Consider the following 1110418-nt stretch of genomic DNA (forward strand, 5'->3'; position numbering starts at 1 on the left):
TCTATTCAGTTTCCCACCGTGTGGAAATACTCCATAGAATACCATTGCTTTAGTCCTTTTCCCCAAAAGAACACCCTCTTGCAAAGGATGCTGTCAAGATGGTTTGTGCCTGGCTATTTGTGCAGAGCTTTCACTAAATCAACAGATCACTCCTACATCATTGCCATGTGTCATTTGCAAGGGTTCAGGGTGCTTGCACTGCATGACTTTCTCCTTACCTTGCCCAGTGGACCCAGATGAAAAATCACACCAGCTGCTTTCTTCGTAAATACTCCCCGAATTATGGAGCTGAATATCAAACTTGCTCAAGATTATTATCTAAATATGTTCTAGCCTATATGCCCAAAGGTGACCTAATGAGTTTCTGTTATTTAGAAAGAATCCAGGAGTGGAGTGAGTAGCAAAATACCCTTCTGGAGCTCTCCTCATTTCTATTGAGGTGGCAACTGGGGGAAGAAAGACAAATAGAGCTCTTTGACTAACCTGATTACTCATTCTGTCAGTAAGTCACTCATTCAAGTTTCTAGTGTTCTCATATATTGTGGACATGGGTGAACTGTGTTCATTACTTTAGTAAGTCCAACTTGGTTGTAGCTAGAATATCTATAATGTGTAAGTCTTATTTCCTATTATTTTCAGTTTTGAGGCACCAGTCAAATTCCAAGGTACCATAAAATATCCTACTTAAAACCAGAAAATCAGTACAACAAAATGGTTAATATTATACACTCCTGTGCCAACCAACTGGAGGCAAAAAGTCGAGCTCCATTGTTACTAGCCATATGTGACCTTGGTCAAGTTAATCAACCTGTCTGTGCCTTAGTTTGCGCATTAGAAACACAGGGATAGCAATAACAGCAACTTTCTAGAGTATCTACTAACCTCTTAGAAATTAAGAGGATTAGGTGAATTTACTATTTACCATATAGTAAAGGAATTTGCCATATATAAATCGGTAAATTTATATTTATTACATAAATTGCTATTTGCTGTGTGCTATATCATGTTAGTTATTTTCATCATCTGTCCCATTTGCCATTACTTTTCCTAAGTCACATTGGCCCTTCATCAATTTTTATTGAATGGATATCTTCACCAGTGTAATGCACAACTTAATCAAATGATACCACTAATGAAATAAAATGTTTTTTGGTTTTTTTGGTTTTTTTAAATTTTTTTTTAAATTTACGACCAAGTTAGCATATAGTGCAATGATGATTTCAGAAGTAGAATCCAGTGACATCTGTTTTGTATCTTAAATTCCACATATGAGTGAAGTTATATTTGTCTTTCTCTAACTTCATTTAGCAAATTACACTCTAGTTACGTCCACGTTGTTGCAATAGCAAGATTTCGTTCTTTTTGCTTGCCAAGTAATACTCCACTGTGTGTGTGTGTGCGCGCGCGCATGTGTGTGCGTGCGCTATTGTCTATAGTGTTGCTATAAAACATTTGGGTAATTGTGCCCATACGAATCAGCACCTGTCCTTTAGGATAAATACTTAGTAGTGCAATTGCTGGGTCATAGGGCAGTTCTATTTTTAATTTTCTGTGGAAACTCCATACTGTTTTCCAGAATGGCTGTATTTGTTTACATTTCCACCAGCAGACCAAAAGGATTCCTCTTCACATCCTCACCAACATCCATCATTGCCTGAGTTGTTAATTTTTGCTATTCTTACTGGTGTGAGGTGGCATCTCATTGTGGTTTTTTGTTGTATTTCCCTGATGATGAGTGATGTTGAGCATTTTTTCATGTGTCTGGTAGCCATCTGGATGTCTTCTTTGGAAAAGTTTCTATTCATGGCTTTTGCCCATTTCTTCACTGGATTATTTGTTTTTCGGCTGTTGAGTTTGATAAGTTCTTTATAGATTTTGCATACTAACCCTTTATCTGATATGTCACTGGCAAATATCTTCTTCCATTCTGTTGGTTGACCTTTAGTTTTGCTGATTGTCTACTGTGCAGAAGTTTTTTTTTATCTTGATGAGGTCCCAATAGTTCATTTTTGCTTTTGTTTCCCATGCCTTCAGAGAAGTGTTGAATATGAAGTTGCTGCAGCCGAGGTCAAAGAGGCTTTTGCCTGCTTTCTCCTCGAGGATTTTGATGGCTTCCTGTCTTACATTTAGGTCTTTCATCCATTTTGACTTTATTTCTGTGTATGGTGTAAGAAAGTGGTCCAGGTTCATTTTTCTGCATGTTGCTGTCCAGTTTTCCAAAGACTATTTGCTGAAAGGACTGTGTTTATTCCATTGGATATTATTTCCTGCTTAGTCAAAGATTAGTTGGATATATGTTTGTGGGTCCATTTCTGGGTTCTCTATTCTGTTCGATTGATCTAAGTGTCCGTTATTGTGCCAGTACCATACTGTCTTGATGATTACAGCTTTGTAATACAGCTTAAAGTCCAAAATTGTGATGCCTCCAGCTCTGGTCTTCTTTTTCAGGATTGCTTTGGTTATTCAGTGTCTTCTCTGGTTGCATACAAATTTTTAGGATTATTTGTGCTAGCTCTGTGAAGAACACTGGTGTTATTTTGATAGGGATTGCATTGAATAGTAGATTGCTTTGGGTAGTATCAACATTTTAGCACTATTTGTTCTTCCAATCCATGAGCATGGAATATTTTTCCTTTTTTTTTTTTTATGTCTTCTTCAATTTTCTTCATAAACTTTCTATACTTTTCAGTGTACAGATTTTTCGCCTTCTTTGGTTAGGTTTAGTCCTAGGTATTTTATGGTTTTTGGTGCAATTGTAAATGGGGTCAATTCCTTGATTTCTCTTCCTGCTGCTTCATTATCGGTGTATAGAAATGCAGCTGATTTCTGTGCATTGATTTTTATATCCTTGACTTTACTGAATTCATAGATCAGTTCTAGCAGTTTTTTGGTGAAATCTTTTGGGTTTTCCATATAGAGTATCATGTTGTCTGTGAAGAGTGAAAGTTTGACTTCCTCCTTGCCAATTTGGATGCCTTTTATTCTTTTGTGTTGTCTGATTGCTCAGGTTAGGACTTGCAATACTATGTTGAATAACGGTGAGAGTGGACATGCCTGTCGTATTCCTGACTTTAGGGGGATAGCTTTCAGTTTTTCCCCCTTGAGGATGATATTAGCAGTGGATCTTTCATATATGGCTTTTATGAACTTGAGATATGATCCTTCTATCCCTACTTCCCTGGGTTTTTTTATACCAAGAAAGGATGCTGTCTTTTGTCAAATGCTTTCTCTGCATCTATTGAGAGGATCATGTGGTTCTTGTCCTTCTTTTATCAGATTGACTGACTTGAGGCTATTGAACCAGCCCTGAATTGCAGGTATAAATCCCACTTGATCATGGTGAATAATTCTTTTAATGTATTGCTGGATCCAGTTGGCTAGTATCTTGTTGAGAATTTTTGCATCCATGTTCTTCAGGGAAATCTGACTATAGTTTTCCTCTTTAGTGGAGTCTTTGTCTGGTTTTGGCATGAAGGTAATGCTGGCTTCATAGAATGAGTTTGGAAGTTTTCCTTCCATTTCTATTTTTTGGAACAGCTTCAAGAGAATAGGTGTTAACTCTTCTTTGAATATTTGGTAGAATTCCCCTGGAAAGCCATCCGGCCCTGGACTCTTTTTGGGGGGGGGAGATTTTTGATTACTAATTTGATTTCTTTACTGGTTATGGATATGTTCAAAATTTCTATTTCTTCTTGTTTCAGTTTTGGTACTTTATATGTATCTACGAACGTATCCATTTCTTCCAGATTGCCCAGTTTACTGGCATATAAATGCTTATAATATTCTCTTATGATTTGTATTTCCACACTGTTGGATTTCATCTCTCCTCTTACATTCTTGATTTTATTTGGGTCCTTCCCTTTTACTTTTTGATAAAACTGGCTAGGGGTTTATCAGTTGTTTTTTGTTTTTGTTTTTTTTTTGTTTGTTTTTTTTTTTTAACGTTTATTTATTTTTGAAACAGAGAGAGACAGAGCATGAACGGGGGAGGGGCAGAGAGAGAGGGAGACACAGAACCGGAAACAGTCTCCAGGCTCCGAGCCATCAGCCCAGAGCCCGATGCGGGGCTCGAACTCACAGACCGTGAGATCGTGACCTGAGCTGAAGTCGGATGCTTAACGGGCTGAGCCACCCAGGCGCCCCAATCAGTTTTTTAATTCTTTCAAAGAACCAGCTCCTGGTTTCCTTGCTACTTTTTTTTTTTTTTTCAGTAGTATTGATTTCTGCTCTAATCTTTATTATTTCCCATCTTCTGCTGTTTTGGGGTTTTATTGCTGTCCTTTTTCTGGCTCTCAATGTGTAAAGTTAGGTTGTACATCTGAAACCTTCTTCCTTCTTTAGGAAGGCCTGGATTACTGTATACTTCCCTCTTGTGACCGCCTTCACTGCATCCCAGAGGTTTTGGGCTCTTGTATTTTCTTTTTCATTGGCTTCCAGGTACTTAATCTCTTCTTTAACTTCTTGGTTAACCTGTTCATTCTTTAGTAGGATGTTCTTAAGTCTCCAAGTATTTGTTGTCTTTCCAAATTTTTTCTTGTGGTTAATATTAGTTTCATAGTGCTGTGGTCTGAAAATAGGCACAGTATGATCTCGATCTTTTTGTACTTGTTGAGGCCTGATTTGTGTTCCAGTATGTGATCTGTTCTGGAGAATGTTCCATGTGCACTCGAGAAGAATATGTATTTTGTTGCTTTAGGGTGAAATGTTCTGAATATATCTGTTTGGTCCAACCAGTCCAGTGTGTTACTCAAAGTCCTTGTTTCCTTATTGATTTTCTGCTTACATTAATCTGTCTATTGCTATAAGTGGGGTGTTGAAGTCCCCTAATGTTATGGTATTATTATCAATGAGTTTCTGTATGTTTGTGATTAATTGATTTACATATTTGGGTGCTCTCACGTTTGGAGCATAAATGTTTTTTTTTTTTTAATTTTTTTTTCAACGTTTATTTATTTTTGGGACAGAGAGAGACAGAGCATGAACGGGGGAGGGGCAGAGAGAGAGGGAGACACATAATCGAAAACAGGCTCCAGGCTCTGAGCCATCAGCCCAGAGCCTGACGCGGGGCTCGAACTCCTGGACCGCGAGATCGTGACCTGACTGAAGTCCGACGCTTAACCGACTGCGCCACCCAGGTGCCCCAGGAGCATAAATGTTAACAATTGTTAGATCTTCTTGGTGGATAGACCCCTTTATTTATGATATAATGCCCTTCTTCATCTCTTGTTACAATCTTTATTTTAAAATTTAGATTATCTGATATAAGTATGGCTACTCCAGCTTCCTTTTGGTGGCCATTAGCATGATAGATGGTTCTCCATCCCCTTACTTTCAGTCTGAAGGTGTCTTTAGGTCTACAGCAGGTCTCTTGTTAACAGCATATAGACGGATCTTGTTTTGTTATCCATTCTGTTACCCTGTATCTTTTGATTGGAGCATTTGGTCCATTGACATTGAGAGTGACTACTGAAAGATAGGAATTTATTGCCATTGTGTTGCCTATAGAGGTGGAGTTTCTGGTGGTGTTCTCTGGTACTTTCTAGTCTTTGTTGCTTTTGGCCTTTTTGTTTTGTCTTTTCTCTCCTTAGAGATCCCTTAAAATTTCTTGCAGGGCTGGTTTACTGGTCACAAACTCTTTATCTCTCCTTCTATTTTGAACAACAGCCTTGCTGAATAAAGAATTCTTGGCTGCATATTTTTCTGATGCAGCACGTTGAATATATCCTGCCACTCCTTTCTAGCCTGCCAAGCTTCTGTGGATAGGTCTGCGAACCTGATCTGTCTTCCTTTATAGGTTAAGGACTTTCTTTCCTTTCCTACTTTCATGATTCTGTCCTTGTCTGTGTATTTTGTATATTTGACTATTATATGCCTTGGTGATGGTCGTTTTTTTGTTGAATCTAATGGGAGTTCTCTGTGCTTCCTGGATTTTGATGTCTGTGTCTTTCCCCAGGTTAGGAAAGTTTTCCGCTATGATTTGCTCACATAAACTTTCTATCCCTTTTTCTCTCCCTTTGTCTTTTGGGACGCCTATGATTCAGATGTTATTCCTTGTTAATGAGTCACTGAATTCTCTAATTCTTATATCATGCTTTTTTTGCCCTAGTTTTCTTCTTTTTTTTAATGTTTTATTTTTCTCCATAATTTTGTCTTCTGTATCATTGGTTCACTGCTGTTTCATCCTTACCTCCATGCCATCCATTCAAGATTGCATCTCAGTTTCATTTTTAGTTTCATCGTGACTAGATTTTACTTCTTTTATCTCCACAGAAAGGGATTTTATGCTTTTTTCAACCCCAGATAGTATTCTTACTATCATGATCCTAAATTCTAGTTCAGACATCTTGCTTATATCTGTGTTAAGTCTGTGGCAGCCATCTCTTCCTGTTGTTCCTTTTAGGGTGAATCCTTTCATTTCATCATTTTGGAGGAATAAAGAGAATTAATAAAATAAAAAATTAAAATTAAAAAATTAAAAACATCACAAAAATCAAAGGAAGCTATATCCTAGGTGTGTTTGGTCTGGTTATTGAAAGAAAAAAGGGAAATAAATGAAAAGTAACAAAACATTCAAAAATTTATATATATAAATATATATATATATTTACACACACACAATAAAATAGAATAAAATGAAATAAAGAAAATAACATAGAATTTAAAATTTTACCAAAAAATTAAAAATATGGTAAAAATTTTTAAAAATTTTATAAAAATGAAAAATAAAAATAATTTTTCTCTTTATGTACCCAAGAATAAGAAAAGTGAAAAGATGGACCAGTAAACAAAATAAAATCTAAATGAAATTACATCCAGTTTCCCCTAGACTTCAAACTACGAAGCACTTTACAGTCAGTCACTAAGCAGGCGAAGAGACTTGTGGTGGTCCTTTAGGGTTTGGTTGGCGCAGTTGGACAGGGCTTGGTGTAATGGCTTCGTTGACCACTAGGTGTCACTGCTTAGCTTACTCGGGTGGATCAGTATATGTGCAAGTGCGGGGGAGGTGAAAATGGTGTCCCCCAGCTTCCTAGTCTCTAGCACCAGAACTCTGTGCTTTCACCCACCTGCAGTCAAGCACCTTTAACTTTGTCTCTGGCTTCCGTCCACTCCCTGCTTCTACACTGTCCACATCCAATCCGACAGTCTGCTGGGCTGTTGCTGTTCTCCAGGGTCTGCTGGGATCTTTGCTCTGGGGAAGCCATATGGCGTCTTCCAAATGCCCTCCTAACAGGGGAGCTGTTTCTCCCCCTGTGGCCCGTGGACCCCTTGGATCTTGTTGCCTGCTCCTGGGGATTCATGCTTCCCACCAGAGCTCCACCAGGTATTGGGCTGCAGAATTTCCCACTCCCCTGTTACAGAGTCCTAATGGTTTGGAAACCCTCTCCTTTCTCCATTTCTTATTCAGTTACTTGTGGTTGTTTCCACTCTCTGTCCAGCTACTTTCTGGGGAAGAGCTTCTCCTGAGCTTTACTCCCTTTCTCTGTCTTCTCTCCACAAAAACAGCTCCCTACCCTCCAGGACTTCTCTCTCCCCTAATTCACCTCTCTACACCACATAACTGCTGAGTTGTGTGGCTCAAGTTATGCAGATTGTTGTGTTCTCAGATTAATTTTCTATGTGTGCAAAATGGTTTGGTGCTGATCTAGCTGCATTTCAGTGACAAGAGAAGCAGAGAACTTCCATGCTGCTCTGCCATCTTGGCCCCTCCTCTTCAAAATAAAATATGTTTTACAAGTTAGACATATAGAGGGCATCTGGGTAGCTCAGTTGGTTAGGTGTCCAACTTTGGCTTAGGACATGATCTTGCCATTCATGGATTCGAACGCCACATCAGGCTCTGTGCTGACAGCTCAGAGCCTGGAGCTTGCTTTAGATTCTGCGTCTTCCTGTCTCTCTCTGCCCCTCCCCTGTTCATATGTGCACATGTGTGCGTGCTCTCTCTCTCACTCAAAAAATGAATAAACATTAAAAAAAAGAAGATATACAGAACCAACTAAATTGCATCTAAGTTATACCAATAATGTGTTAGAAAATGAGAAATAATATGGAGGTTTAAAGTTCTGACACATAACAGTGTGCAACCAAATCACATCACTTCAAGAATTTCAAGGTTACAAATGAAGAAGTTTGAGCCAAATATAGTAAGTTCTTTGCAAGATGGGTAAATCCAAAAGGAAGTGTGAAAAGATGACAGGTATACATATGCAGTTGGTTCATGGGTATTACAATGCACAGAAATTAATGAAAAAATTGATTTTACATTAGCCTCCTTCAGTAATGGGCCATCACTTTCTAAAATCATTTTTTACATTATAGACAGGGTTGTTATACCGTCCCCACAAGTTTTCCACTCCTGAACTTTGTTCTGAGAAGACTAATGTTTATTCTGATTAGTAAGAGCTCATACCATTAAGGTTATTGAATAGTTGAATATTTTTTATATTACTCTCTTATTATAAGGATATATATGAGATATTCAATCAAATTTATTTTACTAAAAGTGTGAAATGTTAATACATCTATCTGAAAAATATATACCTCTTTATTTTAAAATTCTATCTTGAAAAATTGCCAAAGTTTTCAATTTATCCCATGGAAATCAAATTATATTAAGTTTTTTGTTTTTTTAATGTCCTAGAAAGTTGGGCTTAACACTTATCTTTATAACCAAATACAAATATATGCATGTTTCCCATTTAATCAGAGACTCATGAGGTAATGTTTTAGAAAGTACTAAATCTCTTTTAATTGCATTTCAAAATCAGTTTAGTTTTTAGAAAGTATTAAAATAGTTTTTTATAGATAATATTAACAAAACCTGGATGATACACAGATTAATTTTTACAATAAAACACAAAATGAGAATAATGATGTGTAGACTACATTTAATTGGTTTCCTCTTTAAAACATAATTAGCATTCCATAGATAACATGAGTAATACCATCCAAAGAAGTTGCTTTAACAAGCAAAACAATATAGAACAGCGGGGCAGCCAGTTCATGAGAGCTGCCATTCAAAAAAAAAAAAAAAAAAAAATTTCACAGTTCACATTTAAATGCATTTTAATCTATTTTCAGACCTCCGAAAATGGAGTGCTATTGTTCTGTTAGATAACGTTTATATTAAAGCAACCAACATTTTATATAAAATTTTATTAAAATCCTATAAGCTTTTTTCGATATTATTTTATAATATCATGTTATTTGAGGGGGAAAGAATGGTCCACACATAAAAGAGTCCTGAACAAGAGAAATTAACTTCTCAACTATAGGCCTAAAATCAAGCTTAAATATAAAAACAAATTGTTATTAATCAAGTCCTATCAGAAATATGTATTTCTTTTAGTAATAAGTAGCTAAGGTAGAAGTGAATAGAACAAAGTTGTAAATATCTCTGTGAGGGTCATCATAGATAGATATACCACCTAAAGAAGCTATTCATGTATTCTAAACTAGTCATGTAACTAAACATCATCACCCGTTCCTAGCATATCTAACTTTATACAGTTCTAAAAGGAAGTGTTTTATGTGTATATAACTAACTTCTATTTGGAATTATGCTCTGACAGCACCCAAACCTAGGAAATTCCTCTTTAATGGTCCATGCTACTAATTCTAATAATGTCATTAGACCACACCTAACTTTGGTAGAGTGAAGGATTTATTTAGTCTACTATGATCCATTTTGTTACAAAGTTCTTTCACGTAAATGTGCACTGCACTTTTAAATCTTTTTAAAGAGTGAGATTAGAGAGAGAGAGAACAAAGATTTTTTTTTTTTTACACTTAGTATAATATGTTATTTAATAGAATTAGAACCTAAGACAGTTTTTATGTTACTGGAGAAAATATACACTTCAAAAATATTCTGGTTTCAAATATTTAACATTAGTCTGACTCCCCCTTAATATAAAAATTACCAAAAGCTTAGTGTAAATTGTGGAAAGAATCTGAAATATGTAACAATATATCCTGATAAGGAAGGATAGAGGACCTAAGGATAGACAAGTAGGGAAAAGAATGAACAAGACTTCTACATGAACATGTGTAATTATTTGAGAAAAGTTTTACTCTATAAAATTCATGGTCTAAAAAACAAGTGGACCATTTTGTAAGCTTTGAAATCATGATTGAAAGAACAGCAGTTATCCAGAAACTACCATTCTGTAGTTGTCTAGACGGGAAATAGCAGACTCAAGAAGTAAAATATTGGCCCTTCATTAAATGATAAATTCTAGAGAGAGTTCAAAAATTTTATCTTTAGGAATTTTCAATTGCATAAATGTGTTTGGACAAAGAATTGGTGTCAAAGCTTTATCGATTGATCAAAATGTCTGCTTTTAAGAGTAAGAGGATCAAAAATGAATTTATCACCTCTATTGAAAAATTTTGATTTAGGTGCTCAGAATAGGTAACTATACTAAATATGGTGATGTTTCATAGAAGTAGTGGAATTAAATAAACACCACAAGTCACTATTTGCACAAAGAAGAAATGGAACTGTAACCCTTTACTACCTGCTTCCAAAAAAAAAAAAAATTCATTTGCTGCTTGGAAATAAGCTAAATTATTTTGTAACTGCTGAATGCAATGGAAAGGATTCACCTCTAGGAAACATGTATTTCAGATTTATCTCTTTAATTATTATCTGTTTCTTTGGGTAAATCACTCAAACTCTCTGAGTCACTTTTTTGCTATCTTAAAAAAGATTGCTAAGTGATGCAGTGTTTATGAAATCTCTTGAATGCAGTGCTTGATCTAAGTGTAAGGAATTGGTTTTATTTCTACACTAATTTCACCAGAATAGGATTTGTAGTGGATCCAGATGAGGAGATCTATTAGATTCTTGCTACTCAAATGTGACCCATTAGCCAGCAGAATCAGCATCACCTGAAAACTTGTTGGGAATGCAGAATCTCAGGCCCCACTGTAGACCATATGTTTTATAAAGATCTCCAGCTGATTCATGTGTACAGAATGTTTGAGTTGCACTGTTTTAGCACAATCATGATGTTATTGCTAAGACCAGTTCTTTTATATCATTTATATTCAAAGCAGTATTTTAGGTGCTGTCATTTACCTATTGACATAGAATTAAATTGCTTTAATACAGGCATTCTTTTATATGTAATCAGGTCATCTGATACATTAGTTGTGTTAATTAATTGGCATCATGCACGTGACTTTTTGGAGCACTGAGTTAGTTATACCAATTCCTAAGTAACAGACCATAGTAAGATTTAACTCTAATGAGAATGTATTAGAAAACAAGCACAGTACTAAGTGAGGCAATGTACATTTTTCAATGAAAAATTCATACCTTTCCAAGTAAGATGAGTGGAAAGTCAAGATACAATAGTAAGGACCTCCCCCCTCCCCCCCCAAAAAAATCTAGAAGCCAAAAGTAAAAAATAAGAGAATTATTTAAAATGTCTAGCTTTGGGGGCTCCTGGCTGTCTCACTTGGTTGGGCCTCTGACTCTTGGTTTTGGCTCAGGTCATAATCTCAAGTTTCATGGGTTCAAGCCCTGCGTCAGGCTCTGCATGGCGGCATGGGGCCTGTTTGGCATTCTCTCCGTCCCTCTCTGCCCCTCCCCTGCTTGTACGTATGCTTGCTCTCTCTCTCTCTCTCCCTCAAATAAATGGATAAACTTTTTAAAAAATCTAATAAAATGTCTAGCTTTAGTCATTAGTATAGTAGTAATTAAGCTTACAAATTTCTTTAATTTTTAGTCTACTTTGGATGAGATTATTATTTTATATCTGGGTAAAAATTATACATTTTAGTTTGTGAGAAAAAAATAAAATTCTCACATCTTTGCATAATTTGAGGAAAATTATTTTTCTAATTTGTAAGTTGGTTTGAATGGAGGATAATAAATTATACATATTTCATAAGGATTTACTACGATTCTAAACTATGCTTTTCCTGTCTCCTATTGTGATGTGTTTATTGTCCAAACTATTTATTTATATATTTATTTATGTAAGATTTTATGCTACTAGATTGACTTACTTACCTTGTGTTACCTCATAAACTCTTTTTGAAGTAAGTAAATCATTGTAGTAGAGAAGATCATAGAAGTCTAGGATTTCTTTTCTACTCATCTTACTCTTTCTCCTTACCTCCCTTTTTGCTTTTTTTTTTTTTTTTATTTTTAAAGGCTACATTATTCTATTTAAAGTTTATTCATTTTGAGAGAGAGTGAGGCAGGGCAGAGAGAGAGAATCTCAAGCAGGCTCTGCTGCCAGGGACTCAAACACATGAACCATCAGATCATGACCTGAGTCAAAATTAGACATTTAAACAACTGACTCCCCCAGGCACCCCTAAAGGCTATTTTAAACAAATTATGATTTGTCCTGAAGAAATCAGAGCTAGAGACCAAATTGTAAAGAGATTTTTGCCAAATGTCTTTGATAAATCTACTCTATTCCTTGGGTAAAACGGGTGGTTTTCTTGAAGAGAGTGAATATTTGAGACAAAACAATAAATAAATTGGTAGCAAATGAATTATATGGAATTGTGGAGGGGTTAAGATTAAAAGGATACCACTAATTCCAAGAGGCAGTTGTGTAATTTTTTTCATATAATTATATACTTCTGTTATTACCTTGTACAATGATCAAAGCAAAAATTAAGAAAGAAGTTAAAGAATGCTTTTGGCTGTATTTCCACAACATTGATCTCATCCTCAAACAAATTTGCTGCTAGATTTATTAGTAAGATTTCCTGAATTGTTTCTTCATATGACAGGATGACCTGTTGGAACTTCTAACATTGCTTTCTTTGCTATTTCATACACAGAAAATTATCAGGAAATTAGACTGAAGTAAAAACCAAATTATTTTACTAATTTTGGATGATACTACAAATTAAAATCATGAAGAATATGAGTGATTTCTTAGATTGTTAAATGGTGCAAGATATTAAAATCCACACATATTAATAATGAAATGTAATCTCCACATGGGCTTGAATTTTGTTTTATCTGCCCTTGAACTTCTGTACAGAGAGCTTCAAATAAAAATTCTGTTTAGGGCAGGAATTACAAAATGAACTTTTAATATATTTTTGTTAATGATGAGCACATCCTGCCTATATAAAAAAATATAGTACAGCAGTCAGTATAATGTCTAAGAAAGTCAAGAGATCAAACAACTAAACAAAGTTTAAATAAAGACTGGATTAACACTCTTCTCAGTTGTCGAAGTCACTAAAATAGCAATAGCTTTTAAAAAAGGAAAAATCGAATCATATCCCTAAATATAAATGAGACAGTCACTTCTCCACAAGCTACATGATTCATAATGTTTAACTATACAAATTAACTTGAGAGTTTACATAGTCAAAAATTGATGACTTAACAGATTGAAGTAAAAAATCAATTTGAGAAAACAAAAAGCAATTTCTAATTGAAACTATTTTCAGAACTTGACTGCTATGTAGTTTGTTCAGTAAATACTTGCTGTAGGTTTGATGAATGAATTAAAGACTGAGAGGATGAAGGAAGTCAAACAAAAACATGAGAATTCTTTGCTTATCTTAGAGAAACTTAAACAGACCAACCACATCTATATAAGTTGTATTACATTTTTTTCTACATTCTAATAATCAAAAACTAAATCACAATTAAACATGAGTTAGCTAGGAATTGAAAATATGCACAGTAAATTCTAAAAATGTAGTGACCTCAAGTATAGCTTTTATGAGCTATACATAAAATTAAATTGAAAACATTGATCTGCCCTTTGAAAATGGTACATTTACACTGTCTTGTATAAATTTTCTCTAGAAAATATGGGCTTTTGAGTGGCCAATATGTCAAAAAGGATTAATATTAATAATTTTCATAATGACTAACACTAGAAACTGAGTAGAGCTTTGGACTTTTAAATGTTTCATTATACTGTACTCTGGTTTTAAAAATAAAGTATTTAGAAATGCAAAGTTTTTATTTGGCTTACGATATTTACATTGTACTTTTTGTCCTTTCCATGTATCTGCTTTATTTGATTACATTGATAGGTGGACATCATTAGTAACTGTTTGCATATTGTTCTTCCAAGCTTGTCCACAAAGCTACAAATGAAAGCAAATTAAAAAATAAACAAAGAAAATTAAAGTCAAATTTTTCATAATTGTTTAATTTTTAATGTAATTATTTTAATCAGGTAAAATACCATTCCTGTAAAAAAAAATAATGATACAATACTTGTTACATACTCAGCAAATATGGAATAGATTGAACATAATTTTATGAGATGTGTTCAACTTCTTTTCAACACTAACTTTGCCAGAAAAGTTATTGTGATTTAAGTTAAAAGATACTTTTCTTACACCTTTTATTTTATAGAAATAAGAAAAGCTATACTTATACTAAGAAAATAGCTTATAAAGAGAGTAAATTTAAATCAATAATAGATCTAAATAAAGGTCTGTAATAAAGTCTCACATGATTAACTTTATCACTTATAAATCTTGCATGTTACATATATTGCTGTTGGCTTTTTGCCAGTTTACAAAATACAGCACTTCTAAAAAGCTCTTCACTTTCTAAGTGAGTAAAATTTTCAAAAGTATGGAAAATGGAAGTTGGATTCCATTGTAACACTATGAAAATACTCCTAAGAATACTTTTGCATAAAGAAACTATAACTACATATATAAAACATAAACGCATGCGTGCACACACACACACACATCATATAAGTCAAATGATGACTTAAATGGTTACGAGAAAGAAACCGTTCCATCAGGATCCTAAGTGTAACATAAAAAAGCTAACTTAAACCCTATACAGTTTACTACTAATTTTCTGCTTTTTCAGCAATTGGGATAATAAGGAAAAGTACCTAATGTTAAAAAAAAAAAAAAAAAGTGGCACTGAAAACATTCTAAAGAATCTTTATATTACATTTGATGCTCAAAATGCCTTGATAGTTTAGAAGTATATTTCTTTAATTTTCTATCAAAACACACAATTTTTTTTGATTGTGGATTTTTTTTTCAAAATTGTGGAAAACAAATCCTCTAACTCTAGTAATTGGGTCTACCATATAGCTTATCATTCATAATGATATTACTGCATAATAACATTATGCATAGCCTAATAACAACATATCTCTGAATAAAAACGGGTTGTTTTGAGTGGTTATATTTTTCGTGTGCTACAATATGCATTAAGACTGGTAAGGTAAAACAACATGGTATTCTTCATAAAACAGTGTTAACTTTCTGTAGACACATGACACCATATATTTTCCTTGGTTTTTAAAAAATGTATTCCATGGAATACAGTTTGTTATTGTATCTACATTTTACTTCAGAATCTCTTAGTATACCCCATCATAAGGTATATCCCATAAGGTCACTTTTTTTTTTTTTTTAAGTTATTTATTTCAAAAGAGCGATAGAGCATGAGTGGGGGAGGGGCAGAGAGAGAATCCCGATTAGGCTCCATGCTAACAGTGCGGAGCCCCATGCTGGAGTCAAACTGACAAAACTGGGAGATCATGACCTGAGCTGAAACCAAAAGTCAGATGTTCAGCCCATTAAGCCATCCAGGCACCCCCATTAGGTCACTTTATGAATATAGGAGTGTGTAGAAATATTTCAGTTAAAAAATTTATGACTCTACTTCCTATAAAAAAAATTAAGATGTGACTTTTTTTTAACATCTTTCACTTACCTTCACTTTTTACCCTTTTGGAGGGTAAAAACTATCCTCCAAACGGACTTATTTTTCTTCAGATGTGTGTTCTGTACTGATAGAACCAAAACTTTGCAACTGTTCCATTCATATTTCTTTTTCTTAATTTTTTTAATGTTTATAATTCTTGAAGAGAAAGCACGCAAGCTGGGGAAGGGCAGAGAGAGACACATATATAGAATCTGAGGCAGGCTCCAGGCTCTGAGCTGTCATCCCAGCTCATCCCAGCACCCCAGGTGCAGGGCTCAAACTCACTGACCTTGAGATTTTGACCTGGGCCAAAGTCACATGCTTAACCAACTCAGCCACCCAGGTGCCCCTCCTTTCCTATTTCTGGAAGCAAACTTTAATTTAGTTTCTACTCTTAATCCAGAACGTTGGAAGAGTTATAGGTAATAATATCATTGAGGGGAAAAAAAGGTGATACTAATGTATTGAAAAGACACTAGTAGTTCAAGTTTAAAACAAGTTTAGAAGGTCTTTATTGAACCAATGTTCTTTCCTTTAATAAAAATATAAATCTTTAGTATACTGTTTGGTCGGGTACTCCCCTCCTCCTTTTATGTGTGTTTAAATGCACACACGTATGTGTTAGTTTCCTATCTCATACTGACATGATTTTTTTCCCCCATACATATCTTTTCTGGGATGCTTGTGTGGCTCAGTCTGCCTAGTCTTGTTAAACAAAATCCTCTCATGTCAGGTTGACTTTCAAACATTTCAGTGAATATATTTATTAAATTAATACAGCTTATTAATGAGTATGGAATCAAAAGGAAGGAAGGAAGGGAAGGAGGAGGAAAGGAAGGAAAGAGGGAAGAAGGAAGGAAGGAAGGGTCAACATTTAGAAGATCTGCAAATTGCAGTGAGTCAAATGTTTTCCAATAAAATCCAGTAACATTGTAAGATAGGCCAGTGGATTTTCATGTAACAAAATATGAAATATTTATTGATAGTTTCAGTTTTTTTTTTACTACCAACTAGGCAACAGAAATTTAGCTACATTACAACTAACATTTTAGAAACTCTTTGTAGAGTTATTTTCTTGTATCATGAAAAGAATATCCACCATTACCTAAAAGGTTAATAAGGTGTCTTACCTCTTCCAACTGTGAATCTGTGTAAGGCCAGTTTTCTTCAAATGAGACCTATCACTTTCTTAAAATTGTTTGGAAATACAAGTTTTTAGCGCATTATTTCTGTTCATTTTTAATCCATTATTTATGTTCATATTTAATCAGTTTATTGTAATTTCAGATGAATTAATATAAAGTTTTGTCAGCTTTAAATATGTCAACAGTTATCCACATAAATAAAATTCTGGAGTGTTTAGACATTTTTAGCACTACAAGCAGGTCTTGAGAGTAAAATATTCCTGAACTTCTGATTTGAAGGAGAAAAAAACAGTAGGTAGCATTAAGCTATACCATGTGGAATTTGTATTTATATGACAGCCACACATTAAGCATTCCACATTTGCTTTCTCAGTTTAAGAATACAAATACCTGCAAGGTTAACATAATTATCTCCCTTGAGAAATGAAGATTTTAAAGTTCTATGTATAACACTATACAATAGAAAAGCAGTTATATCTTGTTTAGAACTGCGTTTCAAAATCTTGGGGAAGAAAGAATACTTGTGTTCCATTTTTTTTTTTCTGTCTGTAAATAAACTAAATATAGATGACTATTGTAAACATTTTTTTATACTTTGAAATTCTTACAGTATAAAATTGGAAGCTATTTCTTACACATCAGTAAACTCTAAAATGGGCATTGCCATATTAAAAAAATAAAAATTAAAAACATCATATTTTCCATTATAAAAATTATGGCAGCTCATCTAAATAAGGCAGTGAACAGATACAGCTTCCCTTACCCTAGAGTTTGTGACCACAGAGCCATGGAAGTTATTAGGGAGCTTTGCTTTTTCAGGCATTTATTTTATTTCTCAGACCTATACTTTAGAAGGGGATAGAGATCATCATATATTATTATTTAAAAATATCTTACCCTAATTAAAAGAGGGACATACTCATTTTCATGTTCTATGCCACCATAAAAGATTAACAGACTATACTATTAGAGAATTCTACTTCAATTTGTTGAAAATACCAAAACCTTTCTTTGGGGTGGGGAGGGGGAAGAGGGATTGATCTATCCTGTGTTTCACAAAATAAACCGGAAAAAAATTATTCTTTAATTTGAAATATATTATTTTTACAATGAAAATTTTTTATAAAGAGAATAAATTTTTCATATATATGTCATAACTATGCAGTATAATGTATTCACCATTTACCTAGATTGCTTAATACCAGTTAGAAAGACTATATATAGTAAGTTTGACCTCTCACATTTTGTGATCCCAACAAAGTTTGAATTGAAATTTCAGCAGCATGATGGTTCTTCGATTGATTTGAATTCTAGCTTTACCAGGGTAATTCAATACTATTAATTTAATAAACTCAGAAACTTGCCTTCATGGGTATATATATTTTTATGGACAAAATTCTTCTATGTTATCAACTATATACATCATCTCTTTTGAAAACAAAAAATGCATTACTTAGAATTTGTAGTACAAATAACAAATCAGATTATTAAGTCTCAGTGGCATGCAAATATAACTGTACAACTTCTGAAGACCTAATACAAAGATTATCCCTTTTTTAAATATTTATATTTTGAGAGAGAGAGAGAGAGAGAGCATGCAAGTTGGGGAGGGGCAGAGAGAGAGGGCGAGAGAGAATCCCAAGCAGGTTCCATGCTGGCAGCACAGAGCCTGACATGGGACTCAGTCTCACAAACTGTGAGATCATGACCTGAACTGAAATCAAGTGCTAAACACTTAACCGACTGAGCCACATGTACCCCAATGTGAAGGTTATCTTAACATTAGAGAGACTAGAGCCCAAAGTTTAGCTACTCTTCTATAGTTTCTTAATGTTCTGTGGTACTCCCGTGAGGTCCGTAAAATTGAAGTTTTTAGGAAATGATAAAAACACACGATGCTTGCTCTCAAGGTGCTTACAATTTAGCAAAACCCAAGTGATAGAAGAAACCATGATAATGAAGATGGGGGATAGTGTCCCAGTAAGCTTTACAAATGTTTATAAAAATTCTGGTACATAATAAAGAATATGTATTGGGAAGGGAATTAGGAAAAAAAAAAAAAACTTCAGAGCTTTCTATGTATTCTAGATTTTTAAAGTGTCTCTGATGTTTAGTGACTGTCCTTGCTTTTCCATATATATATATTGTCAGAATCCATCTACCTATTTTTTTAAAAATGTCATGGCAAAGATAATCCCTGCAGTTCATATTAATTTCTTTAGATGAAATTTCATATTGTGCATACAGACATTGTAAATAGGCCAATAAATAGTTGTCTGTGTAAAACCTGGTCATCCCAACAGATATTGTTAGAGACCCTTCTCCACTCTCAAGCTACCCCTCCCAATGTGATTTAAAACACAGGACTAGTAGTTGCATGGACACTTCATAGAATAAGGTAATGATAAGAATGATTCCACAAATAGAGCAGAAGCTTTCAGATGTTAGGGTATTTTAAACCTGGGGTGGGATGACATGGGGATAACATTTGTCATAACAGATACCAAGTAGCTCAGGTAAAAGGCAACGTTGAAAATCCTATCTGTTTCATAACCAAAAGAAGGTAAAACTACACCAAAAACCTACAAATAAAAATTTTAGCTACTGATATTTGAAGTTTGCAGTGGAAGAGAGCAAAGACAATCTTTGACTGAAAAGGAATGCATGAGATTGAGAGAACTACAAACAAAAAATATCACCAATAGGAGCATATAATTATATGTATTTTTTTTTCAGGGAGATGGATACAATTTTCATTTGGGAAGTTTCACTCAAAGATTGTTTCTTTCTTTGTATTTTTAAATATTTTAAGTGTTAATTGTGTTTATTTTTTTCCTCTCATTGGACTATAGAATTATTGAATATAGGGTTTCAGTAATACTTTTTTCTTACTTTATCCTATGTCAAATAAAAATTCCCATCCCTGTCCTTATTTCTCAAAATGAAGAAGAATTTAAAAAGGCCAACTGCAAATACATTTTACCACAACACATCCTTAGAAATGTTTTAAAGTGGAAACAGACTTTTGAAAGGAGAAATGTCTTCATCCCGTTTATTGCTTTTTATTGTCTACAACCTGGCAAGAGTTCATTGGATATGAAAACTCATGTTACTAGGCAGAGATTGTTTGGGTAAACATGCTTTTACTTACTTAAACTTTATTTAACCTAAAGAATCTATTATATGTCTCCAGAGGACATAAAATATAGAACACAAGAATCTAGAATGTAATTGTTGGTATGCTGTTGAAAATCTCTTAATCGTGAATCTCAAAGCAAAAGGAAAAAAATCCTTTTACCAGTCGTCCCAATATTTTTTCTACGTATGAAAGTGTGCCATAAATTTTTAATTATATGAATCAAGAACCAATCATGTTTCAGCAAAATGTTTTATCCCCGAGTCTAACTCCTACAGATAACATGGTTATTGTCAAGTTGTGTCAGGTTAAATTAGAATGTTATTTTGATTCATGATAAAATCCTCAGTATACAAATTGATCAAATATATACCTTCATTTAGTTTTTACTGCATTCAAGATATTGTGCTAGTGTTCTGGAGAGTAGAAGCATAAGATACAGTTCTTATCCTCAAAGGGTTTTTAGATCTAGGGGACGCACAGAAACATAAGAAAAAATTACTATAAAATCAGCTAATTCTAATAGGCCCTAAAATAAAAGTGTTAATAAAAACCTTCAGAATTAAGAGGACTAGCAAAACAGTGATGATTAAAAATTGCTTCCGTCAGCAGCAAAGTTTAAATAAAGTGACAAATGAAGATCATTCCTCATATTTTCTTTGCATTATAAATCTTCTTTGGGCTTTGTTACAACATAAAATGAATGCATGTGTTTGTATTCTCCCAGTTAGTCTAGGTTCCTTAAAACTTGTCTGGAAAGGTTATTATTTTATTTGTAGTATTACAGAGGCATGATATCATAGGTTATTTAATTTGAATTTTTTTAAGAAGTTGATTTCATTATTATTTGCAGTCAATATGATACTTTACCCATCTGGATGTAGAATTTTTAAGTCTTGAAATTTACTTTTAGCTTTTTTTCTTACCAATTCTTCCCTGCAGAATCAAATTTTGGCTTCTATCAAATAAAAGAATCTACAGAGCAATGTTTCTTGATTTCTCTTGTTTATCTCATACATTATTTGTACTATCTAAATCATGATGTTTTTAAGCGAGTGAGTCTTACATGGTCTGTGTACAAAATAACGTCAGCACTACAGTCATGCTATTCTGTTTTGTGTTTATTTTATTATTACTAAATACACAGATGTGATCATATCATCTGAATTCTGACATGATTTTAAAATCCATTTTGGTGTATAAAATTAAATATTTTGGCAAAAAACATGGAATGTGTCCTTTGAAAAATTAGTGTGGCCAGTTTGGAGAGGAGGCTGCAGAGAGAGAGAGAGAGAGAGAGAGAGAGAGAGAGAGAGAGAGAGAGAGAGAGAGAGAGAGAAATAAAGATAACTAACCAGATAGGCCCAAGAAAATTGTTAAATTTGCCTTAAATATTCCTTAATTTCACTCCATGCTGTCTTCCCAGTTGTGTCCCTGTTGCCCTTCAAACTAATGGCCTATTCATATCCTATCCTGTTCCTAATATTAAGAAGAATATTTTAACCCAGCAGCAGGAGCCAAATTCCTGGGAATAATCCCAGACTCATCTCTCTCTCCCACCTTCTATACCCAGTCACGTGAATCATACGGTCAGGTGAATTCTGCTTTCTAAACAACTCTCCTATCTGCCAACTCTGCTCCATAACCAGGGCCTACCCTATCCAGGGCACTAACATCTCTCACTTGAATTACAACTCTCATTTGAAATCATTAGAAAATGACTATACCGTCTGCTCCAAGCTTGTCCCCACTCCAAGTTACGTCAAGATTACAAGATGCCAATCTGATTTTACCGTTCCTTTCAATGGCTTCCATTGCTCTTAGGTAAGATTTAAACTAGGCAAAATGGCTTTCAAAACTATACCCCACTGTCTCTCTGTCTTCCACCATCCTCTGGAACCTACCATTTCTTCCATTGGACTGCTTTCTCTCTGTTAATTCTAGGATCTTGTATAAACTCTTCCTTCATCCAACCAGCACTATCCTATCACCCTTACATTTGCTTAGCTCCAATTCCATTTCAAAGTTTCTTCTTTGTTATAGATGTCTCATTTTCCCAGGGCACTGGTGCCCAAAAAGTGATTCTTCATCAGTATTTTAGAGTTACACTGGAAATCATAGTGTGCCTATCTTGCAGAAAATCTACATCATGTCTATACACACTCCCTAGAATAATAGTTCTCAGTGCTGGGAGTTTAGACCTCAGAGGACATTCTGAAAATGTATGGAGTTATCTTACGGTTTCACAATTATTAAGCGGAACCAATGCTAGGAATATTAGGCATCCTGCAGAATGTGAATAGTCTAAAATGCCTAAAAATGGTCCCTTTTTTTTTTTTTGCTACTTTTGACAGTCCTGTAATAATCCATCTAGATGAAAGGCCTGTTTATAATTATTAAAGACTAGAATATAACTCCATTATATATAAACACATTATCATGTATAATATGATCACAATTTAGGAAAAAATTGAAATTAACAAATTTGATAATATTTTACAAAGGAATTTGTTTTCCATTTTGGAAAATTTTGCCACAGTTTGTAACCGAGTTGACATTATGACACATAATTATATAATTGTAGCTGCACAGTGATATTATCTATATCTGACTACCTCATTATGTCTTCTAGTATAATAATGACTGAGGATTTAAATAATCAGTACACATTATAACAAATTCCTTTGATTCTTCCTTTAGAGAATAATTAGAGCATGATGTTGACCTTTTTATGCTATGAGAGTAGGTAGGCTATTTTATCTAGGATCTTCATTTGGGGATGTTAAAAGGGATATTATAAATATGTATTTCAAGAGAATTTGTAGTCTGCCAAAGAATTCTCTGGAATTTACATTCATGTAGCTGATACAGACCTTGGGAAAACAGAATCTACTGTACCTCTGTGTAGACTTGTTATGATTGTCCCCTGGACCTTGACTCTTCAAACTCAATCCTATTCCTGCCAAGGTTCTGGTGACTTCCTCTTCTTCCTGGGCTTATTAACAACCAGCCGGTCATATGGACACTCTGATCATACTCAAACAAATTGCTAGGGGCAAGTCTCATGGTTAATAGTGATACACAAGCATCAATGCATCATGTTATTAGTATCCTTTAGTACTGAAACGTTTAAGGAACTATGGGAGTACATTAATCCTTCCAGAAAGATCAAAGTTCAAAACTCAACTATTCAAGCTGAGTTTAAAGGATTATTTGGAGTTCTTAATGTATGCATTGGCTGATTTATTCTCTGTCACATTCCAACAAAGTATTTGTCTTGGAAAATTGTAGCAGTCATGAAGATGTGCTCTTCATTTGCTCTTTAAAAGACAACTTGCCAATCATTTGCTTTCAGTACCCACCACAGCATTTTTGCTTAGGTTATGCTTCTCCTGGAAATTCATGGTATGCAGCCAATAACAAAACATGGTGGGGATGTCAGGGCCTGACCATTTATGCCCAATGTGGTACTCTACATAAGGTAAACTTGATGTAAGAGTTCTTCTCTGAGGTGCCTAAGACTTATTCATAGTTGTGCTATACCCAGTCCTCCTTCCTCTTCTTTGACTAAAGGAGATCAGACCTGCATTCCAGTCTGAAGGCTTTCTTTGTTCACTTCTCCCTATGCCATTTATCTTTCATAGGCATTATCCCCAATAAATATAATATACTTCCAACTTCCATCTTATCATCTGCCTTCAAGAGGATCCAGCTAGTACAATAATGACGACTGAGGATCCTCCAGTCAAAATAGCATAGATAGCCGCATAGAAGCTTAAAGAAACAAGGTTTGTAAGAAGCTTCTGGAAGTTCAGTTTGGTTAAAACATAAGTATAGTTTTATAAAAGATACCAAAAATGAGACTGAAGAGTTAGGGGGAAACTGTTCTTAAAGCAACATATCAAATGGATATGATTTTATTCAGAAATATGTGGTGTACTATTTACAAATTTAATGTACTATAAATAAATAATAAGAATTGGGTTTTAGGGGTGCCTGGGTGGGTCAGTCGATTAAGCATCCGACTTTGGCTCAGGTCATGATCTCACGGTTTGTGAGTTTGAGTTCCATACCAGGCTCTGTACTGACAGCTCAGAGCCTAGAGCCTGCTTGTGATTCTCTATTTCGCTCTCTCTGCCCCTCCCCTACAGCTCTGTCTGTCTGTCTGTCTCTCTCTCTCTCTCTCTCTCTCTCTCTCAAAACTAAATAAACATTAAAAAAAATAATTATGTTTTAAATAAAACAAATTTGTTTAAAGGCAGTGGCATTTAGAGGTTGAATTATAGTGTTATGAAATAATCAAAAGAGATTGGTTAGGAGTATATAATGTGGATGAATTGATGCATGAACCAAGACATGGCCTGCAAATAATTGGTTGAGAAACCAAAATCATTACAGTGAGAATCAATTAGTTCACAAAGGAGGGAGTTGATGTGGCACAGGGAAGCTTAATGAGTACAAATTGGTACATTAGCGTCTGATGTTGCTGGTCACTGAGATTTGGATATGCAGGGAGAAGCTGAGTAGGTGTCTGTTCATTAAGCACTCTAACACATGATATGGAGCTCTAGAAAGAAGAATGGATCAAGAATAATAATTTATTGGGAAAATTATCAACTTATTTTTGAGGTTGGTAACTGACAAAGTAATCTGAAAGGGAATATAGAAATATGTTTATTCAAGGGAGAGTAATATAAGTATTTTCTGTGGGCCATTTTCAAGTTGTTCGCTGTAGTAATTTGCAAGATTCAGAGCAAGATGAAATGTGGGGCTTTTGTTCCAAATGTATGATAAGTTTTAATATGGTGACAGCAGATCGTTAAATTAAGGGTAGGGGCCTTCTAAGCATAAGATTCTGTGTAAATGTATAGGTATCATGTCCATGAAGCTAGCTCTGGACACATGTATTCCCCTGTACTCAAAGATTTTCATACGCTATAGAACAGTGGTTTTCAACCCTACTAGACCCTTCTATAAGACAGACACTACATAATTTTTCTTAATTAATGAAATTATAGATAAAAATGATTATATACTCTTGTACATAATTTGAAAACAATTGTCACAGTGCCTCAAATAAAATATAAGGGAAACTAAAAAGAAAGAAATTACAAACATGAATTACAAATATGTATTTAAATATATAAATGTTTGGTTGCAAGTACCTTAGAAGATATAATGAAGTAATCAGATCCTTACACTCATTTAAAATAAGAAACTTTTGGGGTGTTGGGTGGCTCAGTCAGTTAAACGTTCAACTCGATTTCAGCTCATGTCGTGATCTCACAGTTAGTGGGTACAAGCCCCATGTTCAAGCTTGGGATTCTCTCTCCCTCTCTCTGTCCTCTGCTCGCTCTCTCTCTCTCTCTGTCTGTCAAAATAAGTAAACTAAAAAAAAAAAGAAGAAGAAGAAATAAGTTTAGATTTATGAGAAGTAAGAGAAAGCCATTCCATAGAAAAGGTGTAGATAGCTAAAAGAGCTATATTCTTAATTGGGGGGGGGGCACTAGAGTTAGAACAAGTGATAAGTTAAAACCAGACTTAATTATGTATGGAAGATAAAAATGATTTTAGTTGAAATAGGTATATCACATCAATACAAATTTCCAGCTGTCAAAGAGGCAATAAAATAAACACTATTCTTCCAAACAAGATCTAACTTAGAAGTGTAGTGTCTAGGCACCTGGGTGGTTCAGTCAGTTAAGTGTCCAACTCTTGATTTCTGCTCAGGTCATAATCTATGATTCGTGACAGCGTGGAGCCTGCTTGGGACTCTCTGTCTCCTCTGCCACTCTCTTGCCTTCTCTCTCTCTCTCTCTCTCTCTCTCTCAATAAACCTAAAAAGTGTAGAGTCAAAAAAATTTCTTAGGACATTTGATAGGATGGACTAATCCTATATTGAGAATATTCCTATGTATGCCTCATTCCAAAACGCAAATTTTACCCCTGGTGCCTAAAAATACCTTGAATATTTTATACTTCATAGATAACTTGAAATAATGAATGGATTAGAAAAAATATAGTACTATAGGATAGGTATGACATAACTCCAGGGATAATATCAGAATACTGCTTAAAAAACTGCAGGTGATAGAAACATAAATATATTTTCAATAGAGACATTTATTCAACATAGATTTGCAATCATTGTACAACAAAAATACTGTTATTTAATAGTATAAAATATTTCTATGGGGCGCCTGGGTGGCGCAGTCGGTTAAGCGTCCGACTTCAGCCAGGTCACGATCTCGATGTCCGTGAGTTCGAGCCTGGAGCCTGTTTCTGATTCTGTGTCTCCCTCTCTCTCTGCCCCTCCCCCGTTCATGCTCTGTCTCTCTCTGTCCCAAAAATAAATAAACGTTGAAAAAATAAAAAAAAATAGTATAAAATATTTCTAAATTATTTTTATTAACAAAATTCTAGGAGATACTGAACTTAGTGTATCTTTTTTATTTAATAATTTTGATTTAATTTGATTTAATTGATTTAATAATTTTCCCTAAGTCTGATGAAGGTTCGTTCAGGTCTCCTCTGTTACGCATTTGTTGTAGATTATATTGATTTTGCAGTGACTGTCCTCCATTATTGGATCTTCTTTTTTCCCTCTGAAGGATATTAAGCATCCCTGGATCTGAGTCTAACAGCTCAAATTATTACACTTCCAACTCCCAATCTCTGTTCAAGCATTTTGCTTCTAAGAAATTCCAGAGTGCCTCTTAAAGGGCCCAATCTGAAAGGACATGTGTGCCACAGTTTCATGATTCATAATCCATGGTGTGGGTTTTCTCTATATCCGAGATGTTTAGCTTGGAAAAAGCTTAAAAAACAGTGTTGTGGAATGTCAAAACAGAGGCGTGGTATCCATGAATATTAAAGGATCAAATAGAAGTAGATCCCTTGAATTAAGGAAGAATAGCCAAAGCGTTAGTAAGCATAAAATGGAATAGTGTTTTACTATTTCAGGGATTCTTTTGCACTTTAATATGAAACTGAAAAGTCTTAATAGAAGGAAATAAATTAATTAATTTGTCATTGTGGTAGACTGGAAGAGATAGAAAAAATCATTTTGAGACCTAGAGCTTCTTTTGCCTATGTGGATGATTTCCAAATTATGATTGTAATTATTTTAATAATTTGAAATAGGCTTGGTCAAGATCTCCTGAGTACACATATAGGAACCCAGATCTTGAATTCTTTTAATTTAAAAATTTATCAATAGACTACTACAAATATGCAATGATTGGAATTATACAGATACAATATTGAAATAAATTGGAGATTATACACCACAAACTCTCATCTAAAGGTACTGTCACTATAAAATCATGTTATATATCATATGCAGTATTTTAAATTCATCTGTCTAGGATATTTTAACTTGATAAATAACTGATATTCATCATAATTATATTTAATGTTTACCCCAAAATAGTTTATTTTCAATCATCTAGAATATCATAGAGATCAAGTAAATTTATTTAAGCTACGGAAACGTGTGTGTGTGTGTGTGTGTGTGTGTGTGTGTGTGTGTGTGTGTCTGTTAGGTTAAGGTAAATCTTCAAAGATAAAGAACAGAACAAACAGGGCTAATTCATCTAAGATCAAAGCTAGAATCTTTATAACTGTTTTAGGGACTCTGAGTTTACATAAGCTAAATCTTACCAGGGAAAGTGAAAGAAATGATCATTTCCTAAAGCCAACATTTCCCTCTTTAAAAATTTTTTTAATGTTTATTTATTTTTGAAGGAGAGACAAAGTGTGAGTGGGGGAGGGGCAGAGAGAGAGGGAGACACAGAATCGGAAGCAGGCTCCGGGCTCTGAGCTGTCAGCACAGAGCTCGATGTGGGGCTCGAACCCACGAACTGTGAGATCATGACCTGAGCCGAAGTCAGACTCTCAACCAACTGAGCCACCCAGGCGCCCAACATTTCCCTCTTTAAAAATTAGCATGCCTATCTCCACTCCTATCATCACATGGAAAGGAAGGATTTCCAGAAAAAAGTTGACGTGAAAAGTTGAAAATATGGCCAACAACTAATAGGCCCACAGTGAGGTCTAGTAGTTTAAAAACGGTAAGAAGGGGCGCCTGGGTGGCTCAGTCGGTTAAGCGGCCGACTTCGGCTCAGGTCGTGATCTCGCGGTCCGTGAGTTCGAGCCCCGCGTTGGGCTCTGTGCTGACAGCTCAGAGCCTGGAGCCTGTTTCCGATTCTGTGTCTCCCTCTCTCTGACCCTCCCCTGTTCATGCTCTGTCTCTTTCTGTCTCAAAAATAAATAAACATTAAAAACAATTTAAAAAAATAAATAAATAAAAATAAAAAAAATAAAAACGGAAAGAAATATAATTGTCTGCTAAATACACATTTTAAAAATAGTAGAAGAATGGACCAATATCAGATTAGGACTACCTGGGGAAAAAAAGGCTCATCACATTTTCAGAGAATGAGTTAAGAATGATAACTTATAGATTAATTGGAAGAATTTGCCATTAAAACCATCTCAACATAGCAGTACAAACATGGCTTAATGTAATACATGTAAATATACATCCTGAAGTCAAGATTAAAAGTGAAGACAAAGGAGTATAGGATTATGAGTCAACACTAAAAGACTGAAGGAAAAATCTGAGCTGGCATCTGTTCCTTGCAAAAAAAAAAGGGGGGGGGGGACTATAATTAATTTTCAATGTTTGCTATAGGGTCTGGTAGGAAGCAATGATGGTAGCATGCTGTGCTTCTGTTACTACTGATTTTTAAAGCACAGGATATCTAAAACTCAGCTCAACAGTGAACAATGAAAAAAAATGTAAAAACCCAAACATACAAGCACAAGGAAGAACAATTAAAACAAATTATTTTTTTTATTTTTTATTTTTTTCTATTTAACAGAAATAATTTTAACCACAAGGACTGTGAAACTTAACAGTCTGATAAGACCCACTAAATAAAATCTTGGTTTTTATTAATAAAAATATAACTCGAGTATATTCACTTGTTTCATTTGCACATCAGCCATCTCATTGTGTGCTTCATATTTGAAGAAAAGAGAAACAGACTGTCATAAATATCCTTTGTGAAATCTATTTTTCCCTGGGAAAGGTTATTCACTGGTATGTTTATACTGGAAAGGTGAAGACTTGGAGGCCCCAAATGGCTACCTTCAGCATTATGGAGCAGAGGGTGAGATGATTTCGTGTAGTTAGAGGGTTAGAACTAGGGATAATGGATGAAAGTTAAGAATTGAGTTGGAATTTCTTAATTCATTATACAATTATTGAGAAACTTCTATATGTGAGGACAGAATATTTGATGAATACAACAGGTCAGTTATTCAAAAATAACATTAAATTCTTTGGGAGAAGTGAGGTTCCTGCCCCATTTAATGATCATCAAATGACCTCTTTCAGGGAATTTCTCTACCGAATGGAAGTTAACTTTTAAGATCACTTTCCAGCCTACAATTCACTTATTTTAAAGCTCTATTTTAACTAAATAGTAATGCTCATTATTTGAATATAAAGACAATATATATTATGTAAATGAATGTATAGATATAGATATATATTCATGATAAATGTGTTTAAGATACTAATATTTTAGATGTTCCAAAATAAAATATGTATATCTATCTACATGTATAGATATAGATAGATATAGATATATGTATGAAAGGGCTTTTAATTTCATCTATAATCATTTTACAAAATCTCCCTGGTGTTGCAGATCTGACATCCCTAAATTCTTATGTTTATGTGAAATATTTGACCTTACTTTAAATGGATTCTATATATCATATCCATAGCAGACATATTCTCTTGGCTTTATTTCCAAAAACACAGTGAAGAATGAGATGGATCTAACATAACGAAAAACTACTTGAAAAATAACTACTTTATAGTTTCTGGAAAAAAAAAAAAAAAAACTATTCTTCTAGGGTTTACTGTCCAAGAACAGATGTGGAGACCAAAACTTAAGACAGCTCCACATAATAAATATCTGGGTAGTCCAGGCAAAAGTGATTGTGGATATATTTGGGAGTGTTTGATCTAAAACACCATCTCAATCTGCTTCCTAACTTAGTCAAAATGGAGTTTGAGGATTATCTCCATGATGCCAGGCTACTTTTCAGATAGCAGTTATAAACTTCAATGAAATATGTATGCCAAACTGGTGGTTTGGCTCAGTTTAACCCACATTGAAATAAAATGATTAGTTCGATTCTGTGATAAAAAAAAGAGCAATTTTTGTTAATAGAAACATCACTGAAGTAAGATTCCATCAGCATTAAAATTGTATATTTAAATTCATTTATACTATTTTAACTAATCTTGAAAGTCAATTAGACATCTTAAACCAAAACAATCAGGAAGATTAATCTTTGCAGTCTAATTATAAATTGAACATATAATGTGCAAATTCCAAACTTAGATTGAAATTCATTTTTGTACAATTTAATCAGTAATGAGTTTATCTGTATCTTTATTAATCACACTATGTTAGACAATAGAAATAAATATAGCAATAAGTCATATTCCTGTCTTTGAGGAATTCATGATTTTACAGAGTTGTTAATCTGGTAAAAGTTATTTTACATAAAAGTGATCCGCTGAACATAATTTTTATGATCTTTCATTTTTTAATTTTGATCTCACTATCAACACCACTACCTGCAAAAGGATCCAGAATTATTAAGTCATGGTTTATCTCTCCCTTGAGTTTTAGTTTCTCGGCTTTACTACATCCATGAGCTCTCCACAAGCGTTACATATAACACTTGTTATTTTCTATAGTTCAGAGGTTGGTAAGTGAAATGGAACAAGTCGTATGTACATATTTTTCTACTGAGTTCACATAAAGACAGAGTAGGCGATATGCAGATTTACAAGTTGTGTGGAGCATGATTGCCAAGGAACAGCATCCTCTCTCAACCCATGGGAATTACACACTAAGGTAGAAACACGGGTTCCAGATAAACTGTAATCCATCTCTACTGCAAGAGCCAATACAGAAAATGTTGGTATGTATTATGTTCACAGCATTAATCTTTTAACAGTTTTTTTTTAGAAGGCAAATTGCAAAGCTGACAGAGGACTGAAAGAGCATTAGCTAACAGTTTAAACCAACCAAGACAGTGTCTTTGCAGATAATTATCTAATGTTCTATAATACTTCCAAGTTCACTTGGTGACTTTTTAAAGACTTAACATTTTTATTTAACTTAATCCTTAAGCAGCATTAATTTTATACTTTAAATGCACTCCTTGCCTATCATTTACTAACCTCTATGTTTCTAAAAATTGTATCTATATACAGACCCTGAGACATTCATTTCTTTGCTGCCTTCCATTTTATCCTCTTTATATTGAGTGTGCACAATTCCTTAATAACTACTTGGCTGATAGTCATAAAATAACACTGACTATAATACACAGTTTCCAATATGTTAGGAAAGTAATTTCATCTTGCTTTATTTCATTTTCCTCATTTGTAAAAGGAAGATGGTAATAACTGACTTTCATAATCATAGAGGATATTGAGTAAGATAAAAGAGAGATGAAACACTTCGTGTAGATAAAAAAAAAAATCTCTCATAAAAATTATTTCAAAGTGTTTTTTTAAATCTGTTTCCAAATTTGAAGCCCTTTGGAGCTTGGGATCACAAAATGACTCCTCCTTGAAGCCTTCAGTCATTTTTCCAGATCTCACTGAACAGTCTCACCTGTGCCCTCTGCCACCATCCAATACTTATTAGTACCTACTTTCAAGGAGACAAATGATTTGATTTTTCAAAAGACAATATATGAAACTGCAAAGTCTTTAAAAATACATGGCTTTAAAGGCTAGTAACTATAATTATGTTAAATTATATTAGAATTAGAAAAATGAATCTAAAGATCCCCTAATTAGAGAACTGAAAATTACACCAGAGGACCAGTCATCATTGCCTATAAGCAAGCTTTTCATAAAGCAAGAAACTGGTTATCTCGGCACTGTGTTAAAGGTTTTCAAAGTTAATGGTATGGCAGTGTACCATGATTGCCTGTACTAGTGTCAACTTACTCTTAAAGCAGACAATTTTTCCTAACATACATCATATGTGGTAGATTGTTTAATTTGCTTGGTGCTCTTCATTTCCTTCTTTATTGCCATACTGCTCTATAGATAAATCGTAGTTGGTTGAATAATGGTTCTCAAAGATATCCACTCCTATTCTCGTAGACCTTTAGAGTTAACTTATTTGGGGGAAAACATGGTCTTTGAAGATGTGATTGAATTAAGGATCTTGAGATGGGGAGATTATCCTGGATTATCTGTACTGGCTCTACGTGTCACACTTATAAGAGGGAGGCTTGCATTCAGAAGAGGAGTCAGTGTAAAGACTGAGGCAAAGATTTAGAGTGATATGGCCACAAGTGAAGAAATACTGGAAGTCATTAAATACTGGAAGAACAAGGAATAGATTATCCCCCAGGGCCTCTGAGTGCCCTCAGGAGTGCCACCTGATGAGCATTTTTATTTTTGTCCAGTGACACTGACTTCAGGTTTCTGGCATCCAGAATTTGAAAGAATAGATTTTTGATTCAAGCAACTAATTTGTGGTAATTTGTTACAGCAGCCAAAAAAAAAAAAACAAAAAAAAAAAAAAAACAAAAAAAAAACCTAATACATAAACTATATTTCTCTGCTTCACTGATTTTATACTTTGCCATGTAACTTGGCCAAAGGAATATGAGCAGGCGTTATAGATGTCATGTTCAAACAGAAGATTTAAATGCATGCTCCTGTCCTCTTGCTCATGTCATCCTTCCTTATAACATATCCCAGATAGAAACTGCTCCTTCAGCCTAGGTTCCAGAAGAAACATATAGACTCAAGTCAAGCAAAGCATGGTCAAACACAGCCAAGCCTGACCAAGTCATGCCAAACTTAAACTGAGCCCGGCAGAACTGCTTCCGACCTGTGGTGCTCACAAAATGTGAGCAAGGAATAAATGTCACAAACCATTGACATTTTAGGGTTATTTTTGAATAATAACATACATAATGAGCCAAAAGTAAATGGTAATGCACGTAATAAACCTCTGAATATTTTACCCACTCTCACCTTTTTCATTTGATTTTTTCATGATTATTGTTTCTTTAAACTACAGAAATGTGTTTCTTCTAATTAAATACTGCTTTTCTGTTTAAGGTCTCTAGGGAGATGAATACTCAGCATTCTCAGGATAACAAGTCCTTACATGAATGAAGTGGATTAATAATGGTTCCCTAGTCTTCCCTTTATAACAACTGATGGCAACATTTTAAATATTTCCTAATTCCAGCAATGTTCTATTATTTTGATACTACCAAAAGCTAATATCCTTTCAGAGATATGAAAACTGTTTTATCACACTCTTGACCATAATCAAGACAGTTTAGTTTATGTTCAAGGATATCTTAAAGACATTAGATAAGGCATTTCTTCACCATAGTATTTACTTTCTCCCTTCATTTTTTTTTGTGCAGTCTCCATTTTCCTCTTTCAGATCCCCACAAGCAACATTCTGCTTCTTTCTAATATGTATTTGCTTCTCTATTCTAAGTATGATGCACTCAATTATATTTTTATTTTTAAATTTACATGGTAAAACCATTTATCTTTTGTTGGTGAATATGCCTTGTGAAATATATGCAAGCAATTCTTACTTTTGTTTAAATAATTTTCCATTGCTTATATACGTATGTTGATGTCTTTAACAGAGAAATCATTGGTAAATGAGGGCAGTTATTTTAAAAATTATCTCAAAGGTTTATTGATTGCTTATAGATTGCTATTTGAGGAAGACCAGTTTTAGAGACCTAGACAAGGAATCAGAGCTCCACACAGGATTGTGTAGGAGTCTCCTATACAAGACCACCTAGCCCAAAAAGAAGGTGATAGCTGAAATTCAGCCAGCCAGCCACTTATGAAGCCCTAAAACTTTACCATGAGGTCACAGCGACATGGTGGGAGGAGGGGTATAATTTTCTGTTTTGCACTAAGTTTCCATACAGTCACCAAGATGTGCCTTTGTGTTTCGCATCTGTCTGGAAGAGGTGCCAGAGAGAACTGTTAAGTAAGTCTCTGTAGCCATGTCAGACAAACTTGCCTCTGGCTCCATAATTTGAAATGTACAAAATCCACACTGTTGAACTGGTTGGTTGACTCAGAGTGACTGATATCTGACTTGTTCTTTACATTTCCTGCCAGGTGTAAGTATTCTATGCTCACAGGTACTCATTATAGAGTGACTTCATTTAGAAGCCTTTTGTTGAGTCTTGCTTCAGACTGAGGCAGAAATGGTAATTCTAGGATAATCCCTTGAGTTTCCTAAATGTATATGTGAATGAGGGTATAGATGGAACAGATTCATGGAACACATGAAATCATATAACAGGTTATAGCAGTGAGTATTTCTTATAGATAAAGAAAACTTGTGACCTTACTCTCTAAGGCCAATATCAGCTCATGATTGCAACCTTCTTATTCTCTCTTTGTTGGTATATAACAAACTGATGGTTTTGCTTGGGTAAAACAATGAAGAAAATGTCTGGATTTCAGTCTCTGCTGTTCACTATCACCACCATTTTTCTTCATGGTCATCTAATCAATCATTGTTATGCTGCTTCGAGATTCCCTTATAGTGTCCCTCTTCACTGACTGCAAGGTTGGCCTAAAGAATCACTAGCTAAATGTCCATAGCTAAAGCTCTCAGAGACGACCCTGCACAGGGCACTCCTGAGCACTTTCAGGGGCCCACACTCTTTCTTCATGAATAGCTGAATTAAAGCACAGCCATCTCAGTAACCACCAAGGATCAGGTTAGTCTCTTCCCTTTCTGAGGTCTGATGGCCTCCAACCCCTGTAGGCTTTATCCAACATTACAGCCTCAAAAGCTTAGACCTTCCAAACTAAAAACCTGGGAAGGGTATCTTCATGGGGCTAATTGTCTGTTTATCCACAAACACAAATAATTTCCACCTGAGACAGGAAAGCCCAGAACACGGGTACATGGAGTTGGGTGGAACAATCATATTTTCATTTTCTTTGCTAATAAGAAAAAAGTCAATTGTACTCCCTACATTAATAGTAATAATAACAGCATTATACTCTATTAAATGGAGTATAAACAAAACTGCTAAAGAGTAGAATAAAATACCATTTGAAATAGGTTTTTCTTGCAATGCATGTGTGGGTGTGTGTTTTGGGGTTTGGAAAACACTATGTCTGTAATTGGGATTTTGAATCTTTTGAGAGTCTGCCAGACCAGTAAGTCCAGTTCTATGATACAACTCAGCATAAGCTCCATATTAAATTTAAAAGCAAGAATGTGAGGGGCGCCTGGGTGGCGCAGTCGGTTGAGCGTCCGACTTCAGCCAGGTCACGATCTCGCGGTCCGTGAGTTCGAGCCCCGCGTCAGGCTCTGGGCTGATGGCTCGGAGCCTGGAGCCTGTTTCCGATTCTGTGTCTCCCTCTCTCTCTGCCCCTCCCCCGTTCATGCTCTGTCTCTCTCTGTCCCAAAAATAAATTAAAAAAAAAAAGTTGAAAAAAAAAAAATTTAAAAAAAAAAGCAAGAATGTGAGGGACACCTGGGTGCCTCGGTTGGTTAAGTGTCTAAGTCTTTGTTTCAGCTCAGGTCATGATCTCATGGTTTGTGAGTTCAAGCCCTACGTCACGCTCTATGCTGACAGCACAGAGCCTGCTTGGGATTCTCTCTCTCCTCCTCCTCCTCCTCCTCCTCCTCCTCCTCCTCCTCCTCCTCCTCCTCCTCCTCTCTATGCCCCTCCCCTGCTCACACACACTCTCTCTTTCAAAATAAATAAATAAACTTAAAAAAATAAAAGCAAGAATGTGAGAATATACAAGGCCTATTAATCAAAATGGTAAAGTTCTTTTATTTTTTTAAAAAAATTTTTTTTTAACGTTTATTTATTTTTTTTTTTTTGGGACAGAGAGAGACAGAGCATGAACGGGGGAGGGGCAGAGAGAGAGGGAGACACAGAATCAGAAACAGGCTCCAGGCTCTGAGCCATCAGCCCAGAGCCCGACGCAGGGCTCGAACTCACGGACCGCGAGATCGTGACCTGGCTGAAGTCGGACGCTTAACCGACTGCGCCACCCAGGCGCCCCTCAAAATGGTAAAGTTCTTTTAAATTCTTTTGCAATACTAAGCCGTGGCAATTTCTTTAGCAATTTCCAGTTTTGCACTGTGGAAGTTTAAAGTATGTTAATAAGTTATCTAAAAATAGAGTGGTTGAAGTGAAGAAATTTTACATACTGTACCTGTGTTGAATTTCACTTGAATATGTGTTAGATTTATCACTGGTTTTTGCTTAATTCAATAATGCGTTCACTGAGTAAAACCAGTGCCAGAACCTTGAGTCAGTGAGGTAGCCAGACTGGAAGTGGCCAGCTGCTGGATATTGTTAGATCTCTTGGAAGATGATGGTGGCTACAAGTGGTCAGGACAGGTTTCAACAGCAGCAAGTGCAAGGAACTCCAACAAGAAAAGCATGTTCTGTCAGAGAGACCCATACCTTAGTGATAGACAGGATCTTGGAGGATGGGACAAAGGTAACAGATGGAAATCTCAGATGGTACAATGCTTTTAGCAAGCAATTTCAGAAACCTAGGCAAAATGCTCCTATGACTAACAGAAAATAAAAAGAGTAATAATTTCTCTTCAATGTGCAAGGCATTCTGAAATTATTAAAAGCCATTGAAGTTGGTATGATTATTACCATATTATAGATGAGGAAATAGAGGCTCAGACAAGTAAGCAACTTGCTTAACGCACACAAATATCAATGAATGGACTTCTACTTTAATCTGATTGTTTGGAAGACAGTGGGTGTAAGACTCAAAAGGACTAGGATAGCAGGCACGAAGTCAACTGAAGGATTCAAGTATAAAGATATAAGGTAGGGATGTGAAAAATACAAAGAGGAGGGGGGAAATGTCATAAATTCTAAAGCCCTCTCTGCTAAGCATCTTTTAGGTTAATTTTCCAGCCAAGTAGCTTCATCGGTCCTTTTCTCCCTGACATCAGGTTTCAGACACTGTTACATAAAGTTGACATCTTTCCTCATCCATGCACTCATTCATTGCAAATAGGCATAAGTCTGACTCATCTTCTGCTTTTAAGGAGGTAATTTTCTGGCAGGGTACCCCAGGCTAAGTAGAGAGAAATTCTCCTCAGCTCTCCTGTCTTCCATTCCTCCAAAGTCTCTGTTACTTTTAATCATGCATACAACTCCCTTCCATTTTACAGTCTTACTGTAAGATAAACAGATGGAAGAACAATCATGACCAAGTTACATATCCTGTGGAGTTCTTAAAGTCTGTATATTTCCTGAATGTGTTTTAATAAGGTATGTGTGAGCATCCTACACTTGTTTTTACTCTTGAGTGGGATGTTTCAAACATCTCCTGTCTTTCTGAGCTAACTTCTAGTAAGGACTATGGCAGCCTCTCCTCATTTCCTGGACATTGACATCACTGAGGACCTCCAGCCCAGAACTAGTGGGAATTAATCTCCACAAGCCTTTGCACCCCATCAAGTCCCCATAAAATGACTCTATGCACATTTCCTTACTCCGGTGGAAGGGACCAGCAGAAAGCCTGCCTTCATGCTGAGGCCTGAATCTGCCCTCATTTGTTTTTCCAGTTTGAAATGGCCTGAGGTGGGACTGAATCTGCAGGTGGAATTCAAGTCCCTCTAGATGTGGAGGCCGGAGGACTGGAGGAGCAGGAACCTATGCTGGCCATTATGTTTATGATCCTACATGTAGTTTTCCAGTGTAAACCCTAAAATTGCTAAGGATTTCCTTCCAAATTAATGTATAGAGAAATTTTTTCAATGATGATTTTCTTGTAACAATTTATACATTTAAATAAAATAGGGGTGCCTGGGTGGCTCAATCAGTTAAGTGTCCTACTTGACTTCGGCTCAGAGTACTATCTCACAATTCGTGGGTTCGAGCCCCGTGTCAAGCTGTATGCTGAAAGCTCAGAGCCTGGAGCCTGCTTCAGATTCTGTGTTCCCCTCTCTTTCTGCTTCTCTCTCTCTCTTTCTCTCTCTCTCTCAAAAATAAAAACATAAAAATTTTTAATTAAAAAGTAAATTGTTAATAAAATATTTTACAGAAAAGACATTTTAGGAAACTTTTAAGGTTCCTGTCTTACTTGACCCTTAATAACAGTAGGAGTGCAATGACAGTGTAATTTTATCCTCTTTTTCTCAAGCTTTTCAAAGAGACAGTTTCCTTTGTTTCTGTCCATTTGACTAATCTCTTCAGGTGTTGTCTGTCGTTTGAACACCTACTTTTATTTGTCATATTCTCATAGACCAGAAGATTGTTTTTCTTCATGTTTGAAAAAGTACTTAGTCATTTTGAAACTTCTCAGAATAAGCATTTTTAAATGCAGATTGATGAGATTGATTAATGTTTTGAATAGTTTAAGAAAAAAAATTCCTGAAAATCTTGCATTCTAATGGCATTGTGGACCTCAAACTCCCAAAACATTCTTTTGTAGTCTGGCTTGCGCTTTGCCTCTGGATAAGTAGCAAAAAAGACTGACATTTGGGTATGCTTATTTGTGCTACCTCATTTGTTGCATTTTTAGATTAGAATTAATGAGAATTTTCAGAACGTGCTGGCATCATATAGTAGACCAGTGGCAAAAAGTGAAAAGACTTATTTTCTTTAAATATTCAATTTATTTAGGGGCGCCTGGATGGCTCAGTCAGTTAAGTGTCCGACTTAGGCTCAGGTCATGCACTCACAGCTCATGAGTTTGAGCCTCGCCTCGGGCTCTGTGCTGACAGCTCAGAGCCTGCAGCCTGCTTCAGATTCTGTGTGTGTTTCTCTCTCTGCCCCTCCTCTGCTCACACTCTGTTGCTCTCTCCTTCAAAAATAAATAAGCATTAAAAAATACTCAATTTATTTAACTTATTTCATTCACACATATTTTATATCATTTAAGCCTCAAAACCACTGAGCTTCAACTAGGTTAAATGATTTATACAAGGATTTATAGTTAGCAAATATCACAACTGGAGTTCAAAAGCAGGTCTTCTCAGTCTGGGCCCTTTATTCATTTCAGCTTAAGCATTTTAAAAGCCACATACTTATAATAGCATGGATACAAAATGACCTAACATGGGGCTCAAGTAAAGCAGAAAGGAGTGAGGATGTAGGAGAGAACAGGCATCCCATGGGATGGACACCTTAATCAGTGTTTCCTGGTGATGCTTTGAAGGTATCAAAGAGTACTTTCTGCTTCTCAGACTGGGGTAAGTCCTCTTCCTTAACTATTACACAATGTGCCAAGAATGCCATAGGATACAAGTTAGTAAAGGACATAAACAGGCAATTTATCAAAAAAAAAAAAAAAAAAATACAATGGCTTTTAAATGTATCAAAAGCTTTTCAAATGTACCCTTACAGATTATAGCAATAATGAAGTGTCATTGTTCACCTGCCAGATTTAGAAAGCTAAAAAGTTTTTAATGTAGTATTGGCAATATTATAAGGAAACTGTGAGTGTAACTTGATACAACATCTTTGAAAAAATTGCCAGTATTTATCAGAACATTAAGAGCACTTCCTATTTGAATTGTACTTCTGGGAATTTATCCCATAAAATATGAACACATGCAAAATGACATAAATAATGAAAATATTTACAATAAAAAAGAATAAATATGTTTCTGTCAATACAGGAGTAGATGAATAATTTATGGTGTATCTGCAATGGAATAATACTATAAGTATATGTAAGTAAATATGTACATTTACAAATATGTGGTAGATACATGTATACTGCTAATGATACATCTTGGAGATACATCATAAGTGAAAAATCAAAGCAATGTGTTTTAGCACATAGATGCATAGAATGCTATGGAAGCTTACATAAAAATCTGAAATATTGTTGTCAACAAACAGGGAAGGAGACCAAAAGCAGTGGTGATAGACATATTTTTGTTACAGACACGTTTGTCTTCTTTCACCTTTTTTACATTTACATGTATTTTAATAAAAAACAATAGCCAATGCAAAAAAAAAAAATCAGAATGACCCAATATTTATTGCTGTGGTAGCTAGGATTCTAAAGTTGCCTCCAAAATACATGACTTCTGGTATACATGACTCCTGCCTCCTGGTATACATGACCTGTAAAGTCCTCAACCCTGAGTACAAGTGGAGCCTATCAACATGATGGATTTCACTCCTGTGATTACAATATTATTAGATTAGATTACGTTAAAGGTGAAGGGGCTTTGCAGATGTAATCATAGCCCCTACTCAGTTAACTTTAAGTTAATCAAAGTGAGATCTCCTGGGTGAGCTTGACATAATCAAGTTTAAAAGAGGGTTTACAGGAAGGTTTACGCGTCATAAAGATATTCCTGTTGGCCTTGAAAAAGTAAGCTGCCATGTTGTGAGGGGGCCTCTGTCACAGGAATTTGAGGCGAGCCTTTATTAGCGAAGAGCCATCTCGGTGACAGCTTGGTTGCACCCTTGTGAGGCTTTGAGCAGGGTACCCAGTTAGCTATGCTTGACTCTTGGCCCATGAAAATGGAGATAAAATACATTTGTGTTGTTTTCAGTTGCTAAGTCTCTGGTAATTTTTTATGCATCTATAAAAAAATGAATACAACTGAATTCTCACTATTCACCAAACAAATAGGCTTACGCACAACATGGCAAAGAAAATTTTCTCTTTGGCAAGTAAGGAGAATTGAATCCCATAAACTAAATCCTTACAGTGTAGCCACAATATGTGGGGATATAGCAACCATCACCTCATCTGCCAAAATAGAAAGTGGGTAGTGAGAGAGCAGCTTTGCCCTGCATACTTCAGTATGGACTGGTGAATTTAACCTCCCAGAGAGCACTTGTATTTATACTGTCTGCTTAACCAGGACTGCACAGAACACCTCCCATAAAGGGCATGTCTTGATGGACAGGCAGCAGAAGGGACAGGTGTAAGTCTTCCTCTAACAATAGTCATGGACTGAGAAAATAAATAAGGATCAGGGTAAGTGATAGCAGCTGTGAAAAAGTAAAAGCATGTATGAATGAAGCCACAGAATCATGGTTTTAGACTTACGTCTTCATTCCTTAACACGCTTTAAAAAACATAGTTTCCTCAGCTTGAAACAAACTCAATCAGTGTAACTGAAAAGGTCTAGGATGAGGCACAGCAGCTAGAATTTTTAACAGGAGTGTCAGAAGATTTTGATGCAGGGGTAGAGGGACACAATTTGAGCAGCACTCTAGCTGAGCTGTGAGTCTCATCCACTGGTGGAGTCCTATTAATGCAACATTGTGCCCAGACAGAGTGAGATAGAAAGAGAACTGATGTGAGAAAAGGTTGTACACCTAAGATGCTTGGGGAAAGGAGGCTCCAGGGAGATTAATACTTTGGGTAAATGTATTATCCTTTCTATAACTAAGGGAATATTACTGGACCAATGTACATAAAAACACTGCTCTTCCTACTTTGAAGGTATCATGAAAACAATGTAATTATGTGTATGAAGAGCTTTGGAGGGCAAAGCTTTGTTTTTTTTTATATTAGTGTAAGATGTTAGAGTCAATTTCAAAATTATGTAGTATTATCAATACTATCTTGAAATGTGATTTTTCCCCCCTATGGCTTTGGTGTTTGATGGCTAAATACCACTTTAAAGCTCATCGAACCATCATTTATCTTCATTTACAAGAATATTCCCTTATTATTTATATGAGGCCTGTCTTGGAAACATATGAGCCTAAATAAACTAGTTAGTTTAAACAGTTACCCATCTTCTCATGCTTTGTTCATATACAGATAGTAAGAACGTGTTATGTGCCAAGTACACAGAGATGTCTTGGATTTGTCAGCAAAGTATTTCAATGCTACCTGATAAGTACATGTAGAAACTATATGTATAAACTTTAATGACACAAAAAAGTTGAATTCTAAGGGGGTAGGAATTAAGGAAAGTCTTCACAGATGAAGTGAATATTAGGAAAAGTGAACTATGTATCAGTAAAGACATGCCTCTTAAGAACCATGAGAATTTGTATCAATCCCGATGCTTTTAATGGTAAAGAACAGAAGGCACATCTAGAATTCACTCAAATAATATGAAAATTGACATCTCTTATAGCAAGATTGGAGATAGATAACGTCCAGCGTTAACGCAATAGTTTGTGGACATCAAGTTTCTTTTCTCTGAGAACAGAAAGAGAAAGTTAGCTTTTGTCCTTGAGTTCTTCTCCTCAAAGTATTTACAGTATCGCAGCCTCCCAGTATATCAACCAATAGTAGGAACAAGGGGAAATTCTGCTCTTTTCTCCTTGCTTTAAGAGAGGAATTTAGGGCCCCTGGGTAGCTCAGTAGGTTAAGCATCCGATTCTTGGTTTCAGCTTAGGTCATAATCTCATCGTTGGTGAGTTCAAGCCACACGTCGGGCTCTGTACTGACAGTGCCGAGTCTGCTTGGGATTCTGTCTCTCCCTGCCTCTCTGCCCCTCCCCTGCTCGTTCTCTTTCTCTCAGAATAAATAAATAAAGTTAAAAAATTGTTTTTAAAAAGTGAGAGGATGGGGCGCCTGGGTGGCGCAGTTGGTTAAGCGTCCGACTTCAGCCAGGTCACGATCTCGCGGTCCGTGGGTTCGAGCCCCGCGTCGGGCTCTGGGCTGATGGCTCAGAGCCTGGAGCCTGTTTCCGATTCTGTGTCTCCCTCTCTCTCTGCCCCTCCCCCGTTCATGCTCTGTCTCTCTCTGTCCCAGAAATAAATAGGACCGTTGAAAAAAAAATTAAAAAAAAAAAAATAAAAAGTGAGAGGAACTTTACTAGAGCCTTGGCTCACATGCTTATACTAAAAGTGATCTCTGGCTAGAGGAAAGTTTAGGAGAGCGAGAAACACCATGGTGGGCTTAGAGTAATCACGATTCATCCATGGGAGAGCTGTAGAGGGGCCCAGTGCCCCCACTCAACCCCAAGTATGTGCCTGCTATATAGAGGAAGCAAAAAATTTAGTTGTTGTTTTTGTTTGTTTGTTTTGTAAGGGGAAAGTGAATGGGGATCACCATTACAGGCAAACAAATTTTAGATATTGTTTGAGTGAATGGAACCATTAGCAAATACATACATATGGGAGACTGCAACAATTCAATATAACTGGGTCATAGAGACCAAGTCAAGCTTGACAGAACATGGATCACGGAGAGTCTCACATTTGTCCTATGGAGAACAAGGACGTAGGAAATTACTTAGTGAAACTTGTGTTCTAGAAAGATCATTATGAAAAGATGACCGATTTTGTAGGCAAGCCAGCTAATAGGATTATGAAGTTCAAGTGAAGGATTATGCCTTAAAGTACTGGCAGTATATGTAGACACAAAAATGTCTGGTTCCAGAGATACTTCAGAGATAATATTAGAAGGATTTAGTTACCAGTTACTTGGTGGGAGGGATGAGGGTTAAGTCAAGATCAATATCAAGTAATATTCAGTTCCCTTCATTTTGTACATTAAAAATGCACAATAGGAGCTAAAAACAGAATTCTCTTATGTAGAACTGAGAAAATACCAATTTAATTGAGATAGTTTCAAAGATGATACTGGATAGATGCATTTAAAGTTTGTGGCGTAGTAAGTCACAAATTTCTAAAATTTCTCACATATGGATATAATTTCAAAATATTCTTCTAAAACTATTAATTGATTTTTTGTTACACATCCTAACTTTAATGTCTTGGACCAGAAATATTTTATTCTCATCCCTAAAAAATTTAGTCCACTTTATAAAAAACGCAACTTTAAAAATACCCTAGTTAAAAATTTGGACACTAGTGTTTCAAGGTTAATTTTCATTCATAACAATTATTTTTTTTCAGAAAACACTCAAATAAGATTGAAGCCATTTTCTTTGTGATTGGTTGTTTTTACATTTTAGCAGAAATTATTTGGTGCGGAAGAGGATTTATGTGTTGTTCACTGGGAGACCCATCGGGTCTTTAGAGAGCCAGGTCCCTCTTGTGGGAATAGCCTCACACTTGGAGCTCAGCTGGCACTGGCAGGAATAAGGCTGTAATCTGTGTCTGTTACAGAGCTTTCTCTGTGTGAAGCAAAGTGATCTGTTCAAGTATTGAACTCATGACCTTTTATTCACTGGCAGCAAACTCCAACCAACTAGCGTAACAGCTGAGAGCAGAATGGAAGAATTCCCCCATAAATGTCTGCTTTAGAGCTTGATCTAATGGAAAATACTCTCTGGCCTCCTCAGCTGGAACACACTCCCTGTGAGAGATCAATTAAGTCACAAGAACTGTCTTTTGTAAAAATCTGCCTTTCTAAGTCTCAGAAACAAAAATCCTTTCCACAGTCAAACAAGGCAGCCAAACAAGACCTACAAGTGGAAATCCAGTCATTTATCAGACCAATTATCTAAAGCTGATTTCTTACAACATTGCCATGGCCTTTTTTCTCCTCTTGAACTATTAAAGGGGAGAACCCACTTCTATTCATTATTTGCTGAATTTATCTAAAAAGTTTAGTTACTATGTAAGCATCACAGGGAACTATTTAGATTACTCAAAACATATTTCCATATCAGATTCACTGATTCAGTACTCTGAAATTATTGAAAAGAACTATTTTGCAAGGAAGGCAAACTTCATTAACAACTCTACTGTTTGTACAGAGTTCTCACCACTCCCCACATTCAGCTGCACATTTTTAAATCAGTCTATGGATCAGAACCTAATTGTTTCTTGAGACTTCATCTATCTAAAAGAAGCTAATTAAGAAAGCAAAACCTTAGATAACAGCTAAAAGTTCAGAAATAGACAACAAAATATTTGTATTAAATACTGAAATGTAACTGCTTCCGTATTTCGATCTCCAAGTTTGCTGTAAAGTGAATCCTAGAGACCAAGACAATAGTCATTTGTTATCTCGTGTGTTTATAGTTACCATGTGCAACATTGTGTATCTAATAGCTCTTAAATTTGCTGAGAAGGTAACCTGACAAAAGAGAATCAATTATGCCTTTATCTTTAAAAATATTTTTAAAGGATTTTTTTTTCCCTGAAATAGAGGTCTAAATTTTGTCAACTTATTGGCAGCATCCCATGTTCTACATTCATTATTTTGACTTTTCCAGCCCAGCTTAACCCATCTCCCACCTTTGGATTAATATGTGTCTGGCCAGTATGCTAATAGTAATAATACCCATCTATGTTAATCTTAAATTTTACCCGCCAATATGCAGCAGAGCAATATTTAGCAAATATGATGGAAGTCCTCATTTCCATGGCTTTGCTATTTCTTTGTGCTCTAATAAGGGAAATCCTTTTTTCTAGGATTATAAAAAAGAAACACGGAAGTCTCCATTATCGCATAACCAATTTATATAATACAATTTCATATTTTATAACTATATAAATAGTTGACAAATTACAAAAATGTATAAACATCACCTGGGATCTATAATATTTTAATTTTTCTTTTCCAAGTTACACTATGTCTAGAGTAATTCCATTTTGCTAGCATTAGTCTTTAGCTTTTTACAGTTCACTAAATTGTTTCTTCTCTAAATTTGATTCTAGTTTCAGAGGAACTGGTTTTGCGTGTAAATCCAGATATGAAGATGCACAGAATCTATGATATGCTTTTAAATATATACAATTTCTATACTCCCAATAAAATACAAAGAAAAATGGCAATTGCAGCCATGGTTTGGTGTCAGATGGAGTTTGAAATTAGGCTCTGTTGTTTACTTCATTGGGAGAGATTATTTAAGTTCTGTGAGCTTTGTTTCTCTTTCTATAAATGGGGAAAATAATTCTTACATCAAAATCTCATAGGTGTGCAAAAGGAATGGAAAGAGTTTTATACAAAATAATGATTATAGGGGTGCCTGTGTGGCTCAGTCAGTTAAGCATCCGACTTCGGCTCAGGTCATAAACTCACAGTTCATGAGTTCAGTTTGAGCCCCTCATAGGGCTCCACACTGACAGTGGGGAACCTGCTTGCGATTGTTTTTTTCTGTCCCTCCCCCACTCTCTCTCTCAAAATAAATAAACTTTTAAAAAAAATAATTATATAAGGTATATCAGGGTACTTGGCATGTATTAAAAACTGGTAACTGTGTTTGTGTACGCCACTCTCCACATAGGAAATCTTTGAAAGCTCAAACCTATCCAGATGTAATGTTTAGATAGTTGGATATTCACAAGGACAATTATGTGTTCTCTAATCTTTAAACAGGACTGTAAATCTAGGGATTAGAAAAGCAATCTTATTCACAACTACTTTTACACAAAAGTTAAGAGGATCCGAAACACCTAGATTTATAGACATCTCTTGTCCTTTGCCTTAATTGCCACGTCCAAATGATACAAATATGGACAGAAACCCTCCACTTCGGGGAACTAGAAATTCACAGAAGGCTTGAAGTTACAGGGAATCACTGTTTTCAGAGAAGATGGTGGTCACCTGGGAGAATAAGCTTTCAGTTCAGTTTTCAAAAGATAAGAACATTGATGTTTGGGGGAAAGTTAAGTCAGGAAAGTAATTCTATTCCCTTAAGGAAGTTCTTAACAATATTTATAGCTAATAGACAATAGAACTGCGGGAAGACATTTTGCTAAAAACATCGAAACCAATTTGGCAACTATACTTGCCTTTCTGATGCTGACCTCACTTCTCTGGAACAGGAGAGCTTAGTAGCAAAATATATTTTATTTTTGGAAAAGAATTAGTTATTGTCACTTTCAAGAACATGGCTTCATGTCACAAACATAATATTGTGTGAAAGAAGCCAGACAAAAAAAGTATAGAACATACAGTGCCACTCACATGAAGTCAAGAACCAATGAAACTAATCTCATACTGATTGAAGTCATAAGAGTGGTTATCTTTGTGGAGAGGGATTTATTGAGTGGGAGGACTACAAGGGAGCCTTCTGGGGACTGGAAATGTGGCAGTTACAGAGTGTGTACATAAGTGAAAACTCATCAAGCTATAAACTTAAGATCTATGCATTTTAGTATTGTGTATGTTATACACTAAAAACTTTAAAAATATATATCACAGTGTTTGGAGCGTCTTCTAAAATACAATATGGTTTCTACTTTTACATAATGACTACAGAATGATTTTACTCAAAATTGCATTTTCTGAGCCTATAAATTTTCTTCATGGAGTCTCAAGAAAAATAATTGATGTTCTTGATAAAATTAACACATAGCACTGTAAAAATAGTATATAGTTTACTAATGAGATATTTTCTTATAAAGGTAGATTTTGTACCCCTTTTCATTATCTGTTCTATGGCTAGGTTTTTTTCTGCCTAAAGGATTCATTTATTAACTAGAGTATCTTATTCTGTAACCACGAAAACAAATAGAAAAGCAATCAATATTTGTATTGCATTCTAGAGCAGTGCTGCCCAATGAAACTTACTGTGATGATAGAAATACTCTATGTTCTTGCTGTCTAATATAGTAGTCACTATCCACATGTAACTATTAGTACTTAAAATGTGGTTACTGTGAGTAGGGAACTTACTTTTTTTTTTTTTTATGTTTGTTTTTGAGAGAGAGACAGCATGAGCAGGGAACGACAGAGAGAGAGGGAGACACAGAATCTGAAGCAGCCTCCAGGCCCTGAACTGTCAGCACAGAGCCCAGCGTGGGGCTCGAACCCACAAACTGTGAGATCATGACCTGAGCTGAAGTCAAAAGCTTAACCAACTGAGTCACACAGGTGCCCGGGAACTTAATTTTACATGTATTTAAATTTAATTAATTTAAGTTAAATAGCCACATACGGCTAGAAGCTATCATGTTGGACAATACAATTCTAGAGCTTAAAAGATAATTTAATACATTTTTCATGTTTTAGAACAACCCTGCACATAATATTTCCAGTTTACAAATATTAAAGCTAAAGCTGAGAGGGACAAAGGGATTTTAGCAACATCCACTTGGAGCTTGTAATTGCACAACTGTAATTATAATTCTTTTATAACACACTTCACAGCTTCTCTGGATGTCCCGTAGTCTCTATTGTCTACTTTCCTGTCACTTAGTTACTCTCAGAAAAGTGCTTTAAAAATCAGCAAAATTCTCTTTTCCACTCGAGACTTTCATCAATATTGCTAATTTCTTGACATCAGGAAATACATTTCTGTTATTTAACCTTCATGTATATAGTACATTAGGATATATGGACAATTGTCCTGTGGTGAGTCTAAATATGAATTATTTTCTGAGATTAGCTGTGGTGAATCAAACATGAGTTATCCTATAGGCATAACACTACATCTACTAAAAAGGCCAATATTTAATTAAAAATCACTCGTAAACATTCTGACCCACCTGTAGTACCTGTGGTTTATGTGTGAAGACTCTTCGTAAAGGCCTGTTCATGATATCTTTTCTGATTCTCTAGCAAAAGTGATCTTTCTCAAGTTCCTTTTTATACTTCTTTCAAAATTATCTCATTCTACTTTATATAATTTTCTATTTTAAATATTTTTTTTTCCTCTTTGAAATTGTGTGCTATTTTATGGTAGGAAGAGAATCTTTATTATTTTTTTTGTGTGTTTCTTTATTTTTGAGAGAGCAAGAGAATGAGCAGGGGAAGGGCAGAGAGAGATAGAGACACAGAATCTGAATGAAGCAGGCTCCAGGCTCCAAGCTGTCAGCACAGAGCCCGATGCGGGGCTCAAACTCAGGGACCGCAAGATCATGACCTGAGCTGAAGTCGGACGCTTAACTGACTGAGCCATCCAGGAGCCCCATGTAGGAAGAAAATCTTATTTATTTTTTGTATTTCTCTTCAAAGTCCCTAACATAATGCATTGTATACAGAGGAATTCAGGATATATTTGTGGAAATTAATCACTGGGTTTTTGTAATGCATATCTTAGTGAAGTTATACATGATTAAAGAAAAATATTTATGATGTATAACTTCTTAAAAGTAGCAACATGAAAGTGTAGAAAAGCCATTTAAACTTTCCCAGCAAATTTATCTCTAAATAAATTAAAAATTCTCACCTCTTTAAGCCTTGCCTCCGTAATTATCTGTTATCTCCATTCTTAGTACCATGCTGTCTTGTAAAGGTATTATTTTGCATTAAAGATATTCTTTGGCAGTTATATCCTGCAACTTTAATTTATTTTGACTTCTATAGTAATTAAAAGGACAAATTTTCCAGACTTAATTTATTTTTCATTAAAATTATACTGTCTTCAATCTTCACATCTTTCTTAATTTTACTAACTGAAAGTCATTGCATTCTGTAAAAAAAATCCTGTGATCAAGTACTTTTGAAATAAGACAAATTCACATGCCATAAGGATGATATTGATTCCATTTTAATTTCACCTACACTGTAAATTAAATGTGGTTGCTATACAGAAGGGATGGAACTGGAGGGTATTATGCTAAGTGAAATAAGTCAGTCAGAGGAAGGCAGATATGATGTTTTCACTCATGTGGAACTTGAGAAACTTAACAGGAGACCATGGGGGAAGGGAAGGGGAAAAATAGTTTCAGAGAGGAAGGCAAACCCATAAGAGACTCTTAAATACAGAGAACAAACTGAAGGTTGATGGGGGGGGGGAAAGGGGGAAAAGGGAAAATGGGTGATGGCATTGAGGCGGACACTTGTTGGGATGAGCGCTGGGTGTTGTATGTAAGTGATGAATCACGGGAATCTACCGCCAAAACCAAGAGCACATTGTATACGCTGTATATTAGCCAACTTGACAAAAAATTATATTTTTACATGTGATTGCTATAAAATATATAACACATTTTAATGGTAGTTGAAAACAGGAGATTCCATGGAAGAAAAAAGACAATAATTTGTCATCCCCAAACTTCAAATACTTTAATGGCTCTTAGAATTAATCTTAAATCTCTCCACTGACTCACAAGCCTGATATCATCCGAACCACTCATTTCTAGTGTAACACCTCCTTATTTTCAGTTGAACCTTGTGACTATCTAATTGTTCCTTATGCTTCCTGGAAGGGTCTGCTCTCAGGGCATCTCATGGCTGACTATCTTCAGAAAGTTAGTTCTTGAAGCACCTGGGTGGCTCAGTTGGTTGAGCCTTTGACTCTTGGTTTCAGCTCAGGTCATGATCCCATGATTTGTGCGTTCGAGCCCCATATCGGGCTCTGCTCTGACAGCTTGGAGCCTGCTGAGGATTCTCTCTCTCTCCCTCTCTCTGCACCTCTCCTTTTCACTCTGTCTCTCTGTCTCAAAATAAGTAAACATTAAAAAAAAATGTACATTCTTAACCAGCCAGTTTGAAGCAGAATTTATGCTCTCCTTGTTCTCCTTTTCACTCCTTTTCTAATACATCAGATGTGTCTCCAGTTTTACTTAAAGTGTTTTCAGATGAGTAAAAGAAATTTGGAATTATAGTGACTTAAATAAGTGTGATCACTGGCTTAGGTGGCTGGATAGCAAAGAGGCCATTTTTTCCTCTTTCTCTTAAAAGGGAGGTAATTTCTTTTTTTTCACAGTGGGTCAGCACAGTCTTCCTCTCATGTTTAATTGGCTATAATTATTTACATTACCATCTTAAACCAGCATTTAAGATCAGGTGAACTAAAAAACTGTTTTAATTAGCTTTGAGTTGCTCAACAAATTGCTTGCAAAGAAGCAGAATTCCTTTTTGAACAATCGTGTTCATACCTGCTCCTAGGGGAGACATCAGATTTTCAAAGGTCTATGAGCTATATGGGGAAAGAATAAATTGCCAAACATCAGAGCAAATCAATGCTGTGGATGCAAACAATAAGTGCACTACAACCCAATTTTAGTTCTCATAGCACTGCTGCCACCCAAAATTGTTTACGTATAGGTTGTTAAGTTGATTTTCTTTGTTTCCCCAAACACAATGCAAGCCCATGAGAATAGGGATCTGGTATGTTTGGTCCACTGCTGCGTCCTCAGAGACTAAGTTTGACACATGGCATAGTAATAAATTTCTGCTGTCAAAATAAAGGTCACTGTGCCACTCCACTTGTGCTTTTTCCTAGTGAAATTCCACTCATTCTTTTGGTCTTGACCTACACACATCACTTTCTCTACTGAAATGTACTTACCTGACAAATTTAGTATCGTACAACAACACAGAATAATTTTGTATTTAATAATCTCTACCACATAACCATAAACTCCAAGATGTTGATATCTCTTTCTAACTTGGTCACTGTTGTACTGACAATGTTGATATCATTTCTACAACACGGAAGTATTCTCCATATATTTGTAACCAAAGGAATAAATGAAGAAAACAGTCCATACAGGTTCTGTTTTAAAGTGTTTTTTCTTTCAGCTAATGTTGCCCTTAGGGGAGAAAAAGTATTGGAATTATCAGTTTAGTGTTTCCATATGGCAACCCTATAATAACAATTTAAGGTGGCAAAAGCCTACAGTTACTGTAAGTAATACATACAAATTAAGAAATGTAGCAGGCAAGCAGATGGATGCCAGCACTGGTGTCTACAGAAAGTCTGCTGACTTGATTGGGCCTTACCAAGCAAAACATTGATCTAAGGATCTGGCCCCATGCCTCAAAAAAAAAAAAAAAAAAAAAACAGCTTTCAGTGCTCAGGAATAAAGAGTTCTTCAGAGAACTGACACAAGTATCAGAATTTATTAATTTATGATGAGAAATAACTGTGACATGAACCAGATTAATTGAAATCCAAATTATCAGAGCATTATTTCCCTGGGTCATGCAACATGGGAAGTCAAACATCAGAAGTGTGCTTTAGTAGTTGTAAATTTAAAAAACAAACCATAAAACCTGTCTGTCTGTCTGTCTGCCTGCCTGCCTGCCTGTCTGTGTGTGTATCTATCTATCTATCTATCTATCTATCTATCTATCTATCTATCTATCTCATCTATCTGTTATAGTTAAGAAATGTTAAAGTTCTTTCTCACTGTGTAAATAACTTTGCCAATTGTAGGAATATAAAAGTCAGTTGATCAAGACATTTTTAGCCAAAATAATGGGAAAACTGCTTACTATAAAAAGAGCTTTGCTAATTCAACCAGAATATTGAAATAGCCAGTAATTATAAAATTCTGTTTTAATATCCTCATGATTTTTTTTATTCTTATCCTGATGATCCTGAGCTTCTATTTCACTTTATACTATTATATATATATATATATATATATATATATATATATATATATATATATATATATATATATATACCCTTTTTTTAATGTTATAGCAGTTTTTGGTTTTGTTTTGGGGCTTTTTTGGTTTTGTTTTGTTTTTTGTTTTTGGTAATAGCCTTAATTACCAATGAAGCTTGCCAGTTCCTACAACAGCTTCCTTGATTAGAGACATTATTGTCGTCACATTCAATTTTTTTATTTAGCTTAGTACTTCAGGGCAAGCTAAGTGTGAATTGTGTGGTTAAAACTTCTAGGTAAACTTCAAAATATATACTTAATTCAAGCCCAAAAGAAGAAATAGTATGATGTTCTATTTCATTTTCTATATTCCTTTGTCAGGATTCTACTCAAGTTTGGAATTCCATAAAACTTTTGATGTCAACTCATATTACCAACCACTTTTTCTTTTGCTTTATTCAGCTGGGCTCCTTGTCGACTAAAGCTTCTGACAACTGTGAAAACACTTTTTTAGATTCTTTGAGTAAACTCGAAAGAGATGGGTTAACTTTGCTTTGTAGTCCTTGGTATTATAAGTCATCCTCAGTATATCATTGCTCTTATTATTTCTGATAGACACATGTTTTCCTTTTTATATTTTCTTTTCTATGGTCATCTTGATGTACGTAATGTGAGAGATGAACTTTATTTCTGAAAAATTCAATGGCATGATATAAACAAGACACAATGCCCTCTGGGCATTGACTGCACAGAGGGATTATTGACATCCTTGTCTTAGCAAGAATCATGGATGTGTTTGTCATTTGAACATGTTTCATGGAAACTTAAGATGTTTATAAGATATTTGTATTTTATGTGGGGTAGAAGTATATTATTATTTTAAATAAGGTAATGTCTTCTCAAATCTAAAAAAATTGGTAAACGTTTCCGAGTTTATTTTTTTGGAAAAAAAAAAAAAAAAAAGACAAGGAATGGCATGACTAGAGCATATGATGGTTGGTACCAAAATGTAATAATTGGAGGGGGGGGGGTTCCTTCCTTTCTTAGGCTTTCTATGAATGAATGAGGATGATTTTTTTTTCCATATGTTTACTATGTATTTTAGAGAGAGAGTACAAGCAGGAGAGGGGCCGAGAGAGAGACAGACAGACAGAAGCAGGTCTCAGGCTCTGAAGCAGGCCCCAGGCTCTGTGCTGCCAGCACAGAGCCTGACGTGGGGCTCGAACTCACAAACTGCAGCATCATGACCTGAGCTGAGGTTGGACGCTTAACTGACTGAGCCACCCAGATGCCCCATGAGATTGATCTTCTACACTATGGAAGGATTATTCAGAACAATTTCCTATCCATGCTAGTTAAGTGGCAATCACCTGAGTAAAGAAGACTTATAAATTGAAATCAGAACCTAGTACATACACACACACACACACACACACACACCCCAAGACTCAGGTCCTACGTGATTATTTTTATAAACAATATATTACCGCATGACAGAGAAGCAAGTCAGTAGCACCCCTTAAGATTTATTGTTGGGGCATCTGGGTGGCTCAGTCAGTTGAGCTGCTGAACTTGGCTCAGGTCATGATCTCACTGTTTGTGAGTTCGAGCCCCACGTCAGGCTCTGTGCTGACAGCTCAGAGCCTGGAGCCTGCTTTGGATTCTGTGCCTCCCTCTCTCTCTGCCCCTTCCCTGCTCACACTCTGTCTCTCTCTGTCTTTCAATAATAAATAAACGTTAAAAAAATTTTTTTAATTAAAAAAAATTTGTTGTTAAAAGTACATGTTCTTACCGGTGTATGCTGCATCAGCATACCACTGAAGAATGAATGAACAGCTGCTGCTCCTCCTGCTGCCACATGAACCCACCACTGCTGAGACTGTCACCTCTCACCACTGTGTGCCATCTTTCTTAGCCTTCCTGCAACCATTGTTGCCTCTACTAAAAGTTGAATGAAGGGTGAAATCATACTAGTCTGTATCCATCAAAGACAGGGAATGCATATCAGGAGGGTGATAAAAGGGAAGAAAATCAGTGAAGAAAGTCAAATGTAACCTAATAACCTAGCCAAACATGGCTGTGGGTACAAACTGAAGTCACAGTGACATTATTATCCAAAATTTACTATTTTGTCTTCCATGGTTAAATGATCTCACTACCTCCTTTCCATGTGTTCTCGCTGTGTGTCATGTTCTTCCATCTGTAGTCCTGAGTTGTAAAACACATGAGGAAGACACTTCACTATTGTCATGATAACAGTACCTTCTAGAAGAGTGATTGCCATGCCTAGGCTTTATTCTGCTGGTGTCCTAAAAGCTGCAAATCACTGGAGGAGACTGTGGCCAATCATTATGTCTTTAGTTTCCTACACTGCTAACAAAGCCTAGATACCAGATTGGCTACTTGAGACAGCTTTGAACATGGTACTGAGGAAAGTATGTTGAACCCCCTCCCCCATCTTTTGCCTTAGAATTAGACACCTACCAACTTTATGTTCAGAATAGCCAGTTCAATTTACTTTGCATCTCCTCCATCTCTGGGGAATTTACATATGTGTCTCTGTTAGATCCTTCTCCTTAATGATGAAGAATGAAGCCTTACTATCTTTGAAAATCATACTCTTCTCTCCTTCTAGAGGCTTAATGATGTGAAGGGCCAATAGACTGGTTATCATCTCAACATCTGGACTGGGATACCTATTTTTGCCCCAAGGCCTCCATTACACAGTAAATGCCAGCTATTCACATTCATCACCACCCTTAAAACTATTTGTTGTATTTGGCAAAAGACATGTTCTCTCCTCAGACAGTTTCCCATTGCTTCTGCTTGTCTATTATTTCTCTCAGTTGCACTGTGAAACACCACACATGTAGCAGCCAGGTCAGCATCTAAGATTTCTTGATAATTATCCCTCTATGAACAGCAATAAAAGTTGGGTAAATCCAAGATTTTACTGTTCATATCCAGTCTCATACTTTGTTCCTTGGCTGGTGTGTGTTTTAGTTCAACAAGAAGAGAAGAAGGGGAAAGTCCCACTTGGCTCCACATTCTCCAATTCAGATTTACCCCTGCTAAAGTTTATATGTTGGTTCTTACCATACTCCTGTAGCAATTTCTCAATTGGTTTAAAATCTAACTGGTAGAAAAAAGTGAGAAATAAGTTTCTCCAAATTGTAACACATTACTTTTGTAAAACTGTCTTCTCTTCTCCCTCCATTCTTTCTCCTCTCCTCTATGAGGCCTCCATCCCATTCTTACTCATTTTCTAAGCAGTGTAGTTTGATCTCTCTTTTTGTCCTATCCCAAACCATGCTATTTGAGTCTCATTTTACATTATAAATAGTTTATCCATTTATTTTGCTAAACAAAGTAAAGCTCTTCTGTAGAAAAATATTGACAGCTTTTCATTCTCTGCTTGAGAGTTTTACGTGTACATTCTAGAAGGAAAACAAATGAACAAGTAAACCAGAAATAAAAACAAAATGAAACAGTTGTTCACCTCTTCACATTTCTGCCTTAGCTCATAAATCTGGAAAGTGTTAGTAGTAGATAAGTATCTGCCCTTGCCCCCACGTTTTATTATCCCTCATTACCTCTTTCACATGGAGGGAGAAATGACTTCTTTAATCTGAAAAACCAGGAAGAGTTTCTGGGTAGACATGTCTGAGCCAGCCTGAGATTCTCTTACCCACTGGCCCACTAGTTCTTGTCTATACTACTTCTGTGATATAATCTCATCAAGACAGCACTGCCCTTGTTGTGGGATGTCACCATTGTCCAGCTCCTAAACCTAAGACTACGTGGTTGACGTCCATTCAGGCGAGAAAAAAGCAGCAAATTCAATCTGGCTCTAAATTCAATCTGGCAATCCAACCCTACCTCCAACTAACTCCTGTAGCTATTTTTAAATTACTACAGAACCTATGTGGGAGAACTGATAAGAAATAAGACTATTCCTTCCGGTGCCTGGGTGGCTCAGTTGGTTAAGCATTTCACTCTTGATTTCAGTTCAGGTCACTTTTTCACAGTTCGTGAGATTGAGCCCTGTGTCAGGCTCTGTACTGAGATTCTCTTTCTCCCTCTCTCTCTGCCCCTCCCCCACTCACTCGCACATGTACTCTCTCTCTCTCTTTCTCTAAATAAATAACATTATAAATAAATTGTAACATAAAATTTCATAAATAAACATTAAAAAAATAAATAAGACCATTCCAAACTGTAACACATTCTTTCATTCTTTTAGTAGTGTTGCTATCCTTTCCATTTGGGATCATGAAAGAGATATTTAAACTCATTTGTGTTGACTGAACTCTTTGTCTTATTAGACAAAGAGCTGAAAATTGATAACTAAGGCAATATCCTTGCCTGGAAGTTGTTACTAGAAGAGACCAAGAGTTCACTTGGCAATAATTTCAGTTTAGTCATATAGACTTAATTGTGTCCCCTTCAATCCATGTGTTGACTCTAACTCCCTATGTTAAAGCCCTAACTCCCAATGTGATGGTATTTTGAATGGGGCCTTTGGGAGGTAGTTAAGTGTATATGAGGTCCTGAGGGTAGGGCTGTCATCATGGGATTAGTGCCCTTATAAAATGAGACATCAGAGAGCTTGCTCTTGCTCTCTATCTGCCATGTGAGGACACAGTAGGAGGGTAGCCCACAAGCCAGGAAGAGAGACTCACCAGAACCCAACCATGCTGACATCTCGGTCTTGGGCTTCCAGCCTCCAGACTGTGAGAAAATAAATGTCATTTGTTTAAGCCACCCAGTGTATGGCATTTTGTTACAGCAACCCAAGATAAGACATTTAGTTATTCAAACTACATCAGCAGAACTTTCTAGCTGCTTGATAGGGGGCAAGGAACTTTAGGCTTTTGAGTTTTTGAGATTGTATGGAGTGGAGTGAGAGGTTTATTTTATGCCTGCTGAAGAAATCTGAATTTTTGCTCATGTACCACAAAGAACCTATAGATGTTTTCCAGGAGTGAAGGATGTGTTTTGGATATGTTTTAAAGGAAGGTAATTGATGGTAATGTGAAGAACAAAGAAGAATATGGAAAGGGTAGACAGACATTTGAAAGACATAGCTGTTGGGGCGCCTGGGTGGCGCAGTCGGTTAAGCATCCGACTTCAGCCAGGTCACGATCTCGCGGTCCGTGAGTTCGAGCCCCACGTCAGGCTCTGGGCTGATGGCTCAGAGCCTGGAGCCTGTTTCCGATTCTGTGTCTCCCTCTCTCTCTGCCCCTCCCCCGTTCATGCTCTGTCTCTCTCTGTCCCAAAAATAAATAAAAACGTTGAAAAAAAAAAATTAAAAAAAAAAAAAAAAAAAGTTAAAAAAAAAAAAAAAAAGAAAGACATAGCTGAATAAGTGACTGTTTCATTGGTTAGGTGGGGGTAAGGTACATCAAATAAAGTGGAGATAGAGAAAAAAAATCAGGTCCTAAAGTCTTTGCTGATGTGGTATCAATAGAATTTATTTACAATTGAATGCATATCATTAATCTGAATTAAAAATAGTCCAAGAAAAAGAGGCAAACAGGACCATGGATGGTCTCTGTCTTTATTGGCTAGAAGGCACTAGAGGTGGCTAGAGTAGGATTATGTTTCCTATAATTGATCATTTTTTTTTTTTAATTTTTTTTTCAACATTTATTTATTTTTTGGGACATAGAGAGACAGAGCATGAACGGGTGAGGGGCAGAGAGAGAGGGAGACACAGAATCGGAAACAGGCTCCAGGCTCTGAGCCATCAGCCCAGAGCCCGACGCGGGGCTCGAACTCACGGACCGCGAGATCGTGACCTGGCTGAAGTCGGACGCTTAACCGACTGCGCCACCCAGGCGCCCCAATTGATCATTCTTATGACACATGTATTTTCTTAATGTGATATGTTTTCTATGTTCTGTATCATATAATTGAGAAAAGATCTCCTTACTTCTCTTCCATTATTTTTTTCTCCCTGCTTTCTAACATCATGATATTCATATCTAACTGTAAAAATCTGTAAGTCATAATGTAACTTTAAGTAGAGTTGTAGCTGGACATAAGAAGAAGAGAAAAACACCAAATAGGAGTCAAGACACTTTAGCTAAATTCCAGTTTCATTCACTTGCTGTGTAATTGTAGAACAGCCATAATGTTAGAGTGTCGTACTAGCCTGAGAGTGAAATCTTTAAGGAATTCTCATCTGCCCCTCAATTTTCAGGCCTTTCCCCACCTCAGTCTAGGAAAATTAGAAGCTACAGTATTAAATGTAAAATGTTCAAATCCTGTTTTATGAATGAGTATGGCATGCTAAGTGCTGTGTTATATTTATTACATATAATATCACATTTAATCCTTATGTGATTATTTCTAATTTGCCTATTTATCCTCAGGATGTAGCCTGGGGCTAAGCATGTGACAGATGTTTAACATTATTTCTTGAACTGAAAACTTCAACCTTTCTGATTTTGGATTCCTCATTTGTGAAATAAGAGTGTTGGAACACTCGATTTCTAAGATCATCCAAGCTCTGGAAATTCCATAACTAAGCACAGGGTGTGGTTGATTAGTCCTGGTCTCATCTCAGGAGGACAAAATTTAACACATAATCATTATAAAAGAGAGATCATGGAAAAGAAAGATTAATGTGAGTACAAGTTGAACATATAAATGACTCATGAAATTATTCTATACAGTTTCATCAAGAGATAGTGCCGATATCAAGAGTAGGAAAGATCTTCAAAACTTTCTTTTTAACAAAATAGATAACATTTAATAGTGCATATGTGCCTAGATCATAAATGCCAGAGATAATATATTTATATTGATTATAAATCCACAATCCTCGGTAAGCATAAATTCTACATAATCATGTAGGCTCTTAAGATTCACTCCCTGCTTTTAAAACATACAATCTAGTTAGGGAGATGGAGCATAAATACATGGATAGTTTCAGTACATCTAAAAAATTATATTATTGGGTACTAGGGTAAAGAGATAAGAGCTGCTCTAGGAATAGACTAGCCCACGGACCGTAGCAAAACCCGGGGTTGAGGAGCCCACTTCTAGGCATACCTGCAACCCATTTGCAACCAGCTAGGATAGTGGGCACAGATTAGGAGGTTCTCTGGAACAAAAGCCTTTTCTGGGTGTACAGATATTGTAAAATGAATTTAATTAAAATTTAAAACTTGGGTACTGTAGGCTAGAATAGTTCCTAGAGCTAAACCTCCATTTGCCCCTTCAAATGATACACAATGTAACTTAAATTTTCTATGCATAAATTTTCAAGAGTTTTATTATATCCCCATTGCCATCCAACAGCTTACTGTACTTTTTGTAAAACTTAAAAATACTGTATTTAAAATAAAGAACACTATTACATTTTCTTATTTACATCAGGCACACTAAAGTAAATGCAATCCACGAGTGCATTAAAAGCATGTGTAAAATTATAGAAAAGTTCTGCTGGTATCATTACCAAGACTTGTGTGACCTGGTTGGAAAAAAATTTTTGCAATGTAAACAACTGTTTTCAAAGTCAGTAGGTTTTTATATTTTTGGTTTAATTGAGGAAAATTGAGGACAGTTTTTTACATAGTGTTTTATGGATGTGCACTCTTTATAATGCATTATGGTCAGTTTGTGTATGTGTATATGTATAATCACATTTTATACTTATGACAATAATTTGTGAGGTAGATATTGTTATTTCTATATAAAAGCCTAAGTATTTTTAAATATATATTCTCTTCTTCTTCTTCACTAGAAAATTATCTTGTTTTGAGTGGCCATGAACCTAGATTAAAGAGCTGGGATCCTCAGATTCCTTTGCAGCTGGGACTGGATATGTATTATTTTAGCTAAACAGATTTACTTGCAAGTCCTTGGGTAGAAAAGTATATTACAGGAGAGGATAGCTGGTACATAACTCTTAAGCTGATTGCTTTTCTTTATTTTTTTCCTTTGAGAAGACTGAAGTTTAGAAGTGCTCAGTAATACTTTTAGCTCCCATAAATATAAAGTCATGTTTTTAATTATACCTCAGTCTACTGGGCTTCAAAGCCCGTGTTTTAAACTCTCATGATCCAATGGAAGAATAAAATAAAGGGTTCTTACTGTAATTGTGATTCAGTTGAGTTCTATAAGTATGTGCCTTGTGAAGATCTGTTGGGTATCCAGAATTTGTGCTGGCTTTACTACTTCTATCAGAAGACCCATTCTTCTTATAAAATTCAGAAATACTATTGCTTATATGATAAATATATATTAAAAAATTTTAAGATTTTGTTAAATTTAACATTTGTCAATTAGAGCCCTGAGGTGTTGGATAGTGAGGCATGGTTCAAAAAAAGACCACAAGAAAAATTGAAACAGAGCAGTGTATTAATCACTAAGCCTGGAGGAAGTATGTAGCATGTCTCAAGGAGCAACACAGGGAGTTCAAGGCAGAGTGCCGGCAGAGAGAGAGAGACAGGATCTGGGAGTGTGCCTTCATAAGAATCTATGGATGGAGTGCTTTGGAGTTCCCAGTCTAAGGCCACATTGATCAATTAAAACCAAAAATGGGGTTTGGCAAGTTCCACAGGGGTCTTATCTAAGGGAATGCCGTGGGAGGCAAGGAAGATTATTTATCATAAGGGCTGTTAGAGAAGTGAGATCAGGAACTTCTATTTGTTTGTGACTCTGCAGGCTGCTTGCTATCTGTAGCATGCTTACATGAGGGCCCAGTGTCAGTTCAGTGTCCCTGCAGGACACTTGGCCATATGAAATGGATGCCACAGCAGTAATACCATAATGTGGCTTAACTAAACTCTCAACACCAGCCATGTGTGTGTGTGTGTGTGTGTGTGTGTGTGTGTGTGTGTGTGTGTGTGTGAATATATAAAATAACATGCAAAGAAATTCTGTTTATAAATCTCTTTAGAAGAATGAAACTACATCTAGTTTTACCTTGGTTTTTAGAAAAGAAAAAGTAAATATTTCAATAGTTACCTTTAAATTATTTTTTATTAAAACTATACAATTACCTAACTTGCATAAAAGTGAATAGTAACCTTGTGAGTTAATCTCAGCGATAAGTTACATTGAAAGAAATAGTGTCCTACAAAAATTAAACTTTGAGATCAACTTATTTGCCTGAACTTCTCAAGAATGCACTGCTGGTAGAGTACGGTTTTAACTCACAGTAAACCTTTTGAAATTTTTTTCCTTTTTCATCTCAGTGTCTCAACCTATATGATAGTAGTGCCTCTCCCTCACTTCCTCCCCACCAATTTCTTAAATTCTCAATACTCACCTTATAAATTTCTTAACAAGCTCTTTCTTCCCATACCCTTCCCATTTTGTTCTTGGATCTATCCTCTGCTTTCTTCTGTGTCTTGCTCTCCACTGTTTTCAATGTAGAAATTCTCCTAGACTCCCATTTTATTTTATTTTTTATTATTATTTTTAGCAATTCATCACTTACATATAATACCCAGTGCTCATCCCAATAAGTTTCCTCCTTAATGCCCATCACCCATTTAGCCCATCCTCCCACCCAATACCCCTCCATCAACCCTCAGTTCTGTATATTTAAGATTCTCTTGTGGTTTCCCTCACTCTCTGTTTTTTATCTTATTTTTCCTTCCCTTCTCCTATGTTCATCTGTTTTGTTTCTTAAGTTACACATATGAGTGGAATCATATGCTATTTATCTTTCTCTGACTTATTAGCCTAATACATTCTAGTTCCATCCACATTGTTGCAAATGGCAAGATTTCATTCTTTTTGGTCACTGAGTAATACTCCATTGTATACATATACCACATTCATCAATCAATGGACATTTGGGCTCTTTCCACAATTTGGCTATTGTAGATAGCACTGCTGCTAATATTGGGGTGCATGTGCCCCTTTGATTCAGCATTTTTGTATCCTTTGGATAAATACCTAGTAGTGCAATTGCTGAGTTGTAAGGTAGTTGTATTTTTAATTTTTTGAGGAACCTCCATACTGATTTCCAGAGTAGCTGCACCAGTTTGCATTCCCACTACAGTGCAAAAGTGTTCCCCTTTTCTCCATCCTCGCCAACATCTGTTGTTTCATGAGTTGTTCATGTTAGCCATTCTTACAGGTGTGAGGTGGTATCTCATTGTGGTTTTGATTTGTATTTCCCTGATGATGAGTGGCGTGTGTGTCCTAGACTCCCTTTTCAATGACTGCCAGCCACTTCCATTTTCTAAAGTACCCAAAAAGGCCAAGATTCAGGGGAAGGGAGAAAGCCTATTTTGTGGGATGGATTTCCTTTGGTTTCATGGGTATAGGACTGAGTCTGTGAATACTTGACAACTTTTTTTCTAGTTAAAGTGAAACCGTAAATATAATGTTATATATAGGTATATATAGTATGTATATATATATACATACTATATATATGTATATATATATACACACACATGTATACATGTATACACATGTATACATGTATACATATATACATATATATACATACTATATATATACATCTGTGTTCTTCTGGAATTAATTTTTTAATTTAATATTAAATATTTATGAGATAAATATTTCATATCTATATTATTAGTTTTAATAACTGCATATTATTTGTGGCTGTCCCAAAATTTGTTTATCCCTTGCTGTAAGGCTGGGGTTTTTTTCCCAAATTTTAACTGATAAACACCTATTAATATCCATATCTTAGTAGTCTCAGGTTCCTAGACGTGGAACTTCAGCTGGAAAGATACAATCATGTTTTATCTTTACACGTATAATTTCCCCTGTACAGTGTAACCAGTTTTTGATCCCTATAACAACATTGAACAAAATTATTTTTTCCTACAATAATAGGTATCAGTGATAAATCTATTTTTTTCTTTTCATTGCATTTATTTAGTTATTTGCTAGAATGATAGGATTAAACATGATCTCCCACTTAAATTTACGTTATTTTTGACAATTACCTGTTAATTACTTTTACTATTACATTTTAAATACATGATTCTCATAAAAGCCTCAGTTAGTTGCTCTTTAATCCTGGTTCCCATATTTCTGAAATATTTCCTAGAAATTCTATTAATATTATATGATTCTACCCTCAGTATTTGGTATGTTTATGTTAACAGGTTGGTTGGATTTCATGTTGTTTGTTTTTAAAAATAAAATGATTATATGTAATCAGTGTGATGCTGCTCTGAGAGATCACAAACTTAGCTGTGTTGAAGCTTAAAACCTCATGGAAGGCTTTTCTCCCAAAACAGGATTTGGAGGAGTGTTCTGCATTCTTCAACTTGTTACAGTGAAAGCTAGCACGGGAAGTTCAAGTACAAGCAGAAACCTTGTACAGATAAAGCTGATTATGCAAAATACTAAACAATTAGCAGATGAAAGCATTTCCATATTGGCTTATTGCTTAAGAACAGCTCCCATGCTGCAGCATGACATGCACGCAATAATTATTGCACTGAATTATATAGAAGGGCACTTTATAAAAGAGATGAAGTCCAGAACTCCTATGGCAGGAGATAGAATCCCTCAGCACAACCTCCACTTTAAAACATAAAAATCCTCATTGAATTGTTTTGGGTTTCATGGGTGTGTGTTTTCTTTCTTTCCTTTTTTTTTTTTTTTTTTAACTTTGTTGTGGATGATTCTCAAAGCTCTATCTCTTGTTCCCATCTCCCTCCTAAATTTCCACATGTGCCCCAAACATTCTTAGCTGGTTGTTATCCTTTTGCCCTAATTTATCACGCCTGAAAACAAACCCACAATTCCTGCCCTCCACCTCTGATCCACACCACCCCCAGATTCGCTGTTTCTGTTCAACATTGTTGTCCCTTTTATTCTACTTCAAAAACCTCTTCATTTCTCCCACTTACAATCTGATTTCTATGTTCTTCTGAGTTTTTTTGTTGCAGTGGTTTGCCAGGATTTTCCCCTCTAGCCTTTTATATCCATCTCAATGATAATTACCCTAATATTGACTATCATTACCTTACTCCTTACAATCAAGGGTAGGAAAGGAAAGGGGAGGAGAGAAGAGGGAAGAGAAGGGAGAAGAGAAGAAAGACACAATTTTTTTTTGTTTAATTGGTCTCCTTTTCCCTAGTACATAACCTGCCAATTCTTTTCAAGTAGCTGCTTGGTTGATCTTCTTAAAACAAAGCTATTTTCATATTACCCACTTAGAAAGATTGGAGGAGGGAAATTTATTAGTGTCTCTCTTGGCAATGATTGAACCTACAAAGTAAAGTACAGATCTATGTAGCTTGACATTCAAACCCCACATAATCTATCACCACATTAGCTTTCCATATGGCTGTCCTCTACAAACATGCATCTAGATTAAACCAATCTGAAGCACTCCAAATCTTGAATGGTCTATGTGTTATCCAGTCTTTTACCCTTTAAACATACCATTTTCCCTGACTGTAATAGCTTCCCCATAACCATCCATACCATTGTTTTTCATATTTGGAAGCTAAATTCAACATAAATGTCATGTAAAATGATAGGTACTATCACTGGGCAACATGGGGTCATTATTACAGTGACCTCTCCGGTAACCATATTTATCTATTTAGCCACCTACTGACTTTCTGCCCTGTCTTAAGACATAAGTATATCATATATGCCTTCAAGCAAGGAATATTTGGATTCCTATGAAAGTAAGCATTATTTATACAATTTTAGGACCACAGGCCCATGCTCTAGTATGCCAGTCTTTCTAAGATTCCTATCTTTGTTATTATTTCTGCAAGAGCAGGTAACAAAAAGGGTATTAGAACAAGTTGTCTTTAAATACATCTTCCACTTAAGAAATTCTGAAGAGTAAATGTTTAATTTAAATGTATCCTACTTTTTTATGTATGTATAAGTAAAAAAATAAATCAATTTTTTGAAAAGATTTACTGGTAAACGGTAACTGTTTATCAGATAGCCAGAAGTGTTTGGAGTTCTAGAAATTCTGAGAGCTGGAGGAAATCAGCAATATAACCTAATGTTTCAAGTTCACTCAGGTATATACAATATATAAATTCTTACTAGTTTTTTTTTTTTCAGAAGAAAAAGACATTTTGCAACCAAGCTGTTTCTTTATAGAGAACCTTGTTATATTTTACTGTTGTCCAGATTTAACAAGAAATCCCAAAATAGAAAAAATGTTGAGAGGAAGTACAAATTTAACTAAGTAGGACTACCTAGCCACAGCTAACAAATTAAAATTTTCAATATTCCACACAAAATCTTAGGAAAAGTTTAAAAAGCATGAAAAGCAAAAATGTTTGCACTCAACATTGCTAGATCAATTAAACATTTCTAGGCACAACATTAGTAGTATTAGATACTTAAGTAAATAGAACTCATAACTACAATAAATAGAAAATTTAACTACAGTGTTGATGTGATAACTTTATTTGCTTATATTCTTTGGTAGTATGCTTTTAGGGCCCGATTACATTAGTAATTATCTCATGAAGTTCAAATGGCAGGATTCCACATAAAAATAATATTGGATTATAATTTCTAGTTGTCTTTATGTTTGACAGTGGAACAAATAGACTATAAGTTTATGGCACACAGATTTTCTTAGATAACAAGAAGCAGTCAAATACTAAGTTTCCCTATTATCCTCACACAGAATCAGGTAAAACTTGAATTTTTATACCAATAGTACTTAAAAATACATTAACAGCAACACATGCAACATTGATGCACCATATGACATAAAATTTCTCAGTCTTAGAATGATACCCTAAAACTTTGTGGGTTTAGCCACAAAATTATGACTAACCAAGATGTGAATATCCTATCTTGAAATAACGTATGAGGTAGCTCTCAGGCTTTTGATATGAAAGAATTCCAATGGAAAAATCGAAACTTTACGTAACTATACAGGAGTAAAAAACAGATCTGTCCTGTGTCTTCCTCAAACCCTTGCCCTGTTGTCCAGGAGTAAAACACAACTTACCTGAGGTTGACAAAACAATGACCTAGGCAATTCACTGCCTTGCTACTGGTAGGACATATCTTTGGGGTAAATTTGATTTGAGTATTGACAGGAAGGTTCTTTTTCTACAAAATACAATTTTGATATTATCATTATAGGTACATGACTTATCATCCAATGGTTTCTTCTTTATCAACACTAACATCACATATATAGGTATTTTTCCTAATTAAGCAGTTAGTGTTAGTTTAGTAGATCTTTGGGATACTGTAACCAAGAGGCTATCACTGGGTTACACTGACAAACTAAAAAGAGTAAAAACAAAGCTGCCAGAGCTCTATCCAAACTCTTCCTTCCACCTTACATCTTAGATAAGTACATCCCAACCCCTGATAGAGGCAAGCTAGTTCTTTTTTTAAAAAAAAATTTTTTTCAACGTTTATTTATTTTTGGGACAGAGAGAGACAGAGCATGAACGGGGGAGGGTCAGAGAGAGAGGGAGACACAGAATCAGAAACAGGCTCCAGGCTCTGAGCCATCAGCCCAGAGCCCGACGCGGGGCTCAAACTCACGGACCGCGAGATCGTGACCTGGCTGAAGTCGGTTGCTTAACCGACTGCGCCACCCAGGCACCCCAAGGCAAGCTAGTTCTAAAGCTAGTTCTAAACCTTCCCCTACAGGAAGGAAGGAAGGAAGGAAGGAAGGAAGGAAGGAAGGAAGGAAGGAAGGAAGGAAGGAAGGAAGGAAGGAAGGAAGGAAGGAAGGAAGGAAGGAGGGAGGGAGGGAGGGAGGGAGGGAGGGAGGGAGGGAGGGAGGGAGGGAGGGAGGGAGGAAGGAAGGAAGAAGGAAGAAGGAAGAGAAAATTTTGGTAGGCAGTTATTCAGAGGCATCAGTTGAAGACATGATATCAGACAATTTTGTCAAAAGAAAAATAAGGAAACTTAGAAGAGACCCTTGGAAAGTATCTGTATTTAGGAGTTAGGAGAAGTGTAAGTGTCAGCAAATAAAACAGAAAAAAAGTGAAAGGACAATAATAAAAAATATAAAGCATTATAAAGCTGGAAAAGAAGGGGCCTATTTCAAAGCTATCAAAATGTTGAAAATAAATCAGAGAAAAAGGACTGCAAAGAAGACCATTTAGAGACAACAGATGATTTTCAAGAAAATTTCAGAAAAGTGGTAGGATAGAAGCAGGAGTGTGAAGTTAAGGAATTGCTGGGTGATGAGTACATGAAAAAAATTTTCCAGACATGGACATTACTAAGAAATTAAGAGGTAACAGCAAGGCAAGAGATAGGACAGTAGTTTAATACAGAGAGGTTGTTTTTTTTTTTTTTTTTTTTTTTTTGTTTTATTTTGCTTTGCTTTGTTTTATTTTCTCCTGTACTTGTTTTATGCAGAGGAAAACAAGTGGAAAGGGTAAGCCTGCCAATGCAAGTGTAATAAAATATAATTGATAGTGGAAGACATGGCAAAAAGTGCCATTAGAGGGACATTACTCATCTTTAAATTCCTACCTCCTAGCATAATTTCTGGCTCAGAACAGAAGTGGATAAAAAGGTTTTTGAATTAATGAGCACAATAGTCTCGAGGGGTTAGACCAAAAAAGGAGAAAACCCCTTCTGAAGGCACAGAAAATAACAAAAGCATGGGCAAACTTATGAAAACAGTCTGGAAAGCAAGAAGGGATAGAGAATATAAAATAACTTCATAAAATAGAAAATTTCAGCAAAGTAGGAGGCAGGCTATTTTGTGAGCATGAATAATGGAATAAGGGTGGGAGAGTGATTGGAGCAGAACATTTTTGACATGAACCCTGTGGAGAACTAAACAGTCCTGGAAGAGCCAATTCTAAGAAGCACTGGCTGTTCCAAATGAAATACAAAACTTCAGTCAATAAAATTCAGAGTAAACTGCCTATGTTTTTGACAGATCTTTAGGATAACATTTTTTCAAAATCACTCTGAGTTCAATTATTAATATTTCATATTATTTATGTTCTTTTGAAGAAATATTTCTATCACTCAAGACGCATTATACCTGCCAAATAACTTCTAGAATCTGGAAAGTTAATGCCAAATTTTCTGTTCCTCTTGTAATATAATACCTTTCTGTTCCTAGAAAGCCAAGACAATTAATAAATAATATTCCATTTATAGACAATGTTATTAAGTTATCCTTTTAAATTACATTGTATCTAAACAAAATGGAACAGAATAATTCTATTTCCATGTCTTATTTTGGATCAGCTTTTAGTTGAATAGAAATAAGACTAGTTTCCTTATTGCCAGCACTAGATTGGACCTAACAATGACAGATCAAAGCTATTAGCCAGTCCAGAAGATCAGTTAAAGTGGGAAGTCTCTCATCATAATCCTTGTAACAGCTGTCATTAAATTCCTGCTGCTGAGCCAAAGGCTGGAGCAGCTGGAAATGGAGAAAGGCAGTTAGGAAAACAACTGGGTTTTGATCAAAAGTGTTTCCTTACCTTTGTCTACTGTCTTTTGACAAGGAGTACTGCTGTGCACCCACTGTGTCTAGACCACGAGTTGTCGACACTTCCTTCTCAATGTTTGTTCTTTGATATTGAATGGATATGAAGTGAGGAAGAAGACAGGTCTGATCTGAATTTGAGCACACTAACATTCAGCTGTGGGGATAAAAAAAAAAAGCCCTCTTCACTCTTCTCCACCTGGACCGTGAAAAACCAAATTACACTTGGCAATACTTTGAGATAGTGTGATGGAGTTGATAAAGAATGCACTATGGATGAAAGGGAAATATTCTTTTATTCTTTTGTCTTAACTGCTATCTTAACTGTGTTACCTGAAGAGAAGTATTTAATCTGATGTCTTAATTCATCATCTTTCAGATTCAGGTAATAGTAGGCACATAGGGTTGGGAGAAGGATGGATATAATGCAAACAAATCACCTAACTCAGTATCTGACATACCATTGGCGCTTAATAGATGTCTGTCTCCAGTTGCTTCCTTTCATTCATGTGTAGAAGAAGGAATCAGACCAACTTTGTTAGATATCAGTTTTTCTGGGTCTTCTGGTGTGCTTATTTCGTAGCATAGAGTGTTTAAAAAGGAAAATGGTGTTGGTTTTCTTTGATGAATGAAAAGAAATGCCCATCAAATCTCTTTTTTGGTGTAATAATTCATTTCAAACTCTTTCAATTAGTTTAAAAAAAAGTCTTTCAAAATCCTCATCTTCTTTGGGGAAAAATACTATCTTTTAATTTCAAATTCATCACAAAAGTAAATAGTTTACATCTTATAGTTTCTGAATCCCAGAGGATTGAGACAATTTAAAACCTGCTTTAGGAAAGAATGCATGAATTTTGCCTTTTTTTTTTTATTTTATTTTTTTTTCAACGTTTATTTATTTTTGGGACAGAGAGAGACAGAGCATGAACGGGGGAGGGTCAGAGAGAGAGGGAGACACAGAATCGGAAACAGGCTCCAGGCTCTGAGCCATCAGCCCAGAGCCCGACGCGGGGCTCGAACTCCCCAGACCGCGAGATCGTGACCTGGCTGAAGTCGGACACTTAACCGACTGCGCCACCCAGGCGCCCCAGCCTTCTAAGAGAAGTATACTCTGCAAAACAAATTTTATTTCATTCAATAAGGAAATAATTATCTTCAAATAATTTTAATTACCTTAAATCTAGTATTCATATAAATCAGATTCTTTTATAATTCCACAAGATGAATTACTAGGAAATATTGTACTGAATTTTTATAATATCAAAATGAGTAAGTGAATGTGTCTTTAATTAGGCTTCAATGAATAGACCATGCTATTTTTTTAGAGGCAGTTTGAAAAGAATTACAAACACATTCTTCAAATGTGTTTTCTTAAGGCCAGATACGTTTTAGGAAAATGTAATCTTTATTATTAAATCACTTATTTTGAACCCATTAATTTTTATATCCAAATTTATCATTTTTTACTTCCAGAAATTCAGCTGTGTGTTTAAGCATCGTATAAACAAAAATTATTGTCACAATTTGTCAAGAAAGATTTCAGTTTATTTTACCACTAATCTTGAAGGTTAATCATATCAATTATCTTTCACCTTTATCATCAGCTTTTCCTAATGACTAACATGTTACAACTCTCATGAGATTTTTTTATTTATCCTAGTTATTATCTTTTCAGTTCTAAAGTTTCTACTTTTTCTGCTTTGTATGTTTTCTTTCTTTGTGCTGAGACATTCTATTTTTTCATTTTGTTTATAATCCATAAAAGCTTGTTGAAGCATTTTTGAGATGGCTGCTTAAAAATCTTTGTCCGGTAATCCTGACATCTTTGTCATCTTGGGTTAGCATGCGTTGATTGACTGGACATTCATTTGCAGAGGAGGAGGAATTAATCTACCGTGACTGCTTTCTGTTACTAGATGGCAGTGAGGCAATTCTGGGCACGGGATATCTTTTTCTATTAGGTGGGGGTGGAGCAGCGTGATCATAAGCCACCCTGCCACTATATTCTTCTTCTAGTTCTGAGGTCTCTAATGATACTGTCTTCCTCATTAAATTTCAAAATTTCTCTTTTTCCTTTCAGAATTTTTCTTTGTTTGCCTCTTGTGTTATTTCCAGAGGTATAGTTGTAGTTAATGTAGAGAAATGGATTTATTTCATCTTTTCTGGCCTGGAAGCCTTCAATTTGCCTTTTAAAACAATGAGCATTTGTTCTTTTATAAGTTAAAAACACTTTGAAAAATTAACATATAATACAAAAATCACATTTACTTGCTTATTTTGTAATGTAGATTTTATTTAGTATGTATCACAGTGAGACAGAACTCTGATCACTTTTGTTAAGAGTATTGTCCTAAATGGGTAAAGATGAAAATGTAGTGACTGTTCACCTAGAGTAGTTTAAAAACGCTTAAATCTAAGAAAACTATTTTTTTGTAGTAATAGGAAAAATTTGTCTAAAAATTAAAGCAATAAAAAAATAAAAAAGCATAACAAATTAAGATACAATAAGCTGTCATTCCAGAATCTGCTTCTCATTTTTATTGCATAATCATTGTACATTTCAGTTTGCCTCCATTTCTGCTTTCTTGATCATGGAGTTCGTACCATGGCATCACAAAGCAAATTTTAAAGTAGAAAATCAGGGAATGGTCTATGATGTGGCTGATTTACTGAAAAGTGTTAGGAATGAGATGGAGTGATTTTGATAAAAGAAATAGTGTATTCATTTTTATTGAGGGATTTTTAAGTTTAAAGCAAAGAGTTGATTTAATAAATACAAGAATTAAAAATCTAAATAATTCTTTCTCTCCTCTACTTCCTGATCTCTGTGATCACTTTGTGTTATGTGGAAATCACCTTAAGAATATGTTGTGGAAAGTTGACTTTAGTATACTAACATATTGCAATATATTAATTTACAGTCTTGTAACCTAATGCATTTTAAATATTCTCCTGGAAGTAAGAGACTATTTTAGAGAAATAGATTTAGAAAATCTTGAGGATCGCAGTACTCTTCAAAACAGACCTGATTGTACATCATTTCAATAACTTGCTTAAACTTGAATTTCTGACAAATGCTCGAATTGAATGTGTTTTGTTCAAACTTGAAGAATATACCTAATAAAACAGCAACAATAAAATTTCTTGTTCTAAAACTTAACACTACTTATGAGATAAGTTGCTAAGCTTTTCCATATGCTTGTATTATAAACAGAATGTCATATTTATTATGATACACATAACGTACCCTAATTACAGTTCATTATATCACAAATAAAACAAAGAGTAAAACAGTGAGTCTTTCTAGTTAAACTTTGACTTTTGGCAAACCTTGGTGGGTAGAACAATTTTGCTTAATAAAATACCTATTAAACCGAACATTTGCCCATGTGAAAATATACAATCAGAGGACCATGGCTTTTGTCAAAAGATATTTTAAGAGACAAATTGTATTTAGACTACCAAATAGTTGCAATGAACCCTTACCTTTCAACTAAAGGGAAAAGGAAGTCCATCATTAAACAATCTGTTGGGCAATGCCATGTTTAACTATTGACATTGTTTGATTTTAATTACATGTTTGTATCAGGAAACTGATTTACATCCTATGAATGCCATCTAAAATTATAGCCTAAAATCTAAGTATATTTGTTGTTAAGCACTAGGTACCACGTAGGGAAAAAAAGCGGAAGTGCCTGCCTACAAGTATCTTTGTCATTGCTTTAAAGAGCCTTTTACTTTTTCATATGAAGGGTTTCAAATGAAAATGTAAGGTTATCAGCTTTAGTTGCAGTCATAAAGGTTTACCTGTCCCAGTGACCACTGTTCCAATAGCCATATGTGGCTAGTGGCTACAATACTTGATACTTTAGAGAACACTTTCATTATTGCAAAAAGTTCTATTGGACAGTATTATATAGCAAAACAGAATAAATCTGTTATAGTTATTAATTGCCTTTCTAACATGACAATGCTTTGTCATTTTGTTTGTTTTTGAGTGGTCAGATTTAAAATAACTTTAGGGGCGCCTGGGTGGCGCAGTCGGTTAAGCGTCCGACTTCAGCCAGGTCACGATCTCGCGGTCTGTGAGTTCGAGCCCCGCGTCGGGCTCTGGGCTGATGGCTCAGAGCCTGGAGCCTGTTTCCGATTCTGTGTCTGCCTCTCTCTCTGCCCCTTCCCTGTTCATGCTCTGTCTCTCTCTGTCCCAAAAATAAATAAACGTTGAAAAAAAAATTTAAAATAACTTTAATCAATTAAAAATGTCAACATAACAATCTATTTTAAGAATTTAGGGTACATTAGTGAACAGAACAAAGATTCTTGTCCCCATGGAGCTTTCATTTTAGCAGAGAGATCTAGCCAAAAACAAACCAAACAAAACAATGGCTGTAATAAACAAGTAAAATACATAGTTATAAACATTGATAAGTCTCATGGAAACAAGAAACACAGGGTAAGGAGACTGGGATGTGGGCACAGGGCTGGTTTGTAATTTGAATAGAATAGATCAGTAGGCTTCATTGAGGTGATGTTTGAGCAAGGACTTGAAACACGTAAGGGACTTAGCCATGTGACTATTTAGGAGAAGAGTGTTCCAGGTAGAAAGAACAACCTGGGCAAAGGGCACTGCAAAGCAGCCAGTGTGACTGGAGCAGAGTGAGCAAGGAAGAATGTAGCAGCAGACAAGGAGATCAGGACGGTGAGGGAGAGAGTTGTACACAGCTTTGTAGACCCTTGTAAGTACTCTGTGGAGCCACTGTAGAGTGAGAAAAGTGAAATTTTCTGGCATTTTTAAAAACTAAATTCCACTGAAGTGTTGAGAATAGACTCAGCAGGGGATGGAATAAATTGTAGGGTCAAAGCATGGAGTTATATTTATTATTTTGCATGGTTTATAAAATTATTTCCTGACCCTTATCATCCTAAATTTCCATTGTATCCTCTACTTGGCATGATCCTGTTTATAAGTGTCCCTCTTAAAATGTGGCTTCAGAAATAGAATACAATATCCCCGTTGATACAATGAGAAGCACATGAAACAGTTATTTCTCATGAGATGAATACTGTTATTCTAATGCTACACTTAAAGATTTTGTGAGATGTTTTTAATTGGTCACATCTTTTGCAGGTTTTGATCAAATTCAATCCCCTGAAAATTTTACTAGATTTGTTAACAGAAGTTTCCTTTATGAAGTTTGTTATTTTGAAATTAAACACAAATCTTCTATTTCTCCTTCTAAATGTTACCCTAGTGTTTTTTTGCTCAGTATTTCATATTAACCATTATCTGGCTTTACTTACACTTTAAATGTAATACATATTAATCTTATGCTTTCATTCAAGTTTTGAAGACATTTTTTTTTTTTTTATATAAAACAGGGACAAGAACAGAGCACTGGGGGATTCCATTTTCTGGAAATTCTATTATATAGAAAGATGATAACTTGGGTGAAAGAATAAAGCATTGCTCATTTTCCAACTTAATACTGAAACATTAATTTTCATTGAGTACAATTCATTTTTAAAACCACTATCTTTACTATGAATAACATTGAGAGAATTTTTCAAAACCTTTTAAATACCTATATCCGTACCCAATCTGCTTTCAAGCATTACATCTCTGGTCATATCTCTTATTATTCATCCCTTTTTCTTTCTGTCATTGACACTCAGGACTTCTTCATAGTTCCTCATACATGCCAGGAATGCTTTCTCCTTAGAACACTTGTATATCTTCTGTTCATAATGCTGTTCCCTGACCAGATAACCAAACAAATTGTCCCAAAACTTACCTTAAATATTTCCTGAAATTCCATCTGTTACAAAGATCACTCTCTATAATGTATGACATTTTAATATGCCTCAATATTTTCTGTCCATTTGCCTACTTTTTTCTTCATATTAATTTACATTTTCTAACACAATATATTATATTTTATCTAGTCCATATGTTACCACTTGATCATATGATCTATAATAGAGGGGATTTAGCTTATTTCTATATTTCCAGTACTTATAATTGTGCTTTGTGCATAATAGGCAATCAGTAAATATTTGTTGAATGGATAAATGAATAAATTATCCTATCTCCTGGGACTATTCCCTTAAGTAATTTGACTTTGATGTTTACCTGTGGAAATCCAAAAAGCAAAATCAGTGAAGAAAATTACTGAATCTCATACCATTTCAGATGAAGTCAAAGAATATCCTTGGTTCCAAGGATATTGACTTATGATCCAGGTAATTGACTTATGATCACCAAAATCCACCTTTCTCCATATTATATGTTTGTTTCTCAATATTATAAATATTTGTCATGAAGACAATGAAAGATGAACTTCTAAATTTGACTGTAGATGTTAATATTGTTTACCTGAAAATATTTTATCAGATATTAACAGGAATTGAATACATTTATTTTAATATTTTTTTCTTATTTCTCTTGTATACTTTATTCTCTGGGATACTAAAGAGTACAGAACTAGAGCCTGAAAAATATAAAAATTGAAAAATCATTTGGTGTATAATTTAAGCTAAACCATACTGAGAAAAGAAGTTTTAAAGAAAGTAATTTGATAGTCGTCGTCAATCTGACTGGAGCGTGGTGGTAAAAGGGTGTGGTGATGGAGAGACTCATCAAATACTAGGCCAAATATTTCAATAAATAATAGATAAACTTTTTAGATAAATACCCACAACCTTTGTCTTTGGAGAGTTAAGTAGTTTCTTCCAAGAAAAATACATCAATCCCATGAATTCCAATACAGTATATTTGGAATCATGAATTCTAAATACAGTATACAGATGATTTGGACAGAAACATATGATTTGTGATACAAGTTAACCCATCCTCTTTTGAACTTCAGACACTGGAAACTAAAAGCTATTGTTCAATAATTTCTGTCTTCTTATGACCAATGCAAATTTTTTAACTTCAATCTGTTATTGATATTGGGTGGCTGTCTTCTTTTTTATCACATTTTAATTTAATTCCAGTATAGTTAGCATATAGAGTTATATTACTTTCAGGTGTATAAAACAGTAATTAAATAATGTTATACATCAGCCAGTGTTCCTCACAAGTTCACTCCTTAGTCCCCGTCACCTACTTAACCCATTTCCCTACCCACCTCCCTTCCTCTCTGATAACCATCAGTTTTTTCTCTACAGTTAAGAGCCTGTTTCTTGGTCTCTCTCTCTCTCTCTCTCTCTCTCTCTCTCTCTCTTTCCTTTGCTTGTTTGGTTTGTTTCTTAAATTCCACATATAAGTGAAGTCATATGGTATTTATTATTCTGACTGACTTATTTCACTTAGCTTTATACTCTCTAGGTCCATCCATGTTTTGCAAATGGCTGAGTAATAGTCCCTTGTATATATACACCACATTTCCTTTATCCATTCATGTATCAAAAGACACTTGGGCTGGTTCCACAATTTGGCTGTTATAAATAATGTTCCAGCAAGCATAGGGGTGCATGTATCCTTTTATTTTTTTTTAAGTTTATTTATTTATTTAGAGAAAGGGAGACGGGGAGAGAATCCCAAGCAGGCTCTGCACTGTCAGCAAGGAAGCTAATATGGGACTCAAACTCATGAACTATGAGATCATGACCTGAGCTGAAGTCAAGAGACAGATGATTAACTGACTGAGCCGCCCAGGCACCCCATATTTATCCTTTGAATTATTGTGTTTGTATTTTTTGGGTAAATACCCAGTAGTATGATTACTGGATCATAGGGTACTTCTATTTTTTAACTCTTTGAGGAACCTCCATACTGTTTTCCATAGTGGCTGCGACTCTTTGCCACCGACAGTGCATGAGGGTTTCTTTTTCTCTATATCCTCACCAACATTTGTTTTTGAGTTTTTGAATTTAGTCATTCTAACAGGTGTTAGGTGATATCTCATTGTAGTTTTGACTTGCATTTCCCCTGCTATGAGGGATGTTGAGTATTTGTTTTATATGTCTGTTGGACATCTGATGTTTTCTTTGGAGAAATGTCTGTTCATGTGTTCTGCCCATTTTTTAATTGGATTATTTTTTGTGTGTTGAGTTATAGAAATTCTTTATATATTTTGGACACAAACCCTTTGTTGGATATGTCATTTGCAAATATATTCTCCCATTCAGTAGGTTAGTATTATTTCCTTCATTGTGCAAAAGCTTTTTATTTTGATGTAGTCCCAATAGTTTATTTTTGCTTTTATTCACCTAACCTCAGGAGATATGTCTAGAAAAATGTTACTACAACTGATGTCAGAGAAATTACCACCTGTGCCCTCTTCCATGATTTTTATAGTTTCACGTCTCATATTTATGTCTTTAACCCATTTTGAATTTATTTTTTGTGTATGGCGTAAGAAAGTTGTCCAATTTTATTATGTTGCTTGTAGCTGTCCAGTTTTACCAACACCATTTGTTAAAGAGAATGTCATTTTCCCATTTAATCTTCTTTCCTCCTTTGTCGAAGATGAATTAACCATATAATTGTAGGTGTATTTCTGGGTTTTCTCTTTTGTTCTACTGATCTTTGTGTCTATTTTTATACCATTACCATACTGTTTTGATTACTACAGCTTTATACTATAATTTGAAGCCTGGAATTGTGATACCTCCATCTTTGCTTTACTTTTTCAAGATTTCTTTGGCTAGTCAGGGTCCTTTGTAGTTCAACACAAATTCTAGGATTGTTTGTTCTAGTTCTGTGAAAATGCTGTTGGTATTTTGATAGGGAATGCATTAAATCTGTAGATTGCTTTGGGTGGTATAGACATTTTAACAGTATTTGTTCCTCCAATCCATGAACATGAAATGTCTTTCCATTTCTTGTGTCATTTTCAATTTCTTTCATCTGTGTTTTAGAGTTTTTCAGAGAACGCGGATTTCATTCCCTTAGTTAAATTTATTTCTAGGTATCTTATTATTTGGGGTGCAATTGAAAATGGGATTGTTTTCTTAATTTCTTTCTGCTGCTTTGCTATTAGTGTGGAGAAATACAACATTATTCTGCACATTGATTTTGTATTCTTCAACTTTACCGAATTCACTTATCAGTTCTAGTTGTTTTTTGGTGGAGTCCCTAGGGTTTTCCATATATGGCATCATGTCATTGGCACATAGCTTTCTTCTTCCTTACCAATTTGTATGCCTTTTTTATTTCTTTTTGTTGTCTCACTCCTGTGGCTAGGACTTCCCAGTCCTATGTTGAATAAAAATGGTGACAGTGAATATCCTTATCTTGTTCCTAGCCTTCGGGGAAAACCTCTGTTTTTCCCCATTGAGAATGATGTTCACTCTGGATTTTTAATATAAGACTTTTACTATGTTGAAGAATGTTCCCTCTAATCTACTTTGTTGAAGGTTTTTATCATGATTGGAAGTTATACTTTGTTAAATGCATTTTCTGCATCTTTTAAAATGATCATGTGATTTTTTTCCCTTTCTCTTATGATGATGCATCACATTGATTGATTTGTGACTATTGAACCATGCTGACAACCCAGCAATAAATCCCACTTGATTGTAGTGAATTAAGTAAAACTGTATTGTTGAATTCAGTTTGCTATTATTTTGCTGAGAATTTTTGCATCTTTGTTCATCAGAGATATTGGCTTTTTTGTATGTGTGGTTGTCTTTATCTGGTTTTGGTATCAGGGCAATGCTGGAGTCATAGAATGAATTTGGAAATTTTCCTTCCTCTTCTATTTTTTGGAAGAGTTCTAGAAGAATAAGTATTAACTCTTTTTAATGTTTGGTAGAACTCAGCTGTGAAGTTGTCTAGCTCTAGATTTTTGTTTTTTGGGGGAGTTTTTTGATTACTCATTCAATTTAATTCCTGGATTCAAACCTTCTATTTTTCCCTGCTTCCTGTCTTCAGTTATATGTTTCTAGGAATTTATCCATTTCTTGTCAGTTCTATTTGTTGTCATGTCACTTTTCGTAATATTCTCTTATAATTGTATTTCTGTGATGTTGCTTGTTATTTCATTTGTGATTTTGTGTATTTGAGTCCTTTATTTTTTTATGAGTCTGGCTAGAGTTTATCAACTTTGTTAATCTTTTCAAAGAAATGGCTCCTGGTTTTATTGATCTGTTTTGTCTTTTTAGTTTCTATGTCATTTATTTCTGCTCTGTTCTTTATTATTTCCTTCTTTCTGCTGGTTTGGGATTTTGTTTGTTGTTCTTTTCTGGCTCCTTTAGGTGTAAGTTTAGGTGGTTTATTTGAGATTTTTTTCTTGCTTCTTGATTTAGACCTGTATTGCTATAAACTTCCCTCTTAGAAGTGCTTTTGCTATATCACAAAGATTTTCGGACCATTTTGTTTTTATTTCTGTTTGTTTCCACATAGTTTTTAATTTACTCTTTGATTTCCTGGGTGGGGGGGGCATTCATTTTTTATTAGCATTTTATTTAACCTACATGTATTTGTAGTCTTTCCAGAACCTTTAGAATTTTGGATGTTGATTTCTAACTTAATAGCATTGTGGTCAGAAAAAAAATGCATGGCATGACTGATCTTTCTGAATTTGTTGAAACTTGTTTTATGGCCTCATTTGTAATCTATTCTGAAAGTTCCATGTGCACTTGAAAAGAATGTGTATTGTGCTGTTCTAGGATGGAATGTTCTGAATCTGTTGAGTCCGTGTGGTTCAGTGTGTCATTCAAAGCCATTGTTTCCTTGTTGAATTTCTGTCTGGATGATCTGTCGATTGATGTAAATGGCATGCTGAAGTCCCTTACTATTATTGTGTTACTATCAGTTCCTTTATGTTTGTTGTTAACTATTTTATGTATTTGGGTTCCTCTATGTTGGGTGCATAAATATTTACAATTGTTATATTTTCTTGTTGGACTTTTTCCTTTATTATTATATAGTATCTTTCTCTGTCTCTTGTTACAGTCTTTGTTTTAAAGACTATTTTGCCCAACATAAGTATTATTACTCTGACTTTCTTTTGACATCCATTTGCATGTAAAATGTTTCTCCATCTTCTCACTTTCAACTGAAGGTGTCTTTAGGTCTGAAATGAGTCTCTTCTAGGCAGCACATAGGTCTTGGGTTTTTATTTTATTTTATTTATTTTTTGATTTTTAATCCACTCTGCTACTCTGTCTCTTTTTATTGGAGCATTCAGTCCATTTACATTCAAAGTAATTATTAATATACCTATATTTATTGCCATTTATTTTACTTGTTTTGTAGTTGTTTTTATAGTTTTTCTCTGATCCTTTCTTCTCTTGCTCTCTTCTAAGGTTTGCTGGCTTTATTTAGTGATGTACTTGGATTTCTTTCTCTTTATTCTGCATATCTATTAGTGGTTTTTGATTTGTGGTAATCATTAGGTTTGTTCATAACATCTTTTGCATATAGAAATCTATATTAAGTTGATGGTCATTAAGTTTAAACCCATGGGTGGATATGTTCTGTATCCATTTATTAAGATTACTTATATTCCATATTTTGTTAATCTAGAAATGTAAATAGGTATGTCTAATTTTTAGGAAGTTATTAATAAAGGTTACAATATTGGCATGGGGATTATTTTCTTAGTTGGGTCTTTGTTTGCACTTGAGAACTTAAATGGTAATTACTCCTCAGTAGAAAGAAAGGTAGAAAGGAATGAGAATGATATGAATGAGCACAAAGAATTTGTGAATTTAATTACATATTTTTTTTCTTTTTATTCATGTGGGATTGGCAAAAAACTTTTAAATAAACTAAGGTAATATTTTAATTTATAAATATAAACTTTTGACCTATATTTGATACAAATAAGCATATAATATGCATATAACACATGTTGATGAATTGAGGATTAGGTTAGTATAATGTATAGGTCTTATTCTATATTTTTAAATATACATTAATAGAATCCAGGTCAAAGTATTTTAGTTGATTGAAATCTTATGATTGAACTACATTGAAAGGAACTCTTCAAATGCTAATTTTAGTGATATGTCCCACATCTACATTACTGCAAACTTTAAAATGTATTCTTAAAAAACTGATAATAAATTTAGGGTTGATGGTGGGTGGGAGGGAGGGGAAAGTGGATGATGGGCATTGAGGAGGGCATCTGTTGGGATGAGCCCTGTGTGTTGTATGGAAACCAATTTGACGATAAGTTTCATATTAAAAAAAATAAATAAAATGTATTCTTATTTTCCACATAGTAATGTTTTCATATTTTAACTATGGAAGGTTAAGCACATTAATCTAATGAGTTGCATTCAGACATATCAATCTTGTATGAAAGAAAGAAAAATAAATTTCATCACAAATCTGGATGTTTGATGTGAATAACATCTGGATATTTTAAAATAAGCGGATAATTTCATTTTCTGTTTTAGTCAAATGTTTGGCATAAATAAAACTATTGATATTCTGGATTTTACACAATTTGAGTTGTGTGAAACAAAACTCATTGTTTTATGATATAAATTATGCAATTACTTGGGAATTTACTTAAATGTATAATATATTGGGTATGGGTTTTATTACTTATTACTGGAAGCTACTCTTACTGAATAGTAGATTCCACTTACTGTGATCTGGCTTTTGAAGTCCTCACAACATAATAAAATATTTATATGATTAAATAGCATAATTTGACATAAATAATCAAATATTTCTCTCTTATTGGCTCTATTTTCTAAAAAATCTCCCAAATTATTTCTCAAAAATGCTATACCAATTCCCACTAGAAATGTAGAAGAGGTACAGTTGATCCACATTCTTGCTGATACTTGGCATTATCACTTTTAATTTTAGTCATTCTAATGCATGTGTAGAGAGGTATTTTACTGTAGTTTTGATTTGCATTCCTCTAGTACTAATGATGTTGAACATCTTTTCACATGCTTATTTGCAATCCATATTTTCTTAGGCCAAATGTCTTCAGTGTTTGCCTATGTTCTAATTAGGCTATCTGCCTTCTTGATATTGAATTGGAAGAAGTGTTTGTTGGTTTGTTGATTTGTTTCATAAATTCGGTATACAGGTCCTTTATCAGAACCACTTTTAAAACTATTTTCTCTCAGTCTGTGCCTTCTCATTTCATCTTCTTAAAAGTTTCTTTTGAACATCAAATATTTTTATTATTGACAAAAACCAAATTATCAAATTTTATTTTATAGCTTGTGGGGCTTCTTTGTTCTTTTAAAAAATTGTCTAACTAAAGGTCACTAAGATTTTCTCCTATGTTTTTGTCTAGACATTTTATAGCTTCAGCTTTCAAATTTAGTCCTGTGACCAATTTCTAGACATTTTTTGTTAAAAATGATGTGAGAGAAAGGAAGGTTTAAGTTTATATCCAATTGTTCTAGTGTCATTTGTTGAAAAGATGATCCTTTCCCATTGAATTGTCTTGAAAACGTGGCCAAAATTCAACAGACCATCTGTGTGTATGTATCCTATTTCATTAGTCATTTTTTGTTTTTTGTTTTTTTTTGTTAGTCCCTTTTGGTTAGGTTTATCATCATGCAAATATAACACATATTGATTACTATAGCTTTACATAAAAGAGACTTGAAGTCAAGTAGTTAAGATCCTTAAAATGTGCTCTGTAATTGATTTTCTTTTCTTGACTATACCCTGTAACCTTGCTCAACTCAGTTATTAGCTCTAGTTAACCTTTGTAATTCCTTAGGATTTTCTATGTGGATGATTATGTTGTCTGCAAATAAAAACAATGTCTCTTTTTTTAATCTCTTTGCCTTTATTTTTTTCTTGCTATATTGCGCTTGCTAAATCTCCAGTACAAGATACCATAGAAGAGATAAGAAAACGTATCCTCATCTTCTTCCCAACATAAAGGGAAAACACCCCATTTTTCACTTTTAAATATAATATTAGCCTTAAAATTGTCTTATATGTTCTTAATCTAGATGCCTTATATCGAGGGTCTATTCATATCTCATTTGGTAAGAGTTTTTTATTAGGAGTATTGAGTTTTGTCAAATATATTTTTCTTGCATTTATTGAGTTCATCTTCTGGTTTATTCATTTTACTAGTATGAGCAATAACATGATACCAGGATAGTATAACCTTGCATACATCTTTCTATGTAGTCATCTATTGCATTCAATCTCTTTAGGCAGCAGTCTTCAGTTTGGGGTGAATGCTACTACTTTTAACTTTTATGATATAAAAAATGTGTGTCATATATATTATGCAGAGTAGTGATCAGTTAATCATGGTGTAAATATGTAAAGTTGCTTTATCTTAAATTTATTCAGTACAGGGCATTCGTGTGGCTTAGTTGGTTGAGTGTCCAACTCTTGATATCCGTTCAGGTCATGATCTCAGGGTTATGGGATTGAGCTCTGTCAGACTCTTCACTGAGCATGTAGCCTGCTTAAGATTCTCACTCTCCTTCCCTTTGCCTCTCTCCCCAACTTGTGCTCTCTCTCAAAAAAAATTATTCAGTACATTTAAAACACATTTTGTTTTACTTTAACGGATTTTTTTTATTATCAAAACACCCAAAAGAATAAACAAAATTGTTCAGTGATTCTCATATGGCCATCAGCCACATTTAACAATCATTAAAATTGTGACCACTTATATATTCTATTCGTTTTCATCTTTTTTCTTGGCCCTTGCTGAATTATTTCAAGGCAAATTTAAACATCTTTCATTTCAAACTTATGCAGTTGAGTATCCACATATAATCACATAAAACAACGCTTTTAATGTGGATAATTTCTTATATAGTTAGAATAAAATTATCACATCCAAGAAAGTTAAAATTTACTCCCTAATATAATGCCTTGCTTTTCAAAGCATTGTCTGCAAACCAGAAACAGAAGAATTTGGTAGTTTGTTGGAAATGCAGTATCTCACCACCTCACGCTGGTCAGAGTGGCTAAAATGAACACATCAGGAGACTATAGATGCTGGCAAAGATGTGGAGAAATGAGAATCCTCTTGTACTGCTGGTGGGAATGCAAACTGGTGCAGCCACTCTGGAAAACAGTGTGGAGTTTCCTGAAAAAATTAAAAATAGAACTACCCTATGACCCAGCAATCGCAATGCTAGGAAATTACCCAAGGGATACAGGAGTGCTGATGCATAGGGGCACTTGTACCCCAATGTTTACAGCAGCACTTTCAACAATAGCAAAATTATGGAAAGAGCCTAAATATCGATCAACTGACAAATGGATAAAGAAGATGTGGATATATACAGCGGAATACTAGTTGGCAATGAGAAAGAATGAAATCTGGCCATTTGCAGCAACATGGATGGAACTGGAGGATATTACGCTAAGTGAGATAAGTCAGGCAGAGAAAGACAGATACCATATATTTTCACTCATATGTGGATCTTGAGAAACTTAAGACTATGGCAGGGGGAGGAGGGGAGGAATGTTACAGAGAGGGAGGGAGACAAACCATAAGAGACTCTTAAGGACTGAGAACAAACTGAGGGTTGATGGGGAATGGTGGAGAGGGGAAAGTGGGTGATGGGCATGGACGAGGGCATTTGTTGGGATGAACACTGGGTGTTATATGGAAACCAATTTGACAATAAATTATATTTAAAAAAAAATAAGCAAACTTAAAAGGAAATGCAGTATCTCAGCTTCACTGAGAACTATTGAATCAGATTCTTCAGGGTTTTTTTTTCAATTTTTTAATGTTTATTTATTATTTTTGAGAGAGACAGAACGCGAGTGGGGAAGGGGCAGAGAGAGGAGACACAGAGTCTAAAGCAGACTCCAAGCTCTGAGTGGTCAGCCCAGAGCCCAATGCAGGGCTCAAACCCACAAACTGAGATCGTGACCTGAGCTGAAGTCAGGCACTCAACAGACTGAACCACCCAGGTGTCCCAGAATCTTTAGTTTTAAAAAGATTCCAAAATGCTTAATACACATCTGAGTATTTGAAATTTAATACTCAGGTATGTAATCATATTTTTTCCGTTGTTTCAAAAATATATTTTATAACTGCTTTGAATAAGTCTTCAAACAATATTCACATGTGATATTTATTTTGTATGCCCCTTAAATTTATTTTATATAAAGCTCCTCTGTCTCCATTTATATTCTACCTTTTGCTTATTGAAAAAATAGGGGTAGTTTGTTTAAAAGAATGTCTCTGGATTCTCTGTTTGCATCTTTTGTTGTCACTTAAGTTGTTCTCCTGGCCTCTATTTCTTATAAACTTAAAAAAGTTTCAGTGGCTTGATTACAGGTTCAACTTAAATAAAATATAAATGATTCTTTGTGCTTCCTATTATGTCACATCAGAAAGCCCATGATGTGTTGTTCTACCATTTTTAGTGATGCCAACATTGATTGTGGGTTTATGTAGAAATTGCACAATGCTTCTGTTGTTAAAAATTGCATCAATTTTTTACATCTTTGTTCATCCATTGTTAGTGCCAAAATCACTTATTTCATTAGGGGTACCAATATGGTGATTTTTTAAAAAATTAATTATCATTTTCTTAATTGTAATTAAGAAATGTAATTTCTTATTTAAATTATAATTTAAAATTTAATATTTTTGTAAATAATAATTCTCTCCCTCATCATTCAAGGTTATTTGGATAGTATGCATTAAAATTCATACAGACATTTAGAGTAAATGAGTGATTCTCTCATTTTAGCTGCTGATTTTAAGAATAAGGAATTGGTTTAAGTTACTTCTAGTGGTGTTCAATAGGTCTCTTTACCCTTCAATCTTTCTCTCTTTTTTTCTCTTTTTAGTTCTCTTTCACACACTCTCTCAAACTGAGAATACAGCTTTAATGTGCTTTATATAATCATCATTAATCATTCTCTTTGGTGTTCAAATTATTTAATATTTGGACAACCTGATCTCTTTTATGTTGATTTCCATGTCCTTTTACACAAAATAACAGGATTGTTAAATGCTTGATTGCTGGCCCACTAAAATTCTCCAGATCCATTGTATATTTTCTGTCACATGGCTGTAATCAGTATTGTTTAAAAAAGTATTGTTCCCCTATTACAAGGGGATCACATTTCAAGTTCATATCATGGATAAGTATAGTTTATTCTTATTGGGTTGTCTTGTATAGGCATTTTCAGTGAAGAGATCTTGGAAATAAAAGTAATAGTTATATAATTATATATTATACTATATTCTATTGCTTAGTTTTAAAATTAAAATATTTATTTTGAGATAATATTCACATATAATTAAACAACATTTAGTTAAATACACATGTAGAAATTCTATTTCAGATATTATGGCTCGGTACCCATGCTGAACCACTGTAAAACAGCACATAAAAATCTTAAATGCATCCATGGTCTGGCAAAGTAAATAAAGACTCATATTTATAAAACACTACTAAATCTGGCTTTCCCTGAATGATTTTTCTGAACTTGATGAACCTGAGCATCAGGTTTTACAAATGTACAGAACTTGGGACAAGAATTCAACTCCAGAGCCTAAACTGATTGGTATAATTGAAGACTGCTATAAAGCTGGTATCTCACCGAAAGGTTTCACCTGATTTTTTTTTTTAATTTTATTTTTTTAATTTATGTCCAAGTTAGTTAGCATATAGTGCAACAGTGATTTCAGGAGTAGATTCCTTAATGCCCCTTACCCTTTTAACCCATCCCCCCCCCCCCATGGACCTCAACAAAACAAAAAGCTGCACAGCGAAAGAAACAATCAGCAAAACTAACAGGCAACCATCAGAATGGGAGAAGATATTTGGAAATGACATATCAGATAAAGGGTTAGTATCCAAAATCTATAAAGAACTTACCTGATTTTTAAGAATGTGCTAGAAAAATACCCTTTAATGAAACTAGGTACTGTTAGGTAAGTGACTCTTTTGAAACTTGGCACAAAAGATGTTTAAAATATCACTCCTGAGAATGATTTGTAACTAGAAGTTTGCTATTATATAGTTTGACAGCCTGAATTTACATTATAAGGTGGTCCAAAAAACCCTCAAGCCAAGAATTTAGCTTAAAATACCCTAAAGTCGGGGCGCCTGGGTGGCGCAGGTGGTTAAGCGTCCGACTTCAGCCAGGTCATGATCTCGCGGTCCCCGAGTTCGAGCCCCGCGTCAGGCTCTGGGCTGATGGCTCAGAGCCTGGAGCCTGTTTCCTATTCTGTGTCTCCCTCTCTCTCTGCCCCTCCCCCGTTCATGCTCTGTCTCTCTCTGTCCCAAAAATAAATAAACGTTGAAAAAAAAATTTTTTTAAAAATAAAAATAAAAAAATAAAATACCCTAAAGTCAGTGCTCTCAGATGACTGACAGAAGTAAATACAAACTCTCTCTGAAAGAGCCCAACTGTATCCCAGACTAAATGTATTTCCATAGATATAGTTGTAATGGACAGATTGTATTCAAAAGTCACAAGTATACAAAGATAATGCATCATGAACAAGAACCAGTAGAAAAAAATATATACAGTTGAATTATACTAATGTGTACATATAGATATAATTTACAATACTATAAAAAATATAACTAAACAAAATATGTGCACAGTATTTTGTGGGAGCATCATATAAAGCTATAGTAAAGTATTTGGCCTAAATAAATGGAAAGGCATATTATGTTTGTGTACTGGAAGATTCAATGTTATAAAGATGTCGTTTTCTTTAGTTTGATCTTTAAATTCAATGCACTCCCAATAGATCAAAAAAAATATTTTGGGTGGAATTTAGATGTAAATTCTGAAATGTATATGTAAATTTAAAAGTCAAGAAAAGTCAAGACACTTCTGTAACAGAAGGAAACTGGCTGGTCTTGTCTTATAAGATATCAAAACTTAATTTGAAACTCTAATAATTAAGACAGTGAACAGTATAAACAGTAAAATGGGCACTGTGATCAAAAACACACAGACACAAATGTAGAAACTTGATTTTTGACAGAGCTGAAGTTGCAGATCATTACAGATAGGCTTTTCAGTAAATGCACTTTGGGCCATCTATTTAGTAAGATTTTTGGCAGTGAGCTTTCTTTAATAAATGTGTATTTTTATTGCATATTCAGTTCACCTGCAATACACATGGGAGATGAAAGCAATGATAATATCCAAAAACTAAAAAAAATACATGATGAAATTTTCAGAAGGTAGAACATTTTAGATATAAACAAAACTTAAGTGAAATAAATGTTTGTCTCTGCCCAGTTGAAAATAATAAACAGTTATAATTGAAGTTTACCCTAAATGAAGGGAAAGAGTAGGATCAAATCAAATACATTGAATTGAAAATCAGAGACTTTATATAACAATCCCTTCATTTAAGAACAAATAAAGGCCAGAAATTGTCTTACCCAACCCAAATCACACAGTAATGAGACAACAAGGACTAGATTTTGAGTTTTCTAATTCTTATGTAGATTCTCTCCATCACAATACAACATCCATAGGAGGTTAAACAGTAGAATGACAGAGATATATGACAGTTTGGTAGATTGGAAAGGTTCAAATTAATGGTATAGGCAACATACAGAAGTTGATATAAAAATAGATTTAATTCCATGGAAAACTTGAAGAGTGTGTTTAAGCTATGTAAAATAATGATTTAACTAAGTAATACCAAGTTATAAACAAGGATGAGTAAGAAATGTAATTATGGAGTCATAGTTTTACTCTGTCATGAGTATGTAAGTCACTAGTGAGTCAGCAACATCCACATATACAAACCATAATAGTAAGCAAGTTGTTATGTCTGGAAATGTAATTCTTTCTCTACCCCGACTCTCCAAATCATTGCTATTTATAGATTTAGTGGTTTTATTTGAGATACATTTATGAATTTCTACAATGAATTTCCAAGAAAGCTTTCATTGTCTCTAAAATACATAGGAATTTGTGGCCAACATTTAATTTTCAGAGTATTAATAGGTATATTCTTTATAATAAAAATGTTATAGCAATACAAAATTTAATATACTGGGTATTTTTGAGTATTAAAATGTTTACTCCACAGTTTCAAAATAATATGTCTCTCATTGAAAATACTTTATGAAACCAAGTTGTTAAAAAGTTGGACACTGTTTTTTTTTTTTTTTTTAGGAAATTATAGACTTGATGCATAAAATAGAAGCCTAGATGAGTTTCTTCCTACCCTTGAAAGAATCTGGTTATTGTCCTGTCCATCTCTATATTTGATTCAGTGGTTTGGTTAGCATTTCACACAATATTAGACCTTTGATTTTTAAAATTCATGACAAAATATAATTGTAGCTGAAAGTTATTTACAGGATTTAAAAGCATTTCAGTAAGTTCCTTTCCACTGTCCTAATCATTTTGGCAATATCCAACTAGTTATTATATTAATATCCCTTGGCAGAATAAAACTGAAACAGTCTATCTGAGCCTCATGATCCCTTACATCTCAACTTCTGGAACTCTGTTGTTGCCATTGGAGCTTTTACTGTTCACCTAACTACAGCACAACCCTACTTCTTACCTTTGCTCTAGTTGGAAAACTAGTGCTTAATATTTCAGGTCTCCCATGTATTGCAAAGTAAATTCCTGTATACGGCAATCAGCATGTTCTTCCTACTTTAAATACTAAGTGACTACATAGTGATATGTGGGGGTCCTTTTTGCCATTTTGTATTCAAATATGATCTATTCTCAGATTCTCAGAAACAGATTTCTTTCCATTTCAATATTTTTAGAAGTAAGGATAACCATTCCATTATAATATAATCCTTTGGGTTGGCTATTTAAAGGATTTCAAACATATTATAGCAAAAATACTTTCCTGATTTTTTAATGTTTTTTTTTTTTTTATTAAAGTTTATGTAGTGCTTGTTAAATCACTCAGATTCTGACACTCAAAACAATATGTAACTCTTGACCTATCAAAACCAACTTACTGGGAATTCCCCAAAGCTATAATAGAGTAGCTTTGGCTGACTAACACAAGGGTTGAGAACAACTGGAACAGACAGATAATATTACAAAGGGGGAGGGAATTTGTATGGAGTCATTGAAGACTTGCTGAGGCTATCAGGACTTGAGGGGCCAAGATCTCAAACAGAAGTGAACACAGAAGAAAGCTAACATTCTGTGAACCACTTTAATTATCAGAGAATTTGCTGATTCTTGGAATGGGGATAGAGAAGGTCAAGCCAGGCAGAAGAAATAGCTGAGAGACAAGAAAGAAGTTCTGATTAACACATGACATAAGGGAAAATATGGTAAGATTGAGAGGAACATTGGAGTGAGACATCCAGAATTTAAGAAGCAAAATCTAAGAATGAGAAAGGCAAAGATAATTGGCTTTACTTACACTTAGCAGTATTCCTCCTTGAAGCATTTTTTTCAATTCTATGCACAGAGAAAAGGTCTTAAAAAAAAGAAAAGAAAAGACAAAAGAAAACTAAGCAGCAAGCAGAAAGCATTTAAAAGCTGAGATGAGTGTTTGCCAAGGAAATAAGTATTGAAACTAAGAAACTGTTAAAGAGCAAAGACCCTAGTAAATACCCTAGACTCTAAGTTAGTGCCACAAAGAATAACAACCTAGGAGCAGTGGATAAAACAAAGGTAAACTGAGCCACACAAATATTGCAATTCAGCTACATAAACTAAGTCCTGATTTATCATGATCTTCCCTCCAAATCAGAGTCTCCGCCAGAAGATAGAGTAAACCCTTTCTGAAGATAAAAACATGACCAAGAATTGCTAACAATATTTTCATTAAAGAGCTTCAGCTCTCAATCAGAAACAACTCACAGAATACCCTGTTATTCACCTTGGCAGCCACAGATTGTATTAATATGTAAAAAAAAAAAAAAATGCAAATATACTTCTGTAAATGGAATATCTTAGAAAATAATCAAATAGTAATGTCTAGAATTTAAAAACGCAATAATTAAAATTAAGAACTTGATGTTGATTTTAACATCCTGTTAGACTAAAATGTAGTAAAAAAGAGGATTAGTAAACTGAAATGCAGATCTTTAGAAAATATTCAAGCTGAAGCAAAGAAGAAGGAGAAGAGAAGGAAGAGGAAAGGGGAGACGAAGGAGAAGAAGAGGAGAAAGGGAGGAAGAAGAGATACGGAAAGAAAAGAACATTGGAAAAATATGGGACATTGTAAAAAGAAAAAAATAAATACCATATGTTTGCTGTCCCAAAAGCAGAGGAGAGAACAAAAGGCAAAACAATATTTGAAAAGCTGATGTCTAAATCAAAAGTAATTAACCCAATATCCAAGCACAATATAGACCTCAACCAAGAACAATGCAATAATAAAGAGGAAAAATCAAAGGATAATATTAAGAGATGCAGAAAAAAATATTCTGATAAAAAATAATAAAATCTAAGAAAACAATAACTGGAGCAGAACTTTTTTTTTTAATATTTAAATATTTATTTATTTTTGAGAGAGCGACAGAGCATGAGCCGGGGAGGGACAGAGAGAGAGGGAGACACAGAATTTGAAGCAGGCTCCAGGCTCTGAGCTGTCAGCACAGAGCCCGATGTGGGGTTCGAACTCGTAAACTGTGAGATCATGACCTGAGCCCAAGTCAGATACTTAACCCACTGAGCCACCCAGGTGCCTCTAAAATGATACAACTGAGATACAATCCCAAATGGATGCCATGGTGACAAGGATAGATGAAGAAGAGCAGTGAATCAGCGATATAGAAAACAAATTATAGAGAATAATGAAGCTGGAAAAAGAGGGAAACTAAGGCAAAAGAGCACAATAAAAGAATTAGAGAACTCCATGACTTATTAAGAAAGAATAACATCTGAATCATAGGAGTCTCAGAAGATGAAGAGAGAGAAAAAGGGGCAGAAGGTTTATGTGAACAAATTATGGTAGAAAACTTTCCTAATCTGGGAAAAGACACAGACATCAAAATCCAAGAAGCACAGAGAACTCCTATTAGATTCAACAAAAACCAACCATCACCATGGCATATCACAGTCAAATTCACAAAATACACAGACAAGGAAAGAATTATAAAATCAGCAAGAGGAAAAGGCCTTACCCTGTAAGTGAAGACAGATCAGGTTCATAGAGACCTATCCACAGAAACTTGGCAGGCCAGAAAGGAGTGGCAGGATATATTCAGTGTGCTGAATCAGAAAAAAAAAAAAAATGCAGCCAAGAATTCTTTATCCACCAAGGCTGTCATTCAAAATACAAGGAGAGAAGAAGAGTTTCCCAGACAAACAAAAACTAAAGGGGTTTGTGACCACTAAACCAGCCCTGCAAGCAATATTAAGGGGGACTTTTTGGAAAAAAGACAAAACAAAACCAAAAAGACCAAAAGCAACAAAGACTAGGGGCGCCTGGGTGGCTCAGTCGGTTAAGCACCGGACTTCGGCTCAGATCATGATCTCACAGTTCGTGGGTTCGAGCCCCTCATCGGCTCTGTGCTGACAGCTCAGAGCCTGGAGCCTGCTTCAGTTTCTGTGTCTCCTTCTCTCTGCCCCTCCTCCACTTGCTCTCTGTCTCTCTCTGTCTCTCAAAAATAAATAAAAGTTTAAAAAAATTAAAGCAACAAAGACTAGAAAGGGCCAGAGAACATCACCAGAAATACCAACTCTACAGGCAACACAGTGGCACTAAATTGATATCTTTCAGTACTAACTCTAAATGTCAGTGGACTAAACACTCCAATCAAAAGACATAGGGTAACACAATGGATAAGAAAACAAGATCCATCTGTATGCTGTTTGCAAGAGACTCCTTGTAGACCTAAAGACACCTTCATATTGAAAGTAAGGAGATGGAGAATCATCTTTCATGCTAATGGTCATCAAAAGAAAGTTGGAATAGCCATGTTATTATCATACAAATTAGATTTTAAAATAAAGACTGTAATAAGAGATGAAGAAGGGCAGAATATTATAATTAAGGGGTCTGTCCACCAAGAATATGTAATCATTATAAATATTTATACCCCCCCCAATGTGGACAACCAAATACATAAATCAATCACAAACATGAACTCATTGATAATAATGCCATAATAGTAGGGGACTTCAACACTACACTTACAACAATGGACAGATCATGTAAGCAGAAAATCAACAAGGAAACAATGGCATTAAATGATACACTGGACCAGATGGACTTAACAGATAAATTCAGAATATTTCATCCTAAAGAGGCAGAATACATGTTCTTCTTGAGTGCACATGGAACATTCTCCAAAATAGATCACATACTGGGTCACAAATCAGCCTTCAACAAGTACAAAAAGATCAAGATCATGCCTTGCATATTTTCAGATCACAATGCTATAAAACTCAAAATCAGCCACAAGAAAAAATTTGGAAAAACCATGAATACTTGCAGATTAAAGAACATCGTACTAAAGATGGAATGGGTTAACCAAGAAATTAAAGAAGAAATTAAAAAGTACAGGGAAGCCAATGAAGATGAAAACACAGCAGCCCAAAACCTCTGGGGTGCCACAAAGGCAGTCATAAGAGGGAAGTGTACAGCAATCAAGGCCTTCCTAAAGAAGGAAGAAAGGTCTCAAACACACAAGCTAACCTTATACCTTAAAGGGCTGAAAAAAGGATAGCAAATAAAACCCAAAACCAACAGAAGATGGAAAACAATAAAGATTAGAGAAGAAATCAATTATTAAAAAAAAAAAAAAGTAGAACAGATCATTGAAACCAGGAGCTGATTCTTTGAAAGAATTAACGAAATTGATAAACCCCTAGCCAGACTGAAAAAAAAAAGGACCCAAATAAATTAAATCACAAATGAAAGAGGAGAGATCACAACCAACAATGCAGAAATGCAAACAATAATAACAATATTATGAGCAATGAGCAATTATATGCCAACAAATTGGTAATCTGGAATAAATGGACAAATTCCTAGACACATAAACTATCAAAACTGAAACAGGAAGAAGTAGAAAATTGGAACAGACCTGTAACCAATAATGAAATTGAATCAGTAATCAAAAATCTCCCAACACGCAAGAGTCCAAGACTAGATGGCTTTCCAGGAGAATTCTACTGAACATTTAAAGAAGAGTTAACACTCTTGAAGCTGTTCCAAAAAATTGAAATAGAAACCAAACTTCCAGACTTACTCAATAAGGCCAGCATTACCTTGATTCCAAAACCAAAGACCCCACTTAAAAGGAGAACTACAGACCAATTTCCCTGCTGAACACAGATGCAAAAATTCTCAACAAGATACTAGCCAACTGGATCCAGCAATACATTAAAAGAATTATTCACCATGATCAAGTGGGATTTATTCCTGGGATGCACGTATAATTCAATACCTGCAAATCAATCAATGTAATGCATCACATCAATAGAAGAAAGGATAAAACCACATGATCCTCTCAACAGACACAGAGAAAGAATTTGACAAAATACAGCATCCTTTCTTGATAAAAACCTTCAAGAAAGTAGGGATAGAAGTATCATACCTCAAGATCATAAAGGCCATATATTAAAGACCAACAGCTAGTATCCTCAATGGGGAAAAACTGAGAGCTTCCCCTCTATGGGCAGGAACACAACAAGGATGTCCACTCCCATTGGTGTTACTCAACATAGTGTTGGAAGTCCTACCCTCAGCAATCAGACAACACAAAGAAATAAAATGTATCCATACCAGCAAGGAAGAAGTCAAACTCTCACTCTTCACAAACAACATGATACTCCATGTGGAAAACCCAAAAGACTCCACCAAAAAACTGCTAGAACTGATACATGAATTCAGTAAAGTTGCATGATATAAAATCAATGCACAAAAATCAGTTACATTTCTATATACCAATAATGAAGCAGCAAAAAGAGAAATCAAGGAATCAATCCCATTTATAAGTGCACCAAAAAGCATAAAATACCTAGGAATAAACCTAACCAAAGAGCTGAAAAATCTATGTAGTGTAAACTATAGAAAGCTTATGAAAGAAATTGAAGAAGACTCAAAAAAAATGGAAAATCATTACATGCTCATGAATTGGAACAACAAATAGTGTTAAAATATCAATACTACCCAAAGCAAAATATTCATTTTAAATTCATATTCAATTAAATACCTATCAAAATAACACCAGCATTCTTCACAGAGCTAGAAAAATAATTCTAAAATTTGTGTGGAACCATAAAAGAGCCCAAATAGCCAAAGCAATCCTGAAAAAGAAAACCAAAGCTGGAGGTATCACAATTCTGGACTTCAAGCTGTATTTCAAAGCTGTAATCATCAAGACAGTAGGGTATTGGCACAAAAACACCACTTAGATCAATGGAACAGAATAGAGAACCCAGATAGGGCCAACTAATCTTTGACTAAGCAGGAAAGAATATCCAGTGGAATAAAGAAACTGTCTTCAGCAAATGGTGCTGGGAAAACTGGACAGTGATATGCAAAAGAATGAATCTGGACCAATTGATTACACCATACACAAAAATAAACTCAAAATTGATGAAAGACTCAAATGTAAGACAGGAAACCATCAAAATCCTAGAGGAGAAAACAGGCAACAACCTCTTTGACCTCAGCCACAGAAACTTCTTACTTGACAGGTCTGTGGACGGCAAGGGAAACAAAAGCAAAAATGAACTATTGGGACTTCATGAAGATAAAAAGTCTTCACACAGCAAAGAAAACAATCAGCAAAACTAAAAGGCAACGATTGGAATGGGAGAAGATATTTGCAAGTGACATAGCAGATGAAGGGTTAGTATCCAAAATCTGTAAAGAAGTTATCAAAATCAATACCCAAAAACAAACCATCCAGTGAAGAGACTTTTCCAAAGAAGACATCCAGATGGCTACCAGACACGTGAAAAAAAAAAAAATGCTTGACATCACTCATCATCAGGGAAATACAAATCAAAACCACAATGAGATACCTCTTCACACCTGTCAGAATGGCTAAAATTAACAACTCAGGCAACAACAGATGTTGGCGAGGATACCGAGAAAGAAGACCCCTTTTGCACTGTTGGTGGGAATGCAAACTGGTGCAGTCACTCCAGAAAACAGTATGGAGGTGCCTCAAAAAATTAAAAATAGAACTACCCTATGACCCAGCAAGTGCACTAGTCGGTATTTATCCAAAAGATACAGGAGTGCTGATTCAAAGGGCACATGCACCTCAATGTTTATAGCAGCACTATCGACCGTAGCCAAAGTATGGAAAGAGCCCAAATGTCCATCAACGGATGAATGGATAAATAAGATATGGTATACATACAATTGAATATTACTCAGTGATCAAAAAGAATGAAATCCTGCCATTTGCAACAATGTAGATGGAACTAGAGTGTATTATGCTAAACAAAATTTAGAGAAAGACAAATATATGATTTCACTCATATGTGGAATTTAAGAAACAAAACAGAAGAGTATAAGGTAATGGAAGCAAAAATAATGTAAAATCATAATAAACTCTTAAGTTCAGAGGACAAACTGAGGATCGCTCTCTTGGTGTTGGAGGGGGGATGGTCTAAATGGGCAAGGGAATTAAGGAGGACCTTTTTTGGGATGAACACAGGGTGTTATATGGAAGTGATGAATCACTAAATTCTATTCCTGAAATCATTATTACACTGTATGTTAACTAACCTGGATTTAAATTAAAAAAAAAAAAGGAAGAGCAATATGAAATTCTGGTGAATTTCAAGTATTTTCTTCAGAATCCATTGGATTATTTAAAAGAGTGATAGTTTAAATGTAAATTTTTATCATAGACCAGAAACAATATTCTTTGTAACTATTTTAAAACATGATAAAAATGTTACATGTAAACTTAATGTGTGAAGGGGTTCATAAAATAGTAACAATACTAACATTGTTATAATTTGTATATAATAGAATGTAAAAAATTCTAAATTATCCACAGGACAAAAATTAGGACTAACAAATGTAACAAAGTATATTGACATTGCCAATATATAAAAATTAACATATATATATATATATATATATATATATATTTACAACAATAGAGAATGAAATTTGAGAAAAGTATCATTTGTGATAGAATATAAAATTAAATAGGGTGGCTCATTCGGTTGAGTGTCCAACTTCAGCTCAGGTCATGGTCTTGCGGTTTGTGAGTTTGGGCCCCGTTTTGGGCTCTGTGCTAACAAACAGCTCAGAGCCTGGAGCCTCCTTTGGATTCTGTGTCTCTCTCCCCCCCCGCCCCCCACCTCCCCTGCTCATGCTCTGCCTCTCTCTGTCTCAAAAATAAATAAATGTTAAAAAAAAATTTAAATAAAAAAGGAATATAAAATTAAACAACTTAGAATAAGTTAATGCTAGATATATAAGAATCAAAACAGAAAACTGAAAAATAGCACTGGTAAACTAATAGAAAGCTTAAACAAGAGAACGTATATACCATGCATTTCAGAGACTCAATGTTGTAAAAATATTTATTCTTCCAAAATTGAAAAAAAAATCAACCTCAAAACCCCAAAAGATTATTTTTATATGTATAGATGTATGGAAATTGACAACATTATTCTATAATATACATGAAAACTTAGAGGCAAGAGTAGTCATTCTATTCTTAAGAATAGAATAAGTTCAATGATGCACACTACTGGCTATCTAGACTTATTTTAAATGTAGCATATTATTGGTCCAAGCAAGATAAATAGAATAGAGAATTCAGAAACAGACTTACAGAAACAGATTTGGTTGAAAATGGTGACACTTGCAATTCAGTGGAATTGCAATTCAGGGTGCGCCTGGGGGGCTCAGTTGGTTAAGCATCCAGCTTTGGCTCAGGTCATGATCTCACAGTTCATGAGTTCGAGCCCCACGTCAGGCTCTGTGCTGACAGCTTGGGGCCTGGAGCCTGTTTCCAATTCTGTGACTCCCTCTCTCTCTGCTCCTCCCCTGCTCACATGCTCTCTCTCTCTCAAAAATAAATAAAGATAAAAAAAGGGGGGGGGGTCTTTTCCTTATAAATGGTATTTATACAGATGGATACTTATGTGGAAAACTAAATAAACTAAGTATCTAGCTTACACTATATATAAAAATCAGTGCCAAATGGATTACAAATCTAAATGTAGAGGATAAAGAATAAATTTTCTGAAAAATTAAATAGAATTGCTTCTTGACTTTGAAAGAAGCAAATATTTCTTAAACAGGACATTTTACATAAAGTTCAAAAATGGGCGAAAATAATTTTATATAGATAGAATAGTGTTTCTCTTTCATGTGGGCAATAATGATTGGGAAGTGTTGGTAGTTACATATGTATATTCATTTTGTAATAGTTCATTAGAGTACATAATTATGATCTATGTACTTTTCTGTGTCTATGTTACATTTCAGTAAGTTTAGAGGATCCTGCATAATCTTTTTAACATCAATTTCTGCTAGAAGTATAAGCAACTTAAGAGCTTTATGTGGCAATTCTTATATCTTGTTAAATAAGCACATTAATATATTTAAAATAGCATTTATAAATGAAAATTGAGAGATGTATAAAAATCTTTGCACTTTTGTCATGACATATTTGAGTTTTAGCTGAATATTTAAAGTTAATTTTTGCTTTTCATTCTCACAGTGACTTCAAATGGATTTAGGAGGACAAATTATGATTCAAGTATTATGAAAATTTAAAATGAATGGGGTGCCTGAGTGGCTCAGTCAGTTGAGCATCCGACTTTGGCTTAAGTAATGAGCTCACAGTTTATGAGTTCAAGCCCCGCGTCAAGCTCTGTGCTGACAGCTTGAAGCCTGGGCCTGCTTTGGATTCTGTGTCTCCTTCTCTCTCTGCCCTCCCCCGCTCACTCTCTCTCTGTCTCTCTCAAAAATAAATAAACATTATTTTTTTAAATAAAATGAAAAACACTTATGAAAGAAATTCAAGAGTAATGTAAACTATAACTAAAATTAAAATGGGAACTTCAGAAACTGTGGAGAAAAAAAGAAGCCTGATATTCACACGGTTATTTCCGAAGAGGAAATTTACAGCTTCCTTATTTAACTTACTGTAGCCAGTACTTTATTATTCAAAGCTACCATCTTGGTTTTATCAGAAAAACTGGTTATGATATGGTTTCACGTATATGCATAGCATAATAATTTTCAGAATTTCAGTCATCCTGTTTCCTTAATGGTGATCTTTCATTTATTCTTTCATTCAAAAATATTTATCAAGCACCTCTGTGTGTCATGTCCAGTACTAGCCACTGAGCAGATAGACAGCTGCGAAGAATACAGACGTGGTCATGACTTTTGCAGCACTATAAATCTAGGGAAGAGGATACACAATAAGTAGTAATCACACAAATAAATAGATAATTGCAAACTGAAATTTAAAGATCTGTAACTGAAATGAATATACTGTAAAAGAGACAATCAGATCCAATTTAAACTGGACAGTCAAGGAAGTTCTTTCTGAGGAAGTGAATTTGATATCTGAAGGATGAGAAAGTAAAGAATGGGAGTTCAAGATTTTTCTGACAAAGGATTAGCATAGTCCTTAATGAAGTCCTTATAGTAGGAAATTGACAGAGAAGCATTCTGGCTTGATCATGGTAACTGTAGGTCAAGTGGAGACATGGGTTTGGAGGGGTCATTTGATTCTTTATGCTGTGTGGTTATTTGCTTGAAAGGCACGGGGAAGCTATTGAAAGGTTTTAAGCTTGAAAATCTATTAAATGTAAAATTTAACATTAAGTAATACACTGCTCCTAAACAACATGAAAGGTTGGTTAGAGGAAGAGATGGTGGATTTGGTGCCTCTAAGTAAGAAGGTCCATTGAGTAGTCCAGGTAAGCAGTGAGATTGGCCTGGATGAGAGTGTTAACAATAAAATGTAGGAAAAAATCAATGGGATTACTGGCACACTCGGAAAAGTTAGATGCTTTGAACTTCACCTTCCTCCACAGGAAAAGAGAAAAAGAAAATAGTATATAATCCATAGGCTATTATAGATATAAAAGGAAATCATTGTAACTGTTATTTTAAGAAGGAATAAACTGTTATTCAACTGGGGGAAAAAAAGACAGACATGTACCATCCTAAACTGTCCAAAAAAATGACTGATCTTTTTGTCAGTAACAAAAAGGCCTTGCTGCCCCTGGTTCTTCAGAACTCAAGGTAGTCTTGGTGCAATATAGTAGAAATCGGTCTGCACTTCTGGACAATAGTTTTACCTTGATTGTCTGTGAAATGGTGTCACAGTTTATACATCTATTCATTATGGGTTCACAATATGGATTACCTATTCATATAAAGGGTATATCAAGGCTTTATGAAGCCTTTACTATGTACCAGGCACTATCCCAGATATTTCATATATTTAATATTATTTTCCCCACTGTCTGGATGAATTGAAGATTAAGTATGTTAATGTGCTGAAAGCCACAGACAAGATTAAATTCCAGACCATCTGATTCTAATGCTCATGCTCTTTTCACAATATCTACCAATTTTTATGTTTAGATTTTCCCTTTACCAAGATTGCTACAGAAACTGGGCTTTATGTTAGCTCTGGTAGCCTGGTTTTTGCCTCGTAATCTTAAATAGTAGTTGAATCACCTACTCTTGCATCCAGTCTCCCAGCTTCCTGGTACCAATTACCCATCCATTTCTGATTGTCACCTTCAATTCCATCAGTATTAAATACAGTATATTAAATATTTAAATATTGGCTAATATGGCTAACAAAATTTCTGTACTATCTGTACTATTCTTTGGGAGTCATCTAGTCCCAGATTTATACTTTGTATTCTAATATCCATGAATCTGTCACCAGAGCAGTGAACTGCTATCTTGTTTCTCTGTGTCTAGGATGTGCCTTCTCTTATCTTACAGGAGGAGGAAAATCCTAAAATCATCTCTTTTCCAGCCACTGAATGTCTACTAGGACACTTCCTTTGAAGCCTAAACTATTGTTGTATAAATTGTCAAATTGTCAATTGTATTAAACTTATATACTAGCTTCACTATTTTACTTCTTTTAATTTTTTAAAGTTTTTTTTTTTTTTTTTAATTTATTTATTTTGAGAGTGCGAGACAGAGAGCAGGGCAGGGGCAGAGAGAGAGGGAGAGAAAATTTTAAGGAGTCTCTGCTATCTAAGCACAGATCTTGATGCAGGGCTCAAACCCACAAACCCTGAGATCATGACCCAATATGAAATCAAGAGCCGGATACTCAACCTACTGAGCCACCCAGGTGCCCCTAGCTTCACTATTTTAAAATCATTTAAAAATTAAATGGTTTAGTTCAGTTCACTAACTGCTTACTGAGCATCCATAGGTAAAAGACATTCTAATGCAAAGAAATGGGAAGTGAACACAATTCCTTCTCACTGATACTTGACCCTGTCTCCTCTAAAACTGCCTCTCCATATTTGTTCAACAAATTGAATTGATTTTATGCCATGGAGAAGGAATTTTATCTTTGTACATTCTAATTTTTAAAAGAGGGATAAAACTTCATAATAAAAGAAATGAAAGAAAAAAACTAGTTTAAAAAATAGTATTTGGCTGATTAAACTAGTCAAAACTCCTAAAACAATCTGAAATTGGAAAAGATACCCAGTTATTATTAATGTATTTTTTGAACCAGAGAGTAACACTCGTAGTTACTTATCTATACTTAAATGTGTTATGCTAGTGTTTTAAACTAAATCCCAAGTCCTTAGATTTGATTAGAAACATCAGGCTACCGTAAGTGAGAAGTGTGAATACATTCTCTGCTGAAAAATGAAAGGAGTGGCTCCAGTCCTGGGTAGGTCAGCCAAGGGCTAAAGGGAAGAGAAAGAATGGAAGAATCAAAAGTTATTAAACCATATTGTATGCATTTAAAGAGCATATTTTATGTTATTTCTTCCAGGTAGAAAGAAGAAAAATCTGGTAACAATTTACTCTGATGTTTAGACACCTATCTCTAAGGGTGTTAGTTAATTTGGAGTAATAATACATAATAATACTTTTATACATTTAATTTTTTACTATTTTATAAAATTTTATGAATGTAATTTTTAATTTTCAATGGTGACATGGGCCTCAGTTTCTTGATCCTGTGGAACATTGGTTCAGGCCTAACCATCCAGCCTCTGTAGATATAGTGTGTTTACATTAATACACAAATGTCCATGTTTCAAGAGGCACCTTGCTTGCCTGTAAGAATACTGGTGCCCATGAATCACTTTGAATTGTAATTTGCCCCTAGACAGCAGAACTGGGATTGGGTGGGCCAAGTCCAATGCAGATCCAGAGATAAAGTGCTTCTCTAAGGTCAACCCCAAGATGATGTTGAATGTTGGTCAATCTTGGGTACCACTTTCTGCCTTCTCTTTCCGGTCTTACAAAATAAAAATGATCATCCACATTATGATCATTTAAGACACCTAACAAAAGCTTGTTTAAGACAAAATATATTACAGGATTTCTTTTTTAAGTTTATTTATTTATTTTGAGAGAGAGAGAGAGAGAGAGAGAGAGAGAGCGACATGAGCAGGGGAAGGGCAGAGAGAGAGGGAGAGAAAATCCCAAGCCCAACACAGGACTCTATCTCATTAACTGTGTGATCGCAACCTGAGCTGAAATCAAGAGTCAGATGCTTAACTGACTGAGCCACCCAATCACCCCTATTATAAGAATTATTAAAACTGTTCTTTCAGTGGTTGCTTGGAAAGGTGAGACAGAACTGTACATCCAGCCCAGTTTTACAAACTGCAATGTTCATGTGCCCCTTCTGAGGCCATTACTATCACCTTTAGAAGCTGATGAAGTTAGAAATGTGTCACTCCAGAGTGGATTTGGAAAACTACTACCTTTGGACCTTGAAGAAGATAAGCAATATTTCTGCCCTAATTCCATAAGAAAACAACCTCCTATGTAACACTCAACTTGGTAAATAGATAGCATACTAACCAAACTTGCTTCTATTTCAACTGAGCAGATTGTTCAAGTATTCAGAGAACCTCTGTGTTTTACCATTGAAATATGATGCCAAGGCACCTGGGTTAGAATTAGCATATCTCATGAACCTATACTTGGACTTCCTTTGCTCTGCCAGCCATTACTGTGTCTGCATCTGGCTCACCATCTTGATTCCTTCCTGTGGTTGAGTTTTCTCTAGGAAGCCCTTTTCTTGCTCCAGGCAATCTGGACTCCACAGATGTAAAACCAGTCCTTGAAAATATTTTAATATGTTTATGTCATAGTAATTACATAAGCTCAAGTTAATTATACAGGAGGATCATCACTCCCAGCATAAATTAGTGGATATAAATAACTAAAAGCAGGAATGGTATCTTACTAAGTTTCATTCATTGGAGGACATTGATATGAGTATGGTCAGGAGGATTGACGAGGTATACTTGGAATACTAGGAGTAGATAATAAGAAATCACAGAAGCTGTGGGGCGCCTGGGTGGCGCAGTCGGTTAAGCGTCCGACTTCAGCCAGGTCACAATCTCGCGGTCCGTGAGTTCGAGCCCCGCGTCAGGCTCTGGGCTGATGGCTCAGAGCCTGGAGCCTGTTTCCGATTCTGTGTCTCCCTCTCTCTCTGCCCCTCCCCCCTTCATGCTCTGTCTCTCTCTGTCCCAAAAATAAATAAACGTTGAAAAAAAAAAAATTAAAAAAAAAAAAAAAGAAATCACAGAAGCTGAATAATAAAGAAGGCAACATATTCAAGTGTGTGGCAGCCAAGAAAAAGATGTTTTGGTAAGGAAGCAAATAGAGACAATATAGGAGGAAATTTTATTATCTCTTGTGGAGAATATAGAATTTTGCAATTATAGACTGTGTAAACATAGGAACTGTTTTGATCACTTTACCAAGAAGTGTAGTTTAACAAAAATTGTTGGTTTTCTTAAACTGTAATTTTACAGATACTAACTTTCAGAAGATGTCTTTTGGTAAATTTTTGTTGTGTTTATGTTCCCTTCATTTTCAGAAAAAAAAAAAAGGTTAATATATTATTTGAAAGAAACAATAGCTTTCTCAAAGTAAGAGAAGATCAGCTTAGAGCAAGAAGTTGATGTCACATTCTGGAATATTCAAGAGAAAAAATGTTATCTTTAGAGTATTCAGACCCATTTGAATCATTCACTGGTATACTTTTTGTTTTATAATATTTCCTTGCCATGCATATGTCACGTTTTAGTAGTTATGCTTCATTTCATTTACACTTGTTACATTAACTAAAATGCACTTGTGTTTACTAGCTTAAGGAGATATCTGGATATGTAAACAAAGAAACTGAATTCTTTCCAGAAATTAGTAATAATAATAGCTAGAAATTACTCAGTGCTTTCTATGTTGAGTACCTGCACTAAGTTGAGTTACATGAAATTGCATTTCTGTAGGTCAGAAAATGGGAAATATTAATAATTTCCTAAGGTTCCACCTTAATATAAGCGATCTCATTTAATTCTTATAATAAATCTGTGTGTTCATTGTTAATTCCATTTTACAGATTAGGAAACTAAGACTCAGGTTAGGTATTTCCCAACATAACACAGTCAGAGAAAGTGATGGAGGTGGTGTTTGAATCTAGGTGGTCTCTCCTTACTATTAAATATCTCCTACAGTAAATTGGTACCAGTAAGTTGATGTTCATAATATATAGGCACTGTGAAATTACTCTCCATTACTAATGCTTTCCAGAAAGCCATTTGTTCTTTAAATAAGTAAGTTTAAAATATGCTTTGCTTCCCTATAATGTGTTTTCATAACAGCTTCATCAGAGCTATTATAATAGAATCCAAATAATAATATAATCTAATGTTCAAATGTATATCTTATTTGTGAATTACATAAAGTTTATTCAAAGAAGAGTTGTTCATATTAATAAAACAATTAATATTGCAACTATTGATAATCACAGTATGTATTACACTTTCACTATATACTACCCACTGTTCTGAATTTTAAGAGACCTTAATCTCACTTCGTTCTCTCGGATATAGGCCATATTTTTATCTTTGATTAGTAACCAAGACTTAGAGAAGGCAAATAACTTTTCTAGCCTTCATATAAGTGAAAGATTTGGAATTGAAACCCAAATGTTCTTAGACACTATGTTAAATTCAGCATCTTTTCAATAAACTAATTAGTCCTTAATATTAGACCATGGCAAAGAATATATATAGCTACACCTACCAGAAAGAAAGTAAAAACTGTGTTATTTTTTGTGATAATAATTTAATTAAACATAACCAGGGAATTATTAATTTTGAATTCCTATGTTAAAATAGAGGCAATTATTCAAAATTCTTCAGGTCAAAGTATTTGTCATATAATGAGAAAAATAAAAACCAGTGTTTGAATTGTTAAAGTGTTGAATACAGTGGATAATTATTTATATGTAAAAGATATGTGTAAAAATAGTCCCCATATTTGTTTGCCCATTGCACAAAATAGAGTTAAGTAGAGTAACTATGAGATTTTGAATCAATGTCTTCAATTTGAATGTAGACTCTATGTTACTTTGGTGAGTAAATTAATTTCTCTGTGTGATTACTGAAATGGAGATAATAGTACATAACTTATAATAATAGTGATAACTTATATAGCGCTCATGGTACATTAGGCACAGTTCTACGGACTCTGTATCTACTAATACATGAAAATACAAGAGCCCTGTGAGGTTGCTTATTTAACCAAAATCCCACAAGTAATAAGTAGTGTACTAGGACTAAACAGAGGCAGTCTGACTTCAAGTCCGTGCTGGTAAATAACATACTCAAGGACCCCATTGGGTATTTTCCCAGGCAAATGAATTAATGTACGTAAGATGCTGATATATTGTATACAATAAAAGCCTAAAAATGTTAGTCATTGTTAAATGTGTATAGTAAAGCATTTATCTAAATTTTTGGCCTTTTGAAAACTTAGCACTGTAGCAGCTTTTGGCCTTATTTTCTAGTAAACATTGCTAAAGCTATAAACCCAGTCAGTACTCTGTTCTGCATGTTAAACTGATTGTGTTTAATAAGTATGATAAATTGCAAAAATAGCCACAAATTATTCCCCTCTTTGTATCCACTTTGCCTTTCCCTGTAATTCTGAGTACTCATCTACTCGGATTCTGGGTTTAACCATGTGACTTGTTTTGGTCAATGAGGCAATACCAAACATGACAAGTAGAGAATTAGAAGATGCTTGTGCATTGGGGCTTGTCCTTTTCTTGAAGCTTATGAAACTCTGCAACCACCATGTAAGTGATCCCAGGCTAGCCTGCTGGATGGAGAGAGATCTGTGACCCAGTCACCCCTATTGCCCTAGCCATCTGCCAGCCATCCACCAAGACTATGAGTGAGGTCATTCTCACTAACCAGCCCCAGTCAGTTCCCAGGTGAGTCCTGATGCGTAAGTGAGATTAGCTAAGGCCTGTGGGAAAGCTGCCCACTAAGTTCAACCCGTATTACAGCCTGACAAATTGTGAGCAAATTCAATAGCTGTTGTTTCAAGCTACTAAGTTTCATGGTGACATATTACTTACCAAAAATAACAATAAGAAAATGAAATTTCAGTGAATGTTTCTTGATGCTATGGTATGACTGGGGTAGAAGGAATTACGTAGAAATTTGGCCATTACTGGATTAATATGATGACATGGATTGAGGAACTCAGATCTGTATTACCTATTTTGGCACTACATAGGAGCCTGTCAAATTAATAATGCAGAGGTGACTGATAATTCTTAGAGTTACTTAAGGTCATCTGGCTTTGTACGCGGTCTCATTTTTGAAGCTGGCATAGCTAGAGGTTAATGTAAATTAGCAACTGAAAACTATTAGCTTCCAAGTCCCAGCAAGATTTTATCTGGCAAAACTTCTCAGTCCTATTCTCAGAGTGAATGAGAAAAAGAAATACATAGGAAATGCTGCCAGTATGGGGGAATGGATCCTTTTCAGTGTGACAGTCTCAACCCTGTGTGTAGTGCAGATCACCTTCCTTTGTACATTTTCAGCAGGGTGGTTATAGACTCCAAAATGTGAGTTCGATGTAATAGCAAAATCAAAGTCAGAAAGATTTTTGTATTGAGCTAGCCAGCACTCCCAACATTCCTAATCTGTTGCATATTTGAAGACCGGAAAGTGACATTTTTTGTAGGTGAACAGGTGATCTTTTTACTAATGTTAAATTAAAGACTTCTATCCATGTAACATAGCAATATCAAAACAAAACGGATTACCTTTCATTTTAAATGATGTAATTCATACCAATCTGAAGAAACTCTGGACCAAGTAATTTTTTTTTTCTAAAACACCAAGTACACACAGCGAAAGCCTGATATAAAAATTACCTCTTACGACAGTTTTAATCATCTCTCTAATTCATTTCCATGTAACTTGGCAAAACAATTTTGGATGATTTTCTGTATCAGTTTCCACTGTGGGAAAATATTTTTTCGAAACGCTAAAGATGTTAACTGAGTCTCCTATAATACTTAAAAACATTCCAGAGTAAAGTAGCACAGTATGCATGATCAAATAGATTTTTCAGTGTCCTAAATTTTTAAACAATTATTTCATTATACATATGAAGTACTCTGGTAGCTCAAGACATTAGTTCACTAAATATAATTAGTGTATTTGCCAAGCATAGTATAGAATGAAGTCTATTTGACCTGGGAACTGTATGACATAGGAACCGTTTGGCCATGGGAATTGCAATTGTCAGTTGGTGAGAATATATTTACCATCTGTCATCTACCGTGTTTCTGCTTGGCACTGCCCACTGGAACATTCGGAGTGGCTTTTAGCATTAAAATTCTCTCCCATTTGTGATCTCCTCAAGTCACTGTTTTTCCAGCCATTACAGTGTGTATCTGTTAAATCCATTATTCCTACTACCATAGCTTTGTCTGACAGGAGGCAAAACACCTTGGATAGCATGATTTTTACAGAGCAGAAAATGTGTCACCCACAGATATATTGGTGGGGCCGTTGTTGCTGGTATGTTTAAATTGGTAAAATTGGTAGAAGATTTTTATTTAATGTTTGGGGAAAAGCAGCAGTTTGGGACCAGCTTTCCGTTCACTGAACTATGAAGTAATGGATATGTAGTGATAATAGCGGCCACATTTTTAATCAATAAAATTAATATAAATGTTCCATGAATTAAGTTGTCTGTGTTTATATATTTGCTCATCACCATGGATACTTTCATTAAAAGAATGTTGATATTTAGTTGTTAACTTTGCCCAAGGGAAGAATTCCAAGAAGCATCCAGAAACACTGTCAGAAATTATTTGTAGTACATTATGAGCCATCTTCTGTGGGCTGTACCATAGGCTGATTCCATTTTTAATATTCTCTTTTAAGATTTCCTCTAATACTACTTTAATTATCTTTTAAAAATAATTCCTTAGTTAATATTTAGAACCGAATAAAATGTAAACAGATTCTAAAAATTGTTTCTTTTCTCACCCAGAGAGCATCATAAGTAGATTCGGCTGATGTAAAGTTAGAAATGATATAAATTCATAGATTATCATTTATTCACTTAAAGTGAAGATGACCCTTTCATTTAGCTGCCTCAGTAATTGACACCAACTATCATAGCTAACTTTATTATTTTATGATGCCAGATGATACCAACAACTGCAAGAATAATGGAAATCATTGTGTTGTTTATGCTCTTTCATAGCTATTTCTGACACAGACATTTGAATTAGCACAAAATAAAGAATAAAAAATATTTTATTACTATAGTATTTTGTTTTATTGTTTTTCAACTAAGAAAACCAAATTATCTACACTAAGTGAAAAAAGTGACTATTTGAGGGGCAGCTGGGTGGCTAGTCATTTAAGCATTCGACTTCGGCTCAGCTCATGATCTCACAGTTCATGGGTTCAAGCCCTGCATCGGGCTCTGTGCTGACAGCTCAGCTCCTGGAGCCTACCTCAGACTCTGTCTCCTTCTAATTTTGCCCCTTCCCCACTCGTACTCTGTCTCTGTCTCGCTCTCTCTCCCACCCTCCCTCAAAAATAAACATTTAAAAACATTTTTTAAATAAATTAAAAGGTGATTACTTGAATAATTCAAATATTAAAGTACATGTACATGTTTTCCCCATGTCTAAGTTTCCCAAATGACATTAAAATTGGAAATGCATTAGAGGACATATGTATCTGATTAATATCATATATTCTATAGAAAGTTTCTGGATTCAAATCTTAGCACTAACATTTGTTGATTTTGTGACCTTGGGAAAGTTTTCTACTTTTTGGCCTTTACCTTCTCATATGTAAAATAGAGGTAATGTTACAACTTACGTCGAGGAGTCTTGAGATGGTTAAATGTAAAGTGCTTAGCAGAATGCATGGAGCATCCATTTTCTATGGTCTGTAAACTGCAAATATTTACAACACGGAATGCGTAGCAATGTATTAAGTTTAGCTATAAATCCCACTTTGATACTTTTCTCATTTGTTTGTTCTGATTCACTAAATAATTTCAAGGGTATTTTCCACTGGTATTACCTATTTACCTCAGCATGCTTTTTCGTCTCCTGCAGTGCTTTTTCCCAGTATCTTTATATGCTCTCTCCTCTTGATTCAGAGAGGTCAGTCCATGACCAAATTGTATTAAATAACCACATCATGCCTATACTATGCTCTATCCTGTGGTTCTACTGAGTTTTCAACATAGTATCTAAGTATTAACATTATTTGTTATTTATCTATTAATTTATTTATCGTTTGTTTCCCACATATTATTCACCACTGTGTTCCCCTAGTCTAGCATAGCACCTGCCATAGAGTTGGTGGTCAATGAATATTTGTAAAATAACTGAACGAATACATGTTCCTGTCCCCTTTATGCTTCCTAAGCCCCAACTCCTATGTACTCACTCCTATTTACATCTTTACCATGTTTTCATCCTGTATGGACATTTGAATTGGATGGATGGAAATTTCAGATTCTTCTGTATAGCATTGCTTCATCACCAGTTTTCCCAAATGAACGAGATCTCATATTGTAGTATATTACATTATATTAGATATGTATTTTTATATATGCAGTCCTTTATCTTGATTTCCTTATATAATACATTTCTGGTATCTTACTTAAGTGTAATTTGTCCTTTATCTTGATTTCCTTATATAACAAATTTCAAGTATCTTACTTAAGTGTAATTTGGGATTCAGAATTTAAGTATCTTCTCTAGGGTGGGCTGAGTCACCCAGGAGTATTTGCACTATTTATTATTCTTGGAAGTTTGTTTTATACATGGATTTTAAGTAAAGTTTTTGGAGAGACATATAAATACATAATAGGATTTACTCATTCAAAATTACTTATTAAGAATCTAGCATGTTATATTAATGCTGCAGACTGAGGCCTTTGCTACCCAAATTCAGAGAATCCAGTGTCCGCAGTGCCTTCTGGACTTGTGCAGGTGTAGCCCTGCTAAGGAACACCATGCTATATAAACATACAAAGTTTATTCCCTTATAAATAGTTTAGAGGGGGAAGACAGACCAACAAGTAATAAAAATGAAATTACTAGGTACCATAACAGAAATATAGAGAACTATCGTGGTGGGGGGAAAAAAAAGAAAGAAAGAAATATAGGGAGCTATGAGAACAGAACAGAACAGAAAGAACAGAAAGATAGGTGTCCTAACCCATTCTGAAAGTCAGGAAATGCTTCCTGGGGAAGCAATGTTATCCTCAAGGATAGGTAGGAGTAGCCTGAATGTTTCTTACTTGTGCCCACTGGTAAGTCTGACATACAAAAACTAAAGGGAGCTGCATTCAGGAGGGGCTCCAGGCACTAATTGTGCTGCTTTGGGGCACAAAGGACAAGGCACAAGAGAAAGAGACATCATTCCCATATGATAACTCTGGAGCCTAACAATATCCTTTTTAAAAATCCTGGGAAATTGCCACTGACTAGGTGCCTCCCCTTGGGACATTGCCTGGCAGTATCCATTAACTAGAAAGCTGGAATAAAAGAAACAACTTCTGAGGCAGCACTTGAGGACTCCCAGAAATAACTGGCCAAGATTTGCAAACATTGCACACTGGGAGGGAGAATGATATCTTGCCATTAAGAGAGAGCCTGTGGAATTCATTAATATTAATGAATCCTTATCTGAACCCACAGGCTGGCAAGACCTGCAGACATTATGGGTAACTTGCTGTAGTAAAGATGTATTCCTATGACACTTTCACTTGGGAAAGCTCTGCCTACAAAATTAAATGAACACACCTGATTTGGGGGATGCTTTTGAACATCTAGATTTCTTTATGGCTCCTAACTCTAATCCCTCAAGGAGATTGTTTCATTTTATCTAGGCTGTCTTCATTTTATCTAGGCTGTAGCTCTCTAACCTTCTCTCTCCCAACCTTCTCATGTTTCCTGAAGAGAGGCACACAGACCACTCTGAAAAGTTTTCAATTCAGGAACCCAGGTAACATTTCACAATTGCTAAGTTACATGGATTGTGAGCCCAAGAGTATGAGACCCTTCACGAGAGAGCTCTGTACTGCTGTTTTTTCCCTCCTTATCCACTACAGCCCCAGGCCAGGTAAAGAAAAACACCTAAGGCTCTGCCAGTCTTTATTGTACACAGATTGATTTCGCTGAAGTATTACAATTTTACTTCCAGATGAATTGCTAATCAATGTCACCAGGGTATGATTGTAATAATATGTTTATAAAGTAGGGTCTAAAAACGTGTGTGCCTTTGGTTTCACCTCTCTTGGGTTATCTGTGTACCACGTTTATTCTTTAAAAAGGCATATCAGAGTTTCCCTGTCATGCTAACATGAGACTGGTTGTCATACATACAACAAAGACTGTTTGTCATAATTGGCAGCATGGACTGCACTCTTGAATGGATTCAGTTCACTTAATTAATATTTATCAAGAGCCCAGACGGAGCCTGGCAGTCTGTGAAGTGCCAGCCACTCCCACCCTTACTGCCTTTTTGCCATCTGCTGCACATGAGAATGGTAGGCAACCAGCCACCTCAGGATGAGAAAATGTGTTCGTAGGTCGTCTCTCTTATGCTTCCAATTCCTTGGCTCTCTCTAATTTTTCACATGTCTTGAGCTTACATATGAATGATATTCAAAGTTATAATCAAAATTCTAAATACGCTCATTTACAGGATAGTTTCGTTTTAGGGCTTTCTCTCTTTCCTTTGGAGCCTACTGAATCCTACTAGATTTACTATCTGCGAGTTTGCATGTTTCTCATGATTTATGGAAACAACTATGAAATAGCTTTCTCAAACAATCATAGTATTCAGGAAATTCAGGTATCATTGCTCAGGTTTGGTTCCCTTTCCATCCTTCTCTCGGTATTCCACGGGTTTCCCCAATACAGAAAGAAACAGGATACATGCGGCTTGTAGCACCCAAGCATTGAGAAGCTCACCCCCTCAAATGAGCATTATAGGGTTGACTAAAGCCAGGCATTGTCATTACAGGAATAATGGCCTTCCACCTCTGGTTTTCTCTCACTTGTCATGCTTTAGCTACTGAATGGTGCTTTAAACTCTAGTGTGTTCCAAGTCCAGAATCCCGTAGAGCTGTCTCTGCTACAGCAGTGGCTTTTCAGCCATCATTCCTAATGTTCACCCACAGTCCTGCTGCACTCATTAGGACTATCTCCTGCCAAAGGACTGTGATTCTGCCTCTTCCAGTATTAATCTCCTCCCCATTGCCAGACATACTTTGTTCTATTGTTTTATGGGGGTGCTCTTCAATACTGTCCCACTTTGGCCATCCTGGTCCTGTTGCCATTACTTTTCCAAGGCATGTTCCTGTATTTTTTTGATGAATCATGAGTGATTGTTCTTTTTCCCCCTTTTTTTCAGAGGAGAGGGTCTGAATAAAATGAGTACTAAACAGTCACCATGGGATATATCTGACTCTCTATGCTCCAAAACGGGAGGGGTTTCTCTGGTCATGTGGGTGAAAGGTTGAATGTAATACAGTGTCCCATTTTCACTCTTAGACTCACCCTCATCCTCTCTTATGACTTGTTGATTTGATCATGGCACTGAGAAGGTGAAGAATGGCTTTGCTCAGGCTTCTTGGAACCTTACTTGTAAATGATTCGACATCACCTCATTTCTTTCCCTGGCCTCTTCCTCAGGAGTCAGGCTTTTTAGTTGCATGAAATAGAAGTTTTCACTAAAACTTGATTGTCATGTTTTAATTCATTGGTTAATATTGTGACTAATAACATTTATTTCACTATTGTGGCCAACACAGTGTTAATCTCTGTGAATAATTCTTCATAGTGAATTAATATGGGATAGAAAGGGTTAGTTGCTTATTCATTGGCACTTACAGTGAAAACAAAATGTTTAAAGGTAAAACTAAAGTTGTCATTTAACTTCTGTAAATATTTTGAGAGATACAAGGGAATTGTGATGCTTATCATATAATCTTATAACTAATCTAAATGTCTAAATGATTACAGGATGGATTATACAGGTCTTATTCAGTCGAAAAGTACAAAAATCAACTAATATATATTTTGAGATTAGAATAAAATAACTCTATCCTACAAATTTTCTCAAAACTATTACAAACATGCAAACTATGATGAGATATACTAAAAATGGCAAGTTAAATAGTATTTTTCCCTTATTTTTTCAATATAATTGTCTCATAAAATGATACTTTTCACATACAAGAGAAAAATAATCCTGTATAATCAGTATGAACAAAGAGGAGTTTTAACCATCATATGGCTCATTGGAAGAGATGAGTGTTTCTCATCCAAGGTGATTTTGCTCAACAGGGGACATTTGGGAACTTTAGGAGACACATTTCATTGTCACCCTGGAGAGGAACTTTTTACTTTTAGCTTCTAGATGTCAGGAATACTGCTAAGCATACTAAAATGCACAGGACCAAGGTTGAAAAGTCCTATAATAGATAAATTTTAGATTGCATGTAAGACTTATATAAACAGATTCTTACATAAATGACCAGTTTAGGTAACATCTAAAGTATTTTAATGTAATTAATCACTAGATAGACATTGTCTGTGCTGGACCAGTTCATTTGGAATCAATAGAACAATTCATGGTCTTAAATTAAATACAGGTGTCTCATCTTGAGAACAATGTTAAGAATATGAAATAATACAATTTTCTCTTGGTGGCAAAAAATCATTATCGAGTTATATTGAATTTTTTCATATGTCTTTGAGCCATTTCATTCCTTTCCTTTTAAGAAAAATGAAAGTTAAATAATGAAATAATGATAAAATAATTTGAAAAAATTTGGTACTGAAGAAAGGTACAATAACAATGTTGTACATAAAAAGTAAGAAGAATAAAATTTTTTAATAATTCTTCTTCCAGCATTTCCAAGGAAGGGGATATATATTCACACATATAAACACAAACACTCAGACATATCACACAAACATATTTAATCAGGGCACACACACAAACATTTAGGTTTCTCTGAGTTTTTTCCTCTTTATTTAAAACTGAATTTAGTGTAGATTTTAGGAATTAAATTTTAAAATTAAAAATATTTATTAATAGAAATATTTGTGGGGTGCCTGGGTAGCTCCATCTGTTGAGCGTCCGACTTATGATACATTAATACATTAGGCTCAGGTCATGATCTCACTGCTCATGAGTTCGAGCCCTGTATTGGGCTCTGTGGTGACAGCTCGGAGCCTGGAACCTGTTTCTGATTCTGTGTCTCCCTCACTCTCTTCCTCTCTCACGCTCGTGGTCTGTCTCTCTCCCAAAAAGAAATAAACATTTAAAAAATGAAAAAATTATAAAATATTTGTTTTACTGAGTGCAAATTTAATTATGATTCTTACAAGTTAAACAAACAAAAGCAAAGATAAAAATGTGTGTAACATGAGTTAGGTGTACAAAAGAAATTGGGAGCAGGAAATGGAGAAACACTACTTAATGTACTTTTAGTTTGTCATGAGTTACACACATAAACCTAAAATAAATGTTTCTTCTTACTACTTTTGTGAATACTCCCAACTGTTGCGTTGATCTTAAATTCCTATGCTCACTGCTCAAAAGAACTACTTAAAGAGGAGGTGGATTGAGAGCCAAGTCTCCAAAATCTGAAAGTATAAAACCACTTAAGTTGCCTTAAATATGCAAAACATAAGGTTAACAGAAATAATTCAGATATCTGAGGTATCTGAGATTTAAAAATAATGAGCTTACCCTTTGCATTAAGGATTTATACCTACTTGGGGTGCTTGAGTGGCTCAGTCAGTTAAGTGTCTGACTAAGGCTCAGGTCATGATCTCGCCGTTCCTGAGTTTGAGCCCTACATCAGGCTCTCTGCTGTCAGCACGGAGTCCCTCTGCCCCCCTCTGTGTCTTCCCCTCCCTTGCTCAGGCTCTCTGTCTCAAAAATAAATAAAATACTTAAAAAAACAAATTTTAAAAATTTATAACTACTTGAGGTTATAAAAATTATGATACATTAATTATTGCAATAATAAAAATGGACTATTAATAAATAACATCAATTCAGCTCTATAAGTCTTATTCTGAATGCAATTTATCTGCAGGTGAAAATTATATATGATCACATAATTAGTGTTTTAAGTTATTCTTTTTCAAAAAAAAAAGGTGATATTTATTCATGAGACAAGATAGTAATTGATAAGACCAGATAATAATTGAATGGGGCCATTACCGTTTTTAGTAGTTAATTTATACCCATAGAGGCAATACATTCTCATAATTTATGTAATTTTAAAATCTCTTACATTTCGCAGTATTGCACTTTCAAAGGATCATTAGCAATAACAACGTATTTTGGTAGAGTATATTCCAATACATATATCTAATAAAATAGTTTTTACTTATTTCCTAACTCAATTAAGAACCTAAAAATTGGATTTTTTTTGAGAGAGAGAGTGTGCACAGGATGGGGGAGGGACAGAAAGAGAGAGAGAGAGAGAATTTTAGGCAAGAGCCGGTTGCCTAAGTGTTTGAGCCACCTAGGTGCCCTAAATATTAGATCTTATGAGATAAAATAAACATAGGGCATTTCTGTTACTGTTTTTATTTGTTGGTTTTATACAACCATTAATAATAGCTCAAAACAGATGTATTCTGCATTTTATTGATTATTTGGCAATTTTTACTTTTCCTCTCACTGAACCATTATATTTGTTGGGTTTTACATTTCTATGGGCTCATAAACCCCTGAAGAATCAGTTTATAAAGCAATCTATACCCCGCCCAGTGAAGGAATTTTTTAATATCATGGCTTTAAAGTGCTTAATGTTTGACTTTGTCATCACTTCTTATTGTTGATATATAAAATTTAGTATGTTATTATTTTTAAGAGCTATAAGGAGCCATACAGAATAATGAATGAACTTTGATATCTCAACATCCTCGAGAAAATGTACCTGTTGTCTTAATAATTTTTTTTCTTCCCTCACCCTCAAAAGCATGCCAAGGCTAACCTTAGTGAATCATAGAATATCCAATGTGGTAACTGAAAATGAGCTAGCAATGATGGTAATTGAAATATAGTTGAAAGAAAATAGTATTTAAATAACTATATGTGTATGAAAAAAAGTGTAATTGCCCTGACGTCCCTTTTTCATATACAATTAGAAAAATTGGACCCATAAAGGGAAAAAACAAGAAAGATACTTCAGGGAATATTATAAAGATTCAATCTCCAAATTATGTCGGCAGTAAAACAAATGGATTCATTGTCCCCTACTACTTGCGTGGGATAAGAGTAGAGCTTGTAATGGATAATAGCTATTTCCAAAGTTAACTAGTGAGAAGGGAATCATGCATTTATTTGTTTGTTCTAGTTCCCCCTCCCTTCAAGTAGGCTTGTTCCTTAAATTAAACTCTAAAATTTAATGTTCATTAAAAAGAGAGAGAGGGATGGGGCGCCTGGGTGGCGCAGTCGGTTGAGCGTCCGACTTCAGCCAGGTCACGATCTCGCGGTCCGTGAGTTCGAGCCCCGCGTCAGGCTCTGGGCTGATGGCTCAGAGCCTGGAGCCTGTTTCCGATTCTGTGTCTCCCTCTCTCTCTGCCCCTCCCCCGTTCATGCTCTGTCTCTCTCTCTCTATCCCAAAAATAAATAAACGTTGAAAAAAAAAATTTAAAAAAAAAGAGGGAGACTACAGAGAATGTGTAGAATTTCTCAGAATTCGATTTCTGAGAAACTAGAATCTAAATGCCTTTTTAGATCTTTATGGCAAGATCAAAAGCAATTTATAGGCATGTGTGTATGTGATTTTAAAGTCTCTTCAAAAAAAAAAAAAAAACTCGTAGAATACTTTTTTTTTTTTTTTTTGAGGGAAAAGAGTAGCAGAGGGAGAGAGAGAAACTTAAGAAGGCTCCCCACGCAGCACAGAGCCTGAGGGAGAGGCTCGATCTCAGGACTGTGAGATCCTGACCTGAACCGAAATCAAGACTTGGATGCTTAACCAACAGAGCAACCGAGGTGACCCATGGAGTATTAATAAATAGCAATGGGATAGTAACAGTGTGTTTCAAAGGACATTGTGTATTTGTGTGCATTATCCTTCAGATATTTTTAATATATTTTAAGCATGTTTAATAATAATATATGCACTTAATATCATTTTTTACTTAGAATTCAAAGTATTTTAATATTCTTACATAAGCATGAGGAAACCATTTTTAATGGCTGCATAATATTCCATTTTGTAAATGTTTAATATCAAAATATTATGATATTATTAGACATTTGCATCATCACTTATATTTTGCTATTAGAAACACTACTGCAATAACCATTTTATGCCATACAGCTTCCCCCCAGTTCTGTATTTTAAGGTATTTTGTTATAGATTAGCTTCTGAGAAAAAGCATTTTGTATCAAAGGGCATGTACATATTTGGTGCTATTGATATCATAACGACTGTGAGGATTCAGTGAATCCTCATAGGGAAAAGTGTTATGGACAGGAAAGGAATTGGCTTGAATTAACTGAACACAAAATTCAAAATGTAATGTTCACATTACATACTTTTGAAATAATGCATGGTTCTCAGAATAATTTGTTTTTAAATAATAGCAACAGTTGAAAAATTTTTAATGTAAGATTCCCCAATTTTTCTTTGATGGCAAGTGTCAGTTGTGACATATATTTGGAACTTGGACCTGGATTCTAAAAGTTTAACTCTTAGCTCTTGGATTCTTGATAGAGTGATTATCAGTTGATTAGTGATGGACATTTTAGTAATTAGTGATGGACCTTTCACATAGATGTGAAATAACTCATCATTAGGATTTTAATGTTGCAATTAAAGAGGGACCTCTGATCCTGCAAAGCTAACCCAGCTGTCTGTCATCTCACTCTGGCATGTTGTCCTGCAATTATCCCCAATTTGTCTGACTTCATAAATTTCTATATCATGATTGGATCATTCCCAATACATAGAAACACCTTAAAATTATCACTTTAGAAATGAAGTATTATCTTTGACAGAAATCACCCTACAACTTCTCCAAAGGGTTACGTATTCTTATTTTAGTACCTTCACTTTATAACCTTCCATTTTATTTTCTACTCACTCCGATCATGCTTTTGTTCCCCTACTTCACTATCATGACTCAGATCAAGGCTGTTTAATATCTCCATATTGAGATAAATTGTAATTTCTCTTGTCTCATCTTTTTCAAACTTTCAGTAGAATTGACAAATCGAAAACAAAAACAAAAAAAATGCTATGCTGAGAATTCTAAAATCCCTACCTACTACCAAGCTCTTGTCCATGCCTCATTTTACTTCACACAGCAGATAGTGATCTTTTAAATGTGTAAATAAAACAATATTGATCACTTGCTTTAAAAAAAAATAACAATGGGTTGATTTTGAAATTAGAATGAAATCCTAAAACTTTGTCTTCAAAGTTCCAACCAGTGGTTTGCAGCATCATTTCCTAATTCCTCTGGCCAATTCACCCTCCCCTTGGGGTTAATAGTCTGGTTTCTTTATGACCTCTACCTATGGCAGAAACCACTGCAACTACACTGCCTAGCGCTCACCCAACCACACACACAAAATGTCTGGTACTACCAGCAGTTGCCTACCTAGGAAGATAAGGGAGGTAAAATCCCACATGGAAAACTTTGACTTTTGACCAGTGAGAGATAGAATATGAAAAGAGCTTAGAGATAGATTTTGTCTTCTTCTATCTTCCCTTATAGACTGTAATGAGATTCCATATGGTCCCTATAGCACTGTGTTTCCTGACCTTGCAACAGTTTATAGTTAGCTTAGTAAAGCTCTCCTTGTATTGCTATATACTCCTTCCCTGCCTAATTTCCTTTCTCCCCTCACATTTCCTACCCTTAGAGTATACTCCTCCTAGTATACTGTTAGTATCTAAGCTTGCCTCAGGCTCTGTTTTCTAAGGAAATCACGCTATGACAGAGTGTAAGGCCAACATAATTGACCACAGCCTACCTACCCTGTTTTATTCTCCACCAATAGGCCTGATCCATTTTATTCTAACTGCACTGGCTAATTTGTGTTCTAGAATTGTTTCTTAATCTCCTACCACTCTTCTCCTGTGTCTTCATCAGCTGCCTTCTGTTTGGCATTTATGTCTCAGCTCAAATAAGAGCTCCTCAAAGAGGTTTTGCCTTCCCATCCAGCCTAAATAAGCACCTTCCTCCCATTCTGGAACTTCTTATATCCTGTTTTATTTTCATTGCCCTTGATTGATTTTAAGAAGGGGCTATCAAAATCTCCTTCTGCAAATAGTAGGACATATTACCCTCAGGTCCCACCAAATGATTCTTATGTGTCTTCTAGTCAGGACTTACTCTCATTCCTTGCTTTGTTTGAAATAGTCTTAGCAACCTTTTCTTCTCTCTTTGCTACATAGATCCAGTCATGGAATATTTTCTTATATTTATTAAGTTACATTTATACAAGGTATTTTATATACAAGAATTTTATTAAAAATCAGGAGTAGAGGTCTAAGAGTATGGTAAAGTGGTTACTTTAAAAAGAAATTTTTTTTTTAACGTTTATTTAGTTTTGAGACAGAGAGAGACAGAGCATGAGCAGGGGAGGGGCAGAGAGAGAGGGAGACACAGAATCCGAAGCAGGCTCCAGGCTCAGAGCTGTCAGCACAGAGCCTGACGCGGGGCTCGAACCCACGGACCGGGAGATCATGACCTGAGCTGAAGTCGGACGCTTAACCGACCAAGCCACCCAGGCACCCCAAGTGGTTACTTTTAAATGCACAAAGCATAGCACACAACTATCTACCACACTTACACTAGAAATTGGACATGTGTGTCCTAAATATTTGTGCCACATCCATAGCTGTGACTATCTCACAGCTCACTCTTTTTCTTAGGCCCCACCTCCCTACCATGTTGCTGGACCTTCCACTTACCTGTGCTTCTCACCAATTCCAACTACTTCAGGTCCCCAGGCAATGTCATTCTCTTTATGAGCAGCTTTGGGAAATCATGAATTATTACACCTTTATTATGGAGAGATATTTAGTGGTTTGTTTGTTCATTTGTATGTTTTAATCAATCTTAACACACATCACCCTTGTAAGAGGCCCAAAGTCTGTATTTGCCTAACAGGGCTCATGGAAGTAGTACTCAGGAAGAGACAGATCCTTCCTTAAATAATTATGTCACTCTTCCTCAAACTGATTATTTTTCATGGCTACAACCACAAGCATCCTTTTTTTTTTTTTTTTTTTTTTTTTAATGAGCAGGGGAGGAGGGGGAGAGGGAGAGGGAGGAAGAAAATTTTAAGCAGGCTCCACGCCCAGCTCAGAGACCAATGTGGGGCTTGATCATAAGACATTGAGATCATGACCTGACCCAAATCAAGACTCCGACACTTAACCAACTGAGCCACCCAGACATAAGCATCTTTTTTGTTACTGATATTTATAAGATAAAAAATTGGTTCAAATAAATGATGATGCAAAAATGCCCTTGTAGAATAAGCACTGTGTTCTGAAAGAAAAGACTGTTTACAGAATTTAGAGTCAATCTGTTTTCTCAGGTCACATCACCACAAAAGCATAAGTTATCCAAAAAAGCTAATGTTTGCAACTGACCCAAAGATGCATTTATTCCATCCTCTACCTCTGCCTCCCTTCCCCTAGATGGTGGTTAGACATAAAAGAGCCTTTCAGTGCTTCTTGGGTTGAAATTGTGCTGGCAGTTTTTGTTCCTTGCCGTGGTTAAAAATTCATCTCACTTGTTTATTTTTTTTCTTATTTATCATGCTTGTATGTGTAACAAGTTCCAGACCTCGGATCTGGCAGAAGTTTCTAAAACAACATTCAGGAGTGATATTATGATGAGACACTCTTCGATTTAGACTCTATGGAATGTGTGGTTTGTCTTTTAATCTAGGTGTGTACTCTGAGTAATTCTGCACCATTATGAATCCCTGAGGGGAAGCGGTTTTAGAATTTAAAGTTGGAAAAATGTATTTAGGTATGTATTTATGTAATTTTAAATAAATGGGTATCCATTGGTCTTGATGATATATTACTATACAAACATAATTCTTGTCTTAATGCTGAATAAGCACTATAGGAAAAAATGAAGGGGAATAAGACACTGTTCTGAGGACAAGATAATTCCAAGGGAAATTGGGAATGTTCATACAAATCCTCAACATTTTTTTTCTATTCTTTAGTTTCCTGTTAGTGTGTTAGGTTTCAACTATTTAATCTTGATGATTAAATTCACCTCTAGCCAACTATATTGCAATTTTTGTTCAGTCTCATTTGGTCAATTACAATATGTTCTCCATAATAAGTTTACAGTCAATATTGGTATAAAGTCATTTCTTGTAAAATAGCATATTTAAAGAAAACCAGGTTGAGTTGTTTACTTTATAATGTGGTGAAGTGAATTGAAATGAGAACAAGTAGACTCTGGTCGCCTGTGACTGGTCCTGTGTCTTACGGTATCTAGCTATTTCAACCTGAGAAAATTTGTGTAAACTAACTGGTCTCATTTTAAATTACATATAAATTGACAAAGTTAGATGAAATGATCTCTCTTTATGTTTAGTTGAAGTAACGAAGGGATTACATTTAAGGACAGAATTATGCTATCTTTTTTTTTTTTTTTAATTGAGGTTTGACTGACATATTAGTTTCAGGTGTACAACATAATAATTTGATATTTGTATATATTGTGAAGTGATCACCCTAAGTTAATACCCATCACCACATATAGTTAAAATTTTGTTTCTTGTGATAAGAACATTCAAGATCTACTCTTTAATTTTTATTATTTTAATTCCAGTATAGTTAACATACAGTTTATAAAGTGTACAATGTACAATATACTGATTCAATAGTTCCACACATCACCTAGTGTTCATCAAGATAAGTATACTCTTAATCCCCCTTACCTATTTCACCATCTCTTCACCCACCTCCCCTCTGGTAACCAACTGTTTGTTCTCTATAGTTAAGAGTCTGTTTCTTGGTTTGTCCCTCTTTTTTTTTTTTACTTTGTTTTGCTTCTTAAATGCTGCATATGAGTGAAATCCTATGGCTTTTATCATTTATTTCCATCCATGTTGTTGCAGATTGTAAGATTTCATTCTTTTTATAGCTGAATAATATGTGTGTATACACACACACACACATACAGACACATATATAGTATATTATTACATATACTTAGGTTATTATATATAATAAAATTATATACAAATACTATATATATTATAAATAGTATACATATATGTGTGTGTGTGTAATATATACTCTTTATAGGGGCATCTGGATGGCTCAGTCATTTTGGCATCCAACTTTGGCTCAGGTCACGATCTTGTGGTTCAGGCTTTGTGATGATAGCTTGGAGCCTAGAGCCCACTTTGGATTCTGTGTCTCCTTCTCTCCCTCCCCTTCCCCTGCTCGCTCGCTCTCTCTCTCTCTAAAAAAAAAAAAATTAAAAAATTAAAGAAAATTAAAATATATATATATATTTTTAAATGTTATATATGTTTAAATATATATATTTATATGTTTATATTTATATGTTAAATTTATGTTAAACATATATATATGTTTAAATATATATATGTTAAAATATATATTTTAAATGTTATATATATACATATATATATATATACATATATATATATATATATATATATATATATATATATATATCCATCCATTCATTCATCTATCAATAGACATTTGGGCTGCTCCCATAATTTGGCTGTTGCAAATAATGATGCAATAAACAAAGGAGTGAATGTATCCCTTTGAATTCATGTTTTTGTAAATACCCAGTAGTGCAATTGCTGGATAGTAGGGTAGTTCTATTTTTACCTTTTTGAGGAACCTCCATATTCTATTTCATAGTGGCTGCACCAGTTTGCATTCCCACCGACAGTGCATGAGTGTTCCATTTTTCTCTACATCCTTGCCAAAACTGTTGTTTCTTGCATTTTTGATTTTAGCCGTTCAGACAGGTGTGAGGTGGTATCTCCTTGTGGTTTTTATTTGCATTTCCCTGATGATTAGTGATGCTGAGCATCTTTTCATGTGTTTGTTGGCCATATGTATGCCTTCTTTGGAGGAAGGTCTGTTCATACAAGATCTACTCTTTTAGCAACTTTCAAATTTAGAATTAGGCTACCTTTGACTTTTTTCAGTCTCTCTCCCAATTTTTCAGTATCCCATTTCTCCTCTCTCTGCTTCTAATTGTTCATCCTTTGCTTTCCTCTTGGTCTAGGCATACAATACCTCCCTTCCAACCTTCTATAAAACTAAAACCTTTACTTTGCAAGATTTCTTCCTAAGATCTTATCTGTGGTCCTGTTTTTCTAACTCATATTTTATTTACATTAGCTAAAAGGAGTAATAATGACTCATAAAGGCATAAATAATTATACAGAAACTTTTCCAGGCTATTTCAATGTAAAATAAATCTTAAAGAAGTGAATCACTAATAGAGATTTTTAAACAACTTGGTGAAACAGAGTTCAGAGGGATTCCTCTGAATCCTTCCCAGGATTCCTTAAAATTTCAGACAAATTTTTGTCTAATGATGGCAAATCATGTACCCTTTCATATTTTTTTCCTTCAGGTGGAATACAGACAAGTGTTATAAAATTATTCAAATTGAAACTAACATGCTAATCTTTATACTAAGAAGTTAAAATTACATTTATTTGGAAATAACTTCATCTTTTTCATTTATAGAAACTCCTGATAAAAAGTATTTTATGAAATTTTATAAAAGCTATGTAAAATTGTATATAGAATTATATAAAAGAATGCTCTGTCTCAGAAGCAAATATTATAGTGCATTGTCAAATATTTGGAAAAAGCAATTAGATACATTCATCTATGTCACTCTTTAAAGTTAAATAGCAAAGTTTTCTACATAGTATTTACTGGTATCTTATGTAATTATGCTTAAAGTGATTATATAATAAAATATTTATTGGACTTATTCCATAATGACTGGAGATTCAAAATACTTCAATTATCCCTATTACTAGAAATCAAGAATGAGAGGAGTCTATTTAACAATTTCAGTCAGGGGTACCTGGGTGACTCAGTTCAGTGTGTAACTCTTGATTTCAGCTCAGGTCATGATGTCACCGTTTGTGAGACTGAGTGCCAAGTTGGGCTCTGTGCTGATGGCACGGAGCCTGATTAGGATTCTCTCTCTCTCTCTCTCTCTCTCTCTCTCTCTCTCTCCCTCTCCCTCTCCCTCTCCCTCTCCCTCTCCCTCTCCCTCTCTCTTCCTCTCTCTTCCTCTCTCTTCCTCTCTCTTCTGCGTATGCTTTCTCTCTCCCTTGAATTAAATAAATAAACTTTAAAAAATTATTTTTAGTCAAAAATTTTGATGGCCAAAAACTTAAATATGGTAAAATGTTGAAATAAAAAGTTACTTTTTTTTACCTAGGATTGCTACTCATTTCAGTTTCATAAATGTATGAATAAAGAAGCCTGGCATATTTTAAAAAATGGTATATATTAAGGTACTAAAAATTTTACAGTAAACCTTATCATTAGTCATTGAATAAAATTAAAATTCAAAGTCTGGTGCACCACATGTCGTTATATTCCTCAAAATCTGTTGAGTGAATGGCCTTACTTTAGTGATTCCCCAAATTACCCTCAGCAGATTTTATTTTCCAAACAAAATCCTACAAGGAAAAACAATGATGAATAAAATGAGACATAAAAAAAAGAGACTGGCTTTTTGAAACGGCAATAGAAAGATGAGCTTCTCTACTGGCCTAACTTCTCTATCATTGTTTGCAACTACCTGGGACCCAGTGTGTCTCCAAGGAATACAGTTCCAAAAACTCACCTGTCATTTTCGATAATATCTAATGGCTTAGATAGAACTAACTCTTCTGCAAATAGCACTTAGAAATCACAGGAAACTGACACAAACCAGGCAGAAACTGGAGAGAAGTTGACCCTTGAAAAAAAGAATTTTACTAGGTGAGTTCTATGCTTATATATTTTTGTTACTGTTGTTGTTGTTGTCATTGTTGTGTTTTTCTTGAGCCTTACATAGGCCACAACGTTGAGGAAAACTTTAGAGATCAAACAGAAAGCTGCAGTGTTATTGGGTTGAGGTATAGTGTCAGAGGCATAGAGTTTGGGGTTACCAGATCGCTGAAAATTGAGATTAATTCAGGAAAGGAGAAAGACATAAACATAGAAACCTGTAAATTTGCATATAACTCCCTTATATCCTTGGCTGAACTTTTAACTGCGTGACTAGGAGAGACTACAAGAAATCATGCAGGGAACAAAAGCTGTAAAGCAGAAAATGTTGAGTAGAACTTCGAAGGCTGGTCACTATACGGGAGTTAGATTTTGAAATTTGAAATGTACTAGTTTAGTGGATTCTGTTAAAACCTAGGAAGGCCCACACCCTCACATAGTTCTATGCCTTAGAACTAAGAATTTTCCTTAAGGCAAAACACAAACTGACCCTTTCTAACAAAATGTAAAATCAAGGCATCAGTCAGTAATTTAACCCCACGCCAGGAGATTAATTACCAGTTTTCACAGGAATATAACAGTATCCACTATCTGTACAATATGTCACCCACAATGTTCAGTGTACAGTAAGAAAGATTTGTGCAAAGAAACAGAAAAACAAGTGACCCACAATTAGGATAAAAGCCATTCAATAGATCCAGACCATGAGATCACTAAGAATTAGCAGACCTGGACTTTAAAACAGCTAATAAATATGTTCAGTGACTAGCTTAAAGAAAATTATCATATGAAATGCACCAGAGAGGAATCTCAGAGGATAAATTGGAACTGGTTTAAAAAGACTCAAATTAGAAATTCTAGAACTAAAAATTACAGTATCTGAAATTTAAAAATCCATTGTGTGGTCTTGGGATTATATTGGAGAGAACAGAATGGAAGGGCAGTAAACAGGAAGAGAAAATCAATAGCAACTGTCTAATATGAAGAAGAGAGGGGGAAAAGTGTTTACAAAATGAACAAATAGAGAAACTGTGATCTATGAGACAATATCATTTTTTTCAAATATTTTTCTTTCCCAGTCTCTCTACACTCTTTTTTGAACTTCAAGTACATTAGACAAATTGATCTGTTTGTTAGACTGGATTCAAAAGTGAGAACTAATATTCAAAAAAGAAATAAATAAAAAAAAACAATACTCAATTACATTTGTCTGTAAAAGATGTACCTGAAATATGAATAACAGAGAGAATGAATGTAAAATGATAGAAGGGTTCATTCTTTACAAAAATAAAGCAAAATATGACAGAACTAAAGGTAGACCATGACTAACCCAAAATCATATTTAGAGCTTTTAACAACCATCTGAGTAAATGATTGTACAATAACTAATTACCTAACTAAACAGACTATGTTGATACTACTATCAATCACTTTGACCATATACTCCTCAAGTTGTGGAATAAACATTCTTTTAAGTGCACATGAAATGTTCTCTACAATAGGCAATATGTTCAGCTATAAAATGTATCAATGAGTTAAAAAGATTTAAGTCTCTTCTGTCACAAAATTTAATCAGTCACAATAGGATACATACAAAGTAACATAAGTGATTTTTAAAATAATAACTCTTTCAATAGAAACATTTTAATACAAATGAAATAAGAGTTTTCAATTTAATTTATTTGAGGAATGGGATTAATGATTTTCAAAACTAGATAAATATTCAGTATTTATATTTTGTGAGGAAAATAAAATATAGAATTTCCTTAAATGATGTTTTGTCATTCTGATTTTGAATATTTTGAGTGAAATATTTTCTTTAGATAAAGTAACTGGATATTTGAAAATAAAAATTTAGTAAATGGTTTTGATTTTCCATTCAACCGCCTGATTGCATAGATTTTACTGCTGAACCAAGTGCATTTAGTTTACTTGTGCTATTTAATACGGTCAGATTCTCAAAGTCGGGAACCATTCTCTTCTGATCCTTAGGAGTTAATTTTGTGACTTAAAGGTATTCAATAAGTATTTGTTGAATAGATGAATATATATTTGGTTCAGGAAATGACAAACATTTGTCAAAGGAAAATGAAACAGTAACACAGGAAGAAATTTAGAGCTAATATAGCATAAGATGTAAAGTATAAGTTAAAATGCATTAGCTAGAATAGAGAAAGCTTTTGACATACAACCTTATAATAAGTGAGATAATAGGTTTTACTGAGCTTCTTCATCCTATTTGAAGTCCCAGTCCACAGTATTTTGGATGGTATTAGAAAAAAGTTTATGATAAAAATGAGAATATTCGTTTTACTTATATTTTAGGATTTAAATTTATAATATGAAGTCACTTTTAGACATTATCTATGAAATTATATTTTTAGCATTCACATCTTGATTTTCTTTGTACAGTGAGACTCAAAGAATAATATTTTGTCTTTCCTGAATTGGATGAGAATTGAAGACAAATAGCCACATACGAAAGTAATTCTCTTTGTAAGTAGAAAACAAGGATTGTAACATAAGCCCTAGGACTTCGAAATTCTCCAACACACTCTATTATTCTTTATTCTTCCTTTACCTCTTCTCCACCAAGTATCTGGCTCAATCATACTTAGTCACTGTGTAGCCCAATGCTGTTACTCTTAAATTATACACCAGGAAACTTCTATTTAAAACCTTTTCCTCTTACCACTTTGTCTTCACAACAACAACTCTTTTGTGCTTTTATCCATCTGCATCCCACTGAGATGAGGTGGAGAACAAAGGCAGAGTTATTAGTATGGAAACAGAAGCACAAAGAACAAAGCAATTTATCAAGAGCATGTACAGTATCAGTAATAATGGAAATAAATCCTAGATATCAATCCTTAGATTCTCATGGTCTTATGCTGAAAGTTGGAAATTACATTAGAAACAAAATGAGTCTTTTAGGGATGTCAAATAAACTGGGTATTCTAAAAAAGATATATTTAATATGGATGTCTTCATTTGGGGCTAAAAATATGTTTAGACCCAAGTAAATAAAGTGCATTTAAAACAGAATTACATAGCATGATTTTTAATTAACTAAAATTATTTTGACTATCCCAGGAGTTCAAGTTTTGTTATTTCATGGCAATAGCATTAAATGGGAACACAGAAATCTAAACTAAAATACTGGATAACAGCCAATTAAAACACTGTTTGACCTTGGGGAAGTAATTTCAGTTTCCTGAGATTCAATTTCCTTATTCATATAATAAAACTTTAAACCACTTTTATGTATAAAATTTTGAATCTTTAACTCTCTAGATAGCAGCTAAGTGACTTAGATTGGAAATATAAGCTTGGGTTTCCAGTCTGCACTTAAAGAGAGGAAACAAAGGAAACATATTTTATGTTTTGGTAGATGCATAAGCAGAGCCCAAGTTCATTTTTGTTGTCATTTCCACTATTGTTCTCTTGTGTTATTTTGACATATTTGTACCTAATACAGAACAAACTCTTTACTTTTCTGGATCCGTCCAAATGAGAGATCCAAATCATTATGAACAAGGAAAAATAGTGAAGCTACATTACTGCTGATGATTTCTACTAATTCAAGGGAAACTTTTTGAAATTTTTAGTGGGAAATTTTAGTTACTTGCATCCCTATAATAGTTGCTGAATGTTGATTCTTTTCTAACTAGGAACATCATTATCCCCTACTAGTTATCTAGATTTTTCAGGAGAGCAAACTGATTTGTAAAGGGAAGTGGATGGCTATAGAAATACAGAATAATGATAGCTCTTAACCCAGAATAATGATAGCTCTTAACCCACATATGTACAAACCCAAATGTGGCTTTGTACCAACTACTAAGTACTTCTACTCTATTCTAAGTATACATTCAGGAACTGGGCAATAACCATTAGTTGGGTTGTATCATCCCCATTGCCATTAGAGAGCCTAGTTCTTTAATGGCTTTTCTTTCTGTCATCTCTGGGTTACAGAGCCATCAATGAACCCATCTTTTGCTAAAAGTACATCATCTGTCTCTTCCCATAGTGGGTTTTCTTTACCCCAGCATAACCACTTCTCTGAGTCTAGCAGGTTTCTCAACGTCAGCACTATTGACTCTCTTTTTATATTTTAGTTGGTTAATATATGGTGCAATTTTAGTTTCAGAAGTAGAATTCAATGATTCATCACTTACCTACAACACCCAGTGCTCATCACAAGTACCCTTCTTAATACCTATCACCCATCTAGCCCATCTTCCCACTCCCACCACCTTCTTCATCAACCCTCAGTTTGCTTCCTATCATTAAGAGTGTCTTGTAGTTTATTTTCCTTTTGTCTCTTTTCTCCCCCATATGGTCATCTGTTTTGTTTCTTAAATTCCACATGTGAATGAAATCGTAGGATATTTTTCTTTCTCTGACTGACTTATTTCACTTAGCATAATACATTCTAGCTCTATCCACGTCATTGCAAATGCCAAGATTTCATTTTTTTTGATGGCTGAGTAATATTCCCTTGCATATATATACCACATCTTGTTTATCCATTCATTAGTGGGTGGACATTTGGGTTTTCTCCATAGTTTGGCTCTTGTTGATAATGCTGCTATAAACACCGGGGTGTATGTATCCCTATGAATGTGCATTTTTGTATCCTCTGGGTAAATACCTAGTAGTGCAATTGCTGGGCCATAGGGCAGTTCTATTTGTAGTTTTTTGAGGAATCTCCATACTGTTCTCCAGAGTGTCTGCACCAGTTTGCATTCCCACCAGCAAGCACTATTGATATTTTGGCCAGATAATTTTGTGTGTTTGTGTTGAAGCTGCCATGTGTATTATAGGACGTTTAACAGCATCCCTGACCTCTACTTACTTGATGCTACTAACACCTACCTCTCTAGTTGTGACAACCCAAAGTATCTCATCAATCCTGGGGAAGAAAGTAGTAGCAGAATTATCCTCAGTTAAGAACTACGATGCTATGGCAATTCCATCATTGCAAGCTGACATATCATGGGCCATAACTTCATGCTTACTTCTACAAATATTCAGTTTCAAGTTTGCACCATACTAGTAAAGCTGGAGAAATGTGGGAGGAACTTGATCCTGAGGGTGCTGGAATGAATATGGAAGATTCTAATTTTAAGTTGGACTGAATTTATTGGTATCAGTGCCCTTAAGGGTTGTGATTCAGAGTGCTAACATATAGAATTGGGACTGATTTAAATTGTTTGCCTACTTGGTTAACTGAAAGCAGAATCCAATGGGGGCTATTTCAAATAAATCTGAAATGCCAAACTCATGAGGCTCAGAGCAAGAGAAAGCTCTCCATGGGATCCAGTCTGAAGTTTAAGTAACTTTATTTCTCGTGCTTATGAACTAGTATATTCAAATGGATTTAAAACATATAAAGTGTGTTGGGATCCTCACAATGGACAGAACTTTGTGCAGTGCACCTGATCATCTACTTTGTGTGAAACAAGAAGTGGCTTTAGATTAGAATATACATGAAATCATGGACAGGGACAATGGTTTGCCTGGCTAGTCAGGGGCCTAGAAAGAAAAAGAGCAGTGTCAGAGACAAGAAATTCTGGAATAGAGATGTATTGAATGTACATATAGAAATGGGAATCAAGTATGAAGATCCGTGTATCACACCCTCATACCTACAGGGAGTATCCACCAGAGAAGAAGTACAAAACAACTCAGCAGACAAAATAATTTGTCCATTTGTAGTTAAGCCTTTCATTCCACCTGACTGTAATGTGTCCATTGAGATAGAGATGAAACTTATGCATAGTCCCCAGAAAGAGAAACTAATAATGTTGGGTTCCTTATTTAGGGTAATCCCTCAAGGGTTGTATAACAGGATAGTGAGAGTCAAGATGACCACATTGGACCTCTTCTGCCCTGAAGGGAACAACCAGAAATTCTCTCTGATGGGAAGAAACAGGAACTCTGGTATGTTCTTTTCTGTCTTGCCTACAGGATTTACTTGCCCAAGGCCCCACATGAATATGACATCAGAGAAGGGAACACATTTTAGAGCAAAGAAGATGCCAGAGTGGAACCAGGAGTGAGGACTGTATTACATTCTACACCATCCAAAATCTACTGACCTGACAGAACAGAACAGCTTCTTAAAGTCATAGCTAAAGTGGCAGTTTGAAGATGACACATTATGAAAATGGGGCACCATCCTCTAGGATGCAATAAAGAAGTATACACTTTACATCAAAGACCTTTATGTGACACTCTACTCCCAATAGAAAGAATAGATGAATCCAACAACAACAAAATGACTTATCGTTACTTCCAGTGACCCACTTGGGAGTCTGTGCTACCTGGGCTTGCAGTTCTGCCCATCACAGGCTTAGAAGTCCTGGTTCCCAAAGGGTATAATGGGACACAGCAAGAATCCCATTGAGTTATAAAAAAATGATAATAATAACCACAAATTTAAAACATTTTTCTCAAGCACCTATTATATGTCAGGCACTGCCTCAGTTTTGACACTTCTTAGGCAACCATATCCAGTGACAGAATAATGCAAGGGTATAAAGGACCAACTATCTCAGCCCAACCTGGGATTGATTCTAACTCCATTTTGATACACTGGGTGAGATTTCAAAACAACGTGTTGAATTGACTTGAATAGAGACATTCAGTTATCAAAATCAACAAATAGATTGCCTTTTAGCTCCAAATCCACATTTTATTACCTGTTCTGCAAAAATGTAGATGAACCCTTTAAAGATTCTACTTTTAACAAGATTCTACTTGTATTGATGTTAAGCTTTGTCAGTAAAGGGGGCTGGAAAGATATTGCTGGATTAGTTTTCCATTGTGCTCTCTTGGAAGACTTTATAAATGCACAGCTCCTCTAATACCTGGTTACTACAGCGAGGGCAGCCTCTCCATCGTCTGCTGCTGACAGTGCAGAAAGCTTCCCTAATGCACACCTTCTGCAGTGGGGGTTGTATATTAACCATTCTTTTATTTTCTATTCTGATGCTTTGACACACTGGGGCCTTGCTGACACTGGAGGGATTGCCCTTCCCAGTGTTAGCTTATGTCTATAGAAAGCAAACAACTTGCCTGCAAGAGCTTCTTTCATAAGCATACTGACCAATCCAGAGCCTAATCCCTAAGGATTTCCCTTTACCGAGTTCTCATACTCTGAGTCACTCTCCTCTTGCCCCAGTCGTCCCTGAGTCAGTACCAGACTACTAGAGACAGTTCCTATGCCCAGAAGCTACTGAAATTATTCAAACTAACCAATCATAAGCCTGCTTACACTGAATTGCCTTTTTCTTCCCTCCGAAACAATAAAGTTTCTTGCCACATTTTCATCTCACTCTCTTTGCCTCTCAGCTGACACTGGTGCTTCCCCCGATGGCATGCCCCCTCCTCTTGGGATGTGTGAATGTAACTGTCTTTTCAATAGCAATCATCTCCTGATCCATTGACCTCACCATACCTGAATAATAAAACCTACATTTGAAAATAGGTAGCTTCAGGGCTCCTGGGTGGATCAGTCAGTTGAGTGTCCGACTTCAGCTCAGATCATGATCTTGCTATTTCCAAGTTGGAGCCCCGCATTGGGCACTGTGCTGACAGCTCAAAGCCTGGAACCTGTTTTGTATTCTCTTTCTCTCTCTCTCTCTCTCTTTCTCTCTCTGCCCCTCCCCTGCTCAGACTCTGTCTCTCTCTCCCAAAAACAAACACTAAAATAAATAAATAAGTAGCTTCTTCAGCACTAGGCTTCTGCAGTGCAGTAATCAGTACCACTCAGGTATCAAAAGCTTCCCCACCGTACCCCTGGGTGGTTTCATAAGACAGTGCCTCTGATGACACAGCTCTCCAAGAATAGCTTTTCCTAGATAATCACCAAAAGAGTGAGTGTTGGCAAGTTCTGAAGGACAGATTTCCTGCAAGTTCCACCATAACAACTACCCTTTCAGTGAGTCAGTATTATTTTCTCTCCAACAGACTCTGGATCTCAGGCTTTGGGGAAGGGAGACTCTTCTGTGGATACCTTATCTCAGCTCTAGGGTGCTGACTGTTCCTTGTATGTTCCATTTCCAGATTTGTTAGAGTTCCCCTTAATTCTTAGTAGGCAACCCCTTGTTTTTTCCAATCCCCTGTTATATCTAATAATTCTTTATATTAAACTCTTCCTGCTCAAATTACTATATGGTTTTATTTCCTGATTGGATTCAGATTTATAAAGTATTAAAATACATACAATTATGAAGAGATAACTGAGTTTCACAGCCAATAGGAATTATACATTTTTTTTAGCATTAGTGTTATTATTAATTGTTCAGCAAATGCTTGGAAAACACAGTCCCATTCCTAATACTTAGCATACTGGTCTGCCCTACAGTAGTTACTTGACTAGTTGGCACAAGAGCAATAACAATAGTCTGTGTGAATAAAGAACCAAATCTTCATTTTTAACTTTTATATAACTATTTATTTTTTTAAAAAATTATTCCAGATCAAGGAAAATTTCAAAATCAAAGTGTGCATATGGGTAAGGGGCTTAAGGAATCTGCTCTTGAAATCACTGTTGCACCATGTGCTAACTAACTTGGATGTAAATTATAAAAATAAATTACAGAAAGTAAAAAAAAAAATCAAACTTGGGAAAGAAACAACATAAAATCTTCTTTAGCTGCATGAGGGTGTGGGATATCTGAATGAAAGTCATGGTGCTCCCAATAATGGAAGATAAGCAATACATTTTACCAATGAAAGACCTAATTGTTCACATTATCTTTGATGTACCTCCTAGTTACCCTTACACTTCAATGACCTGCAGTTTCTATCGATTAACTGAGTTTGGCTTCCAAACAATTCATTCTACAAACAGATTAAGAGGTCACACCATGTGCCAGGCACCCTGTGGAAGATAAATTTTAGTAGAGTCATGCTGATAAAGCCTAAATCAAAAGAATAATAATGTAGACTTTCCATTTTATGGCCTGGTTATAAAGTCATTGTCTGATGTTTTCTGTAAATGTTCTTCCAACAAGTGAGCAATTGGGAAACCCCAGGGTCTATGAGTAATTTCTGTAGAAAATTATCAGTTCTTAAATTTTCCTCTCTCTCATTTTTCTGGAAGATTCACAATTAATATCTGTTTAGAATTACTATTAAATTCTATAAAGAAGTTACAAGATAACGATCAGGGATCACACATCATGAGTTTTATTAATTTCCCACATTATTTCTGCTATTGACATTCTGTTTCCCTATGGCTAATTAGCAGTAAAATCCTTCACTCAAAAAGGAGAATAAAGGAGTTTATGTAAGCCAGATATATCCGAATCTGGAAAAACAGGTGTTAGATGACCTCAAGATGGTTTCTCCATGTGTGAAACACCAAACTGTTAAATGCTTTGTTCAACACAAGGTTTTTCCCCTCCTTACCACTAACCCCACAGCTACAAGATTTCTTTGTCATAACTCAGAAACAGTCCACTTGGCCCTCATATATGATTAAAAAAAAATACACTATAAAAGGAAAAACCTAACAGATGGTAATGGGGAAATAAGTAGGCTCTGAAAAATAAAACCCCTCAGTTCTGATTGAGGGGTTTTATTTTTGCTTCTCACTTACTACACTACTTAATTTCACTTCCCTACATTGTGAAATAAGAAATATTATAAGGTCATATTATGAGGACATGAAAAGAATACCTTTAAAAGATATTTTCTGATAATGTAAAAAAGAACTTACCAGTAGAAATGCTTTTCTGATAATTCCAAATACATGTTGTCTTAGTCTATTTGGGCTGCTGGAATAGAATACCATAGACTGGATGGCTTATAAGCAACAGATACTCATTTCTAATTGTTCTGGAGGCTGGAAAGTCCAACATCAAGGCACCAGCACATTTGGTGTCTAGTAAGAGCTTGTTTTCTGGTTCACACAGACAGCAGTGTTCTCCCTGTGTTCTCACATGGTAGAATGGGAATGGGGACCGAAGCTCTCTGGGGTCTCATTTATAAGGGCACTAATCCCATTTATGAGGGCTCTGCCCTCTTGACCTAATTACTATACAAAGGCCCCACCTCCAAATACCATCACAGTGGGAGTTAGGATTTAACATACCAATTTGGGGAGGATACAAGCATTCAGTCTATAGCACAGATGATAACTCCTTTCAACTACCTACATCTCAAGGTCTGGTTGTTGAGTATTTGTTACAGGCATAAACTGCATTCACTCTACCCAGCCTTAAAAAATAAAACAAAATATTTCAGATCACAGATTCCTATTTTCCCTCCGTCCTTTAACGTATTTTATTTACAAATTATGGTGATTTTTTTGTTTTCAATAATATTTCATCGTAATAGCACATCATCTTTAGGACTATGGTATGGTATTATGGATAGCTCATAGTTACTAAAATCCCTGCCTTCTGATACATTTTATTCCTTTATACAAGGACCACCCACTGAGGTAATTACGCAGTTGTTTTCCAGCTCATTCCTTCTTCCTGACTTAAGTGAACATCTCAGTTTACTCTCTGAATCCTGGGAATACAGAGAAAAAACAGGAATTCTTTAAGATGTTTACTAAGGTAGCAAAGAAGAAAACAAGTGGGGAAAAAAGTAAAGTGGTTTAGAGGTTTTATGAGGAAAGCAAAGAATTCATATGATTTGATACATTTAAATCAGACTGGGCAAAACACTTAAGGAAAAATGATAGGAAACAAATTTGTTCTGGTCTCAAGGGAAGAGGAAAAGTGCTTAAGGTGGTCTTTTCCATTTCTTATTTATGTGATTAGACAACTTGATCTCTGACCTTTTTACTGACTTTGCTAAAGAAAAAACCAATTGGTAGCAATTAGGATGTTGGCTTACTATATAGACACCTGCTCTAATAGCTAAGGCGAGAGTTGATTAATTTCAAATATGTCAGCAGCTGTCAGGTGGTAACAATTTCAAGTCATTTCTAACCTCAGCTGGGAGCAAACCAGGAGCACACGGGTAAAGTTGCTTAGGAATCCTTGGATACATCAAATTCCTATTACATAAACATTTTGGTCACTTCTTCAGTTCCACTGTTTTAATTTAAAAACATTGGGTCGGGGCACCTGGGTGGCTCAGTCGGTTGAGTGTCCAACTTTCGGCTCAGGTCATGATCTCTTGGTTCGTGAGTTCAAGCCCCGCATTGGGCTCTGTGCTGCCAGCTCAGGGCCTGGAGCCTGCTTCAGATTCTGTGTCTCCCTCTCTCTCTGCTCCTCCCCTGCTCACACTATGTCTCTCTCTCAAAAAATAAAGATTAAAAAAATAAAAACATTGGGTCATTCCTAGTCTTTATGGATTATTTATAAGAGGACTCTAGTTGCCATTTAATCAGACATCATATAGTCTCCAAATGTCAGCACATAGAATATGCTTTTGAATTATAACTTAAAGTGCTTTATATAAACAAAATAGCATAGCATTTAATGGGCCTCTTAACAATTCCCAAGGGTTTACTCTTATTGTCTGTGCTTTAAACCTGCAAATTATATCTTCTTAATCACCAATTAGTATTAAGTCTTGTCCTGCATATATCATTCCCCCAGATTAAAGCCTCTCTGGCTTCCCTGTGCTCTTAAGGTAATAAGAAATCTCATTATGTGGGCTTAACACAAGTCTGGTAGTTGCCTCCAGCTTTATCTCTCCAGCTTCATCTTCCATTACATTTCCCTTACTTTTTCCTTCACATTTGCCTTCTCTTTTTCAGTCACTCTGCTCTTCTTTCATGTTCTGAACCAGCATGTTCCCTTCTACTGCAAGATCTTTAACCGTGCTGTTCCCACTGCTAGAATACTCCTCCGTCCCCTCTTTGAGTTCGTGCAAGATCACTCCTTCAAGAAAAGTTCCCAGAGTTTTCTCCCTAGGTCAGTGCCCTATTGTAGGCTGATACAGTGCTTTTTTATCCCTTGTCATATTCGCTTGGGCTATTGCAGATTAGTGCCTTTCTGCCCCACTAGAAGGTACACTCGGGGAGACTAGGGGACTCGCTCTCCTTTGTTCACCATTATGTCATTAGCACCCAGAACAATGCACAATACATACTTGTTAAACAAATGAATTACAGGGAAGTAAGTAATTGAACATTGTTAGGGCAAGCAAATGGTATGTGTCAGTAAATTACAAGGTCATCATTTTTAGATAAGTTTTAGCCAATATGACCAGCTTCAGTTTCTCTCACATCATCTAGCTAATGCCCTGCTATTGCTGTTTATGGACAACTGTATGTCCTATATCATGAAATGAAAATACAATAAGTTTATGAGGTGCCTGGGTGGCTCAGCCGGCTAAGCATCTGACTCTTGATTTTACTTAGGTCATGATCTCATGGTTTGTGGGTTCAAGCCCCTGCTTGGGATTCTCTCTCCCTCTCCCTCCCTTTCTACCCCACCCCCTGCTGTCTCTCTCTGTCTCTCTCTCTCTCTCTCTCAATAAACATTTAAAAAATATTTTAAAAAATAGAAGAAGCTTGAAAAGAAACAGGGAAGCAAAATTAACAAAGCAAAAGTTACTTCTCAGGTGAAATCACCACACCCTTCAAAAGAACAAATAAAATAATTAAAGTAAAATAAAATAGGGGCGCCTGGGTGGCTCAGTCGGTTGGGTGTCCGACTTCGGCTCAGGTCACGATCTCGCGGTATGTGAGTTCGAGCCCCGCATCGGGCTCTGTGCTGACTGCTCAGAGCCTGGAGCATGTTTCAGATTCTGTGTCTCCCTCTCTCTCTGACCCTCCCCCATTCATGCTCTGTCTCTCTCTGTCTCAAAAATGAATAAACGTTAAAAAAAAAATTTTTTTAAATAAAATAAAATAATAAAATAAATGGAAAACAAAATATTATCACAATGACATGATAATTCCTTATTACTATCAAGAATAGTAAAATTCTGGGGGCACCTGGGTGGCTCAGTCAGTTAAGCTTCCGACTTAGTCTGAGGTCATGATGTTGCCATCTGTGAGTTCAAGCCCCACATCCAGCTCTGTGCTGACAGCTCAGAGCCTGGAGCCTGCTTCAGATTCTGTATCTCCCTCTCCCTCTGCCCTTGGCCTGCTTGTGCTCTGTCTCTCTAGCTCTCAAAAATGAATAAATGTTAAAATGTTTTTAAAGAATAGGAAAATTCTGTTAAAATGAGGAAGGATAGGTCTTTCTAAATCTTAAGCAAACTCATGAATTTTTAAATAACAAGAAAGGATAGTTGAAACAGTAAGGAGACTGGCATATATAGAGTAGTGGGGTTTACACTAGGAATGAGCGGATTAGATTGAAAAGCTGTGTGTATGTGCATTGTATGTTGTGAATTTCATGCTGAATTGTTTGGAACTTATCATGGAAGAAATGTGGAATCCTTGTAGTATTTTTCGATAAAAGGTTTGACAATATAAAATCATTTTCACGATTAATCTGGAGAAAAGAGGCAGAATTTTTAGAAGCACAGAGACCGTATTTTGCAGTAATGCACACAGATAGCCGGGACTATATGGCTTACAAGGAGAATGAACATAGGGGACAGATACATGACATGTTGAAAGAGTAATTGCAGAGGCTGATAATTTACACAGTTAAAGGAGAGGAAAAAGAACAAAATGGTACATATTCAAGGCTTGTTGAAAGGCTAATTTCTTTACAAACACATTCAAAAGAGAGATACTATTAGTCTTGACCAACATACTTATTTTCATACCTGTATAATACTTTTGTATTTGAGAATGGTTGACACACAATGTTACATTAGTTTTAGGTGTACAACATAATTATGTGACTCCTCTATATATTGTGCTATATTCACAAGTGTAGCTACCATCTGTCACCATACAATGCTATTACAGTATCATTGCCTCTCTTCCCTATGCTGTGTCTTTTACTCCTTTAACTTATTCATTCCATAACTGGAAGTCTGTGTCTCCCACTCCCTTTCAATTATTTTGCCCATCTTGTTATCCCTTTCCCTCTGGCAACCATCAGTTTGTTCTTTGTATTCATAGGTGTGATTCTGCATTTTATTTGTTTATTTATTCATTTGTTATGTTGTTAGATTCCACATATGGGTGGAATTATATGGTATTTGTTTTTCTCAATCTGAATTACTTCATTTAGCATATATCCACTGGGTCCATCCATGTTTTCACAAATGGCAATATCTCATTCTTTTTGTGGCTGGGTGATATCCCATTGTGTATATACCACATATCCCTTCTCCATTTGTTTATCCGTGGACACTTAGGTTGCTTCCATACTTTAGCTATTGTGACTTATAACGCAGTAAGCATAGAGGTACATACAGCTCTTTGAATTAGTGTTTTTGTTTTCTTTGGATAAATACCCAGTAGTGGAATTATTGGATCATATGGTGTTTCGATTTTTAAATTTTTGAGGAACCTCCACGCTGCTTTCTACAGTGGCTTCACCAATTTGCCTTTCCACCAGAAGTGCACAGCGTTTCTTTTTTGCCACATCCTCACCAACACTTGTTATTTCTTGTGTTTTTTATCTTAGCCATTCCGACAAGTGTAAGAAATGCTTTTACCTTTTGACTGTACTAAATCTCCATTTACATTCTTGGTGCCCACATACACACAGGAATGCAAACATTTTTAGGAAAGAAGGAAGGCATTTTTGCATTGGTGTTACCACTTTGGCCTCGGAATGAGTTTTAATCCCCATAGTGGTTGGTCGTGTAAATCCAGATTATTCCAGATTTTCCTGATAAAAATTAAACAATATAGCATGAAAGTATCAAACCTAAAATATTGTACTTCTTTTTATATGTGTTCTCCATTCAAAGTCTGACAGAGGATAAGCAAAATACATCTGTCAAAATATCTGCCAACAACAAACCAATGCAGCCACAACTTTAATAGCCAATAGTAATTTTAAAATTTGTAGCATCACACATTGATTCATGTTTTAGAATCAATGTTTAATTGTTTTCAAAATGTAAACAAGTCCTGTGGTGGTGTTTGGGAGGCTCTATAACCAATTACTTATAATTAAAAAAAATTTTAATATATTTTAACTCTTTAAAAGTTATGATGAGAGACAACATCCATAGCAAATATATTTTGTATTAAGTTGCAACCCTTCAGAATCACTAACACATCAATGTGTTCTTCAGGGTTAACTCATCGTGTGCAGCTATTAAAGCATTTCCAGCGATTTCTGTGCATGTACTTGAATTTCTTGTAAATCTTACCATGAATTAAGAAAGTACAGTTCAATACAGTGTTTCCCCATTAAAAAAAAATTTAGGCCTCTGAGCCTATTCATTATTGTAAATCAGTATAAGTGAGTGTATTATTCAACCAAATGTACCTGTTATCAAGCCCCATTAGTGAGGCTCAGATGCATTTTCTCAGTAGTTCCACATGTCAGAATAAAAGTGCAAATGGATAAATAACAAATGAACAACACTTTATTGTAGAGTATTACCACTTTTGGGTTTTCTTTTCCTCATTTTATATTTATGATAACAGTGCTTCAACTTCAATATTTCCCACCATCTACTTATCCACCAGGCCTTGAAAGATTATCCTGAAATTGCAAGGTGACGTCTGGGAAAAAAGTTATCTTTGCAACTACAAATCTGTGTCAATCAAGATGATCCGCATATGGTACAATCAAACCAAAATAGAGCAATAAGAGATATTACCTACAACTGTATTTTCAAGCCCTTGATTTCAATTTTTAACATCTTTAAGACAACAAAATTACTCTCATTGACACACATTAAATAAGTAAAAGCTTTACATGTGCATTGAGGTTCACCCTGTGATTTACTTTGGAGTTTTAGCTGGAAAAAAAAAGGATAACTTAAAAACAAAATATGTGCAAGGGTTACAGTCAAACACTCCTGCTTTTAGAGTTTTATATTAGAAGATGGATATGTGCAGAGAGACTGGAAGATGGCAGCATAGGAGGATGCTGGGCTCGCCTCGTCCTGCTGATCACTTAGATTCCACCCACACCTGCCTAAATAACCCAGAAAACCGCCAGAAGACTAGCAGGACAGACTCTCTGGAGCCAAGCATAGACAAGAGGCCCACAGAATAGGGTAGGAAGGGCAGAGAAGGGGTGCATGCTACACGGACTGGCAGAAGGGAGCTAGGGTGGTGGAGGAGCAGCCCACCCAGCAAGGCAGAGCCCCCGAGTCTGGCTTGCAAAAGCAGAGGGGCCGGACAGAGTGTGTGTTGACAGCCAGCGGTACTTAACATCTGGAATGTTATAAGTCAACAGCTCTGCTCAGAGAGCAGGAGGGTGAGAGGACACCAGGAGGGAGAGGTGTTGAGCCCCAGAAGACAGAGATCAGCTAGGCGGGGAACAAAGACACTGGCCAGCACCATCTCCCTCTCCTATCCCCCAGCCGAAATCCCAAAGGGAACCAGTTCCCGTCAGGGAACTTGCTTGCACCGTGCAAACACCCAACGCTGTGCTTCTGTGGATCCATCCCTCCAAGGGGTCGGCCTCCCTCCCAGTGCTGCAGGGCCCCTCCCGCAGGGGACCACCAACGGCAAAGCAAGCTGAGCCTGCCCCTCCCGCCCCTGTGCACCTTGCAGATCCACCCCGGCTAATATGCCAGATCCCATCAAAGCAGCACCACAAGCCTGGCAGTGTGCAAGTAGCCCAGACAGGGGCCACACCACTCTACAGTGAGTCCTGCCCCTGGGAGAGAGGAAGAGAAGGTACACACACCAGTCTGACTGTGGCCCCAGTGGTGGGCTGGGGGCAGACATCAGGTGTGACTGCGGTCCTGCCCACCAACACAAGTTACTCCAGACCGCACAGGGGAAGAGCCCTGCTGTTCCGCACCACTCCAGGGACTATCGAAAATGATGAAATGGAAGAATTCTCCTCAAAAGAAACTCCAGGAAGTAGCAACAGCTAACGAATTGATCAAAAACGGTTTAAGCAATATAACAAAACAAGAATTTAGAATAATAGTCATAAAATTAATCACTGGCTTGAAAAAAGTATAGAGGACAGCAGAGAATCTATTGCTACAGAGATCAGGGGACTAAGAAATAGTCATGAGGAGCCAAAAAATGCTATAAGTGAGGTGCAAAATAAAATGGAGGTGACCACAGCACGAGTTGAAGAGGCAGAGAAGAGAATACGTGAATTAGAAGAGAAAATTATGGAAGAAGAGGAAGATGAGAAAAAGAAAGATAAAAAATCCAGGAGTATGAGGGGAGAATTAGAGAACTCAGTAATGCAATCAAACTGAACACTATCCATATAGTAGGAATTCCAGAAGAGGAAGAGAGAGAGAAAGGGGCTTAAGGTGTACTTGAACAAATCATAGCTGAGAACTTCCCTGATCTGGGGAAGGAAAAAGGCATTGAAATCCAAGAGGCACAGAGAACTCCCTTCAGACGTAATTTGAATTGATCTTCTGTGTGACATATCACAGTGAAACTGGCAAAATACAAGGATAAAGAGAAAATTCTGAAAGCAGCTAGGGATAAACAGGCTCTAATCTACAAAGGGAGACCCATAAGACTAGTGGCAGACCTATCTACGGAAACTTGGAAGGCCAGAAAGGAATTGCAGGATATCTTCAATGTGATGAACAGAAAACATATGCAGCTGAGAATTCTTTATTCAGCAAGTGTGTAATTTAGAATAGAAGGAGAGATAAAGGTCTTCCCAAACAAACAAAAACTGAAGGAATTCATCACCACTAAACCAGCCCTACAAGAGGTCCTAAGGGGGATTCTGTGAGTGAACTGTTGCAAGGACCACAAAGTACCAGAGACATCACTACAAGCATGAAACCTACAGACATCACAATGACTCCAAACCCATATCTTTCAATAATAACGCTGAATGCAAATGGACTAAATGCTCCAACCAAAAGACATTGTGTATCAGAATGGATAAAAAAAAAAAAAACAAGACCCATCTATTTGCTGTCTACAAGAGACTCGTTTTAGACCTGAGGAAACCTTCAGATTGAAAGTGAGGAGATGGAGAACTATCTATCATGCTACTGGAAGTCAAAAGAAAGCTGGAGTAGCCATACTTATATCAGACGAACTAGGCTTCAAATTAAAAGCTGTAACAGGAGATGAAGAAGGCCATTATATAATAATCACAGGGTCTATCCATCAGGAAGAACTAACAATTATGTCTATGTGCCAAATACGGGAGCCCCCAAATATATAAAACAAATACAAACATAAGCAACCTTATTGATAAGAATGTGGTAATTGCAGGGGACTTTAATACTCCACTTACAACAATGGATAGATCATCTAGACACGGGATCAATAAAGAAACAAGGGCTCTGAATAATACATTGGATCAGATGGACTTGACATATATATTTAGAACTCTGCATCCCAAAGCAACAGAATATACTTTCTTCTCGAGTGCACATGGAACATTCTTCAAGATAGATGACATACTGGGTCACAAAACAGCCCTTCATAAGTATAAAAGAATTGAGATCATACCATGCACCCTTTCAGACCACAATGCTTATGAAATTTGAAATCAACTACAGGAAAAAGTCTGGAAAACCTCCAAAAGCATGGAGGTTAAAGAACACCCTACCAAATAATGAATGGGTCAACAAGGCAATTAGAGAAGAAATTAAAAAATATATGGAAACAAATGAAAATGAAAATACAACAATTCAAATGCTTTGGGATGCAGCAAAGGCAGTCCCAAGAGGAAAATACATTGCAATCCAGGCCTATCTCAAGAAACAAGAAAAATCCCAAATACAAAATCTAACAGCACACCTAAAGGAAATAGAAGCAGAACAGCAAAGACACCCCAAACCCAGCCGAAGAGAAATAATAAAGATCAGAGCAGAAATGAACAATATAGAATCTAAAAAATCTGTAGAGCATATCAATGAAACCAAGAGTTGGTTTTTTGAAAAAAATAAACAAAATTGATAAACCTCTAGCCAGGGTTCTCAAAAAAAAAGGGAGATGACCCAAATAGATAAAATCATGAATGAAAATGGAATTATTACACCCATCCCTCAGAAATGCAAGCAATTATCAGGGAATACTATGAAAAATTATATGCCAGCAAACTGGACAACCTGGAAGAAATGGACAAATTCTTAAGCACCCACACACTTCCAAAACTCAAATAGGAAGAAATAGAAAACTTGAACAGACCCATAACCAGCGAAGAAATTGAATCAGTTATCAAAAATCTCCCAACAAATAAGAGTCCAGGACCAGATGGCTTCCCTGGGGAATTCTACCAGACATTTAAAGCAGAGATAATACCTATCCTTCTCAAGCTATTCCAAAAAATAGAAAAGGAAAGGAAAACTTCCAGACTCATTCTATGAAGCCAGCGTTACTTTGATTCCTAAACCAGACAGAGACCCAGCAAAAAAAAAAAAAAAAAAAAAAAAAAAAAAAAAACTACAGGCCAATATCCCTGATGAATATGGATGCAAAAATTCTCAATAAGATATTAGCATATCGAATTCAACAGCATATAAAGAGAATTATTCACCATGATCAAGTGGGATTCATTCCTGGGATGCAGGGCTGGTTCAACATTCACAAATCAATCAATGTGATTTGTAATAGAAAAGATTAATAAATTAATAAAGATTTAATAAAAGAAAAGAAATTAATAAAAGAAAAGATAAGAACCATGTGATCCTGTCAATTGATGCAGAGAAAGCATTTGACAAAATTCAGCATCCTTTCTTAATAAAAACCCTCAAGAAAGTCGGGATAGAAGGAACATACTTAAACATCATAAAAGCCATTTATTAAAAGCCCACAGCTAATATCATCCTCAATGGGGAGAAACTGAGAGCTTTCCCCCTGAGATCAGGAACACGACAGGGATGTCCACTCTCACCGTTGTTGTTTAACATAGTGTTGGAAGTGCTAGCATCAGCAATCAGACAACAAAAGGAAATCAGAGGCATCAAAATTGGCAAAGATGAAGTTAAGCTTTCACTTTTTGCAGATGACATGATATTATACATGGAAAACCCGATAGACTCCACTGAAAGTCTACTAGAACAGATACATGAATTCAGCAAAGGTGCAGGATACAAAATCAATGTACAGAAATCAGTTGCATCCTTATACACTAATAATGAAGCAACAGAAAGACAAATAAACTGATCCCATTCACAACTGCACCAAGAAGCATAAAATACCTAGGAATAAACCTAACCAAACATGTAAAAGATCTGTATGCTGAAAACTGTAGAAAGTTTATGAAGGAAATTGAAGAAGATATAAAGAAATGGAAAAACATTCCATGCTCATGGATTGGAAGAATAAATATTTTTAAAATGTCAAAACTACCCAAAGCTATCTACACATTCAATGCAATCCCAATCAAAATGGCACCAGCATTCTTCTTGAAGCTAGAACAAGCAATCCTAAAATTTGTATGGAACCACAAAAGACCCCAAGTAGCCAAAGTAATTTTGAAGAAGAAAACCAAAGCAGGAGGCATCACAATCCCAGACTTTAGCCTCTACTACAAAGCTGTAATCATCAACACAGCCTGGTATTGGCACAAAAACAGACACATAGACCAATGGAATAGAACAGAGACTCCAGAATTGGACCCATAAAAGTATTGCCAACTAATCTTTGACAAAGCAGGAAAGAATATCCAACAGAAAAAAGACAGTCTCTTTAACAAATGGTGCTGGGAGAACTGGACAGCAACATGCAGAAGGATGAAACTAGACCACTTTCTTACACCATTCACAAAAATAAACTCAAAATGGATAAAGGACCTGAATGTGAGACAGGAAACCATCAAAACCCTAGAGGAGAAAGCAGGAAAACACCTCTCTGACCTCAGCCGCAGCAATTTCTTACTTGACACATCCCCAAAGACAAGGGAATTAAAAGCAAAAATGAACTATTGGGACCACATGAAGATAAAAAGCTTCTGCACAGCAAAGGAAACAACCAGCAAAACTAAAAGGCAACCAACGGAATGGGAGAGGATATTTGCAAAGGACATATTGGACTAAGGGCTAGTATTCAAAACCTATAAAGAACTAACCAAACTCCACACCCGAAAAACAAAGAATCCAGTGAAGAAATGGGCAGAAAACATGAATAGACACTTCTCCAAAGAAGACATCCGGATGCCCAACAGGCACATGAAAAGATGCTCAATGTTACTCCTCATCAGAGAAACACGTATCAAAACCACACAGATACCACCTCATGCCAGTCAGAGTGGCTAAAGTGAACAAATCAGGAGACTATAGATGCTGATGAGGATATGGAGAAACGGGAACCCTCTCGCACTGTTGGTGGGAATGCAAACTGGTGTAGCCGCTCTGGAAAACAGTGTGGAGGTTCCTCAAAAAATTAAAAATACATCTACCCTATGACCCAGCAATAGCACTCTAGGAATTCACCCAAGGAATACAGGAGTGCTGATGCATATGGGCACTTGTACCCCAATGTTTATAGCAGCACTTTGAACAATAGCCAAATTATGGAAAGAGCCTAAATGTCCATCAACTGATGAATGGATACAGAAATTGTGGTTTATATACACAATGGAATACTACGTGGCAATGAGAAAGAATGAAATCTGGCCTTTGGTTGCAACGTGGATGGAACTGGAGAGTGTGATGCTAAGTGAAATAAGTCATACCGAGAATGACAGATACCACATGTTTTCACTCTTATGTGGATCCTGAGAAACTTAACAGAAGACCATGGGGGAGGGGAAGGGAAAAAAAAAAAGTTAGAGAGGGAGGGAGCCAAAGCATAAGAAATTCTTAAAAACAGAACAAACTGGTTGATGGGGGGTGGGAGGGTGGGGAGGGTGGGTGATGGGTATTGAGGGCACCTGTTGGGATGAGCACTGGGTGTTGTATAAAAACCAATTTGTCAATAAATTTCATATTAAAAAAATAAAGACACATTAACAAAAGATGTTTATGCTCCATAAAACTATTTTTTATAAGTATAAATGTAAATATGAAACCATATGCTATTTTCAGCAAAGGGTATGGAATTCTACATTTACAGAAAGATGAGTAAGATCCACAGTGAAACTAGAAGCTGCATTAATCCATGGCCTATATAATGAGTTAACCAGCCAGAATAGCTTAATTCCTTGATTGTTCTCGTCTGTATCAACTTATATTATAAGTCACCAGAGGGTGAAAAGCATAGATTATGGACCTAAGCTGCCTGGGTTCAAAATTCCGGTTCCAGCACCTGATCCCTGCCTGGTCATAGGCAAGTACCCACACATCTCAGTGCCTTGGTTTCCTCTTCTGTAATTCAAGTTGAATGAGACCAACAAGAAGTATTATCCATAGAATGCTTAGAATAGCACCAGACACTTAGCAATTGGTAAATAAAAGTTATCTTTTAGCAGTTTTTCAAAAGGTTAAAACTATGTAGTAAGAAATAATATTATACTCTCGGGTTTGTAGAAATACTAGAATGCCTCAGTAGATATCATTGTTTTCCTTTTGCAACGATTGATTGAACCCGACTTTTATCAAAATTATTTTTGGATATCAGTGATAACTATGTGATTCTCAAAGAACAAACATGATTTTATATACCCTCCCAATCATTATTTACATGAGCTTCAGATTTCACTCCCTGACTAGTTTATGATAGACAGGTACGTTGGTAGACATACTGACATATTCTGAAATCTAATGTTCCACATCTGACTTCAGATTAAAAAAACCTTTCACTACAAATAAACAACAACCCAAAATATTGGAAAACCACTGAATCTAGTGTAATTGTCAGTTTGCAGAAGTAAAAGAGGTTTAAAAACATACAGTGTCATACCTGAGGTCATAAAGCTATGAGAAGACACACAAATTTCCTGATCCCCACATCTTTGGTTTTGCCAGTGTGTTATGTTACCTTTAAAAACACTTGGCTCATCTCTCTTTTGTAAATTAATTAATTGATAGATTTTTATTGAAGTGTGATTAAAATATAGTGTTATATTACTTTCATATGTAGAATATTTAATTCCACATTTATATACATTTCTCAGTGCTCATCATGATAAGTGTACTCTTAACCTTTATCTATTTTACCTATCCCTCCACCCACCTCCCTTCTGGCAACCACCAGTTTGCTTTCTGTATTTAAGAGTCTGATTTTTTGTTTGTCTTCTTTTTTATTTATTTGTTTTGTTTCTTAAACTTCACATATGAGTGAAATTATATGGTATTTGTCTTTCCCTGATTGACTTACTTCACTTAGCACTATGCCCTCTAGTTTCATCCATGTTGTTGTAAATGGCAAGATTCCATTCCTTTCTATGACTAATATTCCATTTTATATATATATACATATATATGTAACGTATAAATATGTATATATAAAGTATATTATATATTTATATTTATATTTATATTTACATATAAATATATATTTATATTATATATATAAAGTATATTATACACCCACACATACATAAATATACTATATGTATATGTACTACTACTTCTCTATCCATCTATGAATGGGAACTTAAATTCTTCCATATCTTGGCAGTTGTAAGTAATGTTGCAGTAAACAAAGGGGTGCATATGTCTTTTCAATTAATGTTTTGTTTTATTCACTAGTGGAATTACTGAATCATATGGTATTTCTATTTTTAATTTTTTAAGGAACCTCCATACTGTTTTCCACATTGGCTGTGCCAATTCCTGCCAACAGTGCATGACAGTTCCTTTTTCTCTGTATTTTTGCCAGCACTTATAATTGCTTGTATTTTTTATTTTAGCCATCTGACAGGCATAAAGTGATATCTCGCTGGGTTTTAACTTGCATTTCTCTGATGATTACTGATGTTGAGCATCTTTTCATATGTCTGTTGGCCATCTGTATGTTTTCTTTGGAGAAATGTCTGTTCATGTTTTCTGCCCATTTTTAAATTGGATTGTTTGGGTTTTGTGTGTTGAGTTGTATAAGTTCTTTATATATTTTGGGTATTAACTCCTTATCAGATATATAATAAAATAAATAAATAAATAAATAAATAAATAAATAATCAGAAATGAAAGAGGAGAAATGACAACTCACATCACACAAATGCAAAAATTATAAGAGAATTATGAAAAGTTACATGCGAACAAATTGGACAACCGAGAAGAAATGGATGCATATTTGGAAACATATAACTTTCCAAAGTTAATCAAGAGGAAATTAAAAATATGAACAGACCTTTTACTAGCAACAAAAGTGAATCAGTAATTTAAAAACTCCCAACGAACAAGTCTAAGACATGAAGGCTTCACACGTGAATTCTACCAAGTATTAAAGAAAAGTTACTACCTATTCTTTTCAAATTATTCCATAAAATAGAAGAGGAGGTAAAGCTTCCAAATTTATTCTATGAAACCAGCATTACCCTGATACCAAAACTAGATAAAGACACCACAAACAAACAAACAAACAAACTATAGGCCAAGATCTCTGATGAACATAAAAGCAAAAATTCTCAACAAAATATTAGCAAACCTAACCTAACAGTACATTAAAAAAGCATTCACCACTTTCAAGTAGTAATTATTCCAGGGATGAAAGGGTGGATCAATATTTGCAATTCAATCAGTATGACACATCCCATTAACAAGAGAAAGGATAAGAACCATATGATCACCTCAAAAAATGCAGAATAAGCATCTGACAAAAAATAACATTCATTCATGATAAATACTGTCAACAAAGTAGGTTCAGAGGGAATGTATCTTAGAATAATAAAGGCCATCATATGCAAAACCCACAAGTAACGTAATGCTCAATGGTGAAAAACGGAGAGATTTTTCTGTAAGATCAGGAAAAAGAAAAAGATATTCACTGTCATCACTTTAATTCAACGTAGTCCTGGAAGCCCTAGCTACAGCAATTAGACAAGAAAAAGGAATAAAAGGCATCCATATTGGTAAGGAAGAAGTAAAACTTTCACTATTTGCAGATGATATCATACTCTACATAGAAAACCCTAAAGATTTACCAAAAGAAAAAAAAAAAAACTAGAGTTGATAAATGAATTCAATGACGTCACAAAATATAAAATTAATATACAGAAATCTGTTGCATCCCTATACAGTAATAATGAAATAGGAGAAACAAATTAATCCCTTTGACAGTTGTACCATAAATGATAAAATGCCTATGAACAAACTTAACCAAGGAGGTGAAAGACCTTACTTCAAATACTGTAAAACAGTGATGAAAGAATTAGAAGATGACACAAACAAATGGAAAGATACCCCATGATCATTGGAATTGGAAGAAAGAATATTATTGAAATGTCCATGCTTGGGATGCCTGGATGGCTCAGTCAGTTCAGTGTCCAACTCTTGATTTTGGCTCATGTCATGATCCCAGGGCTGAAGGATTGAGCCTCATGTCAGTCTCTGCACTGAGAATAGAGTCTGCTTAAGATTCTCTTTCTCTCTCTCTCTCTCTCTCTCTCTCTCTGTCTCTCTCTCTCTCTGCTTTCTCCTCTCTCTCTCAAATAATAAAAAAAAAAAAAAATTAAAGTGTCCATAGTACTCAAAGCAATCTACAGATTTAACACTATCCATATCAAAATAGCACCAGCATTTATTCATAGAACTAGAACAAATAATCCTAAAATTTATATGGAAACACAAAAAAACTGAATAGCCAAAGCAATTTTGAGCAAGAACAAAACTGGATATATCACAATACCAGATTTCAAGATATGCTACAAAGCTGTAATCATCAAACCAGTATGGTACTGGCACAAAAATAAACACATAGGTCAATGGAACAGAATAAAAATTCCAGAAATAAATTTCCTTATATGGTCAATTAATCGATGGCAAAGAAAGCAAGAATATACCATCGCGAAAAGACAGTCTCTTCAACAAATGATGTTGGGAAAACTGTACAGCTAGATGCAGAAGAATGAAACTGGACCACTTTCTAACACAAGCGTAAAATTAAACTCAAAATGGATCAAGGATGTAAATGTGAGATCTGAAACCATAAAATTCCTAGAAAACATAGGCAATAATTCCTTTGACATCAGCTGTGGAAACATTTTCCTAGAAATGTCTCCTCAGGCAAGGGAAACAAAAGCAAAATCAAACTATTGGGACTACACCAAAATAAAAAGCTTATACACAGAGAAACAAACTACAAAAAACAAACAAAAAAACAAAAAACACCAAAAAGGCAACCTATTAAATGGGAAAAGATATTTGCAAATGGTATATCTGATAAGGGGTTAATATCAATTTATCTCCTTTTTTAAAAAAATACTTGTCTATTTTTGAGAGAGAAAGCATGAGCAGGGGAATGGCAAAGAGAGAGGGAGACACAGAATCCGGAGCAGCCTCCAGGCTCTGAGCTGTCAGCACAGGGACCAACACGGGGCTCGAACTCACAGATCCATGATATCATGACCTGAGCCAAAGTCAGATGCTTGACCGACTAGGCCACCCAGGCACCCCAATATCAACATTATCTCTTAATGTTGCTATAAGTTGTAAATTTCTAGGGGGCTATCTGTGAAAATGACATCATTTTTGAAGTCTTCGCAAAACAGGTTTTCAGTTGTGGAGATGTTTAAAAAACTAAAACTGTATTCATTGTATCCCAGTTTTTCAGCTTTTGACCTATATTATGGAGATAAAAATACAATAAAAAAATCAATTGTATCATATTCTGTAGAACATGATATATTGGTAACAGTGGATTTGGTAACTACTAGCTATGGTCCCAGGGAATAGGGGAATACTGTTTCAGAGCCCTTACTTCACATATTCTCTAATAGTGTCATCCAAAGGGTGATTCCAAAGCTTCATGTACATTTTCTAAAGGCCTGTAAAATTTCTCATATTATCTGAAATGTCTTGTCAACAGCCATTCTTTTTGAACGTGTAACGCTGTCAGGCACATGATTGTGAAGATACCAGTTCAAATTGGTCAATTAACTTTCTAACCTATCAATTTAACTTATGTATTATGTTTCTCTCACAGGGCAGTTAGTACTTGAAGATTTCATTAAACAGTTCAGACACAGGTTAATTTATTACATTTTAAAGACAGTATGATATTTATTTTTTGATTTCATATTGGATACCACTGAATAGTTTCCCAAAACGGTCATCAGTGTATTTTCAAGCCATATGTTGTGTTTTGCTACCAAGTCCTGCGAAAAGGAAATATCTTATTTTTTTATATTTTGTATTTTCTACTTTGGATTTATAGTAAACAACTTTTTCCCCCTCAGACTTACATAGCATTTTAATTTGCTTTTATTATAGTCTTTGGAATTTTATGACTCATGTCACCTTCTGACCAATTATTTCCTGGAAGTCGTTTTTACATGGTTTGAGGAAAAAGAATAGGTTTTACAAAAATCCCTGTTATGCCCAACTTGTTTTCCCATCTGTAGCTATTTTTTTAAAATCTCTAATTTCTCCAGAGAGTTTGCACCAGTATTCACTCATATCTTGAGAAACTTAACAGAAGTCCATGGGGGAAGGAAAGGAGAAAAAAATAGTTAACAAACAGAGAGGGAGGGAGGCAAACCACAAGAGACTTAAAAACAGAGAAGAAGCTGAGGGTGGATGGGGGCAGGGGAGAGGGGAGAAGGGGTGATGGGCATTGAGGATGGCACTTGTTGGGAGGAGCACTGGGTGTTGTATGTAAGTGAATTTGACAATAAATTATATTAAATAAATAAAATATCTAATTTTTTACTAATAAGGCAACTTGACGTACATAAATACATTATTTTAAAAGAATGTCTTATCATAGACTTCAATTTTAATGCATTTTTTAAATAGCATGTATTTTCAATTTGGCACTTTACCTTATAGCATATTATATATATATAATATATATATAATATATATATATATAATATATATATTATATATATATATATAATTTTAAGGCATTAGAGTTTCTATTGTTTTCCAATAAAATGATACCTATTAATACTTTTAGAAATATGAAATATAGGTGACAATACCTAAATTCTTCAAAAGTAAAAAGAATCAGGCTATTTGCAACAAATTACACAATAGAAAAACATTATTTTAAGTAAGAATGATATACTGTGTTCATACTACATATAGAATTAGACATATTACTTAAAAAATAAATGACTCTACCCTTACAGCGTGCATAATTTAATAGAAACCATCTATTAGCCAATATTTTGTCAGTAGACTCTAAAAGTTAAATATTACAATAAATATTTTAGTTAAAACTGGCTACAAATAATAAGCAAAATGTTAAGTGATCAAAATAGTATTGTTTTGGATAGTCAAAGAAAATACCCTCTGGATGGTTTATCAGAGAACCAGTGGGAAGGAAGAAGCAAAGAAAGCCATATGTTTAGAATAAAAGATGATGATCGATGAAGAATTGCAAGCAAAATTATACAGATAAGATCACAGGATGGAACAAGATGTCGAGGAGTGCAAAATTCTTGCATTGCCCCAGTGTACCATGCGCTCTTTCTCCTCTGTTGTGCATTTGCACATTTTATTTGTTCATATTTACACCCCTTCCCTACTTATTCTTTTCCCCATGATTCCTTGGCATACTTTTCACCTTTAAATATCAAGAAAGACCTCTTCTTTGAAGACCTTCCTGACCCATCTGGAGACTTGGGAATTTATTTCTCCAAATTCTAATTGGTTTCAATTGGAACTGCTGTTCTAACCCACTGGTTCTCAATCTTCGCTACACATGGAGACCATCTAGAAAATTTTAAATATATTAATGCTTCAACCTCACCCTCAGAAACTCATATTTAAGTAGTATAGGAGTACCATGGGCATTGAAATAAAAAAAAAAAACTCTCCAATCTCAAGTAATTATAAAGTTCACTGGTTTGCAGAAGAACATTCTAAAATAAAATTTTAAATAAATTATAAATATTATTTGGTCTTATTTTACATATGAGGAAATTGTCATGCAGAGAGGTCAAATAATTTGCCCTAGAAACCTGCTGAAGCTCACAAATTAGGTTAAGAGGTTTGAAACCCGTTAGTGTAATTTCTGACCCTGTGATTGTTACCACTATAACTTAGAAAGGATAAAACTATTTAAAAATACATATTCTTGTTAATCATATGTCATATGTGACATATGAGTGTTGGAAACAAATTATTTTAGAGGTTTAGAAGGGAAGAATTATTTATGACCAAGAGCTCAAGAGAGGGTTTGTGGAGGAAGTGAAATTTGAGCTATATTCCCGGACTGTTTCCAATATTATGCATGGAAATTCATGCACATACACAAAACACCTTATTTAAGCTTTGCATAATAGCTACTCTAGAGTTGAAGTGCTTTAAGTGAGATGTAGCATTTCTTGGAAGTATATAAGAAGCAACAATTGAATAAGAATGAATGCACCTATATTTAGGGTCATGAAGTACCGGTGGATAACTCTGTCATTAAAGAGCATAGGATGTGAGTCTATGCTAGAATGAACATTTTAACCTTGAGCATAAACACAGATTGTTACATGATTCGAAAGGAAGTGTTCTATTTCGATGAGAATATCATTTTCCTTAAATCACATGTGGAGAATTATTCACCAAACACTTATAAATTACTTTCCTTTACAATTAGGACAACGGCAAGGATGTCCACTGTTACCAGGACTGTAATATTACATTAGAAGTTCTAGAAAATACAATAGGATAAAAAGCAAAACAAAACAGTAAGAGATTTAGAGAAGGATAATCTACATTTGTGTTATTTGTGGTTATACAGAAAACCCAAAAGAATCAGCTTTATATCTTATAGAATGAAAACTAGAGTTTGATAAACTGAAGAAAGCTAAATAAATAAATAGCCAAACTTGACCTGTTTAAATGGTAATTAGGGAAGACTACATTTGTGATAGCCTCTCTGTATGGTATTAGAAATAAGTAAGAAGTGTATAGAACATACAGGAAAAAATATTTACATCAAAGAAAGAGAAACGTGCTATGTCATTGAATGAAAAGTCTGATTCTGGGGGCAGCTGGGTGGCTCAGTTGGTTAAGCATCTAACTCCTGCTTTCAGTTCAGGTCATCATCTCCTGATTCTGGGCTAGCAGCATGGAGCCTGCCTGAGATTCGCACTGCCCTCTCTATCTGCTCCTCCCCCACCTGCATGCACATATGCACTCTCTCTCAAAATAAATAAACTTGAAAAGAAAAGGCTGATTTTGTAACACAATTCATTTTCTTCATGATTGTATAGATTTAATGCTCTTCAAGTCACTATCTCAATGGACTGTTTTTGGTAACTTGACAAAATAGTTTCAAAATGTACATTAAAAACAAGGAAAATGTGAAATAGAGAATGAGTTTAGCTATGCAAGTTGAGTATGAAATTACAAGAATTAAAAACATCCCAAGGGGTTGTTATAAAAAAACAGCATATAGATTAGAAGATTATTATGAGTAGCCCTGAAATAGATCTTGTAACATATGGGAACATAACACTTAATAAAAGATGCCTTGGAATTGATAATGAGGGCATTTATCTTTATTGAGTCTTTGTGCTATATGTCAAATTAAATTATATGTATTTAAATAATTAAATTTATAATTATGCCATAAAAGAACAAGAAGAAATATAGGTAAAGATTTAATTTATATTAGTAAGTTGGACCATTTTCTTGTGACAATTCTGTTATTCTAGGCCCAGATTGATTTGAAAATTAAGTGAATGATGGTTACGAAGCCTCCCTCTGGGGGAAGAAAGGGAAATATATATATGCACATATAGAAAATCCTGCATATAATTACAGATAATTCATAAATATTGGAGAGGAAATATATGGGTAGAGGATAAAGAGAAGCAGTAAATCATGTATGACTACTGTCATTCCATCCCTCAAAAATCAATTTTCTTTTAGGTAGTCCCACTGGATTCCTGAATTAAATTGAATCCTGCTTAAGTTTTGGGATAAGAGAAGATAAGATTATGATTATAAGGTGGTATGGGGGAGGAGAGTTTCAGGTGTCAGTGTATTCTCTTTACTTCCCTTGACAAATAAACACTATTGGTGGGAATGCAAACTGGTGCAGCCACTCTGGAAAACTGTATAGAGGTTTTTCAGAAAGTTAAAAATAGAACTACCTGATGATCCAGCAATTGCACTACTAGGTATTTACACAAAGGATACAAAAATACTAATTCAAAGGGATATATGCACCCCAATGTTTATAGCAGCATTATCAACAATAGCCAAATTATGGAAAAAACTCAAATGTACATTGACAGATGAATAAATAAAGAATATGTGGTATGAATAATATAAATAAATATAAATATAAATGTACAATGGAATATTACTCAGCCATCAAAAGAATGAAATCTTACCATTTACAACAACATGGATGGAGCTAGAGAGTATTATGCAAAGCAAAATAAATCAGTCAGAGAAAGACAAATACCATATGATTTCACTCATAGGTGGAATTTAAGAAAAAGCTGATGAACAAAGGTGGAAAAAAGACAGAGGCAAGCCATAAAACAGACTCTTAACTATAGAGAATAAACTAAGGGTTACTGGAGGGCAGGTTGGTGGAGGGATGGGCTAAATGTGTGATGGGATTAAGAAGAACACTTGTGATGAGCACTGGGTGTTAAATGTAAGTGATGAGTCTCTAAATTATACTTCTGAAACTAATATTACACTATATGTTAACTAACTGAAATTTAAATAAAAACTTGAAACTATTAAAAAAGAAAAAAAAAGTGTTGCTACAGACTGAATATTTGTGTCTTCCCAGAACTCAGCGAAATACTAAGCAAAGTGTGATGGTATGAGAAGGTGGGGCCTTTAGGAGATAATTATATGATGAGGTTGGAGCCTTTATGAATAAGATTAGTGTCCTTATAAAAGAGACCTTAGAGAGCTCCCTTCCCCCTTCTGCCATGTGAGGACACAGCAAGAAAATCTGTCTGTGAACCAGGAGCAGACCCTTAGCAGACAGCAAATCTGTCTGTGCCTTGATCTTAGCCTTTTCAGACTCCAGAACTGTGACAAATGTTTGTTGTTCATAAACCATCTAGTCTATGGTATTTTGTTATAGCAGCTTAAACAGACTAAGACAGTGGTAAGAGGACAACTGCATAGCATACGATGAAAAATAGAGATTCCTGTAGCCTAGTGATACTGCTCCCCTTTTTTTGCTTAAGTCTTTTGATTCCCTCTATCTTGAGCAGAAACATCCCTTTCTTTGAAAAGCATCCTCTGACTTCCCAAAATTATAAGTCCTATGTTCTTGGTTCCCAGTTTACTTTGTGCTTCTTAAAAACACTTAAAATGTTCATATAATTATTCCCTAATACCTCTTTTCTCCCTAACACTGCATAGTTCCCTGAGAACAAGAAATGTGCGTCTTAAAAAATCACTGGTCCCTAGAGTTTATTCAGTACCAAACACATTCTAGTTACTTGAACGATAGATACTTGAATAAATAAGGTGGCATAAATAATAAATCATTACTTTCATAACTTTTTACAGTTTTGCTTCATCACTCAAAATTAGTTCAGCTACTATGCAAGGCACTTGCTCTTGGACCTTAAAATAGAATTTAATCTCAAAAATTGAGAAAATTTTAAAATCATGAAATGTCTAGAGTATAGAAATAACACCCATTTTGTCATTGAAATAAGTTCAGCAAATTCTCCTGGATAATGATATATAGCTTTGCTCTGTTTTATGATTCTTTATGCCATGTCATATAAACTAAGTGCCAAACTGTGGGGCCTTCTGTTCTATCCTGGGAGCATCATCTGGACAGGCATTGGATTAGTAGATCTACAAAATCAAAGAGGGTTTTGTGATGTGATAGACCCTTTGGAATTTGAGGATCAAGTTCCAAAAGCTTCATGCATGCTCTGGCAATTCTTGGCAATGATGCACCATACTCAGAATAGGAAAGGCAGAACCACTTATACTGGAGACTTAGGAGGATAACAGTACCAGAGTTCTGATGATCTGTATTATCAAACCATCTCTGTCTTCCCTTTTAGCTGTTCTAAGAGAGATTCTCCGCAAAGTCCTCTAAAAATATTTCTATACAAATACCTTTTAGTAAATGACATTTTTATTAAATAGTTCATTATCAGTTACAACTATTGGACTTAACACTATTTCTGTGAGAACTTATTTTAGCATTTTCAGTGTTATAAATGGAGTAGTAATTAAAGAATGATAAATTAATTTGCACCTCTACACTAGCCACGAGTGAATATTTAGATCTCCAATAATTAATAAATCATTAGTTAATTACCCAGGCCAAACACAACCAGGCAAAAACTTCTAGCAATTAATTTATGAGCACTTGCTTTTATAATTATTTTCTGGAATTTGACCCTCATTATATGTATTGAAATGTAAAGTGTTCTATTTCAAATTCCATAAAATGTAGAGTTAACAGTAGTGTCCAGATAATTGAGCAAAAAGCCTATTACTGTATATTTTTACTCCTACTAAAGAAAGTTACTTATTGGCTAAAACCATTAAAAAAGCAAAAGGGATTCCATTATGTTTTCAGGTACATAATAGGAGACAGAATTCAAATGAAATAAATGCTAGAGGAATTCAGAGAATAATATTTTAAAAATAGAAAAATTATTAAAAAATTATACCATATACATGTATTATGTCAATACATGGTTGTAATCTTTTTACTGGTTTTGTGGGTTCGGGTTTAATATATTTTATGAATGTTTGATAGAATTTATCTTTACATCATTCAGAGACTGTGACTAAATATTGTGCAAAGACTGAGTAAGAATGACCCTAAAATGACAGCACAGTAATAAACCAGGTAACATTTTCTTGGAGCTCTAGGCAAAAATTAGGTTTTTAGGTGTGGGATTGGTAAAGCTCTTTAAAACAACAAGGAAACCATCCTGAGTTGAAGTGCAGATATTCTTACATCATAGACAATTTCAAGCTACCAACAGTTTACCAACTGGCTATCACAATTCCTGAATATTTAACAACCATGTTCTTCTGGGCATAACCTGCCTCTGCCCTGAACTCACTAGTTTGTCTTACAGAAAGGAGAGAAGAGGAGGGGAGGAGACGGGAGGGGAGGAGAGGGGAGGGGAGGGGAGGGGAGGGGAGGAGAGGAGAGGAGAGGAGAGGAAAGAGGAAAGAGGAAAGGAAAGGAAAGGAAAGGAAAGGAAAGGAAAGGAAAGGAAAGGAAAGGAAAGGAAAGGAAAGGAAAGGAAAGGAAAGGAAAGGAAAGGGAAAAGAAAAAAAAGAAAAAAGAAAACACACACCTACACACAGAGAGACAGAGACAGAAAGCAATTATTTAAATTACCATATTTTGACATTAAATGTATTTGAAGAAGTCTAGCAGAGTCCTTATGCATAATGTTTACTTAACATTTCCTTATGTTCTTATGTGTCTGACTCTATGCTAACTCAAGTAGTATCCTGGGTAACGTTTAAGAACCAGTTTGGTGAGAGGACACATTTCTGTAGCATATACTTCTATCATGGCTGATTTAAAATTACTAACCTGCTGTCAATGAGCAGAGTTAAAAAGTGAAGTGTGGTAATAGTAATACACCATTAGATAGTATTTTTACCATAGAAAGACAATACATTTAAATAGCCTCGAAGCATTAACAATAGAAGTATGTAGTAAGATAATTATGAAATCATACGTTCTAGATGGTTATTACATTTGTTTTTAATATAATTAAGTTGTAAAAGTATATAATTAAAATTTTAATACTGACTATGTTGGAGAATTGGCTTCCCAAACTCCTGAAAATATAATAATCCGTTCTACAAGGCCAATACAAGCCTACTCGGGATGCAACTACCTCTTACCACCCACCTGCCTCCCTGACAATCATGTAAAAATAATGGAAAGACTTGGAGCCTCCCACCAAACTGAGACCTCTACACAGAAAGAAGCCAAAGTATCACTGCATGAATCTGCCAAAACTTGTACCCAAGGTCACTACCAGGATATCCTATGATAGTTTCCTATCCCTTTCTATAAACAACAGCAACAAAGCCGTGATCATCTGTCATTTTAGGCCCAGAGATGTCATCAAGTTTAAATCCAAAAGTAATGTACTGGGTATAGGAATAGGGAGGTAGCCAAGACCAGTCACATCAGATACATTCTGCTCTCTTTTGTCTCTCCTTTTCCTGAAAACACCTGCTGACAAATGCTAGTTAGTCCTGTGAACAGAGCCTGAGATTCAGAATGCTAAATGCTCTAATGATTGCCTGCAGCTAACTGAGAGCAGATTAATATCTTCTCAGCAAAGATTTTCCTCTGCTCCAAGTGCTCCAAGCACTATGATAAACTTCGTAAAATAGATGTTCTCATTTAATCTCATTGCTTATTTTTAATTTTTTTAAATGTTTGTTTATTTTTGAGAGAGAGAGAGACAGAGCACGAGTGGGGACGGGGAGAGAGAGGGAGACAGAATCTGAAGCAGGCTTTAGGCTCTGAGCTGTCAGTACAGAGACGGATGCAGGGCTCGAACCCACAAGCCTTGAGATCATGACCTGAGCTGAAGTTGGATACTTAACTGACTGAGCCACCCAGGCGCCCCAGATCTCATTACTTTTTTAATAGAAGTCTTATATTTCCATTTTTAATAAGAAGAAACTAGGCTTGGAGAAATTATATAACTTTCAGGACCCACAGGTAATAAATGACAGAGTAAGATCTGAACTTAGGCTTCAGAAACTGTGCTTCTAACAATTCCACTGTCCTGCATAAGGTAATCATGATGATGTTTATGATAATAATGACTGACATTTTTTGAGTATACTTAGTATTATACTAAGTTCTGTTCTGAGCACTTAATTTGTACTGACTCATCTAGTCCTCGTGACAACTGTGCATTAGTTAGCACATTGCCTCAATTCTAAGATATTATTGACTGTAGACACACTATTGGCCTGACACCACCATTCAAGGAGAAATAGTAGCATGACATGTACTATGTTAAATGTCACGTAGATTGAAGATATATAGAGACTGAAGATAGATTTAAGATACACATCTTAATTTAATAAATATTTTAAAACATAGAGGTTATGGTAGAGGACCAAAGAAATACAGTACATTAATGCCTGTATTAACAAGAACACCAAAGGAAGAAAGTCTGTATCAGGAAGTGCAAGCTGTAAGGGAGAATGAGAAACTGAAATTCTAAATTACTTGAAGACCATGCAGTTTCTCTAAATTTCTGCATACACTGGTATTCACTACTCTGACATCCTTTTCTGCCTTCCTCTTCCATAATGAAGGATACTGTGATTACATTGAGCTTAACTGGATATTCAGGATAGTCTCTCTATTTTAAAGTCAAATACTAGCAACCTTTACTCCACGTGCAGCCTTAGTTTCCCTTTGCAAGGTAACCTCACGTATTCACAGGCTCCGTGTATTAGGACATGGACATCTCTTGGGGGCCATTATTCTGCCTACCCCAAGGACCAAATTGTAGAAACACTATAGCTGTCCTTCATTTCAATTTTTAAAAAAAAATTAAAACTCTAGAGAAGAGTTCCACTCAGTCTGGCAAAAGCCACCTGCCCATTTTTGTGGCAAGGATGGGATTGGGAGCCAGACAATATATCATAATTGGCAGTCCCAAATAGAGTCCTGTATTTTTTAGTGACATGAGCAAGACATGATTGAAAAGAAAAGACGGCTTTTCTCAGAAGGAAGGAAAGGTGCTAGGCAGATCAAACAGTGGCTGGCCCAGTGTGCAGCCTTTTCATCCTGACCTTCTGCTACTTCTTTAAGGCACAGTGTTCTAGGCATACCATTATACTAGCTGGTTCTTCCAACTGCCTTTCATTTTCCTACAGCTCTTCATATCTTCTCTCAGATGGTACAGTCTTCCTGTCATTCTCTGCCTATGGCAATCTTCATTCTTCTAATTACACTTCAGATACTAGTTTAGAAGAGAAGTGGATTTCTGGAACCGCTTAGTTCTCAAATATTCAAACCATCTAATACCATATGAAAGGTTTAACAATAATATTGCCATTATTCTGAAAGCAAATATTATCCTTTCTCATTGCTTGAATGTTTCAGAAACCCTCTTAACTCTTAACTTGGAAAAATTCATTTGTATTTGTCTGCCTGTCCTTGTATTGTCCTCTGCTTTAAGAGTTATTGCAAATGCTTTCCAAAAGTCCAGGATATTTGATTTTGCTTTTGAGTGATTTATGAGTGCCAAGTTTACTTGCTAGTTCAAATCTCTTTTCCTACAGCTCTAATAGAAAATAATGACAATGCCACACCTCCAGGCCATTTGACTTGTTTGTGCAAAGGGAGATTTAATACTCAAAGGGTATGTTTTGTTTCAGAAAAGAAGTCATTGAATCAAATTAGATTTTACTAGGAATTACTTTATAAAATAATGATTAAATTCTGACATAAAAATCTAAAAAAATAGTGTCTTGGCATATGCTTCATCATATCTCATTTTTGTATAAAATGAAATTTGTCTTAAGCATATTCATGAACATCAGTTCACTGCTCTAACAGGGAGTTCTAAGACCAACACATTACTGTGTTCTCAGAAAAAGGTTCTGAGAAAAAGGTTTTGTTCTCATTATGGGGAAGCAAATTAAAAAGCCAACTCTTGGGCGCCAGGTTGGCTCAGTCAGCTAAGCATCTGGCTCTTGATTTCAGCTTAGGTCATGATCTCATGGTTTGTGAGTTGAAGGCCTGCATCAGGCTCTGTGCTCACAGTGCAGAGCCTGCTTGGAATTCTCTCCCTCCCTCTCTTTCTGCTCCTCACCTACTCTCTCTCTCTTTCACAATAAATAAATAAACTTAATTTTTTTTTTTTTTTTTTTTTTTTTAGAAAGCCAACTCTTACTTTTAGGTAAATGAGATGATGTATGATGTCAGTATTTGGTAAAACAATATCAATTAAATTCTCTAAATGCAATAAAGAATGTGAAAATTGTGACAAATAGCACAGAGGTTTGATTTTTTAGCCCAGAGATTTTATCCATGGGATAAATCCAAGGCTAACTTTTTACACTTTTTAACTCTTCTAATAATTGTGGGCACTTCTGATTATATTATTTTTCTAATAACATAATGCTAATATTCACCTGAATAATTCACTTGGGGAAAAGTTTGGGGGCTTCTCTTCAGAAAAAAAAAATTATAATACAATGCCACCCATCCATGTTAGATTTTATAGTATTTGGACCAATATTATTTTTACATCTATTAGATTTCTACTAACAGTTTTTCTTCTTAAGTTACTTAATTTTAACTTGAATTACTTGTATGTGAAACAAAACTTTTTGTTGGACCTTGACAAAATTCACTTTGGTAAATCTTGTAAAATTAGTTTATCTTATTAAATCGCTAGCTTGCTAATAGCTGGTAAAGTATTTCACACACACTTTCGGTCTGATTAACTGACACTCCTTCTTTATTAAAACACTTTAAAATGCTGAAGCTCCTTATGGCTCTCTCCTAAGCTTTCTTCCTTTACCACGCTGCACTTTTTACTTGGACTTTATTATCGTCAATTACCCTCTGTGTGTGGGAGATTTTAAGATAGAAATCTGAATCCTGTAACTGTCGTCTGAGCATCACACTAATGTAGTAATCATTTGCCTACTAGACAGCTCCACCCAGGTGTACTATAACTACCTCATATTCAGTGTATCACATTCAGGGAACACATGATTTTCTCATGGCCAGCTGCCTCCTCCTGTGTTCCATTGTCAAAAAGTGACTTTAAAATCCACTTAGTTGCTTAAGCCAGAAAGCAGATAATCATCTTTGATACCTCCCTCTTTCTTAAATTTTCTGTCCAATCTAGCATCAAGTCCTGTCATTTTATATCAAATCTATTTCAAATATTTTCAATTTTCATACACTAACTGGATCCACACATCTACATTATCCACTTCCAAGCTATAATTCCTCAGCCAGAAAATCTCATGAGATAAATATTCTATTTTTTTTCCTCTTAAAGGAAAGAGAAAAGGCCTAGTCTTTGCTTTTATAACCCTACCATACTAAAGAGTTTACCTTTAATCTTCTAGGAAACTATGTGCCACCCAAGATTCAACATGGAAGTGGATTATGCAGATTTATTTTTTTAAAGCAACATTATTGATATTTTGAAGCATGGACAAAAAAGATGAATGACTACATTTACTGGAGCAAATAGATTTTATCTTTGTTTGCCCATTCCTGTAAATCACAAGCACTTAGATACATGTCTCAAGTGAAATTTCTGCAGAAAATGTTGTTGATCCAACAGCAATGTCTACCATCTGTGGGGAAAGGGTGTGGCTCGTGAATACAGGAACATCAACACACTGGGTAGAGGGTGACGTTCCTGAGGGAGCAGTGCCAATAGCACTGAGACTTTTGCAATGGGAACCAAATGGAGTGTTGGAACTGAAGAGATATTTTAGAAGTTGACAGCAGCATGGCATCTCAAAAAAGATAATTAAGAAACAGGGATAGGAAGCAGTTTTCTGGAGTCTAAAAGAAAGTTTGTCCATTCCTGTACTTAGGTTTTGGCACAGATGGAACTACTAATAAAGTAGGGATGAAAAGAAGAGAGGCTTCTGCAATCTCTACGTCTGATGTCTCCAACATATTTTTGTTGTATTATATTAAGTTTTTGTTTGTTTGTTTTCAGATGACTATCTTTCTAGATTTGCAGGAGCTATTTTCTTTTGGAGGCTCTCTTGGGACAAAACTAGAATATTGGTGGAAAGGAAAGAGTATAGCATTCATAGAACCTAACTAATATACTTCATATATGAATCACAATGTTATTTAAAAGCAGCAAATGTTTGTTCAGTAAATCTTTTGAATCATCTTGTTTAATTATTAAAATCAGTAAACATTTGTTCACTGACTCTGTATTACCTGAGTACATACTCATTAATCCAGGGGGAATAAAAAGGAAAAAAAAAGTAGCATAGTCCCTCCCTATGGAAGGGGTTAACGTTTTCCATATTTTCAGAGTAAAATTAACTACTTAGAAACTATCCCTCTCCTAGAGCCCTCCAAACCAACCTATTAACCACTGTGTGTTCATAGGAAGGAAGTGGTTCCATCTAGGGCTAACAGCCAAAAATCTTGCATACCATTCCATTCATTGCTTCTGTTACTGATTTATTGAGTAATATTAAGTAACAATTCTGTAAACTTTCTCTTTGTCCTTGTGAGTGGGCAATGCACTGGAAATTCCACTAATGTGGGCATGGCTTGGGGCATGACAAATAAATAGGTGGGGACCAGAAGTACATCTCTGGCACGTCTCAGGAATGTCCCTAGAGATGGCTCATTACTGAGTAGCTGAGCAGAGACATGACTCAGCCAGAATTTCTGCAGTGGGCTGTCTGGGGCAGCTATGAAAGTCTGGCAAGGGCTATGGATCAGCCGGTGTTTCCTGGATGTAGAAGAGAAAACTGAGCCTTCTATTTAGAATCAGCATTCCTAAATCACAATCTGATTATACAAAGGAAGTTTTTTTCAGCACTGCAATATTAAGACGTCTGCTATCTCCTTACCATAACTTTTTCAAATATTATTAATGTATTTGAAGCACATTGAAAACAATTATTATTTAATCAGCAGACATTAGAACTTATCTTTGGAATGGATTTGTTAGTAAAATATGTTGTTTTTACAGCTGAAAAGTGAAGAAAGTCTCTGTTGGCAAGGAAATAACCAAGCAATCTATAAACTTGTTTCTTAAGAAATAAACACTAAATTGGAAATGGAAGAAAGGGGAGAGGAAAGAGAAGAGAGAGAAGAAAGGTGACCAAACAACAGAACAGAAAGGATAAAAGATTCTGTTGAACAGGAGTGTTGAAAAAATAGTACTTACATAAATTTTTCTTGTAAGTGATATGATATCCATACAGAAATGTATTTTGCATTGGGGTTTTATGGCTTGATATTTGTTTTGGGGATTGTGTTCAGTCTCTGATAAGAAGAAATTTAAGAATTTCTCTTTATATTATGTATCGCTGTGTTTTCCAGTGCTTAATTTTTTATGACAGAAACTGGGCAATTAAGACTAAGTGCAATCATTCTGTTGAACTTATTGGGCAATAGTTGCATGATCCTCATTTGTAGGAATTTGTTTGTCCAGGCTCATGTGACAATTTCTTTATGGCACAGAAAGAAGACTGTAATTGTCTTTGCTGTGTCCTTCCTGCCTGTCCTTGGTGTATTGCTTATAACAATGAGTTTGTATTTGTGAATCAGAAGATGACTAGCTTCTAACTACAAAATTAATCCCCTACCCCTGAAGGTACCAGCTGTCCCCAGGTTAGATAATTGCCATTATTCTCAGACCAAAAAGTCCAGTTCTATCTAAGACAGAGCCTTGAAATGGGAGCCCCTCAAGAGGCCACTTTTGATTCAGCAATCTTTTATGAGAGTATCAATGAATTCTCACACAGTTTCTTTCTTTCTTTTCTTTTCTTTTCTTTTCTTTTCTTTTCTTTTCTTTTCTTTTCTTTTCTTCTTCTTCTTCTTCTTCTTCTTCTTCTTCTTCTTCTTCTTCTTCTTCTTCTTTTTTTTTTTTTTTGTAGTAAAGACCAAAGATTCCCAAAGGAGGCTATCCCAAACCCATTACTCAAATCTGGCTTACATGTTACTGCTTTATTAGCCAGGACCTAGTAGAGTGGTCAAAGAACAGAACACAGGGAGCAGATGGTAAATTTTATGGTAGAGTTGATTCAACATCTGAGAAATATGTAGTGGGCAGTGTAGGGGCTCTTCACAGATCCATTTGGATTCTCTTTACCATTCTGGTGTGGGGGTTCTGGGCTGTTAATGGTTTGATGTGTATTCAGCAATCTCTCTCCTACCTCTCAACAATGACGGAAGACTGTCAGATGCTGTGAAAACAGCTCTCTTGCCTCCAATCGGGGTGCCTCTAAGACATAATGTATACTTCAGAGCTCCCTGCAGGCTGAAGACTTAGGCTTGAGTCTACATCTGCACTGTTGCTTGGCTTCCTTCCCTTCTCTCTCCCCCGCTTCCTCCAACTCCCTAACCAGTATCCCCTGGGGGCACTTCCTTAATAAATCACTTACACATATGTCCTTGGCTCAGGGTCTGCTTCTTTGGAACCTGACCAAGACAAAAGGAGAGGTAAGTGAAAAAGAGAAAAAGGGAAAATAGGAATCTCCAAGTGTGAGATAAGAGAATAGATTACCAGAAGGCAGAATGGAAGAGAGCAAGATAATCTGGAAAAAAAGGAGTAGAAGTAAGGTGAAGCAGGGGACAGAAAAGCAAGTTACTGTAGTCTGGGGCCACAGTATGTTGGTCCTTCATTTAGGGGTTCTGAAACATGATTAAACATGATCCTTGAGCTCATATTGATTGGGGATAAAATTCCAACTTCGCCACTTCATAACTGTGTAACCTTTGGCAAGGTGTTTTACTCTCTAAGCTTCTATTTTTCCATCTATAAAATGAATCTGAATGTTAACCCTTGGAAATACTTTTACATATGGAAAGAAGCTTTATACCTAAAGGTATTTATTGCAGCATGATTTAGAGATGTGGTTCCCAACTGGAGGTTGGCACATTTGGCCATATTTGGGGGGATTTTTTTTCACAACTTGGGGATGGGGAAGTTACCAGTTTCTAGTGGGTAAAGGCTCAAGATGCTATACATCTTACAATGCAAGAGACAGCATTCCACTTCCATCCCCAGTAAGGAAATATTTGGACCAAAATTCCAATAGTGCCAAGATTGAGAAACTTTAATTTAGAGCAATAAGAAGTTAAAAGCAAACTAAATATTTAAAACAATGAAAAATAGAGAATTATTAAGTAAATTATAACACATCTTCTCGATGATGTGCTATAAGTGAAAATAAATTATTTTGTTAAAGATATTCATTGATTCCTATGATGAGATTATAATAACATAAAAAGTGCTAAGAGTCTGTAATCGTGCAATTCATTCAGTCAAGTCATAATTTTTGAGAGCTACTTCATGCCAGGCATTGGACTAGGGACATTATAGTTGTTAAAGAGATACATGTATTGCTATCATGAATTTACATTCTAGTGAGGAGAAAGAGCCATGGGAAGATGATAGATAGATAGATAGATAGATAGATAGATAGATAGATAGATACATAGATACATAGATACATAGATACATAGATACATAGATACATAGATACATAGATACATAGATTGATAAAAAGAAGTTATGGAAAATTTACTCCCTAAAAATAAGAATAAAAAGTAAATGCCTGCATAATTAAAATAATGAATAACTAAAATATAAACAAATAAATGAACAAGGATTCTCTGAAGAGCTGACATTTCTACTTAGATCTTAAATACTAGAAGTTGTGAACCATGCAAGGAGGAAGAGAGAGCATTCCCAGGCAAAAGACCCCAAAGTGAGACCGAGTTTGGCACTTTTGAAGAACATAAAGGTGAGGATCTCAAGAAAAGTACTGTTAACAATATAGACTGTGGGAAAAATAGACTTGAAGTGGAATTCCTGCTCCGTGAGATACAAAGTGAGATGTTCATGCGCTCAAAGACTGTTTTGTCAGCATTGCTTCCTCATCTGTAACTGGGGACAAGAAAACTTCTCAGGGTCATTATGAGAATTAAATCAGATAATATATGTAAAGTGCTATATGCTTTTTATGTAGTAAGTACTCAATAAATAGTTTTAATTGAATAAAAAATCAAGATTTAAACATATGCATAGGATATAAACTGAATACAAAAATATGCATATATTAAGCCTATACAATATTAAACATGATACACATTATAAGGGTACAGAAGGTATAAGCATAATAGATTGAATGACCTCTAAGATCTTATCTGTTGATACCAGGACTCTGGATTCCTGTACAACAGTAAATGACAAATTTCTGGAGGTAGTAAATGAACTGATTTCCTGAGAACCAACTTCTCCAAACCCATGAAGAATGAATATCTAGTTTACTGAGGTATGAGAATATGGTGAACACAAGGTGACAACAGAAAGAGGTCTGGACTGGTAACTAACAGGTATTGATTCTATCTTAGGCTTTAATGCATATTAGTTTTATTATTCTAACTATTCACCAACCAACTCAAGCATCATTTTCTATAGGTATTAAGAATGAATTAGGCAACATGATTTCAAAGATTCCTTCTAATTCTAGGATAATAGTATTACAGATAATTTAGGAATAAAAGGCAGCTTGACCAGATTTTAATCTAATCAAGTATAAAACTAGTTTTTAGATAAAAATACTATTCCCAAAACAAAAACTAAAGGAATATTCTATATTAAGGAAAGTGTGTATTAATAACTTGTATAAAGTTATATTAATTTTTTAATGTTTATTTTTGTGAGAGAGAAAGAAACAGTGAACAAGGGAGGACAGAGAGAGAGGGAGACACAGAATCTGAAGTGGACTCCAAGCTCTGAGTTGTCAGCACAGAGCCCACGTGGGTCTCAAACTCATGAATGGTGAAATCATGACCTGTGCCAAAACTGGATGCTCAGCTGACTGAGCCACCGAGGTGCCCCTCCATAAAATTATATTAATTATCACAACCAAAATATAGTGGTTATAAACTTTTTGTTTTAATGCATTTGCTTTTAATTTAACTTTAACTTCATATACAGAAGTGAAAAAGGCCAGGTTTTTACAATAAGTAGTTTAAAGAGACGAGGCAGGCACATAAGGAAATTCTATAAATACCTGCAGTGGAGAAACACAAGTTGGCCTAGATATCATTGTAATGGCCGTACATTAAACAGAGTCCATTTCTGACACTGGAAATGGCATCACATGGAATGTTTAACCCAGATGCACAAATCCAAAATTGGTGCATCAATATTCCTTTTATACCATAATTAAAAATAACTTTATCACTAATTTATCATATCAGTAAAATGATTTACAAATATTGGTTCATCACATAACAAAAGAAATTAATGACAAGTGAGGAAGGTACTGGCTTTGTTCCACATAAGTTCACTGAATAAAGAACATGGGTCTAGTGGTTTACAGAAAGCCACATTCAAATAAGATAAGGTCAGGGTCAGGATCCACTTAAAATCCATTAAAATGTCATTGAAGTCACTGTTCCACCACACATCAGAAGGCAATTTTACTGTCTGGTGATAAAAATATCCTTATAAGGAGATGCAGAGACTTGCAAAGTCTTTAAGACTAGTGAATACATAAACAATTTTACATGAATATGTTTAGTACATATATTTTTACTTATTTAATATATATATATTAATTTATTAAATTAGAAGAGATATTATCTAATGAGTAGATGGAGCATTTGTATTTATATCTTTCCCAGTTAACTTTGTGGTAAAGGGATATTAAAGGAAATGTAACAACCAGGTGAGCAGAATGGGCCTATTCATGAGATTTTGACATATTTCTAGAAGATGGAAAGCATATCATAAAGTGATACTATTGAAAAAAGATAGAGAAGCACTTGGGTGGCTCAGTCAGTTAAGCATTCAACACTTGATTCTGCTCAGGTCATGATCTCATGGTTTGTGGGTTCGAACCCCACATTGGGCTCTGCCCTAACAGGGAGCCTAACAGGGATTCTCTTTCCCTCTCTCTTGACCCGTCCCCCGCTTCTGCTCCTTCTTTCTCTCACTCAAAATAAATGAAAGAAGGAAGGAAGGAAGGAAGGAAGGAAGGAAGGAAGGAAGGAAGGAAAGAAAGAAAGAAAGAAAGAAAGAAAGAAAGAAAGAAAGAAAGAAAGAAAGAAAGAAAGAAAGAAAAGAGCAAGAAAGCAAGCAAGCAAGAAAGAAAAAGAATGTGTGACCTAGAGAATATGGGAGAAGGCAGCAGTTGGTGAGGAAAGAATCAGTATGTGCTACAAAACTACAGGAAGGTTAAGAACTGGGGGTAGCAGTAACCATAAAAGATGGAAGATTAATTTAAAAGTTGTAGTTGGAATAATTGGCCTACTCTGTTTATTGCAACTCAATGTAGAACACTTGGCAGGCAGCTTTTTAACTCTAAGATCAAAAATGAACCTTTAAGAGTTGTTGTATGTCTGGAAATAGTCATCGTAAGACCAGCTATCATAAGACCACCTATATTTTGATAGTTAGGGATCCAAGTACATAGCAATCCAATTTCCTGACCTCATTCCAAGCAGTCTGGCAATCAGCAAATACCTCACACACATAAAGACTGATAACCATGAGTCCACATAAATGGAAGACCGAAGTTCACAGGAAAGTTTAGAAGAGTATGAAACATGAAAAAGCCAAAGTGAACAAACCAAAAATGACCCTAGGGGAACAGATAATTCATAAAAGAGAATAAAACATAAAAAATATAATAGGCTCATCAGGCTTTTCTAAAGAATATACCGTACCCATCATATAAGAATAGGATTCTATAATAAAGGAATAATCAGAGAACAAAAGTGATCTCCTAGCAATTAACAATTTATTGCCTGCAATTAATTCACTAAGAAGTTTAGAATATAAAGTCAAAGAAATTTCTCAAGAAGTTAAAAAAGATAGAAGATCAGTCCTGGGGACATAGGTCAAACTAATAAAAATTTCTAGGAAGCATGAAGAGAGAAAATACAAGGAAGAGAATTAAAAATAAATGAATAGACTATCACTTCTGAAACTTAAAGGCATAAGTTTACAGATTAAAAGGGCTGAGTACTGGGGTGCCTGGGTGACTCAGTTTGTGAGTTTGAACTCTGCATTGGGCTGTCTGCTGTCAGCACAGAGTCTGTTTCAGATCTTCTGTCCCCCTCTCTTCACCCCTCCTCAACTCTCTCTCTCTCTCAAAAATAAATAGATGTTAAAAAAAAAAAGTTAAAGATAAAAAAGAGCTGAGTACTTAGGGAAGGATGTGAAAAAGATATACATTTAGTAAAATATCATAAAATTTCAGTATGGCAAAGAAAAAGATGAAACTGGTTAACTACAAAGGAATAATAATCAAACTGGTATGAGACTTCTTAACAAAATTGAATCCTGGAAGAAAGTGGTATAGTGCCCTCAGAGTTGACCAGTCTTCATACTGGAACATATGAAGAGAACGGTGGATGGAAAAGTCATCTCCACACAATTAAGGTGTGAGAATATTACTTTCCACATAGTCTTTTTAATTTTTTTTAAGTTTTATTTATTTTTGAGACAGAGAGAGTGCGAGAGACAGCGCAAGTTGGGGAGGGGCAGAGAGGGAGACACAAAATCTGAACCTGACTCCAGGCTCTGAGCTGTCAACACAGAGCTGGATGCAGGTTCAAACCCATGAACCATGAGTTCATGACCTGAGCTGAAGTCGGATGCTTAACCTACTGAGCCACCCAGGTGCCCCTCCACATAGTCTTTTTAAAGGGAGTTCCTTAAGTATAAGTTGCAGAAAAATTAAAGTGTAAATGGGCAAACTAGCCCCAAAAGAGGAAGATGAACACAATGGAATGTAGAAAAAAAAGAATCGAAACCTTGAGAGAGTCATACAGATATGTACCAGAGTATTTTATAGAGTAATCAGCCTCGACTGCAGCAGGACAATGAACGGTGGAGAAGGGAGTTATTTCATAAGGAAGAAAAGAGAATTTCATAGGTTTGTTACTTTGAGAACTTTGAAGAGCATAAAATATGATAAAGACTACAAAATAAAAAGTTCACCTTAGCGACTCAGTCAATTGAACATCAGACTCTTGATTTCGGCTCAGGTCATGATCTCAGGGTCGTGGGATTAAGCCCCATGTCGGGGTCTGTGCTGAAGGCAGAGCCTGCTTAAGATTCTTTCTCTCTGCCCCTCTCCCTGTTCTCACTTTCTATCTGTGTCTCTAAAAAAAAAAAAAAAAAAAAAAAAGTCACCTTAAACTTTAAACTCCAGGATAGATATAAATAATGGAATAAATGACTAAAACTATAGAATAGAAAATGCCATCACAGGTTCCATGGCAATACTATTTAGGTGGGTATGAATAAGAAAGGCCTCATACTGCCCTTCAATTTTAAAAAGTAAGCTAGGGACGCCTGAGTGGCTCAATCTGTTAAGTGTCAGACTTTTGCTAAGGTCATAATCTCACGGTTCATGAGTTCCAGCCCTGCATCAGCCTCTATGCTGACAGTGCAAGGCCTGCTTCATATCCTCTGTCCCCCTCTTTTTACCCCTCCCCCTCATGCAAGCACATACTTGCTCACTCTCTCTCTCACAAAAATGAATAAACATTAAAAAAAAAGTAATCTATACATGAAGATCAGAAGTGTTATTTATTATTTAGAACAGACTAAAAATGTAACCAACCTTAACAACATGTAAGAAAATGCTCACATGACTGAAGAGAAGACATTGAGGAAGAATTGAAGAAAAAGTTTTGGGTGGTAATAACATACAGATTTTACGAAATGAGGTTTTGAGAGACACTGGCAAGTGTTAATGGAATAATGAATAAAAGTGTAAGAATATAATTTACAACAGAAACAAAAGTGAAAGTAACAATAATCATAATCTCACTCTTACAGGAAGAGAAAATTGAAAACAAATCATATATTTTATGAATTCTCTGCTTCCACCTATCATTCCACGGACACAAAAGATCACCTCTGAAATTGAGTAAGAAATGTTAATATACCTTTACACATGTTTAAAATTAGAGTGTGGGACTGGAGGAAAACAGGAATTAGCCAGAGAACTGCTATTTTTTATTATTAAGTCCATCTCTACGATTTGCTTTTTAAAATTGGCACTACTTTAAAAAAATCTTTCTCTTTTGTAATATTTTAGATTTAGAGAAAAGTGGCAAAGATAGTATAGAGTTCTCATATACCTTCATTCAATTCCTTCCAGTGTTAACATTTTACATTACTGTGGTACATTTATCAGAACTAAGAAACTGGGATGCCTGAGTGGCTCAGTCAGTGAAGCCTCAGACTTCGGCTCAGTCCATGATCTCATGGTTCATTCATGGGTTAGAGCCCTGCATTGGACTCTGGGCTGACAGTGTGGAGTCTGCTTGGGATTCTGTCCCTCCCTCTCTCTCTGCCCCTCCCCTACTTGCACTTTTTTTGTCTCTCAAAATAAATAAACTTTAAAAAATTAGCTAAAAAAAAAGAAAGAAAGAACTAAGAAACTGACATTGATTCATTACTATTAACTGATTTCGACTTTATCTGGATTTCACCAAGTTTTTCATAATGTCCTCCATGTTCCAGATCTAGAATCCAGGGTCATATTTTGCACATAGTTTTCAGGCCTCCCTAGTCTTCTTTGATCTGTGGCAGTTTCTCTGTCTTTCTTTGTTTTTCATGACCTTGACAATCCTGAGGAGTACTGGACAGGTATTCCGCATAATGCCTTCTAATTTTGCTTTGTTGGTTGTTTTCTCAGTATTACACCATGGTCATGGATTTTGGAAAGAATACAACCGGTGAAGTGCCCTTCTCTTCACGTTATCAGAAGTACATGCTATCTAAATTATATCACTCATGATATTAATCTTAATTACTTGGTTATGTTAGTGTTTTCTGTGGTTCTCCACGATATAGTGGCTATTTCCCCTTGTGTAGCTCTATTCTTTGGAAGTGAGTCATTAAGTCTAGGCCACAAGCATGTATGGAGACAGAAATTAATCTTCACCTGCTGTAGGGGGTAGTGACTACACCTCTTATGTGGAATTCTTCTGGGGAGAAACATTTGTCTTTTCTCCTTCAATTAGTTATTCATTTTGTCATTTACATCAGTATGGACTCAAGTATACTTATTTTATACTTTAGTTAAACCTAGTACTATGTTACTTATTTTGTTGCTGAAATTGTTCCAAATTTGCCCTTGAGAACTCTTTTTGTGTTTCTTTGAAGTGTTTCATTTTTAACAGTTCTTTGCTTTTTGGAAATACAAGACAATCCAGACTCTTTGTTATTTAATTTTTTTAAACGTTTATTTATTTTTTGAAAGACGGAGAGAAACAGAACGAGAGCGGGGGGAGAGGTAGAGAGAGAGACACACACACACAGAATCTGAAGCAGGCTCCAGGCTCTGAGCTGTCAGCACAGAGTCCGACATGGGGCTTGAACCCATGAACTATGAGATCATGCCCTGAGCTGACATCAGTTGCTTAACTGACTGAGCCACCCAGGTGCACCTATTTATTTATTTTTGCCCTGGTCCGAGAACTAGCCATTTCTCCAAAGCGCCCTGATTCCTTTTAATTGGAGAATGGTATTCAGAGACCAAGGTCTAGCTAGGGATTGGCTGTGCTTGTTGTGATGGTGTCATTGCTTCTAGGATTTCTCAGTGTATACTGCTAGGTATTATATGCATGTATGCTAATCCATGTATACATACTATATTAAGGTTCTCCAGAAGAAAAGAACCAGTAGAATATGTGCATTATAGAAAGAGATTTATGTTAAGGAATTGGTTCATGTGGTTATGTAGGCTGGTAAGTATCAAATCTTCAGGATGGGCTAGCAAGTAGGAGATCCAAAGAAGAGCCAATGTTTCAGTTTAGATTTGAAGGACATCTGTTGCAGAATTCCTCTGTGCTCAAGAGAGGTCAGTCTTTTTCTATTCAGACTTTCAACTGATTGACTGAGGCTCACCCTCATTATAGTGGGTAATGTACTTTACTTAAAGGCCACTTATTTAAATGTTAATTCCATCCAAAAAGATTCTCACAGAAATAACCAGAATAATGTTTGACCAAATATCTGAACACTGTGGCCCAGCCACGCAGACACATAAAATTAATCATCTATATCTATCATCTATATCTACATACATATCTATATCATCTATATCTACATACATATCTATAACTTCTAGTGAAACAGGGAAATGATCAATGATTCCCGATACATGTCAGATATTTTATATTGTTACTTGGTTTAAGCTACACGGTTGTGGGAAGGAAACATCATTGGTCAAGTCAAGATTCTGAAGCTGAAAGAGAATAGAGAACTTGTCCAAGTTCTCACAGAATGTTAATTTGCAGCAAATAGTATGATCCAGAGAAAAGAAGATAGCACAGTGCAGGCAGCAGGAGCAGAAAATAAACTAGTATTAGTTAAGTTCCTATTGCTGCCATGAAAAATGCCACAAACTGGGTGGCTTAAAACAACAGAAATTTATTCTCTTACAGTTCTGTGGTTAGAAGTCCAAACTCAGTGGTATCAGCAGTGCCATGCTTCCTTTGAGCCCTCTGTGACAATCCTTCCTTGTCTCTTCCAGCTTCTGGTAACCCTCAGATATTCCTTAGCTTGTGGCAACGTAACTCAAATCTCTACCACCATATTCACAAGGCCTTCTTCTTTTAACTTTCTTATTATTTTTTAAATATTTGTTTAATTGTTTTGTGAGAGAGCGTGTGTGCAAGTGGGGGAGGGGCAGAGAGAGAGGGAGAGAGAAAATCCCAAGCAGGCTCTGCACTGTCAGTGCAGAGCCCTATACTAGGCTCAAACCCATGACCTGTGAGATCATGACCTGAGCTAAAATCAAGATTCTGACACTTAAGTGACTGAACTACCCAGACACCTCAATGCCTTCTTCTTTGAAAGATTGGATTAAGGGCCTACTCTAATGACCTCCTAATTTGGTTATCTGCAAGGACTGTTTCCAAAAGGTCACATTCACAGGCACAGGGGGTTAGGACTTCAACATATATTTTTGAGAAACACAATTGAACCCATAATTCCTCCTGAGTAACGCTGATATAATTCAGAAAGCTGAGGAAATTGTAGTCGAGACAATGTAGTCATGGCCTACATGGAGGGAGAGCATTCCAGGGGATGTAGCAGGGCTAAATGGTGATGACCCAAAAAAAGTAGGAAGAGATGGAGATTCTGAGTACAGCATTCTGTCTTTCCTATGTTTCACTCAGACTTATGTCCTTACCTTTCATTGTTTTCAAATCTTGGTTGAGGTGTAGAAGATAGGACATGCTAAAAATATAAGCTGTAAATGCTAACAGAGTTGTTCCTTGCAAAATTCCTTAAGACGGTAGGATGCAAACTCAATTGTTAGAAAGTATAAGAAATGGGAAATAAAGTATTTCCCTCCACTTCCAACTTTCTTTGGAATTGTAGAAAGCAAAACTTTGATTCCCTAAACGCTTCCATATTTCAGCAGCAGGCATGGGCTTTTTGACTCAGAGATGACAGTGAGGAGTTGACAGTACAAGAGAAAAGGGACAGTGGTTGTAGGTACCAGGGTGGCTTACTGTACTGATTTGTAACACCATGTAAGAAACATTTCAAAAAATTCTAAAAGAGTGTACATTATTTGGGTTAAACTATTGTGTAAACTGGCATGTTAATAAAATATGGATCATCAGTATGATTTGGTTAGTCACCAGGTTATGATGCCGAGAAAAGGAGATTCATATTTGAGCTTATGTCAGCCTGTAAAATCTTAGCTTAAAAATGATGAAACTGCACAGTGAATAGATGATCTCTTTCAAGTCTAAATATGGGGAAGATGTTAAACTTTAAAAGCAAAGGACACGTGTTTGCCTTTCCAAACCAGAGAAAATTAAACACGGCACATTCAAAACTTCACTGAGTGTTAAGCAGTGCATTGTTTAATGACTCATTGTTTCAAGGTTACTTCCTCCATTAAAAGTAATTTCTTGTGTTTAATTTGTAGATATTCCCACCATATTTTGCTTTCATTCAAATCATTATCCCAAATAAATTTTTTAAAAGGCTGATAAGGGAGGGAGTGCAAAAAAGAATAAAAACAACAGGTGATTATAGGTTTAGAGAGCCTTAAAATGGAAAACAAAATGAATCAAATATGCATATCTTGTATAAATGTGTCATATAATCAAATTGTACCTCAGGAGATACATAAGGTAAGGTATGTAAAGAAGATAAATCCCATGGAGAAACAATATATTATTACCAAAGAGCTTATAACACACTCAAGAGATTTAAATTAAGTGGAACTCAAATAATGAAGTATTTCCTAATATTAGACTGTTGCACTATAGAAACCTTTTCAATTTGGTCTCTGTACACACACATAGACAGTAACAACATTGATAAATGGATGCACAGAACTAATTTGTACTGGAAAAACTGAGGTTATGTCTTCAGTATACCTATGTTATAATAGAATTACAGTATATTTTAGTGTTTGTTCTTAAACACTGCAGACCCAGGGTCGGAATATTCCTAAAACATTTTAATAGGACACTTTTTCAAAATATATGCATGTGTGTTAGAAGTGAGGGGGTAGGCTTTTTAAAATCAGGAAGACAGATTGTTCATATTGAAAAGAAAAGTTGTCTAGATAAAATCTCACCCAGTGATTTTCTGGAGTTATAGGTGCACATTTATGTTTTCTAAGGTATCAAGGAGAAAAATATCCAGTAATAACACTTGATTCCCTGGTCACAGCTCCATGCTTCTCAATAAAGTTTACTTTTATAAAATTTTCAAAGCTTCTATAATTGTGAGGTACAAATGCTTGTTTTTCCTAGTTAATATGGATTTACTGTAGATAAATACAGAGCATACCATATATTCCTGAAATAATATGCTAATAATTACAAAAGTTTTGCATTAATTTCCTCATTGTATCTTAAAACTGAATATTTAGTATTATTGATGACATGTATTGTAACTATTTCAATCATAGCTATTTTTGAAAACCAACGCATGTATGTATATTTTTAACTTGGATATATTAGGGGAATGTGCTGATTAAAGGAATCTTTTGGATAAACTACAGAATCTTTTGGTAAAGTAAGTTTTTAAACACCATGCTATTATTAATGCATTAGATAACTCCGGATGTTTAATATCTGAGATTATTGTAAATGATATATACCTTAAAAATAAAGAAAGAAGTGGAGATGGAAATCTAAAAGTTGATAGATTAAAATATGAAAATAAAATTAGAAAATTGATTTCTTAAAAGATTATATTCTTGGGGCGCCTGGGTGGCTCAGTCGGTTAGGCGGCCGACTTCGGCTCAGGTCACGATCTCACACTCCGTGAGTTCGAGCCCCGCGTCGGGCTCTGTGCTGACCGCTCAGAGCCTGGAGCCTGTTTCAGATTCTGTGTCTCCCTCTCTCTGACCCTCCCCCATTCATGCTCTGTCTCAAAAATAAATAAACGTTAAAAAAAAAATTTAAAAAAAAAAAAAAAAAAAAAAAAAAAAAAGATTATATTCTTGTTGCTTCAGATTAAGACCTTGGTAGAAGAAAGCTGGAATAAAACATAAAAAGAAACAAAATCACATCCAATTTCTGGAAACAGATATTTTTTCTCTTTCTATGCCAAGAATTTCTGCTACTAGTTTCTTTTTAATCTGCTCTTATTTTTATGTTTAATGCAACAAGATTTTCAGAGAATCTTGTTTTAAATTTTACACAGAGAACTCAAAACATATTTTCCAAGTTTTAATTTTGAAACTTAAATGGAAAAAGAATTTAAGATTAATTCATACCACCTGTTCCTATAGTAGTTGATGATCAAGAATCAGCCAGTTCAAATGTTCCCACAGTTTTTACAAACTCAAATTAAAATTCAAATATGGCCTAAAGGGAAAAATACAACATAATTACCATTGAGAGTAAAGTTATGAACCTTGGAAAATGGTTACTTAAGAAGCCTGTAAGAAATTGCACGTGTTTGAATGCAACACCAACAGTGACAATAAAATATTTTATTTAGACTTTTTAAGGTCCACAGAACATCACTGAAAGAAAAGTTTGGTTTAATTAATTGGATGGCCATTTATCCAACAAGACTTGGCTTTGCCGCTGGCTGAAAAATATCTAAGATTCCTATGTCCTGTTCTGTAGCAGTTGGGCATCAATGGAGAAAATGTTCATGCAACTGTAACATTAAGTGATACAGCAGAGGAATAAACAAATTTATGGGAATACAGAAATGAGAGAGAAGGTGTTAACACACATTATACTATCCAATTAACCAATCAACCCAACGGTAGTTGTAATTCTCATTTTGCAAATAACAAAACTAACACTGGCAAGCAAGCAGAACTCACAGTTAGGTATCAGAGATGTAAATAAAAATTTATTTGACATCAAAACTGATAAGGTTACCAATCGATACATAACATCCAGGACTTGATGACTGCTTTTGCCTAGAATTATAGAAAAAGGAATTTTCTACAGAGAGGATTTATTTGAGGTGAGTTTCAATTAATAAGAGAATTTTCTAGGTGGATGAGATGGAGAAAAATAGGGGAAATAGCATGTGCAAAGCCACAGAAGTGTGATGAGGCACGGTGTGATCAAAGAATTGTAAGGTATGGCATTTGATACATATGTAGTTTAAAGTGACAGAGGAAGGAATGGGTACGAGGGAGTGAGGGATTAATGTCAACAAAGGAGTGAAAGGGAATGTAAGAGCTACTAAAATAAACTGGAGCCTTATCCTTCAGTAAATGAACAAAAGATTTTTTGGTAACCCTTGTGACAGTTGGCATAACAGGTAATCTGTGACTTGTAATTTTATTTTATTTATTTTATTTTATTTTTATTTTGAGAGAGAGAAAGAGAGAGTAAGTGCATGCACATGCACTGGAAAGCAAGGGAGGAGAAGAGGGAGAGAGAGGGAGAGAATCTTAAGCAGGCTCCATGCTCAGCACAGAATAGAACAGACATGGTTTTCTCATGATGGAAGAACAAATATTGTTTAAAAATCTATTCTACCCAAAGCAATTTATAGATATAATGCAATCTCTGTCAAAATACCAACAGTATTTTTCACAGAGCCAGAATAAACAATCCTAAAATTTGTATAGAATCAAAAAAGACCCTGAATAGCCAAAGCAATCTTGAAAAAGAAAAATAAAGCTGGAGATATCATATTCCAGATTTCTTTTTTTTTTTTTAATTTTTTTTTCAACGTTTATTTATTTTTGGGACAGAGAGAGACAGAGCATGAACGGGGGAGGGGCAGAGAGAGAGGGAGACACAGAATCCGAAACAGGCTCCAGGCTCTGAGCCATCAGCCCAGAGCCCGACGCGGGGCTCGAACTCACGGACCACGAGATCGTGACCTGGCTGAAGTCGGATGCTTAACCGACTGCGCCACCCAGGCGCCCCATCATATTCCAGATTTCAAGTTATACTACAAAGCTGTAGTAATCAAAAGAGTATTTTTAAAAAAAGCAGTATGGTACTAGCACAAAAATAGACATGTCCATCAATGGAACGGGATTGAAAACCCAGAAAGAAACCCACTATATAGTCAATTACTCTTCAACAAAGGGGGTAAGAATATGCAATGGGGAAAAGACAGTCTCTAACACATGGTGCTGTGAAAACTACATGTGAAAGAATAAAACTGGATTGCTTTCTTACACCATACACAAAAATACACTCAAAATGGATTAAATATCAGGGAGCCTGGGTGGCTCAGTTGGTTGAGTGTCTGACTCTTGATTTCGGCTCAGGTCATGATCCCAGAGTCTTGGGATCAAGCCCCACATCAGGCTCCACACTGAGTGGACATATGGACACTGAATGGACAATATGACATTGGCCATAACAACATTTTTCTAGATATGTCTCCTGAGGCAAGGGAAACAAAAGCAAAAATAAACTATTGGGACTTCATCAAAATAAAAAGTTTCTTCACAGCAAAGGAAAAAAATAAAACTAAAAAGCAACCAACTGAATGAGAGAAGATATTTGCAAATGACATATCCAATAAAGGTTAGTATCCAAAATACACAAAGAACTTATACAACTCAACACCCAAAAAACAAATAAACCAATTAAAAAATAGGTAGAAGGCATGAACAGATATTTCTCCAAAGAAGACATACAAATGGCCAATTGACATATAAGAAGGTATTCAACATCATTCATCATCAGGAAAATGCAAATCAAAATCACAGTGGCCATGAGATCATGACCTGACCTGAAATCAAGAGTCTGACGCTTAACCGACTGAGCCACCCAGGTGCCCCTGTGACCCGTAATTTTAAAATCAGACTTGATCTTCCCTGATATTGATTAGTTTCATGTTACTTAGGCTTGAATACACTGTGTAAATTTGTTTCTGAGTTAACATTTACTAAATTTACATGATTTACAAACTAAATATTTGAAAGGAATAAAGCCAATTTATATAATTTTATAAAGGTACTTGGATGGATGATGAAAGAATTTGCGTGAATTTTTGTTTTGTAACTGGGTGGTCCATTACCTAGCCAATTGTTATTGGTTGCCTCTTCTCCCCCCGTATTCCCTGAAATCCTCCTCTGTCTACATGTCAAGTTGTTCATTAATCACTACAGTTCTAACTGTTCTAAGAGATGTACAGGAAGATTAGACAGTGATTCTGCTCTGAAGCTGTGGGTTCATGATGAAGATAGGATGTCTGCATTTATAATACAAATCTATGGGATGAAATATTTAGTATCCAACAAGAGCATAAAATCTTCTTCAGAACCTAAATAGCCTACGAAGAGAGGTGAGGGTCTCCACTCCCTTTTTCCTATTTATTGGACTATTAGATTGATGCACCAATAGCAGTGAAAAACAGGAAGTATATGGACTCTGGAACAGGCAGATCTGAATTTATTGCCTCGGGGTGGGGCCCAGGTAGGGGAAGGGTACCTCAAATTTCTGAATAGGCTTTCTTGTGTGCACAATGGAGATACTTCCATCTTCTCTTTGGAGACTAAAAGAAGTACTCTTTGTAAAATATTTAGTAAATAATACATGCTCTTTCAAGCATAACCCCCTCTGGTACACTTGTGGTCTAAAGTTCAATGAGCCCATTGCAATGGATACAATCCATCAACAAGAAGTCTTTCACTGAAATGTACCCTTAGAGTTGCATATTTTAACTTAAGCCTGTTTGTTAAAAAATAAAAATTATATATCCTTCTTTAAAGTTATTAAATGTCCCTTGAAATTTCAAAGCATTAAGTATCATGACAAAAAATAAGGAAGGAAAATAAGGAGTTGATGCTTTTTTAAGTTTACTCTATGCCCCTCTCCATCTTCTGGAAGTCACTGGTAATAGAGGACAACTTGAGTTCAGCATATGATTTTCATCATGAGAATGCCTCTACTAGGTTGTGAAAGTTGTTTACACAATTCGATTCTCTACTTTCTAGTCAACCAGTTAAAATCCATAAAGAGTAGAAAAATGGTGAAATCTGAAGATTACATGGAAAAGGCCTCTGACCATGTTAAAGGGCTGTAGATTGGAGTCAATTAGCCGTAACTAACAGTCCTGAATTCATTACTCCAGCTGGTTATTATTTTTGAGCCTCATTACACACATCTGACAATCAGAGGCACTTACGCAACCCTCTCCTGGCTCTCCCATGAGAATAAATATGGAAAGGGTTTTGTACTCCCAGGTGAAGAGAAAGAGAGCTTTAGATACAATAGGTCTATAAAAACAGTTTGCCTTACTTCAAAGAAATATGATTGTGGATGCATGTATATATGTATATTCAACTAATGAGCATTATCTTTGAAATAATGGTGGATTGCTTTGCAATGGCAGTTGTATCAAATTCATCTTAAAGTCATGTAGTCCCCTCACAGAGATTTTACATGAAATATTAGAATAAAGACAAAACAGAGTTTCCATTTCACCCCTGTGATACAAGTGTGAATGATCACAACACTCTTACAACTTTGTCAGGTGCAAGTACTAAAAAAGCAAAGTCACCAGCAGACTCTTTTACTGAAATTCTTTAATATTCTACTTTTACATTTGAAATATTGTAATTTGTAGACATTAGAGACAATGTGCTCTTATTTTGGTTGAGTTGGAAAATATGGTACTTTATTATGTTTGAGATGTTGAAAGATATTTAACAAATGGTGAAGAATTAAACTCTGAATTTTGTTAAGAGTTTGTACATTTACCTGGCTTAAAATTACAAAGGTAAAAAGAAGAAAACAGTGAAAATTCCCTTTCTGGCCAGTTTTCCTCTCCAGAACAAACCACTGTAACTGTTTTGTTTGTTTAATGCCAGTGGCCCTACAGTTTGAGAAGCCTAGAATGTAGGCTGACCTGAAATCAAGAGTCTGACACTTAACCAACTAAGGAAGAGATCAAGGGTCAGGGATATACATTAGCAATGTGTTAAGAATGAAAGTAGAGGTACACTCATCTTATTGAAAAATAAAGAATGGTTTTAATGAAGGAAATACTAAAGCCTATCAACTGTACAGAGAGTAATTGCACACACAGATTTCTAGACCAGACCTGTTTGACCGGCTTGGTCTCAGAGCAGCTAATGTACCTAAGGAGAAGAAAGGCTGATGTAAACAAAGTAAATAACCATTTGAGGCAGAGACTTTCCAAAGATAAAGCTCAGGAAATTTAAAGTGCTAGTATCTGGAAGTTGAGAAGAGGAAGAAGATAGAGAAGAGAAGGAAGGAGAATAATTCTTGCTCAGGTTCATATTCAAGATCTCAAGGCAGTGAGTCAGTCACGCTTAAGTAACTCTATTCCAATATTTACTATCTGTGTGTGACTTTGGACAAAGCTTCAGTGTTCTCTTTTGGAGATAGTAACGTCATTAAAGAATGCTATTCATATAATACACAAAGTGCTTGGAAAAATGTAGTCTCTAATCTCCTGAGACAAATATTACTTAACGACAATAAGAAGACAACTTTCCATCTCTGGAGGATTGAGATTCTTTTGTTAGATAAAGTTGATTCATATAGCTCATCTATATGATGGAGAAAAATCTGAAAACAGTCTACGTTCTGTAAATTTGAAACGAGAATTCACAGCTGCACAACTGATAAACAAAAGACGGGTACATCACTCAAAATCAGTCCAACAGTTAAATGGCTTCTTTCAGGACCATCAAAAATATAAAATATTAAAAATAAGGCCACTACAGCAGAGAAACTTCAGTGTATAAGACACCACACCATTTCTTTAACATCTTAATGAGACTGATTCTAAATATGTTAACTTGGATGTTTTTTCCCAAGATACTTTGATGAGGGCAAACTTTGTGGCCTCTAAATTGAATTGTGTCATTACTCCTATGGATCTATTCAGTGTCCTCCTTTCCCAAACTAGCTCACTGAATTAGCTCATATTGTTTCCCATGTCTAGGGAAAGACCCAGCCTAGGCAAGTGGCACTGGCCACCAATATTTCTTATATAAAGGTCCTGTTTTATTAAGGTGTTTTAGGTTTCTGAGTAGTTTGGAGAAATGGGGGCAGAGAGAAATCTTATTAGGGGCACCTATTGCCACTCTTAAAATTTCACTGTATGGCCCAAGTTTCAGGCAGGCATGAGCACTAATTAAATGTGCCTTGACTTAATGCCTATCAATAATTTCATGACTTATTTTGAGGTGAGGCCAATGGTAAATATCTCAGTACTAAGCAAATACTATTAAATGTCTCAGTATTAAACAAAATGCATTCAATTAAGTACATTGAAAAGAAGTTTATTTACACAAGACAGAATCACAACACAAATTGCATCGTCTGCGACTAAACCTAAGCTATTTGTCATCGTTTCCAAAGCCTTGTGAATATGTGTGAAACATGGAGTTAATTCTTTGGATTTTTGTAAACTGAGATAGGTAGTAAACTTCCTTGTAAAAACAGCATTTGACATGCATTCCACTTTGCATTTCTTTATCTTGGTTCCCTGGAACTTAAAGATAAAGTGTATAAATATATTCTACCTTACATCGATTTACAAATTAATCAGTGTCTTGTGGCTACACATTTCCAAATTAACAAATATATACTTTGTGTGAAGGTTCACAGCAATCTTCTCTAATGATTTCTTCTTCTCCTTCCTTAATTTATGACTCAGACATCACTGGCAAGATAATAGCGCTCGGTATATGGTGTCTTAATCAGTTTTAGAAGTACTTCAGATAAATGCGCTTGGCGCTTATTCATGTTTGCATCTGCCTTTTAAAACTGTCAGATGTTTGGTGGATGAAATTCATTACTAAAACTTATGTTAAGGAGCTGCTCATATTTTTATTGCACTAATCATCACAAAAACAGTTCAACTGTGTTAAACTTTTAAACACCCCATCCATTGAATCAGTAATTTCCTTCATAAACATAGACATTTGATAATATTTGCCCTGGAATATAATTTTGAACTTCTAAACTTACATTCTTTTGAACTCTTAGAATTGCATTTGATGTCATCCCTTCATAGCTCATCTATACAGAGTTAGGCATGTTTATGTCGACAGGACATGACAGGTGGTGCTTAGACACACGGAAGAAACGCCTTAATCACCTGTTCACTTCCTCTTACCTGAGATTTAATTCGACTGTCCCACACCAGCAATGATTTTTCACCCCCAGAAGTATTTTCTGTGATACAATTTTTAAGAATTTAGTGATCTGCTTTATTTCATAAATGAAAAAATATATATATAAAGAATAAGTTGGAGAAATCCTATTCCATATTTTCTACATACAGTGACATCTGTGGGCTGCTGTAGCCCAAAGTGGTTTTTAAACAAGTACCTGCTCATTTTATGGGGGTCAAAGCTCATTTCTACCGCTGTTCAACTATGTAGTCCGTTGTGGTCCGTAGAAATAATTTTCACTTACACATTGAAGCCAGTTCCAGACTGTAGCCAGTTTTCCTGAAAGTAGTGCTGGAAATATACCTTTGAGTTTGTAAACTATTCTCTTGGCATGGTTCAGAACAGCCTTCTTCCACAAAATTGTTAAGGAATTTCTTGTAATTATGTTTTGAGGGAACATCTATCCAGGAGGGAAGAGTACTGGTCAGGAGTCAATGTGGAGAGGTCAACAGAATTACTGCCTTAGGGATATTAAGGAAACGCAATGGGAAACAATACCCATTAAAAGGATAAACTGCGACGAGATAGTTGGTTTATCTCTACCGGTTTTAGAAAATCTTCAGCAGGAAAAGGATAACACCCGTGCCCTTTTAAAAACGCATCTCTTTGCCTTAAAAGGATGCCGTGATCCTTTTCTGGCAAGAAAGCTGCTTTGCACTTTGGTATTTATGGCTGAGCAAATCCTGTATGCCTTCCAAGAGCTGCCAGTAACAAACCAAAGCTTTAGAGCGCACCCTGTGAGCTGCTCACTCCGCCGCGGACCGCGAGAGGAGCGGACTCGGGCAGCTGGACCTCTAGCCTGCAGCGACGCATTCCTGCGTCTCCCGGCAGCGGGTCCCGGGCTGGGCCCCGCCCCGCCCTGCCGGCCGCTCGCCCGCCGACCGCCCTCGCGGCTCCCTGCCACCCTCTCGCGGGCGCGCTCTGGGTGGGGCCTCGCGGCGGCGGAGATGCGGCGGGTGTGCTGGGCGGGTGAGGCTAGCCGGCTGGGCGGCGCGCCCGGGCAGCCCGAGCCGCGCGCCGCGTCGCTGTAATCGGACACCCGAGCGCTCGCCCCCGGTGCCCGGCCACTTTCCATTCACTCCGAGGTGCTTGATTGAGCGACGCGGAGTCGAGCTCCCGGTGCCGCGGCACTGCTACGCTGAGGATTCCTTTACAAAGAAACTCAGACGACCGGGAAGAAAGAATTTCACCGCTGGGACGCTCTAGAAATTAAGGTCTTCTGGGAAAAAGACTAGAGAGGCACTCGCGGAGTCACACCGGTAGCAAATTGATGTCTTTTCCGTGCTGATCTCTTCCCATCTCGGTAAGCTGGGTTCCTTATTTTCAGCATTACACATTTAGCAAAATACCAAACATAACTTTTGGTTCTGCGTATCGACTTTTTACACATCGGTGTGCTTGAGTCTGGACATTTTCTAAAGAGCACATGCAGTTTGTCAGGGAAGTGTTTCCCTTGCTGAGAGCCCTGCTTGAGTTTTCTTTAGATTATGACACCTGCGGAGAGTTTAAAGTGGAGTATTTCCGTGCCTTCTGATGTAGAACTGCTCGAGAGGACATAAAAGATTCCTTTTCTTACATGTTGTTAGTGTTCCATCAGAAGTGAAAACAACAAACAGCATGTCTAAGTGAGTTAAAGGGAAGTTATATGGGGGGAGGGGGGACGGGCACGTGTAAGACACTTGGCTTTCAGTCACTTCTCATCCCTAGGTAGACTTGAAATCACATTGCTCTGTATACTTACTTCATTTGACCTGTCATTTCATCTCCACTATTATTATTCTCAATTTTTAGCACATGTCGCTTTTGGTGAGACATGTCAGATAAGACACTGATAATAGCAATACGTAAAAATGTGTAATTATCTGCCTGCTTAATGAAGTGAGGAAGGTTAGGCATATTTATAGCTTTTTTTTTTTTTTTTTTTGGTTTAATTATAAAGTCAACAAAACCAGGGAGCAAATCATTAAGGGAAAGTTATCCTATAAAATCAGTTTTCTTCTAAGTTAATTTAGGGATGACAAGGTGAAGAGGTTGTGGAAGCAGGAAGAAACTGTTTCGTTTGAAAATTACCAGTACAAACATCTCTAAGGTTTCCTCCCATCTGTGTGGCAAAAGAGGCAGACAGTTTTGTTTCTAAGTCTTATGACATATGTACCACCTAGGAAATCCACTGTTTAAAATGTTTCAATTGTTCAACATGGCGTGTTCAGTTTAATTGTTTAATTAATATAATACTTTTTTTTCTTCTGTATTAGTGAAGTAGTCTTTTCAATTTTTAGTGGCATTTCTTTCTTAAATAAAATAGTGTTAAGATTTTAATGTAAATAACCATATAATACTGAAGATTAGCATTGTTGTAACCTGTAAAACATTTCTAGATTAAACTCTGTCATTTTATTGTATAGTTATATTAGACTCAAAATGACAGGATTTCTTTCATGGTCCTGAGTTTGTTTTGCATATTGTGGCCACTAGAGCTGCTGTAGATAGATCTCTAGTTACCCATTACCTGATCTTCCTTAGTATTCAGACATTAGTTAATAGCATGTGTCAGTTTTATAGCTACAGTTTCAAAAAGTAATGCTTCTGTCTCTGATTTATCTTTTGGAATTTTGACAGCTTGCTTTCTGGTTGATTTATTTTAAATATGCATTGAGGGATACATGGTTCAGTGGATTGCTCACCACTAAGTCATTGGTTTGAACTTGGCACTAGTCCATGGTTACCTCATCTGCATCATTTAACAGCTGCATGGTCATCTGTATAAATTGGCAGATAACTAATTTGAGTGATTTCAGTGGTCAGGGATTAAACACACATAGATTTATGTGTAGAAACATTTCAGAGATATTACTCCAAAAGAGCTAATGAGGGTGGAAGCAAGTGGGTATACATGATTTTTCATGTGACTTTTTCTTGCTACTACAATATTTATGGTAGAAAGACAAGTTTTCATCTGATATCCACTGGTACCATTCTCAAGTCTTTTCAATGTTATGTGATTATTAGATCAAGTTTAAATATGGAGTTTCCTTTGGGAATCAATACCTTTTCCTAGCTGCTTTGTTCTGCTTTAAGATTAGCATTATTTCCTGGAAAGTCTTTTTGCAAAGACTTCCAGACATAAATGAATTAAATCCAACTTTTCACATCGAAGCAACAAAGTCAGAGCACCTCCTACTGTTTGCATGACTGTAAAAGTTCAGATATATCTTTTGTGAATAAGGTGCTCTGTCTAGATCACTAGTTATGTGTGTGTGTGTGCGTGTGTGTGTGTGTGCACGCACACACACACACACACGCACACACACGTACGTGTATGCTCCTAAAATGTGAAATGAAATATAACAAACTTGTTACCTCTCTTTTAAAGGTATTTTCTCTTGGATATTAATTTGCAAATCTGAAGAAATGGCAGTCCAGGCAATTTTCGTGTTGGTTGGAGTATTTGTTTGTTCTATCAGTGTAAAAGGATCGTCTCAGCCCCAAGCAAGAGTTTATTTAACATTTGATGGTAAGATAAATACTCTGGAAAAATGTTATTTGAAGTCTTTTTAAAAATTTCACAACCAGATTCAAACATTAATAATAAAACACAGTAAAATATTATTGAATGTTGATTAATTTTAAAAATATTTACTGGGCTGCTTTTTGGAGGACATGGCTATTTTAAATTATGTGTTCATAGGCAAAAGCTCTCTACTACATGTGTTTATGAAAATGCTTGAAGTATATTCTACCCTTTTTGAAGTTTCTTCTTAATAGTCACCTGGTGTTTGAGAAACACCCTCAGTGTGCTAATGCTCATCAGCAGAGAAGTCTATGCAAGTTTAATTAAAATTTTTCTTCATAAGTTTTGGTCTTGGCCTCCAAACTTGTTTCTCCATGTTTGTTGTTCTAATGGTTTTTTTTTTTTTCCATTTCCAAAAGGCATTCCTGAGGTTGGCAAAATCTCCTAATTAATTGAAAAGGATCTAAAAGAATAGTTGGAAATATGTTTTTGACTGCTGTTGTGTACAAATGTTTTCTTCAGAAGTTTGGGAAAATTGGCGTGATTTCAAATTTGCACAAATGTAAAAGGTGTAAGATCCTCTGAGGAAATGGTTTGCCAAATGTATCCATGAGCTTTGATGTATATAGTTCAAACAACTTACAGATGGATGATTTTGGTCAGTCACATAACCCATACTAATTGGACGTATGGGATAAGAAATAGATCAGGAAGATCATCTCGCCAATAAGGGTTATTTATATTTTTATTACTTCTTTCAACTTAAGTTCCTCATAAGCATTGGTGTCATTGAGCATATTTTATTTTACTTGAGAAACAGTATACTCTCAGAACTTTCTATAGCAGTGTCTTTGAAACACTCTATTTCTTGAATTTCAAACAGCAGTATGACTGACACTTATCAGTCACATGGATATCTTATTTTTTTTCTTTCCTTCTTAAGTCACTAAGGGCTTTCCTCAAGGTTATGATAAGCACTGAAAGAGCTTTATTTAGAACTTAGAGTGTGTGACCTTCTAATTGCTTCTTTAGCTTCTAAGCCAGTCATTCCACTAAAAACCCATGGCTGTCCAGTTAAGTTATGAAGAAAGGGAAAACAGACCCTTTGAAGTGTCTTTTTTTTTTTTTTGATTACTGTAACATCTTATAGTCTACTTATACCTTTTCTTCCAAATTGAGAACTATGAAATATCTAATCAAATGAAAAATAAAGGCATTAGGGTGTAGTGCAATTTCTCTTTTCTATATTGTCTCCCAATATGTAGAAAGATGGAGTGGTCTCACAGGTTAGTTATCTGAACCTGTTCTCTCTAATACATCAAAACTGACCAAACTTTTTTTTTTAACCCAAACTTAACCCAAAATTTGTAAACTGTAAAAGCATGTGTATCACCAGAGATAATCCATCAAGTTCATATTTGAAAGACTTTACAGTTTATCTTTTACAGAAGAAATTAATTAGTATAATCTTTTAAAACCAAACTAATACTAAGTAGGACAGTAACTACTATATATAAAGTGACTAGAAGTTGTGATGGGATTTTTAAAATACTCCGTGTCTAATATTTTAAATGCTCTCAAAGTCAAAACAGATTCTTGCAGAATGAGACTTACCTTAATTTATAGCATATGTAGAGTACAACATGATGAGATAAGCTTTTGATCTGAGATTTCTACCAATTCCTGATATTTTGTTTTTCTGAAGAGTCATGCTAGGAAATGATCAGAGATACAGAGTATCACTTTATTTGTATTAAAGATATATATCAACGGGGAGAACAAATAATGAAACTCCATAATTTCTAAATTAATACAAAAAACTCCTGAAGTGAACTATATTTTAGACATATTATCATAGGAAAAATACCTTGGACAAAAAAAATGGTTAAAAGGCATAAATTGTAATCAGCTCATCATCCTCTTCTTAATAGATTAGACAGTGTACCTGTTTCAGTGTACCTTTTCCAAATTTCTTATTATTTAAAGTTTCCCATTTTATTACAACTTTTCTGTATATTACAATAAGTTGCTAAATTTCTTCCAAAATGGTTTACTCTTTACATCAAAATATAGAACTTTGTAAGGGTTGACACATATATGAACATATATTAATTAAAATACATATGGTGTATGCTTTTATTTATTTCAAAATTTCTATCACTATTTTTCAGCCAAATATTATGAATTGGAAAATGATTCTGAGGAAATTCAAATAACATCAGATTATATCATCTGTGTCTTTATATTCTCAGAATTTCCTTGCCTCCTGACTCTTTTGTCTTGAATTATTTTCCTTCACCATTACTTGGTCTTCTGCCAGTCTCTTTCTGGATGGAACTTTAGAAGAATCCTCTCAGTCTTGCCTTACAGTCCAATTAACAAAGTCAATTTTAAAATGTGTGAAATGAGATCTCTTCTTACATCCAAGTTTTATCCCTTCTTGTAGTAGAATGATGCAGTGATAACATTTGGGAAACATTGATTTACACATTTGCCTTCCCTATTGATCTAGTGTAAGGTCAACCAGATGGTCATCAGTCCTGTGGGAGAATGTATTTCAGATGTTATTAATTAGTTACATTTGTACAAACTAAATCTTGCATGTTAAAAAAACTGTGGTTCCTATTAGATATTACATTTTATAATTGTTATCATTCTAATTTTATGCCAAATAGCTTTTCAAATAAATATAAAGTTCATGAAATACCTTTTGATTAAGTTGAATTTTTGTTTAAAAAAATCTGGTGGTTTAACAGATTCACATTTCATAGCATTATTGTCATTGTAATTTTTTTCTCAGAAAATCTTTGGAATCTATAAGGGTCATAAGATAAGTCAAGGCTACATATATTCAATAGACAAATTTGTTTTGCTTGTTAATATAAAAGGGAAAGCATTGTTGAAATGGTTCTGCCTTTATCCAGTAGAGACTTTAGCATGTAGTATTTTACATAGCCAGGAATTGATACTATAGTTTGACAAAAAGCATCAGTTACATGTCATTTTACAAAAAAGTCTAAGGTTGAGAAAAATGGACATATTGTCTATATTTGAATTGATATAAAACATGATTACTGAGTTAAATATGTTAAGCATTGTTTCTGTTTAAAAATGAGGTAGATTCAAAATAAGATTATTTTTCACCTAGTAATTAGGTTGTGAATCTAAAATGTTAAATTTGTTGACATAAAGTCATCTATAATATTACCTTATTATCCTCACTGTGCCTGTAGGATCTGTAGTAATGTCTTTTTCTTCATTTCTGATATTATTAATTTACATCTACTTCCTTTATGTTCGGACTGCTGTAGAAATCATTTTTTTCTTTTTATTGATCTCTTTAGATAATCAGCTTTTGGATTTGTTGTGTTTTTTTTCTTATTGTTTTTCTGTTGAATATTTCCTTGGTTTATGCTCTAAAATGAAACTATCTTATTCTTGTCTTGTGTTTAATTTACTCTTCTTTTTGGAAATTCTTAACATGGAAACTTAGATCACTGATTTGAGAACTTTTTCCTAATGTAAGCAGTTGTGCTGTAAATTTCCCTTGAAACACTGTTTAGCAGGGCTCCACATATTTTGATAAAATTTGTTTTGATTTGTAGTCAGTTCAAAATGTCTTCTAATTGTTCCTCTTACTTTTTCTTTACTCACAAATTACTCAGAAATATGTTGTATAATTTGAAGATATTTGTGTATTTCTTATATATCTTTCTGTTGTAGATCTTTGATTCAGTTTCTTGTTGTCAAAGAACATACATAATATGCTTCTGATTTTCTAAAAAACTATTAAAAATGATTTTATGACACTGAATGTAGCCTACATAGAAAAGAATCTGTATTCTGCTTTTATTGCATGAATGTTTTATTAATGCCAGTTAGATTCAGTCAGTTGATGGTTTGTTATGTTTTCTATATCCCTACTGATTTTCTGTCTACTTATTCTTTGAATTACTTACAGAAGAAGTTGAACTTTCCAACTATAATTATGGATTTGTCTATTTCTCTTTTCAGGTCTATCAGTTTTTATTTCATGTTTTTGAATTTCTGTTTTTAATACTGACCTATTTAAGAGTGTTATGCCTCCTGATGAACTGACCTCTTTTCCATTACAAAATATCACCAATTATTTTTGGTAATAATTATTGTTCTGAAATGAATTTTGTACATAAAACTTCTGTCTTTTTTGTATAAGGAAAAATACCGACAAAATTTTAGTTACAATTAAGTAGGGAAAATGTTTGTCATGATTCCAGTGACCTCTGGGAAGTTTTTGTTAAAATATTAGGAAACATGTCTAAACATATATTTTTTGATGTATGTAAAAGTATGGACATTTGATTGGCAGTGCAGTATAGTGAGAACAGCATTTATGTGGAAAAAATAACAGAGTTTTCAAACTTTGGTTCCTCAGCAATTAATTCTGAAACTTTGTCAGGACCTCAGTTCTCCCAACCAGTTAAAAATTTGGGGGCTAACTAAACTCTAAGACTCTTTATTGCCCTAAATTTTTATGATGTTTAAGCTTAGTTTTTTTTTTGTTTTTTTTTTTTTGTTTTTTTTTAATAATATCATCTTCTTTAAGGAAGGCTTCTATAGTAATTCCTCTCATTGCTTTCAAGAACATTTTGTATGAAGGACTTGGGCAAGGGACAGAACAAAACTAAACAATTTATAAAAGTTCACAGATTTTGAAGTCCTACAGAGCTGATTTTAAATCATAGTTGCTTGCTACTTTCTGGGGAATGCTACATTGGGGTAGTTACTTAATCTCCCTAATCCAGAATTTTATCATCTGTAAAATGGGAATGACACACACTTCATAGAACTGTTTTGAAAATGAAATGAATTAAATTTGTAAAATGTATTGTGTGGTTATAGTGTGCATCTTGTTAAAATACACAAAGAATGACTTTAATTGAGTTAACATTTATAAATTCCTTTAGCGTACAAATACGGTCTTCTTTTGTACTATAAATAGTCCCCCCCAATTAGCATAGAGACTGCCATTTGTTATTGTTCAATAAATGTTGAATTAACATAAATTTTGATACTTCTTAACCACTGTACCTCCCCAACCAGTAGAGCCTTGGTACACTATAAACATGCTTCAGTGAATCTTAGTTAATTTAAAATAATGATAGAGACTAGGTAGAACACAAAATTTCTTCATCATAGCATTAAGGTAAAAGCATCATGGGAGAAAAATTTTGGTTAATTTGTGGATGAATAACTTTAGACTCATATCCTGGTACATTGCTGATGGTCAAATATTTTCCATCTAGTTACAACCTTTTCCTACATTGTACATTATACAGAGATTCAATGTTGTCTGGGAATTCAACGTTTATATTTACCCTTTCCAGTTAATTCTCAAATCTCCTAATTATTGTATTTTCTTCCCTAATAGACCTTCTTCTCTATAGATTTTAGATATTTTCTTCCAGAAAGTTGTTGAGTGTGTGTGTTTAAAGTTTATTTATTTTTGAGAGAGAGAGCACAAGTAGCAGGCCTAGAAAGAATCCCCAGCAGACTCCACACTATCAGTGAGGAGCCGAGAAGGAGCTTGAACTCACCAACCATGAGATCATGACCTGAGCTGAAATCAAGAGTCAGACGCTTAACTGACTGAGCCACCCAGGTGCCCCTGAGTTTTTTTGTGTGTGTTTTGATTGGAAGCATAGTGTTTTATATAAAAAGGAAGAGATCTCATATATACACAGCCTTCCAAAGGGCCTTGATCGGTGGCCTGTCAGGGATGTTGCCTTAAATCTTAATACTGTTGGCATATATATAAGCTAGTATGCCTAGCATGTCTAGATATGTCTAGACTTTTAAAGTAATGACAAATGCATTATTTTTTTTAAGATTCGGTTTTTTTGAAAGTCCAATTTTTCATGATAAGCTTGAACTTAATAAGAACTCCATCTACTTAGTTTACTTCTTATGATTGTCATGGCATAGTGGATGGCTTGAAATTGCATTTAACTATTTGCCACTCTTGGGACATTTAAGAGTACCATAAAGGGGCGCCTGGGTGGCTCAGTCGGTTAACCGTCCGACTTCAGCTCAGGTCACGATCTCACGGTCCGTGAGTTTGAGCCCCGCGTTGGGCTCTGGGCTGATAGCTCAGAGCCTGGAGCCTGCTTCCCATTCTGTGTCTCCCTCTCTCTCTGCCCTGCCCCTGTTCATGCTTTGTCTCTCTCTGTCTCAAAAATAAATAAATGTTAAAAATAAATAAATAAATAAATAAATAAATAAATAAATATGCAAGCTTTAAAAAAAAAAAAAAAAGAGTACCATAAAGCCTCAGGAAGGCAGGGAGTCATGATAATTAAATCGGGATAATTTCTGATCCACTTCTGTACCTTGATATGAAATATATCTGTATAAATACACCCATAAAATAAAATACAAATGTAAATATATCCATATAAATACCAAGTATAGGTTATATACATGCTCCTAAAGTAATGGCTGTTAAATAATATATTTTATTTTTTACCCTTTTTCTTTTGATGAATAAATTGAAAATTATTCAGGAATATTTGCTCTTTGGAATACTTTCTATGTGAACAAATTAACAGAACCTGAATTCACTATTTTATTATTTAATTTTTTTAAGGTTATTTATTTATCTTAAAAGAGAGAGAGCCGGGGAGGGGCAGAGAGAAAGAAAGAGAAAGAGAATCCCAAGCAGGCTCTGCACTGTCAGTTTGGAATCAGATTTGGGGCTGGAACTCACAAACCACAAGATCATGACGACCTGAGCTGAAGTCAAGAGTCAGACACTTAACCAACTGAGCCACCCAGGCACCGCAAAATTCACTACTTCAGTTGAGAATTATTTACTGAATTAGTTTATCTTATATTATCTAATGAGTATTTATATTATTAAGTTACTGAAATAGCAAAATTTCTTGTTTGTTTATAAGATTGGGTATCAACTGCAATTCAGGAGTTACCCAAAATTACACATTTCCACCTCTGTTGCCATAAAGGCAATAATTCAGTCATGTGCATGTTTTGTCTCTCTACTACAAATGTCTAAGATATCAGACATTTTTAAGTAATCCTAATGAATATTAGATTATGATTTTTATTTGCATGCTTTTAGATCTAGAAACATAATATCCAGAAATAAAGAAGTAGTATATCCCCACATCACTCATCACTTTGCTCTGAAATAAAGAAGCCTGGGACACACACACACACACACACACACACACACACACACACACACTCAAAACACAATATAAAGAAGTAGGATGCACTCAATATTCCACAGGCTTCAAAAAACCTGAATATCATTTTATTGAATAGACAGCAGTCTGGCTCTACTTCAGGTTTTCTCTTGGCTTGAAACTCTTATGAGTTATCAAGATGCCCATGGAGATATTTAAGGCAGTGAAAACTCAAAAATAAATTGACTGATAAATACATGGCAAAAAAGTCGATTATTTGTGACTGCTATTAATTCTTTGCTGGTGTTCACTAAAACAGTAAAGATCCCCTACTACTAAACTGCTTTCCACCCCATTGAAGCCTATGACTCATGGCTTTAAACTGAAAAGGAAAATGATAATTAAAAAATTAAAGATTCTACCATTTGGATACATTTTTCCTTAGCTAATATTGGCCAGTTTTTCAGCTCAAGGTTGACTTTTACATTTACATGTGCACAACAGGGTTTTAAAAACGTAAAAATGTCAGTGTGAGTTATACTGGGAAACAAGTCTATTAAGTGTAGGGACTTAGCTTGCATAGGATTATAAGTTCTTTCAGTTATTTACTTTGATGCTTTTTTGCCTTCTTTCAGTGCTGAAATTTTCATTAATATAATTGTCAAAGTCTCCAGATCATCGATAGTATATAAATGAAAGATGACGAAATTTTACAAAACATCTTTTATCTTTTAATACCTGCCTCATTTGACAAGAAGCATAATAATTAAACAACAAATAAAAGGACCCCTGGGAACTAGTGAGCCAAATGAATTGTTGTTGGACAATAAACTCAAAATAATAAATTGTGTCTTTATGAACTCTGGTAGCATTAACATTACAAGGCACATTTGTTGAAAACAGTTTATCTATGGTTGCCCAAGAGATAAAAATAAAGCCAATTGTTCTTGATTTTTCCATTAATCTTGGAGAACGCTCCTTCTGATTGTATTGAATCTTCTGAAATATTTAGTTCTTGGGAAAACTTGTGTTAATACAGTTTGTTTTAATTCCCCTTCTGACATTTTCAGTTAAATGCCAATTAAACATCTTTAATAACATAAACTATTTATGTTTTAATAAACTCAGACTCAACAAGGAATGCTCTGTGAATAAAACTCTGCATTTTTCCCCTGTGAGAGTGTCTTTAAAATCAGGAAGGGATTAATAAATACAATTATGAGCGGGACATTACCTAAATCATAAAGAGTCTTAAGTAGAGCAGCACTAAATTTATGATACGAGAGCAAGTTAAAACTGTTATAAACACATTGAGAACATAAGATGAGAAGAAATTGCTGAGAAATTTCATGTCTGTTTTTCCCTGTAATATATATTGATTCAGGACTCTTAGTAGTCAAAATAAAATGAAATATCTTTTACAGCTTTGAATTGGGGAAGTTTTAAGTAGTGCAAAGAATGTCCCTTGAGAAGTATTAGGATAGAAATATGTTACAATGATGTCTTCTTTTAAAGATTCTTAGAAAAAAGTTGGAAACTCCTATTTTCCTGGCATAAAAAAGTAATTCTTATTCTGGGTGAGTTTTGTCACATTCTAATAAGCTTAAATCTGTTGCCAAAAGATGATGCTGTGATATTAAGCCATTTAAAAACGTACAAGGGTCCTGAAATTGAGAACAAAGCTGAGATGCTCCAATGACCTGAAATTAAGAGTGAGTGTTTTGTGCTATGTTTATTCAGTCATCTGATCAAAACAATTCCATGAGAAAATGTGTCGTAGTCCATGATTATCCATAGATACGTGGAAACAATTATGACTGAACTCTTGAGCTATCAAGAGATGCTAGGTGGTTTAACTAATTAATGTTATTGAAATATAATTGATATACAATGTTATATTAATTTCAGATGTGTGACATAATGATTCAGTAATTCTATACATTACTCAGTGCTCACCATGGTAAATGTAGTGAACGGTTGTCACCACAAAACATTATTACACTGTTATTTATGATATTATTCCCTATGCTATACTTTTCATCTCTGTAACTTGTTTATTTTATAACCGGAAGTTTGCACCTCTTAATCTCTTTCACCTGTTTTGCCCATCCCCCCACCCTCCTCTCTGGAGGAGAGTTCTCTGTATTTATGAGTCTGTCTCTTTTTTTGTTTGTTGGTTCATTTGTTTTGTTTTATACATTCTGTGTATAAGTGAAGTAATACAGAATTTGTCTTTTTCTGTCTGACTTATTTCACTTAGCATAATGCCCTCTAAGTCTATTTATGTTGTTGCAAATGGTAAGATTTCATTCCTTTTTATGGCTAAGTAATATTCCAGTGTGTGTGTGTGTGTGTGTGTGTGTGTGTGTGTGTGTGTGTGTGTCTATACCACATCTTCTTTATCCATTCATTTATTGATGGGGCACTTAGGTAGTTTCCATATTTTGGCTATTGTGCATAATGTTGCAATAAACATAGGGGTACCTGTATCTTTTCGAATTAGTGTTTTTGTTTTCTTTGGGTAAATACCCAGAAATGGAATTACTGGGTCATATGGTATTTTTATTTTTAATTTTTTGAGGAACCCTTCTACTGTTTTCCCTAACGGCTGCACCAATTTACATTCCTTTCAGCACTGCACAACACTTCTATCTTGTCTTTTTAATGCTAGCCATTCTGGTTGTTATGAGGTAATAGCTCATTGTAACTTTGGTTGGTATTTCCCTGATGATTAGTAATGTCAAGCATATTTTCATGTGTTTGTTGGCCATCTGTATGTCTTTGGAGAAATGTCTATCTAGATCCTCTCTGCTCACTTTTTATTGGATTTTTTATTTGGTGTTGAGTTGTGTAAGTTCTTTATATATTTTGGATATTAATCTCTAATTGGACATGTCATTTGCAAATATATTCTCCCGTCTGGTAGACTGCTTTTTCATTTTGTTGAAAGTTTCCTTTGTTGTGCAAAATCTTTTGAGTTTGATTTGATCCTATTTATTTTTGCTTTTGTTTCCCTTGGTTGTGGAGAAAGATCCAGAAAAATATTGCTAAGACTGATTACTGCCCATATTTTCTTCTAGGAGTTTTATGGTTTCAGGTCTCACATTTAGGTCCCTAATCCATTTTGAATTTATTTTTGTTTATGGTATAAGATAGTAGTCCAGTGTCATTCTTTTGCATGTGTCATCTAGTTTTCCTAACACCATATATTGAAGAGATTGTCTTTTCCCCATTGTATTCTTGTTTTCTTTCTGACCATATAAGTATGGGTTTATTTCTGCATTGTCTATCTTGTCCCATTGATCTTTGTATCTGTTGTTTGCCAGTACCATACTATTTTGATTAGTATGGCTTTGTAGTATATCTTGAAATCTGGGATTGTGATAATTCCAGTTTCCTTCTTCTTTTTCAGAATTGCTCTGGTTATCTGGGGTCTTTTGTGGTTTCATACAAATTTTAGGATTTGTTGCTGTAGTTCTGTGAAAAATACTACTGGTATCTTGATAAAGAAAAAATACTGTTAGTATTTTGATAGGGATTACATTGAATCTATAGATTGCTTATCTTAGATAGCCTGGTTTATACTCATTCACATGTTGATTAAATATTTTGATGTTACTCACATATGTAGATTGAAAGTGTATGTCACATACCTTTCTTTGTAATTTGATTTAGAAGAATACTTAGAAATAAAGATATGCATTTTTCCATTCTTCATGGATATTATCTTATGTTTTTACAAAATAATTTTGGTTATGTATTTGCATTTATATAATAATCACTAACATTAATATCGCCTTTGTGCCAGGCATTATTTTTAATTTTCTTAACAACACTGTGAGTTAGGTGCTATTTTTATCCTCATAAAATGGAGATTCCGCAAGAGTAACTTGCCTGAGGTCACAGGGATGGAAAAGGACACAATTAAAACACAAGCAGTCAGACGCCAGAGCCAGAGCCATTTTGGTAGATGTTGCTAGAATTAGTTTTAAGATTCACAAAATCACAATTAAAAGAACATTTTTCTCAGGCATTCTGTAAACTCACTTTGTCATGTTAAAGGTGTCACAGTAGACTTCTGCTTTTCTTTTAGAACATCCATCCTTCCTGAAAATAAAGGAGATAAAATTCATTCTCTACACTGTCCCTAACCGCCCCTTTAATTTCAGATTCACCCAGGTGAGGATAAGGGAATTACAACTGTGGAACATGCTTATTTCGTTGCTGTGGGTAAGGTCTTCTTTTGTGGCTGTGGAAACAAGTTTGAGCTCAGACAAAGGATAACTGTAGAAAAATTTATTATTCATTCCCTTCACCTCACTGTGCAAATTAATCAGAGTAGTCTCCATAAGTTCAACATAGCCTACACTTTCTCTTAAAGAAAAGAAAATGATTGGTTCTTTGTTACAGATACCACTGTAGCATCAACTAACTATAACACCAAGATATGTTCAATTTTTCCATTTCCTAAATATCTTTTATATAACAAGGTATGAAAAACTATCATTTTGGTTTTAGTTCCATTACTGTCAAAAGTAAAACTATTGAGAAAGAGCTCATATGTAAGCTTTGGGCAAATTCCAGCACTTCTTTGCCTTCTGCATTTTCATTTCTATGTTCCTGAGGACCACTGTTGTTAATGAAAACAAATTTAAAGCAAGGAACAGAAAAGTTTGACGTTTTCTAATGCAGAGTGTGAGTTGGCAAGAAGGGCACATAAAAGGGAGAGCTCAATGCTGAGCCATGTGCTATTTTAGGGTAGCGCCAGCCCTGGAACAATGTGCTGAGCTGTAAAAGATGGCAAGTTCATTCTACATTTTCAAGGTGCATGCTTTTCAAAAACAATCTTTTCAGCCTTCCCTCCTTATTCAGTGGGAATTAACTGCCTTTGAGAACTCAACAGTGGTAGGTTACTGTTGCAGACTGCTTTTAACTTTTTGGAGATTTTCCACTTGTTATGTCTTTTATTCCAGAATGCCTATGAAGTAGTTAGGCAGGAAGGCCCAGACAGGCTAACTGTTTTGGCTAACAGACACAGCCTGATGGTGCAGAGATAATACTAGAGAAAATGGTATATGGAGAGAAAAATTAACTATAGCTGTCCTTTTAGCAATAATTTATGGATTATTATATCAAACTTTAACACTATATTAGAAATGTTTCTCAATTATCTTTGGAAAGGTTGAGGCAATAAATATCAAAAATTCGTATTTTATTTGTCTCTTATTATATAAATGAATGAACAGGATGTGTCTTGCCTTTCCCAAGTTGCAACGCCCATAATCAAGAGTTTTGTTGTGCTATATACATGAGGATACCATTTTCCTCTTTGTCAATCCTTAGAATATTCTATTCTGCTTATTTATATATTGCCTTAGGAGGAAAACAGTCTTTAAAATAATTTTTTTAATGTTTATTTACTTTTGAAGGAAATAGAGACAGAGCATGAGCGAGGGAGGGACAGAGAGAAAGGGAGACACAGCTTGAAGCAGGCTCCAGGCTTTGAGCTGTCAGCACAGAGCCCAGTGTGGGGCTCGAACTCACCAACCAGGAGATCATGACCTGAACTGAAGTCGGACACCCAACCGACTGAGCCACCCAGGCGCCCCAATCATTAAAATAACCTTATGTACTCTTTTGAAGTGATGTCAGTGAACATGCCTAATATTCTTGCCTTTCTCAATATTAATACCTGCTAGCATTTAAGATACTTTATTAAAAAGTATGAAATATTCCACCTAATTAATTCTTAAATTACTTCCTCACTGAAACTATTTTCTTATAAATAATGAGCAGATACCAGACTTTGAATATAAGATTGCTCATATTTTTTAAATTTCTTTTAATGTTTATTTTTGAGAGAGAGAGAGAGAGCGAGTGAGCATGAGTGGGGGGCGGGTGGGCAGAGAGAGAGGGAGGCACAGAATCTGAAGCAGGCTCCAGGCTCTGAGCTGTTTGCACAGAGCCCGATGTGGGGCTTGAACCCACAAACTGTGAGATCATGACCTGAGCTGAAGTCAGACACTGACTAAGCCACTCAGGCACCCCTAACTAAGATTGCTCACCTTTAATCTTATATGTAATGTAATGGCTAATATCAAGTCTCTAGTCTCAGTGGAATTGATAGACCAAAGGAGTCAAAGCAATATAATTTTACAAACAATAATTGCTACTCTTCTAAGAAGAGGGTCAGACAGCTGATATCATAAAATGAAAACCTTGATTCTCTGCAGGAGTGATAGCACCAGAGAAACAGTTGCTAAATTCTTTCAAGAAAAACATCTTATTTCCTTGGTATGGAGTTACACTTTCTAAAAATAGAATCAGTTATGGAGAGGGGATGTATATCTGAGTAAAAAATAAATGTCCTCTCTATACACACACCCACACACATACCTACAAACACATACCCCGTGAGTAAATATTTGTTGTGTTTCACACAACAAATTAGGTCTTTCCTAAGTGTATACTGTCCTGTAAATGCACAGAACAAAAATTGAGAAGTCAGGAAAAAAAAAAAAGCTATTATATTCCTGGTATCGTTTTTAATATATTATTTATATGTTTTCTTACTTTAAAGGTTCAAATACCACAACTTTATATTTACATAATAATTGGGCGATTAGCTCGGCAAACACTTTAGTACTTATCATATTACTGCAACACAGGTGTGCAGTAACAGCTTGGTGCAAGTGAGCTGAGGGGCAGAGCAAGAAACTCTAGTGACTTCTGTATTTGAGCCTTGCCTCCTTCCCATCACTGATGGCGAGGAATGGCGAGAACTAAAGGACTTGCTGAATAACAACCTGCCAGAAGGAGGTAATCCATCTTTACTACAGCTAATAGGAACATAAAGGGAATGAATGGGGCAAATCATATGTAAAGACACCATCAATGCATGAATTTGTTCACTAGGCTTGCTGCTTTGACAGCTAGTGAAGTCTTACAACCCAGGTTGCTAGTGTTACTTACTGTAGTTAGCATCAATTGCCAAGGAGTTAGCAGATTTCCAATTATAGCATGTGAAACATAATCTTTCATTCCGTGTTTCATTTTCTAAAGTCTTCATTTCACAAAATTAGATTAGAAACGACCTCTTTTCTTTTGCAAATAGACATAATTTTGTACAAACTGTGTGAAGTGCACCAGGCTGGCTCTTCATTCATTACTGAAACTTGATAATGGACACGAGTCTGAAGATTTTAAGACCACACTAACAAAATTAGAAACTGAGAGTAAAGGGAGTCAAATACCCTAGTATTCCTGACCTTGCTTATTTGGGTCGGGTAGAAGTGGTGTAGGTGGCCACAGTTTCTCTCAAGTGTTGGAGACCATTACATGTAAAAGCGCAATTCCAACAGAATTGTAATTCTTAGTACAGGGACCTCTTCATTCTTGTTTAATGAATAAATGAATAGCAGCAAAGTGATAACAAAATTGGCTTCTATAAAATAAAAGTTGTGTTGAATTTCATTATGAAATTAGAGTTCTGTCTCTATGTATACAAACCATTCAATAGACTAGATTGAAAAACTTTCAATAAAGAAACTTAAGATGATGACCAGGCATGTAGAAGTTTTGATAATACGATGCAGTGAATATGTTGGAGCTCTTTTTATAATTTTCCAACCTCTTAAATACACACTAGTTGTTATAATTCAAACAAAACCAAAACCTCATGACTTAAATTTATCCCTTGATTTGAAAAGACTTATTGGATAATTTATCTTGTGTCAGTTGCCAGTAAGAGCCTTAAACATTCTCTAAACCTAATCAACCTGGCTCTGTATTTACACATGCATGTTATTAAGCAATAATGATGCAAACAGTGTGAAGTAATTAGAATCTCATTGGTATTATATACAAATCTGGATTTAAATAGAAGCAGTCTTTCTTGGCATCAAAAACTTCCAACTTTTGCTGCTCCATCCACCTATCGTTACTACATAAATTCAGACCCATGAGCGTTTCTTCTTTTCTTTTCTTTTCTTTTCTTTTCTTTTCTTTTCTTTTCTTTTCTTTTCTTTTCTTTTCTTTTCTTTTCTTTTCTTTTTTTTCTTTTCTTTTCTTTTCTTTTCTTTTCTTTTCTTTTTTCTTCTCTTCTCTTCTCTTTTCTCTTTTCTTTTCTTTTCTTTTCTTTTCTTTTCTTTTCTTTTCTTTTCTTTTCTTTTCTTTTGTTTTCTCTCTCCTCTACTCTCCTCTCCTCTCCTCCCTCTCCTCTCCTCTCCTCTCCTCTCCTCTCCTCTCCTCTCCTCTCCTCTCCTCTCCTTTCCTTTCCTTTCCCCTGAACAGTAATACTCAGAACATTCCAAGAGAACAGAACTTTAAGCTGGAATAAAACAATGAGTGTATTATCATCACCAAAATGAACACTTTGAATTTTATTAGAAGAAACCAATTAAGATGTTATTTTCAAGCAAAGGGCTTGGCATGGCTTCAGGAAGTTACTTTCCTGAGTCGGGCAGGGGGTTAGCTGGCACAGAGAGAAGATCTTTAGCTTAACGTCTTGACAGCTTTAATGCTCATGCAACTGGGAATTTTTTCTTTAAGCTGATTCTCTTAAAAGCATGTTTCCTGCCACTGTTCAACATAATTGTATCAATTCCATTTTTCATTAGTACTCAAAACCTGCTGATATGACTGGAGTTTTAAAACCATTGTGTGAAAATCTAATTATGCACAATTTTTTTCCAGAGGATCTTATAATGTGTGTGTGATATGCAGGTTTTTTTTCATATCTTAAGTAGGATAAACAAGGAGATCTTTATGCCAGTATTATATTCTTTGGTTTTTCATTTAATTGTATCAACTGTAGTGCTATAAGCTATTTCCTATTACAGGAGGAGAACATTCAATAGGCTATATTTTGTTGAAGAAAAAAGGAGTACATATTGCTTTGCTACAGAAAAATAAAACATTCTGATTTTAGGTGAAAGGAAAGGATTGCTTCTCACTTCATTGTGCGTATATTAGCTATGTCTCTTTTGTAGTTGGTTTATTTTCAGCAGTTTTTCTTTATAGAATCTTGAATGATCCTCTGCACTATTTACTTCTCCTCCTATCTAATTTTCTGATATGTATTTGACACTTTTCTATACATATAGCTATGTGTAGACGTATCAGATGTTACATTAGAAATTTAAAGCATAAAATAGACTCATCCAGCAGTTTATAATCTTGTGTTTATTTTCCTCATGTCCCCTCTTTGGTTTTTCTTCTTTTTTAATTGAAGTGAGAAAAAGATTATCAAGCTTAGCCTGAAATTATTCACGAAATGGTGAAAGCCTCAGAGCTCAGGTGCTGATGGAATGTGTAACAGGAACTGATTTAAAGGTGGCCTAGAGTTAAGATGTGTCATTTATGTATGCTTTGGAAGTGAAATTCGGTGTCCTGAGCACTTAGGTGAAATTATCTTTACAACAAATAACCATATTTGCTTTCCAAATTTTCTAATAAATATTTGATAATAAAACAGAATTTTAAAACCTTTTCTAAAACTGCTTCTGGGTAGATTATAGATTATATATTAGATTTTTATAACTAAAGATAAGTTTGCTGAGGTCCATTAATAGCATAGATATTTTTAAATGTTTATTTATTTATTTTTGAGAAGGGGTGGGGCAGGTGCAAAGAGAGAGGGAGACAGAATCCCAAACCAACTCCATGCTGTCAGCCCAGACCCCATGAGGGGCTCGAACTCAGGAAACATGAGATAATAACCTGAGCTGAAATCTAGAGTTGGACACTTACCCTAGTGAGCCACCCAGCCCCCCCTCATAGATATTTTTCAAGGTATACAAGTATCTGTATTACGTGCCAACACTACAAATTATGTTCACCTTGAAGAGAAAGCTGGGAAATATGGTTAGGGTTGATTATTGGCAAATTATGGGTCAGTATGAAAAAAAGGTTTTAGACTTTTATAAACAATGTTGTGTCTATCTGTCTCTTATTCCTTTGCCTCCCACTCATCCTCCCTACTTTAGATAGATTCCGTTAATACATTATTTAAATTAAAAAAAAAAAGACCCAAAGAATTCTATTGAATTCCCGGAATATTTTAGGGTGCCCATCCTGTGCAATGTTGTGTGTTACATCTTTCAATACAAATAGAAGTGTAGCATGAATCCTCTCCTCAGTGACCACCTGTTCTTGTCAGCAACATAAGCCAACTTCATAAAGAACTGGTATACCAGGCACACCAGGCCATAAAAGAGGCACAGACAACAAGAAGAGGTCAGTTTTGAAATAAAAACATTATCTTAAAATTGGTTTAGAATATTGGCTTTAAACCCATTGTTGGCATTAATTATTCTGCTAGAAGGGATTACAGTTTTTATCATGGTTATAAACTAGATTGAGAGCAGAGTTCAGTTGGAATGCCAAGGAAGAGATATTTGCATTTAACCAAAGGTCTCCAAGCCTCTGAGGGAAGGCACTTCTGCAGGATTTGTTTTGTTATTTACCTCCAAATTCCCAGTAGTGCCTGCAACTGCAGAATCAGTATCACTGCCTGACTGATCAGTTGACAAACAGCTTGACTCCAGTTTGCCAAATTGTCTTTAAATGCCCAGCATTAAAAATCCAAAACTGTTTATAGTGGTTGGTGGTAGAGATGGGGGACTGCTTTTATCCTTTCCATTTCTTGATTTCCAAATCTCTCTTGTTAGCTCTGGTGCTCACATGATCTCTCTTTCTCTCCTTCCCCGCCCCCCCCCCCCCGCCCCCATCTTGGCCATATTTGAGGGATAGAGCAAAGGCATGAAGGAGCCTGTCTTAAATACCAGAAGTTCAAAATAATCAGGTCTTCAGAAACGTCTTCCATGCCCCCAAATAAATTCTATACTAGAGTTCATGCTTTCTCTGGGCTTTCATTCCCATCAGCAGTTTGTCCCTACATCATAAGGGTATAAGACAGAAGAAATTAAACCAGAAATAAAATAAATCAGTAATTCTGAGTTTTGGGAATGAGTGAATGGGTTCAACCTAAGACCTTTAAGAACAGTGATTCTCAACATTGGCTACACGTAAGAGTCATCTGGGAGCTTTAAAAATCCTGATGCCAAGACCACACCCAGAGTTTTTAAGTCAGTATGTCTAGGCATGGGGTGTAGAATCTAGTGTTTTGAAACTACTCCAGGCAATTCCAGTCTGCAGTTACGTTAGGAATTGCTGTCCCCAAATCCCTGAAGTTCACTTTCTACTAAAGAACATGAGATCTACAAGGATTTTTTAACAATGAAAGAGAACTGTATTCAATCTGTTGCTCTAATGGTTTCCAGCATAGTGATAAACTGTAAATTTTCGCTCCTTTAGTCAATAATTAAGATTTGCAATGCCAGAGAAATAATCAATATAGTCATGCAGCATAATGGGTTGACAACCCATTGAAAGTAAACAGATACCCTTCCTTTCTGTGTGAAATGTGAAGATCCATTGCAAAGCCATGACCTAGAAAATTATGTTTTATTTTCTATTTACTTTATATTTTGAAATGTAGTGACATCTCAGTGAGGTTCCTGACAACCTAAGCTAGGTCTTCATTTATGTTACATTACCAGACATAGAGTCTCTTGCTAAGAAGATTAAATAAGTTTCATGCAATGGATACTCTCTCGTGCATAATTTCATTTATATGTATTTTGTGCCTAATTGTTGGATAACAGACTCTCTAGAAAGTTACAAGATTATAGGTAGTAGTGGTGGGAAGTACAGGAAGTGTGGGAAGTATAGGTGGGAAGAATGGGAGTAGGTATAAGATAGGGAAGATTTCTTCTCAGAAAAAAATATGTCACATATGGAAATGAGAAGTTCTGTTCTTTTTTCCTATATCATGCTTTTCTAGCCTCTTTTATGAGCATGATAAACGCCTTAAATTAATAAACGCCTAAAAATCAAAGAACAAATGAATTATATCTGAATCAGCAATTTAGAGTATTAGGAGCAGAAGTAGGTCAGAAAGCACAAAAGTAGTGAATCAAACTCTGTCTAGCTCTAAGTTCCAGGATCATGAAGTGCCAATAATTCAGAGATACCTTTCTTAAAACACTTTTAACCTTCTTAGAAAATTACCTTGATTTAGGTCTCTGGGCTTTGTACTGTGATCCTACTATTGTTACGTAGGCAGGAAAGACATGGCTTTTGTTAGCTTACGAAATATGTCTGCATACTTGCAAATCAAAAGATGTCTGGAGTAAAATACCATGTGTAAGAGTTATGAGATAGAAATAAACAAAGCAATATTATGAGCAGGTCTATAAACAAAACACACATCAATTACTTTGGGCCTTTGAAGAGTCAGTGTTGACCAAAAATGATATGTCATATTTACTTGTTTACATTAAAACAGCATGAATTAAAAACTTGGCCATTGTCAAGAGCTTTATGGTGTATGTTTCAGTGCACCAATATGACGTCTTTCATTGGAGAAAAAAGAGGGGAAAAAACTTTGTTTTTGTGGAAGTTATGTTTAACACCTTGAAATGTACAATATATATAAAATGAGCAAACACCAGAAAACACGTTTTACTCATTGGATGCAGTTTAGGAAGAATAAAATTAGTCAGCTACTTATTAAATGAAACAGCAAATGGTATTCTAGAACATTGTGTGTTTTTAGGATTCCAGTCACGTCAAACTCAGGTATCATTTTTTCTAAGCTTCCACCTAAAACTTTATTGATTGATCTTTAATGGAAAGATACATATTTACCTTTAAAAGAAATGATTAGATTTAGTGTGCTTCTATTATTTAGGACCTGTTAGCAGGTCCTGCAAAGTATATAAACAAAACAAAGCAAACTGACAACTAAGAAATAAATGAATAAAATAGTTCTGGGAATAAAATACCAATCTCTGGCCTAGTAGACTTTAAGAATACAACTCTATGTGTGTTAAAATGCAGATTTCACAACTGTACTTCCTTCAGTGGTACAAAAATAATTGCTATGCTAAATGGAAATCGCTTTTGTAAAATACTAAAATAGCCACATTCGTAAATTTTACGGTCATGAGTCAAAGGTAGTTTTGGTTCCCCCCCCCCCCCCCCACGGAGTATTTCACTTATTTGTTTTAGAGTATCACTGATAAAAGTCATATCATCATTTAATTCTAACATGACAAATGGAAAAATTGCCTGACTTTTCTGATATTATTCAGGTGGAATTTATACACCAAAATAAAGTGCGGTAATTCCTTGTACCACCCACTTTAGCAGGCAAAACTGTGACTCAGTTTCCCCACCCAATTATACCAGGGTGTTCAGTACAATGTGCGAAATGAGGTGTTGTAGTGCAATATTCCCCAATTTATTTTTAAGCCATTTAGTCCAACATCTCTTTCAGGGAACACATACTAAAATACAAATTATACATTTCATTCTTGTTTCTGTGTTATCTCAGTAGTAAAGAGGAAAAAAGTGAGGGAGTATTTATATGATTGTGCTATGAACTAGTCATAAAGGAACTATGTTTTATAAATTCACATATTAGGTAAAAGGTTTTATTTACTTAAATTTAATGGATAATTTACAGGATAGTAGTGAATAGGCCCTCCTACCTATTATCTTTGCCTGGTTTAAACCATGGAACAACTGTTTCTGTTTTGCACAAGCTGTGGCTAAGGCAAATAGGTCAGGCTTAGGAGCTGATTGCCTGGGTTTGAAATATTTCTCCAACATTTAGGAGCCATGTAATTCATGGCAATTTCCTCAACTTCCATTGGCTTTTTTTTTTTTACTAGGCTATCAACTAAAGATGAATTAGTTGCTACCTCATATTTTCCTTATGAATTTTAAATGTGGTAATGTATGTAAAACATTTAGCAAATATGACACAGAGTAAAAATCTACTACATGTTAGGCATTATTTTTATAATTTTGTATGAAGCTAAGGGAATTAAAAGATGACTAAGATATACTCCATGCCTCTTAAGAATATATTGTCTACAGGAGCCTGGGTGGCTCAGTTGGTTTGGCAGCTGACTCTTGGTAGGCTCAGGTCATGACTTCATGGGTTCAGAATCTCCCTTGTCCTTGGGCTCCTTGCTGTCAGGGTGGAACCTGCTTGGGATTCTTTTGCCTTCTCTCTCTACCCCTCCCCTGCTCGCACTCGAACTTATACGTGCACTGTCTCTCTCAAAATAGATAAATAAACTTTTTTTTAAAAGTCAGATTTCAGTTGATGCTGTATCTTTCTCATTGGTCTTAAAAAGTCAGAGGATTAGGAAGGATAGAGGGGGGCTGAGTAGGGCTATCCCCTTCTAGCCTGGTTTTCCTTACTCATTTATGCTCATCTGTCTAAACCTCACTAATATGGAGTTTTCTACTCTTGACACAATAACGGATTAAAAAATCATTTCTAGCTAAAGCAAAAGCTCTTTTAAGAATGCTTGATGGCACTGGGCATAAAAGAAAAATAGAACTCTTCTTTCAAGAATATATAATTAGAAAAGGAAGTAAGCATAATAAAACAAGGTTTGTATCATAGCTTTCTAAAATATATACATATATCATGTTCATGATATTGAACATGAATTGACCCAAATTGAACAAAATAATACATTTACTTTTGTCTTTGTTTCTGAAAATATTAGTTACAAAAAAGTATGTTGTGAAAGGGCATTTAAGAAATGTTTATCTAGTGAAGGGAATTAACAACAGCATAGCTGATTTTTTTCATAAATATGTAGGTATATGCATATGTTAAGGTTTGGACAAAGGCACAAATTGTCTATAAAATCATATAGGCTATGTTGACAGATTCTGGAATAGAATATATCAAGGCACTATAATTAGTAGAAGTTAGAGAACTTATGGGTAGGCTGGAGTTAATGTTGTGATAATATAGGCCATTATTTCATATCTAAAAAAGTTCATAAAATTTTTTATTCAATCATTTAAAACATAGCACCAGATATCCTAGCTTCATACATATTTATTTAAATAAAGATAGCCTTGGGGCGCCTGGGTGGCACAGTCGGTTTAGCGTCCGACTTCAGCCAGGTCACGATCTCGCGGTCCGTTGAGTTCGAGCCCCGCGTCAGGCTCTGGGCTGATGGCTCAGAGCCTGGAGCCTGTTTCCGATTCTGTGTCTCCCTCTCTCTCTGCCCCTCCCCCATTCATGCTCTGTCTCTCTCTGTCCCAAAAATAAATAAATGTTGAAAAAAAAATTTTTTTAAATAAATAAAGATAGCCTTAAAAAAATTTTTTTAATGTTTATTTATTTTTGAGAGAGACAGAGACAGAGCATGAGCAGGGAAGAGACAAAGAGAGAGGGAGACACAGAATCTGAAGCAGGCTCCAGGCTCTCAGCTGGCAGCACAGGGGCGTGGGGCTCAAACTCACAAATTGTGAGATCGTGATCTGAGCCGAAGTCAACAGTTAACTAACTGAGCCACCCAGGTGCCCCTAACGAAAGAGATATCTTATGTAAGTGTTCTGATATGCAACACAGTGTTATTATGGAAGTCTGATCCCCTGGTACTGTGAGCAGCAGGACTGATATGATTTGGTTCTGCCCATATTTTGCTAAACATTGGCAGACAAAAATCATTACCTGGAGCATATATATACTGATAATATAATTCATTTTTATTATTATTATGATACATATCTCTATCTTTGTTTCTATTATTCTTATGCATGGAACTCAATGTTACTCATCTTTAATAAGAATTATTTCAGATTTAGTCTTTGGGTTTACATATTTTTCATTTTTTAAATCTGCAAAATTTTTTAAGAAAAACAAATATGGAAATGGTCTACATAAACTACATGTAAATTCTCTCGTTATTTTTTATGATAGTTCATAAAGAATTTAGAATTTTTCATTATGTATTAATTTCAACATAACTATGATCCATTGTTCTGTACAATCTGACTATATCAGTTAATAAAGATACTGCATAACAAAGTAAGAAACTCTTAATTTAAAAGTTATAGTTAAACCAAGTAGCATAGTTGCTTTAATCTTTAAACTGTAAATGCAACCTTCTTAATATTCTTAGCTTGAATTTCCATTCAATTCTTTGTTTTCCCTAGTATCTAATCTTTCACCTAGTTAGATAGCTTCGGACTATTTTCTGAATTTTTTCCTCAGCCAGTTACCTTTCTGTTGAACTTCAGTTTCTTGATTCTCATTCTTTCCTCTTCTGTATGTCTGAACCCTCTTTTCTGTCCGTGTGCCCTGCCTTGCACACCTCATCTTGTTTTCACTTACCCTACCCTTCAAAGGGAGGCCAGAATTGACCTGAGCAGAGGAGCGGTTTGAAAACTGTGGTCTTCCCTACTCAGTCTTTTTATGCCTTTTTTTTTTTTTTTTTTTTTTTTTTTTTTTTTTTACTATATTTACTGCTTACAGTCCCCAGTGTTAAAAGAAGACATTTCTTCACTCCAGAGATCTACTTATCCAATAAGGAACAAAAATAAAAGAATATTGCTTTTTGTTGTTCTGTGTTTTGATGGCAATTCCCAAATTTAATATTTCTAATCACTGCCCTACAACCCCATACACTGCCCCATAGGCTACTAGTGTTTTCCAGCTAAGGTTCCATGTCACTGTTACAGACTGGTCTAGGTGGCTACCTACATACATGGCTTTTTGCTTCCCTTTCTATCCTTGTTTTTTGTTGTTGTTGTTTGTTTGTTTGTTTTCCTTTACTCTAGACACTTTTACAAAAGGTAACCTGAGATGTACCTGTTCTTGAAAACGGGCATATGATTGAGGCCTAGTTAATTGACAGTATCAGGAGATAGTAACATTAGAAAGAACTCCCATAATTGGAATGACTAATGGGTAGATGACAAGAGTTTTTACTGTTACCTTGAGTTGATGCAAATGATAATATATGATAATATCAATGGGTACTGTGAGTAATTACTTTAAGATGCTGATTTCATTGTGGTTTGAAGCATTTTCACATTCTCTACAATTGCATTGTTATTATAGATTAATTTGTTATTACAGATTAATAAGTGAGTCTAATGTTTGTGCTTGTAGGGCTATTTAAAAGCCACTTTAAAAATCACATAATAGGGCCGCCTGGGTGGCTCAGTTGGTCAAGCGTCTGACTTCGGCTCAGGTCATGATCTCACGGTCTGTGGGTTCAAGCCCCGCGTCGGGCTCTGTGCTGACAGCTCAGAGCCTGGAGCCTGCTTCCAATCCTGTGTCTCCCTCTCTCTCTGCTCCTCCCCCACTCTCAATTTGTCTTACTCTGTCTCTCAAAAATAAATAAATGTAAAAATCACATAATAATGTGAATAACAGTATTGTGATTGTGCTAAAAATTGTGTGAGAATACTATGATTGATAGGAAAAACTAAACATAAATCTTACATTTAAAATGCTGTGCTCTCTGTATTTTCTCTTTTCATTTCATTGCATTTTAAAAAAAATATTATGAAAAACATTAATGAGGGAGTACTTACAAATTTTATTCATTTACTAGTATCACATGCCTAAATATCAGACAGTCAATGTTAAGGGTGAATTGTGGGGGAAAAAAAATAAGAACACTTGACATAATTAATTTATGTAGGATGAGCTTTGCTTAGATAGCCCTAAATTGAATCATCACCTTGATTTTAGCAGATCACAGAGATATTTTAGAAAATGAGGTAACTGGATGTTTCATAAGAGATTTTTTCTCCTCTGTGTATTTTTAAAGCTAATCATTGTTTCTACCTAGATAATTAATAGATTGCATATATTACTAAGACCCTTTTATATTTAAACCTATAAATCTCTGCCATATTCTAATCACTCTATGCTAATATATACTTTGATGTACATAGTAGGAAATGAATTTATTTATCAAGCATTAGAATTTCCTCACATTTTCATTTAATATGTTCATGAAATTTTGCCACTTTGTTAAACATCATCAAGAAATATATTTTTAAAAATAAAAGATTACTCTATCTCAACATTGGATTCAGGGAACACTGCCCTGCATTGTCAGTTTACATAGGGAAAACTAATGAGGCTATAAAGAAATACTATCTGTTTTATTAGAATTTCTTTTACTAGTGAAACAGCTGGAAAAACAGAGTTAGTCGGCTGGCTTCCATTTTCCATTGCTTTCTGCCCTTTAAATTCAGATTTCCTCTTGTTCGTGACCACATGCTCACCACACACAGACTCCTTGGTTTGTTACTTTAAGCCACATAGAGATTAAGCACCATTAGTAAAGACTAGTTTAGGAAAAGTTTTAACTAAAATAAATGGCACTTTCAGAGTGTGGATTTATGGACAGTGTGTGTATGTGAGAGAGAGGGGGTGGGTGGAATAAATCAATTAGGAAGAAATCAGGTCATGTGGTTGGGTTGGGTGCCATTAGTGATTGAGACATGTTTTATGTTGCAGTCTTATTTCTAACAGTCTAACTGAAGTAAAATGCTATGTGGCATTCTGATGGCCAGAAAGAATATGCATACTTTCCTATATTTAGAATCAGAATTTTATTGCTGAAAGAAAAATTAGAGGTCATTTAATCTGGCCCTTTTATATTACAGCTAAAGCCTAAGAGATTGAATATCTTCGACACTAGGCAAATAACTACAACTTGAGTATATTTGTTACTTGTCCACGGCATTCCCACACCATCCTCCCTCTCTTCTCTACCTATCCATGTAAGGGGTATATAGCAAAACTGCAAATGCAGTGGGAAGGATAAGAGAGAGGGAAAGAATGGATCTAATCAAGCTTTAAAAAGATATAATCATAAAAGATAAATTGAGAACTGTGAACTAGGAGAGTCTTTGAACCAAAAGCAAATAAACATGTGTTGATGTTTTATACCTACTGTTTACAGTTAGCATCTCAAAGAGAAAAAAAAGAAAGCATTTATAGTCCTCTGCCTCCCAAACCCATAAAGTGCTAATTAGCCAGTATCAGAGCAGGTCCAAATCCCTCTAACTTTGGAAACATGTTCTTTGGAGAAATATATGAATTTTGTTTAAAAAAAATTCTGTTGGGAGAAACATGCATCCATGATCTCTGTATTTCTAAAGAACTCCTATAATCCTTCTGGTGAAAAATGTGAAAAAAATGAATCTAGTAAAGGTTAATTCTAATAAACATTCTACTAAAATGATAATGAAATAAGTATACTAGATATGAAGAATTCCACTTTATTAGGGAGGCACATGAGGTTTATTTTTTAAAGTTTATTTATTTATTTTGAGGGAGAGAGAGAACGTGCACGTGAGCAGGGGAAGGGGCAGAGGGAGCGGGAGAAAGAGAATCCCAAGCAGGCTCTGTGCTCATAGCACAGAGCCTGATGTGGGGCTATATCTTATGAATTGTGAGGTCATGAACTGAGAGGAAATCAAGAGTCAGACATTTAACTGACTGAACCACCGAGGTACCCCAGGGAGGCACAAGTTTAAATTGCACATATACAAATCTAATTCAGTATTTTTAGACTCTTTATCAATAGAGGCCCCCATATTTCAATGTGAAAAAAGTAGTATATTCTAATACACTCTCTTATGCAACTGCCACAGTTAAAACTTTAGTTCACAATATTCAGGAACTATTTTGACATATTTGTATTGTCTACCAAGGGAAGAATTATCTTGTTGCGCTATAAACTGGATATTTATTTCATAACAATGGTAAAAGGACTTTGGGAGGTGGGATTAGTTTTCTCATCATTCATGTATGACAAAAGTTAACACTCAAGTGAGTTATAGCAACATAGCCAAAGTAGAGAGATGTCTTCAGTTACCTTTCAGTCATGACACAGCATTAAAATCCTTGTAACTTTTTAAGGTTTGTTTGTGTTTTTAAAATCCTTATCTGTTTCATAATGGCTGAAGGGAAATTTAAGTTAATTTTTTTGATAAATCCAGGTCTTTTGTTTTCAGGAATTATTTGATATACCTTGGAAATATCCTTAATGTAATTCCCTGAATTATTCATGTAATCTCAGAGCTAGAATCTACATAAACACTGGATGACAACTAATGCAAAATACACAATGCCCTATATCAATATGATACCTCCATCAAGCCTTTCAAGATATTTTCTGATTTAAAAACTTCTGATTGAGAACCTACCACATTTAAGGCATCATTTCCTGTATTAAGCAGAATATCCGTAAATGATGGATTCCTTGCTTTCCAAGAATATACAATCCCATTAAGGAGAAGAAGAAAATAATAACCATACAGTAGGTGACACTGTTAATGATTAGTATTGAAGGCTAAAGAGATAAAAAAACAATAACAACAACAATAAAAGAGGTGGTGTAAAATCTGAGTTTTACCTGAAGAAAGTGTACAGTTTAAGAACATGCAGCCATGAAAAAAGGTGGGGAGTGTATCTAATAGAACAATGGTATAGACATCAATTTCCCAACTTGTTCTGTTTGAGTCTCAGCCATCATGTGATGGATTTGAACGATGTTGATTTATAGGGATTAGGATGAAATTGGATTGGAGAAACTAACCTGGCTAATGTGTTTCCCAAATGTTCAGATAAGTTGATTGGCATGGCCAGTCGGTTGGAGTTCAAGGTACAACATTAAGAAAAAGGGAGAGCTAGACAAGGAGACAAATGTAAATAAACTAGTGAAAGGGGATGATTGTTATTTAAAAGTAAGCAGAAACTGTGAGCATCACATTTTCTGCCTTTTTTCCATTAATCATCTTCTGATGAAAGAGTTTAGGGACAAGAGGTTGAAGTCAACTTTGATTATCTAATACAGCATTGTTGCTGACTTCCATTCTTTTCTGAAAAATAGGGCGATACTCTAAGAATAGTCAATGTTCTATATTGTTTTAGAATAAGTTCACAAGAGACAAAATATTTTCATGCTAGAGCAATGGAAAACAGAGGGGAAAAAAGATCATAATAAAACCACACATGCCTAATTTTAACAGGGGAGTCACTTATTCAGAGTGGAAGTTTGGTTAGGAACTTGAGTAGATCCAGAACAAAATACTTACACCTGAATTTTTAAAAATTACTTTAAAAATGAATGCTAGAGACCATGTTTTTGAAGAATCTGTATTTGTGAAAAATGATCTAGTGGCTTATATTCTTCAACTCAAAACATATTGGAATGTCTTAGTGTCTGTTATCTATAGGAAGCTCTGTCTCTCTCTTTTTCCCTTTGGTTTCAACACTTCTTAGGGCATCATTTTCCTACAATGTCTGGGACCTCCTCCTGTCTCCTTTTTTAGGCAATATACATATGGAACTTAATCACAGGTCTATAATAAAGTAGAAAGTCCTATGAAAATAAGTAAATACCATGACCATCTTTGAAATATTGTATGTAAAAGAATCTATATAACTCTGCAGGATATAGATGACCTTGATATTATATATATTTTTAAAGACCCCATTAAGTGTTAAAGTGGAGAATGGTCTCTCTAAATACATTTCAATAATCTGTGCTAAATCTCCCATTAAAACGTTGGAATGTACTCAACATTTAACTGTGAAAGATTACAAAGAACTGCAAGATGAATCAAATGTCAAAGTAATCTTTGTCAGTTTGTAAAGCAGTAGTTTATTGTCTCCTGTAAATAGACTATCTATACAAGCCAATAATTTTGTATGTGATCCTAAGATTTTAACATTATGCAAAGAGTAATTACAAAGTTGTATTTCTAAATGAAGCAGCCTGTAACTAACAGAAAAATAAATGGAGGAAAAAAAAATATATGTGTGTGTGTGTGTGTGTGTGTGTGTATTTAAAAATTTTTAATGTTAATTTATTATTGAAAGAGAGAGGCAGAGTGTGAGTGGGGGTGGGTCAGAGAGAGAGGAAGACACAGAATCCAAAGCAGGCTCCAGGCTCTAAGCTGTCAGCACAGAGCCCGAGGTGGGGCTCAAATGCACAAACCATAAGATCATGACCTGAGCGAAGGTCGGACGCTTAACCAACTGAGCCACTCAGGTGCCCCGGAATATATCTTTTTTAAGAAGATATTTACTATTTCAAACTTTTGCAGTTATTATCTTAAACACATGGTAGGCACTTTTAGAAGAATCAGAGGGAAAAAAATACATAATTATTCTTATTTGAATTCCACCATTTCAAATAGTTTTTTTTAATGTCTTATTTATTTATATTTTAAGAGACAGAGAGAGAGAGAACGTGAGTGGCAGAGGGACAAAGATAGAGAGAGGGAGACAGAGAATCCAAAGCAGGCTTGAGGCTATGAGCTGTCAGCTGAGAGCCGGATGCTGGGCCCGGACTCACGAACTGTGAGCTCATGACGTGCTCTGAAGATGGCCGCTTAACCAACTGAGCCACCCAGGTGCCCCTGAATTCCACCATTCCAAATGCTTTTTCCATCCAAGAGTAAATGCCATAGTAATACAATTTTCTAGTTAGTGTGGGGGAAATAATCATGATTTAGGCAAAGTATAATAGTTCAGTTGTCTGGATAATATATTTCAGTTAAGCAGGTGAAATTTCTAGTCCCAGTACCTTTGTAGTTTCTAGTTTGATTTTGACTATTATAGTCAGCAGAAAAGGTAGAAAATTTTTCCCCAGGACTCAAAAAAATAATTTGCATATTTTTGTTTGTTCTTTAAAAAAATTAGATATTTCCCCTTAGGAAAAAAAAATAATCAATTGATCATCAATGTATTTTACCATTAAAACCAGAAAAAAGAGTATGAAAAAGAAACATAATTATGTCTCTTTGCTTTCCATTGCTTTTAAGTTCTCTTTCCTCATTCTCATAGATGGAACCCAAATTATTGGAAGAATTTTTTGTGTGTATGTAATGCGATGGATAAAGTCCATTTGTCAGAATTTAAAGGGGGGTTGGAGCTGATAAACTGGCCTTCTGGCTATTTCTAGTACACACAGTAGAGGTATCATAGGGAGGGAGGATAGGGATGGAGGGACATTGGACTCACTGCGGTACATTGTGCATGGTGAGGAGGGACACATATCAGGAGTTTGGGCTCAGGAAGGAGTGTAGAGGAAAGATGACAAAAGAGCTTTAATGACTAATGAGATACTCCCGTCTCACTCATGGGCCATCTGTAAATTTGCTAAGCATCACAAAATGCTGAGCGTGTCTGAAATTTCTGTGGAAATCAGCAGGAAAGTGGAACATCCAAACACTATCTCACATGGGTTAGAAGTATATGTAGACTGCTCTGAACCAAGAAGTAAAACAGAAGTACAAGACTTTTGATTGTAGTAGGCCAAGAAATTTGGGTTTGAAGCAAGATTCACTAAATTTTGTTAGCTTAGGGAGGCATTAGGTAACATACAGACTACATGTGCATATGCTTCATAAAGAAATACACTAAAAGGGGTGCCTGGGTGGCTCAGCCGGTTAGTGTCCAACTTCAGCTCAGGTTATGATCTCATGGTTCATGAGTTTGAGCCCCGCATCTGACTCTGTGCTGACAGCTTAGAGCCTGGAGCCTGCTTCAGATTCTGTGTCTCCCTCTTTTTCTCTGACTTTCTCACAGAAATAAAAATAAACATTAAAAAAAAAGAAATACACTAACATACAATACTGGAAAGGTCATAAAATGATAGCATTGTACCTAGATAGTGCATTTATTTGATACATACACAGGAGATTTGACTGTTTTTGGGGGTTTCGGAGGAAGTGATAATATGCTAGTAATATCACATGATCCAGGACAGTATTTAAAAAACAAAACAAAACAAACAAACAAAACTTAGCTAGAATCTACATTTTCTCTGTAGAGATACTACTGAGCTCTTGGTTCTTCTTTGGTTATTTTTGGAACTCCATGAACTGTATAGTTAGTTCATTATGTGCCAAGCTAGTTGGGGAAAGTTCAGTCACCACTGAACATATGTGTTTCAGCCTTCAGACCAACAGATTTAAAAAGTAGCAAGTATATATAATAAAAAAACTCAGCCAAACCTCAAGTGAAAAGCAACTTTGGCCATTTTTGAGCCTGTAGGTTATTTAGAAGTGGTTTCTAAAGTTTATTTTACCAAGTACCCTTTCAAGATTGTAAGTTTTCTGAACTTACTTTCATATTTCTTTGTACACTTTTAACCTTGTCATTAATCTTTTCATTGAGTTTTATGGTCGATGTTGAAAAGGGTGTGGCAAGTAAAGGGTACCTTTGGAACCTTGGAAGACCCTCAGCTTCCTTCAGGAAACATTTGCCCGTATCAGCCACTGAGGAGATCAAAACTAAAAATAAGCTTTCTTTTTTCTTTCCCTTGATTGAGCCATGGTAAAATTTTATCCGAAAGTGACAGCAATAAATGTTAATGATTTACATATTGAAAATGTGCTAGATTAAATTGGACAAGTGCCCAGACTGTCAAAGACAACAGACTTTTTAGCCACAATGTCAATGCCTTCAATATGTTAGATTTCTGAAAACAAATGGTTTCTCTTAACACACATCTAATCTGATTCATTTCTACACATTTTAATTAGTTTTTCCAATTATGAGAACAATAGACTGCATTTGAGAAGATCAAACATCTAAAAACTGAATAATATGGTTGCTAAATTTGCTTAAAGGTGCAAAGATAAAATTTGAATGATTATTTTCCCTCTCCCAAACCCATGGTTGTCTTGACTAAATTAGTTAATTGTGACTTGTGGTATTAAAAATTGTCATAGATACAAAAATATTTTATTATTGGATACTATTTAGGAAGGTGCTACACAAATGAATCCTTTTTCCTTTTTATAATGTACAATGTCTCATCGTTTCTATCATCACATTTATGCTTAGAATAACTACTTTTGCAATATTGTACTGTATTTGGAAATGTATACTATTGTGTTGTTATTTTTATGTAAATAATATACATTTTAAAAATAAATAAATATAATATACATTTTACTAATAATGCACACTAAATTTATAAACATATCCCTTTGAGAAGAATATATTTAAAAAATTTTTTTTTCAACGTTTATTTATTTTTGGGACAGAGAGAGAGACAGAGCATGAACGGGGGAGGGTCAGAGAGAGAGGGAGACACAGAATCGGAAACAGGCTCCAGGCTCTGAGCCATTAACCCAGAGCCTGACGCGGGGCTCGAACTCACGGACCACGAGATCGTGACCTGGCTGAAGTCGGACGCTTAACCGACTGCGCCACCCAGGCGCCCCAAGAGAAGAATATATTTTAAAGGTTAAACTGAATTATAATTTAGAAATTATATGACAGGTATTTTAAGTCAGTCACAGGGATGGGTGATAATATAAGAAAGAAGAAAATGACACTTTTTCTATATTAAAAGGTAATTATACATGATAAGTAATTACTTGCAGATTTATCCATAATATAAAAAGGAGATTGTATGTATGTGATTATATGTAACACAAAGTGTACAAGATTAGGAATACTGAGGCCTAGATTCTAGTTTTAATTTTACTTCCTATTCCTTTAAACTTCACAATCTTTCCTTTTCTCTTATCTAAATGAAAATAATAATAACTTTTCTTTCTCAACGGGATTATTTTGAGATCAAATAGAAAAATAGACATTTATTTTTGTGATATACAATTCAAGACATATTTCAAATATACAATCAAATCAAAGACATTGTAGCATTAAACTATGAGACAAAATACAGCATATTGTATCTCCTTAATTGGACTTAGTGTATTTCTGTAATTGTTGTGGTTATAGATATATAAAATGTTTACTATGTCCAGGCATAATCAGAACCATTTCAAAGATCTTTACACCTTTGCGACATGAAACAGAAGTAGTGGGAAAGACAAAAATTCAGTTACTTAAGAATAACAGATCTTTTGAATTCTTTGTCATTTACTATATAAATAGATGTCCAGTGTGTATCACCTTCCTTTCAGATGTCTCTTCACTACATTAGTACTGTAAACTTAGTGTTCATGTCAATAATTTCCTATCAAGTACAAAATATTTCTTTTTAAATTTCCTAGAGGCCATCTCAGGAATATCTCTGACTTTAAGTGGTATAAGGGAAGAAAATGCCAGGGGACATCTTTCTAAAATGTTTCATTTTATTTTGTTTAAATCTGTAATCTTTAAAACATGCAAAGAGACTTCTTAGACATTAATCTATATTCCCATTCTTTTTTCTTTATATAGACTATTTATTATATTGTTTACATAGACTATTTACTGGTGTCAAACTAAAATAAAAATTATACTCTTTGGGATGTCTAACATAACATAAAAAATCAATAGAAAGCCTCTATACTCGATCATGTTGACTATTTGAATATTGCTTTAAAGACATAAATTTGAAGTCTTTTAAGATTCTCTTGCATGATACACAACTGCAGGTTGGTATCCAGGCTCATTTACTCTTTATTCTCAGGTAGGCAGTGCTTTCAATTCCTGGAACAGGTCTGTGTTATAATGAACTCTAAGAACCATAAAGCCTATAACCAGCATCTCAAAACTGGTTTGGCAGATTGAAGGTAATACCCTTTAACTTTTGCCTTGAGGCTACTGTATTTCTTAATACTATAATTTGTTAGACATGCTACCAATGCTTTGAATTGGGAATTTGAATCATCCACTTTTATGTTGGTTTGGGGAGGTAAATCATCAATTTAATCTTTCTGCTTTACTCTAAATTCAGCCTTTACTGAAGAGAAAAATCTTAGTGACAGGCATTCAGTGGGTCACTCTTTTCTATTTATTGACGTTTGTTTTCTCAACCTATTTCTGGCAAACCAAATTGAAATAATTGTTTTGGATGCTATCTATAAATTGGCAAGGTCAATCTTTTTAAACATTTAGTAACTCGTTTCATTTAAAATTTCATCAATAGTTAAATAAGGATTCCATGTGAGAACATGTAAATTTATTTGACCCATGCCTTAAACTTTGGATCTGATCTCTAAAATTACATCGCTACATTAAAATAGAAATCTTTTCATGGGATAATTTATCTAGTGTGTATGTATCTAGATAATTTATCTAGTTTGTGTAAGCTAAGCCCTGAGAGGCTGTAAATATATGCCACAGGTTAATTAACATAACCTATTCGTGACTTTACATCTACATGCACACATTTAAAGATCTTAGTAGTCAGTGTTAGAATGAGAGAAAAATTGATCAATATTTGTTGCCTAGAAATATCCTAATTCCTTTCTCATTGGTCTTTTTTTAAGAAAATAATTGACTTAGTGAGATTTTTTAATGTTTATATAAATTCAACCATATTATTCAGCGTTAAGGACAAACGCTGGTTTATCTAACCAGTCTAAATGCTGGCTACTTTTTAGCACAAAGCTTAACAAATTTTAAGATATTATGTTTTACTCATAGAATTTCGAATCCTTGATCGCCAAGCCACTTCACATAGTCACTTGCCATGGGTGACCTTGTGAAAGCAAGTGATCCTTAAGAAGTTTAGTTTCTGAATGTACATACATGCTCAGCTAAGCCTTTTTTCATAAATACATGGACATAGGAATACATACTGCATATACAGCATACGCTTATTGCACAAATACCAACTGAGAAGCACTTTACCAGAGGTTAAAAATAAACTCAGGAGAGTGAAAAGAAATGACGTGATATGTGCAAAGCTGGAATTAATTAATTTGCTGATTGGTCTTTACTGTGAGCATCTTCAACAGGAGATGCATTCACCAGTGATCAACTATCCCTCCGTTTGAATTGCTTTGAATGGATAATGTGAGTATGCTGTCGGCTCAGTGGAATCTTACGAAAAAACACAGCTGCTCTGAAGTCTCAAGGGAGACAACTGAAACTTAAAAAATCAATATGTCACCAGCAGGTTTGTTGTAATAGATGCTTAGCACAGCAGGTTTGTATAAACTAATGGCTCACTAGGCAGTCACAGGACAGTTAGATTACAGGACTGCAGAGGCAGAATCACCAGGGCGGCAAGGCATGCAAATATACAAATGTGGTATTTGGAGCGCTGTTGGGGGGCAGTGAGGCTAGAATTCATAGGTGCCTTGGCTGGGATATAGTACTGAAAAGAGAGAGATTTTTGAACTTAACAAATATACATGGGTGTAACAATCACTTCGAATTGACTCTTGTATTTAAAACTCATTATCAAAGAGCTGTTACATTTTTTACTTTATTGGAATTTTAGATGAAGTCACCAGTGTAAAGACTCTTTTTTTTTAATTAATATTTATTTTTGGAAGAGCACAAGCTGGGGGGGTGGGGCAGAGAGACAAGGACAGGGGATCTGAAGTGGGCTCTGTGCTGACAGGCTGACAGTAGTGAGCCCGATGCAAGGCTCGAACTCACAAACCAACCAGGAGATGACGACCTAAGCCAAAGTCCAACGCTCAACCGAATGAGCCATCCATGTGCCCCCGGATTTTTTTTTTTTTTTTAAGTAAAAAGTTTCCTTACACAATTGACCTAGGGATTAGAGAGAAAAATGAGAAGAGCTATGTTCCCAATGTCTGAAAACATAAAAAGCAACTATATTTACATTTCAGACATTAGGTAATACTCTGCTTAAGGAATAAAATATAGGGGAAAATTTTAAGTTGCAAAATATTAAACAAATGTTAGAATTATCTTCCTTGTCTCGTTCTAAAGAGAAGTGTTGTCACAAAACTATAATCTTATGGAAGTTTGCAACTGCAATGACTTCATAAAAAGAATGACTTCAACTCAACAATAAAATATTTTACTTATACCTTTGAGAACCAAAGATTTCCTTAGAATCCTTTTTTTTTAAAAGGACATCTAATGCATGTGTTTTTTAAATTCATACACTGGCCTTAATGTTTATTATTCTTCAGGTCTTTACACAGTTTTCCTCAACAGTCAACATATTATTACAACCTGGTTTGTGATGTGTCATCACAATCTTGTGACCTTTAAGCAGAAATTTATGATGTACATCAAAGCAGTAATAAACACATGAAGAAATTCTTCTACAAAGAAACAAGTCACTTCAGTATTTCTGCCGAACATGTGGCAACAGCTTACATCTTGGTTGCCTTGCACCAGCTTCCATGGAAAACAATGCCACAGTTTGTAGGAGCATGGATGGCTTATGTTCTCACATCAGCTTTCCCTCTGAGTCTGAAGTTTCTCTCTGCCTGGCCTTTCTGTTTAGACTGCTGGAAGGTATTTGCTACTCTTCTTCGCTATAGAATTGCCCGTATAATAGTCTGTAAAACACAAGTTTCATTCATTTCTTTGCCATATTGGAACATAGTGGCATTTTTTTTTTATTTTTTTAACGTTTATTTATTTTTGAGACAGAGAGAGACAGAGCATGAACAGGGGAGGTCAGAGAGAGGGAGACACAGAATCTGAAACAGGCTCCAGGCTCTGAGCTGTCAGCACAGAGCCCGACGCGGGGCTCGAACTCACGGACCGCGAGATCATGACCTGAGCCGAAGTCGGAGGTCCAACCGACTGAGCCACCCAGGCGCCCCATGACCAATAGTGGCATTTTTAAGAACAGATATTCTTACAGCCTATCTCATGTTTGACAAGTGAGTTAATGGGCCTCAAAGTTTTGTAGCAATTAGAAAGAGGTTAATTACATAATTAAAAGTCTTCTGTGGTGGAGTCAAAAAACTACCTTGATTCTTTCCTGAATAACCTTTTGATTGTGGACCAGTCTCAACTTTGTTACCTGTAAATGGTAGAAATTCAAATGGATCCTTAGATCCAAAATGTTTTCTTAACATTTAAGGGAAATGGGTTTATTGAATATATGACATTTTTTGAGATATATTCATATATAAAATTAGGGATAAATTTCTTTTGTTTATAATTTTTTATGAGTATAAAGCAAAAATACACTTACTTCAATTGAAGAGGGCAGTTTAACATAGCAAATGTTGTTTTTCACTGACATGAAATTTCTGCTCACAAAGTGGCCGTGATGCTGACTTTAACCCACACTAGGTTATAGCCTCTTGCCTTTACGGCAGTGCCTCGCACTCAGAGTGGACTCTAGAAACATTTCTTGTAGGAAATAATGACTACCAAGTGAAAATGAAAGATAAGTGATGAGCCTCGCAAATTATGGTTAATTGATGGTATGAGTTCATTGTAATGACATCTTTGGTCTTTTCCTCCTAATTTAAGTGTATGCTTTGATACCATGAAGGACCACAGAAAAGCTGCTTCTGAAGCGTGTCTTAGGGCAAACTGTGAGCCTTTGTGTCCAGGGCAGGAGGAACACCGGGAAGCATGTTTGAGTCATAGGACAAAAAGACAAAATGTCACTCCAAGGAGAGGGTGAGAGCCTTATGTCTGAGTGTGCAAAAACAGTTGTGGAAGTGAGCAGCCATTCTCAGAAGCTCATGTAATGGGAGTAAGACCAAAATTTTTCCCCAGAAGTTTATGCTATGGAATTATACGATTACTTTTACTTGATATCCCAAACGACTTGCCTCTGATTCAGTTTGAAACTATCCCCGATCAGGCAGTCCAAACACAGAACTGCCTGTACCCCATTCTGCTCCTAGTGATTTGGAGCAAGGGGGCCATGATGCTGAGGTGTGTGCTTCCACCCTCTGAGATTTGGAACCAAGTCTAAATTCCAATTGTGCTGTGATGTGCTTAGGCAGAATCAACTTTTCTAAGCCCCTGTCTTTAAGTTTGGGAAGGAAGCTGTTGTGTTAGATTTAACATTTCTTAATTTTCTACATTTTATGCTGATTGCTAAATGTGAAAAGCATTACATGTAGTGTGGGTTGTGGCATATTAACAAACATATGAGAGAAAAATGTAGAGAATTATAATCGGAAAATAGGAAAGAAGTCATTTCAGCTAATCTACCTGTTGGAAGAGAACTTGTTTTCTCAGGGAGTCTGGTGTCATGGAATGAGATGCCGTGGAATCCTCGTAATTTTAATCCATTCCTTCTGCTTCTTCTGCTTTATACCTGAGTTTAGGTGAATGTCACTTTCTAATAGAAGTCTCCTCTTCAGGACCTTTCCTTTTTTTTAAATGTTCATACGTGCACATCCCTTTTTATGTGGAAGCTGTCCAAATTAAACATTTGTGTGTAAAGATTTTCCAGATAACTCTCAGAGACTTCTATTGGATGCCCTTACTGTAATATAGGGCTTATACCAAAAAAAGGAAAAAATAATATATCCAATTCAAACAAGGAAAGAACTCTTGAACTCAGCCATGCATACAAGAAAAATAAATTGTTTGAAGTGAGACATGAGGTCATCGTGGCTCCTCAAGGGGGAGGCCAGTACTAATCTGGCACTAATGTGCCTGTTGGAGATGAAATGTTTCATTGACATTAGTGCTTAACAAGTTACCAAGTGTTCAGTGAATGCCTACTATGAGTCAGGAGTTCTATTACGTGGCTTTTTTATATGACTGCATTGTAGCAAATAGGCAAATTAAATGAGGCATAGTTGACAGTGTAAAATAGAAAAAAAATGTGTTTTCTAAAAATTCCAGATTGTCTTTTGAGGTTTCACTCCATGCTCTACAGTGATTCAAAGGTCTTGCAACCGTCCAGCCTCAGAAAATAAGAATGCCGGAAGGAGTATTGAATTTCAGGCCAATAAAGTACCTCCCAGGAAATAGGGACTGTGTTCATGGACATGATTAACACATCCCATTTTATAAATTGAGATCATTTGAGTTGGGGTGGATAGCATTTTAGTGGTCTAGTCCATACAATATTGAATCATAGCATTTTGGGAACTGGGTGTTGTAATCTATAGTATCAGTTTTAATGACTAGAGTCTACTCTGATTCTTTTTTGTATGATCATGGTAAATTTCATACTGCATACGTGACACTTAACCTTCTTGTGTGCCTAAATGTTCCTTTATGCTACTGTTTTTCCTCTTACTGATATATTTATGCTTTATTTAAATATAATACATGCTAAAATATTTATTATTAGATTAAATCAACAGAATCATGAGTACTGTATTTCATGATTTTTCCCCCAATACATGATATTTGTGTCCATATACAGATGAACTTCCTCAGCCTTTTATGCTTTTCAGCAAGCTTTCTTTGTCACTACAAACTTTTTGTGGCTTAACATTTTCCCCTTACACTGTCATCATGTTAATGCCCTGACTGATTAGAGGTTTACAGCCCCAGTCATTGGTTATCTGCACAAGGAGTAGTATGAATCTAATTCTCTAACCTTATTTCAACCCATTGCTGCTGCTGCTGCTGCTGTGAAGCCAATTGTAAATGCAGATAATAGTTTCCACGATTACTAAGATAAACACCACATGTAGAAGAGGTTTGATTTTTCCATATTACAAAAGATAAGCTCTGGGAGAATGTAGCAATTGTAGCATTCAGTTTCCTAATCAATTGCATATGCAAAACCCTTTCAATGATGCCAAAACTTGTCTATTATTTCTTATAAGTACTGTATAAAACTCAGAGTGTGCTTAGAGGAAGTATCAACCTATTTTCTTGGAAGCTGGTGCTGCTATGTTTCTGGTGGGGAAAAAAAAAGGACTTCATCGTAAAGCACAGCATAAATTATATCTTAGAGGTTCTTTTTGAATATAAAAACGTTACAAAATTAGCTAAGAAACTATAGATAGAGCAATATTTAAGTTTCCTTTGGAAGATTAATCATGTTATTGTTGACTTCTTGGGTAAAAGGATTGATATGCTTGAGTGTGTGTGTGGGGGTGGCAACAAGGATAACACTCAGGTATGAAATTTTTGGTAGAAGATCATTCTTTATCAGAAACACCATTGTACATCCTAGCAATTAATTTTAGCTGTTTGTCGTCAAAGTTACAATTCCATAAGAATGACTGTTATTGAATATTTACAATGCAAGGGACTTAGCTAAAGGACATGCTGATTTATTTCATGCTCTAGTATGATCTGCTTTTGGATAAGAGCATTGTTTATGAGCACGGGTAAGAGCGAACGTTTCAATTGTATTTCTCCCTCCGATACACAAACGGATACAGATCTTTGGAAAGATTTCTGTAAATTATGTAACATGTATTTCCAAGATAAGCAACCATTATGATTTTTAAACATGATAAATCACAACATCATTCAAATTCAGCTATTCATGTAACAAATACTTATTATTTAGCTCTTATTATGTGCCAAAGACTATTGTAAGTGCTCAGAATATCATTGAAAAGAACAAATGCCTCTACCACAGTGGACCTTATATTCTTGTGGAAGAAGACATAAATAAACACTAAACATGAAAAATAAATAAATGATCAGTGTCCTAGACCATGATAAGTATTATGGAAACGGAGACATGGAGTAGGATAATGGCGCCCTAGAGGGCTTAGGGCAAGTGAGGCTGCAATATTAAAGTGGCAACCAGTGTAGACCTTCTTGAGACTGAGAGTAAGCAGAGACTTGATTGAGATGAGGGATAATCAACGGGTATCTATGGGAAGAGCATTCCAGACAGAGGAAGGAGCCAGAGCAAAGGCCCAAAGGTGTGAGGGAGCATTCCTGGCAGATTCCAGAAAGAAGACCAGTGTGGCTGAAGCAAAGTGAGGGAGTAGGAGAGGATAAAGTAAAAAAAGGTTCTGGTTTGAAGGGGGGGGGGGGGCGGTTGGTGCACATCTCATTAGGGCAGTACCGTGATGAGCCCCCCACAAAGAGAATAGCTGGGTGTTCTGTAAACTGGATAGAGAAGCCTTACAGACCTTTGGCTCAAAGTCATCCTGAATTAGGTTTGGCTATGTGTCCAAAGTCATTTTAGATACCAGCTAACCTCTTTGTGGTTTGCCTCCTGTGATTCTGACTCCGTGTTGGTATTTTGCCCTATGGCTTTAGCTCAAAATAGAAAAAAGAAAGACAGAAAAAGAAAACTGTATATACAAAGAGAAGAGTCCATAGCATAAGCCAAGGTAAGGAGTAGCTAAAATTACACACGTAACTTAATGCATGGCCTGAGAAGTATTTTCACAGTGTTATTTGTGTTTGGGATTCATGCTTCTTTGCCTCCGCTTCCTGGTGCAGCATCTTGAGAGCACAGTTAAGTGCCTGCAATCTTACTGCATCTGCGTCTCTCTCTGCTTCTTGCTCTGAGGACTGAAAAGAACCAAGTGTCCCTCTTTCTGATTCCCCGTGCTCTGGATTTCTTTACCCTTCGTCTGTGAAGGGACTTTTTTCCATCACTTACTGTCCGTGGCCTGTATCTCCAACAAGTCCGGCTTATATGACCATTTCCATTAATTCACGGTCAGATGTATCCTATCATTAAAAAAAATCCCTTTCTACGTCAGGTTTTTAGCACTGTCTGTCTATGTGCCTTCTCTTGTTCAGTACCAGGCTCTTTGGTACCAGGCTAATTGCATGCTCTCTCCTCCCTGTTAGGCTTCGGGTCTCTGCAGTTGGAATTCTTCCCAATTACCTCACTGAAGGGTCACGGTCTCTTTACTGCTACATGAGGCCCCTTTTCACTCCTTGTATCTGATCTGATCTCCTTATACCATCTGACACTTTGGGCCACTTTTCTTCTTGGAAATATTTTTTTAATGACAATGTTCTTTCAAGTCATTTCCCACCTCTATGGTAATTTCTCTCTGATCATTTCAAATTCCTCCTATTGCACCTACTTTGTAAACACCAGTGTCCCTAAGTTCACAGTCCACAGTCTTGGCAGTCTCATTCCCCCACAAGGCTTCCTGTCAGCATCTTCATGCTACGACCCTGTCCAGATGTATCTCCAGTTGAGGTCTCCCCTGAAGCCAGTGCTCTTACATACAGCTGTGTACCAGACACCTGTGTGAACATCCACATCCCATAGTTGCCCTTAAACTCAACATGTCTAATTCTGAACACCCACTCCTTCCCCTAAATTCCTCTCTCTTACTTCCATACCTACTTCTGCGCCTAGTAAATGACAACCCTGTATATCCCAGTGTCCAAGCTAGGAACCCAAGTGCCATTATTATTATTATTATTATTATTATTATTATTGTTATTGTTATTGTTATTGTTATTAGAGCAGTTTTAGATTCACAACAAATTTGAGAGGAAGATACAGGTTTCCCCATAAACCTTCTGCTCTGACACATGCATAGCCTTCTCCATTATCAACATCCTCCACTAGAGTGATCGATTTGTACAATTGACAAACCTACAAGTGGCACATCATAATCACCCAAACTATACAGTTTATGTTAAGGTTCACTGTTGATATTGTAATTCTGTGAGTTTGTACAAATATATAGTACAAATATATAGTTTGTGTCATACAGAACATTTTCCCTGATGGGCACCATTTTTTACTCCTTTTTCACTCCCTCCACTCCTCTCATGTAATCAATTACCTTGTCCTTTACAGCTTACAACATAAGACTTCCTAAATTACCTCAGTGTTTCAATGTCCAGTTTTGTGAAATTATATTCATTTTGATTCTATAGAACTTGAAGGAAATACAATAATTTCCATTGTGAAAATAAAATTCACATTAATGGGAGAGGCTTCTAATCATAAAAAGTTATTAAATTTGAATGAAGATTATAAATTTTAAACTTGTCATTACAGACTCTACCCAAAAGTGTGCTTTAGGTTGAAAGAAATAATTTTAACCTGAGTGGGAATTCAATACATAGGTTCTATTGAGAGGAATTTTGCCTTCTTTCAGTCAGATTGCTTCCAACTACACTACATCTAATCTCACACATCATAAATTATCTGTTACATTTCAAAGTTTGCAGAAGAGTTAGTTTGGGGAAAATTTTTAAAATACGTAGTACTTCATTACAATCAATTTTCTTATCCATACAGAACAAACGACTAGATAGGAAAAAATATATTTAAATTATATATTTGCTAAAACTACATGAAGATGGAATTTAATTTTAAGAACAGAGGAAAACATAGAGTGAATATAATTTCTTTAGTTCCATCTGTCAACTAATAAGTATATTTAAGGATAAATGCAGTTAAAATACTGTTTGAAGTATCAGTGGCCATTATCATCAAATGGCATGAAAACATTGAGACAAGATTAGGTGATGGAGTATATGATAATTAAAATAACACTTTAGATTAATCTTTCCAAGGATTTAAAAAAAAATAATCTTTCAGTATGATGGAAAGTGTTCTGTTGAAGTTAAAGAACTTCAGCCTATATAGAGCTTGACAATTGGAGGAGAATGAGGCAGTACATTCCAAATTTGAAGAATTCAGTAGGGTATGACTAACAAATATCAAATCTGGAAACACATAATAAATTAAGACACTTGTTAAAAGTATATGGTAACCGCTGTAAAGAAAGTTTGTGGTGTAATGAAGAGTGACCTATGTGTGTTTCTTATGATATTGTGCTATGTAAATTTTGTAACTATGTATTTTCAATATATACTCACAATCGTGCTATGATCTTTTTCCAAAATAACTCTAATTGCTTCAGACTTTACAAGGTTGGCTCAGAAGCAAACTCTAGCATGTCAGAATAGTAATCTTTATCACTTATAGCTAGCCTAGTGGCCATCTAACGTGACAGATGGCGCCCTGCCCGTCCTCAGCAGCTTGTGGGACAAAGCTGAATGTCAACACCACTGGGATGTAATTACTGCAATCTCTTGGGCCTAGTTTGGCGTGACCCTGAAAGCAATTCCCCAGGAACTGCTGGGAGCAATGCAATGATGGAAAGAGCAAAGAAATGAGCGCTTTTGGAAACCAGCAGCGTTTTCATTTTACTGACAAGTGTTTTCACGCTGCTTAAGAAGAAGTATTTTGTGTGTGACAAATCACATTGACAAAGAAATTGAAAAATTTATGGGACTTTCAGTGTGGCCTGTTTTAAAAATTATCAAATGGCTTTCCTTTGTATTGCAGAAGGAGTTATTTAATGATCAAAACAATTTTGAGGAATATTTTTTAACAGTGAAAAAGCAGTCTCATTACACTTCAGTTGTTTACTAAAGTATTTTAATAATGCTTTTATGTTTTGAGACAAAAATTGTAAATTACCACCAGAACTCATTTAATCTAAAACAACCCTTCAGTTTAGATATTGTTATTAGCCCCAATTTATGGATGGGGTGATTGAGGCACAAAGAGGTTAGTTATGACAGAAAACCGGTGGTAGATCCAGGACCCAAGCCAAGCCATCTGGTTCCAGAGTCGTTGTTCTTAGTCATCTCCCTTTTTCTATGCTGCCTTATATATTTCTTTATAACACTCAACCCACCTGTGTAGTGTGGTAGCACCTATAAAGATTGTGGAGCTTGATACTGGATTCAGTATGAGAAAATTTGAAATTCCAAAGTTACTAAAAAATTAAATCATTAGAGAAATTATTAATATGTAAATTGACTAGTCATAAATTTCTCCACAGAAAGGTATCTTTTAAATAATGTATTATTATATATGTAGTAATATATAGTAACATATATTAAGCAATTAAGTAATGTATGTAACATAAGATGTAAAGTATATTATAATAATATATTATTAAGTATTACATATATTCTGAGGGTGCTGAAAATATTTTTTAGTAACAAACAATATCATGAAAGAAAGTATTCTTCTATATGCCATTTAGTGGGGAGGACTTTATAAAACTGTCACAAAGTTATTTTTCTGAATTATGAATAGCACAGACATTTCTCTTATATATGAGAACAAGCATCTGAAAGTCATGCTGCTAATGATAAGAACTGAGCATGGTGTGTGTATTATCTCATTAATTCTTCATAACAGCCCATGAGGGAGGTGCTATATATTATAGCTTCATTTTACAGATGGGGAACCTAAAATAGAAGTTAAATAACTTGCCCACAACCTTTTAAATAATACACAGAACAAGGGAGTACCTGTAGTGTAAAAGCAGGTGCTTATAATGTAGATATAATTGTGGTCATTTCTCAAAGGCCTGCCTATCCAGATCAGTCAACCGCTGAACAAGAGATACTGAGAGCCTAGACGGCATGAGGAAAGCACCTCAGGAATTGTAAATGCTGGAAACAGCACTGCTAGTTGTTGTGATTTTTTTTTGTTGTTGTTGCCTTGGTAGGAGCAGTCGGTTCCAGATATTAGAAGTAGAGAGATAAGTTCAGGCCCTCAAGGGATTTTACAGGCTAATTGCTAAGAATGTTCTTATTGTGAAAAGATCAAAAACCACGGATGATAATTTCAGAGTATAAACAAGGAGCACCTTAGGAGCCTCAGGGGGTGATTGTGGTCTGGGGATACCCTCCACCCACATCTCCACTCTGAGGAGGTGGCTTTGAGGTGGATCTTGAAGGAAGAAAAGGCAAGGTGAGGTGCAAGTGGGAGGAAGGACATTCTTGTTGGGAAAGGCAGGAGCAAAGACAAAGGTTGTGTTGCGCTTGAGGGCTGGAGGAGGTGCAGGCGGGCATTTCAACAGGAGTTTCTACTTTTGCCCCTGCAGTCTGTTTTCCACAGAACAACTGGTTGTATCTTAAAAACATAAATGAGATGGGGCCCCTGGGCGGCTTAGTCACTTAAGCATCTGACTCTTGATTTTGGCTCAGGTCATGATCTCCCAGTTTGTGAGATCGAGCCCCACATTGGGCTCTGTGCTGACGGCATGGCGCCTGCTTGGGATTCTCCCTTTCTCTCTCTGTCTCTGCCCCTCCCATGCTGGTGCTGACTCTCTCTGTCTCTCAAAATAAATAAATAACATTTTAAAATGTAAAAACAATACAATAAAAACATAAATGAGAGTATGTTACATACCATAATTCGAGGATTTCCCATCTCACTTGGAATTAAAAGCCAATTGTTACAAAGTCTCTTCTTAGAGGTCTCACACATACAACATGTCTCTGGCATGCAGAAGATGACCTTAATAAGTGGTGCAGGCCTGGCTGAAGCAGAGAGGGCTTCACCTTTGAGGAAGCAGTAAGGAGTGGTCAGGACTATGGCTCCCTCTAATGCAATGGGGTGGTACTTAGCTCCAGATGCCCCACGCGGAAGTAGCCCTGCTATTGCCTTGTGTTCTGGTCTATTTAAGAGAGCCCAGAAATCCAGATTTTTATGTGAAATTCCTTTTGAAAACATTTGTCTCAGTATCAATAGTAAAAAAAAAAAAAACAAAAACAAAAACAAAAAAAACCCACTACATCTGTAAGACAGATGTCCAGATCCACAAGCTGCTGGTTTATGACCTCTGCCCTGTCAGTCTGGCTCTGCCTTGCTCTGAACCACAGTTCGTGGTACTCTTTCCCCCTGCTCACCACATTCTCACCACAGTAGCCTCCTCTCAGGTTCTCAGATTTTTTTTTAGCTCTTCCACACTCTGGGTCCTGTGTGTGTGTTGTTTTCCATGCAGACTGTTGTTTTGGGTCCTTCTCATTCTTCAGACCTCAGTTCAGCATTCACTTCCTCAGAGTGGTATTTCCAGATCCCTATCTAAAATTACTACCCCACTCCTTGCCCTTTGTTTCCTTCCCTTACACCAGTGGGTCTCAAAGTGTGGTCTGGGGACCCCTGCAGGCCCCCAACATCCACCAGGAGGATCCATAAGGTCAAAATTAGTTTTATTACAGAATGAGATGTAGCTTTCTTTTTTTCATTCTTATTATTTCATGCCTGTATAATGAAGTTTTCTAGAAGTTACAGGACAGGTGGTATTGCAGATTGAATGCAGAAGAAGATATAAAAATTCAACTTTCTTACATTAAGCCAGATATTAGAAAGATCTTAAAAAATGTAAACGATGCCAGTCTTCTCTAATTTTTTCCTTTGAAAATATTGCTATTGTCATAAAATCATATTACTTGTGTTTTTATGGTTATTAATATGTTAATTAATATTTAAACTTTTCCTCCATTTTCACTTCTATTATGGTAAATGTCAATAAACACAAAGCCAAAACAAGTTCTTTGAGGTACATAATAATTTGTAAGTGTGCAAAGGGGTCTTGAGATCAAAATTTTTGAGAGTTGTTTTTAAGATATATATCGAATGCTGACATTACCTCCTATTTACTTGTTTATTTTACTGAAATATAAGCACCATGTGGGCAAGGACTTTATTATATTCACCACTTTAACATCCTTCAGCACCTAGAATAGTTCGTGATGATTGTACACACTCAGTAAACTTGAGAACAAGTGAATTAATATATGAACAAAGACATCTGAAAGGGAGTTACATTTAGGCTAGGTTTGAGCCAGCTCTGTTAGATGCTTTGCATACAAGCAGCATTGTGAAACTGATCATGCAGCTAATGCAGAAAAAAATTAAAGTTTCCAAATAGAAGTAACAGGAAAAAAGCTCGGTACTAGAAAAATCATTTCATAGTGAAAGTTAAATGAAATAAAACCATTTTTAAATTTGTCTTCCTGTTACGTTACATCTTTACCATCTCTTCAACTGAATCCCCCCCCCCCTTAGCTTTTTGAGGGGTAGGGGTTTTTGAAACCCTTGTATATTTCTTACAGCTATAAATATATTTGTGCTAACGAATGAGGTCACATCAATTTAAATGGAACACTGAACAGAAAACACAATTTAGTTCGTTAGTAAGGTCTGACAAATTTACAGCCAGAAATTCATGTTAACTTTTATAGAGCAACATAAATTAAAGGTGGCCAGTATTAACGTCTGAACTCTCTCAGGGAAAAATACACATATTCCTCCAAGGCAGGCCGTTAATATAACGCAAGGAGGTGTGGTGTCTGTGGTGTGGTTTGAGGGGCTCCAGGGGAGGTCTTTCTCTCTCCCACCCAGGGGCACAAGTGTCTAAACTCTACCATTAAAGAGACATTCTCTAAAGTGTCTCTTTCTGCTGTGCTCTTTTAAGCTACAAATCCCATAGAGAACATTACGATTGGCGCTCTGGTACCAAACCCCTGTTATTTAATTCTGGCTCCATGTTATATTCACTGAATGATCTAATGCAACAAGTTGAACATCTCTTTGCTTCAGTTTATGCATTTGTAAAATAGAGACTTCTATAGAGTTGTTGTGAAAATTAAATAACACGTGTAAAAAGAATTAGAACAGCCCCTGACACATAGTACATTCTCTGGCAGTGTTAGTGTTTATTGTTATGGCATGTGGGCAGCATAGCAGGCTGAGTGTCCAGGAGGACTAGCCTTACAACTAGATGGCCACGAAACTGATTAGGTCATTTCACATGTCTAAGCTTTGATTTCCTTACTAAAAATAAAAAGAGAAAAGAAGTCTTGCTTTAGTTCAACTAAAAGGGAGAGAATCTATTTAACAAATGCATGTGCTGAGTGAAAGGAATACATACCTTTTAAAAATGAATAAGATCCACAGTCTCAGTCAGTTTTCAGTCTAATGGGAAAAAGAAAATACAAACTCTTCGAGAGCTTTACTGCAGGCATCAATAAGGTGGTATGGAATAATGGAGAGGAAGATGACAGTTTTGGTTAGTGGCATGAAACAAGACATGGGAGGGAAAGGAGCTTTTTGGATGGACATTGGGCACATTAGAAGGGTGTCGTCATGCTATTCAGCATGACAGCATGACATGAAAAGAAGGCCCTGATTGAGGCTGTTTCCAGAATGAAGAGTGTACTGTGCTTAGCACACAGTAAGAGGTGGTGTAGTAGTAACGTTAATCTGGGAGAAACAGCATGGAGGACACAGAACTGTATCAAGTATAGGCTGGGCCTTTACAAGAAAGAGAGGAGGCTGGAAATTTTGAGGAGGGGAGTTTTTGATCATCTGTCATCTGTTCTGTTAAGGAAATAAGCTTTGATGGCAAGGTAAAGGAGGAATTGGTGCAAGGAGAAAGTAGCCAGGAAGGGAAGGAACCTGAAGTTGGAATTAAAAATGCGAAGATCCCAGGATTAGAACCCACTGGACACAAGGCCCTTGTTCATTTGAGGAATGGGGGAGTAAGAGTCAAGAACGATATGGAGATCTGAATCCCAGAAACCAGAAAAAGGCTATTAAGTGTATAGTGTTTTAAGGAAAAGGAGATACTGGTTTGGGGAAGAAAATAATACATCTAGCAATAAATTCTATGCTTTTAAATACCAACAGAAGGAAAACATATTGATCAAAAACATATTTCAGGTGCTCAGGACTCCTCTGATTCACTTTGCTCCTGCCACAGTGCCTGGCATAGAGAACATCAATAAATACAAATCCAACCTGTGGAAGGGTTCTGGTGTGGGGTCTGGAAAGACCAAGGAGAAAAATGTAGAAATGGGAACGAGAAATAGCTGTGTAGAAAAACTTCACCTACTGTACATTTTTACTTCTTCTCTGTGACTTTTTTTAAAATTATCTTTAAATTTTATTTATTTTTTTAATATATGAAATTTATTGTCAAATTGGTTTCCATACAACACCCAGTGCTCATCCCAAAAGATGCCCTCTTCAATGCCCATCACCTACCCTACCCTCCCTCCCACCCCCCATCAACCCTCAGTGTGTTCTCAGTTTTTAAGAGTCTCTTATGCTTTGGCTCTCTCCCACTCTAACCTCTTTTCTGTGACTTTTTATGGGGCTGTAAATGCCAAAAGTTACACAGAAAATTTGTGTTTTTAACATTTAAGAACTAATCTATGAACAACTGGATTTATACATCAAACAATCTATGCTTGTCTTTTATGAGATGCTGATTTTCTTTGCTGCTAAAAAACATACTTTCATTAACATTTTGCTAGCTAATTATAGTTAATTATGAACATTAAATTCATATGTGATTACTCACAGCATTGCCAAATCTGTGCCTTAGAGGGGGAGGGGGTCATTCTGGTTCATTCATCTAAGTTACTAAAAATTGCACTGAGCTGTAATACCAGGATTTTATATAGAAAATACCCTTTTGAAAAATCTCCACTACCCTAATTGTAGTTAGAATTGTAGTTACTCATAATTTATTCCACTGAAATTATGCAGGGCAATTTATGCTCTTAAATATATAATTAACTCAGGTTGGGGGAATACTAAATCTCTTTCCTAACTTTAAACATGTATTTTAGTGTTATAATGTAGCCTTTGCTTTGACAAAGCAAGCTTGTTATGCATTTAAAATGGGTAATTCCCAATTTACTGATAAATTGTTTTCCAGAAAGTTGTTGGTTGTTTGCTGCTGTTGCTTTAATGACACCTGGTACGGCCACAATAGCAGGCTATACAACCACCCAGACATCAGCTGAAGTTGCCTGCAATCTCCTTGCTACTTGTGGAATTTCTCTAGACTGCAATGACCTCTCCTCCCTCTAACCCAAATAACAAATTTTGACATTGTCATGTAAGTTTCACAAATATTAGTCTTTGCCTCCAGAGAAAGGAAAGTATATAGCCATCATCTGGTTACAAATACATGACTAATGGATACTTATATTAATAATCAGTGTCCTACTTTAAAATATAAGGGAGGGTGCTACAAAGGGAAGGCGTGTTTGCTTTGTTCCTGGTGTTGCCTCAAGTCTGCCATTTGTTTTGTTAGTCTTCACTGGAAGAGAAAAGTACAGCCCCCCCCTTTTTTTAAGTTTATTTATTTATTTTGAGAGAGAGAGAGAGAGAGAGAGAGAGAGAGAGGCAGAGCATGAGTGAGGGAGGGGCATAGAGGGAGGGAGAGAGAGGATCCCAAGCAGGATCCGTGCTGTCAGCACAGAGCCTGATGCAGGACTCCATCTCATGAACTGTGAGATCAAGGCCTGATTTGAGATCAAGAGTCAGATACTCAACCCACTGAGCCACCCAGGTGCCCCAAAGTACAGCACTTTCTATTTTAGAAGTCTCAAATTGCTGCCTACAGGCCAGATTGACCCACAGGTATGTATAGCTTGACCTATATAGACAGTGTTAAAGAAAATAGATTAGTTGCCAATGTTGTTCAATTGCAAGATTTCATAATAAAAACTAAATTTTCTGTTTCTCTTGCAAAATTAGAAAATCTGGCAGTACACAGACTATAGTAGCTATGAAATAGCAATCCCCTTTAGACAGGGCACAGACTTTTCTATTTCTACTGCTCTTATCATGTCTTACTATTTACCTTAGCGCTGGGACCAAGGCTCACTTCCTATTGATCATCAGTTTATAATATCTCCTGGCTTGCTCGACTCATTTGCCTTATATACTTAGTCTCTAAAGGTATGGAGTACTTGCTTCTCGTGATGTCTTCCACAGGGAGAAGGTTGGCATGTGTGTGTTTATATATATGGATATATAAAAAATGATAAATATGCTCCCATTATAATGTTGCTCTGCACCCTCATTTCCCTCCCTAGTTTCAGTATTGCCACATGACCCCTACCTGTACCAGGAATACACAAAATTTCACAAAAGTACCTGTGACAAGACAGGGAAACATGGGGAGTTCAACTGACCTAATGTTAGACAAAAGTGAGAACAGGGTTAAAGTCGCAAAATCATTTTTTAATTTTTTTAAAAGTTTACCATTTATTTTTGTTGAAAGAGAGAGAAAGCACATGTGGGAGAGGGGCAGAGAGAGACGGAGAGAGCTCCACACTGTCAGCCCAGAGCCCGATGCAGGGCTCGATCTCAGGAACTGTGACATCGTGACCTGGGCCGAAATCAAGAGTTAGATGCTCGACTGACTGAGCCACCCAGGCGCCCCTTCACAAAGTCATTTTTATTAGTGATTTTCATACTGTGGTACTTTGAAATATTGCCACTTTTATTAGGAGGTGGGTCCTAATATATAAGCATTTTCTTCTGTACATCTTCTCTTTCTTTGAAAAGATATATTTTAATTATTTCAAAACATTATCCCACAACCACTAATTAGAAGGTATTATTACAAATTCCTATAATGATATGTTAAATTGGTAATTTGTTGTTTATTTCAGGTATTAACAAGTAAATGCTTTCCAAATAGGCATTCCTCCAATAGGCATTCCGACAGGACCTCTTCCCTGGAATTCTCTCTCACTTTTTTCTGCTTATCTAAAACTTGCTCTAGTTTGTCGGTTCACAAGCTTCATTGTTCCACAATTTGAGCCTTGCATTGCTTTCTGCATTCTCTCTAAGCATATCTAGCTGGCTAATGTGTCAGCTTTTAAGCTATGTAGGCATAAGAACTTACTTCTGTGCAAAGTTTATGTTCTTGTTTAATATTTGTACCTTACAATATTATCTTAGAAATGCAGTGTCTATAAATGCAAATGAATGTTGCATATATTTTATAATGCTTCATATTTTGAGTGATTATTTCAATCAATTAAAATTACTACTGAGTTGTAAGAAGCTCTAACAATGAGCTTCTTCAACACTAAGTTAATATTTATTTCTTCAGAATGCACAGACAATTTTCAGTAAAAACAAACCCCTTCTCCAGCTGCCCTGGCACTTTGCATGAGTGTTGATTGTAATTATGCACAAACATCATCATGGAATTCAGTGATACACAAGGCTTTAATCAGGTGACATGACTACTTCTTGAAGAACTGTGAAAAATGCAGAATAAAAATAATTGTGTTAGATTTAATTCCAGATGTTTTTTAAACCAAGAAGCTTCTTAGAGTGTGGTTTTCATTGTGCAAATAAACTTCTTTTAGTTTTAATTTTGATCATAATATCGTAGGAAAAACATGGAACTCAGAAGACAGTCTTTCTTTTAATCTTGGGCCTGAGTATCACCATCTAGCTATAGAATCTTAACAGATTACTTAATTTGCCTGAGAATTTCCTTATATGCAGATTGAATCTATGACTATGTCATAGAATATATGATCTACATCACAGAGTTTTTTGCAAATTTTTGAGGAAATATATCTGAAAGCACTTTGGAATCTTTAACCTGTTATAATAATGTAAATTACGTTATTCCAATTGTTAGGTAAATGTTATTAAAAAGATTATTTACTTAGTACGTACTATATGCAAAACACTAAATTAGCTACTACAAAGGATAAAAGGGAAGCAGAATATAGTACCTCCTCTTAATACATTTATAGTTGGGAACTATAATGTATGAAATTATCTCCTTACAAATCAAGCAAGGTAGAAACAGTGTAAACTAAGCACTGTGGATATTGAAAAGAGAGAGATCAGAAAAATCTAGATGTTTGATACGCATTCTTAATGATAGAAAAATGAACTTTGGGAAAGAATGTTCTAAGTAATAGAGAGAACAAAAGCCAAGACAGGGAGATAGAATGATTGGAATATGCTTGTAGCATATTAAGTAAACCAATAGGCCAGAGTGGAAGATATGTTTAGAGGTGTCATGGATGAAATGGCCAGACAGGCTAATTAAGTATTACGGGGTCTAAGTTTACATGTAGCCTATGTGGAAATGAGGCCTTTAAAAAAATTTTTTTAAACATATCTTTTAAATATGTCTCTGTCTCTTTCAGATACCATTTAATTTCACACATTAGTTTTCAGAGAGCTTATGTGACCTGTTTAAGATCACAAAGCTAATTAATAAAATATTTCTAGAAATGCGATGTTAAGAAGATTCTTATTTCCCCAGAACATATGTAAATACTACAAATGATTAAGATAGTAAAATACATTTAAGAAATCATCTCAATAGGGGCATCTGGGTGGCTCAGTCGGTTAAGCATCTGACTTCGGTTCAGGTCATGATCTCGTGGTTTGTGAGTTCGAGCCCCGCATCAGGCTCTGTGCTGACAGCTCTGAGCCTGGCGTCTGCTTCAGATTCTGTGTCTCCCTTTTCCTCTGCCCCTCCCCTGCTCACTCTCTGATTCTATCTGTCTTTCAATAATAAATACACGTTAAAAAAAAGAAAAGAAAAATCATTTCAATATTCAGATGATGAAAAAACACTTAATATATAATGTTAGGTGGCATCAAATCCAATAGAAAGGATGCAGTGAGAGCTGGGGAAACATTAAGAGAAAATGAAAGATGTCCCGGAAAGTGTCCAGGAGAATCACAGCACTTTTCACAGCAGAAAGTAGACAAGGCAAAGGCTGGTTTGAAGGTAAGATAATGAGTTCCGATCAACACATGCCATGGAATTATATTTACAAAAGTCAGGAAGAGAGATTTAATAGACATTTGGTTGCATTTTTGCAAGCCCAGGAGAGAAGTAGAATCTAGACTGATAGACTTAACTGTCTATATCTATGTGGATCTGGGGAATAAACCTATTTTATCTGATAATATTTTGGAGGCTCTATGGTGGGTTTTTTGGTGTGTTTCTTTTTTATATATTTTCTTTTTTATATTTTCTTTAATATACAATGCAATGTTGATTTCAGAAGTAGAATTCAGTGATTTCATCACTTATATACAACACCCAGTGCTCATCACAAGTCCCCTTCTTAGTACCCATCACCCATCTGGCCCATCCCCCCCACCTCCCTCCATCAACCCTCAGTTTGTTCTCTATCATGTAGAGTCTCTTGTGGTTTGTTTCGTTTTCTTCCCCCCCCCCCCCACACCCTTCCCATATGTTCATCTGTTTTGTTTCTTGGTGTGTTTTTCTTGATTATTATTATTTATTAATCTACATTATATCCAATCTTTCTTGATATTTTTCTCTAATCATTGGGCAATTGAACATTACTTTAGTGACAACATAATAACCCTGCAACAGTGAGTTAAACATTGAATAAAAACTCTATGAAGAGAGAGACATGGTGTTTTAATTAAACATTATATTCTTCGAGCCTAGTGATTGGCAAAAGATGTATACTGAAGAATACTTTTGAAAGAGTGAATGTAGTTTTTTCAAAAATAGTTATATGTTTTGAACTTTGAGATAATCTTTATAAAGGCTTTAACCTTTTAAATTTACAGCTGTTTAATTTGTAAGAACGGAGCTAGATTCTGGCTTGATATATATTTGACTTGATATATTGCCACAGCTACTTCTTGTAAAGTGTGATGTAGCCATAAAATGAAGTAACTTATAAAATTTAGGTATTTTATTGGATATTCAAAGCAGGCCTATAATATTGAAAACCATTGCAAGTAAATATTTTACATCATACTATTTAGTGATGAGTTTAACTGCAAATTAAACTTATTACATTATTACAAATGATGACTAGATAATTTCTAATGTGTTTATAATAAGGTTTCTGAAGTAACTGATCTAGAAGCAACGCCCTTTGGAAATACTTTTTTTTTTCTTTTTAAAGAGAGACTTTTCTATGGTTTAAGAATGGATGGATAAATATATTTAAAAGTCAAAGTTTTGTTGAATATAGGAGAAAAAGAACTTTTTATATGCCCTGTATTCAAAATCTGTGTTGTAGTATTGTCAGGGGAAAAAAATGGCAAAAGTATTTTCTTATTGCTATGTTCCCATTATTTTGTATTTGGTCAACTGGATAAAGATCTTTGTTAATTAAGTGAAAATCCATATTATTTCATCCCGTGTGCCTTTGATTTAAAGTCACATATAAAGCTATGTCAACATTAGTGACACTAAATAAACAAAATATAATTAAAGAAGAAATGCCAAAGCATGCTTCGGAGGTACCTATGGAAGAAAAAGCACTCACCAAGCAGCGGTCTCCCCAAACAGAATCTTTCAAGCCCCACAGCACCTGTCTTCATGGTATTCTATGAAAAGAACCAAGCAAACAACAAAGGTTTGTGTGGGTGGCCTCCTACTCACTGTTCATCCCCTTTGACTAAATGCACTTGCCAGTGTTGTTTCTGCCACTGCTGGAAGAATAATGGCTCTGGGCCCTTGACCTCTGCAGTCTTGGATTTCAAACCTCCACTGTGGGTTTCTGCCAATTAAACTTAGATCATGCTTTCTGATTGAGATTATTTAAGACTATCAAATGGAAACAGGAAAATGTCTCTGTAACAATCAGGTTGTTGGACAGAGCTCAGGCTGTATTTAGGTTTTACCATATTGAGTCAGTTTTCTCTTCCATGTTGTAGCAATGTTTTAAGGGACATAGTTGGACCTATCATATGCCCAGAGTCTCATGTTAACAGAAGTATGATGGTTCTCCATCTGAAGGGTAGCTATAATCAAGATGGTGAAGAATCTTGGGAAAGTAATAGCAGTGTCCATATATTCCCCAAATCCAGAAAATAGTTGGCCATCAGGGAAGATTCATAATCTTTCTTAAAAAACTTATTTTTATAATTATAAACTTAAGCTGCTGGATTATAGTTATAGTTTACTATATTCGGTTAACACCAGACAATAGTTAATTTCCCCTAGGAAATAATATTATTGCTGAGTGGTGAGTGGGATGAAAATACTGGCTTATATGCATTTGCTGGACACGCATTTAAACACTAGGATTATTAACAGAAGAATTAAGACTTATTTGAATAAAAGCTAAGTGGGTATCATATAGCCTTTTATATTTTATACCTAAGTAAAATGTTGTTTCCCAAGTTTACATATGAGTCTGTAGCCCAACAGAAGAGACATTCTTAAGAATAGATTATTTAAAGCATAAATTATGTTTGGCCGACTTACAAAAGGGACTCCTAAACCAAAGCATATGTGGAAGGTGATGGAGATTTCTAAATTTCAGTTCAGCTCAAAAACATTTTCGGTGCCAGCCACTGAGCTGGAGGCTGAGCTATCATCACCAAATAAGGCCTTGTGCCTTGTCTTACACAGGAGCTTGCCATCCAGTGAACCCACAAAACACCCAAACAGAGGCTGTCAACATACGGTGGCAATAGTTTCAGTTTCAAAATTTGTGCCCCTGAACAATCGTTAACATAGAAAACACACACTCCAAAAATTATATCAGCTGTATATTTGATTTAAATCTCCCATTTGGTTGTCTTCAACATATGGAATTCAGTTTGTGCAGTCCTATAGCCATGATCGGGAGGCCTAGTTGCTACCCTGACGAAAGCTTTTCTAAGCATTTGTGAGCTTACTGGATCCACCTGAGGCTTGATGTAAATCTTTAGGATGAATTTGGAAATCAAAGATCAGATATCCCTTCTGTGGATGTGCTGGATACTTTTCCAAAGCAACCGAAAACTCTTAAGACAGGTGTGCCAAAACTTAGCGATGTGTTTGTTAAAAACAGCAATGGAAGTGATTTCTAGACCCACAAACATTAAGGGGAAAAATTATCTATATATGTATGTCTGAGCATGTAACTAGGGTAAAGCATTATAATGCCTCATTTATATATTTAAAATACATGGTTTTCACATACAAAAAAATGGGGAATTATCTTTAGTTTTTACTATTGCTCATTTCCCTTGGATTTATGGTCTCAGAACTAAAGTATAATGAATGTCTGTTTTAGGAGGGAGTTTCAGACAAACGTTTCATATGATGAAGGTTTCAAATTATAAAAGGTAAAAGAAACAAAAATAAGCCTAAAAAACCAAAAGCTCTTATACAAGTCTGAGTGTTGCAGTGAAGGGGACAAATAATGTGACTCTAAGGAAGGAGTACAAACTTCATTCTTTTTAGATACCACTCAGTTCTAGCATGTCTAGGGTTCAGTTATATTCCAATTTAAGTTGGAGCAAAAGATTTATTTCCTCCTTAAACTATGATTCCTATATTAAATGGAAGAGGAAATTGTAGAATTATCTCTACTTCAAGGCTGGAGCCCATATAGGCTAAAATGCATTTGACCTAATTAAACATCCTAGGACTGGGGCACCTGGGTGTCTCAGTCAGTTAAGTGTCCAACTTTTGGTTTTGGCTAAGGTCATGATATCACGGTTCATGAGTTCAAGCCCTGCGTCGGGCTCTGCACTGACAGTGGGGAGCCTGCTTGAAATTCTCTATCTTCCCCTCCCCTGCTGTCTCTCTCAAAACAAACAAACAAACAAACAAACTTAAAAAAAAATCCCAGGGCTGTGTGGGATGATATAACAAGAATGGTCTCTGATCTGTATCTAGCAGCTTTATGAACTTGGATGGCTCAACCTGATGTAACTCAAGCTTCTTGTTTCTATTGATCTTGGTAGGCATTTAAAAAATATCCTGTTCATTTTTTGCACTCTTATTTGAGTATATGTGATTTGTAAACACAGATATTTGATGCCATGACTTACTTTATTTAGTGGTTTCCTCATCTATAAAAATAAGGACTAAAATTCCTCCTCAAAAGCTCTGTGGTTTTATGAATTTACAACATAAAACTCTAATTTCAAACTATCCTATGAACAGTACTCTGGTTTGCTGTACATTATTCACACAGGTTTTTCAGTTTAGAGTATATCTGGATATCTAGATAACCAAACATTGTCTTCTGAGGTCTAATGTCAGGCCATCAATTAAACTAGATGGAAGGCCTACAGGCAAACATCTTTGTTCTATCATAGTATAGATCAGTAGATCTCAAACCTGCTTGAGATTCAGTATTGTCAGGAAGATTTATTTAAAGTATGCATTGTTGAGCCCTACCCAAAGGAATTGCGATCCAGTGGTTTACAGTGGGGCCTGGGTTACTTATTCTTATAAGACTCTCCTGAAAGCCTTCCTCTTATACAGAAGGATTTAGTAGTCTACACTATCTAGAGTAGCAAATGCCTAGTGATACTTTCAACGTGTCAATGCTTTAAGTGTGGTTGAGTCCTTTAGACATATTAAAAATAAGGTGAAATTACAACAATATCTTAGATAACCACATATCAGGGTCCAATATCCAAACACTATGGAAGTTTCAGGGGAGGAGAAAAAATTATCAGCCTGACAGATTCCATTTCCTACTTTGTGAATATAGAATATCCTTGGCCACATTTAGAGACATCACATTTAATAACAAGATATTAATAAACTTGTCTTGCAACTAAGACACTAGTAAATGCTTAGCTGTTAAAAGTCTGTGAGCTGGTAAAAATTCTTAGTTTGCTTAGTTAGCAAAGAGCTTTTAGTTCCTTTATATAGTCTTCATGCTAAGTCTGATCAAACTTACTGGTCATTACTGGTCTGATCAAAATCTTCCCTCAATATTACTGTCAAGCAGTAGAAGGTCTGTAGAAAGGGAGGAGCTGCTGGTCATACTATCGAGAAAATTTTTGATACATTTAAGTGTTCATAATTATGTGATTTAATTTTTTTTATGATATATTTGTGGATAGAGAAAAAACCATATCAAGTTATGGCTACTAATTTTTAAAAAAAATTTAATACACCTTAAGACAAAAATTAATATTTTAATATTTTATCTAGTAATAAGCAATTCTGAGATGTCCTGTCTGGGGAATGAATTATGTAATTTAAACTTTTTGGGGGTCTCTTCTAGCTTTTTCCTTCCTTTTTACACGGCTGAACATGTGCGAAATTATTATTTTATTGCATAATTTGTTGAGTTTAAGAATATATGTCATGTGGACACGTTCTGAAAGTTCTAATTCCCTTTAATAAAGGACCCCATGTCACTGCTGCCAAAGCCAGCATCACTTGAAGCATTGCTGTTCTCTTCTTGGAAGTCAGGAATTGGACTCTAATTTAAAGAACACAGATAGATACATGAGAAGACAAAAAGAAATGAAAATGAATTAAACTCAGGAATTAATTTAATGAAAGGTATAGTTGGAGGTGAAGAGAGGTGTTTTTCACTAACATACATTGATGACGAAATTTGTGAGGTTAGGGCCTCAGTGACTGCTCCTCCTGATCCCATTATCCAGTGGCATGTGGTTGTTAGAATGAAATAAGAGGGAGGAAGAAGGGAGGAAAGGGAGGATAGGGCTAATGTTGATTTTTGCTTCAAGCTCAACCCCAGGGGCTGTAATTTTCATTCCAAAGCCTAGGGGAGGCAAATGGAGTGACCATTTAAGTTGATAACCCGCTTGAATTTCTGCCATACTTGTTGGGGGTGCGGTTCCTCTTGGTTCACACCAAGGGCCATAGGCCCAGATAAAGGATCAGGTCCATTTTCTTTTCAGTTCCAGCTTCTTCAGCCTTGGAGACATGTAAATGAATGAGTGTTACCCAGTAACAGAAGTCAATAAGATAATAAGACATCATTTATAACATATTTTTCTAGAAAAGAATTTATATGCACAATACTTCTTTGTTTATTAATCCTTAAACTCTAAGCCTAAAGTACACAGTTTTTATCGGCACAAATTCCTCTTCTGACCTACTTTCTCCATCAGGATTATGTGTCCTTTGAAAATCTCTGGTGGGGGCGTCACCATTATTTGAATGCAGTGCAGCATGGCAGTGCCACTCTCTCCCTGCCTTTGCTAATCCTTGTTCCTTCCAGGTTATCAAATTGTTAGTTCGCTGTAAATTCATATTCATGGTTGTTTTTCGTTGTTGTTGCTTGAGTGTTGATGTTTTATTGTGTCTCACAAGCAGGCACACTTCATCTGTTCTGTGTAGGAGAAAATGGACAGAAAAGAGCAATTGTCTTAATATGCAGCCTCAAAGGGTCAGTTTTTAAACTCAGATTATCTATCAAATCCATTGTTATCCCGACACCTTTATGAAATTGGAAGAAAGGTGAATTTTTACCTGCATATTCATGGAGAGCCCTTCCACAAATAATAATAATTTTAAACCTCTAAAAAATTTGGTGACAATATTTAAGAATTCCTTTGCTAATTTATGAAAGACTATTCAAAACTGTATTATCCAAATACATTTAATCCAAGTATCTCCTCACACACAGCCCCTTTTTAAGAAGCAACTAATAAATTCATAAAGGCTTATCTTTTCTATAAATACATGATAATGAGATTGCTAAATACATGCCAAGTCTAGTTAAAACAACATGAGTGATTGAGAAAAGTTTATTTTTTTAAAGAACTTCATGGTGAACAGAAATTTAAACACAAGCAAAACTAGTAATCTCCCCAGCTCAAACTGGTGTTAACAACTGAATATCAGTGAAGGTAAATTGTTAACATTATAATCTCTTTTTATTGCTCTCGGTTCCCTTGCGTTTACATCATGTGTATTCTACTGCAGTCTTTCAGGCTTGTGATTAAGGTCAAGGACTCTGGGGTCAGACTTCTCAGGGAGTCAGGCCTGATTCTGTCACTTAATAGATGCTGTGAATGTGGGCATGCTTTGAAACATCTGCACCACGGTTTCCTCACCTGTGTAAGGATAAAAATAGTTCTCATACATATGGTAGCCATCCATCTCAGTTTGCCACGGATAGTCCCGTTTATACCAGTTGTCCTGAAGGAATTATTACTAGTTCCCCTTTCACATTCAAAACTGTCCCATTTTAAATGATAAAATATAAAGTCTCTTTTCTTATATGGCTACTGTAAAGAATAAATAAGCTGATCCATAATTATATAAAGCACTTATAGAAATGTTTCTTATTAATACAAGATTATTATATTTCTTATCTATTTTAATTCCATGTAAAGGGACACAATTGACAAGGGAAATCCAAAAGAGCTGTCCATGCCCTTGCATAGTAACATAATGGAAAATGGAGAAGCATGACATCCTCAACACTCTGAAAATACTATTTTCAAAAGATCTGGTTGTGTCTTTTCTTACATCTAAGTATCCTAACAATATATTCTGTCAGTGGGTCCACAATTTAATAATTTAAAATCACTAGAATAATAAAATGCAAAAATAGAAAATAATGTTATTGGTACAAAACATATATGGAAGTTAGTGTTGAGCTTTCAAGCAGCTGTTATTTTAGGCCCATAAGAGGTTATGTATTAGCCATAATATAACTGGATTTAGTTGCTGGGTAAATATCCTCTCCATAAAGGTATAAAAGCACAGATGGCCAACCATTAATACAACGGATGCAGGCCTGATGTTCAGCTGATAAACATCAACTTGCCTGTACTGATATTAAAATATTGAAAAACCCCAGGTGACTTTTTCCCACTTTGCTCACATGAGCTCTACCCCACCACCTTGGTCTCACCCAGGATCCAACAACTAAAAGGTTCCTTTCTGGCCCACCAGCAGGTCCCCAGTATTGGGTTCCAGCTTTAGTTTGTGACCTTTCTAATGGGAATTCCTTTGCTGTTCCTTTAATAATCCCAAATGGATGGCAGGGAAAATTATCCCAAAGCATGAGCAAGTAAAGAAGAGTAAGTCTCCTCTTCCCATGTAGATTCATAAGCTGCCTTCTTGTGCAGTTCATGTGGAGTCTTCTCTAAAGTTCACTTCAAAGAAAACTGATGGGAACCCTTGGAAGGGCTTTCTATCATTTTCTTTGACAGCTTTTTTTAGTGGAGCATATGATTTTCCAGAATTATAAGAATAACCTCAGCAACCTCACTTAAAGCACATAACCTATTTTTCTGGATCATTCTGATGTCTAAATTTGTAATCATACTGTATTAGAGAAAAGTTTTGTTTTTTTTTTTAAATGCATAATGACCTGAGTTTTCACTGTGGAGAGTAAGATAGTGAAATTATTTCATTTTCTTTGAAAGGATGTCAAAAAAGAATATCCTTTTCTTTTGAAGAGCTTTATGAATAACAAGTGACACCAGCTATAGTTCCAAGGGGACACACATGCATTTTGTACCAGTGACATTGATAAGGTCAGGGATTAAGCTTCGTATGTAACAATAATTCAATAGTAATGCGGGAGTCGACATATGGGAGTTTCTTGACTCTCCACGGGGTTGCTTGCAGAGACCTGACTAGGGAATGTAATAAACAGTTTCTTCTGCTTCCAAGAAATTGTGCCTGAGTCTCGCTAAAGTGCCAGGGTGCTGGTGAAATGCTCCATCCCTAACAGCACTCTGTGTTTGTACTAGCAGCTTAAGTAACTCTGCGTAAGAATAATAAACTCAGGCATTTAGAGATGACAGAGGGTTTCCGAAGTGTGGAAAAAAACCCCAACCAAACAAAAGTGGTCAAGGATCTTCCCCTTTTGATCATGTTTTTGACATGCTAAAATGAACGTTTTCACTGGTGTCAGTTTTGATGTGTGAATGCAGTGAACACTGGTTTTAGTAGTGGATTATACTAAACTTTTTTTTTCCCTTTAATGCTTGGCATCCCCTGTGGCCGTTTTGGACTATAACTTCCTGTTCTTTACATGTTCTGATACCATTATCCATAAAAAATGCAGCTCTTCCATCCTGATCCACCAGAATGTCTCAGCTGATGCCAGCACTGGGTTGTTTACCTATCCTCTGAACTCAGAGATAGTGATTTCTGTCAATGGCACTACATATAGGCTAACCAACGGGCTCCCTGAAAGATAGCTACATCCTAATCCCCAGACCCTATAAACGTGACTTTAGATGGCAAAATTGACTTCACTGATGTGAACAAATTTAAACTCTTGAGATCTGGAGATTATCCTGGGTAATATCCAGGTGAGACTTCAGTACAATTACATGTTTGCTTATCAGATAGTGATAGAGAAATTTGAAATCGAAGAGGAAGAGAAGGAAATGGGACCACAGAGGGAGAGACTGAAGTGAGGTGGTTTCAAAGCCGGGGAATGTCAGTAGCCCCAGAATCTGAAAGAGACAAAGAACAAGTCTCTTCTAGAGCATGCAGAGGGGATGTGAGTTGCCAACGGCTCAGTTTCAGCCTGGTGATACTGATTTTGGAGTTCTGGCCTCCAAAACTGAGAAAATACATTTCTGTTGTCTTTAACCACAAAGCTCATAGTAATTTGCAACAGCAACACAAAAACTAACCCACCCTGATTCAGAAACTACACATGTATAGATTTAAATACCTCTTCTTTTTTACAATACAATTTTCAACAAATCAAACACAGGTACAGGGGCACCTCAGTGGCTCTGTTGGTGGAGTGTCTGACTTGATTTTGGCTCAAGTCATGATCCCATGGGTCGTGGGATCCAGCCCTGCGTGAGGCTCTGCTCTCTTTCTCAAAATAAACAAACTTAAAAAAAAATAGGTACAGGAAAAGTGCAAAAATATTCTGTACCAATGAGTTATCATGTGACTTGACACAAAGAAACCATACTTTAATCCAGACTGAAAAATCTGTGTCCTCCTTTGTCCCTCTCAATTCTTATTATCCTTGAATGTAACCAGTGCCCTAACTTCTAACAGCATTGTTCAGTTTTGCCTGATTTTGAGCTTTTTATAATTGAACTATATAGTATATTTTACTTTTGTCTGACTTATTTTTTTTGAGTCATTGACATTATGAGTAGAAGTAGTTCAGTCTTTTTTATTTTTTTTTTAATGTTTACTTATTTTTGAGAGACAGACAGACAGACAGAGTGTGAGTGGAGAGGGGCAGAGAGAGAGGGAGACACAGAATCCAAAGCAGGCTCCAGGCTCCTAGCTGTCAGCACAGAGCTCGACGCAGGGCTCAAACCCACAAACTGTGAGATCATGACCTGAGCCGAAGTTGGATGCCCAACTGACTGAGCCACCCAGGTGCCCCAGTTCAGTCATTTTTTTTTTTTTTATTGCTGAGTACCACGCCTTATAGGAAAATATCATACTGTATTTATCCATTTTCCTGTTCATAGACATTTATGTCATTTCTGGATTGGGGCTACTGTGAATAAAGCTGCTATGAACATTCATATACATGTGTTCTGGCACATACATAGGAATTGAGTAAGTGGATCATATAGTATGCATATGTTCAAATGAAGCAGATAGAGCCAAATTATTTTCCAAAGTGGTTATTACAAATTTATATTCCTTCCAGGAGAATATGAAAATTCCATTTGTTTTATATCCTTGCCAAATTTTGGAATTACTGTCTTAATTTTTTTTTATTAAAACAAAAGATTTAGCTATTCTGGTATACTGTGGTATCTCATTATAGTTTTAATTTTTATCCTCTGGATAAATAATGATTTTGGATACCTTTTCAAATGTTTCTTGTTCATTTGGATATGTTATAGGGCAATTATTTCAAGACATTGCACATTTTATTATAGTTTATGTTTTTCTTCCTGATTTCCTGGAGTTCTTTATCCATTCTGGATATCAGCACTATGTGGGTTATAAGAGTTAAATATTTTTCCATTAGGCTTTCTTTTTAGCACATTCGATGTTGCATAAATGGAGGTTCCAACTTTTAATGTATTCCAATTCATTATTCTTTTCTGTTGGGGTGTGTGTGTGTGTGTGTGTGTGTGTGTGTATATATATGTGTGTATATATATATATATATATATACACATATATATATATACATATATATATGTATGTATTTAACAAATTTCTACCTATTCAAAGCCCATGAAGATAGTCTCTTATATTATCCTCTCAGGGGTTGTTGTCTAACTTTTCAATCTATAATAGACCTGCCTTCCAGAAGCAATATACACATTTATATTTGTACCTATTGAAGTTGAGAGTATCTGTTACTCTATACCCTCATCTATAGTGTCTCTTTTCTTTTTCTTTGAAAAAATATTATGCAAAGGTACATTATTATCCACTATATTCAGTAACATCTCCCTTTAAAAAAATGCATACAGTTTTTTGTTATACATGGAGTAGAGGCCTTGATAAAAAGTAACATATAGTCTATCAGTTTAAAAAATATATTAAGACTTTAAAATCAGGGAAAAGTATTTTTTCAGCAATGGTAATTTTTCTTTTTACATATCTATTCAGCAAAAGCATCAATAGTTCTTTAATTGCCACCATTAGTAAAATTTAGTCTTGCTACTTCTAGATCTGGTTTGAAATTTTAGGTGGAAAGGCTGTTTATGAGTGATATAAAATAAAGGCTAAATAACTATTCTTATATTATTTTTCATGCATTACAGTAACTGTAGGAGATTACGCATCATCTGTTCATGGTGGAATTAGATAGACATACTTAAGGCTAAATTTAGAAACTTATCTGCAAAATGATGTTTTGTCTGACATTCATATACTGGGTTAAAGAGGCAGCAAAAGCTCTTAGATTAAGAAACATGGGTTTCTGTAAAACGTGGTAAGGGAAAGGTGCCGAAGTGGATTTATGAGTGATCTTATCATCTATTCTGCAAGGGATTGTGTTCAGTTTCAAGAGAGGGATTCCAGAGCCAGAAAAAGAATTCCTTGATCTAGATTCCACAATAAAATCATCATGAGTAGATCCATCTTAGATTAAAACGTGAAAAGAAAACATGGGATGCAAATGACTATTTTCTGTAAACTGCATAAGCTGGATAAATGATATGTTAGAAAGAAACACTAAATTAAAATAAGATAAAGGGAAAGATGACAAGAAAGAATGCTTGACTTGAAGAAAAATTTGGACTTGGAGTATTTTGCCTGTTTTTAAAAATATACTTAACAGAGGAATTGAGAGAATAGAAATCCTTTGATGAATAAAACATCAATAACTGTAAAAAGGTTGGGACTCAGAAGTTGTTTTAGACTTATCTAATGGAGGCTTTCTTTTTTCTCTTCCAAATGTATTAAGAGAAGGAACTTTTGACAGTGACCTATGACCTGACCTTGAATGTTATTCTATGTGCAGGGTATGGAGACAAGAAGGCAGTAAAGTTATCATCTAATAAATAACAATTTTTAAATTGATTGTATGCACTAGTGTGTACTAGATAGGCAGAGGGATCTCTTTATAGATGGAGGATTTTAGTCAAGAGAATATATGGCTTCCTAAAAACAAACGAAAAAAAAAAAAAAAACAAGAAAAAAAAAAACAGAGAATACATGACTTCCTAAATCAAAAATTAGAGCTTCAAGTAAGTTATGAGATTAAACAGGGGGCATAGTTCTAGCCTAAATCCAAAAGGAAACATTACTTGAAATGTTTTTTATTTATTTTCACAAACTTAAGTTATTTATGTTTTTCTTCTGAGTATCGTATCAGAGGAAACTAGAGATATACAAATTGAAATTTAGTTAAGTACACATGTCTAACCATTGTTCAGAAATTATGTAACTGCTTCTGAGACACTAGGATTAGGTGCATGTGTAGCAATGGAAATAATATCAGGAAAGAAGAAAAAGCATTTTCTACATAAAACTGGAAAGAATTCCATCTATGTTGAGATAGGGGTTAAGAGTAGTTTTAAAAAATCTTAGAAAACACCAATGCTAGAAAGGATCTTATTAATTGGTTCAATTCTGTTATTTACAGATGCAAAAACTAAGGCTGAATTAGATATGTATAAGAGTAAAAGTCTGGTTTTAAGAACAAGATTGTTGTTTGCTACTGATTCTCTTTCTTTTTTTTTTTTTAAATGTTTATTTCTGAGAGAGAGAGAGAGAGAGAGAATGAGCACAAGCAGGGGAGGGGCAGAGAGACAGAGGGAGACACAGAATCTGAAGCAGGCTCCAGGCTCTGAGCTGTCAGTGCAGAGCCCGATGCGGGGCTTGAACTCACCAACTGTGAGATCATGACCTGAGTTGAAGTCGGATGCTTAACCGACTGAGCCACCCAGGCGCCCCTGATTCTCTTTCTAATAAATGCCTCTGCCACCTGGCTGTTTGTAACCGTGGCTCTGCTGCCTGCTCCCTCAGTAAGCCCTGTGTAAATTGCTCAGTATTGGTAGCCTTGTTGACTAATCATGCTGTTGATTCACTCATTGTTTGTCCTAATTGTGGCACAAGCAAAATGAGAATGCCAAGTGAATTTGCTTCTATTACTTTTGTAAAAGGAAAAACAAACAAACAAACAAACAAAAACCCAACTTGTTTGTACCAGCATTATTCAAGTGTGATCCTCCATAACTGGAGAGAATGCCAACAGTTGTTACCAGTCCACAACGTGGTAAATACAGAAAATCCTAGTACAGACATTGACATCTACCGAATCTAATGTTAAGAAATCTGGGCTTTTATTTTGTATGGCTGAGTTGCTGCTGTTAATTTTCATGTGCCCAGATATTTACTTTTATTATGTTACAAAAATTAAAACAAAACAAAACAAAAAACACTTGTTCTTCACCACTGATCATTTGAAAAGGATTAGGCTATAACACTGTCTCAAATTCCCTCCCTGATAAATGACAAATACTTTAAGTCAGGCAACATCACCTGCTGGGACATATAATCCTTTCTTTCTCTTCTCCCTCCCCCTCCCAAATTGGGTTGAAAATTAAAGGACTTTTACAGATCCATTTAAACAATTTTCATTGAATAGATATAGTTTTCCAGTCTCTTTAAGGCATTCTGGAAGTTTCTAAAATAAATAATAAAATTTTTAAGAAGTGCCTAGATTGGGGGAAAATGAGTCTGGGTAGGTCTAATATGTGTAAGAATGAATGTGTACTCAAAGTGTTAAAGTGTAAAAAACTTTAGAGTCAAGCTTTCCTGGATTCTGGATTCCAATCCCAATTTTACTACTCCTTAGCTATAGTGGATCAGCCCCTATTTGACTCCTCTAACAATAGTTTCTTTATAAGACATAAAGTATTATATACAAATCTCATAGTGCAAGGATTAAATATATGTAATTAAAACACATCTTCGTGCCAGAAAAAAATAGTATGTTATTAATAAAGGTAAGTCATTCTCATTTCTCACAGCAGAAAGTGAGAATTGGGAAAGACTTCATAGAAATTATAGTGTTAGTTAAGCCTTAAAAATATGGAAAAGTTAGCCAGGCAAGTAAGACAAAGAAGACTAGTGTGAACATAGCTGATAAGCATGACATAGTAAGATGTTTTTCAGACATTACAGGTAGCTCTACTGCAGAAACAAAAAAGATCAAGGAGAAAATACCAGGTGTTAGGGCTGAGGCGCTAAGAGAGTGGGTCAAGTCATGAAAAACCTTGCTTTACAAACTTGTAGGCATGGGATTTTCCCTTTAGATAGGACATTTATAACCTGGGTACATGGACCACCTCCTCCCCACCCTCCCACCCCCGCCGCCCTCATTGAACATCGAGTGATACCTGAATGAATTCCAGGGTATCAGTGACATCCTGAAGTGTGCAGCATTTTATGACTAATCGCATAGGAAATTTCTGAGGAAAAGAAAGGCTGTAAGACTTGCTAGATTCTTAAAGTGCCCCCACAGCTTCTGACATGCTCAGAATAATCAGTTTAGAAATAGGAAGTCACTGAATAGACTTAAAGTAGGACAGGAGTGCTGTGTAAAAGCCATCATCATGCTTAACTTTTAGATGGTAGTTAACTCAGGTGGAAACATGAAGCTGATGTGAGAATTCCACTTGATTTGTAGGGTAGGGTCACAGTTGTTGTATCTGTAGCATCCAGAACACAGACTGCCTCATAGTGCCCATGTTTTCCCAACATTCAGTAAATATTTGAACAAAGGATAAGACTGATGGCAGGCAGAGAAATTATTTATTTCATGCAATTATCCAGTCAGAGATGACACTACAAGTGTCTAGAATTAAAGAGTGGTAATTGGAATAGAGAAGAAAGGATAGATTCAAGAGACATTTTAGAGGTAAATCAGCAACACTCAGCAACTGATTGATTGGCTGTGAGGGAGGAATTGAGAATGATATCCTGGTTTATAGGTTGGATGATGGATTCCTGTGCCATTCTGTGCCTGTTTTTAAAGATAGTTATCTTCTACTGCCTTGTATATTACTACAGCAAAATAATGAGCCTGTAATTGTTCTAACTACTTTAATTTATTAACTTAATTAATGCTAACAAACCAATGAGATATATGATTTCATCATCCCCATTTTATAGATGAGTAAACTTAGGCTCCAAAGAATTAAGTAATTTTGCAAGACACAAAAGATGTGGCAATGAGAGTGTTTACCCTGACACCCTGACCAGACTGTACATGACAGAACTTATAGGACTATAATGAAGATAAATGATTATTTATGGAAAATCTTAGAAAATATTATTGGACAAACATTTGCTTCATTATCATTATTAGTAATAACATGATAATTAGGCAGATGGGCTTTTGCAAGGGAAAACTGTGAACTTTAGTACAGTTTATAACAGTCATTTCTTTTAAGGGAAAATTAGTTTTGAATCTAAAATAATTAGCTTGAAGATTTGTATTGTATTTATATATCAGTTGGGGATCTTCAGTACCAAAACTTAGGGAGAAAGCTTTTCTGCACAGATGATATAGTTGTGCATGGCCCTTCAGTGCCTCTCACTTGTGTCTATCTCATGCATTTTTGAGACCCTCCAAATTCTTTGTAGAAACAGGAGAATTGAGCCAAAGTATAAATTATCTCTAATCTTCACACAAAGCTTTGTGAAGAAAAACAGTCTCATCTTTTGGAACACCTTAAATTCTTTGTCAAATTATTTTTGTTTTTTAAGTCATTGTCTTTGTCAAAAATTCACACATAAATGCATAGACTCCAAAAACCATTCTGCTAGTCACATACTGATACTAATTCTCTCCCAAACAGCATAATTTTTAGAATAAATTTGAGACTTAAGGCCAGAAACAATATTAAGGACTTGAAGATAATACATTTTTATTTTCTATTTTCTATGACATAGAAAATAAAATGGGAGGACATTGTTTAAAAAAATTTTTTTTCAACGTTTATTTATTTTTGGGACAGAGAGAGACAGAGCATGAACGGGGGAGGGGCAGAGAGAGAGGGAGACACAGAATCGGAAACAGGCTCCAGGCTCTGAGCCATCAGCCCAGAGCCCGACGCGGGGCTTGAACTCATGGACCGCGAGATGGTGACCTGGCTGAAGTCGCACACTTAACCGACTGCGCCACAAGGAGGCGCCCCAAGGAGGACATTGTTTAGATAAAGCGAACAGGGATATTCCTCAGATTAGGTGCCAGTTAAGATCTGAATCATAAGAAGGAGGCAAGCTTGGGAAGATCTTAGTTAATTTCCTTGGCAATCACCCTGGTACTGCAATTTTCCACAATTTTGATGTGTTCAACAGATCTCTGAATAAGTATTTCTGGAAGGAACTATTTTTATCCCTATGAATTTTTATTTTTAATAAGCAATTCACATATATCTTCTGTATATTAAAATTTGAAAACCACTTCTTTACTAAGAGAAAAGTGAAGGAGACCAAGTCCTCCAGCTGAATGTGTTCTCATCTTCCATGAGGGCCTGTGGACTATGGAATTTGAGTCACACAGACTTACATCCAAAACTTGGGAAAGTTACCCAAGATTCATCCACAATTTTTTCATATATTTATGCAGAAAACAGTAGGACCTGGTTAGTAGGATTGCTGTGGAGATTAAATAAGGCAGTGCAAACTTTTTTAGTAAGTTGATAGGTACTTCATATATTCTCAGTAGGTAGTAGCTAGCATGAGTAGTAAGTTAGGAGAGACAGACTAGAAAAAGATGAAGAAAAGTATTTTTTAAAAAATCATTTGGGGCTCCTGGGTGACTCAGTCAGTTAAGCATCTGACTCTTGATTTCAGCTCAGGTCATGATCTCCCAGTTTGTGGGTTCAAACCCCACGTTGGGCTCTGCACTTACACGGAGCCTGCTTGCAATACTCTGTTTCTCTCTCTACCTCTCCCTTGCTCTCTCAACCTTGCTCTCCTTGAAAATAAGCAAATAACAAACAAAAAAATCGTTTGCTTTTTGGGGCATCTGGGTGGCTTAGTCAGTTGAGCATCTGACTCTTGATTTTTGGCTAGGTCATGATCCCAGGGTCATGCCCCATGTTGGGCTCCATGCTAAGTGTGGAGCCTGTTAAGAGTCTCTCTCTCTCTCTCTCTCTCTCTCTCTCTCTCCCCCTTGCCCATCCCTCACTTGTGTGTGTGTGCATGCGCACTCTCACCCTCTGTCAAAAAAAAAGAATCATTTGCTTTTGCACTGAAATTTGAGAATTATTTTTGCTAGAATTTGGAAGCATTATAACTTTTTATTGGTATACAAATTTTACTTCAATATAAATTAGACATTAATTCACAGACTTTATTTAGCAAGATCAGCTCAGAAAACAACTGCAGAGTAATGCCCGAAAGCTATGACAGTGCACAAATAACTTGTTTAAAATGGAGACTTTCATCTTGGAATAGAGACTACCACTGATGAATGATAGCTACTATGCTTCAGGTGCTTCACACGTTTTTCCTATTAGCATAATTGTTCCACAGGATAGGTATTATTTCCATCATTCAGGTGGGAGCACTTAGGCACCAATAATTTAAATAACTTGCCTAAAGCCACATAGCTAGTCAGATGCAGTGCCAAGACTTGAGCATATATCTGTCTTCAGACATCAGACTTTATTCCAGAAATGTATTTGGTTAAAAAGGCACAAAAACAGAACATAAAAAGAGTTTCATTTAATTATCTGTATGTCTTAGGTTAATATGATTTTTGGACGTGAATTGTACTAACTTGAATTAATTGTCCACTAGGACGTTAAAAGACAATCTTAGTTATTCTTACATTCATTATTTATGAGTAATAAAACTTGCAAAGCTTTAAAATTATGGAGGTACAACTTGTATTTTTCTTTGATGAAGAGAAACCAAGGTCAAATGCCTAACTAGAAACCTGTTTATCCACTTTCTGGTTTTAGGGCATAAAGTGGCTTGTTTTACTTAATCTTGCTAAGTCACTTGAACTGTGTGATGTGAAATCCCTCAAATAACACCATCCCAACTCCCTACACCTGTCGTTTTGCCTAGTAAACTATGTTTTGCTTTTTGAGACTCAGGAGAAAAACTGGCTATAAATTAGTGGAATGAAACTTCCCTCCCCGTTAAAAAGACGACTGTGAGCTGTTAATACTCAGGTCAAACTTTTGGTTTCCCATAGCCTGTCAGTTCCTCTTTTAAGTGTGCCTTATTTCCACAAAAAGATTTTACTTGTACTCTGAAAATTAAAGAGACAGTTTTGGCTCATGGATGCAATAGCATTTTGTAAAATAAATATGCTTTGAGTCCATATTCTGCTATTCTCCTTGAAGTGCCTCCAGGAATGATAAATATTTTGTTTCCAGAGCAAAAGCAGAAAAGTGCAACAATAATCTTCTCTTTTGAAAGACTGAATGATGCTGCATCCACTCCATCTCAAAATACCAACGTGTGAAATTTGGAATCAAAACGGTTTCCCAATCTAGGATGAAGAAAAGAGAAATTGTATAGACAATGTATATGCAAGCCATTGTATACATGATGAGTCTTAGGCTTTTCAAAGCTGCAGGAAACGTGGTCAGATCCTTTGTGTTTTCTCTTGAAAAGAATCAAAGGGGAGCTCTATTACTTTGTAGAGGCACACTCCCGAGGACTCCCTTCAAGTCTCTTCTCCAGCAGCTGAGCACTGAGAGTCACTGACCTTGTATTTTAGACAGTGTCAGGGGAGAGAGATAAAGAAGAAAGGAGAAAAGAAGTTTTCTGCACTGAATGACTGGCAAATGTGTTTAAAGTGAAATGAACATGTCTCTACTGTCCTCTACATTTTTCCAACTTGTTTCTTTGTTTTGAAGCCAAATGCAGTAATTTGGCTAAACAGTGAGTCACACTGAATGAAATAATGTTTAGATAAAATAGCTGTCTTTTTAGGAAAACATCTCTGTATTTCTTTGTTCATGAAGCCTGGTTCTTTAGATTTGAGATTTTATTGTATACAGTTTATGATATTTTTCTGTGTGCAAATGAAAATGGGTTTAAGAATGCATCAAGTGAAAGCAGAGTTCAAGAATTTTGGTTGGTGGGAGAGCTGGGTTATTAAAGTCCAAATAGTCTGTCTTACTAAAAGTTGTGGGTGGTCTTCCATCATCCTGAAAGAATCTAGGGATCAAAAAAATTTGGCAATACAGAGCTGTTTCCCAGCTAGTGATAACTGGTATTCCTTTCTTTGTGTAGTTCAACATTTAGTTAGGTGTGGTACAACCAGACTCCTGGATGAGAATATTTTTAAATCATAAAGGTCTGTGGAGAAAGTTTGCACTGCCTGATTCCCGATTAGAGAGTAATTATAATTCTTCAAACTGACAGAAGCTTAAATTGAGCCACCAGTATTAACAGACTCTTATTTTTAACTGAGCACATCATGAAGAAGACTGTTAACCCAGTTGAGCATTTTCCAAGACTTTTGTCTATGCATATTCATTTCTATGCAGATACCTTATAGTTTAGTTATACAAATATTTTATTCTACTTTATTCACTCACTATCATATCAGAAGATAATCTTGCTCTGAGAACCCCTTAGTAGCAGAAATATCTTCCTACCACAGACTTCTAAGTGATCACGTCTTGCACTTTCTCAGACTTTTTTTCCACTGGCACCTTACGCAGCTTAGGAAAAATCAGCCACTTTGGTTTGATACACAAGGAGTTTGCATCCCTGCATGTTGCTCGTGTGACATTCAAGAAGTTTGCTTTTTGGCATGTTGGTTGACTCCTTGCTTCTGCTTAACAAAGTTCACCCAAATCCTCTTCTTTATCACCTCCAAAAACTTCCTATTATCCTTGGATCTCCCATCTCAGGACTTCTATTCAAACTCTTTCCATTCCCTGGAAAATGTTTATTTATTAACATATTTATTCCTTGGGCCATGGCTTATATGACACTTCCCTACAGCGGCTTTTTCTGACTCCTGATGTGTGGCAGCCACCCTTGCCTTATACGCTTATCCTGTCTTCTACCATACTTTGTTGGTGTTTGGTAAATGTTAGCATTTATCACTGTGATTATTCGTTTAATAGATAAAGTGGCTCAACTAATATTTGTTGAATGAAGAAACAACGTCAAGCATTTCCTTCTGTTTAAGATTTCCTTGTTATTTCCAGGAAGCCTTGACCTTCCTTCTTTAGTGCTCCCTTGATTTCCTGAGTCATCTTCTTGTACTCATAGCTGTTTGTATCCCTCCCATTCTGCACTATCCACTTTGAGGAGAGAGACCAAGAATGTTTATCTTTTTACCTAGCCCTGGCTTATCTACTGTCTACTGAATGACTGAAAAAAATATATACCTCAAAAATATTTTAATTTTGTGTAGAGCTAATATACTATATTATATAAAAGGTAAGCTTTGTGTCATAGAGAATTGTGGCACGAAGGTTTAGAAAACTTTGTGGGGGGTGAGATGTGACAAGAGACCTCACTCAGCATATGGAATCTTTACTACTCTTGCTACAACCAAGGGTACTGACTAGAAGTTCCCACTGGAAGGCCACAATGTATCCAAAGGACGTTTTGTTGGAAGTGTGGAAAACCAATAAATAGTTCAAATTTCAGGATAGACAAGTATTCAATACTACCATAAGGATCTTTCCATATGATGGATCTGGTGTAGTCCCTTGGGGGATTGTCGTGGAGTAGTGGGGTCTGTTGTATTCTGTGTGCTCTGAGATTTTGCTGGTGTAATATACCATGTCATCTCTTCACCCCTGCCCTTTACACACGCGTTGGTTTGAGGTATTGTCTTCTTGTCTTTAAACTTTTACGTCTCACCATCCAAAGACCTTTAGCGCTAATATTTTAAAATTGTTCTTCCTAGTCTTGTTTTCATATTGAATATAGCCTGCTTTCGAAACTTAACAGCATGAAAAAATGCTTTCTATATCTCCAAAGCTCTACTTAAACAATTGTAATGAAAGTATAATATCATATTTGGTAGAGACGCACTCATTTACACCATTCTCCAACTGTTATTATATCCCTTTCCTTTTTTTTTTTTTTTTTTTTTTTGTGGCTTTCTCTTGTGTTTCTGCTTTTGTTTTGCTAACTACCTTGCATCTTCTGCTTTTGAACACCTTGCCCCAAGGCAGTTTTTCCACAAGTGTCAAGAGTTCTAGGAAGGAGGTGTCAGATCAAGTGTTTCCTCCTCCACAAGTTTATCTCCCTTGTTTACATCTCAAGTGGACACTCCGAAGCTGAGGCCCTCCTGGCAGTAGGAACACCTATGATAATGATGACCCAGCACATCCTTGCACCAGCTCCACAGTGGCCTCAGATTTGGTTCTGTTTTCCACAAGTTCCTCCCAGTTCAGACAATCTCAAGACTTTTTAGCTATTTCCCAACTGTACATTCTTCATACTCTGAGGTAGAATCTAGCTGCCCCTTTCCATACAAGGAGCCAGAGATTGACACCTAACATCCTTGAAAAGTGCTTTCATGTCTCCCAAGTGAGCTTGCAGGAAGGGAAGTCAGAATGTATAATTCTCCAGTTGATTGAACTGTGTAACACAAACAGAGTGTGCTTTAGGAAGGGGAAAGAAAAGCCTTAGTTAGGTTTTGGTTTAGTTTCATTTTTTCCAGAAGAGATACAGTTTTATTTCTGTGGTCATATTTCTAAGATAGGATTTTAAACATATCCTTTCTTCCTGTCAGATTTATAGTAATGTGAAAGATTACATTAGCTTTACAGATATTGTACAACAGTAGATAATACTTGTAAACAGTGGAAAAGGAATTATTTTCATGGACATTTTTATTGCTGCAGGGAACATTAGAGATTATTCTCCTTAATAAATAATCTCATTCTTCTTTTATTTTGTAGATTTAAGACCTAAAGTCAGGGTGGGTAGAAGGGAGAGATTGGGGGGAGGGGGAAAAATCAAGCCCCTTATCAGCAAATGGTAAAGCTGTTACTTCAGCTCTGGTTGGCTAATTCCAAAACTGATCCTCCCCTCTTGCCTCCGTAAGCCTTACCTTTTAATAGGAATAGATTATAATCATGTAAACCCAAATATTTGAAATTTGATAGCACTTTTTCTCATTTTATTGGCTCATGCTCAAATTTTTTAATTCACCAAGATTAAAAGATCATAAGACTCAAAATAGCAGAAAAAGGGTAGAATGTGAATGGACAAAGAACTTTGTCTTGGATTCAGAGGCAGTTTTAGCTGTACAGTCTAGTCCCACACCCTCCAATCCATGGTGTTTCAGAATGTTTCAAGTGATCTTCCAGGCAGTCTTTAAGAGAAAACCACTGAGGGAAATTGAGCAAATATCAACAGACTGGAGAGCTGACCTCATCTAGGGGATCAAGGCAGCCTTTATGAAGCATCCAATTTCAGTTACATTGAAACTGCTGCTTGAGTTATGAGTGGAGGTTAAAAAAAAAAAGGCAGGAGGAATCCTTTCAGCAGGAGGAAGAACATGCACAAAGGCCCGGAGGCAGAAAGGAGGAAAAGGAGGAAGGCATGTTTAAAAATATGAAAATAAGGCCAGAAGGGTGAGAACACAATGAAAATAGGCAAATAGTGATGATTGAGGTTTTCTAGTGAGCTAATCTCAAACCAGATCATGGTAAGGACACGAAAAACATCAGATGTTGTTCTGAAAGTAATGGAAAACCATGCCAGACAAGAAGAGGGAGCTTAAAAGTGGACTGACCATATAATTTAACATCCAAACTATGACTCCTTTGAGAGTGCAGAAGAGGTACTATAGATGATTTTGCTGGAAAAAAACTGGACTGTCTGGAGCAAACTAGAATAACTTTCCTTCTTAAAGTCTCCTGTATATTGGCTGATTTTCCCTCTGACAACAACTCCTGGGAGATATTCTGTCTCTACTGTTGTCCTTCCCTGGTCAGGCTCACTGAAAAGAACTGTTTCCCATATTCCTACTTTCATCCATTTGGCATTTTGCTAGAACTTTTTACCTTTATGTGAAGTGATGTTTGACTCTGATCTCATTTTCATGTAGCCTTTCTCAGACTTGCTATGCTGGTTTCGTAAGAACACCATCCCTGAGAAGTTTTGATCATTCTCAAGTTGTTTGGAGTGTGGTCACCCCATCCCCTCCCCCTCTGCCATGCTTCTCAGATTAGCAAAGAAAATTTGAGAGGCAGAAGCATTTCTTATACTACATTTGATATTGCACAGATTCATGGTGTATGAATGTAATATAAGAAGTATACCACATAATAGAAGCCCAACAAATAGAGTTGAAGTCTGTCTGATTTGAAAAACAAGAGGATATTCAATTGAATTCATGGATTAAGGGACTCCCCTTGCTTTGAATACTGGCTCTAGCCTCTTTTACTCACTACTGTGTGACGTTGGTTAGATTGCTCAAATTCTCTGAAATTTGGTTTCTTTATGTGTGGAACAGGAATAATATTAAGGCCTAACACAAAGGCTTTGAATGCAAATTAAATGAAATACATTTATAAAGCACATAGAACCATTATTCCTAATGGTAAACCCACATGTGGTGGCTATTTGGGGCTATTATTTTTGAGCAAATGTGGTTTTAACAACATGCCTTCTAGCCTCTCTTTGCTACAGGAATTAGGAGCTGTCTTTTCAGTCTGGTGAAGTTTCACTGCTCTTTTCTTTATCTGCCTGTTTGTCCTAAAGGGACAGGTGAAGTTCAGTTTCTAACCCAGTTTCAGAATAGTGAGCCTCGGGGAGAGGATGGGTCATTTAAGCCCACTCTACTTAAAATTCTTCTGAGATAAGACATTCTGGAGAGGAAATTATCCTGTCAGTAGCAATACCTCTGAAGTAAAAGATATCCTAAGGCTTTACTTTGAAATCTGTAGATGTGCATTTTGCCTGGGGGAGAGCTAAGGTTTATGTTGAGAAGGTCATGGTGGGCTAGCCAAACAGAATAACAGAATGTTAAGATAAGTTTTGCAATTGTTGTAAGGGCATGGTATCTTCATATTTGTGTCCTCTTATTTGAGCAGTGTCTAGTCAGCTGTGATAAGGGCTTGACACATATATTGATACATAAATTAATAACACATCCTGAACTTTAAATCTAATTAACAAGTAACTACTGCTTACGTTTCTAATAGAGGGACCCCTGGGAATTGATTTTCAATCAAGTAAACTTCTGTCTACCTGTAATGTATAAAAGGCCAAAGATAATGTAGTATTCTGAGTGAATGAGTTCCCCTACTTAATAGCTTAACAAATATGTATTGTTCATGAAAGAGAAAGACTCTCCATCCTCCTCCACCAAGATCACATTTCTGAGCACTTGAATGAGTTTTTATTGACTTGGTCACCACAGAAATGTTAAGATCTCTGACTAGCTCAGCAGAGAACAAAAGTTAGCTCTTACGTGGTTAGAAATAGAGTGTTATTTATAGACAGAATATATTACAGTATATTAAATTATGTTGTAATTGCTACAGCAATATATTGACTATATTCAAGTGAACCCAGAAGCTTTCATTGCTAGGGTTTGTATTCTGGGGGAATGTATTGTTCTCCTAGCCTTGGTTAAATTCTCAAGGCTAACAGTAGTTTCAACTATATGAAGAAAAATCCGTGTCAATACATGAATTTCAGGTAAGCATATTGTGCTGCAAATTTTCCCTCCGGGAGCGTTGGCATGAAAGGCATTACAGTAATTTTCCATCATAGAACTCTACAGTAATACAGATTTCAGGATAGAAGCATGCAATACATTTTTTTTTTTCTTTTTTTAATACTATTTCCCAGGAGATTTTCCCAGGGACTTAGAGACCTGCACTGCCCTTCGTGGGGCCACTGTGTTTTTTAATACTACATATTCTCAGCCAACGTTCCTTCTCAATCAGTTGAGCATGTTCTGAAAAACAGCACAACTAGTTCTACCTCCAGTGCTATAAAAAGGTTGACATCATTGTTAAGATTTAAAGAAATATAGGACAGTGCTACTCTTTGACTTGTTTAGATGAAAGGCCAGTAATTGTGCTTCTCTTCTCTCACCAGCCAAATCATGAAATCAGTCATGTTCTCTATCTGTGACCAAATCATTCAATCATTCCTTTATGTTGGATCTGCATTAAACCAAAATTATGAATTCTTCAGTCATTCTTGTTATAGATAAAAGTCCTCAATGCATTGCACTCATCTCTTTCTTCTAAAAAAGAGTTTTGTTTTGTTTTGTTTTGTTTTGTTTTGTTTTGTTTTGTTTTGTTTTGTTTTGTTTTGTTTCCCAAGCTCCAGAGTTCAATTATGGCTAAGTAACAGCAATTGAAATAGCATTTAAACAAAATAGGCTTGGCTTCTAGGTTTCCAACAGGGCACTTCTTAAGTAAATCTTCCTTGGTTAACAGCTGTCAACTGTCAATGGGCGGCAGGTAATTAAATTGGAAGATAGCTTTATGGCTCAGAAAAATAGATAAAATCCTTGGACCAGAAAGGTCTTAAGTTAATGCAATTATTGCTCCCTCTGGTATTTGAATTAATGAAAGAAATTGATTATTTTCTGATGAAACAGATGAAGAGGAAAACTGCCATTGTTTGTCTCTTGCAAATAAAATTCAGTTGAGGCTGTTTTCCCAGCTAAGATCACACTCTTAGTTTTATTTCAATATAGATTTAGAAGAGAAGGGAAAAAGAAAAATAAAAAGGAATATTTTGAGAAAGTACTGGCACTAAACAAACTATGATAGAAAGGGTGAGAAGGTGGTAGGTAAGGGCTATGAATACCTGGAAGATATGTGAGCCAGTAAGAATTTCAACAACAGGAAATGAAAATGTATGGATTTTTTTTTAACTTATATAACAGAAGTAATCCAGTGATTGAGTAGCTCCAGGGTTGGTTCAGAGATCAAATCGTTTCTTCATCCAGGTTTTTTTTTTTTCCTTTTGAAAAAATTTTTGCTTGCCATTCTCAGCTGGCAATCTTCTTGGTAAGCTGTAACTGCTGCGGATATCATATCCTTACATACCAATGTCCAGATGCAGAAAAGAAATCACCTCTTATTTTATGCCAGTCTTTAAAACTGAAGGAACCTCTTCCAGGACCCTTGCAGAAGGCTTCCCTTTAAATCTCATTGACCAGAACTAGTCACATGTCACATATAGACCACTCACTGGCTGGGGGGTGGTGGGACAACTGTGGTCGGCATAGACCAACTCTGCCTACAGGGAAGAAGGGGAAAATTATCTCTTAGATGGAAGGTCAACAGTGTCTCCTGTTAAAAGAACACGCACTGATCCTCTACTGTGTGCTGGTGAAACATCTTGTGAACTATGTATTAATATAACTAATTTATAGATGAGGAAATCAAAACTGGGCAAAGTGAGGTAGTTTTCTTAAAATAACATACTTAATAAGTGAAGAAGCTAGGATTTCAATTCAGAACTGTCTGACCCCAGTTGTATACCCCACCACAGTATCACGCTGCTGCCGATACATCATGATGCACCTTCAGTTTCAATTACAGAGCTTCTCTTTTTGGATGAAACAGTCAATGCATCTCTGTGTTTTGCTTTTCACTTTAGACTTACTCCCCTCAGAGTGTCTTCTCAGGGCTTCTTCAGAGCTGTCTACTCTCAGAGACTCACATCATCCATGAGAAGAATTGAAAAATTCTACCTTCAGATTAGATATTTCTAATGGCAAGTTAATATTCTAATTTTACATGTTCATGGGACATATCTGCTTTGATTTGAATTTAAGCTATCAACACTCAAGTAATCTCTGTACCAAAGAAATTTCCCTTTCACATCTCCCAAAAGTAGTAAAGGCACGTTCATTTCTCCTGTTCTCAGTTTACAGCTTCCCTTTACCCCAAGACCAGCTTCATATAAAATTATTCCAAATCCTTTTTTTTTAAAGTGTTCTGTACATCAATTCTTCCTTTCCATTCTTAGCATATCAGGTCTTCAGCAGCATCGTATCTGGACTAATCAGCATCTGTTAGGTTTCCAGACTCACATACTTCAAAATTATCCTGCCCCTCAAGCAAACTATTTTCCTTAAAAATGACTTATTATTTTATACTCCTGTTCACATAATCTGAGTACATTCTCCATGTGAAAAAAATGAAGTATTAAATATATGAATAAATAAAAGTCAGGCAATCTGGTCCTCTATATTTTCTGCATGTGTAAGGAATTATTCTTCTTACTTTTCTGGCTGACACTTGATGTCTTTTCCCAAGTCATAATAATGTAACCCATGTCCCTATAGGACAGACACTCTGTTAAGCACTTGATGTATATCAGCATCATATATGCTTGAACCTCACAACACCCTATGAGGTAGGTACTATTATTATTCTGACCTTACCCGTGAAGACACTAGAGTACAGAGGGAAAAAGGCACCTGCCAAGTATATATAGAAATGGCAGAGCTAGGATTCAGACTCTAGCAGTTGGGCCCCAGAGGCCATGAACTCAGTCACATTTTACTTCTTAGTCTATGTATTTCACTGGAGTGTTATTTACTGCTACATGTTGAACATCTATTCTTCACCCCAAGCTATAACCTTCTCCTGATATTTTTAATAAAAAATGTACAGCCATGAATCTCCTCCATATGATGAAAGGCAAGCTTTATGTCTCCTGAATTTTAGGCAAAATCAAGGCCGTCTTTGTTTTTGCAACTTTTGAGAGACGTTTGTTGGGATTCCTTATTCTCTCTCATATTCTGAGGTCTTTCATTTTTCCCCCCTATGTCACCAAGAATCTCTGACCTAGCAGGGGCTGACTTTTGTTTTGTTTTGTTTTGTTTTGAGAAAATACAGATAATTTTTTTATTTTTTTTCAATATATGAAGTTTATTGTCAAATTGGTTTCCATACAACACTCAGTGCTCATCCCAAAAGGTGCCCTCCTCAATACCCATCACCCACCTTCCCCCCCCCCCCCACCCCCCATCAACCCTCAGTTTGTTCTTAGTTTTTAAGACTCTCTTATGCTTTGGCTCTCTCCCACTCTAACCTCTTTTTTTTTTTTTTTCCTTCCCCTCCCCCATGGGTTTCTGTTAAGTTTCTCAGGATCCACATAAGAGTGAAACCATATGGTATCTGTCTTTGTATGGCTTATTTCACTTAGCATAACACTCTCCAGTTCCATCCATGTTGCTACAAAGGGCCATATTTCATTCTTTCTCATTGCCATGTAGTACTCCATTGTGTATATAAACCACAATTTTTTTATCCATTCATCAGTGGATGGACATTTAGGCTCTTTCCATAATTTGGCTATTGTTGAGAGTGCTGCTATAAACATTGGGGTACAAGTGCCCCTATGAATCAGTACTCCTGGATCCCTTGGGTAAATTCCTAGCAGTGCTACTGCTGGGTCATAGGGTAGGTCTATTTTTAATTTTTTTGAGGAACCTCCACACTGTTTTCCAGAGTGGCTACACCAATTTGCATTCCCACCAACAGTGCAAGAGGGTTCCCGTTTCTCCACATCCTCTCCAGCATCTATAGTCTCCTGATTTGTTCATTTTGGCCACTCTGAGGGGCTGACTTTTTTCCTGAATGACATCCCTCTACTCTTCCTTGCTCTCCTCATGAAAGAAGTTGTTCCAGTTTCTGGGCCAGCGGCACCACTGCTGCCAACAGCATCACCTGTCTGTCTTTGAGACCTACTGAGGCTCAGTAACTTAGAATTGTAACTAGGTTAGCACGCCACACAGCGCTCAGCATCTCAAATCTCCTGTTTCCAGATCTGTCATCTAGTCTCTTGTTTAAATCATCTTTCAATGTCTTTTGTTCTTATCTTCTCTCATGATTTACTTCTCAATACTCTTCTGAAGTATTTTTATAACTTCTTAATGGTTTTTCTCCACATAGAAAAAAAATCTACACTTTACTCTCAATGTATGGACGCAGCATCAGAGACTATGTTTTGTGATCATATGTTAGTAATTTTAGGGGTCTAGTTCCTTAAATTAAAAGAAAAAGAGAAAAATAGAAAAACGTGTACCTATTTGTTCTAATTCCATACATCTTTTTGATAGCGATTCAAATTGATAATACTATACTAATACTGACAGTAATAATATTAGAATTTATTGACTACTTTCTCTTCATTAAATTCAAACATTTACATGTAATAATTCAGTTGATTTTCTTGGGAACTCTTATTAGAAGGTGCTATTGGGAATTTCTAGAAGTGTATTTGTGATTCAATGTCTAAAATTTAGAAATAGTACATCATTGAAAGAGTAAAATGTGCAAGCAAACTGCTTTCTAGAGTTGTCACTCTCTTATGATCATAATCCCAAGAAAAAATCAATCCTGAATCGTTTGGATGGTTCAAATTTATCAACAATTTAAAACTGAAAAAATGAATGGGAAAGTCTTAAATTGTACAATGAAGCATTTTGACTGGAAGAAAATTGATTCTGCTATAATGACTATTGATTTTTAAATTTTCATGGTACATCCATAGTCTTCAAAGTTCACCTATACAGGCACATATTTTACCCATAATGTAAAAGAAGTTAAATGAGCATGAATGAGTCAGTGATCACTGAGGTAAAAAATCTAAATATTCAGATCATCTGAATATTTGTAATTTTCTTTTTGATATAGGCATAGGCATACTCTCATTTAAACAGCATTGCCTTCTGAATGAGGTATGGCTTGTTTTCACATAATTTATAGAAAAAAATATCAAACTAGTTAGAATTATGTTGAGTAAGCAGGAAATACCAATCCTAAAATGATAAATGTATTGAGTACAACCATAAAACATCAAGAGAAGCTAAGAAGACATCACATTGTCAATGCTTTTGCTTTTGTTTTTTGGTTTTTTGCTCAGTCTGCTCACTTACTATATTTTTTTGTTTGATCTCTTTTACTTTTGAGCTGATGATAGCCAGTAATAAAACTGAGTTGGGATTCTTGCAAAATGTGAATAATTTTGCAATAAAATAGTATTACCATAAAATTTGGCATTGCATTTATTGCTTTATTTATGTTTTACTTCAGCAAAGAGGCAAAAAATAAAAATATCCACTAACACAATTCTATTTTAAAATTAATATATTATTGTAGGGAGGAAAATAGATCTTAACTTTCTTAGTAAATATTTATATAAAATAATTTCCATTAAAATAATAGAATCGTAGAACCAGGATACTCTATTTCCACTGTGCTGTTCACTATTTCAGAGCTTCGAGAAACCAAGACCTCTGAACACTTCAGCCTGTCCCACCATCCTTTAGACTACAGGATATTATTAATGGATGAAGATCAGGACCGGATATATGTGGGCAGCAAAGATCACATTCTTTCCTTGAATATTAACAATATAAGTCAAGAACCTTTGAGTGTAAGTTAATTATTTTCATTAGGGCCATGTCGACTTTGTTTTATTTAAAAATTTCACATACAATGAAAAAATTGTGTATTTCATTAGAACTATAGAAAATACTGGCCACATGTCAATAAATAATTGGATGTTAGTGCTTCTTTCATGGACTGAAAATATAATCAAGTCAGTTCTGTCTGTCTAGCTTCATAGATTTTAACACTCTAAAAACTGAAGCTAAATGAAGAAATACTTCCTGTGTGTATTTGTGTGTGTGTGTGTGTGTGTGTGGAGAGAGAGAGAGAGAGAGAGAGAGAGAGAGAGAGAGAGAGAAACATGCAGTATAGCCTGACAAAATGATCAGACTAAAGGAAGATCTACCTTGTCATCTGTATGTAATCCAACAAGGCTTAAAGGAATTAAAAGGAATATAGTTATTAAGGATACTGTTCTTTGAACAAGTGTGACCTATATTTATCATTCTATTTCACAATAAGGAAATAAATTTATCTTTATTGGAGTAAAAAAAATAAAAAAATAATTTTTTAAAAATTTGTCACAAGATTTCTGAATTTATTATTTTAGCAAGGGTCAATGAGCTGGAAATTCAAAACAAAACAAAACAAAACAAAACAATAATCATCACCATCAGAGACTTGACCCAAGGGTACAGTTACTGAGAACACTAGCAGAGTATTTTAGAGAGGGAATCTCTTGGATGCAGTCCAAGTTATTTCAGTTATTGAAGTACCTAGAGACCTGTTTTAAGTAAATCTACTGCTGTGGCTGTGTGGTTTACCAATAACAATATTAAACCAAAATAGCAATATAAGTGTAAATTCATTGTGATATAAACAGTTGAGAAAAGTGTACTATAGAAGGAAGGAAATACACCTTTTATTGTATACATTAGTGACCTTATTTTAATATATATCATTAGGAAATGGGCATATACTATTGAAAGGCATTTGTTAAAGGAAAATTGGTGGGAGTCATAAAATCTTTAGGAATTTGAGTTCATAAACTGGAAGAAAGATCTTGAAATATAAATATAGAAATGCCTAAAAGAAATGTGTTAGGATAAAGTAAATGATGACTGTCATATATACAAGTGAGATTATGCAACCTTTATTTTCCTTTCTGAGCAGGTTTTCTGGCCAGCATCTACAATCAAAGTCGAAGAGTGCAAAATGGCTGGCAAAGATCCCACAGTGAGTGCCTAAAAAAAACCCAAAACTTAAATATTTGGTCTTTGAATCCATGTACCTTGAGTGCAGCCAAGAGTAAGACAAAGGGTGTTGGTGTTTTAAATCTTCTGCTGGACGCATGGCAAAAAATGTAAATGTAAAGAAGTTGGAACTCTTAAACACTGTAACTTAGGAATTCCTGACCGGGTAAAAATTTTTTGCATTGCTTCCATTATTGCATTCTGACACTTTTCATGATGGATTTCAGCAATAACCTCTGTTCCAGTGGATCCAACCTGCAGAATTCTCAGCAGGCCGCTGAAATAATGATAATGCAAGTGTCTGGAGAAGCTCCCAGATACCATGTGGGCTTTTCCAAAGAAAGATCTCAGCAAAAGGGTACTGGTGAGCTGGCACATTCCAGAGGCGTAAATCACCAATGATTAGTGGTATCTTTGTTAGTTAAAAATAACCACAGAAACAAAAACCAAGGCAGATATGAACATCAATTAAATGTTCAGTATGCAACATTTGTACAAATTGTATACCTTTAAGTGGAATTCCATGTAAAGAGTTAAGAAATAAATCTGTATGGATTTCTACAAACAATCTGCTGAAACTGACATACTAACTGATTCTTGAATATTATAAATACATGGAGCAGATCTATAATGTATATGTTATTTAATTTTATAAAGAAACATGTATGTCATCTTATCTTCTTGTCTCAAATCACAGAAAATATCATAATGGAACCATATATCAGAATTACCCACTCTTTTACAAGTAATTTGGTAGAGAAGTTTTTTATGCATTTATTCACTCTTTCACTCATTCATTCAACCAATATTGATTGAGCCCGTATTATGTGTCTGGCATAGTATTAATTGCTACAGACATAATTTGTGCCACAATAGGCACAATCTGACTCTTCTCAACTTTATTATCATATTGGAGAAGTCAACGTTAATCAAATGAGCATAGAGATATGTGCTTATGCAGGTATGCAATTTAAATATGGCAGTTGGAAAAAATAAATAAATAAATAAATAAATAAATAAATAAATATGGCAGTTGGATAGAAAAACTAGTACTTGTACACACACATACACACAATGAAATCTGACATCTAAAGAAATATGACCTTAAGGGGTGCCTGGGTGGCTCAGTTGGTTGAGTGACTGAGTTTGGCTCAGGTCATGATCTCACTCACGGTCTGTGAGTTCAAGCCCCATGTTGGGCTCTGTGCTGACAGCTCAGACGGAGCCTGAAGCCTGCTTCAGATTCTGTGTCTCCCTCTCTCTCTGCCCCTCCCCTGTTCATGCTCTCTCTCTCTCTCTCTCTCAAAGAATAAATAAACATTAAAAAAAATTTAAAAAGAAAGAAATATGACCTTGAGCTAGTGTGAAAAATGTTGACTAAGCACTTATTGTAAGTGTAGAGATAAGAAATGCTGATTTCAGCGGCTCAGTCTATGCACTGAGCCTTGAGAGTGAGGGTTTCAGAGATTCATCATGGTGGCTCAAGGAAAAAACTAATTCTTGTGGGAAAAGGAAGCATGGGAATTAAAATTTTATCTTAACTGACTCTCAACAGTCCCGGTATGAGGTTCGGAAAACTTCTGGTGCGAGACAGAGTCAGGGAAGACTCTGACATGTAGTATCTCTGGGTCTCACTGGAGGGTGTTGTTGAGAGAACTCACTGGGAGTGACTTAGCTCTGGGTCTCGCTTTTTCGGTTTTATAACTGATCTTTTAAGGGAAATTTAAAAATGGGCTGAAGGAGTTGCATAGGCATATTTGCTACCCACGAGATCTGCTGGGCCATAGTCTACAGGAAAAAATCCGGAGAAATGTGTATACTTGTCTTCTAGGGAACCAGTAGTAGAGTGAAGTATAATGTTGTGGAGAAGTCTTTTTTTTTTTTTTTTTTTGGTCTCATGAAGCTATTATTTCTATAATTATGCATGAATTTAAATATTTTTTTATTCTCTAACATTTTAATCTCCCTAAAATAAAGTTTTTAGCCATTCTTATGGATCCTATCATGTCTTGCCCTTTGCCATAGTAATATCCTGTGGCTGTAATTACTGAATTTAATTGTCCTCTTTGTTCAAAAAGATTTTCATTTCCCATTCAAACGAACTGTCAAAGACAGGATATGTTGGATTTAGATACCATTGCAAATTCTCTTTCCAAAGATTGCTGTTGCTTTTGTGAAGAATCTCAGCCAAATCATTTGATGTCTTTCTCCCTTTGGCAAAATAAAAATGCTCTGTCATTTGCTTTCTTATAATTAAGAGTCATTAGATGAAATCTTCAATACATGCTTACATTTTCCCATAGTTTACTCATGTTGTAATATCGTTCATGGATATCTTTAAATTCTGCTATACTGCAAAGTAGTATACATAACAGAAGTAACTGGTGAAGAATTCTCTTCCAGTACAGCCAACATTGTTGGGTCCTGAGAAATAATCAGCCTAACTCTATCAAATACATGTTTTGTCTGTGCAGGAGAAGAGAATCTAACTCATTTCATACATGTGAAATACTTATAGAGAAGTGTCTTTTAATCAGGCCACAAAAAAAAGACCAGTGGTAGAAAAGTGATGCTAAATCAGTCTTTACAATTCTAGAGCATGACATTTTTATTACATTCTTTAATAAAACTAAATATTTAAGAATTAATATTAATTCTGTTACAATAAATACCTAATAATATTTTATTTAAAAACAGAGGAATTGAATATTTTATTTTGTAGAAATCAGTTAGCCATTGTGAAGAAACCAAAGTAGAGCATCTACCTTTAGGTGTGTTTACAATATACTAGAGATGATGAAACATATATGCAATAACTATCAAATAATAGTAGCCAACATTTAATAGAGTGAGCCAGGCACTGTTCTAAGGCTTTCTTTTAATCCTCACAACAATGCTACAAGATGGACATTATTGTCACCGTTCACATTTTTAAGATCAAGAGACCTCACTAAGAGAGTGAGGAACTTACCAAACCTGCCCTGCTAGCAAGTGGGAAGGAGGCCACTGCCTGGCTCAGGCACATTTTGGCTCTGGATCCTGAACTCTTATCTGATAATGCATGCCATTTCACCAGGAAGAGTTCGCTAAATGCTAAGTATACACACAAAATACAAAGAAAAAACACACTAAAGTTGGGATATTTGGGGAAGATTTGATAGACTCGATGGCAACTGTGTTGGGTCTATGTTAACCTTTGTCTTTATTTTATTTTAGTGATACTGAAATTCAAATAAGTTATACCCTTTTCCTCTTTCCGCCTTTGGCACAAATCACATGTGACTCTCTCCTTGTTCAATTATCTTCCCATCTTTTTAGCCTGGAAATCATCTGTTCCTCCTCTCAAGTGACAGTGCAGATGTCAGTTCTCTGGGAAGTCTTCTCTGCCCACCCAGGACTGGGCTAGCTGTTATTGTGTGTATGCCTGAAACACTGTCATATATTTCACTGCATTTTTAACTATAACCCTCCACTCACTGATTGGAAATACTGTGTAGTGTCATTATTCTCTGTGCTCAGATCTTTATCTAGACACTTAATAAAATTTAAACAAGATCTGAAAAAGTGGAGATAGAAACAAGCAAGCCTGGGAATTTGTTTTAAGTGATTGTCGGGAGTTAGAAGTAGGACATGGTGGATGATGAGTGCATTTGTGCCCTTCAATTAATAATGTTTGTAATAAATTCATTATGCACTTATTTTAGAAGTTCATTTTGGTTAAATTAAAATATTTTTATTTTAAATATTATAGTAATCATCTACTAGGCAAAACTTAAACTAGTTGACAATTAAAAGCCATACTGCTTTAGCAACTGAAAGAAAATATACACCATGGAATCAAGTATCACTTATTCCTTTAGATTTTTTAACATACCAAATTTTAATTAAAGCTAGAAAAAATAACACTTAATTATTAGACAATAATTCAAGAGAAGCTAAAGTTTGATCCCAGAAATAAAATATCATAATATTATAATAAACTAAGGTTTATAAAGAAAATACATTGTCCTAGTGGGAATAGAACTAATTTTCTGCCTAGCTAAAAGACTATAACCTGCCTCCCATTTCCCTCTGGGCCTATATGTATTCACTCCTACATGCTCCATTTATTTCTAAATGTTAATAATTTATTCATACTCTAAATAAATTGAGCTTAAACAGTAGCACGTGCTGTCAGACATATCCAATGAGATAGGGCATAATGAATGCACTAAGTAAATACTGTAAGAGATTGTTAAAAATTTAAGCAGGATTACATATATTTAGACATATGTGAGTTACATGCACACAATGTCAAACTTTTTTTATTAATTGTAGAGTGTCAGTTTCCATATTTATGTGACCAAAGGATCCCGAACTACTGGAAAATCTATTTTCTTTAGAAATATATTTATCAGGGCACTTGGGTGGCTCAGTTAGTTAAGTGCCGACTTCAGTTCAGGTCATGATCTCACAGTTCATGGGTTTGAACCCCACGTCGGTCTCTGTGCTGACAGCTCAGAGCCTGGAGCCTGCGTCTCCCTCTCTCTGCCCCCTCCCCCACTCACGCTCTGTCTCTGTCTCTCTCAAAAATAAATAAACATTAAAAATTTTTAAAGAAATACATTTATCATATATCTTGATTTATTGTCTAGACCAAAGAAGTGTAGGCCAAGAAGAAAAGAATAAGAGGGATTTTTTTCCTCCATTGCATAGTATGGGCCATGAAGAGTCAATATTTTTAAAGTCCACGTCTGTGTTCCAGGATACGTTTTCAAAAACATTTATGCTAAAAATATTATAACAAATATATGTTCAATGCAGAAATGTTTGAAGGCCTAGAAAAGCATGTAAACAGCAACAGAAAACCATCTCTTCTTATCTCTTTGACCCTGTAGACTTAACCTCACTGTGCCTCAGTTTTCTTGTCTGCATAATGGGCATTCTTATAGTACCTATGAGTTGTTATTATGATGTTTAATGAGTTAATATTTGAAGAGAGCTTAGAATAGTATATAGAGCATAGTAAGTGGTATATTACTAGTACATAAATTAAAAAATTCCACTATCAAAATGTAACAACTTAAAAATTGGGTGTAGGGGTGCCTGAGTTGCATGGTCGGATAAGTGGTTAACTCTTGGTTTCAGCTCAGGTCATGATCTCACAATCTAGGAGATCAAGCCCCTTGTGGGGCTCTGCGTTGACAGCCTAGGAGCCTACTTGGGATTCTCTGTCTCCCTGTCCCTCTGCCCTTCCCAGACTCATGTGTGTGCTTATGCTCTCTCTCTCTCTCTCTCTCAAAAATAAATAAACATTTTTAAGAGATTCGGGGTATACTTTTTCAGCATTTTATTGTTTGAAATATATAGGTATATAAATAAAATGGTATTATGTTCTACATAATGTTAACACCGTTATACTTCATACAGCATTGTACCAGGAAATAGTTTTGAAAAGGAATTTTTTAAAAAAGCATCCACGGTATTGAACTGCACTGAAGGCTCATTCTCTAAACCTTTCATAGATGTCTGCTACGATCAGAACCTATACTAAGCTCTGTGCAGGACAAATGCCCTGTCCACTTCACCGGATTTGTCCTAACAACTGAAATAAAAAATACATATGAAAGAGTCCAATATCTGACACTGTGCATATTTATTATGTGCCAGACACTATTCCACGAGCTTATTAGTATATTGCTGACAACAAATGTAATCATCACCATTTACAGATAAAAAGACTGAAACACAGAGAAGCTAAGTAAATGTCTCAAGTTCAAACAGCCACTGAAAGGTAAAGCTGAAGTTTGACCTAGGTCAGTTAGCTCTGAACTTTATACACTTGAATCCACTGTCTACTTCCCATCTGAAGACTGTGGTATGATGACAGGCCAAGTCTAATTGCCTCTCTGGTTTCATCACACAGTAATTCACTATCCCCTCTAGGCACCACTTTCAAAGTAAATCCTGCTCTGTCATGCCTCCATTATTTTGTTTATGCTCTACTTTCTTTTGGAATGCTCTTTCCTTATGCTTTGGCCTATCAAAATCTCTGCTTATTCTTCAAGTTCCAGCTAAAATGACACCCCCTTCTCAAACCCTTTACATCCAGGTCAGCATTACTCATTCTCTCGGATTCTTTCCTCCTATAGCACATTTTTAAAAAGTGTAACTCTGCTATAGTATCTACTAAGCCTGATGTATCATGGCTTCCTTCGTCTGAAAGGATGAATCTATTCATTTCAGTGTCCTTGACACGATATGCAAATTATAGAATGAGTTCAGTAAGTATTTGCTGGATAAGAATGATATGGTTGCTATGGTCTAAATCAGAAATAACGTGGACAGAAACTATGGAAATGGAAAGTAACTAGAAAATGATTTTCAGTAATTAACTTGCTTTTTTTTTTTTCCTTTGTGTTTATCTCTCTGGGGAACGTTGGTGGGGCACACTGAGCATCATCAGGTAGTCTGAAAATCTGTCTCATGGTTAATCAACCCCTTTCTTTAATTTTTTTTTATATTTATTTATTCATTTTGAGAGAGAGAGAGAGAGAGAAAGAGAGAGCACAAGCAGGGGTGGGGCAGAGAGAGAGAGACAGAGAATCCCAGGCAGGCTCCCTGCTGTCAGTGCAGAGCCTGACATGGGGCTCTATCTCGTGAACCATGAGATCATGACCTGAACTGAAATCAAGAGCCAGATGCTTAACCGACTGAGCCACCCAGGTACCCCTCAACCCCTTTCTTTTCTTTTCTTTTCTTTTCTTTTTTTTTTAATCGTTATTTATTTTTGAGAGAGAGAGAGCGTGTGAGCAGGGAAGGAGCAGAGAGAGAGAGAGAGAGAGGGAGTCACAGAATCTGAAGCAGGCTCCAAGCTCTGAGCTGTCAGCACAGAGCCCGACGCGGGGCTTGAATCCACGAACCGTGAGATCATGACCTGAGCCAAAGTCGGACACTCAACCGACTGAGCCACCCAGGCATCCCTCAACCCCTTTCTTTAGAAAAGCTGGATGTTGGAGGCTAGCCATGGTTCAAGACACAGCTCAGTCACTTAATAAAACTTAGAGCACTTCATTTAACCTTTTTGGGACTCAATTTCCTTATCAATAAAATGGAACTAATACTTTAATTGGAACATTGCTTTGAGGATTAAAAAACAATTAATATCAAAGGCTTAAGAGCTCTGTAAATATCAATAACTTGTAAAAACTCCACTCTACCAAGTGTGGATTCCTCACCCAAAGACAAAATACAAAGTGATTAAAAGTACAAGATTTTTTTAAAGATTCTTCTAAATATGTAAATTTTTAATTTACTTTTGAGAGAGAGAGAGAGAGAGAGAGAAAGAGATAGAGTTCAAGTGGGGGAGGGGCACAGAGAGAGGGAGACACAGAATCCAAAGCAGGCTCCAGGCTCTGAGCTGTCAGCACAGAACCCAATGCGGGGCTCGAACTCATGAGCCACAAGATCATGACCTGAGCTGAAGTTGGATGCTTAACTGACTGAGCCACCCAGGCACCCCCAAAAGTACAAGATTTAATGTTAGACATATTTGTGTTTGAAAATCTGTTTTACTTGTTTCTAGATCAATGGCATTAAGCAAGTTAACTAAAAAAGCTCTAAGCTTCATTTTTCTAAAAGGACTTGTACAAATTCAATGAATGTTAAATGCCCAAGTGGCATAAAGTACTCTCAATAAATATGAGCTATAAAGGTAAAAATAAAATGTCCTGGGAAGTAAAAACAGGTTAAATATATAAAATGATCATTCCAATGTCTAGAACATAATAAATTATCAACAGATATCGGCTATAATAAGTAAGTATAATATGTATATAGAAATATACATGAAACAAGTATAATCTGTACTTGAAATATAAAACATATTAGTGTCATCCTTCTTTTTTATCAATACCAATCATTCATGATAGTAAACTGTCTACAAAACTCAAGAGGACATATAATCTGTTATTAATAGAATTGAATTGGATTCATGTCTTATGGGAAAATAGTATATACAGAATCCTAGAATAACTAAACTTGGATGTGAAAAAAGTAAACACAAGGCTCATTGCTCACTGATATCCCCAATGTAGACATGTTATATACACACCATACTTCATCTATTCTTTTTCTACAGAGAAACACATTATCATCTGCAGTTACATAGTCAATTTCCAAGTAGCTCTATAAACAGGTGTCAAGATACAGTGATACTATCTATGTAACAAAAATTCTTAATGTCTTAAAATAAAAATAGGTGTATAGTCTGGTCTTTAAGGATTAATTTCTTTGGCAACTGAGTTAATGATTGATTATTTCATAATAAGATCCATAATAGAAACATATGTATAAAATTACTACATAAAAATTAAGCATATATAAAGGCTGGCAAGTACTTATATAAAAGGAGAAAATTTTGAGAAAATGTAAAATAATATTGACTTTAAATTTAACTTCTAAAATCTTTAACTTCTACTTTAACAGAATTTTTTTTTTTTTTTTTACTTTTCAAATAATAGATGTGCATTAAAAAAATTAATAATATGGTACCTGGAAGAGAAAAAAGAAATATATGTTGTCTGACCACCCATGGGAAAACCAGTGTTAACTTTTAATATATTTATAAAAAAATTTTATAATCTATAACATTTTTAATGGTGTTCTTTGTGAAAAAAATGCAAAGAAAACAAAATTCAGTTTCAGGCTTGATTAATTTGTAGTCAGCAAAGTCTAGTGAACATAGCAATATAGACATGCAATGATTACTTCAGTCACAGGGATCTGCCTTTGGTGCAGACTGTGTTTATATACTTGTGCAAGGTCATAGTCAACTTATAATTACAATAATTATTTTGCATTTCATTGAGTGAATCAATGACAACATTTCCAATGGTTGGAGTAGGAGCAGGTGAGAAAGAAGACTAGGGAAGAAGGTATTTTAGGGAATGAAGGGCAGAGAGGTAATAATCGCATCACGGTGCTGGCATTTTGTTTATGGCTTGTTTCATTCACCACCTCTAAAAGCTAATAGTGTTTGCCATTGTGTACTCACGATGATATGGACCTTGTATAAGCACAATTTCATTAAAAACATGTTTATGATATGTGTGTGTGTGTATAACATATTGATGAAAATTTGAGGAAACAATTTGGTGTACTTTTCAATTTCTCAATTTTTTCAGGTAAAGAGTAAGCTCATAAAGTTTCAGAACATAAAAACTTACACAGTATATAAACTATTGGAATATGAGACAGATATGCCATTTTACTCATTAAGTTGAACTACCTTCTTGCTGAAGTAAACCAATAAAATAAACCATGTTGTTCTCTTGTTATCTCCTAACAACAACAAAAAAGTTAGAGCAGAAAGGAAAATATATAGCAAAGTATGACAGGACTACTTAGAAATAGCAATAAAAGTCCTTTATTACTAACTGCTTATTCACCTACTCTTTTAGCATGGCTGTGGGAACTTCGTCCGTGTAATTCAAGCTTTCAACCGCACTCACTTGTACGTTTGTGGCAGTGGGGCTTTCAGCCCAGTGTGTACTTATTTGAATAGAGGGAGAAGATCAGAGGTAAGTGTAAAAGTTTTTCATGTTTAGTTATGGTGTGAGTTTCAAAGATTTCTTAAAACTGTATTTGAGAGTAAAAACTTGGAATTATCATCAATAGCCATTAAAAACCTTCAAGCCCTTTTAACGCTAAATATATTCCATTTGGTTACTGTCCCCCAAGGTACTTAGAGTGTAGCTGTTTTATATAACTTCTGAATAAAAATCTGCAAGAGACAAAGGAAATAAAAGTGATGTAATTTTATAATTATTTAGAAAGGAAGGTATCAAAAATGCTTATTCCAAATTATAGAAATATTGTAGTATAAACTCACTTTCTTAAACCTATTTTAAGTAATTTTTTATTTAACTTTCAAACTTGGTAAACTTTTATGAGATACCTGTAAGAGATATATAAAGCAGGATGCCAGGTGCCTTTGCTGAAAAGAAGTTTCTATAATTAATAGGTCATACTTTGATTTTAGACAAACATTAGTCTACACTAGGCTTTTCTATCCTTTTTCCTACATTAGTTAAAATGACTTGGGGTTCTTTGAACAAAAACATTTGCTAAACACTAAATGTATACCTAATGTATAGATAAATACAAGCTGGTTGAACTTCACCTATGAGATTTAAACCGTGTTTGTCCCAGTTTAAAATTATTGACTTAAGAAAAGTATGCATTAGACCAAAGAGTTTTTTCTTCTTCTTTTAGTCAAACATGTTGTTTTAACAAATGTAAGCATTTAAAAAACTTAATTATTTCAAATTATCTTGCTTTGTTTCCATTATGCAACTTAATCTAGAATGTCCAGTTCTTATATATTAATTCAATTTTAGAGATTAGAACTGTTAAAAAAATTAAATGTTGCTACTGCTATATCTTATTAAGTTTATTCTCCCTTAACAAAGATTAATCTACTTTAGTACAAATATAATTGAATAATGATTCTCTTTATATTACTTTATTATTAAATTTTTTTCGGACATGTAATTTATACATACATATCTTTTGGTAAATAAAAAGTCATTTAAACATAACTGAGTGGTTACAAGTTGACCCCCAAATGAGGCATTTCCAAGTGGTTCAAGATGATACGAAATATTACAATTCTTAAAGAAAAGTAGAACTATGCCTCTTGGAAAAGTACGTTGGCTACATTGAACTTGTCATTAGAACCACATGCCTGTGATCAATTGATTAAATAAACTACTGCCCCAGACGTCTGCCATCTGTCAGACACGCCACTGAAGGCTGTGCACTCACTGTACTCGCCAACAATAGCATAGCAGTTTTCAGAGCACAGATTTCAAATAAAATCATTTTCCCATGTACAAATTGCCCACTATGCACTTCAAGGCTTAATTGGAAAGTCGGTCCAAAAAATAATCTCCTTTGGAAAACCAGCATGGAATAAAATTTAATCACTTTACTAAATATATGAACTACTTTAGTCTCACTTCAAAAGATATATTTCAAGGGGGAAGCATTTCCATTAATTAATCTCTTAAAACAATATGTGAACATCTTAAGTGCCAATGTAAGTATGAAAAGAGTTATGAATTTTAAGCTTTGTATGCAGTCAGTTCAAGTCAAAGGGTTTTACCATAACATCATTTTTATGTATCTATAGTATGTAAACAGTAACAGAAATATAGACTATGTAGTTTATCAAACATCTCCTGTATTTATTTTCTTTAGTTTAGGATAAAAGATCCCCTAGTGTAAAATGAAGACATGATACAGAGAGGTTGTATTTTGAGAGAATTTTCCTTCTTATGCATCACTATCATTGCATTTTATAATGACCAGAGATAGTACTTACTAGTAACACCATGTGCTGATACTGAGATATGGTATTTTTCCTGTATTTACAACCAGTTTGACAGTGAACCAAATTAGGGTCACATAATCATTACTTATTCAGTTTCATTTCTTAGATACTATCGACCACCTTCTATCTATCTGTCAAATAGTCATTCATTTTTTTCTTAGAGAGCATTTTCTGAGCCTACTCCACATTTGGAACATCACACACTTTCATTATATCCTATGAGTCTCCCATTATTCTGTGAGACTGATTCAGAGCTTTCCTAGAACATTTCAGTGATGCCCATCCAAAATGCCTGCAGTCCTTGCTACACCAATTCCTAACCACGGTTCTTCTCTTCTGTCCGCCGTCTTCATCCCCTGTCTTCTGTTCCTGGAAAAAGATAAAGCAACACAAGTAAATAATGACTTGAAATAATGAATAAAACATTAACAAAAATAAATAGTGGGTTAATTTCACTACACATTCATGGACTATTCCTACATCTCATTTTTCGTTGATTTTATAAGATGTCTCCATACATTGGTTCCAGCAGTTGAATACCATTTAAGCCTCTGACTCTGCCAGTCATTAAGCAGATAACCTTACCTTTGAGTGACCAAGCATAACACAGGCATTCAAATCATTCCCTGTGCCATTTGAAGCAAATTAGTCACCAAACTTTTCTGCTTATGTGTCTTTTTGTAGCTTTCCTTTTGTCAGAAAAAAGTTGTCCATTTTCCTTCTCAATAAAGTGCTTTTATCAATAACCTTTATTACTGTTTTATATCTTCATTTCCTTTCTCTTGCATTTACTTTTTTTCCTGTTTAAAAATAGGATCATGTTTCTTTTCCTTAAATCATTATCTTGGGTCTGTGACTTTTTTCAACTTCTTTTTTCCCTCTTTTACTGATCACAAAACTTCTCAGACTAGTAGGCTATATTTTCTGTTTTACATTTCTGTTTTTCATATCATTATTAAACCTTTCTGATCTAACATTCATTACTACCTATAAACTAAAACTATTTTCTAGTGGCCAAGAGTCCTCAGTGATCAAATTAATTCCCTTAATCTGCATCCTTTTTCCTTGACTGATCTATAACATGTTGGCCATTCCCCCTATTTTTCAATGCCTTTATTAACATCTATAACCATGAAACATTTTCCCATGCCTTCTTTCCTAATTTTTCACCACTTACTCTCTTTCTGGTCCTATTTATTTCTCTTTTATTGATTCAATCTACAAATAAGTATTTATTTAATGATAATGACTGACACAAAATTATATTCGAACTTGTAAGCTACCTTTAAGATATTGATCTTTATCTTGTGTCAAAGGAGAAGCAGCTGGAATGATCTTAAGCAGAAAATGGCAAGGAAAGCATTGTGTTGTCACTGTGTATTGTATTATAAATGATTGAGGGTAGGGAGGGGTTGACAGGGCTGTGGTGAGATCAGTTAGAGAATGGATATAATAGGCCAAGAAAGAAATTATTATACTCAGGGGAGGGGCAATAAAGACAGAAAGATAAGCACAAAGTGTAAGATGGTGTAGTTGACAGTGGTGGATTTGGCTATATAAAAGGAAATTTACAATGATACAGGTATTGACATTTTTGTTGTTTGTTTTTCATTTTTGGTTTTTGGCTTCTTTAGTTATATAGTTGTCATGAACTGAGATGAGAGAGAACAAAGAAAATCATGTTTGAGGTTAAGGTTTTAAGCCTGGGTTGGGTTCTCTTGAGTCTGAGTTGCTGTTGAAAGATCCAAGTAGAAATGTCAAGTAGGCAGTTGAATATAAACTTGGCTATATAAATGTTTGAGTTGTTGTTTTATTAGAATAACTGAAGCCCAGGAAATGCAAGGGTTTAATCATGCAGAGTACTGTGTGAAAAAAGAAGAGTGATTATGCTTGAGACTTGAGGGTTTCTTAATTTAAGGGCAAGATGTGGCAAGATGGGGGACCTTCAAACATGACTAAGAAGAAACAGTCAGAGAAGTAGAGAGGTGGGAACAAGAATGTGCTAATGCATGTATTAGTGTATGTGTATTTATGTGTTTGGTAGTAAGAAGTTAAAGACATCTCATTTAAAGGCTTCACTTAATCTGTAATTATATGATCAATCAATAGTTAATAGATTTGTCTATAGTGATAGTGGTTTGAAATAATTAATGGAACAATCAATTGATATTAGTGCCCTTGAAAGTTTGCTGAGCTGTATAAGGATCCATTTTGTGTTGGTGAGCAAAAAATCATTATTTTTGTTGAATTTACCTTTTTGGACTACCTTCTGCAAAATACTTAGATATATGGAAACAAGTATGGAGAATGTACAGGTAGACATGCCCTTCCAGGCTGTGGTTTCAATGAAAAAAATCACAGATTCAAGGAACTTAATATTTCTGCAAAAAACATATTGAAAATAAATACCATTGAATCTATACGGGTTAACAAAAAAGTCAGGAAGACAGAGGCTGATGAACTGAGAAAAAATGGAAAGGAGATAAAATTGAAGATTCGTTGCTATGTGCTTGAGTTAGTGATTATTCTGGTGGACGATACTCTTTCTGGTGATGACAAGATCTAGACTATAACTGTGTGAGAATGAGGACGCTGTACAATAAAGAAATCGTTCAGTGGAGAGCAAGTGGTACCTAAGCAATTTCATCAACTCCTGCAATGCCAACTCTCACTTTTTTAGTATAATATATGTACATCTCTGGCTAACTGATCATAGCTGGCTTTACTAAACTTCATTGCTTTTCCTCAATTATTTGTTAAGTAAGGTTATTGTATAAATACTGACTTTTTGGAAAATAGACATAGTGAGGAGTCAGGAGACTGAATTTTAACTTTAATTTTGTCATAATTTAGCTACATGATCTTGTGCAAGTTATATTTTCCTCATCTGTAGAGTTAATTCATTGAAGAAAATCATTCTGTAAGACTTTTCCAGGATAGAGGACTGTGATTTTTTTTAAGTTCTATGATTCCCCCATCATGTCAGTGATATTATGACAACACATCAAACTCAATGTAACAAAAATGAACTAGTTTTATTTTCTTTAAGGGTCAAAACTTCAGAATCATCTTTGTTTTCTTCCTCTTCCTTGAACCACATCCAGTTGGTAATTGATTGCCGAGCTGTGTTGATTTTTACTTTACAAATTCTCTTGCATCTTTACTCCTCTCACCATGATCACTGAGATCCTGGCATGTCAGAGTATTATTATCTAATTCCTGGACTACTGCACTTGAAAACAAATCTATTTTCTTTAATCCAGTGTCTGTTTTTATTAAGTGCCTTTCTCAATCTTCTTAAAACACCAAGGTAAGACCCAATCTTCTTAACCAGTGTTTTGATTCTTTCATTTCCATACTCAAAAATATTGAAACTGAATTTCTTTCAGGAAAATTTTGAAAAACCTTAGCTTGATAATTAAGATCCTCCATAATCTCATGCAACCTACAAAAGTGAAAACTTTGGTCTTTGAATTTTAGTAGTAGCTTTTACTGACTTTATTTAAGAATAAGATAAATATACAAGCAAAATATTCCCTCTCTGTAAGGCTACGCTGACCATTATATTTCAAATTGAATTATTACCTCTCATCCCTGGGTTTCGCTAGTTCCATTTTCTGCTTAATTTTTGTCCTGCCCACTGAGCAGCATGTAACATATTCTATGTTTTGTGTAGTATTCTTTTTGTATTCATATTTTCCATCATTATATTATAAATTACTTGAGGAAGAAGATTTTTGTCTGGTTTACTGTATTCCTCATGTTTTGTTGGTGTCTAGCATATAGTAAATGCTTAATAAGCTGGCCCTGAAGCAACTAATGATGGCTGAAGAGTGCATGGCAGACTTTTGATGTTCATTTAATATGTGTTGAGTCAAAAACATGCTCAATAAATTTTTGTTAAATGAGTGAAAAACAGTTTTTATCTAAATTATGAATTATTTTGTTGAACCGAGTATAATGCTTATGTAACAAAATTAAGTGGTGATAAAAATTTTGTATTTTATAAATGTCTTGATTATTTTGGAACTATTATAATCCTTGTATACATTATTCCTCTATGGACAATTTTCTTCTTTTGGCCAGTGTTCAAGCTATCTAGTTCAGGTTTACAATGATCCTTGATTCCCAGGTGGTTTTTGCTGATACAGATCTGAAAACTTATTGAATCAGCTTCACGGGGATTATAGTAGAATGAAAACTTTTACCTACTGAAGTTTTCTTATAATTTATAATTTCTTCATATAGGCCAAGAAAGTCTTAACAAAGTAAATTGAGAAAACATAGGCAAACCAATAAAAAGCATATTATTTATGATGATGCTTTGTTTATTAAAGAACAATCTGGTTAACTAAATATAAAGCTACTTATTATTGCTACATTTGTACTTTGTCTATAATAAAGGACCAAGTTTTCGTGATTGACTCCAAGTGTGAATCTGGAAAAGGACGCTGCTCCTTCAACCCCAATGTGAACACGGTGTCTGTTATGATCAGTAAGTCAAAAATAAAAGAAGGAGGGGGAAATATCAAATAAAAAGGATTAAAAAAAATAAATTCATGACATGGTATGCCCATTGGGAAGGTAGCATGAATGATAGACCTGAGTGAGGTAACAGAAAGTTGTAAAGTGAGAAATTGTAGTTTCTCATTTTCAAGAATTCATGATTAAATGATAAACAATTATTTTTTCACTTACTATGTTGCTGATGTCGTTTCTAGAGCATGTCAACATTTACAAAACATGTGTATTTGTATACATGTAATGAAATATAAAGTAATTCTCAGTGTTTTCTGTAGTTGTTTTTGTAGTATTCAGTATACCCATTTTTCCTCATAAATTTTAGCAATATTTTACAGATAATTAAAATGGCAGTTCTTTCGGAGCACTTGGGTGGCTCAGGGGGTCAAGCATCTGACTCTTGGCCTCAGCTCAGGCCATGATCTCATGGTTTGTGAGATCAAGCCTCACGTCGGTCTCTGAGCTGGCAGTGTAGAGCATGCTTGAGACACTCTCTCCCTCTCTCTCTGTCCCTCCCCTGTTCATGTACTCACGCTCTCTCTCCCCCACAAAATAAACTTTAAAAAAAATGGTATTTCTTTCAAATGAAAGAATAACAAAGTGCATGTCTTAGCCAAATACATTCTCTATCAATTGTCCAGAAGGTACTATACTAAAAAGAGGTGGTAGCAAAGTGACTCCCCCCCTCATTTTCTATAAAATGTATCAGTTAAAAAGCATGCCCAGTCGCTTGGTGCTATAAATATTAACAAATCAGTATCTTTGAATCTCAATCATTGGATGCCTTTCTGTAATTCACTTAAAAGGCATTCTCTTCTGGTTAATTAAGACACTTCCAGAATATGCCTGACTTAACATGTGCTGCCTGTGGGGACAAATCTGGGATTTCAGTGTGTTGAATGGACAGTAGATGCTTTTACCCTTTGCTTTCTTATGTGTTGCTGGTGATAAATTGCATTACTTGACAATGGAACAGGTGGAAAGGTGATTATTGTTTTCAGAACACCTTGCTTTTATTCATTTAATGTAGCAACTCATCTTTCTCATATTTGGAAACTAAATTAAGACAGCTACATCTAGCACTGACTAAAATGTAAACTTGGAGGTTATCCAGTGAATTCTTTCCTATGATTATTCAGATTGGGCAGGGAGGAGATGAAAGTCTATCAGTGGGACCAAGAAGTATAAAGCTTTGAAGTCACAACATACCCAATTATGTCTGATGCAGGGACTTTTCAGATAAGCTTCTAAATATTATTTAATAGAGTCAGTGCATGGAAAGTCTTTTCATTAGGAAGAAAATTGTATTCACCTATCAAAATGGTATGCTACGTAATACTAGATAAATATGTAGAGTTTTTACTTACTTCAAGTTAAATGCTATGAAAATAAAATTCAAAGTTGTGTTAACAATTATACTCATCAAATATCATTTGGAACAAAAAAGGCTTAAAACTGGGCACTATAAATATTCCTGTTAAACTTGTTAAGTCATTTAATAGTTTTGTCCTTAGAGAATTGGATTTGTTTACAAAATTAGTTATTGACTTTCATATACTAAGGATCCAAGACTTCAATTCCTATGCTTATGTTCCTTTACTACCTTTCAATATTTTGATTAACATTAGAACTTGAACTATCCAAGAGTCATTAAACTATTTGCTTACCTTAAAAACTGAAACTAAAAGGGGAAAGAAGTTTTATTAGCTTGCATTTGTCATTTTACTTGTTCTATTGATTATCCCTCTAACATTCTCTCCAATATTATCTCCAGTATTACACAGTCAATTTGCGTAGTCATCTCATTTTGGCATTTGGGGCTTTATCATGTCTGTTGGATTGCAAGGTACTAAATAACACAGAATGTTTAAAGTGTTTCTATCTGTTAAAGTGCCAAGAAGCATCAAGAATTGGAGAATTCCAAATTTCATAACATAGTTGTGGCATCTAACCCAGTGTGCGAGTTTAGTGCTTTTTGCTATTTTCTCATGCCATCGTTGTATCACAATAAGAAGTCAGATGACATTTCTTAAAGAACCTATGAAGACCCTATTGAGGTTTTTCTGGTCAGTGGAAGTAAAATTCGAAAGCAAAGTATTTTCGGATTAACGTTAGAAAGCACAAGTTTATCTTTGCATAAATCCTCCACAAACATTCTGAAAAAAAAATCTCTATTCAGAATTCTTTTTAAAGTGGCATTGATTATTTCTTATACAAAATAAAGCAGAAACTTCATTATTCCTGATTTGCTGTTGAAATTACTGAGAATTTAAGACAGGTTATGAAGCCAATTAGACTGGTAAGCTTTTGTAATAGCTAAGACAGAATTAATAAGTGGTATGCAATAAGATTAGACTCAGCCCTCTCTGCCATACATCATCCTCTGAGTGTCCTTTTTCCTTTTCTTCCTGGAAGCAGATCCGATAATTGACAGCTGTGTTAATCAATCCACTGAATAGCAGAAATTTATAACCTACCATTTGGGGGTATCAGGTATAAAAAGAATGTGAAATAATTAATTGCAAAATTATTTTAATTGTCACAACCATTGTATCTACAGAATACTTGTGTAGATGCTTCACAAATGTTCGCAGAATTTTGAAGCTAAATTGCTCAAAATGCTTTCATGGACATTTTTGTTATCTCCCTATAATCTGTTCCCACGGACCTCAGACCCCTACTAGGAAGCAGAACTGGGCAACATAATGCCTGCCATACCCACTCGCTCACTGGTAGGGGTCCAGTTCATGACCTGATGAGATCATATTGGAGATTAAAAACATTTCATTCTCCATTCTGTCCTCGGTTAGCTGGTACTGCTTATTACTAAGGAGTGAGACTGGAGTGCTTCAAAATGCTACAGTCCTGCCAAAAGGACCATGATCTGAAGGTAGCCAGACTGATTCTAGAACATCAGTCAAAGAAAAAAACTGCATGGTTTTTCCCTGGATCAGACCTGATAACTTTTATTCTTTTTTAAATAGACATTTAACTACTATTTTTTACTCTAGGGTCGCACATACCAGTTCAATGCTTACTCTCCTTAATAGGCAAAAATTAATATGGACCTTAACAAATAAGCTCAATGTCTCATGTTGTGCAAATATAGATTAAAATATCTGATTTTTTTCCATTAATGATGGTAATTTAATTTTAAAATATATTTTTTTATCTCTGTATTCTATTTTTTACGGTTTCATATGTCAAACCATATGTGTGTTATTAACATAATATTATATTTTTAGCATAATGTTAATAAATTGTGTGTTACAATTGAAAAAGTAGCACTTTATTTACCTTATAGAAACCTTATAGCATAAAAATTAAAACATATACTTTTAATCGTAAGATAATTTTACCATTAATAATATTTTGACAATAAAAACTAATATCTTCAATCTGTTTGGTGAAATCATGGAATTCTTAATATGGTGAAAACTTTTGAAATCATAAGCCAATTCCTGTATTTTACAGATGACAAGATAGAGATTCAGGTGTTAAATGACTTAGCCCTAATTCCCACTTGGTTAATTACTGCCAAAATTAGAAACTGAGTTCTCTCTTATAGTAGTTTTTATTTATTTATTAAATGAAAGTAATAATTAAGCTATTTTATTATCTTTAACACATATATTATTTCCACCATTTTTGATACATACTATATAAACATATGTATTTAGTATAATTAAGTGCAGGCAGAAGAATTTTTATTTCTATAACAAATAAAGTTGTTTTAGTAAACTCACAGGCAATAATGACATCAGATTACATTTTATCCAATGTTTTTAGGTGATGGACAATGAAAAACGACAATTATAAACACTATAATTTGTGTGATCATCTAATAATCAAGTTCTTGATTTCTAAAAAAGATTTAAAATTGTGTTGACATTTTCTTCGTCATAGATGAGGAGCTTTTCTCTGGAATGTATATAGATTTCATGGGCACAGATGCTGCTATTTTTCGAAGTTTAACGAAGAGGAATGCAGTCAGAACTGATCAACACAATTCCAAATGGCTCAGTGGTAAGAAACATTTTGTGCATTTTTTAGAATCATCCTTTAAACTATTTTATTCTCTAATGAAGAAAGGTTAAAATTGTTTAGAAAGCCATGATGTAAGTCACAATTCTGTACTTTATTATTTTTAATATTTAGGATAAATAAATAATCGAAGTAGTCCATAGTTCATATTCTAACGTTTTATTAACCATCATACAATTGTCATAAGATGTATTAATAAATACAAATGACAGAGATACTTATCATACAGGCTCACATTTAAGAATCTTCTCCAATTATATATCACATAAATATGCTATTTTACTCATATAGTCTGCTTGAATATTTTATTTTATTATTTGTTTAATGTTTATTTATTCTTAAGAGAGAGAGAGAGAGAGAGCATGAGTGCGGGAGGAGCAGAGAGAGAGAGAGACACGGAATCCAGAGCAGGCTCCAGACTCTGAGCTGGCAGCACAGAGCCCAGTGCAGGGCTCGAACCCATGAACTGCGAGATCATGCTTGAATATTTTAATGTCAAATCTAAAAAATTTCCTAAACTTATGATAGATATAATGATTAAAATATTTTCAATAACTCCTCCTATTTGTTTTATATTTAGATTATTAACTTATAAAACTGGTATATATATTTTTTATACTTTATTTAGTACTTAATAGAAATCATAGGTATGATAACTTTATGATTATAAGCATTCAGTTGTTTCCAATTTTGGGGGTGTCACATGAATTTCACATCATGAAAGATATTCATTTGACATTTGAAATGTACAATTTCAGTCAGTTGCTGTTGTTTAGAGGAGGCAGAAACCACTAAGAACTTTGTCATTTCTCCCTGGGGAAGATTTCTAGCTGACCCTAAATTTGGCAATCCACTTAACATTGCATAGCAAAGCATGAATGACCACACTTAAGCATCTTATTTCACTGATGGACAGGCACAAGAAAGCATTGATTGTCCATTTACTTCTTCAATTTATGACACTAGTACATCTGGAAATAGAGTATTCTAAAACTTCTTTTGTTCTTGAAATAAGGAATCCCTCTATGTCTTCAAATGACTGCATTTTTTCCTTGAAAAATTTCCCCTTCATTTCATATGCTGTATTTTAAGAAAAAAAAAAATGTGTTTTTCAGATCTTGGACTCCCTACTCATTCTGCTTCAGTGAATTTGAGTTTATATTATATGCACTAGATTGAAAACTATACTTTGAAAAACAAACTTTTTTTCCGTAAAATGGCCATTATATTCCATGGGAAATAACTGGTAGAAACGTTTTTAGTTTTTTAGAACTCATCATTGCCCAAAGAATTTTTGCATTTATTGAACTTCTAGAATGTATTGTGGATAGGGAAAAATAGGTTTTTTTTTAAATGCTTATTTCTATTTGAGGGAGAGAGAGACAGAGAGAAAAAGCATCAGGGGGGAGGGGCAGAGAGACAGGGAAACTATTCGAAGCAGGCTCCAGGCTCTGAATTGTCAGCAAAGAGCCTCATGCAGGGTCTGAACCCACGAACTGGAGATCATGAGCTGAGCTGAAGTCTGACACTCAATCGAGTGAGCCACCCAGCGCCCCCCAGGAAAAGTAGTTGAAGCTGTTATATTATAGATATATTTTGTGGCACTTGACATTCCAAATACAATATGTTGTGTGAATACAATTACTGCTCATAGACTTTGTGCCTATGAACACTGAATTGTTCTTCTGTACCAAGGATGGAGAAGGCATGTGCCTGTGGTTTACTTGGGTGGACGGTAGATAGATTTCCATCATGAGTATATATATATATAGTCTTTGTTTTTTTTTTTTTTCCAGAACCTATGTTTGTGGATGCACATGTCATCCCAGATGGCACAGATCCAAATGATGCTAAGGTGTACTTCTTCTTCAAAGAGAAACTGACCGACAATAGCAGAAGCACAAAACAGATTCATTCCATGATTGCTAGAATATGTCCTGTAAGTATTAATCCTGTCCTAATTTGAACAAAGACTCACAAATTCAAATTGTATAAATGTATTTTCTTTTGCTAATAGTTTATTTTCCTACTTTCATCTACTGTTACAAATTAACTCAATATTGAGAGGAGACACTTTAAAGATTTTTTTTTAATGTTTATTTATTTATTTTGAGAGAGAGAGAGAGAGAGAGAGAGAGACAGCATGCACAAGTGGAGGAAGGACAGAGAGAGAGGAAAGAGAGAATTTTAAGCAGGCTCCAGGATGTCAGCACAGAGCCTCACATGGGGCTCAATCCCACGAACTGTGAGATTATGACCTGAGCTGAAATTAAGTCAGACACTTAACTGACTGAATCACCCCAGTGCCCTGAGAGAAGACATTTTAATTTAATGTTTATTCACATCGGTCATATGAGATAAATAAAAAAGCTTAATTCAAAGAAATATTTTGGTCATGGTCTTATACAAATGAGAAGTTTCATTTAATTTTTGCTTTTCCACTTAATGCATTAATCCATTTAATACATTTGTATTAAAAACAAATAGCTAAACTATACATCACAGAAACAGAATAATTCTTGTGAATAAAATACAGCAAAACCTCAGTAAGGACAATTGTTGGGGAACTATTTACAACAGTGAAAATTAAGAAATGCATTAATAAAATACAGTTCTAGTTAAAAGCAGTGAACAAAATGGTCTTGTGTATAAACAGCAAGTGTACGGAGCAACTCAAAAAAAGCTCATGATGCCCTCTCGTATAAGATTTTTACAGGTTTTCCTTGACTGATTTATGATTAGCATATTTTGTGCAAAAGTGTTTCTTCAAGTGTTTAGTATTTAAAATCATTATTTTTAGATATTACAGTGTTCCACTGATTGTGGAGGTCATCTGCTCCTCAGGCAGTAAAGGCAGCAGAAGGGATGAAAGGCTTCTGGACATACAGAAAACAATCAGTAGAGGCTGTATGTGAATGATCCAAACACCACTTTTCGTGCCCTCGCCAGAGAAATGTGTATACTAAAGCATTTGATTGGAAATACTGAGGACTAAATGCTGACACAGAGAAGTGAAGGAGAGAAAATAGACTATTGGAGACCATTTGGTAGAAGTATAAACATACTTTCCTGACCACAGTAGCATCTATAATCTTCACTGCATACAATAATTTATGTTCATATTGAAGACAATGAGTTATCAAGAAAAGGCAAATTAAATTATATGTTCTCCATAACATTTCAAAGGTATTTCATCATACATTGTTAAATTTAGAAAGCTTTAGGGCATATATTTATTAAACTCCTCTTTGAAACATTTTCAGTTGATACCATATTGGAGAAAATTCATTGCATAGCTATAGCTATTTTATAAAGCACTATAAATCTTAAATATTCCTCTTTTTTTGATATGCAGATATAGTTAACATTTGCATGCTTCGGATTATAACAACTCCCCAAGATATACAAATCTAAGATGAATTTTTAATACACTTTAGTATTTATTTAAGCCATCTGAAATGTGTTTTCAAAATGGTTTCAGAATGACACTGGAGGTCTGCGTAGCCTTGTCAACAAGTGGACGACCTTCTTAAAAGCGAGGCTGGTGTGCTCTGTAACCGATGAAGATGGCCCGGAAACATACTTTGATGAATTAGGTACATGGATTTGAGATTGAAAAATGTTTTTGAAAAAGAGTTTGTAAAGTTTATATATTTTAATAACCTCTCAGCAGAGGATGTATATTCCGTGAATGTTCTCAGCATAAATCATGTGCCAATTTGAATGAATGATCTGTTTACTGTTCATAAATTTCTTTAAGTACTTTTTAAATCTGTTTTGCCCCTGAGTGCACTACTGAACATTTACTTCACTGAATTACCCAAGATATGTGAATGAGCGTGTGTGTCTGTGTATGACAGAGACAGAAAGAGAGGTGCTTGTGTAATTGACAAATGAGTAATGATATATTTGTGCTTTTCTAAATTTTTTTTTAATGTTTTTATTTTTGAGAGAGAGGTAGACAGACAGAGTGTGAGCCAGGGAGGGGCAGAGAGAGAGGGAGACAGAATCCGAAGTAGGCTCCAGGCTCTGAGCTGCCAGCACAGAGCCTGATGCGGGGCTCGAACCCACAAGCCGCGAGATCATGACCCGGGCCAAAGTTGGACGCTCAACCAACTGAGCCACCCAGGCGCCCCTATTTGTGTTTTTCTAAAAGAATGTGTATTTCATGTGCATTTAAATTCTAATATTCTAATTTGAAATCAGTTTGTATGCAAATACAGCTAAATATTTTTACTATTAATAGCTAATTAGCAAAATCAAGGTTGGATGGGAAACTTTCAGGGTGGAAATTAAATTTGTACTCTAATCAACCCTTCTTGGATGACCCTGAGATGAATGACTTTCAGGATGTGTGACATAAGTAGATTTATACCAGGTCAAATAAGAACTAATGATCTGATTCCTTTCTACCAAGAAACAGTTCTCTTTTTAATCAGAATAACTTGATACACATCATAGTGTGTACTAAGTTTACTTAGTACCATTTGTTTACTAAGTGTTTACTAAGTGCCATTTGTTTACTAAGTGTTTACTAAGTGCCATTTGTTTACCATTTGTTTACTAAGTGTTTACTAAGCGCCATTTAGAAATGACATTTATTTTGCTTTAACCCATTAAAATGTAAACTACTGGCTATTCTCAGATTTTTTTTTACCTCATCATCTGAGAGGTAAGCAATAAAAATGGGTTACATCTTTTTTTCTGTATTTCCCAGCAAGAATCTTATTTGCAAAAAATGTTACTAAATTCAGACCTTTCTTGTAATTGTGACAATTGATTATTCACTGAGGTTTCCTATCAGAAATCTACTTCCAGGTTCTGTTCTGTGGTACTGAGCCTTACTATCTGTACCTTTGTCTTTGCCTTAATATACTTCAAACTTTTTGTTATTAGGCAAATTATCAATTAAGTAAAAATGTCACTAGCAATTTTAATCATAAGCGAAAACAGTCTTCTTTTATATTAGGAAAAAAGTCGCTTTGAGTTTTCTTCCACATTCCAGCTTCCAACCCTATGTCAAAAAGAAACTGTGAACGTAATACTTTTTTAAATTTAAAAAACTATTATGTTATCTTTAAAGGATATTTAGAAAATGCATACAAAAGAAGATAGGAAAATATAGCTCTGCTAACCAGAAATACTCACTGGTAATCTTATTGTAATCTGTTATATAGTTGTACGATTTTCACATGATTCTAGTCTAGATTACATACTACTATACCTTTTCCACTTAATATTACTTCACTAGCATGGTTTCCATAAGGTTGCAGTCTATATACATCCCTATAGTGTTTGTATGATATTTCGTTTAATTCACTTTACCACGTGCCTATCATTGGATTCACTTAGTTGTTTCTAGATTATAATGATACTGCCAGAATATGCTTCTCGATAGTATTTTTCATAGTTGAAATTATTTTCTTGGGGTAAATTTTTTTAAATATGGTTAATATTTGGTAACTTTAAAAGAATGATATTTTGTTTTTATAGAGGATGTGTTTCTGCTGGAAACTGATAACCCAAGGACAACACTAGTGTATGGCATTTTTACAACATCAAGGTAATTATTAAACAATTACAGCTTATGTGTTAAACAATAAACTTCACTAAATGACAGTAATTATTACAAAACATTGTTTTCAGTTTTTAATTTTACAAAGCATTCAGGATATAACCATCCCGTTTTATTACTTTTGCCTGGTGACCAAAATATATTCAAGCTGAACTAATACTTTCAAAATGGTTTTGTACAGAGTATTTATAATGATTATATGCTATTTTTCTCAAAGAAAAGAAAATATGAATTATAATGTAGGAATAAAGTATATAAGATATTTTGTTTTAAGGAAGTAGTTTGAAGATCCATGATTCACCTAAAACTTTTGGTATTTCTACTAAAATAAGTTTTACTTCCGGAGCAATCTAAAATGATGACTGGAAACTAATAAAATAGTGCACTAGTTTCCATGTCCCATATGGCAGTATTTCATATACTGGAAAATAGGTTTAATGTCTTCTAACTTCTCTGGGATGTCCAATTCTAATTTTCATATATTTCAAGACAACTTGCCGTCTTCTCACCTTTTCCTAGATATATTTGTGTTTAATTATTTTACACTGAGAATGTTACTCAGAAGGCAGCACAGTACCCGAGCGATAGCAGGGCCAATGCAGAATGTAATCTGTGCCTTTTATTAGAAAACCAACCAAAAAACAAAAATTTGAAGATTTTAGCATTCTTCTTTAGCAGGGCAAGCACAGCATAATTGTAAACTGTAATGGCCCATTCAAGGAAAAATAAAATCACAAAGATATTGATTATATGTCATATTTACATTTGCCCTATAAAATATGTAAAAATATGTCCTACAGGATGAACAGTTTAACTCGTGTTCTAAAAGAGAAAGTGGTCTTGAGTTAACTCAGAAATAAGTGAACAAAGTGAAAAGAACCAAATTCTTCAGAAGAAAGTGTTTGTTTCAAAAAAATATTTCTACAGTTTTTGTTTTCCCCAACACCAATAGTCTTTTGAAAAATTCATAATTGTCATTTCTGAGCAGCAGTGCTAATGATTAATAACATATCTTGTTTTTTTCAATGGGCATCTAAGTTTTCCCTTAGGCATCTAATTTAAGAGATATATGTAAGTCAGAGAAATGTTTTTTTCAGTCAATCTGCCTTAGTGACAACAGAAATAGTTTTTAGTAAGGATCCAAACACATTCTCTGAGATTATATTGGCGTTAATGTAACGAACTTTTTTTGGACTTTACTGTTTTTGTTTTTCTTTTTTTTTGTCATTAACAAGGAAAATACATAAATTATGACAACTTAGACTTCTCTGACTACTCTTTAGGATAAATGTGAGAACATTCTCACGTTAAAATAATCTTAAGACCAAGAAATACAGTTTTCTCTTAATGAGATTTATTTCTTTCAGTTAAATTATGATAGATTTTATTGATAGTGACTTAGAATTCAAATTCATATTTTTGAATAAATCATGAATTTATTTTTTGTTGTTAAGATAAACTAGTTAGAAACTCTTTGACTTGTCCTATATTTTGGAAACATTGAGAACTCTTCTATAACTTATTATTGTCTACTGCCTCCATGAAATGGATTAAATGTTTTAATGCTTTGTGTACCAATGGCTTATTTCAAAATAGGAGAGAAGATTTTTTAGCTTTACAGTGTGTACTGTAATGTTCAACTTTTCCATGAATTATCAACTCTTCATCACAAACCTTGCCATCTGTTTTTTTAAATTGTATTTAGAAGTTAAAAAAAATAAGAAAATGGATCTCTTTCTGTTTCTTTTTTTAGCTCAGTTTTTAAAGGATCAGCAGTGTGTGTGTATCATTTATCTGATATACAGACTGTGTTTAATGGGCCTTTTGCCCATAAAGAAGGGCCCAATCATCAGCTGATCTCCTATCAGGGTAGAATTCCGTATCCTCGCCCTGGAACTGTAAGTATCTAGGAAAATTTCTTTGTTATTTTGCTTTTTAAAAAACATATATATATATAACTTACCAGGATATGATCTCATGTTGATGTTTATTAAATATAATCGAAGGGAGCCTGGGTGGCTCAGTCAGTTGAGCGTCCGACTTCAGCTCAGGTCATGATCCCACAGTTCGTGGGTTCAAGCACTGCATCGGGCTCTGTGCTGACAGCTCAGAGCCTGGAGCCTGTGTCAGATTCTTTGTCTCCTCTCTCTCTGACCCTCTCCAGCTCATGCTCTGTCTCTCAAAAATAAATACACATTAAATATATATATATATGTATATATTGCATATATATACATATATACACACATATATATGTGTATATATGTATATATATGCAATATATATATGTAAATATATATATGCAATATATATATATTTACTGACTTACTGATTCACTTATTGTAATTTTTCAGGTTATGGGTTCTCAGATTTGGTATTTTACAAATATGGTATAGTATAGCACTCTCCACAAATTTTTCTAAGTACTATTGCTAATAAAATCTCTTTTAGATTTGAAGGCAACTGGATATGTTAGACATGGCAGAAATATGTTCCTAATTTTATTGTCATAAAGCCATAGTTTGGAAATTATTAACATTTTGGCGGCATCCTGAAAGAATTTTAATGCTTTTCACACAGCCCTTCCTAATATTAAGGAATGTTACCTATTTTAATAAAGGAATAACCATATGAGAATTAAGTTACAGATAAATCATATGTAGATCTTTCCATTGTAAGGGATATATTTAAAAATTATATGTTGTATATTTCTCAAAGAAAGAAATAGTATGTATAAATAAACACGATGAAAGTGATATTCTAGTTCAGTAAAATATTTGTAAACTCTACAGTTTTGAGGTATACAGGTATATCCATGTTTTGTAATACCAGAAGTATTAAGGAGTACGTTGAAAACTAACCTTTCCAGCTGCAGACAGTGCACTGACCAAATGGAATTGAACTTTCTCCAGCACTACAACGATCACAGTCCTACTATTTATTTTTCATTTGGCACATTATAATGCTTTATTGAATTCTAGAATATTGATTAGTTTTTGTTTCTATAAAATGTCATATGGTACACTGAGAGGAAACAATCAAGAGGAATATGATTTTCAATGGACTTTCATAGGGAATATAATTTTCTTATATTTTCAGTTTCATAGTATGGTTATAATTATAAAATAGGGTGGATGTGAGTAGAGAAGAATGATTTTATGGAAAATAATCAAAAGATGGTTGTTAGAATATTATTTTCTTAAAATGTTTCTTTTTCCTTTTTCCTTAGTTATGAAGTTCCTTCTGCCAATATGCTTTTAGATATTCATCCCACATAACTATTTGTTAATTGATAATTTATTTTTTGTGTTATTCTTAGAGTTTATTTGCAATGTATTATTCAGTCCTTTATTTTTTCATCATCTTATATGTGTGGTTGATAGGAATAATTAACTTTTAATTAAAAGATTATCATCATTGCTCCTTACCTGTGAAACAATTAAATTTTGAAGAGCCACACTTAATCATGGCTGGGGATGAAGTCCTATTATACAATTCACAATCTATCCCCTTTTAAATGATCTCTCTTTGATGCCCATAGCTCAACAGAAAGTGGAAAAAGTACTTAATGATTTTGTATAACACAAGGAAAATATCAACAGATGTATCAATCTCAGGGTATCTCAACTTGAGGTGGGTTGGGTAAGGAGCAGAGATTATACAACAGAAGGGGGCGCTGAACCACTTTCAAATTCCATTATAACTCATGGCTCTCATTATTTCATTCAGTGCCCTTCATTCATTTCCAGGGGACTCGCTGATAACCTATTCAGAGATAAATGTTAGTTTTGAGGATTACTTGCTATTTGAAGTTGACCAAGTCGTTGCTTCATCTTAATACAGAAAATTAACAGGAGGTTGTGATAGAATATGCTTCCATTAATTATTCTTTTTTGCAACACACATGTGGGATTAGTCAAGGAACGGGTGGTTTGTGAACTCAAAAAATTCTACTTTCCTCCAAGTATATCCTTAAGAGACATTTCTCAGATAAACCAATAAGATTGATAAAAGAGAGCCATGCTAATTGAATCAGGTCTGAGGCCCCAGAGCTTCAATGAGTTTGGGTCAGAGCTACTCTATATCCAGTTTACAGAACAGATTGTGTACACCTTGCCTCGTCTCAAGTAGGGATTCCCAGTAGTAACTTGAGATTAGCATGGTGAGAGTAGTTACAGTATGGAAATTGATGACTATTACAAGTGAGGGTTTTGTTTTGTTTTTCCTGAAGAAAAGCCACCTCTGTTCCCAACCCTTGTCAGACTTCACCGGAATGGCAGCTCAAAAGGACTCTCAGGAATCATAGTGAGAAAACCATTCATGTTGAATAGCGATTATTCTACATAAAATGTGGGAATAGATAAACCCTTTTATTGAAACAAAGTAAGCCAATGCTAAATTAGAAAATTCTGCTAACAGTCCCACTTTTCACTCTTTCCAAGCTGCTAAGAATAAGCATGTTTTTTTCTGTTGTAAAGCAGTGTGGTATAAGCCAGGGCTTAGTAACACACATCTGGAGCTGACTCCGTGAAATAAAGGGAGTAGTCGGTACTTGAGACATATTTCTATAATGTGGTTTCTTACATCTGGTGTTGAGACCAGAGCAGCTCCCTTAAATAAAAAAATTGTCAGATGAGTGATCCTTAGGGAGTAAAAGAGGCAGGGTGGAGGAAGACCTCTGGAACTCCTTCTGGAAAAGCAAACCTCCCAGATTTAGTCGCTCCACCCTTCACTGAACAACACACCATGAAGTCTCAGCTGTGTGACTCAGAGTGGCCAGTGTCTGTCTCTTCCCTGGGCTTCCAGGGTTTAATATCCCACTGATGTAGCCAGAAGACCTACAGCCAAGTGACCCAAAGCATTCCCTCTTCTCTCGGGTTAAAAATGTTGCTTCTGAAGACCTCCCAATGAAGAATCAACTGTCATTGCTGTATTTAATTTTCCTACACAGTAGTTCAGTTGCCAGGTCAACCTCATAAATACATGACTGAATTCTTAAAGAAATGACAGGGGCAGAAATTGTATACCCTCATTCTAATGTTCCTTGTAGGTGATTCTTTTAAAGCAGGGTGGATAGCTATGTTAGCAAACTGCCCCAACTAGCAAGCACAAGTCAGTGGGAAGAATCCTGCCAATTGTGTCATAATGTTTTTCCATAAGTGATTCAAGTTTGTGGAAGAAACAAGACACCTTTGGTATGTTGCAAAGGGCAGCCAAAGACTGCAGATTCTCTCTGTGGCTGAGCTAACATATTACATTATTCTGTTGCAACGTGTATAAAGCTTCTGTAGAAAATTGTTTTTGCTTATACTATCTTGTTAAGCAGAACCTAATAAAAGTGTTCTGTTTTAATATCTGTTTATAAGTGGACCAGAACCATCTGCTTTAATCATTATGCTTTACAGGTCTGGTACCTGGTGCAGCAAAAGAACACAGAAACTTCATGACCCACCTAGTTAGTGTTGGCAAGAAAAAAGAACTTTATTGCTGGCACTTGTGTTGATTCCATGCATCTTTTCATGGTTCTTACATTAGAAATATTTCTATTCTTCAAGGATGTTTAAAACACTGTGAAGAAAGTTTACAATAAAATACATAAGGCATATAGACATGAAAAATTCATTATATGTTGTTTCATATCATTATTCAAGACACATGAATAAAATAGACAATAAATATTATTGAAGTCCAGAAGACAGAAAGACTGCCATGGGACAGCCTTCTCTAGAGAAGGCATATAAACAATAAGAGACTGAGCTGGCCCTGAAGGCAGTTGGATTTGGATAATTTGGGTTAGGAAGGAAGGATGTTTCAGCTTACATTATAAGGCAAAGATAGAAATTAATAAGTCCTTCTAGAAGCTCTGTATGAGCTAATAGGACTGGAGCAGAGCAGTCTTGTCGGCAATGGAGGATAAATGCAAATAGAATGAGGACCAACTGGTGCATAAAAGTACAAGTCTTCAACTATGTAATTCTTTAGGCTTCAAATACAGGGCCTTGACTACCAAGGGTTTCAGCAAGGGGATCACCTTCTCTCAGAATACAAGTTTCAGAGATCAATGCCAGAAACTAACCCAGATTCTGGAATGCCAAATGTCCATGTATTTATCCATATATCACTCATCTTTCAAGTGTTAGGTCAAGTTCCTCTTGACCATGTCAGTCTCTCCTTCTCTGACTAGTTTTGCTTTTATTTTCCAGTCTTTAATCTCAACTCCTACCTCCTTCTTCTACTTTGTGCTCTATGACCCAGCAGTGCCTCAGGAATTATAGTTCCTTAAATATTCCAACATTTTTATCCTATCTTTAAACCTTTCACCAACCCTGAAACCCTTAAGTTCTCTAGTATTCTGAATTCATTTAAAAAATATTTGCTCTTAAACATATATGACAACTGATCACAAACCAACATTTGTTATTTATTTTGTTTGTCTTAAATTATTATTATAAGACTTAATTGTTATTTTGCTTTGAATATACCCATCTTCCTTACTAGAATACTTCTTTCTAGAAGATAATGGTAGCTTCTTATTCTTATGTCTCCTACTGGGCACATCAAAATGCTTTTTGAATAAAAAGTGAATAAAATTAGTCGGTTAAGTGTTGGACTCTTGATTTTGGCTCAGGTCATGATCTCTCAGTTCATGAGATTGAGCCCCGTGTCGGGCTCCATGCTTATAGTGCAGAACCTGCTTGGGATTCCCTCTCTCCCTCTCCGTTTATGCCCCTCCCCCCCCCAATTAAAAATTTAAAGAATGTGTTCAAAGAATGGATATTCTATTCAATATATTAATATTGAAAACTAGGATCATGGGTGTGCTTTGTGAGGAGCATCAGAGGATGGAAGACATCAAGAATACCTAAAAATAGGAAACAAATTAGGTGAGGACGACAATTGCTGATACGTCCTTAACATGGCATTGTTATTGTTCCCAGCATTTCACCCAGCACTTTAGTAATCAAAATACTTAAAATGTCTTTACTCAAAAAAGGAGTGCCTGTCACTGCTTGATAAACAGAATGCTAGAACTGGAGAAAAACAACTTGAAGTTTAACCCAAACTACTTAATGAAAATTTGCAGAGCTAAATCAGCTTTCTAAAGAGGGGGACACCAGCCTCATTTGTGGACAGAGGCTTTGTTTTATGGTAGTACGTGGATGTTATATTTATCTTGAGATTTTAGTACATATGCTTTCTCATATCACAAAGCAAGGGATAAGTTAGTTGCATCTTATTTGTATTTGGTAATGTTACACTGAGCAAACTTGCAAGTCCAGATACAGAATCTGCAAAGGGTCATCCATTTTTGTTCTTGTCACCATTGTTCTCACTCACCCTGTGTCTTATCTGTAAAGTTTGTGCCACGAATCAATGAAAAAATTAATTATTGTCAAAAAGAATTCTTTGGTAATTTCGAAAATAAAAGTCTACCAGGAAACACTTGTTTCTAAGCAAGAAGTTCATTGTGACTATAAAACAAAAGTCCCAGATAGGGGACATTTGAATGAATATAAAATAACTGATTAGAGTTGTGAGTTGATTTATTTGGGTTACTACAGTTTTGAGCACCTGAAACATAATTTTAACCTAATTTCAATTAAGTAAGGCCAAGAAACCAGACACTTCTAATTTAATCACCTTATCACACATGAAAATTGTTAACTGGAAATTATATAAATTGCTCAGTAATATATGCCAACTTTGGATCTTTCTGGAACCTACAAATGAGAATGTTTGCAAATATTTAAAGAGACATCTCAGCTTAGCAAACCATAATTAGTGGTGTTTTATGAGGAACTGGAACTATTTGAATTGCCCGTGCATTTGGTCTTTCCATTTTTTCATTCAGTGAGCAATGTATTTCCCTTTTTCCACTTTGTGTGTGGAATGAGGGTAGAAAACACCCATAATTCTATGCTTTTCAGAAGTATGGAACATACACATCAGTTTAGAATACCCTCAAATGAAATTCTTTGTCCTCATTTGGTCTTTTTTGTGGGCAATTTATAAACATGTATATTTAAATATAATGCTTTCTCCTAAAAGAAAAGCACATGAGCCCCAGATGAAAGTCTACTTAATGGGATTATGAATGGGGAGGCTTAGTTTTATTATTTGCCTCATTATCTCTCCTTACTGAAGTCATTTAATTGCTCCTTGTGCCTTTCTATAAAAAAAGAGCTGTATTTACTGGTCCTGTAAAAAGTTCTAGTAACGTTAACTGGTCAAAGTGAGTCAAAAAATTGCATTCAGTATGATAGAGTCTAAATGAGTGAGGCAACATTATAATTTGCTGAGAGTTATTTGCAAATGTGAGTCTGCCCAAGGATGCTGGTCCAGAGGCACTAACATTGTGGGAAAGTTGTTGCAAGGGTTTAACCTAGAGATCACCATGTTTTGGGAGACCCCTAAAGTTATTTTTTCTCTTTTTATATTGAATTAACATTAAAATTTTGGCAGATTTCACATAAAATTCCACATTTCTATCTTCTGTTGAAATCTGGCCACACCAGGATGTATTCCTGCAATCAGCTAGAAATGAGTGTTCATTGCCACTCTTGAAAAGGTATAACTTGGGGCACCTGGGTGGCTCAGTCAGTTAAGCCTCCGACTTCGGCTCAGGTCATGATCTCACAGTCCGTGAGTTCGAGCCCTGCATCGAGCTCTGTGCTGACAGCTCAGAGCCTGGAACCCACTTCAGATTCTGTGTCTCCCCTCTCTGTGCCCCTCCCCTGCTCATGCTCTGTCTCTCTCTGTCCCAAAAATAAATAAAAACATTAAATAAAAAAAAATTAAAAAAAAAGAAAAGGTATAACTTTCCAGTATGTTACTGACCCATTCCATCCTACTGTTTGCCATAGATTTGCTATTGATCAGAAAGTTTGCTTTGTTGATTTCTTTTTACCTTGTACCTCTCTAAAGGGAATAAATGAAAACTAGAAAAGAAATGGTCTTTTTCAAGAAAATATGACTAAATATTTTTTTGTTTCTAAAAGTAGAAATATTGACAGGTATTTATTTAATAGGGTTACACAAATAATGTTTGTATGTGTTAAAGATTATACCAACAGCTTTGCTTGTATAACTTAACACTTGGATCCTATTAGTGGATAAGTTTGAGTTCCAAGCTTCAGAAGCTCCCAGCCTGCCCCTGAGCTTGGCCTCAGATACCCTATAAATGGAATCTTCTCCCCAGAAGCCCTTGTCATGCGCTCTTTCCAGAACTGCTAAAGCTGTCCAGCAGTCCCTTTTCAGTTATTATTGCTGTCTAGCTGCCTCTTTGACCTTGATGCTCTGAATCTTTCCTCTCCTGGCCAGAACCGAAGCTCTTGTTTCATACAGCCCCTGCACCAAAATTGAATGCCAGATGTAATAGAGTAATTCTCTCAATAAACTGCTCTTTGTTGAATATCTACTCTTTATCAGCTGTGTTGTAGCTCTGAGAGTGAAAAATGAACAAAATATACCCAGTTCAGGTCAATACATACCTTACATTCCAGAGGGAGAAACAAACAATAGACATACAAACAACAAATATATAATATACAGTTTGGTAAGTAGAGCTGTGAAGAAAAATAAAGCTGGTTAAGGAGATAGAAAGTAGAGATGGAGATGGGGAACTATTTGTATATGTGTTACCTTTAAAGAAGTAACTTTTGAACTGAGAACTGAATGAGGTTCAGAATGGAGTTATAGGGAGAAAAGCGTTCCAAATGGGTATAGCCAGTGTCAAAGTTCTGGAGTGGGAGCGTGCTTGAGACTGAAGAAGAGCAAGAGGTACTTTGGGAATGGTAGATGAAAGCCAGACATATAGGAGCTTAGAGACCATGCTAAGGGATTGGAATTTTATTCAAAGATTAATGGAAGTCATAGCAATCTTTTCTAGAAGGGAATTATCAGTTCTCATTTTCCACATCCAATCCAAGTTCTGACTTCAGAGATCCCTCTTTGGGGAGGAAAGAATCATATGGAATAAAACTCTTGTATTGAATTCAATTCTGATTCAATCTGATAATGATAACCTGTTTTAGCCAGTGATAGTACTAGATTATATCCACAAGTGTGCCCCCCCCCACCCCTAACAACACTGTCACTGGCAAGAATAGGAATAGAAAAGTGACAGATGGGAAGGTAAAAAGTTATATATAAAACGGCATCAACTGCTCTCCAAAAACAAATGGAGTAGGATAAGTGGACTTAGCCTTGTTCAAGTGGTCAAATTGTACACTTTTTTAATTCATTTGCTATAGATAGTTGTATATATAGTCATGTTGTTTTCTCCTCAATGAGTGGCAAATATGATGGTTCATCTTATGGTTTTTTGACTTTACAATGATGCAGAAACAATACAAATTCAGCAGAAGCTGTAATTTGAATACTTAATTTTGACCTTTTCCCAGGCTAGTGATTTCTCCTCTCTGGATGCTGGGTAGGGCAGCGAGCCGCAACCCCCAGTCTTGTGATCACAAAGGTCAACAACCCATACACTTACAGCCATTTTGTGTTTCACTCTTAGTTCAGTCAAAAAATTACATGAGCTATTCAACACTTTAGTATAAACAAGCTTTGTGTTACATGATTTTCTCTAATTGCATGGTAATGTATGTGTTCTGAGCACGTTTAAGGTGAGTTCAGCTAAGCTATGACGTTTGGTAGGTTAAGTGTATCAAATGCATTTTTAAATTACAGTATTTTCAATTTATGATGGGTTTATCAGAATTTAAACCCATAATTGTAAGTCAAGGAGGATCTGTGCATACAACAACTTGAGCTTCTAAATATTTTGAAAAGTGGAGGTCTTTTGGTTATTACTAAAAGGAAGTAACTATTTACTAATTTGGTTCTTTTTAAAATATTTTATTAGTGCCCAGGAGGAGCATTTACGCCCAATATGCGAACCACTAAGGAGTTCCCAGATGACGTTGTCACTTTTATTCGGAACCATCCTCTCATGTACAATTCTATCTACCCAATCCACAGAAGACCTCTGATTGTTCGTATAGGCACTGACTATAAGTACACAAAGATAGCTGTGGATCGAGTGAATGCTGCTGATGGTAGATACCACGTCCTGTTTCTCGGAACAGGTAAGTATTTGAGCTCAAACTATACTATAATGTGTAGTCAAAGAGCATAATAGGTCAGGACCATAATATTGGAATCAGAGAGACTCCAGTAGTATTTCTGTCTGATTCTCACTGAGGTATTTAATGTCTCAATGCCTCTTACCACATCTGTAAAATGGAGTTAATAAAACAAATTACTGTATAGGGTTATTATGAGTAACTAGTGGAATAATATATGCAAAGCACCTAGAAGAGTCCCTGGCACATACTATAGTGAAATATAATAATTATGAGCTGAATGAAAGTATGGGTAGACTTTTAACCATGGGTTAGTGTTTCTCTCAACTGAACCAAATTCTGCAACTTTTAAAAATTTTTTTTAATTTATTTATTTTGAGAGAGAGAGAGAGCACAACTGGAGGAGGAGAAGAAAGAGAGAGAGAGAGAGAGAGAGAGAGAGAGAGAGAGAGAGAGAAAGTCCCAAGCAGGCTCCACACTACCAGTGCAGAGCCCACTGGGGACTCGAACCCATGAACTGCAAGACCACAACCTGGGCCAAAGTTAGATGCTTAACCAGCAGAGCCACCCAGGCGCCCCTGCAACTTTTTAATAAATACACAGAGTCATTTTCCAGTGATAATGATAATGGTAGATGGTTCTAGATAACATTTAAAAGTGAATTTAATAACAAATATAGTTTTTTTAAAATGGTAGTATTTTAATATGTATTTTAATGGTAGTATTTTAATACATTCACAATTGTAGTTTGCCAATTTACTTTAATTGACTAGTTGAGTGAAAAATACTCTTGTTTGTAGACCTACACGAATGTGGAATGGCTGACCTTGTAGCAGGAGTTCTCAAAATGTGGTCCGCAGACCAACAAAATCAGTATAACCCAAGAACTTGTTAGAAATACAATTTCAGGCTCTAGTCCAAGAACTCTAGGGATAAGTCCCAGCGTCTGTATTTTAACAGGCCCTCCAGGTAACTTGATATACACTAAACTTTGAGAACCACTACTCTAGAGAAAAAAAAACTAGTTTGACAGGCAGTAATTAACATCTTTCAAACATTCCTGACTACCTTGCAGGAAGTGATGAAATCTCTTTACCTATAATATCAGAGCTACTTCATGAAATTAGGTAATTTCTCTACTAGTTTCAGAAATAGATCTCAAATGTGTCTGTAAACCTGATTTATAATATGTGCTGTGGTGCGGGGGTGCCTGGGTAGCTCAGTCTGTTAAGTATACAACTGTTGATTTTAGCTCAGGTCATGACTCACGGTTTGTCAATTTAAGCCCTGTGTCAGACTCTGTGCTGACAGCATGGAGTCTGCTTGGGATTCTCTGTCTCTCCCTTTCTCTCTGCCCCTCCTCTGCTCTCTTTCTCTCTCTTTCTCAAAAATAAATAACTAAACATTTTTTTTAAAAAACAGATATGCAGTTGTGCAATATGTATTCTGAGCTTTCAGGCTTCAATCAGTTTAAAATGTGGATATTTTTTCTTGGCTAAATAATACTTTCAAAGTGTGCCTTTCTTATGAAGTTCTTATTTTGTTCTTACACTTAAAACCCAGATCTGAATCTTTTAGTCTCATGTAATTTCAGTTTGTATTGGTCTGAGGGCAAGAATCTGCTGACATGTACTATTTGCATCCTGCTTCACACCTGGACGTATCTGTGTTTTTACTGATCCTCGCTTTGCTTGCCCTAAGAAATAATCCTTCCTTCTCAGATGAATCATTCTTCAGTGTTCTCAATTTTATCCTTTCCTGCTATCTCCAGGACCTTTCTTTATCACTTATTTTCTTATTCGCTTTATTTGTTCATTTCATTCTCTACTATATCTTTGGCATGGAAACCTTACACCAGGATACAAAACTAGACAACACCTCCACCTGTTGCCATCCCTGCTGTTCTGCCGATTTTGCCGAGGTGTTCAGTGTCCTCATAAGAAAATCCAATGACCTTAAACCAATGAAGTGCTTCCCTTTTCTCTTCGCATCACGTGGTATTGCAGAATCTCTCTTTACCTGCTGCTTCGGCCACAAGTAATATACCTCCCCTCTTTCCCTGGCAGTTCTGTTTCCTTCATTAGCCTAGCTTCCTCCGGCTGGTGAGCATAGGTATTCCCGAAGGCTCTGTCCACAGTCCTCTTCTTTTTACATATTCTTTGGCCATCTCATTTATTCATGTGATTTTAATTTTCCATTATGTACAAACAAATCCCAAATGTATATCTCTAGTCATTGCCATTTCCAGAGCTCAATATTTGCATTTACATCTTTTTAAAAAAATTTTTTTAATGTTTTATTTATTTTTGAGACAGAGAGAGACAAAGCATTAACGGGGGAGGGTCAGAGAGAGAGGGAGACACAGAATCTGAAGCAGGCTCCAGGCTCTGAGCTGTCAGCACAGAGCCCGAAGTGGGGCTCGAACTCACGGACCGTGAGATCATGACCTGAGCCGAAGTCAGATGCTTAACCGACTGAGCCACCCAGGCACCCCATCTTATTTTTTTTTTGTATTTTATTTTATTATTATTTTTTAATTTTTTTAAAGTCTTTAATTCCAGTTAGTTAACATGGAGTGTTAAAGTTTCAGGTGTACAATATAGGGATTCAGTACCTCCATTCATCACCCTGTGCTCATCACAGCAAGTGCACTCATTAAGCCCAATCACCTATTTCACCCATCCCCTCGCTCACCTCCCCTCTGGTAACCATAAGATAGTTTTCTATAATTAAAATTCTGTTTCTTACTTTGACTCTGTCTCTAGTTTTCTTTGCTTTTTTGTTTTGTTTCTTAAAGTCCACATATGAGTGAAGTCATATGGTATTCATCTTTCTCGGTCTGACTTATTTTGTTTAGCATCATACTCTCTAGCTCACATTGTTGCAAATAGCAAAGTGTCATTCTTTTTTATAGCTGAGTAATATTCCATTGTATGTGTGTGTGTGTGTGTGTGTGTGTGTGTGTGTGTGTGTGTATGTGTGTGTGTATATATATATGCAAATCCATTCATCACTTGATAGACACTTGGGCTGCTTCCATATCTTGGCTATTGCAAATAATGCTGCTATAAACATAGGGGTGCATGTATCCTTTTGAATTAGTGTTTTTGTATTCCTTAGGTAAATATCCTGTAGTGCAATTGCTGGTTCATAGGGTAGTTCTATTTTCAAATTTTTGAGGAAACTCCACACCGTTTTCTGCCAGTTTACATTCTCACCAATAGTACATCGCATGTTCCTTTATTTCCACATCCCCACCAACACCTGTGTTGTTGATTTACATCTTACTTTTAGAGAACACAGATTGTATAACTCCTTAACATTTCAAACATCATGCTTCAAACTCAACTTATCCACTCCTAAGACTCTCAAACTCTCAGACTCTTAATCAAGTCTCCCATATTTGTATTCTTACCACACATTCCTTTCAAGGTTCTGTTTGTCCTTGATATGTAATCTCTCTAGGCATATCACAGTGCCTGGTAAGCTCAATAAATATTTGTCAAGATGAATTGAATATCATGACTATATACATTGCTACTCATATAATGAAGTGAATTCATAACTATTTGCAAAAGTTATTCTTCATTTGCATATAAGCTGTGTTCTCCAAAGATGTAACCTCCATGTGGAGGACTTTGAAGAGTTGCTTTTAGCCTTGGCTCAATCATCTAACATGGAGTTTGCATTTAAAAAAAAATTCCTGAGTGAAGTGGTAAATTTTAGAGTCCTTCTTCTCCCTAATATCTTATATCACTCATAAAAAATGTTTTCTTTTTTTTTTTTTTCTTTTGGAACTTGTGTTAAAAGTGGACTCTGATGTCACAGTTGGGTTGTTTTCTCATGAAAGTCTGCATAAAATATGTAGATTTAATGGATGGAATTTTCAAGTCTTTATAAACCGTGTAGCAGTTTATTCAGATCGAAGGCAGTAAAAAACATACTTTTGCACAAGTTCTTTGGCTTTCCTTACTACATAAGTATCTGGCACTTTTACATAGACTTTTTATGTCAGTATTTAAACATTTGTGTCATTTTGAAAAACAGTGTTTAGGGATATGTTTTTAATTGTACTGAGACGCTTCCCTAATGATTCCTTACAAAGCCACATGAGTCTCTGAAAGACTCTCCTCCAACAGGAGAGTACATGCTATGACAGTACCTCTGCCAACAGCATCTTTCTGAAGAGATGATAACTCACTTAACCATTGGATCTTGTCCCCATGGTCCTATCAATCTGCACTGTAATTTAGAAGCAGTGATTCCAATTTACCTGAAACTCTAACAGCCAGTATATTGGTATAGAAATATTTGTTGCCCAGGTAGTTTTTAGATCGCTGGCAAAACTTCTTCAAAAGAGTCCTCAGTGCTTGTTTGCTATTAAAAGTGAACAGAATAACCTTTTCTGAAATGGAATTTGGGAGAATTACAGGTCACTGCTCCCAAGGATTTCTTACCTTGTGTATCTAAATATCTTAGGAAGGAGATAAGATGTCATGGTGTTGCCAAATCCCTAATTACCAGAGAGCTTTTCAGCTGTTATAAGTAAATAATAATGTTGCAAATACTGCCAGAGGCAAGCTTCTCTCGTGGCTTCGTTTTCTCTTTACCGTTATGGAAAATTCAGAGGAATTCAATGAAGACATTAGCTGTCAAAGAAGATGCCATAAAAAAAAAAAAAAAAAAAAAACTTAAAACTTACATGACAGTTAATTGAAATGAAAATAGGATATTATGTAACTGTATTCACTTTGAATATTGTGAATGATTTTGTAACTCCCAGAATCTCCATGGTAGTTATGTGGGTCCAATGCCTGGTAAGAGTTACAATTAGCCCCTTATAGTGTACTATACTGGCTGAGTTTGAGAGGCTGATAATCTTACTCTCCACTCGCCTGGAACTACTTCATTATATTTTGTGTATTGTCAGATTCAAAGACAGACAGACAGATAGATAAAATAATAACTGAAAGAAACAGAGGGAGGGAGGCAAAAAGAGAAGGAAGGAAGGAAGGAAGGAAGGAAGGAAGGAAGGAAGGAAGGAAGGAAGGAGAGAGGAGGAAGGAAAGAGGGAGGGAGGGAGGGAGGGAGGGAGGGAGGGAGGGAGGGAGAGAGGGAGGAAAGGAAGGAAGGAAAGAAGGAAGGAAGGGAGGGAGGGAGGGGAGGAGGGAGAGAGGGAGGGAAGGAAGGAAGGACGGGAAGGAAGGAAGGAAGGAAGGAGGGAAGGAAGGGAAGGAGGGAGGGAGGGAGGGGGAGGGAGAAAGAAAGAAAGAAAGAAAGAAAGAAAGAAAGAAAGAAAGAAAGAAAGAAAGAAAGAAAGAATTTGAGCTTTGTCTACTCATCTTTTATTTCTTACAGTTTGCATTGTCAATGTCTAGTCTAGGGTTCAGCAAACTACAACCTAGACCAAATCTGACCCACGGCATGTATGGTACATAAGCTAAGAATGTTGTTTTACATTTTTAAATGTTTGAAACAAAATAAGAAGAATATTTCATGGGCACTGAAAATGACAAAATTTGTAGATTACCACGTACATGAATAAAGTTTTATTAGAATACGGCCACAGTCATTCCTTTACATTTTGTCTGTGGCTGCTTTTGTGCTACAATGGCAGAGTTGAGTAGTTGCCACAGAGACTGTTTAGCTCACAGAGCCTAAAATATTTGTTATTTGGCCTTTTAGAGAACAAGTTTGCTGACCTTGTTTTGTCTGATAGTTGGATAATTTTAGAAAAATTAAGACTTCTTAAAGGAGCTATTTTCTAATATGTAGATATAATACAGGAATTCATAAAGTTGCCCAAAATAAATATTTCTCCTTTTATCTTGAGTAAAAAATATGCTGCTGTTCTATTAAAACTTAAACTAGAAACTAAGTTTCCTTTTGTTCCCATTCATTCCTGCTGCTACTCCTCTAAAAAAGATCTCATGTTGAAAAAAATGTATCTTAAAATCACATTTTGTTTTATTTGGTGGTATTTGTTGGTGTTTCGTAGCATCTTTGTTTTGTTCTGGTTTGTTGTTTTGTTTTGTTTTGTTTTGTGCTGTGTATTAGTTCTTAGTATTAGTGATGTGGGTATTTTTATGATCTTTACCCGCTCCCACCCCCCCCCCCACCCCCGCCACCTTTTTCTTAATCTTTACGAAAGGCTGTAAAACAGCCGGCAAGGGCTCTCATAGGATTAACATTTCTATTTTAACTTTGCCACCTACTGCTTACATCCAGGCCATTTGTTCAAAGCTGACTATGTTGCACAAGTGAAGACATTTTTGCCTGTTTTCTTTTTGGAGTTATGAAAATATCTAAATGTCTGGGTCAAGTTCAGATACGTTCGATCAAATTTGTATTTTTAGCACTATATATGAATCAGAATGACATGCGGTTTCTGATGAAAGCACGATAGTTTCTTGTGAATGGATGTTAGTAGTTTAGGATGATTTAATGCCATTATGATTTTTAAATGTAAGGTCGATACATGTGGTGTGCTGCCAAAATTCTTATATACTGTGTACTGTTTCATGCTTCTTATTAGCTTCCGTTTCACTGGATGAGTACTAAGTTGGAATGTTGGCTCCAGCAAGTCCTTTGAAAGTGTGGAGTTTTGAAGTGTGTGCCACATATGTGACTAAAGTCTTAATACGTTTGCCTTGCAGCATTACAAGATAACTACCTTCATAGGAATGAACCGGTTTTGGCAGTCCTGTCTCTTGGAATGGCACACTTAATGAACCACAGAGCCAGACATTTTGATTTTTAAAGAACTCCCTAAAATACTCCATGTAAAATTTGATAGCTAGAGCTGTGCTTTTGAGCTCAGAAAAGACTCCCATCAGTTGGAAGCTGGGCACGAATGTCACTCTGAGGATAATGTCTAGACTTCCCCTTTGCTTAGGAGTGAGGAACAAATCCCTTTATAAGTCACTGGATTTTAATAACATTGTGGTTCACTGCTTTCCAAAGCAGAACCTGGAAACTTCTGAGAATTTACCAAGGATTCTACTGGGATTTTCACAGCAGGAAAAACTAATGGAACACAGTGGAATGATGGCTGAATTGACAGGAGAAGATGATAAATCGCGGTGTGATGATTGCTTGATCATGTAGAAGAGTAGCAAAAAGGGAATATGTAAAGAGAGGGAAGAAAAAAAGGAAGGTAGCCCATACAGTGATTGCTAATCCAGAAATAAATGTTCTCATTTAAATGATACCTCCAAAAGACAGCTTCTTGAAAACATATATGGCTAATTGCTGAAAAACTTTTATTGCAAAAAGCAGAAATTTTTTTCTTCAAGACACTCTTCAAGATATATTTTTTTAAGACAGCATACAATCTCACATAGTGATTATATAAATTTTAGTGTTCTTAATTTGCCTGAATAACCCATTTATTTATTTAGTGTTCCACTTATTATGCAAATAAGTATACTTTTTTCTGAAATCTTTTATTACTATTATAATGATGCTAATTAAATTTATTCATAATACATACCTTTTGTTTAGAATCTCATCCAGCCCTTATCACTACTCTGTGAGAAAATGTGAGAATGCAGACGCCATGGGGGGCAAGGATATTTGTCTGATTTATTCATTGTTGTATCTTCAGTACTTAGAATGGTGCATCACTCAAAGTTGCCCCTCAATAGATATAAATGAATGAATGAATGAATGAATGAATGAATGAGCTGTACTTATCCTCCATCATGTTTGGATGGAAGCTCAGGTGAGTTAACATCACATAGATATTTGGTATATGATACAACTAAAATATAAACTCTTGCTGGCTGATTTCATATCCTGAGCATTTATTCTCTTCAAGTTACTACCTCGTTTGCCAACACCATTTTATATTATTTATGTTTTACTTATGAAGTTCAGGTAATTTAACTTATTCTTTCTCATTTTACAATGAATTTAATATTTCATCCACAAATGTCAAGATGATACTATTCATGAGCTGACATGTAGCATTAGCATCAGCATTGTTTTGTTTGTGCACATCACTCACTTTTGCCTATCCACATATTGTCACTGAGTCTTACATGTGAACAAGACACATTTTAAAAGGTGACAGAAGACTTGGAACAGACCAGAATTGTGTGTGAATTAACTCAGCTGGAATTTAAACTGTGAATCTGAATCACTTCTTGGCCTTTTGGCTAAGATCAAGCGTAAACTGTGAATCTGATATATTTTTATGTAAGTAACCATATATTTAAGAATGAAGGAGGTTATATTTTGGGGGGGAGAGGAGAGGTTGCAAAAATGGAGTAGGTCTTCACCTTAATTTTTGATGTATCACTAAAATCTTTGCTCATTTCAGTTTTTTTAAGTGGGGCTTATATCTGTCTTCAGTATGTCTTACATACTCACCAAAACACATGTAGATCTCTTTGCCATGCTTCTGTTACTTAATTAAAATGGGTTGTGCATACTCAATTGATATATTTGGAGAATTTCAGAATATCACACACGGAGACAGTGTCTCTCAGCAGGAAAGATGCTGATGGTTTGCCCTGTAACATTGACTCTTTTACCATTTAGTCACTGATGTTTTCCTAGGTGACTTGAAAACCACTACAGCCAAATCTCTTCCCTGTATGTTGCCTTCATTTAACTCTTTACTCATATATGAATGTAAGTCCATTTTCTAGCCTAAAGACGATCTAAAATCTTTCATCTGTGTGTTAAGAAGAGATAACCACACAACGTTTTTGTTCTTGATGTGCTGCCAAGTTTCTCTGAGGCAGCTTTAGCAGCTTTTGTCCCTGGGAGAAGAATTCACAGCCTTACACTCAGCATGGCCAAGCCTTCTCTATGTGATTACCCAAAGGAGGTCTATAGCTAGCTCTGAGTTGTGGGGTGGTTTCTGTAGAAAGTCAGCTTTTAAAGTTGTTGTTGTTGTTGTTGTTGTTGTTTATTGAACAACAAATTCAAATTTTGTAGAAAATGGAAGGAAGTGTTTCATTTTAGAATATGAAATATAGTGTAAACTGGAACAAAAAGATGTGAAACTTGATTTTCTGAGGTGAATCTGTGGTATTAAAGTCAAATTTGTTTTACTTAGTTGTATGCTTATTTTTCTCTTTCACTGATGTGTCAGGTAGACTAATAGCCCCCCAAAGGTTACATCGTAGTATCTGGAATGTGTGCATATGTTACCTTACGTGGCAGAAGAGACTTTGCAGATAGGATTAATGTTTCAGACCTTGAGATGAAGAGATTTTCCTGAATTGTCTGGGTGTACTCCATCTAATCACATGACTTCACAAAAGTAGAGGACCTTTCCTGGCTATCATTAGTGGGGGAGATATGACAAAGGAAGACGTGTTAGAGAGATGTGATCCTGCTGGCCTTGAAGGTGGAGGAAGGGGGTCCATGTGCCAAGGAATTTGGATGAGCCCTAGAAGCTGAAAATGCAAGAAAGTGGATTATCCTTAGACTATCCAGAGAGGCATGCAATTTTCCTGACACCTTGATGTTAGCCCAGTGAGACCCATGTTAGACTTCTAGTCTACAGAGCTATAAGGTAATAGATATAGTGTTGTTTTAAGATCAGAATTGGTGCTAATTAGTTATAGCAGCAACAGGAAACTACTATAACTTGGTTTTGAATTCTAGCTTTGTTGAAAGACTCCAATAAAACTATTTGAGGGGCCCCTGGGTTTCTCAGTCTGTTGAGTGTCCCACTCTTCTTGATTTCAGCTCAGGTCATGATCTCAGGGTTGTGGGATTGAGCCCCGCATTGGGCTCCACGCTGAGCATGGAGCCTGCTTATGCTTCTCTCTCTCACCCTCTGCCCCTCTCCCCAATTCACTCTCTCAAATAATAAATAAATAAATAAATAAATAAAATCTATTTGATGTTTCCCTTAAGAATTCCTGAAAAAAATAATCAATCTGATGTTTTAAAACTCTGTCCAAGCCTTTGCTGATTAATGCAAAATGATAATATGTTTTGTTCTATAGCTCCTTTTCAACCAGTACAGAACAACATAGTAATACATCACAAGGATATTATTTATTCACTCATTAGAATTTATTGAGTCTATTGCATGCCAAGGCTTATGACATATAAGGAAAAAGAGCAATAACACTTACCTTGAAGGAGCTCGGGCCAGTGGAGGAGACAATTCAATCCAATTCAGTAAATATTATTGGACACCTATTATGTGGCAGGCACTCTCACAGGTGCTTGTTATGTACCAGTGAACCAAAGAGGCTAAGATCTCTGCCCTTGTGGAGCTTACATTCTACTGGAAATAAAATTAACCACAATAAACAAATTATATAACCTGTTTAAAGTTGATCATTGCTATGAAACACACACACACACACACACACACACACACACACACACACACACCTGGGGAAAGGAGATTCGTGGTCTGAGTTTGTCTCATTGAGAGGTTAGAGTTGAGTAAAGACTTGAAAAAAATAAGAGAATTAGCCAAAGGAACATCTAGGGAAAAAGCACTGTAAACTCTTCATAGACAGCATTGTGTTAAGATCTATAATGTAAGGATCTGTAGAGTTCAGGAAGGAAGTGGCTGCCTGATACAAGCCTGATACATTTGAGAAAGTTTTCTATTGCTGCATATCAAATCATCACAAGATTACTGGCTTAAAACTACACACGTTTGTTATTTCAGTTTTTGTAGATGAATCCTTAGCTGGACTCTCTGCTCAAGGTCTCACAAAGCTGCAAAGCGTAAGCCAGGCTGCATCACTTTCTGGAGTTCAAGGTGTCTTCCCAACTCACATGAGGTTTGAAAAAATTAAGTTCTTTAATTTTGATACAGAAATGAGGCCACACTGCCACATGGATCTTTTTATCGGTCATTCAAGTCATGGTTATTTGCTGCTTCAAAATTAACAAAGTCTCTGCCTTCATTTGGCCAAAATGGGGTTCCATATACTGTGGCATAGTCATGGAATTGGCATGCTATCAACTTAGCATTATTCTGTCAGTTAGAAGCAAGTCACACATTCCATCTGTACTCCGCGGGAGAGGATACACAAAGGCATGACTCCTCAGAGGTCACCTTGGAGTGGTTCAGCCACTGCCTATATACATTTTAGATAGATCACTTCGGCAATGATGTGGAGCATACATTACAGGCAGAAAAAGAAAGCCAGTTAGGAGACTTTTGTTTAGTATAGGAAAGAAAGGATGAGAGCCTAAATTAAGACAGATGTCAGAAGTTGGAAGTTGAGAGGGATTACTGGGTTCAAGAGATATTTTGGAAGAGGTAAGGGCTTTATGATAACAAATTGATTTGGGAAAGGTGGAAGGGTGAACACTGTGTTTAGAATGTTTTGTAGATTTGTAGCTTGGCAATAGGTGGAAAGAAGTCTCACTCACTGTTCAAGGGAATATAGAGTCAGCAAGCAGATTTGGAGAGTAATGAATTCCTTTTTGAATGGCACACATACACTTTCCTATGACCGGGTTATGTATCAGAGACTGAGTTTATCACCAAAATACATTATCTTAACAGAATCTCATAGTGATCCTATGAGTTAGAATCAGTATCCTCATTTTGCAGTTGTGTAAACTGAAGCTTTGAGAGGTTAAATGGCTTTCTTAGGTTGTGAAGCTATTAGGAGCAGTAATTAAATTCAAAAACATGCTTGCTCCACATTGAGTTAAACATTTGGGGGACCATCCAGATGAATAAGTCAGAGAGTGTTGTAGATGCACTTCAGCAGAGAGGGCTGTGCTAGAGATATAGATACGGGAGTCAATAGTGATGTAGGTGTTAGCTGAATCCATGACAATCCTTGAGGCCACCCTAGGAGACAGTGCAGATAAAAATTTAACTCTGGGGTGCTCATTGAAGGGTACGAAAATAAAGAATATTTACCAAAGAAATGGAGAAGGAGCAATTATGAAAGTAACAGAAGAGGAGGAAGTAACATCATGGTCTCCTGGATCAAAGACAGCAACAGGTGGGAAAGAAGCAGTGGTCAAGAGCATCAGATGTGGCACAGCTGTGTCTGAGTGACCTTGTAATATGCTCCTTTCCTCATTACCCTGTCTCCTTTTGTACCAGCAAGATTTGAGAGGGGGATTGCCATTCCAGTGAAAAGAATGAGATGTGAACAGGAGGAAGTAGGAGGAGGTCAACAAGGGCAAGTAAATGCTAGGTTGAGAGATGACCAAATAAAGAAGGGAAAGCTCTTCTCTGTACCCAAGCACCCAGAAACATAGGTAGATGCTCCAGGCCATGGAGCATCCAATATGCACTTTAAACTCTGACAACGAATACCCAACAGCCTATCTTATGATAAAAATGGTACAGGAAAACAAGTTAATTAGTGACCATAAAATTTATTAATCGCAGATGAGTGATTCTTTCCCCGGATGTTGGAAGGTTAAATAGAAAGAGTTAGCCCCAATTTCGAATCTTTGCAAATTTAGTTGTTGCATACTGTGTGGGATTAGTTACACCCTACAGAGAATGTACACCTGCATTATTCAAAGTAAGTTTATTTATTTTAAATTAAATTGAAATAATTATTCATTATATAATGCAATAATGATACTAAAATATGATCTATATGTTTTAGTAGTTTACAACACCCTAAAACATTAATTTTAGTGATTTCTGAGGCCCTATTTGAGTGCTCTTTAGTTGTATCACTAGGAAACTGTAATAATGCATATGTGGATGGATTATCACATAGTCTCATGCTAAATTAATTTTTTTCTAATCCTCACAGAGAAAATTAGCTTCTAGAACCAGAACAAACAAGCATATTATGTTGTAAACTATTATAAAATTTATAAATTTCATTATTTCTTATAGAATTGCTGATTTAATAAAATTGTTGGCATTAAGATTTCTCGTTCAACTTTTCTCCAGAAGACTACTTTTTAACTAACTTATCTAAATAAAAAACTCTTGAGTTTTGACACAGCAGTAATGGATATAAGTACGTGGGTGCTTACCTGTGATATTCTAGATCTACATATGGCAACGTGAAATGGCAAATTAAAATTTCCAGAGATCTTCATCATAATGGCCAATTCTAATTTTGGTTGGGATTTTTCCAAAACCTTGTTAAATATAGACCAGCTTGTTAGAATAAGTATAATAAGTTATCCTTGGATGAATTCTAGACTAAGAATTAGAGAACATAACTTTGACTTCAGAGGACATAGGTTTAAATCCTGCCCTCTATTACTTGTCAGTATTATGACCTTTGCAAATTATGTAACACCTCTAAGCTTTACTTTCTTAGTTATACCTACTTTATGAACTTATTTCAAAGATTGAATGAGATGTTTTGTGTAAAACCCTGAATGTACTCCCTAGATGTTAGTAAGTATTCAGCAGGTACATGTATACTTGTATCTACATAATATATATTTGTTAAAAATCAATCATATATATCTAAAAATATAAATACATATAAGTATGTATGTACATACATAAATATTCTGAATTCCTGTCATGAATCCTGATACTACTGTTCTACTCACTGGGCATAGCAGTGAACAAAATACACAAATGCCTCTTGTTTTATCGAGTAAATATCCTTGTGGGAGGAAACAGGAAATCAGTAATGTCTGTATAATTATTTTCAGTATTACTTAAATTTGTGTACCCTATATTAGAAAAAGAGGAGAGAGAAACTGCAGATGTTGGGTGAATCGGCTGGCAGTGTAGGAGGCATTTATTTCTTTTGTCTGGAAATAATAGATAAAAATAAAACATTGATATATAAGAATAGTAAATAATATTATGTAACAAAGAGTGGGAATAAAGAAGGAAAATTTCAGGGGCGCCTGGGTGGCACAGTCGGTTAAGCGTCCGACTTCAGCCAGGTCACGATCTTGTGGTCCGGGAGTTCGAGCCCCGCGTCGGGCTCTGGGCTGATGGCTCAGAGCCTGGAGCCTGTTTCCGATTCTTTGTCTCCCTCTCTCTCTGCCCCTCCCCCGTTCATGCTCTGTCTCTCTCTGTCCCAAAAATAAATAAACGTTGAAAAAAAAAAAAGAAGGAAAATTTCAGACCACAGAGAGTAAAATTGGTTATATTCTCCATTATATATAAAAGGGGTTATATTCACCCCTTGTCAGGGGTGTAAGGTCTGTCCACATTTTACAGAGAGAGTTTATCCCAATTGGAAGTGTAAAACCAGAATGGATACAGTGAATATAGAGGACACTATTGTAGGTTAGAGGATGTAGGTGTATTTTCTTTTTCAGGAGTGGTGTAGGAACCGCCATTAACTAGGCTGTTAAGAACAATGTTTACCTACTGGTGAGATCTAACTGCGAAAAGAACCATCAGAGAGCATAATGGCTCAGAGAGACTCAGTGGTCAGCCTGTGAGGGAACAGCGCTAATTGGTTGTATCCCTTCCAGTGTAAATGCTATTAGGTGATCTCAGTAGCAGTGTCCTGAATTAGAGTAGCTCCAGTAGGTCTGCTTTTGAATATTTACATTCTACTATATCATTTTAGTAATAACTGGAACATAACTTCAGTCTATAGCTTTACTTAACTATAGCTTTTAAATTATTTTTCAATTGCTCAATTTTCACATGCTTATTTTTTAATCAAGTTGATGAATAAAAAAGGAAAAAAGAAAGAACAAGCCATCCTCATTTATATTTCCTATTTGAAACCAAATATATTTTGGCCTTCAGAAGTATTTGAATAGAAAAAGGTGAGGAGGTGCCTGGGTGGCTCAGTCAGTTAAGCATCCGATTCTTGGTTTTGGCTCAGGTCATGATCTCACAGTTAGTGAGTTTGAGCCCCACATCAGGCTCTGTGCTGCCAGTGCAGAATCCCTGCTTGGGATTCTCTCTCCCCTATTCATTCTTTCTCTCTTCTCTCTCTCTCTCTCCCCCCCCAAAAACAAAATAAACTTTAAGAAAAAAAGGTGATTGTGTATATATTTTAGGTAAAATGGCTTGCAGAACCTTGGACCACACCCCATAAAGTACATAGTACTATTTCTGCATTGAGACATAGAAATCTTGAAACCCAATGCAATAAATAAATAAAAAAACATAAATAGCCGGAAGTAAAAGTGCAGGTCAGGTTTTGTGATCAAATTAGTTCAAATCAGCACAGATTTTACCACCAAAGGAATTTAAAACAAAACAAAACAAAACAAAAACTTTTGAAAATTAGACTTGCAGAAAAAAGATAACGGGCCTACCTTTGTAGCAACGTGGATGGAATAAGCCATACAGAGAAAGACAGATACCATATGTTTTCACTCTTATGTGGATCCTGAGAAACTTAACAGAAACCCATGGGGGAGGGGAAGGAAAAAAAAAAAAAAAGAGGTTAGAGTGGGAGAGAGCCAAAGCATAAAAGACTCTTAAAAACTGAGAACAAACTGAGGGTTGATGGGGGGTGGGAGGGAGGGGAGTGTGGGTGATGGGTATTGAGGAGGGCACCTTTTGGGATGAGCACTGGGTGTTGTATGGAAACCAATTTGACAATAAATTTCATATATTGAAAAAAGAAGGATAGAACTGAAAAAAAAAAAGATAACGGGCCTACATTAAAAATGGAGTGTAATCTACTGATATAGAAGTATTATACTATAAATGCTGATTATATTTTCACTCTGTAAGATATCACAAATGGCCCTGCTTGGCTCTTTTGGGGGGAAGGGGAGATTTTATTTTACTGGCACTTGAGATTCTAAGAAATCCTGCTTGCTTTTTTAGTAAAGATTTATTGGTTCACAAATCTGAAAAACAATGGTAGAATGGCTTTAGATGTGGTTTCACTAGGGCTCTAGCTTCTTTCTTTGGAGTTTTGGGCTCTGTTCTCCTTAGCAGGGAGCAGGAATCAGCTTTGTCCTTATGTCAACCATTGTCTTACTTACAAATGGCTGCAGAAGTTTGCAAAGATATTTGCAACTCAATCAGCTCTGATAGAAAGAAGGTCATATCTGGTTCTCTTTGTTCTTCCTGTAAACCCGAGTTCCCATTTTGTATTATTTCCCTTTTGACTAAAACACATTCTTCAGCATCTCTTCACAAGTGCAGGAGATCTGCAGGCAACAGCTTTTCCCAGATTTTATTTATCAAAAGAATGATCGAGTTCATCTTCATTTTTAAAGAATATTTTCACTGGATATAGAATTCTGCGTTAACTTTTTTTTTTCACCATTTAAAAAAGTCATCCCATTATCTTCTGGCCTCCATTATTTCTAATAAAATGTCATCAATAACGATATCCCTTGTTCTCATGACATGATGTCTTTCTTCTGTTTTTCTTTTTTTTTCCTCCAAGTTTTTTTCTATAGCTTTTGATGTCAACAGTTTAAATATAATGTGCCTAGGGGTGGCTCTATTCAACTTGGGCTGTATTCAGCTTGAGTCTCACTGCATTTCTAGATGTACAACATAATATTTTTCATCAAATTTGGAAAGTTTTCAGCCATTATTTCTTCACATATTTTTTCTTCCCAATCTCTCCCTACTGTCTGTTCAGAGCTCTAATTGTACGTATATTAGAAGGTTTAATATGTCACATATGCCCAAAAGACTGTTCACTTTTTTCACTCATTTTTTTTTCTGTGTTCTTGCAAGTGGATAATTTCTACTGATATGGCTTCAAGTCATTGACTCTTCCTTCCTTTTTTTTTTAAGTTTATTTATTTTGAGAGAGACAGAGAGCGCAAGTGGGGGAGGGGCAGAGAGGGGGACACAGTATCTCAAGCAGGCTCTGTTTTGACAGCACAGAGCCTCATGTGGATCTCAAACTCAAGAACCATGAGATCATGACCTGAGCTAAAGTTAGATGCTTAACCCACTGAGCCACCCAGGTGCCCCTCTTTATTCTTTCAACTCCAGTCTGCTACCAAGTCTATGGAGTTAGACTATAAATTTAGCAAGTGACACCTGGATTTGCTAAGTTTGCTAAGTTTAACACCTGGATAATTTTAATTTATTTTTCTTCTTGCCTGTTGACCACACATTTCTCCGCTAAACACACACACTCTCTCTCTCTCTCTTTCTCTCTCTATCTCCATGTATAATCATTCTCATTGTTGTTGAATACTGGACATTACAGGTAATATTTTGGCCTTAGGTTCTGTCTTCAGGGGAAAAGTATTAATTCTTGTTCTGGCAGACAGTCAGCTAGAATGGGTTTAAACTTGTTTTACTCTTTGTTAACTATCTTGTGCTCAAGGTAAGTCACTCTAATTTAGCAGGGCTCAAATTCCAAACCATCTCCCTTATATGTCTTATCAGGTCTTGGTTACAAGTTTTGTTTGGATAGCCCTAAACTTAGGTCTTACTCTAAAATGTGGCACTTACTCTCATAGGCTCAGGCTTTTCATGTTAGTTGGATGCCAGCAGTTTTAAGAAGGTGTTAGTGAGATCTGTGTACTCTGGTAGGGCCAGAGCTCCCACTTCACCTAGGATTGCTCCTCCCAGAATTCCTGAAACTATAGTTTATCTGTTCTGTTGTCTGCATAGCAGCTGCAAACTGTTAAGCCCTGGGAGGTCCTATCCTGCAAACATATATCCCAGGTATCAGCAAAAAAATCATAGGGAATTTCCACATGGACTTCTGGAACCCCATTTCTGCACAGCTTTGTCTGTCTGATACCACGTGCCACAGAATTACTTTGCTTCTGTTGCCCCAATTTCTTACATCCTGCCTCCTCCTATCAGTGGGACCACCATGCACTACTACCTGGACAGCAGCTCTTTGAATCTCTGTTGGGAAATTTTTCCTAGGCAGAAAGTGAGGTGACGATTATTATCTTGTGAAGATTATCTTGTGAGTTTTTCTTCTTTTAGTCATGTGCTATCTACTATCCATTACTTAGAAAGAATTACCTCATTTAGTTTGTCAGTTTCATAGTTGTTTACTGCAGGAAGGCTATTCCAGTATAGGTTACTTCATCATGGCCAGCTGCCATATTGCCCTCCAGAAAGATGTTCTGGAATGTATTTCTACCAAGTGTTTGAAACAGCTATTTTCTTATATCCATGCCAACCCTAGGTTTTATCATTATTTTAAGATTTGCAGATTAAGTGGGTATTTTTGTAATTTCATATATACAAACTTTAAAAAATATATGTACTTTTTCATATATATACTTTATATACAAATTACATATATCTTCATAAGTATATAATATAATTTTCAAAATGTCTGAAACTTTTTATTATAATTTGCTTGGAGACTCTCCCAAAGTATTTTAGTACATTCCAATTCCGTAATTAATTTTATTTATTAGTAGAAAATATGTTTTTAAGCTAAACTGAAGCAGAAAGAAAATCAAAAATTAACATATGTATAAAAAACTAATTTAGTAGTCTCTTTTTTTGACAAATACAACTGGCAAGAAACAAAATAGCGTACAAGGAATTGTACTGTTCATATTCTGTGATTTGCAAATGTTTGAGCAGATATGTATTTCTTCTGTAAAGTTTGTTTAAAATTAACACTTCTAAAAATTATAATAAGTCTGTGATCTGACATAGGAAACAACACCCAAATTTTCTAGGAGACTCCCTAGGTGATTTTGAGTGAGATAGTTTGAACACCACATTTTGAGAACTATTTGTTCAACAGAATATGGTCTCTAAACCTGAATGGTGGTTTCTTAGGAGTGAGATGACATTAATGGTGTCAGCAAATACTCTTGAAAGTCACTGAATTCTGTATTTTCTTTACACTGCAGAAAAATATTTTAACAGTTCTGAAAGGTTCTTCAGCAAACAGCAAAGAAACCTCTTTAACTTAGGTTAACCCAGTACTATCCAAATTTACTTTACCCTACAAACTTTTTACACTATTGCACTTTAGGAGATGCTGAATAGATAGCATTTGTTGATACTGCCTTTCCAAGGGCCTCCCCTCAAATAGAGACATTAAGATGCCTTTGATGACCCAGTGGGATTCTAACTGCCCTAAGGACTGTTGCTGAAGGTTGTCAATATCACAGCACTTAAATTACCTTTTCACATTGGGTGTGAAAAGCTCTGCTAAGTGTGAGAAATTGTGCTAAATGACCTAGTTCAGAAGTTTCTTTCCTTTTTCCCTTTTTCTTTTCTTTTCTTTTCTTTTCTTTTCTTTTCTTTTCTTTTCTTTTCCTTTTCTTTTCATAAGAGGAGAATATTCATGAATAGAATTGCTACTTTTTAAAAGTATATTTGATAAAACCATTAAAAGAATGTAGCAGTTTGATAACATAACAGAAAAAATCTATTATGAATACATATTCCAACTAACATGAAAGAAATCAACCAACTGGTAAGATCTAATTATAGAAACTTACAAGGTAGGATGTCTAGTCATTTGCCCTCATTTATATATAAAGCTTTCATTTGTCACACACAGTTATTGCAGGTTTGGGGGAGCTTCAGTTGTTTCTTTATTTTAATAAACAAATGCTTCAAAAATTATGATAAAGGAAGAATTGCCATTTAACAAATATACTATTTTATCTTTTATAATACTAATTTTAATAGTAAATACTACCACTGATTTACTTGCAATAATTGGCTCTGAAATCATATGTAGGGCTGCTTGGGCCGACATCTAGAGGCACCACGGTGAATATAGAGGAAAAAGAAGAAAGTCTTGAGTATATGCCTTCGGAATTTGTGTGTTTCTTAACTAAATTGAATAAGGCCACTCCTTAGCAGGTACATTAATTACCAAAACCTAGAATCAGATTGGCTATATAATTTGCAGAGCCTGGTGTAAATTGAAGAATCAGAGTCACTTGTTTAAAATCATTAAGAAGTTCAAGGAGGTGACAGCAAAGCATTAAACCAAGTACAGGTCTCTGACTGCAAGACTTTGAGGGACTGAACAGGTCTTACAGCCAGGAAGCCAGCCCTGACTAGATTATTTTGACAGATTAGCAACTGGGGGAAGGGGTCTGACTAGCTCTGATTAAGGAGGCAGTGTTCTCCCAGATCCCCAGGTGACCAGTGGCAAGCAGACAGTTTGGCACGGCCATTTCCAGTGAAACACCCTCAGGATTATATTTTAAATGAGACTCTGCTGATAGATAGACAAAGGACTATTCAAATGACCTGCTGGGTGATGAGCTATGTTTGATCACTTGTTTGAGACAGCCAACGTTTACTGTGCTATAAATGCAAGCTGTTCTTTTGTCTGCAGACAGTGGAAAGGTTTAGGAATAATATTGCTATGATTCCTTGTATTAGAAAGAAAAAAAAATCCTAGATGGTATAAAATGTATATATAGCAGGAAAGAAGCTTGTCTGGGGAATTTTCTTTAAGGATTCAGTGAAACAAAAGAAAATTAAAATTACTAATGTGGATTGGTGAGTCTACTATGTTATCTTTGTATATAGGTTTATATCATGCAAATCACTTATAAAACTTGTCCTGCTTGATTCACATCACAATGCTTCAATATATTCAAGGTATGACTATTATCTGTATCTCACAGATGAGATATGGGGCTTAGAAAAAAAATGTTGACTCCAATAATGTCAAAAATTTAGTAAGTGATTGAACTATAAATAAAAAATAACTTGTACTTATTGAGGGCATACTATGTAGCAGACATCATGCTAAGCAATTTCCATGTATTATTCATTTAGTTTTTATTAGTCAGAACTCTTTTAACTGAAAGTGACCTTATATCTTTCTTAATCTAGTTTAAAACATTAATGTGTTGTATGTGTGTTTGTGTCTGTGTGCGTGTGTATGTTCAACTGAGAAGTGCAGAAGGCAGCCTCAGACATAACTGAATTTGTGCTTAAATGATGTTTTCAGGAATTTATCTCACCCTCTTTCAATTCTACTTTCCTCTGTATTGTTCGTTCTCACATGGAGTCCCTGCATGTGGTCAGAAGGATGGCCCTGCTCCTCCAGATTTACAAGTCTTTAATAGCCCTGATCTCACAAAGAAGGAGGCTCACAAATCTCTAATTCCCAGGGAAGTCTGGGCCCTGACTTGTTTCTGTGCCCACTCCTTCATGAATCACCAGGGTAAAGGAATACTCTTATTGGACAGGCCTAAGTCATGGCATCTCCCTGGAGCTGGACGAGAGATACACACACCATTCCTTAACTGTATAGATTGAGAATGAGAGACGTGTTTTCAAAAGATGTTTCAGGGTGTTATTATCAAAAGAAAGGGAAGTGGTTGAGGGTAGGCCTTAGATATCCATTACAAAGGTATATTATTATTCATAATTACACACAAGCAAACTGAGGCTTAAGGGAAAAAGTATACTCGGCTTCACTGTAAATGTATGATAGGTATGGAGCTTACCCCAAGGAAATAAAAGCAATACCTCAAATTCTACAAAACAATAGAAAGGATTTATGTTTTGAGTATATTCAAGGAATGCCATTCTCACTACCCTCAGAAAGCAGACATTTGATAACTATATTATCATCTTCAAACTAAAAGGTACAGAGATGTCTTTATGTAGACATAAGTAATCGGAAGTTTTATGGAAATTCTGGAATGTGTATCTTTCAATGACTAACATTTTAATGGGAACACACTTACTACTTAAAAAACCATAAATTCTAGACCATAAACTGTTGAGTGCTCTATTTATTTTTGCATCCATACTGGATATGGCGCCTGACACGCTGAAGGCACTCAGTAATTTTGTGTTAAATCAGTGAGTGAAAATGGGTGGCGGATAACCCAAGTCAACTTAGTTATTGACCTCAAAAAGTGTTTTCTATATGGGAAACTGAAGGATTTGTATGTCTTGAAAAAAAAAGCTATAGACATCTACCATGACTGCATTTTGAGAGTAACTATCCCATTAACATGGGTCTACTTAGGGAGTAGCCGTTGGCAATTACCTGTGTATTGGCTCTTCTCTGGTGTCAAAACTGAATGAAAGGATACTTAAGCGTTGACAACTGATCGGTCTCTAAATACTAGTATATGTTGTGCCTTAGTCGAGATTAAATTGGACCAAATTAGACGTATGTCTTCAGAATCTGAACTAGAGACAGTGGGAATCAGGCAGTTTGTAATGAAGGCAGAAATATAAAGATATCCAGAGTAGAACCTTGTAAATAGTGTAGAGTTAGGATATTTTTTCCCCTGGCCGCAAGTACTAGAGATCCTGACCAATCATCTAAGTTGTTGATCAACTACTAGAACTGTGTGTGTGTGTGTGTGTGTGTGTGTGTGTGTGTGTGTGTATGTGCGCGCACGCGTGTGTGTGTGTGTGTGCGTGTGTGCATCTAATGTTTATTTTGAGAGAGAGAGCATGAACAGGGGAGAGGCAGAGAGAGGGGGAGACACAATCCTAGGCAGGCTCAGTGCTGTCAGCACAGAGCCCCATATGGGGCTCTACCACATGATCTGTGAGATCATGACCTTCAAAAATCAAGAGTCAGATGCTTAACTGACTGAGTCATCCATGTGTCCCTACTGCTGTGTCTTTTAAGTAGTCCAGTTTCAGTGAGGTGTGGCATTTGGTAAAATAACTACATAATCAGGTAAAATTCTGAGCACCACATTTTAAATAGGATAATGCCAATCGCACAGTGCCCAGAGAAAGACAAGCAATAAGATTTGGATTTGAATTTGGATAGGTATACCAGAAGTGAGTGCTCATGCTTAGACCAGAAGAAGAAATTATAAAGATAAATGTGGAGGGATGTAAAAAAGAGATTGAATGCATTCTTGGTAGCCGTAGAATAAAGGCTAATCAATAAAAGAAACAGAGCAGTAGATTTAACTGAAGAAGAAAATTTTCAACCTTTTGCTGACTTGTGGAAGATGATCTTGGACAATAAAATTCTACTGATAAGATATTATAGGTTAGATTTCATTAGATAGAGATTCTTCAATGTAAGGAATGCATTGTCCAATTTTATGGACAATTTTCTTTTTTTTTTTTTAGAAAGCTAAACTAATTATTAGAGGCGGACTTAGCATAAAATTTAGAGTTCCTCTTTGTAATTGTTTGGGGGAAGACACAAACAACTCTTTTTGTATTTTTATATTATTTTAAAAGAAGGCTTCCCAAATTACATAACTTTAAGGTCTCATGAAACCTAAATTAATAATGATGATTCATAACACCACAAAGATTTAAAGCTATTCTATTCATATTTGAATCCACATATTTGAATGACTATTCTAATTTATGAATATAAAACTTTAATATATGGAATTCTAGTAAGAACTGATATATTCATTTGTGATGTACTGATGAAAGTTGAACCAGTGTAATGAAGAACGCTGCAGAAATACTAGCTCATAAGTACCAGTACATGCCTAAAGGTGGAAAAGTAAAGGAACTAAAATGGATGTTTATTTTCTTCAATGTCAGAATTAAATAATATATTTTTATCATAGAGCCAGACACATAGTGGGCATCCAATAAATATGTGTTTCTCTCTGGGGATCTTGCATTTCTATGATTTTGTTTGAACTTGATTTTCAAATATAAATGTTACCAATTTTTGAATTTGCTTATTTTTTTGCAAGAATTTCAGACAAGTTAACAGTCAGTTTTATTTGTTAGAAAAATGTATTTTTATCTTCATGGCCTTAAAATAAAAGGGAATCTACTCATCATTACCAGCACAACAAAAAAATAACTAAAATAGAAAGACAAGCAATAAATAAAAGTGATGTTCGGGGCGCCTGGGTGGCGCAGTCGGTTAAGCGTCCGACTTCAGCCAGGTCATGATCTCGCGGTCCGTGAGTTCGAGCCCCGCGTCAGGCTCTGGGCTGATGGCTCGGAGCTTGGAGCCTGTTTCCGATGCTGTATCTCCCTCTCTCTCTGCCCCTCCCCCTTTCATGCTCTGTTTCTCTCTGTCCCAAAAATAAAATAAAAAACGTTGAAAAAAATAAAAGTGATGTTCTAGCTTATATTGCAAAGGAGTCAAAAGCATGTATTGCTTTATCTTTTTATTAAACCATTTTTATAGCCACTCTTTGGGTAATATTTTATAAATGGCATGAATAAAGTGTGTGCGTATTTGTTGTGGATTCTTTCAAAAGTAATGATGATTTGTGTGAAATATGGCTCACATAGTAAGTTAAAACGTTACATTAAAAACAGGAGCCAGTTGTCTCATTTGAGAATACTTACTTCTTTTCAGAGCTGATAGTTTTATCTTTGGGAATCCCTGTAATCAAGATTCTTTTTCATGAAGTTTTATTTGAGAGTATGGTTACACAGTTTCTGCTCTGTCTCTGCTCAAGAAAGAGGTCATTGCTGTCATGAAGAATGGCTACAAGCTGCAGCAAGGAACCATAAACCTCTGTTGTGACCTCTTTAAAAAAAAAGAAAAGAAAATATAATGCCTATGATAACATGATTTAAAACAAAGATGGTTTTACACTCTCATTCTTCATACACGCACATACACGTGCTCACACACAGTACTACACAAATCCTGACCTAGCTGTTACAATTTCAAAGTTTTTATTTTAGGGTTTTTGGTACATCCTATTCCCTTAGAAGTTTCCAAGGCTCTTGGTGATGAATTGTTAATAGAAACTGGGGAACACCTGCAACCATACTCATCCATTTTAATTGTGACCTGTCTCTGCACAGCATCGCCCAATGTTTTTCACTTCAAATTTATACACACATTTACCGATCTTCCAAGAAAAATAGTACCAATTGCTATCAAATTTAGAGTTTGGAACTTCTAAAATCAGGTGCTCATACTTTGTATCCTCACAGGGCACAGGGATTGGTCTGGCAAAATCTCTAGGTCTTGTTCTTCTGTACAAACATTTTTATTATACTTAATAGGTTTTAATTTTTTAGTTGGTAACATTTTATTTAAATTTTTTTTTAATCTTTATTTACTTCTGAGACAGAGCATGAGTGGGGGAGGGGCAGAGAGAGAGAGGGAGACACAGAATCAGAAGCAGGCTCCAGGCTCTGAGCTATCAGCACAGAGCCCGACGCAGGGCTCGAACTCACAAACTGTGAGATCATGGCCTGAGCCAAAGTCAGTCACTCAACCCACTGAGCCACCCAGGCGCCCCTTAATTGGTAACATTTTAAAGTAGAGTTTATTTTTTACTAAGAATTGTTTGAGGGGCACCTGGCTGGCTCAGTCAATAGAGCATTTGACTCTTGATCTTGGGGTCATGAGTTTGAGCCCCACATTGGGTGTAGAGATTACTTTTAAAAAAGTAAGAATTATTTTGAATCTTTCAATTTAGGTTGATAAGATAGAAACTATCAATGTGAAATGTGATCTTTTATGTCAGAGATACTCTTGCCTGTGGAATACAGACCACTTTGAGATGTGAGATTTAGGAATTATGGGATTCATCACTAAATGATTAAAGTCCTGTACAACTCAATTTTTAAATATTCCAGTATCTGTTGACCATAATATATCTTTACAAATCATACACCCACAGTTACATGTTCATACTTAAAACTAATGACTTGATGCTTATGATACAGCTCATTAATTATTGTAATATTGTAATATTTTGTATTGTATTGTAATATTGTAATATTTTGGTGAGGAAATACATTTTTACTATATCATTCATTCACAAATTTGCTTTAACCCCACGTTGCCGAATCTCAACTAATTTCTTTTAAACCTAAAATGTATGTGATTGGTAGAGTGGCAAAATTATATGTCTATAAAATGCTTATGTGACATATGAAACTATTTAACTAAGAATATTGGCATAAATAACATTTTCTGTATGTATTACATTTATTTGGGTGTCACTCAGTAAATTGAGTGACAATTTATTGAGTGACAAATAAATGAGATTGGGGCAATCTCATTGGAAATATGAGTAAATTTTTTTTTTTTGCTTCAGTTTATTTGGACCATCTAATTTCATATTTTCCCCTGGATTTTAAGAATATCCAAAAAATTCTCTCAAATGTGTGTATATGTGTGTGAAAACAGTAGAATTATTCTGTAAATAGGTGTCCACATCTGAGATGATAACACATTTATGTTTCTGCTTTTAAAATTATTTTGAATTGCGAGTTAAACATTTTATTGTGTCTGAAATCTCTCGTGGCCACAGATCAAATGTAAGTTTCTAGTGCTCGTGCTTATAGTACAATTATAAAAATTCATTTGTGAATTCATCTTTTTTCTCAGATAATCAAATCATTATGTATCAGTGTTAATGAAAACCTGGGAGTGTCTTTATAACGTTGGTTTGGAGGTTTAACTAATATTCTTAAGGGCCAAACTTACAATAATGTATTAATATTTAAAGAATACACACTTGGTTCAGAAACAGAACTTTTGACTTTATAAGACATTCAGACATTCTCTTCTCTCATAGTTCTGACTACCAAATAGGTACAAAATATAAGATGTTCTTATTAGTTCAGTCTGAATTATATATTACCTCAATTTAAACATACGAAGTTTGAAAAAATATAAAATAAAATAAACATGAAATTTGGAATAAAATTAGAATGCGGCAAATGGTAATAGTTGAATATACATGGTGTTTTCTTGATGACTAATTAATTACATAAATAATATTCTAAATTCTAAGCCAGTGGGTTTGTGTTTAAATGTCTTTCTTTCCTACATCGCATTGAGGTGTTTTTTTTTTTTCTTTTTTCTTTGATTCAGATCGAGGCACTGTGCAGAAGGTGGTGGTTCTTCCTGCTAATAGCTCTTCCAGGGGTGAGCTCATTCTGGAGGAGTTAGAAGTCTTTAAGGTTTGAACATCTCTTTTGTTAATCTCAGAACATGCATGATGGATGGAATTATTTCATCTTAGGGCCACTTGGGAGGAAAAAATACTTGATAAAAGATCAAATAAATGTCATAAATTTTTGAGGGTAGGAAACGCTAGATAAAGTGAGAAATATAGAGCAAATATTTTACTGAAGTGTTTTTTTTTTATACATTTGAAGTTAACATTAAAAGATTAGTTTTTTTCAGCAATTATCACGACTCCAAGAATTTTGGTCATCATTATTTTTATAAATGGGCTTTTGTGGTCAAGGTCTAAAAAATTTGCCGTGAAAGGGCTTTTATCATTTGCTTCACAAGCCGCTGAAACTTAAATGCTTTACATTATTGATTGTTAGATAAACTTTCTCATAATTTTTTATCCAGGAATTTTAAGAAAAACTGCTTTGCTTTCTCTTGTTTTATTGCTTTCAATTCAAATGTCACTCTGGTTACATAAAACAAATGTTGTCTCTTTACCACTCAAAACTCATGTTCTGCTGAACTTGAGATTTCATTATTGTTCTCTTTGTTCTTAAATGTGGGCTTAAAAAAAAAGGAAGAAAGAAAAACAGTATACCACAACAATAAAAAGGCACACAGAAGGAAGTTCATTCCTGAAAGACATAACCTGCTCAGAAAAAGGTGCCTGTTCTTTATGTATCTGTGATCCTGGAGAGCAGATTTGTGGTGTTCTGCACACCCTTCCTTCCTTAAGATGAAAGTCATTGAAGTTCGAGTGGTTTATCTGATAAATACTTGGAAAAATGGATAAAACACAGCCAGAGGATCTGTTAGGACTACGAAGATACTTTACCATGGAATCAATCCTATTGCAGACTACTATTTCCAAATTAATCAATTAAGGGAGAAAAAAAAAGCCCATGGATATCAAAAGACCAGAGTCAGCCTTTATTTTTTTTTTTAATATTTATTTATTTTTGAGACAGAGAGAGACAGAGCATGAACGGGGGAGGGTCAGAGAGAGGGAGACACAGAATCCGAAGCAGGCTCCAGGCTCTGAGCTGTCAGCACAGAGCCCGATGCGGGGCTCGAACTCACGGACCGTGAGATCATTACCTGAGCTGAAGTCGGACGCTCAACCAACTGAGCCACCCAGGCGCCCCCAGAGTCAGCCTTTAACAGTACAATTAGCACTGTAGGACTCCCATGAGCAGGCTATTGCTTGGTCAGTTAAGTTGCTTTGCTTAGTTCAGCAGACTCAGAATATATTAACTTATTAATATATGGGAACATATATTACTGAATTTATAAGCATGTAAGTGATCAAGATGCATTTTTTGGGGTTATGCTAATAAATTTTAAATTTAAAGGAAAACATTTTTTTTAAATAATCAAATGAAATCTGAGGAACTCTGGCAATTTTTCCAGTATGTTATTAAATTTACAATTTTTAATGCTAGACTCACTTTGGCATAAGGTTCTTCATAATTAGCGCATTAATGTTGTGCTTACCAAATGTTAACTATGTACCTTCAAGTGCTTTTTCTACGCCTTGCTTTATAAAAGAATTGATCGGTTCACTAGATTAACCAAAATTGCATTATAGATAAAATATGTTTTCCTCATTCGATTCAATAAGGACAACTTGGCTTGGCCAAAATAGCAAAGTACTTTATTCTGGAATTTTCCTGAAGTTAGCAAAAATTATTATTATTGCAGAGCTTCATTTTTAATTCTGAAATATCAGTTTTTAATAAGCAGAAAACTTTAACTGAGTTTGACACAAACCCAAACATATAAGTTATGGAAAGCTCTTAAAGAAATGTGAGTCATTCTGATCATGTGCTAACTACTTATGGTCTGTTATATAAGTTATGCTGGTGTTATCATCATGAAGAATAAACTCTCAGTGGAAAAATAGAGTCAGTCAAGACTAAAAAAAGTTGAGCTTTCTTATGGAACCCTATGCCAGTGATTGATATGCCTAAACAGAGACACAGTTACCAAATACAAGTTACTTACTGTCTTCAACATGGTATTTGTGTCATATTTTCTGATGTGAGGTAAAAATAACTGGGTGTGTATGATATACTGTGATTAGCACGTGAGGAAATAATGCATTTGAACTGAAACAAACTCCTTAGCTAAGTGTCACCCTGATATATTGCAGAAAACACAATGTAACTTTTAAAAACCAGACCCTTTGTTTATTTTATAGAGTGCAGAACCATAATTTCTTCTTTTAATCCTCTGTCCAGAATATTTCCTGAAAATACATCCAGCTTCCTCAAACTTAACTTATATAAATTGCAATATGTTTTGTATGTGTGTGTGTGTGTGTGTGTTTCTAAACAATGATCAAAACCTGTGGCAAATGAAGTTTAGATACATTACCATTTTCTCTTTTGAACATGTGTAAGAACACATACCTCTAGAAACGAAATAATTGTAGGTACCGTTAATTTTGAGTGCTTGCTCTGACTGGAGCTATTCAAATGAACCTTCACAGATATTTATCAGGTTATCGCAAGTCTAATTTTGAAAGGAAGTATATTTTGTTTAAGAATAAAGTTTATGAATAGAGTGACTTTCAAAAAGGATTACTATTTCAGAAAATTCTTAGGTACTTTCACTAATTCACATTTATCAAGAGGACATTTTCTAACAATATTTCTTTGTTTGCAACAGAAGAATTAATAAGCATAATTCGTTCTAATACATCCTTCCAAAGCAACCTCTGGCAGGTGCAAGGTAGTATCTTATGCAGGTAGTGCTTCTGCTGTGGAGGAATAACATGGGGTACCATTCCACAGCATCTTACCCACCCCATTCAAGCCTAAGTTTTATTCATTGGGTTCAATATTCCAAGATGTAATTTTTTCAATTCTTTCAAATTTCTCAAATTTTTATTCCTTTTCTAATGACTGTGTTGATCATGTGTTATAATTGCTACTTTTTTTTTTAGTTTAAGCATAGATATGTGTCACAACCCATCTTTATCACCAGCAAAGGAAATGTAGTTTATAGACAAGTGTTGCTAAACTTTGAAAGTATACATGCATATATAGAGAAATGATGATTTCTTGAATTTTAACGGAAAAGAGAACATTTTAATGTAAATATTTTTAAAGAATTATTTTAACAGCTGACCCCCTTTTTTTTAATTTTCAGAATCATGCTCCTATAACAACACTGAAAATTTCATCCAAAAAGGTAAAAACAACCCCGTTTTTATTTTATTTGCATGTTATAAACCTTTACTATGATGAAAAATATATTCTGTAAAATATTAATTTTAGTGTTAAAAAATAACTAATACGATTTACAGGATACCACAGAATCACCTTTAATTTTTGTACATCATTTACAAGCCATTAATGGAAGACAAAATAGGTCTATTTTGTATAAAAGCCCATCAGAGGAGAACATATAAATATATACAGCAAGATATTCCAACATTTTGTATATCCTATATTCTCAAATATTACAGTGTGTGAAGCCAACCAAAATAAAAGTAATCTTTTTGTAGGAAGATCTCGGCATAATGTTTGGGCTACTATAACATCACAGACATTCTCAGGGGCTTGGAATGAGTAATCAATCCTCTTTTGAGTCACTGCTGCTATCACATGTTTGAAATGTGCAGTGCATTCTTTTATGCTTATTTCTAAGGAAGTGCTATTTTTTTTTAGAGTTTATACATATCATTAAAAAATCTGAATGTCTCAAATCTAAACCATATAAGGATTCAGGTTTAGAGGAAGAAATGTTTGACTGTGATTGTCGGGAATGTTTAATCTTCTAATTCGTGCCTGCACATGCAAATGCACAATGACCATGAAAAGGAAAAGCCCTATCCCAATCTCTACGTGTGTGACTCATGTACTTCTCCAGGCACAGGTGTTCTCTCTGAAGAAAGTTCTAAGGGGCAGAGTCATATAGTCAAAAGTGGAATAGGCTTCAGAGTGGGACTGACATGCATTTGAATACTAACTTGTCCATAAATTATGGACAGATCATTAAACTTCACTGACCCAAGTTTCTGCCTCTACAAGGTAATGCTTTTCTCACAAATGAGTTAATTTATATAAATTGCCTAAAGTAAAGCAGGTCTTGGTAACTGTTTAAAGAGTCTGAGATCTATTTTTCTTGGAATATGGAATAAAGATTTTAAGTGTTAGCAGAAATGATGACATAACGTTACTGTTCTTTACCTTATTTGGTCTGATACAGATGAAGAAGTATTCCACAGTCAGTCTTGTACTCTTTTCACTTGACTCAGTTTTATGAAGAAAAATAAATAGGGTACAATGGAGCTAAAGATCTCATCTGTAAAAATGTTTGTGTGGTGCATAACAAACATTTTCCCAAGTAACAAGAAGCCATTCGTCATTTTCCCCAATGTCCTAGGGAGCTGATCCCAAGTCAGAATTGTCTTTGAAGTCAGCAGGGAAGCCCTTTGTTTACAGTAGCTAAATGAAAAGAGAACGTGTCAGAATAAAATTCAAAAAGGACACAGAGCCATTTGTGTGGCAGAGTAGTTCAGTATACAATTACAGTAATACAAGTTACAATACAACTTGAAATTCAGCTGGTACCTCATAGTTCACAATACGTTCCGTTAAATTGCAGTATGCAACACACGTATGCACACAGGAGAGACTGAGTATTACATCTGTCTTCAACATCTTATATTACAGATAATTAAAAATGTTTCTTTCAATCATTAGATTTAGGATATGGTAATTATTTGAGTTTTGGGGAACTCATTTGCACAACTGAATACTACATTAAATTTTCAGTGAGAAAGAAGTACAGATCATCGATGGTATTTCATATACATTTAAATACCATGAATTTAGTACCTTCCCTAGTGCTCAGATTATATTATTTTCTATTTTATGCTTCCTTATTCCCTAGTTTATTCTTGCATTCCATATATCACAAAATAGTTGGATTAATACAAATGATAATTTCTAGAATAAAACTACCCATATTATTTCCTGAAATAAACCAGTTTCCTTAAAATATTTTGATGCAGCTGATATATTCACTATATCTGTACTCAATCAATTCTTATTTGAAATGTTCTTAGAGAAATTATTACGGTCAAAATATGCTATTGTTTTCCTATAGTTTGATTGTCTCAAGTAGGGATCAATCATTTTCAGCCCATTTTCTAAAAAATTAATTGATCTGAATAAAATATTTTTTATTGAACAGTACACTGAGATTTTATTCAAATTATTAATTAGAATTAAAAAATTGTAAGATGATAGTTAACTGGCAGTTTATTCTACTATGTTATTTAACACTCGTTGAGAGATCAGGAGTCAGACCCTATTCTAAGGATTTTATATGGAGTTAGCCCTTACATTTAGTTCTTTAAAAAAACTGTGTGGTATAGGTACTGTATTATCCCGGCTTTATCAAAGAGGAAGCTGAGATTCAGAAAAGTTTCACAGTGTATTTGTGGTTGCACTGGGATTTGAATCCCAGAAGTGTGGCTCCAGAACCTAGTGGATCAGTGGTGCCCCTGTTAATTTAAATTTTAAATTTTAAGTTGTATATGTGAAATATGTATAGATGTCTGTGTGTGTGTGTGTACATGTGCATATATGTACATATTTAAGTTCCAGCTTAGAGATTCTCTAGCTTGAATTATACGATATCACTTCTTTATAAAATAAGTGTCAGTTAGAAACTTAATCTTTCAACTCCTGAGAACTAATTTATGCATTGATAAAAGAATTGGAGCAGCATCGTAAGAAGCTCTTGACATCGTACAAATGAAGGAGAGTGAAATCTTTATTTATGACTTAGGGTGCTGCAGATCACTGGGTCATACAGAAAAGTTAAGACATATCTAAATATAAATGCTGGTATTCTTCTAAATAATTTAAAATTCCTCTAATGAGTAATATGTTATTTTCAAAGGCATGTGAAACATGTTTTTCTTCAATTTTATCTAATACTGTGTACTCTTTTCCTTAAACTTAAAAATACCCTTTATTTTAGACTTGACTTTTTCAAATTTACAAGGTGATGGGTTCCCATATTTGAAGAAAAAGAAAGCTGCCTGTGCACTCAAAAAAGAAAGCAAACATCATAATTTAAATCTGTAATATATTAGCTCACATCTGAGAGAACAATAAATCCCAATGTCTAAAATGTATTACCGTTCTACATAGGGCTCTGAGCTTTTTTTTTTTTTTTTTAAACAGGAAAGTGGTAATGTTCTAAGCATATTAACATAGGAGAATTCTATTTATTTTGGCTTTCTACCCTCTGTACTTCGCTTCTTATTTTTAGCCTATTTTAAAATGAATCTAAGTTGGTATAGACACATATTATAACGTGTTCCTGCTAAAAGTCCTCTTTAATGTCCACATCTGAAATAAATCATAATCTTTCCTCTAATAGCAACAGTTGTATGTGAGCTCCAATGAAGGGGTTTCCCAAGTGTCTCTGCATCGCTGCCACATCTATGGTACAGCCTGTGCTGACTGCTGCCTGGCCAGGGACCCTTACTGTGCCTGGGATGGCCATTCTTGCTCAAGATTCTACCCAACTGGGAAGCGGTGAGTCCCAAACATTCAGCTGAGAATCAAAAGCGATGTTCCCAGACAACTGAGTCATGCTCCACACGTATTCTTTTCAATGGCGTTAGAAATAGTAGCTATTGGGGCGCCTGGGTGGTGCAGTCGGTTAAGAGTCCGACTTCAGCCAGGTCACGATCTCGCGGTCCGTGAGTTCGAGCCCTGCGTCAGGCTCTGGGCTGATGGCTCGGAGCCTGGAGCCTGTTTCCGATTCTGTGTCTCCCTCTCTCTCTACCCCTCCCCCGTTCATGCTCTGTCTCTCTCTGTCCCAAAAATAAATAAACGTTGAAAAAAAAAAAAAAAGAAATAGTAGCTATGTTCAGCATCATGTGTAGTCAATGAATGAAGTAAATGCCTATGCTTTATAACTTGAGATTTTCACAGATATGTGAGGATACAGTCCTTTGGCTTTTTGTGGGGGGTTTTGGTTTTTATTTTATTTTATTTTTAATATAATTTATTGTCGAGTTAGCTAACATACAGTGTATACAGTGTGCTGTTAGCTTCAGGGTAGCTTCCCATGATTCATCGCTTACATATAACACCCAGGACTCATCCCAAGACATGCCCTCCTCAATACCCATCACCCATTTTCTCCTCTCTCCCCCTCCCCCTGACCCATCAACCCTCAGTTTGTTCTCTTTATTTAAAAATCTCTCTGGAAAAATTTATTTCTCCTCTTAAAGCTCCTGTAGCTACACAATCCTGTGGACCATCAAAAAGTTCAAACAGCATGTAACATTTTTGCATTACCTGAGTTTTTATGTGCTTCAGTATATGATTAAACTCCACCTTCCTAGGGTTTCCTGTGGCACTTAATATTTCTATAATCAAACGTTTTCTTAGTTTTGGCAACAGGAACATTGCTCCAACATGGTTACCCTGAATTGCTTTCAGAACCTTGATGCCCATGCTGTTTACCTCTTAGAGGGGTAAGTGCATGGATGCTGGTCAGATTGACAGAGTTAGGCAATGTGAGGCTAAGTGCCATTTATCCAAGCAAAAGCTCAGATAGGAAACTCTGAACCAACTTGCACTAAGTTGGAAGGGACCACCAGTAGTGACACTGATTATAGAACAAAGAATATGCATAATTTAGGGTCAGCCAAGGTCATAGCTATTTTCAGTCATCTCTTGATGTGGGTCATGATGGGTGGCAAGGCCAAAACCTAACAAAATTAGGGTCAGCAGGAGAGAGCAAATAGGACCAGCCTTAAGCACTAATGATTTTCAAGTAAAATCATTGGGGTGAAGGTGTTTTATAGCTTCTTTACTCTCTGTTATACATATAGGCCCTTAAAGACAGAAGTATTGTGCCTGTCAAGATTGTACTGATACTTTTACCTATTAGTTCAACAAATTTGTATCATGGGACAGTTATTTGCCAGGCAATGTTCTAGAGCTAGGCATACAACGTGAAAAACAAGAACAATAAAAAGATGAAAATTCCTGCCTTGAGGGATAATAAATTCTAGAGGGGGAAGACAGAAAATAAATAAATAAGGAAGCCCTCTAGTGTATCAAATAATGATAAGGTCCATGATTTTTTAAAATTTTTAATTGTTTTTTTAGGTCTATGAATTTTAAAAGGGCAAAGAAGGGAGACAGAGGATGTGGGAAGCAGGGAGTTGCAATATTAAGTGGATGGTCCCACTGAAGGTGTGATGTTTGAAGATGGACTTACGTGAGGAGGAATGGCACAAAGGCATTATCTGGGAGAATAGCATTCCAGGGAGAGGAACCACATATCCTTAAAGCTGGAGTGCACCGAGATTGTTCAAGAAACAGCACTGAAACTAATGGGGCTATGTTGGAATGAGAAAAAGGAAGGGTAGGAAGAAACGAGGCCAGAATGCACGATGACTTAGGACTTAGTAAGTTATTGAAGGCTTTTGTTTAGAGTGAAACAGAAAGCTACTGAGGGCTTTTGAGCACATGAATGATATTATTTTGACTTTTGGTTTGAAAAGATCATCTGGTTGGGTTTGGCTGGATTATAGCCCTGGGATAGGAAGTGGATGGGGAGAGAGGAGACAGAAGCTGCAAGGTAGTTAGGGCACCGTGAGGATCCAGGTAAGATAGAATGGTGGCTCGCACAGGGATGATAGAGGTGGAGGTGGCAAAGTGGTCTGATTCTGGATAGAGCTCACAGCATCTGCTGATGTATTATATGTAGGATGTTAGAGAAAGAGAGGACTGAAGAATGAACCAAGTCCTCAGAACTGAGCATATGCAGTTGTAGTTTCCTGAGAAAGAGAAGACTATGGAAGGAGCAGGTATGTGGAGAGAAAGATGATGTTAGCAGTGCCTATGAGATGTTCAATCTCATATAATATGAATTTGGAGTACACAGGCATGGCCTGGGATGGAAAATTTGAAAGACTTTTGTATTTAAAGGCATGAAATGTGAAGAGAACACCCTTTCTTTAAACCAATACTTTTTTAAAAAATTTTTTTAACGTTTATTTATTTTTGAGACAGAGAGAGAGACAGAGCATGAATGGGGGAGGGTCAGAGAGAGGGAGACACAGAATCCAAAACAGGCTCCAGGCTCTGAGCTGTCAGCACAGAGCCCGACACGGGGCTCGAACTCACGGACCGCGAGATCATGACCTGAGCTGAAGTCGACCGCTTAACCGACTGAGCCACCCAGGCACCCCAAACCAATACTTTTTAGTATCTGTGTTCAAAGACCCATGTTCTTCTGTGTCATTTTAAGATTTAGGCAGGAAGTCTATGGTGTCTTTTGATTTCTACATAGAAGTTTAGAACCTCAGTACCCTGAGATCTTCTGCTGGCACTGGACTAGAGATCTAAACCTGAACACATAGTATGAGGAAAGCAAACTCCACATGTAATCTCAAATCAATTATATTTGTAGTCATTGCTGGTATTCTTTTTTACCAAACTTGTTTTGCACTCCCAATTACGATAGCAGTGATATTTAAAAATTATTACCATAATGGTTTGTAGGACAATACATTTTCTTGACAAAGAGTTCCAAAAATTGGCATGTCTAACCCCTAGAATACAATCATCTATCTATTAAACAGATTTAGTGCTAAAGGAAGCTGAAGCAACACACTTTCTTTATTATTATTATTATTATTATTATTATTATTTTATTTCTTTTAAGAGATAGAGAACGAGTGGGAGAGGGGCAGAGGGAGATAGAGAGAATCCCAAGCAGACTCCATGCCATCAGCGCAGAGCCCAGTGCAGGACTCAAACTCACAAACCACAAGATCATGGCCTGAGCCGAAACCAAGAATTGGATGCTCAAACAACTGAGTCACCCAAGTGTCCCAGAAGCAACACACTTCCTAAGAATGAAAGTGATGTGAGGATTACAAAGTGATTCTTACCATAGTCCTTGAGGCATACCAGCCTCTCAGCTCTAATGTGGAACTGGAGATTACACTCCTTCCCTGCATAATTTCCAGACCTTGGCTTTGGTGAACAAGCATTTTTATTTAACAAACAAAGAATAGTTCTCAAGTAAAATTCCATCCTATGTATAGATTATCATTACATATTTGTGATTTTTTCTCATATTCTCCCTCTAATTACAACCCCAGTTATCTTTTCTAAGATGTATGTTTAAAGGTAGATTTCATATTGTCATCCTAATACCACAAATCATGATCTTAATCATTTCCTTCTAATGAAGAAAGAGCTGAAACTACCTTGCAATTTTTTAATGTTAAAATATCATGCCTGATATGAAACCATGTATCATAGGTTTGCTGTTAGAACTAATAAATGAATTCAGTAAAATTGAAGGGTACAAAATCAACACTCAAAAACCTGTTGCATTTCTATACATTAATAATGAGCTATCCGAAAGAGAATAAGAAAACATTCCCATTTACAATTGTGTTAAAAGAATAAAATACCTAGGAATAAATTTAACCAAGGAGGTGAAAGACCTGTATGCTGGAACTACAAGACATTGATGAAAGAAACTGAAGACACAAACAAATGGAAAGATAATTCATGTTCATGGATTGGTAGAATAAATATTATTAAAACCGCCATTCTACCCAAAGAAATCTGCAGATTCAGTATAATCCTATCAAAATTCCAATGGCATTTTCCACTGGATTAGAATGAATAATCCTAAAATTTGTATGCAATCTCAAAAGACCCAAATAGCCAAAGCAATATTGAGGAAGAAGAACAAAGCTGGGGGCGCCTGGGTGGCGCAGTCGGTTAAGCGTCCGACTTCAGCCAGGTCACGATCTCGCGGTCCGTGAGTTCGAGCCCCGCGTCAGGCTCTGGGCTGATGGCTCAGAGCCTGGAGCCTGTTTCCGATTCTGTGTCTCCCTCTCTCTCTGCCCCTCCCCCGTTCATGCTCTGTCTCTCTCTGTCCCAAAAATAAATAAACATTGAAAAAAAAAATTTTTTTTAAAAATAAAAAAAAAAAAAAAAAAAAAGAAGAACAAAGCTGGACGCATCATGTTTCTTGACTTCAAACTAGATTACAAAGCTATAATAATCAAAACAATATGCTATTGTCATAAAAAAGAGACACATAGAGACACATAGAGCAGAATAGAGAGCCCAGAAATAAATCCATACATATATGGTTAATTAATTTACAACAAAAAAGGGAAGAATATGCAATGGGGAAAGACGGTCTCTTCAATAAATGGTGTTGGGAAAACTGAGCGGCTACATACAAAAGAATGAAACTAGAATACTATATTACACTATAGACAAAATTTAACTCAAAATCATTTAAAGACTTGAATATAAGACCTAAAACCACAAAACTCCTAGAAGAAAACATAGGCATTAATCTCCTTGATATAAGTCTTACGGATGAGTTTTTAGATATGACTCCAAAGCAAAGAGAACAAAAGAAAAAATAAACCAGTGGGACTGTATCAAAGTAAAAAACTTCTACACAGAAAGGACTTCATCACCAAAAGAAAAGGCAACCTACTGAATGGGAGAAAATATTCGCAAGCCATAGACCAGATAAGGGTTAATATCCAAATACATAAAGGATTCATCCAACTTCATAGCAAAAAAATGAAATAAAATAAAATAAAATAATTTAAAAAAACAATTTAATTAAAAAAGTGGACAGATCTGAATAGGCATTTTTCCAAAGAAGACATACAGATTGCCAACATGTCATGAAAAGGTGCTCAGTGTCACTAATCATCCAGGAAATGCAAATGAAAACCACAAGGAGATATCAACTCACTCACTCCTGTTAGAATGGCTATTATCAAAAAGACAATAAATAACAAGTGTTGGAGAGGATGTGGAAGAAAATTTTGTTGGGAATGTAAACTAGTGTAGCCACTATGGAAAATGGTATGGAGGTTCCTCAAAAAATTAAATCTAGAACTACCATATGATCCAGCAATTCCACTTCTGGGTATTTATCTGAAGATAAAACTCCACTAATTCAAAAAGATATGTGCACCCCATCACATGGAAACAACCAAAGTGTTCCTCAATGGATGAGTGAGTAAAGATGTGGTGCACACCTGCACACACACACACACACACATGCACACACACACACCCTACTGGAATACTATTCAGCCATGAAATATAATGAAATCTTGGCAATTTATGACATGGATGGACCTTCAGGGCATATGCTAAGTGAAATAAGTCAGACAGAGAAAGACAAATACTGTATGATCTCACTTGTATGTGGAATTTTAAAAACAACACACCAAGTTCATGGACATAGATAATAGATTGGTGGTTGCCAACGGTGGGGTAGGAGATGGGAGAAATGAACAAAGGGGTTCAAAAGGCACAAACTTCCAATAATAGAATAATTAAGTTATGGGGATGTAATGTACAGCATGGGATTATAGTTAATAATTCTGTATTGCCTATTTGAAAGTTGATAGAGTATATCTTAAAAATTTGCATTGCAAAAAAATTTTGTGACTGTGTATGGTGACAGATGTTATCTAGATTTATTGTGGACATTGCATGTACTCACAGCCAATCATTATATTGTACACCTGCAACTAATATAATATATGTCAATTATTTCTCAATTTAAAAAAAATACAAGGAAAGGGGGAAAACATGTATTATGGGTTGAAAGAGGAAGTAGTAATCCTTTAAAGAGCTGAATCTCTAGCAGTGTCTTAATTCTGTCACAAAAAGCTGAAAAAGTTTGATCTCTGTCATCTAACTACCTATTATCTATCTATCTATCTATCTATCTATCTATCTATCTATCTATCTATATCTATCTTATTCTTTGACATATTCATACCCATCTTTGGCTAGCACACTGAAAGTTTTATTAAAAATATCCATATTATTGAAGTTCTCCAAATTATTTTAAAACTTAGTTAAGCATATATCATACTGAATGCAAACCATGTTTGCCGAATCAAGTATTTCCTAAATTCTCATCTATTTTTAGTGATTAATAGTAATAATAAAAATGATCACTTGTATTTTCCATATTCATTTTCTTTAATAGTGTTAACTTACCTGGTTTTATTGCAATTTTTTGTCTATCTATCTGGTACACAAACATACCATGGAGAAATTCATAGGAATGAAAATCAAAAACGTGTCTTTTGTATGGAAACAAGTACAGTGATACTTAGAAATCAGTGTTTATACTTTGATATAATAAAGTTATTAACCATTATTGGCTCAGTAGTTTCTTTTTTTTTAATTTTTTTTTCAACGTTTTATTTATTTTTGGGACAGAGAGAGACAGAGCATGAACGGGGGAGGGGCAGAGAGAGAGGGAGACACAGAATCGGAAACAGGCTCCAGGCTCCGAGCCATCCGCCCAGAGCCTGACGCGGGGCTCGAACTCACGGACCGCGAGATCGTGACCTGGCTGAAGTCGGACGCTTAACCGACTGCGCCACCCAGGCGCCCCCATTCTCAAGTATTTTAAATATTTGTGCATTTGTATCAAATATTGCAATTTAATCCCATATGTTATTTATTCTGGATTCAGACATGCAAGTAAGAAATTTTATTCTAAGACAAGATAATCAGTTCAGCCTTCAAGTAAATTATCTGTTTTATATACAAGAACAAAATGATTTCATTGTTTATCCAAAGGATTAGACTCTAAGGGAGAAAACATGGATAACTTGAGCCTAAATCCCAAATCCTACATGCAGTATAATATTACTCTGCCTACCAGCATGCTTTTGCAATGCTGTATGAATGCCCTGAAGGGAATCTACAAATACAAAAAAATCTCAGATAGCTGTCTTGCTGATCTCATCATTTAAGCCAAGACATAATAATGCTTTTCTGTATTGGAATGTCTGGAAGCTATGTGATACCATAAATTCAGGTTGTCCAGCTATGTAAACCATAACATAGTGCTAGTCACAGGACAATCATTTTAACCATTGTGAATGATATTGCTTCTCTAGATGGCTGAAAATCACTTTTTCAGCAATAAGAACTCTCACATGGTGCTCATATAATATAGTGCACTCACAAGTAAAAATGCAGTGAGTTAAAAATATAGCAAATGCAATGCAATAAAAAGCTGATATAGGAGCTATTCCAGAGTACAGCATTAATTGTATTTGCTGAGACAAGAGTGACTTTTACTAGTTTGTGTGTATGTGGTTGTATTAGAAATGTAAAATTAAATAAGGATTATGACTTTTTTAGAAAAAGAATGCATAAATGACACAAAATGTTATAGCTATATATCCATAAATAGATGTATATAATCCATTAAATCTACAAGCTACGATTTGCTGTAACCTTAAAATGATTTTTTTCACTATCAATGACTTTGAGATTAGTCTCACTTTGTGAATTTGATAATCCCTGTGTGATTTTAATATTTCTGCTCTTTAGCTGAATATTTAATTTACCTTTAAGGTTAAAAATGTTAAGAGAGACTTAACAGCTAACCCATTTAAGTAATATGCTTGTTTATATATATTTCTCAGCCTTGATAGTAAACAATCAGTTTATCCCTGTGTTCCTAATATTTAAAGAGAGGTTCCTTTCCTACTCTCTTATAGCAATCTTCATCCCATGATTTATTGCTAAGAGAATATCAGTTGCTCTATTTTGGTTTGTTTCACTATGTGATACAATTGGAATTATATGTGGATAGATAGATTTATTAAATTTTTATTAAATATAATTTTATTAAAAATATATAATTTATAGACTCAGGAAATTAATTAGTATTGAAATAATTTAAAACTTTGCTTTAAATAACCAGCTTAGAAAGAATGTACCTAAATTTGGAAATGCTTAAACTGATGATACATAACAACTAAAATGCAATGAGTGAACTTTGGATCATGAATAAAAAAAATCCATAAGGGGTACTTTGGAGACAATTAGGGAAATTTTACTATAAAATGTATATTGTATGATATTATCGAGTAATGTACTGTTGTTATAAGTGATTATTTATAAGATGCATGCCAAAGTATTTAAGAGTGAAGTATTATCATGTGTGCAAACTTATTTTCTAAAGGTTTTCATATATGTGCATAAATAATATACACACAATACACAACACAGTACTTGCATATGATAGAAAAAAATAAATGTGGCAAAGTATAACTATTCATGTCTCTATCAGTGTTCATTGTACTCACCACTTTCCTGTTGACTTGACATTTTTCAAAGTGAAAATTTGAAGGAAAATTCTTATTCTAGTAAATGAACAATTTTGCTTAATTTTACACTAAATGTGCCTGTTCTCTCTATCACTTATTTCAGAAAAGTTTTAAAATATCTTAAAAGTATTAGAAAGTGTTGACTCGTCTAAGAAAGCTATGTTCATTTAAGAAAAAAATTACAAGAAAGAAGATGCCAGTGAATTTATACATTAGAAGTTTCATCTTAGAAAATTTTGGCTGAATGTCCCTAAATTAAAATTTACACTATTAATTTGGAATCTAACATTTACCCAGGAAATGCAAATAATAAGGGTTTCATAGCCATCTTATCACTCTTCCTAGATGGGGAGGGACAGAATTAATTCCGAATGAAAAAAGGGTTAAGTACTCATCCTGTCATGGAAGTGTTGAACAAGAAATGTGAAGTAGCTCTATTAGATAATCAGACCAGTTTTCTTTATGAAAGCTTAGGCAATTAAAATATTGTGAAATTAAACATGCAATCTTTTAAGTGTGGTGTAATCAGCAATGTTAATTCTAAGTCCGTTTTATTTATGTCTCTGCACTTACAGGAGGAGCCGAAGACAAGATGTGAGACATGGAAATCCATTGACTCAATGCAGAGGATTTAATCTAAAAGGTATTAAAAGTGAGCAATGGTCAATTTTGGTAAAGAGTAGCAAAACTCTGTATCACATTTCAGTGAGGGAACCTTCATAATAAATTCAGATCTCACATTTTAAGGAAAGATTCACTATGAAGATTCTTGGTGTTCAGATACGGAAATTAAAAATCAAATGTCATTTGTATGTATAGTAAAAAAGACAAATGTCCATGGACACAGACACCTTGGGTATGTATGTTAGTTGGTAGGTCTTTCACAAAGATATCAGTTACAGATTTTCCTAGCTATTATTTTCTGAAGAAACAAAGCTGTTACCTTCTTTCTTAAGAAAAAAAAATTGCTCTAAAAAATTTACCACTGAAAACAAATAGAATAGTACCCTGTTTGTTTGTTATTGTGGTAAATAGAAACAACATAAAATTTACCATTTTAACTATTTTAAAATGTACAGATCTGTGGTATCAAGTACATTCACATTGTTGTACAACCAGCTCATCTCTAGAACTTTTTCATCTTTCCCAAGTGAAACTCTATACCCGTTAAATACTAACTCCCTATTCCCCCTGCCCCAGCCTCTGGAAGCTACCATGCTATTTTCTGTCTTTATGAATTTGACTATTCTAGATACCCCTTATAAGTGGGATCACAAAATATTCTTCGTTTTGTAACTGGCTTATTTCAGTTCTTCAGGGTTCATTCATGTTGTTGACATGTGTCAGAATTTCTTTCTGTTGGAAATGGAAAAGTATTCTATTGTATGCATATATCACATTTTGTTTATTCATTCATCTATCGCTAGACACTTGGATTGCTTCCACTTTGGGCTATGTGAATATCCTGCTGTTTTCATGGGTATACTACAGTGCCTTGGTTTTACAGTTTATAACCATTCCAGTACTTTTGACGGTCCTGTCTTATGTCTTACAAGCAATCTAACCCGTTTTTCTCTGATCCTCACATGTAGATCCCATATTATTATACTTTCCCCAGTATACTTTCTCCCAGCTCCACATCAATCCCTTGAGTGAAGTATCTTCAGACAGAGCTCTTCTTAGCTCATGCAGGTGCTGCAGACACACTCTTGCTAACAATTAACACCAAGATTCCTATTGCTAATATTTTTGAGTGTGGGCCTTTCTTTAGTAAAAAAATGACGTTACTAACTCCACTAAGTATAAGGAGAAAATTATGACACATTTTGCTTGGTTGTTCCATACATCTAAGGGAATACATCCAAGTTATCATTTCTCTGTGTACTATTTTATAAATACTTGTGCCAGTTGTACTAATAGTATTCGCTCTAGTGTTAGAACTGTCTGTCACTAGGGGTCACGATGAACGAACATCTATGTTGGCTTTGTGTCAGAACTTGAGTTAAGTGCTTTTTAATGGACTATCTCACTTAATGCTTATGAAACTGTACTACAGTTTCTATAATTATAATTACACTATAATTATCCCTGTTTTATGAATAAAGATTCTGTTTATGTCTAAGCTACCACATGATTATACTAAATGGTCTTCCTAAATTAAGAATTTCAGTAAAGAACCTATTTGAAAACATAATCCATGTTTTAGAGCCAAGTAAAGCTGAGGCACAGAAATGTCAAGTAACTTGTGTAAGGTTACACACCCAGCATCGTTGAAGTCAGAATTTTGCTTCCAATACATCTGAATACAGAGATTGTGTCTTTAATCACCACTTCCCATTGTAGACACTCTTTGCTTTCTGACTTTTCCTGAAGCTTCTGAATTTCATCTATACTACATTGAGTATGTATGAAACTGGCTTTAATAATGCCTGGCACTTACTAACTCTTTAAGTAAGATGTGTTTCCTAATAATTCACAGCTTCAGTTTTCTCAGCTATGAAAAACTGAGAAAACTGAATTCATAAGTATATTGTAATAATTAAAAGTTCAAAGTGATATGAAGGACATTCCTTGGTATCAAGTAATTCTTGAATAAACATCAATTCCCCCATGTCTTTTTGTCCTTCCTTTTAGGTTAAACACAGCAGGTAAACAATGTATAATAGTCTGCTTGTTCAATGATTAAAAATTGCCTTTTGGTGGTTTCTATAGATGATCACAATTGTATAGAGAAATAAACTTTCATATAGGAGAATATGCTCTGAATTCTATTCCCTGTCTTTCTCCTTTCATTTTTGCTTTTCAGCATATAGAAATGCAGCTGAAATTGTTCAGTATGGAGTAAAAAATAACACCACTTTCCTTGAGTGTGCCCCTAAGTCTCCACAGGCATCTATCAAGTGGCTGTTACAGAAAGACAAAGACAGGAGGAAAGAGGTGAGTAAGGCAGCACTACAGCAATCAGTCAGGGCTTTGGAAAGACATTAAATCACCACCCCTTAGTGTTCAGATCAAATGAAAAAGAAAAGGCATATGAACATCCTTTTATGTCCTCAGGATGACAAGTGCCACTTCCTTTAAAATCCTTTGTCTGTAGAGTTGATGAATTAATTAGAAATCCTTGCTGCCTGCGCTCAAGACGGGGGTAGTGATAGGAGGAAGCATTTGTAAAAGAAACATGATGTGTGCAAAACCAGAAGCCAAGTTCTCACTCAGCAGCACCTTTGTGTGATTCACAAGATAAAAGGGAGCTTTTAAAAAATTCAATTTTCCTCAGCAAGAAATTTCACTGAACTATAACTTTTATGTAAGAAGCATTTTTCTGCCGTGCAGTAATCTATTTCCTTTGCTTTATTATCCATAACTCTATGATTTTGGTTAGGTAATGTATGGAACCATTGTTTATGGGAGCACTGCCTTTATTTGGTGATATGGAAAAAGCAGTTTTTTCAAATAAAAGGACACTGACATTAACTTTTCAGTGATCTTAAAGAGCTGTTTTAGAAGGGAAACATTGTAAAACAGCATAGGGTGAAATATTATAAATAATGAAGTCCATAATACTCATGTCATGTTGTACTGACAAATAGGAGGAAGAAGAAGAAAAAAAATATGTATATATAAAGCCTTTGGGTAGTCTAAAATGTCATGTTTTTAGCAGTGTTCATAAAGTCTGATGGAGCAAAGGGGAAAATGGAGCCTTCCCCATTTGGGTGTATTCTATTGTGGACAGTTTAAGTACTACATATTAAGTTAATTAGGACTATGTAGAAGGGACACAATCCAAAGCTATAGAACCAGGCACTGCATCAGAGTTACTGAAATAGATGTTGGCTTCATATGGAGAATACTTTACAACTCATGCCTGCCTGTCCAAAGACAGTAGGAGCTGTTTAGTCATTGTGCATCCATGTCTGTGGGATATTAAACCACAGGCTGATGAGCACTTGCATAAGAAGAGATTTAACTGAGACATATGGATGGCTCGGTTGGTTGAGCATCCAACTCTTGATTTGGGCTCCGGTCATGATCTCACAGTCCTGAGGCTGAGCCCCTTGTTGGGCCCTGTGCTGGGTATGGAGACTACTTATGATTCTCTCTCCCTCTCCTGCTGCCTCTGCCCCCACTCAGGAGCGAGCTCTCTCTCTCTCAAAAAAAAAAAAAAAAAAAAAAAAGATTATTTTTTTTAGCCATCTGGAGGAAAGAGGAGCTAGATGAACGTTAAGACCTCTTCTTGCCCCAGAATTCTATGATACTAAAAAAATCTTTTGAGACATCATTATTAATAAAAATATTGTTTAAGATCTGTTTACTTTGCTACAAAAATCTGTCATCAAAAAGGACTTGAAATTTCTACAGACTAGTTAATTTTAAATTCTTTTGAGTGGATATAGGTGATAATAATTGTCTTACAACATAAGCTGAGATAGAAGTCATAATGTGTGGTGATGATTATTGTACAGAAATGAAGTTCTTAGGCTAAAGCATGGCATGTATTCATGGACAGTCCTTCTTGAGAAGGTCTGTGTGTATATATGTGAATTGGAAATCTACAACTCAAACAGGGATTACCTTACATGAATAAAATGTTTTTCTTTAATTCACTAAAAAGTTAAATAGAGGGACATCTAGGTGGCTCAGTTGATTAAGCATCCAGCTTTTGATTTCGGCTCAGGTCATGATCTCACGGTTTGGGTCATGGGATTGAGCCCCACATCAGGCTCATGCTGAGCACAGAACCTCCTTGGTATTCTTTCTCTCCCTCTCTCTCTGCCCCTTCCCAATTTGAACATACGTGTGCTCTCTCTCTCTCAAAAATAATTAAACTTAAAAAATATTAAAAAGTTAAATAGTATCATATACAATCAGTGAATATAATTTGTATTATTTAAAGAAAACAAGTACATACAAGCTTGAATACATGCCACAGAAATAATGAAGCAATTAATAATGGATTGAGTTATAGATTTAATGATTGAATCTCTTTTGTGATATTTCTGATATTTTATTTCAGAATGCCCAAGAATGTAGGCACTCAGTTATTACTATCTTGCTTTTTCTTCAAATCTCAAAAGCATAAGATTGCTGTAAGACTAGGAAAACATTAACTATAATATAATTATGCAAATCTATTTTATCTAGAATTTATAGAGCACAATTCTACTCCTTACTTTGGCTAAGCAAACTATTACTGTCTTATTAAATTTATCCTAATTCTTTCTTAGTAGTTTAGGCAAAAAGGTGCTTATTTCTCATGTTAATATGTAAATATTGAATTTTTTAAAAATAATGTAGACGGGGGCATCTGGGTGGCTCAGTTGTTTAAGCGTCCAGCTTCAGTCTAGGTCATGATCTTGCTGTTCCTGAGTTCGAGCCCCACATTGGGCTTTGTGTTGACAGCTCAGAGCTTGGAGCCTGTTTCAGATTCTGTGTCTCCCTCTCTTTCTCTGCCCCTCCCCAACTCACACTCTGTATCTCTCTCTCTCTCAAAAATAAACATTTAAAGAATTTTTTTAAATGTAAGACAAATGATAAAAGCTCATGGAGAAAATGTACATAGTTCATACTGAATAGCATAAAATGATCACTAAAAGTCCTCTTCCCCTTCACTTCAATATTTATTCACACTTCCCCAAAGTATAAAGCTACTAGGAATTATATATTCAATCATAATGTATTCCTCCAAATATTCCCCAATAATTTTCCTATTTTTATCGTTCTCTTTGTCTCTCTCTCTCTCTCTCTCTGATGTACACTCACCCACTTTAATATCAGTAAGTACATATGCAGCTAACTTATTTTTCCTAGCCACATAGTGTTCCACTATATGAATATATCTTAAGGTTTTTTTAAAGCCATCTACTGCTTAGCTTATTGTTTTTCTTCTTATCAAACATCATTTACATGAATACTTGCATACTTGTGACTGTATCTTCTGGAATAAATTCCTAGAAAAGAAGTTTCTGCATCACATTTATATACGTTATATGATTTTATCAAATTGGCATCCACAATTTTTCCTAATTTTGCACAAACATAAAAGGCTTTCTCTCCTTTTTTTTTTAATGCATTTCTACATGATTGAAACTATTTTGGGGACACACTTAAACTTTAAAAATTAAATTAACATCAAAACTTCAGTTTATATATTTCAGTCCTTCTTCCTGATCTCCCTCTTCTAGGTCTGTTCTATTATCTGTATTTCAATTGTATACTTTGCCTTTTTGTGCTTTTGTGTGAAGCTTACTTTTTATCTAAAACAATCTATGTTTGATTTTTATTTCATTGATAATAAAATACCTATTTACACAGAAATTTACCATTTAAAAAAGCATTGTACATGCATTCCTTTATTTTTATTTTGGTCAGGGGTGTTTTTTTTGTTTTTGTTTTTGTTTTTTCTCTCAGTGAAAGAACATTCTCGAGTATGCATGTTAAAGAACTTCTTACCACTTAAGTTTTTAGTCTGTTGGCAATACTATAGCTAGAACTTTAAGAAAGATGATTTCATGCATTTAACTAATATCCAGAAAATAATAGTTTTTCTAGGACAAGCCTATAATTAAATATTACCTCATAGCTTTGTATTATCTTTCCTTGGCAAGTAAAACTACTTAGAAGACTTAGAAGATGATGGCATTTCATCTTATTTTTAGTCATTCTTTAGTTTGGGATAATTGGAAAAAGCCTCGATAGTATTCAAAACTCAGTCTCTGCTTACATGATTTTTTTTTTTTTTTGAGTCATCTTACTGCTTTAATAAAGTAATGAATTGTTTCAGTTTTTACTTAGGAGAATATTCATTCATTCATTAAAAAATGATAAAAATTCAACCATTTAACTGTGGCTTAATGATTTTACTAATAACAGAGTATTTTGTTGCAATTAAAGACAGGAATTCCAGGATGAAATAGATATTTTAAATTATCTGTGAATTTTGTGTATATAGGTTGACTGTGATTCATATTCCCAAAGCAACCAAAACTCTGTGCTTATTGGTGGAGAAACTACTTCCATCCAAAGGGAATGAACTTTAAGCTATTTTTGGCAATGTGGGTGATAACTTCATCCTGTCTTTAATAGATTTTAATAGATTCAGTGCTCTTAAGACAACATCTCCTGGGCAAAACAGGCAGTGGAACTGACCAAAACTTTATGTTCACTAAGAAGGAAGCTGATCAGTACTAGATGCTTTTGCCAAATTTGGAAGTTCAGTGATACTCTGTATATGTTGATCATATCTTTTTAGAAGACACAGAGTTGGGTTTGGATCTTTGATGAATCTCTCTTTTAGGTCAAGCTGAATGAACGAATCATAGCCACTTCACAAGGACTTCTAATCCGCTCTGTTCAGGATTCTGACCAAGGACTATATCACTGCATTGCAACAGAAAACAGCTTCAAGCAGACAATAGCCAAGATCAACTTCAAAGTTTTAGATTCTGAAATGGTGGCTGTTGTGACAGACAAATGGTCCCCATGGACCTGGGCCAGCTCTGTGAGAGCTTTACCCTTCCACCCAAAGGACATCATGGGGGCATTCAGCCACTCAGAAATGCAGATGATTAATCAGTACTGCAAAGACACTCGGCAGCAACATCAACATGGAGAAGAATCCCAGAAGATAAGAGGGGACTATGGCAAGTTAAAAGCTCTCATCAATAGCCGGAAAAGTAGAAACAGGAGGAATCAGTTGCCAGAGTCATAATGTTCTCTTACTTGGGGCTTATGCTTCCAGTAAAGAATGGTCTGTCTTCAATGATCAAATTTTGAGCAAAGAACCTTGTGTTTTAACCCATGGGAAATTCCTGATAAATGTGGTTACTCACTACCAAAGTAAATATTACATGAACTGAAATGAGCATGCATTTTCTTGTATGATATTGACTAGCACTAGACATGTCATGGTCCTCATGGTGCATATAAATATTTAAGTTAACCTAGATTTTATTTATATCTTTATTTACTTTTTCTTCAAAATCGATATGGCGGCTATAAAACTAAAATTCTTACATCCCTTAATTGAATGAGGGCCATAACCCTGTGATTTTCCTTCCTTGCATTAACGGTTTAGATTTGGAATTGTCACTGATTTTAAATGGCACAAATGCCACATTTAAAACTTTTACATTGTAAAAGTGGTATAAATACATGTGATAGAGTAGCTCTCAAAAGAAATATTGAATAGATACAAGTCAAGGAAGAAAGCATCTAAAAATTGTATAAAACGTGAGTGATTCATAAATAAAACAATGAACAGTTTATTTTTTTCCAGTGAAATATATTAATTTTTTTTTATTATTGTGAAAATGGTCAGTTGCTGATACCTGTTATTGATCTTTGGGTTTTTTTTGTTTGTTTGTTTTAGGAAGATAAAATAAATGACCCTCACCATAAACATCTTTGATTGGAGTTATGTCAGTGAAGCATTTAAGTTTATATTCTTACGCTATTACCTTCCAAACGAAAGCACTTTTTTTGGAAGTTATTTAAGTTATTTTAGACTCAGAGAATATAATCTCACACTGTTTAATTAATTACTGTATTTGTTCTAACTTTCTAGTCTGCATGGCAAAGTAAACAATATAAGAAGAAGAAATGAAATATCAAACTTGTATATGAGAGGTGAAACTAAAATGGGGAAAAATAAAGTAAGGAATGCAATTTTATTAAGAGCTGTTGATAAAAAATATAACTAATTTTTAACATGAGTGATTAATTTCAATAATTAACTCTCACATTTTTTTGGTTTGCCAATCTCAGATATCATACAGATTTTAAGTCACCAATTCATTTTCTTTTTAAATGATATTTAATGTGTGCTGAAGAGGTGCTCATTTTGTGGAGAAATGAAAAAAATTCAAATATGAACAAAAATAGACATACTTTCTTTTAAAAGAATGCTGGTACTTATGCACACTGGTATATAAATACAAATATGATAAGTTCTATAATGAGTAAAATAACTTTCTTCTATTTGTAAGTTTGGATCCTTTCATTAGAATAATTTATTTTTGAACGTTTTACTCCAAATAGCAATTAAATGGGAGAAATATGAGAAATGTCTTTCTATTGTTATATTTCCTTTAAAAACACAACTTTTGCTTTTTTATTTTATTTACTTTTCAAGAAATGGTCATGTTTCCAGGTGGAAATAGAAATTGCATCATATATCTTTTCAAAATCTAGTACAAAATTATAGGTATAGTTTATAGTCCACAAAGAAGTTAAGGTAGATGTATTACCTTTTTAAACGCCACAGTATAAAAGCTTGAGCTAAATCATTGTCCAAATGAATGTGATCATTGATCAGAATCTAAGAAGATTTAAGATTTCTGATTTCTTATTTAAGATTTCTGATTTCTTATTTAAGTGGTGGTAAGTTATGATATTATAAGAGGAGGCCCCAGTGAGGGCAAACACTGCAGTTAAAATACACAACATAAATAATGTTCATTCAAAAATAAGCTAATAAACAAAAGCTATTTTCCAAATGTGTATGATTCTAAAGTACTCACTAAAGCAGTTTATTATACAGATATTTTGCCTGCTTAAAGAATATAACTAAACTTCTTTATTTCTTCTCTATGTGCAAAAATAGAAATGCACATCAGTGGAAAGCCAAATCCATCTTCAATGTTTATGACCATTCTATTCTATGTACAGAGTTAAAGTAAAATTGTTTTAGAGTCAGAAGATAGGGTAACTACACAGGTCCCCTTGCTTAGTGTAAAACCAGAATGATAGACAATAAGGGTGTTTAGTTTTGTAATATTATTTGTGCTATTTAATACCTTCTCCTTTGAACATTATTCAATTGTATATACTTTTATTACTTTTAAAATTATAGAAAATTTTGAACATAACTGCCAAATGTAAAGAAAACTTTCTCAAAAAATATTGTCAACATATACTGAATATTGTGGTTAATTAGTATTATTTTGTGTAGTTTGACATTTCAGTGATTTAATATGTTTTCCATTTGTATTGTACATAAAATTTCCTAGGAATGCACTTTTTTCAAAGTGTAGGTTTGTGAATAGATTTTAGCATGATGAAACTGTCATTACGGTGAATGTTCACTCTGTGAGAAAACAAATGAAATGTAGTTAGTACCTTAATATTTAATTGGATATTGAAGAAATCATTTGCCTGGCAAAATAAAACATGTTGAATTCCCCAAGAATGTCTTCAACTTTTCTTTCTTTTTATTATTATTATTTTTTTTGTTTTGAATTTATATCCAAGTTAGTGAGCATATAGTGCTATAATGATTTCAGGGGTAGATTCCAGTGATTTATCCCGTACGTATAACACCCAGTGCTCATCCCAATGAGTGTCCTTCCTTATGCCCCTTAGCCATTTAGCCAATCCCCTTACACAACCCCTCCAACAATCTTCAATTTATTCTCTGTAGTTAAGAGTCTCTTGTCTTTTGTCTCCCTCCTTGTTTTTGTATTATTTTTGCTTCCCTTCCCTTATGTTTATCTGTTTTGTCTTAAATTCCTCCTATGAGTGAAGTCATATGATATTTGTCTTTCTCTGACTGGTTAATTTCACTTAGCATAATATCTTCCAGCTCCCTCCACATGTAGCACATGGCAAGATCTCATTCTTTTCAATTGCCAAGTAATACTCCGTTGTGTGTATGTGTGTGTGTGTGTGTGTGTGTAGGTGTATATATATATATATACACATACATATATATCCATATATATATATACACATACATATATATATAAATATATATATATATATATATATGTATATATATATATCAATACACCACATCTTTATCCATTCATCCATTGATGAATATTTGAACTTTTCCATACTTTGGCTATTGTCGATAGTGCTTCTATAATCATTGGGGTGCATGTGGCCCTTCGAAATAGCACACCTGTATCCCTTGGATAAATATCTAGTAGTGCAGTTGCTGGGTTGTAGGGTAGTTCTATTTTTAATTTTTTGATGAACCTCCATACTGTTTTCCAGAGTGGAAAACCACTAGTTTGTATTCCTACCAGCAGTGCAAAAGAGATCTCTTTCTTCACATCCTTGCCACCATGTTGTTGCCTGAGTTGTTAGTTTTAGCCATTCTGACTGGTGTAATGTGGTATCTCATTGTGGTTTTAATTTGTATTTCCTTGGTGATGAGTGATATTGGGCATTTTTTCATGTGTCTTTAGCCATAGAATGTCTTCTTTGTAGAAGTGTCTATTCATGGCTTTTGCCCATTTCTTCACTAGATTATTTGTTTTTGGGTATTGAGTTTAATAAGTTCTTTATAGATTTTGGATACTAACCCTTTATTTGATATGTCATTTGCAAATATATATCTTATTCCGTCAGTTGCCTTTTAGTTTTTGCTGATTGTTTCCTTCACTGTGCAGAAGCTTTTTATCTTGATGAGGTCCCAATAGTTGATTTTTGCTTTTGTTTCCCTTGCCTCCAGAGAAATGTTGAGTAAGAAGTTGCTGCGGCCAAGGTCAAAGAGGTTTTTGCCTGTTTTCTTCTCTATAATTTTGATGGCTTCTTGTCTAGTGTTTAGGTCTTTCATCCATTTTGAGTTCCTTTTTGGGTATGGTGTAAAAAAGTGGTCCAGGTTCATTTTTCTGCATGTTGCTGTCCAGGTTTCCCAGCACCATTTGCTGAAAAGACTGACTTTATTCCATTGGATATTCTTTCCTGCTTTGCCAAAGATTACATGGCCATACGTGTGTGGGTCCATTTCTGGGTTCTCTATTCTTTTCCATTGATCTGAGTGTTTTTGTGCCATACTGCCTTAATGATTACAGCTTTGTAATACAGCTTGAAGTCTGGGAGTGTGATGCTTCCAGCCTTGTTCTTTTTTTTTTTTTTTTTTTTTTTTTTCCCAGGATTGCTTTGGCTATTCAGGATCTTTCCTGGTCCCATACAAATTTTAGGATTGTTTTCTCCAGCTCTGTGAAGAATGCTGGTGTTTTGATAGGGATTGCATTGAATATGTAGATTGCTTTGGGTAGTATTGACATTCTGACAATATTTGTTCTTGCAATGCAATCCATGGAATATTTTTCCTTCTTTTTGTGTCTTCTTCAATTTCTTTCATAAGCTTTCTATAGTTTTCAGTGTATAGATTTTTCACCTTTTTGGTTAGGTTTATTCCTAGGTATTTTATGGATTTTGGTGCAATTATAAATGGGATCAATTCCTTGATTTCTCTTTCTGTTGCTTTATTATTCGTGTATAGGCATGCAACCGATTTCTGTGCATTGATACTATATCCTGTGAATTTGCTGAATTTATGGGTCAGTTCTAGAAGTTTTTTGGTGCAATCTTTTGGGTTTTCCACATAGAGTATCATGTCGTCTGTGAAGAGTGAAAGTTTGACTTCCTCCTTGTTTTGGATGCTTTTTATTCCTTTGTGTTATCTGATTGCTCAGGCTAGGATTTCCAATACTATGTTGAATAACAGTGGCAAGAGTGGACATCCCTGCCCTATTCCTGACCTTAGGAGGAAAGCTCTCAGTTTTTCCCCATTGAGGATGAGAGTAGCTGTGGGTCTTTCATATATGGCTTTTATGATTTGAGGTACGATCCTTCTATCCCTATGTTTTTGAGGGTTTTATCAAGAAAGGATGCTATCTTTTGTCAAATGCTTTCTCTGCATCTATTGAGAGGATCACGTGGTTCTTGTCCTTTCTTTAATTGATGTGATGTATCACACTGATTGTTTTGCGGATATTGAACCAGCCCTGCATCCCAGGTATAAATCCCACTTGGTTGTGATGAATAATTCTTTTAATGTATTGTAGGATCTGGTTTGCTAGTATCTTGTTGAGGATTTTTGCATCCATGTTCATCAGGGAAATTGGTCTGTAGTTCTCCTTTTTAATGAGGTCTTTTTCTGGTTTTGGAATCAAGGTAATGCTGGCTTCAGAGAATGAGTTTGGAAGTTTTCCTTCCATTTACAATTTTTTGGAACAGCTTCAAAAGTATAGGTGTTAACTCTTCTTTGAATGTTTGATAGAATTCCCCTGGAAAGCCATCCGGCTCTGGACTCATTTTTTGGGAGATGTTTGATTACTAATTTGATTTCTTTACTGGTTATGGGTATGTTCAAATTTTCTCTATTTCTCCCCATTTCAGTTTTGGTAGTTTATATGTTTCTAGGAATTTGTCCATTTCTTCAAGATATCCCATTTTATTGGCGTATAACTGCTCATAATATTCTCTTATTATTGTTTATATTTCTGCTGTGTTGGTTGTGATCTCTCCTCTTTCATTCTTGATTTCATTTATTTGGTTCTTTTTCTTTTTGATCAAACTGGCTAGGGATTTATCAATTTTGTTCTTTCAAAGAACCAGCTCCTGGTTTCATTGATCCATTCTGTTTTTGTTTGTTTGTTTGTTTTGGTTTTGATAGCATTGTTTTCTGCTCTAATCTTTCTTATTTCATGTGTTCTGCTGGCTTGGGGTTTTATTTGGTGTTCTTTTTCCAGTTCTTTAAGGTGTAAGGTTAGGTTGTGTATCTGAGACCCTTCTTCATTCTTTTGGAAGGCCTGGATTGCTATGTACTTGCCTGTTATGACCGTGTTTTGCTGTGTCCCATAGGTTTGGGGCTGTGGTATTATCATTTTCATTGGCTTCCATGTGCTTTTTAATTTTCTCTTTAACTTCTTGGTTAGTCCATTCATTCTTTAGTAGGATGTTATTTAGTCTCCAAGTATTTGTTATCTTTCCACATTTTTCCTTGTGGCTGATTTCGAGTTTCATAGTGTTGTGATCTGAAAATATGCATCGTATGATCTTGATCTTTTTGTTCTTGTTGAGGGCTTATTTGTGTCCCAGTATGTGATCTATTCTGGAGAATGTTCCATGTGCACTTGAGAAGTATGTGTTCTGTTGCTTTAAGGTGAAATGTTCTGAATATATGTGGTAAGTCCATCTGGTCCATTGTGTCATTCAAAGCCATTGTTCCCTTGTTGATTTTGTGTTTAGATGATCTTTCCATTGTTGTAAGTGGGGTGTTGAAGTTCCCTACTATTATGGTATTATTATCAATGAGTTTCTGTATTTTTGTGATTACTTGATTTATGTATTTGGGTGCTATCACATTTGGAGCATAAATGTTACAATTGTTAGATCTTCTTGGTGAATAGACCCCTTAATTATGATGTAATGCCCTTCATCTCTTGTTAGAATCTTTATTTTAAAGTCTAGATGGTCTGATATAAGTATGGCTACTCTGGCTTTCTTTTGGTGACTATTAGCATGATAGATGGAGAGCCATCTGTTTAATTTCAATCTGAAGGTGTCCTTAGGTCTACAATGGGTTTCTTATAACACCACATAGATCTTGTTTTCTTATCCATTGTGTTACCCTATGTCTTTTGATTGGAGCATTTAGTCCACTGACATTTTAGAGTAAGTACTGAAAGATATGAATGTATTGCCATTATGTTCCCTGTAGAGTTGGAGTTTCTGGTGTTATTCTCTGGTCCTTTCTAGTCTTTGTTGCTTTTGGTGTTTTTTGTTTGTTTGTTTGTTTGTTTTTTTATTCCATCTTTTCTCCCCTCAGAGTATTCCCCTTAAAATTTCTTGCAGGGCTGGTTTAGTGGTCACAAACTCTAATTTTTGTTTTGGAAAATTTTATCTCTCCTTCTATTTTGAATGACAGTCTTACTGGATGAAGATTTCTTGGCTGCATATTTTTTCTGATTCAGTGTATTGAATATATTCTGCCACTCCTTTCTGGCTTGCCAATTTTCTGTGGCTAGGTCTGCAGCAAATCTGATCTGTCTTCCCTTATAAGTTAAGGACTTTTTTCCCCTTACTGGTTTCATGATTCTTTCCTTGCTTGAGTATTTTGTGAATTTGACTATGATATGCCTTGTTGATGGTCGATTTCTGTTGAATCTAATGGGGGTTCTCTGTGCTTCCTGGATTTTGATGTCTGTGTCTCTCTCCATGTTAGGAGAGTTTTCCACTATGATTTACTCACGTAAAACTTTTATCCCCTTTTCTCTCTCTTCAACTTCTGGGAACCCTATAATTCAGATGTTATTCCTTTATAATGAGTCACTGTGTTCTCTAATTCTTATATCATACTGTTTTGCCTTAGTTTCCCTTTTTTCTGCTTCATTACTCTCCAAATATTTGTCCTCTATATCACTGATTTGCTGCTCTATTTCATCCCTCTTTGCCACTGTGGCATCCATTCATATTGCTGCTCAGTTATAGAATTTTTAATTTCATCCTGACTAGATTTTACTTCTTTTATCTCTGCAGAGAGGGATTCTATGCTTTTTTGAACCACAGTTAGTATTCTTATTATTGTGATTCTAAATTCTGGTTCAGACAACTTGCTTGTATGTGTGTTAAGTCCCTGGTTGTCATTTCTTCCTGTTCTTTCTTTTGAGGTGAATTCCTTCATTTTGCCATTTTGAAGGAAGAAAAAGCATTAATAAAATTAAAAAAAAATAAAAATTACAAAATTAAAAACAACACCAAAAAAATCAAATAAAGGGTGCTAACTCCTAGGTGTGGTTTGGTCTGGTTGTTGAAAGAAGCTGTATAGAATAGAAAAAAAAAAGGGGGGGGGGAAGGAAACAAAGGGGAAAAAATAGGAAAAAAAGAAAAAACAAAAAAAGGAAAGCATCGAAAATTTCAAAAAATGAAAAAATTAAAGAGAATAAAATGAAATAATGAAAGTATAATAGAAGTTTGAAAATTTACACAAAGTATAAATATAATAGAAAAAAAGAAATATCTTTTTTATAAAAACGGAAAACAAAATTTTTTCTTTCTGTATTCAAGAATAAGAAAAGAAAAAGAAAAAAAAAATTGAACGGATGGACCAGTGAAAAGAATGAAATAAGATTGAAATTACATCCGGCTTCCCCTAGAAGTCAAACTATGAAGCCCTTTATAGTCCACAAACTAATCAGGGAGAGAGATTTGTGCTCTTGCAGAGCATGGTGGCCCAGTTGGGTGGGATTTAGTGTAGCCACCACATTTTCCACTAGATGGCGCTACTTAATTTGCTGGGGTGGGTCACTGTGGTGCGTGTAGGCGTGTATGCGCATGCGTATGAGGCGTCAAAATGGTGTCACACAGCTACCCTTCTCTGGTATCAGTACTCTGTGCTCTTGCTGACTGGCAATCAAGCACACCCCTCCTGTGTCTCTGGCTTCCGCCTCCTCCCCGCTTCTGCACTGTGACCAAGTTGTTCAGCCTGCCAGGTGGTACGTGCATCCTGAGTTTTATCTCAGTCGGGCCGCGTCTCCAAACCCCTCCCTTCTGAGCACCCTGCAGCTTTGACCCGCTCAGAGCCTCTGGTGGAAGGTCTCGCCAGTAATGGCTGGGTGCCGGCCCACCCCCTAGAACGTTGGCAGGACTGTGTTGCTGTAGATGCTCAGAGACTGCGGCCGGGTGCCAGCCCGCCCCAGAGAAGGTTCGCGCAATCGTGTAGCAGCTGTGGTTCAGCGATTATGGTAAATCACAACACCCACCTGGCACCAGGCTTCAGTGAACTGTTAACGTCTTTTTTCCAATACCAGCGAATGTGGCTGTTCTCTGCACAGGACCAGACGTCCTCCAGCCTAAAGACCCCTCTGCTCTTGCTGTCTGCTCCTGGGCTTTCGCCCTTCCCACCAGAACACCACCAGGTATTGAGCTGTGGAGTTTCAGGCTCTTCACTCCCCTGTTTATAGTGTACTCATGGAATTTAAGCCCTCTCCTTTCTCCTTTTTCCCTTTTTTTCCAGTCCCTTGCAGTTCCTTTCTCCTTTCTCTCTTTTTTGTTCAGTCTACTCTTTGTCTTTCTTTCTCTCCAGCTGCTTTCAGGATGGGATGGGGGGGCGGGGAGAAGAGATTGCTTTTCCTGTACCCCCCTCCCCCCCCATCCTCTTCTGCAAGCAATGAGTTCCCTCCCTATTCTAGGTAGCTTCTCTCCCCCAGTTCACCTCTCCGTGCCTCGTACCTACCTGCCAAGTTCTGTGGTTCAAGTTGTGCAGATTGTTGTGTTTATCCTCAAACCAGTTTTCTAGATGTGCAAGATGGTTTGGAGTTGCTCTAGCTGCATTTCAGGGCCGAGGGAAGCAAAAAAAAAATTCCATGCTGCTCCACCATCTTGGCCCCTCTCTCAACTTTTCTTTTTAATGTTGGACTTATAATTGCTTGTTGACATGATAGAATCTACTGAATCTTATACTTGTTTTTCTCTTTTTAAGTTTTACTTATTGATCCATTTTTGTGAAAATAATGCATCTAGATATTTCAAAATTCAAAACTTCCAGACGAATATACATGGAAAATTCTCCTTGTACCATTTTCCCTCATTTATTTAAGTCCTAACCCCAGAAGAAGCCAATATTGTCAGTTTCTGTGTAAATTTCTATATTTTACATATATGCAAGAAAATTCCCATTTGTTTTCTCTTTAAAAGGCATTGTTCATCCATTTACACCTATCAGTTTTGCAGATTATGTTGTTTCTAACAGTGGGGGAAAAATGTATAGTTTAGGAATACTTGGTGTTTGGAGCCAGACTGCCTGGATTTGAATCCAAGCTCACTATCTTGGAAAAGTTACTGAATTTCTCTTTGCCTTAGTTGTCTGCCCAAGTTCATACCAGCAAAGTATTAGAACAGAACATATGATATACTAAGTGTTCAATAATATTTAATATTTTCTTTACTTAGAAAGTGACATATTGTTAGAGCAGAAAGGAATCTTCATCATGTTCTTTTTTAAGTTACATGCCAGTGACCCAGGTTGGGGAGCCTGCAGTCAGCAGGTCAGATAACATCTTACCAAGTAAAATGAGCCTTTATAAAATTGAGGGGAAGGTAGCCACAAGTTAACTCATAATTCTGCTAACGCATTTGAAAGACAGAAGTATTAGAGATTTTTTCTATTTCTAGGCCGTAACTCTGTAATAACGTAAGTGGAGAAAAAGTGAACAAAAATATTAAAAATTATCTCAACAAATATTCCAACCTCATGATTCAACAATACTCCCTAATTGCATCATTATTTTTCAGAATCTCCCTTGCTTATAATTCATCTTAACCTTAGTTTAAAATAATTGTAATATATTTCATATCATTTAAATGTGCTTTTGAGGCTTTATGCCTCCTACCTAAGGGAAAAAGAATTTAAGAAAAAAGATGATGTAGGGGTGCCTGGGTGGCTCAGTCAGTTGAGCATCTGACTCTTGATTTCGGCTCAGGTCATGATCTCATGGTTTTGGATAGAGCCCCGTATCCAGCCTTGTGCTGACAGTGTGAATGAAGCCTGCTTGGCATTCTGTCTCAGTCAATCTCTGCCCCTCCCCAACTCCCTCCCTCCCTCTCTCTCTCTCTCAAAATAAACTTAAAAAAATTAAAAAGAAAAAGATGATGTTTTCCTATACCTATTCTTGTAGCTAAAGTCAAGAAAGACATTGCACCTTTGTATTACAGCATAGTTAAGCCTGTAAAACTTAGACAAGTCTAAGACAAGGAAATAGACAAGGAAATAATCAGACTCAGTAAAAATTTTTACTTACCTAGAGGCATTGAGAATTTCATTGAACTTTATGCATGATGAGAAACCTTTGGGAGACTGAATTTTTATTGTTTTTCCTTTAGATTTTAACCCCCTATCCTTTTATCCATCATCTTTTGCACAAGAATACCAGCCTCTCTGCAAAATCAAATCATTTGCTATACATTCTATGTGTGTGCCATTCAGTGAATCCCATTGTCAATAAATTGTTTTTCCTAAGGGGTTTCTGATATATATATGTATATATTTCATTTTTTGTAGTTTCATAACAATATTACTTTCATAGCACATAGATATTGAGAATTGGGAGAACTAGCTTCAAGATAAGAAAATGCCATCCTCAGTCTAGTGACTAATGTGTCTGTCTATTCACCTCATAAAATAATACTTCAACCCAGTTTGAATTGTGTATTTCTCAGGGCTATTATGCTACCATGCTTGAGTGTTACTTACATAAAATGCTATTAAAGAATGACATTATAACAAACACATTAAGACTGTTTATTCTATGTCAGGTTACCTCTGTGTTCCCCAAGAACAAAAGCATGGTGAAGTCTATTCCTTAAGAGTTTCTCTGAGTTATTTATATAAAAATGTCATTCAAGCATTTTATGACTCCAAAAACAATGATATCTGCATGGCAGAATGGATGTATGATAAAATTATTATGAAACTAAAAGCCATTACTATTGTTTCTCTGGATATTTTTCTTTTTTTTTTAATTTTTTAAAAATGTTTTATTTATTTTTGAGACAGAGAGAGACAGAGCATGAGCAGGGGAGGGACAGAGAGAGAGGGAGACACAGAATCTGAAGCAGGCTCCAGGCTCCCAGCTGTCAGCACAGAGCCTGACGCGGGGCTCGAACTCATAAACCATGAGATCATGACCTGAGCCAAAGTCGGACGCTTAACCGACTGAGCCACCCAGGCACCCCTCTCTGGATATTTTTCAATATACATGTGATCCTTGGCTCATGAAGGGGGTGCAATGACATAAAAGGAGTTTCCTGTTTTGTCTTTCAAAATGGTATTTCTACATTTCTATATAGGAAAAAGGAGTTGAAGCTTTCTGTTTTCTTTTTTCTTTTACTTACTTGTGCTTTCATGTTGGATATGGGAGGTTGTAATACTTTCTTTCTCTGCTACATCATGGCTTTCCAGAGAAGCTGGACCTTCAAAGTATCTTCTTTTGAGTTGATGTGATTTGGCATTTGTAAATCATGGTTTGATGGATGAAGTCAACTTGACTCCTGAATAGGAAAAGAAGCTGTGGGAAACACAACCTGAGGAAGTGCTAGTTAAGCCATATCAGCTTGGGACAATCAGTAAAGTCCCAGTGATGTTTTTATTTATGTATGTGTATATATTTGTTATATCATGAATTATGCACACATAAATTCACAAAAGAGCTGTATTCTATTTATTATTTCAAAATAAGTCTCAATTTCTGCTCCAAGTTTCTAATCCAGCTCCTCCACTTATAAATGATATAACCTGGGAACATTGCATCCCCCTGGATGAACTGTTGCTTTCTCTAAGATTGGAATTATAACAGTATCACGTATAGTAGTGGTGAGAATTAAGTTAATACACATGGAATTCTTGTAGTGCCTGACACAGAGTGAAGACCCAGTAAGTACATGCTATTATTTTTCCACTAGGAGACCAAAACTATTTCAAATACTTGGGCATTTTTTCCTCTTTTATCTCAGATTGCATCAAGGTAGTTCAACTGGTATTTGATGTGATTTATCTATAATGGCATGCATGGCAACATAATTTTTTTTATTTAAACTTTGCTGTCAGTGCAGAGGTATCCCCTGGGTTGTCCCTTGTTGCCCATGCAAAGTCCTTTCAGAGCAGGTAAACTTTCCACTACGTCCAAAAATGCTTAGAAGAATAAAGATAATTATTTCTGCTATTTTTGCATCATTCTGGGAGACAAGCCAAGAGCCCCTCTTACCTAAAATTACTGGGGAGTGTGTGTGTGTGTGTGTGTGTGTGTGTGTGTGTGTGTGTGTGTTTTCTTGGCCCCTCCCAGATCTTATACATCCTCAAGACACAAACCCAGAAGTAAGATAGAAATATAGGACCCAAAACCCCTATTGTACTCACCACCGTTTACTTTTCATTGTTACAGTCTCTGATGGGAAGAATTATTCATTAAATATCTCGCATGAGATTAAGCAGTGGCTTTCACACCCTGGCACTAAAGTACCCTCTAAGATATTTTTGAAAAGCTATGTAGCCCCTAACACATTTCTAAGTTAACATCTCCTTTTTTTATTCTGTTTAAGTACTTGCAAAAGATATAATTTCTGGTATGGCATAATTATGAAATTTTAAAATAAAGCAGGTGTTTTTGTTTTTTTAATTTTTTTTTAATCTTTATTTATTTTTGAGAGAGAATGAGTGTGTGAGCAGGGGAGGAGCAGAAAGAGAGGGAGACACAAAATCCGAAGCAGGCTCCAGGCCCTATGCATAGAGCCCAGAGCAGGGCTGGAACTCACGAACCATGAGATTATGACCAGAGCTGAAGTCAGACGCTCAATCCACTCAGCTACCCAGGCACCCCTATTTGTTTTTGTTTTTGCTCCATGGTTTATCTAGAGGTATGTTGATACAGTTCCAAATGCTTAGGGACTTTTTTTCAGATATCTTATTATCAAGTATCTATTAATTTCTGATTAAATACCATTGTGGTCAGATGATATAAACGGAATGGTTTCAAGCCTTCGATATTTATTAGGACATCTTTTGTAACCAGTCTACAGTCTATGCTAATAAATGCTCCACGTCTGTCTGTTAGGTGTAGTACTATTCATTGTCAACTAGATCATTTTGGTCAATAATGTTTTTCACATCAATTATATTTTTATTTTCACTTTTTGGGGTTTGTCTCATCAACTCCTGAAAGAAGATTGTTAAATTTCAACTATGCCTTATGTTTATTTCCCTTTTATATCTACCAATATTTCCCTAGTGTATATAGAAGCATTCAAAGTGCATACACATTTAATACTGTTATTGTTCTTAATGAACTTGATCCTTTCAACGTTCTAAAAGGTTTTTTTTTTTTTGTACTAGTTTTTCCAAAGTCTACTTAGTGTAATGTTATATCGTCACAGCATGGTACAGATCTTTCTTGACTTACAAAGGGGCTATGTCCTGATAAATCCATTGTAAGTTGAATATATCATAAATCAAAAATGCTTTTAATATACCTAACCTACCAAACATCATAGCATAGCCTGGCCTAACTTAAACATGTTCAAAATACCTTAACCTATGGCTAGGAAAAATCATCTAACACAAGGCCTGTTTTATAATGAAGTGTTGAATATCTTGTGTAACTTATTGAAAACTTTACTGAAAGTTGAAAACGGAATGGCTGTCTGCATACAGAATGACTGCAGGTGTGTGGTTTGTTTACAGTCATGATCACGTGGCTGACTGGGAGTTGCAGTTGCCTGCCTGTGAGGATCACAAGACAGTATTATACCACATATTGCTAGTTCAGGAAAAGATTAACATTCAAAAATCACAGTGTGGTTTCTATCTACTGACTGATTTGCTTTTTCACAATCCTTGAAAGATGGCAGAGTTGAAAAACCATACGTGAAACCATCATAAGTCATTTAGCTATATTTTTGTGCTCTTTTTGATGATCTAATGATTACAGTATTTTTCTTTATGTATTCATGATATACTTTCAAATGATAACTATTTTAAAAACATTGTAAGAATCTTGCAACTGGATAATTCAACTTACCTTCCTCTCGCTTCTTATTCTCTTGTTTTATTATATTCTATTGTTATATATGTTATAGTTCCTATAATAATTATTATTATTGCTTTCTAAAATCATAGCAGTGGAATTAAAATACAAGAATTTGGCACCGACCATAATATTTTTAAATAATAAAGAACAAGTTCTCTTTTAACAGTCAGAAATTATATATTATTCCTATTTTTCCTTATCCATATATCTATTCTTGCCCTACAAAATTTTATCCTGTATAAACTTTATATTTTAAAGACTTGGATTACTCTCTTAAACAATTTTGCAACAAAATATGTATATTTGTTTAATTCCCATTTTAAAATATCCCATGGCCATAAGACTCTAAATGTTAATATTTTTAGATTAAGTTAAAATTATAAATTGCTATAATTTGGCCAAAGACCACAAATAAATTCAAAATTCTGAGTCACCAAACATAAAAAGTAAAATCTTAAATGAAAACACAGGTAGTGAGATGAATGGAATGGAACTTCTACTTCTTCTTTTTTTTTTTTTTTTTCATTAGTTAAGGTACCTGTGTACAAATCTTAGTTGAGGGAATGAAACAAGATTTAACCAAAATCTTACTCCTAAGTTTTGTTTTTAGATATGAAAGCCTGAACGAATTGTACTTACATAATTTAATGGAGCTAGAAGAAGTTTCATTATAGTGCTGCTATTCAAATATTTAGATATCTTTTGAAGAACGTCTCACATCATTATTGTCAGAATCTGTTTATTTATTTGTAATTCGAGTATAGCTGATACACGACATTACATTAGTTTCAGGTGTACAACATAGTGATGCAAGTTCTATGTACATTATACTCACAACAGGTATGGCTTCCATCTGTCAGTATACAATGCTCTTACAATACCATTGACTGTATTCCCTATGCTGTGCCCTTCATTCCAGTGACTTATTTATTCCACAACTGGAAGCCTAACTCTCCCACTCCCCTGCACCCATTTTGCCTGTTGCCCTCACCACCTCCCCCCTGGAACCATCAGTTTGTTCTTTATATTTATAGATCTGATTCTCCTTTTTTGTTTTTTGTGTTTCCTGTTTGGTTTATTAATTTGTTTTGTTTTAGGGTCAGAATTCATTTTAATTAATAAGCTAACAATTTGATTATGTTCTTTTACAGTCTTATGTAAACAAATTTTTTGAAACCATTATTCTTCTCAATACTTGTCCCAATACTTCAAGCCATGCCTTTGATGGATTTTCTGCTTCAGTGGGGCCATCTCCATGTTTTTTCCAGAATAATACTTTGTAATACAGACTTCCAGAAGCTGCTTGCTTACTGAGTGGCCATGGGAAAGTTACTTAACCTCTCTGTATCTCTTGTGCTCCTTACCTGAAAAAATGAGGAAAATAATATTACTTACCTCATAGGGTTGTTATATATATATATATATATATATATATATATATATATACACACACACACACATATTATATATATACATATTATGTATATATATATATGCATGTACATATTATATATATATACATGTTATATACATATACATATATATGTATACACACATACATATATGTATACATGTATATATATATGTATGTATATATGTGTGTGTGCATGTAGTATTTAAAACAGTCCTGCCGCATGATTAGGATATTATTAGTTCAGTTAATGCTCTTCTTACATGCTGTTATAAAAACCCTCTGTTTCATTCAAAATTTCCAGTGACAGTTTATCTTTACTATTGCTCTAATTTCCATTATCCCTGCTCCCCTGCCCTGTCCAGCAGGCAATCTGACAATCATTATTAAGTTATGCCCCTTGTCGATCTTCATTTTTAACCCTAAACTTTTATTTTCCCAAGTCAGGAAAAGGCTCTTGACCCATTCCTTCCTCAAGTTGAATTCCTTCACCATTTACCTGGTAACCTTGGATTTACTGTGAGAAGCCAGCTTTCCTGGAGCTTAGATTTATTCATCCTGGATGTTAACTGTCATCTACAGTGTTACAAACTTGACCTTTTTCATAAGACTCCTTGCTATCCCCTTTTTACAGCCTCCTGTCAATTCTACCCTGGCAACCCTCCAGGCATAGTAAATCTTGTCTGAATTCACAGTGGGAGAGAAAACTGTGCTAGGCCACTCATAGCATCAACAGTTACGGCACCATCAGAACTACCATTATTATCCTCTTTAAAACAGCCATCTACTGAGCATTTTCTGTGAACATTGGTATACAAAGGTATGCACTATATCTAACTATCTGCTTCTTTCACAGGAAGGAAGTAGATGGTATTAATATGTTTTGCAAATGACAAAACTGAGAGTCTTATGCATTTACATACTTGCCCTGAGTGAAAAAACTTTCCAAAGGCCCAGAAGCATAAAATGCAAAGACTCTAGCTCTAGGCTTTAAGCATATTCCATATTTCATTATCCAGTGTTTCACTAAGGAATATCCATGACAAAAATATTAATATACAGTAATATGATTTATAGGTCTCTAGGTAACCTCTTACTCAAACCATAGAGTCTGAATACCTAGATTTGACTTTCTAGCTTACTATCACCTTGTTTTGCAGGTCTGAGGTTATCATGGTAACAACAGTCCCATGGGACTATCAAGGTTGAGATTATTCATGTAAAGCACTTGGAATTTACATAATGTAAAGTGGATATCAAATAAATATTGGCAGTTTTATTACTATGCCTCTGATACTGGAAATACCATTTATTAATTCTGTCAACAATTATTTAGTGCACACTTAGGATGTGCCAGGCAGTATTTTAGGTATTAAGGTTATGGCAGGGAATATATCACTGTCTCTCCTTTTGTGAAATCTACTTTCTGGAGAGAAAGACAAGAAACAAGCAAATAATTATGTAATAGCTTAAGTTGAGATTAGTGCTATGAAGAAAATTAAATAAAGGTAAGGGAGTCGTGGAAAGTCAAAGAGCATTCCAGACAGAGAATCAAGCCAGGACAAGACTCTAAACTGAAGAAAATTTTGCTGGATTTGAGGGAAAGAAAAGAAGACCTGTGTGGCTGAATCTAAGTAAAAGAGGAAAATCCATATGTGAAATGAGATCCAAAAGGTAGAGAAACCAAGTCACTGTGTCCTGATGATGAGGTTGAGAAATTTAGACATGACTCTAAGGCTTACAAAAGCTACTGGAGGCCAGTGATGTCAGATGACTGATTTACATTCAATACAAAATATTTCTAGCTGTATTTCAAAGGACTTTGAGAGCAATAATGCAAACAAAGAAAACAGAAAGACCAACTAGGAGTCCAAGACATTTTTGAAAGCACATAACTCTGATAGATTTAAGTATTGACTCTCATTCACATGGAGGTACAAACAACTAGTAGTAGATCCCTCCTGGAGTATAGTTTTGAAACAGGGAAGTAAGGGTTGATATGAGACAGTATTTATCCCCTGTGGTTGAGGAAGAATTGCTGGCTCCGTGTGCCCTAGAAGGGCAACACCAACAGAGGTCAAGAGGTAGCTTGAAGAAAGCCCTAACAGTGGTCCTGAAGCTAGAATATGCAGAAACTGTCAGAATCAGGGATTTATTACCTAGTAATGTCCAGAGAAGGAAATGGCTTTGGTTTCAATATTGGGAAACAAAACAGTCATGGATAAAAATCTAAGGGTCATTAAAGACAATGTTGTGTGGATGCTTTAAGACAGGCTAGGCTCACATGGACAGTGACTGTAAATAACTGAGGATGCAAACGGCCATTATGGATGAGAGTCCACAATAAATAACCTTCCTGAAGATGCGATGCAACATGATTAAGAGACCAAATATTTGCAAAGGCCAGCTGTTTTAATGGCCCCGTTACTTAATCCTGATTTTATTTACTGTGGAATGATGCACTTTCATCTTGCATTTAGAAATAAGCTGTCTACGTCAATGGGGACAGCTTAGGGAGTGGAGCATGTGGTGAAGTATCATTTTTCAGAAGGGTGAAATGGCCATGCAGTTTATGTAGGAACTCATATCTTTAATTAGGTCACTGGGGTCAGCACTGAAACAGTGATTCCCTGACTATTCCTACTCCTCACAGTAGACTCCCACACCCTAGATTACTGCTTTCCTCTGCCCTGTGAAAAAGGGAAACAAAGTGTTTCTAGAAAGATAGATGGTCTCTGCACTGAATGCCTTGAGATAGTTTCATCAGAAGCTGGCATTGAGGTTTTGAAAATCGAGTTAAACTCAGGTTTCTTCTTAGCAACAGAATAATTATGGACACTTGTGAATAAAAATATTTATGGAAGATAAATTTGAGGAATAGGAGAAGGAATAAAAGACCAATTCACTTCTTTACCTCTCCTTAAAGAGCATTACCCTGCACCACCCACCACTACCAAAACCATTAGCTTAAGGTCAAGAAAAAAATATTTATAGCCAGAAAACAGCAAGGGGAATGCTTAATGTGTTCTGAGATTATTAGCACCGGTTTTTCTTCAATTCATTAGGAGAAATCATAAAAGTATTTTTTTCAGGCTTCCTTGAAATCCTGTCATTTAGAAGAAAAGGATAGCTTTGTGAAGGCTTCTACTTCCCCAGGTTAGTTTATCCTTTCTTGCTGTTCCCACAAGACTTGTTCATACTATTATAATATTCACCCTGTTTATTACATTTAACCTCTTATTTTTGTGTCTTGACAGCTATTTTATTCCTAGTGTCTAGGGCATTGTCGACCATATAATAGGTGCTTACTAAAAATATGGGGCCTTCCCTTTTTGATAGTATATAGTAAATCCTTTTAAACTCTAATATCTAATGAACAGGAAATCATTAATACTATATACTGTAATACAGATTTCAGAGCATGAACAGTTGTTAGTTTGAAAGTTCATAAACTTTTCATTATGGTAACTAGAACACTCACTAACACTTATCAACAAACAAGTAAAAATCTACCATGTACTTCCATGTAGGAAATGAATAAGACCATCACAATTCTCCAAGAGAAAGTGAAAACGAATATAAAATATTTGTTCATAGAAGATGACACCTAAATGACTGTCTATTACAAGGGCAACAAGAGAACATGAATAAAATATGTGCTTTGCTCTATTAGTGTTCTATTCACTACATGAGTCCTATTGAAATAGGCTTATCTGTCTCCCACCACAGTACTTATCTGGTAGGCATTGCTATATGAATTTTATAGATGGAAAATTAAGCTCAGGCCTTCCACAGCTCACAAGTTGCTGAGCTAGGATGGAAAACCACACTTACTTTTTGTCCTGTACCTCCAAGGTAGTAGCAGTTGAGAGTGAGGACATCACTGTAGTAATCAGGAAAGGTTTCATGTTCAGAGGGTCTTACAATGGACTGTGCAGTATTAAACTTATATAGGTTAATGAGGAAGAAGGATATTGCTGTGGGTTTAGAGGTGGGAAATGTCTACTAAATACACAAAAGAAGATCCACTGGTTGATTCTGAGAATTGATGTTATGAAGAACAAAGATTAAGTTCGATGTATGTGCAAGCAAATGGCGTACATAATGAAATAAATGTGATCTGCTGTTCATTTTTGAGAAGGATATACTTAAGAAGGGAGAAATAACGGAAATGTTTACCATGATGGATGGATGAATGTCCTGGCTGTTCCTCTAAGGAAATCAAAGTGAGGCGGAGGCACTAAAGTTAAAGTGGTGGAAGAATAATGAGCACTATGTGTTCTCAGTAACTCGGTGGGCACACCGAGCACTAGGTTTTAATTACACATATGTGTGAAAGCAGAGAATGCCTGTGATACTTACATTTGGGTTAATTGAATAATTACTAATGGATTGGAATATTGCCAACTTTGTGCATTAGGTTTTTATAAAAGAATTAATAATAATAATGATGATGAAGACAATATAGCTCACATTAATGAATGCTATTTTTTTTTTTAATTTTTTTTTTCAACGTTTTTATTTATTTATGGGACAGACAGAGACAGAGCATGAACGGGGGAGGGGCAGAGAGAGAGGGAGACACAGAATCGGAAACAGGCTCCAGGCTCCGAGCCATCAGCCCAGAGCCTGACGCAGGGCTCGAACTCACGGACCGCGAGATTGTGACCTGGCTGAAGTCGGACGCTTAACCGACTGCGCCACCCAGGGGCCCCAATGAATGCTATTTCTAATTACCAACCATTGTTGCATGTGTGCATTGTCTTGCTTAATTATCATTTTCAAACCTAGGAACTACATACTCTTATTATTTACCTTTCTACAGATGATGAAACCAAGGCATAACTATATTAAGAAATTTAACGTTAATCAGAGAGTTAGTAAGTAGAATATTCTAAACTATGATGCCCTTATTACATTATGATTAGTTGCCCATAGGTGTCCAATGAGACCCAAGTGATTTTTAATGTGCGGATAAGACTTTTTTTTAGTTTTATTTACTTATTTTGAGGGAGAAAGAGAGAACACAAGCAAGGAAGCAACAGAGAGTGAGGGAAAGAGAGAAAATCCCAAGCAGGCTCTGAACTGTCAGCACCAGACCCCAGTGCGGGGCTTGAATTCACAAACCGTGAGATCATGACCTGAGCCTAAATCAAGAGTCGGATGCTTAACTGATTGAGCCACCCAGGCACCCCAGGGGATAAGTTTTGATAGAAATATTAATCTCTATAAATGAGAACTTGTAACTTTGTCATCTTTTTAATAGACATTTGTCTCTGCAGATAATATGATTGCATCATATCAGAATTTTTCATAACTTCCAATTATGCCAAAAACAACTCTAATGTCTCAGAACATCACTTTTATCACAAGAAAAATCAGTGATTAAGATTAGGTTAAAACACCACCCATGTGTAGAATTATTAACAATAGGCACACTTTAGTTGGGAAAAACTTTCTGACGAATTTAGCAAACGTAGGGCTTAAGAATCCAAAAAATCTAGGGCAATGGATACACATTGTCAGGACACACTGAAACAGCTATAGATGAAGAACAAAGTGTTTTTAGTTAAAAGGCTCTTACAACTCAGAATACTCTGCAGTGAAAAGTGTGAGGACAGGTGAGAAAGCCAGGGCTCTTATAAGAGCTCTTACAGAACCATTATACCGATTACAAAATTGAGACCCATAAAGAAGTCAACACATTTTATAATTTGGCCAGTTCTATTTCTCGATGCAGTGCTTTCCCTATATACATAAGTGACCTAGAGGTATGGTTATATAGTGCAGAAAAGTGAACACAAAACCAAAAAATTATTCTTTTGGCTGCCAGCATAAAATAAGTGAGAGCCTGAGTTCCTGAGATTCCAATTTATTGCCTGGCTGCCGTTCAACTGCACTAACTAGACCAGATTTTTTTGGTCAGTCTCATTTGGCTTTGCTCAGCTACACATGGCCTTGGTGTAAAGCAGGGCCAAAATGAAACAAGAATATGTTTTTCCTTAATCCACATTTTCTGCTTGGTGAATAAATGAAGAGCTTTACCCTCAGGGTCACAATGACAATTTTATCCAATTTTCTCAGCAGTAGTTGATCATTATCTTGTCAGCATCATTGTTTTTGTTTTTGTTTTTAAACTGGCGCTGGGTGTCAGACAACCAACCACAGGTATAGGGGATAGAAAAATGATCCAAAAAAAAATCATTAAAAAACCCAAGTTTGTCCTCTGCTTAGCCTCTCTTTTGTAGAGAAGCCAGCATACTATGGCCTGACAATTGATGGATATACCTCTGACCTAACCCAACATCATCTTACCCCCCTTCCAAGCGACCTTCTTTTCCCCATGTCCCCCATCATTCTATCTTCTCTATTCCAGTGCTTCTCAAGATTTAACGTGTATATAAATCACCTCCAAACCTTGTTAAAAAGGAGATTTTCATTCAGTAAGCCTAGGATGGATGTGGAAATTCTGTATTCTTTTTTCTTTTTTTTTTTTTTAATATTTATTTATTTAGAGAGAGCAAGTGTGTGAGTAAGGGATAGGCAGTGAAGGTGGGAGAGAGAATCCTAAGTAGGCTCCACCCCACCAGCGTGGAGCCCGAAGCGGGGCTTGATCTCACCAACCCTGAAATCATGACCTGAGCTGAAATCACGAGTCGGACGCTCAACTGGCTTAGCCACCCAGGTGCCCCTGGAGATTGTATTTCTAAAAAGCTTGCAGAAAATGCCCATGCTGCTGGTCTGCAGGCCATATTTTGACTGGCAAGACTATTTTACTTTTATAATTGATGGTTGAGAGGATGAAGGTAGATTTTGGAGGGAGAAAAGAATTCATTTATTTCTCCTTTCTTCCCATTCTTCACAGAAAAAGTGTTCCTTTTCTTTGCACACTACTAGAAACAATCATGATCACCTGTGATTATTAAGAAGCACAGACGGTATTTCCTGAATTATAGGTATTCTAAGGAAATTTCTTTTTTTTTTTTTAATTTTTTTTTCAACGTTTTTTATTTATTTTTGGGACAGAGAGAGACAGAGCATGAACGGGGGAGGGGCAGAGAGAGAGGGAGGCACAGAATCGGAAACAGGCTCCAGGCTCCGAGCCATCAGCCCAGAGCCTGATGTGGGGCTCGAACTCACGGACCGCGAGATCGTGACCTGGCTGAAGTCGGACGCTTAACCGACTGCGCCACCTAGGCGCCCCTCTAAGGAAATTTCTAAGATTAAAGTAATTTCATCTAAAGTCGTAAAACAGTTGTGAAGCAGCCTTCCAGATTTCAGGTTTTGGAAGAAAGGTGAGCAAAAGCAACCTGAGTGAGGCAACAGGTAGTGAGGTCTGTTTATTAACAGTTTGGTCTAGACGAGGAAGCAGAGAACAGAGAGGTCATGGAACTTGCAGTGGGAACTAAGGAAATAGAGTTGTGTAAGAATTTTACTTCAGATAATTTAAGTTTATAGACCACTAAAACAAAGAATCAGTGATTGGGAAGAAGAAATATTGAAAACAAAAGTGGTTTTACTGCAACTCAGATAACTGAATGTATGGAATATATATAGAAGGCTGCTGGGTAAAATAATTTTATTTTAAATTATTTTTAAATGTTTAATTTAGGAGAGAGAAAGGATGGAGGGAGGCATGGGGAAGGGCAGAGAGAGTGGGAAAGAGAGGATCCCAAGCAGGCTCCACATTGTCAGCCCTGAGCCCAACACGGGCTCAGTCTCACAAACAGTGAGATCATGACCTGAGTCGAAATCAAGAGTTGGATACTTAACCGACTGAGCCACCCAGGTGCTCCAGTAAAATAATTTTAAAATTAAATTAAAAAAAGTATATATTAATCTATTCTAAGCTGGGTGCCTTACTGAACTGTAGACACACACACACTCTTAATACCTCATCATTTTAATTTTTTTTTTAACGTTTATTTATTTTTGAGACAGAGACAGAGCATGAACGGGGGAGGGTCAGAGAGAGGGAGACACAGAATCTGAAATGGCTCCAGGCTCTGAGCTGTCAGCACAGAGCCCGACGGGGGGCTCGAACTCACGGACCGTGAGATCATGACCTGAGCTGAAGTTGGCCGCTTAACCGACGGAGCCACCCAGGCGCCCCATTATACCTCATCATTTTAAAAGGCTTCTTGAGACTGTTGTGACATGGCTGTTATCACAGAGGATAGCAGGAAATGTTACAAAATGTTCTCTAATGTTAAGAGCAAGGGTATGATCTGAAGAGTGTATTTGATAATATATCTGATAATTCTGTTACACCAGTATATGCAGATGTCATTATTTTACAATGGCAAAGAACAGTTTTGAATGAGGTATTCTCTTCCATATTCTGCACCTCATTAGCCACCACAGGACACCCACAAATGGAAAAGGAGGTTCGTGACATTGTTTAGAAGTAGGATTATTTGCTTTGCTGTCATCATTGAGCTATACTTACAAATATATAGATTTACTCATTTAACATCTGCTTCTCCCATATGGTTACTCAGAAGTACAGGCTTAGATCTTTCTTGAGATAAGCAACTAAAATATTTTCTTAACTAATGGATGGATAATGATGCTATCAATTTTGTCACTTCTGCAAATTCATCTTTGGACACTGTATTCAGATTACCCTCAAATGTGCATTTAAGTATCAGATACCACCTAAATGTCAGAGGGAGAAAAACTAGACTAATCTTGACAGTCTGGAAGAGCAATGTTGTCAAAGGTCATCAACAAGTCTGACAGAACAGTCCTCATTAACAGTGTCTGTCAGCACCTCCATTTGGAAGTAATTTGGATATTTGCAGTGACCCCATCAGTTCTGATTGGCTGGGCAGTGACCTTGACCAGGGTGAAACCTGTTCAGTGTAGCTCTTACAATGCACTGTAGGTGGAATTCAGGATGACAGATGGCAGTGGGGTCAGTAAAGAGGAACTTGTCCGTCACTGCTATTGAAGACGAAGCCACTCAACAGCATAGTTCAACCGGCACAGGAGCTGTGTGTGCATGTGCCACAAGAGAATTGTTCAAGTTCTTTATTTTTAAAGAAATTCTAGTCTCATAATCTCAGAATTCATGAGATTGATGAGTAAGTGGAAAGAAAAGCATAGCGGTTGGAGTTTAGCAGTAAACTACGCATTTCAAAACTTGTCTTTGAGTCAATAGCCAAGGCCTAAAAAGTCATGCTGCCTATATCTTTATTGTAGATAAATTCCTAATCAAAAACTAGTTCCTGTAATATTTTTCTTCATTCTTGCTAAAAAACTGGGTTACCAAGAGTAATTACTTGGCTCTTCTGGCAGATACAACCCTTCCTTTTACCTCCCTCATATATCACAGACTCAACATGAAATATAACTATGATAATACAATATATATTCTAAGTGCTAGACTATAAAAACAATTATAATATCTTCTGGAAATAATCAACCTTTGATAGAATAATCTGGATCTGATTTTTGTAGTTACAGCAGCACTTCTTTTTAGTATAAAAAATTAGGAATGGATCGGATATTGAATGTCATGTATAGCACAGCATTTCGATTCTGTGCTCCGAGTCTGTCATTCAGAAAACACAAGGCATACTGATGGGCTAAGGACCTAATGGAAATGCATATATGTCAACTAGAATAAAATGATGAATCAAAAAGAAAATGCCATAACTTTCAATTACTCATGGGATTTTTAACAATCTAGAAAACCTTTTTGAATTCAAGACCTTTCTTCCCCATTCGCTGCTCAGCAGTTTCTCCCAAATCTTTATCATTGATTTCCTCCTTGTAATATTTTGTACCAAATGGCCAGTCATTCCCAACCAAAGATGAATAAAAAATGACAAATGGATTTATTTCATAGAAAAATACATTAATAAAACTAGAAACAGATGATGTAGTTAAGTTGATTTCCTGCCTTGTGGATTAGTCAGTGTCCACATCTAGCATTTATTTGTTTGAGGTATAATAGACATACAACATTATATTATTGCCAGACCTACAATACAATGATTTGATATTTGTATACATTGTAAATGAGCACTCCAATAAGTTTAGTTTTTCCCTGTTACTGTATAAAGTTACATATTATGCAAAATAATATTGACTATAGTCACCATATTGTACATTATATACTCATGATTATTTCTTTCATGGCTGCAAGTTTATACCTCTTGATCATTTTCTTCAATTTCACCTCCTCCAAACTCCATCCCCTCTGGCAACCACCAGACAATATATTCCATTGTGTATATACCATATCTTCTTTATTTATCCATCAATGGATACTTATTTTCATATCTTATCTATTATGAATTATTATGAATAATTCCACATGAACATACAGGTGTATGTATTGTTTCAAATTGGTGTTTTTATTTACCTACATGAAATTGCTGTATCATATCAAAGTTCTATTTTTAGTTTTCAAAGAGTCTTCATACTGTTTTCCACTATAGCTTTACATTCCCAAATTTACATTCCCAAAACAGGACACAAGTGTTCCCTTTTCTTCACATTCTCTCCAACACTTGTTATTTCTGATCTTTCTTGTAATAGTCATTTTTTGTTGTTGTTGTTGATATTCAGCTGTATTTTAGTGTAATATATCTTGGCTATTAAACATTTATTTGTTAGTATATATCACATCATATTATATCAAATCATATATATTGGATATACGGGAGTAGGTTGCCTTTTTATTTTGTTGATTTTTCTTTCGCTGTGCACAAGCTTTTTAGTTTGATATAATCTCATTTGTTTATTTTTGCTTTTGCTACCATTATGTTCAGAGTCAGATCCAAAAACATATCTCCAAGAGCAATGTCAGGGAACTTACCACCTATGTTTTCTTTGAGTAGTTTTATGGTTTCAGGTATTGTGTTCAAGTTTTCATACTATTTTGAGTTAATTTTTAAGTATGGCGTGAGATAGTGATTCAGTTTCATTCTTTTGCATGAAGCTGTCCAGTTTTTCCAGCATAGTTTATTGAAGAGACTGTTCTTTCCCCCTTGTATATTCTTGCCTCCTTTGCCATAAATTAATTGACCGTATACATGCAGGTCTATTTCTGGGCTATCTATTCTGTTCCATTGATATGTGTGTTTGTTTTTATACTAATACCATACTGTTTTGATTATGATAGCTTTTAATATAGTTTTAAATTAGGGACCATGATGCCTCCAGCTTTGTTCTTGTTTCTCAAAATTGCTTTGGCTATTAAGGATCTTTTGCAGTTCCACACAAATTTTAGGATCATTTGCTTTATTTCTGTGAAAAAATGCCATTGGAATTTTGATAGGGATGCAGTGAATCTGTAGATTGCTTTGGGTACTGCAGACATTTTAATAGTATTCTTCCAATCCATGAGCGTGGAATTGTTTTCCATTTATTTGTGTCTCCTTTATTTTCTTTCATGAATGTCTTCGTTTTCAGTGTATAGTTCTTTCACCTCTTTGGTTAAATTTATTCCTAAGTATTTTATCATTTTAATGCAGTCGTAAATGTGATTATTTTCTTAATTTCTCTTTCTGCTAGTTTGTTATTGGTGTATAGAAATACAACAAATTTCTGTATATTGATTTTGTATCCTGCAACTTTACTGAATTTATTGATTATTTTAACAGTTTTTTGGTGGACCCCAAAACTGTTTTTCTTTATATAATATCATGTCATCTGGAAATAGTGTTCTTGCCTAATTGATCTGTCTAGGACTTCCAATACTATGTTCAATATAAGTGGTGAGAGTGGACATTCTTGTCTTATTCCTCCTCTTAGAGGAAACACTTTCAGCTTTTCAACATTAAGTCTGATTTTAGATGTGAGCTTTTCATATATGACCTTTATTAGATTGAGGTACCTTTCTTTTATATCCACTTTTTGAAAGTTTAGATCATAAATGGGTGTTGAATTTTGTCATATGCTTTTTCTGTATCCATTGAGATGATCTTATGATATTTATCCTTCATTTTATTAATTTAGTGTTTCACATGGATTGATTTGTGGATGTTTAACCACCCTTAAGTCCCTGACCTTTACCATTCTTTCTCTTTCTTCTACTAAATTTGGGCTTTCTTTTTCTTTTTCTACTTCCTTGACTTGTAATGTTAGGTTGTTTATTAGTGATATTTTTTGTTTCTTGATGTAAGCATTTACTGATGTGAACTTCCCATTTAAAACTTTTTTTGATGCACCCCATAAGTTTTGGTATGTTTTATTTCCATTTTAATTTGTCTCACGTATTTTTTTTTCTTGATTTCTTCATTGACACATTGACTTTTCAGAAGCATGTTGTTTGGTTTGCATATATGTATGAATTTTCCAGTTTTTACTTGTTTTTTTTTTCTTCTTCCTGAGTAGAATGCTTTCATTTATATGAAATTAAGCTTCTGTGAATTTTCAAAATGTAAAAGTATCAAAGGTTTTACACAACATCAAATGAGACTCAGTAATGCTCACCTTCATATCCAAAAAAAAAAAAAAAAAATCAAGTAGAGGTTCAACAATCATTATATAAAATCTGAAATGAGTGGCCCAAATTTTAAATTATCAGTAGATAGCTCTTCAATTTTAAGGGTCCCTCAGTATCCTTTGGTTTGAAACCACAAAAAAGGACTATTTATTAAAGCATGAAAAATATTTCCAGAAAAGTGTCCAATTTGGAAAATGAAAACTGTAGCCCTTGGTAAGTAGGAAAAATACAAATCATACACTGAACAGAGGGGAACAAAAAAGGCAACTGACCTTTATAGGAATCAAGACAACACCATGGACTTATATAAAATCTTCCCAAATCAGCAACATACCCTGTATTATCATGTTTAGAGCACTGTAATTAAACCAAGATAGTTTTTTTATTAATTGCATAATCTAAAAAAATGAGGAAATTTTGAGCAGGACCAGAGTTGTCATTGAAATACACATTTTTTAAATGTAGGCCTCACACCCAGCATGGAGCCCAGTGAGGGACTTGAACTCATGACCCTGAGAGCAAGACTTGAGCTGAGATGGAGTCTGACACTTAACCAACTGAGCCACCCAGGCGCTCCTGAAATAAACATTTCTTGAGAAATTGGGCAAAGTTCTCATTTATGGGAAATACGTTTTTTTTTCCACAAAGTGAAACTGAGAAAAATTGTATCAAATGAGAAATCTTTTTATCCAAAGTAATCTCTTTAAATAGCTCAATAATGCAGTACTTGAGAAATGTAATTTTTCAACTCAGACTTGAAACAAATTATTCAATAAACATAATCGAATCTTAGTGCTTGGCACCAGAGTTTTCAAAAATTGAACAATTGTTTAAACCATCATACTGTTGTTCTTAAATCCCATTTTAAATTTTTTTATGTAGTGCTACTTTTTATTTTCTGAAGATAGTTTGTTCAGTCTAAGACCATCTAGACTGAACCCTGCAATGTACAAGCATGTCTCAGTTCACTTCAAACCAAATGGTCAGTCTTTTGTTTTTATCAAAATCATATTATAATATTCATAACAATTAACCAGGATTTATCTGTGAACAAGGAAGGACCCACAGGACATTGTCTGTGGCATTCTGTGGAAAGTCTGTTTGTTCCTTCTTTCTGCTTCCTCTTCTGAAACATTTTCATGAGCTTCTTGTTACTCCACTTTTTTCAAAGGTTGAGAAGATTCTGGTAATAATTACTTTGGGGGGGAAGGGTATGGCTTGATCTGTATCTTTTTGAAGGAAAAAGGCAGTGCAGCACAAATATTATACAGAGTCCCAATGATAGTCCTGAAAGCAGAGTTGCTAAAAGCAAAAACTGTACATTATCCCCAAACCCATAATCAAAGGTCTTCAATAAAATAGTTACAGCAAGTCCTGATCCATGAAGATAGCTGAAAGAGTGCTGACATACTATTCATCAGAACAGAATCTGGGCCAAACCATGATGAAATGGGTTCAGTACTTTTCCACTCTTTCTCATTCATAGTTTATGAAGTCCTTCTTATTCCTTGAGCCCTGATAGCACCTAAATTCACCATCTTAACAATAGTAGATGGAAGGAAGGGCAGTTATGATAAACCATCCACTCAGTCCTGGCCGCTCAATGACATCCCCTTTTGCAACATTAACCTCAAGATGTTGTCCCCATTAAGCAAAACTTCTCCATTCTGGTTGTAGATTCTGACAAGAAAGACACCATGGAGCATAAAATTCTATCATCCATTCTCCTTCCAGCAACTCTCTCCTGTTCTTGCCATGATGTTGGGCACGTCACTCTACTGCACATGGGTCCAGGGAACCCCACAAAACAACAGCAGGAGCCCTGCTACAGGAACCATGAGACTCCTGGAGGGTGTCATGTCTGGTGTTTGCCCACCCCCCCCCCCCCACCACCACATCTCCGTTTTTACTCGTAATTGACTTCTAGTTTTATACCACTGTGGTTAGAAAAGATGCTTGATATAATTTCAGTCTTCTTAAATTTATGACGATTTGTTTTGTGGCCTAACATATATTTATTCTGGAGAATGTTCTGTGTGCACTTGAGACGAATGTGTGTTAGGTTGCTTTTGGATGGAATGTTCCATATATATCTGTTAAGTCTATCTGGTCTAACATGTTGTTTAAGGTCAGTGTTTCCTTATTGATTTTTCTTTTCTTTCTTTCTTTTTTTTTCCTTATAGATTTTTCTGTCTGGATGATCTATCTATTAAGGCAAGTGGGGCATTAAAGCCCCTGCTATTATTGTATTGCTGTCTATATCTCCATTTGGGTCTGTTAATACTGGCTTTATATTTTTAGATGTTCTTATATTGGGTACATAATTATTTACAGATATTATATCCACTTCTTGGATTGACCCCTTTATCATTATATAATCCTTTTTTTTTTTTTTTTTTACTCTTATTACTGTCTTTGTCTTGAATTCTATTTTTTCTGATATAGGTATAGCCACCCCAGCTTCCTTTTGGTTTTCATTTGTATGGGGTATCTTTTCCATATCTTCACTTCGAGTTTGTATGTATCTTTACTTCTGAGGTGAGTCTCTTGTATTTTTTTTTTTTTTATTCAATAAAGACTTTGTCTTTTGATTGAAGAAGTAATCCATTAATGTTTAAAATGATTATAGATAGGCATGTACTTATTGCCATTTTGTTCATTATTTTCTGGTTGTTTTATGGTTTCTCCCTGTTCCTTTCTTTTTCTCTTGCTATCTTCCCTTGCGGTTGATAAATTTCTTTAGTGTTCTGTTTAGATTCCATTCTCATTACCTCTTGTGTATCTACTATAGGTTTTTGCTTTGTGGTTATGTGGCTTGCATGTATCTGTTGCCTAGATGTAGACCAATCTATTTTAAGTTGATAGTAAGTTAAGTTTGAACACACTCTAAAATTCCACATTTTCCTGCCCCTTTCCCATGTTTTCTGTTCTTGATGTCACATTTTGCATCCTTTTATTTTGTGTATGCCTTACTTGCTGTAATTATACTTATTTTTACTGCTTTTGTTTCTTAACCTTCATGCTAGCTTTGTAAGTGATTAGTCTACTACCTTTACTGTAGACTTATCTTTACCAGTGAGATTTTGCTTTCTTATATTTTCTTGTGATTAATTATTGCCCCTTCTTTTCAGCCTAAAAAAGCTATTTCTTTTAAAAGTCAACATGTTAAAAATGTTTTTAGGGTTTTTTTTTTGTTTGTTTTGGTAATGTTTATTTATTTATTTAATGTTTATTTATTTTTGAGACAGAGCATGAACAGGGGAGGGTCAGAGAGAGAGGGAGACACAGAATCTGAAACAGGCTCCGGGCTCCGAGCTGTCAGCACAGAGCCCTATGCGGGGCTCGAACCCACGGACCATGAGATCATGACCTGGGCTGAAGTCGGACACTCAACTGACTGAGCCACCCAGGCGCCCCTTTGTTTATTTATTTTTGAGAGAGAGAGAGAGAGCGAGAATGCGCAGGGGAGGGGCGTAGAGAGAGGGGGACATAGCAGAGGATCCAAAGCAGACTCTGTGCTGACAGCAGAGAGCCTGATGTGGGGCTCAATCTCACTGAGCCGTGAGATCGTGACCTGAGCCAAAGCCAGATGCTTAGTTGAGCCACTCAGGTGCCCCCAAAATCAACATTTCTTTTAAAGCTGATTTAGTGGTGGTGAATGCCTTTAGCTTTTACTTGTGTGGAACACACTATTTATCCTTCAATTTTTTTTTTTTTTATTTAAAAATTTTTTTTAACGTTTATTTATTTTCGAGACACAGAGAGACAGAGCATGAACGGGGGAGGGTCAGAGAGAGAGGAAGACACAAGAATCCGAAACAGGCTCTAGGCTCTGAGCTGTCAGCATGGAGCCCGATGCGGGGCTTGAACTCACAGACTGTGATATCATGACCTGAGCCAAAGTCGGAGGCTCAACCGACTGAGCCACCCAGGCGCCCTGTATCCTTCAATTTTGAATGTTAACTAACTGCCAGGTATTCTTGGTTGGAAGGTTTTTGCTTTCAATACTTTGTATATATCATGCCACTCCCTTCTGGCCTATAATATTTCTTTAAAAAAACGTGCTAATTGTCTTATCGAGGTTATTAGTTTGTAACAAGTTGTTTTCCTCTTGCTAGCCTTAAGATTCTCTCTCTTCTCTCTCACTGTATCTTGATGTGGCCTTTTTATCTTTTGTTGTGGAGGATCCCTTTAGCTAGTTTTCAGGTCTGTTTCAGAGAGAAGTGTTTTATATGTAGCTGTAGATTTGGTGTGTCCATGGAAGGAGGTGAGTTCAGGATCTTCCTATGCTGTCATCTTGAGCTGCCCTCCCCATATCTGGCATTTAGAATGCCTCACACATATTTAGAACAAAGTGAGAATCCTTAATAAGAACCCACTGAACTCCGCTTACTAATTACACACCAACATTCTTCTCTATTCTAGTTTGAAAAGGAGCTTGCTGCAAGGCAAAATATTACCCTGGACATCCAGACCACAACTTATGGACATTTATGGTTCAGTTATCAGTTATGAAAAAAATTTAATTTTTTCATTTGGTCATTTTATACATGACAGATGACGTCATCCAAATGGCTTTTAGGATAATGCTTCATTTTCACTGAAACACTTTGCCTAACTGAATTTGAGATACTTCCCATTTGGGTACAGCAGCTTTTATAAAAATTGCCTCAACCAGGCTCATTACAGCTAAATTTATACCACCTGTTTTAATGTGTATATTGTCATGACCCACAGAGACTGCATTAAGTAATTAAGAGACAGACCACATAATGTCATTTGCTGTAACTGAATCTGTGGTTTCAATCAATAACCACCTGAAAGTGCCTGGGGCTACAGGATTAGGGCATAACCTGCTGAGTCAAGGCCTAGGGGGTCCAAATGAGGGTGCATTAATTTGTGACACCATCCTGCTGTTTTAAGTCTCTTTTCAATTAGTCATAAAAGAGCATAAACCAAGTTGTTAAAACCATCCAAGATAGATTCTTCCTTCCCTTAGAAAAGATCTGATATAGAGCTAAAGGTATAAGAAGACTGCCAGTAAAAATCATGCATTTTAACTGCCTTTCTAAGATGTAGCTTATCTCCTAAAGAAGGGCTGAATCATGTGATTGCTGCAGGCTTCCTTATTCTCTAAAGACCAAAAGAAATAGCCATTTTGAAGTGCTAATGTAACTATAAACACAATTCATTTTATTTGAGTTTTTATAGTTCCACCGGTAAAAGGGCTGTGCAGCTGTTGTTTGCTAAATTGTCATTTGTTGGGTTAAAAGTTCGTCCCACTCATCCAAAGTATGGTCACTGCTCAGGAATCAGATGACCACACCAGAGCTACATATTATATGGATCATATAATTTAATTTGGATCAGTTGCTTTCCAGATGCTAAAATCTGGTGTATTTATTAAAAATTGGCTTAAGCCCTGATTCACTCTGGAATTCAACTGAAACAGACTAATCGAATGGGACTCATCCCAACACATATGTCTCCTCCAAGCTGCTAGTGATTTAGGGTTTTGATGGCACGTAGTGACCATTGGGTAGATTTGTACTTATTCTAGGCAGTTCACATGCAATAGTGTTTCCACCCTACAAGAAATCTTGAGGTGGATGTTTCCCAAATGCATTTTCGGACAAAGGTCTTGTACAAAAGAAGAAAAGAACACTTTTACAAAGACCAAAGAATATTTCCTATTTAAGAATTTTGGATGGACATATTCAAGGGCTTTTTCAAACTCTACAGGGTGCTTTTGGAATATGTTTGGAATATAAACACATGTTTGCACATTGCCCAGCTGCCACCTGGCCTAGAGTATGACCTTTCATAGCATTTTTGTATTTTGAAGCAAAAAGGAATCTTGGTGGTCACTGGGGTCAGACTGTCCTTTGCAGAAAAAAAAATGGGACTAAGATAAGCTAAGTAATACACTTGCATGCATTTGATTTCCGTCCCAGCCTCCACATGCTCTCCCAGGGCCTCCTGGTTCTGTGGCAAGGATGCAACTCAGCAGCAGCATGGCACTTACTGGTGACCTTCTCTCCCTCCTGCTTTTATGTTCACTTATCTCCCTTTCACTTCTGCCTCTTTTTTTTTTTTTTTTTTTTTTTTTTTTTGGTTTTCCCTACATTTACTCCTGCTCTCCCACTCCTATTTTCCTATCTTTCTTTTTGAAAACATCTCCCAACTCTATCACTAAGTTTTAATTATAGCAATAAGAATAGCCTGCAGAAATAAAACAAATACAAATCCTACTCAATAATTGCTCATATAATTTCTGACTCCTCTCAAGTTTCAAATGAGAGTGTTTATTGTCTATAGCATTTGTCTGAAAACTGTACTATCTTATGATATTTGAGGTCTTATTGTATTATATTTATTTTTACTTTTTTTATGTGTGTATGTAGACACAGAGACCTCAGATTACTTTGAATCCCCCAGAGTACCTAGTACAGTTCTGGACTATCTGATTATTTAAAGAGATTGATTTTATGTCTAGAACTTTTAGATCAGTGGCTTTGATTTAGAAAATCCAGTCGATCACATGGCTGCTTCCAAATACTTTAGGGGGAATAAACACTTCCAAAATGCAGATTTACCTGTACCTTGAATGGCATAGGCATTTCAACACCTCATTTCATAATAAGGTGAGATAATCCTGGTATTTGATTTAGGCATTTTAAATTTTTAGGGATTTAACTTCCCTATTCAATTGAAGAAATTATCTCAACTCTTTCATTAAATCTTTGCTTCTACCACACACACACACACACACACACACACACACACACACACACACACTACCTGGAGTGCAAATGTACCAAAGAAATAAGTTCATTTGAATCACTTTAATCATTAAAGTTTGTTAACCTTATCTTCAGTCCTATATATTCAGAATTTGTGTGATAGCTATAACAGAATGAATGTTAGAAATACCATGTTAGAATTACAGAAATGTGTTGCAATCCCCATCATTAATCATAATGGAAGTCTATAAATTAAGGAAGTAAGAATAACCCAGGATAACAAAAAGAGCTTAGGAAACAGCAACAGAAAATATTTGCAGTAAGACACTGATGGGGAAATGTGTCATGTGGAGTGCAAGTGTGACTAACAGAAGGTATAGTGGCCAGGAAGAGACTGAGGATGACAAAGTGACATAGAAGCTAGCAGGAAGGGTGTGAGGACTACACTGGCAGGAAATGCAATTGTTCCTGCAGATGGAATGACTGGAACACAGCACTAGAGCAGACTGACCCATGTTAGCCAATCATCATTGCTGACTCACGTGGGTCACAGAAATGTGAAAGGTCATTGAGGGGCATATTGGATGATATAGATTGTACTGTGGGAGTACTGAAAGTTTAAAGAGAAATGGGCAGGATAAATTACTGAGATAATTTGTTTTGCTCTCATGGTGTCACTTCTCTTTTTACCTGGTCCTCATACTTCAAAGGAAGTAACCAGGCCATGGTATTCTCTTGCCCTTGAGGAGATTTGTGTAGCTTGAATGAAAGTCAAAATTGCCTTGGAAAAATTGGCTCTTTAAGATTCACTACATATTTTGGGGTGCCTGGGTGGCTCAGTTGATTAAAGCATCTGACTCTTGATTTTGACTCAGGTCATGATCTCACGGTTTGTGGGATGGAGCCCCACATTGGGCTCTGCACTGGCAGCATGGAGCCTGCTTGGGATAGTCTCTTCTCTCTTTTCTCTCTTTGCCCTTCTCCCTGTCCGTTCTCTCTCTCTCAATAAACAAACATTAAAAAATGATTCACTACATATTCTTCATATTGTGTTAAATAACTTTATATAAATTAACTTCATTGCCTGAGGAATTGCATTTAAAAGTATGTTTAAAGTTTATATTTCTAGTAATTTCCCAATTTTATTGAGATACAATTGATAAACAGCACTGTATAAGCTTAAGGTTATAGCATAATAATTGAACTTACATATATCATTGACACAATTACTACATTATGTAGTTATGTCATATAACCATTATCTTATATAGATATTTAAAAAGGAAAAGAAAAACTTTTTTTTCCTTATGGTGAGAATTTGGGATTCATAACAACATTTGTCATAACAACATTTATATACACCATACATACAGCAGTGTTACCTGTAGTCATCATGCTGTACCTTATGTTGCTAGTACCTACGTATTTTATAACTGGAAGTCTGTACCCTGGACCACCATCCTCCATAGGAATATGTTAATATGTTTATTAACTTTTGCATATTACATCATGGTGTATGTCCCAGAAAATTTTTGAAAAATAAACGTATTGGGTTTTTATTTTCTAATTGTTGATATTACAGATTCCACATGCTTACATATACTATTGCTTTTCCATATACATGTTCTATCCAAGCTGGTCTGCTCACTGATATGTTCTGCATATTTCTTTCTGTAATCTTTTCCATTTCATTGGTGGCATGCCTTCTCCAGCCTCTTCGCAATGGTTGTAAGTCCAATCCATTGTCTGTAGCCTGTTTTCCTTTTCAACCCTTGCCCTGAATTTTCCTTTCATTTATTTTTTGTGTATTCATTACTTCTCTGGGCCTACTTTGCTCTGTTATAAGATAGAAATATTAATATCAAACCCAGATAGTATTTGTGAATATTAGGTGAAGTCAGTGTAGGGAAACATTGAATAAGTGATTAAGCACTACAAAAATATAAATAATACCATTCATGTTTTGTTATATTTTGTTTTTCAATACATTGTTATGTTCTAATTATTTATGTTATTATTTGTTGTGTGGGTGTCACTGTTATAAGTTTGTGTGCCTCCTGTGTGTATACATATTGCCTTTTCACTAGATTACTAGGACTTAAAGAAGGATTCACTGTTTATCTGTGGATCTTCCACCAGCACATAGATGGCATCTTGTACATGAGAGATCCTCAGTGATGTTAATGGGATAATAAATTCTGTTACATCATTGATTCTAATATTTGGATTTTGAATTTAAACTGTCCTATAAAGAATTTTAAAATTAAAACAGCGGAGTATAAATGATGGTCCAGAACTTATATGTAGTATATTATGAGAAATGCTCAACCAAAGGGCACATCCTTTTGCACCGGTATGCTCCATTCCACCACCAACTCCTATAAATACATATCTTGAAGGAGTTTGTTGAATCTACTATAAAACACACTTCAGATCACGACTTCTCTAAGAGAACTACAGACCTCTCAGACACACCTAATCACATTCTCTGACTTATTTCTGTGACATCTGTTTCATCTATAGATTTTGTTTTACCTTCAATTATGTTTTAAATGCAATTACTTCATTTACATGGCTTTTCTCCTGTTATATGGTAATGCTTAAAGAGTAGTGATAGTGATTTTCATTCTTCTCTTCCCAGTCTCTACCACAGTGCTTGGCACATGCTGTGTCTATAATGTTCATGAAATTAGAATTAATTAAAATTAATTTGAGGAAATTAATCATTTATATTGCTTGATAATTGCAAAAATGAAAAGACTTGAGATGAAAATTTGATCTGGGAAAAATATATATGCATTTATACCATTATGTAAGTTTCATCATCATAAAATTTTGATAAACTTAATGATAACAATATGCAAAGATGATATATTACCATCAAGCATAGAGTTGAAAAGAAAAAGGATTTCATGGTATCTACTAAATATAGTTCAGCCAATATCCATTTGTGATGCCATTAGTTACTACCTACTGGCTAGTGTTCAACCATAATCAGCAAATTAACACATTGTTTTCCTGATGATACTTCTATTTTCTGCCTAATGGTGTATTAAGTTGGCTCACATTGGGTGTCCTGATTAGAATCAATTGACACATCATAACATTGTTTATTGAGCATGGCAAATGTTTGCCTAAACTCTTTTGCTTTTGTGTCTTAAAATAAACAAATAAAAAGTGTGCTAAGGAGTCCTAATAAGAAAATTAAATTCTTCTGTTGAGAATAGGTGTTCTGTGTTCTAGTCCAAACCAGTGAACACTTTTTAGAATTTAAATTAACTTGAGTGTATTCCAGCATTAGATTCTGTGATCATAACCCTCTTCTTGAAACACTCTTTAGCTGGCTTCCTTGAGATTATTCCTTTAACACTAGGATATCCTTGTCCCTACCTGGCCACAGTTCAGTCTCTATTGCAAGTTCTGCCTATCCCTTAGAAGTTAGTTTTACTCTGATTTCTGTCTAAACGCTTCTTGTCCTCAGCTGGTGTCATACTGGTGACTTGAAAATCAAGATATTGGGGCTATCAGTGCTATTTTATTATTGTTTTTAGTTAAAATTGTGTCTTTTTTAGCCTGTGAATAAGTAATGATAATCTATATGCTTACAGTGAAAGTAAACCCACGAGAAGCATCTAGCACCTTGTCCTGCACTGGTGGTTAGTAAATGTTTCTTGAGTGCTAAGTGGATACTCCACAAAATATTTTTGACACAAATAATGATTTTTAAAAACACCTTTTGCATGATTGGAAAAATGAATAGTAAGTCTTTCTGTGGGCTTACAGAAGCTTCAGTTTTCTTTGTCTATAATTTTCATGTATTTTAAGATAATTTCCTATTGCCCTGAAATTGCTTTGGATAAATGTTGAGTTCTCAAGGCCATGGAAGTGACAATTGTGAGATTGCAGAAACCCCTTATTTCTTTTGTAATGGACTTTTGGTGTGTGCAGGGACCATCTTATTGAAGAAAGGTGAATCAGAAAAAAATTTGTGTGAAGGTAAAATTTGAGCAGCCATCCCAAATTGATTAAAAGTTCTCAAGTTATTTGGTGACTTAATCTGGAATTAAATAAGAAGTGCTGGTTTGCTGGCTTTTACTTGTTAAGATGCTCCCCAAAACTGATTTATTAGTCACCTTATTTCTGGAACATTCTAGTCTTAATAGTGGTAAAATGTTATGAAGTAATGACAAGGGAAGGGCAAAGCCATGGTTAATAGTCATTGTGCAATAAAACCAAGTCTATTCACCTTCAAGGCTCAGTTCAGGATCTGTTTAACAAGATTTTTTTTCCTAATAAAAGAGAAGTCAGGCAGTTCCTTAATTTTGAAATTGCATCATTTCTTATTATTCTGTTGGCCTGGCTTTTATATTCATAGTTCCTGTGATGTATATTATTAGTACAGTTTTAGAAGTAACAGTCTAGAGACTAGTAATTATTATTGTATTTTGGCCTGAAAGTAGATTAAATTTTATAACTAGTAAAAATAATACTGCAATTAAATGTATAGTATGTACAAAACATGCCAAACTTATTTTAAAACGTGTATCTTTTGTAAATTATTGAATATGAAAATTTCTTGCTATCCATAGAAATTTATTCACCAATTGGCATGAGGAATGTTAATGTGCTAAGCAAAAAGAGTAATATTAAGACTCTCAACATTGTGGGACTCACCTTTTTTTATTTTTATTTTTTTTGTTTTTTTTTTTTTTTGGGACTCACCTTTTTTTAAAGCATGGAAGTTATTTTATATTAAAAAAACCCATAAAATTCCTAAGTTACATTTGATGTAATTAAACCATGCACAATTTACTTTTAATAAGAATTAATAAGGATTTCGAAATGATTTGTGTGCATTTAAAAAAAACATATCAGACTCGATAATAAAATCAAATTTTCCTTAATATTTTGCCAGAAGAAAAAAGGTCTTCTGTAAACTAACCAAAGTTCCTAGAGGATTGAAAGAACAATAATGCCACATAGAGAATAATGAATTAGCATCATTAGAGTAAGACGTACTTGATTCTGACTGAATTATGAAATGGCCAGCCAGTACCAGATACTGGAATTTGTCGTAAGTTACAGACTCACTTCAGACAGAAACATAGGTCAGAAATACCACTGTCATGATTATAGTGGACAAGCATTTTCTAAATTGTGAATAGTAGTGGACTATTAGAGTGTTATACAGTCTCTTATTGTATCTGATGCACCCTAAAAACATGGCTATTGTGGGCTCTGCACTGAGCGTGGAGCCTGCTTAAGATTCTCTCTCACACTCTCACTCTACCCCTCTCCCCAGCTCATGCTCTTTTTAAAAAGTAAACAAACAAAGATGTAAATAAAAACATGGCTTTCCCTCCTTTGTTTGAATAGAATAAAATTCTAAAAAGTGGAAGAATCAGCATAGAAAGTATTTTGAGGACATTTTTCAAGCTCTGTATTTGCTTCTCACATCTGTAATAAAACAAAAACATACCATAATATCTTAATCTTTGTTTCTACAATACACAGTATGTGAAACTAAAAAGATTCCACTTATATCAATTAATAAAAGAATGAAGTAAGGAGAATTAGTTGCTCTAGCAAAAAATAAATCCTTTTTAAATATCTCATTTCCAAAATGATTGCCTAAGGGTAGTCGTTCTCAAAGTCTGTTCTCTGGACCAGCAGTAGCATCACCTTTGTACTTGTTATAAATGCAGATTTTCAGGTCCCACCCACACCTACCTAATCAGAAAGTTCGAGGGTGGAGTCCATCAGTCTGAGTTTTGATAAGCTCCCCATGTAATTCTGATGTCCACTACAGTTTGAGAACAACTACCTTAAATCATGAGCATAAGTTAAAAGTAAAAGAGAAAGGTCTGAATTTCTGGGTAGACTCATTGGTTCTCATTGAGTCTCAGTCCTGCTTACTGATCCCATTTGGGGATGTTTTCAAGACTCCAGCCCAGATCAAATGAATCAGAATCTCTGCCTTAGCATGAGCATTTTTAAAAGTTCTCTGGTGGTTCTAATGAGCAACAGGCTTGACAGGCATGGTTATTAGTTCTCTGTGCTTGTTCTATAGGTCAACCATTTCCTGCATATTCAGGTTATTCATGTTGCACTTTTCCATTGATCCTGATTCCCTGATTTTCTTTGTTAACCCATTAACTGAGGTATAGAGAGCCAGGGGTAGCATGGATCAGCTTCCAGAGTAGTTATATATGCATTGCTCCCATTTTGGGCAAGAACTTTTATATCCAATTTAAAAATCAGCCCACTATCCTTTGGATTATTAAATAGACTTCACTACTGTTATTCTCACTCTGTCTTTTCCCTTTTCAGTCCGTTCTCCACATAATGCTGTAGCCAGCATTGTCTTTCTAAAATACATATCTGGTCATATTCACATTCTTAAAAAAGGGCTTGCAGGGTTGCACATAGGGTCCTGTTTCCTCTGTCCACTATTCTCCTCCCCAAATTCCTTTTATGCTGCAGCCATATGAAATGTTTAGTTTAGTTTGTTAGTTTGAACCCAGCATGTTTTCTCTGAACAGAGTACATGTTACCTGGAACACTGCTCCCTGACAAGTGGTCACCATTCACTCATTCATCCAAGACTTTAATGTGATTCTTCCATTTTAGCTGATCATCAGCCCTTGAGATAACACTCTCTGAGGCTCCTTAGAATCTCCCTTATGACAATTTGTTATATAGCTTGCTTAGTTTTCTGGAGTTCCCAGTGACTTAAAAATTAATGAAGGTATTGGGCGCCTGGGTGGTTTAGTTGGTTAAGCGTCCAAATTCGGCTCAGGTCATGATCTTGTGGTTTGTGAGTTCAAGCCCCGTGTCGGGCTCTGTGCTGACAGCTTAGAGCCTGGAGCCTGGTTTGGATTCTGTGTTTCCCTCTCTCTCTGCCCCTCTCCTGCTCATGCTCTCTCAAAGAAATAAACATTAAAAATAAATAAATAAACATTAATTTTTTTTATTAATGAAGGTATTATTCATGTATTTATTGTTAATTTTTTGCATCTAACATAGAGCCTAATCATAACATTTCCAATAAAATTTATTATGTAGGTGAAAGACTGTTAACACAATTAAATAATAAAAGTAAATAAGAAATGCACCAAAGGAAAAACAAAAAGGCAGTATAGAGTCAGGAGTGAAAGTTGTGCATTAACTGTACTGTGATAGACAAAGGGCCCAGATGGCTCATCTCCCAGGTAAATGGCCTTTTTCGTACACCAGCCTGACACTTTAATCCTTTCCTTTCCATCTTGCATGAAAATACTATCTTCTGACAAAACATTTCAGAGATGCCATTGTATTATTAAAGGGAATTAATAGGTCAGCATTTCCTATACTGTGTTCCTGAAGCATTAGATACACAAGATTTTAATAGATATTTTATATAAAAATATTCTCTGGCCAAATAATTTTGGGAGATATTAGATTAAGTTAAGTAGGATTTATTATGCTAAACTATTTTGTTAATCTCCAAAAGAGAAAAATTGTAAGCATTTATTTGGATTTTTTTTTGAGAGACATCTAGCAGAGGTACTCACCAATTAATTGAAACAGTTTGAAAAACAATAGTTTAAAAGTATCAACAAAACTCTAAGAAAGTTGAGGGGCAAAAAGGGAGAGGGTGTTGCAGAGAGGTTTCCTCCATCCTAAGGAAACTAACTGATCAGAATTATTTTCTGATCCATGGAACTTTGTGAGCTTGAAAAAAAAAACCTATACATACAAGTATTTTTTAAAATTTTTATAAGGGTATATAATTTATTAGATTTACATAAAATTTTCCGATTAATCAGCCTCATTAATGTAAAAAGAACGTCAAAAATCAACACGTCATATAGAAATTCACATTGATTGCCAAACTAAAGTTAAAATATCTTACTGCTATTTTAACATATTTTAAAAAGATACTTTGAGCCTTTTTAAAAACTACCTTGGGAATAAAGAATTGACCAATTTGTGTGTTGTCAAGGCTATTTAAAAGTATGTATTAAATATATAAATATACTGCATATAGTATACAATATAAGCATAAGATATTAATCTTTCTGTAACTACACATTTTTGTTGAACATGCAAGTCACTGTAGTGCATAGATTTTCTGAAATGTAAAGTCTATAAATGCATAACAGTTCAGAGCAAAAGTATAAATAACAATGTTGGCTGAAATAGACAAAGAAAACAAAGATACAGGAGAGACCTAATTTGGCCCTGAGGGAGAATAATACGGGACCTTTTTAGAGTCTTGAAACTTGGAGTTTAGATTATATTGAACAGTGGAATGGGGCAGCATTCCTTTCCAAAGTTAAACTTTGAGTGTCCGTGGGTGGCATTAGTGGGTACCCTACCCTGTGTGCATTTGTAGTTAGGAGGCTTCTGGGAGAAAAGGCACTGACACCTCAATCATTGAGATTTGAAGGCATAAAAGCCTAATTGCCTGGTTAGAGTGCAAAAGACTGAGTTAATCTTGTCATTCTCAAACTCCCCTCAGTAAGGGAAGCTGGATCACTAAAGAACACTTAGTGCAAAGGTCTAAGTTATCTGGGGAAAGTGACTTTTCAGGCACATTGTATGCTTAATTCCAGAACTTCTCTGAATGACTCTTCTGGCACAGAGGGAAAATTTAGAGATAGTCACTGTGACCGGCTCATGTCATTAAAGCCATTTCAAGTTTCTCTTATACACGGGGAACATGGAAGTGTAGAATCCTAACTGGGCTTACTTTAGAGGGGCCTAGTGGGCAGTGTGTATGTGTGTGTGTGTGTGTGTGCGCGCGCATTGTACATGTACACATGTGTTCATGCTTCATCACTATTTCCACCGAGGAAATGTTCCTCTTCCTTTCATAGTGATATCAGTCCATAGTCCCACCCTCTCCTAGCTACAGGACTAGGCCCCAGATTTGGCCTAGCTCACCGGGATAAACTATATCCCCAATCAATGAGTGTGGTATTCCAACAGGTAGACATGGAACACTAGCAAGACCAGAGTCCTTCATGAGATTAGATAGACGCTGGTAAAGAGAGAGGCTTGCTATCTTTTGATTCATAAAATATGTAGATAGTGAGCTGAGGCTGACACACATCCTCTTTCCTAACATGTGCCTAAGAATGAAGTTATCACTGGGGCACCTGGGTGGCTCAGTCAGTTAAGTGTCTGACTCTTGATCTCTGGTTAGGTCTTGATCTCAGGGTTATGAGTTTGAGTTCCACATTAGGCTCTGGGCTGGGTGTGAAGCCTACTTAAAAAAAAAAAAGAATGAAGTTGTGGCATAGAGGAAAGCAAGAGTCCAGATACAGAGAAACTGAGTCAGGCAGCTTTGTCAGAGACTCCAGATTGAAATGTGCTCTAAGTCTACCCCATGCTTTGACTTCCCATGTGCATAAATCAACACTTTATTTATTTACTTATTTATCCACTTATTTAAGCTAGCTTCAGTTTGTTTTTGGTTTCTTTTAGAGAGAGGCGTTTACTAATGGATACATCTTTTCACAAAGAGGAGGCAGGAAATGGATGAGGTCACTGGTAGAAGTTTTCCTCAGGATCTTGGGGAGCATGGCATTATGGATTCAGGAAGAGGTGTTTGATGTTTAGGTGAGCCACAGACTTGAAGAATTGCTTAGGGCTTCCAGCAAAGTTAGCAGTAACGTTTTATGTACAGTTGGACCACTAGAAAGAATAGCCATCAATCACTGGCAATGTCACATGGGCCATACTCAGCCAATGGAAGGAAGGGGTTTGGAAATGGAGTTTGGCCTGTAGGAGCCTGCCTTGTGGTATTGCTCCCTTGGTATCTGAAGGGTAAGTCCAATGACAAATAGTTCATTATTCACCACAAGCACACGTTGAAAATTTTTAGAACGGAAGTCCTTATAAACATTGTAATTTCTGGGGCGCCTGGGTGGCGCAGTCGGTTAAGCGTCCGACTTCAGCCAGGTCACGATCTTGCCGTCCGCGAGTTCGAGCCCCGCGTCGGGCTCTGGGCTGATGGCTCAGAGCCTGGAGCCTGTTTCCGATTCTGTGTCTCCCTCTCTCTCTGCCCCTCCCCCGTTCATGCTCTGTCTCTCTCTGTCGCAAAAATAAATAAACGTTGAAAAAAAAAAAAAAAAAAAAATTAAACATTGTAATTTCTGTAAGCAAGCTTGGTAGAGCCTTATAGCTACTGTGATTTAAGGTACAGTTTTAAGTGTATCTCAGATTTCTTACATTGAAAAGAAGCGAGGAGAAGTCATTCCAGAGAAAGGGAAGTATTGACGATGAAACCTGGGTAATTCATAAGGCTTGGAGAGAACATTAGACTGACAAAACAAGGTGAAATTTTGGAAGGGGGTGTGAGAAATAAGCCTGGCTAGTTAGAAGGCTGGGTTATGGTGCAGTTTGTCAGAGAAATTTGAGTTTAATGTGAAATGGTACAAGGAGGGTTTTATTATCACCAAATAAATGTGTGCTGTAGGCACAGAGCCAGATGTGGGTCTCAGTCTTGCAAACCCTGAGATCTTGACCTGAGCTGAAATCAAGAGTCAGACGCTCAGCTGACTGAGCCACCCAGGCACCCCATATATTACCAAATAATATAAATTTAGCATCATTTATTTAACTTGGTTTCAATAAAAATGCAATCACACTTCTTACTTTCTAGCTAGTTGTTTGAGTTTTCAGGTTTCCTTCTATAGTATAAGATCCTTTATTTCTCTTTTTAAGATGTCCCACCAAACTCCCACCCCACCCCCATGCTGAATTGTCCAAGAACCAAGGGGCTTACACATAAAGGATATTAGTTCTGCTTCCAAACACCAGATAATAAGAGAAGACAGTAAGGTCAGGTTAGCCCACAACCACAGTTGGTTTGATAATGAGCATCTCACATAATCAGATGTTTCTTCCTTCCTTGAGAAATGTCCTTTTAGTCCAGATACCCACACAAGATGGCAGTGGTGGCCATCTTCCAGCTTCAAGGATGCAGACCTTAAATAACATTTGTCTTCTAGATGTTGTTTTCAAAAGCAGGACACCATACCACAGTGGCTGGGGGTCTTAACTCATGCTGACTCACAAGAAAGCTAGAGCACAGGGATGTTCTTAGAGAGTAAACTCCAAATTCCACAAGCTCTGCCTCCCAGCAGCTGATTATGGAGTAAATTTTGCTGCCCTCCTGCAAATTGGCTACAGGCTGAATGATACCTGATGTTCTCGAGAATGTGGATAAACTGCAACCTTTGTAAAATGCTGATCAGAGTACAAATTGCTAAACCCACCTTGAAAAGCAATTTCACATTTAACAATTTTCAAGATGCATATATATAATAATTCTCCCTAAATATAAGCTCACGATGAGCATGATGTTCGGCAATGGAGAATGACTACAAAAATTATGGTCATGCAGTAGATTAAAATTCAATAGCAAAAATGAATGAACAAGAGCTACACATGTCAACATAGATAAATCTCACAACAACAAAATCAAAGCATAGAAGAACACATGCAGCCTGAGGCCATTTACCATTTCAAAAATATGAAAAACTGGAAAGTGTAGTTAAAGAATATGTACATGTTTGGTAAATCAATAAAGTAACACATGGATTGATAAACACAAACTTCAGGATCCTGGTTAGCTCTAGAGAGGATGGAGAGAGCTGTGATTGGAGTTAGGTGTATGGAGGCTCCAAAGATAGTAACTCTATGTAATATAGATAACATAAGTGTTTCATTCTTTAAACCATACATACACACTGTATGTTTTATGCATTCCCATCTACATACAAACACAAATAGAATTTCATAATGACAAAACTTTTAAAGCATCATTTTATTTATTTATTATTTTTTAAAAAAAAATTTTTTTTTCAACATTTATTTATTTTTTGGGACAGAGAGAGACAGAGCATGAACGGGGGAGGGGCAGAGAGAGAGGGAGACACAGAATCGGAAACAGGCTCCAGGCTCTGAGCCATCAGCCCAGAGCCCGACGCGGGGCTCGAACCCACAGACCGCGAGATCGTGACCTGGCTGAAGTCGGACGCTTAACCGACTGCGCCACCCAAGCGCCCCTAAAGCATCATTTTAGTGGGCTCTGTAGTTATATAAGCGCAAATCCAGTCAGAAAACCTTGGTCTCTGGCTCACAAACTACAGGAAGCTGAAGAACTATTTGCATAAGAATCTGAGAGTGAAAGACCATAATAGCAACTCCTCCCTAGCTGTTCTCTACACACAACCACAGATACTTGTGACCAGACCATGAGACACTGGAAGAGCCTCCTTATACAAAAGCCTTCCTGTGGACGATGACCACTCACATCTTCTTCCAGGAGTTTTACCTCCAGGTCTCTCCCTTCCAGGTGACCAGGCTCAAAAGTGTCTACCTGTGTGCCCATCTAGTCCACATTTGTTCAACATTTCTATTCTTCTAACTTCTTCTATCCTTCTCTTTTCCTTTTTTCACCTACTTCCCTGTTTATGGTTTGTTTTTGTTTGTTGTTTTTTATTATCTACTTACCAAATTCTTTATTTTTTTAAAGTTTATTTATCTTGAGAGAGAGAGAGCGAGCAAGTGCGGGAGGTTGCAGAGAGAGAGAGAGAGAGAGAGAGAGAATCTGACGCAGGTTCTGCGCTGTCAGCACAGAGCCTGACACTGGGCTCGAACTCACAAACCATGAGCCAAAATCAAGAGTTGGATGCTTACCTGGCTGACCCACCCAGGCATCCCTCTACTTGCAAAGTTCTTACAGTTCAAAGTAATTGAGAAGAAATGGGGTGGGACGAAGAGAAAAATAGGAGGAAATACTTAAAAAAAAAAAAACTGTTCTAAATCTACTCATTATGTCCCTGTAGATGTTTGAGGGGGACAATGTCTCCTTCATTCAGTAAGTATAGCAAATGTAAAAAAAAAGTTTTGTTTTGTATCAAGACTTATCATAGTCTTTAAAACTCTAAGAGGAGAGGGGTGCCTGGGTGGCTCAGTCAGTTAAGTGGCCGACTTTGCTTCAGGTCATGATCTCATGGTCCATGAGTTCGAGCCCTGCGTCAGGCTCTGGGCTGATGGCTCGGAGCCTGGAGCCTGCTTCTGTTTCTGTGTCTCCCTCTCTCTCTGTCCCTCCCCCATTCATGCTCTGTCTCTCTCTCTGCCTTTCAAAAATGAATAAATGTTAAAATTTAAAAAATACTCTCAGAGGAGAAGCTAGTATGCTTTTAATTCCCAAATTTGTTTAGCAAGTATCTTCCCTCTTTTTCAAGTACCTATCTTGAATAATACTATGTGCAGTGAAATAATGATGGAAAATACTGAGTTTGAATTACTACCAAGAGTGTTCTTATAGTAAAAGCAGGAGTTAAGTGTTATGCTTTTTTTTTTACAGTAAATGTCAGTAATAAAAAATTTTACTGAATTCTCCTCTTTTTTTAAATTTTTATTTTAATTCCAGTTAGTTAACATGCACTGTTATATTAGTTTCAGGTATACAATGTAGTGATTCAACAATTCCATACATTACCCAGGGCTCATCAGAAGTGCACACCTTAATCCCCATCACCTATTTCACACATCTCCCCCTTCACCTCCTCTCTGGTAACCATCAGTTCTCTATACATGAGTCTGTTTCTTGGTTTCTGTCTCCCTTGTTCCCCTGTGCTCATTTGTTTTGATTCTTAAATTCCACAGATGAGTGAAATCAATGGTATTTGCCTTTCTCTGACTTATTTCACTTAGCATTATGCTTTCTAGCTCCATCCATGTTGTTGCAAATGGCAAGATTTCATTCTTTTTTATGGCTTAGTAATATTCCATTGTGTATATGTATGTGTATATATATATTCATGTACATACATATATATATATATTCCTATATAGATACACAAACATACACCACTTCTTTATCCGTTCTTCCACTTTTGACACTTGGACTGCTTCCATATTTTGGTTATTTTAAATAATGCCGCTATAAACAAAGGGGTGAATATATCCCTTTGAATTAGTGCTTTTGTATTCTTTGGGTAAATATCCACTATTGTTATTCCTGGATAGTAGAGTAGCTCTATTCTTTTTTAAAATTTTTAATGTCTATTTATTTTTGAGAGAGAGAGAGAGAGAGACCGAGAACGAGCAGAGAGAGAGGGAGACACAGAATCCAAAGTAGGTTCCAGGCTCTGAGCTGTTTGCATAGAGCCTGATGTGGGGCTCAAACCCACAAAACATGAGATCATGACTGGAGTAGATCTGTTTTTAACTTTTCAAGGAAACACCATACTATTTTCAACAGTGGCTGCACCAGTTTGCATTCCCACCAGAAGTGCCAGAGGGTTCCCCTTTTTCCATATCCTTCCTAGCATCTGTTTTTGTTGTTGTTGTTGATTTTAGCCATTCTGACAGGTATGAAGTGATATTGCATTGTAGTTTTGATTGCTTTTCCCTGATGATAAGTGATAATGAGCATCTTCTCATGTGTTTGCTACATGTCTTGGAGAAATGTGTGTTCGTGTTTTCTTCCCGTTGTTTCATTTGATTACTTAGGGGTGGTTGGTGTTGACTTGTGTAAGTTCTTTGTATATTTTGGACACTAACCCTTTATTTGTTATGTCATTTGTGAATATCTTCACCATCTGGTAGGTTGTCTTTTAATTTTGTTGATTTTTTCCTTTGTTGTGCAGAAACTTTTTATTTTGATATAGTCCTAATAGTTTATTTTTGCTTTTGCTTCACTTGCCTCAGGGGAACTATCTAGAAAAAAAAAAAAGTTGCTATGGCCAGTGTCAGAGAAGTTACTGTCTGTGCTCTCTTCTAGGATTTTTAAGATTTCAGGTCTCAAATTTAGGTCTTTCAACCATTTTGAATTTATTTTTATGTATGGTGTAAGAAAGTTGTCCAGTTTCATTCTTTTGCATGTAGCTGTCCAGGTTCTTCAACACCATTTGTAGGAGCAATTGTTTTTTTTTTTTTTTCCCCAGTAGATATTCTTTCCTGCTTTGTTAAAGATGAACTGACCATATAATTGTGGGTTTATTTCTGGGTTTTTCTATTCTGTTCTATTGATCCCTGCATCCATTTTTGTGACAGAATCATACTTTTCAGATGACTACAGCTTTGTAATATAACTTGAAGGCCAGAATTGTAATGCTTCTAGCTTTCTTTTTCTTTTTCAGTATTACTTTTGCTATTCAGCGTTTTTTTGTGCTACAAACTTAAGGATTGTTTGTTCTAGTTCTGTGAAAAATGCTGTTAGTTTTGATATGGATTGCATTAAATGTGTAGATTGCTTTGGGTAGTATAGACATTTAAACAATATTTGTTCTTCCAATCCACAAGCATGGGATATGTTTCCATTTCTATGTTCAGTTTCTTTCACCAGTGTTTTATAGTTTTCAAAGTACAGGTCTTCCACCTCTTTGGTTAAGTTTATTGCTAGGTATCTTACTATTTTGGGTGTAATTACAAATGGAAATGTTTTCTTAATGTCTCTTCTGATTAATTATTGGTTTCTGTACATTGATTTTGTATCCTGTGACTTTACTGAATCATTTATTGGTTTTAGCCATTGTTTGGTGGAGTCTTTCAGGTTTACTATTTATAGTATCGTGTCATCTGCACACAGCGAAGTTTTATTTCTTCCTTATTGATTTGGATGCCTTGTTGTCATCTAACTGCTGTGGCTAGAACTTCCAGTTCTGTGTGGAATAAAAGTGGTGAAAGAAACCTTGTCTTATTCCTGAACTGAAGGGAAAAGCTCTCAGTTTTCCCCCATTAAGGATGATGTTCACTGTGGACTTTTCATATATGGCCTTTATTATGTTGAGGTGTGTTCCCTGTAAATTTACTTTGTTGGGAATTTTTTTATCACGAATGGATGTTGTACTTTGTCAAATGCTTTCTCTGCCTCCATTTAAATGATCACATGTTTCTTATCTTTTCTCTTGTTGATGTAATGTATCATGTTGATTGCTTTGTGAGTATTGAACCACCCTCGCAACACAGAAATAAATTTCACTTGATCGTGGTAAATGATTTTTTTAAATGTATTGTTGGATTTGGTTTGTTAGTATTTTGTTGAGGAATTTTGCATTTCTGTTCATCAGAGACAGCGGTCTATGGTTTTATAATTTGTATGTGATGTCTTTATCAGAATAATGCTGGCCTCATAGAATGATTTTGGAATTTTTCCTTCCTTTTCTGTTTTTTTGGAATAGTTGAGAAGAATAGGTATTTCCTCTTTAAAATTTTTTTAATGTTCATTTATTTTTGAGAGAGAGACAGAGCATGAGTGGCGGAGGGGCAGAAAGAGAGGGAGACACAGAATCTGAAGCAGACTCCAGGCTCTGAGTTGTCAGCACAGAGCCCGATGCGGGGCTTGAACTCACCAACCGTGAGATCATGACCTGAGCTGAAGTTGGATGCTCAACCAACTGAGCCACCCAGCCACCCCTCCTCTTCTTGAAATGCTTGGTAGAATTTGCCTGTGAAGCCATCTGGTCTTGGACTTATGTTTATTGGGAGTTTTTGATTTATGGGTCAATTCTTTGTTGGTAATAATTTTGCTCAAATTTTCTATTTCTTCCTGCTTCCTGTTTTGTTAGATTATATGTTTCTAGGAATTTACACATTTTTTCTAGGTTGTCCAATTTGTTGCATGTACTTTTCCATAATATTCTCTTATATTTGTATTATAATTTGTATTTCTATGGTGTTGGCTGTTATTTCTGCTCTCCCATTTGTGATTTTATTTTAGTCTTTTTTATTTCTTGATAGCTCTGGCCAGAATTTTATCAGTGTTACTGATTTTTGTTTTCAAAGAATCAGCTCCTGGTTTCATTGATCTATTCTACTGGGTTATTTTGTTTTGTTGTTTTGTTTTGTTTTAGTGTCTATAGCATTTATTTCTGCTCTGATCTTTATGATTTCTTTACTTCCTCTGTTGTTGTTGTTGTTGTTGTTGTTGTTGTTGTTGTTGTTGTTCTTTTCTTGGCATCTTTAAGTGTAAGGTTAGGGTGTTTATTGGAAAATTTTCTTGCTAGTTGAAATAGACCTGTATTGCTATAAACTTCCCTCCTAGAACAGTTTTCACTGCATCCCAAAGATTTTGAACTGTTGTGTTTTCATTTTCCTTTGTCTTCATATATTTTTTTTATTTCCTCTTTGATTTCTTGGTTGACTAGGCTTTCTTGATTTCTTGGCTTCACATTTAGTAGCATGTTATTTAACCTCCTTGTATTTGTGTGTGTGTGTGTGTGTGTGTGTGTGTGTGTTTTACAGATTATTTCTTGTGTTTTATTTCCAGTTGCATAGTGTTGTGGTCAGAAAAGATGCATGGTATGACTGCAATCTTTTTGAACTTGTTGAGACTTGTTTTATAGCCTAATATTTAATCTATTCTGGAGAATGTTCCACGTGTACTTGAAAACAATGTGTTCTGTCTTAGGATGGAATGTTCTGAATATATCTATGAAGTCCATCTGGTCCAGTGTGTCATTCAAATTCCAATGGCATTTTTTGTATAACCAGAACAAATAGTTATAAAAATTTTATGGAGCCACAAAAGACTATGAGTAGCCAAAACAGTCCTTTTTTAAATGTAGTTTTATTTACTTAAAGTTTATTTATTTATTTTGAGAGAGAGAGAGCAAGAGCATGAGCAGGGGAGGGGTAGGAGGGGGGAAGAGAGAGAGAATCCCAAGCAGGCTCTTTGTTGTTAGAGCAGAGCCTAATGCAGGGCTTAATCTCATGAACCATGAGATCATGACCTGAGCTAAAACCAAGAGTTGGTCACTTAAGTGACTGAATCACTCAGATGCTCCCAAAGCATTCTTGAAAAAGAAGAACAAAACTGGAACTATCATGGTCACAGATTTCAAGATATACTATAAAGTTAGAGTAATCAAAAAAGTATGGTTTTGGTACAAAAGCAGACACACAGATCAATGGAACAGAATAAGGAGTCCAGAAATAAACCCATGATTATGGTCAATTAATTTATGACAAAGCAGAAAGGAATATGCAATGAAAAAAGTCTGTTCAGTAAATGATGTTGGGAAAACTGGGCGGCTACATGCAAAACAATGAAACTGGACAACTTTCGTACACTACATACAAAAATAAACTCAAAATAAATTAAGGACCCAAATGTGACATGTGAACCCATAAAAATCCTAGAAGAGAATACAGGCAGTAATTTATTTGACATTGGCCATGGTAATATTTTTATAGATGTCTCTTGACACAAGGGAAACAAAAGCAAAAATTAATTATTAGGACTACATCAAAAGAAAAAGCTTCTGCACAGCAAAGGGAACAGTCAATAAAACCAGAAGGCATCCTGCTGAATGGGGAAGATATTCACAAATGACATATCCAATAAAGTGTTAGTATCCAAAATATATAAATAAGTGGGGGCCTTCCTGGCTCACTTGGTAGAGCATGCAATTCTCAACCTGAAGGTTGTGAGTTCAAGCTCCACATTGGGCATGGAACCTACTTAAAAAAGAAAAAAGAAAAGAAAAAAAAAAAGAACTTATACAACTCAAACTAAAACAATCTCCCCAAATAATCTAATTAAAAATGGGCAGAAGATATGAACACACATATCTCCAAAGAAGACATCCAGATGGCCAACAGACACATGAAAGATGCTCAACATCACTCATCATCAGTAAAATAGAAATCAAAACCACTATGAGATACCACCTCACACCTGTCAGAATGGCTAAAATAAAAAGAAAAAAGAAAAATAACAAGTGTTGGTGAGAATGTGGAAAAATAGGAAACTTGTGCACTGTTGGTGAGTATGAAAACCATTGCAGCCAGTGTGGAAAACAGTATGGAAAGTCCTCAAAAAATTAAAAAATAGGGATGCCTGGATGGCTCAGTCAGGTAAATGTCTGACATCAGCTCAGGTCATGATCTCACAGTTTGTGAGTTCGAGCCCTGCATTGGGCTCTATGCAGCTTGGAGCCTTGAGCCTGCTTTGGATTCTCTGTCTTCCTCTCTTTCTTCCCCTCCCCTGCTTGTGCTCTGTCTCTCTTTCTCTCAGAAATAAATAAACATTCAAAATTTTTTTTTAATATTTGAAATTCTTTGTCTAATAGTTCGTAGATCTCCCTTTCTTCAGGGTCAGTTATTGGAGCTTTATTAATGTCTGTTGGTGATATCATGCTTATCTCATTGTTTGTAACTCTTCATTGCCTATGTTTTATCTGTGCATTTGAGTAAGTGGTCTTCTTCTCCAGACTTTGCAGTTTGGTTTTCTTCGATATGTTTGTTTGTAATGTCCTTTGCTGATGGACTTACTATCAGGGCCTATTCTGTGAAAAGGCTACTTTCCGCACTCTGAGGTGGGCAGTGGTAGAACGTCTGGCTGAGAGCAGTTGTATAGGACTGCTGGCTTGGGTTTCTGCCCAAGTGAGGATGTAGAATGGGTTCTGCAGTTGCATGGGTTCTCTGGTCAGGTTTACCAGATGGTCAGACTCAGTACTACACTCAGCGATAAATGGAGCTATGATTTAGCTTTCCTAAACTTACAGATCAACCAAATGGGCTCCAGTGTTTACATGGCTCATTGTTTAAGAACCCAAATCAGGCAAGCCTGGGAACTGAATTCCCTGGCCTCATAGATCACTGATGTTGCTCTGCAGAAGGGGAAAACTATGGGCTGTGCTCTGTATTCAAGTGTTTCTGTAAGCAAGGCTATTGGATGAGATAGGCAGCTTATACTGTGTGCTCTTGTTAGGTTCCCTGGCTAGGGGCTGCAGGCTGTTTTCAGCAATGGGAATACACATTAGTTTTCCTGCCTGGGCAGAGTAGAGGAACAGACTTCAAGCTCAGTCAGGCCCTTTGTGCTCTTGACTCAAATCACCCCACTCCCTCCCTATGTTCCCTGGCTGAACTGTGCACTGGTTTGCTTTGCAATTAATTCTACTTGCCAGACACTGTGCTCAAGTGGTTCTTGGGCTAGGTAGCTTCTATGTGTTCCCAATCCAACTTTCTTGTCAAGGTGGGCTAGGATGTAAGCTCAGCAGCAGGTTGGACTGTTACTCAGCTGCTCTGCATGGGCAGAGGCAGATTAGGCTCCAGGGTTGGCAAAGGTGAATTAGGCAGACCTGCATCCTCCTGTGTTCCCTGGTCAAGTGCACCACCGTCTTGGCTCTGCAAGTGAACAAAGCTGCTCTTTGGTACTACAATTTGGCTACCGCAAGTAGGAACTTGGTCTGCCATCATCTGAGTGCTGGTTGTTGCAAGCTCCTCCCTGCTTCTCCATCACAGTCAGATTCTTAGGGGTCAAGTCTCATAGATTCCCCTTAGCCCCATGGGGCGAGTCCATCTCCCCATGGGGTGGGCGTTTCCAAGAAGCAACCCATACCACTGGAGGAGTTGAATAACCACCCTAGGCGCTTTTTTTTTTTTTTTTTTAACTGGAGGAACTACAGGAGGCTCCGGGGAGATTTCTGAGCATGACACTGCACCAGTGTGGGGGAGGGGCAGTTTGGTCAGGGGCTCTTCTTACTCTTCTAAAGTGGTCTGTGTTGGTCTCCATTGTGCAGGGGGAGGGGTGCTTCAGCCTCAGAGCCATGTTCTGTGGTTCTCTCACTGAGAGAGAGAACCATGAATAGTTGCTAGTTATTCTTTTTGTGAGGGGGAGCAAAGTCGGGAACAACCTATGTTGCCATCCTGGTGACATTACTCCTAATTTACATTTTTATTTAATATTTTCAATTACAAATATTTTATATAACAAATCTATTAAAATTGTGTATGTTACATAATGTATGATACAGATATATTTATATGTACATTATATTTAAAAATTCTGTCAAAACAGGTTAATACTTAGCATATTACTATAGGTAAATAATACCCAAATTCTTCCTTCTGTAAGTTGTCTAGAGAACGAAACCACTCTTAGAATTGTTGAGTCTGAGAGTTTTCAGTTCCCATCTCTTTGATATTTTATCCTCTGAATTTGGAAGGAGAAAATTGGAACCCTTGTTTGCTGGGCTTTAAGGAACTGTGGATGCCCTTGTCTATTTATAGCAGTAGATTCTCTTTTGAGGCATAATTTTAAATAACACTACTGCTTAGAATGTGGCAATTCATTAGCACCAGGACATCCATCAGGTCTACAGTGGTGGTATCTATAGGCCTCAAGATAATACTATTCCTCAAGTGTATGAGAGGAACAGACCGTCTCAAAATCATATTTTAAAACCTTAAGCTAATCTGATACCCTTATCTGTATGAATTTAAAACTTTTTCACATAGAAATAAGAGAACCTGATATTCTGTTTCAGGATACAGTATAGCGCTGGGAGACAGAAAGGGCAGATTCTTGCCTCAGCGTCTCTCCTCTACCACTTACCCCCTTACCATAAGAATGACAGTGAAATCTTTTTACCTCTTGTGGCTCTATAAGATGAATCATTCTCAGCTGTGTAACCAGAAAGAGACAGTTTATGATCTTATTTTGGCTTTCAACATTCTCTGATGTGCAATTAGATTCAGGAAATATATACAGAAAATCTGGTCAGTGTCAGCTTTTATTTTTTATTTTTAAAGGATACTATCCATGCTTAGATAGAACTTATTTTTCAAATCTCATATTTACATGGATTCATGGGGAATAATGCTAACTAGCTAAAGTGCTAGGTAGGGCCAAAGAGATGATTAACTTTTCTCTACTTTCAAGTTGAGTAGAAACTGTAAGTAGAAATTGATGCCACCATTGTTAGCTGATTGATGCCTTTGGTACTCATGACCTAATGCAGTCAATCAACTACTTAGTTAATTTTTTCTACCACTGTCCACAAGAGCACCAGAGAGCAATGTGGATGATGGTCCTTCCCAGTCCTGGAGCTGAAGCAAATTCAAAACCATCAGTGATTTGACAGCTCATGTATATGCATGACCTGTGTGAGCCTGTCAGTAGTGATGCCTTTAGAGGAGCATTTTTTCTCCCTAACCATGATCCATAGAACACTAGCACAAAAAACTACAGCAAGAAATGCTGTGCGCTGCAGTCCTGTCTTCTTAAGTATTCAAACTGCACAATTATTTACTAACAGCTGAAGAATTCTGCAATAAAGCAACCTGTTTAATTTTGTGGACTGCATCCAGCTTTGCTCAGAGTTATTGCACAGCCTACTCCTCTCTTTTTCTTTTTTCTTTCAGTAAATACCATTAACATTGTTTGGAAATAGTATTACAAAATCCTGTTTTGGAAAACTCTGCTCTTAACCCGTTAAAAGGTAGTCATGTCCAAACTAAAATAGACCTTGCCAAGTTAGAAACTTCTGTATTGCTTTAAAATTATTTTAAGGGGCGCCTGGGTGGCTCCGGTGGTTAAGCATCCGACTTCGGCTCAGGTCATGATCTCATGGTCCATGGGTTCGAGCCCTGCTTCAGGCTCTGTGCTCACAGCTTAGAGCCTGGAGCCTGCTTCAGATTCTGTATCTCCCTCTCTCTCTGTCCCTCCCTCGTTCTCTCTCTCTCCCTCAAAGATAAATAATAAACATTTATAAATAAATAAATAAATAAATAAATAAATAAATAAATAAATAAAATTATTTTACCTTGGCTTTTTCATCCTCTGACAAGATAAAGTTAAAAAAAAAAGTTAAAAAAATACATTAAGTATTATTCGCCCCATTGCACAATAGTTAGAATAAAGAAGAAAATGGGAGTGTCCTAGTGCAATAGAATGAGGGATAAAAATTAGTAATTCCAAATCCTGGCTGTGTGCTGAAGAAGGCGTGACCTTTGCCTGGGGATTGAAGACTTGGTCAGCTGTCATGCTGGACAGACTTAGGTCTGTTGCCCTCCTCTGCTCATAGAAGCTGAAAGGATGGTCACCTTGATCCAACTTTTAATCCCGGTTAGCAGTAAGGAATATACAGGAATTCTGGGCCTGACTCCTGATTCTCAAGTCCCTGCGCCAGATGTAAGAGCACTGGGGAGTATTGACTCAAGATGATGAAGAGGTTGGCAGTATCACATGTGAATCAGGAGAAAGAGTCCAGGTGGGTGTGCCTGACAGTGAGATGTGCAATGTGCTGAATACACCACGAAGGGACTGTGTGAGAGAAGAGGGCCAAAACGTCCCCCCGAGACTCTGCGAAGCCAAGCTGAGTCAATTATGCGTACAAGAAGACAGGTCACAAGAATTCAATTGTAGGCTAGAGCTGTGTGGTAGTAATAAATATAAATTTATAACAGACATGACAGCAGTATTTATCACACTTTCAGCATTTGGAAATGCTTGCTATTAGCATGAAATTACAGCTGTGACCAGAAATTACCACTATTTGCATGTGATGCAGTTTATAAAGTTGTAGTCTTCTTGCAACACTTCCCTTTTTATTGTCTTCTTCTTTGGCATGCAGTGAGAAAACTTCCTGGTTCTAATTTTCCAAAGTCACTTAGACTTTTGTTCTTATGAAACAAATTAAAATCAGTAAACTCTTTTTTAGAAATACCATGTGCAGAAAAACATACCAGACAATACAGGAGAGATAGCAATGTCGAAATAATTCTGCTCTCAAGGTGTTTATCCTAAGGTCCTATTAAGATTCTGGAATTTTTAAATTAAAAAAAATTGTCTTCTTTTACATTTATTTATTTTTGAGAGACAGAGAGAGACAGAGCACAAGCAGGGGAGGGGCAGAGAATGAATGAGACACAGAATCCGAACCAGGCTCCAGGCTCTGAGCTGTCAGCACAGAGCCTGACATGGGGCTCGAACCCACAAACCATGAGATCATGACCTGAGCCAAAGTTGGATGCTCAACTGACTGAGCCAAGCAGACACCCATGAAATTTTTACTTTTTTTTTTTTTTTTAACAAATACTTATGTATCCTTATGCACTATGAATAGTATTACTAGGTACCATTCTAAGTTTGTTAAAAATATTACCTAATTTAATCTTACTAATAATCCAGTGGGTAGGATTCTATTAATATCTGCATTTTACAGATGAGGAAACTAAGGGACAGAATGAGTAACTCATTTGCCCAATGTCACATAATCAATAACAGATGGAGATAGGATCTGTACCCATGCATTCTAGATTGACACTATGCTCTAAATCATGCTGCTCTGTTGGTTCTCAAATGATATGAAATATATGTTAATTCTGGTGAATCCTTTTATTTCATTGACATATGCCAAATCAGAAAAGCCTTTAAGTGGGCAAGTGATATTCTTATAAGCATAGCTGGATATCTGATTTTACAAGGTCCATCAAAAGTGATGGAAACTTGGCTGGACTTTGAAGAAATTAGGATATTGTAACTCAACCTGAAATTAGATTCATTTTCCATTTCCTTGAAGTACTAAGTCTTTGCCCTATCTTTAGAGATTGATCATTTTGAATGAAGTGGCTTTTTCCTATCTGGTTGCAAGTCCACTGTAAGCATTCATTTCAATAAAAACAATTAACTTGAATGTATGCACAGAAACAGACAAGTAGCTGGTCAAGTTTACCTTGGTGATAGGTTATCCTGAGTGATTATAGTATTGAAATCTATTATGATTGACAAGTAGCTTTGCCTTCATCACATCCAGAAGAGGTGACTAGGACCCTCACTTGAGGAAGTTCTTGACGTAGAGATAGCAGCTTTAATAGTTGCTTTTATATTCCCAAGACTATAAAAAGAGCCTGTACTCCATTTAATTGGAAGAGGTCTTGAGACTCATCAAGAAAGCACTTCCTCAGGTTTAGACTCCAGCTTTCACAGCATTTCTCATCGAAATGCCATAAAGAGCTGGTACTACTGCCCCTGAGATCTCAAAATGGAATTCTTTCAAAGTCTTTCTAAATTGTGCCCTGAGAGAGAAAAGGAAAGACTGTCACCAATCCCAAGCTTTAGTGACCTCTTTCATGTACCACCCCTACTTCAGCATCAGTGGAAGATCCGATGTTTGATTGATTGTGGGTGGAAGATGAAAAGCACAGGGTTTAGGAGGTGCAGCTTCAGATGGTGAGGGTGAGAGGGACACACACAGGAGCATGCCCTGTACGTTAGCACTGAGTTGAATTTTATAGGCTTTCTAAACCTTATCTCACCGAGATAACCTGCTTGCAGAGAAAACAGTGTGCTCACTACACCATTCTGGCTATCTTCTTTAGTTTTTTGATTAATGCATAGGATGAGATTTAGTTGATGACCTCTTTTTCTCAGCTTTTGAGTTATATATACGTTTTTATGCTTCTTTTCTCTTTAAGTTTATTTTGAGAGAGAGAGTGAACAGGGGAGGGGTAGAGAGAGAGGGAGTGAGAGAATCCCAAGCAGGCTCTGCCTTGTCAGCACGGAGTCTGGAGCAGGGCTCCATCTCTCAAACCATGAGATCATGACCTGAACCAAAATCAGAGTTGGATGCTTAACTGACTGAGCCACCCAGGAGTCCCTACACTGCTTAATACTCCACTCATTCTTGGGCGATCTGGTTTCTGCTCCCCCACTCCAATATCCCTGCTCCCCTCCAGAGTCTAGCATAAGGATGGAAGCTGCTAGTCACTAATACTTCTTTTCTGCAGCAGGTGGTTATCCTGCTACTAGGAGGTGGTTATTCTCCTACTATTCCTGATACATTTTTTGTAAATACTCCTTCTCCCACCTGATCCTTTAATAAAGTTAGTGCTTCTCAAAACTTTGTCGAGGATTATCGTGTTACTTTATACATTTCCTCTGGATGAATCTGTTCACTTCCATGGCTTTAATTATACCTCTTTCCAGCTCCACCTCTAGAGTTCACTTATAAATTATGTATTTATCTGAAAAAATCAGCAACTTCACCCAACACAAACCATGTCTGATTTTGTGTTTCCTATGTTAGGGGTTGGTACATTCATTCATCAAATTGCTTAACTATCTAAATAAAATCATCTTACATCTCTCAAATTAATTAACAGATCCTGCCAATTTAATCTGCTCATTATTTCTTGAATACCTTCCATATCATTGCAAAACTTCAAGTACTTTATTTCTGACCACTATTATCTCTTGCTAAGCATGTTGTAACATCCTTCAATTGATTCCATACACAGTATCTGGAATGATATTTCTGAAATATTATCTGGTCATATCACCCTCTTACCTAAAACCTTCATTGTCTCCACCTTGCCCTCCTATATCCATTACTCCTTAGCCTGCTTTATGGATACTTTTCTGTTCACCTATTGTTCATATCTTCAGCACCATTCTTGCCAATCCCCAACTTGCACTTGAAACATTAGCCCTACAAAACTTGTCTCTGCTCCTTCAGGTGCATATCTCTTTAAATCTTTCCATATGATGTTAATTCTGCTTAGAACTCTCCCTAGTTTGATTTAATAGTTTTTCTGATTTTTCTTCTTTTTTTTTTTTCATTTTTCTCAGTCTGATTGTTCTGTAGTCCCGTCTCCTGTCCTGATTAACAGAGTATTATACTTTTTATTTGTTTGTGTCCCCTCTAAACTGCAAGTTACTTATGTTCATTTTCTTTACAACTGCATAAATGGTGGAGCCATTCACTAAATAGAGAATAAAGTAAATGGACAAGATAAGGAAATGTAATTAGTTTAACACATTTCTATCTGTTTTCTCAAATTCCTTCATTATGTGTCCAGTGTACTTTTTTTCTGATTTTGCTTTTGTATTAACTTCTCATTATGTGTAAAACTAAAAACAGTACAGTTTTTGTTGAGAAAAATTATCAAGTTGAGCCTCAAAGCCTACAAAAGAATAAAGAATAATTATTTGGAATGGAGGTTATGAATTTCAGAGAGAATAGTAAGAAATGTTCAGGTATTACTTGATGGCCTGAATCAAATTTGACATAATGCTTTCCTGTAGGTCATAAGAAAAATTTTGAAAATGTTGAGGCCTTAAAAACATCAGGAAGAAATCTATAAGTATCCTTTAAATATACAGTTGAAAGAGAAACATCAACAAGTGCTTGTTGTTAGATCCCCTAGGGGAACACTTCCATTTTCTTAATCAGAAAATTCAACAAGGAGTTCTTTATTTGGCATATCTTAATTTTTTTATAATTGCAGTAGTAATAAAATAAATATAAGCAATTCCTTTTGTGCTTCAGCTTGGTATATAGCTCATTTTCCTAAATCTTAAATGTCCCAACTTTGAAAAATATTTTTGAACATAGCATTGGTCACTTATTTACACAGATTATTTCCTGCTGGGTGGTATCAGATCTTAATATGCTCAAATAAGCCATTTATCTCCTCTGTTATTAAATTTCTTTTGTGTTTATCTTATCTCACTAATTAGATAATTACTCCCTTGAAGTCTTCCTTATAATTCCCTCATTTCTCCCCGAGAAAATAAGATAGTTCCAAACACACAGCAGACATTCAATAAATACATTTTGATTAATTGAGTACATTTGGATCTTTCTTCTATTTAATGTTTGCACTGTTAGTCACCATCTGTGGCTCTCTTTAATCATTCATATATAATTATATCAAAAACAAGCTTGCTACTTCTGGTGATGCTCTTCTCTGGAAGGTGATGCCTCCTTAAAATTCAACTAAACTTGTGGGTCAGCTTAGATAAGACCCTTGTATGTGTACACACACACACACACACACACACACACACACACACACACACAAATTATTGAGAGATTGAAGATGGAAAACTAACGTTTTCTTTAGGAGTAATACATAATTGCTCCTTCCATATCTCGTGCCGTCCCTAATTCCTCTCTATGCACAAGTGTACTCCTTAGAGATAACATATGAGCATGGATTTTAAATGTTTATCTTTTCAACATTGTTTTAAATAGCTTCTGTATTGCTTGCCTTCAGACACTTTCATAGGGGATACAGTCAATTGTACTTATTTGTGATAAATGCCACATTAAAGTTAAAAATGATTTTGGGGAGCAAGTGAGAGGGATAGCTACCTTATGCCTGGGTAGGAGAAATGAAGAGGAATAGTACAGAAAAGTTTTCTCTGCAGATATGACAGGCAGAAGCCTGGAACATTACATAGGAGTCACCCAGTATTCTGGTTTCTGTCACTGTATATTAAATTATCCCTAATTTAGTTGCATAAAACAACAACAATCATCTGATATTCTTTCTCATGGTTCTGGTGTGGACCAGCTTTAGGCAGACATTCCAGATCAGGGTCTCCATTATGGACTGAATATTTGTATCCCCTCAAAATTCTATGTTGAAGTTCTAACTCTGTTATAGATACTCATTAATATAGCAGAAGTATTTTTCTAACGTGAGCTTGGTATTAGCATTTTAAGAGATAAGGTTATTAATATATATTTATATGTATTCACCACCTTCCCTCCTTCATGTCGTTCGGTCTAGGTAAATAATTCTGCCTCTGCTCATTCTGGAGTTGCTCATGCGGAAGGCTGTTTAGGAACGTAGTATATAAGCCCCTGCTTTTTGGATGGTCTGTCTTCGCCACTCTCAACTTAGGGGCTTTCAGCACTGCGTGTTTTCTCTGTATAGAACATCCTAATTCATATAGCCCTCTATCCAGTTTGAATTTACATGGGCCCTTATGTGTACCCCAGTTACCTCTGCTTTGGAGGCTGCTCACTTACATCTTTGGGATATATGCCAGGGTAATTTGCTAACCCATTTCAAGTCAAATCATTGCAAACATAGTCTTCCAGTTTGTCATAATTCTGTCAGATGCTTGTCTCCAGTTAGTAGCAAAAAAACAAAAATCTAGTATATTTATATAATTATTATATAACATATACTTATTATATATTTATATATATTATATATGTATATATGTATATATATTATATAAAGGGTGCTGGGAGGTGTCAGTCTTTTTGGGGGACTTTCAGGGGCCTTAGAACCCATTTAAATCTCAAATATTAAATCTCAAATCTCAAATATGCTTCGTCCAATTCTGATTTCTTAGAAATGTGAAAGCCTAAGAAGGAGTATTTAATTCATTCTGATCTTATCATGTATTTACCATTCTGTGTAAATGCAAGCCAGGGAGGTAAGATTTGATGGGTGGGAAAAAGAGGAAAAAGCTTGAACATGGGGGCATTTCTGGGAATTGGGAATAATGTGTTCCCAGAGAGAAATCACAGTGAATCAATTTCACCTCCTTCACAAATGAGGTCAAGCAGATCTTGATAAACATTAACAGCTTAAAAGTTTGTTTTCTTGTGAAAATTATTAACACAAAGGACAGAGGTACATACCTTTCTAATAGCCTGCAAGTGACATAAATATTTTGTTATTTGGAATTTAGTTTATTACTTAGACATTTTACAGGTTGTTCAAAGACTCCCACTGTTCCTGCATGGAACAGCTAGTTCACCCTCTGGTTAGCGTGTTTAGCATCACACTGTCCAATAATGGCTTGGCCACAACCTTCATTGGAGAATATTCTACAACTATTGTGCTAACCAGCTACAGATCTGAAAAGTCACCTTCTGTTTGTTCTCACATATTAAAAAGCACGATTGTCTCACATATCGCCTGCTATAGTTAGAGCTTTGAGTTATATTCCATGTAACCTCAGATTGCAGTAATTAATTTGGATTTTAAATAAAGCTGTCTTGTTAGGAAATGGTTTTCAAGTGGGAATCTGTACCAGTCTAGGAGCTATAAGGAGGGAGTTGGGGCTGTTGCTGAATCTGAATTACTGGAATTTCAACAGGACCAGGAGGGGAACAAAACCTCTGCAGAAGGGCAGAAAGAATGTGAGGGGACAAGTATGACATCACCTGTCTTCTGTCTCACAGATTTGAAAACTAAGTGACTCTAGCAATGTGACTCTAGAGAAGTTTCCTATATTTCTCTCATGAGAGCCCAGTCAGGGCTTTAACTCACAAGAGTCCTTGTGATTCCCACTATGAAACTAGGAGAATGTTTCACCTGGAGTAGACAAACTTGAAAATGTCCAAAGGAATCTGGGAGACAAATACAGAAGCCAGCCAGAATCTGTGAAGATTGAGGAGGACATTGAGGGTGATTATCAAAGTGTGGATTGGTTAACGGCGGCCAGCCTGACTTGAGGTCCTCAGTTCCTACCATCGCAGTCAAACAAGGGGAGGAACACCTGGGTGGCTCAGTCAGTTAAGCCTCTGACTTCAGCTCAGGTCATGATCTCACAGTTTGTGACTTGGAGCCCCACGTTGGGCTCTGTGCTGACAGCTCAGAGCCTGGAGACTACTTCCGATTCTGTGTAAACCTCTCTCTCTGCCCCACCCCACTTGTCCTCTTTCTCTCTCTCTCAAAAATGAATAAATGTTAAAAAAAAATTTTAAAAAAGGGGGAGGAGACTGAAATTATAACATTAATCAATGTTTGAGTACTGCTGTATCATTCACAAAGCAATTTTCCATACAACTCACAATCTTCCGTTTAGTCGGTGCTTTATTTGTTATCCACAATTTATGAGTAAGGATGTGAATTTCAGAGAGGTTAGATAACATAATTCCTTCGTTTAATGTCAAAACTATGACTAAGCCTCAAGCCTCCTTATATGCTCTTTCCACTATACCAAATCCTTTTCTCTGGATAGCCACTCCTTCAGTTCATTATTAAATTTATAAGCTAATGTATAGGAAGTATATCTGTGTATATTAGTGATCCAATTTATAATAGTAAATTGAGTAAAGTAATTATTCAAGTAAAAATTAGTAAATCAATAAAGAAATTCTTGCTTATCCATTTTCCCTCTTCCCGCCCACTAATTTTACATTGGGTTTTGTTTGCCATCTAGTGGAATTTTGATGAATCACACGTAAAAACTAAGGAATCATTCCAAGCAGGCTATTCATTTTTTTTTTGTTTTTGAAATTTAATCAAACTCTTTATCTGTACCTGGCCCCCTTAAAGTACTCTTATGTACACATTATTTATTATCTAATGTATACGTAAGTGTTTTGTCATCTTGGAATTTTTGTACAGTCCGGATTTTGGCTACTAACATGTTATGTGGCTTTGGACAATATCTCTCCCCCTTCGCTCCATCTTCATTTACTCTTCCACAAAATGAGGTTAAAATCTCTTTCAACTAGAGCATTCTACAGAATTTTACTAAATGTTGATTGATAACAGTAAAAATCATTTTTTTAAGTTGATACTCTTCCTCTGTTTTCATACCTTACTTATAAGGATCATTCATATGCATTGGTCAGGTAATAGGAAACCAAAATTATGTGGAAAATCAACAAATGATGTTTTAAAAGGTGATTAACATAAGTCACATATGTTGTGGAAAAGAGGATAAAAAATACTCATTAGAGAATCATTGAATCTACATAAGAATGTGTAAAATATTTTTAAGTTTTGTTGAGTCATCACATAAAATCTCATTTCACCTTCCAATAACTCTTTGAGGCCTTTAGAGCGGGGCTTGTTACTACTATTTGCCAATGAGCAATCAGGAAGAGAAATACTTAGTTGATCGATCTCACTGGCAGTTATAGAAAGGCTGGCAGTTGTAGAAAATGCATTAAAAAGTCTCCTCTACTGCCTGTAGAGCAGCCGTCTTGGCATCACATTTGGAGCTTGTGAAAAATGCAGAATCACAGACCTCATCCCAGGCCTGTGCAATCAGAATCTGCATTCTAACAAGACTCCCACGCGATTTGACGCCCATTAAATTTGAGAATCACCAGTAGCCCATGAACCATTTATAGACCAAGATGTCTTTCCAGGATATTTAAGGCAGCCATGTGGTCTGTGAGGTGTAATTAAATTAGTTTTAATCTCAACAAAAGCCTTAAACATGGGGAAATACTGTCTAAGTGAGAGGACAGATTTCAAAATAATCAAATCTCATCAGATATATAAAATATTAAGATGTTTTGAATAGTTTCAATCAATTTATTTTGGAAATACAATCAATTCTAGAGTAACAATATGTGATCTTAGAGGAACAATCACAATTTTCTTCTTTGTGTATCTGTAACAGCATATTATAACTACTGTAAGTTTTTGAAAAAAATCTAGAATTTTAAAGATAAAAAGCACTCAGCTCAATTCTTTCAATTTATAGATGAAGCAAATGAAATTTACTCAGAAATTTATTGACAGGACTAAATTTGGAGCTCCTGTCTATTGGACAGTTACTCTTCAACCAAAACATTTTACCCTTCACAAATATGAATTATAATCTGTCTGGATGACTTTTCCCCAGAGCCTGTTCTATGGAACACTATTCCAGTAAGTTGCTCTGAAAAAAATGTGTTTGGAAATGCTGCATAACATAGCTTGTTCCTTATAATTCATGGTGCATCCTCATAATATGGTCTTATTGTATAGAAATTATTCTAACTCTTCATCTCCATTTCCCAAGACCTGAATAATATATGCTTGCCTCCTCTTTGATGTCCCCTTCTGCTACATTTCTTTTTCCTGCAGGCAGAAAAAGTTTGGTACTTTGAAGGACTCTTGTGATTTTTTTGGATCCACGTGGATAAGACAGGATAATCTCCCAATTGAAGTCAATAACTTTAATTACAACTCTGAAGTCCCTTTGCCATGGAACAAAATACAGTCTCAGTTTATAGGGATTTTAGGGATTAGGGCATAGACATCTTTGGAGGGCCGGTCTTCTTACTACAGATGTCAAATCCTTACAGAGATCTTCCCTTATTACTCAGTATGAAGCTACTGCTCAGCACTTTATCACATCGCCCTAATTTAATTGTGCATGCCTGTCTTTTAAAAAATTGATATATCTGGGGCCCCTGGGTGGCTCACTTGGTTGAGTGTCTGACTTCGGCTCAGGTCATGATCTCGCAGTTGACGAGTCTGAGCCCCGCATTCGGCGCTGTGCTGACAGTTCAAAGCCTGGAGCCTGCTTCAGATTCTGTGTCTCCCTCTCTTTCTGTCCTTTCCCTGCTCATGCTCTTTCTCTGTCTAAAAAATAAACATTAAAACAATTTTTTAAAATTGATACATCTGATGATACTGGAATAATGTTTAGCATATAACAGGTATTCAATAAATATTTGCTCTCTAAACTTAATCTAAGTCACTAGGCTTTCCAAACTTACGGTTCATAAAATTCAGGGTATATGCTGGAGAAACCTAACATTACATGAACAAGACCATTCTTGTGTTGTTCTATGCACACATACATGCACACATGTATATAGTATACATGTTAAGTGCATGAGTGTGTGTATGTACACATATACCTTGTACATGTACATACACATGTTAAGGTTCAGGTGGTTTAGGAACCCCACCAAATAATCTATGTGCTTTTGGAGCTTGACTGCTGCCTGCTGAAGTTCAGTGTTGTCCTTATTTATTTATATCCAAGTACTTTTGTAGAAGTAAAGAGGCTTCTTTTTTGAGTTAACAGTTATACTCTTTATCTTTCTTATATTGTACCTATTCATCCTGGAGCTCTTGAGCTATATGAAATATGCATAATTTATTTATTACATAGCAGCCTGAGTGAGAAGTATTAAACATTTCTCCATGTTGACTTTCCCAAATTGGAATTCTTTAAGTTACTACTATGAATATTTAATGGAAAAAACTGTGTTCCATGTTTAAATTTAGAAAACATTGGCTTAAAAGAGTAACTGGTATCTTGGAACATGTATCATGCTTGTATATCTTATGATTCTCTTAGAGGGCTATTTAGCTTGCAATATCTCCCAAATATTTCACCAGAGGACCAATTTTCCCCATATAGTATCATATCCAAGAATTCGTGTGCAAAGAGACACCATTTAGTAAACATCACTACAGTATATTTTCATTCTCAAAATAAGGGTCTTCAAGTTTTGCTGAACTTATTAGCATAGATTTTACATAGGCTATTGGTGGCCCCCAAAACAACTTAAACAATTTTGGGGAATCCCTTTTTGGGGGGAATCCTTTACTATTCAAAATTGTTTTGTTTTTATAATATAACATAACAAAATCTTCATGGCATAACACAACAGGTTTTTCTTTCTCATATCACATGCCTCAAACTTGTGAGTGGTGACTGTATTGCACACAGTCACTCAGGAAGCCAGGTTGATGAAGCCCACTATCTTGTCCCTGTTGATGTCACGTGTAGCAACAGGTAACAGTGATTTAAAATCTCTTTAGAGCTTCTAAGTATCACATGTTGCTTCCATCTGCAGACAAGTGGCCAGAATTTATTGCACAACTCCTAATTGTAGGGATCTGAGAGATGTAGGGAGGTGGACAAAATGTTTGGGGACACCACTTTCTCTGCTGCTACTAACAATGCTTCTTAATGTCTTTTTATGAGTGAAATTTCCATGGCATCAATGGGAGCAATGTCTCCTGAATGTCGTGATAGATTAACATACATATTGTAGGATGATGAATAGAGTTTGCCACAGAATGTGGAAATACTGAATATAAGATAAATGCATTAGTAAGATGTGTGTCACGTACCATTGAAAGAAGAATTTCAGAAAGTCTTGGCAAGGAACTAAAGGAGCGTTTGGCATTCACTTAATGATGGTAGCTATGTAGCCCAGGAACTTGTCATGTGGCATAAGAAGTTAATAAAACAGTGCAGTCACTCTCATGATCAGATGATTAAGGTTAGCTTGTCATTAAAAGCCACAGAGTAGAGACGACAATGGTTTTAAGTACTGAGCACTTTATATGTGCCTTTTTTTGGTCCTAGGTACCTTATATACATGCACAGATTAAAGGTATGGTCATTTTACAGTGACCAAAAAAAAAAAAAAAAAAAAAAAGACCAAGATATACCTTGTAAGGAACATGCAAAATAGGAACAGCCAACAGTTTTTTTCAAATGTACTTAGCATTCATAAGTAATTATTCTTAAGTAAAAGGAATTCATAGTCCTAAAACTTTGGGATACACTGAACAGTATTTTTTTTCTCCTTGGAGATTTATAGCACATTAAAGCCTCTGAGCAACCTTCCAGGAAGAAATAAGTTTAATGTTACTTTCCCACATTTATCAAACTGTTTATCATATAGCTAAAAAGAGTAAAGAGAAATTAATCTAACACAAACTACTTGGCCATGTAAATCACTAAAAGAGATAATAGTCATCAGGCTTCTCATTTTCCTGTGTGCCTTGCTGGATGTGCCAAGAGAGGAAGGCCCTGGCCCTGGCCCTTACGTGGTCCTTGTCTTAGGACACTGGTCCGTCGGGAGGGATACAGGAATGTCTCACTCCCATCACCAAACAAAAAGCAGCCTTGCATACTGTTTACTTTCAAAGTGGTAGATTCCTGAAACTCATTGTACCTCAGCTGGATACAAACCCACTATGTGCACAGCATCCATAGTGCATCCATAGTGCAATACCATCCATGCTGTATTGCATCGCCCCTGTGATACTTGGAGTCAAGGGCAGCTGAGAGCAAATATGCTGATGCTCATGCTTTGGTGTGCTATAAGTAACAGGGCCATTCATCTCTTTCCCAGGAGTATCATTATCTGCTGTCCACATCTACGCACAGTATAGGTAAATTATTAGCTTGTAAGTAGGGCAAAGTCAAATATGGGATCCAACAGTACAACATGGTAATAATAAACTTTCAGAACTTTCCAAAGGATGATTAGTTTGGATCAATTTTTCAGTGTTATGAATTTTATTTGAGAGAGGAGAAGTGTGAGTTATTAGACAAGTCTCTCACATTTGCTGTGATCTACCAAATGTACATGGTCTTAATTAACATTTGAATGCTTTCTCTGCTTCATTCACTGTTGGAAGCACTTTGTACACATTAACTCATTGAATCCTTAGAGTGACTCCATGATGGGGCTGCTAATGCCTTCATTTTACAGATGAGGGAACTAAGACATAGAGGGGTTCAATAATTTTTCCAAGGTCATACAGTAAATGGTAGCCCTGGAATTCAAACTCGGGCACCAGAACTAAATTATTACCCATAAAACTAAGAGAAAGGAAACAAGTTTACATTTAGTCACAGTAGAAACCGGAACTATTATTTAAAAAGTAAAAATAAAAAACCTAACTGAAGTATGATTCTCTAAACCATAAAACCCCCAGATTTCCAAATATCTTCCCATTAAAATCAAAGCAAATCAAAATTTTTTTCTCCAACAAACGTAAGAGTATCTGAGAAGAGAGCAAATGAATTTTGAATTAGAAGAGAAGGCCCCACCAATTTAAAATATGGCAATTCTTATTTAACAATTCCTATAGTATCAAGCATAGAAGCCCCATAAGGATGGGCCTCTAATCCCAACGTCGAGTTTTATTCTTGGTGTGGAAAAGCAATTGAATCAGTTAAATATCTATTCTTTAGAGCCCAAATTTTGGGTGACAAATACCTTACTTGTGTAGCTATGTAATAGTAGTGTATAGGAAACTTCCAAGTTAACCAAGTCATTCAACATTACCTATCATACCATATTTGCGAGGTTTAGGTATTTTCTAGTACAGGATCAACAAACTATGACCCGCGGGCCAATTTTGGTCCATTCCTGGTTTTTGTAAATAAAGTTTTATTGGAACATAGCCACACCTATTTGTTGGGTATTGTCTTTGGCTGCTTTTGTGCTACATGATTGAGCTAAGTAGTAACAACTGACACAGAGCCCATATGACCTGCAAAGCCTGAAATATTTTCTATCTGGTCCTTTACAGAAAAAGTATGCTGATTCCTATTTTAGTAGCTTAAGCAGATTTTCATCAGTGATAAATATCTCATTCATGTATATAAAACTGAGTGACATATATAACTTCAATGTTTAAAAGTGAACCTTAAGATTAATACAACATTGGGAATTTTTTTCTAAGTATTTCTGCAGTGTGGCAGTGAATTAAACTAGTTGATCATAAATGTTTATCTCATTTAATGGTGTCAGTGTTTAAACCCACACATCAACTTGCACATTTCATACAGTTAACTCTAGGGACATTCCCTTCCCCTAGAGATCCAGGGATTTTCCCTCAGTATTGTCTATGATAGGCCTTGCTAACTATTGATAGCCATTGGTCCATCTACTTATCTTTTTCATCCAGTTCAGTCTTTCTTGACCAAATGACTTCAGGAAACTCCTACCAAACAGTTGCTAAAAGAGACTTATTTTGCCATTTGGGCCTTATACTGCATATGCTATCTGTAATTTGTTGTTTATTTAGCAAGGTTGTTGAATACTTTCTTCTTCTTCTTCTTCTTCTTCTTCTTCTTCTTCTTCTTCTTCTTCTTCTCCTCCTCCTCCTCCTCCTCCTCCTCTTCCTCCTCTTCCTCCTCCTCCTCCTCCTCCTCCTCCTCCTCTTCCTCTTCCTCCTCCTCCTCTTCCTCCTCTTCTTCCTCCTCCTCCTCCTCCTCCTCCTCTTCCTCCTCCTCCTCCTCTTCCTCCTCTTCCTCCTCCTCCTCCTCCTCCTCCTCCTCCTCCTCTTCCTCCTCCTCTTCCTCCTCCTCTTCCTCCTCCCCCTCCTCCTCCTCCTCCCCCTCCTCCTCCTCCTCCTCCTTCTCTTTTTATTTACATCCAAGTTAGCTAGCACATAGTCCTATAATGATTTCAGGAGTAGATTCCAGTGATTTATCCCCTATGTATAACACCCAGTGCTCATCCCAATAGGGGTCCTCCCTTATGCCCCTTACCCATTTAGCCCATCACTCTACCCACAACACCTCCAGAAATCCTCAGTTCTCTGTATTTAAGAGTCTCTTATTTTTTGTCCCCCTCCTTGTTTTTGTATTATTTTTGCTTCCTTTACCTTATATTGATCTGTTTCATATCTTAAATTCCTCCTATATAAGTGAAGTCACATGATATTTGTTTTTCCCTGACTGGCTAATTTCACTTAGCATAATGCCCTCTAGTTCCATCCATGTAGTTGCAAATGGCAAGATTTCATTCTTTTTGATTCCCAACTAATACTCCATTGTATATATATATACCACATCTTCTTTTTTTTTTTTTTAAATGACATAGGAAGGCTCTTTTTATTTTTTTTATTTATTTTTTTATATATGAATTTATTGTCAAATTGGTTTCCATACAACACCCAGTGCTCATCCCAAAAGGTGCCCTCCTCAATACCCATCATCCACCCTCCCCTCCATCCCACCCCCCATCAACCCTCAGTTTGTTCTCAGTTTTTGACAGTCTCTTATGCTTTGGCTCTCTCCCACTCTAACCTCTTTTTTTTTTTTTTTTTTTCTTTCCCCTCCCCCATGGGTTCCTGTTAAGTTTCTCAGGATCCACTTAAGGGTGAAACCATATGGTATCTGTCTTTCTCTGTATGGCTTATTTCACTTAGCATCACACTCTCCAGTTCCATCCACGTTGCTACAAAAGGCCATATTTCATTTTTTCTCATTGCCACGTAGTATTCCATTGTGTATATAAACCACAATTTCTTTATCCATTCATCAGTTGATGGACATTTAGGCTCTTTCCATAATTTGGCTATTGTTGAGAGTACTGCTGTGAACATTGGGGTACAAGTGCCCCTATGCATCAGTACTCCTGTGTCCCTTGGATAAATTCCTAGCAGTGCTATTGCTGGGTCATAGGGTAGGTCTATTTTTAATTTTCTGAGGAACCTCCACACTGCTTTCCAGAGCGGCTACACCAATTTGCATTCCCACCAACAGTGCAAGAGGGTTCGCGTTTCTCCACATCCTCTCCAGCATCTATAGTCTCCTGATTTGTTCATTTTGGCCACTCTGACTGGCGTGAGGTGATACCTGAGTGTGGTTTTGATTTGTATTTCCCTGATAAGGAGCGACGCTGAACATCTTTTCATGTGCCTGTTGGCCATCCGGATGTCTTCTTTAGAGAAGTGTCTATTCATGTTTTCTGCCCATTTCTTCACTGGGTTATTTGCTTTTCGGGTGTGGAGTTTGGTGAGCTCTTTATAGATTTTGGATACTAGCCCTTTGTCCGATATGTCATTTGCAAATATCTTTTCCCATTCCGTTGGTTGCCTTTTAGTTTTGTTGGTTGTTTCCTTTGCTGTGCAGAAGCTTTTTATCTTCATAAGGTCCCAGTAGTTCACTTTTGCTTTTAATTCCCTTGCCTTTGGGGATGTGTCGAATAAGAGATTGCTACGGCTGAGGCCAGAGAGGTCTTTTCCTGCTTTCTCCTCTAAGGTTTTGATGGTTTCCTGTCTCACATTCAGGTCCTTTATCCATTTTGCGTTTATTTTTGTGAATGGTGTGAGAAAGTGGTCTAGTTTCAACCTTCTGCATGTTGCTGTCCAGTTCTCCCAGCACCATTTGTTAAAGAGACTGTCTTTTTTCCATTGGATGTTCTTTCCTGCTTTGTCAAAGATGAGTTGGCCATACGTTTGTGTATCTAGTTCTGGGGTTTCTATTCTATTCCATTGGTCTATGTGTCTGTTTTTGTGCTAATACCATGCTGTCTTGATGATGACAGCTTTGTAGTAGAGGCTAAAGTCTGGGATTGTGATGCCTCCTGCTTGGGTCTTCCTCTTCAGAATTACTTTGGCTATTCGGGGCCTTTTGTGGTTCCATATGAATTTTAGGATGGCTTGTTCTAGTTTCGAGAAGAATGCTGGTGCAATTTTGATTGGGATTGCATTGAATGTGTAGATAGCTTTGGGTAGTATTGACATTTTGACAATATTTATTCTTCCAATCCATGAGCAGGGAATGTCTTTCCATTTCTTTATATCTTCTTCAATTACCGTCATAAGCTTTCTATAGTTTTCAGCATACAGATCTTTTACATCTTTGGTTAGATTTATTCCTAGGTATTTTATGCTTCTTGGTGCAATTGTGAATGGGATCAGTTTCTTTATTTGTCTTTCTGTTGCTTCATTGTTAGTGTATAAGAGTGCAACTGATTTCTGTACATTGATTTTGTATCCTGCAACTTTGCTGAATTCATGTAGCAGTTCTAGCAGACTTTTGGTGGAGTCTATCGGATTTTCCATGTATAATATCATGTCATCTGCAAAAAGCGAAAGCTTGACTTCATATTTGCCACTTTTGATGCCTTTGATTTCCTTTTGTTGTCTGATTGCTGATGCTAGAACTTCCAGCACTATGTTAAACACCAGCGGTGAGAGTGGGCATCCCTGTCGTGCTCCTGATCTCAGGGAAAAAGCTCTCAGTTTTTCCCCGTTGAGGATGATGTTAGCTGTGGGCTTTTCATAAATGGCTTTTATGATCTTTAAGTATGTTCCTTCTATCCCGACTTTCTCAAGGGTTTTTATTAAGAAAGGGTGCTGGAGTTTGTCAAAGGCCTATTCTGCATCGATTGACAGGATCATATGGTTTTTCTCTTTTTTTTTGTTAATGTGATGTATCACGTTGATTGATTTGCGAATGTTGAACCAGCCCTGCATCCCAGGAATGAATCCCACTTGATCATGGTGAATAATTCTTTTTATATGCCATTGAATTCGATTTGCTAGTATCTTATTGAGAATTTTTGCATCCATATTCATCAGGGATATTGGCCTGTAGTTCTCTTTTTTTACTGGGTCTCTGTCTGGTTTAGGAATCAAAGTAATACTGGCTTCATAGAATGAGTCTGGAAGTTTTCCTTCCCTTTCTATTTCTTGGAATAGCTTGAGAAGGATAGGTATTATCTCTGCTTTAAACGTCTGGTAGAACTCCCCTGGGAAGCCATCTGGTCCTGGACTCTTATTTGTTGGGAGATTTTTGATAACCGATTCAATTTCTTCGCTGGTGATGGGTCTGTTCAAGCTTTCTATTTCCTCCTGATTGAGTTTTGGAAGAGTGTGGGTGTTCAGGAATTTGTCCATTTCTTCCAGGTTGTCCAATTTGTTGGCATATAATTTTTCATAGAATTCCCTGATAATTGTTTGTATCTCTGAGGGATTGGTTGTAATAATCCCATTTTCATTCATGATTTTATCTGTTTGGGTCATCTCCCTTTTCTTTTTGAGAAGCCTGGCTAGAGGTTTGTCAATTTTGTTTATTTTTTCAAAAAACCAACTCTTGGTTTCGTTGATCTGCTCTACAGTTTTTTTAGATTCTATATTGTTTATTTCTGCTCTGATCTTTATTATTTCTCTTCTTCTGCTGGGTTTAGGCTGCCTTTGCTGTTCTGCTTCTATTTCCTTTAGGTGTGCTGTTAGATTTTGTATTTGGGATTTTTCTTGTTTCTTGAGATAGGCCTGGATTGCAATGTATTTTCCTCTCAGGACTGCCTTCGCTGCGTCCCAAAGCGTTTGGATTGTTGTATTTTCATTTTCGTTTGTTTCCATATATTTTTTAATTTCTTCTCTAATTGCCTGGTTGACCCACTCATTCGTTAGTAGGGTGTTCTTTAACCTCCATGCTTTTGGAGGTTTTCCAGACTTTTTCCTGTGGTTGATTTCAAGCTTCATAGCATTGTGGTCTGAAAGTATGCATGGTATGATTTAAATTCTTGGGACTTTATGAAGGGCTGTTTTGTGACCCAGTATATGACCTATCTTGGAGAATGTTCCATGTGCACTCGAGAAGAAAGTATATTCTGTTGCTTTGGGATGCAGAGTTCTAAATATATCTGTCAAGTCCATCTGATCCAACGTCTCATTCAGGGCCCTTGTTTCTTTATTGACCGTGTGTCTAGATGATCTATCCATTTCTGTTAGTGGAGTGTTAAAGTTCCCTGTAATTACCACATTCTTATCAATAAGGTTGCTTATGCTTATGAGTAATTGTTTTATATATATGGGGGCTCTGGTATTCGGCACATAGACATTTATAATTGTTAGCTCTTCTGATGGATAGACCCTGTAATTATTATATAATGCCCTTCTTCATCTCTTGTTACAGCCTTTAATTTAAAGTCTAGTTTGTCTGATATATGTATGGCTACTCCAGCTTTCTTTTGGCTTCCAGTAGCATGATAAATAGTTCTCCATCCCCTCACTCTCAATCTAAAGGTGTCCTCAGGTCTAAAATGAGTCTCTTGTAGACAGCAAATAGATGGGTCTTGTTTTTTTATCCATTCTGATACCCTATGTCTTTTGGTTGGCGCATTTAATCCATTTACATTCAGTGTTATTATAGAAAGATACGGGTTTAGAGTCATTGTGATGTCTGTATGTTTTATGCTTGTAGTGATGTCTCTGGTACTTTGTCTCACAGGGTCCCCCTTAGGATCTCTTGGAGGGCTGGTTTAGTGGTGACAAATTCCTTCAGTTTTTGTTTGTTTGGGAAGACCTTTATCTCTCCTTCTATTCTAAATGACAGACTTGCTGGATAAAGGATTCTCGGCTGCATATTTTTCTGTCTAGCACACTGAAAATCTCGTGCCAATTCTTTCTGGCCTGCCAAGTTTCAAAAGAGAGATCAGTCACGAGCCTTATAAGTCTCCCTTTATATGTGAGGGCACGCTTATCCCTTGCTGCTTTCAGAATTTTCTCTTTATCCTTGTATTTTGCCAGTTTCACTATGATATGTCGTGCAGAAGATCAATTCAAGTTACGTCTGAAGGGAGTTCTCTGTGCCTCTTGGATTTCAATGCCTTTTTCCTTCCCCAGTTCAGGGAAGTTCTCAGCTATTATTTCTTCAATACACCTTCAGCACCTTTCCCCTTCTCTTCCTCCTCTGGGATACCAATTATGCATATATTATTTCTTTTTAGTGTATCACTTAGTTCTCTAATTTTCCCCTCATACTCCTGGATTTTTTTATCTCTCTTTTTCTCAGCTTCCTCTTTTTCCATAACTTTATCTTCTAGTTCACCTGTTCTCTCCTCTGCCTCCTCAACCGAGCCGTCGTGGTTTCCATTTTGTTATGCATTTCGTTTAAAGCGTTTTTCAGCTCCTCGTGACTGTTCCTTAGTCCCTTGATCTCTGTAGCAAGAGATTCTCTGCTGTCCTCTATACTGTTTTCAAGGCCAGTGATTAATTTTATGACTATTATTCTAAATTCACTTTCTGTTATATTATTTAAATCCTTTTTGATCAGTTCATTAGCTGTTATTATTTCCTGGAGATTCTTCTGAGGGGAATTCTTCCGTTTGGTCATTTTGGATAGTCCCTGGCGTGGTGAGGACCTGCAGGGCACTTCCCCTGTGCTGTGGTGTATAACTGGAGTTGGTGGGCGGGGCCGCAGTCGGACCTGATGTCTGCCCCCAGCCCACTGCTGGGGCCACAGTCAGACTGGTGTGTGCCTTCTCTTCCCCTCTCCTAGAGGCGGGATTCACTGTGGGGTGGCGTGGCCATCTGGGCTACTTGCACACTGCCAGGCCTGTGGTGCTGGGGATCTGGCGTCTTAGCTGGGGTGGGTAGGCAAGGTGCAGCTGGGGTGGGTAGGCAAGGTGCACAGGGGCAGGAGGGGCAGGCTTAGCTCGCTGCTCCTTAGGTGATCCACTTCAGGAGGGGCCCTGTGGCAGCGGGAGGGAGTCAGATCCGCTGCTGGAGGTTTGGCTCCACAGAAGCACAGAGTTGGGTGTTTGCGCGGAGCGAGCAAGTTTCCTGGCAGGAACTGGTTCTCTTTGGGATTTTGGCTGGGGGATGGGCGAGGGAGATGGCGCTGGCGAGCGCCTTTGTTCCCCACCAAGCTGAGCTCTGTCGTCCAGGGGCTCAGCAACTCTCCCTCCCTTTGTCCTCCAGCCTTCCTGCTTTCCGAGCAGAGCTGTTAACTTATGACCTCCCAGAAGCTAAGTCGCACTTGCTGTCGGAACACAGTCAGTCCAGCCCCTCCGCTTTTGCCAGCCAGACTTGGGGGCTCTGCTTGGCCGGCAGGCTGCCCCTCTGCCCCGGCTCCCTCCTGCCAGTCTGTGGAGCGTGCACCACCTCGCCGCCCTTCCTACCCTCTTCCGTGGGCCTCTCGTCTGCGTTTGGCTCCGGCGACTCTGTTCTGCTAATCCTCTGGCGGTTTTCTGGGTTATTTAGGCAGGTGTAGGTGGAATCTAAGTGATCAGCAGGACGTGCAGTGAGCCCAGCGTCCTCCTACGCCGCCATCTTCTGGCTTCCCCCTGGATCTTGTTTTCTTATCCATTCTATTACCCTATGTCTTTTGGAGCATTTAGTTCACTGACATTTAGAAAGATGTGAATTTATTGCCATTCTATTCCCTGTAGAATTGGATTTCTGGTGATGTTCTCTGGTCGTTTCTAGTCTTTTAGCTTTTGGTCTTTTTTTTTTTTTTTTTGTCTTTTCTCCCTTCAGAGAGTCCCCCTTCAAATTTCTTGCAGGCCTGGTTTAGTGGTCACAGTCTCCTTTAGTTTTTTTGTCTGGGAAACTTTTTATCTCTCTATTTTGAATGACAGCCTTGCTGGATAAAGAATTATTGGCTGCATATTTTTTCTGATTCAGCACATTGAATATATCCTGCCACTCCTTTCTGGCCTGCCAAGTTTCTGTGTATAGGTCTGCTGTGAATCTGATCTGTCTTCCCTTATAAGTTAAGGACTTTTTTCCCCTTGCAGATTTTATGATTCTTTTCTTGCCTGAGTATTTTGTGAATTTGACTCTGATATGCCTTGTTGATGGTTTCTGTTGAATCTAGGGGGAGTTCTCTGTGCTTCCTGGATTGTGATGTCTGTGTTTTCCCCAGGTTATGAAAGTTTTCTGCTATGATTTGCTCACATAAACCTTCTATCCCTTTTTCTGTCTCTTCATCTTCTGGGAATCCTATGATTCAGATGTTATTCCTTTTTAATGAGTCACTGAGTTCTCTAATTCTTATGTCATGCTCTTTTGCCTTTGTTTCCCTCTTTTATTCTGCTTCATTATTCTCCATAAGTTTGTCCTCTATATTGCTGATTTGCTGCTCTGCTTTATCCCTCCTTGCCGCCATGGCATCCATTTGAAATTTGCAGCTCAGTTATAGCATTTTAAATTTCATCCTGACTAGATTTTACTTCTTTTATCTCTGCAGATAGGGGTTCTATGCTTTTTTCAACCCCAGATAGTATTCTTATTATTGTGATTCTAATTTGTGGTTCAGTCATCTTGACTGTATCTGTTTTATTAATTCCCTGGCTGTCATTTCTTCCTGTTCTTTCATTTGGGGTGAATTCCTTCATTTTGTGATTTTTGAAGGAAGAGAAAGTATTAATAAAATAAAAATAATAATTAAAAATAAGAAATTAAAAACAACACAAAAAATCAAATAAAGGATGCTAGCTCCTAGGTGTGTTTTTGTCTGGTTGTTGAAGAAGCTTGATAGAATAGAGAAAGAAAAAAAGATGGGGGGAGAAGATAGGAAAAGAAAAGAGAAGGAAAGGAAAGGAAAGAAAAAAAAACAGGAAGAAAAAGAAAAATGTGTGAAAATTAAAAAAAATGAATACAATAAAATAAAATAAGATGAATAAATAAAATAGGGTTTAAAAAATTACCATAAAGTAAAAATATAGTAGAAAAAATTAAAGTCTTTTTTATAAAAATTGAAAATGATAATGAATTTTTTCTTTCTGTATTCAAGAATAAAAAAAGAAAAAGAAAAAAATTGGTTTGATGGACCAGCAAAAAGAATGAAATATGATTGAAAGTACATCCAATTTCCCCTAGTAGTCAAACTATGAAGTACTTTATAGTCCTTATACTAAGCAGGTGAAGAGATATGTGTGTTCCAGTAGAGCATGGTGGCCCAGTTGGGAAGGTCTTGGTGTAGTGGCTCCATTCTCCAGTAGATGGTGCTACTTAGTTTACCGAGATGGATTGTTGTGGAATGTGTAGGCATGTGTGTGCCTGTGTAGGAGGGGTGATAATGGCTTCACACAGCCACCCAGTCTCTAGTATCAGAACTCTGTGCTCTTGCCCACTGGCAATTAAGCACCCCTCCTTTTTCTCCTGCTTCCATCTACTCCCTGCTTCTACACTGTTCATGACCAAGCCATCAGCCTGCCAGGCTGCACCTCCCTCCGGAGTTTTATCTTAGATGGGGCTGTGTTTCCAAACCCCTCATTTCTGAGTGCCCTGTAGCTTTGACCCACTCAAACCCTCTGGGGGAGCATCTCTCTGAGCAGTGGCTGGGTGCCAGCCTCCCCCCTGGAATGTTCATTTGGCTGTGCTGCTCTAGATGCACAGAGACTGTGGCCGGTGGAAGCCCACCCCAGAAATATTTCGTGCAATTGTGTAGCAGCTGTGGTTCAGGGATTATGTAAACCACAACCATCTGACGCCAGGCTTCAGTGAACCGTTAATGTCCTTGTTCCAACGCCAGCGAATGTGGCTGTTCTCCGGGGTCTGCTGAGACCTCTGCCTGGGGGAAGGCCGCTCGGCCCCTACCACATGTCCTCCCAGCAGGGAAACCACCTCTCCTTGTGTGTTCTAAGAACCCCTTGGATCTCACTGTCTGCTCCTGGGGATTCACCCTTCCCACCAGTGGTCCACCAGGTATTGAGCTGCCAAGTTTCAGACTCTGAGCTCTCCTGTTCATAGCATCTTAATGGAATTTAAACCTTCTCCTTTCTCCTTTATCCCTTTTTTGTTCAGTCCTTTGAAGTCCCTTTCTCCTTTTCCCTTTTTTGTTAAGTCTACTCTTTCTCTTTCTCTCTGGCTGCTTTTGGCGGGGGGTGGGGGTGGGGGGAGGGAGAGTGCTTTTCCTATACTTTCCCCCAGTCTCAGTCCTCTGTCAGTAAGCGAACCAGCTCCCTAAACTCTGTGGCTTCTCTCTCCTCCAGTTCACCTCTCTGTGCCAAGTACCTGCCAAGTTCTGTGGTTCAAGTTGTGCAGATTGTTGTGTTAATCCTCAAATTAGTTTTCTAGGTGTGCAAGATGGTTTGGTGGTATTCTAGCTGCATTTCAGGGCTGAGAGAGGCAAAAAAAAAAAAAAAATCCATGCTGCTCTGCCTTCTTGGCCCCTCCTGAGCCCACCCATTTTTAACACTGCTGAATATTTTCTTCTTATTTTGCATGCTAAGTTACTCTAAACAAACAAAGTTGTTTGTTGTGTGTTGGGCTTTTTGTTTGGTTTTTGTTTTTGTTTTTATACTACAAGAACTCTAGTGTTGTGTAGGAAATGATCTTGATGCAATAGTTTCTTCTGAGTATACATCCAGGGGCAGTGCCACAGGTCTTAAAACAGAAAGTCTCAGAAAATCTTAGCTTATCAAATAACCTAATTTATCTATTTAAAAATACACAGTGAGAAGTTAGGAGAAAGTGAGTGAGTACGTTTACAAACTTAGGACAGAGTGGAAGTCCTACGATCCCTGAATCATATTGCCTGTCACTCATTTTGTTGCAACAGCTTTCCCTGTTGATGGTGAAGATAGTAAGACCAGAGCTGGGGTTTGAGCAAGGGGGTCCAAAGTACAGAGGATGCTTGGTATCAAAATCTTCCCTTGTTGTATTGGAGAGACACAGAGGACAGTATGTCTAGCTACAGCTGTAGAGAACCAGTGACCTGATAGATAGCCAGGCCTTCGGTTTTTGTTTTTTTCTGCATGCTATTGGCAGGGGAAAATGGGATACTGCTACATCTCATATAAATGTATTACACATCTGTAGGGACTCATATGTGCCTTCCTATTTTGGCAATTTTGTACCTTTCTGTTTTGTACCTTCCTATTTTCACCAAATTCTCTAGTTTTTGTCTAACATGTCATACAAACTACTTCCTTCCTTAACACTTAGTTTCTCTCCCTATTATCTCTTTTATAACCAAAGCTGAATATTCTTTTTTGTTAATTGAAGTATAATTGACATATACCATTACATTCGTTTTAGGATTACAACATATTTGTAAATACTGTACCGTAAAATAAGTCTAGTTCACTTCGGTCACTGACATAGTTACAAAACTTTTTTCTTAGATAAGAGTTTATAAATTTATATTCATATCAGCTTTAAAATATGAAGTACCATAACATTAACTCTAGTCACCATCCTGTACATTACATCCCCATGACTTAAGCATTTTATAACTGGAAGATTGTACCCTTCAACCTCCTTAAGCCATTTCAATAACATCCCCCATACACAACCCACCTCTGGCAATCAGCAATCTTTATATCTGTGAGATGGGCATTCATTCATTCATTCATTCCACGTATAAATGAATCCTACATTGTTTGTCTTTCTCTGACTTACTTATTTCACTTAGCATAATGCCCTAAAGGTCTACCCAGGTCACAAATGCAAGATTTAATCTTTTATGTTTGAAAAATATTCTGTTATATGTGTATATATCTTCTTTGTTCATTCATCCATTGATGGACACTTAGGTTGTTTCTACATCTTGGCTATTGAAAGTAATGCTGCAGTAAAAATAGGGGTTCAGATCTTTCTCATTAGTATTTTTATTTTCTTCAGAAAATATCCAGTAGTGGAATAGGATCATGTGGTAATTCTATTTTTAATTTTTTGAGGTAACTGCATACTATTTTTCATAGTGGCTGTACCAGTATCAACACAGTACAATAGTTCCCTTTTATACACATCTCTCCAACACTTATTATTTCTTGTCTTTTTGATTTTTGGGTTCTGACAGGTGTGAGGTGGTATCTCACTGTGGTTTTGGTTTGCATTTCCCTGATGGTTACGGATGTTGAGCATCTTGTCATGTACTTGTTGGCCAGCTGTATGTCTTCTTTATCAAAATGTCTATTCAGATCTTCTGTCCATTTTTAAATTGGATTCTTCATTTTGTTCATGTAGTTGTTGTGTTATTTATTTATTTCAAATTTGTATGTAAATTCTATTTAGGTAACATATACTGTAATATTGGTTTCTGGAGTAGAATTTAGTGATTCATCACTTACATAGAACACCCACTGTTCAACATAACAAGTGCCTTCTTTAATGCCCGCACCTATTTAGCTCATGGGTGGTGGTGTCCCCCCACCAACCTCCCCTTTAGCAACCCTCATTTTATTATCTATAGTTAAGAGTCTCTTGGAGCACCTGGGTGGCTCAGTTGGTTAAGCATCTGACTCTCAATTTCAACTCATGATCTTGTGATTCATGAGTTTGAGCTCCATGTCAGGCTCTGTGCTAATAAGGAGCCTGCTTGGGATTCTCTCTCTCCCTCTCGCTCTGCCCCTCTTCTGATTGCTCACTCTCTCTCAAAATAAATAAAGAAACATTAAAAAAACGAGTTTCTTATGGTTTGTCTCCATCCTTTTTCCCCCTTCCCATATGTTCATCTGTTTTGCTCATTACATTCCATGTCTGATTGAAATCATATGGTATTTGTCTTTTTCTGAAGAGCTTATTTTGCTTAGTATAATATAATGTAGTTCAATCCATATCATTGCAAAAGGCAAAATTTCACTCTTTTTGATGGCCAAGTAATATTCCAGTGTGTGTGTGTGTGTGTGTGTGTGTGTGTGTGTGTGTGTGTACACACATACATACATGTATACTACATCTTCTTTACCTGTTCATCAGTCAGTGGACTTTTGGGCTCTTTCCATAATCAGGCTACTGTTCATAATGTTGCTATAAACATTGGGGTGCATGTGCCCCTTCAAATCTGTATTTTTGTATCCATTGGTAAATACCTAATACTGCAATTGCTGGACCATAAGGTAGTTCTATTTTTAACTTTTCAAGGAACCTCAATACTGTTTTCCATAATGGCTGTACCAGTTTTCATTCTTACCAATAGTATAAGAGGGTTCCCCTTTCTCCACCCTGGCCAACTTCTATTCTTTCCTGTGTTGTTAATTTCAGCCATTCTGACATGTGTGAGGTGGTACCTCATCATGGGTTTGATTTGTATTTCCCTGATGATGAATGATGTTGAGGATAATTTCATGAGCGTGTTGGCCATCTGGATGTCTTCTTAGGGAAAAATGTCTATTCATGCCTTCTGCCCATTTCTTAACTGGATTATTTGGTTTTTTGGGGTGTTGAGCTTGATAAGTTCTTTATAGATTATTGGCACTAACTCTTTATCAGATATGTCATTTGCAAACGTCTTCTCCCATTCCATAGGCTGCCTTTTAGTTTTGTTGATTTTTTCTTCACTGGGAAGAAGGTTTTTATCTTGATCAAGTCCCAAAAGTTCCTTTTTGCTTTTGTTTCCCTTTCCTGTGGACTTGTGTAGTAAGAAGTTGCTGCAGCCAAGGTCAAAGAGGTTGGTGCCTGTGTTCTCCTCTAGAATTTTCATGGTTTCCTGCCTCATATTTAGGTGTTTTATCCATTTTGAATTTATTTTTGTGTGTGGTATAAGAAAGTAGTCCAGTTTCATTCTCCTGAATGAATGCTGTTCAATTTTCCCAACACCATTTTTTGGAGAGACTATTTTTTCCATTGGATATTTTTTCCTGCTTTCTGGAAGATTAGTTGACCATATAGTCGGGGGTCCATTTCTGGGCTTTCTGTTCTCTTCCATTAATGTATGTGTCTGTTTTTGTGCCAGTACCATACTGTCTTGATGACTACAGCTTTGTAATATAGCTTGAAGTTTGGAATTGTGATGCCTCCAGTTTTGTTTTTCTTTTTCAAGATTGCTTTGGATACTTGGGGTCTTTAAAGGTTCCATACACATTTTAGGATTGTTTGCTCTAGCTCTATCTGTTGGTATTTTGATAGGGATTGCATTAAATATGTAGATTACTTTGAATGGTATAGACATGTTCGCAATATTTGTTCTTCCAATCCATGAGCATGGAATGTTTTTCCATTTCTTTGTGTCATCTTCAGTTTCTTTCATAAGTGTCCTATAGTTTTCAGAGTACAGATCTTTTACCTCTTTGGTTAGTTTATTCCTAGGTATCTTATGGTATTTGGTGCAGTTGTAAATGGGATAGATTCCTTGATTTATCTTTCTGCTGCTTCATTATTGATGTAGAGAAATGTAAGAAATTTCTGTATGTTGATTTTATATCCTGCAACTTTGCTGAATTTGTGTATCAGTTTGAGCAATATTTTTGGTGAAGCCATTCAGGTTGTCTTTAAAAAAATTTTTTTAATGTTTATTTATTTTTTAGAGAGAGAAAGAAAGTGTGTGTGTGAGCAGAGGAGGGGCAGAGTGAGAGGGAGACAGAGGATCCTAAACAGGCTCTGTGCTGACATCAGAGATCCTGATGTGGGCTTGAACTCACAAACCACAAGATTGTGACATGAGCTAAAATCAGATGTTTAACTGATTGAGCCACCCAGATGCCCCATTTAGGTTTTCTATATACAGTATCATGTCATCTGCAAATAGTGAAAGTTTGACTTCTTTTTCAATTTGGATGCCTTTTATTTCTTTATGTTGTCTGATGGCTGAGGCTAGAACTTCTAGTACTGTGTGTTAAATAACAGTGGTGAAAAAAAAAAATTAAATAAATAAATAAATAACAGTGGTGAGAGTGAACATAGGTGTCTTCTTCCTGAATATAGAGGAAAAGCACTCAGTTTTTCCCCATTAAGGATATTAGCAGTGGGTCATCCCTATATGGCCTTTTTGATGTTGAGGTATGTTCCATCTATCCCTACTTTGTTGAGGGTTTTTATCAAAATGGATGCTCTATTTTGTCATATGCTTTTTCTGCATCTATTGAGAGGATCATATGCTTCTTATCCTTTTTGTATTAATGTGATATATCACCTTGATTGATTTGTGAATGCTGAACCAGCCCTGTAGCCCAGGAATAAATCCCACTTGATCATGGTGAATAATTCTTTTAATGTTCTGTTGAATTCTATTTGTTAGGATCTTGTTGAGAATTTTTGCATCCATGTGAATTAGGGATATTGGCCTAATTCTCCTTTTTAGTGAGGTCTTTGGTTTTGGAATCAAGATAATGCTGGCCTTGTAGAATGAGTTTGTAAGTTTTCCTTTCATTTCTATTTGTTGGAACAGTTTGAGAATAGTAGGTATTAACTCTTCTTTAAATGTCTGGTAGAATTCCCCTGAGAAGTGCTTTGTTTGTTTGTTTGTTTGTTTGTTTTTTGCTTGATTTGTATGAGTTCTTTATATATTTGGATATTAATCCCTTATCAGATAAATGATTTGCAAATATTTTCTCCCTTTCTATAGGCTGCCTTTTGATGGTTTTCTTTGCTGTGCAGAAGGTTTTTAGTTTGATGTAGTTGACTTATTTTTGCTTTTGTTGCCTTTACTGTTGATTTCAGATCCAAAAAAATCGTTGTCAAGACTTATGTCATGGAGCTTTTTGTCTATGTTTTCATCTAAGAGTTTTATGGTTTCAGGTCTTACATTCAAATATTTAACCCATTTTGAGTTAATTTTCATGCATGTTTTAAGAAAGCAGTTCAGTCTCATTCTTTTGCATGTGGTTATATATTTTTCTCAACACAGTCTCTCTTATAAAAAGACTATCCTTTCCTTTTGATCTCTATGTTTGTTGTTATGCCAATACCATGCTGTTTTGGTTACTGTATCTTTGTAATATAGATTGATATCAGGAAGTATGATGCCTTCAGTTTTGTTTTTATTTCTCAGTATTGCTTTGGCTATTCTCTGGTTCCACACAAATGTTAAGATTATTTATTCTATTTCTGTGAAAAATGCCATTGGAATTTTGATAGGTATTTCATTGAATCTATAGACTGCTTTAGGTACTATGAACATTTTAACAATATTCTCCTAATCCGTGAGCATGGAGTATCTTTCCCTTTGTGTTTCCTTCAATTTCTTTCATTAATGTCAGATAGTTTTTACTGTACAGATAGATCTTGCACCTCCTTGTTTAAATTTATTCCTAGGTATTTTACTTCTGTTGATGCAATTGTAAATAGGATTGTCTTCTTAATTTCTCTTTATGATAGTGAATGTTTTACTTCTTGCTTCTAATTTGGATGCCCTTTATTTCTTTTTCTTGCCTAATTTTGTGGCCTGGACTTCCAATACTATGTTGAATAAAATAGATGAGAGGGGACATTCTTGTATTGCTCTTGATCTTAGAGGAAACTGTTGAGTATAATGTTAGCTGTGCTGTTATCACATATAGCCTTTGTTATGTTGAGATATGTTCCCTTTGTGTCCACTTTGTTGAGAGTTTTAATCACTAATCGATGTTGCATTTTGTTGTGTCTATTGAAATGATCATATGATTATTATTCTTCATTTTGTTAATGTACTATGGCATATCATATTGCTTGATTTGCAGATGTTGAATCATTCTTGAATTATTTAAATAAATCCCACTTGTTCATGATGTATGATTCATTTAATGTATTTTTGAATTTGGTTTGTTGAGGATTTTTGAATTTATGTTCATCAGACATTTGGGCCTATATTTTGTTTTCTTGTGTCATCCTTGTCTCGTTTTGGTATGAAGATAATTCTGGCTTTGTAAAATGAGGTTGGAAGTGTCCTTACTTCTTCTATTTTTTGGAAGAGTTTGAGAAGGATTAGTAATAATTCTTGAAATGTTTGGTAGAATTTACCAGTGAAGCTGTCTTGTTCTGGAATTTTGTTGGGAGGTTTTTGATTGCTGATTTACTCTTCTTACTAGTAGCCAGTCTTTTTACACTTTGTATATCATCATGATTCAGTCTTGGTAGGTAGTATAGTACTAGGAATTCATCAATTTCTTCTAGGTTTGCCCAATTTGTTGACATATAATTGTTACTAATAGTCTCATGATCCTATGTATTTCTGTGGTATCCACTGTAAATGTTGTCTGTCATTCTCATTTTGAGTTCTCTCTTTTTTTAATTGGTTCATCTAGCTAAAAGTTTGTTAGTTTTCCTCTTTTCAGAGTACCAGTCCTTCCTATCATTGATTGTTTCTATTTTATTTTTTTTCTTATTTCATTTATTTATGCTCTGGTCTTTGTTATTTGCTTTCTTCTGCTAATTTTTGGCTTTATTTATTCTTTTTTTAGTTAAGATGTAATTAGGTTTATATTTGAGATATTTGTCTCTTGATGTAGACATTGGTATGAACTTCCCTTCTAGAACTGCTCTAATTGCATCCCATACATTTGTGTTTGTTTTATTTCCATTTTCATTTGTTTCAAGGAAAATTTTTAAAAAGTTTCTTTTGATGTCTTTGATCCATTGGTTGTTCAGTAGTATGTTGTTTAATTTCCACATGTTTGTAAGTTTTCTGGTTTTCTTCTTATAATTGATTTCTGGTTTTATACCACTGTGGTCAGAAAAGATATTGATATGATTTCTAAGTTTAAAATTTATTTACACTTGTTTTGTGGCCTAACATATGTCTATCCTGGAGAATATTCCATGTGCATTTGAGAAGAATATGTGTTGTATTTCTTTTGGATGGAATGTTCTGTATATAAAAATTAAGTTCCATCTGGTCTAAGGCCAATGTTTCTGTCTGGATGACCTATTCAGGTAAATGGAGTATGAAAGTCCGCTACTTTATTATATTGGTGTCTATTTTTCTTTTTAGGTCTGTTAAAGTTTGTTTTCCTTTTTTATATGTTCCTATATTGGGTGTATAAATATTTGTAAATGTTATATCCTTTTGGTGGACTGACCCCTTTATTATATGATGTCCTTCTTTGATGTTTATTATAGTCTTCATCTTAAATCTATTTTGCCTGTCTAGGGGTGCCTAGATGGCTCAGTTGGTTAAGCTTCTGACTTCAGCTCAGGTCATGATCTCACAGTTCATGGGTTTAAGCCCTGCATTGGGCTGTGTGCTGACAGCTCCAAGTCTGGAGCCTGCTTCAGATTCTGTCTCCCTCTGTCTCTGCCCCTCCCCCGCTCGTGCACGTGCTTGCTCTCAAAAATGAATAAACATTAAAAAAATTAAAAATAAAATCTTTTTGTCTGCTATAACTACTTCAACTTTCTTTTGGTTTCCATTTGCATGATATATCATTTTCCATCCCTTCATTTTTAGTCTCTGTGTGTCCTTATATCTGAAGTGAATTTTTTTGTAGGTAGCCTGTATCTTGGTCTTGTTTTTATTTTTTAAATCCACTCAGCCACTCTGTCTCATGGTTCTAAAATTTAGTCCATTTACATTTGAAGTATTTATTGATAGGTATGTACTCTTTGCCATTCTGTTCATTGTTTTCTGGCTATTTTATAGTTCTTCTCTGTACCTTTCTTCTCTTGCTCTCTTCTGTTGTAAATTGATGACTTTCAGAATGGTATGTTTAGATTTCTTACTCTTTCTTTTATGAGTATCTACTAGAGGTTTTTGCTTTGTAGTTATCATGATACTTACATATAAATACTTCTATTTATAACAGCTTAAGTTGATAAGAACTTAAGTTTGAATGCATTTTTAAAGCTCCATATTTTTATGTTTTTTTGGCATCACGTTTTACCTCTTTTTATCTTGTGTGCCCTTTAGTTATTATAGTTTTACTTTTGACTTTTAGTGTTTATACTAGCTTTAATAGTGAATAACCAATTACCTTTACCATCCATACATGTATCTGTGTGGTTTATACTTTTATAAGTTTTCTTGTTACTAATTAGCACCCTTTCTTTTCATCTTAAATTCCCTCTCAGATTTTTTATAAAGCCACTTTAGTAGCGATGAACTCCTTTCGCTTTTGTTTGTCTGGAAAATTCTGTACCTCGTCTGAATGATAACTTTGATTTTGGGTAGAATATTCTTGGTTGGGATTTTTTTTCTTTGAGCATTTTGAATATATTGTGCCATTTCTTTTTGGTCTGCAAACTTTCTGCTGAGAATTCTGATAACTTTATGGGGGGAGGGGACAGTTCCCTTATACATAACAAGTAGTTTTTATTTTGTGCGTTTAAGATTCTCTCCTTGTCTTAAACTTTTAACATTTAATTGTAATGTACCTTAGTGAGAATTTCCTTGAGTTCATCTTATTTGGAACTTTATGGGCTTCCTGGCTCTGGATGGTTATTCTTCCCTAGGTTAGGTTAGTTTTAAATATATATATATATATGTATATATATATAATCTTAAATTTATTTATTTTTGAGAGAGATGGAGTGAACAGGGGAGAGGTAGAGAAAGAGAGAGAAAATCCCAAGCAGGCTCTGCTCTGTCAGCACACAGCTCAACATAGGGCTTGATCCCACAAACAATGAGATCATCACCTGAGCTGAAATAGAGAGTCAGATGCTCAACCAACTGAGCCACCCAGGTGCCCCTAAGCCTATATTTCTTTAATTGTTTTCTGTACCTTCTCTTTCTCCTTTCCTCTGGGCCCCCTCTAATGCAAATATTAGCCTCCTTGATATTGTCCCTTAAGTCCTTTAAGGTATCTTCCCTTGTTTTAATTTTTGTTTTTCCTTTTGCAGTTCTGATTAGGGTGAGTTCCTCTGCCCTGTCTTGGAGTTCATTGATCCTTTCTTCTACTCCATCTTATCTTCTAGTCTTCTGTTGAACCCTTCTCATGTACTTTCAGTACACTTACTTACTCTTTACTTTTGTAACTTCTGTTTGATACTTTTATCTTCTCTTTGTTGAAGTTCACTCTGTTCATCCATTTTTCTGGGTTTTTTGAGCATCTTTATGACAGTGTCTTTGACCTCTTTATCAGGTAAATTACTTATCTCCATTTTATTAAGGAATTTTTCCTGAAGTTGTATTTTTTAAAATTTGGAACATATTCTTTTGTTTCTTCATTTTGCTTGACTTTCTGTGACAGTTTCTATGCATTAGATGAAATAGCCACCTCTCTGATTTGAAGGAGTATCTTCCTGTAGATGACCCTTATTGTTCAACCCTGCCCCTAACTTTTGGTCATCTCTTAAAATCTTTGTGATTTTCCAAGGAGCCTATTTTATTTTTTAATGACTCCCAGTAGATGAAGGTGTGCCAAGACATGTCAGTGTCAAAAAGGGGAGGATCTCAGTAGGCATCTGTATTCAGGCAGACTGGACCCAGACCGTCAGGCAGCAGCAGCTTTTAAGGTCTGGAAATATATACAGTCTTGTGGAACTGCAAATGTATACCCTGCTGGCCCTGAAGCCAAGTACTCTAGGTATCAACTGGGCAGCAGCCAAAAAAAAAATCTCCAGATGGATTTTAACATAGCACTAGTGGGCCTGCTACTCTCCAGGGAGAGAAGCTGGTGGGTGCTATCTTTGTGTCCTCTGCCTTGCTCTAGTCAGTAGGCATCAATTTCAACCTCCTTGCCATGCCTCTGAGTGCCAGTAGCTCCCAGAGGGGAGCTTTTACACAAATCTAGTGCCCTGATTTCTGCAGCGCTGCCCAGGAAACACCCTTTGATTACCTGGTCTGGTGTCTGGGGCAGTTTATGTGCCTAGATTCCATAGGCCTGCAACAATCGGGAGACATTTGTTGACAGATTACCACTCCCAGAGCATTGGACAGACAACAGGCTGACACGTAGCCCAGTTTATCTGAGAAAGAGCTCAATTTGCTTGTCCAGGAGCTCTGGCCTGAGGGACAAGCTTTAGGTTTGGTGCATATCTAGGAGCCTATGGAGGTATTCTCAAGGAGCACACCAATGAAGGTCAACTTTGAGTTCTCTCTGCCTTTCCTTTAATTACAAATAATATTGTTGTGTAGCTCACACATTGACAACGGGTTAAAAGATTGATTATTGCATTTGCACATATCAAACACAAACATCCAGTACTTTCACAGTGGATATTCAGGGATAACCGATTTGTCTGTAGCTTCATTTTTTTTCTCCCTAAATGATATCCCCTTTAACTTTTTGTTCCTGAGATAAAAGCTATAGAGATTTTATTTCTTCATGCACTTGTCTGCAACAATAAGCATTAACACATTTTTAGATGTTGTAGGTTGTCTAACTTATGTTAACACTTTTGCAGATGCTGTAGATTTTCAAATTTAGGGTATGAACAACCATGCTTTGTGTGGTGGTGAGGAAAGATAGTTTGGAATGAAAATGTGTAATTATAAGTATTAGAACACACATACATTTAAACAATACTAAAGACCCAGAAGTGAAAATATTTTCCTGATACCTAAATGTGGTGAGAGGATATTCTTTATGAAGATTTTAAAGTCTGAATCATTGATTGGATATCCAGATCTTGTGTGAGGTGGCTACGTATGTTTTTCATCCAATTCTTTAGTCCTACTTTGTTCAAGAATTAATTTCCTTCCTATATCTCTTAGATCAACATGTCCACTTTTACATATAAGATGTCCAGAATCTAATCTTACATGTCACTAGCTTACAGGGATACCTTCCACCCCCCACCCTTCAATTAAATGTAAAGGCACTAAATCAGTACACTTTTGAGATTTTCTAATGATCCCTCCAAACTGGCAGTGTCTTTGGATTTTCAGTATTTGCCCTGGAAGGTAACGTGAGGAAAACAAGTTACTTTTAATCAATGTTCATATCCAAACCAGTTACTACTACTTTGTCCTATAAACCACTGTGTATAAAACACAAGACAATGTGGTACATCTTCCCTTTCTGTGAGGAACTTTTTAGGAGGACTAGTTCTCTCCAATAAGTGAACCCTTGCTGAAGAAAGCAGGATTACTTACCAGTATGTCTCCTCATAGAAAGGAAAAATCCTTCAGTTTAGAGCTCAAGTCCTGCTTCTGCAGAGGATGAAACAAAATATCGTTTTTTTGTTTGTTTTTCCTCCTATTTGCTTAAAAATTTAGCCTAGGAGAAAGTTGTCATGATTGAATTCAGAAAGCATATGCCAGAAGGAAATAGAGATTCAGATGGAATATTAGGGTAAATGCTTTGTGTCACAAGAACCATGAAAAACACAGGAATTTAAGGAAGAACATATTTTAATGTTTGAGACCAGTCTTTCCGAGGTGACAAGGGAAATAAGAACTATTACAACAAATAACTATTAACACAATTCAATCCTTGATAATCTTTCGTATGATAATTCCCTTATAGTCATTTACATCTCTTAATGCTAGCACAGGATTCTGAAGTTGCCAAGCATAAGTTGCATGTAACTGAGCAGAAAGATCACAATCTCCCCGTATTGCTAGAAGAGCTTCAGGATGTGGAAGATGACAAAGTTCTTAACCATGAAGAGCCAAAATGTGCTAAAAATAATGTCCATTTGCATAATTAGTGATAAAATATAAGCCCATTTGCTATAAAGTAAGAAAATGGTTACAATGCCTGCTGTTGCTGTACAAAGGATTCCACAGAGAAAGAAACTTAAGTAATATATAATGAATGGCTCTTAAGGCCAATCATTTATTTTCCATTCTTAAATGTCTTTCACAATTGGTGGCGCTCATGAAATGTGATGTACTGACAGTCCTGGCGTCAGTCTATTGCAACGAATAGGGACACTGATGTTTTCCCTTGATAAAGAAGACAAGCGTTCAGGGTCCAACATTTGTTGAGAATGTGCACTGTGCTGAATTTGCCACCAGGGAACCAGTTGGTGAATCAGTACCAAATAAAAACAATTGGTTCATGCTTGAGCCAGGTCCATAGAAACTGAAATCAATTTGTGAACATGAAGAATTTTAAAAGGCTCCGGTTTTGTGTTCAAGGTATAAATTTTTAATAATATCTTAAAATCAGTTAGAAATATGCTGCTGCTTAGTGCAAAAATAATGCCACCATTTCTTCAACTAGAAGGTGTGTTTCGTAAAAATAAAGCATATTTAATCTTCATTTTGTAGGTCAATAGTAACAATGGTCCTGATGTAGCTGGTACATAAAGGTCGAAACTCATTTACTGCCTGTAAAATAGAAGAAATGTTCTTAATCAGAAAGCAGTGGGAAAATCCCTTACGGATTTTAATCTCGGGGTGCCTGGGTGGCTCAGTTGGTTAAGCCTCCAACTCTTGATTTAGGCTCAGGTCATCAACTCACAGCTGGTGAGATGAAGCCCTGCATCTGGCTCTGTGCTGTCAACACAGAGATCCTCTCTCTGCCTCTCCCCCACTCATGCTCAGGCTCTCTCTAAATAAATACATATTAAAAAAAATAATTTCAATCTCCCATAACCTGCCCTAGACAATAATGTATTAATTACTTGTGACTTTTTGTTATAATTAGCTAGAAATAATCAAGAAACAAAATATCACTGGGGCACCTGGGTGACTCAGTTAAGCCTCTGACTTAGATCACGATCTCACAGGTTTGGGGTTCGAGCCCTGCATGGGGCTCTCTGCTGTCAGCAAAGAGTCTGCTTTGGATCCTCTGTCTTCTCTCTCCCTCTGCCCCTTGCCTGCTCCACTTTCTCTCCCAAAAATAAACATTAAAAAAAATAAAAAAAAATTAAAAGGATTTTGCACTAAAGCTATATTCGTACTTTCAAAGGTGATAATTTCATTTTTTTATTCCATTCCTCCCAGAACTTAAGATGCAATGTAGTAATCTGCTTGATGCAATGAGTAATCTGCTCATAGGCCTTATTTACTCATTCAGTCTTTGTGTTTTAATTTACATTAGATATCTCAAAACTTGGAGGATATATTGAAAATGGTAGTTGGGTAGACAAATCTAAAAATGTTTGTAGGCTAATTTTATAACCCCTCTTTGGTAAAATGAATACAGGTAATAATTTTTGGTGTATACTTACTTATTTTACTTTCTTTGATCTGCACGCACAGTATGAAATCATAAAAGCCACAAACATCACCACGCCAACACTGAGTAAGGTAATTTCTACCAGGCCAAGAAGGTTGATTTTTCCAGTCACTCTTTTTCTAAACATTTCTGCCTTCTCATCACCAATGGTACCAGTCTGTAATAAAGTTAATGATTAACATGATTTGAATAGATGAGCAAAGCAAAAGACTTAAAACCTTCCACTTACATATCACTCTTTCCTCCAAATGCTTGCATAGGTGTTAGTCATCTGTATGTTTAAGATAAACTAGGATAATTCACTTTGCATGTCAAAGGCGGCAATAAATGCCAAGGTAGAATACTTAGTGAAATATAATCCTTCCCCCACTTTGCACATGTTATATAGCACTATTGAACATGATAGGCTTCACTGATCTTCAGAATGACCTTATAACATCCTTTCCAAAAGATGCTCCCTTTAAGTGGCAAGGTTTCAATAGTTTCAATTGCTCTGAAGTTTTATGTACTGCATTCCCCAATTCTGGGGCTAATTGATATCATGGTTTACACTAAAATTATGTCATCAGGGAATAGGATAGACTGCATACACCTATTCTAACCTGGCCTTTATAAGTTTGGTTGACTTTTATTACCAGTATAATATTCACTGAGTCTTGAGTTATTTGGAGTTACATGTATGTATGACTCTTTCTTAAAATAAGCACTATGCCAAGAAAAAGTGCCTAAAGATGCATTTTGAAAATAATCTAAAATGATAGAAATTACTTTGATTTTCTAAAAGAAAAATACTGAAAACTGATACAACTATGTGATTGGGTTTTCTCAAATATATATATATATATATATATTCATCTATATGGGCAATGAAAACATATACAACTTCAAAAACTATACATATATATTTAATTTTGAAACACCAATGAAGTTTACTGTTTTTAATGACTGAGAGATAAAAATACTAACCTCATTAAGCCAAAGAATAGGCACAATATAGTTCCGCTTAAGACCCTTTAATGCCCTGTAATATACATTAAAAGTAATTATGAAAATATATACTAATATATTACACATACACAACAGAAATTTCAACAAGTACTAGTGTAAATATATGTTCAGAAATTAGTTGCTTTTGCAACTTGGTTAAGTTCCTTGATTTCTGTTCCCTGTAACAAGTCATTTGAATGTTAATATAGCTGTTCCTCAGATATTTTCCATGCTTACAAATCTGTTTAATACAGATATATAATTAGATTAACTTTTTCTAAGCACAGATTTTCCCTTTCAACAAATTCTACCCAGGAAGGTAAAATATGAATTCTGGAAACTATGGTCATAGAAGTATCTGGACAGCTAGCAAAATGAGAGATACCACCAAATACTTAAATTAAAACATATCAAAATATGTGTAAATATCATTTCTATAAACACTAGGCATAATTATAAATTTAAAAAATTATCATAAGCATTTAATAATTATTTAATGACATTAAGCAAAGAGAAGTTGAAATTTTATATTCTTTCCACTTCTTATAAGAATGTGAGTTAGTCTATGAAAAGAAAATACTACAAAAATCATGCAGTGATAACCTCACTTAAGAGACTTACTCAATTTTCTTTGCTGGTTTGACCAATATGTTGATTTGCAGCCGTTTTGCAAATCGTAAAGTGAATCCAGTTATCTAAAAAGAGAACAAACTAATTACCAACTTTAAACAAAAAGTTGCAATATCCAAACTTACTTTTATTATTATGTAAAATTTAATATGACACTACTACTTGAAACTTGTGAAATTAATTGGACATATTAAATTATTACATATCTATAATTACATGTGTATATGCAGGCATATATATGTATGTGGGTATGTGCACACATAATGACTTTGTGCAACAAAATGTCAGGTCTTTAGTTAGATATGTGATATTTAACCAAATAGCTATCTATAATTACATGTGTATATGCAGGTATTGCATACACAATTTCTTTGCCCAACCAAATGTCAAGGTTTTAGTTAGATTTGTGATAGTTACCTAACATGGTTTTGGTAATCAGCAATATGGAAACACAGAGCTCATATAATTAGATTCTTAAACTACACAAGGCCAGATATATATTCAGTAAAAATCCATGTATCCTCAGTGTAATTATACTAGTTGTATCATTATTTAAAGTGACACATGACTATTAAAATTTTGACATTTCATTTGACTTTTGAAGAGGAAAATATCAAAATCATTTAAAACTTTAAACTGTTGAGTTACAGGAATTTTTATTGATTTTTCTTGACCCTAAGTGAAATAGATCTTGCCCTGAATTCACATAATACCCATAAAATATCTTTTAATTCCTCATAATACACAGTATCTCTTCATATAAGCAGTATTTACAGTTATAAATTACTGTTTGATGATTATTTTATACATCTCAAATTGTTTTATTTAAGCCAATTAGAATCATTCCCATCATTGGTATTCCTGACCTATGAACCATTAGATAGGCATATAAATTTCCATATGCTGAGAAACTGAAGTTTAATTACCTTGAAATTTCATAAGCAACAATAGAAAGAAATCAATGTCATTTTGACTGAAATAATAGTAATATATCAAGATTTTGATTCAGTAACTGCAATTAACAAGGAGAGAATTTACTTTTTCTTTCAATTTAATGAAATCAGATCAATAATATGTTTGCTTACAGGTTCAACATCTAAGTATGTGCTATGTTCGTCTTCATTTGGATTTAAGCCTTCAATGGGTTCTGCAATATCAGGACTTGCATGTAGAAAATGAGGAAGTGAAATATACACAGGTTTTCCTGAAAACATGTTAAGAGATATTGGAGATAAATAATTTTTCTCATTTCGCATACCACCCAAAAAATATTTCCTTAAAAATAAAACTTAAACTTTTTTTAATGTTTATTCATTTTTGAAAGAGAGAGAGGGGCAGAGAGAGAGAGAGAGGAAGACACAGAATCAGAAGCAGGCTCCCGGCTCTGAGCTGTCCGCACAGGGCCCGACACAGGGCTCAAGCTCAGAAACCGCGAGATCATGACCTGAAATTAAGTCGGATGCTTAACCAATTGAGCCAGTCAGGCAGCCCAAATATAAAAATTTTAAAATAAAAGAATGCATAACTAGGCTTGAACAATGATTGGGGAGTGAGGGTGGGGGAGAATTATATTACCTGATCACTATTGTACAAAAAGAAAATCAAAATTTATGCATCATCCTATTAAACAGTAAGTTAATGCCTGCTGTTCTTCCTTAGATGTCAATTTTCAATATGTAAAGATGAGCTGCTGAGCATAAAATTTCAATCATGTTCTTGTTTCAGGCAGTAATAAGTCTGTGAACTGAGAATTAATTTAAGAGGTCTTCTTTTTTGCCTTCACATTGACTCCAATATGAAGGTGAGCTAAATAAGATTCCAAGTTTTGTTTTTAAGTCAATTCTTCTTTCAGAGACATATTGAAAACATATTTTTATTTACCAATTTCTAGGGAAGAAAAATCTAGAAATATGGCAGATGGACAAGTTGGGATGTTCAAAGTACTCTAGGAATTATTCTTGTTTTACCATCTATTTGAAAGGAGCCCAGGAAACCAACAAAATGAAAAGCGTAACTGTGGAATGGATACAAGCCACATATTCAGTAAGTAGTTGATATAAAAAACATATAATGAATTCATAGAACTCAAAAAAAAAAAAAAAAAACACCAGATAACAAACAATGGGCTAAGGACCTAAATAGACATTGTCCAAAGTAGAAGGGAAATATCGGTATGGTTTTACCTAATAATAACTAAGTTTCACAACACTGGAACACAACTGGGACCTCAAAAACAAAACAAAAATCAAAGCAAAATTATTCTATTACCACGCTTCCTTAACTGTCTTCTTGCTTTCTCGCTTTAATTTTAAATTTTGGTTGAAAGGGATCTTGGGTAAAAGTTGCATTTTTTTAAAAATGTTTATTTATTTATTTTGAGAGAGAGTGTGCGCACAAGCAAGTGGTGAAGGGGCACAGACAGAGAGGGAGACAGAGAATCCCAAGCAGACTTTGTCAGCACATAGCCCCACGAGGAGATCATCTCACAAACCTCAAGATCATGACCTTAGCCGAAATCAAGAGTCAGGTACTTAACTGACTGAGCCACCCAGGTGCCTCAAGGTTGCATTTTATTTTGTGTATTTTTTTCAGTGTTTATTACAGTTCTAGTTATTTAACATATAGTGTAAAACTGGTTTCAGGAGTAGAATTTAGTGATTCATCACTTACATATAACATCCAGTGCTCATCAAAGTGCCCTCCTGAATACCCATCACCTATTTAACCCATCCGCCATCCACTTCCCCTCCAGCAACCCTCAGTTTATTCTCTGTACATAAGAGTCTTTTTGGTTTGCCTCCCTTTCTTTTCTTGTCCCTTCCCATATGTTCATGTTTTGTTTCTTAAATTCCACATATGAGTGGAATGATACGGTATTTGTCTTTCCCTGATGAACGTATTTTGCTCTGCACAATACCCTCTAGCTCCATCCATAGCACTGCAAATGGCAAGATTTTACTCTTTCTGAAGGCCAACTAATATTTCATTGTATATATGTGTGTGTAAATGTCCATCTAATGATGAATGGATAAAGAAGTTGTGGTATGTGATATATCTTTATCCATTCATCAGTCGATGGATATTTGGGCTCTTTGCATAGTTTGACTATTGTTGATAATGATGCTATACACACTGGGGTGCATGTGCCCCTTCAAATTTGTATTTTTGTATCCTTTGGGTAAATACCTAGTAGTGCAATTGCTGGGCAATGGGGTAGTTCTATTTTTAACTTTTTTAAAAAAAGTTTTTTTAATGTTTGTTTATTTTTGATAGAGAGAGAGAGTGAGTGAGTGAGAGAGGAGAGCATGCATGAGCAGGGGAGGGGCAGAGAGAGGGGGAGACACAGAATTCAAAGCAGGCTCCGGGCTCTAGGCTGTTGGCACAGAGCCCGATGCGGGGCTCGAAACTCACGAACCATGAGATCATAATCTGAGTCAAAGTTGGATGCTTAACCAACTGAGTTACCCAAGACGCCCCTATTTTTAACTTTTTGAAGAACCTCCAGACTGTTTTCCAGAGTGGCTGCACCAGTTTGTGTTCCCACCAACAGTGTAAGAGGGTTTCCCTTTCTCTGCATCCTCACCGACATCTGTTTCCTGTGTTGCTAATTTAGTCATTCTGATGAGTGTGAAGTGGTATCTCATGGTTTTGATTTGTATTTCTCTGATGATGCTCACTCATCATCAAGGCTTCAAATTATATCATGGACTGTGACACTGAGAACACTTACCTTCTTTGCATCTGCCAATGTCTAATACACCATATGATGTACAATTATTGGAGATAACGGTTTCTGTGCAGAAACAATGGTTATCTGGATTTTGAAGTGGAGATGCAAAGGCCATGGATGGAAGAACAAATCTATAGACAGGGATTCCTTTCAGGTTAATTTCAGCTCCAAACACAGCATAGATTGACCTAAACACAGAGAAAAAAGAGCTTTATTCCAGGAACCTAAACTACATTCTAGAGATTATTTTTTCCTCTTATTTTTAGATTATATTCTTGCTTTAAATAAGAAAGATTAGATACTTGGGGCGCCTGGTTGGCTCAGTCAGTTAAGCAATTGACTATGGCTCAGGTCATGATCTCGCAGTTTGTGGGTTTGAGCCCCACATCAGGCTCTGTGCTGACAGCTCCAACCCTGGAGTCTGCTTCATATTCTGTGTCTCCCTCTCTCTCTCTCTCTCTATGTCCCTCCTCTGCTCGTGCTCTGTCTCTCAAAAATAGATAAATGTTAAAAAAAATTAAAAGAAAGATTGGATACTCTTGTTAGAATTTTAAATCCTCATTTAATTCACATGAAGAAACTTTCTTGTGAAATTTTAAGGCATACAAGGACACAATACCTGAGCGTGAACTATTCTTTGTTCTCAAAAGCTTCCAAGAACAATTTTTGCTTATGTATTACCATGGATTATTTACACTGAAGACGTTTCTCATAGTTAATTTCCTCTGTAGATTAAATATTTATATGATTTCCCTCAAATCCTTTATTTGTGCCCAGGTTACATGAAATACAATTAAAATTTCTTTCTTTCAAAACTTAATCCTGGAGAGAAAGGCCACATACTCAATGAGGTACTTGCATGTGAGTTCTTGATACACATCTCATTATTTACTGAGTTGCCTCCATTGTTGACTTAGTATTCACCAACACCTAGGCAATGTGCGGGGGCTCTATACCTATTTCTTCTAATCCCCACATAACCCTATATGAAGAAACACTGCTCTCTTCAATTTTACAGATAAGGAAAATACTGAGATATTTTAAATGTTTGCTCATAAACATATGATCTTTAGGAAAAGGGCTAAGAGTGAACTGGCGTGGGCTCCAATGCTTATGTGATATCTACTGGGTTCCACCGTTTTTAAAAGAGGCTGTTAATGTGACATTAACATAGTTCTGTGACAATGGCATCATCTTCTCTGGACAACATTAGAAAGATGGGGATGACCTTCTAGACATAATTGCTATTGAATATACTATTAGTTTAGTTTTAAAAAAAAAATAGTTCACGCTTAAAAATGAGAATAATTTGCATTATGTAAAATATCCTCCTGCAGCCCTCAATTTTTAGAAAAGTTAATAAGCACATTATCAATTCCATATTGTATTTATCCTGAATAAATCAAGAAAAATTTCCCTATGTGTATTTTAGTCTTCTCAGAAAACATAATTATTAAGTATAAGCTTCTTGGTCTGTGCTTTGTCACGAGGAAAAAAAATTCTAAGTTACAGAAATACATTGGGCGTCTTGGTCTTACCTGCAAATGTCAGAAGAAAAGAAACGTAACACTCGCGTCTTCTCAACAAAAGGTGGAAATGAGGCTGCGTCTGTTCAAAAATCAAGCCAGTGGCAAGGGATTAGATGTAATGCGTATCCTAGAAAAATCTAGAAATCTCTATTCCAGTATGGTCAATAGAAATATAATGCAAACTGTAGATGTACTTTTTAAATTCTTTAGTAGCCAATTTTTTTAGGAAAAAAACAAAACAAAACAGGTATATATTTTTTTAACCCAATGTATCTCAAATGCCATCATTTCAACATGTAATCGATCTAAAAATTAGCAAAATCCCATGTGTATTTTATATTTATAGCACATTTCAATTCCTTAATAGCAACACAGGGCTAGCAGCTACCATATTCAGCAAGTCTGTATATTATATATATTCATTGGTATTTACTTTCATGTTAAATTTTCCCACACCTTAAAAATAAATATTTACAAAAATAATAGCAAAATCACATGTTGTTAAAATTGTGATTGTGTTTGTTTTTTAAATCTCCCCACCCTTTAAGGAGAGTGGCACTTTTATTTCTATGAAATTCACTTAGGACTTCAGTTAGTTATGTTTTTCTTACATTTTATAGGGATTCATTCGTCTGTCCTAATGGTTGAGTAATATTTTAAAAATTTATTAAAATTCTCACTAGAATTTCCTCTAACTGCTTTGAAATATATCCATCACCTTACAAAAAGGATTTTGTTGTATTTATTGAATTTCTACTATGGTTATGATCCATGGAACACACTGGATATATGAAGAAATAACTTGATAACTCCTCTATTAGCTTCTCAAATAAGTATCACTAAAATGAGCCACAGAACTGAATGTGTTTGTTGTAAACAGTGCCCATCCTTCAATTACGCTTCAACCTTGTGATCTTACTACATTTCACTTATACTCTTGTGATCAATGAAATAGAATATCACAGTGAATTTGATTGTGGTATTGAGAGCATTGGATATTAGAGTTTAGTTTAAACTCCCCAGATAGGTGACTCAGTGGACATCATCTCCAACTGCCTTTCCAACACTTTAACCATTGAAGGAAAAGAATACATTAAAAAGCTGTAAGAATTATTACTGAAATATCATTGAAGATTATGCCATAATTATTTCTAACAAGTACCATGGAAATAAGTACAAGATTGCAGACTTTTTTTTTTTAAACATTCAGATGTGTATCAATATTTTCATGTTCTGTCTCTTACTCACTGAAGGTGGAGGGGACACTTCTATACTATGACTTTTTCAGTTTTGTTGGTTGCTTTTCCCCGAGGCCATCAACCAAGAATCTCTCTCCCAGTGATCACATCTGAGTCCTCTGCTCTGTCCAATCTCCCTCTGATCCTCATTTGTTTTCCTTCTTTTTTCCTCTTAGATACTTTTAAGTTTATGCCTGATGCTCATGTACTTATATTTTTGTGATTAATGAATTCTTTACCTCCCCTTTTAAAACTTTTTAGCTTTGGACAGAATTGTTTAATAGCTTTTTTTTTTTTTTCTTTTCATTACCATTAAGAATCCATTACTATTAAGGAGCAGTACAATCTGTTTCTCTGTATTTAAAGTCTGAAATACTACACTTATGTAATTATTGGAGTTAGTAGTATTAGGACACTTGACAATTTGCAGAAATGCTTTGTTTAGGGATTTCTTGAAACTTGCTACAAAGCAAACTCAACTGTGTTTTTGCTGTTGTTTTCTAGAAGACAGTGGTAACAAAATTAAATAGGCATGTAAAGCTCAACAATACCTTTGGGAAAGTGAATACCCTGTGTTTTGTTCTTATTCCCCACCCTTTACATAACTTTGTATTTAACTTTCTTCATCTTTAATATATTGTTTTCCTACAGGGTACTGCCTCACCAGCTTTGTAAACATCATGCTTCTCTGTCTTTGCTTCTGCATTGCTGAGAGCACACCTTATCTCAGGTTTTAATTACCTCATGGTATTGATCCCCATTTGCTTTTTAAAACCTTAGTTCTTAAACTAATAGGTCTACGTGTACTTTGCTTTTCTTCATGGAGAAGAAGCAGCCAGATCTAACCATGCTGCAAATCTAAGTTCCTTCTACTTTCTTTTCTCCCCACTTCTAGTTCAGAATATTCATTTTTGCACACATTTTTCATGGTTAGTGGGCATGAAACCTGTTAAGTTTTTGTTTTTCTTTCATTCTGATCACCTTATTCAGAAATACAGGGCTGTCTTGCAACTTCACAGTTTCTACTTCTGCTTGAAATCTCACTTGAAAGTAGATTTTACCTTTTGTAATTATCTTCATTTTTAAAATGTTTCAATTTTAAATCATTTTCTGTACAGTATTTATAAAACATGTGAATATTAACTACTTTTCTAAGTTTTTCTTTTTACTCTTTTACTTCTGTTGCCATGAAGATAGTTCATGTAGTCAAGGTTTTACTAATCAAATGTTTCCCTAGTAATGCAGTAAAGGCTAATCCTCAAGGATTAATCTTCAGAAATCCCATCACATTAGGCAGACATTTACTAAGCCTGTGTAACAATAGACACTCTCAATTATGTCCTTGGGATATAAAGATAGGTAAACGCATACCCTTAACACTCAGAACATTGTAAGTACAATGGTGGAATTTGTGGGAGAGAGGGAGGTGGGTTTATGGTGATTATTACCACAAAACAAATGCCCTTACCTGTACCATTAATCATGTCACAATAACTTGGCCAATAGGAGAGATTCCTTTGGAATAAAAAGAAAGGAAATAGATAAACATTCTTTTTTCTAGAGTACCTTTCTCATATTACTTTGTCTATTATGATTCAATATTGCTAAAATAAGATTAGATGTGTGACAAATGCTAAGTTTAAGCAATGTTCTAAGTCCTGTGGTTTATGTTTTGTTTGAAGGTTTCATCTTGTTGAGATAAATTAAGTGCCCAATACCATTAAGTGCCAGATTATAAAATAGAAAGTGCCAAATGTTAACACAACTTAGAATAGAAAACAGTTCTGAAAAAAGAAAAAGGAGAAATACCTCAGAAATTTATATCTCTACATAGCAGAGAATTTTCTTTTTCCATTTGGAGAAATGAACTATTTGGTAATATGTTGAGTTTTCAAAATATATAGGTAAATATGAAGTGGTTTTCTTCATATTTGAGGGAGGGAGTATGAGGGAGAAGAGGGGTGTAGGGAAGAAGAAAGAAAAGCTGATGTCGAAGAAAGAGATGGAAACATATAGATCATCAATTTATACTTTTCTCCCTTTTAACTCTTGCATAAGCTTGCATTAAAGTAGGACAGAGTTGGGGCACTGGGGTGGCTCAGTTGGTTAAGCGTCTGACTTCAGCTCAGGTCATGATCTCACAGTCTGTGAATTCGAGCCTTGTGTCAGCCTCTGTGCTGACAGCTCAGAGCCTGGAACCTGCTTCGGATTCTGAGTCTTCCTCTCTCTCTGCCCTTCCCCTGCTCATGCTGTTTCTCTTTGTCTCAAAAATAAATAAAAACATTAAAAAAATAAAGGACAGAGTTTATTAATTTCTATACTGATATCTAAGTAAGATATATGTATATATAACTGGAAGCAATAAAAATAGTAGTAAAAATTTCTCTGTATCCTCAGCCACTTTTTGGTGATGCAAAACCAGGTTTTTCCCCACTGATAATATATCATCTAGCAAGATGTCAAGGGAAGTTGTTGCTTCTTTTTTATTTAAAATTTTTTTTTCTAATTAGTCTCACTATTTATTTTTATTTTTTTAATATGTTACTTTTTTTTAAACGGAATAAACTGTTAGTCATGCTCAGTCTTGCCATGATCAGTTACATTAAGCTTATCAAATCTTAAACTGAGGTAGAATTCTTATTCCAATTAGAAGCACTTAGTAATTCTCCTCAAAATATCTCTGTAATATTGAAAAGGCAAAAATGCTTGTGTTTCTCAATATACAGTGATGTGATTTCATTGCAATAAGCGTTTAGGAGTGTGAGTTTTCCTCCACTATACTTTTCTATAAAAAGATGTTAGTATGGAATCTATAGAAGAAAAACTACTACCTAAGTGAATATTTAATGGTTGTATGCAATTTTTAGATAAGGACTCAGTGTGAGGCAGTGGTTACTTGTATTAATTAATAAAAACCTTTAATCTCTCTGAATTTTGATTACTGTATTCTTTCCAGGAAATAACTGATCCAAAGCATATTTATTAACCTTGATTAAAAGAGAAGATGACTTTCTTCCCTGACATTTATTGAGATTCTTCCTTTGTTACATGATAAATTTACATGATAAATTATGTGTACTCTAGATGATTAAGCAGGAGCTAAGGAAAAAAGCAAATCATGGCTATCTACTATTCATTCAGAATAGTAGCATAGTAGTAATCCAGTAGTAACAAGATAGAATAGTAATCATTCTATTACTACTTCAGAGGAGGCCTGGTCTTTATTTTCAAGTTAATATGGCAACTTTAGAACTATATTTGCAGTACTAATTCCACTTTTGCACTGATAAAGGTATAAAATGCTGATTTATCAATATAGAAAATTAAGAAATTTTGAAGGAAAACGCCATGACAACATCTGCATGGATTCATTAAGTTTTCAACTTTATAGAGACACATGAAGTCATGCGGTGGAATGAACAATTTTTATTTCATAGGCTCAATACAACAAGTTAAACACACCCAGAAAACTATGTTTTTCTACCTGCTAGTTGATCAGCTGATGTAATGCTTTTCTTCCTTTCATTTGTGGCCGTATGAGTGTACTGTGATGGTGGCCATGCAACAGAGATGGAATTCACTTTGGATTTCTCTATGTAAGAGAACCTGTGTACAAAGGTAAAGCTAATTCTATAGTGAGGCTGATATTTAGCAACTATGCACTAGTGACCAGTTGTCACAACTAAAGGGTGAACACCTCAAAGAACACGAAGTTCCAGGGCTGAAATATAGGCAGATCTGGACCATAGTTAGTGCCTGTGCCTTAGCAGTTGTTAAATAAATACCCCTCCTGCTTTGGAGTTCACACACTTTACCTGGATACTTACTTTTTACCTTTGTAAGTGTCAATTATGGCAACTTGGCTTATGTTGTCTTTCCCACTGAAAACTGTATAAACTCCATCTGCAGTGTTGTTGTACTGAAAAGATACGTACAAGAAGAAATTACTTCTAGGACAAGTCATAGTTTCCAAGTTATAAAGTATGTAACTCATGTTCATATTTTTCAAATACCAGTTATCGATTATTAATAATTATTTTATGTGGCCTGAAACATATATGCAATAAAGTTTTAAAATTATTGGTCTTTAACATTTTAAAAACATAGGCTATAAATGGCACCTCGAAATAAGTGCTAGGGGTTGAGACAAAGGAAGAAAGACCAATACCAGAAGTTGCCATGATCCAAACTCTAGTCATAACTAAGCCAGTAAGGCAATTTTGATCACTACTCATATTGAGGTAAGGGGATATTAAGAAAAAACTTTGAGAACAAGGGAAGACTTCTAGAGGTTTTCTAAATGTTAGGATATTTTTTGTTTTCTTTCTAAATGGTATGATCTTTAACAAGTGGATATAAAACTTAGGCCTACAAAATTAAAAATGCAATCAGCCAAGGAAAGATGTTAAGAGTTTTTGAGTCAAAACATAGTAACTGAATCTCTGATCCTTTAAAGCTTTCTACATTCCTATTTAGTGGCATATAACCTTTCAATCCTAAACACTATCTAAAGGTAAAATAACAACAATAAACTGGAGAATATAACTAATATCACATATAGTGCCAAATAAATCAGTCAAAATTCTAATTCAATAGTTAGCTTGTCCTATTTATAATTCAAAATATTAAACTATTTTAAGTACATTGCCAAATTCACTTTTTCTTTTATCTGCAAACTGCCATTTCTTTGACAAAGTGCATTAAAATAGGACATTGCTGATTTATCAATCTCACTGTGTTCCAATTTAGGCTAACTTTTAAATTTTTATTAACACAAATTTGTGAGAGTTCTGGAGAAGGAGGAATGTTAAGATGAATACATTTAACACAAAGAAAAATACGGTATTAAACTTGATTTTTTGATAAGGGGAATCAAAACAGAAAATATTATTCACAGCCTTATTGGCTTACAACCTATTTTAGACAATTGTGTATTTATCAAAGAATGGAAACCTAATTAAATCTCAGTTTATTCATTTTAAATTTAATTGTTAAATTTAGATGAGTAAAATTTTCTAACTACAGAGCCATCTGAGATAGAGACTTTAAAAAATTAGAATAACCTCAAGATAAATAAATAATAAAAATAATAAAATAAAAATTAGAATATCTACTCCCAGATCAGAAATCATGTGAACACACTAAGTTGTAAAATTATAAATTGACAATGTCATTATATTTATCTAAGATATAAAAAATCAACATTCACATTTGGTACTCACAGGAAAAAACACACCAACTGTCGTGGAAATAGGATATGGAACCAAACTCAAGAACGGATCTTTATAGCCCCACAAGAGCTCTTTCACAGTTCTTCTTTGAAACATGGAAGATTTTGACTTTTTGATAAGTGAATTGAGTACCACTTGAACAAATGCATTTGGGTAGAGATGGGGTGCAGCCTATAAAAAAAATCACTGTTTGAGACATCAATTTTAGTATCATATTTTTAACACATAGATGGATTTAATACGAGCCTTAAGTTTAATAGAAACAAATCTAACCTTATCTTTAAAATTACTGCTCAATCTTGCCAGGACAAAAAGTGCAATTTATCTAATCCCTAGATGACTACATTTCTCTGCCTCAGTGCCAGTCACAAGGAGACATTTAAAATTCAATCCTATTTTTTTTAATGATAAAGTAGTCTTCCAATTCAGTTGTTATGATTTTGTCATTTTTCCAAATGATGCTAAATCCATTCAAAATAATGACATAGGAACATATTTTTTTTTTCAACGTTTATTTATTTTTGGGACAGAGAGAGACAGAGCATGAACGGGCAAGGGGCAGAGAGAGAGGGAGACACAGAATCAGAAACAGGCTCCAGGCTCTGAGCCATCAGCCCAGAGCCCGACGCGGGGCTCGAACTCACGGACCGCGAGATCGTGACCTGGCTGAAGTCGGACGCTTAACCGACTGCGCCACCCAGGCGCCCCGGAACATATTTTTATTAAAATGACAAAATGAAGAATATCTGATGAGAGTTCTAATCATAAGATCCACTACAGTGGATCCTAGAGTATTTCAAAACCAGTACTTTTGTTGTTTGTCTACTTACTGCTACAGCCAGATTGAGAACAGTCCAAGTGTCATTCTCTGTTCCAGCTGATAGTGAAGGCTCGAAGATGGCCTCATTGGGCTGAAGAAAAGAGACTGTGTGGTTCTCAGGATCATGGGTTATATTTTTTTTGGCTAGATAACGAACTCTGAAAACCAGAAGTAAATAAAATTCAAAATAATTGTCTCAAGTGAACAGGTCTCAAATGCCATCCATTCACGTAACAAATAATTTTTGAGTATATAGAATACGTCACAAGTGATGCCAACCAATTGGTTTAAAATGACAAGTAAGCCAATGCGGGGTCTTTAGTGTATTAGAGGTGATCCCAAATCTTCACAACATAGGAGAAGTAACATGTGTCATTATGAGAGCTTATGCAGAGTCCAGGGGGAAACCCAGAACAAATATAAATCCAGGTTTGGGACTGTCATAGTGGGAGTAATGATAGCCGTTTTGGTAGCAAGTCCACCCAGGTGGTCTGAATGACAAACAGAAGTTTAGGTGGAATGGGGTAAAAAGACCCACGGTGTATTGTTAGAAACACAAATTGTTGAATTTGGATGGATTGCAAGGTGAGAATAAGGAGTATTATGGGAAATAGAGCCACAGAAGTAAGCAAGATCTCAAGCATAAAAGAGTTGCATCCTATCCTCAAATGTTTGGCCTTGATCCTGAGGGTAAGGAGGAGACAGTTAGAAAGGTTTCAGTAGTGGAATATTAAGAGTACATTTTCTTAAATGAGAAAGAATGTTCTAAGTACATAGCATATTCAGCACTGGCTTTTCCATATTTTCTAGTACTTTAATGAGAATGAAAGATAACTAATGGAATATAATTTCCATTTTACAGGTCAATTCCCCTCACCATTCCTGCTGTATATTAAATACTTATTAGTTCTAAGCTCCTGGCTGTAAAATCTCTAGGCTTATAAGTACCAAGTACCTTTTAGGAACATGGGGATGGGTGAATGAATAATCTTCATTATTATGAAGAAAAATCTTTTCCAAATACAAGATGTTTATTGGGACAAAATGAGGTATATATCATTCATTTCACTATCATATATGTGAATGTCCATACATGAGATGAATAGATAGCTAAAGTAAAGACTGAAAACCCATGTACAAGGAACAACATTTCACTCCGGTGTAATAAAGTTGTAAATTCCTGTAGGGTAGGGATTATGAGTGTTTTGTATCCATAGGCAGAGTGCCTGGCACATATTGAGTTCATGATAAATAATTTTTTGCATGAATAAACAAATTAGTTAATGGCTCACATTCTTTTAAAAGAGTTCACAGTACTATAGAAAATTTATTTTTAATATAATGTCATCAAAGCTTTATTATTTATTCTTCTTGAAGTACTGTAGACATACCAGGAATATACAAATATGAAAGAGCACCCAAGACAGTCTGTTACTAGTCAACTTCTAGTTTTTCTTATATAATTGTATTTTAAATTAGAGAACCTACTATTAGCATTTAAAATTGAAGTACTTTAATTTTTAGCAAAATTTATGCATGTAAAATAATTGAAACAATAGCAAAATGTTACCCAGATTCCAATTTACTTAAGTTGTACTTACAACATTATACCAGTAGATGGCACTAAGAGAAAAATCTTTTAACTGAGGCCTGTGTTTAGAAAATACTTTTAGAAGCAGAACATAATCGCTCAATTCTTTTGTTTAAAAATTAAAATGTACACAGATTTTGGAAAGTGTTGGCTAATGAGGTAAAAGGGAAAAATTTGCCTTAGACTTTGCCCCAAATTGCTTTCTTTGTACTCCTGCCAAAGCCAAGTAACTTAAAAAAATAAAAGATGAGGGGTGCCTGAGCGGCTCAGTCAGTTAAGCCTCTGACTTAGGCTCAGGTCATGATTTCATAGTTCATGAAGCCCCATGTCGTCGGGCTCTGTGCTGACAGCTCAGAGTCTGGAGCCTGCTTCAGATTATGTGTCTCCCTCTCTCTCTCTGCCCCTCTTACACTCACACTGTCTCTCTCTCTCTCAAGATTAAATAAACATTAAAATTTTTTTTAAATAAAAGATTAATGTTGGACCTGAGAATATTCTCAAGGAATTAATGAGTCTTCATAGAGACCACGTAATTTACAATATGTATAATTAAGATCTCAATCCAGGCAATTTCATGCTTTGACCAATGCTGTACCTTGTCAAAATTTCAGTGAACTCACTTTAACAGACATCAGCCAAATAAGCTGTGGTTGTGTTTGAAGAGGGACATCCTCCTACACTTCCAATTTCAAATGTATTCAGGGTATAATTTATAGGGAGGCAGGTTCAGTAAAACTTATTAGCTGTTAGGAAGAGTATGAAATTATTAACTTTTTCTGAAAGGTAATCAATTATTTTCTTATTATTTAAGGTATCCAAACAGACACTAATGACTCCATTTTGGTGACATCTTAAGATGAACCCTAGTTTAGAATTCCCTTTAACATTGTTATATAAATGGGATTTATTGTTTATAAACTTTAGCTGCAAATCCCACTTCCCTAATTCAACCTTCCCCTCATTGCTTCTCCAAGTAAATCTAAACTAACCCTTTTGTCCCTTAGAGAGATAGGTTAAAGTCTCTAAAAAGTAACTATGTATTAGCTCTCTAGGGCTAGATTCAGTATTGTTTGTTTCTACATATCTCAAGGAATATCTTTAAAAATAAAAAAAATACCCCTGCAAAATAAAAGTGAAAGAGTTCTCAAATTCTAACAACTATTCAGTTTCCTCACACGCATGCAGTTCAGTCAAGTTATAATTTTTTAAACAATTTTTCTTAGATTATTATTTCTTAACAATTTTTTGGAGTAAGATACTCGCATAGGCTTTTTTTTTTTTTTTTAAGTTTATTTGTTTATTTTGAAAGAGAGAGCACAAGCAGGGGACGAGCAGAGAGAGAGGGAGAGAGCAAGAATCCCAAGCAGGCTCCGTGCTCTGTGTTAAGCCGATAACTGGTTTTGATTGCATGACTCAGAGATCATGACCTGAGCCATGAAGCCATGATCAAGAATCAAACACTTAACAAACTGAGCCACCCATGCACACCTCATATAAGTTTTTGATAATAACATGGTAACTTTAAGACCATGAAAAAAACATTTTCCAATTTTTTTTTTTTTAACAATGAAAACCAAGTGTTCTTCAACAGTACTGTGAATAGTCACAGACATATGCACAGAGACAGGAGACTTGGGGACAATTACTAGGACAGAAAAGGCACCAAGGCCCTCTGTAGCTTATATATCACATACTATGGCAGCAGCCACTACCTTCACAACTACTGTTATTTTATTATATTTTGTGTGTGAGTAATCAATCTAAAAATATATTAATGCATGGAAAAGAAACTATATAGACTATCTAAAACATATTAAAACTATGAATTATATGAAATCATAATAAATATGTAATTTTGTGATAAGAACTGATCAAAGTAAGTAACCAGTTGTAATTATCCTTGAGGGAAAATCACACATTTGTATAACAAATGATACAGCAGGACTTAATGGTGTTCCCACATGGATATCATAACTCTAATCCTTGGTTACAGTTAGTGCTTTTAGCACCTCAGTCCCCCCTTGTGTTACTTCGATAGTTGGAGAAAACACATAGTATATAATTTAAATAAGAAATAAAAATACATACAAAAATCTAGGAGGTACCATCTCTTAGGTCTGTGTAAACATAAACAATCACTTCATATCCCTTGGTGTCAGTTTTTTAGTATACAAAATGAAAAGTCCTAGCTAATCATTCCCCTCTAGTTCTAATACCCGAACATTCTATTTAGAATTGTGTTAAACTGTTAGGGTATATAAGAGAAAGGCATAGCATTTTGGTCTCAGTTCTGGAAAAAATATAAGAATGAAGCCACTGAATCAATATAAACACCCATATGACTTGGAAATTAGTTTCTAGAAATCCTTAGCAGGTACTGCGGTTACATAAAATCAGTTTAATGCTGTGGTTCTCAAAATTGAGTAAGTACTGGAATCACCCAGAGGATTTGTAAAACTCATTGCTGGGCTCCAACCCAAGAGTCTCTGATTCATTTGATCTGGGAAAATCTGTAGATTCTCAGCATTTGTGTTTCTACCAAGTTCCCAGGTGAGGCTGTTGCTGTCGGGTTGGGAACCACACTTTGAGAATAACTGATAAAATGTATGCAATTTTAGGATCTTAAAATATTCTGGTTCTTAAAATTCTGATAAGATTTTTTCTATTATGCATGCATATGTCAGAGTTGTTGAAAATATATGTCATAAGTGTAAAACACCCGTGACTTCTTAAATGTAGGGTGGTTATCTGATACTGCTAAATTTATAATAAAATCTGTATTTCTTATAATCATTAAATCCTTAAATCAGGATTCCATATAGGCAGAAACAAAATATTTCATGATATTTTACTGGGAAACAGGAAGAAGTACATCTGAAAACAATGGCATTTTTCAAGTGGAAGTTTTTCAGAAATATGTATGGTCAAGGAAAGAATGCCACTTATTTGTGAGGACTCACCTGTACGTGTAAGGACCTCTTTGTTTAACTTTAATTTTGCTGCTGTTAGCTACCACTTCCTGTGGATTTTGCACATCATAGATCCAAAACTGTCTGTAAACTTCTGTGCCTGTTTTAACCCAATTTTGATAAGCAATGGTACCTTCCTCGAGTACAACCTCCTATGAAAAAGAAAACAAGTTTGGGTTATTTCTCTGTAGTAAATATGGGCACCTCTGGGAGTTTATAACTTTGTTAGCCAAGGCAAGGACTAAACTCAAGTACCTTCTTCATGAGAACCTTGCCACACAGTTGCAACAGAAATGTTTTCAAAAAATTACTATAGCAACCTCTTTTTGTCAACCTTTTACAAAGGGAATCAGGGTATAATATTGCAGACATGGCTGTTGATGTAAGGCCAACCATTGGCAAGCTTTAGAGTGACCCTATATTGCAACAGTTACAACTTATTAAGCAAATTTTATTAAACCTAACAAAGTTCCTACCAGGTTGAACATTAACTTCTCTGCTGTCCTCAGATTGATGAGACAAAACAGAAAAAAGAGAGAAAAATCTGGTGGTATTGAAAGCTTTAACTTTTCTTCAAAAGTTGGACACTTCAGAAGATGATCACTTAACATTTATTAAATTTAAAAAAAATTTCTTCGTGAAAAACACAAATTTGACTTCTTCTCTTCAAAATCCTTCTCAATCCCTAACTTAGTATATATGTGACAACTAAATAAGACATGTTTCCAGAAGCTACAACAGTCTAATGTTATTATTAAAGTTATTACTTACACAATAAAAGGATGAAATGAGGAGATTATCCTATTATTATATTGTGGAATTCATTAAAAATCACCAATGCGCCATGTAGTTAAGATAAACAAGTGGGAAAAAATGTCAATAAGGCAATCACAAAACCTCATGTTAGAAACGTGTTCCCTTGCTTTAGATGCTGTGGAACTGGATGGAAAGTCACCAAACCACTCAGGGTCAATATCATTATCTATAAAAGAGGTGGTTATAGATGATCTCCCAGTTTCCTTCCCTGGCTTTCACTCTCTTAGCCCAAAGTCTATAAGGCTATAGTAACTAGAGCAAACAAAGGTGATTTGGTAGCAGGCAGTATTCCCAATTAAGCACCTTGGGAAGAATGCCTAGAATGGAAAGCTCTACCTTTGTGCTTGAGGAAGAGGAAGAAAAGTATTTCACAGAAAATGAATCCCAACAGATCTATGAATACAGGAACAATCTGATCTATTTGTTTCCTTCACCTGGAAGCATCAATTCATAGAATGATGACTCAGGAAAGGACATTGAACAATATCATATTTTCTAGGAGAGAACACTGAGGCTCTGAGGAACCAGGTGGTTGGCCCATGGGTAACCCAGGCAAATAGCAGAACTGTGATGAAAATCCTAGTCTCTGACTCTTAGACTAGTCCTCTTTCATACCATGCTATTACAGTCTTTTAGTTTTCCTGTCACCTCTGCACCTAGTTGGTAGAAGTAAGATTAAGTTTCATATCTCCAGGATATGTTACTTATTGCTTAATCCAGAGAATAAGGAAATTCCTTAGAGATGAACAGGGAACCAAGCTGAAATGCTATTACAAAATCCTGTGCTGTTGCAATGCATTTTCACTGGGTTCACTGTTGTGCTCATGTTGATGTTAGACCATTACTTTTTATGACCAACTGTCCTTGAAAAACTTTTTATTAGTTCCCCAAAAGTCTTATTTCCAATAGTAACAAGCTCCATATTAAGACAGAGTTACATGCAGATCAAGCATGTAAATATGTTTGATGAGATCGTTGAAGCTGAAAGTTATGTTAATTTACCAATTTCAAGAGATTTTATGAGGGGAAGATACAGAAGAACTTACACATTACTACCTTTGCACTATACAAATCTTAAGGACAATGCAATATCAATTATTTATCATACACCTCTTAAGGCACACATTTTACGTTAGTTCTTAATGAAAGAAACTCAATAAATGTTTATAGAATTGAAAAGGAGCAGTGATGGAAGATACTTGGCAGGGCAGAAAACCTCCCTAACTCTAATGTGTGTGCATTTAACATCAAAAGACTAGAAGTGCATCATGCCTTTCTTCTAAAGGCCAGGAATCACTTTGCCTTATTTGTTGATCTGGAGATATTTTTTAAATGGCAAAGATGAAACGCAAAAAGTTGAAATGAATGCATTGAATTATTAGCTGTTAGAGTTAGGGTCATTTAACCCCATCTCTATTTATTCAGAGGTAGAAATGAGTCCTAAGAAAAACAGATGATGAGTCAATGTTATAGGACAACTTTGTAGCAGGTAATGGAGAAATCAGGTCTTTTTACTCCAATCTTGCATAGTTTCATAATGCCATCGTTTGTTCAGAGCCAAAGAGAAAAACATTGAAGCGGTCAAAATAGGAATGCATCTCTTCTGATCCTAAGACTACTCTATGTATTAGAAAATTGGGTAGCCACTCCTTGAGTACCAAGACTAAATCAAGGTTCCCTTAATTTTAAAAGGAGCAAAGGATTTTACATCACTTGTGAATTTAAAAGGCCTTGAAGTTAAGTTGAATTTGCACTATCTAGCCAATCTTGCAAACCTTTCACTAAGTTAGAAGTACAAAGCTGATAAATGAGCACATGAAAAAACAATATAATTCAAAATCCTCTCATTTGGCTGATGTCTACATCAGTATCTGTCCCTGACTTTAAGCATGTAGACTAGTCCCAGTGCTGGCTAGATTCCAAACTAATGACACTCTTATGTCATGGTCTCCAGTTGGGTTGAAAACTATTGACCTTTGAAACTTCTATTTTGTTACATTAATGTGAAAGCAGAAGTTTGGAATAGTAGTATCTTCTACTTTGTTACATACTCACTAGATTATTGCTTTTGCAGGAAAACAGTGCCCATCACCACCACTGGCAACTTTAGGGTAATTATTAAAATGTCCTTGATAACTTCCCATGGGTGGAGTAGATAGAGTACCAATGTGGAAAATATGTTGTCCCATTTCTCAAGGATCTTGTAAAGTACTAATAGACAGGATCATGTGTAGCAGATTTTAACCTATGAGTTACATTTCCTTATCCTATCCCTACCCTGAACATATAGAGTGGCTTCTTCCCTCCGGGTACAGAGTAAAGTGTTTAAGAATGACACTAGATCCTATGGGTTTAATCCCCAGTTGGGTGCCATGGTAACCATTAAACTTGGGCAGGTTATTTAATTTTTTTATACCTCAGTTTCCTCATTTGTAAAATAGGGATAATAATATTAGGTTGAACCACATGAGATTAGTATTTTGCAACTCAACATGAGTTGACTATGGTTTAATTGAATATATAGCCTCCTAGCTTCTTATAGAGATTAATAAATGTGAGCACTTAGAACAACAGTGTTAGCACAGAGCTAGCATTCAGTGAATGTTGGCTATTATACAAATCCTATCTACTCTTTGGAGGAAGAACTCTAATATTTACTCTCCAGAGTAAATGGAGATGTCTAACCCAGTCATGTGTCAATAACTCATGTAGTATACGGTGACACTTCTTTTTCTTTAAATGATTTAATCATTTTTACATTTATTTTCACTGCAGTGACATCAAAACTTCCTTAAAATGTTCTGCACTGTGTTTCTTCATATTGAAAAGAGTCTTCAGCCTTTCCAGTTACTACCACAATTTGTTCTGGTTAGGACCAGTTACAAACCATTTCCCCACATTCAAAAAAGTTTGTATTACGTACACGGGCATATGTGTGCATGCATGCTTGCGTGTGCATGCTCACAGAGACTGAATTACAATATTAGTGGCAGCTGTGCTGAGAGTCAAAAAATGACTTCAGTCTCAGATTATCAAGTCATCAGTTAAAACACCAATTTGGGGAAACTGATTGGATTTAATGTTTCTGAAACCCAGGCCATTAGCCTCCAAAATTTATGTAAGAACTTAATATGGGAGATTCTGCATTTGGCTTGAGTAGTAAATTATGTTGATATGTCAATAAAAATTGGGCTGGGGAAAAATTACATATGCTTACCTGCTATTTCTTGAAACCCTTTTTAAGTAATTTTATTATTGCAATTAAAATGCTAGTGTATGTAGTGTTTAATTAATTTTTATGCCTCTATTTTAATTTAAAATTTACTTTGGACTGTTTCATGTTCATGCTTATGTTCTCATATATTATCATTAGCATAATTTATACAAATTATTTTTTCATATCTGGAAATACAATAAGCACATATTATTGAAGCAATATAAATGTTAATTTATATTATTAAAATATGGACTATTGAGTCCAATATTGGCTATTTTAATAAACAATTATTTCAACTTATTTTATCTGAAAACATGTCTTACAAGTTACTAAAGGATTATTCTTTTCAAGAAGTGTGCAAAGAAATGATGTATAATTTAACATTAGTCTTTTAGGAGGAAAGAAAGAGCTTTAATTTCCTTCTTGGTGTTCTATTCTTAATATCATAGGGAAATTAAATTTATTTAAAATTACTACTGTTATACAATATTCATTAAACATTCATCAAGTAATATTAACAGTGTCAAGTGATAAATTATCTTTTATAAACGGTGGCAGGACTTTAACCTTTTTCCAAAGTGCTGTGCCAGTTTCTATATTTGCGGAAGCTAATGCCACTGACTTTGCTTATCTACATAAGGTTGCATAAATCTGTTGGCTCCACTCTTATCTGTTAGGAATCATAGTCAAAAGTACTGGTAAGAAAGTTCTCAGCTGTAATCCATAAAAAGCATGAAGTCCCTAGAAAACATCCCTTAAAAATTAAGAGTAAAATGAATGCATGTGTATATGTATAGATGTGTATATATACATCTGTATATATGTACACACTATACACACATTTTATATATGTATATTTTTAATGTTTATTTATTGTTAATAAATATTGTTATTTATTGTTAATGTTGTTTATATATGTATATATATACATTTTATATATATATATATATATATATATATATATATATATATATATATATATGAAAGAAATAAATTTTCTGGACTATTTTAGACCATTTTAAATGCCAGTTTCAGGGTGCTATCTCTTTTAGAACTGGAAGATATCATAGAGTCCCAGCTTTGCTTTATGAATGAGATAACTATGGGATGATTTTCTGATCTTTTTTTTTAATTAAGCAACTTAATAGTTTTAAAAGGTGCTTGTATATAGGTAATAACTTTCCCAATTTGCTGTTAGTCAATTAAATGAAGAAAGTAATCTTCAGTGAGTTTCAGCGGCAAAAACTGACTGGTACTAAAATTATTCTTTATTTGTAAAATAACAGCTTTACCCCAAATGATTTGGCTCTTTGGGTTTACACATAATTCAGAGATTTGACTCCAACTGTATTTCAAACAGATATATATTCCAAACTTACTTTTAGAACAGTTTTGTAAACTAAAGAAAAAAGAAATACCCTGTATAAAGAAAGAACAAATCCCAGCATCTTTATAGGACTAAAGTTGATAAGATCAACATGACTATATGGAAATCTGAGAGCAAAACCAGGCTTAGTTTTAAATGTATCACAGATTCTGACCATTGGAGAGGTTCTGGTGATTAGTTTTAGGCTGTAGATATGTGGCAGGCATACAATATAAACTATCATTTAATATTTTTGGAAACTCATTCTTCCTTAAATCTGTTTTGTGCCTCTTCCTCCTTCTAGGGTCTAGATCCATACCATCCCCTTTTGTCTTGTACAAGATTGCACAGATAACTCTTATTTCAAAAACAAGAAGAGAAAGCACTCTATTTCTTTGTTGCATACCTCTCTTTATTACCCTACCCTACTGAATTTATATTTTCAAGAACATTAGTAACCATGTCCTAATCATTATTTCCTGAATTTTCATCTGCCTCAGAGCATTTTCTCTTTCTTTGAGCACTAGCCTTATATTAACCTCCAAAGTAATTACACTCTTCTGTTTTTATTTCTTCGTTCATAAAATCATTTTTTTTGTTTTTATACCTCTGAATTATGTATAAAACCTATAGTAATCTCTCTGCTATTTTTTTGTCTGGACGTTCAAGCCATCTAGATAGCAAATAGATTGTTTAGTTTTATCTGTAATCTCTAGATCAGTGATCAAACCAATCTGACTACTGACCTTTGAAATACTGATGTTCACGTCAAAACACTCATAAAACCTCTTTTATTCTCCTAAGATATACATCTCTCCCAATAATTCAACTGGACATCTTGAAGTGTTTTTACCATCCCTCCTAATTTAGTTCCATATCCAAACTGCCATTACGCTCCATCACCCATTTTTTTCTATGTACTCCACCACACTAGCCCAGAGTGTCTTTGTTACATAATGTGCAGATTGTGCAAAGATTTTCCTAAAGGGGAATCTTAAATTCTCCTTGAAAATGGCCATGTCCTGCATAGTTTTTCTTTGTTTTCCTGTTTTTTGTTTAAACTCTTTTTTTTAATGTTTATTTATTTTGAGAGAGAGAGAGCAAGTGTGTGAGTGGGGAAGGTCAGAGAAAGAGTAAGAGAGAGGATCCCAAGCTGGCTTTGCACTGTTAGTGTAGAACCCAATGTGGGGCTCAAACTCATGAACCGTGAGATGATGATCAGAGTTGAAACCACAAGTTGGATGCTTAACCGACTGAGCTACCCACGTGCCCCCTGTTCTCCTGTTTTTGGTCTCTCCAACTCTTTATTTTAGGATCATACTGCACAAGACTGTGTATCGTCTAGTCTCTGCCTTCAGATTGTCTAGGTTTGGGAACTGACTCCTTTTGGCCACATGAGTTGGCAAGTAGATTTAAGGTCTTGTGACTAAAGTGGGTACAATAAGAGGATCTCATAGATATCTGCAAAGATTAAATGAATTAGTATATATGAAGCTCTTCACAGCACTAAATAAATGGAAGCCATGTGATATGAATCGTTAAATGCAGGTTTTGTTATCTCTTACACCTACCAGGAAAGATCCACCAACCACTACTGCCTGTCACATGGCCAATTAAATATTCTTCTTCCTGATGTTCAAAGCTTCATATATTTTACCCCATGTTGTTTTTCTAATCATCTCTTTTGTAGATCCCATATTCTGGGCACATTTGATATGTTCTTCCTTCCCTTTTTACAGCACTTAGTTGCATTTCACACCTTTTACTATAATATTCTTCAGCCCTCTGATGAACTTCCAAAATCTTATCCTTTTTTTTTTTTTTTTTTTTTTTTTTTCCAACGTTTTTTATTTATTTTTGGGACAGAGAGAGACAGAGCATGAACGGGGGAGGGGCAGAGAGAGAGGGAGACACAGAATCGGAAACAGGCTCCAGGCTCTGAGCCATCGGCCCAGAGCCCGACGCGGGGCTCGAACTCACGGACCGCGAGATCGTGACCTGGCTGAAGTCGGACGCTTAACCGACTGCGCCACTCAGGCGCCCCCCAAAATCTTATCCTTTTTGAAAATCCAACAGTTTCACGTTTCAGAAGTGATCAAATGTTTTGAGACTTCTCTTTCTAAATAGCAAATTCCCATATAATACCCTAGTTTCATGGTTCTTTATGTTTTGGTATACTATGCTTTCTCCTGGTTAAATTTTATATTTGTTGAAGTAAAAAAATTATTTTACTCTCTGTCACTATATAAAAGTAAATTTTTTGACATCTCAAAACTCTTATTTCCTCATGAACAACTATTATGAAGTTAGAGATATACATTAGACAGTTAAAATAGATGTTAGCTCTTTGCACATGATTGAACAGAAAAACTATCTGTACTAATACTGTTGAATGAAGAAGAAAAAGATAAGTGAACAATATTCAACTACTGGACACCATCTGTGTGTTGGAAAAAAACAGTCTAAAATGCTGTGTAGTGGGAGATTATTGGGAATTTCCATTCTGGAGACTTTTCCAGAAGATAAATTATAGCCTGAGTGTTAGTACAGATAATGTATCTGTTCTTTCTCCACAGAAGGCGCAGAAGGGAAGCAGAATTTATAGAATAGGAAGAGTGCTGTGCAATGGAGCTCCAACTCACATGGTTACATAAGCCCCACCTCACCAGCATCTGCCTGTCTCTGTTGAACTGTATCATGAATAATAGCAAGAAAACTGGACATTCCAAGGGAGGGGATGACATTCAATTTCTATCTATATTTATATTTATGTATATATAAATAATATATAAACATAATAAACATATATAATATATAAATCTATATTATTTATATATATTATATATATATATAAATATATGTGTATATATATATATATATATATCTGTATGCATCTTCTCCCTTTATCTGGCTTCTCAACCCAAGCACAGCCCCCCACATCCTGCCTGGAGTTTTCCTGTAAACTGAAGGTATGTGGACCCATGTCATCTCTGTCAAATGCTAAGCAAGTAGAGCTGGGGAGAGGCAGAGGGGGGTGGGGCAGAGGATCAAAAGCAGTCTCGGCGCTGACAGCAGAGAGCCTGACGTGGGGCTCAAACTCATGAACTATGAGATCATGACCTGAGCCAAAGACAGTCGCCTAACCAACTGAGCCACCCAGGTGCCCCTACAATATATTTTTAAAGTTAAATGCATGGGGTTGAAGATTTACAATCTGTTAGCGAAAGATAAAAATGCTTATGTTATTATTGAGTAAATACATATGTATGTGTATATATATATATACGTGTGTGTGTGTGTGTATTAATGTCTTAGTATCAAAGATAGGACAATAGGATGTTATTGAGGTAATGGTTCCTATCTGTCTATCTATCTATCTATCTATCTATCTATCTATCTATCTGTCTATCTGTCTATCTGTCTATCTGTCTCTGCCAGGGCATTGACATCTAAGCAGGCTGATAGCTGAGGCCAGCACTCAGATAGGTTTTACTTGGGTAGGATTATGTGTAAAAAACCTGAGCATACTAGCCCTGGGGCAGGATACACACTCTCAAAGTTCACAGTTATCCCTGTTCTTATGTTATCTTGTTCTTGGAATGTTCTTAGAAGCGTCACTTTTTTCTTTCTTTTTTTTTTTTTTTAAACCCTGTCTTCAAACTCCTGAAGCTGATTCAATTTGCCACCCACTGATTTAGGACTTCAGCAAATCTGCTTCTTATTCTAGTCTTCCTACTCTCTCTCAGTTCAAGTCAGTGAGTGTGAAGCACAGTAGAAGGAAGGAAAGTGGAAGATGAACTCTACTTTGTTGTGCAAAGCCTGGCTATTGAACCACTCTAGTTTTTGTTAAAACTACAGTCAACTCATTTCATTTATGCTGACATTTGTCCTACGTAACATTTCCGGAAGTATTTTGGCAGAATCAGTATAAATGTTTATAAATAGGAATGTTTATAAAACAATATTATGTTATTACATATATTAGAAAAAGCAACAGTTTACCAAATAAAAAAATTATACCAGCTTTACCAAAGATTCCTGTTTCATTATTAAACACAATTTTAAATTTATATAATACACAAAATACACATACTTATTTCTCGTTCAAAAGCTCATCAATATAGTCCTTAGGCACAATGAAAAACAATTATTTCTACTAACTTGTACACTTCTAAACACCTTTGATGAGAATTTGGATATTATACTTAAGATAGTGATGCATTCATGTTAAAAGTACATTATGCTTTTAACATTTCTCAACTGTGTGAAGTTGTAATGGCTCATAATCAACTTTGTATTAAAGATACAAAGTTGCCAGTTACCACGAAATACAAATGACAAGAAATGAATGACAAGAAGTATCCTTTAGAATACTTGTACCTTTTTGATTGTCCTCTCAATAAGCATGTCTCCGACTGGCATCAGAATGCCTCCAAACACGGCCAGGACTGCACCAATGACAGCACCAGCGATGAGCCCACAGTTTCGGTCACAGCCCATTTTCTTAATCGGGGGAGAAATTAAGGTTCAGCACCTGCTTCTTTCAAACTCCCAGGTCTGATTAGGTGGTTTCCAGAGGTCTGGTCCTAGCATTAGAAAGAGATCATAAAACAGAAGCTTAAATATCAGTACAAGAAGATCAAAGTACAAAGAAAACACAACTGAACAAGCATTTAGCGGTTATGAATAAATAATTTTTGTTTGATGAAATTGACTTTCTTGGTTACGTCCTCTCCTTTCTTGCTTTTCACTATTTGCCAGTGGAAGAAATAAAGAACATTGTCATATAGAGTATTTCTTTAAAATTCCCCTCTTTTAAAATTTTCTTCCTATGGATGATTAACACTGAAATCTTATCTAAGGAGAACTTGCTTACTGTACTTTCTCCCTCATCTACCTACCCTCAGCCCAGGACACTTAGATGCATCTTCGCTCTTTATCTGGCTTCTCCACTCAAGCACAGCCACCCACATCTTGCCTGGAGTTCTCCTGCAAACTGGAGGTATCCTGACCCATGTCTTCTCTGTCCAGTGCTAATCAAGTATGGTAATAGACGGTGTCTTTACTATACCTTATTCACAAGTATACGGCAAGATACAAATTTTATAGGAAATCATCTGAGGAGTCTCAGAAAGAATTAATTCTTCTAATCATTTGTAAGCTATCTGTTAAAACAAAACAAAAAACAAAAAAAACCATGGTTACATTGGGAAAATACATTGTCAGTAAATTAATACCAGAATATTGTCTAATAACACCAAAATTATAATCACTATTAAAAAAAATCTTTCATGAATACTGAGCTCATGCTTGAATTTTTTTTTATAGTGTTAAAAACAAATATTTTAAAGAATGTACTTTCAATTTCATTGTTAATAATTGGCTTTTGAATACACTAAAGGTGGGAAGAATTTAAAGAAGATACATAATGAATGTAAAGGATGTTTAATGATAGGCATTTCTTTGCTACTAGTCTCACAGGGTTTTTTTGTTTTTATTTTTACATATGAAACTGCAACATTATTTATTTTGTCATCATGAACATTTGATTCACACCAATTCTGTTAAAATCAACTAATTTGTGCCAGTGTGTATTTCCACTAGTCAGTCTTATTTTTGATATCTTTCTATACAGTATGTGGCTATTTCATAAAGATTGAAAGAAAATGATTAATGAAATGAGTGGATTCTATTTTAACAAAGTTAATAAGAATTTATTACTTCTAGGATTTTAGAACACCTTCATATTTTGGTTGTAACAGTATTTTTTTAAATGGGGCTGACCTGACGTTGATAAAGAGCCAAAATGTGCTTTGTAGCTTGTAAACAAAAATTCCCTACTTTATTGCCCAAGGCCATGGAAAACATAAATGCCAACAGAATGGAGACTATAGATTAAAAAAAGAGAGTCACATGCCAATTATTACTGTCAACACTGTAAATGTAATAACAAAAATTCTACTTTGTTATGGTCTCAGATTTTCCCTCCACAGCTTTGTTCCAACAGAAGTGCCACTCTTAGGATATTCTTAGTACTTATTTCCACTGGAGGAACCGTTTAGTTTTTCAGGAATATTGCTTGCATAGCTAAGAAAATAAGGAAAATTAGACTTTTCCTCAATATTGTGAAGATAAATGTTACAGAGTTTTCCCATGACAATTTTATTCATTTCTCTTTACCCTTTCTTATCTTTGTGATCTCCCTTTACCCATGCCTTCTATCTAGGATACTTCCACTGTAAAGGAGGATAAACTGAATTCATTCACACCGAGGTTCTAGCAGCTAAGAAGTGTGAATACTATTAATATTACACGTTTTTTGGGTTTTTTTCCCAATGTAAAAGGACCATCTATAAGCTGTCTAAACAAGTAATTTGGTTTTCCTATGGACTTCCATATCTCACTGAGCAAGTGGTGTTTGCTCTGTATTAATTGTTTGGAGATGGCGTGTGAGGAACAGCTTTCCTTGCCCTCTGAAATCATGTAACATGCTACCCATCTGGGTGGTCTGTATACTATGGACAAATAGTCATATCCAAGGGAGCCAATTAAGTAATCATTGGCTGAATCATCATTTCAGACACCATCCTCTATGTCTCATTTCCAAGTTATACCTAAAGTAGTAATCAAGACAGGGATCTAATAACGTAGTGTAGTTAAGACCAGTAGACTAGTAGATTAAACCAAAAATTGATGTGCTACTACTCTCTTGCCAGATGACAATGGGCAAATCACTTCATCTTTTAGGACTTGAATTTCCTCATGTGTAAAATAAGATGCTAGGATGAGATCGGCAGTTTTTAATTTAAGTAGCTGAATCAGTTCTTCAGATTCTTACGTGGAAGACCAACAGGCAGAGTGACTGTGGAGTACAACAGTGGTGGCAACCCTGTGACCTTGATTCCCAGCCTGGTCTCCCTACTCCCACATGACATACTCCTTTCTTTGAGGAAGCTCTATGAGAATCTCTGTAGAAATCTATGGCTTTGCAAAGCCAATTAAAAATTGGGAAAGGAAATCCCCAGAGTCAAATTGCAGTTTTCTTTATATGGTATCATGAATCTATTTTTTTTAATGTTTTTAAATGTTCATTTTTGAGACAGAGACAGAGACAGAGAGAGAGAGAGAGAGAATGAGCAGGGGGCGGGGGCAGAGAAAGAGACACAATCTGAATCTGGCTCCCGGCTCTAAGCTGTCAGCACAGAGCCCAACGCAGGACTCGAACTCCCACCAGATCATCACCTGAACCAAAGTCAGACCCTTAACCAACTGAGCTACCCAGGAGCCCGTCATGAATCTATTTTTAAAAAGCAACTGAAGGGGCATCTAGGTGGCTCAGTTGGTTATGCATCTGACTCTTGATTTCGGCTCAGGTCATGATCTCATGGTTTGTGAGATCAAGACCCTCGTTGGGCCCTGCGCTGACACCAAGGAGCGTGCTTGGGATTCTCACTCTCCCTCTGTCCCTTCTCCACTCATGCTTTCTCTTTTTCTTTCTAGCAAAATAAAAACATAAAAGAAACAGGGGCGCCTGGGTGGCGCAGTCGGTTAAGCATCCGACTTCAGCCAGGTCACGATCTCGCGGTCCGTGAGTTCGAGCCCCGCGTCAGGCTCTGGGCTGATGGCTCAGAACCTGGAGCCTGTTTCCGATTCTGTGTCTCCCTCTCTCTCTGCCCCTCCCCCATTCATGCTCTGTCTCTCTCTGTCCCAAAAATAAACGTTGAAAAAAATAATAAAACAAAAAAACATAAAAGAAACAACTCAAGTATTAAATTTCCCTTTTGGAAAATTATTTTATGTTCTATATAAATATCACTAAAAAACTTCACTCCTATTAATGTCATTTGCAACTCTGACATATGGAAATAAAATGATTTAAAAATTACAATTCTATGGCTGCTAAAATATTTTGTGCATTTATCTGCCCTTTTCCAGATTAGGTGCCATAACCTAGTTGTGAATTGGACTTCTGCCAGAATTATTCTCCTTTATTCAAGTAGCCCATGTACTACAGAGGAAAGTTTCTGCAAGGGGCAAAGAGTCCCAAGAATGTCCACTGGAGGACTCAGGCAACAGCACATGTTGTCCAATACTTCCCTCTCTAAACCTGGAAACTCATGATTATGACTTCTGAGGACCCTGAGCCCCAGGCCTGTCAAGTAATGGTCATGCCTGGGTCCTACATAGGCTCTGTCTGCTTTAAACTTAAAACTGAAGTGATATAGTGTATCCATCCCACTGCTGTTGAGTCAAGCCCATCAGAAAAAAGAAGTATCCAGTAACTTATTCTGTTGATCATGCCGTTAGATAGTTATTGGAATAACACTGGTCTGGATGATATATAAACAAAGCTGTAAGTATTAATCTAACATCACTTCACACATGTACTAATAGTTTTGAGAGAGACTGTGTTTATGTACTTCTTTCAAATTTTTAACTGATTGACTCACTTTTGTTACTTTGTTGTAAGTTTCCAACTTTTTCCCCTAATAATATGTAAGATACGCGACATTACTTGGGTTCATTATCCTTCAGTGCCTTGAAACTATGAGTAATGAAGTATTGTTATTAAACTCCTCCCTTAGCTTTATGCTTCATATTATTAAATTTAGTTTTATTCACCTGAGGCAAAGGAGGACCCAACACATTATGTAAGACACACGCTGACTACATAAGAGAAGAGTTCAGGTTACAGCACATTCACCAGTTTTTCCACCCATGTTTATCTTCAGGGGAAAAAAAAAGTGTCGTTTGTCCCCATTCTCCTCTCAAATTTGGCAAGGCTTGTAAATTTGTGTCTTGTGAACTTGGTTTTCTTAATAACAAATTCCTTACATATTAAAATAGTAATTTATTTCACTTGCTAATTTTGGATTGCATTTTATTATTTATTGTTATTTCTCCTTCATAGGAATAGACAAGACATCGAAATCTGCAATAATTTACTTCTTGTTTCAAGTAAATAAATTTAGAAAGCAAAGAATCACCACAGGTACAGTAAAGAAAAACCAATTGCTGAGACTTGTATAAAGCAGAGAAAAGAAAAAAAGGCATATTTTAAAATATCACTTATCACATACCTTTCTGGAGCCTAGAGGGAGATCAGCTGTATCCTATCAGTTTATAGATTATAAATCCTATTCCTTTTGTAGAATTTGTGAGTGTATTTTATTCCCTTGGGTTATCTTTGAAAGAAGGAAAAAAGGGTACTTTTTTTTCTTTACTTTTTTGTTGTCAAATCAGTGGAGTGTTTCCAGAATGAATTTATGAGCATTATGTCTTTCCATTATGTTGGAAACCTGGTGGTAGAAACTTGAGAGACTGAGCTATAAGAAACCTTTCCAGTAAATAGGTCAGAAAATCAGAGAAAATTCTTAGAGAATCTGTAATTCTTCCCATGTGTGATTAAAGCTGTATTCCTTGGGAAACTCCACCCAGAAAAGGCATGACCCAGAGGTAAATTTTCTGGGATGTAAACTGCAAAACTTGAAAAAGCTTCAGATTACAAAAGTATTTGTACCATAAATGAATGCAGGGCCGGGATGACATTTTCTTACTCATGAGTGAGTATCTCAGATTTCTTATTCTATCCATGAACTTTCCCCCCACATTTTCTTAGAATTGAAAACCAGACCACACACTTCTGTTTTCAAGCACACACACATTACACTGTTCTTTTGATACACAGCCTTCTTTACCTAATAAATACAGTATCTGCCCACAGACCCCATTTTTGGAGTTTTGAGGGGTGATTAATTTAACAAGTTGTGTATCAATGATGAAAGTTAGCTTTCAGAATTAAATTCCTTTTCACTTTCTGGCCCTACACTGTAACTAGGTGTGTTTACAAAGCCATGGTTTCCTAGACATGAGTAAGATGCAGATTCAAATCCCAGCTATTTGTAATGGGTGTAAATCAGTAATTTAAATCTGGTTGCATTTCATCATGTGGAAACAGAAGGCCATTAGATCAGTTCTTTATAAACTTCTGTTTAGAGACAGAATTCTTTACATGAAATTCCAACATATAAGCAGAAAACCTCTTCTGATAAAAGGGAGCAGGAACTCTGTGGCCCTTTCCCCTTCATGTCACACTTCACTTGGGTTCTGAGTAATCCTCACAGAACTCCAGGGCTCTGCAGAAGACTCTTAAATAACTAGATGAGAAGTTCTCTCATATCTTTTCTTAATGAAGTTACCACAGTCCTTTTTTTATCATATTAGAATAGGTGTAGCTAAAAATACACAATAGAAAAAAAATTATAAACATCTATAATATGAAACAATAAGACACATCACTAAATTATACTTTTAAAATGTTACAATTTAAAACTTGGTGGTAGTCTTAAAAAATTAAAGCAGTAAGTATATTGTACTTCATGTATCATACTAAGGATCCTTCTAGAAACAAGCCTGTCTTTTGGATTACTTGATTACAGGGATTACTATAGGTTTGAAATGATTCTCTTTGATTCATGTTGGTTTAAATAAGATTGTCTAGAGCTCTTCTTGATCCTTGAACCTCAGACAGGAATGCTTTTTTTTTCCCCACCCCAAATTATAGTATAAACAGTAAGATAGCATGTGATCTACAATAGTTCAGATTTTGGAATTTGAAGTCAAGTGATTTAGGTTCAGTTTTGGGTCTTAATAGCATAGTTTCTCTGTGGCTTAATTTTCTCTAAAATGCTATATATCACTCAACAGATAAGGTTGTAAGGGGTGCCTGGGTGGCTCAGTTGGTTAAGCGTCTGACTTCAGCTCAGGTCATGATCTCACAGTTGTGGGTTCGAGCCCCAAGTCGGGCTCGGTGCTGCCAGCTCAGAGCCTGGAGCCTGTTTCAGATTCCGTGTCTCCCTGTCTCTCTGCCCCTCCCCTGTTCATGCTCTGCCTCTGACTCAAAAATAAATAAACCTTAAAAAAAACTTTTTTTTAAACAGATAAGGTTGTGAATGCCAAATAAAAGTAAATGATATTATAAAATTCTTATCATAGGAAATGTTATTTTGATATGTTATCATGAAATATTATTTTGAACAACCTTACTATTAAACAGTGTAGTGTTATTTCATATTGGTCAAATATTTTTTTTAGAAATCTAATAAATACGTATAGTTTACACGAATGATTATTTGCAAAACACATAGATTACAATAAAATCTGATTAAATTATTTATTATTTATGTATATAGGAACTTAGAGTATCACCCAAATGGAGAGGCATCTGCTAGCTTAGAAGATGCTATTTGAAACTTTTAGCCATAACTTGGGCCAGTGAACTAAAACAGCTTACAATTAAATCAAAATATAGTTACAGAATTCCTTCAGAAACAAAAAATCCACAAGATTCAAATGTGTTGGAGTAAACATGCCCAAACGTTTTCATAAAAAATAAGGGAGGCAATTAGAAATTCTAAAATTTCCCGGGGCGCCTGGGTGGCGCAGTCGGTTAAGCGTCCGACTTCAGCCAGGTCACGATCTCGCAGTCCGTGAGTTCGAGCCCCGCGTCAGGCTCTGGGCTGATGGCTCGGAGCCTGGAGCCTGTTTCCGATTCTGTGTCTCCCTCTCTCTCTGCCCCTCCCCCGTTCATGCTCTGTCTCTCTCTGTCCCAAAAATAAATAAAATACGTTGAAAAAAAAAATTTAAAAAAATAAATAAAAAAAAAAAAAAAAAAAGAAATTCTAAAATTTCCAGTACATTCTGCCCACATATTTTCCAGTTGTAATTATGATATTCTTCCTGGGCTAACCTGTTAGCTGATGGTTGTGTATTTGATTCATCATTGTTTTGGTTTAATTGTGTTTCTAGTAAATAAAAATTTTCCTCATGTTTTTTCTCATAAAACCCAATGGACCACTGGACGCTGAATAACGAAACTTTTAAAAATTTCATTTTGGTTGTTTTGTGAGCCAGTATTGAAAGCAATGTTTATTTTAGACCCAAAAGACGTTACTAACTTAAGACCACATAGAAGAGGACTGAAAAGTATGTGCAAACATTTTTAAAACATCATACACTGTGTTTCTTGGTGATTCTAGAAACTGTTTAAGATTTACTCCAGAGAATTTATGCCATTTACAGTTATATATGAATTAACTTACTGTAATTAATTTGAAACTTATAATTTTTCTAGAGTGATTTATCCTTTATTTAAACTTGGTATCAACATTCAAGGAAATAATTTGCTGAAATTTATAAGCTTCCTAAATAGTCAAAAGTATTAGTTTTGGTTTTTATTTTCTCACCAAATTTTATATAATTTATACTAATTAAATCTAGAATCATTACTTGCAATATAACTTACCATTCCCAGTAGCAATTATAGTATCTTTTTCATTAGAAAAAAATACCTAACAAGAACATATCCAAAATACATATTGTGTTTAACCATGTTACAAAGTCAGGTTCACGAAAACTTAATGCAGTTCAGATAAAAATTTAAACACAGTAATGACTCTGAAAAGTAATTAGTTACTTTTCAGTAGTTAATTGCATACTGGAAAGCATATTGACATGAGTGGCAAATCATTTATAACTAATGTATTATATTTGTTTTATGATAATTTTTTATTATTAATTTAAAAATCAGGTATAAATAGCCTATGTGTACAATGAAAGTTTTGCAATTTCAATTGGATTAAAACTCATTTTTAAATATTAAAAAGTAAAGGTTATAGCAGCCATAAGATTTTAAACATCAAAAATAAAATGTCATTGACCATTAGACAAGGTTTTAATATTTTTTAACATAAAATGTAGAAAGATTAGCAACTTGGAAAACAACACAAACCCAATTTTTAAATAATGACTTGGAAAAAAAAACCAAAACAGTTACAAGCTTTTTGTTGTTACTGTTTTACAACTTCTTAAGAGGGTTTATATAGTAGAGTCATCTATCATTTGGGACACAGAAATCTTCTCTATTAAAAAAAGAAATCATATGACTTACCTTTAAAAAGGCTAAGAAGGATTTTTCAATCAAATGCTCAAACATTTGAACAGACGGTTCTTAGTAGGACCAAATGGTATTCTGCAGAAAAACCCTACACTGAAATCCTCATTACATAAAGTGTGTGAGTTTAAATATGCTTAAAAAAAAAAAATCCCATCCCAGTATGTGGTTTGTTGCCAGAGGAATTAGGAAAGAAAAAAACAAAAAACAAAAAAACCACACACATCACACTACTGTTATGGCTTTTACTGGTCTATTTTTATGGTCTGGTGAGGACCCATTCCCTATATCTGAGATACTCAGCAGACTTTTTTTTTTGGCCATTCTCCCGTCCAAGTAAGTCAGAGGCCAGAGAAACAAAAGGAACTGACTTGCTGCGCTGCCTCTATGTATTCTGTTTTACTGCACAATCATTATTCCAGATGACGAATAGGGTTCCGGGGGTGGAAATTATAAACTGGGAAGGATTAGCAGTATCACTTCTTTGTCATGACTTAGCTTACAAAACTTCATAATGTTGAATTAAAATGTACCTTGCTATACAGCATTAATTTGACGTGCATAAAGACTAAGAATTTTGAAAACAATTGGAGATACTATCAACAAAGATGACAAACCGACTTTAAAAAAGGAAATAGCATATTGTTTTAACTGGAAATTCTTAACTGTTCATCATTTTCTGTTAGTTTTACAGAAGTTTCATGAGCAGAGCAAAATATCCCTATAAAAACAAAAAATTAAATTTCCCTTAAATTTCTTCAGCCAAAATACAACTATTAAACAGCATTTAAACAGATTACATCTAAGATGAACTTTTAATGTAAAAAAACAGCATAAACATAAGTTACTTTAAAAGAAAGGTATTATTTTAAAACCTAATAAAAATAAAAAGCCTGTGGGGGGAGACCCTCAATACTAAGAACCCATTCTTGCAGAGAAATTCTCAAAATCGTGTAAGAGAGATCAAAATCTTTAGACAGTTAAACTGTCATCTATCAGACAGGCCAGCTGAATAAATGTCTCAAAGTCAACCTTGAAATAAAGTAAGCTAACAATAACAGGCAGAAATATATTTAGTCCATTAGATCATATTTAAACCAGTTCTTATCATTGGATTGGTCATGTGGCCCCTTCTGAGTATGTGGTGAATCTTTTCATTTGTTAGCAGTGCAATACAACTGGAAAAGGATTCAAAGTTCTCTTTTTCCCTCAGGCATTACTTTCTTTTTCCAAGGTATTTTTACTGACACATTTATTTAAAAATTAATACTTAGATATTAATACTTTAGATATATTGGGATTTTTTTTTTCAAATTTTACACCGCTTAATCAGGATCAGGTAGAAATGGCCTTGGACAATTTCCATGTGATTTATGCTACTCATTTTAAAAGAATAACTTACACAGATTTCAGGTAGCTTGAAAAGAGGATTTCTCTAACTGTGATCTCTGGTATTTTCTGTATTAGCAAAAAAGGTAGAAAAAGGCTATTTTAATGAATATCTCAATTAAAAACATCTATTTTATTGTATTGAAGCTGCTTTGATATATTTTCTTCTCAACTTTAATTCAAACACACTTACACCCCCACCCCCTGTATGAAAATTGAGAAATAGCTCACCAACACAGGAGTTCAGATAGTACCTATTTTAAAGAGCATATTTTAAACATACTGAAAGGATCATTAAATTATGATGAAATTATGAACACTATTAGAGAAAGACATTTCGGAAAAAATACAAGCACAATACATGCTTTAAGTTGACACTGAACTTACTTGGATCACTCATCAGTAGCCTAATGCCATCCAAACCCTCTGACTGTCTCTGGAGAGGAAAATGTCACACACTCCCAAGAGCAGTCCAAAGAATCAAATCTACATTCCCAGAGGCAGCTGTGTTCAATCCCATAGACAGCAGTTCCTGAGGAGCTTTCTGAGTCTCGTGTGGTAATACCCCGAGAGGGCACAGCTAAGTAAAATCTGCAATCATTTCTCTAGATTTGAGCAAAATATATACCTTAAACAACAAGGCAGAAAAATGCTGTACCCATTTCAAAGTAAAGAATGTTGAGGTTTTCATTTTATAAAGCTTACATACCCACAGTATTTTGAAGAGATATATTTTATATGAAGAGTACCCCTTGCCTTATGTAAATCCACTGCAGCACTACATACATCTAGTATAATGAAGGATAAAACTTCCAACATAATGAAGTCAGCTTAGACACAGTTTTTTGGGAACCTTTCTTTTGCGAGAGACCACATAGGGTTTGGACCCAGACAGACAAATGAATCCTGATGTTACTGGGCAATGGTTGTATTGAGTGGGGGTTGGGAGTTCAATGACTACTCTTATTTTTCTTTTTTTTGGAAAAAAGTGGGCAAAACTAAGAAGGTCATAATATGAACTAAGTGAGGGCAGTTGACAGGAGCCTGATTACTAGACACTCAAAGTCAAGCCCCTTCCATTCTTTTCTCCCTTCTGGTTTATTTTCTTCAGATTACAGAGCACCATCAGCCATCTACTGGGCTATCTGTTTGGTCCTGTTTTTGCATCTGCTAGAATGTTGTCTCCATGAGGAGGGGGACATTTGGTTGGCTCACTGCTGAATCCCCAGAGTGCAGGCCAGGCTCATAGCTGGTAACCGGTTAAGTAAATGGACACACGCAACAACTGTCATAACCATAATATCTAAAACAGAGCGAGAATGGCCAGAAGTCAGACGTTACTATGTTGGCTGTCTGTACCACAAATATTCAATGGTTCGATTGGGATGAAGAGCATCTGCTTGGAAAGTCAATGGAGCAGAGTGTGGCTTTGGAATTTGTCACTTCCTAAAGTGTGTTAAGGTTGCTAACTACTTCCCCTCTCTTAGTTACCATGGATCTAATCTGTTGTAAAGACTGACAGTGAGAATATAAAGGATTCATATGTATAGTTAGTAAATACTTGCTATGGTGATGATTAGCCATTAAGCAAATGTTTATTTTAGGGACTTTATTAAACTAATATGGACAAATAAAAAAGTATTGAAAATTATAAAATTCTCCCCTACCCCCTATAGTTTTATGAATTTTCAATTTACATTCTTATGTATATGGGATCATTCATACACCAAATCATACTTTCTGAAACTTGACTCTTCTCCTATTATGTGCGTTGGAGATATTCTCATGTTTTGGATAGAGTTAATGTGCTTTTTCCATCATTGAAAAATATTCCATACTAACAGGTGTATTGTCTTTTAAATAACCAATCTCCTATTTAATGGACATAGTTTTATTTCCAGTTCTTTGATCTTGCCAAAAAATGCTAAAAATTCCTATGTAGTTTTTAAAATTTTTGAGTATAGCTGACACACGAAGTTAGTTTCAGGTGTATGACATGGTGATTCAACATCTATGTTATGCTGTGCTCACCACAAGTGTAGTTCTCAGCTGTCACTGTATGACGCTATTACAATATCATTGCATGCATACATAGTTTTGTTTACCTGTTCTAGGACACCAATAAACAGCAGTAAGTGAAATTGTTAGTGTGTACTAACAATGTGTGAGAATGCCTGTCTACACTATTGTATACTGAACTTTAAGTTTCTAACAAGTACTTTTTTATTGGTAAATATTCAATTGAATGAAGTTGAACCTATTTTCCCAAGTATATTAGCCATTTATATTTTAAAATACTCGTGATAATATCCTTGTTCATCTTTTCTTTTTCTTTAAATTTGTTTGTCCTTTCTTTGTTAATTGGTAAGGAACCAACCAGCCTTCTGCATTTGACAAAAAAAAAATCTTTTTTACTATTTTCATTGTATTATTATATTACTACAATTTAAAACTTGTATGCCATTAACTTTCACAGTAATTTCCTTTTAAATATAGTGTCATGCTTTCAAAGGCTCTCTTTACTTCAGAAGTATTAAATATAATAAAACTTCTTTTAGCATTTGTATGGTTTACAAAATCCTTTGTAACAGTATTTTTTAGAGAAGCTGATTCATGGAATTTAACACTTACGAAGTAAAAGAGGAAGAGTAAAGTAAATTGAATGACAAATATTGCAACATATTTGAGAAGCAGATGATAGATGAATTGTAAGAGTTCTAGAAGAAGGGTCACATGGCCTGAGTTCTGATCACATTATTAGTAACAGCAGGATTTGTGAACTCAGTAAGTAACACACAGTCATTGTATTTCTGATTTTCTTTCTTGCCAAAGAGGATCATCATACAGAGTCCATCCACACCCTCAAGCTGCAGATCAAATCACATGTTAGGTTTACCTAATTTAAATCTGTATGCAGCTTCTGTTAGGAGATGGAACTTTTTAAGTGATTTTTTTTTTTTTTTTTTTTTTTTTACAGTTCAGGAAATGAAAAGAAGAATCTTGATATAATATACATTGCATTTGTGGACTGTATGGATAAGCAATGACTTACAAATTATGATGATGATAGAATAAGGGGGTTGACACATACTGGAGGCTTACTATCTGTCAGTTGTTGAACTAAGTATTTCACCTGTGTTACCTGTTGACCTATAATACCACCCGTTGGGCTCCTTAGACAACTAGAGTAGGTCACAAAGCTAGTATGTGCCAAATCAAGGATTAAAACCCAGAGAGACTAAGTGAAGAGCCTATACTCTTTTCTGAAAGAAAAAAAAAGCAGATAAAAAGTTCTTGAACAATACCTAATTTTACATACTTTTCTCAACACCTTTGTACAAATTGAGTAACAATTGTAAATAAATTGATGTTACACTGAGAGGAAAATGATATCTAATCATAACAAAGAATCAACAGTGAACATATTCTGTAAGTAGTAACGGAATTATTTTGAAATTAAATCCTTCTAAAGATGTGTAAACTATCTCAAAACATTAGTTACCAGTGTCAAACTGTAAGTAAAATTTGTTTTATCACTTTAATCCTTGGGGATAACTAACCATAGAGATTGATGTGCACATACATATGCACATATTTATGCACATGTACACACGTGTGTGTGTGTATAAACATCTATCATTTTCAATTGCTACCTTATTTGTGAAAGTATGAAATCAGTGGCATGCTTTACCTCTTTTCTATGGTGAGGAAGGACTTAACATGCAGGAACAAAAATAAATATATATGTACATAACTAAGATATAACAGTATAATGTAATGCCAGTAAAACTTGAGAGACTAAAATACAGGCTTGTAAGATGGCCTTTAAAAGAGAATTTCAAGGACATTAATAAAGGATAGGATATCAGGGTAACTAAAGTTTAGACTTAAACCATGTGATCTAATAAATTGAAACACAGGACACAAGCAAACATACTGAAGTAAAATTATAAAATAAACTTACCCATATGTTTAATAGAAGCCATAGTAGGAGATGTGTGTGAAAGAGATTTAACAGAGAGCACCTCTGTATATGTGGACAGTGCTCACGTGGGCAGGGCCAAATCAATATGTAAATTTCACAGGCCATCTAAAAATGTTGACAGACCTAATCTTTACTTGAACACTTTGCAAAGCTGACTCAACTCTCTAAGGGGAAGTAGAGTAAGTCAACATTTAAATGATACTACGAAAACATGAGGACATGGTATGATCAGCATAGTTGTCAGGGTAATTTGTATTCATACAGTTGATGGGATATTATTTGGGGGAAAACCAGAAATATTCAGGTAAAGTGATAACAAGGCCTGAAAACATGGCATGGTGAAATAGTAGGAAAAGAAGCACAATAATCAATAAAGAAAACAAGCAGTTAGTTAACAAATGCCAAATTTAAAAAGGTTGAGAAAAAATATAATCAATGAATTTGAAATTTCACAGGACAGGAAAAATGTAAAAAAAAAAAAACTATTCAATTGAAATACAAAAAAAAAAAAAAATCAAAACAAATTTTATCATTAAGAAAGGTAACCTAAGATACTCCCTGAAGTGGGGTCTTAAAAATTAAATAAATAAAATAATTTTAAGAGGGGTTAGGGACATCAGTTTACATTTGCTTTAGCTCATGGCTTGATCAAAAGGATGTACTTTAAAATCCTAAAATGTCAGGTTTTTTAACTCTGTTTAAACACCAGTAAAAAGCTGAAGTGTGTGATGAATGTATAAAAACAAAATACATTTAATCAAAGAAAAAAGATGGATAATGAGACTCAAAGTGATTTATTCCATTTAATGGAGACATGCTAATCACACTAGAGACAATGAAAAACCTAATTATATGGACATCCGTGTCATCTGACAACCTGTTACCTTAAGTTTAAAGATACACACTTGGACATCAGATTCCTACAAGACTTAGGTACACATACTGTATGCACGTGTGTGTGCACGCACGCGTGCATGTGCCCACACACTCTTCTTCAGGGACATAGAAGGAGACCGACCTAATTAGGTTTCTTTTTAAAGATAGAAAAAAAAAGGTTTCTAAGAAACATGTTATACAATAATAATTTATTTAAAAAATCACTACACAGGAAAAACTATATTCCCGATACCTTTCTTTTTCTGTTTGTTTGAAGTGGGATAAACCCTGCATCTGAGTGACCCGGCATTTTAAAGAAACATAAAACAGTTTGTGGACCATCATTGCCCAGGTTGGTTCTTAGTGGGCTTAAGGGAAGGGTTTGCCCTTCAATGAGCCTTAGTTTTCTGTCTTCAAAGAGACCAGCAAGTTTGGTTTAGAGTGTTACTTATCAAATGAACTCCTTGGAAGAACTTTAAATAAATTCTTAAAATTTCAAAGAACCCATAGGATTCCAAGAGCGAACATTTTACTTTAAATGTATTTTTCCGTTTGAATAAAGCCTCATGTTGTTTGTAAGAAAAACAAACACAAACATTGAAAATATATACATGTAAAATTTTCAGAAGCAAATGTTTACCCGGAAATGTTATGGATCATTTCAATCACTTTCTTTACATATTTCAATGGGCATATTCCAGATGCTTTCATTAGAATTCAGACAGAATAAAAAGTGGTACACCAGCACTCTATGTTGCATGAGACAGATAGATGAATTCAGAATAATTCTAAAATGTCAGAATCCTGAAACTGTCCTCTATGTGTCTCTGTGATTGCTGGGTACCTGCTTACCTGAAAGAAATCGCAACATATCAGAGGTAGAGTGAAACCTTCCCTTTGTGATCTCCATACTTCAGTTTTGAATCATAAAGAAGTTTGACTTGCCTATTAAACTTCATTACTTTAGCAGCAACTTTCGCAGCAGCATTAAACCTTGCTTTGCAATATAGGGCACTGACAAGGGAACTGATAAAGGAATTGACCTAGTGGTAACTGTACTAGGGTAGGTTTAGGTGGGTTCAGGCAGCATCAGCACCGTCTCTGCAATTATCGGTCATCCTTGAGCTCACCAGCAAGCAACCAAGGACTCAAAACCTGTTTATCATGACCATCCCTTTCAGATTCCTGAATGTCACTCTTGTCTTTTGTTCTGAGGTTGTGATTCAAGGAACCAATAGTAGGTTATGGAGTCTGAATTGCTACAGAATGTCCCTCATACATGACTGAACTAGTCCTGCTAGTTTTGCTCTGCTTGATTAGCTCACTTGTCCTCAGGACAACTGGGACACAACTGTTTTCTTGGCTATTAGGGCCCAAGGTCTCTCGGTTGTGTTATTTAGGTAAGCAAAGTATCCTCCTCCACGGTGCCTCCAGTTCATGGGTAAAGGTACGTATGTGAATTGGAGTGCTTATATTATCTGAGTGGGTTTCAGTGGACTCTGTGATGCTCCTTTTGTTAAAGAGCACAGTGCTTTCCTGTTCAGGGTGAATGCTGAGAATATTCTTGTTTTCCCAAACTGCATGTACAAGGCTTGAAGCAGCATCCTCCTGTGTTCCAAGGACTAAAGAACATTTTCTGGATATGATCCAGGAATGTTGCTAGGCCTGTTTTTCCTCTCATTTTCTACAACTCCACAGGGAAAACTGGGTCATCACAGTAGGCTGGTGAAAAGGCTACTGTGAGTAAAATTGGGAGGTGAAGTAAGTCCATAAAAGCATGTAAAACCATACCATTTCATGAGTTAGCTCAAAATTAAAAACCATTACAATGTTTCCTATGTTATAAAGAGGCATGTCACAAAATACTGTTTTTATAGTAAGCCTCCGTATAGACTCCTCTCTTTCACATGCTTCTTTTCTTCCTTGGTTACCCTATGTGTATCTGTCCTGATTGATTTCTATTTGACTATTTGACATTTCATTTTTATCTTTCTAGTATGCTCTCAAAAGGGTACATGATTTGGGATATGTAAATTTGGAGTTGCATTCACATGACTTATTGCAATTGCATTTACAAAAGCACATCTATCCCTAAATCAGCAGAAACCATGAATTCATTTGGTCCTTCACTCCTTTTACAAACATGCTTACATCATCCACTTAACAGATATTTCTGTTTTGAAAGGCGTCCAGCCTCCAGTGGCAGTTCAATGTACAATTACAGGTATCAAAATATTACCAAAAAGTATTCTAGTCAAAACTTCACCATATTTTGCAACTGATTCTATTAGCCTTGCATTTACTATTCTGTATAGTAGGAAATATTTAAATTCTTCAAGAAACTCAAAAAATGAATATTAAATTACATTTATGCTATTTACTAAACTTTCTCTGGCTTGTCTGTTATGTCAGCCAGGTTATGGAAAAAAAAATACAGTGTGATCTTCTTTTTAAGTCTTTTGGTGCAAATCCATTACTTGGAAAGCTTTTTATCTCTAGGATATAATATTCTACCATCATATGTATCACTCTTTCAATATTCATCCAATCCTATGCAAATACAATTAAAAATGAGAACAATGTCTTTTGTTTTTTGTTTTTAAGTCCATTAAATAAGTACTAAGATGTGTTTGAGGGAATTGGCTTCAATCTTTAAAGATGGAACATAATGAATTTAGTTGATTATTTAAGGGATTTTTCACTATGCCTGAGAATTTCCCAGAGGAAAGAAAGAGAGTAATGTTTCTTTTTTTTTTTTTAATTAAAAAAATTTTTTTTACTTATTTATTTTTTGAGAGACATAGAGAGACAGAGCACAAGTTGGGGAGGGGCAGAGAGAGAAGGAGACACAGAATCCAAAGCAGGCTCCAAGCTGTCTGCACAGAGCCTGACGTGGGGCTCATACTCACAAACCGTGAGATCATGACCTGAGCCAAAGTCAGATGCTTAATGACTGAGCCACCCAGGCACCCCAAGATAGTGACGTTTCATCAGGGACTTCACACCCTAGAACCTTAGTGCCTTTTATATAGGGAGGAGTGACTTGTGATCTAGAAGCCATGAGTGACTGACTCAGCATTTAGAGATGTCCTTCCATACTGAGTACAGAAGATTCAAAAACTGCCTCCATATTTTGATTTATAAAAGTTTTGATTCTAGAGACATCGCCTCTAAGAATGCCAATGCTCTATTTAAAATTTTTCTTTGATTAAATAGGGAGTGTTACAAGAACATGCATTTTCCCTCAGGACTCACAAAAGCTCCTTTGCTCAACATTGGTATGAATCAGTCTTTCTACTATTATCTACCCCCCCCCCCATGCCATTCCCATCTTCTATGTAGAAGAATAAGGAAACACATATTCTTCCTGCTGGGGGACTTTTTAAAAACTCAGGGTAGGTCAGTCTGGGTCAAAGCCAACACCCAAATAAGTGGAAGAGAGAAAGTTAAGGAGAAAGAGCCAACAAGTTTGATCCAACTATGCCTAAAGAGTACTAACACTGGGGCACCTGGGTGGCTTAGTCCTTGAGTGCCAATTCTTGGTTTTGGCTCAGGTCATGATCCCAGGGTCATGGGATTGAGCCCAATGTCAGACACTGTGCAGCCTGCTCAGGATTCTCTCTCCCTGCTCCTCTTCCTCTCTCTTCCTAAAAAAAAAAAAAAAAAAAAAGAAAAAAGAAAGAAAATTAAAGTACTAACTCTGGAGTTTTCAATTATGTGGACCCCTAAAATCCCTCTATTGAGTCAGCTAGTTTCAGTTGAAAACACAATATTCTATGTAAAATGTGGATCTTAGATCACTGCTCATTTACACAAATAAAATATCTAACCAAAATTCTTGTTCATTAAGTGTCATCAAGAAACACAATCAGGAGGGGCGTCCAACTTTGGCTCAGGTCATGATCTTGCTGTCTGTGAGTTTAAGGCCTGCATCAGGCTCTGTGCTGACAGCTCAGAGCCTGGAGCCTGCTTTGGATTCTGTCTGTCTGTCTGTCTGTCTGTCTCTCTCTCTCTGCCCCTCCCCTGCTTGTGCTCTCTCTCTCAAAAATAAATAAAATGTAAAAAAAAAAAAAAAAAAAAAAAAAGAAACACAATCAGGAGACCTCTAAAAAAAAGAATCAAGGACAGAAATACGGTTTTTTACACTATATGTAACAGAGATATTAGTATAATATTAAACACATATAAAATACCATGTAACTATATTTTCTTCTACATATGTCCAGAACTCTTTAGTGTTATACTCAAAAATATGTCATAAAAAGCTCAGTTCATTCAGGAGTTGCAAGGGCGCAGGTGACAATGAAGCTCCCTATAATGTACTCACTTGGGAACTGTGTTGGTAGTGATTTTTATATCCCAGATTTTAAAATAGTGCCAGACACATAATAGATGCTCAAATACACATTGAATAGATAATGAAGAACCTATTCTATAGATATCACAGGATAGATCAAAAAGAAACATGGGTATATTATATAATTTGGTAGGAGAGAAGGTTATCTTTGGTTCTCCATGTTGTCTGATACCAAGTTTAAAAGGAATGGTTATTTTCTATGTATGCCTTTTTATATTTAGTAGACACCGGGCGTGAAGTGCAACAAAGAACAGGTGTGGTCTGCTTTAAGCAAAAATCTGCATGTATTAAACAAATAGTCTGATTCTTTCACATTAGCAAATATTCTTGGGGCGCCTGGGTGGCTCAGTCAGGGCCATTTTTTTTAAAAACTGAAAACCATTCTTACAAAGGATTCTGTCATTCTTCAGATACTTCTTGAGTAAGTACAATACAAGGATGAATGACATGCTCCTACAAAATAACCTTTTCCCAAGCATTTTAATGTTTATTTTTATTTTTGAGACAGCATGAGTGGAGGACAGGGGCAGAGGGAGATAGAGAGTCTTAAGCAGGCCCCACACTTAGCCCCACGCAGGACTCAATCCCATACCCCTGGGATTATGACCTGAGCATCAAGAGTCTGACGCTCAATGGACTGAGCCATCCAGGTGCCCCCCCCAAACATTTTAAGTGATCTAATATACTGTGTTTCTGTATCCACATCAAGGAATAGACATATTTATTAAAATGAAGATTCCTAAAATATGTTAAAATAATTCACACCAAAAACCATGATTCGGTATTAAATGTAGATCATTATAAGTGGTTGTGGTGTATTATTTTGCCTACCAAATTTTCGCCAAGTCTTCTGAATAGTAATACACTACCGTCTAATTTTTTACATGACCATCTTTTTTTATAAATCAACTGATGTGATCCCTTGCTAATAGTTTGATTCCTCTGGGTTGTTTACAGGGTTTATTCTGGACTGCTCATTTATTTTGTTAAAAGACAGTGGGTCTTTATCTGACTTCAAAATGCACCTTTGTCAAGAGTGTTAGTATGGCCCAGTCACTAGAAACTTAAGCACCTCTGAGGATTGGCCTTTATGTTCTGATAGCAGTTAGTTGAAGAAAAATGGCTGAAGTTCTGTCTCTGTTTAAGTTCTGTCTTTGTACTTGTTACCATCTGTGACATGAGACTTATCTTTAAGAGGGGCATCGCTCAGCTAAAGAGACATGCTAGAGGATTCCAAACACTGATCAATTTCAGAAGTCTGTAAAAATGAATAAAGTACAAAGAAAAAATCGAAAATATCACCAAATGTGTCCTTCCTTATCCCATGGCAACCTGAGATGGACTTTTTTTTTTTTTTTTTTACTCTCAAGAGAACTTTTCATACTATGACTATGAACTCTTAAATATCAAAACAAAATGCATAAATGCCAAAACCCAGGAGAAAAGGACAGTAAGTAGAACCTGGTAGCATTTTTGTCTCAGGAGAGGCTGCCAGCCCTGCCTCCGCCACAGACTGTGACAAACATACAAGAGTTTGAGTCAATAGGCAGATAAGATAAATACAACACCTACATGTGAAGAGGTGCAGACGTTATGGTCTTATAAAGCATGAATATGTAAAAAAAAAAATGAAAAGGTGTCATTAAAATCGGAAAAATTCTCTTAAATCAGAAAGGGCAAAATAGTTGAAAATGTACTCCAAGGAGCAAATCCTCAAACTGAGGATGAGAGTCAGACTCTAAAATCTTTTCCATTATTATAAAGATGTGTTTTCAAATAAATTAATTCTCTAATACCTTTTGTGTGTCAGATTACATGGTATATTACTTAAAGCATAAGATTTTTAAAACTATGGTAAACCACATTTATTCTATTTATATGAAAACAAAGAGTGAATATAAAATGAAAATATCACTAAAATGTACTACATTACATAGATAAATTTATAGATTGTTTTTATGGAATTATTAATCTAAGTCAAATTTACAGAAACTTTTTTTATCACATAAATAATATACTTTACTAGTCTTGCTTTCTCATGCTTTTAATTTAATGAAAATCCTATACATAAAAGTTAGGCAATGGGGTAATAACCAGCAGACATAACAAATTTGAAGTGTGTACTAACGTTACATAGTAAGTTTCAGCTTGATTTTCATGTAGTTGCTATCCATTATAAACTGTAAGTTCCTATGTCAAAATTTGGTAATTTGTAATTGGTACATATGTAAATTGCTAATAAATATAGTTTTATTGTATAAATAATAAAAACTACTGATACAATAGAGGATCTGATCTGAATATTCTTACCATCAAAGTATGGAGAGGCGGCACAATGCCAGCTAAACTGGCTTTTCATTCACTGATAAATTGGGTTGCCATAGCAAGCCCATATTCACTGTTTCTAAGCAACCCAAGGCTCCGCAGACTTCAGATACTTAGGAATCCACTGATCTTTCATCATCCTTAAGGGAGAAATATGAAAACTTGTGGTACCAGACTCAGTGGAAGATTCCCTGATGACCCAGTAGAGCAGTGACCTGCCATAAAATGTCCCTGTGTTGGTATCCATTTATCAAATAATAATATTTGTGATAGGGAATTAATTGATTATTAAAGTGCTAAGTGGATGAAATTAGGTACAGAAAATGATCAATACCTAGTATGTGCTGAGCAGGCAAATGTTTGAGTAAACAGACAAGATACCATGCACAATCCAACTTTCTAAAGACAAAGTCATTTACATAATGCCAGCATTCATAAAGTCCTTGCCTTTTAGTGTAAAAAAATATATCTGTTTAGCAGCATTCCCACACAGCAGGTCATTTCAATTTTTTTGTTTTCTAATTATTTATACTTAGGTAGCATACATAATTATACATCAGTAATTGCTTGTGATTTTATATTGAAATGTTTAATTATGGTTTGTCTAGAATGCTTGAATAATTAACCACCCAAACATCAAATAAAATTGTATAGGTCTGAGGTACAAGCAAGGTTAGGAATTCTTTGAATGAGGTAATATTAGCATTTCCTGCCCCTGTCTATGTCAAACACTCTCCCCGAGTCTCCTGTCTTCACACAGTACCCACAGAGGCAAACCACTGCCTCTATAGCTCTTAATTCACAAGGCTTACTTTCCAACTATTTGAGATAATAAAAGTGAGAGAGAGTTAAGACACACAGATATCGTCCGTTCCTATAGAATACTGTATCACAATGCAGGTCAGAATAAAATGCCATTACTAGAAATGGTATTATGTGAACAGTAAAATGATTAGGTCTGAAATCTGTAAAATTTTACCTAATTCTAATACCTGCCTCCCATTATCATTCCATGTGGCTAGCTCTTACCAGGAAAAACATTGGAGGAATGATGTGCAAATTGAAAACTGGTTCTAATTTAATGGTAAATTTTGTAACATTACTTCCCGTATCCTGTTAGCTGTTGCATCAAAGATTCAGTAACCTGCCAGGTATACAATATGATGATAGAGTTCTGTAACCTGAATGTAAGATAAAGTTGACATGTCACCTCTCATACAAGTCCCAGGAAGCCACCTGTTGACTAGAGACATACCAGGAATGTCAGCAGTAGAAACTCTTCCTGTGATAGCTACTGATTACTGTTGATTCTAAATGGGAAAGGATAGATTCTTCTTCAAGACTGGGAAGACACCCACTCTGCGTTACAATCTTCATATAAGAGAGTCCAAAACTTGCATAACTATATTATAATTGCCTTTCCAGGCAATTATAAAATTCATCTGCAGTTTAACAGTCTCCCTGGGCATAGATATTCTTAAGAATAAAAGAACTGTGCATGAATTTGTCCTTTTAGTACATTGTTGCTCTGTTAAGATACTCCTCCACTGCTGCATGTATATAACCACATGTTTCTTGGAGGGTGTCGATACTTCTGAGTATTTTTTAATATCCTCTTATCACTTAGTATTGTATTTATTACTGGCAAGATCATACATGGTAAAGTTACAACTGCTTCCATTTTCTTTTAGCTACAACTTATCAAAAAGCTGGGGACAGGGTGCCTGTAGGTCTGTATCTCAAATACTCCCTGAGAGAAGAGAGAAATGCAGGCAGAGCTTAAACTGGACAAGAAGAAAGCAAAAAACCAGATCAAAGTAAGATTTTAGTATTAAAGGAACCAGTCTTGCGTCTATGTTGTTAGGGTAGAAAACTTCACAGGGATTACATAAGCATAATTACCAGTTTGGAGTCCGAAGAAAAAGGGCAAATCCTCCAATATTAACTCACTTGCAAAATGCTGGTTGGAAGACAATGGAATTAACACTGATAACTGTGGTTATGTTTGCCCCAAGTGCTGGGTCAAATCACTGCTGACTGCTGTGAGCCCCACCTTCAAGTATCCAAGAATGGCTGTGGAGTTTTGAGTGACACTCCACTGAGGCAGTATGATTGCTAAACCAAAGTTAGGCTCTGCCGCCAGTGTTTGCCAACTTCCCCAGCTTACAAGTGAGCTGCTCCTCATGCTGGTTCTTTCTTTAAAAAAAAAAAAAAAAAAAAAAAAAAAAAAAAGGGATAGAAAGAAACAATTACGCCGTGACGTTTAAAAGAACACAGAAGCAGATCCCTCTCCAGGGATATTCCTACTTATTTTCTTAGAGTGGTTCCCTTGACTCCTTTCATCCTGTGTCTTTGTTATAGGAACCTGATAAAAACATGCACACTTCTCTTAGGAGAAGAATCAAAGCATCGATGAATATTCTAGTTTGTGAAAGCTGGAGAGAAAAGGCTTCTTGGTCAGGGCATTGCAAAATCAACAGCTTGGGGTCTACAATAGTTATGACATTCTTTTGCCATGTAAGACAACTAAGATAGCAATATTTGGTGGGTGTACTCTTATTTTTGCAACTCATTAGAATAAAAAAGTAAAGACACTCCAAAAACAAATTGAGCCATTATAATATAAGCTAAATTAGACAAAAAAATATGATTTTTCTCCCATCATTTAGTCAGTAATTTCCTGGGGATTACTGTTGATAATATGCATCCTTATACATACATGATAAATATTCATGTGACCACTGTGTTCCAAGAACTCGGCCACAAAGAGGAAGAAAGCATGTTTCCTACCATGAGTTTTTCTGCAATGCACTACAAATATTTCCAGATAAAATACAACGTGTGCACTCTATGTTAACTAGAATTTAAACAAAAACTTGAAACAAACAAAAAAGAATAAATACAATGGGTGAGTACTGAACACTTTCAATCCACCTTCTAAAGTGGGGTGCTACCCTAGTTGTGAACATTCATTCTAGAGCTATTTACCATGTAATCAAAATCTGTAATTTAATTACCTTTATCTCGTAAAATCTGAAACTCTCCATAAAAAATAATAATGAGGTTCCCAGTGGTGAAATGAATGGCTTCAAAGATTTATGAGTTGGCTAGAAATATGGCTAACTCCCTACTCTTACATCACAGGTTATAAAAACCCACCAAGCCCAGATGCCTAAGGCTCAGTTGAGAAATGGCCCATTGTGTAGCTTTTGATTTGGGGGCATTCCCCATTGTCTGACTATGACGGTATGGTTAGCTGAATTCCATGGTTAGCATGTTAAACATATGCCTTTGAATTGTCCACGTAAGGACTACTGAGACACTGAAAAGTACAGAACATGAAAGCTTCGTGGAGCATGGGCAACAGGTTGAGTTCCTGCTTGCTGCTCATCTGCTTCAGTCAGAAGCCAATTTGAGAGAGCTTTCACTTTGTCTGTTTTAAGAAGGAGATTTATAGCTCTCCCTGCTGTTAGTTGTTGAAAGCTACCAATATTTACTAAGATAAACCAATAATAGAATATATTCAAATCAGCTTGGATAGGTTAGCAACACCTCCCTGCAAGGAGCTCACATTCTGGGGACGCACCTCACATACAGAGGACAATTCTACAGAAAGATTCTACGGTAGAAGATAACAGAGTTTCCTAGGCTCCCAGAACATCCACATTTACTCAGATATAAATAGCTGTTACTCTTAGTTCAAAGACCTTTCACCCACTTCTACGCATGACACATTTCTTCTCTCTGTTGATGACCTTTATACTGCAGAAATTGAAGGAATCTTAGGAATCATCTGGTCCTGATAATTGAGCAAAAGAGGTCACAGAGACCCAGAGAACTGGAAATGCTTATTCTACGTTACCCTAATGGTTTTCAAAAAAACATTGCTTTCTTTTTCTCCTTATGCTTCTGTTTTCTCTAGTTTTTACCTCTTGTCACATATCTTCTTCTAGGTTCTGGTTTGATATTTGCTAAAGCATTGCTTTTGTTTTGTGTATATGTCATTATTCTTTGTTCCTCTTTAGCAATGCTCACCAACTTAAAGTTCAATTCCTGGATAATTAGAATAATTTTTACCTCTTTTTGATTGTCATGCACTAGATACTATCACTAGAGTGAAGTTCATTTTTTAAAGCTATTCTGGTTCCTGCTCTTTGGACTTCTCAAGTTTATTTTAAATATTTAAACATCTTCAACATTATTTAAATTTAGTTATTAAATATGAAAATAAAAATTTTCTACTTGATTAATATATTCTATTTCTTCCCTTTCATATAGAACACTTTGAAAAGTTCTAGGAAAGAGTAAGGGAGAAGACCTATTTGTTAACATTATACCATGGGCCAGGTGTCATACTAAATGCTTCCATTTGTCATTATTTATGTCCACAAAAAATTCTCTAATTGAGTATTATGAGCCATATTTTTACAGAGGAGATAACACAAGGAAAACTAAGAAAATTAGATAAATGCTAAAATTTTCAGCATCAGTATGAAATGGATGACCTTGAGTTTATGCATCTATACAACAAGCAATAGCAAAGATTAGTAGGAAGACATAAGGATACATGGTCACATACAAACATTTCCTTGCCCAGATCTAAATCTTTACCTTTTGCCAATATAAAGCTCTCAGCAGACACATTTTGCTATGCTACCCTGAGGTTTTAAAATTATTTTCATCACTCTTATATAGAGATGATAGTTACATTAAATAAGAATGTAAAGAAATTTATCTTATTAAACTATTCCTCTTGGCACTGGGTATTTCTGGGTCCAGAGTTTATGAAGGTAAATAAAACTTATCTTCATGGAGTGAGAGATAGACATACAGAAAAGTTATTATAGTAATATAATAGGTGGTTTAATGGAAGGTTTATGGCACAGTGGAGGACATACAGAGGGGGAAGTTTCAGCAGGAGAGATGCCAAGCTTCACAGAGGGATTAATATTTCCAGCTTCTTCCGCAAGCATAAGTCAGAGACTGACTACCATGTATTGGCCAACACAGAGAAAGGTTAAAGGCAGAAGGTATTTCTCCATCTTTAAAAAGAGCAATTTCTACCAAAAAGCTAGTGACCTCAAGGAAGAAAATATAAAAAGTTGTTGCCAGCAACATCAAAATAAGATTAGAGGAAATTAATTTCAAATTAATTGCATTCCTGCTAAGTTCAGGCATTGTTAGGGGAAAAATGTGGTTTCTTCTTAAAATACAAAAGCAATTTGTATTAAGCTGCCAAGAATTATAACTTTGCATAAATAAGTCAAAGAACTAAAACTTCTTCCTCAAAGCCCCCAAATTTTACTTAATGCTGAAAAAAAGAGTAACAACATACTGGATACATTTTATAACGTCTTTGGTGTTTCCATACCTTCACAGATAGTGGAAAGTCATTTAAATTTAGAAAATGAGAGTAAATATGTTGACATACCAATAAATTGGTAAGCATACCAATTTAATTTGATACAGTGATTTGATTTGAAAATAATGAAGACTGAAAGTTAAGGTGGATGTATAACTTTGCAAGCACTTTAATGATTTTTAAATCTAAAACTAATCAGGCTGAACATATCAAAAGGTACATGTTTATGACACTTAGAGATTTCTTTGTTGTATTAAGTAAATTTTAAGAAGATCTTAGTATATTTGTGTATGTCTTACTCAGGATAAAACATATCCTCTTACTATGAATGTTAGGCTTTAAAGAAAGCAAACAGTCATATTCATGCCTCAGGAAACAAGAAACCTGAGGTTGTACAAGTACGATTCACAGAAGATAAAAACTTCAATGATGCATTCCTATATAAAGAAATTAAATGCAGTAGATGTGTTTCCACTTGAAAGCAGAGGAAAACTGTTTTTAAATAAAAATTTCTCAGTCCTTCTTTTTTTGACAATAAAACATTCTTGAAATTGTAAAGTCTAGATGATAGCATTAAGTCAGGGACATTGGCTTTCTAGAAGCACTGATTATCCTCTTACATCCTTTATTTCCCCCACTTTAGAAGTCTTTTCCCAATCCCAGATTACTCATTTTAAAATCTACTCCTACAGATGCCACTCAAATATAAAGCCTTCTGGTCAGATTCATGTCAAGGCTCTCCTTACAAGACACAGAGGCTATGTGAGGACAGGACACTCTCTCACATGCAACCCCTACTCTGACCTCTGTCAGGCACTTTATCCTGGAGTCTCTCCCTGTTTATTGCTCAACTGAATTAGGTAATAGGAAGCCAAGTCTTGCTTCCCTCTATCAAATAGGTAACTCCCAAACTCCCTGGAGGCAGGGACTGGACTCCTCTCTCTCTGAACTATACCTAGCTCAATGTTTAAACCCACAATAAGTGTCAGATATATGGGTAAGCTCCTAGAATGAGACAACTGGACAAATAATTATTCAAATCTAGTTTTAAATACCACTGAAAGGGTATCTTGTGCCCCTTCCTCCTTTGGGCTACATACAAGCAAAGTTCTTTCTAGTGAGTCCTTTCCAAAGTCACTGCACTTATCTCCAGAATCTGATTGCAGGGCAGGTGACGTAGCATTGATGTGTGTTGGTTGACTTTTTAAATAATCACATCACAGTTTTTATTTCTTGCACTATCACATTGTATTTACTTTGTGAAATGATAATCTTATCAGAAGCATGTTTTTACCAAAAAAACGGACGAAGAGATTAGAACACAGAATACCCTCTCTAAACTGGTGGCTGTGGCTTTCCCTGTCCTGGTCGTGAGCACTTGGCAGGTAATGGCCCTGTTTTCCTCAGTTTACTTACGCAACTGTATAGGGCCTTGAGCAGAGTGATAGGGCCCCAAGAGCTCTGTGAATCTGTTTCTAAACATAGCTGCCTACACATCACACACAGCCTATTATACACCACTGCTCTGGAGCCATGATGGACACAGTGTTTTCGGAGGCTGTTCTCTCTGAGGCATGCCTCAGCTCTGAGATCCTCATATTCGCCTCTGGGGATGGAGGTGAGAAAGCTTGCCTTTAGGAATGTGTCTGCGGCAAGGCAGACCACAGTAGCTCTCTGGGATTCCTCCACATCTAAGCTCCTTTGTTCCCACCTCTATTCAAGTGTATTGCCCTTTGCGCTACTTTGAAATAATGTTGAGAACAATGTGTCAGTTTGATCATAACTGCTTTTCATATCTTTATTAACACTGAATATTCACATAAAGTCTATTTCTTGTCTTCACTCAAGGTCCTTCCCCAATTTGCAGCTTCCTATTTTGCAGTTCAAAGAGAAGAAAGAGGGTAGAGGGATAAAATCATGTGGATTAATATCTCACAATATCATTTCATCATATTATAAAAACTGTAAAATGTAGGAAACAATCAAGGAAACAATGAAGTCCTAAGAGTATGTTCACAGAACTCACAGATCCTTAATCTTCCCTAGAAGATTAGTTAAATATAAATAAGTAGAAGGAAGTGGGGTTCTCAGAATATAAAATTAGGTAATTACATAAAGCATTTAGCACTATCATTGGTATGGTAGAAAAAAAAAAGGCATGTGGAAAATGTAAGCCTGGTTTGACCTATTCAGGTAGAGGGAAGTATATTTAGACCAGGTTATGGGAAACTTAAATGCCTGAGCATAATCTGACAGAAAATAATGAAGGAAAAGATGAGTGATTTAAAGACCTCTGGTTTGGGGCGCCTGGGTGGCGCAGTCGGTTAAACGTCCGACTTCAGCCAGGTCATGATCTCATGGTCCGTGAGTTCGAGCCCCGTGTCAGGCTCTGGGCTGATGGCTCAGAGCCTGGAGCCTGTTTCTGATTCTGTGTCTCCCTCTCTCTCTGCCCCTCCCCCATTCATGCTCTGTCTCTCTCTGTCCCAAAAAATAAATAAACGTTGAAAAAAAAAAATTAAAAAAAAAAAAAAAGACCTCTGGTTAAACATGGAAGATTGAATCCATTTTCACATGCACCTGAAATTTCATTAAAATGAAAGTAATAGAATTAAAAAAAAAAAAACCATGAACACATGTGTTCAGACAAGATATTTAGATGACAAAATCCAGAAAATAAGTCAATATTTAGAAAGCAAATGGACTCATAATAATGGGCCCTAAAATGTCAGATTCTCAACATCTATGCCTAGAACAGAAAGCCAATATGAAGCAAAAAGGATCTGCTAAATAACTCCAGAAAGGGTCATGAACCAGCAGCATGGAGTGCCATGGGAAGCAGGGTCTAACTTGGTTGACTAAGTCCTAAACCCCAAATCTTCTCTTCAAATACTCCACTCAGCCAATGCACTCTCCTTCCTCACCCTGTTAAAAGGTAGGGTGTTTCTGCTTTGACAATATTGAGCAAAGAACTCTGGATTTAAAACAGAAGGCCCAGTTAGGGGCATGAGGGAGATCCATGCAGAAATAAGTTTAAGTGAAATTCCACATACCGATTCCTTTTCTACTGCCACTTCCAGAGCTCTAGCGAGCAAGAAATGACAGGATTTCTTTCTGGGGGAACTGACTGGTCCAAGAGAACACATTACATTACTTCCTAGTAGAAGTGGGTAATGGGGGAGGAAAATGAAATGACCAGAAGCTTACTTGATCCCTCTAGAGGGACACTGTCCAATAAAAGCAGAACGTGAGCCTCATGTTATATATACTTTTGAAATCTTCACTAGCCACATTAAAAGCATAAATAAATGGGTGATATTAATTTTAATATTAATATATCACTTAGCCCAATATCATAAATACTATCCTTTTAATATAATTATATATATATAAATTATGTGTTAATATATTAATTATATTATCATTATTATAATGTATTATAATAATTGACATAAAATTATTAAGGAGCTATTTTACTTTTTTTATATACAAAGACTTACAAGTCTGGTTTTTGTTTTACTGTTGTAGCACATCTCAGTTTGGACTAAGTCTATTTCAAGTTCTCAATAGCCACCTGTGGTTAGTGGCTACCATATTGGTCAATGAAACTCTAGAATGAGATTCGTATTTATATGCCACGATTTTAAATGTAAATGGACAATCACCAAACATTTGAGGAACACTTCTGACATGCACGACAGTATTTAAAACAGGTAAGGAGACAATAAGGACAAATATAAGAAAAGGGAATAAAAAACACTAAATATTTTTTTGTGATTACTCTGTTCAGACAACTAAGGGAAGATACTCCATCATGAAACCAGTGAAACAGAAAATCATAAAGTCATAGAAAGGGAAATAAAAGGTAGCAATAAAGAAAATTTAAGCAACGGTTGTAGAAATAACACAGTCAGCAGGGCATTTGGAATATCACAGGCATGACATCAGTACAGGAGCCACAAGAGCACCATCAGAGGAACAGAACAGATCCAACATTCACAGGAAGGGTTTTCCAGGGAAAGAAAAATAAAACCAGAAAAAAAAGGGGGGGGGGTAAGGATAGAATGCATGAGTGTTATCCAGAATTGAAGGATCTAAGTCTCCAGAGTACAAGAAGTCAGCCAGCTTAGCATGGTGGATTGAAATGGCCACAGGCCATTGTCCTACCTGTCTTCACATGCTTACAGAGTATCAAGAACAACAGAAGATCTTAAAAGCCTCCCGGGGGACTTGGGAATAACGTCACACCAAGTCAGAACACTGGGAATTTAGGAGACATGTGAGCAATCTCTTTAAAAATCTGAGGGAAAAGGATTTCCAACTGTAATTCTATATGCAAACATGTTTTCAAGAAGGAGAATTTTAATATCTGCAAGTTCCCAAATTTTACTTGTCTTTTATCCTTTCCTAAGGAGTTCAAAGAACTCCCAGAACAGAAACTCCACCAAAGTAAGGAAGTAAACAAAGAAATCAGAAGACAGAGGATGGAGAATATAGCTTGTCTGACAACCGAGAGACAAAAGGAATTTCCAGGAAGAAGTTTAAAAGAAGTTCTAGGATAAGAATTATGTCACAGGCCTTGGGGGTGGTGGTGAAGTTAGTATTGGGTCAGGAGGATGACAGGATTTTAGGAGGCGATTATCATCACCAGGAAAAAATAAATTTTACCAGAAAGAAAGCACTCATTCCAAACTTGTGGCTCTCCTTTTAAGAAAATTTGTAACATGAAGGTAGATAGTCAATACTATCAAGAAAGGTGATTATATCAAGTGGGTAAAATGGAGGGAGGGTTCTGTAGTGTAGTATAAAAACTAGATCCTTCTCCATAGGAACAAATCAAAGGCCATGTGTAAAAGAGAATACTTTTTATAAAATCAAGAATTAACACTGTAAGTATGTTATCTAGAAATAGTTCAAGGTATTTTTCTCCTGGAAAGAGGCATGGGGAATGGGAGAAGCTAGGGAAAATAGGACAATGGTCTTTTTTTCTTTAGGTGCTAAAATACTATTTGACTTTTTTCAATCACATTCATTTGATAATCAAATACATTTTAAAACAGTATTATATCTGTTTCTTTTAATATTTTTCATGTTTATTGGGGGGGGGGAGAGAGAGGGAGGGAGGGAGGGAGGGAGGGAGGGAGGGAGGGAGGGAGGGAGAGGGAGAGGGAGAGAACCTACACATGAGCAGGGGAGCAGGGAAGGGGCAGAGACAGAGGGAGACAGAGGAAGTGGGCCCTGCACTGGCAGCAGAAAGCCCAAAGTGGGGCTCAAACTCATGAACCTCAAGATCAGGACCTGAGCCAAAGTCCAAAGCTTAACCTCCTGAGCCACCCTGGCACCCAAAACAAGATTACGTTTGAATTGAGCTGTCCGCAGTAACTACTTACCAATCCTTTACTTCTTTTCCTACCTTGTGTCTCTTCCCTTCACTCCCTTGGTTCTTCATTTTCTTAACAATTTCCCAGGAAATGTATCTGCTCAGGAAACTGCTTTATTTTCTACTTTACGGAAAGGATTGAGGCCATGGGCTATAGTCTTCAATGTCTCTACAAAAACATGGTACCTGCTTCACACACATACGTAAATCATCACCTGGAAACCTTAGCTCTTATAAAGGTATTTTCATGTAGGTAGTGGTTCAGATTGAGGTTTCTGAGACAGAATGGGTGCTAGAAATTTCTAAAACTGCTATTTTGCTGACATTACTCCTATTTAATCTGAAATTTTTTGAAGTCTTTACAAACAGTTGCTATAGAATTCTGTAGATCAGAAAGTCAACACACGGAAATTTGCTTGTGTTTGGAATTTGACCAAGATATTATATAACCTGTTACTTACCAGCTCCCAGCCTGTACATCTGTAAATCGAGAACACTTTCCCCTGGTGAAATTATATTCATTAGTCAGTAATTTTAAAAACAAACCTGGGACGCTGTATGGTAGTAAGTATATACAAAAGAAAGGAAACAGACGTATAGATTTAGATAACAGATGATCCAGTAAACTTAGATTGGAAGATTCTTTATAGATCACCTAGTACAACCCCCTCATTTTAGCCAAGAAGCACAGAGAGGACCTGAAAATTTATCTTCTCAGTGTCACAGATAGTAAGAGAAGAGGGACCAAAGTTCATGTCCCCTAAATCTGAAACCTGCAAGGGATATTAAAAGTCATTTAATCTAAATGATTTATTTCTCAGATGAGGAAATGGAGTTTCATATTTATATATACATAAATGTGTGTGTGTGTGTGTGTGTGTGTGTGTGTGTGTGTGTGTGTGTGTGTGTATAGTTTGGCTTTTAAAATCTTAACCCTAAGATAATTTTGCACCCATTTTACAGATGGGGAAGCTGAGATACTGAAAGGTTACACAATTTATTCAATGTCACAAAATATGTAGCACTTGAATTCAGATTTATTTAATAAATAATAAATAATAATTATATAGCCTATAGTTTTTACACTTGGAAACTACTATTGGAGAAAATTCCAAGAGTTTTCATGAAGCTTTCCCCCTAAGCTTATTTGAGAGAAATGATAAAGAGTAGAATAAAGAAAGTTCCAAGCTTCGGATGAAAAAGGAGGAAAGGTATTTGGACACTCATTAACTCATATATTCACTTAAACACTACTGACCACTGACTATAACCAGACATTGATCTTGGTGCCGGGACACAAAGATGAAAAAAAAATGTCTTTCAGAGATCGTGGTTTTGTTGAGAGGAGATACACTATAAATTAATGGAAAGGCGTCAAAGGATACGTAGACATTTTCTAACCACCCAAGAGGTTGTAAAGTCAGGACAAGTAGAAAGAACAGCATGTATAAATTCAAAGCCAGAAGGGAATGATGTATTTGGAAAACCACAAAATTCTTTGCAGGGAAATAGCACAAAGTGAGAAAGATGAGCAGAAACCAGCTTTTGAAGCCCTTTGCGTGATTCTAAGAAACTTGAGTTTTATTCTGTAAGCAGAATAGAGTCATTAAGTCACTTTAAGTCAGGGAAATGACAAGATAAGAGTTGTTACTTATAAAGGGTCATATTAAAGGCAATAAGTTGGGATGAGAGTCTACACAGGAGACTAATGAATACTGGGAAGACATAAGGCTCTGAACTAAAACTTGTATTCAGTCAATGAAGAGGAGATGGACTCACTTTAGACAGACTTTTGGAGTAGTAGGAAGATACTTGCAGTGTGTGGTGGCATCCATGGCGAGGAGGGCTATAAAACGAAGCCAGCCCCAGAAGTTCTCCTCCTGAGTGGGAGAAATACTCTCCTGAAAAGCTTTTTGATGGTGCTCTGGAGCCTAACAGCAGGGGTAGGAATAGGAGAAGTAATGAAAACTGGGTAAAAACTGAACCAAGAGCTCCCGTAAAAGCAGAAACAAAACACTAAAATCCAAAGGAACCTAGAACTGGACACTTCTCTTATACCAGCACCGGTTGAAGTGTCAAATATAGTATAATGCTAACAAATAGCACAGCAGTTAAGCTGTTAACAGGAACACTCACACACTTCCACTGCTATTAGGAAGTATTTAAACTCTTAATTTCTCATCTTCCCCACTTCACATTCCAGGCAGTGGTTTAGCTTTTAAGGTAGTGGTGTGGAATCAGGGCAGCACTTTAGCATCATCATGGGGGTTGGGGAGATGTGGAGGTAAGTGTGGGGAACAAAGGTCAAGGTATGGAGGTCTGTATTGCAAAGGCCATGGACCAATATGTAGGAGACACTTATCATTTCATTTGCTTAGACTAGGCTCAGTAATTTACAAAAGGACCTTGTCAAGAATATGCAATAAATGAAAGGATTACATGAACCTGCTTTTTGGTGCAGTTGTTTGACCAGTGCCTGCATAAAATGTAAATGCATTAGGACCGTTTAAAGAGGTATAGGATAAGGGAAAAAAGAGAATCTAAGCTAGTGGAAAACAAGAATATTTTCCAAGAAACACTCTGTGTGGTTTTTGCAATTAAAAACAATCACTACTGTTTGCCCCTAAGGCTAATAATACGCCCTGGAAAAACAAGGATTAGATGTAAGAGGAGAAAGGTGCCATTTTATTCTGGCATAAGTAATACAACAATCATTTTAAGAATATCCATGATGGATGTAGTTTGCAGAAACACGCCAAGTGCAGGAATGTTTCAGGTAAGAAAAGTGATTGACCCTAAATTTTTAAATTTCCATTTAAAATAGGTATCTCTTGCTAAACTGGGCACACAAAGTACTCCTTTTGACCATCACAAAAAGTAGTCATTATGTTTATTTACAGCAGTCTTCCAGATTGTAATGTTAAAATATACACATACCCCCAAGTACATTATGCAAATTTGACTCTGCAAAAAATAAAGAATGGTCTCCAAGAATACTGATTTCCCAACTAACTAAGGGATTTTTTTTATACTTATTGGTATTGTTCTCCTTTTATTAACAGGGAATTAAGTCAGTTATCATGACCTTGCTCTAACTATTGAACCATTCAGATGTCGCATCCAAAACGATGGCAGTGGTTGTACAAGACTTGAATCAACTCACATCGCCTAGGCTCATAACAGACATCTGTAATCTTTAAAAAGACTTAAACCTTGTTATTTAATTAACAGTGGAAATGTTTAACTCGAGTTTTAACTTCTCAATGTCAGTTTCCTGTTCAGTTACTGTCTCGCATAAAACAAAGCTACATGTTTCACTTGAAAACAGGAAAGATGAACCAGGATCATGCAAAAGGGTAAATCTTAAGGGGAAAGTAAAAAATGCACATCTTTGTTTGCTTAGATCCTATCTTCAAAGATAACTAAGGGCAAATTCTATAAAGTTCAATGAAAATAGCTTCTCTTTATTAATAATATGATAAATAAAGCAGAGGTGGATAACAAATCTCTATTTTGTATTGCCTTTTTTCTATTTTAAGACCAATTGAAAAAACTCAAAGGTGGAAAATCTTAACCTTATATATGGGACTGAAACCTTGCATTTATTATGCAGCTCATGTTTAAAAAGCATATACATATAAAGAGAGTGGTATATTTCACAATATTCCAAATCCAAATGTCTCAAATATACATTATGGAAAGGTAATTTTTGCATGTGTGACTTATGGAATCAAGCTTAATTTGTAGCCTTAACGCCCTCCCCCCACTCCTGTCCCATCCCCACCCACAACACCTCCTCTGTAGACTTGATAACAAGTTCTTAAGCAAATTAGAAGCATGGGTCATTTGTTAATGTTTCTACTCATTTGAAATCCACACATTACTAAAACATTGAATACTCGATCATGAACTTGAATCACTCACTAGATGTTCTTTTAAACAAAAGTTATGATGATTTTCTATTATGTAAAAGAAAAAGATGATTCAATTTATTTTAGGTGGCATCTAGAATATCTAAGTAGAAAATTGACACATATATTTTAAACCACATTTATTTAAGTTAAACTTAGATGGAGATTTCCAGAAATACTGTATTTACAATAATTCACAACTCCAAGATTTTACAATCTCTGGTTAATTACATTCTTATCCTGTATAGTAAGTGGAAAGACTGCTTAATTTTTCCACAAGTAACTTTCACTACATGAAATTAAGATTTTATTCCATTTATTTCTTATCTGTCAATGGTATATTTTTTTCATTTATGTAACACATTAGTTTTTAGAGTGTAAATGCAAGGAACTGAATCAATTCCCTAAACAGTTTGTGCATGTTGTAGTTATTATACACAGATTGATCTCTTGTGGTTCTCATTGACCATCAAATTACTAGCATCAAATTAATGAGATTTTGTATTAAAATACTGTGCAGTGACTATACCATAGGGCTTAGGGAGAAAATTACAAAGAAACTCTATTAGGATCTTATAACCAAAGTAGTGGAAAGTGGATTTCATAGAGGTAAGTTTCATTACTGAAGCAACAAAGAATTTTGTCATATGAAAGAGAAAATAGCTCCTGATGTCCAGGACCTGGTCTGCTGCTATCTGGTAGGTCTTGTTGTTTCTGGACATTGGCCTGGTACTCACAGCCAGGCCTTGGTATCCTCTTGTTGAACATCAACAATTTGACAGAACATCAACTTTAGAAAAGGCCACTCTATGATCATGATGGTTCATGACAAAAACCAAGCGCTCTATAACGATGTATAAACACAGAGCATTTACGAACACTAAGATACCACATAACTCCCTTTCCCAGCTAATATGGGTCATTGCTGCTGCTTTGCCAATCACAGCCTTAGCCAGTCTCTTCTTCCCTACTCCTAGATAAGGTTTATTAGACCCCCAGTGGTAAAATTACCTTGCTTCCCCACAACATCCAATTCAGAGCACAACTCTGTTTCCTTAACCCCACTTCCAATCTAATCACCCCAAATCCAAATTCTATATGAGTTTCTTTTTACCACCTTCTTACTGAGTCACCCTTGTTTCCCTGTGGTATACTTTGCCCTCTTTGAGATGAATAATCAACTCAACTTGTTCAACTACAGGTGTGTTCCTGCAGGTCTTTGGCTAAAGACCATTGACAGTGATAAAGTATCTCACAAGCTTGGCTCTTCCTGCCAGTTTTATCAAGAAGCTCTGACATATTTGGTACCACAATACTCCAGAATGTTGTGGAAGACTAAATGGAACTTAAAGGAAGGATAGTTAGAAGATGCCTTAGGGATGAGGAACAGGAGAAATGATTATGTGTGTGCAAAATGGCATCAAACAAAGATCTTAAGGTTAGAGCAGCCATATCAAATATAGAATAAAAGAATATGCCAAGCTAGGGGACATAAGCCAGGGCACAGGGAGGACACATCAAGAGCTGAAGGACATTGAACCACTGAAGAGCTTTATAATCCTGTTTCAAAAGAAGCTAGGGGAGAATGTTGTCTTTTTTCACTAAAATCCCACTAAAGGGAAGGAGTCTAGGTCACAACATTGAAGATAATATACTATTGTGGTATGTACAAAACATGGGCATAGGGTCATATAATTAGGGAACTAATGGCCCTCCAAGTAAAGGGCCATCAAGATAATGGTCGGTTAATTTTAAACAACTTCTTAAAAGGGATTAAGTCTGTATTTAATAGGGATTAAAATTTTATGGTAATCAGGGTAGGAAGTACAGGGTACGAGTGTAGATTAAGAAAATAGCAAGAGTGATCCTAAGGATGGTGATGAGGAAGGTAATTAAAACAGCAATGTAACAACGGATTTCTCAAAAGCAAGCATTATGAGAACTGAGTTAAACATTTTTGGTTATTCACATATATAACAATTTTTTTGAGAACAGCTGTGTTAAATCCAATCTGATTTAAATAGCTGTTAAAACTGAACTGAGTGCTAGGAGATATACTTCTCACTCTCTAATCTCTAGCCCTTACTTGCCAGGAGTTTTTTTCCAAAAGAAGGAAGGATTTAAAACTAGATCAGACTCGCAGTTTGACTCAACATCATAGTGCATGTCCTTTCCTTATCTTATCTTGCCCTCAACCCTTTGCCTACATAGCAAGCACCTGCTGGGCGGTCATGCCTGGAACCTGAACCAAGTTGTGATCTGGCTCCCTTCACCTCCATGTCACAACCCAGAGGATATGCAGATTCTTGCTCCAGGCTTTTTGCAGTTACTTCTACAGGTTAAAATACTGGGTCATTTCCCCTATCAAACTCTTCCTCATTCTTGAAAATTTCAGACTGCTTTTGGAGCTACTTTCCTGTCATAGGAAATGATAACTTTCATAGGAAATCATAGGAAATCATTAACTTTGTTTTTCACTTATTTATACTTTTATTTCTCCAGGACACTGGCAAATGTTTCATTAATCTGTAGCCTTTGCAAGAGTAAAATAAATTCCTCTGGCATTCTTGGTCTGGACTTCTAATTGGGACAAAATAGGAGAATGACCAAAACAAAATCCTGGTATCACACTCAAGTAGCTCACAGCATGGCTAGGAAGATAAATTCCTAAGCAGACTGTTATGATACATTGTGACACCTGCACTCAGGTGGGGGGAAGAATAGTGGATTGGGGAAGAGAGATGAAGGACATTTTGGTAGAAGCGTGATCTTCCTTGAGAGTCATAGAATACAGGCCCAGGTAAAGAAAGTGGGAGAAGGTAAAGGGATCAGAGCCATTCCCCCCAAATATATAAATCCAGAAGAGCACACACAGTGAGGAAATACAGATATTTTGAGAAGGCTTTGGTATAGCATAGGAGTTTTGGAAAGACAAGACAGGACACGAGAGAGGCAGGAACAGATGACGACACAAAGACCTAATATCAACAAACCACACCAAGACGTGTGCCTAAATACCTAGGAATTCTTTCTGTCAAGAATTTCTCTTGAAAGCAATAGAGAGCTACTCAATGATTTTAGGGAAGGAATGCAATAAAATTCAGGGTTGGAAGATGGCTCTGGCTCTCTGGAGAGTAGATTGGACAGAAAGCCAGAGGAAATCTTCTGAACTATTCTAGGCAGAAAAGTATATGGTCTGAATTATAGTGGGCTGGAGAAGAAGAAGTTGAGAAAGATTTCAGAAATACTTAGGAGAGATGGGGAGATATTTAGAAGGGAGCATGAAGAGCTAAGCCTTGGTGAATAAATAGCTAGGTTAAGGAGAAAAAAAAAAAAATCAAGAATGAGTCCCAGGTTTCAGGTCTAGTAACAAGATGAAAGAAAAGAATAGAAAGGAAATAATATAACTAGATGTGAGGGTGGGCTCAGGTTAGGCCCATTTTCATTTAATTAGCTCCAAGATCCTGGGACAGTTTCTTAATCTCTCCGTTTACTCACTGTTTTTGTTAATGTTTTTAACATTATTAATGTTTTTGTTAACTGTTAACCCACTACATATTAATGTTTTTGTTAACCCACTGTTAATGTTTATTTTTGAGAGAAAGAGAGAGAGAGAGGGAGGGAGGGAGGAACGGAGGGAGAGAGAGGGGCAGAGAAAGAGGGAGACACAGAATCCGAAGCAGGCTCCAAGCTCTGAGCTGTCCGCACAGAGCCTGATGCAGGGCTCGAACTTGTGAACCACAAGATCATGACCTGAGCTGAAATTGGATCCTTAACCAAATTAGCCACCCAGGTACCCGTTTACTCATTCTTAAAATGAGGATAACACAAGAATAAAATGGGAAGATGGCGGCATAGGAGGACGCTGGGCTCACCGCGCGTCCTGCTGATCACTTAGATTCCACCTACACCTGCCTAAATAACCCAGAAAACCGCCAGAGGATTAGCAGAACGGAGTCGCCGGAGCCAAGCGCAGACGAGAGGCCCACGGAAGAGGGTAGGAAGGGCGGAGAGGCGGTGCGCGCTCCACGGACTAGCGGGAGGGAGCCGGGGCGGAGGGGTGGCTCGCCGGCCAAGCAGAGCCCCCGAGTCTGGCTTGCAAAAAGCGGAGGGGCCTGACAGACTGTGTTCCGACAGCAAGCGCGACTTAGCGTCTGGGAGGTCATGAGTTAACAGCTCTGCTCAGAAAGCGGGAAGGCTGGAGGACAAAGGGAAGGAGAGCTGCTGAGCCCCCTGACGACAGAGCTCAGTTTGGTGGGGAACAAAGGCGCTAGCCAGCGCCATCTCCCCCGCCCATCCCCCAGCCAAAATCCCAAAGGGAACCAGTTCCTGCCAGGGAACTTGCTCGCTCCGCGCAAACACCCAACTCTGTGCTTCTGCGGAGCCAAACCTCCGGCAGCGGATCTGACTCCCTCCTGCTGCCACAGGGCCCCTCCTGAAGTGGATCACCTAAGGAGAAGCAAGCTAAGCCTGCCCCTCCTGCCCCTGTGCACCTTGCCTACCCACCCCAGCTAAGACGCCAGATCCCCAGCATCACAAGCCTGGCAGTGTGCAAGTAGCCCAGACAGGCCACCCCACCCCACAGTGAATCCCGCCCCTAGGAGAGGGGAAGAGAAGGCACACACCAGTCTGACTGTGGCCCCAGCGGTGGGCTGGGGGCAGACATCAGGTCTGACTGCGGCTCCGCCCAACAACTCCAGTTATACACCACAGCACAGGGGAAGTGCCCTGCAGGTCCTCACCATGCCAGGGACTATCCAAAATGACCAAGCGGAAGAATTCCCCTCAGAAGAATCTCCAGGAAATAACAACAGCTAATGAGCTGATCAAAAAGGATTTAAATAATATAACAGAAAGTGAATTTAGAATAATAGTCATAAAATTAATCGCTGGGCTTGAAAACAGTAGAGCTGACAGCAGAGAATCTCTTGCTACAGAGATCAAGGGACTAAGGAACAGTCACGAGGAGCTGAAAAACGCTTTAAACGAAATGCATAACAAAATGGAAACCACCACGGCTCGGATTGAAGAGGCAGAGGAGAGAATAGGTGAACTAGAAGATAAAGTTATGGAAAAAGAGGAAGCTGAGAAAAAGAGAGATAAAAAAATCCAGGAGTATGAGGGGAAAATTAGAGAACTAAGTGATACACTAAAAAGAAATAATCTACGCATAATTGGTATCCCAGAGGAGGAAGAGAGAGGGAAAGGTGCTGAAGGGGTACTTGAAGAAATCATAGCTGAGAACTTCCCTGAACTGGGGAAGGAAAAAGGCATTGAAATCCAAGAGGCACAGAGAACTCCCTTCAGACGTAACTTGAATCGATCTTCTGCACGACATATCATAGTGAAACTGGCAAAATACAAGGATAAAGAGAAAATTCTGAAAGCAGCAAGGGGTACACGTGCCCTCACATATAAAGGGAGACCTATAAGACTCGTGACTGATCTCTCTTTTGAAACTTGGCAGGCCAGAAAGAATTGGCATGAGATTTTCAGTGTGCTAGACAGAAAAAATATGCAGCCGAGAATCCTTTATCCAGCAAGTCTGTCATTTAGAATAGAAGGAGAGATAAAGGTCTTCCCAAACAAACAAAAACTGAAGGAATTTGTCACCACTAAACCAGCCCTACAAGAGATCCTAAGGGGGACCCTGTGAGACAAAGTACCAGAGACATCACTACAAGCATAAAACATACAGACATCACAATGACTCTAAACACATATCTTTCTATAATAACACTGAATGTAAATGGATTAAATGCGCCAACCAAAAGACATAGGGTATCAGAATGGATAAAAAAACAAGACCTATCTATTTGCTGTCTACAAGAGACTCATTTTAGACCTGAGGACACCTTTAGATTGAGAGTGAGGGGATGGAGAACTATTTATCATGCTACTGAAGCCAAAAGAAAGCTGGAGTAGCCATCCTTATATCAGACAAACTAGACTTTAAATTAAAGGCTGTAACAAGAGATGAAGAAGGACATTATATAATAGTGACAGGGTCTATCCATCAGGAAGAGCTAACAATTATAAATGTCTATGCGCCGAATACCGGAGCGCCCAAATATATAAAACAATTACTCATAAACATAAGCAACCTTATTGATAAGAATGTGGTAATTGCAGGGGACTTTAACACCCCACTTACAGAAATGGATAGATCATCTAGACACACGGTCAATAAAGAAACAAGGGCCCTGAATGAGACATTGGATCAGATGGACTTGACAGATCTATTTAGAACTCTGCATCCCAAAGCAACAGAATATACTTTCTTCTCGAGTGCACATGGAACATTCTCCAAGATAGATCATATACTGGGTCACAAAACAGCCCTTCATAAGTTTACAAGAATTGAAATCATACCATGCATACTTTCAGACCACAATGCTATGAAGCTTGAAATCAACCACAGAAAAAAGTCTGGAAAACCTCCAAAAGCATGGAGGTTAAAGAACACCCTACTAAGGAATGAGTGGGTCAACCAGGCAATTAGAGAAGAAATTAAAAAATATATGGAAACAAACGAAAATGAAAATACAACAATCCAAACGCTTTGGGATGCAGCGAAGGCAGTCCTGAGAGGAAAATACATTGCAATCCAGGCCTATCTCAAGAAACAAGAAAAATCCCAAATACAAAATCTAACAGCACACCTAAAGGAAATAGAAGCAGAACAGCAAAGGCAGCCTAAACCCAGCAGAAGAGGAGAAATAATAAAGATCAGAGCAGAAATAAACAATATAGAATCTAAAAAAACTGTAGAGCAGATCAACGAAACCAAGAGTTGGTTTTTTGAAAAAATAAACAAAATTGACAAACCTCTAGCCAGGCTTCTCAAAAAGAAAAGGGAGGGGCGCCTGGGTGGCGCAGTCGGTTGAGCGTCCGACTTCAGCCAGGTCACGATCTCGCGGTCCGTGAGTTCGAGCCCCGCGTCGGGCTCTGGGCTGACGGCTCAGAGCCTGGAGCCTGTTTCCGATTCTGTGTCTCCCTCTCTCTCTGCCCCTCCCCCGTTCATGCTCTGTCTCTCTCTGTCCCAAAAATAAATAAAAAAAGTTGAAAAAAAAATTTTTAAAAAAAAAGAAAAGGGAGATGACCCAAATAGATAAAATCATGAATGAAAATGGAATGATTACAACCAATCCCTCAGAGATACAAACAATTATCAGGGAATACTATGAAAAATTATATGCCAACAAATTGGACAACCTGGAAGAAATGGACAAATTCCTGAACACCCACACTCTTCCAAAACTCAATCAGGAGGAAATAGAAAGCTTGAACAGACCCATCACCAGCGAAGAAATTGAATCGGTTATCAAAAATCTCCCAACAAATAAGAGTCCAGGACCAGATGGCTTCCCAGGGGAGTTCTACCAGACGTTTAAAGCAGAGATAATACCTATCCTTCTCAAGCTATTCCAAGAAATAGAAAGGGAAGGAAAACCTCCAGACTCATTCTATGAAACCAGTATTACTTTGATTCCTAAACCAGACAGAGACCCAGTAAAAAAAAGAGAACTACAGGCCAATATCCCTGATGAATATGGATGCAAAAATTCTCAATAAGATACTAGCAAATCGAATTCAACGGCATATAAAAAGAATTATTCACCATGATCAAGTGGGATTCATTCCTGGGATGCAGGGCTGGTTCAACATTCACAAATCAATCAACGTGATACATCACATTAATAAAAAAAAAAAGAGAAAAACCATATGATCCTGTCAATCGATGCAGAAAAGGCCTTTGACAAAATCCAGCACCCTTTCTTAATAAAAACCCTTGAGAAAGTCGGGATAGAAGGAACATACTTAAAGATCATCAAAGCCATTTATGAAAAGCCCACAGCTAACATCATCCTCAACGGGGAAAAACTGAGAGCTTTTTCCCTGAGATCAGGAACACGACAGGGATGCCCACTCTCACCGCTCTTGTTTAACATAGTGCTGGAAGTTCTAGCATCAGCAATCAGACAACAAAAGGAAATCAAAGGCATCAAAATTGGCAAAGATGAAGTCAAGCTTTCGCTTTTTGCAGATGACATGATATTATACATGGAAAATCCGATAGACTCCACCAAAAGTCTGCTAGAACTGATACATGAATTCAGCAAAGTTGCAGGATACAAAATCAATGTACAGAAATCAGTTGCATTCTTATACACTAACAATGAAGCAACAGAAAGACAAATAAAGAAACTGATCCCATTCACAATTGCACCAAGAAGCATAAAATACCTAGGAATAAATCTAACCAAAGATGTAAAGGATCTGTATGCTGAAAACTAACTATAGAAAGCTTATGAAGGTAATTGAAGAAGATTTAAAGAAATGGAAAGACATTCCCTGCTCATGGATTGGAAGAATAAATATTGTCAAAATGTCAATACTACCCAAAGCTATCTACACATTCAATGCAATCCCAATCAAAATTGCACCAGCATTCTTCTCGAAACTAGAACAAGCCATCCTAAAATTCATATGGAACCACAAAAGGCCCCGAATAGCCAAAGTAATTTTGAAGAAGAAGACGAAAGCAGGAGGCATCACAATCCCAGACTTTAGCCTCTACTACAAAGCTGTCATCATCAAGACAGCATGGTATTGGCACAAAAACAGACATATAGACCAATGGAATAGAATAGAAACCCCAGAACTAGACCCACAAACGTATGGCCAACTCATCTTTGACAAAGCAGGAAAGAACATCCAATGGAAAAAAGACAGTCTCTTTAACAAATGGTGCTGGGAGAACTGGACAGCAACATGCAGAAGGTTGAAACTAGACCACTTTCTCACACCATTCACAAAAATAAACTCAAAATGGATAAAGGACCTGAATGTGAGACAGGAAACCATCAAAACCTTAGAGGAGAAAGCAGGAAAAGACCTCTCTGACCTCAGCCGTAGCAATCTCTTACTCGACACATCCCCAAAGGCAAGGGAATTAAAAGCAAAAGTGAATTCCTGGGACCTTATGAAGATAAAAAGCTTCTGCACAGCAAAGGAAACAACCAACAACACTAAAAGGCAACCAACGGAATGGGAAAAGATATTTGCAAATGACATATCGGACAAAGGGCTAGTCTCCAAAATCTATAAAGAGCTCACCAAACTCCACACCCGAAAAGCAAATAACCCAGTGAAGAAATGGGCACAAAACATGAATAGACACTTCTCTAAAGAAGACATCCGGATGGCCAACAGGCACATGAAAAGATGTTCAGCGTCGCTCCTTATCAGGGAAATACAAATCAAAACCACACTCAGGTATCACCTCACGCCAGTCAGAGTGGCCAAAATGAACAAATCAGGAGACTATAGATGCTGGAGAGGATGTGGAGAAACGGGAACCCTCTTGCACTGTTGGTGGGAATGCAAATTGGTGCAGCCGCTCTGGAAAGCAGTGTGGAGGTTCCTCAGAAAATTAAAAATAGACCTACCCTATGACCCAGCAATAGCACTGCTAGGAATTTATCCAAGGGACACAGGAGTACTGATGCATAGGGGCACTTGTACCCCAATGTTCATAGCAGCACTCTCAACAATAGCCAAATTATGGAAAGAGCCTAAATGTCCATCAACTGATGAATGGATAAAGAAATTGTGGTTTATATACACAATGGAATACTACGTGGCAATGAGAAAAAATGAAATATGGCCTTTTGTAGCAACGTGGATGGAACTGGAGAGTGTGATGCTAAGTGAAATAAGCCATACAGAGAAAGACAGATACCATATGGTTTCACTCTTATGTGGATCCTGAGAAACTTAACAGGAACCCATGGGGGAGGGGAAGGAAAAAAAAAAAAAAAGAGGTTAGAGTGGGAGAGAGCCAAAGCATAAGAGACTGTTGAGAACTGAGAACAAACTAAGGGTTGATGGGGGGTGGGAGGGAGGAGAGGGTGGGTGATGGGTATTGAGGAGGGCACCTTTTGGGATGAGCACTGGGTGTTGTATGGAAACCAATTTGACAATAAATTTCATATATAAAAAAAAATAAATAAAAAAATAAAATGAGGATAACATTAGACATGTTTTAATTATTTTGACAATTAAATAATAGTTAACCCTTCTAAGCACTTATCATGTACAAGGAAGACACTTGAGTAAGTATCTTGCATACAGTCACTCGCTTACTTTAAACAACTGCCCTATGAAGTAAGTACTTTTATAATCCCTATATTACAGATTAAGCAAAGGCACAGAGAGGTTTACCATCTTGCCCAAGGCCACGGAGCTGGGAAGTGACCGATCCAAATTTCAAACCTCTTCAATCTGACTATAGAGAGGGTGCTTCAGCCAATGTTTACAGTGCCTCTCATTAAATACTAACCATTTCATATAATTATTATCAGAGTGGTTATAATCTCTGGTTTCACTGGCAGGATATACTTAACTATTTAACCTATCCATTTGTTTGAAAAGTATTTGCAGAGTATATGGATGTACATATATTTTACTAAACACCAGGATAAATTCAAGTATGATGTCACACCTATCTTGGGGCTGATTACAGTTTAATTTTGAACATAAAATGCGTATCGTGAAACACAAAACCAGATTATGTTTTTAAAGGGGTCAGATACTTTTGACATAAGACATAAAGCATCCACAGTGGGACCTTGACTAGCAGGCACTGGGGCCAAGAGATGTAGATTTGGGTTCTCTGCAAAATACAGACTATTGGTGAAACTGTAAAAGTTGATGAGGTCACCTAACAGATATTGGCGGGGAAGGGGACCCTAGAAAAACTGCAAACAGGGGGACTGCCAATCCAATGCCTAGGGAAGCGCATAAAACTCATTTAATGTCTATGGGCTTTGGGATTCTCACTTATAAAATTAGCGGATCTTGGTTTGAGAGTATGTTAAGAACTATTCCGACTTCTAAGGTTTGCAGTTTTTGCTGTGAACAAATGTAAACATCGGGAGAGCCACCGAAAGTCAACTTCCAGCTTTAAACCTCAGAAAAAAGCCAAGCTTCATAGCTGTTGCTTTGCCATGGTAAATAATTAGTAAGTAGTTTTCTTTTCACAAAAGACCATTCAGTTAGTTTCAATTGCTTTTATTTTAGAGGATTTCAGCTTCAGAAATGTTCTTGCCGTTACTATGTACAGAAGTTCTGTGTGGGAGATTTTAGAGAGAAAACAAAATGGCACCTTTATTCCTTAAGAGGAATATTAATGGGGTAGAGAAGATAATGGGCACAATTATAGTAAGCTTCCTGCAGTATGCCTCTTCATAGCAAGGTTTACTTTTTTCCTTGCCTAATCCTATTGTTTCCTGACTTCATTTGGTAAAACGTAAAATGTTACTGAGTTATCATAATAGGAGTGCAGAGTACAGACGCAATACACAGAGGTTTGGAAGACTGAAGGAAGAAACTTGCAAGATGCTCTCAGTAAAGTCACAGAGGAACACTGACCAAGGGGCTGAGGAAGACAACAGATGATTACCACCCCTCTACCACTAGCTGGCCACAGCTTCCAACCCCAGGGAAGGTTTTGGGGTTCTGTGTGACTAGACTGGCAAACAACTATTATGCATGTTGTGATTTCTCATAAAGTGTGAGAAGAGAAATCATAACTTGTACCTGGGGCCAGGTTAGAAAATCTTGAAGATGGCCAGTGGACCCTGAGTAGAACTGACAGTGCTGTTTTTCTCTAGCTTTATCCAAAACGTGGCACACAGAGTAAAGACATCTCTAAGGCTGAATGCAGAAGCAAGCACATCTAAGTTTTGCATGCAGACTGTGGGGGGAAGATGTGGAGGGTGGAGGAAGAAGACTAAGAAATCAGTGGTATTAGGTGAAATAAATGAGGTCCATGGACCTGACCCACTTAGAGATAATCAGTGAAAGGTGAACATTGGAGTTAGAAAAGATTTAGACATAATTTTGAATAGATGAATAAAATCTAGCTATTGAGTGCTTACTACGTGTCAGGCACTGGGCAATGTCGATGATACCCGGTTGACAAATGACCCCTGCCTCCCTGAAGTTTATAGCCCAGCCCAAGAGCTGTCTCTAGGGAATAGCAAAGGTCTGTACCCAGTGCCCTGATCACTGTGCATACCCTTATCACAGCATGTGTCCTCCTGCACTGTAATTGCCCCTCCACGTGTCTGCTTAGATCTAACTTTTGACCGAGCAGCTCTTAGAAGCATGAGGCTCCTAGAGATGAGAGGTTTCTGTAAAAACTAGAGGTCTTCCCCACTTCCCCTCCAAGAGACTGAGCTAAAATTTGGATGTGTGCCTGTTCCCCATTTCATATTGATTATTTCAACAAAAAGTAACCCTTAAGAGCTATTAAACCCTATTAAATAGGCTATTAAAGCTTAGGGTGCACACTCAGTTATGTTAGTGTATTTGGAAGGGGTTTCCATGTGCTTTATGTAAGTTACTCAGCATTTTCAATATGCCTTTTTCATTTGTAGGGGCAATGGCAAGAAGCTGAGAGCAGGCAGAGGAGGCAACTGTGCCCATCATCTTCCTTCTAATTCTGTAAAGGTAACAGTCACCTATTCAGCCTATCTTCTTCAGGAGATGGATGGTTCATTAAGTGGTTTGCTTGTGTGCATGGTGGGGAAAATGTCCACAAAATCATCCTACATCTTTATCATTTACTAACAGTTTTTTTTTTAACTTTCATCAAAAGATTTCATTCCATATAAACAAAATTTAGAACAACCACCTGTAAAAAGATCCAGGATCCTTATAAACATCCAGCAAAAAATTGTTAATAATGTTCTCCAGAGCCTACAACTGTCCTACATACAGTGAATGCTCATCCGTATGTATTTTAACAAATGCATCAATGAATAAGTGACTCTGAAAGACAGTTGACTCCATCACGTATTCAAAATAGGTTTGCTGTTTTAGGGTTCGCTCTTAAGGCAAGAATATTTGTTGAAAAGATCCCGCTCACTTACTACAAATTTATGCCTTCTCTAAAAAGATCTTGTGCTTAGGGTCCGTACTATGGGACCACTGTAGTGAATAAACTAACTTTTATTATTTCATGTCTAAAGCTTCCTGGATTGAGATACAAGAAGGACACTCTACCCTGGCTCCTATTACATTTCAAAGAGTAATAATGAAATTCCAGAATAGAGCAAAATGAGCCTCTGCCTGCATTTCTATTGCACTGTGTTCTTAATTTTTAAAACTATGACATGAATACTAATATCCTTTCCAATTTCCTAAAAATTAACATGGGAGAAATGTAACATTTATATTTGGAAGATTTAATGAGGGAAGCAAAATTAAGAGATGAAACTAGTAGTTCTTTTTAAAGCGCTGTTCTTATTCCACTTGTAAACTTCACAAGCATTCAAGGAAAAACAATGCTTTTCTATTTGGGGGCACTCTGGAGTCCTTGGTGAATGGAGCCAAGCTGTCTGCTATGCCCCTCAATAATGCTTGCCAACCTTCTGTCATTTCCTCTGTGAGATGACAGTGTTTGTGTGACAAAGGTCTCTAGGTATATTTCAAAACATTTTACACAACAGCGTACCAACAAACACCTTAAAAGTGTTAATCATTTTCCACACAGCTAAATTTGTCAGAAGACACAAAACAAAATCCATCTTACCAATCTTCAAAAAGAAATGGCTGGTAAGTTCACTGGGGAGCCAGTGGCATACTCAAAGCCTTTTGTAAAAGTTTAGTGTCTTAGTCAATTTCTGCCCTTTGATACAACACAGCAAACAGTAAGACTAATTATTTACTAAACTAGGTTTCTTTTTATATTCTCTGTGCACTTGTGCTAGTTTTAGACAGTTTCATTTTCCTGATGAACAACAGTTCATTGTTTGTCATGGAAGAATCACTCTTAACCTGGAATTATTTAGGATTCCAGGACCCTGATAAAAACACAGTGTCCCTCCTCCACCTGCGATAGCTCCCCGTTCCTCACTGCCCACCACTCCTTTGAAGCTGTACTGAAGCTATAGTAAAGCGGTGATGCGCTTTGCAGTTTTCATCAGAAGAGCAATAAAAAACAACCAACCATGGGGTGCCTGGGTGGCTCAGTCGGTTAAGCGTCAGACTTGGGCTCAGGTCATGATCTCACAGTCCGTGAGTTTGAGCCCTGCGTGGGGCTCTGTGCTGACAGCTCAGATCCTGGAGCCTGCTTCGGATTCTGTGTCTCCCTCTCTGTCTGACCCTCCCCAGTTCATGCTCTGATTCTCTCTGTCTCAAAAATAAATAAACGTTAAAAAAAAATTTTAAAGAAAACTACCAATTAAAAAAAATTTTCCCTTTTCATACATTTTAAAGCATTTTTTTAATTTCAGAAATCTGTGAAATTTAGCTAACAAAAACTAAGAAGATTAAATTCCTTAATGAGTAATCTTAATTAGCAGTTGGTGCCAAAAGCAAAATTAGCCAGTCACATTAACATCAGTAGATTATTATGTATTTCTCCACTCCAAAAAAACAAAACAAAACATATTTTTCCATTTGATTGGCCTACTCTGCAGTCTTACATGGTCTTTGCCACTGATTTGTTAGCCACTGGAAAGCTTTTTTTTTGTTTGTTTCCTTTTTTTGCCTGACAATGATTCTTCTGAGTTCAAGAGCTTACCTTTTCCCAGGTGACAATTGTTTTATTATCCTCAGTTGTTTGCTTTCTTCCTTAAACTCTCAGAACAGTTAGCTGCAAAGTTGTCATTGTCTTTTACAAAGGGATCTGATTCCAAATAATTAGTGTTTGTGTTGTACATCATTTGAAAATATTTCTCCTTCCCTTGCCAAGATTACAGGAGTCTCATGTATTGCCTCACAAATCCCACTTTCATTATTTAGTCAGGTATACCTGAGAAAAACACAGGCTGCCTTTTCCTTTTCACCTGATCCGCATCCCATCTGAGTTCTGGGCTCTCACACAGGAAGGGAACAGGAAGTTGACACTTTTGTAAGTATCAGTGCAGAATGCTTTCCCCAGAATTCAGCACAGCTTCAAGCAACCATTTCTTCAAAGAATACAAGGAAATGATCTTCTTTAAAAGGTAAAGAATTCTACCCAGTTCATTTTGAGACTTTGCAAAATAACGTGGGGAGTCACAGGTTACTGATTTCAATCAGCATCTGGTTTTGTCTCTAAATGAGTATGTCGCTAAGTTTCCTTTCTGCATAAGTTACTCCTCTATCATTCTTTGCAGTGTTTTCTGGCCTTATATAGCCATACTATGAAACACACCGTGTAACAAAGTTCTGCTATGTGACAAAACCCCCTCCCTCCAAAATAAGATATGCAGTGCCCACAGTCACTACAGTTTGTATGACCACTAATGATCAATATGTTTATATATGGAAAGATTATTTTCTTCTTTCCTTCTAAGAGTCAGTTTGTTTAGAGGATTGGGTATGTTAAATTAGTTCTTAAATATACTTGTTAGTCATGACAATGTGCCAAAAAACATTTTCAGAATATCATGAACAAAGATCCTTCAACTTCTAGTCTCAGTTAAAATAAAGTTTTTCCAATTTGGAAGAGAAAAATTTAATTGGGCTTTACAGTGTCCTTTTCAAAAGGTTATTTTAAAAATGCTATAAGAAGGCAAATAGCAATTTAAATAAGAACTCAGTCTAGATCAGGACAAGCCATATCAACTTAGAGAATCTGAGGGAATAAGATTGCCAGTAATATTATACTTTTGATAAGAATTCTACATTTTCTGATACTTTCGAAATAAAAGCCAGGAAATGTGCAAATGGGAATTTCATAGGATGAATTTAGACACTAGTGGAAATGTTAAATTTAAGTGTCAAGAGTCTATTCATCTATTTCATTGAAAGCTTACAAATGTTAAAAGAAGCATCATAGATGAAATTATTCCAACAGATAATATTTATCTTCCTAAACAGCTAAAAATAATAATTATTAATACCTGCCCGATGATAACCCATCAACAACAAAGACCTTAACAGTCAGACCCCTAAACAAAAGTGATTTTGCTCACCAACTTCTAGGGGAGCTGGCTTGTCTCGATGTAGGATCTGAAGTCAGCTTCAGAGAGACTGTGGTAGGAGGAGACGCAGAAAATAAACACATGATTTCCACAGCGCAGCAGCTGAGAACTCAAAAATGAGGCACGGGGTCTTGGCCATTCATCTGTCTTTAAGGTTATCCTGACATCTGAAAGCCATTGACAGCCTGAGCCTTCCAGCACTTCAGGCGCATGCCTGACACAAGATAAATATAGATCCCAGACACCTGAGCCAGACGGAAGGAACGTTAGCTTGAAAAATCTCATTCATTTTGTGCCTCAGTTGAGGAAAATAAAACCATTAATCCTTTTCCTGTTAAAACCTGTTATACCCCTTAAAAAATAGCTTCAGTGCTTATGAAACATGAGGATTCAAATAATCATTAATAATCAATTCGCTTCTCTCCATAATTACCATCTGTGGGATAGTATAGAGACAGGCTCAAATTCTCCTTTCCTGGTGAAGTATAAAAGAAACATAACAGTGAACATTAAGAATTATTTTCTCAGTTGTTTATTTTTTTAAAGGATCTTTGGCAGGTGAGTCCTTAAATGTGAGCATCTATTTGGTAAACTTTCTAGTATCTTTTCTCCTATTCCTGCAGGTAGTGATTTGGTCCTTTTATTGTTTGCCTCAATTATGGAGCCAGAAAGTGTCATCCATTGCCAGGTGCTTTGGTTTAAGTTAAACTTTTGGTATAGTTGTATAATGTAGCTAATTTAAATTGAATTTTGCTTAGTAGTCTTTGTAAACATATAAATGAAGTTACCTTCAGCCTGAGAAGCTATGATTAAAATTCTTACTCTGAAGATATAATGGCAAGATTTCTAACAATAAATCACTCTCTGGGACTCATAATTTAAGGATCTCTAATTCTATATTTGAACAAATCGAACAGAGGAACTAGGAAAGCCATACTGCTCCCCTGAGATTTTGAGGTATTAAATGTTTTAACCAATAGTATGTTTTACTGAACGGCATTAAAGAAAAATAATGGATTTTGGGTTACCACTTTCTAAATGAAGCTGATCTGTAACTAGTCGTACCGACCATCCCAGAAGGGAGAATGATTCTTTTTTCAATTTACCAAAACTAGTGTTTTTGTATTTTAATAATAGGTCCCATGTATTGAGAACTGTCCATGTTCTTGGCACTTTGCTAAGTAGATATCATATCATTTTATTCTCTTTTCCTAATCCAAAAGTATCCTTTCAAATCAAGTTAATATTTTTATGTTCCATTTTACGGAGTAGAAAACTAGAACTTAAATGGTAGATTTTGACAATGGCTGCTAATAAGTGGTTCATATAAGAGTCTAACTGAAAGTACATTGTTTTCCCATCATACAATACAGTTTCAGGTTAAAAATGAGTATCATCCATACTTTATCTGTATCAGATTACCCATCCTGTGAGTAATTCCAAGGCTTCTTTCTTTATTTAAGACAAAGTTAGGGAAAATACAGAAATGTTCCCTGTGGAGTATTGCTATGACACCAGAAAATCCCCAGAAGCATTATGTTTCCAGCACAAGGAAAATATAGATCTGTAAGGCATGACTCTAGCCAGAAATATTTCTCATCTCTTGCATTTCTCTTTTTTGACAACTCGTCCTCATTAATTTTTTTAAGTTTATTTTTGAGAGAGCGAGAGAGAGCAGGAGAGGGTAGGGGGAAGGAGACAGAGAATCCTAAGTAGGCTCCACACTGAGAGTGTGGAGCCCAAAGCTGGGCTTGAACCCATGAAACCATGCGTTCATGACCTGAAATCAAGAGTTGGATGCTTAACTGACTGAGCCACCCAGATGCCCCATGTCCTCTTGATTTTGTGTAAGCAGAGTTTGACCTTCCAGAGCTGATGGCCATTTCTCAGCCATAATAGCATGTCTGCCAGTTAGAGATTGGATGAACAGCATAGAGGAGGGATATCCATGTGGCAGAGTCAGCTGGTAAGGTCAGGTAGCCAATACCAGGGAAATTTTGCATGAGAAAGTGAGGGGGTCACGTTCTCAACTATCATAAAATGTGACCCTGTTCATTGAAAAAAAGTATTGTTCTATGTGTGCAAAGCATTTTTTCCATGAAACTAAAAGCTTATTAATAAAATATCTTATCAAAGAACTGAGAAGACAAATCAGTGAACTCAGGATCACAACATATTTTCTACGAATCACAATGAATATCAGAATGCCTTCAACATTCTAAGCACCATCATCTTGAAATATGGATTATGTCCTATAAATAAGAATAAGAAAGTCTGAGTTTCCTTTCTATGAATTATATATTCATTGTCATTCAATTGTTCACTCCCTGCTAGACACCAACTTACGAGTAGTGGTGAGGGAAAGGAAGGAATAGTGGTGGAGTGAACTAAAAAAAAATGACTCTGGCTCTGGGATAATGAAGAAGGACAAGATCTCTGAACCCTTCATCCAGAGAATCATCAGGAATTTTCTTAACCAACTATCTTCAAAATTAAACATTTCGTCACAGAATGTCAAAACCAAGACTTTCTTTTCCTCCCAAATCAGTTGTTTTTCAAGTGTGGATGAACCGAAATTTTTATTTATGTTTTTATTTTTGTTTTTTTAATATGAAATTTATTGTCAAATTGGTTTCCATACAACACCCAGTGCTCTTCCCAACAGGTGCCCTCCTCAATGCGCATCACCCACTTTCCCCTCCCTCCCACCCCCCATCAACCCTCAGTTTATTCTCAGTTTTTAAGAGTCTCTTATGGTTTGGCTCCCTCCCTCTGTAATTTTTTTTTCTTCCCCTCCCCCATGGTCTTCTGTTAAGTTTATCAGGATCCACATAAGAGTGAAAACATATGGTATTGGTCTTTCTCTGTATGAGTTATTTCACTTAGCATAACACTCTCCAGTTCCATCCACGGTGCTACAAAAGGCCATATTTCATTCTTTCTCATTGCCACATAGTATTCCATTGTGTACATAAACCACAATTTCTTTATCCATTCATCAGTTGATGGACATTTAGGCTCTTTTCATAATTTGGCTATTGTTGAGAGTGCTGCTATAAACATTGGGGTACAAGTGCCCCTATGCATCAGCACTCCTGTATCCCTTGGGTGAATTCCTAGCAGTGCTATTGCTGGGTCATAGGGTAGTTGTATTCTTAACTTTGGGGGGAACCTCCACACTGTTTTCCAGAGTTGCTGCACCAGTTTACATTCCGTCCAACAGTGCAAGAGGGTTCCCGTTTCTCCACATCCTCTCCAGTATCTATAGTCTCCAGAATTGGACCCACAAAAGTATGGCCAACTAATCTTTGACAAAGAGGAAAGAATATCCAATGGAAAAAAGACAGTCTCTTTAACAAACAGTGCTGGGAGAACTGGACAGCAACATGCAGAAGAATGAAATTAGACCACTTTCTTACACCAACCACAAAAATAACCCAAGATGGATAAAGAACCTGAATGTGAGACAGGAAACCATCAAAACCTTAGAGGAGAAAGCAGGAAAACACCTCTCTGACCTAAGCCACAGCAACTTCTTACTTGACACATCTCCAAAGGCAAGGGAATTAAAAGCAAAAATGAACTATTAGAACCCCATGAAGATAAAAAGCTTCTGCACTGCAAAGGAAACAGTCAACAAAACTAAAAGGCGACCAACAGAATGGGAAAAGATATTTGCAAATGACATATCAGACAAAGGGCTAATATCCAAAATCTATAAAGAACTCACCAAACTCCATACCCAAAAAACAAATAATCCAGTGAAGAAATGGGCAGAAGACATGAATAGACACTTCTCTAAAGAAGACATCCAGGCACAAGAAAAGATGCTCAATGTTCCTCCTCATCAGAGAAATACAAATCAAAACCACACTGAGGTATCACCTCACACCAGTCAGAGTGGCTATAATGAACAAATCATGAACCTAAATTTTTAAACCAGACAAAACCAAAACCTCTTCTGATTTTGGTTGCATACTGCATGGCAGAACTTTAAGGCATTAAAGTTGAACCCATAATCCTGCTGTTAATAATAGCTGTTAACAGCTGTTGATACTGTTCCCCGCAAGATGTTATTATGGAATTTCCCATTTCTTTGTGAAAATCTTTTCTCCAAACAAGCAGTTCATCTCAAAATAAGATATGCAAAGCATCATCAATACAGTGGCATTGTCTCTCCCTCTCAACAACTCCCAATCATATGTCTCTGATGCCTCTGGGTGCTATTCTTCCAGATATCTTTCTTCTCTATCCAATCAGCATCATCCAGTGGGCTTCATCAAGTATTAATAACAGTACTGACTTCATCCTTAAGCATGCCATGCTGAGTATGTTTAGGACTTTTAAATTAATAATATGCTTGAAAAAAATTCTCTTCAGAGAAACTCAAATTTTAAATCAAAGATTTGTCCCTTATTTCATATTTCTGTCCATTGTGTAAGAGTTAACAGTAAAGCGTTTTTGAATCCCTGGCTCTGTAACATAACAGGGAAAGAACAGTTTGTGGCCTTGTTGGGGAAATTTGGCATAAACCCCTGTACACACTTGAAAACAATGAAAATATTCAAGACACTTCAACACATTAACCTTGCTAACTTGTTTTTAGGAAAAACGTATTTGGAAAACGCCCTTGGATTATTATCAGCTTACTTAATGTGTATTTTCAGGATCTGAAAGACATTTTGAGGCTCATTTGTAACTGATTCTATTATCAGACTCTTCTTACTAGAGTTTTGTTTGTCTGTTTGCTTTCCCATGTTAGCATGTAATGAATAATTTCACTCAAAGACCTTCTCCATAAGGAGCATTTACCTGTAGGAAAGCTATGAAAAGACTTCACAGTAAACTTCTCTTGCTCTCCTCAAATCTGTATGTGTGTGAGATGCTTTTATTCTGAACATCAGCTTAGGGTAAAGATTTTCTTACCATTTATTCTCGAAACTAACTTTAGGAGAGAATTCTAGCTCTGTTATTCAAAAGTAATGAGGATCAGTCATAATTTATACTATTAAAAATAATATAACAGAGTGGTTCTCTTTGCTTTTTTTTTAAGTCTTTGAAGCTTCAAATTACTGCTAAATTTCATAGCCTTATTTTTATCTCCCTTCCAATGTCATCTGCATTAATTATAAAAGTTTTGTCAAGAATTTACATGAAATATTATAGCCCCAGCATTCTTCCTGTTTAAGTTGGATTGGTCATCATTTAATCATTTGTTAATTCAACAGCAAGATATATTGAAATCTTGTTGATGTATACAGGATTGTGCTTCTCCTTTGGGGGAAAATGGCTAATTAAGAGCCAAGCTTTGGGCTCTCAAGTATCTTATTGTTTAGTGAAGGAAAACAAGCATGATTTAACAAATCATAATGCATTATCATAAACTGTGATAAATAATGAAAGTGTCATTGTGATAAGCTAAACTGAACAGAGAGGTTTCTCTAATATACATATATATGTATATATTATATATATATGTATGATCATATATATGTGTGTATATGTATATATTATATATATGTATGATCATATATATGTGTGTATATAAATTGTAAGCATTTGTTTATATATAGATATGGATATATATCTATATACAGGTATATACATATTATTTAAGAAACTGTGTGTGTGTGTGTGTGTGTGTGTGTGTGTGTGTGTGTGTTATTTATCAGGGAAGCTACTCTGACCTCTCAGCTTTATCTTATCACAATGTAACATCCCTTCTCAATTTATTCCAGTTTACTTCAGTTTATGGTTGTATATTAGGATTTCTTAAATAATGCCTGACTTTTTTCACTAAACAATACTTGGGAGCACAAACTTTGGCTTTTTATTTATCACTGAGCTCAAATGTATATAGATATACATCACATACATACAGACACACACTAATTTCTAAGAGTGAGTATAAATTTTAAGAAGCAGCAGATTAGGGAAGCATTCAGAGGTAAGAAGCCAGCAACTGTAAGCCCCCTGCCATGGACAGGAAAGAAGAAGGACAATGTGGCTGGATGAGCGAGGATAGGGAAAAGTAAAAGGAGATGATGCAGAGGGGTTAGGAAAGAGCCAGATATCATAGATATTTGCAGGGATTTACCCCAAGAACAATGGGAAGACTTTGAAGAATTTAAAGAGAGATACATGATTGAATCTCAATTACATTAAAAAAACAAATTCTGATAGCATCATGGCTGCTGGGATCGAAGAGAGGTAGGAATGGATGTGGGGAAACTAGTTAGGGAGTTATTACTGACTTGAATGGTCACATGACCAAAAATGGATGTAGGAAAAATGGAGGAAAATATCCACATAGATTTAAAAAAATATTTGGAAGGTATAATCAACAGATTTTGATGATGCTAGTAGTTGTGGTGTACGAAGAAAGGGGCAGAATAATTCATTGAGGAAGTCTTTAAATTGAAGCTATTCCAAAAATCATTCTGCACCCTATCATGAACACTTACTCTACAGATAACGTGAGAATACATCTAGCTCAGTGATTGGCCCAGAGCTAATGCTGAAATAAGATTTCTTGAATTAAAGATAGTATAAATGAAGAGATCAATGAGTGGAATTAAGTACAATGTGAGCAGAAGTGAATGGTTATATTGTAACATCATCTATCTTTTTTGTGTTTGTTTAGGTTATCCTAGGAAGTTTTCCCAAAGCTATGACACAAGACACAAAGTGACACCTTAGAGACTAGAAATTCATGGGATTGTTAGTTCTAACAGAAGAGGAACCAAAAAAGCCCCTGAAAGAATCCAGTACTAAAAGGAAATTTAAAGTGACTAGAGAAACTGTGCAAGTGTCTTGCATACATGTGGCTATGTCTGTAGAGCCTGTAATCTAATGGAAACTTGGGTCCCCCTGGACCAAGAGCAAATATTATCCACAGAACATAAAGTCCTTCTTCCAGCACAACAAAACAACAGGCTGGTAGCCAATTATGGTTAGCAGCTAAGCAGATGTCCCATCAGTTTTTAAAACCAGACAGAGCCTTGGTAGTTGTAATTATTACTTCCATGTTGTAGCACTTTCTGTTTGTAGTATTTTGTTTTGATGTTATCACATAATAATCAGCTAATAATCAAGCAACCTTTAGTACTTTCTTGGTGAGCAATTGTACAAAGCAGTGTCTAGTACACTGTAGTGGAATCCTCTTTAAGAGAAATGGGAGGATTAAATAAGACTATCCTGAGTCAGTCAGAAGGTTCGAACAAAGTTCTGGAATTAAGACCGCCACTCTTCAGATCACAGTTCACATGATTCTTTTTTTTCTCTGTGTCTTTTTTTTTTTTTTTCATGTAAAGATCTGATACCCAGTTTCTTAACTGTCCTTTTCCTGTCCATTTTTGGATTGCCCTTGCTCTGTCTGCATTCTCAATGTAGGCATCTAAGAAGGTCTAGGCCTATCCCTGTTCTTTTCCTCTTATATCTTCTCTTCCTTGGCAACTCTATGAGCTTGATTTAGCACCTTTCCAGTTAATCCCCAAATCTATTTTTTACCCCAAACTTCTATCTTAATAGTAAGTTTAGTTAGCATTTTGAGAATTCTCTATATACTAACACAGTGTCTGTATTATGTCATGTAATTTAAAAAAAAAAAAAACTTTGAAGATAAAACTAATACTTACCATTTAACAAGTTGAAATGGAAGTTTAGTAATGTTAAGTTAGCTGCTTCATGGTTAGAGTGCTCCAGGTAGCCAGATTTGAGTTCCTCTCTCCATAGATTCAAATCTTGAGCTGGGAGATACTGTTCTGTAATTGACCCACAGTGATATAATACTCTTGCATTTCTGTGGACATCTCTACCCCGCTGCCCTAAACATACGTCTCCACGTCCCTATCTCTGAGACTGTGCCCCCAGTCTCTGCACTTATATCATTGTGCTTCCTGTCACTCAGCCTGAAACTGCTGCCCATGCACCCCATCATCTTCCAGTCCCTAACAATTCTAACTTCACCATGTATCTTCCGTTTGTCTCCTGTGTTCCATTTTAACTGTCTCTACCCAAGTCAGGTTTCTATTCCAACCTACCTTGACTATTGCCATGGTCTCCTAATTGACCTTCTTGCATGCAGAATTACTCCTCTCTCATTTATCCTTCCTACTGCTTATAGATTAATCTTCTAAAAACAAATTAGATTTTATGACTTATTTATTTACAATAAAACATTAATTGTACCCACTGCCCAGAGAATGGACTTTAACGTCTTTAGACCACCATTGAAGGCTCTCAACTATCATTTCTGTTCCTGCATGAAGTCTGTCCTTCAGGGAAATGGTCTCTGCATTCTCACCTTGCATTTCCCACTGCTTCAGGTATTTCCTTTAGAATTTTTGATGTTCTACTTAAATGTTACTCTTCAAAATCAATGAATCCTTTAACATGGTGTGTATACTGGAAGCCTTAAAAAACAACATGCTCAATTTCCATCCCAGACAAATTAAATCAGAATTAATGAATACTCCCATGTTTAAAAATTACTGTTAATGCTGCTATTAGCCCATATGGTTACTTTGTGCAAATGAAAGGAACCACTTCTTCAAGACACTCTGCTGCACTCTGCAAGAAAAGTGCCATATTATATATATATATAATACATATATATATGTATATATATATAATATTTCTTATACCATAATATTTGTATTTATATATAATTTATCACATATACGGTGTAAATGGTACCCCTTAGTATTGTTCAGTGTACAATAAGCATTACCATATGTAGCAGCCCACAGTACTCCTGCTTCAAAATTCAATGAAAGCCTCTCCTCTCTGTCATGTCTTCATCAATTCCCGTTGGCATAAGCTTTTCCTATATTGACCTCCCATAGTATTGTATGTGACCCTTTACTTCCCTGTAAACTTAAATCTTATTTTATTATACTTAGCATACATATTTAATCTCTTTGATGACCTTGAGGGCTTATTTCATTTAAATTTAATCCATATTAAATTTAATTAATAAATTAAATAAGTCCCTAGATTCTAACCAGTTGTTTAATGAGTATTATACAAATCATAGTTTTAGAAAGAAAGATCTCTAATTGGCAAATGTGGTAGTTTTGCCGCCCCCCTTTGCAGTGTACCTATTTCTAAAAACGATAAACAACATAAGATCCATGGATACATGAAATAAATAAATAACAAAGGCAACTGTGAAGGAGGAAAGATGGATTTATCCCAAAAGCCAATCTGAGGAATTAGTTAGTTCATTCAAGTCAAGCTTGGTATCTCCTGACAGCCAGGCTCACAAGGGAATGCTGATGTGTATCACAGCTTTCATCCTAAAAGAAAACTTACAGTCCTTCAGAAGACATCAAACTTCTTCATGTACTGTAAGTTAATTTAATTAAGTAGACATTATGAGATAGACATTAAAAGGGACAGTGTCTCCAAAGAGCTCTAACAAAAGGTTGAGAAGTAGAAAATATCTTCAAAGGTTCAGAATCTAAAAGACTTCATAGGGGGGTTCCTGGCTGGCTTAGTTGGTAGATTATGCGACTCTTGATCTTGAGGTCATGAGCTTGAGTTCCAGATGGGGTGTGAAGCCTACTCAAAACAAAACACAAAAGACCTCCTATGGTTTTGATGTTGACCACTGCTTCATGCCTGTCTCTTACTATGTCCCACTTCATGGACTTTGGTGAAACCATACAGGCCTTCCTGGAACATGCCAGACTACATCTGGACCTTCCACAGCTGTTCCCTCTACTTAAAACCCTCTTCTCCAAGATACTTGTGTGCTGGTTCTGCTTCCTTTCTTCATTCAGCTCCTTGGCCCAAATGTTACCTCTCTCAGGGCCAATGTGTTTGAACTACTAATTTCTCATCATACTGTATCTTCCAACCCTCTTTATTCCATTTATTATGCTTCCTGATTTTCCAAAATATCTATTTGGTATTTTTTAAGTTTTTAGTATCCACCATATGCAAATGTAAACTCCTTGAGGCCAGGGAATTTTCACTGTCTTGCTTACTGCCATATTCCATGCTGCTTAGAATACTACATAGCACACAAAAGGCATACTGGAAATATTTACTAACATGTTAAATGAACTATTTGTCATATATTTATTTATCACATTAGCCCACAACTAAAATGTTTAAAATTGAAAATTGAACCCTAAGTCCCTGAAAGAATTTCTGTGGAGGAAAGAATATTTATATTTCATGAAATAGCTTTCATGTTTTTGTTTTGTTTTGTTTTGTTTTGAATACAAGAAATGATGAGAATTAATAACAACAAAACAAGACAATACAAAAAAAATCTTAACGAGTTATTTCTCTATTGCTTCATAACACATTACCACAAACTTAGTGGCTTAAAGAAGTACCTATTTATTATCTCACAGTTGTGTATTTTAAAAGTCTGGGCAGGGGGCTGTTGAATTCTCTTCTGAGATAGTCACATGGATGAAATCAAGGTTTTTGTTGGGCTACATTTTCAGTTTGGGGTCATCTTCTACTCTCATGTGTTTGTTGGGCAAAATGAGTTCCTTGTGGTTGTAGGACTAAGGCTCATGCTTCCTTGCTTGTTATTGGCTAGAGATTGTCCTCAGCTCCTAGAGGCTGCCCTCAGACTCTAACTGTATGTGGCCCTCTTGCAACACAGTAGCTTACTTCTTGAAAACAGCAAGAGAATCTCTCACACTGGAAATCTGTCTCTTTTTAAGGCCTCCCTCTGATTGATTCCCTTCAATTTTGCAATAAAACATACTATCACTGGAGTGAAAATTACAATATTCACAGGGACAGGAAATCATATAAGGTGTGTATATCAGGACCAGGAATATTGGGGGCCTTCATGGAATCCTGTCTCCTGCACTTAATATGCTATTATCACAAAGTAAGTCCAACCAAATTTGTTACTATTAACATTCAGAAGAATAGATAGGGAAAATGCTGTTTACCTCACCTTTATTATATTTTTCTTGGTTATCTGTGACCAGTGATCTTTGATGTTATTATTGTAATTGTTTTGGGGTGTCACAAACCACCATATAAAACACCAAACTTAATTGATAAATGTTTATGTTCTGGCTGCTTCATTGACCAGCTGTTTCTGGTTTCTCTCCCTCTCTTAGGGCCTCGCTGTTCCCTGGGACACAATAATATTGAAATTAGGCCAATTAATAACCCTGCTCACAATCACAGATTTCATGATACATTACAAAACTATAGTAATCAAAACAGTATGATACTGGTACAAAAATAGACCGATCAGTAGGACAGGGTAGAGAGCCCAGAAACAGACCCATACTTGTAAGGCCAATTTATCTACAACAAAGGAGGGAAGAATATACAATGGGGAAAAGACAGTCTTTTCAATACATATTGTTGAGAAAACTGGACAGCTATGTACAAAAAAAAAAAAATGAAATTGGACCACTTTCTTCTTACACCATATACAAAAATAAATTAAAAATGAATTAATGACCTAAATGTGAGACCTGAAAGCATGAAAGTCCTAAAAGAAAAATACTCAATAATCTCTTGGACATCAGCCTTAACAACGTATTTATGGGTATGTCTCCTTAGGCAAGGGAAACAAAAGCAAAAATAAACTAGTGGAACTACTTCAAAATAAAAAGCCTTTGCACATCAAAGGAAACCATCAACAACACAAAAAGGCAACCTACTGAATGGAAGAAGATATTTGAAAATGATATATCTGACAAGGGATTAACATCCAAAATGTATAAATAACATACAAAACTCAACACACAAAAAAATGGGTAGAATATTTGAATAAACATTTTTCCAAAAAAAGACATCCAGATGGCCAACGGATACATTAAAAATGCTCAAAATACTAATCATCAGGGAAATGCAAATCAAAGCCACAATGAGATATGACCTCATAGCAGTCAGAATAGCTAGTATCAAAAAGACAAGAAGTAAGTGTTGGTGAAGATGTGGAGAAAAGGGAACTCTTGTGCACTGTTGGTGAAAATGTAAATTGACACAACCACTGTGGAGATAGTATGGAGGCTCTTCAAAAAATTAAAAAATAGAAATACCATATGATTCAGTAATTCCACTACTGGGTATTTACCCAAATAGAATAAAACACTAATTCAAAAAGATATATGCACCGCTGTGTTTGCTGAAGCATTGTTTACAATAGCTAAGATATGAAAGCAACTCAATTGTCCATCCATAGATGAGTGGATAAAGAAACTGTGGTATACATATACAATGGAATATTAGCCATAAAAAAGAATGAGATCTTGCCATTTGTGAAAACATGGACAGATCTAGAGGGAATTATGCTGAGTGAAACAAGTCAGACAAACACAAATTCCATATGATTTCATTAACGTGTGGAATCTAAGAAACAACCAAACAACAAAAACCAAACAGAATCTTCAATACAGAGAACAATTGATGGTTTCCAAAGGGGAGGTGGGTAGGAGATGGGTCAAATATTTGAAAGGGATTAACAGCTACAAGCTTTCAGTCATAAAACAAATCAGTCCTGGAGAGGAAAAGTGCACCATTGGGAATACAGTCAATAATACTCTAATAACATTTTATGGTGACAACACTTATCAGGGTAAACATAATGTAGAGAATTATCAAATTACTATGCTGTACACCTGAAACTAATATAACATTGTACGTCAGTTATTTCAATCAATCACCCTACAATGGCCTGTAAGTGATAAGTAAAAGGAAAAAGTCTCCCATTTCTCACATTAAATCAAAAGCTATGAATGATTAGGCTTGGTTAGAAAGTCACATCAAAAGTTAAGATAGGCCAAAAGCTAGTACTCTTGTACCAAACAGCCAAGTTGTGAATGCAAAGGAAAAGTCTCGAAGGACATTAAAAGTGCTATCCCATGAACACATGGATAAGAAAATGAAACAGCTTACTACTGATGTAAAGTTATAGTGACTTGAGTAGAAGATCAACCAACCATAACATTCCCTTAAGCCAAAACCTAATCCAGAGCAATGCTCTAACTCTCTTTAATTTTATGAAGGTTGTGGAAGCTGCAGAAGAAAAGTTTGAAGCTAGCAGAAGTTGGCTTATGACGTGTAAGGAAAGAAGCCATCTGCATATAACAAAAGTGAAAGGTGAATCAGGAAGTGCTGATGTTGAAGCTGCAGCATGTTTTCCAGAAGATCAAGTTAAAATAATTAAGGTTGTTACACTAAACAACAGATCTTTAAGAGAGACAAAACAACCTTATATTAGAAAAACATGCCAGATAGGACTTCCATAGCTAGAGAGAAGTCAGTGCCTGGCTTCAAAGCTTCAAAGGACAGGGGCACCTGGGGAGCTAGGTCACTTAAGTATCCAACTCTTGGTTTTGGCTCAGGTCATGATCTCACAGTTCATGAGTTTGAGCCCTGTGTCGGGCTGTGTGCTGACATTGAGGAGCCTGCTTGGGATTCTCTCTCTCTCCTTCTCTTGGTTCCCCTCCTTCACCCTTTCTCTCTCTCTCAAAATAAATAAACTCTAAAAAAGACTTTAAAAAGCTTCAAAGGACAGAGGCTGACTCTCTTGTTAGAGCCTAATGCAGTGGGTGGCTTTAAGTTAAAGCCAATGTTCATTGACCATTCTGAAAATCCTAGGGTCTTTAAGCATTATGCTGTATGTACTCTTCCTGTGCTCTATCAGTGGAACAACAAAGCCTGGATGACAGCACATCTGTTTACATGGTTTACTGAATATTTGCAGCCCACTCTTGAGACCTACTACTCAGGAAAAAAAAAAAAAGATTGCTTTCAAAATACTACTGCTCTTTGACAAGAGTGCTGATGAAGGTGGACAAGGAGATTAATGTTGTTTTCATGCCTGCTAACACAATATCCATTCTGCAGTCCAAAGATTGGTGAGCAATCTTGACATTCAAGTCTTATTGAAGAAATATACTTTGTAAAGCTATGGCTGCTATAAATAGTGATTTCTTGATGGATCTGGGCAAGATAAATTGAGAACCTTCTAGACAGAATTCACCATTCTAGATGCCATGAAGAACATTTATGATTCATGCGAAGAGACCAAAATATCAACTTCAACAGAAATTTGGAAAGAAATTGACTCCAACCTTCATACATGACTTTGAGGGGTCAAGATTTCAGTGGAAAAAGTAACTACAGATGGGGTGCAAATAGCATGAGAACTAGAAATGGAGCCTGAAGATGTGACTGAATGGCTGTGATCTCATGACAAAAGTTGAACAGATGAGGAGCTGCTTCTCATGTATGAGGAAAGAAAGTGCTCTCTTGAGATGGGATCTACTCCTGGTGAAAATGCTATAAAGATTATTAAAATGACCACAGAGGAGTTAGAATATTACAGAAACTTAGTGGATAAACCAGTGGCAGGGTTTGAGAGGACTGAAAGAAATTCTACTGTGAGTCAAATGTCAAATGCTATCACACAGCGTCACATGCTACAGAGAAATCATTCATGAAAGGAAGAGTAAAACAATGCAACAAACTTCATAGTCTTATTTTAGGAAATTGCCATAGTCACCCCCTTTATCAACGACCACCACCCTGATCAGTCAGAAGCCGTCAACATCGAGACAAAAACCTCCACCGGCAAAAAGGGTACTACTTGCTGAAACCTCAGATGATAGTTAACGTTTTTTTAGCCATAAAGCATTTTAAGTTAAAGCATGTACATTGGGGTTTTTTAGATGTAATGCTATTGCACTCTTAATAAACTATAGTATATGTGAACATACCTTTCATAGGCACTAGAAGTAAAAAAAATTCATTTGACTCACTTTATTGTGATATTTGCTGGTGTGGTGGCCTGGAACCAAACCCACAACATCTCTGTACCAAGTTAAGATCATAATTACTGGTCATGCCCATGATTCAATTGTTATCTATATAGTCAACATGTAGCCAGACATCAGTTGTAACAATAAAGGTACAAGGAAAAGAGATTTCCTATTTATCAAACTTGTAACACTTTTGGCATAAAGCCTAAAGACTTAATAATAATATTATGTAACAAGATGTTTTTTATATTTTTGTATGAAAGTTCAAATAATAATTTTGTAGTTACATAATGTGTTACAATAGTCTCTGTTACAAGATTATAAAGAAAACCTGTATGTTTGCTGATCATACTTTATTATTTATTTAGACACTGTTGTCATAGATTCCTGCAAGAAGTAAGCTATGTTAACTGATTTTAACCTTGGCCTTTTCATTTGTAGTTATGAATACGTTCAAAATACACAACACTAATAGCAGCTTTCTAGTCTTCATTTCACGCCATAATTTTTATCGTTCATTGGAGTTTTTAGTTTACTTGTCTCTAGCAGCTATATGTTTTGTTTTTGCCTTTTCAAGCACCGATAAGCAGATTGACTAAACTATACACAGTATTCAAAGCATACTATTGATCACTAATGGTGGTTAAAATGGCATAATGAAGCAGTGATCATTGTGCCTTAACATAGGCTACTTCAAATCCTATTTAAAAGTGCACAAACTTACTACTAGGTATTTATCCAAGGGATACAGGTGTGCTGTTTCAAATAGGCACATGCACCTTAATGTTTATAGCAATGCTATTGACAATAGCCAAAGTATGGAAAAAGACCAAATGTCCATTGGATGGATGAATGGATAAAAAAGATGTGGGGCGCGTGCGCGCGCGCGCACACACACACACACACACACACACACACACACACACACACACAATGGAGTATTACTCAGCAATCAAAAAGAATGAAATCTCAGGGCATGTGGGTAGCTCAGTCAGTTGAGCATCTGACTTCGTCTCAGGTCATGATCTCGTGGTCCATGAGTTTGAGCCCTGCGTCGGGTTCTGTGCTGACAGTTCAGAGCCTGGAGCCTGGTTCACATTCTGTGTCTCCCTCTTTTTCTGCCCCTCCCCCGCTCATGCTCTGTCTCTGCTCTCTCTCTCAAAAATGAATAAACATTAACAAATTTTTTAAAAAAAGAATGAAATCTTGCCATTTGCAACTACGTGGATGGAACTAGAGTGTATTATGCTAAGTGAAATTAGTCAGAGAAAGACAAATATCATATGACTTCAACCATAGGAGGAATTTAAGAGACAAAACAGATGAACATAAGGGAAGGGAAGCAAAAATAACATAAAAACAAGGAGAGGGACAAAACATAAGAGACTATTAAATACAGAGAACAAACTGAAGTTTTTTTCTGGAGGGGTTGTGGGTGGGGGGATGGGCTAAATGGGTAAGGGGCATTAGGGAGGACACTTGTTGGAATGAGCATTGGGTATTATACACAGGGGATGAATTACTGGAATCTACTCCTGAAATCATTATAGAACTTGGACGTAAACTTAAAAATAAAAAAAAAAACCTAAGGGTAAAAAGGGCACAAACTTAAATGGGAAATTTTAAGAAAAGGCTGTCGATTTGTTTCATGTCTATTAGCAGTAAAGGGTCAGATACAATACAAAGGCCAAGGCATAGAAGACTAGCTGGGTCATATCTGAGCAAAGGTCAAAGGTCTGAAAATAGTATATAGATTTGCCCTATCTGTGCAATCGTGGAAACTTTCTTTTTACTGATCCCACCAGTACTGTTAATGTATTCATTTCTATGACTGCTCATTCAGCAGTGTATTTGATATGAGTCACTACCATGGTTTTTAACCTTGGATCCCTGCAACCTATCCACGGGTGACTTTTTGTTCTGAGATTGTGGAACCTGAGAATGTATATATGTATGTATGTTTGTTTGTTTACTTATTTATTTGTTTATTTATATATTCATATTTACATTTAAAATTTTAATTCCTGTAGAGTTAACATACAGTGCTATCTTATTTTCATGTGTACAATATAAAATTCAACAATTGTATTCATTATCCCATACCTATCGTGATAGAGGATATTTTTTCTTTAATGTTCCCGTAAATATTTCAAGAGCAGCCACAGGGAGTGACAAACACACTCAACGGGGTGCCTGCCATGAATTTTGCAATGAAGGAAGATTGTAGAAATAATACATTGTTAAGTGATGTGCTTACGGTATGTTTCACACACGTGCCAATAGAATAGGCAGATGCCAATACACTGATCACAGCATGTAATCACAGAACTTCTTTCCTTGACTCCCAGTTTAAATATCCTAGCGGCTGTGTGGGTGCGCGGCCGTGGGGTTCATAGTGTGAGGCCCTCATTGACAGCAGAGGTAAAGCCCAGCGGGAAGGTAAGAAAATTTTCCCGTCATTTTATCTATTTACCGACATAGGTTTCCATTCAGAATCTGTGAGAAATTCGTCTGCATCGCTGTATCTGAACTCTACTGCTCAGCTCACACAGCCTATGAAACTCAGACCTGCCTGCTCACTTCCAGTCTGTATTCATGATGTTCCTAACTCTCACACCCAGCTCTGAAACTGCTCTCTGCGTTTATCCTCAAGCCTCACCACCGACCATGGTGTGCCTAGGTTCTTGGCCAGGAACGTAGATCTCAGCCTTATCTTACTGACTTTGCTTAGGCTCATTTCATCTGCATTTAGGGTTTCTCAGTTTTTGAGTGGGATATTTTCAATGAGGTCTCAACCCTTGAAAAAATCAATCTTCTCAGATGATGTCCCAAATGACCAGCCTGTGTTTAACAGTTTGGAATTTAAAATGAAGTCTATCTAGGCCTCTTGAATTCATACATCACCTATTAGAATGCATTTTAAAACAGACATTTGAATATTTAAAGGTATTTTCAGAATCTATTTATATTCTGTATATATGCTTATACATAAAGTTACTAGATAGCAAAATAAACCAACCAGTTCCTTTCTGGGCTGTGAATTGGCATGCATACAAACAAAATTTAGTGCCTGTTTTTTCCTAGTCACATGTGATTCCTCATCATGATTTTTCATGAGATTTTGAAGAAGCTGGCCTTCATCCCTAAAATACAGCAGTTGTTTAAAATATTAAAAAAAGATGCAGCCTTGCCATTTCTTTCCTTTGGAAATATCCTGTTTCCAAATATAATGAGATCTCGAGAAATAATGTTTATCAGGCAAAACTTGTAACCACTTGCAATGAGAGTTAGATGAAATATAGGACTCAACAATTCAGTGTTTGAAAATTAAATGACAATTTGTTGAGACTCATTTAAATTTTATGTGGAAGACTTGAAAAGCTGAAAAAAACCCTCAAAATATATTTTTAAATGCTATTTTTTTAGTATCAAAGGGAAAAAATGAGCTGTTCATATAATGGGAGTCCTTGAAAATTAAACAATTCTGACCGAGGAGATCTGGGATGGTGATTCTCCCACTTATAACACATGTGATCACAGGTCACTTAACTGCTCTAAATCTTAATTTTATCACTTGTAAAAGTCAGCAAAAAGATGATATATTAATAAAACCATTCAATTAACTTGAATTTTATAATAGCCATGACAATCCTGAATGCCCTTTGCTGGTACATATTTTCTACTTGATCATAGGGAGCAAAAGTTACATCAAAAGAAGCACAGTGAGTAACATCAGTATTTTTGTTTTTCCCATTAAATGATACATAATGGAAAATTTACTGATACAGTGAGAATATCAAACCATGGAGATATATTCACATCCTAAAAGTTATTAAAAGTTTTTCTCAATATTAAACTAACAATGCAAATTGGAACATTTCTCCTTTTTTTTTTCTCACATTAAGATCACAGTAGTTAAACAAGTTAGAGATTGTTATCTAGTTTTTTCCTTAGCCTCATCTGGTATATACATTGTGCTTGTTCCTCTTATTATTTTTTTTTCCTTTCCACATTTTCCCCTTGTCACATTTCCCTTCCTTGTCACTGAGAAACTATTTCAAGCTTCCACCTGAAGGACTCTACACTGTAATGTTCCTCAAACAACTGCCTTCAGTGTGCATATTGCTACATATGTATCATAAGAGAAAAAAAAGGGAAACCAATAACAAACCCTAATGTGATCTAAAGGAAACATCTGGTCCCTAACATTAGTGATGTGTTACAAAAAGAGTCACAGACTTGTGGAATTTTAAATTTAACAAGAATGACTCCCACATAGAAATGGTGAATTAACAGTTGGGATTTCAAGGCCTAACTCTTGATCAAGATTTACATGGACATCACCTCGTCAAGGAAACTTAGAAACCATAGGAGACCCACAGACTTTCATACAAAGACTTGATTCCACATGAAATTAATACAGAAAATACTTATGTATTTTAATGGACATATGTATGTTCTTTAATGGATAGAAGAAGCACATTTAAGTCTGTGAGTCTTCCTGTAAACTTTTTTCTATAAAATTTGTAATAGAGCCATGTGGGTGGCTTAGTCAGTTAAGAATCTGACTCTTGATTTCAACCCAGGTCATGATCTCACGGTTCATGAGATCAAGTCCTGCGGAGCCTGGTTGAGATTCTCTCTCTCCCTGCCTCTTTCTCTCTCTCTCTCTCTCTCCCTCAAAATAAATGAACAAATTAAAAAAAAATTAAAAAGTATAAATAAAGGTATGATGAACGACCTTACAGGATCATTCCCCAGCTTCAGCGTTTATCAACATTTTGCTCTTTGGACAGCAGATCACTTTGATATATTTTGCCCAAAAGGCCTTGATGAAGGGAAGGGAATTATGGAGGACACATGAAAAATGAATGGACATGTAAATATCGAAAGTTGGAAGCATAATCAGAGATTAGATTAGAATTGCAAAGACTAAGGTTGGGGGTCAGTAGATAAAAGCAATAGTGAAATTTTGTATTGCCTGCAAGGCAGTTTACAAGACAGAAGAAACTGATCGGGTTCGTTTTGCTATAATAGAAATTTAGAAATCTACAGGACCAAAGAGGTAACGTAAATCGTTGAGTCTAAGAATGTTACCTCTACTTTTCTTCATGATACCCAAAATGAGAACTTTATTCCACTGCCTTTGTTGCATTATCATATAAATGCCCTTGGAAGTTTGGCTCAGTTATTTGCCAGTAACAACTCAGTATTAGTGAGTTGCCCCTTGTTTGGCTCAGGGCCTGTCACACTGAAGGCTTTCTATGGAAATTGGACAAATTATTTTTAAGATCTCTATGACAAAATGTTGCTGGTTACATTGAGAGACTGATGTGTTACCAAGGTGATAAAGAATCATTAAAGGGGGAGTTGATCAGACTCTGAGGATAGAAGTCACCCACCTGACATTTTGGAGCCATGCCCGCTGTGGGCTTGTGAGAGAACTAGGTTAGCTTACCGGTGACATTAGCAAATCTTCCCACACTCCAATGGGCACCAAAGAGGTCCTAAAAACAAAAGGTGTATGTGACCAGTGATTCTCCATCCTCCTTTCCTCCCTACCCAAACCTTGCTTCCCTTCATCTCTGAAAACATTTTCAGGCTATACAACTAAGTAGGATTTCCGGATCCCCTTACTCTTCTCGTGATCATAGAAAATAAGTAACTTGGGCAGCAATCTGATCTGTAAAAAGCTTAAAAATATTCTAAGGACAGTCTCAAGAATTGTCTCATTTATCTTTTTTTTTAATTTTTTTTTTTTTAAACGTTTATTTATTTTTTTGGGACAGAGAGAGACAGAGCATGAACGGGGGAGGGGCAGAGAGAGAGGGAGACACAGAATCAGAAACAGGCTCCAGGCTCTGAGCCATCAGCCCAGAGCCCGACGCGGGGCTCAAACTCACGGACCGCGAGATCGTGACCTGGCTGAAGTCGGACGCTTAACCGACTGCGCCACCCAGGCGCCCCTTGTCTCATTTATCTTAAATCACCGAGAAACACTTAGATATCCTCTTAACCCGTACGACACAGTTAGATAGCGCACATAAGAGCCAGGAAAGATATTTATATCCCTACATTCTGTGAGATACCTCTGATACCTTTGAATAGGTTCATTGGATTAATGAACATTATAGTCATCTAACTTTCTGCGAATAATTGTGTGAATTCACAAACTTCCTTTTGAAGTCCTTTGAATAACGACCTGAAAAACAACATGCCACATATGCTTTTCTATCAGTTTCTCTCAGAAAGGGGTATTTAGGTTAACTATTTTGGTGGCTTCATGAAAATGTATTTCACATTTATAATCATGCTATAGAAACTTCTGGTAATATTGCACCATGCTTTAAAAATACATGTTTTTAAAAGACATAAATTAACTATGTTTGGAGACCGTTGTTAATGTCTCTGTTTAAATTTGTTGCTGTTTCCAGTCATGTTATAAAATAGAAATAAAGAATAAGTTGTACATGGCAATAATCAAGCCAAAAGGATTCACTATAAACACCAGCTGGTTCTCCTTGGAGAAGAATGTAAATTTAGTTGAATGTTTGGTTTCACATGAAAGATGGACAGATTAATGTCAGGGAGCAAAGAGGCTTTATGAGCCTCTCTGTTGAGAAAGATTGTTTCCTGGAGAATTTACTGTCAATGACACTCATTTGAAAATTAACAAATGCTGCCTTGTGTCATTAACTATCATTATCCACTAAATTGGAAGCTCACGGAGGGAAGTGATTTGCAGTCATCACTGTGTCTAGAACATAGTGGGTACTCAATACTTTTTAATGCATGGATTCATCAAAGCATTGTATAATGTAATAATTATCAATCAAAAGTTGATGGAATTCTGATCATCTGTAGTATCAGAATCATGAACAGTGAGCCTCCATCATGCACAGGGATTTGCTATTTCACAATCAAACAATTTTGAAGCTGAGCTTTCAAGTCAAGTTAACCTATCTTTCCCCTTGGGTCTCAGAATTCTCTCCAATATCAGCCCATCCTTAAGGACCTCTATGTTTGCATTCTCTTGAGCAAGGCTGACTTTTGAGAGCAACTATTCTGATGACTTGTAATTATAAAAACCAGACTAGCTAACACATATACATGAACTAATTTATTCAAAATGAATTCAAACCGTAAGTGCTAGCTCAAGTCACACAGATGGCAGATGAGAAAAGGTAAATGCCTTCTTCCGGGTGCACTGCTATACTGCTATTAGTGGGTAACTCCACTGCAAACTCCTCATCTTTACACTACACTGAATTTATGTCTCCAAGGGGTAACTCAGGGTTTATGTTCCCTCAAGGTATAGCTTATACGTACTCTTTGACTACTCTGGTTCCTGCTATGACACCCCACCTTACAGTTATTTACTTTACCCGTTTTAGTTAAGCCTTATAAGTGTCTCATGTAAAGAACACTATAGTGCGGATAAACTACTAGAAAAAGAAACTGTCATTTATCAGCCAGGCTTTATTATTTATCCTTGCTGTTAGAATCACTCCTTATCAAGTGTCAAAATTTAGTTTGATTGTAACATCCTTTCCTATCCTCATAATCAGTTGTTATGTTTTTACTCTTACAACTATAGTTCTTAATAGGAAATGGATATCTAATGGATTACCCGTAACTCTATATTTTCCAAACACCTGGATGATTTCCCAATACTCAGCTGCCTCAACTAAGACTGCCTTTTGAAAGACTGAGGACTTAATAAAACCTAAATAAAACCTTTTTTCAGCTATGAACAAGAAATACCAGAATCCTGGGCCTTTGAAAGTTAGATTATGGGTTATATGGATTCTAAAATTCTGCTTGATTTATCACGATATAAATTTGAAATTGAAATATACAAAGGCTATTTGGACTCTTTCTACATTTGACTCTTGTTCATAGTGTTGCTATAAACATTGGGGTGCATGTGCCCCTTCAAATCAATATTTTTGTATCCTTTGGGCAAATACCTAGTAGTGCCATTGCTGGGTCATAGGTTAAAACTCGAATGAGTTTTAGCTTTTTGAGGAACCTCCATAGTGTTCTCCAGAGTGACTGTGCCAGTTTGCATTCCCAACAATATAGTAAGAGGGTTTCCCTTTTCTCCTATCCTCGCCAGCATCTTTTGTTTCCTGTGTTGTTCATTTCAGCCATTCTGACAGGTGGGAGGTGGTATCTAATTGTGGTTTTGATTTGGTTTCCCTGATGATGAGTGATGTTGAGCATCTTTTCCTGTGTCTGTTAGCCATTTGTATGTCTTCGTGGAGAAATATCTGTTCATGTCTTCTTCCCATTTATTAACCGGATTATTTATTTTTTGGGTGTTGAGTTTGCTAAGTTCTTTATAGATTTTTGGATACTAGCCCTTTATCCAATATGCCATTTGCAAATATCTTCTCCCATGCTGTAGGCTGCCTTTCAGCTTTGTTGATTGTTTACTTTGTTGTGCAGAAGCTGTTTATCTTGATGAGGCCCCAGTAGTTCATTTTTGCTTTGGTTTCTCTTTTCTCTGGACACATGTCTAGTAAGAAGTTGCTGAGGCCAAGGTCAATGTTGCTGCCTGTGTTCTCATCTAGGATTTTGATGGTTTCCTGTCTCACATTTAGGTGTTTCATCCATTTTGAATTTATTTTTGTGTCTGGTGTAAGAAAGTGGTTCAGTTTCATTCTTCTGCATGTCACTGTACAATTTTCCCAACACTATTTACTGAAGAGACTGTCTTTGGATAAAGAAGATTGTGGGGTGTGTGTGTGTGTGTGTGTGTGTGTGTGTGTGTATGCGTATTACTCAGCCATCAAAAAGAATAAAATTTTGACATTTGCAATGATGCGGATACAACTAGAGTGTATTATTCTTAACGAAATAAGTCAGTCAGAAAAAGATAAATACTTTGTGATTTCATTCATATTTGAAATTTAAGAAACAAAACAGATGAACATAGGAGAATGGAAGGGAAAATAAAATAAGATAAAACAGAGAGGGAGGCAAACCCTGAGAAACTCTTAACTATAGAGAGCACACTGAGAGTTGTTGGAGGGGATATGGGGTGGATGTTTTAAATGGGTGATGGGCATTAAGGAGGGTACTGAGTGTTGTATATAAGTGATGAATCACTAAATTCTACTCCTGAAACCAATACTACACTATATGTTAATGAACTTGAGTTTAAATAAAATCTTAGAAGAAAAAAAAAGATAATTAAACATATGTCTTGACTTTAGAAGACATAAAAAATGCACAAAAAAGCTTGCCATCATAATCAAAGTTATTTGTCTTTTTACTATGCTCTGTAGATATCTGTTGTCACAATATCTAGGAATAATAGTCAAATGAACTATAATAAGATGTATTTAGAACATCAGAAAAATATCCCAACCAAAAAAAAAATACATATATATGAATAGTGGAAAAGCCTAAATGAATGAGAACTAAGTTGTCATGATGAATGTAATATGTCCATCTTAGTTCTAATCATTCCTTTTAAATCCTAATTAATGACATTGAATTTCTTAATATTTTGATGTTATACAACAGTCAGTCTTGAATCACTCTTAGGCAATAAGAAATAGCGTTTTCAAAACAAAAAAAAGAAAAGAAAAGAAAATAGCGTTTTCATTGGAAGAAAATAAATGAAACCTTTAAAGTGCTCATTTTTACTTAGTGGAATAAATAATATATATATATATATATATATATATTCATTTTTAAGTATTTCTCTATTTACATTTGAAGAACATTCTCATCTTTAAGCAGAAAAAATCAATTAAAAAATTAAAAATTAAGAAAGACAATATTAAAACCATGGTTTGAATAGTTTTCCAAGGAAATATTAGTTTATGCAGCCTGCCAGTTATACTTATGTTTTTAACATAAGAGTATAAAAAATAAAATATGTTCATTTTCTTATAGTAGAATAGGAAATAGAACTAGCATTGCCTTATAAACAATATACTTGCTATTGTTTTTTACAACTGCTTTATGATATTAATTCAATTTAAAAGTGGTATTCATTCAGTTGGGAGGAGTTGATCACATAGTTGAAGATTCCCTAAGGACTTACAAGAATTAGCATGTCAACCCACTGCCTTCATAGCTTGTACTCCTTTCTTTCCATCTTGTACCTTCTCTAAAATCATCCTGCCAACACCAAGACTTATATAGCCTTGAACAAAAATCAATCTCAAGCCCAAGACCTTTGATTGAAAGGACAAACAGGAGGACTAAAAACAATTGTCTTCCATGTAGGAGATCCTGTAAGTGAAAAGGGAGTACATTTCCTCCCAAGAGAAACCAAGCTGTAAATAAACAGAATGAGCTCATATCCTAAATTCTCTGACATCCAGATATCTCTTGTATACCCACTCCCAGAACATTTCTTTTTGTAATATCCAGACATCTCTTATACACTCACTCCCAGAATGTTTCTAAAAACTATTTAGAAAATCTTGGATACTGATAAGTGGTGACATCAATGTGTGTGACAGCAGGAGTTGAATAAGATGATTTGAAAAACTATCGTCTCTAGACTTTTCTATAAGGGAAAGATAGAGATGTTAGCACCTTCCCCAGGCATCCTTACCAGAGTTGTTTTCCAACCTTTGCTATGTATAAAGTTACAGTATACAGATCACCCATTTTTTGCTAAACATGCAAAGATAGTACAAAACAATCATTTGAGGGTGAGCAGAAAATGGTTCCTAAAATGAGAAAATACCATGTGAAGTGAATACCTTTCCTTTACATTTTTAAAACATGGCATTTCAGAGACTGCATAAAAGAATATTATAAGACTTTCCCCAATTCTATGATCTTTTGTAAAAAACTGCAACACACTTCAGAGAGAAAAAAAAAAAAACAAACTGCAAACAACATTAGTGAGCAAATCAGACATCCATGTCGCTTTGTATATCCCAGCACCCATAGGGAGATCACATACTCTGTGCTGCAGGGGAAATGTCTATTTCTTGTCTTTGATCATGGATCAAGTGGCCTAATAACTTTTCATGTAATTAGATTCTGGATTTTATTTAGACTTCCTTCTGTCACTAAACTCTCCAACAGTGTGGTTACAGAAGAATCCTAGCCTATTCTGCTTCTAGTACATTGTAGTAACAGTCCGGTGGTTTTCTCCCCTTTGCTTTTATTCTGCCTTATTCTTTGTTTCCCTTGGTCACTTTGTCCCGTGTCACACTATCCGATTACATGTTCATGGCACTTATGCAATGTATTGGCACAGTTCCTGCCTCCCTCGCACCTTGACCAATGTGCTTACAGCAGAGATTATCGTGTGAATCTTTGACTGGGTCTATTTAAGATAATGGAGCAATGCATACAATCTCAAGGCCAAAGTGCAAAACGTTCTTGGGAAATAGAGGAAAAGACAGAGAAAAATGGAGAATGATACTCCAATAAGTGAAGAACAGATGGGTGCAGGAAGTCAGAAACTGTGACAAGGTTTATTAGAATCCTGTACCTCAAGTCTGATTTGTAGTTATGGTCTGCTAAGAACAATGAGGAGACTTGAGTTCTTGATGCAGTTCCCTGACTGTCTCCAAGAACCTCAGGAAAATCACTCAGTCAAGTTCTCTGGGCCTCAGTTTTATTGTCTGTTAAATTGAAATAAAAGTATTTGCCTTACTCATCCGGTAGCCTTGTTGTTTACTGCAGAATGGTCCAGTGTCTACAGCAAAGCCTGGTGACAAGCAGGGGCTCAATACAGCTGTGTCTACCCAGATAGGAACTCTTGCAAGACAGAAACTCCTAGAGCTCCTTTTTAGGCAAAAACCTGGAGTAGAAGTTTTATTTTGATTCCTTGGCTTCCCATCCTTGTGAAACTCTTCTATTTTAGATTTGGTATTTCCCTTCTCCCATCAAAAACTCTTGTGTTGGGGCATCAGGGTGGCTCAGTCCGGTAAGCAACTGGCTCTTGACTTCAGCTCAAGTCATGATCTCATGGTTCGTGAGTTCAAGCCCCGCATTGGGCTCTGTGCACTGTTTCTCAATAAATAAATAATTTTTTAAACAATGCTCTTGTGTCATTTTTATTTGTATCCTCTTTTGAAAATTTACACTTATACTGCTTAATATTTAAAATAGGCAGGGCACCTGGGTGACTCATTTGGTTAAGGGTCTGACTCTTGATTTAGGCTCAGGTCATTATCTCACAGTTTGTGAAATCAAGCTCTGCATCTGACAGTCAGAGCCTACTTGGGATTCTCTCTCCTTCTCTCTCTGTCCCTTTCCCATTCTCTCTCTCTCCTCCTCTCTCAAAATAAATTAATAAACTTTAAAAAGTAAAGTAGGCAAATCGTAATCATGTGTCTTCAGGATATTAGTATCTTAAGACTTGGTTTTAATTGCAGAATGGGCTCTTTTTATTTCATAAGTAGACCCATGTTTTATCACTATGCTGCTCAATTCAAAATAAGGTAAAAGGACAGATAGAAGTGTAATCTCAGCTCAGCTATTGATAGCCAAGGAAAGTGGTCAGAGAGGACTGTGTGAAGAGATGATGGGAACATAAGATATGCAAGTAGGAAGGTCTGCAGAGCTGAGATTATAGCACAGAAGGGAAATACAGAAGGTAAAATGCTACTATATACTCTGTCTGCAGTCAGGTTTTCTTGGGTTGCTCAATGTTCAAAACTGGGAGCATCCCAGGCTTAAAATCAGTAAACTTTTTTAAAGGTATGTATGAGTAGGAATGGAGGAAGAAGTCAAACTCTCACTATATTCAGATGATATGGTATTACATATAGAAGACCCTAAAAACTTCATCAAAAATCTGTTAGGACTAATAAACAAATACAGTAAAGTTGCAGGATATGCAATCAATACACAAAAATCTGTTGTATTTCTATACACTAATAACAAAATATTGAAAAGCAACATTTAAAATTGGGGGGGGCGCCTGGGTGGCTCAGTCGGTTGAGCGTCTGTCTTTGGCTCAGGTCATGATCTCACGGTTTGTGGGTTCGAGCCCCTCGTCAGGCTTTGAGCTGACAGCTTGGAGCCTGGACCCTGCTTCAGATTCCTTGTCTCCCTTTCTCTCTCTGCCCCTCCCCTGCTCATGCCCTCTCTCTCTCTCTCTCTCTCTCTCTCTCTCTCTCTCTCTCTCAAAAATAAATAAACATTAAAAAAAAGAAAGAAATAAAGAACAAAACTGGAGGCATCATGCTCCCTCACTCAGACTATATTACAAAGCTATAGTAATTAAATAGTATGGTATTGGCATTAAAACAGAAGCACAGGGGCGCCTGGGTGGCTCAGTCGGTTAAGCGTCTGTCTTCGGCTCAGGTCATGATCTCGCGGTCCGTGAGTTCGAGCCCCGCGTCAGGCTCTGTGCTGACGGCTCAGAGCCTGGAGCCTGTTTCAGATTCTGTGTCTCCCTCTCTCTCTGACCCTCCCCCCGTTCATGCTCTGTCTCTCTCTATCTCAAAAATAAATAAACGTTTAAAAAAATTTTTTTAAAAACAGAAGCACAGATCAATGGAACAGAATGAAAAGCCCATAAATAAACTCTTGTACACATGGTCGATTAATTCACAACAAAGGAGCCAAGAGTATACAATGGGGAAAGGACAGACTCTCAATAAATTGTGTTGGAAAAACTGTACAGCTGCATGCAAAAGAATGAAACTCAACCCCTACTTATCCCATACACAAAATATTAACCTCAAATGGACTAAAGATTTGAACGTAAGACCTGGAACCATAAAACTCCTAGAAGAAACATAGGTGGTAAGCTCTTTGACATCAGTCTTAGTGATGAGTTTGGTTTTTTTAAAAAATTTTTAAAAGTTTATTTATTTTGAGAGAGAGTGAGTGAGCAGAAGTGGGGTAGGGGTACAGGGGGAGGGAGAAAGAACTCCAAGCCGGCTCCTCACTGTCAGTGCAGAGCCCAACGTGAGGCTCAAACTCACAAACTGTGAGATCATGACTGTAGCTGAGATGGAGTCAGACGCCTAACTGATGAGCTACCCAGGTGCCCCAGTGGTGAGTTTTTGAATCTTATATCAAAAGCACAAGCGGGGCACCTGGGTGGCTCAGTCAGTTGAGCATCCAACTTCATCTCAGGTCATGATCTCGAGGTTTGTGAGTTGGAGCCCCGCGTCGGGCTCTAGCTCGGAGCCTGAAGCCTGCTTCAGATTCTATGTCTCCCTCTTTCCCTCTGCCCCTCCTCCACTTGTGCTCTGTTTCTCTCTGTCTCTCAAAAATGAATAAAATTAAAAAAATTAAAAAAAGCACAAGCAACAAAAGCAAAAATAAACAAGTGGAACTATATCAAGCTACAAAGATTCTGCACAGCAAAGGAAACAATCAACAAGTTGACAAGGCAAACTATTTGCAAAAATATTTGCAAATCCTATATCTGATAAGGGGATAATATTCATAATATATGAAGAACATAAGACTCAATGGCCATTAAAACCCCAAATAATCCAATTCAGAAATGGACAAGAGGACCTGAATGGACAATTATCTAAAAAAAGACATACACATGATAGACACATGAAAATATGTTCCACACCATTAATCATCAGGGAAATGTAAGTAAAAACCACAATGAGAAATGAATCAAAACCACACCTGTTATAATGGTTATTATCACAAAGACAAGAAATAAGAAGTCTTGATAAGCATGTGGAAAAAAGGGAATACTTTGCACGTTTAGAATGCAAATTGGTGTATCTACTATGGAAAACAGTATGGCAGTTCCTTAAACAATTAAAAATGGAACAACCATATGATCCAGCAATTCCACTTTGAATATTTACCTGAATAAAACAAAAACACAACTTGAAAAGATTATATGCATTATTTATAATAGCTGAGATATGGAAGCAACCTGAGAGACTATTGATTGATGAACAGATAAAAATTTGTTATATATATACAGATATATTAGAGTATATATTATATAGAGAGAGTGTATGTGTCTATATTACTGTATATCTAGTATACATATTACAGTATGCACACACACAATGGGATATTATTCAGCATAAAAAAAGAACGAAATCTTGCCATTTGCAACAAGGGCATTGTGCTAAGTGAAATCAGACAGACAGAGAAAAAGAAATACCATATAATGTCTCTTGTATGTAGACACTTAAAAACAAAATAATAACTCATAGATACAAAGAAAAGACGGGTGGTTGCCAGAAGTGGGAGAAATGGTGGGAGTCTAAAGGTAAAAGGACAATAATAGCATCAGAATGAAAAAAAAAAAAAAAGAGAGAGAAGGAAAAATAAGAGAACCAGTGGGTTTTAAGGAGAAATGATAAGTTCAGCTTTGGCGATTTTGAGTCTGGGGTGCCAGTGGTACATAGAGACATCTGATAGGTACTAGAATATATACCTCTGGCCTTAGGGGATGTGTTTGAATTATAAGTAGATTGAGAAGCATCAGCATATAACTGAAGCCAAAGGAGAAGGTGAGATGTGCCAGGGAAAATGGAGAGCAAGAGGAAGCACAAGGCCAGAGCTCTTGGGTATATTAATACCTAGTACATTTAATGTCTTGGCAAAGAAAGAGGGACCTGCAGAGGAGACTGAGATGGAACATCCTCAGGGGGAGGAAGAAGAAGAAAACAAATGGATGGTGAGGTCACAAAAGCTGATGGAAGTGTATTTCTCAACAAAGGGAGAGCAAGTACAGTAAGAATTGAGAAATGTGAGATTAGCAAGTAGGACGATGGCTGACCTCAATCAGAGGCATTTATGGGGGTGGAAGTCAGACTGGAGAGGGATAAGAATTGGAAAGGGATGGCCAAGCACAAGGAACTTTCCTAGGAAATTTGGCTGCCAGAGGGAGATCAAGCAGTGGAGAAGAAGAAGATCAAGCAGTGGAGAAGAGTGGAGAAGGATTTGAGGAGATGAGGTAGAGGGGTGGCGAGACATTATGGTGAACTGCTACTGGGAAGGAGTCCATAGAAAGGCAGAGACTGAAGCTACAGGAGTATAAGGAAAATAACCCATTCAACAATTAGTTGAGAGCCTCCTATGTGCCAGATCAATCCAGCCACCCTCTATTGAGAACACAGGTGCAGACTACACATACGATATTATATGAATTATTCCCCATAAATTCCCATTCTTCTCTTGCCCTTGAAAGCCTGGACCTCATACAGGTCAGATAAAAATACCCAGCTGGCTTAATCTAGGAAGATATCATCAGGAGGTCTTGATATAGTTGTGAAAGGAAGGAAATGGCTAGGAAGATGATACGGTATTGCTGGAGAAGAGGATTCAGTGGCTGCTGTAATTACCAGTAGCAAATAGAAACTTTATACAGCTGCCGTTAGGTCAGCCTCGCTCATGTTTCGTTCACCTATCTCTGAGGACAAGTGGGGCCCCGGAGCCTAAAACTGAGAACCTGGGTAGGGTAAAGTTACTTTAGAAGGAAAATTAAGAAAAATGGGCTCCTAAAAGGGGTTGTCAAACATTATCTTGGTGCTCAAGCTCATCATTTTAGTTCTTGAGGTGTTGACAGGCACCACTTTGCACATGTGTCACACTATGCTGGGGTAACATCCCCCTATGGGGTAACATGCACATGTTTCAGCTTTCTAGTGGCGGTGGAGATGTTGACTGTGGTGATAGTACGTGGCCACACAGGAATGGGAAACATATGTTGTTTGAGAAGACATAGAGGTTTACTAGTGGGGGGAAGTAACTAGATAAAATATTGAGGTACATATATGTCACTGATCTCCATTTTTCCTTCCCTTATTTCTAAACATTTTGCTATGCCATGTGAATGCTCTTACCATGAATATTCTTGCAGAGCATCAAATAGAGGTCCTTTGAAGTTGACTCCACATTAGGACTTTTTAAAGGGGTAGGATCTCAATGGCTGTGAGCTGTGTCTAGGGAAGTATCTCCAAGCATCTCCAGGACTTTTACCTTCTACAAAGGTTTTTTTTTTTTTTTTTAATTTTTTTTCAACGTTTATTTATTTTTGGGACAGAGAGAGACAGAGCATGAACGGGGGAGAGGCAGAGAGAGAGGGAGACACAGAATCGGAAACAGGCTCCAGGCTCCGAGCCATCAGCCCAGAGCCCGACGCGGGGCTCGAACTCACGGACCGCGAGATCGTGACCTGAGCTGAAGTCGGACGCTTAACCGACTGCGCCACCCAGGCGCCCCTCTACAAAGGTTTTTGTATCCAAAATTTCAAAAAGAAGCCTAGAAACTCAGGGCACTATGATACTTGGTCATTAGATATTTTAGTGATAATCAGAACAGGAGAAAAGCGCAGCCTGTGGGGCTTAGTATAGATTAAGCCTCTAGGACTTACCCATGACTTGGACAAGAAGGAGGGGAACATAATAACAGACATTGAATTACTTCCCAGTGGACTGGATACTCAGAATCTGAGTTGATAAAAAGAACCATATTAATATGACATACTTCTCACTCTTTGATTTATGGCTATAAAGCCATATCCACTGCAAGACATACCTCCAAATGCTGAAGGTCACTACCATGAACCCTATTTCTGCTAACTCCTACCAAGTGATAAGGTGATAAGGACACAGTAAGTGAACTTCCCAGTGAGTAATGAAATGTTCATCAGTTACTCCTAACTCAAGGGCTTCTGCTATATTACCCCTTTGAACTCAATATTCTTTCCTCAGTGAAATAGACTCCCCATCACATATGATCATTGGTCCTGTCTCTTGATTATCGGGTCTCAGCTCCTCAATTTCATGTTTCTAATGTCTACTCCCATCTTTATGCTTTCCTGAATTTTACTATTTTCTTAAGTCTTTATGCTTTTCTGTCTTGTAGTCTAAGCTAATCTTCCAGGATTTCACTTCCATATTTTACTTTATATCTACCAAGAGTACTAATCCTGATCTGCAATTTCTCTAGCCTTTTCTGTTGTTTTGCTCTTGATTTAGTCTTATCTTGATATTGATACAGCACAATGCCTGTCTAGTACTCAAAACCTTGAAACTAAAACTAAATACCCATTATTCCTAACATTCAAATACTCCATAATTTAATACAAGGATGTTTTTAACTTAAAGGTAACTTTATAAAACCAAAACACTTTAAAGTTATAAAGGAAACAGTAATGGTGGCATAGACTTTTTAGTTGATTTTTTCCTTTTTTTTTTTTTTTTTTGGTTTATTTTACTTGTTTTGAAGCAAAGTGCATTCCCGTAATCATTATGTGTAGCCCACCACATCTATTTCTGCCTACTAATAGGCTCTTGGTAAAGCTCTAATTTGTATCACCAATGTTTGGGTATTTCTAAAAAAATAGGATAATATTGAAATGTTAGTGAGCCTTGAAAATTAATGCCTTGTAAAGGAGTTCCTTTATGGTCTCTATTAACCATATTTGTTGCCCTATCTTTGTAGTTTGGGTTCTATATTAAATAAAATTTGAAGAACTTTAGATCAAGGAAAAGAACCAAAACATGACTAACAAGCAGAATAGTGGCATTTGTTCACTTCTCTAAATGCCACTATTCTGCTTGCAAGTCATGTTTTAGTTCTTTCTCTTGATCTACTCTCAAGTTCTTCAAAAATAAAGAATGTGTACATAGTAAATAATATATTTGAGTGGAAGCCATCACTGGACATGTGATTTGTTAATCTAAAGAATAAATCTGTTTTACCTGTAAACATTGCGAAACAATAAAGCACTGAACATGGTTTTTACATCTTTTTTTAATTCAAAGAAAGTCATCTGCCTTCATAAGACATGATGATCCAAGGTAAATAGATTCAAGGGTCAGAAATCTTGCCTAACTGAACTGAAGAGGCTCTGTTTATATTTTCCATACAGACAGCACAGCAGATGCTAATGTACTCAGCTCATGAGTAGTTCGCTATTGCCCACATGCCAGAAAAATGTTCCTGAAACAGTTATGCAGAACTAAGCCCATCTCCAAGTAGTACTCAAGAGTGCCTGTATGATTAATGATGACTCACTACTCTTTTATAAAAAGCCAATAATGGGGTGCCTGGGTGGCGCAGTCGGTTAAGCGTCCGACTTCAGTCAGGTCACGATCTCGCGGTCCGTGAGTTCGAGCCCCGCGTCAGGCTCTGGGCTGATGGCTCAGAGCCTGGAGCCTGTTTCTGATTCTGTGTCTCCCTCTCTCTCTGCCCCTCCCCCGTTCATGCTCTGTCTCTCTCTGTCCCAAAAATAAATAAACGTTGAAAAAAAAAAGCCAATATTATTATGACATAACACATGTGGTATGACAAGAATAACAGCATTTTGCATGTCATGTGTAGGATTCTTTTCAACTTACAAATGAAGCAAATGGGATACCCTGGGATTCAGGGACTTGCCCAAATTCATATGGTTATTTAAAATGTCCTCATTTCTAATACAGTGTGTCCAATTGCAATGTAGGACATTGATAAATGCAAGATACTTGTATATAATAGAAAACCACAGATATCTGAAAAGTGATCATCACAAAATCTGAATGGATTTTGAATTTCAAAAGTTGACTGTCATTTTTTAAAAAATTATTCAAAAAGTGCTCATAAGCCTAGAAATTTTATGAAGCCAGTGATTTATTACAATTTTTAGAATGCTTCATATAAATGTCATAATAGGTGGTTTCCAAATAAGACTCATTGTTGAATTCAGAACTTTTATTCCTTCTGTCTTTAACACAGTGTTATTTTTGCCAAGCACTCTAGTCAGTATTAGGAATCAAATGGTAAGATAGGCATGGTTCCTACTTTGTAATTGCTTCCAGACTAGCAATTTAGAAGTAATTAAATAGCCAGTGAGAATTCAATATAAAAATATTTTAAATGCTTAGTATTTTTCAGGCACTATCCTAGGTGCTATAAGCAGCAGTACAGCAGAGAAGGAGGCTGACCACACACCTACCTTACCCTTGCTTGGGTTGGGAGAAGTAGAAAGAGAAAGAAAGAGAAAAATACAGAGACAGAAAGATAGACAAAGAGATGAAGAGACAGAAAGACAGAGACAGAAGTAAAATGTAGATGAATGTATATCTATAAGTATCAATAGTTCTATATGATGTCACAAAATGGTAACTGCTTATCCTAAGTTATCATAAGCTAGGATAAAGGGAACATAATGCCAGGGGGTGAAGAAGAGCATGGCTGCTTTGGAAGGCTGCTCTGAGGTGCTGCATTGAAGCAAAGATCTGGGAGACCATTCCAGATGGTCCACATTCCAGAGCTACCACAAGCATAAAGGCCCAAAGGATGGAAAGGGTTTGATGCATTAGAGGAACAACAAAGCCAATGTTGTGGGAAAGGAGTAAAGGAAAAGGAGAGAATTGATGGAAGAGAAGGTGGGAGGAGGCCAGGTCAGATTAAGCAAGGTTTATAGGTCATGGTAGGAGTTTTGATTGTATTCTATGTGTGTTGGGAAGCCATTTCAAAATAGGGAAATATAGGGGAAAGAGTAGAAGCAAAGGGATTAGTTAGGAGACCAGTGTAGGAGGCACTTTGTATAGGGTTGACCTGACAGAAGGTGGTCTTAGTGAAGTTTTTGAGAAAAGGCTGGATTTTACATATATATATATATATATATTTAAATGTATATATCTATAAATGTATATATCTATAAATGTATATATCTATAAATGTATATATATATATACACACACACACGTGATTACACACATACAATAATACACATATATACATACAGTATGGGTTTGACCTACATGGGTCCACTTACACGTGGATTTTTTTCAATAAATACAATACAGTATAAATATAGTAAATGTTTTTCCCTATGACCCTACTAATAACACTTTTTCTCTAACTTATTTATTGTAAGAATACAGTATATAACACATACAACATGCAAAATATATGTTAATTGACCAGTTATGTTATCAGTAAGGCTTCTGGTCAACAGTAGGCTATTAGTAATTATGTTCTTGGGGAGCCAAAAGGTATCCATGCGTTTTCAATTGGGCAAGGGTTTGTGCCCTTAACCCTGCATTGTTCAAGGGTCAACTTCTTACACGTGTATATGAGGTAAAGCGTAGTTGCTGATGATCTGACTGGATGTAGGATGTGAAGAAACAGGAAAAATCATGATGAATCCTGGATGTTTGTCTTCGAAGGACTATTTAATTCAACCTTGGTGAACAAGCTTTCTTGAAGAGAGTCATGTTCTACCAGCTTTATTAGGTCACAACATGCAGAAGCCTCTAATAGATATATCCCCCAAACACATAACTAAATATTGCCCAATTACACTAAAATGGCTTTTTGAGCTTATTTCTTCAACAGCAATCGGAAAAAAAGCTTATAAAGTATTTCTGTTGATTTACTAATCTTGAAAGAAGTTGATTATTTATGAAGGGTGGCAGAATGTTTCTGTGTTATCTTTCAAATATCATGTATAGACATGAACATAGTTAGGAAACAGGAGAAGGGCAGTTTGTGTAGATTACATTTGATTGAAACTAACTAGGCCAGAATAGTTAAGTGTGAAGGAGGGTAGAGATTTATAAGAGGGGAAAAAAAACCCCAAACAAATATAATAATAAAATGTTCAAGTTGAAAGGAACTTAGAAGTCATTTTGCTCTATCACTTTATTTCACAGATGAGAAATTAAGTATCAGAAATACTAGGTAACAAAGTAATTTTGTAAGAAATTTTTTATCTTCCCTGTTCACATACAAGTATATATCATTTTGCCTTCTATCTCACTCTTGATTTTTAAAGAAAATACACCATGAAACTCATATTGTTTACCTCCTTTCCTTCCAAACTTCACTCAAATAATAGTAAGAACCTAACAAATATATAAACCTAGGAAAATGAATGGGAGAAGAACTTTCAGGGTACAGGATTCCAACAGTTTTCTGGAAAAGGGTAAAGGGATCAGAAATTACTAAAAAGATAAAGTAAAAACCCAGAAGCCATGGCCTAAAATACATACAGAAATGGCCGCAGTGGACCAGACAGATGAGCCAATATATGTGAGTTAAATCTTCATCTCATCAATAGAAAATATTTTAAATTGATAATTTAAAAAGTAGCAGTATAGCGATTAGCTAGTTAATATTTAGAAATTTAGAGTTCCTAAGAATGGCTAACATTCTACATGTCAAACAGTATTCTAAAATGCTTTACTGTAGGGGCGCCTGGGTGGCTCAGTCGGTTAAGCGGCCGACTTCGGCTCAGGTCATGATCTCACAGTCCGTGAGTTTGAGCCCCGCGTGGGGCTCTGTGCTGACAGCTCAGAGCCTGGAGCCTGTTTCAGATTCTGTATCTCCCTCTCTCTGACCCTCCCCCGTTCATGCTCTGTCTCTCTCTGTCTCAAAAATAAATAAACGTTAAAAAAATGTAAAAAAAATACTTTACTGTATTACAACTTATAAACCTGATACCTGCATTTCCGTTTTAGAGATAAGAAAATGGAGGCACAGAAAGTCAAGCCCAAGGTTGTCCAGCTAGTAAGCGGTAAAGCCAGAATTTGAACCCAGTAGTCTAGCTCCAGCCTCCACACTTGAAGCCACTATGTTATGCTAACTGTACATACAACTGCAGAAGGAACTACTACAAGAATTAAAACTAGAAATAGTTAAAACAGGTTATTTCAGAGAAATGGGCCTGGGGGTAGGCAGAAATGGGACACAGATTGTACCTTTTCTTTTTAGAGGTTCTATATTGTCTATTTTTTTTAAAAATTTCAAATATCATTTAAAATTAAACCAACAAATACAATTTTGAAAAAGATAAAAACAAAAGGGTTGAATGGTATTGCATGATATCAGTTGAATGACAGTGAATAATGTGAATATATTTGGATTAGCCTAACAGACCACATGAAGCATTTCTTCTGTTCTTCAGTTTCTATGCTAGAATTAAAAACAAAACTAAGCAAAACAAAAGGACCCAAAAACTTCTACATAAATATAAAATGATTCTTCATGTATCAGGAGACTCATTTTCGAACTTCAAGTACTTCCATGACCACCCTCTGTAATACTTAGAAGTGTGCTTAGAAGGAAAAGCCTGGAGCTAAAGAACCATAACTTAAAAATCACAGAATACAATTCAAGCCCTCAGTAACATTTATCTCTTTTCCCATATGGACTTAAATTCTAAGAAAGAAATTTAGGAAGAATCCATTATATAAGAAAACCAATGCCAGGAATTGAGGATTTTACTGTGTGAAGGCCACAGAGTCCTGTAAAGAGAGACCATAATTACATAATAATAAGAGTAATTAATTGAGATGTATATTATTAGGCTGTAGGCTATTATCTCAAATTGTTATCTCATGATGGTTAATAAACTGGGAAAATAAAATCAAAACAGAAATTTTTTATATTTAAACATTTTTTAATTTATATTTATTTTTGAGAAAGAGCACAAGTTGGGGAGGGGCAGAGAGAGAGGGAGACACAGAATCTGAAGCAGGCTCCAGGCTCTGAGCTCTCAGCACAGAGACTAACACGAGGCTCAATCCCACAAACCATAAGATCATGACCAGGAACCCGAAAGCAGAACTTTGAAAGTGATCGTTTAAAACAAAGAGAAGCTGGGGTTCCTGGGTAGCTTAGTCAGTTCAGCATCCAACTTTGGCTTAGGTCATGATCTCACAGCTCTTGAGTTTGAGCATCGCGTCGAGTTTGAGCTGCTGACAGCTCAGAGCCTGTAGCCTGCTTCAGATTCTGTGTCTACCTCTCTCTCTGCCTCACCCCTGCTTGTGCTCTGTCTCTCTCTGTCTTTCAAAAATGAATAAACGTTAAAAAAAAAAGAATTTAAAATAAAGAGAAGCTTAATTGACGCTAGCAGTTTTTAACCCAATGGAGCAAAAATCAGCTGTGGAGTTTGTTAAAAATTCAGATGGTTGGACATACTGCGTGGAAATTCTGTTTACTTGGCTAAATATGTAGCAGAGATATTGGCAAAAAAATAAACAAACAAATAAACAAAAGCAACAATTGAACACGTGTCCACAACCAGATTTTAAAAACACTGATCTAATTAAGAGTATCTATGTTTAGGTTAAATTATTTCCATTTGAAATAATCTGGTGATTCAGCTGGAAGTAATCTATCCTAAACATAGGAAAAATGCAATATCTAGCCAAAGAATGTTAAGGATAGTCAGGGTCAGGATGTCATTTTGTTTTTGTGGTTCCCATCAATTTTAAGAGAAATAAAGCACCAAACAGGATAAATGGATTATAAATTAAGGAGTATTTTAGGAATATTTTCTGAAACAAAATAAAAATACGTAGTTAACATGGGCTCCCTACCATCATGTAGCCAGATTAAAATATGCCCACAAAGTATTTGATACTCTTCATTTCAAGAAATAAATATATATGAAATCTGACATTGATATCAGGGCCATGAAAGCAAGCATGGCTTCCCAGTTGAAGTGTGGGTTAAAATAGACCATGTAATGAAAAGTGTCTAGGGCCTAAACCAAAGACCCGCTCTGTGGTTATTTCCTTAACACTCCAGTGCCTAACTGGGATAGATACATTTTATAGAGGGAAAAACCCTATACTGATTGATTCCTTGACCTGAGAGTAAGAGTCATTAATGTAGTGTAAAAAAAAAACCAAAAAACAAAAAACAAACTAAGTGAAAGCCATTGAAATTTCTTATTCATGTAACATCAAAAGCAATACCATATTCTGGGTAGAATTTCAAGGATTGGTGCCATCCTTAAAGATTTGAGGATATAGGTATAGTGGTTCCCATTAGATTTCCATTTATTTCTTTTTTTAAATTTTTTTAACGTTTATTTATTTTTGAGACAGAGAGAGACAGAATATGAATGGGGGAGGGACAGAGAGAGAGGGAGACACAGAATGGGAATCAGGCTCCAGGCTCTGAGCCATCAGCCCAGAGCCCAACACGGGGCTAGAACTCACAGACCGCGATATCGTAACCTGAGCTGAAGTCGGATGCTTAACCGACTGAGCCACCCAGGCGCCCCCATTTATTTCTTTTGAATGGCTCTTGCAAAAACTATACAGCTGGCAATAGAATACCATAAACTTAACCAAGTGGCTCTAATTGCAGCTGCAGTGTAGGTGTGTATTCTTATTTGAACATATCAATATATCAACACAACAGTATGTATCTATTGATCTGGTGATGTGTCTGTTGATCTGGAAAACATATTTTTCAATTCCATCAATAAAGATAATTGAAAAAAAAAATTCAGCTTGCCTTTACACAGGAAGGGCAACAATGAACTTTTACAGTCACAGTCCAAAGTCATGCTAAATCTGTCTGCTGTCTCTGTCATAATAGTACACAGGATGCTTGTTCATCTTCATAGGCTGCAGAATGTCACTCTTGTTTCATAGAGAAAGAATATGCAAATTGGAACTGGTGTATAAAGCACAAGTACTCTGTGTGGCCTAGTTAGACACATTTGAGTTAGAGAATGGAAGATAAACCCACAAAGATAAATGGGTTCATCAGAGAGGGTCTTAGGAGTCTAGTGGTATTGATTTTTAGGATATCTCCTTTAAGGTAAAGAGCAGGTTATTAGACCTTGAACTTGCTACCTCTAAGAAAGAGGTACCCAATTTGCTTAGTCTATTTGGATTTTGGAAACAGCCTACATGACATTTGAGAATACTGCCTTAACGAATTTATCAGGTGACTCACAGGCTGCCACTTTTGAGTAGAGTCCAGAACATGAGAGCACTCTGGAGGATGTCCAGGCTACGAGCTGAGAAATCTGTTAAGAGTTTTCACAGACTAAGGACTTAACTGGAGGTCAATTCTATGACTCCAAACCAACAAAACAGTGGTCAAAATAATTCCGATTTCATATTTCATAAATGATACATTTTTATTCTACATAATACTTGGTTTTGTCCTTGTATAGGTGTTGGTAATAAAATACTACTAGGGATCAAATTCCTGCTTTACTCAAAAAAAAAGTTATAATTTACTCTGAACACATTCAAAGTGAACTACTTCATTGGTGCGCTCTCTACCACTTTTAGAGCAACTTGCTTAAGACAAGGAGATGATATAACTGTGATAGTGAGAAAGACACATCATTTTCTTTATTCTGTGCATGTACATGTGGCTGAATACAGAAGTAAAACATTTTTAAACATTTTATTATACATGAACCATACTTTGGTTCATGAAAAAAAGGCAGTACATTATAGTTGTTCATTTCATCTTTTAGACATCTTTATAAAGATGTCGTTTACATATATATGAACTCTCGCTCATTGTTTTTATTAACATATACGTAAAACTGAAAAGGAGATATTTTAGCATAATGTGGGATGACCATTTAAATTCACCATTTGTACTTTTATTCATTTAATAAATAATTGCATAATATACCTACATGCTAAATTCTAGTCTAAGCCTAAGAATAAATGAAACCTGATTTCTAACTAGAGGGATCCTACATTGCCATTTAGAACAAGAACAAGGTCTATATCTACAAACATCCTCATATTTTCCTTTCTAAGTCCTTTTACTTTCCTCTCTTAAAGGATACTAGGAATGAATATAAAACCTAGATGCAGCAGTTTGAGGTTAGTTACCAAGAATTCAATCCTCTTTTTCTGCCTGGCTCCAGAGTTCGTGCGTCTAATACAACAATACATGTCTCCATATTGTTTCATATGCGTATTTGAGCAAAAGAATTCACTAGTCTCAATATCGCTTTACATATAGTTAAAACCCACTTTTATTAGGAAATAATAATTGAATACCTTTCCATGGTTAAAACCATCATGCAACTTAAATAAAATGCCAATCAGTACCTAGCCCAACCAGTGTTCAGTGCCACATTCAAGTGAACATATTCCAGTAAATAAAATATTTTAAAGCATTGTTAATCTTAACTGCCCTCCCAAGACATCAAGAGAAGATTGTGTTCCTGGAACTGAGGTGACATTCCTTAGTAAGACATTTTCCTTTTTGTTTATGCTCTTCCTCCTTCCATATCAAAATTCTTCCCAACATCCAACATCTAATACTAGCTCAAATTTAGCTCAAAATGTCCAGTGTCTTTTAAATCTGATAGAGTATTACAAATTTATAGGAGCAGTCCAATGGAGTTCAACTAAGAATCAGAATTGAGATATTATATGAGTCAAGTGTTTATGTTACTTTGTATTATCCAAAAGTATACTCTATAAATTTTGAGGAATTTACATAGGAATTTAAGTCCTTTACCCAGGAGCTTATTTTTTTTGTGCAGCCTTTTCATTCATAAAAACTTAAATCAAAAGATACATAAAGCATTTAGTTATAGCCAAGTCTTAGAAAAAAGAATGGGGAAGGCTCTTCAGCCTCTCTTGACCAGAGTTTTCACAATATGGTCTTGAGTTTAATTCTTGAACTACATTTATTTTGGGATTCCAATCTGTAGAACTGGAGTTCACTCAACAAATACCACATTTTGTGTTCCAGGCACTGTTCATGAGCTAGAAGATAACTAAAATTTATTTAGTATTTTCTACACTTACTCTATATTTACTCCCTATTTGCTTATTTACTCTACACAACAATTTTTGAGGCAGATATTCATGTCTTTATTTCATAGATGAGAAAAATGATTTTCAGAGAGATGGGGGAATTTTCCATGGATATACAGCTAGGTATATGACAGATGGATTAAATTCTAAATTACATCTGATTTTCAAGCTTTTCTCAAGTACACAAAATACTTTCACAGAAGGACAGAATGTTAACAATAACCATATGTCTAAAAACAATAATTCAACATATCTAAGAGTTGAATAGCAGGTAAAGTACAGGTGTTTGCACATTGACGGTACTTATTACTTTTATACAGTAGGAAAAAGGAATGAGGAAGCAATATAAGAAGAATCATAATCAGTATGTTAATATGTGGTAGGACAGGACTAGGCTCTACATGGCAGAAATTCTAGAGTAATCATGATTTAACAAGTTTATTCTCTCTTTCACTTCACAGTGGCAGGGATCCAAGCTGCTTCTCTTCCTATTCTCTGTTGTGGCTTCCGGTCTCATGGCCCAAAAGATAAATCTTTCAGAATTCCTGATGAGGCCACAGCCTCTGCATTCCCTCTATGAGGCAGAAGGTATAGAAGTAGAGCCTAACTTTGTTCCTTAAGAGCATTCCCTGGACACCGAACTTGGCATTTCACCTACTTCCTACTGGCCAGATTTTTGTCACATGTCAGTGCCTGTTTGCAAGAGAAGCTGGAAAAATGTACTCTTCCTTCTAGACAGCCAGGTACCAGTTAAAAATTGGAAAGTAATTTATTGTGGAAGGAGAGTGGGTATGACAACAAGAGTTTCTGCTACGGCATCCAAACCAAACTCATTCTTTTTCTCCGTGGCTACTTTTTCCTCTTGTCATCATGAATAGTGTCATTTTTTTTTCTTTCACTAAGACTCAAAATGTTTCACTGTTAAATGCAGTTTAGGGAAGTAATGTAGAAAAAGAAGAGACCGTGAAATCAAATAGGACTGGAGTTGCAACATAGTCTTCTACTTGTAAGTTCTATTTATTAATAAAAATGTTCTAATGTCTTTGTGTCTCAACTTCTTCTTTTTAAAAATAGGAAACCCAATGGCATTTGATCTTGAGGTTCACAAACATAGTTTGCATGCAAACATCTAAAACATTAAGCAACACACTTTACAGAGATTATTATTCTCTTTATTTTGCCTCTTCCTTTCCCTTCAGGATCCAAAGTCAGTTGACATGTCTTGAAAATTACCCCAAAAATGTATTTGTAACTTCCTTTCCTTCTCCATGGAAGGAAAAGCCCTATGGAAAGCCCTGTGCTCGGCTTTATTTTATCAGCACTCACACAGGTATCATCCCTAGCCTCCTAAATGGACCTCTATGCTTTCATTCTTTCTTTCGTGAAAGCGTTCAACCCAGCATGCTAGAATGTCTTTCCAAGTAGAAACTCTAAAGGAAAAGATTTCTGTTACCTATAGAAAAAGTTCGGAATGTCTTATACAAAATGGGTAGTACAGATGACAGCATGCAGAGTAATTCTGTGCCCACCTAGATAGAAGATGACTTCTATCCCCACCATCCCTCTACATACACGTGTTCTTGAACTTGGTCTTCGTATGATCCAAACATCCCTTATAAGATAAGCTTAGTTTCCTTCTTGTCCCTATGCCCTATCTCTAAACAACCGCTGAATGACTTTACCCAATGCCTTTCCCTATCAAGTTTAACTAAAATGTACACTCCAGCTTTTCCACCATCAATTTCTAAATCTTTGAAGCAAACATGACAAAATGTTAAAAATAGTTGAATATAAAGGATTGGATCTATGCGTTTCACTGTACTGTTCTTGCTGATTTCTGTATTTTTGAAATTTTGATTATAAATATTTTAAAAAAACTTTTTTTTTTGGATTTTTATTTTTTTCTTATTTTTTTATTTATATATGAAATTTATTGTCAAATTGGTTTCCATACAACACCCAGTGCTCATCCCAAAAGGTGCCCTCCTCAATACCCATCACCCACCCTCCCCTCCCTCCCACCCCCCATCAGCCCTCAGTTTGTTCTCAGTTCTCAACAGTCTCTTATGCTTTGGCTCTCTCCCACTCTAACCTCTTTTTTTTTTTTTTCCTTCCCCTCTGCCATGGGTTCCTGTTAAGTTTCTCAGGATCCACATAAGAGTGAAACCATATGGTATCTGTCTTTCTCTGTATGGCTTATTTCACTTAGCATCACACTCTCCAGTTCCATCCACGTTGCTACAAAAGGCCATATTTCATTTTTTCTCATTGCCACGTAGTATTCCATTGTGTATATAAACCACAATTTCTTTATCCATTCATCAGTTGATGGACATTTAGGCTCTTTCCATAATTTGGCTATTGTTGAGAGTGCTGCTATGAACATTGGGGTACAAGTGCCCCTATGCATCAGTACTCCTGTGTCCCTTGGATAAATTCCTAGCAGTGCTATTACTGGGTCATAGGGTAGGTCTATTTTTAATTTTCTGAGGAACCTCCACACTGCTTTCCAGAGCGGCTGCACCAATTTGCATTCCCACCAACAGTGCAAGAGGGTTCCCGTTTCTCCACATCCTCTCCAGCATCTATAGTCTCCTGATTTGTTCATTTTGGCCACTCTTACTGGCGTGAGGTGATACCTGAGTGTGGTTTTCATTTGTATTTCCCTGATAAGGAGCGACGCTGAACATCTTTTCATGTGCCTGTTGGCCATCCGGATGTCTTCTTTAGAGAAGTGTCTATTCATGTTTTCTGCCCATTTCTTCACTGGGTTATTTGCTTTTCGGGTGTGGAGTTTGGTGAGCTCTTTATAGATTTTGGATACTAGCCCTTTGTCCGATATGTCATTTGCAAATATCTTTTCCCATTCCGTTGGTTGACTTTTAGTTTTGTTGGTTGTTTCCTTTGCTGTGCAGAAGCTTTTTATCTTCATAAGGTCCCAGTAATTCACTTTTGCTTTTAATTCCCTTGCCTTTGGGGATGTGTTGAATAAGAGATTGCTACGGCTGAGGTCAGAGAGGTCTTTTCCTGCTTTCTCCTCTAAGGTTTTGATGGTTTCCTGTCTCACATTCAGGTCCTTTATCCATTTTGAGTTTATTTTTGTCAATGGTGTGAGAAAGTGGTCTAGTTTCAACCTTCTGCATGTTGCTGTCCAGTTCTCCCAGCACCATTTGTTAAAGAGACTGTCTTTTTTCCATTGGATGTTCTTTCCTGCTTTGTCAAAGATGAGTTGGCCATACGTTTGTGGGTCTAGTTCTGGGGTTTCTATTCTATTCCATTGGTCTATGTGTCTGTTTTGGTGCCAATACCATGCTGTCTTGATGATGACAGCTTTGTAGTAGAGGCTAAAGTCTGGGATTGTGATGCCTCCTGCTTTGGTCTTCTTCTTCAAAATTACTTTGGCTATTCGGGGCCTTTTGTGGTTCCATATGAATTTTAGGATGGCTTGTTCTAGTTTCGAGAAGAATGCTGGTGCAATTTTGATTGGGATTGCATTGAATGTGTAGATAGCTTTGGGTAGTATTGACATTTTGACAATATTTATTCTTCCAATCCATGAGCAGGGAATGTCTTTCCATTTCTTTAAATCTTCTTCAATTACCTTCATAAGCTTTCTATAGTTAGTTTTCAGCATACAGATCCTTTACATCTTTGGTTAGATTTATTCCTAGGTATTTTATGCTTCTTGGTGCAATTGTGAATGGGATCAGTTTCTTTATTTGTCTTTCTGTTGCTTCATTGTTAGTGTATAAGAATGCAACTGATTTCTGTACATTGATTTTGTATCCTGCAACTTTGCTGAATTCATATATCAGTTCTAGCAGACTTTTGGTGGAGTCTATCAGATCTTCCATGTATAATATCATGTCATCTGCAAAAAGCGAAAGCTTGACTTCATCTTTGCCAATTTTGATGCCTTTGATTTCCTTTTGTTGTCTGATTGCTGATGCTAGAAATTCCAGCACTATGTTAAACAACAGCAGTAAGAGTGGGCATCCCTGTCGTGTTCCTGATCTCAGGGAAAAAGCTCTCAGTTTTTCCCCGTTGAGGATGATGTTAGCTGTGGGCTTTTCATAAATGGCTTTGATGATCTTTAAGTATGTTCCTTCTATCACGACTTTCTCAAGGGTTTTTATTAACAAAGGGTGCTGGATTTTGTCAAAGGCCTTTTCTGCATCGATTGACAGGATCATATGGTTTTTCTCTTTTTTTTTTTATTAATGTGATGTATCACGTTGATTGATTTGCGAATGTTGAACCAGCCCTGCATCCCAGGAATGAATCCCACTTGATCATGGTGAATAATTCTTTTTATATGCTATTCAATTCGATTTGCTAGTATCTTATTGAGAATTTTTGCATCCATATTCATCAGGGATATTGGCCTGTAGTTCTCTTTTTTTACTGGGTCTCTGTCTGGTTTAGGAATCAAAGTAATACTGGCTTCATAGAATTAGTCTGGAAGTTTTCCTTCCCTTTCTATTTCTTGGAATAGCTTGAGAAGGATAGGTATTATCTCTGCTTTAAACGTCTGGTAGAACTCCCCTGGGAAGCCATCTGGTCCTGGACTCTTATTTGTTGGGAGATTTTTGATAACCGATTCAATTTCTTCGCTGGTGATGGGTCTGTTCAAGCTTTCTATTTCCTCCTGATTGAGTTTTGGAAGAGTGTGGGTGTTCAGGAATTTGTCCATTTCTTCCAGGTTGTCCAATTTGTTGGCATATAATTTTTCATAGTATTCCCTGATAATTGTTTGTATCTCTGAGGGATTGGTTGTAATCATTCCATTTTCATTCATGATTTTATCTATTTGGGGCATCTCCCTTTTCTTTTTGAGAAGCCTGGCTAGAGGTTTGTCAATTTTGTTTATTTTTTCAAAAAACCAACTCTTGGTTTCGTTGATCTGCTCTACAGTTTTTTTAGATTCTATATTGTTTATTTCTGCTCTGATCTTTATTATTTCTCTTCTTCTGCTGGGTTTAGGCTGCCTTTGCTGTTCTGCTTCTATTTCCTTTAGGTGTGCTGTTAGATTTTGTATTTGGGATTTTTCTTGTTTCTTGAGATAGGCCTGGATTGCAATGTATTTTCCTCTCAGGACTGCCTTCGCTGCGTCCCAAAGCGTTTGGATTGTTGTATTTTCATTTTCGTTTGTTTCCATATATTTTTTAATTTCTTCTCTAATTGCCTGGTTGACCCACTCATTCGTTAGTAGGGTGTTCTTTAACCTCCATGCTTTTGGAGGTTTTCCAGACTTTTTTCTGTGGTTGATTTCAAGCTTCATAGCATTGTGGTCTGAAAGTATGCATGGTATGATTTCAATTCTTGTAAACTTATGAAGGGCTGTTTTGTGACCCAGTATATGATCTATCTTGGAGAATGTTCCATGTGCACTCGAGAAGAAAGTATATTCTGTTGCTTTGGGATGCAGAGTTCTAAATAGATCTGTCAAGTCCATCTGATCCAACGTCTCATTCAGGGCCCTTGTTTCTTTATTGACAGTGTGTCTAGATGATCTATCCATTTCTGTAAGTGGGGTGTTAAAGTCCCCTGCAATGACCACATTCTTCTCAATAAGGTTGCTTATGTTTATGAGTAATTGTTTTATATATTTGGGCGCTCCGGTATTCGGCGCATAGACATTTATAATTGTTAGCTCTTCCTGATGGATAGACCCTGTCACTATTATATAATGTCCTTCTTCATCTCTTGTTACAGCCTTTAATTTAAAGTCTAGTTTGTCTGATATAAGGATGGCTACTCCAGCTTTCTTTTGGCTTCCAGTAGCATGATAAATAGTTCTCCATCCCCTCACTCTCAATCTAAAGGTGTCCTCAGGTCTAAAATGAGTCTCTTGTAGACAGCAAATAGATAGGTCTTGTTTTTTTATCCATTCTGATACCCTATGTCTTTTGGTTGGCGCATTTAATCCATTTACATTCAGTGTTATTATAGAAAGATATGTGTTTAGAGTCATTGTGATGTCTGTATGTTTTATGCTTGTAGTGATGTCTCTGGTACTTTGTCTCACAGGGTCCCCCTTAGGATCTCTTGTAGGGCTGGTTTAGTGGTGACAAATTCCTTCAGTTTTTGTTTGTTTGGGAAGACCTTTATCTCTCCTTCTATTCTAAATGACAGACTTGCTGGATAAAGGATTCTCGGCTGCATATTTTTTCTGTGTAGCACACTGAAAATCTCGTGCCAATTCTTTCTGGCCTGCCAAGTTTCAAAAGAGAGATCAGTCACGAGTCTTATAGGTCTCCCTTTATATGTGAGGGCACGTTTATCCCTTGCTGCTTTCAGAATTTTCTCTTTATCCTTGTATTTTGCCAGTTTCACTATGATATGTCGTGCAGAAGATCGATTCAAGTTACGTCTGAAGGAAGTTCTCTGTGCCTCTTGGATTTCAATGCCTTTTTCCTTCCCCACTTCAGGGAAGTTCTCAGCTCTTATTTCTTCAAGTACCCCTTCAGCACCTTTCCCTCTCTCTTCCTCCTCTGGGATACCAATTATGCGTAGATTATTTCTTTTTAGTGTATCACTTAGTTCTCTAATTTTCCCCTCATACTCCTGGATTTTTTTATCTCTCTTTTTCTCAGCTTCCTCTTTTTCCATAACTTTATCTTCTAGTTCACCTATTCTCTCCTCTGCCTCTTCAATCCGAGCCGTGGTGGTTTCCATTTTGTTATGCATTTCGTTTAAAGCGTTTTTCAGCTCCTCGTGACTGTTCCTTAGTCCCTTGATCTCTGTAGCAAGAGATTCTCTGCTGTCAGCTATACTGTTTTCAAGCCCAGCGATTAATTTTATGACTATGATTCTAAATTCACTTTCTGTTATATTATTTAAATCCTTTTTGATCAGCTCATTAGCTGTTGTTATTTCCTGGAGATTCTTCTGAGGGGAATTCTTCCGCTTGGTCATTTTGGATAGTCCCTGGTGTGGTGAGGACCTGCAGGGCACTTCCCCTGTGCTGTGGTGTATAACTGGAGTTGTTGGGCGGAGCCGCAGTCAGACCTGATGTCTGCCCCCAGCCCACCGCTGGGGCCACAGTCAGACTGGTGTGTGCCTTCTCTTCCCCTCTCCTAGGGGCGGGATTCACTGTGGGGTGGGGTGGCCTGTCTGGGCTACTTGCACACTGCCAGGCTTGTGATGCTGGGGATCTGGCGTCTTAGCTGGGGTGGGTAGGCAAGGTGCACAGGGGCAGGAGGGGCAGGCTTAGCTTGCTTCTCCTTAGGTGATCCACTTCAGGAGGGGCCCTGTGGCAGCAGGAGGGAGTCAGATCCGCTGCCGGAGGTTTGGCTCCGCAGAAGCGCAGAGTTGGGTGTTTGCGCGGAGCGAGCAAGTTCCCTGGCAGGAACTGGTTCCCTTTGGGATTTTGGCTGGGGGATGGGCGGGGGAGATGGCGCTGGCAAGCGCCTTTGTTCCCCACCAAACTGAGCTCTGTCGTCAGGGGGCTCAGCAGCTCTCCTTCCCTTTGTCCTCCAGCCTTCCCGCTTTCTGAGCAGAGCTGTTAACTCATGACCTCCCAGAGGCTAAGTCGCGCTTGCTGTCGGAACACAGTCTGTCAGTCCCCTCCGCTTTTTGCAAGCCAGACTCGGGGGCTCTGCTTGGCCGGCGAGCCGCCCCTCCGCCCCGGCTCCCTCCCGCCAGTCCCTGGAGCGCGCACCGCCTCTCCGCCCTTCCTACCCTCTTCCGTGGGCCTCTCGTCTGCGCTTGGCTCCGGCGACTCCGTTCTGCTAATCCTCTGGCGGTTTTCTGGGTTATTTAGGCAGGTGTAGGTGGAATCTAAGTGATCAGCAGGACGCACGGTGAGCCCAGCGTCCTCCTACGCCGCCATCTTCCCTCTCCCTAAAAAAAACTTTTAAAGAAATCCAATTGGTTTTCCTGAAGAATTAAACAACCCTCCAAGCTGGAAATATATTTGCTTTCTTTTTTTTTGTTTCTTTTCTTTTTACACAGCAGGTGGGATGTGGCTGTCATGCTACCTCTTAATTTTTAGCTTGTATTGTAGGCAAATGGAGTATATATATGATTTCTGCTTAATAGATTGTAAGCTCCATGGGGGCTTAGAGCGTGCCTCACTCATCTATGCATATAATATAAACAATTCAAAAACAGGACACTCAGACAGTAAACCCTAATATCACAGTCGGTTCAGAACACTATAACAAAAATGTCATAAGCTGGGTGGCTTAAACAACACACATTTATTTCTCACATTTCTGGAGGCTAGAAGTCTGATATCATGGTGCCAGCCTGGTCAAGTTCCTGGTGTAGCCCTGTCTTCCTGGTTTATAGATGGTTCCCTTTTTGCAGAGAGCAAGCTCTGGTCTCTGCATCTTCTCTCTTTTTTTTTTTTTTTTCCAACGTTTTTTTATTTATTTTTGGGACAGAGAGAGACAGAGCATGAACGGGGGAGGGGCAGAGAGAGAGGGAGACACAGAATCGTCAACAGGCTCCAGGCTCCGAGCCATCAGCCCAGAGCCCGACCCGGGGCTCGAACTCACGGACCGCGAGATCGTGACCTGGCTGAAGTCGGACGCTTAACCGACTGCGCCACCCAGGCGCCCCTCTCTGCATCTTCCCATAGGTGCACTAATCCCATCATGGGGCCTGTGCCCCTATGACCTCATCTAAACCTATTACCTCCTCCAGGTTTCATCTCCAAATACTATCATATTGGAAATTAAGGTTTCAACTTACCAATTTTGGGAGGACACAAACATTCAGTCCATAACACCTCATATCTGGAATATTTAATTAAGTTAAAAAGAGAGATACCTACTTATAGCACATGTTGTCTGTGAGCTGAACTGGCATCATTAAGAATTAGCGAAGAAAAGTAAAACATAGACAACAGCAAAAGCAAACATAAAACACTCTAAAGATATACTTCTCAAAATGAGAAGCCAGTGAAACATTTAGAAAATTTAAAATTTCCCACACATTATTGACAATTTTTTAGACAACTGAAGACATTCCGGAGATTTGCATCATTCCCTGCTACATCGTTTTTTACATTTCAAAAGTATCTATTGAGACTTGAATCAGAGTTTTCAGCCACTAAAATCAGAACCAATTTTTCCCCAAACTCTAGAGCCACACATATCACATATTCAAACATGTGCATGCATGTCTTAAAACTCTGAGTCATGAGAGCAGAATTAAAGAGCATAAAATTTGGTAAGTTGAGCAAAACTAAAAAAAAAATGTTTATTAGAGAAGTAGAAATTGACTAAAATGAGGAGACATAGATGCATAGAAAAATGACTTAATTTTCTAAATATGTAAGAATATATTTGGTCTCATAAATAAAAAGTGCACTGAGAGATGAGCACCTGGAAGGTGAATCAGAACCTTCGACATAGTTTTTCAGTGTGCATAAAAAAGTCTTCCTAAGTCACTTCTATAAATATACACTAAATATTTAGTCATTCTCAACAGTCTTAGCTCCTTCAGTTATTCCCAAATTAGATATGCTGGGTCAGCTAACTGATCAATCCACTGAAGGATTTGTGGCCCAAAGCAAGAACAAAAGAAACCTTACTGTATATGGACAAGTGTGAATTTTTGGAAATCTCATAAATTATAAATGTAAGTTCTATGTCCCAAAAGATTATTTAGCACATTTAAAGCATGAAATTATTCAATGTAATCATTTTAGAGCAGTATCTTTAGAAATGTTAGTATAGGTAGCCCCTGTTTCCACAGAAACTCTGAAGGAAAAATTATAATGGATTTATTCTTGCTGGTAAATTTTATTATCAGGAAAGGTTATCTCTGGGTCATTAGAATGAAGGCTAATGTTGAGAGACAGGAAGAGTCACGGAAGGTCTGCCTATATTCCTGATTGAAAAGCAGGAAGTAGCCAGGGAACTTTTCCTCTTGATTTTTATCCCAGTAATTACATGTTTACAAGTTGTTAATTAAAGAGGCAGAAGTGTCTCTTCACCTAGCTAAGTAGCTATATCTATACTATCAAAGATGAAAATTAATTCTCAAATTGCCCTTCCCCAATTTCTTCCCAATTTGTGGGTCTGGCCTAAAACATTTACTTCTTTCTGTCTGGTTTTACTTTTATGAAGATCGTGTGATGCATTAAGTGAAATAAAATACTTTTCTGTCAGTCGTTTTATGGAAGGATAAACTTTTCCTCCTCACAGCAATCATGTTGTTTGATTCTGAGTACCATGTTCACCCAAAATGCATCGGTGTTTCATTTCTCCAATGTAAATTCACACCGTTGCTTAAGGGAACCTATCTCAACCTTTTGAGAGTCACCCGAGGTATTCCTAACCATTTTAAAAATTGCAAACTAAAATTAAAAAAAAAAAAAGGTTTTGGGGCAACTGAGGCAAGTGTTGTGCCGTGCCTACCGGTGACTGAGATGCTGTGGGAGAGAAACTTTTTGGTTTGCACTGTGAGACATTGTATAGGATAACCTTCCTCCTCTGAGCTTAGAGAAGAAAGATGGAATAGGAGGAGAATGAGCAGGAGAGCCAGGAAGCAACAAGACTTGAAGAAAGGAGTAGCATTTAATAAATGCAAAATGGAAAGAAGGATCTCGTGTGTGGAGCACATCTCAGGCAAGTGCTTCTCCCGTAAGCGGGACAGGCACCTCCATAACTGAGCACGTGCCTGCGCTGCAGTCTTCCCTCATATTTACGTTGTATGTTCTGGTAGACCGGGTGTCGGGTGGGGGGGTACTGGAGCCACACGAGAGGCAGCTTACAAACCTGGGCGTTGGATTCGAGACTTTGACTTCTCTACTTAATGAACTTGGGCCAGTTACTTAACCTCGTAACCTTTAATTTTCTCAACATTTAAATATTAACCTCACGGGACAATTCTATTAAGTAATTTGGTAATACAAACGTCTTAGGTATTATATTATGTAAACCTAATGCACACAGAGTTACTATCTGGCCAGCACTGTCCTAAGTGCTTTCATTCATGAGTCTTTATTCTGCACACCACCACAAGAGGCAATACTCCTTTTATACATAAGAAAACTTTACTAAGTTATAGTGTGTGCAAAGGTCTTGCCATGGTCCCTCATATACAAGCAGAGCTCAGAAAACAAGATCATGGCTACTTAAAATATTGTCTGTGTATTTTCTACCGTTGAAAAAAGTTTTTAAATGATGAACTGATCTAGTTGCTAAACTATTTAGAAAGAGAATGTAGCACAAAAATATTTAGATAGAAAATATCTTAACAAATAATTAGGGAAAACCCTAATGATATTTACTTGATTATTGAACTAGAAGGTGATAAAATTTGTCAAGTATTTATTTTTTTTAAAGACACTCAATTATTCATCAAATAGTGTAATCATTGAAACAAAAACTTGCTTCTTTTAGATTTAGAATATTTTTTCCCTTCTAAGGTTTAAGGATGAGAATTTTGGTTTTTAAATGTGATATTAATGAACTGTATTACCACCATTAAATCTGAACACTATAGAGAATAAATATCTATCTAGAAAATTCCATTTCATACATAACCAGAATGAAGCAATTAATATTTAATGAATTTTGGTTTTCCTTTTATAAAAAACAAAAATGTGTAAAAATTTTAAAATCTATGGATTTTTACAACTTTCTGCCCCTTCCCTCTGTCCCTACCCCAGGAAGCAGAAGATATGGCTCAGAAAAAGCAGTGAGTTTTCAATAATTCTGTTTGTTTCCCTTTTAAATTTTACATCTCGCTAATTGTTCAAAAGATAATCTGTAGTACAAGTCCCAGTTTTTTTGACAGCTACATAATGCTCTGTGAATCCTGACTTCTTCTCTTTATTACTTTTCCTTTTAGGTCTCAGGTGAAAGGTAAAATAGCTCTTCAACACATGCTACCCTATTACAAAATTGAATTGTAAGTCCTGTGAATAGTTTTGGACTAGTATTTAGCCCTTTGGCACCATTTAAGAAACAAACAGTTGGCTTCCACTTGGCAAAAATACTGGCCAAGTTGCTCTTAGGAGTCAACCTGATTTAAAATGTGCAGTTTAAGGCAGCTATCTGGAACCTGACTATCACTGGGGAAATGGAGGAGGATGTCACTCCCATTGTACAATGGGGGCAAAAAGTGTTTATTTCCTCTCATGCTGATTAAATATTAAAGGGAAAGGTTAAAATGGAGAATATGAAAACCAGAGCTTTGGTCCCATATGTCCTCAATGCTTTCTCATGTAAATTTGAACGCATTATGGGAACTGGCAGCTTCTAGACCTGCCAAGAGCAGGAACTGAAACAATCTAAAATTAGATGTTGATGGGGAAAGTCTCCAGGGACATCCAAAAACGTTCTTTTGTTTGTTTTCTTTTGTGTTATTAAGTAAATGTTGTAAATCATAGGTCACAGATTCTAGAATGCTTCCAAAAGCCAACTCCCTTTTATACTGTGCATAAATACCAAGAGAATTAGAAAGAGCCAATAGAAATTTACTATAAAAGAGAAAAATACTCATCATATAATAAAATGGTTATATTAAACAAATATATAAAAGGCATAACTACCAATTAAGATAACTATGAGCTATCAAACTCTGATATGGGGTAGATAGTAACTGTTGAGAAATTAATTTTAAAAAACCCTGTATTTATGAAATTTTTCCTGTTGAGAGAGAGAAAGAATTATAGCAGGAGCTAGAGACAGTGAGAGAGAGAGAGAGAGAGAGAACTAAAACTAAGAATCTTGGTTAGTCCTTGCCCATAGAGAATCCCTAGCCTTCGATTATGAACTCAACTTTGACTTGGTGCCAATTAATGGAGCTTTTCTTAATAGCCACTCTCTACCCCAGGGTAACTAATAGACCCACCCTGTGCAGTTCTACTGCATGAAATCTGCATTTGTATTTCATATTTATGTAATTATGCTTCATACCATAGTCAAGTAGGCACACGTCATTTAATTATGGATATCGTGGATATCGTATAAATAAGCATTAAAAAAAATTTAAAGTGATTTTTCCATTTGCATTTCTGTTTTGGCTCTGAACTTACTGAATTACATTGAAAAACAAACAAAACAAAACAAAACACCTCAGGTCTCTAATCTATGACATAAAACCTTTCATTATGTAATCTCTCATATCATCTAGCCATAAAATTCCAAGCTTCTGTTTTCCTCCAGATTTCATAAACTTGCCAGCTTGTCTCATATTTTTATGTCAACAATTTATTAATATCTTCCTGCATAGTACTCTATTTGCATTTTGCTCATTTGCTCATTCCATTCAGAGTAAAAGTTCCATTTTTTATTGCATTATTTTTATTTGCAACCCCAATAGGTAAGTTTTCACACCTTTAAAAAAAACATTTTTTCTAAAGTTTATTTATTTTTGAGAGAGAGAGAGGGAGAAAAAGAGAGAAAGAGAGACACAGGCCAGCGGGGGAGGGGCAGAGAGAGAGAGAGAGAAAGAGAGAGAGATAGACGCAGAATCCAAAGCAGGCTCTAAACTGTCAGCACAGAGGCTGAAGGGGCTTGAACTCTGAACCTCAAGATCATGACCTGAACTGAAGTCGGAGGCTTAACAGAGCCACCCAGGTGCCCCAAGTTTTCACTTTTTAAACTTCGTTTTATTACCTACAGAGCCATAGACCTGGTATGAGACAACAGGTAAAAATAAAGCATCGCCCAATTGCCTTTAAGGATAACAGATTCTGGACATTACTTCCTGAAAGCCTTATAGGAAAGGATAAAGAACCACAAGAAAGCAGACTATATTCCCTCTGAGAAATGCCTCCTTCACCTGAACAAGTTGGGCTTTCTTTGGGCATACTGTTTCTGAAATACAAAGGAAAGCAAAGAAAACAAGAGAAAGAAAACAATGCTAGTATCAAATATTTATAAGGGCATACTAGTCTTCAATGTTTACTCTTAAAATTGAGGCGTTCAAAATAACTAGTAGTAGGTTATAAACCATAATGATATTAAGAATTATTATATTTCAAAATATAATGAATAATAAGCTAATTACATTGACTTGTCTTAAAAGAACTTGAAAGAATAAGGGGAGAGGGAAAATAGGAGATTATCTATAATAAAAACTATGATTACTCATTTATTTACTCTCTTATTTATGTGGACACCTAGTAGTAAAGCAGTCAGAAAAATCAATAAGTACATTTTAAAGGTTTTCTATACCTCAGGGACTCTAAGGGAGACAAAATAAAAAAAGATACATAATCATGCTTCCTGCTTAGAAGGATCTTCCAGTTCCCAACTTCCACAGTTGATTCTCCAGGAAATTGAGGATGAAGCAGTAAAGAAGCTAGGTAGAGGTGAGGGAGAGGGTGTTTCAAATAAAGATTAGAGAGCCTCAGGATGACATATAAGTTTTCAAAAGTTTCAAACCCCAAACCCCCAAATTTTCTACTCCATAAATTTTTATAGATGGGACTTTTAACTAAAAGAAATGAAGAATAGCTTTGTGATCAGGAGTGAAGAAAAAGCTGAATGCGCCTTTTCACTGCGTTTGCCTTTAAATTCCTTTTGGCTGGTTGTCAAGAGGAGTCAATAGGAAGAAAGCCTTAAAGAAATCAGGTTATAGGCAAATAGCATATGTAGTCAAGGAAAAAAAAAATAGAGATTCTTATTGGTCCAGTGATGTCCCAGTATCCTCCTCTGTACTTACAATGCTTCTAAGAGAGTAAAACCCAAGAAAGTTTATTTCAAGGTATACATTAAAGGATATAAATGAACTATGTAGGATTTCTTTGCCAAACTTTTAAAACTACTTATATTATTATAGAATAGCACAGCATACAAATGATAGCAAAAACAAAAATGTTTTAATTCTCATCTGTCCATGACAATTTGGAGAGTAATGAGAGCATGAGTGATTAAAAATAAATTAGCATAAGGTATTACATTCCTTTGATTTCCTAAATTCTAATTTCATATTCTCTTTCATGTGATTCCTTTGTATTTCTCTCAGATGGGTCTGATAGTAATCCACACAGTAAGAATTTTTTAGTCTTCTTTTGCATTTGCACGGAAATGGTTATTCTTTTGAAGAAAGTATATCCAACAATTTATTTATTCATTCATTCCTCTAAACAAGATTTATTGAAGGTCTTGATGTTCCAGGTACTATGGAAATTAAAAGAAAAAAAAATGGAAGTATTCTACCCAGGAAGTTCTCAGTCCACTTCAGGAGACATAATCCCACCTATGCAAGATTAGGTGGAAATAATTATAGTGGAACTGAGTCCCTTCCACTGTCATTTACCTTTTGGATTAGAGAAATACTGTATTGGAAGATATTGAAATAAGTGAATAAATATATATAAGATTAAGAAATACATGCATACACGTACACACACACACACACACACACACACACACACACACACACATATCCTCCTTCACAGATGAAAAGGTGTATCCCAAAGGCATGCAAGAAGGATAGCTTTCCTCGACCCTTTCTAATCTTCCCTTGATCAGTATTTTTATAGAACAAGAAAGAGAGTGGTTGACTTGATCTGTGCTTTTTGGCCTATAACTAAAGCCTCTCTCTTCCTTTCCTTTTTATTTATAGTTCTAAAATAACTCAACAATTTACCATTGCTCTTTAATATTCTGGGAAATAAAATGTGACAACAGAGCAACAACACAGAGAAAACAGATAAAAACATTTGTGTGAGTTCACATTATAAATGTGCCAAAATGACTGTTCTTTAAAAGCCTGGCCTGTGGGAACATGAGACATTGGAACTGGTTGGTGGAGAAATTCAGAACCACTCAAATGATATGGTATGTTTATCTATTATTCTACTCATGAGCAGAGTGGATCCTTTCTTGTGAATATTGGTGACAGAAAGAAGCAATAAGCTCCTAGAAATTGAGCAAGAATAGGAGGTAACGTATACTTTCATTTAACAGAAGTGTTATAATCTGCCTTCTCAGTAGTAATAGACATAAAAAATAAAATTCCTAAAGTATGACATTCTCTCCACTTCTGGGAAACAAGTCAGAGAATGTCAGCACACCAATTAGAAACCAACAATCCTGGGGCGCCTGGATGGCTCAGTTGGTTAGGTGTCCGACTTTGGCCTAGGTCATGATCTTGTTCCCAAATTCAAGCCCTGTGTCAGGCTCTATGCTAACAGCTCAGACCCTAGAGCCTGTTTCAGATTCTGTGTCTCTCTCTCTCTTTCTGCCCCTCCCCCACTCATGGTCTCTCTCTCTCTCTCTCTCTCTCTCTCTCTCTCTCTCTCTCTCTCTTTTCTCTCAAAAATAAAATATTTTAAAAATTAAAAAAAAAACCAACAATCCTTTCAATAACTGGAATAATTGCTACAACCAAATACTTTAAACAAAAAACTATAAAAATAATAAGATCTTAGAATTTGATTAGTACTAATCTAAAACATAAAACCTGGAAAAATATGCATATAATTCACAAACTATCACTAAAGTCTTCTGTGAGAAAGTTTCATTCTTGCTAATTCATCTGAAAAGAAAACACCCTTCAGGTATGTTCATTCTGGAATATTATTAGGAAAAAAACTAGATAATCACTCTTTTAGAGTGATTTAGAGAAAATAGTCATATAACTCAAAATACAAATGTCTCACTCTAGAAAAATGTAATTTATAACTGGCTATTAAATACCTAAATATTCTTAAACATTCCATTATAAGCTTTATTTATATGTATGAGTTTATTCACAAACCCATATAGGTGAATATAAATGTATTTCTGTGCAGTAGAAAATAATAGAAATAGTTATCTTCATGTAATTATACTAGACTAGAGAAAAAGTTTCTTCTTTATTTTACTTGCTAAACATTCCCCAGTACCCTGTACTTAGAATTCTAGTCTTTTCATTGCATGAATGTTGTCTCAATGTAATGAGTATGAAATTATTGTTGTTTCAAGTACGTGAAACTTTGTAATTTTTTGTTAATGCATTATTTCTTGTTCTTTTGATTGATGCAGAGTCCTAAAATTATATCAATAACTTTAAGAGAAAAAAAAAAACTTTCAAAATGATTTGATTATATCAAGTTAGCAACCGCCCACCAAAGTACTCATTTCAACATAGAAATCACTTATTTTTTTCCAAGTTTTTATTTAAATTCCTGTTAGTTAACATACAGTGTAGTATTAGTTTCAGGTGTAGAATTTAGTGATTCATCACTTACATGCAATACCCAGTGCGCATGATAACAAGTACCCTCCTTAATACCCATCACTCATTTAATCCATCCCCCTGCCCACCACCCCTCCAGCAACCCTCAGTTTGTTCTCTATAGTTAAGAGTCTCTTTTCTGGTTTGCCTCTCTTTATTTTCCTCCTCTGTTCATCTGTTTTGTTCTTAAATAACATAGATGAGTGAAATCATATGGTATTTCTCTTTCTGTGACTCACTCATTTCACCTAGTATAATACTGTCTAGCTCCATCCATGTCATTGCAAATGGAAAAATCACTTTAAATTTTTTTTAATGCTTATTTATTTTTGAGAGAGAGAAAGAGAGAGAGAGACTGAGTGTGAGCGGGGGAGGGGCAGAGAGAGAGGGAGACGCAGAATCTGAAGTGGGCTCCAGGCTATGCCAAGCTGTCAGCACAGAGCTGAATGTGGGGCTCGAACCCATGAATGGTGAGATCATGACCTGAGCTGACACGTAACTGACTGAGCTACCCAGGTGCCCTGAGAAATCCTTTATTAAAAAAAAAATGAATGTATATCATGTCAGGCATTACATCAAGATTAGAGACTGAAATAGTAAATAATACTTAGAATCTTCCCTAGTTATTTTGGAACCTAATTGAATGAATTAAAAACTATGCAATTTCATGTATTGGTGAATAATATTAGCAAGATAAGGCAAGACACAGGGGGCAGTTTGTGCAAAACATCTGGAGTTCAGAGAAAGAATATCATGCCTTTAAGGCTAAGCTGCTAAGTATGACTATAGTGGGGGTGCCGTGTAATAAGAAATGTGACTGGGGAATTAAGGAAGAGCTGGATCATGAAGATCTGCTTTTTACTGAACTGCTGCTTATTGAACTGAGTAATAATCAGGCAAGCTCTCTAAAAGGGAGGGAGAATTTCTGAGCTTGAGGACATCTTGGTAGAAGTCTCCAAAAACTGGAAAATAATAAGAAAAAAGAATGATAAAAACCAGAACATAATTCAAGAACTGTGGGACAAGTACAAAAGGTATAATATATGTGTGATGGGGAATGCCTGAAGGAGAAGAAAGAAAGGATCAAAAGAAATATTTGAAACAATAATGACTGAAAATTTCCCCCAAATTAATATTTGACACCAAACCACAAATCCAGAAAGCTCAGAGAACACCAGGAAGGATAAATGACAAACCAAACAAAGCAGCAAACAAAAACTACACCTGGACCTGTTCTAGTCAAACTACAGAAAATCAAAGGTAAGGGATAAATCCTGATAAAAGTCAGTGGAGGGGGCAGAAAACACCTGACCTATAAAGGAGCAAAAATAAGAATTATGTACAACTTATCAGAAACCATGTAAACAAGAAGGGAGTGGGGTGAAATATTTAAAGTATAATTTCTGTACTCTGAGATATCATTCTTCAAAATTGAAGGAGAAATAATAATAAAGAGGGTCATTACATAGTACTAAAGGGGTCAATTCTCTAAGAAGACAAAATAATCCTTAAGGTATGTGCCTAGCAATAAAACAAGGCAAAAATAGAACTGCAAGGACAAATAGATGAATCCACTATCATAGGTAGAGACTTCAACACCCTTCATCAGAAATGGACAGATCCGGCAGGCAGAAAGTTAATAAGAGCATAGTTGAAAACAATACCATCAATCAATTGGGTATAATAGGCATTTATAGACCAAGTCTTCCAACAACAGCAGAATACATAATCTCCTCAAGCTTATGTGGAACATTCATCAAGATAGACCACAGTCTGCACCATAAAACACATTTCACCAAATTTAAAAGAGTAGACATCATACAATGACTGCTGTAAGACCACAATGAAGTTAAATGAGAAATCAATAACAAAAAGGTATAAATTATACCAAATTGGGAACCAAACAGCATACTTTTAAATAGTACATGGGTCAAAGAAGAAATTTTAAGAGAAATTTAAAAATATTTTAACTAAATGAAAATGAATACACACCGTATCAAAATTTGGAGAACAGTGAAGTCATAGTTAGAGGACAATTTATAACATTAAATGCATATATTACCAAATAATAAGGATCTAAAATTAGTCATCTAGCCTTCCATTTTAGGAAACTAGAAAAAAAGAGCAAAATAAATACAAAGTAAGCAATATAAGATAAATAATGAAAATTGCCACAGAAATTGATGAAATTGGAAACAGGAAATTAATAGAGAAAAATCACTAAACCAAAAACTGGAAAAAAGAAATGCTAGTTCTTTGAAAAGATCAATAAAATGAATAAGCCTGTATACAGACTAACAGAAGAAGAGAGTGGACACAAATGACTAATGTTAGAAATGAAAGAAAGTACATCATTACAGATCCAATTAACATTAGAAGGAACAGTTGTATGCCTACAAATTTGACAACTTCAGTGAATTTGATAGGGTAGGCCAATTCCTTAAAAGACACAAAGAAGATGTATACATGACAACAGGCATATAAATAGATGTTCTACATTGTGTGTCATCAAGGAAATGCGAATTAAAAAATGAGACAGTGCTTGTGGAGCGATAGGAACTCTCATCCATTGCATGTAGGAATGTAAAATGGTAAAGCCATTTTGGAGACATTTTGGTGGTTTTCTACAAAAGTAAACATACTCTTGCTATAAAACCTGGCAATTATACTCTCTCCTTGGTATTTTTCCAAAGGACTTCAAAACTTATGTCCATACAAAAATCTGCACATGGATGCATAACAATTTTATTTATAATTGCCAAAATTTGGAAGCAGTCAAAATGTTGCTCAGTGGGTGATGAAAAATTAAACTGTGGTGTATCCAGACAATGGAATATTACTCATTGCTAAAAAGAAACGGACTTTCAAGTCATGAAAAGACATGAAGAAAACTTAAATACGTATTGCTAAGTGAAAGAAGCCAATCGGAAAAGGCTGCGTACTATATGATTCCAACTATATGACATTCTGGAATAGGCAAAACTATGGAGACAGTAAAAAAAAAAAAATCAGTAGTTGTCAAGGGTTAGGGGGAAGGAGGGATGTATAGGTAGAACATAAAGGATTTGTAGCTCAGTGATACTACTCTCTACTCTGTATACTATAATGATAGATAATGCCATTATATATTTGTCCAAACCCAAAGAATGTAGCATACCAAGAGTCAACCCTAATTTAAGCTATAGACTTAGGGCGATAATGTTGTATCAATGTAGGTTCATTAATGGTAACAAATGTACCATTTTGATGGGGATGTTAATAATGAGAGAGGCTATGCACATAGGGACAGAGGTACATGAGAAATCTCTGTACTTTCTGCTCAGTTTTGCTATAAGCCTAAAATTGTTTTAACAAATAAAGCCAATTAAAAATTGAGTAGATTCTTTGTTTCCTTGGCTGTGGGAATACAGTGAGAGTAAGTGGCAAAAATACCTTGGTTTATTGAGCTTCAGTGTGCTGTTCAGCACACGAAATGCCATGTGAACTACAGTTTTACTACAAGTTGTGCTGTTGTTATTGGTGGTCGTCCATTTTGGTGTGGAGCATGTTATTTGGTGTGGTTCCCTGGGAAGCCAACTCTGGAACAGATGATTGTACAGGAATCTTATTAAGAAGGGCTCCCAGGATCAACATTTTTGGGGGAAGTAAAAGTATCAGAATCAGGTAGGAGGAGATGTTGGGGTGCTGGGCAGTAATAATGTTTCAGCAAAATTGGCAGGGAGCTCTGAAGCTGAGATGGTTCTTCAGAGTTGTCTTGACTGGAGACCCCAATCATTGGATGCACATCCCCTTTGGGATGTGTGACCTTGGGTGAGGTAGATATTTTTGGCTGAGGGAAATTTCTGGAGAAAAGTGACAAGCTCCCAGCTATCATTAGGCAGAAACATTCTAGCAAGTAGGAGAGTAACCTTCAATCCTGAATAAGGGTGTGGGTGACTAGGCACAGGGTGCACCCAAGGATATCTATGCAAAATCCTAGTAAACATGTCCATTAGGCCACCCCCGCAGGATAAAGAATTGTTCTGGAGATATAATCATCCCTGGTTACTTAGGTAAGTCCTATCAGAACATCTCTTTTTGGAGCAGGACCAGGAAGAATATCATTAAAAAAAAAAAATACTGCCAGAGGCAAGACACTGTTTTAATATCCTCTCATGTGTTAGTTCACTTGTGACTATAGATTTTATTATTGTTATTTTTAGGGAAGATGACTTAAGCTCAGTGAGATCTGCTTGACTTTCCGTTCCCCTGTATTGCTTACTAAGACAGATTTAATAGCTTGATCTTTAGATGGTAGAATAGGTCTGAATTACAAGGTTCTGTTTAGTGGGACGGTTTGAAGGAAGTGTGTCATTTAGAAAATGGGAAGTTTTGTGGGTCTCTGAGCTTGAAGGAAGAATGCACCAAGAGACAGGAAAGGAAAGAAACTCTCAAAGGGGAGGTAGGTTGGGGTAAATAATAATGTCACTCATTTCATATCAGGGTAACTCTCTTTAAAGGGATTGGTCTCAGGTCAAACAGAATTTAGGGCAATGCTTATTTAGCAATGTTGGCTCCCCATTCTAGGTAGACACTATGATGGATAATAAAGACTTTTCTGCATTCTGCCAGTGACCCATTATGGCCCTTGATGGGAAATGTTTCACTTTGTATTATTTTTTAAAGCTGAGAGAGGAAAGTCTGACTCTAACTTTTTTGCATCTGACACAAATTGTTTGAGTCAACGCAACCACAATATAAATCCACTGCCCTGACTGCTAGATCTGCACTTCCCTGAAACAAATTTTCAAATTTACATACTCCATATTTTCAACTTTTAAATGAATGGTGCATAACCCTGGTATCCTGGACACATTTGGGATTCATAATGACATCCCACATAGAAATTACATCTGGGTAGGGAAGGAGCTGGGTGGCTTAGTCGGTTAAGCATCCAACTCTTAATTTCCGCTCAGGTCACGATCTCACACAGTTTGTGAGATCGAACACCCATTGGGCTCTGTACTGACAGTATGGAGCCTGCTTGGGATTCTCTCTCTCCCTCTCTCTCTCTGCCTCTCTTCCTCACGCGCGCGCTCTCTCTCTCTCTCTCTCAGCATTAATAAATAAACTTTAAAAAAGAAGTAACTCCAGGAAACAGAAAGCTAAAGCAAAGAAGGGTTGGTTTTGAGGAAGACTGCAAAGTCCTGGGAAATTTTGCCATGAACAACAAATAACTTATGGAAATGTGATAATGTCTGAAACTAAATGGGAATATTGGAGCTGTTTAGCAGAGAGGTGAGAATGCCACATCTCAAAATCGATGGAGGTTTTCAAATGAGGCTTAGACAGCCATATTTAGCCATATTGTAGAGACTCAATGGGAAAGGTAAGAGCAACAGGCTAGGAAATCTATTCCCATGCTCTAAATCAGATTTCATCATGAACTACACTCAGGGATACAGAGTTGTAGGTTCGGAAACCTTACAATTCTGACACCTCAGGCATAGATTTCTACCCCATACTTCTAAAACATCCTCTGTTTTCAAAATTAAATAACGGTCCCTCTCTTCAGTACTAGTCATGAATTTTCAAATGCCTATTATATGTTACCTCAAGGAGATCCTTCAACTCATATCAAATAAATGTTAGTCTTATTTCCTGTTTCAAATATTTTGTTCTTTTTTCCAAATCCTGCTCATTTATACCATCATCATTCCAATTCAGAACAAAAAATACATTACTATTACACCATATTATAATTGCACAGCAAATTCACTGCTATCATTAGTTTTATTTTACAAAGGAGGTAACGGAGGCTCAGGGAAATTGAGTATGTGATTAAGTTCATGCAAAAAGTGAAGGCAGGATTTTGAGCTCAAGACTAACTCCAAAAAATTCTTTTTGCTACACCAAATTTTCATTCCATGTTCCTCTTTTGATCAAGCATCTATTACCTTTATATAGGTATTATTTTTTCAATTTGTACATCACTTTTATTTTCCCACTTTTGATACCTTAATTCTAATCCTTATTTTCTGATGTTTCAATTACCATGCCAGACTCCTGACTTGATGCTCTATATCTACTCCATTTTCCAAGTATAGTACATAAGTTTCTATTCTTAAAACACCACATCTACTTGGCTACCATGTTACTGAAGAACATTTATTGGCTCCTTCCAATCTATATGATAAACTCCTTACCTTGGAACAAAATGCCTTTCACAATCTTGTTTCAGTATATTTTTCTATATATGTCTCATATTGCTCCCAAATATACAAAGTCCTTGAGCCAAACTGATCTGTTCATGGTATCTCACCACACTGTCTCTTAAACTCTCCTATGTCTGTGGGAATTCTCACCTCTGGTTCTCAGAACATGCAGTTTCCTTCATCTAGAAAAATCATAAATGCTACTCTGTATTAAAAAGCTGTGATCCTCTAAGCACCATGCTAGGAGTTTTAAGGACATTGTTTCTAATCTTCAAATTAAAAAAATGGATGTAGTAAGTCTCTCATTTTACAAGGGGAGAAAATCAGTTTTTAAATATTAAGAAATTAGCACAGGATGACACAACTGCAAACACAGTAGTGCTCGGGCATGCTTTTTATTTTATCCATGTGCAATTTTACTTATAATTCAAAACATAGCTAGAATCCTAACTTTTTTTATATAAGATTCCTTACATATGAAAGCATATAAAAGCAATAGGTCTCTTCTCTGAACTCCTTGAGTCTTTGTGTGCCTGTGTATCTATACAATTCTTCTGACATTAACCATAAACCTCTTACACTACAGTTCTTTTTTCATGTGCACTTGGATTATTGTCCTGACCATTTTTTTTTTAATTTTTTTTCAACATTTATTTATTTTTGGGACAGAGAGAGAGCATGAACGGGGAAGGGGCAGAGAGAGAGGGAGACACAGAATCGGAAACAGGCTCCAGGCTCTGAGCCATCAGCCCAGAGCCTGACGCGGGGCTCGAACTCACGGACCGCGAGATCGTGACCTGGCTGAAGTCGGACGCTTAACCGACTGCGCCACCCAGGCGCCCCCTGACCATTTTTTAATATTCTTTAAGAATATCATTCTGTGGTACGACTGTAGCTCAAAATTTCAGGAGAGATATAAAGTGTGTTGAATAGGCAGATAAACCATTTGAGGATTTTCTAGGGAAAAGATAATTCAAGGGAGACATGAAATTATTCTTTTGCTAGTACAACAAAGGATGAGAAAAATGCACAGTCATTGAAGCACATTAACTTTTCTTCCTGCTACCATCAAGCATCCAGTAATGTCTCTGACTCATATGTGCGTAACAAATAGAAACCGCAACAAATAAGAATGAAAATACTGGATCATGGGTTCTTTTTCAGAGAGTAATGGCTTTGTGACTGTTTTTAGGCTTTCATGTGTTTTGGGAAGTGTGGGGATAAAGAGGGAAACAGTCAGATTAGGATAATGCAGCATGAGTCATAGAGAGAAGGCCCAAGTTGGTATGCACAGTGCAGTTTGGCAATGGCTAGATGAGATGTGAATTTTTTTTAACTTCCTTTATGTTTATTTTAGAGAGAGGAAGAGAGAGAGAGGCAGAGTACAAGTAGGGAAGAGACAGAGAAAGACGGGGAGACACAATGTGAAGCAGGCTCCAGGCTCTGAGCTGTCAGCACAGAGCCAGACGCAGGGCTTGAAATCATGAACTGCAAGATATGGACGTGAGCCGAAGTCAGACGCTCAGCTGACTAAGCCACCCAGGTGCCCCAGATATGAATCTTATAGCAGCATTCACAGCAAGGGTTTACATGTGGTGAGATGAAGGGATTTTGCAGATGACATTTACACAAGAAATCTCAGTGTGTACACCTGCAGGCTGAACATGTAGTAACTAAAGCCAGTAGCTACTTGTACCTATCTAAGTTTAAACCCAAAATAATTAAATTTTTTAAAAATTTAAAACGTAGTTTTTATTTGCACTAGACACACTTCAAGTGCTCAGTGGACACATGCAGCAAATGGATAGTTTTAGACTGTGCAGATACAGAATATTCCCATCATTGCAGAAGACTGTTGCATAGTTCTGACTAAAGTACAAATAACATGCGGTATTTTTTTCAGATTTTTCTGTCTCTGGAGCCTATAGTTTTTCAGTTAGTACGAGTAATTGTTGGGGGTGGGTCATCAAGAAGACCTGATTGCTGAGAGCTGGACCCAGCAATTGGAGGTTCCTTACCCACTCCCCATGTCCTTGTATTATGGGGTCCACTTGCCTTCCCTGATCCCAGAGGCTGCTCCAAGGACATAGCCTTGAGATAGTGATAAATGGTTGAGACCATCTGGCTGGAATATGTGACTGAACCTAGTTAAAACCTCTATGCACACTTTTAAGATTTCATGGGCAGGTGTAGAAAGCTACTCGTCTTGCAGCCACCAGGACAAGCCTTGAATGTAAGTTTCTTTGCTTCTTAAAACTTCCATCTACCAATCTGGAGTGACTTCTTTCTTCAGTCTCTCCCTGCCCTCCACGTTGTGGGGCCAGTTTCAGATTATACTTGGAAAGCCCCCGAGGTGCTTGCAAACCAACAATAAACCAGATATATAAATTATTTAAATGAATTGCAATATGTTCAGTTACTTACTGTAAAAGTGGTCCTGGTAGGGGAACCCCAGTGGATCAGTTGGTTAAGCCTCTGACGCTTTATTTCAGCTCAGGTCATGATCTCATGGTTCGTGGGATCAAGCCTCTCACCGGGCACTGCACTGAGAGTGCTGAGGTTGCTTGTGATTCTCTCTCCTTCTCTCTCTGCTCCTCTTCCACTCGCTCTTTCTCTCTCTTTCTCAAAATAAACATTTTTTAAAAAAATGGGTCACAGTAAAATTTTATATTTTCAGAGAACATGTAAAGAGCTTTCAAGTGTTGTTAGAGTTGAGTGTAGTGGATGTGGTGACACTGAATTGGGCATTAAACCTTTTTGAGATGAGAAGGGCGTTGAGGCAACAAGAACAGCACAAGGTTAATGATGAAAGACATGATGAGCTAGTGAAAAAAGGTATGAAAAACAAAAAATTCAACTAGGATTTAGAATATAGGAGACAAATGTACAATTCAGGAGAAAGGTGGATTAACTAGTATAGACTTAAAAGTTTTACAAGACATTTTATTTTCTGAGACATTCCTTCAAGCTGGAAACACAAAGTAGATATTTACAGAGAAATATTTGGAAGTGGAGGGTCTTGTACAGTGGATTATTTCTATAGGCTTATTGCTCCCTGGTCTTGGTAAGTGTTTGGTGTAGGGCAAACTTCAGTTTTATTTGAACTTGTAACTCAACAATTATTCTGGGAAAGTGTGGTCAGAAGTGGGGGCGGAAATTGTGTAATTTCCAGAAAGAGCATTTGTTCAGTATTTCACGTTTTTAGGATAATAGTTTTTCAAATCCTACTGTTTAGATTACTAAAAAATAAAATAAAAAATCTAGTTTATGTCCTTTGGGTCTTCTAAAAGTTTTACTTTAAACAATGGACATGTTATAAAGGACAGAGTCATTTGTTCCTTGGGAAGATAACTCTCACATCCGTGTGATATCAGATTGAGCAAGAGTTTGGTAGAAAGAAAAGAGGAAGTAAATTCTTTAGGAGTCTGCCCCAATAATCAGGGAGAGAGGGTGAAGTATGTACCTGTATAAGAAACAGTAATCCTTGAATCCTAAAGAGGAAATGAGGCTGTCTGAAGAAGGAGCATCGGATTTAAAGACAGAAATGTGAAAGAATCTTGCTTTAGAAAAAGTAACAGTGAAAGAATTCAGTGAAGACAGAAGACCAGGTGTGAAGGCATAAAAGGTTATTAGCCAGAACATGAAAGTCCATGTGAGAGAGGTTTCAGAGAAATGAGCTGTTAGCAATCTCCAAGTTCCTGAGGAATTTAAGGACAACCCCTAAAGGAAAAGATTTAGGGATTTGTACAACACAATGACTGCTGAGGCATCTTTGGTAGAATTGGATGGTTGCGGTTTTATGGCTGATATAAAGGGTTATTTAGGTTGAACTGGTAACAAATTAGATGACTATTTCACTCTCTTTTAGTATCTCCAATACATGCTCCCTCTCTTGCTTCCTATTTAAATAAAAAAGAAGCCCTCCGAAGAGACATTTATTTTTAGTATCTTTTTATTCAAGAATAACATTTGTGTTATATTAATTTCAGGTGTAAAACATAATGATTCAACAATTCATTTTTTTATTTTTTTAATGTTTATTTATTTTTGAGAGAGAGACATAGCATGGGGTGGGGGGGAGGGCGGCGGGCAGAGAGAGAGGGAGACACAGAATTGGAAGCAGGCTCCAGGCTCTGAGCTGTCAGCACAGAGCCTGATGTGGGGCTTGAGCTCACAGACCATAAGATCATGACCTGAGTTGAAGTCAGGTGCTTACCAATGATTCATCAATTCTATACACTTCTCAGTGATCATCAAGGTAAGCATACTTTTAACACCCTTTATTTATTTCACCCATAATCTCCCACCCCATCTCCTCACCTAGCAACCACCATTTTGTTCCCTGTGTTTAAGAGTCAGGTTTTTTTGTCTTTTTCCCTTTGTTTCTTAAATTACACATATGAGTGGAATCATATGGTATTTGTCTTTTTTTGACTGACTTATTTCCTTTAGCATAAGACTCTCTAGGTCCATCCATGTTATTGTAAATGGCAAGATATCATTCTTTTTTATGGCTGAGTAATATTCCATTCTGTATAAATACCACATTTTCTTTATCCATTCATCTATGGATGGACACTTGGGTTGCTTCTGTATCTTGGCTACTGTAAATAATGCTGCAATAAACACAGAAGTGCACGTATCTTTTAGAATTGATGTTTTTGTTTCTTTGGCTAGTTAGTGCAGTTCGTGGATCATATGGTAATTCTAGTTTTATTTTTTTTGAGGAAACTCCATACTGCTTCCCACAGTGGCTCCATTAATTTGCATTCCCACCAAAAGTGCACAAGAGTTCCCTCTTCTCTATTTCCTCTCCAACACTTGTTATTTCTTGTGATTTTTATTTTAGCCTATCTGGCAGATATAAAGTGATATCTCATTGTGAGTTTAATTTGCATTTTCCTGATGAGTAGTGATGTTGAGTATCTTTTTAGGGGTTTGTTGACCATCTGTATATCTTTTGGAAAAATATCTATCAAATTTCTCTGTACATTTTTAATCATGTTATTTGCTGTGTGTGTGTGTGTGTGTGTGTGTGTGTGTGTGTGTGTTGAGCTGTAGAAGTTCTTTATATATTTTGTATATTAACTCCTGATCAGATATATCATTTGAAAATATCTTCTCCCATTCGTTAGGTTGCCTTTTTGTTTTTGTTCATTGTTTCTTTCCCTGTGCAAAAATGTTTTTTGTGTTTTGTTTTGTTTTGTTTTGTTTGTGTGTGTGTTTTGGTGTATTCCTAGTACTTCAATTTTGCTTTTGTTTCCCTTGCGTGAGGAAAGATATCAAGAAAAATGTTTCTATGGCCAATGTTAAAGGAATTACTGCTTGTGTTTTCTTCTAGGAGTTTTATGGTTTCACATCTCTCTGTTAGGTCTTTAATCCATTTTGAGTTTATTTTTGTGTTTAGTACAAGAAAATGGCCCAATTTCACTGTTTCACATGTTAGTTTTCCCAGCACCATATGTTGAAGAGATTGTCTTTTACCGATTGCATATTCTTGCCTCCTTTGTCATGGATTAATTGATCATATAATCACAGGTTTATGTATGGGTACCCTATCCTGTTCCTTTGATCTATGTGTCTATTTTTATGCTGGTATCACACTGTTTTAGTTACTAAAGCTTTGGTAGTATATCTTGAAGTTTGGGGTTGTGATGCCTTCAGCTTTGTTCTTTTTGAAGATTGCTTTGGCTATTTGGGGTCTTTTATGGCTTCATACAAATTTTAGGATTATTCCAGTTCTATGAAAAATGTTGTTGGTATTTTGATAGATGTTGCATTATATCTGTAGATTTATTTGGGTCATATGGACATTTTTAACAAGAGTGGTTCTTCTGATCCATGAGAATGGAATATCTTTCCATTTTTTTGTGTCATTTTCTGTTTCTTTCATCAGTGTTTTATAGTCTTCAGAGTACAGGTCGTTTACCTCCTTGGTTAAGTTTATTCCTAGATACATCACTATTTTGGACTCAATTGTAAATGGGAATCCTTCCAGCATTATACCAAACATCTGTCTGCTTTAATATTTATTTTCTTTTCCTTATTTCTTGTTACTGTAGATGAACTGTCTAGTCTTCTAATAGAAAACTACCATCCATTTGTGAATTACGTGTCATTCTTTCTCACCTACCCAAGAAGATCATTTCAACAACACAGTCTCTTTTCTATTATGCATTATCAAATCTTACCATTTTCCCTTTGCACTGTTTCTTTCTCATAGGTTATATACAAAAGCATCCTCTTTGACCAATGTCCCTACCAGTTGCCATGACAGTCCTTCCCTTCCCTTTACAGAAGAAAACCTTGAAAGCAATGTCCACTGCAGTCTCTGATTTCTCTACCCCATTTTTTTCACTTATAACACTGTTTTGAAACCATGGTTATCCAGGTCAACACTTCTAAATTATGTACTACCTCTATATTCAGTCAAAAGGGGCCACTTCCATGAGCCCCACAACTTAGAAATCCCTGTTCTGGCCCTTCATGTCTGAGCTCACCTCCCACAGAGGAAGGAGTTCATGAGGCCAAGGGGAAATGCCCACCTGGAGTCTATGCTCCTCCTCTAGACCACATTCCAAGAAACCAAAATCCCATAATTTCCTGCTAAAATCACTCAAACCCACTTCAGGATCTGCATGGGCCTCTTTCTTGAGTCTGACCCCTCAAGAGTTGAACACACCACTAGTATACATATCCCTAGTCCAGAGGGATTACCAAGAAGTAGCTGTTTGTATGTTGTTAAGAGAGCTTGGCCAGAGCTTGCCTGTGCAAGAGTTCTGTCATGACAGAGCTCAGAGTTAATGGTGGAAAGAGAAGAGAGGCAAGATCTTCATTTTTTCATATTTTGGTATTAAAAATCACTCAGTGGGCTAAATTTGACCATGTCTTTTCACAGCACTATGAAGTTACTGTTTTTTTAAGAGGAAGAATACTTTTTTTAAAAGTTGTTAGCTTGGGGCCCCTGGGTGGCTCATTTGGTTAATGCTGGACTTCAGCTCAGGTCATGATTTCCTGGTTTGTGAGTTTGAGCCCTGTGTCAGGCTCTGTGCTGACAGCTCAGAGCCTGGAGCCTGCTTTGGATTCTGTCTCACTCTCTCTGCCCCTCCACTGCTTGCTGTCTGTCTCTCTCTCAAAAGTGAATAAACACTAAAGAAAAAGTTGTTAGTTTGATTTATAATAAATATTTAGATGTGTAGTATGTGTGCTGTGAATAGTATTCTGGCTTGGAAATGTAAGAGGTAGGCCTGACTGGAATCAAGGATTAATTTTCAGTATTTTTTTTTCTTGACTTGATGAGTAGCATTTGACAGAGTGAATCACTCCCATCTCATAAGACCCCATGCCTTTCCTTGGCTTCTAGGAGGACAATAGTGGTTCTTCCGATCCACGAGCGTGGACTATCTCTCCTGATCAGGAGATATGTTCTCCTGATACTTCTTTCACGTTAGCAACAACTTCCCAGACTTCTTTAAATTACCTTGGATACAACCTCTGAACCTCTTTTCTATCTTTACATATGCCCTTCATTATATCATCTACTTTTGAATGTTTTGAATGCCATCATCTGCTGATGAGTCTCAAATTATATTCTAGCCAGAATTATATTCTAGCCAGTCCTACACTCATAGACTCATGTATGATGGCCTGCTTGAACACTTAATATGGCTAATAGCTATTTCAATATATGATATTCAAAAATTGAGTTCCTGGTCTTTCTAAATTTGTTTGTTTCACAATCTTTCCCATATCAGTACATAGCAACTGTGTTCTTACAATTATTCAGGCTCCTCTATTTCTCACAAACCCTTCATCTCTCAAACCTTGTCAGTTCTACCTGTAACCTGTATCCAGAATCTGACCATTTGCTACCGGGGTGATAATCTAGCCTTAAATCATGTTGCCTTTCACCTGATTTATTGTGAAATTTTCTTAATTAATTTTCAACATGCTATCCAGAATTCTGTTAGCCCTGCAATATTTTTCCAGTATCTGAGAGTAGCTCCTGAGCTGAAATAGGAGCCTCTCAATAATCTGGACCACCCACCCCATTCCTACTAATTCTGCTTTATTCTTCTACCCACCCATAAATAGCATGTACTTACCCTATTCAGCCATTCTGGTTCTCTTACAATTCTTCAGTTACATTAGACAAGTGTCTGCCTCGTGGCTTTCACACTTACCATTCTCTTTGCTCAGATTTGTCTTTCTCCAGATGTCTTTGCTTTTTATTCCTCATCTCTTTGATGTCCTTGCCTAAATGTTACTGAAGTGAACACTTCTGCTGCACCACTTGGAATTCCTTTCATGTCTGTGACACTTGTTCTTTCAGCTACTGGGAGTGTTGGCAGCTGAGTCCCTCCTCAGGAATTATCCTTGACCAAAAGGAGCTGTATTTCCCAAGGCTTTATTTAAGTTGTACCTGAGTACAATTCAGGGGTTTCCACATCCAGTGATTGGAAAACTTGGGAATGTAAGGGTTCATCTCCCTTCTCAGTTATGAGTTGAAGAGTCATTCTAGCTAAAGACTTCTTACAGGATCAGCTGAATCCCCTCTTGTAAATGCACTGTAGTTCAACCATTCCTCTTGCTAAGTTTTTACTCTTACTCCATATTGGCATATCTGCCAAGGGTATTGCCCGCTGCACTTTGTCATGTAAATCTGTCTGATTCCATTTCCAGGAAACTTAATCTGAGAGAGTTGGTACCAGGGGTGTTCCTAAGAAGTACACTCTAAAATGGCATACTGGAGAAAGATTACCTACCCCACACCCTCAACCTCTAGCCAGCTGAACAATTAGACCTCCCTTTGTTGGTGGTAAGCATATCACTGACAGCCCTTGGCTTTAGTAGCAGTTTACTTTATAAAGCTTTTCACCTGGCATGGCATACCAGTGATAGACAATGTATAGGCGAGCAAAATCTTAGTGTTTGAGCTAAGAAAAATAGATAGTGTAAGGACTATAGCTGTGGACTATCTATTCACTGGAGAGAGACAATGAAAGGCCAAGAGCAATTAATCACCAATGTAATGCAAAGTGCAAAAGCCACAGATGCCTTGTACTGGATAAAAAGAGTCTCTCATATCATGTAGTAAAGCGTGGAAAAAGTGATGATCAGGTGTAGGACTTAAATATAAGAATAGGAGAGTTCCAAAGAAGATTGAATTTTCAACCTTGGCAAGACTACTCCACCAAAATCAAAGTTGTCATTGGAAAGAAGTGAAACTCAGAGACTTAGAATAGCAATGCCTGGTCTGATGCATCAGAAAATCTTGAATCCTTAGATCTGGACCCTCTGGGCTAGCAAAAGTGGTATACTCTTCCTTTTAAAAGGCTAGTACTCCCTCTTGCATGGCAATAATGCAGAGGCCTTTGTCTTATAACATAACGTTCAACCTATTGAAGATTTATACCCACTTCTCCTAAAGACCGATAACTATAAATTTGCTTATGACATAACCTGGCCAGGGAAGCTCTGGACCTGCATCAGAAGAAAGAGCCCACATACTGAAAGAGCTATAGAAATTAACCAACATATGTACAAACTAACCAACATGTATGTGGAATACCTATACATATGACTGGTTTCTAATGATACTAGATCAAAGGAAGGGAGGACATAAAGTTGGATAAAGGAAAGGTATCATACAAAAGCTTGTTCCTATGATACAGGGTGCCAACACCCCGGGAGATGGTATTAACATGTTTTCTAGGATGGCTCTTAGCAGACCAGATATAGTGTTGTCCCATGATAATGGTAGAGAAGGGCAATAGGAGGCTTAGAGAAGTTGGTGTCCTACACTGGATAACCAGTCAGACTTTAAGAAGTGACCAAAAAACTTTCTATGTATTAAAATAATGAGAAAAGCTCTAGTGAAGATTTCAGCATTATTGAGATAGTTCTTTATAGGCAGGGGTTGATTATTAAAAAATCAATTACAGACCTAGGCTTCCTCAAATCAATAGGAGTAATAAGATCCCAAAATAAGAGAGACCAGGTTTGAGCACTTAATTATGAGAACCAAAATAAATGTAACACTGTAATGAAAGTCAAAGTCAGAGTGGCAGCCAGGAGACCTTTACAGGCAGAGACCTATGAAAATAGTTAATAAAACAGAATGTTCTTAAAGCCCAAATAAATGAGCAGGCAATATGAGTATTGCTCAGGTTAAACAACCAGAAAAATCAAGGGTATTCATTAGGAGGATAAGAGTGACTGCTCTCAAAAAATGTTATGAACCCTTATTCTATTTCTATACTTGAGCTACTTCTCAGAGCCAGTACCCAAATATTGAAAGATCCCCATGAGTGAGAAAACTTCAACACCATGCCATATTATAGAATGAATATAATATGGAGTCTGAGTGGATCTTGATACTCGGGGACCAGCAGTAGCATAATGGCCATCATGCTAGAATGGAGACATATGGAAACCAGGTAATAAATGGTATCCTGGACCATATCAAGGTGGATCCACTGGATTCACAGACTCAGCCAGTAGTCATTTCTCAAGTCCCTAAATGTGTAATTAGAATGAATATACATGGCAGTTGGCAAAATCCTCATATCAAGTTTTTGGTTTATACAGTAAGGGTTAACACAGTGAATATCAAACGGAAGGCTGTGGTACTGCCCCACTCAGTCCCTAGCTGCTATGGTCCTTAAAGAAGGCATACTAGTCCAGTCCTTGTGCTTCATTTCAATATAAATCTGAAGGACCATGTCAGCCTTTTAGCTCTCTGAGCTGAGTTCTCTGCTGCAACTGCACTGCAATATAATTTCTCCTTCTGACAATATTGCTTCCTTTACTCACTTACATGGATTGTTCCAAAAAACACTTTCTAGTAAGCTTTTCGCATGTGTTTTTCATATTAAAGTCAGATTTTAAGAAACAAACAGTTGGACGTATGGGGAGGGGAAAGGAGAGAGGGAAACAAACCATAAGAGACTCGTAAAGATTGAGAACAAACTGAGGGTTGGTGGAGGGGGGTGAGCTGGGGATGGGCCAGATGAGTGATGGGTACTAAGGAGGTAACTTGTTGTAATGAGCACTGGTGTTGTATGTAAGTGATGAATCACTGAATTCTGCTCCTGAAACCAATATTGCACTGTATGTTAACTAACTAGAATTTAAAGTAAAATTTGAAAAGAAAAAAAAAGTCAGATGTTAGCAAACGATATAAAATTATTACCTTTTTGTTAGATCTTCCCTGGAAAAGTTATATAAAATTCTAATCTCTCATCCTCACCACAACTCCTATACCCCTTGTGTTCATTCTGTTTTATTTAACACTTGTCACCATCTGTAAATCTATGTACTTTAAATATTTATCATGTTCATTGTCTGTGTGAGCCCCCATAGATACTCACACAGTAGAATTTAAGCCCTGTGAGGTGTTATCTAACTTGTTTATTGCTGAATCTCCCATGCCTGGTACATAACAATCGTTGAATATATCAATTGTTAAATAAGTTCCTGCAATTCCAGAGGTAGTATTTCATACATGCCATCATGTGAAAAGGAAAATCATGCATTCCCAATATGGAGCAAAGAGCTGTCAAACACCATATATCTGTCAATTACTCACTATTCACCAATTATTTCAATAAGGAAGATTTTTTTCAATGTACTCTTAGTTAGGATCTTGCAAACAGAAAAGAAGCAGAGGGCAAGGTCACTGGAGAGTATCTTTCCTAGTTTGAGAAAGAACAAACTGACCAGTAGAAGCTTCCTCTTAGGAATTTGGAGAGTAAAGGATCACCTCGTGGGTGATAGTAGTTGTGAAGTATAATGGAGAATATACATACACATAGTAGGTTATTTTTTAGTGTTTATTTTATTGAGAAAGAGAGAAAACAGGCACATGAGCAGGGTAGGAGCAGAGAGAGAAGGGGACAGAGGATCTGCTGCTGACAGCCCAATGTAGGACTTGAACTCAAAAACTGTGAGATCATGACCTGAGCTAAAGTCAGATGCTTAACCGACTGAGCCTCCCAGGAGCCCCTATATATTAGTTTCTAAAAGAAGAAGTACTATGGAAAAGTCATCTGTGGAAGAGCAAGATATTCCTAGTGAGGAAATAAAGCATGTGTGAAAGCTAAGTTGGGACATCTAATTAGGAAAAATGTAAAATCCCAGCTATAATAGAGAACGTGTTATGAGAAGTAATGGGAGATATATTTGGATAGTTGGCTAGTGCTAAGTAGATTACTGAGTATATGGTGGCAGGATAGAATAACAATTAAGGAGTTCTTGGATTTTGTATCAAGATGAGTATAATAATGAAATTTGGGCTTGAGGAAATGTAACCTGGCACAATCAGACAAGTTACAGTGGAATAAGGCAGAGACTAGAATCAGGAAACCTAAGTAAAAAGTGGTTGTAATAATCAGAACTGAAGTGACTGAGAAATAAGATGAAGGAAGGAAGTAGTAGAAATGTTACATTAAAGAGACAGTAAAAAACATCTTAAACAAGATCAGGATTCAGGACAGGAAGTAGCCCCTTAGGAAATAATTATGAATCTCATCTTTGTCAGTTAAGCTTTTATCATTTTTTATTTCCAATAATCGTTATATATAATCATGTTCTAATAGAAAAAGAAGAACATATAGAATAATTAAAGGTAGAAGTCATTTCCAATGAATAAAAATACCTACTTGTATTACCTCTGAAGACATAAGAGCTGCTTAATGCTGGTATTGTAAACTTATTGTACTGCATGAATGCACTAACTTGAAACAGTAAGTTTTGTCCTATTCCCTCAAGATCACAAGACTCCTCTCAGGAAGTCCCCAAAGATGTGAACTCTCTGTTGGAGATACCATGCATAGAGCTCCCAGAAGTGCACATTTGAGTACCATTAGCAAAGGAGAGATGGTTTGCCTCAAATTTCATGGGAGTATACAAGGATAAAGGTCATTGCTAAGGCAGCTAGGACTCAAACCACCCAGGGACTCAAAGCCTGAAGTCAACACCTCCAATAACATGTGGAAACAAAATAAGGAATAATACAGATTTGTATTTACAATTGTATTCACAACTTCCAGAAGGAGCTGAGCCACTGAAGTCAGCCACATATCACATTCTCAAAGGAACTCCAGCTTGAAGCCCAGGTAATACTGGCAAAAGAGACATCTACAGAAACATTGTTTGAAATCTCATCATGAAAAGCAGGTGGGGGATAATTGCATGTCATCCCAAGCTAGATGTTGAATTATAAATGTAAAATAGTGATTACTCAGCCTTTTTTTTTTTTTTAATTTTTTTTTCAACATTTATTTATTTTTGGGACAGAGAGAGACAGAGCATGAACGGGGGAGGGGCAGAGAGAGAGGGAGACACAGAATCGGAAACAGGCTCCAGGCTCTGAGCCATCAGCCCAGAGCCTGACGCGAGGCCCGAACTCACGGACCGCGAGATCGTGACCTGGCTGAAATCGGACGCTTAACCGACTGCGCCACCCAGGCGCCCCAACTCAGCCTTTTTAAAGACTCATATCCTCTTCTGAAGATTACACAGAGATCATGACCAAAAATGCCAAAAAAAATTATTCACCCCCTACAAGCTTGTGATATTTCAGGGAGCTTTTAGAGCTGAGGACTCTCTCTGTACTTTACCTCAAGTCAATTTTCTTTTTCACAACCTGGTTCCAAAAGAAGATATTCCCAGTCAGGTTGATGCTGTGATACAAAAATATCAAAAAGCAACAAGGTTCTTAGAAGTCATTCTCAATGATTATTCTAAAAGACCATGATATTTCAATACAATGTCTCTCGCTTCCGGGGTGTGTGGGTATATGTACACAGAGCAATCTCTCTCTTTCAGCTGACTAATACATAGAACTCTAACATTATAGTGTGTTGGATAGCTTTAAGTTTGTTTTCAAGAACAAAATTTTTAGCCGCATTTTTTTCCCTAAATAAAAAGCATCTCATTTAGTTACCTTTTCCCATTGTCAACTTTTATCAATTTTCTCTCACTATGAGATGAAGTTTAACCACCAAAAGGGAGTATACTAATGTTATTTTTAAGGCTTAGAAAAAAAAGGTAAATGTGCTAACAGTTGTAATTGTATATACTGACACTCTTTCAGACCAAAAGTGAGCTTTTTCATTCATTTTTTTTTGAGACACTCTAAAATTTCTAAGGTGTTGAGATAGACCCACATTGAACCTCGAAAAGGAGCCCTAATCGTACAGTCACCTTAGCAGAGTGAAAGAAATAGAAAGGACTCCAGGCCTCAATTCGTTAGCAAGAAATAATTTTTGATCATTTCCTATGGCTAACACTCTGCCAAATACTGTGGAATACATCAAAGCTCGTAAGCTCTTGTCCCCACTCTAGTGGAATTCGCTATTTTATTTTCAACATTTTCTTAGGTCCAGAAAGCAATAATCCGAAGTGCAACAACAGGGCTAATAGCTGTATTAACAACCCCAGCTCATTAGTGAAGATGTTTCCCAGGTCCCCAGGGGAGAAGACAGAGAAAGGAACGTTTCTCTTCTCCCGGACTCTTCCCAGCCTGCCTCCCCTAAATATAGACACGCCTTGAATTTTATATCAAGCTTGTTTTAGTCACTGATGAAAAATTTACATAATAATCTCAACGTTAATGACTAAACATTCTGGGTTACAGAAAAGTAGATGTTTATCATTTCATACAGTGCAGAAAGTTGTATACAGTCCTGAAAGAGCTGCTCAGTTTAAGTTAATAACCTAGGTAGTCTTAGTAAAATGTACACTTTTTCAAACCCAGGTGTGTCCCCACCAAAAAGTTGTGGGGTATATATACTTGAATGCAAATTATATGATCTTAGTTCATAATTGTTATAAAACATACAAGAATCTTGTGTATTCAAGGTACTAAATGTATTGGATTTTGATATAAAAACAATAGGCAAAAACAAATTTATTTTAATATTTGTTATTTTGTATTGCTGTCAGAGTGAATTCTGTGTTCACTGGTGAGTATAAGTAAACTAAGGGGTGCAAATCTTGTTCCTTTGGGGCAGGCTCTTTGCATTGTAAAAGCAATACCACGTGATTTGCACAAACCCTTGCATACCTACCTTTCCAAATCTTTATACTATCATAACATGGCTTTGGAGAGATGAAAGCCATGAGTTTTGACTATGCTTATGTACCTTCAGCCTGATATTTTATGTGAAAAAGTAAACAAATGAGGAGTATGTATGTAATTTGGAAGCCTAAAATTTCCTTGTTTTATGAATATGCAAAACCCCACCTGTTCAAACTTTGCACAAGAACTCAAAAGAAGACTAGCGCTGGCATGTTGATGGATTGACTGTCTTCTACCATTTCCTGGTTAGGGCACATTCACAAATCCCAAAGTATTCATGGAAAGATTTGCCTGCTGTCACAGGGGGCCAACTCTATTTATAATGTAGATAGATAGATAGATAGATAGATAGATAGATAGATAGATAGATAGACAGACATTGCTGTTAAAACCAATTTGTCTCTCTCTCTGTCTCTGTCTCTCTCTCTCTCTACACACACACACACACACACACACACACACACACACTACCTAACAAGTGCTTTATACTTCATATAAATAAAAAGTTGTACAACATAATCTAATCTTTGTCCCCAACCTTGCAGATCTCAAGTGCATGACATTTAGTGGGGTAGTTAAAAGGCATGGAACATATTTAGATGTATGTACTGTTTTTACTTTTCAGGAAGAACCAAATTGCCTACTGTTTCAAAGAACATTGTTTTTTATTTCCTTGGTACCAAATCAATAAAAGTCTTTCCAGCACAACAGCTTTTGCTTAATGGCCCCAAAGACTTAATGTGCTGCTAAATTGAACACAGTTCAGTGTCTACACCAAGTGGGCCCTCAAGTAATGTTGATGGATTGGTTTTCTCACAAGCAGTAAAAGCTCCTTTTATAGAGATGGATTCAATGAGGTTAAAATCAATAATTTAAGAGCAACGTGTGTTGAATTCTATGTGGCCATACAACAGTCTGTATAAATATAAGAACTACATTTAGAATTGTAATTTAAGTTAAAAAAAGGATGTCTTCTAGTTAGTACTAGAAGATTCCCAACAATTTTGAGTGATAATCTAAGCATACAAGAGTATAAATTTGGATGATTCAGTATAAATATTCAGAGAGTGATATTGGAATGATTATCTAGAATTTGAAGACACAAATATATGAAGATACACGCTTGTTGGTTAGTAATAATAACTTTAAATCACAGTAATAAATATTGCCTGTTAGTGAGAAACATCCACTTGAACTGTTCACTGCACACTAACTTTAGTGTATAGATATCGACCATGTTCTACATTATTATACACTATTCTTTAAGGAAGATGACCAAGTTTTTGAAGATGTGCCATAAGTGGTCATTTAATTTGAAAGCATAATGAATTTCCTCCTCTGCTTCCAGCCGTACAACCACAGCGATGTATGGGTTTACCCTTAGATCAGGTGATAGTTCATAAAGTATCTCCTTAGTCAAAGCGGAATCTCAGAGAGTGAGGGGATGGGCTGTTAGGAGCCTCAGCAGAGCACTCCTTCTGCAGCCTCTGTCCACGCCAGAGCTGTGCTGTCCGTTTGAAAAAGTTTGGGCAAATAAACTACCCAAATGGGAAGCGGAATTAGTTCAGAGAGCAAGGAGTCAGCCAAAAGATCAAAAGAACTGGAGAAAAAGCTTCAAGAAGATGCGGAGCGAGATGCAAGAACTGTAAAGTTGCTGTTATTAGGTAATTTTTTTTTCTTCTTTCTTTCAAAACCCTGATGTTTTCAATTATGCTATATTTCCTTTCCTCAACTTTTAATTTTAGGTATATTACCACATGGGGGCTTTATTATGAATACATGTTTGGAAACTTAAATAGGCTTTAAATGTACTCTATAAATGTTTACTTTTTTCTTTAGGATTTACTTTTCTTTTTGGTTAAGCAGAGACAAATATTTCTGAGATAATTAAAATCTTCTTTGTCAATAATACAATTTACTATTAGTAAAAGAAAACTCATATGAATTTATTATTTTATCATACCCTAATCATTTTCTGAATATCAGTTATTTAATATTGAAAACAATCTTTTAATTATAAGTTATAAAGAGTTAGGTTATTTTGTTTGAACAGACACATGTTGTTTGATATCAAATTTAACATGTTATTTAATTACTTTTGCTGTTAAAACCAATTAGTCTCAATTTATTTATACAGTTAATGGTAAGGTACTTTAAGTTATATTAATAACATTGTTCAGGTTTCTGAATATTGGCTGTGATATTGTCTGTACATTTGTAAAATACTCCATTTAAAGCCTTTTAGGATATTTATATATTGATTCAGCTCAGGAATTATGTTCCTTCTATCTTTTTATCTTCTTAAAACTCAGAACAATGTTTTACCAGAACTATAAAGTAAATGTCGGATGAACTGAATGAAAATCTGTATGCTGCATATTTTTTTAAGCAAAAAAATCTAACATGTAGTGGTCGCCACAAGATAAATATGTTTTTGAAATAAAAATAAATAAGACCTATATAAAGAAATCAAAACAAGAAATGTAATCAGTTCTGTATTCCTCCTGCTTAAGCACAAAAAGACTTCATTTTATTCAGAATTGTGTATCTTTCACACAAAATATCTTTATCTTAAGTGCCCCTTTACTGTGTCTCATTTGCTCCCATGGCAAGAGTGTCTCAGAAACCCAACGTGGGATTCCCAGCAATTGCTCCTCAGAGAAAAGAGAATGATCTCTCCCCTTATGCACAAGTTCTGTGGCCACAGCACTTGCAAGGAACCACCGAGGGGTTGGTAACTTACAAGGATGTTGGGGCCAGTTCTTATGAAAGCAGCAAATATACTTTCCCTCACACTGCAGAGCATTCTCTGAGGCTTTGATCAAGACTAAAAGTAATGTGGACATAGAAAAAGCAAATAAAGGTTGAGGGGGAAAGCCAAGCATTCCTACAAATGTATTCAGTGTCCCTCTTGTACTAAGAACAGTGGTATAAGACTAATGATAAAATTATTTAAAATCCCTATGTTTTAAAATCCCTATGTATTTCAAAAGAATAGACATATTCTCAATATGCCAATTAATTTTTTTGTCTATAAGAATATTTATTTATTTTTAATATGATTTATTGTCAAATTGGCTGTGTGTAAAGTGTGTAAAGTGTGCTCTTGGTTTTTGGGGTAGATTCCCGTGGTTCATCGCTTGCATCCAACACCCAGTGCTCATCCCAGGAAGTGCCCTCCTCAATGCCCATCACCCATTTTCCCTCCTCCCCCAACCCTCCATCAACCCTCAGTTTGTTCTCTGTATTTAAGAGTCTCTTATGGTTTGCCTCCCTCCCTCTCTGTTTGTAACTATTATTTTTCCCTCCCCTTCCCCCTATACTAATTAATTTTAGATTGAAGTGGTTGGGTTAGATCAAGAAGAGAGGTTAACTCTCTTGAGGCATGAACACTATTTCATCTTCTACTTTCCCAAGACAATCATAACTTCATAAATTCAGTTCCAAAGTTACCATACACTATGCATGGATTTATTGGGTTCAAATGGTATGTGCACTGAACTTCTTTTTTTTTTTTTTTTAATTTTTTTTTTCAACGTTTATTTATTTTTGGGACAGAGAGAGACAGAGCATGAACGGGCGAGGGGCAGAGAGAGAGGGAGACACAGAATCGGAAACAGGCTCCAGGCTCCGAGCCATCAGCCCAGAGCCCGACGCGGGGCTCGAACTCACGGACCGTGAGATCGTGACCTGGCTGAAGTCGGACGCTTAACCGACTGCGCCACCCAGGCGCCCCTGAACTTCTTATTTACACAAGATGAATCAAATTTTCAAGGCTTCCTCTTCCACTTTACTCCAAATATTTAAGTTTTTTGTTTTTTGTTTTTTCTGGACTCTGAGTTCTGTGTATCATTCAATTGTCAAGTTCAAAACAACAAAGTTTTGTAACAACTCTGCTTCAATTCTTATTTTTGACTTGAACTCAAATTCTCTAAACTATAATTTTTTATACAAAATGTGCCTCATTAAGACATAAAAGTATTCAGTGGAACTAACCTAAACCTTCCTACCCTCCTACCCTCAAATCCCCTCATGAATGAAATCTGTTTAATCTCTCCCATCTTTGAAACAAGATTCCCATTCATCGAAGCAGTCCAAACAACAGCTTTTAAGTTTACCAATGAGTGTATATCATGTGGGACTAAACAGTTAAGCTTTGGTAATGATCAGATCCTGATCTAACCCAATTTTTGTAAAAAATGCAAGTTGAAAAATATTTTTGACAGAATCCATTTGTTATACTGATCCTCTTATTATCCAATAAATTCTAGGTGCTTAAGGACATAACACAACTTACCAAATTTAACATGTGTTGTTAAGTAGCTGTACCATTTGGAATTACTGGACACAAGATTTCACTGAATTTAGAGCTATCTAATAGCTATTTTACAAATAAAGGATCACCTTGCAGACAGATTCCCTCTTTATTATGCCTTTCAGACATTTAGTAAAATTACAGAAGAGATGCCACATCTTTTTCCTTAGCAAAAACTAGGCTTCTAGAAAACAGTGGGGATGACTCAAACATTCATGGATGGCACACTTGAGAATTACTATCAGAATAATAAAGTCATGTGCTTTAAAAAAAAAAATCAGCCTGTAAACAAGTCCCAGAAAGAGTACATTTTAATAAGAACAAATTCTAACGAAGAATATGTTCTCTTTTGGAGAATTCCTTAGTTAATTTTTAGAGACAATTTACAAATGTTTGATTAAACTTCATTTCTATTCAAAAGAGGTACCTGCCATTTAATTGTAGAATCATTGTGGATTGTTCCCATTTTTTCTATGTCCCTCTCTTTATATTTTACATTAATTTCTTTTGTACTTTTTTAGATTCAGAGCTCAGTGGGAAGTATAAGGAAAATTGGCTTTGCTTTTTTTTTTTCATGTTTGAAACACTGTCACAGTCATTCTACAATTTTCAGTTTTGATATTAAAATTAGCTTTAACCAGTTATTTTGCACTATCATGGGCTATTCATTAGTTTTCTTTTAGATCTAACCTGCTTATTCTTTATTCTTCTATGTGCTATGTTACAAACATCACATAATTTTTTTAATGGTGGTGTTGGGTTTTATTGTTTAAAATATTAATGCAATCATCTGACTCTTAAAAACATAAACTTGAAAAGGGTCCAAAGATAAAAGAATATCTATTTTAAATGTGCTTATGTTTACTTAGCTAATCAACATTTTCAAATTTTCCAAAAGGTCCCACTTATTCAACAAATGGGTATTTCAGAAGGCGTGTCATTTTTCTAGTTTGACAGTGGAAGAATTATAATGCTGACACTGTCTAAAAGCTTGTTACAAAATAATTGGTAAATTAAAATCTGCATAGCAGAATTGGCTAAATCATCTGGCAGAATGGAGAGAATATAATTCCAAATGAATAGAATGTGTTTTGCAGCCCTTTGCGATAAAAAATTGATTTAATATTTTCATCATATGTTATGCTTTTTCCACATCTCTGAGTGACCTCAGGCTAGTCACATAACTTCAGAGAAATGGAGGGTGTCAAAATATTTTATAAATTGTAAAAATCCAGACAAATGTGATTTTTGTTTTGTAACAGATTTCCAAAGCTGAAATAAATTGAATGTCAATAAATGTATACAATTTTTCTTTCTTTTGGTTTCCTTTTATGTACGTTAAATCAAAGTTCTTATTTTTATTCTTTTTTTCAAGTAGGTCTTTATTTTTATTTAAGTATCTCTAAATATGAGAGGGAGAGTATGCACGAAACTGGAGGTATTCCCGAGTCACTGGCTAGATTACAAATTCATCAAGTGTAAGAAATTCTATTCTGAATTTCCATTACACCAATAGAGTCAATGCCTGTCCATGGATGTGATCAGACAAACAGATCCCCTGGGATCATTACTTTAAGATCAACCAATAAATTTCTTTCTGATCACTAGTGATAAGTGAACAAGAGGTAGGACACATTCCTAAATCATGTTTTCAATTTTTGCTTATTCAAATTACAGCCATCCTTTCCTTGCTCTAATAATGTTTTTGTCTCAAAATATTATAAAATAATTTATTTTATGTCTAAGGATATTCAATCTTGTGGACGCACAAATATTTTCAAGACAAATGTTTAAAATTATTTTTCAGTAGAGAGAAAATAAGCAGAAAAAGTCTATTTGGGGAGTTTCAAATTTTCTCCAAAATGCAGTGGACTGTTTGCACCATAACAATTTCAAAGGCAAGGCCTTTGTTGTATTTGTTTACAAAAAATGGCAAATGGCAGTATCAAAAAGCTTTGTGTAATGTCCATTCATCCAGCAGGCAAAGAGAACTTCCACAAATGTTTTGCATATATTCGATTGTTTTAGGTTAATTTATCTCACATAATCAGCAAATCTTATACATAGACTCAAGTTTCCCACATAAGAGATGCAAACCATTTATTAAGGCACTCTATATTAGTCAAATGATGGTTATTTGTTAATGAGATTAAATAATCTGAAAAGGACTCCTGTTAACTCGAATTTAGCAGAACCTCTCCAATAATATTGCAGAACAGTTTTATATTCACTTTTTTCATTCAAACTGAATTATTGATTCAAGAGCAAGCAATACTGTATCTTTAAAATCATTTATATAAGCACTATGAACAGCTAACAAAAAGTTATTAACCCCTGCATAATCTTTGAGAGAAAGAAGGTCATGAACATCTGATGGGACAATGACCCCATGATACATTTCACATGCAATATACCTCCCTTTAAGATTTCAGACTCAAGCTCAGAATCCATCTGCTTATCTGTTTTCTCCAAGTACTAATGTCTAAATACATCAGTGTAGATCTGAACCTACAGAAATAGGATTCAAGGTGAAACTGAGGAAGAGACCCATCAAGACGTAAAAACACCCATGTTTTTTATTAGATCCCAATGCTTTAAAGCACATTCCACAGCTTTCATTCCTGCCTCAGTATTTTACACTCAAATAGAATAAATTCGCTACTTAGAATTTTTTTTAAGATATCTGAAGATTTCCATCTCTGACCAGCATTCTATGTTCTACTGTATCTCATTCGTTTAGACACTTGCTGAGTTAGTTCTTTGATTTCGTATACTTCCCTGCCCCCTTCAATTAGAATCAGCCATTTTAGCTGTGTTCCTCTGACAATTCTGAAATACCCTGTCCCTTTAATCCTCTGCCTTATTGACATTCACAACTTCAACTTCAGAAAATCCCTCAAAATTCCCCATTTACCATTGTCTAACACGCTGGAGTCAACCCTTGGGGCTTATCTAATCCTGACCCCCGTGCATACTCCCAATTTTCGTCATTTCCACATGTAGAATAAAACGGTATCTCCTTTTCTGTTTCCTGGCTGACAAATTCCTATTTTGACTTTAGCCGGGCCAATAATTATTCTACTTATTCTTAGTTTTTTCCTATAATCCTCCAAGGACATCTGTTTCTGGATACCCATTATCACTTTGACCTAGAACTGTTCCCGGCTCCCCCACCTCACTTGAGATGAACACCCACATGCCAGTGATAGAATGTTGTCTCCAAATCTCACTGAACTTTTGCTTTTCATTTTAAAGCTGGGGCGCCTGGGTGGCCCAGTTGGTGGAGCGACCTACTCTTGATTTCAGCTAAGGTCATGATCTGATTGTTCATGAGTTGAGCCCTGGCATCTGGCGCTGCACTGACAGTGTGGAGCCTGCCTGAGGAAGGTCATGAACATCTGATGGGATAATGACCCCATGATACATTTCACATGTAATATACCTCCGGTTAAGATTTCAGACTCAACCTCAGAATCCATCTGCTTATCTGCTCTATCACTCTGCCCCTCCCTTGCTTCTTCTCTCTCTCTCTCTCTCTCTCTCTCTCCCTCTCAAAGCAAACAAATAAATAATTTAAAGCTAATTTTGGCCTCTGTGTTGTATATTTTATCCTTTACCATATCCTAAGAATTTTGCTTTATGATTTATTGTTTCTGTTCCGTTTTCAAAATTCTTCTCTTACTGCCTTCTTCCTCTTGACATATGTATTTCTATTAGCCTGGAAAACATTGAGTCCATAATCTCCCTGAATTTACCGTACATAAGTATATTAAAAAAAATATTTTTATACTGGAGCACCTGGGTGGTTCAGTGGCATCTGCCTTCGGCTCAGATCATGATCTCACAGTTCCTGGGTTTGAGTCCTGCTTTGGGCTCTCTGCTGTCAGCACAGAGCCTGCTCAGGGGCCTCAGTCCCCCTCTCTCTCTGCCCCTCCCCGACACAAGTGCTCATGCACTCTCTCTCAAAAATAAACATTTAAAAAATTAAAAACCGTTTTTGTATTGAAGCGCTTCTCAAAGTAGTGTATGCTCTGGCTTCTATTTTCTTACACTCCATATTCTCTTCAGTTAATTATAATCTCACCTGTGTATCTTCCTCTCTACTAAAACATTATTTCCCAAAGAGCCCTGATAACCTCCAATTCTCAAAAGTCAGACCTCAGTCACTCTGCATCTCTCTTCTTTCTTCATCCTGTAACTTTGCAATACCCTCAAGTGTTTTATATCCCTTCCTTCCTCGCTTATTGAGGCTTGTTTCTTCTCCCCATTCTTTTATTTTTTTTTAAATTTTTGAGACAGAGAGAGACAGAGCATGAATGGGGGAGGGTCAGAGAGAAAGGGAGACACAGAATCTGAAACAGGCTCCAGGCTCTGAGCTGTCAGCACAGAGCCCAATGCGGGGCTTGAACTCAGGGACCGTGAGATCATGACCTGAGCTGAAGTCGGACGCTCAACCGACTGAACCACCCAGGCGCCCCTTCCTCTCCCCATTCTTAAATGACTTCACTTATCAAGGTTTGTCTTGGGCCTTTGTGTTTTGCAATGTCTACTGTCTCTTAAGGACCTTGCATCAGAAATTAATTATCTCCTCTGGAAGAATGACATTAATATATTTCCTTTCGCCCATGTCTTGATCAATATTTGCAAATTTCTTTTATTTATCAGCAGACTGATTGCATCTTGGGAGACCTTAAAATTATTTTTCATGTTTATCTTGCTGCCTATTTATCCCCAGGCTTTGAATTTTATGAGGTTCCCCATTATATTCTTTCCCATTTTATCAACTCTGTATTTCAATCTTCTTTAACTCCTTTGTGATCATTCTCTGCCCATTGCCCTAAGGCAGTTTTGTCACAAAGTTGAGTTTTATCTCTATCTCACAGAATGTGTCTCATATTTCTCTTGTTCAACTGTTTATTGTTTTCAATCTATAAAATCACCTCTATGAGATAGATATTTTCATTATATAGATAAGAAAATAAGAACTTAAGAAGGTAATTCAGTTTTTAAGATCACAAATTAGTTTACAAGAAAACAAAGCCTTTTATTCTTATCTGTGTCAGTTGTAAATTATCTGTATTCTAAGATCTATGAAAACAAACATGTCAGGTTTCATTCTTCATTGAATTCCTTTGGCTTAGCATAGGAATGCATGCATGCATGCATGATTTGAGTATGGAAGAATGACAGAATCAGGATCTAAAATATTTCTGTATATTGTTCATAGTGTCTAAAACATAGACATACATTCGATATGTGAAAAAAAGCCACATCATTCCATAAAGAGCTTGTTTCTTTAAATCAATAGGAAGATACTGGTAGGTTTTCAGAATGTAAATGAGAATGATAAATACTTGGATTTCTTTTTTTTTCTTTTTTTTTTCTTTTTTTTTTTTTTTTTTTTTTTGTTCAAAAACCATCCTGACTATACTATGAGACAAACATTTTTTGAGAATGGTTGAGGTAGGTAGGCCAATATTAGTACTATGCACATATTTGATGAGATTGTAAATTAAGGTGGAAATTACAAGTTTGGAAGTATGATTTGAGGGACATTAGGCAACAAGGTGAAGAGAACATGGTGGCTGACTGCATGTGGGTTTTAAGTGGGAGGAATGATTAAAGGTGGAATTGAATATAATGATCATTTTATTCATCAGTATGGGAAATACAAGAAAAAAGATTAGATTGGAGAAGATATGAAAGGAGTAATAATTTAGGACATTCAAATGTATGATATTTGTAAGACAATCAAGTGGAGATATTTATTAAATGAATATATGGGTCTGGAAATTAGGAGGGACAACTCAAGTGAGTACTAGAGATTTGATATATTCAGTCCTCTGTTTTCCTTTGCTCAATTATCAACTATGTATAAAATAACCATGTAATTAACTAAGGCCTTAAAAAAACTCTATTATACAAAAATGTGTATGCATGCCTATTCCACAATTAATGAAAGTTTAGACAGTTTAGGCCTGTTTGGGGAAAACTACATAATTCTGCATTTTAGTTTCTTCCTTTGTTAGCCTAAAATGTATATTAATAAGAAAGATGAAATACTTTTTAAATACTTCTCAAAATCCAAGAAGGCTCATGTAATCTTTTAAATATTATGTTTTAAAACAAGTATAAAGTTGGAAGTATTTAAATAAAATTTCATTAGAAAGATAGTACATAGCCACAATATTTCTCACAAGTGAAAATGCTCAGTTTGCCTGCTAAGGTATTTAGGAATTTTATGGATTTGTGATGCTTATTAGTATTCTATCACAGAAATAGTTTTTCAGACACACTAATAGTCACAGAAATATATCTGACACCATATGGTTACTGATGTGATACACCAAAAAAACCCAGTATTGTTTATGCTAAAACATTAACATTGAATATAATCAGATAAATACAGAATATTGAACTATATAAGAAATTATCCTGGACTTTAGAAAAATGCCAGTATCATGAAAGCAAAATAGAAACAATATAAAAATGGAAATGTTCTAAATTGAAAGAATTTATTTTAAATTTTTTTTTTCAACGTTTATTTATTTTTGGGATAGAGAGAGACAGAGCATGAACGGGGGAGGGTCAGAGAGAGAGGGAGACACAGAATCGGAAACAGGCTCCAGGCTCTGAGCCATCAGCCCAGAGCCTGACGCAGGGCTCGAACTCACGGACCGCGAGATCGTGACCTGGCTGAAGTCGGACGCTTAACCCACTGCGCCACCCAGGCGCCCCTAAATTGAAAGAAGTTAAATGGCATAATAACCAAAGGCAACATGTAAACTTTGGATCTGGGAGCCAAGAAATATATGGTATGAAAACATTTTTTGGAACAATCAGATAAACTCGAATATAGAGTGTATATTAAATAACACTTTGGATTAATATAAATTTTGTCAAGCATGAAACTAGTATTGTGATTTTATAGAAAACAATGATCTTATTCTTATAACATGCATTCTGAAGTATTTATGGGTGAGGTGTCTGCTTTCAAAAGGTTCAGCAAAACAAAGGACATTATATAATATAATATAAAGCATAAGCATATAATATATAATATAATATATATATAATATAATGGATATACAAATGATAAGCATATAATATATATATTTTATTTCTAAATATAATTTATATATATATAAAACATTATTTCCTATACATTCACACATATATATACATACACATACACATACACAAAAGAAAGGAAACATGACAAAACGTTAATAATTGCCAAAGGTGAAGGGTATAAAAGATAGGTTTTCAGGGGAGTATATGGAAGATGGTAGAGTAGGAGGGTGTTCAGTCCTCCTTGCCCCTTGGACACACTGAGATAATAGCTATACGTATACAACAAATTCTAACAATGAGCTGAAGACTGGCAGAACAGACCTTCCACAGTTATTTGTAGAAGGGAGTCCACATCGAAAAGGGCAGGAGGGATAGAGACACAGTTATGAACAAAACCCCCAGCAAGACTAACCACAAACAGGAGGGATGCCAAAAGCACAGTGAAGCAAGAGGGTTAATTCTACACCAGGCACCCCAGACACTGGGGACCTGCACTGGAAGGACAAGTTTCTGGAAGGTCTGACTTTGAAAAACAGTGGGGCTTCAATTTTACAGAGGTTTTACAATCAGCAGGGTTTAACTCCAGTTACTTTAAAAATCAGTAGCCTTAACTCCAGGAGAGGCACGAAGGCAATAGGAAACTAAGCCCCCCACCACATCTTGCAATCTGCCGCAGCAGAGATCAGCCCCACTCCAAACTGATTCCTGTCTTGGGGAGAAGGGAAGGTAATTTCATGCACCAGAGCACCCACAGTTCCTGCATCTAAGCTTCTTAACTTGCTGCATAGGGAGCAGACCCTGGCATTGAGTGTGTCTGCACCCAATGCATTATAGCTGGGCTGGGCAGAAAACAAGTGCAACTCAGTGACAACAGTAGGACACATGAAGTCACACAAGAGACAACCCTAGAGCACCTGGTTCTAGTGACCAGGGGACATTGCAATACAGGGTACCACAGGACCTCTTGTATACAAGGCCACTATTTTGAAGACATGTAGCTGACCTTCTTAATGCATAGAAACAAAGAGTTAGACAAAAGTAGGAGACAGAGGAATATGTCTCAAATGAAATATTAAGACAAAAATCACAGAAAAAAGCTAAATGAAACAAAGATAAACAATGTGTCTGATAGAGAATTCAAAGTAATTGTAACAAAGATAGAGTGAATGAACTCAGTGAGAACTTTCACAAAGATAAAGGATAAAAAAGAACCAGTCAGAGATGATGTATACAATAGCTGAAATAAAAAATATATATATACCAGAGGGAATAAATAGCATATTGGAGGATACAGAAGAACAAATCAGCAATCTGGAAGAGGGTAATAGAAAGCAACCAAGCTGAAGAGCAAAAAGAAAAAAGAGTAAAAAATGAACATTGGTTAAGGGAACTCAGTGACATCATCAAAAGTAATAACATCTGGGGAAAAAACAGACATCCAGGTCCAGGAAGCACAGAAAATCCCTAACAAGATTAACCCAAGGAGGTCCACACCAAGACACATAATAATTAAAATAGCAAAAAGTAATGATAAAAAGAGAATTTTAAAAGCAGCTAAAGAAAACTGTTATATACAAGGGAAACCCCATGAAGGTGATTAGCTGATTTTTCAGTAGAAACATAGGAGACCAGAAGGGAGTCCATGATATAGTTAAAGTACTAAAAGGTAAAAACCTTCAATCAAGGATACTATACCCAGCAAAGTTATCATTTAGAAGAGAAGGAGAGATAAAGAGTTTTCCAGACAAGCAGTGTGGAGGTTCCTCAGAAAATTAAAAATAGACCTACCCTATGACCCAGCAATAGCACTGCTAGGAATTTATCCAAGAGACACAGGAGTACTGATGCATAGGGGCACTTGTACCCCAATGTTCATAGCAGCACTCTCAACAATAGCCAAAGTATGGAAAGAGCCTAAATGTCCATCAACTGATGAATGGATAAAGAAATTGTGGTTTATATACACAATGGAATACTACGTGGCAATGAGAAAAAATGAAATATGGCCTTTTGTAGCAACGTGGATGGAACTGGAGAGTGTGATGCTAAGTGAAATAAGCCATACAGAGAAAGACAGATACCATATGGTTTCACTCTTATGTGGATCCTGAGAAACTTAACAGGAACCCATGGGGGAGGGGAAGGAAAAAAAAAAAAAAAAAAGAGGTTAGAGTGGGAGAGAGCCAAAGCATAAGAGACTGTTGAGAACTGAGAACAAACTAAGGGTTGATGGGGGGTGGGAGGGAGGAGAGGGTGGGTGATGGGTATTGAGGAGGGCACCTTTTGGGATGAGCACTGGGTGTTGTATGGAAACCAATTTGACAATAAATTTCATATATAAAAAAAAAAAAAAAAAAAGAGTTTTCCAGACCAAAAAAAAAAAAGTTAGAGTTGTTCATCACCGCTAAATCAGCCTTACAAATAATGTTAAAGGAAATTATTTGAGTGAAAAGAAAAGGCCATTATTAGAAGAAAATTATGAAAGGAAAATATTTTACAGGTAAAAGTAAACATATACTAAAGGCAGTGGATTAATCACTAATAAAGCCAGTGTGAAGGTTAAAACACAAAAGCAGTGAAATCTATTATGTCTACAAGACTTACTCAAGGGATATAGAAAACAAAAGATATAAAATATGACGATATATACATATATATGCATATATATATATATATATATATGACATCAAAGGGGGAGTAAATATTTTGTGTTTCTGGAATATGCTTGAACTTAATGACCATTAACTTAATATAGACTACTCTACATGTAAGATATTATATATGAGCCTACAGGTAATCACAAATCAAGAACATATAACAGATACACAAAAAATAAAGAAAAAAGAATTCAAACATAACATTAAAGAAAGCCATAAAATAACTTGAGAAGAGGGTAAGAGAAGAAGAAAGGAACAGAGAAAAACTACAAAAACAACCAGAAATCCATTGACAAAATGGCCATAAATACATACCTTACCAATAATTACTTTAAATGTAAATGGACTAAATGCTACAATCAAAAGAAAAACATGACTGAATGGATTAACAAACAAAAACAAAAACAAGACCTATCTATATACTTCCCATAAGAGACTCATTTCAGACCTACAGACACAGAGACTGAAAATAAAGTGATACACAATGCAAATGGAAGTGAAAATAAAAAGCCAGGGTCGCAATATTTATATCAGAAAAAAATAGACTTTACAACAAAGACTATAGCAAAAGACAAAGACAGAAACTACATAATGATAAAGGGATAAACCCAACAAAAGATACAATATATTAAATATCTATACACCCAACACAGAGGCACCTAACTGCAAAGCAAGTATTACAGATATAAAAGGAGAAGTTGATAGTAATACAATAGTAGAGGACATTAACAGCACTTTACATAAATGGATAGAACATCTAGACAGAAAATGAAAAAGGAAAAAGTGGCTTTGAATGACACATTAAACCAGATAAATGTAACAGATATATACAGATCATATATCAAAAACCACTCCAGCAGAATTTGATTTGATTTGATTATATCAAAAAAACTCCAGCAGAATATACATTATTTTCAAGTGCATGTAGAACATTTTCCATGATAGATCAATCACATATTAGGTACAAAACAACTATCAATAAATTTGAGAAGACTAAAACCATATCAAGCATCTGTTTTTTGGGTTTTTTTCCCCCACAATGGCATGAAACTAGAAATAAATTACAAGATAAAAGATCTGGTAAAAACAAATGGAAATTTAAAAAAATACATGAAAATGAATGAAAATGGAAACACAATGACCTCAAATCTTTGGGGCACAGTAAAAACTTCTGAGAGGGAAGTGTATAGTGATACAGGCCTACCTCAAGAAACAAGTAAAATATCAAATAAAACAATTGAAACTTACATCTAAAGGAGCTAGGAAAAGAACAAACAAAACCCAAAGCTAATACAAGAAAGAAAATAATAAAGATTAGAGAAGAAATAAGTGAAATAGACATACATACACACACACAAAGAAAAAACAATGGAAAAGATTAATGAAACCAAGAACTGGTTCTTTGAGAAGATAAACAAAATTAACAAAACTTTAGCCACATTCTTCAGGAAAAAAAGTGATAACTCAAACAAAATCAGAACAGAAGGAAGAGAAATAACCAACAACAAAGAAATGCAACAAATTATGAAAAAATATCATTTAAAATATTAAAACAAATAGAAGGACCACAAAAACTAGATAACTTCACAGAGCTTATAATCTTCCAAAACTGAATCAGGAAGAAATAAAAATTTGAAGAGACCAATTACTATTAATGAAATTGAATCAGTAAACCAAACTCCCAGCATACAAAATTCTGGGACCAGACACCTTCAAAAGTAAATTCTACCAAATATTTAAAGAGTTAATAACTATTCTTCTCAAACTAATGCAAAAAATAGAAGAGGAAGGAAAACTTCCAAATACATTCTGTGAGGCCAGTGTAACCTGCTACCAAAACCAGACACCATACACACGTACACACAAAACCACCCCCAACACACACACACACACACACACACACACACACACACACACACAACCACTACAGGCCAGTATCTCCGATGAACATAAATGCAAAAATCCTCAAAAAATAAGAAACTGAATTTGACAATATATTAAAAAAATCATTCATCACAATCAAGTAGAATTGATTCTAGCGATGCAAGGGTGGTACAATATTCACAAATCAATCAATGTTAGGTTAGGTCTTTCATCCATAGGAATGGATAAAGGAAAGGATAAAAAGGAAAGGATAAAAGGAAAGGATAAAAAGTTAATGACAATCTGAAAAAGCTTTTGACAAAATACCACATCCATCCATGATAAGAGTTTTCAACAAAGTGGAATTAAAGGGAACATACCTCAACATAATAAAGGCCATATATGAAAAACTAATAGCTAACATTATACTCAAGAGTGAATAACTAAAAACTTTTCCTTTAAAACCAAGAAGAAGACAAAGATGTCCACTTTCACTACTTTTATTCAACACAGCACTGGAAGTTTTGGCTATAGCAATCAGGAAAAAAAAAAAGAAAAAAAAGAAAAGAAAGAAAGAAAAGACACCCAAATTGTTAATGATGAAGTAAAACTCACTATTTGCAGATGTTACTGTATATAGAAAACCCCAAAGTCTCCACCAAAAAATTACAACTGATAAATGAATTTAGTAAACAGGATACAAAGTTAATATACAAAAATCAGTTGCATTTTTATACACTAATAACGAAGTAGCAGAAAAAGAACGTAAGAAAACAATCCCATTTATAATTGCATCAAAAAGAATAAAATACCTACAAATAAATTCCACCAAGGAGGGGAAAGATCTATATTCCCCTCCTTGGGGAGGGGAAACTATACAATTTTGATGAAAGAAATTGAAGACAACACAACCAATGGAAAGGTGTGCCATGCTTATGCATTGGAATAATTAATGCCATTTAAATGCCCGTACTACCCAAAGCAATCTACAGATTCAGTGCAATTCCTATCAAAATACAATAGTATTTTTCATAGAACAAGAACATATTATCCCCAAGTTTGTATGAAATCACAAAGACTCAGAATAGGGAAAGCAATCTTGAGAAAGAACAAAGCTGGAGGTATGATCCCAGATTTTATGATATACTATTGAGCTTTAGTAGTCAAAACAGTATGGTATTGGCACAAAAATAGACACATAGATCAATGGAACAGGATAGAAAGCCAAGAAATAAACCCACATCTATATGATCAATTAATCTAGGACCAAAGAGGCAAGAATATACAATGGGGAAATTATTCTTTTTTTAAAGAAATTTTCTTTTTTTAGAATATTTATTTATTTGAGAGAGAGAGAGCGAGCGAGCGAGAGAGCACTCACATGCACACACAGGTTAGGGGCAGAGAAAGCGTGAGACAGAGGATCTCCATGTTATCAATGCAGAGCCTGATGCGGGGCTTGAACCCACAAACTGTGAGATCATGACCTGAGCTGAAGTTGGATGTTTAACAGACTGAGCCACTCAGGTGTCCCAAGACAGCTTTTTCAATAAATGGTGTTGGGAAAACCAGACTGCTACATACAAAAGAATGAAATCAGACCACTTTCTTACACCATACACAAAAATAAACTCAAAATGGATGAAAGACCTAACCTAATTGTAAGACCTGAAATCATAAAACTCCTAAAAAAACATAGGCAGTAATCTCTTGGCCTTTACTTTTAGCAATTTATTTATGGAGATGTCTCCTCAGGCAAGGGAAACAAAAGCAAAAATGAACTATTGGGACTATACCAAAATAAAAATTGCACAGCAAAGGAAATAATCAACAAAACAAAAAGGCAATGTATTGAGTGAGAGTAAATATTTGCAGATGTTATCTCTAATAAGAGGTTAATATTCAAAATGTATAAAGACCTTATATAACTCAACACCAAATCTTCATCATCATCATCATCATCCAATTAAAAAATGGACAGAGAACCTGAGTAGACATTTTCCCAAAGAAGTGTACAGATGGCCGACACATGAAAAGATGCTCAACATCACTAATCATCAGGGATATACAAATCAAAACCATGGTGACATATCACCTCACACAAGTCAGAATGGTTAGTATGAAAAAGACAAGAAATAGGTGTTGGTGAGGATGTAGAGAAGGGAACACACATGCACTGTTGGTGAGAATGTAAACTGGTGCAGCCACTGTGGAAGACAGCAAGGAGCTTCTTCAAAAAATTAAAAATACACCATGAACCAACAGCTCAAGGACCTGGATGAGAACAGGGATGCCAAGATGAACTTCAGCAAATTTATTGTGTTTGTGACCACCCGCACAGCAGCCTGCTGCAAGTACTCCAGTGATGCTCTGCAGACCCAGATGTCTGGAGGGGGCTCAGGTGGGCTCAAGGAGCCAGCTGCTGACTTCCTGAACCCTGTGTGTGATCGCTTCCCTGGGCTGGGTCTGCTGATGACCCTCTGATTAGTAAAATGCTTATGAAATACAAAAACAAACAAAACAAAAACAAAACAACAACAAAAACTGTATGATCCAGTCATTTCACCACTGGATATTTACCCAAAGAAAATGAAAACACTAATTTGAAAAGACATATGCACCCCTGTATTTATTTTAGCGTTATTACGATAGGAAATATATGGAATCACCCCAAGTGTCTATCAGTAGATAAATGGATAAAGAAGGTTGGTGTATATATTGGAATATTACTCAGCCACAAAAAAGAATGAAATCTTGCCATGTGCAACATGAGTGGACCCAGAGGTATCATGCTAAGTAAAACAAGTCAGCTAGAAAAAGATGTATACCATATGATTTCACTTATATGTGAAATTGAAAAAACAAAACAAATGAACAAACAAAAACTAAACAGACTCTTAAATACAGAGAATTGGGGTTGTCAGAGGAGCAGCAGGTTGGGAGGAGATGAAGAGGATAACAAACTTCCAATTATAAAATAAGTCACAGAGATGAAAAGTACAGCATAGGGAATATAGTCAATACTATTGTAATAACATTGTATGGTGACAGATGGTGAGTATATCTATTTTGGTGAGCATTTATTATATATTCAATATATACAACTGAGTAATGTATAGAATTGTTGAATCAATATATTGTATACCTGGAACTAATATAACATTGTATGTTAATTATGCTTTAATTTAAAAACTAAAATATGGGCTCCTAATGTACTATTTTCTCAAACTTCCGCAGGTTTCCAGATTATTAGAATAAAATATTCAGGAAAAGCAAGTGTACATTGAGATATTATTTATTATCTGTACAAATTTATCTGCAAATTCAATATGACTTTACAAGTAGATCCTACCAATTATCTCATGAACAAATCATTTTAAAATTATATAAACCTTCTTTAGGAAATACTTTTTAATGCATTATTTGATAACCTTGACAACAAAACTTAACAAAGACTGTGACAGGCTAATCCTCCTCCTCACAAACATAAATACAAGAACCGAAGCCAATATTAGCAAGCTGATTCTAATAATGTGTAAAATATTTTTTAAGGGTATGTGAGTGTGTGTGTGTAGGGGGAACTTATCCCAGGAATTCATGGTTAAAATAGTGTTAGGATATTAATTCATATTATCCACTACATTATCACATTAACAGAGAAAAATCATTTTAATTCTGTTAGTAGCTGAAGCAAAAATAAATAATAAACTTCTTTCATCCATTCCTGATAAAATCTCTTATCAAAGTATTAAGGCAATTCCCTTAACCAGATAAACAGCATGTACAACAACCTTCAGAGGGTGTGATAGCTAACTACTTAGCACTGTTGACCACAAATAGTGAACAAGGACTTAAGATGCTTCATGGACTTGACAGTTTCCTGCCCCTGCCCCTTTCCTATTCAATGCTCTTACCAGGGATTTGGGTGAAGGTGGATAAGCAGCATTCAGCGTTTGGCAGGAAATAGTGACAAACAATGTCAAAATGGCAACCGACTTCCACTAGCAGAAACAATTGGTCCAAATGAGCAAAATGGAATTTAAAAGATATCTTCGACTAATGTTAAAAAAAAAAAAAAATTACACCAGCAAAGTATGTGAAAGAATCCGTTTGCTAAGAGGTGATATGGAAAAAAAAGAACACATAGAAAAACATTAACTACTACAAACTTAATATAGGTAAATAATATGATAAAACTACAAAGAAAAAAAGAATAAAGCAAATGATTCATGGTCCATATTAAGTGTTCTATTTAAAAACAAGTACCAAGAGCAAGGCCAGCCTAGGTTGCATTCCTATCCTACCACATCAGAATATCAGTGTTGTTGATAAATCTCCTGATATCTATGGCACCATTTTAAGTACCCGTGTGTCAGGACTCTGGCTTTCAAGTGGGGTATAGCTACCTGTGTAAGGGGTCTAAATATCATGCTCCACAAGAAAGGACTGAAGGAATAAAATAAACTTCAAAATTCTCTTAGAAAAGAGATAGAGCATGCTTCAATTAAGAGAAAATGTTGAGAACTCACTGTATGTTAGAGTACACCCTAGGATTTCACATCTGTAGTTTAACCTACCCAAACCCTAAGGGGGAAGTATTAATAGCCGCATTTTATGAAAGAAAAAACAGACGCTGATTAAATTTGATCGAGATACCCAAAGTCTGAAACAACCGCAAGCCCACATTTGTTTAATTATAAAATGTGACTATGCTTATTACATTTTCCCACCCGCAGTCTAGATTATTTGAAGGGTTTTCCTGTGAAAGAGAGAGATGATTTTGTTGGTGCTCTATAATGGAAGAGGAAAAGTGAGGGCAGTGAAATTAAGTTGGTTCAAAAGGGCTAACCTAAATGTCTTCCATGCCTACAGTCTATAAATGAATGATGAGCAGACACTGCATTCCAGTATCTATGAAAAGTACACTGCTTTCATGTTAATTTAAAATGAGGGAGTTTAAAATAATTTATGTGAAATAATTTTGATATTGACATTACTAGTACATATTTAAAAAGAAAGCAACACTAAGGCATTAATATGAGAGTCAGAAGACACAGTTTCTCTGTTTTAAGGTAGATGTGGAACTTTAGATGAGTATCATAATTTCTACTCATTCATAAAAGAGATGTGCATAGTTGGTTGATTTGTAAGTTTTGATTCCACTGTACAATTATGTGATTTTTAAAACCACCCATAAAAAATCTTATGCATGACCATAAGTTGAAGTGTTTATTCTCATTTTGCCTCTTTTAACAAGTTGTACAAATGAACAAGCAAGCCTGGAATGTGTTCAGCTGAAGTTCAGTTACATGTATAGATACTGTGGAGCTTTAATTTTTTATTTTTATATTTGCAAATAAAAATGTGGAATAAAATCTCTAATCCTTAATAATTTGAGTGTCAAAATATGAAGCATAAGCCTAAATATGTAATTATTTGAGACATTATCTACTCCCAAGAAGTAAAATTCCCTCTGTACCCCTTGACCCAGAAAATAATTTTAGTGATGAGCAGTTTGGAAGGAAGAGATTATTTCAGGACGCTGTATGTGAACATGCCGTTTTGATGCTATATTTGACTCTGTAACATGATCTAATCGTACAAGAATGGAATGGCTATTGTGAACTAACGCCCAGAATCATTGTGAGAACGGGATTTGATAATTTCTTTCTGAAATGACTTTATAATAGAGTTTCAAAAAATAAGATTTTAGAGAGATTGACTTCTCTTCAGGAATTTTCCTGTTAATGCTGTAGCTAACTATCCTGAACCTTCTCATAGAAGACCGAAGTCACTACGTAGAGCAAGGAATGATCCAGATACCTTTTGTAAAATCTTCCAAAGAAAATACTATTTCATTTGAAGTTTCATAAAAAAACTACGTACTATGTTTTTTAATGTGATTATTCTGCTTACCTAAGAAAGGTCATGAATAACCAGCTAAACTATAAAGAATATATAATAAGGTACACTATAGCCTCAGAAATAATTTTGGAAACTGGCAGGTCATAGTGTTATCAGTATGATTACCAATTAAATTAATAGAGGTGAGTTTTCTTTCTCAAGAGTCTCAGATTTTCTCTGAAGTTTTTCCTCCCAGTATCTCCATTCTGATTGAACAAAATGCAACACTAAATACACCTGCATGAACAAGCAATGGAGTTTCTGTTGGGCCCATTGGCTTTGCTCCCATGTCCCTGTAAGTCTATATTTTTCCATATAACAACAACAAAATGTACATATATGTATATATATATATATATACATATATATATACACACACACATATACATATATATGTTTATATATGTTTTTCATTATATATGTGTGTATTATATATAATATTTGGAAAAGTGAGATATTCTCCAAATCTGTCACCTGTGTACGAAGATGCTATAATTTCTACTGTCCACAACTACTATTAGAGAGTTTAAAACAAAAACTACCAAGAATAGATTTTTTGGGGGGGGGCTTCCATCGAGGCATTTTATTTGCATGAATGTATTACATCCCTAGAAAAAGAAACCTTGGATTTTCCCTCCTGTGTGTTTTTTTTTTTTTTGTCTTGCTTCTTCATGGTCTGTAATGCCAGCTGTGGTTGTCAGAACAATTAAAGCAAACTAGTGGATGGGGGCAGATTATTCTGCCATTTTTCTAAATCTTTGAGTTGTACATCCAATATCGGGCTGCCAATAACACTTTTATAATCTTGCTTGATAATTTTTTTTTCAAAATGATTCACAGCCTGGAATGAAATAGCAAATTTTCCGAAGCCAGCGAACCAAGATAGTGTACAAAGTTCATTGATTTTTTCTTACAACTCTTTCAAACAATGCTCAGCCATGCAAAATAATGTAGCCAGTTGTCTTCTGAAAATTGGTGAGGTGATATTTCAATGTGATTTTTATTTTATCTTCAAAGGTTTTACTCTTGGACATAGCAATCTCTATTCAATGAGATGGCTATGCCCCATCTGTCAGTTCATGTTTGATTATATTTTTAAAAGTCTATGAAGAACGATTAGCCAATTGCTGTGGTTGATTTTGCATTTGTCAAATTTTACACTGTGTGGTGTAGACCACACTTGCATAAAACCACACAAAGAAGTATGCTGGAGGCTTACCCGAGAGGAGGAATCCATACATCACCACCAGGCAATGAAATTTTATTTCCTGTAGCTTTTCCTCTAGATATCCTTGGTATATAAGGTGCACAGGTATTTCAGAGAACTACAGAAACCAGATACATTGAGATAGGCCTGAGATAAAACAGATTTGCTGTAAAGTAGAATTAAACCTGGGTGTAGTGATATCTGTTTATCACAGCTTAAGAAAACAGTGCCAGTCAGGCAGAAATGTTTCAATGTGAAAAATATAATATACAACAGAGAGGGCAAAATTTTGAAATATGAGTTTAAAGAGTCCATTTGTTGCATGGAGAGTCTACTATTAGGCACTGTTCTAGGTGTTTCAGATACATCAGTGAACAAAACAAAGACCTCTGCCCTTGTGCAGTTTGCCTCTCAGTGTTGGAAGACAGAAAAGAAAAATTTAAAACAGCATGTGAATAATTTGTAGATCTGTAGAATAAGGTAAGTGCTAGGAAAATGTGAAGTAGGGAAAGAAGAATAAAGTGGGTGACATTAAAGTTGAAATTTTAAACAGAGTAGTCAGGGTCTTCTGGTTCAATATGTATTTTGATATAAATTTAAATATAATTCTGAGATTCAGGGTTACCAAAAGTCATATTCCTTTTGCTTATATAAAAACAAAGGTAAGACAAGGCAGTTGGCTACCATGCTGGCAAGAGACATAGGTCTATGAGTTTTCCTGATTTTGGATTTTTCCTGGGACATTTTAAAACTGCCTTAGCTGTGCTACTTTGAAATCTGTCCAAAATTAACAGGCACACTGAGACTTCGAACATGTTTTGTGACCCAATTTCTGGAGCTGCAGGGATATACCAAGCCCTTTGCCTCTCTTAGATATACAGAAATTAGGAAGATAAAACTAAAAATCTACTCTTGGTATTTGAATTGAGGTCTTTGATCAATACCATACTTCAATGTCATATATCTATGGATAAGGGTTAGTTGTAACCTGAGGATATATTCTAAAAGATATGATTTCATATCATTTATAAAATACTTAATTTCCCAATACTTTCAAGATTTGTTGGTGATTGTATCTAAAAATTTTATGAACAACTCTGCATTATCAGGCTTTACCAACTCTTGCTGACTCTGCTTTTCTCCTGTCTATGAAATCAGAACATACAAAGTTCAAGTAGTTGCCTGATTTGCTCCTTCCCCACCTCATCCTTCACATGTCCAGGACTCATAGATAAATACACTAAAAAGTGTGTTTTTATACTCCATTTTATACTCTATACAATATGTTCTACATATGGTAGTAATTTTTTTTTTTTGAGAGAGAGAGAGAGAATGCATGCACGTGAGCGAGGGAAAGGCAGAAAGAGAGGGAGAGAGAGAATCCCAAGCAGGCTCTGTGCTGTCAGTGCAGAGCCCGACATGGGGCTTGATCCCATTAACCATGAGATAATGACCAGAGCTAAAATCAAGAAGAGTCAGATGCTTAACCGACTGAGCCACCCAGGCACCGCTATATTGTAGTAATTTTAACCAAATTTTCTCATCATTTTCACTCTCAAGAGTCATATCCGTTTTAGAATCTAAACATGGTAGTCATCCTTTTATTATCCATCATTATAATACACACTCTTATTTGAATACTCCGGAGTCCCATTGCATTTATCCTGTTTAAAATATAACTATATATATCATATAATAACCATATATATGTAATATCCTACTTGATAAAACACCCATATATTAATGATATCATGGTGCTATTAGATCTTAAAAATTTTTGATCAAGTCCAATTTATCAATTTTTGACTTTTTGTTGTTTGGGATTTTTTTTAAACTTATGTAAGAACATTTTGGCTACTTCAAGTTTGCAAAGATTTCTCATCTACGTATTGCCCCAGAACTTTTATAGTTTTAGTATATACACAAACACATATATGTTTATGAATCAATTCAAATTAATTTTTGCTTTGTTGTCATATAAGAATCAGTGTTCTTTTCCAACATGAACATCCAGTTGCTTTGGCATCATTTATTTAATACATGTAGGGTATCTTCACACTGTTCTCTTTACAAAACACTGCAAAATTTCTTACATCCTTGGATTCTTAACTACAAGCTTTATGCTTTATTTTGCATTGTAGTTTGCAAATAATTTCATGCTTAATTATACTCTTCTGATAATCTTGGGAGGTCAGTATTCTCAGTTTGTAAAACAAGGAAATTAAGGGGCTAAAGAAATTACCAAAGATATCTCACCCATACTCAAACACACAAGTGCACACATGTGCATGCACAACACACACAGAGACGGAGCCAATCCCACAAACCTAGGTCACTTCATGTCAGTACTTCTTGAGTTTCATTTCCCAAGTAAATACCCATTAATGGCAGGGCAGACTCAAGAAATATACTCAAAAGGCCTTGAGACACAGCTGGAAACAATCACAGATTTTTTTCATCAAAGGTTCATGTTTTATATTTTAAAAATTATGTGAATTTTATATCCCTCTATATTATCTTTGCTGAACATATCAAAATAAAGTTGTATATTGTATATCATTAACTAAAATAAATGTTCCAGATAAATCCACTGGCTCTCTATATTATTGCCACTCCCTGCTCCTTTCCCTGGAACATGAAACCCATTTTCAGATATTCCCACATCATTGTTATCTGTAGTCTCTTTTGGTTTGCTTAGTGTTGTTAGTGTTATTAACTTACTTTATTTAAAGAGAAAACACCTGTGCACCAAGGTAAACATAATGATAAAGATAAGAGCCCATTCTCCAATTAGAATAGCTTCAAACAGTTCTGGAAATAAAAGACTATTGTCTCATGTTCTTTTTTTACTGCCACTTAATCAAATACGATATATGAGGCAATATGGAGTGTATATCTAGAGATACATAGTTGATTAGAGACTATCAAGTTGGGACCACTTTCCTTGGGGTGCAAACCCAGGAGATATGGACTTTCCAAACTATGTTCAAACTCAATAATAACTTTTTTTTTCCTGAAAGTATACATTTCTTGTTTCAGAAGATACCCTTCATCTTGGAGCCAGACCTGTATCTGGATTAACACCTATATAGAGGGATTTTATTTTCTTCAGCTATCCTGGAAAGTAGGCAGCTAATGCCTTTCAAGACCTGACAGAGATGATTGTCCTTCTGTATATAGGAGAGTTGTCTGTTAAAGATTTACTCATCAGAAAATGATAATCACAGGTTTTATTATCTATAGAGATTTGGGGTAGCAATTGATAACACTCCCACCTTTCTGTTTCAGGAGCAGGAGAATCTGGAAAAAGTACAATTGTTAAACAAATGAAGTAGGTACACACTATTTTAAATGTTTGATATTTGATGTCTGTCTGTGTAGTTGACCAGTCTTAAAAGAAATATTTTTCATTGATTGAAAAATATTGAAATCAGATTGAAATCTGATTGATGGTCCATATATCCAGGTAGCAGCAGAGCAGTCATGATTCCTGTGAAAATTTCCCTCCAACCCTTTACCAGAGAGCATAACTGATGAGTAATATTGTCATTTCCATTTTTTTTTAATTTTGCCTCTCAACAAGATGCCTACTAGAAGCAGTTATGTTTTAAATATATTAATCTGGGTATAATCTAGGGTTTCAATATGGTGGGCATAAGCCATAAACATTTCAAAATATGTCAAGATTCATTTGAATTTAGGAGGGAATTATAATTTCAACCCAATTGGCATTTTACCTACCTGGGAATAAAATGTTTATGTAAAGTTATTACTATCATGGATTTCATTTTTTTTTTTTTTGCATTTTTCTTTCCTCTTTATAATGAAATAAGTAGGCATGAATTTCTTGATGAGACAACAAATATAAAGGTGCTAAAATCCAAGAATATAATGTCTGAAGAAATACAATTTCAATTGATAAGTGGAGATGATTATGTAAGATCTCATGACTGTCACTGCTGGAGAATTCTAAAGGACAACTATTGCTATAGGAGAAAATGATCATTTTTTAAGCTTATTTTTAATTACCTGTTGGAGGATCTTGCTCTTTGGAATAGGTCACAAGAGGAAATCATCCCAGTTAATGATACAATTGTCTATTTAGAATGTAAAACACTGTTTTTTCCTTTCTTTTTAGGTACTAATGTCATGTAAGTTCCATATCAGCAATTATATAAGATCCACTTTTCAAATTCCATGATACCTGTACTTGCAACCAATTTTTTTATACCTTTTCTCCCATCTTTGAAGAACAGGACACGCCTCTATCCTGACCAGTGCTCGTACTGCTTTTGTGTTCTCAGTTCCATCCTTGCATCCCAAATCATCTTGCACACCCTGTAACACTACCACTGCATTCACCTGTTATTTTATTTCTGGTTAAAATCATGCTTGAGTTCCCCCTATCCTTTTTACCTGTCCATTCTCTGTGAAGTTAAATGCAGTAAAACAAGAAATAATCAATTATTTGGCTATCTAAAAATTAAAACTTTTAAATGTATTAAACCATAAATAAAATTAAACAAAAATAGAAAACTAGCAAAAAATCTATAATAAATATAATAGATAACTGACTATAATAATATGTACATATAGATATAAATATAGATATATAGAGAGATATATAATATATAGATCGGTAAGAAAATATAGATTGGTAAGAAAACAAATAAGCTGCCCAATAAATACAAATGGTAAGACACTATGAACAGACAATTCACAAAGACAAAATTAATGTCTGTTTACATCTATAATGAGCTATTCTTCATCTTAGTAAATTAGCAAACAATAATTTTAAATAATATTACTCAATAAGGGTGAGGTTTGACAAGTTAATATTTTTCATTACTACTTGTAAAATTATTTGTTAAAGCAGATTTATAGAAATAACTCTTGCAATCTACACTGCAACCTGGGAAAATAATAATTATATTTCCGAGAATTTTAATAAAATAATTTAAATTTTTAAAAAGTACAAAAATAAAATAATATAAACATGAAAATATGAACAGTTATGCACTGAGAGATTTGGACTAGTCTTATTTAAAATAATGATATATGAGGTAAAACAAAATACTCTAAATTAAAATAAAACATAGGGAAATGGATTGTGAAAGTATGGGACTCTCCACTTTTCAACTGTAATATTTTACACCCATTTACAAGTTGTATGCAAATGAGAAAGTTTTAATAGCAGAAAATACTTGTATTCACTGCACCACAAAGATACACGATTCCATAAACATCTTTACCTCAACTATAACAAAATAGATAATTTTTTTAAATGGAAGAAAATATTCCAGTGTTCAAAGATATTTGCTTCTCATTACTGGGATTTAAAGTGAAACTGAACCTTCATTTTGAACACTGCTGGGTTTTTCACATTTTCTACAATGAGCAAATATTGCTTCTATTATTAACAGAGTCTCCTGATGCTACTTATTCCTCCTTTCCTCAGCAGACTCTATAAGGAATACTCAACATTAGCTCTCTTTACTCTTCCACCTTCCATTTACTCTTTTTTTTTTTTTAATTTTTTTCAACGTTTTTATTTATTTATGGGACAGACAGAGACAGAGCATGAACGGGGGAGGGGCAGAGAGAGAGGGAGACACAGAATCGGAAACAGGCTCCAGGCTCCGAGCCATCAGCCCAGAGGCTGACGCGGGGCTCGAACTCACGGACCGCGAGATCGTGACCTGGCTGAAGTCGGACGCTTAACCGACTGCGCCACCCAGGCGCCCCTCCATTTACTCTTAAACCATTTCCATCATGCCTGCCTCCAGCATGCCAAAAAAACTGCCCCTATAAATGTCAATTATTATTTCCCAATTGTCATGTTGTATGGAATGCTCATGAGTCCTTATTTTAATTGTTTCACTGCACTGGGCTTTTCTCTTCTCAAACTTTACTCTGGCTTCTAAAATAACTCTTTCCCAGTTTACCTCCTAACCACCTGCTTTACTCCCAGATTCTTTGACTACATCTTAACTGCTGGTGCCTCTAATGTACTAGGTCCCCTTCTCTGCTTACTCTATACCTTCAGATGAAAACTGCTAAGGTCCAGTGATTTTTGCTATCATCTGTCCCAGACTGTCCTAGAATATTTCTTTCAAATTCACTTTGTCTAAACTAGGGAAGCAGGTATATCTACGTCCATATTCTGTGGATAGGTCCAGTTCAAAAAAACAACACTAACTTATCTCTCCATCTGGCCTGTTTCCCTACATTTAATTATAGCAGCAACAGCAGCAGCAGCGGCAGCCTCTAAAACAAATCTGGGTGTAGATATGAAGACGCTCACCTACTCACCAAGTTTTGTCACATCTACACAAGTTACATCTTCAAGGGTGTTATTTATCCCTATTGTCACTGCCTTAGTTTAAAAGCCTCACATTTCTGAAGTGGATTAATGCAATATCCCGCTAAGAACTTTCGACCTCCCTCTTCTTTCCTCCACTGCAGTATCCACAGTAACACCAACTGATCGCTTTTTAAAAAGAGTGTATGTCTTTCCTGAATCGTACTGTTCACAAACTATCAAGGTCAAACTGCTTGGCATGATACATAAGACACTTCAGAATCTAGCTCTTATCTACCTCTTCATTCTGATGTCCTATGTCCTATGACTTCCCTCCCCCTTCATGCTTTCTACATCAGATGCTGAACTTACATAATGCTTTGGACTAATGTATGACAGAAGGCATACAGCTTAGCAGCTAAGATCAGGGGCTCCAAAATCAGACTGCATTTATTGCTCAACTGTACCACGTACTAAGTTAGGGGTGGTGGTTCATTTATCTATGCCTACATTTCTTTCCTGTAAAATGTATGTAATAATTTTACCTACCTTAAACTACTTATTGCAAGAAATGAGAAGACATATAAAGCACTTAAAACAGTGCTTGGCATACACTGAAAGTTTGGTAATTGTAGCCATCTGTTCGGTCGTACTGATTGTTCTTCCTAGAGTGTTCTTCCTTTTCGCTATCTGGAAATAACTACTCCTCCTTGAATAATGAACCGATCATCAATCACTGCCCCAGGCAGTCTCCCCCCAGTCTCTTAGACTTCCTCCCAATAAAGTCTATCGCTTCTTCTTTTCTAGTTTATTGTACCACATTCAGACATTGTTGTAATATACTCTCCCACTGTACAAAAGTGAAATTTTATGCCCTACCTTCCTATATAATCCAGTACTCTCCAATAGAACTTTCTGTGATGACAGGAAGATTCTATCTGCATTTTCCAATATGGAAGCTCCTAGTCACATGTGGCTATTACGCATTTGAAATTTGGCTAGTGTAAAGGAGGAATTAATTTACTCTTATTTTTTTAATGTTTTTACTTAATGTTTTTGTTTTTTTATTTATTATTTTTTTAACATTTATTTATTTTTGAGACAGAGAGAGACAGAGCATGAACGGGGGAGGGTCAGAGAGAGAGAGGGAGACACAGAATCTGCAACAGGCTCCAGGCTCTGAGCTGTCAGCACAGAGCCCGATGCAGGGCTTGAACTCACAAACTGCGAGATCATGACCTGAGCCGAAGTCGGACGCTTAACCGACTGAGCCACCCAGGCGCCCCTGTTTTTATTTATTTTTGAGAGAGACAGAGACAGAATGCTAATGGGTTAGGGGAAGAGAGAGAGGGAGACACAGAATCAGAAGTAGGCTCCAGGCTCTGAGCTGTCAGCACAGGGCAAGACACGGGGTTCGAACCCACGAGCTGTGAGATCATGACCTAAGCCGAAGTCAGACGCTCAACCAACTGAGCCACCCAGGTGCCCCAGAATTAATTTACTTTTAAATAATGTCTAGTAGCTACTATATTAGACAGTGGAGCTCTAGTCTATATGTTTTGGGGGAGGAGAGAAAGTGTCATTCATTAATTCTTTTCAGTACACAATGCAGTATGTTACAGAAAATTTCCAGTAGAAGCTCACTAATTTGAACAGGTTTAGGAATCAACTGGCAGATAGAAAGCTCTATGTCACAGAAATGTATTTGTGCATTCCCTGGAAAAACAGTGTTACTTAAAGTCCCACTACAGCTGGATTTTTTAAAGTATACATTTACCATTTTGCTTTGTGATGTTTCCTTATCCTGTGATGAAAGGATAGGAATAAGAACTTATTCCAGAAAGAAAAACCTAACTGCCATTTTAATTTAATAATTAAATAATTTTCCAATTTCACTTTTTTGACAAAGAACTGAGATTTCTTTAATGAACTTATTCTTGAGCTATCTATAAAGACATTTTACTGCATGTTTTCCACAACCTTTAGTGGTCTACTTTTTTACCTATTAAAGTTGTTTGTTTAATATAGCAAGATAAACATGGCCATGTTGAAAATAGAAACACAGCAATTATTGGCAATCAAACATTAAAAACAACAAATAATGGATATAGGTTCTGCCTCTACTCTTTTTACTTCAGAAATTGTTGGGGCGCCTGGGTGGCGCAGTCGGTTGAGCGTCCGACTTCAGCCAGGTCACGATCTTGCGGTCCGTGAGTTCGAGCCCCGCGTTGGGCTCTGGGCTGATGGCTCAGAGCCTGGAGCCTGTTTCCGATTCTGTGTCTCCCTCTCTCTCTGCCCCTCCCCTGTTCATGCTCTGTCTCTCTCTGTCCCAAAAATAAATAAACGTTGAAAAAAATTAAAAAAAAAAAGAAATTGTTATATTTGAAGGTTTTAATATCTTTAAGGGCCTCAGTGTTCTTTTCTTCCTCATGCTAACGTCTCTCTGTGTATAGATAAAACACAAATCCTTCATAATATGACACCCAAAATGATGGCTAATGAAGGTAAGACACTTCAAAAACAAACAAAAAACAAACAAACCTAGAAAGGAACAAGAACATATTATACAATAGACAATAAAGTAATAAGCATATGCAGAGATTTTAGCTTTAGAAGGTAAATCTATTTTAATCTATTATTCCAAAAGGATAAGTAAAACTGAGTTCTGATTGAATGAGTGCAAGGAAAAGAAGCGTTCAGCCAAATAAATGTCTGAGCATTTCCACTATGAGAGCTAATGGCACGTACACAGATGGAAAAATAAGGAATTTAGCAGCAGGTAATTACCTACATTAAAAAAAAAAAAAAAAAAGATGCCTTTGTTAATGCTATGAATAGAAAACAGGCACTCCTATTTTCCAGTGTGTCTTAAGTGATAGGAAAAGAAATGAATGTTCTACTAAAGTACCTCACTTCCTCTAGACATCATGTTATAAAGACTAATTTGAGAACTCTGTATCTTTGTCCTGGGAATCTGGAAATTTTTCTTTTGAAAATAAACAAGTGTTCTAAGTAACATGCTCATGATTTACCAATTTTAAATAGTGGTTTATCTAGAGCAAATTTTAATTCCTCTTTATATTTGGCATGGGGAGCTCAAAAAATAGTGCATTAGACCCCAATGATAATAAAAATCCATAGTCATAAAACTGTTCAGATTTAACATACACATATGGACAATATTTTTGTAACAAATATATATTGTAATTTTATTCAAGCAAATTATTATTGATGTGTTTTAATATTATAAAAAATATCAATTGCTCAACTCACAAAAGCTCTTCATGTTTAAATTGTAGGATCATCCATAAGAACGGTTACAGTGAGCAAGAATGCATGGAGTTCAAAGCAGTAATTTACAGTAACATATTGCAATCCATCCTAGCTATTGTGAAAGCCATGACTACCCTTGGGATTGATTATGTGAATCCCAGAAGTGCAGTAAGTATGCAAATAATGACCGTTGCAGTCCTACAATGGAGTTTGAGCCATAAAATGGTAGAACTAAATTTCTAGTATTAATCTACACCAAAAATTTAAGAATATGAATTATGAAATTTGGAAACTTTAATTCTGTTTAGTGTGAGATTTCTTTTTTTTCTTTATATGAAACTTTTCTTTTTGAGTGTGTGCTATAATCTTATTCGATATTAACTGGTTTCCTAGGAATCAAATCTAATATCAAATAATATACTGTATTAGAGAAAAATATTGGTTATGTTTCCTAAATATAAAAGAATTTATTCCATAAAATCAAACTACAATATCTCTACATTTATTTCCCAAGTTGAATTATGAGTCATTTCATGCAGACTTTTAGTAATAACATTACTAAAAATTACAATTTTCATTATTGTTCAATAATTACAAAGGCAATGTGGGGCAGGGAAATTTTTATTTTATAATGTCAATTTTTTAAAAAAGAATTCAAAGTGTGTGATTAAGTAAGCTCTATAATAAATATACTCAGATAGGCAGAGTTATGTTTATAAGGTAGCATCTAAATAGTTTCATTTCATTCTATTTTATATTTTGTAATATAATTCTATAACTATATAGTATTCTCCAAAGAACAATAATTACCCACACCCAAAAGAGGAGTAATAGTGTACAATCAACAGGAAAAACTCACTTATTTTTACATGTCCCGTCCAAGAGCAGCTGGTTGCCTCCAGAAGATATTAATTGAACTGTTGCCAGTGCAACTCTTAGATACCTTGTTATACTACAATAAAAAAGAGAAGAACAGCATTTTAAGTATAGAGAAGAATGTGACATTTGTACTTTCCTCTCCCTATACTCCTCCTGGAGTTTAGGGTTCGACCATGTAAATTACCATTGGAAGCCAGGATGAAAAGAAAAATACTTTCATGCTGTTCATTTTAAAGGAAATGGTAAATCCTCTTCTTGTTCTGCTATTTTCCAACAAAGAGCACAGAAATGCTAAGTATGTTCTTAGGGCAGATCATTTGTAAGGCAGAGTCAGGAGTTCCGCTAGGCTCTCCTTCCATTTTTAGCTTTCCTCAAACTTGGCTCCAGTAAGTCACCTACTTCTTTAAGTTACAGTTTCCTTTCACATGTAAAAGAGGAACTTGCAGGAGGAACTCAACTCCAATATCTTTGCATTCTTTACCATTCCATGAGTTGATGATCTTTTTTTTTTTTTTTTTTTTTTTATGTAAGGGTAGTTTGGTTACAGCTCTGACGCTAGCTGTTCCTAAGAATCTGAGACTTTAAATTAGCCCTTCAGAAGCAACCTGATATAAGTCTCATATTTAAAGATGTGAAAAATCAGGGTCAAAGAGGATGAGCAATGTGGCCAGCATTGTATAGCTAATGTTTGGGGGCAAAACCCACTTCTTCTTGCTTCCATTAGAGTGCTTTTGCCTATGCAAGGATTTTTGCAAAAATACTGTTAATGGTCAGAAGTGATTACTAATCTGCAACTGGTTAGAGTCTTAATGACCTTGCATGCAGGTCGAGTAAAAATAATAGACTCTGTAGATTGCTGCCAGTAGGCTGAGAATTAAAAAGAATGTAATTTGGGGCGCCTGGGTGGCGCAGTCGGTTAAGCGTTCGACTTCAGCCAGGTCACGATCTCGCGTCTGTGAGTTCGAGCCCCGCGTTGGGCTCTGGGCTGATGGCTCAGAGCCTGGAGCCTGTTTCCGATTCTGTGTCTCCCTCTCTCTCTGCCCCTCCCCCGTTCATGCTCTGTCTCTCTCTGTCCCAAAAATAAATAAAACGTTGAAAAAAAAATTAAAAAAAAAAAGAATGTAATTTATTCAAAGCGTACATTAAATGGTAAACACAGAGTGATTTATGCAGCACTGAACAACCGACATGACTTCTCAGGAGGACCTTTGTCCTCAAGTGTCAAACATCACAGCTGGCAGATACTGCATAACTCAAATTTTGATTTCAATTGTTGAAAACTACAGTCATTTTGGTGACAATTCTACAGTATTTGATTTTAAGATCAATATACTCTATACCTGCCTTAAACTTTTTAACAGATTAATTGCTAAGCATCTCACCTATGTGTGGCTTTCAGAGTTCTGTTGTCCTATGGCTTTCAATTTAACTGTATATTTATATAATTTCTATATTTTTATATTATCATTCATACATCATGCAGATTACCATTCGGAGAGAGAAGGAACCCTTAAAAAAGTTTCCATGAGCTTTATTGATTATAGCTCTGTAAATTTGGACAAGTTACTTAATCTTTGTACATTTTGGTTTCTTCATCCATGAAATGTTAGTGTTTTTTTCACTGAGTTTCAAAGACTATTACAGAAGGAAACAGAAATACAGGAAATCCACTTAAAAACAAAATCTTGTGGGGCAACTATGTGGCTCAGTCAGTGAAGTGTCTGGCTCTTGATTTCAGCTCAGGTCATGATCTCACAGTTCGTGAGGTCAAGCCCCACATCAAGCTCTGTACTGACTGTGGGGAGCCTGCTGGGGTTGTCCCTCCCCTGCTTGTTGCCCCCTCCTCCCCTTGTTTCTCATTCTCTCTCAAAATAAATAAACAACCCCCCCCCAAATATTGTAAGATCCTAGTAAATATTGAGTATTTACTCTCTGATAATCACTTTGAATATGAGCTCATTAAAATTTATGTATTGAAGTCTACACATCCAACATCATTTGAAAAAAATTGTATTTCATTAAACTTTATTTATACAGCAGACATTGGACTGGACACTGGGAATATACTGAGGAATCAGCAGTAAATGAAATGGAAATAGTATTTGCCCTAAAGAGAGGGAAGACTGATGCTGAACAAGTAATTGCAAAGCATCAGCTATTGCAAAAGGGTAGTACAGCTCAATGGGGAGCTAAATCCTCATTTGTGGAAAGAATTACCAAGAAAGGAAGTACTATCACCAGTGGGGATGGGGAATAATAAATTAATAATAATAATAAAGTTTCTTTGAAGAAATGTTGAGTTTATAAGTTCTGTAACACGTCCACATGTGTAAGTGGTTGAAATGTGCATTTAAAGTTCAAAGGACATAATTTGATGAGAGATCTAAATCTCAGTATCATTGGCATTATACTACGGTGTATAATTTATATTAAGGAAATGGGTGGGATGGAAAAGTTCAAATGCTTCGACTGAGAAGATAAGGGTGTAAAGAAGAGTAGTGACTTAGATGCCCGTGTTGAAAAACTAACATTTTCTGGTCATTTGAGAGGAATAAGAAAGTTGGAGGAGATGGCTGGATAGTAAGAGGAAAACCAAGTTATATGGAGTCACAGAATTCAAGATTCCAAAGGGTACTTATCTAAGCTGAAAGGTCTTGAGGTCAAAAAGAAGTATATTTAAAACCTACAGGGGCACCTGGGTGGCTCAGTTGGTTAAGTGTCAGACTTCGGCTTAGGTCATGAGCTTATGGTTCGTGAGTTCAAGCAAGCCCTGCAACAGGCTCTGCGCTTACAGTTCAGAGCCTAGAGCCTGCTTTGGATTCAGTGTCTCCTTCTCTCTCTGCCCTTTCCCCACTCATGCACTGTCCCTCTCAGAATTAAACAAACATTTAAAAAATAATAAAAAATAAAACCTACAGGATTTAATAATACCAAGATCACTGGGGGTATCATGAGACAGGTTTTAGAAAAGTTGTGGATGCAGAATCCAATGAAGTATGTTGAGATATGAGAAGAAGATATGGGAACAGTTTAAAGACATTTTAGCAACTATAGCTGAGGAATATAAAGAGAAATAGTATCTGAAGCTGAAGGGGAATGCATCTAAGAGAGGGCTCGTTTTTACTTATATTAATATTTGACAGACTAATTTCATAAATATAGAACTTGTAAAGGGTAAAGTTGAAGAAACAAGAAGGGGACATAATACAGGCATTTAGTAAATTTCTACTTGTTCTCTCTGAATATTATCATATTCCATTTTAGAGCATCTAGAACATCCTCTAGACCAACATTAAATGAATGTTGAATGTTTTAGTACTTTATCTCATGATTTGGGTATTGTGACCATCTGTGAGATAGTATCCTACAAAGTGAACCCTATAATATGAACCAAAGAACAGTGATTTCTCAGAATTTTCCAGGATAAAGTTCTGTGATCAACTAAGTTTAAAATACATATATGCGTATATATATATATATATATATATATATATATATATATATATATATACACACATATATTCCCAAGATAATAAGGTTGTGATATCTCTTCTTTCCTTGATATATTTTTTTCTGCAATCTTTGGAAATATGACTCAAGGGTTTAGAATGAGTTCCACAAGACTCTAGGAACACCTGAGGTCCCTAACATTTATGAAGAAATTCTGGGTAACTTGTAGAGACAGTATATATTTTTCTTTCTTTGCAACATAGTTCCAGAGCCATGCAAACTTGAGAGAATGAGCCATTCCAGAACCATCATAGTTCCCAAGCTTTTCCAAATATATCACAAGGAAATAAAATTTCTTCAGGATGCCACTCAAACCTCTTCAGAGCTATTTGAAAAATGTGAGAAATTATTGGAGAACCTTGAAAGCTTCCTTAGAACATGAGGTCTGAGCTAATTAACACATTTCATTTTATTGATTCATTTGTTCTACAATATTTCTGGGACAAATACTATGCATTAGGTTCTGGTTTAAGTCTTAAGGATGTAGAAATGAACAGAAAAAAATATCACCACCTTCATGTGGTGATAGTCTAAGATAAAAGATACAAAATAAAGAAATATGCAGTATGTAAGTAGTAACAAGTGCTATGAAAGAAAACGGAGGAGGGCAGAGGGCTAGAGAATAAGGAAAGAACAGAAGAAAGGGTGGCTCTGGAAGACATTTTTGAGGGGCTGGTATTTGGGAAGAAACCGAAATGAAACAGAGAAGACATGGAGGAACAGCCATTCAAATGCTCTCAAATGGGGGGCTGTTGAGTTTGAGAAACAGTAAGAAGTCTGGTGCATCTTGAGGAAAGAGAGACAAATTGTGGGGGAGGGAAGAGATTGAGAGACAGAGCGGGGGTGGGGGGGAGAGGGAGGGAGGGAAGGAGAAATAAAATTGAAAAAAAATACATGGGTCAAGACTTGTGAAACAGTACGAGCCATGACATGGGATTTGGGTTTTGAGTGTGCTGGGAAATACTGGAGGTTTTAAAATATGGGAGTAAGATAATAAGTTGGAGTTCAATTTTCCATCACTTTGGCAGTTATGTAGAAGACAACTGTTCAAAAAAAAGACAACTTTTCATAATACTTGTTAATTTTGATATTATATATATTTAAAAAATTCAAACGTTATTGGTGGGTCCAATTCCTTAGCCATATGAATTTTGATTCTTTGAATTACTATGCCAGCCCTTTAATAACTGCAGAAGAACTTCCAGAATTAAAATACAGTATGTCCAATAACATATTATTTATGGTTAAAGAAAACTATGTATTGCCAGGGATTCTCAAATCAGGCTGCTCATTTGAGTCACCCAGAAGATTTTTGAAAATACCTTTGTAGAACCTGACACCCAGAGTTCCTGCCTCATTTCTTTGGGTTGAATTCCTTGTAGCAGTATTTTTAAAGAGTGCCTCACATGCTTATAATGCACAGCCTTGTTTGAAAATCACCATCATTGCCTTTTCTATGCAAGCAATAAACTAAAAAAATAAAAGGTCTTGAAAGACAAAACCAAACTGGTAGGATGGCCTGCCCTTGAGGGAAGTACTAGGATTGAAATGGTGGCCGAAGAACACTTTATGACATTTACATGTTCAAGGTGAGACGATTTTCATGATGTTTATCTATTCAAATAAAGTGTATTTAGGTTGAAATTGGAAAAATGTTTTAACTGAAAGAGTATATTAGAAATTAGCTTGGTTCGTAAAGATATGTTAATAAGGCATGTCATTTTTTTCCCTTTAAGGACAAACTGGTTCAAACAGCTGTTTCATTGCATCATTTGTCCTGAATGACACCTTAATAGTGAAGGAGGCACATGGGATGATGCCAGCTAAACTGGCTGGGTCATATTTCGCTGGATTTGCAGTGCTCTCTCACATCTAACTAATTGGGAAGAAGGATTTAAAACTTTATGCTATGCCAATATAGGAAAATGGGTTCAATCCTTAGATTTTGGCCATTTTACAATTTTTGGTTAATGCTCATCTATGTAACCTGTTTGGATTAGCAATAAATCTGAATATGAAGAAAGATGTAGTAAGATTTTTAGTCTTAACAGAAACTCTCTTTAAGAAGGAGAGACAAAACTTTAGTTTTTAAGGCAAAGAACAGATTTTTAAAAAAAATTTTTAATGTTTATTTATATTTGAGAGAGAGACAGAGCATGAGCAGAAGAAGGGCAGAGAGAAGGAGACAGAGATTCCAAAGCAGGCTCCAGGCTCTGAGCTGTCAGCACAGAGCCCGATGTAGGGCTTGAACTCACAAACTGCGAGATCATGACCTGAGCCGAAGTCGGACGCTTAATTGACTGAGCCACCCAGGCGCCCCACAAAGAACAGATTTTTAATAAAATGGTGAAATAAGCCATTTTTACTATTTTAAAATAATAAATTGACTTGTATCAGAAAAGCAGCAAGTTCCCATTGATAATTCTTCACTGGTAGCCACCTGACACTGTACAAAGTAGTTTGAGTTTGACTCTTCTTCTGAAGCTCATTGTCCTTATTGGTTTGGCAAATCAACCTTCTAGTTTTAGATTCATTTGAAAAATGGAGAAAAATGCTGTCTATGCGACTAGTGCTGTGAGGATTTTGTGAGATATTATAGGCGCTGTCTTATAACCTGTTATAATACTATGTGCTAGAAAGAGTATGAGCTTTGCAGTCTGACAACAAGGATTTGAACCCAGACTTCATTTGCCTGGTCCAGTATCATGGTCAATAACTTAATTCCTTTGGAACTTAAATTCTTAACCTTAATTTTTTTTGTCATAAAATGGCTTTATTAGTTTAGATAAACTGTTGACTATTTTATTTAGTTGATAAAGTTTGATTTTCTTCTGTCCTTCTCACCTTCAAATATCCCATCAGGACTAACACAATATCTGCTTTTTTTCCCCCTTTATTTCATTTTTTTTTCTTCTTTTCTTCTTTCCCTTCTCTTCTATTTTCCTTTTCTTTTTTTTTCCTTCTCTTCTATTTTCTTAATGAAATCTTCACCTCTATCCTATTGATTCGCCTCAAAGTAATGCAAACAACACCTGTACAGATGTCCAAAAACCATGTGTATATCAAAATACTTATCGTGGCTTTATTTATATGATTGCAAACAATACTTGTTGGTAAATTATACTGAGTTTTATTTTCCATGTTATCTCTAATTCCTTCATGGTATTTTTATTTCCTGGAAAATACATGGCAATGATCAAAATGAGAAGTGCCAGATTATATCAGAATTGTTACCCTTTTATCCTTGCATTTTGACTCTGAAAACTCAATCAGTTTACATTATCCCATCTGACATTACATTCAGAAGGTAATGACATATCCTAAAATATCCTAAATTTACCATATCAGGTTACATAGATTTTACAATAGAGGACTCTTCACCCAGCCATTATAAGGAAACTCAGGAAGCCTGGATGGCTCAGTCTGTTAAGCATCTGACTCTGGAATTTGGCTCAGATCATGACCTCACAGTTTGTGAGATTGAGCCCCACATCTGGCTCTGAATTGACAGTGCAGAGCCTGCTTGGGATTCTCTCTCTCCATCTCTCTCTGCACCGCCCCCACTTATGTGTACTCTCTCTCTCAAAATAAATAAACACTTTTAAAAATAAGGAAATTTAAGATTGCATTTACAGAATTATTACCTAAAGGAATAAGATGAAAATAATAAAATTTAGGGTGCCTGGGTGGCTCCGTTGATTAAGCATCCAACTTCAGCTTAGGTTGTGATCTCACGGTTGGTGAGTTCAAGTCCCACATCGGGCTTGCTGCTGTCGCCACTGAGCCTGCTTTGGATCCTCTATGCCCCCTCTCTCTCTGTTCCTCACCTGCTTGTGCTCTCCCTCAAAAATAGACATTTAAAGAACCAATAAGAATAAAATTGAAATGCCCTATTAAAAGGATATGTGATTCCAAATAACAACACATTTTTATCATTCTTTTAAAAACATTGCTATAGGAAGACCAACGACAACTTTGTGTGATGGCAAACACTCTGCAAGATGGTGGCATGACACCTGAACTGGCTGAGGTGATAAAAAGACTCTGGAGAGACCCAGGACTTCAGACCTGCTTTGAAAGGGCATCTGAATATCACCTCAATGACTCAGCAGCTTAGTAAGTGAATGCATTTAACAGGAATTATAGTTGAAACATTTAAGTTAAGAATTACAATTCTTCAGGGGCGCCTGGGTGGCTCAGTCAGTTAAGTGGATGACTTCAGCTCAGGTCATGATCTCACAGTCGTGAGTTCGAACCCCATGTTGGGCTCTGTGCTGACAGCTCAGATCCTGGAGCCCGCTTCGGATTGTGTGTCTCCCTCTCTCTCTCTCTGCCCCTTCCCTGCTCACACTGTCTCTCTCAAAAATAAATAAATGCTAAACATTTTTTAAAAATTATTTAAATAAATAAATAAATAAACTACAATTCTTCAGACTCTACATTTGTCATCACAAATGAGGAAAGTAAATAGCTTTACATTTTGTTACACTAAAATAAAAAGAAGTTGAAGAGAAATATAGATCAAGGTGACATCATGAAATGTAAAACTATAAGCAAAGGAGCATTTAAAATAATTTTGAAAGTATTTGCCTGAAAATACCCACATTTTGCAAATATTTTCTCCCCAATGAAAAGGATTCATCTGTGTGCACTGTTCTCAATGTAAACGCAGATTGGTGGCATACACACTGATGTTTTGGGCTATTCATTCGTCTCTCATCATATTACTTAAATATTCTTCTAAAATAATTTTATTGATGACACATTCTTTGACTCAATTGGTTTGATGAACATGATACAGAATTCTAGAAGAAAGTAATGATTTTCAAAACATTTGTATTTTGTGGGATACTGTTTGAGTCTCAAGAAAGATTATATAATTTTCACAGCTAATATCATCCAGTAGATAATTATCAGCCACCATAAAATTAGGAGGTTATGATACCATTTGTAATTTCATTATCAAAATTATTTTAAATTTCTATTTTAGTAAGTAGTTCTTAACCTATACTCTGGTTATAAGCCTGCACGCATGTGTGTACATGTATGCAAATATAATTACTTATTCTATGTATCTGTCCATGCATACTCATATATAAAATGGCATAAATACAGTTCTTTTGATGAACTCACAACAGAACATGTTAGTACTACTTAAAAGGTGATGTAAAAGTGAAGCAAATGAAAGATTATTTGAGGATAGAACAATGAAACTTGCATGATACTTCAGCTTTCTAATCGTGGTGGTCAGAAGGATTATAGAGAGAAAACAAATTATATAAATTTTAGGAAAAGCTAACAACAACAGTCTTCTGTGATTAGTCACTCATGTTCATTTTAAATTCCAAAGCCCTTGGAGGAAAGTCTTGCTCTCATCTCTTTGATGAAGTAGAGAAGGAATATCATCATGTGATTATTAAACTCATTTAATTGTTTTATGTGTTCCAGTGCTTAGCCATATTTTAATACTAAGACAACTCTGTGCAGTATAGAAAACTCTACTTTTCTTTATGAATCGTTGATAAGGGTAGTCTCAATAAGATATTTAATTGTGGAATATTCTCATAAAATTTTGCTTAACAAAACGCTAGAGAAGGAAGGAGAGATAGTGTTGGGGGGCAAGAATTCCTATCCCCTCAAAGGTCCCTCTAGCTGAACTCAGAATCAAATTGACACAAGACAGATTAACAGGAAAAAATGAAATGTAATTGGTATACATACAGGGAACCCACATAGACATGGAAATTCCAAAGACAGGCAAAATGAGGTCTATATGTCATCCTGAACTAAGGAGAAGAGGGTGGGGCCTGGAACTTCAGAGGGAAGGAATCAACTTCAAAGGGGGATAACAGCAGATGTTTGGTAATTAGAGGTTTGCCCTGCCATACAGATGGGTCACTCATAAAATTTCTCTCTCCTAATAACACTTATTCTGGGAAAGACCCCCAATTTTGATTCTTCTATACAGTTAAAGGAGGGGCAAGATTCCTCTTCAGCCTGCAGGGTCTCAAGTGCCTTCAGCTCAAAATAATCCACATACCAAAGTGACACATTCTGGGGAACTGGGGTGTTGTCCTGAACCCCTTCAATAGCTGTAATTAGTATATTTGGTTTTGGATATACATTATCAATTAAGCATGACTTTTCCATTCAAATATTGTAAGGAGTGTATTTGCAATTATATTAATCATTATGTTTACCAAATACTTTACTCTTTAATAGCAGAAAAAATTACATATTGTGTTGTCAAAATGGGAAGATGAAATGTCCCTGTATTGTATTTTCTAGACCTTCTAGCCTTTAGTTTCAGATTTTTTGTTTTGACACACAAAATAAATATTTTACAGAACTATCATGTTATAGATTCATATTAAAAGCATTTATCTGTTCAAGTTAAACATCACTACACAGTATCTACTTGCACCTATTTTGTGAATGTTGCCCATATAATAATGGTTTTAAATACCCTGATTGATTTAGAGAGTAGTAAAACACCTCTCCACCTTCACTCCCAACCTCTGTTTCAGAAAATTTTCATTAAGAAAACCACCCAAAATTTAAATTGTTGATACTCCCTGCCCTCAGAGGTCCTTAAAAGGAAGATTAAAGAAAACACTTATTAAGAAAAATAGTTGAATGGCCATTGCTTTCTTCCAAAAATTAACAGAGTTTTTTCAAATACTGAATTGCATTCACATTTTGAAACTAAATATCATATTAGATCAGTCCCACCCTCATGTCTATTTCATACATATTTTATAGAGCAATGGCCCCTTACCTTCTCTCCCTTCCCTTTTCCTTTCTCTTCCTCTTCTCCCTTTCCCCCCTCGCCCTTTTCCCCATTGTTCCTTTTTTGTTTTGTTTTGTTTTGGTCAAAATAGGATACTTATATTTTCTCAAACCTAGAGCCCCTTCAAGTTTAGGCTAACAAAGTAGTGAATCTTAATCAGAGTAGGGAAGGGAATGTTGTTGGCAACATAACACCTCCCTGCTCGCACCTGTACTACTAGGAAGCTGAAGGAAAAAGGACATGACAGTGACAAAGAGGGGAAAGAGTTTTATTAATACTTCATGGCTTACTGATTGAGGCCATCTAGTGTGCTGTTTAAATTCCAGAAGCTTTAATATTTAACAAAGACTTTACCAGAAAAAAAAAATTATTTTTACATGATTAGAAAAAGTATCAGGTTTTTTTTTTTTTTAACTGATTTGAGCTATATGTATTTAGGGCCTCTGGTTTCAGTTCTAGACCACAGGCCTGAGCATTCAAATCTTATATTCATTAAAAGCAGGCCTCTTAAATGCAAATTTGTCACTCTGCTAATGCTTCTGCTTTGCTTGAAATCATTTACACATGCAAATGAAAGTACATTAAAAGTGTCTTTACCAAAGTATTCATTTAGCTATCATTAAAATGAATTGAATCTCTATGTTGACAGGTATGTTTTTGTTGTTCTTGCATGAATCAACTGACCAGCTGTATGTGCAGACTTAGTCAACAGAGAATTCACAAAGGGTCTTGCTTCACAAAACAGAAAATAGATAAACTGGGAAAATCTTCCAATATTTTCTGCTGATATATCTGTTTCTTGATTTGTCCCTTGCTTTTAAGAAAAATTAAGCTTTATTAGAATAAAGCACAGTAATAAATTTTCCTATCATACATAAATGTGTTTCTGAACTATGATCACCTATTTGTCATTTAGCCAAAATCCCTTTGAGGCGTTCACTCAATTTGTTTCAGCTCAAAAGCAGAAAGATCCTCCGAGAATATATTACCCATATTGCTGTTGAATTTATTTTTTTAAAAAGGATAAAATAGTTTTGCTTTTCAAGGCATGATGTGAGGTGCTAACACATAACAACTCTTCAACTTAGACCCTGAAAAATTCAACTTTTGAATGATAACTAATATTTAGCTGGATGCTACCTCTCAAATTCTTTCTGGATAGATGTATGCCCATCATAATCTTCCTATTTAGCTATACATGTAAACTTAGTTTTAATATAATGACCAATTTTGCCATAAAAACCTTACCAGGCTTTTATTGTCACTATTAAACATTTTCACAGAAATAGCCATATTGCTAAACTACTAAAGCCTTATATTCAAAGTCTAGAATTGTGGTTTTCAACTGTTTTTAAAGCAATGGGATACTTTGTTTTAGTTTAAAGACATGATCTGATTTCAAGAAGGAGGCAAAGAACAGCTTCTTTCCTCTAATCTAACAGACTCTAGCGGAGCACACGGCTTACTCAGATCTATTTCTGCTTCTCAGCACCTCTAGATCCTGTGGGCAAAACCAGGGCAGTACTCAGCTTGCTAACAGTAGGGTTTTTAAATATGTGGTCCAGGAAAGAGGTAAGGATACTGACACATTGGTGGAAGAGAAGAGAGGTAGGAGTGGGTGCAATGTCTAAGTTCAGCCTTCTGTCCCCTGAATGGCTCAGCAATGAAATAAGTTAGTTCCATCGTGAACCAGCAAGAAAATAAAAATATTTTCTTTTATTGTGCTAACTGTATATAATCATGGCACTTCATACAAATGGTCCAGAGTCCTAAGCTAGACAATCCATGGAGAACAACAGGACAAACTTCAAGTTATGAAAACCAATAACTCCCTTAAAATTCAAAATGCCTAAATTCAAATTACAGCATTTTGAAGATAATCTACTGACTACCATTACAAGATAGGACGTTTTGGGGGATGATCAAAACCTGGAAACAGAAATTTTCTCTGAAATATATCTATATAACATCAATTCTGTTACATACACCTCATAAAATGCAGGCTAAAGTAGTATTGATCTAGTTTTTTTTTTTTTTTTTTTTTTTTTTTTTTTTAGAGAGAGAGGGTACACAAGCAGGGGAGAGGGGTAGAGGGAAAGAGAAAAAGGATCTTAAGAAGGCTCCATGACTTAGCAAGGAGCCTGACACGGGTCTCCAGGTCAGGCTCAATCCCATGACCCCAGGATCATGACCAGAGCTGAAATCAAAACTCAGATGCTTAACCAACTGAGCCACCCAGGCACCCAGACCTAGATGTCTTTACAAGAGGCCTCCATTGGTCATGTGTGTGCCACACTTAGTATTCTGCAGCATCCGTCCACCAAGCTCTGATGAGCAGGGTTAGAGAGAACCAGTCTGGAGTTTAATAATTTTAATGGACCCTGAAGTAAAAATTCATTTGTACTGAATCCTGATATCTTCAAATGCAAATTTTAAAAATATATGCTATTTTTTGTTGTTGTATTAGCTACCTTAATGATGTAGATAGAATCACAGCTCCTGGATATGTCCCAAATGAGCAAGATGTTCTACATTCTCGAGTGAAAACAACTGGAATCATTGAAACTCAGTTCTCCTTCAAAGATTTGCATTTCAGGTATGAACAATGTCTTTTCTAATCATCAACTGAAATATTCAATATGTATATATATATGTATTTTTTATTTTTCATATATATATGAATATATATATATATTTTTTTTTTTTTACAGAGAAAGGCCTAACCCATATTCAAGCCCAGTGAACCTTAGGCATCCTTTCTAGGCCTTCCTAGCTCACTGTCAGTGCTACTCTCCCTTATTGCCTTCCTATAGCCCTACACCCTAACCCCCACCCTAAGTCCCAATACTTCCTCCAAGAAAAATGCCTCTGTATTGACCAGGTGGTAGCTAGATTTTATTTTCCTCTTACTTGAAACTGATATCCTACTTAAAAAAAAGAAAAGAAAATGTATTTAAATTAAATTTAAGTAACAGGTGCCACGGATACGATTTCCTTTGCCTTCCTACTCTCTCATTTGCCTGAAATACTCTTATTAATTCATTTCCTTAATTTAAAATGATGCAAATAATTGAGAGGAGAACTATTTGAATGTGATGCCATTTACTGAAATAACAAGGCCTATTTTATAAGCATGGTTTGGGTATGAAAATGAGTCCAGTATTTTTATTGCTGTCACATTATCAAGACCTTTCTAGAAATGCTAGTGCAAAGTCATTCAGTTTCTTAAAAAATGTTTTTAATGTTTGTTTATTTTTGAGAGAGAGACAGAGCACAACCAGGAGAGGGGCAGCAAGAGAGGAAGACACAGAATCCAAAGCAGGCTCCAGACTCTGAGCTATGAGCACAGAGTCTGACGCAGGCTCGAACCCACAAATCATGAGATCATGACCTGAGCCGAAGTCAGATACTTATTTAACCAACTGAGCCACCCAGGCACCCCAAAATCACTCATTTTTTGAACTAAGAATTGGAAATCCAAACCATAGTGCTATAAAACATCATCATATTTAACTGCCTCTCCCTATGGATTGTTGATGAGATGGACTATTAAACATTAAAACCAGGTTCCAGATGTACCACTAAATAATGAAAAATTAATAAAAATACAATTAGTAAACCCATTCATGTACACAAAATGAGAATACGTTTAAAAAGTAGAAAAACTGAACGAAAGTGACATGAATTATCTGTATCCATTTGTGAGGCAAAATTCACTTCAGTGGGATAAAAGCTTTAAAATTTTTTTAGTATTAGAAGTGGTGAGACGTAATATCTAATTAGAATAGATATTACAGAGATGGCCAGGATATTTTCAAGTTAATATCAAATAAAGCCCTTCAAAATTTACACCCAAATCTCAGGTCCACCAATAGTTAATTTTCTGAAAGATGACCCAAAGATCAAACCAGGATAAAGGGGACACAAAAATTTGGATCCACATCCACTCTTGGCAAACGTAAGCAGTTTGTTTTCGGTACTGTCATCGCTGTTTTTCTTTGGCAACTACGTTCTCCAGGCTTCTGGTTTTTGATCCAGTTTCTAAGGTTTTCCCATGGGAGTCCAAGTCCAATTGTTTGGACCCTCTGCCTCTCCTAACCCTGTCAAAGCATTACACAAGCTAATGGAATTTTCTGGATTTTAGATCGCTTGGACCATAAACCAGTTATGAAAATTAGTATCACATAATGAATGCCTAGAAGCTTATAACTCAGTCATTCTCTGCAACACCAACTTAGTATCTTCTCAGAAATAGTCACTTTGACAAATTATCTGCCATATATATAGATATAGATATATGGCATATATCTATATCTATATCTATATCTATATCTATATCTATATCTATATCTATGTCTATGTCTATGTCTATATATCTATATATATCTGTTCTTTGAACATTCCAAACCTTAGGACCTTGCTGTTCTCTTTGCTTAAAATGCTCTGACCCTGGATGAGAAGGACTGGCTCCTTCTTATCATTAGGTTCCCAAATCAGATACTATCGCCTCATGGAGACTTATTCATTCTGTTACCCATCGCCTCACATCCCTGTCACTACTACACCCAGTAGTGTACTGGTAAACATATCAATAGGCTCTCTGGGACACAGGGAGAGGGAAAGCCTGATGTATGGCTCTTGAGGATTCCCTTGCTATAAATACCCTAACAATGGTTAATTGCAACCTAGCAAAGTGAGGTCACTGAATGCGGCACTGGGAAGAAATGTAAACAGCTCTCACTAGCCATACCAGTGGGAGCCAATGCCTTTACAACACTGAAATATCAGACTATTTTGCTACTTAAAAAACAAAAACAAAAACAAAAACTTACTAATGTGTGAAGTTTCCTTGTTTCTTTATTTGTTCCCTCCTTTGTTTCTGTTTCTGTCTCCTATGCTCTGAGCTCCTGGAGGCCAGGGTCATGTCTGTTTACAGTGCCGTCTCCTGTGATTATCACAGTGGCCAGCACAGAGTAGGCGTACTGTCAGTTCTTGCTAGATGAATAAATGTGTGATGCCAAGCACTATATATACCCTATTTTTACATGCTCATTATAACATGTTGACCTGAGTATTGCTGTACTTATTTTGGATAGAGAAAAAAATTAAAGCTAAAATGAGGTGAAAGATTTCCTCAATATCATACATAGAAGTGTTAGAAATGTGATTAGAACATACATCTTTCTAACTTCAAAAACCACACTTCTTGCACTGCATGTCATTGTGGGCTGTTAGGTAAATTGGGACAGAAACCATTCTTTTTTAGGGGCACCTGGGTGGCTCAGTCGGTTAAGCATCCGACTTTGGCTCAGGTCATGATTTCACGAGTTCGAGCCCCACGTCAGGCTCTGTGCTGACAGCTTGGAAGCTGGAGCCTGCTTCGGATTCTGTGTCTCCCTCTCTCTCTGCCCCAGTCCCACTCACTCACTCTCTCTCTCCCTCAAAAATAAATAAATGTTAAAAAACAAATTAGAAAAAGAAAGAAACCATTCTTTTTTTCTGTAGAGTAAGTGCTTCTTCAAATGTTTTTGGTCATTCATAACTCCCTTCAGAGAGAAGAGGGAAGGGAGAAAAAAATGACCGCCTGTTTGTGAGATATCTCTGAGTTGGCAAGGCTCAGTACCTTTGCACATCTGTGCTTCTGAAACCAGGGACATGACGATTGCCAATGAACACATAAACCTCAGAAAGTCATGTCCATTATTTGGAACATCTATTTCACTCAGTACCAAATAATACTCATAGAATTTTAAAAAATTATATCCTGAATAGAATACAGCATTTGCATTAATATTTTAAAAAATGATTTTAGGGGTACCTGGCTGGCTCAGTCAGTTGAGCACACTAGTCTTGATCAGGTCATGATCCCATGGTCGTGGGATCAAGCGCCGTGTCAGGCTCTGTGCTGAGCGTGGAGCCTGCTTAAGGTTCTCTCTCTCCCCCTGCCGCTCTCCCCTGCTCATGCTCCCTATCTCTCTAAAAATTAAAAAAGGCAATTAATAAATAAAACATTATTTTAAAGATATATTACCTCATAATAGACCTCTTCAGAGTATACCTTTAAACCCCTATTGGTGTACCATTTTCCCATTCTTTTGTAGTTCTGTGTTTTGTGAGGCATTGTCGTAAGTCATATAGACAGGTGATTGCCTATGCTGCTTTCATATATTGTCGGCGCTTATGAAGGAATAAGAAAAGGACTTGCTAATTCTCTATGACAGCATCAATGCTGAAATGGAAGGTGTTTGTGAATTGGATTTTGGAACCAAGTTAGGATTTCTTTTGACATAACAGTTTCTATACCACACAAATACAACCTCTTTGCATTCATTCAAACAGGTTTGCAGCTCTTTTGTTTTAATGTTTTGTTTTTCTTCTTCCTGAAGAGGGTGTATTATTAAAGGCATCTACTGTTAGGAAATGGAGAAGGATAATAACTCAAATGCAGGGAATTTCTTTAAAAACAAGTATTTAAACAATGAAGTTTTGAAAGTATTTAAATTTTACTACAAAATATAAAAAAGGCAACTATACTTTTTTCTTAAGGAACTATTTAAAATCATTTAATTACGTTTTTAAGCTTAGTCACCGCAACTGAGATATATTAATCCCTTAATAATTTCCACAGTTAAATCACTTGGTTTTTTTTGAAGTGCTGAATAGGATTATCTAAAAGTACACAGACTTTTATAGTATAAAATTTGGTAGTGTTTCAAAATAGAAAGTCTAAAAATAAGATACCTTCCAACTTCATTTCAGTAAGTGCCCAGGTATTAAAATATATTGCATTAGCATTGATTTGAATTCACATAGCATAAATCATCCTGTGACTATTTAAAACTAAAGATTTAATTTGCATACTAAACTAGAGAACTCTAGAATTTTAAACAGGAACATCAAAATGAAAAATTCTGTCTGTTAAGATACTGTATCATCTTCCTGTATCACCTAATTTAATGGAAATTACCTTAGAGTTCTTATCAAACCAGAATTCCAACAGTCAAATGTAAAATAAATTATCTTTACAAATGTTAAAGTACTATGTAAATGGAAAACACAAGTGTGAGCTCTTTTATTGTTATAAAATAATCCCTCGGGACGAAGAACTTACAGATTTATAATGATTTATCCAACAATGAGAGAGAAGCCACTTTCTCCCTAATTGTTCCACAATTAAACAATAGAATTAAGAGGACATAAAACTATATGGAAGTCGAGGAAGAGAGGTCAGCAATTATTACAACATAGAGTTTTAGGTTTTATAAATTCAACATAACTATTCTCAACAATGTTTGAGTGGATCTATGAGATAAATTATAATTTTCTTAAATTTCAAATTGATCATGTACACTCTGTTTATTTCTGTGGGGGCATAAGTCAGTTTAGGAGTGAGTCTGATTGTCTACTCAGCTGCTAGATCTCAAATTAGCTTTGTCCTTCTCTATTAGATCTCACAGAGCAATCACTCATGTATAGCTATATATTTGTTTCAAGTATGTTCATGGTTAGTATTATCAAGACAATAAGCTATGTAACATGTCTAATTTATTCTAGTGATATATTTTAATGACTTTGTGAATTATACTATTCAATAATTAGAGAATTATCTAGTGGGTATATCAAGTTCCAAACAAACACACACTCATTTTGTAGCAAGTATATAATGTTATTAACAATTATGAGCATTTAGAGACCCTGACTGTTTTATGGTTATAACTCCTTTTGATTCTGTTTTTTATATACAAGCAGTGAAGGGATTTAGAATGATCTCTGTGCATATCTTTTTTGTCTGCAAATATCTGTCCTAATCTATTTTGAGAACTTGGCACCAGAGAAAGACTCGGTTAGGCTATTTTGTGATGGCTGTGTGGTGGTGACACAGATCTATCCTGGCCCTTTAATATGTTGCCATCTTAAGATGGTTTAATATTATATGGTCAAATATCTTAAAAAAGCTCCACCAACAGAATAATTTAAAATAAATTCCAAATCAGGTTAGATTTTCTTTTTTTTTTTTTTTAGCGTAGATTATGCAATAATTTTTAATTGCTATGAAGTACAGATTATTTCATTATAATCTATCTAATATGAACTGTGAATAATCTTGTGTGGTTAAATATTTAGCCAACTGTTTGACACAAACCCATAAAATTCAATAGTTTTCCAAACTGTTTAAAATAGATTATAAAACACAACTGTTTAATGTAAAGCCAACTATTTAATATAAAACTCTGGCAATTCGCCCTATATTAATACCATGGGTAGTTTAACAAATAATCAATGTTCAGCTATCACCTAAAAGCCTTGCCTGTGGATTTTTAATTGTATCATACAACTCAGGCATTTAAAAACTTTTTTTTAATTTAAGAATTCTGACAAATATCAGAATTAATAAGAAAATATGTATTACCAAAATATACATTAAAAAAAATTCATGCAAAATGCAAAATGAGAACTGCATATTCTATTCAATATCATTAAGGCTCTGGTTACCTTAACTGCTCAAGGAATTAAAGATACTCAATCTGTATCACATGTACATTTACCTCATTAATTGTTATGTAGATTTGACGAATCCAAATGTTCAGTCAGCAGGAATGAATGTTTTTCTCTGATTTCTACTTTTGTTTTTCACAGAATGGTCATGATGGAATATATATGTATCCATACTCCCATATACTTATATATTTATATATACTCATATACATTCTTAAATATATTTTTATATAGAAGAATACTTATTCAATGAAATATATAAGTAAATGCTTCTACTTTGGGAATCTTGAAAATGTTTCAATAGATTGTAATGCTTTACACCTCTAAAATAAGCCCCAAATTAAAACTTAGAGAAAGAGCTAAAAGTGAAGAGAGATGTACGACAAGAAAGGACTACAATAGCAGGAAAACAAAACGTAACTTCTTAGAGCTAACATTATATCCAGTACACTCAATATGAAAACAAAACTCCAGATGTTGGTCTGATTTGCTAATGAACATTTCAATTCTGTAATGGCAGATGACATTAGAGCAATGGCCAATGCTTCCTGGACCTTTGTCTCTAATGTCAACCTGCTCCCATGCATATATACACACACACCACTGTTTATCAAGTGAGTCATAACATGAGTAGGTTATTGGCATGCAATCTAAGACTTCCAAAAGTCACTTTTATCAACATAACAAAACACTCAGAGGGCAGATCTTTGTCCTCCCTTCCTTGGGAGAAAGCTAAGCCTATTAAAATGTGTTTAGTGGAGGCTGCATGATAGGTTAAAAGAACTGTCGGCTAAGGGTCATACTACATTTTATACCCCTCGCTGATTTTATACATTTACCTGAAGAGAAGAGCTACCCTTACACAAAGATGTAAATATCAACAGTAGGCTTTGAAGAAGCTGAATGATCAGAGAAAGTCAGCAGAGAGCCAGTGAGATTGCTGGGCTTGCTTTGACTCTCATCTCAAATGTTTTGCAAACATTTATTTTTGGGGAAAGCCATTTGCTATCATTACATTGTAGAAAAGAAATACATGGGAAGTATATGAAATTTCTGTTTTTCCCTTTTCCTGGGGAGTTTATATTCCCCTACGAGTCCATAAATTGGTAATACTCATACCTTTATCATTCTTATTACCGTTTTCATTGCAAGGGGTTCCCTGGAATTTTTTTTTCTTATTCAAAACTATTAATATGAGATTACCCTCTTTGAGGTAAAATATATGACCACCAGGCTAGGAATCTGAGCAGTTATACTACGTCACCTTGTCAGATTTGTAACTTTTGAATGTAATCTAATTGAAAATATAAAAGTGATTTTAAGGGGCGCCTGGGTGGCGCAGTCGGTTAAGCGTCCGACGTCAGCCAGGTCACGATCTCGCGGTCCGTGAGTTCGAGCCCCGCGTCAGGCTCTGGGCTGATGGCTCGGAGCCTGGAGCCTGTTTCCAATTCTGTGTCTCCCTCTCTCTCTGCCCCTCCCCCATTCATGCTCTGTCTCTCTCTGTCCCAAAAATAAATAAACGTTGGAAAAAAAAAATTTAAAAAAAAAAGTGATTTAAAAAAAGAAATTATCAGATGTGCGTGGCTCAGTTCATTAAGGGTCCAACTCTTCATTTTGGCTCAGGTCATGATTTCACGGTTCGTGAGACTGAGCCCTGCATTAGGCTCTGCACTAATGGAGTGGAGTCTGCTTAGGATTCCCTCTCTCCCCTCTCTCTGTTCCCACCCTGCTTGTTCCCTCTCTCTCTCTTTAAATAAATAAACTTGAAAAAGATAAAAATAAAAAAGAAATTATCAGACAGATAGCTTACTTAGTTGGCCATAAAAACAGAGATAAAGATGCTCAAAAACAAATGCTAATTAGACTCATCCAAGTGCTATTTAGTGGAGAAAACTTAATCAAGGTGTCCTGGAATTTGGTTCCTGCAGCAATATCATTTCTACTGTGGAAACTGAAGATTGGGCTGTCTTAGCACAAACATTCTATTCATCCAGCAACTTTTGCCCTCATTCCATGATTGGTTAGTTCTCCATTATAGGATGTCCAATATGGAAGCAAACCCTGAAGAGAGGACTAGAACACAAGAGAAAACAAGAATTATGGAGATATTTTCATGTTAAAATCTAGTGGGTGGAGATACAAGGAGTTGTTTTAGTTTGAAAAGCCTACAAGGAATTTAAAACTCTGATGTATATTCAGTCCTCTGTGTACCAAAACTCACAACTTGATGCATCTTTGTTCAGTCACAGTATCACAGTTCTTTGCCAGATATGATCCATCATATACTCATATGATCAAGTGGAGAATATACACAACAGCTAGATTCCCGGAGGTCTATACCATCGCCATTAAAATAATGGAATAAAACACCTGGTAAGGGGAGAGTTTTACATTTTTGCCCAGTTTGACAATACATAGAGCTATTGTTTGGTTTAGGGGAAGAAGGATAGACTCTACAGTGAAGGTAATTCTGGCCCACCGGTGAGAGCTTAAGAGTTTTAAAGCTAACTGTGGACACTATGTACTAGTTGGGGATCTCTGGTCTAAGCAAATAGACTGACACATGATGAGGTTCACTATCATACCCACAGAACCTATCATGGTGCCTGGTATATAATAGCCTCTACAGATATTAGTTGAATTACTAAGCCTTGGGCAAGTTGCTTTAATGTCTCATCTGAAAAAGAGAAACAATAGTTGTACATAAACTATATGTATATTTACATGTATACGTATAAACTGTAAGTTTTTATTTTAAAATTTGAGTAAATTGTTATAGATTGCTTACATGCCTGGCAAATAAACTCTTATTAGGTATGTTACATTAAAATTAAGATATTACTGGGGCCCCTGGGTGGCTCAGTCGGTTGAGCATCTGACTTCGGCTCAGGTCATGATGTCACGGTCTGTGAATTTAAGCTCTGCGTGGGGCTCTGTGATGACAGCTCGGAGCCTGGAGCCTGTTTCGGATTCTGTGTCTCCCTTTCTCTCTGACCCTCCCCCGTTCATGCTCTGTCTCTCTCTGTCTCAAAAAAACAAATAAACATTAAAAAATTTTAAGAAATAAAAAAAATAAATAAAATTAAGATATTACAATTGGTGATATGAGCATTTATGGAGGAAATAAAAGTCACGATCCCAACTATTTCCATTTGTGCTACATGTTATAATTTCAGTAGATAAAACTACTTTTCAAAGTCTGAAAAAAAGACTACTTTATAGATCAAAAAAACTACAGATTTAAATGTCTGAATGCATATTTATTATCCTTGCTTCCCTAAGAGTGTTGACTGGTTTTTAACAATTAAGTTTGTTGATTGATTTACTCATAATATAACCTTGAAGTCAAAATGCTGTCCTCTTCCTCCATTTATACTGCAAGTCTGAAACTGCAGAGGGCTTGGTATTACCAGCACCTGTAACAGTATTTATTGACACTGGATTTAAATTTCCAAATCACATAACCACTGAACTCCTAAGCACTATCTTGAATATTGTGAGCATCTTCTCTTTCAATCTACTACTGAACTCTTTTTGTACTGGGGTGTGTGTGTGTGTGTGTGTGTGTGTGTGTGTGTGTGTGTGTGTATTTGAGGAATTTCAGTTCCATAAGTTTGTTCCCTACCTGGTTCATATATGAAGTGTGCAGTAGTAAAGAAGGGCAATGTATTATACTTTTATCTTCAGTAATGTCAGCTGATTGACATTTATTATCCCAAGTATAGTTATTGCCTTTGTAATCTTTGTGCAGCTTGGATGTTTCTTAGTAATTAATGTCTTGCGGTTAGGCTATTATGAAAGCCCCATAACTCCTTTCTCTGCCTCTAGTCTCTTTCTTATCAAATCTATCTTCTGGACTCAGATCAAAGTGACCGAATATAACAACAAACAAACAAACAAACAAACAATTTTAATTCCCTGCCCCCAAATCTCACATCATTCCCCACTGATTCTAATATAAATATCTTCTCATGTGATATAAAAGGCCTCATTCATCTATTTCTGGCCTGACTCATCAGCCTTTCTCCCGCCTGCTCAAATCCTTTGCTCTTGCTGTTTTCTCTGCTGCCTTTACCTGGAACGTTTTCCCCAGACATCCACTTGCCTCAACCCCCCATCCTAAAATTTTAATGACTGCAGTTTCTGATTACGTCAGTTCCAATCACCCCTACACTCTCTATCTGTATATCCTATGTCTGTTCACAAACACACAACATGCACCACTGCCTTCTCTGCCACCAGCAAATTAGAAGCTTCTTAAGGTTGAATCTCTAATGCCTGGCATGATCAATAAATATTTATTGAATAAATGAATAATGAGCAGGCCATATATCTCAATGGTTTTATCTAAGTTTCCATGTTCCCCAAAATATAAATTATGAGCTTACCCTAAACATGCCATGTCCTCTCATTCCTTAATGACTTTTGCACCTGCACTTGATGTTGAAATCCACCCTCCATCCCATTAACATGCAATATATTCATTTGGTCAGCAAATATTTATTGCATGTCTACTGTAGGTCAGACATAGTGCCTGGTACTGGGAATATAGTTGTCACTAATATAGTTAGGTCCCTGCCCTGAGCTTGGTATTCTATTAGGAAGATGGTAGATATTAAACCCATAAAAAATAAACAAACTAGTTAATTACTGGTTGTGACAATCACTACAAAGGAAAGAAAGTGATGCGATAGAAATTAAATGGGGATAGGAAGAGAGACCATTTACATAGATGACCAAGGAGGCTTCCTTGTGAAGGAGACACTGTAAGACCGTCAAGTTGCGAAAAAGGCAGAGTTATGTGAGGAAGAAAAGTGACTTACTGTGCAGTAGTCCTGAAGCAGCAAAAAGTAGGTTTATACTAAAGTCACTTAAAGAATAGCCTTGTGATTGGACTGGATTAAAGAGGAAAGTGGTATGAAGTAAGCTGGAAAAAGTAAGCAGGAACCAAAATAGCCAGAGCCTTAAGGGTCATCAAACCAGTCTGTGTTTGGTTCCATGGCTAAGAAGCCTGTGGCAAATCACAGAGTTTTGCAGTGGCTATGGTGAACATGGCGAGCTTGGGGAATTTGGGGAACTTGGGCAAGTTGGGGAGGTTGGGGAGCTTGGTGGCTTGGGGCACCTGGGTGGCTCAGACAATTAAGCATCTGACTCTTGATTTTGGCTCATGTCATAATCTCATGGTGGTAGGATTGAGCCCCGCATCAAGCTCTGCACTGAAAGCATGGAGCCTGCTTGGGATTCTTTCTGTGGCCCTCCCCTGTGTACTTGCTCTCTCTCTGTCTCTCTCTCAAAATAAATAAATAAACTTAAAAGAAAAAAAAAAAAAGAAATGTTGGTGGCTTGCACAAGACAAGGGGACTTGGAAAGAAGAGGATGAGTTGGGAACTGAATTTTGTATGTGTATTATATGGAGGGTAAGGGAAAGGGAGGTCTTAAGAATAGAAACTCCTAGTTTCTTTACCAAGTTGCTATGTCCACAATGATGTCTTTTGCCGAAATACTAACACAGGGGGAGGGCCAAATTCTAAAACACTTCCTGTGAGTAGGTTCCATGATGACTCTGGCTGACTTAAGTTTTCCTCTGGGCTCACATTTTACCTTGCATTTTAGAGTATTTATTATATAATACTATAATAGCATATTGGTTTTCTCTCTGCATGACAGAGAGCTCTTTGAAGATAGTGACAGTATCTATTCATCTCTGTGTTTGTAGTCCTCTCACAGTGTGTAGCACATAAAATGCAAACAGTAATTGTTTGAATGAACAAATGAATGAATGTAGCAAGAGCTAAGAGAAGAAACAGGGATTGTAGTATCAGAACTATGGTGGCTTCCAATCTTTTTGTAGGTTCTGTTCACTTAAGATTATGCAGAGACTTTTTTTTTTTTTTAATTATTGTTCTGGTACAGTTACCATGCAGCATTCTGTTAGTTTCAGGTGTACAATATAGTGCTTCAACACTTCCACACTATGCATAGCCTTTGATCGAAGTTTCTCGACTCTAATAGATTTCCTACTAAAACCATAAGCTGCTTAAAATTCCTCAGTCCCCCAAAGCCAGTATGTGAGTTATTGTATCTTTTATCTAGTTTTCATGAATACAAAAAAATGAAAGAAAAAAAGATGAACTTTCTCTTTTTCTATAGTCCTTGAGCTGCAAATTGACCAATTAAAATATCTTATAATCAATAAAAATAAAATCTTTTAAAGATAGGAGAGCATTCATTTATAACTAGAAATGTTACATATTAATGTAACTTTTGATAGGTATCTCTAAGGTTTGCTATTCTTTTTTTTTTTAAAGAATGTTCGACGTAGGAGGACAGAGATCTGAGAGAAAGAAATGGATTCATTGCTTTGAAGGCGTTACATGCATTATATTTTGTGCTGCACTCAGTGCCTATGACATGGTCCTAGTGGAAGATGAGGAAGTGGTAAGTCTAAAAGGAAAGCAAGGCCAGGGTAAAACAAACAAACAAACAAACAAACAAACACCTAAGCATTTGTGCTTTCTGACATTACTACCACACTCCCCAACTCAGTGAATTCCTTCCAAACATAGATGTTATTTCTAGAGCTTTGCTTATAATACCCGGTGTTAATATTTTGCAAATAATAATCCTACACATTATCATCTTTTATACCTAACAGAACAGAATGCATGAAAGCCTTCACCTATTCAACAGTATCTGTAATCACAAGTACTTTGCAACCACCTCCATTGTCCTGTTTCTCAATAAAAAGGATCTCTTTCAAGAAAAAGTAACCAAAGTGCATCTTAGTATCTGCTTTCCAGAATACACTGGTGAGATCTTCTTTCTTTAGTGCCATACTAAATTCTTTTTAAAATGTTTTTTAATGTTTATTCATTTTTTGACAGTGAGAAAGAGAGTGCAAGCGGGGGAGGGGCAGAGAGAAAGGGAGACACCGAATCTGAAGCAGGCTCCTGGCTCTGAGCTGTCAGCACAGAACCTGACATGGGGCTAGCACTCACAAACCGTGAGATCATGACCTGAGTCGAAGTCAGTTGCTTAACCGACTGAGCCACCCAGGTGCCCCACTAAATTCTTACATAGACCTATATTTTCCTATCTGCATCTTGACAGGTAGCATTTATGAAGTTGAGGCTTATGATAATTGCTTGAGTCACATGTATGATCCAGACTGGAAGAATCCAAACTGTTTGCAGATAAACAGAAAACCTTCTACATTAAAGCAAAGCTCTAGTCAATAAACAGGAGGTTAGGTTGACCAGGGTTGCTATTCTATGTATTAAACAACATTGCAAATTATATTATCTTAAACATTATAAACAATATATTCCAAACTGACATTTTTTTACTTATTCCCCAATGAAACCTTATAATGCAGTGGTTTCTCAAAGTCAGAATTAAGTTTCCCGAAGGACAGTTTGAATGATTTTGAGAATAGTGACATTTTCTCTTTCCAGTTTTCCTAAATCCTAGAATTGTAGTGCTGATTCTGTTAATCAGTGACTATAAATGTCAGGTCTATAGGTGGGTTGTTTTTCCCTCAGAGACAACTTTTTTTTTCGTATATAGTTAAATGTTCTGTTGTTAATGATATTATGTAAGATGGAAATTTTCATGATTTAAACACAAATAGAAGCCCAATTCCACCACTGAGATACTTGGGTAACCCAAATGTTACTAGTCATGGTATACAGTCGCAGTAACTATGCTAATCTAAAATAGTTGCTTATATCTTTCCTCTAGCTTTGTGAATATTATCATTTCTGTGTTAACACATTTATCATGTGATTAAATATAGTCACGATTCCATGTTGAATACTACAAACTAAATATAGACTAAGTAAAGCTCTTTATGTTTTCTTCTAACTAATCGACTATTTCTTAGAGCAGTCTTTAGTTTAAAGGAAAAATGAACAGAAAATACAGAGTTTCCATATACTCCCTCTGTGGTCACTCCTGGTTTCCCTTATTATTAACATTTTGCCTTGATGTGGTGTATTTGTTACAACTGACTGATAGATATTGATACACTATAACTAAAGTCTATAGTTTTCAGTGGGGGCTCTCTGTGTTACTCAGTTCTGTATGCTCTCCCAAATTCATGTCATGTATCCACCATGACAGTAACATACACAATCGTTTCACTGCCATAAAAATCATCTGTGTTCCACTATAAATTTATGTTTTTCCCCTTCCTTCTCTCTGGTGGCAACCTCTGATCTTTTTATCTATAGCTGTGCCCTTTCCAGAACACATATAGCTGCAATCATACAATATATGGCATTTTCTGACAGACTATTTTCGCTTTCATTTTTAAACGCAATATACATTTAAATTCCCTCCACCACTTTTCATGGGTTGATAGTCCATTTCCTTTTATTGTTGAATAGTATTCCATTCCATAAAGAAACTAGTTTCTTTAACCTTTCGCCTATAGAAGGACACCCGAATTACTTCCAATTTTTGGCAATTCTGAATAAAGCTGCTATAAACATCTTTCTTCATGATTCTGTGCACACATAAGTTTTTGTGTAAATACCTAGAAGCAAATTTGCTGGACTGTATGCTAATACCATGTTTAGCTTTATAAGAAACTGCCCAACTGCCTTCCCAAGTGGCTGTACCATTTCTCATCCCTACCAGCAATGAATTAGAGTTCCTATGGCTCAACATCTTTGCCAGCATTTGGTGTTATTAATGTTTTGGATTTTAGCCATGTTCCATGGTTATAACGATTGTCCCTCATGGCATCTTTCTCCTAGATACAATAAAGTGGGGAACAAAATCTCATCTCCTTGGAAAATCTTTATGCTACTGCCCTATCGTGTGTTAGGTCCCCACCAAGTATATTCTGTTATAAAGCCCACCAACAGATCACTTTTGGCTACCTTGTGTTTATTAACATTTGTATTTTTATTGATCCATTGTGTCTTCTGCTTCCAGCCTAAAATTCCCAAGCCCACCTTTCATTGACTCTCCATTTGGTTCTACTAAAGCATCAGTCAAGAATAGCTGTCTTGGGTGCCTGGGTGGCTCAGTCAGTGAAGCAAGGATCCAGCTTTGGCTCAAGTCATTATCTCACGGTTTGTGTGTTACAGACCTGCGTCAGTCTCTGTGCTGACAGCTCAAAGCCTGGAGCCTGCTTCGGATTTTATTTCCCTCACTCTCTGCCCCTGCCGCTTGTATATTCTCTCTCTCTCAAATAAATAAGCTTCAGAAAAAGAACAGCTGTCTCTAGTTTTACATATATCATTTCAAGCCCTTTGTTTAGTTAGCAACATAGTCTCTAGTCTGACCCATGCCATCCTTTCTACTTGATTTGCTACAATTCCAACTAGATTCTGCAAAGTGCACACTTGCACTTTGCAGTGCAACCCTACCTTCAAGTCTAGTGACACAGGCCATTCTCCCGCTTTTGACCTTCACTCATGCTATTTCCTTCTCTCTTCTAGCTACCCCTCAAGATCCAGCTCAAATACCACCCTCATTCTGTAGTCTACTCATCTCCAATTTCTATTCTTTTAGTTCATATTAAAGCACATACACACACCCACATGCACATAGACATGCACAGCCTTTGTCATGTATATAAGCTTCATTACTAACTTATTTATGTATATATGTTTGTATTCTTACTGTATTGTGAGCATTTCAGCCAAATGCAGTCCCTACCCAGCTGGGTAAGCATCATTCCCGGCAATGTAACATTGCATAAATCCCTGTAAGTGACCATTGCCATCTTGATTTTTCAATAGTGAGTATATCAAATAGTAGCTTACAAAGTAAAATGCTAACACCTACTGATATTATTTCTAACTTCATTCATTTTTAAACGCAATTAACGTTTCTTTATTTCTTTTTGTAACAAGGACCAAATACATTTGAAGATGCAGGGAACTACATCAAAAACCAGTTTCTAGACCTGAATTTAAAAAAAGAAGATAAGGAAATTTATTCCCACATGACCTGTGCTACAGATACCCAAAATGTCAAGTTCGTGTTTGATGCGGTTACAGATATAATTATCAAAGAGAATCTAAAAGACTGTGGGCTTTTCTAATCAGCCCTTTTTTCTTCCACTCTTGTTCTTGTACACTTTTCAAGATATAAAAGGAAAGGTGCTGTGTGATGTGTTTAGTTTTAATACTATTAACTTATCTAGAAATATAACTAGTATTATAAAACAAAATTTTTTCATATAAAAATTTTAATATATTGTCAGCTCTCTCTGGATGTTTCAATTTCTTTGGCACAGTGAGGATGGGGGTGTCTTTGATGTCTGATGTCCTTAGGTCTGAAAATATACATTTTGGTAAAGCTCTATCAGTACATATCACTGACACTGAATTTTCTTGGTAGTAAATTTCTGTATTGTGGTCTATTTTTAATTATAGAACAATGAAAAAATGCAGAGTATCCCATATTATTTTCATTGGCTGGAATTTGAGAGGCATTTGTTTTCACTGATATGTAATTGTGCCTGTACTATAAAGACTATTATTGGCCCATTACTCCTATTCAGTAAGCTGCAAATGAAATGTTCACTCTACATGTAATTGTGGACAGGAAATTTCATATGCAAAAGAAATGCACACAATTTTATCTGTCATGTTTCCCTTTGAAAAAAGTGATTAATGCTGAATTTTACCTTAGAATTGAAGATTTTAACACAATATCATTTTGTATCAGCCTAGTTAAAAATGGGACCGTGTATGGTCAAATATATAGCATAAGGCTGTTCAGGCTGAACAACAGTCCTTAATGGAGTACTTATTCTCACATTTTGCTCCAGAGTGGCATGGAGCATTATTACAATTGATGGTTTAGGAACAACAATTTTAAGCCACAGAGAGGAAAATAATTCAGTTTCTTAACACTAGTATGTTTTGCTTTTATGAATAAGAAGTAGGAAGTAAGAGTGAGTAATTAGGAGATTTTGTGGAAGAGAAACATTGAGCTTTTTAGTACTGTACGGGCCATTCTAAATGCTATACAGTATGCTAATGGTCAAGCCTGTTTTTTTAAAACCTAATCTGGTGCCTTACAAACCAAATCATATGATTTGCAAAAAAAGATGACTTCTTCCTTTCTTGAAGTGTGTAACATTTATAACATATACTTTTCAAGCAGGTCTTAATACTGTTTGCCTTCTACCATGGGAAAAAGATGATACATAGGTCAGAATAGTAGGTCAATGCATGAGATTTCTAACTACCCTGAAAAGAGAGCTAATTAGGTTTTTACAAGCTAGATGAGGAAAAGGTAAATTAACCCATTTGCCAATCTGATGAATTCAGGTAGTTTTGTCTCAATGTCACTTCTTCACGGTTCTGTAACATTTCCATTCTAAACACTTAAGAATTATCACTATTCCATAAGTAGCCTTGACTGGAGTGTCTGTGGCTTTATTTTCAAAACCATAAAGGAGTTTTCAACAAATACATTCCTACAAAAATTTCATAGTAAGAAAAATTAATTGGAAATTTCTTTGCAGAATATAAATTTTTAAGGAGCCTAAGATAGCAAGGACAAAAAAAAAGAGCAAACATTTAGCGTGAGAATTTAATAAATTTTTCCGGCTGAACCAATGTCTATATGACTAAAAACAATAATGTGCTAGGAGATATTCAATGTTAAGAGATTTTACATTAAGATTGCAAATGCTATCATTTCATCTCTTGCTTTATCTTTTTATTTTCTCCCATTCTCCTTTAGCCTGCTTTTCTCTACCAGTGTGAAGACAATTTCCAGTAAATGAACAAGATGTTTTGTGAAATGTTACTATTATTATTTGGATTTTGACTCTGTCTTACCCTTAGGATTTCTCTTTTTGGTGTAAAGCATGGGGTCAGAAATGGTTCATTTTATCTTTTACAAATACATAACTCATTTCAATCTGTGCAAAAAAAAAAATGACAAGCAGAAATGTTGTAAAATACCATTCTGTGAGAAATGTTAAAAATATGTTAAATGACCAAACTAAAATTAGAGGTCAGTTTGGATTATGGGAGGGGGGGAACCCTTAAATTCCTTCCTACCCTATGCTTGAAATTTTAAAAATTTCTTCACAATCACAAATTGTTGTTATCCTAAACAATGCATTTTCATTAAAAAGAGAAATTTTTAGTAGAGAAAATAGATGTTTGCATTATTTCTTAAATGATCACCCTCCTTAAAATTGAGTCTATTTGTGATTTTACTTTTTAAGTTTTTAATTAAAAAGGTTGGCGTAGAAGCACAGTATTTTGAACTAATTAGAGTAACAAATGGAAAATCTGGGAAATCTGGAAAAATCTTCTGGCTTTACCCAGAAGAAACTTGTACTGAGACCAGCAATGTTAAAGTTGGTTAGAATTCAATATTCCAACTGCACAGTTAGTGTTGTTGCTTTGCTAGTGTCTCAAAGAGGCAGTTTTAGCCTTTGTCAAAGTTCAAATGTTATTATACTGATATTCTCCTTTTCTGTTATTTGAGGTCTCTCTTCCTCACTCAGAATGTTCTCAAATCCTCATGCCTTAGATTTGTAACACTCCCAACTCTTTCACTTCTAAAATGTGCCCAACTGTGGACACACTACAGTACCTCAGAGATCTGGGGCAGGCTTCCATCTAATGGGGTCACCATAATTAATCCTTGCAGAGTTTTTCCAGAAGCGTGAACTGGTGAACAGATAAGTCTTTGCACCTTGGGACTAGTGACTACAGAGTTAATTCAAGAAGAGTATTAATTGGTAATACCCTTGAATCAAATATTAAAGTTGGTGACTCTAAAAAGAAGCTCTATAGAAAAGGGTTTTCAAATTCTAGAAAATCTACCACATACATTATAGATATCCCATATCCTATTGATTAACAGAATTTATAAACCAACACCAGTCTTCAAGTGTATCCTACAAATTGGCAAACTAATTCTTCAGGCTGTGGGCCTGTCCTAACATGGGTTTTTTTGTTTTTGTTTTTGTTTTTTACTTGATCCATTATCTTATTTAATCACGAAATATATTTTCAAATATTTGCACAGAATCATTCAGGCTTGACTTAGTCAAACAATGTGTGAGGAAAAATAAATTTTGTGTGTGGACATAGGTTTTTCCTCTGTGACATCACTTCAGAATCAGCAGTGGATGAGCTGGTTCACATGAGTCAACTACTAAAAATAAGATATTTGTAAGAACTATAGGAGCAACCGTGAATCCTCTCACTTAGAATAACTTTAAAAATAGGAGAGGCGACCCTCCATCTTGTTGCAGTAAGTATTCAATTAACTGATAATCTAACCAGCTGGGGCCTTCTTTCTTTTTAGGCCTTTCCTGACAATCTTACCTACTAGTCTCCAGCCACATGGGGGCACACTAACATCATGTGTTTTTCTACCCAAATGTTGCACAAATAATAAATTTAGATGGCCAACAGCTTTAATGAGACAGATAATAAAATCCTACTAAGAAATATAACTCTGTTGTGCTTCCCAGGTCAGTAGGATCTGATCATCTTCTGATAATCATAATGTGCACTATTTGAGCCAAATCTGTGAATAACAAATCGAAATAGGTCCAAATTTGTTTTGTGATATACAGATACTTAGTCTTTTCTCGTGCTCTAATTTCTTTTTTTTTTTTTGACATTTTGAACCTGTTTAAATCTAAGTTATCATTAGTTTTGTACATTGTGGTTTTCCATATTGTTTCTAAAACATTGTGTCTAAAATCTTGATTAGCTTACAGAGAAGTGTAGGAGAAAAATAATTTGATGTTTAACCACTAGGTTTCATGAATAGTAATTAAATGGCTGCTTATTAATGTGTTTCTTTTCAATAAATCAAAGTAAAATTCCACCCGGCTATCACATTAAGCATCCCATTATTGTGTTTATTACAACTTTTTCCCTAATAGCTGCTCCACGAAATCAACAAGAAAATAAGTGCCCTGTGACATTTTGTTGTTACCAGCCCTGTTGTTGCCAAACACGTGTTTCATTAGTAATAGCACAATTTTTATTTTAAGCCACATTTGTCACACTAGTTAAGAAATAAGTACAGTCACATGAAAGAAAAAGGAAATAAAAAAGGCCCTAATTTAATTCCCGGGACAGTCAGGGCCCTCTAACTTTGACACCCTTCAGGAAACAAAGAATAAATGAGACCTATAAGCAAAGTGATTATTTGAGAGACATTCATCTTTTCTAAATTCATCAGATTGGAACTAAACCTTGCACATATATGTGATTGAAAACATTCTTTTCAGTGGATATTGCTGTGTTTTCTTTTTTGAAAAAGAAAAATGGCCACATGTGACATGCCATTATAATATCAGAACCAGGGGTGACTATTTCTACTTCAACATATTAAAAGGCTTACACTGGAGAACATACCAGGTGACTGGACTTGCATAAGAAAGTTAGGCATGAAATGCACCGCATGCAGAATGCCAAAGATAAAGATGACCCATGCTGTGATTATGTGCCCTACCCAATTAGAATCTGAATATTTTATTACATTAAAAATACTAGGGGCGCCTGGGTGGCGCAGTCGGTTAAGCGTCCGACTTCAGCCAGGTCATGATCTCGCGGTCCGTGAGTTCGAGCCCCGCGTCAGGCTCTGGGCTGATGGCTCAGAGCCTGGAGCCTGTTTCCGATTCTGTGTTTCCCTCTCTCTCTGCCCCTCCCCCGCTCATGCTCTGTCTCTGTCCCAAAAATAAATAAACGTTGAAAAAAAAAATATTGATGTACATTTATATGCAGGCACATCTTGTCTCCCTGCACTTTGCTTTACTGTGCTTTGTAGTATCCTTTGTCTATAAATTGAAGGCCTGTCAAGGTTTGACCCCCCTCTCAAGCAAGTCTTTCGGGGCCATTTTTCCAACAGCGTCTGCCACTTCATGTCTCTGTCACATTTTGGTAATTCTGGCAATATTTCAAACATTTTCATTACTATATTTGTTGCGATGACCTGTGATCAGTGACCTGTGATGTTACTGTTGTAATCATTTGGGGTGCCACAAATTGTCACCGTATAACACAGCAAGCTTAATCAATAAATTCTGTTGTGACCACACAGAAACCAAGAGTCCAATGCTCAACTGACTGAGCCATCCAGGCACCCCTACTTTTCAGTTTTCAGTTGAGGGCATAGAATTGCTATTTGTTGCCGGGGTAGATGAATCAAGCATCTAACATTGGCCCTAGTAAAAGGCTTCACAAGGGCAACATTTCACTGTTCAGGCTGATAAGAGTCCTTTGCCATACTGGGAGGAAAATTGTACTGATTAATGTATAAAAATTTGATTAAAGATAATGCAACAACTTGGCAAAATAGCAAATTTTTGAATTATGCACTTAAAATGGGTAACTATATAAATTATCCCTCAAATTATAGTGATAAAGATGATTTTTAAAAATATAACACTCACTCCTCCCCATAGTATCTCACACATATTACAGGTAATGGGATAATTAATAAATTAATAAATAAGTTCATATTTCCCATAATTACCTCTCAGTCTAAAATGGAAATGTACCAAACTCCAACATCCCTGTCCTATCTAGGACCACCTTCCCTGCATGGTTGATTGCTTAAAAGTAATAATTAATTTAAAAAAAAAAAAAAACTCCTGGAAGCTGAGATTGTTCTCATGCTAAAATAAAGCTTCAGGTTAACTTGTAGGGCTCTGGGTACATGGCCAAATCCCTCACATAGTACATCCGTAACATTTGCTGTTTCATTGTCAGAACTGCCCCCCTCCTGCTTCGTGCCTTACTAGCTTCTACATTATTCCTTAAATCTCAAATCAAGAGTTTACCTCTTCAGACAGGGGTTCCCAGACCTCAGAAGTACACCTACTTTGTATTTTTATAGCTCCTTATAATACACTTACTCTTTATGACATATTGCAATATACAATGAAATATTTGTGTAATTATTTCATTTACATTTGTTTTCCCATCTTTCTGTAAGTTCCCTAAAGGTAGAGCCCATATAGGGCTTTTCCATACCTGTGCTTGTGTATCTTAACTGCCTCTTGGGACATATACAAATAAAACTCAACACTTTTAAAATTAAACTCATGATTTAATGAGTTTAATTAAATTTAAAATCACCGAATCTATTTCTCCTCAGAACACTTCAGGCTTTACCTTTCTGTTTTCTCTTGTCTAATTCCCTTCTCACATTACTCTCAAGTTTTACTCATTCTGCATGCTAAGTATTTCTTTAATTGCCTGCTTTTTTCCATCATCACTATCCCTTGTGGAGTCCAAGTCTCTCTCTTGCAGAGATATCTGGGACCGCTACTTAAACTGTCTGTCATGAGCACGCTATGAAGGTGCACACACGAGATGTGTCTTTCCACAGGGTCAGCTTTATTCACTCATAAAGCAAAGTTACTCACAATTATAAAGCAGGTTCAGGATTCCCAACTCAATGACATTTCACCATGTGATTAAACTTGGCTTCTTACCTGGCACGCAGAGCAGGACAGAAGACCAACCGCCCAGCAAACAAGATGAAAGAAGGGTGCAGGAAGTTAACGAACCAAACACCAAGTCAGTCTGTGGGTGCACAGTTGAGATAAGGCTTCTGTCTGGGCTGGGTCAGCTCTCTGCGCTTACTGCTTATTTTGTTCAAGCAGTGAAGGCTCTCATTTGCATTCAGAAATGAGTCAAGCAGAGATTTCAGCACAGTTGTCTTTTTTAAGTGGTCAGACACAGAGGAGTCAGGTCTGAGGAGTCTGGCAGTTTGCTGCAAAAGTCCTCCCCCTTCGAAAGGGATTTCATCTGTCTTGGGTCCCTGCAGACCTCCTCTGGTTCTGCCTGTTACCAGTTCTGGGGTGTCAGCTGATGCTGGTCCCGGCGATATCTCCTAGTGCAGTACCTTTAACTGCTTGTGTCATTGCTGGACACAGGCCTCTGCTTGACCTGAGAGACTCCATTTTGCTTTCTACATTCTCCATAGCCAGGTACGTTTTTACCTGTCAAGTCCCATCTTACCATTCTTCAATCTAAATCCACTCACAAATGTGCTCCTTCCTAGAATATTCCTCCTTCTCTCCATTTGTAACCCACGTTGAGATAAACACAGTTGTAGGGCGCCTGGGTGGCTCAGTTGGTTAAGCAGCCGACTTTGGCTCAGGTCATGATCTTGCGGTCCGTGAGTTCAAGCCCCGCATCGGGCTCTGTGCTGACAGCTCAGAGCCTGGAGCCTGTTTCAGATTCTGTGTCTCCCTCTTTCTGACCCTCCCCCGTTCATGCTCTGTCTCTCTCTGTCTCAGAAATAAATAAACGTTAAAAAAAAAATTAAAAAAAAAAACCACAGTTATATGTATGTTCTGTTTACACCTTGTGCATGTATTTCTGTTTGTTTTGAAGGTCACAGCGTGGGGTGCCTGGGTGGTTTAGTTCGTTAAGTCTGGCTCTTGGTTTCAGCTCAGGTCATGGTCTCATGTTTTATGGGTTCGAGCCCCACGTGGGGCTGTGCACTAATGATGTGGAGCCTGCTTGGGATTCTCTCTCTCCCTCCCTCTCTGCCCCTCCACCACTTGCTCTCTCTGTCTCTCTTGAAGTGAATAAACTTAACAAATTTTTTTAAGTTCACAGCTCTGTCTTAACATTCTTGGTGTGGTAGCAAGGAATAATAAAAAAAAAGTCTAAATACAATGATGTATTGAAACTAAAAAAACATCATTTATTTTCTACCTAATTCAGACCTAAAAAAATTCTTGAATGCATTTGGTAAAGTTTCCAGTCAGTAAATCTTTACCTATTTACTTTATATTCCAAATGAGGCTGTTATGTGTAACAAATGAATATGTCAGCAATCTCTGTTTTCTCAAAGCTATTTACCATGTCTTATTGGTATCAATAGGAATGATACAAACTTCTAGAGAGGAAGTCATACCCATCACTATTCTAAGAAATAATAGTACCATCCTAAAGACATTTGAAAAGAAAGCAACATCACTCTTGCCTTTGTTGTCACACTGATGCCTTAGTAAAAACAAACCTATATATGGGGAGCCTGGTTGGCATAGTCCGTTAAGACTCTTGATTTTGGCTCAGGTCATGCTCTCATGGCTCATGAGTTTGAGCCCTGAATTGGGCTCCACACTGCCTGCTTGGGATTTTCTCTCTCCCTGTTTCTCTGTGTGTATGTATATATACATATATATGTATATATGAATTTATGTGTACATATGTACATATATATGTATATATGTATATATATATATATATATATATATATATATATATATATATATATGTGTGTGTGTGTGTGTTTCTCCCCCTCTCCCTGTTTCTGTGTGTGTGTGTATGCATATATATATATATATATATATATGATTTATATTTATTCTTTTAGAATATATATAAAAGAAACTTGTCTAGATTATCTCAGAAAGCTTGAAACAAGACTGGTGATCTGGAGCAGGCATGTAAGTCAAATATATTTTTTGAGGCTTTGGATAATGAATAGTAGCATTATCACAAAGGCTTGTAACAACACATTCATTCCAAAACAAACCTTAAAATGTGAGCATTTCTCTGGTGTACCAGCTTGTACAGATAGAATTATGTCATACGAAGCGCTGTCCTTAGAACAGTAATAAAGGAACAACACAGTAATAAAAGAACCAATCTTTAGAATCTTTAGACATTTCATTTCAAAACTTTTTATGCTATCTTTATACTAATTAGAGGGTAACCTGCTTAGATTTACTACTAATGTCTTTATATTCTTAAAAAAAAACTATCTTTAAGCTTTGTAAAAGCAACTCTGTCACCTTAAAAACGGGACAGACTCCAGGCACATGGGTGACTTAGTTCGGTTAAGCATTCAACTCTTGATTTTGGCCCAGATCATGATCTCATGGTTTGTGAGTTCGAGTCCCAAGTTGGGCTCTGTGCTCACAGTGCAAAACTTGTTTGGGATTCTCTCTCTGCGCCTCCCCAACTCATGCTGTCTCTCTGTTTCTAAGTAAATAAACTTAAAAAAAAATAAAAAGAAAATGGGATCATTAAAAAAAAAGGGGGGGGGGGACAGACTCTGAAACTGCATATGTACATAATCACTTTACAAACATAAATCCTATTTTCACCAAGTATCAATAACTTTTAAAGCTAATACCATCTTCACTAAAAATGACCCTATCTGTAACATTTTGAAAGAGTACAAATCATGTGCCCAAAGTTCTATTATAGAGCTTTGGAAAATGTTTATATCTTAAAATTTACAATATAACTTGCAGAGTTCATGAATAAATTACCCTTTAATGGCTATAAATCCAAGTAGATAATAGTGACACTCTTATTTGTATATTTTCTACAACTTGAACTTATTTTTTCTTTTAAGTTTCTCACATTTTAACATATCTTTATGTAAAAAATATTTCCTTCACTGAGGTGTTTATACGTATATTTAGTTGTTTGAGATAGATGCCAGTCAAAAATCCATAAAGGCTTATTCTCCATTAAGTTTAGCAATTGTGGTCTTTGATATAGATTTAGGAATTACATCATTTCCATTAATCGTGTGTAGGGGGTGTATAATCACAAAATTTTTAGGTTTCTTTTATTGTCCTTTCTTAAATTTATAAACTCATCAAATCTAGCAAATTTCAATAATCTTATCTTCTTGATATAAAACATGGAGGCAAGTTGCTGACTATAATTGCCTATATCATCTCATGCTTCATGAAAACCTAAAACACCTTTGCTAAACACAGTTTAAAAAGTGTTTTTTAAACTAATGAAACCTCCCAGTTACTTAGTCGTTCTTTCAATTATGAGTCAAAGTCCAACCAGTTAGGGGTGTAAATTTTCTTATACAATTCACAGTGCTTTTTAAAAAATATTTTTTAACATTTATTTATTTTTGAGAGACAAAGAGACAGAGCACAAGCAGGGAGGAGGAGAGAGAGGGAGACAAGAATCCGAAGTAGGCTCCAGGCTCTGAGCTGTCAGCACAGAGCCTGACGCGGGGCTCAAACTCACAAATGAAGAGATCATGACCTGAACCAAAGTCATACGCTTAACTGACTGAGCTACCCAGGCACTCTTCACAGACCTTTTCTTGATTAAAAAATTCGATAAAAAGCTTTTAAAAAGATTCAGTGGACTTACTGTGCATGTGCTCTCTGCTATCTTTCAATTGTGTTTCAATTCTCAAAATATAACTAGCCTAAATTTCAATTTTTAGACATTTGAAGGGGCAGATCTTCTCTCGTGCATAATGGACAGACTGTGTTAAAACCAGCTTTGCAATTTATTAGACTCACACAGTGTGAATGGTGAATGTACACAATTTGACTTTCTGAAGATCATATAGTAGTCTATAAAAGGTGTTATTTACCTTCTGAAGAAAATATTTTCACTTTTCACTTTGGAAGTCTTTTTTCGCTTGTAAGTTAAATGGAGTCTTACTTCAGGAGTGGCCTATCTTGAAACCCCTTCTCAGCAGAGGCTCAGCAGGTATCTGTTTATATTACCTTTGTGAGGTATGACAACACAATGCCCAGCTGAGCCCAGAGCATTTTACAAGTTCTCCAAACCCAGGAGATTGGCATATCAAACATCCACGTACTGATTGTGACATTAATCTACAACCATCAGCTGAATAGGGGTGTTAGAACTATATTGGAAACATGTTGCAGTTTTAAACTGTTCCATCAAGTAACTCATACAGGGCCATATTTTATTATTATTCCAACAAGGAGAGCAGGAATAGTATAGCTGAGTATGAATTTTGAACGGAAAAAGCTCTGTTTTGATACACAAGTTGTAAAAGCAGAATATGATAAAACTGTGCCATCTGGAATGTAAAGGACATTATCATCTGTCTATATGGGAGATTTCTTACTAAATAGGGTGTTTTCAAATCACGAGAGTATTTGGTCCTTTCAAACCCAGGTATCTTAAACCATAATGAGTTATTTAACTGCACTATAGACTATTCTGTCTTTTGAGATAGAATATATTCAACATATTTTATTCTTTCCCTAATATCCCATCATTGTTATGATGAACAATAATTACTATATTGTAATGCAACAATAGCCTTAGTTTCATTTAGGCATGTGGGTTTTATTTCATTCATTGTCACAGGTCACAGGGACTCATACATGTGAGAGGCTAAGATGAGTAACCTGGCAAAAATACCTTTGGCTTTAAAGAGAAACACACAAGAGAAACCTCTCTAGCGGGAAGAGGATATAAATTGAAAAGAGCAGTACCAAGTAAGGGTCCTTCAGTTAGGTGTCTGGGCTGGTATCTCCACTCTCTCACTGATTAATTGTATACCCTGGAGTAAGGTCATTTACTCCTCAGTTTCTACACCCATAAAATGAGAATAACAGTAGCTACAGGCAAGAACCTAGGAATAAATGAGACAGTACATGTGGAATGTATAGAAAAAAGGCTTGATCCATGTTAGAGATTATTGATTATTAATCAAAGGAGCAGAAAATTTAACCTGCAATTGTAATGTTGTATTCAGAAATATGAAGAGGGTTCATAGTGTAACAGAGAACCTAGTTGGGTAGGAGGAAGGGATTGAAGGAAAGTGGAAGTAAAAGAGGAAGAGATTTGGAAGAAAGGCCCTCTAAAAGGGTACTACATTGATTAAAAGGATATTAGAGGATTTTTCTCTATATATGTATATTTTGCAAATATTCGTTCATCTTGCTGGTAGCATCTGACTTTAGCAACCTTTATTTCATCTTTACTATATCTATGTTACATTCATTATGCTAGGGCAAAGAGTTTTTATTATTTACTTGCTTATCCTTCCATCCATCTATCTATCCACTGACCCATTCATTAATTGAATTTTTAACAAAGAACTACTGTAAATTGTCACTTTGAAAGCTTCTGTGAAATCATTAAAGTTTAATATGAGGTCTCTGTTACCAAGATACTTTCAAATTAATAGAACAGTTCCCTACATGGGACAACATCAGTAAAAGCAAGGATTGAAGGGTGAGCTTTGTCAGACAAACCTTTAACATACAAGGTTAAATCAAGTTAAACATTTCTTTAATGCTGTATATTTTTGAGGAAGCACAGTGTAAGGATTCCCTTTTGGAATCCCTATTTTTGTAGCTAGTGTTGGATACAACACTACAATACAATACAACACTACAATACAGTCTGGGCAATATTAGATAATAAATTAACAGCAGTAACATTATTGCATGGATTTTGTGACAGGTTTTTGAGGCAAAGTTCTCTTCTTACTTCCCAGTTTTCAGTTTTGTTTAACATAAGGTGATGTGGTCAGAAACTAAATTTCAATGAAATAAGGGTACTATTTATGTTCCCTTAGACCACATACATGGGGAACTGACTTCAATACAGTAAAAAGCAGGACTGATAATTGACCAAGTCCAAGTAGCAGGACAGGGAGCCATGTTGTGCACATTGAGAAGGCATCTTGTAGATAATGCTTTTGGGCTGGGATTCAGCACTGCTTTTTTTTCTGAATGTAGCATAGATACTAGTTTGTGTAGCATTTTCTTTAAAAAACAAAAAGCCCTGAATAAGGAGAGGCTCCTGGAATTTTGCAGGGCCTTGACTTTCATTCTGACACTTTGAAGTATATTTAATAGCAATCTTTAAGTTATGGAACCCTAATTCTGAAACCCTGATCCGACCCTAGCAGAAATCTTGACTGTTCCAAAACTGAAACCATTAGAATGTCATTGATCTGATTTATTATCATTTGAAAATGCTGAGCCAAAGACAAGATCCTTTCTCTCTTTCCCCTAGGAAACCACTTGTCCCTTTGTTTAAAATCAATATGAGGTCACTCATCTGAGTACAACTCTTCCTTGACACTCTAATTTTTCACTAAAGTGCTACTGTAATAATCTTAACATGGCCTTCTCAGCCTAGCTATTTTCCAGACAATTTAACCCACACAGTTGAACTTAGAAAAATGTTAGCACTTAGATAGAGATTTCCCAAAAGAATATACAGTAAAATGTATGAGACATAATTGCACCATTAAGGATTACAATAAATTACACATTAAGTACAACCATGCTATCAGCATCCAATCTTAAGTAATGTATCCCCAACCTGGAGACATAAGTAATAATTCCTTTATCATTCAGGAGGACAAATGTGTTCCTGCCTGTAGCAAAAAAACTGACACATGAAATCTCAAGTATACTTATAATTCAGGAAAAATAAGACACAATTTGCAAGTCTATTATAAATAAATATTGATTTGGGGCTACATCAATATGAATGTATAGATGGGGAAAAGAAGAGGTAGGAAAAATAGAAGAATGTATTTTTTTTTCTTAAGACATGTGTGAATAAGGGGTGCCTGGGTGGCTCAGTTTGTTGAGCTTCCAACTCTTGATTTTGGCTCAGGTCATGATCTCATCGTTCATGGGTTTGAGCCTCATGTTGGGCTCTGTACTGACAGTGTGGAGTCTGCTTGGGATTCTCTCTCTCCCTCTCTCTGCCCTTCCCCTACTCATGCTGTGTCTCTCAAAATAAATAAACTTAAAAAAAAGACATGTGAATGATGTCATTGTTTTTTTCTCATTACTACATCTATTATCAATATAAATATATTAACAATGTTAAATTGATATTTCTCAAACTTGCCTTCTAATATCAGAGATAACTACTTAAAAATGTATATTCAGAGGTTCCCACTTGGATTCTGTTCCTTTGAAGAACACCCATGAATTTCTGATTCTTATCAAGGAGTAGGAAGAATATTGCTTAAAACATCAAAAAGAGAACATTGATTTGAATTTTGATTTCCACTTATATATTTTCTTTCAGTTTAAATATTAACAAAACACTTAAACTGTGTTCCAGCTTAGATATTTAAGGGAAATGTGAGTGGATTAGATTAGTGTCTACTTTCAAAGCCAACTCTTCTAATAAGGGAGATAAGCGAGGTATCTCAAGGGAAATTCTATAACAAAGGCATGATCTCTAATCTTACATTTATCAAATTATTTACTTATTTATTTACTCAGTAAATATGTATTCCTCATCTGTTACAGCACAGGCATTATGTCAAATTAGGGGCCTACAATAGTGAGCAAAAATAAGCACATGTTCTACATAGAGGGAGAAAGCCATTACACAAATTAATAACATAATAAGTATAAATGCAATATATGTTATGAAAACAGTGAATATGATCTCATTAGCACATATTGCATAAACAGTGATATAGTCAGATGCGGCCATCTGCATAGATTGGACTATGCAGGGAGTCTTTTTATACATTAAGGTATTTATTATTAAGGTATTTTGTCTTTATTTGAAAAATGATTGTTCAGAAATGGGATGTTATGATAAGAGTAACAATTTGAAAAGTTCACCTTGGCTGTGATGTGGAAAAGTGACTAAAAGAAGGAAAACTGCATTGCACACATGAGTGGGAAGCTATTCAAAATGCTCCCACGGGAGAGAATAACCCACCCTAGGACAATAGAGGTGGAGAATAAAATGGCAGACAGACTTATAATGTATTCTGGAGGTCAAAGCAATAGACCTTGATCATTAATTCAGCACTATGAGATGTGGTAGGGCTAGTGGACAGTTGCACAGAGAAAATTTTAGGGACGGTGGTGAGTTCCCAAGGTAGGGAATGGTTAAGAAAACCGTTTGTGAGGAAGGAAGAGGGAGTATGTGAAAAAGTGTTGAACATGATGAATTTGAGGAACAGTCTGGACCAGAGAGAGGTATCTTTGTGAAGCATCAAGAAATAGTAACAGAACCTGTGGGTACAAATGACGTTGTCCAAGGATACAGAATAGAAATAAAAAACAGCTGGGGTACTGTTAACCGTTATTTGGCAAAGAGGAGCAGATTGTAGAACAGAGTGAAAAGGGAAGAAAAATAAAAGTAGGATTCAGACCAGGGAGAGTGCAGGGACAGGACAACCTGGGAGAATTTTTCTAAAATGGAGAAGAGCTATCAATAGTTTTACATATGAAAAAAGGTTAACAAAGATGAAGCCTAAAAAATATCTATTGGACTTAGGGACACTGATGTCACTGATGACATGTCAGCAAAGTGCTGTGGCTGAAAGTCAGGTAACCCATGAGTAATAAGAGGATAATGGTGACGATGAGCACGGACGATTTTTTTTTAAGTCTGACTATAAAGAGGAGAGATAAGGCAATGCTAATTCCAAATGCCAATCAATATCTCCATTAATTTCCCAAAACATCATCTTTACTTTCTGACTTACTCCTTCTTTTACGTTCCTCTTCTAGTAAATGTACCATGAGCCTTTGTCAAGGAAACTAGTAATCTTGCTCCAACTCATCTTCTCTACGAAGACTTTGGTGGTTCCATCCCCCCTCTCCCCCACCAAGACAGGCTGAAATGATCTCTAATACCTTGAGCTCTCTTTCCTCTCTACCCAAATGAGCATATGACTTAATTTCACTCGAAGTTCCAACCTAGTTCTATCATTTAGTTACTTAAATTATGTACTTAACTTTCAGTACATAATTTAACTTCTCTTAAACACTTTGCTCAACTATAAGGGAATAGTTGTACTTACGTCCAAATTTCCATGAAATTTGAACAAGATAATAAATCCTGGGGGTTCATTACATTTCCTGATCACTGGAGTTCTCAATCATTATCAGTTGAATTTGAATTTGACTCACCTGTGCCTGGTGTTTTTATCTAGTGTTAAAATGAGACAATGGGCCCAAAATGGAGTTCACTATGGTAAGCCTTCTGTCACCAAACTGAGACTTAGAAGATTTAAAGTATTGGCTTCTCCAAGAAATGGAATCTTAAATCAGTCTATCAGGAGACACCCAATCAGCACTAATTAGGTAATCTTCCTGATAGACCCCTGCCATCCCTTAAAGTAACTTTACAATAACCAACTTGCCTTTTTGCCCAGTACGACTTCCTTGTTCCTATTCCTTTCTCCCCATAAAAGTCATCTTGTACTGCTCCTCCAAGCTCCTTACATCTACTAAATTGGATGTTGTTTGATTCCTAAGTCATTGAATACAGCCAGTAAGATCTTTAAAAAATTTACTCAGTTCATTTAACACCAGTTTCCACTAACTACATGTATAAATGAGTAACAACGACCTAAATGAAGGTGAGAAAATTAACCCTTAAGTAGCAATTCAGATTAAGTTGAATCACAAAAATATTCCTCTAAATTTTATAATAATCACATTACTTTAAAATAGATAATATGCTATTTTAATCTAAGTATTTTGGGAGCTGTTATAATAAACATTTTATTCATGGGGCGCCTGGGTGGCGCAGTCGGTTAAGTGTCCGACTTCAGCCAGGTCACGATCTCGCGGTCCGTGAGTTCGAGCCCCGCGTTGGGCTCTGGGCTGATGGCTCAGAGCCTGGAGCCTGTTTCCGATTCTGTGTCTCCCTCTCTCTCTGCCCCTCCCCCGTTCATGCTCTGTCTCTCTCTGTCCCAAAAAATAAATAAATGTTGAAAAAAAAATTAAAAAAAAAAAAAAAAAAAAAAAAAAAAAAAACAACATTTTATTCATTTGGCATGTGGATCTCATGTCCTTATTTCCAGGAAAATTTTAATACTAACATTTGAGTATGAAGTTTTTCCTATCTTCTCAACTCCCACCCATCACATTAATTAGTAACAACTATAAATCTGTAGGATAGGAAGTGAAGCAAGGTCAATTTCCTAGACTCAGCTAATTCGATCCAAGTACTCTTAAAACAACAAAAAACCGCAGCGCCTGGGTGGCGCAGTCGGTTAAGCGTCCGACTTCAGCTCAGGTCACGATCTCACGGTATGTGAGTTCAAGCCCTGCACCGGGCTCTGGGCTGATGGCTCAGGGCCTGGAGCCTGCTTCCGATTCTGTGTCTCCTTCTCTCTCTGCCCCTCCCCCCTTCATGCTCTGTCTCTCTCTGTCTCAAAAATAAATAAAAACGTTAAAAAAAAAAACACAAAAAACCGAGGTTAGATTCATTCGAGTCATATACATCATCCTTATCATTATTTACTGAAAGATTAAGAGGCTAACTTTAAAATAATTCGATAATTTATACTTTTTTACTTAAGGATAATTTTAAAAATAAATTTGCAAACAGTGATATAACAAAAGTTAAAGTTTATAGTTTGCTTTTATCACTTTTATTTTCAAGAGTAGGGATGGGCAAAAATATTCTATTCAGAGTAGAGATGTAATTTCCACTCACTCCCTTGGGTTTGCCGATTAAAAAGGAAAAACAAGGCTGTATATGGAGAAGTAGAAGAATGGCAGAAGAGGAAAATTGAGGGCCATTTTACCAAAGGATGGTGGAAAATCATGAATTATTTTTTTAAAGTTTATTTATTTATTTAGAGAAAGATGAAGAGAGTGGGATAGAGAATCACACGCAGGCTCTGCACTGTCAGCACAGAGCCCAATGTGGGGCTTGAACTCACAAAACCATGAGATCATGACCTGAACAGAAATCAAGAGTCTGTGGCTTAACCAACTGAGCCACCCAGGTGCCCCATGAATTATATTTTTTAATGTGTGCATTTTCCTTTGTGTGAATGATAGTTCTTTGAGATCTCCAACAGAACTGAACTAGTAACAGGTGATCTAACAAAGTGAAATAGAATAAAAAGAATGTCTCTTTATACACTCATTAATTTTTGATATAAATTTGGAAATTTTCCAAGATGGGGCAATGATTCCAGAAGAAAAAAAATTGAAGTAGTAATAATTAAGGTAGGTGTTTTCAATACACTATTGAATAATATAACATGAAATAAATAAGAAAAGGAGAAAACATCTATGAGATTATAGCTTAGAGGGTAAATCATAACTTTTTGTAGGAGAGGCCTGTACACTCAGTGGGACCCTGGAAGGGATCATAGACTATTAGGTGAAAGAAATCCTGCTATTCACTTCCTCCTTGCTCTCCTAGATTGCTGTCTTTGAAGGAAATGACACTGTGTAATCAGAGTCAACTAAGCCCACTGCCAAGAAATGTAAGATCTAGAATGCCAATGTAGGTTGCAGTCTCCTTGAGTTCAAACCCCAGCTCTACCACTTGCTAACTGTGTGACCTCACTTATGAGCTTCAGTGTCTTCGTCCTTAATGTGTATGCTTTAGTCTGTTGGAGCTGCTATCCAGAACACCATAGATTGGGTGGTTTATAAACAACAGAAATTTGCTTCTCACAGTTCTGGACGCTGTAGGTCTGAGATCAGGATGTCAACAGATTCAGCATCTGTTGAGAGCTTGCTTCCTGGTTCACTCCTCACTATGTCCTCACATATCAGAAGTGGGGAGGAGCACAGTTTAACTCATGAGTGCTCTACCCTCACACCCTAATATTTTTCTTTTCTCATTTCCCTCCAGCTTTTATAATGTTGCTATTATGTCTATAGCTTAAATTGTATTTTTTTTAAATGATTACCTGGACCAATAGGTCTATAATCAATATGGTTTTCCATGACTTGAAAATGGATGGCTCTTTGGCAACTTTTTTTTTTTTTTTTAATTTTTTTTTAAATTTTTTTTTTCAAAGTTTATTTATTTGGCAACTTTTAACATCAAGATATTTCAATCCATGTGAAAAATAAGGCAATTATCCTTAAACATCATGTAACTGAAATTAAAATGTTTACGTATTTCTTGTATGATTATGTTTGTCTTCCATTTCATCTTAATCTATTGAGCTGTTCAATATATAATTTTCTATCTGTTCAATACAGGATTTTAGTTCTATGTTTAGCTCAATGTAGTAGGCAGGAATCTAAGATGGCCCCAAGATTTCCACCCTCTGGTATACACATCTGGTAGAATACCCTCCTCTTTGGTGTGGGCGGGACCGTGAATAAGAGGAGATACCATTTCTGTGATAAGCTGGTAATCAGTCAATGTGGAGGTAATCAAAAGGGCTTCTCTGGTGCCCATTCTCACTTCTACCCTCCATCTCTGCTCCCCAGGATCACTTCCCAAATAAGTGACCTGTAAGGAATTTTTTTCTCTTAACGTTTGCTCTCTGGAAAACTCAGGTTAGGACTAAATGTATGTAAGACATATTTATATTTCTTAATTTTTAGTACATTTAATATGATTTAAGGTATTTAAAAACCTAATAATTATATTTTTGAACTCTAAATTACAACCTTGTGATATCATGTTTAAACAGAAGTTAATAGTCTCAATCAGATTAAAATGTTTATTGTATTAAAAAGAATGAAAATGTAATGCTCCTCCCATTAGTTGTAAAGTGTGTGGAGCTCTTTATTTTCTCTATACTTTTTGTTTAAGCAGTCTTCATGCCCAGGGTGGAATCTAATTCAGGGTTTGAACTAATGACCCTGAGATCAAGACCTGAGCTGAGATCAAGAGTTGGACACCCAACCACCTAACCACCTAACCGACTGAGCCACCCAGGTGTCTCCCCCCTCTACATTTACTGCTTTACGATAACTAACATGCTTTCCATCTTGTGTTAAGTGCATACTGATCAAGCCTTTCCAAATCATCTGCCATCTCTAAGCTTGGATGAAGATTCTGGTCCTGTCATCATCCAGGAGGTTTTGCCTATCATAAGTTGGCTGAACTGATACAAGCAGAAGATTGCTTTTAATTGATATCATGGGGTGGTCTTTTGTAGGAGAGAGAATGAGGGCAATTATAAAACATCTGGACAAAACAAAAATGGAGAAACACACAGGGTGCCTGCAGATGTGGAGGATTGCTTTCAGGGGAAGTGACCCTGGCCTGGGTCAGGTATACAGATGTGGGAGTCACTGAATACGTGCCATTTTATCTGCTTGAGAAATATGCATTTGGTTTATTGGAACAACGTAAGATGAAATTGAGTGAAAAAAGTTAAAGTTTTTTAATTGCTCTAGTTGAAAACCTTAGAGAAGGCTGGGAATTGCTCTTTATGAGAAAAATAAAGCTCATAATACTCATGAACTACTTGGAAACCTCCAGACAAACAGACCATATCAAAATGCACAATCAGGGATTTTTTGTAATAGGAAGAACAATCACTTGGTTTAGTATGAATAACACAGAGATACAGCTGAATATACAGCAAGCGGATATCAAATTTGAAGAGCTTTATGAAAAGGATGACAAATTCTAAAAGAAATGAGGCTGTGGGAGAGAGTCTCCATTAAAGGAATAGAGTGGTTTTACTTCTCAAATAGTTCCTATTTTGCTTTAATTCAAGATGTGCTTCTTAAAAGTATAATGAATTTGAAATAATATTACCCAAATAAAATGTACCCGGGCTCTCAGGATTTTGCTGGGTCTTTACTTGGACCTTGGGAACTCAAGTAGGTAGAGTACCTACCGCTTAAGTAGGTAGCTTATAGGCAGATCTACAAGCTTCAGAGTTTCCTTAGCTGTCATTCCTTGGAGACCTATGCTTTTTTGGGCAAAGACTTTAAAATGATAATTTCATGTCGTTACTATCTAGAATTAGCTCTGCCTGAGAAGATCTGAGACTATGTAGTTTGACTCAAGACATGCCAGGAAAGTTCAATACTACTTTCGTGACTGAAATTGACCTGGAGGAAGGGAGACAGAAAAGACAGAAAAAAGGGCACCTAACATTTCAGATTTTCTCTGCGTATCACTCCCCACATCTGATATACACCAGGGAAGCCATCTTGTGTATATACTGGGAGAAAAAAATCTTCAAATGGTTACAATAAAGCCAGATCTCCCTTCTCCCTTTATTACCTCTTCCCATCACTGAAAATCCCTTAAAGGCAGACAGTAGCTTTAAAAACATAAAGCCCTTGTATAGATTTTTCACCTCTTTGGTTAGATTTATTTCTAGGTATTTTAAGGTTTTTGGTGCAATTGTAAATGGGATTGATTCCTTGATTTCTCTTTCTGTTGCTTCATTGTTGGTGTATAAGAATCCAACCGATTTCTATGCATTGATTTTATATCTTGAAATTTTGAAAACTATAGAAAGCTTATGAAAGAAATTGAAGATACAAAAAATGGAAAAATATTCCATGTTCCTGGATAGGAAGAACAAATATTATTAAAATGTCAATATTACCCAAAGCAATCTACATATTCAATGCAATCCCTAACAAGATAATACCAGCATTCTTCACAGAGTGAGAACAAACAATCCTAAAATTTGTATGGAACCAGAAAAGACCCCAAATATGCAAGGCAATCTTGAAAAAGAAAACCAAAGCAGGAGGCATCACAATCCCAGAATTCAAGCTGTATTACAAAGCTGAAATCATCAAGACAGTATGGTACTGGCACAAGGACACTCAGATCAATGGAACAGAATAGAGAACCCAGAATGGACCCACAAACGTATGGCAAACTAATCTTTGACAAAGCAGGGAAGAATATTCAGTGGAAAAAAGATGGTCTCTTCATCAAGTGGTGCTGGGAAAACTGGACAGCAACATGTGGAAAAATGAACCTGAAACACTTTCTTACACCATACACAAAAATAAACTCAAAATGGATAAAAGACCTAAATGTAAAACAGGGAGCCATCAAAATCCTCAAGAAGAAAGCAGGCAAAAACCTCTTTGACTTTGGCCGCAGCAACTTCTTACTGAACACATCTCCAGAGACAAGGGAAACAAAAACAAAAGTGAACTATTGAGACCTCATCAAAATAAAAAGCTTCTGCACAGCCAAGGAAACAATCAGCAAAACTAAAAGGCAACTGACAGAATGGGAGAGATATTTGCAAACGACATATCAGATAAAGAGTTAGTATCCAAAATCTATAAAGAACTTATCAAACTCAACACCCAAAAACAAATAATCCAGTGAAGAAATGGGCAAAAGACATGAATAGACACTTCTCCAAAGAAGACATCCAGATGGCCAGCTTACACATGAAAAAATGCTCAACGTCACTCATCATCAGGGAAATACAAATCAAAACCACAATGAGATACCACCTCACCCCTGTCAGAATGCTTAACATCAACAACTCAGGCAACAACAGATGTTGGGGAGGATGTGGAGAAAGAGGATCTCTTCTGCACTGCTGGTGGGAATGCAAACTAGTGCAGCCACTCTGGAAAACAGTATGGAGGTTCTTCAAAAAATTGAAAATAGAACTACCCTATGACCCAGCAATTGTACTACTAGGTATTTATCCAAGGGATACAGGTATGCTGTTTCGAAGGGGCACATGCACCCCAATGTTTATAGCAGTGCTATCGACAATAGCCAAAGTATGGAATGAGCCCAAATGTCTATCGATGGATGAATGGATAAAGAAGATTTGGTATATATATACAATGGATTATTACTTGGGAATCAAAAAGAATGAAATCTTGCCATTTGCAACTATATGGGTGGAACTAGAGGGCATTATGCCAAGCAAAATTAGTCAGTCAGAGAAAGACAAATATCATATGACTTCGCCCATATGAGGACTTTAAGACACAGAACAGATGAAGGGAAGGGAAGCAAAAATAATATAAAAACAGGGAGGGGGACAAAACATATGGAGAACAATGAGAGGGCTACTAGAGGGGTTGTGGGAGGGGGGATGGGCTAAATGGGTAAGGGGCATTAAGGAATCTACCCCTAAAATCATTGTTGCACTATAAGGTAACTAACTTAGATGTAAATTAAATAAATAAAAATATTAAAAAAAATAATAAAATAAAATAAAAACATAAAGCCCTTAAGATTCAGCCATGTTGTTGAATGTATCAATAGTTTATCCTTTTTCTTGCTCAGTAATTTTACATTGTATCAATATACCATAATTTATCTTTTTACATATGGATGGACATTTGTTTTTTAAGTTTGAGGCTATTACAAATTCAGCCGTTATGAATATCCACATACAAGTCTTGGTGTGGACATAGGCTTTCACTTCTCTTGGATGAATTCCTTAAAGTAGAATGGCTGGATCATATGGTAGGTGACATTTAACTTTTTAACAAATTGTCCAACTACTTTTTCAAAGTGGTTGTACCATTTTCCATCCCCATAGCTGTATGTGTATATATATATGTATATATATGAGCCCTAGTTGCTTTACATCATTGTCAACACTTGAAGAAGTCCAACTTTGTAATTTTAGCTAATCAAATCAGTATGTATCAGTATCGCACTGTAGTTTTAATTTACTTTTTGCTGATGACTAAAACTATTGAGCATCTTTTTGTTGTGTTTGTTGACCATTCACACACTATCTACATATTACATGATTCTATTTATATAAATTCAAGATCTTGTAAACAAATCTATGATGACCAAAAACAGAGCAATGGCTGGCTGTGGACAGGAATGGAGTTAACAGATGGGTTGCAAAGGTACAAAGGAAAATTTCTGTGTTCTGTCGACTTACTACTTCATTACTACTCTCAATATTTTATTTGACACCAGATATATTGAGTTCATGTTTTCCTTGTTTTTGTTCTTTTGCCATACCAAGCAATTCTGATTCTCCAGATACCAGCTCAGTGTCCTCTAACTCAATTCTGATGATATCTCTCTAGAGACAACATCAGATCTCACAGGTTAAGGGCTCAGTCCCACAGGACTTCCTCCCACATCAGACAACGATAAAAAGTCTAGGTTGTTATCTGTGCTTCTGACCAGCCCATTATAAATGAGAAGCTCTTCATCCCCTCTTCCAGCTCCATCATTTGTTAGAATGGCTCACAGAACTCAGGAACACAGTTTACTTATTGGAATATCGACTTATTCTAAAAGGATACAACTCAGGAACAGCCTTATGGAAGAGAGGCATCAGCGAAGTAGGTGGGAAAGAGTGAGTGGCATTCATATCCTCTCCAAGCATGCCACTCTGGTAGCACTTCCTCGTGCTCACCCCACCAAAGTTCTTGGAACCTATCCTTTTGGGTTTTGACAAAGGCTTCATTGTGTAGGCACAACTGATTGAATCATTGACCCCAGATGATTAATTCAAACTTCCACTCTCTGTACCAGAAAGTGTGGGATAGTACTAAAAGTTTCAAGCATCTAATTACATCGTTGGTTCCTTTGGTAACCAAACCCCATTCTGTGGTTATCTAGGGGCTTTCCAAAAGTCACCTCATGGACATGAGCTCAGGCGGCTGTAAGGGCTTATTGTGAATAACAAAATACACCTTTATTGCTTTTATAGCTTAGAAAATTCCCAGGGTTTTAGAAGATCTGTGCCAGAGGTGGGGACAAAGCCAAATATTTATTATAAATCAGAACATCACAAATGGGCATAAGGAAACTTTTTGGAGTTATGGCCATAGGTGTTACCCTCATTAAGGTGATGGTGTTAGAGATATATGCAAATGTGAAATAACCCAACTGCATACTTTAAATATGTATAGTTGACTGGATTTCAATTATGCCTTGATTAGTTTGTAAAATATGCGAAAACTTTATTACAAAGCGCAGCCATTATTGAAGGTACTTCACAGATCAGTTACTAGACCTCATGGTAAAGCCTTGACATTTTTTGGTACAGGGTTTGTCTGAAAGGTTGGAATAAAAGGTTTGTCTAAAAGGTTGTCTGAAAAGTCAGAGAAGGAAGCCCAGCCCAGCACATCAAAGGGAATGATCCAGGAGAAGATGGAAGAAAACCGGCTTTCTGAATAGGAGAATGTTCCAGGGAAGAGAGGCACAGGGGCCCCAGAAGGAGGTTGTTCTTTCAGGGCCTGGCTCTTCCATTGTTTTTGTAGATGACAGATCCTGTCTGTATCTAGAGTTCTTCCTCCTACTTAGGGAATGGCTTCTGACATATACTAACAGAAAAGTGGAAAAGGAAACTTTGGGAAGATAAATTTACTTTGTTACTGGTTCTGGTTCTTCTGAGCCTTCTTGGCTTCAGTCCTTAGGATTCTTTACTCATGAGAAAGCATTCTATATGGTAGATCCAAATACTTACAGTAGGATCGTGAGAATGATGTGGTGTGGTTTTTAGAAAGATCATGAGATCTGGAGTTAGGCGTATGTTTGAATCCTGTCTTTGCCAGCTACATGACACTAGGTAAAGTACAATACCCACTTAAGCCTTTATTTTTTAGCTATAAAATATTGTCTATTAACTAATATGCATATAATGAGATCACTCAGCACATCTTAGCTTGTTTTCTACAGGTAACTGAACACTCTGGATCTAGAATTAATGTATTTTTAAATTGTGTTTATTAAGGAAAGTGTCTAAGGTTGCCTTGAAACATGATGTTTCTCTTTAAGCAAAAAGCTATCACTAGCTGGGTTATAGCTTTCTTTTATTTCTAAAATTCCTAGTCTGTGTCCTCCACAATCTGCCATAATTTTATTTTTTGGTCTGTGAATTAATTGCACCAAGCTTAAAGAATTTTTCAAAACAATGTATCTGATGAAATAATGGTGATTTGAACACTAATAAAATAGTGCTCCCACCCCCCATCAACCCTCAGTTTGTTCTCAGTTTTTAAGAGTCTCTTTTGCTTTGGCTCTCTCCCACTCTAACCTCTTTTTTTTTTTTTTTTTTCTTCCCCTCCCCCATGGGTTTCTGTTAAGTTTCTCAGGATCCACATAAGAGTGAAAACATATGGTATCTTTCTCCCTATGGCTTATTTCACTTAGCATCACACTCTCCAGTTCCATACAGTGGACTCTTCAAAGGTCTCTGTATTCTTTGCACTGTCTGCAGACACAGTGAATGGCTGCATGTTGGTGTGTGCTGCCCCCTACTGGAGAGGGCGCAGAGCTATGTTTTCATGAGTAGGACGTGGCCTCAAGACATTCACATCACTGTCTTCACATCTTGTGTTAAAGACAGACATTTAGAAATCAGAAACATCCTCAGCTTTCATATTCATATCTACTCTAGATTTATATTCCTACACATTAAAACAGTCACAGATCTAGTCAAACATAGATCCTACACTCCAAATGTCAGAGATTGAAATCTTCTAATTCACAGAAAACATTGAGGCCAACATAATAAAAAGACTAATATACTGGTTAAAAGCTAAGTTATACAGGCCTGGGTTTAAATCATACTTTCATTTTTCTGTGATCTTTTAAGTTGCCTAAACATTAAATCTCAGTTTTGTCATCTGTAAATTGTGATTAACAATGGTACTCCATAAAATTGCTGTGAGAATCAGATTTCATGCCTAAAGCACTTAACAGTTTCTGGAACAAAATACAGGCTTAAGGAATGTCGAATAATCATCCGATGAACTACTTAACATTTTCTAGAACTAAAATAAAAATCCCTCAGAAAACAGCTTTCCCTCCCTTCATCAATGTAGACTTATTAGAATGGTATTTCCTGATTTCAAAGGCTGCACTTGTGTTGTCTGACACTCTCCCACCTCACTTGGTATTTTTCTCAGTGAACAGTTCCCTCTCAGAACTCCTTTCTTTGTAATGACTTCTCTTCTCTGATTACAAACATGCTTACCTACTTTGAATGGCAGCCCTATCACAGTCTTTCCTTTCAAAATCAAAATTGCTAACTATTTCCCCACATTGACCAGGTCCCTGCCCCTGACTCCAGAAACCTTTGTTATGCAGTACTCCTTTCTTCATTCTACAAACATTGTCCCCTCCAAGGTCACCAACGCTTGATCTCCTTTTTGCCACATTTAGTATCCATGTCTCTATTCTTGATCTTCATGAACTATTTGTAGCACTGACATGGCTTTCTTCTTCAGTTTCTGAACAGCTCTGTTTTACTTCCTTCTTCAATTTCACCTTTCCATCAACTGCTTAAATATGGACATACTCTTGAACCAGCATTTGCCTCTCTTGCTCTGTAGTGTTACTGGTCTTTATTTTCATATTATCTTACTCTTATCATTCTTCTCTGAATGAGTCTCAAATCCACCATCCCCAGCAATATTTCATCACCTATGCCATAGAACCCAGCAATTCCACTCCTACTTATATACCCATGAGAAAAAAAATGCATCAACACAAAAACAGATATAAATGTTCCGAGAAGCATTATTCATGATAACCAAAAAGTGGAAACAACCCAAACATCCAAATGATGAATGGATAAATAAAATCTGATGTATCTATAGAACGGAATATTATTTCACAGTAAAAATAAAGTATTGGCACATATGACAACAATGACAAACCTTGAAAACATTATGCCAAGAGAAAGAAGCCAATCACAGAATGCCACATATTATATGATTCCTTATAAATGAAATATTTAGGTAAATCTCTGGAGACAGAATTTAGATTAACCATTCATCAGAGTTAGAGGATGGAAGAAGGTGGGAATGGTAACTGATTGCTCATGAGTGCATAGTTTCTTTCAGGAGAGAAGAAAATGTGCCAAAATTAGATTGTGGCAATGGTTGCACAATCATGTGAATACACTAAAATATTGAATTGTACACTTTAAATGGGTGAATTGTATGATGTGTGAATTTTATCTCAAGGCCACTGCAATTAAAGTCAGTACATACACAAATAAAACACTAGTAACCATCAAGTAGCCTTTTAGAAAATCACTTTCCCTCAAAGAATTTTCATTTCGTAAGTATTTCTGGATTAACCCCATTTTCATTTCTAAAGCTCAACTTATGACTTTCACATCTTCCTGTGTTTTATATAAATATCTGTTTCAATCTAGTTACGCAATCTTTGAACCTAGAGAACATAGAGAAGTCTACCTTTCTTTACTTTCTTCTAAAAAAGCACATACTTAGGAAGCAGATTCATTTCATATTTAATGTGAAAACACTGCATACTACATTTTTAGTTTGCAGTGACAACTCAAAGCCTGTGACCTTTAGTTTTCTTTACTGCAAATTTTCTATCCTTCTAATTTTCTAATGGAAAATATGAAGTTTGGGATGTCCATGACTAAATACGTATGACAAGGTACCCATATATCTTCTGACAAGGTGATGTATCTATTGAGGAAAAGAAGCTACCAAGGACAGACATATTTTTAGCCTTGGGTGCCAGTTATTCCATAGAAAACTTGTCCTTTTTCTTTTTTTAATGTTTATTTTTTTGAGAGACCAAGAGAGAGACAGAGCATGAGTTGGGGAAGGGCAGAGAGAGAGGGAAACACAGAATCTGAAGCAGGCTCCAGGCTCTGAGCTGTCAGCACAGAGCCCAATGCAGGGCTTGAACTCATGAACCACGAGATCATGACCCCAGCCAAAATCAAATGCTCAGCCAACTGAGCCACCCAGGCACTCCAAAAACTTGTCCTTTAAGGAAGCAATGTCATGGTGTTTACTTTGTTTTGGTTTTTAATTAATTCCATATGTGACCTTTATTTCATCAAGCTTTTTACTCCTACAGTAAAATGAAGGTAAGTCACAGGAAAATGGTACTATATTTTTCAGAGTGAATGATCTGTCAAATACACAGCAAAGCTGTTCAACATCAGCCTTAGCTTGCTTTTTTAATACCTTACTGTACACAGTGCTAAAGTTAATTAAGCATCAATTAAGATATAAAAGACAGGTTTGGGGTTTTCTTTAATGGCATGTATCACTTTTCTTAAGAAAATCCAGAATATTGTTTTGTTACAAGAGGTCCTATTGAACTATTCAAAGTGATAAGGAGCCACAGATCTTGATTAATCTAGTCTGATCACAAGAATATGAACTATTTTCTGAAGTACACCAAGATTGAAATGCAGAGATATTGGAAAGAAGAATGGCAAATGAGATTAGCAGACAGAGAAGACCTGTATAATGCTTTGAAAAAGATAAGAATATACCACTGGAAATAAGTGACATCAAAGAATAATAGAAAAGTGCTCTTTGTTCCCAGACAGGGTTGGTGAAGTTAACAATTTCAATCTTCATTCCCTTTTATATGGTTGAATAACTTTTTTAAAGCATCTTTGTGTGCTGAGTCTTAAAGTTCTCATGCCTAAATATTGTTCCCTCCTTCTTTCTTATTCAGAAATAGGTTTTCTTAATATATGTAGTGACAAAGTTATTTATGATATACTGTACATAGGAAAAATACTTTTATGGTTTCTAAAAATTTTCTTGTGTTTTATCTCAGTTTTCCCCCTACTAAATCCCAGGATCTTTGGGAGGGCTAACACTGTTCTACAAAATTTACAAATGAAGGGACTGAGGCTTAGAAAGCTCTAGCAAGTTGCCTAAGGTATGTACATGGTTAACATGATCAAGAATAGTTTCACTCTTTTTTACTTTAAACTCGAGAATTCTTTCTAAAATTTCAATTGAGATTTAGTTTTTTAAGTAAAAGTACCTTTTTTCTCTTTTCTAATCAGAAGGATAATGCACACACTTTAGAAAATGTTTATATCTTGTAAAAATTTATAGAGAAAAAAGTGAGAAACACTGAATGTTAAATCTCACTGCTAACCACTGTAAAGTGTTTGGTGTCTCTTCTTCTGCTTTATCACCTTAATTTACACATATTAGGGTTTTTAACTAAATAAGTTTATGAAACTATCTTAGCTTGGGCTGCCATAACAAATATCACAGACTGTGTGGCTCAAGCAACAGTAATTTATCTCTGGTTATGTGTTATGATCTCTTTGAATGCCCATAGCAAAAAAGAAAGCAAGTTCTCTGGTATCTTGTCTTGTAAGGGCACTAATCCCATCATGAGGGCACTTCCCTTAAGACCCCATCTAACCCTAATCATCTCCCAAAAGTTCTCTTTCCAAATAACATCACATTGAAGGTTAGGGCTTCAACGTATGAATGTGGGAGGGATACGGACACTCAATCCTTAACATTAATATATATTTTTCTTCGAACAGTTTTTATAAACTATATTTGTAAAATACTCCCTATTAGTACAAACATAGTACACCAACAATTGAATAGCCACATATTAATCTACCACATAGATCCAGTAAAACATTATCAAATTATTGCTAAAATGAATATTCTTTATGTATCATTGTATGCTTGACTTGGCATTCCCTATGGATAGAAATAACTGTATTGGTAAGGCTGAGCGCTTATCAGTTAAAATAATGTGCTGTTAACATTTGTTTCTTGAGAGAAATTCTATGAAGAAATGACAACCTTGTGCTTAAATAAGTTAATAGCATAAAGAAGTTCACGCCAATAATTCTATTTGGTTCTTCCAAGGCCTATGTAAAATGGAGTAAACACATCTAACCCTAATTTCTTACATGAAGAAATCAAGGGATAGAGAGGTAAAAATTACTCCTCCAAATTCACATCTGAGTAATACCCGGAATTAGAATTCAGGCCCAGGTCTGTAGGAGTCCATGGTTAATATTTCTCATGTTTTCTGATGCACTCAGAAATAAGAAGAGGCCATGAGGCAAATGTGTACTGTTCACTTTAAAACTAGAAGTTCTCCTGCTTCTGAAGTTCTCTTCAGATTATTTATGTACCTGTTTTCTCAGTCTCATCTTTTTGCCATATTTTATTTCTCCCCCCCAGGTTCACATCATATTCAGATATGACAATGTCCCAATTTTGTGTCCATTTCCTTGGAACTGACTCTCTGGACTATGCCTTTATACCCAGCAAAAGAAGAGTAACTTGAAGAATAAGAAATACCAGCAGAAAACAGACAAGGCTCCTATCAGTGTTCTGCTGCACAGATGTAGTTTTTTCATAATGGGAAATGTTTTTTCATAATGGGACTAGAGAGAATTATGTGTGTACAATAATATCTGTACATCATATCCTTCAGTCAATCAAAGATATACAAGCATGTTTCATTCTAACTATGCTTTTAGTTATGTTGATTTTTCTTTTTTTTTTCATCTACAGAGGTCATTTCACCTTGTATTTTTTAATAAAATAGAACTTGTTCTACCCAAAACAAAAATTCATTGGTCTAATGAGCACAAATTCAATTATTATGGCCTGGAAAGAAACTGGATCATGACAAAGATTACACTCCTAATTTGTGGTGCCAATAAGACAAAAAGTTTCATCAAAGAAGTAACCAAAATGAATCTCATACCTGTATTACATTAGATAATGTATGCAAAAATTGGACAAAAATCACAGGAAAGATGTGATCAGGCATTAATCAGCAAACATCAACATTTCAAGAATGTGATTTGGACATGAAGTATTATATACCACTTAAGGTTATATAACCATGAAGGTTATATACCACTTAAATTATATACCTTAGAAGTTATTAAAAACACCCTTCCCTGATTTCTCCCACAATCCCTGATATTTTATTTCCTTTTCTCACTTTCTCATAGTGACTGAATTACCACCAATTGAATATTCATTGCAGTTAAAGTGTCTTATTTTAAAATGTCAGTTTTTCTCAAAGGGTTTGGAAGTGGGTGTGGGTTATCAGCTATTGATACTTCTGGTATCATTTAATATAATCTAATTGTTTTCCTTTTAGATCCAGCTGACTTCTAATTGAGTGTGGGACTGTGAGTCTGAGTGGAAATAAAAGGTTTAGCCCAAAGTGCTTCAAAGGGTGTAAAGAAGGTGGCTGTATGTGGATTCTTGGTGCATCAAGTGGCTTTGGACAATACAAAGACATTGGGTACAAGAACAGGGGACAGGAGAATGCTGTAAGCTGGCTGGGCCAGTGAAGGATAGGGACTAAGCTAAAGCCAAATTGTGATCTCACTGAGGTCTCTCTAGGGGACTGGTCCTTAAGGGGACAAGTAAAATATAAACATCTTAATCAATGATCTTTAAACTTCTCTAGAACAATATTATAAGTTCCCCAATTACCAGCTCATAGATCTATGCATCCCATCTTTCAGACATTTTATTATGTGCCTGCCCTTCACTATAGCCCAGAGCTTCCTCCCTTGTGACTCAACCTACTGTTTCCCTTGCTGTCTCTCTGGTTTTAACTTTTTCTTTTCCTTTTTTTTTTTTTTTTTGTATGGACAAACTAATATAGGCATTAATAGCTCACACAGACTCATCTACCATCTCAAGGCTGTTTGCCATATCATTCTCCACTACTGAACTCCCAACAAAGGGAAGGCTAAATATGGAATTCAAAAATTATAGAACAGCGGGCACCTGGGTGGCTCCATCAGTTAAGCATTTGACTCTGGATTTCAGCTCAGGTCTTGATCTCATGGTTTAGGAGTTTGAGCCTCGTGTGGGGCTCTGTGGTGACAGTGCAGAACCTCTCTCCCTCTTTCTCTCTGCTACTCCCCCGCTAGCATATGCATGACTGCACATTTGTGTGTACATGCTCTCTCTCAAAACAATTAAACAAACTTAAAAAATATCACAGACCTATTTATTCTTTATCCAGAAAAGGATTTCACACCAGGATAAAACCCAGACTTTTATGGGCCATATCTTAATAAATTCGTCAGCTGTTTGATTCACAGAGTTCATTTTTCTGGTTCTTGAAGATTATTCTTGGGTGCCAAAGCAGATTCACAAAGAAATATGCCCAAGCTGAGATAGTTTATCTTGGTATGGATAATCATACATAAGCACTTCAGTTTATACTAAAATGGAAATGTTTTTCCTTTCCCCTTCTAGCAAAAAGTTTACAAAGTTTTTTCTATGTCATCTGAAATGCTAGTCTTTCAAGTACAAACAGATAAGTGTATTCAGATAGATGTAGAATAGTTTTTTCTTCCATGGAATTACTAACATCTGCTATGTAGAAGTTTTTGATTGCCATATTTAGTTCATGCCACTGTCCTTGTTGATACTAAGCATAACATCACTAAGGCCTCATACTTGATAGAATCAAGATTCATGTTATGTTTTTAGTTCTTCTATTGCCTTGATTTATTTCCATTGCTTTTTGTATAGCTGTTTAATAAAATTATCTAGTTGTCTAATCATTTTTAACTTTTTAAAGTTTTTCTTGGTCATGTTTATTGTCATAGTTTTCATATTGCTATCTATACTCAATATTTTTAGTTCTTAATTCTTACTCTCGTTCTACAATCCTACCTACTCATGTTTTAAACAACATTGAGATAGGTCTATTTTTACATATTATTAAATTTTCCTTTTAATATTTTCATTTGTATTGTAATTCTCTTTCTTGATTAAAATTTTATTTTTCTGATTCCAATTCTTTTTTTGTAATCACTGATTGCTCTTTAAATCCTCTTATCTCTTTGTACCTATTTTTTCTCCCTTTATGTGTACCTTAACTGCCCGTGTTCTATTTATTAGTTTAATTTTCCATATTTTTTTTCTTTCTTAATCCATTTAAGATGGTCACAGTAATATGGCCATGGACTAGGCATCTGGCTAAAGTCTACAGCACAAGTAGAGGATTTGGGAAACCTGTTCTGACTCACCTGTCCATGCAGCTACCTCTGTAACTCAGTGGGTGTCCTATCCTCTCAAGGAATGCTTTCCACAAGTCTTTATCATAACCAGCTGCTAGAATAGTAAGTTGTATCTCATAGGAGAAATTATTCCCTCTTTGTAGATATTATACCTAAAATATTGCTGTTGGATGACATACATTTGGCTGTTCATTTGATGAATTTGTGTTTGTATTTGCTAGTTTTATTCTTTTCTCTGACATATATAAACCCTAGACTTGGGGAAAATATGGTAATAGCCTGTTTTGGCTAAGAAGCCAATATCTGGATAATGATGGACTAGGTAGTACTGATTCTCCCAGTAGACATTCATGGCAGAAAACACTGGAAAGTGCTACCATTTCAACGTTTGCTTCCTGCTACTGTATTTATTAGCCATTTGGCTCTGCTCCCTTTTCCTAAGGTCCATGGGAGAATTTGCTGAGTGCATGATTCTCACTCTCCTCTTTCCATTTTGATGGTCTAGGAGAAGCTGGATAGACAGGAGGTTATCCTGACCCATGCTGTGGGCCATTGGTATGCCTATTGGCGGCTCCCACAAATTTCCAGAAGCTCTACATGGCCTGAACTCATTGAGAAACATATAATCTAACAAAAAGGGAGACATACTTGATTCGTTCTGGATGTTTCATAGCATAACAGAGACAGATGGCTCTCTCTTTGTTTTTTTTTTTTTTAACTCTTCATAGGTAGAGAAAAGAGTAAGTCATTTTCAAAACTGAAATTGTCACTCTCAGAATAAATTATATGTTTAAACTTTCTAAGGAGTAAGGTTAGCCCTATGCAAGAGATGACATAAATATTCAATCAAACTAATTCTGAGTACAAACTCAAGGATGAAAGACTATAAAGTGATTTTAAGTGAGGCAGCTCTTATCCTGGTAGATTCTTTTTCTCGTTTGAAGTAAAAAGAAAAAAACATATTCGTGACAGAAAAATGGTCTCAACGTCATCTACAAAAAGAGAACAAAGAGCAAAGTAGCATGATATCCAAAGCATAGCATTGGATACCATGGTCTTAAATGCATCAAGAATATCAGCCATTCTCACTTGCATGCCTATTGTCAATTTCATCATTTGTGAAATGGGAAAAATAGTATGTACCTTATAATAGGAGATTTAAATAATGCAATTTAATTGTCTCCCAGAAGATAAGTGTTCAATAAATACAAGTTATCTTAATTATTATATAGTTATCAAACTTAAGGATTTTAAACTGCTGTTACAGATATTGTAGACACATACTTAACTAGCATAGTATTTTAAAGCCTTTGTTAAATATAGCAGTGACATTATAAAAGATACTTTTCATCCTGTAATTGTAAGAAAGTGTTGATTTTTGTCTGTAGCTATTGTCCAATTAGGCACAATTCATAATCAATCAGTTTGTTTTAAAATCTATGGTGCAGCTTGTTCATTCCAACAGATCTATCAAAACACACTAATTATAAACTGCTGTATTAGTCAGCTCAGGCTGCCATAATAAAACACCATAGACTGAGTGGCTTAAACAGCAGAAATTTATTTTCTCACATTTCTAGAGGCTAGAAAGTCCAAGTTCAAAGTTTGGCAGGATTCAGTTTCTAGTAAAAGCTCCCTTCCTGGCTTGCAGATAGCTACCCACACCTTCCTGCTGAGTCCTTACATAACCTGGGGGTGGAGACTGGGAGAGGGTGTGCAGAGAGAGAAGAGAAGGGGAGACAGGACACGGAAAGATCTCTTTCTCTTCATTCATTCATTCATTCATTCATTCATTTATTGAGAGTGAGAGTGTCAAAGAGAAAACGGAGGAAGGGCAGAGAGAGAGGGAGACACAGGATCCGAAGCAGGCTCTGTGCTGATAGTAGAGAGCCCAATGTGGGGCTCAAACTCACAAACTTTGAGACCATGACCTGAGCTGAAGTCAGATGCTTAAATAACTGAGACACCAAGGCACCCCTCTTCCTTTTATTATTAGGACATGGTCCTATTAAATCAGGGTCCCACATTTATGACTTCACATAAACTTAATTTATGTTATTTTATGCTAAAGATAGTCTCCAGATACAGTCACATTAGGGGTTAGGACTTCAACATAAGAATTTTGCAGGAATACAGTTTAGTCCATAGCATCTTCACAATCCAATTAGAGAGAATTGTCATATTTTAATGGGCAGCCTGCTTTCAGAGTGTTTAAGAAGGCAGAAGTCTAGAAATAATACATACAGTGTGTTATTTTCTTTAATGAGAATAGTTAGACCTTTGTATTAGTGTGAGAAAACATTAACTTATATAGACAAAGATACTGGTCTTCAAACTAGAAGAACAGATGTCGGGGTGGGGGGTGGGGGTGGGTGGGGGAGGGCGATCTATTATGATGGAATGTCTACCATTAGGGATCTGTTTAAGACATTTATAGGAAAAGTTTCTTCACTCTTTAAAAATAATTGAAATAGGGCATCTGGGTTGTTCAGAGTTAAACGTTCAACTCTCATTTCTGCTCAGGTCATGATCTTAGGGTTAGTGAATTGGAGCCCCATGTTGGGCTCTGCACTGACAGGGAAGAGCCTGCTTGGGATTCTCTACCTCCCTCTCTCTCTGCCCCTTCCATGCTAGCATGCTCTCTCTCTCTAAAAAATTAGCATTAAAACCTAAAAAATAAAATAAAATAAAAATAGTTGAAATAAGCCCAATGTGTTTACAGACAATATCTAAAAAGAAGCCACCAGAATGAAGAGTTAAAAATATTTTATCATAGAAAGACGATACTAATCTTGTCTAACATAATTCTATATCCATTTTAGTTGGGGTCATTATGCTTAAAATGAGATATGCTTATTAAAGTTAGGTTTTCACTTGGTCACTGCACCTGCAACAGACCTGCTAAATTTTATAGTTTCTATACTGTTCAATATTAGTCAACACCAGTAAGTGCTAGTGTGGGAATGCCCATTTATCAATAAAGAAGCCAGTATAAATAGCTGACTCACCTATAATCTAGTCATTTCACATGCATGGGACAACCTATCAACTCATAAAATCCAGTATCACCTATATCAGATACTATGTAAGAATAAGTATGTAACATATATAAAGCATGCATGACCTTCCTAGTAGTAGTGTTACTATAAGAACATTTTGTGTTAACACATGATAGAAAGAACTTAATGATAATACAGGATTTAGATAAAACTAGAGAAGGATTAGGTTCATGTTGTCTGTAAATTTTGAAGTTTTTGAGATGAAGGGTTAATGTTCAACTAATGAGAGTCAGCATTTCATAGCAGAGAGAACTGTTGCCACAAGTAAGGAATGATGTCTTCATGTTGGCTAAAATACATTACTAAAATGGAGTAGTAGTCACCTAGGAAACACCTCTGTTGGGAATGGGAAACTGCTGTTTTTGTTTGTTTGTTTGTTTTTTACCTTTTATCTGATCTTCTCGAGAGAGTTATGAAGATGAATTCAGAGGCTAACTGAATCCACTTTTATAGACGCTTAAAATTTTAGGTTCACTTTTACAGATGCTTAAAATTACAACTTACAAAAGAGCCATCCTATTTTTTTTTTCTGACACTGCTGTTCATATTGTTTTTACATGGTATATGGTTTTCTTTTTTATATTATTTCAGTCATACTGTACTGTGTTTTACCCTTCCTCTTTCAAGCTCTTGGAAAACAGATTTATGGATTTTTTTTTTGTTTCATTTCCATCCAAGTTAACTAACATATAGTGTAATAATGTTTTCAGGAGTAGAATTTAGTGATTTATCACTTACATATAATACCAAGCGCTTATCCCAGCAAATACCATCCTGGAAAACAATTTTTAATTTTTTTTTAACATTTATTTATTTTTAAGAGACACAGAGAGACAGAGAATGAGCAGGGGAGGAACAGAGAGAGAGGGAGACACAGAATCTGAAGCAGGCTCCAGGCTCCAAGCTGTCAGCACAGAGCCTGACATGGGGCTCGAGCCCATGAACCATGAGACCATGACCTGAGCCAAAGTCAGTTTCTTAACTGACTGAGCCACCCAGGCTCCCCCTGGAAAACAATTTTTAAAATAATAATTTATCTTAAACAACTTACTTAAATAATGACCTAGGTCATTATCATTTGTGGAATTTTATAGATTAGTCTGTATCTTATCATTCCATGCATCAAAGGATAGCTGGCCACCAGAATAACACAACAACCCAATTTTGCACTGGGTGTTCGTTTTGATTACATAGAAATAGTTACTTTGAAAAAAATCTTTAAAACTCCATGTTTTTTAGAACACAGTAGTCATTTGTGTCCTAAGTCGAAATTGAGGAAAACTGACATACCACATAGATCTCTTGATTTAGAAGCCTTTTTGGTGATTTGAAAATTAATTTGCTAAGCTACAGATGTCTAGTACAATTAGATGTTTATTTAAAAGAAATAAAGCTATATATCCCACCAGTTTTCCTGGAATTAAGTAGAACATCCCAGAGTCAGTCATGGCACAGCTTAAAGTAATAATGGACACTTAGGATTATCTGACTAAGCAGCTCATTTGGGACTGAGACAAATAGTTCCTAATTCTAGTCTCCTGGGCCATCATTCAAATGTATTATTATTCAAATAGCTAATGAGACAGGAAGAGTTAGAACCATAATTGACTTGCATTCTCTTGGGAAGTCAGCCCTGAGAGTAGATCTAAATAAATTCCCCTAGTGTATTGTCAACACAAAGTATTGTAATTAATTTACTAGTCAGCCCCAAAGCATTGTGAGTAAAAGAATTGCCTAGCTCCTCATTTACCAACTCCTACATTTCAACTTCTCTAGGAAAGAAACAAAGACCTATGTTCACAGATTTTGACATACAGATGGTATTTAAAATGTGAAATGTGTGATATTATGTAATACATATGTATATGTAATATGTATAATATGTATATGTATATATATACATATATATATAATATTTATGTATGTATAATATATATGTGTGTATTTCTGTATCTTTCTAGTTCCTAAACATGGTACAAAGAAAAAAACACTCATCAACGATAGTGCAGTAATAGAGATTGCAGAAGTTCAGTTATGTTGAATATTACGTTATTTATATTCATAGAAATAATCATTATTATTGCTATACACCCTAAAATTTAGCTACTATAAGTCATTTAATCATCCTCACAGTTTCATGGTTTAAAATTTGGACAGGTAAATACTAGTAGTTCAATATCTGGACTATAGAGTAGTTCTATTTTTAACTTTTTAGGAACTTCCATTTTGTTATCCAGAGTGGCTATACCAGTTTGTATTACCCATAACAGTGCAAGAGGGTTCTGCTTCCTGCACATCCTTACCAATACTGGTTTTGTATGTCATTTATTTTTAGCCATTTTGAAAGGTGTGAGGTGGTATCTCATTATAGTTTTGATTTGTATTTCCCTGATCATCAGTGAGGTTGAGCATCTTCATGTGTTTGTTGGCCATCTGGATATCTTCTTTGGAAAAATTTCTATTCATATCTTATGCCCATTTTTAATCAGATCATTAAATTTTGGGGTGTTGAGTTACAGAAGGTTTTTATATATTTTGGATAAGAACCCTTTATCAGATATGTCATTTGCAAACATGTTGTCTTTTAGTTTTGTTGATTGTTTCCTTTACAGTGAAGAAGGTTATTATTTTGATGAAGTCCAAATAGTTTATTTTTCTTTTGTTTCCTTTGCCTCAAGAGACATATCCAGAAAGAAGTTTCTATTTGAAGGGATACATGCATTCCAATGTTTACAGCAGCGTTATCTACAACAATAGCCAAATTATGGAAACAGCCCAAATGTCCATCGACTGATAAATGGATAAAGAAAATGTGATATACATACAATGGAAATTACTCAGCCATAAAAAAAATGAACTCTTGCCATTTACAATGACATGTATGGAACTAGAAAGTATTATCTTCAGTGAAATCAGTCAGAGCAAGACCAATATCATGATTTCATTCATATGTGCAATTTAAAAAACCAAACAAATGAGGGGCGCCTGGGTGGCTCAGTCAGTTGAGTATCTGACTCAATTTCGGCACAGGTCATGATCCCAGAGTTGTGGGATCAAGCCCCACATTAGACTCTGTGCTGAGCATGGAGCCTGCTTAAGATTCTTTCTCTCCCACTCTGCCCTTCTCCCCTATTCACACTCTCTTTCTCTTTCTAAAATTAAAACAAAAACAAAAACAAACAAAACTGCCTTAAAACAAATGAGCAAAGGGGAAAAAAGAGAGAGAAAGAGAGAGGCAAACCAAGAAACTGACTTTTAACTGTAGAGAACCAACTGCTGGTTACCATAGGGAGGCTGTGGGGAGAGGAGGTATAAATAGGTGATGGGGATTAAAGAGGACCCTTGTGGTGAGCACCAGCTGTTGTATAGAAGTGTTGAATCACTATATTGTATACCCAAACTAATTTTACACTGTATGTTAGCTAAGTAGGACTTCAATAAAAAACAATAAATAAATAAAATTTGGACAGGGAACAGTGAGAATAACTTATTTCTTCTGCACAGTATCTGGGCCCTCAGCAGGGAGCAGTCAATAGCTAGGGGTGACTGAATCACAGGGAATCAACTTCACTCATATGTCTGGAAACTGATGCTGTCTTGCAGCCATGACCTCAGCTGAATTCATATGAACTACATCTGGTCTGTGTGGCCTCCTTCCACATAGAAGTTATAAGGTAGTCAAGTTTTTTACATTGTGTCTCAAACCACCAGTGCAAGGGCTTCAGAAGGCAATGTGGAAGTTGCATCACCTTTACAACCTACTCTTGGAAGGTCACACAACATCATTTCAGATGTATCCATCAGTTATAAACAAGTCACTAAATCAAGACCAGGTTCAATTAGATAAGACATAGATCCCATCTCTGTGTTAGAAGAGTGTCAAAGCTTTTCAGATATGTTTTAAAACTGCCACCACTTGAATGTCAGAATAAAGGCCTAGCATAGGAGTACAAAACTTCCTACACTAAAGTAGTGAGAGTAAAATTCAAATCATTTAAAGTTAATGTATCTTTCTAGAAGTTTCCAAAAAGATAAAATAACCAAACATAAAGGATAGAATGTAAAATTTATGTCAGATTTCTGAAGTTATACACCAGAATCTAGGGTACTATATTAATGCTTCCAAATTACAACATTTTTTGACAAAGAAGTAGACTAAGTGGGGGAAAATACTACTTTCAACAAATGGTGCTAGGACATCAAGACAGCCACAAACAAAAGAATAATTTTGTAGCCCTACCTCACACCATATGTGAAAATTAACTAAAAATGGATCAAATACTTATATTTAAGAGCACTTCTACTATAAAACATTCATGAAAGAAATTGAAGATGATACAAACAAATGGAAAAATAGCCCATGGTCATGAATTGGAAGAATTAATATTGGTAAATTATCCTTACTACCCAAAGCAATCAACAGATTTAATGCAATCTCTATGAAAATGCAAACAGCGTTATTCACAAACCTAGAACAAATGATGCTAAAATTTATATGCAACTGCAAAAGAATTCAAATATCCAAAGCAATATTGAGAAAGGAAAACAGGCTAGTGGCATCAGCCTCCTAAATTTCAAGATATACTACAAAGCTGTAGTAATCAAAACACTATGGGACTGGTTCAGAGACACGTAACGCAAATGAACAGGATAGGGTACCCATACACAAACCCATGCTTATGTGGGGCAATTAATCTATGCCAAAGGAGGCAAGAATATACAATGGGGGAAAGAATCTCTTCAATAAATGGCACTGGGAAAACTGGACAGCTACATGTAAAGAATGAAACTGGACCACTTTCTTATGCCATACACAAAAATAAATTCAAAATGGATTAAACACTTAAATGTGAGGTCTGAAACCATAAAACTCCTAAAAGAAAACATAGGCAGTAAACTCTTGGTTATTAGTCATGGCTATATTTTCCTAAACTTGTCTCTCCAGGCAAGAGAAACCAAAGCAAAAATAAACAATTAGGATATCAAGGTGAAAATCTTTTGCACAGTGAAGGAAACCATGGATAAAACAAAAATGGCAACCTAATGAATGGGAGAAGATATCTGCAAATGCTTTATCAGTTCAAGGGTTAATATTCAACAGGTATAAAGAACTCCTGAAACTCAACACCAAAAAAAGGCCAAACAATATGACTGAAAAATGGGTGAGCTGTTTCTCTAAAGAAGACATAAAGGTGGCCAACAGACACATGAAAAGGTGTTCAATATCACTAAGCATCAGGGAAATGCGTATAAAAACCACAATGAGATATTACCTCAACCTATCAGAATGACTAGAATTCAAGACATGAAATAACAACTATTAGCAAGGATGTAAATAAATAGGAATACTTGTGGTCTCTTTATAGAAATACAAACTGTAACAGCCACTGTGGAAAACTGTATGGAATTTCCTCAAAAAATTAAAAAACAAACAAACCACAAATCCAGTATATCTGAGTTTTTACTTGAAAAAAACAAAAAGAGTAATTGAAAAGGTATGTGTGCTACTATATTTATTGCAGTATTACTTACACAGCCAAGATACCTAAGCAACGTTAGGGGCCATCAAAAGAAAAAAAGATAGAAGTGGTATATATACACAATGGAATATTATTCGGCCATAAACAAGAATGCAATCTTGCCAGACCTAGCATGTATTATGCTACATGAAATTAGTCAGCCAGAGCAAGACAGATGCCATATGATTTCACATATATCTGAGATCTGAAAAACAAAACAAAAGTAGACATAAATACAAAGTACAAACTGATGGTTACCATAGGAGAGGTAGGTACAGGCATGGGTGAAATAGGTTAGGGGATTAAGAAGTGCAAACTTTCAATTATAAAATAAATAAATCACATGGATGCAAAAATACAGCATAGGAAATATTGTCAATACTATTGTATTAATTTTGTGTGACAGCAGATGGTAACTACACATGTTGTGGTATTTTCAATGTATGTAATTGTCAAATCACATTGTATGGCATCTATACTTTGATTTAAAAAAAAGTTAAACATAGATTTCCATATGACCCAGTAATTCTACTTTTAGGTATACATATACCCAAGGGGAAAAAAAAGTAACTAAAAACACATGGTAACAATCCAAATTCTCCCAACTTCTTCATAAATAAATAAAAAAGGGTACATCCATACAACAGAATATTTTTCAGCAATAATATTGATAAAGCATGGATGAGCTCTGAAAACATTATGCTGTGTGCAAGCCAGAATAGAGTGGCTGCCAGTGGCTGTTTGGAGTGAGAGATGACTGCTTAATGGTCTGGGAGTTTTTTTGGGGGGTGGTGGGGTGGGTTGGCAGGGGTGATGAAAACATTATGGCATTAGATAATGGTGATGGTTTCATCTTGTGATAGACTTGTAAATAGGTAAAAACCCCAAATTGTGTACTTTAAATTGGTTAATTTTGTGGTATGTGACACAAATATTTTATTAAAAATACATACACGTGTTTTTTAAGACAAAAAGAGAAAAAAAAGGAGCAACATGGTGGAGAAGTAGGGGGAATCCATACTTCTCAAACAAATAAGTGTAGTCCCTCAAACAAATAAGTGTAGAAGCCAAAGGAGTTTGAACACCAGAGCCTGGGAGAAAAAGCGACTGAATCTACTAGGAAGAAAATGGGAAAGCTGGAAAAAAGATAGGTGGGTAACTGCAAACTGGGGGAGATAAAAAAAAAAAGGCTGCGTGGGCACACAGGGAGGGACCCCCTTCTGCGGAGAGACAAAGGGAAGACATAAAGCAGCTAGGGAACTGCAGGACCATATCTGGACAGGAGAAAGACCTTGGACTGAGACTGAGAAGGATCCGATGTCTAACTGCGGGGGTTTTTTTGGACTCTAGCCGGCTCCCTGTTCCCCGCACCTGGGGAGGAGGGGAGCTAGGCCTGGGTGCGGTGGTAGGTCAGAGGCTCAGTCTGCAGCTGGAGAAAGTGGTGCCCTCCCTGGAGGGCTGCACGACAGTACAGAACCTGCCACCCCTGGGTGCAGTGGCTGGGCGGAGGATGCCGACTGCAGGAGGAAAAAGTCTCCGTTTCCCTGGAGTGCTGTGGGAAAAGACAAAGGCTGCCTGTTTCCGCCACCCCGGGGGCTTGCGGTGAGGGCAGCGGCTCTCATCCCACAGTAGAAGGCGGTCCTCCCCGAAGTGCGCTGGCACAGACAAAGCCAGCCGGGACCACATATCGCTGCACGAGAGGCACTTCCCCAGTGCCAGAGCACACTGAGCAGGACTTTGAATCCTAGCCAAGCACAGGGTCAGGGGAGTTGGCTGAGCGAGAAAGCCCGCCCTTTCTGCGACCACAGCACAGTGAGAACAACTCAAACAAGTCCACCAGTCCGGCTGCGTGGAGAAGAGACTGGGAGATCACCATTCCCCCGCCCCCGCCCACCACGACCACAACCACCACCAAGGTGGGGCCTCAGGGATCACCCCCCAGGCCCATAGTGGAGGTGGGTCCAGAAAAACGCCAAACCACGCCTCTTTGCACTGGGTAACTGGTATCCACCAGAGCAGCACAGACCCTGTAGACAGCTACTACCTACAAGGGATGAAGCTTTCCCTGGATTAACTCTAGGTCAATTCTGGATATATAGATATCCCCCCCACACCTCATTCCTCCTCCTTATCTCTTCCCTCCCCTAGGCTGCTTAATCTGGTTATTGGTTTGTCTAAACAGACATATTGAATCCACTGTCTTGATACATGTTCTACACCTCCTTCTTTACATTCCTTTCTCTCTCTCTGGAATAATCAAGCCATATAGTTTCTCTGTCTGGGTAATTTTATCTTCATTTCGATTTCCCCACCTCCTTCTTTATTTGCCTTTCTCTTTGTCTGGAAAAAAGCCCTTGAGTCTCTCTGCCTAATCAATGCTTATTTCTCCCCCCCCCCCCGCCCAGCCCCTGTGATTTCTCTCTTTGTATATGCTCTCCCATCAGCACCGCCTCCACCCTCTTCTTTACTTGTAGTCGGTCTTTTGGGGTTTTTTGTTTTTAGTCTTTAGGGTTTTGGTTTTGTTTATTTGTTTGTGTGTTTGTGTGATTTGTCTCCTGTTTGTCTGTTTTCCTTTACAGGGCTACTCCAAGGGACAAATCAAAGCACACCTGATAGAGGGTCCAAAATATTACTTTGAGCAGGGTAATAAAATAACCAAAGTCACAACAACAGAGATCAAGTAACAATCCCTGAAAAAACACCTCCTGAAGGGCCAGGCCCTGGACAGTGTGTGATCCTCCTTCAATAGAGCAATGCCCACAGGTGCAGAGCACACAAGCTTTTAAAACGCATAAGGGACAGAAAACTAGCGAAAATGATGAAATGGAAGAATTCTCTTCAAAAGAAATTCCAGGAAGTAGCGACAGCTAACAAATTGATCAAAAACAACTTAAGCAACATAACGGAACAAGAATTTAGAGTAATAGTCATAAAATTAATCGCTGGGCTTGAAAAAAGCATAGAGGATAGCAGAGAATCTATTGCTACAGAGATCAGGGACTAAAAATAGTCATGATGAATTCAAAAATGCTATAAATGAGGTGCAAAATAAAATGGAGGTGAGCATAGCACAGATTGAGGAGGCAGAGGAGAGAATAGGTAAATTAGAAGATAAAATTATAGAAAGAGAGGAAGCTGAGAAAAAGAGATAAAAAAAATGGAGTACGAGAGGAGAATTAGAGAACTAAGTGATGCAATCAAACAGAACAATATCCATATCATAGGAATTCCAGAAGAAGAACAGAAAGGGGCTCAAGGTGTACTTGAAAAAATTATAGCTGAGAACTTCCCTGATGTGGGGAAGGAAACAGGAATTGAAATCCAAGAGGCACAGAGAATTCTCTTCAGACGTAACTTGAATCAATCTTCTGCCTGACATATCATAGTGAAACTGGCAAAATACAAGGATAAAGAGAGAATATTGAAAGCAGCTAGGGATAAACAGGCCCTAACATACAAAGGTAGACACATAAGGGTAGTAGCAGACCTATCTACTGAAACTTGGCAGTCCAGAACGGAATGGCAGGAAATCTTCAATGTGATGAACAGAAATAATATGCAGCCAAGAATCCTTTATCCAGCAAGTCTGTCATTCATAATAAAGGGAAAGATAAAGATTTCCCCAAACAAACAAAAACTGAAGAAATTCATTACCACTAAACCAGCCCTACAAGAGATCCTAAGGGGGATTCTGTGAGTGAAATGTTGCAAGGACCACAAAGTACCAGAGACATCACTACAAGCATTAAACCTACAGACATCACAATGACTCTAAACCCATATCTTTCAATAATAACACTGGATGTAAATGGACTAAATGCTCCAACAGAAATGGATCAGAATGGATATCAGAATGGATTAAAAAAAAAAAAAAAGACCCATCTATTTGCTGTCTACAAGAGACTCATTTTAGACCTGAGGACACCTTCAGATTGAAAGTGAAAGGATGGAGAACCATCTATCATGCTACTGGAAGTAAAAAGAAAGCTGGAGTAGCCATACTTATATCAGACAAATTAGACTTTAAAACAAAGGCTGTAACAAGAGATGAAGAAGGGCATTATATAATAATTACAGGGTCTATCCATCAGGAAGAGCTAACAATTATAAATGTCTATGTGCCGAATACGGGAGCCCCCAAATAAATAAAACAATCACAAATGTAAGCAACCTTATTTATAAGAATATGGTAATTGCAGGGTTGCAATTTGGTTGCAATTACCATTGCAACCATTGGTTGCTCTTTAATACTCCACTTACAACATTGGATAGATCATCTACACACAGGATCAATAAAGAAACAAGGGCCCTGAATGATACAATGGATCAGATGGACTTGACAGATAAATTTAGAACTCTGCATCCCAAAGCAACAGAATATACTTTCTTCTCGAGTGCACATGGAACATTCTCCAAGATAGATCACATACTGAGTCACAAAACAGCCCTTCATAAGTATACAAGAATTGAGATCATACCCATGCATACTTTCAGACCACAATGCGATGAAGCTTGAAATCAACCACAGGAAAAAGTCTGGAAAACCTCCAAAAGCATGGAGGTTAAAGAACACCCTACTAAAGAATGAATGGGCCAACCAGGCAAGTGGAGAAGAAATTAAAAAATACATGGAAACAAATGAAAATGTAAATAAAACAATCCAAATGTTTTGGGATGCAGCGAAGGCAGTCCTGAGAGGAAAATACATTTCAGTCCAGGCCTATCTCAAGAAACAAGAAAAATCCCAAATACAAAATCTAACAGCACACCTAAAGGAAATAGAAGCAGAACAGCAAAGATACCCCAGACCCAGCAGAAGAAGAGAAATAATAAACATCAGAGCCGAAACAAACAATATAGAATCTAAAAAAACTGTAGAGCAGATCAATGAAACCAAGAGTTTGTTTTTTGAAAAAACAAACAAAATTGATAAACGTCTAGCCAGGCTTCTCAAAAAGAAAAGGGAGATGCCCCAAATAGATAACACCATGAATGAAAATGGAATTATTACAACCAATCCCTCAGAAATACAAGCAATTATCAGGGAATACTATGAAAAATTATATGCCAACACACTGGACAACCTGGAAGAAATGGACAAATTCCTAAGCACCCACACACTTCCAAAACTCAAACAGGAAGAAATAGAAAACTTGAACAGACCCATAACCAGCAAAGAAATTGAATCAGTTATCAAAAATCTCCCAACAAATAAGAGTCCAGGACCAGATGGCTTCCCTGGGGAATTCTACCAGACATTTAAAGCAGAGATAATACCTATCCTTCTCAAGCTGTTCCAAACAATAGAAAGGGAAGGAAAACTTCCAGACTCATTCTATGAGGCCAGCATTACTTTAATTCCTAAACCAGACAGAGACCCAGCAAGAAAAGAGAACTACAGGCCAATATCCCTGATGAACATGGATGCAGAAATTCTGATTAAGATACTAGCAAATCGAATCCAACAGCATGTAAAAAGAATTATTCACCATGATCAAGTGGATTCATTCCTGGGCTGCAGGGCTGGTTCAACATCCGCAAATCAATCAGTGTGATACATCACATTAATAAGAGAAAAGATAAGAACCATATGATCCTGTCAATCGATGCAGAAAAAGCATTTGACAAAATTCAGCATCCTCTCTTAATAAAAACCCTCATGAAAATCAGGATAGGAGGAACACACTTAAACATAAAAGCCATTTATGACAAGCCCACAGCTAATATCATCCTCAGTGGGGGAAAATTCAGAGTTTTCCCCCTGAGATCAGGAACACGACAGGGATGTCCACTCTCACTGCTGTTGTTTAATATAGTGTTGGAGGTTCTAGCATCAGCAATCAGACAACAAAAGGAAATCAAAGGCATCAAAATTGGCAAAGATCAAGTTAAGCTTTCACTTTTTGCAGATGTCATGATATTATACATGGAAAACCCGATAGACTCCACTGAAAGTCTACTAGAACAGATACATGAATTCAGCAAAGTCACAGGATACAAAATCAATGTATAGAAATCAGTTTCATTCTTATACAGTAATAATGAAGCAACAGAAAGACAAATAATGAAACTGATCCCATTCACAATTGCACCAAGAAGCATAAAATACCTAGGAATAAACCTAACCAAAGATGTAAAAGATCTGTATGCTGAAAACTATAGAAAGTTTATGAAGGAAATTGAAGAAGATATAAAGAAATGGAAAAACATTCTGTGCTCATGGATTGGAAGAATAACTATTGTTAAAATGTCAATACTACCCAAAGCTATCTACATCTTCAATGCAATCCCAATCAAAATTGCACCAGCATTCTTCTCGAAGCTAGAACAAGCAATTCTAAAATTTGTATGGAACCACAAAAGACCCTGAATAGCCAAAGTAATACTGAAGAAGAAAACCAAAGCGGGAGGCACCACAATCCCAGACTTTAGCCTCTACTACAAAGCTGTCATCATCAAGACAGCATGGTATTGGCACAAAAGCAGACACATAGACCAATGGAATACAATATAGACTCCAGAAATGGACCCAAAAATGTATGGCCAACTAATCTTTGACAAAGCAGGAAAGAATATCCAATGGAAAAAAGACAGTCTCTTTAACAAATGGTGCTGGGAGAACTGGACAGCAACATGCAGAAGATTGAAACTAGACCACTTTCTTACACCAGTCACAAAAATAAACTCAAAATGGATGAAGGACCTGACAGGAAACCATCAAAACCCTAGAGGAGAAAGCAGGAAAACACCTCTCTGACCTCAGCCACAGCAATTTCTTACTTGACACATCTCCAAAGGCAGGGGAACTAAAAGCAAAAAATTAACTTTTGGGACCTCATCCAGGTAAGAAGCTTCTGTACTGAAAAGGAAACAATCAACAAAACTAAAAGGCAACCGACAGAATGGGAAAAGATATTTGCAAATGACATATCAGACCAAGGGCTAGAATCCAAAATGTATAAAGAACTCACCAAACTCCACACCCAAAAACAAAGAATCCAGTGAAGAAAATAGACACTTCTCTAAAGAAGACATCTAGATGGCCAACAGGCACATGAAAAGATGCTCAACATCACTCCTCATCAGGGAAATACAAATCAAAACCACACTGAGATATCACCTCACACCAGTCAGAGTGGCTAAAATGAACAAATCAGGAGACTATAGATGCTGGACAGGATGTGGAGAAACGGGAACCCTCTTGCATTGTTGGTGGGAATGCAAACTGGTGCAGCCACTCTGGAAAATAGTGTGGAGGTTCCCCCCAAAATTAGAAATAGATCTACCCTATGACCCATCAATAGCACTGCTAGGAATTTACCCAAAGGATACAGGAGTGCTGATGTGTAGGGGCACTTGTACCCCAATGTTTATAGCAGCACTTTCAACAATAGCCAAATTATGGAAAGAGCCTAAATATCTATCAACTGATGAATGGGTAAAGAAGTTGTGGTTTATATATACAATGGAATACTACTTGGCAATGAGAAAGAATGAAATCTGGACTTTTGTAGCCATGTGGATGGAACTGGAGAGTGTTATGCTAAGTGAAATAAGTTAAGCAGAGAAAGAAAGATACCATATGTTTTCACTCATATGTGGATCCTGAAAAACTTAACGGAAGACCAGCAGGGAGGAAAAGGGTGAAAAAAAAGTTCCAGAGAGGGAAGGTGGCAGACCATAAGAGACTCTTAAATGCTGAGAATAAACTGAGGGTTGATGGGGGTGGGGGGGAGGGGAAAGTGGGTGATGTGTACTGAGAAGGGCACCTGTTGGGATGAGCACTGGCTGTTGTATGGAAACCAATCTGACAATAAATTTCACATTAAAAAATAAGACAAAAAGAAAAGTTTAATATACATTTCTATTGTCTCATTCACTGCCTTAAGAGAATGATACTGGATGGTGGGGACCAAAGCAGTTATTGGTTTAAGCACTTAATTATTATGAATTTTAGAACTATATGCATACTTGTTTTTACACCTGATCAATGTGTTCATTATTATGATTTTAATACTATAGTTTTATTTCTTTATATAAACCTTTCATTTACAGTCTAAATGTTGCTCCTTTTACAAAATACATCATTTTACTTTATATGAATCATTAGAATATAGTCTTCAGTGTGTGTTAAAGCATTTCTATTGGGTCTGAAATACTATAAACTGTTTTCTAAACCATATGTTTTATGATTTTGTAGTTCTAATCATATATCCAAGTATATACTGATTTAGCATACACAGGACCAAATCATTAGATCTTGGCACCTGGATTGCCTGAATGTACCATCTACTGTCCATCAGAACAATAATAATGTTTTTGAGGCCATTAGAGCATGAACCTAATCTAAGGATTTTTCATAAACACTAAGAAATAGATCCTCCAAAATGTGGAATAACCCTAGTTCTGACTATTTTGTTTTGGTGTGTCTGATTTGGGATTATCAAGGAAACACTTGCAGCATTTAAGTGTATCCAAGGAATTGTCGGTACAGCCAGGAAGGAAGTAAATGGAATAATCACAGAAACTGAATCTAAAGTAATTGTTTGTAAGATTCTCATTACTTTCATATTTCTATAGTGGAGATTGTTTAGCCTATTTGTTGCCTTGTTTCACTCATATTTAGTTGTTAAATATTCAAATTACATTGTTAACTAAAAATCAATAGTTTTATATTTGTTTCCATCCCATTTACTGCCTCTTTGGATTAGGTGTTACTTGTTTGTTTCTCAGGACAGGTGATATTTGGTTTAAGGCTAAGGTAACGTGGATCTGGCTTCCTTCTCATTTCAGCTCTCTCCTCACTAAATTCCCTCACAAAGAATCTCATAGAATTCATCTGTTTAGCCATAGAGGTTAGACCTTGACCTTAGTGCCTGGCTTAAAATCCAGTGTGTTCGTTTACATCCAGATGACAGACAATTATAGAAAAGTAATAAGAATGATGTGTCCACAGCAAGACAACAACAGGAAAGGAAGTTTCAGGAGAGTTTAAACAAAAAGGCAAAATACAGATGGCAGAAGGAAGGGTGTTAGCTGATGAAGCAGACAGGAGGAAACCACCAAAGATATTTTAAGTGGGAGCTGCAATTGGAGAGTCTCCACAAAGTAAAGTGACGTTCAGGACAAACTCAGAACTCAGAGAGCATAAATGGAAAAGGGCCTGAGTAAGGACTGGGGCATTAAAAAGTTGAACAGGAAGTCTACAAGGAAGAAAATCCTTTCCCCCAATAATATGTTAATTCATTACCTATACTCATATGTTTATATCTAAATAAAAACAATCAGAAGTCTAAAAACAAAAAAAGACTGGAACGAAATCAGAGAAACTTATATGGAAGTCAGCCCTACAGAGTTGAAACTCCCTTCTTCTGGCATTTGGTGAGCCACCATCTGTACCATTCACTCAAAAATGAAGTTGTCTGCTAGTAACCCCAAGATACTCTCCAGAACCTCCAGTCACACTTTTCATTGTTAAATGTGGACAGTCAAGAGTCATATAACATTTGGAAAAAGGTTTGACGTGAATGAGTAGAGAAACAAGAAACTTGGGGAAAAATCATCTTGGATGAAATCTAAGTTCTAAGAAAGGAAAAAAATTAAATATTCTGATTAATAGTCTCATATATGTGTGAAGATACCACATTCACAAAATACAAATAAAAAGCTATGACCAATATAATAATAATGACTTTTTGTTATTATAACATATATTTGTAGATTAAAAAAATATTTAATAGTAGTCAAGGAGATCTTCCAGAGGATAGGAAAAAAAAATAGAGAAAATACAAGAGGAAGCAGAGGATGAACCCAACAAATCTAATATCTATGTGATGGAAAAATTTATTTTAATGGGATTGGAAAATATAGAGGGAAAGAAGATACCAAAGAAATGACAAAAGAAAAATTTCTAAGTTTATTTATTTTGAAAGAAAGAGAAAGAGTGTGCATAAGCAGGAGAGTAGTGGGGTCGGGGGGGAGCGGAGGAGAAAGAGAATCCCAAAGGAGGCTCTGCACCATAGCATGGAGCCTGATGCTGGGCTTGAACTCATAAACCATGAGATCATGACGTGAGCCCAAACCAACAGTGGTACCCTTAACTGACTGAGCCACCCAGGTGCCCCCGCAGACAATTTTCTAGGAGAGAGCCATGAATTTTCAGCAAGGGTCCACAAGTGCTCCAAGAATGAATACCCATATGTAGGTATAGAATATAGAATTTTTATAACAAAGAACCAAATCTTTATCCCACATCTCTTTCTTGTTTTTTTTATGGCACCTTTTCAACTTTGTACATTTTCTTAAAAACTGCTTTCTGTACCATAACTCAGTTTCTTTTATTTATTTTTTTAAATTTTTTTTAACATTTATTTTATTTTTGAGACAGAGAGAGACAGAGCATGAACGGGGGAGGGTCAGAGAGAGGGAGACACAGAATCTGAAACAGGCTCCAGGCTCTGAGCTGTCAGCACAGAGCCTGACGCGGGGCTCGAACTCACGGACTGCGAGATCATGACCCGAGCTGAAGTCGGCCGCTCAACCGACTGAGCCACCCAGGCGCCCCTCAGTTTCTTTTATGAGTTTCTATACCAGACTCTGACCTCTTTCGTGTCAAGATTTTATTCTAGGATCTGACATCCAAGCATGTCAGGTAGTCACTAGAGCCTACATTCTGCCTAAATGAACATCAGTATCTGCAGATTACCTATTGTTTGTCTATCCTCCTTACTCTACTTATGGATTACCAATATCTTCCTATGACCTCTTTCCAAGAAATCCCTAGTTCATCTATTGTGAGGGAATAAAAGATTTTTGTGTTTCTGGAGAGTTGGAGCATTTTTAATGATTTTTGCTGAAACGGGGTATCATCAGCTAACAACAAAACTTGGGAAGTTAGTTGGCCTCTGCATAGATGGTCTAGAGAACTACAGAGATAGTGACCTAACTCTAGAGGTATTAATTTACATTTCAAGAGGAAATGAGGCCTATGACCTTGGCAACATCTTTAGTCATAAAATCTAGAGACATTGAATCTTATCTGGCCTTTGGAGAGAGATATTTACATTCCAAAAGATTACAGGAAGAACACAGGATAATTCTCATTCAACTCCAAGGAGCAAAAAAATACTTTTCTCCTTTTGGGAGGGCAGAGGAAGCAGTTGCCTCTTTCTCTTGTATAAAAGCAGAGAAAATCTATTTTACTGTTTCTCTCCTATGATACAGATTTTGAAATTTTCTTTTATAGGCGATTATACCTACCTTTCGTTTCATTGCCCAGAAGTTAAAATCTGAGTGTGGGGAATTACACAATCACTATTTGACTTTTAGGTGAATCATGATTATCTTTAATCCATAAGGCTTCATGGACACATTTAGGATTAAATTAATAAAGATAAATATTTAAAAACCCAATGCCTGTCTTCCCTAACTCAAGACTGAATGTCAGTCTTCACAAGAACTCCAGAGATCAAAAACCAAAAGTCTCAAATGTTAGATTTTGAAGGAGAGAAATAGATATTCCTTTCCTTTTTGTAATCTAACATAGCATCATACATTTCATAATAATATGAGATAATCCAGAAGTTAATAAATGAATTATTTTTTTCACTCAACAAAAGATGCATTATCTTAATCTATCTGAGGTAATCTAAGTAACATTGAGTGAAGCAAGAAGAAATGGCTGAAGATGGAAAATAACATTTCCAGCTAGATGTAGGACACATTAAAGCTAAAATAAGCTGAATATTTTAAAGATTATTTTATCTCACCACTTCTTCTATGATTCTCTCAATAAAAAATTTAGTGTAGAAGAACAAAATATGTCAAATATTTTGTATCTTGAACCAAGACTACTTTTAACTTTTGTATTGATCGGGGGGGGGGGGTGAGGGTGACTAGGGTTTAGACTCTGTACTTTCTAATAAAGTTTCAATGTGATTTCATAAAGCTTTACATCTCTATAGTGAATATGTATATAATTGAATTCTCCCTGCATCATCATTTTATATCAACTACATACACAGAATAGGGGCAGTTTTGAACTATTGATTTTCAGCTTGATGTTTTTTTCCACTCCCTTTGGCCTATGTTTATAGAAAACAAATAGAGTTTAAATCTTTGAGATCAGATCATTCAAGGGAGTACTGATGCAAATTTTGCAGTTAAACCTACACCAGAAATAAGCTGGGAGCAACTCCATAAACCCCAAAGGTTTCCTGAGTCAAACTTTAGTTTGAAACTTTAATACTTACAGTTTTGTTCAAATTGTCTCAAGAGCCTCCTTTAGCCAGTTCACTAATAATGCTGTGGTCTCTTTGTCTTTTCACTACAACTATCCTGATACCATCTCTGGAGAAATCTATCTCCTCTGTACCCCCTAATTTTAGGCTGCCAAGCATTGCCAGGCAGTCAGATAGCCTTGCACCCAGACATTACGAATACATGCTGCTCTTTTGAATCAGCCTGTAATCAGTTAAGAATTCTATGTATTGACTAATCAGCATTAACTCCCCTTTCCTTAAAGCAATTATTCGCAAACTAGAGTATTCTCCACAAACTTTTATTTTATTCTTACTCTAGTTACCTTCATCTAATAGTTGGTTTTACACGATCATCTTTCAAAAGAACATTCTGTTTTCATAATTTCCTTTATTTTCAGTCCTTTTCTACCTTCAAATTTTAACAAGAGAAGTGTGCCACTCTATTTTACAGAGTTAGCTCTTGTACTTGTAATCTTGATTTTATCTTACTTTACCATCCCCAGGACTTGCTCCATTAAATATCTTTTTTTCTGATTGTAACTGCATAAAACTCTCTCCCACCCCACCCCCCTTTTTTTAAGTTTATTTACTTTTTAGAGACAGAAAGAGAGTGAGTGTGCCTGTGCCAGCAGGGGAAGGGCAGACAGAGAGGGAGAGGGGAAGAGAGGGAATCCCAAGCAGGCTCCATGCTGTTAATAAGGAGCCTACATGGGCTCCATCCCACCAACCATGAGATCGTGACCTGAGCCAAAACTGAGAGTTGGATGCTCAACTGACCGAGGCACCCAGGCGCCCAAACTCTCCCTTTTTAAGACTACAAAGATTTCCTGCTATCCTAGATTCCCAAACAAATTCTCTTCCAAACTTTCTTTGAAGAAGAATAGGAACTTTTCCCATATGTCAAATAGTGTTAAAAGCCCTGCAATCTGGCTTTGTCAAAGACAGAGTCAGTAGTGACATCCTAACTACTTAAATAATACTTAACCTTCACTTTAACCCTCTGTGGTTCCTCTTTGGCGTTTTATATTTTAAGGTAATCCCCTTCTTGAAGCACTATTTACTCATGACTAGCACGGCACTGTTATCTTGTGGTGCTCATTCTCCCCACATCACTTCTGGCTTCCTCTAAGTGCCTTCACCTATCATTGTCTAGTGTTCCCACATTTTCCTTGAATAATCTCATAAAACTCAGCTCATTGGCCCTCAGTTCTTTATCTCCATGTCTCTTCTGTATTTGGCTTACCTCTTCCTAGAGATAGGATAACTTACTCAGAAATTAACCCTTGTTGGAGATTTAATTTCCCTAAGTAGTCAATCATACTTTATGTAACTCTTTGCTGCAAAATAGGACTGCACCTAACTGGAAACTAAAAGAATAATACTCTAAGTGGTAACCATGGGGGAAATAAAATATACCACCATTTCATATTTTTCAATATTAAGTATTTATTCAGTTAAGCAAGACAGTATTTATGGAGGAGAAATAGATGGTTTTAAGACCTGGAACAAAACGATGCCATCATCATGGTAGCATATTTTTTTTTTTCTCTTCTTTTCAACTTACAACTAATCAAACTTTCTAAACTAAAAAAGGCACCTCTGTGCAGCACACAAGGATACCTGAGACTCCACCCATCTGTAGACCCCAAAGTGGGTGGACTGGACCTCAAAGGAGGCTGTGGACAGAGAAGAGTGGTGACAGTGGCAGGTCCCCACAGTACTCAGCACTTTCTTGGCAGAGGAGGTGGAAGGTGAAGGGGGTGAGTGGGGGTCTGCGTGGCTCTGCCCAGCAGCTGGGGACCCCCATTGCTCTCTTCGGGAAGAGACTTCAGTGACTAGGGGCTGACAGAGGAAAGGGAAGAAGGGAGACAACCAACTGAAGGAAAGTGTTTCTTGTTGTCTGTCCTGGGATTCTGGCAAGATGACTACCCATGACCCCTGCCCCACCCCTAAAGGACCCACACTACCAGGCCCTGGGCATTCATGATGCCCCACTGCTAAGCACACACCTCACCCCAGTCTGCTGCCATACTCCTTTTTTCCTTGCCAGTTTTTTTTTTAATGTGTACATTCCCAACCTCAGCATTGAGTCAGCTCTGCCAAGAGAAACCAAAAACTAGTGCTCTAGTGCCACTATCTGGAAAACAAAAGGAAGGTTCCTAATTACCAACATGTTGAATTGCTAGAATCAAAGTAAACAAAACCTTACCTAAACAAGAAAGTTGTTAGCACTTGAAGTGCAGTGGCAGAGTTATTTTTCATCAAACACTATGAAAAATCATGCTAGTATGGTTTTTCAGAAGGAAAATGATAATTTTCCAGCAACTGAACCCAAAGACATGGGATATTGTAATCTAACTGATAAAGAATCCAAAATAGCATTTTTCAATGAAAACTCAGAAAGGTAATACCATGTTCTCAGGAATAAAATGTAGTGAACAGATGGAGTACCAAAGAGATTAAAGTTCTACAGCTGAAGAATTCAATAAATGAGAGGCCACTAGAAACCATTGGAAGAGACAATAAGTAAGCTCAAGTATAGGAATATCAAAATAATTCAGTTGGAAGAGTAGAGAGAACTCATGTTTTAAAAAAGTAAAGAAACTCCATGTGAACTATCAGACTCCATTAGGAAAGTCAATATAAGATTGCTGCCTCTGGATCCCTGGCTGGCTCAGTCAGAGCATGTGATTCTTGATCTCAGGGTTCTAAGTTTGAGGCCCATGTTGGGTGCAGAGAGTACTTAAAAATAAAATCTTAAAAAAAAAATAATGGCTATACCAGGAGAAGAAGAGAGGGAGTAAGGGCAGAAAGTGTATTAAAAGAAATAATAGCTGACGGGCTCCTGGATGGCTCCATTGTTAAGCATCTGATTCTTGGTTTCAGCTCAGTTCATGATCTCATGGTTCATGTGCTTGAGCCCTGCATCCAGCTTCATGCTAACAGTGCAGAGCCTGCTTGGGATTCTCTTTCTCCCTCACCCTCTCTCCCCACCTCTCCCCCAGCTCATGTTTTGTGTATTCTCCCTCTCAACATAAGTAGACTTAAAAAAATTAGGGGCGCCTGGGTGGCGCAGTCGGTTAAGCGTCCGACTTCAGCAAGGTCACGATCTCGCGGTCCGTGAGTTCGAGCCCCGCGTCAGGCTCTGGGCTGATGGCTCAGAGCCTGGAGCCTGTTTCCGATTCTGTGTCTCCCTCTCTCTCTGCCCCTCCCCCGTTCATGCTCTGTCTCTCTCTGTCCCAAAAATAAATAAACGTTGAAAAAAAAAATTAAAAAAAAAAAAAAAACCAAACAGATAATAGCTGAAAGTTTCTCAAACCTGGGGAAAGAATGGATATACAAATCCACAAAACTAATACAACATCTCATTATCTTAGTGCAGAGGACCTTCTCCAAGACACATTGTATTAAAACCACCAAAAGGCAATGATAAAGAACTTTAAAGTCATCCAGGGAAAAAGAGTATACCAGCCTGCAGAGGAATCCACATAAAGCTACCAGCTGATTTTTCAGCAAAAATTCTATAAACCAGGAGACAATGGAGTGACATATTCAAAATGTTGAAAGATAAAAACTTCAAGCCAAGAATACCCTATTCAGCAAAGTTATCCTTCAGATTTGAAGACATAAAGGTTTTTCACGACAAACAGAAGTGGAGGGAGTTTACCACCTTTAGATTGGCCTGAAAAAATGTTAAAAGGAGGTCTTCTAGCTGAAATAAAAAGGCAAAAGTACACAAAACTCTGATTAAGGTGATAAATATATAGTCATTAGAAAACTAACTCTTTTTTAGAAAGACAAATATCATAGGACTTCACTCATATGAGGACTTTAAAGCACAGAACAGATGAACATAAGGGAAGGGAAGCAAAATTAGTATAAAAACAGGGAGGGGGACAAAACATAAGAGACTCAAATATAGAGAACAAACAGAGGGTTGCTGAAGGGGTTGTGGGAGGGGGGATGAGTTAAATGAGTATGGGGCACTAAGGAATCTACTCCTGAAATCATTGTTGCACTATATGCTAACTTGGATGTAAATTAAAAAAATAAATTAAATAAAAATTTTAAAAAATGGGATCGTCTTAATCTCTTAATTATGGTATAAAGGTTAAAGAAAAAAAGCATTAAAAATAACAATAGCTATTACCACTTGGTAATTAAATTACAGCATAAAAACACAATTTGTGACATCAAAAAATAAAAGGGGAACAATAAAATGGCCTTCTTATAGGCAAATGAAGATAAATTGCTATCATCAGAAAAAGGACCATTTCATCTAGGAGACGTTTTATGTAAACCCTGATAGCCACAAAGCAAAAATGTAGAGCAGAGATACTTTTCTTTGTGCTTAGTGCAATACTATATACCTTATATAACACCATGGGATGCATACTAAGTGCCACTAGTGATGCTGGAAGAGCTCCCATAAAGCAGAAAAAAAACCCATGACATCACAGGAAACGTTGAATTAATTGACATGTACCATATACTAAGGTCTGCAGCTGTGGGTACCTGCCATTTCAAAATGTCAATCCAGTGTAAAGAGCATTGGAAAGCAAGAAAATTTGTGAAACTACCACTACAGTTATACCCCTAGGCATGAAAAGCTGGCACTTCTTGTACAACATGTATGTTTTTATCTTCTTTCAATATGCAGAACTTCAGTTGGGTGCAGTATTGCTTAAAGAAAGGCATTCCTATAGATTCTAACAGGATTGGAGAAAAGTGAAGTGACTATATGACAAGTTAAACCAAAAGGAAGGTGAAGGATCTAAGGGTAGTGCATACAAAGGATGGTTGGGTAATTTTACAAAGAAGTTTGGCATTAAAAATGTCCAGATAACAGGAGAAGCACCTTCTGTTGGCCAAGAGGCAACAGTTGAATTCCTCGATGGCATTAAGAAAATCATTGAGAAGAAAGGATATCTGCCCAAACAGGTTTTTAATGCAGATAAAAGTGCCCTATTCTGGAAAAGAAAATGCCACCAAGGACATTTATCGAAAGGGAAGAGAGAGCTAGGATTTAAGGTAGGAAGGGATAGGATAACTCTACTGTTTTAAGAAAACGACATCAGGTTTATGATCAGGACTGCCCTTGTCTAAAAAGCTGCTAACCCATGCCTAGAAAGAAAGAGATAAATACTAGCTGCCAGTCTTTTGGTTGCACAACAAGAAGGCCTAGATAAGAACTCTGGCCTGGTTCTACCCATGCTTTATCCCTGAGGTCAGGAAGTACTTTGCCAATAAGTGGCTGCCTTTTGAAGTTATTTTGATATTGGACAATGTTCCTGGCCACCCAACACCCTATGAGCTAAACACCAAAGCATCAAGTGGTCTGCTTGCTCCCAAACACAATGTCTCTAATTTAGCCTCTACATAAGGAGGTTATAAGAACCTTTAAGGCTCATTACACACAATTTTCTATAGAAAGGACTGTCAATGCTATAGAAGAGAACCCTAATAGAAAAACTATCATGAAAGTCTGGAAGGATTACACCACTGAAGAGGTCATCATTGTCATATAAAACCCCGTGAAAGCCATTAAGCCTGAAACAATAAATTCCTCTTGAAGATAACTATGTCCAGGTGTTATGCATGACTTCACAAGATTTATGGACAGACTTAATGGAGGAAATCATTAAAGGATTGTTGATATGGCAAAAAAAAAAAAAAAAAAGTTGGCAGGTGAAGAGTTTCAAGATATGGTTCTTTGAGAAACTAAAGAGCTAATAGACAAAGAACCAGAGGAATTAACCAATGACTTGATGGAAATGAGTGCTTTCAAACCATGACACATGATCAGGAAGAAGTCATAGAAGAAAATAGTACCAGAAAACAAATGGACATTAGACAACCTGGCAGAAGGGTTCTGATTATTCAAGACCACTTTGAACTTCTTATACAACATTGATCCTTCTATGGTACAGGCACCAAAACTAAAGTAAATGGTAGAAGGATTGGTAATGTACAGAAACATTTTTAGAAAAATAAAAAAGCAAAAAAGTCAGAAATCACAATGTATTTCCATAAAATTCCACCCACTATTCCTGCCTCTTCTGCCTCCCCTTCAACCTCTCCCACCTCTGCCCCCCTGAGACACCAAGAATACCCCCTGCTCTTCTTTTTCCTCCTCCTCCTCAGCCTACTCAACATGAAGATGACAAGGATGAAGACCTTTATGGTGATCCACTTTCACTTAATGAATAGTAATCATCATGCTGTAAAGCTGATCAAGTTACCTATTGTGTATGTATCTATCTTCACGTGAATATCTCAAAACTGTACAGCAACAACTGTATGAGACATTTCGCCATCATCCCTGCATAAGTTTTCATTATGTAGGACATTCTGTAAGAGCTTCATGGTAGTACATAGTCTATCCTTACATAGACATAAGGTGAGTGATAGCTAATATAAAATGAATTTTGTGTTAGTTTTGTGTTTTATAACTTTTCGCAAAGTATTACTTTATCAGACAATATGCCTCTTTCTCATTAATGGAGAAAAAGTCTTAGCCTAACATCACAGGTAAGTGGTTTTATACATAACAATGTTTCTAACACTTTATCATGAATATGACTGTAATGCTGTATGCTATAAAAATTTTTATAACAAATCATTCTTTAGTATATAGGCTAGGCTACCATGACTCCATCATATCTGTTACACCAGGCTACCATAATACAATCATACTGCTGCTTCTTCATTATCAATGCATCAATTATTTTAATTGTAATATAATTTTTTCACATTGTCTTTTCACTTTTGATGTCTAACGCTAGGAATATGTATAACATCTACATATAATATTTTGTATCTTCACATTAATGTAGGTACTGACAATTGATGCATTTTGTAAACCATTAATGTAAACTTACAGTATTGATAAATACAGTACAGTACTAAAAATGTATTTTCTTTTATGACTTTAATAAAATTTTCTTTTCTCTAGCATACTTATTATAAGAATACAGTATATAATTTATATAACATACAATATATGTGTTAATTGACTCTTTACATTATCAGTAAGGCTTCCAGTCATTAGTAAGCTATTAATTATGGTTTAGGAGAGTCAAAAGTTATACATGGATTTTTTACTTTATGAGGGGTTGGTGCCCCAACTCCCATGTTGTTCAAGGATCAACTGTATATGCTGCACACAGGAGACTCTTCTCAGCTCTGAAGACATACGTAAGCTCAAAGTGAAAAGATGTAACATGATATGCCATGTAAACAAACCAAAAAAAGGTGGGGATAGACTTATTTATATTAGAAAAAAATAGACTACAAGCCAAAAAAGGGTAAAAGGAGACAAAGAAGGTCATTATATAATAATGAAAGGGTTGACATCAAGAAGAGTTATAAATACAAAGGCTCTCAATACTTAAGCACTAAAATCTATTAAACAAATAGTAACAGATTTTAAGGGAGAAATAGAGAACAGTACAGTAATAGTAAGGGATTTCTTTTTTTTTTTTTTTTTTTTTAAATTTTTTTTTTTTTTTTAACGTTTATTTATTTTTTTGGGACAGAGAGAGACAGAGCATGAACGGGGGAGGGGCAGAGAGAGAGGGAGACACAGAATTGGAAACAGGCTCCAGGCTCCGAGCCACCAGCCCAGAGCCCGATGCGGGGCTCGAACTCACGGACCGCGAGATCGTGACCTGGCTGAAGTCGGCCGCTTAACTGACTGCGCCACCCAGGCGCCCCAATAGTAAGGGATTTCAATACTCCACTATTAGCAATGGATAGATCATAGATGGAAAATCAACAAGGAATCATTGGAATTGAACCATGCATTAGAACAAATAGATTTAACAGGATATACAGAACATTCCAGCTAAAGGAACATATGTTCTTCTCAAGTACACGTAGAGCTCTCTCCAGGAGATCATATGTTAAGCCATGAACATGAACATTGTTAAATTTCTTCACAAATTTAAGAAAAATGAAATCATATCAACCGTCTTTTCTGAACACAATGGAGTGAAATTAGAAATAAATTACAAGAAAAATGGAAAATTCACAAATATTTTGATATTAAACAATAGGCTACTGAATATTCAATTGGTCACAGAAATTAGAGTGCAATAAAGAAAACCTTGTAACAAATGAAAATGGAAATACACATACATAAGTCAGTTGCATTCCTTTACATAAATGATGAAGCATCTGCAAGTAAAGTAAACTATCCCATTCACAATGGCATTAAAAGACAATAAAACACTTAATAAATTTGGGCAAGGAATTAAATTTGTACAATGTAAACTATAAGACTTTGCTAATAGAATTCGAGGAAGAAACAAATGGAAAGACATACTGTGTTCATCACAAGACTTAATATTGTTAAAATGGTCATAATACCCAAAGCCATCTTCAGATTCAATTCAATTCCCACCAAAATGCCAAAGGCATTCTTTGTAGAAATAGAAGAAATGGGGGGTGCCTGGGTGGCTCTGTCTGTTGAGCGCCTGACTCTTGATTTTGGCTCGGGTCATGATCCCAGGGTCATGAGATTGAGTCCTGCATCAGGCTTCACGTGGAGCCTGCTTAAGATTCTCAGTCTCTCTCCCTCTGCCCCTCTCCCCAACTTGTACTTGCTCTCTTAAAAAAAAAAATAGAAGAAACAACCCTTAAATTTGTGTAGAATCACAAAAGGCCTTGAACTTATGAATTTATAAATTTCAAACTGTACCTCAAAGCCATAGTATTAAAAACAGTATAGTACTGACACAAAAATAGACACACTAATGGAACTAAATAGGAACTATTTAGACACACTAATGGAACTAAATACCAGCATATACAATGTACCAGTATTTGAAAAGGGAGCCAAGAATACCTGATGAGGAAAGGATAGTTTCTTCAACAAATGGTACTGGAAAAACTGGAGAAACCCCTGCAGAACAATGAAATTGGACTCTTATCTCACAGAACTCAGAAAACAATACTCAAAATGTATGAAAGACACAAATGTAAAACTTGTTACCACAGAACTCTTAGAAGAAAACAGAGAAGTTCCTTGATATTAGCCTAGGCAATTATTTTCGAGCCCTTAAAAGCATCAAACATAAAAACTAAAATCAAATGGAACTACAACAAACTCAAAAGCTGCTGAACAGCAAAAGAGACTATCAACAAAATGAAAAGATAACCTACAGAATTGAAGAAAACTTTTACAAATCATATGTCAGATAACAAGTTAATTCTTAAAAATAAATAACTCAGTCAACTTGATAACAACAACAAAAAACACATAATCCAATTTAAGACAGCACAGGGCATTTTCCAAAGAAGACACCAAAATTGCAGACATAAAAGATGCTCAATGTCAATAATCATCAGGAATAATCAAATCAAACCCATAATGAGCCATCACCTCCCACCTGTTAGAATAGCTATTCTCAAGAAGAGACAACAGGGGCTGGCGAGGATGTGGTGAGAGGGAAACCCTTAAAAATTGCTAGTGGGAATGTAAATGGGTCCAACCACTATGATTAACTACGTGGAGGTTCCTAAAAATATTAAAAATAAAAATTTTTATTATTTGTTATTTTATTTATTATTATTTTATTATAATAATTATTTATTATTATTTAATATGTTATTGCTGCCATATGATCCAGCAATTCTGCTTCTGGGTATATACCCAAAGAAAGTAGAAACAGGAGTTTGACAAGTTGTATGCACGCCTATGTTTATTACAGCATTATTTGCAATGGCCAAGATATGGAAACAATCCAAATGCTCATCAAGGGACAAATGGATAGAAAAGATATAGTACATATACACAAGGGAATATTATTCAACCTGGAGAAACGATATCCTGCCACGTGTAACACGGAAGGACCTTGAGCACATTATACTTAGGAAGATAAGTCGAACAGAAAGACAAGTATTGTTGGATATCACTTATATGTGGAATCTAAAAAAAAAAAAAAAATAACTTAAAAAAAACAAACAAACAGTAAAATGGTGGTTACCAGGGGATGGGGAAGGGGGATAAGATCAATGGTGTTTACAAGTACTAACCTGTAATGAACAGTAAATAAGCCATAGAAATCTCATGCACAGCATAATGAATATAGATAATATATTATACTGTGATTATGTAAGGTGATAAATATTGCTACACTCTCAATCATATTACAATATATAAATGTTTCAAAGTAACATGCTATATTCCTTAAATTTACACAAAATTATATGTCAAATTTATCTTATTAAAAGAAAATAATAAAGTATAAAATACATTAATCTTGTGTTGATTACATGTTGAAATTATAGTATTTTGGATTAAATAAAATGTAATATTTTTTTAAATAACTGGGACAGATTATAAAGCCATAGAATCCTCAAAATAAGAAGAAAATGTGTGATTCATTTAAAAACTATAAATGCCTATTCTACATAATAACTACCAAACTGACATTTTTATTTTAATTCCGCATGGAACATATTCTCCATTCATTGTCTCTGGTTAATGTTCCTAAATTGATCTCTAACCAAGGTATTATGAATATAGCTTTCTATATTCTATTATACTCCATCAAAATGACCCAAAGCAGAACAGGTTTCAGTAGGATTTCCTTTTTATTTTAATGAATGAATTTGTATTTGGAATTGTAAAGTCTTCATTAGAACACTGAAAAATAAATTATTAATGTTTTCAAGCAAATATAAAAAAATCAGAATAATTGGAGCTAATGTTACAGAGCAGAAAAAATGTAAATGTAGAAATTGTTAAATATGAATAGAATCTAGTCTTAATTTTGCTACTGATTAGATGGAAAAGTTGTTTCACATAGCTTTAGGGTTTTAACTTACTTATCTATAAAAAGATCATTTTGAAGTTAAATTAGATTATCCCTAAGGTACAACTAACATTTCATAATTTGGCGTAGTTTTATTATTCTCAATCATTGCTTGGTGATCAACATATACTCAGGTTAATGTCGCAGCCAAGTATTCCTAATATAACTGCCTCTTCAGGTATTTAACCCACTTTATAATGATGCCACTCTTGAAGGATACTACCAAGAACAATGCGTACAGTATGCCTTCTCTATAAAACTTATGTTCAGAGTAGAAACTAATTATATGATTTACTAGGCAACTAGAGGAGAAACAATGGTTACATTTTTGAGCTATCAGAAGAAATGGATGAATTAATTAAATGAAAGTGCATTTTTTAGGTACTTGAATAGAAGTAATTAATGTTCTCGGTTACTCCAAGAGTTGCTGATGTGGGTAAGAAAGACAAAGAAATTTTCGTTTATTTTAGCTGATAAATTCAGTACCAACTTTTCATCCTATATTTTATTCAAAACCATTATGGTTTTATGATAGTAGTTAATGCATGTTACAGTAATTTCAGCCAATATATGAAGAAAAAGCTAAAAGCAACCATAACTGCCTATCAAGAGATGACAAACACTAATATTTTAGTGACTTGCCAGAGAGACAGTATTGGGAGGCAAAGACCACCTCTCCAGAGCCAAGCTATCTGCTGAATCCCACCTCTATAAAGTTACGCTTTAAGCTCTTTCTTTTCTGATTTAGTGTCAGATTTTACTCTGTAACATACATTATATATTAAAAATACTTTTATAAATATTATACTATATTATAGATGATATATAATAGAAATCATGTATTGTATATACCTTATATTTTATATTATATAGTTACATAGCACATTATATATAATATGTACTTACACAAATTTCACAATTGCATCAGTTATTATATATGCATACTTATTCCAAAGGATTTTCCCAAAGATTAAAAACCAGCCAATTCATTGTACAAAACTGAACACATGATAAAGTTATAGAATCTTTGATAGGATTTTTTTTCTAAATGCCTATTCTACATAGTAAATATAATATTACATTTTTTTATTTTGATATATTATAAAACAAAATTTCCATTAAATGTCTCCAGTTAATGGGCTTAAATAGACTGCATAGTATTTGCAACATATGGATGTACCTGAATTGATTTAGTAATTCTTCTATTAGTAAGTATTTAGGTTGGTTTTAGTAATTTACTATTATAGATAATCCTATTAATACACCTGTTTTTGATCCTTTTGCAGTATGATTTACAATTATTTGATAATCAGTATAATCTGTAAAACCTTTACCATATTCTCCCTGCTTACCTAAATAAAATCCTAAAAAATATAGCTCAAAAATTTTCAAACACTAAAACATTCATGTGTTTTATCAGTTTTATAGCCACGCAGCTTGAGGAGGGACTATAAGATTCATACATTCTCCTAGGCTTCCTTATCATTCAAACACATTCTTTCATATGCATGTATCATTTATAATTTACTGACACTTTAAGATATTAGAGCCAAACTAGACAAGCAAAATACTTAAGGATTCCATTTTACAATACATTATTTCTAATTGTAGTTATTACTCTAGTGAGGGAAGTAAGTGGGTCATTAGACATATTATGTCATATTAGTCAGATTTTATTCTTTTGCAATCTATTATTTAAATATTAGTTTATGTCATATGTAATTCTTATGTATGTCAACTCATCTATCCAAAATGCCAATTCTTACGCACACCTCTACCCACCATATCTAATTAGTAAAATGTCTATTGTCTTCATTCAAGAATCAGCTCCTTTTTTGTCCTTTCCACACAGCCTTTCTTCATTCTTATTCTTAAGAAGAATTTGTCATTCTTTCTGATTGTACCTTACCTTTCAAGTACCTGTCATGCTGTTCTTATCATGCTGCCTAAACCCATACAGTTCCCTGAAATATATGAGCTCCTTAACGGCAAGATCCATATTGAACAGCTACATATATCATTCAAGACTTTATCCAATATAACTATCGGCTTGGTGCTAACAATGAATGAATGAATGGATATTTTTATGGTATTTAAGGATCGTAATTAAAATTTCTTGTGCTATTTTCAAACTCTGTAAAGATTTTACTACATAAAGAATACCATTTAAGATGTAGTTGTTTCCTTATCTTTTCTATTTTACAGACTTAGTTCTTAAAATATATTAAGAAAGGAATATAAAATGATTGGCAATCTTGCAAGAATGGTATTTTTATAAATTCATCCTTGGCACAGAGAAAATTGTGATCACAACCTGTCACCATTCTAAACATCATTTTTATGGTTGTGAACAAAATATATTTGGCGGGGAGTAATTTTAGAAAGAAAAAAAATCACCCTGATTTCTTAAATAGGAATGGAAAATTCCCTGAGTTACCACCAACATATCAAGGTTATCCCCAGCAATGTTTTAAGATGTATTGTATGTGCTAGAGATATTTTTATTTATAAGGTTACCACAGTGATAACTACACACAGTATAAATTCAAAAATGCTTAAAAAATCAAACTTTGGGAAAGCCTAGAAAATAGTGAAGGAAAACAAATGAGTATTTATATCCATGCTGAATCCTTAATCATGTGTTAGTGATGGCATGCGCTGTTTTGAGAAAAAAAAAATGTATCATGTCAATTGGGCTCAGCCTTAAGAAAATCCATTGGGAAGACAAAGGTAGATGTGAAAGAGCAGGTATCCTTTCTCATCTTCTTACCCACATATGTTGCTTGGACTCTGACCAGTACATCTCCCCTTCATTTCTCTCAACATGCTATTGATAACTAACTGATAACCTCTGTAAAGTGTTTTCACCTTGGTAGGGACTTTCTGAAGAAGTGTCATCAAGATCTAAAAGAAATTAATCTTTAATTACAAACTTTCAACCCGAGTTTGACAGTGGACACGGTAGAGGTATTTGTAGAGGGCCCCACGCTTAGTCTCCCTAACTCACTTGTAGACTTCCCCATACACTTAGTCTACGTCATCAATTGCACCCTTGTGGAAAGTTGCTCTCAAATACAATATTCCTCCCCCATTAAGTACTATTTTATCCTCTTTTAGAACTGGCTAGAACCAGGGATAGGAAGAAGCAAATAGAATCGGAGCAATGTCCAATATTACAGTTTTTTAGCAGTGTATTTTAAAAACTCTGACAATTTATTTATTCAGCATTGAAAAGCCTTCTGGTGCAAGTGGGGTATATTTTGTCACCATCCCCATTTTACAGATAAATTTATTGAGATCAAAATTATTAAGGTAATTAACATGGGGGAAAAGCAGGCCTGGTATCCTACCCAAATAGCATGTTTCCAATTCCATATCCTTGTCCTAACAAAATAGAAAAAACTCAGAGTTAATATTAAAAATGCTCTTATCTAAGCACAACCACCTCTCTTGCACACACAGCTGCAAAGGCTTAAACAGAGAAATAAGCCACGTAAAATCAACCGCATTCTAAGAGGAAGAATTCCCCACAGTGTTGACAGTCCTCTGACAGCAACTGGTTAGTAGAGGTTCTTGATAACCAGTAAGAGTGAAAGGTTTTCAGGGCAGTCATGATCTAGAGTCAAGGTCTTAAAGGGAGTCAGCAATTAAGTTTGATCCTGACTCTAGGGAGAAGGGACCCTTTGATGGATTACATATCCTGGGATATCTTGCATTTATTTCCACTATAATAACGTAAACGTCTGCTCTCTCTCATTCCCCATTCTCTTGCTACACGTACTCCTGCTTCATGAAATACTTTGCACGGTGTGGAAGGCATACACAAAACTGTTTTTTGCAGAAGTGAAGGAAGGTCTAGAGGCTCACAAACCAATTGAATGGTGGTCTTCGACTCCACTGAAAACTGTACTTTACTCTTTCATTTTGCATCCAATTTTCCTTGCCCATTCTTGAAAAGACATTATCCATATTTAATAACTTTTTCTAAAGCTTCCTAAAAATTCCTGGCATTCTAAAAATGCACTGAGTTGGAGAGAGTGGAGAAAATTATCTTTAGAGCATGTTGAAATGAAAAAAATAAGCTTCATTCCAAAACAATACCATTTATAGAATTCAACACAATAAACTTTTGTGTGCAAATAATTTAATAAGTCATCATAAATTTTGATTGAAGAAGTCAAAAAAGGAAAATACATTCCATTTTTCCATGTACAATGTACTGAAATGCATGCCAGTTTCACTTATGGCAAATTACTCTGTGGGAAGCAATGCATATTAATATGTGTGTACAAAGAATATAGCTTCACAGACTGCAAGAACATCAATATTTTCAACCACCAGATGGCAGGAATACAGCTACAGAAGTTTAGAATCTAAAAATTCAGATTATACTAAAGAAAAATGTAGTCCCCATCTTGATTTTATTTTTAGTTGAATAGCCATAAAAATATATTGGTGCAAATTCTGTTGTGTGTAAAGCAGGAAAATTACTTTTATTAACCACAGTTTTCCTTTTGAATGAGTTGCCAACTCATTTTTGCATCAGATTATTGAGTCTTCTAAAAGAATTATTTTTAAAGACAAGCTACAACAAGATCTGGAGTATAAAACAACTATTTAATCAGCATCTCCTTCTGGAAGGCATTCTAAATCAATCCCACCTGTTTCTTACCATGCATCACTCTCCTTGTTTTGCTTTCTTAACCTTTTATACTTTCTCATTTTTCAAAAACTCATCAGTTGTCTATGCATCTGAACTGGATGGGTTGGGCTTGCTAGGTCATTCTCTCATGTGCTGGTGTGTTTTGTGATCTCCAGTAGGAACAGTATGGGTTTAATTTTGATTTGCTGCATAATATAATATAATATAATATAATATAATATAATATAATATAACATAACATAACATAATATAATATAATATATATATATAATACCCTTAAAAATAATAAAGAGGAAATGTCTATATAACATATAAATAAGCTCAGAGTCCAGGAATCTGGAATTTCTCATTTTTGTGGTATAGATATTGTGATAGCTCAATATTTTTCTTACCTTCCAACAAGAGAGATCATGAAAGAAATACCTTGTTAAGTTAAATGATTTCTAAGATATGATACTTTATCTTCCTTAGATTAGCTAAGATTTTTAATATCTTCAATGTAAAATTTTCTTTTTGTAAGATTTTGTAAATGTAAACATTATTAATGTAAGTTAATAATAACAATAGTGTTCAATGTTAACTGGGTGCCAAAAAGTGTTCCAAGAACTTTAAAATGATACAATTTAATCTTTTTAACAACCCATGGGATAAATACCATGAATGTCCCTGTTTTACATTTGAGGATGCTGAGCCACATTTGGCTATAGAACTTTGCCAAATCTCACAGGTAATATGTATGTAGCTGAGCCCAGGCTTATATACAGGTAGTCATTCTCCTGTTTCTGCTCTTAACCATGGCGCCATTCACCTGAAGTGGACTATTAAACAAAATAAGAACAACAAAAAAGCAGTAAGAAAAAAAAACCACACATTTATTCAGTATTTATTTTGTGCCTTTGTTCAGTAAGTATTGAGTGCCTACTTGCTACCAAGGATGGAATATTTGTAGAAAAGTTTTTAAGGAGACCGTACTCTGGAAGGTGTCTAGTATGATGGAGAACAGAGATATGTGATATGTAAGGACAATAAGGGTTCATGGGCTCCATGACACTGAAAAAAAAAAAAAAAGGTGGATATAGGTACTTTGTATAAGTACATTAAGTACAATAAGGATTCATGGGGATCATGACAGTTAAAAAAAAAGTGGATAAAGTTACTTTGTACAAGTGTTTTCTACCAGGTGACTGTATAAGCATTGTAGGTCAAGGGATAACAGGCATAGGTATGTGCAGAAGTACTACAGAATGAGGCAGATTTCAAGATACTTAAGTAGTTCATTATTCTTGGAGGTTAAGTTTTAAAACACTATAGGCATTCCTGGGTGACTCAGTTGATTGAACATCTGACTTTTCATTTAGGCTCAGGTCATGATCTCATGAACCTGAGAATTGAGACCTCACATCAGACTCTGCACTGACAGTGCGGAACCTACTTGGGATTCTCTCTCCCTCTCTCTCTGCCCTTTTTCTGCTCATGCACATGCATGTTCTCTCTCTAAAAATAGACTTAAAAATATAAATAAATAAATCAACACATACATGCATAAATACATGCATACAGAGTCTCATGGGCATACATGTTTCTCAAAACACAAAGAATGATACTTAATGACTGTGACTTTTGCTATACATAAATATGTCCAAAAAATGTTTGCCAATCTAGCAAAGACAAGTTTGGAGAGTCAGGAAGCCCTGCTGACTTTGCATGACATGCTAAGGGGCATGCATTCTACCACACATAGAGTGGGGAGCTTCCGTTCCTGTGGCAATGTGAGGATAGGTTGGGGTGGCATGGGCAGAAGCTAAATGAGCATGTAGGAGACTGCTGCAATAGCAAACACAGGTGGTAAGGACTGGACTAAAGTTACAAATAAAATAAAGTAAGAAAGGAGCTATTTTGATGTGCAATTAACTGACCTACTGGAGGGCTGTGATCCAGAGCAAAGGAGGTAGAATTAGATTGTACCAGGCATCAGCAAGTTTGTCTACTGAGACGAGAAGGAAAGTGGTGAGGGTGGGATCAAAGAGGTTGTGTCTGTTACAGTAGCTGATCACTTTGATTTTCAGTACATGCTCATGTGCTAAGTCATGAGTCATCTCTAGAGATAAGGCCTTGAGCTTGCAGGGAGACAACTTGAGCAAACAGTGAGACTATACAATAGCTACGGAGAATAAAAAAATGAAGATCAGAGACACATAAAATGATATCTACTGCTGACACATAGTTTAAGGATGACATAGTGATAGGTAGAGAGGAAACAGAGAATATCAACTCTAAGGGGAAGAAATATTATAGAAAAGTAGTTTAGTATTTCATGACTCAGCAGTGACTAATAATCACATGGTCATAAACTAAATCTTGATCTAGAAAATAACTTAATAACTAACTATCCCTACATTTGGAGGTGGGTATTGAGGTCAAGGATGAGTGGGAAGATGGGGATAAGTGATCAATAAAGGTAAGCCCTCTAACTCTGTAGGAAGTCAACAGCTAATATCTAAAAGTGAAAAAAAAAAAAAAGAAAAAATGATATATACATGATATTTATAAATCTGAAGGCAAATTCCAAAAGAAGCAACCAGGAATTGAAACTATTGCCTCTTCAGGTGCGTGGGTGGCTTAGTTGGTTAAATATCCGACTCTTGATTTCAGCTCAGGTAAGATCAAGCCCCATGTCAGGCTCTGCCCTAACACGCTGGAGCCTGCTTGGGATTCTCTCTCTCTCTCTCTCTCTCTCTCTCTCTCTCTCTCTATCCTTCCCCCACTAGCATGTGTTTATGTGCACATGTGTGTTCCTCTCTTAAAAATAAATAAATTGGAGTGCCTGGGTGTCTCAGTTGGCTAAACATCCAACTCTTGGTTTCGGCTCAGGTCATGATCTCATGGTTCAAGAGTTGAAGCCCTGCATCTATGTCTGCACTGGCAGCATAGAGCCTGCTTGGGGTTCTTTCTCTCTCCTTTTCTCTGCCCCTCCCCTTCTTGCACTGTCTCTGTCTCTCTCAAAATAAAAAAAAATTAAATATTATAAATAATAAAGAAAGAATTGCCTCTAGGGCCTAGAATTTGACTCCGTGTTTTGCAGACTACTGGATTTCTATAACAAGCTTTGTAGAACTATTTACATTTTAAAAGTATATCCATGTATTACTACAATAAAAATGTGTATACAATTTAAAATAATTGTTAATGACATTAAGAAAAGTAGTGGTTTGGAAGCCATCTTACGGAATCAGGGGATGCCACGTATGTTTTGAAACGCTGTGGCACATGCTGTTCTCAAGATGGGCATCTGAGGAAGACAGTGTAATTGGGGAGGAGGAGCTTTGAGCGATGTGAGAGGTGTGCAAGTGCTTGAAGACATAGGAAAGTTTGTTCAAAGCAATTTTAAGGTTCCACTGTGTAATATAAAAGAAAAATCTGGAAGGAAGACTCCTAATAGCATGGGGATTAAAAACGGTTATTTTAAAAAAGCATATTAATAAAAATCAAGAGTCAAATGTAATTTTAGGCAGATGAATCATTCCTCCACCACCCATAGATCAATGTCTTGGTATTTGATAGTGACCACAGAGATATTTTTGAGTCCAAAAGCCTTAACAAGAAAATCTTGAAGGTCTTATGACCCTGCTGACTATCTTACTCTGATGAGAAAGACACTTACAAAAAAAAAAAAAAAAAAAAAAAAGAAAGAGGAAGAGAGCAGGTTATTTAAAACAAAACTAAATTAACTGGGTTTCTTTTCTCCTTAGAAGGTGGTCGTGTTAACACAATAGGGCAGAGGGCTGCTGAACCCTTCTGTCCTAATGCATACACACAAGTTGACAATTTAAGTAACAGAATTCATGCCTTGAAGTCAGAATATTATATTCGAACGTTTCTAGGATCACATTTTCCTAACTCTAAAAACCTCATAGAAAGCAAGCCAGAGCATACAGCAGAGAGTCAGGAATGAAATAGAATGGTTTTGCCTCAGGGCAATCACGAATTTGCCCAGTGAAGCCAAGCAGAGCACTCTGGCTGAAACACACACACTCCTTTGTTGGTAGCATTTACGTCCGCACCCCCCCCCCCTTCCCCTTCGTCTGACCTTCACTTAATTCATTCAAGAAACGAATACTTCAAAAGTAGGTCATTTCCAATCCACACGGTTTGGAATACATATTTAAGTGTTTCTTGGTGACTAGAAGATAGCAATAGATTAGAGTTTAAAGAATTTAAACGTTTCCTCAGTGTTGGACTGTAAGCTTTACCATTGTCTTCATCTCCTTTTGTTTAGGGATTTAAGAATCTGAACACTTTAAAAACAGAGACTCCTAACTCCACCCCGAGATTTCCATTATTCCCACTGGATGATATGGTTTCACTGCAGCACCATTAACTGCCACAAATTTTAGTATATGGTAAAACAATATACTTCCGGTTTTTAAGGGATTTTGTATTTTGGAAACTGACACAAGTATTTTCAACGGAATAAATTGTTCCTCCTGTTCTTTGATCTGTACATTCTGAAAAACTTCTAGTTCCCTAAATATGACATGGGGATATCAGTCACATCCTCACCTTGTTCTCCTGGAACAGAATCTAATGTTTTCTTTTTTAATTTTTTTTTTTTTTCAACGTTTATTTATTTTTGGGACAGAGAGAGACAGAGCATGAACGGGGGAGGGGCAGAGAGAGAGGGAGACACAGAATCGGAAACAGGCTCCAGGCTCTGAGCCATCAGCCCAGAGCCCGACGCGGGGCTCGAACTCACGGACCGCGAGATCGTGACCTGGTTGAAGTCAGACACTCAACCGACTGCGCCACCCAGGCGCCCCGAATCTAATGTTTTCAAAATGAGTTTAACTATTGAATTGCCTCCAAGATTAATGACAAATCACCAGGTCAAATGTAGTGACTGTCTCAAACTTTCTTCAGCCATCTAAGGTATGCTCATCCCCTGCTTAATCCCATAATTACAGTCTAATGTTTTGTATTCATTCATACTTTTATTGCATTGGTTCCCTGAATTTAGCATGAGACTCTCAGAGGACTGGTCAACATGACTGTTGAGCCCCACCCACCTGGCTCTTGATTTAGTGGTCTGGAGTGAGACCCCAAGATTTGATATTTCTAAACAAGCTCTCAGGTAATGATGCCACAACAGTTTGGGACCATACTTTGAGAACCTCTGGTTTAATAGTTTACACCTATTTATGTACATCTGTTTATTCCATGTGTTACAAGGTACATCAGACATGTGGACTCAGTGTAATCCTATTTACTGCCCATTTTATACATGACAACATAGAGGCTAGAGAGATTAAGTACTATACCCAAGGTCACAGAAACAGAAGAGGCATAATCAGTTTCAAAATAAATTCAGAAATTACTGCAAGTAATTATCTATTGTTTGAGAGGCCTATCAGTAAATATTGAAACATCTGATCACCTAATTGGCTCAGTCTGCTGAGTGACCAACTTCGGCTCAGGTTATGATCTCAAGGTTCCTGAGTTCAAGTCCCGCATTGGGCTCTCTGCTGTCAGCACAGAGCCCACTTTGGATCCTCTGTCCCCCTCTCTCTCTGCCCCTTGCCTGCTTGCGCCTCACTCTCTCAAAAATAAACATTAAAAATATATTAAAGGGGTGCCTGAGTGGCTTAGTCAGTTAAGGGTCGGACTTCGTCTCAGGTCACGATCTCACGGTTCAAGGGTTTGAGCCCCGTGTCAGGGTTTGTACTGACAGTGCACAGCCTGGAGCCTGCTTTGGATTCTGTTTCCCCCTCTCTCTGCCCCTCACCTGCTCATGTTCTGTGTCCAAAATAAATAAACATTAAAAAAATGAAAATATATGTATATTAAATAACTAGGCATTTCCATTTAAGAAATAATATAGGAGATGAGAAAACATTAAACATACCTTCTCAATCCCTCTCATTCTTGCTTCTCATTCCAAGTTAATAGACATAATCGATAACTAACATGGTATCCTCAATTAATAAGGAGTCGTTAGCTCAAAAGTAGTAGCTAAGAAATAAGTGTTCAGAGATTGCAAAAAATATGAAAATATTTATTATGTTTAAATTTTTTTTTTACACTTTTTTATTTAGTTTTGAGAGACAGAGCACAAGTGGAGGATGGGCAGAGAGAGAAGGAGACACAGAATCCGAAGCAGGCTCCAGGCTCTCAGCTGTCAGCACAGAGTCCAAGGCAGAGCTCGAACTCACAAACCGTGAGATCATGACCTGAGCTGAAGTCAGAGGCTCAACCGACTGAGCCATCCAGGCGCCCCTGTTTATTATGTTTTTTAAATCTAATAGTTGTCGGGGCACCTGGGTGGCTCAGTCGGTTGAGCGGCCGACTTCGGTTCAGGTCATGATCTCACAGTCTGTGAGTTCAAGCCCCACGTCAGGCTCTGTGATGACAGCTCAGAGCCTGGAGCCTGTTTCGGATTCTGTGTCTCCCTCTCTCTGACCCTCCCCTGTTCATGCTCTGTCTCTCCCTGTCTCAAAAATAAATAAACGTTAAAAAAATAAAAATTAAATTAAAAAAATAAATAAATCTAATAGTTCTCTTTAAGTGCAGTGAGCTACATGAAGAAAGATTGAAAGCAGACAAGAGTTAGTATGTAATTTCAACTAAAGATAGTTTCCACCATTCTATAATGAAACCAATATGGACATAAAATCAAGGTTATCTACAATGATTACAATTCACCTGTTGATAGTCAGGAATTAAACCATTTATGAATACTATTTTATAGGCAAGCAAACAAGAAAAAGCAGACTTCCCCATGAGAGTACAATAGGTCAGGAGCAGGTTAAAAAAACAGCTCTGACTTTCCTTACTTATATTAGGTAGTTAAATGTTGTGAGCTGATTGGAGCATTAATGAACCTTTAAAAAAAAAAAAGCCTAAATCTAAAGAAAATCTAAAAAGACTGAAACTCTGCCCATTTTCTTGGGGAAAAAAATATCTTATCTCAGGTAAATATTCACTTTAAATTACCTTTTACTGGCAAGTCATACCAACTATGAATAAATGAAGCTCCTTCTTTGAAGTTTAATAGTACAATGACCACACACCCAGAAAAAAACAAACAAAATTTAGCGGAGAGCTTTGAATGTCAGATTCACAACTTAAAGTTACCTGGTTTAGTGAGATCAAAATATTCAGAGCTGTATTGAAGAAAGGCCAACTTTCCAACATGTAGATTATATTCAGGATGTCTGTGGGGATCAGAAATAGAATGAAGGGAGGTTTGAATCTTAGTAGAGATATTAGGAATTGAAAAGAAGAAAATAAATGGATAGGAATGTAGTATGAATCTGCAGATCTTTGAACTTCTTATATGAAGGGAAAGAGACAGGAGCTTCTCTGGGAGCTGTCCATGGAGCAGGGCATGCGCTATTCATCATTTTATCTTCCATGTCTAGCCCAGTACCATCATCTACATATTAAGTTTTCTTTTTCCATGTATAAAGATGAGATGAAGTTTTGAGCCTGGTAACTGGGAGAAGTAGAGTGGGATACATATCCGTATGTAAAAATAAGATGGTCTGATTTGGAGGGGAAAAAAGTAACCTACCCTTACCCTGGACAAGTCTGCATACAGCATCATTCCATTATCCCACAGGCAGTAGAACACTGGCATAGGGGTTTGAAAAGAGTTCAAAGGTAAAAGAAATATAGTGGCCAAAGTTGAAATAAGAGGGTAATGGAAATACATAGAGGAGAAAGCGTACAGAAAGAAGAGGGTCTAGAACAGGTTCTACATTTCAAAAACAAGAGAATGGGAACTCAGGAAGAAAGCAGAGTAAGCATTTCCAGGGACAAAAAGAGGGGACTAGGTAATACATAGGAGGCAGGAGAGGAAATAGTTTGATGAACAAAGAGATGTCTATACTCTGGCTGTCATTAAACTGATGTGTGGTTATGTTTTAGGTCACTTGGCAAGAAGTTGATGGTAATCAAGCTAAACTTTCGGGAACGTCCTTGAGTTTGAGCCCCACGTTAGGCTCTGTGCTTACAGCCCAGAGCCTGGAGCCTGCTTTGGATTCTGTGTCTCTCCCTTTCTCTGCCCCTTCCCCACTCATGCTCGGTCTCTCTCAAAAATAAACATTAAAAAATAAAATAAATCCATCACTTCATATTTGTTTCTCCAAGATCCTTGGGCACAATTAACCAGGCTTCACTATGAGCTTGAACTAAATGCAGACAGATTAGGAAAAATATAATAAAATCCAGTATCAACACTTCTATTAACCATTGTCTGTAGGCATCTGACTAACATCTTGGGGCAATAGAAAATATCAGATACAAAAAAATAAGCATTGAGACAGTTCAGCAATTTTCAAGTTATTAAAAAAATACTAACTTCTATTCACCAGAAAAAAAAATTTAAAAATGTAATATTGGAGAGAGCATAACTCTCTACTTTGAAGTATGGGTTGAATATAGTGACTTTTCTCCAAAACTACAGAAAAGAGGTGGGTGAAATTGAATAGTAACTTTACAGTAGTAAACTAACTGGATAAACACTATTTTAGCTAGATGATTAAAGTTAACAGCAACAGTCATAAACCGTGTAGATACTAAGTACCCTTGATATGATATGATGAAAATGCTACTTTACTTGTGTTTTTTTCCCCCCCCAAATCCATAGTCTCAGTCTAGCCATGAGACAGAAAGACAAACCCAAGTGAGAAAGGGTCTCCAAAATACTTGACCAGTAAGTCATTCTCCAAATAGTGAAGATGGTCAGATTTTCTTCGTGTTTAATAAACTACCAAAGCAAAAAGAGGCTCAAGAGTGGTGACCAAATGTAATGTAATGATAGCCTAGATGGCATCCTAGAATAGAAAAAGCCTTTATGTAAAAACTAAGGAAATCTAGAGCATCTGGGTGACTCAGTCAGTTGGGTGTCTAACTTGATTTCAGCTCAGGTCATGTTCTTGGGGTCATGAGATTGAGCTCTGCATCTGCTTAAGTCAGTCTCTCTCTCTCTCTCTCAAAAATAAAAATTAAACTAAGGAAATATGAATACATTTTGTACTATATTAACATTACTGTATCACAATCAGTTCATTAGTTGTAAAAAAAAAAATGGGCCATACTAACATAAATACGGGAAACTGGAGTAGGACTAGGGTATATGGAAACTCTGTACTAGCTGCTTAACTGTTCTCTAAGTCTAAAACAATTCTAAACTTTCAAAGTCAGTTTTCAAAGATGTCACTCACTGAAAACAATATACATAATGAAAGTTTACAAAGATTATAAGATATTTATAAATTCACTGGAAGACACTTTAAAAAATATATAGAAAATAAAACATGAATCAATTCTTCCCAAACTGATCAATAGAATGAATGTGAACTGACATTGATCAAAGTATTATTTTTGTGGAAATTGAAAAGTTAAATTATAAACGTGTATGGAATTACAAAGATCCAAGAATAAGTAAGATACTCTTAAAATAAAAGTCTAGAAGAATTACCTTACCAACACTAAAAAGTATTACAGATTTAGACTAATTAAGATAACCTGGTATTATTTAAATATAAACCAGTTGAACAGACCTCTCTGTTCCTCCCCAACAGAAAGGCCACATATATTTGATTATTGCCTTATGATAGAATCGGCATTATAGGTCAATGCAGAAAGGATATAGTTTTCAATAAATGGTACTGATACTACACCTTGATGTCATGAAATCATAAAATTGAATTATTCCCTCACACCATATGTAAAAAAGTCAGTTGTAGAATATTTAAAGACAATATAAATCTATAAAATTAATAACAGATAATATAGTACATTATCTTTATGTTACCAGTTAAGGGAAGGATATCTTCAATAAGAAAGTAACATACATTAATAAAGTTTTATGGTACCACAGGACACCATAAGTAAAATAAAACAAACTAAAAATCGGGGGGGGGGGGGAGATGAGTTAGTATCCAAAATATATAAAGTTTACCAGTCTATTAAAAACACACATAACACAATAGAAAACATGGCAAAAGCCATTTAAAAGCACATTACAGAAGATTAATCCTAAACATCAAATAAACACATGAAATTATGCTCAACCTCAAAATTAGAGAGCAGATGGGAGATACACTTATGGTGAGCGTAGCATAACGTATATAGACTTGCCAACTCACTATGTTGTGCACCTGAAACTAATGTTACTTTGTGTCAACTATATATACAATAATAAATAAAAATTTTAAAAAAATTAAAAATTAGTCTGAGAGGGGCACCTGGGTGGCTCAATCGGTTAAGCATCCAACTCTTGCTTTTGGCTCAGGTTATATCTTAGTTTCGTGAGTTTGAGCCCCACGTCAAGCTCTGTGCTGACAGTGGGAAACCTGCTTAGGATTATTTCTCTCCCTCTCTCTATTACCTTTCCTCATTTGCACTGTCTCTGTGTCTCTCAAAATAAATAAACCTTAAAAAACAATTAGTCTGAGAAATGCAAATTAAAATCACCATTAAATAGTTTCATACCCACAGAAATGGCAAATAGGAAAGTGTGACAATGTCAATTGTTGGTAAGAACTGAAATAAATGGGATGGTTTTAAATGATGACAGGAATACCCCTTACTTCAAGCATTTTGCAAAACCAATGGACATTCTCTAAACAAAGCTATACCTGGAATCATAATTCAACATGAGAGTCTTTACCTAAAGAACTCCAGCACATATGAAACGAAGCCAAAGTACTTCTGGAGGGCTGAGTATTTATGGAAACAGTCTGAATGTATATTCACAAAAGAATCAATAAATTGCTCTATGTTCATATTATATTGAGGTAGGACAACAAGCATGAATGTACTGTGCCCTTAAACAACAGTGAGAATGAATTTCTGGAGTATAGCCTCTAATAAAACTAAAAGGCAAATCATAGATTGTTTGTACAATGTAATTCCCTCTTAGAGCCATGAAAACAAACCTTATGTTGTTTTGGTACACAACAACATATCATAAAAGTCAAAAAGCGAAGCAAAGGAATGTTATACAGAAAATTATTTCTTCTGAGCAGAAAAAATACAGAATGGAATTCAGGATGATTACAAAGATGATCTCAAAGGGAATCATAACCATTTCTTAAAACAAGATTTTGACAGCATATACAGTTGAATTATCATTGCTTACCTTAGACATATTTTTTATATAACATTTTTATATACATAGTAAACCAAAAATGTATTTAAAAATTTTTTTTTCAACGTTTATTTATTTTTGGGACAGAGAGAGACAGAGCATGAACGGGGGAGGGGCAGAGAGAGAGGGAGACACAGAATCGGAAACAGGCTCCAGGCTCTGAGCCATCAGCCCAGAGCCCGACGCGGGGCTCGAAATCACGGACCGTGAGATCGTGACCTGGCTGAAGTCGGACGCTTAACCGACTGCGCCACCCAGGCGCCCCTTTTTTTTTTTTTTTTTTAATTTTTTTTTTTCAAAAATGTATTTTAAAACATAACCAATAAAAGCACGCCATAACCCTCAAACAGTTGGAACAAAGTCATTTCTACCTAACTTTAGGCCATCTCAGAGTAAACCAAAGTAGATTGGATTCTTTCTATAATTACTTTTGCCCATTTTTCCTACAATATGATAGGAACACAAGAAAAAAAAAATAAAAACATCCCAACTGTTGAACATTTGAATTATTTCTGCTCTATTTCTGCCTCCGAGGATGGTAGGCAATGCCAGAGAACTTGAGAGGTGTGAGAGGTAGATGGGGTAGGGAGGAGTTTTATCAGGCAAGGTTTGTTGTTACACAGATAGCATTCACTCACATCACTTGATCATCTGCCATGCTTAGACAATCAGTGTTCTGATTATTCTTTTCACTACCTAATTAAGACTAAGCTTCCAGTAATTAGGAACTCTTTTAAGAACAATCTAAAGGTGACAGATGTGGCTGACACTAGAAACTCAAGACAACTGACAAGGACCAGGACAGACGTGGCCCAACCTTTCATGTGCAAAATTCTACAGACCTTTGGAACTAAGAGCTCCTTAGATACATTCTATTTCTACCTCTCATTTTGCAGTGATCGCACTGAATCTCAATGTGCTCTTTAGGAACAGAGCTGGCACTGTCAGAAGCTCCTACTTCTTTGACACATACCATGATGATGAGCCTTAGGAAACTTTGAAGCACACTGATGACTGGTCAAAGACCGATTCCTTTGCCTTTCATCCAGGAACAGGAAAGTACACTGACTGGTGAAGGTGCCCACAATGGCAAAAATAAAAGGATTGTCAGCTTTATGAAAGTCTAATGGTACTTGCTAGGACCAGTAAATAAAGGAAAAGCAATGGTTTCCCAAAGAAAGAGCTGCAATTTCAATTCAGCAGGAGAGTAAATACTTACTATCGTGAAAACATCATTCTTTAAGGACCTATAACACTGATCTGCCAAAAGCACTTAGAGCTAAATTCTGAACTCTACTAAATGTTTCAGAGTGCTCATTATCATCAGTGAGGCACAGGGTGAAAAATGAAGGATATCAAAATACAGAATATATTCAAGATCAGTATAGATTTTCACTTTTATTTTAATGCATGGCACCTTGGAGATGAAAACAAAAGCAAAGTATTATATGAGCCCTTTTTCATGATTTATGATTTGTGTAATGGCTGCTATAGTTGAACCCATTGACTTGGCAAGAATTAAGCATCGTTGTAGTGTCGCAGCAGTATCAGAAGTGATTGCTCATGTCTTAGCAGTGTTGTATTATGGACCAAGTGAATACATTTTTAGAACTTAATGCTGCATTTCAATGTCATTTGGAAATCCACCTTATAAAACCACAAAGCTCAAAGTTGAAAGAAAATATATTGAGTTTCTTAGAGGAATATGCAAAGTAAATTATTATAAAACGTATATTGTTATTGACAGTAATAAGCTTTGCACTTGTCACAAGTAATACATTTATTAGCATGGCCTCAATCTAGAACAGCAAATCTCAAGCAAACATATAATTTGCTCAGTCTTGTTCAACAGCAGCTAACATAGAAGCAGAAGAATTTATTCCTAGGACTATCACATGAAATCATTGAAACTCATACATTTTCCCTGTTTTAAACAATTCCTGTGTTTCTTTATATAAGAAATTCTCCATTTTTATTCTTGGAAATTACTCTGTGTTGGGAGTTAGGAGTCAGGATCTTGCTCATATCTGCTATATTATTTGGGTCAGTCACTTTGTCTTCCTTGGCCTTCTTCAGTTTTCTGATTTATAAACTGGAAAGAATGAATTTATTCTTCTGAAATTGGCTTTCATCAGCATTAGCAATATCTAAGGATTTTCCTAAAAACTCTAATCTTCATGTTTTAATTGGTTTGAGGCAAGTCCTACAAATCTGCAGTCTTTAAAAAAAAAAAAATTTCCCCAGATGATGCTTATCTATAAACAGCTTCACAAGTTAATAAGCTACGTGATTTCAAAGGTCTTTTTTGGCTCTGTGATTCAATAAAATATGCTTGCTGGTAAAGGTTATAATTTGGAGGACATTCATTTTGGAATTATAGAAAGCTGATTGCAATTAAATTAACCTTAACATTGAAACTATGCTGAAGAAATGCTTTGAAAATCTAAGAACGTTCAGTTCTGGGGTATGGCTCAAGGTCATTAGCATTATGTACTATAGGTACACACATAGGGCCTGTTAGTAGACATGTTTATGATATGAAAGATTTAATTCACTTTGTGAACAAAGAAATAAAGCCATGTTTTATATAGCAATTTTGGGATCAGTCTCCACTTATCAAGATACATTTTTGAGACATTTTTTATGAACATTTTTAAGACAAAAGATTCTTAGTGACTGTGTAGTTTTTATTAAAATAGCTGTCCATGTGCACTTCCCCAAACAAATACAAATGAGCTACAAAAGTTATCTTTAAGTTTTTAAACTAGTCCATTTTCCATAGGGAGTTATTTGGCATAAATGATGTGATAGAATATTGGAAACTAACAGTAATTGGAGAATATTAAGCCTTCTCACTGATAATATTGATTATTGATATTGATTAGGCCACTGAGCCAGCTGTCTATGGAAAACAGTCCTACCTGCATCTACAGTAATTTTTCCACTCACAATGGCCATGAAATATTCATTGAATTATTCTAAGAGCAGTGTCCTATTATTCATATGGTTTTTTGCAGGCAAATTAAAATATAATTTTCACATCATCCAGGATAATGCCTGCCAATCCTGGTTCTTATTGGATTTTTAGGTGTGGATCAAGCATCCATAATCACTGGTAGTCCACATTCAAGTCCTGCCAGAGGCTCGCATCAGCATCTGCACAAAGACCAATGAAAACATCTGAGCTACATTAATTTGTCACATTTATTCACAGGGGAGCAGAGCAGCTGAGTAACTGTGTTGGAAGCCTACCTTTTCTTCATTTAAAATGTTGGCCTAAGAGACATTGATTAGCATTTTTTTAAAAAAACAAGGAAGGCAGAAAGATTTGAAATAATAAAACCAAAAAATCTTTGCTTTTGTATTTTTCCTGGATTTTCTCACTGTTTTACCTTAAGTTTCAGTTTTTTTTATAACATTTAGTTATAGTTTTGTAAACTTATTTAATCACTGAATATTATATAAAGCAATCGGTATTGATAATTTAACAGAGTAGTACCATCTCTAGGACCTGGCATGTTGGGGGAAGCAGTAGTGACAGAGAGATGCTGAAGGGAGTTTGAAACTCAAGTCTTACACCATGACCCCTTTTCTGGATATTCTCAGAGTGGTGCTAAAACCTTGACAATTTTGTATTTTGCTTTATTTTATTTTATTTTATTTTTAATTTTTTTTTCAACGTTTATTTATTTTTGGGACAGAGAGAGACAGAGCATGAACGGGGGAGGGGCAGAGAGAGAGGGAGACACAGAATCGGAAACAGGCTCCAGGCTCTGAGCCATCAGCCCAGAGCCCGACGCGGGGCTCGAACTCACGGACCGCGAGATCGTGACCTGGCTGAAGTCGGACGCTTAACCGACTGCGCCACCCAGGCGCCCCATATTTTGCTTTATTTTAATAAAAAAAACATAATCATCCAGGCAATGTTTCTTGTAAGAAGGGAGAGAATCTACTAAAGAACATTAGCAGAAAAGTTAAAAATTAAGGAAGTAGAGAAGAAAACAATGATATAGCAGATTTAAATTTGAGAAAGATCACCCTGGAGACAGTGTGAAGAATGAATTGGAGAGGGTGAGAGAACTGAAGGACAAAGATTTGGGAACAAGTTTACTCCTGCACTAAATCCCTGCTTGGGGGTGGGGGGTAGAAAGGGGGATGGGAGGGATTTTAAGGAGGTATCAGCCATTGGTAGATCAAATATATCTGGGGTGCTTAAGATGGTTTTCTAAGCTTCTAGATAGGGCAAATGAATAGATAGTGGTGCACCTGACTGAGAGAAAAATACTGGAGGAGCAGGAGGTGGGGATTTTGGTGACATGGCAGGTTTGTGTTAAAGCAAAGTTTGGAATGCTTACATCCTTGTGGCATAAATAGATAGATATCTGGGTTAGAGACACATTCAGAAGTCATCAGCATAAGCAAGTGGAGTGGTCGCCATTTTATCCAAGGAATAGGTGGACCGTCAAGGATCTGCTAGCACTGGCAATAGTAATTGTTGACAATGTTCATTGGAGACCATGGTAGAAAAGAAAACAGGAAAACATCCACTTAATAGTGATTGAAAAGTCAAATTTCAGGGTTGAAAAATAGATTTTCAATGAGGAACTGGGGAGACAAATGGGGGCTATGCTTTTAGTGGCAACAATAATTCATTTTTCATTGGAGACCGTGGTAAAAAAGAAAAAAATATATCCACTTAATAATGATTCAGAAGTCAAATTTCAGGGTTGAAAAATAAATTTTCAGTGAGGAGCTAGAGAGACAAATGGGGGCCACACTTTTAGGAAATTTGAAAAGGAACGCAAGACACGTAAAAGGATCAGATGGGTTTGATATAGGACTCTTACCTATGGTAATAGGCTAAGAAGGAAAGAAAGTATATTTTAAAACAGAGGTGGGGGGGGAATGAAATAGAAGGTACTATCTGAGATGATATAGGAAGGGAAGGCATTCAAACTCTTAAGAATACATTAGTCTTGGACAGAACAAGGAAGATCTTTCAGTGAAGTAGAACAAGAATAAAGTAGAACAAGAATAAAAACAGCTGCCAGAAGATTAATCTACAGATTGAGAGAGGGACAAAGTTTTAAATATTACTAATGTCATGATTATTTTAAAATACAAGTCTATTTTGTATTATTAAAATATTAAATATTTAAAAAATAGTAAAAACTGTAAAATACAAGAAAAATTAAAATACTAATACAAGTAAGGACACAAGACTACCTCTTCTTCTCTCCTTCTGCAAGTAGACCCAAGTTAGTACATCCTATTATACTTCATGCACTGGGAAGATCATAAATGTTAATTACACTTTAGGGTTCATCTCCGTTGTTTCTTTCCTCTTTTAATCCTGAGCTGTTTACTCTAACTCCAGTGTTTTTCAAATAGTCATCATCTACACCACTGAGTTTTCACATTTTCCAAACATCTCCCCAAAATATCTTGTTTCTTTCCACTAGGCTTAAGTTACATCAAGGCCAGAGCCACATTCCACTGATATTTAAAATTCCACAACAGAAATACAGAACTTTAAACACTGTAGATCAGCCCAATCCATTAGAACATTCTGTGATGATGGGACTATATCTCTGTACCATCGAATATAGTAGTTACCTGCAACTGTGGCTATGAAGCACATGAAATACGAAGCAAAAGAAATGGGTTCTTAATTGTAATTAAAATTAAAATGTGGATAGTGGCTACTGTATTTAACAGTACAGCTGTAGACAATTTGTATAGTGTTTGGGTGAATTTTTAGTTGGCTTTTGGTTTTTTTCTTTTCTTTTGTCTTTCAGGGCTCCCAGCAGATTACAGGGAGCAAATTGGAGGAGAGATGACAAAGGAGTGAGAAAAAGTTCAATCAGATAAATGAATCCCCCCCAAAAATTAGCGTTAATTAACATGTAGTCATATAATCCTAATTTCTCAATTGATGTTCACAAGGAGCCTGAATCATCTAAGGAATGGATCAGTACCAGGAGCATTGTATAAGCTCAACTTTAATTTTCAGAACAATTCCAGGAGACAGCAAATTTTATTTCATTTTTCTTAAAAAAATCAGAAATTTAAGTTAGAAGTTTGTTAAATGATAGAACTAGAATTTAACCCCTGTCAGCACCAAAACCCATGATCTTTGCTCTCACCATAATGCCTAATACCTAAATTATACTCAAACTCAGCACTCTAAGAACAAACATACATACACAAGATGTTCTGAAAACATTTCTCAATAGAATAGTTAAGATTTGAAGCAAATCATTACAGTATGTAAAGGGATAACTCTTCAAATATTAAAAAATATTTGCTCTCCAAATGACTCATGGCCTAATGATTCTGGGCAGACAAAACGATACCATATTCATTTTAGTAAGTCAGTACAGATGTAGTAAAACATTCTAACACTAAATTTTCTCTTTTAAAGAATACATATTAACAGCAAATTTAATGTAACTTTAATTTGCCACATTTTAAGAGGAAAAACAAAATCACTGCACAGATAACAAACTCTTTTCCATTACCTCCAAAGAATAAAATTGTAAAACTTATTCTTACCTTTTTTGTTGTTGTTGTCAATGTATGGTATATTTCTGTTGTCCTTCACGACAAATTTCTCTACAATTTCTTCAATTGTTTAGATCCCAAATGATGTATTAAAGTATATGTAATTATTTTCAAAGCATTCTTAATATTTAGTTAAGAAATACATTGAAACTATATTTTCAATGTTTCATGAGACTCAGAGAAATGTGATGTCTTTAAGACGTGGTGCTATGGTCAAAAGGATGCACTTACTGCCTCCCAATGTCTATAAATAAGCTATGGTTTCTTGAAAGATCCACAAAATGAAACTTTACTTGTTGTTATTAGTCATGTGAATTTATTAAAGGCTACCTTTGCTAGGAATGGAAGCCAACTACTTAGTAATTTAAATATTTTTCAAATATTATATTTTGTATACTAGGATTCTTACTTGGCTTCCATAGTCTTTCTTATTCTTTTCACTTCCATATTCTCCTTCTGAATTTTAATCATGTATTCTATTCTGGATGAAATACCCTCATTTTCCTCTAAAATGTAGCTGGTAAACAAAATCATGTAAGTGTATACATGCGAGGCAAGCTTGGATCTCTTTCATCTGTGACTTTTCTTTTAAAGTTCTCCTTGGCTTTACTCAACTGTGGGTTGTTATGGCTGTCATTGTCTCAGCTAAACTTAGACCCCAATTTAGATAATCATAGGATAAAACCCAAAGTGACGTACTATTTCAAAAAAAATACTGATACTCCTTCAATATAGACAAGGGTGGCAGAGACACACTGCATTTAACATTCAGCCAGTTGTTCCAGAATCAGACTCTATTATTTCAATTGTCAGTGTAAACCTAACTATAGAGAGGCAAATAGGGAACAATAGCAACAAGAAAAAAAAAAAAAACAAAACTGCTTTTTGAGTTTCCTCAAGCAAAAACGCATTAATAAGAAAAAAAAATCCTTTTACAAAATACAGCAATATAATCAAGAATGCAGGACATGTGTTTTATCTAAAAGAATCATGTTGGAGAATTTAGCATTCTTCATCCCAACCCAAGAGAGTTGATTCAATTCACATTTATTGAATCGAGTTAAAAGATTGTGTAAGCAATCTATCTTAATAAAGCATGCCACATACTAGTCCTCATTCTTGCTTTAAAGATAAAGAAAGTGACACAAGAGTCTGAACATCCCATTGAAACAATCCTTTCCAGTTGGAAAACTGGGTGATTGCTCACACTTCCTGGTAAGTCCACACTACAAACCACACCATTAGGAATAAACAAATTATGTAAAAATAGAATTTATATAGATTTTATCATTGTAATCATATATGCAGCATTTTCTTAATAAGTTTACACTAAAGGGCTAGAAAATTAAGGCACTGGGTGTAATTCCAAAAACTCACTGACCAATCAGGCAAAAACTGACCTGCATCTTTCAACAAAGTAGCTTTCCTGGCTCACTAGTTACTCAGCCTCTAGGTAATCCTAGACTGAGTCATTAGCAATCACTTCGCTCTGAATGACCCTAGGGGATAGGAAATGTGAATTCAAAGAAATTCAACTGGTATTTAGCACAACTTTATAGACTGTGTGAGCTCTACAATGTACACACATCGTGAACAGTGTAGGTGCCCTCTGGCCTGCTGGTGAACCCATATCCCACCTGCTTTGGGAATTGGCTATTAATGCCTCATAGTCGTGACTTGCTGGGTAAACTGCCCTCCCAAGTTTGACTGGCACAGGGTAACAAGTGTTGTCCCCTTGCCTCAAGAATATAACTATGGTGTAATTTGTGTTTCTGAGATTCCCCTTCACAGTCAAGGCTCCAGTTGCAAACCCATCCTCGCTCAGCCTTCTTCCTTTGCTTTTTCCTGCTTCTCTCTCTCCTGTGGGCCTGAGATCACTTTCCAAATAAATCACATTCACTAAATCCCCATCACACGTTCTGCTTCCAAAGAACTCTCATCTAAGACATATAGATATCATTAAAACATCAAACTGGCTATTAAAAAAAAAAATAAGCAGTGCGCCTGGGTGGCTCAGTCAGTTGAGTGTCGTACTTGGCCTCAGGTCATGATCTCACGTTCATTGAGTTTGAGCCTCACATTGGGCTCTGTGCTGACAGTAGCCTGCAGCCTGCTTTGGATTCTGTGTCTCCCTCTCTCTCTGCCCCTCCCCCACCCGTGCTCTGTCTGTCTCTCTGTCAAAAATAAACATTAAACAAAATTTTTTTAAATAAAAAAAATAAGCAAAAAGGCAAATTGGATAGAGGACATGAAAGAAGAATAGGAAAAGAAAATTTTATTAGCACGATTTTCAAATGAAGCTATGACATTGAATATAATCTGCAATTTCAATTTAGCACTTATTTTCTACATATTTGAGACCATTCTTTATGTTTAAAATGTAAATATAAACATTTATAGTTTTATAATAAGCTATAAATGTATATAGTTGCAATGTATTGTTTAGATAATGGAAGTGGAAAAAAGATTTCCCTACCCTCTCTTAAACAGTTTTCTTAAGAGAAGACAAAACCCTTATTAAAAAAAAAAATTAACATTTATTCTTTTTGGAGAGACAGAGAATGAGTGGGGGAGGGACAGAAAGAGGGAGACAGAATCTGAAGCAGGATCCAGGCTCTCAACTGTCAGCACAGAGACCTAGGCAGGGCTCAAACTCAAGGACTGCAAGCAAGATCATGATCTGAACTGAAGTCAGATGCTTAACCAACTTAACCATACAGGTGTCCCCAAAACCCTTTCTAAACACGCCTACCAACTTGTCAAGATTTGTCTTTCTTTCCTTTTTTCTTTCTTCACAGCATTGAGACCTAGCAAGAACTCTTTTTTTAATGTAAATGACACTCAATAACTACAATTGCCAATGTTTAAAAGTCAGTATTTTTCTCAGAACATTTTTTTAAATGTTTATTTGGGGTAGAGGGGTGGGGGGAAGCGGTGGTAAAAGAGGAGACACAGAATCCACACTCTGAGCTGTCAGCACAGAGCCCGACATGGGGCTCGAACTCAGAAACCATGAGATCATGACCTGAGCCAAATTCAGAAACTTAGCCAACTGAGCCACCCCCGTGCCCCTTCTCAAAACACATTTTATTGAGACATTCCCAGATTGATTGGGTTTACATTGAATATTCCAAAGGCAGGGACTTTTGTATCCTTAGTGGCATTCACAGCAACTGACACATGGTCAGCATCTAATTATCCATTGGTTCAATGAGGAGTTCTGCTTAGAGCATCAGAACCACATAGGAGTGTTGGTGTTAATAATGGTTAAGGCCGTGGGCTTTGGTATCTGATGAAAGCCTAATTCTCCTAGTAGCTATGCAAACGTTTTGCTTATGGCCTTGGGAATCTAATGAGGTAACAGTTAACATGGTAAATGCCAAGTCAATGCTAGAATTGGTAAGAATAGTGGTATTATAGCCTGAAATTTAGACTCCATATAAAAGCCTAGTGACAAGGGTTTCTAATAGCGAATTCATGGTCACTTAAATAATACATTTGTAACCACATACATGTTGTTGCTATTATTTTCATAATAGTTATGAGCTGATCATCAGCAGTTTTCAGAATTATAAAGACAGAAAAGTTTTCTAATAATTCCCCCCAAAAAAACCACCTACAGTAAATTGACGGTCAGTAAAAGGATAGCCAAAAGCCAGCATTAATACCATCTTGTTGATTATCTAAGACACTTAAGATTCAGTAAGAACTAGTTCCTAAGCAAAGGACTTGATCAAAGGATAGATTATAAACTTGACTAATATGGAAATAAGTATCTGTGAGTTTTAGCGGTTATTCTTGTTGCTGCTATTTAACTCTAATACCAACACATTCTTTTGGTGTAAAGTTTACCTCATGCTCTTCACGCAAATGACAACTTGGAATTAGCACAACTAATAATTTTTTTTAAACTGATCATTTCTTAAGTATCTCTCAAGAGAATTTACATTGGAGAGTTGAGTTTAGTGCTTGGATATAAAACTGATCATGTTTTAAGGTGTAAGGTACATAGCTGAGGTTGAAACATAGCAATGGAAAAAAAAAAGACAATGAAACTGGAGATACTCATAAAATGGAGTAACCCAGAAGAATAAAAATATAAAAATATAAAAACATAGACTACCAGTACCTGAAAGATATGCTAGACTACTGGAAATTGTTTAATGCCATTGCAAGTTAATCAGGTATAATTTTATTCACTCTTCAAAAACTTCTTGGTAATTTTTTCTTTTAAGTTTGTTTACTTATTTTGAGAGAGAGGGAGGCAGAGAGAGAAAGACAATCTCAAGCAGGCTCTGTGCTTAGCACAGAGCCTGACATGGGGCTTGATATCAAGAACCATGAGATCATGACGTGAGCTGAAATCAAGAGTCAGATGCTTACTTAACCCAGGTGCTGCTCTTGGTCATTCTTAAATGGGCATTATACATCCGCTCCTTTAGATTTCCTATTTTAGTCTTGTATGGGTTTAACCCAAAAGCCACATTCAGAATCATCTGCTTAACTACCTACTTAAAGATCTTCATTAAGCATATTTTAATGTCATCATTTATTAAAGCTGAAAGTTGTTAAAGTTGAAATTTTCAGAAATGGAGTAATGTTCTATATCTTATGTAAAATCATTGTTAAGTATCTTATTGTTATTCAATATTCTTCATAAAAGAATAATTTCCTTTTAGAGATATTAGCCACAAAATATCTTACTCCCCTGATGAATTAGTACATTTCCTTTTTATTTTTTAAGAAGCGTACTACATAACCCATCATACCAAAAAAGTACTGTATGATGAAAGGAAAAGAGTGTTAACCCTATAATCATATGTATTCATGTTCCTATTCACAGAGCAATTCTCTGACTCTCAGTTCCTCCAAAATTCAACCTGGGCAAAACCCATTGGGTTTCAAAGTTATGAATAACTCCCTGTGGGTGGTGGATACTCTGGGCCCAAGGTTCTAGAAAGAGAGAGAAGAGAAATATGAGAGAAGACTGTTGGACTCTCAAAAATTTTACAGGCAGAAAACAGGCTGATAAAAACACTAAGCTGCTAACACAGGATATGCTTGAAGACAAAGGAAGAATTCCTCTGAAGGTGGGGTCTTATGGTTTGAGTGCACAGAGCACATAGTCACCCAATAATTTTTTTAAATGAGAAATAAGCATACTGAAAATGTCCAATATCCTTAGTCACTAAGCAAATTCAAATTAAAATCACAATGAGATGCAATGGCCACCAAAATGTCTGTAATTAAAAAGTCAGAAGATAAGAGCTAGTGTTGGTAAGGATGTTGAGCAATCTAAACTTTCACACATTGTGGGGAGAGCATAAAACAATTTGTCATTTCCTTATAAATTTAACCATGTATTTACCAAACAACCACAACTTCCTCTTCTAGATTATCAGTCGCCCAAAATGAAAACCTATGTTCCCCAGAAAGTCAGGTACTCAAATATTCATAGCAGCTATATTCAAAATAGTGCCAACCTGGACAACCTAAATATCCATCCACTGGATAGAACATATTTTATATCTCCCATTCAAAGAAAAATTACTCAAAGCTGAAGAATGGAATACCAATACACACATTGGTAATTCTCTAAAGCATTATGCTAAATAAGAGAAATCATATATAAGAGAATATATACTCTATGAATCCATTTTATGAATTCAACAAAGGCAAAACTATTATGATTGACAGGAAGAAAAAATCAGTGTCTGCCAGAGTTCAGGGGGTGGATTAAGGGGACTGAAGGCAAAAGGATTCAAGGGAAGTCCTTGGGCTGAGAGGAATGTTTGGAGTCATGACTGTGATGGTGGTGATAGGACTGAAATTTTAATCTTCACTCATGAAATTGTAATCCTTAATTGGTGAGTTTTGTTATATGTACATCAGACTTAAATGAATAAAAAACTCAATCTACCACCAAGATTTTTAGTGTAATTATCTGGATAGTAACCCTCTCACTTGCTTGAATTCTATTTTTTTTTACCCCCTCAGAGGAAGAGAGATGAATATATTGTAGCTAGAAGGCTCACAATTGCCCCTTAAAATCTAAATATGTTCACTGTATTATCTTCCTCACCTTAGTATTTACCGACTTAGTTTCTCTTCTGTTGGAAGTAAGGTTTGCAGCAGATGAATCTATGATAGAAGGAGGGAAACCAGTTACTGTTATTGTAATGGTCCAAATTAGAGATTATGAGGGTCATATATAGGACAACAGTAGCTGGAATGGAAAGATCCATTTTGATTCAAAAAAGTGTATTGAGGTAAAATTAGCAGAAACTTTAGTTTTCTTATGTGGAACTGTGGTAGAAGTAAGAAGTTTGAGACAAATCCCAAATTTCTGCCTTCATTAAGTTGGTAGGTAGTGATAACATTCACCAAGTTAGAGAGCAGAAAATAACAGGCTAATCTGAAGAGTAAGAGGATGGGTTTGATTTTAGTCTATCTTTGAGGAGTTAAGGCGTATCTATTTAGAACTTTCTAGAAACAACTTGCATGTACCAGTCTGAAGCTGACAGCAAAGGTTCAGTATAAGGACAGAAATTTGAGATTATACAAGGAAAGGTTCAAACTTGAGAGGGATGTAGTCTCGCAAAAGAATACGCTAAGTAAAAAGAATAAAGTGTTGAAGTCGGATCTCTGGGTAAGACCAATGTGAAAGAGGCACAAAGAGAAAGTGGGCTCCATAAAAGGCAGAGAAAAAGGAAATGGTTGGGGAGATAGAAGCAGACAGGTAAGGTGGATGTCCATGGAGGAGAGATATTTAAGAGTGTGTTAGGAAGGTTAGTTCCTATTACAAATATACATTCTCCCAGTCTCAGTGGCTTAAATTCTGTCTATGTTACACTTTTTTTTTTTTTCTAGGTTATGGGAGGAACATGGTGGTCTGTAACAGTCATTCAAGGATTAAGACTTCTTCCAACTTTGATGTTCCTTAACAACACTCAGAAGAGGTCACAGATGCAAAATTATGGAAAATTTCACATCTATTTTTAACAATTTTGCTGTGGAAGTGATACAGAAAACTTGTACCTCATTCATTGGGGTGAGCTAGTCAAAGTAGCCACATCTAGGACTGAGGAGCTGGGAAATAGAGTCTAGTTCTGTGCCATATAATGGTGAGCACTAAAAATTACTGCCTGAAGAAACCAGAGTCCAATATCAAGGTGGCAGATATATCCAGTAAGGATAAGACCCAAAAAAGAAACTACAGGAGAGAAGCAAAGAGAGAGACAAAAAAGAGAGGCATCATTCATATAACATTACCTAGAAGACATGGATGCAAGTGAGATGAAGCATAAAATGGAGAAAGTTCCACTAAGACAAGTTTACCACAGTAATAAAAACCTCATTTAAAAAAATATGTTTTTTTTATATCTCTCCTGGGTAGATGGCTTGATGAGCAGAATTGGTTTTCTGGTTTTTTCCTAATTTCTTTTTCCCAGTTAACTGGGAAAATTAATTATCCCGTCTTATGATTTGAATTGAGAATAAACAGCTTCTAAGGCAGAGCCCAGTGGAAGCCATAGACACATATCCCTATAGCCTTTTGACATTTCTCTCTCAACAACATGTCCTTTTCTACCAATTTGTAGGATTTACAGAGTTGAGGACAAGACCATTATGCTTACAATGCAGAAAGGGAAATTAATTTCCATCTGTTCCTGTCCTGTCCCACCAGAAGTAATTTCTACCAATTGATATGAACGGTACACAAGCTATTGGAACGACACAGAAAACTCTTGGCAGAGGGGTGCCTGGGTGGCTCAGTCAGTTAAGCATCTGACTTCAGCTCAGGTAATGATATCACGGTTTAGGAGTCTGAGCCCCGTGTTGGGCTCTGTACTGAAGCTCAGAGCCTGGGCCCTGCTTTGGATTTCATGTCTTCCCCTCTCTCTCTGCCCCTCCCCCACTCTCACTCTGTCTCTGTCTCGCTCAAAAATAAACATTGAAAACAAAACAAAACAAAAAGATTTCCCATAGCATCTCAGAATAATGAGAAAATTCACTAGGGCCTTAGGAACCACATTAAATGATTGTTCTGTGGATAAAAATGGTCAGACATTCCTTTCATGTGATGCAAAAGAACTAAATGAAAGAAGTTGTTTTACACTTGAGGCCTAATAAAATAGAATGGACCCTGGACAGGCATGCATAGGCATATATGTCTCCCAGAGACTTCTCTGAGCTAGCTTATTCTATGACTAAAGCTAAATCAAGGTTTGATGGATAGTTATACATAAACCTAACAAAAGCAAGCACTTAACAGATGTTCTCTTTAGCTCCCTAGAAATTTTGGGGTAAGCTAGAGAGAAACAAGCTCCTTTCTAGTCCCAGGGAAAGTATTTTTATACAAATATCAAGTTAATCATAATTAAAATTTGTTTCTTTTTATTTTTTTTTTAATTTTATTTTTGAGATAGAGACAGAGCATGAGTGGGAGAGGTACAGAGACAGAGAGGGGGACACAGAATACAAAGCAGGCTCCAGGCTCTGAGCCGTCAGCACAGAGCCCGACACAGGGCTCCAACCCACAGACGGGGAGATCATGGCCTGAGCTGAAGTCGGACGCCCAACTGACTGAGCCACCCAGGCACCCCAAAGGTGTTTCTTTTTAAAAGTATTCCCTTAGGCAATCTAAACTATAACAAAAGTAAATTTTTATTGAGGAAATGGCTTTAATATTTATAAAATGCTTAATAAATTACTTATTTTGTCTGCCAGAATCCCTTTTCATGGTTATTTACTTGCCTTCCTATGCAGGCAAGTCTAACATTTACCCTTGGCATATATCCTGCAAAGTCATTTTTTCTTAAGTCATGTGGCCCAAATGACGTATTTTAAGACATTTATAATAGTTATATTAAATTTTAAAATGCTCTTTTGAGTCAGAATGACACAAGAAACCAATATCACCAGCAGTTGGTGAAATTTAACAGATGGCTGTCACTTGTTTCTACATTATTCTATTTCTGTTCCCTTCCTTTTGCTTAAATTTTTTTTAAATGTATTTCTTTAGAGTAACAGAACCCACAGTTTAGAGCAAAATGACATATAATCAACTCTTAGTCTCCATTCTCTTCCCCAGAGTAGGTAAAAGTGATCTGAGCTGGGAAATCAGAATGGAAGAGACACCTTTAAGCAAGTTCTCCTTGATGGCTTCCCAAGGTGGGGGGCAGGGAAGGACTTTTTCTTTCCATTATAGGGGTGGCTTTACAGTTTTCCTAAGCCTACAAGTCTAGCAAGATTTACTTTATTTCCATTCTAATAACGTTCATTCTTTATCAAAGAAAGGCAAAGAGAAATACAAAACGCTGAGCAAAATTTGCAATCTTTTTGCAGCTCTGAAAGTAAATATTTGTAGCATTATAAAGCATGCTGCAAAATCCTATAGCTAAAATAAGAGACTCTGAATGGCATCTTTTTTCTAACTGTATAAACAGCTGGTCTTGGACAGAAGTTTGGCTGAAATACTTTACTTTCCTGGACACCATGTTTACCTTGAATGATTCAAGGAATTTGCACAGTGTGAGATAACATCTGTTACCAAGGTATGTGGAATGCATCTACTCTAATTGCTCTTCCAACAAGAGAACTTGGCACTTTTTTAGACTAGAAAAAAAAAAACACACACAATTTTTGAAAAACTGCATGACATAATGACATCCTGCATAAGAACTGAATACACTAGTGAACTAATTGTTGACTTATAGTTGTTGGTTGGAATGCTGAATAGCAGGAATACTTTCAAGTCAAAATTAACTTTTTGTTCTATTGACATTTATTAATGCTAACACTATAGAATGTTCAGTCTAGTGAGCTAGAATAATTGCAATTCAGGTCTTTATGGTTAAGTACTACATAGAAATTTCATAAGATTGAACTCAAATTGCAGCTACTTCATAGTTTGCCTTCTTTTTTCCAGTAGCATTCTCTTTTTTGGCCACAAGGTTAGTGCTTTTATATTTTATAGTTGCTCCCTAGACCTACAACAGCCATACTGGGGATTCCATTCCTGCTTATCATACTCCAACAATTTCTGAATGTGTTCTGATCCCTCAAATATGGATCTCCACTTCCCATTCACCAACCGTACCTGACCAAGAAATTCATCAGATCAGGGATTGATAGCAGAAAGGTAAGTTAACTAGAAAAGTAGGGCTAGCACTGGAGGAAATGAGGGCTTATCACAGTAACAACAGGGAGGACAGACAGGGAGGAAAGGGGAACCTGAATGAGGTTATGGATCAATTGGACAGAACCCAGTAAAATGTTTTAAGTGTCTAAGCAGGGTCTGTTTTAACAGACCTCCAGCTTAGAAAGATCATTTTGTCAGCTATGTGAAGAATGGTTTATATTGAGGCAAAACTAAAAGAAAGGAAGAGAGAATTTCATAGCAGTGGTTTATGTGAGAAATTAAAGGACCTAAAAAGTGGTAGTGACAATGGTGAGGGGGAAAACTGGAAGGATTCAGAGACATTAAAACAATAATTCATGTCACTAATTTAGAAATAATATTATAATTGTATATATGGACAAAATTATCTGTATAAAAGAAAATTAAGACTCATTTCCTTAGCAAATAATTCCCAAAGGATTAGGAAATTGACTTCTTAAAAAGAAAAAAAAAAATCAAGGAGTCCCCGGGTGGCTCAGTTGGTTAAGTGTCTGACTTTTGATATCAGCTCAAGTCATGATCCCACAGTTCACGAGATCAAGCCCCATGTCAGGCTCTGTGCTGACAGCATGGAGTCTATTTGGGATTCTCTCTCCCTGTCTGCTCTGCCTCTGCTCTGCTTGTGCATGCATGCTCGCTCTATCTCTCTAATATAAATAATCTTTAAAAAAAAATTGAGGCAGACTTATTTAACTTTGTTTGAGGATGCAAATTTGAGTATTTTTCTAATTATCACAACATTCTCAAAGAAATCTGTTCCCTTATCAGGAAATTGAAGCTTAGAGATAGAACTTCAGGTTATATTCCAATTTACTTATTTTCTCTTCAGTTGTGTCAGATGTGCTATTAAACTCACGCATTGGTGTCTTAATTTCAGACACTGATTTTTTCTGTTCTTGAAATTTTAGTTTTTTAGTTCTTGAATTTCCATTTAGTTCTTTTTGAGCAGAATCAAATACAGCAACTTAGTTTTATCTTTTCTATTTAGTCACTATTTTACAGTATTCACACAGGTCAAAATTTTACTATGATGTTCATGACTTCCGTTGGATCATTGGGAAGCCACTGTGACATCTGAAACTCAGGGCCAGTAGGAATGTAAGACAAGTAGGGACCAAGAGGAGACCCCTCACAGGTGAAAAGCGTTGGCAAGTTGTAGTTTGGGAACTAAGAGGCTACAAATTTGGTAACAAATAATCAAGAAGTCCAAGCCTAAAAAGTAACGTCCAAGGCTAAATGTAAACCACATGTCACTAGGAAAAATTGGGGGATGTCTGTAGGCAAAGGTTAAAGTGACTGAAAAGTTGACATTGGCAAGGGCAACAAGAATGTTCAAATCCGAGTATCTCCATAAATTGCCCCATGGAGTTAAGTCCTATGAGTAAGGAACAGAATCAAGAATTCGTGGTACTGGTTCTTTCATGAGCATATTGCAACTTGATCATTTATCACTTTGATTGAGTCACCAATATTTCTCTCAGTTGTGACCACCACAACTGCCTTTTACATAACTACTGTCTTGTCCTGCTATAGTTTATTGTCCACAGAGTAGAAATATCCTTTAGAATATAGGTAAGATCATGCCACATCCTGGCTCAAAACCATCCAACAATTTACCATCACGATGACAACAGAAGATGAACTCTACCTCATAGCCTATAAGGATCCTGCATAATATGGCCCTTGCCCACTCCCACTGTTCTGTAACTCATCTCACTCAATGTGCTCTAACCACGTTGGACATTTCCTCCCATGAGCATTTGCATTGGTCTTAGAGCCTGGGTCTTGCTGGTCCTTCAGCCCAGAAAGTTTTTTTCCACAGATGGAGATGTGGCTTGATTTCTTAGGAGAAGCCTTTCTTGACCACCTCATTTAACATAATTTCCAGCTCTTAGCCTGGCTCCCATGACCATTCTATACATTTACCTTTATTTCATTTTTCTTCATAGCATGTATCTACACCAGAACTTGTATTATAGGTTTTTTTTTTTTTAATTTTTTTCCATGTTTATTTTTGACAGCGAGAGAGACAGAGAGAGAGAAAGAGAGAGAGCAAGCAAGCAGAAGAGAGGCAGAGAGAGAGTGAGGCACAGAATCCAAAGCAGGCTCTGGGCTCTGAGCTGTCAGCACAAAACCCAACACGGGGCTCAAACTCACAAACTGTGAGATCATGACCTGAGACAAGTTCAGTCGCTTAGCTCACTGAGCCACCCAGGCATCCCTATATCTATTTCTTTGTCCCCCACAAAGATGTATGATGAGCAGGAAATTTATTCAATCTATTGGTCTCTCTCAGAGGCATAGAAGATTGCCTAGAAAATAAGTGTTCAATATCTTTTTGTTGAATTAGCAAATGAATGAAAAAAGAGATACATGCATTTGATCCCACTCAGGGAAAGAGACTGGGATGACCCTGGCCAAATCCTACTGATGATCTCTGTGTTAGCTAAGTTCAGGGAACTAGATGGAAGCAAGAATGAAAAGGAGCCCAGCAGTTATCAATTGGCCATGGCATCACTACTTCATTCCAATTCCTAGATAGATGTTAGAGCCAAGGCTATAGACACACTTCCTTTATTAGTTGCAGTTACTAAGGACTACGGGCAGGCTTGGGTTCCCCAGGCTGTCAGCATAAGCAGGGGGTTAGGGTAGGGGGAAATACTCTTAAGTTTAGCTGTGAGGAAATGCTGATAGGGGAAGAAGAGGAGTAAGAACCCTAACAGTTGTGAAAGCAGATTCCTTTTGGTTTTCCCAGCATTATCCCTGCTCATTAGTATTCTAGGTGTTTTCAGAACTTCATTAGTGACAAAGAAGCACTTCCCATAGTACCCTCATTCCTAGAAAGTAAGAGCACATCCAGGGGAAAACAGAGTACTGTGTTCTGGAAATGATTGTGCTACACAATGAATTCGTGAAACCACAGGCTGGGGCTGCGTATCAGATCAATTGGAGAAGCATGGCCTCTTTACTCATATTAACTAAGAAATACTTGAAAGATTCTGTTATAATCAAAACATACACATAAGTTTCAGCCTAGATTTATCTCCAGTTTGGTGGGTGGATTTTTTCCCCTAGTCTCCAGAGGTAAGAATGATTACTTCTTATATAAGGGTAGGATTTCTATCTTTAAGAAATATCAGTGTGTGCCTATTTCAAGCAGTCCATAGTTAGAAGACACTATCCTGCAAACCCAGCTTTACTAAAGTTAGAAATCTGCTTGCAAATTCTGCCTCCAAGCTGTGTCATAAAACTGGTTAAGCTTAACTCACTCAAGTGCATGCACCTTAATGAAGGCAGTGAAGCTTAAGATAGCCTCCCCCCCCCCCGTTAAAAACATTATTTATAATCTCTGCTTGAAGTGTTAACAAAAACGTATTTTACTCATTGCTCTAAATATTTCTGTAGTGCTAAAGAGTGCCCCATGTTCAAGGAAGTTGCCCACCATAAATGACGAAAACATAAAACACAAATATAGGCAGCTTTTTAAAAAGGAAAGCAGGAACAAAGACGGGAGGAGTGGGAAGAAGTGAAACAGGTGTAAATATTGGGAGCCAAGTCAATCCCATGGGCTCTGCTGCCTTTTCTATGAACATTTGCAGAGGTGTAAAATTACAGGGAATTTCTCATACTTTAGAAACATACGTGCAAAAGAAGGAGGTGAGGAAATGGTAGGAAAAGTGGAACGTGGAAACCTGGGGGTTCACTGACGACTGGGTTCGACAGAGATCCAGATTCACTCTTCCCCACCTTCCCCAGCATTAACTCAAACCTTTTCAAAGCTTAGTTTTTGGTTTTGTTTTATTCTCTATTTTTGGTTGCTGCTCTGCATCTGTATCTTTGTGTTTACTAAATAAATATTTTTATTTTTATATTGTTTTTTAATTATTTTTAATTTCCTTATTTCTATATTCAAACTTTTTCTAGTTCATGTTGAATGCTTAGTTTACTTGTTCATAGAATTCTTGGTGTTTTGTTTATTAAAAATATTTTCAACTAAAAAGTTCCTTCTAATTTCTATTTTAGCTTTGTCGCTCAGATTTTGACATTATAAATAACTTACATAATTTTCTAATCACTCAAACTTTTAATTGGATAGATCCCCAGTATCTCTACATAAATATTGGTTTATTATACCTATCACTTTCTAAGAAGTTTATGTTGATATCTTCAACATTAAGTGTTAGTATGTGTATATATATATACATATATATACATACACATATATATGTATATATATATACATACACATATATATGTATATATATGTATATATATGGTAATTTTGTCAGTTGCTTTATATAATTTGTTGAGGGCATACATGTTCACATTGATTACATATTCTAATTTATTCCCCCCCTCCACCCTCTTTAGCATTGTATAAAACCTTTTTGAGGAATACTAATATAGCATAGGAAGCAAAAGCACAAGTTTTTTTTTTTGTTTTTTTTTTTTTTTTTTAAATTTTTTTTTTCAATGTTTATTTATTTTTGGGACAGGAGAGACAGAGCATGAACGGGGGAGGGGCAGAGAGAGAGGGAGACACAGAATCGGAAACAGGCTCCAGGCTCCGAGCCATCAGCCCAGAGCCTGACGCGGGGCTCGAACTCACGGACCGCGAGATCGTGACCTGGCTGAAGTCGGACGCTTAACCGACTGCGCCACCCAGGCGCCCCAAAAGCACAAGTTTTAAAGCCAAACACCCAGAGTCTAAATCCTGGTTATCTAACCATATTTTCAATTGGCATATTTTTAAGAATAATTTTTTTCTGCCCATGATTAATTTAATTTTTCACATATCAAAATGCTAGGTGATCATGGCAACTGGTTTCACTTCTGAATTTCTATATTCTTTATCTGTAAGATAGGGTATCAATGGTGCTCTCCAAAATTACTGTAAATATTAGATGAGGTACAACGGATACAGGTTTACCATGGTAGTTAATAAGTAAAACAGTCTCTATATACCTATTCACCTGAAACATCCTGATCCATTGTGTGACTGCTAACTCACTTTCAGGGGGAACACCACTTCCCCAGGATAACTGACAACTCTTTCGTTTGAAACCTGTACCCTGAAAAGGCTGTAGTAATAGTTCTATTACTTATCTTGCTCTCCTCAAGAGACGGAAAGATTCATAAGGAAAATCCCAATTCTTCTTTACATTTTTATCTCAAAAGCCTAGCAAACGGTCAGCCATATTCTTTAGGGGCATCCTTTTTTTTTTTTTTTTTTTTTTTTAAAGAAATAAACAAGGGTGCCTGGGTGGCTCAGTGGTTGAGTGTCTTACTTCGGTTCAGGTCATGATCTCGCAGTTTCTGAGTTCGAGCCCCACGTCAGCCTCTGTGCTGACAGCTCAAAGCCTGGAGCCTGCTTCGGGTTCTGTGTCTCCCTCTCTCTCTGCCCCTCCGTCACTCATGCTCTGTCTCTCTGTCTCTCTCACTCAAAATAAACATTCAAAAAAATTTTTAATAAAAGAAATAATATGACTAATCTAGAATAGCATTAATGAAGAACTTTCTACAGTAATGGAAATGTTCTAGGTCTGGGTTGCCCAATAGGATACCCAATAGCCACCTAAGGCTATTCAACACTTGAAATGTGGGGATTCAAGAAATTATTATTTTTTATTTAATTTCAATTTAAATCCTCAAATTTAGCAGGAGGCTACTATATTGGACAGTTCAGGTCTTCAAACTTTAGGTTGTAATTTGTGTAGCTTAGTAAACTCTCCAAGTTTACAAGTCCTTACAGTAACTTACAGGATATGACTGCCCCCAACCACTAATCCTCTCTAACCCCCCCTCCTACTTCCTCCCTTGCAGTCACATTGCCCTCCCCGCTGTCATGCTCTCAACCCCAGATTCTTTAGTGGTTATTCCTTGCTCAAAAAAGCTTCCTTTAGATATTTGTTCCCCAATCTCAATTCCTTCTCATCTTTATTCAAATGAAAGCTTCTGAATAAAGCCTGTGGACACAGTTTCAAAAATTTCTACCTTCTAATATATAATATATATTAATTATATATATTATATTATATATAAATATATATAATATGTAATATATATAAATATATAATATGTAATATATTATATATACAATATATAATATATAAATTATTACATATAAATATATGTTATATATATATATATATATTAGAATATATATCTAATGATATAATATCCCTCTTCCCTCTATTCCCCCCCATTCTGTAGGCCTTCAGTGTCTGCTATACTCTATTTACATTGTTTATTGTCTATAACTGTCAACTAGAATTGTGCTAAAGGGAACAGGGATCTTTTTTCTGTTTTGTTCATTACCATATCCCCAGCTGCTAAATTAATTCTTTACATGGTGAATGTTCAACTAGTATGTGTTGTATAGGTATACTGACAATATTATGAATTTTAAAAATCAGACAGAATTGTACCTTAACACCACCTACTCCCCGAGTCTGTCCAAAATTTGCTGTCCAAATCCAAGGAATTGAGCTTGCATGAATTTTTTAATTCCCAAACAAGAAGCTTACAAAATGGCATGAACAAAATCAAACTACAGGGAGACTGGTTCATATTGCCCTAACCTATTATACTTCAAGACTTGGCTTGTACTCAAACTTTTCTATTGCCTTCTGGCAATGTAGAAGAGGAACGGAAAGTTTGGTTTGTGATAAACATTTGTTGTTCTCTAAAGGAACAACTTAGGGCCTACGGTCTCTTGAATTTTACAATTACTGCCTGCATGCCTTTCAAAGTGGTGTGACTATCGCTATGGATGCATTCTACGTTCCATGAACCCTCAACACTGAACACAGCACTCAGCGTTCGTGGTATAAAGTTGTGGTTTTTTTCTTCCTGCGGCTGACCCAGTACTTCTTCCTTCTTACCCTCAACCCTCCCCCTGAAACCTGCTTCGTAGGCTCATAGAGCTACGAAAAACATTAAGAATGGTAAGATACATCCACTTCCCCTACTATTGTTCTTATCCGTATGTTTAAGAAAATCTCAAATATGTGTTATTCAGAGTTTTCACTGATTCAGGCCTAAGCAAGTATGGCTTCTGTGACTGTCCTGGAAGGCTAACATTCAGTTTGGCTCATTAAGACGAAACACCTGGTTTAGAGACTATATAGAACCCTTGAAATATTTATGTAAGAAAAAAAAAAAGACAGTATCTTGAACATTATCCACATCTTACAGACGTTCAACAAAGTAGAAAAGTTAAATACGAAAAAAGATTCCATAGTGATTTACCCCATCCATTACCTATAGTCTAAGAATATATTGTGCAAAGTGATCATGTCCAGTCTCAAAATGGACCTATTAACAAGTTAAGAAGGGCTAAATCCCAAGGACATGCTTGTTTAAGCAGAAAAATCACCAATTGGCAATTCCTCATCTTGGGGTAGTTATTAGGAACACAACAAGTATAATTTTAAGAGGAAGGAGGAGACAGAACCTCTTTGAAGCCTTTACCTGCTCAGTGTAGTGCAGCATTATGGACAAGAAGGGTCTCAGGCACCCCCAGGACACAAAATCCCTGTCCTGTCTTTTCACTATAAACTATTCAGATTTAGGCAAATTTGCTTACATGCTTTTATTTCTCAATTCTATGCTCTTGAAAATAAAGGGATTTAAAGTTCCTAAACATTGGATGGCTGAATACACTTACATAGCATTAAAAAAATTTCAAATACTCTAGCAAGATATTAATTGCAATTTTAAAATTTGCTTATCAATTGTATAAAAAGGAGAAAAAAAGGACTAGTAATGCTGTTGATAGTATGTTCGTTTTATTTATCGTAGTATATATTAGAATTACATATGCCTGTGTGTATTGAAGATATGCCATCCCAAATTATGCCACTCTAGCATATTGATTATTCTGAGCAAATGCAGGGAGAGGCTTTCTCTGAACTCCCCTCATCTGTCTAGAGACCAACCCTCCAAAAGGAACTCAGTTGTCACAGATTATCCTCCCTAGGACTTTCGTTTTGGGGGGACGATTGACTCATCACAGGAGAGGAGAGAAGAAGTCAACACCGTGCTCAGATATACTTTGTCACAAACTAGCATATCTCCCATTTATTTTTCTAAGCCCATTCATCTTCTTGTTAAATGTTTATTTATTTTGAGAGAGAGAGAGAAAATGAATGAGAGAGAATCCCAAGCAGGCTCCAAGCTGTCAGCACAGCGCCCAACCTTGGACTTGATCTCAGCAACTGTGAGATCCTGACCTGAGCCGAAATCAAGAGTCAGATGCTTAACAGACTGAGCCACCCAAACACCCCGAAGCCCATTTATCTTTTTTTTTTTAAAGAAAATCCTCTACTCTCCCCCAAGAGACCCACATGCCTCCTCCCGTTTCTCTGTTATGATGGTATTTCAGCCTGAAATCTAAGCCAGCCTCTTCTACGTCCAAGGGCTATGATGGGGCCCACCTGGATAATCCAAGACACGTTCATCTCAAGATCAGCTAAATAGCAACCTTATTCTACCTGTAAGCCAAATTCCCTTTTGCCATGTGGTTGAACACATTCACAGGTTCTGGAGCTCACAGAATTGTTCATTTTTCTCTGGATATCACCCATGCTTATATGTTAATAAGCTTCTGTTTGTTTTTCTCTTCCTAATCTTTTATTACAGGAGTCTCAGCTAAGAACTCAAAAAAGCAGAGAGAAATTTATTGTTTCCCCCATAGTACACTTTCACACAGCTCATATATATCTATTTCCAGAAGCATGTGAATGAGGAAACATTTTTCTTCAGGTTACTCTTCAAGGTCTACAGTTCTAAGTACACCCCTTGGGCCCCTTTTCAATATCTGTTGCCTCTTAAAAGATACAGTGGCCCTGAATTCCAAACACTTGTGTTCAGTGGATTCTAAAATCACTTCTGATCTACTGGGTCTGTGAGACATTGACAAGGAGCAAACCAGAGATATACATCCTTTCTCCAGATTCTTTGGCAAGCGAAAGAGGGTATATTTATTTTCATTTCTGCTGTATCAAATTACCACAAATGTAGTAGCTAAACCAATACTTTATTATCAGTTCTGAAGGTCAGAAGTGCAACATGGGTCTTACTCGGCTACAATCAAGGTGTCTACAGAACTAAGTACCTTTCTGGAGACTTCAGGGCAGAACCCATTTTCTTACCTTTTCAGCTTCTAGAGGCCCACATACTTTGGCTCACAACCGTCTTTCTCCATCTCCAATGACACCAGCATCGCACTGAACCCTTCTCACAAGACCATCTTTCTGCTTCTCTCTACTTGCTGCCCTCTAATGCTTTTAAGTGTTCCTGTTATTAGATTGGGCCCACCTGGATAATCCAGGCCCACCACATCTCAAAGTCAGCTAATTAGCAATCTTATTCCTTCTATACCCTAAATTTGCCTTTCCCGTGTAATTAGACGCATTCACAGGTTCTGGACAGAGAACATGGACATCTTTGGGGATGGTTATTTTGCCTACCACGGGGAAGACAAAACTCATTTTATTGTCCAAACAGGAATGCCGATGTCTTGTATTATTCCCGCTGCATGTATCTCCTATAGCTGTGTTTGATTGATCATAATTTTAAGGCTATTTAATGGCTGCTGTTTATGTTAAGGGGCTGGGGACTGGGGAAGAAAAGGCATCCAAAGAAGAGTAAAAGGGAAAAAGAAAAAGTAGAGAAAACTACAGGTGACGGAGTGAAAGAAGCAGAGAAAAAGAGAGGTAATGGGGAAAATACTATTCTCCTGGAAGAGGAGGAGAAAGGAGAAATCTCCATTGAAAAAGCTCAGCCAAAACAAAGAGTAAATAGTCCATCTCTGTTCTCAATGTTTCATGTAAACCAAATTCAGTTAGTGATCCAGAACTGGTTTCATCAGGTTCTAATGAATTCTTAAAAAAGGAAAATAATATCAACCTTTTTTTTCTTTTTTACATGTTTTTTTCTTTTCTCCTTCCATAAGAAATGGTTGTATTTTAACATTTTATAGTATATATAGAAAAAGAAACTTCAGCTAGGCTCAGCTGCTCACCAAGTTCTCCTCAATCAATAACTAAATTGCTTACTGTGGCTCCCTCCCAGTGGCTGGTCTCTTGAGGGCAGGGATAATGTTTTATCAACCACTGTAAATCAGTCAGACATAATTTCTGGCACAATGTAACACCTCAAAATATTAATTAATAAAATCAATAAATAACCAGTTGCGTTCCTCCAATTTTCTGGCCTCTTAATCTAAATTTCCAAACGCATCACTCAAACTAAACAAGAGCGCAATTCGATTCAGAACTAGAACAGAAAAAACAGAGAAGGGTTATAGGGACGAACATGATGTAGGCATGATATCTTACATTTTCCCATTAGATTTAAGATGCTTTTTTAATTTGGGGGCATCTGGGTAGCTCATTGGTTGAGCATCCAACTCTTGATTTGGGCTCAGGTCATGATCCCAGAGTCATAGGTTAGAGCCCTGTGTGGGCCCACCCTAAGCGTGAAGCCTACTTGGCATGGTCTCTGATGCTCTCTGCCCCTCCTTCGCTGACACGTGTTCATGGGCACGCTCTCTCTTTCTTAAAAAGAAAAAAAAATTAAAGATGCTTTTTTTATTTTAACTCACAATTCACTAGAGGAAAACTAGATGTTTCCTTTTTTTCCTTTCCAAATATTTCATCTTGAAAATGTGATTTTTAGCTACAAATTTATTTTAACAAAATCACACCACAGCAAAATGGCTTACACACCCTATACAGTTTATCAAGAGGGGATTTTGCGTGCCAGCGGTGAATAGATTTGTTGGTCAGAACACTGCTCCTTTCCGTTTCTACATAACATTTGGAGGAACTGCCTTTTTTCCAGGTCCCCTGCTCGTTGCTCTAGAGATCCTATATCCCACTTAATGAATCTTCTTATCAAGACTAGCCTAAAGCAAAACGGTGACTTAGAGAAGTTTCTGAATTCTCTCTGCTCTCAGCCCCCTAGGGCCTCAGGCTGTCACAAAGGTGCCACCCCTGACACCCGCTACCTCCTCTGCCATTTCTGATAGAGAACTCCCCCTCTGGCCTTCTGCATGGACACACGCACGCACAGCCACAGCCTCAGGTGTGAGATTCCGAGGATCATCTTAATGTCTAACTCTTTGCCAGAGTTAATTTACACCTTTTTTTTTTTTAAGCCAAAACATATTTGCAGATGGTTAAAAATCAAGTTTTAGGGGAACTTGTAATAAAAATCATCAGTCCCCTGTTTGAATTCCTCTTTTCTAAAACATGTTCCTCTTTTTAGAAGCAGATTTTTAAATCCTCCTAGCTCTTGCCTGCTAATACTATGATTTCTTTTTATTTTTTAAATTATTTCCACATGTTATCAATTCACTTTGTGCTTTAATCCCTAAGAATTTATCCTATACTACTTCATATCACTCTTCTTCTTCTTTCTGATATAATTCAGTTACATCTCCATTCCTCTATAATTTAAACTACATACATTATAAAGCAAAAAGTTCAAATATAGCTATAATGACGATGATGATGATGATGGAGTCATGAAAAATCATGTTCTGAAGATGAGTTAATGGAATGGAAAAAGATTCACCACCTAAAATGAAGTGAAAACTAAAAACTACATATTTGAAATATGTATGATTCAAATTCTATAAAATATCGAGATTCTATGTAAATAAAATAATAGAAATGAAATATATAATAATAGAGTTGATAATATTCCTCTCAGAGAAATAGAATTATAGTTTTTATTTTCTTCTTTCTAATTTTCTAAATTTTCTATAATAAATATATATATTTTTATAATAAGAAATTTCAGAGGGAAAAATACCTCCTTGTTAAGTAAAAGAAATGAATACCTAATGGTGGAACAGCTACAGTGGAACCGGCCAGTGTACAGCTCATTTCAGGCCATGCCCATCCAATTATATGAATCTAGAGATGCTTATCCTACCCAAACCCTCCTTTCCCACGTAAAATATGCAAACTGGTGGCAGTCCAGAGATCTAAATTATTATAAAAATGCAGGACAGCATCAGAACTTTTTAAAATGAAAATGCAACAGTTTTAATTAAGTGCATAATACATATGTATGAGTGCTTTGTCTTTTGAAATAGAAGACAGCTGCTTGGTATGGGTTTGAAATCCCATTTAAAAATGTTTAATCCTATGCTAATGATCTAAAGAGAAAAGGAAGTGGCAGTCAATAACATTTTACTTTAATATAAAACGTTTTTAATGCCAGTGGTGTCCTCCCTATTCCAGTAATAATTCAAAACGTTTTCTCTTACAGTAGCATAATTTCCTGTGGTAGTGTCTCCTATCTCTAAGAAATACACCCAATTACTTTTAATGAAGAGCTCTTTGTACACTGTTGAACTTAAGAAATTCTATCTCCTTCTCAATACTCGAGATTATATATCTCACGAACCCAGTACAGAGAGAGTGAGACTGGCTGAGTTATGTCCTCTCCAGCCCCCAGGAAATTCCAGCTGACCAGGCCACACCCTCTCCTGCCTACTCCTACCTCCGCCATCTGGGCATGGAGAACTCAAACAGGATTTCTGGATCTGCTTCCATCAGCCTACATTTTTCCATTTAACTTCTGGCAGTCTGGCCAACTACCAGAGGGTCGGCCAGGCTCTTTCCCACTCACAGAAAGCACACTGGTGGCACGACCCTCTGCTTGTGTGTGTGTTAGAGACCCTAAATGTGTGGCCACCTGAACCTGTCTGGGACTTGGCATGTATTTCTTGGAATGACAAATTCGTGACTAGCTCCTTATTTTGTCTGCCAGGATGTTCCCCCTACGTTTCTGCTCTCCAGCCAGAGGAGACAGGAAGAAGAGCCTGTCTCTGTTTCACTACTCATCAACTTGAGGTCACTGTGAAAGCTGGAGACATTCCCCTTGCCAGTCCCTAATTGGAGGGCCCTGTTCTTAGGGTTTCCGCTGCCCCTTTCCCCTTATTTCTCCACTAAAGGCGGGTGCAATATCAACTCATCTATTACAGTACAAGTTAGCTTCTCACCACCAGAGTTCAAATTGAGTTTTAGCTCCTCCTTTTTAGCCTCGTGGCCTTGATCAAGGAACTTAACATTTCTGTGCCTCAGTTTCCTTAATCTATAAAACAGATAATAATAGTACCCAAGTCCTGGTCATAGTAAGGATTAAATTAGATCATATTTATAAAGTGTTAAAATCAGTGCCTTATCTACCATAAGGTCTATATAAATGTACTATTACGAATACTACAGAAGGCACATGGAAATCACACACACAGATATACTTTTAAAAACCCTGGTCCGATCAGATGGAAAATGGGAGGGCTTATTTATTGGGAAAATAAACCTCAGGAAAGGGAAGCTTCTCCCTAGCAAACTGTCCCCAAACCACAGCAGACCCTGAGTGACAAGCAATGTACTGCGAAATAACAGCAATTAGGGGTGCTCGGGTAGCTCAGTCAGTTGAGTGTCTGACTCTTGATCTAGGCTCAGGTCATGATTTCCTGGTTTGGGGGTTTGAGCCCTGCATTGGCCTCTGCGCTGACAGCATGGGACCTGCTTGGGATTCCCTCTCTTTCCCCTCTCTCTTTGCCCTTCCCCCACTTTCTCTCTATATCTCTTCTCAAAATAAATAAATAAATAACAGCACTATACAAAGATGCTATTTCCCAGCTCATTCTAAGTCAAAAGTGACTTAAGGCAAATGAGTCGTAGACTAGCTTAATACTCGAAACACTGGGCTCTGAGAGCAAATCAGCACTCAAGGCAAAGAGTTAAGGATTGCTTAGAACCACTCTTCATATCTGAGGCCCCCAGGACCACAGAGATCCAGACAAGATTCCAGAAGTGACTCAGAATAAAAACTGTGTTCAGCTATTTTTTCATTTGGCAGAAAGCCTCTATCTCTAGGACTTCAGGTCATCCCAGGCGGGGGTCTGGCACAAACGAGGCTCATCTGAAAAGTAGTAGCTAGATGAAGTGTTTTAGACGAAGACTTGATGATTCATTAGACTTCATCCATCCCTCTGACTCAATTCTGAATAAGTATACTAGCAGGTGGTGATACAGCTACTGGAAATGGCTAGGCTCTTGGCTGTATTCCAACAGCACTACTATGATTTCATGCCTACAGCAAACCTTTCTGCAAATTACACCCACACTATAATCAGCTGCTGAGGCCTTTTGTGACTATTTATAAAGGGCACCCTTTAATTCACCCTTATAATTTATCTGGTAGCATTTGCTGGAAGTTTTAACAGCTGTGCAGAGCAAAGCCACTTCTATTAAGTGCCAGGTCTCTTTTCTAAGTGTAGAATATACCACATAGCCATGATATGGTAATTGATACAGCCGCCACCAGGTTCTTGTGTGAAACTATAACATTCCTCACTTTTTGGCAACCGCAAACATTTTAGAAGTGCCACAGAAAAAGTCTAGATTGTGTGGTCTGTACCTGCTCCAAAACAAAAAGCAGAGAGAAGTTTGCAACCTGAAAGTGGTAGTCTGATATTCGCCATTGACTGGTCCAACTTCTCATCAGAGAGGCGCATGAGATTCATCAAAGATGCTCTAGAACTGCTTTTATGTGCTTGCTAAATGGCCTCGTTAAAATTCAGATTGTGGGTCTGTAGAACTGGAATGTGCCTGAGATTCTGCCTTCCTGCAAGCTCTCAGGTCAGGCCAGAATGGACCGCACTCTGAGCAGTAACAGAGCTGGTGTCAGGGACGGGAAGATTTGGGGAAACTGTGGGTCTACACGGACACATGTATGAAGATTGCATCATTGAACCATTTTGGTGCTTATGAAATCCTAAGTCTATTGACATCATAAAACTGATTATTATATCATCAACCTTTATTGCCTTATTATTTTTACCATCATCATCATTGTCATTGCAGATAGGGAAATCATAACCATAAGTAGATTCCGAAAAATAGATCCATGAATAAATAGAGGGTTTGAAGTTGCACATGTGACACAACAGTACAGTTTTGGAGTTCATAACTATATTAAAAACCAGAAGACTAATCTTCACTCAGGTTAGCAAAGAAAGGAAATCAGCTGTTGGTGTTTGAGAAAGTCAATCTTTTATTCTTCAAGTTTCCCATCAATGGAGTACAAGAATTTAATTAATTGAGCTGTAAGTTTTTTGCTAGCTCTAAAATACTATGATTCGATAAATATAACCTTTCAAATTCACGATGATACCTGTCACATTTAAAACAAATGCATGTTTTACTGCATGCAAAATAGTACCTTTCACCATCCAAAACAAAAAACAACAACAAAAAAACCCTGAAACAAATAGTGACAGAAATATCATCTTATCACTCCTACTGATATTCAATCACAGTGACAACATTTATGAAGTGAGCAATCTCAAATATGTAAAGAAAAAAAATTCTTGGAATCAAAGACAAAGTACTTGTCTACCAATAGACCTATTGGTTTCTTTTGTATTATTACTTAAAAATTTTCATATGGAAACTATTTTCAAAGTACCTTTATTGCATATCAATAATATCCTACAACTGAAATGACTGAAATGAAATGACTTTTTAAAAAATCAAAGATAATTTTTATGAATCTTTCCCTAATTGTTTCAGCAGAAGTAACTCAAAATATTTACAACATAACATTAATTTAGTGAGCATAACCTCCCCCAATTCATAACACCTACCAAACGCGTATCTTTTCCTGACTGTCTGTGTATATAATTCAGAGGGAAAAGAAGGCAGAATGTGAAACAATAGATTTGCTTTAAAAAAAAAATGCCTGACATTTCCAAAATATCATTCTCCAGGAGATTAAGTTCACGTACATCTGAAAAAACAGAATGAAGCAACGATATCTGCAGAACGTCCACCACACTATCCCTTTAATGTCAATGGATGCCTTCAGTTCCTGTTTTTCTCTTCCTTTTTGTTCAGAAGATCTAACTGCTGTATCCTTTTATTCTTCTTTACCATATACGTGTTTCATTGTAGTGAGTGACACCCAGAGAGCTAGTGAGGCATGATCTTAAGTATTCAAGCACTTGCTAAAGTTTTTTCAGTGGGTCTGGCACTCCTTTCATTATACGAACTTTTTTCTGAGCCTTTCCCATAGTACATAGATGCTATATATGATTTGGTTAATCAAGCTATTTCTATCAACAAACTAGCAATGTCTACATTAGCCACTTTATATTATGTTACTCAGTTCTCTCAACATTTAATCCATAGTCCATTAATCTCACTCCTGCTGTGTTTTAATGTTTTAGTGACAGTCATAACTCAAACTAATTACATTTAAATTTCATATAGATGAAGAGTTCATAATTACCCTATGTGGTGCTTTCTTGAAGGCAAAAGACAAAAATATACAGACAAAATTGTCAGACTCAGCACGAATAGTAAATACACTGAGTTTGTATAATATAATTCTATGACGTGTACATTTCTAACAAGTTGTATTCATTTGAAATTTCCCACTACTAACCAATAGTGGTGTGCAGAAGCAATTGATTAGTTCAGATTTTAACAATCTGCTTTAGGATCTGGTTTCTAGAAACACAATGGATTTCAATAAAGGGAATTCTTATGTGTTTTCCACATTATGTGTTAGTTACACAACTAGTAACTCTAGTTGTTTGATACATTTTTACTGTCTAAAAAACAACCTCTCTGTAGTTTTGAAGAATTTTTCAGCAATACACACACACACACACACACACACACACACACACACAGAGGCTACAGTGATAACACTTTTTCAAAAATTGATATTCAATACCCTAGGATAGTTGTAGCGTCATGAAATATACACACCTAACACCTAAGAGTCAATAATTTTGACTCTTACCTCCCATGATATGTTTGTGGGAAGCCATTGACTGATTATCTTCTGGGCATCAGACATGATACATGATATAAACAAAAGGACCCAATAGTGGGGAGTTGAGTTTAACATGCCTCCCTGAGAATGACAAAAGCCATACTCATCCAGTTGAATTGAAACCAAATGTAAATATAGATAAGAGGGAGACTATTATCTAAACATAGGCTGTAACCTACCTTATACAAATTATATCCTTATATACAAATTAGCCTCATGGATGCAGATACTTGTTGTAATGAATGGTGCAACCCAGTGAGCCAATGATTTAGAGCAGCAGGAGGCATCCACACCACCTTCACTGCATACTGAACCGGAAGAATGAAATGTACAATTTTCATTTTCTAACCATAAATATATATTTTTTTCTCTCAGAATGCTTATAAAAAATCTACTGATGGAGCTGAATTGCAGTGGAAAACTATGACTACATCCATCTCTGTGATTCATTTCTCACTCTCATGATATATTTGGAAATTGTTCCTTTAGGATTTCCAGAACCTTGTCAACCACTCTGCTCTTAAACTTGCCATTTTTACAAAGTAGTTCTTAGAGGAGTTTTGAAGTGTTGTGTTTTCTCACCACGGTATTCCTGAAAGAGAGATGGATCTGAAATTTTGAAGGCAAACTGAAAGACACAGATTAGTTGCATTTTAAAATTTGACAAAGCATATTTTTCTTTTACTTATATAATTTAATTGAGATTGGTTTAAATGCAGACTCATTTGTGCACCTGGCAATAAAATTTTTCTGCAGATTAAACATTTTCCACTCATTTCGACATGGATGTGTAAGGGTCAGTTGTAACAATGATAACTCAAAACTTTCTACCCAACAAACAGAGTTTGAGAGCCAAAGGGGCAATTGAACTGCAATGACCAGCATTCTCTGATTTTTGGCTAAGGATGCCTCAGAAATGAAGAATCTCTCAGATCTTCACAGGAAATACTAAATACTAGGAAGAGGAGTTTGATTTTCTGGGAGGAATGCTTGTCATTCCTGACTCCTTCCATTCTTTCACCTTCGTATGCATTGCCAAAAAATCTTTCTAGAGATCTTGTGAATCTATTTGCTTCTCTCCATCTCCACCACCACCACCGCCCTTTCCAGGCCACCAACACATCTGACCTGACATACTCTAATCAGTGGCCTCCTTGCATGACATCAGGCCCATTTCCATACCATTCTCCACTACAGTGCAACAATCCCTTTAAAATTCATATCACATAAAATTCAAGCAACTCCCTATTGGCCTTAGTATAAAATCTAAACACTGAAGCATAAAACCTACATGTGAAGTCTCCCTATCGGCTACTCACTACCACGTATTTATTCTCAAATAATAAAATTCATCTTGCAGAGCCTGCATGCATCCTAGTGTCTCCCATTCAGTTTTGGTCATACAGTAGAATCACTAAGAATTGTTTAAAGATCTCACTGCACAGGCTACAACCTACATCCATTAACTAAGCGCAGATCCGCGTATTAGTATTTTTTTTTTCACTAGCCAGATGATTCCACCACACAGCCAAGTTCGAGAATCATTGCAGTAAAGGTGTTAGTTGACTACTTTGGTAACAGTGTTCCATGTCCTGAATCCATCCCTCATACTCCACTGCAGTATTAATCAGAACCCTCATTGGGTCTGCTCTGAGCCATATTCTCCACCTTGGCAGCAGATTACTATGAGGGGCATTGTCAGTGAATGCTTTGTTGAAATCCAAAGCCTCAATCATTTGGGCATTATTTTATTAATCTGCCAAATTCTTTGAAAATAACACCTGCTAAATCTAAATTATATGGGATTTTCTGAGATTTGGCAAAAACATTTATACAAATTAAATATTTTTTTCTTTCCATGCAAACTGTGTGGATATCTAGTAAGTGTTAAATATAGACATAATGTAGCCCATCCCAGCTATTAAATGAGTCCTGGAATGAAACCTTACAATCAAGTTGTTTTACATGTAAAATATGTTCTTTCATGCATACATAAGTACATGCTAATACATTTTCTACTCCTTATCATATAAATCTTCCAGAAAATGAAAATTAACATGAAAGATCCAAACAATACCTACATCAGATTTTTAAGTGATTCAGTTTACTTACAAACTAAGTAGTTCCAAAAATAGGGAGATTTATTTCTCTTATTGATTTTTATTTTTAGATAATGATAAACATACCACAATAATAATATATTAATATTAATAATAATATATTATTTAGATAATGATAAACATACCACAATAATAATATATTATTATTAAAATAGCAAAGCATTTTTCCAAATTTTCCTGTGCACAGGAGACAGCTATACAGGGAGTTATTACCCCTAAATATTAGCCTTTGTTCAACATTGTCTGTGAAGTTGGGTTTTGACCCTTCTGGGCCTCAGTTTCTTAATCACTATATAAAATGAGGATAAAGCTGCAAGCTAGAATTCCTAAGAATGTTGTAAGAAGTCAATGGAATAGATAGATGTATGTGCTTCCTGCAGGAGACAGATGCACAATCAAGGGACAGTTGAAGAGAATTTACACGACAAAGGTGTATGCAGCAAAAAGAAACCAACAAGGTGGGGTGCCTGGGTGGCTCAGTGGGTTAAGCTTCCCACTCTTGATTTTGGCTCAGGTCACAATCTCATGGTTTGTGGGATCAAGCCGCAGCCCTCCTCCCCCCCCCCCGCCCCCCCCCCTCCCCCCCGTCTCCCCCCGCCTCCTGCCGCCATGAGCTCTGTGCTGACAGCACGGAGCCTGCTTGGGATTCTCTCTCTCCCTCTTTCTCTCTGTCTCTCTGCCACTCTCTCTCTCAAAATAAATAAATAAACATTAAAAAACAACAACAACAACAACAACAAGGGAGTGGAAAGCACCCAAGAACTATTTTTTAAGTTTTTTTTTTTTTTAAGTTTATTTATTTATTTTGAGAGAGAGAGCACGCACAAGCCCGGGAGTGGCAGAAAGGAGAGACAGAACCCCAGGTATGCTTGGTACCATCAGCACAGAGCCTGATGCGGGGCTTGAACTCATGAATTTTGAGATAATGACCTGAGCTGAGATCAAGAGTCTAAAGCTTAACCAACTGTGCCACCCAGTAGCCCCGCAAGAACTAATTAAAATAGGAAGGAGTTGCTATCCTTAGCCCAGGGGTATATAGGAAGGATCTGTTTTTAGAATAAGGGCAGAGCTCTACCTATGGAAGAAGAGCTCCACTTGTAGCCATTGGTAGAGGATCATGGGTAGAGCCACTGAAAACTTTAGCTTAACAGGGAAGAAACAGGGAATAAAAACCTGATTCCCCTCTCCTCCTCTCTTCTGATCATCTACTGGCAACTTCCACTGACCAAACTCAGAATGGAGTGCCGGTAATGCATTCTGTAAAGTTTACCACCAAGGGCATAGTGAATGATCTTGAAGCGCAATTGGTGAATAATGACCACAGAGTGAAAGCTATTTTAACCTACCATTTGCGCACTAAATTGTTTTTAAAATAGTAAAGGAGAACACAATATGACATCAAAGCTATCATTCTGTATGACACTGGAATAGTGGGTACATGCCATTATGCGTTTGTCAAACTATATTTGCTTTGTACAACAAAAACAGCTAACACTAATGTAAACTGTGGACTTTAGTTAATAATAATGTATCAACATTGTCTCACCAATTTTAACAAATGTGCCATACTAATGCAAAACGTTAAAAATAGGGGAAACTGGTATGTGCATGGAGGGGGTTGTATGGGGCATAGAGGAGTTCTCTGTACTTCTTGCTTAATGTTTTGTAAACCTAAGAATGCTCCAAAAAAATCTATTAACTTTTTTCTTCAGTTTGTTTTGACTGGGGGAAGGGGCAGAGAGAGGGAGACAGAGGACCTGAAGCAGGCTCCATACTGTCTGTGCAGAGCCCGATGCGGGGCTCAAACTCATGAACCGTGAGATCATGACCTGAGCCAAAGTCGGAGGCCTAACCAACTGAGCCACCTAGGTGCCCCTATTAATTTTTTAAGTGCCTTCTTAATTACCAACATCCATTGAAAATGTCCGGTCATCTCCCAAATTCCACCATGCTGCCAACCCCATGAAAATGAAGTGGTAATGATACAACCACCCTATGAGGTTGAGTTACAAAAGTTTTATTCTCAAGACTGGAGAAGCAGAAATATACCTGGAAGACCTACAATCACAAAGCTAATGAGGTCTTCCTTTTCTAAACTCTCCATTTGCCTAGTTCTTGTTTGGCTAACTCAGAAAGAGAATTCTCCTTTATTTTCTCAGTGAAAACTCTTAAAAATTTATTCTATATGATCATTTCTCTTGAAATGATTAATTTTTTCACTAAAAACTGGGCAACTTTAGGGGCACCTGGGTGGCTCAGTCGATGAAGCGTCCAACTCTACGTGTGTGCTCATGTCCTGACCTCACATTTATGAGTTCAAGCCCAGCATCAGGCTCCATGCTGACAGTAAGGAGCCTGCTTGGGATTCCCTCTCTCTCTGCCCCTCCCCTGCTCACTCTGTCTGTCTCTCTCAAAATGAATAAATAAACTTAAAGATTAAAAAAAAAACAACTAGGCAATTTGCCTTCAAAATACTTTAAATAGAAAAGTTCTTTGCCCTTTGAGGGGATTCAAAACAAAATTTGGAAATGTTTTCATGTTGTAATAATAACCATAGATATCCCCTGCTGATAATTCTTCCTCAAGGTGAAAGAGGAAATAAAAAATGATTTCAGAAAAAAAAAAACACATACTCTCAAAATGACTGAAGTATTTTCAGCTGAAAATCTTATCAGATTTTTTTCTGAAATTTACTGTATTTCAACATGATTTACCAGGTTCTCATAGCAGGTGATCTGAAGTGCACATAGCATACCAAAATAATAAGATTCTACACATTATACAATGAATATAAAGGTTTTGGCTTTTTCTTTTATATTTTTTGATGTATAACACACAGAGCCATAGGTATTTGTGAGATCTTGTTAGTGTTTTCTTGATAGCACTATATTATAGATGCTGTTCAACATTAGTTGAGAAAAGAAATCAAATAACAAATATGTTAAAAATTAAAATAGAAAGGGGCGCCTGGGTGGCTCAGTCAGTTAAGTGTCCAATTCTTGATTTTGGCTCAGGTCATGATCTCACAGCTCATGGGTTCGAGTCCCACATTGGACTTCACATTGAAGGTGCGGAGTCTGCTTGGGATTCTGTCTCCTTCTCTCTCTGTCCCTCCCATGCTTGCTCTCTCTATCGCTCTCTTACTCTCAAAATAAATAAATAAACATTAAAAAATTTTTAAATAAAATAAAAATAAAAATAGAAAAACACTAATGTCCCAAAGATCCTACACAAATGGTAATAGAATTTAGAGATGATCCCTGATGCCACTGCTATAGGAACAGGTGCAGTTGCAAAGAAGAGGTAGCTAGCTCTCTGTTTCTAGAGCTCAGACACAGTAAATGTAGGCTTCCCCTCCTTCTCTTACCATCCTCACAATAGGCTTTAGTATAAACCTCAAATAAATGGTGTTGTTTAATAGGCCTGGCTTTTGTCCTCCAAGGTCATAGGCACAAGAGGGCACAGAACCTCATTCTTCAGTGTATCATGATCTGGTGATGACAGTTGAGCTGTCAACATAAATGAGTGCAGTTCCTACAGTTTATGACTTTGATGATAAGGCTAACTTATTAGTCACAGAGTTTCAAACGTGTTTCCATGCCTCCTTTTCACTCTCTCATGTGCATTAAGGCAAACATTGTAAAGATAGAAATGCCTCTCTCTCTGGTCTTATCTGCATTGCTCATGTGCGCACCCCAGTCCTGGGAAGGCTGGGGGACAAACTATCTCACAGAGATAGAGTGCTCTCTGGTTTGCAGCTGTGGCTGTTGTTTGCAGTGCCTTTCACAAGCTTGTTCTCGAACATATCTATCCAACAACTTTTCTTGAAAAACCTCACCCCAAACACGAGGCTGGTTTATCTAGCCCTGTGACTTCCTTGAAATCCAAAGCAGATTAAGTCTTCAATGGGTTTGAACACAAGGAGGCACTGACTCAACTGTTGGAAAAAAAAAAAAAAATATGTGTGTGTGTGTGTGTGTGTGTGTGTGTGTGCACGCACATGCGTGCAAGCACCCTCTTCCCTTCCTAATGTAATTAATAATTTTTTTAAGAAGACTTCAAAACCTCAATCTGGGATTCACCCCATTGCCAAAGGAGGCTGTAATTTTAGTTGAGACCTCTAAGAATTATTTAGAGAGTCTTCTATTATTTAAGGAAGTGCATTTCATTTTTTTGGCCAGGGATATATATTTTGTCCAATTAAGATGAACAACAACATCTTAGTAGGTAATGGGTTTAGTAACTACTTCACAATTTGTTCTTGGCAAGATCACCAAGGGTTCTGGGGCTCTGTAACACCCTGTAAAAACATTTAAGGGAAAGAATGCAGGATGCAGCAGGAAAACAGTTTAGAGCTCCCTTGAGTTAGAGGAATGTTTCCTCCCCTATAGCCAATGTTCATCTTCATTCCCGTAGATTTCAAGAAATAATGAAGGTGGACTTCCAAGGGCAGTTTTGAAAATATATCAGTGACTTTATATTCTCCTGGGAAGGGAAGAAGAAAGGAGGGAGGAAAATTAAGTTATACAAAAAATGTATACATGAGAAACTAAGAAAATTTATGCATACTTACTGTATAATCCCTCTTTGACAGCTTATAACTAAATGAATTTATAACCAGATAAAACCAGCAACAACACACACGGTATGAAATAGTAAGATAACGAGAGGGGAAAAGCAGACCTGCTAACCTATATAGACACACAGGAGCACCTGGGTGGCTCAGTTGGTTAACTATACAACTCTTGGTTTCAGCTCCGGTTATGATCTCACAGTTTGCAGGTTTGAGTCCGACATAGGCCACTGTGCTGACAGCGCACAGCCTGCTTGGGATTCTCTCTCCCTCTCTCTGCCTTCCCTACTCACTGTCTTCCTCTCTCAAAATAAGTAAATAACCTTAAAAAAAAATATATATATATATATATAGACACACACACAGACACATGTGCACATGCACACACACAGAGTTCATCTTCAACATCTTAGTGAGTTTTTAAGTTTTAATAGCTTCAAAAGTATAAATGCTATAAACTTAAGTAACAACATAAGTTCAAGGCGTAATTATTCATTTCTTTTATACTTACTTAGTTTTGTGAATGCTGAATAATATATTTTTAATTTTAACTTTTTGTTTCAGTCAGCATTTGCCATCATCTATAAAGGTAAACAAAGCAAAAATGAAAATACACACGGCAACAGGTCACGAGGCTATCTCAATATGGCTTTTATTTATTTATTTATTTTTTATTTTTTTTTTCAACGTTTATTTATTTTTGGGACAGAGAGAGACAGAGCATGAACAGGGGAGGGGCAGAGAGAGAGGGAGACACAGAATCGGAAACAGGCTCCAGGCTCTGAGCCATCAGCCCAGAGCCCGACGCGGGGCTCGAACTCACGGACCGCGAGATCGTGACCTGGCTGAAGTCGGACGCTTAACCGACTGCGCCACCCAGGCGCCCCACTCAATATGGCTTTTATAACTTCCTTCTTCCACCATCCAGTTCTTGTTCCTTGTCTCTTAGCCAGCATTTCTGGTCTGGTCATTGTTTTTTACTTGGTTGAGTGACCCAAATGTCATTTCTGAATTGTTGCTAGTAATAATAGCAGCAGAAGCAGCAGCAACAACAACAATCATGGTTTTAGGAAGAACGCCCCAGAATGTACAACAGCGGTCTCATCTCTCCTTGATAATCAGGATCAATCATCCAGATGTTAAACTCCTGCTTTACCCTTTAGGTGAATGGCATGATAAGCTCAAAATCGTTCAGTGGAATTCTCAACTTCCAGCTGAATAGAACCATTTTTTGTGAAAACTAGGCTTATTAATTCAGCAAAGATCAAAATAACAGGGATGGGAAGCCAAATTTTTAGTGAATCCATCTTTGAGGTAACAGAGAAAGGGGCTACTACTCTGGCATCTACTCTGATGCCCTTAGACTCATGCTCTGGCAATCATAGAAATGGAATCAGGTATTAGTTGCAGTTGCTATTAAAGCATATACTATATCTCATCAGATGTCACCTCAGACTTGCAAGTTATTTGCATATATGGTCTGTGTTGTTCTCCCAGCAGGTAATTGACTGCTTTTTCAATGCACCATTGCACCATTCCATCAGTACAGTGGTTTCTGAATGACATGGTACATGGTAAGACCAGTGAGTCTCCTGGACATGAGTCACTGCTTTTGCTGTAAAATGAGCTCTTTGGTCAGAAACCATGTTATGTGAAATACCAATGGTAGGATAAAGTATTCAATAAATACACAGGAGGTAACGCTTGCAGAAACATGTGGGTGGGGGAATATAATCCATAACCAAAGTATATGTATTATCCCAAGGGAAAATTGACTCCCCTTCCAAGATGTCAAGGATCCAGTATAATCATTCTGCCACTGAGTCATTCACTCATCCCACTAGGAAATGATGCTATATCAAGGGTTCAGATTTGCCCTGTGCTGTTTGTTGGTTAACCATTTCGCTGTGGTATTTGCCATATGAGCCTTTTGGGGGGAAAATCTTGTGTTGTTTAGATTCCATCCTTATTCTGGTAATTTTATACATGAGTCCAATGACCAAGCCCTGGAATGGCTCTGAAAAGAGGCAAGTTGACCTCCATGAAATGGGTTGTATCCAGATATCGTTAAAGGCCTTCTCTGGAATGCTTTCCTGAGCTTTCAATATACTGTGTAAACTTCTGTACCATCAATCCTCTTCTCTTAATTCCATTCGAGTCTGTAATTACCCAGATTATCCATTAGTCTTTGCTCATGAACGAGTATTCATCCATACTGCTGGCCATTGTTCCTTCAAGATAAATTTAAAAACACAATGTACTTTGAAAGGTCTATACACTGGGAGTGTTCTTTTCCTCATTATCTTTCTGAGACACTCCTAAATGGGGCTGTCATAAAGTTGTAATTCACTTCAAACTGGTGGCATCCTACCATCCAGACCTATCTCTAAACCAAATTTTACCTCTAAACCAATGAAATTTTTCTGCTTTACACGACTAGTCATAGGAAACTATGTTCATACATTAGAGTTGAAGGAAAAGTGACAATAAAGCAGACATATATGCTTTGGGAGTCTGAGTCACCTACTCATACAACTTACTTGCGTTTACCTATTTGAACATGATATATATATTTATACAGATATAGATATATCACTTCTACTTGATGTTGAAGTGAAGTTAACGTATGCTCTTTATGGATAGGACGAGATAACATCCAGTTTGATACAGGGACCATATGTAGCATGGTTTATTTACATTCTATAATGAGTTATTCTATTACTCTTAGGGCTGAAAAGCAAGCCAGGGACTATTTTTTTTAAGGAAAACAACTAACTGTGAAAGGCAGCACTTAAAAAAAAAAGTCTAGGGATATAAGCTATCATACACCTGTCAGGGATTGCGATCCCTTTACCCTTTAAAACCAGGTGCTAGAGAACACTCACTGTATTTACTCATTGTAAATTCTAAGTGGCAAAGCAACATGGCGTCAGTTCAAACCAGTGACCATGTTTTCTCTTCTTTGGGGCTCCATTCAAACCTGACAGCTTTAGGGTTACTTAGTAAGTGGATTAGAACGTCCTGAAATATAGAACATGTTGCCTCTAGAATCAAGACCACCACCAAGAACTATGACTCTTTGTTATGATGGAAGTACAAGGAACAGTAACATTTTTCTTCATTCTGAAAGGAATATCTTGACATGCCTGATACATCCCCTTACACCCCAAGAAAATTCACCGAGATCCCTGAATTTCCAAGAGAATTTTCTGTACCCTTTCATACACATGTCTCAACAAGGCATGTGGCAGGACATCATCAATACAGTGGATAATGGAATATCCTGTGTGATGGTTTCTGTAGGACATATTATGACAGAGAGAAAGAGCTCATATAACCCTGAGATTATAAAGATATACTGCTAAACAGCCATGTATTGACTACTAGGGGCTGATTTGATTTACTCTATAAAGATACTACACCTGAAACAGCAACTAAAATTAGAGTCACCACCTGATTAATCTCATGACAACCAAAGAATATTCTACAAGATCCCTTTATCTTTTGCATAAAACAAATAGGTGAGTAAAGTGGAAATGCAATTATAAAAAATTTCACCCTGCACTTTTCGCATATTTGATGGTAGCAATAATCTCTGCAATTGCCCATGATTTGGCATTAATTTTCATTTACTATTTTGGTACAAAGTAGCACTTCCTCAGTTGCCACTTTTCACACCCCAATAGATATATTATTATTTATATTTATAAATATATCATATATATTATTATTTATATTTATAAATATATCATATATATATATATTCTCATCCTAATTGATAGGTATAGATGGATAGATACTACTATATACTCTTCTTCTAAGGGTCAGTAGCTGATTATATCTATTTCAACCATGCATTCAGGAACTGGAATAATAATCACAGGGTGTCAGAAGAACATTGGCCAAAATTCCATTCATTGCTGATCACAATAAAATCAAACTCTGACTGTGACTCAGTTCAGGTCTCTGATCACTAAACCTAGAGATTTTATCATAGATCCTTATCAAATATATGTCATAAAAATCAAGTAAAAACTCAGTAGGCTGCCCAACTATCAAGACCTACAGTCTCACAATACAGCCACTCTGTTCCACCCTCTGCCCTTTGCAGTAATTGCACCTCTTTGTCTCTAGCAGTTTAATGCTGCCACCTGGCTTCTGCCATTTTGCGATCCCTTTACCCTTTAAAACCAGGGAGTCCATTTCAATGTCACTTTCTCTCATGGTCTAACCCAGCTTGCGAAGAACAGCTACCACCATACTCTCCAAAGACACGAGTGATACCTATCCCTCAAAATTTTGGTGAAGGGAATAGTCTTTAAACTCTTCTCAAGGGGGTGGGAGGTGCCTGGGTGGCTCAGTCAGTGTAAGTTTCCATTTTCGGCTCAGGTCACGATCTCACGGCTCCTGGGTTTGAGCCCCACATTGGGCTATGTGCTGACAGCTCAGAGTCTGGAGCATCTGGAGCCTGCTTTGGATTCTGTGTCTGCCTCTCTCTCTACCCCTCCCGCGCTCACACTCTGGCTCTTTCTTGCACTCTCTCTCTCTCTCTCAAAAAGAAATAAATATTTAAAAAAATGTAACTCTTCTCAAGGAAGAGCATATGGGTATATGAGTATATGTGTGAGAGTTTCCCATGATTAATATTCTCCAACGTGCTTATGTCTGTAAGCTTTTAGATTCACTAGTCTACTTTATACTAAGAAAGTCCTGGAACTTCACACTTATCTAATTTAGGTCACTGAAATGTCCAAATTTAAGTCAACATACTGAGTAAACTGTTAAAGTCTCTTCTAGCTGTTTGCAGTAACACGGTTACTTCAGAATGTCTGGCAAGGGCACCCGTTCTGTAATCTAACCTTGTACAGGTTTTTATTTAACTGTTATTGTTTTTGTCTTGTTTTGTCTGCCGTAAAACCCTTAGAATCATTTTTACTAGCATTCCTCCCTGGTTTCTGTGAATATAAATTTGGAAAATATTGGTTTTGTCTCAGTGTCTATGCAACCTCCTCCTGGATAAGAATTTGTAATCATCCGCGTCATCCTGTGCTAGGCTTCTAATTACCTGTCTGGAAGCAATGGAAGGTGGTGGGGTGGGTCTTGAACATAACCAGCATTGCCTTACAAGATGATGCTTTATTGAGGTCATTTAGAATCATCAGGTGAAGTGAGACTAACATCCTCAGAGAGGCAAAGATAGGCTGCTTCTGATGGAAAGTAAGGATCAAAGGGAGTGGACAGTTTAAGCTCTTTAGATTCATTGGAATGCATTGGCAGGTTCTCAATTCTTAGATGCTCCACTCTTTCCTAATCAATACCCCAACTTTTACGTAAGAGGCAAAGCATGGCTAAAATTCCATTTGTCTTATAAATATGCAACTCATAAGATTAAATCTTATTTCGGTTCTATATTTAGTAACTCTAAAAAATATATTTTTAAGAACAGTCATAAAAGGATTTTACTTCTCTTCTCTTTACTTCTCTCACAGCGCCATCAGCTTGTGCCTTCAATGGGCACTTTATTTTCTATTTGCTATTGTTTTCTTTGGACTACTTGCATTCCATTCGCTACTGATGATGGAGTCATGTGAACTTCCAGTGGCAATCCCAGGTGCCCACCTGTGAGAGTCTGTTTCCTGGATTCATATTCTTATACCAGGTGTTGTATCAGATAAGGTGTGTTCAGAAAAACAGAAAGCATACTAAGTACTATAAGCAAGAAGAAATTTAATAGAGGGAATTAGAAACTTACAAAACAATTTGAAAATCTGGGCTGGGGGAGGTGGCAAAAATCCACTAGAATGAAAGAAATCACGAAGAGAATAATTGCAAGAAACTACTGCTTATTTCCTGAGTTTCCATCAGCATCAAAGTGGGTGATCCAACAGGAAAACGCTCAGAAAATGCTGGAAAATCTCCATCTGTTCTTTTATAATCCTACAAACCTATTTATTGCTGTTCACTCAATAATGGTGTTTCCTTCTCTTCTTCCTTTTAGAAGACAATTCTCAGCGGATTTCTCATGTTTCTATGCGTGAGAATAGTCTGACTGACTTTAATGAAGACCATGTTTTCAAGGATGTTTATGTAGCAAATAGCCTTGGAGGGCAGAAATAGTTTCTCCCTCCAAGGCAAAAGCCAGATACGATTAGTGCTTATTTTAAAATGTTCAGATGCCCTAAACTCAGAGTTCTTCTCCTGTAACACCCCCCACCCCCCCCACCCCCCCCACTGTACATGCAGGTATCATCCAGCCCTCTGTATAGTACCCTGTGGGATTTGTGTCTTGCCGAACCAAAGCAAATACTGATCCTCTGACTTCTGCTGTTTTTCTGAATGATAAAATCCTTCATCTCAGATTCAGGAGTTTCTTGTCCTCTACCAACTTCCATAAAACACTGGCAGACTATGTGTTAACTTGCAAGTAGGGTCAGATTTCAGACTCTTCCAGTTCTTAACACTAAATTTCAAATTTCATAGGAGGACTTTTGTTTTCTGCGATACAGGAAAATAGCATAAGAACAATCAAAGATAAATAAATGTTGGCTGCCCAACCCTTCAAAAAATCACCCCAAAGCTTTTATTTAATACCATTGAAAAAATACTTTAAATTTTGTTTTTGTTCATTTGTTCATACCTCATTAATCTCATCTTTATCGTTATTAAATCCTCACTTATACATGCTCATTCACAATGTCTCATTTATATATTCTTTGAACAACTGAATTCCTACTCTCTACTAGGCTTTGAGTTTAAAATTATCACCAGCGGCGCCTGGGTGGCTCTGTCGGTAAAGCATCTGACTTCACCTTAGGTCATGATCTCATCACGGTTTGTGGATTCAAGCCCCGAGTCAAGCTCTGTGTTGTCAGCTTAGAGCCTGCTTTGGAGTCTGTGTCTCCTTCTTTATCTGCCCCTCCCCTGCTCATGCTCTCTCTCTCTCTTTCAAAAATAAATAAACATCGAAAAAATTTTTTTAAATTATGACCAAAACATACATTATCTCTATTTCACTGGGTTTTTTTATTATGTTTTTTTTAACTTCTTAAATTGAATGCTCCACATATTTTAAAACTAACTATAGATTTAGTTAGGGCTCATATTTTTTTATCTGAAGTGTCCTTATTTTCATAAACTTCTGAGTAATGGCAGTTTTCAGTAACAAGCCTTGGAGAGAAGAATTGCGCAATTTGAGAAATAAAATCTGAAACTTTTTTGCTTTCATTTATATAAGTTGATAAAAGAATAGTCTGAGCGACGCCTGGGTGGCTCAGTGGGGTAAGTGACCGACTCTTATTTTGGCTCTGGTCACGATCTCATGGTTTGTGGAAGTAAACCTTGCATCCGGCTTGTGCTCACAGTATGGAGCCTATTTGGGATTCTGTCTCCCTCTCTATCTGCCCTTCCCCTACTTGCTCTCTTTCTCTCCAAGTAAATTTAAAAAATAAAATAAACTTTAAGCATAGTCTGAAAAAGGTGCATCCACTAAATGGATGCTGATAACCTAGTATATATACTATCTAATGGCATGGATGTTGCCCTTCCAGAAATGTAGATTTCCTCTTTTCGGAAAATTTAGAAATCATTTGAAAGTCTTCATTGTGAATGAGAGTGCCTGATTGTCTGGGGCTTTTACCTTCGCACTTTCATTTCCTAAAGCATCATTTCCTTGAATCTTGATTTCTGCTGGCTCAAATTCCACTGGCATCAATCCATATACCAGAGACATTAAAAACTTTCACATGAATCCAACATTCACTACATACTTTTTAATTGGATCACTGCCATCCTCTACATAGACTTTGGATACTGGCTATTTGCTATTGAATTTCTTTGTAATTACATGTCCCTCTGCCACCCATCTGCAATCTAGCTTCTGTGTTGTAGTTAAATTAATCACAGAATTCTATCACCAAGACCTTCCTCAATATCATTACCATCTCCACTATCTTTTTTGGCTTAAAAACTGTTTTGGGTTACAAAGAAAGAAAGAAAGAAAGAAAGAAAGAAAGAAAGAAACCTTAATCTCTTTGCATCCTGTTTTTCCTTCCCAGGGAGAACAGTTGAATTAATTTTAAAACATCATTTCAGAAATAAAAAGTTGCATAGTACATCTCATTTCCAGCTCAAAACAATCAAAGCAACAGAATTTATCAACCAAATTTAAGACAGCAGAATATCTTATACTTCCTAAAGTCAGAAACTTTTTTTTTCTGAAACAGAAAATAGAGGTTTCCCATACTCTCTCCCACTTAATCTTTCAAAAATAAAAATAAAATGATTTCTTCTAAAGAGTCCTATGGAATATCTCTCTATAGCCTTTATGCATATGTGGTTATCCTTGGCAAAGAAAAACCAGAGTCTGGTAGTTAAAGCAGTAAGAGCAGATTTTGCTCAGGAACTATTGAACTAGGAGAATAGAGGGCTTGGTATAGAACTGGGCTCAAATTTGAATTAGAAAAATTGGGAATTTATAGTTAAGGATCAGGTGGGGTTCAGTGGGTGGAAAAATTACTAAGAGGAAATAAGAATATCATATACAAAAAATACGTTCAAAATGGATGAAATACCTAAATATGAGACAGGAAACCATCAAAACCTTGCAGGAGATATCAGTCAGCAACCTCTTTGACCTTGGCCATAGCAACTTCTTACTAGATGTATCTCCAGGCAAGGAAAATAAAAGCAAAAATGAACTATTGGGACCTCATCAAGATAAATAGCTTCTGCATAATGATGGAAACAATCAACAAAACTAAGAAACTGACAGAATGGGAGAAAATATTTGAAAATGACATATCAGATAAAGGGTTAGTCTCCAAGATCTATAAAGAACTTATCAAACTCAATACCCAAAAAACAAATCATCCAATAAAAAAAATGGGCAGAAGACATGAATAGACACTTTTCTGAAGAAGACATCCAGATGGCTAACAGACATATGAAGAGATGCTCAACATCACTCATCATCAGGGAAATACAAAACAAAACCACAATGAGATACCACCTCACACCTGTCACAATGGCTAAAATTAACAACACAAAAAACAGTAGATGTTGGCAAGGGTGTAGAGAAAAGAAAATTCTTTTGCACGGTTGGTGGGAATGCAAACTAGTGCAGCCACTCTGGAAAACAGTATGGAAGTTCCTCAGAAAATTAAAAATAGAATTACTCTATGACCCTGCAACTGCACTGCTAGGTATTTATCCAAAGGATATGAAAATGCTGATTCAAAGTGGCACATGCACCCCAATGTTAATAACAGCACTATCAACAATAGCCAAATTATGGAAAGAGCCCAAATGTCCATTGACTGATGAATGGGTAAAGAAGATGTGGTATGCACACTCACACACACACACACACACACACACACACACAGTGGAATACTACTTGGCGATTAAAATGCATGAAATCTTGCCATTTGCAACAACTTGAATGGAACTGGAGTGTATTCGGCTAAGTGAAATAATTCAATTATAGAAAGACAAATATATTACTTCACTCATATGTGAAATTTAAGAAACCTAACAAATGAATATAGGGGAAGGAAAGGAAAAATAATAAAAACAGAGAGGGAGACAAACCATAAAAGACTCTTAACTACAGAGAACAAACTGAGGGTTGCTGGAGGAAAGTGGGTGAGGTGATGGGCTAAATGGGTGATGGGCATTAAGGAGGGATGAGCACTGCATGTTATATGTATGTGATAAGTCACTGGTTCTACTCCTGAAACTAATACTATACTGTATGTTAACTACCTTGGATTTAAATAAGTAATTTTTTTAAAAAAGAAACAAATATTGGAAAACTATATATATATATATATATATATATATATATATATATATAGGTGGGGGTGGGGGATTCTAGCTAAACTGACATAACAGGATTCTTGCAGAAGGAAGGCCAGGATGCTTATACCTCATCTGGGGTCTGCTGGGGAATGAAGAATTTGATCAGATATCAAAAGTGATCAGGTATCAGAAGGGTGGGATTCTGACTAAAATGACTTGCCAAGATTCTTGCTAAAACTGGGCTCTTAGAGGACACACCCAAGGACAGGGCCTGGTTTGGCTTAGAAGAAACTTATGAAGGAGAAGAAGAAGAAGAAGAAGAAGAAGAAGAAGAAGAAGGAGGAGGAGGAGGAGGAGGAGGAGGAGGAGGAGGAGGAGGAGGAGGAGAAGGAGAAGAAAAAGAAGCAGCAGCAGCTTACTGAAGAAAGTTTGGTAAATTCAATGAATCTTTGTCATTGTCTTCCTCTTGTTCAAGAGACATTCTTCTTTCCTTTGAACAATGTAAGTCCATTTCTCATTTGATCTCCCTTTATTCATTAAGGGCCAACTGAAGCATCTGTTGGAACCTGGTAGTAGAGTATGTTTGCTGGACGGTACTAGCAGTCAGTCATTAATGGAGGCAGTTTATGAAAATAAAGAAAAAAACAACAAAGATTCATAATTGGAAACCTGGTTTCTGGTCCAGAGTGCAGCCAGTGGAGGAGATTTCTAGATGCTGAGAGCAAGGATGGCAGTGGCAATCCGATGGATTTCGTGGCTTGCAGTTTGAATATCTTTGGTGATGGCATTGAGTGTTCCAGTGGACGTTCTAAGTTGCACACATAGCAGCAGGCATGAAGGCTGTTCATATGTGATCTGTTGTGGCGATTTCTTTGAAGTTTATGTCAAGTCTTCCAGCTTCAGCTTCCAGGGCTTCAGGAAAAGGGCAGTTTTCATTCTCACTGATTCCAAGACACAACAGTGAGAGAATTAGAAACATTAGTTTGGAGAGCTGTAGCCAGATATCAGAGAACCTGGAAGTTGCCCCATAGTTCTCCACTGAAACAAAATTTCTCTCCACAGTTACTCGCTTTTTTTTCTTATTTACAAAATAAGTCTAATCTCATTAGATTTGTCCTGACTTTTTACATAAGTGAAGTAAAAAAAGTGATGGGCACAGAAGCTTTTGTGAGCTTGCCTTGCTGTAATATTTTATGAGGAATGCCAGATTAGACTTTCTTTTTTTTTTTTAATGTTTGTTTATTTCTGAGACAGAGAGAGACAAAGCATAAGTGGGGGAGGGGCAGAGAGAGAGGGAGACACAGAATCCGAAGCAGGCTCCAGGCTCTGAGCTGTCAGCACAGAACCCGATGCAGGGCTGACAGGCCGTGAGATCATGACCTGAGCCGAAGTCAGACGCTCAACCAACCGAGCCACCCAGGCGCCCCAGATTAGACTTTTTAAAAACCTCTCAAGGCTAGAAAGCCACACCAAGGACTCTCACTTACCTAAGAAGAACATCACAAAATAGCCAATAGCTATTCACTGGAAAGCTTGACGGACAAATTTAAGAATTAAAGCTTAAATTAGGAGAGGCCATGCCCTGCCTAGTTTTTGAGAGTGTTCAAGGCATCTACAGGAAGAGAAACGGAGGGAGGGGGCTGGAGCAGTGTAGATTCATGAACTCTCAGAACTGACCATCAGTTTCCTTCCTGAACAAGACTCTACCTTTAGATAAACCACTTGGAATAGCAATAAAAATTGATCAGGCAAGAGACAAAAGAAGAATGTGATGGTCTAAAGGCTTGGGTGGAAACACTGAGCAGTGTGTGGGTGTTTTGAACTTTACAGCATGACTGGGTGGATGAACCATAAGTGTTGGTGTCTTTAGCACTTCCCTTTTGAGCTGGTCAGATTCCCCAGAATATTCTCTTCAATCTCCTATCTGGTAGCTAACAGTCTGGCTGTGAGTTCCGTGAACTGAGAAGAGAAAGAAGGCTGGAGGTTTTAGCCCAACCTACAACATGCATCAGGTCACTGTATCTCCCACTCTCTGTGTGATACCAATGCTGTCATTTGTGCCACTTGACCCCTACTCCGAAGACCTTCAGTCTTAACTTTCTCAGGAAATAATTCCTTGTCTTCTGTCCAGTGGATTAGTTGGGGAGAGGAACCAGAGATTCACTAGTTTGTGAGCAGTTTTCCCCGGTTTCCCTCATTTTAGCTTTTCTCCCTTTACTCCTAGGCCCAGTGGCACATAGTGTTGCCTATTCCTGGCACTTTTGATAATTCTTTGCTTTTTTTTTTTTTTTAGTTTATTTATTTTGATTAAGAGTGAGAGACAGAGAGAGCGTGTGCGCATGTGCAAGTTGGCAGGCAGTAGAGAGAGAGGGAGAGAGACTCAAGCCAGCTCCTCACTGTCAGCGTGGAGCAGAATGCGGGGCTCCAACTCACAAACCATGAGATCATGACCTGGGCCAAAACCAAGAGTTGGACGCTTAACCAATCAAAGCCACCCAGGCGCCCCAAAGATTCTCTGCTTTAAATCAGGGAGCTTTTCAGATCGCTCAGATTATTGCTGCCTGAAGATTCCTCTTTCTCAGGACTGCTCAGTAAGTTACCACTGGCCCATCTGTTTCCCAGCCTGCCACACACATTGCTGTTAGCTTTGTAAATGTCACAGATTTCCAGGTCTATAAATTTCAGTTCTTTTATCCCAATTATACTGCTTAAGATCTGCATTTTCCCCTGAGACTCTCTGTTGGTCATTTGAGAATATGCTCCTAGGAGTATATCCCTGAGATACTCATGGGATTAATTGCTACAAAAGGGTTATAGGTATGCCATGAGATACAGATCACTTAAGTCCTTAGGATGGCCAGGTAGGACCTGGAATGGTCTCCAGAGACCCAGCCCTGAGTTCTACAGATAATAGCCCCAACAGAAGAAACCTGAAAAGTATGCCCAAGGTCCATGCAAGCAGTGAACATCCAGCAATTACAGTTTTACAATCAGGAAGGAAATCCTTTACCATGTGGACATCTCATCGGCAGCCACTGTGGATGTGGGGTCAGTTGAACAACTGCATGTTGAGTGTCCTAGGTGCCCAAAGAGCATGGTATGCAGGCCACGGTTAGGGGTTGGATCTAAAACGAAAACTGTCCTTACATCCATCAGAGGGTTCTGTTCATTTTGCAATCCAAGTGCATTTTTAGACGCATCCAAATGCATTTTTAGACCTGTGGCCGGGTCACAGCAATGTATATGTATTCTGCAAATGGGAGATTCACCATTATATTGAAAGTCTTGATTTGGAAAAGTTTGAATGGATTTAAAATCTATTACAGTTATCCCAAGAATTTTTATCATTATATTATTAATAAAATAAAGAATATCTGCAAGATCATTTAAATACAATTTCAATAGTTGCAAATTTTCAAATCATTTTAAAATGCACTTAAGTGATTGTATTTTCATGTATCTATGTGAACAAAGATTTTCTTTGGTGGAGACTATGAAGAATTTGAAAAGATCACAAAAAAGTCTGATGAGAAGTTCTTTGTAGCCCTTTCAAGCATAAGCCCTAATTCGTTTTTAAAAGATCTAAGCTCAAGTTTCTTCTTAAAAGTTTTCAACAGTATTATTTTCAAGTTGCACATACATTCAATGTCTAAATATCCCCCAGACATGGTACTTTATTTCCTTTCATATAAAAACTGTATTGAATTTTCACCAAGCTCCATAGGGAAGCCCTTGGCTCCCCTCAGTTTATCTATGTGTTTGCCTGGACCCCCTGGAAACAGATTCTGAGACAGAGAACTCCAGGGAATGTCTTCAGGAGATATACCTGTATGGAAGTATGGGTGGTGGCAAAACTTCACAGAGAGAGCAGCGGACACACGTGGCAGTGACAAAGGAGGTCTCAGCTTACTCCAGTTGGAACTCTAGAGCCGTGATGACGCTGTAGAGTTGTCTCAAATTGATGTAAGGGGCTGGGCCTCTAACTCCCCCACCATATCAGCCATTCATTACACCTGCTGGGTGGGTGTGTAATCCCATGTGAGACACAATATAACCACTGGGAAACTCATGTCTCCATCAGCTTGCAGATGGGTAAGTCAGCCCAGGACCAGGCACCAAAGAATTCACTGCACAGAGAGCTCGGGGAAGCACTGCTGAGTTATCATAGAAACTGAGTTTACTTCTTAATTTCCTTAGGCTTCTACTGAGAAACATTCATTTGGACTATGGTTGACCCTTGGACAACATGGAGGTTAGGGGTGCTGAGCCCCCAAGTTCATGTAATTGAAACTCTGCATATAATTTTGAATCCTCAAAAACTTAATTACTCATAGCCTACTGTTGACCAGAAGCCTTACTGTTAACACAAACAGTTTGTTAACACATATTTTCTATGTTTTATGTATTATATGCTCTGTTTTTTTAAAGTAAGCTTGAGAAAAGAAAAATTTATTAAGAAAATCATAAGAGTAGATTATTTACAATACTGCACTTTATATATTTATATATAGATAAAAATTCTTATATAAGTAGACCTGGCGGTCCAAACCCATGTTGTTCAAGGGTCAACTTTATATTGGGCCTACTTTTTCTGAACTACTCTACCTCTTGAGTTTTCATCAACACTGTAGATGATAGCTGTATATATTTTTCATAGCACTTACTATGATCTAATATTATAAATTAATTTATATGTTGTTACATCTTTGTTACTACCACTATAACATAAAAATGTGAGATGTTGACAGCTTCATTTACTACTATATTGCCAGCACCTAGAATACTGGCATATAGCAAGCACTCAATAAATAGTCTACTAAATGAGTGATAAACCAAATGAATGAGTAAATGTAATACCTCTTTTTTCTGATTATTCTTTTTTTAAAGATTGTTATACATTTATATTATTATTATTATTATTATTATTATTGAGAAAGTTCAAGAGTGAATGTGAACTGGAGAGAGGCGCAGAGGGAGAGAGAAAGAGAGAGTGGGAGAGAAAGATAGATCTTAAGCAGGCTCCACACTCAGCGCAGAGTCTGATGCAAGGGCTCAATCCCACCACCCTGGAATCATGACCTGAGCCAAAATCAAGGGTTGGACTCTCAACTCACTGATCCACCCAGATGGCCCATATTTTTTTTTCTAATTTACATACTGCTTCTCAGTTTCTCATTCTGGTATAAAATGTATTTGAATGGCAATGCCACAAAGCCAATCCTAGTAACTCCCTTGGACATCAAAAGAATTCAGATTCTTGAAAGATTACCTGATGATTTGTTCTGTCAAAAAATGTACTTTTTACATTTTAAGGAATATCATTTCCTTAATTTCAACCTATCCTTGCCTCAAATTTTAAAAGTGCTGCTTTTTTGTATTATAATTCATATTTAAGAATAGAATTCTTAGTTCTACAGAAAATGAAGTTCGCTGTGTCCATACACTTTTCAACTGTGCAATTACTACCTTGAGTATATTTAGAACTGAGGAACACAGGCTAAAGAATATTTTCCACCTCTTATCTCTTTCAGGATGTTGGCTTACTCTGATAATTCTCTAACTTTCTTTGTAGACTTATAAATTTCCCTTCTGTGTGTTGATAACTTATCTGGAAATGCTATAGTACAATTTATACCTTCTGAGTGAATTTTTTGCTATTAATTTGTTCAGAAACTATTTTATCTACTTCTGCTGTATAACTAGAGATAAATGGTCACAGTGGCTTTTTTTTTTTCTGGTTTTTAATCACTCCATCAAAGCTAGCTCCTTTCTAAAGTTTTAAATTGTTTCCCTTTTTCCCTTTTTCTTCTCTAGTCATCTAATTAGTTATTAACTTGAGAAATCTCTGTTTCTTTTACAATCCACAATACGTCCAAAGCTACTGCAATGTTTTATGGGACTTGCAACACATTTTAGGGACAATCTTTTAGTCATACAACTCTAAGACATTCTTAATACAAACCAAACACACATACATTTCTTCAGATGGACTGATGATATTTCTGTTGACAAATCAATTACTCTGCTTTCTCAATTTTTCTTTAAGTCTTAATGTCCTTGATTCTATGTCCAAAATTGTCATTTACCTACAAATTTTATTGTCTCCCTTTCACACAGTTGTTGACCTTTTATATATACTTCTTTTTGTTGCTCTTACTTTCAAAGCTTTCTTTCAAACCAATGTAATAAGTCACATTTCCACTGTTTCAACTACTTAAAAGTATTTTTTAAGTTTATTTATTCATTTTGAGAGAGACAGAGCACACAGTAAGGGAGGGGCAGAGAGAGAGAGGCAGAGAGAGAATCCCAAGCAGGCTCCACACTGCCAGCACAGAGCCCAATGCGGAGCTCAAACCCACGAACCATGAGTTCGTGACCTGAGCCGAAGCCAAGAGCTGGATGCTTAACCAACTGAGCCACCCAGGCACCCCTTAAATACTTTAATTCAGTCAAGGTTCCAGATAATCAAGCACCGTTTACAACAGGTAGTATCCTTTATAGAACTCAATGTTTTAATGCTAATCTTCCTATGAATATATCAATAAAGTACTTAGAAAAAATTGGCTAAGTTTGTCTCTGTCCTGATTCTATTTAGATCTTAAATTTTTTTGTCTACAAACTTTTATGCATATTTTTATATCCCATGGAAACAGTTTATTTATTTCCTGGTATCATGAAGAGTTTTCAGTCTCTTAAAAACTACTCATTAATTGCAATAAAGAATAGCTATTAACATTTATTCCTACTACGTTTCAAGCTTTGTTCTCAGTTTATAACTCATTCCATTATTTCTTTTAGTCTTTTTTGCATTCCTTAGAAGATATTATTATGTTGTATTTTAGGAATGAGAATACCAAGATCAGATCAGCTCACCGATTTTCCATCATGGAACCACCAGTACTTAGTGGAATCAGGTTTTAAATCTTAGCTTATCTGTGATACTTCACTGCCTCTATGTATGATCTATACAATATCAACTTCCCTCCTCCACTAAAGCCCCCTAGCCATAATTCCATTGGTCTTGTGATTCCTATGACTCTGAATCTATGAATCAGAACATGCAATAGAGTAGTTGGGAGAGATGTAAGTCTTTCTTGTAACTTCGTGCAGTGTGAATATTCTATGGGAGATGAGTGTGATTGGGGGCAGAAAGTGATTCTGGAGGGAATCTCCTGGAGGAGGAATGCTTTTTGAAAAATGCTCCTACCTTTCCCAGATCGCAAGCAAATCTCTTTAGATAAAGAAATTACTTATTCTTGAGGCTAACATTACCTCAGCTGAGCAACATGAATTAACTTACCAGTTAATCATCCCACATCCTCTCTGTGTAAGCTATCAATTCTTCGCCACCACCACCTCCACTTTCAAAAACTTCTGTTTTCTTTGTCCTTTTTCCAAGCTGCATGTATTCCAGAGCAACTTCCCCATGTCTTTTTCTTAACTCCTGCCCAATGTTAACTCTTATTCATTCAAGGTGTCCTATACAAGCAAAGTTCTATAAACTCTGGTCTCAATATCCAACATTTCTGCGAAAGTAATGACTTCTTCCATGTTTGAAACAAACATTAAAAACAAATCAGAACAGGGGTGTCTGGGTGGCACGGGTAAGTGCCCAACTCTTGATTTGAGCTCAGGTCATGACCTCATGGTTGGTGACATGGAGCCCCACACCAGGCTCTGTGCTGGTGGTACTACCTGGGACTCTGTCTCTTCCCGTCTTCTCTGCACCCCCCTCAAAATAAATACACATTACAAAAACTAAATAAAACCAAACAAAGAAATCAAACTAAATGAAACAGAAAAAAAAAAAAAGCATTGGAATTTTTGGCTGGGGGTAGAGGACTTTTTCAGGTTTACCTGGGAAAATTAAATGAATGAGAATTGTAAATCATGTTAAAGAGTGAATTATGCTCTCAGATGTTAAAATTTATTTTATTTTTTTATGTTTATTTATTTTTGAGAGAGAGAGAGAGAGAGAGACAGGCAGACAGACAGAGTGCAATCAGGGGAGGGGCAGAGAGAGAGGGAGACACAGAATCCGAAGCAGGCTCCAGGTTCTGAGCTGTCAGCACAGAGCCCAACTTGGGGGCTGGAACCCACAATCTGTGAGATCATGACCTGAGCTGAAGTTGGACACTCAACCAACTGAGCCACCCAGGCACCCCAAAATTTATTTTAAAGTTATAATAGTCATTACAGTGTGGTGGCCGCATAAGAATTGAGGGACAGAAAAAAGCGTAGCTCTAGAACCATTGTAGAATATCAATAGAAGATTTAAAATGTCGTAAATCTGTAGGAAAAAGATATATGTTTAACGTTGTGTTGGGAAAATATACTATTGAAAATAAAAGTCCAATTCTCAGTTGACATTACCTCTAAAATATTTTTTAAGTTTATTTATTTATTGAGACAGAGAGAGAGAGAGAGAGAGAATGACAGGGAGAGGGAGAGACAGAGGGAAAGAAAGGGCCCCAAGCAGGCTCTGTGCTGTCCGTGCATGGCCCAACAAGGGGGCTCAAACTCACAAACCGTGAGATCATTACTTGAACAGAAACCAAGAACCAGATATTTAACAGACTGAGCCACCCAGGTGCCCCACATCCAAAATATTTCTGTTGAAATCTATAGAAATTTTGAAGTTAATAACTGAAACTATGAAATACAAATATTTAAAACATAGAAGAATAGAATTTTCTAAGAATAAAATCATTATAATACATGCAAAGATAATGATGATGGGTTTGCCTACAACATAAAAATTTAAGCCTTTCATATATCAAACACATTAATATAGTCGATACTATTATATATATATATAATTAATGTAAAGCAGAAAGCAAAATGGGAAAATTCATGAATAAATATTTTATAGAAGTTGTATAATTAACTGATTGGCATATAACCATCCAACTCATTATGAATCAGAGATGAAAATGGTTGAGTACCAGTGTGTCATAATGGCCTAAAAATTGGCAGTCAGAAAATTATAGTGCCGACTGTTACCCCTCAGCCACAACTGGCATCACAGGGTGGCAAGTCATATGACAAAAAAATGGGGTTAAATATATTCTCCCAAAAAAAGGGAATGTAAGAGAAAGTAAATATTTCTTCTGGTTCACATAATTTGTGGATCTATATCTCCATTACTTCTTAGTGTAGAACAAGGACAATTTCGAGACAGGTGAGTCCCACTTAGGACAGAGAGGTCCTGCATGTAAAACACCAGACGTTGGGGCGCCTGAGTGGCGCAGTCGGTTAAGCGTCCGACTTCAGCCAGGTCACGATCTCGCAGCCCGTGAGTTCGAGCCCCGCGTCAGGCTCTGGGCTGATGGCTCAGAGCCTGGAGCCTGTTTCCGATTCTGTGTCTCCCTCTCTCTCTGCCCCTCCCCCATTCATGCTCTGTCTCTCTCTGTCCCAAAAATAAATAAAAAACATGCTCTGTCTCTCTCTGTCCCAAAAATAAATAAAAACGTTGGAAAAAAAAAATTAAAAAAAAAAAAAAAAACACCAGACGTTAAGCTTTGGAGTATAGGTGGTATCTCAGTCTGTAACAGAATACTGTAGACTGAGTGGCTTATAAACAACTGAAACTTATTTTTCATAATTGTGGAGGCTGGGAAGTCTAAGATCAAGGTGCCAGCATATTCTGTGTCTGGTGAGGTTCTGTTTCCTGGTTCATAGATGGCAGTCTTTGTTCTGTCTTCACACGGCAGAAGGGGTGAGTGGTCTCTTTGGGGTATATTCTTAAAAGGGCACTAATCCTATTTATGAGGGCTCCACCTTCGTGACCTAATCACCTCTAAAAGCCCCACCTTTTTTTTGACTGAAATTCTTCAAAGAACTGCTGGTGTCCCCTCTCTCGTAACAGCCATGACTTCATCAGAAAATCTCTTGAGATAGTCTTTAACTTCAGTCTTCAAGTCATTGTAATCACAAATAAGTTCCACTTGATGGACTCTGTCCATGCTGTTAAGAGTGTCCATTAAAGGGTCTCTCCTGTCAGCTGCCTGGTCGATCTTGCCCTTGTTTTAGTAAGCCAGAACTGTGTCCCAATCCCATAATCCCAAATATAATTAGGTTTCAACATATGAGTTTTGGGACACATACATTTAATCAACAGCAGGTAGCAACCATTTACAGATTGTATAATATATGAATATATGTAAGGTACACTTACATTTAATAGTGTATGTATAGAGATCCAAAAACAATGATTGCTCTTTTAAGATGTCTGTAAGTGCTACTATTTCATGAATGCATGGAAAATTTAAAAATTTATAGCTTTGGTCAAAATTCAGAGATACTAAATATCTTTATATATTCTTTTTTTTTTTAATTTTTTTTTCAACGTTTTTATTTATTTTTGGGACAGAGAGAGACAGAGCATGAACGGGGGAGGGGCAGAGAGAGAGGGAGACACAGAATCGGAAACAGGCTCCAGGCTCTGAGCCATCAGCCCAGAGCCTGACGCGGGGCTCGAACTCACAGACCGCGAGATCGTGACCTGGCTGAAGTCAGACGCTTAACCGACTGCACCACCCAGGCGCCCCATATATTCTTTATAATGAAAAAATCATGCTTGAACTCATGTATTATTTTCCTTTACAATTATAACATAAACATGATCCCAACTCACAAGTTTAATTTTTCTTCCTTACTTAGCTTCTTTTCACATTTTAGTTAAGCCACAGAAATACAAAACAATTGCTATGTATATATTTTGAAACAGATTATTTTTCCAGGTTGCATTTTTACCAGAATCTTTTGTTCCAAGTCATTGAATGCATTTCATGAGAATGAGTCACTTGAAAATTAGATTTCTTGGATTATAAGCATAATGTGCATGTGTTTGGGGAAAAAAAAAGAAGAAAAAGGAAATAGTTTTCAAAAAAAAAAAAAAAAACAGATGAATAAGTTAGCATAGCCAAAGGGCAGCAACATCTGATGTGACAGGCTTTGCATGTCTCATGTATTAATGCAGTTTCCATAGCAGCCACCACGTCACATGATAGTTCAAAATAATTTGTAATTGCCAAGATCTCTTAAAGACAAACACGCACAACTCTGATATAATTTTAAAAATCAACTAAATATTTCTGAATCTGTGTCTTTTATTCAAAGTTGACAGTGAAACTTTGTAGAAGCCACAACCTTTAAATCTCTGTTTCCTCTTCCATAAAGGATAGAAAATACATAAAGTAAGGTCCTGCCTCACAGGACCAATGAGTCGTATGTGCTTTGGAAAGTGAAGTGCGCTGTACAGATATGAGACACAATTTGTAGAATGATAGACTATTATAACTGGATGAAATGTTAGAGGGCACCTTGTCCCAGACCCTTGTGTCACAAATGTAGGAAACAGCACCAGCTTTGCCCAGGATCATATTGGGTGAGTAGCAAGGTCACTAACAGCCCTTGGTCACTTGTCTTCATGCTCACTGCTCTGGGGCTTTACCCCCCTCTGCCCCTTGGTCAGTCACACTCTATGAGAACCATCATGCCCTGCGTCTGACCCACACCAATTACTGACCCAGTCTTCAGACGACACAGTCTGTACAGATAGGGCTCGCTATCAGTTGGCCATACAGAACCTCAGGTTACCTTTTTTCACAGCTGAGAGTCTTACTATTAATCTCACATTGAATCCCAAGCATATATGTCTCCTAAGCTCTTCCAACCTTTATATTGTTTGAGAATGATTTCTGATATAATTGAGATTTTTGACAGAAATTTCAAGAGTCTAAAATTGTCTAGGCAATAGATAATTCTAAAAAGGGGAGAAGGGCTGTCTCCTAAAATAGTATCTGAGTACTCTTAATTGTAATGAAGTTGCATTAGCAGTCAATTTTATTTGTGTATTGTACATTTTAGTTTGAGGGCAATTTCATGCACAGATTTAATTTAATTTTCAAATAAAACTCTTTTTGAGGGAGGTTCCCTCCTGCCCCATTTTGTTGATGAGAATGGTGATTGGCAGAGATATTAACTAACTTTCTATTGTAACACTAATATTGGGGTCAAGATTTGCACCTAGGTTTTTTTGTTTTGTTTTACTTTGTTTTTTTTTTTTTTAATTAGCTGCTTTTCCATTTCTCAATATGTAATGTACCTAATCAGAAATATTTTTGTTGGGTCTTGCCCACTGGCTCAGTGTCATATGTCTTTGAGGCCTAGAATGGAAGAATCCTAACACAGAAGCCAAATTCTTACACAGACTTCTGAGATTTCCTAACCCGTTCCTAATCCATTACCTAACCCATGGCTTCTCTGTCCATCCCTCTGTCTTTGGCTGCTAACCTCAGTTGCTGTCTTCATCTTGCCTTCTCAGTGTAATTCATGATGGCTCAACTCTTGGCTATAGTGCTGATTACTCATTATGACCTTCTTGATTTGACCCTAATGCCCCCATGAACAGACCTCACCTAACCTATCTGGCCACTAAATCTCTACCAATGGCAATTTACTCTTGATCAAGACCTAGGTAATCATAGTTAACAAATTTGCAAGAGGTATCAGAGATACTATAGAGTTTCTTTTATCTTTTTCTAGAGACATCAGGACTTGTTGAGGGAGAAACACTCATCAGATCTCTTTTTCTGGGGTTCTATAGAGACAATGATAAAACAACAGGATAAATCCAGAAATATATCTGGATCATGAGGAGCAAGCACATCACTGACTTTGAAGAAGCCTGGGAGATAAGTAGGAGGGAAACTGAAATCCAAAGGTAAAGTTAAATAATAGAAGCTAAAATAAACTTAAAAAAGAAAGGGGGGTCACCTGGGTGACTGAGTCAGTTAAGCATCCCAACTATTTTGATTTCCGCCCAGATCATGATCTCATGGTTCATGGCATAGAACCCCATGTTGGGCTCTGCACTAACAGCACAGAGCCTGCTTGGGATTCTCTGTCTCCCTCTCTCTCTGCTCCTTCCCTACTCCCTTTCTCTCTCTCTCAAAATAAATAAATAAACTTAAAAATTTTTTTTTAAAATAGAGAAGCTAGTTGATTCACACACACATATATATAATTTTAAAGGCCTCTTTCCCTTATTGTGTGATCTCCAGGAATAATCTGATTTCCTGTTCACTAATGTGTATCTATCATCTAGCACAGTGACTAACACTTAGGAGACATTCAGTGATTTGTGTTCAGAATGAAAAAACAAATTAATATAACCTTTGCAAGAAAATATATGATAGAAAACTAAAAGTAGACTTCCTTATTTATAAATATAACTTTAGTTATTTATACTCAATTCAGCTTATTTATTTGATGTTAATAATTCTCTTCTTCTCCCTGCCTATTTGGAATGTTTCAATTATTTGTTGGTGGGAAAAGAGGGAGGGGAGTTGTCCTGCTGACCTAGGAGAGAGAACCTATTACAGACAGGATACAAGAGAAATGTTGACACCAGATTTCTCAGTCTGTTGGCTTTTCCAGCGCAGAAATTTGGCAAATGTTCTTTTTTAAATTTTTTTTAATGTTTATTTTTTAGAGAGGCAGAGATGGAGCACGAGCAGGGGAGGAGCAGAGAGAGAGGGAGACACAGAATCTGAAGCAGGCTCCAGGCTCCGAGCTGTCAGCACAGAGCCCGACGCAGGGCTCAAACCCACAAACCATGAGATCATGACCTGAGCCAAAGTCAGAAGCTCAACTGACTGAACCACCCAGGCACCCCTTATCAAATGATTCTATTTGCACAGTAATAGTTTCAACTTAGAAAGAACATTTGAAACCCAATAAATGCTTAAGGCTCTTAGCTTTAATACGGCTTTACAAAAGAATTCTTAACAAGCTTTTTTAAATCAGTAATTCAAAGAAATATTTTATTTTATTTTATTATTTATTTTTCAGGTAAACTGACTAAATACAGGTACTTCAAAGTTTAAAAGTCTCACAAATTTTCAGATGAAGTTGAACATCAGCAAGCAACTTTTGAAGATATTCTCCAGCCTTCTGATATGATTGCTGCGAAGTTAGTCTTTGAGAGGCTTCTTCTCTTCTATTAGATCTTTGGCTCAGAGGGGCTGCAGGCTTTCTAGGTTGTTAGTTTGTCTAAAGACTGTCTTGAAAATGACTGATAGATATTTATTCATTCCCATCGCAAAATAAGAATTATTTTATACTTAAAAGGCAAGCAGTGAGCATACATATGTATGCTATGTGTTAGTGTTTTATACATAGTAGAAGTCAATAAATAATTAGAGATATATCCCCACAAGCATTTTCGTTGCTTGCAATTTACTTATTTTCTAGGAATAGGTAATACCCTGGTGTTTATAGAATACAGCACAAATATTGGCATCCCTAAACTATAATAGATTCTACTGACCTAGTTGACTTTGTAAATCCCTTTTTTCTTTGTACGTCTATATCCACGAACTATCACCACACCCTTCCCAACCTTTGCATACTTCATCCCTTCACAACCACTACCAACCATTATTTGTCAGAAAAAAACTTATACTAAGGTGCTCTTATTAAAAAGTATGTAAATTTTAGAAATGGAAGGATTGTCTAAAAATTATCAACCCCAACCCCACCATTTTATACATTAGGAATCTGGGTCACAGAAAATGTAAGGTCACCAGCTGGTGGGTGTCAAAGTCCCTGACAATCTATCTTCTTTCTAAAATACCAGTTTTGGGGGCATCTGGGTGGCTCAGTCGGTTAAGCATCCGACTTAGGCTCAGGTCATGATCTTGCGGTCTGTGAGTTCGAGCCCTTCATAGGGCTCTGTGCTGACAGCTCAGAGCCTGGAGCCTGCTTTGGATTCTGTCTCCCTCTCTGTTGGCCCCTCCCCTACTCACGCTCTGTCTCTCTCTCTGTCAAAAATAAACTTTAGAAACAAATTTTAAAAATAAAATATAAATTTTTAATTTATTCATTTATGTTGTCAGCTTTCCCCCTTCTTCCAAAGAATACATCAAAAATACCATGTTCAACAAAGTACACAAATACATTTTACCTTATCTTGCTATCCTGATGCCATCTTCTTGCCCAAGAGTGCAATCACTGAGAGAAATCACATCAACTCTGTAAATCCCCAAGACATGAATACTTATTCAAATAAGCTTGGCATATCTTGAGAAATCACTCAAACATCAATGAGAAGTCCAAGAATGCTTTGGCAAAGAGTGCAGGATTTAAATCTGCAACCATTCAGAATATGTGGCAAAGAACCAGCCATCCTATATTCCAGCTGCTTGGACTTTAAGTAATCCTAATTAATGCTGCTACCTGGACTCCATACTTCCTGCTAATCAGACCAACTATACTGTTTCGGTGATAACATATCCCAAGGAGAAAATATCTTTCAGTCTACTTCCAAACTTCATGACGGTTTAATAAATGTTGACGGTTAACTAATCCATTGAACATGTAGAGTGGTGGTAAGTGGTATGGACCCTGGCGTCCAACTATCTGAATCCTGTGTTCCACTCACTAGCTTTGCAACTGGAACAAGTGACTTACTCTTTGATCCTTAGTTTTCTTTTCTTTAAAATGGACCTAACAGTACCTCAGAGGATTATTGCAAGCAATAATGAGATATTTCAGAGAAAGTGTTTTGAAATTACCTGATATAGAGGAAGCACTCAATAAATGTTACCTATTGTTAACCATTCATTAAAAATTTATTTTTCACAGATTTGAAACCAATGCCAAATTCTGTTATTTTTCAGAAAAAAAATAATTCATTTATTTTCATTAAAAAAAATGGCAGTTTTTACAAGCACAGTTTAGGTCTAAATCCCAGCCACTCCCCTGTTGTATGATTATAGACAAGTAAGACAAGCTTCCTGTTTTTGTTTCCTCCTGTTTAAAATAAGCATCATCACATTTGCTACTTTGTGGCACGGTTATGAGGCTCAGATGAGTCACTACACATAAAGCACTAAGTTACTAAGTTGGCCTGTAGTTAACACATTGTAAATATTTGCAATTATTCTGGATCTTATGTATAAAGAAGGATACAGTTAGAACTACTCCCATCCACAGAATCACTTGAATGTGAAATCAAAAGGTTTGCCAGCCATTTGCATTATTCTTGGGATCAATTTTTTTCTATTTTTATTATACCCAATAAAAATTCCTCTCTTTGATACGAAATGGTGTGAGATGAGAATGCCTATAAATCATACCCCCCCCCCCACAGGTCTACTTTTGAAGGACGATTTTGGCCTTTCCTGGATTGTGTTAGATTGGTTAAATGAAGCACCCTCTCTATCACCACCAAATTCCTCTCTGTATTTGTGAGATTGTGAGTAGTAAAGACTTAATTAAATTACAGAAGAGTACATGTCAGCAATTTTATTGTGCAAGCAAGAGTTCTGCTAGGTGGAATGTATCAGGCATCCTGATACATTACCTGGTTAAGGAATCTTCACAGCAAAGGTGGCAATACTCTGGGTCACTAAAAGCAACAGGGAACAGTTGGAGTAATACTGATGAGAATGCGAACCAGCAAAGAAACAGTCAAGATCTATGCTCCCCTTAACCTTTTCTGCCAGGACACCTTGATTTTGATTTTCTGGGTGCTTTGTTTTGCTGTGCTTTGCTTTTAGGCTGTGTCAGACGTAATGTGTGTGTGTGTGTGTGTGTGTGTGTGTGTGTGTGTGCATGTGTGTGCATAGAACAAATAATTACACATATATCATAAAGAAAAGCTTGAAAGGAAAATATGTAGCGCACTATACATGATATTTTTTCTTTGTGTTCCTGTTTCTTTATGTCTCCTTTGTTATAGCAGCAAATTAATATACATGGTTTTGTATCATGATTTTAATCTTTTTTTTTTTTTTTTTTTTTTTTTGGGACAGAGAGAGACAGAGCATGAATGGGGGAGGGGCAGAGAGAGACGGAGACACATAATCGGAAACAGGCTCCAGGCTCTGAGCCATCAGCCCAGAGCCCGACGCGGGGCTCGAACTCACGGACCGCGAGATCGTGACCTGGCTGAAGTCGGACGCTTAACCGACTGCACCACCCAGGCGCCCCATTTTTTTTTTTTTTTTTTTTTAATCTTTAAAATATGTTTCCACGGGGCGCCTGGGTGTCTCAGTCTGTTGAGCGCCCGACTTCAGCTCAGGTCATGATCTCGCGGTTTGTGAGTTCGAGCCCCACCTCGGGTTCTGTCCTGACAGCTCAGAGCCTGGAGCCTGTTTCAGATTCTGTGTCTCCCTCTCTCTCTGACCCTCCACCCGTTCATTCTCTGTCTCTGTCTTTCAAAAATGAATAAACCTAAAAAAATTTAAAAAAAGTTTCCACATGATATCATCTAATAAATACTAGGAATGCTGCCCCCCCTCACCTTTGAGTAAAGCATAGCCCTATCCAGTTATTTTATTCATTTTCTGATGCAACTATTCGTGAGAGGAAGAAAGAGCTATTTCATATATATTGAGTCCCTAACACCTTAGAGATTATTCAAAACCTTTTCTCCAGAAGTGAAAGGAAATCTGCAGTCTCATGTTCACATTATCTTATAGGTAGACAAGGGAGGGGGTGGGAATGAAAGGAGGAAACTAAGGGTAGCAAGCTGGCAATAGGAATTATAAGTATTTCCTACTTACATCGCTGCCCAAGCTATACTCAACTCAAGATATTTCCCTGCTAGTCCTAAGAAATAGGAATTTTATTTTCTCTTCCAAGTGGAGACAACATTCTCCCATGGTTTGGAGTAAATAACTATAAGTTACATATAGTCTATACCCATGGTATTCCACTGCCTATGCATTCATCTGTCATGGTGACCTAACACATCATTAGGGCCATTTCTTTTCATGCTCTCTCTCTCTCTCTCTTTTTCTAGAGTAATGTAGCAAAGGAATAATTACTTCTATGACCAATTAAGAAACCACCTCTATATATAGTATTTCCACTGGCTACTCTTCCAAGAGAAAATCTGCTATGAAACTAACAACTTGTCTGTGTTTGGGAACACTGTGTTGCCTGTAGACAGAACTGAATTAGTGCTAATGGGAATGAGGTCATGAGTTTAATTCTCACGAGGATTCTCTTTGTTCCACAGATGTGCTAACCTTGCCTGTTTTGCTGCCTTGCAAAAAGAAAATGAGCCTCACAGGCTCCTGTTTGCCTCCATAATGGATAAAGAGTCACTGGAGCTGGACTATCAATGATGTCGACATGAGAGGGATTCAGGGCACTTCTGTGGGATCCCCAGTAACAGACACATGCATTGACAAAGAGTAACCTGGCTTAATAGGTCAGAGCTGCCTAATCCGCAGACCAGGAGAAGCCTCCCCAGAGAAACTCCATCTCAGCCGCCATCCAAAAGGGACCCTCTCTGGGTCAGCTTTTCATTGGACCTGGAGTTTGGGCACCTTGAGGAGCCCACAGTCTGCTGCTTCCTCTTCTCTATGGGAAGATCGCAGGAGAATATGGGCCAACTCTGCGAAGACATCAGCTTCTGCTTGCTTCTCAGAGTCAAAGGGACCACAGACATTTTAAGATTCCCTTTCTCCTTCTGTTTTTTGGCATCAGTTTCAGAAGTTTCTGGAAGATGCAGATGGTCTTCTTCTCCCTGTAAGGTGAGACACAAGGACTCTTTCCGGCATAAAGGAGAAATCAGAGCTCCCCTGGAGAGAGAGCACCAAATGTAGAGCTGCTCTGAGGATAAGCGGGTAGCGACTTCCTCTTGCAGGTGGCCTTTCCCTTCCAACACTCAGTGATATTTGACTCCCCTCCTGGGAGCCATAGTACAGGAGGCACAAAAAGTCCCCTTCCCTCCTCACTGTAGGGCCCATTTTGACTTTATCATGGTGTGAAACTCTCTCCTCTTCCATTGGGAGATGGGAGGACACAGGAGCCACTTATATTTCACTGGATTGATAGAGAATTCAAAATTTATCTTAAAAGTCAAAATATAAACGCTGTGTATACTAGCAGTAATGAATAACACCAAAAAAAAAAAAAGTTATTGTAGGTAGCCAAACATACTCTGTGGGAGACTTTCCACTCTGCAAAAATAACTATGCCAAGATTGTATATCCATTCCTTTCTAAGTAAAGAGAGTAGTGAGTAACATGAAGCTTTGAAAAATGCAAAACCATAGCAACAGATTGTCATGCAATTACCATTAGATATTTTATACCCTGTGATCCGGATATTGCCAAATATTCCAGTGTAGGTATATGTACTCACACACATGCTCATGAGAAGAATGAAAAACTCACACCCTCTGATCAACCCCTTGAAATGACCTGTGTAAGAGCCTTGCCTGATACTGAGTTAAGCCACATTGTATATCACTTAGCCTCCTAATTCATATGTTTCCCGAGTGATCTTTGGGCCACTGTCACTCATACTGCTTACTATGGTTTTCTTTTCTTTAAAATAGAATAGGGTCCATGCACTCAAAATTACCCACCCTTTAATTCTGTTTATTTCAGGTAAAATAGCTTGAAGAAATAACTTTTAGATTTCCTAACCCTCACTTTTCAAGTTCATGACAGCGTTAGATGAAAACGAGAATGACTATATATTGAAAAAGAAGTTCAGGCCATCTTCTTCTTCTTCTTCTTCTTCTTCTTATTCTTTTAATGCTTATTTATTTTGAGATAGAGTGAGAGAGAGAGCATGCACACAAGTGGGAAAGGGGACAGAGAGAGAGGAAGAGAGAGAGAATCCCAAGCAGGCTCTGTGCTGTTAGTGCAGAGCCCTGTTAGCACAGAGCCCAATGTGGGGCTCAATTTCACAAACCATGAATGAGATCATGACCTACATGGAAATTCAGTCAGTTGCTTAACCAACTGAGCCACCCAGGGGCCCCTAGGACATGAGGTATCTAAAATGCACATTCAGTCTATCCATCTTTACCACTCCAAATCATAACCAATAAAGCAAAAGATCCCAAACCCAGGACATGTTCAATAAAATTGCTGAAAAAGCAATAAAAAGTTGGGTGCCTGGTGGCTCAGTTGTTTGAGAGTCTGACTCTTGATTTCTGCTCAGGTCATGATCTCACGGTCATGGGGTCAAGCCCACCTGTGCTGCGCATGGAGCCTGCTTAAGATTCTCTCTCTTTCTCCTTCTGCCCTTTTCCCCCCGCTTGCCCTCTCTCTAAAAATAAAAAAAATAAAATAAATAAGAAGTTTAAATTATTGTTAAAAAAAAAAAAGTAACACTAAGTAGGGAGTGTGGTAGATAGAAGTATGATGGAGACTTATCAAAATTGTCACTCCTGCAGGAAAAAGTTAAATTGATAAATGAGAAGTTAACATAATTTTTAAAAGACAAACTGATAAAAGGACTGTCTTCTATCACATTTCTTTAAGTTTTCAGAGCTGAAAATGACAATTCCAATCCCTCCAGATAATTTGACTAAGACAAATCCCAAAGAAGTGAAATAATTTGTCTAAGGTAAGTAACAGTGCAGTGTAGCTAAGTCCTAAACTCATCTCGTTGGACTCCTACCCTAATACCCTTTCCATTAACCTCTACTAACAATAAAATAAAGGAAGGACTTGGAGTACCTGGCTGACTCAGTCAGTTAAGCATCTGATTCTTGATTTCATCTCAGGTCATGATCTCATGGTTCGTGAGTTCAAGTCCAGCTTCGGACTCTGCAGTAGCCTGCTTGGGATTCTCTCTCTCTCTCTCTCTCTCTCTCTCTCTCTCTCTCTCTCTCTCTTTCTCTGTCCCTCCCCCACTTATGCTCCCTTTCTCTCTCAAAAATAAATAAATAAACTTAAGAAAAAAAGAAAAGGAAGGACTTTATTATGACTTTTGGAAAGAATCTTATGAAATCTCTGGTACAGTAAACCCACAATATATTTCCATATTAGTCTGCCTTGGTGCTTGGTTCCTATCACTAACAACCACCATGTGTTTTTCAAGGGCTCCAGAAAGTCCCTTCAGAAGATGATACACTTTTGAAGATGATATCATCACCAGACAATAACAAAGACATAAGTAGATTTTCCTTGCCAGAATTTTGCAACGGCCATGACTAAGTGACTAATCTAAACATGGATAAAATTCTCCAGCAGAAAATGATAATGCATAGTTTGCTAGTGCATGTTCCTTGAGGAGGGAAGTATGGGGAATTAAAAAGAGAATTAGGTTAGATGTTTAAGAGAGATGGTTTGAAATAAATGTTGTATTCACATTTTTGAGGAATTGTTTTCATATTTCTATAAACATGATTGATAATAGAGGAAAAACATTATGGTGCTTAGTGAATAGAGAGCCTGAAAAAACACACGTATTGTTCAAACTGGATTGGGATTTGTAATATCATCTAATTTGTTTTACCTCAGGGCATGGGGTAGGGCTAGAATCCTCACAAAATTTGGTTCTATTACTAAGCAGGAAAATGCTCAAGTAACTTAAGATGAATGGTGTTTATTTCTCATTAAAAAATTAATGTGAATGTTGCACTTAAAACATTTATATTTTATATTTTTTAGAATAGAATTTTATTACATTTACACTACAGACTTCCTACATTGTGCCCTGGCCCCACTTTCATCGAAAAGAGAAACTACCCACTTTACTCCTCCAGAGGGTCATTTCATAGGCTGGGAGATGTGGGATTCCAGAGATACTGGCTTTCACTCTGGCAGCTGTTTACTCGAATTCACCTGGAAAATATGAGCCATAACTTGTGGAGGTTTAAGAGTCAAGATCAAGAATGTATCAGGTTTCCACAATAAACTCACAGCTGGAAATGAGAGATAAAACCAAGATGAGGTGCTTAGCAGAGTTTGGGGTGAAGAAAAAGCAGAAAAGCAAGATGAACAAATCGAGTATAGCTGCTTCTGCTGAGAGATTTATCTGATGGCCATTTTAGTGACGAATGACTTACGATGTATCAGGAGCTGAGATTGACATAATGGTCCACTGTGCTCTCCTCAAATCTCTCACTACTAGGCCCTGTTTTACCAGGAGCAATCTGAACTGGACCAAGTGACTCAGATATTGGGAATTAACGCTTTAGGTAAATCCCAAACTTCAATGACAGTGAGGAGACTGCAGAGAAGCCTGGAAAGTTCGAAAAATCTAAGAGCCCAGAAAAAGGGTCATCATACCCAAATTCCTCTCCTAAAGTCAAGGAATCAAAGGTAAACAATGAGGATTCACATACTAAGAGCCCCAAGCCTGCTGAGAGCACCCAGCCACCTGCTAAGCAGTCTGATCAACCCATTGCTGCCTGTGAGTATTAGGATGTTACTTGAAGTATTTCAATCAGCAACTTCTCAAAGTATACTGTGTTTTCTAGTGTATTCTAGACATAGGGAAGATGTTCTCAGAACTTGCATCTAAATACCATCTTTGCTTCATGAGTAGTTTGGGCTAGTTATTTTTACATTCTGAACCGTGTGTCTTAATCTGCAAGTTGGGGGCAATAATACTTATGCTACCTGGTTGTTTTGAAGATTCATATGATAACATACATACCACTAATGTAAGGCTTGGCGTGGAGTAAGTGCCCAATAAATGATAGCTGCTACTGCATACTTGAGAGTAGAACTGAGATGTCAACATTCCAGCTCATTCTGTACCGTAAATGCTGGCTTCCTCTCTGGGATTTCTGGTAGAGCGGGCAAGGACATGGGTATAAAGCAGGGATTATACTCCCTAGAAATAACAGGAATATTGGAAATCTGGGTTCGTGGGTATTCATCATCCCCGTGATTGTGAACAGGCAGAGAAAGTGGTTTCCAAGTTATCCAGGGAATTAAAAAAAACAGCCTATGTCTGGAAAAGAGCACACCCAACATTTCAAAGTGTACTGGTATAATCAACTTGTTTATCTCATGTTTACCACATTCTCTACCAAGAAACTCCAGTACTTGACACGTAGTGAATATTCGGGAAATATTTTCCAGAGAAGTAGAAATTCTCAAAGAAAATAAGGCTTGCTAATTTTCAGCAGTAAACTTCTGATGGCATCTCGGTCTCTGTGACCAACCTGACTCTTAAAATTACCCTTATTCCATTTTGTTCTCACTGTTTTTTTTAAGTTTATTTATTTACTTTGAGAGAGAGAGAGAGAGAGCGCACACAAGTGGGGGGCAGGCAGGAGAGAGAATCTCAAGCAGGCTCCACACTGTTAGCGTGGAGCCCAGTGCAGGTCTTGGGCTCACAATGATCTGAGCTGAAGTCAGACACTTATCTAACTGAGCCACCCAGGCACCCCTGTTGTCACTATTTTGAAATGAAGTAGAGCTTGGTATTCAAGAGCTCCTGGGGCTGTGTAGGTCTGGCCTGACAATATAGCACCAGTGCTTGGTTATCTCTAAACAGCAATATCATTATCAAGAGCACGCATATTCTCCTAACCTAATCTCCATCTGTGTGTCTTTATTATTATGGAAAACCAGCACAGCCACTGAGTAGAGATCTGTATTTTAATAGCCTGCTATACCTTCCACTTGGGAAACTCTTTCATTGGTTGGGAAAGCATCCTTCCAAAGGTGTCTCAGCAATCATTTGGAATTCTGTGCATCCTACCATGTCCTTTGACCATAATCACATTTATATTATTTGTGGTATTTAACTGATAATGCCACATCTGATAGGATATAGAACTTTTCTATATTGTCATGGTCAGAACTTGTTTTAACACAGTCACTTACTATAAATACCCTAATTTCTATCCTAAGCCCTGATCAAAACTGTAAAGTCTTATGAGGCCTGACTTTCCTTGCCTCTAGTTTCTGTTTTAAGAAATTATGACATTTCGTTTTTATGATGTTGATGTATACCAAGAAAACTAATTTATTTGCTATACTTGCTCCATGGTGCTTGAATACCACTATAGTTTAAATGTTTCACCACCACCACATGAAAAAAACTGGCAAGACTATGGGATTTTCGTGCAATTTGTAGCCATGGTTACAGCTGTGGGATGTCCCACCTATCTCTGAATAACAGCTTGATTTGTCTCTAGTTTATCATAGGAGTTGCATAATGTGCTAGTAAAATCTTTTCCCAAACACAGGCATATGTCTCTACAATGATCAAAAGTTTCTGGGCCAACATTAATTTTCTAAAGTCACATTTATTTCAGAGGTAAATAAATCGAACATTCTAACAAGAAGCAAATAAAATATATTTATTTCTAGCCAGACACAGACAAATACTGCATGATCTCATTTGTATGTGGAATATAAACAAGTGAGACTCATCATAAGAATGTAGAATGGCAGTTATCAGGAGATGGGAGGTGGGGGGGGGGCAGGACGGAGATGTTGATCAGAGTATGAACTTTCAGTTACCAGAGAAATAAGTTCAGGAGACCTAATATACAGCATGGTGATTACAGTTAATAATAGTGTCTTGTATACTTGGTATTTGCTAATAGAGCATCCCTCAAGTGTTCCTACCACACACACACAAAAATGGTAATTATGTCATGTGATAGATATGGTAATTAGCTTGATTGTTGCAACCATTACACATAGTGTGTGTATACACATCACATTATACACGTTAAATAAATACAAATTTTGTCAATCATACCTTAATAAAGCTGGATTAAAAGATATATTCACTTCTGCTGAAAGTATATTTTATTCTTCATAATACCCAAATAATGCAGAATAAACCAAATAAATCTATAAGTTTTATATTGACAAAGACCTTTCATATAAATTTCTACAAAACAACAACTATGATATATTTCAACGATTACAGTTCCTTTATGTAAAAGTATTGATTTTAAGACACTAAATGAAATGATTCATCCACTGCGTTTAACTGCCCATCATGATAGATACCTGTGAGACAGCTCGACAGCTCAGCAATAAACTTGCTGCCGTCAACATCTACAAGCTTGACAGTGATGCACCTGTTAGACATTTTAGGATTCCAGCTGCCATTTACTTCAGGTGATACCCAGTTTCCCTTTCCCTCCAGGGCAAGAACTTAACTGATGACATCTGGCAGAGATGGTATCCTGGAACCACAGGGAAAGGAAGCAGGAAACAGGACACACAATCCTGAAAACTGTTTCAGTCGGTGGAAGGAAAGGAAGAAGGAAGGAAGACCGCTTGCCCCAGGTAAAAAGGGCATTGTGTTTCCACTTTACATAGATAAAAGCACAGTAAGAAAAGCTGTGTATTTGTTTGTTAGTGGTTTTTGGCTTTTTGATTGTAGAAACTGAAGGGCACAAACCCATAGGCCCCTGTGATGATCTTTCGTTAAACCACGTTTTTTCTTTGCCATCAACAGTAGTTGATATGAGTAAAATGGGACAAGAATTAACTATCATTTGCTCTCGAAGCAGAGATCCACCTAGCCAGTGTCATCTAGGCCCCAGGAAAAGCTTCTGAGACCCAAACTCACACAAGACTGACTTGTGCTGAAAACTAATCATCTAAACTGATAAACCCATCATTTTAAACATAAAATTAAATAAAATTCCTGTTATGATAGCCAGTGAGAGCTTCAAATTTCTCCTCAAGCTTTGGCTTTCTGGATTGCCTCAAGTAGATGCTAATCTCTTTTGTGATACCTGCCACTTAAGAGCTTGACTTTATTTACCAAATGAGCCAGTTTAATATATCCTGTTACAAAGTATCCTCTGTCCCTCTCTTTTAAGTTAAAAATCTGGTTAATAGTGGTTTGAGCACTATTTCAACTTATAGCTTGGATAGTTGTCTTCCTAAATTTTACAAGTACAAAGTCATAGGTCAGATGTTGCAGTTTACTTTTCTGACTGAGTATCTTTATATACACTTCTTAATTAATACTCAACATATATTTAATGCACGTCTATTACGTATAAGAAGTTACATCTGGGGACACCTGGACGGCTCAGTCGGTTAAGCGTCCCACTCTTGATTTTGGCTCAGTTATGATCCTGGGGTGGTGGGATCAAGCCCTACCTCTGGCTCCTCGCTGAGTGTGGAGCCTGCTTGGGATTCTCTCTCCCCCTCTGCTCTTCTCCCCTGCTGGAACTCCCTCTGTGGCTCTCTCTAAAAAAAAAAGAAAAGAAAAAAAGTTAAGTCTGTAAATTGTTTTGTCTCAGTACGAGTAGGAAAACGAGTAAATTCACATTATTCTAATATTAATCCCAAATATCCTAATCAACCAAATAAGTATGCTTCAAAATGAATAATTTTCTTTTTTTTTTTATTTTTTTTTAACAGTTATTTATTTTTGAGACAGAGAGAGAACATGAACAGGGGAGGGTCAGAGAAAGAGGGAGACACAGAATCTGAAACAGGCTCCAGGCTCTGAGCTGTCAGCACAGAGCCCGACGCGGAGCTTGAACCCACGGACCGTGAGATCATGACCTGAGCCAAAGTCGGCTGCTTAACCGACTGAGCCACCCAGGCGCCCCAAAATGAATAATTTTCAAGTCAATTTTTATTACCGATGACACAAGTTTCTACAGTTATTCCTCTTGAGTTTTCCCAATGACTGAGTTGCTGGTATTAGAACCCTTTTCTACTCATTTTGTTTTCCTTTACATAGATCCCATGGCAGTGACTTTGATTATAAAATTTTAACCTAAGAAAATGTAGGATCTTAAAATTTGAAAGACTTTCATTTTTGAACATTTTTTAAAAATGATGTGTTTTTATATTTTTTAAATGCAGCTTTTGTTATGATTTTTAAAATTTTTTTTTTCCAACATTTTTATTATTTTTTGGGACAGAGAGAGACAGAGCATGAACGGGGGAGGGGCAGAGAGAGAGGGAGACACAGAATGGGAAACAGGCTCCAGGCTCTGAGCCATCAGCCCAGAGCCTGACGCGGGGCTCGAACTCATGGACCGCGAGATAGTGACCTGGCTGAAGTCGGACGCTTAACCGACTGCACCACCCAGGCGCCCCTGTTATGATTTTTAAAGTAATACAAGCTCGTGGTAAAACAAAAACAAAAGTACTTAATACACAGAAAAGGCCTCACTTGCACAACTTCTTTGTTTCTCAGCAGAGCTAACAGTCCACTGTTACCTGCTCCATAACTAGAAGTTTTTTTACACGACAGGAGAGCCGTCATAAGGAAATGGAGACCCAGAGAAACAGAGCCGAGTATTTGTGCTAGGTCTGACAAAGAGCGCACAGTGGTGGAGGAATCTGATAGATTCAGGAGTAATAGTAGTAAACTGAGGGAAACAGCCAGGCCTTTTCCTTAGGGTTCTTCCCAGCATCCCGCTGTTTTCAGGGGTAACACTGCTCTTTTCCTCTGGGTATGGGAGGGCACCTCTCACACAAGGTTTTCATGGCCTGTTTCAGGGAAGAAGTGTGATGGAGAGGAGGTCAGAGTGACCTTTCTGCTTGTGTGGTTCGTCAGAGTCCTTCATCTGAAGGGACTCAGGATGCCAACGTGTCATGTTTTGGGGCAGCTTGTCCAAGTGTACCTCCATCACGGTCATCTATCCTTACCAGCACATAGACAACCATTTTATTAACTGTCTTCTACAGAAACGGTTTCCACTTAACCTGTCCCCTACCAATGAACTTTTAGGTTGGTTTCATTGTTTTGTAAATACCAACAATATTGCAGCAAATGGCCTTGTATCTTTAAATACTTGTGCAAATTCCTGGCAGGGATTTGTCTGGGCCAAATTTTATGTGCATTTTAAAATTTGATAGGTATTGTTAAATTAGTATCTGAACAGGTTGAAACAATTTACGTTTCTATCATGTCTGTATGAGAAGGTCTGTTTACCCATATCTCATCAACACTGAGTATAATCAAACTAAGTTTGCCCCTGCCATGGATTAAAAACGTAATAATAATTCTGCCCTGTTTTGACATTATTTTCCCTTCTGTACCCAATATTTCTGCAGCAAGTGTTAGATAACTAAAATCAATGGCGAGATGCTTGACAAGTAAATTAAAAAGGCTCTGATGCTTTCGTTTACTGTTAATCTTTAAGGAAGAGGGAAAATGCCAGAGGGAGGAAAAATACCCAATTGCATTTGACTATTCCCAGGTCAGGATATATTCAAGACACATAGAATGTGGAAACAGGCTCTAAAAAGTGAGCTTGTCTTTTGTTCCACAAATGTACTATAATATGCACTAGTCAAAATAAACTCCATCCTGCAGAGCATTGAAGTTTTCAGCAGCAATAATTATCCCTGTGTATTTCATTTTCTACTTTGGGAAAAGCTTATGATGCATGCAGAGTGTACATCTGAGTTCCACAGATGTGGTCTAAATTACTCATATGCTAAGCCCTTTTATCTGGCTACTGCTGGGTCAATCGCCTGACAGAGAAAAGAACAAAATGACATGAGTTTTCAAAGAATTTGAAATTGAATTGAGCTTATAGTCTGGTTTTGCCTTTGAAGATACTGTTTAATGCAATGAAGTTCTACTCAAATATGAGATATTGTTACTTTTTATTCTATATTCTCACCAAAGAAAGTAAAGTAAAAACAAAAAAAACTCTCATAAATGTTAGGCCGAACTGATCAAAGTAATTTATTTAGTCTCTATTTAAAAATTAAAAAATAAAAGGTTACTAACAAAATATTTGTAGCTACATTATGAGAGAATAGCAACCATAAGAGAAACTTAAAAATTCATCATCAAAATAAAATTATTGCTATGTGTGAGTATTCTATTGAAGAATGTTTAAATTATAAGAAAACATCAGGATTCAAAGTTTGTTCAAATTGTTCAATGCAGTTGATGTGTAAATTACTCTATTATTTTGGCTACATAGCTATTGCATTAAGTTATTTACCAAATAACTATAAATTTGATCATTTTTACATTCTAAATTTTTTTATATATGTACCATTCTGATTCTGAAAATATAAAATTATTGGAATAGTATGGTGAAATTCAAGTAGTTTCCATATTTTGGTAAAAGTGAGAGCAGAAACGGAGAAACGTTTGTTTTCTTTTTATTTAATTTTTTTAACGTTTATTTATTTTTGAGACAGAGAGAGACAGAGTGGGGGAAGGGCAGAGAGAGAGGGAGACAGAATCTGAAACAGGCTCCAGGCTCTGAGCTGTCAGCACAGTCAGCACAGAGCACGAGGCAGGGCTCGAACTCGGGTACCGGGAGATCATGACTTGAGCCAAAGTCCGCCACTTAACCCACTGAGCCACCCGGGTGCCCCAACAGAGAAAAGTTTTTGAGAACATATGCACAATTTAACAAAATCCCTAGTTAATTTGGTCAAATTATTGGTTGATTGAAGCAAAATTTGGTTGGTTTGTTTTGAAGATTCTTTTAATAAGTATAACTAAGCAGTTCATCCAAAATGAAATCAATTAAAATTATACAGATCTGCAGTCTCCTTTCTATAACTGAGTCATGAAGTTAATTGGTGCTTCATTTTACATAATTAGATTTTAACATTTGTTTGGTGATCAGCTTCTCCTTCCTCAGCTTGATTCTGTCGTCTCATGTTTAGACTCTCACTACTTTCCTATATGTCTCTCTGATCTTTGTCTTTCTTATACTAATGCAAGATTAATATTCATTTTTTAAAAAGACTTCATGTTTTAGAGCAGTTTCAGGTTCACACCAAAATTTAGAAGAAGATAGAGATTTCCCATCCACTCCCTGGACCATGCATGCATGCTCTCCTCTGTTACCAACCTCACTCAGCAGAGTGGTGCATTTGTTACTAAAGCTGGAACTGCAATTGACACATCATCATCACCCAAAGGCCATCAGGGATCACTCTTGGTGCCATACATTCTTTGGGTTTGAACAAACATAAAACGACATGTATCCATCATTACAATATCATTCAGAGTTTCATTCCTCCATATCCTCTATGCTCTGCCTGTTCATTCCTCCCCTCCTCCTTTACCCCTGTCAACCACTGATCTTTTTACTGTTTCCATAGTTTCACCTTTCACAGAATGTCATAAAGTTGTAATCAGTCAGTACATAGCATGTTCAGATTGGCTACTTTTACTTAGTAATATGTATTTAAGGTTCCTATGTGTCTTTTCATGGCTTAATAGCTCATTTCTTTTTAGCACTGAATCATGTTCCATTGTCTGGATAGTCCATTGTCTGAATAATATTCCACAATTTATCCGTTCACCTACTAGAGGACACTTTGTAGCTTCCAAGTTTTGGCAATTATAAATAAAACTGCTCTGAACACCAGTGTACAGGTTTTTGTGTGGTTGTAAGTTTTCAACACCTTTGGGTAATGCTAAGGAACATGACTGCTGGGTTTTAAATAGGAGTATGTTTAGTTTTGTAAGGGACCACCAAACTGTCTTCCAAAATGGCTATACCATTTTGCATTCCCACCACCAATGAATGAAAGTTCCCATGACTCCACATCCTCATCAGCCACCAAGATCTCTGGGTCAGTGGTTGGGAAGGAAGGAAGGAAGGAAGGAAGGAAGGAAGGAAGGAAGGAAGGAAGGAAGGAAGGAAGGAAGGAAGGGTGGAAGGAAGGGAGGAAGGGAGGGAGGAAGGAAGGAAGGAAGAAAGGAAATGTCACTAAGGGATATACAAGAGGTTGAGCTGGAAGTGTTTTAGATTGAGAAGAAGAAGGCAGGGAAGGAGAAAAGAAGAAGGAGGAGTAGAGCAATAAGGAGAAACAGGAGGACAAGAAGGGCAGAAAGAAAAGGAAGAAAAAGAGAAGGAGGAGAAATGCAGGATGGGAACACACCTCTAAAATAGTCTTGGTACAAATCTTTAGGACAAAGTCTAAACATGAGAGCCCCTGGTCTTGTGCAGGTCTTTGATTTATGGTCTAGATGTGTTAATTCATAAGAATACACTTTTGTAGGATTAAGAAGCATACATTTTTTTAAGTTTACTTATTTATTTTGAGAGAGAAGGAGTGAGCCTGTGCATATGCAAGTGGGGCTTGGGGCAGAGAGAGAGAAAAAGAGGGAATCCCAAGTAGGCTCTGTGCTGCCAGTGCAGAGCCAGATGCAGGGCTTGAATTCAAGAACCACAAGATCAAGACCTGAGCCTAAGTCAGACGCTTAACTGACTGAGCTATCCAGGTGCCCCAAGAAGCATACGTTTTTTAAAGGTTTTATTAAGGTACAATTGACATGGAATAACTTGGACTGTTATAAGTATACAATTTAATGAGTTTTTATGTATATAATCACTCATGAGAGAATCAACAAAATCAATTTAATGAATATACACATCATCCCCAAAATGTTAGTGTCCCTTGGTAATCCCTTACTCCTGTCCCCAAGCAACCAATGATCTGCTTTATATAGATTTATTTGCATTTTCCAGAATTTTATATAAACAAAACATACAGTGCACACTATTGAGTTTTTTCACTTGAAATAATCATTCTGAGATTAATCCAATTTATTGCACGTATCAATAATTTATTCCTTTTTATTGTTAAATAGTATTCTAGTGTATGGAATACTACGATTTGCTTATGCATTCACCTGTTAATGGATCTTTAGTATATTTCCAGTTTGGGACTATTAAAAAATAAAGCTGCTACAAACATTCTTATGCAAGTATTTTTATAGACATAAGCTTTTATTTCTCTTGGGTTAAATAACTAGGAGTGGAATGACTGGATCACATAATAGATGTATGGGTAATATTTTTAACGAATATTTTGACGAACTATTTTGCAAAGCGGCCATACTATTTTACATTCCCACCAGCAGTGTATTTAGGCTCCATTTCATTCACATACTCACTAACACTGATCAATCTTTAAAATTTTAAAGATGCTAATAGATGCTAATGACAGCTCGTGGTTTTAATACGCTTTTCCCCAATGGCTAATATAGTGAGGATATTTTCATATAGTTATTTACCTTCTTTGGTAAAGTATCTTTTCACATCTTTTGACTGTTTTTATTGTTTGTTTTCTTATGATTGAATTGTTAGCACTCTCTATATATATTCTAGATACAAGTCGTTTATCAAATATGTAATTCTTAGTAGGGTATATTTAAACAAATACTTGTCTTCCTCAAGTGGAAAAAGAAGAATATTTAATTAATATTTAATTAATATAAGTATTTTATATTTATTTAAAATAATACAAAACACAGGAAAAGAACAACAGTAAAATCAGAACTGTTCATTAGAAATAACATATAAATATAAATGTATACACATATGCACACATATGTGTATGTGTATAAACAAACCAGAAGTCATCAAACCAGTAAGTTATGTCTACTGTAGGAATAACATATGAGGCAAGAATGAGCAGGTATAGCAGTAAAAGCTGCCACATACCCTCACCTTGATCAGGCCTTTCTCTCCTCTTCTTCCTATAACTGATCATGGATGGTTGCCTACAGTTCACATCATTAGCTATTAATGGCTTGGTTAAAATTTCCTGTTGCTCAATCCACACGTCCTTCTAAAGATCCATTTTAAGCTCCTATTAAAGACCATACAGGAAAAAGATTGACTATTTATGGAACAACCTTGAACATATTTTCTGGCAGGCATCTGCAGAGGCAAGAATTGCATCCGCTGTGGTTCCAAACTTTCAGTGCTTAATCTCACTAACTAGTCTAGACGATAACTCCTCAACATGCAATTGATCAGTGTGCTTTGTTGAAGGCAAATCTAATCATTTAATGGGAAAACAGGAAGAAATATCTGAGATAGTAGTTTGTTTCCTCTTAAACAACAAAACAATATTTAAGAGATGTAAGGAATATAGTTACCAAAGGGCAACGTATTAATTCGCATCATTTTATAATCATTTCTTTCTTAAGATAAAAATAATGAAGTCAAACGTTTTTATTAGAAATGAAATTCAAATTGGCACCATGCTGCACCACCTAATGAAGTCTGTAAAATGACATGTCTGCATAAGAGCATTTAAAATTTCATAAATTTATCTGAGCAAAATGTGGATAAAGAGATCCAATCAGTCCAGAGTTCCCATTACTACGATTAAGAGGTTTGAGATTTGAATTCTATGATTTTTTGACTGCTTTATGCTCCATTTTCACGTTTGTGCAAAATACTGGACATATATCAAATAAACAAATGAAAGGGACATACACAATTTTACAGTGCTGTTCACTCCAGTGTAAGAGTTACTAGTGGTGTTTGGTGTCTATAGTTCTGAATGCATGTCACTAACCAAGCTTATTTTGTAGTTCCCTTTTTTTAAGTTTTGACTTTGTAAACCGAAGAAAGATTAACCTGACTTCTGAAGTATCTCTGTATCCTCTTTATTAAAATCTTGACCTTTTACAGGTCACTCAAATATTATCTGACCAAGTAGATAAGTAAACAAACCAAATGCACACTTCTAAAAACACATCCATTAAAACCTGAAATCGCATTGTTTGGGTGTTCTCAGCAATAGTCATACATCATGACTACAATAGCATGTTCGGTCACTTCCCTGTAAGTTTACCCTTCAGAGAAGGACAGTATTTAATTTCAGAGAAACATTTAACCTGTCTTTTGTTTTCATTGTTGTTTGAATTAAAAAATTGTGTGTCCACTTTGACATCAGAAGCATCAAGTATAAAAGCTGGAAGCAAACCTAAGAGTTGGTTAATCTAGCTATTAAATTATGAAAGCGAAAATATGGAGCTCAAATAAGAAATTAAGACTGATAGAAGCTAAAGAATATTGTTCAATATTAAAAAATCATATTTCCTAACCTGGAAAGACTGAAGTGATTATGAATCCATTTTTTAAAGGCAGTGTATCAGACTTTAAGCCCAAGTTCTGACCCTCTGCTTTATAAATGAGAGCTTTGTATAATAAATAAGTTTGCTTAATTAATAATTAAGCCTTTCCGTAATGTGAACCAAAAACAACTGATCTCATAGCAGAAGTTAATTTTACAGAAATCAATGTGTTCTAGAAAGAGGTCAGTGTGCTGCTCCTTTTCAATAAAGTACCCTTTTTATATAGCAATTATTTCTTTGAAGTTCAAAACGGTTATGCGTAACTATTTGTGGTATGTATAGCTACACATTTATAGTCTCACCCTAAGATAAAAGTTTTACAACTGTGTCTTGTTAAGGGAAGAAGAGCAAGTATGCTGTTTATAGTAACACTCTGTAAATAGTCCGTAAATATTTGTTGAAAGAATGACTCATTAAGAAACAAATTCAAGTGACAAGACGAAAATCTAAATTAGCCTTTAAGTTATTTGTGTCAGGATCAGACAAGAACATAAACTAAAGAGAAGTTGAATGTACTTTGAAGGTCTAGCCTTGAGTAATATAGAGTGACTTGAAAGAGTGAATAAATATGATCAAAAATGACCTGATAAAACAGAACAGCATAGGAACAATTCCATGGGTTCTAGGACACTCAGTTCCTGGTGAAGTTGTTTGAAGGAGTTTGCCCCTTGAGTGATCAAGCCTTGGCATACAATGAAATGCATACCTCAAACTTCTACAAGAAAACGATTTTTGTTCCCACTTTTATTGTCCCATGACTATACATATATAAAATAAAAATAGATAACTTAATATCTTACAGTTATCCAAAGTCCCCCCTTAATTTAAGCTTTGGCTATAAGTGAGAGCTATTTATTTCTATTTGTTGGGTAAGAAAAAAACATTCATTTTTGACAAGACTACTCTCTTGGTCCCCAAACTATTCATTCCTTCATTTCTTGAGAAAACTCATTTTCCTGTGCTCAGTGAACATGAACTTAGAGCTTCTTGGGCTCTGCCTGCAGAATTACACTGTACTCTACTCTTCAGAGTCAGAGTTCCAAAGTTACCTATACTCAACTTCCTCATGTTATTAAATCTTCATCTCATGGGGCCCTCATAATTTCTATAAAAGCATATAAGTATTGTTTCCCCCAATTTTTCTTTCCAGCCTTGTGAGTCTCCTTAATTGACCTGAGTCTCATGTACATTCGTCATTGTTATCACTAGACCAATGAAAATGGAAATGTTTATTACTCTATCTAAAACATGTTTGTACACTATTTTGAACCTAGCTAGGGAGAGTTTACTCTAAAAGCTCACAAGATTCAAGGGAGGGCTTTTTTTTTTAAACTGGATTGTGCTGCTCTGAATTTCGAACTCTGTAACCAAACACAGCAGCTCTCCAACTGCAGTCTAAGGACCCTTGGTCTTTTGGGATATCTACAAGATCAAAAGCATTCAGAGGTAAAAGATCCATTCAGTGTTCTAAATAGACCAATGGATTTTATGTTAAAAAGAAATGCTTATTGAATTTTTTTAGATTCTACATTGCATCTAACCTTTAAGAAAATACACTTATTAGCTTTTTAAAAAAATTAATGTTTTTTTTTTAATTTTGAGAGAGAGAGAGAGAGAGAGAGAGAGAGAGAGAGAGAGAGAGAGAGACTGTGAGTGGGGGAGGGGCAAAGAGAGAGAGGAGGACAGAGGATCCAAAGCCAGCTTCCTGCTGACAGGCTGACAGCAACAAGCCCATTGTGGGGCTCCAACTCCCAACCATGAGATCACAACCTAAGCCAAAGTCAGACCTCAATCAACTGAGCCACCCAGGCAACCTGTTAGCTTTTTTGTAAAAACTTTTATTCACAGTTACAATTCATATACCATACAATTCAAACATTTAAGGTGTATGGTTCAATGGCTTTTAGCACTTTCACAGATATGGAAAATCACCTTCACATTTAATTTTAGAATATTTTAATGACCATAAAAAGAAATTTCATACCCTACGGCTATCATCCCCCTATTGTTCCATCAACCCAGACCTAAGCAATCACGAATGTACTTTCTGTCTCAAAGGACTTACTTGTGTAGACATTTCATATAAATGAAACCAGACAAAATTTGACCTTTTTTATCTGGCTTTTTTTTTTTTTTTTACCTAGTACAATGTTTTCAAAATTCATCCATGTTCTGGCATACTTCAGTACTTCATTCCCTTTTATGGCTAATTAATATTTCCTTATATAAATATACTACATTTTGTTTATCCATTCATATAATGATGGACATTTGGATTCTTTCTACTTTTTAGATATTAGGAATAATGCTGGTATAAACATTCATATGCAAGTTGTTATATGGATATGATGTTTTCATTTCTCTTAGGTATGTCACCAGGAGCAGAATTGCTAGATCATGTGGTAACTCTATGTATAATTATTTGAGGAATTGCAGGATGTTATCTAAAGTTGCTGCATCATTTTAGATTGCCACAAGCAGCATATGAGGGTTCCAATTTCTCCACATTGTCTTCAACACTTGTCATGTGTCTTCTTAATTATAGCTATCTGATTGGATGTGAAGAGGTTTCTCATCGTAATTTTGATTTTAATTTCCCTGAAGACTAATGACATCAATAATGATTTTATGTGTTTATTAGCCATTTTTATATCTTCTTTGGAGACATGCATATTCAAATCATTTGCCCATTTAATATATATATGTATATACATATTTATTATATATCTACAGAGAGAGGAGAGAGAGAGAAATGCCTCTTGCTGTTCTCCTGTTTTCTCTGTTTTTGGCTGTTCAGAAGCTGATCAGTCAGCTCTCAGTTCTTCCTCAGGTGGGATTTTCCTATTACTAGGTGTATTTTGATGTGTTTCATGGAGGAGGCTAGTCCAGGGTCTTCCTACAGTGCCATCTTTCACTGAACCCACCTAATTTGCCCATTTTTAAATTGTGTTAGTTTTTCTTTTATTATTTAGTTTTAAGAGTGCTTTATAGATTCTAGATTCAAGTCCCTTATTAGATACATAATTTGCAAAAAATTTTTCCCACTCTGCACATAGTCATTTTACTGTCTTGGTAGTGTCCTTTGAAGCACAAAAGTTTTAAATCTTGATAGTCTGATATTTCCAGGTTTTCTGATGTTGCTTGTGCTTTTGATGTAATATATAAGAATCCAATGGCAAAACCAAAGCCATGAAAATTTACCCTTATTTTTTCTTATAAGACTTTTTAGGTTAGGTCTTATATTTAGGTCTTTGATCCATTTTGAGTTATTTGAGTTAATTATGTGTATATGGTATGACATAAGAGTCCAGTTTCATTCTTTTATATGTGGTTATCTACTCGTCCCAGCACTATTTGTTGAAAAGACCATTCTTTCTCTCACAGAATGATCTTGGCACTCTGGTTGGAAATCAGTTGACCATAGACACATGAGTTTTTGTCTGGACTCTCAAATCCATTTCATTGATTTATACACCTACATTATGCCAGTACCTCATTATCTATATTACTGTTACTTTGTTGTAAATTTTGAACTCAAGTAGTGTGAGTCTTCAAGATTAGGTTAGCTACTTGGGTCCCTTGCAATTCCATATGAATCTTAGAATCGGCTTGTCAATTTTAACAAAGAAGCCAACTGTGATTCTGACAGGAATTGAGTTGAATCTGTAGATTAATTTGGGGAATATTGTCATCTTAGCAATATTAAGTTTTCCCATCCACTTCTTAAGTTTTGATGTAGTGCCAAAAACAAATATCCATAATCATCTAAAAAGGCTATGAAGAGACTCTTCTCTTTTCCAAATATTTATCTTGTGGGGTTAGATTTTCTTCATTATTTTAGCCAAAATAAGATGGTGAATGTAGAAACATATATGAGAATCCAGCTGTCTTCTATTTAAGCCAGATATTAAAGAGATTTGCAAAAAATGTAAAATTATCCCACTGCTATTTGGTTTTGGTTTTTGGAAATATAATTATTTTTCATACTAAAATAAATTTCAAACTAAAATAAATAACATGAGGTAACAGATTAGGAATAAAATCACCTACATAAATTTCACACTAAAATGTGAAAGAGATGAATTATCCCCTTCTAATAATACACAGACTGTCATTTTGGGATATCAAACAACAAACATACTTAAAGCAAGTGATATGCAAAGATTGAAAATATTGGAATAAACCAAAAGACACCCTTCAATTTCAAACAAAAAGAAATCGTTTTGACTAACGATAATTTACTCAAAACTTATCTAAGAAGTAAAAGAGTTAAATTCCATGGAGGAAATCAAAGCGGGTCAAAGGGTACACACTTCCAGTTATAAAATAGATAAGCCATGAGGATGTAATGTACACCATGGTGACTATAGTTAATAATACTATATTGCATATTTGAAAGTTGCTAAGAGAGTAGATCTGAAAAAATCTCATCACAAAAGATCTTTTTGTAACCGTGTGTGGTGACAGATGTGAACTAGACATTGTGGTGATCATTTCAGAATATAGACAGACATTGAATCATTACATTGTACACCTAAAACAAATATAATGTTGTATGTCCATGATACCTCAATTAATGTTAATGATGATAATTATAATAATCATAATAATCTGGATCAGCTGGATTCAAAGCTAAGTGTAACATAACTTCTAAAAAAATATAATTGCGGTATCCTTTAAATTAACTAGATCATTTAATGAATGGACAGATTCCAAATTTAACTTTTTTATAATATCCTAACAACAAAAGGAATAAAAACAGAAAAACCTACTGGCTAATTTTATCATTTACCATAAATGCAAACATTCGAAATTAAATTTCAGTAAATTTAGGGGAAATTATTCAATTCACAGTAATTGTACAAAAAAGTACAATAATTCATTTCATCTAGGTTGCCACTGATACATCTTGACTTTGGAGATACTAAAATGTGAAAATAACAGGCATGACATCCTGGAATCAATGAAATATAATGTAAAAACCTAGAAATAAGGCTTGAGAAGAACACAAATCTTCAATGTAAAAACCAAAATCTTACTGATGACCTGGACACATCCTTGGATCCAATACATCAGCTTACATTTTTAAAGTTCCCCAATAGATTCCAGCAAACAGCCAGCCAAGTTGGAGAAGTACTCCCATTAAAGGTGAAACAAAAGGAAGGGGGTAATTAGCTTCATCCTTGTATATTTTTATAGTTAAATGTGTTACTTACTAAAACAAGCATTATTACATTGAACTAGAAAACAGAATATTTTTTTCATTTTAATGAAAGTCAGTTAAGCATCTGACTTTAGTTCAGGTCATGATCTCACGGTTGGTGACTTTGAGCCCTGCCTTGGGCTCTGTGCTGACAGCTCGGAGCCGAGAGCCTGCTTTAGATTCTGTGTCTTCTCTCTCTACCCCTCCCCTGCTCATGCTCTCTCTCTTTAAATAAACATTTAAAATTAAAAAAAAAAATAAAGTAACAGGTAAGGGAAAGAACAAGAAGGCAAATGAATAAATGAAGGTTTAGAAAAGAAAATAGGCTTCTGTGCCTTAGTTCTTGTGCATAAAATGGCCTTCCTTCCTCTATCCATTTCTTAATTTGCATGTGAAGAACAGGGGTTACTCTAAATCATTTTTATCAGAATTGAAAATAAAAGAATGGAGTTGCCTACAGTTTAGAACCTAACTCTCCACTGATTGGAACAAGTTGTGAATTATAGGATCCTTTTTCATAAGAGTATGAAAGAGGATGTTATGCTAAAAATTTCAAATAAAGGATTCCAGAGGAATAAAAGAGAGGTAAGAGAGCAACTTGAGGAAGACAGAGAAAAGGAAAATGTGCTATGTTTTATCCTTTAATTATTTGTTGCTTTTAGACTGTCAGCTAGATAAGGAAGTAATTCTTGAAAACAAGCTTGGAATTACACTTGGGCACAGTAGAGAATAAAGAGTAGTCTACATGAAATTATTTTGAGGATGCTACCAGATCTCCCCTAAAATATTTTCTTAACTATTTCATGTCTGAAATGTTTTTCACAGAAAAATAAAGCACTCTTGACTTCATAATTAATTAGGGGCAAATAGTATAAAGCACATATCCTTTGGAAAGATTAAATATTACATAAAATTTATGTAAATTATAATAATGTAATATGAGATCTTTTGATAATGATAGGGAAGAGGTTTCTGTGATGAAGGGCGGAAAGAGGGATCACAGCAGAGTATCATAAGGCCGAAGGAGGAAATTTATGAAAAAAAAAACCCTCATGATTTTGTACGGGGCAGGCCTCGCATGAAATCCTCAAGTTCTACAACATGCTGAGTAAGTCAAAAGTCTCTTTCTCTTTTAAATCTCTTATACTTGTACGGAGTGTTTGAAAATAATATAATGAATGTAAAGGTCAGTAGTGGATATAATGTACTCAGGGTCTCACCGTGTACATCAGTATCTTTTCCCTGACTCACAGAACTCACACATTTTGGCGTCTTGCCATGGAATACACTCAACTACCTTAGTGGGGAGCTGAAAAGCACACAGAACATAGGAAATGAAAGCCCTTGGGTTCTTTATTGACTGTCAATTTGCATCCAGATCCTCACTAGAAACAAGAGCAGGTGATGTATTTTATCACTGGCTTTCAGGAGGGACATTGCTGAGAAAAGAACATAATATATGTGCTTCAACCTAGTGACATTAATATGGGAGGAACTTGCTGGCCTGAGATACAGGAGATGTGTTTTAAAGCCATGATTCTTTGCCTTTTTTAAAAAATGTTGATTTATTTTTGAGAGAGAGAGAGAGAGAGAGAGAGAGAGAGAGAGAGAGAGAGAGAGAGAGAATCAGTGGGGGAGGGGCAGAGAAAAAGGGAGACAGGGGATCTGAAGCTTGAACCCACAAACTGTAAGATCATGACCTGAGCTGAAGTCAGACACTTAACTGACTGAGCCACCCAAGTGCCCTTTGTTTACCTTTTCCAAATTATTATGATTACCTTTTAGACATTTCTTCCCTAACCATTTCCCATGAAATTTTAATACCAGAGCTGCACTGTATATTTGTTGACATACTGTATGCATATCTGTGATTTATACACAGAAAGAGTAGTTGGTTTTTCCTCCCCAAGAACCAATTTTTGCCCCATTGAGGAAGATACTGCTCCCATCGAGAATGTTTATTTTAAAGTAATATCATTGAATGTTATTATTGCACCAAACAGCTTACATCCCCTTTATCCTAATTTGTAAAATTAGAATAGGCCATTAAAATTTGTTTTTATCCTGAAAAAAAAAAAGACTCAACACCATGTTTATGAAACTACTGCGGAGAAATCATTTAAATTAAGCAATTAAGGAGAATGACTCAATTGGAGTTTTTCTGGCTTGAAGTCAATTGCTGGGATGCTTTCACATCCTTCCCACTACTAGAACTTGAAACAAAATGTCTCATGCCTTTAAAAATAATCTACATATAATGAGTAATATTTGTATTGAAAATACTTCATACTCTTATCTACCTTGTTTAGAATAAAGAATTGGAATCTCACAGAATGATAGTAAACCAGAGACAATTCTACACCAAGGCTGGGATTGCATGGTGTTTGCCTGTTTAACCAAATATACTTAACTGTTATCCATAGTTATGTTTATTCTACTACACATTTTTAAAAACAACCTCAAGAAAAACACTTTATTCCACTTCTTGCATATATGTGCAAACACACACACACACACACACACACACACACACACACACACAGAAATTTTCTGTCCTCTCTTAGTATATCATTTTATTCTTCTCTGAAATAACAAGTCTTGCCTCCAATACCATAAAATGACCTGTGTCCTTTACGATGTAGAGAAACAGGTTCTTATCCACAGTTTTGCTTGAGAAGGGAAGAAATGGGAAGCCTGCCTCTTCTGGCCAGTGCTGCTCACCCTGTTCATTTACAATGTGTCTTTCAACTGCCCCGAGGTGAAAATACACAGCCTTCTGCCTTCATAATGTATTCCCTCTGGCTTTTCAAAGAGACTAGAAATAAGTTGGGTATGCAGCACCCATACTGATGAAAAATTCTCAAGTTACCTGAATTCTAAAGTTACCCTTGAAAGAAAGGGAAGGAATCTGAAATGTGAATGGATGATTTCATCAATTTTTCAAACTGCCATCTACTAATAGAGTCAAAGCAGGTACTCAAAGGTACCTGCTAGGTAGTAAAGGTAGTAAAGCTAGGAACTCAGGGAAGCGTGGTGGAAATTCCAGCCACCACTCGTTAGCTGTGTGACCCGAAAAGTTCGCTTCATTTTCCTAGGCCTTGATGCTAATTTTATACAACTGGGATAATAATAGTACCAACCTCAAAGGATGTATGTGAGGACTGCAGAGCAGAAGCGACCAGGAAAATATCCTACACATTGCAAGTATTTAAAAAGTAGTTACTATTAGTAGCAATAATACTTTCCGAGCACCTAGCACAGCACCTTGTACCTAAATACACAGTAAATACATGTGCTAATGAATTAATGGGTATAATTATAATACAAATATATACAATTCCTAAACTAAATAACTTTTCTTCCTCTAATTTTCTTCTTTAAAGACAAAAAGTCATGGCTGTCACTACATCTGGCAATACAGAGATTATGTTCATGATTATTTCTTTGACTATAAATCAACTATTCTATATGGTGCTGAAAGTCTCAGTTTAATGATGACTATCAATAAAGAGAATTATCCATAGCTCAGATGCCAAGTCATGTGTCCAACTCTTTAAAATTAATATCTTGAGATGGGAGTGGAAAAAACAATATAGATTTTTGTTTTGACATTGTACAAACTTCAATTTTTATCATCTAGGAAATTGATAAATTAATTAAGCGTTATGCCTCCCTGAAAATAGACTACAGGACCTAAAATGATGATTCTTAATAATGGACAGATGAATTATGAGGGGACCATGTTAAAATGGGGACCCTAATCTCGTGTGTCTAGAATGAAGCCTGAGAATCTACAAGCATGTATGCGATGCTGCTGCGGCTGTCTGCTAACCATAGTTTGAAAAACAAAGACCTAAGGGACACCTGGATAGCTCAGTCGGTTCAGCATCCACATCTTAATTTCAGCTCAGGTCATAATCTGACGGTTGGTGAGTTCAAGTTCTGTGTCACGCACCACACTGACAGTGCAGAGCTTGCTTGGGACTCTCTCTCCCCCTGTCTCTCTCTCTCCCCATCTCTCTCTGCCCCTTCCCCATGCTCACTCTCTCAAAAATAATAAATAAATAGACTTAAAAACAAATATCTAAGGTGTTAAAGCATCCCATGTTACTCAAGGCAAGGAATAAATACAATTGTTTTAAGCCACTAAAAGGAGATAAGTTTCAGTTTTAAAAATATAATTTATTATCTACTTCCTCCACAGAGAAAATTTTAAGCTTCTTCCACATATACAATTAACTATAAAAACTTTAAAAATGATGCTATACAAAAGATTATTACAGGTAAGTAGAAACAAGTGAAAACTAACTGTAACTGGCAGACTTTTTGTTTGTTAGTTTTCAATAACAAGCCTGACAAAAACCAAAAGGCTGTACTTGAAAAAGATTAGTCAAATCAGTTTTTAACAACAACAATAGCAGCAACAACAAAAATCAGGGGAAAATACAAGAAAAATAGAGAGGAGCTAAATGTTGAAAATCATGATTAATATATAGAAGGCAAAGAAAAAGTGGGAAATTATTTGCAATGTATACAATGGGCAAAATGTTAGTGTTCTTTATACATAAAGAGTTCTTAGATATAAAGAGGAGCAACTTCCTCATCAGGGAAATACAAATCAAAACCACAGTGAGATACCACCTCACGCCAGTCAGAGTGGCTAAAATGAACAAATCAGGAGACTATCGATACTGGAGAGGATGTGGAGAAACGGGAACCCTCTTGCCCTGTTGGTGGGAGTGCAAACTGGTGCAGCCGCTCTGGAAAACAGTGTGGAGGTTCCTCAAAAAATTAAAAATAGATCTACCCTATGACTCAGCAATAGCACTGCTAGGAATTTACCCAAGGGATAGGGAGTGCTGATGCATAGGGGCACTTGTACCCCAATGTTTATAGCAGCACTTTCAACAATAGCCAAATTATGGAAAGAGCCTAAATGTCCATGAACTGATGAATGGATAAAGAAATTGTGGTTTATATACACAATGGAATTCTATGTGGCAATGAGAAAGAATGAAATATGGCCTTTTATAGCACCGTGGATGGAACTGGAGAGTGTAATGCTAAGTGAAATAAGTCATACAGAGAAAGACAGATACCATATGTTTTCACTCTTATGTGGATCCTGAGAAACTTAACAGAAACCCATGGGGGAGGGGAAGGGAAAAAAAAGGTTAGAGAGGGAGGGAGCCAAACCATAAGAGACTCTTAAAAACTGAGAACAGAGGAGCCTGGGTGGCTCAGTCGGTTAAGCGGCCGACTTCGGCTCAGGTCATGATCTCGTGGTCCGTGAGTTCGAGCTCCACGTCGGGCTCTGTGCTGACAGCTCAGAACCTGGAGCCTGTTTCAGATTCTGTGTCTCCCTCTCTCTCTCTGACCCTCCCCCGTTCATGCTTTGTCTCTCTCTGTCTCAAAAGTAAATAAACATGGGGCGCCTGGGTGGCGCAGTCGGTTGAGCATCCGACTTCAGCCAGGTCACGATCTCGCGGTCCGTGAGTTCGAGCCCCGCGTCAGGCTCTGGGCTGATGGCTCAGAGCCTGGAGCCTGTTTCTGATTCTGTGTCTCCCTCTCTCTCTGCCCCTCCCCCGTTCATGCTCTGTCTCTCTCTGTCCGAAAAATAAATAAATGTTGGAAAAAAAAAAAAAAGTAAATAAACGTGAAAAATAATTAAAAAAAAAACTGAGAACAAACTGAGGGTTGATGGGGGAGGGAGGGGAGGGTGGGTGATGGGTATTGAGGAGGGCACCTTTTGGGATGAGCACTGGGTGTTGTATGGAAACCAATTTGACAATAAATTTCATATTAAAAAAATAAAGAGGAGCAACTTAAAAATGTGCAAATGATTTGAATAGGTCACTCAGAGAAGAATAAGTTTATATATATTTAAAAAATATAAGCATACTAATAATCAAAGAACTGAAGATTTTTACAAATATAATGCTATTTTCAAACTGTTACATTATGAGATTAAAAAGTTTCATTCCATTGTTATTAAAGATACAGTGAAATGGATATTCTCACACAATACATTTTGGTAATGTGTTTGTTGTTGTTTTTTTATATTTTTAAATTTTAATTCCAGTATAGTGAACACACAGTGTGGTATTAGTTTCAGATATACAATATAGCAATTCAACAGTTTCATACAATACCCGGGGTTCATCACAGACAAGTGCACTTTTTAATTCCCATCACCTATTTTATCCATCCATCCCCACACCTCCCCCCCCCCCCCCCCCCCGGCAACCATCAGTGTGTTCTCTATAGCTAAGAGTCTATTTCTTGGTTTGGCTCTCTCTCTCTTTTAAAATTTTTTCCCTTTGCTTGTTTGTTTTGTTTCTTAAATTCCACATATGAGTGAAATCATATGGTATTTGTCTTTCTCTGACTGACTTATTTTGCTTAGCATTATACTCTCTAGCTGTAATGTTTTAAAACCATTCAGTGGTCTGTATCAAAGACCTTAAAATATTCGTACACAGATTCATCCACTAAAATATTCATCCCTGATGTTTATTCAGGAGCATAAAATATTTGCCATTCAAAAATGGAGGCTTTCTCTCCTTAGTCCTGCCTAGATGTGAAAAAGAGACTAATTCCTAGTTTTGGTATTTGAAGTCTTCTTCTACATGCATGCTGTATTTGACTTTACTGAAAGCAAAAAATCATCCCCAAATACTAGTCTGCTGAAAAGGTCCCAGGATCAGACGACTTGCTTGCCCTGCTTCATATTCTCTCAGTCCAACTTTATGCCATGGCCATGGCTGCAGCAACAAGTTGCATGCAGATGTAACTTGAAAATATCTTGCTCCCTCTCCACTCAGTTTGTCTCTTTTCTGACCTGGAGTTCCTCTTCACCACCATGTGGGACACCTCCACAGACCCACCCATTCAGTCTTTCTGTTGCCTGTGCAAGCCTGGATATATGAGGGAGTTAATCTCCCCTGGGATAGCCTTAGGCCAATGGCAAGCAAAAGTACAAAATTTCCATCAGAGATGCTGATCTACCCACTGCAACTGTGGGGACTCCCAATCTGCAAGCAGATACCAATGCCAAACCTTATTTATGGCAACACCCCTAATGGAGCCCAGCCATTCACTTTATGGCAGGTTGATCACACTGTACCACCTTTACCCTAGAGGGGCAGCAATTTTCTCTTTCCAGAATTGAAATAATCTCTGGATATGAGTTGACCCTTCCTGCCTGCAGTGCTTCTACTGGGAATACAACTCAAAAACCTTAGAAAGTACCTGATTTACTTACATACGATCCTCCATAACATAACCTCAGACCAAGTGGACTATTGTAAGAGAGAAGGTATGACCCTGAGGGTCTGACTGTGGGATTCACTGGTCCACCAAACAATGTGCCAGCTTGGAAGTAGCTAGCCAAATATAATTTTGAGACACCTATTAAAATATCTAAAAGGGCACCTGGGTGGTTCAGTTGGTTAAGCACCCAACTTCGGCTCAGGTCATGATCTCATGGTTCATTACTTAGAGCCCCATGTCAGGCTCTGTGCTCGCAGCTTGGAGCCTGGAGCCTGCTTTGGATTCTGTGTCTCCCTCTCTCTCTTCCCCTCCCCTGCTCACACTCTCTCGGTCTCTCTCTCAAAAATAAATAAACATTAAAAATTTTTAAATAAAATAAACTATGTAAAGCAACAGCTTAGTGCATCCTCTAGAGGAGACATATATTCTGAACTAATACTTGATATGCAGTGCTATGGCCCTGATACCTAGACTACCTGAGTCTAAGAAACAAGGAAGGTGAGTAGTACTGGCTCCCTGCATCACCTCACTCAGTGGCCATTTTGCAGAATTTCTACTCCCTGACCTTACAAATTTAGATTCTGCTGGATTAGAAGACATAGTGGCAAATGGGATTGGGGAAGGGAACAAGGCAACAAGGGGAAGATTCTACCTGTGAACACAGTAAGAGTTCCATTAAAGCAAAAGCTTTTCAGGTTATCTCATACGAGTGAACAGCAGGCCAAGAAGAACATTATCATAGCATTGGACATGATCCTGAATATCTTAAGGAGTGGTTGCTGCCACACAGTGTGGGAAGACAGGAATCTATCTAGAACCCAGGAGTTCACTGAAACATCTCTTGGTGTTTTCATGCCTACTGATGAGTCTAATAGGAAATTGCAACAAACCCAAACTGGCAATGTTAAAGCAATGAGAGCTCCAAACCCTTAGAAAGCAAAGCAAGCCATCTAGACTGAAATTCTAGTCAATGGTATGAAAAGTACAAAACCAGAGAAAAGCAAAAAAACCTATCACTTGTACTTTTTCAATCAGTTGTAGCAGTGGAGATAGCACATTATTCTGTTAACCTTTGCATATTAAGTCATTGTGTGTATCCTAGAACATTTTTGAAAAATTATCATAAATAATAAGGGGTGGTCAGCTAATTTGATCATGAGTTACAGTGATTGATAGTGATTAAGAGTTATTATAGAGCTATACATTTAAAAAATTAGTTAGGAAGCTCCTAGGTGGCTCTGCCAGTTGAGCATCCAACTTTGACTCAGGTCATGATCTCAAGGTTTGGGGTTCAAGCCCTGCATCAGGCTCTGTGCTGACAGCTCAGAGTCTGGAGCTTGCTTCGGATTCTGTGTCTCCCTCTCTCTACCCTTACCCTGCTCATGCTCTCTCTCTCTCTCTCTCTCTCTCTCTCTCTCTCTCTCAATCTCTCTTTCTCAAAATTAAATAAACATTAAACAAATTTTGTTAATTAGTTAGGTAATTACAGATAAGGGATATTCACACAGGTTAATGAATAGAATAGAGGCCCCGGAAATATACTTAACATTATGTCGATTTATTGTATGAGAAAGACATTTCATGTTGTTGGGGAAATGATAGCTTTTTTCAACAAATAATGTTCAGATAACTAAAGAAGATCCCTCACTCTGCCTTTATTATTTTTAAAATATTAAAGTGACCAAAGATGTAAATGTAACATACGAAATGTTAACAGCACTAGAAAAAATCTGAAATAATTTATGTGATACTAGAAAAAAGATTGATCAATTCAACCATGCAAAAATAAAACATAACTACAGAGCAAAAATATCATAATATGGTCAGGATAAAAGACAAAATTATAAAATTAACAATGTAATATGGACAATATGAGGAAATATTTATGCACCCAATATGGAAGCATCCAAATATAGAAAACAATAACAAACATAAAGGAATTAATTGATAATAACAGAATACTAGTAGGGAACTTTAACACCCCTACTTATATCAAAGGACAGGTCATCTAAACAGAAAATAAGGAAACAATGGTTTTGAATGCCACAGCGGACCATATGGATTTAACAGATACATTCAGAACATTCCATCCGAAAACAGCAGAAAACATATTCTTTTCAAGTGCACATGGAATATTCCTCAGAATGGATTGCATATTAGGTCAGAAAACAGGTCTCAACAGCTATAAAAAAAAGATTGAAATCATACCACGCATCTTTTTTGACCACAACACTATGAAACTAGAAGTTAACCACAAGAAAAACAGTTAGAAAGACCACAAATACATGGAGGTTAAACAATATGCTACTAAACAATGAATAGGTCAGCCAGGAAATCAAAGAAGAAATAAAAAAAAAATACATGGAAAGAAATGAAAATGAAAACACAACAGACTAAAACCTTTAGGATGCAACAAAAATTGTCCTAAGAGGAAAGTATATAGAAATACAGGCCTCCCTTAAGAAGCAAGAAAAATCTCAGATAGACAACCAAAACTTATACTTAAAGGAGCTAGAAAAATAACAACAAACAAAGCTGAAAGCCAGCAGAAGGAAGGAAATAATAAGTATTAGAGCAGAAATAAATGATATAGAAACTAAAACAATTGAACAGATCGATGAAACCAGGAGTTGTTTCTTTGAAAAAAAAATAAAATTGATAAGCCTCTAGTCAGACTTATCAAAAAGAAAAATATTCCATGATCATGGATTGGAAAAACAAATATTGTTAAAATGTCTATACTACCCAAAGCTATCTAGACATGTAATGCAACCTCTATCAAAATATCAACAGCATTTTCACAGAGCTAGTAAAAGCAATCCTAAAATGTGTATGGAACCACAAAGACCCTGAGCAGCCAAAGCAACTTTGACAAAGAAAAGCAAAGCTGGAGGCATCACAATTCTGGACTTCAAGTTATATTAAAAAGCTGTAGTTATCAACACGGTATGGTACCAGCACAAAAATAGACACCCAGATCTATAGACCAGAAAAGAAAACTCAGAAATGAATCCACAGCTACATGTTCAATTACTCTTCAACAAAGCAGGAAAGAATATGCAATGGGAAAAGTCTCTTCAACAAATGATGTTGGGAAAACTGGACAGCAACATGCAAAAGAATGAAACTGGACCACTTTCTTACATGAAACTCAAAAATAAATTCAAAATGGATTGAAGACCTAAATGTGAGACTTGAAACCATAAAAATCCTAGAGGAGAACATAGGCAGGAACCTCTTTGACATTGGCCATAACAATTTCTTTCTAGATAGATATTCTGAGGCAAGGAAATCAAAAGCAAAAATAAACTATTGGGACTACCTCAAAATAAAAAGCTTCTGCACAGAGAAGGAAGCAATCAAAAAACTAAAAAGCAACCTACAGAATTTGAAAATATGCAAATTACATAACTGATAAAGGGTTAGTATAAAACCCAACACCCAAAAGATGAATAATCCAATTAAAAATGGGCAGAAAACATGAATAGAATTTTTTTCAAAGACCTACACATGAAAAGATGCTCAACATCACTCATAATCAGGGAAATACAAATCAAAACTATAATGAAATATCACCCACACCTGTCAGAATGTCAGAAATCAACAAAACAAGAAATAACAGGTGTTCGGGAGAATGTGTAGAAAAAAGGAACACGGGTGCACTGTTGGTGGGAATGCAAACTGGTACGGCCACTCTGGAAAACAGTATGGAGTTTCCTCAGAAAGTTAGAAATACCCTATGATCCAGCAATTACAATGCTAGGTATTTACCTAAAGAATACAAATATACTAATTCAAAGAGATACATGCACCCCAATATTTATAACATCACTATCTATAATAGTCAAATTATGGAAACAGCCCATGTCCTTAAAAAAATAAAAAAGGAATCTTGCCATTTGCAATGAGATGGACAGAGCTAGAGAGTATTATGCCAAGCAAAATAAGTCAGTCAGAGAAAGAGAAATAACATATGATTTTATTCATATGTGGAATTTAGGGAACAAAACAAATGAGCAAGGGGAAAAAAAAAGAAAGAGGGAGGCAAACCAAGAAATAGACTCTTAACTATAGAGAACAAACTGATGGTTACTAGAGGGAAGGAGTGTGGGGGGATGGGTAAAACAAGTGGTAGGGATTAAGGAGTGCACTTGTGATGAGCACTGTGTGTTATGGAGGTGTCGAATCATTATATTGTACATCTGAAATGAATATTACACTGTCAATTAACTGGAATTTAAATTAATACTTAAAAAGGAATAACTAACTTTAGAAGAGCTTCTAACATTAACAGAAAAAAAAAATCAATGAGCCAGTTAAAATAAGTAAGGACATTAACCAGCCATTCATCAAAGAAGAAAATATAAAATATCTTTTAAATATGAAAAGGTCTTTATCCTCATTAATAAATTATAATGCATATATACAATGGTAGCTCTATATAATTGATGAAACCAATTTCTAAGATAAATTGTTATTCTTTGGACGTTTCAAGTTTTTATTTAAATTCCAGCTAGTTGACATATAGTGTAATATTAGTTTCACATGTAGAATTTAGTGACTCGTCACTCACAACACCCAGTGCTCATCACAACCAGTCCCCTCCTTAATACCCATCTATTGTTATATTAAAAAAAAAACAAGTTTAAGAAGTAGGTATAATATCTAGATAAAACAGATATATATGTATAGTACATATGTGTACATTTGCTTGTATATGCATAGATTATCTAGAGAGATATATAAGTTATGTATAATCATGTTGCCTCTAGCGGGGGTTGGAATGGATACTGAGAGGAGATGATTACTTTTCACTGTAAACTGTTTCATATTTTCTGGATCTTGTACCATATGCATTTATGAGATTTTTTAAATGGTTATATAAAGCCAACTATTTTCAGCATTATTATGACTTTATATATTCATTTACATCATTTTTAATACTTCTTAGAATTCCATCATAAGTACACAATAAATTATATAATCATTTCTCTATTGATGAAACTTTATCTGATGTTTGATATAGAAGATTTCATATGCATATAAATACTATTTTTCTTCCATATGCATGTTCTAGCTAAGCTGGTATGCTCATGATATGCTTTGCATATTTCTAATATTTTGCATTCCATTGACCCCACATACCTGTCCCAACCTCTTCTCTCAATGATGTTAAGTCCAATTTGTCTTCTATAGCCTATGTTCCTTTTCATCCCTGACTTTTTTCTTTTATTTATTCTTATGTATTTATTGCCTCTCTGTACCTATTTTGCTTCATCAATATAATAGGAGTACTAGTATCAAACTCAAAGTATTTGAGAGCACTAAGTGAAATTAATGTGAAGAAATGTTACATAAGTGATTAAGCACTAAAAATATTAATTATACTATTCGTATTTTGTTATTTTTTCAATTTGTTATAGTTATTTCCTGTTATTATTTGTTGTATTAGTGTCCATATTATATTAGCTATCATTTTGTGTACCTCTTGCCTGCATAAACATTGCCGTTTTACTAGATTGTCAGGGCTCTAAAGAAGGATTCACTGATCATCTGTGTCTCCTCTACCAGCACATAGAGCACACACCTTACACATAAGAGATCAACATCAGGGATGTTGATAGGGCAATAAATGCTGTTACACGATTGAGTCTAATATTAAGATTTAAATTATTAACTTTTCTTTAAATAATTTTAAAATTCTTTAAAAATTTAAGAGATAAGAGTATAAATGATAATGCATAACTTCTATACACGCTACATTAAGAGAAAAGCTCCACCAAAAGGGATATCCCTCTTGCCTTGGTACTCCGCAGTCCACGACCAACTCCTATAAATATACCTCTTGAAAGAGGCTATTGAATCTACTATAAAACACACAACTCAGATCACTTCTCTAATAGACCTATAAACCTCTCAGACACGGTTCGTTATATTCTTTCTGACTTTATATGATCTATTTCATCTACAGACTTTGCTTCACCTTCTGTCCTGCATGTAACTATTCATTTACAAGGCTTTTCTTCTATCATATGATGACTCTCTGAGGGCAGTGAACATGATTTTTTATCCTCCTATTCCTAGTTCATACTACAGTACCTGGTAAATGGTGTGTCTATAAATGTTCATTAAATTGGATTAATTTATGTTAATTTGAGGACATTGATCATTTATATTGTTTTGTAGTTGCAAAAATTAACAGACTTGTGAGGCAAATTTTATATATACAGTACACACACATATGTATGTTTTAGGTCATTTTTGACATAATAATATTTGTGGTAAAATTAGTGATAACAAGAATACCCAAAGATGATATATTGCCATCAAGTATAGAGTTGAAAAGAAAGAGAATTCATTGTATTTACTAAATATAGTTCACTCAATATCTGTTTGTGGTGCCATTAGTTACTACCTGCTGGCTGGTATTCAACCATGATCAGCAAATTTGTAGATTGTATTCCTGATGCTACGTTTATTTTCTGCATAATGGTATGTTAACTTAGCTGACATTGGCTATCCTGGTCAGAATCAACCAGCACATCAGAACATCGTTGAGCATGGCAAATGTTTTTAACTCCTTTTCCTTCTTGTCTCTAAAAAAAATAAAAGAACCATTGTGTGAAGAAGATTTAGTAAGAAATAAAATAAAACAATTCTTTTCAGTAATCCCAGCCCCAATCTCTTGATTTTCAGATCACTAATGGATCTTAATGTATATAAAAATTAGATAAGACACAAAGAAACAGATAAAATGGTTGTGTCTGCAGGTGGATTCTCAGTTATATGGTCAAAATCAATTAAACACTGACCTGTATGTATTAAGGTAGGATGTCGACAAATTATCTCTTAAAAGTATTTTTGATGTGTTGGATTTTCTCCATGTAACTCTTCTTCTAGGCTCTGTGCTAAAAATTTCAATAAATTGCATTCCTGGGCTCATAAATTCTCTGGCTTGTGTTTAGATCTGGTTCAAAAAAAAGGCCCTGGAAAGAAATGAGAGGAAAAAAGGAGATAGATTTTTTTTTTATTCTGAGATTGTTTCATTATGCCTGTACTTTCTTTTTTTAATGGTATAACTTTTTTCAGGGACCTTTATTTCTGTGGCTACATCTCCTATCAAGTTTTGACAACTCCATTGGGCTTCTAGTTTCAAGATGGTAACCTGAGCATGCACACCAAAATTCTTGGCTTCTATTCAAGACTGGCATTGTAGTTTATCAGTTTAAAACACATATTTTGTAAAAAGTTTATAAAAATATTATTTCCAGACATTTCCATATTGAGAGACAGATATATCTCCTTATGTTGGTGACTACACACAAGGCCATGGTGTCAGCAGCTGGTCCTAACTGGGGGCACAGGATCAACATGTGACTAAGAATCATCAACCATTGAGAAAGGCCAGAAAAGGAAGCGACACATTCATGAATCAAAGAATTAATATCTAATGCCATAGAGATAATATAGAAATAGAAAAAAAAAGAGTTGGAGGGGCGCCTGGGTGGCGCAGTCGGTTAAGCGTCCGACTTCAGCCAGGTCACGATCTCACGGTCTGTGAGTTCGAGCCCCGCGTCGGGCTCTGGGCTGATGGCTCAGAGCCTGGAGCCTGTTTCCGATTCTGTGTCTCCCTCTCTCTCTGCCCCTCCCCCATTCATGCTCTGTCTCTCTCTGTCCCAAAAATAAATAAACGTTGAAAAAAAAAAAAAAATTAAAAAAAAAAAAAAAGAGTTGGAATAAGTATAGCTACTATTTATGTAAAGATAAATAAGAGAAATATATACATGACACAAAAGTAAATTGTTATAAAAAATTTACATTTTGTGGTAAATGAACTCAGAGATCAGAGGAATGAAAATTTGTTTGAAATTAATGAAAAAGAGACTCATTACAGTCAGGTTAAATAACAAATTGAACCTAGCTAAAGAACAATATAGTTCTTATGCTTACAGAGACTTTATAAAATATAACTACCAGGAACAGCAAGAGTTAACTCTGGAAAGTGTCAAAGAGAAGTTAAGGTGCATGAAGAATAAATCCAGAAGTTCAAAATTTTATTTAAATGGAATTCCAGAATAAAGTAATAGAGAAAGTAAAAGAAAGCCAATATTTGAGAAAATAATAGGAAAGAATTTCTCAGAATTGTAGAAGTGTGATTTCCCGTATTGCCAAAGCTTATGTAGTACAAAGCAAAATCAAAACAAACAATCAGGGAACAAATTAAACTTCACACCTGAACACACTGTACATACAGTAGCTTCAGTATGTTAAAGATAAAGAGAAACTTCTACAGCCACCAGAAAGGAAATCAACACAACAAAGTATAAAAATTGGTTTTCATCAGCTATTTTATCAGGTTCATTAGATGCATGACATCAATAAAGCAATACTTTCAAAATACTGAGCAAAGTTCTGCTTCTTCAACAGCATACTCAGATCAACCTTCCTACCAAGGGGAAAAAAATGGATAAAATTTTGAATGGGAAAAAACTGCATATTTGAAAATGTTCAGTAAAGGGTTAATCAGTAGGCCTGGGGTGTCCAAATCTTTCGCATTCCAGAGAAAGAACTGGCTCATTACTGGTTCTTGAGAGGTAACCCTAAGCCCTTAGAATATTCTGTTAGGAATTTCTTTGTATACATGAGGCCTTGGAGCATGCCAGAGAGTTTATGCTAACGATGTGATGTGTGGTTGGAACATGGGCAATACTGCATCAAATTGACCTCTGGAGTTGCTAGAAACTGGGTAACTGTATTTAATAATAAAACCTGACATCCCATCTTACTATAGCACTTTTGACCTGCTTATATCACTCTATTCTTTGTTTCACAACTCTTATTCCATTCTACTTTTTCTGTTGGTTATTATTTACCACCTGTCTACACTGTTACAATGCAAATTACATGAAAGCAGGGATTTTTGTTTGTTTTATTCACTAATATAAACAACCAGAACAATGCCTGGCACATGAGAAGTACTCAATAAATATATTTTGAATAAATAAATGCTTACTAAAACATTCTTCATAATATCAAAATGTGCCAACAATTAGCACCTATAAATAGAACAAATAGGTAAAATGTGGTATGCTCAAGAAATAGAATATTACAAAGCAGTTAAAATGAGTGAGCAATACCTACATATGTAGACATTGAGAGATCTCAAAAACAAAACATTGAGTGAAAAAAAGGCAGGTTGACAGTAACATGTAGTGTCAGATTTCTTTTATGTAAAACCATACATCCTAGACAAATTAATGTAATATGTTTTACGAGTGTGAATATACACATAGCCTGCTACATACATAATTTCTCTCTGATAATAAACTTTGAGTTACCAAACTCAGAATGGTATAGTCAGCTCTGAAGTTAATGATCAAATGGGACTGCAGCTTTATCTGCAAATTTCTTGGTAGTGTTTTTATTTTTATTTATTTATTTTTTATTTATATATGAAATTTATTGTCAAAATGGTTTCCATACAACACCCAGTGCTCATCCCAAAAGGTGCCCTCCTCAATACCCATCACCCACCCTCTCCTCCCTCCCACCCCCCATCAACCCTTAGTTTGTTCTCAGTTCTCAACAGTCTCTTATGCTTTGGCTGTCTCCCACTCTAACCTCTTTTTTTTTTTTTTTTCCTTCCCCTCCCCCATGGGTTCCTGTTAAGTTTCTCAGGATCCACATAAGAGTGAAACCATATGGTATCTGTCTTTCTCTGTATGGCTTATTTCACTTAGCATCACACTCTCCAGTTCCATCCACGTTGCTACAAAAGGCCATATTTCATTTTTTCTCATTGCCACGTAGTATTCCATTGTGTATATAAATCACAATTTCTTTATCCATTCATCAGTTGATGGACATTTAGGCTCTTTCCATAATTTGGCTATTGTTGAGAGTGCTGCTATGAACATTGGGGTACAAGTGCCTCTATGCATCAGTACTCCTGTGTCCCTTGGATAAATTCCTAGCAGTGCTATTGCTGGGTCATAGGGTAGGTCTATTTTTAATTTTCTGAGGCACCTCCACACTGCTTTCCAGAGCGGCTGCACCAATTTGCATTCCCACCAACAGTGCAAGAGGGTTCCCGTTTCTCCACATCCTCTCCAGCATCTATAGTCTCCTGATTTGTTCATTTTGGCCACTCTGACTGGCGTGAGGTGATACCTGAGTGTGGTTTTGATTTGTATTTCCCTGATAAGGAGCGACGCTGAACATCTTATCATGTGCCTGTTGGCCATCCCGAGGTCTTCTTTAGAGAAGTGTCTCTTCATGTTTTCTGCCCATTTCTTCACTGGGTTATTTGCTTTTCGGGTGTGGAGTTTGGTGAGCTCTTTATAGATTTTGGATACTAGCCCTTTGTCCGATATGTCATTTGCAAATATCTTTTCCCATTCCGTTGGTTGCCTTTTAGTTTTGTTGTTGTTTCCTTTGCTGTGCAGAAGCTTTTTATCTTCATAAGGTCCCAGTAATTCACTTTTGCTTTTAATTCCCTTGCCTTTGGGGATGTGTCGAGGAAGAGATTGCTACGGCTGAGGTCAGAGAGGTCTTTTCCTGCTTTCTCCTCTAAGGTTTTGATGGTTTCCTGTCTCACATTCAGGTCCTTTATCCATTTTGAGTTTATTTTTGTAAATGGTGTGAGAAAGTGGTCTAGTTTCAACCTTCTGCATGTTGCTGTCCAGTTCTCCCAGCACCATTTGTTAAAGAGACTGTCTTTTTTCCATTGGATGTTCTTTCCTGCTTTGTCAAAGATGAGTTGGCCATACGTTCGTGGGTCTAGTTCTGGGGTTTCTATTCTATTCCATTGGTCTATGTGTCTGTTTTTGTGCCAATACCATGCTGTCTTGATGATGACAGCTTTGTAGTAGAGGCTAAAGTCTGGGATTGTGATGCCTCCTGCTTTGGTCTTCTTCTTCAAAATTACTTTGGCTATTCGGGGCCTTTTGTGGTTCCATATGAATTTTAGGATTGCTTCTTCTAGTTTCCAGAAGAATGCTGGTGCAATTTTGATTGGGATTGCATTGAATGTGTAGATAGCTTTGGGTAGTATTGACATTTTGACAATATTTATTCTTCCAATCCATGAGCAGGGAATGTCTTTCCATTTCTTTAAATCTTCTTCAATTACCTTCATAAGCTTTCTATAGTTAGTTTTCAGCATACAGATCCTTTACATCTTTGGTTAGATTTATTCCTAGGTATTTTATGCTTCTTGGTGCAATTGTGAATGGGATCAGTTTCTTTATTTGTCTTTCTGTTGCTTCATTGTTAGTGTATAAGAGTGCAACTGATTTCTGTACATTGATTTTGTATCCTGCAACTTTGCTGAATTCATGTATCAGTTCTAGCAGACTTTTGGTGGAGTCTATCGGATTTTCCATGTATAATATCATGTCATCTGCAAAAAGCGAAAGCTTGACTTCATCTTTGCCAATTTTGATGCCTTTGATTTCCTTTTGTTGTCTGATTGCTGATGCTAGAACTTCCAGCACTATGTTAAACAACAGCGGTGAGAGTGGGCATCCCTGTCGTGTCCCTGATCTCAGGGAAAAAGCTCTCAGTTTTTCCCCATTGAGGATGATGTTAGCTGTGGGCTTTTCATAAATGGCTTTTATGATCTTTAAGTATGTTCCTTCTATCCCGACTTTCTCAAGGGTTTTTATTAAGAAAGGGTGCTGGATTTTGTCAAAGGCCTTTTCTGCATCGATTGACAGGATCATATGGTTTTTCTCTTTTTTTTTGTTAATGTGATGTATCACGTTGATTTGCGAATGTTGAACCAGCCCTGCATCCCAGGAATGAATCCCACTTGATCATGGTGAATAATTCTTTTTATATGCCGTTGAATTCGATTTGCTAGTATCTTATTGAGAATTTTTGCATCCATATTCATCAGGGATATTGGCCTGTAGTTCTCTTTTTTTACTGGGTCTCTGTCTGGTTTAGGAATCAAAGTAATACTGGCTCATAGAATGAGTCTGGAAGTTTTCCTTCCCTTTCTACTTCTTGGAATAGCTTGAGAAGGATAGGTATTATCTCTGCTTTAAACATCTGGTAGAACTCCCCTGGGAAGCCATCTGGTCCTGGACTCTTATTTGTTGGGAGATTTTTGATAACCGATTCAATTTCTTCGCTGGTTATGGGTCTGTTCAAGCTTTCTATTTCCTCCTGATTGAGGTTTGGAAGAGTGTGGGTGTTCAGGAATTTGTCCATTTCTTCCAGGTTGTCCAATTTGTTGGCATATAATTTTTCATAGTATTCCCTGATAATTGTTTGTATCTCTGAGGGATTGGTTGTAATCATTCCATTTTCATTCATGATTTTATCTATTTGGGGCATCTCCCTTTTCTTTTTGAGAAGCCTGGCTAGAGGTTTGTCAATTTTGTTTATTTTTTCAAAAAACCAACTCTTGGTTTCGTTGATCTGCTCTACAGTTTTTTTAGATTCTATATTGTTTATTTCTGCTCTGATCTTTATGATTTCTCTTCTTCTGCTGGGTTTAGGCTGCCTTTGCTGTTCTGCTTCTATTTCCTTTAGGTGTGCTGTTAGATTTTGTATTTGGGATTTTTCTTGTTTCTTGAGATAGGCCTGGATTGCAATGTATTTTCCTCTCAGGACTGCCTTCGCTGCGTCCCAAAGCGTTTGGATTGTTGTATTTTCATTTTCATTTGTTTCCATATATTTTTTAATTTCTTCTCTAATTATCTGGTTGACCCACTCATTCGTTAGTAGGGTGTTCTTTAACCTCCATGCTTTTGGAGGTTTTCCAGACTTTTTTCTGTGGTTGATTTCAAGCTTCATAGCATTGTGGTCTGAAAGTATGCATGGTATGATTTCAATTCTTGTAAACTTATGAAGGGCTGTTTTGTGACCCAGTATATGATCTATCTTGGAGAATGTTCCATGTGCACTCGAGAAGAAAGTATATTCTGTTGCTTTGGGATGCAGAGTTCTAAATAGATCTGTCAAGTCCATCTGATCCAACGTCTCATTCAGGGCCCTTGTTTCTTTATTGACCGTGTGTCTAGATGATCTATCCATTTCTGTAAGTGGGGTGTTAAAGTCCCCTGCAATGACCACATTCTTCTCAATAAGGTTGCTTATGTTTATGAGTAATTGTTTTATATATTTGGGCGCTCCGGTATTCGGCGCATAGACATTTATAATTGTTAGCTCTTCCTGATGGATAGACCCTGTCACTATTATATAATGTCCTTCTTCATCTCTTGTTACAGCCTTTAATTTAAAGTCTAGTTTGTCTGATATAAGGATGGCTACTCCAGCTTTCTTTTGGCTTCCAGTAGCATGATAAATAGTTCTCCATCCCCTCACTCTCAATCTAAAGGTGTCCTCAGGTCTAAAATGAGTCTCTTGTAGACAGCAAATAGATGGGTCTTGTTTTTTTATCCATTCTGATACCCTGTGTCTTTTGGTTGGCGCATTTAGTCCATTTACATTCAGTGTTATTATAGAAAGATATGGGTTTAGAGTCATTGTGATGTCTGTAGGTTTCATGCTTGTAGTGATGTCTCTGGTACTTTGTCTCACAGGATCCCCCTTAGAATCTCTTGCAGGGCTGGTTTAGTGGTGACAAATTCCTTCAGTTTTTGTTTGTTTGGGAAGACCTTTATCTCTCCTTCTATTCTAAGTGACAGACTTGCTGGATAAAGGATTCTCGGCTGCATATTTTTTCTGTCTAGCACACTGAAAATCTCGTGCCAATTCTTTCTGGCCTGCCAAGTTTCAAAAGAGAGATCAGTCACGAGTCTTATAGGTCTCCCTCTATATGTGAGGGCACGTTTACCCCTTGCTGCTTTCAGAATTTTCTCTTTATCCTTGTATTTTGCCAGTTTCACTATGATATGTCGTGCAGAAGATCGATTCAAGTTACGTCTGAAGGGAGTTCTCTGTGCCTCTTGGATTTCAATGCCTTTTTCCTTCCCTAGTTCAGGGAAGTTCTCAGCTATTATTTCTTCAAGTACCCCTTCAGCACCTTTCCCTCTCTCTTCCTCCTCTGGGATACCAATTATGCGTAGATTATTTCTTTTTAGTGTATCACTTAGTTCTCTAATTTTCCCCTCATACTCCTGGATTTTTTTATCTCTCTTTTTCTCAGCTTCCTCTTTTTCCATAACTTTATCTTCTAGTTCACCTATTCTCTCCTCTGCCTCTTCAATCCGAGCCGTGGTGGTTTCATTTTGTTATGCATTTCGTTTAAAGCGTTTTTCAGCTCCTCGTGACTGTTCCTTAGTCCCTTGATCTCTGTAGCAAGAGATTCTCTGCTGTCAGCTATACTGTTTTCAAGCCCAGCGATTAGTTTTATGACTATTATTCTAAATTCACTTTCTGTTATATTATTTAAATCCTTTTTGATCAGCTCATTAGCTGTTGTTATTTCCTGGAGATTCTTCTGAGGGGAATTCTTCCGCTTGGTCATTTTGGATAGTCCCTGGCGTGGTGAGGACCTGCAGGGCACTTCCCCTGTGCTGTGGTGTATAACTGGAGTTGGTGGGCGGAGCCGCAGTCAGACCTGATGTCTGCCCCCAGCCCACCGCTGGAGCCACAGTCAGACTGGTACGTGCCTTCTCTTCCCCTCTCCTATTGGTGGGATTCACTGTGGGGTGGGGTGGCCTGTCTGGGCTACTTGCACACTGCCAGGCTTGTGATGCTGGGGATCTGGCGTCTTAGCTGGGGTGGGTAGGCAAGGTGCACAGGGGCAGGAGGGGCAGGCTTAGCTTGCTTCTCCTTAGGTGATCCACTTCAGGAGGGGCCCTGTGGCAGCAGGAGGGAGTCAGATCCGCTGCCGGAGGTTTGGCTCCGCAGAAGCGCAGAGTTGGGTGTTTGCACAGAGCGAGCAAGTTCCCTGGCAGGAACTGGTTCTCTTTGGGATTTTGGCTGGGGGATGGGCGGGGGAGATGGCGCTGGCGAGCGCCTTTGTTTCCCACCAAGCTGAGCTCTGTCGTCCAGGGGCTCAGCAACTCTCCCTCCCTTTGTCCTCCAGCCTTCCCGCTTTCTGAGCAGAGCTGTTCACTTATGACCTCCCAGACGCTAAGTCGCGCTTGCTGTCGGAACACAGTCCGTCAGGCCCCTCCGCTTTTTGCAAGCCAGACTCGGGGGCTCTGCTTGGCCGGCGAGCCCCCCCTCCGCCCCGCCTCCCTCCCGCCGGTCCGTGGAGCGCGCACCGCCTCGCCGCCCTTCCTACCCTCTTCCGTGGGCCTCTCGTCTGCGCTTGGCTCCGGCGACTCCGTTCTGCTAATCCTCTGGCGGTTTTCTGGGTTATTTAGGCAGGTGTAGGTGGAATCTAAGTGATCAGCAGGACGCGCGGTGAGCCCAGCGTCCTCCTACGCCGCCATCTTCCCTCTCTCCTCTTGGTGCTATTTTTAAATATACGCATGTGTTATGGACTACATAATGTGATTTCAAATTAAAACTTATCTAGGAAATAAAAAGACACCTCTGCCTTATGTATGGAAAACAAATTTGAGTACTACTATGACAGTTTGCTAAAACACTGTAGGGTTTACCCCTCACCTTATAGTGTGCATGTGTTTACTTGGATACTGACATAGTGTGTTTACAGCTTGTTCACCCCATCAGGTTAAAATAACATCTCTTGAAATGTTCTAATAGTTCAGGTTTCTTCAGTTTACCTTATGACACACAGCAGGAGAGTGAATATTGCCTGGGGGCAAGACCAGAAATCTGTACTGTTACTTATCACACATGACTACTCATTGCTCCTGATCCTTCTTTCTCATGTGAATAGGAAAGAAGGCATTTGCCAGATTAATGGCTGCATAAGCATACACCAGAGGCTGTTAGTCTTCCCAGAAAACATCATACTTCTGATAGCAGGCACAGCAGCTGCAGTTGAGACTACTATTTGTTTAAATTTGTGGCAAGTCCACTAATAACCACCACAATCTATCTAAATTTTGCAAAGTAAACGGTGATATTATGGGGACAACCACCCCTGCCTTCTTTAAATATCTGACACTTGCAATCCTACAAAGAGAACACATTGTTTTTTATTTACTCTCATGGTTGGAGAGAGGGGATGAGGGCAATTCATTGTAACCTATCAGGATAGTTCTTACCTCACAGGTCGAGGAAGCAATTACCAAGTATGTCTGCTACAAATATACATTAAGAGATCAGGGAAATAGCCACCAGGTGGGTGCATGTACCCAGGAAACCAAATGTGAGCCACACCTGTGCAGGACTTCATTTATTATATTCCCCCATATCGGCATCCACTCTAACTGGGAGAAGGTAAGATTCTTGGTGCTTTATGTCCCATGTCCTGTGTCCAACAACCTTAAAAACCTTGATAATCTTCATTTCACAATGCAATCATTACCCAAAAAATGGTGATAGAGCCCTTCAGGGAGGTTCTAAAGGAATCACAGTTTTGCAGGTTCTTTTCTAATGGGACATGGCTTCTAATTCAGTCAGTGGTTTCTAGGTTGGAAAACTGGCTCAGGTTTTGAAATTAAATTTCTATTGAGGTGACAGCCCTCATCTTCCTGATTATCGATTCTTGATTAATTGATTGATTTTTATTATATAAGTTAGGCAGTACCCTAGATGTTGCCCATCTATGTTGTCTTCAGATCATGGTACTGTATTAACTATTTGCATAGATCTTCACAGGTTGGGACTGTTTGGCTCCCATTCTGATCTTAACACTCACTGTGATAAATTGGATCCACTTTATTTAGGCAGTTAAACGCCATCACCTTGATCTCATCATTCTCATTGATTTCTTCCTTCCCTATCTGCCCTGATAGTTCTAACATTTTCTTCAAGCTTCTAGGAGCCATCTTAGCAACATGTTAACATAATTTCTTAGAGCACTTGTTAGAATTTAAATCTTGTGTCATACAAGATTGCACCATATTGGTAAACTCTCCCAATCCAACTTTATGTTAGATTTCCCCTTGTTCTAGCACCCTCAGGCTCCAGTCTTATACACACCATTGTGCCTTTTGCCGGCACATATTGTTCCCATCTTGCATCTCCATCAGTGTATAGTTTTTCTCTCCCCTTAGCAGACCTAGCATATACCACTGAGCTGTGTTTGAATTTGGCCCTTTGGATGGTAGCCAATGGGGAAAGTACAAGGAGGGGCTAAGGAGGGAAAGCATTGTATTGTGAGACATCTGCCTCATCTGAGGCCTCAGCATGATCTTCAAAGGGAGCAGCCACTGTCTTTTAGTAACAGGGAATGAGCCATTACTTCAGGCTCAGTGGTTTCATGGAACTCAGGGTGTTCAAGGCTCTCGACAGCATCTACTCTTTTCCTCTTAGGGTTCCACCACAGTACAGAAGAACTTTCAGAGCTGGGAATTCAATGTCTTTGAAGTTTTCCTACTCCTATAAATAAATTGCGAGTCTGGTATTCTCCTCTCTCTGACCTCTGGCTACAGGAGGTTAGAATTTTCATAAGGATGTCAAGGATGCTCTCTGACTCTCACATTTTGTCTCTAATTGGCAATTTATCACCTTTAGACCATCTTTTATCTCTCTTTAGTGATGATCGGCAATAGCCACTTATTTTAAAAATGTATTTTACCTCATTCCTTGCAAATGCCTGAGACATTTTGTCAGTCAGTTCATCCTTGTCCACTGGTATTTCATCTCCATTAGCTGTCGGTGAAGCATTCAGCTCTTGGGCTATCACATCATGCCAGGGGCTAGCCATACTTCAACCACTCCCGGTGATGGTGTCCTTACTGCCAGCTGGCCAGTGAGGGACCCACCTCCAAAATCCAACTTACAGTCCACTTTACAGGACCACTTCTGGTATGCACTATATTGGACTGGATTTTCTGAAATGGACTCTGATAGGCGGACGAGCAAGCATAAAATCTGTTGATCTCAGCCGAAACTAAGAGAGCTATGAAATTGAGATGGTCATTCAGAATTATCCCAAATTGAACAAGAGATCTTTGCATTCTCACATGAGGAAGTATTGGTCATGGGCCACCCTTCAGGGAGGGTAATCCCTTTGGCAGGTGCAGTTTCCACTGAGGGGTGCAATTGAGAGCTAATAACCACAAATATTTGGAGCAGCTGGGGATGGATGTTTAGGCCCAGAAGCAGAGATATGGGCAGAGAACTTCACTCTTCCTTGTTGCTCCACTATTACTATTCCTGTCTTCTTGTCAAAACCAATGAACACTTACTTGACTTTATCCTAGCATTAGATTCTGTAGTCTTCACTCTCTTCTTGAAACACTCTTTTTCAGGCTTCCTTACAATAGTCCCTTGACTCTAGAATCTTTTGGTTTTTCTATCTGGCTATTGCTAAGTCTCTACTATAGGTTCTCTTTCTCTCTGTATCCTTTAGAAGTTGGTTTTTCTCAGGATTTGTCCAAAGCCTTTCTCATTCCCAGTTGGTGTCACACAATTATGTAGGGTCCCTTATAGTGCATGTAGTGATGGCTCCTGCATCTGGCTCATATCTTTACATTGATCTTATCCTAAATAGATATATTGTTTTCTGGGCATTTGGAATGGCCACATCGAAGCTCAGCATGTCAACAATGGAAATTACCTTCTCTTCTTAAAGATAGCCTCCTCCTCCCCGGTTTTCTATTTTAGAGAAAGATGACATCTTCCAACAATTAATTTAGCCAGAAAGTGGGAGACTCTTTTGCTCACTCTCCTCATACTCAGTATTCAAGGTCACCCATGGCTGGTAATTTTATCTAAAATCCACATATGTTTCTCTATCTGCTTTGCCCCATTTTTGACAAAACCATATCAATAGCTTCCTAACTGGGTGCCCATTGCTATCACGCTGAAATCCAAAATTCTTGTAGGGTTTACGGTCTCCTTATTATCTGCCCACCCTTACTTTTGAAAACTCATTTCTCACCACTCATCAAGTTCTACTTTTGTTCACTCTGGTCTTTAAGTAGACAATGATTTCTCAGCTACAAAGTCTCTTTTAATACTCACTGTTGAGGAAGTGTTATGAAACATAAGTGAACTAGTATAGTATGTTAGTTAATAGACTACATCCTGAAGTCAGGCTTCCTTATGTCAAAGGTTTCACTATGTATTGGTGGTGAGTCCTTGGACAAGTTACAAATCTCTTTGTATTCCGTTTTCTTTAAGTCGGTACAGGTGCTCTTCATAGTTTTGTGGTGAGAATTAAATGAGATGACACACGTAAAATATTTGTAATATGTGAGATATAAAAGGCTGAATACATGTTAACTATTCAAAAATTTTCTCTAAGTTCTAGAATTACTTCTGCTAAACTTCACATACAGTATTGCAATTGCCTATTTTTTCCTTTACATTCTCCCCAGGATTCTAAGTTCCTGGGGAGCCTAACATATTTTCTTCTAATCACAGAACCTAGTAATAATTAAACGAATGCAATGGTGATGCTATGAGGATGTCTAATTCACGCTGAGGGGTTAGGAAGGGCAAGGAAGAAATGAAAACCTGAGCTCAGTTTTGAGGAATAAACAGGAGAAATCCAAGGAAGGAAGAGAGAAAAGGGCAATCTCTGTATGGAAGACAGGATCGGTGAGGGCAAGGATGCAGTAAAGGATATTATAAAAGTCACTGATAAGACAGGGGCAAAGGCCGAGCACAGAAGTGGTGGGAGATGAGGCCAGTGACCAGTAGTCAGCAGATAATTACAGGAGTAAACACATTGTTTTCCAGGCACCCCAGAAACCTCTCAATTCATGGCGAACCCAAGTAGTAGAGGGTTCTTTCGAAGCAAAGATTGGGTTTCTCAACATTCTGGCTGGAGGGAGACTTAGAAGTGGATTTAATCCAACTGAAAGAAAGTAAGAAATGTTTCTTATTTCTGTGTGTTTGTCTCATGAAGTCACATCTGTTGCAGCTTCTGATGAAGCATTATTACCTACATTGCCTTGGATTTTAGATCAAACTGGAGCTGAGGTCATGATGATAATAGTCAATACCACTTCTTCAAGAAGGAGTAAAATATAGGAGAGAGATAAAAGTTAACTAAGAGTGTAATACGGGACAAAGGCAAGCTTTTTTTTGTTCCAGATGGGTGAGATTGTCAGTGTTTGCATGTTGTACACAGAAGAAACCAGCAATGGATGATGAGTCACAGTTTCTGAGGAAGACAAAGCAGCAAAATCTAAAGAACAGGAGGAAGAATTACCCTGAATGAGGGAAGAGAGAGTGAAGAGACACTTCCTCTACTATGAAAAGGAGAAGACACAAGAAAAAGGTCCAAATTAAAGTTCTTTTTACATGGGGGAATAGGAAGCTTAAGTACCTGGGAGAATGAGGTGGGCAGTAGTGGAGGGACGGTATTCATGAAGAAGGTGAAAACTTAGAAAATCTCCTGAAGGGGAAAGAGAAACAAGTTTGAGGGGGACACTTAAAATTAGATATGGGTAGCACTGAGGGTAGATATAATATATTGGTAGAGCATACCTCTTAAAGAGATTTTGTTGGAGGGTGGAAGAATGATGATCTGAAATAGGGATGGAAGGCAAGAAAATCATGGCGTCATCTATCATTGATTTTAACCATATCTCATTAACATTAACCACTTCTCTACCCAATAGCCAGGCTACAAAATTTACAAGGCCGATGACCATGTCCTTTTCTACTTTTGTATCCCCAGTACTAGAACAGTGTCTTCCACATAGTAAGTGCTCAAAGGAACTGACCTTTTGGGAGATCTACTTGCAAAGAGAACATTCTGTTAAAAAAAAAAAAAAGACTGAGGGTATACTTCCAGTGAAATAGGGGTTTCTGGGGACAAAATGGAAAAAGGTGTAATAAGAAAAGTGAGTTTTGGGGGCTTAGGAGAGGAGGAAGGAGGACAGAGGAAACCTGCAACAAAAATACAGAGTAGGAGAGAGGGGAAGCGAGGTCTGCATCGAGGACAGTTGTTAAGTAGGAGGACAGTGAGACACAAAGTGGAATGAAGTGACCTAAAGCTGGAATTCTGGGCTCACATTGTTTTCACACTAAAGCAGCTAAAGACTCTTTTGAGCTGTTTAATGCTAGATCATATGTTTTGTTTGGGGCTTAGTCAGCAATGTGCAGGCTTTTCTTAGAAATGCAAAAACAGGTGTGCCTGGGTGGATCACTCAGTTGAGCATCTGGCTCATGATCCCAAAATCCTGGGATCAAGCCTAGCATCAGGCTGCACACTGAGCATGGAACCTATTTGAGATCTTTCTCTCTCTCTCTCTGTCTCTCTCTCTCTCCCCTTCTTCCCTACCTCCCCTGCTCCCACTCTCTCTCTCAAAAGCAAAACAAAATTAAAAAAGAATAGTAGGTAAAAATTTTAACTAATCTCTCAGTGTATAAACCATTATACCAGATTACAAGTATATTTAATTCTGAGTACTTTAGTGTCATTTTGTTTTTTAACGCATTTATTTATTTATTTAAAAAAAATTTTTTTTCAACGTTTATTTATTTTTGGGACAGAGAGAGACAGAGCATGAACGGGGGAGGGGCAGAGAGAGAGGGAGACACAGAATCGGAAACAGGCTCCAGGCTCCGAGCCATCAGCCCAGAACCTGACGCGGGGCTCGAACTCACGGACCGCGAGATCGTGACCTGGCTGAAGTCGGACGCCTAACCGACTGCGCCACCCAGGCGCCCCTATTTATTTATTTTTGAGAGAGAGAGAGAGAGCAGAAGCAGGGGAGGGGCAGAGAGAGAGGGAGACAGAGCATCCAAAGCAGGTTCTGAGCTGTCAGCGTGGAGCCGGATGCAGGGCTCAAACATACTAACTGTGAGATCGTGACCTGAGCCAAAGTCAGCCTGCTTAACTGACTAAGCCACCCAGGCATCCCTTACTAAAGAGGTCATTTCTGCCTTTTCTCTCTTTTTCCTTTTTGTGACTTTTTCTTTTCCCTTCTTCCTATTTCCCTCTCTTTCTTTCCTTTTTGTACCTCTTCCTCTTATATTTCTTTCTTTTTTTTTTTTTATTTGCCTTTAATTATTTTCTCCCCAACCATTTCCCATTAGTTAGGAAGCAGGAACATTTGTGACACAGGAGCACAATCAGAAAAACCAAGATGAAGGGAAGAGGGGTTTTGAAGTACAATGACCATGTCTTTCTCTTTTCTGCTATACAGAAAAATGTCCCCCACAAGCTGTGTTTCATTAGAAATAAATTGCATCATTTGTCCAAGGTGAACAGTGGGCAAGAATGGGGGCATTTCATGTTCAAGGGAAGCACTGAGCCTGAACACAAGCATACTTGGTGTTTCATTCTAGCTTTGCCATTTACTATCTGTGACTTATGGCAAATTCTTTATCCTTTCTAAATCTCAACGTTCTTACTTCACAAATGGAAATGTTATTATCTAACTGTGGCAAGCAGAAACTTGGCCCTCATGATTTTTGCTCTCTATGGACGTGTTATTTTATATGGCAAAAGGAATTTTGTAGGTGTAATCAAGGTTACTAATATGTTGAGTTTAAGATCAGGAGACTATCCCGAATTACCTAGGTTGGTCCAGTGTACTTGTGTGAAGCCTGAAAAGCCAAAGAGAGAGCCACAACAGCAAGTCAGAGAGATTCAAAGCATGAGAAGAGTTTGAATGGCTGTTGCTGGCTGGAAGATGGAGGGGGCCACATGGCAAGTGACCAGGTATCTGTTGCAAAGTAGTTCCAGCCAATACTTTGATCTGAGCCCACCGACACACTGGGCAGAATTTAGCCACACTGTGCAATGTGTCGGACCTACAGTAACTGAGAAAATAAATCTGTGTTGTTTAAAGGTGCTGCATTTGTGGTAATTTGTTTAGGTAGCAATGAAAATGAATACTAATAATATTCCAAGATTTAAGGAATTGACATATGGATTGGGGCTTTAGTGGGGGTCGGTGTATCACAGCCCTTTTGTTTCTCAAATATAAGACTGAGAAATAAGACACAAAGGACAAATGGAAACATTACATTAATACTAATGCTGAAGGCTGAATTCGATGATGTGACTTCAGTGTGTGGCCACCATGTGGCCACCAATAGTTTACTCAGAAAATAAATTCACACTTTTAGTCACTGACAGAGTCTAACGACCTTAGTCCCTCTTTGTAGGGGCAGACCACTTATCACGTGGTTGAGAAGAGACCAGATAGCAGCTCTCTCCAAAAATAGGAGCATCTGAAAGGGAGAGATGCCATGCATTTAGAGCTAAGCATGATTATTTCCTTTTGACAAACTCACTAATCATATGAGTCATACTTGTCCAATGGGTAGAAGGAGATGAGGAAAACTATTCCAAATGAAATACTTCCACATTGAAAGATAGCTGAGGAGAATGAGATCCTTAACGAAGAAGCTAGCACAAAATCATTGCTCATATATGATTATAAAACAGTGGCAATCACTTGGCTTTTCTAACATATTCCATTCTAGTGTGGTTCTTTTTCCAGAATCCAAGTGTACTCGCTCACGGTGACCTCCCTACATTGAATCTAGGCCAGAGGTCTTCATTTTGGTGCCCAGCGGAGGCTAACATCTCTTGCTTGTATACCCTCATGAAACTGCCCAGCCCCCTTCATCTTTTTTTCAGCTACTCTTTTGCACTGGCCTGTTGAATCTCATGATCTTGGGGCCAGATTCCCCATGCTTATGTGAGTATAAACTTATAAAAATGTAAAGCAATCACTGCTAATGGTTTTCAGTGAAGAGAGACATAACAGGACCCTCTTCTCATCCCATTCCAGACACCCTACATCCACCTCACAACCCAGAATATCTCCCACCAAACCTGACTGAGTATTCTTTGCAATTAATCCAATAGTGGCAACCTTTTTCTAATTTAAGAAGCAAATAAAAGTGGGAAATCAAATTTTACACATTTACCTCTCTTAAAACTCTGCCCAGTATACATCATAGTCTAGTGAGCAATGGTATCTGATTTGGCACAAAATCATTGATGTTGTAATTTCACGGTTAACATTCATCAATAATTCACAGTGCAGGGGGCACCTGGTTGGCTCAGCCAATTAAGTGTCTGACTCTTGATTTCGGCTCAGGCCATGATCTCAGGGTTTGTGGGTGTGAGCCCCACTTAGGGCTCTGTGCGAATGGTGTGGAGCCAGCTTTGGATTCTCTGTCTCCTTTTCTCTCTGCCCCCCCCCCTCTTAAAAATAAACAAATAAACATTAAAAAAAAATAATAATTCATGGTACACCACAATGAGCATAATGACTTCTATGCCTTTTACCAGAACAAATGTGATAAAAAATGATATAACATAGAAATGATGGTAGTGGTCGGAGTTTTAGCTTAGGTAAGGAAAGATGTAGGACTCTAGTTCTCTGATGAAGGATTCAGAGGAAGCAGCACACATAGCAGAAGAGCCTCATAAATCACGAACTTAGTCACTAACTTTAAATATAGGCTAGTTATGACTGTAATACTATTTTGTGCTCTTCTTTCCCAGCCAATTAAAATTCCTGCAATTACATGGCATTCCAGTTGGCTATTTTTGTTATCTGCGTAAAGGCAGGCAATCATCTTAGAGTCATAGGATTTGGAAGGGAAGTGAGAATAACACAAACTCCTTTTAGTTAAATAGAATGCATTTATTTTGTTAAGCTTCATAAGGACAAAAGTGTATATTTATGTCATGGTACTATCAAGACACCGGGGTCAATTCCCAAATATTTGTGCATACTGAGATGTTCATTGAAAAATTTTTTGTTCTTGCCGCGTTTATGCAAAACACCTGTGAAATATCTGTGGCATCTTTGTCGGAGTATTTAACTTCTCTGTGTCTCAGCTTTCTCATCCAAAAATGTGGACAATAATACCAATTTCATATGGTGTGTTTGGGTATTAAATGAGTGACTCTCTCTCTCTCTCTCTCTCTTTCTCTCCACACACACACACACACACACACACACACACACACACACAGATTAGAGAAGTGCCAAACACATAAAACTATATAGACTACTATTGTTACTATTTTAAACACTATTTAAATTGAATGACATATTCTATGATGATATTTATATAGTGTTTGTAAGTATTTTCTGTTTGTAAAGTGCTTTTATAGTTTATAAAGCTTAATTCTGTCTTAAAGTCATATAATCAGGCATGTAGAATTATATTCATTCACAGATGAAAAAATTGGAACTGCAAATTATAAGATTTTTAAAAAGTTAGACTGGTGATTAAAACTTTTTCAACCTCCAACCAGGATCATTTTTATTATATAGCTATAATGAAAACTATATGAAATTTAGAAAAAAAATGTTTTGAGTTTTTCATTTCTTACAGAGAAATTCTATTCAGAATAGTACATATACAATTATTTTTCAAAGAAAAAAAATTGGGTCACCTGGGTGGCTCAGTTGGTTAAGCGTCCAACTTTGGCTCAGGTCGTAATCTCACGGTTTGCAGGTTTGAGCCCTGCATCAGGCTCTGTGCTGACAGCTCAGAGCCTGAAGCTTGCTTCAGATTCTGTGTCTCCCTCTCTCTCTGCCCCTCCTCTGCTCTCTCCCTCCCTCTCTCTCAAAAATAAATAAACATTAAAAAATTTAAAAAAAGAAAAAAATTTAATTTTATCATCAGTAGTATTTTTGATAGAGTAGAAGAAAACACATATTTATGTGTTCTATGATATCCTAAAGCAGTGAATGTATTTTTACAGTTTATTAAAGGACTCCTCAGCAAGTGGCTGCTAATCACAAATGTTTACCATTCTCCAAGCTTAGGGGAAGGATTCCTTTGAGAAGCAGATTTTAAGCTGTCTCAGTAAAGCAATGACTACACTGACCTTTGCAAAATGCTCTATAATTGATTTTAAGAAGTTAGATACTTCGTCTAGCAAAATAAATAAATAAGCTTTAAATGGTAATAACAAATTCACAAGAAAGCACAGACAAATTAGAGCAAACTGTGCACTGAAGGCCAAAGAAATTACATATTGCTTATGAAATCAGTGGGTGAGGTAAATATGAATGAGATATTAAATACATAATGAAATATGGAACCATCCAAATGTGACTCTTTTCCTTCAAAGCCAAATGAAAACAGATAGATTCATCAGATAGAACTGTAGTTCTTTGACTCTGTTTAGTAGGATTCTATTTACTTTATAAAAAAGGCAAATTCCGGGGCTTCTCCCGTGTTTTCCTTTGTGGAAGTGTGGTCTCTGAGGCCACACTTTTAACACCTACCGTATCAGATTCTAAGGATACTAAGTTTACAAAAAGCTGCTCTAGCTTTGGCTTTAATCTTCTCCTAATAATTTTTATAACGTAAGAGTAGATTCTGAGTTGGAAGAAAAAGAAACAAAAGGTGGGGCGCCTGGGTGGCGCAGTCGGTTAAGCGTCCGACTTCAGCCAGGTCAGGATCTCGCGGTCCGTGAGTTCGAGCCCCGCGTCAGGCTCTGGGCTGATGGCTCAGAGCCTGGAGCCTGTTTCCGATTCTGTGTCTCCCTCTCTCTCTGCCCCTCCCCCGTTCATGCTCTGTCTCTCTCTGTCCCAAAAATAAGTAAAAGTTGAAAAAAAAAATTAAAAAAAGAAAAAGAAACAAAAGGCATCTTGGTCATTGGGGCTCTGGTTGGGGAAGCTGTGCACACTGGAAACATAGAAGACACTTACACCAAAGGGGAAAATAGGACTGGGTAGGGTTGGCTTGGAGGGGGTATGAAGGGACACTGAGGACAAAGAGATGAAATACTGTCTGGGTCAGTATTAATCCCATTTCTTGCTTTCAAGCATTAGAACCAAACTCTGTCTATCCTAAGCAAAAAAGGAATTTTATTGAAAGAATATTGGAGGCTCAAAAAATTCATGACAGCCTGAAGAATTTGATTTGGGAACTGGGCAAAGACCAAGGGGAGCTCTACAAGGTTAGGTAATGAAAATATGACAAGGTTCATGAAGCAGTAAGAGGCTGTTTCAGACTGCTACTTTAGAGAATCTAAACTCTAGTGAATGAGACCTTCAAAATTCACAGTCTTAGGAGATCCAAAGCCAAGTTGCCCAATCTCAAAACATGTGCTATCTCTTGGCTATGTCAGTATGGAGTGAGAAAAATCATCCCCCTTGGTATGTGTGGGGCTGGGCACTCCCTTCTATCAAGGCTACACGACATGGAAGCTTTGACAACAGGGAGATAAGGTGCTAATAAGAATTAGAAACTTCAATGGCAGACAACCAGAACAAAACAAAAATGTCAAATATCTACTATGAGTTCTATCAGGGGTGATTACTGGGTCTGCCTATATTCCATTCAACTGAGCTTAAAGACCATTGATGGTAAACACACTTAACCCAGATCTTCCTAATTTGTTTCATTCACTTTAGGATACATATATTTCAGATATATTTTATTAATCAGAACTTTCTCCTTCTTTGTGCTCAATATCTTGAAAAATATAGCCATTTAATATTTCTTACTTAATACCTACTAGGATTATGTAATTTTCTAACCAGATTGAATACAGCCTTTATCACTTCTTTTATCGAATGCTATCTACTTTGGAAGTAATACATCATAAGAGCAGATACTGTACAAAAATAAATTGTCAAAATTCTTAATTTTATTTCCTGGGTTATTGCAATAGAGGTAGTTTTTAGCAGGAGTGCTTCAATATATAAGTAATTGACATAAACCTTGAATATTTTTATATTTTGTTAAATGCAAATCAGATTAGCTTAAGAATATATCCCAGAAGCTCATATCAAATGGATCAATCAAATATTTACCAAATTCCATCTTGGATGGGCATCTGGTTGCCTATCGATCTACTAGTTTTTATGCTAAATGAAATTCCAATTTATTAGTGAGATAAAAACAAAATATTACACATGTTTTAAGAATAATATTGGAAGGGGAACTCCAAATCAAAATGGTAGAATAGGAAGACATTGAACTCATCACCTCCAATGGACACACTAAATGTATAGCTACATATAAAACAATTTTCTTTGAATCTGAAAAAGACCTGAAAACTAGCTGAATAGCTTCTTCACAAATGTTAAATGTTGTTTAGATGGGTAGGAGAGGCAGAGATGTGGTTTCACCCAAAGCTCTACCCTTGAAGTGGTGACCCAAAACTAGGAGGGATTTCAGAAATCTGGAGCTTCTCCCCGAGGAATGAGTGGCTAATACCCACATCGGGTACGTCACCCTTAGGATCTGCAACAGAGATGAGCTGCTCAAATGTCTGGTTTTGAAATCCAAGGGGGCCCCAAAGAGCTGTAGGGAACTGAGATACTTCTCTTAAAGGGCTTATGCACAGACTCACTCATCCCAGAGACCAGCACAAAAGTAGAAGTTTGAAAAACACCTAGGCTATTTGTAAGGGAGATTCATTTGCTTATCTTAAAGCATCTGCTGGTGGGACGGGAGCCTATTCAGATGTTCTCTAGGGATACAGGCACTGGTGGGTGCCATTTTGGGGGCTTTTCCTCTACCTTGTTAGAACTGGCAAGTGTGCCCTGGTCCTATACTCTCTGACTGTCTCACTGAAGCTGGCAGGCACATGCAGTCCACACAAGGGATGTTCTTTATTGCCTGGCTCTGGTTGCCAGGGGTACCTGTGTTCCTGGGTCCCTTTCACTAACAGAGAGACAGCTCTTGGCAGGAGACTACTCCCAGTAACTATACAGCGAGCAGACTGAAGCACACATTAGTCTTTCTGTGAAAAAGGCCTATTAACTAGTCCTGGAGCTTCAGCCTCAGGGGCTGACTTCATGTTTCCCACATATCTGGAGGCTAGGGAAGTGCACTCAGGAAATGTGTGCCAGGAGACACCAACTTTGCACTCGAATTCCACCTTAACTACAGCTCACCAATACCTCCCAGAAAGGAGCTTATGCTCTCACTTAAAGCCCTGATTCTTGCAACTGTTGCCCAGGGGATACCTCTAGGTCTCCTGGTATAGAGGCCAGCAAAGTTTACTATTGCAGACCCACAGAGCTGTATATATTTAGATACTTTAAAAGCTGCTGTGTAAGTTTCTGGCTTCCAATCAGCCTGAAACTAGGTGCTGACTGAGAATTCTCTCTTTGGAACACTGACAAATCTTGCACAGCCTCATTAACTGGGATCTACTGAGAATACATCAGGCTGCTCAGACAGTGACAAAGTTTCGAAAGAAAACCAAGTGCTAGGGCAAGATTGAAAAAATAAGGCTTATTTCCTATACAAGACCACTCCTTCAAAACTGAGAGGGGTAGCTGTTTTGCTTAATATATAGAAACAAACACAGAAAGTGACAAAAATGAAGAAACAAAGGAATATTTTCCAAACACAAGAAAAAGAAAGAACCTCAAAAAAAATTTAATGAAATGGAGATAAGTAAATTACCTGATACTGAACTTGGGAAAAGAATGGGTGAACACAGTGAGAACTTCAAGGAAGAGACAGAAAATATATGAAAGTACCAAACAGAAGTCACAGAGCAGAACACAATACCTCAACTGAAAAAAAAAAAAAAAAAAAAAAAAAAAAAAAAAAAAACACCAGAAGGGTGCAACAGCAGACTAGATGAAGCAGAAAAAATGATCAGTGATCTAGAATATGGGATAGTGGAACTCACCTAGACAGGGCAGCAAAAAGAAAAAAAAAAATAAGAATTTTAAAGAGTAAAGATGGCTTGTAGGACTTACGGGCAACATCAAGTGTAATAACATTTGCACTATAGGGGACCCAGAAGGAGAAAAGGAGAGCAAAAAACTTATTAGCAAAAATAATGATTGAAAACTTCCCATATAATATCAAAGTTAAAGACAGAGTATGTCAAAAGCAGCAAGAGAAAAACAGCCTTTTATATAAAAGGGAACCCTCGGAAGACTATGAGTAGATTTTTAGCAGAAACTTTGCAGCCCAGTACAGAGTGGCATGATATAATAAAAGTGCTGAAAGGAAAAAAACTTCCAACCAAGAATACTCTACCTGACAAAGTTATCATTCAGAGTTGAAGAAGAGATAAAGAATTTCCCACACAAAGAAAAACTAAAGTTCATTGCCAGTAACCAGCCTTATAAGAAATGTTAAAGAGACTTCCTTAAGTTGAAGAGAAAGGACATTAATTAGTAACAAGAAAACATATTACCATATAAATCACACTAGTAAATGTAAATATATAGTAAAGGTAGGGGATTAATCCCAAAGGAAGCTGGTAGGAAGGTTAAAAGACAAAAATAAAAATAGTAAAAAGAATTACATTTGTAATAAGTTAAGAATGCACAAAATAAGAAATAGGACATCAAAAATAAAACTTGAGGAGGGGAGTAAAGATGTAGTTTTAGAATGTGTTCAAACTTAAGTTGCTATCAACTTGAAATAGACTGTTTTATATATATATACATATATATGTATATATATATATACACACACACATATGTATGTATATACACATATATATGTATATATATACACACATACATACATATGTATATATATATGTGTGTGTGTATATATATATATATATATAGGCTATTATATGTGAAGCTCATGGTAACAACAAAGCAAAAATGTGTCGTAGATATGAAAAATATAGTAACAAAGGAATCTAAACACAACAGTAAAGAAAATCATCAAACTACAAAGGAAGAGAGCAAAAGAAAAGGAAAGGAACAGAGAGGAACGACAAAACAGCCAGAAACAATTAGCAAAATGGCAGTAAGTACATACCTAGTAATAATTACTTTAAATATAAATGGACTAAATGCTCCAGTCAAAAGACATAGAGTAGCTGAATGGATAAAAGAAATAAGACCCATCTATATATACACTGCCTGTAAGAGATTCAACTCAAATGTAAGGAATTACAAAGACTGAAAATGAAGGGATGGAAGAAGATATTCCATGAAAATGGAAATGAAAAGAAAACGGGTAGCAATACTTCTATCAGTCAAAATAGAGTTTAAAACAAAGACTTACAAAAGATAATGAAGGGCATTAAATCATGATAAAGGGTTCAATCCAACAATAGAACATAACATTTATAAATATTTATGCAGCCAACATAGAAGCACCTAAATATATAAAACAACTATTAACAGACATAAAGGGGGAAATTGACAATAATACAATAATAGTAGGGAATTTTAATTCCCCTCCTTACACCAATGGAAAGATCACACAGACAGAAAATCAATATGGAAATATTGACCTTAAATGACACATTATACCAAATAGAGTTTGATATTTAAAGGACATTCCATCCAAAATCGGCAGAATATACATTCTTTTCAAGTGCACGTGGAACATTCTCCAGTGTAGATCACACATTAGGCCACAAAAATAAGTCCCAACAAATCAAAGAAGATCGGAATGCCTGGGTGGCTCAGTGAGTTAAGCATCTGACTCTTGATTTTGGCTCAGGTCATGATTTCACAGTTAGTGGGTTCAAGCCCTGCATTGGCTCCACATTGTCAGTGCAGAGCCTGCTTGGGAGTCTCTCTCCCTCTCAAAATAAATAAATAACCTTTAAAAAAATTGAAGAAGATTGAAAACACATCAACTATCTTTTCCCATCACAATGCTATGAAACTAGAAATCAATTATAAGAAGAACATTGGAAAAGTCACACATACGTGGAGATTAAACAACATGCTACTAACAACTAATTGGTTAAAGAAAAAATAAAAGGTGAAATTAAAAAAAACACCTTGAAACATATGAACATGGAAATACAGTGTACGAAAATATATGAGTTGCAGCAAAAATTTCTAAAAGGGAAATTTATAGTTATACAGGCCTACCTCAAGAAACAAGAAAAGTCTTAAATAAACAATCTGTCTTTACACCTATACAAAATAGAAAAAGAACTAACTCCATATTAGTAGAATGAAGGAAATAAAGCTCAGAGCAAAAATAAATGAGATAGAGACTAGAAAGACGGCAGAACATATCAATGAAACTAAGCTCACTCTTTGAAAAGAAAAATGTTGACAAGCCTTTAGTTAGACTCACTAATTAAAAAAGAGATAATGTTCAAATAAATAAAATTAAGAATGAAAGGAAAGTTACAATGGACACCACAGTAATAAAAAGGATCATAAGAGACTATTATGAACAATTATATTCCCACAAATCGGACGATCTAGAAGAAATGGATAAATTCCAAGAAATGTATACTTCTCAAAGACTGAATCACGAGGCAATACAAAAACTGAATAGACTGATTACCAGTAAGGAGACTAAATCAGTAATCTAAAACTTTCCAGTACCAGATGGATTCACAGATAAATACCACCAAAGATTTGAAGATTTAATACATATTCTTTTTAAACTCTCTTTAAAAATTGAAGAGGAGGAAACACAACTCATCTTATGAGACCAACATTTCCTAGATAACAAAACCAGACAAGGACATCAGAAAAAAAAAAAAAAGAAAAAAAAAATACACACACACACACACACATTAAGAAGATCATATACCATGATCAAGTGGGATTTATTTTAGGGATGCAAGGATGGCTCAACATCCACAAATCAATCAACATGATATACCACATTAACAAAACAAAGGATAAAAATCATATTATCATCTCAATAGATGCAGAAAAACCATTTACAAAATTCAACAACCATTTATCAAAAAAAAAAAAAAAAATCTAACAAAGCAGGTATAGAGGGAACATACCTCAACATAATATAGTCCATATATAACAAGACCACAGCTGATATCGTACTCAATGGTAAAAAGCTTTCCTTCAAGAGCACAAGCAAGACAAGGATGCCCTCTTTCAGCAGTTGTATTCAACACAGTTTTGGGAGCCCTAGCCAGAGCAACTAGGTAAAACAAAGAAATAAAAGGAAAAAAAAAAAAAAAAGAAAAGAAGAAAAGAAAAGAAAAGAAAAGTCATCCAATTGGAATGGAAGAAGTAAAACTGTCATTATTTCTAGATGACATTATTTTTATCTTTAAAAGTCTTTTTTATGTTTATTTTTGATGGAGAAAGAGAGAGTACGAGTAAGGGAGGGGCAGAAAGAGAGGGAGACAGAATAGGAAGCAGGCTCCAGGCCTGAGCTGTCAGCACAGAGCCTGATGTGGGGCTCAAACCCATGAACTGTGAGATCATAACCTGAGCTAAAGTCAGATGCTTAAGACACTGAGCCACCCAGGCACCCCAATGGCGTATTTTACATATAGGAAACCCTAAAAGCTCCACCAAAAAACTCTTAGACCTCATAAACAAACTCAGTAAAGTTGTAGTTTACAGAATCAACATGCAAAAATTTGTTGCATTTCTATACACTGACAATAAACTATCAGAAAGAGAAATTAAGAGTCCCATTCACAATTTCATCAAAAAGAATAAAATATCCAGGAATAAATTTAACCAAAGATGTGAAAGACCTGTACCCTGAAAACTATTAGGTATTGATGAAAACCATTAAAGAAGACATGAATAAGTGGAAAGATATTCCATGCTCATAGACTGGAAGAATTAATATTTTTAAATGTCCACATTATCCAAGAAAGCTACAGTTTCAATACAATCCCTATCAAAATTCCAATGGCATTTTTAAAAACAGAAATAGAATAAACAATCCTAAAATTTGTATGGAACCACAAAGGACCCCAAAAAGCCAAAGCAATCTTGAAGAAGAAGAGCAAAGCTGGAGACATCATGCTTCTTGATTTCAAACTATATTACAAAGCTATAGCAATCATTATTGACACATTAAACAGGCACATATATTAAAGAAACAGAATAGAGAGCCCAGAAATAAATCCATGTATCTATGGTCAATTAATTTTAAAAAGGAGGCAAAAATATACAATGGTAAAAGGACAGTCTCTTTAACAAATTCTCTTGTGAAAACTGGACAGCCACATATGGAAGAATGAAACTGAACCACTGTCTTATGCCATACACAAAAATTAATTAAAACAAATTAAAAACTTGAAATTAAGACCTGAAACCATAAAATTCCTAGAATAAAGCATAGGCTGTCAGATTCTTGATATTCTCCTGCTGATATATTTTTGGATCTCACTCCTGAAGTAAAGGCAAGAAAAGCCAAAATAAACAAGTTGGACCACATTAAATTAAAAAGCTTCTATACAGCAAAGGAAACTATCCACAAAACAAAAAGGCAACCTACTAAATGGGAGAATATATTTGCAAATCATTTACCCAATAAGGGATTAATATCTAAGATATATAAAGAACTCATGTAACTCAACAGCAACGCACACACACACACACACACACACACACACACACACACACACAATCTGATTAAAAAATAGGCAAGGGACCTGACTAGACATTTTTCCAAGGAAGACCTACAAATGGCCAACAGACATATGAAAAGATGTTCAACATTACTAATCATCAGGGAAATGAAAATCAAAACCTCAAAGAACTATCACCTTACATGCATCAGAATGACTATTATTAATGACAAGAAATAACAAGTGTCAGCAAGATGGAGAAAAGGAAACACTCATGCACTGTTGGTGAGAATGTAAATTGGTGCAGCTACTACCAAAAACAATATGGAGATTCCTTAAAAAATTAAAACTAGAACTACCATAATATCTAGCAATTTCACTTCTGGGTATTTATCAGAAGAAAACAAAAACACTAAATCAAAAAAGTATACACACCCCTTTATTTATTGCAGCATTATTTGCAATAGCCAAGATATGAAAACAACGTAATCAATGGATGAATAAAGAAGATGTGGTGCGCGCACACACACACACACACACACACACACACACACACACACAGAATGGAATACTACTCCCCCCCCCCCCAAAAAAAAAAGGAATCTTGACATTTGCAACATCATGGATGGAACTTGAGGGTATTGTGGTAAGGGAAGTAAGTCAGACAGAGAAAGACAAATACCATTTAGTCTCACTTATGTTTGGAATCTAAAAACAAAAAAAACAAAACTCATGAGTATGGAGAACAAAGTGGTAGCTACCAGAGGCTGGGGGTTTGAGGGGCAAAATGGGTAAAGGATGTTGGGAGGTAGACTTCCAGTTGTGAAATGGATAGGTTATGGGGATGTAGTGTGCAGCTTGGTGACTGTAGTCAATGGCACTGCACTACATATTTGAAAGCTGCTGGAAGAATGAATCTTAAATGTACTTACACAAGAAAAAATATTTTTTTTTTCAAAAACTTTTAAGGTGGTAGATAGGGACTGGAGTTCATGTGGTGATAATTTTTCATTGTATACAAATGTCTAATCATTACTTTGGATACCTGAAACTAATATACTGTTGTACATCAATAATACCTCAATGAAAAAATAATATACTGTATGATAGTGCTTATAAATACAGATAAACCTTCATGTAGACTTAACTTTAACCTTGAGAACAAAGGGGGGTCTCTCTAGTTGAAAGGGGGTAAATCAGAATTGGAAGATCTATTCTGTGTTCACCACTTAAACACAAAATTGCCCTGGTTAAGGTCTTTGTAATTAAGCATCATTTCAGTCTTATCCCTTCCTTATCTAATCAGCTAGTCTAGCCCATAGTAATTGGAACTTCCTGTTATCTTAGAATATTTTTTTTTCAGCCTTATATGCTTGTATATAGAACTTTCAAATGTTTTGTAGTCATTTGATCTACTGATGTTGGCTGTGGAATACTCTGCAGGCAATAACTTTAGTGCTAAGATGTCAAGAGAAACAGGGTCTACCTAGAAAATTTTTAGTGATCATTAATAGACACTAAAAATCACCTTATTCCAACATTCATGTTTTTCCAGGATCCTATCTCTGAAGTAGGAGCAAAAGTGAAATTGGTGTGCTGTCTTTGTCCTACCCCCTTCTCCATGGAGAAAACATAGCAATTTTGACAGAAAACTAAGTATCAACCCCCTGTTAAAATCCTCCAGTGGCCTCTATTTTACTTATGGTGAAAACTAAATTCCGTACTTTGGTCCACAGGACCTGGATGATTTGTCCCTGCCTCTTTTCCTACATCAACTTGTACCACTTTCTCCCTTCCTCACTGTGCCACAACTACACTGAATCCTCTCTAATTACCCAGATACACTAATGTCCTTTCAACCATAGGATTTCTGTTCTTGTTGATTCTTCTACCTGGGATGCTCTTTCCTAGGACTTTGAAATGCTGTGTCTTTTATCAAACCTTGGTTCACATTGCACAACATCAGAAAACCTGCCCTAATAACTCAATCTACAGTTGTCTCACCTTTGTCCAATTTGTCATATCATCCTGTTTATTTGATAGTATTTATCACTTTGAAATGACCTTATTTGTGTATTAATTCTCTCTCCCTTAATATATAAGCTCTAAAAGGACAGGGGTTGGGTATATCTTGATCACCAACAAATACCCAGTGTCTTGAAGATGAAGTAAACATATAGAACCTGTCTATGGATAACTGTTTTGAATGACTACTGCTGACTCTACTTCTCATAGATGAGACACTATGGAGGCAATTAAAAAGGGCTTACCTGTGATAGCAATGGAAAAAACTAACCTTATATGCCTAATAAGAGTGTTTCTAAGCTATAGATGGCCTATAGCATCAACTGCATTGCCCTATCTCTTGACGGTGACAGTCATCAGGAAATCAATTAAATTATTGAATATCTGAAAGTCAGACCTATCTCCACCTTCTCTTTGTTTACCCTACTATCCCAAGGGCATGCAGTTGTTAAGAAGGGACATTTTTATAATGGTAATAGATTTAAGTGGTGGGAAGGAAAAATGCATCCTGGAGATAAAGCAGCCTTATCCTAAGCCTGCAGCCATAAACAGAATAAAGGGCAAAGCTAAGATTCTCTGACAAAAGTAAATATTGTTGAGGCTAGAGGTAAGTTTTGGGGGTAAGTTGATAGTATTGTTAACACAAGGTTAGATTAAAGAGTAGATCATAAAACCAGGAATAAGAATATGGATTTGGAGCTGAAAATACCTGGGAACAAAGTTAGTTCTTGTATAGAGAAGTAGCCCAAAGATAGTAATATTTATGAAGAAAAATGTCAGTTTTATTTTGGGCAACTTCCGCATGAGGAAAGAGAGGCTAGAAGGATACCTAATGTTTCCATACCAAGAAGCTAATTTTCTTTACTTTAATAAATCTAAACTTGAATATTTGCTTGAGCTCCTTTGTCAGAACATATATTTTTTCCTTAACTCCATAAACTATTAGGATTTCATTACTTAGAGAGAAAAATAAAACCAACAGGTCTTCACAGTTATATAGTGAGTAGAATAGCTGATATGTTAGCCTGAATTGATTTATTTTCTCTTTTTCCCCTTTCTTCTTTCTCTTTCACACATTCCATCTTCCATCCTCACTGTATCTCTTTTTAGTAGACCTTTATTTTACAGAGTTTTTAATGTGTGTTTAACAAGAAACCAGGGACTGGGACAATACAAGACAAGAAATTTATTCCTAAAATTTATTCAGGAATTTGGAGGAGGAAGTGATAAATGTGGACAGAGGATGTTGGAGAAGAATCCACAAATATGTGCCTGATTATGGGTCTGCTTTGATTCACTCGTAGGCATCTTTCACTTTGTTAAGGGTGGGGGCTTCTCTTAGTCTCCTCCCAATCAATTCCTAGGCTGTAGAAAAGAGAAACTAATGAAGTCACTTCAATTTTTGTCTCTTCTCACTCAGGTTTTTAGGAATCCAGTAATTTTGGGTGTGTCGGACATCTTCTCCAAAATAAACTTATTTCATCTTGCATCTCCCCCAACATATAAACAATCACAACACTTGGTAGATATTTTAGAGCTCTGTACTTGCAAATATTGCTTGCAGCCATTTACTGGGTGACATGGAAAGTTGCCATCTTTGAGTGGAGACACGAACAGAAAAGAGCTTTGCAAGAAAGAACAAGGCCAGGGTATGGTGCAAGCAGCCCTGTCACTTGGGTCACCAACCTGAAACACGTTAGTCCTAGCATTATCTGTAGTGAGAATGAACACTGTGTGGATCTTACAAGCCCAATAGGAGAGAGCATCTGATCCTAGAGCATCAAGTGACTGTGTGGTCAGTTCCCTCATGAACTGTAATCACCAAGTAATAAGTGGGGGAATTCCAAGCAGAAATCAGTGGTAAGATAGAAGTAGTACATCTGGAACTGCACATGAATAGAGCCAGAAAGCACTAGTAAACTGCATGAACATGAGGCCCAGACATTTACCACTGTTGTCTTGCCCTTCCTGCTCAGATTGCTCCTACTGCCTCATGGATAGCCCTTTATGGTTTCCACAGAAGAGAAAAAAGAAGCAGGATTAGTGGATAGGGCAAGCAAAACATGGATGTTTCTGTACTGCAAGTAACAGGTTCTGGCCTCAAAAGAAATCAGTAAGAAAAAATCCTCCTGATGGGCAGACCTTCCTTTGGTAGACCTGGTCAGTCATTTTGTAGGAAAGAGACATGGCCTGAGATAAGTGCCTCACCCCTGAGGTTGAGCAGGACCCTTAAAAGTTGCACCCTAAGTCAAGTCCTCACTTGCCTCACCTGGTCCTGGTCCTGCACAAGATCAAAGGACTCACTGGTCCTATCACATTACTACACAACTCAGAACCAGCCTCATAGACATAGATTGGCCTCTCCAAGCACAGTTGAGGTACCAGCTAAGAGAGGATACCCTGTAAAAAAGGTACCACCTGCCCAAGTGTCATGCAGAGCCTATTTAGATTGAGCTGTGTTCCACAGAAGTAGAATTCAGGGCTTGGAAATCAAAGAGATGAAGTAGGGTAGCTTTGATTGCCATCATTGGCAATGACCCACTTGGAGGGTTTAGTGTTTTCCACCCATTTAGTTTTAGATTCTATAGGTCTAGAAATTCTGGTTCCCAGTAACAGGATAATTGGGCTTTAGGCATCCATTGCCACCCAGTCTTCCAAAATCCTAATGCCAAGAGAACAGCAGGGAAGAAAACGAGCCACTAACCCAGCAGGGGTGATTGATTCCCTCTTCAGGAAGAGGCGGGACAGCTGTTACTCAATGCGGGGAGGGAGGAATATGTTTAAGCCTCAGGTGGTCCTCTGGGATGTCTGTAGGCACTGCCTTGTTTGGCTCTAATGATATATGGAAAAGTAGAGCAGCCACAGCCTGGGAATGGCACAGTAACCAGGAGCCCAAACCCCTCAGGAAGGGTGGTGAGTCACCTAACCAGGCAAATTGCCTAGACCCGCAGAGGTGTCAGCAGAGGGAAAGGGGGATCTAAAATGGGTGGTGGAGGAGGGAGAAGATGAGCGCCAGTTTTGAGATCAGGTGGAACAATGAGTGTAGTTCATCTCACCAACCCTTTCCTCATAATTTCTCCCCAGGAAACCAGACTATGCAGGATCCTGGCAAAGCTTTTCCCTGATGGGGAGAAATCACTTACAGACCAAGTGGTTGTGAGCTCCTCAAAGAACAGATGTAGGGGATACTGTGATGCTCCACCCAATACCTTCTGAAGGGCCAAATACTCCATTCTTCAGCCAAGAATCACCATCTGCCATAGGCAGTTGCCCTCGGTTGCAGGGCACAGTCATGCACAAGGAAGTTCAGGCCAATGACTGTCTATGAGGGGATTTAAAGGTCAGTCCCCTTGTTTCTGTTGGAAGAATTCTAGTGCTCCCCCACACGATCAACCGAGCACTCAATAGGAACTACACTGTGGGTCACCTTCTCCATCTGTTTAATTCTGCCTTCTTTACTTCCTTCCTAGTACATCTTCTGCAAGCATCTCCTGAAAACACTTTTGTCTACAATTCTCTGGTCACAGAATCTATTTCAGAGACCCAGTGTAAGACATGGGGTCCTGCTGTAAGTAGAAAAGTAGAGGGGAAGCAAAGACAGTAACAGCAGAGAACTCTTGCAAGATGGAAAGAAACATGGTGGTAGCTGGAAGAAGAAGGTTGGGTTGAGAGTTTTTCTTTTGTTTATATTGGTTGATTGGTTGCTCAAGATAGTAAAGGCTTCAATATACTTATTTGGTGATGGAGCAGAGAAGGAGAGGTGGAACATGCAGAAAAATATGAGATAAAGGAATGGAATGAAGTTATAGAGGTAAAAGGAAGGATGGAATCAAAGGCGTCAGTGGAAAGGTAAGCCTTAACCTTATTTTAGTGTACAGTCTGATTTATAAATCTGACCAAATGTTTTGCAAATGGTTAGTCACTCTTCAACACTATTTTTTCCCACTTAGATAAATTGCTGCTTTTACCACAAACTAAATGCTTATATATTCATGAGCCTATTTTTAGACTCTTCTATTACATAACCTCTTTGTCATCCAATTAAATTGATAAAATTACTCTATATTTATATAACATTTTGATAAGTGATAGGAAAATCCTTCCTCTTTGTTGCCCTCTTATTTTTTTAATTTCAAGATTTATTTCCTATATATCCTATGCTTTACTTTACTTTTTGGGTTGATTTCCAAGACTTTTTTTTTTTTTTTTTTTGCTATTCAGACAGTTTCCATTACACATTCAATTTTTTTTGGTGTTGTTGTTGAGATGAGAGGGCTATAGATGTTATTGTACTGATCTTTTATTGATCCCTTCATGGTACTTTTAAGAGTTTTTTTCAGTTTTTAATTTTCTTTGGGGTTTTTCAGAAAGTAATTTTTCTGTTTTCAGTAATTTATATCTTATTTATTTCTTTTCAACTTTATTAGCTAGAATCTACTATACTTCCCTTAGAGGTGGAGATTTGAGTCTGGGGAGATTAGGGGGAGTGCTCATGGATGAAAGTCTGTGAGCAGGGGGAGAAAACAAGTTTGGGCACATTGAGAACATGGGCGCTTATGCAATCACAGTAAAGGCCTTAGCCACCCACAGAGAGCTCTAAAGTTCATCTGATCTTCAGAGTTCAAGAGACCTTCCACGTCCAGTCACACGATGGTGGATGTCCCTGAAGGGAGCATGGCCTTAAGCAGGTGATTCACATCAAATGGCGCAATTCCTGAAGACAGCTGAACCTGAGGGCTATGTTGGTTTGTGGGTTCCTCGGGAGCTTGACAGATGTGATGTGAAGCTGGTCCCTGTACTCAGAGGGTAGGAAGAGAGCAAAGAAAGAGTCAGGCCATCCAGGCTCATAGGTGGTAGTTTTACCAAGCAAAGGGAACATATATAGGAGGCTTGTCTTGGGTAACAGTAAGACAAATGGATCCTTGCATCTGCCTGCCATATCTTAAAATTTATAAAGTTTAACTGGGATCACTCACGGGTACTACATAGGTGTTCTCAACACCACATCACTGTCTTGAGGTTTTGTCCTTGGAAGAGCCTCTGGCAATGGGAAAGGCAAGCAGAACCCAGGTTCCAAGGACAGAGGAGGGGGTACAGAGCTCTGACCACCCATAATCAGCTCACAGGTGAGCTGGCAGTCACTTCTTGATGACCTTCCCCAACAGGCTGGTGACTAGTCGGCACTCCAGGCAACCTTCCGACAGCGAGAAAGTGTCAGTACTGAAGGGGGATCTGGGCAGCATGTCATAGCATTCGCTACACCCCGTACATGAAAGATGAAGACATCTTTGCATGTATGTGTTCTCCCATTTCTGGTCTCCCATTTCAGGGGCACACTGCGGATTTTTTGTTTTTGTCTTTTAGAGAAAAATTGTTATTTTTGTTTTGCAGCCTTTATTTCAAGAATTCCATCTTTTATGTTCTTTTCTGTAATCATATTCTATATTTTTTCAGCATTAATTCTATGTTTCAATGGATTCCACATTCATAACTGGTCTTTTACACAATGACTTCTGATTAATTAATTTATGTATGTACTGAGCATGAATTATATATTTATTGGGCATTTGCTTATTGGAGAATGTCTTTCTGATGACTTAAATTAATATCACATTTTTGTGAAGCAAATTTTTTTCCTTACAATTCAGCAAATATCACTTCATTGATTTCTGGTATAAAATGCTGAGAAGATTTCTAAAGTCAGGGGAGTCATGAATGGACAAGTGATCAACTTCCCTAAATCCAGTTTTTTGATATTTAAATGATAAATGTTTTATGTTTATAAAATAAAAGGCTCACAATACTTGAGTGGAACTACAGTCTGTAATCTCAAATCTAAGTCCTTCTTTCTCCCTTTCCTGTCTCACTTCGTTGCCTAGTTCAATGTCTATCAGATATGCCCATTTCTCCACTTAATGTATTTATTTTTTTAATTTTATCACTTGTGACTCCGGGCATACATATAGTGGCTGCATTTTGCTTCGTTCACTCAATAATCTATCATACTCTTTCCCTCCAATGTTTCTTTCCACATTTTTCCCATAAAGAGGTCTTAAATTTTAATACGTTGATGATGTTGAATTTAATCTATTACCTTTCTGATTTCTTCTACCCAAGCATTTCTAAATGTGTACATGGAATCTAACATGTGTTTAGATATTGCAGCAACGGGGGCATTTCATTTAATGAGAGCAGAGGATATTACTTTTTCATCTCGCCAAAATATAACTAATGTAAAAATAAGGATTCGAGAGAAAATTGAAGAAAGCAGAGCATTTGAAAGTTTGGCTCTGTGTTAATGTGATGATCTGATGGCCTTGGTCTCCCCAAATCAGTGACAGCTTCAATATCCCTGTTTAGCGTCGTTTTGTGAAACCAGATCTTTTACACCAGGGATATTGTTTCGATGCCTGATTTTAAAATGGCGTCTGCACGGGGACAGATCTGCTGGAAGTCAGTCAAGCTAACTGTAATCTTAATAACTTCTTTCTATTCACTGATCTCTTATTTCTAATGCAATGCTTACTGCCTTGGTTGCTGCTTCCCCGTTTGGCTACACCTTTAACATTCATTAATGCCTTTGTCCCTCAAGCTCCTTTCTTATTTTCATTTTTAACATGGCGTATTAGTGCATTCACTTGCCTAGGGAATGTGAGACCCACTCCTGTATATTTAAAACACCTCTTTCTCTCCTGTATTTTCATTTAAAGTATGCCTTACTCTGTGCAAAATTCTATTTTCCAAACACAGATTTGTGGCCCTGCTTGTGATCTCTTTGTCTTTGCTTCCAAAGTCTACTCTTTCTATTAATAGCTTACTTGCACATATAAGGATAGTTTTAGATGTCCAAGTGGGATTCTACATTTGGGTACATGCCAAAAAAGCAATGACTTCTTTCATTGATCACATAAGTTTTTGGTTTTGCTAAGCCTCTCGATCACATGTATACTATTAGTCACAGTGAGCAGTCTGGTCTCCTGATCACCTTAACGTCAATTTTTTTTTTCTCTCTTTTGGGGACTTATTTTTTTCCTTTTCTAAGAGCCTCAGATCCTATTAACCCCTTCATATATTGAATATGAGCAAGGATAAACTGACTTTTATAGTTTGGAACAAACTACTGCTAAAACTTATCTGCATATCTTTGCAACATTTTATGCTAGCAGATGAACACAATTTCTCCTCTCCTAGTTTCCCGCCATCCCTCCCCTGTCCACCCCATTCCACCCATGGCTGCACCCACCCATTGTAACACTAGAAGCCTGGGAACTGCATTGTCTAGAATCTTTACCAGGAGCTTCCACTTTAGGCTCCACTAATAAGAAACACCTGCTTGAGATTTGGAGGCATAAAAGGAGCAGAGGCCATTTTATTGCTCTTCAGGCAACAATAGAGCAGAGGTATGGGTTTCGCCAGCGATACCGCAGCAGCCTCTGGGCATTTTTCTCTCTCACCTTGCACAGCATGATCTAGCCCGGTTGGTTTTCAAAGAATCATCAGCATCATCAGGGAACTTGTGGAAGGAAACTTCATGGACCACCCTCCAGTCCTACCCATTCAGAAGCTCTGGAGGTAAGTGTTCTGCTGAGTCCCTTAGTTGATTTTATATGTCTGTTGACTAGGTAAAGAGGCAGAACTGAAATAAAATAAAAGCATTTATTTGGGGGTCTTAGAACTGTAATTCACGGAGCACAGATTGGGTAGCAAGGCAAATTATGTCCCACTAGGGAGCAAAAGTCAGTGGTGTTTAAAGAAAAAAAGGAAATGCTTGTATACAAGGTTTACAAAGCATTTTGATTGGTGTTGGCCACAAAAAAAAAAAAAAAAAAAGAAAAAGAAAGAAAGAAAAGAAAAGAAAACTGACCTTAGCTTAACATAATTGGTTGCTAAGGGTATCGCTAGGCAAAGTTCCTTCCTGTAGAAAGTTGCAGGTGTTCAGAGTCCTTGGAGGATTTGCAGTTTGGCCCAGTTCAAAAGTTCATGGTCCCCTCAAGTGATGGCATGCATGAGGCCCAGCTCCTTAATAGGCTCCCAGCTCATTTTTTAAACCCCTTACTATGAGGGAGTCCATTTTATTTCAGCTTTCCCATACCAAAGTTGAGAACTGTTGAAGTCAATTTTAATACAATAAGTCATGACCTAGTTTTCAAACTGGGTTGGTTATCGGAATTATCAGAAGTGATTCTGAAAAGTACAGATTCCTGAGTACCACTACATACCTTCCCATACATAAGACTTTCCAGAAAAGGGGCCTATGAATCTGTATGTTTACAGGTAACCCCAGGTGATTCTGATTGTCAGGTGTGAGCAGTTGATCAAGTATTGCTCTGTGGTCTTCACAGTTTCTTGCTTAAACAGCATTCCCTTTTTTTAATTTTTTTTTTTTTTTTTCCCTCTGAGAGAAAGGTGGGGGAGGGGCAGAGAGAAGGAGACAGAATCCCAAGCAGGCTTCAGGCACTGAGCTGTTACCACAGAGCCCAACATGGGGCTCAAACTCACGAACTGTGAGATCATGGCCTGAGCTGAAGTCAGACGCTTAACTGAGCCACCCAGGCACCCCCAGCATTCCCTTTTACCTTACAGTTGCAAAGAAAGGGAACAGCCATTATGTTTTGATGAAAAAGCTGTCACTTATTTGGAAAGATGTGCTCAATGAACATAAAGCCCTTTTGTGAAACTTTCCATTCTACAGTTCTGCATTTCTCATTATTAAGGAAAGCTGTACCACATCACAATCAGTAGTGATTTTCTCACCATCACTGTTGAAATTGCAGATACCTGGACTCCATTCAGACACAGTGCACTGCTTGTCTGTAGCTGGGGCATGTTTAACAAATACACCGACTCACTAAAATTTGAGAGCCACCAACCAATTTTTCTGTAGTTGATCTATACCACACCAGAATGTGTCCCCAGCTGTGCCATCTATACTACAAGGGCAAATATGACAAAAAGACATCTACAAAGAGTCCTGGTATTAGCTCTGGGTTTCAGTTTCTTCATGGGTAAATGGGGGTATAGAAATAGATTATCTCTAATTTCTTCTCCTTTTCTAAGGTGATATGATTAAATTGTATATTGTCAACCTATACACATGTCCACTTCCAAGAACTATAAATAATGTTATATGGTTTTCCTTGGGGCTCCTGCTTGAACACGTCATTTATTGCACTGCATAGAAGCAAATATTTAAATTTTATTGCCCTTTTTGGCACAAAACAAAGGGGAAAGAGAGGAGTGCTCTAAATATTTGTTCATACTTTGATCCAGTTCTTACAAATTTGTTTTTCTTTTTTCTCAAAATATTTAATCACATTATTGGACAATCTTACAAAATGATTGGATTAAATTATACTTCCAAATGAAAATATTATCTACTTAAACATCAGAAAGCCAATAATTCCCAAACATTGCATTATATTTCTATGCATAATTTTAGTAGTAAATATTTTTATAAAAACATAATCTAGGGGCGCCTGGGTGGCTCAGTTGGTTGAGCATCCGACTTTGGCTCAGGTCACGATCTTGTGGTTTGCGGATTGTCGGGCTCTGTGCTGACAGCTCAGAGCCTGAAGCCTGCTTCGGATTCTGTCTCCCTCTCTCTCTGACCCTCCCCACTCGAGTTCTCTCTCTCAATCTCTCTCTCTCTCTCAAAAATAAACATTAAAAAACAAAATGAAACCAAAAAAAAAACCCTATAATCTATCCTAATATTCTATTAATGACTAATATGAGTAAATGTTTAACCATGTAGACTTTTTATTATTGAGTTAAAACATGTCTTTTCACCCTGTGAATAAGTAACAATAAACACTATTATGTTTCTACTGAAACCAACCTTGTGTTGAGAAGCATCTAGCACCATGTCTTACATTGGTGCTTAGCAAATGTTTCTGGAATGGTGAGTAGGTATGCCCACAAATTATTTCTGACACAAATGATTTTTGACAACGTCTTTTGCATGATTTGAAAAAATGGAAGTAAGTCTTTCTGTGGGCTTGCAGAGGCTTCGGTTTTCTTTGCCTGTAATCTTAATGTATTTTAAAATAATTTCCAGGGCGCCTGGGTGGCTCAATCAGTTATGCATCTGATTTCAGCTCATGTCATGATCTCGTGGTTCATGGGTTCGAGCCCTGAGTTGTAGGCAGCCTGGAGCCCACTTTGGATTCTGTGTCTCCATCTCTCTCTGCACCTCCCCTGCTTGCACTCTGTGTCTCTCTGTCTCTCAAAAATGAGTAAACGTTAAAAAATTTTTTCAAAAAATTTCCCATTGCCCTGAAATGCAGAAGATGCTCTGGATAAATTAAGAGTTCCTAAGGGTGTGAAAGTGATGATTGTGAGCGTTGAAAAACCACATTATTTCTTTTGTAATGGAAATTTGGTGTGTGTAGGGACATTCTTATTGAAGAAAGGTGAATGAAGAAAAATTTGAGTAAAGGTGAAATTGAGCAACCAGCCAAAATTGATTAAAAATTCTGATGGTGTTGGTGACTTAATCTGAAATGATAAATAAATAAAAAGTGTTGTTGGCCCTTCTTGTCAGTAGTTATGATGTTCCCCAAAGCTAATTTAATAGTCACCTTAGTTCTGGAATATTCCAGTCTTAACAGTGGTAAAGTGTTAGGAGTTAATGACAAGGAAAGGGCAAAACCCTGGCTAATGGTCATGGTCCAATAAAGCCAAGTCTATCCTCCTTCAGGGCTCAGTTCAGAAGCCATCTGTTTCACCAGATTTTTCCCAATTGTGAAGCCAGTCAGTTCCTAATTTCAAAATTGCATCATTTCATTTTATTTTGATGGCTTCACTTTTATATGCGTAGTTCCTGTGATGTTTAAAGTTAGTACATTTTTAGGGGCGCCTGGGTGGCGCAGTCGGTTAAGCGTCCGACTTCAGCCAGGTCACGATCTCGCGGTCCGTGAGTTCGAGCCCCGCGTCGGGCTCTGGGCTGATGGCTCAGAGCCTGGAGCCTGTTTCTGATTCTGTGTCTCCCTCTCTCTCTGCCCCTCCCCCATTCATGCTCTGTCTCTCTCTGTCCCAAAAATAAATAAAGACGTTAAAGTTAGTACATTTTTAGAAATAAAAGTCTCTAATGATTATGTTTTTGGTCTTTGAGTAGATTTCATTTTGTTACTGCCAAAAATAATACTGATGCAATAAAACACACAGTTTGTACAAAACATGCCAAACGTATTTTAAAACATGTATTTTTAAATAAACTATTAGTATGAAAATTCCTCACTATGTGGAAGACATTATTCTGAAACAAAAGACTCCACATACATAAATTAATAAAGGAACAAAATAATAAAACTTAGTTCCTCCAGCAAAAAAAAAAAATGTTTTTTAAAAATCTCATTTCCAAAATGATTGCCTAAGATGAGTGGTTCTCAAAGTGGTGTCGGGACCAGCAGCAGCAGCACCTTTGTACTTGCTATAAATGCAGATTCTCCGGTCCCACCCACACCCACTGAATCAGACACTCTGAGAGTAGAACTCATCTGTCTGAGTTTTGACAAGCTCCCATGTAATTCTGATGCCTTAGACTATGGAATGTAAGTTAACAAAACTAAAATAGATAGGTCTGAATTTCTGGGTAGACTCATTGGTTCTCATTAAATCTCAGTCCTACCTACTGATCCCACTCTAGAATATTTTCAAGACCCCAGTCCAGATCAAACGAATCAGAATCGCAGCCTTAGTGTCAGCATTTTAGAAAGTTCTCTGGTGGTTCTAAAGAGAGCAGGACTAAGAGACGCTGTTAGGAGTTAACGCCTACGCATTCTATACGCCAGCCACTGGCTGCATCTGCTGCACAGACTAATGTGGGGTGATTCCTGTTGCCCTTTTCTGCTGATCCTCCTTCCTGGCTTTTCCTCATGACCCCATTAACTGAAGCGACCGAAAGCGGAAGACAGCAGGAATCAGTTGCCAGAGTGGCTTATAGGAGTTGCTGCCATTTGGGGAACTTTCATGTTTAACTTAAAATTTAGCCAGCTACCCTTGCTTTTAGTCTTAACCCTTTTCAATCCATTCTCCACAGCATAGTCAACATTATCATTCTAAAACAGAAATCCGATTATTACCAAACTTGTTTTATTGTTTACTTTCATTCCAGTACAGTTAACACAGTATTATATTACTTTCAGGTATACAGTATAGTGATTCATCAATTCTACACATTACTCAGTGCTCATCATGAAAAGTGTCCTCTTTAAACCCCATCACCTATTAAACCTATTTCCCCACCCACCTCCCCTCTGGTAACCATCAGTTTGTTCTCTGCAGTTAAGAGTCCGTTTCTTGGTTTGTCTCTCTGTCTCTTTTTTCCCTTTGTTTATTTGTTTTGTTTTTTAAATTCCACTTATTAATGAAGTAATATGGTATTTATCGTTCTTATTTTGCTTCACAATATACACTCTAGCTCTATCCATGTTGTTGCAAATGGCAAGATTTCATTCTTTCTGATGGCTGAGTAATATTCCAGTGTGTGTGTGTGTGTGTGTGTGTGTGTGTGTGTGTGTGTGTGTGTGTGTGTGTAACATTTATCCATTCATCTATCAATGGACACTTGGGCTGCTTCCATAATTTGGCTATTGCAAATAATGCTGCTAAAAACATAAAGGTGCATGTATCCCTTTGAATTAGTGTTTTTGTATTTTTGGGTAAATACCCAGTGGCTCAATTCCTGAATTGTACGGTACTTATATTTTTAACTTTATGAGGAGCCACTATACTGTTTCCCACCATGGCTGCAGCAGTTTGCATTCTCATCAGCGGTGCAAGAGGGTTCCTTTTTCTCCACATCCTTGCCAACACTTGTTTCTTATGTTTTTGGTTTTAGCCATTTTGATAGTTGTGAGGTGATAATCTCAATATAGTTTTGATCTGCATTTCCCTGATTATGAGTGGTGTTGAACTTCTTCTTATGTGTCTGTTGGCCATCTATGTCTTCTTTGGAGAAGTATCTGTTCATGTCTTTGGCCTATTTTTAATTAGATTATTTGTTTTTTGGGTTTTTTGTTTTGATTTAATTACATTATTTGTTCTTTATATATTTTGAATACTAGACCTTTATCAGATATGTCAGCTGAAAATATTTTATCCCATTCTGTAGGTTGCCTTTTAGTTTTGTTGATTATTTACTTCACTGTGCAGAAGCTTTTTATTTTGAGGTAGTCCCAGTAGTTTATTTTTGCTTTTGTTCCCCCTTGCCTCTGCAGACCTATCTAGAAAAATGTTGCTAGGGTTGATGTCAGAGAAATTTCTGCCTGTGCTCTCTTCTAGGATGTTCATGATTTCAGGTCTCCCATTTAGGTCTTTAATCCATTTTGAGTTTATTTTTGTGTATGGTATAAGGAAGCGGTCCAGTTTTATGCTTCTACATGTGTCTGTCCAGATTTGCTGACACCGTTTGCTGAAGAGACAATCTTTTTCCCATTGTATATTCTTTCCTCCTTAGTTGAAGATTAATTGACCATGTAAGGGTGGGTTTATTTCTGGGTTTTCTGTTCTTTTCTTTTGACCTGTGTCTTTCTTTTTATGCCATATTGTTTTGATTTCTACAGCTTTGTAATGTAACTTGAAGTCTGGAATTGTGATACTTCCAGTTTTGTTTTTCTTCTTTAAGATTACTTTGGCTATTCAGGGACTGTTTTTGTTACATACTAATTTTAGAATTATTTGCTCAAGTTCTATGAAAAATGCTGTTGGTATTTTGATGGTATTGCATTAAATGTGTAGATGGCTTTAGGTAGTCTAGACATTTCAACAAGATTTCTTCTTCCTCTCCAGAGGCAGATCATGTCCAAACTCTTAAAAATGGCTTGCAAGGTGGTGCCAAAGTTCTTGCTCCCTCTATTCTCCTCCCCAAACTCCTTCTATGCTTCAGCCATGCTAAATGTTTAGTATGTTACTTTGAACCCAGCACGTTTTCTCTCTCCTCCTATCAACAGATCACATGCTATTCTCCCTACTTGGAATGCTGCTCCCTGATACGTGGCCACTGCATCACTCATTCATCAAAATCTTTGATATGGTTCCTTCCAAGAAACTTTAACTGATCATCAAAGCTTGTGATAACACTTGGAGTTTCCTTAGAATCTGCCATGTTATATAGCTTGCTTACTTATCTCAAATTCCCGGTGGGCTGAAAAATTAAAGAAGGTATTGTTCATATAGTTACTATTAAATTTTTATTCCTACGTCTAGCACAGACCCTATACATAAAGTTTTCAGTAAAATTTTAGTAAGTATTTGAAAAAAATGAATGTAAAACAACCTAAGGACAGGTAACACAACTAAATAGCAAATTAAAAAGAAACAGAGGGACACCTGGATGGCTCAGTCAGCTAAGCCTCTGATTCTTGATTTTGGCTCAGGTCATGATCTCATGGTTCATGAGTTCAAGCCCCATATCAGGCTTTGCGCTCACAGTGTAGAGCCTGCTTGGAATTCTGTCTTTATTTCTCTTTCTCTGCTCCTCCACTGCTTGTGTTCTTTCTCTCTCTCTAAATAAGTTAATTAACTTTAAAGTAAATAAAAATAAGCAATAAATTTACCAAAGAAAAAACCAAAAAGGTAATATAGATTCAGAAGTTAAAGTTGTACATTAACAGTACTGTGATAGACAACAGGCCCAGATGGCTGATCTCCCAGGTAAATGGCCTTTTTCCTACACCAGCCTGACACTTTAATCCTTTTCTTTTCATCTTGCACGAAAAACATGTCAGAGATGCCAATGTCTTTTAAAGGAAGTTAGTATCTCTTCATTTGTCAGCATTCTGCATACTTTGTTCCTCAAGCACTTAGCTTTACAAAATTTTAATAAACATGTCATATAAAACTGTTCTCTGGTCAAATAAGTTTGGGATGTACTAGGTTAAATTAAGCAATTTTCTTTAGTGCAGGCACATTCATAATTTCTATTATGCTAACCTACTTTGTAAATCTCCAAAAATCTTTTGAGGGCCATCTTGCAATATTAATTGTCAATATATTGAAACAGCTTGAGAAATATTAGTTTAAAAGTATTAGTAGATTTTTTATGCCAAGAAAGTTGAGGGGGAAAAAAGAGGGGTGTTGCAGAGAGATTTCTTCCATCCCACAGGAAACGAATTCATCAGAGTTATGTTCTGAACTATGTAAACTTTGTGGGATTAAAAAAAAGCCTACATATATAAATTTATACATTATCAAGGCTATTTAAAAGTGTGCATTAAGTGCATACAGTATACAATATGATACATATAAGATATTCATCTTTCTATAACTACACTCTTGTGGGACATACAGTTCACTGTGGTGTATAGATGTTCTGAATTGTAAAGACTATAAATATATAACAGTTCAGAGAAAGATGAGGAATAATATGTCAGGCAAAATAGACAAGGAAAACATAAAGATATAATTGGCCCTGAGGGAAAATAGTATGACACCTTTTGGGAGTCTTGGAACTTAGGGTTCAATTTATATTGAACACAGTGGAAGGCACCATTCATTTCCAAAGTTAGGCTATGAGTGTCACTGGGTAGCTTTAGTGGGTACCTCTACCCTGTGTGCAACATTTATACTTAAAATCCTCCCAGGAGAAAAGGTACTGACACCTGATGACTGGGATTTGAAGGCATGAAACCCTAACTGACTGTCTAGAGTGGAACTGGCTGAATGAGTCTTGCTTTCCTCAGGCTTGAATTCCTCAGAAAGAAATTCCTCTCAGTAAGGGAAGCTTGGCCATTGAGCAATGCTTCAGTGTGCCAAGGTCTAAGTGATCAGAGGAAAGTGTCTTTTCAGGCCCCTTGTGCTATTAATTGTGTAACTTTTCTGAGCGGCCATTCTGGCACTGAAGGAAAACTTAGAGACTGATAATTTGAAGGCTCATGCCATAAGAACCATTTCAGGTTTCTGTTATACGTGGAAACATGGAAGTCTTTAGTGTAGTATCTGTAACTGGACTTATTTTAGAGGGCCTAGTGGACTCTGTGTGTGTGTGTGTGTGTGTGTGTGTGTGTGTGTGCGCGCTCATGTGTGTGCATGTACATGCACACATGTTCATAATTCATTACTCTTTCCACTGAGGAAATGTTCCTCTTCCTTTCATCGTGGTTCTGAGGGGGCCTGTCAATCACATAGTCTCACCCTCTCCTAACCACAAAGTTTGGCCTAGTTCATCAGGATAGCTTATCTAGTCAATGAGTTTGATACTCCAAGGGGTAGACTTGTAATCCTAGCAGGACATATCTGAGTCCTTCGTGAGATTAGATAAATATTGGGAAACAGGCTCTCTTTCTATCAGTTCATAAACTATGGAGATAATGGCCTGAGGCTGACAGCTATTCTTTCCTATCATGTGGAAAAGCTTAAATAAGAATAAATTTGTCTTGTAGAGGGAGGCAGAGCCCAAAGACAGAGAAACTGAGTCAGATAGCTTGGTTAGAGACCCTGGATTGAAGTGTACTCAAAGTCTACCTCATGCTTTCACTTCCCAGGTGTATGAATCAATGTTTATTTACTTATTTGCTTATTTAAGGGATCTTGAATTTTCTTTTGGTTCCTTTTAGAAAGAGGCTTTTACTAATGGATAGACATTTTTACAAGAAGGAGGCAGGAAATGGATGAGGTCACTGGCAGAAGTTTTCACCAGGATCTTGGGGAGCATGGCTTTAGGGATTCAGGAAGAGATATTTGATGTTTAGGTGAGCCACAGACTTGAAGAATTGCTTAGGGCTTCCAGCATAGTTAGCAGTGATGTTTTATGTCTAGCTTCACCATTAGGAAGAACAGCTATCAGTCACTGGTGATGTCACATGGGCCATGCTCAACTAATGAAAGAAAGGGGTTTGGAAATGAAGTTTGACCTCTAGGAACCTGACCTGAAGTAATGCTTCCTTGGAGTCTGAAGGGTAAGTCCAGAAACAAATATTTGATAATTCATCACAAACAAACGTTAGAAATTCCTAAAAAAAATGGAAGTCCTTACAAATACTGGAATTTCTGTAATCAAGATTGGTGGAGGCTTGTAGCAATTATGATTTAAGATACAGTTTTAAGTATAACTTCAGACTACTTATATAGAGAAAGAAATTAGGAGAGGTCATTCTAAAGAGAAGGAAATACTGACAGTGAAATGTTGACATATTCATAAGACTATGAGAACATCAGACTGACAAGACAAGGTGAAAATTTTGGAGGAGTTTGTGAGAAATAAGGCTGGCTAATTATAAGAAGGATGTGTTATGGTGCAGCTTGTCAGAGAAGTTTAATTCACATTTAGTATAAAATAGGGGATAAGAGAAGGGCTCTTATATCACCAAGTGGTATAAATTCAGCAACACCGGTTTAACTTGCTTGCAATATAAATACAATCACACTTTTTCTGTTCTAGTTAGTTGTTTGAGTTTTCAAGCTTCATTCTAGAAGTTCCTTTATTTCCTTTTTTAAGATGTCCTGCTGCACTCCCACCCCAACCCCACACTGAATTGTCGAAGAATTAAAGGGCTTACTCAGTGCAAAGGAGATTAGTTCTGCTTCAAACACCACACAGGGAGAGAGGACTGTAAGGTCAGACTGGCCCACATCCACCATTGGTTGGGTCACAGGCATCTCACACATTTGGATGATGCTCCTGTCCTTCAGAAATGCCCTTGCTGGTCCAGATACCTGCACAGGATGGACTGGTGACCAGTTTTCAGCTTCAAGAGTATAGAACTTAGGTAAATATTTATGTTCCCAGATGTTATTTCCAAAAACAGGACACCATATACTGCAAGGGCTGGGTCTCAACTCACGCTGCCTCACAAGGATGTTAGAGCAGAGGAATGTTCTTTAAGGGTAAACTCAAAATTCCACAAGCTCTGCCTCCCAGCACTGATCATGGAGTACATTTTTGCTGCCCTGCTGCAAATTGGCTACAACTTGAACAACACCAAGTGTTCTTGGGATTGTGAACAAACTGCAAGTTTTATACAATGCTGCTAGGAGTACAAATTGCTACACTCATCTTGAAAAACAATTTCACATTTAGCAAAGTTCAAGCTGTGACTATGCTTGTGCTCCATAATTCTGCTTCCTAAATATAAGCTCAAGGTGAGCATGTTCATGGCAGTATTGATGAAAGAAGGGGACATCAAAATGTTCAACAACGAAGAATGACTACATAAATTATGATATGGTTTTACAATGGATTAGAGTTCAGTGACAATAAACAAGAATTACACGTCAATATGGATAAATCTCACAATGTTGAGCAACAACAAAAGAAGCAATTTGTAACAGAACATATGCAATTTGAGGCCGTATATCATATATCATTTCAAAAAATATGAAAAACTAAGCAATATATAGTTAAAAACTATGTACATGTGTGATAAATCAATAAAGTAACACAAGGATTGATAAAGACAAACTTCAGGATCCAGATTAGTTCTGGAGAGGATGGAGAGAGCTATGCTCGGGGTTAGGCATATGGGGGCTCCAAAGATATTAACTTCATATAATACAACACAAGTGTTTTATTCTTTAAACCATGCAGATACACTATATGTTTTGCACACACCTATCTACATAAAAACACATATAGGATTTCACAATTAAAATAAACAATTCTTGATCATTTAAGTGAGCTCTGTAGCTCTCTAAGGACAAGTCCAGTCAAAAAATCTTCTTGGCTCTGTCTTGACTCCCTGGTTTGCAAAACTCTATGGAGGTGAAGAATCATTAGCATGAGAGTCTCAGGGACTTTCTGAGAGTGGAAGGGCCAAAATAGCAACTCCTCCCTAGCACTTCTCTGCAAGCAACCACAGATACTTGTGGCCAGACCATGAGATACTGGGAGAGCCTCCTTATACAAAAGCCTTCCTGTGGACAATGACCACTCACATCTTCTTCCAGAAGTTTTACCTCCAGGTCTCTCCCTTCCGGGTGACCATGGCTCAAGAGTGTCCACCTGTGTACCCATCTACTCTACATTTGTTCAACATTTGTTCACTTCTTCTTTTCTCTCTTAAGGCACATGGTAATAGAGAAGAAATGGGGTGAGAAAAAGAAAGAGAAAAGGAAATACTTCAAAAATACTGTTCTAAATATACTCATTGTGTCCCCATAGGTGTTCGAGAGGGATAGAGCCTCCCTTACTCAATAAGTATAGCAAATGTAAAAAAAGTTTTGTTTTGCATCAGGACTTACCAGAATCTTTAAAACTCTAAGAGGAGGATCCAGTACACTATTTATTTTCAAATTCAAAAAAGTTCTTTTCCACATATCTTTCTTGAATAATACTATGTTCTGTGGAGAAATTATGGGAAATCCTGAGTTTGAATTATGACCAATAATGTTTTCATAATAAAAGGAAAATAAGTTATCTATTACACTTTTTCTACACGAAATATTAGTACTAAAATATTTTAATTGAATTCTCCTACTTTCTACAATGGATTCTTTGTTGATATGTGTGCAGCCAATTCTCTATGGTAAATTCTGCAGTTTAGTGAATATTTTCTCGACATAATGACCTTAAAAAAAATTACCTCATGCTTTCTCCTCCAATACTGAATGAGTCTGCCCTGTATTAGGTACTATGTTAGTGCTGGGGACACAGTAGTGAAAAGTATAGACATAATTACTGTTCTAATGGAGCTTATATGTAAGAAAAATAAATTATTAGAAATTAATCCCCTCTCTATCAACTATACCTAATAGTAAAATAAGGAATAAAATTTTAAGGCCAATTTAAGGTAATTTTTAGCCCCAAATATTTTTTCAACTTATTATAACTCTATTCAAGTAATAGCCTGAATTAGTTACTGGGTTTCATTATTTGAAAAAAATTAAAAGTAAAAAATATTGGGGCGCCTTGGTGGCTCAATTGGTCGAGCATCTGACTTCCACTCAGGTTATGATCTAGCGGTTTGTGAGTTCAAGCCCTGCATACAGCTCTGTGCTGACAGCTCAGAGCCTGGAGCCTGCTTCAGATTCTGTGTCTCCCTTTCTCTCTCTGCCCCTCCCCTGCTCACAATCTGTCAATCTCTCTCAAAAATAAATAAACATTTAAAAAATTTAAAAAAAATAAAAGTAAAAAATACTGCTCAGGGAAGAGAAAGTCATCATATGAAAAAAACATTTATTTAGAGTTTTGGATTTAGTTAGTTCCTGCTCAAACATCCCTCTTCTGTTAATAGCAGTACATTGCATCCCAGGACAGAAACACCTTTATCCCTCTAGGCTTTTAATTATTGTATTTGTCTTTTATTACCTGAAGTTTTATGTAAATATAAGTCAAATCAATTGAGGAGTCAAATTATCAATGCCATTGAGAATATAAGATTTAACATAATTGATGAAAATAATGATGGAAAAATACTGTAATTAAATCTGAGATAGAAATAATGACCTGGCAGAATAAGTCATGATAAAAAAATAAAGAAAAATACTTATAAGAATGATAACAACATGAATTACTCAGGGATGAATTAAGAGAGATGCTTGAGAAATTTGGTAAGCCCTGTAATGTATCTTCAAAATACCTCTTTAAGATCATTCTGTTAAAACAAAATGTGAAGGCAGTCATACTCTATCACATTTATTTATTTATTTATTTATTTATTTATTTATTTATTTATTTATTTATTATTTGGAAAATACTATACCAAAAATATATATTGCTTTACTCTCTCTGTTCACCAAATTAGAGCACAATTAAAATGTAATCTAAATGCTGTTTAATATAAATTATGTGTATTTTTCAGAATCTTACATTTCATCTGTCAGGAAAATACCCAGACAACTTTATCATTATATATTACACATTTTTCTCTCTGTTTTAAAAGGATTCACTTTAAAAGGCTTTTCCATTGTCAGTTACTCTCATATAAAGATTTCCTACACTGGGTATTCTCCTAGTTTAAACATATACTTGAAAGTCACACTAAAGTATAGAGCCCTATTTTCTCAGTAAATGACTTCCTAATTCCACTTTTGGAAATTGCAGTTAGCTGACTTAGCCATGTGTCTGAGGTGGCTAAAATATTGAACCTTTCATTTTTAATAGGATGGTATTTAGCTCCAAGGACTATGTTCTTGACACCAAAGCAATGAATACAATAAGTCTCTGTGGTAGACAGAATAATGGCTCCCCGAAGATGTCTATGATCTAATCCCTGGAACCATTGGATACATTATATAGCATAGGGAAATTGAGCACGGGGGAGAATAGCCTGGCTTATCCAGGTGGGCCCAATGTAATCACAATAGTCCCTGTCAGAGGGAGGCAGGAGGGTCGAAATATTTATGGAAAATATAAGGATGGAAGCTGAGGTCAGAGAAGAGAGGTTAGGCTGTAGGAAGAAAGGGACCTGTGAGGCAAGAAATGCAGGCAACCTTCAGAGGCTTGAAAAAGCAAGGAAATAGATTCCCCCCTAGAGCGTCCAGGTGACATGGAGTCCCATGGACCCATTTTAGACTTCTGACTCCAAAATTGTAGAATATTTTTATTGCTTTAAGCCACTAATTTGGTGGTAATTTGCTGCAGCAAGAGGAAACCAATACAGTCTTGTTTCAATTTTTTCTGTTTTCTGCTCTGCTGAAAATGCAAAGAAAACTTAGCTTTCCCCTATTCAGGTCCCTTTTAGGAGGAGCTTGGCAAGGAACAAAGAAATGGTTTTTCTTTTCTAACTGTTCCTTTTATGGATCAGTTCAAATGTCTTTCCTCCATGAGGTCTTACATCCATCCCCTGGCCTCTTATATCAGTGTGCTTTTATTTGCAGAGGCCATAGGACAGTTATGAAGGTGCAGTAAGTGACATTAATAGCCCTGCTGGGAAAACAGGGATAAACTAGGACTTTCCTGGGACAGATGGTCACCCTACTTATATTTCCACCACAATGCTCATCAGTTTTCTTTGAATTACAATTAAACACTTACTTGTCTGTCCCTCCCATCTCCTTTCTCCTTCTGCCAAAGATAAGGGAAGACTTCCTCTTCATCTCTGTTCTCCATAATATATTTAGCATCATCATTGCCATTAGCATCATCACTACCATCAGTATCATGATCCTTATAATCACTAAAACTCCCATCATACTTACTATGTGTCGGGCAGATTGTCCACATCTCGTGTAATAACTCAATCCTTACAACAACTGTAGAGGATGGCATTAATGTTATCCTCAGTTGATAGAGAGGTTATCGAGGCTAAGTTATATGCTCAAGATCACACAATGGAAGGTGGTAGAACCAGGATTCCATTTCAGAGAGTCTGGCTTCTTAATCACTATTGCCTTCCCAAGTAGAACTTTTCACTGACACGGTGTGTGTAGTCATTTGAAAAGTAAAGGCTGCACATGTACAGCCCTAATTGTACATGTTAATGGAAAAAGGCATTTAGGAAACAAAAAATTTCAATGTAATACTTTGTGTGGTGGGGCACCTGGGTGGTTCAGTTGGTTCAGTGCCTGTCTCTTGGTTTCAGCTTGGGTCATGATCTCACAGTTTATGGGACCAGGCACCACGTCGAGCTCTGTGCTGACAGTGCAGAGCCTGCTTAGGATTCTCTCTCTCCCTCCCCTGCTTGCACTGTCTCTGTCTCTCTTAAAATCAATAAATAAACATTTAAAAAAATTATTTGAAGCAAAACAGCTATCCACACAAAATGCTGTCCCTGACGTTTTAAGAAGTACATTAAAATTATTAGAATTAACTTGGGGAAATAAGAGTTACTGGGAGGATCAGATGCATCTTTATTTTATTTTCCAGTTTCGTTAAGATCTACATATGACATACAGCACTATGTAAGTGTACAGCATAATGATTCGACTTAAATATATTGTGAATTGATTAACACAGTAAGTTTAGTTAACATCCATCATTTCATGTTTCTTTAATTAAAAAGTTGTTTTCTTTGTGTGAGAAGTCTTGTGATGAGTAGAATCCACTCCCTTAACAACTGTCAAATATACCAGACAGCAGTGTTAACTATGTTCATTATGTTGCATATCATATCCCTGGTATTTATTTATAACCAGAAGTTTATACCTTTTGACCACTTACATCCAATTCCCCTTCCCCACACCACTCATGTCTAGTAACCACAAGTCTGATCTCTTTTTCAAAAAGTTTGGTTGGTTGTTTTTATTTCTCTCTCTCTTTTTTTTTTTTTTTTAGATTCTCCATCTAAGTGAGATCATATAGTATTTGCCTTTCTCTAACCTGTTTCACTAATCATAACCTGAAGGTTATATCACAAATGGCAGGATTTCTTTTTTATGGGTGAATAATAGGCCATCGTGTGTGTGTGTGTGTGTGTGTGTGTGTGTGTGTGTGTGTGTGTGTGTGTGTGAGGGTGTGTGTCTGCACACGTGCACCACATTGTCTTTGTCCATTCATCCATCAGTGGTTAAGCTTGCTTCCATGTCTTGATTATTGTAAATAATACTGCTAGTAACATGGGGCACAGACATTTCTTTCACACAGTGTTTTACTTTCCTTTATATAAATTTCCAGAAATGGAATTGTGGGATCATATGGTAGTTCAATACTTAATTGTTGAGGAAACCCCATACTGCTTTCCATAGTGTTTGTAAAAATGTACAGTCCCACCAACAGTGCACAAAGGTTACCTTTCTGCAACATCCTTGCCAGCACTTATCTCTTCTTCTTGATGACAGATTTCTCATCGTGGTTTTAATTTGCCTTTCCCTTGTGATTAGTAATGTTGAACATTTTTCCATGTTCATGTGGGTCATTCATATCTTCTCTGGAAAAATGTCTCTTCAGGTCCTTTGCCCATTAATTGGGTTATTTGGGTTTTTGTTGTTGTTATTGAGTTGTCTGAGTTCTTGATATATTTTGGATATCATGCCTTTATAAGTTACATGGCTTGCAAATATGTTTCCCATTATGTAGTGTGTGCTTTCATTTTGTTGATGCATTTTTTTGCTTTCCATCAACTTTTTAGTTTGTTTGTAGTCCCACTTGTTATTTTTTTTTTTATTTTGTTATTTGTGTTTTAGGTGTCCTATTAAAAAAAATCATTGCTAACGCTGATGTCAAGGAGCTTACTGCCTATGATTTTTTCTAAAAGTTTTATGGTTTCAGGTCTTATATTTAAATCTTCAATCCATTTTAGTTAATTTTTGTGAGTAGTGTAAGATGGGCTGTCTAGTTTCACTCTTTTACACATGAATACTAATATTCCTAGCACCATTTATTGACAGGACTGTCTTTTCTTTATGGAGTATTCTTGGCTCCCTTTCAAATATTAGTTGTCTTTATATGAATGTGTTTATTTCTAGGCTCCCCATTCTGTTCCTCAGATCCGTATGTCTGTTTTTATGCCAGTACATATAATTTTGATTACTGTAGCTTTACAATATAGCTTGAAATCAGGAAGTGTGATGCCTCCTCCTTCTTCTTACCAGGATTGCTTTGGCTATTTGGGGTCCTTGGGATTCCAGAAAAATTTTAGGGTTGCTTTTTCTACGTCTGTAACAAATGCCATTGGAATCTTAAGACAGATTGATTTAAATCTATAGATGGCTTTGGGCAATATGGACATTTTAACAATATTAACTCTTTTGATCCATGAACAAAGGATTCTTTCCATTTATTTGTGTCTTCTTTGATTTCTTTCATCAATGCCTTGTAGTTTTCAATATAGTGAACTTTTATCCCTGCAGTTAAATTTATTCCTAGGCATTTTATTGTTTCTTATGCTAACATAAATGGGATGATTATTTAATTTTCAAATAATTTGTTAGTATATAAAAATGCTTGTTTTGCTTGTTAATTTGTATCCTAAAACTTTATAGAACTTGTTGATTAAATCTAACAGCTTTTTGGTGCTGTCTTCTAGGATTTCCTATATATACAATCATGTCATGTGCAAATAAAGACAATTTTACTTCTACCTTTCCATTTCTGATGCCTCTTATTTATTTTTCTTGCCTAGTTGCCCTGGCTAGGATTTTCAGTACTGTGTTACATGGGTGTGGAGAGTGGGTATTCTTGCCTTATTCCTAATCTTGGAGAAAAGCTTTCAGCCTTTCACCATTATGTTAGCTGTGGGCTTGTCATGAATGGTTTTTATTATATTGAGGCACATTTCTTTTACACCTAATTTGTTAAAAGTTTTTATCATGAATGGATGTTGAATTTTATCATAAGCCTTTTCTGCATCTGAAATGATCACATGATTCTTTTATTCTATTAATGGGATGTACCACATTGACTGATGTGTGTATTTTGAACAATCCTTACATCCCAAGGATAAATTTCACCTGATCATGGTGAATAATTCTTTAAATGTACTACTGAATAAGATTTGCTAGTATTTCACTGATAATTTTTATATCTGTATTCATCAGGGATACTGGACTGTAGTGTATGTTTTTCTTCCTAGTGGTGTCATTTTCTGGCGTTAGTATCAGGATAGGGCTAGCATCATAAAATGCATTTGAGAATATTCCCTTCTCTTTGATTTTCTGGAAGAATTTGAGAAGGATTATTGTTGATTCTTCCTTAAATGTTTGGTGAAATTCACTAAGGAAGCCATCTGCTCCTTGGTTCTTCTTAGTTGGCAGATTTTTTTATTGCTGATTCAATATCCTTACTAGTAATTGGTCTGTAGAGGTTTTCTATTTCTTTCTGGTTCAGTCTTGGTACATGGTATGCTTCTAGGAATTTTTCCATTTTTTTCTAGGTTGTCCAGTTTGTTGACATATCGTTGTTCATCAAAGCCTCTTATGACTCTTTGTATTCTTATGATATCATTAGAGTGTCCTCATCATCTTTTATATTTTGTTGATTTGAGCCTTTTCTCTTTTCTCTTTGGTTAGTTTAGCTAAAGTTTGCCAATTTTATCTTTTTAAAAGAAATAACTCCAAGTGTTAATATTTTCTTTGGTTTTCTTCCTTTATTATATTTATTTTTCTTTCAATCTTTATTTCCTTCATTCTGCTAACTTTTATGCTCCATTTGTTCTACTTTTACTAGTTCCTTGAGGCATAGATTTAAGGGTGTCAATTTGAAATCTTTCTTATTTCTTAATGTAGCCATTTATTGCTATGAACTTCCCTCTTAGAATTATATTCACTGCATTCCATAAGTTTTGGTATGATGTTTTTCTATTTTCATTGTTATCAATAAGGTTTCTTATTTTCCCTTTAATCTCTTCTTTTATCAATTGGTCATTTAGGAGAGTGTTGTTTAATTCCCGTGTGTTCTTGAGTTTTTCTGTTTTCCTCCTGTTATTGATTTCTAGTTTCATACCATTAGAGCAAGAGAAGATACTTGGTATAATTTTTGTCTTCTTGAATTTACTAAGACTTGTTGTGTGACCTAAAAAATGGTCTGTCATAGAAAACATTTCTTCTGCTCTTCAAAAGAATGTTTTCTCCTATTCCCAGGTAGAATGTTCTGTATATGTCTGGAAGGTCCATTTGGCCTACAGTGTTGTTAATATTCACTGTTTTCTTGTTGATTCTCTGGATGATCTACCCATTGTTAAGAATCGGGTTTTAATGTTTCCAACTGTCATATTGTTGTTTATTTTTCCTTTATACCTCTGTTAGTTTTTGCTTTATATCCATGGGTACTTCAATGTTGGGCACATAAATATTATAATTGTTATATCTTCTAGAAGTTTTGACTCCTTTATCATTATATAATGACCTTCTTTATTTATTTTTACCATTTTTAGTTTAAAGTCTATTTTGTGTGATATAAATATAGCCACTTCTCTTTTGGTTTACCATTTGCTTGAAATGTCTTTTTCTATCCTTCACTCTAAGTCCCTGTGTCTTTTAAAGCTAAAGTGGTCTCTTGTAGATAGCATATCATTGGATCTTTTGTCTTAGATCAGACATTCTGTGTCTTTTGATTAGAGAATTTTATCTATTCAGGTATTAAGTAAATGTTGATGGTTAAGGACTTGCTGTTGCCATTTTATTAATAGTTTTCCAGCTTTTCTAGATCTGTTGTAGAGTTTTTTTTTTTTTCTTATTTCTTGTCCTGACTTTTTTTGTGTGTGTTTTCATGTCTCTTGGGTTTCAATATGCTTTAACTACTTTATCATATTCTTTTGTGTATTTATTATAGGTTTTTGCCTTGTGGTTTTCATGAGCCTTATATAAAATACCTTAAAATTATAATACTCTATTTTAAACGGATAATTTAATTTGGTAGAATTCTTAAAGTTTACACTTTACTTCTCCTCCCCCTTATATTTTAATTTATTGATATTACTGCATTCATATTTGATATTGTGAATCTAATAACAGATTATTGTAGCTGTGATTATTTTTCCATTTGTTTTTAAACTTTTAAAAAACAGTTGTAAGTAAACTATGCACCACCAATTACCATATTGCAGAATCGAACTCTATATACTTATTAATGCCAATGAATTTACACTCCCTTCTTATATTTTTATGATGTTAATTAGTATGGTTTTACTTCCACTCAAAGAACTCCCTTTAGCATTTCTTGTAAGGCAAGAATGGTGATGAATTCCTTTAGCTTTTGTTTATTCTGGCGAGTCTTTATCTCTCCATTTCTGAAGAACAGCTTTGCCAGGGATAGAATTCTTGGCTGACAGTTTCTTTCCCTTCAATATTTTAAATATATAATCTCATTCTCTCCTGACCTAATAGTTTCTGTTGAGAAAGCTATCAGTACATTTATGGGAGTTCCCTTATATGTAACTTTTTTCTTCTTGCTTTTTTCAAAATTCTTTCTTTGTCTTTGACTTTTGACAATTGAGTTACACTGTGTCTTGGTGTAGCCATATTAAGGTTCAATCTATTAGGGGTTCTTAGGGCCTCATGAATCTGGATGTCCATTTCTTTCCCAGGTTCTTTCCCAGGTTACTTTAAATATACTTTCTGTCTCTTTCTCTTGATCTTTTTTCTGGAATTCCCATAATGCAGATATTGTTTCTTTTGACTGTGCATTGTAAATCTTGTAGGCTCTCTTTGCTTTGTTTCATTCTGTTTCCTTTTTGCCCTTCTAACTGGAGATTTTCAAATGTTCTGCTTTTGAAGTCACTGATTCTTTCTTCTTCACAATCAAGTCTCCTTTTGAAGTTCTCTATTCTGTTCTTCAGTTAAGTCATTGTATTTTTTTAGCTCTAGGATTTCTGTTTGCCTTCTTTTATCTCTTTTGATAGTTTCTATTTTGTTGAACTTGTCATACACAATTTTCCTAATTTCATTTAGTTGTCTCTGTGTTCTTATAGTTCACTAAACTTCTTTAAGATTATTTTGTATTCCTTATCCAACAGTTCATAGATCTCTACTACTTTAGGGTTGGAGCAATTAAAGTTTTATTAGTTTCTTTTGTGTTTTCATGTTTAAGGGATTTTTCATGATCCTTGATTCCTTCTGTTGGTATCAGTGCATTTGAGTAAGCCATCTCCTCTTCCAGACTGTAAAGATTCACTATGGCAGAAACAGTTCTTTACCAGTCAGCTCAGTTTGGGCTTCTGGATGTGTCCACTTATAATGTGCTTAGTGAGATGGAGCTTGCTTTATCAGGGTCTATTTATGAGTGAGGCCACTGCCCAAGCTCTGAGGAGAAGTGGGGATGGTATTGCTGGCTGAGAATAGTTGGATAAAAGTCCTGGCTTTGTTTGCTGCCCAAGCAGAGGCTGTAGGGTGGGGTCTACAATTTCCTGGGTTCTGTAGTTGACCCTACTAGATGGTCAGGATTAGGAACTATACTGCATAATAAGTAGGAATATGAATTAGCTTTCCTGCCCTGGTGGGGCAGCCGAAAAGACCCCAGGGTCTGAATGGTTCATTGTTTGGGAACCTGAATCAGGTAAGACTATCACTAAATTCCTTGGTATTGGGGCCATCAGTTTTGTTCTGCACATGGGGAAAAAGCCCCAGTCTATGCTTTTTGTTCCAGTACCAGTGTAAGCATGGATGTTGGATGAACTATGCAGCTTCTGTGTGCAATATTGACATTCAGTGGTTAAGTGGGATGAGGCTGTATTTGGTTATGGGTGGGGCTACAAGTTAATTTTCCTGCCTGGGCAAGGTGGGAAAACTGACTTGAAGGCCAGAAGGGCACTTTGTGGTCTTGACTCAAGTTGACCCACACCCTAAATTCTCTGGTTGAACAGGGCCAATGCATCTGTTCTGTGGATAATTGGGTCTGCCTGCTGGACTCTGCTCAATGATTGCTGGCCTATACAACCTTCCAGATGTTTTTGGCCAGGCATTCTGGTAAAACAGGTTCAGGAGCTACACTTAGCATAGGGCTGGGCTATGACTCAGTGCTAGGGCCAGAAAGGTCTTTACTTGAAGACCCAAATCAGGCAGACCTCTCCCTGATCAGGTTGCACCACTGTCTTGGCTCTGCAGATTAGTACAGCTGATGGTTGGGACTGCAACTTGTGTCTTGCAAGTATAAACTCAGTCATTCAAGATCTAAATGCTGGTTCTTGCAAGCTCCTCCCTCCCTTCTCCATCCCAACCAGATTCCCAGTGGTCAAACCCCAAATATCCCACCACAGTCTCTGTGGGATGAGACTGGAGTGGGAGTTCTCAAGAAATGACCCCCAAGGCTGGGGGAGCTGGATGTCTACCCTGGGTTCTCTTTCACCACTGGAAGGATGATAGGCTCAGGGGTGACCTCTGTGCATGGTCTCTATTGGTCTCTGTTGGTCTCTATTGGTCTCTGTTGTAGAGTGGGTGCTTTAGTCTCAGCCCTGTGTTCTAGGATTCTCTCAACGTTGTCTTGTACATGAATAGATATCAGTCCTTCTTGTGAGGAGGAGCAAAGAGGGGAATGACCTATGTTGTCATTTTGGTGACATCACTTCTGTATTTTTAAGTTGGTTTTTGATTAGAGATTAACCACAGTATCTGTAAGTGGAACTGGCAGCTATATTTTCCTTAACAGGTAAAATGCTTTCCAATTGCCCTTAACAACAACTAAACAAAAGGCCTTTTTGCCAAAGCTTCAGGAAAAAGGATAGCATTTATTTAGAAAATATGGAACATTTATATGGCTTATTAGATAAACTCTTGCCACATTTGAAAAAATCATGTTGAAAAAGAGTCCTGGGCTGAGACTACCAGCCAAGCATGTGAAGTCTTCTGCTTAGTAAACAGAATAACCATGATATTGATTATCCACATACTTATTCAAAAAAAAAGGACCAGTAATAACAACAACAACAACAGAGGCCTAAAAGATGAAGTCCGATTCTGAGAAATTACATTGCAGAACTGATAGCTCTTCTCTATGGAAAAGTATTGCTTCCAAAGTGAACTCTGGTGTGTTTAAGTAAAGGTGAGCTCATCTTATTGATTTAGCGATACAAAGGGTAGAAACACTTGGAATTACCAGAATGCAGATGAGCATGGTGATTTGATTTTTTAATGATGTATTCTTTTTTTTTAATTTTGTAAATGTTTATTTATTCTTAGAGAGAGAGAGAGAGAGAGAGAGAGAGTATGAGCAAGGGAGGGAGGGGCAGAGAGAGAGGGAGACACAGAATCTGAAGCAGGCTCCAGGCTCTAAGCTGTCAGCACAGAGCCCAACATGGCACTCAAACTCACAGACCATGAGATCATGACCTGAGCCGAAGTCGGACGCTCAACCAACTGAGCCACCCAGGCGCCCCTTAAAAATGTATTCTTGGGGATCCTGGGAAGATGGTGGCATAGGAGGACACGGGGCTCACCGCTCGTCCTGCTGATGACTTAGATTCCATCTACACCTGCCTAAATAACCCAGAAAACCGCCAGAAGACTAGCAGAACGGAGTCTCCGGAGCCAAGTGCAGATGAGAGGTCCACGGAAGAGGGTAGGGAGGGTAGGAAGGGCAGAGAGGCTGTGCGCGCTCCACGGACTGGCAGGAGGGAGCCGGGCAGAGGGGCGGCCCGCCAGGCAAGCAAAGCCCCTGAGTCTGGCTGGCAAAAGCGGGAGGGGCCTTACGGAGTGTGTTTTGACAGCAAGCGGGACTTGACATCTGGAAGGTTATAAGCTAACAGCTCTGCTTGGAGAGCAGAAGGCTGAAGGACAACGGGAGGGAGGGGAGGGAGAGTTGTTGAGCCCCGGACGACAGAGCTCAGCTTGGTGGGAAACAAAGGCACTGGCCAGCGCCATCTCCTTCGCCCATCCCCCAGCCAAAATCCCAAAGGGAACCAGTTCCTGTCAGGGAACTTGCTTGCACCGCACAAACACCCAAAGCTGTGCTTCTGTGGATCCATCCCTCCGGCGGGTCTGACTCCCTCCTGGTGCTGCAGGGCCCCTCCCGAAGCAGATCACCAAAGGAGAAGTGAGCTGAGCCTGCCCCTCCCACCCACGTGCACCTTGCGGATCCACCCCAGCTAATACGCCAGATCCCCAGCACCACAAGCCTGGCAGTGTGCAAGTAGCCCAGATGGGCCACGCCACCCCACAGTGAATCCCTAGGAGATGGGGAAGAGAAGGAAGGAATCCCTAGGAGATGGGGAAGAGGGGAAGAGAAGGCACACACCAGTCTGACTGTGGCCCCAGCGGTGGGCTGGGGGCAGACATCAGGTCTGACTGCGGCCCTGCCCACCAAAGCAAGTTATTCAAGACAGCACAGGGGAAGGGCACCGCAGTCCCGCACCACTCCAGGGACTATCCAAAATGAGGAAACGGAAGAATTCCCCTCAGAAAAAACGTCCCGGAAATAACAACAGCTAACAAACTGATCAAAAATGATTTAAACAATATAACAGAAAGTGAATTTAGAATAATAGTCATAAAATTAATCGCTGGGCTTGAAAACAGTATAAAGGACAGCAGAGAATGTCTTGCTACAGAGATCAAGGGACTAAGGAACAGACAGGAGGAGCTTAAATGCTATCAACAAGTTGCAAAATAAAATGGAGACAACTACGGCTCGGATTGAAGAGGCAGAGGGGAGACTAGGTGAACTAGAAGATAAAGTTATGGAAAAAGAAGAAGCTGAGAAAAAGATAAAAAAATTCAGGAGTATGAGGGGAAAAATAGAGAACTAAGTGATGCACTAAACAGAAATAATATATGCATAATTGGTATTCCAGAGAAGGAAGAGAGAGGGAAAGGTGCTGAAGGTGTACTTGAAGAAATTATAGCTGAGAACTTCCCGGATCTGGGGAAGGAAAAAGGCATTGAAATCCAAGAGGCACAGAGAACTCCCTTCAGACGTAACTTGATTCGATCATCTGCACGACATATCATAGTGAAACTGGCAAAATACAAGGATAAAGAGAAAATTCTGAAAGCAGCTAGAGATAAACGTGCTCTAACATATAAAGGGAGACCGATAAGACTTGTGACTGATCTCTCTTTTGAAACTTGGCAGGCCAGAAAGGAATGGCAGGACATCTTCAATGTGATGAACAGAAAAAATATGCAGCCGAGAATCCTTTATCCAGCAAGTCTGTCATTTAGAATAGAAGGAGAGATAAAGGTCTTCCCAAACAAACAAAAACTGAAGGAATTCGTCACCACTAAACCAGCCCTACAAGAGATCCAAGGGGGATCCTGTGAGACAAAGTACCAGAGACATCACTACAAGCATGAAACCTACAAACATCACAATGACTCTAAACCCATATCTTTCTATAATAACACTGAATGTAAATGGACTAAATGCGCCAACCAAAAGACACAGGGTATCAGAATGGATAAAAAAACAAGACCCATCTATTTGCTGTCTACAAGAGACTCATTTTAGACCTGAGGACACCTTCAGATTGAGAGTGAGGGGATGGAGAACTATTTATCATGCTACTGGGAGTCAAAAGAAAGCTGGAGTAGCCATACTTATATCAGAGAAACTAGACTTTAAATTAAAGGCTGTAACAAGAGATGAAGAAGGGCATTTATATAATAATCACAGGGTCTATCCATCAGGAAGAGCTAACAATTATAAATGTCTATGTGCCGAATATGGGAGCCCCCAAATATATAAAACAATTACTCATAAACATAAGCAACCTTATTGATAAGAATGTGGTGATTGCAGGGGACTTTAACACTCCACTTACAGAAATGGATAGGTCATCTAGACACACGGTCAATAAAGAAACAAGGGCCCTGAATGATGCAATGGATCAGATGGACTTGACAGATATATTTAGAACTCTGCATCCCAGAGCAACAGAATATACTTTCTTCTCGAGTGCACATGGAACATTCTCCAAGATAGATCACATACTGGGTCACAAAACAGCCCTTCATAAGTATACAAGAATTGAAATCATACCATGCATACTTTCAGACCACAATGCTATGAAGCTTGAAATCAACCACAGAAAAAAGTCTGGAAAACCTCCAAAAGCATGGAGGTTAAAGGACACCCTACTAAAGAATGAATGGGTCAACCAGGCAATTAGAGAAGAAATTAAAAAATATATGGAAACAAATGAAAATGAAATTACAACAATCCAAACGCTTTGGGATGCAGCAAAGGCAGTCCTGAGAGGAAAATACATTGCAATCCAGGCCTATCTCAAGAAACAAGAAAAATCCCAAATACAAAATCTAACAGCACACCAAAAGGAAATAGAAGCAGAACAGCAAAGACAGCCTAAATCCAACAAAAGAAGAGACATAATAAAGATCAGAGCAGAAATAAACAATATAGAATCTAAAAAAACTGTAGAGCAGATCAACGAAACCAGGAGTTGGTTTTTTGAAAAAATAAACAAAATTGATAAACGTCCAGCTAGGCTTCTCAAAAAGAAAAGGGAGATGACCCAAATAGTTAAAATCATGAATGAAAATGGAATTATTACAACCAATCCCTCAGAGATACAAGCAATTATCAGGGAATACTATGAAAAATTATATGCCAACAAACTGGACAACCTGGAAGAAATGGACAAATTCCTAAACACCCAACACGCTTCCCAAACTCAATCAGGAGGAAATAGAGAGCTTGAACAGACCCATAACCAGCGAAGAATTGAATCGGTTATCAAAAATCTCCCAACAAATAAGAGTCCAGGACCAGATGGCTTCCCAGGGGAGTTCTACCAGACGTTTAAAGCAGAGATAATACCTATCCTTCTCAAGCTATTCCAAGAAATAGAAAGGGAAGGAAAACTTCCCTACTCATTCTATGAAGCCAGCGTTACTTTGATTCCTAAACCAGAGACCCAGTAAAAAAAGAGAACTACAGGCCAATATCCCTGATGAATATGGATGCAAAAATTCTCAATAAGATACTAGCAAATCGAATTCAACAGCATATAAAAAGAATTATTCACCATGAACAAGTGGGATTCATTCCTGGGATGCAGGGCTGGTTCAACATTCGCAAATCAATCAATGTGATACATCACATTGATAAAAGAAAAGATAAGAACCATATGATCCTGTCAATCGATGCAGAAAAGGCCTTTGACAAAATTCAGCAATCTTAATAAAAGCCCTAGAGAAAGTCGGGATAGAAGGAACATACTTAAAGATCATAAAAGCCATTTATGAAAAGCCCACAGCTAAAATCATCCTCAATGGAGAAAAACTGAGAGCTTTTTCCTGAGATCAGGAACACGACAGGGATGTCCACTCTCACCGCTGTTGTTTAACATAGTGTTGGAAGTGCTAGCATCGGCAATCAGACAACAAAAGGAAATCAAAGGCATCAAAATTGGCAGAGATGAAGTTAAGCTTTCACTTTTTGCAGATGACATGATATTATACATGGAAAATCCAGTAGACTCCACCAGAAGTCTGCTAGAACTGATACATGAATTTAGCAAAGTTGCAGTATACAAAATCAATTTACAGAAATCAGTTGCATTCTCATACACTAATAATGAAGCAACAGAAAGACAAATAAAGAAACTGATCACGTTCACAATTGAACCAAGAAGCATAAAATACCTAGGAATAAATCTGACCAAAGATGTAAAAGATCTGTATGCTGAAAACTATAGAAAGCTTATGAAGGAAATTGAAGAAGATATAAAGAAATGGAAAAACATTCCCTGCTCATGGATTGGAAGAATAAATATTGTCAAAATGTCAATACTACCCAAAGCTATCTACACATTCAATGCAATCCCAATCAAAATGGCAACAGCATTCTTCTCGAAACTAGAACAAGCAATCCTAAAATTCATATGGAACCACAAAAGGCCCCGAATAGCCAAACTAATTTTGAAGAAGACCAAAGCAGGAGGCATCACAATCCCAGACTTTAGCCTCTACTACAAAGCTCTAATCATCAAGACAGCATGGTATTGGCAAAAAAACAGACACATAGACCAATGAAATAGAATAGAAACCCCAGAACTAGACCCACAAACGTATGGACAACTCATCTTTGACAAAGCAGGAAAAAATATCCAATGGAAAAAAAGACAGTCTCTTTAACAAATGGTGCTGGGAGAACTGGACAGCAACATGCAGAAGATTGAAACTAGACCACTTTCTTACACCATTCACAAAAATAAACTCAAAATGGATAAAGGACCTGAATGTGAGACAGGAAACCATCAAAACCCTAGAGGAGAAAGCAGGAAAAGACCTCTCTGACCTCAGCCGTAGCAATCTCTTACTTGACACATCCCCAAAGGCAAGGGAATTAAAAGCAAAAGTGAGTTACTGGGACCTTATGAAGATTAAAAGCTTCTGCACAGCAAAGGAAACAACCAACAAAACTAAAAGGCAACCAACGGAATGGGAAAAGATATTTGCAAATGACATATCGGACAAAGGGCTAGTATCCAAAATCTATAAAGAGCTCACCAAACTCCACACCCGACAAACAAATAACCCAGTGAAGAAATGGGCAGAAAACATGAATAGACACTTCTCTAAAGAAGACATCCGGATGGCCAGTAGGCACATGAAAAGATGTTCAACATCGCTCCTTATCAGGGAAATACAAATCAAAACCGCACTCAGGTATCACCTCACGCCAGTCAGAGTGGCCCAAATGAACAAATCAGGAGACTATAGATGCTGGAGACGATGTGGAGAAAGGGGAACCCTGTTGCACTCTTGGTGGGAATGCAAACTGGTGCAGCCACTCTGGAAAACAGTGTTGAGGTTCCTCAAAAAATTAAAAATAGACCTACCCTATGACCCAGCAATAGCACTGCTAGGAATTTACCCAAGGGATACAGGAGTACCGATGCATAGGAGCACTTGTACCCCCAATGTTTATAGCAGCACTTTCAACAATAGCCAAATTATGGAAAGAGCCTAAATGTCCATCAACTGATGAATGGATAAAGAAATTGTGGTTTATATACACAATGGAGTACTACGTGGCAATGAGAAAGAATGAAATATGGCCTTTTGTAGCAACATGGATGGAACTGGAGAGTGTTGTGCTAAGTGAAATAAGCCATACAGAGAAAGACAGATACCATATGTTTTCACTCTTATGTGGATCCTGAGAAACATAACAGAAACCCATGGGGGAGGGGAAGGAAAAAAAAAAGAGGTTAGAGTGGGAGAGAGCCAAAGCATAAGAGACTTAAAAACTGAGAACAAACTGAGGGTTGATGGGGGGTGGGAGGGAGGGGTGGGTGGGTGATGGGTATTGAGGAGGACACCTTTTGGGATGAGCACTGGGTGTTGTATGGAAACCAAGTTGACAATAAACTTCATATATTGAAAAAAAAGTATTAAGTAAATAAATAAATTTATTCTTTCAAACATTATATTGCTTGATATAAAAATGCGGATATAAATTTACTTTAATCTTAATGTCTTTATTAGATTACATAATCATTTAATCAAATTATAATTAAGTTGTTATAAAACTTTTTTTTCTTCTTCATAACTACCAGAGCAACTTAAATAAGCTTTAATCATGTAAGCTCTTACAAACTTAAAAAAAAATACACACACACAGTCCTAAAATGTCTAGTGTCTTGATAATTTCAACTAATTGCAAATGAAATTCTTCACATATTCCAATATAATTAACTTTTTTTGTGCATATTGTGCCAAATAGAACATTGTGATACTTCTCATGGAGTGATTTATATATGTGTATTTTTAAAAGGAGTATAACTAAACAATGAACATATATATAACTATCTTTCTCAGATTAATACTATTAAACGAATGAGCTCAAATCCCGAGGGAAGTTTGAGAATCTAGAAAACTTCAATTATATAGATAAACAGTTGTGATCTTATTGAAACTTTAAGAACAGATGTGATTTTATTGCTGTCTTCTGTCTTTATCAGAGAGCAAAATCTACATCTAAGGCCTTGGAATATTTGATATGCTATCATGATTTAAGTCCTGCAGAATATGAAATTCCTGTCCTCCTCCACAGCTCCAGGGAGCTACTCTTTCCGAAAAAAGTTCACAAGCTTTTTTAATGCATGACTATGCTAAGCCCAGTCCTGTGGGAGGTGTGGAGGAAGAAAGGAATTTGGCTAAGGGAATTGAAACATATTAAAAAACAAAACACAATACAATAACAACATTAAAAAAAAAAACAACAACAGCTAATCTTGTGATTTGGCTAAAGAACACTGAAGAGATGGGTTTGTAAACCAGGGCTTAGTAATTTTCTGGTACCCTGATGGGTCTATATCCACTCCATGTATTGGAACTAAAAATAAAGACAGAAGCTAATTTAAAAATTCAGTTTGAGAGTATGGATTTTAAAATGTGTATTACTCTTTTTTATTACAGCTGACATATTTGAAGTGAGAATGAGATAGTCCCCCTTACGCCCACAGTAAAAGGCTATATTACATCAAACTGTAGCATTTCAGAACTGGAATAGTCTTCACATCTTAGCTTTTCATCTATGGTATCTGCTTCTCTAGAAATTTGGGAACTGTTCCATGGAATGCAAGTTGAGTTGTGGAAGAAAAAAAGTGTTTTACTTTTCAAGTAGAAATATAATCCTAGATGCTTGAATATTTTATATATTCCAGTAGCCACATTAACGATGTAAGAAGAAAGAAGGTGGCATTTTAATGATACATTTAATTTAACCCACTATATCCACAATATCAGTGTAACATGTACATTCTTTTTTCTTCACATCTTTGAATTCCTGTGTGCATGTTGCCCTGGCTGCCCATCTCAGTTTGGACTAGCTGTATTTCAAATGCTCTATAGTCACATATGGGTTGTAGTTGCTGTGTTAGCACTGCTCTGTTTGTGAAACAGCGGATAACACACCAGGCTTCTTTCCTGCAGGACTTCTCATAGCCATCAGCATGCTGGTGTGCAGCACCATGCACCCTTATTAACATTTGCTTAGGCAACAGCTTTTGGGATATGCTACTCTATACCTTGTGGCAGTCTTAGGAAAAACATCCTTATGCTCCTGGGTATTGAAAACATGTCTAACAAATGACCTATAGCCCTGGATTTTAGCCTGCTTCTGCCACTTTACTAGGTAGTCAGCATTATACCATATACTTAACCTTTCTTAGTTTGTCTCCTTATCTGAAAAATGGAACTTTCATCAGTAACTTTGCGGGACTATTCTAATGACTAAATGAGAACATTGGTGGTGCACCTGAAGGGTCTGGTACTACAGGCACTGAGGAGATACCTCATGTATGCATTTTTTAACATATTTATGATGTTAGGGGAGGCAGATTATCTGTAATATATTTGAAACTATGTACAGGTTTATGATTTTCAGTGAATCTTATCACACTAGTAAAATTTTTCAAGGGACTCCATTTGGAACTATGTTGTTTTGAGTCTGCACCGAGAAGCCTTAGGAGATTACAGGTGGTCATTTTAGAGAGTAGAAAGGGTACTTTATACTGGCTCCAAGTTTTCCCTCCCACCTTCAGTCATTAATTACTAGACTTAGATGAGCTTCCTTTTGAAGAAAAGATAAACAGCTAACATTAATCGGTACTCTACTGTAATAGAGAGTTTAAGAATGGAGTAAAATGTATGTCCAAGCCTGCAAAAATGTTCTGTTCACTTAGAGGTTAACTGGTTTGTAAAATAATTGCTTGAGAAACGATCACTTATATTGACAGGCACTTAATTTTGTTAAAACAACAACAGAAGGAAACATATGTGATTCTCTAGTAGAGTGCTGCAAAAAGATTCCAGCACAAATCAGATGAATGAGTTTGCGGCCAGGATGGTTCACATTCCACAGGCTTAAGAACTGACCATTCTGATTTCTTTTATCCATTCATCCATGGTAGAAGCTTAGGTTGCTTCTGCCAACACTTGTTATTTCTTATCTTTTTGAAAATAGCCATTGTGGTTTTGATTTGCATTTCCCTGATGATTAATGACTTTGAACACCTTTTCATGGACCTGTTGTCCATTTGTATGTCTTCTTTGGAAAAGTGTCTATTCAGATCCTCTGCCCATTGTTTAATTCAATTGTGTGGCTTTTTTTTTTTTTTTTTTTTTTTTTTTTTGCTCTTGAGTTCTAGGAGTTCTTTATATATTTTGGATACTAACTCATCAAATATATGGCTTGCAATTTTTTTTCCATTCTATAGATTGCCTTTTCATTTTATTGATGGTTTCCTTTGCTGTGCAGAGCTTTTTAGTTTAATGTAGTCCTTGTCCACATTTGCTTTTATTGCCTTTACTTTTGATGCCAAATCTAAAAAGTCATCAAGGCCAAAGTCAAGTTACTTACTGGCTATGTTTTCTTCTAGGAGTTGTATAATTTCAATCTTACATTCAAGTCTTTAATTCATCTTGAGGGTTTTTTTGTTTGTTTTGTGTGTGTATGTATGTGTGTGTGTGTGTATATAGGGTAAGATGGTTGTTCAGTTTTATTCTTTTTGCATGTAGCTATCCAGTTTTCCCAACATCATCTATTAAAAAGACTGTCGTTTCTCCATTGTATATTATTGCCTCTTTTGTTGTTGATTAATTGGCCATATATGCCTGGGTTTATTTCTGGGCTCCCTATTCTGTTCCTCAGATCTTTGTGTCTATTTCCATGTCAACACCATACTGTTTTGTATATAGCTTTATAATATAGTTAGAAATTAGGGCGCATGATGCCTCCATCTTTGTTCTTTCTTAAGATTGCTTTGGCTATTTGGAGTCTTTTTTGGTTCCACACAAATTTTAGGATTGTTCGTTATATTTCTCTGAAGAATGCTTTTGGCATTTTGTTAGAGATTGCATTGGGTAGTCTTTCCATTTATTTGTGTCTTCTTCAATTTCTACTTTGGGTAGTATTGTCTTTTGTTTGTGTCTTCTTCAATATCTCTCATCAGTATCCTGGTGTTCAGAGTACAGTCTTTTCCCTCTTTGGTTATTCCTTTGGTATTCCTTTGGTATTATTTGGTTTATTCCTTAGGTATTTTATCCTTTTTGATGCAATTGTAAATGGGGTTGTTTGCTTAATTTCTTTCTCATAGTTTATTGTTAATGTATAGAAATAGATTTCTGTAAACATGGGGTTTATATCCTGCTACCTAACAGAATTTGTTAGTTCTAACAGGGAGCAGATTTTAAAATATGAAGATATATACTTCAAGCCTAAATCTCATTGGCCACCACATCCAGGTATCCCGGAGGTGTCCTGGGTGGCAGTGGCAAAAATTAGGGTGCCAGATGAGTGTAGTAGCTCCTTTCCAGGAGATACTGATGACCTGCAGTGAGGCAGTAGAAGGCAAAGATGGTGCACTGGCCTCTCTCCCTACAGAACGGTCAGTAGACCCTTAGATGCGTGCCACATGGGAAGCCTGTCCCTTAGGTTGAAGCTCCACAACAAGCAAAGAGGACACTTTCAAAGAAAGACTTGGGGTAGGTCTCAGTCTGTTGTAGGTGCTGTGCCCTGAGGGTGGAAACGAGCCAAGAACTGTTTCCTCATTTGTTCCAGTCCCATGGAACCCATGAAAGCAACCTCTGCTGAGCTACCAGAGACAAGTAATCAAGGGGCATCCCTGGGTGACAGTCACAGAAACTGGGCCACCAGACACATGTGCAAGCTCCCATATGGAAGACTGCCACTCAAGAGCACAGCAGGATAGCACAAAGACCGAGCCAACCTTCTTAGGTCTCTGGAGAAGATTACATTTTGCCCTTAGATGGGTGTTTAATTAGCCTGATGCTCAAGCTGCAGGTACGAAGATCTTTAGGGATGAAAAACTTCTTTCCCTGAAGTACTGGGAGCCTCAGTCTGTTGCCTCGTGCTGTGCCCTGGGGGCAGTAGCAGTTAAGAACACTGTCTCTGGTACAGTCCTGTGACTGTGTGAGCATAAGCCCTGCTGGCCACCACAGCCAAGAGTTCTGGAGGTGTTTCCTGGGCACAGCCATAAAAGTCAGGGCGCCAGATGAGGGCACGGACTCCTTGGGAGGAGATAACAGCAAGCTGGAGTGAGCCAGAGGGAGAGTGCTAAGATGGTGCCCGCTGACCTCCATCCCACAGAGTATTTCAGTAGGCCAGGTGTGTGTTGAATTAAATACCTGTCCTTAGGCTGAACCTTGAAGATAAGCAAATAAGCTTCTTTTATAAAAGTCTGGGCACTTTTTCAGTCAGCTGCCTCTGCACTGGGCACTGGGGTGAAGGAGTTTGTCCACTTGAGCCCTTTAAGAAGTGTTTTCTCCGTTCACTGTAGTCTTGTGGGTTTCATGGATGCAAGGCCCTTTGGCTTTCAGAGCTGGATGTTTAGGGGGCTCATCTCTCAGGTGCAGGGGTTAAAAGTTGTGGTGCCCAATGCCAGGTTCAAACAGAGGTTTGAGGGGTTTGATATTTTTCCCAATTGTGGGGAACCATGCTGGGAGTGGGTTGTATGGTGAGATTCTGACTTCATCTCCTAGGTACTGCAGTTTGGGTTTTTAACCCTCAGTCACCCAATGTTTAGGAGTTGCTCAGCTGGTTTGGGGCTTTTTGTTTAGTTTGTTTTGTTCTTGTATTTTTTTCAGAAGAAATTATTTCTTTTGTAGCTCTGTAAAAGGAGAGGAGTTCGGGATCTTCCTAATTTGCCATCTTGAACCAGAACCCACTACTATTTAATAAAAATGAAGGACAGAGTTGTCTGGGAATAGCTTTGACTTCATTCCTTTTTGATTTCCAAGGGAAGGATTGAAGCTGTACTGTGAAGTTGCACAGAAAATAATTAAAATTAAAGAGCACCTAATATAAAAGGACTTATTTCACAATGACTTATTTTCAAGACTGGCTTTACACTGAATTTGTATAAACGTCTCTCAATTTAGTATAAATGGTCTCCAAAATTTCAGATCTAAATTAATAAAAATAATAATAAAAGAAAATCCTGGTAAGATAGGAAATACATGCGTAGTTTGGGCAGAAATAAAATTAATTTTAAGAATCTTTTCATAGATACTGCACTTGGAGAAGTAACTTCTTTGGATTTGATTCTTAGCTCATCATCATTCCTACTCTTTATCCTACTCTTTCAGGTGAGGCCCTGTGCAATTCAGGAGAAAACAACACCTCCTTTGTGATTATTATTACTATTGTTATTATTAAGTTTCATTTAAATCCAAGTTAGTTAACATATGTTGTAATACTGGTTTCAGGAGTAGAATTTAGTGATTCATCACTTAGATATAACACTCAGTGCTCATCCTTTTATTAAAAGCGACACTCTATCACCTGCTAAAGTAGTAGTTAAAATCTACCTTGATCTTCTTTTTTAATTTTTTTAACATCTTTTTTATTTATTTTTGAGACAGGGAGAGACAGAGCATGAACAGGGGAGGGTCAGGGAGAGGGAGACACAGAATCTGAAACAGGCTCCAGGCTCTGAGCTATCAGCATAGAGCCCGACGCGGGGCTCGAACTCAAGGACCGCGAGATCTTGACCTGAGCGGAAGTCGGCTGCTTAACTGAGCCACCCAGGCGCCCCTACCTTGATCTTCTATACATGCTTTCCTCAACACTGTTGCCAGAGCCAACACTGTCTCTTGGCAATGGCAGTGTTTCCACCCACTTTGTTGGTATGGGAGCTCAGGAGGATGGCCGGTAAGTCAAGGAAGCTGGAAATATTTGCCTTTCTATATGGTGCTTGAGAAGCTTATTCACACAGTAGGACTGTCCCAGGGCCCTGTTCTGCATGACTGCAGCAGATTCCTGCCAATGCACATTTGGGTGTTCCTGGACTTGATGAAATGTGTCTCACAACTTTTAAAGTAGCTAAAAAATCCAAGTAAATAATAGAAATCACGACAGACGCCAAAGCAATAGTTATTGGTTAGAGGAAAAATGCCTGGGAAACAGGTCAATGGAGTTTGTGACATAGAAAACTCACAATAGTTGGGGCGCCTGGGTGGCTCACTTGGTCAAGTGACTGACTCTTGATCTCAGCTCAGGTCATGATCTCAAGGCTCATGAGTTCAAGCCCTGCATCAGGCTCTGTGCTGACAGGATGGACCCTGCTTGGGATTCTGACCTCTTTGCCCCTCCCCTGCTGTACTCTCTCTCGCTCTCAAAAAAAGTAAACTAAAAAAAAAAAAAAGAAAAAGAAAACTTTGATAGAAAGGCATTTTAACTATCATGGTACAGTTTCAAAAAGCAAGTACAAAAAAAAACCAACTTTCCAAGTTAACTTTAAAATAACAGAAATATCCCATATCTTTGGTTACATGAAAACAAGAGAAGTATCCTGAAGTTGAATAACATAAAGAATATAAAATAAAAAGATTAATTTTTCTCCTCCTTCACATTTTCCATTATATCAATAACGACGTGAGATACTCAGAAGTTTTAACTATAAAGATGAAGCATGATGTTTATTTTGTTTTTGAGGCATTTCATCAAAGGCTCATAGGAACAACCATTGGTCAAACACTGATTAGGATTTTAAAGTTGCCCCCAAATTAAATTTTTTTTAACGTTTATTTATTTTTGAGACAGAGATAGACAGAGCATGAACAGGGGAGGGTCAGAGAGAGGGAGACACAGAATCTGAAACAGGATCCAGGCTCTGAGCTGTCAGCACAGAGCCCAACGCAGGGCTCAAACTCATGGACCGTGAGATCATGACCTGAGCCAAAGTCGGCTGCTTAACCGACTGAGCCACCCAGGCACCCCAAAGTTGCCCCCAAATTAAATAGTCTTTGTAATCAACAGTAAATTTATTTACCACGTGCTAGGCTCACTTCTAAGTGCTTAACATGCATGATGAACTTATTAAATGATGACAACCAAATTAGTGGTTTGGTTAGTTAATTCTTACGTTTTCAGGTTGATAAAAAGGAAGCAAAGAAAGGTTAAATAAATGTTCCAGGGTTACCCAATGAATAAGAAATAGAGTCCAGATTTCAATCCACACTGGATGCGAGGGTCCAGGCCACCACCACCACTCTCTACTTGTCTCTACAATAGAAGACTAGGCAGTGAAAATAGTAACATCTGTAACATTCATTACATTATTAATGAAATTCATTTACACAAGGTACCACGGTTGGTTCTACAGACAGGGTTAGGGGTTAGAGTTAGGGTTAGGGTTAAAATATCTAAAACTGTTCATACTCTTAAGTAGCTTTGGGGTGCCTGGGTGGCTTAGTTGGCTAAGCATCTTAACTTTGGCTCAGGCCATGATCTCATGGTTTGTGTGTTCAAGCCCCTGGTCAGTCTCTGTGATGACAGCTAAGATCCTGGAGCCTGCTTCGGTTTCTGTGTATGTTTGTGTGTCTCTCTCTGCCTCTCCTCCACTCATGATCTCTCTCTCTCTCTCAAAAGTAAATAATCATTAAAAAAATTGTTTTAAGTAGCTTCAAATCAAATGGATGTTAAGATAGCATAAATAGCTTTGGTATAAGATATAATAGGTATCATTCTTTTTAAGCTTTTAGTTCATTTTTATTGAGATATGTAACATAAAACATTATATTAGTTTTGGGTGTACAACATAATTAGATATTTGTATATATTGCAAAATGATCTCCACACTAAGTTTAGTTGACATCTACCACCTTACATAATTACAATTTTTTTTTCTTGCGATGAGAACTTTTAGGATTTACTCAGACTTTCAAGTATGCAATACAGTATTAACTATTATCACCATGCTGTACATTATATTCCCATGACTTGTTTTATTTTTTCATTTTTTTTTTTATTATTTTGAGAGAGAGAGAATGAGCAGGGAGGGGCAGAGAGAGACACAGAATCCAAAGGAGGCTCTGGGCTCTAAGCTCTCAGCACAGAGTCCAATGCAGGGCTCGAACTCACGAACTGTGAGATCATGACCTGAGTCGAAGTTGCACACTTAACAGACTGAGCCACCCACCTGTCCCTCCCATGACTTATTTTATAACTGGAAGTTTGTACCTGTTAACAACTTCTTTCACCCATTTAGCCTACCACCTTTCTACTGGCAATCACCAATCTGTTCTCTGTATATATGAGCTGCTTTCTTCCTTTTTTTAAAAAAATCCACATATAAGTGAGAGCATGAAGTATTTCTCTTTCTGTCGTATTTTACTTAGCACAGTGGCTTCAAGGTCCATCCATGCTGCTGCAAATGGCAAGATTTCTTTTTTTATGGCTGAAAAATATTCAATTGCATGTATATACAGCATATTTTCTTTATCCATTCATCTGTTCAGACACAGATTGTTTCCATATCTTAGCTACCGTAAATAATGCTGCATTGAACATGGGATGCATATTATCTTTTTGAATTACTGTTGTTTTCTTCAGATAAATACCCAGAGGTGAAATTGCTGGATCATATTATAGCTCTGTAATTTTTTGAGGAACTTTGATACTGTTTTCAATAGTGGCTTGTACCAATTTACATTCTTACCATCTGCACACAATCATTTTTTCCTCCACATTCTCACCAACTCATTATTTCTTGCCTTTATGATCGCTATTCTAACAGGTGTGAGGCAATAGCTCATTGTGGTTTCGATTTGCATTTTTTTCTGATTAGCGATTTCGAACACATTCATGGACTTGGCCATCTGTAGGTCTTCTTTGGAAAAATGTCTGTTTAGATACTCTGCCCTTTTTAAAAATCAGATTGTGTGATTTATGCTATGGAGTTTTAGGACTTCTTTATATATTTTCAATATAAACCCCTCATCAGATGATTTGTGAATGTATTCTCTCATTCCATAGGCTGCCTTTTCATTTTGTTGATGGTTTCCTTTGTAGTAAGTAGCTTTTTAAAAGTTTGTAATTCTAGTTGTATGTTTTTATTGCCTTTAATTTTGGTATCACATCCAAAATCTATTGCCAAGCCCCATGTTAAGGAGCTATGGTTTCTTCTAGGACTTTTAGGGTTTCATGTCTTGTATTCTTCAATCCACCTAGTTATTTTTTGTGGATGTTTTGTAATAGTGGCCATTTCATTCTAGACCACATATGGCAGTCTAGTTCTCCCAACACCATTTATCATGGAATGTCTTTTCCTCATTGTATATTCTTGGTTCCTTTGTTGTAAACCAGTGGACCATAAATGAGTATGTTTCTGAGCTCTCTAGTCTGTTCCTCAGATGCATTTATCTATTTTTATGTCAATACCATACTGTTTTAATTACTCTTTATCATATAGTTTGGAATCAGGCAGCATGATGCCTCCAGCTTTGCTCTGTCTTATGTATTTATAATCTAAAAGAGTGTTTAGATAAACTCAGATGTTTAAGAGTGGGGATAAACAACTTACACATTTTCTAGAAATAAAGTAGCATTCTCAAGAGTTCTACAACAGACATGAAGTTGAAGTGATAGGTTTGACACCTTGATTTGGTCTTGGTCAAGTTAATTAACCTCTCTGAGCCTTTTCTGATCTTACAGATCCTTTGACATTCAGTAAGAACATACGCATTTTGAGACTTTTTCAATAAGTGATTGAATCTGAATGAATTTAATGAAGCATATAGAGTCCTTTAAACGGATACTGAAATGAAGGGAATTTTAGAAACCAGAACAGCTTTCATAAATTTAGGGATGATAACTGGGACTATGACTGGTTCATTTTGGGTCACATGCCTAGTGATGACAGACCAGGACTGGTCAGGTTTGATCCTATGCCAGGGAGGATTGGCAGCCCTACTGGAACCATGTAGTTCCCCAAAAAGCAGACTAAAGAGATGTGACCGGTGAATCTAAAAAAGGTAACACAAACAAAAGTCCTAATAAAAGTAACATTAGTAGATATGAATGAACACTTCCCATGTCCCATGGGTTGTTTTAAGCATATCTCACACAGTATGTAGACAAATACTTGGAGGAAGGCCCAGGATATGCACAAAGTACTTTTAGGATGTAGTGTAGAAGAGGAGTGGAGACATAATGAAGTGGGATCAGATAGTGGATGAGCTCTGAATAGGAGGCAAAGTTAAACTTGGTTTTATTGAAAAGTCAGAGCCAATGCCCTGAGAACACAATCACAGTTAGGATAACTAGCCTGTATGAGAGAAAGGAAAAATGGCAAGTGGAGAATTTAATTAACAAGCCATTTCATGCAGAAGTGAGGCAAAAACCTACATTTGGTAGGTGGTAGTAGGAATGGAAAGGAAAAATAAAAACTGGCAAGGCATTGGAAGACTAGAGTTGTGAGCAAAATGGTGGCTTATCAGAGATGGAGATGAGGGCTAAAGAGAGTTATAAGTGGCTAAAAAGTTGCCTGTTGAGGCACTGAATAATGATGATACTGAGTGGTTACACTGGCAAAATTAGGGGTAAGAACAGGTTTGATGAACTGGTAAGAACTGGGAGAATGATGATGAACATGGTTTGGGACATATGGACTTAAGGGCAGGCAGTAAATTCTCAGAAGGGGATATCAACCAGGCAGTTCTAAATGTGGCACCATATCTCCTGAAGAAACTTGAGGCAGGAAAAACTCAAGTTTGTGGAGATGAAATTGCAAAAAGATAAAGAATAAATGGGCATTCCATAGACTGATACTTAGTAAATCCCAATGTCAAACATGTGTTTAGTCAACAGGTTTGTAAAATTTTAAAAATTTAAATTTATTAGGATTTATTAGTAACACAATTACACAGAATAAAGTTCAGGAATTCACCAATTATGGTCACCAAGATGTGCTTCTTTGTGGCTTTTTAAACAGTATTTCTCAGGATTCATATTTATTCATAGTATAGGTGAATTTCATACATAGCTTCACAATAAGGATGTTACAGGTCTTCCATCAGTAAAATTAATGAAAACATCTTTCATGAAAAGCACGTAAAGAATCTAAACTAACACATTTAAGAAACTGTGATAACTTTGAATTTCTTTACATCACAAAGAAGAAAAACAAATCCCCAAAATATAACAGATGAAAATGTAGTCTGTGGTTACCCACACCCACACACACTTCAAGAAATATACTTCAACAAAATGACAGCACGTAACTAAGAAACTACTTATCCACAAAGCTTATTGAAGGACCTTTTTCAAGATGAGTAAAACAACAGAAGTAGGGTAGGGAATGCTGTTCATTTTGTTGAAATGAAGTCACAGAGACACATCATGAATCATGAAAAGAAATGACTATCAAAGTCCAATATCTAGCTGATATGTAACACTTATTTGAGCATACATAAAATCACTGACTTTATTAAATACTATTACTCATTTTCTAAGTGTAATTGCCCATTTAATTGTCAGAAATAATAGCACAATTTAAAAAGAAATATCAACTCAAGCAAGTGGTGGAAATTTGAGTAAGAGAAAAAGTAGTTTTAATATATAGTGTGATAGTTAAATTTGAAAGTAGTTACATATAGGAATCTAAAGCTTGCATTAGATCAGCAGCTGAATATTCAAAGATCTTTCTTGTTATCTTCCAAATAAGGAACTATCATGTATGCTAGGTACAAGGGATTTCCCAAAGGAAATACACAAATGAATGTCTCAAAATTCATTATGCTGACATATTTTTACCCACAAAATGCTCTCAATAATCCACCTAAACTTAGTTATAAGAATGTAGTTATTTAAAGTGTATAAAAATTAATCTGGCATCACCTTTAAGGAAATGCATGAATACCATCCAAATATTAAAATTCAAAGTGAAAACAAACCAACTGAATAAAAATTAAGTGTTTATAGTAAGTCTGAGAGTATAGCCTCAAAAATCTGAAATTTCAGTTTTTCAAACCAAATCTAATGTAGAATTAGATCAGCATGCACTTTTAGAAGAAAAATTAAAATGCATACAATGTTTATATAACTGATCCAAAGGCAGGTATATTCATCCTCTTAAGAACATTTCAATAAAACACATTAAATTTAAAGAACAAATCATGTTATTAAAATAGTCTGTGCAATGTTTGTACAAATAACTTTGTTAAGATTACAAGTATACATATAATCAAGATAAGGGCTGCAATGTTTCCTAATATTAATTACTGTACTTAAAAATTTACAAGACATGAACATAAATAAAGCTGTTTAAAACTGGCAAACACGGTAATAGTCTGTCATTCAGTACAAAGTACTTAGTATTTCTGTTTATTACCAAAGCCATCACGCTAGAATAAGTTGCCACTCTTAAAGCCTAAAAGTAATGTGGAAAACAAAAGTTATAAATACATGTATACATACATTTGCATATTTACACATAGGCAGAAATCATCAATACACTAGAGTCGAGCATTAACACTGCCCTTAGTTTCCCACTGCAGGACCACCTCTCACATTTAAGAAAGGTCCTTCTATTACTTTCAGTTAAAAAAACACAACAGAACAACTTTGGTCAGGTCCCAGATACATCTGCTGTATACTACATTGTGTTGCTGCAAGACTCTAATTTAGAGAGATCCACACAGAAGTACTCATTTGGTTTGAAAATGCATTTTACCATTAACTGCAAAATTTAGAAGAGACCACAATCTTTTAGATTATTTTTTATGATGACATCTGTTACAGCATCAAAAACAAACTGCACATTCTTCGTATCTGTGGCACATGTGAAGTGGGTGTATATTTCCTTTGTGTCCTTTCTTTTATTGAGGTCTTCAAACTGACACTGAATATACGCAGCTGCCTCTTCATATGTGTTTGAGCCTGAGATGGGAGAAGGCAAGAAACATAAGGCGAAAAGTTAAAATGAGTACACATCTAAGCAAAATGGACCTGAAAATATTGAAATCAGTTCCATACATATAAAATATGTGGATTATGTCACTGTATTTTTCCTTCTAGAACAAGAGAGAGGCGTTCCTCTAAATGAAAAATTCCCAATGTTAATTACCTTTCAATGACTGTTGTTACCCTTAAAAAAAAAAAAAAAAAAAACACAACACAACACACCAAAAGCATGGTATTCTTGGCTCCCCGGGGTCTTCATTCCTGCCCAATCCAAATGCCAGATCTTCCTTTTTCTTCCCCTTTATACTCGACATCCCAACACCAACACCAACCCTTCCCTGACGGTGGTATGCTATTTCATTTCCAGCCTAGTGCATAATCAAGAAATTACCTGGTTGAATGGTAATCGGTATTTTTTATTCCCTTTCCTCTATACACATTAATTAGCATTTGTCACTTTTCTTTATTCAAAAATTGTAGACGGGTCTACAATGTGGTTTACGGCCATGAGGTTAAAAACTTCTGAGTAAACACTCCAGAAATGGTCCGTAGCTAATGATAATCACATGCAGCAATAGTTTCTAGGCAAGCCCTTGACAGACCTACCTACCTATGTTCATCGTTAGACATATAAAGACTGTTAATAACAGAACTAACTTGTTAGGAAACAACCCAAAAGTTATGGTATATCTATACAATGAGCTGCCATATAGGAATTAGACTGGGAGGCATGATGGGAGTTTCTGGGAACCTGGAAATAATGCTGTCTCTTGATCTGAGTGCACATATCTGTGTCTTCCCTTTTTAAAATTTCAGTGAGCTTCACATTTATCCTAAATGTGCACGTATGTATATATTTTATATGTGTACATACATGATACTTCACAAACTGTTCCATTTAAAAAAAAATTATTAGATCTCTCTCTTGCAGTAGTAACACAAAATTATTTGCTGGGCTTTCAAGGTCCTCTGTTACCCAGCCTGCTTAGTAAAGCTATTCTGAGATCCTGTGGTCCACACCTGTAGCTTACTCTGTGTCAGCAGAACTCTATGTTATATAACCAACTCCCACCTGGGACCCTGCTCACAGAACTCTACCAGCTGCTTCACCAGCTACTGCAAATGATGCTGCAATAAACACGCAGGTAGCACCTATCTTTTTTAAGTCAGTGTTTTCATTTTCTTTGGAGAAATTTCCTGAAGTAGAATTGCTGGATATTTCTAATTTTTTTGGAATCTCCTTACAGTTCCCACAGGGGCTGCACACCAAATTACATTTTCACCAACAGGGCAAGAGGGTTCCCTTTTCTCTATAACCTCACCACACTTGTTTTTTTGCCAGTACCTATTCTAATCGGTGAGGTGGTAGTTCACTGTGGTTTTGGTGTGCATTTCCCTGATGATTATAGAGATTCTGAGCACCTCTTCATGGACCTGCTGGCCATTGTAGGTCTTCTTTTGGAAAAATGGTTCTTCAGATCCTCAGCCCATTTTTTAGTGGATTGTGTTTTTTGCTATTGAGTAGTAGGACTTCTTTATATATTTTCAATACTAACCCCTTATCAGATACATAATTTGCAAGTATCATCTTCCATTCCATAGGTTGCATTTTCATGTTGTTGGTTTTCTTGGCTGTGCAAAAAACTTTATAGTTGGATGTGGTACTACTTGTTTATTTTTGCTTTTGTTGTCTTCACTTTTGATGTCCGATCCAAAAAATCATCACTAAGACTAACATGAAGGAGCTACTGCTTATATTCTTTCAGCAGTTTTATGGTTTGAGGTCTTTGATCCATTTTAAGTTAATTGTTTGTATGGTTTAATATAGTGGTCCAGTTTTCCCAGAACAATTTATTGAAGATACTATCTTTTCTTCATTGCATGTTCTTTGCTCATATGTTGTAATTTTTTGATCACATATGTGTAGGTTTATTTTCTGGGCTATTTCTCACATCTGTGTGTCTATTTTTGTGTCAATGCCATAATGTTTTGATTACTATAGCTTTGCAACACAGCTGAAAATCAGGGACCCTGCTGCCCCCAGCTCTGTTCTTTCTCAAGACTGCTTTGGCTATTCAGGTTCTTTTGTGGTTCCAAACAAATTTTAGGATTGTTTATGCTATTTCTGTGAAAAAGAATGCCACTAATATTTTGAGAGGGATTGCACTGTATCTGTAGGTTGCTCTGGGGTAGTATGGTCATTTTAACAATATTTTTCTAATCCGTGAACATAAATATCTTACCCTTACTTTTTCTTCTTCTATTTCACCAATGTCTTGGAATTTTCAGTGTAGAGATATTTTTTCTCCCCTTCTTACATTTATTCCTAGTTAGTTTTTTTTCTTTTTGATGCAGTTGTAAATGGTATCGTTTTCTTAATTTCTTTCTGATCGTTCATCACTAGTGTATGGAAATGCAAAATATTTTTGCATATATACCGTATCCTGCAAATCTACTAAATGCATTGATTAGTTTAACAGTAGTTTAGTGGAGTCTTTATATATGTATACATATATATATAGATGTTGAATAATATGTATATATAATACTATAATCAAATAATACTATGTTGAATAAAAGTGGCAAGAAAGGGATTCCTTGTTTTATTTCTGATGGGTTTCCTTGTTTTGTTGAAGTATGATGTTAACCGTGACCTAATAAATGGCCTTTTTTTTTTTTTTTAAAGTTTATTTATTTTTGGGACAGAGAGAGACAGAGCATGAACGGGGGAGGGGCAGAGAGAGAGGGAGACACAGAATCGGAAACAGGCTCCAGGCTCCGAGCCATCAGCCCAGAGCCTGACGCGGGGCTCGAACTCACGGACCGCGAGATCGTGACCTGGCTGAAGTCGGACGCTTAACCGACTGCGCCACCCAGGCGCCCCTGGCCTTTCTGTTTTGAGGTACATTATTTTGAGTTTTTAGCATAAATGAATGTTGAGTTTTGTCAAGTGGTTTTTCTGTATCATTTGAGAGGATCAAGATTTTTATCTTTAACATTTGCAAATCAATATGATATATACCACTTTAACAAAATTGAACTACCCTTGTATCCCTGGAATAAATCCCACTATATCACTGTGTAGAATCCTTTTAAAATATTGTTGAATTTGGTTTGGTAACATTTTGTTGAGGATTTCTGCATTTAAGTTCACCAGGGGTACTGGCTTGTAATTTTCTTATGCCATCCTTGTCTAGTTTTGGTATTAGGGTAAAATGCTGTCCTCATAAAATGATTTTGGAAGTGTTCCTTTCTCTATTTTTCTTTTCCAAGAGCTTTAGAAGGACTGGTATTAATTATTCTGTAAATGCGGGTAGAATTCATCAGTAAAGCCATCTGGACATAAATAAATATGGTCATGGACATATTTATTGAGAGGTTTTGATCATGAAGTAATTGGTCTGTTTAGATTTTCTGTTTCTTCATGATTCAGTCTTAGTAGGTTCTAAGTTTCTAAGAATTTTTCTACTTTTTCTAGGCTGTCAAAATAAGTTTATATTTTAACTCTTTCAGGTGGCTAGCAGACAACCATATACTTTACAAATCAAAATTGAGTTTATTGGTACTCTGAAATTCTAAAGCAATAAACTGTGTCTTATTGACAGATGTTAATGCAACCTGTCAGTTAAAAATATGTTTTGAGAAAAAAGCTTCTTGAACAGAGTGCAGAGCTTAACTTGCTATATATATTATGGGTAGCTAGACTGCAAAATGCCGAGAACTAAGATACATGAATAAACTCATGAGTGTATTTCTCAATCTGATTTTAATTCTTAAGAATGGCAAGGATGTGGTGAGAAGGTAATAGGTATTTTCTAGATGTGATAGAACCGTCATAAAGGCAAGTATGATCTGGTTCAAGAATGAAGAACTGGGAAGGATTGGTAATATAATTGAAAGGGAGATGGAGGAGATTTGAGAAAACAGTAACAGGAGTTTCGGGTGTTAAAAAACACGTATATGTTCAATAAGCAGCTGGAAACGCAAGCCTGAGGCTCTAGGGAGAAATTAGAGTTGACAATGGAATTCAACATGGTGAGGAAAAACATGACCATGAAAGCAGGGATCGCTAAAAGATTACAGGTTGCAGATGGAATGTGGTGAAATGCCAACATATTGATATTTTAACAGAAGAGGTGCAATAGAAGCAGGCAGAGGTGGAGATAAACCCACCTCTGCCTGCTCCTAGTTTAGAGGCTACACAGACAGGAATTAAAAGTGGAGGTTGCAGCAAGAAGCAATGGAATCATGACTTAGAGCATGTAGTGAGGACTTTACATTCTAATCCTGATATTGGCATTGTGAAAAAATTATGCAATACTCTCTGTGTTCAAAGATTGTGAGATCACGGATTCTTAGTATCTTGACAACATAAGAAATATCCTTTCTTGGCTGATCTGAAATCCCTGTAGGTATGTGGTATTTATGGATTCATTTGGGCAACTCTGGTAATATTAGAAAAAATGGCTACTTCATAATAGAAAATGGTAAAAATAAACTGAAAGACAGATGAAAGTAAAGGCAAAACTGAGCCACCTTGACTCTGGATAACTTCAAACTCAGACAGGACTACACATAGTTTTATTCCTAACGAGCACTAAAATGTTTCTGAACAAGGTGACAGGATACAAGGACTTTCAAAAAGAACACGGAAGTTTAAAAATAAGCAACTGTGTGAAATTTTTTTGAATCAACGTATGGGAGTATACAAAATGACCTGTAATAATGAGTAGTGTGATTATATTTATCCAAGAATCTTCCCCTTTGGTTCTTTTTTTTTTTCCCAACGTTTATTTATTTTTGGGACAGAGAGAGACAGAGCATGAACGGGGGAGGGGCAGAGAGAGAGGGAGACACAGAATCAGAAACAGGCTCCAGGCTCCGAGCCATCAGCCCAGAGCCCGACACGGGGCTCGAACTCCCGGACCGCGAGATCGCGACCTGGCTGAAGTCGGACGCTTAACCGACTGCGCCACCCAGGCGCCCCTTCCCCTTTGGTTCTAATGAGAATTTAACTCTGGCAGTCTGGTTATTAATGGGCTGGGTGCAGGCGCGCCCATAGACTTGGGTTTGGATTTAGACTGTCCTTGAGCCCCAGTGTTCTCGCCTGCATGAGTGGGATGTAAGAGCACTGAAATCATAGGGCTGTTTTATCTTAGGCCTGTGAAAAGGCAGTAAATACTCAGTGTACTATTAATATACTCAATACAAGACTACCTTTGTGTTTATAATGAAACAAATTCTTGAGACTTTAAAAAAAAAATAAAGGATGTGGTCAGGGCAACTTGTTTTCAATTAGCTAAATTAACCAGACTCTTCAGAATATTTGGGTTTAGAGACCATATAAACCAGTGGTAGTCAAACTCTTTGAGGCTCAGAATCTTTCTTCCTCATTAAAGTAAAATCTTATTCAGAAACCTAATATGTAAAACCGAAACAAAGTCACCCTGCTTTAGTAAGAGAGATGCTGTGTGCATGGATAGGGGAGGGAGGGAAGTATCTTTAGTCCCTGTACCTACTTTTCAATAGCAGCCCAGGAGGTGCTCTAAGGAGCTAAACTAAAACCAAGTTTTAGCTCAACTTCTGATTTTACAAATGGGGTACTGAGACCCAGATAAATTAACTGCCTTGTTCAAGATCAAAGAGCTAGTTATGGAAATGCCAGGACCGCATCTCAGGTCTCCTTTTCTAAGTTCAGGCCATTTTCCACAGTAGGCGAATTACAAGACCATTAACAGTCTCCTTACCAGTGTTGGGATTACTTGTCAAACTGTGTGACTCCCCTGAAAAATAAGTGGTTCGCGGATTCCTTCTTCATTTATAACCCTTATAACTACGGTTCATGTTCTTTTATAGTAACATGCAGCTTTTTTTGTGTGTAAGAGTACATCCGTCTTTGAGATTAGACCGTGAACACAGACTGGTCTTATTTACTGTGCATCACACATACCTGACAGAAGATCATCATAAAAAATTACCTAACAGCTTTTCCATTTGAATATGTTATTTCCAATAATCTTAGCTACGCCTCAAGGAACTACCTGTACGTGAATGCAGTTTAATAATTTTAATTAAAGGTGATCTACAACTGAAATCTTGCCTTAGGGGAACTTTAGTTAGAAATATATGACTTGACAAGTTATCCACAGAAAGTAAAATACCTGCGTATTCTGGATAGCATATAGTGAGAGGGCTCTTTTTGATTTTTTCTTCAAAGAGATCCTTCTTGTTTAGAAAAAGTATAATAGACGTATCTGTAAACCATTTGTTGTTACATATGCTGTCAAACAACTTCATGCTTTCATGCATTCGATTCTGTAACAGGAAAGAATACAGTTTGTCACAACACGAAGGGTTTTGAAAGTATTACTTTTAAAAAATAGTGTTATCAGAAGAGAGAGCTCGGTCAGCTGAAAAATAATGTAGCACAGAAATACATTCCCGCCATTTAAGAACAAGTATTGATTGCAGGGGAGATGAATGTGTACACTACTCATCACTTTTTGCATTCAACCCGTACTCGCACAGTGCCCACTATGTGTCACTGTACCTGGGAACACCCTGCTGCAGGACCCTGCAATCTAGAGACACCAAGTGTGAACATTCAAAAAGAGATCTCACTGTTACAAAGTTAATGGAAGCTTCTCCATTAAAAGATAAGTAAAGGTTTTTAAAAATTAATAAATTGAGCAATTAGCCCAACCCTCTAAATATAATGGTGTGTTAGGGACGGAATCGTCCACTCCAGTTTCCTGTTCTTCTAGTATATGTGGTATCAAAAGGACACTGACAGAAAGGAATATGTGATGGTGAACTGCACTATAATTGCACATGCCTGATTTTAAAAATACAAAAGTGACATTTTGATCTCTTTTTCCCCAGTCTGTACTAAAGTTAACTTAGAATAGACAGTGCTCTGAGGCGCCTGGGTGATTCAGCTGGTCAAGTGTCTGACTTCAGCTCAGGTCATGATCTCGCAGTTTGTGGGTTCAAGCCCCGCGTCGGGCTCTGGGATAATAGTTCAGGGCCTGGAGCCTGCTTCGGATTCTGTGTCTCCCTCTCTCTCTCTCTCTCTCTCTCTCTCAAAAATAAAGACTTAAAAAAATTTTTTTTAAATGACAGCACTTTAGGAGCGCCTGAGTGGCTCAGTCAGTTGAGCATGTGAATCTTGATTTTGGCTCAGGTCTTGATCTTGCGGGTCATGAGTTTGAGTTCAGGCCCCGCAGAGCTTGCTTGGGATTCTCTCTTGCCCTCTCTCCCTCAAAAATAATAAACAAACATGTTAAGGATAAAAAATAAAATGACAGAACTTTAAATTTCTATATAAAAATATTTTCCCTAGATTAATGGTACATTGCAACACCTCTGAAAATTACACGGCAATAGCAAAGTATAACATGGATTAAAGATTACAGAGCTGGCAGAAGTAACAAGTGAAGAAAAATGAGCCTTGGACTATTACAGGAGTTTACTTTTAGTCACTTCCTAGATAGCAGATACAGGAAATGCATAATTAAACATCTCAGATTGAAGGGAGATTAACTCTCAGTCTTTTCTTATTCTTGGGGTCCCTCTGTGCTTCTTTAGCGTACTTCCCTTTCAGTATATACAAAGAAGAGCCAGAGGAAAGAGCCTGAACTTTCAAATAACTCACGCCATTAGCGAGAATTACTCAAGAATTATTCTCAGAAAAATCCTTGGCAGTATCTCCAGCCCTTCATCTTTCACAGTGGTTCTACTTGCCATTTCCTCATCTTCGGCTAGAACCAGGTCATAGTCACTCAGAGCCACACAGAAGATGATGGCGGTCACTCCTTCGAAGCAATGAATCCACTTCTTCCGCTCAGATCTCTGTCCTCCCACATCAAACATTCTATAAGAGAAAAAAGGAGTTGGACATCACCTTAAATGTTAGAAAGGGGTTCTAGAATTTCATCAAAAAAGCTCCAAATTGCAGGGGGAATGTGGGATGGGAGGAAAGAAAAGGACATTACACGGGAGGAAAATGATGTCACAAATTGGTTTTCGCAAAGGGAAAAAAAAGTCTGGTTTTTAAAATTTTTGATTGAAAACAAAGCTCAAAATACCCTCAAAAAACAACATATTCATTAGCATACGAGAACACTTAGATCAGAACATGAAAGCAGATACAAATGAGTGGAGTGTACTATGAGTAAACACTGAGAAGTCACAGGAAGCAACTAGGGAACGCAGAGATTAGAGTAAATTCAATTTGCCAGAGTCACAGAACATTAGAGGCAGAGGACATGGTCCCTTCTTCCCACCACAAAATGTTTTGTTTCTTTCAGAGGCTAAAAGTAGGACTCTGACATAAAGGGGAAACCTCACTTCCAGGTAAGAAAATGCTGAGTGAGCAAGTGACACTTAGCTGGGGCCAACAGGTGGCCTAAATTAAAAAGCAAAGCCAAGGTATAGGAACAAAAATAAGAAATAGGAGACAAATGGGTTTCCTTACTGAATAGTCTTAAAAGTTAGAGGAAAAAACCCAATTTTTATACAATGTTTAACTGTAGACTATTGTAGCCTGGTGTACAGGTAGTAACACAAGCAGCATACAGAAAATGATCTGTTCATTTTTTTCTTATAAGAATTTATGAAGTTAAGCAAAAGTTGAAATGCACATAGATTGTTATGCAACCTAGAAATAACCACTTATATAATGGAAACACTATGCAAAACTGGTGCATTTTAAAAGGCTCCATTCATCTAGATGGTGCACTAATTAAAATAGTCCCTATTTAATTCTCAGGCAAAAAGAATTTCCCTGCAGAATAGTATTGGCCTATAAAGCAAATCGGAGTACATCAACTAATATTGTTACTTTTATCATTATTTCAATGCTGTTCATTCTATTGGGTTAGCTAGTGATTTGTTCCTTAAGTATGATATATAACAAAATGATTCTACCACACAGTAAATTAAAATGGGTTTAACACACAAAAAGGAGAGCTGGTAATAAAGATTAAATAAGAACAAAATAAAAGAAATTAAAATGATTACCCATTTGTTAACAAAGAATTTGAAAATAACCTTACCAAAAAGGCTTTATTTACTTTAGGTAACTTCTCTGATCCAATGTTACATGTATCTTGACCACTCAATATAAAATAACAAGCAAACCCTTTCCATCCCATCAGACATTTTCCTTCTGTGATGGTTGGTTTTGTGTGTCAATTTGGCTAGGCCATCATACGCAGTTATTTAGTCAAACACTAACCTAGGTGCTTCTGTGAAGGTATTTTACTGCTGTGCTTAACATCTAAAATCAGTCGTCTCTCAGCAAAGAGTATCCCTGGTAAGGGGAGAGACCTTATCCTATCAGTTGGAGGGCCTTAAGAACAAAAACTGAAGTTTCCCCCAAGGAAAAGAAATTCTACCTCAAGACTGAAACATCAGTTCCTGTCCGAGCCTGCTGTCCTGCCCTAAAACTTGACACTTGCCAGGCCCCGTGGTCACGTAAGTCAATTCCTTGAAATGGACAACCATGACGTTAGTGCTCAGAGTGGGGTGCTGCTGTAACCAACACCTAAAATGGGGGAAGTGGTTATGGAATTGGATACTATGTAGAGACTGGAACAACCTTGAGTTACTACACAATAAAAGCCCAGATTGTTTTGAAAAGATGGCTGGTTCGAAACAGACATCTAAGGTAATAATTCTGGAGATGCTCGGGAGTGAAAGGATGGCAGAAAAGCTTCGATCTTAGAGAATATACATATATCATTCATGAACATGATGTTAGATTTTTTGATGAGGTTCCAGAAGGAAATGAGAAATGTGTTACTGGACACTGGAGCAAAGGCAATTCTTGTTGTAAAGTCGCAAAAACTAGGGCTGGCTGTTAAGAAATTAACTTGAATGTTGGCTGAGGAAATTTCCAAGCAAAATGTGCAGGGTATGGCTTTGGTTCACCTTGTGGCTATAGTAAAATATAAAAGGAAAGAGAAACTGAGGCAGGAACCAGGGAAGAAGCCCACGCGTCAAAGGCCAAGGAACACCAAGGATTTCCAACCACTACAAGAAGCAGGAGGACGCAAGAGAGGATTCTTCCCAAGAGCCTTCAGAAGCACAGTTGTGCAGACATGTTGATTTTAAACTTCTAGCCCCCAGAATTATGAAAGAATATATTTCTGTTGTTTTATGCCACCGAGCTTGTGGTAATTTGTTATAGCAGCCCTAGGAAAGTAATATATCCCCCCTACCTTGTTTTATTCTTCGTTATAGTGATTATCACCTCCTGAACATCTGAACATTTATCTCCCTTCCCCCAACAATGTAAAGACAAAGACTTTGTCATAGTTCACAAATATTTGTTGAATGAATGCATGAACTAGGTCTACAGAATATTTTAAAACACCTTCAAGCAATAATAGACTAGCTTTACTACATTAAAGATCCACGTCTTGCGAGGCACCTGGGTGGTTCAGTTAGCTACGCTTCTGACTTCGGCTCAAGTCATGATTGCATGGTTCATGGATTCAAACTCCATGTCGGGCTCTGTGCTGACAGCTCCGAGCCTGGAGCCTGCTTTGGATTCTGTGTCTCCCTCTCTCTCTCTCTGCCCCTCCCCAACTCATGATCTGTCTCTATCTCTGTTTCTCTCAAAAATAAACATTAAAAAAAAAAAAAGGGGCGCCTGGGTGGCGCAGTCGGTTAAGCGTCCGACTTCAGCCAGGTCACGATCTCGCGGTTCGTGAGTTCGAGCCCCGCGTCGGGCTCTGGGCTGATGGCTCAGAGCCTGGAGCCTGTTTCCGATTCTGTGTCTCCCTCTCTCTCTGCCCCTCCCCCGTTCATGCTCTGTCTCTCTCTGTCCCAAAAATAAATAAATGTTGAAAAAAAAAATTAAAAAAAAAAAAAGATCTAGGTCTTCCAGTTATGCTGTGGGAATGTTACATATAAAAAGGCTTTTTAACTTATAATCAAGTAATTTACAGAAGAAATCTCCTAAATTTATTCAGTTTAGAAATGAATAAACTGATACTTCTCAAACTTCAGTATAAATCAGACTCACCAGGTGCATAAAGTTGATTCTGCTGGTCCGGGGACCATACTTTGAGAATCACTAGTCTAATTCATTAGCCAAGGAACAAAAATGACTAAAATCTAATGTAACAAATGACTGCGCATAAGGCATTATTCCTTTTTCACACATACTTTAGAATTATCTTCAAATTTTGAAGTTTTTAAAAAGTCATCAAAAACAAAAATATGTTCTTCATATGAACAGATGAAACTTTTTTCTAGCATCAAATAGGAAGTGGATTTGATTTTTCTCAGGTTTCTTTTAGGGAGAGAGGGGAAAGTACAAGGGGATATTGAAGATCATGATATGTTTTTTTTTTTAATTTTTTTTAATGTTTGTTTATTTTTGAAGGAGAGACAGACAGAATGTGAGCGGGGAAGGGCAGAAAGAGAGGGAGACACAGAATCCTAAGCAGCATTCAGGCTCTGAGCTGTCAGCACAGAGCCTGATGTGGGGCTCAAACTCACAAACCATGAGATCATGATCTGAGCTGAAGTCAGATGCTTAACCGACTGAGCCACCCACGCATCCCCCCCACTTTTTTTTTTTTAAAGAAAGAGTGCCAGCCAGGGAGAGGGGCAGAGGGAAAGGGAAAATCTTAAGCAAGTTCCACTCCCAGCACAGAGCCCAAAGCAGGGCTCAATCCCATAATCCTGAGACCATGACCTGAGCTGAAATGAAGAGTTGGACACTTCATCAACTGAGCTACCCAGGTACCCCCAAGAAGATCCTGAGATGTTCTGGCATTCTCAGACTGTCATCTGATAGCACAGTGATCAACAAAGCGCTGACCGTATGTGCACGTCAACCCTGTAAATACACTCCAAAACCCACTTTACATTTATAGTACTATATGAAAGTAACATAAATTTGTCTTATAATTTTATAATAGAAGGGATGCTTTAATTCTGTATTTGGCAAAAATATTATAGTAAAATTGCTGATTCCTTAAAAGCAATATAGTAGTCCACAGAGACACTTTCCACAAACGCTCACAGAGGTGATAAATATATTCTAAAATTATTGTGCTTTATTGCCTCATTTTGAATTTAATTCCAATCATACCAAAATTAAATGAAACTGAAATTTTACATCAGCCATTCATTAAAATGAGACAATGAATTATAATACAAAGCACACAAAATTCAAGAGTTCCCTGTAGAATTATTCTAAGTATATTTCTGCCCTCATTCTTCTGAGACTCAACATATAAAAAGCAAAGTTGGAACCATATGTTTTACAATGATAGTAATTTAACAGAACCCAAATCCAAAATAAGACAAAGTTTATCTGAAGTTCCTGACAAACCTATGTTTAAGGCAGCAAGTGAAAACAGTAATGAAACACATCCTGTGAAATTCTACCTCACCCAAGGAGACTAAAGATAAAGGGACTTCCTGGGGGTATCATGGTGAGAGAGAATTTACAGAATCTCAGCACTTGCTTGAGGATGAAATGACAACTTCGAGAAATTGAGGGTAGAATGAAGAGCATGGTCAGGAAAGCGAATGTTTACGATTAACCAACACTGAAAGTGAATTTTGTACAGATTTCATCAAGTGCCACATGACAGACTGCACATTTAGCACTGTGCCTTCCCACTGACAGAGCTCTTCCCTCTACAAGTTCCCCTGAGAGGCAATCACCCCATTTATGTTTATACCTCCAACAGTGGGCCAGAGTGTAATACCTTCTGGTAAGACTCTTAACCAATCGTCCTCTTTACCTAATAGGGAAACTTAATTCAAGTATTCTTACTTGCTAACCCCCAACTCCATGCATTTTCTCCTCAAACTGCATTTGTTAGAACAAAGCCATTATCTGAACATAATGATTTAAGTTTGCTTTTAAAATATGGTCTTTAAAACAAAGTAAACAAAAAAAAATCTGAATCTAAGGTAAACAAAAAAAACAAAACAACAAACCTTTGGAGCCTCATTCTGACACTGAGCTTCCTTATTTTATAACTTTAAGATAAATATGACAATAGTTCTCAGATCAGACATATCAGACTATTTAAATATTCATGTTTTACTATTCCTGACTTTGGTCATTTAATATCCTAAAAGTAGTAAACAGATGAAAAGAAAGTAAATGATTTTGATAAGAGCTATTGCCAGCAAGGAAAAAAGTCCAGTGACCGCTTCAACAAAACTTTACCAAGTATTAAAGTACAAAGTTACATGGTCAGATAGACTAATTATGATCTGTAATTCTCTTTAAAAAAGGCAGGGCGATGTTTGGATTTGGGTTTTTTCTTTTTGGAGGGAAGCTGCCATGGAAAATTAAAATTCAATTTTAGTTTGCTGGAAAACTCAATTACATGAACCACTGAATGTAGAATAAATTAGTGACAAGCGGTAATAAAAAAAAAATGTATTTAAGATATTCAGGGAAGGAGTCAGAAGTACAGTTGCATATAGCTAACTACTTTCCACAACTTATTTATAAGGAAGCTCACCAATATATTTGTTTTTTTTTATCTTTGACTACAAATCTTTTTTAGATGCTCTCAGAAATCCTGCTTTATTATTACTATTTCAGAGCACTAGAGTTAACTGAAGCAAAGTCCAAGTGGTTTTCTCATGCTTTAAAAAAGAGGAACACAGGTCTGTAAATCTGAATGTAATGTTTCACTGAGAGTCCCTGGGTCTGGTCTGTCACGACCCGAGTGGACTGGACAAAGTGAGCATTTCCAATGGCTCCAAGTCTGTGCTTCTCTACTCAAACCTCAGTAAATCAATATTCATTACATTCTACATTAAACGAACATTTTTCAACCTAAAAAAGTACACACGTTTGCATGAATAAGAATTCTCATGAAAACTTTTAAAAAGGTACCCTTCACTTTTAGTATTTCCATAAATAAGCATTTATTCAATCAGTAATTTTTTGTGAAGAATGTAGGACAACACTTTATAATATCAGAGTAATATTTTCTATTCAGAAATAAAAGTCAAAAACTATTTAAATCACTTTGAAAAATCTAGGCAAAAGAGATTGCATGGCCATTTTTTCTCAAATAAAAATACAAATATTCCTTCTAAGAATGTTTGTTACCCTCTTTTACCCAAAAATGCTTTGTCCAATAACCTAAGAAAAGTTTTCTTTTGTAATTTTTAGCTCAGTTTTTAAATACTTTTACCACTTTTTTACTAAACAACGTGTTTTATATCTAAATTTGTAAATTATATGCTTTGCAGCTACTCACTTAAAATGAAGATCTTTGAAAGTAAAATGGGTTTCAACAATTCCTGTAGTTTTCACTCTAGTTCTGAGAACATCTTGTTGAGTTGGAATGTAGTTTGGTTGTGCTATTCTGTCCAAGTCATTCAAATAGCTGAAAAAATAAATAAGACAATAAGCTAATCATTAATACAGCCATTAAAGATCTCCTCAATCAAGGAGTAAAACATTTTGATGCATGCAATATTCAAATTACTGGAAATCGTTACATTTCTCGGTAATAAAACAATTGAAGTTTATATGTTCTATTAACTCCCACCGAAATGAAAACGTTTATATAAGTCTCCAGCCACAAAGCTCTTTTAACACTTTTCAAGTGTTGTGTTCTTTGTTTCCTAAGGACACTAGTCATTCTCCTTGTTGGAAACAAAACAGAGTAACAACTTCTTAAAAACCACACAAAACCAACTGTACACTACAAGTTTGTTTCTTAAAATTCTTTACTACACATTTTTTATATAGCACTGTGTTTATTTTCCAGACATTACCCTTGAGGATTCTGAGAATCTTACACTTTTAAGAAACTGATGAGTAACCTCTAGTCAAAGGCTGAATTCAATACTGTTCCTTTTCAACCAGCCTTAAGTTACACATAGGAAAACAGCACATGCTCTTTTACTCTGCATTTTACTGGCTCTCTAAATCAATATTCGTATTTTACTTCTCACTGATTTTAGTCACCCACCTATTCAAAACTGTCTGCCAATGATGCCAAATATGTTGTGCTATTCAAATGTAGCGGTGTCATACCACAAAATTATTCTGTGTAAATTATCTCATGCCATTTTACATAGTAAATAATGTTGTAGAATGTCCAAATAGAGAGAGATTAATGTGAACCTCGGTGGTTAAAGAAGCATTCATGGGTGGTGAGGGGTTTAAACATAAATCTGAATGATGGGACAGAAAAAAAAGAGAATGCCATCCACATGAGGAGAATTAGTAAAACAGTATGGAGACAGGAACAGTCACATCTCGTTTCTCAGAAAGCAAGGCCCCTAGGAAGGGTGATGCAGAAATTCAAAAGAAGTCTGGACTTAATCCTAAGGTCAGCTGATCGTGGGGACCATCCCTACAGTGTCTTCTAATAGCTGAGAGTAATTAGTCAATGACGATTTAGAAGATACATCTATGTTTATTACAGAGAGGCACTAACTACTGCAATGTTAATTGAGGTTATCCTCTGAAACTGTTCCTTAGCCACTTATAACAGGTCTTGCGAACAAAAGGAGCTTAATAAATATTTGATTTGTAGACATGGAGGTCAAAAGCTATCCAAACACTGAGTAATCAAAAATGTTTTAAAGACAGTTAAGTATATGTATGTGATACTAGAATACAACGAGAGAGGACACCTTGAGTTATCTGTATTATTTGCTTAACTTAAAAGAATCTTACCTTACTGCACTGATAATAATCCCCCAGTACTTATCTGTGTTTTTAATTCCACATATATAACGTTATGTATTATTGTAAGAAAATCTAACCTAATAAACAGGCCATGGCAAGATTTTACTCATTGTCCCTTTTAAGTAGTGTTACTCTCACTTAAAATGGGCTTTGATTACTCAGATCCATTTCTTTGCTTAAAACTGCTTCAGAATTGCCTCTAAAGATAACACACATTTATATTTCAACGTGACAAATAAGAAAAACCGGCACAATTAAAAACTCCAATTGTTTTAAATGATCACAAATTTAAAGTAAACTGGTGCTTGGACAGTCGTAATGGGCAACTTGGCAGCCCCCCCCACCCCCAGTCAAAAACTCGGAAATCAAGATGCACTGTAACCACTGTGGAGGAGAAAATTTCTGTGACTTCCTTCATTCTTGGAAAATGGCTCCATTATTGCCATCTTAAGGTCAGAACCACTAGTAATGAACTACTGGGGAGACAAAATGGCTTATTCTTCTCAGTGCACTGTACACAGGAGACAAGCCGTGGCCATTAGACTGCAGGGGTCCAGGAAGTACCACCATATGGGGAAACAGACTTCAGTCCATTGTCCCCGAGAAGCACCCCTTTACTACTGAAAAATCTCCCCTTGGTGGGCTCGGCTCAGAGCACTCTTCTCAACATGGCAGGGATTCCCATTTAGATCTTTCTGCAGGTGCTTGTGGTGCTAAAGCAAATAATATGGTGTAAGAGTTATGTTTTGTAAATAATTTTTTTTCTAATTTCTCTTCTACCTTCTGTAAAGTATGGTTTGTTAGTTCATTCATTACTAAACAAAGGCACAGTGAATGACAATTATGTGTCAGGCAATGAAGAAAGAACATACGGTAAAAGCAGACCTTACTGAATTTACAGTGTAGTGGCAGAGGCAGGAAGTAAATAATTTCAACAAAAATACAAATCAAATTACTTCAAAGTAAATGTAAATCTGTGAGCATTCTGAAAAAAAAAATTTTGGTACTGTAAGTATATAAAACAGGGAGGCAAAGACCTAATCAGTGAGTCAAACTCACTGAGGACAAAGATGACACCAGTGGAACTACATATTCAGTAACATGTGACTTATACGTGTATAAAATACGTACATATTAACATGTATGGTGTATAGAGTGGCAAAGCATTAAAAACACAGACCAGAAAATAGAGCATGACAAAAATGGGCATGGGTTCCACAAAAATGTCTATTATTTACTCATCTGCACTAAACTACTCATGTGACACATACTGAGTACTCTGATGTGTAACCAATGACATGGGACGTGGTAATCAGGAAGAGCCATACCCAGTTTGTTTTTCACTGTGAAGTATGTGTATTTACCTAGATCTTACTAATACCCACCATATTCTTATTCTCACTTGTGTCCCTAAAAGCCAATAGCTCTTTCAAGAAAATGGAACAACTCTGGGAAGCAAAATGAGTACAGAGCACATGTCTGAAGACCAATCAAGGCCATTCATACCTTACATTTCTGCTGAGTATGTGTGTCAAATAATGCAAACAAATACTTGATTTTTTTGTTATCTAGATCACCAAGCAGAAAGCTCCCTGACCAGGTTTTATCACAACTTGCTTTATGAACTGTCTGTGGCCACCATCCAAAAAAATCAGGGAAGATTTTTCTTACAAAATACTGATGTCTAGTGCAACAGGGAACATACAGTTGATAATTTTCAAGTGTAGAGCTACAGAAGATATCTTGGGATCACCATATACTCCTTCACCATACACACAAAGTGCCTGTCACTGGATGAGTAACTCTTCTCAGGCACTATTAGTGTAATGAAAAGAAGACAATCAGGGTTGCCTGGGTGACTCAGTCATTTAACTTTCTGACTCTTGGTTTCAGCTCAGGTCATCTCACAATTTCGTTGAGTCTGAGCCCCGTGTCTGGCTCCACACTGACAATGAGGAGCCTACGTGGGATTCTCTGACTCCCTCTCTCTCTGCCCCTCCCCCACTCATGCCGTCTTTGTCTCTCTAAAAATAAATAAATAAAATTTAAAAATAATAAAAAGAACACAATAAGTTACCCTCCCCTTGGGCTAGTCCCAGGAAAACTAGAGATACACCCAAATTCAGAGTGAACTTTGTGAAGTTCCAATTACTTTCTTGGAAATTCACTGGAAAAAGTCCATTCTGCATGTTTCAATTAGAGTTACATAAGCATGAGTCTCTTGAGACACTTCTGAAGGCAGAGAAAATAACTGGAATGCTATCCACACACAAAAAATAAAGTTTTCAAATACTGTCATCCTGAATATCCTGAGTTTTACAAGAATGTGTCAGCCAATTCTGCAATAGCATTGACTTGGAGGTATATTTGACTTCCAAGTAATTATTCATGATAGTTTAGTTCTGAAGTTACGATTACTTACTATGCTGCGGAATCATTAAGCTGGTACTCTCGGGATCTGTTGAAACAGGCCTGTACACCACTATCTTTCCACAATCTCTTTATAACTCCGGCAAGTTCTGCAGTCATAAAGCCTTCTTCAGCGGCTCCAGCAAGCACAAACAGTTGGCGGGCATCATCCTGAACATTCAAAGGCCATTTTTTTTTTTTTTTTTAAGTAAAGAGAGACACATTACAGGTTAAAAGTACAAAGGGAGGCATTGCAGATTATAAGAAAAGTGCAACAGTGAACTTCCTTTGTTTTTCATTGGGGTCAGAACTTAATTCTCTATAGCACCACTTAAAAAACTGGCTTAACTAAAAGAGTGTAATCTTCAATCATGAGTCTATGTTTTATAATATTAGTAACAGCTATCAAGGCACTAGGAAAACTGGAAGAATGACAGACTACACTTACAACTCAAGAGGGGATCCATTAAGTGACTATTCATGATCTCTCACAGTTTTTTGTGCACTGATAATGATCAGTTTTGAAAACAGAGAAATAATATATGTGTCACCCCTCCCTCCCAAAATGTTTCTAAGAAACACACTAACACCATTAAAGATTATTTTAAGATAGAATCTAATTAAATATTAGCTTTCTGATCTTCTTTATACAAGGAACAGATTTAATTCAGAGAAGGGAGAAATCAATGTGGAATAGGCAGTTTCACATAGAACTATTTTCTCAGATTTTCAGGAGACCTTATATATATATATATTAAATCAATGGGCAAGGGGTGGGGGGCAGGTGTTTGCTCACGCAAGCATAGAAAAACACAAAATAAACACAGCTATGAAGTAGAAATACAATGCATACTGAAGACAGCATGCAAAATATTTTAAGTGAAGGAATGCTGTGTATAAAGTTAATTAAATTTTCCTTATGTTTTGAGGCTACAAATATTTAGTATTATGATCCACAGGTAATCAACCACACTAGTTTAGTGCTGTCCAAAGGAAATACAACATGAGACACTGATGTACTTCTAAATTTTCTAATAGCCATATTTGTAAAAGCAAAAGAAAGGTGAAATTAATATAATAAGATGCTTTGTTTAACCTTCACCTAAGATAACATTTCTACATGAAATCAAAATAAAATTATTGGGATATTTCACATTTTTATACATATTCAGTGTTCAGAATCTGACATTCATTTTTACAGACAGCATATCTCAATTCAGATGAGACATTTCTAATACTCAATAACCATATGTGGGTGGGGGCTACACTGCTGGATAACAGCAAAAGAGTATAAAACTGGATTAACTATAGTTTTCAGGTAAGAACATAGTTAATCTAAAAATAGGGGAGATAAGAAATTGCTATCTTCATAGAGATTCTCTGTAGCCTAAGACTTACAGCTTTACATTAAGTCAGTGGACAATCCCTAGTTTTTCTAAACAAGGGGCATTTTCCCAAAGTACTGCAGTAAATGTTTATGAAGTGATGACACACATTATAAGGTATACAGTAGAGAAGCCATTTGGTGACACAGGACAGCAAACGTATTAGCTGACAGTAAAATTCATTCTGCTGCCAATTTGTGAACCTTTTTCTTTTTTTTTTCCAGATAGAACCCATACTGAAAAATAATTAAGTATCTCAGCATGGGAACATATTATTCAAGCATATGTTTCCCTTTTTAGTAAATCACAAGAGAAATGCATGCAAGCAAGTAACACATGTACAATAACCTTAATAAAACCCAATATAACATGGTTTCAAGTTCATTCTTAGCACCATTTACCTAATTACAGTAAACATTCAGTTTTCCAAATAACTGTCTATATATGAGAAATTTCTAAATTTGGTCATTGTTATTAAACAACATCACACAGAATTTTCTCCATCCATTTCAGAAAAGCACTTTTCACTTAGTTTTTAATGAGCTTTCATTATGATATATTTACTCAATTTCATTAAAATTTCTTGACAGAAAATACTAATGCCTTCTGGTATGGGTCTTAAGATCACATTCTCTTCAAACTGTCTAGGAAGAAGCCTGAAGAAAAAGACATGAGAAACTTTGGAAGTGTACTTATAAACTGTACTGTTACATTCAAAAATGTCTCTTCGGGGCACCTGGGTGGCGCAGTCAGTTAAGCGTCCGATTTCAGCCAGGTCACGATCTCGCGGTCCATGAGTTCGAGCCCCGCGTCGGGCTCTGGGCTGATGGCTCAGAGCCTGGAGCCTGTTTCCGATTCTGTGTCTCCCTCTCTCTCTGCCCCTCCCCTGTTCATGCTCTGTCTCTCTCTGTCCCAAAAATAAATAAACGTTGAAAAAAAAAAAAAAATGTCTCTTCTTCACAAAATGTAAAATAGCCTCTTTTCCTTGAAAAACTAATTAGAATATTCACTGCCATGTCATTAGGAGGACATTCAGAGGTCTATCAATTAGACCTTCTGGTAATAAATTTAAACTTATTTAAATTTATTCTTGGGGCGCCTGGGTGGCACAGTCGGTTAAGCGTCCGACTTCAGCCAGGTCACGATCTCGCGGTCCATGAGTTCGAGCCCTGCGTCGGGCTCTGGGCTGATGGCTCAGAGCCTGGAGCCTGTTTCCGATTCTGTGTCTCCCTCTCTCTCTGCCCCTCCCCCGTTCATGCTCTGTCTCTCTCTGTCCCAAAAATAAACGTTGAAAAAAAAAATTTTTTTTTAAATTTATTCTTAAACTTATCTCATTCTTAAACTTATTCTAAAAGTACTTTAGAAATCATTCTACCTAAACTTTTGTTTTGTATAAAAAGACTCTGAACACAGAGTGGTTAAGCAACTCATTTGATGTTTCACAGCTAACCGGTCACCCAATCACACATATCAGTCAACAGCCATTGTCCAAGACAAGATAAATGTTAAAACTACAGAATGATAACAACAATCCTACCTGGCCATGGAATGACGTCTTTTCAAAATGTATGTAACATAATGTTACCTAAGAACATTTAGAACGCTAAACATGGGTGTACCAAAACCGTGTGACATAGGGTCGAAAAAAGATTGGGATTGCTAAAGAGTGAAGTTTAGTCAGAAAGGATACAGGTGAGTAAAGCAGCACAGGCACTCTTCTGTGTGTGTTGAAAGAAATGTTATTTGCCAGGCAATTATTTGTGAGTAGCAAGGAAAAATCCTTGGATGTAGCCACGTTTAATATGTTTTCAAGCTACTAAGACTTAAATGAAAATAAGATGGCGGAGAGAATGTAAGTGCCTCTTTATACAACTGTGTGCTCTGGGAACTCAGGAAGAAGTTACACAAGGCTTTCATGTGAAGGGACATGGAATAGGGTCGCTTTTCCCGCTGAGGGTCAGGGAACTTGGCATGCTGTATTTATTTAGTGACAGCACATTTCATCTGAGGCTGTCACCTACTTTATGGGAATTCAGAAGAGTCCTTTTGGGATGGGGAAGAGAAGACTCTGAGGCACCAGGACAGCTGTCTTCTGACATTTGAAGTAAGGATTATTAAAGGTAAGAGTAGACTTCATATTTAGATATAAAGCATAAAAAAGAGAATTCTTAGGGCAAAAGATATCAGATTTCAATTCCATACAAAGAACACTTTTTAACAATCAAAGCCATGCCAAAAAAAAAAAAAAAAAAAAAAAAAAAAAGGAGGGGAAATGAGAGACTAAGTTTTTAAGCAAAGGCTAGATGATTATTTTAATATAGCAGACAGAATCATAAATGAGATTAAGAGTTTAAACAGAAAAAATCAGAAAGCCCTTCTATAATAGAGATTAAATAATATGATAAAGTAGTCTTAAATATAGTGACAACTCTAAATTTTTGGCCACAATGATAATATGTTGATGTCATGATTGATACAAGTATGGAAATCTTTTGTTCCAATGGCTTAACTCAGTTATTTCATTAATAACATTAGTGAATACCACATATGAGAACTACTCATATATTTAATCTGCCAAATTTCTACAGGATATAATCACTCCTATAAATTTAAGTCCACTATACTGCTTTTATCAAAGTTAGTATACCTTTAAAGAAATCCTGAGAATAGGGAAGTCACCACTCCATGGCCCATGGTGCCAATCCCAAACATTTCAAGAATTGCTTTAAGAATACATAGACGTTAAATTTTTTTTTCTCTCAAAACACACATATAATCAAAGTAAAAATGACTGAGGCAAGGAAATAGGAAGTCATTTTTCTTTTTTCCGATAGTACTGCTTAACACGATGGGGGAATGCTAAAAATAAAATCATCTAAGTTAATTTTAAATAAATTGCAGAGAGCAAAATTTCTCACTAAATTTCTGTGAACATGAGCTTCTCTACATCAAGATAAGAGATTACAATAAATATGCTACATAAAATTAGCCCAGGGGCGCCTGGGTGGCGCAGTCGGTTAAGCGTCCGACTTCAGCCAGGTCACGATCTCGCAGTCCGGGAGTTCGAGCCCCGCGTCAGGCTCTGGGCTGATGGCTCAGAGCCTGGAGCCTGTTTCCGATTCTGTGTCTCCCTCTCTCTCTGCCCCTCGCCCGTTCATGCTCTGTCTCTCTCTGTCCCAAAAATAAATAAACGTTGAAAAAAAAATTAAAAAAAAAATTAGCCTTTATACGTATACTTATGAAGCTTATAAATACGTGTATTTTTTTATTTTCAAGTTCATAAAATAAAAAAAATACTTAAATGTTTTCTGGATGGACAATAAAACTTGTTGTCAAGAGCTATAAAAATATGTGCTAACTGATATGTGAATTGAGGAAAAAAGAAAAACAGTGCTCGAGGCACATATTACATTTCAAAGGAAGATTAATACCACTTAGCCACGTACAAAAATCAATTTTCCTCAGAATCAAAAATAATATAATCCTATAACAACCTCTTAGTTCTCAAACATAAGCCAGAATATAAAACCAATTCAAACATTCACCTGGAGAAATAACAAGTAGAAATGACTAGGAACATTTTGACCAAGAATACTGGGGAAGGAGGGCTAAAATTATCAGATATTAAAAGCTTACAATATGTAGAACACTCTTGTATTAACGCAGATCAATAAAAAAAGATCAAATCTGAACTTATTACATGATAAAGGTGGCTAGGTAAATTAGTAGGATAGGATATGATTAAGGAAAAAAACACAACTCTACTTGATAATTAGCCGCCTGAAGAGGAAAAAAATAATGTAGATCTCAACTTCACGCATACCACAGAGTAAATTTTAGAGTAATTAAAGAACACATGAAATAATGTTAAAATTCACTTCCCTAAAAGAAAATTTAAAATAGTATGAATACTTAGTAAATCTAGGAGAGATTTTCTAAATTTAAACATAACGGAAGAAATAACAGAGGAAGATGTAAGAAAACAAAAACCCTAAGATTTAAAGGCAATAAGCGACATGTGAAAAAACATTAGTGGACAAAGGTTTCATACATAATCAACACACCAAGAATCCAAGTGGTAAATGACTAAGGCATAAAACAGGTCACTGACAAAGAGAAAGAAAAATATAGTTAGCAGAGATATGGAAAACTGCAATTAGACTAAAAATTAAAAATGCACATTAAAATGAGATAACCGATACTAATAAATTAGCCAGTATTTTAAAAATGTTAAGATTTCTAAATTTTGGCTACCCAGAGTGCTAAGAAAAGGCACTCTAGGAAACAGGACAGGAAGGTAAATTGTTACAACCTTTCTCAGACACAATCTGGCAATTTAGGCAGACAGACAGAAACTAACTAATGAAATACACTACAAAATTAGAAAAACTGAAAAGTAGCCATTATGCAGGTGCATGCTGAGGCTGGAGGGAGAAAGGGAGGTCTTTTCAGTCAATTCAAATCAGTTTCCTAAATTATTCCAAGTAAGTGCTTCTTAAACTATCCATGACAAAGGACCAGTCCTATGTTTTGTTCTCTTTTATTTCCAATCTGTTTCAAAATAAAATTTAAATCACACAAAATATAAACCTATTTTCTTAAACTATCAAAGTTACCATATAAATTACTCTGCCAATTGCATTAAATGTAAATTCTTTTCCTTAATTCCTGTACTCACGTGCATGCTTGTGGACAGACACAGATTCATGAACCACACTTTGAAGAGAGCACTATTTTAAATGATGCAATGCCTGAGACATGTTAATAGGCTCCTACATAATGCTTCCCTAACTCCCCATTATTAAAAACAATAATTTATCATCCACAGATTGAGTAACTCATTCTGAGAGAGTTTTGAAAGGATAGTCAGCACAAAATCTGATTGCTCTATGCAATCCTTGAAAACAATTTTGTTTCCTCTGATTTTAAATAACTAATGCTAATGTGTAATCTGCTTTGCAAATCTGGTAACTGCCAAATATGAAGCATACCACAGCAAATTAGTACCATTTCTTTAAGTTTTACATCTTTTTAGTCAATTCTCATCAAATTAACCTACATATCACGATGTAATTCCAATCAAGATACCAACAGACTGTTTTTGTTTTGTTTCAACAGGGATGTGGGGCATTAAGTTGATTCTCAAGTTCACCTGGAAAGAAACGCAAAACCAACTTCATATTTTGGTAACAACAACAACAAAAAAAACAATGGAATGAGTGCTCTTACCCTACCAAATACCAATTAACCCTATGAGGCAAGAGGAACTAAAATACATTGATTCTGAGAAGGATGACAGTAATATAATAATTATAAATGGCAACAATAGGAGCAATAAACATTTAGTGAGCATCTATTATGAACAAGACATGGTAAAAGCTTGATGTTCATTATGTCATTATCTCTCACAACCCTCCCAGGTAGATGTTATTATTTCCATCTTATTGTAATAAAAGACACTTATAAGGGCTAAGTAATTTAACAAGTGACTGATCTGGAAAAAAAAAAAAAGAAAGAATACATCAATGGAAAAAAATGGGGTTCAGAAAAACATCCATTTTGCTGCTACAGGAGGAATTTTCAAGTCACTAAGGAATGGCTGTAGGGGCAAAGGATGATCAGATTATAAAATATATTTAGATCCCACCCACCAAGAGACACAAATAACTTTTCCAGGTGGGTGAAGTGATAAGTCTAAAAAATAAAACTATAAACATCCTAGAAAAATAAGAGTATTTAAGTAATTGTAAGTTTGAGAAAGATCTCTCTAATAAGATACAGCGAAGTCAGAATTAATGCAAAAAAATTTAAGAGTTCTAAAACAAAGTTACTGCTATTTAAAAAAATTGAAAGAAACATTGAGCAAAATTATCTGGAAAACTTAAAGAAAGGTTAATATACCTTATATTTAAAGAGAATCAATGTGAAAAGAACAAGTAACTTAACAGAACTGAATGACGAATACTCAGAGGAATTCACGGAAGAAATACTAAAAGACAAAGATTTCCCACCTCACTAACAGGAAAATAAAAACTAAAAAAGAAAAAAAAAGGAAGACAATATTTTTCAGGCATGAGACATTAAAAATCAAAATGTTGATAATATCTAAGTTTGCAAGACTCTGGTAAACACTGATACACAGTTGTTAGAAAACATTATTCACATCACTTTCTTTCTGAGAGCTCATCTGTTGTTCCTATCAAAACTAAATATCTGGTTATCCTTTGACTCAGGGATAATATGTCCAAGAACTGGTATTTGAGAAATAGAAATATATTCAGCCTTTGAATATATTCTTATTCACAGAATGCTTTTTCCTGGCTCTTGTCTAGAAAACTCTTACACGTTTCAATTTCAAGTTCCAATGTCCCTTACGTACATGTTTAGTTCACCTTTGTATTTCTTAGCACAATTCCAAAAGCCTCCAAATATTTTAAAGCTTAAGTAGAACACAAAACCAATCAAAACCAGCCTGAGAACATGAAGACATATGTGTGAAGGAGTTAGTAATAATGGCTAAAGCAAACAGAAGGAATAGTCTGAAGGTAGGAGGGAAACAGTTACTAGGCTACAGCTAGACAGTCTAAGAAGAGTGACTCAAACTAGCACTAAGTGAAACGAAGAGGAGAAAAAAAGTCCCACACGTAGATTTTCAAAGCATCAGAACTCAGGAAGGAAGGAAGGAAGGAAGGAAGGAAGGAAGGAAGGAAGGAAGGAAGGAAGGAAGGAAGGAAGGGAGGGAGGGAGGGAGGCAGGGAGGGAGGCAGGGAGGGAGGCAGGGAGGGAGGCAGGGAGGGAGGATCGGAGTGAGGGGGAGAGGCAGGCAGGGCAACTTAAAAAAAAAAGTTTGTAGTGACAGAGCAGTTACTTCAAGTCAGACCTGTCACTAAGTCCTTGAGAGAAAAATACGAAATAAAAAGACTTCATAAAAAACTGCTTGCACTGACTCTTCAATCACCTCCTAAAATGGAGGCTACAAAATCTTTCTAAATTATCACATATAACATCTAAATGCAGAATACCCTATATGTGATACGATAAACGATTTAAATCACTGTCAGTGGAAGTGATGTAAACTACAATCTACATCAATTCTTTCTCCTTTAAGGAAGGTTCCCCACTGTTAAAGACAAACAAAAGCATTTGTTGAATGAATCAATGACAAATGAATAAAGATAAAAATGATTAAATGAATAGTAGATAAGGCATAAATGTCTGGATATGATCAAATCTTGTTCCATAAAAAAAGGATTCAGGAAAATGTAATGAATTACTATTAAAAATAATCTTGAAATCTACTTGGACATTTTAGTTCATTAAGTTTTTAAATTCTTGTTTAAAAGGAAATAATTAGTAAATTAATATGGACCAAAAACTTACAAAGATATGTTAGTATAATTTATAAATAATAAACCAGGTTTATTTTAGATTTCCCCAATATATATTTTCTAATGTTGTTTTCTTTCATTTTTTTCTATAAGCATGAACAAAGCCTCAATGTTAAAAAAAAATTGACCAGACACTAAGAAGACGAAAAGAAAAAGTCTCAATATAAAAAATCCTCATGGTATTAGTATAGGTAGATGGCATGCGCATACACGCGCGCGCGCGCGCACACACACACACACACACACACACACACACACACACACACACAAATACAAAGCACTATAAAAAGCAGCCGTAGTAGTAACAGTACACCTACTCTGCACAAAAAAAAAAAATGTTAAAATTTAAGCTAGAGTTTCAGTTAAAGTTTTATGGGAAGGTCAAGTTTTATTATCAGTTATTAAAAACAAATCAGTTTTAAAAAACACACAAATAATAAAACTCTAAATAAACAGATTAAGCAAGCAAACGGGTGCAGTGAAATGAAAAATAAAGTGTCATATGGATTAGGCCAGGGTTGCTGCCATCAAATGCCAAATGTGTTATCAGGCCGAAGAAGTCAGTGTGGGCCCAGTGCCTTGGTTACCATCTTCACCTTGGTTACCAGTCTTCCTATCTTGTCAAGTCTTGGCTTCCAGTTTCTTTACTGATAAAATAAAGGGGTGGAACTTGCAGGTCTCCTAAGGTCCTCAATCCCTTTAGCTCTGAAATTCTAATGCATGTTTTCTAACAGCCAATATTTTCCTATTCAAAGACAGGCAAGATTTTATACCATTTCCACTATATGAGGTTAGATTGCTTTTTAGGCTGGGCATAAATAAAATAATTAGATTATATCAGCATTCCAAATTATGAAAAAAAAATTCTGAAGAGAATCAGCACAGGAAGTTTACTAAACTCCATAGTAACTACTAAAAATCATCATGGAAATACATGAGTACCCAGTATCACATGTTATACAGAAAATATTGCATGGTTATGGAGTTGTCAAAATCACCTGATGGATAAGGAAAAAATTCTAGTTATAAAAAGAAGATTACACAATCTTGTGTATTCTTAGGTCCTCACTTCTAAATCTTCTGACTCACTTCATTTACTACTGTCCTTTTATAAAAGGGTTCCGAGACCGTGGATAAATCTACGTTATGTAGTATGGTATTATCATGTAAGTTATTCTTTGTACTCCAACAGGCCTGTTCTAATGAATTTAACAACTCACCGCCCGAGCTGAGTCACCGAAGTCTATCTTCAACCTCCCCATGGCCCTAATGATAGCAATAATTGATTGGATGGTGTTGCTGTAGACCACCGCTTTGTACTGTTTACATTCCTCCTCCGAATAACCAGCTTCATGGATAATTCTAATGAGACAAAAAGAAAAACACAAAACAACTTACTTCCTTTGATGGAAGGGTACACTTAAACATAAAAAAACAAATTTAATATTTTAAGTCTACTTACTTCATTTGCTTCACAATTGTGCTTTTCCCAGATTCACCAGCACCTAAAAAAAGTAAAATAAAGGATTTCTAACTTCATCCTTGTGCTATATCCAATCCAACACAGGCACACATACACACCTTCTCTCTCTGTCTCTTAACAGCTGAATTGTATTCGATATCAAAACAATCTTTAATGGTTTCCAAACATATAGAAAAATTATCAAGAATAAGTCCCTTTTGTTTATTACTTCATGATACTTAAATTCAATAAACTCAACTAAAAAATATTTCTATTGCTGTCTGTGTGTATTCACTAAAGCAATAAAAAAATTCAATCTTCTATAACTTAAACTTAAGCACTATAAATTAGTTTTATTTAAAATTTTGCTCCTTCTTGGAAGATGTTCTGTTTGGTCAGTTATTCTAATTTTAACCTTTGCTTCATCACAGATATGAAGTAGATGGCAGTGGTGCCCAAACCATACAACAAATAATTTAAAAATATTATTAAAAGTTATGCCTATGCAATGCGTGTTCAACCACCATTATTAAACATCTGACACAAGGCCAACATAATGTGCTAGCATGGTGATCCAATGGTATGGAGGACAGAAATGTCTCTCCCCCATGTTCTTCCAGCTTTCCTGTCACCCAAGTCATAAATCCATTTTCAAAATGCTCCTTCACTTTCTACATATACGCAAGGTCTCTTCACAATCAGGGTTCCTAGCATTATGCCATCATAACATAAAAATATTACTAAGGAAACAGCCCTTCATAAAAGTAGAGCCCTTTTATCCTTCACACTTAACAGTAGCTGATACCTTTACATCACATCATATCAACTATTTGTCAGGATCCTTCTGATTGCTAGATACAGAGAACATCTGAGCAAAGGACACCAAAGAAGATAGGACAAGTCTATCATTTCCCTTCATGTTGTCTTTGGCCAGGGCTACATATCATAGAGCTATTTATCACGGTTTGAGAGACACAACTAGGATTATTATCTGGGCCTCATTTTCCTACAGCCATTCCTACAGTGTTTTCTGATCCAGCATTACTGAACAACTTACAGTTCTGAGAACACCTACTGTGACCACACCACAAGTCTTCAAACATACTGTTTCCCCTGCCGAAATTTAATTTACTCTGCTTTTTATTACCACCCTGGTTATCCTCCACCAACCATAAATTCACCTCCTTTATCAACCTTTCCTGACCCACTACCCCCTGTGATCCCTGCTGCCCCTCACTCTGAACGTTTCCGTGAATATTTCTTGAAGTCTCAGCCCCTACCTTGTGCTAGACACACAATCAACCCCAAAATGTACTTGCATTTATTTAAGCTATTTGTGCCTATTATAATTAGATGTCAAACTTCTGGGCGCTGTTCCTTTTGCTCCCATCCCTCTCCAGCTACACACACACACACACACACACACACACACACACACACACACACACACACAATCAGAGACATCTGAGAACAGATCATAGTTAAACGGCGTATTTGAAAATCTGGGGGGAAAAAGCTGCTTAAACTTTACTTGTGATTTAATATTTAAGAAATTTTCTCAAGATACCAGCACATTAAATAGAAAAGCAGGAGCTGAATAAACAATGAGGGCATTCTTCATTTATAGACAGCCTTTGATTCTTTCAGGGCATCTGCCAATAAAAACAATTCCAAGATAAACAATCCATTATTTATTAATCAACAACAGTGTACTTGGCTCTGTGAAAAGCACCATTGTAGGCATTATGGCTCACACATTTCTCTCATCATTCAAGAGAGATCCACCCACCTAACATACCCTAGGCAGTTCCCGGCAGGGCTATCTTCAAGACGGCCCTCTGGGTTTCTAGAGCACTGCCAAGCTAGTCAGTAGCAGCCATGCTGTGAAGATGAGACCTTCCAGATCCCCATAACCACCTACAGAAGTGGTGATTCCACTGGCATAGTGAGCTTTGATGAACCACAAACCATTCTTAGTCAAACTCAACAGCTGAAAGGCCCAGAGAAAGGCTCACATTATACAAGCTAGTGAGGTCTGAGAGCCAAGTGGGGTAAAATCAGAAATAGAAAAAAAAAATTATGAGTTAACATGAGAATTTTATAATCTTAACAAGAAAAAAATTTTTCCTAATATTAAGTTCTGATTCATTTCATATCTTTTAAAAATAATAACATGGGACACTTAGATTCCTTTGTAAGGAGCATCTTGGTCAATGGCTTGTGGTTCAAAGTATCCTGAAATCTGTTTAACATTAAAGATTGAGGATGGGAGTGTTATTAATTGGATATCTACCTAATTTCTTCGTTAGTCACAAGGTGCTCTTTGAGGAACAGATATCCTAGAGGCAAAAATGCTGAAAAGAGTCCTTCAAAGCTTAGCAATTTACGTAATTAGTTTCAGTTCTCATTTTCATGCAGACATTCTCCTAATAGGAAAATTACAAATGCTGCCTGCTTAGGGTTCCAACATTCTAAATACTGGTATTCTTCCCACACAGCACACAGGAAAGAGTTAAAGGTTGTTCTTTACAAATCTTAGCACAATAGTGTTTGAGAGACTGACAAGAAGCAATACTGAAAAAAAAAAAAATCTCCAAAGTAGTGGAAGGGCAGGGGAAAGGAGGAAAGGATCAATTTTCCTAGCAATACTTAACTAGGCAGCTATTGCTTTTCCCTTTAAATCCAGAGGCAGATTAAAAAGAGTTGGGAACACCCTTCTTTCAAGGAGAAACAAGGAATATACACTAGGTATGTATGGAAAGATCAAAGTGTGTGACCACTGTGGTCACAAGGTCAGGCCGGTCAAGGTGACTAAGAGACTTTATGAAGTAACTGTGAACAAGCTGGTCACTGTGAAATGAGAGACTTCAGAGTTCTAGGAAGGGAGATATTAACTCGCAAAGGGCCACGGAGATGTGCAATATGATCATGGAAGGCCAGTAAGCCAATAGTTATAAAGTCAAAGTTGGGATCACTGAGAGGGTCCCTCGGGCCTCTCTTTAAGGAGGAAGTGGCTAATAGAAAATTGCATCTCTGGGGCACCTGGGTGGCTCAGTTGGTTAAGCATCCAACTCTTGGTTTCGGCTCAGGTCATGATCTCACAGTTCATGAGTTCAAGACCCATATCAGGTTCTGCACTGATGGTATGGAGCCTGCTTGGGGTTTTCTCTCTGCCTCTTTCTCTACCCCTCCCTTGCTTTTGCTCTATCTCAAAATAAATAAACTTAAAAAAAAAAAGAAAGAAAATTGCATCTCTGAGACCAAACAGTAATAAGCTCAGCAGGTGTATGAAATGGAGCTCAGCATCTGATGATAACGCACCATTCAGATGGTAGCAAAGAGCACCACCACAGTAACACTGAGAGGAAGGAAATTCATCGCAGTCTGGGGTCATATGTGCATAGCCACCTATTAACAATGAGATTTGAGAAAGGGAAACACATTCACTTAGGACAAGCAGGAGGATGGAACCAAAAACCAAATCAAGATCTAAGTAAAGTAACTCTTGGCTAGATTCTAATTCTTTCACTAGGATTATATAATTTACCATTATAAAATAACAATCAAATAGTATCTGCCCCTGATTTTGTTAAAGGGCAGTATAGTAAATCTGAAGTTTTAACTGCAAGTAATTTAAAGACCAAGAACCTCTAACCTCTTCCAAACACTCTTTATTCCCCGCCCCCCGCCCCCAAGAATATTCTTTGTCCAATTCTCTGCTTAGGGTCACATTTATAACATTTATTTCTTGGTTCAGGATTCAAGCTGCCCAGTATCACATGCTATTCAGCTATTAAAATGGTGATTTAGTTAATTTATTCTGAATTCCTGACATTCCACTTTTAAAAAATGCAAATTTTATGTAGAATTTAACAATTTCAAAATTTTACACTGAATAAAACTACATTACAGTTTAGTTTAAATGAGAATAAAACCAAATTACAAGTTGCATTTAAAGTCACTTCTGTTTATCATGGTGCTACACAAGGGTGACCCAGTCGGTTGAGCATCTCTCTCCCTCTGCCCCTCTCTCCCACTCACATGTTCTAAAATAAAAAATAATAATAAATAAAAACAAAAATAAAAATAAAGATATGAGGCTTTATTAAACCCTCTGAAAGTACGGAGAGAGATAATGGTCCCCTCCTTATCCTTAGAACATTTACTTCAGAAAAATTAGAACTGTAAGTACTTTTTTCCTCTTTCAAATTTGTGTGTGTGATACACACACACACACATACACACTTCAGAAAAACAACAGGCCAGGGAGCCTGGGTGGCTCAGTGGGTTAAGTGTCCGACTTTGGCTCAGGGTTCGAGCCTCGCATCAGGCTCTGTGCTGACAGCTTGGAGCCTGGAGCCTGCTTCAGATTCTGTGTCTCCATCTTTCTTTGACTGTCTCCCATTCATGCTGTGTGTGTGTGTGTGTGTGTCTCTCTCTCTCAAAAACAAATAAACATTAAAAAATTAAAAAAAAAAAAACGAAAAGAAAAACAAATAGGCCTTGTTTTGGTCAGCTTTATGACCCAGAATGTCTTTCTCAAGAGACCGGCAGCCATTTCTTTGAAATGTAAACATCAAGAGAGATGGCAACCCTATCTTCCATTTTCTGTGGAAGGGTAGGAGCCTAACTTGGGTGGGTACCTTGCTCCAAGATGCAAAGCTACCTCCTGTCATAAAGATATGAGATGTGTTTCTCCTTTGGGTAAGGCCAATTAGCTAACACAAATGGTCTACCCAACTAACAAAGTTAAGATGAAGTATGTGTATAAGGCTGTCAAGCCTCTTACTTAAGAACTAGTTAAATCTAACTTGAAAACATGTATGTAGTTAAATTGTATTCATTTGGCTATATATGGAATGAGATTCCTTTCCATTTTTGCAATCTCTTAGTTGACTGCCTCTAACATACACCAAACTCTGGTTCAATGCTTATTCAAAAATTGATAAAAATGTTTTCTTTCTCTGCTACCTTTGTAAGGAGGATGTCTGGGTTGGTTGTTTCTAATTATTATTCCTCAACAGGAATCATAACCTAAAAATCTTTCTAAGTTGGCTATAAGAAGCTATGAACTATTTAAATAAATATATACATATTTATGGAATATATCTGGCATTCTAAGATATAACAATAATTTGATAATACCAGAATCTAGATTGCCCAAATGACCAACTTTCTCAATTTTTTTAAGAGAGAGAGACAGAGAGACAGAGACAGCACCAGCAGGTGAGGGGCAGAGAAAGAGGGAGACACAGAATCTGAAGCAGGCTCCAGGCTCTGAGCTGTCAGCAGAAAGCCTGACACAGGGCTCAAACTTGTGAACCAGGAAATCATGATCTGAGCTGAAGTCAGATGTTTAACCAACTGAGCCAGGTGTCCCTGGACTTTCTCAATGTTAACTCTCCATAAAACTAATCCCTAAGCCATTCATGCCAGAAATAGGTCTCATACTACTACACTAAGCAAGAATGACTGCACATTCAAGACTACTCTAGAAAGGTAGGACAAAAGGAGACAACTGTGGGCAGCACAGGAAGCTTTTTCCTGGCAGACCATGTCAGTTCAGGTTTCCTCTACCCCAACATACCCCAATGCTTGTGCAGTCATCAGGTGGCTCTCTTCGTGTTGCTCTTAAGGTACTGGGGTTTGGTAAATGGCCATAAATACAGATCTTCTGGTAACTACAATTGTTGTAATAAAGTCCTTTTTATCTCTGAACCAGGAAACTCCTGTCTTCTGAAGACAGAAGTTAGCATAAAACTGCAGTAAGCTAATGTGTTAGCTTGTAAGTAAGGTAAAGCCTCAAATACTGAATAGTTCTTGACATGCTATTGTTTAATTTTTAATTAACTCCCAAAGTCTGGCAACTATAAACACTTCCAGTCATCGTTTCTATATCTGTACTACTTACCTTTTAAAAGCTCTGATCTTTTGGGTTACCTAGGTGGCTCAGTTGGTTGAGTATCTGACTCTTGATTTCGGCTTAGGTCATGATCTCAAGGTCATGAGACTGAGCCCTGCATCAGGCTCCATGCTGAGTGTGGAGCCTGCTTGGGATTCTCTCTCTCCCTCTATCTCTGCTCCTCCCCCACTTGCACACACACTCTTAAAATAAACTTAATTTTTTTTTCTTCCCACAAATGGTAGCTCATGCACATTTGTTCAGTCAATCCAAAGGAACAGAACAATGGTTCTCAAAGTACGATTTCAAGACTAACACTATCACCAACACTTAAGAAATATACATTCCTAGAACCCACCCAGAACTTACTGAATCAGATACTCTGGGAGGGGGCCCAACAATCTGTATTTTAACAAACCCTCCAAGTGATTCTGATGGAAGCTAAAGACAAAGAACCAGGTAGACGAAAGAGGTAGAAGAAAGGTCACCTCCTTTTTTTTCTGGATTAGTGATCAGAGTAACTGTAATCATTTAGTTGTTGACTAGGTCTCCCCTGTTCCAAAAAGTGAAATAAGTAATATTGCTTTACATTTCTGCAAATAGGTTATTAAAAGGCAGCTGGGTTCTCAATTCTCTGCATTTAATATAGTGCAATTACTTTTTACTTTGGTTGAGGTATATAAAAAAAACTATTTTCACATAATTATGTAATTATCAGAAAAGGGAACAGCAATTTAACAGCACTTACAGATAACTGTAGATAGCCTTCTTTGATTCTATACCAAAATTTTAAAAAGGGTAGCTTTGGTACCTCGGTGGCTCAGTCGGTTAACGGTCTTTGACTCAGGTCATGATCTCACACACAGTTCATGGGTTCAAGCCCCGCATCAGGCTCTGAGCTGAAAGCTTGGAGCCTGAAGCCTGCTTCAGATTCTGTGTCTCCCTCTCTCTCTTCCCCTCCCCTGCTTGTGCTCTTTGTCTCTCAAAAATAAATAAATAAAACATTTAAAAAAAAGATTTAAAAAATAAAAAAGGGTAGTTTAAAGACTGGTCATAATGCATTTCTATAAACTTTTCGTACTTTGATACGTTACAGCTCATTGGTCTATCTTGTACTTGGATGGATATTTTACCCATGTTTGATTTGAAAATTAGTTCACTGAGCTGTGCAGAATTGAATGTTGATGTATTTTTAATACCAAATAATAACAATATATATTATCTATATTATATCTATATAATCATCTTTTTAATATTACCGTCATCAGAAAAGACTTTAAGTCTTGGGAAGATATCAAGCTCTCAGTGCTATGGATAAGTTTTTTAAATTTTCAAAAAAAATTTTTTTTGCTTAAAACCTTTAATTTTATTATTGGCAACAAACACTGTTAGCTATTTTCCTTGCAATGACAGACTAACTCTGCCAAATCCCCAAGTAGGACTATACCACAATTTCTTTCAAGTATAAATGGTATTCCAGGAAAAAAGCGACTAGTTCAATTCACAACTTAATCATACAACTATCTTTCCTCAAGATAACAAACATGGTTTGGAATATGGCAGCATACTTTGGTATATTTCATATTTGGTTACACAGCATATTGAAGAGGTATGTACCTAATGGTCAAGATTTAACAATGATTTTTACAACTTGAGCATGTTTTATCACAAGTGCACAGTAGTGAAGAATACAATGACTATTAGTACAATTTAGTGCTATTGATGACATGATTCAGTATTTTGACCTATTATTATTTTGGTTCTATCACAACAAATAACAACACAATTAAAAAGGCAAATACCATCTTAGTACAATTATGAAAATGGTCCAGAGACCCCCTAGGCCCATGGGTCACTTCTAGAATTGATGGTTTAATATCTTTCTCACGCCCTGGACTATAAGCTATGAAGGAAGGGAGCCCTGATGTTTTTCACCATGATATCCTCCAAGTTTTCTCCTACACTTAGCACACGGCAGGAGTGAAGTAAACATATTCGCTGGCTGGCAGGCAGGCAGGAAATACACCATGAAGAAAGTATTAGAAAATGTAACATTATTTCCATGAACTGTGGAAAGGGAGAATTCTGTTAAAAACCGGAAAAAATAAAGGAAAAGTGTGGTGGAAGCTTGTGATTGCCCATTGAAACGGGTTCTCACCTATTGTAACAGGAGTAGTGGCTGGGAACATGGCAACTAAAGACTATATTTTCCGTCCTCACTTGCTGCTAGGTGTAAACCACATCAACACATTTCTCATCAAAGCAAATGATTTGTGTAAAAGAAAAATGTAAACTTGGATTCTCTCTCCTCATCCTTTGTATGAGCCAGAAATTAGGTGTGCCTATGGTCTTCTTCTAAGCATGTATATTAAGACAATGCTCAGGGGATGCTGGGGCAATGAGAAGGCAGAAACTTGGGTCCCCCCCTTTAGGCTGATGAGTTTACTTATTTATTTAGTTAGTTAATTTTAGAGAGAGAGCACATGAGCTGGGGAGAGGGCAGAGGGGGAGAGAGAATCTCAACCAGGCTCCACGCTCAGCACAGTGCATGGCACAGGGTTCAATCCCATGACCCTGGGATCATTATCTGAGCTAAAATCAAGAGTTGGATACTCAACCAACTGAGCTACCTAGGTACCACTATGCTGACAAATTTTTTAAGAGCTGTCTAGTTTAAATATATAAGCAAATATGTAACCATATAGATAAAGAAGTCCCCAAACCTAAGAACATTTTTTTAAAAACATCACCATAAATAAAGTGAAAGGCAAAGAAATCAGTAATTAATGAGTATAGACTTAGTGCATAATGAATTAACATTAACTGACCAAGAAAAAGAATAATTTGTAGATAAAAAGAAACAGATACAGTATTAAGCTGTAAATATATATTCATGCAAAAAATTACATTAAAAGAAATACATCAAAAAATGCTTATATCTGAGTAAGACAATTTTATTCTGCAAATATTTCTGTAATTTCTAAATTTTTACATTGCACACAATAATACTGACTCAAAATTATGCACTTTATTTAGAAAAAGTTGGGTCATATCTCTCGATTGAATATGAATAAAATTATCTTTTAAAATCTCATTTGCTTCAACCCATATCCCCATATCATCACTCATGTATATAAATCTCACATTCTAATCACAGCAAATTACTTTTACTACCCAAACTTTCATGATCATCCCTACCGCCCCCTACTTTATCCTAAACGGAGCCCTTTATCAACATGGACACTAAAAAGGACCACACTATGTTTAGGTGGGGGAGCATCTGGGGTTGTTCCTCACCAACCAAGGCACATCCTATTTTCAGGAAATGTGGAAACTAAGTTGACAGACACTGGGTTTACTACATGGCCCATTATAGCAGGTGGGATGACCACACAGCCCTACACAGATTTAGGTGAGACATTATGAGGCCCGCAGTTAGAGGCAGCTCAAGCAGGAAGGCTCTATGCAACCATCACTGATTGCACCAGACACTTTGATTGTGATACCAAAGCCACCTAGGTAAGAGCTATCATGTTCATGACTAGAAGAGACAGAGCACAATACATCTAAGGGACTACTTTGTCCCCGTTACAATGAGTTGTAGTAAGTCACTCTGCCCTTTCTTCCCATTCACACGCTGACCCTCACACCAATTATGGATAACAGCCAGGAAGGGAGGATGGCAAGTGATAAAACATTTTCATCTGAAAACCATACAGACTGTTTACTCAGCCATTAAAAAGAATGAAATCTTGCCATATGCAACATGGATGGACCTAGAGAGTATTATGCTAATCAAATACCATATGATTTCACTTATATGTGAAACCTAAAAAACAAAAAACAAAACAAACAACAACAAAAACAAATAGACTCATAAATACAGAGGACAAAGTGATGGTTTCCAGAGGAGAGGTGTGTGTATTTGTATGGAGGGCGGGGAATGATGCACAAAACAGGTGAAGGAGATTAAGCAGTATAATCCTCCAGTTACTAAATTAGTAAGTCATGGAAATAAAAAGTACAGCATAAGGGATATAGTCAATAATATTGTAATCGCACTGTATGATGACAGATGGTGACCACACTTTTGTGATGAGCATTGAGTAATGTATAGAATTGTGAAATCAATGTTGTACATCTCAAGCTAATACAACACTGCATGTTAATAATACTTCAATAAAAAAATAAATGGGCTGTTTAATTATATTGGCCTAAGGCTTAAGCAGCATTGAACATTTTGTAACTTTCTCTACTAATTATAATTAGCAGGTAGGGGTTTAGCAGGAGGTAGGTTGATTTTAGGCTCAACTAAAATAAAAATGGTATCCCAAACATCACCACAGGCTGCTCTGAGAAATTATCAAAAGGGACACAGAGGAGCATGTGTTGTTATACACGTGATGTGAGCTAACATCATTCTCTCACCACTTTAAAAGTTTTCCTCTAGAAAGTAATCCGATGCATATACTACCATTCTACTTTTGTATTTTCACCAACTCAAATGAAATCACTTCTGTGACACCATGCTTTTGGTAGTATGGAATAGAACAGAAAAACCCAGAAATACACCCACAATTATATGGTCATTTAATCTCCGACAAAGGAGAAATGAATGAATACACAATGGGAAAAAGACGATCTCTTCATCAAATGGTACTGGGGAAATTGGACAACCATACGCCAAAGAATGAAACTAGACCACTTTCTTTCACCACACACAAAAATAAACCCAAAATGGACTGAAGACCTAAGTGTGAGACCTGGAAACATAAAAATCCTCGAAGACAACACAGGCATTAATCTCTGACATAGGCCATAGCAACATCTTTCTACATAGGTCTCATAAGGCAAAGGAAATAAAAGCGAAAATAAACTACTGGGACTACACCAAGATAAAATTTCTATACAGCAAAGAAAAACAGCAACTAAACTAAAAGGCAATCTACTGAATAAGAGAAGATATTTGCAAATGACATATTTGAAAAAAGGTTAGTATGCAAAATATATAAAGAACTTATACAGCTCAATACCCCAAAAACAAATAATCCAATTTAAAAAAGGGGCAGAAGACATGAATAGATATTTCTCCAAAGCTGACATCCAGATGGCCAAACACGTGAAAAGATGCTCAACATCAATCACCATCATGGAAATGCAAATTGAAACTACAATGAGATATCACCTCACATCTGTCAGAATGGCCAAAATAAAAAACACAAAAAACAACAAGTGTTGGCATGGATATGGATAACAAGGAACCTGAGTACACTGTTGGTAGGAATGTAAACTGGTACAGCCATTGTAGAAAACAGTACGGAGGTTCCCTCAAAAAATAAGAACAGAACTACCCTATTATCCATGAAACACACTACTAAGTATTTACACAAAAAACACAAAAACACTAATTCAAAGGGATACATGCACCCCTATGTTTATGCAGCATTGTGTAAAATAGCCAAACTATGGCAGCAGCCCAAGTGTCCAAGAATAGATGAATGGATAAAGAAGTGGTATACTGGAATGGAATAGTATAGAATGGAGTATTATTCAGCCATAGAAAAGAATGAAATCTTGCTATTTGCAACATCACTGATGGAGCTAGAGAGTATAATACTAAGTGAAATAAATAAATCTGTGAGAGAAAGACAAATACCATAGGATTATTTCATTCATATGCAGAATTTAAAAAACAAAAGAAATGAGCAAAGAAAAAGACACACACACACACACACACACTCTCTCTCTCTCAATTATAAGGAACAAAATGATAGTTACCAGAGGAAGGTGGGTGGGGAGATGGGGATATAGGAGATGGGAACTGAAGACTACACTTACCATTACGAAAAAATAAAGTAAATAAGTAAATCATTTCTATGTGACACCATACTTTTGGCATATAAACATTTAGCTTAAAGTTTTCAAAAATTTTTGGTTTAGGCAAAAGAAATGATTTAAACAAGAAAGAATGCCACCTCTCTTTCACACAGCAGCCCATGTGTAAGCAGTTCGGAGCTCAGGATCAGCGTGATAATGTTAGGGACCCAAGTGCCTTTTACTTTATTGTTCTACCATAACAGTGTGAGACACAAATAGAGAGAGGAAAACATTTTTTAAATCTAGTAGAATTTTTCATTTAGATTCCTTTGCAGTTATCTTTAAATTCTCACATGAAAGAAAAAGAAATTGAAAATAAGGGGTCCATTTTGGATATGCAAAAGAGACAACTCTGAACTGTAATCACACTCAAAAAAGGCCATAATCCCTCAATTTTTCACCACTATGATGTTAGCTGTGGGTTTTTCATACAATCCCACATCAAAAGATTGTGGTATAAAAGTATACTTACATATTTTTAACTAAAAGTAAATGCTCAAGGTATGTTTGCAGTTTTTTTAAGGATCTCCTCTTAAGATAGGTAGTTTTTGACAGATAAATTCTAATCCCATCAGTGCAGAGGAAATTGCCCCCTGCATATCAACATATTCAAAACTTAATTACCTCAATCTCCCAATGCAAATTTCTCAGTGCGGCATTCTTGGCAAAGGATTTGAACCCAAATGCCTTTTAGTCTTACCTCTGTACATGCCTGCAACCATTTTCTAGCCTTGTAAATCTTCAAAATAATCTATCTAATCCACACCACCAGAATTCTTGCATCTTGATGTCAACAACACTGTTAGGCAATCAAGTCAGTTAAGTAAGACAAAGATTCTGATTCTAGGAAGTTGTATCCAGAATGTAAGTAGACCAAGGAAATGATCACAGTATTTTTTTTCTTTCATATATGAAGTACCCTCTATACAGAAGGCTTGATGCTAGACACTCAGGACAGAGTGAGTGGAAATAAGAGTTGTGGTCCCTGGTTTCATGAGGGGGAGAAACAGGTGGCAGAAACACTGCAGATTGTGTGATAAGTAAAGGCTACTTAGTAGGAAATGATTAATACACACAGTCCACTTAAAACCTTATAAGGTGTTCACTTATCAACACCTGCTACAAAGGTATCTTAACAAATGAATATATCTAGTAATTCACTAGAAGAACTAAATTAATAAAAAGTAGAAAGTTACAGAAAAGTTAATACAAACAAGATATATACAAGTACATATAATTCCAAAATATAAGAACTATATAACCTATTCTACTTTCCCATTGCTCCATTAACATCTGAAATACTCTTTTTAACCACTCTTCTAGAAAGGACATTGATAAATGCGACGATGTCCAGAGAGGTGGCATACAGGTCTATGAACTGCTTCATTCCAAGAAAGGCAAAAGTTAAAAGAAGAAAAACATCAGGGAAAAGAAGATGTCTGATAAACAGCTGAGGAGCCCTCACGCAGAAAGAGAAGGCTGAAGAGAAGGCTGAATTAAGATCAATAACAGAAATCACACAGAAGCAAATCTGGCTCAGTAAAAGCAATAATCTATTAATAATGTGATGTCAGAATCTATAAAACAATATCATCTGTCAATAGGATTGTTATTCTCCCAGTTCTCTATCACAGAAGGCACTTATCAACACCTGCTACAAAGGTATCTTAACAAATGAATATATCTAGTAATTCACTAGAAGAACTAAATTAATAAAAAGTAGAAAGTTACAGAAAAGTTAATACAAACAAGATATATACAAGTACATATAATTCCAAAATATAAGAACTATATAACCTATTCTACTTTCCCATTGCTCCATTAACATCTGAAATACTCTTTTTAACCACTCTTCTAGAAAGGACATTGATAAATGCGACGATGTCCAGAGAGGTGGCATACAGGTCTATGAACTGCTTCATTCCAAGAAAGGCAAAAGTTAAAAGAAGAAAAACATCAGGGAAAAGAAGATGTCTGATAAACAGCTGAGGAGCCCTCACGCAGAAAGAGAAGGCTGAAGAGAAGGCTGAATTAAGATCAATAACAGAAATCACACAGAAGCAAATCTGGCTCAGTAAAAGCAATAATCTATTAATAATGTGATGTCAGAATCTATAAAACAATATCATCTGTCAATAGGATTGTTATTCTCCCAGTTCTCTATCACAGAAGGCATATACACGGCTTTGCTAGATGTCATTTTACAGCAGATATAAATTAAGAAGAAATGGGCCAACCCCACATTTCCCACATACTTAACAATACTGTATTGTACATTAAATATTTTGTTAAGAGGGTCAATCTCATGTTAGGTGTTCTTATCACAATTAAAGGAGGGGGTGGAGGGAGGAAGGAAGGAAATGGGGCACAACAGAACCCTGTATTAACATTGCTGGAAATCATTAAAATTATTTGTACCATCCTGACTCATGCAGTTGTGTTAAAATGTAGGCTTCATATAAACAACATTAATAAAAGACTTGGTTGAGTTCATACATTCTGGCCATTCCCAGTTTCTGTAGAGGGTCAAAGTTCCATGGAGATCAATACAAGACAAGGCTCTACTGTTTTTTCTTTTTTTTTAATTTTTTTTTTTTTAATTTTTTTTTCAACGTTTTTTATTTATTTTTGGGACAGAGAGAGACAGAGCATGAACGGGGGAGGGGCAGAGAGAGAGGGAAACACAGAATCGGAAACAGGCTCCAGGCTCCGAGCCATCGGCCCAGAGCCTGACGCGGGGCTCGAACTCACGGACCACGAGATCGTGACCTGGCTGAAGTCGGACGCTTAACCGACTGCGCCACCCAGGCGCCCCAAATTTTTTTTTTTTTTTAACGTTTATTTATTTTTGAGACAGAGAGAGACAGAGCATGAACGGGGGAGGGTCAGAGAGAGAGGGAGACACAGAATCCGAAACAGGCTCCAGGCTCTGAGCAGTCATCACAGAGCCCGACGCGGGGCTCGAACTCACATACCATGAGATCGTGACCTGAGCCGAAGTCGGACGCTTAACCAACTGAGCCACACAGGCGCCCCACTACTGTTTTTTCTCATCAGCTGTCTATACCAAACAAGAGCAAGTCTAACCATGATAAATGATGGGGCAGCTCTAACTAAATCCCTGCACTTCTTCATGCACGTTGACACACAGAGACCTCAATCTTATAAAGAAGAAAAAGGCAAAAATTCTCGCATAAATATCCCCTTCCCAAGATTAATTTTTTACCAGGAAACAGGGAACTATTTTTTATTCAAAAAATGAGGATAAATAATGCACCCAATCACTGCCTTTGACATGACAAAATAGGTTCGCAAGCAGTGGCACACTAATCAGAAAGGTTTATAAAAACAAAAAGGCTTCACATCATGAGTTATTTAAGTGTTGTCTGATGAAGTGTAGGAGAAAAATTTATATGATCCCAACTTGAGACTACTTTAGTGTCCAGCTGAACTAGTTGCTCTAGGGCTACAGAATCATGATTAGTAAACTTCTTAAATGAAAACTGAACTTTTTTTTCAAGCTGTTTTCACTAAAACCACATTAACACTTGGCATAAGATGCACCGATACCATGGTGTTAGATGTGAAAAATGTGTATCTTCGAATGAAGGAGAGATATGATTGTCCCGTTTCATCCTCACTAGTGGATCTAAATACCAGGTTAGGGCTTCCGCTAGGGACTTAGTATACTTAAGCATGAAGAGTTAATAAACATGAAAAACTACTCAACATCAACAGTCATCTGGGAAATGCAAATCAAAATCACACTAAGATGCCATCTCACTTGCTAGAATGGCTAGAATCAAAGAGTAAGATCATAATAAGTATTGGGGAGGATGTGGAAAAATTGGAACCCTCGTCATACACTAGTGGGAATGTAAAAATGGGACAGCCACTTTGGAAAATATTCTGACAGTTCTTCAAAATGTTAAAGAAAGAGTTGTCATTGGATCCAATATTTCTATTACTAAATGTATACCCAAGAGAAATGAAACATAAAACCAGGAAAAATCATACTTGAATGTTCATAGCAGTTTTTTTTTTTTTTTTTTTTTTTTTTTTTTGAGAGAGAGAGGCCAGGATAGAGCTAGAGAGAGAGAATTTTAAGCAGGCTCTACCCCCAGAGCAGAGCCCAACATGGGGCCCAATCTCCTAACAGTGAGTAAGCCTGAAGCCTGAATCTAACCTGAGCCTAAATCAAGAGTTAGACCCTTAAATGACTAAGCCACCCAGGTGCCCCCTAGCACCATTATTCTTAGCATTACCATCAATTGATGAATAAACAAAATGTGGCAAATCCATATATGCAAACAATGGATATCACTCCACCATAAAAAGAAATAAAGTACCGATAGATGTTATAACATGGATGAACTTTATAAACATTATTGAGTGAAAGAGGTGAAAGAGGTCAAACACAGAGACCACATATTATAGGATTCCATTTACATGAAATGTTCAAAGATGTCAAATCTGAAGACAAAAAGATTAGTGGTTGCTTAAAACCTGGGGGTAAGGCAGGGTTCAGGGGAAATGGAAGGTTATTGACAAAGGATATGAGGTTTCTTTTGAGGTAATAAAAAATGTTTATTTTTTACTTTTTTTAAACGTTTGTTTATTTTTGAGAGAGACTGAGCACAAGCAGGAGAGGACAGAGAGGGAGACACAGAATCTGAAATAGGCTCCAGGCTCTTGAGCTGTCCACACAGAGCCTGACACTGGGCTCAGACCCATGAACTACAAGAACATGATCTGGAGCCACAGCTGGATGCTCAACCGACTGAGCCACCCAGACACCCCAACAAAAATGTTCTAAAACTGACTACGGTAATGGCTGCACTACATTGTGAATATACTAAAAATCGCTGACTCATATACTTTAAATTGGCAAATTTTGTGTTTGGTGAATTATACCTCAATGAAGATGTTTTAAAAGTTAATAAGGGGTGTCTCGGTGTTCAGCTGGTTAAGTGCCCTACTGTTGACTTCAAGCTCAGGTTATAATCTCATGAACTGTGACATCAAGCACAGAGCCTCCCTGGGATTCTTTCTCTCCCTCTCTCTCTGTACCTCCCCTACTTGGGCTGGCTCCTACTCTCTCTCTCTCTCAAAATAAATAACTAAACTTAAAAAAAATTAATAAAAAACTTTGTAAAACAATCAACAAATAATTTAAGAATAATATTTTAAAAACCTGATTATACATATTCCCTTTACCTCCTTTCCACAAAATCTTCCCCAAACCTTCAAGAACACTTGGCTCCTTGCTCAGTATGATTAAAACTTTTCTAAAGGGAACCTTCATTCTACACCCCTTCCTCTGCTATGGTGTAGCATTTCTGACAGCACAGTTTGCTGGAAGACTAGTGATTTTATCTAAAGCGTTAAGTACAAAGATTTTATACCGAAGCAGAGAGGTGGCGTTTGATGAGAGAATGATGTAGTTCTATACTTTAGTATTATTCTAGTACTAGCAAAACATTCATGTAGGAGGAAATTTGAGCCTGTGGACTTGAAAAAGTTAAAAGCTTTTAAGACAATCATTTTACACATAGTAATTTTAAAGCTTAATAAAGCTTTTAATAAAAAGAACCAGAAGGGCTCACAAAGAAGGAAGTGACTAGAAAAAGTCACCCAACTGCCAAACGTAGGGCACAGAATCTTCCTAAAATTGTCATTTCTCAACTCATAATTCTTGCTCCCTAGTTTAAATCCAAGAAAAAAGAATATACTTTTTAAAATTCTGACAAATAAGTAATGAAAATAAAAATAATCAGGGAAAGCAGCACAGAAAAAGGATAATGAGAAAATTATTATTTAAAACAGATAAGATGAAACCAATAAGCATAGAATAAGGATAGAACAAGTAACAGTGAAGAAACAAACAACAAAGAAGAACTGGCAAAAGGAAATATACAAACTCTGTAAACATAAAAAAATAATCTCAATATTCATCCAAAACAGTGATGAAATATTTTTAGCCAAACCAGTATAGTAAATTTTAGGAAATGGTGTGGGAGTTTGAGTAAGTTCACATACTATTACTGAGACTAGAACTGTTACAAGCTTTCAGAAGGCAATAAACAATGTATTTTTTAAAACTTTTAAACATAGCCTAAATCTAAACATTATGCTCCTTTCTAGATATTTGTCCTAAACACAACAATGCATTTTAACAATACAAAGAAGAATACTATCAACCTAAATGTCCAGGAATAGGGATTTTATTAAATAAGATGATAGAGCCATATGAATATATTTTTATATAAGCATTAGAAATGTGATGTTTTGGGGGCACCTGGGTGGCTCAGTTGTTAAGCATCTGACTTCGGCTCAAGTCATGATCTCACAGTTGGTGAGTTTTAGTCCCACATCAGGTGAGGATAAGCCCCACTTTGGGTAAAAACACAAGCCCGGGTGAACCCCGCTTCTCTCTCTTTCCCTCCCTCCCTCTCTCTTTCCCTCTGTGCCCCTCATGGGATTATCTCTCACTCTGCCCCTCACTCACCTGACCACTCTTTCAAAAAAAAAATTAATTAAAAAATTAAATTTTAATGTGATGTTTTTAACATGGATCAACACAGAAAAATGTACAGAATACATTATGCGGGGGGAAAAGCAGGCTACAAAAGTATATGAATAGTCAAATATATATGGATATGTACATATACAATCCATATCTGAAAAGATATACACTAACTTGTTACCTTCTGAGGCTAAGATTATAAGTGCTTTTAATTTTCTGATTAATATTTCTTACTGTAAATTATTTTGATAATAATCAAATATCATCTTGTAATAAAAATAATAATCTTCGGAGCACCTGGATGGCTCAGCTGGTTAAGTGTCTGACTTTGGCTCAGGTCATGATCTCGCAGTTCGTGAGTTCAAGCCCTGCATCGGGCTCTGTGCTGACAGCTCAGAGCCCGGAGACTACTTCAGATTCTGTGTCTCCTCCTCTCTCTGCCCCTCCCTCCCCTGCTCATGCTCTGTCTCTGTCTCTGAATAATAAATAAACGTTAAAATAATATTAATAATAGTAATAATCTTACAATGGAACATACTGAAATGAAGTAAATAAGAATCTAGTGGCAAGACAAAAAGATAAGAGAGAAGAAATATGATGGTTAAGAGTGCCTGGGTGGCTCTACTGTTTAAGTGTTGGACTCCTGACTTTGGCTCATCCATGTTCTCACAGTTAGACTTCGAGCCCATGTCAGGCTCCACGCTGACAGTGCAAAGCATGCTTGGGATTCTCTCTCTCTCTCAAAATAAACTAAAAAATAAAGAAATATGATGGCTAAAGAGAAAGGTAGAAAAAGAGACAAAGCTAAAATAATTTCATAAACACACAAAAATGTGCACATCTTTATGAATAAAAATAACCTCATAATAAATAAGAAAAATTAGAATATTTTAAAAAGTAGAAAAAAGTTACATGTGAAAAGATATTAAGAGATTAAAATGGTAAGAGTATAAACAAAAATTTTGAAAATTAAAAGTTAAAAACCTAGTAAGTTGGATAACCACATGCAAAACAATGAAGCTGGACCATTACCTTACACCACATACTAAAATTAACTCAAAATGAATCAAAGGTCTAAATGTAGGGGATAAAAAACTCTTAGAAGAAAACAGAGGGGGAAGCTTCTTGACTTTTGTATTTGGCAATGATTTCTTGGATATGTCACCAAAAGGATAACAAAAGATAAAATGAATTAAATAGGATTTCATAAAATTAAAAACTTGTGCATCAAAAAATCCGAAAAGGAAAATGAGAAGGCTGCCCACCAAATGGAGAAAATGTTTTCAAATTATATACCTGGTAAGGGATTAATATTCAGACTATATATACATAAAATAGGCGCACACACATATATTAACCTACATCTCAACACAAAAAGACAAATAACCCAACTAAAAAATGGACAAAGAACTCGATTAAGGATCTTCTGCAAAGAAGATATACAAATGGCCCATCAGCACATGAAAAGATGCTCTACATCGCTAATTACTAGAAAATACAAGTCAAAACTATCCTGAGATCCACTTCACACTCATTAGGATAGCTGCTATCATAAAAATGGAAAAAATAACAAATGTTGGGAAGGATGTGGGGAAAGGAGGACCCTTGTGTTCTGTTGGTGGGAATGTGAAATAGTACAGCCACTACAGAAAACAATCTGGCAGTTTAAAATTTAAAAAAATAGAATTTTTTATTCTAAACAATAAAAATAAAAAATAAAACTACTGTGTGATCTAGCAACTCCATTTTTGGATACATACCCACAAGAACTGAAAACAGAGTCTTAAAGAGATATCTGTATACCTACGTTTACCACAGCATTAATCACAAAAGCCAAAAGGTGGAAAGAATTAAAATGTGTATCAATGGCCAAATGGATAATATGTTAGTGGATAATATTCCATTGTATGTGTTTATACTGATATATATGTATCATGTATAAATATTAAATATTTATATACTTACATATCATATAAATATCATATAAAAATATGATAAACACATACAATGGAATATTAGCCTTAAAAAGGAAGGAAATTCTGGGATGCCTGGGTAGCTCAGTCAGTTAAGCATCTGACTCTTAATTTCGGCTCAGGTCACGATCTCATGCTTCCTTAGACTGAGCTCCTCACTGAGCTCAGTGCTGGCAGTGTGGAGCCTGCTTGGGATTCTCTCTCTTCCTCTCTCTCTCTGCTCCTCCCTCGCTCATGCCTGTGCATGCATGCGCGCTCTCTCTCTCTCCCTCTCTCTCTCTCAAAATAAATAAAATGTTTTAAAAAAGGAAGGAAATTCTGACACATCCATGCCACATGGACGAACTCTGAAGACATTATGCTAAGCAAAATAAGTCAGACACAAAAGGTCAATTACCGTTTGATTCCACTTCTATGAGATATACAGAACAAATTCATACAAATAGAAAGTAGAACGGTAGTTGCCAAGGACTGGGAGGAGGAGTAAATGGGGAGAGTTAATTTTAATAGGTACAGAGTTTCAGTCTGGGATGATGTAAAAGTTCTAAAGATGGACAGTGGTTATAGTTGAACAACAGTGTGACTATTCTTAATGCCACCGAACTGTACATTTAAAAATGGTTAAAATGGTGAATTTTATGTTATGTACATTTTATCGTAATAGAAAAAAATTTTTGAGTGTATCTAGTGCTATAGGTATGCATGGCCTTTGTATGCATGAGGGCTTATTTCTAATAAATTTCACATTAATCTTAAAATCTAGTAAATTGGTGGAAAGGAGTTAAATAGATAATTAGAAATTTCTAGAGCACTTTCACATGTATAGATTCATGTTACGTTTTCTGACTGAATGTAGCTCCTAGGGCTTCAAGTTGCTATGTGATGTCCTACTGGAGTCAGTGTAGGGCAGTGATTCTCAAAAAGGACAGTACCTCCATGGGCAGTGTAATGCAATTTATGAGAACATTTTTGTTGTTAGAGTGGCTGTATGCAACATACAAACAAAACCTATCAATGAAACATTGTCCTCTCCTCTGCACAATTTCCAAATGACCCTAGGGACCTCCCTGTTAGTTTAAAAAAAAAAAGGTTCATAATCTGAGTCTAAATACCCACTTTCCATACAAACACAAAGACTTCTTTTTTTTTTTTGGCATGGCTTAAATATATACTGAAGACTATATCCTTATCACTCAGAAATTTCACAGAAGAGGAACCCCATTTCTGACAATGACATTCTCAGAAGCACAGCTATTGCAGTTTCCATGTGTAGCAAACTACAAATGATTCTACATATTAAAAAAAATGTATTTGAGTTTTATAATGTGGTACTGAGCAACCACATATGGCATACCCTATAACAAATTATTTCTCTATACATTATAGTAGGTATTATATTGATTGTTTTTAATAAGTATATAAAGATAGGTTACTAGTATCTATACATTTTATTTCAGGATATTATGGGTGACATTAAAACTATTTGCTACAAAATGGATGTATGTTACAGATATTGTAAATGTTTGTTGTCCACAGAATGTGAAGCAATGCAAGGAAGAACTTTCTTCTCTTCCTTTCATCTAACCTGTAGGCAGTGCCCAGAGTCAAGATAAGATGTAGAATGACAAAGGTCATTTGAAAAAAATTTTTTAATGTTTATTTTTGAGAAAGACAGAGAATGTGAGCAGAGGGAGGGAGCGAGGGAGAGGGAGAGGGAGCGAGGGAGAGGGAGAGGGAGAGAGAGAATCCAAAGCAGGCTTCAGGCTCTGAGTTGTCAGCACAGAGCCTGATGTGGGGCTGAAACCCACGAACAAGGAGACCATGACCTGAGCCGAATCAAGTACTTAGCTGACTGAGCCACTCAGGCGGTTCGTGGGTTCGAGCCCTGCATCAGTCTCTGTGCTGACAGCTCAAAGCCTGGAGCCTGCTTCGGATTCTGTGTCTCCCTCTCTCTCTCTGCCCCTCCCTCACTCACATTTTCTCTCTCTCTCTCTCTGTCTCTCTCTCTCTCTCTCAAAAAAACATTATTTTTGTTTGTTTTTTTAGAAGTCATTCTTACATTCAATGTAAGGCTGGACAAGGATCAACTCCAAAAGGTCTATGAAACTATCAATGGTTCTCAGGTGATTTTAGATTAAGGAACACTACCAGAAAAAAAGCAATCCATTAACCCACTCACATCCATTAACCCACTCATTCCCACTGATTACTGTTTACAATGATGCCATCTACCTCATCAGTTCTCACATGCAACACGATGCCCCAGGTGATAAACACCAAAGATGACAGACTTGTCATGAAACCTCTACAGAGCATGTCAACTAAAAGGAACATTTGAAGCCTGTTTGGGCAACTGTAGCAAATCACTTAAGAATCACAGGTATACATTTTCATAGAGCATTACATGTAAAAGAGGATCCATACCCATCACCAACCAATGACATTAGTAACAATGGGGGAAAATGAAATTGAAGTAACTTTATAAATATCTATTATTGCCAAACTCCCATATAGTTTGAAAGCACTAAAGTTAAATTACAATATGTAGAGTCAGAGAAACAAAATTAGAATGAAAACTGAATAGAAGTAATCATAAAGTCAACCTAGAATACTAAAATTATCAATATGCAAATATTCACAATGTTATTACCTGTGAGACGCCTCATTTCCAATAGTGTTCTGCACATAATCATGTACAGTCAAGCAAATGCAAAATGTATCTTTCTTACTAACCTTATGATTATTTACATTTACAAGAACAATTTATCAATCTACTTAGCACAAAGGAAAACAATTTAAATAGCAGCCCCCCCCCTTTTTTTTTTAACAATTTGGAACCTCTGCTATTCCCAATAAGCCAGTTAAGACATTTATCCAACTACACTTTCTGAAAGACTCCATTTCTGTGATCACTCTCCTATCACAATTACAAGTTTCTTCCTATGTTTCCCATCTAAGAATGAGAGCTCCCCCAGAGGAAGAATGGATTTTTCTCATTCTCACATACTCAGTGTCCAGTATAATGCCTAGTGGTAAGCAAACCATGTCGGTTTATGCCAATGCATAAAAATGGCTATCTTTATAGTTCTTACTGTGTGACAGGCACCATGCTAAGCATTTTGCATTCATTTTTATCACCAATCTTAAAAAGTACTGTGACATTACCATGTCTATCATAAATGGTAAAAATGAGGCTTAATAAAAATCGAATTGCCCAAGGTTATATCACTTGTAAGCAGAAATCAGAAGCCAGAGATTTCTTATTAATTTACCTTCTCTGTCTTTAATTCTCAATGAGATAAAATATAATAAAGGTTAAGTCAGGTGACACTGTCTTAATGGTACAGTAACTGTTATGAGAATATTTTCCACATTTACTTTAATATTTTGATTATATCCATGCCTTGTGTTATTTCTAAATCAAAAACAAACAAACAAACAAAAAACCTGGGAAGCTATTCCCAAATAGCATCTGTTCTTTTGGGATACATAATATGACATGCCTAAGACTAATCCAGTTTCCAAAAAGTACTATAGTAAGAAATACCTCCAGTTATAGAACAATTTAGCTAAAAAAGCAAACTAGTAAATGAAATATTTGAAGGAGAAAATAAATGCACGGCATACTCAATTTCATAACAAACACACACACACACACACAATACTGTGCCAAGTCTCTAGGATAAACTGAAAATAAAAACTGTCACTAAAAATAAGTATCTTGTACCATTTAAACTAGTGAATTACATGAGGTATTTCTTTTATATAAACATAGCAAAAATATGCTTTTTATACTGAGAATAGCATGCTGAACTGCACAGTCACTTCTCCATTAGCAGATGCATGATGGAATGTTAACAGCACTTTAAATGACAGAAAGAAAAGAATAAAAGTGCCTCTAACACAACAGATCTCTAGATGTGAAGTGAGATTATGAAAAGACAAAAATCACTGAGCAAGAAAAGACTGGGAAAGGTCATCCAGCATCTCTGTGAGCCTTTGGGAGCACAATAAGACTACACCATTACTGAGAAATGAAAAAGCTGCCATTTTTGGAGACTACAGAGACAGAAATCCAACTTCCCCCTAAAAAGTCACCCCAGAGATCAACAATATTTAGAATCATAAAATTCCTACTTATACTCAATATAAATCCCTGAAGAGTCCAGCTTAAACCCATCACCTTTTGTACAGTCTTTGTGGAAAGTGCACAGCAGTTGGCTGTTAGAATACATCTTCACGTATAAAGTCTTTGGCTTTCTCTTTTTGGGGGACAAATATGCCATCTTTAGCTTTTTCTCATAGGCTTTATTTTCTAACCTCTTACAAATCCTTTTCTCTGATGCTTTTCCATTACTCTTAAGAGGCCAAATGAACAAGCAGGTGGTACTCTCATGCTCTGAAACGTCAATCAGCTATTACTACTCCATCATTCTTGCTTCTCTAATTGCTAGTATGTTTGTAAGATCATAAGATAAAAGCTGAGACACTATGGAGAATGTTAAGAGAAGAGATGGGCAAGGAGGGGTGGGAAAACAAGTCTGGAATCAATTTCCAACAACTCTGAAGGCAACTCATTAAAAGGTAAACACTGAGGGCACCTGGGTGGCTCAGTTAAGCGTCTGACTTTGGGTCAGGTCATGACCTCAAGGTTCATGGTTCGAGCCCTGTGTCCAGCTCTCTGCTGTCAGCACACAGCCTGCTTCAGATCCTCTGTCCCCCTCTCTCTGCCCTTCCCCCGCTCAACCTCTCTCCCTCTCTCAAAATAAATAAAAAATAAAAATAAATTATTAAAAGGTAAATTGTGAGCACTCAGAAAAGTCACTGGCATGAGGAAGTGGCATAGGTTCACTAAAAAAAAGCCAGTCCTGTTTTGTTAAGATTACTAGAGAAAAAGGCATGACCAAACCTGAGAGCTAAAATAACTTAATTTCAGCAAAGCTTTAACAATATATCTCATAATATACTTGTGCTCAATACAAGCAAGAATACAGAGTTAGACTCTAGTTCATTTAGGTGGGTTTGAATCTAGAATCTGTTTAAAAAATGTTAATTAATTACTATCAGTGTGTTAATCATGTGCTACAAAACCCATACTTTAATCATGAGGTGGGCAAAAAAACAGAAGGAAAACTTCTATCTGTAAATATCTTAAAATTCAGAAATATTTTCACATGTTAAAATGGATGTAAGATATAGAAGTTAGATGCAAGATGTCTCGTTTCTCAAATGTGTTACTGGTTTGAGAAAAAGTTACATCATGAATTTCAGTGGTATTAAAGTGCCAGTGGTGAAGAGTTTACTAAACACAAAGCAGAATGATGAAGAATCTACTAGAGGACATCTGGAGATCAAGCAAGGTCTAAGTACCTACTATCATTCAAGTATACCTGGGTTTAAAAACGGTATGGGCCCACCCACAGAAGGGCTACTAGGACATTAAGGTATCTGGGGGTAATGTATAAAGATAATTACTGAGCTAAAATTTCTTATGTTAAATAAAAAATTGATGGGTTCTAGGGTAGAGACCATTTTGTACTTCATCTAAAACCCTTTCAGATGTCAGAGGGAAGTGAATACAAGGACCACAGAGACAAGGACACTTAGATGTGTAAGCCTCCCCTGGGTAGTCTCAAGTCAGCCCTGAGCCTGCCTTGAAGCTGCAGCCAGTACTTGGCCACATTCTCAAAAAGAAGTACAGCTTGGGGCGCCTGGGTGGCTCAGTCGGTTAAACATCCGACTTTGGCTAAGGTCATGATCTCACAGTTTGTGAGTTCAAGCCCCACGTAGGGCTCTGTGCTGACAGCTCACAGTCTGGAGCCTCCATCGGATTCTGTGTCTCCCTCTCTCACTGCCCCTCTCCTGTTCTCTCTCTCTCTCTCTCTCAAAAATAAATAGAATATTTTTAAAAAATTAAAAGAAGCCCAGCTTCACAATTTTTTAAGCTTAACAAAGATTTTTGTGGGAAGATAAGGAATAAGATTTGTATCACACCATGCATACCAGAAACCTAACAATATTACCCACAGATATCCGTTCTTCCTTCCCCTGCTTTTATTCACCAAAAGTCACTCCAGCTCTCTTCCATTTCTTCTCACACAGTGTCTCAAAAACCATCCACAATGCTCAGCCACACCAAATCCTAGTCAGTGGCTGAATAATGACCACTTACTATTTCTTTTTAAAACCCCTCTCCACCTACCTTAGGGAGCTTTTCAAAGTATTCATTCAATCCAAGAAGTTTCCTCCTAGGTGGACAGACTTCCCATTGCTACTGAAATGGTAGTTCCAAGAGCAAAATCTCTTTGAAAACATGAAACTGAAGAGAATTCTGATTTTGCTTGTGCATCAACAAAGCCAATTCTGGAAGATGTAGCATAGTTCTCTTCCTGCTGTTTAGATTAATCTTAGCATGCAGGTGTGTACCCTCAGTTTGAGAAGAATGTATTTCCTGACCTATCTCACCATGAGAACGTATCAGTTTCCTGATCTATAAAATGAGTATACTACTACACGCTTCCTCAGCAAGTTGCTGTAGAATTTAATAAAATATCTTAAAGATCCAGGCAAACTATCTGGCACATCAGCAGACATTCAGTGACTGTTAATGAAATACACTGATATTTTTACAGATCCCATAGGAGACGGTAAAATGGGAAGCACTGTGTAAGTACCTGTTAATAAATAAAACAACTGAGCACCTTTCCAGTGCTCATGCTATACAATCCCACAATCCACAAGGAATGTTGCAGGGACAATTTCAGTTCTCTGGAAAAGAGGACAGACTAAGAGACAACAAAAATCTCTCTGGACTAAAATTCCTATCAGGCTATGATTCAGTGTATTTGGGATAGTGCAGCTCACATTTTATAAACAAACACAGCCTGCCTTAACAAACATTACAGACTAACTTACATTTTTAAATCTAATTTACTAAGAACCCAGAGAGGTTATATTGTAAAGTCATTTAATGAATTTCTAAAAACATGTGACATTTAAAGAAATTTCTTTATTTCTTATTTTTGTTTTTCTTATTTTTGTTTTTTTTACATTTACTTATTTTTCAGAGACAGAGAGAGAGAGAGAGAGAGAGAGAGTGTGAGCAGGGGAGGGGCAGAGAGAGAGAGAGAGAGAGAGAGAGAGGGAGACACAGAATCAAAAGCAGGCTCCAGGCTCCTAGTTGTCAGCACAGAGCCTGACATGGGGCTTGAACTAATGAACCGTGAGATCATGACCTGAGTCAAAATCAAGACGCTTAACCGACTGAGCCACCCAGGCGCCCCTAAAAATTCTTTCTTATTGACACAAACATGATTAAGGAGTGGAAAATTTCACTAGCATGCCAATGATAAATAGTTGCCATTCTCAAGCTCTCATTCTCTAAATCAACGTCTTCTAACAGATTTCTCTTTAATCACCAAAGCTATACTCAATTAACTTCTCAAATACTTCTTAAATCAGCAATAGCATGTTATTTTGAGATCTAGTTTCCTTCTCAGCATAAAACAATCTCCAAATACATAAATATGTGCCTTCACGATGTAGCCAGTTTCTCCAACGCTCATTTACCTGCACCAGTAAAAACAATACCTAACAGGTCTGAGAGAATCAAATGAGGTAATAATGTAATAGTACTTTACAAACTGCCAAATACTATATATGAATGAGCTTCTCACAAACTGCATCCTTGGAGTACTAATACTATGAAGAATAGCCAGAGGTGTTCTGTGAATACCAGGCTACATATTACAATAAAGTGTGCACTATACTTTCTTTTTGAGAATTCACAATGCACATTAGCATAGTGAACATTCAAAAATGTCCTACATTTAAAAATCTGTTAACCGTTTTAAAAAAATATTCTTATTTTTTAAGTTTATTTTATTTTGAGAGAGACACACAGACAGACACACACACACACACACACACACACACACACACACACACACACACACACACACACAGGCAGAGAGAGAAGAACAGAGAGTATCCCTAGCAGGTTCTGCACTGTCAGCACAGAGACCAATGCAGGGCTCGAACTCACAAACTGAGATTATGACCTGAGCTGAAACCAAGAGCTGGACACTTAACACACTGAGCCACCCAGGTGCTCCAAAAGTCTGTTAACTTTAACTCAGTACTGTTTAAACATGATAAGCCAGTTTACTTGATTTATGGAAATTCAGTGTTCTGGAGAAAACTGGAAGATACCACACAATACAACATCGACTATTAGCTATCAAAGTATTTTTTCTGAAAAAAATATTACTAAATGTAAAGAATATTAAAAATGTACTCCTTGCCTTTCTTAGGAAACATGAAGTTGTTTTACCAATATCCTCTTTAATAGATTTTCACAATGCTCTCAAGAATATAATGTGTTATAACAATTCAAGGTAATATTCTTCATCTTAAAAGTATTAACTGGTAAAATCACTCCATATAACACATTGACAAATAACTTGAAATGAAACCTTTGATTTGCAAATGAATATCACAAGTATACATTTTAAAATAAAAAACTTTGAAGGCAACAACCAAAAGAGGTTTGAAGCTGTCTGATCAATTTCCAAACTCTGACTTCTACTGAGTTGCTCCTGGACACTTAATTATCCCATGATGAGAATACCGGAATACATCCTCCTTAAATGCAAACCACCTTCCTAAAATACGATGTTGAGCACAGTAGATCTTATAAAACAACATATTTTTTTCAACAAATAAAAGTTCTTAAAAAAAATCACCTGGTTCATTCCTCCCATTTTTCGTATAACTAAATTGAGGTCCAGAGAGCTACAGAGAAACTGGGCTCTCTGAATTCGTGTTTTAATCTACACTCCGCTGTCACAAGCTCTCACGTCACGTGCAAACAGTTCTAATATCATTCCCCACATTTTCAAGGAAAATTGTCTCCAGTGAGCTAACCTAAAAGAGAGGCTACCTATAATATACAAAAGTCACTTGTGGAATAATGGTAGGATCATTTGAGAAACTGCCATCTTCCAGAGAGGCTTGCAGGGAACAGAGATGCAACAGGGATGTCTCTAAGCACAGATCTATGAGGCAAAGTAACAGGAGGGATTTACTTCTTTACTGATGGTTAATGAGTGAGCCAACCAACTCAGGGAGGTCAACATTAACTAGCAGGTAATGAGCATCTAGCATGTGCCCAGCACTTGACACATATCTAATCCTCATAACAATTCCTATGAGACAGATGTTTTCTGCCAATTTCACAGATGAGGAGATTGAGTTCCTCAGAAATTTAGAAAGGTGCCATGGTCATCACCCCCCCCCCCCCACCAAGTTAAAGTGTTTAAGTCAAGATTCAAACTGAATTCTGCCTGTTTGAAGACTGGGATATTTTAGTATAGAAAACTAAAATGGAGAAAACCTACCTGGATACAACCACAACTAAAGATTCTTGGCCATCCAAGAAGGAAACAAACACATTTCAAAATACCAACAGTTTTCCGGAAATGAAAACAACAAATAGAAATGTCTCAGGTGTGTGCAACAAACTACCCACTGAATGTATTAATTGAACTTAAGCTGCTGTCCTCTAAGATTTCGACTTTTCTAGACACTACAAGACACTATTTCAAAACCACAGAGAAGTGAGGAGAAATCAAGTCACACAGTCTGGCTTAAACACAAAGGAGACCAGACTCAGAGCTATGGTGTCACTAACCCAAGCCATCTGGATCTGGGCCAGAAAAGAGCACAAGGGCACTGCACTAAATGAGCAAGTAAAACCTAAAAGGGTTTTCATAAATGTGTCTATGGGACTGTGACAGCACAAGGCACCAGCAGCTGTGGCCAGGACAGTACTCTCAACTTGACCCACAAGAGACATGGTGAGGTCACAAGACAGACAGGGCAAACTCAAGCCTGGGCACCAACAGTCCCAGCGTGTCTGAGGTGGGTAGTATAGAGTGGAAGAAGCCAGGCCACCTCCGATCTCAATGGCTTGCTAAGACCTCCCTAAGGGGAGTCACAGCAAGAGGGGAAGAAAATGACAGAGTCAGTGAGGAAGCCAAGAACAAAGGCAAGGCTAAAAGAGTCTCCAGGATTGATTGGGAAGAATCTGAAAGGGATGGATTTCTGAGGCTGGCAAGATTAGCTTGGTGCATACTGACAAAATAGATTTCACCACTGGCAATGTGACATGTTATTTAAAGGTCATTCTCTGGCAAAGAAAAATTTAGTATTTAGAAACACTGTTAAATATTAGCAGACTGATAAGCATGTAAACCCATCATTAAGAGTTTCAAATTAGACAGAAATTATTTAATTTCAGTACTCAATGCTCTCCTTCAGAGTTAAGCAGTTTTTGGGTTTTTTTAGTGATTTTAGTCGGTGCATAAAAGTTACTCAAAAAGTTTAACAGTCTAGGTTTACCCTACAACTTGAGTTTCTCTTCAGGGAACTCTATAGGTTTTCAACTGAAATAAATACCTCTTTCGGTTCTGAGTAAGGAGAAAGTTCCCCAGTGGGTGGTGGTTATTCAAATGTTTGATACCTTAAAAGAAATTTCAACTTGATTCTCAAGAAGTTCTCCAGAGTTATCTTTATTTTCTCTGTCCTTTATCTACTAGCCTTTAGAATCTATGATAATTTCATAAAGGAATTTGAGGTGGACATACAGCCCATACATACATACAGGGCTATGGAAATATGAAAACAATGTATATTTGATTTTCTCAAACAAACCACCATGGATTTAATGGACTTCCAGAAAGCCAAATTAATTCAATACTATACTTAGATTATCCAATCTATTTCCACCTAAAATAAGTAAGAGAGTTGAGTTTCTAAACATCTAATCCCTGAGTATTAATTAGCCAAGAAATTTTTTTAAAAATAAAAATATTTGGGTGGGGGAGAAATCAATAGCACTGAGCGAAGGTTTAGTGATTATGTAATATAAGGAAACTTAGAATTTTAATGCTTTTCAGGGCTTCACAGGTAATTCAGGTGAAGAGTTTTAATCTTTATTTAAAAAGAAACCTTTTTCTTCTAATGTAGGCTTTCACTTACATCCAATGCCCTATTTCCCCCTGGTTGGATCCATTCAAACCATAACGGTCTCCTCACTATTTCTAAACACACCTGGCATATTCCACATTAGGGCCTTGACACTCGTGGTTTCTAATCCTTGGAACTTTTATCCCAGTGACTTGTGTAATTTACTCCATCATCTCTTTTAAGGTATTTGTTCCAATGTTACCTTCTCACTCAACAATATATTTAATACTTCAACCCCTGGCCCCAATAACTTATCTGCCATTCCTGCTTCATTTTTCTCCACATAATCTAACAGCATATAACACAATGTTTAATTTATGTAACTTGATTATTGTCTTTTTACCCTTTCTCAGCTTTTTAAAAAAAATTTACCCATTCTCTTGTGTTTTTAATTCAATTTATTTAAATTAAAAAAAAACAAAAACGGTTTACCCATCTCTCCCCTCCCCACATTGACAACCACCAATCTGTCATCTGTATCTAAGAGTTTAGTTGGTTGGTAAGTTGATTGGTTGGCTGATTTTTAGATTCTACAAATAAGAGAAATCATATGGCATTTGTCTTTCTCTGATTTACCTCTTAGCATAATACCCTCAAAGTCCATCCATGTTGCCCAAATGGCAAAATTTCATTCTTTTTTTATGCATTAATAATATTCAGTGTGTGTTTGTGTGTATATCATAGTTTCTTTCTTCATCCACTGATGGACATTTAAATTGTTTCCATATTTTGGCTATTGTAAATAATTTTTCAATGAATATGGGGGTGTGCATATATCTGAGTATTTTCATTTTATTGGGAAAAATACTCACAAGTAGAATTGCTGGATCATATGGTAGTTCTATTTTTATTTTTTGAGGAACCCCCATACTATTTTCTGTAGAGGCTGCATCAATTTACATTCCTACCAAAAATACACAAAGGGCCCTTTTCCTCCACATACTTGCCAACAGTTGTTATTTCTAATCTTTTTGATACTAGCCATTCTGACTCGTGTGAGGTGACATGTTGTGGTTGTAATTTGTATTCTCCTAATGACTAGGGATGCACAGTGTCTTTTCAACTACCTGTTAAAGATCTGTATGTCTTCTTTGGAAAAACATTCAGATCCTTTGCCCATTTTTTTTTTAATTTTTTTTTTTAACGTTTATTTATTTTTGAGACAGAGAGAGACACAGTATGAACGGGGGAGGGGCAGAGAGAGAGGGAGACACAGAACCGGAAGCAGGCTCCAGGCTCTGAGCCATCAGCCCAGAGCCCGACGCAGGGCTCGAACTCGCGGACCGCGAGATCATGACCTGAGCTGAAGTCGGACACTTAACCGACTGAGCCACCCAGGCGCCCCATCTTTGCCCATTTTTTAATCAGCTTGTTTGTTTTCTGCTACTGAGTTGTAGGAGTTCTTTATGGATTTTGCATATCAGCACCTTATTAGATATTTGGTTTGCATATATTTTCTCCCGTTCATTAAGCTGCCTTTTCATTTCGTTGATGGTTTCCTTTGCTGTGCAGAGGCTTTTTAGTTTGATGTAGTCTTATTTGTTTACTTTTGCTTTTGGTGTCAGATTCAAAAAAATTATTACCAAGGCTCATGGGTGGCTCAGTCAGTTGCATGTCCGACTCTTGGTTTTGGCTCGGCTCAGGTTATGATCTCAAAATTTCATGAATTCAAGCCTGATGCGCAGAGCCTGCCTGGGATTCTCTCTCTCCTTCTCTGCCACTCCCCTGCTCATGCTGTCTGTGTCTCTCTCAAAAATAAAATTATAATTATCACCAAGACCTTTCACCTAAATTTTCTTCTGGGGGTTTTATGGTTTTATGTGTTAGGTTCAAGTCGTTAATCCATTTTGAATTAATTTTTATATATAAGACAGTGCTCCAGTTTGTTTTGTATGTGACTGCCCAATATTCCCAGCACCATTTATTGAAGAGACTGGCCTTTTTTCATTGTAGGTTTTCAGTTCCTTTTATCATAAATCATTATGTGTGGGTTTATTTCTGGGCTCTCTATCCTGTTCCAACTGATTTACGTGTCTGTTTTTATGCCGATACCATATTGTTTTGATGACTATGGCTTTGCAAATAGTTGGAAATCAGGCAACATGGTATCTCTAGCTTTGTCCTCCTTTCTCAGCATCACTGGCTGTTTGGGGTCTTTTGTGCTTCCATACAAATTTTAAGATTATTTGTTCTAGTTCTATGAAAAATGCCATTGGAAATTTGATAGGAATTGAACTGAATTTGTAGATTGCCTTGGGTCATATGGATACTTTATCAATATCAAGTCTTACAATTCCATGAGGACAGAATACCTATTTATTTGTATCCTTTCAATTTCTTTCATTAACGTCCAATACTTTTCAATATATAGGTCTTTCATTTCCTTGGTTAAAGTTATTCCTAGGTATTTTATCCTTTTTGATGCAATTGTAAAAGGGATTGTTCTATTAAATTATCTCTCTTGATAGTTCATCATTAGTATAGAGAAATGTAAAAGATTATTTTTTAAGTTGATTTTTTATCCTGCAACTTTACTGAATTTTCTTATTAGTTGTAATACTTATTTAATGGAGTTTTCTATATACAATATCAGGTCATCTACAATAGTGAGTTTTATTTCTTCCTTTCTAATCTGATGCCTTTTATTTCTTTTTCCTGCCTCATTGCTCTAGCTAGGACTTCAATACAATGTTGAATAAAAGTGGGAGGAGTGGGCACCCTTGTCTTATTTATGATCTTAGGAAAAAAAGCTTTCATTTCAGCTTTTCACCACTAAGTACGGTGTTAGCTGTGTAAACGGCCTTTATTATGTTGATATGGAATAAGTGTACTTGTAATATATGCTTGGGTATTTATTTCACCTTACAGAGGATATCTTAAATCCCTCACTCACCACTAGATCCAGGGTACAAGAACTTTCTCTTTCCTTGCTTTCACTTCTTCCAACAGGATACATGGCATGTGATAAGCATGCAATATGTGCTTACAGAATATAACATATGTATTTAAGACAGGGGAAAAGTGTTTGGGAGAATTATGCAAATCAACATGGCATTCTCAACAACTAAGGCCTGCTCCAACAGTATTTGTGAAAAGATGGCTAAGGATAAGCTCCAACAGAATTGCCTGCTCATACATACATTAGCTTTCTAATAGTCTACTCAGTGACACGGTGAAATTTTTTTTCTTAAACATCTAACTACATAGCTCTGTTATCATTCCTTCTGGAATGCCATTGCTACTTAAAATTTCAAAACCTCAATTATAATCACTGATCTTTAGTAATAAAGACACCAGCCTACTCACTGACTTTGACACCTTAATGACTAAGAGTGCAAAGTCTTGAAAACTAGACTACATAAAATATATTCAAAGAAGATAAGCATGTAGTTTTTGTCTAACCTTGATGAAATCATGTGATTTCAAAACAAAAACAGTACTTCCAACAACCAAATTCTGAAATCAATGAAAACCTTTATCATAGACTTGGCACACACACACCCCGCCCAAAATTCATTTTTACACTTTATACATGTATTGTCTGGTAGAAATACAGAATTCGAAACTTAAATTGGCAACACTATCAAAGGAAATTTTGTTTCCATTTCTATGTAAGAAAAAACAATTCAGTTACGACTTAAATATCGAAAAAATCAAAACAATTTATTTGTTTGATTAATAGCAACCCTGAATGGTTTGTTCTTATTCATGCAAGGAGACTCAAAGCATTAAATTTTCTTTTTACCAAAGAAATCTTAATAACTGAAAAGTTTCATAATCCTACTTATTGAGTCAATAATTTTGAAAAATCTCTGCACTTTGGGTAGAAATACATTTATAGATAATCCATATAAAAATAAATTTTCAAAAGCATGTTACAATGTTATAAAGAATAACTGGAAAAAAATTTTAAAAAAAAGAATAACTGATCTATGACTTCATTTTTTATATGTGACACATATTTTTGCTGCAGTAATATTTCTCACTAAAGATAAAACTATATTTTATAAAGATAACTTATTTTTAAAAATACTGTATCTGTGGCCTAATAAACTATAAATCCAAGTCTTTCATAATTAGACCCTACATATAATTCTGGAGCAGAGCCCGGAAAGCTAATGCTGAGGTCAAAGCTCTAGTTTCAATAACTGAAATCTTTCTAAGTTCTTCCAACTCAGAGAAAATACCATTTTCAAGAGGTTTTAATAGTCTTCTCTCAACTGTAAAACATACCCATCATTTGCTTTACCGTAAAGAAAACAATCCTAAACAATTATGTAGCAATTGAACTATAAACCTAAATAAAGCTACTCTAGTAAAGAATATAAACTATGGTAGAAGCGTATTTATCCAAATAAAAAATTAATGCCTTAGGGGCACCTGGGTGGCTCATTTGGTTAAGCATCAGACTTCAGCTCAGGTCATGATCTCATGGCTCATGAGTTCGAGCTCTGTATGCTAACAGCTCAGAGCCTAGAGCCTGCTTGGATTCTGTGTCTCCCACTCTGCCTCTCCCCTGCTCGCTCTCTCTCTCTCGCGCGCGCTCTCTCTCTCTTTCTCTCTCTCTCTCACACACACACATAAACGTTAAAAAAAAAAAAAAACTAATAAATGAAAATGAATGCCCCAGATAATATCAGTCTGGAAAATAACATACATTAGAGTTAACAGAATCAAGCTCTATTACCCCAAGGTATAATTCTTTCCAGGACAAACTCCTGAGAGTTTGGGAAAGATTAAAGCTTTATTTCTGAAGTCCCTATGCACTGAGTTCAATCCTAGTTTACCATAACTGTACCAAATATAAAATTTGCCGTATTTTTACAGGTGCTTAAAAACACACCCTTAACAAAACATTTACAATCCTGAACTCAAATAAACACAAGACATTATAATAATAAAAATATCAAATAAAGGTATACGTCTTTATTGCTTTCCTAAAAAAAATCAGTTTAATGAGTATATAAACCAGATTTCCATAAAAAATTATGTAGTTTGGCTGCATGAAATCTTCCTAGGAATTATAGTACAGGAAACAGAACAGATATCACAAAAGATTAATAAAACTAAATAATTTTCTAAATGCAAGGAAAGTAAGTATTATTTTCATTTCACTAATTTTTCTTTCTTCTCCTTTTTGCCCATGGCACAAAAACTCTTTTTCTTTTGTTTTTTGTTTTTGTTTTTGTTTTTGTAGTTTCTAAGTAAAGTACCCAGGGTTCTGTTTCAGGATAAGACCATTAACTAATATGAACCCTCAAAATAAGCTGACCAGAAGCACTCCTTTGTACGTTTATTATATTTTAGCAGTTTGGGTGGAACAATCTATCCCGGGCATCTCTGAGTTATTAACCATCTCACTCTTTTTCTTCAATTATATCAGAGCAAAACTACTCCCAATATATTCCTGGTTAACCTGTAGAAAGGGAAATCGTCTTAACTTCAATTTGATAATTAGACATATCAGTATTCAAATATACTTCCAAAGTTATTAGAAAAATACTATACAATCATTAACTACAGCTTCCCAATTTTTAAGATACAGATATTATAATCAAAACCTTAAACCAGTGGGAAACCTGGGTGGCTCAGTTGGTTAGACGGCCAACTCTTGATTTCGGCTCAGGCCATCATCTCAAGGTTTGTGGGTTTAAGCCCCTCATCAGGCTCCATATTGACAGTGTGGAGCCCGCCTAGGATTTTCTTTCTGCTCCTCCCCTGCTCGTGTGTGCACATGCGCTCTCTATCAAAATAAATAAACTGTAAAAATAAAATTAAAAAATAAAAAACTTAAACCAGGGATGTAAAACTGTATATTATGCCTATATCAAAGAAAAAAAGGATGCAAAATTAAAATGAACAGATAAATTAATCAAGCTTGTCATGTCTAATGTAATCTTCCCACGTAGAGTCTCTGTCATCATCATGCTGGGTGGGGCCAGCTTGTCAATGACAGGGTTATTTTCACATTGTAGCATATAATATTTTAGCTACTTTGGTTAATGGGCAAGTAATTGACACAAAAAAGGTCTTTCTAAAATATAATGATCCACATTTATTCTTTGGTAAATATAGTTGGTAAGTACAATTAACTCTTTCTTCAAAGATTCAGGATATTTCATTGTACATGTATTTTTAATATATACATATTTCATTTTTCACTTGAAATACTTCCACCCTACATAAAGAAGATGTAAGAGAGAAGATCGAATCTATACTAAGCCCAGATTGTACCCTGAAATTGGTTTCTCTCATTTTTAAAAAATGAAACACTGACACTATTTTAATGTATAGGTAGGAGTTATTCTTCCCTTAAAAAAATCCATTTACTTTCACAGATGCAAAAGCCCACTTAATAACATAAGGATGGGAGCTTACTTTAGATGTAAGCCTAAGAAAGTACTTGACAAATACCAAGAGAGTTAAGAACCTGGAATTTGATGAGGAGATGAGACAGACAAGACCTAGCCTGGCCACGTACCAGTCACATAACCTTGGGCAAATTACTATCTATCTAAGCCACAATTTCCTACCTTGCAATATGACATTAATATTCCCTACCTCCTTCTAAAAAACCGAAGAAACAGGGTCCATGAAAAAAGAAATGAGGAGAGCAATGAAAGGAGAATGAAGAACATAAATATAAAAGTAATCAACTCAATACAAACATTTCAACTTAATATTCTTATTTGTGCCCTTGAATAGCTGAAGGGCTGAATAGTTAACAGCTCTGACCTTGAAACTGTGCCTCCCCTTATAAGTTCAAAGCCCACCCCCAGTATTTATTCCTCCCACGAATAATGCTTCCTTTTGTTTTATTTTGCCACTAAACTCCTTGAGGACAGGACCCACGTTTGAGTCATGTTTGGATCCACACACCTGACATAGCCCATAGTAATATTTACTGAATGATATCTGCATTAAGGTCCAGAGATATTTTCCTCATGTATAAAATCAGGCTACATGGTAGGAACACTACTGAGCCTTATGATTCATGATACTCACAGATGATTTTTCAATGAGGCATTTATTCCAAGGAAGGTGGGAGCACCACAGGAATGAGGGTTTTGCAACAGCTCAATTACAGAAAGTGGAGGAGAGAATTGAGACATCGTGTGGGATTTGGTAGTATAGGCATGCCAAATGCAAAAGCAGTCAATACTTCATTCATATCACAATCAGCACAGAAAAAGTAAAGTTCATAAGAACTGTATAGTTTGTACTTTTGTTTGTAATATTTTTGGCTTTGTGAGTGCTTAGAAGTTAGATATGTATGATTTTTATACATATTGCATAATTGCATTGCATAATTGTATCTATTTAAGTGATACTGCAATAAACGTAAATCAATATTAGGAATCTGTAAGAAGTGCTTCCTCTTTATTAAAGACCCAGATATTATTCAACTTTGATAAACGCTGTCCCAAACTCTGCTCATAAGTGGGCAGGACTGGAAACTGGTAAGAATGGAAAGGTATTCCTAGAAAGAACAGCAGGAGCAAGGGTATCAAGATGGGAAAGCATGAGACATACTCAGAAATTGCCAAGGGACAGTCACAGGAAATATGGAAAGGCAGGGTGGAAGCCGAAACAAAGAAGTTCTTGAATACCATACTAATAAACAAGGTGATACTCTGTAAATAATCACAACTACTAAAGACTTCTGAGAAATTACTGATAAGATCAAAGCCTTCATTCAGGAGGACTAATTTAGAATGAAGGGCGGAAAGTGTGGAGGTAGGATGACCAGGTAGGAGGGTATTATAGCAGATTAATTTATGTGAAAATGGAAGGCAGGGGATGGTGAACAAGGCAATGGAAATGAGAGTAAACAGGGTTGGGAAATAACCAGATGTGGGAGCACAGAAAAAGAAGATGCCAAAATTGACATGATTTAGCCTACAATAACAAAACTTGTTTACTTATGAAATACTTCAGTCATACAAAAGTATCCAGAAAATAAGAGAACAAACGTGTGCATTCAGCACCCTGCTTAAGAATTAAAACATTACAGGGGGCTCCTGGGTGGCTTAGTTGGTTAAGTGTCCAACTTCGGCTCAGGCCATGATATCACAGTTCGTGGGTTCAAGCCCCACATGGGCTCTATGCTATCAGTCCAGAGCCTGGAGCCTACTCTTAATTCTGTCTCTCCCTCTCTTTCTGCCCCTCCCCACTGGCACTCTTTTTCTGTCGGTCTCAAAAATAAACAAACATTAGAAAAAATTAAGAATTAAAACATTACAACACCCTGGATACCTCCCTTTTTCCCTTCTTCAAAATAACCAACACTCTCACTCAATTTGATGTGTAGCCTCGCCAGGCATTTCCTTATACTTTTGCTATATTTGCTCTACCTACAAACATAACCATGAAACAGTTTTGAAGATTTTTTTAACTTTATGTGAATGTGTCACAGAACATACTATTCTTGCAAACTGCATATTTAACAATGTCAATGAGATTTATCACACATTCATTTTCTCTAATATTTAATTTGCGTAATTGTATATAGTATTTAATGTTCAACATGTATTTATTCATTCTCATTTAATCACACCTGATGGTAAATAATTTAGGTATTTCAAAATTTTGCTACTACTAGCAATATTGCAGGAAACATTTTTCTTGGTAAAATACAACACATTCTCTGGAGTCTATACCTGTGAGTGGGATTATTACATCCAAGGGATATGTATCTTTACCCAAAATGGTTCTAGCAACCGCTGTTCCCACCCAATAGTATATTAAAGTTATCCCAGTCGGCATTTGGTGTTGTCTGATTCTGACAGGTGTAAAATGCATGTCATTTTAATTTGCATTTCCATCATAATAGGTGGTACATAGTATGCTTTTGCTCCATTTTGTTTATGGTACCTATTTCATCAAAGTTACCATGGATGAATCAATTTTGTCTACTACAGTTTGCATTTTTCCCTTCTTGTTTAAGAAGGTCTTCTCTACTACTGATGAGAAAAGTTCGCAGGTTTTATATTCAAAAGGCATATACAACGAACACAAAAATGTCGTTTGTCAAAATCACTCAAGGCACAGATACAGAGCCAACAATTCAAGCAATTCTAAATCTTCTTACTGAACTTGAAGTAAAACAAGGAATGTATGTCCAAAAGTTACAAAATCAAGAAGCACACAACTGGGGGAAGAATATGCAACAAATATGCAAAGTATCACAGGACAGGTTCTGATGAATCTTAAAATGGACCAGACTCACTTCTTTAGAACAGACAGTCCTTCCACCACCCCTCAGCAAATTCCAGATTGCAGATTAAAGTAACAATGTGAAGCATTTTTACTCACCAGTTTAGTACAGATAATTACAAGAACCCTCAATGCTAATGAGGGTAAGACGAAACAGCAGCCTCACATGCCACCTGCAGGGGTGGAAAATGGAACATGTGGGGAAAGCAATCTAGCTGTACATATCGTAAGTCTAAAAACAGTTCAAACATTCTAAGCCACTAATCTTAGGAAATAATCAGGAATATAAGCAAAGATATATGCACAAAATATGGTCATCACGGCATATCTGATTATAAAGCTGGAAGACCTCAATTTTCAACATTAGTGTGACTCAATAAATTATGGCACATCTATAAGACGGATTACTATGTAGACACTAAACATGAGAATACACAGGCGCTATTTAATGATAGGTAACTATACGAGCCAAAAAAATATACAGTTATATACATATACACTATCATGTCAAAATGCATACAGAAAAGAAGCTTACTCAAATGTTTATTTTCCCAAATGTTCAAAAAACACATGCAATACTTAGTCAGCCTTCAAAAATAATTAGAAACGAGAACACAAGAGAACAATGCCTGTATTTTCTTCCTATAATAAAATAATGCTGTATATAACTGCAGATTTTCAACTTAGAGATATTAGTAACATCTCATGTAAGTCTCAAGACTAAACAACACAAAACATGTGAGACAGTGAACGTATGTGCCATTGGTGATGAACAGTCTGGTGAAAAAGCCACTTCTTTGTTGTTTAGAAGGTAATAAATTATTTTTTGATACTAGATGTACAAAGGAAGGAACACCAAACTTGTTTGTTTGTTTGTTTGTTTAAACAGAACCTAACAGTCCTTTCCTTGGCTTTCTGAGGAGCAGGCTCCATGATTCTGAACTGTTCCCCTACCACAGGTCCCTGGACCAGAGAGGATTGAGTATTTGACCAAAAGGTAGTCCAAGGGCTCCATAGCTGGGGATAAAAGGTGAGATGGGCAGATCAAAGCTGTCTGATTTTGGAAAACTAAATGAGAGTTTGAGGCAGTAAGTGGTATAAACTGAGCATAAAGCTTACAGAGTGTGGAAACCAGAAGGCTGGAAGGACACCACTGCAGTGCCACGCAGCTCCAAAGCCAAAGGCACAGTCTTGGTTCCCAACCCACCAGCTTTAAAGTTTCAGCCTTGGGTATCCTCTGAGCTGTCTGTGTCATAATATGTTCTTTGCTGGAGCTAGCCTGAGGAGTACCTCTTCTTAGCACATAAAAACCCTTGCCTATAAACAGAAGTACTCTTCACACACTCACCATGCCAATGTTTACTTTATCTACCAGCACAGATGCCATTTTTATAAGAGAATAATATATGAATATAAAATAAGAGAAACAAAGATAATTAGGAAGAAAAACACTTTATGAATATTTTATGCCCAAGAAAGTTGCAGAACGCATCTTTCATGAAGGCTCTATACTGAGGTTATCACACTACTATTGCATTAAAATATGAAACAATCTTGGATCTATACCACATAATCCATTATTAGTAGAAGAAACACATTCAGAATATTACTATAACAACAGAAATGCTCTGGTTGAATGCTTCAATTTAAGGCACTCACATATCAAGCTTTAGAATCTTAATAACAGTAAATTAAACTTGGAAAATGCCCCAAATGGAAATGATACATTATTAAAAACCAACCTTTCTTAAATCACAGACTACATACATAGGAAATACATGACAAGTAAGTGACATCTCTATATTCTTACTCAAAATGTTCTATCAAATGCACTGAATACCCTGTTGCAAACTTATCCACATAATATTTAATGGTTAAAACTATCATAAATCTAAATAACTAATCTTAACTTTCAAAAATCCACACAAACCATTATGCCAAATGATTTCTAGAATATCATGCAATTCTGAAAATATTAAAGTTGAGATCTCAACTGAGTCCCCCATGTATATGGATTCATTCTACAAAAACTATAAAGCATTTTCTACTTTTATTCAGAAAAATATAAAAATGAGTCTTTTATCTGAAAGACTCAGTCTGATGCTTATAGTTTCTACCTTTTTTTAAAAAATAACATTTTCTTACTGATGAACAAAAACATCCACATGCACCCAAATATAATTCAAAAATCTACACAGTCTATGAATTATAAAGCAAAGGTTCTGTTGACTGGTTCTCCAAAGATAGCCACTGTTAAGAGTCTGTTAAGAGTGTTCTATTTTTCAAAACTTTTTATACTGCTTACATTTGATACTAGAGTTTAAGTTATCTCAGATGTGTACCATGGGCCACACTGTTGGTTGATAACTTTTTAAGAAGTTAGTTCTAAAATTCTAAGCATCATCACCAGGTTTACAATGTAAATTACTTTGGAGTTTCTTACTTATTCTTTGCTCTGTAAGTTTTTTAATAGCTTTTGGCAAAAAGCAGTAAAATTCAACCTGTGTATAAATGCAGTCATCCAAAACAAAGTTAAAACGATCTACTACAAAGGCACAGTATGACAAATGAGAGAGAAAAGAAACCCAGAACCCATGTTTTAAATACTTAAAATTGTAAGTAAACAAGTCAAAGTAAGCGTATTGCTTTCATCTTATGGTTAAAACACTTAAAGAATGTTTTCTCTACTTGAGTTAATATCGGCTTCCCAAACATTGTTCCATTTCCAGATACTTAGACAATGCAGGCCACAGAGTTGGCATTCTATAAACATCTGTTGAATGAATTTACATGTTTCATAAGAACCAGGTGTCATAACTTACCTAACAGCGGAGCCTAACCAGCAAATGAAAAAAGTGTAAATCATTTATGCTATATTTAATCACAAAATGTTACATACTTTGTAATACTTGCCAGCAAATATTAATGTAAAGAATAGTGTCTAAGATCAGAATTGCCTTTTAAAGGGAATGGACATCATGTTGTATATGCGGCTAGATTAGGTTTAGATTAGATTAGTTGAGGTTATGTAAAAATAGTATGATTATTTCAAGACCAATGACTATAAACTTTCCCAGAGTTTGCAATCACCCTTTATTTACTTCTGAGAAAGGAATTTCATCATGGACACTACCAGATGAGAGTGTTCATGAAAACATATTTGTAAGGTCACATTCAACCTGACCTGAAAAATCCTATCATTAAAAGAAGAAATTCACTTTAAAAAATATGGCTAAATACACAGAAGATTCATTATGACTAATTATACTTTATGATCACTCTCCAGGAAGTACATGTTTCCATGCAAGATAATATCAAATAGTTTTTCTCAAAATGCTCTATTAAAAAACCATTCCAGAGTAACATAAAAGCTTAACTACTAAGTGTGATAGGCTTCACATATGCACACGTACAGACATGCAAGTGTATAAATTACAGTGAGCACTTACTTTGTGCAAAACACTGTTTTAGAAACTTTACAGATGAGGTTAAGGGAGATTTCATGAAGGTGGCAAAGATGGGATAAATCGTGAAAAATGCTTATGCAATGGATAAACGGAATCATCCAGGAGAATCACCCACTCTAGGACTCTGCTTCCCGAGGCATGGACTGGACTGGGGATTGGCAAAGGCAGCCCCCAAGGGCCTGTGAGAAATGTAGAATCTCAGGCCCCATCCCACACCTAGAATGAAAATCCACATTTTAAAAGATTCCAACTTATTTTTTTATGCATATTAAAGTTTAAATCTAAGAAGAGTTGCTTTATGAAAATAAGGTGAACATATGTGGTCCAGCAAGAGCATACAATAAAGACAAGTGTGATAAAAACCTGACTTCAGAGCATGAATGTAAAGAACAATGGAGAAAGTAATGAGAGAAATATTTTGAAAATTACTGATGTGTTTCCTTTTTTCTCCTCTGCATTTACGTGAATAATGGGAGAGGAGGCAGACAGGTTGTATTAAAGCCATCAGATGAAAACGGAGGAGTACAAGTGGCTTACTTTGCAGGCATCACATGGCAGAGACTGTAAGCCTGGCAGCCACAGGGCAATCAGTGGCACAGTGGCAACTGCTGAAGGCAACTACAGATAAGAAAGGCAGAGAGCCACTTGTATCTTGATATCCCTCTTTGAGCCATAGTTTCAGAGGTGAACAGTATGTCAGAGAAGATGAAGAGACTGCTAATGGCAGAGGGGCCTATTTGGGATCCTAAGAGAAGAAAGTCACCTAGGCAGGAACACTTCCAAACAGCCTAGTGGAGAAAGAAGGGCGGCTGAGTAGGGAACACCTGAGCTCATCTCTCTGCAGCATATCGGCAACACTGATAGGACATGATTTTCCACGTGCTGGGTGTGACCAGAGAAGGCAGAGCACTCAAGGTAGCCAAGAGTCTGGCTACCAGTATTGGCTCTGCAGCAAAGGGTTGCTCAGGAAAAACCATACCCGTGAGAAGGGTTGCTCAGGAAAAACCATACCCGTGAGACACAAAGGAGGGCCAAGACAGAAGGGGAGATGACCCTGGCTGTGAACAAAATGAGACATAATAAACCAATAAGCAGTGGATGCTAGCAGGCAAGAAAAAAATCTGACTGCCAGGGACAGGGACACAATGGGAGTTAATGAGGATCTCCACAACAGTACTGGGAGACGCAACCCACCATACATGCACACGCACACATGCACACACAATCACATAATCACATACCTCTCATCCTAAGCAGAGACCACACGAGTAAAGGGTAGAGGGAGGCAAAAACAAACACACAAACAAAACTGCACAGGAATGAAGCGAAACCATAACTTCACTGTTGCTGGATGATAAAAACCAAGACAGGAAAATAAGTGGAATATTTAGAAAACAAACTCAATGGAGCTTTGGACTACCTGGGTGTGAAAGCAAATAAGGAATCAAGGATCTCTTGATTTCTTGCCACCAACTAAAATAAAGGAAACAGGGAGAAGAAGAAAGTGATTAAGTGGGTGAGAGATGACACCTTCAGCTTTGGAATATTGTGTTAATAAGGTATATTTGAAGTAAACCTGCCCTCTACTCTCAAGCCACGATACCAGGGTGCACAGGATTCATGCAGACAATGTGCTCATTAATATACGCTCACAATAAAAAATTACCAGAGGATACAATCTACCTACTGTAAAATAGTCAAGACACTACAAGTATCTGAACCTTAAGAATTTTAAATAATAAATGTTTCACAAAGAGACTATAAAAGTACAGAATGATGAAAGTGGCTTCTTAAAAAAGGTGGAAAATATAAGAATAGAATAAACTATTTCCAAAAGATTAAAAATGGTTTCTAGAAATACAAATATTACTAATAAAATTAAAAATTCAATATGTTAGGGGCGCCTGGGTGGTGCAGTCGGTTAAGCGTCGGACTTCAGCCAGGTCACAATCTCGCGGTCCGTGAGTTCGAGCCCTGCGTCAGGCTCTGGGCTGATGGCTCAGAGCCTGGAGCCTGCTTCCGATTCTGTGTCTCCCTCTCTCTCTGCCCCTCCCCCGTTCATGCTCTGTCTCTCTCTGTCCCAAAAATAAAATAAACGTTGAAAAAAAAAATTCAATATGTTAAAAGTCAGATGAGGTTATGGCTAAATGGATAAAAGTGAAGTAAAATGATATATAAGTAACATAAAAAGATAAGGAGATAAAGAAAAGAAAAAAAATGGAGACAAAGTAAGAGATAGGAAGTTACAATGAGAAGCCTGACCTAATTATAGAAGAAAATCCAGAAGACAGAGATCAACCATAAGCTCTCTGTAAAAAATATATATTTGTGTGAGTTATGTGAGTGCCCATTTTATTTCTCAATACTTCTATATAATTGAAAGAGTCCACAATTTTAAAATAAAAAGCAATGTAAATAGCAATAGGAAAGTGAAAAAGTAAAAATGGGAATGCAGCCTAACATTTTAAAATGTTTAGGTGAAAAATGAGGAATTAAACATGATTTAAGGAGAGTGTAGATACTTCTGCTTAGATTTCATTACTTTTAATGCTGGGCATGATCTGACAGTGTTTATGGATGAGGACGCAGGAGTCTTTGGAGAAATGTGAAGATAGCAGAGAGAACCAGGGTGGACGGAAGAAGGTTCTGGGAAGCAAGAGAGGACGAACGAGTGGAAGCAGGTGCACAGCACTGGTTCCAAGGAGAATCATCTCATCGGTTCCAGCAACTTAACTGACCAGACTGATGACTTATTACAATCACAGAACACCTCTTGCATATAATTCTTCATTTTGTTGCTGATAACACTGCTCAGTTTGTGAAAATTCAGTAGATAAATTTTTAATTGCACTAGAAATAAATGTAACTCATGAAATTAGGTTAACTTCAGAACTACCAATAAGAAGACAGTTATCTTCTAATTCCTATTACACTGATCTTAAATGCAGTTTACTCACAGGTCCCATGCTTCTTAAGTATCATGAAAGGCTGTCAAATAAAAGACATGTGCCCAAGCAAACAAAAATACAATAAAGATTAGGTAAATAAATTACTAGAAAAGATTTTAGACTGTGCCTTCGAAAGGCAAAGTAAACAGAAAGGCAAATGTCACCAAGTTAATTCAATGCTAAGTCTTAAGAAGACTCCTTTGAAATATTATTAAAAGAGATAAATACTACCACAGATTCAATGCTTCATTGTTTATCAGGGTTACTACCACTTTTCAAGAGATGCTTTTCTTAAAAGTAAATTCATGATAATTTTGGAGTTTTATTAGGAATTTGAGTCATCAGTGCAGAAAGTTTCAAAAGGTTTTTAAATTTGTGGGAAGTAATCGTAAATTCCCCTGAGAAATGGCACATTCATTTGAGTCAACTCAAATAATGTTTCATAACTTATACTAACAGCCTTGTTTTATTTTCAAGAAAGATAAAAGGAAAGTTTGCAGGAAATTACTCCATTTGTTCTAAAAATGGGTAATAAAAAGGAGAACAAAATTACTTTTAAATCATTTATAAAGTTTTCCCATTACTTAAAATCCATTCTCTAGAATTCCTAACATAACACATGTATTTACCTGGTCTATTCCCAATGGGGAACTATTAACATAAAGTCAAGCCCCACAACGGAGCCATAGTAGGATCAAAAACTAGATACCAAAATTGATTTTAGGGGCAGCTGGGTGGCTTAGCGGATTGGGTGTCCAACTCTTCATTCTGGCTCAGGTCATGATCATGTTTGTGGGGTGGAGCCCCTGAGCTCTGGGCTGACAGCGTGAAGCCTGCTTGGGATTCTCTCTCTCTGCTCCCCCTGTGTGTGCTCTCTCAAAATAAACAAACTTTTTAAAAAAGATTCACTTTATACTTCCTTATGTCTTCCCTATATACATACCCCTTGCTAAGAGGAGCCAACAAAAGGATTTAATGTCTATGACCATAAGTGGATCAAACTGCAAGGAGGCAGAGAGGGAGGGCTGACCCCAAAGAGGCTCTAAAGTATTTATCATAACAGCTTATATTTATTGAGAACTTCTGCACCATGTACAAGTCTGAGAACTCTGGATGCTTTAGTTTATTGTGCCCTCAACCCCTATGAGGTAGATACATTTATCATCTGGAATTTATGGAAAAGAAAACTAAACCTTAAAGAATTGGGATAACATGTCCAAGATCTCAAGGAGAACATTTTACTGCCAGAGTCCTAGGTCAACTGCCTTTCCCCGTGTAGAAAGTCTCTGCACAGAGCTAAATAAACCTCAGAAGACCAGAAGTCCTTCTATGTGGGGGAATGTAAGAAAACTTATAGATAGCAAAGGCTCTTCCAGAATGCAGGTTTCTATACAATAAACCGCTTACAGCCAATCATGATTTAAAAAAATAACCTCAGAAATGCATAGAAATGAACAGATTTATAACCACAGTAATTTCTGACAGATATGTGACCTCCACCCCGCATCCCACAACATCAACAATGAAGACCCCATTAAAGCTCACCCCCCCAGTATCTATTATTATACCATTTCTTTCTTCCCTATTTGCCATTCTGAAGAATTAGACTGTAAATTTTCTTAAGGATTTGGTAAACCCAAGGCATAACTCAACACCAAAAATATAGAATGCACTTTGCAAAATGTCACCAATGATGATTCTTGCCACATGAGGACAGGCAAGACATGAAGAACAGACTGTGGTCCATTTCTGAGCACCCTGCTGGCTCCAGAAAGCCAAAGTTACAATCACATTGTCCTGCAGTGGTAGATAGGACTCAGAGAACACATTTAATGCCTTGTTGAATGACTGCATGCATTTTAAGAAAGTATTCGAATAACATGTGAAACAGCAATGCAACAATCCTGCTGAAAATACTGTCCAGAATACACAAATATAAAAATCACATTTCACTCTACACCTAATTTACCAAGAGTTATAATATTTTCATGATCCTGCAACAAGAATTAGGTACCTCAAATTAATTCCAGTTTTAGAAGTGAGTAATAATGCAGTAAGTTTTAGTTACTCTAACCAGCAAGATATTAAAAAAATAAAAGAGCATACATTGGGCCCAAACTCACGAAAATTGCCCAATGCAGGGGCACCTGGGTGGTTCAGTTGGTTAAGTGTCTGACTTCAGCTCAGGTCATAATCTCGCAGTCTGTGAGTTCCAGCCCCGCATCAAGCTCTGTGCTGACAGCTAGGAGCCTAGAGCCTGCTTCAGATTCTTTCTCTCCCTCACTCTCTGCCCTTCCCCCACTTGCACTCTCTCTCTCAAAAATAAAATATATAAAAAAAAATTTTTTTAAATTGCCCAATGCACAAGAAAATATATCAACTTTTTCACTTTAAAAGATTACTAGTCAAAATTAATGTTCAATAATGTAACCAGTCATTCATTTAATCAACATTTATGGAAGGACTACTCTGCACTATTAGGTGATAAACAAGTCAGACGGGATTCATGCTCAGAGGAAACCAATCCCACAGAGAGGCACAACAGACAATAAAAAAAAGTAAATGCACAAGATGATTTCAAAATGGTGTAATTAGGCAGGGAGGAGAAGGAAGATAAATTTAGACTAGATGGTCAAGAAAAACTTCACTGATGAGGCATACCAAAAAAAAAAAAAAAAAAAAAAAAAAGTCTTATTCTTTAAAACTTACTGCAGTGAAATACTAACCATGGGTTCATATGGAGCACTAGAAACTGGTGATTTTGCTGTTATGATAATAGTCACATAAATTGCAAAGGACTGAGAAAATAAAATTACAATCATTCTGTATGCCCCAAAGTTATACATGAGATGTTAAGGATATCTAGAAGTGGGGTGCTGCTGCAAAAAAATACTAAAACTGTAGAAATGGCTTTGGAATCAGGCAATGGGCAGAGGCTAAAATTCTGAGGAATAAGACAGAAAAAGCCTAAATTGCCTGACACAGTAGAAATACAAATTTTAACACCTACATAAGTATATGTTGGAGGAAACATACGTGATCTCAGAAAATATTTTCACTGTCATGAACAGTCTGCTAATAGACATATGGACATTAAATGTGCTGCTGGCGAGGACTTGGATGGAAAGGAGGAACATGTTATTATAAACGAGCAGAAAGGGGATCCCTGTCACCTCACAGCAGAAAGCTTAAGCAAATTATGTCCTGTGGTTATGTGGAAAACAGAACTTACAAGCTATAAACTTGAATATTTAGATAAGGAGATTTCTAAGTAAACTGGTTTTGTTCAAGGTGCAAGCTGTTTTCTTTCTTGTGGTTACAGTAAAATAGGAAAGAAGAAAGATAAATTAAGGGAGTCCGAAATGGAAGAATGCTGTCAGGTCACAATAATTCCACAGGCAAGAAACGGGCTGATAAAATGACTCAGCGGCAGACCTGTGTTACCTTTCATTAAAAAGGAAGGGCGGAGTCCAGCTCCCAGAAGGTGGAACAGGATCACAGAGGATTATTCCCAGGCTCTGAAACCTAATGTAGTTTGAGAAGCTCAAGGGACCGATGACTCCTTTTTTCATTCCACTTTCTTTTCGAACAGGTTTGTCTATAACTGATACCCTGTGCTTGCTCCACTGCTGTATTATAGGAGCACATGACACGTTTCCAAGCTGTACAGGATCACAGGTAGAGAGGAATTTTGTCCCAGGATGAATTACACCGAGAATCTCACCCATACCTGAGTTAGATTATGAGATTTGGATGAGATTTTGGACATTGTGTTGATAGGGCAATGGGTTGAGACTTTGGCAGATGGTGGAATTTGGTAAATGCATTTTGCAGGCAAGATGCACGTGCATCTTCAGCAGCCAAAGGGAAGACTATGGGAGGCGGAGTAATAACTCCCAAAGATGCCCACATCCCAATCCCTGGCACCTGTGAACACGCCATCCTACATGGCAAAAGAAACTGTGTAGATGTGGTTAAGACAAGGATCTTGAGATGAGGCTGTTCCCTGAATTATCCAGGTGGGGCCAATGTAATCACAGGATCCTTTAAGTGAAAGGAGGCTTCCGAGAGCAATGCTACATGGAAAGACTACCAGCCACTGGGGTTGTGAAGATGAAAAAAGGTCCCATGAGCCAATGAAAGCAGGTAGCCTCTAGATGGAAGCTGGAAAAGACAAATAAATGGATTCTCCACTGGGACCTCTAAAGGAAAATTAGCCCTGCTGACCTCCTGATTCTAGCCTGGTGAAACCCATTCTGAATTTCTGACCCCCAGGAATGTAAAATTAATAATTTTACATTGTTTTAAACCACTAAGTTTATGGCAATGAACGTTCACTTTAAAATTATTTTGCGCTATCTCTGCTAACGCTTTTAATTAGTATTTAACAAGTCATGACAGAGGCAGCCTCAGCACTACAAGATTAGGTGCTGTTGACCTTAGTTCATACAGCTCAAATGCCATCTGGGATCTGAGCTTCACCAATGTCACACTACGGGAAGTCACACATTGGGTAACTGCATGCCAAAACATGTGACCAAGAAATACGTGACCTAGAAGTGCAACAAATACATTCAGGTCCTCCCATGGGAATGTGTGGTAGCTTGAACTTTCCAAGGCCAACACATGCATAACAAAAACATTAAGATTATGGTTGGATGTTCACTTTTTGTTTAAAAAATTATAGGAATCTTTCTCAGGTTTCAATAACATCTCCCACTAACTCTATAAGATAGGCATTATATTTCCTAATATCTTCTATTAAATTCTCTAACACAGACATTGTATTTCTTATCACTGACAAATTTAACAAGACTCATGGTCTTTATTTATGGTTAAAATAGGCCAGTAATAAAGATTAGAAAATGAGATCTTGAAAAAAGAAAAAAAAATTAAGAAAGAACACTACAACTGCAACATAGCAGACCTTCCTCCAATGAATATTTGCTGTCATTTTCTCTATTTTACCAAATAATATAAGGACTGTGAAAAGTTCTCACAAAAGTGGAAAAGTATTCTTAAACCAAACAATCTGCTTTTAGATACCATGTGCTTATTTTGGTCATCATATACTGTTATTATTCCTTTTTTGTCTACTCTGTTTGGCTAGGTAGTCATTTATTCCCATTAACACTGAGAATGGCAAAGTATGTGGCTTGTATTCTAGGGAAGTCCTAATTCTACACAAGATATTAAGATAATTAGGAACTAATTAAGCACATGAAAAAGTTAAAGGTTGTTAGGGATGGATACAAGTACAACTTACAATGATTCTGCCCCTGAAGTGCTCACACTAGTAGCAAAACAGGGCACAAGCCTAAACAACACTAGAAACCAGAGTGCAATATGCTTCACCATATGCCCACTGTTCCTGTCTGGAGGAGGAGGGTGCCCTGAGGAAAAGAGCACAAGGATAGAGGGAAGCAAGGTCCAGAAGAAAGTTTTTATTGCGCAGGCAATGGAGAAATCAACAAAGTTTCAGAGCCAGGAATCTGCATGATAGAAGAGCAGCCTAGAAGCAAAAGACCAGAAGCCTTCTGGAATTAAGCTGCCAGAGACATCAGAGAACTTGAACTATAAATTTTAAGAATGAAAAATGTAAGATACAGAAAAATCAGCCTTTTCAAAACACTCATTAATGTCACCTGCAGTGTCTATCAAAGTAACTGTTCTTAAGGCAGGTGAGGAGAGAGAAGCACATAACCCATGTTGAAATATCAGGTCCATTTATTCAAGGAAATGAGTTTTCTGACACTTAGGATCCTGAGCCAATGCTAAAGAAATAGCGAAAGCAATGCAAAATCCAAAATCCTGCAACGCCAGAATTTCTCAACTAAGGAAGTCACACAGCAAGTTCACAGGGAACAAAAAAGATTAATGATGTAGCTTCTCAAATAGCTGCTTGCTGGTAGCAATGGAAAAAATTCACTAAGTAGTAGAGATCTTATTCCCTCGCCTCATTTTCACTCAACCTATAATATTTAAAACAAGCAAAAGAAAGAGGGTGTAGATTTTTGTCTGTGAGGATGAGTGGAGGGAATAATGAGGCAGAGTAAAGAATTAAAACTCACCTTTAGACTAAAATAACTTATGTAAATGAAAATTTTACTTTCATATAATATAACCCTTTACATCTTTGAAAATTATAATAAAATAATATTCAGTAAGTGCTCATATGTACAATATAGTCTCACTGAAAAAACAGCAAAGCCTAATCATGCTGCCATTTAAAAAATGATAAATTGCAACCTCCTCAAAGGTATGACAACAAAAAAATGTTTCCCCTGAGACAATGAGCCATCTATGATGGAAAGAAAACTTTGATTATAAAAACAAGTTCCACTATTTAGTATTATTATTCTAATACCAATGCCTGAAAACTAACCTAAAGACCTGAATCACCCAAACCCTGTCCTAATTTTCTTTAGGTCAATGATTAGATTAGGTCCTCTCTTTTTTAAAGCCTGATTCACTGCTCCTAATAAGGACAGTGAAATATGTCTGATTAAAAAAAAAAAATTGTTTTAATTGTAACAGACAGTACCAATTTTTTTACTAATGATGTTCATCTCATACCTGAATCTCTCAACCCAGATGTCTAAAACACAATGCATAAATGCCTTAAGAAAAAATGCAATATAATGAACTATTTATCTTTGGAGGCTTTTTGTCTTAAATGGAAAAAATTCATTTGATGAAAAAAAAGAAAACAAAATAATTGAAGAAGATGACCTTTTATAAATGGAGTGACAGTGGTTATAGATTACCTAGAAATCATTTTATATTTCTAGTTGATTCAGTTGTTTTATATGGAATTATTTCATGGAGCTGCTTACACATATGACTTTAAATATTCAAAAACGAACCAAAGGTCAGAACTTCACTGCTAAAGACAAATTGGGAAAGAAAAATGTTTTGAAACATTCCAAGAATAACATTTATGAAATAAGCCAGCATTTTGTTTATAGAAACTAGAGTGCCGGGACCCTGCGGCAAAAGGGTAGAGTAGGAATAAGACCTAAAGGAGGAAGGGGAGGGACAGCTGGGCCAATAAGGCAGGGGTGCTAGAAGATTTCTACAGAGAGAGATGTAGGGAAAAGCAAAACACCAAAGCTAGAAAAGACAGCTGAAGGAACTCAGTTACCTAAAGATTTTTAAAAAATCATTTTGAAATCTTTCTAATGTTACTGGTATAGAAAAACAAAAATCTCAGTTTCTTCCGAAAATCATGACTCTGCTACACTTTTCTCATAACTCTCACTATAGCTGGTTGTAGAGATACAACTTCGACTTCTATATTATACATTCAACTCTGTTAATCTAGGCTCTCATTGGAGGTTGGGGACTTTGGGGACTATCTGGAGACATTTTTCAAGGATCAAAGGCTGAGGGGGCTGTTACTGGCATCTAATGGGTAAAGGCCAAAGAACACCCTATAATGCTAAACATCCTACGATGAACAAGACAGCCTGCACAACAAAGAATTATCCTGCCTCAAATGCCAATGGTGCTAAAGTTAAGAAACACTGATCTCTTCTCAAAATAAGCAAAAACCAACTCCTCTGACCTTTTATCCTAGTCCATCACTCTCTAATAGACATCTAATTAAAGCCTAAAACACCACCAGAGGACTCATTTTTTTCAGTTGCTTTAAACATGGTGGATGGCTGGCTCAAACTAGAGTCACACCGAAATACACTAAAAGAATACATCAGAGCAAGAGTGCAGAAACTCCAAGAACTTTGTAATCTTCCTTTTGTTTCATGTTTGTCTCAAACACATCCACTTCCTAAGAGGAATATCTACATGTTTCCACATCAAGGTGCGTCTCTTCTATGCTCAATACGCTAAAAATACACTGACCTAGGCAAAATACATTATTTCTTATTAACGTAAAAACTTACGGAGAGTATTAACTGAGAAAGATTTGTGTTGGTGGCAAGGGTGAAGAAAGCCACCCAGGTCTTTAAAATGCAAAGTTATTTCACAGTTTGTTAGCAAAATGACTCAGATCATTATTACTTTTAGTCATGCCAAGTTTGCTGCTTCTAAGCCTACTAGTAATGGAGAAAAAAAAAACCCACCATTTTTCCTGCAGTCATTAAACCAATGAAACAGAAGCTTACTGAAAACAGGTCTGTGCAATATTTCTCTTTTATTATAACTGTTATAAAACAAAAGCAATCGTTGGAATTGCAGATGAAGATTCTAAGAAATCTTTCACCTACCTAATAAATAGCTATAGTGTGTGTATGTGTGGTGGACGCGGGGGGGGGGGGCAGCAAACAAAAGAAAATCTTAACTCATAGATGTACAAGTCTTATGCTGTTAATATTTTCCTAAGGTATCCTTCAGTCAAAACCCTGGCTTACTCCTTTTTTGGTCTCTCCTTTCAAAAACCTGGGAAAGACCTCCACATAGCGTTTCACCATGAGAACAATACTAAGAACAAATAAAAGCCTGGCGTGTACCTGGCAAAGCTCATTCATCAGAAACCGTGGCAGCTGGGAGAGAACTGTTTTCCGCGTGACCCTCTCGCACCTTTCACATAGGTTTTCTCCGCTCGAGTATCTGCCTTACCTACTACCAGAGCAAACGTTACCCAACTTTGATGGTTTCCATGTCTCCACAGTAATAAAAAAATCAAGCATCCAGCATAGCCTACTTCCTTAGGCAAGGTAAATATAATCTGTGCTCCTTTAACACTTACTGTGTCGCCACAGGAAGTTAACAGGAAAGACACATTTCAATCCCACGGAACCCCACAAAAGATGCACTAGTATCACAAAACGTGGCACGCTTGACAAGGGAAAACCACAACCGCGATACGACATCCCATAGGAAGGGTTTTCGGGGGGGGGGAGGGGTGGAGGTGACGGTGTGTGTGTGTGTGCGCCGCGAATGCCCCTTCATCTTCAGAAGGCTGAGCTAACTTAAAAGAAACAGCATTTACTCGCGACCCGTTCCTCGGCTCCTTGCGGGGTCCATACCAACGCCTGTGAGTGAGGTAAAGCGCCAGCCCAGGGCCGGCGGGTTCTCACTGGACAGGGAGGAGGGCAGCAGGAGACCAGGGAAAGGAGCACCCGCCTCGGCTCTGCACCGCACCAGCCCCGCTCTCGCCCGGAAACCATCCCCACCGCTCCAAGTCGCGCTCTTGGCCGCTCAGACACGTCCCCTCTGGGTTTCCAAACGCAAGGGGCCCGCAGCGGCCACCGCGGGGCGCCGCGCCCAGCAACCCGCCCGACCCTAGGGCCCCCCGGGACGCGCCCGGCCGCCCTCACCGAGCAGCAGCAGCTTGACCTCGCGCGCCGCCTTCTCGCCATCCTCGCGGAGGTTCCGGTCGATCATCTTACTCCGCTCCACCGCCGCCTTGTCCTCGGCGCTCAGCGTACAGCCCATTATGCCAGAAGCTAGAGCTCGCCGCCGCTCCCTCCACGTCCGGCGCGCTGCCTTCAAACACAGGTGAATTCTTTCTTTCCGGACGCGGGCGTTCGAATACCTCCCGACGCTGGCCACGAACCACCCCCACCCGCTTCCTAAATGGAGCGAGGAAAGCGCCGTCTGCTAAGCAGCGAGCTGCACCGCGCGGATCTTCCTCGCGGCCAGGTTCCACTCCTGCGTCCCTCAGCGCCCCCCAAGTCCCAGGTTTTCGGGCTCTGGATACAACGTCCACCGCCCTCCAGCTGGTGGCCGCGCCGCAGCCTCAAGAAGCCCGGCAGAGCTCGGCGTCCGCGCGCCGCCGCGGCCCCGCCCCTACCCGCCCGCCAGCCAGCCAGCCTGCCAGCCAGCCAGCCAGCCAGCCAGCCACTCCGCGACCACTCCCCGGGCGCGCTCCCGCGCACGTGCCCTCGGACAGCGCCCCCTCGGACGGGCGCGAGCGCCCGCGCATCCGCGGAACCCGGCTCTGCGCAGCCCCCAGGGCCCGGCGCCCTCGCGCGCGGCCCTTGGAAGCGCCCCCGGAACGTTGAACTGCCCAGCTGGCTCCCCTACCTTGCTTCCTCCGCGAGAGTGGGATAATTTCTTCCCGCTTACTCACACCAAGGGATCTGTGCGGACCTGCCCCTTCGGGGTGCGGGTGGGAGAGCTGCCAAAGTTGGAAGCTGAAAAAAGCCAGTCCTGGGCGTTTGAGCATGCCCAGCTCCGGCAGCCACGCACGGGTGTTCAAAATGTAAACCCCTGTCGGCTGGCCTTCAGGGTTGTGGGAAATAGAGGGAGCTGGGAAGGGAACGGAGCCACAGCGAAAGCAGAGATGGAGACAGTGGGGGAACAAGACTGGGAGGGGGTGAAGAGATTAACTTTCTTCCTTCCGGTTTTTCTTTCCTTCCTTCTCTTCCCTCCCATCCATTCTTTCGTTTCTTTTCACAGAACATTTTAATGGATTGAGGAAATGTGAGACAATATTCAGAATATATTTTAAAATGACAAGAGCAATAAAACACACCTACACAGATACATCTGCTCTGCACCATAACTTACCTCCTCTGGGGCAGCATGTAAGCTCCCACGCCAAATTTTGACCAATTTAGTAAGTATTAAGCCACTAAGCATATCATTCCTTTTTTAAAGGCCTTACTTGCCCCCAAAATGAGTTTAAATTGATCCATATTATGACTCCATCCTTCTAGTGCTAACTACTCTCGGGTTCTCCGGGGGATTTATTTCATCCACGAGTGAGTGAGCACAGGTTTAAGGTCTGGGCTTATGTCAGTTACACTACACTTTTCCCTTACAGACATCGCCGGAAATGTTGATTGATTAGAAGATGGGCTGGTAGCAAAAAGTAAAATATCTTCTTTGATGTAGTAAAAATTAGAAAATTGCTCTTTGTTTTCCATCTGGAAGTCTTCCTTTCTAAAAAGTATTTGTAAAAAATAAACAAACAAACAAACTGGCTTTAATTTTCCATGAAGGTAAGGCTGAGCGGATGCTGTAGGCAGAACAGCTGTAGAGTGGGTCACTGAAGCCAGGCTTGTTGGCTGGCAGAGATCATCAGTCTCCTTCTTATTGGACATATCCTCTCCTGTTCTACAACTGCCTCAACTTTTCCTATGATGTTTTGCAACATAACAAAAGGGAGAAAGCTTTAAATTGTACTTAATCACCTTTTATGCCCTTTGTTTTTCTCGGTAATTTATTTTTTTAAGTCCTATTTATTTTGAGAGAAAGGGAGGGAGACAGAATCCCAAGCAGTCTTTGCACTGTCCACGCAGAGCCAGAAGCGGGTCTTGAACCCACAAACTGTGAGATCATGCCTGAGCATGAAACCAACAGTTGGACCCTTAACTAACTCAGCCACCCAGGTGCCCCTTTCTTGGCACTTTAAATGGTGATGTTCATCAGAAACTCTGGAACTAAACTTGACAGAATGAACTTTCAACATAGTATTTGTGTATTAGCCATCTTGGATTATTGGTTATTAGGTCTTTTCTATAAGCTTCAGGCCATATCAAGTGAAGGGCCAACAACTGCAGGAAAAGAGGAAGAAACCATGGTGGGGATAATGACTATAAATCTCATATTTTAGAGAATAGAGGGTGCAACAGAATTATATACATTCCTTCTCTCATTTGACAATCTTGTCAAGTAGATGATGAGTTAAAATACACAGGTGAATAAGAATTGAAAATTAGCTTTATATGAAGCTATACTTCCTAGAGGATTCAGAGTAATGGAGTGATCAGTAAGGAGGGAAAGTCCAAGAAAACAAAGCTGCAAAAAAAAAAAAAAAAAAATAGAGGCCATTTCTGGAATTAGTGAAGGGTTCAAGGGGTAAGTATTGGTCAGCTCAGGCTGCCATAACAGAATAGGACAAATGAGTGGCTTAAATAACAGGACTTTATTTCTCACCATTATGGAGGCTGAGAAGTCTAAGATCAAAGCACCAGCCAATTTAGGTCTCCCAAGAGGACTCTCTTCCTGGCTTGCAGGTGGTCACCTTCTTCCACATGGGTGCCCTCCATGTAGAGCTGTAGTCTCTCCTTTCTCTTCTTATAAGGACACTAATCCCATAAGGTCTTACCCTTATTACCTCTTCCAAATCTAATCACCTCCCAAAGGCCCACCTCCAAATACCATCATATTGGAGTCAGGGCTTCAACAAATGAATTTGGAGGAAAGGGGGAAGGGAAGACAATCTATAAAACAATGTATTTTGTTTGCCATGAATAACCAGCTAAAAGGGTTAATAGGTAAAATACGTGTTGGAGAAGGCCAATTGTTTTATAATTGAAATGTAGTTTGGCTGTGAAGAATGAGAGGAAGTGTGAGACAAAGTTGGAAGAAACCTTTAAATATTAAGGTGAAGTGTTAGACTTTATGCAATGGGTACTAAATGTTCCTTACATTCTCCTGAGTTGGGTAACACGTGTTTAAAAGAAAAATAATCTCTTACCCTACAAAACACACGAGTTTCCAGTAAGTGGATAGTGTTAGTAATCCAGATATGAAGTGGTGAGAGTCACTCAGACTAATAACTTACATAATTATGAGGTTGCAAAGTGTGATTCAATAACCTTGTCAAGGAGGTGGAGCAGATATTATTAACTCATCTATTTTATAGAATGAAATTGAAATACAAAGGTTAAAGCAATCTACTTCAGAATACTGTTTTCCCTTCTGGACATGATATTTTTAAACAACTATATTGAGATATAATTCATGTACATATAATTTATCCATTTAAAGTATACAATCGAAGGGCTTTTAGCATATAAACAGAGTTGCACAACCATTATGGCAATCAATTATATTTTAATTAGCCCCCAAATCCATAAACCATAGCCATTATCCCCAATTTTTCTATCCCTGACCCCAAGTCCTAGGCAGCCACTAATATACTTTCTTTCTCTATAGATTTGGCCATTCTGGACATTTTATATAAAAGAAACTATATAGTATATGGTCTCTTGCAACTGGCTTCTTTTCATTTAGCATAAGGTTTTCAAGGTTCGTCCATGTTGTAGCATGTATCAGGACTACATTTCTGTTTACTGCTGAGTACTAATAAGCATCATATGTTAAGAGAGTTAATTATACACCTGAAACTAATATAACATTGTATGTTACCTATATTAGAATTAAATTTAGGGGCGCCTGGGTGGCTCAGTCGGTTGAGCCTCCGACTTCGGCTCAGGTAACGATCTCGCGGTTCGTGAGTTCGAGCCCCGCGTCAGGCTCTGGGCTGATGGCTCAGAGCCTGGAGCCTGCTTCCGATTCTGTGTCTCCCTCTCTCTCTGCCCCTCCCCCATTTATGCTCTGTCTCTCTCTGTCTCAAAAATAAATAAACGTTAAAAAAAATTTAAAAAAAAATTAAATTTAAAAAGAGACATATTAAGACCAACCGGGACACATTCAGCTGAGAGTATTTAGGTCTTAAAGTGTCTGAAAACTGTGTTATAACTCAAAACTCTCTGGCTATAAGGTGGTACATTTAGAAGTATTGGAAGAAAGTATTGGAAGAATTTGATGTGAGGAAAAATGGTGCACAATCCCCCACAAAGAGAATAGGCAACCTTAGAAACGTATTCATTCATTCACTTTTTTTGAGAGGGAGAGAGAGAGAGAGAGAGAGAGAGAGAGAGAGAATCCCAAGCAGGTTTGATGCTCAGCACAGAGCCCATCCCAGGGCTCAATGCTACCATCCTGGGGTCCTGACCTGAGCCAAATCAAGAGTTGGACTGAGAATGGACTGAGCCATCCATCTTCTTGATGAAGATAGAAACATCTAGACTGGATGACTGCATATTGGGAAAGATCTAGAAATAGATAAACTCTTAGGATCCCTTCCAACTTTGAGATTTTTATATTATTCAGAAGTCAGATGGGATTAGTGTCAGAAATGAGATTAAAATTCAGAAATTCCTTCTGGCCTCCAACCTTTTCCCTAGTTATCCTGCTATATGAGAAACGTGTAAAAGTAGGGAAAGGGAGTGTATCTGAGATGTGTTTCCTTGGTACATTGATGGATTAGTGTAGGGGTAAGGAGGAACCAAAGAAGAGTCAGGACAACCTGAAATGTGTACACACACACACACACACACACACACACACACAGGGAGAGAGAAGGAGATCAGAAGGGCAGTGTGTATCTTTGGCTCACTGAGAACAGACATGACACATAGACACTTTTCCATTGCCTACATTGAGATTTTTGCCTTTTTTGTGAGAAGGAAAGAGTTTGGTTTGGGGAGAGGCTAAAAAAACTTAGAAAAACAGAAGGGCTAGCATGGCATCTGTAGCCCTCTTTAGCTAGAGATATAAAGGCCCAAACCAAAACCATTTCTAAATTTTTTTTATGTTTATTTATTTTTGAGAGAGAGACAGAGCACGAGTGGGGGAGGACCAGGGCTAGAGGGAGACACAGAATCCAAAGCAGGCTCCAGACTCTGAGCTGTCAGCACAGAGCCCAATGCAGGGCTCGAACCCATGAACTGTGAGATCATGACCTGAACCCAAGTCAGACACCCAACCAACTGAGCCACCCAGGCGACCCCAATTTTTTTTAATGTTTATTTATTTTTGAGAGAGAGAGAGACAGTGTGAGTGGGGGAGGAGCAGAGCGAAATATTTGGGGAACATTTTTAGGAGGCTTAATTTCCTGCTAAAGCAGGTAAGTCTTGAAGTCGTTTTTGATGAGGCCAAGGGACATTGAGGAATATAATAGGACATAAGTGAAGGAGGGAGAGGTTCAGGAAAAAAGGGTAAAATGTGATTTCAAATACATCAGAAAAAATCCCCAGGGACAAGTGTAAAGAAAAGAATTGGCAATAGTGGTATGGTAGAAGAAGCTCTAGGCAGGTGATCAGATAACTTTAGAGCAGTTCAGAGCTCTGTTTTCGCACATTTGACAGTCCCTTAAGCTTTGTAAACTGCAGTATCCCTATCTATAAAAGTGAGTTTGTTGAATTAGATCATCTGCAAGGTCCCAACAATCCTGAGGACCTATGAGTCTATCATTTCAACAGGAGCTGGTTGCCAAAGATACAAAACACTTTGACGTACTGTTGTGAGTGGAATCCATAGTGTGTAAAATTAAGGGTTAAATAAATGCTGACCATGCAGACCTTAGTGAGGAAACTTTTAAGAATCTTAATCATGAAGAATGGTAGACACATGAGATGGTGGATGGAGAAGTAGGTTTGAGATGTATTGTTTCATTTTGGCCATGACTCCTCTTCTCAAGCGTTATGCAGGTGTGGGAAAGGAAATGGTTATGGTGCAAAGGAAAGAACATAGTTGGTCCACTTGTTGACCTCAGCCTCTGATTTTTCCATCTCATTACCTGTGATACCTTAGTGCCACCAATTCTTTAATGCCATAGAGGCCTCCCATCCACAGACCATTTACCTTTCCCCTGTCCCTCATGACTCGTCATGTGCTAAGTTCTCTCATTACGCGACTTATATTCCATCCTCCGCCAGGATCATCAGTCTTTTGCCACATACCTTCAAAACGCCTTCAACATTGTATTCTATGAAGAAAACCTCAAATTTGGTTAAATCAGGTCTTTGCCTACATGTGTACAACTGGACTTGACTGGAGGAAAAGACTGTAGTCAGAAACTCTAACCATCCATTTGTTCATGCCAAAAATCAGAAGTCAACATTGATTCCTCCCTTTCCCCCAACCACAACATACCCAGCCTATCAGGAAATCCTATATCACTCTGCTTCCAAGTGAATCCAGGACATGGCCAAATATCAACATCAACTGATACTCCCTAGTTCAAATTATCTATGGAGTATTGCAATAGCCCTCTCCTACTTCCTCTGTGTCCACCACTAACTCCTGCTATTGTTTAGCTGGCAACCAGAACCATCCTTTAAAAATGTCAATCAGATATTGCCACTCCTGTACTGAGAACCATCCATTCACTTTCCATCTTACTTAGAGGAAAATCCCATCTAAAACTCTTATGATGACATAGGACTCACCTGATTTATTAAGTTCAGCCCTTTCACCCCTGATATTATTTCCTGCCACATTCCTTCTTGCTTTCTGTGGTTCAGCCTCATTACCTCCAGGCTATTCCTTGAACTTGCCAAACACACTCCATCATTAGGCCTTTGCACTTATGTTCTCCCTGAATGGAACACACTTCTGCCAGATTTCTGCTTGGCTCACTCCCTTCTTTCTTCAAATCTCTGTTCAAATGTCACCTTATCAGGGAAATAGACTCCATCACTGCCCACCTGTCACTCTCCTTTTCCCTTACTATGCACTACCACTTTGCACACGACACACCTATTTTTGTGAGTGTTTGTTTCTTGCCTGTCTTCCCTCACTTGAATATAAATTCAAAAAAGCAGAGACTTTGTCCTCTTTTGTTTACTGTTTCATCTCCAATAGCTAGAACAGTAAATACCCATAGTAAGTGAATAAAGAGGAGAAGCTGGATTTAGAGCATAAATCTAGTCTTCTAAACTATTCAGTAATTCATTCAACAAAATTCATTGCAGGCCCATCATGAGCCAGACAGTGTTCTTAGCACTGGGAATAAGGTGGTGCATAAAATATATTATACTGGGTGGTGAATGGGGACAGTGGTCACAGAGAGATGTTAAATACATAGGTAAGCTAATCAATTAACCTGGATGCATTCAAAAGTAGTTGTAAGTGCTACAAAGATAATGGAACCAAGTGTTTTACAAGAGAGACACTAGTTTGGGTCTTTTGAGAAGAAGGCACCAAGACTGAATTAGATATGCAAGAGATTTATGGGGTGGGGGGGGAAGTGTAGGAGGAGAATAAAGGAGAGAGGGGAACAGGAAATCCTCCTTCAAGTGGGATGCAGCTCTGACACCTGGAGATGGAACAAAGAAAAGAAGAAGGACTGGGTAGGAATAGCCTCAGACTATGGTGCAACTCTGAGAAAATCTTGAGCAGGCCAGTGGGGATACCTTCTCCCACCCCCTAGGAAATATTGCTTGCAGAAGGAGGCCTGCCTTGGGCAGAAATGGCCTGGGTCTCGTACCCTGACCTTGCTCAGTCATGGAGTGACTTTACCCTCAAAAGAGTAAAGCCTCAGACATACCTGTGAACACTCCGGTGGGTCTCAAGGTGGGGCACTTGGAGGCACTCCCCTAAAGGATTATCTGAGTGATACAATTCCATGGCCACAACAGGAAGTTACTCTGAGAGAAGAGGTAGGTACTTTCAATCAACTGTTTAGAGAGATCATTCTTAGGAGGTGACACCTTTGAGCTAAGAAGTGGATGATAAGAAGAAACCAGATTGAAGAAAGGGGATTCTAAGCTCTCTCACTGGCAAAGTGCAAGTGCAAAGTCCCTGGGGTAGACTGAGGTTGGCCCACGCAAGGAACTCAAAAGGCAGTTTAACTGAAATGTAAAAGTGAAGATGAGGGGGTAGGAGATGAGACAGATAGGGCTACAAGGTAGGCAGGGGCCGGATCCTATAGAGCTGAGGCAGGCAGGGGCCAGATCCTATAAAGCTGAGTAGACCATTCAAAGGAGGACAGAATTTATTTTAACTTTATTCTAAATTAGAATTTGTAAGCTTCAAAATTTTTCTTCAAAACTGAATATATAAGCAGAAGTGCTGTGATGATTAAATAACATAATGTATAACATAATTCCTGGCACATCATGCGCTCAGAGTTACAGTACTTTTCTTTCTGCTTTGTCAGATCCAAGAGTTTAACTATTTCACTCTTTAGCAGAGTAGGAAAGAGAAGAGATTAAGGTAGAGAAGACAATCCAGGTCTTTGAGGGCCAAAACGCCGGGATTTGCATAAAATCCAAAGAGGAGAGATTAGGTCATAGTCAAATTCATGACACAGTATCCATTTGTATCTTGATGGAAAATGCTACATTTTGGAATCTAGTTTTGTGATTCCTATCTGCCTTGTATTTTCATGGTTATCAAACTTCCTACTCTTCCTTTTGAGAATAAGCCTAAGAGTGAGGACCTATCTTTTTCTTTCTCCCATGTTTATTTGACTTTACAAAATTCCTAAAATGCTGTTCTAATAAAGAATCAACCAGGCCTTGGGCCAAGCTTGAAGCGAAGGCTAGCGTCTCAAGGAGAGACCTACCTGGCTTTATTAAAGTCTAAGTGTTTATTTACTACATTGGATTAAAAAAGAGCTATATTGACACTTCCCCCTCAGTTTATGCTTCCTGCTGGCTCAGCTGTTTCCCTTTCACTCTAGCTCTGTTTAAGCTGTGAAACTGACATGTGTGTCTCTTGTTCAGCTCAGCAGGAAATGCAACAGAAGGGTTGATAGGGACTAGGAGTAGGAGCCAGGCCAATGGGATTCAGGGAAGCACTGAGTGCCTTTTTTGTCCTAATTACCGTTATCTGGCAATATTATTCCAAATAATGGTAGTAAAGAGTTGTGCACAAATTTGTTCAATATCAGCACCTTATGAGGTTATGTATGGATTAGGGACTAAATGGGACAAAACAAGTTTTATGTTATTGAAAAATGAGCTCTTTGTGAGAGTTCAGGGTCACTGAATGGGGGGGACAAATCACACAGGAGGTACTTTAAGACATGAAACTCTCCAGATTTTTCCATGTATCCAATTATAGCAGCATGCAAAATGGAGAGTTAAATAGACACTGAAGATCAAATTCTAAGTGTCCTGTGAAAAGACGGGGGGAAAATACACGTATTGGCTCAAGGCCTGCCCAGAGTACACTGTTTTTTCACAAGGAAGCCTGAGCATATCAGCCCAAGAATTTTTAATATGTGTTGCCTGAGAGGTACTGCTCAGCCCTCAAACTTCAGTCCCCTATCCTCTTACAAAGCTCTACTTGGGATATCCAGGGTTGCACAGCTACTGACAGTGTGGGATTTTGATTCACAAAGTACTCTAATTCCTTTTGAAAACAGCTCTTTGGGAACTCCTAGATGAGGAAGAGAGTTTATACTAGCAAGGCACTTTCAAGAATTTCTTGCGCCTAGAAAGTAAAATTTAAAAGAATTTCAAAGCTTTACCCTAGTCTCCAGCAATTTCTCAAGGCAGAAATGGACAACTGACCTATACTATGTTGAGCCACTAAAAATTGCTTTTTCAACAACAAAAAGTTTATTCTGAGACAGAGCTGGAATATGGAGAAAGGTAAAGAAAGGCAATCAGCTCCTTTTAGAAGTCCACCTTCCATAAAATTGAGACTTTTCTTTAGCAGGAAGCAACTCACTGAAGGGCATTTTGGATAGCACAGGAAAACAGTGGAAAGAAAAATGTAGCAGAAGTACTTGTGATTGCAGTGTGGTTTAGTGTTCATTTTGATAGTAATTTTATTGTCTTGAGTTTGTACACATAAAGAAATGTGATGTGATTAGCTTTTTCTTAATTGAGATATAATCCATGTATGGAATTCAGCATGTTAAAGTAGAAAATTCAGTGGTTTTTAATATATTCACAGGATTATGCAATCATTACCCCTAATTCCAGGACATTTTCATCAATCCAGGAAAGAAACCCTGTACCCTTTAGCAGTTATTCCCAATTCCCTACTCACTCCAGCTCTTGGAAACCACTAATTTGCATTCTGTCTTTATGGATTTGCCTATTGTCGACATTTCATATAAATGGAATCATACAATGTGTATTTTTGTATCTGGCCTCTTTCACTTAGCATTAACAGTTTGAGTCTTATCCATGATGTTGCATGTATCAGTACTCCATTTTTCTTTAAAATTTTTAAAGTGTATTTATTTTTGAGAGATTGTGTGTGTGTGTGTGTGTGTGTGTGTGTGTGTGTGAGAGAGAGAGAGAGAGAGAGAGAGAGAGAGCAGGGGAGGGGCCGAGAGAGAGAGAGAGGGAGACACAGAATCCGAAGCAGTCTCCAGGCTCTGAGCGGTCAGCACAGAGCCCGATGAGGGGCTCGAACCCGTGAACCACCAGATCATGACCTGAGCCGAAGTCAGATGCTTAACCGACTCAGCCACCCAGGTGCCCCACTCCATTTCTTTTTAATTGCTCAATAGTATTATTCTGTTGTCTAGATATGCCACCTTTTGTTTTACCATTCATCAGTTGGTGGATATTTGGGTTATTTCCACTTTGGGACTATTGCAAAATGGGATGATAAGTACCTTCATGTGCAAGTATTTGTTTGAATACCTGAAACATGAATTGCGTGATCCTCTATTACTGTTTGGTCATTTTCTTTCACAATGGTCAAACGATTTTTTACTCATAAGAATTATCACGTATCATGGTGCTGGTCACAGAGCAGGAATTCAGCAAAGATCTATTAGATGAATGGATGACTGGGTAAGAGGTAATCTTAGTGGTTTCATTAAAAGCATTAAAGGCATCTTATTAAAAGAAATATCTTCTTTTCTTGCCAATAAAGTATGCTCCCACTGTTTTGTTGTCCTAACATTTGAAGGAAGCAAATTAAGTCCAGTGCAGTAACATGAGCCCAGGAGTGAGGAGACATGTAGGCTTTAGTTCTGCTCTGAAACTAATTTGCTCTAAGCAATTAGGTAAAATGTTTATCTTCAGTTTCCTCATCTGTCAAGAGGTAATGATATCTGTTGTAATTACTTGACAAGTTGTTGGGTGGATCATAGGAAATAATACATTTATAACCCTGAGTCAGCTGCTGCTTCTCTGCCCTTGAAATCCTGGGCGGTGTATGCTCTGTCTCTGCTTCTGCTTTTGTACATGTTTCCTCTGTTTCCTACTGTTTGGGTCCAGACATGCTTCACTTACACACACACGCGCACACACACACACCTCATTCCTATAATGTCCACAGAGCAGACATATAGCCCAGATTACTCAGGAACCACTAAAAATCACATATTGGTTATTTCTCTTCCTAAAAGTATTTTTTGGGGGGCGGGATGGGAGTGCTGGAGTATTCCACCATAAGGGAGATTTTTACAAGTTCTTTATTCCATGCAACTTTGTTTCCCAGCGTATCTTGGTTCCTCTGCCTCCTCCTCTCTTTGTCCTCTCCAATCCTTCTAGGAGAAAAATCTAACACCTTTCATTTTGTGAAGCAGAGGACCCTCAAGCACTCTTTTGTTCTTAGAACTCAGCTGGCACCCACACCGTCAGGATCTCATGTCTCTTTCAAATAGCTTGCCAAGCTATTTTCCCCCAACAAAAATAGTTCTATCCCATAGAGAAATTGTTTCTATCCATTAATACTTTTTTTTTTTTTTTCATTTCATTCACATGAAAAAGTGCTTTGGAAGTTTAGGATAGTAATGGATACTTTAGGGATTTTATGTTTGACAATCCATTTTCTTGGGAGGAAATAAGGGTCTATATTTCCAATCTATTGGAGAATAGCAGTTCTCATCAGGCATTCTAACTTGCTCTCGTCGTTCATCACAATTTAGGATTATGGGTTGGCACATAATCCAAACATAAGGAGATTCCCTGTCAATTTATAGTTGGAAATGGGAGATTAACATCTTTAGGTGGCTATATCTATAAAATATATGTTCTGGCTGTGTGGGTAGCCACATTTTCATTCAAGGAGAAGAAGAAATCTTTAGTTTTTTTTTTGTTTTTTTGTTTTTTTTTTTTTTAATGCTTCAAAGCAACAGTACAAGTAGAAGAGAGAAGGAGAGGTCACTGTTTCCCGCTCTTTCCTGAGACCTTGATATGCTCCTGGTTTCAGATACCAGGAGATGCTTTTGTATCCTTATAATACAACCCTTTCTTTATCTTTTGCTCCCCTTAAGCAACTTTGAGTTGATTTCTCTTGCCTACAATAGTGCGATTCCTAATAAAAGAAATATTTACAAAATGAGAACTTGTAATTACTATTAAATTTTTTCTAAGCTTCCAGGAATAGTATCTTCTTGATTTCTAAATGTATTTATATGTTTTACCTCATTTGATTCTCATGACAACCCTGTGATGTAGGCAGCATAAGATTTAATGTCCCAGATTATAAATGAGGAAATTGACTTTCAGAGAGATCAAGTGGCATACCCTTAAGAAAATAGTAATTAGCCAAGCCAGAAAGAGATGATAGAGCTTCTGAGTACTGCTATGACATCCCAGAGATGATGCAGGGAGGAGTGGCTTTTAACTGAATTTCTAATACATTGATATAAAAGTTGTAACTGTTAGAAATCTAACAATTCTTAAATCCCACTTACTACACATTAAATTGAAGGAAACTGTAGTAAAATTCCAGTGTAGGACATAGGGGCAAAACCCTTATTGATGAGACAAATGAAAAAGACTACTGTACTGCTCCTATCCAAAAATATCACATGATTTCATTTATAGGCATGTAGCATAACTCGTTCAAGTTTTAAAAGGCTTTTTGCTAGCAATGTTAACTGCAGTATTTATGTAATACCATATGTAATTTATGTAATACCATAAAATATTTCCTCTCCTGCATCTATAATTTTCTCTGTATTAAACTTGAATCTTTTGCTGTCTAGGAACCAAAGAGTGGCCTTGGAACACTGGGGATATATAATTTGCACAATACAGAAACACTAAGCACAGAGTGTACTAAAAATACTTGGAAAATCCGGATAGTCCTACTCTGCTTATTTCGCCTAATGTGGAGTGCACTGTAAGTTCTCTGGAGGCACCACTATTATTCTGGCTATCTGGAGATGATATAATAGAATGGAACACAGAGAGTAAAGGCCTCCCTGAAATGGTCTGAGAACAATTCCATTCCCCATCCCTCCACAAACCCCTAGGACTATCCTAGATAGAAGGCTAAACATCAGAATAGAGATAATACATACTTTCTCAGGAGGGCAGGACCAGGGTACCAGGCTCTTTATCTTCTGAGATTGTACCCAGGGCATCTTCTCAGAGACAGGCAACAATGATAGGTACAGGCCAGAGCCTTTAGCCCCTTAAATCCATGAACTCATATTCTGTTTTTCAAAATAGCAGTATTTATCTGAAATTATACTAAAAGTGCTCTCAGAGAGGTGAATTCATCATATAACATATTTTCTCAACTGGAACTGTCTGAAATAGAATCTTTTGAAACTTATTAACTTATTTCGAGAGAGAAAGAGTGCAAGTGAGGGTCGGAGAGAGAGAGAGAGAGAGAGAGAGAGAGAGAGAGAGAGAGAGAGATTGAATGAATGAATCCCAAGCAGGCTCTACACTCAGTGTAGAACCCCATGCTGGGCCTCAATCTCACAACTGTAAGATCATGGCCTGAGCCAAATCAAGAGTCAAATGCTTAGCTGACAGAGCCACCCAGGTGCCCCATTTGTTTTATTTTTATTTATCTCAGCTCTGCTGTTGTTCCATGCCTTCTTGGATTATTTTTCTTTTCTGAATTTTCTAGACAAGTGAGGGTATTGGGCCACTTAGTTTGAGTTAGACTGGGATGCCATTCAGTTTCACATTCCTTGGCCTTTTATCATATAGCAAACAAGCTTTATAAATTATCTATTCATTTAGTCACACATTTATTCAATAATTATCTATCAAGTGCTGTACAGGGCAGACACTGGCCTGGGCCTAAAAAAGTAGAACACTGATCCAGAGAAATAATGAAATCGTGTCCCTGTTCTCTGTTAGCTCCCATTTACATGGACATTCAAATAGATAGATAGTGACAAAGATGGGGCGCCTGGGTGGCGCAGTCGGTTAAGCGTCCGACTTCAGCCAGGTCACGATCTCGCGGTCCGTGAGTTCGAGCCCCGCGTCGGGCTCTGGGCTGATAGCTCGGAGCCTGGAGCCTGTTTCCGATTCTGTGTCTCCCTCTTTCTCTGCCCCTCCCCCATTCATGCTCTGTCTCTCTCTGTCCCAAAAATAAATAAACGTTGAAAAAAAAATTAAAAAAAAAAAAAAGATAGATAGTGACCAAGAAACCAAATAGAATGCTTTTAGGTAGTGATAAGTGTAGGACAAAAGAAACAGAGAAGATAAAGAGTGGTAGGCAGAGGCCACTTTAAATGGTAGGGGGGAGGGCAGGATTCTTCAAAAATGAGAACTTTAAGCTGAAATATGATGGATGAGGGGGATCCAGGTGAAGGGTAAGGGTGGGAGGAAGACCATGTCAAGCAGAGAACAGGAACATGGGCAGTGCAAGAGCAGTAGGGAGGCTAAGTGGCTGACAGGTTCTGTTTGCAGAAGGAAATAGGAGCTGGATCATGGAAAGACAAACGAGGGAACAATTAGAAGAAAACAGAGAGGTGATGTGACCTTATTTTTTTCAAAGATCATGCTTGCCACATTTTGGAAAATGGGAGAATTGTCAAAAACAGCAAGGAGAAGAATTAGAAAGCTTTTGCATCATCTTAGGAAACACAGGAAGATAACTTAGAACAGGGCAGGTGCAGTTCAGAATTACAACTGACAACTTTTAGATAAATTCAAGACATATTTTAGAGTTAGATTAACAGGACCTGGTAAACAACAGCTGATGGTGTGGAGCAGACAGAAATCAAGCATAATTTTTAGATTTTTTTTCCTTCATTATGTGGCAGAGTCCTTGCATAAGGCGGGAAAATAGGGAGTGACGTGGGTCAGTGACAAGAATTATTCATCCACCTTTTGAACCTGATTGAAGATGTCAGATAGGCAGTTGAACACATGCATCTAGAATGCGTGATCTAGAATTCAGACCTGGGGGATAGGTCGGACCTGACAAATAAATTTGGGATGTGGAAGCCCAGAAATGCTATCTAGAGCTATGAGAAAGAAAAAAAAAATAACCTAGGAAGATGTGGATAATAAAGAGGAGGAGGCAAACTAAACCTTGGGTCAGAAGGAAAAGAAAGGACATAAATGAGAGACTGACTTTGAGGTAATAGTGAAGTAAGAGGAAAAGCCCAGAACTGTTAGGTCAGGGAATTCAGGAGGGAGGGTTTCCAGGACAACATTGCTAACGAATGTGTTGAATGCTGTCAAGAGGTCAAGTGGGTTAAACACAGAGAAATTACTATTGGAAATCGGCAACTCTGGAGGTAGTTGGTGACCCTGAAAAGAACAGAGTCAGTGGAAAGGGGAAACAAGTCAAATATGTGTAGTCTGATGGATGAATTGGAGAAATAAAAAGTTGGAGAGGATAAGGCTAAACTAAAGAGAGAATGTTTGCTAGGAAGAGAAGCCGGGAAATAGACTGTAACTAAGGGAAATGAGGGGTTAGGGTAGAGATTTGAAAATAGAAATAGTATAGAATATCTATGGGCTGATGAAATGACTCCAGTAGAGAGGAAGAGATGGGTGATGAAAAGATGAAGAGATTGAGGAGGTAGAAAAGAGGAGGCATGACTGAGGCAGTGAAGTCCTTGAAAAGGCAAGAGTTGGAATCCAGCACATATAAGAATAGATTAGAAAGGACATTTCCTCTGTATCAATAGAAAAGTGCAGAGAGAATGAATAGATTTGCTGCTGGGAATGTGAGGGAGTTGCCCTGTAGCAACTTTTCTCAGTGAACCATGAGGTGAGAAGTGCATCCGCTGAGAATTAACGCCTGTGGGAGAGGGGAGGCAAGTATGAAATAAGTAATGACCTCGGGTGGAGGAGGGGATATTCTTACCAGGCCCTGGAAAGGAAAGTTCTGTTATATTTTAATGTCATTATGAATAAGTTACTTTTCCAGACACGAAACAGGAGTGCATCAAGTCATACGAATGACATATTTTTAAGGGTTCAGAAAAATAAATCCCTGTGTTAATTTTAGAATTAGCTTTCTAATAATTGTTAGAATCTGATTCTGTTTCCGCTTAGCTCACTTATTTTCTGTTCCATCTTTAGTACTCTGGGAAGCCCTTGATTATGTATACATACTGACACCTGGTTAGACTCAATGTCTAAATATCTTCAATGAAGAATGATATTTAAATAGGATTCCTCAGAAATAATCAGAAGTCTGAGAACTATCACTTACTGTCCTGTAAATTCAGGCATTATGTTACTGAAGGGTCTGCATCATATTTTCCACAAGGCTTTTCCAAAATGTACACATAGGCATACGCATGAAAATGTCTTTTCAAAAAATCCAAATAAATGAATAAAATAAACTGTAATTTAAGACCTTAAAGGATATAAATCACAAAAATATGGCTTTTAGAAAATCAAAATGAGATTACATAAAAAGCCTAATGTGTGCTAAAGCAATTTCTACCGTCTTACTAAATATACCAAATAAATAACGTTAACCAGGGTAAAATGTAAAAGCCTTTTAAAAATACATCTAAAATGCCAGATCAGACTCAGCTTTACAGGTTGTATCTGTGCATTTTCAACTGGGATATTATGCGGGCTGTGATTTCAGTATATGTATGTGCATGAATGTTTGTACATGACAAAGTTTTTTTCATGAGTAAAAAAATAAATCAATAGGGAGTGCAAATATATTAATTTTTAATTTCCTTAGTGCACTGAATTCCAGTGGATTTATTACTTAGTTGAATTATGCATTATGTTTACCGGGTAAATGGAATTATAAAATTATCTTTATATTATCTCACTGGATTCTTAATTGATTGGCCTAGGTCTCACAGAAGATTAGTATGTAGGAGAGTATGTGTTTTCTTTTTTATTACCTTGTAACTAATCTGTCTTACCAACATAAACACAGAAAATGTTCTCTCTTTCCTAGTCTTATTTCAAAACATCTAAAATAAGTACATTCAGAGGTTTCAAATGAGCAAACCTCTGTGCATTTGACAGGAGAGATGCCTTTGAGATGGTCATTTAAGGAAGAAGTTGTTCCATCAGTCTGTATCAAAACCTCATCTCAATGTGGACCCTGCTTGGGATTCTCTCCCTCCCTGCCTTTCTACCCCTTCCCTTCTCATGCACATGCACTCTCTCTCAAAAATAAACATTTAAAAAAAATTAAAAGAATAAAAAACTTCATCTCTGAGGCTTCAGACCATTCTCAAGAACCTCAATGTCTTTGATGCTCTCACTTGAAAACTGATCTCCTGCCAAATGGTATGCCTTTTTGCCTTTTCTGTTTTGTAAATCCCATGAAAGCCGACACCATCTATTAACTGAGGAGTTCCACGAATCAACTAGTTCCATTAATCAAAATATGAAAACTAGAAATATCTACTTCACCTCCTATTGACTGTTCTTAAATGTAATTAAGTTCCGTATTTCTCTCTGACAATTACCATCTATCTACCTAGTTCAGGTGACTATCGCGTCATGTCCCTATCTCTGAAATAGAGGTTTGACCATTTCTTTTAGATCTCAGTCTGGGATACTTTTGAGAATGAAAGAGGGTACCAAAATAATTACAGAGTTTCTTGAATTGCTTATCTCTCTGCCCCCCAAATTATTTGATTGTAATGCTGAAACCATACAATGGTTTCTAAAAATAAAAGTAGCCTGTATCTACATTCATTAAAGCAAAAATTTTAACATTTATTTATATTGATTATGCAAATATTACAAATATCAGAATCATTATTCTTGGAACATACTCATGTTCTTTAATCAGCTTGTCATATAATGCCATTGATGTTTTTCTTAAGAATGTATTTTTCAGCATTTTTTCTTAAGAATATCTTAATTATTTTCAGTTTTCCTATAATTATCTGCAATGTTCTTCAATGTTGTGTTTTGTAGTTACTAAATTTGAAATTGTCAATAATTTAGATTACTATTTCTCTGTAGAACATATTTTTAATTAAACAAATTATCTCTTTATAGGTGTTAAGCTCCTTGGTAAGACTTGAGCATCTTTGGCTACATGGAGGATACTGTTAATTCTTTTTGTATTTTTACAATTGAAATGTGCAAATATTTAACCTAAATATTTGGACAGGTTTGATTTTTTGTCTCCAATTAGAAAAAACTTTCTTTGATGTGTATTTTATATGAAAAAAAATTGTCAGATAAGTTATCTCTTTCTTCTTCTTTTTTTTTTTTTTTTGGTTATTTCACCATCTTTGAAATTGTAGGACTTTCATTCAATTTTGATAGAAATTATAAATTTATCCATTAAAATGAAAGCTTTTATCAAAAGATTCATCCCACAAATTGAGGTAGTCCAAAGTGCAACTATAGAATTAAAAAAATAAATCATGACCCTGTCTGAGCTCTCATCTTTAACTTATTCAATCTCTCTCTTGATTTTGTACAAATACATTTCATGCCTTCCCGATTTTAACAGTTTTCAATTTTATTTTTATGTAACCTTGAAAAGCTGAAGCTCTTTATTGTTACGTTGGCATTAAATACCTTCAACTTTAATTTTGAACAAAAAATACAAGCACATTTAAAAATGTACTTGTTTTTATGGAACTTTAATTCCACTATAGGCCTTTCAGGCTGTTTTACAAATTCTGTCTTTCAAGTATCAAAAATTTCTTAAAATCGTACTGCTGATGAGCACCACGCACACACACACACACACACACACACGCGCGCGCGCGCACACACACACACACACACACACACACACACACACATCCTTCAAGGCTGAAATATGTTTACATGTGTTTAACATCAGCTTTATCCCCCAAATTTTGTAGTTTACTCTGTGAACATACTTTAAAAGGCATGAAATTTGACATCTGCACCCTCTTTTTTGCCTATAGAGCATTGTACTTTTAGGGATTCACTTAATTACCCGTGACCACAACCAATTTCAAATATATCTCTTTTTGAGCTCATTGCTTCCAAACGGGTTTGCAGATTGATTTTTTCTATGCATAGCCTTGTCATTATGATTAGAATGTACATCCCCACCCCTTGGCTTAACTAGGCCAGTGGCCTGTGGATAGATTTAACAGTGTGCTAGTTCTGAGCTTCACGTTTAAGAGGCCTGCAGTTTAGGAGTGCCTGCGTGGCTCAAATGGTTAAGCATCCAGCTATTGCTTCCTGAGTTAGAGCTCTGCCTTGGGCTCTGCACTGACAGCTCAGGGTCTGCTTGGGATTCTCTCTCCCTCTCTCTATGCCCCTCCCCTGTTCATGCTCTCTCTCTTTCTCTCAAAATAAATGAACTGAAGAAAAAAGAAAGAGGACTGTGTTTTTCTGCTTGTGCTCCAGAGCCTTTCCTATCACCATGAGACATACAGGTCCTTGTGTGGCCCGCTGGACCCAGGAAAAAGATGAGAGACACGTGGAGTGTCAGCTGAGTGTCACCCAGATTAGCTGACCCTGAACTACTATAGTCTGAAGGGAAGCTGACCTATGTATTTAAATCCAGTTACCACCCAGTCCTCACTCCTCTCATCCCAGCCTGAGCCACCATCACTTCACTCTTGATTATTGCATTCATCTATTAGCTGGTTTTCCTGCTGTCAGCAAATCACACATCCATATGAATGAATGTTTGTTTCAAGCTGTTGAATTTTGGTATAATTCATTATGCAGCATTAATGTGGCAATGGCCAATGGACACAACAGGTTTCTTAAATTAGCTAGAACATTGTTTTTCTCACAATGCTTACTCTACCCAAAAATCATATTTATATAATCATTATAAAAAATTGCATCTTAAATGTTGAACATTTTAACTGAATTTGCAACTTTCATGTCATTTGCAAATGTCAGATGTTTCACTTTGACTCCATAAATAGGGTGGAAAAAAATCTGAAGTATTATTGGAATTAAGCTACATGAATTCTATTTTTTTCTTTTTGAAAGAGAGAGAACACACATGCCCACGTGCATGCACCAGTGGGGGAGGGGCAGAGGGAGACGGAAAGAGAGAGAGAGAGAGAGAGAGAGAGAGAGAGAGAGAGAGATTGAGAATCTTAAGCAGGGTCCAAGCCCAGCATGGAGCCAGCTCCAGGTGGGGCTGGATCTCACAATTGTGAGATCATGACCTAAGCTGAAATCATGAGTCAGATGGTTAACTGACTGAGCCTCCCAGGTGCCCCAGAAGTAACCTACATGAATTCTTATTTGAAGCATCACTATTGCTTCACTTTTCATACGTTGTCAAGAAAAATTGGGATTGAAGTAAACTAAATGAAACAAACAAACAAACAAAAAACAATTGATCTAAATGAAAACTCATGCTTCTCAGCATAAAATGTTTGAGTTAGATGTATTAAATCATTGTCTTTGGAAACATTCTTCTTAAAATAAGTATTAATTTTTGACATACATGTTGTTTCTTCAGAGAGGTGTTTTCTGGCTCTGAAGTGACTACTAGCTTTACTAAGGCCCCTATAGTGAATGGTTTGCACTGATAATTTTTTTTTCGGGTAAGTTCACATTAAGTATTCACTTATTTGAGAAGTAGATACGTAGTACTAGTTTTCATTAAATATATTTTCCATATTTTGATCTCATTGCTGCCAAACGAGTCTATTGCAAGATAAAAAAAAGAGCTTTACCAAACAATAAAATAAACATTCGTAATTTACAGTATTCAATAAATTACCAAGCCTCTATAGCAAGATATTTTAAAGTACTATCTCTAAAAACATAGGCAGTAATCTCTCAGACATTGTCCTTAGCAACATATTATGGATATGTCTCCTGAAGTGAGAGAAACAAAAGCAAAAATAAATTATTGTTACTACACCAAAATAAAAGACTTTTGCACAGCAAAAGAAACCATCAACAAAATGAAAGGGCAACCTAGTGAATGGGAGAAGATATTTGTAAGTGGTATCTCTGATAAGGGATTAATATCCAAAATATATAAAGAATGTATACAACTCAACAACAACAATGAAAAAACAAATAACTAATTTTAAAATGGAAAGAGTATGTGAAGAGACATTTTCCAAAGACCTAGAGATGCCAACAGACACATGTTAAGATGCTCAACATCACTAATCATCAGGGAAATGTAAGTCAAAATCACAATGAGAAATCCGCTTACACCCGTCAGAATAGCTAGAGCAAAAAGAAAAAAAAAAAAGACAAGATATAACAAGTGTTGGTAAGGATGTGGAGAAAAATGGAACCCTCATGCACTGTTGGTGGAAAGGTAAATTGGTGCAGCCAGTGTGGAAAATAGTATGGAGGTTCCTCAAAACATTAAAAGTAGAAATACCATATGATCCAATGATTCCACAACTGTTTTTTTACACATAGAAAACAAAAACACTAACTTGAAATGATATATGTACCCCTATGTTTATTATAGCATTATTTACAATAAGCAAGATATGGAAACAATCCAAGTGTCCATCAATAAAAGGGATAAAGAAGATATGGTATAGATATACAACGGAATATTATTCAGCCATTAAAAAGAATGAGATCTTGCCATTTGCAACAGCATGGTTGGACCTAGAGGGCATTATGCTGAGTGAAATAAGTCAGACAGAGAAAGACAAACATTATATAATATCACTTATATGTGGAATCTAAAAAACAAAACAAACAAACACAAACAGCAAAAAATCAGATTCTTAAATACAGAGAACAAACTGGTGGTTGCCAGAGGGGACGTGGGTAGGGGGATGGGCAAAATAGATAAAGGGAATTAAGAGATACAAACTTCCAGTTATAAAATACATAAGTAATGGAGATGAGATGTATAGAGAATATAGCTGTTAATATTGTAATCATGTTGCAGGGTGACAAAGGGTGACCACACGTATCATGGTGAGCACTGAAAAACGTGTAGAATTGTTGAATTCATATGTTGTACACTTGAAACTAATGTAATATTGTATGTTAATTATACTTCAATTAAAAATGAAAAAAAATTAAGCACTCTTTTTATATTACAGAAGGATTCTGTATACTGAACCTTTAATTTTCTGTTTCCTGTTGACCATATAGACTGTTAACTAGTAGCTTCATGTCTTTTGACTGTCTGGCAGAGACTGAAAAATACAAACGCTTTTCCCATCACCACCTTAAATTGCAAAGAGGGAACTGTCCCTAGCCACCCAGGTCCAAGTGCACTTGGTTTTATCAGTGAGCATCCCCATACTGTCCTTGAAAGGGAAGTATTATTTACATTGACTCTGAAAAGATGCAGGAAAAGGTAGGTGGTTATTAAAGGTCATTTTAAAAGTATCACCATGTTTCTGATAGACCATGACAGAAGCTGCAAATACAAAGAGTAGATCCAGCAAACTCATTCCTGATTATTTTATATAAATGTTAATACTAATACTTTGATAGAAATGAAAAATCTGGGGGCGCCTGGGTGGCGCAGTCGGTTAAGCGTCCGACTTCAGCCAGGTCACGATCTCGCGGTCTGTGAGTTCGAGCCCCGCGTCGGGCTCTGGGCTGAGGGCTCAGAGCCTGGAGCCTGTTTCCGATTCTGTGTCTCCCTCTCTCTCTGCCCCTCCCCCGTTCATGCTCTGTCTCTCTCTGTCCCAAAAATAAATAAACGTTGAAAAAAAAAAAATTAAGAAATGAAAAATCTGGATAAATGCTGAGTAGGTGTCAATGAGGCCTGAGTCAGCAAAACTGGGACACCCACCCCGCCTCCCCCACAACACACACAGGAACAATGGGCTGTTAATTGAATTGGCCTCCTTCAACCCATTCTTCCACTCTAAGCCTTTCTCCAAAAGAAGGAAAAAAATAACAAAAAGAATCAAAAGGGCAAATTGTAATAAAATCTCTTGTACTGATGAGTTGAAGATTTGCCTTGAACCCATAAAAAGCACATATCTATTCTGTGGGTTTAGTATATTCTTATGATAAAAAGCTATGTATCAGTTTTTCAGGCTTGCTGGCACCAGCCATTATAATCATCTGTCTAATGTCTTTGGCTCACAATAACTATCTGATTATAATATTGCTTCCCACACATATTTGCCCCAGGAAAAGAATGTGCTGATCAGCAAACACGAGTATCCTTTCTTCTCAATAACATAATCTCATTCTGAAATAACAAGTTGCCTTTCTGGTTTTATAAACAGTCTAACAAAAACACTTTGAATGTATCTTCCTTTTGGATATCAGCCTATATCTTTTTCTGTTACAGTCTATTCTTGGAAGAATAGTCTTTGTGTCTGATTCAACATCCACTCATTCATTCAACCAATGTTTGTAGAGGACTCCATACATGAAGAGAAGAAGCGTTCTAGCTCTACATTTAGTGAACTGTCAAAATAGGACCATGTTCTGTGGGCTTCTCACTCTCTTATGACTTCTTTAGATTTGGAAATCTTTTCAACTCATGCAAAGAGAGTGAATAGAGTGTTCAATTACTTGAATATTTAAGAGTTTTTACATTTAGCTCAATGACATACTGAATCTTACTGAAATTATAATTTTAAATGATAAAGAAAGTAACCAGAAAAGTCTATCACTGATAATCACTTCATATGTTTTTCTGTTTTCTTTTAAATTTTCCAACCTAGAGTACTATGTAAATAAAATCTCATTTCCACCCAATTCTGCACTCTGCCTATTTGTTTAAACGGACTTCACTCAATTGCCCAGTTGTAATACATTGATTCTCAAGAAAATCCAAGATACGAAAGAGTAAAGTTGAATATGATTTGAACTACTTTTGTCTGGAATTTATTTTCTTTCCACACCACCTGGGACCTTTCAACCTCCCAGCATTCGAGGTTTTTAATCCCTTCAGCATTTCTTCTCAAACTCAGTGTGTGTGTAAGTCATGTGAGGATCTTGTGAAATTAAAATTATGATTCAGCAAATCTGGCATGGAGTCCAAGATTCTACATTTCTGACAAGCTTCCAGGAACTTTGGATACTGCTGATCCAGGGACCACATTTGAGTAACAAGACCCTAGAAGACCAAGATATTAATAACTTGGCATGTTTTATAAAGACGATTCTTACAAAGAACAACATGCATACATTGTGATAAATATTCTTGGTAACATGCAATGATTTGCCCTTAGGGCCTAAGCCTTGTGCCCAGCATTGCTCCGGGGATGCAGAATCATAGAAATAAGCCTTCTGTTTTAAAAACTAAGCATTAACCAAAATTACTACAAACCAGTAAGCTGGTCATTCTAGGCAACATCAGATCTTTAGGTATGGACAATTGTGTGTTAATTAGTATAACTGATAAATGTTTAGCTCATTGAAGTTTCTTAGCTGCAAACACAGAACTCAGTATGCATACCTTGTGGAAATTATTTTAAACACACGTACAAAATATAAAATATGAATGTAGTATGATCATCAATTAAATGTTGATTGAAGTGTTCAGGATATTTCAGACCACATACTGCTTCTACCTCTCAATAAACCTTAAAATGCTCTGATATCACCCTGCTGTATTCTATTAAGAAAGGGGGCATTCTAAAAACTCAGTTATCTTATTTTTATGGTAATTAGAACTATCAATTTCTGTTGTTCCTTTTTTTAGTCAAAGCAGTCTCATTTACATGAGTACAATAAACATTTTGAAGTGTGGTGAGGATCGTTTCCATAATTCTATATATCTTATCTTTCCTTAGTCTTCTTGAACCTGACATCTTGCTATAATTTGCAAAACTGAAATTCATTCAGAAATAAAAATTCTTGGTAGAAAAAGTGAAAATCAAGAAGACAGACACCACATTTAACATATCTTTTCTCTTTCATCATTAGCCTAGTGAGCAGAAAGAAAAGCTTACAGAAGTAGTTCACTATAAAGGCAGCATTGATTAATTTGCTAGAAATAGACATCGTTTTCATCCAGGTTTAGATTGGCTCATACCAAGCGCTGTATGATTTCACTTGGAAATGGAACCAGCGACAATTCGCTACATGCCTGAGCTAAATACAAAAATTGTACCTGTGCCATTACTCTTTCTGCCTAGAACACTCTTGTAAGCATAATAATAAAGGGAAAGTTACAAATATTAACAGCAATACTAAAATACTCTTAAAATATGTCTTTGAATGTGTGTGCTTCACAACCATCTGTATACTTTTTTTCCAAACAGGAGTCTTAATCTGTTTGTGTCTTGGCATTCCAACAAGCATGTGTATCATGTTCAATCATGAGTGTGTTCATTTAATTGAGAGGATTGAATAAATTATATGCTCCGTTGATAAATGCACTTTCTTTTTTAAACAAATAAGTTTTCTCAATAAATGCACTTTCTTTTTTAAATAAATAAGGGTATTTTAAACAAGCAAACTGACAGAATACTTGAATAAGTCACTTATCTATATTTTACTGATTTTGAAATTTGTGTCAGGAACTTCAGTTTATCTACAGAAGCTACATACTTATTTATCAGGGTTCCCCCCCCTCCGAGATAAGGCGGTGTTATCAGATGAAGTCAAATAACATTTCCATGAAGCTTTTTCTTATACCTTGAAAAGCTAGCACTTAGGCAAATAAAGTAGAAGTGTGCCTCGTAAAGCCACATCCTCAATGGATGTCTTTTAGAGGCTGCACTTTCTACCTTTTCAATCGAAGCAGGATACTTAGAGCCCTCAGAGATAAAACAGCAGCACCTACCTGTCTCTCAGCGTCTGAAACCACAGACTGTACCTGTCATTTATCGTTTTGTAAATGAACTAAAAATAAAAGATTGATGTGTTGTGTGAGAGCCACAGTTTCTGTTAATGGTCTACTGAGAAGCCATGTGTTTAGGACACTGGATGTTACTCAATGGCTCTCTCTGCCCCCACTGTTTTAAAGAGAGTTCTTGGAGCATTTGTTATTTTTTCCCCGCTTTGACTTTGAAGTAAACTAATCATGTTGCTTATAAATTTCGTGCTTTTCTAGAAAGACAGCACATGATTTTGCTTTCCAACTTCACAGAAAATCAAGAGTTCCCAATTTCCTGTCCCTCCTCACTTAACTCCTTGAAAACAGCCTTGCATTCATATCAGTTTTCTTTCTAGTTTCAGGGGCTGTGCTTATGTACAAATGAACATTAACATGTATTGTCCAGATGTTGTCTGCATACTAGTGCCCCCTCCTGCTAAGGAAAATATCCTCACTAATTATTTCTCTCTGTCTCAGTGTGTGTCTCTCTCTCCCTCCCTCCCTCCCTATCACCAACTCTCCATCCCTACCTCTATGTCATCTGTCTTCCCCTCTCTCCTGTATTTTCCCAACTTCTTCAGTTCCACCTGCTCCTTCTTTTCAGACTCTCTCCTTTTAGAATATAAATACTCCTAATCTCTTGTTCTAAAAATAATATCCTATAGCTGCCCTCTCTTTCCTTCCTTTCAAAACCAAATTTCTTGATAAAGTAGAGCATTCCCCTCTCCATTTCCTCACCTCTAATCCAGTCAAGAACTTACCGCAATTTGGCCTCTGCTCACAGAACTCCTCAAGGCACCAAAGACATCAGTAACTTCCTCTCACTGAACAGTTTCTAGACGGTATTTTACTTGGAGTTTGTGGCATTTAATAGAGTTGACTCTTCCCTTCTTCAATGCATTCCTTCCTTAGCTTATCTTGTTTTGCTTCTATATTTCCTTCCTTTTCTCATTATTTTTGAACAAAAAATATTTAAATAAAATTATGTGCAGAGTTGAGCAAATTCTTACATGTAAAAGGAAAACAAGTGCCAATCTGATTGTACAGAAAAAAGGCATCCAATTACCCAAACCCTAAAATTATATATGAAATATATAATAAATAATATTTTATATATATATATATATGTATATACACACACACACAACATTGTCAATGCTTCAAATTAGGTAAACACATAAAACTATAATTTTATATTCATTTATCACCATAGGAAAAACTACTTTGTTCTGTGCACTTATCACTGGATGCTTGAATTGACCTAACCAGCAGAAACCAATAAGTGGGAAGGCACAAAAGTAACTCTTTCCACATTGTATGATTATGGAGAATAGGTGTCAAATTCTCAACTAAGTTTTCTGTTTCTCAAAAAGGAAGGTTTAAAAGGTACTAATCTGAAACCAGTTTTTTTTTAAGTATATTTATTTATTTTAAGGAGACAGAGACAGTGCCAGTCGGGGGAGTGGCAGAGAGAGGGTGAGAGACAATCCCAAGCAGGCTCCAAGCTGTCAGTGCAGAGCATGGGGCTCAAACTCATGAACCATGAGATCATGATCTGAGCTGACCAAGAGTAGGACACTTAATCAATTGAGTCATCCGGGCGCCCCTGAAACTAGTTTTTAAAAAGCAACTTAATCTTTCTGTTTCTGCTAAATTTTATATTCATATACATGAGCCAAGATGTATTCCTTTCTTAGGGCTGCTGTAACAAGGTACCAAAACCTGGGTGACTTAAAACAACAGAAATTTATTGTCTCACAATACTATAGGCTAGAAGTTAAAAATCAAGGAGTTAGTAGGGCCATATTCCCTCTGGAGACTCTAGGGAAGAATCCTTCCTTATCTTGTCTAGTTCCTGGTGGGTGCCAGCCATCCTTGGTGGTCTCTGACTTCTACACACGTCACTCTAATCTCTGCCTCTGTTTTCACATCCCTTCTGCCTTTGTGTCTCTGTGTCCAAAATTTCTTCTTAAAGAAGAAATTTAAAAGGACGCCAAATACACTGAATATAGGACTCACCCTAATTCATAACTCATCTTAAGTTCGTTACATCTGCAGAGACCCTATTCCCAAATGAGGCTACATTCACAGATTGTAAAAGAAGACGTATTTTGGGGGAGACACTTTTCATCCCAGTATAAATGGAAAACCAAACTTGATATTTTGTAAAATAAAAAGAGAAAAGGAATTTATTATTGTGTTTAAATGAATAAATACATAGTATATTGTTTTTCTTCCTCTGCAAACCTTACTAAAACAATAGTAAAGGAATAAAGGGATAAAAAGAGATATGATGAAAAAAACACCCCCAAAAATCCATGGGAAGCAGAGATAATTCAGGCTCTACTCTTTTTAAATGCGAATATGCTCTAATATTGCCCGATAGACATATGACTAGGATGCTGTGAAAAGGAAAAATCACAGAACAAAATTATGACATAAATATATGAAATAACTATCACTATACTTTATATCCTATTTATATATAACATATATATTCATAAACACATATAATTATATAAAATATAGAAATCATATAAATATATATGATAATACATATTATATATGATTTCTATATTTTATATATTTATGTGTTTATAAATATATTTGTGATATAAAAATAATATGATATGAAATAAATAACACTAGAAAAGGATTGAAAGATAAATCCCAGGACCAAAAAGTAAAGCAAAGAATTAAAGAATAAGAAGTATATAAAGAAAAACAGTAGATAAGTCCATGGGGGGTTTATAGTCCACTTAATAAAAATTATAGACAGAAAAAAGAAGGGAATGAACTATCAAGAAAATATTTTTTTTTAGATATAAGGAACATAAATCCCCAAACTGAATGTGCCCAGCAAAAATGGCCACTAGAAAAAAAATGAAAGAAGACCTCACAAAACACATGAAATGTGAAATTTCAAATAACAGCTCTAAAGTAGAAAATGTAAAGTTTCTGGGGAAAATCACAAAGGTCACCTATAAGAGATAGCAAATTGTAATAGAGTTGTGTTTGCCTTCTCAGAACAATAGTGAATGACAGAAGACTTTGGAGAAATACCTTACAAATTCTTAATGAAAATGATATTTCAGAACAGAATAGAAAACCCAAAAGTGGACCCACGACTACATGGTCAACTAATCTTCAACAAAGCAGGAAAGAATATCCAATGGAAAAATGACAGTCTCTTCAACAAATGGTCCTGGGAAAACTGGACAGCGACATGCAGAAAAATGAACTTGGACCACTTTCTTACACCACACACAAAAATAAATTCAAAATGGATGAAAGGCCTAAATGTTAGACAGGAAACCATCAAAATCCTAGAGGAGAATGCTGTCATCAGCCTCTTTGACCTCATCCTGAGCAACTTCTTACTAGATACATTACCGAAAGCAAGGGAAACCAAAGCAAACATTGGGACTTCATCAAGATAAAAAGCTTCAGCACAGGAAAGGAAACAAATCAGCAAAACTAAAAGGCAACTGACGGAACAGGAGAAGATACTTGCAAAAGACATATCAGATAAAGGGTTAGTATTCAAAATCTAGAAAGAACCTACCAAACACCCAGAAACAAATAACCCTGTTAAGAAATGGGTGGAAGACATGAATAGACATTTTTCCAAAGACATCCAGATAGCTAACAGACACATGAAAAGATGTTCAACATCACTCATCATCAGGGAAAAACAAATCAAAAACATGATGAGACACCACCTCACACCTGTCAGAATGGCTAAAATTGAAAACAGAAGAAACAACGGGTGTTGGCTAGGATGTGGAGAAAGGGGAACACTTTTGCACTGTTGGTGGGAATGCAAATGGTGCAGCCACTCTGGAAAATAGTATGGAGTTTCCTCAAAAACCTAAAAATAGAATTACCCTACGATCCAGCACTATGAGGTATTTACCCAAAGGATATAAAAGTACAGAGTCGAAGGGCTTCATACACCCCAATGTTTATAGTACAATGATAAACAATAGCCAAACTATGAAGAGAACCCAAATTCTCATTGACTGGTGAATGGATAAAGATGATATGGCTGGAATATTACTCAGCCATCACAAAGAATGCAATCTTGCCATTTGCAAAGACATGGATGGAGATAGACTGAATTATGCTAAGCAAAATAAGTCAATCAGAGAAAAACAAATATCCTATAATTTCACTCATATGTGGACTTTAAGAAACAAAACAGATGAACATAGGGAAAGCAGGGAAAGAGAAGAGAGGGAAACAAGCCACAAGAGACTCTTAATGATAGAGAACAAACTATGAGTTCACAGACAGACGTGGGTGGGAGATGGACTAAGTGGGTGATGAGTGGTAAGGAGGGCACTTGTGGTAAGCACTGCATGTTATATGTAAGAGATGAATCACTGAATTCTACTCCTGAAACCAATATTGCACTGTATGTTAACTGATAATCTAAGTTCATAAAAGGAAAAAAAGAAAATGATATTTGATGAACAACTTTATACTCAGACACTCTATTGATCAAAAATGAGAATGAAATAAAGACATTTTTAGGAATGGAAGCACCCAGTTACTCATTCGTGGGAAGCCACTGGAGGATATGCTGGAACAGATGATGGAGCACTGTAGGAAAGAGACAGATGTTGGATATAGTAAGCAGTGAGTCAAAGCCAAAAAAAAAGATGGCACAGTTTTTGAGGATGACAATGAAGGGAAGTACCGGGACAACAGGGTGTGCAGATAGCCTCAGGGCAACCAGTCCATACTGGATGAGGAGAATGGACAGTTACAGTGAGGTGTTCTTGATATATTACTGGTTCAAAGAAAAAGCCAAAGTGGCATAAATTATTATGGAAGAAAGGAATGTTCAGATGAATTGCAAATGGAGACAAAAGTAGCTTTTCACAGCGGGGAGGAAATCAGTTAAACCACTATGTTCCAAGACAGAATTTACTTTTCTCTCAGTTATGTACAACTTACAAAAAGCTGCAAATCAGTTCAAAGAAAAGGGGCTAGAATATGATAACTCAAGGAGTCTATAATAAAAGATGCACAGTTTTCCTGGAAACACAGGGAAAATTTTCCTGCACGTTAAAGGACAAACACATTAATTTTGTGAAGTCGATGTTCTTTGTAGAGGAAGAACCTCAAGACAAACTGGTTACATAAGTAATTTATGTATGTATGTATGTAACATATTTATCTATGTAACATATACATGTAGCTTATATTTCCACAGTCAGCAAAGACATAATTAGGACTGTAAATTGTACACGTATATGTGTGTGCGTTTTCAAGATTCCTCCTTGATAGTGCTAATTGTGATTTTCTTTTTAAAATTTCAAAAGAAAGTAACAGGTTCATGTGGCTTATGTTTTTTGAAGTTGATATGGAAAACGTATCACCTAAGAACAAGCCAAAGTAAAATAATTTTGCTTTTCAGGGTCTTTACCTATAGTGAATATTGTCATATTTTTTTTTCTTTTTGTTCCTAAGAAGGGGAGGCAATTTCAGGACAGCCAGGAGCTTTGATATCTGTCTCTGTGTGAGGGGACACAAAGATTCCACCTCCTTCCCAAAAGAATGGCAGCCCTCTTTGTGTGTGTGTTTCTTTATGCATGATTACCACATTTCTTTCACATTTTCCCTTTTTTTTTTACCCCTGTCTTTGTAAATTTGGTCTCCTCCACTGTGTTTTACCTCACTAGTCTGACTCTGACTCTGACATCTTAGGTCTGGTCTGAATCTGGCCATACTTTGCTAACTTTGGCTACAGACTTCCTGTAATTAGTTTATAAAAAGGAAACAAGGACCACAGGGACAGTGCTGGTGTCACCCTTGTCCAATTTAGTTCTTGTGATATTTATAATTATCAGGCAATATTTACAATAGCCAGTAGGGTCAAATGCATCCCTTTCAACTTACAGCTTTCCGCAGGAAGCCACAGAAGCTCCTCCATTCATGCAGTGTGCTGGAGGGGCTGTTGGGAAAACCAGGTGCTTGCAGGAAGTTAGACTCTAAAACTATGATAACCATAAAAAAAAGGAGTATGTTTTTAAAAGGCCGTTAAAAGTCCTTTGAAAGAAAGGGCAGCAAGGGTGTGTATAGTCAAATTTGTCTCCAAGTTTGCATGTTTAGTCCTTCCATGGAGTTATTGTGTACCTATTGCATGGTAAAGTCATAATTTTATCAGGTGACTCAGAGCTTATTAGCATCTTTGGAAATTACTTCATATGACTCACCAGAGATAAATAAAATGAAATGTAGAAGTTTTAACTGGTGCTTTCTGAAAATATCATATCCTTTAATCCAGGTCACAGGTCGGGGAGGTAGGTACCATGTCCCCCTGACCCAGAGGGTGAAAACCAGTCTCATCAGTGGAATTAATTATGTGACAACAGATAACTCAGCCAGAGCTCCCTCACCTTCTAGTTTATTAAAGAATAAACCTTTTTTTTTTTTACCTGAATAGGACTATTGAATATTGTTCAGGTAAAAGACAGATATTAAATAGGCTTGCGATAAACCATCACTTTGCCAAGATTATATCGTTTTTCTCTAATGTAGAGAGTCATGGTAAAGAGAGTTTGGTAAATTCAAGAAACAGTGTCATCAAACTACTTCACCCTAATTCAGTTATTTACTTCTGTTAGTCAAGGAATCTCCCTGGGCAGTACGAAGATACAATAACACAATCACTGCACTTAGTTTTATACACTCCATGAAATAAGTATCCTTGCACTATAATATTAACCTCAACTCTTTAAAAATTATATTAGTTGTCTAATAATGAGATGGTAGATTAATAAGTAGTCAACATCCATTTTTGAAAAACTTTTAGTTACGTTAGGAGGTACTTGCTAGATACCTTAGGTTTGGGTGTTAGTGGGTGTTGTAGGCAGTTTCTACCTTGACTGCCAGTGGTCGACATCTCCCGATATTTACTTGTGCCATTGTGCAATCTCTTCCCCCTGAGGGTAGGCTGGACTTAGTGGCACAGTTCTAATGATTAAAATATGGAAGAAAATATGGTGTGTCCCTACTGAGACAGGGTTACAAAAAGACTGTGGGGCTTCTCTCTTGGGTGCTCAGTCTCTCTCTTATTACTCATTCTTGGGAAGCAAAGCTCTCATATTATGAGCCATGCTATGGGGAGGCCTATATAGTGAGAAAATGAAGTCTGGCCAACAGCCAGAGACAAACTTCAGCTTGCAAACAACATGGAAATGAACTTGGAATTGGATTCCTCAACCCCTGTTGATTCCCGAGAGAACTGCAGCCCTGCTGACCACTTAACTACAGGTCCTGAGAGAGAAACTATGCCAGAACCATCCAGTTAAGGCCCTCCTGGATTCCCGACCCTCACAAACAGAGATAATAATAAATGTTTGTTATTTTTAAGCGGCTAAATTTTGGAATCATGTGTCATGCAGCAATAGATAATTAACAAGAGTACCATGTGCTATGGCATTATCTTGAATATTGAGAACATTAATCAGATGGCAGTTTATGAGATATCAGTTGTCTAATAAGACAGTATCTTATGAGTCAACATTAGCTACTATAATTACCTTGTTAGATTTGAAAAATCCTTAGTCTATTTAAAGGAATACTTGATAAATATCTTGGACTTTAGAGCTATTTGGAAAGCATAACAACTCATCTATCTACAACTTCCCACCAAATTCCCATAGGTATTAAAATACTGTCATATGCCAGAGCAAAAGGGCATCAACCTCTACCTGATACTAAGAAATTGTAGTAATGATTTTATTTAGGCCCATATTTGGGGAACAAATAGATTCAGGCCTTAAAACAGCATATCTATGAGAAAAGGGTCTTAATTTGGGTGTCAATGGGTTGATTGCTTTAAAGATAATATTATCCTCTGTATTTTTGTGGTGGGCCCATTTATATTCAATTTATACTTAATTATCCTTCAAGATTAAGGAGAGTTGCTTTAAAAAATGTTTTTATATTATGTAATCCCATTTCTAATTTCCTGTAAGCAATCATGTAGAGAAAGAATTTTGTAACTAAGCGATATGCTACTGTTTAGAAATGCTTATCTGATTACATATATTCAAATCAATCATATATTAAATCATATATTACATATATGATTCAATCATATATTCAAAATGAAATCTGAGGTTTTCAGTTCATAAATACTTTGATATTTGATCAGTGATAAATCAGCTGTAACAGCCAAAGATTTATATAGATAATGGTAAATATTTTGCTTTGTCATTTCTTTCAAATATTGTATTGCTTTATTTTGGTATGAGTTTGACTAATGCCAGGCAAAGATACATACTCATTTTAGAACTATAAATGCTGATATCCCAATTCAATACGTGACTTAAAAAAAGGAATGTAACTTTAATATCAACTATATCATTTCATGAGTTTTTCACAAAACAGTGGCATCTAGTGGTCTATAAAAATCCTCCTTCTAGAAATCCTTTCTATCTTGTCTTTGCTATTAGTTTGAATCTGGCACAAGTTGCCTATAGCTGGTTCAATTGCTAGTGAGGTTCACTAGGATTTCCTGCTGTACAGATTCAAACCTTCATAATATTAAAAGGATCTTTTATTTAGTAGTTGTATATATAACCTAATGTCCACAATGCTGTTCTTACTAAAGAACCTACTCTAATATAGGTCTTTATATGTAGATGGTGCTAATACTCATTACTCCTTAACTGCTACAAAAATAAATTGCTTTTGAGACAACAAAAGACTACCCTGGAACAAAAGGCTATAAAAAGATTCACTTTTGGAGGCAATAAAATTTGTCTGTTTATCTCTAAAGCAGAAGAGAGTAATGTAAGCTATTTTATCACCATGTGGTATTAATAGTATGGATATGCTTTCACCTTGTGCCTAGAAGTCTGGAAATGAGACCCCAACATATTCGTGTTTTAAAGTTTCTTAAATAATGCTCATTAGAAGAAGGATATTGACATTATTTTTATTTATTATGACCAACCAATCATGGCACGCACCAGTTTGGTTTAGGAAAGAAAAAGAGAATACTATAACTTATATGTAAATGTATTAGTAACAACAGTATATATTTTTCTATCAAAGTGATACTTGTATATATATTTATCTGCATGATCCGTAGAAGATAATGTGAGTCTGCTTAAAAGCTATAAATACTTTATTTAAAGTAAGACTTCATTTTTTAGGTATTTCATTTTGTTTGATAGTATTCTTGTCACTCATATGAACATTACATGTAAAACTCAGATGTCACTGTCACCGTACTCCAATCCTAAAAATGATTTTAAATAATCCTAACTGGAAAGGAACTCAGAGGTGTGTTTGATGGCAATTAAACAAATTCATATTCACATCTAGTTCCACATTTACTGCATGAAACAAGAGGAACTCTGTAATATTCTATTTCTTGATCTGGAGGCTTGTTGCATGTTATAAATGCAATGTGCCCTAGACTTGTAATTTGCATATGCATGTTAGGCATAACATGTATATTACATGTAAATAACATTTACATTAAAAAAACTGGGGGATGCAGAAGTTGATTTTTTAGAAAGTTCTAGGCACTGTAAGCACTATTTGAAACTTGCAGGCCTAATGGCAAATTTTTTATTGAAAGAATTATATTCTCTTTTAAAAACATCAATTTTTTCCTATCAGTATAATTTAAACAGATTCTTAATACAGTTGACCCTTGAACAACATGGGTTTGAACTGCATGGGTGCATATATATGTGGATGTTTTGCAGTCCTATAAATGTATTTTCTCTCTTATGATTCTCTTAATATCTCCTTTATTGTAGGAGTACAGTATATAATATGACATATAATACAATATAATCTACTGTTTATGTTATCGGTAAGGCCTCTGGTTAACAGCAGGCTTTTAGTGGTTAAGTGTTTGAGGAGTCAAAAGTTACACATGGATTTTCCACCCTAACCCACATGTTGTTCAAAGGTCAACTGTATTTATCTTTATACTTTCCTTATAGAGAATAAGTCAGTTATTTATATGAAAAGTAATTTGTAGATCTTTTAACATTAACCTATCCCTAGAACTGAGAATTATTCATTTGGTTAACTAATATCAAATCAAAGTTTGAGGTTTTAAATTACTTAGCTGGGCTCATTATTTCTTGAGGTAACTTTAAGGCAAGTAATTACTCAGTAGTAGCCTACAATAACATTTAATGCCAAAACAAGTTTTCTAACAGTGATATTTTATTTGTAAATCTGTGTAGATCTCACAACTAATTCACATGAAAATATTTTTCTCTTAATTGGTTCTAAAAATAGGAGGAACAGAAATGAAATAAGGCATTGCTGCAGGAATTCAAACCACAAACTGTACAAGATAAAGTATTACTTTATGATTATATATTAAGAAGTCATGTAATTCAGTTTAGTCCTTAACATTATAAACATCAAACAGACTAGAAACAATATAGTATCAGGTAGTTTCTAACTTGAGAAAAATAATTTTGGAAATGACTCAGAAACTCTGAGCTGTAAATATGCGTAAAATAATGAGCTGATGGTCTGAAATGTCTATTTTCATAACATTCCACAATTATAAGCCAATTATTAATTTTAGATTCATTTTTTATATACAACTAAGAGATTATACTGCTTGCTACATGACTTTTTTTCTTCTTATTAAAAAATTATCTAAAATTACCCCAAAATATTGAAGCCCAGGTGGTACCTCTTGCTGAGAGAAACCATCAATTCCATTGGTGTTAAGGAGACATTAACCATCTACTCTGCTGATGCAGTTATGGGGGGTTTATCAAAAACTTTTCACGTGTCTCCTCAGAGTTTCCTGGCCTTGGCAAACTTTCAGACCCTGGGCTGCTTGCTCCAGCATAGTCACTACTGCAAACTGTGGGATCTGGTTCCCCCAGAGGCTGCCACGGAGACTAAGGAATACAACATGGAGGCACAGGGTAAGTTCTTCTCGTGGGGCAAATGTGACTAACGGTTGGCAAGGGATACAAAGACAGCAGATGATTTCCTCCTCTTTATTCTTCTTGCCACTGGACTACTCCATCACATAGGCTTTCCATACATGTCCTTTCAAGGCTTGTCAAATAGTGGCAGCCAGCATAGCCATACATCACCTTTTATTCTCTTTCCAATTCTCTTTGCTCACTTCCTTTTTCTCTCACTCTTGGGGTCCTGGGATTGTACTCCCAATTAACTAACATGTTAATATACAGGTATTGTCTCAGGATTTTTTCTTTTTTTTTTCTAAAGAACCCAGACCAAGATAGGAATTCTTTGAGTTCAAGCTATATAAGGAAATAATATATTACTAGTATAATCCATAAAAATATCCTTGATAGTGAAATGGGATATCTTTAGTTCTAATATATAACTAACTACATTTAAATTGCAACCTCTACTTTCTCCAAATAAACCTTCATATAGTTAGCATTTATTGAACTAGGAGGAGTAGAGAATATTTTTGTTTTGATGGTGGTGGAGAGATACTAGTTCAGTTTTGAACATTTAAACTTGGGGTGACTATTGGACATCCAAGTAGAGTTACAGAAAAGGTTGTTGGTTTTGAGTCTGGATTGCAGAAGAGAGGTCCAGGATGGAGATACAAATGTGAGAATCTTAGCACATTGAGGTATTCTTTCTTTCTTTCTTTTTTTCCTTTCTATTTAAATATAAGTTAGTTAACATATAATGTAGTATTGGTTTCATTAGAAGATCTTAGTGATTCATTCCTTACAACCCCCAGGGCTTATCCCAACAAGTGCCCTCCTTAAGGACTAAGACTAATAAATGGAGAAGATCCCAAAGGACTAAGCTCTAGAAAACTCTCACATTTTAAGTCAGGAAATGGAGAGAAAACAGTAAAGAGACTGAGGTATTGTCCAGAGAGGTAGGGAATAACCCAGAGAGTGTCATGTTTTAGATGCTAAGACAAAAAAGAATGTTTAAAAGGAAAGAAACTCAGCTAATGAGTTCAATGACAGTGAAGCAAGGGGACAAAAAAGACTGAGAATACAGATTGAATATTCGAATGTGAAGTATGACAATGAACAGGAGATTTTGCAGTGAAGGGGATGAAGAGTTGATTAGAATATGTTCAGGAGAGGATGAGAGGAGGAAGAGTAGCTATATAGACAACTCATTCAAAGAAATTTGGTATGAATGGGACAAAAGGAACAGGATGTAAGCAGGAGGCCATGGTGTTATTGGAGGGATTTTTCAAAAATAATTTTGAGAAAATAGTATTTTTATATATACTAAAGGGAATGACTCAAAAGAGAAGTAAAAATGGATGATTCAAGGGAGAAAGATCAATATCTTTGAGGATGTGAGAGGAGATGGCATCCAGAGGACAAGTGAATCCTGGCCCACAATAACATAATAGACAGTTCACCCCCAGTAATAGGTATGAATACAACGAAGCAGATCAATTTATACTTTACAGTTGGAAGCCTGTGCTCAACCTTTTCTAATTGCCTTTATTTTCCTAATGAAATAAAGTCTAACCATTACCTGAGAGTGAGGATTAAAAAAGAAATGTTAAAAGTTTGAGAACAGAGCAGAAAGTACAAGAAATATCTAGGTGAGTAAGAGAATGAACGGTTTATGGATTTACAGTATATTAATCAGCAGTGTTAAGGATGATTCAGGTTATGATCATGAATTTAAAATGATACAAAGAAGTATGACTGGATGTTTTTCTCTAGTTATGCTCAGCTATGGATGCAATTACATGCAAGGAGTATTCAGGTAATTGGTTTTAACTAGGGTTATGGATTAGCCATACAAACAAAATTAGAAAGGGATAGGGAATTGGGCATATAGACAAAAAAGTAACTACAATGATTGAACGTAAGATTTAAGCTAGGCAAACAGAAAGGACATAGGGAAGGTGGGAGAGAAAGAGGGTTGTATGCTCAATACATTGTAGGTGCTCGTGAAAGCAAATAATTTGGGAGTTTAGGAATGGTCAGGAAGGATTTGGGGTAGTATTGAAGAGAAGGGTAAAGACTTCATACAAGTTGTAATTATTGGTATTGACAAGGTCATAGTAGCAAGTGGCTGAAGAGGATCAAAGGATCATTTGTAGGAGGTCCAGGAATTAAAAGACCATGGAACTAAAAGGATCATCTATATGGATATTGTGATCAACAAAAAATTTAATAGGAGTAATGTTGGAGAACATGGCAATGATCAAAAGAGCCAGTGATCCTTGAGGCACTGTGTGGCTCAATCCGTTAAGCATCCAGGTCACCATCCCAGGATTCATGAGATGGAGCCCTGGCTCAGGTTTTTCGCCAACAACACAAAGCCTGCTTTGAATTCTCTACTGCCCACCCCCACCCATCTCTCTGTCTCTCTGTCTCTCTCTCTCTCTGCCCCTCCCCTGGGAGCTCCACAGATGTGTTCTCTCTCTCTCTCTCTCTCTCTCTCTCTCTCTCTCTAACTAACTAACTTAAAAAAACAAAGGAGCCAGTGATCCTTATTGAAAGAATAAGGGGCGGGGGGATGACCTGACCCTGAGAGTTACAGATAGATGCCTATAGCAAGGACAGGTAACAGGAGATACAAACTAATATATATTTGAAAGCTGGAGACTTATAGGGAACAGAAAAGGAGAATGGACTGGAAGTAGCTAAGAGAAACTGGAAGGATGCCTATTACTTCTCTAGGCCCAATTTAAGAAGAGAGTGGAAGTGAAAACAGCCATCATTTGAGAAGTAAGTAAAGTCCTCAGGTTTCCATTACAGCTGGATGGTTCAATGAAGGTTCACAGAAGGGACTGAGGCTATAGAAGATTTTGTTAATAACCTACCATGAACTTCAGTGGCCACAGTGAGAAGAGATGGGAAGAGTGGAATATGAGGTCAGAAAAGACACCAGGCATTATAGTCTAAATACTCTAGGAACCTTGTGTTTCTTCCAGTGTTTGACATCAACTGGTATAAGAGAATTAGAATTTAGTCTTAATATTTCCAAGGCAGAGAGTGGCAAGACTGTGAATAGGAATTGGGGGTCTTATGAGGAATAGGACTCATCCTGGACCCCCACTTTTCTCCTGCCAGAGAAAAGCACGGATTTTTGCAGGTTAGAGTCTTTCTCCCAGGGCAATAATTCCTTCTTGATTTCTGTAGGAGGAAGATTCCTGCCTGGTGAGGAGACAGTCCTATTATGAGCATAGGTCATTTAGCATCCTTCGACTGCAAATAGAAGAATGATCTTTCTTCAATCACATGGGTGCCTCCTTGACTTCTCTCATGGAAAGGAAGGAGGCTCATGGAAAGAACACCATATTCACAAGAAAACCAAGAAGTTGTTTCTGTCATGAGTTTAACAAGTTTTACTTTTCTGTATTTCATAGTTATTATTTTTGTATGCAAAAGTCTAGCAAGTTGGGTGGCAGCTCTCTTTTTTTCATCCCTGGAGATCTTTATTATGATTGTAGAAAGTACACTACAATAAAATTATGATTTAATAAAAATTCAGAGTATCTTTTGGAATTTATTATACCATGATTATAATTTCAATTAGTTTTGACTGAACTTTTAATAAATGTATCTATTGGAGTCAACTTTCACTTTTGAAATTGATATTAAGTACCCATTATGCGCTAATCATGGGCCCACAAACTGCAATACATTGAAGGAACTCACAGTCTAATAAGATTACACTTTAAAAGATAATTTAATTTCCCTATGACATATTGGAGCTATGTACAAGAGTCTGTGGGGATGGAGAGGTAAGATATGTAACTCAATTTGAGATAATTTATTCGAATCTTTATAACAATGGTTCTCACAGTTTTTTGCCCTGGCACATTCGACAGGTGCAACACGTTCTCTGAGGTAGTGGCTTTCTATTACAATGAATTTCAGTTAAGTGTGTGAAATTATGTGTCATTTGAAAGGCAAAGGATCAGAATCTCCAAGTGGAGAGGAGCCATGGATATTTGGTAAAGCCCTTGCCTCTCAGATCAATATCCTCTACTTTGGAGACAGTTTTCTCCCAACCTATGAGAATACTGCTTTGTAGGATAAGTAGTCTTAGAATTGGGCAAGAGTATTTTAGAGGTGTGGTTTGTGGAAAAAATAGGAAAAGCTGGAGGTGGTGGGGGGCACAGATTGGGAGAGGCCTGTAGAAAGACATGAGATATGAGAAATATGCAGAGAATACAATATAACATGCCTTAAGTTGCATGGGTAAGAAGGTTTGGAATAATTTTTCTGAAAGTTATCAGGGATTATTGATGATTTTAAAGCAATGGCAGGATATAATTAGGCATAAATTCTCAAAAGCACACCTGGTCATAAAGGACAATTTCTTTTTTTTTTTTTTTTTTTAATTTTTTTTTTCAACGTTTATTTATTTTTGGGACAGAGAGAGACAGAGCATGAACGGGGGAGGGGCAGAGAGAGAGGGAGACACAGAATCGGAAACAGGCTCCAGGCTCTGAGCCATCAGCCCAGAGCCTGACGCGGGGCTCGAACTCACGGACCGCGAGATCGTGACCTGGTTGAAGTCGGACGCTTAACCGACTGCGCCACCCAGGCGCCCCAGCACTGCATGGATCTTATCTGAATGTTGATTCAAATAATCTGAAGACGGAGAGGGAGGTAGGGGAGGAGAGGATATCAAGGGTTTTTGAACACTGCTTGAATATTTGATATTTGATATTATGAAGAATTATTTTAATTTTTTGAGGTGAAATAATGGCATTGCAGTTATGTCAAAAAAAAAAGTAGAGTGGGGAATGGTGAGGGTAGAGATGAAATATGAGTGATCATAAGTTGATAATTGTTGAACTTGGGTCATGGACACATGGTGGTTCATTAAACCAATTTTGCTTAAAAACACCTACCCTTTTTTATAATATGGTTTTGATTATTTATGGCATATCCATGAGATAAAGTAATATGCAGATATTAAAATCTCCTTTATATTATATAGAATGTATAATAATATTCAGGCATTCAAATGTTCATAAAATATTAATAAATGTAGAAAAGTTATAAAGCAGCATTCAGAGAATTAACCCAGTGACACACACAGAATGGAAATAAAGATCCCCCAATTAGTAGTAATTATTTCTGAAAAAAAAATCTTGATTGTGAAGGGAAAAGTTTTTGGAGGAAAATATAGGGTCATGGGACATTTTATATTTTTAGATAAGAGAACCTTATATATTATTTATAGTTAATTTGATCAGGGACTTACTATTTATCAGACCTTGTGCTGGCACTTTATAAACTTATGAAGCATCTGTGAGATAACTATATTTATTTTTAAGAGAATCCAAGTATATAAATTTTGAGACATTTGCCTAAATTAACTAGCTGAAAAGAGAGCTAGGATTCAAACCTGCAGTTTGACTCAAAAGCCTTCATGTTTAACCATTGCCTCTTGAGAGAGTCACGAGCGGCAGAGACTAAAGGTCCTAGAGGGAAAAAACAAATGGATGAAGGGAGAGATCTGAATACTTACACACACACACACACACACACACACACACACACACACACACACAAGCGCGCGCGCGCAAAGGAGGCCCATCCATAGTAGAGGTGAAGTCATCTCTGCAGCTGAATGAGCATTAGTGCATTAGCAGAGATTTGTCAACTGGGAGGGTTCCTGGATTCTCAAAGTGAGCCTCTTTCTTTTTTGGGATCTCAAAGACAAATCAAACCTCTCTCAGTTCCTTGTTTTCCAGCACTACAACAGGAGTGTAAGGATTTCGGTGGCAATGAAACACATTTTACCGGAAATGAAGTTGGTTTTCTCAAGCCTGTATCTTGCCAAAATGTCAGTGGCTGTTCATACAAAGTGGCAGTTGCGTTCTTTTTCTTGAATTGTGGGGAGCAGACGCATTTTTACCTAGGACCCCCTGCCTTGGGTTTGTTAAAGTTTTGCACTTAGGGTTTTGTGGAATTGAGAGCCTAATTGATTTCATTCTTTTTTCAGTGCAGGTTCATTGATATTGTGGCATGTATTAGAACTTGATTTCTTTTTATGGCTGAAGAATATTCCATTATTGTTGAAAGTAACTATAGTTTATTTTTAAAATTTTTAATGTTTATTTATTTTTGAGGTGGGGGGAGGGTCAGAGAGAGAGAGAGAGAGAGAGAGAGAGGGGGAGACACAGAATCCAAAGCAGGCTCTATGTTCTGAGCTGTCAGCACAGATCCCAACACAGGACTGGAACTCACAAACCGTGAGAACATGACCTGAGCTGAAGTCGGAAGCTTAACTGACTGAGCCACCCAGGCGCATTATATTATAATTATAGAACCAGACTTACAAGACTATGCACTGCTAATGAGACATTTATATCCATAAATGTTTTTAAAAGAAACAGATTTGGGCTTCCTTGATATTCTGAGATTTATTTAACTGGACTTTGAAAGCTGTGTGACAATAGAGTCTTTCTAAGGCTACTGTCTCTATGAGATAGATAAATTATTACCCTGGTATTTTTAAATGTCTTTTCCAAAGGTAAGTTGCCACTTGTCAGTTTTGCTTCTGAAAAATAAAATTACAACTTATTCACATACACAAAAAAGTGGGGTTCCAATCTGACCAGAAGATTTTTTTTTGCAAACAAAAAGTCTGACATAGGTTTTTCAAGTGGTTTAAAATTTTAGTTTATAAACCATCTTTTCCTTCTGTAGAAAATATTATGTTCCCGTATACTAAATACTGACAGATATTACAGATTCTGCATTTTCTATTCTGTTCAATTGATCCATCTGTCCATATACAATATCACACTCTACTACTTACTGTGCCTTTATTTTGCATTTTCATATTTATCTGCAAAACAAATATTGAGAGTCTACTATGTACATGGCATAATGTTTAAATATTCAAAATTTAAATATTTAAATAAATATGTAAATATTCATGGTGAATAAAACATAGACATTCATATCACCAGCCCTCATGAAGTCCAGGGATCCACAATATTTTTCCATAGATAGTAAATATTCCAGGCTTTGCAATTAATTCTGTCCCCGTTGCAACTATTCAACTCTGCCATTGTAGCCGCAATAGTCAGAACAACATATGAATTAAGAATGGGGTTGTTTTCTGACACAAGTTTATTTATAAAAACAGCCAGGGGACTGGATTTAGCCTGAGAGCCTTGTTCTAGGTTGGCAAGGCAATTCTCTGTATGATGAATTGTTAATAGTGGAAAAAAAATTGTGGAGATGGCAATAGGAATTTAAGAGACTCTACATTTTGTTTTATGTGGCTCTAGTCTCCTGTTGTTTGGGATTGAGACAGAGTGACGTGTATCTTTGTTTGCCCCAGCCAGTGCAAGTTTATGCTTCTTACCTTGGAGTAATAAACACAGTTCCCCTTTTCACCCTTTGGAATTTCCCAATGAGGATGGTAAACTGTATGGTTATCCTAAGTTTAGGAGCTAGAACAATGATCTCCCTCAATAGGAAAAGGAATCAGATGTCTATTAAGGCAAAATGATGGTAAGAACATAGAAAGGATGTAGAAAAGTTTCCTTACTGGAGAAGGTTTTCCAGAGGGCATATTAAGAAAGGATTGGGAAAGAGGAGAATTCTTATCTAATGGCGTCTTAGTTCAGGATGCTGTAACAAAGTACAATAGACTGGGTGGCTTATAAATAACAGAAATTTATTTCTCACAGTTCTGGAGTCCTGAAGTCCAAGAGCAGGGTGCCAGCATGGTTAGGATTCAGTGAGAACCCTCTTCCAGGGTGTAGACTGCTGCCTTCTTGCTGTGTCCTTATGTGGTAGAAAGACTGAGAGCTACTTCCAGGGCCACTTCTTAGAAGGGCACTCATCCCATTCGTGATCTAATTACCTCCTAACTCCCCGCCTCCAAATATTATCTCACTGAGGATTTGATTTCAACATATGAATTTTGGGGAGGACACAAACTTCCAGTCCATAACAAATGGGGTGCATTAAAACGGAAAGAAATGGTTGGAGGATGGAATGTGAAGAAACAAGAAGAGTAAAGGAACAGAGTCTGGGGGATGCATCAAAGATACACTGAGTTTTTGGATCATTATTACAGATTATTGATAACCTGTGTCTACCTTTAAAAAATCCATCCTAGGGCGCCTGGGTGGCGCAGTCGGTTAAGCGTCCGACTTCAGCCAGGTCACGATCTCGCGGTCCGTGAGTTTGAGCCCCGCGTCGGGCTCTGGGCTGATGGCTCAGAGCCTGGAGCCTGCTTCCGATTCTGTGTCTCCCTCTCTCTCTGCCCCTCCCCCGTTCATGCTCTGTCTCTCTCTGTCCCAAAAATAAATAAACGTTTAAAAAAAAAAATCCATCCTAAAGACTTGCCTCATCCTTACTCTGAAACCAGGCAAGTGTTCTTCTGGCTAAAGTTCATAGAGGAAGGAGCAATAGAATCAAAGAGTTTATTCCCAGAATATTTGCATTCCTATTTGCCAAATGTAGTTAGTTTTCAGAAAACAGCTAGAGTTGAGATAAACATTCAAATTTAGAATGTTTATCCATACCAGATATTTAAAGCTACACCCATTGTAAGTGTCTCCTGTTCATTTTTAGGGTCAATATTTTCTCTCTAGCTGCTGCTTCTGCTCTGCTGGCAACATGAGAGCTCTCCTTGGTAAGGTTTTCTTCTTATTCCGTCAGGCAGGATTAGCCATTCTATCTTCTGAGCTCCCCTAGGACACTGTGTCCATACATAGACTTAGGAATCGATTGACTATGAAGAGCATGATGCTTAAGTTTCAAGGTGAGCCCCTTGGGAGCCAGGGGGAGGACCCTCCCACATGCTCATGTGGTTATATGTTTTTGTGAAATTGGCAAATATACGATTTTTTAAAACTTTAATTGAATAAATCATCTTTTTTCACTCTACCTTCTCCTACTTTGCACTTCTCTAGTATCCATGGTTCAGGGGAAGCTGCAGGCATTTCTGGGATCTGGCTAAGGGGACAGGTTAAGAATGGGGTTATAGTGAAGAACTTCAAAGTCACTTCCAAGTGCAGTTCTGTTATCATTATCCTAGCAGCTCCATGTGGAAAAAGCTTCTAGCTGTTTCCTGTGTGGGCTCACAAGCCTTGTGAAACACTCCAAAAGTGCAGATCAGAAACTATATGGTGATATGTAGGTGTCTTTCAGTCAAGTGTATTTATGTGGAAGATAAAGAATGATCAATACAGGGTCTGCCTCAGTGGCAGAGAGCCACCTCTGCTGACACCATCCTCGGAATAGCCTGCATCAAATGATTGAGGCAGAGTGGCCTCAATATCGGACCTTTACTGGCCACAGGTCAGGTTGATAGAGTCAACTGAAGGCCTGCTTTGCAATTCCACTTATTCCTTGGCCCAATTCTGCTTCGTATCTTTCCCTTTAACTTATTAATCTCTAATAAATATCTACTCCAATCTATGCCTCAGCATTTACTTCTGGATAATCCAACTGTGGCAATAATCTTAGGAAAATTCTGTTGAAAGATAATTTCCAGAAAATAGGAGAACGGAGCACCTGGGTGGCTCAGTTGGTTAAGCGGCGGATTTCAGCTCAGATCATGATCTCACAGTTGGTGAGATTGAGCCCCACATTGGGCTCTGCACCGAGAGCTCAGAGCTTAGAACCTGCTTCAGATTCTGTGTCTCCTTCTCTCTCTCTGCCCCTCCCCAGCTCGCACTCTGTCTCTCAAAAATAAATGCTAAAAAAAATTAAAAGAAGATGGTAAATGTCTCTGATACAGATATAAAAGTAAACATACACTGAAGAATGTATTTTATTCATGATATGAGAAAGAGGCTACAAGTGACTCAAAGTAAAGTCAAAACAGTGTAAATTAATATGTAATAAAGTGGTGTCGAGATGAATTGCAAATGGAGACAAAACTAGCTTTTTCACAGCATGAAGGAAATGAATTAAATCACTTGAGGAAGAGACAGAATGTGAAATTATCAGCTACCTACAATTTATTTGAAAAATTGCAAAATATCTCAACGACAATGAACAGGACTGGAATCTGATAACCTAGAAGACTGTAGTATGGAAGATGCATAGTTTCCTGTTGAAATACACACGCGCACACACACACACACACACACACACACACACACAGCTTATTTGCAAGAGTACTTTCCATCTTCCGTTTTACGATCAAAAGAAGTAACAGGTAAAGTTTAGCAAGTTCTGTTGGGATTTCAGCACACACATGTATTAAAAATACTTTTTAGAAACTCCCAAACAATAATGAAATTAATAAAAATTCAACAAAACTTTAAATAGCTGTAAATGAGTATTATTAAAAATTAAACACAGTATTAGTCTAATATTTGCTTCATTATTCAAACAAAGCTTTTTAACTGAATCATAAACCCAAGCCAGCTCATTTGAGCAATAGAAAAATATTATGATTAAATTTAGTGCCTTGTAACTATAAATTCTGAATTACATGTTGACTAAAATAGAAAATAAGCAACATAATCTATGATAATACTGTCAATATGTTGGTGACACCTAGGAAGGTGGCTTACAAATATATAAAATTATGTTTGAATAGCCATCTCTTTGGGGCCCAATTCATTTGTTTCTTGCAATAGTGTTATAAATTCAGAAATGAGATCAGGTTCTGGTCTCTCATTTTCAAGTTCGATTTTAAAAGTATAAATTTTGCCATAATTAAAACTATTAGAAAAAAATATAAAGTCTTCAGAAATTTGTGGACTTTAAAATTGAATTTTGTTAGGTGGGCAATTATTCATTGTGGGTGTTTGATTAATATTTTGTAATGATAATGCTTAAATTTTCCAATTCAAATGTTTGAAGTGCGACAATAGATTTTAAATGATTGATGTCCTTTTAAACGTGTTTAACACTTTTAACGGTGCTGTTTATTCCTCACAATCCAGTGATGTGTATGGGTGGTTATTTGTACAATTCTTTCACTTTGAATGGAAGAATAGAGTTCTTTGTATTCAACAAGATATTTGGAAGCCTGTTCTAAAGATATAAAATTGCTCTCAGAAAACACTAAGAGAAAACAGGCTGTATTGTTCTTCCTCAAAGAGCACAAAAGGCAATCAAACAAGTGAACTAGAATGTGGTAATTATTGAGAATGGTGATGGTACCCTTAAGATTAAGCCACAGAAGATAAATGCTTTTCTGGGATGAATTTTCTGAAAAATCTATTAAGTGGGGTGGGAAGAGGATGACAAACTTCTGCTTCTACCTTGCATGAAACAATCCATTTGTGTAATTTACCAAATCATATTTCTTGATCTTACTTATAGAACATGGACATAAAATTGATTACTGGGGAGATAACAAATAGACATGAGAAAAAAAAACAAAACAGGTAAAATGAAGATAATAAAGGCGCCATTTCCAGAAGAGCTCCAGCATTCCAGGATTGGAAGAGATAGAAACATATGAATTCCATTTAGTTTGCAAGGCAGCCTCCGACCATGAAGATGAATTAAAGACTCAGGAAACTAATGTCCTTGATGTTAATTCCCTTATAGTTGTCTTTCTTTCAGAAACTCCTTGGAGATCAGATGGATAAGACCTAATCTTTATTTCACGTTTCTGTAACTCTAAAATAAATTTCTCTCTGCTGCTTCTCAGATACTGACAATAAATCAATAATGTAAATACTGAGAATGCTAGACTTTGAAACAAAAGAAACAAAGCAAAAGCCTTTAAAATATATATATTAATCTAGAATAATCAGTACCTTAATGGCTAAACAATCCCATTACAATTTATATTTCTGGTTTTAGAGTAGGGGAGAACTTGCTGGCATGTGAAGTACCCTTGCAAGGGTCTCACATGATGCATTTTTGTTGACTGACTCTATTATTGATGAAAACATCAAGGCAGCTCTTCACTAGGTTGGGATATAAAATGCTGTGACTATTTTAAATTGCCCTCATTCTTTTTAGTTTTCCAACGCTCCTACTTTTGACAAAACCAGGAGCTATAGCATGAATGCTTATGTCCTCCTCAAAATTCCTATGTTTAAATCCTAACCCCCAAGATGATAGTATTAGTTGGTACCTTTGGAAGGAGATTAGGTCATGAGAGTGGAGTCTCATGAGTGGGATTAGCACCCTCATAATAAATTGAGGCCTCAGAGAGTTTGCTGGTTCCCTCTACCATGTGGAGATACAGCAAAAGTCAATAGTCTACAACCTAGAAGAGGGCCCTCACTAGAACCTGATCCTGCTGATACCCTCATCTTGGACTTTCAACCTCCAGAAATGTGAGAAATAAAAATCTGAGGTTTATAAGCTACCCAGTGTCTGATATTTTTGTTAGAGAAGTCCAAATAGACTGAGACAGCAAGATATTTCCAGTTTATTTTAAGTTTCTTTCTTTATTTAGACAGAGAGCAAGCAGGGGGAGGGGCAGAGAGAGGGGGAGAGAGAATCCCAAGCAGACTCTGTGCTATCAGTGCAGGGCTCAAACTCATGAACCGTGAGTTCATGACCTGAGCTAAAATCAAGAGTTAGATGTTTAACTGACTGAGCCACTCAGGCACCCCTCCAGCTTTAAATTATAGAAACAGCCATAACATAATCCCACTCTTTAAAACAGAAGAAGAATAAATTTTAGCAATTACTTCATACTTGTAGAAACCCTGTTTAGAAGTCCCTTCTTTAATAAAAAAGCATGTATTACCTTTAATCATCTAGTTCATACTACCTACTAGTTATGATTATTAACATGACCCATGACTTGAGAATAAGTATATGAGTATTAAGACTGTTTTTAGGCTAACACATATGCATACTTATCATAAGCAAAGTGAACTCTACTCTTTCATGTGACATAGTCATAAAGCCGGTTTATTATGTGGACTCCCACCACTTTAAAGTTATTCATTGGGACCATTTCCTCCCTTGCACATGGACACAGACTTGAACTGAACTATGACTTGACTGACTTCTGTTGGTTTTTGGTTATTGAAATCCCTTATGGGCATATTCCCATTTCAATTCCAAACTTGATTTTATTTATTTATTTATTTTTAACATTTATTTATTTTTGAGAGGCAGAGGCACAGCATGAGTGGGGGAGGGGCAGAGAGAGAGGGAGACATGGAATCCAAAGCAGGCTCCAGGCTCTGAGCTGACAGCACAGAGCCCAATGCGGGGCTCAAACCCACGAACCATGAGACCATGACCTGAGCCGAAGTCGGATGCTTAACTGACTGAGCCACCCAGGCACCCCAATTCCAAACTTGATTTAAAATTGAGATTTCTTCTTTTCCTTTGGCTGATTTCTTATCATCTTACTGCCATCTCTGCTGCAAATAACACCACTTCTCTCATTGAAGTATTATTATTATTATTGTTATTGTTATTATTATTTTAGCATCTCTTCTGTACTGGTCACTGTGGTAGGCAAACCAGACACAAATGGTTACCTCTTTCAAGGAGCTTACAGTCTGATCAGAGGAGAAAGATAATGAATATTTAAACAGACAAATATAAATGAATAAATGAGCTTTGAGTTCTCTGTAGGGGCAGCCAAAATCTGATGGTGATCTCAGCAGGTATTCCCATCCCAGTTTCTTGGAAGAAGCAATGCTGTTTACTCCCCATACTACAACTAAAACTGAGCTCTGAAATTGAAGTTTGACAGAAGGCTTAGAATAGCTTGAGTGCATCATGTGGAATAAACAACCTCCTGCAATGAGGGGTGAATCTTAGAACCTATGGGACAAAAACTATGCACAGAGTACCTACCTACAGAGCGAAGGTCGGTTTCCCCAGTGTGAAGCTGCAAGCATTCCTAAATTTTACAACATAGGCCCAACTGCCCACTAAACCAGAATGCAATGCCTGCCTGGAATCATGGATAGTAGGTCTAGCCTCTTTCTTCCAGGTAACATATTCTCATCAATGTGAAATTATCAAGACACACATAATGATTGATACACATCCAAAACTCAGGCTCTTCAGCTTTTAATTACACTATCCTTAGGACAAAGCTTACTCACTCCAAGTAGCCCCTCTCTAAATCTGGTGCAATTCCTTATTGTAATATTTGCTCTGTTATGAATAGAAAAGAACCCTCCTGTGCATTCATATTATAGATTTAGACCAATCTATCCTTTGAGGAACTTCCTGGGTGAAAACACAAAGATATCCCAAGAATAAATCACAATCTTCACATGTAAGTCAACCTAACTCCAAATTTGAGTAGGAAGTGTCTTCTAAATATTCAGGGACACACTTGATTTACATTTAGATGTGAAGTCAAAGCATGTGATTGGAAATGAGCTCACTGATTATCAGAACTTGTAAGAACAATGCATAGGGAATTGTTTCATCATACCCTGTCTGTTGACTATCATCAAAGGATTGTTTTTAAGAACAAAATAAATAATTTCCCCAAAGATATTTCAGTATTCACTGTAAAAAGCAAGAACTGCTTATGAATTCTTCCAAACACAATTTTTCCAGTTCAGATCCATCCAATTTAATCCACCTGATTAAAAATATTTGACTCTACACACAACTGAGACAGTTAAGGCCTGAATTCTTGTATTTTTATATTTGTGCTCTAGCATCTAGACAGTGCCTGGCTTCAGTATTTCATCAAAGCCTGAGTGAAGAAATGGAAGACTTATCCATAAGTTAAACTACTCCATAGTCTCATGACAAGGGTCAATTATTTAACCAAGGGCTCAATTTCTTTACCTACACATATTCAATACAATACTAACTGTTTGATAAGTTGTCATTGTAAGTGAGAGCTAGTGTTATTAGTATTGTTGCTTCCAATGAATGAAATTAATCAGAATAGAAGCAGATTCATACATAGTGGGTTCCAGTCAGAAAACAGAGAATCGGGCTGGAGAAAGTGTCCAGGAATCAGTGAAATCATTTACTCATATTAAAACAAAACAAAACAGGGGCGTCTGGGTGGCTCAGTCGGTTAAGCGGCCGACTTCGGTTCAGGTCATGACTCGCGGTCCGTGAGTTCGAGCTCCGCGTCGGGCTCTGTGCTGACAGCTCAGAGCCTGGAGCCTGTTTCGGAGTCTGTGTCTCCCTCTCTCTGACCCTCCCCTGTTCATGCTCTGTCTCTCTCTGTCTCAAAAATAAACGTTAAAAAATTAAAACAAAACAAAACAAAACAAAAACCTCTAGTCAGCAAACTCCCACAGACAAGATGGCAGGTCCTAAATGTGACTCTACTGATTCAGTAGGAAACATTGTGGCCAATGATATCCATACATGCTCTCTGTTAGGGAGTCTTAACTATTTTTTATAACTGTACAGCAATAGGTTCATCTTTTATGTTAGCAGACCAAAGACGTGTTAAAGAGTCATTTGAGGGTGGCCTTATAGTAAGACTTTCACTTGCAAACAAGTGAAGCATCAGTTACCAGGTCTGTCATCATCTTTCTAAATTTCAGATCGTCTTTTCAGGCCAAGTTTAGTGCACTTATGAAATTTCACAGATGGTAATATGTTAGTGATAGATGAATGCTTTTAAAAACACATGTTGACAAGGAGAACATTTCTTTATGTCAAATATATTGTAGCTTCTTCTTCCTCCTACCTCATTCCAGTTTCTTCTTGGGAATGTCCTGTAAACATCTAGTATAAAAATGGACGTCTGGGTGATGGTTACACACCAGTGTTCATGTATTTAATACCACTGAATGGTACGCTTAAAATGGTTGCATTGGCAAGTTTTATGTTATGTGTATTTTACAATTTAAAGAAACTATGTGCTGAAATAGTAGATTCCTGGGTAAGTATGATTGTACTAAATAACGAAGCTCAATTTATTTATATTTCTTAAATACTGGATTGGTTCACTAGTTCTATAGAGGGGTAGAGGAATAATAGAGACCATCAACCAGCTTTGGCCTCACAAGATTAAGCAGTTGGGCCTTTTCTCTGTTTTTAGAGCTAATCTGGGTCCTTGAATTGCTGCATTCCTCTGGCTGAGATGGAGTGCTACTTTACATGAAGAGTTTCTTTGAAGATCTATGAAATTTTTGGTTGTTATATGCTAAAACAACCCAAACAGATTTAAATGCCAATATATTTGCTCATCAACAGATGTAGAGACCAGGTTGAATTGACATTTTTGAATGCAAAGAAAAATTTTTCCTTTAGTGGAAAACTATGGATTTCTACATTCTAGAGGACACCTCTTTGGGTTATCTTATTCTAATTCTATGGAAGTGATTTTGCAACTGTGTATAGATAACTTATAACAATGCAAAATAATTCTGATCTGTAGTCACAGAAATTCTTTCCTGTCTGAGAAGAGGTTCAACTGATTCCACTCCTTCTTCCCCATCTTGTGGAAAAACCAGCTTGCATTCATTTGCCTATTTATTTCAATATTCCTTATCTATACATGTGTCTAAGCTTTGGATTCTCATCAGACTGAGTTATAACATCTGCCAGGATTTCTCATTGACTACAAGTTAAATAAAACCCTTAACACTTGTTCATTTTTATATCTACAGGAGAATAATGATTTTATCTTTTTTGAAAATTAGGTGTTAAGAAGAACAAATGAATAAATTTGTTTTCCTTTCTAAAGGGGAGAAAACAAGGAACTTTTTAAGTAGGTCATTTATCTAGCCTTGTGTACCAGTTAGGAAAATATTCACATCAGGAAGTTGATTCTGTAATAAAGATTATGTTACTGACTGAATCTTATCTATAGTGACCAGTTTTCTCAAATTTAAATTTACTTCTGGAGCCCCTTTATAGTTAAAAATTTATACTGTGGCTCATCTGTTACTAAAATTCCAAAAGATTTTATAAAATGAACCATAAGTACCATTTTATTATTATTTTTTTCTACAGAAAATTCCACAGCAAATAAACTACCTGAAGAAAACATGTGTGGGGAGCAGATTTTGACAGGAGCTGGTTAACCAAAATTCAAACTATTTCCAATAAATTATAATTAGTAAGTGTCATTCTAAATAAAATATGATGCTCCCTTTCTCATATAAACATTTATGGATGGTATGAGAGTTTGTGGGTCTAAGTGTTCAGAGAGCAGAAGCTCATGGGGAGACATTTTTTAAATCACTTTTTAGAAATATAATTTATTTTCAAATTGGCTAACATACAGCGTATACAGTATGCTCTTAGCTTCAACAATGTCTTTAATAAACACTTTTAGGATGAATTAAATATTTCTTTACAAAAATAAAAAAAAAAGTCAAGGTACTATTGACTATGTCAAGAAGTAAAAATCTACATTATGTGTTTTTGTACAGCAGCTAGAAAATTGTGTACCTGAATATCTTGGGAAATATTTAAAGGCTGGCAGAGGCTTCTAAATATGTCTAGTCACAGTATGCTTTTAGCATGCTACAGCCATCAACATGGCTGGAGGGGCGCCTGGGTGGCTCAGTTGGTTGGGCGTCCGACTTCGGCTCAGGCCATGATCTCGTGGTCCGTGAGTTCCAGCCCCATGTCGGGCACTGTGGTGACAGCTCAGAGCCTGGAGCCTTTTTCAGATTCTGTATCTCCCTCTCTCTCTGACCTTCCCCCATTCATGCTCTGTCTCTCTCTGTCTCAAAAATGAATAAATGTTAAAAAAAAAAAAAAAAAAAGATGGCTGGAGACGTTGACTGAGGTAGTAAATATTGAAGATAGTCTACAGTGAACTTGATCATCATCTGTGCCATAGGAAGAACCCTTACCAGGTCCCTTCATTCTCCCAATTTCATCAAGATAGGTATATTAGGGTTCTCTAGGGAAACAGAACCATTCAGATTTAGATATAAATACCCACATACATAAACTAGTACACACACATATATGTCATGTGCATATTTCTATCAGAAGATTTCTTATAAGAAATTGACTTACATGCTTACAGAGGCTGATAAGCCTTGAGATGTGCAAGTTGAGTCCCAAAAGAGCTGATGGATGTGGTTCCAATCTGAAGGCTGGCAGGCTGGCAGGCTGGAGCCCCAGGAAGAGCCAATATTTCAGTTAGTGTCTGAAGCAGGAAAGAACTGATGTTCCAGTTCAGGGCAATTAGGCCAAGTTAGTTCTTTCCTCCTCAAAGTAGGCTCAGCCTTTTTGTTTTATTTGGGTTCTCAGCTGACTAGATGAGACCCACCCACATTGAGGAGGGCAATCCTTTTTATTCAGGCTACCAATTCAAATGTGAATCTCATCTAGAAACAGGGTAATGTTTAACCAAATGTCTGGACATCCTTGGCCCAGTCAGGTTGACACAGAAAATTAACCATCCTAGTAGTTTAGCATGGCTCAGGGCCTGAGAGAATTTGTGTTAATGAAATAGCTTAAAAGCATAAAGTGGAAGAAAAATCAAAATGACTGTACTAAAGCTTCAGCGAAGCTCGGTTTTAAACTAAGTAACCTTTTTCTTCTCTTCCACAAACCTCCCATCCTCCCTTCTTAGTCTTTTGCTTAAGAAACCAGGTGACTAAGGAGGCTCTCCACTCATAAGCAATTCCTGTCAAACCCGCTAGACCTTGAATTTCCCTCTGACTTTCCAGCCCTTTCCTGCAGGTGGGCTTGCAGTTTTGAAGCCCTTAGCCTGCTACAACCTCCTTTACCTGGGAAAGCAATAAAACTATTATTCTTCTCTGTACCCAAATTCTGTCTTTCGTGTTAACGTATTGTGGCTCCTGAGCACAGAGGTCAGTTTTCAACAACGTTAGCACACCTATTGGTTCCCAGATTCTGCCTCCCCAAATGAAACAGTTCTAGAATAATCACTTGCACACAGTTTTCCCAGAATTATCTTCTGGATATTCTAACATGCTTTGATGGCCTGGGCTTGGAGGGTATGTAGGATCGGCTGTTTGTAAACGTACATTTGATTTTGAGTGTAGAAAGTCATGTTTGCTTTCCTGTTACTCCAGAGTCTCTGGGATCTCTTATTTCAATGATTTCAGAAAACATGGACAAATTAAATAGTACTTCAGCTGTAAAATCATGTGAAGAGAGTAAGAAACACACATTTCCTCATATAAATGGAGAATTGGGACAAAAGGACATAAAATAGAATATATTGATGTCCGTGTTTATATATTTATAAACATGGATGAAAGAATGACAATATTTATATTACATCTCAATATTATTGATAGCATCTAGGAACTTTTCATAAATTGACTCATTTAATTCTCATAATAACTCTATTTGGCAGGTTTTGTCATTCCTGGTTCATAGATAAAGCAGATTAGAGGAAGCATGGTTGGAATTGCTACCTGGCTCTGTTCAATTTCAAAAACATCCTGTTCTTCTCATTTCATCAAGTAGCCTCATTGTATCTACAGATTCTGTCTTCTCTCACTTTTTCCCCTTTGTCAAAACATCACATTTGGAAAGCACGTAAGAGCTGAATATTAATGTGTTTGCTACCTTTTCAATGTTTCCTAATCATGCAAACTATTCTTTAATTTGGAACATTTAACAAAGGAATGTATATCATCTTTAGGCTATGTATGTGTGTATATCAGAAGCGTTGTTGGTAAACTTGGTGGTTGTGAATAGAACCCAGCCACCAATAGATTAACTGGTGAAATTAAGACTCTTGACTTAAAAGCTGAGGAGAACTTGTATCCATGGTGACTCCACGAATGTGCCAACACCTGGCAAAGCTCCCTTGGAAACATCTTGTCAGCTTCTTTCAGAAACACACATAAAAAAGAGAAACAGGATAACGAGAAATCCATTGAAAAGCAACTCGTGAGTAATAGAAAAATTAAGAAAACACAATTAAACACATATTTGTTTCCCATGTGCAAGTCTCAGAGGAAGCAAAGATGAACAAAATAGGATCCTTGCCCTCAGAGAGCTAGTATTTTTATAGGGAGAGAGGAGTATGTATAGAAATCACAGTACACATCAACAGTCATGGGAACTGTAAACAAAAACAAGTGCAAAAGGTTTGTTGATGGGAAGAACTTGGATTGGGATGTGAATGAATGGTAATATTTCTGAGGGGGCATTGACAGGTGAGGGCAATGAGAAATAATGTGATTAACTGCCCTGAGGTAGATATGAGTCGGTCAGGAATGTCACATGATATGGTTGAACCTGAGCCACCACTCCGCCTGTTGCCTGGCATGTTTAAGAGTTTTAAAGTAATTTATTCTGCAATATCAAGGGCCTTCGTGTGGTTGATCTCAATGGATGTATTTCAGTTATTATTCTGATATGTCAGCATAAATCAGGGCTATAGATCACTTCCTGCATTTAGATAGGCTTAGTTCCTTTAGATTTGTTGACTCATTTATATCTAAAAAGGTTTCTTTTCTTTTCTTTTTTTTTTTTTTTTTTTTAAGTTTATTTGAGAGAAAAAGAGGGAGAATGTGAGCAGGGATGGGAAGAGAGACAGGGAGAGAGAGAATCCCAAGTGTGGAGCCCTACACAGGGCTCTATCCCACAGCCTGTGAGATCATGACCTGAGTCAAAATCAAGAGTCAGATGCTTAACTGATGGAGCCATCCAGGTGCCCCTAAACAGTCTTCTCTTATCTGTAAATACTTTCCAGTTTCTGTGTCCATCATGTCTCCTCTGAGCTCCAGTGTCACCACTAAGAGCTTCTAGAAGGAAAAAAAAGTCATTATATCTGAAACTGAAAATAATGTTCTTTCTCCTCCTCTCTCATTATAAACCTGGGATTATTCCAGTGCCCTTTTTCAAAGAAAATGCCATGATCACAGACAACTGGTTGCTAAAATCAGATATTCAGGTATCATCCTTAATACCTCTCTTTCCTCAACACCAGCAGGTCGAGTACATCCAGACTCATGTTAATATTCCCTCCAATTATCCCTCAAACCCGTATCTTCTCTCTCTCCCTCATTCACTATTCCTTAGCCACACTGGCCTCTCCTGGTGTCCACAACATACATTCCTTCTTCCTTCCTTGAGGATTTGGCATGTGCAGTATCTAACATTTGGCATTTTCTATCACGCCTATCCCACAATTAAAAATCACTCTTGATTTCAGACCACAGCTCAACTACAAATTTCTTGATGATAACATTTATAATATTCCTCATTAGATCTTTTTCTTCTCGGTTATATCTTATCATGAACTTACTTAGTACATTTATCACAATTGTAAATACCAATTTCATAATTATTAACTTGGTTCATTAATCACCACCAGACTGTAAGTTACCTGAAAACAGGGAATATCTGTTTTGTACTAATACATAATAAAATTTAAATATATACTTGATGAATGAATGTCAGAAAAAATTAACAAATGAACAAGAGGCAGGGAGGCTGGAAAGCAAGCAGTAGTCTATGCTTATATTAATGCAGAAAGATTTGGGTTTGAATAAATAGTATAGTTTTGAAGAACTATAAAATGCAAACAGTAAAATGCAAAGTTATAGTTTATAGTTATAAAAACTATAAAATGCAAAAAGTAAAAAATGCAAACATGATTATTTTTTGGATGCAGGGATTTAGGGAAAGAGAGGGATCAAGGAGAGCTCCTAAATTTCAGGGTTGTTTTTATTCATTGCCTGTTTAGTGTAAGAAGTGCTTGGGGCTGAGGACAGACCAGGGAACCCCAACAGAAAAAGGATGGGGACAGCATCAGAGGAGAACCAAGTAAGGAAAAAAAGCTGAGGGAAGAGAACATTTTATGATAATATAAATATCCTGTTCCTTATCAAAATTCTAATTTATATGATATAGACTTGTGGGTTACTATTTTATTCAAAGGGTTATAGTACATTAATATCATTTATTTTGAGGCCCCAATTGTTCCAAACATGAGCAGGGGGAGTCATTTCTTTTGGCTTCTGTGCCCTTTTAACAATTCCCCGTTACTCTGTGAGCATTTCCTTTCTCTCTGGCACAGCAATGTGTTCCAGAATCATCTTGTGCTTTTTTTCTTCAGCCTTGTTGAAATTAACCTTCTTTCTTTTTGTTTTTCTTTTCTTTTTTCTTTTTTTCTTTTTATAAGGAGTCCTGGTTTCTCTCAGTAGAGAATGGTATTAGAAATCAAAGTCTGGGTGCTAGTTATACACACACACCCTCACATATGCGCCATATAGATATATATGTGTACGTATAAACACACATTTGTATTTATAGCTAGCTCGCTACCTACCTATCTAAAACCATGAGTTAATACTGATAATCTCCAATTTCTATGTAACACATAGGATTCCTTCTAGTTTTCTTCCTTTTCATACCTCTTCACTAACAGTGAGAAGTCGGACTCTCATTATTCTTAATATAATTATTAATATTATCAATCTCCCTGTATGTAACTCCTGGTCTATATATAATCTGCCACTTTCACTACTGTCCCTGCACAAACAGCTTCCTTTTCCCTGCTGGGGTTGTGATACTCTTTACCAGGCCCATTTCTGCATGGAAGTCCTCCCAATCTCTCTTGGGTTCTGACACCCTGAGCTGGCCCTCCTCATTCTGCTCTGGCTCCCACATTCACTGTCAGGGTACCTCTTAGCACAGATGACCTCCCTATTCTATAAGGAATCTGATACTCCATACTGGCCCTGCTGCCCCCTGTGTGTATACTCTTCATGCCTCACTGGGGCTCGAACCCCTCCCAAGGACCACAGCCCACATTGGTCAGACTCATCTAGTATGTTTTGGACAGAAATGTAGACAGAGGGTATGTAGACAGACTACATGCTCTGTAAGCCTACTTTTTACAATATATGGTTAACATTTCCTACATTATAAAATGCCCCTCTACTATGTGAATTTTATATTTCATTTTGTTAATGTCCCTATCTTTTATAGGATATTCTTTTTCTACCATGGGAATTATTGACTATATTTGAGAATATAAATGTGATTTTATAGAGACTATGTAATCCAGGTGCATTACACCTGTTTTCTCATTCCTTTAGGAAGACAAATGTGCTTTAAGTAAAAATATTTGGTTTGATTCCCAGCTTTGCTGTGTGATCCTCAATTCCCAGGATCTCAGTTTCTCCTCTTAAAATGAAGATGTTCAATTCATTTTTGCATCAGGGACTTGGTGCTAGTTGTTTCCTCTGCTTGGATCACCCTGACCCTCAAATTTATTTACTCTGGCCTGTCAGGTCTCAATTCTCTGAAAAATTGGCATTTGAACAGGGATTTTTCTTTACTTCCTTTCTGTGGTGCTGAAAGCCTCAAGTCAGCTGGGAACATCATTTCATTCTTTGCTTGGCAACCTTTCCCTCATTTAGTGCCCTCCTGAAGATCCCTCCAATTTTCTCCTCACAAGGCTACAGGTAACAATGTGTCTGGTATACAATAAGAACTTAATAAAACTTGGCTTTCTGAGTTGGTACTGATGGAGATGGCAAATGACATTAAAAAATAAAAACAGCAATTCTGTAAGGACAATTCTGTATTAGCTTAATAAACAACATTGACTAAAATGTTTTGTTAGAATGAATAGTTGAAAATGGTAATGATGGCTCAGGTGATGCCAAATACCAAAAACACCCTGAAGAAAATATTGTAGTATTTGGGCCGCCTAAAAATATCTAACATATAGGTCTCCTAATGTGTCTAACATATAGGACCTCCTATAGGTCTCCTAAGTCTTTCCATAGAGAATTAGGCCTTAAAATCTCAAGTTTTCCATAAACCACAAGTATGCTAGATTATAGAAATGTTGAAAACACACCTCTTTTCTAACTGTATTTCTCTACCTCTTACCGCCTGCTATTCATACATGTGCTATGTTCCTATTTAGAGTTTTTTTCTCCTCATCAACTCAACTCAGCATAGCCATGATAACCACAAATCTACCTCATGGCATTATTTCAGCTTTCTTTCCCACTGATAACAGCTTCATTTTCCCCATATGTTTTCAACTCAAAGTTCTGTGTAGGACAATATGACTGCCCCAGCTATCTGTGAGAAAATGCCTTAGGGCTCTGTCACACCTATTTGTGGCCTGGGGGAAATGTCACCTGGTTTATACCAATAGAGGCTGGACAGGGTGCAGTGTTGTTTAGAAAGGACAATGGTCTAGAGAGGCATAAATGGATTTGTCTACTTGAATTTCAACAATATTAGCAACAACAAAAACAGAAACAATTGCAAAGTGGAAGCACATTAATATCACAGTTATAGAGGAGATTCAGATTATATAATTTGTTAAAAATCAATTGGACAGAGTCAATCATTGGTATTGTGATGAGTTTGATTCTTCATTTATAAAATGTTTAAGAGGGGCACCTGGGTGGCTCAGTTGGTTGAGCATCCAACTTCAGCTCAGGTCATGATCTCACAGTCCGTTAGTTTGGGCCCCACTTCAGGCTCTGTGCTGACAGCTCAAAGCCTGGAGCCTACTTCGAATTCTGGGTCTCCCTCTCTCTCTCTGCCCCTCCCCCACTCATGCTCTGTCTCTGTCTCTGTCTCTCTCTCTCTCTGTCAAAAATAAATAATAAACATTCAAAATAAAATAAAATGTATAAGAGTTATTTTAAATGCTCTCAAGTATAGAAAGTTGCTTATACTCTGTAAAATCTTATTCATTTCAAGGACAGGATTATATGATTTGAATTTCTAGATTTTGTTTTTCAAGTTTGGATTAAAATCATCCCTGCTATATCTGGTTAACAATACCAATCTAGACCTCCTAAATTTTCCCTGAGAGAATATCTCTTACCCATCTGAAAATAGTTATTTGTGTATAAAATTTATAAATATTATTCACCTTACCATGTTAAGTATTATAAGTTATAGAAGTTAGGCAAAATCCTGATATTTGTTTGTACTTACAAAATAAATACAGGTAAATAATATTTTGTAATTCTAACAAGAATAGCACTGAGTTATTTTTCCGAGGGAGAGAGAGAGAGAGAGGAGAGAGAGAAAGGAAAAGGGCGGGGGTTAGAATGAATGGGGTGTAGGGAAAGAGAGACGGGGAGAGGACAGGGAGAGACAGAGAGAGAGAGGGAAGGAGAACAGGGAGAGGGAGGGAGAGGGAGGGAGACAGAGGGAGGGAGAGAGGGAGAGAGAGGGAGGGAGAGAGGGAGAGAGAAGGAGGGAGAGAGGGAGAGAGAGAATAAAGTACTAGGCTTAAGTGGAAAACAGTTGTTTTTCAATACGCATTTCAACAAATATTTCTTAAGGTTTTTAAATATGCCTTGAGTTTTACTAAGCATACTAGTAAGGCATATTTCATCAATTAGGTACATATAACTAAAATCTTTATATATAAATCTAGTGAAAAATCAGGAGATATAATGATATTATGCATATGATGACTAGTTGGAGTGGACATTTCCTAATTGTGTATTTACCATGTTTTCCTATAGATTTCAATGTCTTAGAAGTTATCTCCTTGAGTATGTCAGTATTCCAAAATGACCTCTAGATTAGACAGCTAGAGATGTGGAGACAGGTGCCTGGCTTGAAAACACAGTATCAAGTAAACAACAAAGACGGTCTTCCAGAAGACTGCTCGAAATCACCCAAAATTCATACACACATCCTGCTTTATGCATGCCCTAATCCAATTCTGGTTCAGCTTCTAGAAGACACTAAATTGCCAGTGTGGTCACTGGCTTTTGGTTGGGTTCTAAGATGACTTTGCCTTACCTGGTTTTGCTCTAGTATTTAACAAATGGATTCACCCCATGCCCTTATGAAGGAAAATCGAGGGGCTTTAATCTCCCAGTATGAAGGAGAATTTATCACGTGTTTTAAGTGCATTGCAGACTGCTTCAATTAAGTCTACTTATTTGTTTTTTTCTTTTTTAAAGCACCTATTTATTAGTTGTGTTCTGGGGTCAAACAGAAAATAAGAAAGGGTCTTTCATATTCTTTCCTCCATTATTTCCTTTTTTCTTGAGATAAGACACTCCTACTGCAGGCTTGTAGACCTTCTGATGCAGGAAACACTTGCCCTGGAGGAGGTGGCCAAGCCAGATGCAGTGGAAGGACCACAACACTGGCTGTCAACAAGGACAACTCTGCTAAGGCAAATGCTGAAATCCCTTCCTTAATAGCAGGCTTCTTTACTAAAATCATAAAAGAAACAGAGGTAAAATTATTTGCTTCTGATTATAGCTACTTTTTTTCCTTTAATAAGGATGTCAAAAGACCACCTCTCCCTATACCCCTTGTATGAATCTGGAAGACCCAAATGACCCCTTGCCCAGCCTGTGATAGGACACAAATCCTAATGAAAAGTAAGCATAGACCTCTTGATATCAGTTGAAAAAAAACACAAAAAAACAGAAATAATGGACAGACACTGATACTGTTGTTCATGATAGGAGAATTATGTGAGGAATTAGAGTACGTATTTCAGGGGTGCCTGGGTGGCTCAGTCGGTTAAGCGTCCGACTTTGGCTCCGGTCATGATCTCACGGTCCGTGAGTTCGAGCCCCGCGTCGGGCTGTGTGCTGACAGCTCAGAGCCTGGAGCCTGTTTCGGATTCTGTGTCTCCCTCTCTCTCTGACCCTCCCCTGTTCATGCTCTGTCCCTCTCTGTCTCAAAAATAAAATAAGCATTAAAAAAAAATTTTTTAGGTATTTCAGCCTGAAACAAAGTTAGTCCAAGACGGGACAGTACGAGATCAATGCCAATATGCTTTAGAATGTGAAAACCAGAATAGCCAGTTTTATTTTTATAAGTGCAATGGAAACAACTGATGCCATATTGGATATTAAAGAAAAGTAGAAGGCATGAATGAGAAATTTTCAAAGAACTCAAAAAGAGTAAAGAGGTTGGCTGGGATGATGGCAGAGTAGAAGGACCCTAAGCTCACCTTGTCCCATGGATATAACTAGACAGCACCACATCAGCATAAATAACCCAGAAAATGACCTAGAGACTGACAGAACAAACGCCACAACTAAAGGCAGGGAAGAGGCCACACTGAAGAGGGGTGAAGATTCCCTCTGGGAGTGAAATGGACTGTCGCTGTCCTTGGTGGGGAGGGAGCTGGCAGAACACAGGCTTTCACACAGGGGAGCCCACTGGCAAGGAGGACAAATCTCCATAATATTTGCCTTTGAAAATGAGAGGCACCGAAATATCTCTCATGAGTTCTTAAAACCATGAAGTCCAGAATTTTAAAAATCAGCTGGCTCATCTCTGGGAGAGCTGGGATGGCATTAGGAAGTGGAGCTCCTACCCTTAAAGAGACCTCAGGACAAAAAGCCCATGCAGAAATAGCATAGAACACCAGAGGCAGACAGGAGGGATCCTGATTTGCTTATCTCAGAGAGTGTGGCCTGGAGAGACAGGGAACATGGAGAGGTCCTTCTGGGAAAGAAGGAGCTGGCAGGCATCACTTCTCTGCCCCTCCCCTGTGGGAACGAGATACTCCTTACCTAACTTGTTTGCATCAAGCCCTGCCTGCCCCTAACCATGGACTTTAGCAGATCTACCTTTCCCAGTCACACTCCTTCATTCTTGAAGCTGTGTGCTCCTCCAGAAGACCAGCAAAAACCCTGCCAACACCACATCTTCTGATCTACACATTGTGCTGGATCTCTGTGCTCTGTCTGGTGGCAGAGGCAGGTCTCATTTCATAAGCAGACCACTGCACACCTTGCTGCCCATCATAGTCAAAGAAAGTCTCTAGAGAAAAATGGACTGAAGGAAAAAGAGGCCAAGACTCAACAGCAGAGCCCATGCAACACGCATAGGAGAGACTTCCTGAAGTGTCAGTCCCTGAGGAACACAGGACACTGCATTGCAGGGCACTACAGGACCTCTTCATCCTAAGACTATTATCATTAAGACCAAGAGAAGAAACAGACACAGAAAGTCAGATGAAATGGAGAGACAGAGAAACATCTTCCAAATGAAAGAACAAGACCAAACCACAGCAAAAGACCAAAACAAAGTGGATGTAAGTAATATGCCTGATAGAGAATTTAAAGTAATGATCATAAAGATAGTCAGTAGATTGGAGAAAAAAGTGGAGGATATCAGTGAGACTCTGAGCACACAGATAAAAAAAGAGCCAATCAGAGATCAAGAATACAATAAGTGCAATTAAAAATACACTCAATGGGGGCGCCTGGGTGGCGCAGTCGGTTAAGCGTCCGACTTCAGCCAGGTCACGATCTCGCGGTCTGTGAGTTCGAGCCCCGCGTCAGGCTCTGGGCTGATGGCTCGGAGCCTGGAGCCTGTTTCCGATTCTGTGTCTCCCTCTCTCTCTGCCCCTCCCCCGTTCATGCTCTGTCTCTCTCTGTCCCAAAAATAAATAAACGTTGAAAAAAAAATTAAAAAAAAAAAAATACACTCAATGGCACAAATAGCAGGCTAGATAAAGTAGAAGAACGAATTAATGACCTGGAAGACAGAATGCTGGAAAGTAACCAAGCTGAGCAAAGGACAGGAAAGAAAATTCTTTAAATTTAAAATAGTTTTAGGGAACTCACTGATTCCATCAAGTGTAGTAACATTCACACTCTAGAGATCTCTGAAGAGAGAGATAAGGGAACAGAATATTTATTTGAGGAAATAATAGCTGAAAACTTCCCTAATCTGGAGAAGAAAATGGATATCCAGATCCAGGAGACACAGATATCCCTCCAAAAGTTCAACCCAAGGAGGTCCACAGCAAGACACATAGTAATTACAATGGCAAAAAAATTAGTGATAAAGCAGCAAGAGAAAAGAAGACAGTTACCTACAAGAGGAAGCCCCATAAGGCTACTTTTCAGCAGAAATTTGCAGGCCAGAAGAGAGTGGCATGACATATTCCAAGTGCTGACTGGGAAATATCTTCAGCCAAGAATGCTCTATCCAGCAAGGCTATCATTCACAATAGGAGAGAGAAAGAGTTTCTCAGAAAAATATAAATGAAAGGAGTTCATGACCACTAAAGCAACCCTACAAGAAATATTAAAGGGGACTCTAAGTGGAAAGGAAGAACATAAGTGAGAATATGAAAAATAAAGGCACAAAAGCAGTAAAATATATATATTTCTGTAAAAATCATTCAAGGGATTCATAAAATAAAAATATGCTTATGACCCCATTTACATAAAACATGGGGAAGAGAGGAGTAAAGAATGGATTTAAATTTAAGTGACTATCAACTTAATATAGACTTAATATAGACTTGCAAATATGCAAGAAATAGAGAAAGGAATCCAAGTATATCACTAAAGAAAGCCAACAAACCATGAAAGAGAGCAAGAGAAGGATCAGTGAAAATCTATAGAAACAACCACAGCCCTAGTAACAAAACAGCAATAAATGCATATCTACCAATAATTACTTTGAACATAAATGGACTAAATGGTGCCATCAAAAGACAAAGGATGAAAGAATGGATACAAAAAAAACAAGACCCACCTAGACGCTGCCTATAAGAGACTACTTTCAGACCAAAAGACACTTGCAGACTGAAAGTGAAGGGATAGAAAAATACCTAACATGCAAATGGATGCCAAAACAAAGTCATACCATCATTTCTGACCACAACACTATGAAACTAGAACTCAACCACAAGAAAAAGTCTGGAAAAAGCACAAATACATGGAGGTTAAACAACATGCTATTAAACAATGAATCAGTCAACCAAGAATTCAAAGAAAAAATAAAAAATTGCATGAAAACAAGTGAAAATTATAGCACAAATGTCCAAAATCGTTGGAATGCAGCAAAAGTGGTTCCAAGAGGTAAGTTTATAGCAATACAGGCCTTCATTCAAGGAGAAAGAAAAATCTCAAATAAACAACCTAACCTTAAACCTAAAGGAGCTAGAAACAGAACGACAAACAAAACCCAAACCTAGCAGAAGGAAAAAAAAAATAAATGTTATAGCAGAAGTAAATGATATAGAAACTAAAATAACAATAGTATCAATCAATGAAACCTGGATCTGGTTCTTTGAAAATATCAGCAAAATTGATCAACCTCTAGCAAGACTCATTAAAAGAAAAAAGACAGAGGACCTAAATAAACAAAATTACTGATGAAAAAGGAGAATTAACAACCAACACCACAGAAATACAAGCAATTATAAAAGAATATTATGAAAACCATTATGCCAACAAATTGTACAACTTAGAAGAAATGGATAAATTCCTAGAAACATATAACCCACTAAGTTAAAGCAGGAAGAAACAGAGAGTTTGAACAGAACAATTACCAGCAATGAAATTCAATCTGTAATTAAAAAAAAAAAAAAAACCTTCTAAAAAACAAAATCCAGCCCCAGATGACCTCACAGGTTAATCCTATCAAACATTTAAAGAAGAGTTAATACCCATTCTTTTCAAACTATTCCAAAAAACAAAAGAGGAAGGAACACTTTCAATTTCATTCTATGAGACCAGTATCACACTGAGACCAAAACCTGATAAAGATACCATGCATGCAAAAAAAAAAAAAAGAACTATAACAGTATCTCTCATGAATATAGATGTAAAAATCCTCAACAGAATATTAGCAAACCACATACAAAAATATATTCAAAAATTATACACCATGATCAAGTGAGATTTATTCCTGGGATGCAACGGTGACTCAGTATTTGCAAAACAATCAATGTGATATGCCACATCAATATGAGAAAAGATAAAAACTACATGATCATTTCAATAGTTGTAGAAAAAGCATTTGACAAAGTACTAGATCCATTCACAATAAAAACCCTCAACAAACCTAAACAAAGTTTTAGAGAGAACATACTTCAGTATAATAAAGTCCTTATGTGAAATATCCACAACCAACACATATTTAATGGGATAAAAACTGAAAGTGTTTCCCTGAAGGTTAGGAACATGATAAGGATGTCCACTCTCACCACTTCTATTTAACATAGTCCAGGAAGTCCTGGTCACAGCAATTAGACAACGAAAAGAAATAAAAGGTATTCAAATTGATAAGGGAGAATTAAAATTCTCACTGTATGAAGATGACATGATATTATATATAGCAAACAATAAAGACTCCACTAAGAAACTACTAGCACTGATAATTCAGTAAAGTCACAAGACATAAAATCAATGTACAGAAATCTGTTGCATTGTATAGAAATCTGTTGCATTCCAATACAATTACAATAAAACACCAGAAAGTGAAATTAAGAAAACAATTCCATTTACAATTGCACCAAAACCAATAAAATATGTAGGAATAAACTAAACCAAAGAAATGAGAGACCTGTACTCTGAAAACTGTAAAACACTGATGAAAGAAATTAAAGACGACACAAAGAAATATAAAGACATTCCATGCTCATGGGAAGAACAAATATTGTTCAAGTGTCTATACTATCCAAATCAACCTACAGATTTAATGTAATTCTTATCAAAATACCCGCTGTGTTTTTTTATAGAATACAAACAATCCTAATTTTTTTAATGTTTATTTTTAAGACAGAGAGAGCATGTAGGCAGGGGAGGGGCAGAGAGAGAGTGGGGAAGAGGATCTGAAGGGAGCTCTGTGCTGACAGCAGAGAGCCCAATATAGGGCTCGAACTCACAAACCACAAGATAATGACCTGAGGAGAGGTCAGACTCTCAACTGACTGAACCACTCAGGCAACCCTAGAATTTGTTTGGAACCACAAAAGACCCTAAATAGCCAAAGAAATTTTGAAAAAGAAAAACAAAACTTGATGTATCATAATTCCAGATTTCAAGTTATATTACAAAATAGTAGTAATTAAAATGGTGTGGTACTGGCATAAAAAGAGACACATAGTTCAATAGAACAGAAAACCCAGAAATAAGTTCACAACTATATGGTCAATTAACCTTTTGACAAAGGAAGGAAGAATGAATATACAATGACAAAAAGATAGTCTCTTTAGCAAATAGTATTGGGAAAACTGGACAGCCACATGCAAAAGAACGAAACTGGACCACTTTCTTACATCATACACAAAAATAAATTCAAAATGACTGAAACACCTAAATGTGAAACCTGAAACCATTTTAAAAATCCCTGAAGAGAGGATAGGCAGTAATTTCTCTGACATCAGCTTTAGCAACATTTTTCTATATGTATCTCCTGAGGCAAAGGAAGCAAAAGCAAAAATAAACCCTTGGGACTACATCAAAATAAAAAGCTTCTGGGGGGAGCCTGGGTGGCTCAGTCGGTTGAGCATCTGAATCTTGATTTCAGCTAAGGTCATGATCCCATGGTTATTGAACTGAGCCTGAGCCCCATGTGGGGCTCTGTGCTGACAGCGCAGACCCTACTTGGGATTCTCTTTCTCCACCCCTCCCTCACTTGTGTGCACGCTGGCTCTCTCTCTCTCTCTCTCAAAAAAAAAAAAAAAAAAAGTAAACTTAAAAAAAACAGGGGCACCTGGGTGGCGCAGTCGGTTAAGCGTCCGACTTCAGCCAGGTCACGATCTCGCGGTCCGTGAGTTCGAGCCCCGCGTCAGGCTCTGGGCTGATGGCTCAGAGCCTGGAGCCTGTTTCCGATTCTGTGTCTCCCTCTCTCTCTGCCCCTCCCCCGTTCATGCTCTGTATCTCTCTGTCCCAAAAATAAATAAACGTTGAAAAAAAAATAAAAACAAACAAACAAACAAACAGCAACAACCAAAAAACCTCTGCACATCAAAGGAAATGATCAACAAAACTAAAAGATAGTCTACTGAGTAGGAGAAGATATTTGCAAATGACATATCTGATAAAGGGTTAGTATCCAAAATATATAAAGAACTTCTATAATGACTCAAAAACCAAATAATCCACTTTAAAAATGGGCAGAATATATGAATAGACATTTCTCTAAAGTAGACATCCAATGGCCAACAGACACATGAAAAGATGGTCAACATCACTCATTATCAGGGAAATGCATATGAGATGCAATGAGATGTCATTTCACACCTGTCAGAATGGCTAAAATCAAAATATCAAAAATAGAACTACCCTATGATCCAGAAATTACATTACTGGGTATTTACCCAAAGAATATAAGAACACTAAAACACAAACAAACAAAACCCCAAACAAACAAACAAACAAACAAAAAAACCCAAAAAAAGAATATAAGAACACTAATTCAATGGGATACATGTAGCCCTATGTTTATTATAGCATTATTTACAACAGCCAAATTATGGAAGCAGCTGAAGAGTCCATTGATAAATGCATAAAGGAGATGTAGGATATATACAATGGAATATTATTCAGCCATAAAAAAGAATGAAATCTTGCCATTTGCAATGATGTTGATGGAGCTAGACAGGACTAAATGAAGTAAAATAAGTTACTGAAAGATGAATATCATTTGATCTCACTCATTTGTGGAATTTGAGAAACAAAACAAGCAAGCAAAGGGGAAAATTAGAGAGAGACAAACCAAGAAACATAGTCTTAACTATAGACAACAAACTGATGGTTACCAGAGGGAGATGGGTGGGGGGATGATTGGAAATAGGGGATGGGGATTAAGGAGTGCACTGGTCGGGGCTGGAAGAAGATGGCGGCGTAGGAGGACGCTGGGCTCACCGCGCGTCCTGCTGATCACTTAGATTCCACCTACACCTGCCTAAATAACCCAGAAAACCACCAGAGGATTAGCAGAACGGAGTCTCCAGAGCCAAGCGCACACGAGAGGCCCACGGAAGAGGGTAGGAAGGGCGGCGAGGCGGTGCGCGCTCCACGGACTGGCGGGAGGGAGCTGGGGCGGAGGGACGGCTCCCCGGCCAAGCAGAGCCCCCGAGTATGGCTTGCAAAAGCGGAGGGGCCGGTCGGACGGAGTGTGTTCTGACAGCAAGCGCGACTTAGCCTCTGGGAGGTCATAAGTTAACAGCTCTGCTCAGAAAGTGGGAAGGCTGGAGGACAAAGGGAGGGAGAGCTGCTGAGCCCCCTGACAACAGAGCTCAGTTTGGTGGGGAACAAAGGCGCTCGCCAGCACCATCTCCCCCGTCCATCCCCCAGCCAAAATCCCAAAGGGAACGAGTTCCTGCCAGGGAACGAGTTCCTGCCAGGGAACTTGCTCCCTCCGAGCAAACACCCAATTCTGTGCTTCTGTGGAGCCAAACCTCAGGCAGCGGATCTGACTCCCTCCCGCTGCCACAGGGCCCCTCCTGAAGTGGATCACCTAAGGAGAAGTGAGCTAAGCCTGCCCCTCCTGCCCCTGTGCACCTTGCCTACCCACCCCAGCTAATACACCAGATCCCCAGCACCACAAGCCTGGCAGTGTGCAAGCAGCCCAGATGGGCCATGTCACCCCACAGTGAATCCCACCCCTAAAATTGGGGAAAAGAAGGCACACACCAGTCTGACTGTGGCCCCAGCGGTGGGCTGGGGGCAGACATCAGGTCTGACTGCAGCTCCGCCCACCAACTCCAGTTATACACCACAGCACAGGGGAAGTGCCCTGCAGCTCCTCACCACACCAGGGACTATCCAAAATGACCAAGCGGAAGAATTCCCCTCAGAAGAATCTCCAAGAAATAACAACAGCTAATGAGCTGATCAAAAAGGATTTAAATAATATAACAGAAAGTGAATTTAGAATAATAGTCATAAAATTAATCGCTGGGCTTGAAAACAGTATAGAGGACAGCAGAGAATCTCTTGCTACAGAGATCAAGGGACTAAGGAACAGTCACGAGGAGCTGAAAAACGCTTTAAACGAAATGCATAACAAAATGGAAACCACCACGGCTCGGATTGAAGAGGCAGAGGAGAGAATAGGTGAACTAGAAGATAAAGTTATGGAAAAAGAGGAAGCTGAGAGAAAGAGAGATAAAAAAATCCAGGAGTATGAGGGGAAAATTAGAGAACTAAGTGATACACTAAAAAGAAATAATATACGCATCATTGGTATCCCAGAGGAGGAAGAGAGAGGGAAAGGTGCTGAAGGGGTGGGTACTTGAAGAAATAATAGCTGAGAACTTCCCTGAACTGGGGAAGGAAAAAGGCATTGAAATCCAAGAGGCACAGAGAACTCCCTTCAGACGTAACTTGAATCGATCTTCTGCACGACATATAGTGAAACTGGCAAAATACAAGGATAAAGAGAAAATTCTGAAAGCAGCAAGGGATAAACGTGCCCTCACATATAAAGGGAGACCTATAAGACTCGTGACTGATCTCTCTTTTGAAACTTGGCAGGCCAGAAAGAATTGGCACGAGATTTTCAGTGTGCTAGACAGAAAAAATATGCAGCCGAGAATCCTTTATCCAGCAAGTCTGTCATTTAGAATAGAAGGAGAGATAAAGGTCTTCCCAAACAAACAAAAACTGAAGGAATTTGTCACCACAAAACCAACCCTACAAGAGATCCTAAGGGGGACCCTGTGAGACAAAGTACCAGAGACATCACTACAAGCATAAAACATACAGACATCACAATGACTCTAAACCCGTATCTTTCTATAATAACACTGAATGTAAATGGATTAAATGCGCCAACCAAAAGACATAGGGTATCAGAATGGATAAAAAAAACAAGACCCATCGACTTGCTGTCTACAAGAGACTCATTTTAGATCTGAGGACACCTTTAGATTGAGAGTGAGGGGATGGAGAACTATTTATCATGCTACTGGAAGCCAAAAGAAAGCTGGAGTAGCCATACTTATATCAGACAAACTAGACTTTAAATTAAAGGCTGTAACAAGAGATGAAGAAGGACATCATATAATAATTACAGGGTCTATCCATCAGGAAGAGCTAACAATTATAAATGTCTATGCGCTGAATACCGGAGCCCCCAAATATATAAAACAATTACTCATAAACATAAGCAACCTTATTGATAAGAATGTGGTAATTGCAGGGGACATTAACACCCCACTTACAGAAATGGATAGATCATCTAGACACATGGTCAATAAAGAAACAAGGGCCCTGGGGCGCCTGGGTGGCGCAGTCGGTTAAGCGTCCGACTTCAGCCAGGTCACGATCTCGCGGTCCGTGAGTTCGAGCCCCGCGTCAGGCTCTGGGCTGATGGCTCGGAGCCTGGAGCCTGTTTCCGATTCTGTGTCTCCCTCTCTCTCTGCCCCTCCCCCGTTCATGCTCTGTCTCTCCCTGTCCCAAAAATAAATAAACGTTGAAAAAAAAAAAATTTAAAAAAAAAAAAAAAAAAAAGAAACAAGGGCCCTGAATGAGACATTAGATGAGATGGACTTGACAGATATATTTAGAACTCTGCATCCCAAAGCAACAGAATATACTTTCTTCTCGAGTGCACATGGAACATTCTCCAAGATAGATCATATACTGGGTCACAAAACAGCCCTTCATAAGTTTACAAGAATTGAAATTATACCATGCATACTTTCAGACCACAATGCTATGAAGCTTGAAATCAACCACAGGAAAAAGTCTGGAAAACCTCCAAAAGCATGGAGGTTAAAGAACACCCTACTAAAGAATAAGTGGGTCAACCAGGCAATTAGAGAAGAAATTAAAAAATATATGGAAACAAACGAAAATGAAAATACAACAATCCAAACGCTTTGGGACGCAGCGAAGGCAGTCCTGAGAGGAAAATACATTGCAATCCAGGCCTATCTCAAGAAACAAGAAAAATCCCAAATACAAAATCTAACAGCACACCTAAAGGAACTAGAAGCAGAACAGCAAAGGCAGCCTAAACCCAGCAGAAGAAGAGAAATAATAAAGATCAGAGCAGAAATAAACAATATAGAATCTAAAAAAACCGTAGAGCAGATCAACGAAACCAAGAGTTGGTTTTTTGAAAAAATAAACAAAATTGACAAACCTCTAGCCAGGCTTCTCAAAAAGAAAAGGGAGATGCCCCAAATAGATAAAATCATGAATGAAAATGGAATGATTACAACCAATCCCTCAGAGATACAAACAATTATCAGGGAATACTATGAAAAATTATATGCCAACAAATTGGACAACCTGGAAGAAATGGACAAATTCCTGAACACCCACACTCTTCCAAAACTCAATCAGGAGGAAATAGAGAGCTTGAACAGACCCATAACCAGTGAAGAAATTGAATCGGTTATCAAAAATCTCCCAACAAATAAGAGTCCAGGACCAGATGGCTTCCCAGGGGAGTTCTACCAGATGTTTAAAACAGAGATAATACCTATCCTTCTCAAGCTATTCCAAGAAATAGAAAGGGAAGGAAAACTTCCAGACTCATTCTATGAAGCCAGTATTACTTTGATTCCTAAACCAGACAGAGACCCAGTAAAAAAAGAGAACTACAGGGGCGCCTGGGTGGCTCAGTCGGTTGAGCGTCCGACTTCGGCTCAGGTCACGATCTCACGGTTCGTGAGTTCGAGCCCCGCGTCGGGCTCTGGGCTGATGGCTCAGAGCCTGGAGCCTGCTTCTGACTCTGTGTCTCCCTCTCTCTCTGCCCCTCCCCCATTCATGCTCTGTGTCTCTCTGTCTCAAAAATAAATAAACATTAAAAAAAAAAAAAATTAAAAAAAAAAAAAAAAAAAAAAAAGAGAACTACAGGCCAATATCCCTGATGAACATGGATGCAAAAATTCTCAATAAGATACTAGCAAATCGAATTCAACAGCATATAAAAAAAATTATTCACCATGATCAAGTGGGATTCATTCCTGGGATGCAGGGCTGGTTCAACATTCGCAAATCAATCAACGTGATACATCACATTAACAAAAAAAAAGAGAAGAACCATATGATCCTGTCAATCGATGCAGAAAAGGCCTTTGACAAAATCCAGCACCCTTTCTTAATAAAAACGCTTGAGAAAGTGGGATAGAAGGAACATACTTAAAGATCATAAAAGCCATTTATGAAAAGCCCACAGCTAACGTCATCCTCAACGGGGAAAAACTGGGAGCTTTTTCCCTGAGATCAGGAACACGACAGGGATGCCCACTCTCACCGCTGTTGTTTAACATAGTGCTGGAAGTTCTAGCATCAGCAATCAGACAACAAAAGGAAATCAAAGGCATCAAAATTGGCAAAGATGAAGTCAAGCTTTCGCTTTTTGCAGATGACATGATACTATACATGGAAGATGTGATAGACTCCACCAAAAGTCTGCTAGAACTGATACATGAATTCAGCAAAGTTGCACGATACAAAATCAATGTACAGAAATCAGTTGCATTCTTATACACTAACAATGAAGCGACAGAAAGACAAATAAAGAAACTGATCCCATTCACAATTGCACCAAGAAGCATAAAATACCTAGGGATAAATCTAACCAAAGATGTAAAGGATCTGTATGCTGAAAACTATAGAAAGCTTATGAAGGTAATTGAAGAAGATATAAAGAAATGGAAAGACATTCCCTGCTCATGGATTGGAAGAATAAATATTGTCAAAATGTCAATACTACCCAAAGCTATCTACACATTCAATGCAATCCCAATCAAAATGGCACCAGCATTCTTCTTGAAACTAGAATAAGCCATCCTAAAATTCATATGGAACCACAAAAGGCCCCGAATAGCCAAAGTAATTTTGAAGAAGAAGACCAAAGCAGGAGGCATCACAATCCCAGACTTTAGCCTCTACTACAAAGCTGTCATCATCAAGACAGCATGGTATTGGCACAAAAACAGACACATAGACCAATGGAATAGAATAGAAACCCCAGAACTAGACCCACAAACGTATGGCCAACTCATCTTTGACAAAGTAGGAAAGAACATCCAATGGAAAAAAGACAGTCTCTTTAACAAATGGTGCTGGGAGAACTGGACAGCAACATGCAGAAGGTTGAAACTAGACCACTTTCTCATACCATTCACAAAAATAAACTCAAAATGGATAAAGGACCTGAATGTGAGACAGGAAACCATCAAAACCTTAGAGGAGAAAGCAGGAAAAGACCTCTCTGACCTCAGCCGTAGCAATCTCTTACTTGACACATCCCCAAAGGCAAGGGAATTAAAAGCAAAAGTGAGTTACTGGGACCTTATGAAGATAAAAAGCTTCTGCACAGCAAAGGAAACAACCAACAAAACTAAAAGGCAACCAACGGAATGGGAAAAGATATTTGCAAATGACATATCGGACAAAGGGCTAGTATCCAAAATCTATAAAGAGCTCACCAAACTCCACACCCGACAAACAAATAACCCAGTGAAGAAATGGGCAGAAAACATGAATAGACACTTCTCTAAAGAAGACATCCGGATGGCCAATAGGCACATGAAAAGATGTTCAACGTCGCTCCGTATCAGGGAAATACAAATCAAAACCGCACTCAGGTATCACCTCACGCCAGTCAGAGTGGCCAAAATGAACAAATCAGGAGACTATAGATGCTGGAGAGGATGTGGAGAAACGGGAACCCTCTTGCACTGGGAATGCAAATTGGTGCAGCCGCTCTGGAAAGCAGTGTGGAGGTTCCTCAGAAAATTAAAAATCGACCTACCCTATGACCCAGCAATAGCACTGCTAGGAATTTATCCAAGGGACACAGGAGTACTGATGCATAGGGGCACTTGTACCCCAATGTTCATAGCAGCACTCTCAACAATAGCCAAATTATGGAAAAAGCCTAAATGTCCATCAACTGATGAATGGATAAAGAAATTGTGGTTTATATACACAATGGAATACTACGTGGCAATGAGAAAGAATGAAATATGGCCTTTTGTAGCAACGTGGATGGAACTGGAGAGTGTGATGCTAAGTGAAATAAGCCATACAGAGAAAGACAGATACCATATGGTTTCACCCTTAAGTGGATCCTGAGAAACTTAACAGGAACCCATGGGGGAGGGGAAGGAAAAAAAAAAAAAAAAAGGTTAGAGTGGGAGAGAGCCAAAGCATAAGAGACTGTCAAAAACTGAGAACAAACTGAGGGTTGATGGGGGGTGGGATGGAGGGGAGGGTGGGTGATGGGTATTGAGGAGGGCACCTTTTGGGATGAGCACTGGGTGTTGTATGGAAACCAATTTGACAATAAATTTCATATAAAAAAAATCAGTTACAACATAAAAAAAGGCTTAGTCTAGATGACATCTTAGTCCTTTCCAGCTTGAGAATTTTGTTATATAAAAAAATTTTTTTTTTAATTTAAAATAAGCTCTAGGGGCGTTTGGGTGGCACAGCTGGTTAAGCATCCGACTCTTGATTTTGTCTCAGGTCATGATCTCATGGTTCCTGAGTTCAAGCTACCCTTTGGACTCTGCACTGAGCAGGGAGCCTTTTTGGGATTCTCTCACTCTCATTCCCCACCGCCCAACCCCCCTCTCTGCCCCTCCTCCACATGTGCTCTCTCAAAATAAATAAACATTAAAAAAAAATAAAATAAATTTAACTCTGATTTCAGAATAGCTAGTTCAAGTCAATGTTTTTTAACACTTCTGCTTTCAAGTTTATAGCAAGTTTAATGAAAGTTTATTGCATTTTCTTGAAAATAGGAACTACAGACAGTGTCATTTGAATGAGGACAAATACATAAAATGTTACAGAATCAAAATCCAGTGAACATCTTTATTTCACTATCAATAACAGTGAGCAGAGATTTCAGGCCTCCCTTGATATTTGACATCCCAAATGCTACTTTGCCACCTAGTGGTTGATTCTGAATCTTTCTTTGGAAAAAAAAAAATCAATTTTTTTTCTTTTTTATACCACAACATATTTTCTACAGTCATATTTAGGATGAAATGATTCAGTTTATATTTTTGTACTGTATCTGGGTCAGCAAATATCTAAAATATTTCTTTTTTTTTTTTTTTATTTTTTTAAAAAAAAATTTTTTTTTTTCAACGTTTATTTATTTTTGGGACAGAGAGAGACAGAGCATGAATGGGGGAGGGGCAGAGAGAGAGGGAGACTCAGAATCGGAAACAGGCTCCAGGCTCTGAGCCATCAGCCCAGAGCCCGACGCGGGGCTCGAACTCGCGGACCGCGAGATCATGACCTGGCTGAAGTCGGACGCTTAACCGACTGCGCCACCCAGGCGCCCCTAAAATATTTCTGTTGAACATCAAACTGGTGCAATTTAAAACTCTTACCTTAAATGTTCCTTTGAAAAAAGTCTCTTGCTAGCTATCATTATTTGAAGTATTAAAATAATCAAAACAATTATACTGTCTTCAAACTGACCTCTAGAGATTGGTAAAATCATATCCCCCATAGAGATATAAAAATAAACATGTTCATTTTATTTAACCTAATGTCGAAACTGGTAAAATCTAACACCTGGTTCAAAGGAAAAGTAGAAACACAGACACATTTATCATTCATTGCCTTGCTGTGCAACTGGAGGTAAACCTAGCTTCTTCTGTAGTGGAGGAGGGAAGTCATTCTATCCTCTTCCAGATAGACATAATTTGCATGTCTACAGACAATAATCATTTTGTATTGTTATCAGCTATCTACAATTTATAGAGTTGTAAAATAGCCTCCAGGGAATCAGATCAGATGTGAGCTACAGACATGCATGTTTTCCACTGAAAACAAAACTTTCCTTATACGTTATAGAAGTTCTGCTTTATAGATTTCTGCACTTTAGCCAACTGTGGCAATCTGTATTGTTTCAAATACAGCTTCATTATTTGAAACTAGAATCAGCAACTGGACACGGATAACAAGGAATGCCCAGTTTCTATTTCTATTGCTTGGTGGACATGAAGTCTATAGCCAGTCACCTTCTCCCCCAGCGCCTGGAGTTTTAGTGAGCCCCCCATTGTTTCTGATGCAGGTGGAGAACCATTAGTCTAGAGCAGGACTTTCACTCTGGCTGAACATTAAAATCATCCACAGAACTTAAAGGATTTTAAGAGTTAGATGACTGGAAACATGGGACCTGGGAGAAATTCTGGGATGAAAGGTAGTGTTTACAGAAAGGGAACTGTAAAAATGGTAAAAATTATCATTTATGAAGCAGGAGTTAAAATACTAGAACCATCTGTGTGCTTTGAAAACATTTTGTTACTTAATCATCATAAACCACAACAAGGTTGGTGTAGAAAAACAATATATACATGTACAGGGTCATGTAGGGATGTTACCAACAGAGAAATAAGACCTTTTGGACCCTATCTCTAATCACATTCATATTAATCAAGTTCGTAAGATTTACATAAAAGCCAAAAGCCAATTTATTAATCCAAGATGGAAATGTTCTCAAAGAGGACCAGATTTGTTTTTGCGCAATGTGATCCAAGTGTTTTCTTAACTATAGGCATGGTACATGAGAAAGCAAATGATACTCACAAGTTCCTTAAAGAATGTGGATTCTGATGAACTGAATATCTAAAACATCAAGCCACATCCCACAATAATGGCGATTTTGCTGGAGATTGAACTATTGGCATCCTTTGTTTACATTGTATCAGTCTCTACATCCAGGGCATACTCACTGACTAGAGCCTGTAAGGGACCACAGCTAAACCATCCAATGGCCATGAGAAGCATGTTTCTCAAAACCAGATGCACATTAAAATCATCTGGAAGAGTTTTTTTGTTGTTTTGTTTGCTTTTTGTTTTGTTTTTAAAAACCTCAATGTCCAGAATCCATGTCCAGAGATTTTAAGTTGAAGTAGGCCCCAGACATTAGATTTGTTAAAATTTCCCCACGTGATTCCCCATGTGCATCACTGGGTTGCAAACCCCCAACCCAGTTCTCAACCTTGGATAAATATTAGACCAATGATTCCCATAGCCTGCATCAGAAACACCTAGGGACTCATTAAAACACATATTGCTGGGGCACCTAGGTGGCTCAGTCAGTTCAGTGCCCAACTTTGGCTCAGGTCATGATCTCATGATTCATGGGTTCAAGCCCCACATTGGTCTCTATGCTGACAGCTCAGAGCCTGGAGCCTGCTTCAGATTCTGTTTCTCCCTCTCTCTCTACCCCATCCCCTGCTTGTGTGCTCTCTCTCTCTCTCAAAAAAAAACGTTAAAAAAATTTTTTTTTAAAAACCACATATTGCTGAATTTGCATTTTTAAAAGTTTATTCTGAGAGAGAGAGAGAGAACGCGCATGAGCACACGAGCTGGGTGTAGGGGGCAGTGCAGAAAGGGAGAGAGCTGTCAGCCCAGATCCCCAAACGGGGCTTGATCCCATGAACCATGAGATCATGACCTGAACAGAAATCAAGAATTGGATGCTTCATGGACTGAGACACCCAGGTGCCCCTAAATTTGCATTTTAACCACTTCCTATGTGATAATGAAGCAGTTGGTGCAGGAATACTCTGAGAACTACTACTTAAATAATGCCAGGATCAGGTTTTAAAACCATTGCTTTACAATTAAAGTTTTACTTTTAATCTGCTTAAAACAAGGCTAAGTTATTGTTGCCTCACATTTAGGGTAGTTAAAGTAAACTATAACTTAGGGACTGTTTCTTTCTAACTGCCGGCGTCTAAGCCACACATAGCTTAGTTATGTTCTACCAGTTCAGGAGGCCCACCTCCATCCCATTCAGACCCCTGGAGACCACTGACCTGATTACTGGGCCTGTGCAAGTGTCAGACAGGTGACCTTTTGATGTCAAGGAGCCTGAAATCTCTACCCCCAGTCGTGTCAACACCCCCACCTTTTTTTTTTTTTTTTAACATTTATTTATTTTTGAGACAGAGAGAGACAGAGCATGAACGGGGGAGGGGCAGAGAGAAAGGGAGACACAGAATCCGAAACAGGTTCCAGGCTCTGAGCGGTCAGCCCAGAGTCCGACGCGGGGCTCGAACTCACAGACCGCGAGATTGTGACCTGAGTTGAAGTGGGACGCTTAACCGACGGAGCCACCCAGGCGCCCCAACACCCCCACCTTTTGAACATGCAACATACAAAGCATCATGATCTACTGCGCCTGAAGGCATCAACAATTTCACCACGTTTAACCTCCCCCTTTGTAGCATATGGTCACCTTGCTCATGCTCTCCCTAAGACCCCTCCCCCCTCTTTTATCCTGCAGAGGAAGGGACACTCTTTTCATATCTCCTCATTTGGCTGCCTTGTGAATTAAACTTCTTTCTCTGCTGCAAACCTGCTATCAGTGTTTGGCTTTGCTGTGCATCAGGCACATGGGCCCTTGTTTGTTGGAGTTTTGCTACAGTTTTCCTTTATCACACTGCTTTAAACTTCTAAGGCTGACTAAAACCAATTTTAAAAAACTATGGTAAAATAACATACTTCACAAGATTTTTGTGATTCCTGACAAAGAAAAAATGTATGGGTATGTGTGCTCATGTGTATTTTTTTTAACTTATTTTAAATGTTTATTTTTGAGAGAGAAAGAAACAGAGTGCAAAGGAGGGAGGGGCAGAGAGAGAGGAGCCACAGAATTCAAAGTAGGCTCCAGGCTGTCAGCACACAGCCCCATGCGGGACTGAACCCACTAACTATGAAATCATGACCTGAACTGAAGTCAGATGCTTAACTGACTGAGCCACCCAGGTGCCTCTGTGTATTCATTTTTTAACCACACAAAGGGATTACATTCATTATATATAATATATTTATATAAGTTAATATATATAAATTATATTTATATGTGTATATATATATATATAAATATTTATTTTTGAGACAGGGAGAGAGAGAGAGACAGAGCATGAGCAGGAGACGGGCAGAAAGCGAGGGAGACACAGAATCTGAAGCAGGGCCCAGACTCTGAGCTGTCAGCACGAGGCCCAGTGTGGGTGTTGAACCCATGGAAGATCATGACCTGAGCCAAAATTGGTCACTCAACCAACTGAACCACCTAGGTGCCCCTCACTGTAAATTTTTGATGCTATTTTTCTAGTAGTAAAAGTTACTTACATAACAAGACCGAGTACATCTTTTCAAGATTGTTTTGTGCCATAGGAAAAGTAAACCTGGGATTACGAAGTTCCAGCAAATGAGCTACAGTGGATAAATTTTAGTGCAAATTGTTGTAGCCACAGGGTTTAGGAGACTTAATAAGAATGATAATTCATGTAAAAACTTGTTACACTAAGCAGGCTATGGCCAAATTACATTATTGATATTTAATATTGTTTTTCTACAGTTAGAGTTATTCTATTTTGTAGATGGCTCTTAAAAAGTTTAATAGGTATTTATTAAGGAAAATATAGCTTAGTCCTGACTTGGTTAACAAGTTGTTTGTCTTTGAGCTAGTCATTCAACCTCTCTAGGCTTTATTTGCAAGTTTGAGTGTCTTTCCGTTTACATATATACATACATACACACACACACACACACACACATATATTCATTTATAACATATATATTCATTTATAATATATATTCTTAATATCTAATATAAATATCAAAGAATATTTGCTTAAAATTATAAAATATAGGGGCACCTAGGTGGCTCAGTTGGTTAAGGGTCTGACTTCAGCTCAGGTCATGCTCTTCTGGTTTG

General features: G+C 36.4%; 4 protein-coding genes and 1 pseudogene across 10 annotated transcripts; 2 read left to right on the forward strand and 3 right to left on the reverse strand.

Moving 5' to 3' along the window:
* The first annotated feature begins 187299 nt into the window (after positions 1-187299).
* SEMA3C (semaphorin 3C) lies at positions 187300-364285 on the forward strand. The gene is made up of 18 exons (XM_025929564.2): positions 187300-187577; positions 189648-189788; positions 274290-274450; positions 275578-275640; positions 285098-285217; positions 291436-291526; positions 295459-295578; positions 297393-297535; positions 299078-299192; positions 301090-301159; positions 302925-303069; positions 312039-312261; positions 338814-338902; positions 342054-342095; positions 345306-345463; positions 354675-354742; positions 356906-357036; positions 361394-364285. Exons 2-18 carry the CDS (start codon positions 189686-189688, stop codon positions 361805-361807), a joined length of 2256 nt encoding a protein of 751 aa, XP_025785349.1. The 5' UTR covers positions 187300-187577; positions 189648-189685; the 3' UTR covers positions 361808-364285.
* Positions 364286-369971: 5686 nt separating this feature from the next.
* GNAT3 (G protein subunit alpha transducin 3) lies at positions 369972-684626 on the forward strand. 2 transcript variants are annotated; one of them, XM_086696826.1, is made up of 9 exons: positions 369972-370751; positions 534340-534412; positions 644823-644865; positions 651135-651276; positions 659456-659613; positions 664755-664883; positions 677092-677221; positions 677439-677592; positions 680650-684626. In XM_086696826.1, exons 3-9 carry the CDS (start codon positions 644861-644863, stop codon positions 680838-680840), a joined length of 909 nt encoding a protein of 302 aa, XP_086552952.1. In that variant the 5' UTR covers positions 369972-370751; positions 534340-534412; positions 644823-644860; the 3' UTR covers positions 680841-684626. The 2 variants fall into 2 exon arrangements, with proteins under 2 accessions (XP_086552952.1, XP_025785257.1); XM_025929472.2 differs by lacking the exons at positions 369972-370751; positions 534340-534412 and adding an exon at positions 618980-620178.
* On the reverse strand, positions 391290-392142 carry LOC112866858 (thioredoxin-related transmembrane protein 1 pseudogene; annotated as a pseudogene).
* CD36 (CD36 molecule (CD36 blood group)) lies at positions 455441-537904 on the reverse strand. 5 transcript variants are annotated; one of them, XM_086696825.1, is made up of 15 exons: positions 537868-537904; positions 486431-486524; positions 485740-485945; positions 475952-476112; positions 471411-471558; positions 470572-470751; positions 469177-469268; positions 466818-466864; positions 464121-464190; positions 462583-462770; positions 459938-460056; positions 458844-458917; positions 458202-458256; positions 457228-457392; positions 455441-456382 (listed from the first exon to the last, which is right to left on the reverse strand). In XM_086696825.1, exons 3-14 carry the CDS (start codon positions 485857-485859, stop codon positions 457228-457230), a joined length of 1419 nt encoding a protein of 472 aa, XP_086552951.1. In that variant the 5' UTR covers positions 485860-485945; positions 486431-486524; positions 537868-537904; the 3' UTR covers positions 455441-456382. The 5 variants fall into 5 exon arrangements, with proteins under 5 accessions (XP_086552951.1, XP_086552950.1, XP_086552949.1 ...); XM_086696824.1 differs by lacking the exon at positions 537868-537904 and adding an exon at positions 509146-509291; XM_086696823.1 differs by lacking the exon at positions 537868-537904 and adding an exon at positions 499665-499724.
* Positions 684627-941575: 256949 nt separating the features above from the next.
* GNAI1 (G protein subunit alpha i1) lies at positions 941576-1029096 on the reverse strand. Of its 2 annotated transcripts, none has more exons than XM_086696828.1 (9): positions 1028940-1029096; positions 1028231-1028395; positions 972013-972055; positions 971771-971912; positions 961791-961948; positions 957924-958052; positions 951412-951541; positions 949830-949983; positions 941576-943644 (listed from the first exon to the last, which is right to left on the reverse strand). In XM_086696828.1, the coding sequence occupies exons 1-9, from the start codon at positions 1029079-1029081 to the stop codon at positions 943454-943456; spliced, it is 1254 nt and encodes a 417-aa protein (XP_086552954.1). In that variant the 5' UTR covers positions 1029082-1029096; the 3' UTR covers positions 941576-943453. The 2 variants fall into 2 exon arrangements, with proteins under 2 accessions (XP_086552954.1, XP_086552953.1); XM_086696827.1 differs by having other exon boundaries at positions 1028231-1028399; positions 1028940-1029079.
* Positions 1029097-1110418: the final 81322 nt, after the last annotated feature.

This window comes from Puma concolor, chromosome A2, assembly GCF_028749965.1.
Source record: "Puma concolor isolate L17-30 chromosome A2, mPumCon1.1.hap2, whole genome shotgun sequence".
Lineage (NCBI taxonomy): Eukaryota > Metazoa > Chordata > Mammalia > Carnivora > Felidae > Puma > Puma concolor.

Excerpts from the sequence above, each read along its gene's own strand:
- GNAT3 (XM_025929472.2), top strand. The coding sequence starts at position 620,061 with ATGGGAAGCGGAATTAGTTCAGAGAGCAAGGAGTCAGCCAAAAGATCA. Across the intron at positions 659,614-664,754 it reads CTCAATGACTCAGCAGCTTA|CTACCTTAATGATGTAGATA; the intron begins GTAAGTGAATGC and ends TTGTTGTATTAG. Across the intron at positions 664,884-677,091 it reads TTCAAAGATTTGCATTTCAG|AATGTTCGACGTAGGAGGAC; the intron begins GTATGAACAATG and ends TTTTTTTTAAAG.
- GNAI1 (XM_086696828.1), bottom strand. The coding sequence starts at position 1,029,081 with ATGCTCAAACGCCCAGGACTGGCTTTTTTCAGCTTCCAACTTTGGCAG. Across the intron at positions 961,949-971,770 it reads TCGGTGACTCAGCTCGGGCG|GATGATGCCCGCCAACTGTT; the intron begins GTGAGTTGTTAA and ends TTGAATGTTCAG. Across the intron at positions 951,542-957,923 it reads TTCAAAGATCTTCATTTTAA|AATGTTTGATGTGGGAGGAC; the intron begins GTGAGTAGCTGC and ends TTTCTCTTATAG.
- SEMA3C (XM_025929564.2), top strand. The coding sequence starts at position 189,686 with ATGGCAGTCCAGGCAATTTTCGTGTTGGTTGGAGTATTTGTTTGTTCT. Across the intron at positions 301,160-302,924 it reads GGCATTTTTACAACATCAAG|CTCAGTTTTTAAAGGATCAG; the intron begins GTAATTATTAAA and ends TTCTTTTTTTAG. Across the intron at positions 342,096-345,305 it reads TGAAAATTTCATCCAAAAAG|CAACAGTTGTATGTGAGCTC; the intron begins GTAAAAACAACC and ends TTCCTCTAATAG.
- CD36 (XM_086696825.1), bottom strand. The coding sequence starts at position 485,859 with ATGGGCTGTGACCGAAACTGTGGGCTCATCGCTGGTGCTGTCATTGGT. Across the intron at positions 469,269-470,571 it reads CAGTTGGTGTGTTTTTTCCT|TACAACAACACTGCAGATGG; the intron begins GTGAGTACCAAA and ends GTATCTTTTCAG. Across the intron at positions 466,865-469,176 it reads GACACTTACAAAGGTAAAAA|GAATCTCTCCTATTGGCCAA; the intron begins GTAAGTATCCAG and ends TTTATTCCAAAG.